Source organism: Callospermophilus lateralis, chromosome 10 (assembly GCF_048772815.1).
Source record: "Callospermophilus lateralis isolate mCalLat2 chromosome 10, mCalLat2.hap1, whole genome shotgun sequence".
Taxonomy (NCBI): Eukaryota; Metazoa; Chordata; class Mammalia; order Rodentia; family Sciuridae; genus Callospermophilus; species Callospermophilus lateralis.
Window position 1 is genome coordinate 129,976,467 of NC_135314.1, and position 1,109,986 is coordinate 131,086,452.

Below are 1,109,986 nucleotides of genomic sequence, written 5' to 3' on the forward strand. Positions count from 1 at the left end.
CCATGCAGGGCAGTACTGGAGCCTCTGCTCAGCAGGAATTCTAGGTCACCACCTCCAGCCTTCCTCCCCAGCCCTCATTTGGGTGGCCTCCACATACCTGGATGGAAACGTCACTGTAGGAGCCGCCAATGACACCAGTGATAGCAGTGGGAGCATCACCGTGGGTGGCATAAGAGCCGTCGGGGCAGATATGGCGAGAGCCATCAGCACCTCTGCTGAGAGAGGCACGTACAAAGTCCAGTGCCTGCTCCAGGGCATATGTGTCCTTGGAACAGCTGTCAAGGATGTGTGCACCCAGGCGCACCCCAGGCAGCAGGTGGGGGTCGTGGTTGATACGGTCCAGTGCGAAAAGCATGGCCTCCAGGCGCTGGATGCCACGATGCTCATTGACAGGACCACACTCCTCAGCTGGACCACCCTTCTGGTGCACTGGGAACAGCCCACCCAGCACCAGGTCCCCCTCCAGGGTCAGCACCTTCTTGGCCGGGCCCTCAGCCACAGCACCCGACAGCAGCAGCAGTGCCAGGAGCCCAAGCAGCGATCCCATGGCTCCAAAGGGGATGGATAGGTCCAGCATATGCTGGTCTCCAGGGGATTAGGATAGAAGCAGCAAAGGCAAAGAGAGGAGGAGAAAGGGACCAGGAAAGGACAAACAGGAAGAGAGATGAGAAGGGACCCAGCTCCTGCAGAGAAATAGAGAGACAAACAGAAAGGGAAAAGTGGAACCTAAAAGTGGCTGCCTCTTTTTTTCCCCAGCTTCCCCTTCTGACTCTGTCCCTCCTCACATCCAATTCCCAGGGACTCAGGGGTCATGGGGAGAGTGGTGTAACTAACTAGGCTGAGAAGCTCCTGGGATACCTCCCTGAGTCTCTCACTCAACCCTGCTCTGATTTGGGCTAGTTATGGGCCCTGTACACCTACCAAGCTCAGCATAAGGGGAAAAGAGACAGGGAGAGGAGACCCAGGAAGAAGACAGAAGAACCCAACCCATGCCAAGCCCTCTATAAATTAAAGGGTGTCTGTCCAAGACTCTACACAAACCTCACAAGATCTCAAGGTTAGTACCTTTTCAGCAGAGACCATGTCAAAGTTACAAACTCAGGGAAGCAGTCCCTGTCCTGAGCCTCAGATTTTCAGAGAGGGGACCCTGCTGTCTGAAGACCTACCAGGGAAGAATCTCCAAGTGATAATCTCCAATCCTAGGGAGACCCCATAACGTGACAGAGTATTCTCTTAGTCTTCTATAAAAAGCTACTTAAAAGAAGCTGCTGGTCCCCTTTTCCATGCAGGGCAGTACTGGAGTCTCTGCTTAGCAGGAATTCTAGGGCACCACCTCCAGCCTCCCTCCCCAGGCCTCATTTGGGTGCCTCCACATACCTGGATAAATACCCAAGGATGCTAGCATCTGGTTCTTAAAAGACCATCTCTACAGTTACCTGACTGAGAAAGAAATGGAGACCATAGGCCCTGAATGAGACTCCCCAGGGAAGGCACCAAAGCGGCCATGGGTCCTGTATGAGCAGGACAAGTACATATGAAAGTACATGTGTTATAGGTTGGGGGACAATTCATCTGGTCAGAATCTCCAGTGCTGAGGATGAGTTCTGAACTCTAGCTCTATGTAAGATACTGTTTGAGACTTTCTGCCTCTGTTTTCTTTTTACTTCAAATACAGCAGAGAAAGTCACCATTTCCAGACCTCCCCATTCTCGGTCTCAGGGGCTTGTCCATCCTGAGGCTAGCCTTTAGACACCCCCTTTCTCTGTCTTCCACTCTACATCCTATCATCTATACCCCAGTAGCCTTCCCAAACACCCACCCCACACAGGCTCCTACAATCATGCTGGCTTAAAAAGGCTGGGGGAGGGATATAAATCTTTCCTCAGAACAGGAAAGGAAACTAAGGCTGAAACAGACAGCAACTAGTTCATGGATCTCATGTCCTGGCTATACAGACTGGAGCTTCACACTTTGTCCCCTCATTCCCCCAGAGCTAAATCTCCCACTGGTACTGGGACAAGGGGATTGGGATCCCATGGGAACCGGAAAGAATCAGTTCAACCAGGCAAACAGGAGAGAAGCAGGGATGAAGACCAACACTAATGGAAAGGAACGCAAATAAGGGTTCAGCACAGGGGAGGCCCAGATGGAAGACCAGAGGCAGGAAGGGGACAGAACCCCGGAATCGGGTAGCCAGGAGGCCAGGGCCACAAATCCGATCAGGGGGCAAGAGAGTCCAGAAAGGCTGAAACAAAAGACGGAGGCACAGACAGAAAGAAGAATCAGAGGACATTGGAACAGGAGGAATGAACCCAGGAGCGGGACGCAGGGCGTGCGTTTTATGGGAAGAAAGGCGGGACGCCCTGGGCTGTCTTCCCGCTTCCCAAAGCTCCCAGAGAGCAGGTCTGTACGCCCCGGCCTGGGTGCCCCAGAACTCGAGGACCCGGGGGCGCCGGGACGTGGAGTCAGGGCTAAAAAGGTCTGCAGCGGCCGCGGTACTACAGGCTCACCCTACCTGGCGCGCCCAGCTCCAGCACGTAGAGAATCCGAGTGGAGCAAGGGGGGCGCAGGGCTCCCGGCTCCAGCTCGCTAGCTCGCTCGCTCGCTCGCTGGTTCTGCGCTCTCCGCCAGCTCACCCTGCCGCTTTCAATCGCGGCCCGCCCCGCCCCCGGCCCCGGCCCGCCCCCAGTCCCTCCTCCGGTCCTCCCAACTCTAGGTATCCCCCTCCTAATCTGGCCTCCACCTCCTTTCGGTGCACTGGGAACAGCCCACCCAGCACCTCCAGCACCTCCGGACACCTCCAGGACTCCTTGCCCAAAGCCTTCCGCGACTCTGGCTCCTCGCGGGACCAGGAGCTGTCCGCCGCGTGGTGCTGAATCCCCTCGTGCTCCCGCAGTGCTGGAGTAGGTGCCTCTCTACCCCCACCACCTCGTAGTCAGAATGCGTCCCAGAGAGCGGTGGGTACAGGGTATGGGGTACTGGGTTGGGAAGGTCACTGAGGTTGGAGAATGCGCACGCTGATACGCTGATACGGTTTCCCATGTGTAAGAGAGGAGGAGTTAGCCCTAGGGTTGTCAGCGGACAGTGGGGGACAGGTAAAAGGGCACGTGTGAGGTAGGTGGAGCGCTTGGCCTGTTGCCGAAAGTCTGTCCCGTCCTCACATCCATTCTTTCCATCCAGCGACTGCAGCTGAGACCACAGACCAGGCTCCATGTCAGAGCAGGCCTGAATAAGAGGAAGACAGTGGGGAGGGGGAGGCCAGTGGATGGGGCCACCTCTTCCTTCCTGCAGATGACCTTTACAGCTGCTACCCCTCCCCTCCACTTCTATGCACAAAGGGCATTTATGGCTAAGAGATACTGTGGGGGGCGGGGCCTTCAGGACCAGGGACTAAGGTCAACCCTGAGGAATCTGCTAGGGCTAGCAGGGGGATCTGCGAGGGGAGGGGGCTGAGGAAAGACTTCTGGAACTGGCTGTGTAGGAGGAAGCCAGAGCTGGAGCCCAAGCAGAGGGAGGACAGCTCTGAGAAGATGCTCTTGACTCTTCCCTCCCCCAGCAGGATGGGGAAGGATGCCCCTGGGTAGGGGTGGCGGATAAGTTGTAGTGCCTGGCAATGCTGAAGGATTTGGGGAAAGGGCTATACCTAGATCTAGGTCCAGAGCCTGTGTTATCCACCCCCAACATGTACATGCATTAACAAGTGCTAAGGAGCACGCAACCCTACACACACCTTTGGCAACTGCCCTTTCTTCCACAGGTGTCAGTGGAAGTAAGGTCAGCTATGTGCTGATGAAAATGTCTAGCCCAGGTCCCTTAAGCACACCCCCACCCCCATAATATGTATGTATGGCATATAGGAGGGGATCATAAGAACAGCTATTTCCCTGTACACCCAAACCTAATGCCGCACTGCTCTGGAAATAACACAGGTTTGAAAGAAAACAGACATCAAACCCAAACCCAAATGCAAATGAGATCACTAATGGGCAGTGGGATAAGGGTTCAGAGCTGTCAGAAGAAGCTGGAGAGACAGACATGCTGTCTTCCAGCTCTGGCTCTGGCTCTGCCACCGGCAGCCTTTACCCTCTAGCTGGCTCCGAGAGACTGCTCCCTGGGGTAAGTAAGCAATGGGCTGGGTTCATGTAGCAGAGAGGCTGACAGCAGGAGGGTACTGAGGTAAAAGAAACCACACAGCAATCCCAGCCACACATCCAGGCAACTCACCAAAAGAGCCCCACAAAAGACAAAGGACTTTATACAGATATGGCTACAAACAGCAGCCCAAGAAGTCCATCACATGGCCTGCAGCAAGTGAGCTGTACTGTCCCACTGCAGCACAGACACATGGTAACACACAGCTGTGTGGCCACCACTTCCAACTGGATACATACACATAGCCTTACACATACAACTGTACAAGTGGACCTGGCCACACACGTAACTATAAAGGTCAGTGCAGCCATAATATAAAGCTGTATATGTAGATAACATCCAGAAGTAAATGCAATGCTCCCACACAGTACTAGTGGACACAGCTACATATATACACAATGACAGAGCCACACACATAGCCTTAGCAGGAGATACATATGGACACATACAAATAGCTATGCACATAGATATGCCCACAAACATAGTTGTAATAAGAGCTTTCAGTTGCACTAATCCACAGCTTTATACAATGATACATACTAAAACATATAGCTTTACACATGAACACATAACCATGCATGCACAGATGAACACACATAGCCACATAGAGAGAACTGTATATAGACAAAGCCCCTCAAAGATGCTTCCAGCCAGCTAGCCTCACACATGTCTATAATGCAACCACATACTGGTAAACACACAAAACAAAGCACCACACACACATAGCTACATAGTCATCCATACATATACAGTCATGCCCAGCCACAATCATATCCTTTCTGATGCTTACTTGGGCACAGCCTCACCCAGGAACACCACCAACAGCCCTATCTGTGGTGTCCATGAACATACCCAGGTTCAAAGGCACTGGCAGTCACAGCAGGGACAGCCTCACCTGCTGGGAAGGTCCCAGCATGAGCACAGGCACACTCAAGACAGACACAAAGGCCTCCTTTGGAAGCAAACAAAGGCAGAATTCAAGCTCTCCATTCTGGAGCCCTGAAGGACACTCTGCTTGGCTCTCACACCCCTTGTTCTGCTCTTCAGCAGCCTGGGAAGCTCCTAGGGCTATTGCAATGCAGGGGTGACTGTCCCCTGGGGCCACAGAGCAAGGAGTGAAAACCTTCAATATCCTCCTCACCCAACTCCAGGGTTCTTTCCTCTTGGGTTTGGGAGGCTCCTGCCTACTCCTAGCCTATCTCCCCAATATAGAACTAACAAACACACAGTCCAAATACAGGTGAAACAAGAAAATCATTTGCTTTATTTTGGGTTCTGGAAGCGCTCTAATATGAATCTGAAAAAAGACAACAGGGGTGGTAGCCCAAGAGTCTGGTGCAGGTAACAGTTCCTATCTCCTCTGGCCCTGGGAACCAAAAGGGCAGTGAGGAGAAGGCATAACTAGAGGCCTGGGGTAGAAGTCAGGTCCCCCCAGGCATCCCCACCCATAGTCTGGGCTGGAGAGGTGAAGAAGGAAGAGGGTTGGACAATCTGCTCAGTTCCTTAGCAACAGTACCCACAGGAGGATGCAGGATGCAAGTTACTCCTCATCCTTCTCAGGGGTAGTAGGCTCCCGGAACAGACCCAGAGGCTTGGCCTCAGGGCCCAATCGTGGTTCCCCCAAGGGCCCCTCGCCCTCCAGATCCAGCTCCTCAAAGGATGAGCCACTGGCACCTGACTCGCTGTAGCTGTGCTCACTCCGGTTATCACCATCATCCCAGCCACGGCTGCTTGCCCCAGGGGACAGCGTGATGGCTGAAGTCTCCCGGCTGCCAGGGCCCACCTCCAGGCTTACAGAACTCATGTCACTCATTGTGTCAGCTCCTAGGGCCAGGACAAGGGAGCATAGATTAGCCAAGACCACCACCATCCCCCCCAATTCCCTTCTCTAGGGACAGGGGCAGGGACTTGCACCAGTTCAGCAACTCAGTGTGCAGAGTCCCCTCGTAAATTATATAGCCATCCTGGCTCAGGAGGCCCATTCTAGCTGCCCTCTGCCCTAACTGGGGCTGTACTGACAAGACTAAGGGAGAGAGCAGGGAGGGAGGGAATGGGAGAGGGGAGCAGCTGGCTATTTACTCCTCTCCTTTCCCTGAATTAGCCTCAGCTCCCTGCACTCCCACAAAGCCTGCTACCCTCCACCCCTTCATCCATTAAGAGCCACTCAGCCCTAGGGTGAGGAACTGAGTATAGAACAAAGAGACCCAAGTATTATCCCCTTCACCTCTCATTTCAGGTCTAGAGAGAAGTTTGTCCAGTCGGCTACAGAACACTGCCAATAAGGCAAGAGGATGGAAGAATGGACCAAGAGGTCTACTCTCCAGCCTCCACCCCCATGCAGGCCTCCCCAAGGAGCAGCTGTAACCAAGAAATCAGCTGGCCCCTACCCCTGGCCTCATTGCATCCCCATTTGAGAAGGCTAAGTGATATGGATAGAAAAATCTTGAGAAACACATTGCAAAGAAGGAGGGTGCAGGGATAAAGCTTATTTAAGGACTTTCTCCCACTGTGCCTGGGTCAACCCAGAAGAACCCTCACCTACCCCACCTTATCCACAAACTTTTAGTACTACTTCTGTTACAAGTTAGCAAAAAGGACTATGAGAGCACTTTTGCTGGTGGCTGGGGAGCCTCAAAACAGTGCTGAGCTGGCTGATGGCCCAAGTCCCCCATAACTGGCTCTTGCACATCCAACACATCCTCCGAGTAAGTGGCTCTTCATCTGCCCTGTCCAGAAGCAACCCCTCAGTTCATCTTCCTAGATCAGAATCACTAAATGCAGTTGGAAGATGGCAAGGAGGAACAAGGAGTTCAGGCACACTGTGCAGGAATCCAGTTTGGGAGAAGACTGATATGACACCCTTCCTATGTGAGGGGAAGGAGAGCAGCTGTCGAACATCATAGAAGGTAAGGGATAGGAAGGCAACCCCAGTTCCTATCTCTCGATAGAGAGGTGAACAGGGCACAACTGGGAACTAATTGGCATTTGGACTGGCCTGGAGCCGTCTCTGAACTTCAGCTGGGATTGGGAGCCTGCTCTCCCAATCTACTTGACCCCCAGAAGACTCCCTTTCAGCCCTACTGGCAGATGTGCAGTAAGCCTTGGAAGTGCCAGACCACCAGCCCATGACCCTTCTCTTGCTGGGATCCCTGGCATGGCTCCAAGCATGGAAGCAATGTGAGCACAGTGGAGTGGGAGCCCAGGCTGAGCCTTGAGTTATGGGTGGTTCCTTCTGATCCTGGGACAGAACTCCAGCTCTTCACTCACTCCTTAAACGATGATCAGTGCCCCAGGGGCTGCAAGCCTGAAAGGCACAAGGGGGATATTTCCTTCCTGGCTCCATTACTGTCAAATTCTGTCAGCCCATCCACCCACTAGTTCTCTTGAGACCCAGAGATACAAGGACCTGCCTGCTTCCCAGTCAGAAGCCTTCTCCCTCCCCACTCCTAGGCTAGGGGTGATCAGAGGAAGGGGCTCAGGGGTACCTCCTTCTGCCCTGGGCTCAGCATGCTGGGATAAAGATAGCCTCTGGGAACATAGGAGACTTCAGGACAAAGAGGTTTAATGCAGGGGAGTGGTATCCTTATAGCCCCACCAAGGCCCACCCACAGTGTGGGTGAAAGACTGCCCTTGGGGAAAGACTGCCAGGCAAGGCAGGACAGCACCTAAATCCCAAGGACTGCTGGTCAGGGCATGGAAGCTAAAACTTTCACCCTAGTCCCTCCTTCCTCTGCCCACAGTCAGTGCAAGTAGATCAAATATTCATTGCCTCTCTGGAGCTAAATAATACATCAATGTAATAACAGGCATAAGGCAGCTAATCACCCCCTTTCACCTCCCAGCCCAAGATGGGGCAGCGGCAGGGAAGCAGCAGGGACAGGCCAAGCCTTGGGTGGTCAGGCACCCACTATGCACCCACTACACACTGCTGTGTTAAGTGGCATGCACCTGGTGGGTGAACGTCTAGAGTCCGCCCTGAGTGTCAGGACAGGCCGTCAGAAGTGGGCAGACCCTCAGCCCCCACACCAGGGAGTGGGCGGGCAGACCAAAGAGCTGGGAAGTGTGATTGCTGCGGCTGCAGCCAGCTGTAGCAGGTGCCAAGCAGTCCTTTAACACCCCCTGGCAGGCAGTGTTTGGGAGGGAAGGAAGCTGGATGGGTGGGCCAAGGAGGGGGAAGGCAGGGAGCAGAGGAAGGTTGCAGGGAAGGTCAAGGTCCTCCTCCTTCCTGCCCTGGGGACTGCCTTGGCCTGATGACTTTGTACCATGTCCTATGCCCACAGTAGGGGCACTGAAGAGTGTCTGCTGGGTATTACTAGGCCAAAGGGAGCAGTACCCCATGGAGGTAATTAAGTGGCAGATGAAGTTAACTGTGTTGGACACAAGCCCCTAGGGAGCAAAGATTGTTTCCCAGTACCCTTCCCTTTTAGCCCCCTCCAACACATGTGTCTCTAGGGTGACCTTGGCTATTTAAGACTGAATAGGCAAACTCTCCTAGAGAGGAAAAAGACAGTCTCTCTTCCCACAGCCCTGCATCACTCCTAGAAATCATGGACTTCCAGAGTCACACAAGGCTCCACCAGGATGGCCAAAGATTGTTGGGAAGTTAACCAACAGGCCCCTTTCCTACTTGTCATGAAAGGTCATGGTGGAGGGGTAGGCTGGGAACAGGCAAGCAGCCTGCTGACCTGGACCTGGGGTATTATTGCTGCCAGCAGGTATGTAGGCAGGCTCTAGCAACACGAGCAGGGAGAAAGCAGTTGGCTCTGGATGGGGCCCCATACTGGGGGACAGGAGAACACTTTGTTCACCTCCTAAACTTCCAGATCCAGTGCCAATCTTACTTCCTGTTGAGCCCCACCCAAGTGACTCTTTTCCTGAATAGCCTCAGTCCCCTCCCATGAACATCCATCTGTCAGTGATCTGTGTTTCCAAAGGTACTCCTGTTGCATCTGAAGGGAATCCAGACAGGGTCTTTGTGTTTTCAGGGGAGTATGTGTGAATCTACATGCACATAGATCCACATGTCTGGAAACAGGCACTCTGAATCTGGGTTCTGGGGGTAGGCATATGTCTTCCTACCTCTGCCAAGCATAGCCTGACACCCACAGTGCCATCCCAGAAGAAATAGCCTTCCCAACCATGCCCCTAGGTATCCAGAACAGTGGCTCCAGGCAGGACCCCACCCTTATTCCCCTACCTTCTATACCTGTGCCATCCACCTGGGCATCGCTGGCTTCTACAAGCCCCCGGCATTTCCGCTCTGTCTCCTTCACTTCTGGCACATAGAAGTCACCTTGCCGTGCCAGTGGGCACATGAAATGGATCTGGTCTTGTTGGTAGATCTCCAGACGAGGGTGGGCACACAGCTTCCGTTCCTAACCAGTTAGAAAAGGTAGAATAAGCACTACAGGGTCCCTGACTCACTTTGTCCCACGGTGGCCCTAGGAACTGTTTATTGCTGGCTGTATCTTCCCCCAATCTCTTCTAAGTTTCATGAGGGAGACACATGCAGACCTCCCTAAGAGCAAGGCCCCATTCTCTAGCATGCAGCAGTCTAAGGAAAAAAACCTAAGAGTCTGACACTACTAGTTCTATGTATATCTGGGACCAAAAGGATGGACTCATACAGCCATGAAACTTAGCACACCTAGACTACCCAGCACTAAGATGCCATGAACTAGAACCCCAGGTACCCAAGTCAAAGTGTAACCCATCACACTTTCCATCCTAGAACCCTCTGCCCCTGACATCCTCTCTATCCTAAGCAATGCTAACAGATCCAGATATATCAGACGACACTAGGGCCTTGGACCCCTGACTGCAGACATATTCCCATGGACCCTGCTTTCCACTCCTTTTCCCCTCCTAGATTTAAATAAACCTCTGAGACTTTCAAATATGGTTTCCAAACATCCTCACCCGTGGGCCCAGGGTTTCGGACAAGGTAGAGGAGGCAGACAGGCGGGCAGGACACGTGAGTCTAGCAATGAACATTAACCAATGAGGTGAAGTATCAGCTTCCAGGGCCTGAAGTTCTAACAGGCATCCTGCTGCCCTATGCCTGGACACAGACCCCAATGTTCCCCATCCCCCAGTGTGAGGAAGCCAGCAGACAAAATGCCAGAGCTGCTCTGAGACAGGCAGGAACAATCAGAACAGGGGTCAAGTGTCTATCGCTCTTGAGCCCGCCCCCCTTTCCTGTGCTGGAGTGCAATTACCCACCAAGATAACTGTGAGGCCCTTGCCCTGTCACTGCTCACCCGCCAACCTTCACAACACGGCTATTTATAGCACCCGCCAGCTCTCACCACGAGCTCTGAAATGAGCCTTCCACTTAATGGTAATGAGAGACTTATCGCCTGGCAGGGAAAAGCCACTCCAGGATTCCACTTGTCCGCCTTCCTGGCCAACCTGAGGGTTGAGGAATCTCTTCCAATTAAAGCCAGTAAAGAGGGGTAAAGAGAGCCCATGGAAAGAAAAGGGGAGAAGGAATAAGCCTGAAAAGGTGTATCTAGCGAGGACCCTCAGCACATGCTAGAAGAATGGTGCACCTAGGACGTCACATGGGAGAAAGACGGCCCACCCAGGTCAGGTGCAGCTCATCTTCAAACTCCATAGGTGACCCAGCAAAGCCTTTCATCCTGTTTCCATGTGTCCAACTTCAGAGGGAAACACCCTGGCCCTGATGCTTCCAAGGTCAGTAAAAGAAAGTCATTAGTTTTCATGTTTGAATCCAATCTTTTTGTCAACCTGGTGACTCTCCAGGCCTCTTCCACTGCATGAGTCCACGAGCTGACCCCTGTCTTTGCCTTTTTTGATGGCTGCCCTTGTTTCTCCACCCTCCCACAAGCCCACTTGCAGCCTAGTCCTCAAGAAGAAGCTTCCAAGAACACAACATCAGGAAATGGAGCTACCAGGCTCTAGGCTCTCTCCAATGCCTGCACATCAGGAGGGCTCACTGCCAAACCTGAGTCCAACTCAACAAACTGGGCCAAGTTGCGGAGGTCAGGGCCAAGGAGGCTTCCTGAAGGAGTTCTGGGTCCTTCCTTAGTTGTCAGAGGCGGGGAAAAAAGGGGTCTCCAAATCTAGTCAAGGCATGACCTTCACCTCCATCCTCATGCTTTGGGCATTCAGAGGGTCCAAAGAGCAGTAGCAGAGTGGCTACTGGCCACCTCAAGAGCTACTGAGAGTTGGCTTTGGGGGATGTTCCCAGAGATTAAAGCTTGTGTCTATTCAGAGATTAGGGACAATGGAGATGCAACCCCTACCCCCAAACCCTGCTGGTACTCAGGCTACCTCCCTAGCTTCCTTTCTGGAGGAGCTTAGAAGTAACAGAAAAAAGGGAGTAGTGATCTTTCCACTCTCTCTTCTAGACTGGGCATCAGGATAGGCAGGACCAGGCAGCCACCCTATGCCACCTGCTCTGCCAGCCCCCTCGCTGGCAGGCAGGAGGCAGCTCTGCGGCTGCTCTGCACATCTGCCTCCTCCAGAGAGCCCTGCTCTGAAGTTGCCTGGCTATGGACAGCCCTGTTGCCATGGAAACCGCATCCTCCATCCTTTCCGTCGCCTTCATCTCAAAGCCATAGGGGAGAACAGAGGAACGGGGGAGACAGAGGATGAAGAAAAAGCTGTAGCCCAGCTACTCTGCCCATCCCTACCCCCTTGCAGCCTCCTACACAGGGAGCACCAGCTGCCCAGCCCTGCCTGAAACTCAAATCCAGCCTGATCCTAACTGCTGCTGCCTAGGGGTCCGTGGCCCTCCTTAATAGAGGGAAGCGCAGAGATAATTAAAATCCCATTGGGGTTGTGGCTCAGCAGTGGAGCACTCGCCTCGCATGTGCGAAGTCTTGGGTTTGATCCTCAGCACCACATAAAAATAAATAAATAAAAAATAAGGGTATTGTAACCAAATACCACTAAAAAATAAATATTAAAAAAAATCCCATTGACTGCTCAACCCCAGGACATACCAGGTCCTGTCAAAATTCAGACTCAGGGGCAGAGGAGAAGGGGCAGGAAGAAGGCAGAGTCAAATTTCCAACCTCAGCCCACAAGCAGGGAAGGGACTTATGGGACTTATCATTGCCCTTGAAGTCCTCTTCCTTGGAGAACCTCCTCCCCTCTGTGCTTTGCCCTCTAAGCAGGAATAAGTCTAGTGAAGACTGGGGATAAAGAGCAAGAGGGCAGGACTTGCCATATGCCCTGTCCCTGAGTAATCAGTAAGAGGGGACAAGCCTTTTTCCTCCCAGCCAGGTGTAACCTCAGGGGGAGGAGAGGGTGGCCATGGGCTGGTTCTCAGGTTCTTGCTACACAGCAGGACTTGGGTCCAGGCAGCATGTCTACAAGCAGGTAAATATTGGAAAACCATCAGAGGAAGGCAAGGCCAGCTGCCTCTTCCTCAGCTAGCCCCAGGGAGCCCTTGGAGAGCAGACTGCCAATGGCCAAGGACATCAGCTCAATGCCACACTGGGCTAGTAATACTGGGTAAAGGAGCCTGGATGGGCCTGAAGACTTCCCTGTCCTAGCATACCCCTTCTACAGCCCAGATAGCCAGAGCCACATGGAAGCATTGCCAGAACAGGGGAACCTGCTTCTGGCCACTTAGACCCCATGGCCATCTAACAAACCCACAACCCAAAAGAACTCACTCACGCACATAGATTCATGGGACTCTCAGGTCCTCTTCCAAGATAGGGAGAGATGCAACATTCACAGCCCTTTCCACCTAACAGAAAGAAGTTGGTGAATCATGCCAAAATCTCACCAGGAATGGCTAGAAACTGGATTCAGGAATCCCAGTCCCTTAGACATACCTCCAAGTCTTTCCTCCCACCTGGGTCTTCCACAAACACAAACAAAAGAAGTATCTGGAATATCACCCACAATGCAGGGAGTTCTACATGACAGCCATCAGCACATCCCTTGTCACCAACCCACCTTGTACCAACATTGACTATCCACCCAGGAATACAGGCAGACAAGGGAAAAAGCAACTCACCATCTCACACAAGGCTGCCATGGTACCACTGCCTCAGTCACTTTAGGAACACATCACACACTCCTCACAGCAGCCTGACCTCATCTCCAGGACACAGGGGGCAAGTACTCAGGTCAGGGTTCCCAAAAAAGACTAGGCTAGTATGATAAGCTGAGGTTCCCCTCCCCATCCCCCACCAGGAACCACAGTACCTCCCCTGGCAGGTCTTTCTGTGAATTCAGAGAGAGGAAGGAAGGAGGTAAGACTGAGGAGCTGAACTATCCTCATTTTGTGTTCTGCTCTCAGAACATCACCCTGTGCCCAGGCTTCAGCTATGGGTATGAAGGGGATAGGGGATATAAAATAGAAGAGGTCAGGGCCAGGTTAGAGGCTGAAGATGGATGCTACTCCCAGGCTGCACAGGAGCTGGTTTTGCTCATAGCTGGGTAGAAAAAATGCCCGAAAGGAGGTGTCACTTTGTTCAGGCCAAGGACTAGATCACACATCTAGGTCTAGAAAAGGATGAGGTCCACAGGATGTATCCCTATTCCATCATGGCCCCTTACCTCCTGCCTCACTGGAGCGAGAGGACCTGGGCTTTCTCTTTGCCCTTTGCTGCCCAGTCCTACCAACCCCTCCCTACCAGGCTGGACAGCCAAGCGGCCACATATCAGCAAGCAGCTGTTGCATCCCACCCAAGGTGGTGGCATCTCCTCACTGGGTGAAGTGATGCATACACATTTTTAATTACACAGACACAGACATGAACCCGCCTGCACACAGCGGTCCCTGCAAGTGGGGGCTCAGACCCTGGAGGCCCCTCAGGCAGCCGGTCTGCACGGCATGTGAAGAGTGCTTGGGGGAGGTACAACAGGGAGTTTTGGCTAGAAAGCAGCACGTTGTTATTATTCTACCCAGGAACTTCTGTCAACTTCCCTCTCCCTGTCTCCCTCTCATCCCCACCAGGCCTCCTAAGTCTCTGGCCCAGAACCTAGACTTGTCTGTGGGGTGTTGTTGGGGCACTTCATATCAGCAGGGAGAGCCTGCAGAAGGGCTAGTGAGCACCCTCTCCCTCCCCTTTCCCCTCATAGCTGGAAGGCCTAAATCTCTGAAAACACAAGCAAAGGAGAGAGGAAGCCAGAGAGACTGCCAGGAAAGGAAAACAGAGGGCAGGAAATAGCATACAGAGCCCCAGGCAGAAGCCCAGAACCTTGGCCTAGCTATTGTCAAATGGGTGGCTTCCCTCTGGGCCTCAATCTTCCCAACTATGAAATAAAAGGATTAGAATAAATAATCTCAAAAGTAAAGAACTGGAAAAGCTTACTAAAAACACCATTATTTAAACACAAGAAAATTGTATACTTAGAAAACTCAAAAGAAACAACAGTGGAACTACCATAAACATTAAGTCAAAAGGCAACTAAAGCATGGCTCATTTTCCTGTGCACTAGTCAGTTAACTGCAAAACATAATGGGAGCAAGAAGAGATGAAGAAGGGCTAGGCTTGTGGCTCAGCGGTAGAGTGCTTGCCTAGTCCATGTGAGGAGCTGGGTTTGATCCTCAGCACCACACAAAAATAAATAAATAAAATAAAGGTATTGTGTCCAACTACAACTAAAAAAATATTAAAAAAAAAAAAGAAGAAGAAGAGATGAAGAGATCGATTCCCTCTTGAGGTCAGGTCTAACCCAGGGGTTGGTGGAGGGAGTCTGGGAGCCCCTTGAGTGGCACAGGATGGCAAAGGAGCCAGGCAGTTAGGGGCAGGCCTAGGCTGAAGTCTGGTGAAGGATGCAGAGGGGGAGGTGTGACACAGCCAGTGGGAGGCAAGCGCAGTGCCTGGCACCCCAGCCTGCTGTGCCTGCTGCTGCTGCTGTCTGAAGACTTTTCATTTTCACCTCAGAGCCGGCAGCTCGCCACACAATTTACACTTCTGTTCATCTCCCTGGTGCTGCTCAGGTCCTGGCTTCCCAGGAGGCTCTCGGAGGGGGGCTCTGGCAGCAGTCAAGGATGGGGTGGCCTGGGGCACCGAGGAGCAGTAAAAGGATGATTCCCTCTAAATAGGCACATGTAACATAAGTCCTTATGTATCCTAATGCCCAAATGGACTGTGAAGCCCCAGATCTTCAGCCATGCCTAGTGTTTCTTTTCCCCAGGGCCCAGATGGCCATATACAACCCCAGCTCAGCCCTGCTCTGGCCTTCTTGGGCCCTTATGGAATAGGACCAGAGGGCTTAGAACCATGGGAGTAAGACTTCTAGGTCGATCAGCCCCAGGATTCCAATGCTCTCCATTTCAAATTGGGGTGGGGGTCCCTCCTAGATGATGTCCTCCCACTTTAGGCTTCATCCAGTGGCCCTTTATGTGTTTGTGCAGTCAAGGACTTTGAGCTCTGTCCAGCTCACAAGCTGATGGAAAATGTCGCTGACTGATTATCCAGCAGCAGGAAGGCTGCTCAGGGCAGATGGAGCCATGAAGTCAAGCACCTGGGAGGCAGAAGAGTCAGGAAATGCCAGAGGGAAAGGACAAGTAGACAAGTGAGATGGAGAGGAGACAGGGCAAAAGGGAGGGAAGGAAGGAGAAGGACTTGAATTTTCCAGTTTTTAACTGGCACTTTGAACTCTTCTGTTTCCCTCAGGGAAGTTCTTCCAGTCTTAAAGCCTTAGGATTCCTATGTATGTAAGGGAACAGTTCACCTCTCCATATCTGAAGGCTCTGCTAAAGGGCAGAGTAGCTCTCTGCAGGCCAAGTTCCTTCTTCAGAATCCCTTCCTCCTCTCCCAGGAATGAATCCCAAACTCTCTGGAGAAGAACAACAGAATTCTTCCTTTATGAGTCCCATCTGCCTAGGAAAGGTAGTTCCTTCTGGATTGGTGACGGCCCAACCCCACAGCACCATCTAGATAAGCCTCAGCCTCCAGGGTCCTGCAGGGCTACCAAGCTACAATATCCAAGCTGATATTTTGAGAATGGTGGCTCCCACGCCACCCCAGCAAAGGCTGGCTTTGTGCTTTCAATCCTGGAAGAGGGGAAGCAGGAGGCATGAAGCCAGAGGCCGTGGAGTAGGTTCCAGTACCTAGACCAGCAGAGGGGAGAGGCCTGGCCTCTTGTAGGTGCTTCCATTCCCCAACCTTCAGGAGGAGTTCCCTAAGGTGTACAGGGGAGCCAAGCCCTGGTATGATGGGAGAGTCTCCTCTTGGTTTGGGTATATCTGGGAGTGAAGGGTCACAACTATTCTCCGCTAAGAATATTTCCCTAATTCAAAGTTTGGCTATGGCCTCAAGCTCTTTCTTCTCATTTCCAGTCTCAAGAGTTCTGCGCAGAAGCCCAGACTACACACTGTCACTTATCTGTTCAGATACCATCAGTGGCTCCCTAGTACCTGGAGAACCCAGCCTAATATCTTGGGCCCAGATTCTTGCTCCTCCTTGCCATTCCAGTCTCACTAAATGCCAGTACCTCTGCCTGATCTGCCACCACACCTAGAGAATGCTGCCCATCCCTCTAGATTCAGCCCAAATGCCACCCCCCCTACAATAGTTGTTCTGCCTTTCCCAGTGACTCCATCCCTCCCCTTACCCATCCCTCCTCAGGCATGGCTAAGCTCTGGCTAGGAAAGACGGGAAGGAGTTCTGAGGCTTGACACTCTAAGCTCCAGGTCCTGGGGCAGCTGACAGTGTCCTGACAGTGCTAGAGCAGGCCAATTAGCAAGTGGTGGCTGTGGCTACAGACCCAGTGAGGGAACCCTGGGAATAGAGCAGTCTCTACCTTACTGAGGATGAGGACATGAGGTCCAACAAGGTGGCTGTAGCAGCTGCTTCCTGTGCCTGAAGCAGCTGCAAAGTCACCCTTAATGAGTGCCTGCTGGGCAAATAGGCAGAGAGACCGGCAGCCTCAGCCTCCAACTCTGACTACAAGGGCTGGAGACAGAGGGTCAAGAAGTTGCTGGGCCATGTTACTGTCAATCCCAGGTCCATCCTGACATGCCTCAAGTATATCCCAAATTCTTGATAAGTCCTCTGCCTCTTGGTTGAGTCATATTCACACACAGGGCAGAGGAGCAAAAGGCAAGTAGCCAATAAGAAAAACCCCCAGCCACCCAGTCTGGTTTCAGCCATTGCTTCATCCTTGACCTTAGGAAACCTCCCCACTCTAGTCCTTTGCCTTTCCATCTGCAAAACAATGCTGATGCTGGTTTTGATTTGGAGCTTTTTACTGGATCCTATGCCCAGAACAATGCCAGACAAAGGAAGACTCAAGAGCCTGAGCTAAGGTGCCAAGAGCACATTCCCCAACTTTTTTTGGTGGGGAGGGGGTGCTGAGAAATGACTGGTCCTGTGTGTGCTAAGCACACACTATCACTGAGCTATATTCTCAACCCATCCTCCCTTATTAAAATAAAGCTTGGTACTCTTCCATGTTGGCTGGGCAAAAGTTTTTCTCTTTTGAGAGAGAAATGACCACAGATTTCAAATTTCCCATGGGGCTCCTTTACCTACGTTCCCACTGCAAGCACCCTGCTGTCCTCCACTGGTGATCTGGTTCTGGCATGTCCCTAGCAGGACAACCCAAGTCAAACCAGCTGTCCCAGAACTCAGCCACCAAGGTTCCCCTCCCCACTGACTCGCTCAGAGTCACCAAGATAAGCTAAGAGGAAACAAGCACAGGATTCTGAGCCCAGTGAGAACTCAGGTTCTGACCAGTATGCTGCGAGATTCCTCCTAGTCCATTGCCCATCTAGCTTACTCTCTTCTGCAAGCACCCTGCTAAGGCCTCTGCTTCTGGTTTCCATTTTGTTGTCCCAAGACACTACCATACTATCACCCACCACTGGGAGTTCAGTCACCTTCACCCCAGAGAACCCCAGCTTGTAGCTACCCTGAGCTTCCCTTCAGATCCAGCCTTTACCCAGAGTGAGGCTCTCCCAGAAAGAATTGTTTCTTCTGGGAGTCCCAATCTGTGCAAGGATGGGCCTAATGCCTCCCAGCTCCATTTGCACTATAGCTGCTGCAGCATCCTTCATATCCCAAAGAAGCATGCAGCTAACAGGGTGGAGAGCATCTTCCTGGTGGTACAACTCTCTTAGGACAAAGGTCTTTAAGCCCACTGAGACTTACAAGCCCTTTTCCAAACAAAATCCCAAAGCATTATCTGGATTGTAGGACCTAAGGCAGAGTTACTCCAGTTGAAGCAGGGAAGGGTCCTAGTGCAGGCCACACCTCAGCATGCCAGCCACAGAGCATCTCAGCACAATCTCTAGACTCCCACCTCAAAATATTCTGGGTGGGAGTCTGGGCCCCCCTCCTCTTTTAAATCCCTAGCAGGACAACCCAAGTCAAACCAGCTGTCCCAGAACTCAGCCACCAGGTTCCCCTCATGAGCAAACCACACCCCTTTGGCAATTCCTCCAGCTACCCTTCTCTACAATTCTATGGAGAAAGCCAAGTCTGAATTCAGGCCTGCCTGCCCCAATTAATCAACCACCAAATTAATGCCCTGTCTCCCTAAACTTCAAAGTTTCTCAAGCTATTTTACAAGGACTCTTCCCTGAGAACTCTCAGAAATCAGAGACCTTGGAGAAGGGGATTTATAGAAAAGATTGTGGACCTTGCCAGGAGGGGAGTCAGGCATTAGGGACTTAGCTGGACCAGTTTAACATTCTCAGTGTCCCCCTACCAACTGCTACAGCCAGCCATGAGCCAAGTACCACACTAGGGGCCTTTTACACACAATCCCACTTGTGGGACCCCTAGTTAATCATTCAATTTTGGTCTGCTCCATGTGTCTAAACTCTTCCCTGGACAACTGTTAACACTAGTTCTATAATAAAACAAAATGCTATAGAAATATGTTTAAAAATAAAAAAGGTGAATTTGGGGGCATTTACCGACTCTGGGATAATATGTAGGTCCCAGCAATTCAGCAGGTTTGCACTTTCAATGAAGCCCAGTTCCCTCCTATAGCTGCTAGAAGATGCCACCTTCCTCGGTGAGTGGTTTCCTGCCCTAAAATCCACCTCCTTGGACTCCAGTGGAGCAGTCTAACCAAGCTGGGGCATCTTCCACATACAATAATGGTCACACAGTATCTAGGACCCCTCACACACACTATTCTAGAGTGCTCAGCTTGGGAGCGTCTGGTAGCTTATGTGAAGAAAGGCAAGGTTCCAGCTTCTATAGCTCAGTCTGCCAAGCTACAGAACTGAGCAAGGCTGGCCAGAGAGCCAAAAGTTGTCTCTCAGATTACAAAGCTGGGATCTAGATATCCCTTCCAGAATTTCCAGAAGGGCCTGACAAATGCTGTTCTTTTGGCTCTTCACAGTGACCCCCATGTCCCTTGCTACCCCATGAGACCAATCTTGTCCCAAGGCTCAAGCACATCTGCAATTTCCAGGATTGCAACTGCTCTTCACCTCCTGGACCCAAAGGTGAGCTTGCCAAGACCTCCCTCCTCTTCTAGTAGCAGGGTTCCTGGCCTCCTTCTCCATCCTCAATCAGAATGCTGATGGCTGCTGTCATTCCATCTGAAGAACTTTCAAAGCAATCCCAGAGCCAGAGAGAAAGGGGTGTGTGTATGCACCCACAGTTAAAGGCAGTCAGCTGTCAGCACTGGGAGAGTCAGAAGCATCCAGAGTATCATTGGTAGCCTCCTTTCTCTGACCACAGGGCAATGGAGAAGGCAGAGATGGGAGGCAGCCTTATACTTTATTATTGCTGTCTCCTGGGCTAAAAGAGATAAAAGGCCAGTCTCCACTGACTATAGGCTATAACCAGCAAAGAGAGGCAACTCCTTCCTCATCTCTCCCCCAGCTTAGTTCCCCAGGCCACAAGGTCAGACTAAACACAGGAGCACCAATACAAAAAGAGGACCTTCGGCTATGCCTCCTCAGTGGGCAGCCTGGCCTCTCTCTCACTGTCCCACTGGCAATGCCCACATAAATAAGCCTTCCAGACATCTCTAGAAGCCCTCTGCTCTCCCTAATACCCCTGCTTCCTTGTCCCAGCCCCCACCACAGGAGAATGGATCCTGGAGCACAGCTGACAGGCTCCCACAGGAGGGGGAGGAAGGAGGAAGGGCTTTCATCAAAGAGGTGACGTCAAAACCAGGCAATGTGTGAAGCTGTCAGAGGCCAGGAAATTTGGACAAAGGTGTCTAAAAATAAATCCCTAAAGCTGGGAAAAGGCTTTGGTGGCTGAGTTGCTCGCCACACACCACATGCCACACGCCCTGTTCTGAGGTCTGGAACCCAGGGAGTCTCTTCCTAGGGCTGCTCCTCAAGATTAGCCCCTGAAGTTGAGGATGGCACAGACAGGACCAGAGACACCACACACCAGCTCTCCCTGAATGAAAAAAGAAAGACATGACATCCTCAGGTGGCATGTGAACAGGCCTAAAGCACTGATTGATGTCTTCCTTCCCACACTCACTGTCACCCTATTTCTGCACTTCTAGTCCAACTTCAGCCCCAGAAACCATATCCTTCCCAGTACTCTCTGGGCATCACTCTCAAGCTCATAAAGAAATTTGCCTTGATCCTCTCCAGGCCTCCATCCTACCACCACAACACTACAATACCACGGACAACCCAGACAGTCTGCCTGTTTACAAGTCTGCCTACCACTGTTTCTTCTTCAGTCTGTCCTTGACCATCAAGACCACAGCCAGTGACCTGGGGCCTTATTTATTCGTTCCCCAGCCCTGACATCAGACTTTTGCACCTCTTTACCTAGGATCTGTCTAAGCTCCCATTTCCATCACTAATGCCCTATTCCTGTTCCAAGCTATTTTGGAGAACAAAGTCACAAGGTTCCCCCAAATCTACCAAGCTCTCACTCCTGCTGACTCTCTTATCCTGTTCCCTGACCCTAGCCACAGTGGCCATGCCCTTTATATAGCCCTTGTTACCACAGGCCCTACAGAAACAAAGAGGCACACAGCAGCCTACCAAATCAAATACCATTAATATGCTTATGTCCCTATATTCTCCAGCCCAGGCCTCTCTCAACTCCAAACTCTACACACATCACCATCACTCAGCCTTCTCCACATCCCCAACAATATGTCTCCTAGGCAGCTCCACTGACACACCCACAGAGCCAGTTTTCCCCAAGGCCAGGTCGCCACATCTCAATGGAAAGCATCACTATACACTTACCCACCTGACCATGCCAAAGGGAAGCAATGCCCTCTGTGACACTGCCACTTCTCCGAACAGCTAGCCCATCCCAAGTCCACCAGTTCTACCACAAAAGACATGAGCAAACACAATGTTGGTCCTCATCTCTATAGTCACTGACCCAGTCCAAGTAGCTATCATTCACTCTGGGATTTATGATAGCCCTCTGAGCATGTCCAACCAACCCTGATCCATGATCCAGTCCCATCCTGCCCACCTTGTACAGACATGGCTCCCCAATGCATTAGATCCTGCTCCTTACCCTGCTCTGCCCAGAATGTTCTTAATTCCTCTCCAAAGGCTCTTGCAGGACTCTGACCTTCACAGAGAAGCTGTACCTGACCTTGTGGATTCCCTGACCTTTCCAACCTGTTATTTCCTAGTGTGTATCCCATTTTTGTCTGACATTAATTACCTAACTTAATCACCTCACCATAAGTGCCCATTCCATACGCCAATTTTTCATATGGTGACCTACACAGTATTAAGCATATAGACACTCAATAAACAAGTCAAATGAATGATTAAACAATCTTTTCCAAGCCCAAACTGAGATCATATTGCCAGCACCTAAACTTATAAAAAAGTTATAGGATCAAGAATGGACAAAGAGCAAGTTTTTAAGAACTCTGTTGACTTAGAGAGCCTGTCAGGTTTCCTTGTGGTTGGCTTTCCTCCTTTCTCCACATAGGCTAGGCTGCTGACATTGCTTCCTTTCCAAATCAGGAAATGAAGGAGAGAGATTTGCTATTGCTGCCCCAGTCCTGAGCTTAGGGAGCAGGTGCATAAGGTCATAAAGAGTCAAGGTCAGGGCTTGGGTTGTAGCTCAGTGCAGAGTGCTCACCTAGCATGTATGAGACCCTGGGTTCTATCCTCATAAAAATAAATACATAAAATGAAAGATATTGTGTCCATTTACAACTAAAAAAGAGAGAGAGAGAGAGAGAGAGAGAGAGAGGCAGGGCCAGAGCAAAAAATGAGAACCTGGGTCTGCCCAGCCACTGGAGATCTCAGGGCCTTGCTCAGTAGGCCTCCAGTAGAATCAGGACAGAGTGGACCTGTCCATCCATCTGAGCCCAGAGTACAGGATGAACACTAGAGACATGTTGTCAAACCAGAGCCAAACTGACTATCTCCTGGGAGATGTTCAGGTCCCTATAAGTTCTTAGGCATCTGAACAAGATGACAGTAGCCTCTGCCCATCTTCCTAGTCTCACAGGCACCTGCTCTCATGGAACCCTAGGGTGTTGTTCTTCCCAAACCACCTCTTCCTCCCATCCTGGGCAGTCCTTCCCATGCCCACCCAAGGGATCTGGCTGATGCCCGCCTCGCAAACACATACCAGTGTGTCTCACCTTGATGTAGGTGTCCAAGGCAGGATGGACACGGCGGGTAGCCAGCCAGATGGACAGGGAGGTTGTGTAAGGAAAAGTGGCTGTCACCACATGGCTAGGTGCTGGAAAGGAGAATATCTTGAAGCCAAATTTCTGGTAAAGCTGGATGAGCTCAGGGGAGGGAGACACTTCGCCCTCACTCAGGATGCTGCCTACCGCACAGCGACACTTCTCAGGGGGCACCTGTGGAGGCAGACCAGGGGGTCAGAGTTGGGCAAAGAAAGGAGACCCTCAGACTCCTGTCTCCCGGGTCTGTGCCAGCTTAGGCCTGGGAGAACCAACTGCTTCCAAAGGCCACAAAGCCCCTGGTACCAGAATAAAGCTGGCCATTTTCCTGCCAAAACCCAACCAAGGTCCACCTATGCATCCTGCTGCAAGACTCTCTTCCACCCTTCATTTACTCCTTCAACAAATATGCTATGCCCCATATTGGAGACCTAAGGGTCATAGTGAGGAATCAGACTTGGTTTTTGTACCCCAAGAGAACGAAGGACAGAGAGCCATCCTTAAAATGGCCTATCAACAGCATGATTCAGAGGGCACTCCCATCTTTTTGATGTGACCTTCTATCAGCCCCCAATTGTAGGGTTCTAGCAGGACTATAGTCCATTGATCCTGAAGTTTGGATCCAGCACAGCCCAATTAGCATGTTTCTCTCCCATTACCTATAGAAGCAAGCTTCAATGGCAGAGAAATTATGGCAGGCAAGGGAGCAGAACTGAAGAGCCCACAGCTTGCTTTCCTGGCCATGTCCCAGGAAAGCAAGTATGTGTGTGTACACAGGTACTCATGCAGGTTACAGGCCAGACTGGGGACCTGGCATCTAGTTGAGGAGGGACTGTGAAAAGTACTCTGCAGGAAGTAGGATCACACTGAACTCTGAGTAGCAGATAAAAAATCTGTAAGGGAATCTTCTTCCAGGTGCACAGGTAGAACCAGCCACTAACACTAGGGCCTCCAGACCTCCTCTCCAATCTATGCCCCATCCTGGGACCTATTCCACTTTCCAAGTCCCTCCCTGATTAAGCCCCAGAATTCCGGTTCCTTCTAAGTCTCTTGGCCTCTAGTGTCTACCCTTCCTACCCTTCTCTCTCTCTGTCCCTCCTATACTCCTTCCCTGGCACTCAAAAGCCCTAGCCAGATGGACAGAGAGGCTCACATAGTTCTTATGTGAGCCTCCAACACTTTCTAGGACTTACCCAAAGCTTTCAAGGCTAGTATTCACTTCTTCTAGCACCAGGAAGCCTCAGTCTGCCTCACCTCCTGCTATTTGTTTCCCATGTCCACTTTCCTGTCATTTAAGTCAGTACCAGCTTTCAGGCTGGGCCCCCATGGGTTCATGTTCCTGAATCCAGGACACTCATCACAGTTCTTGAACTTTCAATTCTAGGTTTTGATAAATCTAAAGGCTCCTTTCTCCCCATATCCAGAGCTTACTGACCCCTAAATTCAAGCAAGTCATTTCCTCTATCTCTACTTACCCTCCTCCTCAACCCACATTCCCACAACTGTGAGGTCATTACCTGACTGCCTCTACCCTCCCATTACAGCCCTTTATAAGCCCTGTCAGCAATCCTCTAGGGCTTTCTCAGCCCTGATCTACCTCCTCTACTCTGGTCAACCCAGCCCTGTCTTAGAATCATGCTCTGCCTGGAACTCGGGCGCCTATTCCAGGATATCATCTCTAGAATATCACACAGTTTTGTGGCTCTAGTTCCCTTACTGTCCCCTTGAATCCTATGGTATCAAGCCTGGCTCACAGCATCGGTGACAGGCAATATGGTGCAGTGGTCAGAACCACAGCTGGAGGGAAGATGGCCAAGGTGTGAATCCTGAGTCATGTAATCTTGGCCACATCTCTTAGAACCTCAGTTCCTTGATATCTACATATAGACCTATCATATTAAAGGAAATACTTCATAAGGCCTTAGCCTGGCCCCAGTATTCACCAAGTACTCCATAACTTTGATTGTTTATTCATAGTTATAAGACCATCCCAACAACTGTCCCTTGGCCTAAAATGCTTATCCACTCTAATTTCTGGAATATACAATCCCTACAGAACCCACTGGTTCAAAGGCTCACCCTCTTAGGGATCCTTTTAGGGTAGCTTGTTAGCACTGTCTCCTCTTCCAAACACCATCCCTCAATATTTTATTGTAAACTCTCTTGCCCATTATCAAATCTACTCACAGCAAGTCGCTTCTCTTGGTCTGGAGCCCCTTCCACTCTACCCAGGCAAGAGGCACAGGAGATTGCTGCAGTACCACCTCTTGTCTCTAGATGGTGCACTTGTCCCACTCACACCCTAAGACTTGCAAATGGCCAGATGGGCAGGAGGTTCCCACAGGCATTCTCTACAGGCCTCTTCTGACAGGCCTCCACTAACAAACTAAAGGGGTGTACCTGCCACAAAGCCTACTTGCATATCCTAATGTCATGCAAAAGAAACATCCAATATAGGTTAGAGGGAGAAATGAATGAGTGGAAGGTTACTTGCTCTCTACTCTTTAACCGGGTCCTAGGTCTTTCCTGGAATCAGGAAATCATGGAACGCCCAGCTCAACACCTTCTTCAGTATCCCAAAGGCACAAGAACACACATACAAGATAACCCTGACTGGAATCTCTCAATGGCTCCCAGTTTACCTCTAAAATGAAACCAAACCCCCAAGTCCAGCATGTTCTTTTAGAGTGGCCCATACAATACTGCCTGGACTTGTCTACACATTCAACTCACATTCCTTCCGCTGCACCAGACCCAAGAAAGGGACAGAACCTAGATGGGCAAGCACCCACTAATATCTAGGTGGTAGAGGGAGGAACAGATCCAGGCTCTGGCCTAGCCTGCCTTGCCATCCTCTTCTCCTGCCACACCCCTACACACAGCCACAAGGAACTATTTGCAGTCAAACATTCCACATCCTCCCATGCTTCCTGCCTTCTTATATGCTATTTCCTCTGCCCAAAACATCCCTCCTCACCCTATTCCAGAGTCCCTTCTGCCTGGAAAACTCCCATCCATTTTATAAGACTCAACCCTCCCCCTGAAGCCTTCTGTTGCTCTCCACCAAGCTACGCCTCCTCTGATCCCAAATACCTACCAAGGAAGCAGGTCTTGAGCTACATTATAATGAGGCCTCCCCATCTTTCCCCACAACACTCCAGATCTCAAAGCAGAAAGCTCCAGTATCCCTGAATACATAGAAAGTCCCTTGGGTATGCTCAGTGATGGTACATACATGCACATTGCTGCACATATAAGCTGTGCACAATAATCAAGCCTCCTTTCCTTCTACCTGAAGAAAATGAAGAGCTTCTGCCACTATGAAGAGAGGTAAACAATGGAGACAGAGCTCCCAGGATCCTGGAGGTGTCTAGGGCACAGGGCCTCCTTTCCTGCTTGAGCAATCTCTTAATTCCATAAGTTAGGACATTTCTTATGCTCTCCCAGGCCCCAATCAGTGGCTGGTTGCAGTACAGGCAATCCCTCAGCAAGCCCACCATCTGCTAAGCAGCCCTATGCCAAGCTGGAGTTGGGAAAGAGCAAGGAAGAGAGGACAGGCCCTAAAATAATCCAGGGAGTGGCAAGGATAGTCCAGTAACAGAGAAAAGCTTCCCAGACTCCCAGGAAAGCCCAGGTACACCTCCAAGAAAATTGTTTACTAAGGTCGCCAAGGGCCTATTTCCTGATGACAAGAGATCTCATCCACCTTGGTTCAATGAAACACCCTTATTTGCAACTAACCCTAGGATAAAGGTCTGGGCCTCCCATCTGTATGCTCCCTTTCTTCCCCATATAAGCCATTTACTTGGGCACCTGTGCACAGAAGAACAGCTTGACCAGAAATGTACCAGTCAGGAACCACACCAGGGAAAGAGGGCAATGGTCAAATCCATCACCACTTTGAGAAAAGGAAAGCCAACCCAGGATCCGCCCTCAAAGTAAGAAAACCAGGAAAGAGACAAGGGCATGTTAGGCCCCAATGCATCTCCTTTGGGCTGTGCAGTCTCCTGAACCCCAGGAATGTGAGAATAGGGCAGTCTGTCTGAAACCTCAAGCTTCCAGGTCTGAGTTGGTTCTAAGGCTGGCACTACAACCCATTCTAGTGGTCTCACAGGTCCCTATGACCCCATGTTGTAAGGCCAATGAAGAAAGTCACCTCAGAAAGTCACTGAGTATAAGAACCAGATAAGATAAACTTCTTCCAGGATCCAGAAAAGAGAAATGGTGTTAGCTAGCCTCAGTAGAAATGGACAGATCTAGGTCCACAATCTGTACAATCAATCAGGTCAGCTGCCACATCTGCCAGGCCCAGGCCCAGAGGGCTTCCTTAATCCCTCCTATGCCAGCCCACCTAATTCAGAGTATTCCACCCAAGGTAAAGGAAAAAGTAGAGGCAGTGCCCTTCATTTGCACTGGTACTCCCAGGGTAACACAACAGCAACACCTGCCCATTACACAAGTTAGACAGTAGGCCTCTTTCATTGTCATGGATGCTGCAAGTCAACACACTAAGCCTTGTGTGTTCAACTTCCCTGAGCAGCTAGTGCCCAGGCACACTAAGGCAAGCATCATTCAGCACATGGGCTAATGAAGTCAGCCAGGCCAGAAGTCAGGACCCACATACTTTAGGCTTGGACAGAAGGGAGGATTCAGCAAGATGTCAACTCTCAAAGAGGGGGTTCTGGGGCTTCTTGAGTTCCCACATAGAATTCTTTCAGAAACAGCCCCTCTAAGAAGCATACTTCTAACAACAGCTGATACCTAACAATGCTTCACCATTTTGTCCCAGCTGCTGCCTTCCACATATAAAATTATCAAATCCAAACAGCCATGTGTGGTACATGCTATTATCAACCCTGCCCCTGAGACCCAACCCTGTCCCAAGCCACTCAATAAAGGTCATACAGCAAAACAGTGTTAGTGTTAAAATTCAAATCTAAGCAGACCATCTCCAGAGTTGCACTACACAACCCACTCCCATTTGGAAGTCTGAGAATTAGGCTCTGGCTAGGAACAGGCTGCACAATGACCTTTCCCTGCACTGTTTCCTCACACAGCTCAGGCAACCTGCAGGAGGTAGGCAGGATTCCTAAAGGTACAAAGGCTCTGCCTACAAAGCTCTGAGAGGCAGGGATAGATGTCAAGGGTGCTATGTACCTATTTGGGGCCAGGTATTGGGACTTATCCTCATCATTTAGTCCCCACAAAAACAAAAACTCTGGGCTAGGGGTATAGCTCAATAGTAGAGCATGTGCTTAATGTGCAAGAGGCCCTGTGTTCAGTTCCCAACACCAAAACATACAAATGAACAACAACAAAAAAGGAAACCCTAAGATAGAGATTCTTTCATCTCCATCTGATAGCTAAGGAGACAGACTCAGAGAAGCCAAGTAACACATCTAGTGTCATACACAGGTATGCACAGAAGGGTGAATTCAAAACCCTCTCCTCTCATACCTCACCTCAACATCTTCCATGGGCAGATTGAGTAGGCAGAGAGGGGTTTGCCTTTTCAGAATAGTCCCACAGTAAACCTGCTGCAGAGCAAAGATTTGGGCTCTACCTGGCAGAAAGTAACTATAGGGTACATTGGGATAGGGCACAGCCTGAACCTTCAGAAAGCATCAGCCCAGCCCATATTCTCTTGCCCCTGTTGAGGAGGTCAATCCTAGGAAATCCTACTCCCTCACCCCTTCTCAGACTTCATCTGACCTAAGTGCCTCCCATACACAGAATTCAGAATTCTCATCAGTCTTAGGCCTTGCAGACTTGGTGGCCCCAGATCTTGACTGCCAGTGAACTAAAGGAAAAGGGAGCTTCAATGACACAGTCTAGCTTCCTAAAGACAGAACTCAAAGCATCACCAGTACCCCATCTACTCTAAGCCTGGGGAAAATATCACCTGGAGTGGTGGATATGACCAGCAGATGCAGCCTGCCTGGGCCAGGTAAATGCAACTGGCTGTTCCACCCTCTTGCCTCATCCAGGCAGGTTGCTTAAGCCCCAAACACAGCAGCAGAGATGGGTAGTGGAGGGTGAGAAAGAAGGTAGAGACACAGGCTAGAGACAGGAGAGACTACAGGCATGGTGAGAGTATATCAGACACTAGGGCCTGTCCAAGGCCAGAGCTGGACAGGATCAAGGGAAGTATACAAGGTCCACCCAGCAATTTCCTTCCCCTCCAACACTGAAGGCTTCCAGAGGACTAGGCCCAGAAGTCAATTTCCAAAACCCCAGTACCTACCTTGAAAGCAGAGCTGGGGGCAGAGCAATTTTTCTAGCCAGGACCTAACTATGTGGACTAGTGTGTATGAATGGTGTGGCAGGTCCACATACACCTGACTACAGGTCTCTGGAACCAGCCCCAACCCTTCTGGTACCTTGAAAAGAAAATGGCCATAAATGCTGGACCCTGGGCCCTGGATGGGAGAGCAACACTTTTAGCCACTTCTGGGGCCTGTCCACTTCCCAACACATACTCCCTCCTTCCTCCCTTCCCCACCCTCAGCCATGCCACGGCCTTCAGAGATAAGAAAGGGGATAACTTCCTTCTGCCTCACAGAAACCATTTTCAAAGACCTCACAACTTCCTTTCATACAGGACTCTGGGACACAGGGCTGAGAATTCAAGCAGAATCTGATATAAAAGAGTACACAGAAACTGCCACTGTCCTTTCTTGTGCCATTTCCAGAATTGGCCTAAGCGGGGTTTTGCCAGACCTTTCTCAGGGACCAATCTCCTGGCTGACCAACTTAGGCCAGGAAAGGGTGTGGCTAGGGAGCAGAGCAGTCCATATCTTAAAGGGGGGCAGCCAAAGCCAGGTGGTATGTCTACCTGGTTACTACTCCACCCTCAGAGTGTGAAACAGCCTTCCTTCCTCCGCACTCAGAAACCACATTCTGATTCCTGTTGTGCTGGGCTGGGGAGGGAGGAGCTGAGGTGAGACATTCAACAGGTCAACCTTTATCTTGTCTTTCTCAGAGAATCAGAATACACAGGGCCCCCTGCTGGACCAAATTAGCAGAGGCAGCCTAGGATGGGAATGGGATCTCCCTCCAGGTTTCCCTGACACCTCCACATTGAGAGGTCCTAAAGGCTGGGCTCCTTGGTCCCAATGGCACATCACTGCCCAGCACAAAGCGTGGCACACATCTAGTACTCAAATGTTTGTTGAATGAAAACAAGAAAATGCTCTCTGCACCTCAGTCTCTCCTTCTATGTATCAAAGTGTGACCAGGAGGCCTCAGAGCCCTCTAGACCAGAAAGCTCTGAGAACCTAAAGCCTGGGAGTTCATGGGTCCCTAGACCTTTTATAATCTCCATCAGGCAGAGAAGGCACTGCCCAGCTCCCAGAGTAGGTAGAAACCCAAGGGTCCCTGAGCCATTCCAAGTGCCAGGGTGTAAGTAAGCTCTGAATATGGACACAGGTATCTTCTTGAGAGACCGTACTAGAAGGAGCAGGATCAGAGAGGCCACCTTCACCTGCTCATTCATCATCTGTGATGAGTCCACAGCCAGCCAGATGTCTATAGCCAGACAAAGGGTTAGATCCTTCAGCACATGCTAATTTTTTTCCACCTTTTTCTCTGTCATTGTTAAACATCCACTGATCACCAGGCACTGAAGTGAAGACCTCACCTGTATCACTTAACTAAGCCCTTGTCAGCCTACCTATGAAACAGGTATTTTACCACTCCCCTGCAGATGAGGAAACAGATGCTCAGAAAGATTATGTGATATACCCAAGACTGCACAGCAGGATAGCAATGGGATAGAATCAGAACCTAGGACTGCCAGTTTCAAGGCTAGCTCTCAGGCCAGGGCCCCCTAGACAAGCACCTAAGTCAGACTATTTCCAGCCAACCCTGGACAACCAGGGCCCACTCTATGGAGTCCGCCACATTTCAGGGAGAGATGAGCTATCTAGAAGCAGTGGCCAGGCCAGAGGGTCATGGGGAGAGTCTCTCTTCTCAGGGTTCTTCTATCTCATTCTTCCCTGGCCCAGCCTCCAGCACTGGCCCCAGAATATCTGATGCCTTGGCCCTTCCCAACTTGGAATTAGGATCTCCTACCAAAGAGGCAATGTGCTACTTCAAGAACATGAAGATATACTGAGAAGAAAAGAGGCAGCTACAGGAATTTTCCTCCCTCCTCCCTCCTCTGGCCTTGCAGAGGGGTTCTATCTAGGCCAGTTGTGGCAGGAAAGGCAGGGACTTACACAATAGACCCTAAGCAGGGTTGAAGGTGAGGCCCACAGCCCAGCACCTGTGCCATCCCACTTGGGCCCCCATGCTCCCATCTTCATATAATGCTATCTCCCAGCCATGTGACTATGAAACCTTAGTGTCTACTCATCTCTCAAACTACCTATATCATCTCTCACCTGGGCCCAGTTCAATCTCTTTAATGGCCTCCCTGCCTCATCTCTTTCCATCCTCCACCTGTCTTCCAATTAGCTTCCCAAGATGAAAGTGGCAAACAGTGCCATTCCCTTTCTCTCAACCAGCTGCACCTCCCCACCACATGGATCAGGGAATTTTTCCACTACTTTCTCTATCCACCACATGCTCACTGGCCTCACTTCCCCTCTAATTCCATGTCTCCAAGTTTTTGTTCCTACAGTTTTCTTAGTCACGTGGCCCTTTGTAGCAGAGCCAAATTCTACTCATGTGGGAAAGCCCAACTGAAATCCACCTCTTCTCTAAATCTTCCCCACAAAGTCGAAGCCTTTATAGCTCAAACTTCTATGGACACCGAACCCAAGCCTTATTGAAGAATCATTTGTAAAAGGCTGACTTGCCAACTACACAATCTCCTGAGGTCAGGACCAGATCTGATTCATCTATTGAGTATAGGTATAGAGTAGAACCTGGCAGAGAGAGGGAGTCAGCACACCCTGTTTCATTCGTTTACTCCAGTGATGCCCGGTCAGCCAATAGTGGGTAGGCCATAATGTTTGTTCACTTGTGCTCTCCAGACAAGGAAATCAGAGCTAGGGATTCATAAATACTTGGTTTGACATGGTTCAGAAATGAAGGCTGAACAACCCTTACCAGAGCTGCCAGCTCACCCACCTGTGGGCAGTACCACCCCATAGCATGGCAAGAGGCTACATTGGCAAGCCCTGACTCACTGTAGGCTATAGTACAGCCAGACACCCACAGAGTGCCAGTGATGCTGGGTTCATTTCTGACCCCAGCATCCTGGACATTCTGAGTAGTTCATCTGGCTCCACTTATCTTACTCTCAACTAGGAGCTTGATGTCTAAGGAAATACATCATCAGGAGAACAGGAAAACACTATCATGGCTGGAGAGGTAGGATTCCAAGCCCCATGTCTGGGGGCTGCCCTCTCACTATAGCAGAACTGAAGGAGTGAAAGCACAGAAATAAGATGTAACCCCCAAGAGTGGACAGAATCTGAATTGCCTGGCCTTAACGCACTGGCCCCAAATGGACACAGAAAAGGCACAGCAAGAGGAGGCAGCAGAAGGTCCAAGTGGAAACTAGGGACTTACAGTAATACATTCCACTAATTCCAAAATCTACAAGTAGGGCTGGGGTTGTGGCTCAGTGGTAGAGTGCTTGCCTAGCATGTGCAAGGCCCTGGGTTCAATACTCAGCACTACATAAAAATAAATAAAATAAAAATATTATGTCCAACTACAACTAATAAATAAATAAATAACTTAAAAGTAGCCATGAGCAAGGGGAACCAGACCTGGGCAAATAAAAAGTCAGCTAATGGATACCTAAAGCAATAGTCCAAGCTAAATAAGGAAGAGGCTTCAAGCTCAGAGAGGAGATGATCTACAAGGCCAACTCAAAGACTTCCCCACCCTTCCCCCAGAAACCCAAATTCCTCTGCCCCACTAAGCCCAGACCCAGGTCTACCTGTGAAGTAGAATCCCATGGAGACTCCTTACCATATGGGGGTGGTCATAGTAGACAGCGATGGAACGGAGCTCAGGGGATATACTGCAGCTCTCCGTGAAAAGCTGCCCAGTGTTGCCATAGGGCCCCACGTGGAACTTGTAGGCCACAGTTATGTTGCGGATGAGGGGTGAGCCAGCACTCACTGCCACCCCAGTCAGCAACCCTGAATACCCGGCAAAGGCCAGCAATGTCAGCAGCAGCAGTAGAGTCAGGCCCCCAATCAGGCCCAGTAGTAGCAGGTCCGACATGGTTCTGGGCCTCCCACACAGCACCCCAAGGCAGCTGCAAAGGAGACAGAAGAGAGAGGAGGCTGGTAGCCTGCTTTGACTGTGCCCATCTACCCACCAGCTAGTTCTGGCCCAACCTTAGCCTTGTCTTGGATGCTCTGACCCATAAGAGGGAGGGGCCAGAGGTGTTTACACATAGGGTGACCTAGAAGGGAGCTACAAAGGATGACTGAAGCTACAAGCTTCTTTATTTCTTAATCACAGTCATTGACGCTCTCAGAGAAGTTCTGTCTGGCAGCTAACTGCCCTGGTCACACCTGGGCAAACTGTGTCATAGAGGGACAGAAGAATGAATCAGCAAAGGATATACTCCTGGCCCTGATCAGCCTCCCCTAAGACAGGCCAGACACCACAATTCAGCCTTTCCCCACAGTGCCTCTTCCTTCCCACAGCTGAGCCCAATTGCCGGCCCAGACTCCCCAAGCCTCAGGCACTACTTTCAGAGGACAGAGGATAGACATGCATCAGGAACCAAACACTTATTAATAGGAAAATCATAAGGAACAAAACCCCAGGGGGGAAATGTGTCATAAGAGACTTTTCATAGGAAACTCTCCTTTGATAAGTATATCTGTCCTGCAGGGACCCTGCTCTCCAGCAAGCTCACCCATCCAGAACCAGAGGAGAAGTCAAAGCAAAACAGCCTGAGCACCCAGAACGAAGTTCAGCCCTAAACTTTCCATACTCGAACCACCAATGCTAACAGCTTCACTCTTCTTTCCCAGCCCACAGAATATAAACAGTAAGTAAGAGGAAAAGGCTTGTACAAGTAGAAACACAAAAAGACAGGGAAGTAACAGTTACTCAAAAGAGGCAAAAAAGCTATACAGGAATAGGCTCAAGATCCACAGAGGTCAGACAGATTGTCTAGGCCTCCCAGCAACTTAGAGACTGAGGCCGAATGCTCTTTTTAAAGCAGGCTACGCACAGTAACATAAAGGGAGGGATCACAGCATCCAGAAAACTACTTAAAGGGAGCATGGGACCTACTGGGGGAACACTCCCACTCCAATTATTTAAAATTAATATTATAAAATTAATATTTAAAATTTTAAAGGTTTTGGAGCTGAAAAGGCAATGCTTCTGCCCTATGGAAAAGTTATCCCTAAGGTTGGTCCCTGTAGGTTGTGAATGTGAAGAGAGTATGCTAAAACATTATTTTTCAAGTCAAAGAGCATGCAGTATTTGCATCTCAAAGGAGTCTCATACACTTATAATCCTACTGTATCATAATGAAGTGCCTCCCACAGGTCTTCTCACTTACAGGTGCTCTTGACCATCAGATTCATTATCTTTTTTATATACATTCCCTGTCCTATTCATTCTATCTCCAGTTGATTTGGGTACTTAACACACACACACACACACACACACACACCCCACTGTCTAAATGCTGAAACACGGCTACTTCATTAATCCCCAGAACAATTCAACAAAGTAAGTATAGATCAGGGAACAAGTGGTTGGAAATATCAGAATGAGGACCCAGTTACTAACCTAAACAACTAAATCCATTTTGTCCCTCTCTGACTCCATTTTCCTCTTTTAACTACTTTTTCCCCACTCTGAGCTACTTCCTCCTTCAGCTACCTTGGATTCCAGGAACAGGCTCAATTGATAAGTTTCTTTATGAAAAAGGACTGATACTACCTCAAGCAAAGTCAAGGCATCATCTCAAAATGAAATTGCTCCCCTTAGTGGGAACAATTATTCCATGAGGAAACCAAGGCTGCCCCCAAAGCAGGAGTAATCATCTCACAATGGGAACCAAACTGCCCATTCAAGTGATGATGACTTTCCAATTTTGACCTTCCAGGAAGTTCACAGAACCAGTCCTCAGATAATCATCAACCATGGCCTGACTAGGATGACTTACTCCACTAACTATGCAAATTCCCCAACCATGCAAGACCCTTAAAATTTAAAACCCTAAAATTTTCCCTTGAAAACAAACCTTTGGTCACAGTACCCTCATATCTGTCCTTCCCTAAGTGGCCATGCTGATTAAAGTTTCTTTCCTGCCCTTCACCTCTACTCTAGTCTTTGTCATCTTGGGACGGGTGGCCTAGCTAGCCTCTTCTACTGAATCATGGGGGCCATCATCTTCACCCAAAGACTCAAGTAACATTAAGCTACTTGACCAAGATCACACAGGTATTAACAGTCACCTGAACCAAAATGTAAGCAATGGGAACCCAAGCAGTATGACCCAGCCCCCATTTCCAATTTCTCTCTCTTCCCTGATGACTGGCTTCCAGAAAATCCCAAGCATTTAATCCAGGTTGGACATCTCTGAACTCAAGACCTGAAGCTCTCAGCATCAAGGACACCGATTGCTCTGGGAGTGACAAGCCCTTACTCTGTGCTACTCTCTGCTGCACACCTCTATTTCAAAGGAATTTAACTCCCACCTTTCTTTTGCCTCTCCCAAACCGCTCAGAAAGGCGGTAAATGTTCCTGCAGGGTGTGGGAGCAGAGCTTTAAAGCACGTAGAAAGGAAGAAGGGAAATGTTAATTTCCCCCTTACACAACAGATAAAGGGAAGAAGGGCTGGGGAGGCTCACCTGAAAAGCCAGGTTCACTTTTAGCAACTCATGGCATCCAGCGCAGCAGGGGCCAAGTGCTCCAGTGCTGGGGGCAGAAAGGAAGAGTCACTCCAGCCCAGGAAATAACCACTGGGCAGGGCTCCACTCCCTGACTAACCCCTTCCCAAGGAAAGCCCACCAGGACCTCTGCAAGCACCCACCACCCCATACTCAAATCCTCGGGGAAATCAGAAGCCAAACCCACCCTCACAACGTCTGGATCTTCTCTAGAGCCTTCCTCACACCCCTCTTCCTGGTGGGTTCCAGCCACCACACTTGGTGCCCAAACAGCCCTGCCACTAACCTTTTGAAGGATGTGCCCTTTCTCTGGCCTCAGTTTACCCTCGGATCTGCGGCCCCAGATTCAGACGCCTAACCACTCAAGCGGGTGTGCATGGGGGCTGGGTGAGTATGGGGGCTGGCGGCCTGCGCGAGCTTCCTGAGGCCGCTCACATGCGCCTTGGAGGAGGGCCGGTCCTTGGACGACCGGCCTTAAAGGGCCCCGCGCTAGCAAAACTTTGGCTCTAGAACTATGAGGCAAGACAGCGGCTCTGAGGGGCCCGCGCGCTCTAGAGGGCGCCGCCTCTCGCTCTCGGCTTCCAGCCCTTGCTGGCCCGAAGCCTTGACTACATGTCTAGCCTCTTTCTCTCCGCTCACGGCTCTTGTAGCTCCACGCACCTCTGCAACTTAAGGGACGCCAAAGTTTGCAGCGGGGCGGCGAGGCGCGGCCTCGTGAATTAGATGGACTTAAAAGGTGACTCATGCCTCCGTTTCCTCCCCAGCTCCACTGCCCCTAGACAATCCCTGTACCCGCGACTGAGGTAGTGGGTGACCTAAGGTGGGAAGGGCTGGCCCAAAGTCGCATTCAGGGCCTCGGACCTGGCCCGGGCCAGCTGTGGGCAAGACGATATGCAAAGGGTGGCCTAGGTCGCAGGGGGCCACGAAAGGGTCGCTGGGAGCCCTGATGTCACGCCTGGGAGGACCGTGGCCCCAGGCCCACGCCCCGGCGGGGACGCCTCTCTGGCCCGGCCCTCACCTCAGCAGCCATCCCACGGACGCCGCCCTACACAGGCAGCTCGGGGATCGGTCGCGGAGCCTGCGCGCGCCCGCCGCTCACGCTCGCTCCGCCCCCTCTCGCGGCGGGACGTGGCCGTGGCCGTGGGCGCGTGCGCTCGGGACCCAGGGGGCGGCCCCGCCTCGTCTCCGTAGCAACGCGAGCGCGCTAATCCCAGGGACTTGGCTGGTGTGGAGCCCACAGTGTACCTTCCAGCCTCCAGCAAGCAAACGGGCTGCAGAGGGTTGACTGAACAACACCCTAGGGTATCTGGGTTGGCGGATGCTCTACAGCGACAGCCCAGCTCCAGACGCGGGGGAAGTCAGCCTGGTGGCCCGCAATAAAGGGTCAGGCGGGGGTCCGGGAAACCGGACTGTAGAGAACTGTTTGTACAGGTTAGGAAGGTGCGACACAGCAATGTCAACTTCTAGCATTGGTACAACCCTTAACTCTGGACAGTTTATCTAATTGAGGTTTCATAACATGCTTGGGAACCAAGCAACACAAGGCCACTTGCTTCCGTTTTAAAGCTATGGAAGCTCAATCCCATTCTGGGCTCAGGGGAGAAACTAGTGGATCCAACCTCTCAACAACATAAATATCTGCTTCTGGCTTCCACTCACCCCCCACTAACTTTCCTTCAGTGGGCACAGGAACAATCATTCTCCCATCCAACATTTATCAAGTACCACTTCCTGCCAGACAGTTCTAGGGGCTGGGGATACTGAGTGAACAAAACCAAATCCCCATCTTCTTGGAGCTAGTTCCAGGGGAATTCCTCCTTTAGTCTCCTCCAGTACCCTGGATGTGGCTGGGGAAGGCTACTCTGACCTGGTTTAGCCTAACCAACTGCGAATTCCTTGAGGACAGGTTCAATCTTCAGCTTCTATCTCAGAACCACAAAGCACTATGCTAGGTGCCCAAGATAAAGCCCTGGTAGCCTGAGAAGCCTAGGTTTATAGTGAAGGAGGTGGGGAAGGAGACAACTACCCTCCTAAGCCTGCTTATAAACAAGACAGGCTGAGCCAAGGACAGTCTTGGTCCTTCTGATGAGGACTGCAGTTTGGGAGGGGGATCACTCTAAAGGGAACACAATGAAGGTGGCTATAGAAAAACTCAAACGCCATGTGTGCAGTGTATCTTGTGAACCCCACTACAACACCAGCAAAGGGCAGGCTGGTCCCACAGAGGCAGTCATAATCCTGTCTTTTCCCCGCTCTGTCTGCTTCACATTTCTTCTTTCTACAGGCAGAGGGGACTAAATCTTATCCACAGGGCTAAGTCTGTCCCCATACCCTGGGGAGACTGCCAGAATGGGCAGCTGATCCCCTAAATCAGGGCCAGGCCAGCAGGTTCTAATGATGAAAATCAAGCACATGACTATTAGGTATACATTTGGAAGCATTTTCTGTGACACAAGGAGGAGTATGACACTGGCTCAGAGACAGTCTCTGCCTACAGGGTTTGCCCATCAATTCTACTTCTCAGAAGTTGATGAGCTTCTTCCAGGAAAAGTCTAAAGTTGTCTTTTCTCACCTTGTCCTCTCTGCCCAGTTCCTTTAGCTGGGGTGGGAAATCAAGTTCAGGGTGTGCCTTAGGAGCTTCAGCACTCTGTTGTGGAAGGGGAGCTAGCTTTCCACTAGGGCTGTCTGCCAGGCTTCATCTCCCCACTGCTTCCAACAGTGTAAACGCCACCTTGGTAAGATCTCTGAAAGGCCTTGGCTGGCCACTAGGAGTCAGCAGCTTGCTTTGCAAGGCACTTTCTTCACCCCTTGCAGTACGCCTGAAACCTGCTCATCCAGTCTTTATCCTACACACTTTCCACTCTGAGTCCCAGCTCCAATAATACATATCACCCTGTCATGAGCCCAGACTTGGCCTTCCTTTTGCCTTTCATCTAAGGAATTCCCACATAGGCTCTTTTATTCTCCCTAATTTCCATATAATATTTCCCCAGGATTTCTTCCATTAATGAAACTAGGGGAGCTAGAGTGGACTGTCCCCTCCCTCCCCACCTCCTCCCACTGAAAGCCCTGGTTAGCTTTCTGTGGGCAGTGGCTAGAGTCCTAACTAAGATGACAGAGAACACACATGCAGTGTAAGATTGCTTTCTGACAATGCCACTAGCCACTCATAGACACACCATCTTCCACCTCCCACTGATGCTTGCCCAATCCCCAGCCACTCAGCCTAGACAGGGCTGCCCTATAGGACTTGCCATGGCTGAGGACCAACTAGCCTTAATGACTATTTTGCTGTTTCCCTGAGAGCCTGGAAATGGAGGGTAACAGAGGGTACCCAAACCTCTTCAGGTGAACAAAGGCTGAAAAAAGCAGTGAACCTCACTGCCAACAAAGAGCCTGCTACCAGTTTTCCCTCTGTTCCCATCTATCTCACCCCCCAAGTGCTGTCCCAGTGCCACTATGGTGAGGTATATTTTCACCAACACTCAGCTAATCAGCTGTCCAGACAATTCCTTAATCAGACAACACTGCCTTCTTGAGTTTAAATTTTATTTTACAAAAAGAGAAATAAAGAAAACTGATAGGCAGTTATACTGACTTACAATTGTTCTTTTTTTTTTTTTTTCTTAAAAAAGTGACATGAAACACAAGTAAAAATAAATACGTCATAGAAACAGCCAGTTGCCCAGTCTCTGGGGCAGAAGCGCCTGTCCTGCTGAGAGAGGAGGGAAGCCCATGATCACACCAGCAGCTGGATCACCCAGCCACAGATGCTTCTCTAAGCCAGGCGCAGGTCCCAGGCCTCAGGGGCGTCCTGAGGAAAGAAGACGGAAAACCAAAGCCAGGTGCCAGGGCCCTGGGGCCACCTCATCTCCCCCATCCCACTCTACCCCTTACCCCTGGCAGCAGTGTGGCCTTAGTGGTTATCCATTGTGACCCCCTCAACCCACCTGGACCCTCTTCCCCTGATCCCTCTGAAGAGGGTACAAGGAAAAAAAACCTGTCTTGGGCAGGCCTGGGGGATTCTTCTGGTTAGTCCCCAGCCCACCCTGAGTAACACAACCAGATAACAGTCATTTTACACCCAGGTGCACATGAGCACACATGTGCACACACATTATCACACTCACTCACTCAAACACAGCTGGGCTAAGCTCTCTTCTAGGGAGGGTCCTGGGTCAGGTCACAGTATGAGGTCCCCTCTCATCTGAATATCATCCCAGTAGTAGCAGAGAACCCAAACCTCCCCTAGCCCTCTGCATTGCAGAGTTCTGCAGCCTGCCTGGCTACCTCTCCTCACTGCACTAGATGACTCCAACAGACCTGTGAGAGGGGAAAGGAACAGACTCAGGTCCCTGAAGAGTAAAGAAGGTGGACACTACCTGCTCAGGAAGTTCATCATTGTAAAGACTCAGGTATTCATAAAAGGCCTAGGGCCAAACTAGTGGCAGAGAACAGACATTGAGGGACCACAGCGGCAGAAGAGAAAAGGCAGAAAGAAGAACTGAGTCTAAATGGGAGCAACAGAGAGCACAGCATTCTCAGGCCTTGAGGTGCCAATTTCCTGGAACCAGTCAGCAAAGGGCCAGAAAGTCTTCTGGGGGTCCTTTGGAGAAAGGATAACTTCTCAAAGGAGTTTTGGTGAAGAGCCACTTGGCTGAGTACACAGAAAGCCATGGCTCAAAGGGAGAGACTGGTCATCTGAAAAGTGGGAAGTAGGCAGTCATATCCAGGAACACTAGGAACAAGGAATGTGAAGTCCATAGAAGACCTTCCCCAAGGGATGAGGACGCAGTCCCAGAGCAAGGAATGCCAGGTTTAAACAAATTGATGTAGAAGGCCTTGCTCTGCTGACAGCTTGCTTGTGAAACTTGGTTGTGTTTCAACCAATCAGCAAAACTTACCCCAGCTCTTTACTTTATGCTCCCAGAGTGGGGCATTTCATATGTAGTTATACTGAGAATTCCTGGGGAAGAGAGTTCCAAGGACCAGAATTATCCTTAAATCAGGAGAAAATATAGAGGCCTAAGCAGCACAACTCAAAAGGGAAGGACTTCACAGATTAGATATCCAGTCTAAAGAAAAACATCTGACCCAACATGGTTCGCTTTCTTTCTTAAATAGCTACTCTATCTCTGCTAGCAGTCTTTATCCACAAAGATACTAAGAAAGGATATCAAGCATCAGTACAAATGGCAATCTTGAATCATTTAGTACTATGTTCCCCAGGAAAAGTAGTTAGGCTACACAGGATGAATGAGACTTGAGAGACCCTTGAAAACATTTCATGAAAGACAATGGTGAGGGAAAATGCCTAAGCCTGATCTTCTACCTTCCCTCTGGACCACCAGCCTTCCCTGACTTGGGCCTAGATGGTAGGTAGAAGCCATCACTAAAGGTTTCAGATCAAAGAAACTGTAAAACATGGTACTTAGCTCTAAGACATTTCCTGCTTCCCTTACACACATGCTCATGTTTGGTGTGCATGCATATTTGCCCACCAGCACATATAAAGAGAAGAAAAATCAGAGATGTTTTTTTTCAGGTTCATTAAAAACAACAAGAAGCAACAAAACCCATGAAACTAGTTGCAATTCAGTTTCTCATGATCTCACCATCACCCCCTACATAATAGAAGCATATATTATCAGATTAAAAGTCTTCTCTAGCCAGGACAGCTTCCCAGAATTATGGCCTTTGCAGGGCTGAAGCAAGACCTAGACCCTGGAACGACTGGGTAGGGAACAGACTGGTGTGTGCTGCCTCTCAGACACCCATCTGCATCCTGGCAACTTCAAATGCTTATTCCTCTAGTGAATCGATCAAGTTTCCTGCTGAAATGGTTTCTAGATTTTCAAGAGACTGCTGCAGTGACTTCCTGTAAGTGAACACAGAATTATTCCTCTATCCCTTTACACACACACACACACACTCACACTCACACACACTCACACGTCTCTAGGATCCCAATGCTCCAGGGCTGACAGACATTAGTGTAACCCAAGTTCTGAGTGTGTTCTGACTAGCTTACTCTTACTGCACCAGCCTCAACCTGAGAGCCCACTCCAAGTGAATCCCTTCACCATCCATTCTTGGGACGCATCTGAGAGAGAAAGCACTGGTTGGAACTGCTGTTTTAAAATTATTAAAATAATTTGCATAGCTAAATTGTAGATCTAAGGCCATGAATAGAGGAGTTAAGTGTCTGACAGGGTGTTATGAAACAGAAAGCGCCTTAAGTTCCACTTTTGGTGTTATTGTATAGTGCACAAACATACATACACACACACACACACACACACACACACACACCATCAGTCATCTCCCCATCTCTCCCCTGGAAACAAATCCCAAAGTTTGCTAGGCCCTCCAACAATGGAATGGGCTTGTCAGTAGGTTAAGCAACCTCCTGGGCTGGAAGAGGCAAGTGCAGCAGCTACCCAGCCAAATGGGGAGCAACAGACAGGTGGTAAAGTTCTAAAGCCAGACAAGTTTATTTATCATAAAGACTGCCTGGCAAAGTCTTGATGGGAGGAAGGAGATGGAGACAACAGGACACAGGATATAACAATAGAAGACAGCCAGTGTTTAAGGACTAGAAGCTCCTTCCCTGCACTGGCAACAAGGAAGGAGAGGCCAGAATGACTAATGTATTCAGGTTCTCTAAAGCAAAAGCCAGACTTAAGGCTCCTACAGAAGAAGGATTCCTCCATGCTCCTTCAAAGAAGATGGAGGCAGCAGACGCCAAGCCTGCAATGATCACCTGATAAGCTGGGGAAGCTGAAACACTTCCTAACAGGAAATCAATGGTCCATTCCCTCAACCCAGCAGCTGCCTATCCACAGTTTCACTATCCAGCATAGAGCTGACCTCTATCATTCCAGCAGGACACAGCTCCAAATTGGGGGGTCACTTAATTTCTCAATAGCAAACTCCATGATACCAAGTTTCAATCTCTATAGAATGAGTCTCACCACCACTAACTATCAGAATTCCCTGATCTTCCTGAGAGGTCACATCTCTCCAAAACATAGTTGTTTAATCTAACCCTGGGTCAAACCTAACTCTCTTTCCCTGTTAAATTCACCACCCACTCAGGATTTTTTTTCACCAGCAGCTATGGGGTCTAGTACATCTCAAAATGTCCCTATCTCCTACCTTCCTTAACCTTAACTTCCCTGCCACCAAAAAAAAAAAAAAAAGACACATGAAAAGTCTAAATAATAAATAATTGCCCATAACCTTAAGAAATAAATTAACATGGAACTTTCTAACAGGGAGGGAAAGGCCCCCAGGATAGGCAGCTGAGGCATAGTTCCACCCTGGTAAAGAATGTCTTTTCCAGCCATACTCTATGACCTTTCACGCACACTGCAGTGCTTTTCCCTCTCACCCTGGAAAGGGAGATCTGCTTAAAGACAACCACTGAGGACAGAGACAGAGGTCGGTAATGCCCATTTTCTCTCATGATTCCCCCGCCCCCAATTTCTAAAATAGATGTGGCTCTGAAAACCAGGGACTTGAGTTACCTGGGCCTTCTTTTCACCCAACTAGAAGGAAACTTGTGATTTCCATGGCTCTTCTCCTGGGCTCACCCTGATGTTCAACTAATAGTGCCATGAACCACCACTCTCTGATTTCCATTTAAAAAAAGATAAATTCATTTTTTAGTTTCCCCCTTAGTTCCTCCCTCCCTCCCACCCCTCCCATCTTCACCCCTGCTCTGTTACATACATGTACATACATACCCAAACATATACACATGTGGGAGCGCATGTGTATGTGCAACACACACGCACACACACGTGTGCGGGCGCACACACGCATGTGTACACACACACACACACACACACACACCTGGTCTGCTTACTTCCCACCCCTTAAAGAGACCCCATTCCACATGGGATCTCAGTCTGCTCCCCCTGCCCACCCTTCTTCTCTCACTCACCATCCCCTCCCTCCCCTCCCCTCCCCAGGCCAAGCTAAGTCACCCAGTAAGGCAGCTCTCTTGGGAGAGACTGTTCCCAAAGACAGAAATGGGATGTGAGCATCTACACTCAGATGGGCAAGCAAGCAAGCAGACAGCATAAGCAAGGCAGGAAGGAAGAGAGACAGGCTGCCCTGCCCTACCGTCCCTGTTTTGGGTCCCTGATTTCCCACTATTGCTGCTCCATTGGGGTTTTTGTTTTTTGTATTTGTTTTTCCTCTTTTTAAAAATAGCAACAGAGCCCTGCCCCTATGGCTAACCACTCTTCTTTGTCTTCTTCCTTTACCCTCCTGCCAAGAACCCTATTCTCAAAAAGCCCAGATCACTGCCTTTCAGCTTTGTGAGCAACCTGCTGGGGACCCCAAGTGAGGTGGGGAAAGCCTCCCCAGCTATTTCCCAGTGACCTCTATTACATCATCGTCCTTATCCTCATCATCATTGGAACTGAACCCCACCTCAGCAATCTCATGTGAGTCAAATGGAGGCACCTGGGACCGGAGGAGGCCACCAGCTGGGTAGCCTGCATGTGGGGACATGTAGCCAGGGTAGACAGACATGCCCCGTGAAAGGTTACTGGGTAAGACAGGGGAGGGAAAAGGCGCAAACATCCTTGGCTCGGACAGGAGTGGCTGTGAAAATGGGAGTGAATAGCTGGGTAGTATCCCTGGCACAGAAGGGTTGAGCATGAAGGAGGGGTTGCTGGCAGTGACTGAGGTAGCCGTGGAAGAGGAACTGACGGGGCCTGCTGGCACCAGAGGGTCAGTAGTCACTGGAAATACCAGGCGGGCATCTGCCAGCAAATTGGACAGCTGGTAGTAGGAGGGGGTACTGCCCATAAACAGGGAGTTGTCCCCAGCCTGGGAGGTGAAGGGGGCGGTGAGGTTATGATTTAAGGAGACGGGTGGCATGGCAAACCCGCCAGAGACTGGATACCCGTGTTCATACGGCTGCACGGGGGCTGGCAGATGGCCCTTCCTGGACCGCCGGCGGGCTGACTCCTGGGCGGCAGGTGGAGTGGCCAACTTTCGCTTGTGACCCCTTAAGTCTAGCACTGGGTGCCTGCCACCACAAGGCTGGCCAGTCACCAAAAGGGAACTATTGAGGCAATGACTCCCAAGCCGTGACTCAGTTCCAAGAGCTGTCCCAGGAACAGCACTGCTGTCCACGAGTTGGGCCGGGGGGCCAGGCAGGGAGGCATTGGTGCTTGGGGAGCTCTGACGGGATTCTCGAGCAGCAGCCACATCTGCATACTGCTGGAGCTCACTGATGATCTCCGGACTGTCAGGAGAGACGGGCCTGGCCAGCCCCTCAGGGTCAGGGGCTTTGGGTGATGAGGCACTGTGTCTGCCATTGCTTGTGGACTCACAAGAAGGTCCCTGGGAACCTGGGAACAAAATACAGATAACTTAGCACCAGAATAGCAATAAAGAGAAGAAAAAACAAAGGGGGAAAGCTATTTTTAAAACACCCTATCTTGTGGCCCCCCAAATTCTAATTATTTGATGTCTAAATAACATCACTCAGTTAACCCTTCCCAGATTTGATCCCAGATATAAGTCTAGCCATGAAAAGGCATGTTACTTTTCTGCACCCAGATTTCCCAATCTGTAAAACTCTACCAATATGAATCCTATGAGATAATGGCTATGAAACATCAGATCATTCTTAAAACTAATCAGACCTTTTTCTAGGGGAGAAAAGAGGTAAATGAAGTTAAAAAGCAGTCCATCCTAGTATAAGAAACAAAACAAAATCCATAGCTATGGAAGAATTGGCACAACTAGGAAATCTGAATATGACCTGGATATATTATGACCTGGTAACATTATACAATTATTGTTAGCTGTTCTTTTAGTGTGATAATAGTGTTGTGGCTAGGAAAATGTCTTAAATCTTAAAATATATGTTGAAGTATATCTTATAAAATTATATGAAGTCTTAAACTTACAAATGATTCAAATAACAGAAAGGAAGAGAGAGAGGTTTACAAAAACTAACAATTATTGGATCTAGGTGTAGGGTGTATGGGCACTCACATTGCTGTTCTCTCAACCTTTCTGTCTGTATGAAAATTTTCATAACACAAGTTAAGAAGAACAAAAGCAATGTAGCTCTTGTATCTCGGTGGTGGGGAGGATAAATAAAAATCACTCCCATTGAGGAAAACCTGGCAAGAGTTCCTAACACTGTTAATGTGCCACACATATACCCTCTGGCCTGACAACCCCACTTCTAAGAATATGTCCTATGGATACATCCACATGTCACAGTGGTGCAGCAGAATAATCTGAATGTACATCAATACGGAGCTAGTTAGTGCACTGTGTTGTATCCCATCCTGTGTAAACCTTCAATGAGGGATATCGAGAAGAAATGATAAGGAATGAGTTATTACTGGTGAGTGAAAACAGGAATAAATAGTGTATTATAGTATATTAGCATTGTTTGTTTTAAAAATTTACAAAGAAAAGCCAGGCATGACAGCACATGACTATAATCCCAGAAACTTGGGGGCTGAGGCAGAAGGATCACAAGTTCAAAACTAGTCTCAGCAATTTAGCAAGGCCCTCAGCAATTGAAGTGAGGCCCTGAGCAACTCAGCAAGACCCTGTCTCTAAAAGGGCTGGGTATGTAGATCAGTGGTTAAGTGTCCCTGGGTTCAATCCCCAGTACCAAAGAGAGAGAGAGAGAGAGAGAGAGAGAGAGAGAGAAAATGAATTTATTTATATGTTATTTACATATTTTATACACACAATTATATGTCCACACTCACACAACCCTGTATCATAGATAGAATATCTCTGAAAAACAAACACGTGCTTCTAAGCTTCAGGCTAGCTGGAGAAATAGAAAAACTTATTTTTCACTTAACTCCTTTTTGTACATTTTGAATTAGGAACTATGCATACATTATCTATTAAAAAAAATAAGCTAATTACAAACCAAGTCAAACCAATGTGCAGGTTGATGGGAAGTAAAAGTTACCATACCTGAGGCAGCCATCCGACCATCTTCAGGGGCCTTTGGTTTGCCAGTTGCCCGGACAGCAAAGATCCGTCCATCACTGGTGCGGATGTACGTCCCTAAGAAGAAGCAGGAAGATGACTTTTAGAAACAGATATGTACTGTTTCCAACCTAGGCACCATGGGCTGGGAAACAGCTATAAAATTAAGTTTCATTCCCTCTCTCAAGATCCATGAAATGACGAGTGGGATAATAGTTATGGACTCATAATTACTTATCTATTCCAGAAGCATTGATAGTTAGACTACCAAGTATTAGGCACATAGTAATATACTATGACTAAACAAGATAGAAAAGGCCCTGTCTCAAGGAGTTTAATCTCTAGAAGAGAAGACAGATAATTATACCAGAAAGTACAAGAAGAAGTCAATGCAATGGAGGAAATAAAGTGCTATGAAAGAGAACGATTTGTCACCTTATACTCTTCCCAATACTCTGGCTCAGGTCCTCCTCTTAATCTGACAGGAAGGACCCTTATTACCTCATTATCCCCTCTCCCTTGTTAAAAGAATTCAAGACCCACACCTTCTATTCCCTCAAGGCACTAATCTACCTTCTCTTCATTCTTGAGTATGTCATTAGATCAATATTCTGGAGTGTCAGGCCCACCTGTAGGTTTCTAGAATATCAGAACTACCTGTAGGCCAGGAGTTGGCAAACATTTTCTTAAAGATCCAGAGAGTAAATATTTATTGTATTATAAGCTATAAGATCTCTGTTGGCAGCTTCTTAATTCTTCTGTAACATGAAAATGGCTAGGCATGGTTGCATTTCAATCAATATTCACGGACACTAAAATGTGAATTTGGGGGGAGGGGGTATTGGGGATTGAACCCAGGGACATTTAACCACTGAGCCACATCCCTAGCCTGTTTATAGTTTATTTTGAGACAGGGTCTTGCTAAGTTGCTTAAGGCCTCAGTAAGTTGCTGAGGCTGGCAGTGAATTCACAATCCTCCTGTCTCAGCCTCCCAAGTTGCTGGGATTACAAGCATGCACTTCCATGCACAGCTTAAAAGTGAATTTCTTATAATTTTCACATCACAAAATGTTACCCCCCCCCCTTTTTTTTAACCCAAATGAAAATGCAAAACCCATTCTTAGCATCCAGGTACAGTAACAGGGAGCACACTGGACTTGCCCATGGGTTGTAGTTTGCTGACCTCTGCTCTAAGTTAGAAAGAGCCCCGTTATGCGGTGAGAAGAACCCAGTAAGAGAGCTTGAGTTGTCTTTGTGCATCTGGGTACTTCAGGGTAACCTTTTCCTAAGCCTAAAGGTACTCTTAACTCTAGGGTAAAATCTCTTTACCGCACACAAAAAAACAAACCCCAAAACAGCCTCATATATTGATGGGTTTAGTTAAAGGCTAATATGAAAAACAGGCTTTGATTGTTTCTTGACACTGTTTAGGCCAGCTTTTTCATTCTAGCAATCTCTTGTCACTCTGTAAGGAACCCAGAAACATGTATGGACTTTTTATATTACCACACTCAAAAAATTTTATCACATGCCAGGTATAGTCGCACACATGTGTGTTCCCAGCAACTCAGGAAGCTGAGAGAGGAGAATCTTAAGTTTAAAGCCAGGCTTAAGCAACTTAAAAAGAATTGAGAATACACAGAGATGTAGCTCAGTGGTAAAGCACCTCTGGGTTCAAAAAAATTAAAAAAAATCATGCAACCCATGAGTACTAATTCATTCACACAATCAATACATTTCCCAGCCTGAGAGTCTCACTCTGTTCTCCAAGGAAAAAGGTACAAATGACACATTAACACATATGTTGGCTTATAATCCATTTCATAGTGCTTTCCTGTCAGTTTTGGTCTCTCAGTATCTACCCATCCCCCTCCTAAGATTCTCCATAAAAACAGTGGCAAAATACAGAAACACAGGGATGGACCTTGATTTCCTTTTTTAAAGTCACTTACCAATATTCATTGAGCTCAACCCAACTCTGCCAAGCTCCTAGAAATGCCATTTTCTTATATCCCCCAATTGTGACAATTTTGTGAGATGATTCCTATGCTCCATTAGCTCAAGTCATTTGTATTTATTCTGTTTCCCAGCCTAGTACTCTCAAACAAAGGCAAGGGATAGGTTCTTTGGTCAGGCTCTCACCTTTTGTCCCACGGATGATGTGGATGCTCTCACCAGCATTAATTCTAGCCTGAACATCTGTAGAGCTGTTGAGTCCAGGAATAACAATATCTAGTGAAAAATAGACCTCAAATTTAGATTGCATAGGGCCTGACTGAAGAAGGGAAAGAAAATGCAAAGACCCATATCTGTCCCAGTTCCTCAATGGTTTCCTACAAGCTTCTCTGTGGAGCAGAAGTTTAGAATCAAGAAAGGTGAAATAGGCAGAATCTTTCACAATTGTCTCGACAAAGAATACTAAGAAACCAAGAAATCTGCTGATCTTTTCAATTTTTCTTGCTTTAATTAAAAATTATAGTTTTAGTTTAGAAAAAAATTTTTAATTCAACTGGCATTTTATCAGTTCCACATCACTTCAGGCTCCAAAAGTGGCCTCATCCTCTTCCATGTTGGCATTACTCCACACACAGTAAAGAGTATTTTCAAGAATCAGCAGAGAAATGGGATTGCGAAGAGCTCTTTTTTTTTTTTTAATTGTTATTTACTAATTTCACTTTTTTTTTTTTTTACAATGGACATGTATTCTTTTTATTCTCATATAAATCAGTTAAGATGTTTTCATTAAAATTTATATGTCATGAATATTCTAAATAGCAAGATGGAAAATAGGATCATGAAATGCTTTCCTTCCCAATCACTTTGAATCACAGAATTAACTAAAGGGTAACTAGGCTGCCCACCATGCACTATTGATCACTGACCCAAAATGCTCCAGCTACATCAAACTCACAATGAAAGAAGCAAGTGACAATTCAGGTTTCTAATTACATAGGGAAGTTGATAGCTGTCTTTTATACCTAGCTGATCTTTTGTCACCTAGCAGGACTCAGCACATTCACATCTCTGTGACAGCTTATGAGACCTACCCTGTGATCTAATGACACTTCCATAATCGATGTGTGCTCAAAGGATTCCAGCCACCATACTCAAGAAAACCCAGTTCTGTGTTTGTCTTAAGATATTTCACCAGATTGCAAATTCTTCTCTGCTATCTTCTCTATTCTTACCTACAGTGCCAAATGTAGTAAGGTCTAGAATACAAAAGGTATTCAACAAATATTTCCTAGTGAACAAAGTCATTTTAAAAGGAATGATACCCCTGAATAGAATGGAAGAGTTCTCTGACCTGTTGTGGTGACCACCTTCTGCACGAGGACTCCCGCCCTCTGCAAGTAGTTAATCGGGAAGTTCATGGATGGATTTGTGCTGGAAGCAGAGCTTACAGTGCCTCCCAGTGGGACATGCCGTGGCATCATAGGGATGGGGGTGGACTGTACAGGACGAACACTGGCCACAGGCTTTTCATCACCCTTCAGTGTTGGCTGCCTATAAGAGAAAGACAAACAGAGAGTTGAGAAGAACAGCTCTTGCCTCTCTCCAAAGGCTGTGGGGCCTCTCCAGACTGCCCTATTCTACATTCTTAGTGGTGCTAAGAGAAGAATCAGAAGAACCTTCAGGGTCTGGTAAATTTAAAAGGAGACCAAAGTCAGACATGGGGGCACATGCCTGTAATTCTAGCTACCTGGGAGGCTCAGGCAGGAGGCCCACAAGTTCAAAGCCAGCCTGGGCAGCTTAGTGAGATTTTGACTCTAAATAAATAAATAAATAGGGCTGGGGGTATAGCTCAGTGGTAGAGGGCCCCCAAGTTCAATTTCCAGTATTGCAAGAAAAGGGGAAAAAAAGATAAGAGGCAGATCTTAGAAAGAGTGGCAGAGAAAGATGCAGAGGGATAACACCTCTCCAAGAGAAGCAGAGTTAGATGTCAATGAAATACCTTTCTGGAGATAAGAGGAGCCATGTGCTTCTCTAGAATTTGGATTATCTAGATCAAGAGTTAGTCCCTTGAAAGGAAGTTAGAATGATACCAATATGCACAGAGGGAGGAAGAGTTCTTCAAACCACAGGGTATATTACATTAAAGACAAAGGGGGTAAAGTTTTCCTCATTTACCCTTGTGGTAGAATATGTTTAGGTGATCTTAAGAGACTGTCCCAACCTTAAGCCATTTTTACTCTCTGAAACCTCAAGTCTTGATAAGCAACACAAATACCCTTCTCTATACTACTTGTCACCAAGCTCCTATTGATTCCTGAGCCAGTCTTTAAATTGCCCCTGTAGTCAGGATCACCATACAAAAGCAGCAACAGCAGCATTACTGTGCACAAAAGCCAAACTTCTAAATGACCCAGTGCCACAGCCAATATGAGAACTGGCTTAACAGAAAATGTTAATCCGTAGTCAATAGCTCATTCTTCACTATCAGTTTCCTTTCAAATGGATGCTGGTACTCTGAGAAAGTTATTCCTGATTCAAGATTTTTTTAAAAAGTTCCTATCTCTAAGGTCTTCAGTCTTTGGGCCTGGGGTAGAAATTCCCTTGGACAGGTATGTTCTTCCTCAACTGACTGAAGACTGGCTCATGAGAACACTTTTACACCACTCTGCTTTTAGAATTGATCTGCATGATTCCTCAATCACACCACTCTCAGATTGCTACAGGCCCACTGGGGAAGCTCCTTGGTCAGTGTGGACACCAAAGTTCCCAGATAGGCTTAGCAGGAGTTAGAGACCCTGGTTAGATGTCAACAGGATTCCTCCTAGGATCAAAAGTCAGATGGATGATAGGATGCCAACCTAAATTTCATATTCTTGCTAAGGCTAGGAATTTGGGCAGGAAGGCCTCTTCAGGTATCCAGATGGGATAAGGAATCAGCAGAATCATCAAATGCAATGAGAAGCTAGAATCTCCACAGGGCCGAGGTAGGCTGGAAACAGCTATCTCCTCACAGCCCAGCCTGGACCATTTGTCACATTTTCTCCCCAAAATGCTTTTCTCCCTTTGGGCTCAGACTTAATCTACTCCTTATGTTACAAAGAAGAGTCCAGAAAAAAACAGAGGTGAAGGACAAAAGAAGAAAACCTTCCCAGACAATAGTATCTTTGAAAATGACACAAAAATAAGAAGCCTGAGGTTTTAAGAGTGACTTTCTACTTAAAAGTACATTCAATGAGTAGCAGCCAGCTTATCATGCAAAAGGATATACTTTCTATTTCCAGTACCACCAAAAAAAAAAAAAAGCAAATTTATTCACACAAAGAAAAAAATCAGTGTCTTGTACATAAAATCTTAGAAATTTAATATTTTCAAGTCCTAATTGGCAAGATTATTTTTTACATGTGACTCTTATAAATTGATTCCCCTCAAATAAAATAATTTGCTTTCATTCAAGAAAATTAGGCAATTAAAAAATGCAAGCCACTCAATCAATGACTAGACAGTTGATCTAGTTATTACAAAGGAAGGTGAGGACTAAAAAGCACTTTGTCTTTAAATACAGAAAAAACTGACACATAGATACTTGTTCTGTAATATCTAACAAAAAGTCTCCCTCCCTCCTTAGCAGTTGGCCTCCACACAATTCACATTCTCAACTATTCAATAAATTTTCTTGCTCAAGATCATCGCACACTTATAGAATTAAATCCAGGAACAAAAGTATTCCCAGACTATAATCTGAGACCAGAAAGAACATGGCCATCAGCTTGAACTTCACTGCTATGTGAATTCTAGAGTCAAGGTGCTGGGATAGGATGAAACTGTGGAAGGGCTGAACTTTTGTGTTTTGGGAAGCTGTATTCCCTTCTGCCCCACTCAGTTCCCCCAGGAGTCCTTAAAAGCTCTTCTGAGTGAGAAAACCAGCAGCTCACTTTTCCAGCCAGGGCAGTGAAAACCAGAGTCACTTAAAACACCATGGTTGCTAAACTACTTTGACACCTGACCCTAGAACAAAACCTACCAGAGTTCATGACAGCCAAAGCAGCAGATTGTAGGCTCTCCCTTTGGTTAAAAAAAGAAATTGAAAAAATTGGGGCCTGGTCTAGCAGCAGACCCTCCCTCCCCTTTCAATAACTCACCAGTTCCTCTGACTGAAGGCAGGGATGCTGGTCAGGCTCTGGTCACTGGCAGGGTAATATTGTGCATATGATGGGCGGGTGTAGGGAACTGACGTGCGTTTGTCTTCCTCATAACTTTTCTTTGCTGCTTTTTTCTCAGCCTTGGTCAGCTTGTGATCCTTTCGGTTGAGGAGCAATGACTCATGCTCGAAAGGCTCCTAGGGACACAGGGGGATGTTGATTTAATTACCAGTCTTTGTGCCAGCATGACTGACTGCCCTGCCAACATACTGATGGACAATGAACCTTACTTTGAAACCAAGAAGGGGCTGGCTCTCTCCAGCACTCGTAAAGAGCTCATAGGTACACACAAGCAGGTTTACTGTCTTTCTGTCATAATTCTAACCTAGTACCCACTTCAGACACCTAAGCCTGTCTTCTCTATTAGAAAATCAAGAAACTACATTTTCAGAACTTCCCCCCTTCTCTTTCTGCTATATAAACTCACAATGGCCAAATTATTCCACATTTCTGAGCTCAGTACTCCTAGAATCTGACAAAGGGTAGAAGGAGGTGGTTGGAGTAGAAAAGGGACTATCTGGGTCAAGGAAAAGAATCAATTGCATCCCAGATGTCTGAATGAAATAAAACTTCAAATGAAGAAAGCCAGCTTGTCAGACAAGCCTCCTCTGACAGAGTCTGCCATGCTTGGGGACTTCATACCTACTGGATTCTTACCTTGGTGATGAGGTGAGGGTACTTCAAACAAGCAAGCTGTAGAACTGACTCCTTGATACCTTTTACATTCAAGGATGCTTGGGGAGCTGGCTCCTTCTCAACAAAGTGCAGTAGGTTTTCCACCTCTTTCCGGGTAAAGTTCAGCATTGGATTTAGATCATCTACCACCCGATCTAGAAGAGAGAAGAAATAAAGTCAGCACATGGCAAAGAAGATTAAAAACACAATTACAAAGGTTAGCAGGGAGAAAGGAGGTTTTATGTGGCAGAACTGTCACTACTGATGAAACCATACCTGAAAGTCAAAGGTTAAGACCAGGAATGATAGTGAATGCCTATAATCCTCATCATTTAGGAGGCTGAGGCAAGAGAAGGCTGGGCAACTTAGAGAGACCCTAAGAGAGACCCTACAAAGGGCTGGAGGTATAGTTCAGTATTGGTTAAATTTCTGACACTGAAAAAAAAAAAAAAAAAAAGTCTAAAACCAGGTCTAAGGCCCTGGTGAAATGAAAACATCAGAAGAAAAAATTGCATAATTAGCTTGGCTCTTGTCATTACATCCATCTTCAACAATGTGAGGTCCATCCCTTTTAATGATTGGAATGAGAATAAGAAGGGAGGGACTGCTGGTTTTCTAAGATTCCTCACCTGCCTATGATCCCATACCCTGCTCTTCCCCTCCCACCTTTGATACTATAAGGAAGGCAGCTTGTATAGATGTACCTCTGGAATGCCTCCAAGATAGCCCACCTGACATGCCCTGCTTGGAAATCTGACGATCATAGATCTTCTTTTCAAGCGTATAATCAGCCACCAAACGATAGATGTGACAGGGCTTTTTCTGGCCATAACGGTATACCCGACATACTGCTTGGGCATCATGGCAAGGGTTCCAGGAAGCATCAAACACCACCACTCGATTGGCGCCAATTAGATTCACACCCAAGCATCCGGCCCTTTAAAACATAAGGTAATAGTCATTGAGTCTTTAGTCTTAAAGAAGGTTTTTTATCAGCTTTACCCTCCCCCAACATCACTCTTCATTTTAAGCATAATATACTCAAGAATTTTGCTGTCCTGATGAAAAATAGTTATGTTCCTCAAGCACTGAAAAGCATACTCTTAAATCCAACATGGCAGTGCCTACAACTCTCTATTCCTCTGTAACAAGTAAAGCCCCACATCCTGGTTCCAGAATGATATCCTTGGTCGGGGGATATTTCTACACACAGATGTTTCCAGTGTTTTTACTCTAATCACTGAGGGGAGTGACAGGCTCATACCCTGCTATGGAACATTCTGGTGGCAGAAGACAGCACAGCTTTTGAGGTACTTGGCATGAGACAAATGATGCATCAGCCTTTTATGATTACTTTGTTCACTTTTTCAGGCACTTTCAATTTATCACATTGTCTATGCCTCAGAACAATCCTCAGAGAAAAGCTAGTTATAAATATTAATAAAAGCCTCAAAGAACTTTATGTCACTACCACAACTGCTCTTCTACCACAACTTCTTTTTGGGATCCCCTCTCTGATCTCAAAAACAAGTTACAAGGCCAGGTGCGGTGGCATACACTTGTAATCCCAGTGGCTCAGGAGGCTGAGACAGGAGGATTACTAGTCAAAGCCAGCCTCAGCAACAGGAGGCACTAAGCAACTCAGTGAGACCCTGTCTCTAAATAAAACACAAAATAGGGCTGGGAATGTGGCTCAGTAGTCGAGTGCCCCTGAGTTTAATTCCTGGTACTAAATAACAACAACAAAAAGAACAAGTTACAAACCTGAGTAGACTTCAAACCTGAGAGCCTTTGGGTATATGCCTATGTGGCCAATTGTTTGAACACACGCCTTTGACCTCCCCTCACAGGTTTCACTCACCTTGTGGAAAGAAGGAACAGCCAGGTGGTGAGGTTGCTGGGATCGTTGAACTGATTAATGAGTCGCTCCCTCTCAAAGGCAGGGGTGCTACCATCTAGCCCTAGGAAGGAAGGAAAAACCACAAGAAGTATACAGATGAGAGCAGGGATATTCCGCAAAAATCACTAGTAAATGTGTTTTATGAACAGAAACACTACAGTGCTCAGATCCCACCCCTAGACATATCATGGGGCTATAGTGAGTCCAGGCTTCCACAATGTGAAAGTACCCTCAGGTGATTCTCACATACGACAAGGATCATAAACTACTTTTCTGCCCTTTTGTATCTTAGGTGAATTCTAAGACCAAGGCTCTTAGATTTAAGAGTGCATATACTCACCTAAGGAGCTTAAAAAACAAAGGTTCAAGGTGATCTCTCTACCTCAGCCCAGGGAGTCCTGGGGTGAGTTCAGGGAGACTAAGGATTCTGTGTTTTGGTATGGGTAACATTCCTCCACCAGATATTTGCATTTTTTAACAAGCTTCTTAGGCTAAGAACTTGCTTTAAAAAGACATAAGAACAATAAAGTTGGAGCAGTTGAATGCAACACATGAATGAAAAGAGGAGCTCAAAAGGGAGAGGAAAAAATATATCATACTATTATGGAAGCAATAGTATAACTGCTCAGTATTGTGGTTCTCAGTGAGGACCCCAGCCTATCTCTCCAACCTGCATTCTCACAATTTCAAAGCACAGATCACCACTGACTCATTGGGCAAGTCTATAGTCAACACAAGTTCTGTGCCACACCCTGTACTTCAGTCTCCTTGCCACCCTCTAAACCTCCATTCCTCTGAATCTTTCCCTTAGGCCAGTGGTTCTTACAGAGCATGGTTTCTCTACTCCTGCACTTCCCAGGGGATATTTGGCAATATGTGAAGACATTTTTGATTGTCAAAATTGTCTCTAGCGAATAGAGACCAGAGATGCTGCTAAATATCCAACAATACACAGGACAGCTCCCTATAACCACAGTCTGGCCCAAATGTCAACAGAGCTGAGGTCAACTATTTCTAAACTTTTTTTCCATTACCATTCCCCTAAGGACCGTTTTTAGACATTTTCCCCCATCACATCATGTCTGCCATGAAATTTTAATACACAGATATACTATACATCTGTTTATGCATTATATATAGAGAGATATAGATATATATGTGACTTATACATTGAAAAAAGTTAAGAATTTTCACACACACACACACGCACACACACACAAATTTTCACCCTTTTAGAGGTATTATTTTCCCCACAGAGAAAGCAGAACTGACTTATGCTCACTCTGCTCTTCTGCCTTGGAATAATTTTCAGGCCACTCTCACTCTATATATTCGAATTCTCCCCATCTTTTCTAAAACACTTCTCCAGCCAGTCTCATTACACTTATCTATCCTTCTTAGAATCCCAGAATGGGCAATCAGTGCTACATTTGCACTGGAGCTATTACATCTCAAATGAAGACAAGGGCAATGCCTTCTACTTCTCTACATGCCTCCTATCTTTCCCAAGTCCCCCCAGTTCCTAATATATTTATTCATTCATAAAAGTTGGCTCTTAGGGTCTCCCTGCTCCTAGGCTAATCACAGATCATTTTTATGCACTGATGGCGAGCAAAGCATGAGAAGAGGAAAGGAGAGAGAAGGAAAGCAGATCTTTCCAAGGCTCTAGGAACAAAGCAGCAATAAACTCACGGAAGTAGCTGACATTTCGAACCCATTTCTGTGCTCCCTGCCCTTCAGCACCAGGCAGACAGGGCACTTCTCGTTTTCCCAGGAACTCTTCAATGAGAGCCAAGGTGGAAAGGCTCTGGCTGAAAGGGAAAATATGGTTCAGATGGCTCCCAGATCCCAGGAATCTTGTTCCTAATAAGCCTATATTCATGTGCATCCTTCTGACAATGGAAGTTCCCACAACCTATTACCCATAAGCAGCAACCCCACCAAGAACAAGCAAAGATATTCTGCCTAGCTCATAATGGGAGCAGAGTCATCTACACTCTTATTACCATCACTTCACTAAAAAAATAAGTCTCTCCATCCTTATTTCCTCCACTAAGAAATTTGGGGATTTAGCTCAACACTCAAATAGCATTAGTACTACAAACCAATACCAAGTGAATATACATTAAATCTGATCATGAGCCACAGGCAATCTTAGGGATCTTGCTAGGGAAAGAAAATGACTTGGCTTCTTCTAAAACAATGCAGATGGCCAATCTTCCCTAAAGTAATCCTTAAAATCAGGGGTCACTAGGTTCTCCCAAGTTAGAATCATTGCTGCTCTCTCAAAGAATGTCATATGTATGCATGTATGAATATATCACAATGAATCCTACTTTTATTCATAAGTACAATGTATCAATTTTTAATATAAATAAATAAAAGGGAGATCAGTATAGCAAGGAAGGGGACTAGGAGAAAGGAGGAGGCAAGAGAAAGGGGAATTACCATAGAATTAAATGGAGCAAATTATGTTTTGTACACATATGATTATATCAAAATGAAAAAATAAAAACAGGGGCTAGGGCTGTAGTTCAGTGGCAGAGCGCTTGCCTAGCACATGTGAGACTGGGTTCAATACTTAGTACTGCATAAAAATTAACAAATAAAGCCATTCTGTCCACCTACAACTACAAAAAAAATTTTTTTAAATAATAACAATAAAAACATAATTTAAGAAAATTCAAAATGTGTCCCATGTAGAGGCTCCCAAGGCAGGCTCCTGCCACTTGGCTTTTCTCAGGGCATAATCTGGTCAGAAGAAAAAAGGAAAAACAATTTACTATATGTCTGTTTTCCTGGGAAGTCCATTCTTAATGAGACTCAAAGACTGACAATGTGACTATGAAACAAATCATCACTTACTTGGCCTTATATACAAAACTTTTATAGGGGAGGGATTAAAGCAGATTAGAACAGGGATCAACAAAGGTTTTCTGTAAAGGGTCAAAGAGCAAACAAACATTTTAAGCTTTGTAAATCACATATACTCTGCTGAATATTTTGTTGTTGTTCTTGTTTTACAACCCTTTAAAATTTCCAAAAACTACTTTTAGCTCTCAAGTGGAAGAAAACAGTTGTGGTGCACACGCCTGTAATCTCAGCAACTCAGAAGGCTAAGGCAGGAGGATTGCAAGTTCAAGGCCAGCCTGGGCAATTTAAGTAAGACCCTGTCTCAAAATCAATAATAAACCAGGCACAGTAGTGCATGCTTATAATCCTAGTAGCTCGTGAGGCTGAGACAGGAAGATCGCGAGTTCAAAGCCAGCCTCAGCAAAAGTGAGGCGCTAAGCTACTCAGTGAGACCCTGTCTCTAAATAAAATACAAAATAGGGCTGGGGATGTGGCTCAGTGGTTGAGTGACCCTGAGTTTAATCCCTGGTACCTAAACAATAAATAAATAAATAGGTTGAAACTGTGATTCAGTGGGAACAAAAACCAGCCACAGGGGCTAGGGTTGTGGCTCAGTGGTAGAGCGCTTGCCTAGCATGTTTGAGGCACTGGATTAGATTCTCAGCACTACATATAAATAAATGAATAAAATAAAGATTCATTAACATATATATAAACCAGTCATGGGCTGTATCTGGTCAAGGTCATAGTTTGAAGGATTAGACAATGATCTTAGCTTAGGGTTTTAAATTGTTCTCTGTGGAGAAAATGCATTGGACAAAGAAAGATACTCCAAAAGAGAAAGACAAAATGCAAGAAAGGTCCTCACAGTAAGTGTTTGGTTGAAAAGGCACTGCAAGAGAAAAAGGAGCTAATGTGAGCCTACTTGATCTCACTCGCCAAAAGCTGTGTTAATCCTTACCAGAGAAAGACAGTCTCAACTTTCTCTTCCTACCTGAACACAAGGATCTTGTCCCCTAGCTTAACACTTTCCTCAATCAGGTGGAATAGTAGTACCATCTTGGGAGAGTTTTCCAAGACTCCAGTCTGGTAATTAGTCAGAAGGTCCTTGGCCTGCAAGAAAAAAATGAGGCAGCTGGGAGCAGGTCCAAAGCCAGATGATCAGGAATAAAATTCTCTCCAAGACCATGGCCCACTGGCCACCTTTAGAGTTCCCTGCACAGACCTTGGCAGTATACTACATTGTGCACCTGACTCTCTCACGAAGGGGGCCATGCGCCATCTATTTTCAGCATTACTTTATGGTTATTATAGGATCTAATTGACTCACCCATTCATATGTGACAATGTTGTTGCCTCGCTCCTGGAATGGGTTGAAGCCAACCCCCTGTAGGAACTTGCTATTGGTTGCCTCTCCCATTGAGGAAGCCAAGGTTGTATCCTCTCCCTTGCCTTTTGTTCCCTGTGGTGGGCAGCGGGCACTGGTCCCTGCTGAGCCAAGTTCTTCTACGTCTAGGTCCTGCTCATTGGCCAGGTTCTCCTTCTGAAGAGCTTCATACAGTACATCAGGGTGATTCCAGATCTGAGGTAAAAGGAAAGAAAGGGGCATAAGACAGAAAACATTCCAAGGGTGTCCCAGAGAGTGTGGAAATTTACACCTCACACAGTACACACTGTCACACCAAAAACTAATGTACCTCTAACACCTTCAAAAAGCCTGCACATTTGCTTTTACTATCAGCTCTGATGACCACAACACATGACTGGGAGAGTTCATACCAGAGAAATTCCAGTATGTCTGGTATCTAATCCAAAAGGCTGCGTCACAAAACTTACTTTCTTATTCAAATAAGAATAAGGATGTTTTTGTTTCACTATGTGGCTACAGTCAGCTACCATATGAAACAAGTCTAATTTCTTCCTATGAACAAGATGTATCTGACTTATATATGACCAATCATATGTCATTTCAGTGATCATTCCTAGCAATAGTTGAGAATTTCTGGAAGAAGAGCAGGAAGGAGGAAGGAAGAAAAACACTGGTCCTGAAGCACTATCATAGACCACTTTTGTTTTTGTTTCCTGGCTCTAGTCTAGAACTGTGGCTACAACAGAAATACTTTAAAGAAGTATTTCTGAAGTAACTCACTGAGGTCTGTGTGCCTCATCTGTCCACATACATACATCTCTAGATGACTTATTGAAGTAGTGAATAATCAAGAATAATACATAACAGGTCTGCTGAGAGTACAGCCAGGGTACAGAATAAAAGAAATAGTTCCCTCACTAACAGTATGAAAGAGATTAAAATCTGATAAAAAATAGATCAGACATAAAGTTGTTCACATAACTTGTCTAAGCTGTACATTTCTTAAGAACTGATAGTATTAACAGTCCAAAACTCCACCCCACAATATTCCTCCATCACCACCACCCCTTTTCCAAGTGAAAAGGACAGTGAGAAAAAAAGCAATTTCTCAAGTTTAATATAACAAGTTGTGCACCTGAGCTGCAAGAGGTACCAGTTACACTATAGCTGTGGTGCACACGCCTAAGAACTGTGTGGTGCACAATCAGCATGTTTTCTTTGAGCCCTTACAGAGCACTCCAGTGCAGGGAACTGAGATGGCCTCTCCAGCTTTATTCTTCCTTTATCAAGGACTCCCAGCAGAAGTAACTCACTGAGGACTGTGTGCATGCTTAGTCCCCAACACAATCTTCCATGAGGCCCCAACGCACCTTGCAGCACACGCAGAAAGCCTTGAGAGGGTTCAGCCCCAGCCAGCCACTGCTACCACAATCTCGGAAGCGGTCCATGAACTGTGTATACAAATCTCGCTGGATCTTAGATAGCCGCACCAGGATCACATTCTCTTCCTTGGCAGGGAGATGAATCTTCAGCACAGTGTGGCCTCTCCTAGAGCGGCAGAGATTAGAAGTGGCCAGGAAGTGTGGCCAGATGGGAACAATGCAGGAAGAAAACATGGCCTTACACTCCTGGCACACCTTCCTTTCAAGGATCTCAATATACAACCTTTCAATAATGCAGAGTGGTTTGGCACCATGAAGTAAAAACTTGTCTTAAGAATAACAACCAAACCAGGAGGCAGAGTGGCCTGTCTTAGGCTATTACTGATTGAGTGGCCAAGCCCAATTCCCCGGCTGCCTCCTTTCTCTATACATGCCATCTTAACAAGGTTTTAAAGGAACTGCTTTAAACTAATCTGAGCTAGCTACATCAAATAAGATGCTGAGACTGGTAAGGCCATGGCCCTAGAACCACCACTTCTATTCTTTCACCCAACTCTGCAGAATGCTAGCTCTCTTGCTTTTCTCAGCAAGTAAAGCAGTATCTCTAGAAATTTCTTTTTAAATCTTTTTTTTAGGTATAAATTTTATTCATTTATTTATTTATATGCAGTGTTGAGAATCAAACCCAGTGCCTCACACATCTAGGCAAATGCTCCACCACTAACCCCAACCCCAGCCACATCTCTAGTAATTTTAAAGGTAACTTCTGAGTGAAGCACTTCTAGGTCAAATTTTCATAAGACCGAAATGGTCTACTAGCTATTTACACATATCTAGCTATTATCTACTAGGTATTTACATACAGGAAAGTTTATTGCTACAAAGAGCCCTCACTCATAATAGCCTTGGAAAGCTCACTGCCCCTCTGAAGATGCAGAAAACAGGGCCCTGAGCCTGGCTTACCTCTGCACAAAGCCCTCCAGGAGGCTGTGCAGGACATGGCTCCGATACCGCATGAGGCGGACATCCTGAGGCGTGCTATCGATACACTGCCCATTCAGAATAGGGCGTTCAAACATGTTGCTGAACTCCTGTCGAGTGCCAAGGAAATCAGGGCGTACAAAGTCCACCATGCACCAGTACTCGATGAGGTTGTTCTGCAGGGGGTACCCAGTCAGCACCACCCTGCGGCGAGAGCGTATGTTCTTCAGAGCCTGTGAGGTGCTGGCCTGGCAGTTTTTGATGCGGTGTCCCTCATCACAGATCACCACATCAGGACCAGGGCGGCATAAAGCCTTCTCAAACTCTAGGGAGGGAAGAGGATCCGGAGTCAGAGGGTGAGAGGGCCTGCTCTTAGTCAGTAATATGAGAAGTAGGGGAGCACCCTGGAGGAGACAGAAGAAATGAAGGAAGCAGGAAAGCAAGAGTCAGCTCCCGTTGGTGAAAGGGAGCCAGCCATCCAAGCTCCTGCATATTTGGTGTGATACTAACCTGGCCATTGACTCTTGCAACAGGTATCCCCTCTCCCCTATCCCTTTCCTTATTTCTTTATTCATTTTTAGGCTAACAGTAAAACTGACTTGCAACCCTAGGACTTATACTAACCAACTGGACAGTAGAGAGCAGTAACCACAGAGTGCCAGCTCAGGATTAAAAATACAGCTGGTAGGAATAATCCAAATCCTTCACTAGGCTTTCACCATTATCAGCATCTTGGCTTCTTCTGAGGACTGGCTGCTAGGAGCTAACTAAAAGACAAGGACTTCCCATAATTATTCACCAATCATTGCTAAATGGCAAATTCATTCCAACTCTGCCACCGAAGAAAATCTAGACCAAACATAATCTCATAGATGAAGAGAACTATAAAATGATAGCCTCTGAATGTTTCAAAAACTTTCTTCCCACTGGGTACAGTGGCATACACCTGTAATCTCAGCAACCCAGGAGGCTGAGGCAGGAAAATCACAAGTTCAAAACCCCATCTCAAAATAAAAAATAAAAAGGGCTGGGGATGTAATTCAGTGATAAAGCACCCTTGTGTTCAATTCCCAACACAAAAAGAAAACAACTTTCTTCCCCAGATGGGCAAAAGCTCCTTAGAGGAAGAAATAGAACTATGAGTGGAATGGTTTTCCCTAAAAGCAACTAGGCTAAATTCTTTTTCATAAATTTGCACATAACAGTACTACTCTTATATCTTTCTATGAGTGATTCAAATGCTTTATAAACTGGATGCAGTGGTACACACCTGAAATCCTAGTTACTTGGAAGGCTGAGGCCACCCTCAGCAATGTAACAAGACCCTTTCTCAAAATAAAATAGAAAAGGGTGGGGAGGTAGAACATTAATGCATAAGGCCCTGGTTTCAAAACCCAGTATGAAAATTTTTTAAAAAAATTAAAAATTTTCTTAATGTTCTCTCAGAACATCTCTAGGAAGTGGTAAAGGGAGTAAGTACTCTTCCAACTATTCTGTGAGAGAAACAGGGACAGATGGACAAATGAGTTTCTCTAAGAAGGGTGTGGCCTGCATGAAAAGCAGCACATTCTGAGAACCACTGGAGATTATCTAACCCATCTTGGAGACTAGGATTTCTGGTTCATGATAATTCACATTAATAATGAACTTCATACCTGTCTAGCAGACATTATTTCTTTTTTCCTGAAATACCCCCAAAAGTATTTCTGGGACAGGTTGCCCACCTCTCCGAAACTCCTGCTGTCGATCTTCCTCATCCAGATCAATGATGACCGGGTGAGAACGTTTCTTGGTTTTCTTCGGTCTACCTGTGGCAAAGGATTTCTTCAGAGTGAGGAGTCTGTACATTTCGTACCCCATCAGCAGCACCCCACCCTCTGACACCCAATCAGCCATCACTTTAGCACGAGATGCCATCGTCCTGCAAGAGTAAACAGAGAAAATTGTGTGAGGTATGAATTATATCTCAATAAAGTTGAGGGTGTGTTTGTGTTTGTTTTTAAAAAGGTAAACAGAGATAAAGTATTATTGCTTTTGGGAATAAGCAGGAAAAGTATTATTCCTCAGGAAGAATCTCTCATACTCAAAGCTTTGTTGTATATTTAGAACTCCTTACTGACAAAGATTTCATGTAGTATCAAGTATAGGACTGGTCAGTTGCCTGAGACTTTCCTTTCTCATTCCAGAGACCCTACTTGTATTGAGGATGAACTGGGTCATTGATGATGGTTAAACAGAAGAAACACAGTAATTCAATGACAAAAGGCATGAGAAAAATTTCATGTAGTATCAAGTATAGGACTGGTCAGTTGCCTGAGACTTTCCTTTCTCATTCCAGAGATCCTACTCGAATTGAGGATGAACTGGGTCATTGATGATGGTTAAACAGAAGAAACACAGTAATTCAATGACAAAAGGAATGAGAAAATACCCCCCTTCAATACACATTCATGACTAAAATCCAACATTTAAGGGAGCATTTCAAGTTATTCCCATAATAAACACAAGGTCAGAGAAAGAAGGGCAACACTCTGCATTCCACCTGCCCAGGTTCCAGTGAATAAAGAGCCAAGAAAAACAGTAAAGGAGCATGGATAGTAGAGACCAGATGACCTTCATCATAGCCACTCCACTCCTAAACACCTGAGCCCTCACTGTGTTTCACATGTTGACTACCAGTCCTAAAATCCAAAAACAGAGAGCAGAGGATTAACCACTTGTTGAGTCACTCAGAGTCTCCTCATTTTAATGTGTGTGACCAAAAATGACAAAAAGTAGTCTCTGCAGAAAATAAAGTCTACCTTCTCAATTAGCCATGTCAATGAGAGAAAAGGGCAACATGGACAGTTGGCTTGAAGCAAGAAGTTCTTCAGAGTTTTGGAAACTGAGTTTACTTTACAGAATAGAAATATAATTTTATTTAAATCTAAAGCAAAACAAGATTTACACCTTTCAAAGTTGTGGAAATTGAACCATTAAAGGTTAATAACTATTGATCCATGGCTTAAGAGAATGATGATCAGGTATCTACAAAAAAGAGAAATATAAAAAGTAAGAAGTTAAAAGATGAAAAATTCCGTTCTATCATGCTGAATTTCTTTTTCCATATACATTGGAAAATGTGACCATGCCCACAGGTTTTTCATGACATAAAAGCATCCTAAAGTAGAACACAAGAAATTTCTCAGGCAACATAACTCTGCTTTTACTAAAAACCTGCGTAGAGGGTAAAAAAAGTAAGTAGTAAGAACAGAGAAGGACACATCAAGAAAACAAAAGCAATCTGGGAAGACAGAGTATGTAGTCAAATAGACTGCCCTAACATCTAGATCCAAGAAAGAAGTCAAAATGAAGGGGCAGAGAAGAGAAGGCAGGTCACCTACTTGTGCTCATCATTCAAGATGTGAACTTTAAAGAACCGAGGCTGGACTTCTTCAGGCTTGTTGTCAGCTGGAAGGGATTCAGGAGCAGGAAGCCACATGTTGAACTCTGCCAACCAGTTCTGAAGAGTATTAACCTATCAGAAAGTCAAGTCAAAAAAGAGTCCTAAGAAACAAGTTCAGCCAGGCACAGTGGTGCATGCCTATAATCCCAGTGGCTTGGGAGGCTGAGGCAGGAGGATTGTGAGCACTTTAGCAAGGCCTGAAGCAACTCAGCGATTCCCTGTCTCTAAATAAAATATAAAAAGGGCTGGGAAGTGGCTCAGTGGTTAAGTGCCCCCTGGTACAAAAGAAAAAAGAAAAAAAATTTAAAAAAAAGAAAAAAGAAAAGAAGAAAATGTGGTTAAGCACCCCTGGGTTTAATCCCCAGTGCCAAAAAAAAAAAAAAAAGAAGAAGAAGAAGAAGAAGAGAAGGGGGTGGGGGTGGGAAGGCAAGCTCAGAGCTGATTTCATCAAGCTTTTCAGTGTCAGGTGAAGTCTTTAACTAGAGCTCTTCAGAGCTATGACTATTCGGTGTCTTTCCCCAAACACTTACCGGAACAATGGCAAGGACTGTTTTGGCTGGCGTATGGCGGAAGAGGACATCAATGAAGGAGATCACTTGCAGAGTTTTCCCTAGACCCATGCTGTGGGCTAGGATACAGCCAAAGCCACTACTGGTCTTAAACCTCTCCAGTGACTCCACAAGGTTATCATACAGGAACCGGATCCCGCCAATCTGGCCAGAAACAGAAATAAATGTCAGAGGGACTAGAAAAGACCAGGGCTCTATTTGTACTCACTTTGGAATTAGTCAGAATTAAGTAAATGAGTAGATATTACAACACACAGCTGGTATGGACTCCACAGAAGTTTCCCTATAACCTGGAGAAAACAGAAAATCATTCATCCGGTACAACGTCCCACCTGATATAAAGGATCTGCTGTACCAAATTCCTGATGGGAGCTTTCATTCAGCCTGGCTGTCCTCAGCCTTGAGGAGGGCACCTCTTCCAGACAGTTCAATCTTTAAGGGGCAATTCTTGCTGCTGCAGTTCTTAAGCTGAGTGTTGTTCTACCTTCATGGAACTTTCACCCACTGGTCCTAGATCCAGGCTTTGGATCAATACAAACTATTCTTTTCCCAACTATTAGAAAGTCCCTCTGACATCTGACAGTCATATCTGTTGTGAATTCATGCCTTCCTAATCAAAGCTCCACTCTTTTAGAGAGCCTCTCGAGCTCTTCATTTTTGATCCCACAGAGGAGTACAAGAGCTGTTAGGCAAGAGCTCCAGCAATTTCTATGTGTCAAGGAAAATCTTGTCTCTTCTCTTTCCCCTACCCTTCATATTCACAGGAATCTTGAAGTGCCAACTGCTAGGAGGAAGGATCAGGCTATTCCAACAGCTATTCTACAGGATCAAACTTGTACTTTACAGAATGTGCTACTAGTAACCACAAATAGGCAATGAAGTTCCCAGTAAGGAAACAGAAAGGAAAAGAAAAGGAGGGTAAGATTTGTTGTACCTGATGAGGTTTCACAGCCCGTGCCAACTGTGGGGCGAGGAAGACATTTTCCTCCTCTGGAGGGTGGTTCAGGTTGACAAGAACCCGCCCAATAGCATCATGCTGGTTTAAGGCATCATTCACATGGGTGCCACCCTTCTCCTCTTCCTCGTCTTCCTCGCTGACAGACTCACTGCTGTCCACAATGTGAAGAGTATCCTCCTCTCCAGAGCTCAGTTCAATCACCTCTGAGACACCAGTAAAACAAAACAAAAACCCAGAGAACAGAGATAATTTACTGGTGGTAATCAGAAGTGTGTGTATCCTTGGTTAGAATTTATCATTAGTTATAAAAATTTTGATTTCCCCCCCCTTCCATCTTCAAGCTAAGGAGAAAATTTACATTTACTAAAGTAAGTCAGGGAAATCTGTCAAAGCTATGCTCCAAACCAAAAGAATAAGAAGTGAACTCTTTTTTCCAAAAGTACAGTCAATCTCAGGTGAACACCTGGTCAGGAGGAAGGAAAGGCACCTCTGGCTGGATCTTACCATCTCGACTGCTTTTTTCATCCTCACTGCCACTGCTACTGTCCAAACAAATGACTTCCTGGGCCAAGACCCGAGGAGGCAGTTGAGGACCATCACTTGCTCTTAAGACAATTTCCTCTAGAAAAAGAAAGAAGGGAATGTCAAAACCATACTGCTATCATCAACCTGATCTCTAGAAAAATCCCTTTGGCATGTTAAGATACAAAGTTACAGGAAAAAAAATCACAATAAAATCAATTTGAGTACTTCATTTTTATCTATTTCTACTTTCAAAATCAGATTCTTCTGATGTGTACTCAAAAGAAGCTGAATGACTTTAAAGGATTACAGGAGGCCACAATCTTACTACATGTCTTTCTTTTACCACTGTGCAAGCCCAGGGCCTCTTTTCTCTGTCATCTCCATTGCTTACCAGGGAGGAACTCTAGAGGAACAGTAGGAATGGGGGCTGCATAATCTTTCCTCTGCTGCTCCAGGCGCTTCCTTCTTTCCAACTCTTCCTGCTGTGCTGCTTTGGTAACAGGCTCCAACTGATCCTCCCGCAGTAGCTTTCTAAACATTAAAAACAGCAATTGGGTTCACTCAATATTTGGGCAAAGTAATGTCAAGATAAAAAGGAAATTACCACTGCTAAGCTCAGAGAATTGATAGAGGAAGAGAAGAAATCATTTCAGCCCCATCAAACCTATGCAATGGGCAGGGTTGGGGGGCGGGGTGCTTCAAGCTCAGATAGTACTAGGCTTACATACTTTTCATGTTATTTAACTTCCTGACAGATGCCCCTGTGGACTTTTCTTTGTACATACAAAAGATCGAGAGTAAAATAGGGTAATATTGTTTACAAAACTGAAAACTGGCATTAAAAATAAAGTTTTTATGTGGAAAAGAATTAGGGGGATTCTTTTTTTTTTCTTTTTTTTTTTTTAATTTATTGGTTGTTCAAAACCTTACAAATCTCTTGACATATCATATTCATACATTAGCATACATTAGCTTCAAGTGATTTATGAACTCCCATTTTTACCCCAGATACAGATTGCAGAATCACATCGGTTACACATCCACATTTTTACTTAATGCCATACTAGTAACTGTTGTATTCTGCTACCTTTCCTATCCTCTACTATCCCGTCTCCCATCTTCTCTCTCTACCCCATGTACTGTAATTCATTTCTCACCTTGTTTATTTTCCCATTCCATTCACAACCTCTTATATGTAATTTAGTATAACAATGAGGGTCTCCCTCCGTTTCCATGCAATTCCCCTTTTCTCTCCCTTTCCCTCCCACCTCATGTCTCTGTTTAATGTTAATCTTTTCTTCCTGCTCTTCCTCCCTGCTCTATTCTTAGTTGCTCTCATTATATCAAAGAAGACATTTGGTATTTGTTTTTTAGGGATTGGCTAGCTTCACTAAGCATAATCTGCTCTAGTGCCATCCATTTCCCTGCAAATTCCATGATTTTGTCATTTTTTAGTGCTGGGTAATACTCCATGGTGTATAGATGCCACATTTTTTTAATCCATTCATCCATTGAAGGGCATCTGGGTTGGTTCCACAGTCTAGCTATTGTGAATTGTGCTGCTATGAACATCGATGTGGCAGTATCCCTGTAGTACGCTCTTTTAAGGTCTTCAGGGAAGAATTAGGGGGATTCTACATCCTTAAGTTTAGAGTAAATATCTTTAAATTGTCATTACATTTTAAAAAGAAAAAGTGGGGCAGGAGGTAAAAATGATATTTATCTCCTTTCAATGGCACAAGGTGTTATTTGGCAAAAGGAAGAATTGTTGGGGATTTGGAAAGTGAAGGAAGCTCACATTTATTCATCTTTAAACTCAAGGAAGAAGTCTTGTCTGGGGCCAGAAAGACCTGCACCATCTGAAGTTGAGTTCTAAGAAGATGAGAACTCAATTTTCTCTTTTAAAAATCTCTTCTAGTTTTGAGAAAAAAGATAGATAGACAGACAGACAAATGAAAAAACAGAAAGTCCAACTCAGAGCACCCTTTCATCCTCAATTGCTACCCAAGACCTCCTCAGCAGCAGTCAAGGCCCTTCCACATCCTCTCTGCATCCTCCTTGGACAGCTTAAGCCAATGGTCCTCAGCTGCACCTTCACTATTAAAGAGGGCACACAGTTGAGCACTTTCTCCTTCAGAGAGAGGTCACTCCTGTCCAAACCAGTCCTTCTGCTACTGATAACCTTATGATGAAGGAAAATATTTCTACTCCTTACTCTCTCCTCTTACCCAAAGCACAACTCACCGTATGTTTCTTCTCATGTGAGAGGGTTTCTGAGCTCTCTTCTTTTTGGGGTCCTCAGAGGCTAGGATCTTGCCTTGGGGGCGCTTAAGCTGCTCTGAAGGCTCAGACTGAGATGAGGTAGTTGAAGTGCATCGTGGCGGCCGCTGTCCATCTTCCCCCAGGTGGTCATGTTCAGTGCCACACATGCCTTCCAGGGATTGGTCTGAAAAAACAAGGGGGAAAGGTGGTTGTACTGGGAGTGGGATTTGATTACAGACACTCCTGGGTTCAAATCTCAACTCAGCAACTTAATAGTTGGTAAAAAAAGTTAAGATCTCCCTGAATGTTAACGGATTTATCTATTAAATGAAGATAATAATGCCTACCTTACAAGGCTGTTGTGAGTACTAAATAGTGTGTATGCCTAAACCAAGCCTGGCTCAGAGTAGGACTTCAAAAAATGAAAGCTATCAAATTGATACTATTTATCAGGATTAGGAAGCTTCAAGGCCTCAGAATACTCAGAATGGCACAAAACTGAGCAGCTGAGTTCCAAACACAGCTCACAATCACTTGCGTGACTCAAAGCAATTCCCTTCGTCTCTTGCCTTCTTCCATGTCTTAAAGTGTTCACCCTTTCAATTTGTTGACCATTTAATGAGGGATTACAATATGGCAAGAACTATCCTACATGCTTCAAGGAATATTTTCAAGACTTCTTCCTTCCAAAGATGTTTGTTTTCTATTGATGAAGATAAGTCATATATAGACAGATAAAACATGGCAAGGTGTACTTAATATTACAGAAGGAGCAGATCAATAGACCTAAAGAACTTAAAGGTTTAAGGCATCATTTTTTAGCCAAAGGTAATTAAATAAACCAAGAATAATTATGTTACAGTTACAGGAAATACAAGGCTATTTTATGTAATAAGCACACAGGAATTATATCATATTGAAGATAAAATGTGACTGAGGCCTTGAAAGATTAGAATGTCTAAAGTATACTTTGTTGCATCAAATACCAGCAAGGACAGGGGTCAAGGCAGGAGGGTCCATGTGCACAATCCCACTCCTCAGCCTGCTAAAGCAGCATTCTGCTAAATGGGCAGGCCTTGAGAATCACTTAAGCCATAAAGCCTGTTCTTAAATCTGCCAGAACCCCTAACTACACAACCAAAAGATCTTTCCCAAATGTAAGAGCAATTTGAAACTAGAACACAAATGCCAAAACCAAGCAATGGCACTTGACCCTTATGTAGGAAGGACCCAAATATATTGTGTTGATGACTGTGTTTAACCAAACTACAGACCTTATTTGGATTTCACCAGTTTTCCACTAATGTCTTTATTTCTGTCATAGGATCCCATCCAGTAAACTATGTTCCCTGTAGCTGTTACGTCTCCTTAAACTGAGGCAGTTACTTAGCCTATTCTCATGACTTTGAAACTTTAGAGTGAAAAAACACCAGATGCTGGTCACATGTTTTTTTAGACTGTCCCTCTAACTTGGGTTTGACTGATGTTTTCTCATGATTAGTTTGGGGTTATAACTTCTAGGGGAAGAATATCACAGAGGTGAAGTGCCCTTCTCATCACATCTTATCAGACATCAACATAACTTACATTTTGATCACTTGATAAATGTGGTATTTGCTAAGTTTCTCCACTATAAAATAACAATCTTTCCTTTTCTATATTTTACTCATCAGAAGTCAATCATTATGCTCAGTCTACATTCAGGAGAAGAGAATTAATAAGCTCCATTTCCTGGAAGGAAAAATGTTAAGAAGAATTTCAGAATATATGCTAAAACCAAAAAAAAAAAAAAAAAAAAAAAAAAACTTGGGGAAAGAAACTTTGAGGCTATACAACTAACCTTTCTTAAGTTTTGCTTGTAATACGAATTTCGTATTTAATACTGAATTTAATATTGAACCCAGGGTGCTCTTCCACTGAGCCACATCCCCAGTCCCTTCTATTTTTTATTTGAAAGCAGGTGGCGGGGGTGTACTGGGGACTGAATCCAGGTATAGTGGGGTACTGTCCTGGTTTGGGGGTATAGAGAGGAGGTTAATGTGGTCACTGTGAAAGTGAGCAGATGGGTGTGTGTGCATGCCCATTCATTCACATGTAGATGCTTGAGGTGATTCACTCCCCTACAGCAACACTGGCAACATCTTCATTTGCCCTCATTCTGAGGGACCATCAAAGGTTTCAAGCAGGCTGCCTTTGCTTTTTGAAGACCAAACGGGAAATGCCAAGGAAGGAAGCAGTTGAGGAATGCTCAGAATGGGACCTAAGCAATAGAACACAAGCAAGAGGTTAAAATGCCATACTCCCTTCACCATTACCAATGGATCTACAATAAGCCTTTTACAAAAGGCCTTATAGAGAAAGCTGAGCACAGGGTGGCAAGAAGCATTAAGAATGTTGTGTAGGGCTGGTGCTGTAACTCAGTGGTAAGAGTGCTTGCCTAGCACGTATGAGGCACTGGGTTCAATTTTCAGCACTCAATAAGGAAGCCTGGTTCCATAGCTTCTATATCCAGCCAGATGTAAGAGCTGTAGCTACAGCTCTGGAATAGAACACATGACATAGAGACATGAGTTCAATCCTCAGCCCCTCAAAAAATAAAGAAAGAAAAAGGATGCTTCAAGGTAGAGCTCCAAGTCAGACTAGCTGCCCTCCAAATTCATGATCCTCTTCCATCAGTCCTTTCTGACTTCTGCCTGAAACACTATAGGAGGAAAGCTCAGCATTCTGTTTTCCTTTAAAAGAACTCAATCTTTTAGGCACCCCAACCCTCCAAACATTTTCATATTCCTCCTAACTCACAGTTAAAAATGCTTCCCTTCTAAAAAGGGAAGCCAACAAATGAGTAGCTGGGTGGACAGCAGACTCCTAAGGAGGGAACAGCCATCGCTAAATGGCCACTTTAACCAACACTGCAGCTTGGGCCACACACCAACCACACTTGCGGCTGGGTTGGCACACTTCAACTTAGTGTTTTGCTGGTTCCTCTGAAATGGGTCTGATAATGACCTTTGATACTCTCCTGATCTTGATTGTTTCTATTTCATAAGTAAATCAGTTGAGCAATCATTTGGAGGTACAGTTGGAGGTAAGGTTATATAGTAGGCAAATAGTACAGAAATCAGAATATAGAGAGCAGGTCTTAAAGGTCAGGCCAAGGGATCTGAAAATGATCAATAAAAACTTGTTGCCAACTATTGTATTCCTTGTTCTGGCTTCTGCATGGCAGAGTGGGCTGCTCCTGGGAAGAGAAAGAACAGAACCTGCTGGACTTTCAACATTACAGATTCACTATCAAACATTCATTCCAAGTTATGAGGCCTGGCTTTGTGAACTCCCATCTGACATGGGGTTGAATGTAACCAAGTATAACAAGAATATTAAAATGATCAAAGTATATAATTCTTAAGCACACTTACTTCAGATATCAATTCCCCCCTTTCCTCTATACAAGAGATATAGGTCAAAACCAACTCCACGCCTTACTGCCTAGCATTCTTTGAACAAATCCTCACCCTCTAGGTTCAACAACTACTCTTGTTAAAGAATTTTAGTTTAAACATGTACTAATACTTAAAGTTTATTGTCAGTGTTTTACAAGCACTTCATTGCTGCTTCATGATGCTTATTATGAAGTTTCTGAATTTTAGATAATATCATAAGCTGCATGTTTAATAAACTATTCTTATTTTTTTAATTCTTTTTTTTTTTTTTTTTTTTAGTTTTTGGCGGACACAACATCTTTGTTTGTATGTGGTGCTGAGGATCGAACCTGGGCCGCACGCATGCCAGGTGAGCGCGCCACCGCTTGAGCCACATCCCCAGCCCCTTTTTAATTCTATAATTAAATTTTCCCTAAGCCAAAATGTTATGTCGCTATATGCTCTTTTGTACCTTCTAAATATTGAATCATTTAAATTCACAACTTAAGCAAAAGAACTTTCAAAAACTAACCCTCCACAATTTTAGAATATAACCCATCCACTGAGAAAAAAAAAAAGAGACAAAGTCCAGCAACTAAGTAACAAGAAGCTGGGCATGGTGGTGCATGCCTGTAATCCCAGTGAGTTGGGAGGCTAAGGCAGGAGGATAGTAAATTCAGGCCAGCCTCAGCAAATTAGTGAGGCCCAAAGCAACTTAGTGAGACCCTATCTCAAAAAAAATAAAATAAAAATGGTTAGGGATGTGGCCCTTGATTTAATCCCTAGTACCAAAAAATAAATAAGTAAGTTAACAAGACATGTTTTGACAGATAATAAATGTAAATTAGTATCTACTTGGCTTAAAAGTCAATGACTGGGGCTGGGATTGTGGCTCGGTGGTAGAATGCTACCACCTAGCATGTGTGAGGCACCAGGTTCAATTCTCAGCACCATATATAAATAAACAAATAAAATAAAGATCTATCAATATCTAAAAAGAAAAAAAAAAAAGTCAATAATGACTACTACCACCCTAACTCGGGATCACAGAGTCAGACCCGGGTGCAAATACTTCTGAACTTTCTCCTTCACGAGAGCCAGCCATGAACAGCAATCACCAGAATTATATAAACACCAAAGAACACTTACATAAGCTTCTTGGGAATGAGTTATAAGCCACACCACAAATTTTACTAGTCAAACCAATGGGGGAGAAACTTCGACATTTCACTCAATGAGGGCATAAGGTACAAACACTTTCAGGGCCCTTCCTCTTCTTCCTCTTCTCTATAAAAAAAGATTAGTGGATTCCAAGTTTCATCACATTTCCTGATGTCATGTGATAAAATACATACATCACTACCTTTGATGTATGTGTGCTAAAAACTGCAACTATTTTTGTTTTGGCAATACTTGGAATTGAATCCAGTGGTACTTTACCACTGAGCTACAACCCCAGCCCAAAACACCTAAATTTGAACACAGCTTAATATTTCAATCCTGGTTTACAAAAATACAGGAGACAATGAACTATAAACAAAACCACAGGAATACAATCAACAAAATTAGACTGTAAATCCTTTCCTTCTAGAAATAAATTGCAAGGAAAAAACAAGGGAAAGTTTACAGATTAAAGAGATATAAAAGACATATTCAACTAAATGTGGACCTTGTGAGGATTTGAATAAATTAACAATGAAAATAATTTTTAAAGATAATTAAGGATTATCTAAATGTTTCATGATATAGGAACTACAGTTTTTAAAATTTTAGGTGTTGTAATGATATTGTGTAGATTTTGTTTTGTTAGGACTTGAGATATATAGATATAAATATATATGTACGTATGTATTAGGGAATATTATAAATACACTCTGAAGTATTAACAGGAAAAAATTTTATAATGTTAAGAATAGGCTTCCAAATAATTCAAGGTTGGTGGGGGGAATAGATGAAATAAGACTGGTCCTGTATTCACAACAATTGAAGAGAGTAATGGGAAAAGATTTTATTCTCATCTCTACTATTTTATGATTGAGATTTTCACTATTATTTTTTAATTTAAAGTATTGCTTTTATTTTGTTTTGTTTTGTATGTGGTGCTGGGGAGTGAGTCCAGTGTCTTGGATGTGCTAGGCAAGGACTTCACAACACTGAGCTACACTCCCAACCCTAATTTTAAAAGTTTTAAGAGAAAATAAAATGAAACAAGTATTAACCTCTTAACTATTTAGTTCTCAACTTTTCCTGTGTGCAGCCATATCAACTTGAAAACAACTAATCTCTTCAGATTTCAACTTTTCCACATTTGTTAATACAAATTACATATTTACATATTTACATATTTACATATTTCATACCGGCAAATCAATTTATATATATCCTTGAGTGCTCTTCTGTTGGCTACTTGATACATGTATTTCTTTAACATAACCCACATACTTGCTATTTCTTATCTTTCATTTGTATCTATAGTGTCATAAAACATCTTGGTAGAAATTAGTTTTTCCTTTTATTTATTTTGGTACAATCCAATACAGCTGGAATAATTAGAAAACAGTATTGCAAGCAGGGGTTTCTATCTTCATATCAAATAAAGTAGACTTTAGCCAAAGTTAATCAGAAGGGACAAGGAAGGACATTTCATACTACTAAGGGAATTATACATCAAGACATAACAATTGTGAATATTTATGCCCCAAACAATGGAGCATCTACGTGTATCAAATTCTTCTCAGTTTCAAGAATCAGACCACAACACAATAATACTGGGTAACTTGAACATGCCTCTATTATCACTGTATAGATCCTCCAAACATAAACTAAATAAAAAATATATAGAAGTAAAATATACAATTGATAATTTAGACTTAAGAGACATATATAGAATATTCATTCATCAATGACTGAATACACTTTCTTCTCAGCAGCACACAGATTCTTCTCTAATATAAACCATGCTACGTAAGCTATCACATAAGTTGGCACACAACTGTAATATTACCTTAATATATTTTTAGCATCTGTAGGGTTATTTTGATAGCTCCCTTTCCACTGATATTAATTTTTGTGTTCTTGCTTTTTTCCTGATTAGAACTGTCTGATTTTTATCAAATTCTTCTCTATTTCATATATTTTTGCTCCAACTCTTGCTTTTTCCTTCCGACTACATAATTTGAAAATCGTGGTGTTTTTTTTTTTTTTAGCTTCTTTTTGATACAAGTAGTTTGTTCATCTGAGTACTGTTGCATCCCAGAAATCCTGGTATTTTAAGCTTTTATTATCATTTAGTTCTAAGTACTTTTTATTTATTTTTCTTGTACTTTCTTCCTTGATCTCTATAAGTATGCCATTTAATTTTGAAATAGTTGACATGTGGAGGTGGGGTTCTGTTATGGTTTGGAAATGAGGTGTCCCCCAAAAGCTCATGTGTGAGACAATGCAAGAAGGTTCAGAGGAGAAATGGTTGGGTTGTAAGAGAAAATTAATCTCTGAAAGGGATTAACTGAGTGGTAACTGAAGGGGGAAGGTATAACTGGAGGAAGTAGGGAATAAGGGTGTGGCTTTGGGATAATATATTTGTATCTGGCATATGGAGACCTCTCTCTCTGCTTCTTGATCACCATGATGTGAGCTGTTTCCCTCTGCCACACATTCCATGTTCAGCCTCATCTTGAGCCCTGAGAAATGGAGCCAGCCTTCTATGGACTAAGACCTCTAAAACTATGAGCCCTCAAATAAACTTTTCCTCCTCTATTGTTGTTCTAGTCAGATCCTTTAGTCAAAGCAGTGTAAAAGCTGACTAAAACAGGTTCTACATATCTTAAGGTGATTGAATTCTAATTAATAAATCATGCAGGAAACATAGTCTGCATGGTTTCAAATTTTTTAAAAAAGTAATGGAAATTTTTATATTGATTGTATTGGTTACATACATCTCAAAACTGATCAAATTGCATACTTCAAATATGTACTTTTATTGTACTTCAATTTTACCTCAATAAAGTTATGAAAAAAAATTAGGTTTTGTAGGTCTAAGATCTCGGTCACAGCTAGTTCATGTTGCCACTGTAGCCTTAAAGCAGCTATACATAAACAAATGAGTAAATGAGTAAGGAAGAACAATTTTGAAAAAGAACAAAGTTGAATGGCTCACATTTCTTGACTTCAAAACTTATTACTAACCCATAGTAACCAAACAATATGGCACTGGCATAAGGACAGGCATAATAGTGCATTAAAAAGACCAGAAATAGACCCTTGTGTGTATGGTCAAATAATTTTTGTCAAAGGTGACAAGACTATTCAATGAAGAAAGAACAGTTTTTCAACCAAGGGTGCTGGGAACGGTAGGTATCCACATCAGAATAATGAACCTAATACCATATATAAAAATTAATTCAAATTATATCCATGATCTTAACGTATGTATATACACACATGTATTTAATAGGTCAGGCTTATGAGATAGGCTTCAAAATTAAATCTAGGCTTTACACAGTGGTACAGGCCTGTAATTCCAGCAACCAGAAGGCTGAGGTAAAAGGATCCAAGTTCAAAGCCAGCATCAATCAGCAACTTAGTGAGACACTGTTTCAAAACAAAAAGTTGAAAGGCTGGGAATGTAGCTGTGGTTAAGTGCCTCTGGGTTCAATTCCTGGTACCAAGAAAAGAAAAGAAAATTGTATACATTTCCCTAATGTCACCATATGTTTTACACTTTTCTCTTTTAAAGTATTTATAAAAATATAAATTATAGATTTTGTACGGTGTTCTTTTTAATTTCTGTACTTTTTAGACATGACTGAAAAACATGTGCTTATGTTTTAAATTGTTGTTCACTGAAAATAAATATATATCTCCATGACCCAAATATAAAACCTAAAACCCTAAAGCTCTTAGAAGAAAAAACAGGGCAAAAACTTCTTAACACTGGATTTGGCAATAATTTCCATGATATAAAAGACACAGATAGGAAAGAAAAATAGACAAATCAGACTTTATGAAAATTTATAACTTTTATGCACCAAAAGGTACTATCTTGCCAAGCATAGTGGCACATGCATATAATTCCTGTTCCTCAGGAGGCTGAGACAAGAGGATCACAAGTTGGAGAACAGCCTGGGAAATTTAGTGAGACACTGTCTCAAAAAATAAAAGGGGATGGGGATGTAGCTAAGTGCCCCTAGGTTCAATCCCCTATGTGGGGGACTGGGGGAGGGGAGCAGTCAACAAAGTAAAAAGGCAAACAACATATGAACTAGGATAAAATATTTATAAGCCATATATCAAATAAGGGGCTAATATTAGAATATATAAAGAACATCACAATTAGACAAGAAAACAAACACCCTGATTTTTTTTTTTTTAATGGGAAAGGGACTTGAATAGATACTCCTTGAAAAAAGAAAGAAAGAAAGAAAGAAAGAGGCCAATAAATACATGAAAAGATGCTCAGAAACTCTAATCATTAGAAAAATGCAAATCAAAACTATGAGGCAACCATTAGAAGGATACTCTAAAAAAAATAGAAAACCATAAGTATTGGCAGAAATATAAAATAGCATAGCTGCTATACAGTAAAGAGGTTCCCGAAAAAAAATTACAAGTATAACTATAATATGATCCACCAACTCCACTTTGGATATGTGTCTTTTTTAAAAAAAAATACCTTTATTTTATTTATTTACTTATTTTTATGTGGTACTGAGGATCAAACCCAGGCCTCACACTTGCTAGGTGAGTGTTCTACCACTAAGCCACAACCCCAGCCCTGGGTATATGTCTTTTTGTGTTGTTCTAACGGAACACTACAGATAGTTGTAGATGGACACAATATCTTTATTTTATTTTATTTATTTATTTTTATGTGGTGCTGGGGATTAAACTCAGTGTTTCATGCGTGCGAAGCAAAGTGCTCTTCCACTGAGCCACAACCCCAGACCCCACAGACTATAGAATAATTTATAAAAAGAAAAAAATTAACTTCTCACAGTTTTGGAAGTGAGAAGTTCAAAATCAAGTTTCCAGCATCTGGCAAAAGCCTCTGGCAGTATCATCTCATGCAAGAAGGGTGAAAAAGCAAGAGGAAAGGGAATTGAACTCATCCTTTCATCAGGAACTAACTTCAGAGATAACTGTCTCACTCTCTGCCATAATTACATTAACCCACTCCTTAAGTCAGAGTAAGACCTAATTACTTCTTAAAGGTTCCATCTCTCAACACTGTTGCATTAGAGATTAAGGTCCTAACATATCAGCTTCGGGAATACATTAAAACCATAGGACCATATACCTAAAAGAATTGAAAGCAAGGTCTTGAAGAAGTATTTCTATACTTATGTTCATAGCAACATTATTCACAAGAACTAAAATGTAGAAACAACCTAAGTGTCCATCAACAGATGAATGGATACGCAAAATGTGATATATATATATGCAATGGATCTTACGCAGCCTAAACAAGGAAGGCAATTCTGACATTTGCTATAGCATGGACGAACCCAGCATAAAGCATACTGTAAAATAAGCCAATCACAAAAAGACAAATATAGCATGATTACATTTATATGAGGTACTTAGAATAGCCAAAATCATAAACACAGAAAAAAGTATGGGTTACAAGGGACTGGGGGGAAGAGAAAATGAGGTGTTATTGTTCAACGGGTACACAGTTTTAGTTTTCCAAGATTGAAAGAGTTTGGAGATGGACAGTTGTGATGGTTTCACAAAAAAAAAATGATTGTACTTAATACCAAAGAACTGTACTCTTAAAATGATTAAGTAAGCTAGGTATAATACACACCTGTAATCCCCGCAACTCAGGATGATGAGGCAGGAGGATTGCAAATTTGAGGACAGTCTCAGCAACTTAGCGAGACCCTGTCTCAAAATAAAATATAAAAGAGCCTGGGAATGTGGCTCAGTGAGTGGTTAAATGCCACTGGGTTCAATCCCCAATACCAAAATACATATGTATGTATGTATGTATGTATCAAGTATATTTATACAAAAAAATGGGGAAAAAATAGGCTGCTGATTGCATTTGGTCTGTTGCCTTTTATTTTGCTGACCACCACAGCATGTCATCCAGAGAGGCTAAAATGCCTCAGCACTGCTATCAGCAAGATATATAGATAGATATAAATATAGATATAGATATAGATATAGATAATTTCCCCCAAAGTCTTATCCCTTGAGAAGTTTTTAAAACTTTCACTTCTTCCATTTTCTTGCTTTTGAGATTTTAAAGTCATGTCAAGGTTTGATAATCTCAATCTCAAGCTCAACAAAAGCCCTGTCTTCTGGTCACTACATTTTGGGGAGGCAGGGGCAGGGTCAGTTACAAGGGATTGAACCCAGGGGTGCTCCCAACTGAGCTACATCCCCAGTTCTTTTTCATTTTTTGAGAAGAGGGTCTTGCTAAGTTGTGGAGGCTGTATGTATGTATGTATGTTTGTATGTATGTTTGTTTGTTTGTTTGTTTATTTGCAGGGTGGGGTGGGGGTGCTGGGGATTTAACTCAGTGGCAACTTACCACTGAGCCACATCCAAGCCCTTTTGATTTTTAAAATTTTATTATTTTTTTTGGGGGGGGAGACTGAATCCAGAGGCATTTTTCCACTGAGTCACATTCACAGCCCTATTTATTCATTTATTTATTTAGAGACAGGGTCTAACTAAATTGCTTAGGGTCTGTCAAATTGTTGAGATTGTCCTTGAACTTGAGATCCTTCACCCTCAGGAGCTGCTGGGACTACAGATGTGTGGATGTGTGTCACCACGCCTGACAGGTGCCCTATTTTTTAGGAGATGGTGGGCAACCACATATTGGCACATACCTGTAATCCTAGCAACTAGGGAAGAAGCTGGGAAAACTATGCAAGTCAAAGCTAGCCTCAGCAACTTGTAAGACTCTAAATGCTTTGTAGCAGAAGTGGCAAATGGAGTTCAAGAAACTGAAAAAAGCTACTATATCCCCATTCTGTATGCCATTAATTCTCTAGATATCCTCGGATAGTTTTTTGTTTTTTTTTTTAAGATGAAATAAAAAGGATAAAAGGTAGACTGGGTACCAGAAGTCTATGGTTAATTCAAAATTAGGAATTTAGGTTCAACGTTGGTAATGTTGAGTTAGGATGGTAGTAAATTATTAATTTCCGGGTCCTGCTTGAATTTAAAAAAAAATATATCAATTTTAGCCCAGAGAGAAAATGGCAGATTAGGGGAAGGACACGTTTCCCAGCAGTTCCTTACCGTCAGATTTACAAAGTTGGAAAACTGCTCCTCAGTGAAGTAACTAAGGGAACTCACTGAAACATAATACTGGCCTGTAAAAGAAACCATAGGCACACAGAAAGTCCTAAATTTCAAATATAATATAAGAAATAATACATTAGAGATGCGGCAACTTGGCTGGTGGCAGCCACAACCAGAGTTGCTGAGAGAAGGAGGGAAGAAGGCTAACAGAGAGAGAAAAACATGGTAAATTTTTTAAACAAATTTTTTTCAAATTGGCATGGGGGAATCTATATAATAGAGGGAGGCTGAACTTAATGTACCAAGAGTCAGTGGGAGAAGTGCCTCAATAAACACCAACCAAAAATTGCTCAGTCCACAGGTAGATAGTTCAGCAGGAACTGGGATCATCAGCATGAAAACCAGGTGCCAGCACAATAACCACCTATAAGCACTGCAGGGCAGAGAACAGAGATAGGAGATTGGGAATTCATAAAGTAAGTTATCAGCAGTTGCCTAACAACATTTCCAAGTGTACTTGGACCAATGTTACTGAAACAGGAGCAAAGAAAAATGTGCTTGGAATAGGAAGACTCTGGATATCAAGGAGAGAAAACTCCCTCTATTGCTAGTACCCCATAAGAGCTATTGAGAAGATGTATATAACGGCCAAACAAGAGTATCTGCTGTACCTGATAATTCATATTCATAGCAGTGAATATGAAATCTATGGAGGTTTAGTCCTAAGCTCTTAAGTGTATTTTGCCAGAGGCCCCCAAAATTCAAACATCCAGCAGAGACTGCCATCAGGCCAGCAATGGGGGTATAGATCAAATCTCAAATACCCACTGACAGAATTCCAAAGATCAGCCAAGACTAAACCCCAACTACTAGAACTTCCAATTTACAACTCTGCACCACCCCCACTACAGGAATACATAATTGTTAGCACTCCCCAATCTATCTAGTTACTACACCCAGCTTTGCTTCCTAGCTACAAGAACTGGCAGTTAGGTGAGGAACACAAAGACATAACTTAACAACCCCCAGCCCTTGATCCAAGAGTTACAGAGCCAAAAATAAATATAAATATAAATATAGGAAATTATCCCTACCAACAATTAGGCCCTAATTTCTTTCTTTCTTTTTAATTTACATATATTTTCAGTTGTTGATGGACCTTTATTTTATTCTTATTTATATGTGGTGCTGAGAATCAAACCCAGTGACTCACACATGCTAGGCAAGCGCTCTACCACTGAGCCACAACCCCAGCCCAACAAGCCCCTTATTTCTAAGAATTTTCCTCTTTTTTCTTAACTTTTTTTCTACATATTTGCACTTTTTACTATTCCTTTGAAAATCCTTTCAAATATCATTTCAATGTATTTATTTTTTATGGTTTTCCATTCTCCAAGATTTTGTGAGTATATATGTGGGAGTATGTGTACTCACCATGAGGATAAGTTTGAAATAAACATATATGTTCATATAATTTTATTTTCACTTCCATTGCTTTCTTCTGTATCTGTTAATTATATAACTTTGGTTTGACTTAGGTGGAGTATAAATATAGGTGGGTTTGAGTTGTTTAGATCTTATATTTACTTGTTTGTATCTTTGTTTTTGTCCCTCTTATTGTCCCATTTCACTCTTTCCTGACCAATAGCTAAATTTTCCTGTTCTCTCTTCCTCTTTTATTTATTTTTTTGAGAGACAGAGAGAGAGAGAGAGACACACACACACACACACACACACACACAGAGAGAGAGAGAGAGAGAGAGAGAGAGAAAGAGAGAGAAAGAGAGGAAATTTTAATATTTATTTATTTTTCTTTTAGTTTTTGGCAGACACAACATCTTTGTATGTGGTGCTAAGGATCGAACCCAGCGCCTCACACATGCCAGGCAAGCACGCTACCCTTGAGCCACATCCCCAGCCCCTCTTTTATTTTTTTAATGACTTTTAGTTGATTTTTAATTCCTCCTTCTTTACAGCCAACATCCACTACCTATCTCCAATCTGTCCTCTTTTCACTTTTTAAAAAAATATTTCAAACTTTTTCTTGACTTTCTACCCTATTTTTGCTTCACTTCCCCCTTCCTCTAAGAAGAGCAGAAAAGTGATTTAAACATTTCAATTCATAAAGTAGAGATACTGCTGCCAAGAATACTCACAATTCAGGCTAGCAACAGTAAATCTCACCCCACACATAATCTAGTCCTACCCCAAGTCTCAACATTACTTCAACATATTGAACTGGGGAGATAAAACCCCCAAACCAATAACCAGGCCCCAAGAGGAACAATCAGAGCAGGACCTCAGGTCAGACCCATGGACATCTACTCAAACATCAAAAACAGAGAGAAGTCCCAGAACAAAAAAGGTAACTACACTCAAAAGGATATGTGTTTAAAAGAGGAAAAGGAATCCATCTCAATTGATAAATAACTACAAGACCTCTGAAAACATGTGGAAACAGGCAAACAAATCTTTACCCCCAAATCCAAAATCCGCCAACAGAGGATCCCACAGATATGAAAGTGGTTGAGTTTCCAGAGAAAGATTAAAAAAAAAACTGATTATTAAAATGTTCGATGATGTATGTATAATACATCAAAATAGAATATATTCTACATCATGTATAAGTAAAAAGAAAAAAGATTTAAAAGTTCAATGATAAAAAAAGATCTAAGGAAAGAAATAGAAGATGAAAGATCATTTCAAGGGCTGGGGATGTGGCTCAAGCAGTAGCGCCCTCACCTGGCATGAGTGCGGCCCAGGGTTCGATCCTCAGCACCACATACAAACAAAGATGTTGTGTCCCCGAAAACTAAAACATAAATATTAAAATTCTCTCTCTCTCTCTCTCTCTCTCTCTCTCTCTCTCTCTCTCTCTTTAAAAAAAAAAAAAAAGATCATTTCAATAAAGAAATAGAGATAATAAAAAGTTTCCAATCAGAATTCCCGAAAATGGAAAACAATGAATCAAATTAAGAATCCTCTAGAAAGATTAGATTGCATAGAAAATAAAACTTTAAGCCTTGAAGACAGGATACATAACCTTGAATACTCAGTAGGCAATAAAGTGAAAAAACTAAAAAGGACATGATCAGACTATCTAAGAATTCTAGCAAAGCTTCAAGAGAACAAACCTAAAAGTCACTGGGATAGAAGAGAATGTGGAGTTACAGGCTAATGCCACTAGGAACATTTTCAATGAAATTCTAACAAAAAATTTTCCCATTATCAGAAATGAGATAGACATCCACACACAAGAGGTATAAAGGACTACATACAGACAAGATCAGAAGAGAATTCCCCAAGACACACCCCAATAAAAATATTTAACATAGAAAATTTAAAAAAAGAAATAAGCTGCAAGAGAAAAATGTCAGGTCACATTTTGAGGCCCACCAATAAGGCTCACCTGTGTCTTCTCAACTTAGAATCTAAAATCAAGGAGGTCCTGGAATGAGATATTCCAAGCTCTAAAAGAAAATAATTGCCAGCCAAATTGTTATATCCACCAAAGCTTCTTTTCAAATCAATGAAAAAATAAAAACTCTCCATGACAAGAATAAACTGAAAGAATTCATGACCACCAAGCCAGCTCTACAAAAAATACTCAGTGATAAACTGAATAGAGAGGAAACCCCAAAACAACCTCAAAACTCCCAAGTAGATGAGAATCACTAGAAGAACTATATAAATAAAAATCAAGACAGAATTAAATATAGCAAACAAACCCAAATGGCAGAAAACTAGAAACACATATTCCTAGTAACACTGAATGTAAATGGTCTCAATTTCTCAATTAAAACACACAGATTACCAGAACGGATCAAAAACAAGGTCTAAGGCGGGGGTTGTGGCTCAGTGGTAGAGTGCTTGCATAGCATATGTCATGTACTACATTCGGTTCTGACAGTAGGTAGGTAGGTAGGTAGGTAGGTAGATAGATAGATAGAGAGAGAGATAGATGGATGGATAGATAGGATAGATACTGTATTCATCTACAACTAAAAGTATTTTTTTTAAAAAAAGGTCCAACTATATGTTGTTTGCAAGAAACTCATAGGCAAAGATTCCTACAAGCAGATTATAGATTAAAAGGTGGAAAAAATATTCTGTACAAATAGTCTGAAAATAAGCAAGACTAGCTGTTCTCATATATGACAAAGCAGATTTCAAGTAAAAATTAATCAGAAGAGACAAAGAATGCCACTACATCCGGGTAAAGGGAACAATCAAACAAGAAGATATAATGATAACAAATATATTTTCCCCAAATGTCAGTATACCTAAATACATTAAAAATGCTTCTTGATTTTAAATCTCAGATAGACACAAATACAATAATATTGTATGGTTTCAATACATCCTTGTCACCAATTGAAAGGTCACCCAAAAATACAGTCAATAAAGTAATCTGTGACCTAAATAATACTATAAATCAAATAGACCTAATAGAGACCTACAGAATACATCATGCCCCAAAAAGCAGAATTTACCTTTTTAGCAGCTCATGGAACCTTTTCCAAAACAGAGAATATTCTAGACTATAAGATAAGTCTTAATAACTACAAAGAAATTGGATATAGGGCTGGGCTTGTGGCTGAGTGGTAAAGCACTTGCCTAGCACATATAAGGCCCAAGTTCAATCCTTAGCACTACATACATACATGCATAAATAAATAAATATGTTGTGCCCATCTACAATTAAATATATGTATGTATTTTTTAATAATTTTTTAAGAGGGAAGGAGAGAGAGGGAGGGAGGGAGAGAGGGAGGGGGGAGAGAGAGAGAATTATTTTAGTATTTATTTTTCAGTTTTTGGTGGACACAACATCCTCATTTTATTTTTATGTGGTGCTGAGGATCGAACCCAGCGCCGTGCGCATGCCAGGCTAGCACATTACTGCTTGAGCCACATCTCCAGCCCTGTATTTTTAATTAGATATAATCCCATGCATCCTATCAGATCATAATGGAATAAAATTAAAAATCAACAGCAAGAAAAATAATAGAAACCACATAATGACATGGAGATTGAACAATAGTCTTTTTTTTTTTGAGAGAGAGATTTTATATATATATATATATATATATATATATATATTTTTTTTTTTTTTTTTTTTTTTTTTTTAAGTTTTCGGCGGACACAACATCTTTGTTTGTATGTGGTGCTGAGGATGGAACCCCGGCAAGCGCGCTACCGCTTGAGCCACATCCCCAGCCCAAGTACCTACATTTGAAAAATAGAAAGATCCCAAATAAATAAGCTTATGCTCCACCTCAGGGCCTTAGAAAAGGAAAAACAAACTAATTCCTAAACCAGCACTAGACAAGAAGTAATTAAGATCAGAGCTGAAATTAATGAAATTGAGAAAAGAAAAAAAAAACACAAAAATCAATGCAATTAAGAATTGATTCTTTAAAAAGATAAACAAGATCAATAAACCCTTAGCCAAACTAACCAAAGACAGAAGACCCAAATAAACAAAATTAGAGACCAAAAAAAAGGAGATATAAGCACAGACATTTCTGAAATACAGAGAATTATTAGAAACTATTTTGAAAATTTGTATTAAATTGGAAAATCTAAAGATACTGACAAATTTCTAGACATATACGACCAGCCCAGATTCAATCAGGAAGACACCAAAAACCCAAACAGACCAATATTAAGTAATAAAATTGAAGGCTTTCCAACAAAGAAAAGCCCAGGACCATACGGATTTTCAGCTGACCTCTACCAGACTTTTAAAAATGAATTAACACCAGTCTTTAACAAATTAGTCCCTGAAATTGAAAGGGAAGGATCACTCCTAAATACATTCTTTGAAGCCAATATAACCCTAATACCAAAACCAGACAAAGATACATTAAGGAAAGAAAACTATAGACCAATACCCCTGATGAACATAAATGCAAAAATCTTTAATAAAATAATAGTAAACCCCATTCAAAAACACATCAAGGGCTGAGGTTGTAGCTCAGTGGTACAGCGCTTGCCTAGCATGTATGAGGTACTGGGTTTGATTCTCAGCATCACATATAAACAAACAAAATAAAGATCCATTGACAACTTAAAAAAAAAAAATCCACATCAAGATAGACCACCATGGGGCTGGAGATATGGCTCAAGCGGTAGCACACTTGCCTGGCATGCGTGCGGCCTGGGTTCGATCCTCAGCACCACATACAAAGATGTTGTGTCCGCCGAATACTTAAATAAAATAAAATAAAATAAAAAAATTCTCTCTCTCTCTCTCTCTCTCTCAAAAAAAAAAAAAAAAATAGACCACCATGATCAAGTAGGTTTCATCCCAGGGAATGCAAGGTTGGTTCAACACATGCAAATTAATATATGATTCACCATTTAAATAGAATTAAGGGCAAGAATATTCATCATCATCAATAGATGTAGAAAAGTCCAGTGATAAAATCTAGCACCCATTCATGTTGAAAACATTGGATAAGCCAGTTTATTTTATTACTCCAAAGAAATATAGCCAGGGCTGGAATTGTAGCTCAGTGGAAGAGCACCTGCCTAGCATATATGTGTGAAGTACTAGGTTCGATTCTCAGCACTACATATAGATAAATAAGTAAAATAAAGGTCCATGCCAGGCGCGATGGCACTCGCCTGTAATACCAGTGGCTCAGGAGACTGAGACAGGAGGATTATGAGTTCAAATCCAGCCTCATGAACAGGGAGGTGCTAAGCAACTCAGTGAGACCCTGTCTCTAAATAAAACACAAAACAGAGTTAGGGATGTGGCTCAGTGGTTGAGTATATCTGAGTTCAGTCCCTGATACCAAAAAATAAAAATAAAGGTCCATCAACAACTAAAAAACATATTTTTTAATAAATAAATAAATAGTCTTAGAAAGGCTACATACAACAAACCCAAAGCCAGCATCATACCGAATGGAGAAAAACTGAAAAGTATTTCCTCTAAAATTAGGAATAAGACAAGGATGTCCACTCTAACCACTTCTATTCAATATAGTTCTCAAAACTGTAGTCAGGGCAATCAGGCAAAAGAAGGATATTAAAGGGACACAAAAGAAAAGGAAGTCAAATTATCTCTTTTTGTGCTGATGATATGATCCTGTATTCTAGATTCTTCTAGAATCAACAGAAGACTTCTAGACTTGATAAATAAATTCAGCATAGTAGCAGGTATACTACAGTAGTGATTTTCCTAAGAAAAAAAACAGGAAACTACCTCATTCATAACAGCCTCAAAAAAAAAAATATTTAGGAACTAATCTAACCAGGAGGTGAAAGAACTCTACAGTGACAATTATAGAATACTGAAGAAAGAAACTGAAGAAGACAAAAGAAGATGGAAAGACCTTACATGTTCTTGAATAGGCAGAATTTATATAGTCAAAATGGCCATACTACCAAAAGCAATATACATATTCAATGCAGTCTCCATCAAAAGAACAGTGACATTCTTCACAGAACTAGAAAAACAGTCCTAAAACTTATTTGGATGAATAAGAGACTAAGAATAGCCAAAGCAATCCTGAGCAACAAGAGCAATGCAGGATGCATCCCAATACCTAAAGTCAAATTATACTACATAGCTACAGTAACAAAAAACAGCATGGTATTTACATCAAAGTATACCTGAAGATCAATGAAATAGAAGATACAGAAAAAATCTATCTACTTACAGTTAACTAATACTCGACAAGGTGCTCAAAAATATATATTGTATGAAAGATAGCCTTTTTAACAAATGGTACTGGGAAAGCTGGTTATTCATATGTAGAAGAATGAAACTATATCCTATCTATCACCCTGTACAAAAGTCAAATCGAAATGGAACTTTGCAAGTGCTAGGAAAAAAGCATAGGATCAATATTCCATCATATTGGTATACACACTGACTTCCTTAACAAGACCCTTAAAGTACATAAAATAAAAACAAAAATGAGTAAGTGGGATGCCATCAAATTAAAAAGCTTCTGCACAGCAAAGAAAATAATTAAGGGCATATTTATCCAAAAAAGATCTAAAATGAGCATACTATGTGCTGATATAGTTTATATCAGCACAATTTACAATAGCCTAATCATGCAATCAGCCCAGATACCCATCAACTGATGAAATGGATTAAGAAAATGTGGTATATATACTCAATGGAGTTTTACTCAGTCATAAAGAAGAATGAAATTATGGCATTTGCCATTAAATGGATGGAAATAAAGAACAACATCATGCTAAGTAAATAGCTAACTTCAGAAAATCAAGGGTCAAATGTCTTCTATGTGAAAGCTACAGCAAAATAAGGAAAAGAAGGCAAGAAGGAAAATCAGTGGAATAGAAAGAGGAGATAGGGAGGGAGGAGGAACAGGAAATGGGGGGGAATGTGAAATGAATTAAACAAAATCACATTATGTACACATATAAATATGCCACAGAGAATTTCACCTTTATGTATATATAGAAAACATTAATCAAAAATAAATTAGTGGGCTGGGGATGTGGCTCAAGCAGTAGCGTGCTCACCTGGCATGCACAGGGCGCTGGGTTCGATCCTCAGCACCACATAAAAATAAAATAAAGATGTTGTGTTCACCGAAAACTAAAGAATAAATATTAAAAAATTCTCTCTCTCTCCTCTCCTCTTCTCTTCCTCTCTCTCTCTCTAAAAAATAAATTAGTGAAAGAAAGCTCCCTATGAAGGAGAATAAGGGAAAATAGAAGAAAAAAAAGGAAAGAAGGGGAAAGGGGAGACTAAATGAAGTAAATCAAATTCTGTGCACATATGACTTTGTCAAAATGAATCCAACTACCATGTATAACTATAATGATCTAATAAAAATCAATTTTAAAGGTGGTTTGCAAAAAACTAGCGTTATCATGGATGTGTAACAAATTAGATCTCTTATGTATGGCTGGTAAGAATGTGAAGTGATACGACTGCTGTGAAAAACAAAACAAGGGTTCCTCAAAAACTTAAACTAACTTTTAGATCTAGTAATTCTACTTCTAGGTATGTTCTTAAAATAATAGAAAGCAGGAACTCTAACTTATTTTGTACATCAATGTTCCCAGCAGTATTACAAATAACCTAAATGCCCATTAATAGATGAATAGATAAACAAAATGTGGTACATATATAACACAGAATATTATATATCCTTAAAAAGACTGGAACTCTTGATACACTCCTGGTACAAGATGGATCAATCTTAAAGATATTATGCTAAATGAAAGAAGTCACAAAAAGACAAATATTGTATGACTCCATTTAAATTAGGTACATATAAGAGTCAAATAGAGAGGGAGAGAGCAGAATAATAATTCTGGGTAAAGGGGAAATATAGCATTACTGTTTACCGGATACAGGATGATTTTCAGTACAGGATGACCAAAAAAAAAAAAAAAAAGTTCTAATGAGGGATAGTGGTGATGGCTACATAAAAATGTGAAAATACTTTACTGCCACCAAAGTCAACACTTAAGTAATTAAAAAGGCAATTTAATATTATGGAAATTTTAGTCCCTCCACCACACATATACACAAAGTTTGCTTAATCATTATGCCAAGAGAAAAAAAAAGCAAAACACAGAATACATATTGTGATTCCATGTATACAAAATGACCAGAACAAATATTTTTTATTTGTTCTTTTTAATTATACATGCAGAATGCATTTTGACATATCATATATACATGGAGTATAATTCCAATTTTTATGGTTGAACATGATGTGGAGTTAAGCTGGTCATTTAATCATATATGAACAAAGAAAAGTTATATCCAGTTCATTCTACTGTTTTTTCCCACTCTCATCCCTCCCACCCCACCCCCATCCAATCGGTTGAACTCACACCCCCACCCCTGCTGCCATCCATTGTTGAGTCCATTTACCAGCAAATGCCATAATTTCATTCTTCTTTATAGCTGAGTTAATATTCCATTGTGTATATGTACCACATTTCCTTTATCCATTCATCTGTTAAAGGGCACCTAGGTTGGTTCCATAGCTTAGCTATTGTGAATGGAGCTGCTATGAACATTGACATGGCTGCATCACTGTAGTATGCTGATTTTTAAGTCCTTTGGATATATGCCGAAGAATGGGAAAACTGGATCAAATGATGGTTCCATTTGAAGTTTTCTGAGGAATTTTCATACTGCTCTCCAGAGTGGTTGCAGCAATTTGCAGTCCCAACAGCAATGTATGAGTGTGCCTTTTTCCCACATCCTCGCCAACATTTATTATTACTTGTATTCTTGATAATTCCCATTTGACTGTAATGAGATGAAATCTCATTGTAGTTTCAATTTGCATTTCTCTAACTGCTAAAATGTTGAATATTTTTTCATTATGTTTGTTGACTGATCATATATCTCTGTAAAGTGTCTAGAACCGACAAACTTATAGAGACAAAAAGTACTTTAAGGCTATAGAGAAGAAGGAACAGGAGTGATTTCTTATAAATAATAAGCACAGCAGCTATTTCTGGCATCTCATGGTGCAGGGGAAGATACAACATTACTATGTGAGATCCACTAGAGCAGATAGACCCAATGAATACCTACATTCTCAGTTGCACCCTGTCTCCAATCAAGAGAGCACCAAAAGTAGAAAAAAATCTTATAAACTACAATCCAACCTCTATTCAGCTTTGTCCAACTGGAGTTTGGTGATCTAGTCTATCTGCTTCAAAGATGAAAAAGAAACCCTTCCCAAAGACATCTTCCACCTGCAAAGAATGACGTGACTCAAGCCATCTTGAGCTGTAACAACCATGATTGCCCCAGAATAACCCTAATCAGTTTGTACTTTAGTTCCAAACAAACTATAATAAACAGAGCTGGGGTTGCAGCTCAGTGGTAAAATGCTTGCCTAGCATGTATGAGGCACTGGGTTCAAATCTCAGTGCCATAAAAATAAATAAAATAAAGGTATTGAAGCCATCTACAACTAAAAAATAAAAACAAATAAAAGACTATAATAGACAAAACTATTACAGTGGTATACAAATCTTTACAACCAGAACCTGGCTCCAGGAATGTGTCTGATTCTTCAATATCATCATAAGAAAAGCCAGGTACATCCCATTCAGGGAAAAAAAAAAAAAATCACTTTTGTCCTAACCCATTAATATGTCCCTTTCAGACCCAAATTGCAGTGATCTGACCAGGACCATGCTTTAATCAGTAAGTGTCCCAATAAATTGCACAGAATGCTGTGCAATCTTAGCTCTGTCTTCCTCTCTTTCTTCAGTCTAGCAGTATCTTGGGGCCTCATGAAGCAGGACTAGGTTGTTCCAGAAAAATTTCTGTAATTTTTTATATGCAAATCCCTCCATTTAATAAAAAAAAAAAAATCAGTCATGTCAAGAGACAATACTAAATCATCAAAAATTAAGAGGGGGAAAAACAGACAACAGAACCAGACCCACTTGTTATCCAGATACGTATATTTAAAATAAATTTTAAAAAAGGAAAGAAAAACTGCTCTGATAAAATATGCAGGGAAACAAAAAAATGGAGGAAATAAAATAGAGACTCTCACTAATTACAATACATAAAAATAGAATGGGAAGGAAATTCTAGAAACAAAATATAAATAACTGAAATCAAAATATTCTATGAATACCAGTTAGGATTAAAGAATAAAACATGAGGGAGATTATAGCAAAATTGTTGGAAACCAAAAATAGAGAAAATCTTAAAAACGATCATAGGTGGGGTAAAGTACATTACCTTCAGGAGGGACAATAAGAATAACTTTTGGGGAAATGAAAGACAGTAAAGATTATGGAAATTTACTATTGTTTAGAGAAAATGCCTGGCAATCTAGAGTTCTGTACCACTGATATGACTTTAAAAAAAAAAATCAAGGTAAGATAAAGACATTTTCAGATAAACAAAAACTGAGAATTGAATTTGCTGCCAGGAAACTTATACAAAATAAATACTAAAAGGTAGTCCTTTAGACCAAAAACAAAAATGAAGGAATGAAGAACACCAAAAAAAAAAATTATATATGTGAAAAAACAAATGAATATTGACTGTATAAAAACAATAATGTGCCAGGCATGGTGTCACATGCCTGTAATCCAGCAATTTGGGACACTGAGGCAGGAAGGTTACAATTCAAAGCCAACCTCAGCAATGTAGCAAGGCTCTAAGCAACTTAGCAAAACCCTGTCTCAAAATTTAAAAAAAAAAAAATTTAATAAATTTTTTTAAAGGGGGATTAGGGATGTGGCTCAGTGGTTAAGTACCCTTGGGTTCAATGGGGGGGGGGGAGGAATGTGTTATAAGATTTAAAACATATACAGATAAAAAAATTAAATAAAACATATGTAGAATTAAAGTGCATGAGAACAAAAACATAAAAGGCAGGAAAGATGTGAATGGTATATAAGTGTTTTAAGGTCATAATACAGTTGGGAAATTAAAGCACTAATTTTATATTAGATAAGAATGCATACTATAATCTAGCATAACCACTAAAACTACAGTAAAAAATTATATAGCAAACAGGCTGAGAGAAAATAGAATCATAAAAAAAAAAAAAAGGTCAATAGTCAATGTAGGCCTAGTAGTGCACACCTGTAATCCCAGATACTGAGGAGGCTGAGGCAGGAGGATCATGAATTAGAGGTCAGTTTGGGAAATTTAGGGAGACTCTGTTTCAAAATTTTCAGAGGGCTGGGAATGAAACACAGTAGTTAAGTGCTCACCTAGCATGCCTGAGGGACTGAGTTCAATCCCTAGGATGGGGGCAGGGGGGAAATTCAACTTGATTAATCCTAAAGTAAGCAAGGGGGGAAAAAAAGTGCCAGGCACAGTGGCACACACCTGTAATCCCAGCAGCTCTGGAGGCTGAGACAGGAGGATCACGAGTTCAAAGCCAGCCTCAGCAACAGTGAGGCCCTCAGCAACTCAGTGAGACCCTGTTTCTAAATAAAACACAAAAGAGAGCTGGGGATGTGGCTCAGTGGTTGAGTGGCCCTAAATTCAATCCCCAGTACTGCCCTCCCCCACCAAAAAAAAAGTGAGAGAGGACTGGGGATATAGCTCAGCCGGCATGTGTGAGGCCCTAGGTTCAATCCCTAGCACCATTGAAAAAAAAAAAAAGGAGGGGCTGGGATGTGGCTCAAGCGGTAGCGCGTTCGCCTGGTGTGCGTGCGGCCCTGGTTCGATCCTCAGCACCACATACAAACAAAGATGTTGTGTCCGCCGAAAACTAAAAAATAAACATTAAAAAATTCTCTCTCTTTCTCTCTCTAAAAAAAAAAAAAGGAAAAAATAATAAGGGCTGGGGATGTGGCTCAAGTGGTAGCGCGCTCGCCTGGCATGCATGCGGCCCGGGTTCAATCCTTAGCACCACATACAAACAAAGATGTTGTGTCCACCAAGAACTAAAAAATAAATATTAAAAAATATATATAAAAATAATAAGATGGTAAATTTCAACATTAGATCAGTAATTACATTATATTAATGAAGGAAATGTTTCACATAAAAGACTAAAATGGCTAGACTAAATTAAAAATCTAAAACCCAACTATCTGTTCTTGGCAAGGAACACAAATTAAGAACACAAAAAGCTAAAAGCAAAGTATAAACACTTAATAAATACCAACTGATGGGCTAGTGCACTTGCCTAGTTTGTGGGAGGCACGGGTTCAATTCACAGCACCACAGAAAAATAAATTTAAAAATAAAGGTATGTGTCCATCTACAGCTTTAAAAAAAGGAGGGGGATGGTTCATAGTGACAAAGGGGTCACTATAAAAGGAAGAAACAGCAATACCAAAACTGTATGCCCACAATAACTTGTCTTCAAAATACATCAAAACTGACAAAACTAAATAGAGAAATAGTCAAATCTATAAGTATAGTGAGAGACTAGCATACCTACTTCAATAACTAAGAGCCAAGAGTTAAAAAAAAAAATTGGTAAAGATATAGAAAAGCTGAACAGAAACAATTAAAATTACAAGTTACTTGACATATTTAAATGTTTCACCCAACAATGACAGAAAACACATTCTTTTCAACAGTTCATGTATCAGTTAACCAAAACCGCCCACATAATGGAGCATAAAGCAAACCTCAACAAATTTCAAACTGAACTCATTCAGAGCATGTCTGATACAAAAGTCAAATTACCCATAAGTCAATAAAAGAAATATCAGGAGGCTGTGTATAAAATTCAGTGGCAGAATGCTTGCCTAGAATGCATGAGGCCAAGGGGTTTGATCCCCAGCACCACCCAAAACAAAAAATTATTGAAACTATAAGTAATCATATAACACTATAGAAAACTGAGGCTTAAACTTCCACTTTCAGCCAGAAGAAGTAAATCATCCTGAACTAGTCCTCTGAGGTGATTTCTTTAATAGCCTGCAAATCATTTGACTCTTCTCTTTATAACCAAATGACTGAGACAGAAAGTGACAATGGGTAGCTTACTAAATCATAAGGCAATGCAGACTCCACTTTGTTGCTATTTCAGCTGGAATCACCATATGACTACAATGTCATGAGAAACCAACAAGCCTGAATGACCCAAAACATTACTAAAACTAAATTTAAAAGGCCTAAATAAACGCAGATATGCCATGTTCATGGCATAGAAGACTCAATATTGCTAAGCCTATTCTTCCTAAATTAATCTAAAGACTGCCTCCATACAACCCAAATCAAAATCTCAAGGTTTTTTTCACTGAATTTGACAAGTGGAGCCTAAAATTTTAATGAAAATGCTGAGAATCCAGGCAATTCAGATAATTTTGGAAAAGAAAAACAAATTTGAGGGGTTGGGTATAAGTTCAGTGATAAAATGCATGTTTAGCACACATGAGGACCTGAGTTCAATCCCTAGCAAAAGGGGGATAGGAGGCACCTATAATCCCTGCTGAAGCAGGAGGATTCCAAGTTTAAAATCAGTCTGGGCAAACTTTGCAAGACCTGGTATCAGAATAAAAAATTTTTAAAAGGGGCTAAAGATGTAGTTCGGTGGTAGAGTGCACCTGAGTTCACTCCTCTGTATCAAAACTAGGATCCTTAAACTACTTAGATTCAAACTATCAAAATTATGGTTTTGCATAAGGATAGACAAAAACCAGTGGAATACAAAATCAGATCACATACTTATGGTCAATTGATTCTTTACAGAGGCACCAAAGTATATTCATGTGTTGCCCAACAACAGGAATACAATTCAGAGAAATCATGCATTACTTGATTTCTTTTTCATGGGATCATCATAGAGTACTCTTACACAAACTAAAAATTGCAACAATGTCACTAGGCGATATAATCAATCCCTCTCTCTCTAAATCTGACAAGGGGTCTTGCTAAATTGCCAAGGTTGATCTTAAATTTACGATCCTCCTGCCTCAGCCTAACAAGTTAGATTACAGGTTATCAAGCACTGGGATTACAGGTGTTTGCCACTATCCACTGGACCCAGCTTCAGATCCTTAAAAAAAAAAAGATACCAGGGCTGCACAGGGTTTCTCAACCTCAGCACCTGACATAGTAGGTTAAATAATGCTTTGATATAGGACTATCCTGTGCACTGTAAGATATATGAAAACATTCCTGGCCCCTATCCACTAGATTTTAGAAGCACCTTCCCAAATGTGATAACCAAAAATGTCTCCAGACTTTGCCAATATCCCTCAGGGGCAAAATCATTCCCAATTAAGAGTTACTTCTTTAACAGAAGCTGTAACAGTTTTTCCAAAAATCATTTCTAAACATAACTACACATCTTTCAGCCTATCTAAAATTCTAACCCTGTATGGCAGAGATTTTAATTTTGACTATGCTCAGTAATCATGAAGATTTTTTCAGTTACCTTTGTAACCACAAGCACTAGGTACTAAAGACAAAAAGGAACTTTTGAGCCAAATGTAGAAAAAAGATTAAGTCTGATACCTTGAAGGATTCTAGTTTAATTTCTGAGTAACCTAATGACTTATGAAAATACATAAAACATATCCCTAATTCAACTAAAGTCTTATACAGGCTTTGTAATATTTAGAAAAAAAAATCACTAAGTCAAAATTTTTATATCCAAATTGAAGCCAAAGACACCAATGAAAACTAAATTCCAATCTCTTCTAAACCAGACATTGTTGGTGCACACCTGTAATTTCAGCTACTCAGGAGGCTGAGGCAGAGGATCACAAGTTTGAGGCCAGCCTGGGCAAATTACCAAGAACATGTATCAAAATAAAAAAAAAAATTAAAAATTAAAAAAAAAAGAGCTGGGGGTATAGCTTAGAGGTAGATTAAAACTTGGGTTTTATAAAACTGGGTTTTGATTAAAACCCAGTTTTAATCTCTAGTACCTCAAAAAATGTTAAATTTAATTTAAAAAATAATGTCCTATGTCCTTTTACTTTATCACTCATGAAAAAAAATGACTATCAATTGGAAAGATTGCTTTAATTAACTCCAAAATTATAGATTTTTTACAACAAAGAACATCGTGAACAAAGTTAAAATATAATCTATTGGGGCTGAGGATGTGGCTCAAGCAGTAGCGCGCTCGCCTGGCATGTGTGCGGTCCGGGTTCGATCCTCACCACCACATACAAAAAAAGATGCTGTGTCCACCGAAAATTAGAAAATAAATATTTAAAAAATTATCTCTCTCTCTCTCTCAAATAAATAAATAAGATAATCTATTGACTAGATGTTACTTGTGTGTGTGTGTGTGTGTGTGTGTAGCTGGGGATTGAACCCAGGGTCTTCTGCATGCAAGGCAAGCACTCTACCAACTGAGCTGCATCCCCAGCCACTATGTTATTTACTGAACAGCTAGTATATCCAGAATATAATAAAAAACACTTAAAAATATGAAAACATACCACTTTCTCATATAACCAAAATTGATGTCAAAATTTATGTGTATTGATTTTATATCCCTACTTCACGAACTTTAAATGACTCTTGAAGTACTCCCCCACTTTCTTCAATCACCCAACTTCATTATTCCACCAGATATGAGGAAAAAAATCCACTGATTTTGTCTCTCTCTACCCCAAATCCTTAATGCCAAAACAAGAATGCTAAAGCATATATTCATCTTAATATTCCCCATTCCTTCCATTCCCTGGAATTCCAGAAACAACCCCATAACTAGCCATCATCACACATTATGAAAGGTAAACTCCACATCCCAGGGAACAATGTGGAAAACCAAGTTCGTCTTGGAATAGCTACAGTTCATTCAAGAATAAGAAGGTGCAAAAAAGCATTTGACAAAATACAGCACCCTTTCATATATATTCAAGACACTAGAGAAACTAGGGATATAGGAACATACCTCCACAATGTAAAAGCTATCTATGCTAAGCCCAAGGCCAGCATAATTCTCAGCAGAGAAAAATTGGAAGCATTCCCTCTAAAAACTGGAACAAGACAAGGTTGACATCTTTCACCACTTTTGTTCAATACAGTCCTTGAAACTCCAGCCAGAGCAATTAGACAAAAGAAATTAAAGGAATGCAAATAGGAAAAGAAGAACTCAAACTATCATTATTCTATACTTAGAGGATCCAAAAAACTCCACCAGAAAACTTCTAGATTTAATAAATGAATTCTGCAAAGTAGCAGGATATAAAAATCAATACCCGTAAATCAAACGCAATTCTATACATCAGTGATTAGCCCTCTGAAAGAGAAATTAGGAAAACTACCCCATTCACAAAAGACTCAAAAAAATATAATACTTGGCAACAACTTAACAAAAGAGGTAAAAGACCCCTACAATGAAAACTACAGAACGCTAAAGAAAAAAACTGAAGACCTCAGAAGATGGAAAGACTGCTCATGTTCTTGGATAGGAAGAATTAATATGGTCAAAATGCCATACGTCCCAAAGTGCTATACTGATTCAATGCAATTCCAATGAAAATCCCAAAAACATTCCTTACAGAAATAGAAAAAGCAATCATGAAATTAATTTGGAAAAATAAGAGACCCAGAATAGCCAAAGCAATCCTTAGCAAGAAGAGTAAAGCAAGAGGCCTCTCAATACCAGATCTTAAACTGTACTACAGAACTATAGTAATAAAAACGGCATGGTATTGGCACCAAAATAGAGATGTAGACCAGTGGCACAGAATAGAAGATATAGAGACAAACCTCCATAAACACAGTCATCTCATACTAGACAAAGGTATACCAAAAACATATACTGGAGAAAAGATAAGACTCTTCAACAAATGGTACCAAGCTGATGCAGGCTTACCTTGAATTTATATGCCTGGTGGTCAGTATCTTCAAGGACATTTTATATGTTACATTCTGATGTGTTTTGTCAAACACATCATGCTTGTGAGTATTTGTCCCTCATTTTTATGCAATTAATCAAATCAACCCCCCCCCCAAAAAAGTAACCATGAAATCCCGTGTCTTTTTACTATAGGTATGAACTCTCTCCTGGGAATGAGTACTGTAGTAATCCATCTCAAGGGAGCCTTATTTCAGAAATATTTCAAACTGGTACAATCAGAGAAGACTTTCTCTTTTCCTCTAAGGCTAAAGACAAGAATGTCATGTTCTACAGATGCAATTTAATCCTGTTAATAAAAACCAGTATAGATATAGACATTTTACCCTTTGAAGTAGCTGTGTCCCAACCCGTTGCCATTGATTTTTTTGGAAATGGCTTTAGAAAGTTCCCAGTCCATGAACTGTCTAACCAAGGACATCAGGAGTAGTTTCTCTTCTACTGTGTAGAATACTTTGACTTAATTTTCTTCCAAATATAGGGGGATACCTGCCTGTTTTTCAAAGTGTTTATTTACTACTGTTATTAGATACACTAGAATGTATTAAATAAAGAAAAAACTGACTTTTTAAAATATATAATAAATTAGAAGAGCTTTCAATGGGCTGAGGTGGGAGGATCGCAAGTTCAAGGGCAACTTATGGAAATCCTATCTCAAAATTAAAAAATAAAAAGGACTAGGGGTGTAATTCAGTGGTAGTACCCTTGGGTTCAATCCCTAGTATAATCATTCAATCCCACACACTTTAAAACTATGCCTCCCACTGGTAGGGTGGCAAACACATAGTCCTAGTTACACAGGAGATTGAAAGAGGAGGATAGCAAGTTTAAGGCTAGCCTAAGCAACTAGATGAGAAACTGTTTCAAAATTTAAAAAATAAATTTAAAGGGCTAGGGATCTAACTCAGTGGTAGAGCACATGCCTAGCAAGTACCAGGCACCAGGTTTAATCCAAAATACCACACATACAAAAAAATACTCATTACAAACACACACCCCAAAAATTCAACCACATAAACACACATCCCCAAAAAAAGAAAAGAAAGAAAAGGATAAAATCTTAAAATGTTTAAGGCCATTTCACATTGTTCACATCCTGTCTGTTTCTGACCACCAAGACTTCTCTCCAACTACCTCCCAACATCTCCAGCCTCCTTAGTGTTCTCCAGCATCAAGAGCACAAAGGTCTCTAGAATCTCTGGGCCTTTGTTGATATTTATGTTCATCTTTCCCCACCTCTTTATCTAAGTCAGATGTGAGCTGCTTATTTGTTTGTTTGCTTGTTTGTGGCACTGGGGACTGAACCCAGGGATGTTCTACTACTGGGCTATATCCCCAGCCCTTTATATTATTTTGTTTTATTTTGAGACAGGTTCTCACTAAATTGCCAAGGCTATTGTCAAACTTGCAAATCTCCTGTTTTTAGTCTCCCTGGTACCTGAGATTACAGGTATGGGCATAAGGCCTAGCTAAATGTTAGATTTTAATGACTATAATTCATGCTCTTTCAGGTTTCAGCTTAACGTTTAGTCCTTTAGAAACCCTTATCTAGGCTTCTTTCCTTTTAATTCCAGAATGTGCCCAATGTTGGCACAGTGCCTAAGCTAAAATGTCTACTAGCTGCTGCAGTCTCTCATTATACTGTATAAGAAACTACATTTAGGGGCTGGGGTTGTGACTCACCACCTAAAAATAAATAAATAAAATAAAGGTATTGTGTTCAACTACAACTAAAAAATAAACACTAAAAAATTTTTCAAAAAGAATTACATTCAAAACTAGATGTATTCGTGTTGGACACAGTGGCACATTCCTGTAACCCCAGGATTCAAAATGCTAAGTCAGGAGGATCATACGTTCAAAGCTAGCCTTCAGCAACTTAGCGAGGCCCTGAGCAACTTAGCAAGATCCTGTCTCAAAACAAAAAACTAAAAATGAGCTAGGGGTGTGTGGTTCAGTGGTTAAGCACCCTGGGTTTAATATCCAGAACAAGGGGGGAAAAAACAGATACATCAAATTTAATAAAGCAAATACAAATTCCAAACAAACATATCCTGCTTCTGCATTCTGAATTGGATCAAAGACAACTTGAAAAATTTGGAAGACACTTCAGAAACACTTAAAGATCTTCCATTAAGTAAGATTTGGTGGATAATTATAAAGTCAAGGCAGGCCTGAAAACTGTGAATAGCTGCAATCCCAGACCTAGAGACAGACCCATTTCATCCCCAGTCGGGTCCAAGGTTATCCAACCACTGCTATAGTCACTAGCTCTGTTCCAGCCTACCAGCAATGCTTGTTACCCCTCTTTTATTTAGATTCATACACATTACAATACCAAATCATTCAGTCATCAAAAAAGCCTTAATAAGGAATCATGCTCTAATTATTCCCATGTTACACATCAGAAAACCTGCCTCGCAAAGCTGTAAATAGGCAGGGTGTTGTGGTTCATGACTGTAATCCCAATGGTTCAGGAGGCTGAAGCAGAAGGATGACAAATTCAAAGCCAGCTTTAGCAACTTAGTGATGACAAAAGCAACCTAGTGAAGCCCTGTCTCAAAATAAAAACATAAAAAGATCTGGGAATATGGCTAGATTGTTAAAACACCCCTGGGTTCAATTCCTGGTACCACACACACAAAAAAAAAGGTGTAAATAATAAAGATAGAATCTAAACCCCTGTAGCTGATATGGCTCCCAATCCATGCTCTAAATCATCATATTCCTCTACTCCCATTTCCTTGAAATCTATGTGGGAACAAAATAGATCAGAGATAGATTAACTTACACAGTGCCTTGGTTTACAATATAGGGCACAACAAAATGCAATGCAGGGTTGTAGATCAATGAGATAAACATAATGGAGGCAGAAGGATAAAACTTGATGTCTCACATCATACAAAATAAACTCCAGATGGATCACAGACCTAATTATGAAAGTGGCTTCCCTGTTCTTTAAAAAAAAAAAAAAAGATAGCTTCTAGAAAATAACATCAGAATATCTTCATGACAAAGATTTTTTAATCAAGGCACACACACACAGACACAAAACATATATAAGGGAAAGAAAATATAAATTTATTTCATCGAGTTAAATAGATCAGAAAATACATCAAGAGCATAAGAACACATCAGTAATACCAGCAACTTGGGAGGAGGAGGCAGATGGATCCCAAGTCTGAAGCCAGCCTCAACAACTTAAGAGAGAACCTCAGCAATTTAACTAGACTGTGCCTCAAAATAAAAATTAATAAAAGAGCTAGAGTGATAAAGAAACCCTGGGTTCAATCCCCAGTATCAATAAATCAATCAATCAATCAATCAATAAGAGAGAAAGGATGAAAAATAAATGATATAAAAAGGAGTGGGTATTTACAACATGTATGTGACTAACATCTACATATAAGGAATTCCTACAAACCAAGAAATGAAAAGAAGAAAAAGAGCTCAACATCTTAAATAATCAGAGAAATACAAATGAAACTCACAATCAGAAGTTCCTCCCTCCCTACCTCTAACTGTTAGAAAAGAGTGTCAGCTGGGTGTGGTGGCACACGCCTGTAATTCCAGCAGCTGCAGACTAAGACAGGAGGAGGATGGCAAGTTCAAAGTCAGGCTCAGCAAAATAAAGGCACTAAGCAACTCAATGAGACCCTGTCTCTAAATGAAATACAAAACAGGGCTGGGGCTATGGCTCAGTGGTCAAGTACCCCTGAGTTCAATCTCCAGTATGTATGTATGTATATATGTATGTATGTATATATGTATGTATAAATAAATAAATAAATAAATAAGTGTTAAAAGTCCTACAAAGTTACTGTGAACAAATGGGTCAATGCCTGGCCTGCTTTTCTGACACAGGTTTGCAAAACAATCTTATTGCTTTAGAAGACTGGGCATCTAAACACTCTGCCCCTTTGTGTCTGGAACACAGAAAAGGAAAACAGGAACTGGTATCAAAATTGGCACTGCTTCATTTCAAACAGGGAGGTTACCATAAACTCCGACTTCCCCGTTCTTAAAAAAAATCAACAATAGATAGTCAGGTTGTCTCAGAAAAAGATTATTCAACTTTCTAGTGAATGGGAGAAGAAACAACAAATGCAGAATGAAAAGATCTGACTTGAATCTGTAATTTAAAGAATGCTACTGACTAAAGACCTCACAATGTTCTTGAATAGGCAGAATTAATATTGTTAAAATGGCCATATTACCAAAAGCAATATACAGGTTTAATGCAATCCCCACTAAAATACAAATAACATTATTCACTGAACTAGAAAAACCAGTCCTAGAATTCATTTGGAAGAATAAAAAACACAAAACAGTCAAAGCAATTATTTTTTATTGTTGTTCTATTTTTCTTTTTAGTTATATATGACAGTAGAATCCATTTTAATAAAATTATACAAGCATATATTTATTCTAATTTGGACCCCATTCTTGCAGACATACATGATGGTGAGATTCACTATGGTGTATTCATATATGTACATAGGAAAATTAGCCAAAAAATTCTAAGCCAAAAAAGGAACACTGGAAGCATCCCAATATCTTGATAAACCCAATCTGACTTTAAATTACAATACAAAGCTCTAGTAACAAAATCTGCATAATACTGGCATAAAAACACACAAACAATGGTACAAAATAAAATACAAAAAGACAAAATTACCCAGATATATAATCATCTAATCCTTGACAAAGATGCCAAAAAATGGGGGGGGGGCGCTTTTTATGGTGTTGGGAAAACTGGTTATTCATATGTAGAAAAATAAAACTAGATCCTTATATCCAACCCTGCAAAAAGTCAACTCAAAATGGATCAAAAACCTAGGAATCAGATCAGAAATTATGCAACTCCTAAAAGAAAATATAGGGTCAATACTCCAGCATATAGGCACAAACAACAACTTTTTCAATAGGACTGCTAAAGCTCAGGAAATAATGCCAAGAGTTAATAAATGGGATAGCATCAACTTAAAAAGCTTCTGCACAGCAAAGGAAACAATTAAGAACATGAAGAGAGAACCTACAGGTCGGGTGCAGTGGTGCCTGCCTATAATCCCAGTGACTCAGGAGGCTAAGGCAGAAGGATAGCAAGTTCAAAGCCAGCTTCAGCAACTTAGAAATCCCTAAGCAACTTAGCTAGACCCAATATCAAAATAAAAAGGATTGGGGATGTGGTTCAGTGGTTAAGTACCTCTGGTTCAATCCCTGGTACTCTCCCCACTCCCCCAATCCCCCAAAAAGGAACCTGCAGAACAGAAGGAAATTTTTTTGCCAGCTACTCTTCTGACAGGATTAATAGCCACAATATATAAAGAACTCAAAAAAATTAACACCAAAAAAACAAAGAATGCAATCAATTGGCAAATGAACTAAACAGACATTTCTTCAAAGAAGAAATAAAATTGGCCAAAAAAAAAAAAATGTACAACACTGTTAGTAATTAGGGTAAGTAAATCAAAACTACACTGAGATTTCATCTCACTCCAGCTAGAATGGCAGTCATCAAGAATATGAACAATAATAAATGCTAGAGAGGATGTAGAGAAAAAGTAAAGCTTTTGCACTGCTGGTGGGATTATAAATCAGTAAAACTGCTATGGAAAAATCAGTATGAAGGTTCCTCAAAAGACTAGGAATGAAAACACAATATGACCTAACTATACCATTTCTTGGTATTTACCTGAAAGAATTAAAGTCAGGCTGGGATTGTGTCTCAGTGGTAGAGTGCTCGCCTAGCATGCATGAGGCCCTGGGTTCGAACCTCAGCACCACATAAATGTAAAATAAAGATATTGTGTCTCCTAAAACTAAAAAATAAATATTAAAAAAAGAATTAAGGTCAGTATCATTAGCAATATAAGCATACTTATGTTTATAGCAGCACAATTCACAAACTATGAAACCAGACTAAGTGTCAGTCAATGGATGAACGGAGAAAGAAAATGTGATATATATGCACAATGAAGTTTTATTCAGCCAGACAGAAGAACGAAATTCTTTCTTTACATCATTTGTAGACTGACATAAGGGAATGACAGAGGGAATTTGAGTCATTACGCTAAGTAAAATAAGCCAAACTCAGAAAGTCAAGGGTCGTATATTTTCTCTTATATGTGGAAACTAGAAAGGAAAAAGGCAAAGAAATGCAGGGGGAGATCTCATGAAAACTGAAAGAAGATCAGGAGAGTAGAAGAAAGGGAGCAGGGGGAGAGAGGGAGGGAAAGGAAAAACATTAGGGAATGTGAGTGGCCAAATTTTATTGTTATATTGTGTATATGTACAAATATATAACAAAGAATCCCAAAACTACAAATCACAGATTAAAAAATGGGAAAAAAATAAATTGAGAATAAAATGCTGGAACCAGACTAGCTGAAATGCATGAAATGCAAAAGGGGGGGTAGGTTTTTTTTTTTTTTTGTCTTATTCTGTTTTGCTGTACTAACAATTGAACCCAGTAGTTCTTGACCACTGACCTACCTCTCGCTCTAGCTCTTCCTCTCACTTTTTTTTTTTTAAGACAGAGTCTCACTACCTGAAGCTGAGGCTGACCTTGAAATTGATATCCTCCTGCCTCAGCCTCTGAAATCACCCTTAGCTCTTTTTACTTTTTTTTTTTTTTAAGAGAGAGTGAGAGAGTGAGAGAGAGAGAGAGAGAGAAAATTTTTTTTAATATTTATTCTTTAGTTATCGGCGGACACAACATCTTTGTTTTGTATGTGGTGCTGAGGATCGAACCCGGGCCGCACGCATGCCAGGCGAGCACGCTACCACTTGAGCCACATCCTCAGCCCCTCTTTTTACTTTTTGAGACAGGATCTCACTAGGTGGCCCAGGTGGCCCAGGTTTCAATCTTCCTGCCTCCGCCTCCTCTGTAGCTGATATTACAAGCATCTACCACCTTGCTAATGAGCAGCTATTAATGCCTTCCATTTGTCTGTCTTAGGGCATTCAGTCAGGCCTGGCTGCTCTTCTAAGCTTATAGTCACAGCCCTTGTCTCTGGTAGTTCCTTTTATTCCTAAAAACATGCTCATCCTTCCCTATATTTATCCCCAAGAAAAGAACAACAGATCTATGGTTCAGGCTCCAAAGTTTTCATCTTATGTAAGGGAATCTAAAGACTCATCAAGGTCATGCCCAAGATCATCAAAGTTTAGATAGGGCAGCTGCCTTGCCCTTCCCCTCTCCTACTAGTCAAAGGCTTTCCAAGGCCACAGTCACAGCTTGGCTTAAGCAGTACAAATGACCCTCAATCTCTCCTACATTATCAGTTCTTCCTCCCTTCTCCCCTGCTGATAATTCTCATTGTCGTTAGGTTAAAAGGATAAAAACACTAAAAGTTTAAAATAAACCTTTCATTGATTGCAAATCTCCTCTCACTACTACCTGTTTTCTGTCTACCTGTATAACAAAATTTTTCAAGAGCTGACTATTCTGGAGGGTATTCAATTCCTATCCACCTGTTCTTGTTTGAGCCCTGATCACTACCCTGAAACTGCTCATCAAGGGCACTAAGGACCTTCACAATGACAACTCCAACAATCAATTCTAAGTATTCATACCACTGGGCCCATTGGCAGACAGCCTTTAACACAATTGATTACTTCTTCCTCTGTTGTTGACAATCCTGGGGACTGAACCGGGGGCGCTTTACCACTGAGCAGATTACAGACACTAACCATGGCATCTGGTCACTTCCCTCCTTCTTGAAATAGATTTCCACAGTACTTTTCTCTTTATTCTCTCTCTACCTCAGCGGCCATTTCTTCTCAGTCTTCATTCCTAGAACATCTTCAATCCTCTCCACCTCTAAATATTGTTGTACCCAGTGCTTACTCTCCCAAGCATTCTCTTTAACTTTTCTTACTCCTCAGATCATCTCATCCTGTCCTATGATTTAAATACATGTACATCCCATGATTTTCTCTTCAACCAAGAGGTCTCATCTCAACTTCAACTCCACAGACTAACTGCTTTCTGGTCATCTAACATCACAGATGCACAGACACATTAAACTTAACATGCATCCAATATCAAACTCCAGGTCTATCCTCCATCTGTGACCCTTCCCCAATCTTCCCAAGCTCAGAAAATGGCATTTTCTAGTTTTTCAGTCCAAAACCGTTGGAATTCATCTTAATTACTTTCACATGGTCCACATTTATTAGATCATCAAATCCTATTAGGTCTATCTTCAAAATATATCCAGAATTCAACTGCTTTTACCTCCACAAAGCCACCAATGCCTTCGCAAGAATTGTTGCAGTATCTTCCTAACTGGTCTACTGCTTTTGCCCTAATCTCCCTTGGAGCCTGTTTTCTACCTATCAACCAGAGGGATCTTCTTAATCTGAAGTCAGAATAAACAAATAAACAAACAAACAAATTCAGGGTCAGACCATGTCACTCTTCTGCTCAAACCCTTCAATGGTTCTTTTTATTCCACCTACCTAGAATGCTCTTTCTCCAGTCTCCTGATTAGTCCCCTTACTTTCTTTAGATCTCAACACAAAAATTACCTAATCAAGTGAGATTTTTCTTGAACCGCTACATAAAATGGTGCCACCTACACCCATATTTTACATAGATTTATTTAGTCCCCCTTTCTTCATAGTACTTAACACTTTTTTTTTTTTAGCACTGAGATTGAACCCAAGATGCACTTAAGTTGGCTTAAAGCAGTATGAATGAGCCACATCCCCAGCCTTTATTTACTTTTTATTTTGGAAGAAGTTCTCATTAAGTTGCTTAGGGCCTCAATAAATTGCTGAGGCTGGCTTTGAATGTGCAATCCTCCTGCCTCAGGCTCCCGAGTTGCTGGGATTACAGGCATGAACCACTATGCCCAGCCACTTAACACTTTTTGACATATTGCTTATATATGTACTTATCATCTATCTTTAGCTGCTAAAATCAGAATCTCATGATGAGAGGCATTGTTGGTCACCTCTATATTCCCAATGCCCATGATATGCCTAACAAGGACAATGCCTAACAATAAGCACTACTGAATGACTAAATGAATACATTCCTTTTCCCTGTTATTCTTACACACTGTGTGTGTGTATATATATATATATATATATATATATATATATATATATATGGCTCTCCTGATCTGTTCAGCTTGTTTTGAAAACTGGCAATATTTTAAAGACCGATACTTCCTGGGCTCTTTTTTTTTTTTTTTTTTTTTTTTTTGTACTTGAGGTTGAACCCAGAGGCACTAAACCACTGAGCCACATACCTAGTCCTTCATAATTTATATTTTATTTATAGACAGGATCTCAATGAGTTGCTTAGGGCCTTACAGCTGAGGCTGGCTTTGAACTTATGATCTTCCTGCCTCAGCCTCCCCAACCACTGGGATTACAGACGTGCGCCATCACGCCTGGTCTTCATAGGCTTTTTAAGCAACTGAAGCCTAACAGAATATTAGGTACCTTTCTAAAAGGAAGTTTATTTCAACTAATACATTTGACAAAATCTACTCTGACAGTGTTAGAGTGGTTTGTGGGCTAGACAGTAATTACTTAGATTCACAGAGAGATAAAATTCACTGAATGGTAATGGTTCATTTAAAGTGAACTCTCCAGTATTCCATTTTTCCCTATGACTTACATAGCTAATAGAGATGACAGATCTATTATCTAAGCCAAACGAAAGCACAAGGGCCTGTACATGAATGTTTCTGGTGGCTTTATTTGTAATAGAAAAATAGAGAAATTGATGTCCACCTCAGAAAACAACAACAACAAAACAGAATGGATAGACAAATTAGGGATATCCATACAGAAGAATACTACTCAGCAATGAAAAGATCTGACTGCAATCTATAATTTGAGGAATGCTAGTAGTCAGCAAAATTGAGAATAAAGCCAGGCAGGGTAAAACATGCCTATAATCCCAGTGGCTTAGGAGGCTGAGGCAGGAGAATTATGAGTTTGAGGCCAGCCTCAGAAACTTAGCAAAAACCTATCTCAAAAAATAAAAATAAAAAGGACTGGGGATGTAGCTCAGTGATAGAGTGTACTTGGGTTCAATCCCCAGTATTATAAAAGATAAATAAGTTCAGAACAAAATGCAAACTTTCTCCAGCTAAAATATAATGGAGAAAAATAGTGCACCATGATCAAGCAGGTTCATTCCAGGGATGCAAGGATGGTTCAACATACAGAAATCAAATATAATTCATCACATCAATAGACTTAAAGATAAGAATCATATAATTATATCAACTGATGCAGAAAAAGCATTTCACAAAATACAGCACCCTTTCATATATATTCAAGACACTAGAGAAACTAGGGATATAGGAACATACCTCAACAATGTAAAAGCTATCTATGCTAAGCCCAAGGCCAGCATTATTCTCAGCAGAGAAAAATTGGAAGCATTCCCTCTAAAAACTGGAACAAGACAAGGTTGATATCTTTCACCACTTTTGTTCAATACAGTCCTTGAAACTCTAGCCAGAGCAATTAGACAAAAGAAATTAAAGGAATGCAAATAGGAAAAGAAGAACTCAAACTATCATTATTCACTGATGACATTATTCTATACTTAGAAAAACTCCACCAGAAAATTTCTAGATTTAATAAATGAATTCAGCAAAGTAGCAGGATATAAATTCAGTACACATAAATCAAATGCAATTCTATATATCAGTGATTAACCCTCTGAAAGAGAAATTAGGAAAACTACCCCATTCACAATAGCCTCAAAAAAATATAATACTTGGCAACAACTTAACAAAAGAGGTGAAAGACCTCTACAATGAAAACTACAGAACACTAAAGAAAGAAATTAAAGAAGACCTTGAAAGATGGAAAGATCTTCTAGAGGTAGAGCGCTTGCCTAGCATATGTTAGATAGGCAAAATTAATATAGTTAAAATTAATATAGTCAAAATGGCCATACTGGGGCTGGGGTTCTGTCTCAGTGGTAGAGCACTTGCCTAGCATATGTGAGGCCCTGGGTTCAATCCTCAGCACCACATATGAATAAATAAAGTTAAAAATCCATTGGCAACTAAATATATATATATATATTTTTTTTAATCGCCATGCTACCCAAAGTGCTATACAGACTCAGTGCAATTCCAATAAAAATCCCAACAACATTCCTTATAGAAACAGAAAAGGCAATCATGAAATTAATTTGGAAAAATAAGAAACCCAGAATAGCCAAAGCAATCCTTAGTAAGAGTAAAGAAGTAGGCATCACAATACCAGGTCTTAAACTATACTACAAAGCTATAGTAACAAAAAGGGCATGGTATTGGCACCAAAATAGACATATAGACCAATGGTACAGAAAAGAAGACACAAAAGGGCTGGGGTTGTGGCTCAGAGGTAGAGCACTCACCTAGCATATGTGAGGCACTGGGTTCGATCTTCAGCACCCCATAAAAATAAAATAAAGGTATTATGTCCATCTACAACTAAAAAATAAATATATAAAAAAGAAGATCATAGACAAACCCCAATAAATACAGTTATCTCATTCTAGACAAAGGAGCCAAAAACATACATTGGAAAAAAATAGCCTCTTCAACAAATGGTGCTGGAAAAACTGGAAATCCATATGCAGCAAAATGAAATTAAACCCCTATCTCTCACCATGCACAAAACTCAACTCAAAGTTGGAATTAGACCAGAGACCCCAAGCCTAACAGAGGGAAAAAAAGTAGGCCCAAATTTTCATCAAGTCAGATTAGGCCCGACTTCCTTAACAAGACTCCTAAAGCGCAAGAAATAAAATCAACAATTAATAAATGGATGGATTCAAACTGGAAAGCTTCTCAGCAAAAGAAACGATCAAAGAGGTAATGAGAGAGCCTACATTTTGGGAGCAAATTTTTGCCACACTCACGTCAGAACACTATCTCCAAGATATATAAAGAACTTAAAAAACTTAACACACACACACAAAAAATAACCCAATCAGTAAATGGGCTAAGGAACTGAACAGAGACTTCTCAGAAGAATCGATACGGTTGATCAACAAATATATAAAAAATGTTCAACAACTGTAGCAATTAATAAATGCAAATCAAAACTAAGATTTCATCTCACACCAGTCAGAATGGCGGTTATCAAGAATACAAACAACAATAAGAGTTGGTGAGGATGTGGAGGAAAAGATACACTCATACATTGCTGGTGGGAGTGCAAATTACTGCAACCACCTGGAAAGCAGTATGGGGATTCCTTAGAAAACTTGGAATGGAACCACCATTTGACCCAGTTATCCCACTCCTTGGTCTACACCCCAAAGGACTTAAAATCAGCATACTATAGTAATGCAGCCACATCAATGATTATACCAGCTCAATTCACAATAGCTAAACTGCAGAAGCAGGCTACATGCCCTTCAATAGATAAATCGATAAATAAACAGTGGTATATATACACAATGGAATATTACTCAGCATTAAAAGAGAATAAAATATTGCAGCTGCAGGTATATGGATGGGGTTGGAGAATATCATGTTAAGCAAAGCAAGGCAATCCCCAAAAACCAAAGGCCTAATGTTCTCTCTGATAAGTAAATGCTGATCCATAATGGGGAGGTGGGGGGATGGGAAAAACAGAGGAACTTTGGGCAAAGAGGAGGGGGTAGGAAAGATGGTGGAATGAGATGGACATTGTTACGCTAGATACATGTGTGACTTCACAAATGGTACGACATTACATTGGGTACAATCAGAGAATGGAAAAGTTGTGCTGTAATTGTGAACAATGAGTCAAAATGCATTCTGTTACCATATATACCTAATTAAAATAAATAAATTTTAAAAATAAATAAATAAAAGTAGAGGAGAACCAGATAAATATATATATGTAATGGAGAGATATTAATGCCTGCCATTTGCCAGTCTGAATGCGTTCACTCACAGAGCCTGAGTGCTCTCCTATTCACAGCCATTTTCTCTGCTAATCCACTTTTGTTCCTAAAATCATGTCCATCTTTCCCTGTCTCTATCCAGAACAAAAGAACACATAAATCAATCTCAAAATAATTACCCTGAGTAAAAGAAGCCAGACTGCCAGCAAGAGAAAGAAAGGAAAAACACACTATGTGATTCCATTTATATAAAAATTCTAGAAAATACAAACTAAACACTAATGACAGAAAGCAGATCCATTAGATCGCTGAAACTATTCTTCCTGTGTGCAATTTTTTATAAAAAAAAAATTTATAAAACTCTGATCTTTTAACTAAGATCAGATCTTAGCTAAAACTTGGCTGAACTTGGGATTCCTTATACTTTTTCTGCTTCTAACTACTCAGACAGCATGACTTTTCCTGCAGACAGTTGCTATTTACTGATATGCCCCAAACTCAAATGAGAGTCTGAAATAGCATTTGTTAGGAAAGAAGCAAATAAGTTTGGCACGGTGGCATATGCCTGTAATCCCAGCAACTTGGGAGGCTGAGGCAGGAGGATCACTAATTTGAGATCAAACTCAGCAACTTAGCAAGGCCCTAAGCATCTTAGTGAGAGTCTGACTCAAGATAAAAAATAAAAAGGTCTAGAGATGTAACTCAGTGGCTAAAGCACCCCTAAATTCAATCCCCAGTAACAAAAAAAGAAAGAAAAGAAAACCATGGATTCAGGCATATCTCTAACCCCACCACTGGCCTTACATCCTCAGGCCCCTTTATTATTTCATCCTAGGGTACTCTGCCCTTAGCTTTTCAACTAACTCTACATTCCAGCCACAATGGCCTTTCTAACTTCCTGATTCTTAAACAACCAAATTTATCCCCACTCCAGGGCAGTTACCTTGATTTTTCAAATTGCAAGCAAAGAGAACAAATAGAAAGGGGCCACAGAAAAAGCAAGTTTCCTGCAGGAGAATCAGAAACCCAGGAGTTGAAAAGGAGACTACTTTTCCTAACTCAGTAGTCCAAGATGTAAGGGTTTGGCCTCAGGCCAAAATTTACTGGGCTATGAAGCAGGTTCTACACAGGAGACTAAACATACCATATATTTAACTACAATTCCAGAATCCTAGGACCCTGATATGTAAAACAGACAAGAATAAAATTAAAAAGAACCTCATACTCTTAAAAAAAAAAAAAAAGTGCCCATCAAGTTAGTCTGTGTCCAGATGTTGGGGTTAATTTAAACCAGGGTCCCTCAAACTTTTCCATGGAGTGTGGGTATGGATCCTAAAAAAAAAAAAAAAAAAAAGTGCAAACAGAAAAATGTTCTCTTCCCTTTGGAAATGTCCAAGTACCATCCAAAGCAATCAAACCTTACTCTAAAATGTATTTTAAAAGATCTTATTTTATCTTAACAATGTATGTGAATTCTGATTTCTATGTCATATTTTTTATTATGAAAAAGTTTTAAGTCTCTTATGTTAAAGAACTGAACCCCCCAATCTGACACTTCATCAATCTTCTGGTAAAAAACTGAGGAACTAAGTTTGCAAATAAAACCCTTTAGCAATAATTCTTAGAATAAACAATATGAATTTTTGTTTGTTTGCTTTAGGTTTTTTTTAGGCGGGGTGGGTAGGGTAAATACTAGGGATTAAACCTAGGGGCACTTTATCACTGAGACACATTCCTTACCACTTTCATTTGTTTTGAGACAGGGTCTCACTAAGCTCCTTAGGGCCTCACTAAGTTGCTGAGACTGACTTGGAGCCTTTGATCCTCCTCTGCCTCAGCCTCCCAAGTCACTGGGATTACAGGTGTGTGCCACCACATCAGGCAACAATAATTTCTTTAAGTCTGTAGTTTCTAGTTTGTGCTTTGGTCTGTTGTCCAGTAATTTTTTGTTTTTAAGAGAGAAAGAGAGAATTTTTTTAATATTTATTTTTTAGTTTTCAACGGACACAACATCTTTCTTTGTATGTAGTGCTGAGGATCGAACCCAGGGCCACACGCATGCCAGGCAAGTGTGCTACCACTTGCGCCACATCCCCAGCCCCAGTAAAATTTCTTTAGAAAAAGCCTACTCTTGTCTTATCTGAAGCAGTATTTCCACAACATGGACCAAAGAGCTTTGATGAGCAGAGTATTCTCAGAAGAAAATTGTGGTAGCGGCTTTAGATCCTGTCAGAGAATAGAGAAAGACCAGAGTACAGGCATAGGTAACCAAGTAAAAGCACTGGAGGAAAAGAATAGAAGCATCTGTTTTTTCTTGCAAGAATAAGGATACCCTAAATATAATGACAGAGGTAGAAAGAAAAGGAGTCTCATTATTCAGTATGATTTATCATATATACCTGGAAAACAAATGAAATTTTGGAGTGAAAGAAGAAACTGGATCCATAAATACAGATGAACGTTAATAAGAAATATTATGAAGGCCATATTATGCACATATTAGGGCTGGTGATATAGCTCAGTGATAGAGGACTTGTCTAGTATGCATGAGGCCCTGGGTTCAATCTCCAGCACCACAAAAAGAAGTGAACATATTAAAAATTCTAAGAGTTTCCCCTGCCCCTCAACTTTTAGTGCATATTAAACCTGGGTTTCCTCTTGCCATTATTCTCCCATGTCTCTGTATTGCAGGGAGATAAGATACTACTTTGGAGAAATGATGTTAGGATTTTTATACAGACTGACAGAACCTTAGAAATATACCTCCTCATCTAAAAACTCTATCACCTAAAATTACCAGAGCCATCAAGGAAGAGTCTATTGCAGACTTAAGAGTATAGTAACATCAAGGAACCAGCAAAACACACCAAAAAAAAAAAAAAAAAAAAAAAAGCCAGGTGCAGTGGCACATACCCATAATCCCAGCAACGCAGGAGTCTGAGGCAAGAGGATTGAAAATTTGAGGCCAGTCTCAGCAATTTAGCAAGGCCTTAAGCAATTTAGCAAGACCATATCTCAAAGTAAAAACTAAAAAGGGCTGGATATGCAGCACAATGGTTAGCGACCCTGGGTTCAATCCCCAGTTAAAAAAAAAAAAATTAAGAATAATAAGACAAAACATAAAAATCCCTAGCAAAGTCCTGAAAACATACAACACTACCTGTGCATACATAAGCCATACCATACTTTCACTGGATCGTACACTAAACAGCATCCAGAAACAAACTTTTCTTTCTTTTTTTGGGGGGGGCGGGGCGGCAAAAATTGAATTATCCCAGGAGTTTCCTTCATCTAAATAGTTCATGGTACTTTATCTGGGGGAAGAGATTGGCCCTGAAATGAGCTAGAAGAAAATACTGAAGAAAAGCCATTGCATAAGGAAAGCTAGTACCTAGAGGCAAAAATAGAAGTTCAAAACCTGATGCTAATCAGACATAACTTTCCTATTTTCACATATGAATACACGACCAGTGAAACTCCATATCATGTACCACCACAAAAATGGGATCCTAATTTAGAGTAAGTTATACTCCATGTACGTGTAATATGTCAAAATACACTCTACTATCATGTACATCTAAAAAGAACAAATTTTTTAAAAGTGAGGGGGGACCTGATGCTGACACCCACCTCTCCCCACCATTTCAAAAGAGGAAACCCCACAGCACAGACATCAGGAGGAATGAAAAAGAAGGGAATAAATTCTGGGGTACCCTACCATTGAACAATATTCCCCCAAACCTTGATATTTTTTGAGACAAGGGCTTTTTAAGTTTTGCCAGGCTAGCCTCAAATTTGCAATCCTCCCTCCTCAGTCTCCTGTGTAGCTGGGATTACAAATTGGTACTACCATAAGTACGACAGATGCTAGAGAATGATGAACTGTCATTTCTCTAAATGACAAGCTATATCCAAAATGCCTCACAATGTGCCATAAGTTCCATGACATGCTATAACCAAAAAGCACTCTCATTTCCTCACTTTTGAGTTGCTCTGAAGGTAAAGTCATGGTGCTATTCTCCAATAGCCAAAACCTCCATGTACTATTATTGTAGGCAGTTAGACAAATATTCCACAAGTCAGTGTCAAAGTTCAATATCAAGGGACAGACAACATCCTCATTTACTGCAAGCAAAGCCAAAAGTATTTAGAACCCACCATACACACTTCCTATACTGGTATTCCCACATTTATAGAGGTCTCATCATCCTCCCAGGCTTTACCTATTCCCACTTCAACCTGCCCTACACATCCAGTAAGTGACCAGGTCCTATGTATTCCAGTGCAACAGGTATAACCATTTACTCCTCTTGTCCATATCAACTGACCCAAAAGGATTAAATCTTCATTCCCTTTCCCACAGATTTCTACCACAGACCTATTGGTCTTCCCTGTTTACAGGTCATCTCTTTGGAAACTACTAGAGTAACATTTCTAAAATCAAAGGTCAGATGAAAATCAAAGGTCAAATGAATGCTCCTCAGTAAAAAATTTCCATTAATTCTGTGCTGCCTATAAAACAAATTCTTAACTTCATAGTATAACCACAAGCCATCTCTCCAGTCTCACTCTGGTCATGCCCCTAATATATCCAGTACTATATTAAATAAAGACAGTTCATCATTCTCTAGCATCTATCATACTTATGGTAGTACTGATTTGTAATCCCAGCTACACAGGAGACTGAGGAAGGAGGATCCCAAATTTGAGGCTAGCCTGGCAAAACTTAAAAAGCCCCCATCTCAAAATAAAAAATATCAATGTTTGGGGGGAATGTTGTTAAATGGTAGATTACTCCTGAATTCAATCCCTAGTACTGCACAAAAATTTAAAAACACCGCTTTGAGGACCAAAAGCTCAGCTTTGCTACTTTCTTGCTAACTTATATTGAGTAAGACAATCTCCTTTCTGAGACTCAGTTTTCTCATCTGTAAAATGTATATTCTTCACCTTTCAGACAAAACTGTCAGAACTATTTAGTAAAATAAGGAATGTCTAAATGCAGTAAAGGGAAATTAATTGTTTTAAGTACTCATATTAGAAAAAGAAATTTGAAAATTAACAATCTATATATATGCTTAAGAGTTTGAAAGTCAAAATAAGCCCAAAAATGTAGACCAGAAAATTAAAAAGTAGAAATTACAAAGAAAATAAACACAACAGTGGATATTACAAAAGCCAAAAGACAGTTCTTTGAAAGGAATAATATTGTTTAGATGTTTATGTAAACTATGACAAAAATATATATACAAGAAAGCTACTGTTATCCAACAGAGATGAAACTTCAAATAAAATGGGTTGAAGTAACAGTTTTCATTTTGAAAGGGTTTCTCACATCTTAGTACCCATCGACATTTGAGCCAGATAATTGTTGGAGTGGGTATTGAGGCTTTCTTATGCATTGCAGGATGTTTAGCAGTGTCCCTGGTCTCTACCCATAAGACACCAGTAGCATCCTCCTCACCCCTCAGGAATCATGACAAGCAAAACATCTTTACCAAATATTGTAAACCATCTTCTGAAGGCAAAAATCATCCCAAGTGGAAAACAAAAAGGCCACATTATACTCTATCAGCTAAGACCAGATTTTCAAAGCCATTCATAAATTTTTCTTTTCTTCTTCTTTTTTTTTTTTTTTTTTTTTTTTTGGTGTGTGGTACCAGGAATTGAATTCAGGGTCACTGTCCCACTGAACTACATTCCCAGCCCTTTTTATTTTTTATTTAGAGATAGTATCTCACTAAACTGCCCAGCCTGTCCTAGAACTTAAAATCCTCCTGCCTCAACTTCCTAAATCACAGGGATTACAAGTATGTTTAACCATACCCAGCCCTATTTTTAGAACAGTTGGCTGCTTTGTCCATTAGGACTGGGGGATGATAACAAGCCAAGGAAGGAAGGACTAGACAGGTGTTTAAGCAAAATTGCACAGACAGTATCTAATGAAATTTTTTTTTTATCACTCTGGACTTCATAAGTGATAGAAATAAATCATATCAATGTTTTAAGATTATTTAATCCAAGAATAGAATAAATATTCTTTTCTTTAAAAACCCTAATTGCAGGGTAGGGGTGTAACTCAATGGTAGGTTCAGCACCTATCTATCATGTGCCAAGGACTTGTGTTTGATTCCCAGCAATGCAAACAACTAAACCCCAGTTTCATAGCTCTACTATTCTGAGACAAATCACTATTAAATTCTTGCTAAACTTCTAAATAAATAATAGTAAAGTCTTCAGAGAGAGAGAGAGAGAGAGGATTTTAATCTTTTATTTTTCAGTGGGCACAACATCTTTGCATATGGTGCTGAGGATCGAACCCTGGCCGCACGCATGCTAGGTGAGTGTACTACCGCTTGAGCCACATCTCCAGCCCCTAACTTCCCATTCTTGAGGTTGTACATGATACAGAGTTACATTGTATATTCACATATGAACATAAGAAAGTTATGTCCGATTCATTATACCATGTTTCCTATTCCCATCCCCCAACCTTTCCTTTCATTCCCATTTGTCTAATCCAATGAACTTCTATTCTTCCCTCTCTTTTTGTGTGTTAGCACCAACATATCAGAGAGAACATTCAGCATTTGGTTGTTTGGGATTGGCTTATTTCACTAAGCATGATATTCCCCAGTTCCACCCTCTTATTGGCAAATGTCATAATTTCATACTTCTTTATGTCTAAATAATATTCTATTATTCTAATGTGGTGTGTGTATATATATATATATATACACCACATTTTAAAAGCATATAATTTTTTAACAGAATCATCTCTTGGTATCTTCAGGGGATTGGTTCTAGGACCCTCTACAAATACGAAAATCCACAGATGCTAAAGCTCTTATATAGAATGTCAGAGTATTTGCATATAACCTATGCACATCCTCCAATATACTTTAAATCATCTCTGGCAAGGAATGGTGGCAGCACACCTATAATCCCAGTGAGTCAGGAGGCTGAGGTAGTAGGATTGCAAATTTAAGGCCAGCTTTAGCAATTTAACAAGACCTAGTCTCAAAAATAAAATTTAAAAAGGCTGGGGGACTGGGGATATAGCTCAGTTGGTAGAGCGCTTGCCTCACATGCACAACGTTCAATCCCCAGCACCACAAAAAAATTTTAAAATTTTAAAAAGGCTGGGGATATAGCTTAGTGATAGAACACCCCTGAGCTCAATTCCCAGTACTATAAATTATAAAATAAGGATTATTTATAATTTCTAATACAATGTAAATGCTGCACAAGTAGTTGTTATATTGTATTAAAGAATAATGACAAGAAAAAGTTTCTGTATATCCAGCAGAGACATTTTTTCCCAAAAAATATTCCTAATCCACAGCTGACTGAATCCTCAGATACAGAACCCATGGATACCCACTGTCATTAAGCTTTTGGCAAGAAGATTCCAAGAAGCCAAGAGGGAGGAAACTCTATTTATATCCATCATACTCACTAGCAGCACCAAAAATCTGATCTGAACCTTACAGGAGTCCTAGGACTATCTAAAATATAATTCTCAGAAGCTAGATGATAAAAAGCAAAAAACTGATTCAGACACCTGGGGACTCTTAACACCAGAAAAATGAAAGCCAAAGAAGATGGTGCACTATCACATCATCACTGTCTTCCACTATTTCTACTCCTGCCTTATAGAAACAAAAAACAGAATCACTTCAGGGGAGACTCCAACTGAATAAGCTAGTAATAGAGAAACTGCTGCCATCAAGGCCAAATAAAACTGAAATGGCCATTTCCCTATTAGAAGTAAGATGGAAACAGAGCAGATATTTGGGCAGTATAACATACAAGGACAGTATAAAGAAATTTAATTTGAGCCATATAGCAGCTGTAGAATGGCTGAATAAAAAATGATGATAGTAACATCAGCAAAGAGAATGAATTGCTGCTCATCTTCCTGGAATCTGAAGAATGGAGCACATTTTCCTATGTTCCTTCAGATTCAAGTGATGATGATCTAATGCAATGTTTAGTTCCACAGCGGGTGGGTCTATTATGAACAGACAAAATCTCTATTCCTCAGTTAGTATTATGAATAACTAAATCCTATATCGTGAAAGGCCAGAATTCATTGAAAAGCCATGTAACTGCCCAAATAAGCTAATATTAGATGAAAAGAAAAGGTTCAGCTGGACACAGTAGTGCCCACCTGTAATCTCAGGGGCTTGGGAGGCTAAGACAGGAAGATCAAGAGTTCAAAGCTAGCCTTAGCAACTTAGCGAGGCCCTAAGCAACTCAGTGAGGCCCTGTCTCTAAATAAAATACCAAAAAGAACTGGGTATATGACTCAGTGGTTAAGGACCCCTGGGTTCAATCCATGGTACAAACAAAAAGGAAAAAAAAAAAGCTCCATGACACTTTAAGAAATAGGGGGAAAGTGGGAAGGGCTAAGCAAACCAAATAAGAGGAACTTAAAGGAAGCCTACCAGCTATAATGATGCAGTCCCCTCCCAAGCAAGAGCAGTTGACAGTCACTAGAAGTGGCCAGGAGGCAGAGCTGTACTATAGAAAATGAAGTCAGCTTCCAGGGGTATGAGCCTAAGAATCTCTCTCCAGACAATACAATCAGATACACATAAGCAGAACTGTGAGTGTTATTTCAGAAAACCCATAAGACTACTCACAGTCAACCCTTCACCTACTTGAAGGGTCCTTACCCCCAGTCTGCAAAGCATCACCACAGAAACTCTGCCATTGCTCCACCATGACTTGGGCAAATGCATCTTACCTTTCAATCTCTGGACCTGAGCTCTACAGTTGTGAAAGATGAGTTAAACACTGAAAGTTTTTCCAGTACTAAAACAAGGCTTATGTGGAAGACAAGAATCCAGTTTCTGAGAATCAGCATTAAGAGTTCACATTTACCAAGTTCTCAGTCTATGTCTTCTCAAATGGATGACCTAACACTAAGCTCCCACAAGCAAAAATTTCCTTTACTACTCACCATCCAGCAGGTCTTCCTCATCATCCCTGTCATGCTCCTCCACTGCCACCTCCTCCTCCTCCTCCTCCTCTTCCTCATCCTCCAGCTCCACGTCCGGGTCCAGGTCTGGATCGCTCCCTGAGGTGGATTCGTCTGACATGGCTCCCAGTGGTACTCAGTGTGCATTACCAACTCATGGTCCACTGCAGGGGTCCTTGGAGATAACAAGAAGAATCAGAATCACCAAGGTTTCACTTAGCAGCACAAATCTTTCAAAGAAAAATATACTTAAGATGAATTCCCTAGGGTTTTTCTAAGCAGTAAAGCAAGCTAACCATATCCAAATTTCAACCTTCTCTATGATTGTACTACCCAAGACATGTTTTGGCAGCTCTGCCAGCTTAAACTTCTCATGGCTACTTTGACAAGAAAATATCTTAAAGTAATAACAACAAAAACAAAAGCATATACCTCAGAATTCTCATTTATGCTAGGTGCCTATAATTCCAACAACTCAGGAAGCTGAAGCAGGAGGATCACAAGTTTAAGGCCAGCCTCGGCAACTTAGACCCTACCTGTTATGGTTCAGGAATAAGCCCCCTCTCCCTGAAAAAACTCAGGTGTGAGACAATGCAAGAATGCTTAGACCTGAAATGATTTCAATTATTTAAAACTATAACCTAATCAGTAAATTGATCCAGTAATGCGGATTAACTAGGAAGTAATTATAGGTAGATAGGGTGTAGCTACAGGAAGTAGGTCGCTAGAGGCTTGCCTTAGGGTTTATTTTGTTCTTGGTGGAAGAACTCTCTCTCTCTCTCTCTGCTTCCTGTTTGCCATGTCCTGAGCTGCTTCCCTCTACCACATCCTTCTGCCATGATGTCAAGCCTCACTTTGGACTCAGAGCTATGGTATGGAGTCAGCTGACTGTAGACTGAACTTCTGAAATCATGAGCCAAAATAAACTTTTCCTCCTCTAAGTTGTTCTCTTCAGGTCTTTGGTCACAGCAACAGAAAGTTGACTAGAACACTCTCAAAATAAAAAGGGCTGCAGATATATAGCTCCGTGTTAGAGTATCTCTGGATTCAATCCCCAGTATCAAAAAAAAAAAAAAAAAAAAAAAAAAAAGCTGAGGGATCCCATTTGTTCACTTCTTACTGCATCACCCATTTCCTGTGCACCGACTCCCTGAACCCATATTATCTACACATATACATATATGTATTTATAATCACAAGCACTATTCTAGTCACAAAAGGAAGAACAAAGCATGTAAAGAAATTGAAGGACTGGTGTATACCAGGAGGAGCTGCTTTTTTTATACAGGGTTAGCTGAGAAGTTCTCACTAGGCAGAGGCCAGAAGAAAGCAAGGGAGCCATAGAGACATATGGAAGTATATGATCCATACACCATGAGCAACAAGGGCTGAACCCTGGAGGGAGGCTGACTTGGAACACTCAGGAAAGAAGGAATAGGTCAGGTCTGGATAAGGGCAAGGTCTGGCATTAAGCACTACAAAGAGGGCAGCTCGTTGTCCAATTACCCAAAAGAAAGGCTTCCAGTGAGCAGCTAGCACTTCACCACATTGTCACTTTTCCCAGACATGTAGAGAACCTCAGGTGTGGACCCCTATACATTTGTTGTTCTCTGGTTCTTCCCTACTTCTTGGCCCAGTTCCAGTTCCATTTCTTCCAAGAAGCCTTTGTAAAGTGCCCTAGATTTCTGGTATTATATGCCCTCTTCTGAACTCCATTAGCCAGGCCATCCCACATTATTAATCTTCAATGAAGGATTCATGTGGGCTACTTGGAAAAATGGTGTACTTTCTTTGTTCTTACCTCCTGACCCAACAGTAAACTTCTAAGGGGAGTGATTTAAATGGGAATTGTGTGTTTGCATCCTACAGCTAGAAATTTGTAGTATATCTAGGTTATTCTCCCTCATTTACCAACCTGCTATACTCTGTCTACAACATATCAAAAATTGTGTATGTGTATCTACTTCCCTCCTTCCCTATCCCCTTTCTCATCACTTTACTGTTAGCTGGTGTTGCTGGGTTTTTTTTTTTTTTTTTTTTTTTTTTTTTTTTGGTATTGGGGATCGAATACCAGGGACACTTTACCTTTAAGCTATACCCCTAGCGATTTTTATTTTTTATTTTGATACAGGGTCTAGCTAAGTTGCTGAGGCTGAGAACTTGCAATCCTCCTGCCTCAGACTCCCAAAGTCCCTAAGATGACAAGTGTGCAGCCACTACAATTAGCTTAAGGTCATGTTTTTTCTGGGGTAGGAAGGGGACAAGGTAAAGAGATGTCTAGGTGGACAGTTCTATGTAAATATAAATAAAAATGTTAACTTATGGAGTCACACTGATTCTCTCAATTTTTCTGTATATTTCCAAGTTTTCATAATAAAAGATAGGGAGAGGACAAGGTAAATAATCTTTTACAAGACAAACTGCTGCAGACAACCACATAAAAAAATCAGGTCACCCTCAAATGACTCCCATCTCCCAAACTAAAAACTTAAGCACAAGTCTCTAATTATTAAACACAAAATTTGTTCCAGACTGAAATTTCTTATTAAGGTTCAGAGTAATTTGCAATTTGAAACAGAACTTCTATCTTCTGAACAGAGAGAGAGAGAGAGAGAGGAAAAGAAGGAGGAGGAGGAAGAGAAGGGAGGGGGAGGGGAAACAACAGAAGTTTCTGGGGTTATGAACCTAGCTGAGATCTCTCCAAGACAATACTGTCTTCCTTTAGGATTTTGGAAAAACAGAACTTAAGTTTAGGACTGCTCAGAGTTAAAAATAATAGAAATTAAAATTGTGTGCATTTCTAGATGGGTCATGTACTTTGCCTCTTAAAACAACTAAAGCAAAGAACAGTTGAGCAGTGAGTTGGTAATAAATTTAAATTTTTTCCATTAATAACTCACATCTAAAAACATCTGCAAAGAGTATTAAGGGGCAGGGAAGAAAAGTGATCCACAAATACAAAATAGTGTAACATACTGAGCTGTCCTCCACTTAATGACCAGGCAAATACCTGTAGGAATGACTATACTGTGCCTTTTCTTTTATTTAGTAAGTTTCAAAAGGAAATAATAGACAGCCCAGCAATGTAGCACAGGCCAGCAATCCCAGAGTCTCCAGGGGGCTGATTCCAAATTCAAGGCCAGCCTTGGCTACTTAGCGAGGCCCTAAGCAACTTAGAAAGACCATGTCCCAAAATTGAAGATAAAAAGGGCTACAGATGTAGCTCAGTGGTAGAGCACCCAGGGTTCAATCCCCAAGACAAAGGAAAAAGGGGTAGGGAGCAATCAAAAAAAAAAAAAAAATCAGCAACTTTGGGATTGCTGGTGTGTGCTACCTTGCTGGGCTCTTTATTATTTCCTTCTGAAACTTACTAAATAAAAGAAAAGGCACAGTATATTTGGAAGTGAAAATGACTTCTCCACAGCCACAGAAAAATATCTGAATATTCATATATCCTCTGGATATAAATGTTCATAATCTGCATTACCCCTATTTCATTCCATACTGCTTGAAAAACGCAGTAGGTGTTTTCCTTACAGTATGCTTGGCTGATTATGAAGTGGCTTTTAAAGAATAATTAATTATCAGGTACCTTTAAGTAATCTGAAGGCCTGTCCTTCTAGAAAAGAAATTGTGTGGTGGTAGAATGACAATCATTTTGAGGTAAACACTAACAAGGACCAGCCTTCCATATAACCCCAGTTAACTAACGGCTTTAAAGCTCCTGATAGAAGCAAACATCAATTAAACATCCAATAACCACACATACTATTACAATGTAAGAGATATGGGTCCAGTCTCCTACTCAAAACATTTCAAAGCAGTAGACACTTTAAAATAGTACCCAATGGGAATGAGGTTTCATAACAGGTACCAGAATACAGTTACATAGGAGGAATAAGTTCTAATATTCTACCAGTACAGAAGAGTGACCATAGTTAACAACAATTTATTAAAGAATTGGAAGAAAAGATTTCAAAGGCTCCAAATGCAAAGAAATTATAATTGTTTAAGGATAGGAAAATACTAACTATCCTAATATAATCACTATACCTTGTACACATGTACCAAATTATCATAAATATGTACAATTATTATGTCAAATTAAAAAATAAAAAACACAAAAATAGTACCCAGACCATTATCATATGCTCATAACAGAGAAGAGATTAAAAAGTAAAGAATTTCTTCAATCCTATTAAATTTGGTTTTTCTCTTTCCCTTCCTTCCACAAGCCATTAAATTTCTTTACAGAGAAAACAAAGTGAACTCTCTTCTCAGCTCTTCAGAACCATACCAACTCTCTAAAGGATAGGTTTTGCTATTACTGATCTTCAAAAAGAAAACAAAGAGAACATGACAAAGGAAAATCTGGTCTTAGTGGGTAGCAGAGTTGATTACATTCTGTCTCTAAGGGACTTAACCTGCACACAGACATCTGGATGTGGAACCCAGGCTTTCAGAACACAGGGAAGGCAGCCCTGATTCAATAATTAACTCTTTGTTATGTTAAGTGAAATAAGCCAAACTCAGAAAGTCAAGGGTCATACGTTATCTCTCACATGTGGAAATAGAAAGAATAAAGGAAAAGGAGGCAGGTGTGGTTTACCATGAAAAACTAAGATCAGTGGAGTAGAGGAAAGGGGAGCAGGGGTACGGAGGAGGATAAGAAAAGGGAAAATACTGGAGAATAATACTGATCAAATTATATTGTTACATCATGTGCATGTATGAATATGAACAATGGATCCCATAATATAATTGTATTATATATAATTATAGTACAGCAATAAAAATATTAATAAACAAGAACACAGTTCTTAGTATATATGAAGGGGAAGTTGATAAGGAAGAAAAACACATCACCCATTTGTTCCTCATTCCACATGAAATACAGCCTGAATCTGCAGTGCAGAGGGTCTCTGCCTCTAGAATACAGAGAAACTAAGAGAGTGATTATGTGTATGTGTACCTTAATGAAGACCTGTGTTCTCATAAAGCAAATTCTGGGAATCAAATTCTATTTTAATGAAACTGGAGAACTAGCTATTTAAAGGAACTCTAAAAGACAACCACTATGAAAAGCAAACATTCAACCCCTAAGCAGTTAATAAGCCTATAGTTTAATATATTGGATTTGCTAACAAGAGGCTATAATTAACAAGAAACCCACAGCTAAATCCCAGCTCATTCCCTCACAGCAATCTAGAGAGTAAAAGAAAAGGTTGTTGTACCCTGCTAAATTCAAAGACAAGGACACCTGACTATAAAGTGGTGCCTGGCCAAGAATCAGAAGAATTATTCATGCCTGCACAGTCCTTAGAGACACTGGGATGGGGGTTGGGGAGGACACAGGAAGAACCCACCCTCACACACATACACACACCTTCTTTATTCTCAAATAGATCATGTTTGAAGAGTCCACCTTGAAATCAGAGGGCTACAGGTGCACACACATTGCCTCATTACTATGGGGCAGCCCATGAAATTTCAAAGATACCCTCATGGTCTCCTGTAGCATCATGATCCAATCTTTCAACTCCACGTCCTCATTAATTCTGGTGACCTTGAATCATATTAAATTTCCTCAAATGATCTCCAACAATTCCACAGTGCGTGCAACTGACTTTTTTTTTTTTGGTATTAAAGATATAAATATAAAAACCTGGGACTAGGGTTGTAGCCCAGTAGCAGAGAATTTGTCCAGCACATGTGAAGTACTGGATTCAATCCTTAGCACCACATAAAAATAAAATAAGGCATTCAGTCCATATACAACTACAAAAAAAAAAAATTAAGAATAAAAATAAATACAAAAACCTGGCTAATTAACAAGAGGGGCTTTTTTTTTTTTTTTTTTTTTTTTTTTTTTGCCACAGGGAACCCAAGGGTGCTTAACCACTTAGCCACATCCCCAGCCCTTTTTGTTTTTTATTTTGAGACAGGGTCTCACTAGGTTGCTTTACATTCTAACTAAACTGCTGAGGCTGGCTTTGAACCTGGGATCCTCCTGCCTCAGCCTCTGGGTTTACAGGCCTGCACCACCACACTCAACGGAATAAAATCTTTTAAGACACTTTCATTCCAAAGCTTTGGGCAATTGGGCTGAGAATGTAACCTAAAGTTAGAGCATTTGCCTCATTCACATAAGGCCCTGGATTCAATCCCCAGCACTCGAAAAAAAAAAAAAAAATACTAATAATAATAACCAAAGCTTTGGGCAATACCCTTTCAAATAAACCCAGTCGAATAATATGTATAATTTCAAGACATGTCAGTCCACATTGTAGTACTAAGGTCCCATAGAATTCTTCCGGTCTGCTGAGAAATTCACTGTGGGTCAATAAAGTTATTTCAAAACCCCTTTTCCTATGCAAGACAAAGACCAGTCCTAATCACAACAATGTGTACTTCAAATCTCCATGGCTGGCAAGGTGATGCATGCCTGTAATTACAGCAGCTCAAGATGGGGAGGCAGAAGGATCACAAGTTTAAAGCCAGCCTAAGCAACTTGGCAAGGCCCTAAGCAACAGAGCAAGACCTTGTCTCAAACTAAGAAAGGGGCAGCCATAAAGTCAAAATCATCCCCAGCCCTTTTTAATTTTTATTTTGAGATGGTTCTAAATTGTCTAGGCTGAATTCAAACTTGCAAACCTCCCATCTTAATCTCCTAAGTAACTGGGATTATAGGCATGAGCCACTACACCTGACCTCTCATCGATGTTTTTTTTTTTTTTGGTACCAGGGATTCTGAGGGGCACTCAACCACTGAGCCACATCTCCAGCCCTATTTTGTATTTTATTTAGAGACAAAGTCTCACGAGTTGCTTAGCACCTTGCTTTTGCTGAGGATGGCTTTGAACTCGAGATCCTCCTGCCTCAGCCTCCCAAGCCACAGGGATAAGCATGGGCCACCATACCCGGCTCATTAATGGATTTCTATGTAACCAAACACAAAAAGTTCCTTTATTTAATTTTTAATATTTATTTTTCAGTTTTCGGCGGACACAACATCTTTGTTTGTATGTGGTGCTGAGGATCAAACCCGGGCCGCACACATGCCAGGCGAGCACGCTACCACTTGAGCCACATCCCCAGCCCACAAAAAGTTCCTTGATAGGCCTTTAAATCCACATTGTAATTAACTTTTAAGAAACTCTTCTCAAGGGCTGGGGATGTGGCTCAGTGGTAGAGCGCGCCTGGCATGCGTGCGGCCCGAGTTCGATCCTCAGCACCACATACAAACAAAGACATTGTATCAGCCGAGAACTAAAAAAAATAAATAAATATTAAAATTCTCTCTCTCTCTCTCTCTCTCTCTCTCTCTCTTAAAAAAAAAGAAAAGAAACTCTTCTCAAGAGTTTTGATATAGTGGGGCTGGGGTTGTAGCTCAATGATACAGCTACTTGCCTGGCATGTGCAAGGCACTGGGTTCCATCCTCAGCACCACAAAAAATAAATAAATAAAATAAAGGCATTGTGGGCTGGGGATGTGGCTCAGTGGTAGAGCACTCACCTCACATGTGTGAAGCACTGGGTTTGATTCTCAGCACCACATGAAAATAAATAAATTAAATAAAGGTATCATGTCCATCTACAACTAAAAAAAACATTAAAATAAATAAATGCATTGTCTCCATCTACAACTAAGAAAAAAAAATTTTAAAAAGAGTTTTGGAAAAGTTTCAAAGAATATACACAATTTGGGGCTGGGGTTGTGACTCAGGGGTAAAGCACTCGCCTAGCACGCGTGAGGCACTGGGTTCGATCCTCAGAACAACATAAAAATAAAATAAAGGTTATTGTGTCCACCTACAACTATAACAAATATTTTTTTAAGATTTTTTTAAAAAGAATATACACAATTATGTGAAAGGTAATTAAAACACATCTCCTTTCAAATATATCCCTATAGCAGCTGGGTTTTCTTCATGAACTTCAAAAATGCAATAAGTCAACAACAAAACAATAAAGTCAAAATAGACCAGACACAGAAACAACAGAGAATACACTGTCTATTCAGCCAGAAAATTTCAAATGCTTAAAAACAATCTGCTCTTTTAATATTTTTATTTTGGAAAAATAGTTATTTTTCATTAAAAATATTATTTATGGGGGCTGAGGATACACTCTGGTAGAGCACCTGAAGGATGCACAAGGCTTTGAGTTTAATTCCAAGGACAGAAAAAAGAAGTTATGATCTGCAGATATAGCTCAGTGGTACAGCCCATGCTTAACTGCATAGGACCTAGATTCAAGCCCCAGTACCAAATAATAATAATTTATTTATGTTAAACAGAATGAGTTTATTTTTTAATGAATTAATATTATTTCTCAGTTTTAATTTCTAGTACAGCAAATATTGATAGATATAACATGATGATACTCTTAAAAATTGAAGACCCCAAGAACCAAAACCAAAAATCTTTTTGGGGAAATTTTTTATTTTTTTATTAGAACATAATAATTATACATAGTAGTTAGGTTCATTTTGACAAAATCATATATGCAAGGAATTTGATTTCAATCCCCATTTCCCTTTTCCTCACTTCCCTCCCCCATTCTCATTCCTCTGTTCTGATGAAAATCAAAAATCTTGAGAACTATTGTTTTACAACTACAAGATTCTAAGATCTGTAGTCTATTACCTCAAATTTTCCTGTATTACAAAGAGAAAAACTAGCAATTTTTAAATTTAATAAGGAAAACGCCAGATTGGTAGAATATCACGAAATATTTTAACTATTCCATAACGTAAACAAAATGTTAAAACTATAATTAACCTGATCTGTAAATCACAGACACTGGTTATTTTATAAATGTAATTAGCCATGAAAGGCAAATTTTCTCAATGACTAAAGTCATTTGCAAAGTCAGATTTTTACTTTTACAGTAAATCTCTGCTATCTGCACCCCATTTAAAATGGCCAAGGGCAAGGGTTCCCTATGTTCCCTGCAAAGCTCCCCTGCTTAGACCCTTCAATGGAAAGGGCACTGAGCAACAGCCCTGCAGCAGTCCCAGGCATTTTGAATGAGTAGGAGTAAATGTCTGGAAGGCCACTATGAAGGAAGCAAGTGCAACATTCATTTCATTCTCCATAGAATCGTGGCCACTGGGGAAAAAAGGTTGTGGCATGGGGAAAAATTATTAGACTGAGAAGATATGAGCTAAAGCAGGGATGACAGTTTGGGCCATGAGAAGGCTGGGTGACACAGACTCTACTCCATCATCTACAAAGCTGGGTTCTGCAAAACTTGCACACACACACACACACACACACACACACACAATCAATGTAATATTAGGGAATGAGGCAAGAATGAAAGCAATTCTAGCTAAATCTCTTACCATTCAACTTGTGAGTCCTGTATCTCTTTCCACGTGTGTGTGTGTGTGTGTGTGTGTGTGTATACACACATGCTAGAAATGGAACCCAGGACCTTGCACATGCTAAACACATACTCTACCACTGAGTATGTTTTCCCTTAGCCCAACTAAAATGTCTTAAGATGAAGATTATAGTAAGAACCCATAAGGCAATGGCATGAAGCCCACTTTTCCCAGGCTTCCTTGAGTCTAAACCAGCCCTTAATCTAAATCAGCCTAAAAGCAAATCAGTTTTATCTGCTAGATCCTGAAATGAAGAGAAAGCCAAACCATTCTCAATTTTTCATCCCTCCAACTCCCCCATTAGTCTTTTCCCAAAAGAGAAGACTTGTCCTCTGAGGCTCCTCCCTCTCCTGAGCTCTACCACAGAGCCAAGAAGCGTAGTCTGGGTTGTGCTTTCAAAACTCAGACAAATACAAGCTGAGCATAAAGGAGGTGGTCTGCCCTTAATAATCCTGTAAACATTCAGAATGAATTATGGCAAAGACTTCTGGATCTAGCTACCCATCAGACAAAAAATCCTGAAAAGCTCTATGCACATGGCATTCAACAAATAAAAGCTCTTTTAATTAAGACTACACAAGGACCCTACCCAAATCCCTCAGTAATATAACAATAAGTGCCAATTTTCTAAACTAATGTGGATCACTTTAGATTTCCTATTATCAACTCTCTTTTTTTTTTAATATTGTTTAGTTGTTAGGCTGAGGCTGTAGCTCAGTGGTAGAACACTTGCCTAGTACGTGTGAGGCCCTGGGTTCAATCCTCCGCACGCATTAAAATAAATAAATAGAATAAAGGTATTGTGAAAAAATTCAAAAAATATATTGTGTAGTTGTCAGTGGATCTTCATTTTTATTTATTTATGCATTGTGTTGAGAGTTGAACCCAGTGCCTCGCACATGTCAGGCAATACTCCCCAATGAGCCAGAACCCCGGCCCCTATTACCAACTCTTTTATAATAGCAACAGGTACACACATAGTACACAGGTGTTCTCTCTCTCTCTCTCTCTCTCTCTCTCTCTCTCTCTCTCTCTCTCTCTCTGTCTCTCTGTCTCTCTCTTTTCTTTTGTATCAAGGACTGAACCTAGGGGCGTTTCACCACGGAGCCACATCCCCAGCCTTTTTTTTTTTTTTTTTTTTTTTGTAGTTTTAAATGGACAGAATGCTTTTATTTATTTTTTTATGTGGTGCTGCAGATTGAACCCAGTGCTTCACACATGCTAGGCAAGCACTGTACCACTGAGCTACAGCCCCTCCAAGCCCTTTTTTATATTTTACTTAGAGACAGGGTCTCGCTGAGTTGCTGAGGTGACTTTGAATTCAGGATCCTCCTTCCTCAGACTCCCAAGCCACAGGGATTACAGTCATGAGCCACCATGCCCGGCAGGTTGTCTCTTTACTACAGTTTTTCCTTAGGTAGTAACTATCCCAAATATAAGTATATGCTTATATTTTCAAAATATTCTAGAGGGAAAAATATAATAATGTTATTGTATTTATACAGCTATTCAATTTTTCACTTGTCTTTGCCATGGCTTGGGCACTCTGTGCACTTAGCTTCTCTGGCTCTCCTTACTTTGTGATATATAAAATATACTTAATCTTTGTTCCTGGTTCCTGGGTAGTAGTTCCTAAAACTCTTGGAACTTCATAATGCTAATAAAGTGACTTAGGCTGGGGCTCCTTGACAGCCTCACAATTAGACTAGGTACCAGAAAGACCAACAGTAAACTAGAGGAACTCTAAGGAGTATCAGAACTGAACTGAACATCCAGTTCAGTTTTTGATGCAGAAAGAATCGGCTATTAGTGTTCTAAATCCATATCTGCAAGAGCACCAAAAAATTTCAAAGATTCTCCCCCACCCACTTTCTTTTTTGGTCCTGGGGATTGAATCCTGGGGGGCTTTACCACTGAGCTACATCACCACACCTTTTTATTTTGAAATAGGATCTCACTAAATTGCCGAGGTTGGCCTCAAACTTGCGATCCTCCTGCCTCAGCCTTCTGAGTCACTGGGATTTTAGGTGTGTACCACTCACTGTGCTTGGGTAAAGATCTATTTCTTGACTTCCCATATGTAAAATAAATTATGAAATTTATATCAATGCAAAAGGTAACCTATATCTTTAAACTACTAAATGTTACCTTTCCACTTTATGTGAATTAGTAATTAAATGGTACAAGAGTTTGTAAATAGAAATACAAAGTAGGTTCTACCTCCTCGATTCACAAAGGAAGAAAAGAACCCCTGATGAAAAAGCTATTGCAAATGTAATGTTTTCCATATTTCTAATGAATAACAAAAACTGATTATGAAAATTAGGAGAAAAGTAGCACAAACAATGAAGATCTTTAATGATCTAAGCAGTTCAAAATATGCATAAAGATGGGGTTATGTCCTGATAAACCCATCATCAGATAAAAATATATTAAGATGAAAATGCATTTACTACACCTATCCTACCAAATATCATAGCTTAGCAACACAGTATGCAGAAGATTCGGGCTGTGTACTCTCATGATGTACAGCTGACTAGGAGCTGGAGCTCACTATAGCTGCCCAGCATTTTAATAGCATCATATAGCACATGCTAGCCTGGAAAAAGATGAAAATTCAAAGCTGGAAATATGGTTTGGTTTCTACTGAAAATGTACAACAGAGGCTGGGGTTGTGGCTCAGAGGTAGAGCGCTCCCCTAGCATGCGTGAGGCATTGGGTTCGATCCTTAGCATCACATAAAAATATTGTATCCACCTTTAACTAAAAAATAAATATTTTTTAAAAAAGAGAGAAAGTGTACAGCATTTTCATCATTGCAAGGTCAAAAATCCTAAGTAGAACCATCATCGGTCAAGCACCATCTGTAAAGCCTAACCATTTCCAGTCTATTAGATACCTCCCCCTCCCTTAGCCAAAGCAACCCTTTCAGATACCAAGTCTGCTAGTAGCTACTAAAATGTGGAAGGACTATATTACACAAGTGAATTCTATTCAAACACTACCCTTTCCTCTCTAAGTAGCAGCATTTTCCGAAGAATGCCATAAGGAAGTCAGGATCTGAATATCAGAAGACAAGGTTCTGGGAATGAGTATTAAACCTCACCATATATGAAAAATAATCCTCAAAAAATTGTTTCAGATTAGAGGACAGTAAATGCAATGTGGAATCTTGGGTTAGATACCAGGCCTGGAAGTAAAAATAACTACAAAGTCCAGTACTATAGACAACTAATAGACTGAGTATAGACTGTGGGCAAGATATCAATATCAAATTTCTTGATTTTGAGAATTGATCTGTGATTATGTAAGAGCATGTTCTTAGGAAATACATGATGAAGTATTTTGTGGTAAAAATAACTTCCTAAGAGACAGCAAGAAAGAGAATACATTTTTCTGTTTCTACTTCTCCAAAGATTTAAACACTTAAGTACAAAAATGTAGTGTTTCAAAAATACAGAACTAAAATATTACCTGACCATTCTCTATTGTTAATTAGTAACAAATTAGGAACAAACTTCTTTTCCTTTTAGACTCAATGACTTAGGGTTAAAAAGACTAATTAAACCTCCCAGCAATCCCTTGCATATAGACAGAATGTCCACTTCCCTGAGCCCAGCAAAAATTAAGTCAAAGTCTCATTTGTACTCTAGGCATGATTAATGTCATAAACAAATGGCATCCCACAAGCAGGCAGAAATTGGACTCAGCAGCTTGCCCTCACTCTATGTGTGGTATGTGACCCAGTTCTGAACAGTCTTCTAAGGACACTTATGTAATCTATCTATAGTATAAATGTTACTATGGCTTTGTGGCCAAAATTAATCTAACCTGTACTTAGAGCATGTGCATGCTTTCGTTTTCACTCTAGCACTATAAAAATACCTTAAACCAGGCATGGTCATGGTGGTGCACGGCTATAATCCCAGTGACTCGGAAGGCTAAGAAAGGAGGATGGCAAATTTGTGAACAGCCTCAGCAACTTAGCAAACCCCTAAACAATTTAGCAAGACCCTGTCTCAAAATAAGAAATAAAAAGGTTTGGAAGGCCTGGTACAGTGGTGTATAAGTAATCCCACCAGCTCGGGAGGCTGAGATTGGAGGATCCCGAGTTCAAAGCCAGCCTAAGCAATTTTTCGAGGCCCTCAGCAAATCAGCAAGACCCTATCGCAAATTTAAAAAGGGCTGGAGATGTGGTTCAGTGGTTAAGCACCCCTGGGTTCAATCTCCAGTACCAAAAAGAAATAAAATATGGCTAAAAGACATACCACTTTGAACCAGACTCACTTGCGTGAACTTGCCCTAGAAGTCTCTATCTGGTTAAACAATGAACATAAATACTCAAGAAAACTGTGACATCTGAATTTCAGCAAAGAGAAGTGGTGAAGTAAGTTACACTTGACCTAAAGCCAAAATACTAACAGAAAAAAAAAAAGATTCTTCTTTCAAATTATTACTTCTATAACTTCTCTAAGGAAAAGCATATGGAGTTGAAAAAAAACTAGGGCTATAGATTTTGCAAGTAAGAGGATCTGCAGTAGTCTGCAGTAAAACCCTATTTCTGTTAAAAAAAAAAAAAAAAAAAAAAAAGAAAGAAAATAATGGATATTACCTTGGAAGAAGAACCATCTGTCAAAGACCAGAACATAGACTATATGTGTGTGTGCCATGCACATTCCATACTCTTCAGATAGAGGCTATTCTATGGAGACATAACCAAACTTCATCATATCAAATGGGAAGTATAAAGACCAAAATAGTTCACACAAGATCATAGAGTCAAGAAATATTGTCATAGTCAAGGGAACAAGGTCACAGGCTGGAATGAACTAAGAGCTTGAAAAAATAATTTAAAGAAAAAGTAGCTGAGTGTGGTGACACATACTTGTAATTCCAACTTGTTGGGAGGCTGAGGCAGTAGGATCATAAGTTTGAGGCCAGCCTAGACAATGTAGGGAGACCTGTCTCAAAATAATTTTTTTTGGAACTGAAGAAGGCTCTAAGCAATTTAGCAAGACCGTGTCACAAAATTTAAAAATGATTAAAAAGGGGAGGGTGGCTGGGCATGGTGTTACACTTTATCACTAGGCTATGACACCTCCCCATTTTTTTTTTGGTAGTGGGGATTGAACTCGGGGGCGCTCAACCTCTGAACCACCTCCCCAGACATATTTTATATTTTATTTAGAAACCGGGTCTCAATGAGTTGCTAAGTACCTCACCATTGTTGAGGCTGGCTTTGAACTCACGATCCTCCTGCCTCAGCCTCCGGAGGTGCTGGGATTACAGGGGTGTACCACCATGCCCAGCGCCCCCCCCCCTTTTTTTTTAAATCATTTTTAAATTTTGTGACACATTCTTGCTGAATTGCTTAGAGCCTTCTTCAGTTCTAAGGCTGGACTTGAAACTTGTGATCCTCCTGCCTCACCCTTCATGCACCATCAGTTTGTGTTAATTCTGAAATTTGAAATGGGGTGTACTTCATAATTATTGATTAAGACAACAGCAGTGCTAAAGGCATATGTAAAACTGCATGGCTCCTTTTTATATGATATTTTTAGAAGTCTATATAACAAAATATGGAACTATATAATTTTTATGTTTTTCTTAGTAAGATCTAGTTTGCATAATACTAACATTAAGTAAAAATCTCATTAGAGATCTTTCTACTGTGTCACATTTCCAAGCTAATGAAATAAAAACTTAATGATACGAACTTCATTAAGAGCAGGAATGTCTTGCTGGGTGTGGTGGCCCAGGCCTGTAATCCCAGCCACTATGGAGGCTGAGGCAGGAGGGTTCTCTTTTTCTGGCCAACCTCAGCCATTTAATCAAGACCCTCAAGCAACTTAGTGAGAACCTGTCTTAAAATAAAAAGAACCAAGGATATTGTTCAATAGTTGAGAATCTCTGGGTTCAATCCCCAGTACTGCAAAAACAGAAGAAAAAGGAGAAAAAAAAGTGGCTGACAATTATTTTGGAGAAAGAATGATTAAGGGGAAAAACAGAAAGGCTAGTGATTTATTCAGACCAAAGTCTAAGCACTTTTCATATAAAGACACTCTGAGAGGCACTGTGGGGATAGTAGAATAACATGATTCAAAGGGGAAAAAAAAAAAAAAAAACAGAAGTAGAGCAAGAAGCAATGAGACTATCTGACTCCAAAACAGAAAGAATCAACAAAAATGTCATTTGGGGCCACAAAGAAACCTGTATCACTTGAATAAACACTAAATCAAATCTGATCATAATACAAAAATTTTATTTGTAATAGAAAAATGAGTACTAAAAGGTAGAGCTATTGCCTCACCAAGTAAGTTAACAAGGCACATTCTTCCCTATTATACTAAACACCCACCCTGAATATACACACTCTCTCACATTTGGTCCCATGGCACCCAGGGATATACATTCATCCTGATGCAGTTAAGGGACTCTCTAGGTTTGCAGGGCAAAGCCTATACCTTGAAATTAAACCCCAAATCTTTGCCTAATCATTGCTCACTTGGCAACCATTAAGACAACTTATTTGAGTGAAAGTGAAGAATAGAAGTGGAACAGTGAGAGACAACTGCCAAACCTCAAGGGCAGAGACTCAGAATCTATAGTGTAGCAGGTTCCAATCTTCTGGTCACTCATCCAATGAGTAGTTATTAAACATTATTGAGACCTATTCTCAAGTGGACATTTCTCTAGTGCTACAGCCAAAATTAAAATGTCTGGCCAAAAAAGGGGAGTGAGTGAATAACGATGAGATTAATCCTCCCTCCTGCTCACCACAGCAAACAAGAATGAGGAGTGCAACTCATTGTTACATAATAGTGAGGCTGAACAAAAGGCCCAGCTAGGTCAATGTTGACAGCTACAGAGCATCATATACCAAAGGTTAGAAGCTACTACTTGGCCACACTAAGTGATAGGCTACTGACCACCCCTTACCACAGCCATTTCTAGAATCTCATTGCCTCTCTCATTAGTTGAAATTAAAAAATCATGGGCTTTCATAACAATTCTGACAGGAAGCCATCTTCACATTCACATGTATGCATGTTAAGATATTCCTGATTTTGTTTTTTGTTTTTGAAGCCAGGGATGGTTTACCACTAAGCAACATCCTTGGTTCTTTTTATTTTGAGACAGATTCTCATTAAGAAGGTCTTGATTAAATGGCTGAGGTTGGCCAGAAAAATGGAATGCTCCTGCCTCAGCCTCCATAGTTGCTGGGATTACAGGCCCAGGCCACCACACCCAGTAAGACATTCCTGCTCTTAATGAAGTTCATATCATTAAGTTTTTATTTCATTAGCTTGGAAATGTGACACAATAGAAAGATCTCTAATGAGATTTTTGCTTAATATTAATATTATACAAACTAGATCTTACTAAGAAAAACATAAAAATTATATAGTTCCATATTTTGTTATATAAACTTCTAAAAATATTATATAAAAAGGAACCATGCAGTTTTACATATGCCTTTAGCACTGCTGTTGTCTTAATCAATAATTATGAAGTATACCCCATTTCAAATTTCAGAATTAACACAAACTGATGGTGCATGCTTGTAATCTTAGTGACATGAAGGCTGAGGCAGGAGGATCACAAGTTCAAGGCCAGCCTTAGCAACTGAAGAAGGCTCTAAGCAATTCAGCAAGAATGTGTCACAAAATTTAAAAATTTAAAAACAAAGGTAGGGGGGCATAACCTAGTGGTAAAGCACCCCAGGGTTCAGTCCCCAGTACCAAAAGAAAAGAAAAACAGAGAGAGAGAGAGAGAGAGAGAGAGAGAGAGAGAAAGAAAATATGAATGAATTAACATAAACCAAGATTATGTATGTCATTTTCCCCCCAGTACTGGGTATTGAACCCAAGGGCACTCTATCAGTGAACTATATCATCAGCCCTTTTTTATTCTATTCTGAGATGGGGTCTCAGGTTAAGTTGTCCAGGTTAGCCTGGAACTTGCAATCATCCTGCCTCAGCCTTCTGACCTACTGGGATTATAAATGTGGGGCTACGGATCCAAGCCAAGTATGTCATTTTTTAGCTTCCCTACTGATCAAACTTTTGCAACAAAAACCTATAAAATTATCATCATGCACAAAGAAATTTTTCTTTAAAAGTGAGAGAGAGAGAGAGAGAGAGAGAGAGAAAAGGAACTGAAAGGAATACTTCACTGAATACTGGGTATACCAAAATTGAAGTCAAGAAGCACCAAAAATTCTAATCACAGGTCTAGAAACTAACCAGTGGAAACCAACAAGATAACAACATAATGAAAAATGCACATTTAACACATTGGACAAGGACTTCCTGCTTGACCCACTGGCAGACAAGAGATGCTGCAAAATTTCTCCAATAGCAAAACCAAGAAATGTGGATAAAATTATAATGACAACTCAGGAGGCTGAAGCAGGAGGATCAAAAGTTCAAGGCCAGCCTCAGCAACACAGTGAGGGCTCTAAGTAACTTAGTGAGACCCTGTCTCAAAATTTAAAAAATTAAAAAGCTGGGGATGTAGTTCAGTGGTAAAGCATCCTGGGTTTAATCTCCAGTACCCTCAAAAAAATTATAATAAGCATTCTTTTTAATGCACAGCTGTGCTCACAAGACGGTAATAGAAATTCCCAAGGACCAAAATGAAAAGCAAACTAAAAATCACAGACTAAGTCTCTTGAGTTTTAAAAGCTGACACTGTAGTGGTTCTGGGGAAAGGAGGAGGATAATCATGAGGGGGTGGAAGGAGATAAGAGACAATGTGTTGGGCTCAAAGAAGCTTTAAAGGAGGAGCTGACTTGGTGTGATGGGAAAATGAGACATGCCAGTAAAGAAGGCTGAGGGAGGAGGACCTCAAATTCAAGGCCAGCCTCAGCAAAGGAAGACCCTGTCTCAAAAATAAAAAGGGCTGGGGATATAGTTCAGTGGAGAGCATGTCTGAGTTCAATCCCCAGTACTGCAAAAAAAATAAAAAGGAGGGACTGAAACAAAGCCAGGACCTTGAATGTATGCTCTCATGAAAAGCAAACTAGGAAAAACCAGTCCACCAAACACAGAGACAACATAGAAACTTGTGTCAACCTAAGCTAGAGAAGGAAAAAAAAAGTATCCAGTGGAAACCTGTAACCATCTGCCCTCCAAACAATTTGAGATCTAAATATATATACTTTGCTGTATGGTCCAAGAAATTAACCAAAATTAAAGTGATCCCAAGCAACTGATACACCTTGGTTGCTTAGCAGCAAGCACAAAGCATGTCTGATATATTCCTCATCCCAAACCACAAAAAGATTTCCTTGCTGAAGGGCTGGGGTTGTAGCTCAGTGGTAGAGTGCTGGCCTAGCATGTGTGAGGCACTGGGTTGGATTCTCAGCATCATGGATAAATAAATAAAGTAAAGGTCCATCAACAACTAAACAACATTAAAATTAAAAAGAAAGAAAGCCTTGCTCACAATCCAAAAGTGCCAATATATGAGGGAGTAATCCAAGCAATAAAGATCAGACTCCTAAAAATCTTCTCATAACAGAACTATCAGATTAAATTAGATATATTACATGACTATCTCTAAAGATGCATAAAAGTCTTAGATAAAATTCAAAATCTATTAATGATTCCAAAAGAAGATAGAATCTTAGCAAAATAGATGAAAGCTTCTTACAAAGGATAAAGAAAATTGACCAGAAACATTTACCACACTTAGTACGAAACACTGGGAGTATGTCCTTTAAATTCAGGAAGACAAGGTTGTATGCTATCAGTGATTCTATCAACATCAAATTAAGGATTCATGGGATTGTGGATCAGTGGTAGAGTGCTCACCTAGCACAGGCAGGACCGGGGTTCGATCCTCAGCACCACATAAAAATAAAGGCATTGCGTTGTGTCCATCTACCCCTAAAAAATAAATTAAAAAAAAAAATAATAAGGATTCTAAATAAGGAAGATCAAAAAATTGGCATAAAGATTGGATTTAAAAAAGAAAATTATCAGTCAGGCATGGTGCAAGCCAGTAACCCCAGCAACTAGGGAGGCTGAGACAGGAGGATCACAAGTTCAAAGCCAGCCTCAGCAACTTAGCAAGGCCCTTAGTAACTTAGCAAGAACCTGTCTCAAAATAAAAAAATAAAAGAAAGGGCTGGGGATGTGACTCAGTGATTAAGTCCCCCTGGGTTCAATCCCTAGTACCAAAAAAATAAAATATAATAAAATAAAAAGGGCTGGGGATGTAGCTCAGTGGCAAAAAACACCTGGGTTCAATCCTGAAAGACAAAAAAGAAAGGAAAACTCTGAACAGTTAAGGAGTATATTATTTCAACATGAAAATATATGGGCAAGCTATTAGAAATACAAATGAACTCACTGAGGTGATTGAATGAAAAAGCAATATAGAAAAAAATTGATTTTATCTCTAGATGCTCTTAATACCCACTTTTTAAATATTTTTAGTTGTAAATGGACACAATCCCTTTATTTATTTTTATGTGGTGCTGAGGATTCAACCCAGCGCCTCACATGTGCTAGGCAAGTGCTCTACCACTGAGCTACAGCCCCAGCCCCTGTTAATACCCATTTGGAAGTCACAATTTTTAAAAATGTTATTTAAAAGAGCAATAATGGCCAGGCACAGTGGCTCACACCTGTAATCCCAACAACTAGAGCGGTTAAGACAGGAGGATTCCAAGTTAGAGGCCAGCCTGAGCAACCTAGTGAGACTCTCAGCAATTTAGTGAGACCCTGCATCAAAATAAAAAATAAAAAGAGTTGGGAGGTAGCTCTGTAGTAAAGCTCCCTGAGATCTAAACATATACTTTGCTGTATGGTCCAATCCCCAGTAAAAAAAAAAAAAATTTAAACGATTTTTAAAATAAGAGCAAAAATCACCAAACAAGTAGCACATGCCATAATCTCAGCAATTTGGAAGGTCACATCAAGAGAATCGCAAGTTTGAGGCTAACCTAAGCAACTTAGGGAGACCTATCTCAAAATTAAAAATAAAAAGGGCTGGATGTGGCTCAGTGGCAAAATGCCCCTGGGTTCAATCCCCAGTAAAGGAAAAAAAAAAATAAAAAAACAATAACTATATGGTAAATTCCTGATACTTACATACATCTGGCAATTCATGCAGGCTTCCCAAAACATGGACTAGCCATTAGACTGAGTAGTATACAGGAGTGAAGAAAGAGGCTTATTTGTCTAATCTCAGTTATATAAACACTGACTTCAGGACTCACATATTTTCCAATGTCATCAACAAAATGAAAAGAAATAAGTTTTTTTCATTTAGACTTAAACAAAGGAATCAGACACATGGTCCTCAAAATGCAAAACTGTTTCTTAACAGCATCCTACAATAAACATATAAATAACAAGTAGTATGGGTCCTGCAAAGCTATGTGACAGTTCTTTGTGAACTCTTTTTTCCCCTATTATATCACATTTGAGCAAATTTCTTCAATAGACTGCATCTGCCAATGTCTATCCTTTGATACATCCTGACAAAACCAGTTGGCCTTCTTTAAAAAAACTAAAGGAGAAATCACACTTCAAAAGTCCCTTTTTCTACTTCTGATTCAGTCTCTCTATCCCTAACTCCTCACTCTATGTTTACATGTGGTCAGGCATCCAAATCATTAAATCTTCAGGTGTATCTAATATAGGGACTCCAAAACTAATGGATTCTGCTAACTATGGCCCACAGTGAAGTATTCTTGTTCTCCTGTGTAAGGCAGAGATCAACCATTTCCTTGCTTTGGGGGAGATACTCTGGCCTATGAATTTCCCCTCCTAGGCTTTAGCAGGCCCTTGCAGCAAGCTCAAACACTTCAGAAGCCATTAATACCAGGATAAAAACGGTATAGCTGCTGGGAATGGACTCAGTGGTAAAGCACTTGCCTAGCATGCAAGAATGCTCTGGGTTCAATCCCTACCCCATCCCCCAAAAAAAAGCTATTGCCAACAGATTCAAAACCCTACATTGCTTCTATCAGTAACTGAAAAAACTATTTAATTTTGCTTTCCAAAAGTTGTTCCCTCTAGGCTGTTTCTAAACTTGACAGTAAGAAAAAAGGTTTTGTTTTTATTTGTTTTACAGTACTAGGGACTGAACCCAGGGGCACTCTACCACCAAACTGTATCTTTTTAATCACTTAGATACACAAGCTGGCTTCGAACTTGATCCTCCTGCCTAAATCTCTTGAATTACTGGGATTACAGGTGTGTGCCACCCAACCTGGAGAAGTAAAAGATTTTAAGGGAGATTTAAAAATAACTACAAGGTTGCAAGGCTGGTTCAATATACGGAAATCAATAAATGTAATTCACAACATCAATAGACTTAAAGATAAGAACCGTATGATCATCTCGATAGATGCTGAAAAAGCATTCGACAAAACACAGCATCCCTTTATGTTCAAAACACTAGAAAAATTAGGGATAACAGGAAATTACCTCAAAATGGTAAAAGCTATATACGCTAAGCCTCAGGCCAGCATCATTCTAAATGGAGAAAAATTGAAGGCATTCCCTTTAAATCTGGAACAAGACAGGGATGCCCTCTCTCACCACTTCTATTCCACATAGTTCTTGAAACACTAGCCAGAGCAATTAGACAGATGAAAGAAATTAAAGGCATAAATATAGGAAAAGAAGAACTTAAATTAGCACTATTTGCCGATGACATGATCCTATACCTAGGAGACCCAAAAAGTTCAACCAAGAAACTTCTAGAACTAGTAAATGAATTCAGCAAAATGGCAGGATATAAAATCAATACCAATAAATCAAAGGCATTCCTGTATATCAGTGACAAATTCTCTGAAATGGAAATGAGGACAACTACTCCATTCACAATATCCTCAAAAAAAAAAAAAAAAACCCGGGAATCAACCTAACAAAAGAGGTGAAAGATCTATACAATGAAAACTACAGAACCCTGAAGAAAGAAATAGAAGAAGACTTAGAAGATGGGAGGATTTACCTTGCTCATGGATTGGTAAAATTAATATTATTAAGATGGCCATATGACCAAAAGCACTTTACAGATTCAATGCAATTCCCATCAAAATCCCAATGACATTCCTTGCAGAAATAGAAAAAGCAATCATGAAATTCATCTGGAAAAATAAGAGACCCAGAATAGCTAAAGTAATTCTAAGCAGGAAGAATGAAATTGGTGGTATCACGATTCCAGATTTTAAACTATACTATAGAGCAATAGTAACAAAAACAGCATGGTACTGGCATCAAAACAGGCTGGTAGACCAATGGTACAGAATAGAGGACACAGAGACAAATCCAAAAATTACAACTACCTTATAATAGACAAAGGTGCTAAAAACATGCAATGGAGAAAGGATAGCAACTTCAACAAATGGTGCTGGGAAAACTGGAAATCCATATGCTACAAAATGAAATTGAATCCCTTTCTCTCACCATGCACAAAAGTCAACTCAAAATGGATCAAGGAGCTAGGAATCAGACCAGAGACTCTGCGTCTAATAGAAGATAAAGTTGGCCCTAATCTTCATCACGTAGGAGCAGGCCCCAAATTCCTTAATAAGACACCTATAGCATAAGAGTTAAAACCAAGAATCAATAAATGGGACGAATTCAAACTAAGAAGTTTTTTCTCAGCAAGAGAAATAATATGTGAGGTGAACAGGGAGCCTACATCCTGGGAACAAATTTTTACCCCTCAAACATCGGATAGAGCTCTAATCTCTAGAGTATACAAAGAACTCAAAAAGTTAAACAACAAAAAAACAAATAACCCAATCAACAAATGGGCCAAGGACTTGAACAGAAACTTCTCAGAAGAGGATATACAATCAATCAACAAATACATGAAAAAATGCTCACCATCTCTAGCAATCAGAGAAATGCAAATTAAAACAACTCTAAGATACCATCTCACTCCAATAAGAATGGCAGCCATTATGAAGTCAAACAACAATAAGTGCTGGCGAGGATGGGGGGTGGGGGAGGTACACTCATACATTGCTGGTGGGACTGCAAATTGGTGAGGTCAATTTGAAAAGCAGTATGGAGATTCCTTGGAAAGCTGGGAATGGAACCACCATTTGACCCAGCTATTCTCCGTCTCGAACTATACCCAAAAGACCTAAAAAGAGCATACTACAGGGACACAGCCACATCAATGTTTATAGCACCACAATTCACAATAGCTAGATTGTGAAACCAACCTAGATGCCCTTCAATAGAAGAATGAATTAAAAAAATGTGGCATTTATACACAGTGGAATATTACTCAGCACTAAAAAATAACAAGATCATGGCATTTGCAGGCAAATGGATGGCATTAGAGCAGATTATGCTAAGTGAAATTAGCCAATCCCTAAAAAACAAATGCCGAATGTCTTCTCTGATATAAGGGGGGGTGACTCAAAATGGGATAGGGAGGAAGAGCATGAGAAGAAGATTACCACTAAATAGGGAAGAGAGGTGGGAGGGAAAAAGAGGGAGAAGGGGAGTTGCACGGAAGATGGAAGGAGAACATCATCATTATAAAGAATACATATATGATGTTGTGATGAGAAAAAGAAAAAAAATGTGTCACATTAGATTGGATAGAGAGAAATGATGGGAGAGGAGGGGAGGAGTACGGCGATAGGAAGGGCAGCAGAATAGAAGGAGGATCACAAGTTCAAGGCCAGCTTCAACAGTGAGGCTCTAAGCAATTCAGTGAGACCCTGTCTCTAAATAAAATACAAAACAGGGCTGGGGATGTGGCTCAGCGTTTGAGTGTCCCTGAGTTCAACCCCAGTACCAAAAAGAAAAAGAAAAGCACTCTGAGGTCTTAGGTTATTCTGTGACATTTCAGAGGAAAAAAATCAGAACAAATACTTGGAAAGCCCTTACATCTTATGAAACAAAAGCCATTCCTTGGGGATACAGTCTGCTAGGGTACCAGTCAAAAAAAAAAAAAAAAATGCTATTCAACAAACTAGTCCATTAAAAAAAAAAAAAAAAAAAAAAGCAATAGCTGGGCTCTGTGGCACACTTTTATAACCCCACCAACTTGGGAGGCTGAAAATAGAAGGATCTCAAGTTTGAGGCCAGCCTGGGCAACTTAGCAAGGCCCTGTCTCAAAAAATAAAAGGGTGTGGGATGTATCTCAGTGACAAGAGTGCCACTGGGCTTAATCTCCAATGCCAAAAAGGAAAGAAGAGAAAAGAAGAAGAAGATGATCTATAAAGATAGTCTGAACACATCCAGTTGTCAAAATATGAAAAACATTAGGTCCTTCTTTAACAGGTTTATAACCTTCAGGCCAAAAATTGACCCTTACCGACTCCAAGTTGTTTAAATTAAAAGAGCTCATTTTTGCAGAAGTTTTGGTAGTTTCTGAAATATCCGCTTCTAGAGTCAAATCTCCAAAACACTATCTATCTACTGGGGGACACAAAAATACATAGATTAGATCAAGTCAGGAAAGAAGAAAAGTGTTAAAAGTGAGGCCCGGCCAGCCATGGTTGTGCACACCTATAATCCCAGCAGCATGCAGATGTGCATGCAGTTTTAAGCTAAAAACAAATCTTAGCTTATTTTGCTATGTGACCTCAGACAAGTTATTTAATCTCTCTGAACCACAGTTTCCTCAGTTGTACAATGGAGTTATCCCCTATCTTCAAAGTTTCTTAAGAAGATTAAGTGTTGAACAAAGATAAATTATACTACACAAATACACAGCTCAATATTTATCACACTGCAAGTACTCAAAACATAGAAGAAGGGTTCCAGACATAGCTCAATGACAGAGCACTTGCCTAGTGCACCTGAGGCCCTGGGCTCAATACCTAGTATCACAAAAAAAAGCGGGGGCAGGGAAGGAGGAGGAGGAAAGGAAGAAAGGAGGAGGAAGTGGCAGAGGAAGCAGAAGCAGCAGCAGCTGAGGATTCCGCTCAGTAATATTGTAATTGCCCAGTAGGCATGAAGCCCTGGATTCAATTCCTAGCACAAGAAGGAAAACCAGCATGGTGGCACATACCTTTAATCCCAGGGATTCAGGAGGCTGAGGCAGGAGGATCACAAATTCAAGGCCAGCCTGAGCAATTTTAGGTAGACCCTGTCTCAACATAAAAAACAGAAAGGATTGGGGATATAACTCTGTGGGAGAGCACTCCTAGGTTCAATTATAAATACTGCAAAAAGGAAGAAAGGAAGCGAATTTTGCTGGAAGAAATGTAGAAAATGAAATAAAAAATAAAAGACCAGTTAAAAAGCCAAAGGAAAGGCCAGATTTGAGAACTATTTGGGAAGTAAAACAAATTGGGCTAGTAGAACATTGTTTTTCAAGCCTCAATTAAAAGTAAAAGAAGAGGCTGGGTTTGTGGCTCAGTAGTAGAGTGCTTGCCTAGCATGTATGAGCCACTGGGTTGATCCTCAGCACCCCATTAAATTAATTAATTAATTAGGTAATGTGTTTCACAAGTAAAAATTTAAAAAATAAAAGTAAAAGACACACAGGACTTCTTTTTCAGGTTTCCCTAACAGGGTCTAAGACTACTGTCACCTCCTCTTCAGACACCAGCCCAGGCTAGATACCACATGCCACACATGTCAGCTTTTACCATCAGCACCACAATAGAGGCGGTAGGTATATCACAAGGTGGGAGCTCTTTAGTGTCAGAGGACTGGCTTAATGGCATCACTTAGTTAGCTTCTCCTCATCTGTACAACTAAGATAATGACACCTACACTCAGGCTATGAGAGTTCACATAGCATATGACCCAGGAACATAATAAGGACTCAGTCAGTTAGAACATCACAAATCCTACACAGATGTAAAACACATTTTACCCTGTCTCTTATAAAAACACTGTATAACCTTATCATGGCTCAAGTCCATTTGGAAGCTTCTGAGTTGAGACAGCCCTGTACACATCAGTAAGTTGGCTCTCTTATGGGCAACCAATGTTCCATTTACAGAAAGCCTGTTTGTATTTCCAATATGTGTATAATATCTTCTGCCATAATGAGTATTATATGGTTCCTAAATAAATAAAACTGGTTTCATAGAGCTCACCTCTGGAGCAGCAGCTGGGATAGTTTTACCCCAAAATTAAGCAAAAAAATATTGGCCTTAATCACGGAAAACAAGCATTCCTTTCAGACAAAACTGGATAAACCAATTCCTCTAATAATAAGTAGATAAACACTCAGGGAAATGGAAGAACTAGAGATAACCAGAGTAATTCACATGGTGAAGTTCATCCAAAGTCAAGAAAGTAACCAGGTAAGGTCCTGGAATGTACCACTTCGGATCTGAATTGGCCAGGGGAGGCAAAGAATTACCAAGTATAAAACATCAAAGTTACTACATTTAAGCACTTAAGAATAAAACAATTTGCTCTCATTAAAAACCAAGATTTCTGCTGGAGGCCAGTGGCTCATGCCTATAATCCCAGTAACTCTGGAGGCCCTGGCAGAAAGTTTGCAAGTTCGAGGCCAGTCTCAGTAATTTAATGAGACCTTGTCTCAAAACAAAAATAAAAAGGGCTAGGAATATAGCTCAGTGGTAAAGTGCCCCACAGTTCAATTCCTACTATGAAAAGAAAAGAAAAGAAATTAAGAAGCTGGAGAGAGAAAATGCAGAGAAAAATAACAGTGGAGACAAAATTTAGAAATAATGCATGTGAAAGAGTAAGCTTCCAATTGAGTAGATTATTTTGTTGATGCTTCTATTGGTAGCCTATTTCTCTTAAGAAATGTCTTGACTGTATTCTTTACAAGTCATTCTTTGCTATTTCACTTAACAAATAGTTAAAGAAGTGATTCGTCAAGGGAGAAAAACTCTTTAAGATCTACAATATTTTTTATTTTCATGTATTTGTTGCTTAAACTAGTACACAATTTTATACAGATTTCAGCTTGCAGCCTCTCCCAATTCATCCTTCTCCTTATCATTTCCAGTAAGTCTCTGTGAGTCAATAATTCTCTATAGTATAAACCTCATTTGTTTTTTAATACAATAGTCCATCACCACTCGTGCCCCTAGTCACCTAAACAATTTCTCTTCTGTCAATGATCAGGAATTTTCTACACTTATAGGTTTTGTCAGTTATACTAACTGTAATGGGATGAACTGCATCCATTGCCAGTGAGCAAACACTTGCTGAGTGAAATAGTGAATAAAAATCACACTATCAACAAGGCACAGTGGCACACACATGTAGTCTCAAATACTTGGGAAGTGGAGATAAGACTGCTTGAGCTCACAAGTTCAAGAACAGCTTGGGCAACATAGCAAGACACCATATCAATAAAAAAAAAAAAAAAATTGGGGCTGGGATTGTGGCTCAGCGGTAGAGCACTTGCCTAGCACAGGCAGGACCCAGGTTCGATCCTCAGCACCACATAAAAATAAAGGCATTGTGTTGTGTCCATCTACACCTAGAATATAAATTTAAATTTTCTTTAAGTTAGCTATTCAAATTATTTCTTTCTTCTGTCACTCAGTCTCCCTCTTCCTCATCCTCATCCTCTCCCTCTCTCCTTTTGCAAAGTATACAGGTGAATTTAAGTAAGGCAAAATATTAGATGCAATTCTACTACATATAGCACCTTTGTTCTGGAGGTAAAAAAAGGGAATCCTGGTATTAGTGAGTTTAATGTCCCAGTACAAAACTATATTTATTAAGTGCCTAGTGAATGATAAACATTTCAAGTACACCAGCGTGAAGAAAATGTAGCAAGAGATTAAAGTTTGGATGCTGTTGGAAGCCTTCCAGGAGGAGAGAGATTTTGAAACAACCTCTAAAGCAAGCTGAATTAGATGAGTGAGGAGGGAGGAGAGGACATTCTACCCAGGAACCATGACTTAGATGAGAGGTATTGAAAAGGCAGTTGCGTTTCCTTGAAAGGGAGATAAAATGATGCAACAATCCCCCCCACCCCTCCTCTCTGGTTCTAGGCATTGAATCCAGGCGCACTCCACCACTTTAAACAGTCTATCTAAAGTTGCCCTGGATGGCCACGAACTTATGATCCTCCTGCTTCAGTATCCCAAGTCACAGGCATTACCCAGCATGTGCCACCACGCCTCATTTCATCAATCAATGGCACCTGCCATTTCACTGGCACTGAAATATACAGATGAGAGGATCCTGGCCACAGAGTAACAAATATATAAACAAATACCATGAGAAAACTGACAAGTATAATGATAATACAAATTACTAAGGTTCTTCTGTCAACTAATGAATAAACAAAATGTAGCTGGGTGCAGCAGTGCACACTTGTAATCCCAGCCACTGGGGAGCTAAGGCAGGAGGATCACAAGATTGAGACCAGGCTTGGCAAACTTAGCTAGGGTCTAAGCAACTTAGCAAGATCCTGTCTCAAAATTTAAAAACTTTTAACTCACCCAAAAAAATAAAATAAAATAAAATAAACCAATCAATAAACGGGCCAAGGAACTGAACAGATACTTCAAAGAAACACAATCGATCAACAAACATATGAAAAAATATTCATCATCTCTAGCTATACAAATCAAATGTTGGTGAGGATGTGGGGGAAAAGGCACACTCATACATTGCTGGTGAAATGAACACTCTAAAATGGTAAAATTTGTGGTATGTGAATTTTTTGTCAGAAAGAAAGGAAGGGAGAGAGGAAATGGAAAAGGGAGGGAAGGGAAAGAAGGGAATTCGAAGAAAAGGAAAACAGAAAGATAAAATGATTGAAGTTAATACCTTTGCCTGGAAAGGCAGATAAAAAGCATCCCAAAAGAGGTAACCAACCTGAATATTATAGGACAAATAAAGCTTTCCATAAACAGAGAAAGATAAAGTCATTCAGGGAGAGAGAATGATATATATACAGAAGCACAGTTCCATGAGGCTGGAGGTTGGGGCAAATGAGGGGACTAGAAGAGATCAGAAGTAAACAGGCCAGATTATCTACCTACTTATCTATCTATCTATCTTTATTCATTCATTCATTCATTCATTCATTCATTCAATGCAGGGGACCAAATCCAGGGTTTCATGTATGCTAGGCAAGCATTCTACTTTGCCTAGAGTATACCTGTGCTACATCCCCAGGTCTCAGGTCAGATCTTAATTTTGCACTGTCCTAGGGCCCTTGCTAAGGAATCTGAACTTTCTGCTAAACAAGGATTGACAAATATGTGACAGTACCACTTTCTTGTCTATGCCACTGAGTCCTATTGAGCTCTTAAGTGGTCTTCACATCTGTCTCCATGAAATCCTCCCCACAACTCATTTCCTCCCACTGGGAAAACTAAAAGATCTCAAACAGGGAAATGGCATCATCCCAATTCTCAAATTTGTGGCAGGGGGTGGGGTGTGCTAGGAATTGAGCCCAGGGGTGCTCTACCATTGAGCTATATTCCCAGCCCTTTTTTAGTTTTTGAGACAGGATCTTGCTGAGTTTCCCAGGCTTGTCTCTAATTTGTTGTATTCCTGCCTCAGCCTAAAAAGCAGCTAGAATTACAGGTATGCATCACTGCACCCATCCAAATTCTTCACTTTGAGAAGACTCTGGTGGCTATCTGAAAGTACAGAGATTAGGTAGAAAGTTCTTATAATAGTCTAGACAAGAGATAATAAGAGATTGAACTACAGTAGTGACAATTAGAAGGGAGAAAAGAAGAAACAGAGAGACTAAGGAGGTAAAGCCAGTAAGACTTCAGTAGCCAGCTAAAAACTGCCTTCATGGAGAGGACACCTTGGTTATCACTGTCTCCCAACATCCATTCACCTGGCACAAAGCAAAGTGTTCAATAAATATTTACCAAATTGCTGAGTTTCCAATCAACATTCTTCACTGAATCTTCACAATACCATAAGGAAGATTACTATTATCCTCACTTCATAGATAAGGAATCTAAATTTAAACAGATTAAGTGATCTTCCCCAGTACACCTAGCCGAGTGTAGGAGAATCTGATTCTGACCTAGACTTTCAACTCCAGAGTCCAATGTCATAAACAACAAGATGAGTAACAGCATTGTTAACTGTGAAATGACAGTAGCAGATAGAAAATGGAATGAAGTCAGAGATACAGATTTAGGTATTTTCATCACATTCAAGTAGCTGAAGTGTCAAATATGGAAGATAAGAGAACATACAGTGGGGAGCTGGGGATAGGTCAATCCATAATGGAGTCAAAAAAAAAAAAGGAATCTGCACAGAAAAAAGTCAGACAGGAAAAGAAGAATCAGAGAAGTATACTATCAGGAAAGGCACCAGCAAGGTGGCCATGACCAAGTAGCATTTAGGGCAGGAATTCTAAAAGGGGTTGAAAGTTGCTGGTATTTTCTAAATCTGTCAGAGCATCAGAATCTAGGAAGCTTGTTAAAAAATACAACCCTAGCTGGGCTTAGTGAAGCACACCTGTAATCCCAGTGGCTCAGGAGACCCAGGCAAGAGAATCAAGAGTTCAAAGTCAGCCTCAGCAAAAGCAAGGAACTAAGCAACTCAGTGAGACCCTTTCTCTAAAAAAAAAAAAAAAAAAAAAAAAAAGAATAGGGCTGGGGATGTGGCTTAGTGGTTGAGTGCTCCTGAATTCAATCCCTGGTACACTCCTCCAAAAAAAACCATACAGTTCCCCAACATAACTGCTAAGGACTGAAGATCTTTGTGCCCCCCACCTAATTCTTGTGTTTAACTTTAATTCCAATGTGATAATATTTAAAGGTAGGTTCTTTGAGAGGTAATAAGGTCATGAGGGCAGAGCCTTCAAGGGATGGGACATGTGGTAGAAGATCTATCTGCCATGTGAGGACAAAGCAAAAAACCATCATCTGCAAACCAGGAAGAAGGCTCATACCAGGAACTGAATCACCCAGCAACTTGATCTTTTTTTGTTTTGTTTTGTTTTGTTTATTTTTTCAGGGTGGGGGAGGTGTTTGGTTTTGTTTTGGGGTTTGGTTGGTGGGTTGGTTGGTTTTTTTGGTATCAGGGATGCAACCCAGGGGTGCTTAACCACTGAGTCATATCCAAAGCCCCACCCCCCTTTTTTTTTGAGAGAGGATCTCACTAAGTTGCTATGGCTGACTTTGAACTTTCGATCCTCCTGCCTCAGCCTCTCAAGATGCTGGGAGTACAAGCTTGCACCGTGTGCACCACACAGCCAGCATCTTAATCTTGATCATGATCTTAAACTTCTCATCCCCCAGAACTTGAAAAATAAATCTATTTAAGCCTAGTTTGTGGTATCTTGTTTTAATAGCCAGAACTGCCTAAAGGACTTGTATAAGTGACTTAGTCTCTTTCCTTCTTTCCTTTTTCTCATCTCTAAGGTGGAAACAGTAACATGGCCCTCATATATCATTGTGAGGACTTCAGTAGTTTTAAAGACAATTCCCAAGCAATTTTAACACACTTAAAAACTATCTTTGTGCAACCTCAGTTATAGGAACCATGGAAGGATTTTTATTTAAAGAATTTTTTAATATTTATTTTTCAGTTTTCGGTGGACACCTTTATTTTATTTTATGTGGTGCTGAGGATCGAACCCAACACCCTGCGCATGCCAGGTTTGAGTCACATCCCCAGCCCCTGGGAAGGATTTTTAATTGGAGAGGGATGAGTAAAAGACAAACCTTTCAGAAGGAATGTAGAGATAAAATCAATTATGTAACTGCTAGACCTGGAGGGTATGGGTTAAGAGTAAGGCAAGGAAAACAGAAAGAATAGAGTAAGTACAATGTATTACCCAGGAAAAGTCAACAGTGGTAGGAAAAAGAGGAATTAAATATGACTCCATGGCTTAAAATCTCAGTGACTAAAAAAATGGTGGCTTACCCTCCACCAAAATTAGAAAGAATAGAGGAACAGCTAGTTTTTTTTTGGAAAAAAGAATGCCATACAAGCTATTTAAAGAGGGATAAGTGCTATACAAATAGGCTAATTAAAAGTAGATGTATTTTGGACAGGAAGATAGTACACTGAGGTAAGAGTAGCTCTGAGGGCTGGGGATGTGGCTCTAGCAGTGGCGCGCTCGCCTGGCATGCGAGGGGTGCTGGGTTCGATCCTCAACACCACATAAAAATAAAATAAAGATATTGTTTCCACCTAAATCTAAAAAATAAATATTGAAAAAAAAGAGTAGCTCTAAGATGAGATGACCTGGATCAAAAATACCAGCATTGCCATTTTCTATGTATAGGACACTAAAAAAGTTATTAATTTCTCTAAACTTTGGTTCTTTTATTTATAAAACGAAAATGAAAATAATCTCATCTGATTATTTTTAATATAAAGTAAAAGAAAGCACTTAGCACAGTGTCTAGTACATAATAAATTAGCTTGCAATAAATGTTGAAAATTACCTTTCACTGTCCCATGACAACAAACCAGCTACGCTTTAAAGAGGCTAAATCATATTTTCAAAAGAGTCAGAAAATGTCCCAATTCCAAGACAAGCCAGGAAAAAAGGTATTCTTGAATTATGAGATCAAGGAATGAACACCCAAGTTAGTACCATGGTACCATTTCATAAAGTAGGCCTTCATTCCTCACTACAAAAGTATCATATGCTTAGGACATTGTGTTTCTAAACATTTGCATAAATGTTCTTTACTTAAAGTCTGCTTTAGTTCACACATTAAGTCAGTATTTACTGCAAATCTACTGCAATAATTATATACAATGTAAGAAAATGTGGTGCCTGTATGAGGAGTTACAATCTTGAAGATGAAAAAAATTCAAGCACACAAGCCCAGCATGGTGTACAAATGTATTCCCAGTGACGGAGAAGGCTAAGCAAGGAGAACTGCATATTCAAGCCCAGCCTGGGCACCATAGTGAGACCTTGTCTCACTTGTCTCAAAATAAAAAGGGCTGGGGATGTAGCTCAGTAATAGAATATCTGCTGGCATGTGCAAGGTCCTGGGTTCAATCCCCAGTACTAAAAAAAAAAAAAAAAAAAAATTGTTTTAATTTAAAAATTAAAATTTAGGCACACAAATATCTGACGTTCCAAGCACATTGTGGAATGCCACTGATGCACTGTTTCTTTGCCAGTCATGACTGTCAGAAGGGAGAAGGCATATGTGAGCTAGAACACAGAGTCAGGAAAAACAAAGTGAATACAGGCAAGGAAACCACATGAAGGCAGATGCACAGCTGAAAAAAGGCAAAAGTATTCTGGGAAGAGCTAGGAATTAGGATTAACTTAAGAACTATAAAGTAACTAACCCTAAGGTTGAGGACAAAAAAGAGGGAAGGGCCACAAGGTTTTGAAGCCTGTATTTTCCAGGAGAGAACAGGTTAGAGAAGTTAGCAACTGTATTTGCAGGCAGGATGATGGATGTGACCCCTGATATGATAAGTAGAGAACATTTCTGAAACCACCTTCTCATAGCTGACAAGTTTTTAAAGGTGGATAGGGCTTCTGTCTCTAGTCCAGTCCTTCCATCTTTCTGACTGAGAACACCAAGATCAAGAAAGGTGATTGATTTGCACAAGTCATAAATTTATTATCTGAGGTTAAGTTGCATCTCTGGTCTATAGACTCAATTCATAGTACTTAACATTTGCCCAAAAATCAGGATGAGAATGGGTTTGTAGCATGGTGAAGAAACCAGACTTAGAGTTACAGAACTGAGTCATTGGGATAAGATGAGGGGGTGGAAGAGCTAAATCTCCAAGGGCCAGACTTAAAGAGGGTATATAAGAGGAAAACACAAACCTGGGTTATGTCCACACCTATGGCAGATGTATTCTTTAAAAGTATATCTAGACTGGCATAATAGCACATACCTGTAACATCAGCAACTTGGGAGGCTGAGGCAGAAGGATTGGAAGTTCAAAGCCAGACTCAACAACTTAGCAAGACCCTGTCTCAAAATAAAGAAAAGCAGGTGCCTAGGGATGTGGCTCAATAGTTAAGGATCCCTGAATTCAATCCCTGGTACCAAAAACATTAAAGGCATATCTGAGAGGCTGGGGAGGTAGCCCAATGGTAGAGTGTTCGCCTAGTATGCAAAAGCCCTTGGTTCAATCCCAAGCACAGGGGTTTAGAGGAGGGAACACATCTGAGAGGTAAGCAAAGAATCAAAAAAAGAGTATAGGATTCTAGAAGCCAAAGTTAGCATATCCTTTTCAGCTAACACATAGGTACTCAATAAATATTTGCTAAATAAATATATAATTGAAGAACAAGTAAAGACAAAGTTGGGCGTGATGGTGCATGCCTGTCCGTAATCCCAGATCAAGAGGCTGAGGCAGGAGGATGGTGAGTTCAAAACCAGCCTCAAAATTTAGCAAGGCCCTAAGCAATTCAATAAGATTCTGTCTCTAAATAGAAACTACAAAATAGGACACTAGTGGAATGGCCCTGAAAATGTACAACCAGAGGAAGGAGAAGTTATGCTTCATTTGTGTACTACATGTCAAAATGCATTGTACTGTAAAAATTAATTAATTAATTAATTAATTTTAAAAAACTAAGGTTGGGAATGTGACTCAGTGGTTAAATGCCCCTGAGTTCAACCCTAGTACCAAAAAAATAAAAAAATAAAATAAAATAAAATAAAATAAAATAAATAAATATATATATATATATATATATATATTTGAGCTCTGTGCTAGCTGGATATGTAATGTGGGAATAAATATAATAACTTCACAACAACCCTCTGAGGTAGAATTTTAACTATTATCCTCACCACATTTCATGATAAGAAAAAAGGTCATAAATTGCACAATTTGAACAGGAGGGAGCCCAACCAGGCTTAAAATCAAGTCTTCTCTATTAAGAGAATACCATTAATTTACAGATAAAATGACATGATAATGATGTTTAAAATGTTATTATATTATTTAGAAACAAACAGTGGCAATATCTGGGATTTTAGCTTTAAAATATGACAACAAAAGAGTGGGGAATACATTGTAAGAAAATTAAGGAAGTGATGACAATTGTTGAAATTATGTTGATAATTAGATGATGGGTGCAAGAGGGTATGGGGAGCCACATTGAGTTACCTCGACTTCCAGTCCTAAAGCACCACAGGGATCTGAAAGATCACTGTAGTCTGGCATGGTTTTGACTCCCCGCCCCCCCCTCCCCCGCCCCCTCTGGGATAGCAAGGTCAGTCTTCTGAGTAGACATACCCCTAGAGTTGAGCTACACTCAACTATTCTTTTATAATCCTACCCCTTTGCCCTGTTTGGGCTAGAATGTTCCATGGAAACTCCCTTTGTGTGTCCCCTTCTCTTGCTCTACCTTTGGGTGTGGCCTTCCTAGATGTCAGTCAATCTGATGACAGCCGATATCACAAAGCTAGATTCAACCCCCTGAAATGAGACAAGGGCCTCATCTGAATGGCTTCTCTTCAATAAAAGGGTTTAGCACATGCACAGGCTCTTTCTCTCTCTCTAGTCAGAGGAGCCGTCACAGGACTCATCACAGGATCCAAAGAAAAAGGTATCTCTGTCCCTTGTGTGATTATTTTGTGCAGCCCAGTTCACCTGGAGTGACCCTGAGTGTTTTACTCATGAGAAACGTGACAGGAGGGTTCAATATATTATTTATACTCTTGGTGCTGGGGGATGTAGCTCAGTGGTAGAGAGCTTGCCTAGCATGCATCTGGCCCTAAGTTCAATCCCCAGTTCTGCAAAAAGAAACAAACATGGGCTAAGGTTGTGGCTCAGTGGTAGAGCTCTTGTCTAGCACATTCAAGGACCTGGGTTGTATCCTCAACACCACATAAAAATAAATAAAATATTGGACTGGGGATGTGACTTAAGTAGTAGGGTGCTTGCCTGGCATGCGCGGGGCACTGGGTTCAATCCTCAGCACCACATAAAAATAAAATAAAGATGTTGTGTCCACCGAAAACTAAAAAATAAATATTAAAAAATAAAAAAAGGTATGTCCAACTGCCACTAAAAAATAAATATATTTTAATAAAAAAGAAACAAACATTATACTATACTCTCTGTGGTTGTATGTTTGAAATTTCCCATAATAAAAGGTCCACTGACGGGGGCCAGGGTTGTGGCTCAGTGGTAGAGACCTTCCCTAGCATGCATAAGGCAATGGGTTTGATCCCTGGCACTACATTAAAAAATAAACAAATAAAATAAAGGTATTGGGTCCATCTACAATTAAAAAAAAAAAAAAGTTCACTCATGTGGAGTTTCTCTTCTAGCATGTATGGTGAGGAGGAGGGAATTAGTCAGAACGAGGTAGAACAAATACAAGAAAAGAATCGTTCAGGTTAAGCTAGCGATATAGCTTTAGGAGAGCATGTACTTACCATGTGTGAGTCCCTGGCTTCAATCCCCAGCACTGAAAATAAAGAAAAATATATATATTTGGTCCAGACAACCAGGAACTCACCTCAAAGATATTGTTCAGGAGAAGTGAAGGGACCAAGAGCCAGACAACAAAGAACTAAGAGGCACAGATTGAGCAGGTGGTGAGGAAATGGCACTAAAACTTATATTTGAGAAAAAAAGAGGTGAGGATAAGAAACAGCAAGCAAAGGGAGTATGAGAGGCACAGGGCCAACCAAAGTTACTGTGTTCTTCCTTTTACATAGGTAAAACAAAATAGAAGTCAGGCATGGTGACGGGCATGTCTGTAATCCCAGCAACTTGGGGGCTGAGGCAGAAGGATTGCAAGTTCCAGGCTAACATTAGCAATTTTTTGAGATCTTATCTCAAAATCAAAAGGAATTGGCTCAGGATCAGTGGTAGAGGCCTCTGGGTTCAATCCCCGGTATTAAAAAAAGAAAGAAAGAAAGAAAGTAGAAAGGGAGAGAGAGTAGGAGGGAACATAGAAAGATACTGGAAAAAAACAGCAGTAGGTAGAAGCCAGTTAGGTGTTTGCTTGAAGAACAAAAAATAAAGAAAGAAAAGAAGTTCACCTCTTCTGGGAGGATGAAAAAAAAGAGTAAAATTCTGAAACTGAACTGTATGAGGGATTGTGTAATATAACAATGAAAGGGGCGGAATCTGACATTCAATGATAGGACTTTAATCCCAGCTTGTCACTGGTCAACTGTGTGGTCTGGGGCAAGGCTTTTATTCTTCAGGTTCTAGTTTCCTCACTGGCAAATAGGCTGACAATAAAAGTACCCTTCAAATAACCTGGGTGATGGAAATGCCAGTCCTCCTGATCTGATTATTATACACTCTATACATGTATTGAAATATCACACTGTACCCCATAAATGATTATGATGTGTCAGTTAAAATAAAAAATATTAAAATTTTAAAAACATGTTTGCAACACATAGGTGTCCACATCTGAATATATTTGTTAGCTCAATAGTGTATTGCTTTAATGCCCTTTCTCAAAGGATTACAAGATGGAGATGTCGGGGCAGGGGCTGTAGTTCAGTGGCAGAGCGCTTGCCTAACATGTGTGAGGCATTGGGTTCAATCCTCAGCACCACATAAAAATAAAAAACAAATAAAGGCATTCTGTTCATCTACAACTATTAAAAAAAAAAAAAAAAGATGGAGATGTCTATAAACATTACAAAAGCCAAGGCAAGAAGCCCCCCCATTGGCGTTCAGCTGAAGTGAGCTGGATTTAGCATTAGCAGTATGTTCTTTCTATATCTGGGACTCCAGTTTTAAAGTATGTTAATACAGTGTGGAGGAAAGTAAACAGTATACTTCTTAGAGTTGTTGAACAAGCTGTTAAGAGTTGACACAAGGGGCTGGGGATGTGGCTCAAGCAGTAGCGCCCTCGCCTGGCATATGTGTGGCCCAGGTTCGATCCTCAGCACCACATACAAACAAAGATGTTGTGTCCTCCGAAAACTAAAAAACAAATATTAAAAATTCTCTCTCTCTCTCTCTCTCTCTCTCTCTCTCTCTCTCTTTCAAAAAAAAAAAAAAGAGTTGACACAAGAAAAGACTTGTGCCTGGGAATAATTATACAATATGATAGCTGCTATAATAATAATAATAATAATAATAATAATAATAATAATAATATTGGAAGAGTTAAACTCTCCCCTAATAGGCAAGAACTCTCATGAATCAACACAAATATGTTAGTCCAGCAAAACTTAGCAAAGGACATGAAGAGGGTATACATATGAAACAAACACATGAAAAGATGTCCATTTTCCTCTATAAGGAAATGTAAAAACTAGCTCTCTAGGCTTCAAACTTGCAAAGACTTTTAAAAATATTGATGCTGTTCAGTGGTAGAAGAAACTTTTTTTTTCCTTTATTTCTTCCCCCTCACCCTCTCCATCCCCACCCCCACCCCCAGCTTTGGTATTGGGAATTGAATCCAAGGGCACTTTTCTATTGCACTACATCCCTAGTCCTTTTCATGTTTTATTTTGAGACAGGGTCTTGCTAAAGTGCTGAGGGTCTCACTAATTTGCTAAATTGCTGGAATTACAAGCATGTACCATCACACCCTCGAAGCATGCAAGAAATATAAATTGATGTAACCTTTGAAACATGTATAACCTTTAACACAAAAATCCCACTTTTAGGGGAATCTATCCCACAAGTATACAAAGTATATAAATATTTATACAAAGACAATTGTACAAAGATGCTTGTAACTGCAAAGAAATAGAAACAAATGTCTGCACTAGTGGACTAGAAAAGTTGATTCCAATATACAATGTAATATTATATAACTATTAAAAGATAGCATAGATATGTACATTCTAAACATGAAAAAAAAGCCCAAGATAAAAGCATTAAGTGAATAAGAGCAAGTTACAGAAAGTAGATATATTATGATCCCATTTCCACAAAAAGGAATTACTTTTCTTTTTACACACACATCTGTTAGCATGCACAGTGGAAAAACAATCTGGATAAATATAGATCAAATTCTTAACGGTGGTTAACACTAAGATGAAGGGTTTCGTGTTTATTTACATATTTATTTATTTATTTTAGTTTGTTGTGGTATTAGGGAATGAACCCAGGGCACTTTAGCACTTTATGACTGAGATACATCTCCTGCCCTTTTTAAATTTTTTTTTTTTTTTTTATTGTGAGACATGGTCTCATTAAATTGCAGAGGCTGGCTCAAACTTGGGATCTTGCCCCAGCCTCCTGAGTCACTGGAATTATAGGCCTGAACTGCTACCTCATTTTAGGTAATTCTGAACTAGAGATGTAGCTCAGGGATAATGCACTTGCCTGGCAAACACAAGGCCTTGGTTTCATCCTTAGTACTGCAGAAAAAAAGGGGCAGGGGAGGGACTGGAATTCTACCATGCTCGTATATTACTTGTGAAGCAAGGGAAAAAAAGTCAAGTACTTCCAAAGTATAAGACTGAATGATGGAAGTCTGGTAATAGAAAGGAAGGGGAAAATATTAGAGAGCACAAGTCCTAGTGTGAAGTCATTGGTCTTGAGCCTAAGAAAAAGACAAGCTTTAGGAAATGTGAAAGCAGTTACACTATGAAATAGAATGCTTAGGAGGCAGCACAAGAGAACACTAAGAGGCAAAGAGAGCTCAACTCAAGTGAGGTTGCGAGAAATGCCTGCAAATGGTACAGCACATTTTCCTGAGACAATGAAAGCCACCAGTAAAGAGAATTTAGGAATGGCAACTGGCATAGCAGAGACAGCACAGTGTCAGGGAAGCAAGGACTTCTAAGACCTGGGAAAGGCATTACTGAAGCTGTGGACCATGGACAACTAACATCAAGATTAGGGTGGGAGGTAGATGAAAACATGGGGAAAAAGATGGAGTATGTAAGACAGTGGGACTAGAAGATATAGTTGAAAGCAGAGTATAATTTCCAGCAAGAATTACATCCAAAAGATTCTTTCCCACATTTCCATTTTTCTTCCAATTTCTGTACAACATCACATCAGAAGACTTTTACTTGTGTCATGGGCTTAATTGTAAATCCATCTCCATTTGGTTCTAGGATATTCTCTTGACCCCTAAATATGAGAAGCACGGGGCTCCAGTTCTTCTAAAGTTGCTGGGACACTCTTAACAGAGCAGACTTCCCTGTCTGGCACCTCCTTTCTGTGTATCTTCTGTTTGCAAAGACTGGAATAAGGAGCCCTGCCAATATCATTTGAGGACATAAAAAGGACCTTGAACTTAGAATCAGAAAACTAGCATTAAGCTGGGTACATGCTGTAATCCCAGAAACACAAGTGGCTAAGGCAGGAGATCACAAGTTCAAGACCAACCTGAGAAACTCAGTGAGACCCTATCTCAAAATAAAAAAAATTTAAAAAGTTGAAGATATAGCTCAGTGGTAGATCACTTCTGGTTCAATCCCTATTACAAGAAAAAAAAAAAAAAAAGAAAAGAAAGAGAAAATTAGCATCAAGACCCAGCATAACCTATGTGATTCTACAGCATGTACAATCAGAAAAATGAGAAATTATACCCCATTTATGTATCAAAGGGCATAAATGCATTCTACTGTCATGTATAACTAATCAAAACAAATTAAAAATTTTTTAAAATATATTTTTAAAAGACCCAGCTTTTCTCTCTGCTTCCAGATCATCATGTGAGTCCCTTCCCTCCACCATATTTTCTACCTTATCTCAAGCCCCAAGGAATGGAGCCAGGTGTCTGTGGACTGAGACCTCTGAAACCATGAGCCCCAAAATAAAATTCCCCCCCCTCTAAAATTGTTCTTGTCAGGTATTTTAGTCACAGCAACAAAAAAAAAAAGCTGACTAAAACAGAAATTGGTGCCGAGAAGTGGGGTCTTTACTGTGACTAACCTTACCATGTGGTTCAGAAGCTTTTGGAGTTATTTGGAATTTGTAGGAGGAATTTTGATATGTTCCAGCAGTGAAAGCTGGAAATGCTTTAGGTTGTTATAAATGAAGCTTAATGGGCCATTCTGGTGGGAGTTCAGAAGACCAGAATACTGATAGGTCTGTGCACAGTAAAGACAGGGCTCATGAAGTTTCAGGGGAGGAGGACTCTACTAGAACTTGGACTAGAGGCCATTCATGTTCCGTTCTGGCTAAGAAGTTGTCCTGAGACTTTCTGTGAGGCTGAATTGAAAGGTGATCCGGGGGGCTGGGATTGTGGCTCAGCGGCAGAGCACTCGCCTAGCACGCGCAGGACCCGGGTTCGATCCTCAGCACCACATAAAAATAAAGTATTGTGTTGTGTCCATCTACACCTAAAAAAATAAATATTTAAAAAAAAAAAAGAAAGAAAGAAAGGTGATCCGGCAGAAGAAATTTCTAGACAGCATAGCATTCAGAAGGTGGTATGGATACTGCTGGTGGCTTTTACCCAAGTTTATTTGATATGAACTTGAAAGGTGGGAGTAAGACAGGGGTGAAGGAAGTTGCACTTCATAAAGACATTAAAACCACTAAAAAGAATGCTAAAGACTTTGCCCAGAGACATAAGGAAAATGGCTTGAAGACATCTCAGGAATTGGCAAGACCACACTCAGACTCAAGGGGCCCCCTTCTTGCACAAAGAGGCCTAGGAAGTTTTTTCAATGTGCTCAGCCACCCAGGCACTCAGAAGCTGCTACAGCCAGGGTCCCTGGAAGCTTGTCTGCTGCCTGAGATGGCAGCAGACCTTGGCATCAATAGTGGTGCTGATTCTGCAGCACTGTAGAATGCTGGAGTTAGGGAGTCATGGAGGCTGCCACCAAGATTTCAAAGGAATGCCTAGGAGGCCAAGCAAAGTGCCTCAGGGTTGGAGACCCTGTGGGCAGCCCCTTAGAGGGCCATGGATGGGGATGTGAGGAGGAAACCAAAGCTGCAGTGAAGACCCTCCAAGATTAAGAAATTCCAGTAATATGGGACAACAGCTGAGGAAAGCTGCAGAAATTGAGCAGAGGCAAGCCAACAGAGAGGCTGTGTGGACTATAACCAGTAAGGATACAGAGGCAAAGCTATACAAGTCCTTTGGAGAGAACATCACAATGCGATATGTTCCAGATGCCAGACACAGAACTACAAAACTTGTTTGCCCAGCTGGATTTCAGTCTTGCTTTGGTCCCATCCCTTCTTTATATGCCACCATTTTTCTGAATGGAAATGTTTATTCTGGATCTTTTTATGTTAGATACTTGTAAACTGCTTTTGGTTTTTATAGGAGCTCACAATTTGAGTTTGCCTTGAGTCTCAAAGGAAACTTTATTTTTATTTTTTTTAAAATATTTGTTTTTTAGTTTTTCATCAGACACAACATCTTTGTTTGTATGTGGTGCTGAGGATCAAACCCAGGCTGCACGCATGCCAGGCGAGCACGCTATCACTTGAGCCACATCCCCAGCCCTCAAAGGAAACTTTAGACTTGAACTTTTGGGCAATGCTTGAACTGTTGAGACTATACGGGGACTCTTAGAAATGAACTAAATGTATTTTGCATTGTGAGATAAGCATGAGCTTTTGGGGGTTGGGGCATAATGTTATGGTTTAGACATGAGATGTCCCCCAAAAGCTTATGGTGAGACAATGCAAGAAAATTTAGAGGTGAAATGATTGGGATATGACACCCTTAACCCAATTAGTCCCCTGATAGGGATTAACTGAGTGGTAACTGAAAGCACGCAGAGTGTAGCTGGAGGAGGTGGGTACTAGGGATTTGCCTTTGGGATATATATTTTGCATCTGGCAAGTGGCATCTCTCTGTGCTTCCTGATCATCATGAGTCACCTCCCTCCGCCACACTCTTCCGCCCTGATACCTCAAGGTACCTCAAGGTACCCTGAAACCTCAAGCAACCGAGCCAGCTGTCTATAGACTGAGACCTCTGAAAACATGAGACCCCAAATAAACTTTTCGTCCTAAAAAAAAAAAAAAAAAAAAACTGGCTTTTTTTTCTTGTTGGCTTTGTGTATTTTAAAGCAAGCCACTATACACCACTTCAGGTTTGCTTGTTCAGTGGGGTCATCCAACAGGGATGTTGGAAGGATGAAGTAAAGTATGCATACATAGAAGTATTTTATGAAGTATAACAAACATATGCAAAGTTAACGTTCCATGGTAAGACAAACACTTTTCATTTCTCTTTAATGTAACTAATGTTAACTCGTCAATGCTGCTGTAAAACCATAAGCCACTGCTAGTACCTACAATGTGCCTGTGCTGGCTGAAATTTTCCATATTCTTATTGCCTCCAGACTATATAACTACTTTTTTTAATTGTTTGTAGATGTTGATAAACCTTTATTTTATTCATTTATTTTTATGCGCTGCTGAAAATCGAACCCAGTGCCTCACACATGCTAGGCAAGTGCGGTACCACTGAGCCACAGTCCAGCCCCCTATAACTACTTCTTGATATCTCAACACTGCTCTCAAAATATCTTCAATTTTTAACAGCTATTGCCAAATTAAAGTGCCTACGCTTTCCTCAGTTTTCCCTTTTATCTCATATCAATTTTTACCTTAACCTAACTACAGTTATTCTTAATGTTTTCCTTTTCTATAATTTGTTATGTTTCTCACTTACACAAAAGAATAACTGCATTATGTAGACTTCAGTGAACTACCTAACACCCAGCTTCAGGAGGATTTCTATATGGTCTGATAAACTATGAAAATTAAATGAGAGAATTTAGATGATATCCTCTTATTTTCCCACTAAGAACCTGGTGGGTAAACCAGATGCAGTGGCACATGCCCATAATCCAACTACTCAGGAGGTTGAGGCAGGAAGATCATGAGTTGGAGGACAAACTAAACCAACTGAGTGAGAACCTGTCTCAAAAAAAAAAAAAAAAAAACACACCATAATCAGCATAATGCTGTGCCTTCTTGATAAATAACTTAAAACACAGTCTCCTGACAAAGAATTAATACATCAGTTTCAGGATTAGTATAGCATTAGACTAAGTAGAAAACTGGTGAATATTTTCATAGTTATTGAATTCAAATTCACGAATAGTTCAGTCAAATAAACATATTTCCTGCATACGTTGACACAACGAGTCGGCTGTATTCAAAACCCAGTCAGCAAAAGTCACAGTACCTTCATGCTAAATTAATTTTTCATTCCCAGGCAGGTAGTATGCTGGCAGTAGTTATGGGGAGACCTGGTGGCCAAAACTGACTCATTACTTCTTGATACATGAGGACAAAGTACTTAGAACAGTAAATGAGCAATGAAAAATCTAGATAATATCAATAAAAAATTTACCACATTCTCTCCCAAATAAAACTTTTGCAAGACCCAAAGAGAACAAGTAATAGCCCCCAGCCTGAAAACCATGACCATATGAAATAAGCAACACATTTTCACAGCCAAGTGTTGCCTTTAGCAACCTGGAAATACAAAGCTGGAGGTACTGCTTCAGCATGGATAAGATCCAGCCAAAAAGTCAGAACACTCATTGTAACACCAGCTCCACATGGAATGATTTCATGTCATTTTATAAGCAGAGGTCATTCGTTTTTTGACTCAACATTTGCCAAGTAGCAACAGTATGCCAGAAATGGTTAGGTGCTAGGATATCAAGATAAACAAGGGCTGGTGATATGGTTCAGTGGTAGAGCATTTTCCTAGTACATATGAGGATCAGGGTTAGATCCCCAGTAACACACACACACACACACACACACACACTCACTCACTCACTCACATATACACACAAACAAGATCCTGCCCTCAAGTAGATTACAATCTAGGCACGCACAGCACACAAAAATACCAAAACTTAACAGTATAGTATAATTATAAAAGAAGCTAACACAAACTGCAATGTCATGAGAGAGATTCTGCTGGACCCAGGAGGAATCAAAGGTTTTCATTAGGAGAAGCTGTGATCTTGGGGATGAAGCATAGTAGTAGAGTACTTGCCTAGCATGCCTGAAGCACTTGGTACAGTCCCAGCACCACAATAAAAAAATTTTTTTAAGAGAGAGGGAGAGAGAGAGCAAGAACAAGGAAGGAAGAGAGAAGGTAATGTCTGAACTCTTTTTTTTTTTTTTTTTAAGAGAGAGGGAGAGAGAGAGAGAGAAGTTTAATATTTATTTTTTAGTTATCGGTGGACACAACATCTTTGTATGTGGTGCTGAGGATCGAACCTGGGCCGCACGCATGCCAGGCGAGCGCGCTACCGCTTGAACCACATTCCCAGCCCTGAACTCTTGATTTGAGCCATAATGTCTTGAATGAGAAGAAAAATTATTAGAAGGAATATCCTGAGCATGCTGAGACTTTCAGGGAGTTATAAAATTGTTATTAGAACTGAGCCTCATATGCCAGAAAAACTGTGGCAGAGAAGAAACTAAAAGATACAGGAGGGACCAGACCATCAAGGGTCTTGTAAGATGTTCAAGCAGAGCCATACCAGAGTGTAGATACAATTTCAAGGTCAAAGGAATATTATTTACTTTTTGGGGGGTGGGGTGGGGGTGGGCATGTGCTGGGATTAAACCCAGGACTTTACATATGCTAGGCAAGCACTCTACCACTGAGCTACATCCCTAGCTCCTTGTTTACTCTTATTTGAAATTAAAGGCCACCCTGAATAAAGGGGGAACTTAACTAGGACAAGACCATAAGGGATTTAGAGGCCAGTGGGTTTGGTTTGGTTTGGTTTGGTTTGGTGCGGTACAGAAGATTGCTCTACCACTGGGTTACACCCCCATCCCTTATTATTTTTTATTTTGAAGAGTATCACTAAGGGCTGGGGATGTGGCTCAAGCGGTAGCGCGCTCTCCTGGCATGCATGCGGCCCAGGTTCGATCCTCAGCACCACATACAAACAAAGATGTTGTATCTGCCGATAACTAAAAAATAAATATTAAAAATTCTCTCTCTCGGGGCTGGGGATGTGGCTCAAGCGGTAGCTCACTCGCCTGGCATGCGTGCGGCCCGGGTTCGATCCTCAGCACCACATACAAACAAAGATGTTGTGTCTGCCGGTAACTAAAAAATAAAATATGAAAATTCTCTCTCTCTCTCTCTCTCCCTCTCTCTCTCTTTAAAAAAAAAAAAAATTCTCTCTCTCTCTCTCTCTCTCTCCTCTCTCACTCTCTCTTTAAAAAAAAAAAAAAAAAAAAAAAGAGTACCACTAAGTTGCAGAGGCTGACCTTGAACTTGCAATCTTCCTGCCTCAGCCACCCAAGTAGCTGGGATTACAGGTGTGAGCAAATGTACCCAACAGGCCCAATTAATTCAAATCACTTCTGGGTTCTATTTAATTTTCCTCTTCAATATTAGTAGACTCCCCTCCCCCCCAACACACACACACACACACACACACTCACAGAAAGAAAAAATAAAACAGAACAATTCTATAACCAAGCCTGTGAACCTTCTGTTCATCAAAAACATGTCTGAACAGAATCCTAGGTTCTAGCAAAGTAGCCCCAATTAGAAAAAGATGACAAATCTCTCCTGCTTCTGGAGCCTTCTAGACAAAAAGACCAAAGTCAGGTCCCTGATGCCAGCAGGAAAAAAAGCTAGAGAAACATCCTGATCAGGGACCACAGAGAACACAATGCTGCCTGCCACACTCCAGTGCTCTGTCAATGGGAATGCCCACTGTTCTCAATCAAGGACATGTCAAATAGTACCTCCTGGCTTACCACAGAAACTGCCAGGAAAAAAAAAGTACCAGTGCCAAGAATGACCTTGGACTTTATAGTGTGGACTCCTGCTTACCAGTACTAGATAAAGACTACCTAAATAATTTCCCTCCCTTAGTGCCAGCAGATGCACACTGCACAGCTACCTTCCTCATCAAACAAGAAAATTGGGCTCCTCACCCCTACAGAGCACCTAGTCACATTCCTACCACTAATACTACATAATAATACATACTAACTTCCACTAACAGCCAGCACTGACCACCCAGGAAGCAAAAGGCCCTCATCTCCAGTCCTCACTACAACTTGCAATTCTATAGCCTCATTTTTACAGATGAAGAAAAATATAAAAACAAAGTTCCGAGAGGTTTAGAGTTTACTCAGGGTCAAAAAGTCAGCAAGAAACAAAGGTGGGAAGTCTCCAAAGACTACTACACTGGGCAACTTTCAGAATTTTTCTAAAGAAAGCAAAATCTCTATCTTCTTTCCAAGATTTTCTGAAGTTGATCCATTTAACTAAGTAGCCAAAACCATTTAAGTAATCATCTTGCCTTCAAAGCAACATATGATCCAGGTTTTTTTTAAATATTTAATTTTTAGCTGTAGTTGGACACAATACCTTTATTTTATTTATTTATTTTTATATGATGCTGAGGATCAAACCCAGAGCCTCACATGTGCTAGACGAGCTCTCTACCCAGCTAAGACACAACCCCAGCCCCCAGGTTTTTTTAAACAAGTGAATATTCCAGATGAAAAATGAGGGCTAGCTCAAATAATTTACTATGATTTAAGTGTCTTGATTTTAAATTTCTTCATTTATTTTTGGTCAAGATATATATGCAGAGCTGGGCGCTGTGACACACACCTATAATCAATCACAGCAGCTGGGGGAGACGGCCCTGAAGCAAGAGGACTGGGAGTTCAAAGCCAGCCTCAGCAAAAGTGAGGCACTGAGCAATTTAGTGAGACCCTGTCTCTAAATAAAACACAAAATAGGGCTGGGGATGGATGTGGTTCAGTGGTCCAGAACCCAAGTTCAGTCCCCAGTACCAAAAACAAAAAGATATATATGTAAAAAGAGAAGAAGAGAGTAAAGGGCAGAACTGTCATTTTACTAGATTAGAATGAAGGTTAACAACTAAAGGAGTCAGGCATGGTGGCACATGCCTATAATCCCAGAGACTCAGGAAGCTGAGGCAGGAAGACTACAAGTTCAAAGCCAGCCTTCAGCAATTTAGCATGGCCCTAAGCCACTTAATGAGACACTGTCACAAAATAAAAAATGAAAAGGGCTCAGCATTTGGCTCAATGGCAAAGTGACACCTGGCTCAATCCCCAGTACTAAAAAAAAAATCAACTAAAGAAAAAAATCATTCAAGTTTATGCAGTAAAAATTAAGAGGCAAGCAACTTCAAAGAGTCTTATCTCAGTCTTATTCCTGCTATTACAGGGGACAGTATTCCAAGCATCAGAAACACTCCTAGTCTACATACATTGAAGCAGACATAGGAAGTGAGCTTTCATGCTCCAAGACTACAGTGGAAAGGAAAGTATGATGACTTCTTAAGCAACCTGAACATATACACCGTATCTGTAAATCACTGCTCATTTAGCAACATACCAAAACAAAATAATTTTCCTATGGTTTTTCTACAAGAACTTAAATTTAACAGGTATATTAAATAAAATGATACGAAATAATCCCATACCAAAGCTGCGGTTGTGGTAGAGTGCTTGCCTAGTATGTGTGAGGCCCTGGGTTCGATCCTCAGCACCACAGAAAAATAAATAAAATAAAGGTATTGTGTCCAACAACAACTAAAAAATAATTAAAAAAATAATAATCCCATACCAATGTTAACACACAGTTATAACTATGTTTTCTGCCTGCAAACATGAACGATTGTCACTACTGAAAATTAATACACTATAAAAACTTTTAAGAGGAAATGAAAAGGTACTCCTTTTCATCAAAGGAGATTAAGTAAATTATGCCATGTACATATATGAATATGGCATAATAAATTCCACTATTAGGTATAATTATAAGTACACTAATAAAAAAATTTAAAAAGAAAAAAAAAGCTTCATGGCCTAGGGATGTAGCACAGTGGCAGAGCACTTGACTTAACATGAACAAGGCTCTGGGTTCAATCCCCACCACCATAAAACAAACAAACAACCGTTCAACAGCTTTACTGATTAAAATTTGATATACCTGAATCACTTCTTTCTTCAAAGATGTACGACCACCTCTGACACTATCAAAAGGTCAAAAATATCATCACTAAGCCAGGCATAGTGGCATATGTCTGTAGTTTCTGCTACTTGGGAGGTTCAGATGGGAGGATCACTTGGGCCACAAGTTGGAGATAGCCTAGGCAACACAGCAAGACTCTGTCTCCACATGCACAACACAAAAAAAAATCACCACCGCTGTGAAGATGTCTAACACAGCTCCTAACATAATGCATGAGACATAGGTTTATAAAAGAATAAAAAAACTTAAAAATAGAAATTTTTCAAAAGAGAAAAAAAAAACTTTTGGAGGGAAATAATTTTTTAAAGCTTAAGGAAAAATCAATCCCTAGAATAGAACTGTCAGTACAAGTACAAATAGAATTACCTCACATCTCAACTTAAAATTTATATTAGCCTCCCAATTAGGCAGTACATCCCAAACTCTAAATTCAGAAAGCACAATGAGTCTGATACTGTTTTTCCTCATGAAAGGTTCTCTTTAATATCTTATCTACAGACAACACACCAACTTTTGCTTGAATAATACATACAGAGCTCTGGTGCACAATTGCAGGCCTCAGAGTCGGAGTTTGCAACCTGTCTTTCAATGTCACAGGCAACCAGTATACAGATCAAAGTCACTGAAGACAGATAACACTTCTAGTGAAGATAATGTCCTGTGAGAGTCAGCAGGGGTACTGAAATGACAGTCACTAAGATTTTTTTTTAATATTTATATTTTAGCTTTAGGTGGACACAATATCTTCATTTTACTTTTATGTGGTGCTGAGAATCGAACCCAGTGCCTCACGCATGTCAGGTGAGTACGCTACTACTTGAGCCACATCCCCAGCCCCAAGTCACTAAGATTTAATAGAGCCAATGTAATCACTTCACAGAAATAAGAGAAAATGAAATTTCATGGATTTAGAGATGGAAAGAGCTTTTAATAACATAAACATTTGGGATTTTCACATTCCTCTCTAGGTATTAAACAATGGCACATAAAATCAGTGAAATTAATTTAAATTTTAAATTAATTTAAAAAATTAATTTAGATTTATAAGAATTGGACTAACAACCCCTAGAATTTACATATATATTATAATGTCTAAGTTTCTCCAGAGTTAAAAACAATACCCACAGTGCTAAAAGGAAAGTATAGGCCAGCATGGTGGCTCATGCTTATAATCCTTGTACCCAGGAAACTGAGGCAGGAGGATTGCAAGTCAGCCTAGACAATTTAGCAAGACCCTGTCTCAAAATAAAAAAATAAAGAGGACTGGAAATGTAGTTTGGTGGTAAAGCACCCCGGGTTCAATCCCCAGTACAAAGAAAAAGAAAAAGAAAAAGAAAGTATGAATCACAATTCAAAACAAAGAAAAAAAAAAAAAACAGAGGACAGCATTCTATCAAATACCATAAAGAAGGGCCAGGGACATAATACAGTGGTAGAGCAGTTGCCTAGCATGTAGAGGGCACTGGATTTGATTCTCAGCACTGCATATAAATAAATAAAATAAAGATTCATTGACAATAAAATTTTTTTTAAAAAAATACCACAAAGAAATTCCTTAAAATATTGTTAATGATAGCCAGCTTTCTGATGCAGTAAGGGAAAAAAAAAGTCCACACGGTCTTCTACTCAAGAACAAACTCATCAAGCCTCCAAATACCCTTTTGGTTTCATCCACCTCAAAGTCCAGAAACCAATGTAGTCAGTCACATTGGCTGGCAAGCGACGGGAGTTCTTACAGATCTGAGTCACCCACTCCCCCGCAGGAAGAGGTCATCCTCTATCAGGAAGCCCACTCTGCAAATTCCCTTGTTCATCTCCCAGACTGCCACGACCATGACCCACCATGAAGCTTATTTTTCCAACCTCAGCAGCCTACCAACCCTCCTCGGCACTGTCCAAATCACAACTCCCACCGGCTTCACCTTAATCCCAAGCAGCCAACAGTACTCACATGGGTGTTACTACTCCTGTGTCGAGTTCTCTGCTTGAGAAACCACTCTTTATCCCGGTGCATTTGGGTCATGGAGGACCAGCTCTTTGCTCAACTCTCCTTTCTGTGCCCAGCTGAGCTCGTGCCTTTCCAAGAACTAGTCATCAGTAAACCCCGAGGAGCTAAACTCCCCATGCCTCTTCTACCCCACTCCGACCCCAGTCTGCCAAATTTCCAGACTTCGGGAGGAGAGGCATTCCTATTAGCTTCAGGGACCATGCACACTGATGCCCCTCAAATTCCAAACACAACCCACCCCCTATCCACCTCGCAATGGTCAGCCTCCGAGGCGCCAGTATCGAGCGCCAAGAGCACACAACCCGTACAGTTGAGTCTCGGTAGCTCTATCATCCCATTGCCAGACTACAAAATCCCCAAACATCAACTCAACAAGGCCCCAAGCCGAGACCAAGACCCCCATCGAGCCTCCAGCCATTGGAAGTTTCCCAGGTCAAACCCAATGCCCTAAAGGCCAAGGCCACTAGGACCGTTTCGGTGCCCCAGGCCTCTGCACGCCAGGGGCCCGGGCCGCGTCTCCACTCCGTCCCCATTGTTGCGGGTTCCAGCGGCCCGGCGGGGAGCCGGGGGCCAGCACCGGCTCTCACCTTCCGTGCCACGGATCCGGGCCGCGCCGGACCGGGCAAGGCCTAAGGACCTCACGTTCCGCCGCACCCGCCTGGACGGTGTTTACAGCAGCCGGGACGGGGGCAGTAGCAGAGGCGGGAAGCAGCCGGCCAGGCCCGGGCGCCGCGGGCTGGCTCTGGCCGAGCGTCGGTCTTCTCCGGCGGCGGCGCTCGCAGCCTCCGCTCGCGGTCCGCGCCACAAAGCGTCCCCCTCCCGGCCCGCGCGCCCGCCCACCCGGACGGGAACATGAGCCACCGACAGAAAAGTTCCGCTGTGAGCAGACCAGAGACCGTTCTTCCTCTGAGAAGGGTATATAGAGATTCTTTCCTGAATAAAGCCGTTTATCTACTGCTAAGGACCGTTTCAGGAGTGTATGTGGTACAGAAATCCCAGGCAGATTCCGGCCTGGTTGCATGAGTGGGTGCTACGGAATAGGTTTGCACCCGCCAGCCACCAACAAAGTGCACTGATCGCTTGCTTAATGCCTCAATTGAGCCTCGGTTCCTCCTCATTCCTCAGTTGGGGATAGACTCAGAGGTTTATGAAGAATAATGGGATGATGCAAGTGCCAGGAGCAGAGATATGGGGCTCCACACTGGGATATAGTCAGTGCTAATGCTGCCAACGATGATTGCTTCTCAACAACTCTCCCCTCCAACAGAGGTTGCTATCAACCTCCAAAGTTGATGAGCACCACGCAACTGTCACTTTTTTCCCCTTTACCCGAACCTGCCGTTCCGTTTCCTGTTGGCTGAAGCTGCCTTCAGAATTACCTGGAAGAGAAGGAGAGGCAAGAAGGGTCTTTCTTAATCATGGACACACAAATGGAGATTAAAGATGATGCAAGATTTCCTCCCTAAAATTAGAAATTTCAGCGCCCTTGGGCTTGAGTTACCGATAAAAGTATATTGTTATCATACCTCTCCACTCTAGCCCCAGATTCTCTTTCTCCTCTCCCAAGAAGTGAATACTGGTGAAATGACGAAAAAGGAAAAAAAATGCTTAAGTGGATTTTTTCTTTGAGGTTTTTATCCCTCGCGAAATTAAGAATATAAAAATGTCCTTCTCATCCCCCCCCTCTCTTCTCTTCTGGGCCTTCATACCTTTGGATACCAGACATGGTTAATTTCCGAGAAAAATTAGGTTATAAAAAATACAAGTGTTTTCCCAAAATATGGGAATTTAAATCTACAGAAAGTGCTCCTAAAGCATCACAGCTTTCACATGTTCTCCAATTTTCCGTTCTCAGTTAAGTGAGATTAACTTAATTAAATTCTGAGATTGGGAAATTTTACCTTGATACCCTTCTCCCTTGTCTCAAACGACTTTCCAGAAAGGCTCTGATATCAGTTACTTGCACCTGAATGAAATTTTATCACTACCACACACGTACACACCTGGATTTATTAAAATTTCAAATTTTAATAAATGCTGAAAAGAAACTGAAACAGAATGGTATAACACAGACACCATAGGGAGAAGGAATGCATTGGATAAGAATATCCCAAGGAGGTGAACTTGAGCCAAGAATGTTAGCACTGTGAAGGATCTGGGAAGAATCCAAGGCAGAGACACCAGAGGTCAGGGGTAGTAAAAGATGCAGTAAGCCCACTTAGATGCCTATCCTTATAGGGTAGGAAAGCAGTCTCTTGCTCTGCAACTAGATTGTGTGGTTTTGGGGGGAATCACTGTCAGGGCTGGACCTGGGGAGGGTGTGAAGAAGCTATGGATCAATTGTCCTAAGGAATCAGCACAGGATATTGTAACTGATAATAAATTATCATGTACATTTGACAAGTCATGCAGCATAGAAACAATTGAAAAAAATCCTACAGAAAATAATTCCATTCTGTTTCCTCTGAGAAGTCCCCTATGATCTTTATCCAATTTAAAGTAGTTGCTCAATGCTGGATACAGTGGTGTGTACCTATAGTCAAGGCTGTAGAAGGAGAATCCTGAGTTCCAACCTAGAAAACATAGTAGACACTGTGACAGAAAGAAGTAAAGAATGAAAGAGAAACTACCTATCACATCACCCTATTTTATCTGCAGAGCACTTGATGCTATCTGATATTTTCTTTATCTGTTTATTATCTCTCTCTCCCCTAATGAGATTGTGAAGTTCAGGAAAAGAGGAAGTTATCCATCTTTCAGGTTCCTCAACACCTAGAACAGTTACAGAAGAGCTCGATAAGTATCCTTTTTTAATTATTTTTTAAATACATGACAATAGTGGAATGTATTACACTCATTATTACCCATATACAGCACAGTTTTTCATAACTCTGTATATAAAGTATGTTCATGCCAAATTATGCCATTATACATGTACTCTTTTTTTGCATTACAATTCTTAATACACATATATACCACAATTTTTCATATCTCTGTTTGTATTCAATAAGTATCCTTAATAAATATAAATTTATCTTGGCCCAATCATTGAGAGGTCTGTGAAATGTTATAAATGAAAGGGAAGGGTAGGGGATCCCTTGGAACTTTCAGCATGACTGACAGACCCTACTTGGATTGTAATACCCTGAGTGAGGTCATTTCTCCAAGGTTAGTACAAATCATGTACCATGGGAAAATGGGGGGCCTCCTTGGCACAAGTTTGGGGTACACAGTACAATGGAAGAAGACTTGCTGAAGAAGGTCCTTTAAGTATGAAGAGGACTTGAACAGAGGACAACATGAGAAAAGGTATGGCTATAGGAAAAATAATAAGTAGTTTGTGCTGGATTTCCAGGTTTGGCTGAGAAAACTGGGATGTGCCAAGTGGCTCCCACCAGCTCTCAGTAGCCACTCCAAGGTCACTTTAGCAGAAAAGTGTTGGTTTTCATAATAAGATATTCAACAAACTAGGAAATAAGGGAATTCTTTAATATACAAAAGATGTTCATATAAAATCAACATCATACTCAATGGCAAAATACTAAAACCTTTTTCTCCTTAAGACCAGAAATAAGACAAGGAGGCCTTTTCACCACTGCTTTTGAACATGGTAGTGCAAGGCCTAATCAGAGCAATTAGGCAATAAGAAATCCAAATTAAAAAGGCAGTTAGATTATCTGTTTTCAGATGACATGATCTTTTATGTATAAAGCTCTAAAGATGTTTCAAAAGCTCTTAGAACTAATAAATTCAGCACTTGCAGGATTCAAAATCACACACAAAAATCAGTAGGGTTTCTTTACATTAAAAATGAGGGCTGGGATTCAATTGTAGAATTCACCGGATACAATTCCCAGTAAGGTTGATCTGAGAATTCGTTTTGGATCATGGTGCATGTCATCCAGATATGAAGAAGCAAGTAAAAGATACATTTATTCTTGCATGCAATGTGTCATTAGAATATGAAAAAAACAGATGGGCTAGGGATGTGGCTCAAGTGGTAGCGCACTTGCCTGGCATGCGCACGGCCCAGGTTCGATCCTCAGCACCACATACAAACAAAGATGTTGTGTCCACTGAAAACTAAAAAATTCTCTTTTTTTAAAAAAAAAAAAAAAGAAAGTCCTTCAGTAAGTTCCTGTTGCCATTCTTTCCTTTTATAAATATAGCATCACTTTATGAGCTTTGGGTTGCATTGATTTACAATACCTGACACTTATTTAATAGATAGCTTATTATATTTTACCTGGCTCTTTTGTATATTTGATTTTATGTGTGATAAACAACTTAGATTACTGTGCTAGCTCAGATCTGAATATATAATGAAGTACTCTTGTCTGAAAAGGTGGAGATTGTTAGCATCAATTCTTTAAAATACTTGTTTGGGGCTTTGAATGTCACTGTTTTATATAGATTTTTTTGTTCTTTTTAGTTGTACATGACAGTAGAATGTATTTTGACATATTATACATACATGGAGTATAACTTCCCATTCTTGTAAGTTGTACATGACATGGAGTTACACTGGTTATATTCATCTATGAACATAGGAAAGTTATGTCCTATTCATTCTACTGTCTTTCCTATTCCCTTCCCTCTCCCTTCCCTTCATTCCCCTTACATAGGTATTAAAGTAATATCTTTCTTGTTCCAAATTCTAGAATTAAATCTATTATTCTTTTCAATTGTTATTAGGTTCCTTTTGGTTAACTTCTTTTCATGGGTCCAAGAGATGAAAATATGGCAGGTATATTAATCTATCTTTGATTTATTTGTACATTTAGGTTTCCCTTAGTTGAAAACCTATAATTTTATACTCATTTTTTTCCACTTGAAATGTTGTCAATCTTTCCAAGTCAATAATTACACTTTCAACTGTCTTAAATGGCATTTCATTATACAGTTATACTTCAATTTATTTTGAAAATGAATATAAATCAACTAAATAATATAATCCTATTTCTAATATAAATATTATGTTTATAAATAATATAATTGTATTTTTAACTTTTTTTGCTTATAAACAGAGATCTCCTTTTTTAACCTTATGCCTTATTCTATAGTATAGGACTTTTAAAATGGGCATACCATACATATTGATGGACCTTTTCCATGTAAAATGTTTAAATTATTCAATATTTTAAATGTAGAAAAAGGAGAGGAAATAATATAATAAACACCTTTGTACCCTTTACCTACCTTTAATAAATAGCAACATTTTGCCAAAAAAAGAAAAAAATTAGGGCGGTGTTATGGCTCAATGGTAGAGCGTTCACCTGGAATGAGTGAGGCACTGGATTTGATCCTCAACACGACATAAAATAAAAGTATTGTGTCCATCCACAACTAAAAAAATACTTTTTAATAAATGAACAGTTCAGGGCTGGGATTGTAGCTCAGTGGCAGAGCGCTTGCCTTGCGAGTATGAGGCACTGGGTTTGATCCTCAGCACCACGTGAAAATAAATAATAAAATAAAAGTATTGTGTCCATCTACAACTAAAAAAATTTTTTTTAAAAAATGAACAGTTCAGCTGGGCATGGTAGCTCATGCCTGTAATCCCAACAGCTTGGGAAGCTGAGATAGGAGGATCATGAGTTCAGAGTCAACCTCAGCAATGGTGAGGCTCTAAATAACTAACTCAGTGAGATCCTGTCTCTAAATAAAATACAAAATAGGGCTGGGGATGTGGCTCAGGTTGAGTACCCACCCCTGAGTTCAATCCCCAGTTCCAAAAAAAAAAAGAAAGAACTTCAATGCTGGATGCAGTGGCACATGCCTGTAATTCCAACTGAGGCAGGAGGATCACAAATTCAAAGCCAGCCTTAGCAATTTACCAAGACCCTAATCAACTCAGAGACCCTGTCTCTAAAGAAAACATATACATTTTTTTTAAAAAAGGAAATAATTTTTTAAAAAGGGTTGGGATGTGGCTCAGTGCTTAAGCACCCTGTGTTCAATCCCCAGTACCTCTCCGAAAAAAAGTTCAAAAAAGAAATTAAACTGAGTGCAATGGAAAATGCCTGGAATCCCAGAAACTTGGGAGGCTGAGGCAGGAATTCAAGGACAACCTCAGTAATTTAGGCTCTAAGAAATTTAGTGAGACTTTGTCTCAAAATAAAAAATAAAAAGGGCTTAGGGTCTGGGGTTGTGGCTCAGTGGTAGAGAGCTTGTCTTGCATGTGTGAGGCACTGGGTTCATTTCTCAGCACCATACATTAATAAATAAATTGAATTAAAGTCCATTGACAACTAAATAAAATAAAAATAAATAAAAAGGGCTTGGAATATAGCTCAATGTTAAAGCACCTCTGAGTATAATCCTCAGTACTGAAAGAAAGAAATTAAGGAAACAATTCTGCTGGGCATGGTGGTGCATGCCTGTAATCCCAGTGGCTCAGGAAGCTGAGGCAGGAGGATCACAAGTTCAAAGCTAGCCTCAGCAACCGAGGCACTAAGCAACTCAGTGAGACTCTGTCTCTAAATAAAATGCAATATAGGGCTAGAGATGTGACTCAGAGGTTGAGTGCCCCTGAGTTCAGTCCCTAATACATCCCCCAAACAAAATTCCATTTGTACCTGCATCAAAAAGAACAAAAGTTTAAAATAAACTTTATTAAGGAGACAACAGACTTGTATATTGACAACTATAAAATATTGCTGAAATAAGACATGAATAAATACAAAGATGTCTTGTGCTCATAGACTGGAAGACTTAATACTGTTAAGGTGGTCAATACTGCTGGGTGTGGTGGTACAGACCTATAATCCCAGCTACTCAGGAGGCTGAGACAGGAGGATCACCAGCCTCAGCAATTTAGGCATGCTGGCCAAGTGATTTTTGAGTGCTAAAATTACTCAATGGGGAAAGGACAATCTTTTCAACCAGTGGTACAGGAAAAACAGGATATTGAAAGTAAAAGAATGCATTTGGTTTGAATGGTGATACACACCTGTAATTCCAGCTACCAGGGAGGCTGAGGAAAAAGGACCAGCCTCAGCAACTTAGCAAGACCCTGTCTGAAAAAATAAAAATGGCTTGGGATGTAGCTCAGTGGTAGAACACTTGCCATATGGAAGAAGTGGGTTACAGACCCAGTGCTGTTTAAAAAAAAAGAATGCAAATCATATATCATTGGGATTGATATTTAGAATATGTACAACTATAGCAATAAAAATAAACACAATTCAGGCTGGGGTTGTGGCTCAGCAATAGAGTGCTCGTCTAGCAAGGGCGGGACCCAGGTTCGATCCTCAGCATCACATAAAAAAAAAATAAAAATGTGGAGGTGTAACCGATAAAATGTGGAGGTGTAACCAATGTGATTCTGCAATCTGTATTTGGGGTAAAAATGGGAGTTCAAAATCCACTTGAATCTAATATATGTAATACGAGATGTCAAGAGCTTTGTAATATTTTGAACAACCAATAAAAAAATAAAATAAACTGAACTTGAATAGAAAAAAAAAATAAAGGCATTGTGTTAAAAAAAAAGAAAGAAACACAATTCAAATTACTTTACACCATATAAAAGATCACTTTTTTAAAATTTTAGTACCAGGGATTGAATCCAGAGGCAAAACCACTGAACTACATCCCTAGCCCTTTTCATTTTGAAACAGAGTCTTGTTAAGTTGCTTAAGGCCTCCCTAAGTTGCAGAGGCTGGCTTTGAACTTGTGAAATTAACTTAAAGAACTAAATGTTAGATTTAAAACTATAAAACTCTTAGGGGAAAAAAAAGCAAAAAGCTTCATTGCATTGGATTTAGCAATGATTTCTTAGCTGTCACTACAAAAGCACAAGCAACAAAGAAAAAAATATAAACCAACTTCAGAAACACAAGTATCATGTTTTCTCTCACATATGGAATCTAGAAACAAACAAACATGAAAGACTACATGAAACTAGAAGGGGAAGGGAACTAGGAAGATGAGGGAAGGGATGGCAAGAGAAGGTAGTAGGGAGGGTGGATAAAATCAAAGTACATTATATGCTTGTAAGGAAATGTCATAAATAAATAAAAGAGATTGATTTGGCTGGGCATGGTGGTTACCAGGTACACATTACTGCTTTTTTTTTTTTTTGATAAGGGAAACAGGAATGGTCCCCACTTATGGGGCTCTAAGGTCTGGAGAGAACCTGGGGTTTTTGTTTTTGTTTTAAGAGTTCAAAGTATTTTTTTTTTAATTTTTAAAATCTGTTCTAATTAGTTACACATGAAGTAGAATAACTTCTCATTCTTCTGATTGTACAAGATGTAGAGTTACACAGGTCATATAGAGAACCTAGGGTTTTTAGGAGTTTCCTTAATTTCTTTCAATCAATGCAATTTTTCCTCAAGGAGCAAGGAAGTCAGAAATTCTCATATTCTGTGTGATCTTTTTTTTAATTCTTTTTTCTAGTTATAGATGGACATACTATATTTATCTTTATGTGGTGCTGAGGATCAAACCCAGGGCCTCACGCATGAGAGGCAAGCATTCTACTACTGAGCTACAACCCCAGCCCTGCTGTGTAATCTTATACAAAATTCTCTTAATCTTTCTGAGCTAATTCTTCATCTATAATATGGGAATAACAAGCTCTTGATTATGAGAAACAAATGGAAAGATGGTGTTGGGGATGTGGCTCAATGATAAGTCATTTGACTGGCAGTCCTGGGTTCAATCCCAGCCTTACAGAAAAAAAGGCAAAGGGAAATGGGAATAATGGCTCAAATGCTCTTTAAAACCATGAAATGTATGTACAGGATTATTTAGAGAAAAAAATAGTGTCTATATTTTTTTTTAGAGAGAGAGAGAGACAGAGAGAATTTTTAATATTTATTTTTTAGTTTTTGGCGGACACAACATCTTTGTTTTTGTATGTGGTGCTGAGGATCGAACCCAGGCCGCACGCATGCCAGGCGAGCGCGCTACAGCTTGAGCCACATCCCCAGCCCCTGTCTATATTTTTTAGTTGTAGATGGACACAATACCTTTATTTATTTTTCTTCATGTGGGGCTGAGAATCAAAACCAGTGGTTCACACATGCCAGGCAAACGCTCTATCACTGAGTCACAACCCCAGCCCCAGTCCAGTCTCTACACTTTCAAGTTAATTCCTCCACCTTTTTTTGAGGGGGGGGGAGGGACTGGGGACTGAACTCAGGGGCATTTGACCACTGAGCCACCTCCCCAGCCCTATTTTGTATTTTATTTGATACAGGGTCTCACTGAGTTGCTAAACTTGCTGCGCTAAGGCTGGTTTTGAACTCACCATCCTCCTATCTCAGCCTCCCAAGCCACTAGGATTATAGGTGTACAACACTGCAACGGGCCTATCATCTTTTTCTAGGGAGAATAGGGTCTTTTCTCTGCATAGGTTGTCTGGTATTCCTGAGACTCAGCTGCACTTGTGTAATTGTCTTGGTTACAGCAGTTGTTCTTAGTGGAATTATATCTGATTGCTCCAGATGGGAGCATGTCAGCCAATCTCAGTAGCCCCAAAGTCTGGTACAGAATTGGATTCAATGAGCATGTATTTTGCCACTGCCCACCCCTGTGCCATAAGGGGATTCCGTTTCATCCAACAGAACCTGGGGATTTATTAAACAAAGACAAAAACCACATAGTCCCTGAGGCTCCTGGGTGAGGCAGGCACATAAACATAATTAAAATACAGCCTTAATCCTGTGAGGACAGAACTATTGGCAGGGTCCTATGAAAAAACATTTTGGCTCAGATACTCGAAGGAGTCTAATCCCCTGATTGGCCACTCCTTGACCATTTCCAGGTCACCCACAGTCATCATCCAAAGTGTTGTTAATTATTGGATGCTCAGAAATGTGTGATTGTCCAATGTGAGATTGGGCCACTTTTCCTGTTGGCTGGTAAACCTATGCCCCTGTAGTGCCCAATTGTCATATTTTCTATTATGCTTCCATAAACCCAAAGGCCAGTTCTTTTTCTGAAATTTTTTTTTTTTAGTTGTAGTTGGAAACAATACCTTTATTTATTTATTTATTTTTATGTGTGTACCAAGGATTGAACCCAGGGCCTCGAATGTGCTAGGCAAGCGCTCTACCAATGAGCCACAATCCCAGCCCCTTTGTTTTCTGAAATTTCTTGACACTTCATTTCATAAATATTGGGCAGATAGTTTTGTCCCTGGAAACAGAATTATACAATTTGGTCCTAAGAACTTACATCCACATCCACTGAGGAAGCAGACCTACAGCAGGCATTAGACCAGTAGTAGTTATACCATTGTAAGAGGTAAGAGCACAGTAGATATTCACTGAAGGAGCTGCAGGAGACACCTTTGCGACTTTTTAGCCCATTCACCCCTTTATAAAACTACCTACCCCCAGGGGTGAGTAGTTTGTGTTATGTGTCTTAACTACTAATAGCTGATTGGCCCAGAGAGAATACCTGATTAAAAGTGGGCCAAATCAATTGCATATCCAAGGAATTTGGAATCAAATTTCAAAGACACAGAAATCTCTGAAGCATCCAAGCAGAGGAAAATTGGGCTGAGAACTCCAGAGGGAGGGAGGAAGGGAAGGACTATGGTTCCTGCCTGTGGGATCTAAAATATACCCCCATCTCTCCTTATTATCAGAGTTCCTAGTTGTACTTAAAAGAGCTTTTGGACTGGTGTGATGGCACATGGATTACATGCCTGTAATCCAAGCACCTTGGGAGTTTAAGGCAGGAGGAATGCAAGTTCGAGACCAGCCTCAGCAATTTAGTGAGGCCCGAAGCAACTTGGGAAGACCTGTCTAAAAATTAACATTTTTATTTTATTTTTCATATGGGGATAGAACCCAGGGGTGCTTAACCACTGAGTCACATCCCCAGCCCTTTATTTTTTTTGTTTTGAGACAGGGTCTCACTAAGTTGCTCAGGGGATTGATAAGTGCTGAGGCTAGCCTCAGACTAGATAGAGATCCTCCTGCCTCAGATTCCCGAGTTCCTGGGATTACAGGTGTGTGCCACCTTGCCCAGATTGAAAATTTTAAAACTTTTAAAAGAGGGCTGGGGATGTAGCTCAATAGTAGAGCACCCTTGGGTTCAAATCCCAGCATCAAAAAAGAAAAAAAATTTTCTTATAAAAACTATTGTCTCATATGTAAGCATATCTATAGTTTTAAACCCACAGATTTTCTAGGTGTGGTGGTACAACCTAAATTTCATTCTTTTCATTTGCCATGCTTCTGAACATATCATTTAGAATATGTCTTAAAATGCTACACAGAGGGGCTGGGGTTGTGGCTCAGCGGTATAGGACTCGTCTCTCACATGTGAGACCCTGGTTTCTATCCTCAGCACCACATAAAAATAAATAAATAAAATAAAGATATTGTGCCCATGTTTAACTAAAAAATATTTTTAAAAAATGCTACACAGAAAACAACTTACCTTAATGTTTGTAAAGTGTATTCTAACACTATGTAATAAACTACATCTGAAGTCTACTGACTATTGTTGCATATTAACTGGGCCTGGTGGCACATGCCTGTAATCCCAGGGGCTCAGGAGGCTGAGGCAGGAGGATCACAAGTTCAAAGCCAGCCTCAGCAAAAGTGAAGCACTAAACAACTCAGTGAGATCCTGTCTCTAAATAAAATACAATATAGGGCTAGGGATGTGGCTCAGAGGTTGAGTTCTCATAAATTCAATCCTTGGTACCAAAAACAAAACAAAACCCTGAACATGGATAATTATAGCAGCTTTATTTATAATTGCCAAAAACTGGAAGCAACCAAGATATCCTTCAGTATATGAGTGGTTAATAAACCAAAATACATCCAAACTACCCATTCCCCCAAAGAAAGAAAGACCTATACAAAAAAACTATAGAACATTTAAGAAATAAATTGAGGGGCTGGGGATGTAGCTCAGGCGCATGCACAAGGTCCTGGGTTCAATTCTCGGCACCACAAAAAAAAAAAAAAAAAAGAGAGAGAGAGAGAAGAGAGAAAGAAAGAAATTGAAAACGACCTCAGAGATAGAAAGACTTCCCATTTTCATAGACAGGCAGAATTAACATTGTTAAAATGACCATACTATCAAAAACAATATACATATTCAGTGAAATCCCCAACAAAATACTGATGACATTCTTCACAGAACTAGAAAAAAACAGTCCTAAAATTCATTTGGATAAACAAAAGACTAAGAAGAACCAAAGCAATTTTAAGCCAAAAAATAATGCTGGAGGCATCACAATACCTGACTTCAAATTATACTATAGAGCTATAGTAACGAAACTGCCTAATGCTGGCATAAAAACACACACATAGACCAATGGTACAGAGTAGAAGACACAGACAAACCTACACATCTGTAGTCAATTGATCCTTGACAAAGGTACCAAAAAACATACATTGGAGAAAAGACAGCCTCTTTATCAAATGGTGCTGGGACAACTGGTTTCCATATGTAGAAGAATAAACCTAGACCCTTATCGCTCACCCTGCACAAAAATCAACTCAAAATGGATCAAAGACTTAGGAATTAGATCAGAAAACATGCAACTCTTAGAAGAAAATGTAGGGTCAACACTTCAGCATATAGGCACAGGCAAGACTTTCTCATTAGGACCTCTAAAGCTCAGGAAATAATGCCAAGAGTTAATAAATGGAATGGCATCAACTTAAAAAGCTTCTGCACAACGAAGGAAACAATTAAGAATGTGAACAGAGAACCTACAGAATGGGAAAAAAACCTTTGCTAGCTACTCTTCTGACAGAAAGTTAATAAATAAAATACATAAAGAACTCAAAAACTTAACACCAAAAAAATTAAATAACCCAAATAATAAATGGTTAAATGAATTAAACAGACAATTCTCATAAGAAGAAATACAAATGGCCAACAAATATATGAAAAAAATGTTCAAAATCATTAGCAATTAAATCAAAATTATACTGAGATTTCATTTCACACCACTCAGAATGACAGTCATTGAGAATACAAATAATAATGTTGGAGAGGATGTTGAGAAAAAGGAATATTTTTACACTGTTAGTGGGATTGCAAATCAGTACAACCACTGTGGAAATTAACATGGAGGTTTCTCAAATGACTAGGCATGGAACCACCATATGACCTAGCTATACCACTTCTTGGTATTTATCCTGAAGAGCTGAAGTCATCTACTACAGTACTACATGCATACCCATGTTTATAGTAGCACAATTCACAATAGCCAAACTACAGAACCAGTTTAGGTGTCCATCAACTGATAAATGAATAAAGAAAATGTAAAAAATATATATATATATATATATATATATATATATATATATATATATATATATATATATACCATGCAGGCACAATGGAGTTTTATTTAGCCATAAAGAAAAATGAAATTAAGTCATTTGCAGGAAAATGGATGTTACATAAAATATGTTCTGTTAAGTGAAATAAGTCAAACTTAGAAGGTTAAGAATTGTATGTTTTCTCTCATATACAGAAGCTAGAGAGGAAAAATGAAAAAAAAATTATGGGGGTGGATCTCATGAAATCAAAGAAAATCAAAGGGAGGAGATCAGTAGAGGAAAGAGACAAAGGGGTTGGAGATAGTGAGGGAGAGGGAAAGTGCTGGGGTGTGATATTGGTCAATTTATATTGTTATATTGTATATTGTGTGCATGTACAAATATGTAACAACAAATCCCAACAGTATATCCAAATATAATGCACCAATAATAATTAAAAGAACTTGTAAAAATGAGATAGGACCCTGTTCCTTGCCCAGCACATGAAACTCAATGAATAAAGGAAAGAATGAACAAATGAGTGGCCTGCAGAAGATGCACCCATAATTTTTAAGGAGGTGAGAAAAATTACATTTTGAAAAATTACGTCTTCCCATTGTTCCCTCTATCCATTTCTCTTTCCTATTTGTAGCCTGTCTTTCACCTCACCATCTACAGGATGTCTTCCCAGATTGTACCCCGCCACCAAACCGAAGGTCTGGATCTCCAGACTAGTTCCTCTTTCTCCTCATCTCCTTCTCACCTGCGGAGAAGGAGGCAGACAAGAGGTTCACAAGGAGAGGCATGAGGCTGAGGAGGGAAGATGGGAAAAGGCCTTAGCTTGACTAACTCAAAACTTATACAACATGGAAAGAAAACTAAGAAAGCTGAAAAAAATTAAAAAATGGGATGGGGCTGTGACTCAGTGGTAGAGCACGTGTGAGGCACTGGGTTTGATTCTCAGCACCACATAAAAAATAAATAAAGGCAGGCACGGTCGTGTAAGCCCATAATCACAGCAGCTCTGGAGGCTGAGTCAGGAGGATCTCGAGTTCAAAGCCAGCCTTAGCAAAGGTGAGGTGCTTAGCAACTCAGTGAGACCCTGTCTCTAAATAAAATACAAAATATAGCTGGGGATATGGCTCCGTGTTTGAGTGCCCCTGAGTTCAATCCCCAGTACCAATAAATAAATAAATAATAAACAAATAAAATAAAGCCATTGTTTCCATCTACAACTAAAAAAATGAAAAATGAATATGACTGGTTGGAGGAGCAGGGGGCAGATCACAGGAATGGAAGAAAAACCTGTTGAAATTTGTGGTGAATCAGGCCCCCTGCTCCAGCATTCCTAATCCCAGCCCCTAAGAAAGAGGCTAGGATGCTTCCTCTTCCCTGCCCAGGGCCAGTGTCCCAACAACCCAGTGGAAGCATCAGGCTGTTTTAACCCCTCTGGGAATCAGATGCTGTCCTTTGAGGTAGCATCTTTCTCAGGTCACTGAGAGGGTAGGTAGGGGAGTGTATTAGGCCAAGCATTTCCCAGTGCTGGCTGAATTCTCACTCCATATGCCCCTTTTATTGGGAAAGAGGAGGCGCTCTATCAGGACTGTCCTTGTAGCTGAGTTAGCCTTGGATGTGTTATTGAACTTTTTGGAGCCTTAGCTTACACATCTGTTGATTAGATCATGATGCCTACCTTATAGGATTATTGAGACAATACTTTCTTTTTATGATACTGGAGATCAAACCCTGGGCCTCACACATGCTAGGTAAGTGCTCTACCACTGAGTTACATCCCTAACCAAAGAGAACACTTTGAAGGGTGAAGTTAGGGCCTGGCACAAAGTAAGTGTTGTGTTCAGTGACTGTCAGGTGTTTGAACTGAGTGCAGAATTCTGACCCCATCAGGAACTGGTAATTGTAAATTACTGATAAAGCCCCTGATGCTTCAGCATACCCAGATAAAGAGCAGCAGGGGCCTGTTCCTGCCATTTCCTTCTCATGAGTGCTGGTTAAGAGGGAACCATGGCACAGATATAGCAATTAAAAAAAAATAAAAAGCCTACTTGGGAAGTTAAGGCAGGAGTAACACTTGAGCTCTGGAATTCAAGGCCGGCTTGGGCAACATGGAAAAATCTTTTTCTTCAAATAAATAAATAAATAAAAAGTCAACTCACCTGGGTCAGGCTAAGTATTTCTCCTTAGCTCATGTGATCCTAGAAAACCCTTGAGGCAAGTACTAACTTCTCCAGATTTGTTCCTCATTCCCTCCCTCCTTCCTTGTTTTTTTCTCTAAATAGACTAATTTTCATAATAGTTTTAAGTACACAGCAAAATTAGCCAGGTGACACACACCTGTAATCCTAGTGACTTGGTAGGCTGAGGCTGACAAGTTTGAAGCCAGCCTCAACAATTTAGCAAAGCCCTAAGCAACTTAAACCCTATCTCAAAACAAAACATAAAAAAAAAAGGCCAGGAATGTGTCACAATTGTAAAATGCCCCTGAGTTCAATCCCCAGTATCCCCCGCAAAAGAGTTAAGTACACAACAAAATTGATCAGAAAATGCAGAGTTCCCATATACCCCCTGCCCCCACACAAATAAGTTCTCCTCATTATTAACATTCCATACCAAAGTGGTACATTTGTACCATCTTTAAAAAATTGTCTTTTCTTTATGGTATTGGGGATCAAACCCAGGCCTTGGGGATACTAGGCAAGTGCTCTAGCTACATCCCTAGCTCTGACATTTGTTATAATTGATGAACCTCCATTGACAAAACTCTATCACCCAAAGTCCATAGTCTTTATTGGAGTTCACTATGAATTTTGACAAATATATTATGATGACGTGTAGTTTTATTTTACAATACAATTTTACTTTTTATCAAAATATTATGTGCCCAGTAACTTGAAAGAGTAGGAAAAAAAGCTTACAGGAAAAAATGAGCATCTTTCTTTCCTGTCCTCCTACTTTCTAGCCTCAGGTCCTGGTCCCAGGGGCAGAGTGGCATTTTCTTATGTAATCCTCAGCTGTAGGATGGCCACACTTTTGGCACTAGGGTAATGAACCTGTATCTGTAACATCAAAGGGAACTTGGGACAAACAGCCTATCAGAGCCAAGTGACCAGATTAGCTGAACACACCTTCTGCCTCAAGGTTCAGTCAGGCACCAATAAGATCTTTGAAAGATATTTTTAAGCTAGGTATGGTGGCACACACCCGTGATCCCAGCAGCTCAGAAGGCTGAGCCAAAAGGATCAGAAGTTCAAGGACAACCTGAGCAATTTCGTGAGACTTTGTCTCAAAATAAAAAGGCTGAGAATTTAGCTCAGTAGTAAAGCATCCTTGGGTTCCAACCCCAGTACCAAAAATAAAACAATCAAAAATAACAAAAAAAAGGAAAAATCAATATTTTTTAAATACTCACTGCCTTCTTTTATTTCAATTAATTAATTGTGGTACTGGGGATGGAACCCAGGGGCACTCTCTGAGACCCAGCCTTTTATATAAATTAATTTTGGGGTACCAGGGATTGAACCCAGGGCTTTCAACCATCCCTAGCCCTTTTTAATTTTTTATTTTGAGTCAGGGTCTCATTGCTTAGGGCCTTGCCAAGCCCCAAACAAGGCTGAGGCTGGCTTCGAAATTGTGGTTCTCCTGCGTCAGCCTCCCAAACTGTTGGGATTACAGGAGTGTGCCACCACACCTGGCAGCCTTTTCTTTTTTCTTAATATTTTTTTACTTGTTTTATTTATAATAAAGGTCTATTGACAACCTGGCGCCTCACACATACTCAGCTTTGCCACTGAGCCACAACCCCAGCCCCACCTGGCAGCTTTTTTATTTTTTATTTTTTCATCTTGAGACAGGGTCTCACCAAGTTTGGGACACTTATCTTGAACTTGTGATCTGGAATTCCTGCTTTAGCCTCCCAAGTTGCTATTTTCAGCAGTTTTTTTTGGATGAGGCAAAGTAAAGCTCAACACAGAAAGGCTGCTGGGAGCCATGCATAGATGTGATCCTAGCTTCTAAGGAGGCTGAGAAAGAAAGGTTGCAAGTTCAAGGCCAACCTGGGCAATATAGCAAGACCCTGTCTCAAAACAAAATAAAAAGGGCCAGGGCTGGGGTTGTAGCTTAGAGGTAGAAAGCTTACCTAGCATGACATAGACTTGGGGTTCAATCTCCAAAATTTTGGGGATGGGGAAGTTTCAGAAAGGCTGTGGAATGTGAGGCTGCCTAAGTGGGCTACAATTATAGCTGTATGGCCCTGAAAAATCATTCTATTTTAGACTTTGAGATCTTCATGTAAAAACCAAGGGGGTTGGATAGGAGTCCAGGCTAATGCTGCTGTGGCTAGCAGCTTAGTCTCTGGAGCCCTTCCTGTAAGATGATGTTTCCTGCTGCAAAGACACCTTGCAACCACCCTCAATGCAGACATTGTAACCCCAAAATTAAAAATGAAGAATTAAGCTGGGTGCGGTGGTGCCTGCCTGTATTCCCAGGGACTTGGAAAGCTGAGGCAGAAGGATCACAAGTTTGGGGCCAGCCTGGGTAACTGAGACTCTGTCTCAAAACAAAAAAAAGGAAGTAGTTCAGTGGTAGAACACTGGCCTAACATGCATGAGGTCCTGGGTTGAATCCTCAGTGCTGAAAAAAAAAAAAATCAATCAATCAATCAATCAAATCAAATAAAACCCCCGTTCCTTTTTGGGGCAACAGGAGGAAGGGGCTTATATCCAGGGCCCCATGCATGCTACACTGAGTTACAGCCCTAGCCCCCTACTTTTTGAGACAGGGTCACCCTAAACTGCTCAGTCTAGCCTCATTTAAACTTGTGATCCTCCTGCCTCAAGCTCCTGAGTAGCTGAGATTATATAAATGTTCCACTGCTCCCAGCTAGTTTTTTTTTTTTTTAATGTTGTAGATGGACACAATACCTTTGTTTGTTTTTTAATGTGGTGCTGGGGATCAAACCCAGTGCCTCACGTGTGCTAGTTAAGTGGTGTACCATCGAGCCACAACCCCAGCCCATCCCAGCTCTGTTTTTAACTTCAAAAAATGTAGGGCCCTGGACTGGGATACAGGACTCCTGGGTTCCAGGCTACCCTACCACCACTTCCTGGAATAGCAAACTTCTTTTTAAGGGACGCAACTGAGCATGTCCACTTAGTCCATAGATTGAGGATTCTTTAGAGCAGGGCCAGTGATATATGCCATGTGCTGCACTCTTGTCAGCACAAGATACACAGGGTGCAGGACCAGGCACAGAACAGGAGCTGGAGCTGGAAACCTAACTTGAAACTTTTATTTGGTTTTTCGTTTTTGCTGTGTGTGTGTGTGTCGGGGGGGGGGGGGATTTGGGATTAAACTCATGTGCACTTTACCACTGATTGCATCTCTAGTCCTTTTTCTTTTTTTCATTTTTTAACAAGACTGCTGATTCTCGTTAGGTTGCTGAAGCTGGCCTCAAACTTGCAATCCTCCTGCCTCAGTTTCCTGAGTCACTGGGACTGTAGGTATGTACTACTGTGCCCAGCAGTTCTTTCTTTTCATTCTTTTTTTTTTTTTTTGTGTGTGTGTGTGTGTGTGTGCGCGCGCGCAAAGAATTGAACCTAGGGTTTTACCACTGAACTACATCCACGGACCTTTTTATTTTTATTTCAAGATGGGATCTTGCAAAGTATCTTAGGGCCTTGCTAAATTGCTGGGGTTGGCCCCAAATTTCTGATCCAGTTGCTGTGCATATAGGCATGTGCTACCACACCCAGCTGTTTGTTTTAAAATCAGATTTCCATTTAAGTGGCTCTCCCCACCTACCACATACAAACCATGATCTTCCAAAGCAGTGTTTGCCTTTCCATATTTTATGGAATGGAGATTTTCCCTTCTTCCTGTTTTCTCCTCTGGGTTGGTTCCTGGGGAGGTGGGGGTCTTGTACTCTGGAGAGATCTGACATTGGACATTCCTGTTTCTTCTAATATTCTTCCTCTCTTCCTCTGAGCAGTTCAACAGCTGCTTTTCTTTCTTTCTTTTTTTTGGTACTAGGGATTGAACCCAGTGCTGCTTAACTATTGAGCCATATTCCCAGTCTGTTTTATTTTTAATTTGAGACAGGGCCTTGCTAAGTTTCTGAGGCTAGTCTTGAACTTGCAATCTTCCTACCTCAGTTCTCCTGAGTCAGTCTTTGGGATTACAGGAGTGTTCCAATGCACCAGGCCAGGGCTGCTTTTCAGTGTAGCAGGATCTGGTAGCATGAATTTTCCCAGGAAATGAAATATTCAAATGGATGATGGATGGCACTGAGAGGAAGATTTGGTCCTAGATCAGGGGTCTTAATCCCCTTTCCGTGGCAATTCCATATGGACTCAGTTGGATCAAAGGTCCTCCCCTCTCAATGGAGATCTCAACCAAGGACCACAACTACATTGCCCCAGCACATCTAACCTTTTGGCAATGACTGATACCTGAGAAACTGTGCTCATCTCCAGTTCTGTGATAGATCCCCTCATCTACCTCAATCTAAGGCTGGTCTAGTGATTCCTTTCAGGCCCCACACTCAAGCATCCAAAGGCTGCTTTTGAAGTCCTTCCTCCCAACGAGTCATGCCCACTTGTCCCTGGTTGTCCTCTGGTCCAGTGGGAAGGCAGACAGCTTTGTGACTTCACAAAAATCTATCTTGTGACAAGACTGATCCTGGTGAAACAGGAGGTGGGCAGAGGGAGCTCTCCCCAGGAACATCATGTAACTTTCCATAGAGACACCCCCACCTCTAAGGGAATGAAGAAGAGCTGCCCTGCGGTAAGTGCCCAGGTTACCCTCTATGACTAGAAATGCCTTTCCTTGATGACTTTGGCTTCCAGGCCTAGCTGAAAGTTCCAGGCTATGTTGCCAGATATATCTCAGAGGTCCAGGCCTCTGGCAGCCAGGTTTCTGGAGGGGCAGAAATTATTCCAGGTGTTGGTGGTGGTGTATTCCTGTCCTTCAAACTGAAGTTCAGACCAACTTCCTACCATTAGACAAAGTCATTCTTCTCTAGGTTCATTTGAATGAAGAGAACTGATAGAGTGGGGATTGATCTTCATTAGGGTCAGCCCAGCAGTTATTTCCCAAAGTACATTCAACTAGAGATCCCTGAATCCCATAGAAAGGTCTTGTAGCTATATATAAATATTGCCAAAAATCCAGGGGCTTGTGGGAACTTGATGGCCAGTATGGACTGCTCTAGACTGTTGTTTCCTCATGAATCTGAGGCAAAAAAGCTGGGGATGCTTTCTTCTAAACTTCCCTGCACCTAGTCCCCAAACTTCCAACTGTACCTGCAGTATGGTCTCTGGGAAGAGCAGGTCCCCAGGAGTTAGGATGATAATTGCCTGCCTTATTAGGGGATTAGACAGGCCCAGGGAAAATCTGGAAGGCAGAATTTAACTCTCTTCAAGCCCGCTTTGTGCTGGGCTTGTGAGGGTGGTCCAGGGCACACCATCTCTGAAAATCCCCTTTGGCCTCTACTTTGATTATGACATCACTATTCTGCCAGAGAACCAAGAAAGTTAAGAGTTCTGTGCAAGGATTCCAAATGTGGGCTTCCTCCCTGCAGGACGGCAGGGTGGATAGGCTGGTTTGGGAGGAGTGCCATGTTTTATTTCAAATTCAGAGGGGTCCTTGACCTTAACTACCTTTCGCCCTTAATTAGCTGTAGCCCTTTCAAGAGTAAGGAGGCCTAGAGAAGATTCTCCTGCCTCCACTCTCTGGCCTTTTCAGTTTTAGGTTCTCTAATGGAACAGGAAGTTGGACAGGTGATCAAAAGTGGCTGTTCCATTACTTTTCAGTCTTTCTGAAAATGTGCCCCGGGATTTTTCTGGTATGGAGCTTTTTTTCTTACTTAAATGAAGAGAGCTATGCTGGACTTGGTGACACATGCTTTTGCTTTTACTCACAGCAATTCAGAGGCTGAGGCAGGAGGATCACAAGTCCAGATCAGCATTGGCAACTTAGCAAAACCCTATTTCAAAAAAAAAAAAAAAAAAAAAAAGGCAGAGGGCAGTGGTATAGTTCAGTGGTAGAGTGCTCCTGGGTTCAATCCTTAGTACTCCCCCACCACATATTAATTTACTTAAATTTAAAAATGCAGAGAACTTGAGCTTCTCCAGACAGCAGTAATGGGAACAAAGAGAATCCATCCAGGGATGAGGGAGTCCTAAAGAACTCCAATAGGTACAGTGAGAGACAAAGAACAATCAAAGGTAAGAATAGCTATCACTTACCTAGCACTTACTATGTGTAAGGGACACATTAAACACTTTACATTTAATTCTCATAACAGTGCTGGAAAAAAGATGCTATCCCCATTTTCCAGGTAGGGAAATTGAAGTTCAAGAGAACTGAAGTAACAACCAAGGTTCCCAGCTGGTAAATGGGAACACCAGTAATGGAACCCAGGCCTGTCTGTCTCCAGAGCTGGACTCAACCACAGTGCTATCCATTCCCCCATACTCCAAAAGAGTAAATTATACTAGTTTTGCATCCCTATCCATCAGCAAGGGATTTAGAGAAGGCCAGATGCTGGAAATTTGAGCCTTATATCATTCAGATCATGTTTTTGGATAAGGAGTTGGTTAGATCTTTGCTTAAACCTAGCTAATCTTTAACGGGACTCATTGGGGAGCAGCTGTTCTGATTTGCTTCTTACCATTTTGCAGATGATTAAAGTGAGGCCCTGGGGGCCACAGGAGGGGAGTCCTTGGGGTCTATGGCTGAGCAATGGCTCTGAGGTAGGGTTGACAGATAAAATATAGATTCAGATAAAATTTAATTTCAGATAAACAATAATTTAAGTGTACTAAATATTACATGGCTTCTCTCTCTGGCTGGGAACCTGGTACATGGAAACTGGGTAGAGATGAGAAATTGAGGCCACTGCCTCATTTCTCACTTGAATCTCTGGCCCCTTTATGAGAGCAGGAGGTGGAGGCTGACTTCTGGAGACTATAGCTGCTGCATCAACTGGATGAGGTGGGGGCTTAAACTGTTGTCTTTTATTTTTCCTTTTTTTCTTTGTTGGTATATGAGATTGAACCCAGGGGTGTTTTACCACGACCAACATCCTCAGGCCTTTTGATTTTTATTTTGAGACAGGGTCTCACTGAGTTGCTTAGGGCCTCGATAAGTTGCTAAGGCTAGCCTTGAACTTGCGATCCTCCTGAGCCTTTGGGATTACAGGGGAGCACTACTGTGCCCTGCTTACACTGTTGTCTTTTTGGAGCTTTATCTGCTTTCTCTGTAATCTGAGTGTGGTAAACACGGATGTAATTGATAGGAGTTGTCACTTTCCATATCTCTTGGAGAAGGGGATAGTGTTACCTCTACTAATTTTTCTGGAGAACTAATGAGGCCCCCCAGGCAGGGGAGGGTACCTGGTGAATGGTTCAGACTTTCTGTCTAGGCTGAAGACTCTGAACCTGGTAGCCCTGATTCTATTCTTGATGGTTCCAATGACACATCTGGACACTTGCAGTATCTTGTCCAGTTAACAGAAGAGCACAAGTGATTGTGGGACAATGGCCTCATCTCCAAGTTCTTGTGAAATGTAGGAGAAAGCATGGAGTTGTTGAGGTGGCATTAGGGTCAGGTGAGCCTAGAAAGAGGCACCAGGAAAGAATCGGTCATAGAAAGGTGGGGAGGGGAAGAGAGTGAGAAGGGAGGTGCAGCTTGAAGTCCAGAGGACCTGGTACTATGGATTTTCCAACCCAGAGAATGGACAGCTTGGGATAGGGACAAGTAGAGCATATCTAAGATTGTAGCCCTGGTCCTGGGGCTAGGTCTGGGCCCTGATTACTCTTTTTCTGCTGCTAGGGAGCCCTGTGAGCATGACCCCTCCCCTTTTCAGACGGGAGTTTCTTTATCAGGCATATACCATAAGGAGGGAGGGACAGAAGGGAGCAAGGCAGGAGAGAGTCCAGAGATATTATGTCAAAGAGGCCAAGAAATCTCATTCTGATGATTTAGAACTGAATGTGCCAGAACCAAGCTTGGTGTGGACCTGGATTATCTGTAGCTTTGTGTTTATATATGCATAGGTTTGAAAATGTTTGCTGTAAGGACTGGTACCTAACACACAAGTGTACGTGTCTGTTAATCTGGCATGTGTGAATAATACCTATCCTTTGAAATGTGCCATTGAGCACTCTTGGAATGTGTGTGCACCTAGGAAAGCCTGGGTGCTGCTCCTTCCCCTTCTCAGGATACGGTTCTGGGGATGCCTGCAAGTGTGCAGCTGTGTGTTTGGGTGGGGGCTGACAGGGATAGAGGGCTGCAATAGTTACAGTGTGAGATTCTTGAGGGAGCTGCTGCTGGACAGGCCCTGTATGTCTCCTACTTTTACTACTTTCCCAGTCTCCTAGGTCCTGGCTTCTTCAAATTCCCTCCTTGATGCCCCTGGCTCTCTTCACCAACCCAGGACCCCAGGCTGGGTTTCTATAGGAGAGCAGTGCCATCTGGTGACAAGCTGAAGCAGTGCCAGGAGCTCTGGTGAGTTGCACTTTGGGATCCTACAAAGGCTCTTTGAGAACTTCAGGCAGTCACCATGGGATGGCTAGACCACAGACAGAGGGAGGACATCTAAGTTTGAGAACTGCATTTCTATGCATCATTGGGTTTATGGCCCAAGGAGGCATGGTAGGAAATTTGTCTGGAGTATTGGAGAAAAGGCATAAGCAGGTTGAGCCCAGCCTCTGGACACTGATTCAACTGTCTGGATTCAGATTTTTCATCTGTAAAAACCGGTTAACCATACCTATGGGGTGGTAGTGAAAGAGTGTGGCTAAAATACTTGGCTTAGAGGCAAGCTTGCTGTAAAGTCAAAGTAAATGGTAGTGGCCATTACTGTTATAGGCAAAGTTCAAGAAGCACAGAAGGAGAGCTGTGTGTTGGGGCAGAAGGGGTTGCAGAAAGGTGACATGTCTAGCACACATTCTAGAATCTGGGCCTTGAGCAGGAAGGAAGATCTCTCTGGAAAGAGGAAAATGAGATCTGATGGGAATGGAATCAAGAGACCCAATATCCAGGTTTATTACTAACTATGGAATCTGAGTATGGCAGCAGACCATGGGAATGCACAGAAACTTGCTCAGACTCTAAGATGAACTGTGGGATCTTACTGAGATTCTGGACAATTGTGGACTTAATGTTTACCTCTCATGCTCCTACAAAGGATCTCTGAATCAAAGTCAAGACACAGTTCTGACTCTGCTGCTCATTGGCTGCATTAGTTAAGACATTTACTCTCTGAGCCTTACTTTTCCCAACTGTTAAATGAAGAAATCGAATTAGATGACCTTTGAGGTCAGTCCTGCCTGCCTTCATCTATTTTTCTTTTTTGGTACTGAGAATTGAACCCTAGGGGTGCTTTAACCCTGAGCTACAAGCTCTTTTCTTTCTCCCTGCCTCGCCATACTGGGGATTGAGCCCGGGGGCTCTACCACTGAGCTACATCCCCAGCCCCCCACCCTCCTTTTTTTCTTATTTTGAGACGGGGTCTGAGGCTGGACAGGAACTTGGGATTCTCCTGCTTCAGCCTCTAGAGCGACTGTTAGGTGCATACCAGCACTCAGCCATATATGGGCTTTTGATTTTTCATTTCTCTTCTTCACATATAGTAACTGGCAATAAATATTAATTGATTCCTACAGGATATGTCGAACAGAAAGACAAAAAACCAGAGACTTCTGTATGAGTGCTGTACTTTCTGATATGCTCATGGGAAATATTTTCTTTGTTCCTGGTATATTCGAGGGATGATATGGAAAATAGGAGAATAACACAGAACCTTTCCGATGACACATAGCGCAGAATAAAACACTGAAAAAGCATCAAGCAGTACAGTCCGGTTGTAGAAGAATCGAGTCCCTTTTCGCTTCCGTCTTCCCAAGCAGCCAATGAGTACAGGGCAGTTTGGCTTCTTTGTAGAAAACTACATGTCCCGGCAGCCAATGCGCGGGACGAAGAGCTTATGCGCCAATTGGCACTGGCGACCCTAGACGCGAAACTTCATTTCCCAGGCGTCCTCGGGGCGCTTCGATTTTCTTTTTTTTCCACCCCCCTCCGCTCTTTCAGGCGTTCTACTCCCGCCCTCTGCTCGCTATCCTCGCGCCAACTCGGCGCGCGCGCACTCGCGCGCGGGGCACGTAGCACGCGAGTGACGCATAATATGTGGGCCGCTCTGGAGCCGTGGTCGCGCTGTGTGTGTGAGTGAGGGTGAGTGAGTGCGGGACCTGAGGCAGTGTGTGTGAACTGTGTCCGCTGGCGGGGTCAGGGGGAAAGCGGCGGAGCCGCCTAGGAAGGTGAGTGGGGAAAGGAGGGAGATGGCTCTTTGGGAGGGGCACAAGGAAACGGCACGCAGCCGGTGGAGCCGGAGAGTGGGCGCCGGACTGGGGGAGGGGCGGCACCTGCTTGGGCCGCCGGCGGGGAGGGGGCGGGCCGCGCCGTCGGAGTGGCTGGGCCCGGGGCCTGACAGGACTTTTTCTCCGGATTCCTGGCCTGGGGGCGGGGCCTCCAGTTCTTTCTCTAGTCCCTTAAGAAGCTTCCCGAGAGTAACTCTTTCGCCCGGAATGGGGGGCAGGGGTGTGCCCGCCCCTACCTGGAGGCGGGGGGCGCCTTTCATTTCCCTTGTCTCCTCTTTTCTGCCAATTCTTGCGTCTCCGTTCCGTACGGTCTGGGGGGTTCCATCTTCTTTGCCGTACGGCGGCCCCCTTCCCGGACTGTGTCTCCGCCTCCAGCTCCAGTCACCTGGGCGGGCTCTCCCCTCCCTCGGCCTCGTGCCACCTCCCCCTGCACCCGCCCAACTCTTGGACCCGGCGCGGGGGTGGAGCTCTTCAGTAACTCCTCCCACCAGTGACGGAGGCGGGAGTGTAGAGATAGGTTTGCGGGTCCGGCGCCTAGGAGGCAAACCTCGGATTGCCCGCCAAGCTTCCTTGGGATTCTGTTTCCAGGGGTTGTAGTTGTTTTCAGTTGTGATGTCCGAGAACTTCTCTTCCGAAACGGTTTCTGTCTCGCTTCCTCTTACTGCAGTGGTATAGTTGAAGAAGTAGTTTTTGTAATGTTTGTTGTACTTTTTGAGTTACAAAAAGTAACAATCACGTCCTGTTGCTCTTGTTTTTTCCCTACTACCTGTGACTTTTCAGTGAAGCCTTTTAATTTGTCTACATGTTTTAATTATTAGTTTACACTAGCATCTTCTTGTTGGGAACGCTTTGTAATATTTAGAGTGTGAGGTTCATTGGTTAGCGTCATCCTGAATTTTTTTTTTCCAGTTTATTGGAGTTTACCTGTAAGGTTTATGTAAGCTTGTTTATTTAGACTTTAGGAATTGATTGTTTTTCTGAAGGATTTGGGTTTTAAATCATGGGCGGGTATTCCTTACCCGCTTTCGAGTGGTGGTGTATTTTTGGATATTAAGAAGGTAACAGAATTTGGAAAACGTAGGGAAATCTTCGTATTCAGCATCTTTTGCTTAGTTTGCTGAGCACAGTGTTTTACTGTTCTACTGGCGTGCAGTTATTAAGTTTAATAGAGGAGAATGAACCATGTATTAAATTGAAGTGACTTGAATTGGTTTACTACCAGTTGTATTGTTTTTGTAAAGGAGATGGTCATGTACAATAAGATGAAGCTGCACATGATCTCTTATGTCACAGGGATTATTAACTTTTTATGTGAAACTCTACAATTATACGCCCCCCCCCCCCCTTGTAGCCCTGGAAACTGAACCGGGGTGCTCTAACATTGAGTTACATTCCTAGCCCTTTTTAATTTTTATTTTGAGACAGGGTTCCCTTAAGTTGCTGAGGCTGGCCTCCAAATTATGATCCCCCTGCCTCAGCTTTTGGAGTGGCTTGTATCACAGACATGCACATCCAGCTTTTTCTCTTTCAAGGTACTGGAACCATGCCCAGTGGTGCACACCTGTAATTCCATTGGTTTGGGAGGCTGAAGTAGGAGGATTGCAGGTTCAAAGCCAGCCTCAGCAATGTCTCTGAGCAACTTATGGAGATCCTGTCTCAAAATAAAATATGAGAGGGCTGGGGATGTGGCTCAGTGGTTAAGTGCCCCTGGATTAAACCCCTGGTCCACCCCCCACTCCCCCCCCCAAAAAAAAAACCTGGATTTTTAACTCATGACTTCTGTCATGCTATGCACATGCTCTACCACTGGGTTACAGCAGTTTTAACAAGGAAGGGTGCTTATAGATATTTGTTTTAGGATTGTAATCTTCCTAAAGGTTTTTTTTTTTTGGATTCAGGATCAGACCTCCCCACCTTGCAGCCCTGGGGATCAAACCCAGGGTCTCATGCATGTTGGGCCTGCACTCTTATCACTGAACTATATCCCTAGCCTCAGAATCATTTTTTAAAAAAAATTTTTTGTATTTATTGATGGACAGAGTGCCTTAATTTCGTTTATTTTTTATGTGATACTTAGAATTGAACCCAGTGCCTCACATGTGCTAGGCAAGCATTCTGCCAATTGAGTTAAAGCCCTAGCCCCACAATCAGTTTTTTTTAAATACATTTTTAATTGTAGATGAACTCAATACCTTTATTTATTTCTATGTGATGCTGAGGATTGAACCCAGTGCCTCACACATGCTGGGCAAGTGCTCTACCACTGAGCCACAACCCCAGTCCCAGAATAAGTTTTTAAAATGGACTTTATTTTAGACTTTGGGATAGTTTATGCTGAATAGTGTATTAGAAAAGAAGACATTCTATAGTTTAATTAGAAAGTTAGGAAAGTTTTAAAATATAAAGGTGAGAGTCAGGTTTGGTGGCATATGCCTGTAATCCCAACCACTTGGGAGACAGAGACAGGAGGATCTCAAATTCATGGCCAGCCTTTACAGTTTAGTGAGGCTCTCAGCAACTCAGTGAGACCCTTTTTTATTTAAAAAATAAAAAGGGCTGGGGATGGAGCTCAGTGGTAAAGTGCCTCTGGGTTTAATCCCCAGTACACACACACACACACACACACACACACACACACACAAAAGATATGAGGTTAAAAAAAAGTATAATGAAAAGTCTGTCCTCTATCTTTATCTTAGTCAGTTACCTGCCATAATATAATATTATTCATTTCCTGTGTGTTCTTCCAGGGGTGTTTTGTTCTAGGGGAATACACTTTTTTTTTTTTTTTGTCTTCATACATGTACTTAGGGTTAAGATGTTCATCTCATTCCACCAACTTTCCTACTCCCAACCCCCTGTCTCCTACTCCTAACCCCCTCTCTTCCCCTCCCTCCCAGGGGGATACACTTTTTAATTCACAGTAGGTAGTATGTTATACACAAAACAAAAACACTTTGCTTTTTTACTTGGCAATGTATTTTGATAGTTGCTCTAAATTAGGAAAATAAATGGTTCTCAATTTTTTATAATTCCCCTTTTGTGTTGGAACCCAGGGTTTTGTGTTCATGTGTACTTTCACTGGGATATACCTCTAGCCTCCTCCAACTTTTATCTTTAATTTGTTTTTATTACTTTTGTGACAGGATAATCCCTATATAGACTAGACTGGCCTCAAACTTGCTATCCTCCTGCCTCCACTTACCTAGGAGCTAGGATTACAGGCCTGCCACATTACCTGCCTCCACCTTTGTATTAGGAAGATTTTCAAGCTTTTTAGAATAGAAAATTTGAAAGAATAATAAAATAAACTGGTTATCTGTTATATTTTGTATATGTGTGGAGTTAATGTATTTTTTGTAAACATTTGAAAATAAATTGGAAGCCAGATGGTGCATGCCTGTAATCCCAGTGATTTGTGAGGTTGAGGCAGGAGGATTGCAAGTTTGAGACCAGCCTGGATGTCTTCGTAAAAAGGGTTGAGGATGTAATGTGGCAGTAAACCATCCTTGAGTTCAATCCCCCAGTATGGAAAAATGAATAAATAAACATATACATGTATGGAAATTTGCATGATGAAATTAACCACTAACCATTTTATTTTAATTTTATATGTTATTTGGTACTTGGAATTGAACCTCAGGGTACTTTATCCATGAGCCACATCCCCAGCCCTTTTTATTTCTTATTTTGAGACAGGGTCTCACTAAGTTGCTTAAGGCCTTGCTACATTATCGAGGGTGGCCTTGAATTTGGGACCCTTCTGCCTCAGCCTCCCAGTTGCTGGGATTATAGGTATGCACCACCACATGTGGTTTACCAGTAATCATTTTAAAGTGTACAATTAGGTGGCATTTTGTATGTTGACGGTGTAGTGCAGTCTTTACCTCTTTCTAGTTTCAAGCCAGTTTTTATCACCTGGAAAGGAAAATTCTTACCCATTTAGCTATTATTCCCCTTTTCCTTTTCCTCTTATCTCTGACAGTCACTAGTTAGCTTTCTGTAGTATGTTGATTTACCTATTCTTTTTTTTTTTTTTGGTACCGGGGATCGAACTGAGGGGCACTCGAGCACTGAGCCACATCCCCAGCCGTATTTTGTATTCTATTTAGAGACAGGTTTTTACTTTTGCTGAGGCTGGCTTTGAACTCACAATCCTCCTGCCTCAGTCTCCTGGTGGAATTACAGAGGTGTGCCTCTGCAACCAGCTGATTTATACCCATTCTTGATGTTTCATATAAATACAATCATAATGATAAATGTGACCGTTAGTATGCTTTTTTCACTTAACATGTTATTTTCAATGTTCATCCACATCTATAACATGTATCAGTATTTCATTTCTGTGACTGAAGAAATATCCATTGTATGGATATGCCACGGTTTGTTTATTCATTTATCTGATGATGGACATTTGGGTTGTTTCCATTCTTTAGTTATTTTGAATAAAGCTGCAGTGAACATTTGCATACAACAATTTGTTTTGAATTCTTTTGGGTATATAGTAGTGAAATTGTGGGTTATAAGGTAATTCCATGTTTGTTTAAAAAAAAAAAAAACTCTTAGGGACTATCAAACTTCCATAGTTGAGGTACCATTTTGTATTGCTGTCAGAAATGTGTCTTCTCCTTTCTTCAGTTTTTTGCTGGTGTTTATATTTTCTGATGTTGTGATTATAGCCATTCTAGAAGATGTCAAGTGGTATTTTCATTGTGTGTGTGTTTTTTTTTTTTTTTTTTTTTTTTTTTTTTAATGGTGCTGGGGTTTGAATTGAGGGCCTTTTGCATGGTAAGCACATACCACTGAACTGCATCCCCAGCTTCATTTGCCCATGCTTATTTATTTATTTAATTTTTGATACCAGGGATTGAACCCAGAGGCACTTAACCACTGAGCCACCTCCCCAGCCCTTTTTATTTTTTATTTTGAAACAGGTTCTTGCCAAGTAGCCTTGAACTTGCAGTACTTCTGCCTTAGCCTTCTAAGTTTCTGGGATTTACAGGCCTGTGCCACTGCACCTGGCTAATGCAATTTATTTTGTGGTGTTCTTTTTTCTTTTTGGGTACTGGGAATTGAACTCAGGGGTATTTGACCACTGAACCACATCCCTAGCTGTATTTTGTATTTTATTTAGAGACAGGGTCTCACTGAGTTCTTTAGTGCCTTGCTTTTGCTGAGGCTGATTTTGAACCTCGGGATCCTCCTGAGCCACTGGGATTACAGGTGTGTTCCACTATGCCCAGCTTTCTGTGGTGTTCTTATATCCTCAGCTTTGCTGAATTTGCTTATTAGTTCTAACAGTTTTTATGTGGATACTTTAGGATTTTTTGTATATAGGATTATGTTATCTACAAATAAAGATCATTTTATTTTTTCGTTTCCAACTTGGATGGCTTTATTTTTCCTTCATGGTTTTTACGAGAATTCTACTACAGTGTTCAATAAAAGGGACAAAAGTGAGCTTACTTGTCTTGCTTCTGATTTTATTTACTTATTTTGGTACTGGGATTGAACACACAGGGGTGCTTTATCACTGAACAAGTCCCCAGCCCTTTTTATTTTTTGTTTTGAGACAGGGTCTGCTAAAGTGCTTGGGACCTCACTAAGAGGCTGGCTTTGAATTTATGACCCTCTTGTTTTTAGCCTCCTGAGTTACTGGTATTACAGGTTTGTGCCACCATACCTAGCCTTTTTTTTTTTTTTTTTTTTTGGTGGTATTGGAAATTAAACCCAGAGGCCTTCTACCACTGAGCTGTATCTCTAGCCCCCGCCCCCCTTTTTTAAAAAATTTTATTTTGAGAATAGTCTCTCATTAAGTTGCCAGGCTGGATTATTATTATTATCACAAAAGGGTCAGATTTTTTTTTTGTGCATTAGTGAGATGATCATTTTTTTTCCACCTTCATTCTGTTATTGTGGTGGTGATATTGATCAGTTTTCATATGTTGAACCACTCTTGTAATCTGGGAGTAATCCTGGTTGGTCATTGTGTGTAATCTTTTTTTTGGTGGTGCTCAGAATTGAATCCAGGGTCTTGTGCCCGCTAGGCAAGTACTCTACCAGCAGAACTATATCCCCAGCCCTCATTGTGTGTAATCTTAATATTTTATAATGTTTCCCTACTATATGGTTGAAGTTCTTTTTTGTTCTTAGTTTGTTCTGTATTTAGTCTGCAAGTATGTTTTTCTTTGGAGTTAATGGGTAGCTCAGGTGACACGAATCACTATTGGCTATTGGAATTGCCTCTAAAATAAATATTTGTACTTTAGAGAATTGGTGGTATTTTCTTTTATATGTTTCTTTTGGTCTTATGGTAGATATCTTTAGAAGAGTTAACAACCTTGGATCAGTAAGTAATCCTATTCTGGTGTGAAACTTCTTTTATAGAATGATTGGTAAAAATATATACTCTCCATGGCAGGATCTGATGTTTTGATCCTAAAGGCTGCTTTGGCAAAGAAATTGATTCCATGAACCATCTAAACATTTTGGGTCTCATTTATCCCCTTTGGAACTCCTTTTATTTATTTTATTTATTTATTTATTTATTTATTTATTAAGAGAGAGTGAGGGGGGGGAGAGAATTTTTTTTTTTTTTTAATATTTATTTTTTAGCTTTCGGCAGACACAACATCTTTGTTTGTACGTGGTGCTGAGGATCGAACCTGGGCTGCACGCATGCCAGGCGAGCGCGCCACCGCTTGAGCCACATCCCCAGCCCTGGAACTCCTTTTAAACCTTTGCCATTTGGTGTCTTATTTGACTCCTCCTAAACCCATTCAGGTCCCTGTCCTTCATCATTCTTTGGCTTATCACTCAGTCCAGTAACTTCTACCTATCTTCCAGTCTCTTTTTCTCCTTCCAGGAAATCAGATGTAAAGGAGGTTAGGAGACGGAAGGACAAATAGCTCATTTATTTTATTTTTAGTTGTGGTACTGGTGATTGAACCCAGGGACATTTTACCATTGAGCTATATCCCCTGCCCTCTAGCTAAGTTGCCCAGGCTGGCCTAGAATTTGTGATCTTCCTACATCAGCCTCCGAGTCACTGGGATTACAGATGTGTACCACTGTACCCATCTTATTTAGTTTTTAATATGGGGTCTTATTAATGATGCTCAGACAGCCTTAGTCTTCTGTATAACTGGGGCTACAGATCTGAGCAACCCTATTCAGTTTTAGACAAATGGATTTACAGCATTCTTTTTTTTTTTTTTTTTTTTTTTTATTCAAAATACAGCATTCTTTTCCAACTTTTGTGTTGGTGATAAAGTAGATCAGTGGATCATTGCCGCTTCTTGGCCTTTTTAGAATTAACAGGGACTGTTTGTTTTATAGAGCTTCCCCCCGGAAGACTAACAAGAGCAAAAGATTTGGACCTCAGTGATCTAGACCTGGGATTACTGCATGACTGTATATATTTTATATATGTGTGTGTGTGTGTGTATTTATAAATATAATTCTTTATTTTTTTGGTGCTGGGGTTTGAACCCAGGGCCTGGTGCATAGTAGGCAAACACTCTACCACTGAGCTACATTCATAGTCTCTATACATGTACTTTTCAAGAGAGGAAGAGACCGTAGCTTTTGATTGATTCTCAAACAGGTTTTTAGAAAGATTAAGAATCACCATTTTGATCAAGCTTCTTGCTTGATTTGACAGGCGAGGAAACTGAGGTTGAAGGAGGTGATGTGGATTCAGGGTATCCCACTGTACCACATATAATTATCTGAAAGGGTCCATGTGTTAAATTTCCTTTGCTTTTTAATTATTTCCCTTGCTTGCCTCATCCATTTTCTACCCTTTCCCTTCACTTTTCCTTTTGTGGGAAGTATGTGTGGTTTATTTGCCTGTGCTCATTTATTGTTGTTGTTGCTGTTGTTGTTTTGGCTTCCTTAGGCCAAGTCATGACTACAGTAGCGGTACATGTGGACTCAAAAGCCGAGCTCACTACCCTGCTGGAGCAGTGGGAAAAGGAACATGGCAGTGGGCAGGACATGGTACCTATCCTTACCAGGTATGAATAATTAAGGTGGTTTTTCATACATGACTCTTATGCTAGTTTTTTTCTTACACACAAGAAACCTACACTATAAGAAAAAGGAAAAATTAATATAGAGAAAAGTATAGGAATATTTTTACCTTGACTGAGTTTTAACTCCATTTTTTTTCTTTTTATTATTTATTTTGGTACTGGAGATTGAATTTAGGGGGGGCTTTACCTCTGAGCTACATATTCAGACTTTTTTTAAAATTTTTTTTAGACATTGGTGGTGGTTCTGCCCCTCAGAGTCTTAAGTTGCTGAGGGTCTTGCTAACTGCCTAGGTTGGCCTCAAACTTGTGACACTCCTGCCTCAGCTTCTCAAGTTGCTGGTATTATAGGCATGTGTCACCATGCCTGGCTTCTCTTTGCTTCTGAATTTCTTATCTTTCATTTCAGGGCCCTGTCCGCATTCTTCTTTGCAGTTTTGTTTGTGGCTCTCTTCTCCCTTTTTAACCATTCTTACCTACTTTGATCCCTGTCCATTATTTCAGCCGTTATTCTGTGTTGACTTTTAGGTTTCTATTTCTACTTCTTTATTTTCTTTTTAGTTTTAGGTAATTTTTAAAGTTTGTTGGTGTATATATCTTGAGAGCTTTTGGGGAGGTTTTAGCAGGGGAGTACAGCTACTTTTGTATATCCTTGACTAAAGAATGATTTTCCTCTATTGGGAAATGTTATCCTCTTTGACCAAATGTGCAGTTTATGGAATGATGCACACAGAGTAGCGAGTGCATCTAGGCACACCTATCTTGCTAGCCAGATAAGCCAAGTCAGCCCTTGTGGTCATTGGGGTGACATGTCACAGTTAGATTGCACTCATATCCTTGGTTAGAAATATTAACCTTGGGCTGAGGTTGTGGCTTAGTGGTAGAGCACTAGCCTAGCATGTGCAGCGACCAGGGTTCGATCCTCAGCACCACATAAAAATAAATAAATAAAATAAAGATATTGTGTTCAACTACAACCAAAATATAAATATTAAAAAAAAGAAATATTAACCTGGCTGTTCCACAGACATCTGGAACATACCATGTCCAAAACAGCTTATCACCTTCATCTGTAATTCCTTTATCCACAACTTAGTCTTTTTGTTCTGCCCATCTTGGTTTTAAACTAAATGGTTATAAACTAAAATCCCAAGAGCCATCATCTCTAATGTATTCCTTTACCAACACAGTCTCAGTCACAAAACCCTGGGAATTTCTGCTTCTTCCTTTTCATTCGTTTTCCACAGCCACTACTACTTTATTAGGAATTGACCATGTCTTGATTGACTCATTAGATAGTATGTCTTTTTAGTTTATCCTTTTCTTTTTTTTTTTTTAAAGAGAGAGAGGGAGAGAGAATTTTAATATTTATTTTTTAGTTATCGGCGGACACAACATCTTTGTTGTGTATGTGGTGCTGAGGATCTAATCCAGGCCGCACGCATGCCAGGCGAGCGCGCTATCGCTTGAGCCACATCCCCAGCCCCTAATTTATCCTTTTCTAATAGATCCCTCCCTCTTGCTGGAAAACTCATGTTTTTTATATAGAAATCTGATTGTAATGTCTCTTCTCTTAATTCTTCCATGGCTGCTTTGTTCCTGCAGAATAAGAGGTGAATTCTTTAGACCTCCTTTTTCTGCCTCATAGCATTGGTCTTCCGTTAAGGAGTAGTGCTATGTTTTCTAATCTCTGTATGCCTTCACACTTGCTGTTTCTTTGGCCTGAAATACCTTTCCTTGTCATGTCTGTTTCACAAGCTCCAGTCCTTTGAATGAATGGTTAACAAATCATATCTGTAAAAGCTTCCCTAGCTTTGACTTCATTGGTGGGTTTGGTCACCCCCTTTATTTATTATTTTTTTAAAAAATAATATTATTTTTTAAAAATTACTATCATTTATATACATCACAGTTTTCCCCCATTATAACACTTACCACACTATACTTTCTATCTATCTACTATCTATTTGTCTATCTATGTTTTTTTACTTTATTTTTATGTGGTGCTGAGGATCGAACCCAGTGCCTCCCACATGCTAGGCAAGTGCTGTACCATTGAGCCCCAGCCCTAGCTCTACACTATATATATATATTTTGTTTCTTACATATATGACAATAGTGGAATGCATTACAATCATAATTATCCATTCACAATACCCTTTTTCGTAACTCTGTATATAGTATGTTCACGGCAAATTATGCCATTATACATGAGCTTTATTATTATTATTATTATTGTTATTTGCATTACAATTCTTAATATACCTTTATACCGCAATTTATCATATCTCTGGTTGTATATAAGGTATATTGACACCAAATTCACATCTTCATACATGTATTTTGTATAATGATGAGGGTCTCCTTCCATCATCCATGCTATTCCTCTTCTCCCCTTGCATTATATTTTTTTAAACACGTCTTTTTACTAAATTTCAAGCTTCTTAAAAGTAGGAATTATGTCTTTTTTTTTTTTTTTTTTTGGTGGTTCTGGATGTTGAATCCAGGGCCTTGTGCATACTAGGCAGTTGTTCATTCATTCTACCATTGAGCTATAACCCCAGAAATCCCTGAAAAAAATTTTTTTTTTTTTTTTTTTTTTTTTTGGTGGTACTGTGGATTGAAGCCAGGGGTGCTCTGCCACTGAACTACATCCCCAGACCTTTTTATTTTTTATTTTGAGATAGGGTCTTGCTAAATTGCCCTGGCTGGCCTTGAACTTGGTGATCCTCCTGTCTGAACCTCCTGAGTCGCTGGGATTATTAGTGCACCACTAAGCCCCAGCTGAACTGTCTTTTTTATTGGTGTTTTTTCAGTGATTTGCCTACAACCTGGTACATAATAACTACGTGGTACATAATGTTATTCCATTATTTATTTATTTATTTTTTCTGGTTCTAGGGATTGAACCCCTGGGTGCTTATTTTGAGACCACAGTCTTCCTAAATTGCTGAGGCTGGCCTTGAATTTACCATCTTCCTACCTTAGCCTCCTGACTAGCTGGGATTATAGGCATACAGGACTGCATTATCTTAAGGAGGGAAAAAAGTGAAAAATATTGGGAGGAATGTTCATACGTTTTCTAAGGAGAATATCACGGGAATATAGGTATCTTTAACATTTAATCCTTGATGCCATGCTGTGAAAAAATTACTTTCTGTGGTGATATTTATGAAGAGAAGAACTATAATCTTATGCAAGTTTGAAAACGGGTAAATGCTTTGTTTCCAACTGCTCCGAATACATGGGGAATATGTGAAAGTACAGTTTTTTTTTAAGAGATTAAGATTATTGTTGATGGGAAACTAGATTTTAATTTATAGAAGCATTGAAGTCTAAGAACTGCTAAGAACAAACACTAAGACTTAAATAAAATATTTGTTTGTTTTTGGTACTGGGGATTTAACCCAGAGTTACATCCCTGGACCTTTTTATTTTGAGATAGAGCCTTGCTAAGTTGCTGAGGCTGGCCTTGAACTTGTGATCCTCCTGCCTCAGCCTCCCAAGTTGCTGGAGAAGATATTTGAAATGCAGCTACAGCAAATTAGAGAATCTAAATATTGTACAGTTAACATGTATTAAATTATTAATATTTTTGGTATTGGAGGTTGAACCCAGAAGTGCTTAACTACTGAGCCAATCCCAGCCCCCTTTTTTATATTTTTTATTTAGAGAAGAGGGTCTTGCTGAGTTGTTTAGAACCTTGCTAAATTGCTGAAGCTGACTTTGAACTTGTGATCCTCTGGCCTCAGCCTCTTGAGCGCTGACTGGGATTACAGGTGTGCACCACCACACCTGGCTTAATGTGTATTATTGATGTTACTGTGAAATGGGAGTGAGTTATTAGTGGATATGATAAGGTTAGCTTTGGGTTCAAGAAATATTTATTGAATACTATATTAAAAATACTTAATGTTGCTGGTTGTAGTGGTGCATACCTGTAACCCCGAAATTTGGCAGACTAAGGCAGGTGGATTTTGAGTTAGAGGCCAGTCTGGGCAGTTTAGTGAGACCCTGTATCAAAATAAATAGATAGTAGTATTGCTGTATGTATATATGTGGCCGTATAACCAATGTGATCCTGCATCCTGTACACATGGAAAAATGAGAATTCATACCCCATTTGAATCAAATGTATGATATGTCAAGATCATTGTATTGTCATGAGCAACTAATAAAAAAAAAAAGTTCATGTGTTGGGGAAAAAAAAAAAAAAGGATTAGGGATGGGTTTGGTGGTAGAGAGCCCCTTGATTCATTTCCAGTACTGTCAAAAAACAAAAACAAAAAAACACCCCATCAATGTAATCTTTCATTTTCAAGGTTATTTCACATTCATTAACATATTTGATCATTTTTACTGTGCTCTTCAGCAATGCAAATCTTAAAGTAGAGGGCCACTGCTCTCAAGGAAATAACCATCTGGAAAGCATCTTAAGCCTAACAGATAAGAAATAATGCAGAGTAGTAAAAAAATAGCATATAATGAAGTATTAAAAAAGGCAGTATGTTTTATAAACATTGTGGTGATTATAATAATCGAAAAAAGTTAAATCAGACAGGTCATTTATTCAAATATTTGAGGATCTTTTGTGTGTCAGCTGTTAGAGACACTGAACCTCATCTTATTTGTCACTAAAAATATCATTGATAAATAAATTTTTCTTTCTTTTAATGTTGTGCTAGGGATGAACTCAGGACCTTGTGCAAACTGGGTAACTAGTATTCTACCATTAAGTTACATCTGTAGTCTAGTTTATAACTTTAATTGATCTTTTATTAGCCCTTTTTCTTGATTATATTTAAAGGGACTGGCTTTGAGCTTTCAATTAAGCTGTATAAACTTAATCTAAATTAAAAAAATTTTTTGAGGTGTCATTTGTATACTATACTTTGCTCAAGCATCCAAAATGGGTTCTTTTGCCTCAAAATCATCACCCTTATCAAGTTATAAAACCTTGAGTACCACTATGGAGCACTTCCTCTTGCTCTATTCCAATTATCTATTCCATCCTAAACTAATTGTCTTATTTGTTTTGAATTTCCAGTTTTCATAATTTACAAAAAAAAAATAGTTCTCATGTGTCAGGCTTCATTCTAATTAACTTAAACCTTACGGAAATGCTATAAAATAATAATTCTTTTTTTTTTTTTTTTTAAGAGATGAGAGATGAGAGAGAGAGAGAGAGAGAGAGAGAGAGAATTTTTTTTTTTTTTTTAAGATTTATTTATTTTAGATGCCGGCGGACACATCTTCGTTTGTATGTGGTGCTGAGGATTGAACCTGGGCTGCACGCATGCCAGGCGAGCGCGCTACCACTTGAGCCACATCCCCAGCCCCAATAATTCTTTTTTTAAAAATATTTTTTAGTTGTAGATGGACATGATACCTTTGTTTTATCTATTTTTATTTGGTGCTGAAGATTGAACCCAGAGCCTCATGCGTCTTGGACAAGCTCTCTGCCACTGAGCCACACCCCCAGCCCTAAAATAGTAATTCTTATTTTTATTTTACACATGAGGCACAGAGAGGTTAAGTAAGTTGTAGAGTTATACACAGCTAATGCAAGAGCTCCGATTTGAACCCTGACAATCTGGCTGCAGAAGTCTTGCTACCCCTGATTCTATACTGAAGATTGAACGTAATGGGCTTTACCACTGAATTGTATTCCTGGTGCCTTTTTATATTTTATTTTTTTTGGTACTGGGGATTGAACCCAGGGCTGCTTTACCACTGGCTACATCCCCAGGCCTCTTTTTCAATTTTTAATTTTGAGACAGGGTCTCGATAAATTGGCGAGACCGGCCTTGAACTAGCAATCCTCTTGCCTCAGCCTCCTGAATCTCTGGGATTATAGGTGTACACCACTACAGCTGGCTTAGCTCTATTTATTTATTTTTGGTGCAGGGAATCGAACTCAGGGGTGCTTAACCACTGAGCCATATGCCCAGCCCTGTTTGTTTATTTATTTATTTAGTACTGGGGATTGAATTCAGGGGCAGTTGACCACTGAGCCACATCCCCAGCCCTATTTTGTATTTTATTTATGAGAATAGGGTCTCACTAAGTTGCTTAGTGCCTTGCTGTTGCTGAGGCTGGCTTTGAACTCGTGATCCTCCTGCCTCAGCTTCCCAAGCTGCTAGGATTACAGGCGTGTGCCACATGCCAGGCTCCTTTTATTTATTTATTATAAATTTTGAGATAGAATCTTGCTAAGTTACTTAGGGTCTTGCTGTGTTGCTGAGGCTGGCCTCAAACTTTGATCATTCTGCCTCAGCCTCCTGAGACACTAGAATTACAGGTGTATGCCACCTTTTTATTTTTTTGAGATAGAATCTGAGTAAATGGCTGTTGGTAGCCTCAAACTTGAAATCCTCCTGCTCTAGCATCCTGAATGTCTGGTATTAGAGTTGCAGGCCACCATTACTGGCTAGAATCCCCATTTTTAAATTTTGTGCTAATTTGCTTGGTTTCAGTTGAGAATACTGGTAGATCTTTTTTTTGGGGGAGGGATACTGGGAATTGAACTCAGGGGCACTCAACTACTGAATCACATCCCAACCCTATTTTGTATTTTATTTAGAGACAGGGTCTCACTGAGTTTCTTAGCACCTCAATGTTGCTGAGGCTGGCTTTGAACTTGTGATTCCCCTGCCTCAGCCTCCTGAGCCCCTTCGATTATAGGCATACGCTATCATGCCTGGTGAGAATACTGGTAGATCTTATAACACGTAATTCTAATTCTAATTTGTGTTACGATCCTTTGTAGTAAAGAGAATATGCAGAGTTAAGCGGAAAAGGGGAAAAAAGCAGAAATACTTTTGAGGCTTGATTAGAGTGGGCCAAAAAATTTTTACAGAGAACTTAATCTTGAAGATTAAGAAATTGGATTTTGTGGAAATAAAGCATGTAGGAAAGTATGACTTAGGGCAGAACATGTTAGATGTTGAGGGTGGATAACATTGTATTTGATTGTCATTGTAAAAGGTTAAAAAGTCTTGCTTAGGAGCTGGGTGTGGTGGCACATGCCCGTCATCCCAGTAGCTTGGGAGGCTGAGGCAGGAGGATCTCGAGTTCAAAGCTAGCTTCAGCCAAAAAGTGAGGTGGTAAGTAACTCAATGAGACCCTCTCTCTAAATAAATACAAAAATAGGGCTGGGGATGTGGCTCAGTGATCGAGTGCCCTTGAGTTGCATTCAATCTCTGGTGCCCACCCCCTATCCCCCAAACAAAGTCTTGCTTAGGGATACTAAAATAATTTTCTTGTTTTAACAGTGCATGAATGAAAAGGAATTTGAGCCAAGTGCGGGGGTGGGGGCCGAGGGGGTGGGGTGGGGGCTGTAATCCCAGTGACTCAGGACGCTAAGGCAGGAAGATTATAAGTTAGAGGCCAGCCTCAGCAACTTAGTGAGACCCTGTCTCAAAGTAAAAAGGGCTAGTAGGGATGCAGCTCAGTGGTAAAGCACAAAGTGCCCCTGGATTCAATCTCCAGTACCAAAATAAAAAGGAATTTGATATGTCTAACAATATGGATGACTCTTAAAACATGCTAGTGAAAGAAGTCACATATAATAAGAGGATATGTGATTCCATTTATGAGAATTCTAGAACTGGCAAAATTAATCTGTCCAGCATGGATACTTAAGAGGGTGAGTCTCCCTGGGCTCTGTCCAGGTGGTATAGGGGAGCATAACACTCTGCCCCATGATGTACAGTTCCTTTCCATAACGTTGGAGATGTAGCTGGCCTTTGTGTCTGTGCCTGCATATTTCTACAACTTCTCAAGAGTCTTGTGGACTATGACTGAAGAGACAAACTATGCAGGAAACAATATTTTAAAAAACAACAAAAAAACCAACTAATCTGGAGTGAATGAAATCATGAATAGTTACTTGGCAGAGTGGAGGCTTTGGTGGGAGGAAGCACTTTATAGGTGAAGGGTAGCAGTATGCAGAATGGTTCTGAAGTAGGAATGAATTTAGACTTTTTGAAGAGCACAGAAAGTCATGTGACTGAAACAGTGAAAGAGATGTAGAGAACTGGAGGAGTAATCAGGAAGCAGCAGAAGCCAGGTAAAAATTGTAGGCCAAGGTAGGACTTGAGGCTTAATTCAAGGTATTGTGTAAGTCATTGTAAGTTAAAGAATGAATTGTGTCAGGTCAAGCATGAAATTAGGAAGCAAGATCAGTAAAAAGGATTGTTGGAAGCACAGTTAGTTAGTGATGGTGGGTCTGGATAAGGATAGGAGGGTCAAAATTTAGAGAACTGATTGGAGTAGGAGGTATCTTGTAGGTAGAGCTAATGGGAATTATTGTGGAGGTGAGGAGAACAGGAAGATTTTAATGATGGCGCATAGGTTTTTGGATTCCAAGGTGATGATAGTGGTTTTCTCTTTCCTTTTTTTTTTTTTTTTTCTTTTTGTTGAGGGTAGGGAGTGTTTAGGGAAGAATTAATATGGGAGTGGGAGATGTTTTATGAGATGATTGTTTAGATTTATGTGCTCATCAGAAAAATACTGTTTTTCTAACTTTTTTGCTTTTATACCTCAATTATTGAATTGTAAGTGGTGGTACATTTTATTGTGTGTTTAGAGTTGATCCTTTCTTCCCTTTGTGCTAGGATGTCTGAATTGATTGAAAAAGAAACTGAAGAATATCGTAAGGGAGATCCAGACCCATTTGATGATCGACATCCTGGTAAGATGTTTTCTTAAGCTTGGGTCTTTTTTCCTTACAAAAGAAAATTATTAATATTTTTCAATTGAAATAGCATTTTCTTGGGGCTGGGGTTGTGGCTTAGCGGTAGAGTGCTCGCCTAGCACACATGAGGCCCTGGGTTTGATCCTCAACACCACATAAAAATAAACAAACAAAATAAAGGTATTGTGTCTAACCATAACTAAAAAAATAAAATATTAAAAAAAAAGAAATAGCATTTTCTGTGGTAAGTTTTAAGACCTTTTATTTATTACAATATTTCTCAAGGTGAGGGCAATGAGGAAAAGTAAATACCTGGAAAATGGAAATATTCGTGATATTTATAGGTCAAATAGAACATAATTAACTTAAGGGAGCTAAATTAGGTATAACTTAACTCAGTTGGTGTACTTACAAAGACTTGAGAAAAAGATTTCCCCTTCTGATTTACTTATTATTTATTTATTTATTTTTTCAATTGAACACTTTATTAATTATCACTCTGGATATGATTTTGTGTCATGTCAATATTAAAAGTAATATTAATGTCAATATTACAAGTAACTTCCTTTCCTGAAGTGAATTTTTGTCTAGTTTGAAGTCAAAGTTTCAAAATCTAGTAAATATGGAGATACCTGCTAAAACTATAATTCTTAGTCTCACAAACATTTTTAAAATGTATTTTAATTATGTACTATAAAGCTCTATGCCATTTTTAAAAAATTTTTATTGTTGTTTGTTCAAAACATTACATAGTTCTTGATATATCATATTTCACACTTTGATTCAAGTGGGTTATGAACTCCCATTTTTACCCCTTATACAGATTGCAGAATCACATCGGTTACACATCCACTGATTTACATATTGCCATACTAGTGTCTATTGTATTCTGCTGCCTTTTCTATCCTCTGCTATCCCCCCTCCCCTCCCCTCCCCTCCCCTCTTCTCTCTCTACCCCCTCTACTGTAATTCATTTCTCCCCCTTGTTATTTATTTACTTATTAATTTTCCTTACCCCTCACTTCCTCTTCTATGTAATTACATTTGTATAACCCTGAGGGTCTCCTTCCATTTCCATGCAATTTCCCATCTCTCTCCCTTTTCCTCCCACCTCTCCTCTCTGTTTAATGTTAATCTTCTTCTCATGCTCTTCCTCCCTACTCTGTTTTTAGTTACTCTGCTTATATCAAAGAAGACATTTGGCATTTGTTTTTTAGGGATTGGCTAGCTTCACTTAGCATAATCTGCTCTAATGCCATCCATTTCCCTGCAAATTCTATGATTTTGTCATTTTTTAATGCAGCTGATTTACTTATTTAAAGTTTTTTTTTTTTAGTTGTGGATGGACACAATTTTTTTTAAAATTTATTTTTATGTTGCTGAGGATCGAACTAGTGCTTCACACACGCTAGGCAAGCACTCTACTACTGAGCCATAACCCCCCAGCTCCCGATTTATTTATTTATTTATTTATTAAACCAGAAAGGGGTTTTACTCTATGCCTTCATCTTCCTAATGATAATTATCATACTTGTAGGGAAATAACAGTTGAAAATGTATTCATGCTTTGCTTTTAGTTAGAATGTTAGTATTTGGAACCGAATAAACAGCAGTCTATTATGTCTGTGTCTCTCTTGCTCTTTTTTTTTTTCCCGGTGGTGTTGGAGATTGAATCTAGGGCAGTAGATATGCTAGGCAAGTGCTCTGTTACTGAGCTAAATGCCCCAGCACTATAAGTAAACATCTCAATGTCTGCTTTAGTAAGTCTTGAAAGCTAAAGTATGCCTCTTGTATCAAACCATTTATTTATTTATTTTTGGTGGAGGCTAATTTAGAATCATGCTGAAACAAGCCTGCTTTGGCATGGAGCTTGCTAAAATACAGGATTATATAGGACTTGAGATTTTTGCCATTTTACTTTTTTTCAAAGGTAGATTACGAGTGGGCAAAGCTTAAGTCATGAATGGTCTCAAAGTGCATATATACTCTAGTTAGAAGTAGTCCTTTGTGGAGAGGGTCTGAAATTTTGTGTATAGAGAGAGAGCATGAATAAATAGGAGCCATAAAAATAAGAATATTGTGTTTCCATCTGAATGTTTCAGGATTTATTTCTGTTTCTAATGCTTTTGTTCTCAAACGTTAGTAATCTAGGCATTTCAAATTGAGTATTTAATTGTTTATGTGATGTTATATGCTACTTTTGTCCTAGACTTTCCTGCACAGTTCTGGAATATTCAGTTAACCCACATCTTCAGTAAGGCAATAGAGCATGAAGGAAATACCAATGTGAATGTGAAATCAGAAATTAAGTTAATACATGGGATTATCAAAAGAAAGAGATGATCATGCCTAATGTCATTACTTTGGGAAGGAAGAAGTAGTAATGAGGAAGAAAGGAGAGAAAACTAAAAGATTTAATTTTTTCTCTCTACCTCTTAATGTTAAACAATATTTGACATTGGCATAATTTTAAAAAAATAAAAATAAGGATTTTGGTTTTACAACTTTATAAACAGTGGAAATTAGGTAAAGTCCTCATTTGTTTTTATGATTCCATTATTTAAAAAATTTTTTTTTTTTTAGTTGAAGATGTGTGTACTTTTATTTTATTTATTTGTGTGGTGCTGAGGATCGAACAGTGCCTCATACGTCTCTGACGTGCTAAGCAAGCGCTCTACCACTGAGCCACAACCCCAGCCCTATGATTCCATTCTTGTAACTGTGAATTACTTTGAGATAGTGATTATACCTTAGTCAAAACTTCATACCAGGCTGCAGCACACCATAATTCCAGCAACTCTGGAGGCTGAGGCAGGAGGATTGTAAGTTCCTGGCTAGCTTAGCAATTCAGCAATGTCCTGTCTCAAAAAATCAAAAGGACTGGGGATGTAGCTCAACAGTAGAACATCTCTGGGTTCATTCCCCAGTACCAAACCAAACTGAATCAAATTAAACAAAACACAATATCAGCAGCTCACATTTTTCTTCATTTTATATGTATCCTTTTGTAAATTTGTGTGCTCCAAAAGGAAATGAAATAGAAGGTATCTGTTTTCAAAATTAACCAGTAATTCTTTCAGTCATTCGCTTATTCATTTACTTTTAGCCTGTGCATTGAGTAGCAACACCTGGTCCCTTTGCCACCTTTCTTTCCCTACAGGTAGGGAGTTAAGATGGTCAAGGTTACTTTCTCTTTAGGGTTGATGATTACTTAGTAGGATTCACTTCCTTTACTCCTACCTTGGGTGTTCTTACAGGTTTGAGGATGTATTGCTACTGCTGTTATTATAATAATTGAAGGAGAGATTAATTTGGAGCCTGTCTTCCCTCAAAAGAAATATGCTTCCTACCTTTCTGTGGCTGTGGAGTCATGTTTTTTTTTTTTTTTTTCTCTCTTAGTGGCCTTTAAGATTTTTTTGTAAATCTTAAATACCCTTGGTGATACTGGTATGGATCCATTATTCAATTTTTATTTCAGTGTTGTCATGTAGGCAGTATACTGGGAAATGGGAAGGTTAGAGCAGTGTCTCAAGTTTTTGTATATTGTCACTTTTAAATTTATAGAATATTTCTTATGAAATCTAATTCAGAATAGGAATCTTGTGTTTCTTCACTTTTTCAGCATTTTATTAGTACTTATAACAACACAGGTGCCATTCCAGAGATCTAAGTTACTTGACTGGGATGACTTAACTCATTCCTTTGTCCCTCCCCTCTTCTTTTGGTAGGTCGAGCTGATCCAGAATGTATGCTGGGCCACTTGCTGAGAATACTCTTCAAGAATGATGATTTCATGAATGCAGTAGGTTTGCTTCTTACTTTTCTCCAGAGATTATCATCAGCAGATGCTGTATCTTTATAAATTTATTTTTGTAAATAATTTGCTTTCACTGAAGGCCTTGGCAAAGTCGGGAGAAGAGTGGGTAGATTTTTGTTTGGTGTTCACTCAGTTGAAAAAGAGTAATCAGGGGCTTCTTTCTCTTCTCATTCTTGGGTAAGATGATTTTCTAGTTGTGACCATAGGAGTTCTTTTGGGCTTTTACATGGAAAAATAAGGATGATGTATGTGGTATGATTCTGCATTAAAACAATATTGTGTGTGTTGGATGTGTGTGGAAGGTGCATCCTCTAATTCAGGGCTGTTGTGAAGAGTAACAAAAAAACTATATTTCACAACTTCTGAATTTAGTAATAGCTCAATAAATTGTGGCTGTTAGGTTTGTTTGGAGGTGGAATGGCATGGTGCTTGAGAGCATTAATTAAGTATGAAAGGTGCTTGATACAGAGCCTGCCTGGCACATAATGAGAACTTGATGAAACTTAGGTGTTATTGTTATCATCTGTATTAGTATTGATTCCTAAATTTATTTCTCTATCACCAGTGTCTCTTTTCAGCTTCAGGTTACTTTCAACTGCCTTCCAAACATTCCCAACCTGGATATGTCCCACAGACACTGAATCTGCATCCCTTTTTGCTTCATAGTCTGTTTCTCATGTTCTGTAACTCCGTAATGACGTCCTTGTCTAGTCAGGTATCCTTTACTCCTTCAAGTTCCTTTGTTCAGTGAATTTATTAGGTTGTATTGTCCCTTCCTCCTCAAAAGTGAGAGGTTCTTTTATTTCCTTCTCCCTTTGTTGCCAGACCTTGGTTTAGCCACTACCACCTCTCACTGGGTTACTACAATAGCTTCTTAATTGATTTCTTGTTTTGTCCTCCTCTAATCCATTCTTCATTTTATAACCTGGAAATCTTTCTAAAATATACAAACTCATCATGGAATGCTGAATATCCTTTAATTGTGTCTCATTGCCCTCAGGATAAAAATTTAAATTTCTCAGTTTGGTGTTAAAATCCAAACTTGTCTTTGGCCTTTCTACTCTTCAGCTTCATTTCTTGACCTTTGGCCCTCCTCTCCTTAATTACTCTCTACTTGTCTTATTTTGTTCTGATTTTTAACTTTGAATCCTTTTCTTTCTAAACCTTCCTTGAGTCTTTTGCATGGGTTTTATGGCTTCCTAACAGCCTTTTGTAGCATCTTCAAGCTTTTTTTTTTTTTTTTAGTGCTATGGATTGAACCCAGGGCCCCATGAATACTAGGTAAACTCTAGCTCTTTTTATTTTTTTCCCCCTAGCTTTTTTTTTTAGTATTTATTTACTTGTAGATGAACACACAGTATCTTTAATTATTTTTATGTGGTGCTGAGGATTGAACCCAATGCCTCACACATGCGAGGCAAGCACTTTACCACTGAGCTACAGCCTCAGCCCCTCCCCCAGCTTTTAAAATGAAAAAAAAATTTTAAGTATTTATATTTTAGGTGTAGTTGGATACAATGCCTTTATTTTATTTACTTATTTTTATGTGGTGCTGGACGTGCTAGACAAGTGCTTTACCACTGAACCGCAGCCCCAGCCCCTAAAATGAATTGTAAAAAAAAGTTTATTTAGTTGTAGATGGACAATAATACCTTTATTTTATTTATTTATTTTTATGGGGTGCTAAGGATTGAACCCACACATGCTAGGCAAGCATTCTACCATTGAGTTATGTATGCCCCAAGCCCATTTCTCAGCATTTTAAATTTTTTTATTTTGAGACTGGGTCTTGCTGAGTTGTCCTAGCTGGCCTTCAACTTTTGATCCTTCTGCCTCAGCCACTTAAAAGCTGGGCTTGGAGGCATGTAGCATCCTGTACTCAGATACTATGTTTTTGTGTCACCTCTGTCGGATTGTAAGCCTTTGTTGATGAGACTGTGTCAATAATTATTTACTATTGTGTACTCAGCACAGAAAATAGTAATGGTAACTATTACTACTTAATAGTAGATATTCAATAAAAACTAGTTGTGTCAAAAGTTTTATTGATGTATATGTACACATAATTTATTATAAAATTCAAGTTTTTCATTAACTATTTTCAAGAATCTGGGGCTTATCTTGACTTATTTTATACTTCTGGAGAAGTATATATTTATGCTTTTTTTTTTTTTTTGGCACTAGTTGTTGTGGCACATGCCTATAATCTCAGTGACTCATGAGGCTGAAGCAGGAGGCTAACAAGTTCAAGGCCAGCCTGAGCAACTTAGACCCTGTCTCAGAAATAAAATGGGCCATGGATTTGTAGCTTATTGGTAGTGCCCCTGGGTCCAGTCCCTAATACAGGGGTGGGAGAAGTATATATAAGTGTGAGGAGGTGTTTTTTTTCCAAAATCCTTTGAGCCTTAATTTCTGTGGATGCTGAGTTGTTTTTGTGTGTGTGTGTGGGGGGTATAATTTGACTTTTTCAGCTGTAGAAGAAACAATACAATCTTGGCTAAAAAGAAAATCATAACTTCAATATTTTTTTGTTTGGTATTAGGGATTGAACCCCAAGGAGTGTGTTACCACTGAGCTATATACCCAGCCTTTTACATTTTTTATTTAATTTTTATTTTTTGGTATTAATGATTGAACCCAGGGGCGCTTGACCACCGAGTTACATTCCTGGCCCTTTTTATGTTTTATTTTGTCACAGGGTCTTGCTAAGTTGCTTAAGGACTGGCTAAGTTGCTTAGGGCCTGGTTAAGTTGAACTTGTGATCATTCTGCCCTAGCCTCCCAAGCTGCTGGGATTATAGGCATGTGCCACCAAGCCTGACTATTCTTTATTTTTAAAAAATTTTTTATTTATTCTTTTTAGTTATACATGGCAGTAGAATGTATTTTGACATATCATACAAACATGGAGTATTCTTTATTTTTGAGACATGATCTCCCTAAGTAGCTGAAATAGGCCTCAAACTTGTTATCCTTTTGCCTCAACTTCCTAAGTCATTGCTGAGATTACAGGCATGCACCACCCTGCCTGGTCATAACTAATTTATAATAATTAAAAATTTAATTGTTGGTATGGTATTCTTTCATGTCTTTTAAGAAAAGTGATAGGAATATATTTAGAATTTTCAATAATTTTCCATAATTTGGGTTGAAATATTTGGGTTGAAATATTCTTTTTTTTTTCTTTACAGCTGGTGAATGCATATGTGATGACAAGCCGAGAGCCCCCATTAAACACGGCAGCTTGCAGACTGCTACTGGACATCATGCCAGGGCTGGAAACTGCTGTTGTTTTTCAAGAAAAGGTACTCGCTAAAAAGAAAAGTCATTGTTTCATTTTTAACTGAATGATGATCTGTTGGACTTGTCTTTCTTGTTATGGCTTTTTCTTATCCAAATAGCAGTGTATGTTATAGAAATTTAAGAAATCCAGATACACAAAAGAAAAATTTAGATAGCTGTTCACAGTACTTGCTGCATGTGTGCTATGGTATTTTTTTTTTTTTTAATCTTAAGATCTTGTTTTTAAAATAGAGTTATGATTTTATCTAAATTCTTACTCTTTGATGAGTGGGTCTTCCCCAGTGGTAACTCTTATTTTTCAAGGAAGTCCATCCTATTCTTGGTAGTATTTAATATTCATTCAGCTAATACCTGAAGACAGGTTTTGTGCAAGGTTCTGGAATGTTTTATCAGCAAGTTAGGAGCTTATCACATTTGTCATGTATGTATTTGGGGACAGGCAGACATGCTCAACTGGTAATTTAGGCTGAAATAAGTGATACATAAACAAGAAAATGTGAATTTGAGTTCAGTCCCCAGCAGCACATAAAACAAAGTAAAGGTATTGTGTTCACCTACAACTAAAAAATTTTTGTTTTAAAAATAAGTATTTCTGTTTCTATTTTTTAAAAAATTTCTTAGATGATTATGGGCCTTTATTTTATTCATTTATTTATATGTGGTGCTGAGAATCAAACCCAGTGCTTATACATGCTAGGCAAGTGCTCTGCCACTGAACCACAGCCCCAGCCCCTCTATTGTTTTATTTACTTATTTTTTTGCACTACTGGGGTTTGAACCTTGGGCATTCCACCATTGAGCCATATCCCCAGCCTGTTTTATGCTTGTTTAGAGACAGGTTTACAATAAATTGCTTGAACTTAATCCTCCTGCCTCAGTCTTTTGAGTTGCTGGTATTACAGGCGTGTGCCATTGTGCATGGGTACTTTTTTGTGTGTGTCTGTAGTACTGGGGATTTAACCCAGGGATGCTCCATGACTGATGTACATCCCTATCCCTTTTTATTTTTTATTCTGAGAGAGGGTCTTGCTAAGTTGCCCAGGCTGATCTTGAACTTGTGACTCAGTCTCCTGAGTTGCTAGGTGTGCACCACCATGCCCAGCTTGGTTGCTATATTTAAAAAAATAATATAAATGTCTTGTCTTCTAGCTTTAAAATTTTGCTGTGGAATTTGGTATGCCTCATAGTCTTCTTTATTTTACATTTTTATTTTGTTTTGGTGTTGGGGATGGAGCCTGATCTAACCTCCCAGTGCTTGCTTACTTTATTTATTTTTAGTACTGGGGAGTAAACCCAGGGACACTCTAGCATTGAGCTACAGCCCCAGCTCTTTTTATTTTTATTTTGAGGTAGAGGCTTGCCAGGTGGCTTAGGCGTAGTTGAGGGCCTCATAAGTTGCCTAGGCTGCTCTTGAACTTGTGATCTATCTGCTTTAGCATCTCAAGTAACTGGGATTACAGATGTGTACCTCTGTGCTTGGCTGCTTGCTTCATTTTTTTTTTATTAAAAAATTTTTTTTTGCAGTTGTAGATGAACCTTTATTTTATTTTTTTATATGTGGTGCTGAGAATGGAACACAGTGCCTCACATATGTTAAGTGAGCACTATATCATTGAGCTACAACCCCAGCCCTAATTTGTTTATGTGATGCTAAGGATCAAACCCAGTGCCGCATCCATGCTAGGCAAGTGCTCTGCCACTGAGCTGCAGCCCCATCCTTGCTTGCTTTTTTTTTTTTTTTTTTTTTTTAAATATATGACAGCGTAACATATCACAATTCTTATTACACATATAGAACACAATTTTTCATGTCTCTATTTGTATATAAAGTATGTTCACGCCAATTCATGTCTTTATACATGTACTTTGGATAATGATGTCTATCATATTCCACTATCATTGCTAATCCCCTGCCCCCTTCTTTCCCCTCCCACCCTCTGCCCTATCTAAAGTTCATCTATTCCTCCCATGCTCCCTCTCTCTACCCCTCTATGAGTCAGTCACCTTATATCAGAAAACATTTGCCATTTTGTTTTTTTTGGGATTGGCTAACTTCACTTAGCATTATCTTCTCCCAATGTCATCTGTTTACCTGCAAATGCCATGATTTTATTTTCTTTTATTGCTGAGTAATATTTCATTATGTATATATTTGCTTTATTTTTAAACTATTAGAAATTTAATCTTCTGGGTCTGGCATGATGGGGCATACCTGTAATCCCAGCAACTTGGGAGGCTGGGTATCAAGTGGCAATAGTTCTTCGAAGACTACAGCCACAGCATCAGGAAGTGGCTTTGTGGCAAGAAAATAAGCATCCTAGCCCACAGAAGTTGTCTTCGAGCCCCTTTTGCCTCTGGTTGAGGAAGCTGTGGACATAGACTATGGTGACATGGGAGTAGATGTAGTGGATGGAGAACAAGAAGCTTCTGGATACGTGGAGATCTCTTTTCATCGTGATTCAGGCCATAAGACCAGTAGTAGAGTAAATTCAGCAACCAAACCTGAGGAAGGAGGATTGAAAGAAAACAAGAGCATTAGGAAGGGAGGTTGGAGGATGGTAAATTCAAGGCCAACTTCAGCAATTTAGTGAGTCCCTATCACAGAATTTTAAAGGATTGGGGAATGTAACTCAGTGGTAAGGTTTTCTGGGTTCAGTTCCCAGTACCACCACTAAAAAGAAAAAGTATTTACGTGTGTCTGTCTGTGTGTGTGTGTGTGTGTGTGTGTGTGAGTGATCTTTCTCTTTCTTGATCTTTTTTTCTTTTTTGGTACTAGGGATTGAACCTAGGGCCTACCACATGTTAAGCAAGCACTGAATTGTATCCTCAGCCCTGTTTTTTTTTTTTTGGGGGGGGTTACTGGGGATTGAGCCACATCTCCAGCCCTATTTTGTATTTTATTTAGAGATAGGGTCTCACTGAGTTGCTTAGTGCATTGCTATTCCTGAGACTGGCTTTGAAGTCTTGTGAGAGACTTGCGCCATTGTTGGCCTTGTTTTTTTTTTTAAGATAGGTTCACTAAGTTGCTCAGGTTGACTTTGAATAATGCGCTTCCTGCCTCAACCTCCTGAGTAGTTGGGATTACAGGCATGTTCCATAATGCCTGGCTTACTTTGACTTTTTACTTTTTTTTTTAAGAGAGAGGAGAGAGAGAAAGAGAGAATTTTTTAGTATTTATTTTTCAGTTTTCGGTGGACACAACATCTTTATTTTTTTTATGTGGTGCTGAGGATCGAGCCCAGCGCCCCGACATGCCAGGTGAGCATGTTACAGCTTGAGCCACATCCCCAACCCGACTTTTTGCTTTTTGTTTTATTTGTTTGGTATTTTGGTGAACAGGGTCTTATGATATTGTCCACACTGATCTTGAACTCCTGCTTTAGCCTCTCAAGTAGCTGGAACTACGTGTGTACAACTTTGCCTGGTTTCATTTTTTGTTCTTGTTAACAACAGTGAAATATTTTAACTTTTTTTGTTTTGTCATAAGACTGAAATTTTTGCTTATATTTTTATCTGTGAAAGTGGTCCTTTTCTGAATTGTTTTGGTTTTTTCTTTACTATAGGAAGGAATCGTTGAGAATCTTTTCAAATGGGCCCGAGAGGCTGATCAGCCTTTGAGGACATATTCTACTGGACTATTAGGAGGTGCTATGGAAAATCAAGATATTGCTGCCAACTATAGGGATGAAAATTCACAGCTGGTAAGGATCATCCTAGAATGAATTGTAGCATGCTATGGGAGAGTATTTCTAAATTTATTCTTGCTATCTGAATCTGAATAGGTGATTATTTATACCTTGTACTGCAGCATAGTTATATCAATATTTCTTTCTCTTTTTAAAAAACAAAAATTTTGGATCCTGAAGGTTCTTTGCCACCCAGCCTCCTCTATTTTGTTTTTGTTTTTTCCCTTTAATGTTTTATTTTGAGACGGTCTTTTTGTTATTATTGTTTTGGTATTGGATATTGAACCCAGGGTGCTTTACCTGAGCCAGATACTCGGCCCTTTTATTTTGAGACAGGGTCTCTCTAAGTTGGTGAGGCTGGCCTGAAGCTTGCACTCTTCATGCCTCAGCCTTCTGAGTCATTGGGATTATAGATGTATGCAACCATGTCTGACTCTTCCCCATCTCTATTTAAGATTAAGCATAAGGGCTGAGATTGTGGCTCAATGATAGAGTACTTGCCTGGCATGTGTGAGGCACTAAGTTCTATTCTTAGCATCAATATACCATTAAATAAATAAAATTAAAAAATTGATCAACAATGAATAAAAATGTTAAAAAAAAAAAAAAGACTAAGCATAATACTGCTTCTTATGGTTGGCCCCCAAAGTAAGTAATTAAAAGAAAAAGTAAAAAAAAAAAAAAAAGGTTTATTTGAAAAATCAATCATGTCAAGGTTGGTGGCACACACTTGGTAGCCAGGTGATATAGGAGGCTGAGGTAAGAGGATCACAAGTTCAAAGCCAAAGCCAGTCTCAGCAACTTAGTGAAGCCCTAAGCAACTTAGCAAGAACCTGTCCTAAAATTTAAAAAACTGGGTGGTGATGTGGCTCAGTGGTAAAGTGCACCTGGGTTCAATTCCTGGCACACCCCCCCAAAAAAAAATTAATCATGTCATTATATACAGTGTAGATAATATCTACAGTGTAATAATTATCTACAATGTAGATGACAATATCTAACAGAATACAACTTATAATAGCTTAAAGTTTGAGAAACCTTTATGTTTGCCTTTCAAAGGCTTGTTAAAAAAATCATGATTAAGCCAGATGTGATAGTGTAAGCATATAATCTCAGTTTCTTGGGAGGTGAGGCAGGAGGATTGCAAGTTCTAGATTAGCCTTGGCAATTTATTGAGACCTGGTCTCAAAATAAAAAAAAATAAAAGGGAGTTGAGAGTGTAGTTCATTGGTGGAGTGTTCACCTTTCATTTATGAGTCCTTGGGATAAATTCCCAGTGTAGAAAAAAATGTATCTACCTCTTCTGGTTGGATGGTTCAGCCTACCTTGAATCATACTAGATGAATTTTAAATGCCTTTTTGGTGCAAATCTTCTGATTTGAGTTCTTTGGGAAATTATATGGGAATGAAGCTTTTAGCCATAGTGTAATTTTATCATCTTATAGAAATCAAATCAACATATTTATCAAATTGTTTGCTTTTACTAGGCATTGTACTGACGGCATTAGTATCCAGTTCTTTTTAAGTGGAAATAAGAATTATTTTTTAAGAATCATTTTAAGAAGTAGAAAAGACAACCCCTTTTACACTGATGTTTGTTGATAGGTGGCAATAGTTCTTCGAAGACTGAGGGAGCTACAGCTTCAGGAAGTGGCTTTGCGACAAGAAAATAAGCGTCCTAGCCCACGGAAACTGTCTTCTGAGCCCCTTTTGCCTCTGGATGAGGAAGCTGTGGACATGGACTATGGTGACATGGCAGTAGATGTAGTGGATGGAGAACAAGAAGAAGCTTCTGGAGACATGGAGATCTCCTTTCATCTTGATTCAGGCCATAAGACCAGTAGTAGAGTAAATTCAGCAACCAAACCTGAGGAAGGAGGATTGAAGAAAAACAAGACAGCAAAACAGGGTGACAGAGAGAGCTTTAGGAAAGCCAAACAAAAGTTGGGTTTCTCATCTTCTGATCCAGATCGCATGTTTGTTGAGCTATCTAACAGCAGCTGGTCAGAAATGTCCCCCTGGGTGATTGGCACCAATTATACCCTATATCCTATGACTCCCGCTATTGAGCAGCGACTCATTCTCCAATATTTGACCCCTCTAGGAGAATACCAGGAGGTAAGCTTATTGGGAAGTGTATTGTTCACACTTTGGGACTATATATTTCTGGGTTATTTACTAGCACTTTATACATTTTTATGTTTCTTAACTCTACTACAGAAGAAAGAGGCTTTGTCCCAAACTGGTAAGGTCTTGTGTAGGTCACTTCTGGTAAAATTTTTTCTTTCAAATTGTGGTCCTATGTTTATTCCTGATGAGGAAGTAGAAGAAGAGGTGCTTCATTTCTTCTTTATTCAATGTGTGAAAAATAAAGCCAGAATTTTAAGATTTATTTTTGGTCTTCCATTTCAGTTACTTCCCATATTCATGCAGCTTGGATCACGGGAGTTGATGATGTTCTATATTGACTTGAAACAGACTAATGATGTCTTGCTTACATTTGAGGCCCTCAAGGTAAAGTTGTTACAAATACTAGGTCACTGAGCATTTTATTGGTAGAAACTTTTTATATTTATTCTGCTTTATAGAATGGGTACAGTGGGTACTGGCCACACTTTTGAGATATTGAAATGTAGCTAGTGGCTTTTAGACATTGAATTTTAAATTTTATTTATTTTTAAATTAACTTATGTTTAATTAACCACATGTGATCAGTAACTACTGCAGTCCAGATCCAGAATATATTAAAATGGAATTGAAATGAGGGAATTTGCCTTTCAGTCCCCAGAAATTTTGAGTTTGCAGGAGGACTGATATAATTGGACTGACATGTGGGATGCACTGTGTGTGTGTAAGTTGTGTTAAATTCATGATTATTCTTTGAGCTGTGGGTTAAAATTGGAGGTCAGGTTGTCTCTAGTGGCCCAGAGGTATTGTTTTCAGATGTAACATCGTTCCTGAACAGGATGCAATGGAAGATGCGATTGGGGTAGTTGCTATTTCTGTTTTTTTTTTTTGTGTGGGGAATTATAATGGGTGTCATGATTGAACTGTTTCTGTGCAAAGTCACATAAGGGATAAATGAAATATGGACGAACACGGAAAAAATCTCAGAAGAGATCCTTCTTATTGGAAAATTATACTATAGAAATATGGGTGTACTATTTTGTTCAAAAGGAAGACTTCATGATACAAGAGTTAGATGTCTAAGCGAGTAAAAACAAAATGGTTTAAAATAATAATTGATGGGTAATTTGACTTTGTACAGACATTCGGTATAAGGAAAGGAAACCACCAGAGTCTTTGTCGATGGGAGTGAAATGAGCTGGGTTATAGGTTGTCATGAGCCAGATATATTTAAGGTTTTCGTTAATCATTGAGCCTGCTTATTCTGTTTCCTCAATGTACCTATTATGGCAGTGGAATTGCTACTATATTGGAGTAACATTATGAAAAAAACACTCTCATGGCCTAAATGGTAGAGGGTCCTACACATGGTTTAACTGCTTCTTGAAGGAAGAATTGGGTAGAAGCATGGTAGAGACTTGTGTGAGAGATATTAAACAACAACAACAACAAAAAACAAAGAGAGGGATTGATTCAAATTATATATAAGGATTAGTTTGAGTCTAGGTGTTGCAAGAACTTCTAAAAAGAGGGCATACCTGTAGTTTTTTGCCACTGATCCTGACAAAATCTGTAAAATATTAAATCATGTAGTTTCTGATTTGTGTTGTGTTGTCTGTTCCTGGAAGATAACCCGGCATGGGAAATAGGAGGGGGAGCTCTGGCTCTCCTCAGCACTTTTCACTTTGCTATGGGTTCAGAGTTGTCAAGCCCCCTACTATTTACATTGTATTCCCATCCCTTAAACTGGTCTGCCCAGAGAGCCTATGGGGTTTGAACAGTAAATGAAGAAAAGTTAAAATATAAAAAGCTTTTCAGTTCAGTTTTAAAATCTATTCTTATTAATTGTAAAAATTTCCAGTTTTGATACTTAGGATCGTTCTTTGGGAATATATGGGAGGGTCAATTTAAAGAAGCTAAGTTCAGGACTTTATTAATTGAGTCAATACTGAATCAAAGCTAGAACACAGAACCAATTATATTAAAATAACTTAAGGGGAAGGTTAGCAAAAGTCCTTTAGAGAGGTATGCACAAATAAAATGACTTTATAAGATTATATTGTTATTTAGCAATATTTTTATTTTTTTTGTTTTTTGGTACTAGGGATTGAATATAGGAATATTTTACCACTAAACTATATCTTCAGCCCTTCTTATTTTTTATTTTGAGACAGGTTCTTGATAAGTTGGTGTGGGTCTTGATAGGATGCTGAGCCTGGCTTCAGCCTCCTGAGTTGCTGGGATAACTGGAGTGTACCACCACACCTGGCTTATTGTTTTTAATTTCATGAAAACATTTTAGTGGACTGGGGTTGTTGCTCAGTGGTTTTGGAAGGATTTGGGTTCAATCTCCAGCACAAAATAAACAGACAAACCATTTAAAAGAAACTTTGGTATTAGGAGGGCAGAGAGTAATGTCTTGAAATCATAAGGGTTTTTTTTTTGTTGTTTGTTTTTTTCATTTCTGTTAATATTGGCTTTTCTTTTTTTTTTGTGAGAAAGTGGTTGTCTACTTAGAGAAGTTTTGTATTTAGCACTTTATCTTACTTTGATGTTCATAGATTTTTGTGATTCTTTAGATTGTTCCATGATAACATGTGTCTTTGTTGTTCAGCATCTGGCATCTCTCCTGCTCCATAACAAATTTGCCACAGAATTTGTTGCCCATGGTGGAGTACAGAAATTACTGGAAATTCCTCGTCCTTCTATGGCAGCAACTGGTGTATCCATGTGCTTGTATTACCTGTCCTATAACCAGGATGCTATGGAAAGAGTAAGTCCATTCAGGTTTTATGAGAAAGGGATTGGGTTGGGGCAGACTGTTTAAAAAAGCACATTGAGCCAGGCATGGTAGCACCCTACTATAATAGAAGTCAACTGGGAGACTGAGACAGAAGGATAGAAAGTTTGAGGCCAGGCTCAGCAGCTGAGAGAGGCCCTATCTAAAAATACAAAATAAAAAGGACTAAGGATGTGATTCAGTAGTGCAGCACTCCTGGGTTCAATCTCTAGTACTAAATAAATAAGATAATCATAGAATAACTTTTGGATGAGGAAAAAATGAATAGTTGAAGAACTAAATTCTAACGAAAAATGGCAAGGAATATGAACAGCCACAAAGCATTTTATAAAAGTAAAATTGTTTAGGAAAGGTTCTAAAAAATTTCTGACTCTACTTGGAAAATGCAGGATGGGTTGCAGTTCTAGAAACTTTATTTATTTTTTGCCATTTTTGTGGCATTAAAATTAGGCACTATTCAGATGTTCCTCAGTGGAGTTACATTTAACTTTTTGAATCCGTTTATTGCAAAAATGATAGATGATATTTTGTGTTTATTATGAGATAATTTATGGTGGAGATAGTGAATCATCCCAGCTCTTCTCAGGGCTATAGTTGTTTTGTGTTTGGTTCTGCTGCTTTTCAGGTTAATCCTCTTTTATGCTTAGTGATTTTTTTTAAAAAAATAAAAAGTATGAGTGGTGTTGAACATTTGAAAAGTGAATCCCCCCCAACCCCGAACCCTTAGGGAAGGTCTTGTCATTTCTGAAATGTTTTTCTAATACTCAGTGTGGCATATCTTTTCTGGTAAAGCAAAACTGGCAATTTTTTTTTTTTTTAAATTGAGCTCTATCTTTGCTTATTCAGATAATCAGCTGGGCTTGGTGTCAAACAAGTCTATAATCCTAGCTACATGGGAGGCCGAGGCAGGAGGATTTCGAGTTTGAGGCTAGCCTGGGCAATTTAGCAAGACTTTGTCTTGAAATAAATGTAAAAAAAAAGGGTTGGGGATGTAGCTCAGTGTTAGAGTCCTTGCCTAGTAAGTGTGAAGCCCTGGGTTTGATCTCTAGTACAGCCAAAAAAAAAAAAAATTTCCCCTCTTCAGTTGAACATTATGCAAGGAGATTGAGAATAGTAAACTAAGCTGTGTATAACAAAATTAATTATAGTTAAGATATAGAAAAGGTTAACAGACCTGGGGAATGCTTTGTCTAACTCATAGCATACATCAAAATACATATAAATAAATTAATGAGTCAATGGAAACTAAACTTGTAGACTTCGTAGGCTCATCTACTTTTATCACCTCAGGAAGGGTGATAATTTCTCTGAGCCTCTTCCTCATCTGTTAAGTGGAGATTAAGTATCTATGTAACAGAGCCATGTGAGCATTAAATGATAACATTTGTTGGTACTCAGTATAGGATAAATTAGAATAACTAAATTTAGTTTTCAAAGGATGTGTTCTAAAATTGCATTGTAACTTAAACTAAGAATGATGACTGGGAAAGATCATTATTTTCTGCCAAGATATTTATACTGATGAATTTTTCATCTCTTTCAAAGAGTCCTTTGCCCACAATTAAAAAAAAAAAAAAAACTATTATTATTTTATTTTTTGCAGGTTTGCATGCATCCCCACAATGTTTTGTCTGATGTGGTGAACTATACCCTGTGGTTAATGGAGTGTTCTCATGCCTCAGGATGCTGCCATGCTACCATGTTTTTCTCAATTTGCTTCTCATTCCGGGCTGTGTTGGAACTCTTTGACCGCTATGATGGTCTTCGTCGTCTGGTGAACTTGGTAAGCATTTTTTACCTTCTCTTGGCAGGAGTGCAGAGATCCTGCTTGTTTTGGCTGCTTTTAATAGCATCCTAATGAGGAGAGGAAGCTTCTGATTGGAGGAGTTTTGTTATCATTCTTTGTGTAAATTTTTTTCTCCTTCTTTTGTGGTATTAAGGATTGAAGCCAGAGCCTCAAAGCATGCTAGAAGGTGGGTGCTAAGATTGAACCCAGGGCGTCACACAGGCTCTGCCTCTGAACAACATCCCCAGCCCCATTCCCTTTCTCTTTAATAGTTGGAGGACTCTTTGTGCCATTATAGACTGGCTTTGGATGCAGTAATCCTATGTCAATCTTGACCTTTCTAAGAGCAAAAGCTTTATGCCTATATATCTTTTAACATAATTAAAAGCTGCATAATTTTTTTTATGTGAGTTTAATGTTTTGTTTTCATATGGCTATAGCCTGTTATATATAGATATACTTTGATATTTGTTCATCTTTTAGGCATAAAAGTCTACCTTGTTTTTGGGGCTGGTGTTGTGGCTCAGTGGTAGAGTGCTTGGCTCACATGTGTGAAGCACTGGGTTCAATTCTCCGCACCTCATATAAATAAATGAATAAAATAAAGGTCTGCCAACACTAAAAAATATTTTTAAAAAAGTCTACCTTGTTTTCCTTTTACATTTCTTGTCCTTTCTCCTTCTTCTGCTTCAATTTTTAATGTTTATTAATAGATCAGTACTTTGGAGATTCTAAATTTGGAAGATCAGGGTGCACTTCTGAGTGATGATGAAATATTTGCTAGCCGTCAAACTGGGAAACATACCTGCATGGCCTTGCGCAAGTATTTTGAGGCTCACCTGGCCATTAAATTGGAACAAGTGAAACAGTCACTTCAGAGAACTGAGGGTGGCATTCTTGTTCACCCTCAACCCCCATACAAGGTAAGAGGACGTATTCTGTTTTTGTGATATTGGGGATTGAATCCAGGACCTTGTGCATACTAGGAAAACTGAGTTACACCCAGTCCAAGGATATAGTTTTTAAAGATTAGTCTTGTTCCCACACACAGTCGCATCACCAGATCAGTGGAATTTCTGCAAGATAATGCATTGTTGAATTTTACTTTCCCTGTATGAAGCAAAACAATTGAAAATGTATATAATAGGTGAATTTCAGGGGCATATTTTGTTGTCAGTTACTAAGTCATTATTTTTCTGGAACACTAAAACTAAAGGGTGAACTTAAATGTGTGTTAAGGAACTCGTAATTTTTGTTTACTGCTTTTTTTTTTTTTTTTTTGTACTGGGGATTGAATCCAGGGTCTTGAGCAAGTGCTGTCCTAGTGAGTTGTATCCCCAGCCCTTTAAAGAGTTTTCTTCTCTGAAAAGTACTAGACATTCTGCCTCTTGTGCAGAATTATTTTTGGAAAGAGTATGTCTGTATCTCTACTTTTCTATCATTTTGGAATTTATTTGTTATATTTTGAGACCAAGGTCAGTATTTGCATTACTGAAAATCAGCAGATTGAAAATATATCAATTCCCTGTTGCTTCTTTCTCTCTTTTTTTTGAGGGGGGTGGGGTACTAGGGATTGAACCCAGGGGCCTTTTGCTGCTCAGCTACTTACTGTGAGTCTCTTTTATTTTGAGACAACAGGGTCTTGATAAGATGCTGAGGATTTTGCTAAGTTGCTGAGACTGGCTTTGATCTTGTGATCTTTCTGCCTCAGTCTCTTGAGTCACTGGGATTACAGGCATGTACCACCATGCCCATCTTATTTTTTAAGCTATGAAACATATGTACAAAATAACATTGTTATTTTATTGGGAAAAATGTGAGTCTGTAGTTAAAAATAAACAAATGTGGTCTGGGGTTGTGGCTCAGTGGTAAAGCACTTGCCTTGAATTTTGAGGCACTGGGTTCGATTCTCAACACCACTTGTAAATAAAAAATAAAGGTCCATCAACAACTAAAATAAATAAAATAAAAAAAATAAATGTTATGTAATCATTGTTTCACATATTGGCTATTGACTCAAGAATTATGGTATTGGAAAGCTATTATCAAAATCTGTTGGTCACTGAGCTGTGCTTCAGAAGATAACAGGCAGATAATAGAGTATATATAAAAATAACATGTATGTCTCCTTATAGGCATGTTCATATACTCATGAACAGATTGTGGAAATGATGGAGTTTTTGATAGAATATGGCCCAGCTCAGCTATACTGGGAACCAGCTGAAGTCTTCCTCAAACTTTCTTGTGTGCAACTCTTGTTACAGCTTATTTCTATTGCCTGCAATTGGAAGACCTATTATGCAAGGTGGGACCAGAGAAAGGTTTCAAATGAAGTTCCATCCTGCTTTTTGCTTTTATTAAAATTGATGTTGGTTTGGTTTGCACATGGTGTACACTTAACAAACATTTATTGAATTTAGACTTGAATTTGAGAAATGAAATTAAGCACAAAAGTTTGATTTTAATTTACAGAGTGCTTGTTCCTATATATGGTCTTGGCGATTGTAAACATTACATGGTAGACAAGGATCAACAATTTATACTCTCAGAGAAGTTATGTAATTTACATATCTTAACCATAGAGCTGGGTTTGAAGTCCTCTCTTGAAGCTGGAGTCCTTGGTTTTTGGTACTTAAACTTTTTGAATATCTTTAGCTTGACAGTCATGTATTGTTTATCTTACTTTCTCATAGAACTGTCTTTTTGCTCTTTGGATCAACACACTGTAATGATTTTCACAATTCTGTGAAATTAAAGGCGGTCAGCAGAGTAGGGTGAATCTCAGAAGAGGGCAGCTGATATAGTAAGGAGGTTGGGTGGTTTTGAGAATGATGTAAAAATAATTAAAACTATAATTTGAAAAAGATGGGGGTTTGAAGAGAATAGTAAAGAAGTTTATAAATAGCATTTCTTGACCTCCTTTTCCATGTCTACCCATTGCTATAAAGACAGTTGGGGCTTATTAGAGGAAGTATATAGCTTGTTTGCTAAATTCCAATATACTAAATCTAGTAGGGTACTTTTGGAGCAACCGTTCTCTAACTTCCTGGCCTAAGGACCCTTTTACCATATTAAAAATAAGAAGGAACTCTGAAGAGCTTTTTTTTTTTTTTTTGTTATGTTTATCAGTGTCTACTGTCTTAGATATTAAAATGTAAAACTATAAATTTACTTTAATGTGATCCCATTGAATTTTAGCATTTTTTATGAAAAATTTCTAAAATAAAACCAGATGATTTAGTAAAGCTTTAAAAAAAAGGGTTGGCTTAATATTTCACATCTTCTTTATTCAGTCTTGTAACATTACATATCACATAGTTTTTGGAAGACTCATATTTGGGGCTGGGGTTGTGGCTCAGTGGTAGAGTGCTTGCCTTGCACATGGGAGGCATTGGGTTCTATCCTCGGCACCACATAAAAAATAAATAAACAAAATAAAGTTCTTGTGTTCATCTACAACTAAAAATATTCTTTAAAAAAAGACTTATTTGTGAGAGAATGAGAGTGAGAAAGGAAAATAACATCTTAACATTTTTATGAACATAGCTTAACTTAATGGAACCTTCTAAAAGGGTCTTGAAGACTTCTGGGATTCACTTGTTTGCAGCTTGGGAACCTGTGTGTGTGTGTGTGTGTGTGTGTGTGTGTGTGTGTATGTATTTATTTATTTATTTAAAAGCAGTGTGGGTGATCAAACTCCAAGACCTTGAGCATGTTAGGCAAATGCTCTATCACAGAGCTGTAGTGTCATTTAGTAAATAGATGGTACCTGAGCCCTGAGAACTGCTTTTTTATAGTATTGGAAATATGTAGGTTAATATATTTACTTGGAGAATTACTTAAAAGATAATGAAAGCGTGTTGAGCATGGTGGTGCACATGTGTAATTCCAGTGACTTGGGCGTCTGAGGCAGTACAAATTTGAGACAAAGTGAGGCCTCAAGCAACTTAGAAAGATCCTGTCTCAAAAAATAAAAAGGGCTGGGGATATGGCTCATGCTGAAGTACTCCTGGGTTTAGTCCCCAGTACCAAATAAAAGATAGTCAGGAAGAGTATTAATATACATTGTTTTGACTGATATATGTGTGTGTGTGTGTGTGTGTGTGTGTATTTATTTAACTCATTATAATTCTTCATGTAAAAATATGTCATTGATTTAAAAAGCTTATGCAGGGGCTGGAGGTATAGTTGAGTCGCAGAGCATTTGCCTAACCCATATCCTGGTTTTGATCCTTACTACTGCAGAAAGAAAGGCTTATTTATTTTTTTATGTGTGGTGCTAGAGATTGGACTCAAGGCCTTGTGCTTGCTAGGTAAGTGCTCTATCCTGAGCTACAACTCCAGCTGAAAAGTATATTTTTTAAAAATAAAATTAATAGGCCAGGCGTGGTGGCACACACCTGTAATCCCAATGGTTTAGGAGGCCGAGGCAGGAGGATTATGAGTTGAGAGCCAGCCTCAGCAACTTAGTGAGGCCCTGAGCAACTCAGTGAGACCCTTTCTCTAAAATAAAATATAAAAAGGTCTGGGGATATAGCTCAGTGGTTAAGTGCCCCAGGTTCAATCCCTGGTACTAAAAAATAAATAAAAAAAAAAGAAAAATAAAGTTAATAAATGCTTGCTTTGACCTTACAATATACAGAACCTTACGAAAAGAAAATTACTTCTAATCACCATTAATTTTCTCTTTTTTCATAATATATACATAGTTAAGGTTATTATATTTGGTCACATTCATCTTTTTCTGTGAAGTATTTCAAACACAAAAAGGAAAGGCATGTAACAACTGTTGTGTATTCATCTTCAACCAAAATTGGCATGTTGCATTTGCTTTATCCTCAGTTTCATTCTTTTTTCCTACCTCCCCAGGGTGACCAATTTTCTGAATTCTGTCCACTAATGTTCTTTATACTATACATATCTGCATGTCCATAAACAATTATATAGTACTGCTTTGTGTGTTTTTAAATTATATGAATGTTTTCCTACATCTACCTTTTGCAATCGCACATTCTTATTTTTGTGAAATTCATACATGTTAATATTTGTTTAAACTGTTATATTCCTAAATAACGGTTTGTTTCCATTTGCATTTAGTGTCATTTAGTAAATAGATGGTACCATGAACTTCCTTTTGGAGTGTTGAAGATATGTATAGAACCTGGGTTGTGGGGTGTCTTCATTTTCACCAGAGTTGGGTATTGCCAAACATTGTAAAATGACCTTAACCTTTTCTTCTGTCATTAGCATAGGGGAGCTTGGTGGTGTTAGAGTTTCAATTTTGTATCTTACATTATTTTCTGTTTCCTTGATGTGTATTTTGAGCCCTGTTCCTTGTCCTTTAGAGTGGTTTGAAAATGATTGTCATTAACTGCAGGGTAGTTTATCATGTTTTTGAATTTTGTAGCATTTCAGATTTGGATTTTTGGATTAGGGATGCTCTTTTGGACTGGTAATGTCTGTGCTAATATTCCAAAATTCAGAAAACACTGAAATCTGAAGCACTTCTGTCCAAAGTATTTTGGATAAGGAATCCTTAGTCTGTACATAAATACTTCTTTGTACTTAAGTTTGATTTCTTAAGACAGATTGCTAAAGGGGCAATTCCTGGGCTAAAGGTTATGAATATTTTAAGAATCATGTTTCATATCTCCAGATTGCTTCTAGAGTGTCCTGTTTATCTTCTTCAGCATCAAGGAGGAGGAGGAGGAGCATGATGATTTTTGGTTCTAGGGATTGAACCCAAGGCCTCAAGTGTTCTATTTGATATCTGAACCATATCCCCAGCCCTTTTTAATTTTTATTTTGAGACAGGGTCTTCCTAAGTTGCTTTGGCTGCCCTCAAACTTAGAATTGTTCTGCTTCCTGATGAGTACCTGGAATTATAGTCATGGACCACCATGGCTGGCTAATTTTTTGTCTTTAATTTTAGGACTTTGATAGGTAAAAATTCATCCCTGTGTTTTTTGGAAGTAATGTCATTGTGACATATTCATTTGATGCTACTAGTGATAGAGTCCACCAGTGGTAATCATGATCTGTTGTTTTCCTTTCTCTTTTAAAAAACTGTTATAGTTTCTTGTGACTATATCAGTTTGCCTTTGACTAATTGTTCTTTCTGTCTAGGAATGACACTGTGCGCTTTGCTTTGGATGTCCTGGCTATTCTCACTGTGGTGCCAAAAATCCAGCTCCAGTTAGCAGAATCAGTGGATGTATTGGATGAAGCTGGCTCTACCATCTCCACTGTAGGTAGGTTGCCATTTTTGTTGTTGCTTTGTGTGAATTTGTTATCCTTTGCTGGTTGTGGTTACTTACCTAATTTTGGGATATTAGAACAGAAAATAGTAGAGGAAGGTTCCTTGTTTTTCCTCTTATAAATAGCATCATATAGTTTCACATAAGGGAGTCATGCTAGTAAATTCAGGGTCTGTGAGTGGTGCAGGCATTTCTGCTACAATGGTAGGTGTGCATTTCTGAACACATTACAGTGCAGAGTGTTGCACTAAAAATAAAGTTTATGGTGTAATGGATTGTGGCCAGTAGTAAAAGACTGTTTTCTAACTGTTTTGTGAAAGCAGCTTTGTAATCTAAACACTAAAAATAATCAGTAATAGATGGGCAACTCAAAATGTTTGGCAACCATACACAAGGAAAATAGCTTTTATTTGAAGATATTCCTTTATTAAGAACAGGTTTCTGAGGGTACTGTATTGAGGTTAGCAAGAGAGATAATGTTACTGACTCTGGTTCCTGGAGTATACCACTCTGGTGGGGGCACTTGGTTTTATTTATTTATTTATTTGCTTTAATGATGTGTCCCTGGCAAGACTGCTAAAACTAGATGTTGTATCACCACCGCTGTGAGGAGAAAGCCAAAGGTTCAGGCACTTGTACTTATTCATTCATTCATTCATTTATTTATTTTTGTGGTACTGGGGATTAAACTCAATGTTGCTCTACTGCTGAGATACATTCCCAGCCTTTCTTTTTTTTGTGGGGGGTACCGGGGATTGAACTCAGGGGCACTTGACCACTGAGCCACAATCCCCAGGCTTATTTTGTATTTTTTAGAGTTGGAGTCTTACTAAGTTGCTTTTGCACTTTGCCATTGCTGAGGCTGGCTTTGAATTTTGCGATCCTCCTGTGTTAGCCTTCTGAGCTGCTGGGATTACAGGTGTAAGCCACTGTGGCCAATCTCAGACCTTTTTAAATTTTTTATTTTGAAACTGAGTCTCACTAAGTTTCTGATGCTGGCCTCGAATTTGTGGTTCCCTTGCTTCAGCTCCCGAGTTGCTGGGATTACAGGCATAATGCACTGTGCCTTGTTCTGGCTAATTTTCTTAATATATAGTGGAAAAGGTTCCCACTGCCATGGTAGCAGCTGAACTCTGAGGGCTCTTTCTTTTCCTGTAGAAATTTTTAATTTATTCCCACTCTTTTGTTCCCCTTAGGAAAATTTGTGCGTGAACCTTGGTGACTTACATATAATACTAATATTATTTGCTTATTTAATAACTACATGTGAGGTATTATATTATAAAGTTACATTGTAACTAATTGAGCATGGTGGCATACCTGTAATCCCAGTAATTTAGAAGACTGAGGCAGGAGGATTGCAATTTTGACTAGCCCTGTCTCAAAAACTTTAAAGGGATGGGGAAATTTAAAAAAAGGGAAAAAAAAATTAGTGGGAACGTAGTTCAGTGGTAGAGTGCCCCTGGGTTCAATCCCCAGTATCACAGAAACAAAACCAAAAAACATTATATTAGAACTGATTGTATTTTATGCAAAAAATTTCTTGTACTTTTAAAAAAAATATAGTTTTTTTTCCCCCCAATTCAACCAATAATTAGAAATCCAAATTTTGGTTCTGGGACAACCAGTAAAGTGTTAACCATGGGCTGGGGATGTGGCTCAAGCGGTAGCACGCTCGCCTGGCATGCGTGCGGCCCAGGTTCGATCCTCAGCACCACATACAAACAAAGATGTTGTGTCCGCCGAGAACTAAAAAAAAAAAAAAGTGTTAACCATTTGTTCTGTGAGAAATAATATATATTTTTTCCCTCTCATAGGTATCAGCATTATTTTGGGAGTGGCTGAGGGTGAGTTCTTTATCCATGATGCTGAGATTCAGAAGTCTGCACTTCAGATTATCATCAATTGTGTGTGTGGCCCGGATAACCGAATATCTAGTATTGGCAAATTTATTTCTGGAACTCCTCGCAGAAAGTTGCCTCAGACCCCCAAGAGCAGTGAGCACACCCTGGCCAAGATGTGGAATGTGGTTCAGTCTAACAATGGCATCAAGGTGCTTCTGTCTTTGCTGTCCATCAAGATGCCCATCACAGATGCAGACCAGATTCGGGCCCTGGCTTGCAAGGCTCTGGTGGGCCTGTCTCGCAGTAGCACTGTCCGGCAGATCATCAGCAAACTGCCCCTTTTCAGCAGCTGCCAGATCCAGCAGCTGATGAAGGAGCCTGTGCTGCAGGACAAGCGTAGTGACCATGTCAAATTCTGCAAGTATGCCGCTGAACTCATTGAACGGGTGTCAGGAAAGCCACTTCTCATTGGCACTGATGTCTCCCTGGCACGGCTGCAAAAAGCAGATGTTGTTGCCCAGTCAAGGATCTCCTTCCCTGAGAAAGAGCTGCTTCTGTTGATACGAAACCATCTCATTTCTAAAGGGCTTGGAGAGACGGCAACTGTGCTGACAAAAGAGGCTGACCTGCCCATGACTGCTGCCTCCCATTCTTCTGCCTTCACCCCAGTAACTGCTGCTGCTTCTCCTGTCTCTCTTCCTCGAACGCCTCGTATTGCCAATGGCATTGCAACTCGATTGGGTAGCCATGCTGCTGTGGGTGCTTCTGCTCCTTCTGCCCCTACTGCCCATCCTCAGCCACGGCCCCCACAGGGTTCCTTAGCTCTGCCTGGTCCATCTTATGCAGGCAACTCCCCTTTGATTGGTAGGATCAGTTTTATTAGAGAGAGGCCGTCACCCTGTAATGGCAGAAAAATCAGAGTGTTGCGGCAGAAGTCGGACCATGGTGCCTACAGCCAGAGCCCAGCCATAAAAAAGCAGTTGGACAGACATCTTCCTTCCCCACCTACGCTGGACAGTATCATCACAGAATATCTTAGAGAGCAACATGCTCGCTGCAAGAATCCAGTTGCCACCTGTCCACCTTTCTCTCTCTTTACTCCTCACCAATGTCCTGAGCCAAAACAGAGGCGGCAAGCGCCAATAAACTTTACCTCAAGGCTAAACCGCAGGGCATCATTTCCAAAATATGGAGGGGTAGATGGCGGATGCTTTGATAGGCACCTTATCTTTAGCAGGTAAGGAGAGCCTCCTTTGTGGAAATTGGAATGGTTCTTCTATTTAGATCAAAGTGTTTGGGCAGTATCGGCATAGTGATTAGTTAAGAAAGCCATTGTTGGCCTGAAATACAAGTTTGTCATTTTGAGTCTACACAAGTGATATAAGTGTACCACCTTTTGTCAACCATGGATTCCTTGTGTTATTGTTGACAATATATTGATATGATAGTCAAAAGCAGTTTATTTTCTAGAACCCATACAACACACCACCCCTAATCAAGCTTTCAAACTTGTCTTTGTCCAAGTTGCCTTCCATTCTGATCCTTTGCAAACCTAACATGAAGGTGGTGTGATCACAGCTTTAAACATGGGAATCTTTGTTTAATTTGTAAGTGCATTTGTGCATTTCTGAACCCCTTACACTGCAGAGTCTTGCACTAAAAATAAAGTTTATGGTGTAACAGGTTGTGGCCAGTAGTAAAGACTGTTTTCTAACAGTTTTGTAAGAGCGGCTTTGTAACCTGAACACTAAAAATCATCAGTAATAGATGGGCAACTCCAAATATTTGGCAACCATTTTGAAGCAGGTTGGCAACCTGCTTCACTTTTCTTGCTAAGGATTGTTAATTTCTCTCATTTAAAATGAAAATGAACCATGAAGGTCATGGATATTTCAGAAAAGCTTACTTTTTGAAATGTAATTCTGTTTTTTCTTTATTCTTTCTAGCAGATTTTTTTTTTCAGAGTTCTTGTATATATCTTTTGCCTCTGATTCTCAGTTTTTGATTTTTTGCTTAGATTTCGCCCTATTTCAGTGTTTCGGGAAGCCAATGAAGACGAGAGTGGCTTTACCTGCTGTGCATTCTCAGCACGAGAGCGGTTCTTGATGCTTGGTACCTGCACAGGGCAGCTAAAGCTGTACAATGTATTTAGTGGACAGGAGGAGGCCAGCTATAACTGTCACAACTCAGCCATCACACACCTTGAACCCTCCAGGGTAAGTGCTTCTTCCCTGGATCCTCTCAATCATTCTGAGACAGGTTGGTGAAGTGGAGAAAAGGAGACTCACCTTTGTTGGGTCTGATTCTTTTTGAATCAGGTGGAAATTCTAGTTGAGGATGACTTGTATTTCAGAGGAATATGGTCAGGTATTAAGAAGAGAGGAATCATTGACATCTTTACAACATATATACCCCTCCCTTGGAGCTATTTAAAACAATTTTTTAAAAACTAGTTTAGGAGGATTTACCGTTCTTATAATTATTTTCTAGGGCACTACAGGTTCTTATGTTTAAATCCTACTGGTTTCTGAGTATTTCTTGATTCTGGAGAGTTTTTTATTTTTTCTTGAATCAGATGTTTTTTATCTTTGTATGTTAAAATGCTAATGTCAGAGACATCTGCATATGTGTTTACCCACCTTGGGTCTCCTCCTCCTTTTAGGATGGGTCCTTGCTGCTGACATCTGCTACCTGGAGCCAGCCTTTGTCTGCACTTTGGGGAATGAAATCAGTATTTGATATGAAGTATGTATTATTTACTTTTGTAGTCTCATGTCTCTGTGTTTTCATTACTTAATTTGTATCCCCCTTCATCTGGTTTTAGACAAGGAGCCTTTTGGGAAAAAATGAGGCTCCTGTTTAATAAGATTTTATCTTTCTCATTTTCTAGATATTCTTTTTTTAAAAAAAAATATATTTTTTTGTAGTTGGACACAATAATTTTATTTATTTATTTATTTATTTTTTATGTGGTGCTGAGGATCAAACCCAGGGCCTTGCACATGTGAGGCGAGCGCTCTATTGCTGAGCCATAACCCCAGCCCCATCATTATCTAGATATTCCTTTTTTAAAAAAATAATATTTATTTTTTAGTTTCATGTGGACACAATATCTTTATTTTTATGTGGTGTTGAGGATTGAACCTAGAGCCCCACGCATGCCAGGCGAGCATGCTACCGCTTGAGCCACATTCCCAGCCCTAGATATTCTTTTTTTAAATATTCTTTTAGTTGTAGATGAACCCACAGTATCTTTATTTATTTTTTATGTGGTGCTGAGGATTGAACCCAGTGCCTCACACATTCGAGGCAAGCGCTTTACCACTGAGCTATATAGCCCCAGCCCTCTAGATATTCTTATGAAGTGTTTACATTCCAATTGTGCAGCAGACCCTTGACTAACCCATAATGACACAATTATGTTTTTTTTTTCCCCTAAGTATTTACATAGGGTATAATTACACTGTTTGCTGGGGTGTTTCTTTTTCTTTTTTTAAATGTTTACTTTTTAGTTGTTGGACACAATACTTTTATTTTATTTATTTTTATATAGTGCTGAGGATTGAACCCAGGGCCTCGCACGTGCTGGGTGAATGCTCTGCCGCTGAGCCACAACTCCAGCTCCTGGGGTATTTCTTTTAGAGAACTAGGCTGGCATTCTACTGCTGAGCTATGCTCGCATGTACCCTATTAGCCATTTCTGTAATCAAGGAATTCCTGTTAATTATTTGGGGTCCTCACGGGTGTTCTAGTGGAGGGAATTTTCTTTTTAATTCACGTGTGTACCGTTGTTTTCTCTTTGGGAGCCAACCTCACAGATGTTCTAGTGGAGGGAATTTTCTTTTTAATTCAAGAGTATACAGTTGTTTTCTCTTTGGGAGCTAAGGATTTTGGGTGAGTACGGTTGTGCAAGGGGCTAATTTTTAGTTTGTTAAAAGCATAAATCTTGAAGGTGTGTCACTTTGGTATGTTTATTGTTTGTAGGCATTCCTTTGCAGAAGATCACTATGTTGAGTTCAGTAAGCACTCTCAGGATCGGGTCATAGGCACAAAAGGAGACATTGCCCATGTGAGTACTTAAGCATTTATTGCTTTAAGCTGATTTTACTCATTTGTTCCTACTGAAATCTTCTGGATTAGATGTGAGGACTTAAGTCTTACGGGGGTGGGTCACTAGAAATACTCAAAATTTTCCTACCAGTTAAAATCTAAAAGTGTAATAAAGTAGTTTTAAGTTATATGGGAAGAATATGAAAGGGCTGAATATGGAATTTGAGAAAGATATTATAGGCCAGCAGATTCATTGTTGAGTTACTTACTAAGTTTTAGTTAAAATAAGGTCTGTGCCTTTTATGGAGCCTGAAGCAGTAAATAAAGAAACAAATATATGCTGTAATTAGGTGGTGTTACAGGAAAAAAGAAAGTAAGAGGAAATGCTTATTGGAGGTGTGGGGGATTTCTGTTTTATCTGGGATAGCCAACATTACAGATTGGTTATTGTTTGAGCAGAGCCATGAAGGAAGCATGATTGAAGCAGAGAGGCAAAAAAGGTTGTAAGGCAGAGGAAATGGAAGGGAAAAGCCCTTGCTTTCTGGGAGGGAGGAGAGGAGAGGGTAAGTGCTGTGGTCAGTGATGACCCCATATTTTATAGTTAGGACCAACCTTTGGCTTTTCCTCTGAGTAAGATGAAGACACTGGATGGTGATCAGAGGATATATGATTGAATGTAAAATTTCTATAGTGGCTCTGGTTTCTTTGAGAGAGGCAATAGCAGACCTTCCAGTTAGGTCAGAAGATGTTGTACCAGCCTATATGTGAGAAGAGCAATACAGCTGGGTGCATGTGGGCATGGGGAGACCATGAGAAATGATAGGCCATGACCCTGGGGTTTTGGTCACATGAAGTTTGAAATTCATTAGACATTCAGTAGGGAATGGGGAGTGGAATATATATATATATATATATATATATATATACACACACACACACACACACATACATACATACATACATATATATATACACACACACACGTTTGAGAGTTCAGGAGAAAGGTGTCTGGGATGGGAGATATAAATATGAGTTATATATACATGGTGATAGTATCTAGAGCCATGAACCTGGATGAGATCAAAGGGCTAGAGATGAGAAAGATTGTGAGGACAGAGCCCTGGTTGTTCCACTATATAAAAATTGGCAAATGGGGGGGAAAATGTTGGCAAATGAAGATGAACTTGAGAAGGAGCTCTAGAGAGAGTGGCCAGTGATGCAGAAGGAAGTCCAGAAGACAGGTACCCTAGAAACCAATGAAAATAAATTTGAGAAAGGATTGATCAGTGAGTCAGAAACAGTTAATGAATTGTAGAAGATGAGTACTGAAAGAAGACTGACAATAGAGGTTGTTAACCTTGTCAAGAAATAATTCTGTATTCTGTGGAGCAAGACCTGATTAGAGTGGTTCATGAAAGAGCAGGAGAGAAATGGACACACTTGTACATGTAATTTTTTTTTGAAATATTTTTGCTGAAAACCAAAGCAGAGAAAGAAGGGTCACACCTTGAGGAGTCTGTAGGATGGTAAATTTAGGGATAATTTTCTCCTAAATTCTCATTTGAAAATATTGAAACATAGAAAAATGAAAGAATAGTATATATATCCACTTCCTAGATTCATCAGTTTAATATTTTGCCATATTTTGTATGTAAATGTGTATGTGTTGTTTTAAATTATTTTGAAGATGAAAATTATAAGCATCATCATGGCATTTTTATCCTTCAGTATTATGGTGTGTATCTCCTAACAATAGATATTTTGTTATAAAATCATTTAGCAAATTTAAGAAAATTGTAGTAATTCCCAAATATTATTTGATATTTAGTCCATACTCAATTTTCCCATTTGTTCCTGATGTATTTGGTTTCAAATGTTTGTTTGTTTTTTTTGAACCAGGATCCAGCCAAGATTCACACATTGCATTTGATTGTTATGTCTTACTAATGTTTTAAAGCCAAGAACCATTTCTCCAGTTTTCATGACATTGACTTTTGAAGAGACCAGGCTAGTTGTCTTATCCCATGATATGAATTTGTTTGTTTCCTTGTGGTGTTTCCTTATTTGTTTCAAAGAAAAGATTTGAAGTAATATAGTGTGTCTGTAAGCTGATGGGAAAGATCTGGTCTCTGCATGTGTTGCATATTGTAGACTTTGAAAACTTTTAATATGGTGGGGCTAAAATGTTTACATTGGGAGATTTTATGGAGAAAAGATTATTTCATTGATGTCTTTCTCCAGAAAATAACACTCTAAAGAGTATTCTGTGAGTAATCAATGATTGATACAGACAATTTTTTTAAGTTGTTATGGACCTTTATTTTATTTATTTGTATATGGTGATGAGAATTGAACCCAGTGCTTCACACATGCTAGGCAAGTGCTCTACCACTGAGCTACAACCCAGTCTGAGAATTTGTTTTAATGTAAATGTTTTCTGTTTCTTGAAAAGGGGAAGGGAAGGAAAATTTGTTTTTCTTAAGTCCCTACATAGTTTCACTTCTCTTTTTCTTACTAGTGGGAAAGGGCTTTTTTAAGACTTGACTATGAAACAAAGCACTTAAACTTTGCTTGAATGGGTATGATCTTCTTACTTACCAGTCATTTTACAATATTAGGGCTTTTGTAATTTGTCAGGGTAAGGGTAGGGGAAGCTTAGAAAGCATGGGAGAAGCATTTTATACAGTTTCTCTTTAAATTTGTCTATGGATGGATTGGTCTGATTTTTCTCTTCCCACCCCTTCTTCTCTAAAGATTTATGATATTCAGACTGGCAACAAGCTGTTGACTCTGTTTAACCCAGATCTTGCCAACAACTACAAGAGGAATTGTGCCACCTTTAATCCTACAGATGATCTTGTCTTAAATGATGGCGTCCTCTGGGATGTCCGCTCTGCACAGGCCATTCACAAGTTTGACAAGTTCAACATGAACATCAGTGGCGTTTTCCATCCGAATGGGCTAGAGGTCATCATTAATACTGAAATTGTATCCTTTGCACTCCATTTGTTATTCAGTTTGTTAAGCAGAAGTTCTTTTTTTTTTTTTCTTTGTTTTTTCCACATCCAGAGATTTATTCTTATAACTATAGTACTGATTTATTAACCCTGGGGTGTGGATTTTTTTTTTAAATTTTTATTTATTTATTTTTTAGTCATACATGATAGTAGAATGCATTTTGATATATAATACATACATGGAATGTACATACATCAATCATATTGTCTATTCTATTCTGCTGCCCTTCCTATCCTCCCTACTCCTCCTCTCCTCTCCCATCCTTTCTCTCTATCCAGATAATCTAATGTGACACACTTTTTTTTTTCTTTTTCTCATCACAACATCATATATGTATTCTGTATAACAATGAGGTTCTCCTCCCATCTTCTGGGCAACTCCCCTTCTCCCTCTTTTTCCTTCCCACCTCTCTTCCCTATTTAGTGGTAGTCTTCTTCTCATGCTCTTCCTCCCTATCCCATTTTGAGTCACCCCCCCTTATATCAGAGAAGACATTCGGCATTTATTTTTTAGGGATCAGCTAACTTCACTTAGCATAATCTGCTCTAATGCCATCCATTTGCCTGCAAATGCCATGATTTTATTATTTTTTAGAAGCAGAAGTTCTTTCTAGCAGTACCAGGTTAAAGTATCCACACTGATAATAATGTGGTACCTCTCCTTTGGTTTGAAGTGTTAGTGAGTTTCCAGTGGACTATATTGTTGATATTGGGAATTAATGATGACTTTAACTAGCATGTTTTCTATGTTTTAGGAAGAGTGACTAGATTCCTGGCTATCATTATCAAATTGATTTTTATTTATCTTTGGAAGGATTTTACTTTGGCTCTATAGAAATCAGTTGCTAGACATAAGAAAATGAAGTGCTACTATGGGGAAGAGGGAATTCACGTAGCATTTATTTACATAAAGAGTATACTGGGGACATCATTCAATAATATCTATGACTTTTAAAGTATTAATACCTAGCAAGAGGGGAACAAAAGTGATGTTTCAGAATTTCCATGAGGTTAGATAAGAACTTTTGTGTGAAATAGTTTTCCTTGACTACTCCTTTTCCAAGTGGGACCTTCGAACTTTCCATCTTTTACATACTGTTCCTGCTCTGGATCAGTGTCGTGTGGTGTTCAACCACACGGGAACAGTGATGTATGGAGGTAATAAACTTTTCATTTCATTCTCTTTTCTTCTACTCACTTAAATGGATACTTCCTTTTTTGGAAATTCTGCTTTTGTGAGAAGCACTTTAAAGTTCTGACGTAGATGAAAAGGTTAGTGTAGTGATAACAAAAAAGAAGGTTAAAAATAACATTGATTTAGAATGAAAGGCAACTAACTTTGAAGTCAACAAATCTTGTATAGAAAGAAATTTTATGCTGTGATTTCCACACATGTCTTAAAAACCTTTTTATTTATTGTTTTAGGATGTTGTAAGCCTTCAGCTGTTACATTTATTAGGAGCTAGATGAGAAGTTGAGGACATTGTTTGCCACAATAGATTGGATATGCAAGGAAGACAGTTTGAGAAGAACTAACTAAATACAGGGAAACTGACTGAAATCTTGATTGGCCATTAAAATTTTCTGCACTTGTGAATAGGGAATGTTTCTGATTCTTAACAGTATTTTATTATTCCCCTGTCCCCAACTAGCTATGTTGCAGGCAGATGATGAAGATGACTTAATAGAAGAGAGGATGAAAAGTCCTTTTGGGTCATCCTTTCGCACATTTAACGCAACTGATTACAAACCTATAGGTAAGCATGTAGGGGCAGGTATTGATCATTTTTTCCCCTCTTTTTTGAGGTACTGGCAGTTGTATCCCCCATGTTTTTTTATTTTTGAGACAGGGTCTCTCTAAGTTATACAGGTTAGCCTTGAACTCGTGATCTTCCTGTCTCAGTCCTCCAAGTCACTGGGATTACAGGCATGCATCACTAACACATGTTCATGTATTAGTTGAATCGTTTGTTCTTTTTCTTTGTTTTTAGTACCAGGGATTAAACCCACTGAGCCACATCTTCAGCTCTTTTTAAAAGAATTTTAAATTTTGAAACAGGGTCTCACTGAGTTGCTGAGGCTGGCTTTAAACTTGCAATCCTCCTGCCTTCCTCCCAAATTGCTGGGATTGCAGTCATGTACCACTGCACCCAGCTCCAGGGAGCTTTCTTTATGTCTTAATGTTACTTTTTAAAGATCCTCCACTTTCCAGGAGGACTGTAACTTTTCACTGAAAATCAGAGGAGTTTTGGAAATATTTATGAATAATCACTTTAATTTCCTATAGAGGAAAAGCAGGTTTTAAGGTCACAGCTATGGGTCCAGTCCTGAGTCTTGTCACATTCTGTTTTTCAGCAACCATTGATGTGAAGCGGAATATCTTTGACCTGTGTACAGACACCAAAGACTGCTATCTTGCTGTCATTGAGGTAAAGGGAGCTTGCAGAGATCCTGCTGTTTTTCTTATGTGTATGATCATTTTCAAGTTATATTACAGGGGTTTTGTCTGATATCAAATGGGTTCTAAAGTTGATAACGTTTCTGATAGATTATTGATAGCCTACTGAATTAGTAGTGTTTGGGAGACATATAGTATAAGAGAAATAATAAGAAGATCTCAGTATAAGACAATGTAGAGAGTCCTACCCCTTGGATTTACATTGTCATCCCTTTCTCAGAGGAATCTTGCCAGAGCAAGACAGGTTTGTTCCAAGGATGGTGGTCTCTTCTATACTTAGGTCCTCATTGTTCAAAACCTTCGTATGCTGTGTTTCTTTCCCTCTGTGTGTCCCAGGTATAATATTTTGAGAGCCAACTCAAGGATTTTTAGGTATTGGAAACATTGATAGTTACAGGGTCAAGGTCATGGACACCAGAGCTGAGAGGTGGATATGAACCTTCTGAAAACTCACTATTCCTTCTGGACTGGGTGTTTTATTCCAGAATCAAGGCAGCATGGATTCTCTGAACATGGACACAGTATGCAGACTGTATGAAGTCGGCAGACAGCGTCTGGCAGAGGATGAGGATGAAGAGGAGGACCAGGTCAGTGCTCTTTGAGATGTCTTTCTGCTAAGTAGTGCTTCATAGAGATTGTGCTCTTCTGCTTTTTGCTAGAGGTTTTTTTTTCCCAAGATCAGCTTTTGCTACCTGTTTGCCACATTTGGAAGACCTGTCATATATCTGAAACTTAGAAGAAAGTAAAATTATAAGACTCTAGCCCAGTACCTGATGATCTTGATTTCCACTGGTAGGTTAATTTGCAGCTTAGCAATCACTGAGTGTTGTTTCAATCTCTAAATCAGGCCATTTTCTGGCTTCAGTATAAGTAACCCCCGTCATTACTGAAGTCAGTACAAAACAGAAGAGCCACTGCTAGAGATGGATTATAGAAATTGGTTAACCTTTATAAAGTTTTGTGTTTTCTCAGTTTTATGGTATAGTGATCAGACTAATAAGAAGAGATTAATGCTTTTGAAAAATAAAACATATAAAATATGAGTGAATAGTATGATGTCTTACAGTTTTGGCTTTTTCATTTTCACATGGAGTTTTAATTTGTGTTCACTTAATGGTAGGTAACTTACCTGTGTGGTGTCACACTCTTCAGATTTGAAGAGTTTCTCGGTTATCTGAGTTTTCAGCAGTTTGTTTTCTGTCTGCTGGGTTTACACCATGTTCTCTTTTCAAGTACATTTTCCAGGCCTAATTCTTTTATCTAATCTTCTAGAATAATTTATTGCAGAGTATTATATAGTTGAAATTGAATGACTAACATTTGACATTCTCTTGTTGCAAATATTAAAGCCAGTAAAATGTCTCTTTTTCTAGATCTTGAGTTCATTTTTTCCCCCTCCCACTCTGGTATTACTTAGTCGTTGCTTTGTGTCCTCTTTAAGGACACATAGGTGGCCTAGGTGAGGAGGGGAGCGCCATAGAATATGAGGAAGTGTACTTCCCTGTATTTGTATTGACATAGCTTTTGCTCTCATCCCTCTCTTCCATTTTGGTAAGTCATGCTCAGAGGTTAGGATCCTTTGTTGTTAGGATCCTTTCAAAATAGCGTGTACTTCAAATTTTAAAGGAAAATTTTAAAAGCAAAAAAAAAAATTTTTTTTTTAATATTTATTTTTTTTAGTTTTCAGTGGACACAACATCTTTGTTTGTATGTGGTGTTGAGGATCGAACCCGGGCCGCACGCATGCCAGGCCAGCGTGCTACCGCTTGAGCCACATCCCCAGCCCGCAAAAAGTTTTTGAAAATAATAATTTTGTGACTATTTTTTGGGTGAAAGCCTAAGACTATGGACTAAGGACCCGTGTTTTTTTGTAATAGAACTTAGTTGTGACTAATAAGCAAGGCCATTTTGTTTTGCTAATTTGAGACTTAGGTGTGATTTTCACTGTTGGGCTTCATAGGTTGTAAGCATTCACTTGCTCTTTAAATCAAATTTTTCTTTTGAATGCATTATCACTTATGCATCAAAGGTGATGCAGTATACCTGGATCAAATATACCTAGACAAAAGAAGCTGTAACAGATACTCTTACCTAAAGTTCCCTGTGTGTGCTCTTTCTACTGTTCTGGTGGTATGTTCCAATTGGCTAAGCATGCTCAAAATTGATTCATAATCCCCAGATATAGATTTCTCAGCAGAGTAAGGAAAATAGTCTCGTGCCCCTGTCCCCTCTCCCCTCTGAGTGTGGATGTTGGTTAAGGTGGGCTGGTAATCACCATGGGATCAGAGCAGAACTTTCTTCAGGGCCTGGCTGCTTCCTGACTCAAAGATTGTTTCTTTGTTCTCTAGGGTTGGGCAGTTTCCCATTCTGGTTTCCCTCTGTCCCCCCACATAGTGAGGATTGTCATGATTATTGTTGGAAATATTATTTTGGAAAGTCCTATACTTAAAATGACAGCATTAGTATCATAGTTTTTTTTTTAATATTTATTTTTTAGGTGTAGATGGACACAACACACTACCTTTATTTTTATGTGGTGCTGAGGATCAAACCCGGGTCCTGCCTGTGCTAGGCAAGTGCTCTACCGCTGAGCCACAATCCCAGCCCAGTATCATAGTTTTTTAAACACCACAAAAGACAAATAGGCTCCAGAGTTTAAAACTACTTCACCAAATGCTGCTAGGGATTTCCTAAAGTGGAAGGGTTTTTCTTTAATGCTTTCCAGCTGCATGGCCTGCAGGGGGATAAGTTTCATAGCTCACATGAAGTATGAGATAACGGGTATAAGGTCTTCAGATGGATATAGGTGGTTTATGATTTATTTATGGCATTTGGGTGTTTTTCCCCCCCCTTTGCAATGCTGGGCATCAAACCCAAGGCCTTGAACATGCAAGGCAAATGCTCTACCATGGAGCAACATTTTCAGCCCTGTGACATGAATGTTGGACTTTTAATCTGTACATGGTATAGTCATTCTTGGTAACGGAGCTTGCAAGTAGATTTTGATCCTTGACATTTTGTGTGATTGCCTGTGGTTTCTTATCAGTGTTTGTTCCTTTATTCTTGCTTTGGTTTGATACTTTAGACACCCTACTCCACACATGACATTTTACACTTTAGCTGTCACAAAATAAGGTATATTATCATTGAGTATAGAAGGTGCAGTTTTACAGTGGTACAAGGTGGCTTGTTCCCTCAGGTTCATTCATCATTACTAGGTATCAGTTCTGTTTCAGGCTTCCTGGATGTTACAAGGTGACCTGTAAATCTGAAGCAGCAGGTTTACTTTGTTAAGTTAAATAGGTCTATGTGAGGCCTAGTGTCTATCTTCTTGGTTCTCCTTCTGTGGTTCTGCTTAACATTCCTTTTGAGTGGTGAAGGGAGAAAGATGCTAGAAAGAAGATAGGTTGTTGATGGTAAGGACGTCTGAGTCTTTGTCTCTTATGGAAAAGTAGAAGCTGCCTTGGCTTGGGCAACTAGGATCAAGAGGTGCAGATGCAAGAGGTCCTGGCAAGTGGCTCTGGGGTCCAGTCTGTATAAGAGCCTGAAAGCTTTCTAGCTTTGGAGGGACCTAGGTATCAGTGTATCTGTATGATGTGGGTAAGTTAGCATTGCTTCCAGATTTTGCTGGCTGTAGGTATGTTTCACTGCATACTAACTACATAGTCCTTGTAAGTCACCTAGTACATTTAATGTTTGAATGTTGTCTATTAGAATACTGTTTTTCCTCTTTGATTTTTGATTTTTGATTTAGAGATGTTTTGAGTGGAATAAAATATTATTACTTTTTTAAAAAAATATTTCTTTTTTAGTTGTAGATGGACACAATATCTGTAGTTTGTTTGTTTTTTATGTGGTGCTGAGGATTGAACCCAGTGTCTCACACATTCTAGATGAGTGCTCTACCATTGAGCCACAACCCCAGCCTTATAATTAAATATTATTTGTAACCTCGTGTTGATATGAATTCCTTCTAGAATCTTGGAGTGATGTTTTGCTGTATTTACTATCTCCTTCAGATTTCACCCTATTACCTATGTAGGTGCAACTTGAATTATTGTTATTGTTTTTTTACTCACTTTCCTTTATAGGTTTCACCTGATTTTAAAACTAGAGACTTCATTTTCATGATTAATTTGCTATTCAAAGTTTTGTCCTAGTCTAGATACTTGCTCTATGGTCTTCTCAGCTGTTTCAGGTTTGACATATATTGCTTAGGGATTCAGGCACCTGTGACCAACACCTTTGAATTTGCCTTTTGATCTTAGCAAAATAAAGTCAAAAGCATGAGTGATCAGGTGCAATCTGTTGAAATGGTCCAACATCAAGTACCAGTATAAAATGGCTTTTACTTAAAGGATTTTATTCAGATATAATTTACATACCATACACTTTTGTTTAAATGTTGGGAAGTTATGGGAAGGGATGAACTGTACTACTATATTGATACATAAAAATGTACAGAATGTATTTGTCTGTGCATGCCTGATTTCTGAGGTTGCTACCTACCTTCTTTCAGGCATTTGATGAAAACACAGATAAGCCAGTCACCTTTCAGAGCTTACGTTATTCATTGGAAGTTTTGAAGATCAGTTCAGTCAACTTTGATGTTGGCTTTTGGCGAAATTATAAAATCAAAGAGTAGTAATTGATCATTATTCTTAGACTTTGGAAAGTCAGTGAATTTCAGCTAATTATAGTTAACCTTACATTTATAAAGAAATTCAACAGGGGAATAATGCTCTCTTTTTTCCACTCCATTTGGAATCTGGGACACACTGTGTGCTGTGCTTCCTGTGTATTTTCCACTGCTTAGAAGCGGATGGTAAGAGTCTACCTATTCTACACTTACTGCACCGTGGCTGGAGCCAGATGTGATGACTTCTGAAGGGTTTTTTTGGGGGGGGAGAGGCAGGGGATTCTACCAGTGAGGAGAGAAAAAAACAAGTGATATGTTCTGAAATGAACCTGTAGCTTTTTAAGGTGGTTTATACCAGTAGCACATGTTAAATAGGAGTTTAAAGACAACAAAATGTGACTTGATATAAAAATGTCAAGACAGTAGGATTAGGTTTGATTACATTTTAAAAAGCTACCTTAGTTTTTAGATTAACTGTTCTTTAAAGTATTACTAGAAGTTTGTTTTTTTCTAAGGGATTGGATATATTTTGGAAGGAAATATACACTAAAAGCTATTTCTCTTGAAAAAATAAATATTTGAGAAGAGTTTGAATGGTCTAGAAACAAATGCTGTACTAAATCTGCGAAAATTAATTCTGCTAAGTTCTTAAGAAAAAGAGTAATTTAGCAGAGAAGGCTGTTGGGAATGCCTGGATTCACCTTTGGGTTCTGTTCTGGGGATTCTGTGGACAAGGTGCATTATTACAGAGAAGTAGAACTTTAGAACTTCAAGGTACTTCTCTGTCATCTTGGCAGCAGTTCTTTTCTTTTTTTTTGGATTGTTTTGGTAATACTGGGGTTTGAACCCAGGGCCTTGGATGTGCTAGACAAGTGCTCTATCACTGAGTTATATCCCTAGCTATTTTTATTTTGAGACAGGGTCTTAATAAATTTTCCAGGCTGACTGCAAACTTGTGATCCTCCTGCCTCAGCCTCCCAAGTAGTTGGGATTATAGGCATGTGCCGCTGTACTTGGCCAGCAGTGGGTTTTAATTAGGAGTACACTTGACAATCCACAGGGAGGCCTTCCAAAATCCATTTGCATGAGCTTCATTTGGAAAATAAAGAGGGTTAGGCATGTGTGTTTTAGAAAAAAGTTTTCTCAGGTGATTCTCATGTTCACCTGATTTAATCAAACAATCTCATTTAATAAAAGATTGAGATTCAGAGAAGTTGGCATTTGATGGACATTCAGTATGGCCATTGCTTCTCTTGCAGTTTTGTAATGGGATGTCATACAGAACCCTTGGGAGGTTTTAATCAGGGAAGATTAAACCACAGAGAATTGAGAGACTGGAGGTTGGTAGGCAGAGGTATACAAGCAATTGAATACAGTTGGGAGTGACTTGGAGTGAGTGCTGGGGACCTTGGATTTGTGAGAAACAAAAGTTCACTGGAAGTGAAGCCAGAGAAGTGGGAGAAGGGGAAGATGTGCTTGAGTTTTTGACCTGGTAACAGAAAATAGAAAAGGTGCTGGGTTAGGAGTGGTTTGAGTTCAGTTGTAGAATTGTGGGATTTTAAGTTTTGGTGGTTCAGAAGGATAGAGCTGTTCTGCACAGTTTGTAAATAAAAAGATATATGAAGGCAGGAATAAAGTTGGAAGAACTGTGTGTAGAGGAAGCGATCTGGAAAAGACCAAGTAAGGATCAGGCCAGCCTTCCAATTTGTAGACCAAGATAGATTATTCACTGTAGGGCCTACTCATGGTTGGCTGTTCAGGCTGGTTTCTGTGTCTAATCAGAACAGCGAACACTTGTTGAAAACTTTGTATGTGCCAGACGGTTTCCAAAGAACTTATATACATGTATGTGTAAAAAGGCCAGTTGAAATCCGAACAGTAACCTTGTAAAGGTCAGTAAATTGCCCTGAATTTTTTTATCATCATGCTAATTGAATTTATGTTCAGCAGAGGCCTCCTGGCTCCAGAGCATACACAGAGCTGCTGCACTGTGAAGGGGTGTGGGCAGAAGCCGGACTGTCACATGTAAGAGAGAGAGAGAGAGCAATTAAGTGAGCCAGTTATAGCTAAGTACATGGAGCCCAGGAATAAAGTTCCTCACTCATCCTTTTCAAAAGTCAACATGTGGAAGGAATTTGAAGTTTGTGTAGATGGAGAAGTTGTTAGGTTTGGGAGAGCTGAACTTGTCATAGAAAATAAGATGGCAGTGGAGAGAAGTGTGAAGATGGATAGAGGGAGGTGGGGATACCAAAGTGCATCTGGAGCAACAGAGTCCCACCGTGATTGAGGCCCAGAGTGCAGGGGTGGGAGCTTTGCTTTCTCTCAGATCAGGGCTGAAGTTAGGTTTAGGACCAGCAACCAGATGAGGGAACTTCTGCTTGTCAACCTATTTTTTATATAGAAAGTGAGTGGGTGGGTTGGTTGTCTGCATGCCTAGTTTAGGGCCCTCTGGGTAACCATGAAATTGACTTAAAATGGAATCGAGAGAGAAGATTTTTTTTTTTTTTTTTTGGATTCTTTCTGTTGGGAAATTTGTTAGTACAGTATGATTTAAAATGGTTTGGCTGTCAGATCCTCTAATTCTGTTTCTAAACCCTAGTGAATTAGGTTAAGGAAAAACAAAACAAAACTAGTATTTCTAGATTTAAGCTACTGTCTAGCTGGATGTGGTGTGGTGAATGACTATAATCCCAGCGACTTGGAAAGCAGAGGCAGGAGGATTGCAATTTGCAAAGCCAGCCTCAGCAATTTAGGCCCTAAGCAACTTGGCAAGACCCTGTCTCAAAATAAAAAAAATTAAAAGAATTGGGGATGTGGCTCAGTAGTTAAGCACCTCTGGGTTCAGTCCCTGGTATCAAAAACAACAACAAAAAAGTAGACAAAATGAAGTGATGTGTGCTATATTTCAGGTTCAGGTAGCTCTCTCTTTCCTACTCATTTCACCTCTCCTGCCATGTTACATATAATGTCTTAATTTGTAAGGATGATGATGTCATCTTTCCAGGATGGTTATGTGTACATTTATAAGATAAACAGTTTTGTTTATGGGATGCTGGTAGAATTTGGACTGGCATCTAGTTCAAAGCTTAGACCTTGCGTGACCTATTTTTCCAGCATTGCTTTTAATATGGATTTTTGCAATGCAGGAGGAGACAGAAGAAAATGCACTAAGACCAAATACAAAACTTACATTTTCTTACGTACATTCTTTTCTTGTCTATGAATCATTGTTCATGAAATTCCCTATCTTTGATATGGAAACTTGTTTTCACCCCAGTACTTCTGGGTCAGATAAGCTTGATGTTTTAGAAATCGAAACAGCTGATATCTATTTGAAGCTTAATATACCCACTCAACTGTGGATGTTTAAAAGTTGTTCTATCTTGACAGGTTGGAGGTGTAGCTTAGCGGTAGAGTGTATGCTTAGCATTTGTGATGCTCTGGATTCAAATCCTAGTGCACAGAAAAACTGTGCTCTCTTGGGCTGGGGATGTAGCTCATTGGTAGAGCACGTGCCTAGCATGTGAGGCTCTGGGCTCCATCCCCAGAAAAGAAAGTGCAGCATTTTAAATCTTTTTTCTCTATCATAAAATGTAAATTATTCCATTCCACAAAGGGGTAAGAGACATAGGGTTCTAGTTACTCTCTTCTTATTTTTAACTGAGGTTCTTTGTGAATGGATTAGAACTAATTTTGGTCATGAAAATGTTCTGAAGTGGGAAAAAAAAAAGTCAAAATTGTAATCTGGTTAGGGCTTTGGGTTATTTGGGTTATTTTGAGGTACTGTGTGGCCAAAGCTGTGGAGTAGTGGTCTCAGGCCATTACTTGTATATATTTACTTCTCCTTTCTCCCCTTTCTCTATCATGCACACACAAAAATCTGTATACAGACTTTTAGTATTAGGATTATTGAGAAAGGTGTCAGTTTTTCCCATGTACTGTCAGAAATTGTTAAAGTTTTAATCACTGCATCAAACAACATATCAAAAAGTGTCTAATGGTGACTCCAAATGTATCAGGGGTCTGGGATCAGAGTTACCATGTTCCCTGTGCCTAGTTTATATTATAGCTGGTAGATACTAGTAGCTAGGTGGGCCTCCTTTATTTTTTTCTTGGGATACTTGGGTATTGAACCCAAGGCCTTGTGCATGCTAGGCTACAAAAAGTTTTTTAAGTTATCAGTGTTACATTTTTTTAAGTGATTAGGTTGTTACACAATTAAAATAAAAAGATTTTGTTTTCATTAGGTGTATTTATTAAAAATGAATTTTATATTTTATTACTGTAGGAATTAGAATCCTTTTGTTATTGGTAAGGCTTAGCATTGATGGTAACCTTGCTTGGGAATGTGTGTCATCCTTATCAAAGTAGTGGTGTTTTTGAAGGGAAAACAGTTTGGGTTCTAATGCAAAGCTGAAATCTGTAGAAGACTTTCAAAGTTTAGAGAACCTAGAAAAAAGTATTTCATTGGTTTTCTGGTAGTTTTCTTGCCTTTGGGAAGTTGTTATAAGAATGGAAGGATGTTGATATTGGCCAAATTATGTTGTTATATTGTGTGCATGGACAAATGTGTAACAACAAATCCTGTCATTATGTACAACTGTAATGTATCAATAAAAAAATGTGTGTGTGTTGGGGGTTAATGGAAGGATGGATGGTTTATGTAGCATTCCCTCCACTGCTCGTAACAGGAAATGTGAATATCTGTGTGTGCTCTGTCTTGTAAACCTGTTTTTTTTTTAGAACATTTAGATCAAAGGTATGCAGTTGCATTTTTAGGGGCTCATTTACATTGTTAGAAGAACAAGGGTACTTACTTGAAGGGCTTAGGAACTGGTGACTGAAGAGATGTCTTCTTCCTCCATTTGTTAAAACATTGCTTTTTAGATTCCAGGTACAAACTTTTTCCCTAGTGTTTCAACTCAGTTCATTTGCTTTGGTTGAGAAAGAAGAGTCCCTTTGGGTTCTTAGAATATTGATGGTAGAGATGTCTGTGAAGCAAGTTGTCTCTTTCCTTGAAAAAGGGCTGTATGGCCAGAATGCCTTTTTGGAGTGCCCAATAATCCTTGTTTGAGGGGTGCTTTGAGTTTCTTGGGGGACATGTGTGTGCTTGTCTCAGCCAGCACTGATGAGTCTGACTGGCCCACAAAGTCTGTGCTAACCTAGTTTATAACCTGCTTTGCTGATAGTTTTCTTCTGTGTCCCTTTGGGCAAGAATTACCATGTGGCCCACATGGGTCAAGCCTCTGTGTTTGTCCTAATGACCTCATGCCTTTTTTTTTTTTTTTTTCAAACCAGGAAGAGGAAGAACAGGAGGAAGAGGATGATGATGAAGATGATGATGACACTGATGATTTAGATGAACTTGACACTGACCAGTTGCTGGAGGCAGAACTGGAGGAGGATGACAACAATGAGAATGCAGGAGAGGATGGGGACAATGACTTCTCTCCCTCTGATGAGGAGCTAGCAAATCTTTTAGAGGAAGGAGAAGACGGGGAGGATGAAGACTCTGATGCAGATGAGGAAGTGGAACTGATCCTGGGTGATAGTAAGTATAGGGCAGAGTTTGGGCTGAGCCTTGGCACCCGAGGCAAGGTCCCTTCTCTTGAGCCATCCCAACCCAGAGGGTAGCTGTACCCAAGTTCTTTGCCCCATAACTGCTGATTCACTACTGTGATCTCTTAAAGAAAAGCACTCTGACATCACTCATTCTCTGTTCTCCAGTCAGACTGTACTCACATCAAATGTCTGTGAACTCTCACCTTTTAAGCAGAGGTCAGCAAACTTTTTTTGTAAAGATGCAGTAAATATTTTCTGCTCTGTGGGCCATATGGTTTCTGCTGTAGTTACTTAGCTGTGCTGTTGTAGTGAGAATGCTGTCACAGATAAAAGTAAATAGATGATTGTAGCTGTGATCTAACCATTTTTTTTTTCTTTCTTTCTTTTTTTTTTTTTTAAACAAAAATAGGTGGTGGACTTACAGTTGTTAGCTCCTGGTTTAGAGGGTTAACTTGAGAATGAAAGGTCAAAGTGTAGCTGTCTTAAGAGGACCAGAGCTGGAGTTAGCTGCAGCTCTTCATGACTGTTGTTCCTTTCTGAAGTTATAAAGAAATTAAGGCTTCTTGTGGAGGACCCCTTTCCTGTCTCCTTTGGTTAATACCTCCTGAAGGCCAGTGGACAATGTTTCTCTTTGGCATCTGTTTTTTTCATTTCCTTTCCGCACTCTTATTCTAAATATTGAAGAATAAGCTCCAGTTTTTCTAGTAACTTTCCATTAGGACAGGTGTCTGAAGTCAAATTTCCTGCCTTTGCTAATGAATTTTGAATAAGCCAACTAATAGTTTTAAGGTTCATATGCTTTGCTGTGTTCTTGCATGTCTCAGGGTAATATTTTCCTCATTGCAAGAATGTGTCACTGTTGAAGACCTGTGCTAGCTATGGTCCTGGTTATTTGTAGTGCTGCCACACCTGACTGGGGAGTAATCCCTGGAGATCCAGCTATTTTTCATGTAACAGACCTAATCAGCATTCTAGCAGTCATAGTAGATACTTATCTTCTAATGATAGCCACTAATCACATGTGGCTATAAAATTTCTCAAGTTAAAAATACAGTTATATTTAAATCTGCATTTCAAATGCTTAGTAGCCACATGTAGCTACTATGTTGAACAGCCCATATGTGGAACATTTACACTGTTACAGAAATTAACAAATGCCAACCTTCTGTGTTAAAGATGACTAGTATTTATTAGCTTCCATTTTTGATTCTTAAAGGGACACAGGGCAGGGTTTTTTTTTTTTTTTTTTGGTACCTGGGATTGAACTCAGGGGCACTTGACCACTGAGCAACATCCCCAGCCCTATTTTGTATTTTATTTAGAGATGGGGTCTCACTGAGTTGCTTAGTACCTTGCTTTTGCTGAGACTGACTTTGAACTTGTGATCCTCCTGCCTCAGCCTCCGGAGATGCTGGGATTACAGCGTAGGGCAGTTTTTACCAAACTTTTTTTGTCATATGTGAGTAGTGAGTTATGGAGGATAAGTTACAACTTCCTTCAATTATAAGGTAGGTTGGGGGGACTAGCCAACAGTATTGCTAATGGTGGTGCCCCCAACATAAGTTTGTTTTCTGTACTTTTTTGAAAAAGAATAACAAAAATACCCAAACTTAAGGTTTATACAAGTTTCCACATAAGCCATACAAAAGGGTCAGAAGCTAATTTTGAAGGAGGGAATCTGTACTTGACAGTGAAGTCACAATGTTGTTAGGACTGTGATGGTTCTCCCCAGTGGTGGGGGTTGAACCCAGGGCCTTGAGAATGCAGGCAAGTGCTTTACCACTGAGCTAAACCTTTAGCCTTGTGATGTTTGTTTAATGTTTCCATTTGGTTCAGTCAAGTTTGTTCATCCATAGTGTCCAAATAAAGTTAGACTTTAGCTGGGTGTCATGGCACTCAGTGGTAGAATGCCCCTGGATTCAACCCCCAATATTGGAAACAGCAACAACAACAACAACAACAACAAAAACAAAAACAAAAGACTTGGCTAGAGTGTATAATCTGAAGAACTGGTTATCTGCATTTAACTAATACGTTTAGATCACCAGAAAAAACAGGGGAAGAGCTCATAAAATTAGAACTACCCAGCAAAAATAAAAAGCCAGACACAGTGGTGAACACCTGTAGTTCCAATTACTTGGGAGGCTAAGGCAGGAGGATTGCAAGTTTGAGGCCAGTTTGGGCAACTTAGTGTCACAATATAAAAAATAAAGGGATGGGAATATAGCTCAGTGTTAGAGTGGTTGCCTAGTATGCATGAGACCCCAGTTTCAATCTCTAGTACTGCAAATAAATAAATAAAATAAAGAAAAACACCCACACTTCCACCCTAACCTGGACAACTGCCTTCATTCACAGTGCTGTATCCTTATACCATGATGGGGAAAATGAATAAAAGCAGAGAGCCTCTGCTGTTAAATGTTTTCAACAATCCAGATGATACTTCAGTTTCTGCTCATGCTTTAGGACAGTGAATCAGGACAAGTCAGATTTACTTCATTTAAGGACTGAAGATGTCTGGGGTATTTTTCTGTAAGTTTCTAAGACTGTTCATTAAGTGCAAAGAAAAAAAAAAGGAAGTCTTGGCAGAACAGAAGTGATGTGCACTTCATGATGAGATTGATTTAAATACTACTCATGGCATGTAGCCTAGTGCATGCTTTAGCTATTTCTAGAGGTTGGTCTTTGTTGCTCTTCTGCTGCTCCACTACATCTTTTACTAATGGATCATCTGGTTAGGGGCACTTAAGAAAGCCTGGAACAGTAGTAGAACGGGGCAGGTCCTCAGACTGGAAACAGCTTTTGCTTTTAAAAACATATTCTTCCTCACTTGACTGCATTAGGGTGATAAATTTTGGGCATGATATAATTTTGTTAACCATCTGTTATGGAAGGAATAGTTCAGTTTAAAAGCCCCTCCCTGAAAGGGGGAATTCTGTGGGCCAGCAGTGACCACATGAAGTTAATACATGTTGCTTTTTTCCTGGTTTTGCTGATCCTTGAGCAAGCCCAGTCATCAGATTCTGAGTTTGCCTGGTCTTATCTCCCTTATCATTCTTCATTTGAATATAAAGCCTCTCAATTTGCATTTGGTAAAATTACTTTCTCCTTTAGACAGTTCCTCCTCTCCAGTCAAAGTTAATCTGGGAAACTCTTAATTCTAATTAGTTATGAGAATATTGTTAATTTAACTCAGGTATGAATGTTTTTGATAAAATAGATGACATCTTGATATTTTAGTTCAACCTCTAGACTTGAGATGGAGATACAGATGGTATCTGTAGGCTGTACTCCATTGCTCTTTCTCTGTTATGTAGCAAATCCACAATAGCTGTAAATAGCAGAGCACGTCGATGCCCTTGGTTTTATTAGTATTTTACTTCATACTAATTTTCTAGAGCAGGGTAGCTGTTGACCTTTTGGAGTTTTTGGAACCCTTTTAGGATATGATGAAAGCCATAGAAATAGAAAACACATAATGGATCCCCTGGTAACCTTGCCTAGGTCCTGGATTCTGCAGGAATCCAATAATTCCAGATACAAAACCATAGCCTAGGAACAGAAGCATCTTGACTTAAAGAGTCTTTGTGTCTTGACTTGTTAGCACCTGCTACTCCCATTCCCCCAGGTGCCTGTATCAGTGGCTTAAACACTGCAGGAATTGATAATAATTAGATGGCCTTTGCCTTCAAGGCCTTTCAGAATGGCAGGTTCCATCCAGGGTCTGGGATTGGGTCACTTCAACACTTGGAGGATGAGGAAAGATTGGAAGGAGGATGAGGAAAGATTGGAAGGTAGAGAAAGGAGTCCAACCACCTGGCCACCAGGTGGGGAGTCCATTTTCAAGCACAAAAGGCTCTCAGATACTGAGCCATTTCCTTAAAGAGGCTTGTGTTGTGATCTTCATGAAGCTGCATATAGCATTTCTTATCTGTGATAGGGAATAGTGAAGGGTCTTATCTGTTCTTCGCTGTGCTGGGAATGAGGCCCTTGGCCTCCTGTGTTGTAGGCAAGTGCACTACCATTGAGCCACATTTATGGCCTCTGAGACCTTTTATTTATTTATTTATTTATTTATTTATTTTTAGTTTTAGATGGACACAGTGTCTTTATTGTATTTATTTATTTTTATGTGGTGCTGAGGATCAAACCCAGTGCCTCACATGTGCTAGGCTAGCACTCTACCACTGAGCCACCACCTCAGCCTACCCCCACTTTTTGAGTGGAGTAGGATTTATTCACATAAGAAGAAAGAAAACATCCACAGGGTGACAGGGGACCCAATAGCAGGTTGTCACTTAAATGTATTAGTCTAGGGGCTTATGCAGCTACTGGGTGGGCGCTTGATCAATATCTGTGCTAATCAGAGATCCTTATTAACTCTATTTCTTTGTAAAAAAAAATTTTTTTTTTTAGGTGTTAATGGCCCTTTAGTTTATTCATTTATTTATATGTGGTGCTTAGAATTAAACCCAGTGCCTCACACATGTTAGGCAAGCCTTCTACCACTAAGTAACAACCCCAGCCCCTTAACTCTTAAATAGTAATAGCAACACAGCTGATGGTCAGGAGGTCTCAGGCAGGTGAGTCTGGCATAGTTGGCTCATGGAGTGAACCAACATGAGAATTCTTCAGAGATCTTCCATAGGCACCTGGCAAGTCTGAGGGGGGCGCCAGGACACAGTGTGTGCTTGGCTTTGTGCGGGGAACCCCCCGCTGCCCTTCCTCATGGAGCTTCTGCAACCAAGAAGCTGCTCAGGTGTGGTTTGTTCAGGTGTGTCTGGTATCCTTTAACTTCATTGTGTTTTCCTACTCCTCACCAGTCAGGCCACATTTGTGTCCAGTTGGATCACAAACACTGCTTTTTCTAGCCATCCTTATTTTCAGGACTTTGCCCACTTCGGCGCCCCCCCCCCCCCCACACACACACAAAGGAGCTTGTAGAGGGTGGGGTTGTGGCTCACAGGTAGAGCACTTGCCTATCACATGCGAGGCTCTGGATTCAATCCTCAGCAACACATTAAAATAAATAAATAAAATAAAAGTATTGTGCTCAACTACATTAAAAAAAAATATATATATATTTTTAAAGACGCTTGTAGAGAATGAAGGAAGATTTGAGAACATGCAATCCCCCCCCTCCCCCCCCCCCCCCCCCCCCCCGCTTGCCCAAGAGTTGATTCAGGCACTTGGGAAAAGTTGATAAGAAATTCTTTGCAACTTGCCCCAAAGTCCTTCTCCACATGCAACATCCAGCATAGGTGGATGGGACATGTGGAGCCCTCAGGCTCAGAGTTGGTCTGTCCACTTTCCTGGGAATGTTGTTAAAATTGTTTTATAGCCTCTTGTATTGAATAATCAAAGTGGGCATTGAAGCCTTTACTTTTCCTTCACTTAGCCACATTGGAATCCTTATCCACATTTCTCTAATTTTATCTGACAGACATGGTGTAACTAATGATCTTGCTTTGTGGGTCCTTTTTGAGACCACCTAGTTTCATTTCTGGAAGTGTTAATGTGTTGTTTCCTGCCTGAGAAGGCAGAAGGTCGAGCAGGGGCTTCTTATCAGAGATAGTACCAACTTTCAGGGTTTAAGAGCTGCTCCCTGTTTGCCTCCTGCCTCATTTCTGGGTAGTTTGTTCCTTCTCTGGTATGACTGATCTGTACCTTTCTGGAATTTGTTCCCTTTAGATTATATTCAGAAATGGCAGAGGACTGAATCCTAGGACCATTCCCTCTGCCTTTGTGTGGCCTTCTGAGGACTAGAGAAGGGAGTGACTAAGAAGGTTAAGAAAAATCTCTTGCTTGGACTCAGCTTGCCTTTTTAGTAGTCTCAGGGTCAGGAAGGCCAGTGCCCATCCCTTTTAGGATACCAGAGGGCCTTCAGCTCTCTTCATCCTTGCCCTTTGTAGTCCAAGTTCTATGGAGGAGGCTTCATGGGGCACTTGTCCTGTCCCTCTGGGGCTTCACAGGCAGAAAGCAGAGCCTTCAAGAAGTTCAGGCCCTTTGAAAGCTAAGAGAGCAAAAAGGTCCCAGAGCTGATCATTGTTGCCAGCAACAGGTGTGTTCTCCAGAGCCAGCTCCAAGGAGTTAATTGATGTGTTTTCTTCTTTCTGGAAACTGGTAATTAACACTGCTCAGGCATAAATGTATGTGGCTGCAGGTTCTTCCTATAATCCTAATGCATAATCTAGTCTCCCTTTTCTTACTTTTTAGCTGACAGCTCTGACAACTCTGATTTAGAAGATGACATCATCTTATCTTTGAATGAATGAGGAGCCATCACCACTTGGAAGGAAGAGATGATTGGCAGGCGAGAAACTGAGTCAGATGAATTCAGAATACCTTCCCTTCCCTTTCTCACCAGGGCTGTCTGTCAAGGACCTGCGTGCCCTGCATTCAGAAGATTATGGTTTAGAGTCTCACTGGAATCTGAAGGTCATTCTAAAATAACAACAACAAAAAAGGCAACAGGGATTAGGCCCTATTCTGCTTCCCCCACTTCTCCTAAGATGGACATATCTTTCCTCAAGGGAAAAAAAACAAAAACAAAAACATGTCTCTGGGGTTATTTCACAATATATTTTCTTTGTATAATGTTCTTTAAAGAACAAGAAATAGTTTTTTATAAAACTTAAAAAACAAACAAAAAAAAAAACAAAAAAAAAAAACCAGGCATTTATAACTGAGGGTATGAACTTATATCCACCAGGTCTCTTGTCCCTGCACTTCATTTTCTTTGGAAGAAAATGATGTTTAAAGAACAATACAGAGGCATTTTTACATACGTATTTAAATGAAAAGGAAAATCGTGGTTTCTTAAATTGATAAGGATTAAGAATATTTTATTATAAATATAATATATGATTTTTTAACCTGTTTTGTTGCCTCATATTGCTGTCAGGTTAATTTGTTTTTTCCTTCATGCCAGAGGTGGGAAGGAAGGCGCTGCTTATTTGCTGAGTAAATGCCTAAATTTACCCACCTTCATGGTTTGGGGGCAGCATGGTCATTGTGGATATTGGTTTTGTGGAGTCGAGGGAACTTAGGATGTAAGTTCACTCCCTCTATTTTTCTTTGTGATTCAGTTTTTCAAAAAATTTTTTTCTTCCCTTTCTCCCCAATGTGGAAATTACAAATCAAAGGCCTTTTTCTTTAATGTAAAGTGTATTTATTTAAAAAAATACAAAATAAACTACAAGTCTGTCTTTGTTTATGGCCTTTCCCTGTTCTCTTTTACCTAAGTGAGGTGTTCCTTTACTTGCAACTCTTGCCAGGTCATATGGAAGATGCCTTCTAAGTCAGAACAGGGTGCTGGGAACATGTTCTCCCCTGGAGAACAGTAGCTCGGGCAGTGTCTGGCCCTGGCCTGCAGCTCTTGGGAGGATCTTTTTCTGCAGAGTGATATACAGGGGCAGAGGGAGGAGCTCAGCATCGTCCACTCTGGACACATCTGTTTATCCCCATGTTCTAGATCAAGAAGGCAGCTCCTGAGAAGGGATTTAGTGGGATTGGAAAGGCAAGGGTTCCTGGCAAGCTTTGGAGGAGTTAGCAGACAAAGCTAAGGAGAGCATTTTGACCATCATCATTGTTATTTCGTGACTGTCATCACTTTCCTGAAAGGGACTGTCACAGGGGGCTTGAGCAGTTAGCTGTGCAGTCCTGGTGGTTGAGGAGCAGTTAGGCTGTTTGGCCTATGTATAAACAGTAATCACTGAAGAAAGCACCAGTGGTTCCTCCTACCTTTTTGCTCACCCCTCTCTGCTTTCCTTCCCACAATAAATAGAAGACTAGTCTCTCTCTTTAATTTTGCCCAAATAACAGCTTCTTAGGTTTTTTTTTTTTTTTTAATTTAGATATCATATAGCTAAAAAGAGGAGAGAGACATTTGGTTGTGAAGAATTAAACAAGCAACACAAGAAGGCTAAAACTCTCTAGGGACAGGTGCAACAGCCGGGCTCAGAAGCAATGTACAATTTGTCATACATTCTGAGGTGGGCCTGCACTGTTGCGGGTACCTTTTGGTCCTCCTGAGAGCAGAGCTTTCACCTCTTTATTTGCTTCCTACCTCAGCTTTAAATGGACAGTTAACACTAACCAATAGGGTAGTTTTACTGCCGGTACTGAACATACCAGAAGAGAGAACAAGTTACCAGTCAAGATCCAGTAAAAGCACGTCATTCTATTCACTAATGCAGCTAAGCAGTCTCTCTGAACCCTGCCAGGGACTCATGGGAGCACTCACAGGTCTCAGAGGTGGAGACGGGCAGTCTACTAGGAAGCACAGTTCTGGTTGACTTGACAACACACCCTTAGGAAAGTGCCCTAAGAGGCTAAGAAAATGATATGATTTGCCAGGAAAAAACATGTAGAAGAGTTGCACACCACCAGTGATGTCAGTTTGCCTTCAAGCAGTATCTCAGAACTTGACCCCAGTTAGAGGCACTGGACACCTGCAGTTGGTTTTCTTACTGGGGCAGTGTCACGAAACAGCCATGGTAAAGAGGTCACAGAACTTGCTATGTCTTTTAAAAATATTTTTTAGATGTATAAACCCTTATTTTATTCATTTAATTATATGTGGTGCTGAGAATCAAACCCAGTTCCTCACACATGCTAGGCAAGCGCTCTACCACTGAGTCACACAGCCTCAGCCCAGAACCTGCTGTGTCTTAAGAGCTAAAAGAAGGAAGTGGTTGAGGTCCAGGGAAGAGGAGGTCTGTCGCAGTGGGGTGTGGCCCTTCACCAAAACTCAGTGGTTGTTTTTGGGTAGAGGGAACTCCCACCCCTGGGGGGGGTAGATAAAAGGGGTAAAGGCTGAGGTGTCTTCATTCAGGTTTCCTAACATGTCTCTTTGCTGCCTGGGAAAGCTGGTGGTGTATTTTAGGTCCTCAGCACTTACTCTGAAGGAAGATGGGTAGCCTAGATGTACCAGGGCAGCTGAGTCATGTTACATAGGCATGTCAAAAGATATGCAGGAAAAACTCTACAAAGTACCTTTAACAAGACAAGGCCTACTCCTATTTCTAGGGATTCCAACTACTCTGGAATGTTACAGGTGTGTCCTGCTGTGCCTGACCAACTTGCTTAAATACCCACAGCTCAAGTAGAAACAGGCAAATAAAAACAGATCTAACACTTTCTGGTATTGATGTTTTTGTTGTGAACATGCTTATTCTCTTGTACTAGTAAAGCCCAGCAAGTGAGTATTTCCTTAAGCACTTCCCTTAAGGAAATTTCCAAATTTCCAGTGTCTCTGAAATAGCTCTGTCCTTGTGGACAGGCAATCCATGTAGCCTGCAGAGCACCTCTCAGATCCCATCACTTGCTGGCTGGGGTAGTGGGCTGCACCTGGAGGGTTGGCATGGCTAGGAGAAAGAACCACTTTGAGGGTCATCTTTCACCAGAGTGCCCACCTCTCATCCATGATCATGATCCTTTGGAATATACAGGTTCCCATACATTCTGGAGAGTGGCATTTGGGCTGTGTTCTATGGTGACAACTGCTGTGGGTTCTAAGTTTTCCTCTCTGGTTCTGACACTGCTGAACTCAAGTTTGCCAGCCCTGGTCTTACTACCTAATAAGACAAGCAAAGGCAGAATTCTAAAACTCCTTCAGGCTGCCTTTCCCTCCAAGGTAGAGAGTGCCTCCCCATCCTTTTCCTCTCCAGCTGGGCTTGTGTGGCTTTGACACTGCCCAGCACCTCAGCCACTGTGGCCTCATTTTCTCCAAGGAGAAATACCCATTTCTGTGTTCTCCAATTGTATAAGAGCAAGAAACCATTATGTCACTTATAACAGGTATCTTTCTAACCTACTTCACTCAGCTGTAGAACTGAAAAGTACTCCCGACCGGGGATTAGTTGTACTACACTAAAGCTCTAGGCATGACTGGGCGTAGTCCCATTCTATGGACACCAGCCCTGAAGGACCAAACACCCCCAAATCATAAATACCTGGGTAGAGTTAACCATGGGAGGGCTGGGGAAATAGTTGGTAGAGTGCTTGCTTTGCATGCACAAGGCCCTAGGTTTAATCCCCAGCACCACATACCCCCCCCCCCCCCAAAAAAAAAAACCCCAAAAACAAGGCAGCTTGCTTCCAATTCCCTATTCCAGCATAAGGCCTCCAGGGGCCCTGGGAGTTGGAGGCAGCTGATTCCCACACTGGAGACCCCTGGGCTAAATCAGAAGGGAGGCTGCAAGCACTGAGACTCCCTGGCGTCAATATTGCACTGTTCTTCCCTCACGTACAAGATCATGCAACTGCTGAAAACTACCCACTGTTGAATAGGCTTATGGTTGGGGGCTTTGTCTGATAGCCACAGCTCAAAACTGATGGACACACACTTGTGCAGGGAAAATGAAATCCAACAACCAATAGCTATTGGCCCAGACCCCTCAGGCTCACCCCCTCTGCACTGGCTTTTACTCAGGCTGGTGCAATATGGGGCTCAGGACCCACACTGAAGCCTGTCAGCCCTCAGTTAAGATTAAAACTGAGTGTGAGAACAGTTAACTCAGCATGAAGAGATGGGAGTCACTGATGCAGCAGGACTTTTGGATCAGTGCTGTTGCAAACATGACATAGGGCATACACTGGGTAAATTGTCCATTCTTTTAAGAAAAAAAACTTGATTAAACAGGACTCTGAACGGATTAGAAATCCATCCTCTGACAAAGGCTTTACTGACAACTTTCCATACAGTTAGTCAAAAAATAAAAAAATACAGAATACAGCAGACAGTATCTTGTACACTAGAAGTCAATGTAACAGAGTCCCTTCTCATAGTTGTTTAAAAAAAAAAAAATCCCCCCCCCCCAAATCTAAGAACTTAGTTTTAGTGGTGGACAGAACTTTGTTCCCCTTCAAATAAACCAAAATAACCCAGCAGAGAATTCAAACCAAGGGAGTAGGGTTGAGAAGGGATCAGATTTTAAAATAACTGCTTTTGTGACACAAACATGGAGCTGGAAAAGACAGGTTTTGGGCTAGGCAGAGTCTCTCACTATAACTATCACCATGTGCTCTTCTTCTAGCTTGCCCAATGTCCTCAGTGCTGACTGGAGGTACTGCTGTGAAAAGTCGCAGGGAGGGAAGGCATAGAGCATGCCTGTGCTGTCTCTGCCCTTGGATCCACCCACTGGCAGGCTGATCACCCCTGCAGCCTGCTTCTGTTTCAAGTAGGAGACCAGGTTCCTGAGAAGCCGCCTCTGTAGGCCTGGCTCCACCGTGGGCATCCCCTCAGTGCCAGGCCCACTAAGGGTTGCCTGGGTGGCTAGGAGCACTGCATAGCCATTGGGGCTCCCCTGTTTGATGCGACGCGTGACCTCGTCCAACTTAGGCTGGTCTAGTCGAAGGCGCTGGGCAATCTTCAGTTGAGTCAGCTTGCTCCCGGAAGAGTGGTCTTTGAGGAGACCACTGATAACTCCCTGGTCCCCCTCTAGGATGTGCATAGATGTTGGAAAGCAGCTGTTTTTCAACACTAGAAGCCCATTCCAACCTAGCTGCAGTGTCTGAGCATACTCTGAAAGAGTCTTTAGTTTTTTGGTCTCATGTTTTGGCTCTTCAAGAGGCTTGGTCTCGGCCTCAGTGGTCCGATGATTGCGGTCGCTCTCTCTTTTCTTCCCGTGAGAAGAGTCTGGGGCTTCATGGTGGTGGTGGTGATGGCCCCGCTCTTCAGCTCCGTGTCTGCTGTTGCTAAGGGAGTTGCTGCCGGATTCCTTGGTCCCTTCACTGGAGTGGTTCTCCTTGCGGCTGCGCTCAGGGGTGCGGTCTGAGCCACGTTCAGACTGCTGCCCACCACCCTTGGTCCTGCTCCGTTCCTCATAAGGAGAGTGGGTTGTCCTTCCACGGTCACTGGAAAGGCTCCTCCGCTTGCGCCTCTCTTCCCAGGGCTTGGGCATGCCCCGGTCACCATCTCCCCCCCAGCGTTCACCACTACGGCTGCGCACAGTGCGGCTATAACCTTCCAGGCTGTTTCTGCGATCAGAACTTTTACTGGGACTGGTCCAGTCCCCTTCCAAAAAGGTCCGGTCTCGGTCTGAGTATAGAAGGTGTGGGGGGGTCCTGTCCCGCACCCTCAGGTCCGCATCCAGGTTGCGGTGCCTGGTATATCCATCAGTGAGAAGCTCATAATGCACAGGGAGGGGTGAGGGCTGGTACTGCTGGGGATAACGAGTTTCCTCTGCTTTGGCAAAATCCACCCGCAGCCTACGGTCTGGACCACCCAATGGAAAGCCCCTCATTTTAGCACAGGCGGCCTGGGCTGCGTCCAGGCTCTCATACTGGATGTAGGCAAAGCTGTCTCCTTTGACATGATCAATGGTCCGAATGCTTCCAAAGCGATCAAACTCCCGGGCCAAAGCTGCCAGCGAGGTGTTAGGTCCCAGGCCACCCACCCATAGGCGAGTAGTGGGGTTGGCCTTGCCATAGCCTATCTTTATGGGGTTTCTGCCAATCACCCGGCCCGACATGGCCACCTTAGCCCTGTGGGCCATGTCCAGGTTCTGGAACTTAAGAAAGGCGTAAGCACCACCCTGACCACGGGCAGGCCTTTTGATGACCACCTCCTCAATAATGCCATACTTCTCAAAGGCGCGTCGCAGCTCCACCTCAGACACGCTGTGGTCCAGGTTCCCGATAAAGAGATTTCTAGTGGCCCGCTGGTCGTCCTCGGGCATCAGGTCCTCCTCACACACTGCCGGGTAGCCGTAGGGGCGCCCGCGGTCATCATACAGTCCGTAGTAGTCCAGGGCCCGCTCCCGGGATAGACCCACAGCAGCGGCGGCGGCAGCATCCAGGGCGAAGGCTGCAGCAGCGTGGCGGGCACGGGGTTCCCGCAGGGGAGGGGCGGCTACCGGGGACAGTGAGCGCTGTTTGTATTGATAGCCTCCATGGAGCGGCAAGTAGCCGAGCGGGTCGGCGGGCGCTGGCGGCCCAGGGGGTGGCGTGGAGGCAGCGGCGCTGCTGCTGCTGCTTCGCCGGCTGCTCCCGCCACCGCCGCCGCCCCCACCCCCGCGCAGGTACACCGGCTCTACCTTGAGCGGGCGGTCGTACAGCAGCAGCTGGCGGGCCAGGGCGTGCTGGCGGGCCTCGCGCGCGTCCTGCGGGTGCCGGAAGTTCACATAGGCCACGCGGCCCAGCTCTGGAGTGTGCGACAGGCGTAGGCTGATCTCGCCAAAGCGCTTGAACTGGTGGAAGAGCCGGTCCTCCAGGTGCTCGGCAGGCAGCGCGGGACTCAGGCTGCTGATGAGCAGCGTCTTGTATTCCGGTGCGGCCGTAGAGCCGGGACCCGCAGGTTCAGCCCCGGGAGGCGGTGGGGGCGGCGGCAGTGGAGAGGCGCGGGGCGACGCGCCCGAGGCGCCCGGGTCCCCCGAGGCCTTGCCGCCGCGTCCCCCACCGCCGGCGCCAGAGCTTGAGGAGCGCCCGCTGCTCGCACGGTGATTAGCGTCGCCGGCGCCCCGGCCGTCGCGATGCCCTCCTCCTCCTCCGCCGCCGCCGCCGCCGCTACCGCGGGGTTTGTCACGGGCTCGCACTGGAACAGGGTGCTTGGTGCCGCCGCCGGAGGCCTTGTGCGCCGCTCGCCGCCCGCCCGCCTCCGCCTCCCGTTCGCGCTCCCGCGGCCGCTTTGCCGACGATGACGAGCCACGCCCGCTCGGGCTCGAGTCTCGCTCGCTCTGCCGCTTCATGGCGCCGGCGCGGCGGGCGGGCGGCCCGTAGGCCTTTCACAGTGGCGGCGGCAGCCGCGGCCCAGGAGGCAGCGCCCCCGGCGCCGCCATCTTGGACAAAAGGACTCGGCGCGGCTGTGGCGGCGGGGCGGGGCGGGAGCGGCGCCGAGGGGCTGGGCGTTGCGTTGTCAGGCTGCGCCGGACTTACCACGTGACTTCTGTGGGCGGAGAGGGGGCTACTCTGGGCGTACGTCATCGGGTTGCGCCGCCTTGTGCCACGTGATCTCGTTGGGAGCAAAGGAGTGGGTCGGACAGCGCGCCTTGGCGCCACCGCGCGGCCCCAGTGGACTGGGCCTCGTGCTTTCAGTCTAGTTTAGGTGCTCCGGGTCTGGCTAACTTCTTCTATGGGTGCTGGAACCAGTGCTGATTGTCCATGGGTGTCAAAATCCGGGATCTTGACCCAGCGGGTTTTTTATGTATATTTTTCCTATCCCCTGCCATGTTGTCTTCTGACTTGGGCCCAGAGTTGACATCCCTGATCCCTGTCCAAAACCCACATCTCCAGCATTCTCTGCATTCAGTTAGTAGTCCTGGAAAGGCCTTGAGAATCGTGGCTATGAACGCAGTGAGACCTGGCTGGGTCTGGTTCAAGCACAGAGATAACGCACCTGCAGAATAGGCTCCTTTGTGCCACTAGGTCCAACCTTCTGCTGTGGGCATCTGGGCAGCCAAGTTGGAAAGGCAGGGCTGTGGCGCCAGGGGCAAAGGAAGCCAGAAGTTGATGATGCCAGTAGTTAACCATTGCTTGCCATGCTGATCTCAGTGGCCAGAACTTTGTTCACCCCCCGGGAGGGGTGGGGTGGGGTGGGCCAGGGTGCTCCAAGGATAGTTGGTGGAACCATTGCAGACCTGTAGGATGAGGAAGAGCACACCCAGCTCTTTCCTCCTATAAAACATTTCAGCAGATATAATAGGAAAGGTCTTGGAAGAGACAGCAGTGAGCTCCATGGACAAGCTGTTAAGAAGGCCCTTTAGCAACAGAAAACTTAGCAAACAAACAGATGAAGTGATCTGAGGGTAAAGACCAGCTGAGGAAAGTTCTTTTCAGGTGGTTTCTGTGGGTGGGAAGAGCAAGTGTCTCAACTGAGCCACAATTCTTGTTGATAACCAGAGAGCAGCTAGACACCAGATTCCCCATAAGCCCTAAGGACCTCCACTGTTATCTAGGGTACACAAAGGCAAAATGCAGCTCTTTCATGGCTTATTTGTATAAACCAGTGCAGCAAAACTCCAAGTAGGTGTTAGAGGGTAGTACTAACATTAGACCTAGACCACAAGAGGTCAAAGAGCTGAAGTTTTAGAAATGCCAATACTGAATACATGGGTATCACTGTGGAAAACCACATTCCATGCACTCTATTCTGCTTGTACGGAGTCCTCCCAAGTACTTTAGACTCAACTTCTGTACTTAGGAACTGTGCAGCTTCTAGCCTCTCCTACCGACAGGAGTTGGGGGTGTCAAATCTGCCAACATCAGGCTGAGGTGCCTGATAACCCTCTAGTCCTTCAAAACCCAGTCACATCAGCTGGTTTCAGCCCGTGTGACCTGCCCTGGTATTTTCAGCACTGGTGGGCTGAGGGACAGAATGGGATATACCCCCAAACTCTTTGCAAACTGGAAAGCATCATCTGGTAGGATCCTCATTTTGGGGTGAAATCTTATTTCAGCAGTCACTTTATCGCTCCAAAGACAGCTAAAAAACTTTTTTTTTCCTTTAATAAAAAAATCCCAGACACACTTTGAAGTCCTAGAGTAAACCATCAATAGAAGGAAGTGAATCCCCCCACGGGGGCACTGTAGAGCCAGCATCATCAGGAAAGCTCCAAGCTTCAATCTGATATTGTCAGGAGCCCACTTAAAAAATAAATTACAAAAAAGGCCGTTTGGGACGCTACAGCTGAACTGTTTTTTTCCCCTCAGGTGCAGCAGGGATGGGGCAGACTACAAATCAGTCCGAGCACTGGCTGCCTTGGGGGCATATTTAGGCATCAGTTCATTTATCTTCCGGATGTAGTCAGACTTTTCTGCACACCCTTTGCAAGTCTCCCCCCAGTCATCCAGGATCTTTTTCAGCTCTTTCACTCGGAGCTTCTTCAGGTCCACTGTGCTCAAGTCGATTTGCTTGTCTGCAATGGAGAGTAGGGAGAGTTAATGGCTGAGTGGGAGCACCCAAACTCCTCAAATGTCCCATGACTGGTCACCCCCTGCATGTCAAACCATCCCTTAAAACAACCAGCCCTGGGCGGCAGAGGAAAGACATCTATAGATATATGCAGAAGTGTCAGTACCTACTGCCCCAAGAGGGAACTGACCCCTTCATTAGGAGAGCTGCCTCAGACTATGAGTGTCATATACTATCAGCCATACAGTATGAAGAGGCCCTACTCCCATCCTCTATGTGCCTCTTGCACAGTCATTAGTGAATGATACCTCTAGGTTGGTGACTCAGCAGATAGATCCCCTAGTCTCCATTCATAAACACAGACCTGGAGTCAGGTGTTTACTCTATGACTAGAGTGACATGGAACCAGCCAGATGGCCCCATTATCAGGATCACTGAAAAAACAAAGCACCCTTGACAAGTGAGTAAACTTAGTCACTTGGACATTTGAGGCATAATAAAAACACTTGGGTTTAAATTTTGCCGAAGAGGTCCTGATTCTTTCTAAAGATTGGGATTGTGTTTTGGCCACCACAAGTGGTCTCAGCCAGAGATGCTATGGCTCCTGACACTCTTGGGCTAAAGATTACAAGGTCTTTAGAAGCTGCAGTATAACCAAATTGTTAAACACAAGTAAGATCACATTCCTTCTCTGCTCAAAACTTCTAATGCACCTAACTTCACTCAGGCTAAAACCAAAGTCTTCATCAATATGCAAGGCCCCTGTGATCTACCTTTCTATCTGTCATGCCATTGTCTGCCTTTAAACGTCCTACTTTGTTTGCATGGAATGTTTTTCTAGTAGCTAGCCTTTTCGCTAATGCCTGCCTCCTCCAAAGTTTGCTGACATGACACCTCCTCAATGGGACCTACTCTGACCTTCACCCACTTTGATACTAGGTTCTTCCCCATCCCGTCATTGAGTGCCATCTATGCTATATACCTGACTCACTATGGCTCTAGATCACTACCTTCCATTCCAAGGCAGAAATTAAGCTCAGAGGTGCATAGCATTGTTGAAAAAGGTCTGGCCATACTCACCATACTTTAGCTCACAGATCTGGCTATCCTTCTTCTTTAGCTTCTCACATATCTTCTCCACAGGGATGTGGTGGGCCAGGGGCTTGGATACCTCATTGATGATCTTGGTGGCTGCATCATCTGTGGCCCCTATGTAGTAACACTACAGCAAGAAAGGACAACAGTCTTCAGGGGTGGCACTTAACATTTCTCTCTGTCAGAGCCTCATTTTGGGTCTTAACATATGCTCGGTCTCAACTAAAAGCCACCAGATGAATTCAGAAGTCACCAGGGTTCAAAACTTTAGTAGAGAAAACCAAACCAGAGACTGCCACAGAGATTAAAGATAAAAAAGCCACTGCTCCATGGGGCTCTTGTCCTTGAAGCAGTCCTGGCCCACTCTGCAGGTATCCTGTTAACTTCTGTCCTCACACATACCATGCTCTTTCAAGCTTCAACACTCACACTGGCTGTCTCCTCTGCCTGGGATGATTCTACTCCACTTTGACGATGACCCTTCCCTCACTGATTGTTCTATCTAATCAGCATCCTCCCATCACTGAATGATCCTGGTCTCTCTTCTACATGATACCCATTTGCTGCACTGTTTGTCTATTAGTCATTTTTCTACCTTGATGTGCTTACCTCACAGTAAGTGCTTAATAAATACTAATAAGATAAAAATATTACACCTGAAAAATACATGCCACTTGGGTGAGGTCAAAGGCACTTCACTCCCACATTAGTTTTCAGACAGAATAGCTGGCCCACAGAGAAGTGGAAGATAAACACGAGCCAGGGCCAACAGAGAAGGGTCACCAGCTACTCACCAACCGATTCTCTTTGCCTCTTGCTTCACGGCAGAACTTTATAAGTTCTTTTTCAATAGTGGCTGGTGAGAATGTGACATCTCTATCTTTGAGGTCCTGGTAAAATCTTCCCAGAAAAGAAATACAAACTGGAAAAGAGAGGGAAGGGAGATGCTCAGCAATAACCAAATCGTCTCCCCATTCCAACAGGAAGAAACTCTTATAGGACACAAGACACACATCATTAGAGGTCTTTCCATCACTGTTTTTCTCTCAGGTACCCACAGGTGGACAGAACCCTGCTTCATGTTGCTGGGGTTTCTTTGTACACTCAGAGCATGCGAGAAACAAGAATCACACCCAGTGACCCACAAATGATTCTTCCCTGCTCCTTTCATCAAGTTAAGCCGAAAGTGAACACGTGTCCTTGAGACGGGGCTCACTATGACCTCATAAATGGATAGACAGGAGGCTGAAGAGAAACAAAATGCTGCTCTTTTCCACGTACACCACCAAAACCCAAGGAGCAGTTTCGCAAGGCCAACAGATTGGCGCGGTACAGAGGACCGGCCTTTGGGGTCTTAGACCCGGGACGCTCCTGGGAATCTCTGAACAATAATGGGAAGGGACAAAAACTCCGATGTGATGTGGACTTCAGGCCAATTTCTTTGTACGAACTAGTCTCCACTTGTTTTCATCCGACCAGTGTTTTCTAGGCCTGGGAAATATTTTCTAGGCCTTTCCTCTGGTGGACCCCGCTGGGACCAGTCGCCGTCGCCCCCGCCCGTTCGATAATTTTTGGGTTCAACGCCGTCGCGAAGCCGATCATTGTGTGCAGACCCCGGCCCCCCGCACCTTCGCAGTCGCCTGGCCGCAGCGCCCCGCTGCCTGGCAGTACGCTCAGGGCCAGCGCCACCGCCAGCCCGTGCATAGCCCACATCCTCCTCCGCCGCTGCCGCCCGGACTGAACCGCACCCGCCGCGCTGCGCAGCCTTGGGGTACTTGCCGCACGCCGGAGCTTTCCATTGGCGGGCAGCTCCCGCACGCCCTCCCACATGCCGCGTTCTCATTGGTACACACGCCATAGAGCCCAGACGGGCGGCTCCACGCTGCCCTTCCCCATTGGCTGGTGGTGTCTTGGCCCTAGACAGTTGTCGGCTTCCGATTGAACCTCAGCGGTCCACAGGAAGTAGCTGCGGCCGCCTCGGAAGCTGCGTGGGCAGCCATATTGGATAGGGGCAGCTGCCTTAGCTGTTGCTGGAGCTGTGGGCGGAAGTAGGATCTGGCTGCCTCCCAGCGTCATGCTAAATTGTCCTGCATTTCACTTGTACTTGTCCCCACGCCCGCCCGAGAAACCCTGCGGATCTCCCTAACAGGAGCCCGGACTCGTGGTGCAGGGTCAGGAGTTCTAGGGTCAGCCGAGACTCAATAGATCAAGTAGGGTTGAACAGCCGCAGACAAGACAGATTATTTTCCCCTTCTTGTTTTGAACAGTCACGTGGGTGAGGGAGCCAACCTCTGGGAGTCCGCTGAGGCTCAGGCACCCGCCTGCCCGCCCCAGCTGGCTGAAACCTGCCTTGTCCAGGGTGGGACGGACTGTAGATTCCCCCCGGAGGAAGGGCTCCGAGCCGATCAACCCCGGCTCATCCCGAGGCTTTGGTGTCGCCTCAGTGTGGTGGCTACGGGGCTTAGGAGGTTTGTCCTCCACTTTTGGAAGCGATATGCATTTCCTCACAAGCTCCCGACGCATGCTTGAGCACGCTGGCCCGCCTGCTTTCCAGCAGAGCCATCAAGGCCCTTGGCTATCGAGCTACTTCCCGAGTGGGGTCCCGTGGGTCGACTGACAAGCACCAGAGGATGTGTCCTCCTGGGCTGCCCTGCTTCCAAGGCTTGGCTACCTGTCCTTGAAGGTAGGACGCGGTAAGGGCTGGCTCAGTGCTGAAAGGAGACATCTTGGGGCTAAAAGGGCTTGGAGCCCAGCGTCAAGGGTTGGAGAGGGGCACTTGTGCTGCTCCCATTCAGTGAATTCAGTGGATCAGTATCAGGTATTCATCTTTAATTAACATCACAGCAGTCAAGGGGGTGGGAAAAGGGGGAAAAGTCAAAGTGGCAGATATTTACATCTAAAATTCACATTACTTCTTGGATTTAGAACATGCTACCACAATATATACAGTAAAATACCTCTTGGGATACTGGTACAAATTTTTTTTTTTCTTTTAACTTTGCTTTTCTGGTACAGGTAAGATCATTTTTAAATCATTTTTTTCTTTAGACATAAATACACAAAAGAAATGGTTAGTAGTGTTCTTGTTTTAAATAAGCACAGAATGCCAGAGGTTAAAAACACATTTATAGGACTGATAACCAATCGGACATCACACTCTATACATTTTTTGCTCAAATTCCTGTACAAATACACAGCATTCAAATAAGTATTTACAAATAAGCTTGAAAGAATGAAAATCACTATTTCACAATCTTTTCAAAGAATTTTCATCTCTTATCTCCCATTTCCCCTCAGACTGGCTGACTCTCCAACAAAAAGGTTTCAGAATGTGTCCATTTCATCCAGTTAGGGAAAATGGAGAGGGAAAACACTAGTTTGTTTCACCTTCCATAAAGCAAGGCCAACAAACTTACACTTCTCTCCCAACATTCTGTGCCATCAAGTAGAGAAGGTAGATGTTCTTATGTGATGACTGCTTTATCCAGGAACTGAGGTTCTGAAGTGCCTGAAAATCTGATGTCCTCTTACCTTAGAATCAAATTCAAACCAAGTCCCTGACCATTTAACATTAATGATCCCCAGATGTCCCAGAGATTGAAGGCTGCAAGTGAATCTAGGTTCAGGCCTCCCCTTTGAACTGTGAACTACCTTGACTGACCCCCAACCTGGGCCAGCCTTCTGTCCCACTTGGCCTGGAGTAATCCTGATGGTATCAGAAAAGCCCCACACTGGTGTTAATGCCCAGATGCTATGAAGGTAACTGGATCTTCTATCTTTCCCTATAGGTTACTTGCTGGCATTTCTGTTAAACAAGTTGGCACTTGTTTCCAAGAGAAAAACACCCTGACCATGGCATTTTCTGTTTGAAAAGGGGCTGAGGAGAATGAACGAGGACCTAGAACCCAGGACCTGGTCATGAAGGCCAGATAGGCCAGTAAAAGAGGAACTGGGGGTAACATGCCTTAACAAGGAGAAGGCAGTCTTGTGACCATCATAATGTGACCCAAGCAAATGAAAGAAAAAATTTTGTCTCAAGACAGTTTTTTTTTTTTTTTTTTTTTAAAGTAACTGAGAAGCACCCTGGTAAAATACTACTATACCCACCCCACCCTATCCACCCCCAAATAACACACTGAGAGGAAAATCAGTGCCCTGATAAGAGTTTACTATAAAGACAGCACTGTGGCCTGCCAAACAGACTGGGGAGGCTGGAGAAACTGTCTTCCTGCTTGCCCTGAACCCTGAGTGGTGGTCCCCATGGGCCTGGAGCAGGGGCGCTATACTTGGCCACTTAGGAGATGATGATTTCTACCTGTATGGTTCTCTGCTTCCACAAGGAGAAGTTCCTTTCCACATTTTTTACACAGAAGCTTGCTGAACCTGACCATATGTCCTCAGGGCCTGGAAGCCTGGCTGGGCAGCCAACCCCATGGCTCAGAGGTAGTGCTGAAAATCCCTGATTCAGGAGCTGGTGGCAGGCATTCTAGCCACTCTGAAAGCTCAGAGAATTTCTGGCCCCTGCCACACCCCAGCCTCACTCTTATTCCAGCTCTAACACATGGGAAAGGGCCTACCTCTAGAGAAAGGTGGTTAGGGTAGCCCCTCTGGCTCTGTTCCTTCACTCAGACCCCAGAGGGTGGGAGAAACCCCTTGCAGATCCATTCACCATGGAGCATTCTGTAGGTCATGAGGGGTATCAAATGGAAGGGAGCAAATGATCAGAAATAAAATGATGGAGAGAAAAGTCCAAGGTGGTGTAGGAGACAAGGCTGGCCCATGAAAACTGGCAGTGTGCCTTGGGCATGCAGGTAGGCCAGTCACATGCCTGAGCTGGCAAGTCGGCCTACCCATACCCTCAGTTTGCACACTCCTGGATGGAAGAGTGGGCAGGTGGGCAAGCATTTGTGCAAAATGGCTTGTGGCCCATTTGTCCACCTGTGACATGTAGTCCATGTGGTCCTTGCAATCCCTGAATGCAACCATTAACTTTTCTGTCCATACAGCAAAAGAAGAGGTCCCTAGTGCAATTTCCATTCTGTGCGTCTCTGCCCTGAAGGGAGGGCTGGGGCTTCTGTTCTTGGGCCCTGTGGTGCTGCAAAGCAATTCTGTGCAATATCTCCATATAGCTCCACACAGTCTGGAACTATAGGAGGAAGAAAGCATCTACTGCATAAAGGAAAAAAAAAAAAAAAAAAGGAAAACCCATAGAAAATGGAAACAAAAAAAAAAATGAAATAAAAAGAGAAGCCACAACTCTTCATGCTGCTGCGGCCTTTGAACATGGCAACACATGAGTTCACGGCAGTAGAACGGAGACTTGGGGTGGTGCTCTCTGGAGTGCCAAGCCCCTCTAACTCTCTGGGGGTGGGGGGAACTTGCTTTTCAGACCTGGAGTGGTTGGACAAGCTGTTCACTGAAGGTAGTATCATAGCTGCCTTCCTGCTCCTCACTGTTCCCCTCGGCCGTGCTCCCAGGCCATGCGGGCCTGTTCCTCCTTGGTGCTCCCAGGAGGCAATGAGGCCTTGCGGTGTAGGCCTCTTGGCCTCTCTGCCTCTTCACGCAGCAGCACACCCTCATCGTGCTCCAGGGCTGGTAGCCTGGGATGGTAGGGCTTGGGTGGCAGTGCGGGTGGGTCCATGGGGTCCTGAGGGATGACACACCCAGGGGCTGAGTGACTCCGGCATGGCTGGGCCTTGAGGGAGTCCAGGACAGCGGACTCAGAGAGGCTGTAGTGGACAGGGAGGTAGGGCGGCTCAAGGTCTTCGTCGCCATTCCAGGCCTGGCTTGGCATGGAGTCCATAGTGTCGGTTCGAGGTGGGGCCTCTGAGGAGTGCCCAAAGTTACTTTCACTCAAGGAGGACACACCACTGCTGGCACTGCCAGACAGTGTAGAGTTGCTGCCATCCAGACCTGATTGAGGGCTGGTAGGGGAGGCTGGGATGGGATGGAGAGGAGACTGTGCGAAGGAAAGGGTGGGCATGTTAGAATCCCTTACTCTAGATGGCTAACTGGCCTACCATGTGGAGACCAAAGAGTCTGCTTATTAATGAACTTTGACTCTCCTCAACTAGGAGTTTCTTGTTCAGCAGCAACTCTCTCCCAACCCTTCCAGTGGTACCCCAGAATCACTATATTTCTGAAATGGCCCTACTCTGGCTGCTGGGCATTGGTGTCCCCCTTCCCTGGGTTCCAGACTGCTGTCTGTGGTCTGGGTTACTAACAAAAGGCTTGGTTATCAGACTACTTGAGGGAGGACAGAAAGAACCTTGGTGGGCCATGGACCAGATTAATTTATTCTGCTAAAATCTGTGATAACAGATTTAACTAACAGCAGGATTTAAGTTTTACTTTTTGGGAGTTTTTAATAAAGCTTTGGTGCCTGATGCTTCTTACTTTCACAGGTCACTAATTTAAGAAGCTCTATGCCCTACCAGAGGGACATTTATTTAGCTATTGTTCTACTGATATTGGCAGAGAGCACTTGTCTTTTAGTGCTCATTGCCCATACATTCTTGGTATCATGTTGTCTCCAAAGCCCTCTGATCTCCCTTTTCTCATTCCATTGGTTGCAGGATGCACTGGTTACCTGCAGCTCAAGTATGGCTCTGGCTACCCCCAGCTTCTGCCAGTCTGAACTCTCAGGGACAGTGAAGCAGAGGAGATCTCAGGTTCTTCTCATAAACCCAAAGATGATTCTACAGCAGATGAAATGGTGGGACTGTTGCTTCAATACATTACCTTGCGCAGGGTCCGGGCAGGGAGGGCCGGGGGAGTATCACCCAAAGGGTGATGGAAGGCATCAAAATGTAAGGAGTAATGACCTGCGAAGGGAACAGAACCAGAACCTCATCAGGGGCCTTGCTCAGGTTGCACACCAGCACCATCTTGCTGGGCCAACTGGACAGGTGTGGAAAGAGTTCCCTGGGGACCCCTCAGTATTGAGGGTGATGGGAAAACTTCTTTACATTGACGTTCTCCAAAACAGGCTGCTGGGATAAAAGAAACCTATTCACACAGGAGGCCAGGAAAGTCAAGTGCTTCAGAGCTCATAGAACAATAGGCTGCAGGCTGTAAGAGCTCTAGCCCACTGCTAGGTGATGACAGGCTGGTGAGTGGAGTACCTGGCAGAGTTGATTCCGTTGTCTTCAGCTTCCCTCATTGGCCTTACTGAGCTAACCTGCTGGACTCCAAAACCTCACTGACCCCAGTGCCCAGCAGAATTCTTCCTGTGGAATGCATGTTTTTTTCTTTGGTTGTGTTGACCCAGAGGATGGCCTATCTTCTCAGCCTGGACAGGTGTTGATCTGGTCTTGGAGCAGAGTCTGAGACCAGGATTACTTGGGGGACCCGCTGGAGGTCTTCTTACCATGCAGCAGGCTTCGGGGAGGCACTGGGGGGGCCAGGCTGTGCCCCATGTGGGCAGACAGGAAGGGCTGGGCCTCCCGGACTCCACTATCCAGGCTCCAGCTGCTGGGGGCTGCTGGCACCGCTGAAGGGTGGAAAGAGATGGTGTGAATGGAAGTTACTCCTTCAGCTACCCTCTGGGAGAAGCCCATCCTATAAAGCCTGTGGATTATCTGGGTGTGCACTGTGTATCCAAAACACATGGGAGTGGCATGCCAGCCCCTGGAACTAAAAACACTGGCCAAGCAAGGCACAGTGGTTCACAGAAGTGGACTAAAGTTGCCTAAGAGGATGAAAACAGCTGATATCTGAAGAGTATTCAAGATGAGAAAAGCTGAGAGAAAGTGCAGTAAGGAGTGAACATCTGCCGTCTCTGGGATTTGCCAGAAGGGAAAGCGGAAGAGGACAGAAGAGCAGAACAGACTAGGCTGAAGAGACCAAGAAAATATGGAGAGTGCAGGCCTTAGAGCTCCATGCCAAAGTCAAGCTAGGGCATGTCTACTGTCCAGGCCCTGTGTGAAAAGTAGGGAGCAGGATGGGAGCCAGAGACTGCCTCCTTCCAGAGCTCCCAGAACATTCCCAAGGAGCACATAGGAGCTGCCTCCCAAACTAGCCCTACAAGGGCATGTAGTGACATTCAAACTTTGACCTATCCCTGTTGCTCCTATTCCCACTGGTGGATTTGAGATGCACAAGAAGTTTTTCTAGGCAAGGAGAAGTGTTCAATGTACCTGTTGGAAGAAAGTATAAAGCTCAGGAACTACAGCCCATGCCCAACGGGACCTACTGCTTCCTGAGAGGATGGAAGGCTATGGAGCCCACAGAAGCTTTGGGGTGTATCTAGAGGCCCCTACATGCCATGGATGCAGAGTAGAGTGGGCCCCAGGCTAAGGAGAAATCCAGTGACATAATACTGGTTTGCCTCTCAGCCACAGTTGGGGTAAAAGACTTTGTAGGAGGGGAGAGGAGAGAAGCAATGGCTGAACCTTGAAGTCTAAGAGTGCCACTCTGCAGGTATGGGAGAGGACATATGAAACCAGGAAGCTGATTCAGCCTAAAGAACAAATACCAGTAAGAAGAAATATGCCCTTTATCTGGATACTTTTGGACTATTAGTAGCAGGGAAGAGTAGCTCACAGTCTAGGTGCCTGGTCACTGGCTCTTTTCTGAGGCTGGAATAGCTAAAGGGAGCCTGAGGCACCTGGACTTGGGTTCTTCCAGTTCAGATACTGGGAAGTTCCAAAGCCTGGAAGGGAAGGAACTGGCTTTTGAGGAAAGTGGCCAAGAGGGGCGGGACCCATGGTAATGAGGGATAAGGGGATGAAATCCATCTTCTTTTTTTAGGGACCGACAGAGGCTTTCAGAAGAACACAGGGTAAAATTCCATTATCTAAACAGTTTCAGTTCTAAGGAGGACTGTTCAGTTGTTGCCTGGTGGCAGGAAGGAGGGGTATGGCAACCATAGGGCAGATGCTCAGCTGTTGCCATCAAGGAGGAAAGAATTCTAAATCTGATGAGCATCAAGTGGATTCCATCAGCAGTCTCCTCAGAAAGCCTAAGCTACCCAAAGAAGAGGTCCATCTTTGCCCAGGCTCTTGCCAAGATGCAGCAGGAGCTTCTTGGTCTTCAGTACTAAGCACCATCCACCCCCCCTCCCCATCCCACCCCCCGCAAAAAAGAAAAGCACCATCTACATAAAAAGCCATAGATCTTGGGGGAAAAGCTTGGAGGTGGGTCTGAGGAGCTTCCCTAAAGGGATTCCAACAGCCCATGATCTAAGATGCACTCCTAGTTCCTGGAAGAATTGTTGGGACTGCAAAAGTTCACTTACAAGGACCTGAGGAAACTCAAGGGTAGGAAGGATATGGGGGGAGGAAAGCTGGCAAGGATATAATGGTTTACAAAAGAGTGCCTTCCTGAGCTACTCCATGTGAATCAGAAGTCACCAAGCTGGGCTCTTAGCTTGAAGTTTGTGAACAGTGGGGATAAGGGACCTTTTTCATGCAGCAAAAGGCTAGTCATGCACTGGGGCTAAGATTGAATGACCTATCTTAGAAGAAAGAGAAATTCCCAGTATCTTGTCCTCTTTTTCAGCATTAACAACTGTCTAGCACTGGACTGAGGTCCCCACAGCACAGCCCCTATCCCCAAAGTAGGCTTGCCTAGTATGGTATTTAATTGCTGGTGAAGAAAGATATCTGTAAGAGAAAGATGGAGTCCTAAGGAGACTCAAGACCCTAACTGACAAGAGAATGGTGACACGTATGTACAGTTCCTGCCCTGGAGGATTCAGATGGAGACTTGCTAATGTGTTGCCACTGGGCAAATGTCTAATTTTCTGCCCACTAAGTGCTGACCTTGTAGTGTGAACATGCTTGTTTGGGGCTCAGCCTTTGTTCTGAGGCAACTCTTTCCCTCCCATACCTAGAATGGGCATGTGTAGCTTCTTGATGTAGTCTAGCCTGAGGTCTGAGTTGCTTCTGGGTCCAGCTGGTATAGTATCTTGGTCTGGCTATCAATACTCATGAGAGCCCTGAAGACCTGTTGGGGCTCTTGGCTAGTTCTGAGATTGCTCTGCATTTTAGGTGATGGTTTGTGGTTTCTTGCCTCAAGGCCAGAAGGGGCACTTTGGTTTGGGTCATAGGTTCAGGAATCCAAGAACTGCATGTTTTCAGGATGTGCAGCCTTGAGGTAGGAAGGCATCTTCAGTAGGCACTTTGTGGCTGACCATCTGGCACCAATGCCCACCAGGTACTCAGGTTGTGGACCCAGTTAAAGAGAACACAGAGGTCTTTGTCCTCCTGTCCTGATGTGCAGGGGAGGAACAATGACAGTGGGGATAGTAGACAGCAGTTGGTGAACAGGTGCAATGACAACATGAATACAGCTTTGGAGGGCCAGGTGGCAGGCCAATATAGGTGGGAAGTAAGTATGCCCTGAACTTCAACAGATGGATGAAGGAGGAGAACCTATGTGAACAGGGCTGATATGGAGCCAGGATATGGGTGGCATTGTCCCCACTTAGTTTATTGCTCTGCGTTGAAATTAACTCAGTTATCTGGGGCTTCAGGCCAATGTAGTAGGGGTCAGAGGCTGTTGCCATTAGTTTGTAGAAATAGAATGTAGGGTAAAATGCCCACCATCTAAATGGCTCAGTTTTAAGGAGGATTGCTCAGTCTTATCGTATGGTTGATGGTCTTGAAATGTAGATGGATTCACAGTAGCTGCTGACAGGGCTTTCCCTGGAGAAGTTTGTGTTTGGGAATTTCACTTTGCCATGGTTTATCCTTTCCACCTTTCCATTCCTCTTGGGAGTTTTTTTCCCCCCCACAAGCCTGTTTTGAGCTTCAAGGAGAGAGGTTCCTGAAGGCCCAAGTTGAGAGGGACCAAAGGGCCTGCTAAATTTTGGGGCTGGCTAGGAAGTGCCTAGGGAGGTCCCACTCACAATACCCAAATTTCCATAAAGCTAGACTTAGGACAGGTGGCAGCTGGAGCCTCTCTGAGGATGGGCCTTGGAAAGAAGCAGAGATACAAAGTGACATGATCTAAACCAGCTGTGGATTAAATAGTGAGCATAGTAATTGGTTAGCTTTCTGGACAGATAGACACACTTGGGTGTTGGGGTGTGGTTCAGACCTGGCCCGTTGGTACTCAGGGACCAGAATCAAACACTCAAGATTGGGACAGATGTCGGGGAGCCCATGGAGGAAGAACAATACCTTTTTCAGCTACAGATAAATTGGGATCACTGCAGGGTTTGCAGGCTCCAACTACTTGCTGGAACAGGGCCCGTTGGAAGTTTGGTGGCTGAGGGAAAGAAGAAAAGAAAAAAGAAAAGTGGAAAACAGCCAGTTACATCTTGGGAGGCATGGACTACAGGAGCCAGGAGGTTCCAAGATCAGATGGGGAAATCAAAGCAATGGGATGGTTTCTGTTTGAGATGCTCTGAGAACTCCATGCCAGCCCTGGGGAATACTGTCCAGGGGTATCTGGTTCTGAGCACTCCCATGGACATTTGAATCACTACCCAGGTTGTCTTGTACAGGCTCTGTGAAATAGGAGATAGGTATTTAACTATCTGCGTCCTTTTGTCTGGCCAGGGAGGCCCACTGGTAGGATTTAAGGATCCTGCTTCCCTCAGGAGACTGACAGGTTTTGCCTTCTGAAGAGGCCCCACAGAGCTCCATGTTAGCATTGAGGTTAGAGAAAAGGTACCACCCAAGCCTGGAGTTAGATAGCACAGGGAAAGTAATGTTGAGAAACTCTTGGCATTCTGGGGACAGGTGATAATCACTTGGAGGTGACTTATGAACTTGGATAGAAGGGTAGGGGCAGACTGCACAGGTGAGTGAGTTAATTGCTGCAGCTTCTTGGTCCACGCCCCCAGGCAGGATATTTGGAGAGCTGATGAATGGTGTGCACAGGCACCCTAGCAGGTAGTGAGAGTGGATAGATAAGAGGCCCTTGCCCCTGTGAGGATTCCCCTGCATACCCACAGGGAAGAAGGACATCCTAGCAAGCTGGCTAGAAATATGGATAACCTCACAAGCAATACTGGTTCCAACCCTGATGCCATTCTACCCATACCTGCATTCTGGATTGCTGGTACTAGAATTTATTCATACTACATTCTTCATCCAGGAGTAAAGCAGCCTTCTTATAGCAGGATGAGGGAGGCATGCAGGACAATGTGGAAAGCCCAGCAAATGCAATGAGGGGAGTCCAAGCCAACACATTTATGGTTTCAGAAGACAGTTAGTAGGTTGGGTCTGCTACCTGTCCATTCTCCAGGATGGCTGCTGGATACATGGCACTGCTTGGGCGGTCCCGGTGCATGGGCAACAGCAACATCATTTCCCGGGCGTGGCGGTACTTATCTGGCAGAGAGGGAGAGCCTGTAACCAAGTGAGAACAATCACGCACAGATGACAAACCACAGATGAAGGGCCCTGCAGTCAAACATCCTCAGGACTGGGGGATCAGGGTAGGTGTTACTTGCAGTTGGGGTGAGCTAAGCAAATACAAGAGGAATGAAGTGGAATCTGGTGGTTAGATGGTGGGGGCTGCACCTGGTATTCCAGCCAAGGCAGACCCACTGACAGAGCCCCTTGGAACACTCAAAGGCAAAGGGTGAGGAGAGTTGAGGACTAGAGCAGATGGGTAGGGGCCCCTTGTATCCACTGCTCTCAAGGCATGGTTGTGGCCTGTATGCTGGGCTCTTTCAGGGGGCCCAGGCATGGGTTCAGGTCAGCTTGAAATGGAGTCATCACACAGAGACAGAGACACTTAGATAATAGCCACATAGTTCTGATTTGACATAGTGGATCTCCCCATGCACTTACCTTCTCCTGATAGTAGCAGCCCTATTCTTAGCTGGCCACTGGCCACTTTTTCTCAGGGGCTTGTCCCTCCCAGATTCCAGGTCCCCAAAACCTGGCTTTTGCCTTCTGTTAGTTCTATTGAAACCTAGAGCCAGGATGGCTGGGGGAACAAAATTGGAAGTTATGGGGCTTTACCCCAGGTTCCCAAGTACATGTTCTATGAAGGTTCTGCAGTGACCTCCCCTGGCCCCAGGGGATATTGTGGCCAGACAACACCATGTAAGGTGTGAACCAGTCCCCATGAATTCAGGCCATAGGTATAGGTTGAGGAATTTGCCAACCTGTGGTCCTCAGGAAGACCTTCCACAGAAGCAGAAAGAATAACTTGCTGGCTTTCCTGGGATATGGGTAATTTGGATAGCACTCCAAATGTGCACTGTTCATTGTGCCACATACCAGCATATCTATTGAGAACCTAAGGGGCACTGATTCCATCATGGGAAGGTCACCTGGACCCCAATGCCTCTGACTGGCTCAAGTGAAACCCTTCTTTGTGTTGTGCCCTGAGAAGCTGGACAGTTGATAGCCCACAGGCTCTAGGTGAATTTTCAGCTTCTAGATGCTCTGTCCCTCAAACATAGGGTCTCTTGGATTTTCCTTTGAGTGTGCAATGTTAGCACTGTCAGGACAAAGCTAAAACAAAGTTGTATTCAGCCAATTTGCCCCAGAGTTGTTGAATTCATTTTAGTCCATGTTGAAGTTTAGTACTTTCAAGAAATCATCATAGTCAATACCAATAAGGTACTTTTTGCCATAGTTTTTATGTAACTTCTTCCACAGTTGGTCTGAGTGATCTTGTTTGTAGAACCTCAGGGACAGCTTTGAGACCTACTCTTTAAAGTGTCCTTCACTGGTAGGGGACTGAATATAGTAGAATTCTTTGAAAAATCGGGCCTGAATTTGCTACCATTTTGTGATTTTATTTATTTCTATGTTCTCTTTTAGAATTTGTATTCACAGACTACCTCAAGAAGATGGCTATGTAAAGAAAAAAGAAAAAAAACCCCTTCAAATCCTACTAATTTTTAAAAGTACCTTTCCAGAAAGAAATCCAGAATGCTTCCTGACCCTGTGGGCTCACGGGATAGGACTGCCTTACATGTAGCAGGTACAAATTAAACAAAACCAAAAAACCCCAGAATCTTTACATCAATTCATTGCATCAAACTCCTATCTAGTGCTCATTCCACAGCAGGAATGTATTGGAACTGCCTTCCAAAGGCTGTCCATAATTTTTCATTTGCATACTTAATATCCTGATCCATACTGTGGGGACTAGGATGGAGGGACATAAGTATGCAGACCCAGGAAAGTCCAGGCTCTGGTGAGGATTTGATTCATGTTATGATTTTATTCATGTAATTGGCTAATATTTGACTTGAGGATTTGGATTTGAATTCATGTTATGGTGGCTCCCTCTAACAAGGGAGTGCTGTGTTAGCACTAACTTTTCCATCTCTACTAACTTGCTTCTTTCCCACTGCCCTGGGCAGCCAATTCCATGGTAGGAGAGGGTGATGGTTATTTTAATGATGGAATTTAAATATAAGTGCTTATATGTTTATGGAACTTCTGAACTACTTCAGTTGTATTCTAAGAATCTGCAGCGAGTCTAGGATCCAGTGACTGAGTGAGTGAGTTCTTCAAAGAAGGATCGATTACTCATAATCCTACTTTCTGGTCCCACTCAGTCTTTTGACCACCAGGGGGAGCTGCTGACTTACAAGAGTTTAGAGGATTCTTTGCAGGTCATTCATCTCAGGTTTCTAAAGCAACAGGGAGAACAGCAGGGTCAATGGGTATGGTCTCATGACTACTGGGAGTGGGGAAGTAACTCCAATGTAAAGGACTCTGCTCCAGACCACCTTCTCCATGAAAACTTTCTCATTTACCCAAATGGAGTACATCACTCCCTTTGTCTAGGAATATCTATTACTGCATCTACCACATCTATCTTCCTCTTTGATGTCATACACAGTCTTCTGTCTTTTACAGAGTCTAACACTGTGCCTGATGAGATATTGGGTCAACACATGGGTTGCATGAGTGTTGTGGTCCAGAAGTAACTTCTCTTTCTTGTTGCCTCTGCCCTTGCCATCTTTCCTTACTTTGGGCCCTAAATTGTCACCAAAACTGGTGACCATCTCTCTTAAAATACTCTAAAATATGATATGGAATTTGACCCCCCTCCTTGGCATCTGATTTGGCTTTAGTGACTTGCTAGCTAACAGAAATGAGGCAAAGAGAGTTTCTAGGATTTCCAAGGATAGGTAATAAAAATCCTTGCAGGTTCTACCTGGGTCTCTTGGAGTGCTGATTCTGGGGAAAATCAGCAGTCATGCTAAGAGAAGCCTAAGCCATTTGGAAAGGTCATATGTAGGAGCTCAAGTTGACAGCCCTAGTTAAGCTCCTCCCGACAGCTATCTGATCAACTGGTAGCCATTTAAGCGAACCATCTTGGACATCCAAGCCCAATTGAGCCTTTAAATGATTCCAGTCCGAAGTAACATCTAATTCAGTGAGCTGTTAACTCAGACTTAGACATAGTAATAAATTGTTTTAAGACACTATGTTTTTTGTGTGGTTTATTATGCAGTGACAGATAAATAGGCAATTTGAAATAGTGAAGAGTTATTTCCAAATAAGGAGAAAATAATTTCTATTCCACTCTTACGTAGTACTCTCTGAGGCAAGAGTCACATAGCCTCCTGACTGCACACTCAGTAAAAGCTTTGAGTGAATAAATCAGTAACTAGTTAGCTAAGGACACAAGTGATGACAGTCTATTAAGTCCCTGATAGCAACCATAGCATAGAGGAGAGTCTGAGCAGTGTCAGAATGGAACTGAGCTAAAATGTCCATCCTTTACTGTCTTCTATCAATAATCAGGACTCAGAAATCTGTTTTCAGTGAGAATAGCTAGATATGATGTACACTACAGTGTTCATGGCTACTTCTTAGGGGTTCCTTTTTTTTATTCCCAAAGTCATCTTTCAGTGTGTCCTTCTCCCACCCCCGGAGAGTTACATCTCCAGTCCTTTTTATTTTTTTGTTTATCTTTATTTTGTTTATTTATTCTTATGTGGTACTGAGGATCAAACTCAGTGCATCCATGTGCAAGGCAAGTGCTGTCACTAAGCCACAACTTCAGCCCTCCTTTTTAGTTTTTATTTTGAGGCAGGGTCTCACTAAGTTGGGCCTTGAACTTGGGACATTCTGCCTCAACTTATTGAGCTGCTGGTATTATTGGTATATACCATTGTACCTGCTTGTGTCTTCTTCTTTTTAAAATATGTGTGTGTGTGTGTGTGTGTGTGTGTGTGTATAAATATATATTTTAGTTGTCAATGAACCTTTACTTTATTTATATGTGGTGTTGAGAAATTGAACCCAGTGTCTCACACATGCTAGGAAAGTACTCTTCCACTGATATAACCCCAGCCATTGTGTCTTTTTAACACAAATCACTGTTCCTTCTCTATGTCTATAGCCTTCACAATCTGACAAATCATCAATATGTACCAATTTGTTGGTTTATTTGTCTTGCTTAACACTAGAGAGGTATGCTTCCAAATGCTAGCTCCCCTTGTTTGGATCACATAGTCCATGTTAGGAAGGCAACAGGCATGAGACTAAAGGCTGGTAAGTGTAAAGACCTGTACTCCAAATTCAGCTTTTCTCTCTCACTGGACCTGTTTCCCCACAGGGATGAGGGGTTGGACTGGATGCTTCAGAAGGAAGTCTGCAAGTGCCCTATTATAACTTTATTTCCCTTCTCTCCACTTTGATAAGGCTTTTCCCAATTCCACTACATCTTTTTACTATGCCACACATGTTAAATTCCCTCTATCTTTCCTATTGTGTGCCTCATAGGTTTGTGTGCTTTGGAGAGATTCTTTCCTTAATGACCTTCCATGTCTTAAGTTCATGCTATTTTTATTTGTATTCATAATAATGAGAAAAACAAAAAGACCCCCCTCCCTGAAGCCTGGAAGCTATAGCCATTCACTTGCTTGTAATCTTAGACGATTGTTACTATCTTGTATAGTCACCCCTGAGAATCACTAGACCATTATATACTATAGTTGATGGCCATACCATTGCAAATGTTTCTTTCTAAAAGGACAGAATCAACTTTCACTGCAGAAACTAGGATCAAACTGTGAAAAACAATATTTATTCAACTGAATAAGAAATCAAGCAATAATTGGCAAAGATACTAGGTTTTTACAAAGCCATCTCTCCTGATTAAGCCCTTCCCAAGTGGAGAAAGTTCTTTTGGTGGTTATTACTGTTTTAGAATAACATTTTCCACTGTCAATTTTAGCCTTCAATTTGATTCTTCATATTTTTTCATCTTGCTTGATTCCTCAAGACAAAATACCCATTTTTTGCCTTGACTTTGATCTTTATTCTTGCAAACATTTCAGTGAGAAAGAACTGAGCTTTCTCCTAGGCTGGGTCCTTTTACTGAGAGGGTTTCAATTCTGGCTATCCAGTGGCATGGTCTAAAGCGAGATGGAGAAAGAGATTTGGAGGCAGAAGCCCTTTACTCCTTGGTGCTGTAAGCACACATGAGCATTCTCTAAGTCACAGGTACAATTTCAGACAGTCACTGGCAAAAGAAGGATGAGTGGGGTCCATGAAACCCTCTCCTCTTCCTTCTGTAAGCAGCACCTTGCCATCCTTACCTCGGGTGCTGGAAGGGGCAGAGGTAATCATCTGGGAGGGTGCTGAGTGAGTAGAACTCAGGCTGGAGGATGAAGGGCTTGCCTGGGACGAGGACAGAACAGAGACGTTGGTGACTGAGCCCTGGTACCTGGGGTTGGGATATGTGAGCTGCAAAGGGAGAAAAATCAGCATGATAGAGTTCTGAATAACCAGGACTGTAGGGCTGACAGAGAGTTGGTTCTTTTACACCCTGAACCCTGAATAACCAGGCCCAGTGCTGCCTGCTGTACCCTTGGCCCTGATGGAGGTCAGTCTGATGGCTGACACTAGGGATTGCCATACCACCTATGTGTAGCAGGGCTGCTGAGTTACTACTATTGTGCTCATCTGGTGTGCAGGACTTGGCTTTTCAGTAAGAAGCAGGAGAACAATCTGGCAGAGGATCTTTCCCCATGGGATTTGTGAAAGCATCCAATATTGAAGCTGGTTTTCTTGGGAAATAAGGCCTAGAAACTGAGACTTGGAATGGTACGTAGAAAGAAGGCAATTTGCTAGCTCTGAAGATAGGTGTACTGAATTGAGTTAGAGAATTAAGCAGGGTTGCCAGCCCTCAGATCAGACCCCCAAATAGAAAGATGAGTCCTATAGGCATATCCTGCCCATTCTCCTTGGATAGCTCTAGTACCTGCATGTGGTGGTACAGATCTTCAGGAGCGTCGCCCATGGAGCTGTCACCCATCATCACCATGTTTCCTGCTTCGCTAGACGCATGTGAGGAGAGAGAGGATGATGAATGGCGGCCTGTGCCCATCAAGTTCATGGGGCTGTGAGCAAGAGTGGGAAATAGGGAGGAATCAGGCCATGGCTGAGAAAATATGCTGGGTGGTAGGGGCAGTGGAGGAATGTGTGAAATGGGCATTGTCAGCCTTGGCCACCACTGGTTTGGGGCAGTTCCAGAGCCAATGTTCACACCCATCTGAGGCCTAGAATAATCCTAAGCCCCACTCTGCTGCTCGGGAGCCCCTGGTCCGGGAAGGCCTATGGGGCTGGCATAACCTCTATTTAGAGTTAAATGGTTTACAACTACTGGGTCTGATGACATTAGTGGTTTTTAAGGAAGATTAAAGAGAGAGAAATGGAATCAAGTCAAAAATCCTATCTCTCCCTTGCTGTGGGATGTTAGTCTAAGTCAGTGACTATCCCTGCTTCTAGGTTAGAGTTGTCTTCTTTGAATTGGGAAGCTATCAAAATAGATGGCTGTGAACTATCTGTGGGCTTCTTTCCATACCTGTGGCCATAGGCTTGTCAATAAATTTCCTCTATCAATACCAGGAAGCCCTTCATTCATTTGTTCCTTCTCATTTACATAATGCTCAGTCTGCCATGTTGCTGTTCACCATGGAAAACAAATCTAAGTGAGAGACTCCTTTCTCTGACCTCTTCTCCCAAACCTGGCTTTCCTTCCTCAGTTGAGCAGAGTCAGGCCTGAACTTCTGACTTCTGGGCAGCCACACCTTCAATGTAAAATAACCTATGATTCTTATTCCCCTTGGGATCAAGCCAAAAGCCTGCATGAACACATCCCATTCAGAGTTGGGAGTTAGCCCCCTTCCACACTCTTGAATACTGCACTTGAGCCACCCCATTTTTTTTTCTGCCTAATGAGCTTCTAATCATCCTTTAAGACTTTCCCTGATGCCTCCTCCTCTGGGTTTCTACAATAACAGTTATATGTTTCTATCACCCAGGGAAGTAACTGATTGGGTACAGAATGCAGATCCTGTGGCAGGAGCCGTGTCAGGGCTGTGTGTGTGTGTGTATGTGTGTGTGTAAGAAGGAATGAAAGCTCTCTCTGGAACTCCTTTCCTCTGATGCTCATCTTCCAGACTTACCTCTCTGGAGGGAACCCACCCCAGTCCTAAGGCCGTACCTGTGACGATGGGTCATCTTCATGTTCTCAGGACTCATGGGGCTATGGGATGCCAGAACATTTCCCCGTGGGGTGCTAGTGCCTGAACATGCAGGACTTAGCTTATCCAAACCTGGAAACTCCTGTTGAGAAATGAATGATGTTTCAGAGAATAAAGAATAAATAACTAAATATGGGGTAGTGGGGAAGAGCTGGCTGGTAGTCAAAAATGTAAAAGAAACAAAAATAATCTTATAGTGTACTGCTGTCTTCTTTTGGGCAGTGATTCCTTTATGACTAAACTTTATGTCCCCAACTGCACTGAGACTCAACCAGAGGTCGTGAAACCCTAGGTTGACCCCACTCAGAGAAGCTCATCTGGAATAGGCTGAAGTTAGTTTGCTCATAGGATTGTGTTAATGGCCTTTTAAAAATATTTTTTAAAGTACAGCATAAGTAGAAAAAAGGCTGGGAAGGAGAAGAAGAATTTATTATCAGTTATCCTATAAGGATTAGGGCTGGGTTTTATTAGATTGCTAAATGACCAGCTCTTAGTGACATGAGTTAAGCTGACTATGACACAGTCTATTGGGAAACAGAAAACAAAGTCCTGATGTAAGTAATTGAAAAGCAAAAATAATTCTATTTTAGCATAATTAAATTCTTACTAATTGTGTAGATTTCTTGTAGAAACCTCTAATCTCAAACCCTCTTGGGTGATAGCATATTGGTCTGTGTCTCTATTTGCTACTTTATGAAACAAAGCACAACTTTTTAGATTTTCTTAAGTCCTTCTAAATTTATGGTGGACAAGGGCTCTAAGTCCACTGAGGATGTTTCTGAGCTCAGTCTGAAGAAGTATCAGGTTTCCCACATTCTTCTTTCAAAGTATACATAGGGCTGGAATGTGCTTCTGCAGCCCAAGAGTACACCTTCACATTTGCACATTTTAAACCTTGATGAGTGTGTGCAAACATTTTGTACTCTTTACTGTGGTGACCTACCTGCCCATGTGGCAGAGAACCTCACCCTACCATGGCCAGGCTCTCATATAGATGGGGAAATCTGCAAACAGCAGAGACCAGCTAAGCTGGCAGGAGACAGTGTAATGAGAGGTGATGGAATACCCATCAGATACAGTGACTCTACTAAAGTTCTTTAAATGAATACCCCAATTTTAGGGGAAACATTAATTCTCTTAGTGTTTCACATTGTAACACATTGAGAGAATCCTAACAGGAAGGAGAAATTATAGGCACTCTAGGTTTTCCTTTGGAAAGTGTGCTTACCTTCTAAACTATGACAAGCTTATTTTTACCTTTCATGCTGCCCATATTTACACAGAAATAGACTGAGGCCTGTACTAGTACACTGGAGATACTAAAGTGACAAATTGCAGCAGCTAAGAACAAAGCAAGATAATTCCAAGCTGGTCAAGCCCATTGAGTCTGAGTGGTCCAACTTTCCCCAGAGACTCCTGTAGCCAGGAATCACCCTTAAAGTGGAATTTCTTATCCATGACAGCCCGGCCCAGCATCTAATATCTCTACCTAGTTGCCTCCATCATACTTCTACTTGGTGGTCTTAGATATTAAGAGAGCTCTTCTTGGGAGGCAGATAGCAGGTAATTGGGATTATATCCCTTGAGATATGGGAACCAGGCAGGAGGCCTCTCTAGAGTCAGATCCATGACTGAGAATGGGGTGAGGGTATGATGTGAACAGGGAATTCAGGGACACCTGAACCCTATTTATAGCAGCAAGGATTCTCTAAAAGATCAGCCAAGGAAAACTAGTCCTGGAATACATGTCCTCCCTCTGTATGTCAGTCCATGGGCCAAACCTTGCTACGGAGGCTGAGGAGCCAAGACAGAATTAGGGAGAACTTCTGGGTCCTGGTCTAGCCCTAGAACCTGTCTGGCTTTTCTAAAAGCAGCCAGCATGAAAGCGCTGGGTGCCAAAGCCTTTCTCTGATGTGAGTTTGGGTCACTCGACATCATAGAGGAAGCTGGGATTGGAAGTTGGAAGGTCTAGATAGAGTAAGGAGGGAAGAAAAGAAAGGGAAAGGGAGATGGAGAAAGAAGATGAAGATAGGGAGGGAGAGAGGAGAAGAAAGTTTTGGAGAGAGGGCTGATTCAGGCCATGCCTTAACTCTTCAGGTTCTTGGAAGGAAAACATTTCTAAAGAGATCAGTACATGTGGGCCATATATGTTAGCTCTTTTCCTCTGCATAAGGAAACTTCTATCCACTAGCACAGTGCAATGAAAAAGATTATTTGCCTTTGAAACTGACTCTTTTGGGACTGAGTGAGTGAGAGGATTCTGAGCATCCTTGCCCTGGATATAGCACTCATCCCTGCCCCCTCCATATTTCTTTGGTTGTGGCACAGGTCTAGAGGATATGGCACCTGATTCTACTGAAGAAGGGGCAGGCCAGGGATCAGCTTACATGGTAGAGACTGGCCCGCATCATCTGGAACTGATCAATCAGCTTCTTGTGTAAAGGCCGCATTTCTGGGTGCACAAACTTCTCATGAACAGCTAGACCAACTCCAAGGATATGAACCTATGAGGGTGTCAAAAAAGGTCTTTCTGTTAAGCAGGGAGAACATCAGTCATCTTACAGTGCCTGGCCCTTCCCACCAGCTGTAGGCCTCTAAGTTCTATAAGCCATACCTGCTCCTGCATGAGCTCCTTGAGTTGGGTGATCTTCTCAGCGTCTCCTGGGTGCTTGGTAATATAATCTTTATCAAAAAAGGCCTGTGAAGTCAAAGGCCAGGTCAGAAAGACTTCCCAAGACTACTACCTAGATGGGGCCCCAGAGGCCTGACTCCAAAGGTGTCCTAAAAGGTAGCCAGGCTGCCACCTCACAGGTAGATATATCAGAACCTCCAACCTAGCCTGTTGAAAACTCTGGCAATCAGAGATGTGTTTTTCTGCCTCAGAAGGACTGGAGATGGCTAAGTTATCTGAGCCTGAATGCTGGCCCTAGATCCTCATGGAACCTGGATGGCTTGGTTAGGACAGGTAGGACTGGTGGGTCCAGAAGTGAGGGCTAGCCTCTTAGCCATCTTACATTTCACTTTTCATGAAGGGTTGGCTTCTGGTATTCCCTTGGGAGGCCACTTAACATTCTTCCAAATCAGACAGTTTATCCATCTGTCAGAGCTCAGGAAATAAAAATGGTAAAAAGGCTCTATCAGAGAGCTTTGCCATGGAAACAGAGTTTCCAGGAGGTTATAGCCTTGTTCTAAACCATCCCAAGTTTGTTGAGCCAGGAGAGGGCTAGCTGGGAAGGCTTCCTAAGGACTCTGCAATCTTGAGAAGAGAAGCCTGAAAACTGCCTTCTCAGTCAGGCTGCCTGTGTGGGTTTGGTGTAGGGCCCCAGCTTACCTCCTGGTAGCGTGCAATGCCTCCATTGACAGCTGCATCGATAACACCATTCAGGCACATGCTGAGCAGGTTGATGTTGCCGTGTACCTGTTTGTGCTGATACTGGCTGATCAAGGCCCGCAGCTCTTGGTTCTTATTCTCAACCACCTGGATGGCATTTTCCAAAGGGCTTACTTCCACCTGGGGGCACACAGCACAATGTCCTTCCAAGAATTACAATGATCCCTCATCATGTACCCGAGAGTAGGGATCCATGACCTGTGATGCTGATTCCCCTTCCTTGATCCTGTGAACTTGGGACTCCCTGGGCCCTTTCCATGGTTATCTTTTGATTTATAGATACTTGGAAGTATAGCAAGTAGTGAAGAATAGCAAGTGGTGACTTGAACCATGGTTTCTGATCACCTCATGGCTGCATTTGCGCTAGAACTTCCTGTGCAAAGGTACAGGTCAAGATGGCTCAGTTGCTCTGGTGACACTGAAGAGGCTCTGTGCAAAAGTGCAGAGCTATATCAGTCAGGACCTTGAGCTCAGGTACCAACTCCCAGGGATAGAGAATTCTGAGCATAACAAGATAACCCTAATGTCTTGCCAGTACTGCATCCTTCAGATTGCTTGCTTTGCTGAAACTTTCCCACAAATAACCTTTTGATGAAACCAATATAATAAATGTGCTGTACTAGCTCTGGGTCATCATCCTCCATCGAGGGTGATGTCCCACCTGGCTTCAGCTTTTTCTATGTGTGCCTGTCTTTTCTCAATCCTCCATTGCTCCTCACTGGTTTCCTGAATTAACAGCCTCAGTTAAGAGATGGGCTGTGGCAGTAAAGAGCACTAATTCTGAAATCAGAGAGCCTCCTGAACCTCAGAGAATGGTTTTCTCATTGGTAAACTGGGAAGTTAAAAATACTTGCTGCTGAGGGATAATGTGTGGTTTAGATGAGAGGAGGTACACAAAGCTCCCAGCACAGGATTGACCTGGGGGAGCAAAGACCAGATAGGTGGACAAAGTTCTTTCTTTCTTCAATCCTTAGAGGAAGCTCCACAGAGCCAGGGCTGAAGAAGTAACTGTGAAGCTCAGGCCCATCAGAGGCAAATCTCACCAGTTCCCTCCTCTCTACTTCAAACCACCGAGAGATGCCAGGCAAGCTGTGGGTCAGGGTCAGCGTGGTGCGCTCAATCCACAGGCTCTGTAGGAAGGGTACAGACAGGTTTAGGCAGTTGGGCAAGGCTTGCCATTCCCTACCTACATGAGGATGCAACAGTGGTGAGTTGCCAAGAAAATGGGGCTTTCCCCTGGATCTGCTATAAATACTGCCACTGCTTTCCTAGTTTGTTCACCTTGAATTCATTCTCCTTGTCCTTTGGGCCTTTGTGGAAAGGCCTGTCGTACCGGAACTTCCTCACATTGTTGACACGATAGAAGCTCTTGACACGATCTGGGACCCTATCCATCTGCAGAACATCCACATATTCTGGAATGGGTGTCACTGCATAGATCTGCAAGTCTGGGCATGAAGTTAAGGGAAAATCCAGACTTGTCAAAGAGACAGACTTGAGTGGTTCACCTCTATCATATCGTCAAAGGACAGAAGGCCTAGGCAGCATCATCTCCTGGCAGCAGTGGTGGAGGCAGTATCATTTCAAGGGGCAGATTAAACCCATATACAGTTAGATAAATCTATCTTTCTGCCTTCTTTCCATCCCTGCTCTTTCATTGAACCTCATGAGCACTTGGCGAATTGCCCAGGTCAATCCTGTGGCAAATGTGAGATAGCAAGAGTTAAGTATTCTCTGCTGCCCCTTTAAGAAAAAAGGGAGCCCATGTGATGGGCATACCTATAATCCCAGCTACTTGGGAGTTCGAGGCTAACCTCAACAACTTTGCAAGACCCTATTTCAAAATAAAAAGGACTGGGGGTGTGGCTTAGTAGTAAGTGCCCTGGGTTCAATCCCTAGCATCACACACACACACACACACAAAAAAAAAAAAAAGATGGGAAAGAGTTAGGAGAACACATACCCACCTCATGGGAGTAAGAGAAGGTTGTAAGGACCCAAGAAAACTATTTATTACAGAACAGTTTTTCAATAAAATACTGTCTGTAGTCTTTATGGAGAGAAAAATGGGATTCTGCTTGCCCTCCCCATTCTGGAACAAGTTTTCCACAGTCATGGTGACTGTCATGTAAGGAAGCTGTTCAGCTCAGTGGGTGGTGAAAGGCCAGCCAATGTTTGGAATGAGACTTCTAAGGGCTACCAAAACACAGGAACTCCCTATATTTTCCCCTTCTCTACATCTCTTTGTTCCACTCAAACTGACAAAGACCTGGGGCAATAATATTACCCAGGTAAGTGGAATGGGAGTAGGACATATAACAGATATGGTATCCCTGTGATAAAAGCCCTGGTGGGACCCCAATCACTCTGCATAGTAACTTGCTACCTGGGCAGGCCCCTCAGAACGTAGAATGGGGACTAAGGTACTGGTAGTCACAAGACTGAGAAGCATCCCCTTAACGCCCTGCTGATTACCATATATAATTAAGGGTATACTACTCTTCTGTGAAGCAAGAGTGTCATATTAAGTAAGGGTTCAGTGATGAGGACACACATAGATTTAGGACTGGATGATCTAAATAAGATTGGAAGGCCATTCACATGGTAGAGGGGCAGGCTGACTGGATGGGTCTCACCTCCCAGGACCCTAGCCCTCCTCCCCCTACCAAGTGTCGAAAGATACACTGGGCATCACATTGTAGGATGGCATCATCTGGATGGTTGGGGTGCTGCATGGCAACGGCTTGCGGGAACTCACTGAGCATCCTTTGCTGGAAGGCCTCCAGCCTCTCGTAGTCGTGGCCACGGCATACATATTCTTTGTTCTGTCAAACACATGAGAGCACATTCTGTGTCTTGCCTGGAGCCCCCAAACTCCAAACAGGAGTCAGTAGTTACTCATCTTACAAATGCATCCTAGGAACCTCCTCTGTACTAGGTTCTGTGGGGACAACACTCAGTTCATATCCTAAGGGAAATAATGGTCGAGGAGGTAGAGGGACAGATGAAGGGAGAATTGTGTTGTGGTGTGGCAGCCCTGGGGGTGGGTATAGGCAGCAGTGAGTTCTTTTCCTATGTGGAATTTCATATCTTACAGTGTCCTATAAATAAAGATTAAATTCTACTTAAAAAAAAAATTTCACTGGGCTAGGATTGTGGCTCAGTGGTAGAGTGCATGCCTAGCACACGTGAGGCCCTGGGTTCGATCCTCAGCACCACTTAAAAATGAAGCAAAGATATTGTATTTACCTACAACTAAAAAAAATAAAATAAATATTAAAAAATTCACTAAAATAAGACTATCATAACTGTTCAACTGCTGTTATTAGGTCTATGCTCAGTCATTTCTTCAACTCTGTTTAAATTCCAGCTCAGCCTTCTAGGAAGTAGTGGAGAGAAAGGGTTACTATGATTGGGTCAGAGAATTGGTTGCCTAGAACAGGCTTCCATATCTAAACTTAGTGCTTAGCAGTTCCCACAGGCCAGGAACGAAGTGGACCATCCTCTGTGTTCTTTCAAACCAACTGTTCTCTATCCTAGCTGTATGGAGGTACTGTGTAGCCAAGAGGAAAAACCACTATCTTTGATGACAAACTCCAAGAGGCAGGCCTTTTTGGTAGCTACAGAATAATACAGCATATGAAAACAGAGTTGACGGTGGCAGCCAGTCCAGTCAGATAAAGCCAAATGCCTTCTGTTAACCAGTCAGTTCTTTAGAAAGAAATATCCAATAGAATAGGCAAAAAGGAAAAGAAAGAATACAAGTTTTAATTGAACTATGTATATAACATATAAGTTCTTATCACTATCTGAATGGACTTACCCGAAGAAAAAAAGGAAACTTCCGGCCATAGAAGCCGACCCGAAAGAATTCAGGCTCCAGGCGTTGCTGCTCCATAATGTTGTCATAGTAGCTAGCCTCCATTTTCTGTAAAAAAGAAGGGTGATTGCTCTCAGGTTGGCTTGACTGCTTTTGGTGTCCAAAGTAAGGTCTCCTAGGCCCAACTGGACACTGTCTTCTGGAAAGGAATTATGGTAGCCCAATCTAGGTGAGAAGGAACTGAGCCCTAGCCAACCTGTCTCCAGGGGGTTGCTTCATGGAAGAGGAAGTCCTCCTTCTTCATTGCCATCTGATGGTGGGATGGAGACAGGTCGGTCTACTGCAGCCCTATGAAGCTGCTCTGAATGTCCTCCCAGGGTGTGGGCTCAGCCCCATGGTCCCATGAAGACTTGAGTGGCACACTTTTTTTTTTCTTTAGTACTGAGGATTAAACCTGGGCCCTGTGCATGCTAGGCAAGTGCTATACCACTGACCTACATCGCCAATCCTTTAATTTTTTTTTTTAAATTTTGAACTGGATGCAGTGGCACACACTTGTAATATCAGCAACTCAGGAGGCAGAGGCAGGAAAATAATAAAGTAACCCCCCACTGGGTATTTAACTCAGTGGTAGAATGCCTCTGGGTTTAATCCCAAGTATCTCAAAAAGAGTAGGCTGGCCTTGAATTTTTGATCCTCCTGACTCATCCTCTTGAGTAGCTGGGATTATAAGATGTACCATTACACCCAGTTGAGGGGCACATATTTAATATGGACTTTTTCTGCCTAAGAATTTCTGGTTTTGACTGATACTATACCAGCTGACACCTGATGGGGGTTGCTTATAGCTGCCTACCAACAATTCTCAGTATCATTTGTTCCCATTAGTCAAATTCCATCCATTCTTGTTCATCTATCATCTAACTAAAGATGCTAACAATAGTGAGGAAGGCTCAGTTGCCAGAATCCCTGGTACTGCTTCCAGTTTAGGAAATTTAAACTTGAAAAGTTTGTGATAGCATTATCAAGTTGGTAAGTTTTTTTTTTTTTTTTGTCTTGGCTGACTTGATTTTACATTAGAAGCCAACTTTGATTGGGAAGACAATTCTCCTAAATTCAATCAAGCCAGCCTGCCATGGAGCAGTGACCTTCAAAAATCAGTCAAGAAGTTACTTCTGGGGAACCATGCCCAAACTCCATCTGGACCAGGGAATAGAGGAGAGTTAGCCACAAGGGTGAGGGTGCAGGGAAGAGTAAGCTGAAGACTGTTGACCTCTTTTTGCTGGTGAAATCAGTGGCTGTTAGGATTCAGAACCCAGCACCTGCAATCAGGGAAAAACTTCATGCAGACCTTCAAAGTCCATAGGACATCTGAGTTTCTTTTTGAATACTTTGCTTCAAAGAAGGGAGCAAGGACAACGTACAAAACTGATAAGTTAAAGTGGGGAAGCTCTTATAATAAAGTTTTTAGATGAAGCATCCTCCAACAAAAACATTTCAGGAAAAGCTTCTTCATATAGTTGAGCTGACACCCCCTCCTTAAAACTCCCATCCTATTGAGCCTATACTGGCCTCTCCCTTTCCTGAGCACCATTGACCCTTAAGGGGGCCAGATCACAACATCATTTGTCTGGTGTGTGTTCTGGTTTTCCAGTCAGACTGCAAGTATTTTGAGGGTATCATCATAGCCTCTACTTCTCCTGTACTGCCCAGAGCACTAAATCAAGGTCCTTATGCCTCACTCAGAAACTTATGTCAGGAAAGTCTAGGCATCTTCTTTTGGGCTGGGGTAGGGGAAAGGGCCAAAGCTCACCCGAATCCAGCTGAGGCTCTGATAATCATAGAGGCTTTCATACTGACATGCCAGTTCTCTGCACAGTGGAATCCCAAACTCCCAGCTCTGCATCAGAAATGGAAACAGGGCTTTAGTATTTCAGACATTAAACACATCAGACAATACAACAAAAGGCCTCCTGCTAGCTCCAATTCATACGTTACAAGGAGTATACACTTTAAAATCAAGGTGCAGAGCATGACAAATATGGCTTTCTAGCTCAAGCACAGCTTTCTGGTCTCTGCTAAATGTTTCTGCTTCCAGACCTTTTTCTGACTGCCTCATCAATATACATTTTTCTGTACATTTCCATTTGATTGCTTTGAAGTTATCTTAATTTTTCATTGTATTAGTCTTGATTAGATTATAAACTAGGGCAGAAACCCTACTTAATTTATCCTTAGAGCCTAGAACAATGCCAGGCATATATCAGGGTTTACTAAAGGTTTAATAATTTAATAAAGGGAACACAGAATTATAAAAAATAAGGTTACTTAAGCTCAGAAACAAGTAGGGAAACCAAGAAGAATGTAGCTACCCAAGGACTTGGTAGTAGGCCTGGGACTTCCTTTTTTAAATTAGGCTTCAGATGATCCTTGCCTAGTCAGATCCCAGGCTGTTTTGTAATGTGGCTCCTGCTGTGATTACAGGATCACGCAACAGATGCTTGAGGAAGTCTATAGCGGAATTCATTAAAAGGCAATATTGTTGATTTCTCTCACTTTTTTTTAAAATTTAGTATTTTCTCTTTCTTGGTTAGACTGTGAATCATCAACTTACTTGATATTTTACCCAGGCTTTTCTCTCTAACTTCTAAATACTAATTAAAATTTATTATAGGAAGTTTCATGTATACAGAAGAGTAAAGAGCACAGAATAATGATCCATCCTCAATATTGATCAACTCAAGGTTGATCACAGTCCATCTATTTACTCCCTTCCCATAGTTTCTGAAGCCAGTCTCAGATATCATGTAACTCTACCAATAAAAGTATAATTTGAATCTTTAAATAATGACTGTATAAAAATACTCTTGGAATAGCATCAGGAAGAAGGAAAAATTTCATTTGAGGTTGTAGTTTTCTAAAAGAGCTGATTATTTCTATCCTTTGAAGCCATTAATTCCATATGGATTGAAACTGAAGGACCAAATAAAAATCCTGAAACAAACCCAAGAGAATTTTAAATAGACCCTGGCTTTCTGCCCTGATACAATGCCTCTGCCTCAGTGAGCCAGAAAACCTCTTGTACCACCATATCACAGCTTTCAAGGGGACACATGTCAGTCCTCCCTCAGCTCCAAGTGCTGCTTGGGCAGGTTGCAGCCAACGATTCATAATAGGGTCTTCCTGGCAGGCAGCTCCATAGGGGCTGACTAAGAAACTGAGCTGTATATAGACTTCTGGCCAGCCCATCAAGAGCCACTCTATGGGGGACTGGTCATTTAGGTGATGAGAGCCCCAAATGGGACTAAAGGCACTTTTCCTGCTGATGGTAGGTCCCTATAAAACAGATATTTTCCATTTAATCAGTGCACATCTGTCTTGTTGGTATCTCTGCCCTAAATTTTAAATTTATTCTTTTTAGCTCTAAACAACACCACGATACACCCTGATATAATCACAAAAGCAGGGAACACAACCTGCTCCAACTCAGTCCCTAGCACTTCCCTGCCCCACTTCCTCCCTCCACTCCACCCATCCCTCTTCAATCTATTTACAGTTTACTTTTTTTTTTTTTTTAATTAGAGTCTTGTGGATTCACTCAATGCTGGGACCCACCGTGCCATGTTCATGCATACAAAACGCTACAAAATTCAGTCAGATTCATTCTACTGTTCTTCCTTTTTCCTGTCCCTTCTTGGTCTTCCTCAATCCCTTTCATCTGCTCTACTGATCTTTCCTCTATTTTGATGAAATTCCCTCCCCCCCCTTTTTTATCTCTCTTTTTAATCCCTGCCCCCTTGTTTTGGGTTAGCTTTTGCATATCAGAGAAAACATTTGACCTTTGACTTTTGGGGACTGTCTGCCCTATTTTGTAACCTGCTATTCTAAGGTGCCTCCCTCCTGCAATTGGCTTCAGAGTGAGGCAGGACCAACCCACCACTCTGCCAGTCTTGAGGGGTGTGCTGAATCACTGATAGGTCTGGGAGCTTTTAGAGTTGCCTCTGTTTGCAGGTAGGGAATGTTTGGCAGGTACAATGCATGCTTATCTACATCTTTCCCTTGCTTTCTCTCCTTTAGGCAAGAGGCAAAGCTAACTCTAAAACCCCTTACTAATGCCTGAGACCCAGTTGCATTTACCAGCTCTTTACACATCCTTGTTAGCCCCTCAAAGAAATAGCATAAAAGTTGCTCTAACCCAGGACATCCTCAAAAGTCAAATAGTACAGGAAGGGAAAGGCCTGGGTCTCAGTCTGGCATTCTTCAAAACTCAATACACATGGTATTAATCTTTTCTAATGATAGAAATAATATACTCTTTTAGAAAAATAGAATCTCAAATGAAACTTTTCCTTCTCCCGGATGATATTCAAATAGTATTTTATAAAGCAGTCCTGGGGCTGGGGTTGTGGCTCAGAGGTAGAGTGCTTGCCTAGCATACACGAGGCACTGGGTTCGATCCTCAGCACCATGTAAATGTAAAATAAAGATATTGTGTCCACCTAAAACTTAAAAATAAATTAAAAAAGCAATCCTTATTTGAAGATTCATATTGTTACTTTTATTAGTGGAATTATATACACATAATATCTTTTTTAAAAAAATATTTATTTAGTTGTAGATGAACACTTTTATGTGGTGCTGAGGATTGAACCCAGTGCCTCACATATGTGAGGTGAGCACTTTACCACACATAATATTTTAGCAGTAAGTCATTCCTTCAGAGGATTGCAGGCCATAAGTGAATCCTCAAGCAGGAGAACTCAAGCTTCTCCTGCCCAAGATGATTGGCTTAATTCTGATGGTCTTTGTGCCTGACAAATAGGGGTGAGAGACCTCTGTCTGGCTTCTTCTGTCTGTTGCCTCTACCTGAAGATGAAGAACCAACTCCCATTTTCACATCTGATCCTCCTTCTTGAAACTTCACTCTGCTTGTACCCTGTCTCTTTGAAGTTTTCCCTGTCTCCTTGTTTGACTGGGACAGTTTGCTCTCCTGCCTTGGAGCAAGTTCCTAGGTTAACCTCAATCTAGGAGAGAATGGTCAGACTAGGCTATGGTCATGAGTCTCTTGGGTACCTAGAAAATGAACATGGAACCAAATGAGATCGGTTTATCTATTTAAAGCAGACAGCAGAGATGCTGGAAATATGTTCAAGAAAAGTCAGTGCAGGGTTGGGGTTGTTGCTCAGTGGTAGAGTGCTCGCCTCACATATATGAAGCCCTGGGTTCAGTCCTCAGTACCACATAAAAATAAATAAATTAAATTACGGCATTATGTCCACTTATAACTAAAAATATTTTAAAAATTCAGTGCAGGCCTGACTTATGAGGTAGGGTGTGTTAGCAATGCTGAGGGCTAGACCTTCTACACCAGTAGCTTTCCCTTACACTTTCTTTTTCTGTTCTCCTGTTGTCCAAGACGGCTTTTCTCTTGGTGCCAACATCCTTGCCCCACAGGAACATTTTTCCTATAATGGCAGGTTTTGCTTTTCTGGAGCCATTAAAAACCAAATGCTTTTAAGAACTGGTTAACCTCAGGGCCTGATTCCACTGGAAGCTGAGGTACAAGAAGAGAGAGGGTGGACTTTGTGTACAAGACTAAGAGAATAGACCTGGTAAATGCCTCTTGGAGGATGAGCTCACAAAAAGGTTCACTGAGTGATTTATACCAAAGGTAGAATTGCTGGATGGAGTAGGGAAATGCCCAAGAAGGTGGCTTATAGAACTTGCTAGTCCTTTTCTTCTTCCTGTCCATTTATTGTACTTAGTCAGGTTTTGTGCTTTACTCCTTACTGCATATTAATACTGCTTTCCTATGTGCTACTATAGTGTGGAATGAAGAAGGGGGCGATTAATGCTCAAAGGTCCCATCAGCAAGCTCAATAAAATCAGGATAATTCTCCACTCTGCATTCTGTGCCCATGGAAAGAAAAGAGGGGAATTAATAATATACTAAAGCACATACATACACTGATACCATGCTTATTCCCTTCCTTCTGGGCCAGGAGGGCTTGTGCTGGTCATGTGGGTATTAGTAGCTCCAGTTGGCTGGTGCCAGGAAGACATGCCCACAAGTGTGCTACTGAGGGACCCTAAGTCAGGTCCTGGACCCCAGAAGGGGAAGAGGCTTTGAGTTAGCATGGTAAACCAGGTATGTAGGTTGACTGAGAGCAGAGCAACAGCCTCTCTTATGGGCACAAAATCTTCTGCAATTTTGGAAAGGTTCTTCCTTCAGTAGTGTACTCTGTATGGGTGAATATTTTCTTAGTGAACATTTTTGATATAGAAGCATTCAGTGTTATATAAATGAAAAATGTTTTCTGATTTATGGGTAAAAGTCATTAATATTTAAATCTTTCTTTCTGGTGGTGAAAAACATTCATTTTAAAACACTAGTTTCTATTTGTTTGAGGCAGGAGCTTAGCCACTATAGTTCCTTTGATGGATCCTATTTCAAATTTTAAAATGTGCTCAAAGCTGAGTAATGAGAGAACAGTTTCAACAAAGTTATATACACCCATCTATCCAGGGCACCCAACAGTAGGTATTCAGAGGGCCTCATGAGAAGCTCTACCAGAGATGGGATCAGGATGGCCAGGATGCCCCAAAGAAGCCTGAATCAGCACTGACAGTTCAACCAGAAGCAAGTTTAATTTAGAATAACCCCAATATGAGAGAAGACCAGACTGTAGGTAAAGGAAATTAAAGACAAGAACTTATACCAACAACAGACAGTGCAGGACTCCTTTGGCTATGGTTACCATCCATTCATTTTTACTGCTTACATTTTCTTAAGCAGCAAATTAAAAAGCCACATTAATTCTTCAAGTATATATAACACAGTCTTCAAGTATATATAACAGGTTCCAAAAACTTCTGATGTAGGAGCATTAGTATTTATAGATGTGCAAAAGCTGATATGTGGGGTTGTCTCTTACTCCTACAATTTGGAATTGGCTTCCAAGACATAGAATTAAGCTGTTGCTTTTTTCCCTCTGGAGAAAAATAATGCTTCTTTCAAATCTGATGAACATACATGGGTACCTAGCCACTCATCCCTCCTCTGCAGCTGCTGCCTACCCTATAGTGTCAAGATGTCATGTGTCACAAAGGCAGATGAGGGGATAAAATGCCTGCCTAAGGATACCTACCTTGCCTTTGTTGAAATAGTGGATGATCTTCCGGCACAGTCCCTCTTTTCGTTGCCATTCTGTTTGAGATGGGTAGTGCAGGAACTCCCGTAGTGGCCGGTCCTCCCATTGCAGCAACTCACAGTAAAGGAGTAGGGTGAATGCAGCCTCTGTGGAAACAGGCAGCATGGAGGCTCAGGGTTTCCTTTCGGGGTCTAGGAGAAGCCTGGTGCCAGAGGTCCATGCTGAGCAGAATACCAGGGCAAGGCACATGCAGCCCAGGTGAGGGACACTGGATACCAATGTGAGACAGTAGGGCTGCCCAGCATGAAGGAGCCAGAGATCCTGGTAGATAACTTCCTCCCAAGGCCTGGTCACCTGTTCTGGGCTCCAGATAAAAAAATAAAGAATGGTTCAGCTACCTGAGAGTCTATGCACAAGTTATCCTGCTTCAGGTGACCCTGATATATCAAAGAGCTCTTGAGTTCCTGTTTGGTCAACTCAATACAGCTTTCTTTCCAATCCTCTCAGAACTATTGGATAAACACCAACTAAGGCTTCCTTAACTTTTCCTTAAGCCACCCTCAATGTCTCTAGCTCCATTTTCTACTCTCAGCATAGTCTTGTGACTGACTCCTTTTCTCTCATAATTAACATTTCCAAAAGGGCCAAAGAGTAGGAGTGCGAATGATATTAATTGAGAGATGGTCCTGGAGCCAGAGGTTCCATTCCTGGAGGAACCTAAGTTAACAATGAACCCAGAGTGGAGATCTGGCAACAACTGATTCTGTATGTGAAATAATTAGGGAGAGTTACATTTTTAAAAAGGAACAGCAGCTAAGTAGTATGGTTGCCTAAGTTTCGAGAGATGAATAACACTGAATTATAGCCACTGTTCAGGGTCCTCATTATATCATCTTTCTTTCCTATTCTATTTTCTCACTTTTAGTGGGTAATTCTAAGCTGGTAAATTAATTAGTTCTAGCTTCTGCCTAGCTTAAAGGCCCTACTTGATCCTGCTTCCCACAATTATGAAGAATCTTAAATAATAAACTTGTACCCACTTCCAGTTGTAGTGAAGCCCACTTGCCTGTGGCCACTTTCTAGGTTCCTCCTTATCCTTGCCTATTTGCCAGTGCCTGCTACCATTGAAACCTCTTGTGAGGAATGCACATAGCTCCTCACAGGGCGGGGAAGCCTCTTCTCTGTGGGGACCAAGGAGCCTTTTATCTCTGTGGTCTCAGGGCCTCCCTTTGTAGCTCAGGGAACTCTGTGAAATTGTTTTCCCCTTCTATATTTTTTCTGATGTCATTCCAGGAGCCACCAAAGAAAAGTTTTGTACCTTTTTATCCAGATCGCTGAGCCAGCCTCCCAGTCATGGTCTAGTCCCTGAGGAGTTTAGCAAATGCCTCATGGAAATTATAAAAATATTTCTTTTCACTGCCCTTTTAGAAGGTTGCTGGGATCATGGATGGAAGAGGATGCAGAGTTTAGAAAACTTGGCTCATAATAGTAACAAAACCAGCTTGGTATTGGCACCAAAACAGGCCGGTAGACCAATGGTACAGAATAGAGGATACAGAGACTAACCCTCAAAATACAATTATCTTATATTAGACAAAGGTGCCAAAAACATGCATTGGAGAAAAGATAGCCTCTTCAAAAAAAAATGGTGCTGGAAAAACTGGAAATCCATATGCAACAAAATGAAATTAAACCCTCTCTCACCATGCTCAAAACTCAACTCAAAGTGGATCAAGGACTTAGGAATTAAACCAGAGACTCTGCGTCTAATAGAAGAAAAAGTAGGCCCTAATCTTCATTATGTGGGATTAGGCCCCAACTTTCTTAATAAGACTCCTATAGCACAAGAATTAAAACTAAGAATCAATAAATGGGATGGAATCAAACTAAAAAGTTTCTTCCCAGCAAAAGAAATAATCTGTGAGGTGAACAGAGAGCCTACATCCTAGGAGCAAATTTTTACCCCTCACACATCAGATAGAGCACTAATCTCTAGAGTATATAAAGAACTTGTCATGAGCAACTAAAAAAAAAATTAGTGTCAGTATCTACAGTTTCAATTCTTGTAAATGTTTTCTAAATATTCTACATATAGGAGTATCATGCCATGGTTTTAGATAAAAATAGATACATTTGAGTGCTTCTTAAATTACTTTTTAATGATTATTTCTTCTGAAAGTGGAAAGGCTATTGCTTATTATTTCTTTCTTTCTTAAAAAAACAGAGAATAAATGATATTTTTCTTTAAAAAAAGAAAGCTAAGCACTGAAAAAACAACACAATCAACAAATGGGCCAAGGACCTGAACAGGCACTTTTCAGAAGAGGATATACAATCAATCAACAAATATATGAAAACATGCTCATCATCTCTAGCAATCAGAGAAATGCAAATCAAAACTACTCTAAGATATCATCTCACTCCAGTCAGAATGGCAGCTATTATGAAGACAAACAACAATAAGTGTTGGTGAGGATGTGGTGAAAAAGGTACACTCATACATTGCTGGTGGGACTGCAAATTCGTGCAGCCAATGTGGAAAGCAGTATGGAGATTCCTTGGAAAGCTGGAATGAAATCACCATTTGACCCAGCTATCCCTCTCCTCGGATTATACCCAAAGGACTTAAAAACAGAATACTACAGGAACACAGCCACATCAATGTTTATAGCATCACAATTCACAATAGCTAAACTGTGGAGTCAATCTAGATGCCCTTCAGTGGATGAATGGATAAAAAAAATGTGGCATATATACAAAATGGAATTTTACTCAGCAATAAAAAATAATAAAATCTTGGCATTTGCAGGTAAATGGATGGCGTTGGAGAAGATAATGCTAAGTGAAGTTAGCCAATCCCAAAAGAACAAATGCTGAATGTTTTCTCTGATATAAGGAGGCTGACTTATAGTGGGGTAGGGAGGGAGAGCATGGGAGGAATAGATGAATTCTAGATAGGGCAGAGGGGTGGGAGGGAAAGGGAGGGGGCGGGGTATTAGCAAGGATGGTGGAATGTGATAGACATCATTATCCAAAATACATGTATGAAGACATGAATTGGTGTCAACATACTTTATATACAGATATAAAATATTATGCTGTATATGTGTAATAAGAATTGTAATGCATTCTGCTGTCATTTATTTTTTTTAAAAATCAATAAAAAATACTTGGCTAATTTTTATTTTGTTATTTTGCCCAGAATGGCCTTGAACTCACAATCTTCCTCACACAGCCTCCCAAGCAGACCCCAGTCATTTTAGATGTATTTTTTGTTAAGTTGTGCTACCAGAAAATGTGGTATCTATGCCAAACATCTAACATCTAGAGGAAGAAAGGAAAGTTCTCTGTTTTTACCAATTTATCAAATTTTAGCATTGTTTGCAGATAAGAAGAATTCATATTTCCTTGACTATCATATAAATTCAGGTTCTACAGTCTAAGGGCTAAGATATAGTGGTTGGTCACCATAGTGGAAAAGATGGCTATTCAGTGGGGATACTATAGTACAAGGTGATTAGATAGTACACAAGTGCATACACACACATTCCTTACTCAGAGTGGTTCTTAGTCAACAGTGTGACAGACATTTTGGATTAAATTGTAGACGTAATGAAAGGGTCCTTGTTTGGCCTATTAAGAAGTCATATCAACACTCTCCATACCTTCCACTGGGAGCTCAATGTAGGACTGCTGTGCAGTTGCAAGGAAGCACCTAGACTGCAAGGCAGATCTGCCAATGTGTTCTGGAAGTCCCAGAGTTAGTGGCTATGACTTTGTTACAATCTTAGCTTCAACTTTGAAGGGCTTAAGAAAGATTCTGTTCATGAAGAGTGACAGTTAGCTCAGGATGCTCTGAACCTGGTACATTGGAATCTGGAAGTCACCCTTGAGGTCTCAGAGGGATGGGTAGAAAAGAAAGAGAATAGAACAACCTTAGGTAGAGGAGGCCATGGCAAGGAGGCACAGGTGGAAGTTTTGCTTTCTTTGTCGCCATCACTTGCCACAAAGGAGCCGAGGGGAAGGAGTGAGGTGAAGGAACAACACAATCCCTCTCATTTCTTCTGAGATCAACCTGAAGACTTTATCTGCTAGCTGTGCATATCTTGCCAGTATGTTCTCATAGGAAGGCATGGCTCTTCCCTCTCCCTACTCACCTGTGTAGTTTTCAGCCTGTAAGTGCATGTCACAAAGCTTATGGATATAGCGGATATACATTTCTTCTTTGTTAATCTCAGACTTGTAAAAGTTCTGTGAGAAGGAAATACACATAAAATGAGAAAGTCTGCTATCTATGGAGGCCACACCTGAGTTCCAGAGCCCAGAGTATACCGGGAGAAAAGGTCCTCGAGTTAGATAGCACTAGGAAAGGAAAAGACCAGGCAGAAGGAACACTTTCTGGGGATGGAATTGGTGGATTGTGGGAGTCCTGAGTGTTGTGAAAGAGGAAGAGCCCCACAGCAGATTAGGGATTAGGGCAGACTGGGAAACAGGGTATGTCATGGTTGGTGGGACCTTGCAAAGAGGCCAGGTTAGAGCTCTGTCCAAAGCAAAGCTAATTTCATTCCTTCCCCAAGTGGGAAAGTGTCTGGTTCAGGCCTCCAAGTAACAGAGTTGATACCCTGACTTAAATCTTCAGCCATTGTATTTTAGAAGCCAAAATAATCAGTGTAGGATAGAAAGTCCCACTAGACAGGAGGAAGAGCTAGTGTCCTCTCACCATCAGGTTAACAGTGCAGCCGATCTTTTTATTCTCTGTCTCCTCTCCTTTCATGCAGTCCCTGGAAGGGAGAACAAAGATAAATACCTATGAAATGAAGTAGAACTACTGAAACAATACATAAAAAAATTACAGTAACACTGACTGTGTCATCATCATAACCAAATCTCAGATTAGGATGCCTTCCAACAGAAATCACGAACAAGTACTGTTCTGTGAGCTCCCTCTAAGCTTTGCATCCACTTCTTTGGGCTCAAATATCTCTGTTCTACTGAGATTCTTGTTCTGGTGGCAGAGTGCAGAGCCCAGATTCTATATCAAAGGCATTAAGTAGCACCTTCCAACATTCTTGGCACAGAATGACATGTCAGTCCCCCCAAAAGGAGGCACAGAACTCTCCGTAAAAGGAAAGTTTTATTTTTTGGATAGTGAATAGAAAGAAGCTAAGCCCTCTACTCAAGGGTCTAGCTTTACAACCCTGTGGCCATAGCAATCATGGCATGGCTAATGGGCTCACCACATAATTGGCATTTCTACCTATGGTCTCTGCTCAATGCAATAGTCTTTGGAACCATATCTCACTAGAAGCAACAGGCCTGCTGCTTCTTTCTGATTCAGAGACAGCATTAGCTGGGGTTGGGCTACATTCACACCTAGCAAGGGTCAGTGTTGGCCTGTGAGAGATAGAACAGTGGGAACGCTGAGAAGGATTCTTCCCAAAGGAGATAGGGGACTAGTCACAGCCAGGCTTGTCTGGGAAGGAGCAGAACCCTAGAAGGGTTTTCTTAGAAAGAAAACCATCTGGCATAAGGAGATGAAGGGCAGTGAGCACCAGACTGGTGAATCCAGAAAGAAGCCTCCTGTACACACAGCCAGAGTCACTGAATCTCTGTATGGTTATTTGGAAAACCCAGTTCTCCTTACCTTCCCAGAACACAGAGGGAAGACTCTGACATGGCTACTTTGAAAGGAAGAGATATTGAAAATTCATGCCACTGTGATATCAGGGCCTTCCTATATATCTTTGTGCTCCACAACCACCTGCATTTCAATATCAAGCATCTCTTTCTCTTTCTTATTTTTGTGGTGCTGGGCACTGAACCTAGGGCCTTGAACATGCCTGGTAAGTACTCTACCACTGAACTACATCCCCAGCCTTTCTTGCACTGTTGACAGCAACGTCTTTTTTGAGTGACTTTATATCACTTCTGTATGACTCATCAGTAAAGAAGATAACTTTTAATGTATTTGACTTGGGTGCAGCTAATGTTTTCCCTTTAGCTCTTTTTATGGAGGGTGAGTAAGGAAGAACCTCTTGAAGGAGGCTTCTGAGGCAACAGGTGCATGGGTGCACCTGTTTGCTGAGGTCTAGATCAGTGGCCAGGGTGTCCCTACTGCAACTGGAGGGGCCTAGGAAAGGAAGGTTCCATAAACTCCAGTTACCCATTACAGGTAGGTGTTCTACTTAGAGACTCAAGGGCTTGGAAAACCTGTATGTCTATTTCTAAGAAAACCCTTCTAGGGTTCTTCTTCCCAACCTAGGAAACATGGGTGCAACCAATAAGTATCTTTATATCTCACTGATAGTGTCTTGGATTCACATAAAAGTTAAAGACTTAATATAAAAGCTGAAGAGTCACTCTTCTGAATATACGAGGATATTTGCCAGTCTAAAATTAAGCCTCACACTGAAGTTCAGGAATATAACCTATTTATAATATTTGTAATCAATATATGTAAATTTTAAACTTTCAATATTCATTTTCTTAACAAATTTTTATTGAGCTAAACTGCACTGGAGCAGAAGGAAAGATTTTCTTGGTTTCTGCCTGGTCTTCCTAGTGAATTCATCTTATCAATCATTATTTACTATGTACCTGCCAGAGGCAACCTCCATGTATTGAACAGGGGAAAATGGACAAGGCTCTTGTCTTTAAGGAGTTGGCTCTTTCTGTGATAACTGATAATCAACAAGATATGCACTGAATGCCAGGTGAGCTTTTAGCTTGGAAAAACCCTTTTTATGGGGATGGGTTGGGTTGGAACACTCTCTTAGGAAAGGATATAGCATGTAGAGAATTCTGATGGAAAAAATATGAGTGGTGACAACATGGATGAGGAGAATCAATCTCATTTTTTTTTTGGACTGGGGATTGAACCCAGGGGCACTTTACCACCAAGCTACATCACCATTCCTTTTTATTTTTATTTTGAGACACAGTCTCAGTAAGTTGCTGAGGCTGTTTTTGAATTTGTGATCTTCCTGCTTCAGTCTCCTGAGCAGGAGGATCAGATCCATATGTCACTTGGTACTAATACATGACCCAAGAGAACTTTGAGTTGCTTTTCCAGGGACTCGGGACCTTCCTTTTTCATGCCTACATTCTCTGCTTAAAGTAAGTCTATTTATACACATGGCATCACTGAAGCTTTTTTTTTTAACCAATTTTTTTTTTAAAAAATGACAGCAGAATGTATTACAATTCTTATTACACATATATAGGATAATTTTTCATATCTCTGCTCTATCTAGAGTTCATCTTTTCCTCCCATGCACCCCGTCTCTACCCCACTATGAGTCAGCCTTATTATATCAGAGAAAACATTCAGCATTTGTTTTTTTGGGGATTGGCTAACTTCACTTAGCATTATCTTCTCCAACGCCATCCATTTACCTGCAAATGCCATGATTTAATTCTCTTTTACTGCTGAATAATATTCCATTGTGTATATATGTCACATTTAAAAAATCCATTCATCTACTGAAGGACATCTAGGTTGGTTCCACAGTTCAGCTATTGTGAATTGTGCTGCTATAAACATTGATGTGGCTGTGTCCCTGTAGTATGCTGTTTTTATGTCCTTGGGTATAGGCCAAGGAGAGGGATAGCTGGGTCAAATAGTGGTTCCATTTCTTTTCTTTTTTTTAGCATAGTTCTTGAGTCAGCTAGATCTGTGTTCAACTTCTGAAAATATCCCTTCCCATTGTTGTGTCCTCATTAGTAAGAAGAAGGACAACCCTTTAGAGATGTTAATGGGATTAGAGACAATGCATATAAAGCACTAACATGGTAGATTTTCCGTAGATGGGAGCCAACATCAATAGATTTTCAGTAGATGGGAGCCAACATAAACATCATGGTGTTTCCTTCTATGTTGACAAGGAACAATGAAGAGAGGATGGGATTTGGAGTATGAATACTGGGGACTGGAAGGAGTTGGGCTTGTGAGTTGGGCAAAGGCCAGTTCAAGAAGGGCATCTGATGTCATGTGAAAGACTGAGGACTTGTTTTGTAGGTACAACCATTGAGATAAAAAATAATGAAGAATAAAATTGGTTTTGGCCAGAATTTGAGTTCCTTGTAGAGGGTAATTAAGAAAATCAAACAGCCAGATAGAAGTAGGCTGGGAAACTGAAGAAATTAATTTCTTTTCCTTATGGTAAAACCACAGTGAATAAGGCCAACGTAAGTGCTGCAATAAGGGGGAGATGATGAAATTTGCCCATCTCTCTTCCCTGTCTAATGGCAGGTAGAGAAAAGGCTGAGGACCTGTCATGAGAAAGGAATTCCTTATTCTAAAAGGGGTCCCAAAAAGGTTACCTTTGACTTTGTCAGTACCAGGAAAAATAGGCCAAATCTTAGCTGTGCTACAGAAAGAGGGGATACTCAGGATGTGAACACATTTTTTCAGGAATTTCATTTCTATAGACAGACCAGTATACTGGACCTGAGTCTTCTTCACCAGCACCCTCTACTTCAGCAGCAACTGGAGATGGCCCAAACTCTCTCATTTCTTGATCAATAGGTTAAAATGCTACCCTTTGGTATCTCATAGCACTTTTCCTTGGAACCAGCTTTTGTTTATTTATCATTCCTATCCATTCCTCATCATCTTCTTGGCTCTCAAAAGGTACCCGTACCACCACTTGAACACTACTGAAAGAATAATTAAGGCTGTGATAGTCATTTCATTTTACTTTGGACTAATTCAAAAGCTATAAGGTGACTGGGAAGATAGGCTTTTATGGAGTAACTAATTTCACACAAACTCTCGGCCTGAACATAGTATAAAGATCAGAGCTCACAGGTTGTTTCCTCTCATGTCTAGGATCAGGGGATATAAATAGACTTACTTTAAGCAGAAAATGTAGGCATATAAAAGGGAGGTCCCCAGTCCCTGGAAAAGCAACTCAAAGTCCTCCTGGGTCATATATTGATACCATGTGACATATGAATCTGAGGAGGGTCTGCACTAAGGAATTATAGCAGTTCTCTGCCTTGCTCTGGAGATAGCTTTTCTCTTCCTTCTTGCTGTGCCTATTCATCTGAGCCTTGACATTTCTGGATGAAAGGTGAGATGATTGCAGATCCCTGGGATAACTCCTGGATATATGTACCCACATTTTAGAGGGGGACTTCAGGAAGTCTTGCCTACCCCTTAGAGAAGTCTCTGTTCCTCGTCATCAGACCTAATGGCGATGCTACCCGATACCAGAATAGTCTTCTCCATGAAGGGCACACAGTTTCAGTTTTAAGGTCAAGGGAATGCCCTTGAAGAAGAGAGTATCCTGAAAGAGATCAGGCAGATGCCTGAGAAAATACCTGTAGTCAAGAAGGCGTTCCATGAGGCGGGTTACTGAGGTCACAAAGGAAATGCCTGTCTCTCGCCATGTTTCCTGTTCAACCTTCTCCAGCAGGCTATTGGTGGAGAGGAATGAAACACAATTCATGAGCTTTTTCTGAGAAAAAGAATGAGATTCAAGAGTCTGTGAGGGCTGTGATGGATCTGGAGGCAGTAGACTTACCACACCATAGTCTTACCTGGGGTAGGGCCCAAATAGCTGGGTTCTACTCCATGCAGCAGAAAGCAAAGACAAGGAAGTTATTGGATTGGCAGCAACAAATGAACACATCTCTCATTTCCATGTATGTGTTCCTAAGGATGCCACTGAGTTATAAGTGAGAAAAGGGTTCAAAGCCCCAGTCCCCTTAAGCTATGCTATGAGGTTTCTTCTCAAGGAGAAGCTGAGTAAGAGCCCATAGAGGGATAATCTTTGCTCTACCAATTGGCTCACTGTCTCTATTGCTGCCCAGAGCTATCTTCAGCAAACATAGAAATCAACTTCTTTATGTAAATCAAGGGAAAGATTCCCCACTAGCATTGTGTGTCTCAGTATAAGGGAACAAGTCCAGGAGCTATCCCCATAATCAGGAGTACTCCTAAGCAAAATGTGCCAGATTAATACCCAAGTCTTAATACTCAGGTCTTTTTGTGTTTTGATAGCTCCCTCTTTTACCATCTCAGGAAGCCTCTGGATTCTCCAAAACACCTGGCTTTCAGCTCTTCTGGAGTTCCAAGTCTCTTCTAGAGGATGATAACCTAAACTTTTTGCTTGCTCCAGTAACAAGTCCAGCTCCAGGTTTTTACAGCATATAACTCTATTTCTGATTCCTTTATTGCTCTCTAAGCTTATGAAAGTCGCCTGGAATGGCTGGCCCAATTAGGGATAATCACTGGGGACTAAAATCCACACCGTGGCTCTGCTACAGTGATGACACTCTCTGCACAGAGTATTAGCTTGGGCCAGGGCATTAGGGAAAGTGAGGGTTTCCCACATGATCCTTGTTGTTAGAGAGAGAAGGCAAAACCACTGACTGGGGGCCTATGAATTGTATGAACAAGACCAGTATACTAGCATTTTCAAACAATTATACAGAGCTCTGCTGTCTTGGACAGGAAGAGGGGTCCTGTGAATGCACAAGCATGGGAAATGCTGGTCACTACACTCTCCTTTTGTAGATTTTTCACACCTTTCTGCACATTAAGAGTTTGAGAGGACCTTTAATAAAGAGGCTTATTCATTTTGTTTAATTGAATATTTTCTAAACTAGTTAGACCATGATTCACTTTTTTCCCCCCAGTATATCTATAAACATCTTTCCCAAACACAAACTAGAAATGCTGCTCTATTTTATCCGTGGCCATTAATTCTCAGACTGATTTTAAAATGCTTTGCAAACACTATTTGGTCAGGTAATTAATAATAGTGGGTTTTCTTTGTGTGTGTGTGTGATATTCTTTTTTTGTGGTTATTACTTTTTCCTTTGTTGTAAAGTCATTTTCTAGTGACCCAGGAAGAGATTTCTTCCACAATTAAAAAATGTACCTTCAGTTAAAAGAGAAATACTAGAGGATTGATTCATTTTCATAGATTATTATTATTTAAATGTCAAATAAATTCACACTTTATCTTATGGTAAATGAACAATATGGGCAGGATACAGCAGAGAGATTTCCCCTTCCTGAAACTGGAAAATCTGGGTCTTCTTTCTAGAGGTGCCTTTTACTGGTCAGGTAACTGAGGACAAGCTGGCACTTCCCTGAATCCAGTTCATCACTTCTAAAGTGGCAAGGAGGATAATCTCTGCCCTGCCCACATATCAGGTATGTTGTGAGGATCTAGTAAAATGAGAAATAACCATACATTTTTAAACTGTAAAGTTCTAAGTAAACATTCAATATTATCACTGGAAAATACTTTAGAGGTTAGTCTTAAAAATGGTACTAAGATAAAGTTTCAAAGCTGGAAATGATGAATAAAATGGGAGAATATTCTAGAGCTTAGATTTCATTTTTTAAAGGAAATACAATATCACTATTACATGGGAGGGCAGTTTCTGAGTTCCTTCTTTGATCTTAGCCCTTGGCAAGTCCTTTAAGGCCTGTTGGCCTCCATTCAATTCAAGACAGAAGCCATGAAACAATGGACCTGGGAGAGCACTGGCATTATTTAATATAACCACCTAATTTCACAAACAGGGAAATTAGCCTGGAGATGGCGGTGGGTGACATGTTTAAGAGCCCATTGAAGTGTTTTTCAAACTGACTGTAATATCTTACGAAGGAGGGAAAATAGAATCCTTTTTTTTGTGTGTGTGGTACTAAAAATTGAACCCAGGGCCTCCTATACATTAGGCAAGTTACTCTACCACTGAGCTACAGTTCTAGCCCTTTTTAAAATTTTTTATTTTGAGACAAGGTCTAAGTTGTCCAGAATGGCCTCAAACTTGTGATTCTCCTGTTTCAGTTTTCCAAGTAGCTGGAATTATAGGTGTGTACCACTGTACCCTGCCTGGAGTGCCTTTTTAAGAAGAGAACCCCTACCTCCTACAATGCCAGTGTCAAGACCTAAACTATGATTGACTTCTCATGATCTGTTTACTCAAATGGATGCAGGGCATATTGTGAGATATACAATGATCCTTTTACTGAGCAAATCCAGATGCTCAGTTACTGTGTTTTCATAGCTCTTCAGTAACATGGCAATCCCCGAGAAAGCTTGCTTTCTTGTTGAAAGAGGTAAGCACTGCTACCACCAGGAACAATAGGGTCTTTCCTGATACCCAACTTTGGCAGCCTGCCCAGTGCAGGTCTAATCTCCTCCCTTCATTAGCCTGCTTTATTCCCTCCCCCAACATGGAACACCTGGGGCTGGAGCTGCTTACAGAAGGCTGAAGAGCTCCCTGTAGCTTTCATCACCTTTCCCCTCTGATACCATGCTGTCCAGCTTGTCAATCAGCTCGGCTTCCACCTAAAAGGAAGCAGAGATTTCATAAACTCAAACAGAATTGAGAGGAAGAATGGGAAATCTGTCCCCATTGCTGGGCAAGGTGGTGGAAAACTGCTTCCTGATTTTATCCATGCTCCCAATAAATTCCAGGTAAAACAAGATTTCATCTACAGTGCCAAAAAAACCATGATGACTTCCCCAATCAGAAAGTCCTCTTACCCTAGTGGTTTAAATTAGACATAGAACTTAAGGTTTCATGTACCCCTTTCCCAATCTAGGGGCAAAGAAAAGTATTTTGGATCCAAAAAAGGCCTTTGTCAAATGTTTATTTTATTTTAAAAATATTCATTTAAAAGAATCTATAAATAAACTATGTTTATTCAGCCAATCAAAAAGGAAGCTTGTTGGGTAGTTGGTCTTCAGTGTAATGAGGCTGACATTAGTTGGGATAGAATGAGATGAATTATTTCCTTCAGAGCTTTTCCTCCAGGACAACAGGGTCCAGTGTTTGTACTCATAGGACCTAAAGCCCTTGGGGCCACTCTCCCTGTCACTGCACTATCACTGGGCCCCTAAACTATGAGGAGGAATACTACATTTGTTCCTACTCCATGGGTCTGCAGGGGCATTTGGCAGTGCTCAGCCACTTTTCTAACAGGCCTCACTGGATTTACTCTGAGGTGAAAAATTAGTTACAACTGACAGAGATAAAAAAATCTTTTTACCCTTCATTAGCCTTTAATCTGTGTTACTGCTTATTGATATAGATATTTCATATAAACAATAAAAAATCTCAGCATGACTACATTAAATAATGTTCCCCTAAAAGCATTTTCTTATTCCACACAGGGTAAAAGAATCTTAAGGAAAAGTAATGAAAAGAACAACTGATTCAGTAATATAATTGAAGGCAGGTAGGGTTTGTTAATCCCACCAGCAGAAAATGAGAATGAATGAATATGGCTTTTTAAAATAGTGGCCCGCCACATGGTCAGGAAGGAACTTATAATGCTAGGGCCATATACTTATTATTTGGCCTAATGAGTTAGCTGCTTGAATACACATTAAAGAGGAAACAAATTCTGAGAGCAGGGGTCCTCAGATATCGATGCTATCCTGCTCTCTCAGGGCAGAGAAAATACAGCCAGGTGGGTCTGGATATAGAAGCCAAATATTTTACTCCCAGTTCAAAGCATGTCTTGCCTCACTAGGTCAACCATTGGCTAAAACGAAGAGTCTGATTATAGCAAGGGATCTCTTTTCACACATGAAGGTACAGGTAGACTGTGCTTTCCAGAAAAATGCAAAGATGGTAGAGGTAACCTCAAGTAGTAGAATACAAACACTGCCAATGAAATAGAGCAGTCAGTCCACTAGACTCTAAAGGTTTTCAAAACTGATCCCTGGGCCAGCAGCCTTAGTCTTAAGATCTGTGGTAAAGATCTTAAGACTTTAATAATCTTAAGACTTTTTAATCCAAATTCTCTGGCCTCCTCAGGACTTCTGTATTAGAAACTCAGAATGGAGGTGGAAGTTAGCAATATGTTTTAACAAAACATCCAGGTTGCTCTGATGCTTATTCATGTTATAACTCGAATAAGGGAAAGGAACTGGTGATGGAAGGATATGGAGGCAGAGCTGATGAAGGAAGAAGTTGTTAAGAGAAATCTAAAGATCAATGCAGGCTAATTTGATGACTTCAAGTCAAGCAAAGGAAGTTCTTCAAATATATCATGTCATAATTATTAATATTGACCATCAGGTTTGCAATGTTGCTTTTATTGTTATTCATTCAACATTTGTTTGCAGTATAACCAGCTGCGTAGTTCTGCACAAGTATTTACCTCTCTTAAGTCTAGGTTTCCTCATTTGTGATTGGGAATGGTGGTAACATTCTTCTTTGGTGTCACTGTGCCCTGAATCTTGGGAACTGCTTAATGAATGTTAGTTTTGATTTTCATCTCCATGAGCCCACCATGCCCTAGACCCTACAATGAGTCTAAGAGAGAAAACACACCATAAATAGTACTGGTATCGGACAGCTCCTCATCTGTTAGGGGAGCAGTCACAGTTTAGCATGGTCAATATTTAGATGGGGCACACATAGCAAAGGAGTCTGGGATCTGAGAAACCATTAACAAAGCTTCTTCTTATAGTGCTACAACAGCACAGGAAACAATCAAGAATGTGAAGAGAGAGCCTACAGAATGGGAAAAAATATTTTCTCACTACTCTTCTGACAGAAAATTAATAACCAGAATATATAGAGAACTCAAAAAACTTTGCCCCAACCCCTCTCCCATGATAACCCAATTAAAAAATGGACAAAGAACCGAACTGATGCTTCTCAAAAGAAGAAACACAAATGGCTAAAAAAATATATGAAAAAGTCTTCAATATCATTAGCAATTTGAGAAATGAAAATAAAAATTACACATATTTCATTTCACTTCAGTTAGAATGCCAGTCATCAAGAATACAAACAATAACAAATGTTGGAGAGGATGTGGAGAAAAAGAAACACTTTTACACTGTTGGTGGGATTGTAAATTATTACAACCACCATGATAATCAGTATGGAGGTTCCTCAAAAAACTAGGAATGGAACTACCATTTGACCCAATATACAACTCCATGGTAATTATCCTAAAGAATTAAAGTAAGAACACTATAGTGATACATGCATACCCATGTTTATAGTGGCACAATTCACAATAGCCAAGTTATGGAACCAGCCTGGGCATCTGTCAATGGATGAATGAATAAAGAAAATGGACACACACACACACACACACACACACGTGTGTGTGTGTGTGTGTGTGTGTGTGTGTGTGTGTTTCATCCAGGAAGAATAGATTATGTCAATTGTAGGGAAATGGATAGAATTTGAGAACATTATGTTAAGTGAAATAAACCAAACTCAGAAAGTCAGAGTCATATGCTTTCTCTCATATGTGGAAGACAGGGAGGAAAAAGACAAAGAAAGGTGGCAGGGGAGGGGGATCTCATGAAAATCAAGAGGAGACAGTAAAGTAGAAGAAAGGGACCAGGGGCCTTGGGGCTGGGGGAGGGGAAGTAAAGGAGAAATACTGGGGAACAATATTGGTCAAATTATAGTTATACTAGGATTATAATGCATCGATAAAATGACATAAAAATAGTACTATAAAAACTTAAGAATTGTTTTTGCTCTTTGGATCCAATGATTATAGGTTGAGAAGTTTACCTAAGAAAATAGGAATGGGTGGTTTTGCAATATTAATAGTAAGTTTTTAAAACTAGGAGCTTGACTATTATATATATTGCAACATAGTTATACAATGGAATAACATGTAGCCTCTAAACTGAGAGTGCAGTATAGAGGAGCATTAAGAGACATGAAGAGGTAGGTGTGACAAACTGCTACCAAAATGAGGGATTACAAACCAACATATCCAACAATTCGTTTTTTAAAATAAAAAAATTCTATGTATTGGAAAAAAGGACTAAAAAAAAAAACCACCATAAACTGCTCCCCCTAAGTTGTTAATAATGCTAGGAATTTGAGTTAAAATTTTTCATTACAGTTTATTTGCATTTAAAAAATTATTTTTTAGTTGTAGGTGGACACAATACCTTTATTTTTATGTGGTGCTAAAAACTGAACCCAGTGCCTCACTTATACTAGACAAGCTATTTACCACTGAGTCACAACTCCAGCCCCTTATTTGCATTTTTAATTCTTCTATATTATTATTTTGCAATTAGAAAAATTATTTTTAGTAAGTTGTAAAAAGTATGGAAATGGATAACAGAACCAAAACTGTAAAAAATACAATCAGAACGAAGACCAAAAGTCATTGAATTTTAGTGATTTGAAAGTTATAGATTACTTTCAAGAGAGCACTTTTAACAAAGGTGGGTGTGTAATATACAGGAGACTAAACCAATGGGAAGATGGAAAGTGGAAAATAGGGATTAAGAGCAGACTATGCTTTAAAAAGAGTTGATGGTAAAGGGAAGCACAGCAATATTTTTCTAACTAGGAACAAAAGTGTTTACTTGGCTTGCTGGATATTAATTATTCAGGACAGTCTTACTGGGAAAAAGAACATAGCTCTTGCCCTAAGTCTTGAGACATGACTTCCAACTTAAGTGTTTTACAAAGTAACCTTTTAATTCAGTGTTAGGCATGGTGGAATACTGCACAGCTCCTTCTTAGTAGACTTGGATAACCTATATGGTAGTTCTGCAAAGTTATACACTTCTTGGTTACTGGGTTTTTGCCCAGTAGTTGTGTGCTTTGCATAATTAGAAGGCACAGGCTGTGAAAGTACAGAAAAGCCAGTTCGTTTTTGTTGTTTCCTGAAGTCATGAGGCATAAAGTGGATTTATTTTAAATACTCTACCCATGATAAGACTATCTTTAAAACAACTAGCATTAGCATTGTATTTAATGGTGAAACACTGAATACTTTCCCCTAAGAACTAGGCAAGTATGTTCATTCACATCACTCTTTTTTTTTTTTTTTTGGTACTGGGGATTGAACTCAGAGGCACTTGACCCCTGAGCCATATTCCCAGCCCTATTTTGTATTTTATTTAGAGACAGGGTCTCACTGAGTTTCTTAGTGCCTCACTTTTGCTGAGGCTGGCTTTGAACTTGCAATCCTCCTGCCTCAGCCTCCCAAGCTGCTGGAATTATAGGCGTATGCCATGGCATCTGGCAACTCATATCACTCTTGTTTAACAGCATGCCAGATATCTGATCTGTTGCAATAAAACAAGAAAAATAAATAAGAGATGTACAGATAAGAAAGAAAGAAATCAAACTATACTTATAGACAACATGATTGTTTAACAGAAAACCCTAAGGAATTTACAAAAATGTTTCTAGAACTAATAAATGAATTTAGAGAGGGTGCAGGATTTAAGGTTAACATATAAAACTTAACTGCATTTCCATATGCTAACAACAAACAACTAGAAAACAAAATTTAAAAATTAGAATAATTTATTACTGTGAAAAAACAAATACATGTAAATTTAACAACATATGGTATGATCCGTATGATAAAACTGATAAAGTAAATCAAAGAGCACTTAAATAAATGAAAAGTTTTCTTCATGGATTAAAAAACTCAGTATTAAGATATCAGTTCTTGGGGCTGGGGATGTGGCTCAAGTGGTAGCACACTCGCCTGGCATGTGTGCGGCCCGGGTTCGATTCTCAGCACCACGTACAAACAAAGATGTTGTGTCCGCCGATAACTAAAAAATAAATATTAAAAAATTTTCTCTCTCTCTCTCTCTCTCTCTCCTCTCTCACTCTCTCTCTCTTTTTTTTTTTTTAAAAAGATATCAGTTCTTCCCAGTTTGATTTATGGTCAATAAAATACAATTAAAATCCCAGCAGGGGAGTTGAGAAGATGGTGGGCTAGAGGCAGGCAGCATTCTATGTTGCTTCAAGACCCAGGATTCTAGTAGTGGCAATACTGCTTCTCTGGGAGTGACAGATGACTTCCCAGAGGAATCATGGCTGCAGGAATCATGGCTGCCAGGCTGCACATGACTCCAGACCTCAGCGTTACAGTAGGACTCCCGACTGCCCCTGCACAGGGACTCCAGCCACCACTCCCATGGTGGATCCCATTTACCAACGTGTGGCTCCTGCAGTTGCCTCTGTCTTGGGTCTCTGTAGCCACTGCCATAGTCCTCTACACACAGTAGCCTGCCTAAAACTGGAGACATTGCACAGGTTCTGAAGATACCCGACAGCTACAACACTGCATGCCATAGAGTTGCATCTCTTAACACATTACCCAACATCATCACCCAGACCTCCCCACCCAAGCTGGCTCTCCATTGCCGAAAGCCGCCACCTCCATTTTTGGGTCACCTTCATTGCCATCTTTAGTTGGGGCAATTCCCAGTTTGAAACACTGGGTGGGTAGGTACTATAATCCCCAACTGCCCCTGGGGGCAGCCACTAATCCAGCACAGTGACTGCACAATATAAAACAGCTCTTCAAGACAGGTGCGCAGCCCCCAGAGCACAATCTACAAGACCTCCAGAGAGAAAGGTCCCTGATTAGAAAGTAGAAAGGGAGAGGGTGAGTGAGATACAGTTTAGAGACTAATTTAGAGACCAGAAACTGAGGCCAACAGGCAATATAAGGAGATGAGATCAGGTGCCCATGTCACACAAATGGACCCCAAAGGAGATCCTTGGGATGCAGTCTACCATTTGGGAACTGCCAGGTGCCATGCCCCACTTTCAGGTACTCTGCACCCACGACCAACCCTCCCACCTAGGTAATCTTCACCATCCTGAGGATAGAGATACCAGCAAAAAACAGACAACCCCACCTACTAGATGAGAAGAGAAGCAGGAAAGATAGAGAAGCAGGAAAGATATTAATCTCCAACCAAAACATCCTTGTTTCTTCATTTGAGTTTTTTTTCCTCCCTCTCTATTCTCCTGCCCTCACTTCCCCAACATATGTGAAACCAAGTACTGTGCATGAATTAGGATATTGAGGACTAAGATGTCTGAATCGTATATTACCGTTATGTTTTATAGTATTTTTTCTCCTATTTTTACATTTTTAACTTTTTTTCAAACTTACGTTTGTTTGTTTTATGTACTCTACTGTCTTTCCACTTACTTGTCTACTCAAAATCACTTCCTCTCTCTTCTGCTACTAACCACCTTCTTGAGATTCTTCTTCTTGAGATTCTTCTTTCACACTTCCTAAGATCTAATAACACTATATCTTCACCTCCTTCCCCCTCAACATCTCATCCTACACCTCACCTCTGGTTCTTTGTCCACCATCAGAAACGGTAAACCCTTTTGCAAACTTACTGTTTATATAGATAATAATTGAACTCACCACTTCTGTATATTGTGACCAAACTGTAAACATCTTAGTAGCAACTATTTAGTTTAAGACTGTATGTTGTTTACATTGGGATCTGTTAATATTGTCCTTTTCCTCAAAGGAGAGGTATTGGAACCCTGCAGGGGCACTGTAAGCATATAGGGTAAAAAATGGTAATGCCTCAGATTCCCAGTGCTACAAGGGAAGATACACGAACAACAGGAAAAAACAAGGGAAGAAAGTGCCCTAAACAAATCAAGATACTACATTATTAGAATCCATGGCCAGCACAAACGAAGAAATTACAGAGAAGGAGTTCAGGATGTACATAATTACAATGTTCTGTGAAGTAAGGATGATATAGGAGAGCAAATACAGGCAGCAAAAGATCGTTTTGACAAAGAGCTACGTAGGCAAATATAGGAAGCAAAAGATTACTTCAATAAGGAGATAGAGGTTCTGAAAAAACAAACAGAAATCCTTGAAATGAAAGAAAAAATAAACCAAATTAAAAGCTCAATTGAAAGCATCACCATAGCTTAGACCACTTGGAAGACAGGACCTCAGACAATAAAGACAAAATATATAATCTTGAAAAGAATGTAGACCACACAGTGAAGATGGTAAGAAACCATGAACAGAACATTGAAGAAATATGGGACAGCATAAAAAGACCAAATTTAAGAGTTATTGGGATAGAGGAAGGCTTAGAGTTCCAAACCAAAGGAATGAACAATCTATTCAATGAAATAATATTAGAAAATTTTCCAAACATGAAGAATGAATTGGAAAACCAAATACAAGAGGCTTACAGTATGCCAAATGTACAAAATCACAACAGATCCACACCAAGGTACATTATAATGATAATATCTAGCATACAGAATAAGGAGAGAATTTTAAAAGCCACAAGAGAAAGGAATCTGATTACATACAGGGGAAACTAGTTAGGATATCTGCAGAAAGCTAGAAGATCCTAGAACAACTTATACCAAGCTCTTAAAGAAAATGGATGCCAACCAAGAATCTTATATCCAGCAAAATTAAGCTTTAGATATAATGATGAAATAATAACCTTCCACGATAAACAAAAGTTAAAAAAATTCACAACTAGAAAGCGTGCACTACAGAACATCCTTGGCAAAATATTACATGAGGAGGAAATGAAAAAACCACAATGAAAATCAGGTATTATATTAATTAATGAAAATCAGTTATTATATAAAAGGAAAAACTAATAAAAGGAGAAACCAAGTCAAGTTAAATACCAAAAATAAACAAAAATGGCTAGGAATACAAATCATGTCTCAATAATAAACCTGAATGTTAATGCATAAACTCACCAATAAAAATACATAGACTAGCTGACTGGATTGAAAAAAAAGACCCAACAATATACTGCCTCCAAGAGATTCATCTCATATGAAAAGTCATCCACAGACTGTGAAAGGTTGGGAAAAATCATACCACTCACATGGACTGTGCAAACAAGCAGGGGTTTCCATCCTCCTATCAAATAAAGTAGACTTCAAGCTAAAGTTAATCAAAAGAAATAAAGAAGGACACTACATACTGCTCAAGGGAACCATATACCTCAACACATAAAAATTATAAATATATATGCCCCAAACAATGGAGCATCTACATTCATCAAACAAACTCTTCTCAAGCTCACGAGTCAAATAGACCACAACACAATAATTCTGGGTGACTTTAACACACCTCTCTTCCAAACAAAAGCTGAACAAAGAAACTACAGAATTCAATAATACATAAAAGGACTTAACTGACATATATATATATATATATATATATATATATATATATATATATATATAAAACATTTTATCCATCAATGAGCGAATACCCTCAGCAGCACATGGATCCTTCTCTAAAATAGACCATATATTTATTATGCCACAAAGAAACTCTTGGCAAATACAAAAAAATAGAGATATTACTCTGCATTTTATCAGATCATAATGGAATAAAATTAGAAATCAATGATAAAATAAAAATAAAGCTACTGCAACACCTGGCAACTAAAAAATACGCTATTGAATGAACAATGGGTTTCAAAAGACATCAAAGAGGAGGTTAAAAAATTCTTAGAGGTAAGTGAGAACACTGATACAATATATCAAAATCTCTGGGACACTATGAAGGCAATACTAACAGGCAAGTTCACTGCATGGATTTCATTTCTTAAAAGAAGAAAAAATCAACAAATAAATGACCTAACATTACATCTCAAAGCCCTAGGAAAAGAAGAACCAATCTATACCAAAAGCAGTAGAAGACAGGAAATAATCAAAATCAGAGCTGAAATCAATGAAATTGAAACAAAAGAAACAACTGAAAAAAATTGACAAAACAAAAAGTTGGTTCTTTGAAAAAAATAAATCAAACTGATAAACACTTAGCCATACTAATAAAGAGGAGGAGAGAGAAAATTCAAATTACTAACGTGATGAAAGAAAAAGAAAATATCACAACAGACACTACAGAAATACAGAAGATACTTAGAAATTATTTTGAGAATTTATACTCCAATAAAATAGAAAATATTGAAGGAATCCACAAATTTTTAGAGTCTTTATGATGTGCCCAAACTGAATCAGGATGACATACACAATTTAAACAGATCAATTTCAAGCAATGAAACAGAAGATGCCATCAGAATCCTGCTAACCAAGAAAAGCTCAGGACTAGATGAATACACAACTGAATTTTACAAGACCTTTAAAGAAAAACTAATACCAATACTCTGCAAATTATTCCGTGAAATAGAAAAAGAGGGTACACTTCCAAAATCATTCTATGAGGCCAATATCACCCTGATTCCCAAACCAGGCAAAGACACATCAAAGAAAGAAAACTTCATACCAATATTTCTAATGAACATACATGCAAAAAATTCTGGCAAATAGAATATAAAAACATATCAAAAAGACAGTGCACCATGATCAAATGGAATTCATCCCAGGGATGCAAGGGTGGTTCGACATATGGAAATCAATAAATGTAATTCATCACATCAATAGACTAAAAGATAAGAATCATATGATCATCTCCATAGATGCAGAAAAAGAATTTCACAAAATACAGCACCCATTCATCTTCAAAACACTATAATAACTAGCAATAACAGGAACATATCTCAATATTGTAAACACTATCTATGCTAAGCCCAAGGCCAACATCATTCTAAATGGAGAAAAATTGAAAGCATTCCCTCTAAAAATGGGAACAAGACAGGGATTCCCTCTTTCACCACATCTATTTAACATAGTTCTTGAAACACTAGCCAGAGCAATTAGACAGACTAAAGAAATTAAGGGGATACAGATAAGAAAAGAAGAATTCAAATTAGCACTATTTGCTGATGATATGATTCTATGCCTAGAGGATCCAAAAAATATCACCAAAAAATTTCTAGAACTAATAAATGAATTCAGCAAAGTTGCAGGATATAAAATCAACATCCATAAATCAAAGGCATTTCCGTATATCTGTGACAAATTCTCTGAAATGGAAACAAATAAAACTTCCCCATTTACAATAGCCTCAAAAAATTCCACTTGGAATCAACAAAAGAGGTGAAAGACCTCTACAATGAAAACTACAGAATGCTAAAGACAGAAATAAAAAAAAAGACCTTAGAAGATGGAAAGCTCTCCCTTGTTCTTGGATAGGCAGAATTAATATGTCAAAATGCCTAGAGGATCCAAAAGCACTATACATATTTAATGCAATTCCAATCAAAATCCCAATTACATTCTTCATAGAAATAGAAAAAGCAGTCATGAAATTCATCTGGGAAAATAAGAGACCCAGAATAGGTAAAGCAATCCTTAGCAAGAAGAGTGAAGCAGGTGACATCACTATACCAGACCTTAAACTATACTGAAGAATAATAGTAACAAAAACAGCATGGTATTGGCACCAAAATAGACTGTAGACCAATGGTACAGAATAGAGGACACAGAGACAAACCCACATAATTACAGTTATCTTAGGTTAGACAAAGACACCAAAAACATACATTGGAGAAAAGACAGCTTCTCAACAAATGGTTTTGGGAAAACTGAAAATCCATATGCAACAAAATGAAATTAAACCCCTATCTCTCACCATGCACAAAACTTAAAATAGATCAAGGACCTAGGAATTAAACCAGAAACCACATGCCTAATAGAAGAAAAAGTAGGCCCAAATTTCATCATGTCAGATTAGGCCCTGACTTCCTTAATGAGACTCCTACAGTACAAGAATTAAAATCAATAGTCAATAAATGGGATGGATTCAAACTAAAAAGCTTCTTCTCAGCAAAAGAAACAATCAGTGAATAGAGAGACTATAAAATGTGAGCAAATTTTTACCACACACACATCAAATAGAGAACTAATTTCTAGAATATATAAAGAACTCAAAACTCTTAACCCTCCAAAAACAAAAACAAATAACCCAATCAATAAGTAGGCCAAGGAACTAAACAGACACTTTTCAGAAGATGATATACAATCAATCAGCAAATATATGAAAAAATGTTCAACATCTCTAGCAATTATAGCAATACAAATCAAAACTATTCTAAGATTTCATCCCACTCCAGTCAGAATGGCAGCTATTGAGAACACAAACAACAATAAGTGTTGGCGAGGATGTAGTGAAAAAAGGCACACTCATATTTTACTGGTGGAACTGCAAATTCGTGCAGCCAATATGGAAAGCAGAATGAAGATTCCTTGAAAAACTGGGAATGGAACCACCTTTTGACCCAGCTATCCTACTCCTTGGTCTATACCCAAAGGACTTAAAAACAGCATACTATAGGGATGCAGCTACATTTATAGCAGCACAATTCACAATAGCTAAACTGTGGAATCAATCTAGATGCCCTTACATAGATGAATGGATAAAGAAAATGTGGTATATCTACACAATGGACTATTACTAAGCATTATAAGAGAATAAAATCATGGCAATTGCAGGTAAATGGGTGGAGTTGGAGAAAATAATGCTAAGTGAAGTAAGCCAATCCCAAAAAACCAAATGCTGAATATTTTCTATGATATGTGGATGCTGATTCATAATGGGGACGGGGAGGAACATGGGAGGAATAGACAAACTATAGATAGGGCAAAGGGGAGGGACAGGAAAGGAGAGAGTATGGGGGTTGGAAAGGCAGTGAAATGAGTTGGAAATCATTACTCTAAGTACATGTATGAAGACATGAATGGTGTGACTCTATATTGTGTACAACCAGAGACATGAAAAATTGTGCTCTATATGTGTAATATGAATTGAAATGCATTCTGCTGTCATATATAACAAATTAGAATAAATTTTAAAAAAAGAAAAAAAATCCCAGCAGGAATGTCTGTGCAAACTAACATATGATTCTAAAATTTATAGAAAGGCTGGGCACCATGGCACATCCTTATAATCCCAGCAACTTGGGAGGCTGATGAAAGGAGGATCACAAGTTTGAGGCTAGTCTCAGCAATTCAGGGAAACTCTGTCTCAAAATAAAATATAAAAAAGGACTGGGGATATAGCTCGATGGTAGAGTGCTCTTAGATTCAATTTCTAATACTGCAAATAAGTAAGTAAGTAAAAAATATAGGAAAAAGAATAGGAACTGCAATAGCTAACAGAATATTTTAAAAAGTACAAATTTGGAGAATTTATACCATCTCATTTTTAAGACTAATTATAAAGCTACCAAAATTAAGGTAGTGTGGTATTGATGAAAAAATAGACAGTGGAGAGACTAAGATATTTGAAGGTCATGTGAAAGAAATTCACGCAAATATGATCAACTGATTAAATCAAACTAAATAACATATCACCTTACCTACTTATTTTTTTTGTAAGGACATTTAAAGTCTATTCTTTCAGCAATTTTAAAATATACATCACATTATTATTAAGTATTGTCACCATGCTGTACACTAGATCAGTAAAACTTATTCCTCTGAATTAAAACTTTGTACACTTTGATAGTCAATTGATTTGAGAAAGGTACAAAAGTAATTCAAGGAGAAAGGATAGTCTTTTCAACAAGGTGCTGGAATAATTAATTGGACATCTATATGCTGCCTCCAAAAGACCTTTTACCCATATTTCACACCTTATACAAAAACTGATTCAAAATAGATCTGATTTTAAAATGTAACATTATGTAATGTCTAGGGCTGGAGGTGTAGCTCAGTAGAAGAGCACTTGCTTATTAGTACGTGTGAGGTCTTGGATTCAATCCCCAGCACTATAATAAAAGTATAAACCTTCCAGAAGAAGACACTGAAAAAAATTTGTGGCCCTGGGATAGGAAAATAGTTCTTAGTTATCATTCCAAAAGCATTCATAAAAGAAAAACATTGAGGGCTGGAGTTGTGGCTCAGTGGTAGAGTGCTTGCCTAGCATGTGCGAGGCCCTGGGTTCGATCCTCAGTACCATATAAAAAAAAAATAAATAAAACAAAGGTATTGTGTCCAAGTACAACTAATATCTATATATCTATCTATATATATATATACATACACACATATATATGTATTTATATATATATAAAAACATTGATATTGAACTGCATAAAAATAATTTTATAAAACTTTAGTTCTCTGAAAGATAATGGTAAATAAATGATCAGCTAAAGACTTGGAGAAAATATTGTAAGTAACACACTAAACAAAAAACTTAAATCCAGAATACATGAAGAAACATTAAAACTCAACGATATTTGGAAACAAACAACCCAACTGAAAATGAACAAGTTTTGAATAATAATTTCATCAAAGAAATATAAGACTATTAAGTAAACAAATGAAAGGATGCTCATCATTAGTAATTAGGGGAATGTAAATTAAAGCCACAATGATATACAACTACACATCTATTAGAATGGCACAAATAATACTAAATATTGGTTATTATATGGAGCAACTGGAATTCTCATACACAGTTGCTGGGACTTCAAAATGGTTCAGCCATTTTTGAAAATAGTTTGACATCTTCTTATATAAAGCTAAACCTACACTTATCACAAGATACTACAATTATATTTTTATGTATTCATCCAAGAAAAAAGTAGTTTATATTCATATAAAATGTTTTATTAGCTTCATTTTAGTATTCACCAAAATGTAAAGAATCTAAATGTATTTCAAATGATGAATAAGTTAAATAGTATTCATCAGTAGAAAAACTACTTGTTACTGTGTCCTACACAAGGGATCAGATAACTGCACAGAGGTGTTACCTGGATGAGAAATTAAAACTCTGAAATAATTAGTAAGAAATAAATGACAAACAGACAAATATCAATGGAGTAAACAGAAGAAGCCATCAAAAGACTACCAACCAAGAAAAGCCCAGGACCAGATGGGTATACAGAGGAGTTTTACAAAACATTTAAAGAAGAATTAATACCAATACTTTTCAAGTTATTTCAGGAAATAAAAAAAGAAGGAGCTCTTCCAAATTCATTCTATGAGGCCAACATCACCCTGATTACAAACCAGACAAAGACACTTCAAAGAAAGAAAACTACAAACCAATATCTCTAATGAACCTAGATGCAAAAATCCGAATAAAATTCTGGCAAATCGGATACAAAAACATATCAAAAAAATTGTGCACCATGATCAAGTAGGATTCATCCCTGGGATGCAAGGCTGGTTCAATATACAGAAATCAATAAATGTTATTCACCACATCAATAGACTTAAAGATAAGAACCATATGATCATCTTGATAGACGCAGAAAAAGCATTCGACAAAGTACAGCATCCCTTTATGTTCAAAACACTAGAAAAACTAGGGATAACAGGAACTTACCTCAACATTGTAAAAGCTATCTATGCTAAGCCTCAGGCTAGCATCATTCTAAATGGAGAAAAACTGAAGGCATTCCCTCTAAAATCTGGAACAAGACAGGGATGCCCTCTCTCACCACTTCTATTCAATATAGTTCTCGAAACACTGGCCAGAGCAATTAGACAGACGAAAGAAATTAAAGGCATAAAGATAGGAAAAGAAGAACTTAAATTATTATTATTTGCGGATGACATGCTCCTATACCTAGCAGACCCAAAAGGTTCTACAAAGAAACTACTAGAGCTAATAAATGAATTCAGAAAAGTGGCAGGATATAAAATCAACATGCATAAATCAAAAGCATTCCTGTATATTAGCGACAAATCTTCTGAAATGGAAATGAGGACAACCACCCCATTCACAATATCCTCAAAAAAAAATAAAATAAAATACTTGGGAATCAACCTAACAAAAGAGGTGAAAGATTTACACAATGAAAACTACAGAACCCTAAAGAGAGAAATAGAAGAAGATCTTAAAAGATGGAAAAAATATACCCTGTTCATGGATAGGCAGAACTAACATCATCAAAATGGCGATATTACCAAAAATTCTCTATAGATTTAATGCAATGCCAATCAAAATCCCAACGGCATTTCTTGTAGAAATAGATAAAGCAATCATGAAATTCATCTGGAAAAATAAAAGACCCAGAATAGCAAAAGCAATTCTAAGCAGAAAGAGTGAAACAGGCGGTATAGCGATACCAGACTTCAAACTATACTACAGAGCAATAGTAACAAAAACAGCATGGTACTGGTACCAAAACAATGGTACAGAATAGAGGACACAGAGACCAATCCACAATATTACAACTATCTTATATTAGACAAAGGTGCTAAAAGCATGCAATGGAGAAAGGATAGCATCTTCAACAAATGGTGCTGGGAAAACTGGAAATACATATGCAACAAAATGAGTCTGAATCCCTTTCTCTCGCCATGCACAAAAGTTAACTCAAAATGGATCAAGGAGCTTGATATCAAAACAGAGACTCTGCGTCTGATAGAAGAAAAAGTTGGCTCTAATCTACATATTGTGGGGTCGGGCTCCAAATTCCTTAATAGGACACCTATAGCACAAGAGTTAAAAACAAGAATCAACAAATGGGACTGACTCAAACTAAAAAGTTTTTTCTCAGCAAGAAAAACAATAAGAGAGGTAAATAGGGAGTCTACATCCTGGGAACAAATTTTTATTCCTCACATTTCAGATAGAGCCCTAATATCCAGAGTATACAAAGAACTCAAAAAATTAAACAATAAGGAAACAAATAACCCAATCAACAAATGGGCTAAGGACCTGAACAGATACTTCTCAGAGGATGACATACAATCAATCAACAAGTACACAAAAAAATGCTCACCATCTCTAGCAGTCAGAGAAATGCAAATCAAAACCACCCTAAGATACCATCTCACTCCAGTAAGAATGGCAGCCATTACGAAGTCAAACAACAAGTGCTGGCGAGGATGTGGGGAAAAGGGTACACTTGTACATTGCTGGTGGGACTGCAAATTGGTTTGGGCCAATTTGGAAAGCAGCACGGAGATTCCTTGGAAAGCTGGGAATGGAACCACCATTTGACCCAGCTATTCCCCTTCTCGAACTATTCCCCAAAGACCTTAAAAGAGTGTACTATAGGGATACTGGTACATCGATGTTCATAGCAGCACAATTCACAATAGCTAGACTGTGGAACCAGCCTAGATGCCCTTCAATAGATGAATGGATAAAAAAAATGTGGCATTTATACACAATGGAGTGTTACTCAGCACTAAAAAATGATAAAATCATGGCATTTGCAGGGAAATGGATGGCATTAGAGCAGATTATGCTAAGTGAAGCTAGCCAATCCCTAAAAAATGCCAAATGTCTTCTTTGATATAATGAGGGCAACTCAGAACAGAGCAGGGAGGAAGAGCATGAGAAGATTACCATTAAACAGGGACGAGAGGTGGGAGGGAAAGGGAGAGAGAAGGAAAATTGCATGGAAATAGAAGGAGACCCTCATCGATATACAAAATTACCTATAAGAGGAAGTGAGGGGAAAGGGAAAAAAAACAAGAGAGAGAAATGAATTATAGTAGGTGGGGTAGAGAGAGAAGATGGGAGGGGAGGGGAGGGGAGGGGGGATAGTAGAGGATAGGAAAGACAGCAGAATACAACAGATACTAGTATGGCAGTATGTAAAAACGTGGATGTGTAACCAATGTGATTCTGCAATCTGTATTTGGGGTAAAAATGGGAGTTCATAACCCACTTGAATCAAATGTATGAAATATGATATGTCAAGAGCTTTGTAATATTTTGAACAACTAATAAAAAAAGCTTTAAAAAAAGAAATAAAAGACAAAGACAAAGGAAAATAGTTTCAACAGTGAGGGCCTGGTGGGATGATTGGACCTGATAGGTTGGATCTCTGACAAAGATATGTCGGATCTCTGCTCTGTGTGCTTTAAAATTTATAGGGGAGCACATCAAATGGATTTATTGTGAGAAAAAGTTTTTAAAGATAAACAAGAAGCTAGAGGTTGTCAGGAAATTGGCCTGATTGGAGACTTATCACTGGCACAGTAATTCTTCCTCTTCCAGGCAACTGGTACCTCAAGGCTATTTGGGTGCTTTCGTATCTTTGACCCTGGGACTGTCTGAACCAATAAATTCCAGGGTATCACAGAATTCTCTTTGAGCAGGATGTTGCTAAGGCAATGGAGCGGTCTCAGATGATACACACAGTGAAATAGATGAACCTCTCATAGTATCATGCTCAGTGAAAGAAGCCAGTCTCAAAAGGGTTATTTTCTGTTTGATTCCATCTATATGACATTTATGGTAAAGGCACTACCAAATTGATGGAGAACAGATCAGGCTATACTGATTAAAGACAGAGGAAGTGTTTCATTATAAAGGAACTAAAAAATAGAATTTTGAGGCATTTGAAAAATATTGATTGTCATGTTGGTCACACAACTCTGTGCATCTGCAAAAACTTATAGAACCATAAATAAAAAAGAGTGAGTTTTACTCTATGTAAATTTAAAAATAAATACTTTATTTATTTATGTAAGATTTTTATTTATTAATGTAAATTTAAAAATAAATAAAAATTACTGTTTGGTGTGATCTTCAGTTTCACCCACTGAAATTGGTTCACTGCAAAATCATAGGTTGTGAAGGAGTTCAGTGGGAAACTGGGACAATTTCCAAGCCAATACAGAAATTTCTCCTAGTAGCCTCCTGGGGGCTTCTGCTTGAAGATCACTAGCAAAGTGGAACTCCTATATTCCCAACTACTACAGATCACAGTAGATACTTTATGCTGCTAGCAATTTATTTCTTTAATTAGCTAAAATTGGCTTCCCTATCATTGGCCCTTATTGGTCCTAGAATTATTCTTTGTAGCTATAGATGAAAAGGAAGAGGCCATCTCCTTCACCTTAGTGGTGGCAAAAGAATTACATGGAAGGAGAGACTGAAGTGACTCAGTCAGAAGCATCTCTTGGACCTGTAGTCTATGAAATTCTAGGCTATCCTGAGCCATGAGAAGCCAACTGGTCTGGGCTCTAATCTTAGAAATGCTTTTGTACAGTGGGGATCTGCCAAAGAGGAAGAACAACATACTCCCAGGCCTTCATCTGAGTGAAATTGGGAGGTCATAGTCTCAAGTTCCTTTTACATGATATTCACCTATTTCCTCTGATTCTTTTTTTGGCCTCTAATTTGATGAAACGAGTCTACAAACCAATTTTGGCAAATAATTAAAAATCCTTGAAGAGGAAGAATTCAAGATGGCTGTTTTAACATTCCCATTGGAGCCATGTTGTAGCCATCTGGGCCACCTGCCTGAGAAGAAGGGGTCCAATTCAAAAAGTACCTTGAACACTTCCAGGTGTCACCTTACCTGTTTGAAGTTGCCATTTTTCCTCTGCTCCCAATCCATCATATCATGAAAGATGGGAATCATGATATTCCGTACTTCTGGCTGTGGAACTAGTGTCACACCCAGAAAAGGACCAATCATTCCCGGAATAAAGTGGATCTTATGTTCACCTGAACAACAAAACCCAACAGATATTAGTTTATGAATGCATTGTTACTTCCTTGGAAGATTCCCAAGTGAGCCACAGCACATGCTATGATTTTTTACTTAATGCTTCTGAGAGTAAAGTAAGCTCATTCCTATGGTTTTCTGTGAAACTCCCTCTCAGCTTTTTAGAGTTCATAGATAAAGCTGGCACAGCCTATTTAAATCAAATGTTCAACAGGCTCAAACTGCTTTTCCAATTTCCTGGGAAGTTTCAAAAACTACCTGAAAATCTTTGAGGTCAAGAAACAGTTTGCTATGGGATTTTTGAGTAACCTAAGATAGTTTCAGATGGTCTTTTCACAGCATTTTTTTAAAGCAAGGAAAAGTCATATATTTTTGCTTAAATAAAATTTACTTTTCCTGGGGTTTCTATCTCTAGCCTAGAGGCATTTAAATAGAAGAGGATATCTGGGCCTTGGTCCAGTTACCAGGGGCCAGAAATCCATGGATCTTTTTAATGCTTGTGCTCCTGTATGCCAAAGAAGCCTCTTTTCTGAGCTGGAAGGAGCCTCTTGCACATCCCTACCCTGAAAGGATGGCCTGGAGAGTCTTTGCCCATCCTCAAATCCCTTGTATTAAGATTATTTTTCTTTTCTTTCCTTCCTTTTCCTTTGTTCTTTACTTCTTTCTCTTTGTATTTTTTATTAATGCATTATAATTGTAATAATGATGGGATTTGTTGTTACGTATTCATACATGCACACAATATAACAATATAATTTGGCCAATATCACTCCCCAATCACACTGCACTTCTGATGGTAGTGCCATACCTACTTGGATCAGCTCATCCCTCAGCTTCCTGTAGGAGGCCTTCCCGTGGGAAGTGAGGGATGAACTTCCCTCTCACTGGCCTGTCATCTGAGTAGTGTTTCCAGAAGTCAGGGCTAGCCCTGAGGACCATGGAATTGGACTCTTTTGTTCCTTGCAGTGGTGAAACAGAGAACCATCTTCAGAGCTCTTCTTTCAGTCTTTCAGAGACTAAGGAAGAGACAAACTGTGGACTTGTATAATAACTACTATATCAAGTAAAACCAGTTCTCAGGGACCACAGAATGTCATTTTCACCAAAAGCAATGAAGTAAGAATGGCTTAATCAAGCGAATCTAGAATCTTTTAAAATTTCTTCTATTTTGAAAGTCTATCTAAGAAGAAAATATTAGCTCTAAGGCCAATTCTGCATGTTCTAATCTTGGTACTTGATATAGTTGCCAGTCTCTTGTATTCCTGGAAATTTCACAGTCAACTTCAGGGTTCAAATCTATTACTGTTGGATGCAGAGTAACAGTGCTAAAGCTGGAAAAAGTCTGCTTTGGGAAATGCATTCCCACTCAGGGATGGAAAACCCTCTTACTGGAAGAAATGCCTTAGACCTTGTTTCTGCCTCTAGATTAGGAATGGAAATGGTTAACAGATGACTGTAAGATTTTATGACCATCATTCCTAAGGCTTCAGAGCCATGAACTTAGTTAAAAGCAGACCTCACTTGAAGTAGTAACAGTAGCTTCTCTAGCATCCTGACAGGTCACTCAGATCCCTATAATATAGGCTGGCCCAGTTAGTCATCAGGGCAACTGAAAGATTGTCATGTATACCTAAAAAGAACAAATAAAAATTATGTATATAAAAAAAATATTGTACCAGAAATACTGATCTGACAAGTTTATATTAAAAAAAGTGGCTATTAGAGATGCTGTGGCTAGATGGGTAAACAAAATCAATCGCATCCAGTGGCTGTAACTCCCTCCTCACATGTTATTTTATGCAACTGATGTCAGGTATGTAATCTGGATGCATGAATACTATTAAAATTAATGTCCTTGCTAATGTGCTAGGTATTCTCAAGATCTATCTATGCTTTTGAGCCTACAACATCCAGACTTTGGACATGAAAAGCACAGATCATCTTACAAGGATGGATTCTCAAACTGGAAAAATTACTGGAGCACTCATCTTATTCTTTTGACTTTAGTTCTCTAAAAAGGGACTGTGCATATGTAGTACTGGAGTCTTATTTTTCAGCCAAACTCTCTCTGCCAAGAGCTTCATGCTTCATCCATCTGAAGTGTTACTTTCAAGTTATATAAGAATCTCTTGGGCCTGAACTAACACTCAGAAAGTCTGGGGGATGCTATTAGTCCTGGTAGTTTTTATTTGGCTTTGCAATATATGGAAGGGAATAACAGGGAAAAAAGACCTACCCAAATTCTGCCACATGCTGAATAGTTCATAAGCCATCATCACACGCATGTCCCCATACCTGGGAATAGTAACACAGGAGCCAATTGTTAGTGGAAAAAGGTTCACACCTCAAAACAGGGTTGCAAACCTTATGAGGCCAGTACTTGTGTACTGTCATTCCAAAAGTTTCTTAAAATGCTAAGCCATTTGGTTCTTAACTGAACCCTCACACTTGGTCTATTGGGAAACTACCCATGTGAGAACCCAATGGTCTTCCAAAGGAGCCTGTCACAATAACACAGTCCCATCTGGGAAAGGGGTAGGGAGATGAACAGGAGACATCTGTCTTACTTATCTAGAATCTTCTTCCTCTTGGCTGAAGTAATGATTTCTAGCTGAAGGCTTGGCTGATTTATGAATAGAACTGCCAGACTAAAATAAGAATTCCACACCTAGAAACACAGAAAAAGAAGAATCATGTGACAATATGAATATTTAACTTGAAGAGAGTTATTAAACACAAGAATATAGTACAGAATCCATTTTATAATCTTAAGATCCTGACTTGTTTTCCTTTTAAAATATCTTTTCAAATAGCACCCTCACCTATTTTAGTTAGTGACTCCTTTTTAAAAAAAATACCTTTATTTATTTATTTTTATGCGGTGCTGAGGATTAAACCCAGTGCCTCATACATGCGAGGCAAGCGTTCTGCCACTGAGCCATAATCCCAGCCCTTTAGTGACTCTTTTTGATGCCAATAGTGTTGACTCTGGATAGAAAACATAATCATAGATGCCTGGCTCCCAACACCTCCAAGAGGGGAGCATCCAGAACATATTCTAATCAGGCTTGGAAGCTGTTTGATTCTCTGAATATGTTAATAAATAAAAAATATTATTAAATAAAAATAATATATTAATAAATAAAAATCTGTAATCATGTTTTTTGGCTTTCTAGGGTTATTGCAAAAGTAGTGATGGGTTTCAGGAGTTCCTACCTTGAAGTCAAAGTCTGTCTCTATGAAATTCTTGTGCAGTGCAGAGGATAGGTACTGGACAGTAGTGACTATAATACTGCATCAAGGAAACAAGATATTGATAGAATTAAAAGACTAACAGTAGCATCTGACAACTTAGCACCAGTTGTCTATAGCCCATGGGAAAACTTAGTACAAATTTCTCCCATGGAGACTTAGAAGATAGTACAAAAGAGAAGATGGTACAAATCCCACTGAAAACTAGTTGGTGAAATACCCCACAGTAGGTAAGATAAAATAGGGCACCAGTGGGCTCTTGATACTTCTTCCCTCTGGGCCTTATGGTTCTGAAAGATTTCTCAAAGAGTAACTTATTATATTTTTGGGGAACTTTGGATATGCAATATATATTATGATCACTATATAGAATTTAGGACATAATTTTGTTATTTTACTTGATAATAGAGGTTTATTATTATTAAATCCTTGATTTTGTCATATACTAGTATTTCCTCTATGGGTAATTTTATTTTAGTTCTTGCTTTAGAATATTATTCTTATTCCTAGAATGGGCACTTATAAGAAGCAATGGGAGGCTACCCTACTGGAATTGAGAGCATGGGTTGAAGTAGAAAAGGAGTTAAGTAGGACAGGTTTAATATAGAGGACCTATGCTACTTGCAAAGGGACTTATAGGACTTATATCTAATAGTGGCCTTCTGGGTTTTGGTGTAGAAAAGGGACAAAGCAAAAACAGTGTATTAGACTAGTCTACCATCAGAGGGGGTGATAAATTTTAAGGGTAAAAGTCTTGGAAGAAGAGGCTGCTCCTGTAAGAAAGACTGGAAAGTCTGAAGTGCCCTGAGCAGAGCTAAGAGAGAGAAACATGAAGAATTCCAATGGAAAATCCATTATTTGAGGAATTATCTGTTCAACTTTATAATCATCCATCTTTCTGTTTGAGACCAAACATTTGCAGTTCTTAGGGGAAAAAAGAGATTCTATAAAAGGCACAAAGTGGAAATATCATACTGGTACCTTGCTAATATAACTAACAAATAATTTTACTATATTCAGTAGAATGCCAACATAAAAGATAGATCAGTGGGAAGAGGCAGTGGGCTAGAGAGTGGAGGCCAATTAGTCTGCTTCTGAGTAAATACAGATTCAAAGGAGCCAGCACCCTACCACATGAATCACTCACCTGGCTTGCTAAAAGGAAGCATGGGCTAGAATATGAAAGGGGCAGATAAGTTAGGGTCAGCCTTAGAATGAATTCAATGTCGGTAGTCAGAGCTTTGCAGCCAGGTTTCAGGTGAGTAATTAGCACTGTCTATGGAAGGCAAGTACTATCTGGCAGACAACACGACTTAAATCAAGAGGAGGTCTTGGGACACTGCCTAAACCTACAGAGAGCAGAGGCCACTGGCCTTTGGGCAGGTCTTTCTCAAGGCAGAATCCTTCAGTGAATATTATATATTTCACATCCTTAACACATCATTTTCTATGCTCACTATACCAACATCTACCAGGCTATTAGGCTATAGTTTTTTAATTATCTTTGATTCTTTCCTCTCTGTGTTGTTAAGGTCAATGGCCAAGTCCTGCTTATTATGCCTCCAAACATTTTTTTCCAATTGCCAATTCTTTTATCTTTCCATAATCTTGGCCCATCTCTCTCTCTCTCTCTCTCTCTCTCTCTCTCTTTCTCTCTCTCTCTCTCTCTCTCTCTCTCTCTCTCTCTCTCTCTCTCACACACACACACACACACACACACACACAGTCTACTTAGTCTAAGAAACACTCTGTGAATGTTAGTGCAGGGCCCTTTCTTACTTGCTTGTTAGCAGTCTCATCACCATCCAGTCCCGAGGAAAGACACTCATCTTCATCAGGTTTCGGAACACACAGAAAATCTTCAGTAGGAATTCCTGACCACAGAGGAAAAGCTGATGTGAGATACCACCACCACCACTATAGCACAGATTTCCTTATTAGGCCCTTCTTGACTTCTAGACCATGAGAGTGTATAGAGCTGGTGGGTTAGATTCTGGTTCCCTCTGTGAGTTGTCTCTCAGAGGGAGGCAACTAAGAGACAGTGAATTCTGAGTACTCTCACAGGCCAGATGGGAGCAGACCCAAGCTGGACAGAACTGAGGAAGTTCTATACCTACCCTGTCCCCAAAGGTGAATACCAAAAGCACAGGAAAGACTAAGGCCTAGCAGAATTGGTATCAGACTGAGTCCATGGACCTCCTTCTTTGAACCATAGCCCATGAGCACTTGATTGTACAAACATCCTTTTTTGGATATTAAGAACACATTGATGGAAGAAGCACTTTAGGAATGATAGAGTAAAAAACTCTGAAAATTGCTATGGTGTATATCTTAGTGGTAGAACATGTGCTTAACAAGCCAAGGACTGGGTTCAATTCCCAATACCAAAACAAACAAACAAACAAACAAACAACAACAACAACAACAACAACAAAACCCCCAAACTTTCTGAAAATCTATTCTCCTATGAAAGAAACAAAGTGGTTTAAACCAAAGACTTACAATAATTCAGGAGTACTTATTCAGGAAAAATGTATAAATTTCAGAATAGTAGCCTTGAAAACAAGCATCTATAGAAGTACAGCAGTCATGAAAATAGTAGCCACTGGACAGGACAAAATGGTTTTAGAACTTCAAAAAAGTCTCATTCCCCAGAGAATTGTATTATTTGATCTGACTGACACCTTCCCATAATAAACCTGTTCATAAGGCTTATCTTTATTTAACTGACTCAGCTTACTCTCTGAGAAAACTTCATTCCCATGGGCACTTATTGGAGGAAAAAATCAGCCATATAATTTAATATCCCAGGTGCATGAAGCAGCCATATCAGGGTAAACAAGAGAATAGCCAAAAAAAAAAAAGTAAAAGAATGAGACATCCATAAGGGGATTTGAAAAGCTCTAACATATTCTAGACAGCCTAGAAGGAAATGCAGCATTCCTAGGAAACATTCAAGAAGCCCAATTTCTCCCTTCTGGTTGACTATAAGGATATGCACAAGCAAGAATTGAAGGCTAAGGCAGAGCTATAAGAATGTTAAAGGTGAATATACAATATTCACAGAACTCCTTAGCAAAATGCAAAATGTGAAGATTTAATGATTTAAAGCAATTAAGAACATCTCTATCGAGTCATTAGCTAATCACTAAAGAAACAAACATCATTTCCAACAAAAAAACAATAAAAAGCAAGAACAAACCTTAGAGATGTGATATTTTCAGATAGTAGGTTTAGGATCTGGAATGCTCCCCAAAGGTTCAAGTGTTGAAGATTTGGTCTCCAATGCAGCAGTGTTCTGATATGGTGCTCTTGGGAAGTGACTGGATATTAAGGGCTCTGACCTCATCAGTAGATTAACCCACTAATAGATTAATAATTTTATGTCAATATTGGGAGGTGGTAGAAACTGTAGGAGAAGGGGCCTGGTTGGAGGGAGTAGGTCATTGGGAGTGTGCTCTGGAAAGATATATATGTTCCTCAGCCTGTTCCTTCCTTCCACTCTCTGTCTCACTTGCTCTGCTTTGTGGCTGCCATGATGTGAGCAGCTTTTCTCCATCACATTCTTCTGCCATGATGTTTCTGCCTTTGGAGCCAGTTGATCATGGACTAAACATTCTGAAACTGTGAGCCAAACTAAATCTTTCCTCCAAAGTTGTTTTTCTCAGGTATTTTGTCCTAGTCACAAAAGCTAACTAATACTTTGTAGTTGTCACATTACATAAAATGTCCAGTTTTCAACCAAAAAATTATAAGGCATAAGACGAAATAGGAAAGTATGGTTCATATATAGGAAAAAGAACTCAAAAGAAAAAAGTATAAATGCAATGTTGTACCAAATAAACAATATCAATAAAATGGATAGAAATTATTTTTAAAGTATCAAACAGAAATTATGGAATTGAAAAGTATAATAACTGAAGTGAAATTTCACTGGAAGGGCTCAGCAGCAGATTTCAGCTATCAGAAGACTCAGCAAACTTGAAGACGGTAAAAAAAAATAGAATAGAGCCTCAGAGATCTTAACATTAAGGGTATAAATATATACTTAATTAGTGTATCAGGAAGCAAGGAGAGAGAAAGAAAGAGGAAAATATTATTTGAATAAATAATGGTCCTGAGCTTCTCAAATCTGATGAAAATCTTTAATGTACACATTCAGGAAGTTCAATGAACTCCAAATGGAAAGAACTGAGATCTACCTATAGACATATGTCAAAACTGTCAAAAGTAAAAAACAAAGAGAATCTTGAAAGCAAAAAGAGAGACCAAGAGTTGGTTCTTTGAAAAGAACAGAATTGACAAAACTTTATTTAGATCAATCAAGGAGTGAATGGTAAAGATGGGGGTCTGGGGGGAGAGGGCTGGAAAGAGTGGGCTAAAGAGAAATATGAGCTAATTTCTAAAATTAGGGACAAAAGAAGGGAAATGTGAAATCTTTCTAGTTAGAGAACTAGAAAGAATTATGGTTCTGCTATGAACAAATGCATACCAACAAATTATATACCCTAGATGAAATGGACAAATTCTTAAAATGATACAAACTGCCAAAATTCATTCAAGAAGAAATAGAAATAGATCTATCACAAGTGAAGAGATAAAATTAAAAAGATTTCACAAAAGATATCTATTTTTCTATTATTTTAAAAATATTTATTTTTTATCTTTATTTTATTTTATTTTTATGTGGTACTGAGGATCAAACCTGGTGCCTCACATCTGGTAGGTGAGCACTCTACCTCTGAGCCACAACCCCAGCTTCTATTTTTCTATTCTTTATTTCATTTATTTTTACTCTAATCTTAACCACTTTTTTCCTTCTGTTTGCTTTATTTTTCTTTTATTTATCTAGTTTCTTCTTTTTTTAAGATGTTGATAGACAACTTTATTTTTTTCATTTATTTATATGTGTCCTGAAAATTGAACCCAGTGCCTCACACATGCTAGACAAGTGCTCTACCACTGAGCCACAACCTCAGCCCTGTCTCTAGTTTCTTAAAATAGAAGATAGGTTATTAATTTGAGAGCTTCTTTTTTACTAGATGACTTCACTGGTGAAATCTATCTTATACTTAAAATAATTAATACCAATATTTGTATTTATTATGTGCCACTTTCAGTGTGAAGTGGCATTGTTCTATTCTGGTTTTGATTCCCTAATAACTAATGATATTGAGTATATTTTTCTTGTGCTTAATTAGCTATGGGTACATCTTGTTTGGGGAATATAAATTCAAATTTTTTGCCAGTTTTTAAAAAACTTTTATTTGTTTTAAATAGTTATACATGACAGTAGAATTCATGTTGACACATCATACAAAAATGGAGTATGACTTCTCATTCTTCTGGTTGTACATGATGTAAAGTTATACAGGTTGTGTAATCATATATGCACATAGGGCAATAATGTCTGATTCATTCTACTCTCATTCCTACCTCCAAGACCCCTCCACTTCCTTCACTTCCCTCTGTCTAATCCAAAGTACCTCTATTCTTCCCTAGTCAACCACCTTATTGTGAATTAGCATCCACATATCAGAGAAAACATTTGGCTTTTAGTTCTTTGGGATTGGCTTATTCCACTTAGCTTGATATTCTTTAGTTCCATCCATTTATTCACAAATGCTATACTTTCATTCTTCTTTAAGGCTGAGTAGTATTCCATTGTGTGTATGTACCACATTTTCTTTATCCATTCATCTGTTGAAGGGCACCTAGGTTGGTTCCTTAGTTTAGCTATTGTAAATTGTGCTGCAATAAACATTGATGTGGCTGAATCACTGTAGCATGCTGATTTGAAGTCCTTTAGGTATAACCTAAGGTGTGGGATAACTGGGTCAAATGGTGGTTTCATTACAAGTTTTCTGAAGAATATCATACTACTTTCCAGAGTGGTTGCACCAATTTGCAGTCCTACCAGCAATGTATGAGTGCACTTTTTGCCCTGAATCCTCGCCAACATTTATTATTACTTGCATTCTTGAAAATTGCCATTATGACTGGAGTGACATGAAATCTTAGTGTAATTTTACTTTACATTTCTCTCTAATTGCTAGAGATATTGAACATTTTTCCATATATTTATAGACCACTCATATTTCTTCTTCTGTGAAGTATCTGTTCAGTTCCTTTGTCCATTTACTGATTGTGTTATTTGGTTTTTTGTTGTTAACTTTTTTGATTTCTTTATATATCCTGGAGATTAATGCTCCCTCTGAGGGAGCTTGTAAAGTACATATCATACATTCTGGCACATAATAGAAGATTAATAAATGACAGTTATAAAATAAAAAAATTTGGTGTCACATATAAGAAACTACTGCCTTAACTAGGGATATAAAGTAATACTTGTGTTTTTGTCAAAGAATTTTATAGTTTTAGCTCTTTTATTTAGGTTCTATAATACATTTTGAGTTTTGTATAAGAAAATTAGGAAAGAGGCAATTAATTTCTGGAAAAACAAAAAGTTCTACAAGAAAAGAAATATAATCAGAGTATAGCTTGCCACAGTATTTACCTAGCTGTTAATAAGAAAGTCTATCTAGCAAGAATGAGGAAACACATATATGTGAGAGAGGAATGGTTCAGGAGAATCATTCCCTTTTTCCATGGAGGAAGAAAATAAATAATAACTGATGATATCTAAAAATTATCAGTAGAAGCTTCCTGAAAAACAGCAAGAGTTGAAAGTGGCTGCCTTTGGGAAATAGGGACTAACAATTTGTCATGCTAAGGCAGGGAACTACTGTTTTATATAATAAACTTTGTAGTATTGTATTGTCTGTTATTATTTTAATTTTTGTAGCACTGGGGATTGAACTCAAGGATACTTTACCACTGAGCCACACCCCCAGCTCTTTTTATATTTTTGAGACAGAGTATTGCTAAGTTGCTTAGGGTCTCACTAAATTGCTCAGGGCCTTGCTAAGTTGCTAAGGCTGGCTTTGAACTTGTGATCCTCCTGACCCAGCTTCTAGAATTGCTGGGATTACAGATGTGTACCACCATGCCTGGCTCTGTTTGACCTTAAAGTCACATACACATATTGCTATAATAAAAATAACCATGTAAGCCAAAAACATAAGTGTGTATGTATACAGATGTATATGTGTATATACACATTATTAAAAAGTAAGAGAAGAATGCCAGCCTGACTGATATTTGGTTAATATAACACACAAAAGATGAAAATGATCTAGAACAGTCAAGTCTATACTTTCTTGGTCCACACCCAGCTTAGGTGCTGCTTGACCTAGATGTGGGTTTTTGTTTCACTTCAAGGGCTGTGAATGCTACCAATCTGCAGAGACCCAAGTCTGTGGAAAGGGAGGCTTCATTAGATACCAGAAATTTATAACTGATATTTTTTTAACTGACACAATATGGTTAATAAAGTTTACACAAGTTAAAAACAGGGTAAAAACACAAGTTAAAAACCATGAAGTATAAGAGACTTGGTTCTGTATAAAGTCAGAGCACAGTCCTAAAGTCTGCAATGATCCTTTACCCAGGGAAGAAGTGAATAACATGCTCTAATGCAAAGGCACAAACCCCAGAAGTCTGTTACAGTTGATGCCTTGCTCAATTTGGTCAGTGCTCTCCTACTGACTGGACCCCAGGCCCATTTCTCTGCACCATTTGCCCCTCAGTATCCAGCAGCCCAAGGTAAGCAATGTACATCTTGGCTTTCAAAATTATCTTACAGAAATACATTTAAATGAAGAAAAGTTGTCACCATTATTATAGTTATTAAATATGTACCTGGTTTGCAGGGGAAAAATATAAAGGGGACTACTAAGTTCTTAAGAAAGGGAGAAGACTTGAGTTGCTGACCCAGTGTTGCCCAAAGTAGTCTCTAATGGTACATGGTCACAGAGCTGCTATCAGTCAGAGAAAACTTATCAATGTGGGGACACTGCCAGCTTTCTAGAGGCCATATACTTAGCTATAAATTTGGGCTGGTGAATCCTACACACTTGGTAGTGATAGTCTCTTGAACTCATGCCCCTGACAGGGAAAAGTCCCTGGGAAGTTCTGACTACACTCTGCCTTTCTGGGGTAAAAGGCTAGTCAAGTGCTCTACTTCTTACCTTAAGTTCATCCTTGCTCTGGAAGTTGTCCAGTAGGTGCTGGTAATGAGTGTCACACATTTGTCGCAGCAGTGACAGAAGGCAGGAGACATACTCTCCCTGGAAACCAATGCAAAAAAGTCACTTAGCACAATCACCAAGGCTGTGTTCCCCCCATCCACAGAGGGCAAGGAGAGAAGGGAGGGTCTGAGATGGCCCCAATGATAATGGAAGGAAGGTGACAATTCTGATCCTGAAAATGAGCTTTCTTTTCTGGAAGGTTTGAGAGTCTTAATAAGGCATTTACAGCATGAGGCTAGTAAAAAACCTTAACTTATAGTAAAGTAGTACTGCAAAATAAGGAAAATATTCTCATCCCTTACCCCCCAGGAAAGTTTTGGTTAAATAGTCTTTTGTTGTCAGAGCACTATGCTTAAGTCTGTAGGAGCTACTTGGAAGAGCAAGCATGTCCTTTTCTGAACAGAATTTGGACCTGTCCATCATGCTAGGATAGAGGAACTCTTCTTCAGGGACTTCCTGGGGACTTCCCAAAACTTGCATAGGGCAACTGGACTGTGCAAACAGAACATGGCATATCAACATGACTGAGGGAACAAACTATGGCTTTAAATTGAAACTTAAGGATAATTATAAGTTTTTAAAATTTCTTCAAGTTCCAACTGGGGTTCACAGAAGAAAATATACTCAAAGGACTCCAAAGATCATCTTGTAGCATTTTTAACATGGGGCAGTCAAGTATGGCCTCCTTCTAGAAGGCTGCCTCCTCAGAATGGAAGGAGAAAAGGACTTCAAATATTTCCAAACTAATGGGAATTTAACAAATTTTTTAGTGTCTCAAATCCCTCCTAGATTCCTGAGATTATCACACATATATGTGTGTAAAATATATACATGTGTATGAACTGAAAAAATATATATGTGTGTGTACTGAGTTTTATCTGAAAAAAATGAGCATTATAAGTCATAATTCTTTTGTTGTGAGGATCAGATGAATTAATATATACGAAACAATGAAGCACAAAGTCCTGTATACAAAAAAGTACCCAATAAATTAGTTATTATCATCCTTATTATAATTTATATAAAATAGATCACTTCATTTGTAATATTGGCTAAGTGCTTAAAGCAGGGTCTATCCCACAGCAAATACTATGTAAGGGTTGGTAAGAAGGATGGTTTACCAGGACACACCAGAACACATTGAGAGTATTCTCATCAGGGGATAAAGGAGCAGACACTCTTTCCAAGCCCAGTGTTCCAGATTACATGCCTACTCCAGGCACACTCCCTGCTCTCCCTAGTATACTAGAGCTTGGCATGCTCCCATAGAGGGTTTTTATCAAAGAGAGCTCTGTAACCTCCCATCTGCCAAGTGGAAGATTCTGCACAAACTATTTATCTTGTTAGGGTTGAGAAGTTCACTCTAGGTATGGGAATGGGGACTGAAGGCTCAAGGCACAACTCCCTGTCCCTACAGAGAGGCTTTCCCAGATTGTTTCTCTCCTAACTGGATCATTCAAAATCATTACTGAACAATGCCTAAGCAATTCTAGCTCAACAGTTTTCCTTCCACTAGAAACTTACATACAAAGAATATGGACAAAAATAACCAATTTGTAGATACATGCAAATTCTGAGAAAATTATTCTGCCTGCACATGATTTAGGAGAGCATGTAGTAGAGTCTTCCTAGAAGAAATAGTCTATTTTTCACCTTCAATCTCTTAATACATTAATACATCCCTGCTTCATTCCACATTATAGAAAATAATTTTGCTTAAAGGCAAAGATCAACTGAAATGGTGTGCATTAAAACAGGACAAGAAGCATTTCCTGAATCTGCCCTAAAGTAGACTCCTGGGAATATGAATTGAGAGCTTTTAGAGTGGAGAGAGGAGTTAGATTCAAGAAGGGGAAGAAGGAAGCATGCTGACCATCATGCAGGAAGGGAGGCTAAGATGAAGATGGTGGGATAGTGAGATGGAAGATGATGTGGAGGAGCCCCAGGTTAGAAAAGAAGGAAAGAAAACCTGAATGTTAGTTACTAACAGTGATCTCGGCTGTGCACTGCGGGCACCGCTGCCCTCTTACCGCCTCCTGAGCGTGCGATTTGCTCATGATGGTGAGCAGAGTCTGCAAGAGCACGTCCAGGAGGCTCTCCACCATCATCTCTACCTCCTCCATGACATCTGCCTCCTGGGGTGAGCAGTGAGAAAGCATACCATTAGCACCAGGCCAAGCTGATGTTTAGCTGGCAGTGCTTACTAATTGAGCCATATCAGGAGTGGTCTTCTGACTGGATTCTTAAAATTGAGCTCTTAGCCTCATCAATGTATAGTACCTGCCTTCCTTCCTTCCCTCCTTTCTTCCTCCCACCTTTTTTGCTTTCTTTTTTTTGGCATCAATTTCTTCCCTTTCTTTAGCAGTGAGCTGCCTATTCCCTCAGATATGACCTTGAGCCATTAGTAGATCTTATTCACTGCTGTGGCTTGTTCTGAGGCCTGTTGGGAAGGAAAGCTGCCAAGTCTTATCTGGAGCCAAGAACAAACAATAGGATTACTATCACCATCAAAGTTACTCTTGAGAAGCTAGGCCTCTGTCATCAGATTTATTTTAAGTCTAGACATCAAAGCTCCTCTTTGGGTCCTGTCTCCTGATCAAACCAAACATAACTCTTTCTTTTAGTTGTCTCTTCTGCTCTACCTGGATCACCTAGCTTCATATGTTCTTATTACCTGGCCCTTGGCCTTCATTTTAAATGCACTTGAAATTCTATTCTCTAGGAGAATTAATTTAATAAAACGGTATATAAGAAGCCCATTCTTGTTCTTAATCTTTCTTTATACTTTCCAAATTTTCTGTAAGAAATATGCATTTCTTCTATTATCCTAAGTATACAAAATAAGTATTATAAAAAATTATTACCCTCATCCATATCTTTCTTTCATTTCTTCTCTACCTCAATTCCTCCCCTCCCACCAAATATCTCTTTTTAATAGAAGGAAAAGAAAGGAAATAAAATAGATAAAAGCATTATTGGTTGAAATCTGACCTCTGAAATACAATTCTATCATCTAATGGGGCTTAGAACTCTTGTGGCTAACATTTTCCTCTTGAATATCCTGACCTTGTCTGGCATGAAGCAGGAATGCCATATGGGTGGAATCAAGCTGACAGGAAGCTGACAGAAAAGTCTGAATGAGCAAGCTGCCCCTTAGTCTGGGTCTGCTTCTTGTGTTCATGTCTAATATTCTAAGAAACTCTAGAATTAACATGTTTTGATAGAATCTGAGAATGGCAAAGGATTGGACTTTCTGGTAGTAGAGGTTATTATATTTCTGGGTAGGTTTATGGTAGTGCAACTTTTTAAAATAGCAAGAGCATGTTGAATGGAGAAGCCTGCTGGGCACACATAGCACTTGTTCACTTGGATACCTTCCTGTCACTGATGAAAGCATCTGACTGAGAGGCACACAAAGTGATCTTTGTTGGTCAGCATCTGGCTACAGAAACATAAGAGTAGGGCAGAACTGAGTAGGGTGGAGTGGGTGTGGGGCCACTACCAGAGAGCTGGTCTTGACAATGGAAAAGATGCTGCCGAGAATTCCTGAGCAGATTAGTAGTTCTTTCTGCTGTCTCAGGTGAAGGTGAATGTGATGGAGAACCACAGGAAGCAGGATGCGACGGGATTCTGGGAGAGAAAACACACAGATGAAGAAGCCCTTCAGAGGAGAACTATCTACTGCTGGAAGTTGGTGACACTGTGAGATTTAACTTGTTTCAAAGCACGTGAGGTTGAAACTGGATCAAGAGTAAAGGTCACTCCCTACCCTTACAAGGGCCTAAAAGCTTTGTTTTGGAAATTATAAGTCATCCTACAACACTATTCTTCGTTCTCATTTCAAGCTCCAGCATCCACAAAATTTTATCCAGGATGAATGGTAGGAGTCTGAGTGCAAATGAAATCTCTTTAATGATTAGACTCCAAACTAAAAGCAAAGTTTTTTTTACAGTGGAAACTCCATGTAGATGTTATACTTACCATGAACAATAATGACTAGATTAAGAGGCTTGATACAGATTTCTGACTGACCCTCTTCATGCCCCTCCCATTCTGGTGCACATTCACTTCAAGGCATCAGGCTTCTCGCCCCCCCCCCCCCCGCCCCCGTACAACAGGCTTGTTAGACTGCTGCTTGCTGTGGCTGCAAAAATAAATGGAACAGGAGCACAACTTTTATCTTGTCATAGACTTTGATAATTGGCCAATATTTATTGTCAATCCTACTCTATACATTCAAGTACTTCTCTTTTCTCTCCCAATGCTACCCGAATAGCATTTTCATCAGAAGTTGTCTATATTTAGAACTCTTGACTTATTCTGAGACCTTAGGCAATTTGTTTCTTCCTCCATGGGTTTGATTATTGTCATCTGTTCATGTTCTCCTCTAAACTTACTTTACAGAGTTGATTAGAAGACAAACTGAAATGCAAGTGTGAACATGTTTCTGGTACCTTGTACTCCTATGTAGACCATGATTGTGTGACCCTGCAGGTTTGATAATACCTGGCCAGCATGATTTAGTAAGATTATCAGTAACACAAACAAGCCATGGTATTTGGATTTATTACTCATATTTGACAATATTAAAGTACTTCATATGAAATTCATAAAGTTTTTTTCAGTCAAAGACAAATTGCTTGATATATAGATTTGGCACTGCCTTGCCAAATACTTATAATATTTATAATATGTTCAAAGAGAATAAAATAACAACTATTCTGTATTTAAAAGTCTGCCTAGATAAAGGAAAAGTTAATACTATATTTAATAGACCAGGATACCAACATACTAGGATTTATAACAATAAGTAGCTACTTTCAGACAAAATAGCCATTTGTTATTAGAACCTGCTGAAGAAGACACCAAACTGGTGTATACTGAGAATATGCGTTGGTTAAATGACATCACTGGTAAAGAATTTCTTTGCTTCAGGGAAGATAAATACAAGTGAAATGCAAATGAAAATTTGGTGATGGCTAATCATCTCAAAATTCAATTGGTCTAGTGCCACATACATTTTCAGAAAAAAATTTCTGAAATGATTATGTAAAGCAGTTGAGCACATGCAAAAATACTAGAAATAAAGAGTATAAGTGTGAGTAGTCTGTGGTTTTCCTTCCCACATATTTCAAAAGCATCTTCTTTCAAGCAGTGCACAAAGCTTGGGTGTGCACTGGCCTTGGCAACACTGTGTCTAAACCATTGATGACATTATCAATCAAGGAGCTAGAGAAGAAAACAGTGTTTACCATAAACAGTTACTAGTGGAAAAAGACTGAATTTCTTGGTGGCAGCTTTATTATCAGCAATACTGTACAATGTCAGAGATAAGTCAAAGGGCATACCTATTTAGTAGTTGAAGTGTACATAGTCACTGAGCTGAGGAATATTGTTCTTATGTTTTAAAATCAAACTTAAAAAATTAACCAACCCAAATTCTAAATTATAAAAATTCTTCTGGGTGCAGGGGCAGATGCCTGTAATCTCAGCTACCTGAGAGGCAGAGGCAGGAGGATCACAAGTTTAGGCCAGCCTGAGACACAGATGTGCCCCAGGATGTGAGTACTAGGAATAAACTATAAGACATAAGGCCTAGATCTTGGCTGCATTTCTAAACATAATTCACCAAAAATTCTATACTTTAAGGGTCATTTTTTTTCTTTGTATCTATTTATTTTTTAAATTTTGAGAAAGGGTCTCCCTAAGCTGCCTAGGCTGGCCTTGAATTTGCCATCCTCCTACCTTAGCTTCTTGAGATGCTGAAAGGGGTTGCTGGTTTCTTATACAATGATTGATAAAACTGACCCTTTGATTAGCCCCGAAGGGGAGCAATGTGAGTCTGACTGACTCATCCTAAACTGATCTACCTGAAAAAGAAAACAGGCGGCTGTCCACTGTTCTGGCGATGGATTGAAGCTTCACCACATCCATGGACTGTCCGATGTGCACAGTGCTTGGCATGCTCCCTAGAGTTCCTCTCACAAACTCTGCCACCTCTTGCACAGTGAACATTTGCAGCAGTTCATCAAAGATAGTTGGAAAAGAATTGAGGAGTGCAGCCTACAGAAGCAAGTAAATCTCTGATTAGCTCAGGTCTGCATCCATCTTACATGCTCAATCATATGAGGTTGAAAAAAGCTGAGAAGTTATTGCAGCACCCCTGCCTTGGGAGGTTCCTTCCTGACCCTTGATTCTATCCTGGTCGATAGCACTTCTGAGAGATGGAGTAACCAAAAAGAGACTTTAGTGGGGCTAAGGCCACTTGAAGCTTTCATAATTTACCAAGGTATTTGCAGGCAAGAGAAGGAAGTATAAAGAGAAATTTTCTCAATGTGGCTTATAAATCATAGTTATTTTTGCTCAAATGGATTTTAATGGATTTAAATTTTTTGTTTGTTTTTATGATCAAGCTTGTGACTTTCTTATTTTAGTTCCAAACTCAAATCAGGAACCTCTTAAAGAAAATATGACAGAGAAAGCTGAGGGTCTTCAAGTAGCATCAGCTGTTCTCCACTCACAGCCCTGTGGTCAGCATTCTAGCTCTGAGACTATTTCCCCAGGATAGAGATGTTTGTATAAAACCAAAAAATCTGAAGACTCTTCAAATTATTTTCTTCATATGTGATGTGTAGCAGTCTCAAGTATAAATTTAAAAGGATGGGAAATGTATGGATTTAATCACTCATGTACTCTAAAGAACTGATTATATTATCTTAAGAGATGACTCTGATGACCTAGGTAAGGAGATCAGGAGGGTGTGCGTGCATGTGTGCATACAGGCTTCTAGGGTCAGAGTTCTGGCAGACACATACAGTGGCCTCTTGAGGATTATCTGGTAATAAAGATAGTTCCAAGCCCTTAAGGCAGTAGAACACTTTAGAAGAAAGATAATGAGGTTTTGCACTAGACAGACATGAGGTCCTTTAAGCTGGGTATGATGGTGCACACCTGTAATTCCAGCTGAAGAAGAAGTAGGACTGAAGAGGCTGAAATAGGACTATCATAAGTTTGAAGGCTGCCTGGGTAACCCATAGTAAGACCCTGTCTCAAAAAATAAGTCTAATCAGTTGGGGTTGTAGCTCAGTGGTGGAGCACTTGCCTCACATGTATGAAGCAAGGGTTGGATCCTCAGAACAATATAAAAATGAATAAATAAAATAAAAGTATTATGTTCACTTACAACTAAAAATATTTTTTATAAAAGTATACCAAAAATACTCTCCCAAAACACAACTAAAAAACAATACAAAATATCACTGTGACATAATCTCTGTTGAATTACTGTCTCAGTTCTCTCATATATAAAATGGGATGATACTATTATTTATCTCCTAGTATTGGTATAAAGAAAAAATAATGTGCATAAAATTCCAGTAGAGTGTTGAAACAAAACAGGCCTTCAATAAATGATCTTATTCCCTTCTCTTGTCTAATGGAAGCAGCATGACAGAAGCTTTCTGCACTTCCCAGTAGTCTTATACCTTTAACCTAAGATTCAAAAAGGGAAATGGAAGAGAGCTCATTCTTCCCAAGTGGCAGGAGGCGGGAACAGGACATTTTCATTGATTGCTTCATCAGGCAGTATACACTGGCTTAGAATGAGTGAAAATTTATGCCACGGGGAAAAGCCCAACACACTGTTGTCTATATTCAGGCCAGGTTCAATTGAAGAACTTATACAAATTCTATCTGCAGATTCATAACTCTGTGAAAATATCAAGGAGATTGTTTTTCAGTAATTAAAACCAGCTCAAAAACATATAAGCAGTTAGTAGATAAAAAAAGAAAAAGGGACAGGGGGAGGAAGTAGGCACTTCATAGTCAATAACATATAGTAGCTGATTTGCTCTTTTAAAAGGTGACATCTTCCATAATTATGTACTAGGACAGAAGGACACCCATACCCTGACATCTTCTAGTGGCCATAATCAAAGGTATAAAGTCTAATTAAATAAAACACTTGCTGATAGTTCTGAAATTCATGAAACACGATCCTGGCACCAAACAGGTTTGATTCTGACACAGGTCTAAGCTGAGACAAGGCTTAAGCTATTTATCCAGATGAGTACAGGGCATTGTATGCCATTGATACAGGCCATTGCCAAGTTTCTCAAAAGCATATCAATCTTGTTTTGTTAGCTATCAGCAATCTCCCTGTAACCCTTTTGGGTGGAGCAGATACCCTAGGTGCCTGTTGGAAGGAATTGATGGGCTACAGGAGGGGCAGGGAGAGGAAGATGAGTTGCTTCAGGCATTTAGGATGAAAGACTACGGAAGAAATTTGCCTTACAGAGGCACCTGAAAACCTTAAGGTATTTACTTATAGAGACTAGCTCACAGGTGATCACTTGCCTCTGGGCCAAGGGGCATAAAGGCAATTGGAATTAAGGGTAATACATAGTCAAGAGGAAAACAAAAATAGTAGACTATTCTAAACTTAAATGAGATGGTGTTTAAACATACACTTGCACAAACAACATAGATGGCAGTGACAGAATGAATGAATGTGAGAGAGGCTACCTGATCTTTGCTGATAGGTTTTGGTGTAATATTGGCTTCAAAAAACTATAATTCATTAGAAAAATTCCAACATTAATTTTTTAAGAGAAAATAAAATAACCCTCTGTGACTGAAGAAATACATCTTTGATTCATTCTATTGCAAAGTTACATGGAAAAGATAATAGATTAGCTCGATAGGCAGTAAATATGAGGAAGTAAATTTTCTTCCAACACTGATATTTCTAATAAAAGCTAATCCTAATTTTTAGCTATTGCTTTCAAGTTATTCCTCCTGTTTTTTGTATTCCACTCTAAATATCTGGAATAGACACTTTATAGTAAAAAATTTAAAAAATAATAGTGACAAGTTAGAAAATAAAATTCCCCATACATTCTAAATATACTTGATGAATAAGATGATAAAAAAAAACAATACTATGGTGGTTAACTAGATTTGGTAAAGGGTTCATGAGAATAATTTTGTATTGCTTTTCAAACAGAAAGTCACAAAGCTGTTTTATACTTGGCATGAGGCATAACTGTTTTCCAAGTAAAAACAGGTGTTTCCTTGTAAATTGTAACTTACCCAATACACAAGGTCCTGGCAGGGCTTTTTCAACTCTGGAAGCCAGAGGACAAAGAAACCACTTGCTAAGACAGACTAGGAATTTAGCAGCAAAACTTCTCTACAGCTCACAGACCTGAGTGAAAAGGAGTGTTTCTGAGTTTCTGCTGTCCAGACTGAGCACAAACCGAATGGACTGGAAAAGCTCTTGGATGCTTGACCGGAATTGCTCCTCTTCCATCCCACACGTGGCTCTTGAGTACAGGATCCGTGACTGAACAATGAATTTGAAAAGGTACTCCAAGGCCTGAAAATGTGGGAGGAAAAGTGATGGAGGGGTGTTGAAGTTGTTCCGGAACTCACATAGCAGAAAACTAAGGGCAAACTAATGACAAGTTCTACCCTAAAGTCAGACGATGGGCAATTCCAACTATGGAGACAGGCACTATTTTGTCTGTTTTAAAGATTTTTTTTTAAAGTTTCAGTTTCATAGCAGATTGATAAGGAGGTACAGAGATTTCCCTAATCCCCCCACTCCCATACATACATAACCTCTCCCATTACCAATATGTCCCACCAGTGTGGCATATCTGTTATAATTGATAAACCTACACACCATGACACATCACTACCACCCAAAGACCACTGCTTACATTAGGGTTCACTCTCAATGTTGTGTGTTCTGTGGGTTTGGACAAATTATAACAATATTCATCCACCATTATAGTGTCACAGAAGTATTAAACAGTTCCCCCAAATACTCTAAATTCTGCCTATTTAGTCCTCTCTCCCCCTTAGCCCCTGGCAAATATTGATTATTTTACTATTTCTGAAGTTTTGCCTTTTAAAAAATATCATATAGTTGAAATCATTATAATCATCCAGTATTGCAATATAGACTTATCAGATTGATTTCTTTCAATTTATAGTATGAATTAACTTTGTACATGTCTTTATGGCTTGATTGCTCATTCTTTTTAAAGCACTAAACAATGTACTATTGCCTTTGTACCATTGTAATTTTTCTTCTTTTTATTTTTGCTTATTAAAAATTAGAGCATTACATTCATTCAAAGAATAGAAAGTCAACAAATAAATAACCTAACATTACATCTCAAAGACCTATAAAAAGAACAAATCAACAGTAAAAGTAGAAGACAGAAAATAATTAAAATCAGAGCTGAAATAAATGAAATTAAAATAAAAGAAACAATCCAAAAATCGATGAAACAAAAAGTAGGTTCTTTGAAAAAAATAAATAAAACTGATAAATGCTTAGCTAAGCTAATAAAGAGAAAGAGAGAAAACTCAAATTACTAAAATTTGTGGTGAGAAAGGAAACATCATAATGGACAATATGAAATACAGATGATAATCAGAAACTATTTTGAAAATTCATACACTAATAAAACAGAAAACCTTGAAGGCATCAACAAACTTCTAGAGATATATGACCTACTCAAATTGAATCAGGAGGACATTGAAAATTCAAACAGATAAATTTCAAGCAATGAAATAGAAGATACCATCAAAAGTCTACCAAGAAAGAAAAGCCCAGGAGCAAACAGATTCTCAGCTGAGTTCTACCAGACATTCAAAGGATAACTAACAACAATCCTCCTCAAATTATTACATGCATTAGAAAAGGAGGGAACTCTTCCAAATTCATTCTATGAAACTAGTATCACCCTGATACCAAAATCAGACAAAGACATATCAAGGAAAGAAAACTTCAGACCAATATCCTTCATGGACATACATGCAAAAATTTTTATAAAAAACTGAGAAATCAAATACAAAAACATATTTAAAATGTATTGCACCACGATCAAGTGGGGTTCATCCTAGGTATGCAAGGTTAGTTCAACATATGGAAATCAATAAATGTAATTCATCACATCAATAAACTTAAAGACAACAATAACATGATTAACTCAACAGATGAAAAAGAAAAAGAGAATAGAAAAAGTATTTGACAAAATATAGCATTCATTCATGCACAAAACACTAGAAAAACTAAGGATAGTAGGACATACCTCAATATTGTAAAAACTATATATGCTAAACCCAAAGCTAACATCATCCTAAAAGGAGAAAAACTGAAACCTCTAAAAACTGGAACAAGACAGGGATGCCCTCTTTTACCACCTACACTCTAATTACTCCAGCTAGATCCTGAAAACTCTAGCCAGAGTAATTAGAAGATTAAATTATTATAATTAAAAAGGATACAAATAGGAAAAGAAGAACTCAAACTATCCCTATTTGCTGATGACATGATTCTATATTTAGAAGACCCAAAAAACTCTACTAGAAAACTTCTAGAACTCATAAATGAATTCAGTAAAATAGCAGAATATAAAATTAATACCCATAAACCAAATGCATTTCTATATATCAGTGATGAATCAATTGAAAGAGAAATTAGGAAAACTACCCCATTAACAATATCCTCAAAAACAATAAAATGTTTGGGAATCAATCTAACAAAAGAGGTGAAAAACCTCTACAATGAAAATTACAGAACTCTAAAGAAAACAAATTAAAAAGACCTTAGAAGATGGAAAGATCTCTCATGTTCTTGAGTATGCAGAATTAATATTGTCAAATGGCCATACTACCAAAAGCACTATACATGTTTAATGAAATTCCTGTTAGGTTTCCAATGACATTCTTCATGGAAACAGAAAAATCTGTCATGAAATTCATTTGGAAAAACAAGAGACCCAGAATAGCCAAAGCAATCCTCAGTGAGAAAAGTGAAGTAGGAGGCATAATAATATCAGAAATTAAAGTATACTATAGAGCTATAGTAACAAAAATAGCATGGTACTGACACCAAAACAGACATGAATACCAATGGTACAGAACCAAATACACAGAGACAAACCCACATAAATATCTGTTATTGCATACTAGACAAAGCTGCCATAAATATACATTGGAGAAAAGATAGCCTCTTCAACAAATGGTGCTGGGAAAAGTGGAAATCCTATCTCTCACCTTGTACAAACTCAACTCAAAGTGGATCAAGGACCAACCTAGGCATTAGATCAGAGACCCTGTACCTACTATAAGAAAAAGTAGGCCTAATTCTCCATCATGTCAGTTTAGGAACCAAATTCCTCAACAAGACTCCTCAAGCACAAGAAGTAAAATCAAGAATCAATAATTGGGATGGATTCAAACTGAAAAGCTTGTTCACAGAAAAGGAAACAATTGAGAATATAAACAGAGAGCTTCCTAAATGGGAGAATAACTTTGCCATCTTCACCTCAAATAGAACATTAATTTCCAGGACATATAAAGAACTCAAGGGTTCTGTAGTTTTCATTGTATAGATCTTTCACTTCTTTTGTTAAGTTGATTCCCAAGTATCTTATTTTTTTGAGTTTATTGTGAATGAGGTAGTTTTCCTCATTTCCTTCTCAGAGGCTTTGTCACTGATATACAGAAATGCCTTTGATTTATGGGTGTTGATTTTATATCCTGCTACTTTGCTGAATTCATTTACTAGTTCTAGAAGTTTTCTGGTGGAGTTTTTTGGGTTTTTTAGGTATAGAATCATATGGTCAGCAAATAGTGTTAATTTAAGTTCTTCTTTTCCTATACATATACCTTTGATTTCTTTTGTCTGTCTAATTGCTCTGGGCAGTGTTTCAAGAACAGTGTTGAATAGAAGTGGTGAAAGAGGGCATCCCTGTCTTGTTCCTGTTTTTAGAAGGAATGCCTTCAGTTTTTCTCCGTTTAAAATAATGTTGACCTGAGGCTTAGTGTACATAGCCTTTATGATGTTGAGCTGATCATGTGATTCTTATCTTTAAGTCTATTGATGGAATGAATTACATTTATTGATTTCTGTAGAAGATTGAAAGATCTACCTTGCTCTTGGATAGGCCGAATTAATATTATCAAAATGACCATACTACCAAAAGCACTATACAGATTTAATAAAATTCCGATCAAAATCCCAATGACATTCCTCATAGAAATAGAAAAAGCAATCATGAAATTCATTTGGAAAAATAAGAGACCCAGAATAGCTAAATCAATCCTTACCAGGAAGAGCAAAGCAGGTGGCATCGCTATACCAGAGCTTAAACTACACTACAGAGCAATAGTAACAAAAACAGCATGGTACTGGCACCAAAATAGGCTGGTAGACCAATGGTACAGAATAGAGGACACAGAGACTAATCCACAAAATTACAATTATCTTATATTAGACAAAGATGCCAAAAACATGCATTGGAGAAAAGATAGCCTCTTCAAAAAATGTTGCTAGGAAAACTAAAAATCCATATGCAACAAAATGAAATTAAACCCCTATCTCTCACCATGCACAAAACTTAACTCAAAGTGGATCAAGGACCTAGGAATTAAACCAGAGACTCTGAGTCTACAAAAAAAAGGAAGTCCTAATCTTCATCATGTGGGATTAGGCCCCAACTTCCTTAATAAGACTCCTGTGGTGCAAGAATTAAAGCCAAGAATCAACAAATGACATGAAATCAAATTAAAGTTTTTTTCTCAGCAAAACAAACAATCTGTGAGGTGAACAGAGAGCCTACATCCTGGGAGCAAATCTTTACCCCTCACACATCAGATACAGCACTAATCTCTAGGGTATATAAAGAACTCAGAAAGCTAAGCAACAACAACAACAAAAAAAAAACAAACAAATAACCCAATCAACAAATGGGCCAAGGACCTGAACAGACACTTCTCAGAAGAGGATATACAATCAATCAACAAATATATCAAAAAATGCTCAACATCTCTAGCAATCACAGAAATGCAAATCAAAACTACTCTAAGATATCATCTCACTCCAGTCAGAGTGGCAGCAATTATGAAGACAAACAACAATAAATGTTGGCGAGGATGTGGGGAAAAAGGTACACTCATACATTGCTGGTGGGACTGCAAATTCGTGCAGCCAATTTGGAAAGCAGTATGGAGATTCCTTGGAAAGCTGGGAACAGAACCACCATTTGACCCAGCTATCCCTCTCCTTGGATTATAACCAAAGGACTTAAAAACAGCATACTACAGGGACACAGCCACATCAATGTTTATAGCAGCACAATTCACAATAGCTAAACTGTGAAGCCAACCTTCAGTGGATGAATAGATTTAAAAAGTGGCATATATACAGAATGGAATTTTACTCAGCAATAAAAGAGATTAAAATCATGGCATCTGCAGGTAAATGGATGGCGTTGGAGAAGATAATGCTAAGTGAAGTTGGCCAATCCCAAAAAACCAAATGCTGAATGTTTTCTCTGATATAAGGAGGCTGACTCACAGTGGAGTAGGGAGGGGAACATGGGAGAAATAGATGAATTCTAGATAGGGAAGAGGGGAGGGAGGGAAAGGGAGGGGGCAGGGGATTAGCAAGGATGGTGGAATTTGATGGACATCATTATCCAAAGTACATGTATGAAGACACAAATTGGGTGTCAACCTACTTTATATACAAACAGAGATATGAAAATTGTGATATATATGTGTAATAAGAATTGTAATGCAAAATAAATATAGTACGTGTATAAAGACATGAATTGGCGTGAACATACTTAATAAACAAAGATATGAAAAATTGTGTTCTATATGTGTAATAAGAATTGTAATGCATTTGCTGTTGTGTATTTAAAAAAATAAAATCAATTAAAATATAAAGAACTCAAAAAAGTAACATCAAAGAAACAAATAACACAATCAATAAATGGGCTAAAGAACTGAACAGACACTTCACAGAAGAAGAAATACAATCAACCAATATATGAATAAATGTTCAATATCTCTAGCAATTAGAGAAATGCAAATCAAAACTACTATAAGATTTCATCTCACTCCAGTCAGAATGGCAATTATTGAGAATACAAGTAATATAAATGTTGGTGAAGATGTGGGAGAAAGGTACACTTATAGATTGCTGATGGGACTGTAAATTGGTGAAACCACTCTAGAAAGCAGTATAGAGATTCCTCAGAAAACTTGGAATGGAAGCAAATTATCTCACTCCTTGGCATATACCCAGAGGATTCAAATCAGCATATTACATTGATGTGGCCACATCAATATAGCAGCTCAATTCATAATAGCTAAGCTATGGAATCAACTCAGGTGCCCTTCAACAGATGAACAGATAAAGAAAATGTGGCATATACACAATGGAGTATTGCTTAGTCATAAAGAAGAATGAAATTATGGCATTTTCCAGTAAATAAATGGAACTTGAGACTATCATGCTAAGTGAAATAAGCCAATCCCAGGAGAGCCGCCGGGAGCCTGCAAGGTAGGCAGACCTGCGACTCACCAGCAGATCCGACCCAGAAACCTGCGGAGTGGCAGAGCCACCCCCGCACCTGCAAGGTAGGCTCACTTGCCACCCACCGGCAGCAGGTCAGGCCCAGCAACTCTCGGAGGGACACAGCTGCTCCATGCGCATGCAAGGTAGGCGGAACCGTGACCACCGACAAAACAGGCCCAGTGGCCCGACAGACACATCACCCCGGTTGGGGGAGGGGCAGAGCCGCCGGGCGCCTGCAAGGTAGGCAGACCTGCGACCCACCAGCAGAACAGGCACAGCAATCCGCAGAGCGGCAGAGCCACCCCCCGAGCCTGCAAGGTAGGCAGACCTGCAACCCACCGGCAGGTCAGGCCCAACAACCTGCGGAGGGGCACAGCTGCCCCACGCGCCTGCTAGGTAGGCAGAACCGTGACCACCAACAGAACAGGCCCAGCGGCCGGACAGACACATCGCCCCGCCCCGGTTGGGGGAGGGGCAGAGCCGCCGGGCGCCTGCAAGTTAGGCAGACCTGCGACTCACCAGCAGATCAGGCCCAGCAACCCGTGGAGCGGCAGAGCCACCCCCGCGCCTGCAAGGTAGGTGCATCTGCCACCTACCGGCAGGTCAGGCCCAGCAACTCTCGGAGGGACACAGCTGCTCCACGCACGTGCAAGGTAGGCGGAACCGTGACCACTGACAAAACAGGCCCAGTGGCCCGCCAGACACATCGCCCCGGTTGGGGGAGGGGCAGTCACCGGGCGCCTGCAAGGTAGGTGGACCCGCGACCCACCAGCAGAACAGGCACAGCAATCCACAGAGCGGCAGAGCCACCCCCCGAGCCTGCAAGGTAGGCAGACTTGCGACCCACCAGCAGGTCAGGCCCAACAACCTGCGGAGGGGCACAGCTGCCCCACGTGCCTGCTAGGTAGGCAGAACCGTGACCACCAACAGAACAGGCCCAGCGGCCGGCCAGACACATCGCCCCGCCCCGGTTGGGGGAGGGGCAGAGCCGCCGGGCGCCTGCAAGGTAGGCGGACACGCAACCCACCAGTAGAACAGGTACAGCAATCCGCAGAGCGGCAGAGCCACCCCCTGAGCCTGCAAGGTAGGCAGACTTGCGACCCACCAGCAGGTCAGGCCCAACAACCTGCGGAGGGGCACAGCTGCCCCACGCGCCTGCTAGGTAGGCAGAACCGTGACCACCGACAGAACAGGCCCAGCGGCCGGACAGACACATCGCCCCGCCCCGGTTGGGGGAGGGGCAGAGCCGCCGGGCGCCTGCATGGTAGGCAGACCTGCGACTCACCAGCAGATCAGGCCCAGCAACCCGCGGAGCGGCAGAGCCACCCCCGCCCCTGCAAGGTAGGTGCATGTGCCACCCACCGGCAGGTCAGGCCCAGAAACTCTCGGAGGGGCACAGCTGCTCCACACGCGTGCAAGGTAGGCGGAACCGTGACCACCGACAAAACAGGCCCAGTGGCCCGACAGACACATCGCCCCAGTTGGGGGAGGGGCAGAGCCGCCGGGCGCCTGCAAGGTAGGCGGACCCGCGACCCACCAGCAGAACAGGCACAGCAATCCGCAGAGCAGCAGAGCCACCCCCCGAGCCTGCAAGGTAGGCAGACCTGTGACCCACCGGCAGGTCAGGCCCAGCAACCTGCGGAGGGGCACAGCTGCCCCACGCGCCTGCAAGGTAGGCGGAACCGTGACCACTGACAAAACAGGCCCAGTGGCCCGCCAGACACATCGCCCCAGTTGGGGGAGGGGCAGAGCCGCCACCAGCGCCTGTTAGGTAGACAGACCTGCAACCGACAGACAGAACAGGCCTAGCGGCCAGCGGAGGGACAGAGCCGCTGCTCACGTCTGCAAGGTAGGCGGACCTGTGACCACCGAAAGAACAGGCCCACCAAAAGTACAGGCCCAGCGGCCTGCCGGCGTGGTACGCACATTGCCCCAATTGGAGGAGGGGCAGAACCACCGCCAATGCCTGCGAGGGAGACTTTGCAACTATACAAGAGCAATATAAATATATAGGGGGAAAAATCAATAACACAACAGTTTCACCAAACAGAAAGAAACGCGATCAGTATGAAAAGACAAGGAAAGAAAGGAACACAAGCAATGCAGGTCAACTCAACTTTAGAAGAGGTAATATCTGCAGCAGATGGAATGTCAGATAAAGAATTCAGGATATACATGCTTCAGATGATCTGGAGTCTCAAGGAAGACATTAGACAGCAAAATTAGACAATGAAAGACCACTTCGACCACTTCGACAATGAATTACATAAACAAATCCAAGAAGCAAAAGATCAATTATACAGGGAGATAGAGGTTATAAAAAACAAACAAACAGAAATCCTGGAAATGCAGGAAACAATAAACCAACTTAAAAACTCAATTGAGAATACTACCAGCAGAGTAGAACACTTAGAAGATAGAACATCAGACAATGAAGACAAAGTATTTCAACTGGAGAAGAACATAGAGAGCTCAGCAAAGCTGTTAAGAAACCATGAGCAGAACATTCAAGAAATATGGGATAACATAAAGAGACCAAACTTAAGAGTCATTGGGATACATGAAGGTATAGAGGTCCAAACCAAAGGAATGAGCAATCTATTCATCGAAATAATACGAGAAAACTTCCCAGACTTGAAGAATGAGACAGAATCCCAAATCCTAGAAGCCTACAGGACGCCGAATGTGCAAAATCATAAGAGATCCACACCTAGACACATTATAATGAAGATGCCCAACATACAGAATAAGGAGAGAATTTTAAAAGCTACAAGAGAAAGGAAGCAGATTACATTTAGGGGTAAACCAATCAGGATAACAGCTGATCTTTCAACACAGACTCTGAAAGCTAGAAGATCCTGGAATAACATATTTCAAACACTGAAAGAAAATGGGTTCCAACCAAGAATTGTGTATCCCGCGAAATTAAGCTTCAGGATGGAAGATGAAATTAAAACCTTCCATGATAAACAAAAGTTAAAAGAATTTGCAGCTAGAAAACCATCTCTTCAAAACATCCTAGGCAAAATATTACAGGAAGAGGAAATGGAAAATATCAATGAAAACCAACAGCGGGAGGTAGTACAGTAAAGGTGGGGGGGAATAATCAAAGAGGAAAACAAACCATGTTTAGTAACATAAATAAACAAATATGGCTGGAAGAACAACCCATATCTCAATAATAACTCTGAATGTTAATGGCTTAAACTCACCAATTAAGAGACACAGGCTAGCAGAATGGATCACTAAACAAGACCCAACAATATGCTGCCTTCAGGAGACGCATTTGATAGGAAAAGACATACATAGACTGAAGGTGAAAGGTTGGGAAAAATCATATCACTCATATGGACTTCGGAAACAAGCAGGAGTGTCCATACTCATATCAAATAAAATAGATTTCAAGCCAAAGTTAATCAAAAGGGATGAAGAGGGACACTACATACTTCTCAAGGGAACCATACACCAACAAGACATAACAATCATAAATATATATGCCCCAAACAATGGTGCAGCTATGTTCATCAAACAAAATCTTCTCAAGTTCAAGAGTCTAATAGACCACCATACAATAATCATGGGAGACTTCAACACACCTCTCTCACCACTGGACAGATCTTCCAAACAAAAGTTGAATAAGGAAACTATAGAGCTCAATAACACAATTAATAACCTAGACTTAATTGACATATATAGAATATACCACCCAACATCAAGCAGTTACACTTTTTTCTCAGCAGCACATGGATCCTTCTCAAAAATAGATCATATATTATGTCACAGGGCAACTCTTAGACAATATAAAGGAGTAGAGATAATACCATGCATCTTATCTGATCATAATGGAATGAAATTGAAAATTAACGATAAAAGAAGTAAGGAAAAATCATGTATCACTTGGAGAATGAACAATAGGTTACTGAATGATCAATGGGTTATAGAAGACATCAAGGAGGAAATTAAAAAATTCTTAGAGATAAATGAAAACACAGACACAACATATCGGAATCTATGGGACACATTGAAAGCAGTTCTAAGAGGAAAATTTATTGCTTGGAGTTCATTCCTTAAAAAAAGAAAAAACCAACAAATAAATGATCTAATACTTCAACTCAAAATCCTAGAAAAAGAAGAGCAAAACAACAGCAAAAGAAGTAGAAGACAAGAAATAATTAAAATCAGAGCTGAAATTAATGAAATCGAAACGAAAGAAACAATTGAAAAAATTGACAAAACTAAAAGTTGGTTCTTTGAAAAAATAAATAAAATCGACAGACCCTTAGCCACGCTAACAAAGAGAAGAAGAGAGAGAACTCAAATTACCAGCATACGGGATGAAAAAGGCAATATCACAACAGACACTTCAGAAATACAGAAGATAATCAGAAATTATTTTGAATCCTTATACTCCAATAAAATAGAAGATAGTGAAGGCATCGATAAATTTCTTAAGTCATATGATTGGCCCAGATTGAGGCAGGAAGATATTGACAACCTAAACAGACCAATATCAATTGAGGAAATAGAAGATACCATCAAAAGACTACCAACTAAGAAAAGCCCAGGACCGGATGGGTATACAGCAGAGTTTTTCAAAACCTTTAAAGAGGAACTAATACCAATACTTTTCAAGCTATTTCAGGAAATAGAAAAAGAGGGAGAACTTCCAAATTCATTCTATGAGGCCAACATCACCCTGATTCCTAAACCAGACAAAGACACTTCAAAGAAAGAAAACTACAGACCAATATCTCTAATGAACCTAGATGCAAAAATCCTCAATAAACTTCTGGCGAACCGGATACAAAAACATATCAAAAAAATTGTGCACCATGATCAGGTAGGATTTATCCCTGGGATGCAAGGTTGGTTCAATATACGGAAATCAATAAATGTTATTCACCACATCAACAGGCTTAAAAATAAGAACCATATGGTCATCTCGATAGATGCGGAAAAAGCATTCGACAAAGTACAGCATCCCTTTATGTTCAAAACTCTAGAAAAACTAGGGATAACAGGAACATACCTCAACATTGTAAAAGCAATCTATGCTAAGCCTCAGGCTAGCATCATTCTGAATGGAGAAAAACTGAAGGCATTCCCTCTAAAATCTGGAACAAGACAGGGATGCCCTCTCTCACCACTTCTGTTCAACATAGTTCTCGAATCACTGGCCAGAGCAATTAGACAGACGAAAGAAATTAAAGGCATAAAAATAGGAAAAGAAGAACTCAAATTATCACTATTTGCAGATGACATGATTCTATACCTAGCAGACCCAAAAGAATCTACAAAGAAACTATTAGAGCTAATAAATGAATTCAGCAAAGTGGCAGGATATAAAATCAACACGCATAAATCAAAGGCATTCCTGTATATCAGCGACAAATCCTCTGAAATGGAAATGAGGACAACCACCCCATTCACAATATCCTCAAAAAAAAATAAAATACTTGGGAATCAACCTAACAAAAGAGGTGAAAGACTTATACAATGAAACTACAGAACCCTAAAGAGAGAAATAGAAGAAGATCTTAGAAGATGGAAAAATATACCCTGTTCATGGATAGGTAGAACTAACATCATCAAAATGGCGATATTACCAAAAGTTCTCTATAGGTTTAAAGCAATGCCAATCAAAATCCCAACGGCATTTCTTGTAGAAATAGAGAAAGCAATCATGAAATTCATATGGAAAAATAAAAGACCCAGAATAGCAAAAACAATGCTAAGCAGGAAGTGTGAATCAGGCGGTATAGCTATACCAGACTTCAAACTATACTACAGAGCAATAGCAACAAAAACAGCATGGTACTGGTACCAAAACAGGCGGGTGGACCAATGGTACAGAATAGAGGACACAGAAACCAATCCACAAAACTACAACTATCTTATATTCGATAAAGGGGCTAAAAGCATGCAATGGAAGAAGGATAGCATCTTCAACAAATGGTGTTGGGAAAACTGGAAATCCATATGCAACAAAATGAAACTGAATCCCTTTCTCTCGCCATGCACAAAAGTTAACTCAAAGTGGATCAAGGAACTTGATATCAAATCAGAGACATGGCGTCTGATAGAAGAAAAAGTTGGCTATGATCTACATACTGTGGGGTCGGGCTCCAAATTCCTCAACAGAACACCCATAGCACAAGTGTTAATAACTAGAATCAACAAATGGGACTTACTCAAACTAAAAAGTTTTTTCTCAGCAAAAGAAACAATAAGAGAGGTAAATAGGGAGCCTACGTCCTGGGAACAAATCTTTACTCCTCAAACTTCAGACAGAGCCCTAATATCCAGAATATACAAAGAACTAAAAAAATTAGACAATAAGATAACAAATAACCCAATCAACAAATGGGCCAAGGACCTGAACAGAAATTTCTCAGAGGAGGACATACAATCAATCAACAAGTATATGAAAAAATGCTCACCATCTCTAGCAGTCAGAGAAATGCAAATCAAAACTACCTTAAGATACCATCTCACTCCAGTAAGATTGGCAGCCATTAGGAAGTCAAACAACAACAAGTGCTGGCGAGGATGTGGGGAAAAGGGTACTCTTGTACATTGCTGGTGGGACTGCAAATTGGTGCGGCCAATTTGGAAAGCAGTATGGAGATTTCTTGGAAAGCTCGGAATGGAACCACCATTTGATCCAGCTATTCCCCTACTTGGTCTATTCCCTAAAGACCTAAAAAGAGCACACTATAGGGACACTGCTACATCCATGTTCATAGCAGCACAATTCACAATAGCAAGATTGTGGAACCATAGCAGCACAATTCACAATAGCAAGACTGTGGAACCAACCTAGATGCCCTTCAATAGACGAATGGATAAAAAAATGTGGCATTTATACACAATGGAGTATTACTCTGCATTAAGAAATGACAAAATCATAGAATTTGGAGGGAAATGGATGACATTAGAGCAGATTATGCTAAGTGAAGCTAGCCAATCCCTTAAAAACAAATGCCAAATGTCTTCTTTGATATAAGGAGAGTAACTAAGAACAGAGTAGGGACGAAGAGCATGAGAAGAAGATTAACATTAAACAGGGATGAGAGGTGGGAGGGAAAGGGAGAGAGAAGGGAAATTGCATGTAAATGGAAGGAGACCCTCAGGGGTATACAAAATTACATACAAGAGGAAGTGAGGGGAAAGGAGGAAAAATATAAGGGGGAGAAATGAATTACAGTAGAGGGGGTTTAGAGAGAAGAGGGGAGGGGAGGGGGGAGGGGGGATAGTAGAGGATAGGAAAGGCAGCAGAATACAACAGACACCAGAATGGCAATATGTAAATCAATGGTTGTGCAACTGATGTGATTCTGCAATCTATATATGGGGTAAAAATGGGAGTTCATATCCCACTTGAATCAAAGTGTGAAATATGATATATCAAGAACTATGTAATGTTTTGAACAACCTACAGTAAAAATTGATTTAAAAAAATAAAAAATAAATAAAAAAAAGAAATAAGCCAATCCCCAAAACCAAAGGCCAAAAATGTTCTCTCTGATATTCAGATGCTGACTCACATTAGTGCAGGGAATGGAGGAGGGGAGGTTCACTGATTGGACAGGGTGGAGTTGGGGGAAGGGAGAAGGGTTGTGATTGGTAAAGACAGTAGAATGAATCAGACATAACTTTCCTATGTTCATATATGAATTCATGTGGCCTGTGTAACTACATATCATGTACAAACACAAAAATGGGAAGTTATACTCCATATATAACTCCATGTATGATATGTCAAAACACATTCTATTGTCATGTATAATTAAAAAGAACAAATTAAAAAAGACAAAGAAAATTAGAGCTTTATAGTTATACACAGTAGTTGGGTTCATCCTGACAAACTCATACATGCAAGGAAATTGATTTCAGTTCATGATGCCCCCTTCCCCTATCCCTTTCCCCTCCCCCTTTCTCCTCCACTCTCCCATTCTCCTTCCTCTACTCTACTATAGTTCCTTTTTCTTATCTGTTAATTTATATTTGAGTGGTTATTTATGTTATCTTATTCTTCCCTCCCCCTTTCTTTTATTTTATTCTAGCTTTTACACGAAAGAAAACATTTAAGCTTTGAGTTTCTGAGTTTGACTTATTTCATTTAGCATGATATTCTTCATTTCTATCCATTTACAGGCAAATACTATAGTTTCTTTTCCTTTTTTTTTGTTATGAGGATTGAACTTAGTGGATGCTTAACCAATGAGTCACATCCCCAACCTTTTTTTTTAAAAAATTATTTTTATTAGAGACAAGGTCTTGCTGATTTTGCTTAGGTCCTCACTAATTTGCTGAGGCTGGCTTTGAACTTACAATCTTCCTGCTTTAGTCTCCTGATCTGCTGGGATTACAGGTGTACGCCACTGCACCCAGCATCAACTATAATTTCACTCTTCTTTATGGCTGAGTAGAACTCCATTGTGTGTGTGTATATCTATATCTATATCTATCTATCTATACATATACACAGATATAGATACATACATACACACACACACACACACACACACACACACACATATATATATATATATATATATATATATATATATATATATATATATATATATAATAATATATATTTTTGGGGAAAATACCAAGGAGTGGGGGTCATATGGTGGTTCATCCCTATTTTTTTTTGAATTTCCATATTGCTTTTCATAGTGATTGTACTAGTTTGCAAAAGAAAAAGCACCCAAGTGTACTTTTCTCCCCACAACCTTGCCAGCATTTATTATTGTTTGTATTCTTCATTATTAGATACTTTATTTTTAAAAAATTTCCCCCGAAATCCAAATTGTCACTAAGCAGCAACTCTATTCTTACTGGGAGAAAAATCAAATATTTTACAACTATTTTCTGAAATTCTGGAATTAAGGAGACACAGGCTATTATGGAAAGAGCTGAATTCAGGATGAAAAGAAAATTAAGTTTCTCAAAATACAAGGCTTCAAGGCAAAGATACAACTACTTTTGAGTTTATTGCAAGAATATCCTTTAAGGAGTCTTCTGTATCTTTTGAGAAAAAGCCAGGATCTAGTACAACGCCTACCTTCTCATCAGAGGTCACAGAAGTCTGGAGAAAACTTGTCACAGATTGCATAGAAGCTGATGGGTCTGACATATTCATTATCCACCATTCCCCATCAGAACACCTTCCATAAGTACTTCATGAACAATATAGAAGACAAAGTTCCCACAAAATGGCTTGGGAGCAGAATTTGATTCTAAGGAGTCCCTGCAGCTTGGCCCATGCTTATGATCTAGCTCCAGTAGCTTTTTATTTATGTATTTATTTAAAATATCTATTTATCACAGGAATTGACAAAACTCAGCAGCAAAAAATGTGCTATCTTTGTGGAACACCTCCTCAAAAGCCATTCTCAAGTCTATAATGATACTCCTCTAAGTCACTCATATGTGAACAAACAATATAACAAGAAAATAATCCTATTTTCATCAGAACCTGTATTTAAAGGTCATGATTCTGAAAGTGAAAGGAAAAATGAGATTGTGAGTAGCAAATATATTGAATAAATAGTAATAAAAAATATTTTTCCACAGTTTAAGATGCTAGAATGAGAGGTATTGGGTCGGAGCATGCTTCCTGGGAAGAAGGATGAAAACAGGATTAGACAGACTTACTAATTTGGACAAGGAAACTTGCAGAGTGAAATATGCAAGTGAAAAAGGAGAAATGGAATGATAAAATCTTAATGTAAGATGCATGAGAGCAACGGTGAAATGTCAAGAGCAAGTATGAAAGTATCTCAAAAAAGTGTTCCCTGAAATGGCACTCTTATTCCTAATGAAAACCGATCTTCTCCAGAATCCTCCACTTCCATAAATGGCCTTGTCATCAATGCAACTAAATCCAGACCCCTTAGAATCAGACTCAATTTTCCCTGTCACTTCACATATCCAATATAGCACTAGAAAGTCCCTGCTTTGTCATATTGGCTGCCTTGGAAACCTAAGCTTTTCTTGAAAACCTTTCCTTGAAAACCTAAGCTTTTTAAACATGCTGCTTTCTCATCCTGGAATGCTTGTCTCCCAGCTCTTAATACTCATTTTAGCTCAGAGGTTGCTTTCTCAGAAGCCTTCCCTCAGCCCTTGATCTGAAGTATACCTTCCTCTCCAGACAGGCTATCCCAAAGTCTGGTTTATTTCCTTCAGAGTAGTTTTTTAAACTAACCCTGTGTATTTATCTGTTTTACATGCTTATTGTTTGTCTTTACCCACTTGAATGAAGGCTTAGCCTTTTCTGAATGGGTACATGTTGAATTCCAAAGGGGCCAATACAATTTGTCAGATGTATGGCAGTCTCAAGCAATACTGACTGCACAATTATCAGGAGAAAACTTCTATGATGCTTTCTACAGTATCTCTAAGCAATTAATTCAGGGGCTCATATAGAATCTTGTGCATTTAACTCAACTTTTGTGCTTTCAATTATGATAGGGGAACAAGTGCTGGGGTTCTGAGAACAGAATCTAGGTCCCAGCTCTCACATTACACTCAGCACCCTGTTCTACATCTGTGTTTTTGCCTATTTCCCCTTAGGATACTGCTAATGTGTTCTTCAAGGGCTTGGATGGTCTTACTCTTTTTTGCATCTTAGTACCAGAACTAATGGTGACTCCTCAGTTGACATTTGTATAAAGGATGGTAGAAATAAGACTTATGGCTTCAGATTTTTACAAAACATGCAGAGAACAGGCAGGGTAAACACATAATCTATGACTTAATTTTGACCTTTTAATTTGTTCTTCTGAAGAACAAAAACACAGGCCCTATACTTGGTATAGATGATGTAAAATTAAAAGAAGAAGAGAAATAGCATAACTACTTTGCTGCCATTTTTATTTTATTGGTATGTGGAAAGGATGGGAAAATATTGTGGAAAAACAACACAAAAAAGTACAAGAAAAGACAGGGACAGAATGAAAAAGCATGGTTTTGCTTTAAGTTCCCAGAGGACACAACAGCTTTCTGGGAAACTTCTGAGCAAAAAAGAGACCAACAGTGTTATATGTGGTTCTCTGTAACAGAAGCAGTAGCCATGAAAAGAAGCTACCAGATAGTGAAGTTAACTGACAGTGAAGACAGTTCCATGTGTTATGGTTTGGATATGAGGTGTCTCCTAAAAGCTCATGTGTGAGACAATGCAAGAAGGTTTACAAAATAAATGATTGGGTTATGATAATCTTAACCCAGTCAGTGAATTAATCCCTCTGATGGGATCAATTACTCAATCTCAGTTGATGGGATTAACTGAGTGGTAACTGGAGGCAAGTTGGGTGTGGCTGGAGAAGGTGGGGCATTGGGGGCATTCCTTTGGGGTATATATTTTGTATATGATGAGTGGAGTCTCTCTGCTTTCTGATCATCTTGTGAACGGCTTCCCTCCACCATACTCTTCTGCCATGATATTCATCCTCACCTTGAGCCCTGAGGAAGGGAGCCAGTTATCAATGGACTGAGACCTTTGAAACTATGAGCCCTCAAAAAACCTTTTTTCCTCTACAGTTGTTCTGGTCGGATTTTTTAGTCATAGCAGCAAAAAAGCTGACTAAAAGGCTATGTCAACTAGAATCACCCAGCAATGCAAAAACAGGGTACATTGTCAGGGAACTTGTTTGAGTAGGGGTTCTGACAGGTGGCCTAGACCATGGAAAAATCAAGTTACTTCCCAAGGCTAAGGTTTTTAAATGATCTTCTTTTCAATATACCCACATACTTTTAGTTCTTTTTAATAAAATATTTCCAAAAAATACTGTTTAGTAACCACCAAAGAAGGAAACAGTGTTAGAAAATCTTAATTCTAATCAATATTATTATCAACATTGGCTTAGAAGGCGTTAACAATATTTTAGCCAGTGGACTGGACTGATACTGATCTGGCAAGAGAAAATGACCAGCAGCCATGTATACATTATCTTTCCTTCCCACTTCAGTATTATCAGGAATAAAGATCTTCTGGGCACAATTGAGGTAAAGAAACAGAAATTATGTGGATCAAGCAGTCATTCCTGAAAGCAGGATATCTACACCTGTTTTGCACACTATACCACTGAAATTACTCACATTAACTTCAGGTTTGGTCTCCTTATGTATGGTAAGCTCAATACATTACCCGCATGGCTTCCTGAATATGGTCCTGCCGAATCAATTCTGCTGAACAGTCCATATACCACTTCAAACAGCGAATGAGCTCCCTAGAAAAGAGAAAAGTTACAGAGATCCCACTTCAGTCTAAAGGCAATGCAGACTAAAATGTTTAATTAGTCAAACAGGAAATTCAGCACTGAATTAGTCAAATAGGAAATAATATTCTGTTGATGAGCTAGAAGGAGGTAATGAATCCATTTCAGCTGTGAAATTTTGAGATTATCTGAGACAAATATTCCTTACCCATCTGAGACAAATATTCCTTACCCATAAGGCATTGCTACATTTTAATCAGCAATTACCATCACTCTTTCCCATTCTCCTCTTCTCAAAGACTTGGACTGAATGTATACTTTGCTTCTCTTTAAAGCCTGTCAGAACATACAGCACTGACTGGTAAACAATGGACTCTGAATTAAAGCAAACAGTTCCATATGTCATCCCATCCCATCTACTTCATTTCCTGAGGACTGAGTCACCTGAGAGGAATGGAATTTCTGGGTCAGTAGGTCTACATATTTATATGGCAAGAGACCACAGAAGAAAGAAAGAGTGCAGATTGTGGTCACATCTGAGACCAATCAGTATCTAGTCCTGCATCCTTAGGCAAGTTATGTCCTTCACTGTGGTCTGAGACCAATCAGTATCTAGTCCTGCATCCTTAGGCAAGTTATGTCCTTCACTGTGCCTCACTCATTCTTTTAATTTAAAATATGGAGAAAATAACAGTACATCTCAAACACAAAGTACTTAGTGCAGTATCTGCTCTCCAAAATTATATCAAAGTATCAGAATTCCAATGACTCCACAGCATTGCCACTGTTGGGTTTTATTTATGTTTCAACAACTGTGCTATTAATTTCACTTAGGAATAAATATAACTAAGGAGGTAAAAGATCTCTACATTGAAAATTATAAAACACTGAAGAAATAAATTGAAGAACTTACAAAATGAAAAGACCTAACATGTTCATGAATAGTCAGAATTAATATCTTCAAATGATCATATTACCAAAAGCAATCTACAGATTCAATGAAATCCCCATCAAAATACCAATGACAATCTTCACAGCACTAAAATTTACATGGAAGAATAAAAGAGTCAGGATGGCCTAAGCAATCCTGTGCAACAAGAGTGAGACTGGAGGCATCACAATACCTGATATCAATTTATACTACAGAGCTATAGAAACAAAAAGAGCATGATGTTGGCATAAAATCAGGTATGAAGGCCAATGAAATATACTAGAAAACACATAAACAAACCTACATAAATTCAGTCATTTGATCCTTGACAAACTTGACAAAAGCATACTTTAGAGAAAAGACAACGTTTTAAACAAATTGGTGCTGAGAAAACTGGATAGCTATATGTAGAAGAATAAAACTAGATTTCCTACCTCTCACCCTGCACAAAAATCAACTCAAAGTGGGCCAAAGACCTAGGAATTATGTCAGAAACAGTGAAACAGCTAGAATAAAACATAAGAACAATACTCCAACACATAGGCATGTGTTGCCTGTGTGTTGGTCATGGGCACCAACTACCTTAATAAGACTCCTGAAGCTCGAGAAATAAAACCAAGAATCAATAAGTGGGATAGCCTTAAATAGCTTCTGGGTTGGGGATATAGATTGGTGGTCAAGTACTTTCCTAGCATGCAAGAAGCCCAGCAACACAGGGGGGAATATCTGGACAAATGAAAAAGCTTCTACACAGCAAAGGGAAAAATCAAGAACATGAAGAGAGAGCTACAGAATGGGAGAAAAATCTTTGCTTGTTATGTGGTATATACAATGAAGTTCTACTCAGCCATAAAGAATAAATAAATTATGTCATTACTGGCAATGCATAAAACTGGAAAGCATCATGTTAAGTTAAATAAACCAGACTCAGAGAATCAAAGGTTGAATATTTTCTCTCATATGTGGAAGCTAAAGAGAAAAAAGAAATTAAAAAAAGAGGATCTCAATAATAGAAGGGAGATCAGTACAATAGAAGCAGGGGACCAAGGAGGAGGGAGGAGAGGAAGAACAGGGGAGTAAAGTTGACTGAATCATGCTATGTGCATGTAATGAATATATCACAATGCATTCCAATTTTCTATATAACTAAAATGCACCAATTAAAAAACAATTAAGTAAATAGAAAGAAGATTAATAAAGAAAGAAGAACAGGGGTGGATAAGGAGAGGGAAAGGGTTAGCACTGGGGATTGAAGTGGAGAAAATTATGTTATATGCATTTATGGATGTGTCAAAATGAATCCCATTGTTATTTATAATTGTAATGAACTAAAAAATAAAAAATTTAATTTGTGCTAATTTCATAATGGTTATTTCTTATTGTTTCAATTGTCTTAGATAATATGTTTCCCATATTTGTTTACCAATTACATTATTTTTTTTTAGTGACTGTCTATTTTTTTGGCATTTACTTGGCATTTACTTGAGAGTGCTGTATTTAACTACTCAGATGTTTCTCATAGGAAAAGTAAGACTTATTATTAGCAACTTCACCATCATTTCGTAGAAGGAAAAGTACACCAACTATGTAATAAACTATGGTTTAAAATGTCAGCCGAAAGCCCGAAGTTAACATCATACCCAAAAGTGAAAGACTGAAAGCTTTTCCTCTAAGATCAAGAATAAGACAAGGGGACTGGGGATGTGGCTCAAGCGGTAGCGCGCTCGCCTGGCATGCGTGCCGGGTTCGATCCTCAGCACCACATACAAACAAAGATGTTGTGTCCACCGAGAACTAAAATAAATAAATATTAAAAAAAAAAGAATAAGACAAGGATGCTTGCTTTTGCCACTTTTTTTTCCCCAACATGTGCTGGGAGTTCAACCCAGAGCAATAATTAAGAAAAAATAAATAAAAGGTACCCAAATTAGAAAGCAGAATGAAAAATTATCTCTGTTTTCAGGTGACATGATCTCAAATGTACAAACACTAAAGACTCCACAAGAGGCTGGTTGCAGTGGTGCATGCCTGTAATTTCAGCAATTTGGGAGGCAAAGGCAGGAGAATTGCAAATTTGCAGCCAACCTTGACAACATAGCAAGACCCCGACTCAAAAAAAAAAAAAAAGTGCTGGGGATGTAGCTTGGTAGTAGACTACCCATGGATTCAATCCCCAGTGCTGGGGGAAAAAAGTTAGACTAATAAATGAATTCAGCAATGTTTCAGGACACAAAACAACACAGAAAAATGAGTTGTGTTTCTGTATACTAACAATGAACAATCTGAAAAAAATTCCATTTATAATAGCATCAAAAGGAATAAAATATTAGGAATAAAGGTAAGGAGGTGAAAGACTTGTACACAAATAGCTACCCAATGTTGCTGAAAGAAATTAAAGAAAAGACCTATACATGGAAAGACATCCCATGTTCATATAATGAAATACTTAATGTTGCTAAGATGTCAATACTTTTTTCTTTCAGAAATAGAAAATGCCATGCTAAGATTCATATGGAATCTCAAGGACCCAGAATAGCCAAAACAATCTTGAAGAAAAAGAACAAAACTCTCATACTTCTTGATTTCAAAACTTAGTACAAAGCTATTGAAATTAAAACAATGTTGTACTGACATAAAGACAGATATCTACAATAGTGGGATAAAACATCCCAGAAATAAACCTTCCCATGGATGGCCAAATAATTTTCAACAAGAATGTCTAGTCCATTCAATGAGAAAAAGACCAACAAATGATACCGGGAAAATTGTATATCCATGTGCAAAATGAATAAAGTTTGAAACTTTTCTTATACAATATACAAAATCAACTCAAAATGGAGCTAAAACTAGACAGACAAAAAAAAAACAAAACAAAAAAAAAAAACAACAAAAGAAAACAAAACAAAACAAAACAAACCTCCTGAAAGAAAACAGGGGGAAAGCTTATACTGGATTTAGCAATAATTATTTATATATCATACAACTTACAAGATGCCAATATCCGGAGAATATAAAGAACTCCTACATCTCTATGACAACAACAACAACAAAAATCTGATTAAAAAATAACAAAAGATAAATAGATATTTCTCCAAAGAAGACATATAAATGGCCAATAAGCAAACAAAAAGATATTCAACACCACTAAGTATTAGGGAAATGCAAATGCAAATGACAAAAAGATACCACTTCCCACTAATTAGGATGGCTACTATCAAAAAACCAGGTAATGGGGCTGGTGATAGAGCTCAGTTGATAGAGTGCTTGCCTCCCATGCACAAGGCCCTGAGTTCAATCCCCAGCACCACACACACATACACACAAAAACAAACAAACAAACAAACAAACAAAAAAGCCCCAGACAAACAAAAAACAAACAGGTAATAGCAAGTATCAGTGAGATATGGAGAAGTTATAACCTATATGTTCTGTTGGGAATATAAAATGGTGCAGCTACTATTGAAAACAGTATGATCATTTCTCAAAAAATTAAACAGACAGAATTTCCATATGATCCAGACATTCATTCCACTTTTGAGTGAATACCTAAAGAAGTAAAATCAGGGTCTTGAAAATATATTTGTAGAGATCTGACCTACACTGCGTGGCCTGCCAACCCAGAGAGGAACACAACACTGTGGTTTCCTATTCACCAACATGTGGCTCCACCCAAACTGCCTCCATTTTGGGACATTACAGTCACTGTCATAGCCCTCACCATGTAGTAATCTCCACCACAGGACATCAAACAGGGTCAAGAGGCAGCTGCCCATTGCAGTACTGCATGCCACACTGCAGCATCACTAAATAGGTCACCCAATGCCACGGTACAGCTCATCCTTCCAGCCCCATCTCTGAAAGTGGTTGCCTCCATCTTGGGACACCTCCACTGCCATTTTGGGTTACTTATGCTGCCTCCTCCACCATCTTTAGTTGGGGCAGCTTCCACCTTGGGACACTGACTAGGATCTGGAAGCCCAACATCAAGGTATCTACAGGCTTGATGCTACTGCTACCACTAACTAGGGACATGGCCGCTTCTATCTAGGGACAACAACCAGGACTTGGAAAACCATCACCAAGGCCCACTGCACCAGAGGTATCTCTACTAGGTGCGTTAACAGACGCTATCCTGTTGCAGAGGTACTGGGGAGCCTTGGATGGGGTTGCCTCTCTTGTTTTTCCTCCTGCTAACCACCAACTTCTTTTGACTACCTTTAATTAGTCCTATAATCTAATACCTCTATATTCTCATGTTCTACCTCATAAACATCACAAGCTACCCCTCTCTCTGTCTACCATTAAAAACTGTAAACCATTATGCAAACTTACTGGTTATATGGTAGAAGATAACTGAACTCATCATTTCTGTTTATAGCTTCCAAATAGAAGCTAATTGATTTATGGCTGCATATTGGTTGTATTGGGTGTCATAAACATTGATATACCCTCCCCTCACTTAAAGGTGAGATATTGGCAAACTGCAGGGATACTATAAGACTATAAGGTAGAAGCTGCAATACCTTAAATCTGCACTGCAAGAGAGGAAGACACATAGACAACATGAAAAAACAAGAGAGAAAGTACCCCAAACCAAGATACTACAACAATAGAATCCATCAACAGTGCAGTAGATGAAATGTCAGAGAGGAGTTCAGAATGTACATAATTAAAATGATCTGCGAATTAAAGAATGATCTAAGTGAGCAAATACAGGCAAAAATTGATCACTCTCAACAAAGAGATAAGAGAGCAAATACAGGTAGCAGATGATTATTTCAAGAAAGAGATGGAGATTCTGAAAAACAAACAAACAAACAAACACAAATCCTATAAATAAAAGGAAACAATAAACCAAATAAAAAACTCAAGCATCACCAACAGACTATATCACCTGGAAAACAGAACCTCAGACAATGAATACAAAATATACAATCTTGAAAATAAAGTTGACCACACAGTGAAGATGGTAAGAAACCATGAACAGAACATCCAAGAATTATGGGATAACATCAAAAGACCAAATCTAAGATTTATCGGGATAGAGGAAGGCACAGAGATTCAAACCAAAAGAATGTACAATCTCTTCAATGAAATTGAATGAACGAACAAGGCTCATCCTCGGAGCAAATGCCCATTTATTGAGGAACAGATCTGCATATTTATAGAGCCAGGGGTTGTTTGACAGTTGGCATGGGGTGCTTTCTGATTGGTGGGTAAGGATCATGTGAGCCAGCAGGGCTCACCATTGGACAGCTCTTCTTGGGGGATGGGGAAGTTAGTCTTTGGAGCCGTGGCGACTCCCAACAGAAATAATATCAGAAAATTTCCCAAACATGAAGAATGAATTGGAAAATCAAATATAAGAGGCTTAGAGGATATCAGATGTATAAAATCACAACAGATCTATACCAAGGCACATTATAATGAAAATGCCTAGAATACAGAATAAGGATAGAATTTTAGAGGCTGCAAGAGAGGAATCAGATTACATATAGGGGAAGACCAATTTGGATCTCAGCAGATTTTTCAACACAGACCCTCAAAGCAAAAGATCTGGAACAATATATATCAAGCTCTGAAAGAAAATGGATGCCAAGCAAGAATTTTATATCCAGCAAAATTAAGCTTTAGATTTGATGATGAAATAAACAAGAGTTAAAAGAATTTACAGCAAGAAGGCCAGCACTACAGAATATTCTTTGTAAAATATTCCATGAAGAGGAAATGAAAAACAACAATGAAAAATCTGCAAAGGGAAGAACTACACTAAAGGAAAGTCCAATCAAAGAAGAAACCATGTGATGTTAAAAACCAAAAATAAACTAAAATGACTGGGAATACAAACCATGTTTCAATAATAACCCTGAATGTCAATGGCCTAAATTCATAAATTAAAAGACATAGACTGTGGCGAGGATGTGGGGAAAAAGGTACACTCATACATTGCTGGTAGGACTGCATATTGGTGCAGCCAATTTGGAAAGCAGTATGGAGATTCCTTGGAAAGCTGGGAATGGAACCACCATTTGACCCAGCTATTCCCCTTCTTGGACTATACCCAAAAGACCTAAAAAGAGCATACTACAGGGACACAGCCACATAAATGTTTATAGCAGCACAATTCACAACAGCTAGACTGTGGAACCAACCTATATGCCCTTCAATAGATGAATGGATAAAAAAGTGGCATTTATATAGAATGGAATATTACTCAACACTAAAAAATAACAAGATCATGGCATTTGCAGGGAAATGGATGGCTTTAGAGCAGATTATGCTAAGTGAAGTTAGCCATTCCCTAATAAAAATGCTGAATGTCTTCTCTGATATAATGTCTTCTCTGACTCAAAATGGGATAGGGAGGAAGAGCATGAGAAGATTACCACTAAATAGGGAAGAGAGGTGGGAGGGAAAAGGAGGGAGAAGGGGATTTGCACAGAAGATGGAAGGAGACCCTCATCATCATACAGAATACATGTATGATGTTGTGAGGAGAAAACAAAAAAGAGAAGTGTGTCTCATTAGATTGGGAGGGGAGGGGAAGGGGGGATAGGAAGGGCAGCAGAATAAAATAGAAATTACTGACTGTATGACCAATGTGATTCTGCAACCTATACAATCAGAAAAATGAGAAATTATACCCCATTTGATTCAAATGTATGAATTGTCAAGATCATTGTACTGTCATGTGTAACCAATAAAAAAAAAGACATAGACTGGCAGATTGGATTTTTTAAAAAGACACAAAAATATGCTTCCTTCAAGAGACTCATCTCATAGGAAAAGACATCCACAGACTGAAGGTGAAAGAATGGGAAAAAACATCATTCACATGGACCACATAAAAAAGTAGGGGATTCCATCCTCATGTTAGATAAAGTGGACTTCAAACCAAAGTTAGTAAAAAGGGATAAAGAAGCTCATTTCATACTACTTAAGGGAATCAAACATCAATAAGACATAACAATCATAAATAAAAAAACAGAGACATATCAAAGAAAGAAAATTTCAGATCAACATCCCTGATGAACACAGATACAAAAATTCTCAATAAAATTTTGGCAAATTATGTACAAAACATATTTTAAAAATGGTGCATCATGATCAAGTGAGGCTCATTCCAGAGATGCAAGGCTGGTTGAACATATAGAAATCAATAAATGTAATCCATCATATCAATAGACTTAAAGATAAGAATCATATGATTATATCAATTGATGCAGAGAAAGCATTTGACAAAATACAGCATCCTTTCATGTTCAAAACAGTAGAAAAACTAGGGATAGTAGTAATATATCTCAAAATTGTAAAAGCAATCTATGCTATAACCAAGGCCGACATCATCCTAAATGGAGAAAAATTGATACCATTCCCTCTAAAAATGCCCTATTTTACCACTTCTATTCAACATGGTCCTTGAAACTTTAGCCAGAGCAATTATATAGACAAAAGAAATTAAAGGGATATGAGTAGAAAAAGAACTCAAACTATCATTATTTGTTGATAACATGTATAATGTTGTGAGGAGAAAACAAAAAAGAGAAGTGTGTCTCATTAGATTGGAAGGAAGGGGAAGGGGGGATAGGAAGGGCAGCAGAATAAAACAGAAATTACTGAATGTATGACCAATGTGATTCTGCAACCTGTACAATCAGAAAAATGAGAAATTATACTTAGAGGATCAAAAAATTCCAACCAGAAAACTTCTAGAATTAATAAATGAATTCAGCAAAGTAGCAGGATATAAAATCAATACTCTTAAATCAAATGCAATTCTATATATCAGTGATGAATCCTCTGAAAGACAAATTAGTAAAACTACCCCATTCATAATAACCTAAAAAAACTTGGATATCAATCTAACAAGTGAAGTGAAAGACCTCAACAGTGAAAACTACAGAACACTAAAGAAAGAAATTGAAGAAGACCTCAGAAGATGGAAAGATCTCCCATGCTCTTGGATAGGCAGAATCAATATTGTCAAAATGGCCATACTACCCAAAGTGCTACACAGATTCAATGTGATTCCAATTAAAATCCCAATGTCATTCCTTATAGAAATAGAAAAAGCAATCATGAAAATCACTTAGAAAAATAAGAGACCCAGAATAGCCAAAGCAATCCTTAGCAAGAAGAGTGAAGCAGGAGACATCACAATCTTGAAGACACTGATAAATTTCTAGAGACATATGACCGACCCAACTTGAATCAAGAGGACAAAGAATATTTAAATAGATCATTTCAAATAAAAAATTTAAGAAAGAAAATTTAAACAGATCAATTTCAAGCAATGAAACTGAAGATGCTATCAAATGTCTACCCACATAAATACCTCATAGTTGACAAAGATGCCAAAAACATGTATTGGAGAAAAGATAGCCTCTTCAACAAATGCTGCTGGGAAAACTGGAAATCCATATGCAGCAAAATGAAACTAAACTAAACCCCTATCACTCATCATGCACAAATCTCAAAGTGGATTAAGGACCTAGGAATTATACCAGAGATCCTATCCCTAATAAAAGAAAAAGTAGGCCTGAATCTTCATCATGTCAGATTAGGCCCTGACTTCCTTAACAAGACTCCTAAAGCGTAAGAAATAAAATAAAGAATTGATAAATGGGATGGATTCAAACTGAAAAAACTACTTTTCAGCAAAAGAAATAGTAAGGTGAAAAGAGAAAGCCTACAGAATGGGAGCAAATTTTTACCACATGCACATCAGATAGAGCACTAATCGCTAGGATATATAAAGATCCCCCAAAAAACTTAACACCATAAAAACAAACAACCCAATCAACAAATGGGCTAAGGAACTGAAGAGACACTTCTCAGAAGAAGAAATACAATCAATCAACAAATATATGAAAAAAATGTTCAACATTTACAGAAATGCAAATTAAAACTACTCAAGATTCATTTCACTCCAGTCTGAATGGCAGTTATCAAGAATACAAGCAACAGTAACTTGTTGGTGAGGATGTGGGGGAAAGGCACACTCACACATTTCTTGTGGGACTGAAAATTAGTGCAATCAATCTGGAAAGCAGTATGGAGATTCCTTAGAAAACTTGGAATGGAACAACCATTTGACCCAGCTATCCCACTCCTTGGTCTATACCCTAAAGACTTAAAAACATCATATTAGTACCACAGACACTTCAATGTTTTAGCAGCATAATTCATGATTTTTAAACTATGGAAGCAACTTAGATGCCCTTCAATAGATGAATGGATAAAGAAATTGTGGTACATATACACAATGGAATATTTCTCAGAATTAAAAGAGAATAAAATTATGGCATTTGCAGGTAAATGGATGGAGTTAGAGAATATCATGCTATATGAAATAAGTCAATTTCAAAATACCAGGGGCCAAATGTTTTCTCTTATAAGTGAATGCTAATCCATACGGAGGGGGGTGCACAGGGATAAATGGAGGAACTTTGGATGGGGCAAAGGGGAGAGGGTAGGGGGCAAAGAGGTAGGAAAAATGGTTGAATGAGATGGACATCATTGGTACATGTATGATTGTACAAATGGTGTGGCTCTGCTTCATGTACAACTAGAGAATTGAAAAATTCTGCTCCATTTGTGTACAATGAATCACAGAGCTTCTTACTGTCATGTATAACTGATTAGAATAAATAAATAAATAAATACATAAACAACAACAAAAAAGATATATTTGTACATTCATATTCATTGGAGCACTTTTAAAAAATGCTAAAAGGAGAAGTAATCCACTTGTCCATCAATGGATAGACAGATGAATAGATAAAATGTGATTGATTTTATATAAAAATATATAAATAAATATATATACATATATAATCTGACAAATGCTACAACATGGATGAAATCTGAAGAAATATCTACTCACAAAAGGACAAATACACTATGATTCCTCCTACATGAGGAACTTAGAGTATCAAAATTCATAGAGATAGAAAGTAGAATGGTGGTTTCTAGGGGCTGAGAGAAATGGGGAATGGAGTTATTGCTAACTGTTACATAGTTTCAGCTTTATATAATGAAGAGTTCTGGAGATGGATAGAATTCTGGTGATGGTTGTACAACAATGCGAACGGCACTGAATTATAAACTTAGAAAATGGTTAAAATGGTAAATTTTATGTTACATATATTTTACCACAATTAAAAACATTAAATTAAAAAAGTCAACTGAATGTGGTTGCAGGCTGAACTTTTAAAAAAAGTCTTTCTTGGTACTCAAACACAAGTCCTAATAATAACATTAAATGCAACTTACTTATATGCCAGGGCTCCAGCAAAGTGCTTCTGGATATATGTATCCATTACAGGTCGGAAGTGGAAATACTTGATGTCTCGGAGTAGGTTGATGATGAAAACCTGCGAGAGAGAGTGCTTAGGTTACCAGGGTTCACTGGAAGCTTCAGACCTATCTCTAGTCAGAAACAGATTATCTTTTTCAAGGAATGCAAACTGTCAGTGTTTTGTCTATTGTTCCCCATGGGAAATAACTATAAGATTTCCATTCTGTGTTTTTCTCTTCTCTCACTCCCAGTATCCCAATCAGATCCAGAGTTCATTAGTTTGTGCCTGTGTTATTCTGAGCCTTTCCCTTTACAATAATTTTGAGTAGTACAATATGGATCAAAATCAGGGACAGGCAAAACACTATCTGTGTTGGTGGCATAAACACTAAAACTTGGAAAACCTGATGGAAAAAAGATTGTCTTGTGAGCCACATCAAGCTATGGAAGGCTGTGCCCTTCAGAAATGGGGCTGGTGGCAAGTGGCAATTCCAACTCTCAGCTTGGTTCCTAATCATGTAGATTGCAGTATCTGGTTTTTCTTGAATGAATATACAGCCATCTGGTGGGACAAGATATATTAAGAAAAATGCACTAAACATTAGAAATCCCTGTCAGTTTTTACTAAAACAACCTTCTGATACTCTGAGTCTGAAACAACTGCATAGAATGAAAGAAGGAGAGAACCTCCAGAGACCTCTGGAACTGCACAGGGTTTTGGAGACTATCATGAGTGAGTCTCTGCTTTTCCCAGTGGTTTTATTCTACTTTGTTGGTGAAAAATTGACCATCTTTTTTCCTATACTAGTTCCTGGTCCTCTTGCTGGTATAGGTCACTACTGCTGGAGCTACGCAACTCTGCAATAGTGATAAGATGGGGATTCAGAACTATAAAGCCTAGATTTGAACCTGACCAAGCTGAATTCTTCAAACCTGATCTTGGAGAGATTTGCCTGGTAGGTTGATTGGTTGGTCTTCCTTGGGTGACACTTCTCAGTCCCTTTTCTATTGGAAATATCTGCAGCTTTTTCTGCCTCATTCTAATAAGTTAGGGTGTTTATTTAAAAAGTTTTGAAGCATGTCATAGGAATAATTAATAAAAATGAAAAATCAAGAAGTGACTTACCAGAGACTGAAAAACCAGCAGGCCATATTTCTCTGTATTATCATCCAAAATCACGAAGAGTGTATCTAAGATGTCCTGAAGAAACTGAAACAACATCAAAAGCAGAAGACTCAGGTCTCAGGAACTTGCATGCATGGTCAAATTCCCATATACCAGTGAATTTCACTCTCAATAAAATGAAATATCTAGAATCTTAAAACAGGACTTAAAAACTGTCTTGTATCCTGTCTTCACCTAGCTAAGGGATAAGTAGGTGGACAAGGGGGTGTTTATAGCCCAAAGACTCTGAAAAAGACCTAGGAAGCTCTTCCTGTTGAATAGGTTCTAAATCTATAAGGAAAGAGCTATTATCTTAGACAAACAAACAAAGAAATAAATAAATTGGACACCCAGGCAGAATAGCAGATTCTGATGCAAAATTTGAGAAAAAGAGCTCAATTTCTTGGGTCTTCACAGAGCTTACCAGTCCCTTACTCTCTACTGTGACCTAAATATATAGGGTACATTTGGATGAGGTGTGGCAAGTTAGACTTTACCTACAGTAACTATTTTTTAGTTGAGGAATTAGTATTCTAGGAGAAGGGAGAAGGCAGCCAATGAGGACTCTAAGTGGAAGTAAAAGAAATCTGATAGTGTTCTTTATTGCTGTTGCTTTTTGAACATATGGCTTTTTTCTTCTTTTTTAAGTTAAAAAAGAGAGAAACTAATAAATACTGATAGATGCTTAGAGTCTAAAAAGCAAATATAATACTTTGCCAGTCAAATCCCAAGTTAAATGATATAATATTTATAATTTATTTCAAACAATATGAAGTAGAAGTGTAGATTAGAGTGTTGATGGGTCAGGTAATGAGTTAGTGGTTCTTGGAATTAGATGAGGGATACCCATAGGACTCTTTTTTATACTATTTTCAACTATTGGGTAAGCTTGAAATTTTTCTAGTAAAAAAGTTTAAAAATTAAAAATATCAGCATATGCTCTTTATATTCTCTTCTGGTGAATCAAGACAAATTACTGATACTAAAACCTGATATGCAGGGGCCGGAGTTGTCGCTCAGTGGTAGAGCACTCGCTTAGCACGTGCGCGCCCTGGGTTCAATCCTCAGCACCGCATAAAAATAAATAAAGGTATTGTGTCCAACTACAACTAAAAAATAAATACTTAAAAAAATTCTTAAAAAAAATAAAATAAAACATGATATGCTGGTAGGATGTTTTCTTGTCAGGAATATGACAATTCCTTCTCTTTTTTTTTGTATTAGGGATTGAACCTAGGGGCGGTTAACCACCAAGCCACATCCCCAGCCCTTTTTTTATATTTTATTAGAGATAGGGTCTCGCTGAGTTGCTGAGGCTGGGTTTGAACTTGCAATCCTTCTGCCTCAGCCTCCCAAATTGCTGGGATTACAGGTGTGTGCCATCGTGCCTGGCTATGACAACTCTTTCTTAAGAAGACTACAGATTTCTTAATACCTTATCTGTAAACATAATATTTTTTACGTTTAAAAGGAAAATATGAGTATCAATTTATCTCAGATTTCAAAACTACTATTAGTCTATGAAGAATTTTTAAAAAATTCTATGATAATTAGATCAATTCATTAAAAACCAAATTCATACATTAACTTTATAAAAGTACAGACTTTAAAAACTAGAGTTCTGAAATGAAAGTACAGACGTGCATCTATGCTAACTGATTTGTGATGGCAGAGCTAAGGAAGCTCATTATGAACAAAACGTCTTTTCAAGATTTAATCTGTAGCCTATATTCTGTTGCTCTTGCTGATGATTGAAAGCATCTCCACCTTCCTCAGTAGAGTTCAGTTTGTTGTGTGTAATTCACCTACTGGGTTTTCACCACCAGCAAGTGTCTGGGTGGGCTTAAGTTACAAATGGTTGGCTTAGAGAGGTCATATAAAAACAAATGGGAACTGGTGGTATTGCTGTCAGCCTGCTTAAGGTCATTAGATGAGAAATGTCATAAAGGTATCTGGAGGAAGCAGTTGAGGTAGGTGGGTAAAGGTTTCACTAGCATGGACTTGAAGTGAGAGATGGGACAAAATCATCAGCTACAGATGAATGAATATTATTCAGAGTTTGAATAATTAGGAAAGTAGACCCAGAAAGACATTAGGTTGGGTTGAGGTAAAAGGGTTACAAAGTAAGGAAAATGAGAAAGAGGCCTAAAAGAAGGCAGAAGAGACCTGAAGGAATATAGGCAGCAAAAAAAAAAAAAAAAAAAACAGGGATTGGTTCTGGGAGGATGCTTTTACCACTGCCCTTTACTAATAATTTTTCTCTCAGTGAAGAAAATGGGTTTATAATTATAATTAAAATGTAGTCTTTAAAAGATTATAAACTTGGTATGATAAATACTTTTTTTCTTTTTGTGGTACTAGAGATGGAAGCTAGGGCCTGTGCATGCTGGGCAAGTACTCAACCCCAGCCATTTTAAATTTTATTGTGAAAAAGGGTCTTGCTAAGTTGCCCAGGCTCGCTTCAAACTTGTGAACCTCTTACCTCCCAGTCCAAGTAGCTTGGATTACACCTGGCTATACACTTTTATTAAAAACTAGCTAACAAAAAACTGAAACAAATGAAACAGAACAAGAAAAACCTCCAAGATATTCCTATTCATCTATTATGTATCTGGAGAAATAGCCTTAGAGGCTTACTAGCAGAAATCACGGGGAGTTAACGTCTTTTACCCAGATTCTTTCCCAGCAGTATGTTTGCACAAAGTAAAAGACATACCTTAACAATTTCCTCCCCACTGACATGCCGCAGCCTCCCTAGGATGTCCATGATCCGGTCTGGAAAGGCCTTCCATTTCAGTAGAGCAAGGAGGTCCACTAGAAAGCAAGCCCAAAAGTTGGTGAATCCTGGCTCTTTCAAGGTTGAGCAAAGCCAAGACTCCCCAAGACAAGAACAGGTGAAATCTAGAGGAAGAGAACTAGCCATGAGCATCATAATGGACTCTTTAATGCTAAGGTCAAGGCCAAGATCTATCTGTGCACCCTGTATGTGCACTCTGGTGCTACTAACACCATGGAAACCTCATAGGCTGCTCTTGCTGAGGGACTCCATCAACTTCAAAACAAAAGAAGTCTCTTACTCTGGTATGAAGAAGTAATACTCTCTTGTCTCCCTTAACATGCACTAGCAATGTGGAACCAACAACTGAGGTCAGTGGAGGGTACCTTACAGGCAACATTACCTACCATTTTGGGTGAGTTTGGTAGAAGAGAGCTGTGTGGAAATGAAGAAAGACTCTTTGGTGCTGCGCTGGAAGATGAGGCTTGAGGGGATATTAGGGCAGCCATTGTAGTCTTCCTTGCAGCAGGGCAGGCCCAAGTACAAAGCATGGTTGTTAAATGTGCTATTCTCATCACACTGTAGATGAAAAGTAGAGAACTGAAAATGTTTCTGGAGCCATGCCATGTGGAAAAATCAGGTCCCAGGGAATTTCTGAGCTGATATTTGCTCTTATCTTCCTAAGGCTATACCTTGAGTCTCAGGTTGCTTTGGAAGAGGGCTTTCTGTTTGGAAACTTTCCAAAACATTTTACGTGCTTTTTAAACAAAACATGGAAAGGAATGTGGCCTCCACCTGTTGTGCAAACAAACTTGGGTGGCAGCTAAGCCGTGACAGCAGAACCATGATCTCAAATAGCAGGACTTAGAACTTAACTAGCCTGGACAACAATGGCATAGAGGAGTCAGTAATAAATTTTCATCCAATGAAGTGGGAGGTTGGAAACAAAAGGCCTGCTGGCGTTAAAAACAAAAGCCTGCCCACAGCTGTTCTGTTTTCACCCATCATGGCACTACTCTGACTCCTCTGACCTGCCCAATAAAACCCACCTGAGAACCATGTGTGAGAGTTGCCACAGGAGGTGAAGGGTGGGGATGAAAGACAGCCAGGCCCCATACCTTGTACACATAAAGCTCATGAATATCATCTGAGAGGGTGGTGCCATCATCACGCATCAGGGGTGAGAATGCAAAGCCAAAGAGTTTCTTTTCCCCTTTGTCTTTTGCTGCAACCAGAGGTAAGTGTTAGCTATTTTTGCCTTTCATTTTGCTTTTTAATAGAACTTCTTTTTATGTTTGTCACCCCCACTCTTTTTTTTAATTAATTTTTATTGTAGGTTGTTCAAAACATTACATAGTTCTTGATATATCATATTTCACACTTTGATTCAAGTGGGATATGAGCTCCCATTTTTACCCCATATACAGATTGCAGAATCACATCAGTTGCACAACCATTGATTTACATATTGCCATTCTGGTGTCTGTTGTATTCTGCTGCCTTTCCTATCCTCTACTATCCCCCCTCCCCTCCCCTCTTCTCTCTCTACCCCCTCTACTGTAATTCATTTCTCCCCCTTATATTTTTCCTCCTTTCCCCTCACTTCCTCTTGTATGTAATTTTGTATACCCCTGAGGGTCTCCTTCCATTTACATGCAATTTCCCTTCTCTCTCCCTTTCCCTCCCACCTCTCATCCCTGTTTAATGTTAATCTTCTTCTCATGCTCTTCGTCCCTACTCTGTTCTTAGTTACTCTCCTTATATCAAAGAAGACATTTGGCATTTGTTTTTAAGGGATTGGCTAGCTTCACTTAGCATAATCTGCTCTAATGCCATCCATTTCCCTCCAAATTCTATGATTTTGTCATTTTTTAATGCAGAGTAATACTCCATTGTGTATAAATGCCACATTTTTTTATCCATTCGTCTATTGAAGGGCATCTAGGTTGGTTCCACAGTCTTGCTATTGTGAATTGTGCTGCTATGAACATGGATGTAGCAGTGTCCCTATAGTGTGCTCTTTTTAGGTCTTTAGGGAATAGACCGAGTAGGGGAATAGCTGGATCAAATGGTGGTTCCATTCCGAGCTTTCCAAGAAATCTCCATACTGCTTTCCAAATTGGCCGCACCAATTTGCAGTCCCACCAGCAATGTACAAGAGTACCCTTTTCCCCACATCCTCGCCAGCACTTGTTGTTGTTTGACTTCCTAATGGCTGCCAATCTTACTGGAGTGAGATGGTATCTTAGGGTGGTTTTGATTTGCATTTCTCTGACTGCTAGAGATGGTGAGCATTTTTTCATATACTTGTTGATTGATTGTATGTCCTCCTCTGAGAAATGTCTGTTCAGGTCCTTGGCCCATTTGTTGATTGGGTTATTTGTTATCTCATTGTCTAATTTTTTTAGTTCTTTGTATATTCTGGATATTAGGGCTCTGTCTGAAGTGTGAGGAGTAAAGATTTGTTCCCAGGACGTAGGCTCCCTATTTACCTCTCTTATTGTTTCTTTTGTTGAGGAAAAACTTTTTAGTTTGAGTAAGTCCCATTTGTTGATTCTAGTTATTAACTGTTGTGCTATGGGTGTCCTATTGAGGAATTTGGAGCCCGACCCCACAGTATGTAGATCATAGCCAACTTTTTCTTCTATCAGACGCCATGTCTCTGATTTGATATCAAGTTCCTTGATCCACTTTGAGTTAACTTTTGTGTCACCCCCACTCTTTTGACCCTTCTTTCATTAACTAGGTAGCAAGCTGACTACAGAAACGATGAGAAACATACTAGAACAAGCTTCCATTTATGCCCCAAGATATACAGGCTACCTAAATACAAAGAGAAACTAAACTGCTGGTCTTGATGACCTAGGAGTTCTTTGAGAAGCGGTTTAATAGTGCAAAGGAAAAATCCAAAGGAGAATGATGCTATATATTTCAGACACTAGGAAGGCCCATGGTTCTTTTACACTCCAAAGAACACCCTCTAATAACATCTGATCTCTGAGTATCCATTTATTCCTAAGTCCTCTTTTTCCTGCCCCAATAAGAATTCTCTTAATTCTATTCTACAAAAGAGAGTTATATTCATATCTTCAAGGGAATGTGGAGGGGAGTCTCACTCACTGGAACAATGTCTGAATTCGAAGCGCAGGTGGGAGCCCCGAAATCTGTCAATGGGGATAGGCAATTTAATAATTTCTCCCCAGCGAGGACTATTACTGTGATAGAGGACAAAGGAGTGATAGGAACTTCTATTTGGCTCTCCTGAACCCAAGCTGATGCAATCCTGTAAGAGAGAAGCAAAATAAGGTGTTATTTTCTTGAAGGGAGCACCTGGATTCTGTGTATCACTAGGACATTTTCTCCTGTGTGAAAGTTTTATTTTCACATCAGGCTAAATCTATGAAATGAGAGTGTACTTGACTTAAATTTAATACTTTTAGAAACAACTGTGTGGATGGTATAAGCAATTAGCAGTCACAATTGGTCCTTGTTTTCCTTGGGGCAGAAGTTACCACACACATTGCTTGGTAAATTGGAGGGAAGCTAGGTAGTGCATCTGAATCACTAAAATAGACTCTTAATCTTCAATGAGAAAGGAGAGTAAGTTCCATGAGAGAAGTTGACTACACAGCATTGTACCATATCATAAAGAAATACTAAATTATAAATCAAAAGAGCTTGCTTTCTTAATTTTCTTTAGTCCAGTGTTGGACTTGCATTTTAGATCATCATTTGCTGACTTTCCTTGGATACAAACAAGGAGGGCCAGATTTAACTTGACCTGTTCCCAAAGTTGCCATGAAGATATAGTCCCAAGAGTACCTGGGTCTCTGTCCTGGAGGACAGGAAGCTTTGGGCAACATGATCAGGAGCATCTCCCTGACACACAGAAGCAGCATGACTGACTAATGGCTTTGCTACTTTTGACACTTTCCATGCAAACCATGGACACGTCAAGGTCCTTCTGTTTTGTTTTTAAAATGATACATAAATTACTGTTTCCATCACTGTTTCAACATTCTCCTTTATTTCTGGCTTACTTCGGAAGATGATATCAACTAGTTTTACCTTTTTCCTCTTTCAAATGGGAATGATCCCTTCTGCTCTGCATGTCTCATTGGGACTGTTGCCAATACTCAGAAGTGAGAATTACGAAAGACTGATTTGCCTTCTATCAAATGCACTGCAAATGGTGCCTTGTTACTAACCAGGAACTTAGCTGTGATATGTCTAAGGGAAAAACTGACAATATAAATATTGCATACCAGGTCTCTGTTTTCAATGAAGAGTGCCAGAGGATCCTTGTACTACATGAGCTGGAAATAATGTTCCAGGACTGAGTTTGTTGTTCTTTATTTCATAACTTGGTACCAGCCAGTGAGTGTCTAAGTTTTACTTATGACCAAAATGCAAATATAATTTTCTAGGTTAGCTTAAGAAACAAAAAGGCAAAATAGAACCTAATTACTATTACCAAAGTAGGCAAGTTCATGTGAGGCAGAATGGCAGAAGAGGTAAACATGTAGGACAGAACTAGAGGGAATAGGTATAAATTGAAACAGGAGGGATTCAGGTCAGACACTAGGAAGAATGTCTGCAAAGGCAGATGACATTGGAAATCACTATCAAAGCATACTATAGGGTTTTCTTGAAGAAAGGGAAAGGGAGAGAAGAATGTATATGGGATGATTTGAGTTCAATCCTGCCTGAAGGAAATGGGCTTCTAGAAAGACCATAAGAACACACCAGAATTATTACATTGGCCTCCATTCTACATGACCGACTGGCAAGCCTTACCTTCAGTATTTCTCCATCTGCATAAAGCACATACATGGTCACTTCAATGTTCTTTTGTACACTCTTTCCCCCTCTTTCAAAATCCCCCTTCTCCAGGGTTAGATACAGGTCATTTCGGATATCACCTGCAGGGAAAGAAATGCCACGTCCTCATGACCATAGAAGTTACACTGCCCCATTTACATGGAGAAACAGGCTAGCATTTGGAACCTCTGGGGCTTGAGTGGGTGCTCAGGGCATTCCAAGCTTGGTTAATAACAATGAACATTCTACCAACATCAGTGCAGCACTCACGATGGTTAGTCATATGTTCTCTAAGTCTGAATCATAAAGATAACCCCTGGTTTATCCAGTGTAGAGAAACTTCTCTTATGCAATCTAAAATACCCCAAAAGGGAATATTTTAAACTCAGAAGGAATAACACTTATTTTAATTATGTCTGTTTTATTTACTAAAATTTATTTATTTATTTACAATTCCAAAACTTTTTGAGTCCAAATAGAGTATATACCCACCATTCCTTCTGGAGACTTTGCTCCAATTACCTTCCCTGCTGGAGTGCCCAGCTAAAGTCCCTGGATGACCTGTCAGTTTTTCTTTGTTTTGTTTGCAAATGCTCTGGAAGTAGATCACTCTCCAGGAACACAGAGTGAAGGCAATGGGGCAGCAATCTGTTATGCTCTTGTTGCTTTCCTGTGCTCGGACTCCATTCTATTCGTTCATCTCTGTTACTCAAGATCCGGCAGGAGAAACTCAAACTATTAGGTCCAAAATGAACCAAGTTGCACCTGCCTTTTTAGGAAGGTGAATTGAAAGGAAACTGGGTTCCTTGTTCAAGTATAAGAAGAGCTTATTAGGCTGCTCTATGTTTATAAATCTGTAACATGGCCAGTTTTATTCACATAATTTTATAAAGAAAGGCTTTTAACTTTCTAAAAAATATAGTAACACCATGGGAAAAAAACTTCAAAGGAAGAAAATAGCAGAGGAAAACAGGTAAGAACAAAATGAAGATGTGTTAGCTGCTTACAGAAACCATCTAGGAGGTCACAGGAAGTTAATTTTCAAAGCAAGCCAATTCAGAAGGCACACATTCTTTCTACTTTCAATTTCTTAGAAAAATTGGCACAGTGAAATATATTTACTATTTAGAATTGCAATGACAGAAACAGGGCTTGGTTTTGGTTAGCAAGTGAGCTTTCTGGTTTAGTCAGAGATAGATGACAATGTCTTTTCTGACCAACTCTCAAATTGTGGAAGCATCTGAATATCCCTCATTATTGAAATTGGGATAGAACAAGACTGGCACATGTGCAAGACTTTCTTTTTGGGTCTTCATGACACCTTCCAGTCTTCATGTCACCTTCCTATTCTAGGAGTGCAATCTTGTAATCACAGTTATTTGGATGCACAAGTTTTAAAAGTATTTTGGCTCAAATAGAGAAGAGCAGCCCAAGATAAGTACTTAATTATTCTCTGGGAGTCCTGATAACTTTCTCTAATGTGTGAGAGCCATTCTGTTTTCCAAACAAGCAACTCTGAGGCTACCATGAAGGGAAGAGGAAAATCTGTTCTAAAAATCATATATAAGGGCTGGGGTTATGGCTCATTGGTAGAGCACTTGTCTAGCATGTGTGAGGTACCACATATAATTAAATAAATGAAATAAACATCAACAACTAAAAAAAATTAAAAATCATACCCAAATGCAACTGTTGCATATGTGGGACCTAAGAGGGTATCCACCCTTGAAGTCTGTTCAGACTTTCCTCCTGGGATGGATAGAGCCTCTGTTTTGAATGTGGATGAATTTGGAATCTTAATCTGCTTCCTCTGGGCATTCCTGCTTGTGATCTCCTAGCATACCATTAATAGAACTCAGGTGTGCAGGCGGAATGGTGAAGGCAGGTAGAAAGAGAAGGGAAACTCAAATTCATCCGTTTGATATTTTTAGGACACAGAATAAATAAAACCAGTTCTGAAAAGTACTGAAACTCCTGAAAGTCCAAAATTCAAACTTAATTGGGAACTTTACTATGGTCTATTGTTATTATAATAGGATAAATCAGATTTAGTTACACCTGTAATTTTTAGCAATTAAAACAGAGCCATCTTCTGATAAAGGCTTTTGGTTTCACATTAGCTTTCTTACAAAACTTAAGTAATTATTCAATTTCTAGAATGATTTAGCATTAAGTGAATAGTCTAGAGAATTTTAATGTCTAATTTGAAGAATAAGTGCTGGTTTAAAATATTAGCCTTGCTTGCATTCTCTGGAAGTTTTTCTGAAGATAATCTATGTGGCTTTAAGAAGCATATTTCTAAAGATCATTGGAAATATTTTTTTAGGTTGTACAATGGCTTTTGATTTTCATGGCTCTATACAAGGTTAACCATGCTACAGTGAACATGTACTTGAAATGAAATGTTTTCAAAATTTTCTTAGCAACATATTACACAGAATACTAATATAAAACTGGGCATTGTCTTGGAGATTATAATCATAGAATTTGATCTGCGTTGACTGTGTGGAATGAGTTCATAGTTTCTGAGGAGGACATTTTAAGCCAAAATGCCAGTTTCAAAATGGAAGGACTGAGTGAGATAGTCCTTCATTTTTCGTTCTTTTCTAAAAATAGAATTCCTTTGGTGATTGTATACCTGAGGGGAAAAAATTTAATACTTACAAGTAACTCTCAGAGTTACAGACTAAAGAAGCTTGATTTCATCAGGTCTTTGCCTGTTCTTTATTTGTGGAATAGACCTACCTAGATCAGCACTGTTCTTAGATATTAGGCTCCCTTATGGGTTGCCATTTTGCAAATTATGGTTTCAATGAAAAATGGCATTTTTGTGAGAGTTAATATTGCTGCAGGTGGGGGAAGCTTCTTGTCAAAAGCTTTCTGGGATCTTTTAAATTGAATTGAACCAAAACACCTAGAAAGCACGTGAAAAGCCGCAGGTCTGTCTTACAGAGCCTTCCAGGACTCCCCTGCTCTTCAATGGTCCTTACTGTGTGTTACATGTTTACAAAATCTACCAGGACCATCATGCCTTTGGGTTAAGGCATTGTTGTCAGGAGGTTTCTATAAACTTTAGCACCAATTTCCAGGAAATATTAACAGGAGAGGGATGAGGACAGGCACATTACGATGAGGATGGGAAAGAGAAGGCATGAGCAGTGGTTTTGGAGATTAGTTTGCAGACCGCTGCCTGGCTCTCTGTATCTGAATCACCTGGGGAGCTTATTAAAATTGGATTTCTAGTATCTAGCCCTTCAAATTATATTGTGTGTGTATGTATGTGTGTGTTGTGGTGTGTTTAAAAGCACTAGGTAATTCTGATGCTCTCCATCGTTTACATAAGACGACCAAAATATGAGGTCGGCTGGGAGGACACTGATAAAGTTTGGTTAAAGTGAAGGGCTGGACAGCTCTTAGGCTGTATGGAAATATGCTGGGAAGGGTTTGAGGTTTTTCTGCAGGATGTGAAAATAGGTATTACTGAGGGTGGTCCTGCTGATGAGTCTTCCTTTTAGGAAGGGCCTTGGGCAGCTCTGCCTTCCTTTGTTAGGTGTTACCTGTTTTCTAGGGATGGTAGAGGATATTATATCTCAAAGTATTTAGTTCTTAGGTACCATGCAATAGAATTTTTGAATGAGATGAGTGAATTGAGTTTATTCTTGTAAGGGGGTCTCAGAGTAAACTGTCTCTACTGTATTCACAGCTCCCATAATAGCCCATGTCAGCTGTTGGTACAGTTGTGGTCAGGGAACTAGGTACTTAACAGAGGGCAGGGGTTGGAAAACTTTTCCTGTATAGACAGTATAGGCAGTAAATATTTTAGGTCTTGTGGGTTGCATATGTCTCTATTACAGTATTCTTTGTTTTCACAACTCTTTAAAAAATTCTTAGCTGGTAAACAGTACAAAAATAGATTCCTGGCTAGATTTGGCCCAGGTTATAGTGTGTTGATACCTGGCTTGGAATGTTTATATAAGAATAGCTATGCTACACTGTCACTATGCATCAAAAATTTCAACTCTTGAGAGCCTACACAAATAGCTCCTGGGAAGGAGAAATGTAATGACTCTGATGCTACCTTATTTTTTTCATCTCTAATGATATATTTTACAGAGATGCAAAAAGACTAGAACAAATTTAATAAATTCTTTTTATAGCTGTTAATTCAGACAAGAGAATAATAATTTCTTTTTTGCACTGAACTTTGTTTTAATTTCTCAAAACAAGTTTTTAAAGGTGTTAAAAATTTAAAAGAAAGCTAGGCATAGGGCTATTTCCAGGTCCAAGAAATCACCATGGTGTTGCAAGAATGTTCTTGAGATAGGTAAAGATCAGAGTGTTGGGAAGAGTGGCAGGTTGGCTCCATTTTGAAAACAGGTTGTGTGTCCTCAAAACTTGCCTGCTCTAGCAGCTGGCTCAGTCTGCTCAGAGGCCATGCCTTGGGTATCATTGACAGCCTGATGCTACCTTATTATAATGGGAAATATTCTAGGGTCCTTATGGAGTGAGAGGTCTGAGAAGTAAACAGCTCTATTAAGTCAGCAGAAATCTTGGAGGTCTGGGGAGCACTGCTGATGAGTTGCCATGTGCCATGGCATTCAGCAGTAATAGATCTGACCTTCCGAAGACATGCATTCTAGCATGACTCTGGAGAAAAAGAGCTCAGGATATGTTTGCAGGTTTCTTCTAAGAGCAATTTTCTTAGAGGCCTCAGAACTTCTCTGAGGTTTAGCTCAAGCACTATAGCATTCTGCCAGCAAGAGAATCTCTTGCCAGAAACTCCAGCATTATTTGAAGTTTGGGGCCCTGTCTCAAATGATTCTGGCCTACGTAGAAATGGTTCATAAAGACCACATAAGTTTGGGCATTCAGTCTGGTTTGGATTATTTATTATATTTATGTCCCTTCTATATAAATTATTCATACCACATATTAGAAGGCATTGAGTTCAAATAAAATAGCACTTAATAGTATATTATTTATATTTTGTATGCATCTAAATAGGATTAGGAGGAGCTTCTATGAATGTGATTTCTTTCCCTTCAGACCATAGACAATAAGATATATCTTATCTTAGAAGATACAGCAGCTTACATGGAATGGTGCCAATTCTATCTTTTTGTAGAATAGGAAGAAGTCTCCTGACAAAAATCATTGAGATGTGAAGATACTAACACGTTACATGGAGTCTTGAACATATGAAATCAATGTTTTATTTTGTAGAAGTTTTTTATTTTCTTGAGGGAGAGAAAGAAAAAATAACAATCTTGGGAGAGATTCTTTAGGTATCCAAAAAAGACGGGCTCTTTATTTTTCTCACCATGTCTTTGCAGTCACACTTCTGGTATCTATTACTATGAAGTCAGTGATGCCCTCTGCTCTAACAGGATGACAGATATGGGAATAGCATGACATCATTATATATAGTTATTCCTTTCTTGGGTCAGGAATATGATGATCTTTTAACCTCTTACCAGACCAGAAATGATCATTCTTAAACCATCCCTTAGCAATAATACCAAAGTATCATTTGACACAGATTAACATGAATCCATTTGTGACAAATCAGTTCATCACTTCCCTTGAGAAGACCATTCTTTCGAAAGTGATATCTCTGTACATCTGCTCTCTTTATGAAGTATCTCCTAGCAGGGCTGGAAAAGATAAACTTTCTGATTCTGTGTGGCTTGGGGTAAGTACTACTCATTTTCTTTTCAGTTGCAGTAACTCTTCTGTCTCATAAAACAATCCTTTCCCATCTCTATATACCTCAGACTTGTTAAGATTTTCTAAACATTCCAATATGTTCTCAGATATTAATGAATACCCTAAGTAATATATGATGTCATAGGGTGGGCGAGTAGCTTCTCTTTTTGTCTTTTCAGTTACTGGGAAGGTGAGGCTGATGAAGGATTAATAATGTACATGACACCCCACCTCAGTATTGCAACATTCCATGAAACAAAGGAAGATGGTAACAAAGCAGGCAGTAGGCAGACAGGACACAAAAAAGCAGGAACTTACACCCAACTATCTTCATCTCTGCATCAGAGAAAAAGGGGCGAGAATGAGGGGACAGCACAGAGAAAAACAAAAACAATTAAGACAAACAGGAAAAGAGACAGAAACATCACTGCAGGTCTGTGATGAAATATGCATTTTATAAATCAGAGATCAAAGAAAATTATAGTGTATTTCTGAGTACAAGGGCAAGAGTCAGGGAATCCTCTAGAGGGATGCCATGTCTGCATAGCTGTCTTCTAATGGGCAAGTTCAGGACAACCCAAAGAGGAGGGGTATTTGCCTCAGATCTGACTCAGGGAAGAACAAAACATCTCTAAAGCAAAATATTTTCTAGGGCATCGTTCTCTGAGAGGTTTCCAGACTAGCAGCATCACCATCACTTGAGAGTTTGTGAGAAATATGAATTGTTGAACCCTGGCCCAATTCTACTGAATTAGAAACTCTTGGTAGTGGGCCCAGTAATCTGTGTTTTTCCAAGCTTTGCAGGTGATTCCAACACATATTAAAATTTGAAGATTACTACTTTAGAGAAAAACTTATTCTTTGTTTTAAAACAACATATTAAATCAAAGGTGGACTTCTTATGGCAAGACAGAGATCATTTAATAGAAAACTTGGCCTATACCACAGTCTATTAAAATTCAAGTCTTATGAAACAGGTTAAAATGTTGTACTTCCCAAAGAGCATAACAGAGCTCTGTCTTTCCATTGACCCCAGGGCATGAAGTTTCCAGGAAAGATATGAAATAGTGATATAGAAGATGTTACATCTCTGTTGGCTTAGACATGATCTGGATAATGGTACAGCCCCTTCTTGAACACGAGGTTTTAAATTATTCCTTTCAAGTTATGGACTTTTGGCTGACAAGAGTTCTTCAAAGTTTGATTATGGCTAATTCTGACACATGAGTCACAGGGAACTATATTACTATCTACCCGTTACTATGGAATATCTTTCTTTCCTGCTTATCTTCTTTAAAATAAAATCTAGGAAAGAAGTAAAAAGGTGTTATAGTTATTAGTTTCTGTACTGAACTAAAAATGGTCTAGAGAGAAGGAGAAGTACCACGGAAATATCATGATCAACAAAAAGTTATATGTGTGCAGTTTCAAAAAATGGCTTAAATTCCCACATCTATTTGTTCTTTTATAATCTAAGATGGCATTTTTTCTGGATCAGCATGCCTTTCTCTGGAGCCCCAGGCTCCCAGAACACCTATAGTATCACTGTTTTCTCTGCTCATTATTATGAGCCATGAGCAGAGCTCGATAACTGTGTAGTCAGGGTCTTAGCTGAGGCTCAGAGGAGGATATCTTCTGCTCACATCAACACAGTGTATATTTACACTCCAGTAAAAAGCAATAATAGGATGTCAGAAAGACCTTTTCAGAAAATGGCATCTTAGGTATTAGTGTGGCAATAGCCTATCTGAACTCTTTCTTATAGTTCTGCCAATTCAGTTTGACAGAGACCTATCTAGGCAGTTTGACAAAACAACAAGAACAACAACTTCTCCAAATGAGTTTCTGCCAAATACTAGGGAGTTATTTTTTTTAAAATTGGTGCATTGTAATTATGCATAGTAGTAGAATTCATTATATTATATTCACACAAACACATAACACAATCCTATCAATCTCATTCCCAAAATACTGGGTACTTTTAAAATAAGGACCACAGCTTACGAGTAATTCTAATTTTTCATCTACTGTAATTTCTCAGACTTAAGTGTCAAAATGCTCCTAGTCACTGACAATTGATTTTCTTGTTCTTTCTCCATTTGCCCATGTGTCAAGAAGATGAAGCTTCTTGTAACATGGCCACACAAGTATTATGAGGCTGAGGGACTGCTGCAGCCCAGGTATAATGTTCTCACAGTTGAAGAGTGACTCAGAGGCAAGAGGAGGGGTGGCCAGAACTTGGAACAGACTCACCAAAGCACTTTTTCTGGAAAACTGTGTAGTCAGGGTCTTAGCTGTGGCTCAGAGGAGGATATCTTCTGCTCACATCAACACAGTGTGTATTTACACTCCAGTAAAGAGCAATAATAGGATGTCAGAAAGACATCCTATTATTGTTTCCCAAGACAGACTGACCACATTTTAAACACACATTATTGTTGCCCTATCAGGACCTGCAGGTGCAACTCTATTATATTGCCCACAGGTGGCATACCCACTCTGACAGTATATTGTGGTACATTAAGGAGGTTGACAATTGTTAACAGCCCACAAAACTGAGCGGCCATCTGTGCAAAAAGCTCTTTCCTCAAGAGTAAAAGAGTGGAAAAGGAGACAAAGTATGCACAAAACCCCCGCTGCTTACTTTCAGTTTTAGCACTCAGTACTTCAAAGGCAGACAACCCAGGAAGAAGCACGCTCATATTCTACCCTACCCCAGACCTCCCAGGACTTCTTAATGTTTCTGCCCAGGGGAGGACAAACTACTTTTGCTTCACCAATGCCTGAGATTGCAGATTTCCACAGTCATGTTGAGCATAAACAGAAGTTCTTTGTAAAGCTGTAGACCAATGATACAAAGAAATACAGACTACTTCAGAAGAGATGTCTTTCTATGGATGAGGTTTTATCAGTGTAAGTTGAATTTTGCTTAAGATTTTGCTTAAATACATTGATTGAAACTTGCCCCTTTCTGGTCTTTGTTTACTTGTTTTTAAACCTATGAATATGTGAAGGTTATTAGAAGAGTAATATCAAAATATTAAATAACTTCTTAAAAGAAAGGAGAGGCTGGGGGTGTAGTTGAGTGATACAGTGCTTTCCTGGCATGGGTTCAATCCCCAGCACTGAAAAAAAAAATGAAAGGAACTTGGAGTATATTTCTACACTGTGTAAATCTAGATAGTTAATTTTGAAAAGATCATCAGATCAATTTTGGTAACCATCTATTCTTTTTTTTGAAGCCAGGCTGCCAAGAAGCCAAGGACTATGTTGGACTCTTCTTTTTCTGATTACTAGGTCCAGAGAGAGCTGAGGAATTGTGTAAAGACAGCATGGGAGAAATGTTCTATGGAATATTCACCTCTATAATAGCCAGGTGGAGGCCTTTCATAAGCATGAACTCTACTTAGCATTTAGGGATAAACATAATTGATCTAGTAGCCTAAGTTTCCCATCCCTTCCCGTATTCATGAGTAGAAAATGAAGGTTGTGCACAGCAGTTTGCTCTCATTCATAGTGTCCATGGAAAGAGGATAAAGGTAAAAGAAAATAAACCTATGCATAGTCAGTGTAACTGGAAAGCTGCCAGAATTTATTGCATGTACCTTCCCCTATGCTCAGGTCATGCTGCCCTTGGGTATGTGTTGGCAAATGTTCTCAACATGAGAACTGACCATAAAGAACTCTAAACAGATGATGTTAAAGTGGTCACAATCAGTTCATTCTAGCCTGCCATGGCCATTTTAAACAAAAGGAAATAAGCTTTTAGCAGAATATTAAAACTCAATTGAGAGGGTAGGTCCACTCTTCCTGGAAATCTATTCAGATAACCAGATACTTGCCTGTTCACTCAAAGTATGTAGTTCATATTATTTGCTTGATATAGTTTTTTGATACAGTAAAATGTATCTGTGATTTCTATACAAATCAGATTCACTGATACTGAAAGCACATGTTTTAGTATATTCTTCCCCTTGAGCAGGAAATTTTTGTGAGACAATTTTCTAGTGAATATGATAGAAAAGTAGGGTAACAAAAAGGCATCTCTCTGAAGAAATTCATGTTGGTTCCTATCATTCAGCCTCTATAAAGCCCATGTGCTGAACTGTCACATTACATGGGTGAACATGATGTGGGGACTTCTGGAAAAGAACAGATACTTACAAAAGCCAAAGAGTCACTGGTTGCAGATTACAGTCAGCAAACTGATTTGGTATGTGGAGGCATTTAATGGCTTCAGGGCTTTTCCTGAGCATAGCTCATGACCTGCCTCAAGAGAGGAGCAATGGATTCCATCTTCCTAACTCATCTATCTCCCTACCCAGCCCCAAGCAGTTCTGCCTACCTGGCATGATGACATCAGGAAATCCCAATTTTCTTGTAATTGCCAATCCCCTATTAAATACCATGGGATTTTCTCTTCGAATCTGTTCCATGTCTCCACGAAGAAGCTGCAGGGAAATAATAAGACCTGCAAAACAAAAATATTTTCTTACTCAAAACCACACTTTCACCCTGTTATATAGTACTAGAAAAGACACAAAATTCATTTTTATTTTTTATTTTTGGAGTGCTGGGGATTTAACCCAGGACGTTACACATACTAATTACCACTCCACTAATGAGATACATCCCTAGCTCTGGTATTTTTCTTGAGAGGAAACAAATAATACAGAAAACATAAATGCATAAATTATAATGAAGAAACCTTTTATAAAGCTAAAGGAATTTAGGTCAAGGTGACCTCAATATCCTATAGAATCACAGACTAAGATCTAGGAAACTGAATTGCCTTCCTCTCTGTTCTCCAGTACCCAGCCATGGTCTGCCTGGACCCCAGTTAATACAGAGTGAGAGGATGGAACTACCTAAGTTTTACATTCAGGAACTCAGAGAAAGCTACAGACTAGAAACAAGTGTGACCAATGAAGAATTTGGGTCAGGGTATCTCATATTCTGGAAATGAGTGAACTAAAATGTGCTGGGTTTTATGCTAGGAGTATGTCAACGTGTGGGAAGTAACTTGCTGGTGCAACTTTTCACTGGCTTACAAAGAAAGCAAAAAGCAGACGTCATATTCTCTCTTCAGGAACCACAGCACCACAAAGAAAAGATGGGGTGCTTTTATGGGCTAAACCTCACATCAGACCTTGTGAGAATTTCAGACCCTCCAGATGATCTTTGTTCAGAATTTAAGAATATGTAATGTTCCCTAAGGATGAACTGACTTCTGGCTCATTACATGCATCTTTGGATTTTCCACAAAGTTAGAATTTCCTGAGGTACACCTTTGTATTCCACACTCCTAAGGGTCTTTGCTAGCTAGAAGGCTGTTAGAGTCCAGCTTCCATGGAATTAGAAATCATCACCTCTGAGACAGTGAATTGACCAGCTGTTTACAGGACGATGAATTTAGATGCTAATCTATGGGTCAGCAGGAAGCATCCTCAATGATTTGTAAACTTGGGAGTGGAGCAGAAAATAAACTTCTATAGAAGCGAGGAAAGAAAGTGTTATTAAAATGAAGGCAGTAATAAGCATAACTGTAGAATAATGACCTGGAAATGCTGAAAGGGGAAGGTATAGAAAAGTAGAAAAAGAGAGTCAGAAGAGTCACTCCAGACATCATCTAAAACAGATAAAAGTATTCCAGAAACTGGGAATATGTACTCTTGTTATTGGCACTATTTGGTCACCTTCCAGAATCAGAAATGAGAGAAGGTGAGGTATAAAGGAAAAAGTACTATGATCAGTTTGGTCCAAACTGGGAAGGCAGCTAATCTGCTTCTGCCTGTCCTATAGGATCAAAAGTCCAGAGATGTAGCCAGGCTGTGCTAGCCAGTGATATGTTATAATTCCAGTTTTTCAACCCTTGCACATGTTTGCCCAAACTATAAGGCCAGTTCTTTAGTTTCCATTTTCAGCAGGATAAAACTCAGTTCCAGAAAAACAATTTATCAGGAAATTGGAAGGATTGGGGCTTTTTATTTTAAAGGAGCTCACACAGAGACAAAGAGAGGAAATATGGTTCTGTTCTAGTTCAGACAGAACCTTAATATTATTTCGTTGATTCTGCTAAACTCATATTTCTAAGAAACCCTGGGATTATATACATGGTTTCCCAGGCATGATTAGTACTAGGATTACAGTGTCCTGAAATGCAAACAATATTCCAGGGGTACTATGGTTTAAAAATCAGGTTTGGGAATTTTGACCATTCAAGTACTTTTTTTTTTTTTATAGATTAATCACTTGGTGAACTAAACTACAATTAGTTTATGAACTTGAAAGGTTGTGGGTCAGAATCAAGCCCACACTGATCTCTGTAGAGGAGTTTAGCTTGGGTGAACCTGCCCTTTCCTCACAACCCCAACTCATTTATCTTCATTGTCTTCACATGGCTATCAAATCTTATCAACAGGGTACACAGAAATCTACTGACCTAGGAGCTAGCCCAGTATGAGCAAATAGCTAAGGATAAGAGAGTCTCTAAAATTTGAGGGGGTGACAGTTGGAGGGCAAAGGAAAAAAAAGTAACTATCATTCTGTATTGACAAGAATTCAGTTAAGCACCTAGTGTTTGCCTTAAGCCTCTGCATTTTTTGAGTACCCAAAATGACCTTTGAAACAGACTGAATTTTCCCCTCTCTTCTGAAATTGAGAACAACTTCTTTATGCTGAGAATGGAAGCTGAGGGGCTGCCCTCACATGGTCTGACAGACTCCAAGGAAGCCAAGAATAGAGATTGCTCCTTCCCCAGGCATGTCTAACACAAGGTAATTACATCTACATATATATTCCCTTCCTTTTGTCTCTTCACCACTTCCTCTCTTTAAAAGTGAGTTAGCTCACTCTTAAGATATTTCCAAGATGGAATTTTGGAACAATGAGAATCTTTCTATCTTCCTTCAAAGCTGGCTTTGAATAAAATCCATTTTCCTACATTTTGACTCCAAATATTTCTGGAGCAGTGAACATGGTAGCCCAGCTTCTTCCATGGTTGTCACTGCTGCTGCCCAGGAACCCCTTGAGGAAAGCGAAACTTGTGAGGATGCAGATTGAAGGTTCTATGAGAGTTACTTCTAGCTTTGGAGCTACCCAAAAGGATTCTGAAAACAGCTATTTCTACATTTAAATAAGAGAAAGTCAGGCTGGGGTTGTGGCTCAGAGGTAGAGCGCTTGCCTCGCATGCATGAGGCGCTGGGTTCTATACTCAGCACAACGTAAAAATAAAATAAAGGTATTCACCTACAACTAAAAAATAAATGTCTAAAAAATAAGAGAAAGTCTCCGTTTGTGCAAGAGTTCAGATGCAGAGGCATTGAAAGAATGAAAGAAACCAAAAATGGAGGCTATAAAAACTGTATCCCCTTTCATAAGGACTTTTATCCTGAAACTTTTGGATTTTCTTCCTGGTTCTGAACCCCTGGTTGATTGAGGTACATGCCAAATAATGCTAGGGCATGGTCCTCAATGCAAGAGAGTGTCCATGAAGAGCTCAGAAAAGTGATCCACTCACCTACCCAGTATGTAACCAGTCCCTTGGTAACACTTGATATTCTACCTATCCATCATCTCAGTTGGGACCTAAAATATAAGAACTTGAAATTAAGTTAAGGTTATCCAATTTCTCTCTCAATGGATCCCTCTAATTACCTGACATAAGAAAGCCATTTACTGAATTTTATCTGTTGTTAAATTGGCCAATAAAAAAGTAACTGGACAAACTTATTTTTGTGTGGAAGCAACTTTGCTTTGTCCCTGCACCCCACCTTCCTGGTGCCTCTTGTTGAATGAGAATTACATAAATTAATCTCAGTCCAAGACATATAAATGAAGCTAGTTAGTAGTAATTTAAAAATAAATAGTAGTAATTTAAGAATAAATAGAAAGCAGTGTGCCAACTGCTTTATTTATTTTCACTTTTCCTTAATGACTTTCATGCTACTGGATTGTGAAAAGTTCAGTCTGTGGATACACATCAAATAGGCAAACAATGGAAATGAAAAGCCACATATCAGAGCTGCACTTATGTAAATTATTGCTTAACAATACATTTACTCTAAGCACTCAAAACCAATGTAGCAATTCTTTCTGCATTTTTAGGTGATTTGGCTTGAAGGGAAAGCAATATGACTTCTGAAACAGACATACCAAGAGAGTAAACTGCCTATGTTTAACAAACAGTTATGTATGCCCACAGTCCTAGCTACTCAGGAAATTGAGGAAGGAAATCATTTCAGCCCATAAGTTTGAGACCAGCCTGAGCAACATAGTGAGGTCCGGTCTCAAAAACCAAAACTAAAAACAACAAAATGGATGACAGTATATAACAAAGTAAATTAATTTTTTTATAAAGATGCATGTTTAATTAAGGACACTAATAAGAGACCTGAATTATTTTTTGAGCAATCTATGAAAACTCTCTGGCATGAAAATCCCAGAGTCCAACAGTGGAAAACCCACATTGAGAAGCTTGGCAATACAGTAGAAAGGCCAGTGGCCTGTTGTCTAGACACCTGGGCTCTGCCCTGGTTCAGCCACCAAGTTATTTCACTGAACTTCAAATTTCTTATTAACAAGGGGGTTAAACACCTAATTCCAAGTTCTTAAATAGCTTCCAACACATACAAAAAGATGTAGTCTATTTCTCCTCCTCACTTCCATAATATCACAGGGACTTCATCATAGTAGGGTTATCCTAACTAAGGCTCTCCCGTAATCTCTCTGTAGACTGTGGAAACAACTTCCCAGCATTGAGAAATGAGTGTTTTTCTCACACTATTTAAATGGCCAATACCTTGAATTCTGGACAAAAATCTGAACTACATGCCCAGGACTTTCCTTTATTTTAAAATAATATTTTAAATATTTAATATTACTTGTTTCTTGCTTTAACCTCATAGACTGAAGACTGCCTAGTCCCGGCTCACTTTGGGGAACGTGACACAACTCATTATCCTAACCTGGTGTTGTAACAGTGGAAACTGCTCTTTCAGTATTTTTTTTAAAGTGTCTTACTACCACTGTGTCTCTTTTATATTCTCCATGTTTTTAACCACATCGAGCCCTAAGAACTTACAGAGGTACCTCTTTATCAATCAAATGAAACAAAGAATATAACGAATATTGCTGTGAAATACTGCTGTGAAATATTGCTGTGATATTTTTCTAAACTGCTGGTAGCTTTCTTTGTTTCCCCTATTTATTAATATTTTATTTATTTTTGTGGTGCTAGGAATTAAACTTAGGGCCATACTAAGTGTTGAGAGGCACAGCCGAAGGGCCCAGACTGCCAGCTAGCTGAAGGGGCCCCAGCAAACTTTCAGACTGCCAGCTGATGATTGGCTCACAGCGGCCCCAGCAACATCTAGCTGATTGGCTCCTCTGCGGTGATGCTCATTGGGCTGTTTCCCTGCCCTTTCAGACCACGGAGATGCTCATTGGGGGACTTTTTTGGCTCCGCCCATGCGACCCAGCCAATCGGCCTCAAGAGCAGGAGTATTGTGGGAGGAAGTTGTTGTTGGGGTGTGTGGCTTGTGGAAGCCGGTGGTGGCAGTTGGGCTCTGAGGGTTTTTCCTGAGGAGCGGTTTTGTTTGGCGTGTGTGGTTCTAAAAATAAAGTTAGTTTCTTTTGACAAGTGGCTCCTGAATTGTGCCCAGCCAGACTGCGGCATTTGGTGGCTCGCACGGGGAGCGACTGAGGGTAAGTAAACCGCTCACCCCTGAGGGCAGGGTGAGAGGATGGGGAGCCATTTTAAGATTCCTCTTTTGTTTTGCTTCATTTTTGTTTTAAGTTGCCTGTCCCTGGAGATGAGTGAGACGGAAGAAAAACCGCTCACTTCTGAGGAAAAACTATTTACGTCTGAGGAACAGATAGGGAGAAAGGACGGATGCACATGTAAGAAGGATAGAAAGGCTATAATGAATTTTTGTTGTTCCATTTTAATTTCATTCTGTCTCGGTTTTGTTTGGCGTCATCTTGTTGGGTTGTATTATAGTAGAAATACGGGATCAGAAACTAGTAAAAAACAAACTGAAAGAGTGTTAAGTAAATTGTTAGAGGAAGAAGGCATCTCAGTAAAATCAAGAACAGTCAGGGCATACGTTGATACAATGCAAAAATGTAGCCCATGACTTTTTAAGGAGGAGTTGTTAAATATATCACAATGGAACCATCATGGTGAAGATTTAAAAAGAATAGAAAAGAACAGCCCAGGAACTCTGCCAGCTGGCACATTGGCATTGTGGGCATTGGTATCTGGTTTTCTTAGTCCAAAACCTTCAATTCAGACAAAGGTAGAGGAAGGAGAAGACATATTGATTCAAGTAAATGAGGAGGTCTCTCAAGTTAGTCAGAAAGAGGAAAAGATTCAAGTAAAAGAGAAGGTCTTTCGAGCTAATCAGACAGAGAAAGAAAGTTTAGAGCAGAAAAAGCCATCAGGGGGAAAGTTACAAAAGGAGACTGCTACTAAAACCTTTCTATCACCAGAGGGCTTACGTGTCCAACCAACAGCACCACCTCTATAGAAGACTGCTACTAACACCTTTCTATCACCAGAGGACGTAAGTGTCCAACTGACAAGGCCACCTTCATATGCTGAGAGGCCCCCAACCCCCGCAGTGGATAGTTCAGATCCTGAGACAGGATCTCAAGTATTAACATGCCCTGTATTTGAGGTAGGAGGGCAGCGAATTTACCATACTTTAAATTTCAAAACAGTGAAGCAGCTAAAAGAGGCTGTAACAACCTATGGTCCTCAAGCACCCTTCACTGTAAGCTTGGTCGAATCCATTACCAACTTGAACATGACGCCAGCAGATTGGGCTAATATGTGTAAAGCTGTGCTAAATGGAGGACAATACCTGTTATGGAAGGTTGCCAATGAGGAATTTTGCAAGGAGACGGCTAGGCGAAATGCAGCAGCTGGTTATCCTCAGAGAAATCTAGATATGTTGTTAGGAAAGGGACCTTATGAGGATCAGCAGCAACAAATTGCATATGATCCTGGTGTATATTTACAAATTGCTGTAGATGCAGTTAAGGCATGGAAGACTTTACAAGGACATGGAGGTTTACAAGGTCAATTATCTAAGATAATACAAGGAACTAATGAATCTTATGCTGAATTTGTAGATAGGCTTATTCAAATAGCTACCAGAGTTTTTGGGAATACAGAACAAGCAATGCCATTAATAAAACAACTGGCTTATGACCAAGCGAATCGTTGGTGCAGAGATATCATTAGACCATGGAAACATGAAGATTTAAACACATATATTAAATTATGTAGAGACATTAATGAACAAGAGCAAGTCATGGCAGCTGCAGTAAAACAGGCTTTAGATGCCAGAGACATTAATGAACAAGGGAAAATTGTGGCAGCTGCAGTAAAACAGGCTTTAGATGCCAGAGACATTAATGAACAAGGGCAAATTGTGGCAGCTGCAGTAAAACAGGCTTTAGATTCCAGGCCAAGAACATGCTACAATTGTGAACAAACAGGACATTTTAAAAGGAATTGCCCCATAGGAGGAGGGTTTAACAAAACTAGGTATCAAAGGAGTAGAATACCGGGTATTTGCCCACGATGCCGTAGAGGGAGACATTGGGCTAATGAATGCCGTTCTCAAACCACCATAGAGGGTACTCCATTATCAAAAAACGAACAAGGACCAAGTGTTTATCCACGATATCGTGGAGAAAGGCATTGGGCTCCATTGCCAAAAAATGGACAGGGGGGCCCAATGCTCCGGGGCCCAAAACCACAAATATACGGAGCACTGGAGGAACCCAGCAACCCCATCAGGGTAGTGCCAAGGACACATTGTCCATCAGATCCCTCATCAGACAAACCAGAGGGAGCGCAGGGTTGGACATCTGCGCCTCCACCAGATCAGTACTAACTCCAGAGATGGGAGTTCAAATCATTCCCACAGGGGTGAAAGGACCTCTTCCCAAAGGAACAGTAGGCTTATTATTGGGACGCAGCTCCTCTACTCTAAAAGGACTTATGATAAGTCCTGGGGTAATTGATCCCGATTATGAAGGTGAAATAAAAATTATAGCCAGTTCTCCAAATGGTATATCAGTAATTTCACCAGGAGATAGAATAGCACAGTTACTAATAATACCAAGCCTACATGATAAATTTTCCAGTCGTGCTATAGAAAGAGGTTCCAAGGGATTAGGCTCCACAGGTGTAGATTGGGCTATGCTGTCTTTAAATTTAGATTCTCGCCCCATGCTAAAACTAAATATTCAAGGACATGAATTTAATGGGCTACTGGATACAGGTGCAGACCTTAGCATCATCTCTCGTCAAGAATGGCCAAAACATTGGCCATTACAACAAGCCACTCAAACGCTTCGAGGCCTAGGAGTGGCGACTAATCCCCATAGAAGTGCAATGGTATTAGATTGGAAGGATCCTGAAGGATGTGAAGGAACTATACAGCCATATGTATTGGATCATCTTCCTATAAATTTATGGGGACGAGATGTCCTAGATCAATTAGGTTTGACATTAACAAATAACATCAACCAAAATGCACCCACTATTATGACTAGACAAGGTTTTAGGAAAGGAAAAAGATTAGGAAAACAAGAACAAGGTATAGCAGCACCAATACAAATAGATCAAAGAACAGACAGACATGGGTTGGATTTTCAGAAAGGGCCACTGAGACAATAAAAATTACTTGGAAATCAGAAAGACCATTATGGGTTCCTCAGTGGCCCCTGACTAAAGAAAAGATACTAGCAGCCCATGATCTGGTCAAACAACAATTAGCAGAAGGACATATACAACCTTCTGTATCTCCCCATAATACTCCCATTTTTGTCATCAAAAAGAAATCTGGTAAATGGAGATTATTGCAAGATTTAAGAGCCATTAATAATGAAATGGTTATTATGGAACCTGCTCAATCGGGGATTCCTCAATTGTCTGCTTTGCCAAAAACTTGGTATGTTTTAGTTATAGATATTAAAGATTGTTTTTTTTCAATTCCAATTCATCCTGAGGATAGTCCACGTTTTGCATTTACTATCCCTGCACTGAATCATGAAGGTCCTGATCAGAGATATGAATGGAAAGTACTCCCTCAAGGGATGGCTAACAGCCCAACTATGTGTCAAATTTATGTTAACAAAGCAATCCAGCCACTTAGAAATCAAAATCCTGAATTACAAATATTTCACTATATGGATGATGTATTATTAGCACACAAAGCTAAAAACACATTGCTAGACTGTTATGCCACACTTACAAACTTATTAAAAAATTATAATCTAGAGATAGCAATAGATAAAGTACAATTAAATTTTCCAATTAATTATTTAGGAGTTCTATTATCCTCAACCATGGTCCGTCCACCAAAAATTCAAATACGAGTAGATCAACTCAAGTCACTTAATGACTTTCAAAAGTTATTAGGAGACATAAATTGGATAAGGCCTTATCTAGGTATACCAACAGGAGAGTTGGGACCTTTATTTGATATCCTAAAAGGTCCATCAGATCCAAATTCACCCCGAATGTTAATGCCTGAAGCAAGAAAGGCATTAAAAATCATTGAAACATATATGGAAAATATGCATTTGGATAGAATTGATATAAGTTTGCCTTTATTATTTATTGTACTACCAACAAAAAATATTCCTACAGGAGTATTTTGGCAAGAAGGCCCATTATTATGGATGCATTTATCTTATTCTCCTAACACTATTCTTACTAGGTATCCTGAGGCTGTAGGACAATTAATACTCAAAGGAATAAAAGCAGCAAAGGAAGTGTTTGGAATTTCTCCCAATAAAATTATTACTCCATATACTATGAATCAAATTGATGAGTTGGCTAATGAGTTAAATACTTGGGCAATAATCATGTGCAAATCTAATGTTTCATTTGATAACCACTTACCATCTAATCCTTTATTGTCTTTTTGGTCATCGCATCCTATAATTTTTCCAAAAATGACAAGAAAAACACCTATCGGGAATGCTCCAAATATATTCACTGATGGATCAAATAATGGTACAGCAGCAATAGTTACACCTGATCAAACTTTTATATTTTTAGTACCCAAACAATCATCTCAAAAGGTAGAGCTTAAGGCAGTATTACAGGCTTTTGTGATGTTTAAAAATTCTGTATTTAATTTATTTTCCGATAGTCAGTATATAGTTAATGCTATAGTATCCCTTGAAGATGCTGGTAGGATTTCCCCTTCCTCTACTATTTTCTTTTTGCTTTCCACTATACAAAGTCTAATCTGGGACAGAAAAGATCCATTCTTTATAGGACATATCAGGGCACATACAGGATTGCCTGACGCCCTTAGTTTGGGCAATGATTTAGCAGATAAAACTACACATGACATACATATTTTCTCTACACTAGAAGAAGCTATAAATTTTCATAAAAAGTTCCATGTCAATTCTAATACTTTACAAAAGCGTTTTAAAATAACTAAGGAACAAGCTAGACAAATAATAAAAAAATGTCAAAATTGTGTGACCTTTTTACCACAAGTTAATCTTGGAGTCAATCCTAAAGGATTGATACCTAACCATATTTGGCAGATGGACGTCACACACTTGCCAGAATTTGGAAAATTAAAATATTTGCATGTTACAGTTGATACTTCTTCTGGATTTTTGATGGGCTCCCTTCATGCCGGAGAAAAAACTAAAGATGTTATAGCTCATTGCTTACAAAATTTTGCCACTGTGGGCGTTCCAAAACAGTTAAAAACAGATAATGCCCCTGGTTATACTTCTACCTCTTTTAAACAATTTTGCTCATCATTTGGCATTACTCATATAACAGGAATCCCATACAATCCACAGGGACAAGGCATAGTTGAAAGAGCTCATCAAACTATTAAAATGTACTTATTAAAGCAAAAAGAAGGAATTGGGAAGGGGTATATATTCCCCAAAGATAAACTTAAAATAACCCTTTTTACTCTAAACTTTTTAAATTTGGATTCATCAGGGCTTAGTGCTTCGGAAAGGCATATGTGTCCAAAAAATGTATATAAGCCCAAGGTACTTTGGAAGGATATTCTAACAGGACAATGGAAAGGTCCTGACCCAGTAATTGTCTAGAGTCGGGGGTCTGTTTGTGTGTTTCCACAGGGAGAACAGCAGCCTATTTGGATTCCAGAGAGATTAACTAAGGTCCTGACCCAGTGATTGCCTGGAATCGGGGGTCTGTTTATGTGTTTCCACAGGGAGAACAGCAGCTGATTTGGATTCCAGACAGATTAACTAAAGCGATTTCTACAGACCAAAAAGAAGATGTGATATCCAGAACTCCAGTTTGGTTATTCTTACATCTACGACAGAACCAGAATGCTTTTTTCAATATCTATTTTATTATTGCCCTTTCCCATATTTTTTTTTTGAGCTCATACAGACCTAGGTTAATGTTTTGCTGATCAGTTCTACTTTTTGACTATAGAGTTTTTAAACATTGCAATGGAGATTTCACCTGCAAAAAGTTATAAGGCCTTTACTATTATGTTATGTGTCGTATGTATTATGTGTGCACACTTGTGTTTTGTGTTTGAATGTACGTATGTCCATATGTCATATATGATGAGCGCTCATGAAAAAATGGATCCAAATAATTTTTTTTTATTCACGTGATTTAAATGGTTTAATTTAAATTGGGTAAACAGCTGTTGAAGATTGTTTTAAAATGTGAACAAATAAGGAGGTTAACAGATCTGTTTGTTTACTTTCACCTTTCCTTTTCATTATATTTAATAATTCTCTTAAAGATAATGTAAATTGTTAAGAAAATTGTTTTCTTTTTAATGCCTTCTGGAACGTTACATAATTTTTTCTTTAGCCATTATTGCCAAAATTCCTATCTTCATCCCAGTGCCGGTGAAGACAATGTAAATTGTTAAGAAAATTGTTTTCTTTTAGTGCCTTCTGGAATGTTACATAATTTTTTCTTTAGCCATTATTGCCAAAATTCCTATTCATCCCAGTGCCGGTGAAGACAATGTAAATTGTTAAGAAAATTGTTTTCTTTTAGTGCCTTCTGGAATGTTATATAATGTTATATAATTTTTCTTTAGCCATTATTGCCAGAATTCCTATCTTCATCCCAGTGCATGAAGACAAAGATAAAACCAATCTACAGCTTCTGCAATAGCCATCACTGAACTGCTTGCAGAACTTGCCTGGACTATGTATCACTTATATGCATTGTGAACTATCTGTTGGTGCAGCAACTTCTGGTACTGTTGGGGTATTTATGCTGATGGTGTCATCGGTGGTACAATTGTTCCAAAAGGAGCCATCAGCTGGCTTGGTGTATCTTCCTCCCTTCTGTTTGTCATGATCGTTCAGCTAAAATTTGGGGGCCAACAGAGGTGAGGCAAAGAACCTCACCCCCCCGCTGGTACGAAGACCTCTACACAGGTGTGGCTGTATACTGGACTGGTAGTCAATGACGGGTAAGATCCAATTACTATGGTACCAACCTAAGACAGGAGGCTGACGCCTTGAGGTCAGCTCATTCAATAACGGGTAAGGACCATATGTACTATTGGACAACCTAAGGCAGGCACGGTCCCTAAGCCACATGCTTGTTGTTTAAACAGAGAGGGGGAGATGTTGAGAGCCACAGCCGAAGGGCCCAGACTGCCAGCTGATGAGCTGAAGGGGCCCCAGCAAACTTTCAGACTGCCAGCTGATGATTGGCTCACAGCGGCCCCAGCAACATCTAGCTGATTGGCTCCTCTGCGGTGATGCTCATTGGGCTGTTTCCCTGCCCTTTCAGACCACGGAGATGCTCATTGGGGGACTTTTTTGGCTCCGCCCATGCGACCCAGCCAATCAGCCTCAAGAGCAGGAGTATTGTGGGAGGAAGTTGTTGTTGGGGTGTGTGGCTTGTGGGAAGCCGGTGGTGGCAGTTGGGCTCTGAGGGTTTTTTCCTGAGGAGCTGTTTTGTTTATCGTGTGTGGTTCTAAAAATAAAGTTAGTTTCTTTTGACAAGTGGCTCCTGAATTGTGCCCAGCCAGACTGCGGCAACTAAGCAAGCATTCTACCACTGAACTACATGACCAGGACTTTCCTTTATTTTAAAATGATATTTTTAATATTTAATATTACTTGTTTCTTGCTTTAACCTCATTTCATATTTAGGCACACACATATGGGGAAACTGTCATTTAAAACAGGGAGGCTCTATTAGAGAGAATCTCTGGGCCCTCACTCTACAGTTTTAGAGAAATCAAGTGGTCCTAGCTGAAAGTTTTCAATCTTTGCAGTCTCTGGTGTGGATCTTCTCAATGAACCCTCCTATTTGGGTATCTGTTGAGCCTGATAGAAAAACTAAAGTTCTTGTCAATAAATACTCTCCTTCTACTGTCATTTAAGGCCAATTTTTAATTTCCAGCAAGGTCTATGGAAGTTTAAAGAAAGGAAGTTATGTGAAAACTTATGAAAGGTTATGAAAATTATTTGGAGATAAAAATTATAAGGAGAAACATGGTTCTATTTAAATTTGATAACTAACTGCAAGGGTATATAAAAACTCAGATTTTAGTTAGTGCTTCTAATTTAATCAAGCAATTAATGCTCAATTTATAAAACGTAATCTAATGTACAGAATTTCACCAAGCTTTAGATAGAAATTATTTAAATAGAGCTCTAAAATAAAAGGAGGAAAAATGAAAAGAAGAGGTTAAGCTAAGATAAAAACTGCTTTGAAATAAAGATTTTTCTATTCTAGTTCCAGAATGACTGATTGTTTCTCATTAGTGTAAAACATTTTTGGTGATGTTAACACTGAACAGTAATAGAGGATTGATATTAATATTTGTCCTACTCTCCTTTTTTTATGGCTGGGGTAAGTTTTGTTCAGAAAAACAAAGAATTTGCTCTGTGACAACCCTGAAACGCATTTTCCACTCTAGATTTAAACTGGAACTTTAGTTACCTATCAAAGCACACAAAATCCATCATAGAAAGAACAGAAAATGTAGTTTGGGCAGCAGATTTTAGGGAAGGCCTAAAGTTATTACAAAAGAATTAAAGAAAGTACCTACAAAAGGAAAAAAATAATCTTTAGGGAATTAAATACATAGCAACCAATCAACACCAACTGAAGTGCTGTATGATTAGCAAATACAACATAACACATATTCTAGCCAGAGTAATACATCACCATGGCTGGCGCTGGGGGCAGAGTACTTGGCGCTGGACTTTCGGATGATGTTCTCATGGATCTGGGCCCATTCACTCTCATTGTTGCACCTGCAACAGAAGGACAGGATTTATGTCTTCCCAGTATTTTAGTATTTGGTCTGATGTCTCAATGTATAACAATAAGTGAAGGGAAAAGAATTTCTCATGTTCTTAAAGAAATAAATATATGTATTATTAAATTTGACAAGGCTCTTTATATAGGTGTAGAAGATTCACACTTGGGGAAAGGGAAGAAACTCTAAAACTGAATCTTTACAAATACATATATGTGTATGTGCTTGTGTGTGTGTGTCTTTGCATGTGTGCGCGTATGTAGGTATATCTCTCTATTTTTTTTGTGTGTGTGGTGCTGGGGTGGAATCCAGGGCATTATACATGCCAAACATACATTTTACCACTGAGATACCTTCCCACATTACAGATATTTTTTATTTTTATTTTTTAGTACTGGGGATTGAACCCAGGGGTGCTTTACCACTAAACTACATCCCTGGTCTTTATTTTTATTTTTAATTTTGAGACAGGATCTTTTTAAATTGCTTAGGGCCTCACTAAGTTCCTGAGGCTGGCCTTGAACTTGCAATCCTCCTGCCTCAGCCTCAGAGATAGCTGGGATTACAGATGTGTGCCACCATGCCCTGCAAAAATATTTTTTAAATGACAAATCATCCTCTTTTTAAGTGACAAGTTCTTTCTTTTCTAGCTCCCCTCACACACAACACAACACACATGCACACATATGGACCCCAGAGAAAAGTTCTTGATGAAAAAAACAGTTCTTCTCAAGAAGAACTACTGTTAGAAACTTTGACTTTATTTACCATCCAACTGTCATTAAACTGGCACTATAGGAATGTCCTATTAAATTCAGGCAATGTGGATATAATGTACTTGTAGCTGTTCACAACCAGACTAGAACATAAAAAGCTTGGAAGAGTGGTGGGTTTGGTTCACTGTTAAGTCCCTGTGGTCAAGGAGAAGGAAAGATTAGCAGATATGGTTGGATGCCTAAATATGTAAGAATAAAAAATTCCTTCCAAGAGACTTTAGGAGTAAGACAAAAGAGAGACCAGAGAAATAACTCTATTAAGTTCTGTTATTTTAGTGTCTTAACTCTCTAATGGATAACTCAAAAAGAGTTGTTATTACACAGCAACTTGTAACAGAGCTTAGAACAGAAACTATGAATTCATCCCAATGCAGATACTTGGATGAAATACTTGGAATGACATTAAAATAATCATTGGGGACTGGGGTTGTAGCTTAGTGGTTGAGCACTTGCCTCGCATGCATGAGGCACTGGGTTTGATCATCAGTACCATGTAAAATAAATAACTAAAACAAAGATAAAAAAAATAATCATTGGGCTGGGGATGTGGCTCAAGCTGTAGTGCGCTCGCCCGGCATGCGTGCGGCCCGGGTTCGATCCTCAACACCACATACAAACAAAGATGTTGTGTCCACCGAAAACTAAAAAATATATATTAAAAATTCTCTCTCTCTCACTCACTCTCACTCTCTTAAAAAAATAGTCATTGAAAATTGCATTTGACACTCAGAGGGTATTCTCTTGTTCTACCTTTCCCTCTGCTAATTAGAGGTATGGGTCTACAAATTGCAGAAATTTTCCAATCATCAAGAAAAATTAACAGGATCTTTCATTAGTTCCTCAGAAGTGTCCAGTCCAGCATGGCCATTTCCAGAAGAAAACACCAATAAGATTAATAGAATGTGTCATCTAGCAGTATAAAGCACTGTAGGTTTCCAAACAGTGGTATGGTATCCTCTTAGAGATAAAGGAGCTCAGTCACTAGATTAATTCTGATACTCAATCAGTAGTTGTTTTGGGCTTTTTAGCCATATAAATAAGCTTCATGTACTCAGAGCTCTGAGAGGAATGTTTAAATGTAAGGTTTTCACAACCCAGGATTCTAAGGATACTTTCTGTTTACATAATTCCTTCTGAACAAAGGAAGAGCATCTATCTTTTAATTTTTATTTAATTAATTAATTTTTGTTCCAGGGATTGAACCCAGGGGCATTATACCACTGAGACATTCCCCCGCCCTTTTTATTTTTTATTTTGAGACAGGGTCTTGCTAAGTTTTTTAGGGACTTGCTAAGTTGCTGAGGGTGGCTTTGTACTTGCAATCCTCCTGCCTCAGCCTCCTGAGCTGCTGGGAGTACAGATTTGTGTCACAAAGCTTGAGAGTATTTTTTAAAATGATCACTTGTGACTTAGCAACATGGCATGAAATAAAAAAATGAGAGGTGCTGGCAGCAGCATACCCAAATCTTTTTGTCTGACATGCACATAGTCTCTCATCTTGTTCAACTAGTCTATATATCAGAGAAGTGCCCAGCCCAGCTGGTGAGGATTCAAAAGACTTATCCTATGGAATTTCCTCTTACACTCCAGCAACTCTACCCTGAGGGTAGAATAGGCATCACACTCCAGGCCACACCACCTAATACTGCTGAGAAGGGAAGCTGACAAATCATTTGAACTCCAAAGGAACTCTTTTTCATTGAGATTTTCTTTAAATTTTATTTTTTTTCTTTTCTTTATTTAACTGTGACCTGAATGATTCATGGGCACTTATATATATTCATGATTCATGGATATATATATATATATATATATATATATATATATATATATATATATATCCCTTCTCAGTTTATAAGATCACCATTTACTTTAATCAAAATCTGCTACAGTTTTTCATAAATAAAATACTTCCTCTCTCACACCCCCACCTATCTTGAAAATTTACTCCCTCTCCAACAAGTGGGGTAATTTTAGTATATCTTCAATAAAGTACACACTGGGGATAGCAGAATAGAGAAGATCACTTTCCTGGCTGCTCCATGGTGGGAAACTAAGAAGGCAGATAGGCAGCTTCTCAGCAAGGTGGGTGAAAAAAAAAAAGGTGTGTATGGGGACTTTACTGATATTTAATACTAGACATTCAAAGCATACTGAGGACTCAGGACATTGGATATAATAAAATAAAATTAAAAAATCTTCAGAGCCACCACTTCTGCGACTGGAGGCACCAGCTAGAGTGGTCCCTCTGTGAGCAAAGTGGAAGGATAAGGGAATTAAAGGAACCCAACATTTTTAGGAGGCCTGAGGCATGTCTGGGTATGGAGAGATCAGAACTAAAAGGAGTGTCTCACAATATCCTTGGGAGGGAAAGAAGCCAAATATCTCTCAAGCTACCTGTGGAGGACAGAGGAAGAAACCATTTTGCAGCCACGGGATGAGGACTAGCAGCTTGGGGAGCTTATTTCTGGCAAACCTGATTTTGGCCCACAATATAGGCCTGTCAAACTCAAATGGCACAACATGGAGTATACCTAAATGACAAGGAGAAAATCAAACGTGGAGAAGGATTTACCCAGAGAAATGAATACTTGTCATGGAAACCTTACCCATCTTCTTCCCTCTCCCAATCCAGCTACTTGCAAGTCCCATTGGGAGAGATGTGCTTGGCTGGGAATTAAAATGGGTGGGGGTGGGAAAGATTGAGTTTGGAGACTGAACTGAACCTAAGAGACAAGAGAATGTAGGGTCCACAGGTGTCAGAAGGGACTAAGAATTGACTCCTTTACCACACGAATGGAACCCATGGGTGATTCTTGGGGTCCAGTTTTCCAGTATGGTCTGGCAATTGCTGGGCCCTGGAGGTGTGCTGATTTAAAATATTTAGATCAATTGCAATTCAATGAAGAACCTAGAGTATGCCTAAACCTAAACCCCACCTCCAGAAGTTCTACCTATGGGATTTCCTCTTACACTCCAGTAACTCTACCCTGAGGTTGGAATAGGCATCACACTCCAGGCCACACCACCTAATACTGCTGAGAAGGGAAGCTGACAATCATTTGAACTCCAAAGGCAACAATTCTTTTTCATTGAGATTTTCTTTAAATTTTATTTCATTTTTTCTTTTCTCTATTTAACTGTGACCTGAATGATTCATGGGCACTTATATATATATATATATTCATATTTGTTTTTGCTTATTTCTAGCATTTAAAAATTTTTCAAAAATTTATATTTATAGCATTTTTGAAGCTAGTTGTTTGTTATGGATCAGTATTTTGAGGACTAGGATGTTTGATTAGAATATTACATTTTTGTTTTTAATTATTTTGCTTTTGTTTTTAATTAAACATTTTTTGACTTTATAAATTTTCTCACTTATCGATTTCGCATGATTCTTTTTCTCTCTCTTTTTCTACTAACAGCCACATTTCTATTGTTCTCTCTTTCACTCTTCCTTTAATATTTTACTTCTATTTTCTTACTCCTCCCTCATAATCATCACATTCTAAATTGCTTTTGTTCTCTCCCTGTCTACCATTTGAAATTCTAAACCCTTTTGCAAATTTACTGATATTACTGTGGGTGATAACCAATCACATTCTTTCTGCTCATTGTGACAATTAACATTGTAGATGTCATAGCAGGAACTATTTGAGTTAATACTGTATATTGTTTGCACTGGTTATTGTTATTATTTGTCTTCCCTAAACAGTGAGGCACTAAAGACTTTCAGAGACACTGTAAGTTCACATGGTAGAAACTCTACTGCCTCAGATCCATACTGTTAAATGGGTAGACACATAAAAAACATGAAAAAGCAAGGAAACAAATGACCCCAAACAAACCAAGATACTTCAGTAACAAAAATTGTTCACGCCACAGTGGAAGAAGAGATGTCAGAGAAAGAGTTTAGAATGTACATAGTTAAACTGATCTGTGAGATAAAGGATGATATAAGGAGTGAAATCAGAGAGAAAATACAGAAAGTGAAATATCACTTCAATAAAGAGATACAGGTTCCAAAAAAATTCAAGAAGAAATCCTCAAAATGAGGGAATAAATAAACCAAATTAAAAATTCACTGGAAAGCATCACCAACAGACTAGATCACTTGGAAGATGTAACATCAGGCAATGAAGACAAAATATATAATTTGAAAATAAAGTTGACCACAGAGAAAAGACCATCAACAGAACTTCCAAGAAATATGGGATAACATGGAAAGACCAAACTTAAAATTTATCAGGATAAATGAAGGCTCAGAGATACAAACCAAAGGAATGTATAATCTTTTCAATGAGATAATATCAGAAAATTTCCCAAACCTTAAGAATGAAATGGAAAATTGAATACAGGAAACTTGCAGGACCCCAAATATACAAAATTACAACAGACCCATACCAAGTTACACCATTATGAAATGTCTACCATACAGAATAAGGGTAGGCATTTAAAGGTTGCCATAGAAAAATGACTGCTCACATTTAGAAAGAAATAATTTGAGTCTCATCTGATTTCTCAACCCAGACCCTCAAAGCTAGGAGGTCTTGGAATAATATATACCAAGCCCTGAAAGAAAATGGATGTCAGCCAAGAATATGATACCCAGAAAAATTAAGCCTCAGAATTGATGATAAAATAGAAACCTTATATGAAAAACAAAAGTTAAAAGAATTCACAATCAGAAAGCCTATATTACCAAAACATACTCAACAAAATATTTAATGAAGAAGAAATGAAAAATAAAAGTGAAAACCAGCACAGGGAGAAACTACAGGGAGAAGAAGAGTCAAACATAGGAGAAACTAATTTAAATTAAAAACCAAAAATAAAATGACAGGAATCATTACTTAATAATAAAATTGAATGTAATCATTACTTAATAATAATATTGAATGTAAATTGCCTAAACTCACCAATCAAAAGATACAGATTGGCAGATTGGATTAAAACTAAGACCCAACAATATTCTGTCTCCAAGAGACTCACCTCATAAGCATATACATCAACAGATGGAAGGTAAAATGATGACAAAAGATATATCACTCACATGGATTGCATAAACAAGTAGGGGTTTCTATCCTCATATCAGATAAAGTGGACTTCAAGCCAAATCAGAAGAGACAAAGATGTCCATTTCATACCTCTTAAGGAAATTATACATCAACATCAGCAAGATATTACAATCATAAATATTTATGCCCCAAACAGTGGAGCATCTATATACATCAAACAAACCCTTCTCAATCTTTAGAATCAAATAGACCACAACACAATAAAAATGAATAAATTTAACATGCCTCTGTCATCACTGGACAGATACTCCAAACAAAAACTAAATAGATACAGAATTTAAAAATACAATTAATAATTTAGACTTAACAGACATATATAGAATAGTACACCCATCAATGAATGAATACACTTTCTGTTTAACAGCACATAGCTCCTTCTCAAAAATAGACCATATCTTAGGCCACAAAGCAGTTCTTAGCAAATAAAAAAATAGAGGTAATACCTTGCATTCTATCAGGTCATAATAGAATGAAATTAGAAATCAATATAAACTAAAAAAAGTAGAAGCTACTCTAATACCTGGAGAGTAAATAATATGCTACTGAATGACCAATGGATAGTAGAGGAAATCAGGGATGAAATAAAAAAATACTTAAAGGTAAATGAAAATAGTGACACAACTTGTCAAAATCTCTGGGACACTATGAAGGTGGTTCTAAGAGGAAAGTTCATTACATTAGCTCATTCATTAAAAGAATAGAAAGTAACTAAATAAATAATCTAATAAAAAAGAGGAAAAAAAACACCGAAAGTAATAGAAGGCAGAAAGTAATTAAAATCAGAGCTGTAATTAATGAAATTGAAACAAAAAAATTTCAAAAAAATCAATGAAAAAGTTAGTTCTTTGAAAAAAAATAAAATTGATAAATGCTTAGCCAAGCTAATGAAGAGATAAAGAGAAAACTTAAATTACTAAAACTCATGATAAAAAGGAAATATCATGATAAACACTGCTGAAATACAGATGATAATCAAAAACTATTTGAAATTTATACTTCAATAAAGCAGAAAATCTTGAAGATATTGATAAATTTCTAGAGACATATGACCAACCCAACTTGAATCAAGAGGACATAGAATATTTAAACAGATCATTTACAAATAAAAAAATTTAAGAGAGAAAGAAAATTTAAACAGTTCAATTTCAAGCAATTAAACTGAAGATGCTATCAAAAGCCTACCAAGAAAGAAAAGCCCAGGGCCAGACAGATTTTCAGCCGAGTTCTATCAGGCCTTCAAAAAACTAACAACAAACCTCCTCAAATTATTCCATGAAATAGAAAAGGAGGGAATATCTTCCAAACCCATTCTATGAAGCTAGTATCGCCCTGATTCCAAAACCAGATAAAGACAGATCAAGGAAAAAAAAACCTTCAGACCAATAACCCTGATGAAGATACATGCAAAAATTCTTAGTAAAATACTGGGAAATCACATACAAAAACATATTAGAAAGACAGTGCACCTTGATCAAGTGGGGTTCATCCCAGAGATGCAAGGTTGGTTCAACATATGGAAATCAATACATATAATTTATCACATCAATATTCTTAAAGTCAAAAATCACATGATTATTTCAATAGATGCAGAAAAAAACATTTGACAAAATACAGTATCAATTCATGTTCAAAACACTAGAAAACTAGGGATAGTAAGAACATATCTAAACATTGTAAAAATTATATATGACAAACTCAAGGCAAACATCATTCTAAATGGAGAAAAACTGAAAGCACTTTCTCTAAAAACTGGAACAAGACAAGGATGCTCTGTTTCACCACTTCTATTCAACTTAGTCCTTGAAACTCTAGCAAGACAATGAGAGAGAGAGAGAGAGAGAGAGATAGATAGATAGAGATAGATAGATATGGGGGAAAAGAAAAAAATTAAGGGGATACAAATAGGAAAAGAAGAGCTCAAACTATCTCTATTTGCTGACAACATGATACTATATTTAGAAGATCCAAGAAATTCCACCAGAAAACTTCTAGAACTCATAAAAAAAATTCAGAAAAGTAGCAACATATAAAATTAACTCCCATAAATCAATTGTGTTCCTATTCACCAATGATGAAGCAACTGAAAGAGAAATTAGGAAAACTATCCTATTCACAATAGCTTCCAAAAACACTTGGTAATCAATATAAGAAAAGATGTGGAAGACCTCTACAAAGAACACTACAGAATGCTAAAGAAAGAAATGGAAGAAGACCTTAGAAGATGGAAAGATTGCCCATGTTCTTGGATAGGCAGAATTAATATTGTCAACACAGCCATACAACCAAAAGCACTATACAGATTTAATGCAATTCCTATTAAAATTCTGATGTTCTCCATAGAAATATAAAAAGCTGTCATGAAATTCATTTGGAAAAATAAGAGGCCTAGAATAGCCAAAACAATCCTTAGCAAAAAAAAAAAAAAGTGAAGAAGGAGGCATTCACAATACCAGACTCTAAATTATACCACAGATCTATAGTAACAAAAACTGCATGGTTTTGGTACCAAAACAGACATAAAGACCACTAGAACAGAATAGAAGAGATAGAGAAAAACCAACATAAATACAGAAAAAGCTGCCATAAACAAAGATAGTCTCTTCAACAAATGGTGCTGGGAAAACTGGAAATCCATATATAGCAGAATGAAATTTAACCCCTTTCTCTCACCCGGCACAAAACTCAACTCAAAGTGGATCAAGGACCTAGGCACTAGAACAGAGACCCTGTACGTTGCAACTAGAAGAAAAAGCAGTCCTAACTATCCTTCATGTTGGTGTAGGAACTGAAGTCCTCAACAAGACTCCTAAAGTGCAAGAAGTAAAGTAAAAAAATCAATAAATGGGATGGTATCAAACTAAAAAACTTCTTCATAGTAAAGGAAACAATCAAGAACGTGAACAGAGAGCATATAGAATGGAAGAAAATCTTTGCCACCTGCACTTCAGTTGGAACACTAATCTTCAGGATATAAAAATAACTGAAAAAACTTAACACCAAAAAAGCAAATAAAAAAGCAAATAACTGTCACAGTTGGTGTGGCTGACAAAGCACACCAATCAACAAATGGGCAAAGCAACAGAACAGGCACTTCACAGAAGAAGAAATACGAATGGTCAAAAAATACATGAAAAAATTTTCAAAATCACCAGCAATTAGAGAAATGCAAATGAAAACTAAACAGGTTTCATCTCTCTCCAGTCAGAATAGCAACTAGTAAGAATGCAAGTAAAAATAACTGTTTTTGACAATGTGGGGGAAAAAGGTATACTCATACATTGCTGGTGGGACTGCATATTGGTGCAACACTCTGGAAAGAATATGGAGACTCCTCAGAAAAACTTTTGACCCAGTTTCCCTACTTCTCTTCAGTATGTATTCAAAGGATTTAAAATAAACATATTACAATGATGCAATCACATCAATGTGTATCATAGCTCAATTCACAATAGTTAAGCTGTGGAGGCAACCTAGGTGCTCTTCAACAAATGAATGAATAAAGAAAATGTGGTATATATGCACAATGGAATATTACTCAGCCTTAAAGAAGAATAAAATTATGGCAGTTGCTGGTAAATGGATGGAACTAGGGACTATCATGCTAAGGGAAATAAGCCAATCACTCAAAATCAAAGGCTGAATGTTCTCTCTGATATGCAGATGCTAACACACCATAAGGTGGGTGGGGGGAGAATAGAAGTTTATTGGATTAGACAAAAGGGAAATATAGGGAAATGATGAGTTATGTGAATAGGAAAGATAGTAGAAACTTTCCTATGTTCATATATGAATACACGATAAGTGTAACTTCACACCATGTTCAACCACAATAATGATCCTAATTAGAATACGTTTTACTCTATGTATGTATATTATATCAAAATACATCTAGTGTCAGGTATATGTGAAAATAACAATAAAAATAAAGTACTCAATGTTCCCTTGATAATATTAAGAAGCTGGTGCTTGTCAGCTATACCAACTGTGACAGTGTGTATTATTTCATTTGTATGTATCCCTCCACTCAAATACATACAGTGAAGATGCCAAATTGATGGCTTATCTGTCATTCCTCTCCCATTGTACACACTTTAACTCTTGGTGGCCTTTATAGCTCTGTCTTCAGTCTGCTTTCTTCTCTATAAATATTCCTGGGCAATCTCACCCACTCCCATAGCTTCAATAACAGCAGAGTTGTCAAGTCACAAAGTGATATCTATAGCCCAGAATTATTCCTAATTTCGATCCTGAATGTCCGTAGAATCTCATAATTTCTCTCCAACTTTTATGTCCAAAAATGACATTTTACTGAGCGGAATCCCCTAGTTCACTAAGCCAGAACCCTTCCTGCAGTCATGTTATGGTATGGATGTGAGGTGTCCCCTAAAAGTTCATGTGTGAGACAATGAAAGAAGATTTACGGGATAAATGATAGGGTTATGAGAGCCTTATCCCAATCAGTAAATTAATTCCCTTGATAGGGTTAACTGAATGGTAATTAAAGGTGGGTAGGGTGTGGCTGGAGGAGGTGGGGCATTGGGGGCATTCCTTTGGGGTACACATATTTTGTATCTGGCTAATGAATTCTCTCTCTGCTCCCTGATTATCATGTGAACCAGTTCCCTCTTCACTTTGAGCCCCAAGGAATAGAGTTAGCCCCTTTTCCATGGACTCAGACCTCTGAAACCATGAGTTCCCCAAATAAACTCTTCCTTCTCCACAATTGTTCTGGTTAGATCTTTTAGTCACAGCAGTGAAAAAGCTGACTAAAACAAGTCACTATGTCTATATCTTACAGAATTTTCTACATGAAAATCTATCACATATGACTTCTGTTTACAGCCTTGGCTTGACCATTATTATCTCTCTTCTGGATCAATATAATCACCTTCTAAGTGATTGTTCAAACATATTCCTATCAGAATGCCAGTCTGGTTATACGGCCCCCATTCTTGAAGCCCTTCATAGGTTTCACCTGTACATAGGTTAAAAATCAGGTTTTCTTAGTAGGCCATTTAAAGCACATTCCTATTTATTTATATTCACTCTTTATTTTATAAGAGTTTTCGATTAATAAAGAAATTGTAATAATATTAGAGGGTTCTCATATATCCCACACTCAGTTTTCCCAATTATTAACATTATATGTTATTATGGTATATTTGTCAAAATTAATAAATCAACACACTTTATTGTTAGATTTTGTTATTATCCAAGTCTATACTTTATTAACATTTTCCCAGTTTTAAGACAATTTTTTTTCTATTCCAGGATCTCATCCATGATACAATACTATATTATATCATCATGTCTCCTCTTGACTGATAGTCTTCAAACTTTCCTTTAGATGACCTTGATGTTTTTGAGGAGTTATGGTCAGATAATTTTTGGAGCTCTAAATTGGGATTTGTCCCATGTTTGTTTTAATGATTAGACTGAAGTAGTTTGTTTGGGAGTGTAAGACCACAGGTAAAATGTCATCTCATCATATAATATCAAGGTATATACTATTAACTCAATTATCACTCTTGATATTAACCCTGCTCACCTGGATAAAAAGTGTTGACATGTTTTTTACAGTATTCCTCTACTTCCTCACTCCCATTTTTTCTACTTTGTACTCTTTGGAAAAAAATTTCTATGAATAAACCACATTTAAGAAATAGGAAATTAGGCTTCATCTCCTTGGGGGTTAAGTGTCTACATATATAGTTTGGAGTACTTCCAAACAGGAGATTGATCTTTTCTCCCCCAGTTATTTATTTATTCAATCATACTTACTTGAGTACTGACTCACAGATATTTGTTTTAGACTTTAAGTTAAAATGCAATACTTCATTTTTCTGTTCAAATTCTTCCAAATTTGGCCACTAGGAACTCATTCATTTGGCTCCCCCTATATTCTCTGGACATACTTCCATCATTGTGGGTTGTTATGGTTTAGATATGAGGTATCCTCATGTGTGACTGCAACCTTATATAAAAAGTACTTCTGTAAGCACATCTGCCCAGCAACTGTCTGTTCAACCTTAGGCTGACATTGCTGTTGTTATTAATCATTGTGGCAAAAGATTATTGTTTTAAAATAGCCAATATAGTCCTCCTTGTTTTTGTCTTTAAAACTTTTCCCTTTCCTTAACCTCCTTGAATACATCTAGAGTTTACTGTAGCATGTGTATCACCTTTCAGTGCTCTGCTCTTCCCATTGCAATACTTTTCCCAAATAAATGTTATGCTTTGGAGCAAAACAAAACAAAACAAAACAAACAAAATAAAAAACAAGCAAACAAAAAAACCAAAGAAACTAATGTGTGAGACAATGCAAGGAGGTTCAGGATTAGAGCCTCCTTGCATTAACCTAATCTATGGATTAATATACTGAGATACACTAACTGAATGGTAATTATAGGCAGGTAGGGAGTGCGGCTGGAAGAAGTAGGTCACTACAGGTGTACCTTTGAGATTCATATTTTGCCCCATGAGCAGATCTCTCTCTGCTTCTTGGTTTGTTGGAAGCTATATACAAATTGTGGGTTTGGGCCATCATAAGGCAGGGAGGTTACTTTTCTGGCAACTCCTGGATGAAATTCCTTAGTTCCAGGTCATGCTGGTACCCTGCCTTAGCTCACAGGCCTAGCTTCAAATGCAGCTGCCTGGAGAGGGGCATAACATGTCAAGTCCCAAGCAACTTGTTTTCCCCATTCTTATCCTGCTTTCCTAAACAAGCTCCCTACTGAAGCCCTTTGATGTGTCTCACTATTAACAAAATATTCATGGGCATTTCCATATTTTAGGATCAGACCCATCAGGTCTCTTCCACCCATCAAGCCCCTGCTTCAAATATTTTCCTGCATCTTTTACTTTATTTCTTGATATTACTTTTTCAGACGTTTTATTCCTAGTTGGCCTACACCTCCGAGGGTTACTTATTCCATCCCCATGTAGGTTGTGGGTGACAGTTGGCACCTGGGACAGGGACCCTTGAGAGGAATTCAGAAGGAAAAATGTCAGGTGTCAGGCGGTTCCCTCATAGAAAAATGCACATTAGTTAATTTAAAGAGAGTGGAGGGAGGAAAGTTTAAGATAACTTGATATTAAGAATGGGGAATTTGGGGCTGGGGCTGGGGCCTAGTGGCGGAGCACTTGCCTGGCAGGCAAAAAGCACTGAGTTCCATCCTCAGCACAACATAAAAATAAACAAATAAAATAAAGACATACTGCCTATCTACAACTACAAAAACAACTGGGGAAATTAAACTCTGAAGAGAGTTATGTTATGCTTAGGCTTTGCTTCTTTAAGAAGGGATCCTTTGATTTGCATTTGACTTTACATTCTTTGGATGATTCCAAATTAATATATTTTTTAAATAAGTTTTTCCACTCTTTGTTCAAAGGCCAATTTCAGGAGAGGTTGATGCTGGGGGTAAATCTAGCAATCATCAGAATAATAAGCTGCAATCTAAAATTTTATTTCAGTGTTCTCAGGATTGTCAGATTTCAGACCTGGCATTTCTATCTACACAGGCCCACCTTATAATTAAACCATATAAAAATTGGATTGGCTATATCTTAATTTCTAATGGGTTAAATCAAATAAAAACTTTGATAAATATTTGTACAATTATTTCCAATCTGTGATGCTCTACTTACAAAAAGTTATAAAATTTTTTTGTTTATTTGTCTGATTTGTGAATATGTCTTGTATTTGTGTGCCTGCATTACATGAATCAAAACTGACATAAACAAGTGTGCTCATAATTTATAATCAAAATAAAAATGGATCCAAATGTATTTTATTAATACAAGTAACTTATGAAAAAGTTCAGTTTCTTTTTAAAAAATATTTATTTTTAGCTTTAGGTGGATGCAATATCTTTATTTTATTTTTATGTGGTGCTGAGGATCGAACCCAGTGCCTCACGTTTACCAGGCAAGCATGCTACTACTTGAGCCATGTCCCCAGCCCCTGAAAAAGTTCAGTTTCAATTGAGTAAAAGATAAAAGTAAAAGATGTCTTTAATATTATTGACTCACAAGTTTTTTCCATGTGGTCAAATAATTAATAAAGGATGATTTATGTAAAATATCTAATTGTCCCTTGCTTCTAACAATTTTCTTCAACAGGAAAGAGATGATTAGTACTGCTATCTACATTTGTTTAATGTCTTGGCTTTTACAGTTAAGTATAAGTAAGTTAAATTTAAGATAAATGGAATTAAGTATATACGTCTTTATTAAAGGAGACATTAATCTACAAAGTTAATGTGCTAAAATATCATCTACTAAATACAGAAACATCAAGCAATTTTAACTAAGATATATTTAAACATTAGATGTGTTTGTAATTTGGTTAATATAAAAAGGCCTATTTATAACTATTGTCTGTTAATATCTTATACAAGTACAAATTCTAATATAACAAGTTAATTTAAGATAATAAGGCCATTACCTATAATACAAACGAGTTGTAAAACTGGCTTTTGTTGTTCAGTCCATTACTAGAGACAAAGTTAAGCCATATAGTTGGTAAAAACAAGACCTTCTTTTACTATGGTATCCTCTTCAGCTAAACAATGTTGACTTTAACAATCCTCACATACCTAACAGGTAACTTGCTAATTTTCTTGGTCAAATAAAAATATTTATTAAGTCACTTCTTACTGTTTAAATACTTGTACAGTTCTGGGCCATTCTCTACAATTTAAGGCTAATTTAAGGTGTAGGCCAGCTAGGAATAAAAAGTCTGAAAAAGTAATATGAACTTTTGTCTACATCTTATATGAACTTTTTTTTAAAAAAAGGATAGAGTTGCCCTTGTATTTTTTTTTTGAGAGAGAGAGAGAGAGAGAGAGAGAGAGAGAGAGAGAGAGAATTTTTAATATTTATTTTCTAGTTATTGGTGGACACAACATCTTTGTCTGTATGTGGTGCTGAGGATCGAACCCGGGCTGCACACATGCCAGGTGAGCGTGCTACGGCTTGAGCCACATCCCCAACCCCCTTATATGAACTTTTGTCTACAATTAAAAAAAAAATAAAAAGGTGGAACATAACCCCATATAACCCCACTAAATCTCACAAAATTATTTAAATTTTTTAAAAATTGTGGTATTAAGAGTCTCACTGCTGCTGAGAGATACATGGAGCAATAGAATAAACCAGCTATGCTTGTATATTTCCAGGAGACCCAGCCTGTCATCATGGAGAAAACTAAAGGACCTGACACTTCAGGATGAGCAGAAAGTTCAACAACAGGGAGGAAATAAAACTCCAAACACAATGTTTGCGGCTATGCTGGCAGTATTGTGTTGTCAGGTAAGTGGAGCCTATGGAGAGATCCATTGGACCTATTATCCAGATCCACCTTTAGTATCCAGCTATTTGGACTGAAGAAACTATCTCAGTATTTACTAATGATATCATATAATGGGAGATTTCACAGACAAATATATTATACCTATATATGTCACAGAATTTAATTATACTGGCTATAGTAGAAATACACCTATATGTTGATCCCATGATATTTATGCTGGCTGTTCAGAAGTAACTTTGAGGAAAAGACAGCATATGGGGGACTTAGGTCAGCCAATCATACTGGCCTTTGGGACTTAAGATTATATGTTCAAATAGTTATTAAAATGGGACTTTCCCATAACAAGCCAGTTAATCCCACACCACCAATAACTTACTGCTCTAATTTTTCTGCAATATAATTTGGCACATTCCCTAAATGGTTGGAATGTGCAAATGCCTTGCCAGTGCAACATAAAGTGCCTAGAAATGGTGGATATATTTTGATTGGTATCCAAGAATTGATAAAAGACAGTTACAGCAGGATCCTATGACTCCTGGAGGATTTGTCGGTAATATCCTAACTTTCAGTGAAGGTGGCACAGAAAAGCATCTGAAGCATTTAATTGCTGCCTCAGATTTTCTTAATTATACAGTTGGTGCTTTGCCTGACTTTATAGACAAACATTGCAAATAGGACTCCTATTATGGCCTGCCAGTCTGTGTTCAATCTCCTTATGCTTTAATTACTGGAAATGTAAGAGTAAGGAGAAAAGGTGATAAATATCATGTTAACTTGTAAAAGATATAATCTGACCAACTTCATCACTAGATTTAATAAAGGGAAAGAAACATTAGTTCTTCATCAACCCTCTTTTGCCTTACTCCCAACTAACATTTCAGAGCCATGATATGGTGATGCTTGTGTTCACGTTTTACAATAAATGCATACCCAGTTAACCAGACCCAGGCAAGCTTTCAGCCTCACAGTTCTTGGAACTGAGTGAATACTGATGAAAAGATTAAAACTGAACTAAATACTTTGGAAGCTACTGTTATTAAGATTGGAAATGAACTTGCCACTCTTACATTTAAGCAAAGGCTTAAATGCCATGGCAGCTATGTCTGTCATTACTACAACCAAATATAATGCTTCACAGTGGGACTGGAAAAAGGTAAAAAATAATCTAATTGGTGTTTGGCATAGCAATAAGCCTTGGACCTTAGGGAGTTATATCATCACATCCACGATATCCCAAAGAGCAGTATTGACCTCATAGATCCTGTATCTCTGGCTGAACAAATACTTCATGATATAAAAGGCTTTAATCCTGGAAATATGTTGAAATATTCTGCATGGTATATTATTGGAATGATGTGCTCGCTACTAATTCTTTTTTGTTTGTGATAATAGGTTGTCATACCCTCAGAACAAGGATCAGGGAACTCTGAGTAACTGCACATGGCTTGCATTTTAAAAGTAAAGAAGGGAGTATGTTGGAAGCCATGTATAAATTGTGGATTTGTTTGGGCCATCATAAGGCAGGGAACTCCTGGGTGAAATTCCTCAGTTCCAGATCATGCAGGTGCCCTGCCTTAGCTCACAGCCCTAGCTTCAAATGCAGCTGCCTGGAGAGGGGCATAATATGTCAAGCCCCAAGCAACTTGTTTTCCCCATTCTTATCCTATTTTCCTGAAGAAGCTCCTCACTGAAACCCTTTGATGTGTTTCACTATAAATAAAGCCTTAATGGGCTTTTTCCTTTTTTAGGATCAGATCCATCAGGTCTCTTCCACCCATAAATGCCCCTGTTTTGAGTATATATTATTTTCATCTTTTGTGTTTATTTCTTAATACTACTCTCCTAGGCTTTATTTCCAGCCAGCTCATGCCTCCAATGGTTAACTACTCCCTCCTCATGCAGGTTGTGAGCAAGACTGGTTATCATGTTCTGAGCTGCTTTCCTTTGCTACACCCTTCTTTTCTGATGTTCTGCCTTACTTTGGGCCCAGAGCTATGGAGTTGGCTGACTGTAGACTGAACCTCTGAAACCATGAGCCCAAATAAACTTTTCCTTTATATGTTGCTCTTTTCAGGTTTTCTGGTTACAACCACAAAAGACACGATTTAATTTTTTTTAATTCCTAAGGACTTTTTTTTACTTCTGGCACTTTCTGCTGCAGAGTCATTTTGTATATTTCCTGGTCTAGTCCTAGACTCACCCACTTCTCTAGAGAGCTCTAGTTCCTTTTATATTGTGGAATGGTATTAGAAATCAAGATCTGTGTTCCAGATGTAGTGATTGCTGCTGGGGTGTTGTTTCTTTTGGGTCCTCTTAGCTAACAGAACAAGCAAATATATGTGTATATACTAACCCCCTTATAAATATTTCTATATGCAACCATTTGCCAAACAAGTTTACTTGCCTCCAACTCTTCTTCATGACAAGGACCTTTCTGACCAATACCCCTCCTTGCTTATCTATAACCTCTTATCCCAAGAATTAGTGAGAGTATGGAATGAACTACTTCTTCCTACTTGTTCCCATGGAACATTATTTTTACTTCTATTTTATCATTTATTTATCCTGAACCATAAGTGATTTATTTTTGGTTTTCCCAGCAGAACTGTTCATTCTTTGAAGACAAGGATGATGCCTTTAAATTATAGAAAATTAGAGATAAAAGTAACTTCAGAAATCTAGAGGACTAGAGGGAAATGGCTAGATCCTTTAGAGTTCTGAGCCTAAATATCCTAATGTATAGCCCAGAGACTGTCCTACTGTTTCTCTTCCTCTCATACTTGATAAGAGTGAGCAAAAATGCCACTGGTGACTTACTGTTCCTTCATGCTTCAATATACACAGAAATAAAGAATGTTTCAGTATACAGTATTAATTTCTACTATGCTGGAAAGATTAAAATCAATTATATGTTCAACAAAATCTAGTGAGGATAACAGGTAAAAATCATAACACTGCAAAAATCACAACCACTTCAATCTCAAAACTCTCTTACAGGGTTCTGAAAAAAATTATTTAAAAATGTAAGTGAGGAAAAAAGAGCACAGAGAATACACTGGAAATGGAAGACCTGTAGAATAGAGGAGGGGGAGCAGTGGGAGGGAAGAGCAGAGGGAACGAGGCATGTCAGGGGTAGAGTGTCCCTGGGTTCAATCTCTACTAACACACAATACATTAATTCTCATAATTATATAAGGCAGGCATTATCATGTTTATTTTTCAGATGAAAAGAGTGAAGTTGAGTGGGAGTTTGGTTGGTTCCAAAGGCAAGGTGGGGAAGGGAAGAGGCTGCAGAGCACTATGATCCTGAAAACTCTACTCCTTAGTAGGATCCTGGGTCTTGCCTCCCTGATGTCAGTTGGCATTCCCATTTTGTATGCCCTCATATAACTGCAAGCAACTATTCCAGTTTTACCATGGGTTAACTTAGTTTGCTCCACAAGAACTCTTAGTTTGCTCCACAATAGGCCTTTATTTGGTTGAAGGTCCTGTGCTAGAAAATGGCCAACAACTTAAGAGATTTAGGAGCACCACTGACAATAACCACTGGCTCATGTCCTTATCTTTAGTGTAATGAATGAATAAATAAGAATTTAGAAGGATGAATTAAAAAGATAATGCATTTCTATAAAAACAGCCTGACTAATGAAATGAAGTCTCTAAGACCAAGATGACACAAATAGACCAATGTGATTCATTTTAGATGGGCTCTCATGAGACGCATATGTCCACTATTGCCTACATGGGAGCTGTTTATAAAACATAAACAGTTTTATTTTTATGTATGTACTGAAAATATATATTTGAAAATCAAGGAAGAAACAATGTTACTTTTCCTGTTGGTTATGTCAGAAGCTCCCTCTTCTGACAGGTCTAAGCAAAATTCCAAGCTTTATGAGAAATGTAAGTGGTTGTAGCTGGAGCGGCTACTGAAAGGAACATGATCAACCAAATACATTTTGTTAAGCAAAGACAGAAGACAAATGAATATTAGCTGAGTGTTTTCTCTGTGCCAGGCACTGAACTAGGAACTTTGGAAAGCTCATCAAGTGTTTGTGAAGATTAAATGGGTTAATACATGTTAAATTTTTACAGCTGTACCTGGCACATAGAAATTGCTCAAATATTAACTGTAGTTGTTGTTTTACACACATCTTCTCAGGAGATCTTTTTAACAATCCATGAAGAAAGTACCATCATCTCCATCTTACACAGAGGAAACTGAGACTTAGAGAGACTGTGGCACACCCAAAGTCTCAGAGTTATTTTGTAAATTTGGATTTCAGATCTAGATCTACCCAACTTCAAAAACAGGCTCTTTCCAATATACCATACTTTTTTTTTTTTTAAAGTGCATCAGCAGAGTGGAATCAGAGGATATGCACTCAAATCCCAGTTCTGTGAATTTCTACTGTGACTTGGGAAACTAAGTTAACTTCAATTTACTCATCTATTTCCTCCCCATATAAACACATTCATCCTTAGGCAAGCATTATTTCAGGTCTGAAATAATAAAGGAGGCTCAGAGAATTTAAGTAACTGATTCCAAGATCGTTAAAGATAAAGCAGAATCCATCATCTGCTTTCTGAAATAATTAATAATAGTGTCTTTTACATGAATAGGTACCTTCAGTATTAAAAACATAGAATAGTTTGTAGAATATTAATTCATATCCCCCTTTCAGGAGCTTATCTATCACATAAGGAAAATTTCATAAGGACATTATTTCCTGCAATTAACATCCTAAGTGACATCTTATTACAGAGAGAGAAGCAGGAACATAAATAAGAGGAAAAGCATAAAAACACAGGGAAATTCAACAGATGAATGGTTAAAGAAAATGTATATATAACATACATACAATGGAATATTATTCAGCCTTAAAGAAGAATGAGAGCTGGGATTGTGGCTCAGCGGTAGAGTGCTTACCTAGCATGTGTGAGGCCCTGAGTTCAATCCTCGGCACCACATAAAAATAAATACATAAAATAAAGATATTGTGTCCAAGTACAACTAAAAAATAAATATTAAAAAAGAATGAAATTATGGTATTTTCAGGTAAATGGATGGAGTTGGAGAATATCATGCTAAGTGAAATAAGCCAATCTCAAAAAACCAAAGGCCAAATGTTTTCTCTAATAAGCGAGTGCTGATCAATAATGGAGGGGTATGGTAGGGATGAATGGAGGAACTTTGGATTGTGCAGAGGGGAGTGAGGGGAAGGAAGAGGGTATGAGGGTAGGAAGGAGGGTGGAATGAGATGGACATTATTACCCTGTATATATGTATGATTACATGACTGGTGTGACTCTGTACCATGTACAGCCAGAGGAAGGAGGCACTGGGTTTAATCCTCAGCACCACATAAAAATAAACAAATAAAGTCATTCTGTCCATTTACAACTACAAAAAAATTTAAAAAATAACAGGGGAAAAGATGATATATGAGGGTCAAACAGATGAAATGACAGAATCTAATTGGCTAGTCCATCTATTTTCAATGCCAAAACACCACCTAACTTAGGGTTTGTTTTTCTTCAAACAGCCCCAGCAAAATGGTCAGACATCATTTAAACAGACTTTTGAATCCACGTTGGATATATTAAAGTATGCAAACAAGTTAATGAGGAACTAGTATGCTGTCAATATCATCATATTGTTTATAAGATTTACAGTGTTCTCAGAAGAAGTTTTGTACTTCTTTCTTTAAAATTATTTTTTAATTTTTTGGAAAACACTTTTCCCTCAAGCATTTAATTTCATATTAGAGGATAATGCTTAATCAATGCTAAAGGGAAAAATGAACTAACTTAAATCCACTTCTAGAATGCAAAGGGCTATGCAGGAAGCTCTGGTGATTGACTGTCCCTAAAGGTACCAGCCTAGCAACTAACAAGTCTAAGAAAACCACTGATAGTTAACCAGATATTCAAAACACTTATGAAAAAAACTTACTTCTGGGCTGGGGTTGTGGTTCAGTGGTAGGTGCTTGCCTAGCACTTGAGGAACTGGGTTCAATCCTCAGCAACACATAAAATAAATAAATAAATAAATAAATAAATAAATAAAGTTGTTTAAAAAAAAAGAAAATGTTAAAAGAAAAAAAGAAAATACTTCTATTAAGTGTTAATGCTGATACTGTAACTCAACCAAGTTCATGTACTCACCACTCCAAGAGGCAAACTACTGGAGGGCAAGTGTTTGGGTGAAGGTAAAAGATTTATGGAGCCAATAACATTCTGTTTTTGTTATATTGCTCTGTAGTATAGTTTAAGGTCTGGTATAGTGATGCACCTGCTTCACTCTTACTGCTAAGGATTGCTTTAGCTATTCTGAGCCTCTTATTTTTCCAGATGAATTTCATGATTGCTTTTTCTATTTCTATGAGGAATGCCATTGGGATTTTGATCAGAATTGCATTAAATCTGTATAGTGCTTTTGGTAGTATGGTCATTTTAATAATATTAATTCTGCCTAACCAAGAGCAAAGGAGATCTTTCCATCTTCTTAGATCTTCTTTAATTTCTTTCTTTAGGATTCAATAGTTTTCATTGTATAGATCTTTCACCTCTTTAGTTAAGTTGACCCAAGTATCTTATTTTTTTTTTGAGGTTATTGTAAATGGGGTAGTTTTCCTCATTTTCCTTTCTGAGGATTTGTCACTGATATACAGAAATGCCTTTGATTTATGGGTGTTGATTTTATATCCTGCTACTTTGTTGAATTCATTTACTAGTTCTAGAAGTTTTCTGGTGGAGCTTTTTGGATCTTCTAGATATAGAATCATATTATCAGCAAATAGTGCTAATTTAAGTTCTACTTTTCCTATATGTATCCCTTTAATTTCTTTCATCTAATTGCTCTGGCCAGTGTTTCAAGAACTATGCTAAATAGAAGATGTGAAAGAGGGCATCCTTGTTTTTAGAGGGAATGCTTTAATTTTTCTCCATTTAGAATCATGTTGGCCAGAGGCTTAGTATAGATAGCCTTTGCAATATTGAGATATGTTCCTATTATCCCTAGTTTTTCTAAACAGCATGGTATTAGCACCAATGGTAAAGAATACAGGACATAGACTAACCCATAACATTATGATTATCTTATATTAGACAAAGGTGCCAAAAACATGCATTGGAGAAAAGATAGCCTCTTCAAAAAATGGTGCTGGGGAAACTGGAAATCCATATGCAACAAAATGAAATTAAACCCATATCTCTCACATGCATAAAACTCAACTCAAGGACTAGGAATTAAACCAGAGACTCTGTGTCTAATAGAAGAAAAAGTAGGCCCTAATCTTCATCATGAGGGATTAGGTCCCAACTTCCTTAATAAGACTCCTATAGCACAAGAATTAAAACCAAGAATCAATAAATGGGATGGACTCAAACTAAAAAGTTTCTTCTCAGCAAAAGAAATAGTCTGTGAGGTGAACAGAAAGCCTATATCTTGGGAGCAAATTCTTACCCCTCACACATCAGATAGAGCTCTAATCTCTAGAGTATATAAAGAACTCAAAAAGCTAAACACCAAAAAAACAAATAACCCAATCAATAAATGGGCCAAGGACCTGAACAGACACTTCTCAGTAGAGGATATATACTCAATCAACAAATATATCAAAAAATGGTCATCATCTCTAGCAATCAGAGAAATGCAAGTCAAAACTACTCTAACATATCATCTCACTCCAGTCAGAATGGCAGCTATTATGAAGATAAACAACAAGTGTTGTCAAGGACATAGGGGAAAAGGCACACTGCAAATTGGTGCAGCCAATATGGAAACAGTATGAAGATTCCTTTGAAAACTGGGAATAAAACCACCATTTGACCCAGCTATCTCTCTCCTCAGTCTATACCCAAAGGAGTTAAAACCAGCATACTACAGGGACACAGCCATATCAATGTTTATTAGCAGCATAATTCACAATATCTAAACTGTGGAACCAACCTAAATGCCCTTCAGTAGATGAATGGGTTAAAAAATGTGGCATATATACACAATGGAATATTACTCAGCAATAAAAGAGAATAAAATAATGGCATTTTCAGGTAAATGGATAGTGTTGGAGAAGATAATGCTAAGTGAAGTTAGCCAATCCCAAAAACCCAAATGCCAAATGTTTTCTCTGATATAAGGTGACTAACTCATAGTGGGGTAGGGAGAGTGAGCATGGGAGGAATAGAGGAACTCTAGATAGGGGAGAGGGGTGGGTGGGAAAGGGAGGGGGCAGAGGTTAGCAATGATGGTGGAATGTGATGGACATCATTATCCGAAGTACATGTATGAAGACATGAATTGGTGTGAACATACATTATATACAAAACAGAGTTATGAAAAATTGTGTTCTATATGTGTATTAGAAATTGTGATGCATTCTGCTGTCATGTATTTACAAAATAAAAGCAATTAAAATAAATTCCAATGGCATTTTTCACAGAAATAGAAAAAACAATTGTAAAATTCATATGGAAACACAAAAGACTCTGAATAATCAAGTCAATCTTAAAAAGGAACAATAAATCTGGAAACGTCGAAGTTCTTGATTTCATTAAACTGTAAAATTAAATAATAATCCCAGCTGTATGGTACTAGCATAAAAATAGAAACATAGACCAATGTGACAGAAAGATAAGCCCATACATTTTCAGTCAGCTAATATTTGACTGGGAACATACAATAGGAAAAGGATAATCTTTTTAATAACTGACTATGGGAAAACAAGATATTCACATGTGAATTCTTATCTGATACCATACACAAAAACTAACTTAAAATGAATTAAAGAATTAAATGTGGGCTGGGGTTTTGGATCAGTGGTACAGTGCTCACCTAGCATGTGTGAGGCCCTCGGTTCAATCTTCAGTACCACATGTAAATAAACAAAATAAAGGTATTGTGTCCACCTACAACTAAAAAAATATTTTTTTAAAAAGAATTAAATGTATGACTTGAAACCTAGGTGAAAACAGGGATAAAGCTTTTTGACATTAGTCTTGGCAATTAGTTTTTGGAAACAAACTCAAATGCACAGACAATAAAAGCAAAAATAAATATTATCAAACTGAAAATCTTCTACACCACAAAAGAAATAATCAAATAATAAAAAGTCAACCTATGGAATGTGAGAAAATATCTGCAAACCATATATTTAATAAGCAGTTAATATCCAAATATATAGGAACTCATACAACTCAACAGCAAAATTATCATCATTATTAAAATTAGGGAGTAAAGAATCCTAATGGATATATTTCCAAAGAAAATATACAAATGTATATACATACACCAACAGGTGTATGAAAAGGTGTTCACATCACTAATCATTATGGAAATGCAAATCAAAACCACAATGAAGAATCACTTCACACCTGTTAAGAGGTCTATAATCAAAAGACAAGAAATAACAAGTGTTGGTAAGAATGTGGAGAAAAGGGAACCTTTGAACTGTTGGGAATATTAATTGGTATGGCTATTATGGAAAACATTTCAGAGGTTCCTCAAACATTAAAAAATAGAGTTACTGTATGATCCAGCAAACGTACTTTGGAATTTATATCCAAATAAACTGATATTAATATCTTGAAGAGATATCTGTATTCTTATGTTCACTGCAACATTATTCATACTAACCAAGATATAGAAACATCCTAACTGTCCATTGATAGATGAATGGACAAACAAAATTTTACCTACACAAACACACAAATACACACACACAAAATATTATATTATCCAGTCATAATAAACTAGAAAATTCTGCCATTTGTGACAACATGGATGAACCTGGGGGACATTAATAAAATAAGCCAGATTTAAAAGACAAATGTTGCATGATGTCACTTCTTTGTGGAGTCAAAAAAAATGTCAAATTCATAGAAGCAAGTAGAATGGTTGTTGCCAGGACAGGGAGTGGAAAAAAGGAGCAAATGGGAACATGTTGATTAACAGATACAAACTTTCAGTTAAAAGATAAATAACTTGGGGCTGGGGTTGTGACTCAGTGGTGAGTGCTTGCCTAGTATGGGCACTAGGTTCAATCCTCAACACCACATATAATATAAAATAAAGATATTGTGTCCACCTAAAACTAAAAAATAAATATATATTTTTTAAAAGATAAATAATTTCTGGGGATATAACATATAACATGATGGCTATGTTTAACAATACTGAATTGCATCTTGAAATCTGAGATAGTAGATCTTAAGCATTCTCTCCACACACAAAAAAAGGGTAATTATGTGAGGTGATGAATATGTTAATTAGCTTGTTTGTGGTAATAGTTTGGTAATGCATATGTACATCAAATTATCACATTTGTCAATTACTCTTTAATAAGGCTTGGGGGAAAAAGAGAGTGGCCCAATGGATCTTTACACATTTAAGAAGAAGCTTCCATCTAAAAATGGTTTCTAAATAAGGACCTTCAATTTAAAGTAGTTTCATGGATATGGTAATTATGAATCACAGAACTCAAAGACAGTGTTCTGAGAAAATCTTGTAGGCCTAGTGTCTACACTACATATTAGGAGAGTTTCTGCTCAGTCATCACTCAGAGAAGAGGCTGCCACCGGATATTTCTGTTACTAAATTCTTTCATGTTATGGGACACATCTTAGCTGTGTATTACTATAAAAAAATCTCATAAAAAGAAAAAGGATTATTTTGGCTCACAGTTTTAGAGGTTTCAGCCAATTACAGCCTTGTTGCTTTGAGTGAGGCAGTACACTATAGAGCTCAGTCCACAATGGAGCAGAATCACTTGTTTCATGTCCAGGAAGTGAAAAAAAAAAGAAAGAAGAGAAGTCAGGGTCCCAGCTTTAAGAAGTGGGGCCTATTGGTCATTGGGGCATGACCAACAGGCCCCACCTCTACTAAAGTTGGCTCAACAGAATCAATCTGAGGATAAAGTCTTTAATATGTGAGCCTTTGGGGGACATTCCAGATTCAAACTATAGCAGGCATTCACTGAGTCCTTTCATTGTAAACATTACGATACTGTTTGGGTAAGTTACATTAGTCTGAAATGACCTCAATTAATGCTTATAATGTTACCCAACAGAACTGGCTTAAAATTTTTTAAAAAGAGCAAAGTTATGCGCAGAATTAGTAATCATGCCTGGGATATGAATACCAAATCGAAGTATTGAAGGTTATTTTAAGAATCACCATAAAAGCAGAAAAGTGAATTATTGCATAATGAGTTCACATACATGGATTTATTATAACAAATGAAAATAACAACTATTAAGCAACTAAATAGTTGTACCTCAAAATGAATTTCTGATGGGAAAGCATCATCAAGAATTCAAAAAGTAATGCATCAAAACTGGCCTTATGAAATTGAAAATAATGTGCCTTGGAAAACAATGCCAGTTGTCTCAGAAAGTGGCTTTAGTAATAACAAGGCAGACATAATGGAATGACTGCATGTGATGAATTCGAATATTATTTTCATAAAATTCGAGTGTGGGGAATAAATAATTCTCAATTTTACATAGTATGTGATTGTCTACATAATCTATAATGACAAACCCAGTTGTCAAAAGTTATAAAAGATTTATTTCTATTTTCTGTAAAATATTAGGATTTCTAATTGGCCTGGCCATATTTTGATGCTTTAAACTTACTTGGAATGCCTCTCCATGCCTTGAACTCACCCATGCCTGGCTTTCCCTAACCAGATAACAATCCTCTCTAAAACCTTAGGGGCGTCTCATAAATTCTGGCTTTCCCTTACCAGATAACAACCCTCTCTGAAACCCTAATGGCACCTCATCAATTCTAATGTTGGGATCTAAATTTACTCCCTAAGTGCTGAACCATTTAGACCATTAATCTATTATCTGCCTTTGAATTAAGCTTGTCAAAATTCTGTTATCTGTAAGTCCTCAAGACACCCCCTTTTGCAGTTTTCTGTGCTATAAAGCTTTGCTCCTATAAGCTGGAGTACTGTCTTCTATCCCACAGATTTTGGGAAAGGGACAGTCCTGGATAGTCGGAATTACAAGCTTGCTTTAATTTGATTTAAAATCGGAGTCAGTGGTCTTTTCTTTGCATCGTGGTTTAACAATAATACATATTTTATATAACATAAAATATATCATAACCAAAATTATAAATTTAATATTTTAAGCATTTGTTTATTTATTATTTCATTAAAATTGGTCTAAAATGTTTACTTGGACTTTTTTCATTGTGAAATTGAACAATGGTTATCACATATTCAGAACCATTCTGTATGTTGTCACATGCATTTATAGATATCTATTCCCTCCAATGTTCACTTTAGCTCCTGGCACTCTTCTCTTCTGTCCAAAGCTCCACGGACAATATACCCCGCTCCTGCTCATGACCCTTTGTCCTCTAGCCAACAAGAATTGTATGAGGAGTTCCAAGATGGCGGGCTAGAGGGAGGCTGCATTCTGTATCACTCTGTGACCTCAGATTCAAGTAGTGGGAATACTGTTTCTCTGTGAGTTATTAGAGGACTCCAGACTGCTGATCCTGTGTAGGAATCCTGGCCACTATGCTTGTGCAGGTCCCCAGACCTCAGCATCAGCACAGGACTCCAAGCCGCTTGCCCATGCAGGAACTCTGGTTGGCATGCCTGCACAGGACCCCTGGCATCAGTGCCCAAGCAGGACCCCTGGCCACCCACCCATGCAGGAATCCTGGCCACTGCTCCCACACAGGATCCCTGGCTGCTGCCCACATGCAGGACCTCTGGCTGCCACTCCCCCGTGAACCCCCATCTATCAACTTGGGGCTTCCCTGGTTGCCTCCATCTTGGAACACTGCAACCACTGTCACAGTCCCATACACACAGTAGCCTGCACTTAGAAACACAGGAGAGGGTCTGGAGACAGCTGATAGTCATAACACTGTACGCCACAAAGCTGCATCACTGAATACACCACCCAATGCCACCACCCAGCCCAAACCAACCTGATGCTCTATCTCTGAAAGCAGCCGCTTCCATCTGTGTCACTTAGGTGGGGCAACTCCTAGCTTGAGACACCAGCTGGGGCCTAGAAGCAATATCAAGGTACCTACAGTCCCCAACTCCCCCAGTAAGTGGTATACCCTACCTCCAGGAGCTCCACCCCCCAAGATTAACCCTTCTACCCTAATAACCTTTACCATCCTGAGGGCAGAGATACCAACTAACAACAGAGAGAAGGAAAGGAGGAAAGATACTGAACTCCAACAAAAATAATCCTTGCATTTTCCTTCAAGATTTTTTTCTTAATTTAAGGCTGTATATTGTTTGTTTTGGGATCTGTTAATTTTGTTCTCCCCATTAAAGGAGAATTGTTGGAACCCTACAGGGCCACTATAAGCCTATAGGGTAAAAACTGTGACACTTTGGATCCACATTGGTAGAAGGGAAGACACATGCACAACATGAAAAGGGATGGAAGTGCCCCAAACAAACTAAGATACCACAATATTAAATCCATGGCCAGCACAAATGAAGAAATGACAGAGAAGGAGTTTAGAATGTACATAATTAAAATATTCTGTGAATTAAAGGATGATATAAGAGAGCAAATACAGGTAGCAAAAGATCATTTTGATAAAGAGCTACATAGGCAAATACAGGAAGCAAAAGATTACTTTAATGAGACAGAGATTCTGAAAAAACAAACAAACAGAAATCTTGAAATGAAACAACCAAATTAAAAGCTCAACTGAAAGCATCATCAACAGACTAGAACACTTGGAAGACGGGACCTCAGACAATGAAGACAAAATATATAATCTTAAAAATAAAGTTGACTACACAGTGAAAATGGTAAGAAACCATGAGAAGAACATTCAAGAATTATGGGATAGAATAAAAAGACCAAATTTAGTAAATATTGGGATAGAAGAAGGCATAAAGTTACAAACCAAAGGAATGAACAATATAATTAATAAAATAATATCGGAAAATTTTCCAAACATGAAGAATGAATTGGAAAATAAAATACAAGAGGCTTACAGGACATCAAATATACAAACCCACAATAGAACCACACCAAGGCACATTATAATAAAAATGCCCAACATACAGACTAAGGAGATAATTTAAAAGCCACAATAGAAAAGAATCAGATTACATACAGGGGGAAACCAATTAGGATAACAAAAAATCTTATATACAGCAAAATTAAGCTTTAGATTTGATTATGAAATAATAAACTTCCATGATAAATAAAAGAATTTACTACTAGAAAGCCTACACTACAGAACATTCTTGGCAAAATATTCCATGAGGAGGAAATGAAAATTAACACTAAAAACCAGCAAAGGGAGGCATTACACTAAAGGAAAAACCAGTCAAAGGAGAAATACCAAAAATAAACAAAAATGACTGTAATACAAATCATGCCTCAATAATAACGCTGATTATTAATGGCCTAAACTCACCAATCAAAAGACACAGACTGGCAGATTTGATAAACACACACATGCGTGCGTGTGCCCGCACACACACACAACAATATGCTTCCTTCAAGAGACTCATCTCATAGGAAAATATATCCACAGACTGAAGATGAAAGGTTTGGAAAAAACATACCACTCACATGGACTGCGGAAATAAGCAGGGGTTTCCACTTCAAGGAAAGTTAATCAAAAGGGATAAAGAAGGATATTACATACCACTTAAGGGAACTACATCAAAAAGACATAACAATTATAAATATATATGCCCCAAACATATATGGAGCATCTACATTCATCAAACAAGCTCTTCTCAATTTCAAGAGTTAAACAGACCACAACACAATAATACTGGGTGACTTTAACCACCACTTCACCACTGGATAGATCTTCCAAACAAAAGCTAAATAAAGAAATTATAGAACTCAATAATACAATAAATAACTTATATTTAATAGACATACATAGAATATTTGATCCATCAATGAGCAAATACACTTTCATCTCAGCAGCACATGGATCCTTCTCTAAAATAGACCATATATTATGCTACAAAGCAACTCTTAGAAAATACAAAAAGGTAGAGATACCACTACCCTGCATTCTATCAGATAATAATGGAATAAAATTAGAAATCAATGATAAAATAAAAAATAAAAGCTACTCCAACACATGAAGACTAAATAATATGCTATTGAATGAACAATGTATTATAGAGGCATCAAAGAGGGGATTAAAAAAATTCTTACAGGTAAATGAGAACATTGATACAACATATCAAAATCTCTGGGACACTATGAAGGTAGTACTGAGAGGAAAGTTCATTGCATGGAGTTCATTCCTTAGAAGAAGAAAAAAATCAAAAATAAATGACCTAACATTACATCTCAAACTCTAGAAAAAATAACAAATCAACACCAAAGCAGTAGAAGACAGGAAATAATTAAAATCAGGGCTGGAATCAATGAAATTGAAACAAAAGAAACAATTTACAAAATTGACAAAACAAAAAGTTGGGTCTTTGAAAACATAAATAAAATTGAAAAATCTTCAGCCATGCTAATGAAGAGAAGGAGAGAGGAAACTCATTACTAACATACATGATGAAAAAGCTAATATCACAACAGACACTACAGAAATATGAAGATAATTAGAAATTATTTTGAAAACTTGTACTCCAATAAAATAGAAAATATCAAAGGCATTTACAAATTCCTAGAGTCATTTTATTTGCCCAAATTGAATCAGGATGATATACACAATTTAAACAGATCAATTTCAAGTGACGAAATAGAAGAAGCCATCAGAAGCCTACCAACCAAAAAAAGCCCAGGACTGGATGGATATACAACCAAGTTCCACAAGACCTTTAAACTAATATCAATACTCTTCAATTTATTTCAGGAAATAGAAAAAGAGGCAGTACTTCTAAACTTATTCTATGAGGCCACTATCACCCTGATTCCAAAACCAGGCAAGGACACATCAAAGAAAGAAAACTTCAGACCAAAATTTCTACTGAACATACATGTAAAAATTCTAAATAAAATTCTGGCAAATCAAGCACAAAAACATATTAAAAAGATAGAGCACCAGAATAAAGTAGGGTTCATCCCAGGAATGCAAGGTTGGTTCAACATACAGAAATCAATAAATGTAATTCATCACATCAACAGACTTAAAAGATAAGAAAAAGCATTTGACAAAATACAGTACCCCTTCATGTTAAAAACCCTAGAAAAACTAGGGATAGTAGGAACATATTTCGACATTGTAAGTGCTATCTATGCTAAGCCCAAGGCCAACCTCATTCTAAATGGAAAAAAAACCCGAAAGCATTCCCTCTGAAAAGTGGAACAAGACAGGGATGTCCCCTTTCTTCACTTCTATTTAACATAATTCTTAAAACTATAGCCAGAGCAATTAAACAGATGAAAGAAATTAAAGGGATATGGATAGGAAAAGAAGAACTCATACTATCACTATTTGCCAATGACAGGATTCTATATTTAGAAAATCCAAAAAACTCCACCAGAAAACTTCTCGAACTAGTAAATGAATTCAGCAATGTAGCAGGATATAAAGTCAACACCAATAAATAAAAGGCATTTCAGTGACAAATTCTCTGAAAGAGAAACTAGGGAAACTACCCCATTCACAAGAGCCTCAAAAAAAAAAAAAAACTTGAGAATCAACTTAACAAAAGAGGTGAAAGACCTCTACAATGAAAACTAAAGAATGCTAAAGAAGAAATTAAAGAAGACCTTGGAAGATGTCTTGTTCTTGGATAGGCAGAACTAATATTGTCAAAATGACCATACTACCAAAAGCTCTGTACAGATTTAATGCAATTCCAATCACAATCCCAATGACCTTCCTCATAGAAAGAGAAAAGTAATCATGAAATTCATCTGTAAAAATAAGAGACCCAGAATAGCTAAAGCAATCCTTAGCAGGAAGAGTGAATCAGGTGGCATCACTATACCAGACCTTAAACTATACTACATAGCAATAGTAACAAAAACAGCATGGTATTGGCACCACAATAGACTGGTAGACCAATGGTACAGAATAGAAGACACAGAGACTAACCCACATAAGTATAGTTATCTCATATTAGACAAAGGCGCCAAAAACATGCATTGGAGAAAGATAGCCTCTTCAACAAATGGTGCTGGGAAAACTGGAAATCCATATGCGACAAAATGAAATTAAGCACAAATCTCAAATCAAAGTGGATCAAGGACCCAAATTAGACCAGAAACCCTGCATCTAATAGAAGAAAAAGTAGGCCAAAATCTTCATCATGTTGGATTAGGCCCTGACTTCCTTAATAAGACTCCTATAGTGCAAGAAATTAAATCAAGAATTGATAAATGGATGGATTCAAACTGGAAAGCTTCTTCTCAGTGAAAGAAACAGTGAGGTGAAGAGAGAGCCTACAGAATGGGAGCAAATTTTTACCACTCACACATCAGATAAAGAACTAATCTCAGAATATATGAAGAACTCAAAAAACAAAACACACACACACACACACACACACACACACACAAAACCCCAAAACCCCCAAATAACCCAATCAATAAATGGGCTAAGAAACTGAACAGATACTTCTCAGAAGATGATACACAATCAATTAACAAATATATGAAAAAGTGTTCAACATCTCTAGCAATTACAGAAATGCAAATCAAAACTATTCTAAGATTTAATCTCACTCCAGTCAGAATGGCAGCTATTAAAAACCCAAACAACAGTTAAGTGTTGGTGAGGATGTGGGGAGAAAGGCACATTCATACATTGCTGGTGGGACTACAAATTGGTGCAGCCAAAATGGAAAACAGTATGGAGATTCCTTGGAAATCCTGGGATGGAACCACCATTTGACCCAGCTATCCCCTCTACGAATTATACCCAAAGAACATATACTTAAGAACAGCACACTACAGTGACATAGTCATATCAATGTTTATAACTGCACAACTCATGATAGCTAAATTGTGGAACCAACCTAGATGTCCTTCAACAGATGAATGGATAAAGAAACTGTGATATATATACACAATGGAATATTACTTGCATTAAAAGAGAATAAAATCATGACATGTGCAGGTAAATGGATGGAGTTGGAGAATATCATGCTAAGTAAGCCAATTCTAAAATACCAAATTTTGAATGTTTTCTCTGATAAATGGATGCTGATCCATAATGGGGGTGATGGGGGAGCATGGAAGTAATAGAGGAACTTTGTAGAGGGAAAAGGGGAGGGAGGGGAAGGCAGGGGGCATGAAGTGTTAGAATCTTCTCTAGGAAAGGTGGTGGAATGAGATGGACATCATTACCCTAAGTACATGTGACTCTACTTTGTGACTCTACTTTGTGTACAACCAGAGAAATGAAAAATTGTGCTCTATATGTGTACTATTAATTGAAATGCATTCTGCTGTCATGTACAACAAATTAGAATAAATAAATAAATTTTAAAAAATAAAATAAAGAAGAAAAAAATCATGATATCTATATCAGACTGAAATGCACATAGTGGTTATTATAAATTTGAAGTTTATTAACTTATTTGGATGCAACCTCATTTTCATGCCTCGGTTTCTTAATTTTCTTAGAAGGATATTTTCACCTACACATATGATATTTAACAACACTACAAAGCAGAGTAGTAGCTTTGGTAGTGATAGAATCTTCTCTTGTTGAGGTTGACTCTGATCAAGGAAAAAAAATTAGAACATGACAACTGAGATATTGTACAAGAGCTTTTTGCAAAATCCTGTCAAAGAAAGGCTAAAGCATTATCAATAGCAATTAGTAAACCCTTTAAGCTTCAAATTCAATGTAGTCAACAAACGTATCTCCTGGAATTTAATGGAAAGTACTACTCCTGAGGGCTGGATTCAACTGTGCTGATATGGATTTAAATTACTAATCCAAAAAGAATTCCACACTGTAAACAAAGTCAATTTCACAAACATATATTTGGGAGTATGTCTGAAAATCTGTTAACATTTTCAAGTGGAAAAATTATCCTATATTTCAATTCTATAGTTCTTCAAAAGAAAAAAAATTAAAGGCTATTATTTCTACAAACATATCTTTCTTTGGCTTTTAGAATAAGGGACTAAGAAAATGCTATCCATGAATCCCACTTCTTAAAAAGTGAGACACTGGTACTGAAACCTGTTTAGAAGCAATTAGGCAAATTAAGCCTGACAGCATGACTTCAGAAGGGTTGCTGTGTAAGCCCCCATCTGCAATGAGAATTTGCATTGAAGCAAGGAACAGCTGATACATTTCAAAAAGATACAATTCTTAGCCCAGCTACTGGAGAAGCCAAGGCAGGGGGAATTGTAGTTTAATTTAGCAAGACTGTCTCAAAATTAAAAATTAGGGCTGGGAATGGAGGTCAGTGGTAGAACGCTTTGCCTAGTATATATAGGCAAGTGCTTGATGTTTTGATCTTCTGTGTTTGATCTTCAGAACTAAAAAAAATAAAAATAAAAAAATAAAACAAGTCTGGGGTGCTTTCCATAAATCTCCTTTTCCTTAGATAGAATACAGTGGAGTGAGATGATAATAATGATTTCAGATTTCTGTTTAGTCTTTTCAAAGGGAGGAAGGCATATGATGAAGCAGGTCTGCCTCCCGCCAATAAAGAACCTCAGGATATGGAGAAGGTCTGTGACTGACGAATGGAAGCAGGACAAAAATGGCTAAATTTTTCTTTGTATGTTGCTATTTCAAAATAAGATCCTCACCCCACAAAGTATACAGGTTTGAACAGAACTTAGCTGAAGGAAAAATAGGTAATGAGGATATTTTTGGCTTTTATTTTGAAATTAATCAAATGTGATTGATTATACAAAGTTCCAGTTTAAGTGTAATTATCATTTTAGGTTGGAGTTGGGCAGAACAACAGACAATGAAGAAAAATCTACAATATTATGGTAAAGATATATTTACATGGTGATTGGCAATATTTGTCTTAATATGGAAAAGTGATATTAGGTTAAAACTAAAAAAGAAGACAAACTTTTAAAAAATTCTCAGAAACATATTTGTTTAAAAAACTCATTAAACTCACCACTGATCTTTTTTTTTTATTACTCTTATTTGTATTCTAAATCTCTATTTTTTAAAAAAGGCAGACTGGGCTGGGGATGTGGCTCAAGTGGTAGCACGCTCACCTGGCATGCGTGCGGCCCAGGTTCGATCCTCAGCACCACATACAAAGATGTTGTGTGCGCCGAAAACTAAAAAATAAATATTAAAAAATTCTCTCTCTAAAAAAAAAAAAATAAAATAAAAAATAAAAAAGGCAGACTACATGCCTGGAATCTGTTTCTCCTCTTCACTTTCCTTTTTCTATTGCTAACCAAGAATGATCAGGAAGGGGCTGGAGACATAGCTCAGTGGTAGAATGTCTAACATGTGAGAGTTCCTGGGGAAGTAGGAGGCGGGTGAGGTGGTGGAAAACTCATGAGGAGACAGACTGCTTCTATAAAGCAGAACTAATTCTATGCCTGGTTGGATCTGACTTAGATATGTGTGGTGGCAGAAATAATGAGCAAGATCTCTACTCCTCAGAAAAACTGACTCTTTTTCAAAGACAGGGCAAACTGGCCCATGATCATTCTTTAAAGTCATCTGAATTACTGACCAGATCAGTTACAAACTGAAGGGCAGAAGACTCTTTTATATCCAAGACATTTGAAAAGTTATATTTTTAGTTCTTCTGCAAATATATATATAATAAGGTTCATTCATTCTGGAGAGGAAGTGAATATGTAGACAGAACAGGAAACGTGTACAATCAGAATTCCACTCTAGGTAGAAGTTTCCAAATTCAGCTGTTTCAGAATCACCTGGGATGCTTATTTAAAAAGATGGCTGGGCCCCACCCCAAACTGTAGATTAAAATCTTTGCATTTAAAAAACCTCCCTACCCTAAATCCTGGTGATTCTGTATTTACAAGGCTTGAAAACAGCTGCTCTTAGGGCAGTGTTGAGAAGTCCTTTGCTGCAAATCATTAACATTCCTGGTATTGATTACTTACGTGTAAACTTTAAGAACAAAATCCTTTTCTTCCTTTAATTCTGTGAGTGACTGGAGGACATCCAAGATGCTTAGGACTGCACAGCCATATGGTCGCCTGTAGTGCAGATGAGCAGGGCCCTTCTTGGAGTCATTCAGGAGCATCCGGCCTTGGGCAGAGCAGAAAGCACTAGTCACGCTGAGAACTCCATGCCCCTCTCCATCATCTCCTGATTGTCACTCAAGGATGCCAGAGCTACAGGGACCTAAGAGATCCTTCAAGTTGAAATACTAAAGGGTTGCAGGGAATCATCCAAGGATATTTATGTCGAAAAAACCCAAATAGGCCAAGGCTCCTTTCCTGCCCCACACTCTGTCAATCATCCTTATCACCTATCTTGAAATCAACACAACAGTCCATTTATTAATCACATGAGAATAAATGAGTGACCTTAGGAATTTCTTAGAAAAATAAATGAGCTAATACATTTAAACTTGACAGGCAAATTAAGGATAGAAAGTTCAACATTTTTTGCTGCTGATTAAAAACTATGTGAGCACAGATAAGGAGGAGACCGTGTTCCTCTCCACCCCCCCCGCCCCGCCCCAATTTTGTTGCCAAAGGTGCTCCAGAACCACTGTGGAAATAGAAACATTCTTATGAAGTGGATGGATGCTTACTTTTCCTATATATCAACACTGTGCCAACAGTGGCAAGAGGACTTATAAATTCTAGTACCTCAACAAATGCTTTAGTAATTACACAAAAATAGTGTTTTTTTTTTTTTTTTTGTGGGGGCAAGGGACTAAAAACATCCTTTGACAAAATGTACAAAATGATATGCTATAACCCAAACTACAAAGGAAACTTTGTTAGTTAGAGCTGCAAAAGTTATGCCATAAACTTGAAATAAGTTTAGACAAACCCACAATAAAACAGCAAGGAAAATCAGTTTTTTTCATTTCAGTTGGAGTGGAAATGAAATTCTATCCTTCTTTTGGAGTGATGACAATAACTCTAATTTTGTGGAATATGGTATAGATAGATAATTTTGGATACAAACCACAGCAAAGGGAATGTGCCATCTGTTAAGTTGGCACTCCTGGCAACTTCTGTAAGATTTTTGAGGGGGAAGGTAGGTATACGGAGAGGATATTGTGATTGAGAGACTGTCTCAAACCAGACTACTTAAAATAAAAAGTTTGTGAAGAATCCCACCATTATATGTAATTATAATGCACCAGTAAAAAATAAAATTAAAAAATTTGGATCTAAAAGCAAATATGGAGAAGGTTTCAAGTGGGAAAAAATGCATTCATTTATATCAAACCTAGCTACTGCAGCAGCTGACCTCTTACAACTCAAACAATAACAACAGTAACAAAAAGCAAATTCTAATCCTGAGACCTGAAATAAAAGGAAAGAGCTGGGAAGAAGACAAAACTTAGGCTTAGTGAATATATACATATTCCAAGTAGGGCCAGTCTTACTCATGTGAATGGGTAAAGTGGACCGTACCTATTCGGATCACATGGGCAACAATATGTAAGTCTCTCTTCATGTCTTTGCTGCTCAGATCCTAAGAAAAGGAAAGAAAAAAGAAATAAATTCAGGCAAGTAATATTCAGAAAATAATAAAGTTTCATTTTAAACCTCATAGTGCTTTGTTTTTTGTATATGTTATAGGTAGGGGGAGGGAGATTACAATATACAACACTTTAGTGTTTATAAGAGTGCTATGAAAGTTTGGATATTCTATATGCTTTGGTTGTTTATTTTATTTATAATATTTTCCAGCTTTCATTTTGACTGTCCCCCCCCAGAAAAACCCCAAATATTTACAAAAGTTGTACTTTGGAAATCTTCATGATTTCACCTCATTTCCTCCACTTTTAAATTTGTTTTTATTTTTAAATTTGTTCTAATTAGTTATATATGAAACTAGAATGAAGTAGGATACATCATACATAAATGGAGTATAATTTCTCATTCTTCTGGTTGTACATGATGTAGAATCCCACCAGTCATGAGGTCATATATGTACATAGGGTAATAATGTATGTACATAGGGTAATAATATCTGATTAATTCTACCTTTCTACCTGGATACTTGCTCCCTCCCTACACTCCCCTCTCCCTAAAGTACCTCTATTATCCATTAGCATGCCCCCTTCTTATTGTGAGTTAGCATCTGCATATCAGAGAAAATATTTGGCCTTTGGCTTTTTGGGATTGGCTTATTTTGCTTAGCAAGATATTCTCCAGCTTTATTCATTTACCAGAAAATGAATAAATTTTTATTTATTAATTTCATTCTTCTTTAAGGCTGAGTAATATTCCATTTGGTATATATGTCACATTTTCTTTATTCATTCATCTGTTGAAGGGCCTCTAGGTTGGTTAAAATAGTTTATCTATTGTGAATTGAGTTGCTATAAACATGGATGTTTGCCTCATGTTTCTTCTATCATCCCCTAAATACATTTTGTCACAAAAGGAATAAATGTTCAGAGCAGAAAAGAATAGGAAAACCTCAAAAGCTTATCAGTGACAAAAAGCTTTTTCTCTACTCATTTTATATATATTCCATTGTCCACAAATGATTATTACACTTTGGCTATGGTACCTTTGAAAGAGATTAATTTGAGTTGCCTGACTTGCTTGGTATCAGAGCATAGGACTATTAATAGTGATTCACTTGGGGCTGGGGATGTGGCTCAGTGGTAGAGTACTTGCCTAGAATGCATAAGGCCTTCAGTTCAATCCCTAGCACTGAAAAGAATGATTAATTTGGTTTTAATTAAACCTTGATAATTTGATGTACATTTCAAAGTTTAGACATTTATAATTTATAAAGTTAAAAATGTTTTTATTGGAAAAATTTAAGGGCTTCCATTATTATTATTTCCAGTTCGATCGAACCTAGGACAGCTTTGACACTGAAGTATAACTCTAGTCTTTACTTTGAGATAAGGTCTCTCTAAGTTGCCCAGGCTGGTTTGGAACTTGATCCTCCTTCCTCAACCTCCAGAGTTGCTGGGGTTACAGGTGTGCACCACTATGCCTAGCCTAAGGGTTTCCTTTAAATAAACAAATAGTGTTTTCTGAGAATCAGAAAATTTTTAAATCACAGTTACAAAACTCATTCTTACACATTAAGGATTCATAATCAGAACACATTCTAAAATAAAATGTTTGTTTACTTATATTTTAGTACATTATACTTGAAATAATAAAATTTCCTTTAATATATATTCCATTTCAGATTTTTCATCAGGTTATCAACTCACTGCTCACTTCTGGCTATTACTGTGATTCAGTGATAATGAATGAGGGAAGAGTCCCTTAGTTCCCTTTCCTTTTCATACTTCATCTTTTGATTGGTTCCAGATCCCAATTAAAAAAAAGACAATGGAGGGGGTCAGTCATGATTTGGAGTGACTTTAGTTTTAAATAATTTTTATACTCTGTTAGAGGATTAGCACTAAGGTGAAGCAAGCAAGGCTCCTAAGGGGAGAAATTTAAGGAGATGTTCACTCTCAGGATACTGTACTTTGCTTGCCTTACCCCTGTTCCAGCCCTGCCATGGTGAATGACCTTGAACACATGAAAGAAAAGGAGATATTAAAAACTAATGTAAAATGGTGAAAGTGAAACTTTTTTTCATGTTTAGTGTTTTATTTTTGTATATTTATTTTTTTTTAGTATTTGGCGGACACAACATCTTTGTTTGTATGTGGTGCTGAGGATTGAACCCGGGCCGCACGCATGCCAGGCGAGCGCGCTACCTCTTGAGCCACATCCCCAGCCCGATGTTTAGTGTTTTAAATTTGACTAATTTTGACATAAATGTGATGCCTTTAAAATCTAGACGGTTACAGCACTCTTACAATAGTTAACACATAATGAAATAGGCTATAAAATAATTTAACATAATTGATATTTCTGGATCATAAAGATATATTTTTACATGAAAGTTGTCTTTTAATATTGAAAAGATGTTTCAGGCTCCATTCCAGCAATTCCTCTAATTTATAATGGAATTTAAAATAATACTATCCAAATAGTGCTATATTTAGATACTTACTAAGATGGTTACTAATTAATAAATACAAATTGAAAAACAGGTTACCTTTTTTACACTTTTGGAGATTAAAATATGTCTATAACTGAAAGGTCTAGAATAAATTTCAAAATGAAATGATTTCTTCTATTATAGTCTAGGTTGTGTTAACTCAAACTATCAAATGGCAAAGAAACAACAATTAATGTTGGTGAGGATGTGGAGGAAACACATACACTAGTACACTGCTGGTGGAAATGCAAATTGATGCTATCATTTTGGAAAGCAGTATGGAGGTTCCTCAGAAAACTTGGAATAGAATCACTATTTGACCCAGCTATTCCTCTTCTTGGTTTATACCCAAAGGACTTAAAATCAGCATATTGCAGTAATGCAGTGACATCAATGTTTAGAGCAGCTCAATTCACAAAAGCTAATCTATGGAACTAACTTAGGTTCCTTCAACAGGTGAATGAATTAAAAAATGTGATTGATATATATATGATGGAATATTATTCAGCCTTAAAGAAAAGTATGTTTTTAATAACCCTGTGATAACTGTCTTCAACCATGCACTTACATTTAATAAAATGAGGCTGGAGAACATCATGCTAAGTAAAATATTCCAATCCCAAAAAAACCAAAAGCTGAATGTTTTCTCTGATTTGTGGATGCCAATTCACAATGGCAGGGTTGGCTAGGGAAGAATAGAGTTACTTTAGATTAGGTAGAGGGGAGTGAAGGGGAGGGGAGGGGGTATGGGGGTAGGAAGATTAGTAGAATGAATCAGACATTAATCTATGTACGTATATAACTATATTACCGGTGGGATTCTACATCATGTATAACCAGAAGAATGAGAAATTATACTCCATTATATATGATGTTTAAAAGTGTATTCTATTGTCAGGTGTAACAAATTAAAACAAATAAAAAATTTTAAAAACCATACTCTTGAAGACTAAGTACCAAGTGTGGCTACTCATGTTAAAATACAAAGACCTGTTAAATCAAGATGGAAAGAGAGATGATGCACTCATCATCTAATGAGTAGGATTTGAATCCTAACTGCATGGCAGGAATTAGATATGCTCACTGGACTATACTCTCCGAACCTATGTAACTAGGAAGCTGGTGACCCACTACACAGTGGGTAGAGATGAGTGAGGACAGTGATTCAAGGCCCAACATCTTAGTTATTTATGTTCAATTTGAAAGTTGGAAAAGTTAGTTAATTTATTTCCCTATACCTGAGCTATTCTTTTTCTGTAGAGATAATGGGACTTACAAATATAAATTATAGCCATTTTTTTCACATTTAAGCTGCAGAAAATAAGAAATAGGTTATTAGAGTAATAATTTCAGAACTCCAAGAAATCAGCACCTAAAATCCCATTTTGAAGTGTGGAAAAATATAAATAAATGTACAAAATATGATTACAGCTAATGCAGGGAAAATAGTACAAGTTCATTCTCCAGTGGGTCACTCAAACATAACAGTAAGTAGCATACATTTACTTATTTATTTATGTAAAAAATAATTTTTGAGACCTCAGTATTTGTCACACACTGTGTGTGAGGTATTGGATATCTAGTAATGAGTAAATACACATAGATATACTTTCACTCACTCATACATACAGCCATTGTTTATTATGAAAGTCAACAAATTCCTCATTGTATTGGAAATTCATGTAAATATGAAACACTCTTGAATAAATTCTTTCTTCATAGGAAACCCTAAAATCTAACACAGAGATAATAAGGTTTCAAAGAGAAAGGATTGTATCACTGATAATGTGAATGTAATGTGGCTCTGAAATCTGCTAAATCTGGCACCCTTTTCCTGATGTTAAGTTAGGTAAACAGATCAGCATCAACTATTTTTGTGGCTGCATTTACTTTCATTTTTATTTTTCATGTGTTCATTTCAGTTATACATGTCAGTAGAATGTATTTTGACATATATACATGACTCCACTTGTGGCTGCATTTTTTTTTGCATTTATTGAGACTTTGTAGCACATATAGCAATCTGGAAGTCTCCTTTAGTTTATAGGATTAACTCAAGTCTTGGATAATAAAGTAAAATATGAAAGTCTTGACTAAGCTAATCTTGTTCAGAAATCTCATGTGCTTTGTAAAAATGCCTCAAATCTTGTTTGGAAACTTTTTTAAAAATCCAGGGCTGTACTACAAAGTGAACTATGGAAGCAATATATTTAGTAGGTTTGTTCTTTCTCAGTGTGGCAGAACAGGAGCATATCATGAGTGTTGAATGCATCTTTGATTTATAAAATTGGAACTACAGCTTTGGCCTCTGGGCCCATACAGATAATTAAAATGCTAAATGAAAATTTTGTTTTACTGCAATTACATCCAAATATCATCATAATCAAGTTCATTTTTCAAGTGACAAGGACTACTTATCATATTTGAGGATGGCACATACACATAGGTCTGTTCCCACAAATCCAAGGAACAAGGCATCAACATTTTCTCCTGTTATTTTACTAGATACTAGAGGACCAGGACCTGAAAACACCTTCCAAAATTACTGAAATATTGTAGAGAGATGTGTCTCATCTCCTTCTGTTTCAGAAGAAGGGTCTCAGAGAACCACGTTAGTGGTTAGGTACTCTCTTTTCCTTCTTGCATTACCTTCTAAGCCTTGAATACTGAGTTCAAAGATGGACAAAACATTATTTTAGCTTGGCTAGATTAATAAATATTTTTGTGTATCTGGAACATTTAAAGTTAAAGCTGTTCCTGTGAAAGTAGTTTCTAATTCTGTAATAACATCATTTGACATTTTGAAAGATTAAGGTATAGTAAATGAACTGAAGTCAGATGAACAAATACAGTTTTAGCTTTCAAAGAAAATCACACATTATATCCCAGATAAATACTGTTTGCATTCATGAGGCATAATGTAAACTTTTAGATATCACTTATCAATCACATACCACATGCAAGGTCATTGACAATTTGAGACTATCACATTTCCTAAGCTCAGTGAATTTTGATGTATCTTTTGATGTATCACTGAAATAGATCAAAGAACCCATAATAGTCAAAACATATTTAAAATTGTGACAGTCTTATTTTCTTTTTCAGCAAATAAGTGAACTCAAAGTTGGATAGTTTTTTAATGGGACAAAAATAAATCAGAATCAATTTGAAGAATATACAAGGCAATGTGGTATTGTGAGGTTTAACACTTTTCATTAAGCAAATTACACAACCTTCTCTGAGTTGATGGCTCCATGATTGCAGAGACCATGAACAACAGCATGGTTATTCAGAAAAAATCCTAATGTTCAGATCACAGCAGAAAAAGACTTCCCATGTGGTATTTGAAAGAGGACTATTGAGTTTTTCTATCTTTATTTGAACTTACTTATAGACTGCTAAAGTGTAGATTTAGTGGACACATTTTAGAGAAAACTATGCTTACATATCAGAGAAATTCCCAGTGCCTTGGATAACAATAGTAAAACAGAGTTAAGCCAGATTTTGTGGGAAGTAGTTTATAAAATCTGCACCAGTGAAAGGTCCTTGATTATATTTCTTTAATAAAAATTCAGTTAAAAACCACACATAATTTTGGTTCTCTATAAATATTTCATTAAATTGGATAGAAACACAAATCAAATCCTATTGTCCCCAATGTGAAGCAAATAATAAATGCTCTTTTCTAAGGTGACAATAGCTATACAGCAGTTAGAGTCAATATCAAAAAAAAGGGGGGGGTTTAGAAAATTTGCACATACTGTAAAAAGGGCACACATTCGGTCTATCTTCTCTGGGTTTCTTGGCCCACCATTCTTGTTCAGTCTCACCAGAAACCGCTCACTGAAAAGTAGGAAGCAGAAAGAAAACTGTAAAGAACTATACACTTTAGAACAAATAAAAAAAGGTATATACACAGAATCCTCAAATACTTACAGGTCAGTTTGTAAGAGATAGGTGAGGCCTAAAACACATATCTAGTAGCAAGACACCCTATTTTTTTTGTGCCAAATAACATGCTGCAGACACTCCAAACTGCCAGGTAGATGTTGCTGTTTACATGTTTGTTGTGGCTGAGTGTTTTATATCTCAGAAGGGCAGTAATAAGGACTGTGTCATATTTTCCCCCAATTCCCCCAAAGCACCTGGCATGATGCTAAGCCCATTAACAAGTATCTTTGATGTGAGAACTCTGATCATAATAAAAATATTAATTATATTACAGCTAAAAGAATCTACATTATCCAATTTACATCTTCCTATATGTAAATCTGGAGAATCTAATTTAGGACTTAGGGGAAAAAAACACCACAAGGACTTACAAGGATTTGAGTGAAAAGTAAAAAACAAATGATGTGTTATAACTAAAGCAGAATTTTGTTGAGGGCTGCGATCAAGTCAAGATGGCACCTGGCAGTTTGCCAGGAGGAGTGGTTTGTGAGGCAACGCCACCGAGCCATTAAGATGATGAGGATTCCTTATTGGCTGACTACTATATCTAGATGATGCTAATTGAGACAAGCTGTGTGTAATCAGTAAGGTATATATATCTCTGCTGTACCGCAATAAAGCGACACCTGCTACCTTGGGTGTCCACTACCTTGAGTTCCCGCTTCAACCTTCAAGTTGCTTGTCACCTCCGGGTTATTGTGCCCAGTCGGACTGCGGCAGAATTTAAGTCAGTAAATATTTTATTTCTCAAATAATATAGGTAATTCCATACAGAAATTATTGAACTAAAAAAATAACAGCCCATAGATGTAGTTTTTGTAACATTTGGAGAAATATCTCCTTTCTCCCTTATCTCCTTCCAGTTCCTACACAGAATCTCATTTCATCTCTTCATGCTAAGGTTCCCTACCAACTTAACAAGAAAACTGAGGCAAAGTATGTGGCTATAAAAGTAGTTTGCTTCCCTTGTGTACCCAGTCACACTAACTGAATACATGTGATATCAGTAAAAGGACAGGTATTAAAATATTCTACAAGAATTATAAGATGGAATATCAACTGCATGGTTTGATCAGTTCATGTATTCATTTGTTCATTTAGTTGACACAGTTATTTATGATTATTAGTTTTTCCATGTTTTTGTTGGTATACTATAATTTTACATAATGGCAGGATTTGTTGTTACATATTTGTACATGCACACAATATAAAAATATAATTTGGCCAATATAATTCCCCAGTATTTTCACTTTTCTTTTCTTCCTCCCTTCCTCTGGTTCCTTTCCTCTACTCTACTGGTCTTCCTTCTATTTTCATGAGACCCCATGCCACCAATATTTTCCTTTTTCTTCTCTAGCTTCTAAATATGAGAGAAAACACGAGACCCTTGATTTTATGAGTTTGGCTTATTTCACTTAATATTCTCAAATTACATCCATTTTCCTATAAATGACATAATTTTATTCTTCTTTATAGATGAATAAAACCATAGATTATACCACATTTTCCTTATCCATTCATCCACTGACAGAAACTCAGGTTGGTTCCATCAATTGGCTATTATGAATGTAATGTTATAAATGTGGGTATGTATGTATTGCTATAGTATGCTGACTTTAATTCTTTAGGGTAGACACCTAGGGATGGTATAGTTGGGTCATATGGTAGTACCATTTCTTTTTTTTTTTTTTTGAATGTGAAAGAAAAATTTATTTGCTCATTTCTTGCATTTGAAGTACTCTTCGATGACATCCTTGGCCTGAGATTCTTTGCCATAATCCTTAACAACTACACAACTGCAACCAACCACTTTACGGGGCTTGCCCTCTCGGTCAATTTTACAGAGTCCTACCCATTCTCCTAGTTTCTTGTTGTCATCGACCTTAATTAGATTGATTTGGTGTTCAGCACAAAGGGCCTCCACCAATTTGACATACATAGGCTCATTACAGTTGGATGCAAGTACACAGAGATGGGCCTGGCGCTTGTCTAAGGCTTTGGCAGCTTTTCGAATTCCACGTGCAAGGCCATCGTGGATGAGGGAGGTCTTCAGCACCTCTTGTAAAGCAGTATTGACGTCCATTACACCTCCAGCAGCAATGCCTTCCTCGGCCATGGCGGTGGATTACGGATGAAGCTGAATCTTGAACAAACCCGAGACACCGCCTCTGCGCTACTCCTCGGCGGCAGAGAAAGAGCTGGTAGTACCATTTCTAACCCTAGTCTTTTTTTTTTTTTTAGTTGTAGTTGGACACAAAATATTTATTTTATTTATTCATTCTTATGTGGTACTGAGGACTGAAATGAGAACCTCACACATGCTAGGTGAGCATTCTACTGCTGAGCCACAACCCCAGCCCCTAACCCTAGCCTTATGAGGAACCTCCATATTGACTTTTATACTGGTTGTACTAATGTACAATTCCACCAATAGTGTAAAAGTGTTCCTTTTTTTCCCCACATCCTCCCTAGGATTTATCATTGTTTACATCTCTTTTAAGCTTATGGTTCTTTTATTAACAAGGGCTTTGGTTACCTGAACAAAAATGTATTTGAAAGTGGAGTGGTGGTAGTAATGGTGATTCAGGTCTTTGTTTTGTAAGGCAAATGGACACTTAGTACATGTTTGATTTCTGACCTCAAATGCCTGTTAGGTTTAGCAGTCTAATGACAGGGATGAAAAACAAGAACAAGGAAACATGATTAAATCATTAGGAAAACACAAATTTAAAACAGTGAGAAACTACTACATAATCTATTAAAAGGGCTAAAATTAAAGAATGAATATCAAGGCTTGGCAAGAATATAAAGCAGATAAAATGCTCATAAACTGTTGGTGGGAATGCAAAATAGTATAATTACTTTGAAAAACAGTTTGACAGCTTCTTACTAAACATAAACTAGTAATTCTACTACTGGGAATTTACTCAGGAGAAATGAAAACATGTCCACACAAAAGCCTGAATTTGAATGTTTATAGCAGCTTATTTATAATAGCAAAAACTATAAATTGCTTTCAAAGGATAAATAGTTCATATAACCAAATACAATTGCACAATTAAAAAACTCAAGAAACTACTGAGACATATAATAATATAGATCAATCTCAAAAGCACTATGTTAAGTAAAAAGTTAATCACAAAGACCATCTGCTGTATATCACTATTTTTTATTTTGGGGAGTATCAGGGATTGAACCCACAGGCACGTAACCACTGAGCCACGTCCCCAGCCCATTTATGAATTCTTTATTAGTACAGAATCATTACATATCAGTGGAATTTGTTGTTATATATTCATACATGCACACAACATAATTTGGTCAATTCCAATTCCTAGTTCCTCTCCTTTCTTTTCCCTCCTCCTGTTTTCTTGTCTCCTTCCTCTACTCTACTGGTCTCCCTTTTTTTTTTAATATTTATTTTTTAGTTTTCGGCGGACACAACATCTTTGTTTGTATGTGGTGCTGAGGATCCAACCCGGGCCGCACGCATGCCAGGCAAGCGCGCTACCGCTTGAGCCACATCCCCAGCCCCTGGTCTCCCTTTTATTTTCTTGGGATTCCACTTCCCACTCTTTCCCCCTTTTCTCTGTAGCTTCCACATATGAGAGAAAATATACATATATGTTACTATCTATATTACATTCTGGAAAAGGCAAAACTATAGGGTCAGAGATCAGGGGTTGCCAAGGCTGAGAAAGGAGGGTACACTGTCTATAAAGGTGCAGGGGGAACATTGGGGTGATAAAATGTTCTATTTCTTTGTTACAGTGAGATTGCAATAAATGACTGAGACAGTCTCAATGTAAAGGATGGAGCCATCTTTATTCACCAGCTGGGGAGGCACCAGCGGGCAGGATGAGGAGGCAGGCTGCATGTCTATATGCCTTGACCCCCTCCAGGGGTTAGAGCACACATTTTATAGTTTAAAACCACAAGTAAAACATGTCAGTATATTAATTTTAAGTGGCTTTTGCTATGATTCAAAATTACAAACATCATAAGATCTAAAATAATAAGCAGAAGGGGAAGTGGGTCAAAATGACCCTAGTTGAGTATGATTTAAAGAATGTTTACTAACATCTAGACAAACATTCTCTGACAGGATACATTGCCCAGAAAAAAATGGAACCAAAAAGAGAAAAATTTTACATCATATAAGAAGAAGAGAAATATCTGTGTTTCTATGCAGGGTGTGCCAAGCAGGATCAGGATGGAAGAGGCAGAATTCTCTCAAGGGAGAAGCATTTCTTACATAACATGGAGATTTAGGGTAAAATGGAGTCTGTTTAGTCATTGACCATATAGCCTGGCCCATATTATCTTAACTGTAATGGTGGTTTCACAATGACATACAATCATCAAAACTCACTGAATGATGCAATAAAAAGGGCAATTATATCCAACAAATTATATCCAACAAATCTGACTTCAAAAAAGATGGGATACACATTAGCACATTAACATCTCATGGAATAGTGTTAGTACAAGGAAAAATATTAAAGATAAAGGAGACAGAAATTAATAAAGGAAAACCCTCGATGAGGTGAGAACTAATAGAATGTAGGTGATAGTCAAGAAGGAAAAAGATAGGTTTAGATACACATAAATTTGTAGTTTTAGTAACAAAACGTTGAGGCTTATTAGAGAAACAGGAAATAAGAAAAGTACATTTTTTAAAAAGACATACAAAAACATTAGTAAAAATTCTCAGATCATTTGAAAGAAAAAAGGAGAAAAGATAATTGTGACACAGACAAGTGGAAAAAAGGGACAATTAGGCAAATCAATTCTGTCTCTAAAATATATTTTTAACATTTATATCTCTTTCCATCTTCTTTGCTTCCATTAGTCTAAGCCACCACTAGATTCTAGCTTAGATTTATATAACAGTATCCCAGGTGGTGTCTTACTTGTACTTTTGCCTATCTAAAATGTGTTCTTTGGAAAGATTGATCCTTTTCAAATGTCAACCAGATTACATAATTTCCCATTTCAGAATCTTTTCATATAATAAACTAATGTTTTACAAGGTTGTCAAGGCAATTCAAATTCAAGATGGAAAAAAATAGAATTTAAAAAAAATGGTGCTGAAAATATTGGATGCAAAAATACAAAATAATGAAGCTGGACTTAAATTTATTTCATATCATATATAAAAATTAACTAAAAATGGATCATAGATCTAAATGTAAGAGCTAAACTACAAAAACTCTTAGAAGAAAATTTATCTCCATCACCTATGGATAATGTTTTTAGGTGGAACACTAGAAGCACAGCAACAAAAGAAAAAATAGGTAAGTTGGACTTAAAAAAAACTTTTGTGCTTTGAAAGATACCATCAAGAAAGTAGAAGAAAAGCTAGAGAATGAGTGAAAATATTGGCAAATCATATATCTGATAAGGGATGTATGCCTATACTATGGATCAAAGATTTAGGAATTAGACCAGGAGTTTTACAACTGCTAGAGAAAAACAGAGGATCAACAACCCAATATATGCATACAGGCATAAACTTCCTCAATAAGACTCCCAAAGCTCAAGAAATAAAACTGAAAATTTAAACGGGATGGTAAAATATTAATCTGCACAGCAAAGGTGAGTATGAAGAGAAAAGCTACAGAATGGAAGAAAATCTTTGCCAGCTACTCTTTTGACAGAGGATTATATCCAAAATATAGAAAAACTAAAAAAAAAATGTAACCACAAAAGACAACCCATTTAATAAATAGGAAAATTAACTAAACAGATATTTCTCAAGAGAAGAAATATAAATGACCAACAAATACATGAAAAAATGTTCAACATCTATAGCAGTTAGAGAAATGCAAATCAAAACTACACTGAGATTTCATCTCCCTCTAGTTAAGAATTGCAATCATCAAGAACACACATAATAATAAATGCTAGTGAGTTTGTGGAGAAAAGGAAAAAACCTATACTGTTGCTGGGATTATAAATTAGTACAACCACTAAGAAATCAGTATGGCAGTTCCTCAAATGACTATGATATGATCCAGCTATACCACTCAATCTTCAATATTCATCAAAAATAACTAAGTCAGCTTACTATAGCAATACATTGTGTACCAATGCTTATGGTAGAGCAATTCATAATTGCCAAATTGTGGAACTGCCTAGGTTCTGTCAGTGGATGAATGGATAAAGAAAATGTGGCATATATACACAACAGAGTCATAAAGAATGAACTTACTCGGCTGGGATTGTGGCTCAGTTGTAGAGCGCTTGTCTAGCACATGTGAGACCCTGGCCTCGATCCTCAGCACCACTTAAATATAAATAAATAAAATAAAAGTATTGTTTCCAATTACTTCCAAAAAATAAAAAAAATGTTAAAAAAAGAATGAACTTAGGTCATTTGCAGAAAAATGGATGGAACTGGAGGACATCATGTTAAATGAAGATAGTCAGATTCAGAAAGTCAAGGTTTAGATCTTTTCTCTTGTATATGGAAGACAGAAAGAAAACAGGAGAGAAGAGGGATTTTGAATAAAAAGAAGGGAGACAAGTTGAGTAGAGGATGAGGATGTGGGGTAGGAGAAATGGGAAAGTGAGGGTAATGGCAATGAAATTGACCAAATAAGAATAATCAGGTCTTCCGACCACCAGACAACCACGGGAGGTCAAGCCCAGCCACTCAGATCCACCCACACTTGCCTGCGTGGGACCCAGGTTCACAATAGGCAGAGGTCCACCCCTCCGTTGGCAGACACCCACCCGAGCCCAGCCTCTGGCATAGGACCACCCATTCCAACCAGCAGACTACTGTGGGAGGTCAAGCCCAGCAGCCCAGATCTGCCCAAACCAGCCTGCATGTGACTCAGGCTTACAACTACCACAGGAGCCCAGGCCTGGCCCAGATCCACCCATACCAACTTGCGCAGGATCCAGGTCCAGAGTAGGTCCAAGTTTGTCCCCCCTGCCCCCATCTGGGAGCCTAAGCCTAAACAACTTCCATCTTGGGACACTGTAGTCACCGCCATAGCCTTTCCCACATAGTAGCCCCTAACTTTTTAACAACAGGGCCTAAAAGCAGCTACATCTCAGAGCAGGCATTCCAAAGAGAGTGTGAGGCCCACCCTTTCAGCCCCATATCTATAAGACATTGTTTCCATCTTGGGGCATCTCAACTATTATCTCAAGTTACCTCGGCTATTGCCACCACCATCTTTAGATGCAGTAGCATACATAGAGGGACACCACCAGGGTCTTAAAGCCCAACATCAAGGTGAGGCACAGATAATCTTCATGGGTACTACAAGAATACAGGGTAGAAACTGTAATATCTCAGATCCATGCTGCAAGAAAGAAAACTACATAGACAACATGAAAAAAACAAGGGAGGAAAGTACACCAAACAAACCAGGATACTATAATAACAGAATGCATAAACAGTGAAGTTGATGAAATATCAGAGAAGGAGTTCAGAATTAAAATGATCTGTTAATTAAAGAATGACCTAAAAGAGCAAAAACAGGCAAAATTTGATCACTCCAACAAAGAAATAAGTGAGCAAATACAGGCAGCAAAAGATTACTTCAAGAAAGAAACAGAGACTCTGAAAAAAAAAACACCACAGTCAGAAATCCTTGAAATGAAGGTTACAATAAACCAAATAAAAATCTCAAGAGAAAAAATTACCAACAGACTAGATCACTTGGAAGAAAAAAGTTTAGATAATGAAAACAAAGTATACAATCTGAAAAATAAAGTTGATCACACAGTGAAGATAGTAAGAAACTATGAATAGAACATCCAAGAATTATGGGACAGCATCAAAGGACCAAATCTAAGAGTTATTGGGATAGAGAAAGGCACAGAATTTCAAACCAAAGAAAAGCACAATCTCTTGAATGAAATAATATCAGAAAATTTCCCAAGCTTGAAGAGTGAATTAGAAAACCAAATAAAAGAGGCTTACAGGATGCCAAGTGTATAAAATTATAATAGATCTACACCAAGGCACATTATAATGAAAATGCCTAGCATACAGAATAAGGATAAAATCTTAAAAGCCAAAGAGAGAGGAATCAGATCACACATAGGGGGAGACCAATTCATATCTCAGCAGATTTTTCAACCCAGACCCTCAAAGCCAGATCATGGAACAACATATACCAAGCTCTGAGAGAAAATGAATGCCAACCAAGAATTTTATATCCAGCAAAATTCAGCTTCAGATTTTATGATGAAATAAAAACCTTCCATGACAAACAAAAGTTAAAAGAATTTACAGCAAGAAGGCCAGCACTACAGAACATTCTTGGCAAAATATTCCAAGAAGAGGGAATAAAAAATAAGGATGAAAAATCACCAGAGGGAGGTGTTACACTATGGAAAATCTAATAGAGGAGAAACCAAGTCACATTAAATACCAAAAATAAACAAAAATGGCTAAAAATACAAATCATGTCTCAATAATAACCCTGAATGTTAATGGCCTAAACTCACCAATCAAAAGACATAGGCTAGCTGACTAGATTAAAAAAGGACCCAACAATATGCTATTTCCAAGAGACTCATCTCACAGGAAAAGACATCCACAGACTGAAGGTGAAGGGTTGGAAAATAATCATACCACTCACATGGACTACAGAAGCAAGCAGGGGTTTCCACCTCATATCAAATAAAGTAGACTTCAAGGAAAGTTAACCAAAAGGGATAAAGGAAATTTCATACTGCTCAAGGGAACCATACACCAACAAGACTTGACAATTATAAATATATATGCCCCAAACAATGGAGGGACCACGTTTATCAAACTCTTTTCAAATTCAAGAGTCAAATAGACCACAACACAATAATTTTGGGTGACTTTAACACACCTTATTTACCACTGGATAGATCTTCCAAACAAAAGATGAATAAAGAGACTAAAGAACTTAATAACAAAATCAATAATAAGTGACATATATAGAATATTCATCCTTCAACAAGTGAATACACTTTCTTCTCAGCAGAACATGAATCCTTCTATAAAACAGACCATATATTATGTCACAAAGCAAATCTTAGCAAATATAAAAAAGTAGAGATACTACCCTGCATTCTGACATATCATAATGGAATGAGGCAGTGCGGCTGGCGCAGACGGAAGATGGCGCAGAACGCAGAGGCTTTGCTTGTGGGTCACCAGACCAAGCTCTGAACACAGCACAAGGTCACCCCAGCAACCCCCACCACACCAAACACCCTACACCGGAAACAGATGGAATCCATCTTGGAAAACCTTATTCGCCATCTATCGGTGGGCATAGCTACCAGCATGGTTCTGCAGCTGATCAGAGAGATTTTGGTACTATACAAGAGCAATATAAATATATAGGGAAAAATATTAAAAACAACAGTCACACAGAGCTAAAAAGAAATGTGAGCAACATTAAAAAAACAAGGAAAGAAAGGACCACAAATGTTGCAGGACAATTCAACATTATAAGAGATAACATTTGCAGCAGAAGGAATGATTTCAGGATATACATGGTTCAGATGAACCGGGAGTCTCAAGGAAGACTTTAGACAGCAAATTCAGACAATGAAAGATCACTCTGACAACGAATTACATAAACAAATCCAAGAAGCAAAAGATCAACTCTACAGGGAGATTGAGGTTATACAACAAAACAAAACAAACAACAACAAAACCAAACAGAAATCCTAGAAATGAAGGAAATAATAAACCAAATTAAAAACTCAAATGAGAGTATCACCAGTAGAGTAGAACACTTAGAAGATAGAACATCAGACAATGAAGACAAAGTATATCATCTCGAAAAGAGTGTAGACAGCACAGCGAGACTGATAAGAAACCACGAGCAGAACATCCAAGATATATGGGATAGCATAAAGAGACCAAATTTAAGAGTTATTGGGACACAGGAAGGTATAGAGGTTCAAACCTAAGGAATGAGCAATCTGTTAAAAGAAATAATATTAGAAAACTTCCCAGACATGAAGAATGGAACAGAAATCCAAATCCTAGAAGCCTACAGGATACCAAATATGCAAAATCACAAGAGATCCACACCAAGACACATTATAATGAAGATAGATGCCCAACATACAGAACAAGGAGAGAATTTTAAAAGTCACAAGAGAAAGGAAGCAGATTATATTTAGGGGTAAACCAATTAGTCTGATCTTTTAACACAGACTCTGAAAGCTAGAAGATCCTGGAACAACATACTTAAAATGCTGAAAGATATGAATTAGAACCAAGAATCTTGTATCCAGCAAAATTAAGCTTCAGGTTTGAAGATGGAAAAAAAAAAAACCTTCCATGACAAACAAAAGTTAAAAGAATTTGCAGCCAGAAAACCGGCACTTCAAAACATCCTTGGTAAAACATTACATGAAGAGGAAATGAAAAATAACAATGAAAACCAACAGTGGGTTGTAGTACAGTAAAGGAAAAACTAACCAAAGAGGAAAAGCAAATCAAGTTAAAGAACAAAAATAAATGAATATGGCTGGAAAATACAAACCATATCTCAACAGTAACCCTAAATGTTAATGGCTTAAACTCACCAATCAAGAGACATAGGCTAGTAGACTTGATTTAAAAAAAGATCCAACAATATACTACCTACAGGAGACTCATCTGATAGGAAAAGACATACATAGACTGAAGGTGAAAGGTTGGGAAAAATCATACCACTCACATGGACCTCGGAAGCAAGCAGGGGTGTTCATACTCATATCAAATAAAATATACTTCAAGCCAAAGTTAATCAAAAGGGATAAAAAAGGACACTACATACTGCTCAAGGGAACCATACACCAAAAAGACATAACAATCATTAATATATATGCCCCAAACAATGGTGTAGCTATGTTCATCAAACAAACCCTTCTCAAATTCAAGAGACAAACAGACCACAACACAATAATCATGGGTGATTTTAACACACATCTCTCACCACTGGACAGATTTTCCAAACAAAAGTTGAAAATTAAAAAAATAAAAAATAATAAAATTAAATTAAAAATCAATGGTAAAACAAGAAACAAAAGCTACTCCAACAAATGGAGACTAAATAATATGCTACTGAATGAACAATGGGTTGCAGAAGACATCAGGGAGGAGATTAAAAAATTCTTAAAGGTGAATGATAATAAATATACCATATATCAAAATCTCTGGGACACTATGAATGCAATTTTGAGAAGAAAGTTCATTGCATGGTGTTCATTCCTTAAAAGAAGAAAAAGTCAACACATAAATGACCGGATGTTATACCTCAAAGTCCTAGAAAAAGAACAAATCAAAACCAAACACAGTATAAGACAGGAAATAATTAAAATCAGGGATGAAATCAATAAAACTGAAACAAAAGAAACAATTGACAAAATTGACAAAACAAAAAGTTGGGTCACTGAACAAATAAACAAAATTGACAGACCCTTCGCCATGCTAACGAAGAGAAGAAGACAGAAAACTCAAATTACTAACATATATGATGAAAAAGGAAATATCACAACAGACACTACAGAAATACAGACAATAATTAGAAATTATTTTGAAAACTTGTACTCCAATAAAGTAGAAAATATGAAGGCACTGATAAATTTAAGAAAATTGAACCAGGATGATATACACAATTTAAACAGATCAATTTCAAGCGTCAAAATAGAAGATGCCATCAGAAGCCTACCAACTAAGAAAAGCCCAGGACACAAAGCCCAGGATACAAAGCCAAGTTCTACAAGACCTTTAAAGAAGAACATTTTTTTTGCCTGAAATTAAATCTTATATAATTTTTTAAAATTTATTTTATTTTATTTTTTTCATCTTTCATACATTTGATTCAAGTGAGTTATGAACTTCCATTTTTACCCCAAATACAAATTGCAGAATCACATCAGTTACACATTCACAATGTTTACATAATGCCATATTAGTGACTGTTGTTTTCTGCTGCCTTTCCTATCCCCTACTATCCCCCCTCCCCTCCCCTCCCCTCCCATCTTCCCTCTCTACCTCATCTGTTGTTGTTCAGTTCTCTCCCTTCCCCCCTTTCCCCTCACAACCTCTTATATGTGATTTCGTATAATGATGAGGGTTTCCTTCCGTTTCCATGCAATTTCCCTTCTCTCTCCCTTTCCCTCCCACCACTCATCTCAGTTTAATGTTAATCTTTTCCTCATGCTCTTCCCCCCTGCTCTGTTCTTAGTTGCTCTCCTTAAATCAAAGAAGACATTTGGCATTTGACTAATACCAATAGTCTACAATTCATGTCACAAAATAGAAAAAGAGGCAGCATTTCCAAACTCATTCTACGAGGCCACTATCACCCTGATTCCAAAACCAAGCAAAGACACATCAAAAAGAAAGAAAAAAAGAAAACTTCAGACCAATATCTCTAATGAACATAGATGCAAAAACTCTTATTAAAATTCTGGCAAATTGAATACAAAAATATATCAAAAAGATCATGCACCACAATCAAGAGGGGTTTATCACAGGAATGCAAGAGTGGTTCAACATACAGAAATCAATAAATGTAATTCATCACATCAATAGACTTAAAGATAAGAATCATATGATCATCTCAATAGATGTAGAAAAACCATTTGACAAAATACAGCACCCCTTCATGTTCAAAACACTAGAAAAACTAGGGATAACAGAAACGTACCTCAACATCATAAAGGCTATCTATGCTAAGCCCCAGTCCAACACCATTCTAAATGAATAAAAATTGAAGGCATTCCCTCTAAAAACGGGAACAAGACAGGGATGCCTATTTCACCACTTCTATATAACATAGTTCTTGAAACACTGGCCAGAGCAACTAGACAGATGAGAGAAATTAAAGGGATACACATAAGAAAAGAAGAACTCAAATTGGCACTATTTGCTGATGATGTGATTCTATAGTACACATAATGTTACCTAGAAGACCCAAAAAATTCCACCAGCAAACTTCTAGAACTAGTAAATGAATTTATCCATGTAGCAGGATATAAAATCAACACCCATAAATCAAAGTCCAGGAAAACTACTCAATTAATAATAGCCTCAAAAAAAAAATACTTGGGAATCAACTTAATGAAAGAGGTGAAAGGTCTATATAATAAAAATTACAGAACCCTAAAAAAGAAGTCAAAGAAGACCTTAGAAGATGGAAAGATGTACCTTGCTCTTGGATAGGCAGAATTAATATTAGCAAATTGACCATACTTCCAAAAGCACTATACAGATTTAATGCAATGGTGATTAAAATTCCAATGACATTCCTCATAGAAATAGAAAAAGCAATCATGAAATTCATCTGGAAACATAAGAGACCCAGAATAGCTAAAGCAATTCTTGGCAAGAATAGTGAAGCAGGTGGCATCACTACACCGGACCTTAAACTAAACTACAGAGCAATAGTAACAAAAATGGCATGGAATTGGCACCAAAACAGACTGGTAGACCAATGGTACAGCATAGAGGACACAAAGACTAACCCACAAAATTATAATTATCTTATATTAGACAAAGGTGCCAAAAACATGCATTGGAGAAAAGATAGCCTCTTCAACACATGGTGCTCGGAAAACTGGAAATCCATATGCAACAAAATGAAAATAAACCCCTGCCTCTCACCATGCACAAAACTCAACTCAAAATGGACCAAGGACTTAGGAATAAAACCAGAGACCATGCATCTAATAGAAGAAAAAGTAAGCCCTAATCTCCATCATGTGGGACTAGGCCCCAGCTTCCTTCAAAAGACTCCTTTGGTATAAGAATTAAATCAAGAATCAATAAATGGAATGGAATCAAACTAAAAAGTTTCTTAGCAAAAGAAACAATCTGCGGTGAATAGAGAGACTACATCTTGGGGGCAAATCTTTATCCCACACATCAGACAGCACTAATCTCTAGGGTATATAAAGAACTCAAAAAGCTAAACACCAAAATAACAAATAACCCAATCAATAAATGGGCTAAGGACCTGAACAGAAACTTCTCAGGATATACAATCAATCAACAAATACATGAAAAAAATGTTCATCATCTCTAGCAATTAGAGAAATGCAAATCAAAACTACTCTAACATATCTTCTCACTCCAATCAGAATGACAGCTATTATGAAGACAAACAACAAGCGTTGTCGAGGATATGGGGAAAAAGTTACACTCATACACTGCTGGTGGGACTGCAAATTGGTGCAGCCAATATGGAAAGCAGTATGGATATTTCTTGGAAAACTGGGAATAGAACCACCATTTGACCCAGCTATCCTTCTCCTTGGTCTATACCCAAAGGACTTACAAATAGCATACTACATGAATACAGCCACATCAATGTTTATAGCAGCACAATTCATGATAGCTAAACTGTGGAAACAATCTAGATGCCTGTCAATAGATGAATGGTTAAAAAATGTGGCATATATACACAATGGAATATTACTCAGCAATAAAAGAGAATAAAATCATAGCACTTGCAGGAAAATGGATGGAGTTAGAGAAGATAATACTAAGTGAAGTTAGCCAATCCCCAAAACCCAAATGCTAAATGTTTTCTTTTAGATAAGGAGGCTGATTTATAGTGGGATAGGGAGAGGGAACATGGGAGGAATAGATGAACTCTAGATAGGTTGGGACGGGAAGGAAAGGGCATGGGGTTAGAAATGATGGTGTAATGTGATGGTCATCATTATCCAAAGTACATGTATGAAGACACAAGTTGGTTTGAATATACTTTGTATACAACCAAAGATATGAAAAATTGTGTTCTATATGTGTAATATGAATTGTAATGCATTCCACTGCCATATATAAATTTAAAAAAAAATAAAAAAGAATAAAGAATACAGCTTTTTGTATAATTATAACAATAGAAATTAAAAATAAAAAACTAAAATATGACCAACAACAAAAAATTCAACAATAAAAAGACAAACCAATAAAAAACAGGCCAAGACTTAAATAGATGTTTCTCCAAAGAATATACAAATGGCCAATAAATGCACATGAAAAAATGTTCAACATTATTAGCCATCGGGGAATTACAAATAAAAATAAGAATGAGTGTACTGCTTCACCACCACTATGATAGATTTAATCAAAATGACAGATAATGAAAAATATTGAGAAGAAGGTAGTAAAATTGGAACTATCATATCCTGTTGGAATATAGTCATTTTGGAAAAGTCTGGAAGTTTTTAACATATTTAAAAATAGGTAACATGCGACCCATCAATTATACTTCCAGTTATATACCCCAGAGAAATGAAAACATCGTCACAAAAAGAACTTGTGAATAAATGTTCACAGTAGCATTATTAATAATATCCAGAAGGCAATAACAACAAAAATATCCATCAGTGAATGGATAAGTAAATAAAATGTGGTAGGTATAGTCATATAACAAAATATTATCCAGTCATGAAAGGAATGAAATACTGATACATGCTACAATGTGGATGAACCTTAAAAACATTATGCTAAGTGACAGAAGCCAATTACAAAAGACTACATGTTGTATGATTCCATTCTTATGAATTGTCTGAATCTATGGAGACAGTATATTAGTGGTTGTTTAGAAATAGGGTTCTGGAGGAAATGGGATAACTGTTGAAGGATATAGAATTCCTTTGGGGGTTGATTAAAATGTTCTAAGATGGATTACAATCCAATAATGAATTTAAAATTCTAACATACTAAAAGTCACTGAACTGTACCCTTTGAATGGGTGATTTATATGACATTATATCTCATAAGGCTGTGATAATAAACAACAACAAATCTTTTCATGGCTTATTCTCACTCTCAGACAACATGTAAATTCCTTTCCAAGTTTTGCAATGCCTTGTGTGGAACATCTGACCTCCTTTTACAGCCCCATCTCATTTCACACGAGCCTTTCTTGCTTACCACTCTCCACATGCATCAGTCTCCTACTTACAAGTTTATAATGTCTTAAACATGCCAAGCTCATTCTTGTTACAGGACCTTTCCATATTCTGTTATCTTTGCCTGGAATGCTGTTCTTTCAGTCCAAGTATTTGGGTCATTGCCATCCCTCAGGTCCTAACTCAAATGGCAGTTTCCCAGAGAAACCAACTCTGATGACTTTAGCAAGAGCTACACTCCTCCCCTATTACTTATTCTTTTGGCATGAACTAATTATTTTCTTTCTTTATTATATTTCTCTTACATAAAGAGTAAATTTGTTTTTTAATTGATTTTTTTTAAATGACAGAAGAATGCATTACAATTCTTATTACACACATATGCCACAATTTTTCATATCTCTGTTTATAAAATATGTTGACACCCAATTCATGTCTTCATACATGTACTTTGGATAATGATGTCTACCACATTCAACTATCCTTGCTAATCCCCTTCCCCCAGTAAATTTTTAAGGGCAAGGAAATTTGTTCTCAGTTGTGTTTCTAGTACTTCCAAGATCTATAGGTGCTCAATAAATGCTGAATGAACAAGGTGGAAACTTTCTGAAGATCACCATAAACTGAATGCAAGTCATTCTATGAAGAAAAATCCATGATCCAGGTGGGAGAAAACAAGACAGTAAGCACAAATCAACCTTCTAACGTGGTGGCCATGGATTCAGAAACATTAAGTATATTGTGTCAGACATAATATCCTTGCTTTCACACTAAAAATATATTTTCTATTTCTTCCTGGGTACTTTGCTAGATATAAAACTTAATCCTCTTTAAGTTGAGTGCAGCCATGTGATTGAGTTTCAGATGCTAAAATATGACTGGAAATGATGTGAACAACTTGTAGGCCTAACCCTAAAAAACCTGATATATATGTGCCTTCATATGTTCCCTCTTCCAGCTATATGGAGTAGACATGATCTCCCAGGGTAACCCTGGGACCATGCATTGATTATGGAAGATTATCTATTTGTCTAGATTCCTGAAAGATTATACAAATGAGGGATACCTTACTAAATGCAGATTCACTCACACAGTACTGTTATACAAGAATAAGACACACTTTGAATTTTAGCCATCATACATTTTCTTCCTTTAAGATTTATATAGTAGTAGAGATCCAACATGGCGGCGGGCACGGAGAGATCAAGTCTCTGACCTCTTCAGCTACATGGGCATAGGGAGTCATAAACCATCTAAATGCTGTTTGCTCAGGATCACGAGACAATGCTGAGCTGACGTGGATCTGGGGCGAACAGTCTGGGCCTCTCAGAACACACACCGAGCCCGGATCGGCTGAATTCAAGCTCCTGTTCGCCTGCGTCTAGCAGACAAACTGCTGTGACTCAGCACTAAACCATCCCGCTGAAACAACTGGTCGGTCCTTCTGATCCTACGGAGGTAAATGCCAACCGAGCCTTCATAGGCAGTGGCCACAGGATTGAAACGGGGCTTGGGAGAGCCAGTCAGGACTCACCCGTTGCATCGGTCACCTGGCAAAGGGAACGAACTGTCACCATTTGCATGGAATAACACCATGGCAGAGAACTGACGTCACCAGAATGCGGTGGAGGGGATAACTTCATTGAAACCAGAGGCGACAGGTGTATAATCCCCTAGCCTTCCCTCTCCGCACAGCAGGGAAACCTTAAGGGCCCCTCCTAGCTCTCCCATGAGCTCGACAGCCAGACAAGGGAATCAGGAGTGGCGCGGGACCCGCGGCGCCGAACTCCTGGCTACTGCTCCCATCAGTGCTGACAACTGAGGTCTCTTGCACCAGCTACTGGGGGCGTGGTTACCGGAGGGCAAGCAAAATTTGCTGAGGGTTCTCAGCCCCAAGCTCTACGAACTTAGGGTCTGAGGTAATGGCAAACAGGGAGAGTGTGCCCAGTAGTTCATGAAAACAGGGCTCCTGGGAGCAGCAGACCTGGCGTGTAGCCAGTATTGTGGTGAGCGTCACTGGTTAGTGGGGCCTGGCTTGAGGAAAAGTGGGGAAGTGACTAGACACAAAAGAAGGCCCTAGGCACTCAGGATTAAAGACCCGCCCAGTCTGGGAGGAGGAGCTGGGCACAGTGATTGGTTCACACGTACTGAGAGGAGAAGCTTGGCCTGGTGGACACAGCTCCACCTACTGGAAGAGAAGTTAATCAAACTCTAAGACTGCATTTTTCAATTTTTTTTTAAAATTTGGGGTTTTTTTTATTTTCATTTTTTTTGTTGTTTTTAAAATTTTTTTAAATTTAATTTTTTTTAAAATTTTTTCTTTTCTATTTTTTCTTTTGTCTTTTCATTTCTTTTCAATTTTCTTATTCCCCCTTCCTTGAATTCTACCTGCTTACTCTCATTCTCTTTAGTGACTTCTTCCCTTCCCTTCTTTTTTTTTTTAAAGAGAGAGTGGGAGAGGGGAGAGGGGAGAGGGGAGAGGGGAGAGGGGAGAGGGGAGAGGGGAGAGGGGAGAGAGAGAGAGAGAGAGAGAGAGAGAGAGAGAGAGAGAATTTTTTTAATATTTATTTTTTAGTTCTCGGCAGACACAACATCTTTGTTTGTATATGGTGCTGAAGATCGAACCTGGCCCGCACGCATGCCAGGCGAGTGCGCTACCGCTTGAGCCACATCCCCAGCCCCTTCCCTTCCCTTCTAATACATTTCCTCCCAAGCATCAAATAAATTTATATGAGTAAACAGTAACTCAGCAGTCAAACAGAACAAGAAGTAACATGAGCAGCATGAAAAAGCAAGGAAGAATAGAAGTACAAACAATGCAGGACAGCCTAAATATTCAGGAGGCCCTAGAGTCATCAGAAAAATGGTCAAATAAAAAACTCAAGGAATACATTAGACAGATGAAATGGAACCTTAAAGAGGATATGAGACAGCAAATTCAAACAGTGAAAGAACTCATTGAAAATGAATTACATAAACAGATAAAAGAAGAAGTTAAGCATCTTTATCAGGAGATAGAGATTATAAGAAAATGAAACAATAATTCTAGAAATGAAGGAAACTATAAACCAATGAGAGTATCACTATCAGAGTGGAGCAAGTAGAAGCCAGAACGTCAGATAATGAAGACAAAATATATCATCTTGAAAAGAGTCTAACCAACTCAGAAAGGCTGGTAAAAAATCATGAGAAAAACATCCAAGAGATATGCGATAACATAAAAAACCAAACTTAACAGTCATCGGGATAGAGGAAGGTATAGAGATTCAAACTAAGGGAATGAGTAACCTGCTGAATGAAATAATTACAGAAAACTTTCCAGAAATAAAAGAGGAAACTGATATACAAATTGTAGATGCATACAGGACACCGAGCATACAAAATCACAGTAGACCAACACCAAGACACATTGTTATGAAGATATCCAATATACAGAACAAAGAGAAAATATTAAAAGCTACAAGAGAAAGGAGGCAGACTACATTCAGGGGTAAACCAATAAGATTAACAATGGATTTTTCATCACAGACACTGAAAGAGAGAAGATCCTGGAACAACGTATTTCAAACACTGAAAGACAATGGATGCCAACCAAGAATTCTGTATCCAGCAAAATTAAGCTTCAGGTATGACAATGAAATAAAAATCTTTCATGATAAACAAAAGTTAAAAGAATTTGCAGCTAGAAAACCAGCATTGCAAAGCATCTTGAGCAAAACACTACACGAGGAATAAATGAAAAACAATAACCAAAACCATCAGTGGGAAGTGCCTCAGTAAAGACAGGGCCGGGGGAAAGCTAATCATGGAGAAACAGACTAAATTAAAAAAAAAGATAAATAATCAAACATGGCTGGAAGTACAAACCTTATATCAATAGTAACTCTAAACATTAATGGCTTAAACTCTCCAATAAAGCGACATAGGCTGGTAACATGGATTAAAAAAATAAATCCAACAATATGCTGCCTCCAGGAGACACATCTGATTGGAAAAGACATACACAGGCTGAAGGCGAAAGGTTGGGAAAAAATATACCATGCACACAGTCCTCGTAAGCAAGCAGGGGTGGCCATCCTCATATCGAATAAAATTGACTTCAAGACTAAGTTAATGAAAAGGGATAAGGAAGGACATTATATACTGTTAAAAGAAACCATTCACCATCAAGACGTAACAATTATCAATATTTATGCACCAAATAATGGCGCTGCGACGTTCATAAAACAAATTCTCCTCAAGTTCAAAAATCAAATAGACTACAACACAATAATTATGGGTGACTTCAACACACCGCTCTCACCATTAGACATGATCCTGCAAACAAAAGTTGAATAAAGAAACTATAGAACTCAATATCACAATCAATAACCTAGACTTAACTGACATATATAGAATATATCAACCATCATCAAGTGGATATACTTTTTTCTCAGCAGCACATGGATCCTTCTCAAAAATAGACTATATATTATGCCATAGGGCAACCCTCAGTAAATATAAAGGAGTGGAGATAATATCATGCATTTTATCTGATCATAATGGAATGAAACTGGAAATCAATGATAAAAGAAGGAAGGAAAAATCCTACAACACATGGAAAATGAACAATATGTTACTGAATGATCAATGGGTTACAGAAGACATAAAGGAGGAAATCAAAAAATTCTTAGAGATAAATGAAAATACAAACACAACATATCGGAATCTATGGGACACAATGAAAGCAGTTTTAAGAGGGAAATTCATCGCCTGGAGGTCATTTCTCAAAAAAAGAAAAAACCAACAAATAAATGAGTTCACACTTCATCTCAAAACCCTAGAAAAGGAAGAGCAAAACAACAGCAAATGTAGCAGAAGGCAAGAAATAATTAAAATCAGAGCAGAAATCAACGAAATTGAAACAAAAGAAACTATTGAAAAAATTGACAAAACTAAAAGTTGGTTCTTTGAAAAAATAAATAAGATCAACAGACCCTTAGCCATGCTAACGAAGAGAAGAAGAGAGAGAACTCAAATTACTAACATACGGGATGAAAAAGGCAATATCACAACAGATGCTACAGAAATACAGAAGACAATTAGAAATTATTTTGAAAACCTATATTCTAATAAAATAGAAGATAGTGAAGATATCGATAAATTTCTTAAGTCATATGATTTGCCCAGACTGAGTCAGGAGGATACACACAATTTGAACAGACCAATATCAATGCATGAAATAGAAGAAGCAATCAAAAGACTACCAACCAAGAAAAGCCCAGGACCGGATGGGTATACAGCAGAGTTTTACAAAACCTTTAAAGAAGAATTAATACCAATACTTTTCAAGTTATTTCAGGAAATAGAAAAAGAGGGAGCTCTTCCAAATTCATTCTATGAGGCCAACATCACCCTGATTCTGAAACCAGAGACACCTCAAAGAAAGAAAACTACAGACCAATATCTCTAATGAACCTAGATGCAAAAATCCTCATTAAAATTCTGGCGAATCAGATACAAAAACACATCAAAAAAATTGTGCACCATGATCAAGTAGGATTCATCCCTGGGATGCAAGGCTGGTTCAATATACGGAAATCATTAAATGTTATTCACCACATCAATAGACTTAAAGATAAGAACCATATGATCATCTCGATAGATGCAGAAAAAGCATTCGACAAAGTACAGCATCCCTTTATGTTCAAAACACTAGAAAAACTAGGGATAACAGGAACTTACCTCAACATTGTAAAAGCTATCTATGCTAAGCCTCAGGCTAGCATCATTCTGAATGGAGAAAAATTGAAGGCATTCCCTCTAAAAGCTGGAACAAGACAGGGATGCCCTCTATCACCACTTCTATTCAATATAGTTCTCGAAACACTGGCCAGAGCAATTAGACAGATGAAAAAAATTAAAGGCATAAAAATAGGAAAAGAAGAACTTAAATTATCACTATTTGCAGATGACATGATTCTATACCTAGAAGCCTCAAAAGGGTCTACAAAAAAACTACTAGAACTAATTAATGAATTCAGCAAAGTGGCAGGATATAAAATCAATACGCATAAATCAAACGCATTTCTGTATATCAGCGACAAAACTTCTGAAATGGAAATGAGGAAAAACACTCCATTCACAATATCCTCAAAAAAAAAATAAAATACTTGGGAATCAACCTAACAAAAGATGTGAAAGATTTATACAATGAAAACTACAGAATCCTAAAGAGAGAAGTAGATGAAGATCTTAGAAGATGGAAAAATATACCCTGTTCATGGATAGGCAGAACTAACAACATCAAAATGGCGATATTACCAAAAGTTCTCTATAGGTTTAATGCAATGCCAATCAAAATCCCAACGGCATTGCTTGTAGAAATAGATAAAGCAATCATGAAATTCATATGGAAAAATAAAAGACCCAGAATAGCAAAAACAATTCTAAGCAGGAAGTGTGAATCAGGCGGTATAACGATACCAGATTTCAAACTATATTACAGAGCAATAGTAACAAAAACAGCATGGTACTGGTACCAAAACAGGCGGGTGGACCAATGGTACAGAATAGAGGACATAGAGACTAATTTACAAAGTTACAGCTATCTTATATTTGATAAAGGGGCTAAAAGCATGCAATGGAGGAAGGATAGCACCTTCAACAAATGGTGTTGGGAAAACTGGAAATCTATATGCAACAAAATGAAACTGAATCCCCTCCTCTCACCATGCACAAAAGTTAACTCAAAATGGATCAAGGAGCTTGATATCAAATCAGAGACTCTGTGTCTGATAGAAGAAAAAGTTGGCTCCAATCTACATATTGTGGGGTCGGGCTCCAAATTCCTTAATAGGACACCCATAGCACAAGAGTTAATAACAAGAACCAACAAATGGAACTTACTTAAACTAAAAAGTTTTTTCTCAGCAAGAGAAACAATAAGAGAGGTAAATAAGGAGCCTACATCATGGGAACAAATTTTTACTCCTCAAACTTCAGATAGAGCCCTAATATCCAGAGTATACAAAGAACTCAAAAAATTAAACAATAAGATAACAAATAACCCAATCAACAAATGGGCCAAGGACCTGAACAGACACCTCTTAGAGGAGGACATACAATCAATCAACAAATACATGAAAAAATGCTCACCATCTCTAGCAGTCAGAGAAATGCAAATCAAAACCACCCTAAGATACCATCTCACTCCAGTAAGATTGGCAGCCATTCTGAAGTCAAACAACCACAAGTGCTGGCGAGGATGTGGGGAAAAGGGTACTCTTGTACATTGCTGGTGGGACTGCAAATTGGTGCGGCCAATTTGGAAAGCAGTATGGAGATTCCAGGGAAAGCTGGGAATGGAACCACCATTTGACCCAGCTATTGCCCTTCTCGGACTATTCTCTGAAGACCTTAAAAGAGAATACTACAGGGATACTGCCACATCCATGTTCATAGCAGCACAATTCACAATAGCTAGACTGTGGAACTAACCCAGATGCCCTTCAATAGACGAATGGATTAAAAAAATGTGGCATTTATACACCATGGAGTATTACGCAGCACTAAAAATGACAAAATCATGGAATTTGCAGGGAAATGGATGGCACTAGAGCAGATTATGCTAAGTGAAGCTAGCCAATCCCTAAAAAACAAATACCAAATGTCTTTTTTGATATAATGAGAGCAACTAAGAACAGAGCAGGGAGGAAGAGCAGGAGGAAAAGATTAACACTAAACAGAGACATGAGGTGGGAGAGAAAGGGAGAGAAAAGGGGAATTGCATGGAAATGGAAGGAGACCCTCATTGTTATACAAAATTACATATAAGAGGTTGTGAGGGGAATGGGAAAATAAACAAGGAGAGAAATGAATTACAGTAGATGGGGTAGAGAGAGAAGATGGGAGGGGAGGGGAGTGGGGATAGTAGAGGATAGGAAAGGTAGCAGAATACAACAGTTACTAATATGGCATTATGTAAAAATGTGGATGTGTAACCGATGTGATTCTGCAATCTGTATTTGGGGTAAAAATGGGAGTTCATAACCCACTTGAATCTAATGTATGAAATATGATATGTCAAGAGCTTTGTAATGTTTTGAACAACCAATAAAAAAAGATTAGGGCAACTTTGCTTGCTTTATTTAATTTTTTTAAAGAATTGTACATATTGGGGGTACAGTTTGATCATTGAATATATGTATACAATATGTAATGATCAAATTGGGATAATCAGAATTTCCATCTCCTTAAACATTCATCATTTCTTGTGTTTTATATATTTATCTATTTATTATAGTAGTTAATCTATCCTAACTAGTATGTATACCTTGCATATGATGACAACTCAATTTTAACTATTAATTTGGTAATAATCTTCATGGACAGCTCACGGATATGAGAATAAAAGTAATTTTAGGAAACTTATGTTTTTTCAAGAGAATTACTTTTGCATTCTTCTTTGAAGGGGAGACATACCGCTATTCTCACCATCACAGTACCACTCTATGAATCACTTTCATTTTAAAAATGTCTTCATTAGTAAATTATAATTATACATAATACTGGGAGTTTATTGTGACATTACCATACTTGTATGAAATAAAATTTTCTCCACTTCAGTCCCCAGTTTTTTCTATGTTTTCTCTCCTCCCTCTTCCTGTTTCCCTTCCTCATTCTACTGCTCTTCCTTCTATTTATTTACAGTTTTTTTAAAAAATTAATAATTTTATAGATAAATATGTAAGCAAAGCTCACTGTTGTATAGCATAATTTGGTCAATTTCATTCCATCATTCCTTCCCTTTCCCATCGTTCCTCCCTCCTGCTCCATCCCCTTTCTTTGCTCCACTGATCTAACTTCTATTTTCATGGGATTCTCCCTTACTTTTCTATCATAAGCCATCCATGTGTTGCCTGTGGGTAACTATACATCAAAAACCTAGTGGATAGAAACATGTGGTATCTGGGAATGACCAGTGGACATTTTCTCTGGTCAATTGTCCAGGGACATTGTGAATTTCTATCCCACTCTGCCATGTCTCACACACCACCTGGAATGGGTGTGAGCTGCCAAGATGCCAACCAACATGCTGACTACAAGACATCATGAAGCAAGACTCCACCCTTGAAATTTTATCCCTGCCTTAAATAATCCACCAAAGCCTTTTTTCCTTTACCTATTTCCACCCCTTTTGTGGATTGGATGTATCAGGGGCTTTGCTTTTCTAAATATATTTCTGGCTCTAGTCTTTTATTCTTCATTAATTATAAGTTTTCAGATGGTTTACACCTCCTCAGCAGGAAAAAGAACCTCCCAATGAGATGCTGGTTGTCACCCCTTTATTTTGGTCTAGTTTCCACATATGGAAGAAAACACTGGACCCTTAACTTTCTGAGTCTGGCTTATTTAACTTAGGATGATATTGTACATTTTCATCCACTTATTGGCACATGCCATAATTTCACTCTTATTTAGGCTACAACTTCATTGTGTATATATGCCACATTATCTTTATTCATTCATCTGTTTACAGAAACCTTGGCTGGTTCCATAATTTGGCAATTGTGAATTGTGGTGCTGTAAACGCTAATATGCCTGTATCATTACAGTATGTTGATTTTAGTTCTTTTTTTAATTGATATTTTAAAAAAATAAATGACAGAGGAATGAATTACAATTCTTATTACATGTATACAGCACAATTTTTCATATCTCTTGTTGTATATAAAGTATATTGATAGCAATTCATGTCTTCATACATGTACTTTGGATGAAGATGTCTATCACATTCTACCATCCTTGCTAATCCCCTGCCCCCTTCCTTTCCCTCCCTCCCCTCTGCACTATCTAGATTTCATCAATTCCTCCCATTGATGCATCCCCTTAAATAATCCACCGAACCTACCCACTATGAGTTAGCCTCCTTATAGCAGAGAAAACATTTGGCATTTGTTTTTTGGGATTGGTTAACTTCACTTAGCATTATCTTCTCCAACACCATCCATTTACCCTCAAATGCCATGATTTTATTCTCTTTTATTGCTGAGTAATAGTCCATTGTGTATATATGCCACATTTTTTAATCCATTTATCAACTGAAGGGCATCTGGGTTGGCTCCACAGTTAAGCTATTGTGAATTGTGCTGCTATAAACATTGATGTAGCTGTGTCCCTATAGTATGCTGTTTTTAAGTCCTTTGGGTATAGTTCGAGAAGAGGGATAACTGAGTCAAATGGTGGTTCCATTCCCAGCTTCCTAAGGAATCTCCATACTGCTTTCCATATTGGCCGCACCAATTTGCAGTCCTCCCAGCAGTATATAAGTGTACCTTTCCCCGCACATCCTCGCCAACATTTATTGCTGTTTGTCTTCATAATAGCTTCCATTCTGACTGGAGTGAGATGATATCTTAGAATAGTTTTGATTTGCATTCTCTAATTGCTAGAGATGATGAACATTTTTTCATATATTTGTTGATTGATTGAAATCCTCTTCTGATAAGTGTCTGTTCAGGTCCTTGGCCCATTTATTGATTGGGTTATTTGTTATTTTGGTGTTTAGCTTTTTGAGTTCTTTATATACCCTAGAGATTAGTGCTGTATCTGATATTTGAGGGGTAAAAATTTTCTCCTAGAATGTAGGCTCTCTATTCAGCTCACAGATTGTTTCTTTTGCTGAGAATAAACTTTTTAGTTTGAGTTCATCTCATTTATTGATTCTTAGTTTTAATTCTTGTGCTCTAAGAGTCTTATTAAGAAAGTTGGGGCAAATTATATGGTCTATTTTAGAGAAGGATCCAAGTGCTGCTGAGAAGAAAGTGTATCCGCTTGATGCAGGTTGAAATATTCTATATATGTCACTTAAATCTAAGTTATTGATTATACTATTTAGTTCTATAGTTTCTTTGTTCAATTTTTGTTTGGAAGATCTTCCCAGTGGTGAGAGAGGTGTGTTAAATTAACCCAAGATTATTTTTTTTGTGTGGTCAATTTGACTCTTGAACTTGAGAAGAATTTGTTTGATAAACATAGATGCAACATTTTGGGGGGCATATATATTTATGATTGTTATGTCTTTTTGGTGAAATGTTCCCTTGAGCAGTATGTAATGTCACCTTTATTCCTTTTGATTAACTTTGGCTTGAAGTCTACTTTATTTGATAGGAGGATGCTAGCTTCCGCAGTCCATGTGAGTGTTGTTATGATTTTTCCCAACCTTTCACCTTCAGTCTGTGAATGTCTTTTCCTATCAGATGAGTTTCCTGGAGGCAGCATATTGTTGGTTCTTTTTTTTCAACCCAGTCTGCTAGCCTATATCTTTTGATTTGTGAGTTTAAGTCATTAACATTCAGGGTTATTATTGAGATATGTTTTGTATTTCCAGCCATATTTGTTGATTTTTGTTATTTAATTTGACTTGATTTTCTTCTTTGATTAGTTTTTCCTTTAGGGTGTTACCTCCCTCTGCTGATTTTCATTGTTGTTTTTCGTTTCCTCTTCATGGAAAATTCCTAGGTAAAAAGGGTTGCTGACCCTATCACAACTCAGGAAGTTCTTTCCTTCTCCTCAACAGTGTAAAGAGGTCTTGAGGTTAGTTCTCTTAAATGCTCATCTAAGCCTCCATTTCTTAGAGACTTTCTTGCTTCAGGTTTTACCTGGCCTGCTTGATAATTTATGAAACTCAAAATAAACTTTTCATTTAAGAGAGATATAGGTTTACATCTAATTATTTCCTGTTTTGTTAGATTCTCTGGTGGGTACAAAAAATGCCATTTTTGTTAATATTCAAACTATTTGTGAAGAAAATATTTGTCCAATGGTTCCATGATTTGGTAACAGCTTTTCTGCCAAAGAAGTGGTCAAATATTGTTGGGAAATACTGCAATAAACAGAGTTGGACCAGTTTCTATCCTATAGGACATCACAGAGGCTTAAAATATTGCTGTTTTATGTACCAAAGGGACAAGTGACATTTGATCTCACAACTCACTTATGTGTAAGGCAATAATAAGAATATGATTTGATAAATGCTGAATATATTTGCCAACTAGAGCTACAGCAACTTCTCATATTCTCTGAAGTACTTATAGCAAAGATCTTTTACTAATACCCATACTTCTACTTGAAAGCAACAGGTCATTGTTTCTCTTAAACAATTCAGGAAAGAATTCTCCTTTATAATTTACTATCTAATCTCTTTTGAGAGAAAATAAAGAGACTAACACTCTTCTTCTTCAGTAAGCTGTGTTTGGAAAACTCCATTTTGGCCCTTACAAAATATTTAGGTGTATTTATAATGATTAACTATGGACATATAATGTATGAAATTACATTAATTCATATTATTGAGAAAGGTCTTACAAATGAATTCCATAATTGAAATCTGTGAACAGTCTAATGGTGTCTTAATTTAAAGATCAATTGCTTTTATGAATGTATAATTCCTGGGTGGCAATGTATTTCCTATAGTTCTCTATTGAGGGCAATTCCTTCATCCCTTCAGCAAATGTTTGATTACTAGATGCCAGCCTATGTCAAGTACTGAAGCAGAGTCTCTTATCCTCAAGGAGAATCTTTCCTCAGACTCTACTTTGGAAATAAAGGCACTTTCCTCAAAATCAAAGGAATTTCCCAAACTCTTTCAACTTAATCTTTATTCTTCTCACTGGTGCTCCCTGTAGATGTATTCCAAACACTTAGACTCTCTTTCATGATAACAGGCAAGTAGTCCCAAGGGTATACTAAATTATCCAATTTAAAAGATTAGGAAATCTCTAACATTCTCTCATAGATTCATTTTCTAACCTGCACTTGGCTTTATTTCCCCAAGTTCTTTAGGTATTTCTTCTTCATATTAAAACATGGAGAATAAAAATATACAAGGGTTTAAAAAAAGGCAAACCAGGATCCAAAGCTATGGTTTCCAAATTTATTTTTAGTATCAGCTTCCACACTTCAACAAAACCTTACTTGGTTCACCAAGATATGAAAATTAAAAGGCAGTTATCTTGATTGAATCAGAGGTGAAGCAGGAATCCTCTGTACTTAGTCCTCTACCCTACCTACAACCTCCTATCCCACAGGCTCTCAGGGCTCCAAGGAACATTTCTGTAACTACTGATACAATTCAAGCATTCTTTCTATCATTCCAGCCTTACTTTTACTCTTTCTACATTCATTTACTCCTATCATTTTTGGGAATTTGAGCTAATGCTGAGGATACAGAAATGAAACAATTTCTATCCTCAAGATTTTGAGTCTCACGGAACATAAAGAGAAACTGAACACTGCCACATAATGTAATAATGTTCTAATTGCATAGAATGGGGCTGACAAACTATCAATAGAGGAGGCTGCCCAAAAGAGGTAATAGAATGGGTTCTTGAAAGATTACTGGGTGTTTATCATTTGATAAGGGGTAGAAATACCAGAAAGGGATTCTGGAAAGAGAGAGTGTCAATTGCAGACTGCTGAAGTATGCTGTAGCTTGTTGCATGGGGAAAAGCTCAGAGCAGGAGTTAAGAAGTTACTGCAGGGCTGGATAGTGGTCAGGAGTGTCATGTAATAATGTGGAATTACATGAGAAGGTTCTGAAAACTTAGCTATATCATGGACAACTTACTTAAAATGCAGATTTCTGGGTACCTTCTCAGGCACTCTAGAGAAGAGGATTCCCAGAGGGGGTACAAGAATATGTATTATTAAAAAACATCTCAGTTGGTATTAGGTCAACAATTTTGGAGAACCCCATTTTGGTCCTTTGGCTCAAATTCAAATGAGAATTCAACTCTGAGAAGCAGCATGGGATGTGCTGAATTAGCATGATCACTTATGTGACAGTGTAGATGTCAGGCTGGTAAAAGAAAATATACCAGGGGAAACTGAAGTAGCCCAAGCAAGCTACAATGCAGTTTAGGGTCTAGAGAGGGTAATGGATGTGAGATATATTTAGGAGACAGAGCTGAGCAGATTAAGCATTTACCACTGAATGTGGTAATATCAACCAGAGAAGACAGAGAATGAGGAAGACAGAAAGTTCAACTGTGTATACTGAATAAGGTTTCTGTGGGACATGTAGGCAAACAGAAAACTCAAGTCTGAAGCTTGAATAAAAGATGTAGGTGAGACAATTATTATTGGCTTGCTGTAGCAGCAACAACAGTAGCTATTTATTGAGTGCCTTTTGTGCACCAGGCACTAAGTATTTCCTTTCCCGCCTAATTACATATACTTTTTATCCTTTTTAAAAATTATTTTTACTTTTTGTTAGTTCTTTTTAGTTATACATGCAGTAGAATCTATTTTGATATAATTATACAAACATGGAATATATCATTCTAATTAGGAACCTGTTCTTGGGCTAACTGGCTAATTGCATTTAATCTTAACAACATGTGTTTAACCTCTGAAGAAACTGAGAGTCAGAGAGGCAAAGTTCCTGGCTCAAGATGAGTGGTAAAGTTGGAATTCAAATTTAGATGTGTTTGATTTTGAAGTCCATGTTTTATCTGTTATTTTACTTTATCAAATGAGCACTGAAAACAAAAAGTGGGAGGATTCCATGGGTAACTATACCTCGGAAATGCTGCAAACCTTGCCGTGGAGATATAAGAAAAAAATCTACATATGGCACGGGCTCCAAGGGTACTGAATGAAGGCCAGGTAGCTAGCCCAAGGACCCCAGTCACCTACATGGGGCAAAACTAGGATGTCTATGCCAAGGTTCCACTCCAGCTTCTTTGGCAGGAATGAATCTATTGGAAGTACACTGCAGTTCCACTAAGAAGATTGAGAGATGATGGCAGCAATGATTTGCCTGTCTTGGAACAGAGACGGTGGAATGACACCCAGAAAAGATTCTATTCATTTTCTCTAAAGCAAAAGAGACACACAGGTAAACCTCTCATATCGTACTCTCAAATAGTTATAACAGCATCTTTATAACTATACAGCTCCATTTAGGGTCTTTATAAATCATGAAAATTAACTAAATGACTATTTAACAATCAGTTAGATGGGGAGCTAAAAATTGTTGTTTTTATTCTAATGATTTCTGCTCTCACCTCAAGATCAAGCTTCCAGTTCTAATAATAAAAATATATAGATGAACAAATAGGGGTGAAATAAGACTCTGCTGACAGAACAGGACAATACTAAGTTTATTTTTGTCAGTGAACAATATTTGGGTCATTATCTTCTGAGGAAAGAGTGCATCTGTGTGAGAAATTTGGGTGATGGGAGGATTAGCACTGCCTTCTATGTGTTTTGGTAATGGTGACTAAAAGATGTATACTTCTTCCAGGTGTGGTGGTGCACACCTGTAATCACAGTAACTTGGGAGGCTGATGCAGGAGAATTCCAGGTTTGAGGTTAACTTAGCATGACCCTATCTCAATGTGAAAATTAAAAATGGCTTAGTTTGTGGAGTGCCCCTGGGTTTAGTCTTCAGTACCATACATACAAAAAAGTATGCTTTTATAATTTTCAACCAAAAGCTAAGCAGTCTGAAATGACCATAGAAAAGAAGTCATGCGAGCCCTTGATGCCAAAAATGCAGTGTTAGAACAGTAACTGTTTCTCTTTATTCAGGAATAGTTTTTTTTTTCCCCTCAGAGACAAACACAGCCTCCCTAGATGGCCCTTTGCAACTTCTCAAGAGTAACCTGGACCTACTAATTTTGAGTGGAATGCTAACTAAAAGAATGAAGGTTGAAAAAAACTCAAAAATAATTTAGCTAAGAACTTTCATCAAACATACAGAATGCTACCCTCTCAACTTAGTTTGACTACATTTAGGGAAATATATAATCAAGCATTATTACAGGAAAATAAAGCACTTAAGAGAAAATCACTGATAACATGATCTAATGTTTTCCTATTTATTGAGTATGTGTACTTACTTTCTAAAGCCTTATATAAAAACACTTTCATGGCAATGCTAATACTCAGAAAATATTATGTTTATGAAAGGTTATGCCCAAAATAATATAATCAGTAGTATAATCATAGCATTTCCTAATGAATATTCTAGTAACTTGAAGAAGGTAATCTCAAAAATTCACCATTTCTTCAGGATGATCTGATTGGATATAAAACAGATTTTTTTTAGCAAAATTTCTCCCTCCAGAAATTCAATGCACAGGATTCTCACATAATTTTTACTGTTTCTACAGAAAAATTTCTGACTGGCATTACACAGGGTAAGAGTAATAGTCTTAGATGGAAGAAAAAAATCACCATATTTATCTCTTTCATTCATTCATTCATATTCATATTCTCTCTCTCTCTCTCCTGCCTCCTCTACAGATTTGTCTTACTTAAAAAAAATTAGTGCATTATAATCATACATAATATTTGGGTAAATTTTACCAAATCATACATTGAAGAAATTTATTTCAATCCTCATCACCACCCATTTTTCTCCTCTTCTCCCTCCCACTATTCTCCTTCCTCAACTCTACAAAACTTCTTTTTGCTCCTTTATTTATTTTGATTGGTCACTTCTATATATACATAAAGGTGAAATTCCCTTTGGTACCTTTACATAGTAATATAACATGATTTTGTTAAATTCATTCCATATTTATCCCCTTTTTCCTTCCTTCTTCCTTTCCTCTCATTATCCACTTCTAGTCCACTGATCTTCCCTTATCTTCAGATATCTTTATGATATCTGATCCCCTTCCCAACAGCCTTTTCCCCCTTATTTTGCTCTAACTTCCACATATGAGAGAAAACATTCCTTGACTTTCTGAGTCTGGTTATTTCAATTCCCACAATTTTCTCCACTTCTATCCGTTTACCAGAAAATGCCATTATTTCATTCTTTTTTATGGCTGAGTAAAAATCCATTGTGTGTATATATACCACATTTTCTTGAACCAGTCTCTATTGATGGGCTTCTGGATTGATTCCATGTTTTGACTACTGTGAACTGTGCTGCAATAAACATTGAAATGGCTATATCACTATGGTTTGCTGATTTTAGATCTTTTGGATAAATACCAAGGAGTGAGATAGCTAGATCATTAGTGGTTCCATTGAGAAATTTCCATACTACTTTCCAGAGTGGTTGTACTAATTTGCAGTTCCACCAACAGTGTATAAGTGTACCTTTTCCCCCACATCCTTGCTAGAACTTAATATTATTCTTATTCTTAATGATTGCCATTCTTAAATTTGTCTTATTTTAACCACAGAATTCCTCCAAAAATATCAGAATATATGATATTTATATTTATTAATTTATTCTTGTCATATTTCTGCTCTATTTCTTAATGAGAAAGAATCTTGTTGTTTAATATGGTATTATATGACACAGCACAAGACAGAGTTATGAATAAATTAATCCTCTTAGTAAGGGAGTCCTGTTGTGAATAGTAGAATTTGTAGGAAACAAAATAAACCCATGCAATAAAATTGAAAAATCTAGATTGTTTCCAAATGGAAAGTGGAAAATTCAGCTAATCTAAAAGTCACATTAATATTTAAATATGTCAGACATTTTACTAGGTATTTTCTAGGCTTTTAAAATCACAGTTGAGAATATCAGGAATAATCTTGGGAACAACAGCAAAGAAAGAATACCTAGTAACTTTCAAACTTTTAGTATCTAAAAATTCTAGGGTTATTTTTTTAAAGTTTAAAACAGGAAAATGAATAGTGCATTATGTTAAATTCTTTTTTAACCTTTGCTATAGTTTGGATCTTAAGTGTCCCCCTCAAAATCCCATGTGCTAAAGGTTTTCTCCCCCAGCTTGGCACTACTGGGAAGCATGCTCTATCACTGGCGTCTGCCTTGACAGTGGGCCCTTGCAGGGGACCAATAAATCATGAACTAGAAACTCTGAAACTGTGAGGCAAAATAAAACTTTTCTCTTTGTAAGTTGATTATCCAGTAAAGTGACAGAAAGCTGACCAACATATTCTTCATATTAGAAAAAATTGGTGATACTATTTTAAAAATTACTATTATAGTAACATAGATAATAAGATATAGAAATAATATTTCAACACATAGACTTCTCCAGAAACTATATTCATTATATCCTTTGTGATACAGTATTTAAATGATTAAAATAAGATAATACTGATCAAAAAAGAAAATAATTTGATGAAGTCACCATAAAAATAGATACCTGCATACCTATCTTTATTGTAGCACTATTCTCAGTAGCCAGGTTATGGAATCAGCTTAGGTGCCCATCAAGAGATGAATGGATGAAGAAAATAGGGCATAAAACACAATTAAATATCCACATAGAAGAATGAAATCATGTCATGTACATGAATGTGGATGGAACTGGAGATTATCATGTTAAGTCAGACACAGAAAGACAAGCATGGCATGTTTTCCTTCATATGTGGAAACTTAAAAAAAAGGTAACCTAAAAGTGGAGGAGGACTGGGAGGAGAAGAAGAGAGAGAGTAATAGAGGGTAAAAGGAAGGGTGAATACGATTGTAATATGATATGCATGTATGGAAAGTCACAGTAAAACCTATTAATTTGTACAATTAATATGAGTTAACATTTATAATAATAATAATAACAATAAAAAATTGAGCCTGAAAAAAAAGAGAAAGTGAGGTGAGATTTTAAAAGTGATACTAAACAACTGGATCCAAGATGGAGGACTAGAAGGGGCTGCATTCCTTGTTGCTCCATGATCTAGGACTCAAGCAGAGGAAATACTGTTCCTTTGCAAGACAGCCCTAGCTGCCCACTGACTCCCCATTCTCTGACCCCTGTTTGTCTGCCACAATTACCAGCCCTTTGCCAGTATATCACCAGCCTTTTGTGTACAGATCGCTCACTGACTGCCTCTGCTGATCACATTTCAGGTAACCATTTGCCTGCCTTTTGCCTACCAATCACCCGCCTTTAGCTTGCACATTCCCCTCCATCTGATGTCCACCCACTGAGCACCCACTGTTTGCCTGCAGACCACCCCAGACTGCCTGTGGAGTGTCTACTGCCTGCTGCTACTTGGAAGTCCTGTGTCAAAGTACCTACAAGTTTCATTGCATGCAGCCGCCACCATCTTGGGACACCGGCCAAGGACTGGGAGTCCAGGGCCAAGGAGCCTGCAGGTTTGCTGCAGCCACCCCAGCCATCTAGGGCTGGGGTTAGCTCAGTTGGTAGAGTACTTGCCTAGCATGTGTGAGGCACTGCACTCAATCCTCAGCAACACAAACAATAAAATAAAGATAAAGGTATTGTGTTCATCTACTATAAAAATAAAATAAATACCAAAAATAAACCAAAATGGCAGGGAATACAAATCATATCTCAATAATAACCCTGAATGTTGATGGTCTAAACTCACCAATAAAAAGACATAGGTTGGAAATTAGATTTTAAAAAAAAGACCCAACAATATTCTGTCTTTAGGAGACTCGCCTCCTAGGAAAAGACATTCACAGACTGAAGGTGAAAGGTTGGGAAAAAAACATACCACTGACATGGATTTGGTAAATAAGGGAGGGTTTCTATCCTCTTATTAGATAAAGCAGACTTCAAGCAAAAGTTAGTGAGAAGGAACAAAGAAGGACATTCCATACTGCTTAAGGGAAACATACATCATAAGACATAACATCGTAAATAAATATGGCCCAAACAATGGAGAATCTACGTACATCAAACAAAAACTTCTCAACTTCAAGAATTAAATAGTCCAAAACAAAATAATACTGGTTACTTTAACACAGCTCTCTCACCATTAGATAGATCTTCCAAACAAAATCTAAAAAAAAGAAACTATAGAACTTAATAATACAATCAATAATATGGATTTAATGGACACATATAGAGTATTTCATCCATCATAGAACAAATGCACTTTCTTCTCAGCAACACATGGATCCTTCTTTAAAATAGATCATATGTTATTCCATAAAGCAATTTTTAGTAAATACAAAAAAATAGAAATACTACCCTGAATTCTATCAGATCATAACAGAATGAAACTAGAAAACAATGACAAAATAAAAAATAGAAGCTACTACAACATGTGGAGGCTAAATAATATGCTAATGAATGACAAATGTTAGTGAGTAGAAATCAGGGAGGAAATAAAAAAATACTTAGAGGCAATGAGAACACTAATCAAAATTTCTGGGACACTATGAAGGTAGTGCTAAGAGGAAAGTTTAAAAAAGTCAATAAACAAATGACCCAAAATTACATCTCAAAGCCCTAGAAAAAGAACAAATAAACACGAAAAGCAGAAGGTAGGAAATAATTAAAATCCAAGCTGAAATCAATAAAATAGATACAAAAGAAACAGTGGAAAAACACGAAAAGCTGGTTCTTTGAAAAAAATAAATAAAGTTGATAACACCTTAGCTACACTAAAGAAGAGAAAGAGAGAAAACCCAAATTCCTAAAACTTGTGATGAAAAAAGAAATATCATAACAGACACTATGGAAATAATGAAGATAATTAGAAACTGTTTTGAAAATTTACACTCCAAAATTAGAAAATCTCAAAGACATTGACAAATTTCTAGACACATATGAACTACTCAAACAATTTAATCAAATCAATTTCAAGTAAGGAAATTGAAGACACTATCAAAAGCCTATCAACCAAGAAAAGCCCAGGACCAGACAGATTCCCAGCCAAGTTCTACAAGACCTTCAAAGAAGAAATAATACCAGTACTCCTCAAATTATTCCATGAAATAGAAAAGGAGGGAATCCTTCCAAACTTATCTATGAGGCTAGTATACCAAAACAAAAGACACATCAAGGAAAGAAAACTTTGGACCAATATCCCTGATGAACACAGATGCAAAAATACTCAATAAAATTCTGGCAAACTGCATACAAAAACATATTTAAAAGATAATGCATCACAATCAAGTGGGATTCATCTCAGGGATGCAGGGGTTGGTTCAACATACAGAAATCTATAAATGTAATTCACCACATCAATAGACTTAAAGACAAGAATTGTATGATCATCTCTATACATACAGAAAAAGCATTTGACAAAATATAACACCTTTTCATGTTCAAAACACTAGAAAATCTAGGAATAGTAAGAAGATATCTCAACATTATAAGAGCTATCTATGCTAAGCCCAAGGCCAACATCATTCTAAATGGAAAAAAATTGAAAGCATTCCCTTTAAAGACTGGAACAAGACAGGGATACCCTCTTTCACCACTTCTATTCAACATTGTCCTTGAAATTCTAGCCAGAGTAATTAAACAGATGAAAGAAATTAAAGGGATATCAATAGAAAAATAATAGAATTCAAACTATCACTATTTTCCAATGACATGATTCTATATTTAGAAGATCCAAAAATACTCCACCAGAAAACTTCTAGAACTAATAAATGAATTCAGCAAAGTAGCAGGATATAAAACAATACCCATAAATCAAATGCATTTCTGTGCATCAGTGATGAATCAACTGAAAGAGTTATTAGGAAAACTATCCCATTCACAATAGCCTTTAAAAAAGTTGGGAATCAATCTAACAAAAGAGGTGAAAGACCTCTACAATCAAAACTACAAGTAAATTGAGGAGGACCTTAGAAGATGAAAAGATCAAACATATTCTTGGATAGGCAGAATTAATACTGTCAAAATGGCCATACCAAAATTTTTATACAGATTTAATTCAATTTCTATTCAAATTCCAATGACATTCTTCATAGAACTAGAAAAAGAAATCAGAAAATTCATTTGGAAAAAACAAGAGACCCAGAATAGCCAAAGCAATTCTTAGCAAGAAGAGTGAAGAAGGAGGCATCAAAATACCAGACCTTAAACTATACTACAGAGCAATAGTACCAAAACCAGCATGGTATTGGCACCAAAATAGACATGTATAACAATGGTACAGAATAGAAGACACAGAGACAAAGCCACATAAATATGATTATCTCATACTAGACAAAGGCACCAAAAATGTACATTGGTGAAAAGCTAGCCTATTGAACAGATGATGCTGGGAAAACTGGAAATCCATATGTAACAAAATGAAATTAAACCTCTTTCTTTCACCCTACACAAAAATCAACTCAAAGTGGATTGAAGATTTAGAGGCTACAACAAAGACCTTGTGTCTAATAGAAGAAAAAGTAGAAAAAAATGTCAGTTTAGGAACTGACTTCCTTAACCAGACTCGTAAACTGCAAGAAGTAAAATTAAGAATTGATAAGTGGGATGGACTCTAAAGCTTCTTCAAAGGAAACAATCAATAATGTGAAACAGAATGGGAGAAAATCTTAACCACACATACCTCTGATACAGCACTAATTTCTTAAAAAAGTTAACACCCCCCCAAAAAAAAACCCCCAAATAACTCAATCAATAAAGGGGCTAAGGAGCTGAACAGACACTTCAGAGAAGAAGAAACACAATGGATCAACAAACATATGAAAAAAATGTTCATAATCTCTAGCAATTAGAGAAATGCAAATCAAAACTACTCTAAGATTTCATCTCACTCCATTCAGAATGGCAATTATCAAGAATACAAGCAACAATAAATGTTGGCGAGGATATGGGGAAAAAAGTACACTCATACATTTTTGGTGGAACTGCAAATTGGTGCAACCACTCTGGAGAGCAGTATGGAGATTATTCAGAAAACTTCAAATAGAACCACCATTTGACCCATCTATCCCACTCCTCAGTTTATCCCCATAGGACTTAAAATCAGCATGCTACAGTGATGTAGCCACATCAATGTTTATAGCAGCTTAATTCACAATAGTTAAACTATGAAACCAACCTAGATGCCTTTCAACATATGAATGCATAAAGAAAATGTGGTATATATACACAATGGAATATTACTTAGCCCTAAAGAAGAATGGAATTATGGCATTTGCAGGTAAATGATGGAACTAGAGACTATCATGCTAAGTGAAATAAGCCAGTCCCCAAAACTAAAGCCAAATGTTTTCTCGGATAAGTTGATGCTGATCTATAATGGAGGGGGATGAAGGGACTTTGGATTGGGCAGAGGGAAGTGAGGTGAGGGGAGAGTGTGGGAATGGGAAGGATGGTGAAATAACACAGTCATCATTACCCTATAAACATGTATGATTACACTACTGGTGTGACTCTGCACCATGTACAGCCAGAGGAAGGAGAAGGTGTGCCTCATTTGTGTACAATGTGTCAAAATGCATCCTACTATCATATGTAACTAATTAGATCAAATTTAAAAAAATTAAAAAGTGATACTAAACATAACTTAATCTAAAATTTGATTATATTTTTAATCTTTGGAAGCCAAAGGCAATTTATTTTAAAATTTAGAATACGTAGGGATAATGATGCCACTTGTAGTAATTTGATCTTTAGGATTAAGAAGTAAGAGAACACAGGAAGGTGGTGGAGAAGGGGAGGTTGATTGCCAAGCTGCTCTGTGCTGAAAGACCAAGAAAGCAGATAAACAATTTCCCAGTGAGGTGTTACCATAGTGTGTTTTGGTAAAGAAAAATCAGAGATCAAGGACACTGCTAGACTGATCCAGATGGTGAACTACAGTATATCCTCATGTGGGAATATTGCCAGTGCATCTCTTGGTAGTCCAATGAGATGAGGCAGGAGCCATATTCCCACCATGCTACAGTGACTGGCAGCTAGGTGGACAAGATCAGGAGCCCAGACCTGTGTAATATGTGCTGGGTCTGCAAACCAGATCTGGCAGGTCTCAGCTTGTAACTAGGAGAACAGAAGATATTCATGTGCTGTTTCATCCAGAGGGATACAGGTCACTGGGACCCAAAAGATCCCGGGTCCTTCTCTTTCTCTTTGAATCTGGCAGCTTGCAGGACCAGCTGGGGGGCCAGGAATTTGATCAGACCAGTGGGAGTGACTGTAAGCTTGGGGATTGAGCCTGAGAAGTCAGGAAGGATGGGATCTGCAAGCAGTGCAGCAGATAAAAAATGGGCTCCTCTGCAGCCAAGTGGAACCCAGGGGAGACCTCTGGGGTAAAGTCTTCCATGGTAGATTGGCAGCTGCTGGCCCTAGAGGTGCACTAATTTAAAATCTTTGACTGATCACCATTCAACAAAACAACTTGGGCCTAAACTGACTTAAACTCCACCTCTGGAGCTTTGCCTAGGTAACTCCTCTCATGAAAATCTATAGCGACCCCACACTGAGAACTGAATGTGAGAAAACATTCTCCAGCCCATTCCACCTCATATTGCTGGGAAGGGAAGCTAAGAATTTTTCAACTCCAACTGGCAACATGACAAGCAACACAAAAAGAGGAAGGACTTGGGGGATTCAAGATGATGGGCCACAAGGAGGCAGCATTCTGTGTCGCTCCATGACCTGAGACTCATGTAGTGAGAATATTGTTTCTCTGTGAGCCATATTCCTGCTCCTGAGCAGGAATCATGGTCATTGTGCTCATGCAGGGCTCCAGGCCTCAGCATCAGAGTAGGTCTCCCAACTACTCACCCATGCAGGACTACCAGGTGCCTGAGTGGGACCATCGGCTTTAGCACCCACGCAGAACTTCCAGCCACCCATCTGAGCAGAAATCCCAGACACCGCTCCCACACAGGACACCCAGCAGCCAGGAACTCTGGCCACTACTCCCATATGGACCCCCATCTACTAATGTGGGTCGACTCTGCAGCAACTGAGATAGTCCCCTATACACCATAGCCTACTTATACCTGGGAACTCCACACAGCTGGAACCACACACTGCATGCCACATAGCTCTCTCTGAACATTTTCCATGTCCTATGCCATCACCAGGCTCCCCCCACCCAACTGGACATCCCATCACTAAAAGCAGCTGCTTCCATCCTGGGTTACCTTCATCACCATCTTCAGTGGGGGAATCTCCCAGTTTGAAATTCCAGTGGGCCAGGTACCCAGTTTCTAACTTCCCCTTTTCCCCAGCAGCTGCTAACCCTGTACAGTGACACCCTGGTTACCTTCATCATACTGACAGCAGAGATACCAGCTAATAATAGATGACCCCACCTATAGAATGAGAAGAGAAGCAGGAAAGATACTGATTACCAACCAAAACAATCCTTGTTTCTTCCTTTAAGTTTTTTCTTCCTCCACATTCTCCTGCCTTCACATTCCCAACATATGTGAAACCATGTACTTTGTGTGAATGTCCCAGTTGAGGACTGGGACATCTGAATAGTATATTACAGTTGTGTTGTAAATTTCCTTCAATTTTTACCATTTTAACATTTTTAATTTTTCTTAATATATATGTTTTTGATTTGTGTACTCTACTCTCTTCCCACTTATTTGTCTACCCATAATTACTTCTTCTCTAATTCTCCTGCTACTAACCTTCTTCTTTAGATTTCTCTTCCATACTTCCTAAGATATAATAACTCTATATCCTCACCTCCTACCTACTCAGCATATCATCCTACACCTCACCGCTGGTTCTTTGTACTGTCAGAAACTGTAAATCCTTTTTACAAACCTATGATTATATTGTAGATAATTAATGAATTCACCATTTTTGTACATTGTGACCAAAATGAAAATGTCTTATTAGCAACTAATTGTCTTTAAGGTTGTATATTGTTTATATTGGGATCTGTTAACATTGTCCTTCACATCACAAGAGAAGTATTGAAACACTGCAGGGACACTATAAGCCTATAGGGTAAAAGTGATAATGCCTTGGATCCACAGTGTCTGAAGGGAAAAAACACAAGCAACATGAAAAGACTTGGGAGAAAAGTGCCCCAAACAAATCAAGATACCATATTATTACAATCCATGGCCAGCACAGCAGAAGAACTTACAGAGAAGGAGTTTAGGATGTACATAATTAAAATGTTCTGTGAATTAAAGGATGATAAAATAGAGCAAATACAGGCAGCAAAAGACCATTTCGACCATGTGCTACATAAACAAATACAGAAAACAAAAGATTACTTCAATAGGTAGATAGAGGTTCTAAAAAAAACCAAACAGAAATTCTTGAAATGAAAGAAAAAATAAACCAAATTAAAAGATCAATTGAAAGCATCACCAATAGATTAGACCATTTGGAAGACAGAACATCAGAAAATGAAATCAAATATATAATCTTGAGAAAAATGTAGACCACACAGTGAAAATGGCAAGAAACCATGAGCAGAATATTCAAGAAATATGGGATAGCATAAAAATACCAAATTTAAGAGTTACTGGCATAGAGAAAGGCATAGAGTTCCAATCAAAAGGAATGAATGATCTATTCAATGAAGTAATATCCAAAATTTTTCCAAACATAAAGAATGATTTGGAAAATCATATTCAATTCATCCTGTAGGATGCCAAATGTACAAAATCAAAATAGATCCACAGCAAGGCACATTTTAATGAAAATGCCTAACATTTAGATTAAGGAGAGAATATTAAAAGCCAAGAAAGAAATCAGATTACATATAGGGGAAACCAATTAAGTTATGTCCTGATTTTTCAAAGCATACCCTGAAAGCTAGAAGATTCTAGAACGACACATATCAAGCTCTAAAAGAAAATGGATGCCAACCAAGAATCTTGTATCCAGAAAAAAAAGCTTTAGATTTGAAGATGAAATAAAAACCTTCCATGATAAACAAAACTTAAAAGAATTTGTAGCTAGAAAGCCTACACTACAGAACATCCTCAGCAAAATATTCCATGAGGAAGAAATGAAAATCAACAATGAAAATCAGCAGAGTTAGGTATAATACTAAAGGAAAAACTAATCAAAGGAGGAAATCAAATCAAGTTAAATACCAAAAATAAACAAAAATGGCTGGAAATACAAATCATGTCTCAGTAATAACCCTGAATGTTAATGGCCTAACACACCAATCAAAAGATTAAGCTAGCAGACTGGATCAAAAACAAACAAACAAATAAAAAACAAATCAACACCAAAAGCAGTAGAAGACAGGAAATAATCAAAATCAGAGTTGAAATCAATGAAATTGAAACAAAAGAAACAACTGAAAAAAAATTGACAAAACAAAAAGTTGGTTCTTTGAAAAAAATAAATCAAACTGACAAAACTTCAGCCATGGTAATGAAGAGAAGGAAAGAGAAAACTCAATTACTAACATACACGATGAAAAAGATAATATCACAATAGACATTAAAGAAATACAGAAGATAATTAGAAATTATTTTGAAAACTTATACTCCAATAAAATAGAAAATGTTGAAGGCATGAACAAATACTTAGAGTCATATGATTTGCCCAAATTGAATCAGGATGACAAAGAGAATTTAAAAATATCAATTTCAAGCAATTAATTAGAACATGTCACCAGAATCCTACAACCAAGAAAAGCCCAGGACCAAATGGGTACACAGTGAGTTCTACAAGACCTTTAAAGAAGAACTAATACCAATACTCTTCAATTTATTTCAGGAAATAGAAAAAAGGCAGCACTTCCAAACTCATTCTATGAAGCCAATATCACTCTAATTCCAAAACCAGGCAAAGACACATCAAAGAAAGAAAACTTCAGACCTATATCTCTAATAACCATAGAAGCAAAAACTCTTATTAAAATTCTGGCAAATTGAATACAAAAACATATCAAAAAGATCATGCACCAAAATCAAGAGGGGTTCATCCCAGGGATATAAAGTTGGTTCAACATATGGAAATCAACAAATGTAATTCATCACATCAATAGATTTAAAGATAAGAATCATATGATAATCTTAATAAATGCAGAAAAAGCATGTGAAAAAATACAGCACCCCTTCATGTTCAAAACACTAGAAAAAGTAGGGATAACAGGAACATACCTCAACATCATGAAGGCTATCTGTGCTAAGCCCCAGCCCAACATCATTTTAAATGGATAAAAGTTGAAAGCATTCCCTCTAAAATCGGGAACAAGACAGGGATGCTCACTTTCCCCACTTCTATTTAACATAGTTCTTGAAACACTAGCCAGAGCAATTAGACAGATGAAAGAAATTAAAAGGGTACAGATAGGAAAAGAAGAACTCAAATTAGCACTGTTTGCTGATGATATGATTCTATACTCAGAAGACCCAAAAAATTCCACCAGAAAACTTTTAGAACTAGTAAGTTAAATCAGCAAAGTTGAAGGATATAAAATCAACACCATAAATCAAAGGCATTTATGTATATCAGTGACAAATCCTCAGAAAGGGAAATGAATAAAACTACCCCATTTACAATAGCCTCAAAAAATAAAATACTTGGAAATCAACCTAACAAAAGAGGTGAAATACCTATACAATGAAAACTACATAACACTAAAGGAAGAAATCAAAGAAGACCTTAGAAGATAGAAAGATCTCCCTTGTTCTTAAATAGGCAGAATTAATATTATCAAAATGACCATACTACCAAAAGCACTATATAGATTTAATGCAATTCCAATAAAAATCCCAATGACATTCCTCATAAAAATAGAAAATGCAGTCATGAAATTCATCCGGAAAAATAAGAGACCCAGAATATCTAAAGCAATCCTTAGCAAGAAGAGTAAAGCAGGTGACATCACTATAGAATGCCACCTTAAATTATATTACAGAGCAATAGTAACAAAAACAGCATGGTATTGGCACCAAAATAGACTTGTAGACCAGTGGTACACAATGGAGGACACAGAGACTAACTCACATAATCACAGTTATGTTATATAGTCAAAGGCACCAAAAACATATATTGGAGAAAAGATAGCCTCCTTCAACCAATGAATGGTTTTGGGAAAACTGAAAATCCATAAGCAACAAAATGAGATTAAACCCCTATCTCTCACCATGCACAAAACTCAGCTCAAAGTGGATCAAGGACCTAGGAATTAAACCAGAGACCCTGTGTCTAATAGAAGAAAATGTAGGCCCAAATCTTCATCATGTAGGATTAGGCCCTGACTTTGTTAATAAGACTCCTATAGCACAAGAAATAAATTCAAGAATCAATAAATAAAAGCTTTTTTTCTAAAAAGATTTTTCTCTCAGCAAAGGAAACAATAAATGAGGTAAATAGAGAGCCTACATCTTGGGAGCAAATTTTTACCACTTACACATCAGATAGAGCACAAATCTCTAGGGTATTTAAAGAACTCAAAAAGCTAAACACCACAAAACCCCAAATAACCCAGTCAACAAACGGGCCAAGAATCTGAACAGACACTTCTCAGAAGATTAAATAAAATCAAAAAACAAATATATAAAAAATGTTCAACATCTCTAGCAATTATAGAAATGGAAATCAAAACTACTCTAAGATTTCATCTTACTCCAGTAAGAATGGCAGCTATTATGAAGACAAACAACATTAAGTGTCGGCGAGGATGTGGGGAAGAAGGTACATTCATACACTGCTGGTGGGACTGCAAATTGGGCCAATGTGAAAAGCAGTATGGAGATTCCTTGGAAAGCTGGGAATGAAACCACACCATTTGACCCAGCTATCCCACTCTTCAGTCTATACCCAAAGGACTTAAAAACTGTATATTACAGGGACACAGCTACATCAATATTTACAGCAGCACAATTCACAGTAGCTAAACTGTAGAACCAACCTTGATACCCTTCAGTAGATGAATGGTTAAAGAAAATGTGGCATTCATACACAATGGAATATTACTCAGCAATAAAAGTGAATAAATCATGGCATTTGCAGGTAAATGGATGGAGCTGGAGAATATCATGCTAAGTGAAGTAAGCCAATCCCAAACAAACAAATGCCCAATGTTTTCTCTGATATAAGGAGGCTGATTCATAGTGGGGTAGCTAGGGGAAGCATGGGTGGATTAGATGAACTCTAGGTAGGACAAAGGGGTGGGAGGGAAAGGGAGGGGGCATGGGGTAGAAAAGATGGTGGAATGAGATGAACATCATTACTCTAAGTACGTGTATAAAGACACGAGTGGTGTGAATATACTGTGTATACAACCAGAGATATGAAAAGTTGTGCTCTACATGTGTAATATAAATTGTAATGCATTCTGCTGTCATATGTAACATATTAGAATAAAAAAAATAAAATGATAGGTACCAAAAATTTTTTTCAAAAAAAATTTTTTGACAGATGGCAGAGTAGAAGAGAACTTGTACTGGCATGACTCCGTGTGAGTGATCCGTCGCTTTTCAGCATAGGAGCCCCCATTCATGAATTTAAGCTTCATGGAGCTTGTGACAGGATTTTAAACAGCGGTTTGCCACAGGGGCAGGTCAAAATGTGAGAAAACCCAAGTTGCTCTGTGTGCAGAGAACGGCCAATGGCAGGGCAGCCCGGGAACTGGCCGCTGATAAGTGGAGGTGAGCGCTGCAGAGTTCTGGCAACATAGAGATGCAGGCTCACAGAGCCTTTAAGATCAAAGCGCGCCAGACTGCGACTCTGTTACCGCAGGGCACTGGACAGAGGACCGAACTCGGGGCATAGTGGATGAACAGTCTAGCCCCCCCACCTCACCAGACACCTTGGTGCAGAAACGGGTAGTTGCCATCTTGGAAAATCTACCGCATCAGCTTTTGGCAGGCATAGCAGACAGCAAGATTGGTGACTGAACAAGCCTCCCCTCTACCCAGCTGTGATAACTCAAAATGTTTCTCGCCAGCTTTGGTGGGTGTGAATTTCAGAGCCGAGTGAAACTGAAAAGGTGCCAGATCTCCAACTCCCTCTCCCCCAGCTGTGATAACCCCAAACTTCTCTTGCCAGCTCTTGGTAGGCATGGCTATCAGAGGGAATAAGACAGAACAAGTTGCTGGTTTCCAACTCCCCACAGCTGTGAAGACCTGGTGACTTCCCAAGACAGAGATAGCCCCCAGTTTTTCAGGAGCGTGGGGGTGGCCAGGGCACCACAAGCCTAAAATGAACCCAGGGCTGTGGAATAGAGTCCCAGTATTTGAGACCTGGTGGGCAGGAGAGGTGAGGGAGATAGAGACTGGGAACAACCCAAAGAGACCAGGATTGGAGAGGCACCCAGTGGGAGAGCCACCTCAAAGGGACTGCTTCTATCACCCTGAAGGCAGTGACTCAACCTGGAATACACAATGCCACCTACTGGAAGAGAAGAAACTAGAATTCTAAGAGTGCATTATTTTTTTCTCTTTTCTTTTTCCTTTTTTCCTTTTTATCTTTCTTTTCTCTATTTTCCTCTCTCTTTTTTTCATTTCTTTTTCTCTATTTCTTTTTTCTTCTTCTTTTCTTTTTACTTTTCTTTCTCCTCTTTCTCTCCCAACTTCTTAAGTATTACTACTTCTACTATGTGTAAATTACTAAATGCAAATAGGGGATTGTTTCTATGCTTCTTATTGTCCTCCCACATACTTAGCCACCCTAAAGTACCTCCTGTCTATTCTCCTGTTAATAACCCCCATCATTAGATTTCTCCTCCAAAGTAGCTAAGATATATTAACCCCCATACTCTCACAGCGTTCCCCCTAAACATAAAGTCCTACGATTGACCCTCAGTTCTCTATATGCCACCAGAATCTGTATGCCTTTGATGAAGCTAATGAATATATAGTAAACTATAATTGAATCCAACATCTCTAGACATTGTCTCCCATCACAAAGGAGAGATCTCGGAACTATTCGAGAGCAATACAAATTTATAGGAGAAAAATAATAACACAACAGTCACACAGAGCTGGAGAGAAATGTGAGCAACATGAAAAAACAAGGAAAGAAAGGGCCAAAACCAATGTAGGACAACTCAAAAATAGAGGAGATAATAGCTATAGCAGAAAAAATGTCAGATAAAGATTTCAAGATATACATGGTTCAGATGATCTGGAGTCTTAAGGAGGACCTTAGACAGCAAATGCAGACAATGAAAGATCACTTTGACAATAAGTTACATTAACAAATCCAAAAAGCAAAAGATCAACTCTACAGGGAGATAGAGGTTATTCAAAAAACCAAACAGAAATCCTGGAAATGAAGGAAATAATAAACCAAATTAAAAACTCAAATTGGAGTATCACCAGCAGAGTAGAACACTTAGAAGTCAGAACATCAGACAACAAAGACAAAGTATATCATCTCGAAAAGACTGTAGACAGCTCAGAAAAGCTGATAAGAAACCATGAGCAGAACATCCAAGAAATATGGGATAACACAAAGAAACCAAATTTAAGAGTTATTGGGATAGAGGAAGGTATAGAGGCCCAAACCAAGGGAATAAGCAACTTCTTCAATGAAATACTTTTAAAAAACTTCATGAAGAGTGAAACGTAAATCCAAATCCTAGAAGCCTACAGGATGCCAAATGTACAAAACCACAAGAGACCCTCAACAAGACACATTATAATGAAAATGCCCAGCATACAGAACAAGGAGAGAATTTTAAAAGCCACAAGAGAAAGAAAGCAGTTTACATTTAGGAGTAAACCAATTAGGTTAATGGCAGATATTTCAACACAGACTCTGAAAGCTAGAAGATCCTGGAACAACATATTTCAAACACTGAAAGACAATGGGTTCCAACCAAGAATCTTGTATCCAGCAAAATTAAGCTTCAGGTTTGAAGATGAAATAGAAACCTTCCACGAAGATTTAAAGAAAAAGTTTAAAGAATTTGCAGCTAGAAAACCGGTGCTTCAAAGCATCATTGGCAAAACATTACATAAAGAGAAAATGAAAACTAACAATGAAAATCAAAAGTGGGAGGTAATACAGTAAAGGAAAAACTAATCAAAGAGGAAAAACAAATCAAGTTAAATAACAAAAATAAACAAACATGGCTGGAAGTACAAACCATATCTCAATAGTAACTCTAAATGTTAATGACTTAAACTCACCAATCAGAAGACATAGACTAGCAAACTGGATTAAAAAAAAGATCCAACAATATACTACCTACAGGAGACTCAACTGATAAGAAAAGACATACATAGATTGAAGGTAAAAGGTTGGGAAAATCATATTACTCACATGGACCTCGGAAACAAGCAAGGGTGTCCATACTCATATCAAATAAAATAAACTTCAAGCCAAGTTAATCAAAAGGGATAAAAAAGGAGACTACATACTGCTCAAGAGAACCATACACCAAAAAGACATAACAATCATTAATATATATGCCCCAAACAATGGAGCAGCTATGTTCATCAAACAAACTCTTCTCAAATTCAAGAGACAAATAGACCACAACACAATAATCATGGGTGATTTTAACACACTTCTCTCACCACTGGACAGATCTTCCAGTGGTGAAGTTGAAGTTGAATAAAGTTGAATAAAGAAACTATAGAATTCAATAACACAATTAATAACTTAGACTTAATTGACATATATAGAATATATCAACAAACAACAAGCAGATATACTTTTTTCTCAGCAGCACATGGATCCTTCTTAAAAATAGATCATATATTATGCCATAGGGCAACTCTTAGCAGATACAAAGGAGTAGAGATATTACCATGCATTTTATCCGATCATAATGGAATGAAATTGGAAATCAATAATAAAATAAGGAAGAAAAATTCCTACATCATAAGGAAAATGAACAATATGCTACTGAATGAATAATAGGTTACAGAATAATAGGTTACAGAAATTAAAAAATTCTTAGAGGTAAATGAAAACTCAGACACAACATATCGAAATCTCTGGGACACTATGAAAGCAGTACTAAGAGGAAAATTCATTGCATGGAGTTCATTCCTTAAAAGAAGGAAAAGCCAACAAATAAATGACCTCATACTACATCTCAAAGCCCTAGAAAAGGAAGAACAAATCAACAGCAAACACAGTAGAAGGCAAGAAATAATTTAAATCAGAGCTGGAATCAATGAAATTGAAACAAAAGAAACAATTGAAAAAATTGACAAAACTAAAAGTTGGTTCTTTGAAAAAATAAATAAGATTGATAGACCATTAGACATGCTAACGAAGAGGAGAGAGAAACAAAATTACTAGCATAAGGGATGAAAAAGGCAATATCACAACAGACTCTTCAGAATTACAGAAGATAATTAGAAATTATTTTGAAACCTTATACTCCAATAAAATAGAAGATAGTGAAGGCATCGATAAATTCCTTAATTCATATGACCTACCAAGATTGATTCAGGAAGATACACACAACTTAAACAGACCAATATCCAATGAGGAAATAGAAGAAGCCATCAAAAGATTACCAACCAAGAAAAAATACGGATATATAGCCGAAGTTTATAAGACCTTTAAAGAAGAACTAATACCAACACTCTCCAATCCATTTCAAGAAATAGAAAAAGTGGGAGTACTTCCAAATTCACTCTATGAGGCCAATATCACCCTGATTCCAAAACCAGACAAAGAGACCTCAAAAAAAGAAAACTTCAGACCAATATCTCTAATGAATATGGATGCAAAAATCCTCAATAAAATTCTGGCAAATCAGATACAAAAACATATCAAAAAGATCATGCACCATGATCAAGTGGGATTCATCCCCGGGATGCAAGGTTGGTTCAACATACGGAAATCAATAAATATAATTCATCACATCAATAGACTTAAAGATAAGAACCACATGATTATCTTGATAGACACAGAAAAAGCATTTGACAAAATACAGCACCCCTTTATGTTCAAAACACTAGAAAAACTAGGGATACAACAGGAACTTACCTCAACATTGTAAAAGCTATCTATGCTAAGCCTCAGGCCAGTATCATTCTAAATGGAGAAAAACTGAAGGCATTTCCTTTAAAATCTGGAACAAGACAGGGATGTCCTGTTTCACCACTTCTATTCAACACAGTTCTGAAACACCAGCCAGAGCAATTAGACAGATGGAAGAAATTAAAGGGATAACTATAAGAAAAGAAGAACTCAAACTAGCACCATTTGCTGACAATATGATTCTATACCTTGAAGACCCAAAAAAAACTCTACCAAGCAACTTCTAGAACTAGTAAATGAATTCAGTAAAGTGGTAGGATATAAAATCAACACCCATAAATCAAAGGCATTCCTGTACATCAGTGACAAATCCTCTGAAAAGGAAATGAGGAAAACTACCCCATTCACAATATCCTAAAAACAAAAAACAAACAAACAAAAAACTTGGGAATCAACTTAACAAAAGAGGTGAAAGATCTATACAATAAAAACTATAGAACCATAAAGAGAGAAATAGAAGAAGACCTTAGAAGATGGAAAGATATACCCTGCTCTTAGATAGGCAGATAGCCTACATCCTGGGAACAAATTTTTACCCGTCACATCAGATAGATCTCTAATCTCTAGGGTACACAAAGAACTCAAAAAGCTATACACCAAAAAAAAAAAAATACCCAATCAACAAATGGGCCAAGGACCTGAACAGACACTTCTCAGAAGGGGATATACAATCAATTAACAAATATACAAAAAAATGCTCATCATCTCTAGCAATCAGAGAATTGGAAATAAAAACTACTTTAAGATACCATCTCACTCCAGTAAGAATGGCAGCCATGATGAAGACAAACAACAAGTGCTGGTGAGGATGTGGGGAAAAAGGTACACTCATACACTGCTGATGGGACTGCAAATTGGTGCAGCCAATTTGGAAAGCAGTATGGAGATTCCTTGGAAAGCTGGGAATGGAACCACCATTTGACCCAGCTATTCCTCTTCTCGAACTATACCCAAAGAACCTAAAAACAGCATACTACAGAGACACAGCCACATCAATGTTTGTAGCAGCACAATTCACAATAGCTAAACTGTGGAGCCAACCTAGATGCGCTTCAATAGATGAATGGATAAAAAATGTGGCATTTATATACAATGGAATATTAGCACTAAAAAAATAACAAGATCATGGCATTTGCAGGGAAATGGATGGCATTTGAACAGATTATGCTAAATTAAGTTAGCCAATTCCAAAAGAACAAAGCCCAAATGTCTCCTCTGATATAAGAGAGGTGACTCAAAATGAGGAAGAGAGGAAGAGCATGGGAAGAAGATTACTTCTACATAGGGAAGAGGGGTGGGAGGGAAAGGGAGGGAGAAAGGGAATTGCATGGATGGTGGAAGGAGACCCTCATTGTTATACAAAATACACGTATGAAGATGTGAGAAAAAAATAGCGTTACCCTAGATTAAGTAGAGAGAAGTGGATGGAGGGGAGGAGAGGGGTTGGGGAGATAAGAAGGATAGTAGAATGAAACAGACATTATTATTACTGTGTATATATGTGACTGCATGACCAGTGTGATTCTGCAACCTGTATACTCAGATAAATGAGAAATTATATCCCAGATGATTCAAATGAATGATATGTTAAGATCACTGTACTGTCATGTGTAACTAAAGCAAATAAAAAAATAGATTTTTTTTTTAATGAGGAAGGACTTGACACCCTGTGGCTATTACACTTGTGTGCAGTATATACCTCAAGTAAAAAATGGAAAGAAAGATACTTGGGAACAGACAATGAACATACATTATCACTGGCAATTTTTGACCTCTATAATAGAAGCAATTTCTTAATTTTTCACCAAGAAAATTTATTTTTTATATTTACATATTCTTATTTTTAATTTTTTCTTCCTTCATTCTTTTTTTTATACTTTTTTAAAATTTTTGGTTGTTCAAAACATTACATAGTTCTTGATATATCATATTTCACACTTTGATTCAAGTGGGTTATGAACTCCCATTTTTACCCCATATACAGATTGCAGAATCACATCAGTTACACATCCATTGATTTATATATTGTCATATTAGTGTCTGTTGTATTCTGCTGCCTTTCCTATCCTTTACTATCCCCCCCTCCCCTCCCCTCCCCTCCCCTCCCCTCCCCTCTTCTCTCTCTACCCCCTCTACTGTAGTTCATATCTCCCCCTTGTATTATTTTTCCCTTTCCCCTAGCTTCCTCTTGTCTTCCTTCATTCTTTCCTTTCTCTTTTTTGATTGTGTGCTAAATAGTTCATGGACATTTATACACACACATATTTTCTCATTTTTCCCATTTCTAGCACTTTTTGAACATAGTTATTTTACTTGACTCTATCATTTGAGGAATATGGATGTTGATTAAAATAGTTTGGTTTTGAATTATATTGTTTTTCACTTATCTGTTTATCTTCATTCTCTATTCTTTTTATTTATCTCTTTTCTTTAGCTAACAGCCAAATTCTATTGTTCTTTTACTTACCTTTTAATTTTTTTTACTTCTACTTTCCTCTTCCTTCACACTCATCACATCCTACATCTCTTCTTCATTCTCCCCATTCAACTTTAGAAATAGCAAACTCTTTTGTAAACTTACTGTTTTTACTGTTGACAATTGCTTATGATATGATTTCTGTTTATTGTGCTTTACAATGTAGAAATCACAATAGGTACTAAATATTTAGTTTAATGCTATAAGTTCACAGGGTGGAAGCTCTCCCCTTTGACACTCATACAAATAAATGGGTAGACACACAAATAATATGAAAAAGCAAGGGAACAAACCATCATAAAGAAAACAAAGTACCTCAATAACATAATCTGTTGATAACATAGTGGAGGAAATGTCAGAGAAGAATTTGGAAAGTTCATAGTTAAACTAATCTATGAGGTAAAATACAATGTAAGGAGTGTAAACAGAGAAAATACAGGAAGTGAAAGATCACTTCAATAAAAACACCGTGGTTCTGAAAAAGAATCAAACAGAAATCCTCAAAATGAAAGAATCAATAAACCAAATTAAAAACTGAAAACACCAACAGACTATACCACTTGGAAGAGAGTTTCAGGTAATGAAAACAAAATATATAAGCTTGAAAATAATGTTGACCATAGAAAAAAGATATTAAGAGACCGTGAATATAATGTTCAAGAAATATGGGAAAACATAAAAATGCCAAATTTAAGATTCATCAGGAGATATGAAGGCTACAAAATCAAATTAAAGGAATAATAATCTTGTCAATGAAATACATCTGAAAATCCACTCCAGGAGACACACAGGATTCCAAACATATAAAATTACAACGGATCTCAACAAGCCACATTATTATGAAATTGCCTAACATTCAGAATAAGGATAGAATTTTAAAGGCTGCCAGGGGGGAATGACAGGCCCCAATAAGAACTAAATCAGTTGGGACTTCAGCAGATTTCTCAACCCAGACCCTAAAAGCTAGGAGGTCTTTGAATAATATATACCAAATCTGAAAGAAAATGGATGCCAAACAAGAATACAATACCCAGAAAAAATAAGCTTCAGATTTGGAGATAAAATAAAATCCTCCTACAATAAACAAAAGTTAAAAGAATTCACAAGTAGAAAATCTGCACAACAATAAAATGTTTCGTGGAGAAGAAATAAAAAATAAAATTGAAAACCAGCAGAGGGAGTAATTCCACTATAAGTATAGTAAATCAAAGGAGAAACTAATACAAATTTAAAACCAGAAATAGTGGGATGCAGTAGCGCATGCCTGTAATCCCAGTGGCTTGGGAGGCTGAGGCACAAGGATAGTGAGTTCAAATCCGGCCTCAGCAAAAGTGAAGCACTAAGCAATGCAGCAAGACCTTGTCCCTAAATAAAAAAATACAAAAAAAGAAAAACATAGGGCTGGGTATGTGGTCCAGTGGTTGAGTGCCCATGAATTCAATCCCTGGTACCAAACAAACTAAATAAAAATAAATCAAAATGAGAGCGAAGAAAAAATCATTTTTCAGGCTGGGATTGTGGCTCAGTGGTAGAGCTCCTGCCTAGCATGTGTGAGGCAATGGGCTTGATACTCAGCACCACATTAAAAAATAAAAAAATAAATAAAGTTATAAAAAATAATTTATAAATAACTGAATGAAATGTATATGACTAAAACTCATCAATCAAAAGACAAAGGCTAAAAAAAAGACACAGAGCTGGCAGATTGGATTAAAAATAAGATCCAACAATATGCACTCTCCAAGAGATTATAGGCAAAGACATCCACAGAATGAAGATGAAAAGATGGGAAAAAGGCATATCAGTGGCTGGGATTATAGCTCAGTGGTAGAGTGCTCACCTAGCACATGTGGGGCACTAGATTTGATCTGCAGCACAACATAAAAATAAATAAGTAAAATAAAGATATTGTGTCCATCTACAACAAAATTTAAAAAAATATATTTCTTATGGATCACATAACCAAGCAGGAGTTTCTATCTTTACATCAGATAAAATGACTTAAAGCCAAAATTAATCAGAAAAGTCAAAGAAGGTCATTTCATAGTGCTTATGGAAATTACACAACAACAAGAAATAACAATTGTAAATATTTATGACCACAAAATGGTGCATTTACTTAATCAAACAAACCTATCTCAACATAAAGAATCAAATAGACCAAAACACAATAATATTTGGTGACTTTAATATGCCTCTCTAAATACTGGACATCCAAACAAAAATTAAATAAAGAAGCTATAGAAGTAAAAACACAATTAAATATTGACATTTAACAGATATACATAGAGTGTGTCATCCATCAATGAATAAATACAATTTCTTCTAAGCAGCATATGGATCATTTTCTAAAATAGACCATATCTTAAGGCCACAAAACAATGCTTAGCAAATACAAAAAATAGAGGTAATCCCTTGCATTCTATCAACTGTAATAAAATGAAATTAGAAATCAGTCATAAGATAAAAAATAGAAATAGAAACTACTCTTAACTCATGAGACTAAATAGTATGCTATTGAAGGATGAAAGAATAGTAAAAGAAATCATGGATGACATAAAAAAATACTTGGAGGTAAATGAGAATAGTGATACAACATATAAAAATCTCAGGGACACTATGAAGGCAGTTCTAAGAGGAAAGTTCATAGCATTGAGCCAATTGATTAAAACACTAGAAAGATGCCAAATAAATAATCTAACATTTGAACTCGAGGCCCTAAAAAAGGAGAACTAACATACACCACAATCAGTAGAAGACCGGCAATAATTAAAATGGGAGCTAAAAACAATAAAACATTAAGTTAGTTCTTTGAAAGAATAAACAAAATGATAAACTTTTAGCCACACTAACCAAAAGAAAGAGGGAAAACTCAAAATTTTTAAATCCATGATGAAAAGGAAATATCACCACAAATTCTCCTGAAACACAGAGGATAATAAAAATTATTTTAAAAATTTATACTCCAATAAAACAGAAAATCTTGAAGATATCAACAAATTTCTAGAGACATATGACCTACACAAATTGAACTAGGAGGACATAGAAAATTTAAACAGATCTCAAGTAATGAAATTTAAGATCCCATCAAAACCCTACAAATAAAGAAAAGCCCAGGACCAGATGGATTCTAAGTTCTACCAGATCTTTAAAGAAGAACTAACACTACTATTTTTAAAATTATTTCATGAAATAGAAAAGGAGGGAATCCTTTGAGTTCATTCTATGAAGCCAGTATCATCCTGATTCCAAAACAAGACAAAGACACACAAAGGAAAGAAAACTTCAGACCAAATCCCTGATGAACATTTCTGCAAAAATTCTTAATAAAATCCTGGAAAACTGCATACAAAAACACATTAAAATAATAGAGTACTGTGCATGATCAAAGTGGGTTTCATTCTAGAATGCAAGGTTGGTTCAATGTAGGGAAATAAATAAATGTAACTCACCACCTCCATAGACAAGAAGTGCATAATTATATCAATAGATGGAGAAAAAGCATTTGACAAAATATAGCATCCATTCATGTTCAAAAATCTAGAAAAACCGGAGATAGTAGGAAGATACCACAATACTGTAAAGGCTATATTTGATAAACTAAGGCCAACATTATTCTAAATGAAGAAAAACTGAAAACATTCCCTCCAAAAACTGGAACAAGACAGGGATGCCCTCTTTCATACTTCTATTCAAAATAGTCCTTGAAAATCTAATCAGAGCAATTAAACAAAAGAAAGAAATTAAAGGATACAAGAACAACTCAAACTATCACTATTTGCTGACAACATAATCCTATATTTAGGAGACCCATAAAGCTCCACCAGAAAATTTCTGGAACTCATAAATGAATTCAGCTAAATAGCATGATATACAATGAACACCCATAACTCAATTGTATTCCTATCACCAATGATGAATCAGCTGAAATAGTAATTAAGAAAACTATCCCATTCACTATAGCCTCAAAAAACCAAAACAAAACCAAAAGAATATGGGAGTCAATCTAGCAAATGAATCAAAAGATCTCTACAATGAAAACTACAGAACTCTAAATAAATTAATCACTCTTTCACTGAGCCACAACCCCAGCACAACCCCTGTCTCTTACTCTGCACAAAACTCAACTCAAAGTGGATCAAGGACCTAGGCATTAGATCAGATACCCTGCACTTACTAGAAGAAATTGAAGAAGAGACCTCAGAAGATGGAAAGATCTCCCATGTTCTTGCATAGGCAGAATTAATATAAAAATGGCCATACTTCCAAAAGCACTATCCAGATTTAAAGCAAATCCTATTAAAATTCCAATGTGAAAAACAGTAAAAGCTTTCTTGAAATTCATTCACAGAAAAAAATAAGAGGCCCAGAATATTCAGAGCAAACCTTAGAAAGAAATGTGAAGCAGGAGGCATCACAATACCAGACCCTACATTATACTATGGAGCTATAGTAACAAAAAGAGCATGTTATTGGTACCAAAACAGACATGAAGACCAATGGAACAAAATAGAAGATACAGAGGCAAACCCACAATAAATACAGTTATCTGATACTGGACAAAGGCATCATAAACATGCATTGGAGAAAAGATAGCCTCTTCAACAAAATGGTGCTGGAAAAACTAGAAATCTACACATATAAAAATAAAAATTAACCTGTATACCTTTTTTAAAAAAAATATTTTTTAGTTGTCAATGGACCTTTATATTATGTTTGTTTATATGCAGTGCTAAGAATCAAACCTAGTGCCACACATACACTTGCCTAGCACTCTGCCACTGAGCCACAACCCCAGCCCAACCCCTGTCTCTTACTCTGCATAAAACTCAGCTCAAAGTGGATCAAGGACCTAGGCATTAAACCAGATACCCTGCACTTACTAGAAGAAAATGTAAGGCCAACTCTCCATCACGTTGGCTCAGGGACCAACTGTCTCAATAAGACTCCTAAAGTGTAAGAAGTAAAATCAGGAATTAATAAATGGGATGGTATCAAACTAAAAAGCTTCTTCATAGCAAAGGAAACAATAGAGAATGTGAAGAGACAGGCTGCAGAATGGAAGAAAATCTTTACCACCTTACTTCATCTTCACTTCAGAGCATTAATCTCAGGATACATAAAGAACTCAAAAAATTTAATACCAAAAAAAAAACCTTAATACCAAAAAAAAAAAAAAACCCAATCAATAAATCGGCAAAGTAACTGAACAGACACCTCACAGAAGAAGAAATATGAGTGGTCAAAAATACAAAAAAAAATGTTCAACATTTCTAGCAATTAGAGAAATGCAAATTAAAACTACACTGAGATTTCATCTCACTCCAGTCAGAATGGCAATTATCAAGAATACAAGTAAAAAGGGGCTGGGGCTGTAGCTCAATGGCAGAGCACTTTCCTGATATGTGTGAGGCACTGAGTTTGATCCTCAGCACCACATAAAAATAAACAAATAAAATAAAGGTATACTGTCTATCTACAACTACAAAAATAAAAAAAAATTAAAAAGAATACAAGTAACAATAAATGTTCGTGAGAATACAAAGAAAAGGGTATGCTCATACACGTTGCTAGAACTGTAAATTAGGGCAACCACTCCGGAAAGCAGTATGGAGATTCTTCAAAAAAACTAAGAATGGAATCACCATTTGATCCAGTTATACCAGTGTTTGGTATATATATATCTCCAAAGAAGTTAAAATCACCATACTACAGTGACACAGACACATCAGTATTTACAGCAGCATAATTCACAATAGCTAAGATAACATAGCTATTGCAGCCAACCCAGGTGCCCTTCTACAGATGAATGGACAACAAAAATATGATATATATATATATATGTATGTATATATATATATATATATATCTCCATTGGAATATTACTCAGCCATAAAACATAATGACTTTATGAAATTCAACTATAAATGAATGAATCTGGAGACTATCATGCTAAGTGAAATAATCCAATCCCAAAAAACCAAAGGTTGAATGTTCTATGTTGGATATTAACCTACATGGTGCAGAAGTGGTATAGAAGTTCAGTGTATTAGACAAAGTGGAATTAAAAAAAGGGAGGGGGATTAGGAATAGGAAAGACAGAGGAATGAATCTGACATAATTTTCTACGTACTCATATGAATACACAACAGTGATTTTCAATATCATGTATATCTGCAAGACTGGGATCCTAATTAGAATAAGATATATGCCATGTTTGTATAATATATCAAATAGATTCTACTGTTATGTATAACTAAAAAATAGAAATAAAAATTTATAATGTTAAAATATAAGAAAATTCTGAAAAAAATTAATTTGAAAATAGCTACATCTCTCTAATCATTTTAGATATTATATGTGTATAAATGTGCACAGATATTTGATACATCAAAGCTTTATCTTATTCTGTTCCCTCTTTTGATTTATGTCTCTCTCCTCTTTTTTTAAAAGTATGCTTGACTTTATTCTTTTTAAAAAAATTTTTTAGTTGCAGATGGACACAATACCTTTATTTTAAATTTGTTCTAATTAGTTATACATGACAATAGAATGCATTTTGACACATTGTGCACAAATGGAGCATAACTTCTCATTCCTCTGGCTGTACATGGTGCTGAGTCACACCAGTAGTATAATCATACATGTATACAGCATAATGATGTCTATCTTATTCTACCTTCCTTCCCATCCCCACACGTCTACCCTGTCTCTCACTCCGCTCTGCACAATCCAAAGTTCCTTCATTCTTCCCTGGCAATCTCCCACTATGGACCAGCATCCACTTATTAAAGAAAACATTTGACCTTTGGGTTTTTGGGATTGACTTATTTCACTAATCATGATATTCTTTAGTTCCATCCATTTACATGCAAATGCCATAATTTCATTCTTTAAGACTGGGTATATGTACCACATTTTCTTTATCCACTCATCTGTTTAAGGGCATCTAGGTTGGTTCCATAGTTTATCTATTGTGAATTGAGCTGCTATAAACATTGATGTGGCTGTGTCACTGTAGCATGTTGATTTTAAGTCCTTTGGGTATAAACTTAGGAGTGGGATAGCTGGGTGAAATGGTGGTTCCATTCCAAGTTTTCTGAGGAATCTCCATATTGCTTTCCAGAGTTGTTGCACCAATTTGCAGTCCCACCAGCAATGTATAGAGTGTACCTTTTCTCCTACATCCTTGCCAACATTTATTATTGCTTATATTCTTGATGATTGCCATTCTGATTGGCATAAGATGAAATCTTAACAGTAGTTTTGATTTGCTTTTCTCTAATTGCTAGAGATGATGAACATTTTTTCATGTTGGTTGATTGGTATACCTTTATTTTATTTGTTTATTTTGTTTTGGTGCTAAGGATCGAACCCAGTGCCTCACATGTGCTAGGCAATGCTCTACCACTGAGCTACCACCCAGCCCCTCTTTCTCTCCTCTTGATACCCTGGGGACATGGACTCATTCTACCCTTTTTACTATGGCTCTGAACAAGCAAATCATCAGATCACTAAATCTTACCAGGTTTCCATGCTATACTATCTAATACAGACCTTACTAGATAGATGGATTATTTATATTAAAATTATATGAGGGGCTGGGGATGTGGCTCAAGCGGTAGCGCGCTCGCCTGGCATGCGTGCGGCCCGGGTTCGATCCTCAGCGCCACATATAAACAAGGATGTTGTGCCTGCCGAAAAACTAAAAAAATGAATATTAAAAAAAAATTCTCACTCTCTCTCTCTCTCTCTCCACTCTTTCTTTAAAAAAAATTACATGAAATTAGAAATTCAGTTCTTGTCATGCTAGCCATATTTCAAGTGGTCAATTGTTACATACTACTAATTGTTACGACAAGTACCATAATGTTCTACCATATAGAGGACATTTCCATCATCACAGAAAGTTCTATTGAACACTATATCACCTTAAGGTCTGTGAATGTTATGAAAAAAATGGGCTCTGTACTACTGCATAGCAGCATTGTTATATTATAGAAAACTATCTCCATTCTCAAAGTACATGCTTATAATGTTGGTAGCACTAGGGTCAGGTTATTCAGATAGGGTTCTGGGTTTGAGAAAAGATGTTCAAAGGATCGGATGTAGGAATGACACATCCTGGACATGCATTCCCGGTCTCCAAGACTTACAAATGGGCATCTGAGACGTGCCATGATAAGGCAAATAGGGCTTGGAAGGACTGTGAATTCAGGGGGTTCAGGATAAGGGCAAGGAATACTCAGAGGTCAAGTCTAGGAATCCTGGCAAGTCCTGACTGATGAGACTGAGGTTGGATAACCTCAGGAAGGGATAAGGTTGGGCAGTGACATGTTGGAATAACTTTCGGTCCACAGCTAGTAGCTACAAGCAGCTCAGAGTGCTAGGAAAACCTATGCTTGTACAGGCCTGACAGGAGTACCTGCAGGACGGGGTGCTCTGCTCTAGCGAGTCATCTGTGAAACCACATCCTCAGCACTTGTGGTCAGCATTGCCAAGTTACCAGACTATCAGGTCAGGAAACTGAGAGTCAAGTGCTTCAGGGCATGTAACCCCCCAACTCATAAAGCCCCCCTCCCTTAGGGACAAAGACCCTTCCAGACTGCTTTCCATCATGACAGCAATATTTAGTGCTTCCTAATAGTATGGTTACATTAGGCATAAGATGACTGGCTTATAGATGTTAAGGTGCTTATGTGTGATTGGCGGGCACGCCCTACCTGAACCCTATAACAGCTGTATGCATTCTAAAAATAAATGAGCTTGGCTTGCTGAATGTCGACTGAGCTTGTTGAACGTCGACTTCAGTTTCTCATCAGCCAGCTTTCTCACCAGCTTCTGGTGTCCATATGTTGATTAGATACCGGGTCTCTACCCACAGCGACTGAGGTGGCTGAGTGACCATCGACCATATCAGTGACTAGGAACACATACAAAGATAGACAAATGGGATACTGAATTATCCTGAATAGAATAAAGTCCTAGAATAGTCATGGCTGACTACAGCCTGTATAGAAGCAAACTGTGGATCCAGAGTAGGTGGATACAACAAGGTGAATGGTGAGGCGTGTGTCATATGTCAGAAGGACTAGTCTCAGATACGGTCTTTTATGTTTTAAAGGGTATCCTCAATCTGTGGTTCAGACAGGTTTAAAAGCTCTGTGTACCCTCTGAAGCAAGATTTAAAGGGTTATATGTGTTTGTATGCATTTGTAATCTTCCAAGGAGAGAATATCAAAGGGTCTCAGCCTTCTTCTTCATGATCTATTTCTATATCTTCATACACACAAGAATCCAGCAGGCCCATGTCAGATGTCAGCATTATCTAGACAGTGGGAAGCTGGCCACCAACTGATTACTTTATTTCTTCTATAGCCAGACTTTCTGACTTTTGACCTTACACAAATGCCACAGACTAAGACAAATTAGGTTAAAGTGTTCCTCTGAAGCCATCCAAAGAATGCTCAGTATTCTCAGTGTAAGCCTTAAAATAGCTAACACATTTATTAATAGAAGTAAAAGGACATTTTGGTGCAAAAATAGCAAGATAAGCTTTTTAAAAGTAAGAGAATTTTGTATTTCAGAGTTTATGAAGCAAATATATTTAATTTGAATCCAAGAAAGTTTTTCTGTTTCCTTTTGTTTGTTTTGGTTAGGGTTTCCCCTTAAATCTGGACTCATGACATGCATCAAGGGATATGACATTCTGGGTTATCAAGCAATGTATCCTGGAGGGATACTAATAGGAAAAATTGTGCTCTAGCTTTTAAAAGGGATAGTAATCAGTAACCAAGTACAGATCCCTGACCATTAGATCCTCTTAAATAAAGTTTCTGATTTCTAACTCTTGCTGATTTTGTGATAAGCTTGAATATTCTCTTATGAGTTCCTATGGCAATACAATATCATGGAAAGAATATAGAGGATAGATAAATATTTGAATCCTGAACTGGATAACATACTAGCAAACTATTGGATGCACTCAATTGTTGTAGGAACTAACTTAAATAATAGATTTATAAAGCTCCTGGCACAGGTCTTGGTATATATCATGTGTTCCCAGGCAAAGAGTGTTCATTCCTGTCCCCTTCTCTCCCTAATTCCAGACAGACAGTGACCTAAAACTTTACATTTATTCCTAAGCCTCACAAGAAAATATAAGTCATGGGGTACAAATATCTTCTAATTATCTTTAAAATTTATAGCCTAACAATTTATTTCTGATTATAGGCATTTCCATCCTCCTTCCAAGTCCTTATGGGACTACACTCCACTGAGCAATCTCTTCTCACTGAAATCTGTACATTCCTTCTTTTCTAGTTTTCTTTCAGCTCTTAACGCCTTCCCCCAGCCCTGCCAATCTCCTTTACCATCATACTTCACCAGAGTAAAGTCATGTCTGCCTCCATTTGTGTATCGCCCATTTATTCCTCAACCAATTGTGGTTTGGTTTCACCTTACCCATTGAAATAAAACACTTTGTTCAAACTAAAATCTCCACGAATGGCCTCCAAATCCAATGTCCATCATTACTGTTCTGCTGCCTCTGACACTGATGCTGGCATAAGATAAAGCTGCTGGCTATAGTACAAATCTCACCCTACCCAAGCCCCACCAGTCCCTACTGCATCTCTGCTCTTGAACTATTTCCTTCTTTGGCTTCTGTTGATTTTCCTTATCTGACTACTCTTGCAGTAGACTTACCTGATCTTCTCCCCCACCCAGTTCTTTTCTCAATGCAATTCTTTTTCTAAAGTATTCCCCCTTGATGATCTGATTCTCTTCCTGACTTCAACACTGAATGCTAAGTCTCTGGTCTGGCCCTCTTTCTCCGGATTTATCATTCTAATCATTCAAGAAATTTTAAACAACTTAAAAAAAACACTCTCTCAGTTTATATCATTGACTCCCCAGGTCAAGCAGTACTTTCAGCATGCTTGTAGTAGTGCCACTCCTTTATTAAAATACAACTGAGTGAGGCTTAGGCCTCTCCAAATTAACTGACAGGAGGATCTGTTGAAAATTAGTAATCCATGGTCAGCTGGTTGATGTACAGTTGGGATTCTGCAGTTAGAGGCCCAGCAATTTTTAGTTATTGAGAATTTATTAGTGGAGAAGTGCTTTGTGCTTCTCAAAACTTGACCACGCAGACAGACCACCTGGGAATCTTATTAGACATGCAGATTCTGGTTCAGTGGCTAAAGGCGAGAATAGGGCTGTGACTATCAAATTTTGACAAACTCCCAAGCTTTGCTAACACTATTTGTTTTTGGATCAACCTTTGAATAGCAAGGGTTGAAAGTATTGTAATAGATCTTTTGTTGGGTCACTGTGTCTTGCAGACAAGGGAGGAAATCTGAGTAATAGTAGTAGCACATAAGAGATTAACAGGTGTATTAGATAAGTGATGGAAGCATCTGTGTGGGTCCAGTGACTTATGTGATGTCCTATGGTGTCTGAGCACCCTGTGACTGAGTGTCTATGTGATTTATAATCAAAGGGCAGTTATGAGCAGCTCTGAAGTCTGGTGTGGGGGGGGATTAATGTTTCAGGTATGTGGATTGTTTGAGGAATTTAATACTTTTTAGTGATTGTACAGCTTCTGGTGATAGTATTTAGGGGCCAATATCAGTATTATAGGAGTATTTTAGAAGTCAAGTTTAGCAACTGAAAGAGTTTGTTGGGGAGTTGATGTCAGTCACTGGAGTGTTTTAGTAATTCAAGGAGTCAGTCTGTCATCTCTATGGAAGTGTCTCTTAAATGTGTACTATCTTTATTGTCACCTCCACTGCCCAGTTTGCAAGCTGTGCCTTATCCCCCTTTCTCTCTAAACATACTGAGGTATAATTTACACACAGGAATATGCACAAATCTGTGAATATAACTTGATGAATTTTTGCTTGTGGAACCATCATGTAGATCATTGTATAAAATGATAAAAATCTCCCTTTCAATATTAGTAAATACCCTAAGTATTTAGAACTAGTATTCCAACCATTATCATAGTTTAGGCTTGCTTGTTCTTAAACTTTATCTAAATGGAATCATTTAGTATACATTCTTTTGTGCCTGGCTTCTTTCACACAATATAACTTTCGGGATTCATCCTTGTTACTCCATTCTTCTTAACTGTTGAATATTATTCCATTATGCAAATATATTATAAACTATTTACCCATTCTCCCATGATGAATAGTTGAGTTGTTTCAAGTTTTGGGCTATTATGAATAAAGTTTCAATGGACACTCTTGGTCAAGTCTTTTTATGGACATATGCCTTGCTTCTTTGGGGTATAAATCTAAGGGTAGAACAGGTGGTACACAGAGTAGATATATGTTTAATCTTATTAGAAACTGCCTCAATCTCTTGTTTGTGTACTAGTAGATTCCTGCTTAAAGACAGATCCATGTGATACATAAGGATAACTATGCCAGGTCCTTTCTTAAAATTCAGTCAAGTTCTTCATCATCTTCTTTAGATGGCATAGAAAACCTTTTCTTTCATGTATAGTTTTCTCCTTCCTACTATATTAATACCAAATGTTTGTGATGTTTCCTGCCACTGATCATTTCCCAAGTTTTTACTCATGTGCTTTCCTTTGCTTGGAATACATAATGTTCCTCGATGCCAGGAAACTCCTACTCAACCTTTTGCATGATCTCTTCCAAAAAATTTCTAACCCTCAGGAAGAAATGGGCAATACTCTTTTGTGCTCCCAATATACCCTGAACAATTCTTCATTGTTGTTTATACGTTATTCTTAGATTAAAAAAAGTTTTAGTAAAGAAATTTGGGAAATATTGAAAAGCAAAAACAGATAACTAAAATTATCCATAATCCCACTAAAAGTATCCATAATGCTATTACCCAGAGATAATCACAATAACTATTAATGTTTTATAAAAGCATTTCATTTCTACTACTGATCTAAATCTAATCTCTCCAGTTAGAATTTAATTAATCTCTCAGCGTTTTTTTGCCTGCCTTTCTCAGTCTATCATCAATACAGTCACCAGAGTGACCAGGTTAAAACCCAAATAAGATTGGTTTGCTTCTCCACCTAGAAACCTCCAATGGCTCCCATTTCATTCAAAGTTAAGTCTAAAATTATTTATTTTGTAATGACCTACCAAAACAAGAAGTTCCTTATCACTCCCTTGCCAAAGCCAGCCAATATTTCTCTGGTCTCCCCTTCTTCTTTGCCCTGTGACTTTCTTTGTTCCTTGCTCACTTTTTCTAACTACAATGGAGTCTTTGCTATCCTCAACTCAGTAGGCATGCTTCTGCCTGAAAGCCTTTGCATGTACATTGTTCCCTGTGCTTGGAAACTCATTTTCTGAACAATTTACCTGCTTACCTAACCCCCTCTTTTAGGTCTTCACTGAATTACCCTTTTTCTGAGTAAAACCTTTCTAATTTATTTTAACCCCAAATCCCATCTAGGCCCCATCCTGCTTTATTTTTCTCCTGATAGATACACTATCTGAATACATAAAGACACCTGTTATATTTCACTTACACATCATGTTTTTAGTCTGCCTTTCCTCACCCCCTGATGGGTGAGAATACTGCTGTTTAGATCCATGGCATATCCTTAGGTCCTAAAACAGCCTGTTCCATAGTAGTTGGATAATGTATATAAAGCACATTTGTAACATGAGGTCCTTGAAGACAGAGTATTTTACTGTGCACTAATATGTGGGACTTAGAATAGGAACTGGCACACTGTAGGCACTAAATGAGTCAACTGCCTTAAGCATTTGAAGAATTTCTGTTTTGGACCTTCTATGAAACTGTTTAAGTATTTTGGTAGACTCTCACCAATTTTTTTGAGGGTAAATTTATTTATTAGAAATGGCAAAAGAAGTGATTCTGGTAATAGTGGATAATCAACAGAAGTAATGTGATTTTTGTTTAATAAACACAGGATGACTACTTGACTCATTTTCCTGTGCAATTTATAAAGTAGCTTTGCTTTTACATTTCCAGATGCTGGAATTTATCTTCTCTGTCTCATTATCTTCTGCCTGTGTATCTAACTCATTTTATTCCTATAGTTTCCTTTAGTCCAGGCTCCAGTTCTTGGGCTTGTACTATCATTGGTTTAGCATATCTGCTATGTGACTCTCCATTCTATGTCTTGAGGCAATGAAATATTTCAAGTTTTCACCAAAATCTCTTGAAATATTGATTTTATACTAAATACTATCTCTTATACTAAAGGGTTTATCCCTTTTAGGTATTTTGGTAGAAAACTCACAGGCAACAATTGCGTAGATACTTAATAAAGAGTTTTACAACTTTAATTTGAAGTGTCCACATAAAATACATTATGACTCTCTTACGGGGGTGGGATAGTTTTAATAATAATTAAGTAGTTGAATGTCAACTGGTGGAGTCTTTTTTCCTTTTTCTTTCTTGTTTTTTTGGTACCAGGGATTGAACCCAGGGACACTTTGCCACTGAGCCACATCTGCAGCCCTTTTCAATATTTTGTTATATTCTATTTAGAGGCAGGGTTTCGCTGAGTTGCTTAGAGCCTGGCTAAATTGCTGAGGCTGGCTTTGAACCTGTGATCCTCCTGCCTCAGCCTTCCGAGCTGCTGGGATTACAGGCATGCACCACTGTGCTGGGCTGGAAACCATTTTCAAACAAGTCTCTGTTCCCTGTACATAGGGAAAGCTATGCTGCTTCCTGAGAGGGAAAGCTTCCCTCTCAGGAAGCAGCAGTCACATCTCTAGATGCCATTAAAATATAAGTTTACACAGGAATGTTTAGACAAATTATTCTCTTCTTTTCTAAGAAATAATTTTTTAAAAAGTTATAGTTGTACATATATTTGTATTTGAAGTTATAAATTTCTATTATTCTCTCATACCATTTAATTTTATGTAATAAATCATAATTGTGGTCTCTTGGTTCCCATGCATCACAAAAGGTCAAAAGATCTACCTAGTGTCAGAGCTTCTTCTAATTTGTGTTATTTCTCTATTATTTCTCCGGTTTTATTGTTACCATAACAGAGCCACACAGTTTGCTCCATGGACAATATACATATAGGATGCTCAGTTATCTATTCTTTTAAGTCTCATATTTTTGGGTGTTTGTGGTGCTGGGAATTCAAGGCCTCACAGATGATAGGTATGTGTGCTACCAATAAGCTAGCTAAACCCCCAGCTCCCAACCTTTGCTTTTAAATGCCATTTAGTGCATCCTTCACAAAACAAACCCTAGTTTGAGTCAATCCCATTTTTTAATTCTTGATTTTATTTCTTGTGCTGTAGGAGTCTGTTAAGGAAGTTGGGGCCTAATCCTACATAATGAACATTTGGGCCTACTTTTTCCTCTATTGGGAACAGGATCTCTGGTCTAATTCCTAGGTCCTTGATCCTCTTTGAGTTTAGTGCATGGTGAGAGATAGGGGTTTAGCTTCATTTTGCTGCATATGGATTTCCAATTCTCCCAGCAGCATTTGTTGAAGAGGCTAGTTTTTCTCAAATGTATGTTTTTGGCGCCTTTGTCTAGTATAAAATAACTATATTTATGTGTGTTTGCTTATGTGTATTCTATTTTGTACCATTGGTCTACATGTCTATTTTGGTGCCAATATCATGCCCTTTTTGTTGCTATAGCTTTGTAGTATAATTTAAGGTCTGGTATTGTGATATCTCCTTCTTCATTCTTCTTGCTAAGGATCACTTTGGCTATTCTGGGTCTCTTGTTTTTTTCCAAATGAATCTCATGATAGCCTTTTCTATTTCTATAAGAAATGATGATGGGATTTTAATTGGAAACACATTGAATCTGTATAGTGATTTGGGTATTATGGCTGTTTTTACAATATTAATTTCTCATCAAAAGAAACAATCAAGGAGGTGAATAAAGAGCCTAAATTTTGGGAGCAAATTTTTGCCACATGCATGTCAGACAGTGCACTAACCTCCAGGATATATGAAGAACTCAAAAAACTCAGCACCAAAAGCAAACAAACAACCCAATCAATAAATGGGCTAAGGACCTGAACAGATACTTCTCAGAAGAAGATATAAATTCAATCAACAAATATATGAAAAAGTGTTCAACATCTCTAGTAATTAGAGAAATGCAAATCAAAACTACTCTAAAATTTTTATCTCATGCCAGTCAGAGGGGCAGTTATCAAGAATACAGACAACAATAAACGTTGGCAAGGATGTGGGAGTAAAGGTACACTCATTCATTGCTGGTGGGACTGCAAACTGATGCAACAATCTGGAAATCAGTATCAAGATTCCTTGAAAAACTGGGAATGGAACCACCATTTGACCCAGCTATCCCACTCCTCGGTCTATAACCAAATGACTTAAAATCAGCATACAGTATCACAGCTATATCAATGTTTATAGCAGCTCAATTAACAATAGCTAAACTGTGAAAGCAACCTAGATGCCCTTCAATAGATAAATAACCTGGTATATACACAAAATAGAATAAACAGCATTAAAAGAGAATAAAATTATGGAATTTGCAGGTAAATTGATAGAGGTGAAGAATATCATGCTAAGTAAAGTAAGCCAATTCCAAAAACCTAAGGCTGAATGTTCTCTCTGATAAATGTATACTGACCCATAATGGGGGGGGGCAACATGGGAAAATGGAGGAACTTTAATGGGGCAAAGGGGAGGAAGAGGTGGGAAGGGAGAATGAGGGTAGGAAAGATGGTGGAATGAGATGGACATTATTACCCTAGGTACATGTATGTATGACTGCACATATTCTGCAATGCTACAACATGTACAACCATAGAAATGTAAAGTTTTGCAGCAATTGTGAATAATGAATCAAAATGCATTCTGCTGTAATATATACCTAATTAAAATAAATAAATAGATGATTAAAAGAAACTCTAATGCACTGATTACTCTGACAGGATCTAGTACCTTGTGATCTACTTCCATGTGAAAATGCAAACATTCTGTTTTTAAAAATACTCTAAGATGATCCTTTAGTGGTTGTGGGAAAGAAAAGGCAGGACACCAAGGAAGTAGCAGGAAGCAAGTTTATTGGCTGTAGCCAAGTTCAGAGGGAAAAAGTTTTCACTAAAATTAGTAAATCCCCCTGAACCCCGAGTTCAAGAAGTTTTGGAACCCAGTATATAGGGAGAGAGGCTCAGAGGTTCACAATCTGCAGAAGTCCACTTAGCAGTAGTTTTTTCCCTACTGTTCTGAGCGACCAATTCAGGCCAAGGACACTCTTTATGAAAATCAGTGCCTCAGAAAGGGAGAGTTCTCTTCCCTCTTTCTTGCCAGCTGGCTTCCCAGCCAATGCAAATGCCTCTGTTATAAAGAGGCATTTCTGTTAGAAAGCCTTAGGTTAGACTTTATTACCAACTCTGCTTCTGCAGGCATATTCCCCACCTGGAAATTCTTTTGCTGAGAGTCTAAGAACAATAATGATGAGGGTCTCTGGAGAAGCTTAAGATTTTCTGTGGAAGAGGGGATGCCACTACAGAGTAACTCCAGATCTAAAACCTGGCAGATATTTTACATTGCTGTGTGTAGGAAGATAAAATTATCTTTAGTTTGTGAAAAAAAATGCCTCTGATTCTGACAGAACCATCTCCCATCACCATAAGTTGTGTTTCATGGAACTTAGCCTCACAGACCCTTGAGTATTGTGACTCCAAAGGCACCAACCAAGGGCTCACAGTTAAGCTGTTTCTCCAAACATCAGGTCTCTAGAGAAACACAAGATAGTTTAACAACAAAACTTTTTGAAAAACACATTAAAAAACCAGCAAATTTTGATTCAATATTTTTTTTGATCTCTTCATATTTTCCTCAATCCACTACTCTAGAACAGCTTCGGTTATAGGGAAGAAAGTGACTACCCACTAGAATAATTCTGCCTATATGACTCTGGTCTTGAGGCAAGAGTAAAAATGGAGGAAAGGATAGAATGTCTTAATATGGACTCATCCAGACTCTACACATAGCCGTTTTTTTTGAAACTACAGACTTCATTCTGTAGGTTTAAAACAAGTTGTTTGTTCATTTGATAAATGTTACCAACTCACTGCAGACTCAGCAATATTTTTGGCTGCATAAACAATATTCTAAGAAAAAAGAACTGAGGGGCTAATTAGGGTATGCTATGGATTAGATGTTGAATGTTATCCAAAAGCTGATGTGTTAAAGCCTTGGTCCCTGGGATGGTGGCAGATCTTTAAGAGAAGGGGCCTTATAGGAGGAGGACCTTAGGTCATTGGCCAGGTTGTGCCTTATAAAGGGATGGTTGGGACTCCACTCTATTTCGGTGCTTCGTGGCTTGAGATATGAACTCTCACTCTGATATAAGTAAGCTCTTGTTGGAATGTGTCCTTATCATCAGAGGCTAAAACTAGTGGGGCCACCTGATCTTAGACTTGAACCTCCAGAATCATGAGCCAAATAAACTCTATTTCATGAGTAGCTTGTGTCACGTATTTTGTTTTAGTGAAGCAAAACTGACTACTACAGTTTGTGCATATTATGGAAATTTTATAGTTTTCATTTTTAAAAAATATTTATTTTTTTTAGGTATAGATAAACACAACACAATGCCTTTATTTTTTTATGTGGTGCTGAGGATTGAAGCCAGGTCCCGCCTGTGCTAGGCGAGCGCTCTTCTGCTGATCCACAATCCCAGCCCCTATAGTTTTCAATTTAAACAGAAAATTGAAATTCTGAATCCTGTTATGTTCTGAAGAGGGTTGGTATTTTTGTTTTAACAAGGAATTAACTTGGTCAGACTTAACTTATAATCTCTGAGCTATAGTACGTGGCAGGTCAAATCACAATTTTATTTTGGCCTTGGTTGTTAGCTGCTTTGAGATTGCTTTGGATATGTAAGAGCGAGGAACAGAAGCAGAGTTCATACATGGAATTTTGGATTCTCATATTCTATTTTATTCCACATCTGACCTCCCTCTAGTGGCCATGCTTTTGCCAGGCTCCATTGCTTGGTTCTTGAGGCTAAAAATGGCTGGCTTCTTACTGGAGTATTAGCTACTCCATGTTATGCTGTGACGATGGTCCATTTTAAGATGCAAATTACAAAAACCGGAAATTCACTTCATGTTAATCCCCTTCTCCAAGTTTTCACACCCCTTTAAAACCTTCCTGTATTTTTCATTCTGCAAAAACTTCAAGTAGTTTTTTTGGTGGGATTTTGTCCAATTAACAGTTAAATATGGGAGAGCCAGCCTGGCAGAAGCATATTCCACCATACCAGAAATGAAACCAGTACAGTGAAAACTTAAAAGGATAGTCAGAATCCAAGTGACCATCCTCTCTCACTTGGAAGACTGCCAAGGACTCTTATCTAGTTTCTTTATTTATTCTTACATGACCAAGGATGATGAGGTTGCCTGTATTTCATTCCTTAGCCCCATCTCATTAATTCGGAAGTCATCATAAGATTAAAGGATGAGAAAATTGGAGAAAAGTGTTCTCTTCCTTGAAAGATAGCCCTGGGTTATGTTCATTTTCTACCCAAATACATTGTTTAACATGACAAATATTCCTTATGGTTTATATTTACTATTCAATAACACTTATCCTTTCAAATATACTAAATAATTTGTTTATTTACTATATTTGTTGGCTGTTTTCCCCTACCAGAATGTAGGCTTCATGAGGCAGTAATTTCTTAATGTATTTTATTCACTGAAATATCACTAGAGCTTTTGACAGTGTAAGCATGTAGTAGATACAAACAAACATATGATTAGAAAATAAACGACTTTACCAATTATAACATCTACCTCTGATTACCACTCCTCTCCTGTAAGATAATTTTTTTTAAACTCATGCCAGGAGCATCAGTCATTCTGTTCTACTTTACATTGTATTTTATGTTCAGGGCAAAGAAGTCAAATTTCAAATAAACAAAGAATGTAAAACTTCTTAAAGAACCTGATTATTTTTAAATTACTTTTATGCAGACTCTGGAGGATGACACATTAAAAATTTCCTCCAACCTGACAGCTAGACTTATAATGAGAGATGGCTCACACAGAGGAGTAATTTCTGACCTTATTCTCAGATTAAAATAAGATATAGCAATTAAAGAAATGCAACTCAAAACTATCCTAAGATTTCATCTCATTCTATTCAGAATGGCAAATATCAAGAATACAAGCAACAATAAATACTGGCGAGGATGTGGGGGAAAAAGCACACTCATACATTGCTGGTGGGACTGCAAATGGGTGCAACCACTCTGGAAATCAGTATAGAGATTCCTCAGAAAACTTGGAATGGAACCACCATTTCACCCAGTTATCCCACTCCTTGGTTTATACCCAAAGGACTAAAAATCAGCATATTACAGTGCCACAGCCACATCAATATTTACAGTAGCTCGACTCACAATAGCTAAGCTGTGGAATCAACCTAGATATCCTTCAACAGATGAATGGATAAAGAAAATGTGGCATATATACACAATGGAATATTACTCACTATTAAAGAAGAATGAAATTATGACATTTGCTGGTAAATGAGTAGAGCTGAAGAATATCATGCTAATGAAATAAGCGAATCCCAAAAAATGAAAGGCTGAATGTTTTCTCTAATATGTGCATGCTAATTCACAATAAGGTGTGGGTAGGGAAGAATAGAGTTACTTTGGATTAGGTAGAGGGGAATGAAGACGGGTATAGAAGTAGGAAGAATAGTAGAATGAATCTGACATTATTACCCTATATACATATAGGACTACACAACTGGTATGATTCTATGATTGTGTACAATCAGAAGAATAAAAATTATGTCCCATTTATGCATAATATGTCAAAATGCATTCTATTGTCATGTATAACTAATTAGAGCAACAGAAAGAGAAGATACGGATTTAACCATAGGCAAAGATTCACTTGTAAATTAAAATTTCACTTTGTATAATTCTCACTTTCACTTTAATCCTCTGAATAAGATTTGATACATCAGATATTTATACAGAAGAATGTCAAGATAGCGTGGACACTGTATGAAATATATTCAGCTTTAAACTCTATTTGCATTCACTTTCTCTAAATTTTTCTGTTTTCAGTTATATAAGAAATACATTGATGAATAAACATCAAGGCAATAGGATTATAGAAAATTTCATATGAATATTCATTTGTTGGCCTCCTTGCCACAAGGCCCTAGCTTGCTGCATGTGTATATGTGTCTATGTGTGAGGAAAGGAGGGTAGGGGAGAGAAGTAAAGGGAGAGAGGAAAGGAGTAAGGAGAGAGAGAATGCTAATTAAAAAATTTTTTAGTTGTTGATAGACCTTTATTTATTTATACGTGGTGCTGAGAATCAAACACAGTGTCTCACACATGCGAGGTAAGTGTGCTACCACTGAGCCACAGCCACAGCCCCAAGAGAATGCTAATTTTTAATTTCTTTAGACCTTCATAATTTTCAGGGAAGATATGCATACTGACAATGAAAGATCAGAGAGCAGGGTAGATAAAGTGATATTGATAGCCATCAGAAGCAGAGTACTAATTCCTCTCTTATTCCTGCTGGTACTCACTGAAAATTTGTGTGGGGATCTTGGGTAGTGAGCTATTCTATATCCCAGGTCAAGTTAAGACAGACTAGACAATAACAAGGCTATTACTGACTGCCATACTCCAGTAGATAAGCTCCAATTGCTTTTAAGACATGACCTGTTTTGCAGAGGGAAACAAAACTATTAACTTTAATAAACGAAGTGCTCATCCATCATTTTAAATGAAAATTTCTCTTCAGGGTTCCTGAGATTTTCACATAGTTAGATTATTTCATTTGGGTAGAATGTTTAACTGTCAGTCAGAGCCCTCTACTTCAATTACAAAAGTAGCTGATTTTCAGAAAAGGTTTGTTCTATGCAAGGGTTTTGTGAATGCTGAGTAAAACTCCAGGAGAATAAGAAGGGGCTGTAGCTTGCTTTGTAGAGCATTCACACAAAGGTGCCTCATAGTATTTTTCTGTGATAATCACAATGGGTTAAGTTCTTGATGGCAATTTTGTACTATCAAGCAGAAAAGCTTAACAGAGAGGAATCTCTTTAGGGAAAGACAGGTAAGTGATGAAATGAAACAATGGTACACTGAGGCTTTAGAAGGCTCTGCTAAATTTGCAGAGGTCCAGTGAGAGACCCAGGAATATTAATATACACATACCCACACCCACACACATGCATGCCCCAGTAGTGTAGAGAAAATTAGTTAAACAATGACACTCTTCTTGTGAATAAGAAAATTCACATAATAGAAAAGATAAGTACCAGACTGACAAGCACTGAGAAGTGACAGGACCACCCCTGTAGGCCTGAAGATACAGCATGGGTCTAAAGTGAATTATTCTCAACTTTTACAATCTCATGGTTTGTCTTGTTTGAACTTGTCACCTCTTCCTTCTAAAGAAGTAAAATAGTAAACTATTTTTCCCTTTTGGAAGGGAAATGTCTGCCCTAGCCTGTCCTGTCATTGTTATTTGAAAGCATATAACTTAACTTCATAGGTTCATAGATGTAGAAGAATTTTGGCTCGGGATAAACTTTATCAAAAGTCTCACCACATCTGGTTTAAATAATATTTAGATAAGACTTTGGACTTTAGGATTGATGCTAGAAAAAGTTGAAATTTGGTTGGGATACAATGAATATGTTCTGCATGTGGGAAAGACACGCAGAAGGCCAGGAGTGGAATGTTGTGAACTAAAAATATTTGTATTCCTCCCAAGTATATGTAAGTCCTAAATCCCAATGTATCAGGAGATGGGGTCTGTGGGAGATAATTATGTAGATAATTATCTACACGAACAGGGTTAGTGCCCTTATTAAGAAACATGGGAGGGACTGGAGTTGTGGCTCAGTGGTAGAGCACTTGGCTAGCAAGTGTGAAGCCCTGGGTTCGATTCTCAGCACCACATATAAATAAATGAATAAAATAAAGTTCCATCAACATCTAAAAAAATATTAAAAAAAAGAAACATGGGAGAATGGTTGCACCCACATCCTTGCCCGCCAACATTTATTGTTGCTTTCTTCTTCTTCTTCTCCCTTCTTCTTCTTCTTCTCCTTTTTTTTTTTTTTTTTTTTTTTTTGTTGCAGGGGTTTGAACCCAGGGCCTTGTGCTTGCAAGGAAAGCACTCTACCAACTGAGCTATATCTCCCACCAATGGGCCAAGGACATAAACAGACACTTCTCAGAAGAGGATATACAATCAATTAACAAATATATGAAAAAATGTTCATCATCTCTCGCAACTAGAGAAACGCAAATCAAAACTACTCTAAGATAACACCTCACTCCAGTCAGAATAGAAGCTATTATGAAGACAAACAACAATAAGTGTTGGCAAGGATGTGGGGAAAAAGGCACACTCATACATTGCTGGTGGGACTGCAAATTGGTGCAGCCAATATGGAAAGCAGTATGGAGATTTCTTGGAAAACTGGGAATGGAACAATCATTTGACCCAGGTATTACTCTCCTCGGTCTATACCCAGAGGACTTAAAAACAGCATACTACAAGGACACAGCCACAACAATGTTTATAGCAGCACAATTCACAATAGCTAAACTGTGGAGCCAACCTAGATTCCCTTCAATAGATGAATGGATTACAAAAATGTGGCATATATACACAATGGAATATTACTCAGCAATAAAAGAGAATAAAATCATGGAATTTGCAGGTAAATGGATGGTATTGGAGAAGTTAATGCTAAGTGAAATTAGCCAATCCCCCAAAAGCAAATGTTTTCTCTGATATAAGGAGTGTGACTCATAGTGGGTAAGGAGCGGGGAGCATGAGAGGAATAGAGAACTCTAGATAGAGCACAGGGGTGGGAAGGGAAGGGAGGGGGAAGGCGCTTAGCAATGATGGTGGAATGTGATGGACATCATTATCCAAAGTACATTTATAAGTGTAAAAACAAATGTAATGCATTCTGTTGTCATGTATTTAAAAAATAAAATCAATTAAAGAAGAAAATCAAACAATAAACAGCATTAAAATTTTTTAAAAAAGAAGATGGCAACCTACAAACCTGAGACAATATCCTCACCAGATGCTGCATCTGTTGGCACCTTGATCGTGAACATTTAAGCCTTTAGGACTGGGAAATAAATATTTGTTGCTTAAGCCATCCAGTCAGTAGTATTCTGTTATGAAGCCTGAATGAAGACACTAAAAATTCCATTTAAAAAGTATTTGCCTAGGGCTTGTGTACATTTCTGTGGTAGAGTATTTGCCTAGATGCAAGAGGCCTTGGATTTAATCTCTGGTACTGCTTTAAAAAATTGTCTACAAAGGTACTCTTCACTATTTTAACTCTGCATATTCCTTTAGTCATGTAAAGTCCTTCTCTTTTCAATATATCTGAATGAACCAGGTATTTCTAATAGTGTCATCTTCTTAAAGAAATCTCTACCGGAGTCTTTTTGACCTATTCAAATATGAACCAATTAATCCCAAGTTTTACGACTTATCAGAAATCTTGAGATTTCTCTTTAGCATCACCCTAGTATACCTTATGCCTTGATTTTGTGTTGGATACCCTTTCTCCTGGATCCTAAGTCTTTTTATTTCTTGATTCACTCTTCTACTTTGGTAGATCACATTTTCTCTTCCACAGTTCCCTGAGGAAGAATATTTGAGAAATAAACTTTTTTTTTTTTTTTTAAATAAGGCATTCAAGACTGCAGAGAATGCCATCACTGGGGAAACATTAGAAGAGAATGAAGCTGGAGACTGAGGTGGGACAGATATCCCCAGCTTACCACTCCTGCCTCATCCCTTCCCACCACATATCAAGCTCTGTTAAAGTGCAATTCATCTTCTCCACCCAGGGCTGCCAGCAAAGTTGGTGTCTCCTTGTCCACATCCCAATAACCCAACCTATTCTCTTCAAATAACAACCAACTCCAATTGACTCTGACCTTGGGAGGCAAGGTTTCCCATCTTCCAAGATTCACTTTAAATAGGAAAAAAATGAATAATAAAACCAAGAATTAGAAACAATCTTTGCACGTCTGAAAAAAAAAACAACTTTTTGACCTTCATACTTATATGAGGGGTAGTAAAGAAGTCTAAGCTGGAAAAAAAATTCTCTCAGGATTTAAAGGCCTTGATTGATTCACTGTCTTTTATCATCTACTATTGCTGTAAAGAAGTTTAAAAATAAGTCTTTTGATTCTTGATCCTTTGTATGCATCTGTTTTTTTTTCTTTCAGCTTTGAAGCTGTAAGAGTATTTTTCACTAGTAATTTAAAATTTTATGCTATATGTTTTGATGTGGATGCATTTTTATTCACTACCTGCATATTTGATAGACCTTCTGAGTTGTAAGTTTGTATTTTGCAGGTCTAAGAACCATTTCCATAATTACTTCATTGATGGTTTCCTTATTTGCTTCGTTTTCTGCCTCTGAACTTGTGTTAAACAAGGTTGGATTTTCTGGACCGTTTCTCTAATTACTTATTTTTTTTTTCTTTATTGTTTTTCTCTACTCTCAGCTGTATTTTTTCAACTTTGTCTATTAATCTTTTAATTGAGATTTTCATTTCAATCATCATGTTTTCAATTCTAAGAGCTCCTTTTTGTTGTTGTTCTCTAAATGGTCCCCTGCATAATACCCTACTCTTTTTTTTTTCAAGGATGTGGGTTTGAGTTAGTATGTGATGTTATTTATTTTCATCCTGAAGGACTTCCTTTAGTATTTCTTGTAAGTGAATTCTGCCAACATGGGTTCTTTCAGTCTTCATTTAATAAGGAAAATATTTATTTTCCCTTTGAATTATAAAAGATTTTGATTTTGACAAAGTCCAGCTTTCTTTTTTGTTGTTGTTGCTGGTGTTTTGTGTATCATATCTAAGAATCCATCACCTAATTCAAGGATGTAAAGATTTACTCTGGGGTTTTTTGCAAGAGTTTTATAGTTCTTACCTTTAGGTCTTTGATCCATTTTGAGATAATTTTTATTTATTTATTTATTTATTTATTTTTAGTTAAAATTTTATTTTTTTATTTTATAATTGGTGTGAGGAAAAGCTTACCTTGATTTATGAAGGTAGTTTTAATTTACAAAGAGATACTACCTCATGTTCATTAAAAAGGCTACTGTTAAAAAGCCAGAAAATGCAGAGTGATACTGGCCAAATCATATTGTTATATTGTGTACTTTGTGCATGTATGAAAATGTAACAAATCTCATCATTATGTACAACTATAATGCACTAATAAAAATGTGGAGGAAAAAAAAGCCAGAAAATAACAAGAGTTGGTAAGAATGTGGAGAAATTGAAATACTTGTCCATTGTGGTAGGAATGTGAAATGGTATAGTAATTCACTATGGTGTATTCATATATGTACCCAGGAAAGTTATGTCACTTCCCTCTACCTAAAGGCAGAATCATTTCACTGCCTTTCTTATTCCTTTCCTCTCCCCTTATCTTCATTACCCTTTGTTTAACTATTGATCTTCCACATATCAGAGAGAACATTTGACATTTGTTTTTATAGGATTAATTGTCATAAAGTCATTATATTTTATGGCTGAGTAATATTCCATTGTGTATATATACCACATTTTCTTTATCCATTCATCTATTGAAGGGCACCTCAGTTAATTCCATAGCTTAGCTATAGTGAAATTAGTTGCTTTAAACATTGGTGTGGCTGTGCCACTATAGTATACTGATTTAAACTCTAAGATACATACCAAGGAGTGGAATAACTGGGTCAAATGGTGATTCCATTCCAATTTTTCTGAGGAATCTCCATACTGCTTTCCAGAGTGGTTGCACCAATTTGCAGTCCCACCAGCAGAAGGACTGAGTGTTCCTTTCCCCACACTCTTTCCAAATTTATTGTTACTTGTATTCTTGAAAATTGCCATTCTGATTGGAGTGAGATGAAATCTCAGTATAGTTTTACTTTGCATTTTTCTAATTGATAGAGATAATGAACATTTTTTCATATATTTGTAGGCCATTCATATTTCTTCTTCTGTGACGTGTCTGTTCAGTTCCTTTGCCCATTTATTGATTGGATAATGTTTTTGGCATTTAGTTTTTTAAAATTCTTAAATTTATTTTGATTACTTATACACGACAGTAGAATGCATTTATACACTTTGACATATCATACATAGAGGGGATATAATTTCTCATTTTTTCTGAGTGTATACACTGCAGAATCATATTGGTCAGGCAGTCACATATATACATACATTAATAATGTCTGTTTCATTCTACTCTCTTTCCTATCACTACATCCCCTCCTCTTCCCTCCCATCACTTCCCTCTACCTAATTTAACGTGACACTATTCTTCCCTAGTGCCTTACACCTTATTGTGAATTAGCATCCGCATATTAGAGAAAACATTCAGCCTTTGGTTTTGTGAAATTGGCTTATTTTGCTTAGCATGTTATTCTCCAACTCCAACCATTTACTGGCAAATGTCATAATTTCACTCTTCTTTAAAGCTGAGTAATATTCCATTGAGTATATATACCACATTTCTTTATATATCCATCTATTTAGGGATACCTAGGTAGTTCCATAGTTTATCTATTATGAATTGAGCTGCTATAAACATTGATGTGGCTGTGTCACTATAATATGCTGATTTTAAGTCCTTTGGGTATAAACCAAGGAGTGGGATAGCTGGCTGAAATAATGGTTCCATTCCCGGTTTTCTGAGGAATCTCCATACTGCTTTCCATAGTGGTTGCACCAATTTGGAGTCCCACCAGCAATGTACAAGTGAACATTTATCCCCAAACCTTCACCAACACTTATTGTTGCTTGCATTCTTGATAATTGCCATTCTTATTGGAATGAAATAAAATCTTATGAGTAGTTTTGATTTGTACTTCTCTAATTGCTAGAAATGTTGAACATTTTATATCTTCTTCTGTAAAGGGCCTGCTCAGTTCCTTAGATCATCCATTAATTAGATTATTTGTGGGTTTTTTTCTTTTTTGGTGTCAATTTCTTTTAAAAAAACTGGACTATATATGCAGGAAAATGAAACTAAAATATTCTGGAGATTAGTACTGTATATGATGTGCATGTGGTAAAGATTTTTTCCCATTCTATAGACTCTATCTTCACATTATTGAGGATTGTTTCCTTTGCTAAGAAGAAGCTTTTAAATTTGAATTCATCCTATTTATTGATTCTTGATTTTATTTCTTGCACTTTAAGTCTGGTTAAGGAAGGGTGGTCCTAAGCTGGCATGATGAAGATTTGGGCCTGCTTTCTCTTCTATTAGGCACAGGGTCTCTGGTCTAATTCCTAGGTTCCAGATCCACTTTGAGTTGAGTTTTTTTCAGGGTGAGAGACAAGGTTTTAGTTTCATTTTGCTGCATATACATTCCACTTTTCTCAGCACCATTTGTAGAATAGGCTATCTTTTCTCCAATGTATGTTTTTGGTGCCTTTGTCTAGTATGAGATAACTGGATGTATGTAGATTGTCTCTGTGACTTCCATTCTGTACTGTTGGTCTACATGTCTATTTTGGTGCCCATACCCGGCCATTATTGTTATTATAGCTCTTTGTATAGTTTAAGTTCTGGTATTGTGATGTCCCCTGCTTCACTGTTCTTGCTAAGAATTGCTTTGACTATTCTGGGTCTCTTATTTTCCCAAATGAGTTTCATGGTTGATTTTTCTATGAGGAATGTTGTTAGGATTTTAATTAGAATTGTATTAAATCTATATAACACTTTTGGAAGTATATCCATCTCCTTGGTCTATACCCAAAGGACTTAAAATCAGCATACTACACAGCCACATCAATGTTTATAGCAGCACAATTCACAATAGCTAAACTGTGGAGCCAACCTAGATGCCCTTCAGTAGATGAATGGGTAAAAATAAATGTGGTATATATACACAATGGAATATTACTCAGCAATAAAGGAGAATAAAATCATCGCATTTGCAGGTAAACGGATGGTATTTTATTGGCATGTAAATTTTCAAAATAGTTTCTGAGTGAAGTTAGCCAATCCCCAAAAAACAAATGCTGAATATTTTCTCTGATATAAGGAGTGTGACTCATAGTGGGTAGGGAGGGGGAGCATGGGAGGAATACAGGAACTCGAGATAGGGCAGAGGAATGGGAGGTAAAGAGAGAGGACAAGGATGGTGGAATATGATAGACATCATTATCCAAAGTACATGTATGAAGACAAAAATTTGTGTCAACATACTTTATATACAAACAGAGATTTAAAAAAATGTGCTGTGTATGTGTAGTAAGAATTGTAATGCATTCTGTTGTCATTTTTTTTTTAAAATCAATTAAAAAACACTTTTGGAAGTATGACCATTTTGACAATATTAACTCTGCCTATCCAAGAACACGGGAGATTTTACCATCTTCTCTGTTTTAAAAAATATTTTTAGTTGTAGATGTACATGATATCTTTATTTTTTTTTAATGTGGTGCTAATGAACCCAGTACCTCACATGTGCTAGGCAAACACTCTACCACTGAGCCATAACCCCAGCCTGAGATCTTTCCACCTTCTAAGATCTTCTTTAGCATTATGTAGCTTTCATTGTAGAGGTCTTTTACTTCTTTTGTTATATTGATTCCCAAGTATTTTTTTTAGGCTATTGTGAATAGGGTAAGTTTTCCTAATTACTCTTTCAGTGATTTCATCACTGATCATAGAAATGCATTTGATTTATGGGTATTGATTTTTATATCCTTCTACTTTGCTGAATTCATTTATTAGTTCTAGAAGTTTTCTGGTGGAATTTTTTGGATCCTGTAAATATAGAATCATGTTGTTGGCACATAGTGATAGCTTGAGCTACTCTTTTCCTATTTGTATCCCTTTAATTTCTTTTGTCTCTTTAACTGCTCTGGCTAGAATTTCAAGGACTATGTTGAATAGAAGTGATGAATGAGGGCATCCCTGTCTTGTTCAAGTTTTTAGAGGGAATGCCTTCAGTTTTTTCCATTTAGAATGATGTTGGCCTTGGGCTTAGCATAGATAGCTTTTATAATGTTGAGGTATATTCCTACTACCACTAGTTTTCTAGTGTTTTGAACATGAAGGGGTGCTGCTGTATTTTGTCAAATGCTTTTTCTGCATGTAAAGAGATGATCATACATTTCTTATCTTTAATTCTACTGATGTGATGAATTACATTTATAGATTTCTGTATGTTGAACCAACCTTGCATCCCTGAGAGGAACTCCACTTGATCGTGGGGCACCATCTTTTTAATGTGTTTTTTTTTTTGTATGCAATTTGCCAGGATTTTCTTAAAAATTTTTGCATGAATGTTCATCAGAGATATTGGTCTGAAGTTTTCTTTCCTTGATATATCTCTGTCTGGTTTTGGTATCAGGGTGATACCAGCCACATAGAATAAGTTTGGAAAAGTTCCCTCCTTTTATATTTCATGAAATAATTTGAGAAGTATTAGTATTAGTTCTTCTTTGTAGGTCTTGTAGGACTCAGCTGAGAATCCATTGGTCCTGTGCTTTCCTTTGTTGATAAGCTTTTGATGGGCACTTCAATTTCATTACTTGAAATTGTTTTGTTTAAATTTTCTATGTACACTTGGTTCAATCTGGGTAGATCATATGTCTAGAAATTTGTCAATGTCTTCAAGATTTTCTATTTTATTGGCATGTAAATTTTCAAAATAGTTTCTGATTATCCTATGTTTTTCAATGGTATCTGTGGTAATATTTCTTTTTTACCTCATGAATTTTAAAAAATTGAGTTTTTTCCCCTTTTCTCTTGGTTAGTGTAGGTAAGATTTATCAATTTTATTGATTTTTTTCTAGGAATCAACTTTTTGTTTCACTGATTTTTTTTAATCATTTTTTGTTTCAATTTCATTGATTTCAGTTATGATTTTAATTATTTCCTGTTTCCTACTGCTTTTAGTGTTGATTTCATCTTCTTTTTCCAGGGTCTTGAGATATAATGTTAGGTTATATGGTATCTTTGTAGGTTTTTAATGAATGAGCTCAGTGCCATGAACTTTCCTCTTAGAACTGCCTTCATAATGTTCCACAAATTTTGGTATGTTGTGTAGCTATTCTCAGTTATTTTTAAGTATTTTTTATTTCATCCCTGATTTCTTCTGTTATCCATTCATCATTCAATAGCATATTATTTAGTCTCCACATATTAACTTTTTAATTTTATGTTGATATCTAATTTCATTTCATTATTATATGATAGAATCTAAGATATCCTCTCTGTTTTTTGAATTGCTACGTATTACTTTGTGACCTAAGATGTGATCTATTTTAGAAAATGATCTCTGTGCTTCTGAGAAGAAAGTGTATTCAGCCATTGATTGATGAATATTCTATATATGTCTTAAGTCTAAATTATTACTTATATTTCTTAGTTCTATAGCTTCTTTATTTAGTTTTTGTTTGGATGATCTATCCAGTGATGAAAGAGGTATGTTAAAATCCCCCAGTATTATTTTGTTGTGGCCTAATTAATTCTTGAAACTACAAAAGCGTTTGTTTGATATACATAGATGCTCCATTGTTTGGGGGCACAAATATTTATGATTGTTATAAGTGATTGATATATGATTCCCTCAAGCCATATGAAATGACCTTCTCCGTCCCTTCTCATTAACTTTGGCTTAAAGTCCACTTTATCTGAGGATAGAAACCTCTGCTTGTTTATGAGATCCAAATGAATGATATAATTTTCCCCATTCTTTTTACCTTCAGTCTGTGGGTGTCTGCCTATGAGGTGAGTCTCTTGGAGACAGAATATTGGGTCATGTTTTTTAATCCAATTTGCCAATTTATGTTTTTATGTATTTATTTTTTTAGTTTCAGGTGAACACAATATCTTTTTATTTTTACGTGGTGCTGAGGATCGAACCCAGTGCCCCATGCATGCCAGGCAAGCACGCTACCAATTGAGCTACATTCCTAGCCCCCATTCTATGTTTTTGATTGATGTGTTTAGGCCATTTACATTTAATGTTATTATTGAGAGATGTTTTTTATTGAGAGATGTTTTTTATTCATTCTCACTTTGATTTATTTCTGATTTTAAATTTGTATTAGTTTCTCCTCTGATTGACTATTCTTCTAGTGTAGTTACTCCATTTGCTGGTGTTTAATTTTTCCTTTCTTCTTCATGAAATATTTTATTGAGTATGTTTTGTATTGCAGGCCTTGTAGTTGAATTCTTTTTTAAAAATTTAATTGATTTTATTTCCTAAATACACAACAGCAGAATGCATTGCAATTCATGTCTTTATACATGTACTTTGGGGTTTTTTTTTGCACTACAATTATTATTACATGTATATACCATAATTTTTCATATCTCTGTGTATAAAGTATGTTGACACCAATTAGTGTCTTTGGATAATGATGTCCATCACATTCCACCATCCTTGCTAATCCTCTGCCCCCTCCTTTTCCCTCCCTTTCCTCTATTCCTTCCATGCTCCCCCTCCCTATCCCACTATGAGTCAGCCTCCTTATATCAGAGAAAACATTCAGCATTTGTTTTTTTGGGGACTGGCTAACTTCACTTAGCATTATCTTCTCCAGTGCCATCAGTTTACCTGCAAATGCCATGATGTTATTCTCTTTTATTGCTGAGTAAAATTCCATTGTGTATATATGCCACATTTATTTTTATTCATTCATCTACTGAAGGGCATCAAGGTTGGCTCCACAGTTTAGCTATTGTTAATTGTGCTGCTATAAACATTGATGTGGCTGGGTCCCTACAGTATGCTGTTTTTAAGTCCTCTGGGTATAGTTTGAGGAGAGGGATAGCTGGGTCAAATGGTGGCTTCATTCCCATATTTCCAAGGAATCTCAATACTGCTTTCCATATTGGCCGCACCAATTTGCAGTCCCACCAGTAATGTATGAGTGTACCTTTCCCTCCACATCCTTGACAACACTTATTATTGTTTGTCTTCATAATAGCTTCCATTGCCAACACTTATTATTGTTTGTCTTCATAATAGCTTCCATTCTGACTGGAGTGAGATGACATCTTAAAGTAGTTTTGATTTGCTTTTCTCTGATTGCTAGAGATGATGAGCATGTTTTCATATATTTGTTGATTGATTGTATATCCTCTTCTCAGAAGTATCTGTTCAGGTCCTTGGCCCATCTGTTGATTGGGTTATTTGTTTTTTCAGTGCTTGTAGTTGTATTCTTTTAACTTTTGTTTATTGTGGAAGGTTTTATTTAATCATCAGATCTGAAGCTTAATTTTGCCAGATATTCTTGGTTGGCATCCAATTACTTTCAGAGTTTGGCAAATATTATTCCAAGACTTCCTGGTTTTGAGGGTTTAGGTTGAGAAGTCTGTTGAGATCTGGATGTAAATCTCTTTTTTTATTATTGGTTGTTCAAAACATTACGAAGCTCTTGACATATCATATTTCATACATTTGATTCAAGTGGGTTATGAACTCCCATTTTTACCCTGTATACAGATTGCAGTATCACATCGGTTACACATCCATGTTTTTACATATTGCCATATTAGTGACTGTTGTATTCTTCTACCTTTCCTATCCTCTACTATCCCCCCTCCCCTCCCCATCCCTCCCCTCCCATCTTCTCTCTCTACCCCATCTACTGTAATTCATTTCTCTCCCTTGTTTTGTTTTTTTTTCCTTTCCCCTCACATCATCTTATATGTAATTTTGAATAACAATGAGGGTCTCCTTCCATTTATATGCAATTTTCCTTCTCTCTCCCTTTCCCTCCCACCTCTCGTCTCTGTTTAACAATGTTAATCTTTTTCTCATGCTCTTGCTCTCTGCTCTGTTCTTAGTTCCTCTCCTTATATCAAAGAAGACATTTGGCATTTGTTTTTTAGGGATTGGCTAGCTTCACTTAGCATAATCTGCTCTAATGTCATTCATTTCCCTGCAAATGCCATGATTTTGTCATTTTTTAGTGCTGAGTAATACACCATTGTGTATAAATGCCACATTTTAAAAAAATCCATTCATCTATTGAAGGGCATCTAGGTTGGTTCCACAGTCTAGCTTTTGTGAATTGTGCTGCCATGAACATCGATGTAGCAGTATCCCTATAGTACGCTCTTTTAAGGTCTTCAGGGAATAGTCCGAGAAGGGCAATAGCTAAGTCAAATGGTGGTTCCATTCCCAGCTTTCCCAGGAATCTCCATTACTGCTTTCCAAATTGGCTACATCAATTTGCAGTCCCACCAGCAATGTACAAGTGTACCCTTTTCCCCACATCCTTGCCAGCACTTGTTGTTTGACTTCATAATGGCTGCCAATCTTACTGGAGTGAGATGGTATCTTAGGGTAGTTTTGATTTGCATTTCTCTGACTGCTAGAGATGATGAGAACTTTTTCATGTACTTGTTGATTGAATGTATGTCCTCCTGTGAGAAGTGTCTGTTCAGGTCCTTGGCCCATTTGTTGATTGGGTTATTTGTTTTCTTATTGTTTAATTTTTTGAGTTCTTTGTATACTCTGGATATTAGGGCTCTATCTGAAGTGTGAGGAGTAAAAATTTGTTCCCAGGATGTAGGCTCCCTATTTACCTCTCTTATTTTTTCTCTTGCTGAGAAAAAACTTTTTAGTTTAAGTAAGTCCCATTTGTTGATTCTTGTTTTTAACTCTTGTGCTATGGGTGTCCTATTAAGGAATTTGGAGCCCGACCCCACAATATGTAGATCGGAGCCAACTTTTTCTTCTATCAGATGTAGCGTCTCTGATTTGATATCAAGCTCCTTGATCCATTTTGAGTTAACTTTTGGGCATGGAGAGAGAAAGGGATTCAGTTTCGTTTTGTTGCATATGAATTTCCAGTTTTCCCAGCACCATTTATTGAAGATGCTATCCTTCCTCCATTGCATGCTTTTAGACTGTTTATCAAATATAAGATAGTTGTAATTTTGTGGATTAGTCTCTGTGTCCTCTATTCTGTACCATTGGTCCACCCGCCTGTTTTGGTACCAGTACCATGCTGTTTTTGTTACTGTTGCTCTGTAGTACACTTTGAAATCTGGTATCACTATACCTCCTGATTCACACTTCCTGCTTAGACTTGCTTTTGCTATTCTGGGTCTTTTATTTTTCCATAAGAATTTCATGATTGCGTTATCTATTTCTATAAGAAATGCCATTGGGATTTTGATTGGCATTTCATTGAACCTATAGAGAACTTTTGGTAATACCACAATTTTCATGATGTTAGTTCTGCCTATCCATGAACAGGGTATATTTTTCCATCTTCTAAGGTCTTCTTCTATTTCTCTCTTTAGGGTTCTTTAATTTTCATTGTATAAATCTTTCACCTCTTTTGTTAGATTGATTCCCAAGTATTTTATTTTGAGGATATTGTGAATGAGATGGTTTTCCTCATTTCCATTTCAGAAGATTTGTCGCTGATACACAGGAATGTCTTTGATTTATGCATGTTAATTTTATATCCTGCCAGTTTGCTGAATTCACTTATTAACTCTAGTAGTTTCTTTGGAGACCCTTTTGGGTCTTCTAGGTATAAGATCATATCATCCGCAAATAGTGATAATTTAAGTTCTTCTTTTCCTATCTTAATGCCTTTAATTTCTTTTGTCTGTCTAATTGCTCTGGCTAGTATTTCGAGAACTATATTGAATAGAAGTGGTGAGGGAGGGCATCCCTGTCTTGTTCCAGATTTTAGAGGGAATGCCTTCAGTTTTTCTCCATTTAGAATGATGCTAGCCTGAGGCTTAGCATAGATAGCTTTTACAATGTTGAGGTAAGTTCCTGTTATCCCTAGTTTTTCTAGTGTTTTGAACATAAAGGGATGCTGTACTTTGTTGAATGCTTTTTCTGCGTCTATCGAGATGATCATATGGTTCTTATCTTTAAGTCTATTGATGTGATAAATAACGTTTATTGATTTCCATATATTGAACCAGCCTTGCATCCCAGGGATGAATCCTACTTGATCATGGTGTACAATTTTTTTTGATATGCTTTTGTATCTGATTCGCCAGAATTTTACTGAGGATTTTTGCATCTAGGTTCATTAGAGATATTGGTTTGTAGTTTTCTTTCTTTGAAGTGTCTTTGTCTGGTTTCAGATCAGATTGATGTTGGCCTCACAGAAAGAATTTGGAAGAGCTCCTTCTTTTTCTATTTCCTGAAATAATTTGAAAAGTAGTGGTATTAACTCTTCTTTAAAGGTTTTGTAAAACTCCGCTGTATACCCATCTGGTCCTGGGCTTTTCTTGGTTGGAAGTCTTTTGATGGCTTCTTCTATTTCCTCCTTTCCTCCTTTATTGGTCTGTTTAAATTGTGTGTAACTTCCTGACTCAATCTGGGAAAATCATATGACTTAAGAAATTTATCGATATCTTCACTATCTTCTATTTTATTGGAATATAGGGTTTCAAAATAATTTCTGATTATCTTCTGTATTTCTGTAGTGATATTGCCTTTTTCATCCCATATGTTAGTAATTTGAGTTCTCTCTCTTCTTCTCTTAGTTAGCATGGCTAAGGGTCTGTCGATCTTATTTATTTTTTCGAAGAACCAACTTTTAGTTTTGTCAATTTTTTCCATGGTTTCTTTTGTTTCAATTTCGTTGATTTCCACTCTAATTTTAATTATTTCTTGCCTTCTGCTACATTTGCTGTTGTTTTGCTCTTCCTTTTCTAGGGTTTTGAGATGAAGTGTGAGCTCATTTATTTGTTGTTTTTTTTTCTTTTTTTGAGGAATGAACTCCAGGTAATGAATTTCCTTCTTAAAACTGCTTTCATTGTGTCCCATAGATTCCGATATCTTGTGTCTGTATTTTCATTTATCTCTAAGAATTTTTTGATTTCCTCCTTTATGTCTTCTGTAACCCACTGATCATTCAGTAACATATTGTTCATTTTCCAGGTGATGTAGGATTTTTCCTTCCTTCTTTTATCATTGATTTCCAGTTTCATTCCATTATGATCAGATAAGATGCATGGTATTATCTCCGCACCTTTATATTTACTTAGGGTTGTCCTATGGCATAATACATGGTCTATCTTTGAGAAGGATCCATGTGCTGCTGAGAAGAAAGTATACCCTCTTGATGATGGTTGATATATTCTATATATGTCAGTTAAGTCTAGGTTATTGATTGTGTTATTGAGTTCTATAGTTTCTTTATTCAGCTTTTGTTTGGAGGATCTGTCCAATGGTGAGAGCGGTGTGTTGAAGTCAGCCATAATTATTGTGTTGTGGTCTATTTGGTTCTTGAACTTGAGGAGAGTTTGTTTTATGAACGTTGCAGCACCATTATTTGGTGCATACATATTGATAATTGTTATGTCTTGTTGGTGAATGGTTCCTTTTAACAGTATATAGTGCCCTTCTTTATCCCTTTTGATTAACTTAGGTTTGAAGTTGATTTTATTCGATATGAGTATGGCCACTCCTGCTTGCTTCCGAGGACCATATGAATGGTATGAGTTTTCCCAACCTTTCACCTTCAGCCTCTGTAAGTCTTTTCCTGTCAGATGAGTCTCCTGAAGGCAGCATATTGTTGGGTCTGTTTTTTTAAATCCAAGTTACTAGTCTATGTCGCTTGATTGGTGAGTTTAAGCCATTAACGTTTAGGGTTACTATTGATATATGGTGTGTCCTTCCAGTCATATTCATTTATTTATTTATTTATTTTAATTTGGCTTGTTTTTCCTCTTTGGTTATTTCCCGCCCTTTACTGGGTTATCTCCCACTGTTTTGGGTGCTGTTTTTCGTTTCCTCTTCTTGTAGTGTTTTGCTCAAAATGCTTTGCAGTGCTGGTTTTCTGGCTGCAAATTCTTTTAACTTTTGTTTATCGTGAAATATTTTAATTTCATTGTCAAACCTGAAGCTTAATTTTGCTGGATACAATATTCTAGGTTGGAATCCATTATTTTTCAGTATTTGAAATATGTTGTTCCAGGATCGTCTCGCTTTCAACGTCTGTGATGAAATATCAGCTGTCAACCTAATTGGTTTACACCTGAACGTAATCTTCCTCCTTTCTCGTAGCTTTTAATATTCTCTCCTTGTTATGTATGTTGGATATCTTCATAATAATGTGTCTTGGAGTTGGTCTATTATGGTTTTGTATGTTTGGGGTCCTGTAGGCTTCCAGAATTTGGCAGTCCATTCCATCTTTCATTTCTGGAAAGTTTTCTAAGATTATTTCATTCAATGAGTTGCTCATTCCTTTGGTTTGGACCTCTATACCTTCTATCCCAGTGACTCTTAAGTTTGATTTTTTTATGACGTCCCATATCTCTTGGATGTTTTTCTCGTGGTTTCTTACCAGCCTTTCTGCATTGGCTATAGTCTTTTCGAGTTGATAAACTTTGTCTTCATTATCTGATGTTCTGACTTCTATTTGATCTAGTCTATTTGTAATATTCTCATTTGAGTTTTTGATTTGGTTTATGGTTTCCTGCATTTCTAGGATTACTGTTTGATTCTTTTTAAATCTCTATCTCCTGGTAGAGTTCATTTTTTGCTATTTGAATCTGCTTATGAAATTCATTTTCAAAGTATTCTTTCATTGTTTGGATTTGCTGTCTAATGACTTCCATCTGAGTCAGGTATGCCTTGAGTTCTTTCTCTGTCCATTTTTCCAATGCCTCTAGGTTCTCCTGTAAATTTAAGTTATCCTGCATTGTTTATAATCCTTTTTTCCCTTGTATTTTCATGGTGCTCACATTACTTTCCAACTCTGTTTGACTGCTGTGTTTCTGTTTTCACCTATAAATTTGTTTTGGTTTTTATAGCTCCAAGATCTCTCCTGTTCTATCGCTGAACTTGCTGCAATTTGTCGGAAACTGGCAATGGTGACGTCAGCTCTCCAAAATGGTGGCCGCTGACTTCCTCGGTGACTTGTCCGGTGTGGAGGGCAGATCTGGACTGTTTCTCTCCCCCGTCTCAAACCCAGAACTCAGCCTGGATCACAGTGAGGGCACAGTTGACAGGATCCCACAGAATCCACAGCACTGTTTCTCTGCGTTGCTGGCACGCCGTTTCTCGGCGTGTAGTCTCTGGCTGCAGGGTGGGTCCCCAATCAATCAGCCTGAATCTCCAGGCCCACGTTTCACTTGCGATTGAGCCACAGTAATTGATCCTCGGGTGTTGAAAATCCTTCCTCTAGGTTTTGGTGCACCCCAATTTTGCTGCAAATTCCTAACAAGATAGCTTCTGGCCGTTCTAACTCGCTATTCACCTGTGCAGTGACGCGGTACACAGGGGTAATGCACTCTATTCGCCACCATCTTTCCCCTCCTGGATGTAAATCTTAACTGTCATTTTTCTCTGTCAGCCTTTAAAAGTCTATCCTTATTCTGTATGGTAGGCATTTTCATAATAACATGCCTGGGCTTGATTCTATGTAATTCTGTATACTTGGGGTCCTGTAAGCCTCCTGTGTTTGATTTTCCATTTCCTTCTTAAGGTTTAGGAAATTTACTGATATTATTTCATTGAAAAGCTTGTGCATTCCATTGGTTTGTATATACGAGCCTTCATCTATCTCAATAAATCTTAAATTGGGTCTTTCCATGTTATTCCATATTTCTTGAACATTCTGTTTGTGTTCTCTTAACATCTTTTCTCCATGGTCAACTTTATTTTCAAGATCATATATTTTGTCTTCATTTTCTAAAATGCTATCTCTCAGGTCTAGTCTGCTGGTGATTCTTTACATTGAGTTTTTAATTTGGTTTATTGATTCATTAATTTTGATAATTTCTGACTGATTCTTTAAAATTCCTATTTCCTATTGAAGTAGTCTTTTCCTTCTTTGATTTTTCTGTCTGATTTTACTCCTGACATAATATTTGATCTCACAGGTCAACTTAACTCTAGACTTTCTAAATTCCTTCTTGCTTGGACATTTCCATCACTGTGATATCATGAGATTCTCTTAATGTGGTATTTTGATTTGTTTGTGATGATTTATTCCTTGATTTTTCATGTTGTTTTTGTGTCTACCAAAATTTTCACTAAGAATCTGTGGTAGTAGTGCTTCTACCCTATGAATTTATAGTGTTCCTGAAGATTTCTAGTATCTCAGATTTTAGAGGCAGACATATAATAACATCAAATGCAATCAATATTCAGCATTAAACTACTTAGTTATTGTTTTGGAATCTACAATGTTAATTGGTACTCTAAAAAGAAATTGTATACTATGAAATTATCAATAGTAGAGATATTATGTTTACAAAAGGGTTTGCTATTTCAAAAAGGGTGAAGAGGGATAATGCAGAGGATGTAATAATTGAGACAGAGGATGAAAGAGAGAAAGTGGTAGTAAAGAATTAAAGGAAGAGTGAGAGAACAATATAATTTTGCACAAAAGAGAGAAAGATAATTGAGAGAAACAGGAGGAAAACAATATAAAAAAAATAACAAAAGTTTAAAAAAATACATAAAACAATACCAAGGCAAAACCCTAGTCCTCAAAAGAATTATGAAAATCATTACCTTCAAGAAATGCTAGAGGGCTGGGGCTGTAGCTCAGTGGTAGAGTGACTGCCAAGGAAATAAACAAATAATATAAAGACATTTTGTCCATCTATAACTATAAAAAATAAAACAATAAAAAATAAATAAAGAAATGCCAGAAAAATAAGTGTGAGACAAATATGCCTATGTATAATTGTCCATGGACTATTAGCACACAAGTTTGGTTTTTTTTTTTTTTTTTTTTAAGTTTCCTGATGCAAGATGAAGGAATTGTTTCTATTGTGATGGTCAAAAAATTGACTATAATATTATGTGTTGGTTGTCGGTTCTCAATTGTCTGTTTTTTCCCCTTGAGGTATGTATTGTGCATATGCAAGACTAGTAGTTGAGGGCTATTAATTCCTTCTTTTTGTGGAGCTAGTTAGGTTGCCTGCTTTCAGCTTCCTTTTTCAGCAATATGAGGTGCAGTGGATTGGAAGGTATTGTCTCCTTCACTCAAAGTGAGGGGTCACTGTAGAGTTCTGTGAAAGGGATTCTCAGAGGTGCTGCTCCTAGAGATGGGGTTTGGGTCTAGCTAGACCCCTGGTGTTTTGTGGAATGGTATTTGGTGCAGCTTTTAAATCAGCACACCACTGGAGCCAGGCTGCTTCTGGTCTGCACTGGGCATTTGTATCACTTGAATCTCCTCTGGGTTCCACTTGAGCAGTCCTTTGCCCCCCTTTACCTCCCACAAGTCCCATATCTTTGCTACCTGGGCTCAGTCCCAAAGTGCACATTCATTCCCTCCCCCCTCCCCCCAGTCAAGTCCCTGGTTGTCCCCAGCTGGTTCTGCCAACCATGAGACTCAAAGTGTGAGAGACACCCAGGACCTCTCAGGTCTGAGTGTCTCAAAATCCCCTGGGTATAACACTTTCCATTCCTGAATTTCACCTGGTTTTCTAGTCATACTCTGGGTCATGGGTTGGGCCTCTGCCAGTCAAGTTTTGGGCCCAACTGGAATTACACAGGTCTGGATGCCTGGGTTTGGACCCATACCTGGGAGAGCTATGGCACAGCAGGAAAATATGGCTGCTGACCCTTCTCTCTGCTGGTCACTGGGAGACAGGCAGTGTCCCTCTCACATGAAAACAAAGTGCAGCTCATCCACTGGATCAGCTTGACAATGTCCCTGATTACTGTCCTCTCTGTTTCAAGGCACACCTAGATGCTATCTGAAATTTGGACTCTCTAAGTCTCTTTCTCTGACCTGCCCATGGTGGATCTATATCAGCAGCTGCTGATGCCAGTGCTGGATTTTTCTTTCTTTTATTCATGTTTTTAATTTGATTCTATCCAAAGTTCTAGGCCATTCTGAAAGTCCAGTATTAAGTCCCAGTAGGATTTCTTTTCTTTTCTTTTTTTTTTTACTGACCTCAAAGAAAAGCTGTTTGTCCTCTTTTCTGGTCCTATGCCATGGAGTATTTTGAAAAGTAACCTTCTCTACTTTACCATCTTGTCCCATTAGTTTTTTTTAAATAGTTAGTGTCTTGGGGTATACATGATAGTGAGATTCATAATGGTATATTCATATATGTACATAGGAAAGTTAGGTTAGATTCATTCTGTTGTCTTCTTCTATCCTGTCCCTTCTCCCTCCACCTCAGTACCTTTCATCTAGTCTACAAATCTTTCTTCTATTTTGATGGAATCCCTGACCCCCTTTTTCCTTCCTTTTCCCCTTATTTTGGACTAGGCAAATAAGAGAAAACATTTAAACTTTATCCAAAGGAATTCTAACCAAGATCTTAAAGAGAGAATTCTACACCCATGTTCATAGCATTATTCACAATAGCCAACAGGTAGAAGCAACATAAGCACCCATTCTTGACTGACAGTTTTATTGTTTCCTTTCAGCCAACTGAATGGGTACACTATTACACGTTTTTTTGTAACTTCTATTACTTCTGATAATGAAAGTAATTTCTGATAATGGAAGTCATTAATTATATTGTTGTTTTCTTGCTTATGACAAGGAATTTTTCTCTTGCTGTTCTCAAAAACTTCTCTTTTGTGGCTTTTAATAGTTTGAGTATATTGTGTCTAGGTATTGCTATCTTTACATTTATCCTACTTTAGTCTTCCTGAAATTCTTGTATTTACAGTTTTTCAACAAATTTTGGAAGTTTACAGTGATTATTTCTTATTTTTTCCCATATTCTCTTCTCTCTTTTTTCTTTCTCTTGCCCAGAATTCCTACATTTGTAGTCCTGGATGTATCAGACTGCTGTAGCTTTTATTTTACGACCAAACACTGAGCTCTTTCTACATTCAAGGAGGAGAGCAGTCAAAAATGGGTAAGAAATAAGTTCAGAGTCCTAGATTTTATTGTCAACATGGTTTTTCTAGCTCTAATAGTCTCCCTTATTTTTCTGCATACATACATTTATGTCCTTACTGTTTGACTCGTGACTTTGTTTTTGTTAACTTTTCATGCTTGAATATCTTCTCTTCTTAAATTTATAATAAAATCCAAAATTGCTGAATGTCTATGAGGCCTTGCATAAGCTGGCCTCTGCTTATCTCTTGGATCACTTTATGACATCCCCACTCATCTCATTCACTACATTCTAGATATACTGACCTCCTCTCAATTCTCTGAGATTAACAAGTTTTCTCTTACCTCTAGACCTTTAGCTTAGAACCCATTATTCCCTCTTTGCTTCCTCACACTTTAGGGCTTAGCTTGAATGCCAAAAGAGCTTTCCTTTAATCTATATAAGGTCTTCATGACATAATGCAAGATTTATCTTTATGGCAATTATCATAATTTTCATATTATATACTTATTTATGTGATCATGTGTTTAACTATGAGCTCCAGGCAGATAAACATAGATATCTGTCTTGTTCTCCTTAGTATACCTAGCACTTATCATAATAGGTGGGAGAAAATATTAACAAATATTTTTTAATAAATAAATTAAATTAACATCCTATATCCTGGCCATTCTTTAGTTTAGCTACTTCCATCTTCTCTAAACCCCTTTTTAGATTCTCTGTCCTCAATAATTCTCTTCTTCCCTGATTTCTTATTGCACTTAAAATCTTGCCACATGTCAAGAAGATATTTTACTATCTGACTTTTCCACTTGGCTGGTTTGTTATTTAAAGTCAGGAACATGTATCACATCTTTTGGGAACACTGTAATGTCCTATTAGATCTCTTTAGAAACAGAGGAACTTCTTTTTAATCTCTAGACCTAGAAGATATTGAATGGTCCCTCAATGAGAGACCGTCAGTAAAGGCTTATCTAAATTTAATTGCTCAACAATTTTTTTTCAGGTCTTATGCTTATCACTGGGGGGAAAATAGCACAAGAAATATACAAGGAAGTCCTATTCTAAGTGGGGGGGAATCTATAGGCACGTGCACAATTACAATGTAATATCTACTAATGAAATAAAGCTAGGTACAGAGTAAACATGGGCAAAGTCAATTCCTAGGGCTTGATTCTACTCACAAACTTTGAGGAAATTTTCAAAAAGTTAAGTTTTAAAGAACAGACAGAAGTTCATCAAAACAGACAGAAGTTCATCAAATCAAGAAGGGTAGGGAAACAAGTTTAGAGAAAGCCAAATAAGTCACCAAAGTTAAATTGAATTTATTTTAAAGTTGGAGAATTAGATAGAGTCATAAGCCAGGCCTTCTACACAATGTTAAACAGCAAGTTCTGTAGCATAAATGGGAACTAACACCAACAGTTTACATTTTTAAAAGAGAAGTATGGTGTGAAGAATAACTCAGGATGTGAAGAAAGTAGATTCAGGGAGTCTATATTTGGGTAGAAATATGAAGGATCTTGGATAACAATGAGGATGGAATAGGAGAAGTGATTTGGTTGATGTTTAGGAAGCAGAAGTCGAAAGGACACTGATTAACAGAGAGGGGAAAGAGATAAAGAAGGAGCTTACAAGAATTCCAAGGTTTCAGATGCTCTCTAAGCAAATGATAATGCCTTTTACTTGATTTAAGGAGCATGGGCAAAAGTTTATGTGTGAAGCAAAGAAAATGAATTCAGTTTTTATATACTGAGATAAGTATGTCTGAGGAACTGTGGGGGCAAGCCCAAGATGGCTATATTTAAGTTCCCTTGCTGAGACTTCTGGCCTGCTATGTTTTAGTATATATACAGTCAAGGTCATAAATACCCCAATTCAGCATATGTACTCAAGGTTATAAATATTTGCTTGTGCATGTGCACTCACATAATCCAATGGCATCAGGACTTCTTTGGCTCACACATGATAAAGTCCTATTGCAAAGATAGGCAGCTATTGCCACCTTCAAATAAAGCATGTCTTCAATTCCAACTGCACCTTGTGTCTTCTTTCAACTGCCAGAGTCCTGAACCTTTTCCCCAGGATCTAAGCACCCTGCAGGACAGGGACATCCAAGGGCACATGTCTGGTAGAGAAAAGGAAATGAGGGCTTGAAACTAAGGGGAGAGGTCTCTGAGATTTAGATTTTATGACTAAATATTTGATTCTATTCTAAATGATGAAATGTCAAAAATGCTAGTTAAGCAACCAAGGTCCTGCTAGCTGCTGCATATTCCCTTCTGCAGATTGTCTAATACTTACCAGTTAACCCATACTAGGATATACTGTACGATTTTGCAGTGTCTTTCATTTTAGCCCTTCCAGGTTTGCATATGAAATCAGCAATGAGACAAAATGGAAGAATATCTGCTCTTCTCTTTAATTAGCTCTTTCTGCCCACATGTATGTGCTCTTTGGCACAGAGGTAAGTATAGTAGAAATGCTGAAAACTAGATTAGCACCATTTAATTAGAGGTTAGACAAGCACTAACTGGTTAAAAAGACAGATGCTCAAGAGAACCTCTTTTTAAAAAAATTTTTTGGTTTAGATGGACACAATATCTTTATTTTATTTATTCATTTTTATGTGGTGCTGATAATTGAACCCAGTGCCTCATGCATAGTAGACAAGCACTCTACCACCAAGCTACATCCCCAGTTCCTCAAGAGAACATCTTGATGAGAAGATATAATTACACATTCTGTGTCAATACCCTGAACACCTGATATATCACTAACCTTTAAAGATTTCTCATAAACTGCTTCAAGAAAGTAATACATGACTGATTTAATAACCTAACCATAAGAAAACCCTAACTCTTTGTTAATAGTAGTTCAATGATCTAGAATTTTGGGGGGTTTATACAGCTATCCAAATGCTAATAGAAGAAAGAAAGACAATTGGTTGATTTTAGATCTAGATCTAAAAATTTCTTATTAGTTTACTGTTAAAATTAAGTTTAAGAAAACTAAAAAAAAATAAAGAACATTCAATTAAGGACTTTATAATTTCTTTTACAGTGAGAAAGTTGTATACTTCTCTTCAATATCTAGAAATTTTTATTTTCTTTTAATTTTTAAAAATCAATTAATTTTTCACAGTATTGGCAAGCAAATCTAGGTTCTCACACATGCTAGGCAAGTACTCTGCCACTGAGCTGCATCCCTAGTCTGACTATCAAGAACTTTTTAAATGATCTAAACATTTCTAGTAGCTCTACAAAATTTGTTATATTTCTTTAAAATACTTTATAGTTTTTAAGGCTAAATTATAAATAATAAATTCAAAGATAAAATAGTTGGTCCACTGATGACTTCCCTGACAAATTACAAATCAGAATACTGGGGTGGCTGTGCTCGATTTGTATTTTCTCTAGTAAGTACATCTGGTAAAACATGTACTGAGCACAAGGCACTGCGCAAGATGCTGGGATTATGGAAAGAGAAGCCAGAGTCTCTGTGCTCAAATATGACAAAGAAATATATTCCAGTTTTCAAACTGCAATCCATGGATTTCCAGTGGTTCCACAGGGTACTAGATGAGATGGGGCTTAGTGAAATTTCTGTTATTTACCCCTTCCCTTAACACTAAAATAGTTCTATTTCCTCTGTCTCATATATTAGACTTTCTTGTAAAATTTACAAGAGCAGGAAAGGATTCTTACACTTTTATAAATAATAAATAAATTATAAATAAATAAGTTTATTATTAGTCAAATAAATAATAAACCTCTGGTCTAGTAGAAAAATAAGAGTAGCCAGAATCTACATCTCTCGTATGTAGTCTTGCCTGTATGCACCCCACTATCTTCTCTATAACATCTTTCCCAGGGGCACATACTATTAGCCATTGATGACAAGGAAAATTAATGCCCTGATCAATAGTGTATAATTTTATTCCAAATGCCAAAATTAAACACAGTGCTTTAGGTTTTTTTTTCATTAAGATTAGCAGTGTCCTGGAGCACACAAATTGTTTTTCTTTTGTACTATTACAACTTCCATTTAAAATTTTCCCATGTGTAACATACAATTGGAAAAGTGAATTTTAGTAAGAAAAATAAAAACAAAGAAAAACACATAAGGCACTCTTATCACAAGTTCTCAAACAATATAAATAATCTGAGATTTTTCTGTCTGCCCTAGTTAGAAGCTAACCATAGAGAAATGTTTGAACTCTAAAAATTTCATGTTAGCTACAGAACTCACAGCACACCCTGTGGCCTCTAGAAGGGAAGCCTAAAGAGTCTCCTTGATTCTCCCCACCCTTCAAGGAAGAAAGCACTGCTGAAGTTTCCCTGTTTAATAGCTCCAGGGCTCTGCCATGATATATACTCCATTGCATGTCAGCCCTTTGGTACCTCTTCTTCAATCTAAGGCATAAAGAACAAAAGCAGCCCAGCTTTCCCTTCTTCCCAGAAGGCACTCTTCCTTCACAGTGTTGGAATGGCATCAAAGGCTGGAACTGCTTTCTGACAGAACACTATCAGCCTCTTTCCCAGTGAACTCTCTCACTCACACGCATCAAGCCAGGGCTCAGGACTTCCTGAATTCTAGGGTTGGGCATCTTTGTTACAGTTGCCTTGCTTTGTTTATCCTCTGCTCTTTCTCTTGAATTGAACACTTGTATATATTTCCTTCCCTGAGGTGGTAAAAGTCAAGATTCAATTTTGAGCGTCTATATGGAAATAAGCAGAGGGGAAAAAAAGAAGCCACATAGGATATAGTTTAGATGACTTCAAGGGACATTGAGGATTGAAGTAAAATTTCCAGACAAGAAGACAAAGCTAGTTCATCTTGCTTTGCCCCCTCTGTGCATCTATCTTCTCTGAATGTCAGAGATGCCTAAGACCCAGCCATCCTAATACAGAGCCTCAGCCCCACCAAAACTTCCAGTAACTCTTACCTGATCTGCTTGCCTTCTCTCATGTCATATAAGGAAAAGAAGACATCAGTATCTTCCCCAATGGTATTATAGGTGAAACTCTTTAGACTGAAGAAGAAGTGATGTGGTACTGGCATCCGACAGGTTTCCCCATGACGAGGGCGCATTGTATCTACCTAATGACGACAGTAAAAGAGCAATGATTTCTATTTTATTCACTATATTGATTATTAAAAATTAAAAATTAAATTATAAGTCTTATTACACTACTGAAGGGAAGTATTTAAGAGAGACTAAAGATGTTTTCTCTGCCAGTAAGGGATGCTATGTCAATAGACTTGGATTGAGATGGGCAAGCAAGCAGCTGGGAGAGAGTGAAGGAGATAAGAGAACAGAATTCCAACTTACAAGTGAACTCAAATCTCCACTAGGTCACAAATCTAAATTCTCCTTGGAACAATTTTTAACATCATTTTTTAGAGATGCTGTCCTAATGTACTTGATTTACACTGTTAGGTATAAATATTTGGTTTTTGAATAGTTAAGTGCAATTCATTTCACATTTTATTTTTCACGATATTTACATGACAATGGCAAAGTAAGACACAACCAGAATAACACAGCCCTGACCCAAATATCAGTTCATTTTAAAAGTACAAGACACCTCATAATTAAAATAGGCAAAAGCATTGGGGATTAATTTTTCCCCTCAACACTTGCTCTTTGGATTTGGCCAGAAGAATGCAAGGTGTAAATATTTACCTTTCTTCATAACATTTTTATTTTCTCCTAAATGAATTCATTTTAGTCTGAGTCTACTTTCTTTTAATTGTGCTTATATAAATTTGCACAGAGGAATGGAGACTAGTAAAATCTGCTAGGAGGTAAAGGCTGCTTAGAATAAAGTTACCACACATTCAAGAAGTCAGTGGTATCTATCATATCTTGGTGCTTTCATATGCTATGATCTCTTAAAAGAAAGTTGAGGGAAAAGACTGGGAGGTCTGGGTAAGCTGCTTACCTGGGATGTGCTCTGCTGTACACTCTGCCTACTAGATAAATGCTATGGAAAGAAAGAAAAAAGAAAGATTTACTCTGTTAGGAAAGAAACTAACTTTTATTAAGTACCTTCTATATGCTAGGCAGTCTACTATGCATTTTATCTTCATGATATCATTTAATTCTGATAACTTTGTTAGATAATCATTATTCATATTCAATGGAGACAATGAAAGTTTAAGAGCAGGGAAGTTATTTGCTGAATGTCACACAACAAGAAGCTGGAACAATCTGCATTCAAACCCTAGGTTCTCTATCACTGAATACCAACCAAATCACAGATGGGTGCTTGCTACTAAATTTTTTCTTTGGCAATGTCTTCCTACACTTTACCATTTTCTGAACTGCCTGATTAGGCTTCTTCAAACTTTCCACACTGAAGCCCTTTAAAAAAAAGGGATCCTCCCTAAAGATTTCTTCATGCTGTTCCACTGCTATTGGCTGAAGTTAAAAGAAGCAGATTCCAATGCGAGCTATGCCATTCATAGGCTGTGAAACTTTAAACAAATCATTAACTCTATCCTAGAGGTATTTTTTTCTACTGTAAAACAGATAAGAACTGGTCTTTTCTTCCTCAAAATATTGTTGTGAGGTTCAAATTACATAATGGAAATCAGTATAATATAGCAGTTAGGGACCTAAGTACAGAAGTCAAGAAACCAGTTTTGAATCATGAGTCACATTTAATGGCTGTATATTTTCTCATGTGTAAACTGAGGATAAAATTTTGTGCCTAACTCAGTCTCATAGGGTTTTGTGAAGATTAACCCAGAATGTAAGTGAATGATAATTATTAAAAACTAGTTATTATACAAAAGCCATTCATATTTGGAAGTAAAACCTGGCCAAGAAGAATGGTGAGTTCACAAATATTTATTGCCCTGTATTGGAAAACTCAACAATGAGAGTTTCTATTTGGCTGCCATTTGGACCCTATAGATGTGGGGCAGCATACAGTTTCACATCATATGGGTAAGAAGAGTGGTTGTAAGAATGCCTTCATTTAATTTCCCAATACATACCTTTAACACTGAATAAAACCAAAGTAAAATTAAATACTAATTTAAGTGTGACCCACTAGCTATATTTACTAATTATTAAATATCTATGTGCATTATGAGCTAGTTATTAAGGAGTACTGATGTTCATTCATAGGACTATATTTTCCCATGATACATATTTAATATAATAAAGTCAAATGTATAACATCTGGGTAAACTATTACATAGAATATATATACACAAAAGAAAACATACATGAAATTGACAAAAAAAATAGGGCTGGGTGTTCGGCTCAGTGGTAGACTTGTTTAGCAATTATGAGGCCTTAGGCTTTATCACAAGCATCGGGAAAGACAAACTTAAAACAACAAAACAAAATCAGGCTTTCAAAATACAAATTGGGTTTTCTATGATTTACTGACTAGATCCTACTGGAATGTTATCAGACTAAAATAAATTTTGTTTTATTTTAAATTAAGGGATTGCATTAAGTCATTCTTCTTTTTTTTTTTTTTAGAGAGAGAGAGAGAGAGAGAGAGAGAGAGAGAGAGAGAGAGAGAGAGAGAATTTTTCTTAATATTTATTTTTTAGTTCTTGGCGGACACAACATCTTTGTTTGTATGTGGTGCTGAGGATCGAACCTGGGCCGCACGCATGCCAGGCGAGCGCGCTACCGCTTGAGCCACATCCCCAGCCCAAGTCATTCTTATTAAGTATATTTATTGACCAACTCTTAAAATGACTACAGAACTTACTAGTTGTAAGTTTTCAGTTAATACTATCTACAGAAATTTACAAAACAGCTAACTTTAGTATAAAACATTCCATTGACAATAACAAATATCATCGCAGACTGAAGAGGTGTCACATTTTGGAAGAACTTCCAAACTAGTTTAGATTTTAGGCTTTTTAGATAAATGAACATATTTTATTAAAATGTCAATTTAATAAAGTAAAGCACATATTTTAAAAAGTTAAATACCCTAAAGGTTTGCAATAAAAATTATCAGTTCTCTGCTTACCCTGTCTTGTTCCCTTGAGATAAGTATTTTCAACTCTTTACTGTTTTTTCCTAGAATTTATCAAATTTTTCTAAATGTTATATTTATATCAATCTCTCTTTATACAGTTTTAGAATTACACATTGGTTTTTATAATGGAAGTCGAGGATTTTAACTCTTGTGCATATCCCCTTCCCTTCACCTATGTTCTTAATATCTCAAAACTCTTAAACTATTACTTATATTATAACTTAAATATTTTTCTCTGCTGAGAAAAGTCATGTAGTACAATTACATTTCTTTTCTTCTGCCATTTTCATCTTGGATATACTTATTTGTTTTAAATTATAGTCATCTCTTATTATCCACACAGAATTGGCTCCAGGATCCCCCCCAGGTATCAAAATCCATGGATACTCAAGTCCCTTTTATAAACTTTTATTTGCATATAACCTACAAATATCCTTCTGTATATTTTGTCATCTCTTATTACTCAAAACAGTTCATACAATTTAAAAGTTATATAAACAGTGATTATACTATTATTTAGAAATTATTAATGATGATAAGAAAAAATAGTCTGTACATGGTTAGTATAGACATAATTTTTCTCCAAAGTATTTTTGAGTCAAGGTTGAATGAATCTGCAAACATGGAACCTGCAGATAAGAAGGCCCTTTTTCTATGTCCCCCATTATTCTAAAAGTCTAGGGACAGCATCTTACACATGGCGAAAATTGTCAGATAATCTGTGAAGCCAAGTTGTTCTCCTGGAGATACCCTTCCTAGCTGTCTTCTGCCTTTCTGCTTTAATCTGGACCAATTCTCAGTAGTTATTCTCTATTACACAACTGTCATCCTAGGACTTCCCTCTGCTGCTTACCTCAGAATTCTTTGTACCCATCATCTGGATCAGATTCCCTAACATTGAGGGTACACATATAGTAGTTTTTTGATTTATTCCTTCATTCTAAAAGAATAATTTATTCTTTAGTATTTTCCTCCTTCATTCTAAAGGAATAATTTATTCTTTAATACTTTCCTGAAAAGGGGTTAAAAGTAGTTGGTGTTTTGAAACTCTGAATGACGAAAATTCTCTTTAGGCTACTCTCCTACTTGATTAATAATGTAATTAAGTAAATATAGAATACTAGGTTAAATTTTTCCCCCTCAGAATTTTGCATACAATGCTTTAATATATTCCAGTTTTTAATGTTGCTATTAGGAAGCCCCAAGTGTTATCCTTTCAACAAGTCATTTGTATATGACTCTAGAAACTTTTAACTCCTCTCTCCATTTCTAGTGAGCTGAAAATTTAGAATCAAATGCCCAATACTATTGGTCCTTTGAATCTGGAGACTCAAATATATGTTCTGGAAATATTTTTAATATGATTTCTTCCATAATTTTCTCTTTCTTTGTATCTTTGTTATTTTTTCTGAAACTCTGTTATTTATGTACTGGATGTCCTAGATAGTATCTCTAGTTTTTAAAACTTTTCTCTCCTATTGTTAATTTTGTTGTGGTTCTGTTTTCAGGAAGATTTTCTTTATCTTCTAACCTTAATACCATATTACTCCAGTTATCTAATTTTTAAATTTCTGGAGCTGCTTCATTATTGCATTGTTTCTTCCTTTTTCTCTAGAGACAGCAATCACTGATTTCTTCTGCCTGCTTCTTCCAAGATGTTTTCAGATGTTTGTTGGGGTCGCTAACTTTCACTTAGGTTTTTGTTTGCTGATGCTTAGCTATCTAGAAGTGCTGTGTGGGGGTCTTTTGATCAATGGGTTTCAGTATAAAGAACTTTAAGGACATGAGTGATCATTTTATCCAGTCCTATCACTTCAAATATATATAATCTGATGACTCTAAAACTGTCAAAGTTATCTCAGGAACTACAGACTTTCATTCATGCTTTTGAATGTCTAAAAGGCATCTTGAACTTGAAAAAAGATATATCTAGAACAATTGTTCCCACTGCTCAACTCCCAAACCTGCTTCTTCTACATTGTTTCAAATAATTCACTATTATCTAGTTGGGCAGACCAAAAACTCAGCAATCACTCTTCTATGACCTTTCTCTTAATTCTATACATGTATATCAATACAATCTATCAACAATTCTGATTAGTTCTAACTTCAAAATATATTAAGAGTCCAATAACTTCTTACTACTTTGACTAGGCCAGCTTTAGCCCAAAGTACTGAAATTAAGATTTTGTGCTTTAATGACTGCTCCTTGCTTCCATTTTATGATCAGGAATGCATATCTGATCATGCTACTTTCACGGTTCTGCCAGTCTAATGGAATAAGTGTAATTTGGGACATGCAAAGCTTTTGCTTCCGTGCTGGAATATATTTCACTATATATAATATTCACTATAATATCTAATGCCAAAATTATAAAAATCATTATATTTCCTGGAACTGCCACTTCCCTATGCTTTGCGGCATTTTGAAGTGTTTTTCCTGCTTTTTTCATACTCTTAGAAAATCAGTCACTATCTCTAATAGCATTAGTGTATATCTTAATTACGCTATGCAGCAAATGCATGTTTGTGGTCTACTGATTCTACTAGAGTACAGTTTCTCAATGGGAGAAATCCATGAACAGGTTTCAGCAACAAGCATTGGGAAATCTATCCATCAATTCCTCTAAAACTGATTGTAAAACACTGTATGTAATTCATATTTGCATAGACATGGAAGAAAATATCATCTGATCCTTCCTGATAGAGAAAAGGTTAGAAACCAACACTAGATGATGAGATTCTTGAGGAAAGGGATAAATCTTGTTCATCATTAATCTCTATATTGCACTCCTATTATGTTGCAGAGAGCAGTTAAAGCAAATGCTTGTACATGTTAATAAATATACAGAAGTAAATATATAGAAGCAATAAATATGTTACTTGTATATTATTTAGGCAAATTTCCTTTTGTCCTTGACCAGGCATAATACTTGGTATCATCTATGTTCAATAAAACATTATATTTCTTAAAGAGATCCTAAAACTTCTAATTGTCATCAATATATACTCACTGAATATACTACTCAAAATGTGAGGTTATACCCAGGCCCTTAATCTAAGCTTAACTATCACTTTACATTTCTACTATTTGTTTCACTTTTAAATGTTCTCTCTCTCTTTTAGTTACTTCTTATCCAGCCTACCAAATTGAATCATGATCATCATTCAACCCAACAGATCTGTATTGGACATCTAAGCATCTATCAGTCTCTGCCTATGGAAAGATTGGTACATTATTTCCAGGTTCAAAAATCACCACATTAACTAATAACTGGCTCTTTCCAGTTTCAACCACCTTTATTCCTAAGAAGGGAATAGGAAGCATAATGTTAGTAACTAGTGCAGGCTGAAATAAAACAAAGAGCAAAATCAACGAAGAAGTGACCCCTAGATAGTAAAGTAAGCCCAGCATCTCTACATAGTATTCCCATTTGTAAACCAAGCATGATATGTACAGTCAGAATAAGGAAAGTGTTTAGAAATATTGTTTTACAGAATAAACAGGGAAAATAAAGGAGAAAAAAAAGAAGTATACAGGAACAAGCCACCCCATTTTAGATTTCTTACCATCTTGTAAAGATCGGAGACACTAATCTGGTCTGAATCCACAACTTCAAAGTCCTTCCGAGGTACCAGGTCCAGGCCCAAATGCCTAGTAAAGAGAAAGACCACACTTATCATTCTATGTCTATAGTACTCATCTTTCTTTATATGCCTGGGAACCTATATCTGTCATGATGTTGTAGACAGAAGTTCAGACTGCCCCAGCAGGGACATGCCTTCATCCAGCATCATCTAACTGTGTTCACCTTTGAATAAATAAATGAGGCTAGGGACTTTAAGGCTGACAAATTCCAGTCATCAAGTAGTTCCACTTGTGATGATAAAAAGGTTCTAATTAGTATCACATTTATAATAAAAAGTGCCTGAATTCATTAAGGATGGCTTCTTTATATGTTTAATTTGTCATGTTTAATTTTTTCTTTCTCCCCCATCCTACTAGTATGCTTAAGCATCACTCATGTATTACTTTCATTAGGATGAAAAAATTATTCAGGGCTCAAGTAGATTAGGAATTCAAAATCAACACATAAAAATCATCTCTTGAAGATATGTATATTTTGGTTGAGTTTATCTTATTTTCAATTTAATTAATACTGACATTGGTAAAGGCCTGACCATGCATTAGCACTAATATCATATTAATGTGAAGTTTAACCAAGGAGCATTACTACTCAAGACAACAATATTTAGAAGATAAAATATAATTTAGGACTGGAAGAAGTAATGGTAATTATTGGTTGGTTGTGTGGTAGAGGACATAACTCTGGACACAGTCAGAACTTGATTTCAAATGGTACATAATTTATGTTCAACTGATGTTAGCTTCTTTCTCACAATTCTAGGATAATAGTTCTAAACCTGAAGTTCAGTGGAGTTAGAGGTTTGAGGATCTCTTAAATTTCTTAAGACACTAGAGGAGAGAGAGAGAGAGAGAGAGAGAGAGAGAGAGAGAGAGAGAGAGAGAGAGAGAGAGAGAGATTGAGATTTTTTATGAGGTGAAGATTTATTCCTCTGATCAGGGTTTCAGAGATGCTCTGTGACCACCTGACTCCAAAACAAGGGTTATAAGTTATTGACTCTGGAAAAAGTATTCCATGGGACTTTGAAAAGAGAAACCAATTAGATTATGAACTATTTTTAGAATATGCTAACAAAATTAATTTGTAGGCAGTTTCTGTACATACAGCTACCACCATTTAAAATAAAGGCAGTCTGGGAAGTCAGTGGTAGAGCACTTACCTACCAAGTGAAAGTCCCTGGGTTCAATGCCCAGCATTATAACTAACTAAGTAAGTAAGTAAGTAAGTAAATATAATAAAGTCAGTCCAAAATGAGATTTAATGTATTTATAATCTGAACCCTGCTTATAGGGAAAATACCTGAAAAGATTAAACAAATTGCAGTAAGACAGTAAAATAAAAATGGAAAATCAAACCTACATGAGGAAGGTAGAAGCAAACATACTAATAGCCTAGGTTAAAATGACTACTATGATTTTTTTTAAGAGAGAGAGAGAGAGAGAGAGAGAGAGAGAGAGAGAGAGAGAGAGAGAGAATGAATGAGAATATGTTTTAATATTTATTTTTCAGTTTTCGGTGGACACAATATCTTTATTTTACTTGTATGTGGTGCTGAGGATCAAACCCAGCACCCCGTGCATGCCAGGTGAGTGCGTTACTGCGTGAGCCACATCCCCAGCCTGACAATCATGATTAAGAATTAAGTTCAGGGCTGGGCATGGTGGCACACACCTATAATCCCAGGAGCTCAAGAGGCTGAGGAAGGAGGATTGTGAGTTCAAAGCCAGCCTCAGCAACAGTGAGGTGCTAAGAAACTCAGTTTGATCCTATCTCTAAATAAATAAAAATGGCTGGAAATGTGGTTCAGTGGTCAAGTGCCCCTGAATTCAATCTCTGGTACCAAAAAAAAAAAAAAAAAAGAAAGAAAAGAAAAAGAAACTCAGGATAACTTCAATTATCTTTATGCAAGGGTTGTGTAATACATATAATATATAACATGTATCATTAAAGAGTGATTTGCATTATCTTTTAAAAGAAAACCTGGAGTTTTTAAGAAGGAAGTGGGGTGTACTAAATGACACCCCTCCTCATACATAAACCCTCACAGTTTGATGAGATTGGTAGACTATTATTGACTCTTACCCCAGTAGTTTACAGCTTAATGGTATGCTGTTGAATCTGATTATTGAAGTCAATGCACTTAAATATGTAAGAGTTTTATTTTTCTACCACTAAGATCCTGCCTTCTTAGAACAAAGAAAGACTTCATTCTATTACCTTTTAATAGTTAATTTAATATCTCTGAAAAAATTTCAAGCTTTTGAGTTCTAACACAAGTAAAGGCAATAGTGTCCATGGAGAGCAAAAAAGAGCTACAGCACATCCTTTCTACCCTGCTTCTCATAGAAAGCAATTTATATTATAAAGACAATTTTGCAGGTATGATCTTATATATTTAAAATACTTTTATATGATTGTGAACACAAGTGTAAAGATCATTAAATTGAAACTAATATTTGTATTAGGAAACAAATTATAAAATTGATCTTTTAAAACATTTTCCAAATCTGTATTGCATGCCATTTAAATTTTTCTAAACAAAAGGACAACTTTTCACACATATTTGTTAACCACTGGTGGTCCCCAAATTTATAGTTTTCCCTTGTTATTCATGAGAGATTGGTTCCAGGATCTTCGCATGAATACCAAAATCTGAGGATACTCAGGTGCTTTGTGTAAAATGGCATGACGACAGTATTTGCATATAACCTAACATGATAAACCTGTATACATAAAACGTTACTATATTACATATACTAGCTAATATAGTGTAAAAGCTAGCTAAACAGACATTATATCGTACTGTTTATGGAATAATGTCAAGAAAAAAGTCAATTTGTGATTTAAAAAAAGGTTTTCCAACCATAGATGGCTGAATCCACAAATAAGGAATCCACAGCCATGAAACCTGCAAATATGGAGGGCCAACTGCATATGGAGTAGTCTAAGTAATATAATTCAGAAACAAAGAAGTGAACAAATGATTCAATCAAAATCAAAATAGATGTTTTAGACATAACAACTTATAAAAACTCTAGATGGCATTCAAGTCAGTAGGGTTGGAATTGACTGTATGTGCTCTGTCATAGTGTACCACATACAATTATGGCCCTAACATCTACACAAAATCTGTCTTAGCATTATGATCCTCTTAGATTGCTTTTCCAGTCAATTTCCTACACATATGCACATCTACCCATATCACAGATAGTTTCTAAGGTCTTATAACATACCAGACCAACAGTTCTGGATGCAGAGAGTACAGTAGTTTTGAATCAAAACAAATATTCTTATTCATCATGGTTTCTCCCCTGAGAGCAGAGTGCTTTCCCTCTCTTAAAAGTAGTGGGCACGGTACCTTTCAATTTCTTGATCTTACAATCTTTATAAATAAGAGAATGATTAATGGGTAATCTGGTAAAAACTGAAAACTGAATTCCTTCTACTAATACCATCTGCAATGAAGGAAGAGTAGCTTGCAAAAATCAAGATGGTGACTATCCTACTTGGAAGAAGGCATAGATGTTGCATACTGAGAAGCAATCCATGTTCATTACCCTGAAAAAGAGGTTCCTGGCTCTTAATTCCTATAAGATCGTGTCCAGAATATTCTTTATTCCAAGAATAGTGAACAATAAATGCAGGGAATGATCAATTGCCTTCTATAGCAAAAGGAGGCAGAGAAACAAAGTAATCATGGGCATGGGGTCTTCCACCAAGCCACACTGTCTAATCAATTACCAAGGCTGGTGCAAGGACTAATTTGGGTAAAACGCAGTGCCTGGTGTTGGGAAACACAATTTGCTGTTATAATTATTACCACTGTGTTTTATAACATGAACCAAAATATGGCTTAAAGTAAAGAGATTATTTTTAAAAATTTATTTATTTTTCATTTTTTAATTTATATATAATAGCAGAATGTATTACAATTCTTTTTATACACATACAGCACAATTTTTCATATTTCTGGTTGTATACATAGTATATTCACACCAATTCGTTTCCTCATACATGTACTTTGGATAATAATGAACATCACACTCAACCATCATTAATTACCCCATGCCCCATCCCTTCCCCTCCCACTCTTCTGCCCTATCTAGAGTTCATCTATTCCTCCCATGCTCCCGCTCCCTATCCTACTATGAATCAGGCTCCTTATATCAAAGAAAACATTCAGCATTTGGGTTTTTGGGATTGGATAACCACTTAGCATTATCTTCTCCAACACCATCCATTTACCTGCAAATGCCATGATTTTTTTCTTATTGCTGAGTAAAATTCCATTGTGTATATATGCCACATTTTTTTTATCCATCCATCTACTGAAGGACATTTAGGTTGGCTCCACAGTTTAGCTATTGTGAATTGTGCTGCTATAAACATTGATGGGGATGTGTCCATGTAGTATGCTGTTTTTAAGTCCTTTGGGTACAGACTGAGGAGATGGATAGCTGGGTCAAATAGTGGTTCCATTCCCAATTTTCTAAGAAATCTCCATACTGCTTTCCATATTGGCTGCACCAATTTGCAGTCCCACCAGCAGTGTATGAGTGTACCTTGTTGTCCACATCCTTGCCAACACTTTTTGTTGATTGTCTTCATAATGGATTCCATTCTGACTGGAGTGAGAGGAAATCTTAGAGTGGTTTTAATTTGCATTTCTATAATTGCTAGTGGTGATAAACATTTTTTCATGTGTTTGTTGAATAATTGTACATCATTTTCTGAGAAGTGTCTCTTCAGGTCCTTGGCCCATTTATTGATTGGATTTTTTGGGGTTTTTTTTTTTTTTTTTGGTGTCTAGCTTTTTGAGTTCTTTATATACCCTAGTGATTAGTGCTCTATCTGATGTGTGAGGGGTAAAAATTTGCTCCCAAGATGTAGGCTCTCTATTCACCTCACTATTTTTTTTTTTTTTTGCTAAGAAGAAACTTTTTTTTTTTTTTGCTAAGAAGAAACTTTTTAGCTTGAGTCCATCCCATTTATTGATTCTTGATTTTAATTCCTGTGCCCCAGGACTCTTAGGAAGCTGGGGCCTAATCCCACATGATGGAGATTAGGGCCTACGTTTTCTTCTATTAAATGTAGGGTCTCTGGTTGTATTCCTAAGTTCTTAATCCATTTTGAGTTGAGTTTTGTGCATGGTGAGAGATAGGGGTTTAATCTCATTTTGTTGCATATGGATTTCCAGTTTTTCCAGCAACATTTGTTGAAGAGGATATCTTTTCTCCAATGCATGTTTTTGGCGCCTTTGTCTAATATAATATAATTGAATTTTGTGGGTTAGTCTCTGTGTCCTCTATCATGTACCATTGGTCTACCAGTCTGTTTTGGTGCCAATACCATGCTGTTTTTGTTACTGTTGCTCTATAGTATAGGTTTAAGGTTTGGTATAATGATGCCACCTGCTTCACTCTTCCTGCTGCGGATTGCTTTATTCTGGGTCTTTTATTTTTCCAGATGAATTTCAGGATTGCTTTTTCTATTTCTATGAGAAATGTCACTGGAATTTTGACTGGAATTTCATTAAGTCTGTATAGTGATTTTGGAAGTATGGTCATTTTGAAAATATTAATTCTGCCTATCCAAGAGCAAGGGAGATCTACCATCTTCTAAGGTCTTCTTTGATTTCTTTCTTTAGGGTTCTGTAATATTTCATTATATAGATCTTTCTTCTCTTTCTGAGTTGATTCCCAAGGTTTTTTGTTTGTTTGTTTGTTTGTTTGTTTTTTGAGGCTATTGAGAATGGGATAGTTTCCCTCATTTCCCTTTCGGAGGATTTGTCACTGATATACAGAAATGCCTTTGATTTGTGGGTGTTGATTTTATATCCTGCTACTTTGATGAATTAATTTACTAGTTCTAGAAGTTTTCTGGTGGAACTTTTAGGGTCTTCCAGGTATAGAATCATATCATCTGCAAAAAGTGCCAATTTGAGTTCTTTTCCTATATGTATCCCTTTAATTTCTTTCATGTGTCTAATTGCTCTGGCCAGTATTTCAAGAACTATGTTAAATAAAAGTGGTGAAAGAGGGCATCCCTGTCTTTTTCCAGTTTTTAGAGGGAATGCCTTCAGTTTTTCTCCATTTAGAAGGATGTTGGCCTGAGGCTTAGTGTAGATAGACTTTATGACATTAAGCTATGTTCCTGTTATCCTTAGTTTTTCTAGTGTTTTGAACATGAAAGTGTGCTGTATTTTGTCAAATGCTTTTTCTGCGTCTATTGAGATGATCATGATTCTTATTTTTCAGCCTATTGATGTGATGAATTACATTTATTGATTTCCATATGTTGAATCAACCTTGCATCCCTGGGATGAAATCTACTTGATCATGGTGCATGATCTTTTTGATATGTTTTTGTATTCAATTTGCCAGAATTTTATTGAGAATTTTTGCATCTATGTTCATTAACGATATTGGTCTGAAGTTTTCTTTTTTTGATGTATCTTTGCCTGGTTTTGGAATCAGATGTTGATGTTGGCCTCATAGAATGAGTTTGGAAGTGCTGCATCTTTTTCTATTTCCTGAAATAAATTGGAGAGTATTGGTATTAGTTTTTCTTTAAAGGTCTTGTAGAACTTGCTGTGTATCCATTAGGTCCTGGGCTTTTCTTAGTTGGTAGGCTTCTGATGGCATATTCTAATTAATTGCTTGAAATTGATGTTTTTAAATTCTGTATGTCATCCTGATTCAGTTTGGGCAAATTATATGACTCTAAAAATTGGTCAATGCCTTCAATATTTTCTATTTTATTGGAGTACAGGTTTTCAAAAATAATTTCTAATTATCTTCTGTATTTCTGTAGGGTCTGTTGTGATATTTCCTTTTTCATCATGTATGTTAGTGATTTTTCTCTCTCCTTCTCTTTGTTAGCATGGCTAAGGTCTGTATATTTTGTTTATTTTTTTTCAAAGAACCAACGCTTTGTTCTGTCAATTTTTTCAATTGTTTCTTTTGTTTCAATTTCATTGATTTCAGCTCTGATTTTAATTATTTCCTGTCTTCTTCTGCTTTTGATGTTGATTTGTTCTCCTTTTTCTAGGACTTTGAGATGTAGTGTTAAGTCATTTATTTGTTGACTTTTTCTTCTTTTAAGGAATGAACTCCATGCAATGAACTTCCTCTTAGAACTGCTTTAATAGTGTCCCAGAGATTTAAGTATGTTGATTCTGTGTTCTCATTCACCTCTAAAAACTTTTTAATCTCCACATTGATGTCTTCTGAAACCCATTATTCATTCAGTAGCATATTATTTAGTCTCCAGGTATTGGAGTGTATTTTATTTTTTCTTTTATCATTGATTTATAATTTAATTCCATTATGGTCTCATACACCAGGGTAGAATCTCTACTTTTTTATATTTGCTAGGATTTGCTCTGTGGCATAGTATATGGTCTATTTTAGAGAAGGACCCATGTGCTGCTAAGAAGAAAGTATACTCTCATTGAACGTTGGTATATTCTATATATGTCACTTAAGTCTAAGTTATTGATTTTATTATTGAGTTCTATAGTTTCTTTGTTCAGCTTTTGTTTGTAAGATCTATCTAGTGATAAAGGAGGTGTGTTAAAGTCTCCCAAAATTATGGTGTTGTGGTCTATTTGACTCTTGAACTTGAGAAGGGTTTGTTTGATGAACGTAAGTGCTCCGTTGTTTGGGGCATACATATTTATAATTGTTAAGTCCTGTTGGTGTGTGGTTCCCTTGAGCAGTATGTAGAGTCCTTCTTTATCCTTTTTGATTGACTTTAGTTTGAAGTTTACTTTATTTGATAGAAAGATGGAAACCCCTGCTTGCTTCCGCAAGTCACGTGAGTGGTATGATTTTTCCCATCCCTTCACCTTCAGTCTGTGGATGTCGTTTCCTATGAGATGAGTCTATTGAAAACAGCATATTATTGGGTCTTTTTTTATACAGTCAGCTAGCCTATGTCTTTTGATTGGTGAGTTTAGGCCATTAACATTCAGGGTTATTTCCTCTTCTTGGAATACTTTGCTGAGGATGTTCTGTAGAGCAGGCTTTCTAGTTATAAATTCTTTTAACTTTTGTTTATAATGGAAGGTTTTTATTTTATCATCAATCTAAAACTTAGTTTTTCTGGATATAAGATTCTTGGTTGGCATCCATTTTCTTTCAGAGTGTGGTATATGTTGTTCCATGATCTCCTGGCTTTGAGGGTCTGGGTTGAAAAATCTGCTGATTTCAAACTGCAAGATACAAATAGGTCTCCCCCTATATGTGATCTGATTCCTCTCTCTTGCGGCTTTTAAGATTCTATCCTTATTCTGTATGCTAGGTATTTTCATTATAATGTGCCTTGGTGTAGATCTGTTGTAATTTTGTACATTTGGTATCCTGTAAGCCTCTTGTATTTGGTTTTCCAATTCATTCTTCATGCTTGGGAAATTTTCTGATATTATCTCATTGAAGAGATTGTACATTCCTTTGGTTTGAAACTCTGTGCCTTCCTGTATCCCAATAACTCTTAGATTTTGGTCTTTTGATGCTGTTCCATAATTCTTGGATGTTCTGTTCATGGTTTCTAACCTTCTTCTCTGTGTGATCAACTTTATTTTCCAGATTTTAAACTTTGTCTTAATTATCTGACGTTCTTTCTTCCAAGTGATCTAGTCTGTTAGTTATGCTTTCTATTGAGTTTTTTTATTTGATTTATTGTATCCTTCATTTCAAGGAGTTCTGACCTTTTTTTTTTTCAGGGTCTCTCTCTCTCTCTTGAAGTAATCTTTTGCTACCTGTATTTGCTCTCTTATATCATTGTTGGAGTGATCAATTTTTGCTTGTATTTGCTCATGTAGGTCTTTAATTCACAGATCATTTTAATCATGAACTTTCTGAACTCCTTCTGACATTTCATCAACTTCGCTGTGCATAGGTTCTGTTATTATAGTGTTCTGGTTTGTTTGGAGCATTTTCCTCCATTGTTTTTTCATGTTGTCTATGTGTCTTCCTTTCCTGCATGTGGATCTGAGATATTACAGTTTCTTCCCTATATTTTTGTAGTACTTGTACAGATTGTCAGTACCTCACCTTGATTTTGGGCTTCCAGACCCTGCTGGTGTACCTCAATGGATGCTGCTGCATCCTGGATCTGGGACCTGCAAAAGTTGGAGTGGGTAGATCTGGGCCACTGGGTTTGACATCCTGTGGTAGTCTGCTGGTTGGAAGGGGCAGTTTTTCACCAAAGGCTAAACTCTAGTGGTCTCTGCCCTGCTGGGGGAGGGGTGAACCGTGCCTACTGAGATCCTAGATCCCACATGGGCTGATGTGGGTGGTCTGGGTTGGATTTTGGCTCCCATGGCAGTCTGCAGGTCACAGGGGACAGCCCTGCACAAGAGGCTAGGCTCTGGTGAGTGTCTGCTCTGCCGGGAAAGGAGTAAACCTAATCTTCTGTGCTCCTGGGCCCCACAGAGGCTGGTGTGAGTGTATCTGGACCGATGGGCTTGACCTCCCACAGTAGACTGCTGGTCAGAAGGGGGAGGTCTTGTGCCAAAGGCTAGGCTATGGTGGTCTCTGCCCCACTGGGGGAGGGGTGGACCAGGTGTGTTGTGTGCCTGGTCCCTGCAGAGGCTGGTGTGAATAGGTCTGGGCCACTGGGCTTGACCTCCCAAGGTCAAGGAAAGGGATTATGATAAAAGAGGTACAGAGTCTGAATTTAAAACTCAGATAAAACAGATGGCAAGCATCTATGTACAGCCACATATTCAAAAGTTATCTAATTTTTGAATTTTGAATTTTCAAAAATAGCCTAATTGCTTAGTGAACAGTCTTCACAAGATTACTGTATTTTCATTTAACCTACTCCATGCTAGGCTTATGCTGAACACAGCAGTGCATAAGAGACATACCCCTGACATTACATTCTTATAGGTACAGCTCTCTGATGCTCTGAATCTCAAAACAAAATTCTTTAAATTTTACATTTCTTTTTAATGTTCTATATTCTATTTTCTCTCTTCTCCTAAGGTTCCTCATACGATTCACATAAGTCATAACATAATGTGAAGTTAATTAATTATACTCAAAGGATGCTGTAGGGCATTAGGCCTTAATTCTCTCCAGAATTGATTGAGAAAGAATGGAAATATTAAGATTCCTTGTGGGCAGTGGCCTTTTCTAATGCTTATATAAAGAGAGCATAGATATAATAACTATACTAATGAAAATACAGAATATTTATTTAATAACATATAAAAAGCTATAATTAAAATAGCTTCTTTGTACCAAACATTTACTTGGGCTAGATGCTATATGTATGTTGTATTTAAGTACTATGAGGAATAGGTAGTATTAGATCCATTTTCTGAGGAAAGGAAATTTTCTGAGCTCAAAGAAGTTAGATAAGTAGTTTTTTTTGTTCTTTTGCTGTACCAGGGAATGAACTCAGGGATACTCCACATCTGAGCTATATTCCCAACACTCATGGGCTCGCTCTCTCTCTCTCTCTCTCTCTCTCTCTCTCTCTCTCTTTCTCCCTCTCTTGCTCGCTCGCTTTTAAAAATTTTTAGACAGGGTCTTTCTAAGTTACCCAGGTTGACCTCAAACTTGTGACCCTCCTCCTTTAGGCTTCCAAGTAGCAGCACTGGGCTTTTTTAAAGCTAGGACTATCTCCCTCTGAAGCATTATACCTACTACCCTTCTACGAATAACTAGGAAAGCTAAGTACCAAGGGCTACAAGTGGATTGTAATAATTTCAAGTCAAAATAGTTTGAGAGACGAAATTACATCAATTCAGAAGGAAATAAATACAAATTGGTTAAAAGTGTCCACCAGATATGAAAACATACCAATTTTATTATCAAATACATTCACATAGTGCCTTCCAAGTATATCTACCAAAGCACCGTGCTAATCACAAGGTATAATGATGAGCTAATCTAGAGATAGAATGGGAGGGAGAGATAGAGGGGGAGATGATGTAGAAAGAGAAATTGAGAGATCTGAACATAAAATTTGATATACACACTTTAAACACATCCAGCCATCCCAGACTGCTGGAACAGAGCAAGATATTAACTGATGAGTATACCACTAGGTATCAGAAGAACCTTAACTGAGGAGTCACTGAAAATTTCTGCTTATTTCACATGTCCTGAAGCTACAAAATATCAACATGACCTTAAAAGAAAGTACTGAGGCATAAACCTTTCCAGGTCCTAGCCAAAAAAAAAAAAAAAAAAAAAAAAACTCAGGGGAAACTCATTGGGAGATATTTTCTACACATTACAAATCAAACCACTGCTTGTGTTGCTTTGTCCAAGAGCAATTACCTTGATGAGGGACATAAAAGCTTAATGGGAAGAAAAGAACATGAATGACAGATGAATATCTGAAAGACAAAGTAGAAAAGAGGGGGAGAGAGAAAAGTAATAGCGGGAAAGTGAAGGAAAGAAATAATAAAAGAACTAGAATTATAAATTTATTAGTGATTTGTCTTAAATTTTGTGAGTTCACAAATACAGATAAAAATTATTTCATTTGAGACATAATGTATAGAAACATTTTAATTCAATAAAACCTTAAGTTTCATATTGTTCAAATAAGCACTTTTTACCTAAAGAAGAGATATAAATTCTATAAATTATATAATTACTTCTTATTTATGTATTTTTCTAAGTCAGAGATCAATTTTCTAAATGGAGCTCTTATCTAACAAAGGTATAGTAGCATTTCATTATAACAAAGAATTTAATTGAGTTCATGAAAAGTGATGTAGTATATGTGTTCAATAAACCATTAATACTTACTGTTAATATTTCTGAAGTAGAGTCTGTGTCAGTCCTGGATTATTGCAATATTAAATTAACTATGCTGTATTTATTGTAGTGATACAATGAGGAAATTTAAAAGTTTTATGAAAGGTATTGAAAGTATTAAATTAATAAAATTAAAATTACGGTACTAATCAAATTACTTCAAATTTTCTTTGGAGTGAGTAAAATTAACTGATTTATTCTCTATATAGGATCTTGTAGGTAGAGATAATGACTCATTTATATACAGTTTTGTATTGTGCCCAACCTGTATTGAAATTCTTAAAAATATAAGAACACACTCTTTTAAGTGCTCATTTCTACCCCACATAATTTTAATAATTTTTACTTACAGAGTGAATCTACACATGCACAATGGGTCAAAATATGTAAGTTACATAAATTTAAGGCCAAATATTCAAATATTCATTTTTTTCAAATAATTAATTGTTAATCTCAAGAAACAAAATAAAAATGGTTATTATGCAGATGTGGAAAATTCTGTATTTAATTTAAAACCTAAATGAAGAGTAAAACCCATTCAATTTCTATCTTTTGAGGTTCTAACTGAATGTTAAATCAGATACACAATATGGGACAGGCAGTCTTCATACTTGGAGAAGAAAAGAAAGATAAAATAATACATGGAATAGAAATACTGGCCACAAGTTGCCTGATTTTAAAACTCACACAAATAATTAGAAGATGGAGAGGTTCTACAAAAGTGTACAACTTTGGGGATCAGTTCTGGATACAAACAATCTAATACAGTGTACCTCTACTACTGTTGTTGGGAAAAGTGCTTCTCAGTATTAGTTTCCTCACAAAGCAAAATGGAACACTTGTCTTAGGCGGGCATAATAGCATTTCATTATAATAATGAAAATAAGTCAGAACAGTGATGTAGTATATGTATTCAATAAAAAATTAACAGCTACTATTAAGAAATTCTGAAATAATTTCTGAAAATGCAGAGGCATAATATATATATATGAGAGTTTATAAAGAATGCATAATAATTTAAAATTACATAATTAATATTTACTTACATCAATTGAAACACAAATATGCTCAGCAAACACTGATTATGGATCTGCCACATCTCAATATGTGTTAAGCTTCAATGTTTTATTAAAATTTATAAGTGTGGTAGAACAAGATGTATGAAACTATTAGGGCATAAAATGGGAACAATGTATGTGGTTATTCTTAGTTTTTGTGTGGAATGATTTCTTTTACTTAATTCAATGTTATGAAATGACTTTGGACTTTATTATTAGTTTTTTTTTTTGAAAAAAAATCTCTTCTTTCAAAATAGGAAGGACTTATTAAAAAGAGTAAGCCCAAACAAGAACCTGAAAGAATATTCCTACTAGTTTAAAAGCAATATATCTTTTTCTTTTAATAGTGATAGATATACAGAGTTCTTACTTAGGTTTTTAAGTAACTATATTTTCCACTGGGGGATAAGATAAAGTGGGGGAGGGGATAAAGGAAGAGGGGTGTGAAGGTAAAGAAGTACATGAAGAAAAAGAAGGGTGGTAAAAAAAAGGAAGAAGATGCAGAGTAAAGAAGGGGAAAAGAAGGAACAGGGGAGACAGAGAGAAGGGAAAGTGGGGAGGGAAATGGAACTGTGTTTCTGATTACTGTTTGTTGAAATAGATAAATAACTGCCCCTCCAATACACAGTTACTTCACTGAGAAAAAGTTACTAATAAAGGTGCAGTAGTTCTATAATTTACTGACAGGCATTATAATGTTCTTAGCTTTCTTCAAGGATGTTTTGAACTTGTTTCTATTCTATCATATTTAACTTTGAAGTTATCATCATTAAGATTGCAAAATTTGGTTTGTTTTCAATCTTTATAAGATATACCTAAACTCATCACCTATATTTACTGGCATTTATAGTTGCAGTTAAATTGTGACATAATAAATTACATAACTATTATCACCATATCATCAGTTCAAGTGTAACAATTTAAGACAGAGTAATATTGTTTATAATTATTATATTTTAATTGATTTTTAAAATAAAAGCAATGATATCAAACAGTAGTGTTTGGGGTTGAGGAAACAGCATAAGTGGTTATATTATAAGTTAACATTTCTAAATTTTATTTAGTTTTTTATTGTTCACAGTCAAATTTAGAGCACACTGTCTGACCTATCTATACCTGAATTCACATTATATTAAACAAGTAGTATATGAAGCAGTCTTGTTAACAGTCAAGGTAGGATGTAAGTAAACAAAAGCAGACAAGGATAGTAGAATGTTGTTCACTTTAAAAAAAAGGTTTTAAATAATTAATTTGTTTTTTTTTTCCTTTTCTACTGACAAGTATTACTCTAGGTTTGGATGTGCTCAGATATTAGATTTCATGTTTCCTCTTTCCTGACTTTTCATTTGGCAGGGGCATATCCTCAAGTCCCTTCTACAGAAAGGGTTCCTAAGTAGTAGCTATTATGTGTCCCTAAAAATGGCTTTATTTGATCCTCACACTTAGATAGCTGGATTATTTACAAAACTCTGGCAAATTGTTTCCCCAAAGAATTTTGATGATTCTACTTTATTATCTTCTAGCATCCAGTGTTAATGATTAACACTTTGATTAACACTTGTGACACAAGTGTGATTCTTTTTTGTTTGTTTGTTTGTAAAAAGGACATGTTTTTCTGTCTCAAATCTTTAAGGATCTTATCTTCATCCCTGGAATATTAAAATATCTGAATGTGCCTCACTGTAGAGTTTTTGTTTGTTTTGTCTTTTCCCCAATTCATGATAATAAGTATATGATAGGCCCTTTTAATTCTAAGACTGACCTTCTGTAGCTCTAGGAAATTCTCTTTCTTTCTTCAGAATTTCTTTTTTATTGCCTTTATTCTTTTTCTGAAAGTTGTATGATAATGTACCCTCCTGGATTAAATCCCCCCCCTCAATTATTTACCATCCTTTTGTTTTATGTTCAAGCAACTTACATAAAATTTATGCTTTCATTCTGAAAGTTTTAATTTGGAAGTCAAATTTTCCATTGCTTTTTCATAGAATCTTATTCTACATAGTGGGATTTCTTGGATTTTCTACAAGAAGGTTATGTTTTTCAAGTTCTTTACGAATCTCTACTTCTTCCTTGGGGCATGTTATTTCTTCTGGGTCTGGGTATTTTATCCTGGTTTTTATTATTCCTGATTGTTCATGAGACCTAAAATGCACTGGAAGAAAGCTAGGGAATTCTTATATATGGGTAGATTATTGGCAAGCTTTATTTTCAGGTAAGTGGGAGGGATGTGTTTTTTTTTTACTTTGAAAATTTTAAATGCCAGAATGTAGAGGGCTTTGCAACAAGGTTTCAATTCATCCTTTTTCCTTTTTGCCCAGTTTTCTTCCACACTGTTGGTTTTCATATTGTTTATCTGAAAGGGAAATGCCTGTTCATGCATTCTGCTCATTGGGGTAGATTATTCGTATACAAACTTTTAAAACAACTAATTTTTTAAGACCCCAGGCTTACTATCCACCTCCTTTTGGGAGCTGCAGGGCAGACTGGTTCCCTCAGTTAAATTTCCCTTCACATATACTGAGGTGCTTCTGTCAGTAAACTTCTATCTACTTTCCAGGTTCTATAAATGCGTTTATATATCTCATTTATTGGTGGCCTCCCCTCCAATTTCTTTTATTTTCTGTCATTTCAATGATGTCTTAAAGGAGAAGAATTGAAGACATACACTTAAGTAGGACACAAACTGGTTACTTCAAAATTGAAGGAACCCAATTTTAAGAGAATGAAAAAAGTAAACTGAAAGTCACACTGATTATTAAATCTAGGGAGAAATAACATCTGAATACTATCTATCCTAACTTCACATGCCAAATTCTTAGAAGTTTACTTCCAGGGCAATAACAAATAATCATACCCACTGTATAAATGCAGGATTCTTTGAATGAAAAGAAAAAAAATAATATTTTAAGAATATTGTGAAATAGAAATATAGAGAATTCTCATTTGTAGTTTTTTCCTATTCAGATTCACTGTATGGCTATAAAATGTAAGGACACTGAGTCAACATTTTCAAAAAAGCACCATATGATAAAAAAAGATTGTATTCTGATTAATGAGGTCTAGAATCAAGAAATTTGAGCTGGAAGAAACTTTGGAGGAGAGGCTAGCTCTTATTCATTTTTCTAGTTGTGAGACTGAATATGAATTTCAGACTAGAACCAATGAGTGTCCTTTGCACCTAGCAATAATAATGAGACCATAGTGGAACATATAACATTGTCTTAATTATTAAGGAGAAGCTTCAATTAGGTTTAACTTCCATAAGGACTGAGTTATTATAATGGAAACTGAGAGATGCTCAGGTAATAGTCATACTTACTCATTACCCCAGTCCAGGCGCACGGTGATGTGCCGCTTAACCTCCCGTACCTGATCCTGAGTCAGGTGACCAGACAGTAGCTGTCTTCGCAGGTCAATAAGTTCATTCATCACATGGCGAAGTTTGTAGAAAAGATCTACTTTGTGTTTCTGAAAGGGCATTTTTGGTGTTGGGTGAAATATAAAAGGGATATGGAAAGGGAATGAAAAGAGAAAGACAAATAGTTAAACTATGAAAAGTGTTAATTTCTTTGAACCAAAAAGGCAATGTAAAGAGGAGCTATTATCTAAACATCTGCATATAGTAAGTGATAACCTAACAAAGTAATATAAGTGATCATTGATCCAATATAATTGGATCATGCATAAGTGCCATCTCTACACCCATTCTGGAGCATTCATTTTCCAGTAAATCAAAGTTGTAAAACTTAATCAAAACAGCAATTTACACAGAAGCCCAAACCTGTTTTCTGACATGTGATAATGTACTTAACAGCAAAAAATTCAACCATCCAGCAACATATCTGAATTCTCTGGGAGGTACAATCAGCTGAAAGAGGAAAAGGGAGAAGCACTTGCCCTATTTTAAAGGCAGTTTTTATATAAAGTTTTAAAGTCAGGTTTTAATATAAAGATAGTCTCTGAAGTGAGATTCATTTCTTGGTTTCTAGGTCCCATCTAGCTTTCTCCTTAGCTTTTCCAAACACTGTGCATCCTTAGTCATAGATTTCTAGTCTTTTCAGTTTAATAAAAAGTGTCACCTTTATAGAAGTTAATAGAAACAGTGTAATGAACTTAATTATGGACCTCATAGTAGTTTTTACCTTACAAGTAAAAATGTAAGTACACTGAGAGTTAGATGTTTCAGAAAAAAAAGATGTACTTCAGAATATAGAAGTCCTATTTCTTCACAAGTAAAATCTTGACCTTAAAATCTTTAGGGTTCTATTTCTGTTAGAAGTATAACTTTGTAGGATAACTGAAATTCTTAGAATGCAACCAAAATATGAAAAATGCTTTAAAGACAGATCAATATGCACCATAGTGTTAGTAAAATATTTATGTAGGATTTACCCTAAAAAAGACAGTTTTCAAAATAAGCTTGATTTAGGTAGCTATAAATATAATTAAGTATAAAGAAAGTTCAAACAACTAGTGTTTTTTAGGTGGTAGTCATCTTATAATTAAAATGTTTGAAATATCATAATAAATTAGAAAATATCTAATGGAGCAGTAGACTTCTAAAGGTCCATTTTTACTTGATCTTAGCTAAAAGTCCAAGCAGTACATCTCAAAGAGAAATTATTATTTTTTAAAATGCAGGGTTAGGGATTGAACCCAGGGCTTAGCACATACTACACAAGTGCTGTACACTGAACTGCACTACAGCCCTTTCAAAGGAATTATTTTTAATTAGAAGATTTTAGAAAACATGTAGTATAATTGTATCAACTTGTCCTCTATTTAGATGATGCATAAAGAAAAGTTAAGAACTTTGATAACAGACAATACTGACAAAATGGTAGAGTCACAAATTCCTGCCAGCTCAAAAAGCAGGAAAGTCTAAGCAACTATACTACTTGGAAAATTGAAATCTTGAAGATTAATAATAAAGACAATGTGGTATGTGTTTCCTGTGCATGCCATTCATATTGAGAAAAGAGAGCCACCTATATTTAAAATAGAAAGTTAGAATTAACATCTTCTTATCAAATCATACACAAGAATCCACTACATGCAAAATAGGATACATACATAAACATTCATCTCATCAATTAACAAATGCTTTTGTGGCATATGCTAAATGCTCTCACTTTGTCATGACCAAAAGTCCCTGTTCTCATGGCACTTTTTTTTTTCCTAGAGAGCAGAAACAGATAATAGACAAATAATTAAAAGCGGTGTTAAGTTCTAAGAAGAAAAATTAAAGCAGAGTAGGGATAGTAGGTGGCCAAGGGTCTGACTGGGGTCAGGAGAAAGTACTGCTTCAAATGTGCCATCAAATGCAGGTTAAATAAATGTGAAATAAGAATTGGCCAGAAGATTTACAATAGTGGTGGCTGTCACTGACTTCCATAAGAGTAGTTCTGATAAAATGGCTGGACTTCAGGAGGTACTATGAGAGAAGGAAGTGAGAAAAGAGCACAGACAACTCTTTCAAAGAATTTGCAATGACTGGAAGTAGAGAAATGGGGTGGAAGGATGATGTGTGATCAAGGAGAGTTTTTTAAAATTGGAAAAACACAAGAAGAAAGGGCTTCAGGACAAAGGGGGAAGATTTAGCTTAGATACACAGATGTTCTTCAGTATCTGCAGGATCCCCCACCCAGTAGATACCAAAATCAAAGGATGCTCAAGTACTTTATGTAAAATGATGCAGTATTTGCATATAACCCACACATATTCTCCTGTATACTTTAATTTTGTGTGTGTTAGTACTACAAATACTTAAAGACAGATTAATATAAGCTAATATAGGGTTATAAATCTAATTAAAAGAAAATTACTTCAAAAGTACTATGATTCTCAAAAAGAATAAATATCCTGTCATGACGACTTAAAACTTTTATATGAAAATCATTTTAATGGAAACTCAAGTGCATTTAAATTTCAAGCTGTTAAGGTAAGAGTCTCAATATTTTCCCTTTTACCTTCTTTTTTGAACATTCCTTTATTTACACTTAAATGGATGATTTATTTCTCATTTTCATTTTAGCAAGTTAACCATAAAAACTTGAGTTTATTGAAAGTCTCTAGTATTCTTTTATTCATTACAATACTACTTAAAAGTCTCTTACCATTAAGTAACCTCTAACTCTATTCTAAGTGTTTTGTCACATACTCCACCTCATCCCAGTATAATATAAACATTTCTAAATTTCAATACTTCTTACCCAATTGAACTTTATGCCAAAACTACATTTAAGTCCAGCAATGCAAGCTTTCATTTTAGGTTACTGCATACCACCGTTAGCAAAGGCTTGCAATTGAATATGAAAGACAGAAAAAAAGGCCCAAAATTTCACCCTGATTTTAAGCAAAAATAAAAATGTCAAGAGGTAATGTGGAAATTCTTTTTGTTCACTAATATATGGATGTGCATACACAATCTACTTCCTTTTTCTCTCAAGGGCCAGGATATCATCTTTACCCCACCCTCCCTTAGAATTTTGATAGCCCAATTAGCACACTAGAACTTCAATCCTTTCTGACAACCCAAATATTTGCAGGAGAGCTAAGATTTTCAACACTCTATCTTAGTTTATATAATATTCTATCACCTGAAACATATCTTAATAAGAAGTAAACAAATCCAATCAAAAGGTAAGAAATGTATCAGTGACATGAAAAACAGGCTGCAGTTTTTCATGTCATTGATACATTCAAGGGCACCCATTCACAGTTTCGGACAGGGCAAGCTTACCTACCAGTAGGCAGTGGGGCAGAGTCATACTCAGGCTCACAGTCAGCCCTTCTACATAAGACAGAACAAACGCCTACTTAAAGACAGTCCCTAATCTGTCTTCCCCAGGCACCTTTTCTTTTTCTTTTGTTTGTTTTTTTAGATACATATACATGATAGTAAAATTCATATGACATATTATGCAATATATGGAGCATAATTTCCCATTCTTGTGGTTGGACATGATGTGGAGTTACACTGGTCATGTATTCATATATAAACATAGGAAAGTAATATCCAATTCATTCTACTATCTTTCGTATTTCCATACCCCCCTACCTACACTTCATTCCCCTTTGTCTAATCCAACGAAGTTCTATTCTTCCCTCCCCATTCCTTATTGTGTGTTAGCTTCTGAATATCAGAGAGAACATTTGGCCTTTGTTTTTTTGGGATTGGCTTATTTCACTTAGTATGATAGTCTCCAGATCCATCCACTTACTGGAAAATGCCATAGTTTTATTTTTCTTTAAGTCTAAGTAATATCCTATCATGTATATATGTCACATTTTAGTTATCCATTCATCTGCTGAAGGGCATCTTTAAGTTGATTCTATAGCTTAGCTATTGTGAATTGAGATGCTATAAACATTGATGTGGGTGAGTGACTGTGGTATGCAGATTTTAAGTCCTTTGGGTATATGCCAAGGAGTGGAATAACTGGATCAAATGGTGGTTCCATTCCAGTTTTCTAAGGAATCTGCATATTGTTTTCCAGAGTGGTTGCACCAATTTTCAGTCCTACCAGCAATGCATGGGTGTACATTTGCTTCCACATTCTCACAAATATTTATTGTTACTTGTATTCTTGATAATTGCCATTTTCACTGGATTGAGATGGAATCTCAGTGTGGTTTTGACTTTCATTTCTCTAATTAGTAGACATGTTGAACTTTTTTACATATAGTTTTGACTGATCATTTTTGTTCTGTGAAGTTCCTAGGCACCTTAGAGGGAAACAACAGGAAACCAGCCCAAATCCTTTCCCCTCCCCAAATATTAAAGATTAAAAATGGAAAGTAAATGATTTTAAGAAAAGAATAGACAACTGAAAACTAAGCCCTGAGATGGTTAGGGGAAGACAAGTAGGGAGGGTGGAAGGTGGGGAGGAATCATTAATAACCAAGCTTGTTACACCTCTGTATAAAGGCTCTTGGATTAGAGTATCAAGAACTTTTGAAGATGTGTATGTGTCTTCATGTATGGATATGGAAAGAATAGAATTGATTAAAAGTCTTTAAAAAGGACAAACATATTGGTGCATGTAGATATTTCCAGCTCCTTTGGAGGGTGGGGCAAGAGGACTACTTGAGACCAAAAACTGGAAGCCAATCTGAAAAAATAGGGAGACTATCTCAAACACAAAAAGTATTTTAAAAGACCTTAATATCACTATCCACTCCTTAATCTAATGATTAGATTTCTCTACTTGACAGTTCTTTCAGCAGAAGTTAAAACAGAGGCTATACATGTTTGGGGGGGACACCAAACAGAGCTAAGGGTGGGGTTACCACATTAAAGATGGGGAGGAGGAGTAAGAAATTGTATAGTAAATAGTAGAATCTCCAAAGTGCTAATAGTCTTGTATCTTCCTAGGAAGGAAAATGAAGGATTCTTCATTGGAAAACTTATCCCAGGGGTAAAAGATCCAGACATATCGATATTGCCTTGCTTCTCCCTTAATTTTGATCACTCTGAAGTAATGTCCACGAATTAATAAACTCTAGCATTATTCCCAGAGCTTTCCTCTACAACGTAATGTCTTAATCTTAAATATGAATGAACAAAGAACACCATATAATAGGGAAAGCTTCCAATATGAAGAAAAAAGATAAAAAATAATCAGAAAATGGAAACTTGAAGTAATAGAGACAAATTCAGAAGTAAAGGAAAATTTCAATTATATTTCAAATAATTTATATTTTTAGATAGCATAGAGAATATAGTACATCCATTAAAGAATAATACTATAATAAGCTAGAGGGGAGTGCCCAGAGAATTCAAAAAGGATTCTGGAAATTAAAACAGGACAGCCTTAATTTAAAATAAAATTTAGTAAAAATGAGGAATTATGCCAGAAAGTAGAATAAAAAGGCAATACAATACAATGGATATAATAAAGTTAGTGAATCATTCCAGGATGTCCAATTCTAATACAAGAGATCTAAGAAGCAGAAATAGGAAAACAGAGAAGGAAAATGTCAAAGAAGTACAACTGCATATACCAGAAAATGAGTTTCCAGGTTTAAAGAAGTGGCTGTGTAGACAGCATAAAAAATACACAAAGAAGATCTTTCTAAAATTTCAGAACAATAAGGATGAAAATATTCAGGAATTTTTTATGGAGAACGATTTGTAAAGGAGAAATTCAGGTACCAGAATGAAATTTGAATGGTATAACATAAATATATCTCAACACTAGAAGCTAGAAAATCATGAATCAATGCTTTCAAAATTCTGTGTTTCATTTGTAATAAAAATGTTTATATCCAGTCAAACTGTCATTCAAAGAAAAGTACATTTTAAACATGCAAAACCTTTAATAAAGTTTTTCTCTCATACATTTTTTTCATGAAGTTATAGAAAAAGTGTTTCACCAAATAGAAAAGTAAACAAAAAATTAAATTGAGACTGATTTAACCTATGAGACAAAGTAACCCAGGAGAGAAGCACAGAAAATTCTCAAGCCAAATTAACAAAGAGGTAATAGGGCTCCATATACGATATAACTGAGAAAAATTAACTGATAAAATACCTAAGGTGTTCAAACATACTCAAAAGAGATTTTCATCTCTGCTACAAGTTTGGGACATAGAAAACAGAGGGAACAAAGCACATTAAAAATAAGAATGATTAAATGTAAGAAAAACTTATAAAAAAGAGTTGTACAAGACAGAAATGCAATCTTAGCTTACTATATGTGGAAACAGTTATATAAGCATAGTAGCAACTGATATTGACTAAAAATGGTGATGCAGGCACTTTGGCAGTATGGAAGATTAAGAGTATATGTATAGGGAAATGAGCACTCAGTTTAATTGTTCTCTTCTAAAACAGGGATATCATTAAGTGATATCTAAAATATAAAAAATAAGATGTTCATTAAGAGAATATTATTTAGAAATATAAAATATCAGAAGAAATAGCGAAAAGAGCTAAAAATTAGTGTGGAGTAGGAACCAAGAATGGGGAGAGATGGAATCAAGAATTGATATTTTTATTAAATACTTAAGAATTTTTAATATGTAATTTTAAAACACACATTTGCCTGTATCTTTGACTTTTTTAAAATATGAAGTTGAATAACTCCTATTATAAAAGACCCTGCTCCATCCCCTACCTCAAGTAGGTTGCTATGGGCCACAAAGTTTAGCAGATTCTGGATCTAGATTTCACTACTGTTTACAAATTTATATTAATAAATGGAACTAGTAAAACCTACTGTAATGTATTGATTCCTTGTTAGAATCAGCACAAAAGCTAGGCCAGTTATACATCTTATTCCCGGGACAGAAGAGAAATGAAACACATTCCACAGCAGAAAAGGCATGGGAGATATTTGGTCTCTTGACTACAGCATGGCATCTACTATTTGATACCATTATACTCTGGTGACAGTATATACTTGGCAAAAATGATAGTAGCTACACTGCCTTCCAAGCTCCCTTAGGATCTGAGTCATCCTGCTGTGACAAAGAAAAAGAAGGTACACTTGACATGATACTTTATCTAAAGATGCAGCAGTTGTTTTATACAGTGCAGTGATTGCAAGTAGTTCAAGGAGTTCTTATTAAAGGCATTGTGTTGTGCTCAATTCTACCTTTGGTTACATCCAATTCTCTCTCTTTTAAATTTATTCTTTTTAGTTATATATAACACCAGTATATACCCTGATATTATCACAAAAGCAGGAAAAACAATCTGTTGCCATTCAATCCCAGCACTCACTCCATCCTCAATCCCCACCAGTTCCCATACCACCTCTCTACTGATCCGTCTTCAATCCATTTACAGTTTACTTTCTGTTTTCTAATCAGTGTCCTAGGGATACACCCCGTGCTGGGCCCCATCATGCCACATCCATGGCTGCACATAGGAAAGTTTGGTTAGGTTTATTCTACTGTCCTTCCCTTTTCCAGTCCTTACTTCTTCCTACTCCCTGATCCCTTTCATCTACTCTACTGATTTTTCCTCTATTTTGATGAAATTATCTCTCCCTATTTTCCCTTTCTTTCTCTCTTTTAGTCTGTCTTACTGTGGGCAGAGGATGACTAGGAACCTTAAATAAAAGTACAAATGACTTACCCCTGCTTTTTCCAAGTGTACTTCTCAAGTTTACCACTATAAAAAACAATATCAGAACATTTTCTACCTTCCAACTACTGATATTTGTTCTGGAGTTTCATAATTCTTTAATGTAGAGATAACATATCACAGTGAGTGAGGATACTAGCTTCAGTTAGAACACTTGATATTTTGTCTTTTTGGCAACTGTAGTTCTCTGGGCAAATTTACTAACCTCTTTCTGTGCCTTGTTTTCCTCTTATTTGAGAGTGTGTGTGTGTTTGTGTGTGTGTGTGTGTGTGTGTGTGTGTGTGTGAGAGAGAGAGAGAGAGAGAGAGAGAGAGAGAGAGAGAGAGAGAGAGAGACATCTATATAGGGCTATTATAGAGATTAACTGTGCCTGGCACCTAGTAAGGGCTTTGTAACTATGGCTATTAGCATATCACTTTCCTTGTTTTCCCTGTAGCAGACATTCTCTTCTGGTCCTGACTCCCAAACATCACCTAGTCTTCTAGATGTACTTCCAAACAATGACCACAGTAACCTCACAAGCGTTCCATATTTGTCCGTTGTTTTTCAGTCTTGCCATGAGCACAACTCTCTAATAATCCTTTTCAACCTCGTATGGGTAACTATAATCTTGATTTGTATGCTATTTTTCCTTTTATGTTTTAATTACTTATAAAAAGTACAGCTTTGGTTTTGTGGGTTTTAAAAACTTTTTTGTTTTTATTAGTGCATTATAACTATACATAACATTGGGGTTCATTTTGACATAAACATTCATGCATGAAATATAAATTTGTTCCACTTCAGTCCCCGGTACTTCCTCTTTTCCCCCATTCCTCTTTCCCCCTTCCTTTACTCCATGGATCTTCCTTGTATTTATTTATGTTTTTTTAATTAGTGCTTTACAGATATACATAAAGGTAAAATTTATTGTGATATATTCATTTATGTACATATTATAAACTGTTTGATTTCACTCCATATTTCCTCTCTTTTCCTGTCCCTCCTCACTTTTCAATCCCCTTCCTATACTTGAATAATTTCCCTTCTATGTTCATGGGATCCTCTTCCTTTGTACTTATTTTGGTCTAGCTTTCTCATATGAGAGAAATCTTTCTGGTGAAATAAATCTTTACTTTTGAAGACTATGCTACTCTGAATAAGGTAAACAAAAACTATTTATAATTTTGTTCTTTAGAAAGAAAAATAAATTTTGACACTGGTCCTAGAGCACAACAGGCTGACATCAGATGGTTGCACCACAATGTATAAAACTACTCTGTAAACTACAAGAAATGAGGTTCATGATGTTTATTTTGAACAATATATAGGGATGCATAAACTTGCTTATGTTAGAGGTAGTTTAGAGCAGTGGTTTCCAAATCGCTTTTGAATTGTACATCAAAAAGTTTCTTTTGCTACACACACACACACACATAATTATAAATTAGGCATATGCATATATATTAGTATTATTTACTTTAAAACATACATTTTTGTGTGTGCACGTATAAACATGTAACAACAAATCCCATAAGTACGTAAAATGCTAATTCACCAATAAAGTGGGAAAGAATAAAAAACAAAACATACAAAAATTTTACATATAAAAAAGATTAAATAGAATTATTTTATGTGATTTAAAATTAATATTTTCAGTAAATTTCAACAGTGTCATCAGGTTATAGAGGTACAGAATTATAGTGAGTTTGGGCTTTCCAAGGAAATAGAACCTATAGGATACATGTGTGTATATGAGGGGACTTACTAATTGGCTCAGATAGTTATAGTTGCCCACAGTCTCACCATCTGCAAATTGGAGAACCAGGGAGGTCAATTTTGGTATTCAGAGTCTAAAGGGCTCAGAATAGAGAAGCAAAAGAGGTTATGTCCTGGTCTGGGTCTCTCTCTCTCTATTTTTTTCTATGTGGAGCTAGGTATTGAACCCAGGGCCTTGCACATGCTAGACAAGAGCTCTATTGCTAAGTCGCAGACTTCTCCACCCCAAGTTTGATTCTAAAAGCCCAAGAACTAGGAATGCTGATGTTCCAGGATAGGACAAGATGTGTCTTAGCTGAGAGGGTGGTCATCCTTTTCATTGTATCTAGGATCTAAACAGATTGAATGATACCCACTCATATTAGTGAAGGTGATTTTTTTAAATTCAGTCTATTGGTTCAAATTATCATCTTTCAGAGGCACCCAGAAATAATAATATTTCATTGGTTATCTGGGAATTCCTTAGACCAGTCAGATTAACAATAATTTTATCAGGTATAACATTATATGGTTATATACAACCATATTTTTTTTGTGTGTATGGTGCTGGAGATTAGAACCCAGGACCTTGTGCATGCAAGGCAAGCACTCTACCAACTGAGCTATATTCCCAGCACCATATGTATTTTTAATGAGAATAACTGGATTGAAATTTATTAAATTACAATTACAAATTTTGTAATTTCCAGGCTGGTAGAGAGGGTAGAACAACTGGGTCAATTTCTTTTCATCAGCACGGTTTCACCTAGGTTTTAAGTCTTTAATCTACTTTGAGTTGATTTTTGCTTAATAGTGTAAGATAAGGTCAATTTTCAATCTTTTGCATGTAGATATTCAGTTTTCCCAACACCATTTACTGAGTAGATTATCCTTTCTTCATTTTATACTCCTGGCACTCTTGCCAAAGATCACTTGGTCATATGAATGGGGTTATTTCTGGGGTCTTTATTCTATTCTACTGGTCTTTATGACTGTTTTTATGCCAGTGTAATACTGATTTGATTACAATAGCTTTACAATATACTTTGAATTCTGGATGTAATACTTTTGATATTAGACCTCCTTGAAGTTTTCATATAATTTTTAGGTTTGTATTATGGAAAATTCCATTGTGTACATATATCATATTTTTATTTATCCATTCATGTGCTGAAAGACACATAGCTGGTTCCATAACTTGGCTATTTTGAATTATGATTCTACAAACACTAATGTGCCTCTATCACTACCATATGCTGATTTTAGTTCTTCTGGATAAATTCTGAGGAGTGTAATAGCTGTGTCATATGGTGGCTCCATTCCCAGTCTTGTGAGAAACCTCTATCCTAATTTCCATAGTGGTTGTACTAATTTACAATTCCACCAATAATGCATAAATGTTCCCTTTACTTACATCCTGGCCAGCATTTATTATTATTAGTGTTCTAACTAAAGATGAAATCTCAGTGTAGTTTTGCTTTGCATTTCCTAGATGAAAATGTGTATGTATTTGTTAACTATTTTTATTTCTTCTTTTGGGAAATGTCTGCTTAGCTCCTTTGCCCCCTTACAAAATGGGTTATTTAGGTTTTTTTGGTGATAAGTTTTTTGAGTTGTTTGTATATTCTGGACACTAATCCTCTACCAGACAAGGAATTGGCAAAAATTTCCTCCTATTCCATAGGGTCTCTCTTTGTGATCTTAATTGTTACCATCGCTGTGTGAAAGCTTTTTAATTTGATGCCATCCCATTTATTAATTCTTGGTAAAACCTCTGAAATTCAGAAGTCTTACTGAGAAAATAGTTTGCTTCTGCCTATATGTTGCAGTGTTCCCTTATGTTTTCTTCTAGCAGTTACAAACTTTCTGGACTGATTCATAGGTCATTGATATACTTTGAGTTGATATTTCCGCAAAGTGAGAGACAGTGATCAAATTTCTTTTGTTTTTTTTTTTTAAAAGAGAGAGTGAGAGAGGGAGAGAGAGAGAATTTTTTTAATATTTATTTTTTAGTTCTCGGCGGACACAACATCTTTGTATGTGGTGCTGAGGATCGAACCCGGGCCGCACGCATGCCAGGCAAGCGCGCTACCACTTGAGCCACATCCCCAGCCCCGATCAAATTTCTTTAATCTGCAAAAAGATATCCAGTTTTCCTAGCACCATTTGTTAAAAAGACTGTCCTTTCTCCAATGTATGTTTTTGGCACCACTGTCAAGGATCATAATACCATATGTGTGTGGGTTTGTCTTTGGGTCTTCTATTCTATTACACTGGTGTCTGTTTTATGGCAGTACCCTGCATTTTCTTTTACTATAACTCTCTAGAATAATTTGAAAGAAGGTATTACTCTTTTTTCTCAGAATTGCTTTGATGGTTCTGGGTCTTTATTTTTTCCATATGAATACCACTATCCACATATTCCATATGTCCCCCTAGTTCATTGACACTCTGATAGGAAATGCATTAAATATGTAGACGTGAGAAGTTGTTCTATCTTATTCATCAGGATTCTACAATTTTCATTTTAGTTTTAAAATTTTTTTCGTTTCATTTATTCCTAGGTATTTTATTTATTGATGGGCTACTGTGAATGGAATTGTTTTTATGATTTCTTTTTCAGTGGGTTAAATTTTGATATACAGAAAAGCTATTGAGTTTTTCGTATGTTGATCTTGTATCCTGTTACTACATTGCTGAATTTATTTATCTGCTGTACAATTCTTCTAGAAAGATTTTTTGAGTTTCTAACTATAGGGTCATAGCATCTGCAAACAGGGATAATTTCATTTCTTTTTATGTCTTTGTTTTATTCCTTCTCTTGCCTAATTTCTCTAGCTAGAATTACAAGTAAATTGAATAGGAATGGTGAGAGTGAACATCCTTGTTTTGTTCCTGATTTTAGAGGAAATGCTTTTAGTTTCCCCCTATTTAGTAAAATTGTTTTTTTGTTTGTTTGTTTGTCATATAAGACTTTTATCATGTTCAGGTTAAATTCCTTTTTGCCTCAGTTTCTCCAGAGTTTTAATATGAAGGAGTGCTGAATTTTATTGAAGGTTTGTGGCCATTCAAATGATTGTAAGATTTTTGTCCTTAATTCTATTTATGTGATGGATTATATTTGATTTGTATATATCGAACCAATCTTGCATTCCTGGGATGAAACTAACTTGATTGTAGTGTACAAGCTTCTTAATATGTTTTTGAATGCATGTTGCTAATATTTCATTGAAGATTTTTATATCTATTTTTATTAGGGATATTAGTCTATAGTTTTCTTTCCTCGATGTATCTTTTTTATTGGTCTAAATAGTTATACATGACAGTAGACTGAATTTTGACACATCATACACATAAGTGAAGAATAACTTTTCATTCTTCTGGTTGGACATAATGTAGAATTACACTGGTCATGTAATCATATATACACATAGGGTCATAATGTCCAATTCATTCTAATATCCTTCCTATCCCCATATCCCTTCACCTCCCTTCACTCCTCTATCTAATCCAAAGTACCTCTATTCTTCCCTATCCCCTCTTATTGTGAATTAGTATCTGCATATCAGAGAAATCATTTGTTCTTTGGTTCTTTGGGATTGGCTTATTTCACTTAGCATGATATCTCTAAGTCCATCCATTTGTCAGCAAATCCCATAATTTCATTCTTCTTTAAGGCTGAGTAATATGCCATTGTGTACATGTATCACATTTTCTTTTTTTGTGTGCTTTATTTTTATTTATTTATTATTTTTTTAATTGTTGGTTGTTCAAAACATTACATAGTTCTTGATATATCATATTTCACACTTTGATTCAAGTGGGTTATGAACTCCCATTTTTACCCCGTATACAAATTGCAGAATCACATCAGTTACACTTCCATTGATTTATATATTGCCATACTAGTGTCTGTTGTATTCTGCTGCCTTTCCTATCCTTTACTATACCCCTCCCCTCCCCTCCCCTCCCCTCTTCTCTCTCTACCCCCTCTACTGCAGTTCATATCTCCCCCTTGTATTATTTTTCCCTTTCCCCTCGCTACCTCTTGTATGTAATTTTGTATAACCCTGAGGGTCTCCTTCCATTTCCATGCAATTTCCCTTCTCCCTCCCTTTCCCTCCCACCTCTCATCCCTGTTTAATGTTAATCTTCTTCTCATGCTCTTCGTCTCTACTCTGTTCTTAGTTACTCTCCTTATATCAAAGAAGACATTTGGCATTTGTTTTTTAGGGATTGGCTGGCTTCACTTAGCATAATCTGCTCTAATGCCATCCATTTCCCTCCAAATTCTATGATTTTGTCATTTTTTAATGCAGAGTAATACTCCATTGTGTATAAATGCCACATTTTTTTTATCCATTCGTCTATTGAAGGGCATCTAGGTTGGTTCCACAGTCTTGTTATTGTGAATTGTGCTGCTATGAACATCGATGTAGCCGTGTCCCTGTAGCATGCTCTATTTAGGTCTTTAGGGAATAGACCGAGAAGGGGAATAGCTGGGTCAAATGGTGGTTCCATTCCGAGCTTTCCAAGAAATCTCCATACTGCTTTCCAGATTGGCTGCACCAATTTGCAGTCCCACCAACAATGAACAAGTGTACCCTTTTCCCCACATCCTCGCCAGCACTTGTTGTTGTCTGACTTTATAATAGCTACCAATCTTACTGGAGTGAGATGGTATCTTAGGGTGGTTTTGATTTGCATTTCTCTGACTGCTAGGGATGGTGAGCATTTTTTCATGTACTTGTTGATTGATTGTATGTCCTCCTCTGAGAAGTGTCTGTTCAGGTCTTTGGCCCACTTGTTGATTGGGTTATTTGTTATCTTGTTGTCTAATTTTTTGAGTTCTTCGTATACTCTGGATATTAGGGTTCTATCTGAAGTGTGAGGAGTAAAGATTTGTTCCCAGGATGTAGGCTCCCTATTTACCTCTCTTATTGTTTCTTTTGCTGAGAAAAAACTTTTTAGTTTGAGTAAGTCCCATTTGTTGATTCTAGTTATTAACTCTTGTGCTATGGGTGTCCTATTGAGGAATTTGGAGCCCAACCCCACAGTATGTAGATCGTAGCCAACTTTTTCTTCTATCAGACGCCGTGTCTCTGATTTGATATCAAGCTCCTTGATCCATTTTGAGTTAACTTTTGTGCATGGCGACAGAAAGGGATTCAGTTTCATTTTGCTGTGTTATTCACCACATCAATAGACTTAAAAATAAGAACCATATGATCATCTCGATAGATGCAGAAAAAGCATTCGACAAAGTACAGCATCCCTTTATGTTCAAAACGCTAGAAAAACTAGGGATAACAGGAACTTACCTCAACATTGTAAAAGCTATCTATGCTAAGCCTCAGGCTAGCATCATTCTGAATGAGAAAAATTGAAGGCATTCCCTCTAAAATCTGGAACAAGACAGGGATGCCCTCTCTCACCACTTCTGTTCAACATAGTTCTCGAAACACTGGCCAGAGCAATTAGACAGACGAAAGAAATTAAAGGCATAAAAATAGGAAAAGAAGAACTCAAATTATCACTATTTGCAGATGACATGATTCTATACCTAGCAGACCCAAAAGGGTCTACAAAGAAACTATTAGAGCTAATAAATGAGTTCAGCAAAGTGGCAGGATATAAAATCAACACGTATAAATCAAAGGCATTCCTGTATATCAGCGACAAATCCTCTGAAATGGAAATGAGGACAACCACTCCATTCACAATATCCCCCCAAAAAATAAAATACTTAGGAATCAACCTAACAAAAGAGGTGAAAGACTTATACAATGAAAACTACAGAACCCTAAAGAGAGAAATAGAAGAAGATCTTAGAAGATGGAAAAATATACCCTGTTCATGGATAGGCAGAACTAACATCATCAAAATGGCGATATTACCAAAAGTTCTCTATAGGTTTAATGCAATGCCAATCAAAATCCCAATGGCATTTCTTATAGAAATAGAGAAAGCAATTATGAAATTCATATGGAAAAATAAAAGACCCAGAATAGCAAAAACAATGCTAAGCAGGAAGGGTGAATCAGGCGGTATAGCGATACCAGACTTCAAACTATACTACAGAGCAATAGTAACAAAAACAGCATGGTACTGGTACCAAAACAGGCGGGTGGACCAATGGTACAGAATAGAGGACACAGAAACCAATCCACAAAACTACAACTATCTTATATTTGATAAAGGGGCTAAAAGCATGCAATGGAGGAAGGATAGCATCTTCAACAAATGGTGCTGGGAAAACTGGAAATCCATATGCAACAAAATGAAACTGAATCCCTTTCTCTCGCCATGCACAAAAGTTAACTCACATTTTCTTTGTCCACTCATCTGTTGAAGGGTACCTAGGTTGGTTGAGGCTACAGAATGGAAAAAAAAAAACTTTACCACAAGAGGGAGGCAGCATCCTGTGTCGCACCATGATCCAGATCTCACCTGGTTTGAATAGTGCATCTCTGAGAGTGTTAGAAGACCCCTATACAGCTGCTCTCGGCAGAAATCTCCAGCTCTGTGATCCTACGCATGGCTCTGGGCCTCAGCGTTCTAGCAGGATGCCCACCATTTGAGCAGGACCCAAAGCCCAAAGTTTTAGCCAATGTAGGGCTTGCAAGCACCTTAGTAGAATCATCTATCAACACATCAGCACATCTCCAAGATTTTACTCTGCTCCCAGGCGGGTCACTCAGCTGCTACCTACCCACAGCACAATGCCATCGCCCAGTTCCCCCCACCTCACCAGACACCTCCACACTGCAGGCAGACTGTCTCCATCTTGGCTCAACATTCTCGCCATATTAGGTGGGGGCAGTTCCCAGATTGGATCTCCAGCAGCCAGATATCAGGTTCCCAACCTTCCCCCTTCCCCAGTGGTGGTAACCCAACAAAGTAGCTGCCCAATACAGGTGTGCAGTGCAACCAGGGCACCGCCAATGGGAGCCTCAGTGTGAGAAGTTCCTCAGTTGAAAACTACTAAGGGAGAGGAGATGGAACTGAAGTTTGGAGCCTAACAGAGAGACCAGAAACTGGAAAATCTCCAGGCAAAATAAGGAGATAGTACTGAGCACTCAAGTCATATGAGCGGTCCCAAAAACAGACTCATGAGGTGCAGTTTCCCTGCAGGGACTGGCAGGTGGCACTCCCTGATTCCAGATGCCCTGTGCCAGGACCAGTCTTCCCACCCTGGTTACCTCCACCATCCTGAGGTCAGAGACACTAGCTTACAACAGATGAGCCCACCTACTGGATGAGAAGAAAAGCAGGAAAGATATGGATCTCTAAAACTAGCAACAACCCTGGTCTCTTCCTTAGAGATTTTTTTTTCCTCTTCTACCCCTCTATCCTCCAGCCCTCACAACCCCAAACATATGTGAAACCAAGAACTTTGCATGACATAGAATTTTGAGGACTGAGTCACCTGAATAATATAATATAGAGGTGTTGTATATGCCCTTTTTTCCTTTTCTTTTTTCTTCTTTCATTTTTCTTTTCCCCTCCAAATTTTACTATATTACCATCTGTATTTTTCTAAATACACGTGTTTGTTTTATATACTCTACTGACTTCCAAACTATTTGCCTCCCCTAAATTACTTCCTCTCTATCCTCTTGCTATTAACCCTCTTCATTAGATTTCTTTTTCACACTTCCTAAGATATATTAATTCTATATCCTCACATCCTACCTCCTTAGTATAATGTCTAACACCCCACCCTAGTTCATTGTCCACCTTCAGTAACTGTAAACATTTTTATAAAACTACTGATCATATTTTAGATAATAATTGAATCCCACATTTCTGTAAATTGAGACTAAACTGTAAACGACTTGATAACAATAAATTGTTCATAGGTGGAATATTGTTAATATTGGGATCTGTTCAGATTGTCCTTTCCCATAAATGAGAGGTCTGGAACCCTACAAGAGCACTACAAACCTATGGGGTAAAAACAATAACACTCCAGACCCACAGAGCTAAAAAGGAAGAAACATAAGCAACATGAAAAGACAAGGGAAGAAAGTGCCCCAAACAAATCAAGACACGGCATCATTAGAATCATTGGCAGCCACAGCAGAAGAAATTACAGAGAAGAAGTTTAGGATGTACATGGTTAAAATGATCTGTGAACTCAAGAAAGACATGAGAGAGCAAATACAGTCAGTGAAAGATCACATTGACAAGGAGCTACATAAACAAATCCAGGAAGCAAAAGATCACCTCAACAGGGAGATATATGTTCTAAAATGAAAACAAACAGAAATCCTTGAAATGACATAAACAATAAATCAAATTAAAAGCTCAAATGAAAGCATCACCAACAGAGTAGACCACTTGGAAGATAGGACATCGGATAATGAAGACATAATATATAACCTTGAAAAGAACATAGACCACACAGTTATAATGGTAAGAAACCACAAGCAGAACATTCAAGAATAAGGGATAGCATAAAAAGACCAAATTTAAAAGTAATTGGGATAGAGGAAGGCATAGAGGGCCAATCTAAAGGAATGAACAATCTATTCAATGAAATGATATCAGAAAACTTTCTCAACATGAAGAATAAATTGGAAATCCAAATTCAAGAAAGCCTACAGGATGCTGAATGTACAAAATCAAAAAGATCCACACAGAATAAGGAGAGAATTTTAAGGCCATAAGAGAAAGGAATCAGATTACATATAGGGGAAAATCAATTAGGATAACAGCAGATTTTCCATCACAGATCCTGAAAGCTAGAAGATCCTGAAAAAACATACATCAAACTCTGAAAGAAAATGGGTGCCAACCAAGAATCTTATATCCAGCAAAATTAAGCTTCAGATTTGAAGATGAAATAAAAATCTTCCATGATTAAAAACTTAAGAAATTCATAGCTAGAAAACCGGCACTACAAAACATCCTTGGCAAAATATTCCATGAAGAGGAAATGAAAAGCAACAATGAAAATCAGCAGAGGGAGGTAGTACCCTAAAGGAAAAACTAATCAAAAAAGAAATTCAAGTCAAGTTAAATAACAAAAAATAAACAAATATGGCTGAGAATACAAACCATGTCTCAATAATAACCCTGAATGTTAATGGCTTAAACTCACCAATCAAAAGATATAGGCTAGCAGACTGGATTAAAAAAAAGACCCAACAATATGCTGCCTCAAGGAGATTCATCTGATAGGAAAAGACATACACAGACTGAAGGTGAAAGGTTGGGAAAAATCATATTCACTCACATGGACTACAGAAGCAAGCAGGGATTTCCATCCTCATATCAAATAAAGTAGATTTCAAGCCAAAATTAATCAAAAGGGATAAAGATGGACATTACATATGGCTCAAGGGAACCATTCACCAAAAGACATAACAATCATAAATATATATGCCCCCCAAAATGGTGCAGTTATGTTCATCAAACAAATTCTTCTCAAGTTCAAGAGTCAAATTGACCACAAAACAATAATCTTGGGTTATTTTAACACACCTCTCTCACAACTGGGTAGATCTTCCAAACAAAAGTTGAATAAATAAACTATAAAAATAAATAATACAATCAATAACTTAGACTTAAGTGACATATATAGAATATTTCAACCTGCATTAAGTGGATACACTTTCTTCTCAGTAGCACATGAATCCTTCTCTAAAATAGACCATATAATTTTCCACAAAGTAAATCTTAGAAAATACAAGAAAAATAGAGATACTATCATGTATTTTATCAGATCATAATGAAATGAAATTGGAAATCAATGAAAAAATAAAAATTACTCCAACACCTGGAGACTAAATAATATGCTACTGAATGAACAATGGGTTGCAGAAGACATCAAAGAGGAGATTAAAAATTCTTAAAGGTAAATGAGAACATAGACACAACATATCAAAATCTCTGGGACACTATGAAAGCAGTTCTAAGAGGAAAGTTCATTGCATAGAGTTCACTTCTTAAAAGAAGAAAATAAGAAACAAATAAATAAATTAACATTACATCTCAAAGCCCAAGGGGGAAAAAAACAAATCAACAGCAAAAGCAGTAGAAAGCAAGAAATAATTAAAATTAGAGCTGAAATCAATGAAATTGAAACAAAAGAAACAATTGAAAAAATTGACCAAAAAGTTGATTCTTTGAAAAAATAAATAAAATTGACAGACCTTAGCTATGCTAATGAACAGTAGGAGAGAGAAAAATCAAATTACCAGCATACATGATGAAAAAGGCATATATACACAATGGAATATTACTCAGCTATAAAGGAGAATAAAATCATGGCATTTGCAGGTAAACGGATGGCGTTGGAGAAGATAATCCAAAGTAAAGTTAGCCCATCCCAAAATAACAAATTCTGAATGTTTTCTCTGATATAAGGAGTGTGACTTATAGTGGGGTAGGAAGGGGGAGCATGGGAGGAATAGAGGAACTCTAAATAGGGCAGAAGGGTGGGAGGGAAAGGGAAGGGGCAGGAGGTTAGCAATGATGGTGGAATGTGATGGACATCATTATCTAAAGTACATGTATAAAGACATGAATTGGTGTAAATATACTTTATATACAAAAAGAGATATGAAAATTGTGGTCTATATGTGTAATAAGAATTTTAATTCATTCCGCTATCATGTATTTGAAAAATAAAATCAATTAAAAAATAAAATAAAATCCCCAATATGAAAAAAAGAAAGAAAATCTTTAACACATGCAGTTCAGATAGAACATTAATCTCCAGGAACATAAAAAACTCAAAAATCTTAACCCCCCCTAAAAAAATCCCAATCAATAAAGGAACTAAACAGATACTTCACAGAAGAAGAAATACAATCGATCAACAAACATAAAAATGTTCATCATCTCTAGAAATTAGAGAAATGCAAATCAAAACTACTCTAAGATTTCATCTCACTCCATTCAGAATGGCAATTATCAGGAATTCAAGAAACAATAAATGTTGGTGAGGATGTGGGAGTAAAGGTACACTCATACATTTCTTGTGAACTCCAAATTGTTACAACCACTATGGAAAGCAGTATGAAGATCTTCATAAGACTTGGAATGGAACCACTGTTTGATCCACTTATCCCACTCCTTGGTTTATACCCAAACTACTTGAAATCAGCATACTAGAGTCAGTCATGCAGCCACATAAATGTTTCTAGCAGGTCAATTCACAATAGCTAAACTATGAAACCAACCTTGATGTGTCTTTAACTGCTTGTGTTAGTATGGTGATAATGGCTTCATAGAATAAATTTGGCACTGTTCCCTCCTTTTTTATTTCATGGAATACTTTAAGGTTTGGCATTATTTATTGTTTAAAGGTCTAGTATAATTCCTGAGCTTTTGTTTCTTGGCGAGCTTTTTATTACTGCTTCAGTTTCTTTGGTTTATACTTTAAGTTTTCTATATCTTCATGGTTCAATTTGGACAATGTATGTACTCCAAAAATTTGTAAATATATTCTCAATTTTCTAACTTTGTTAACATCAGTTTTCAAAATAGTCCCTAATGATCCTGTGAATTTCAGAAATGTCTATAGTAATACTGCCTTTTTCATCTCTAATTTTGTTGAGTTGTGTCTTCTCTTTTTGTTAGTTTACTAATGTTGTTTATGTTTTCAAAGAGCAAACTCTGTTACCTTGATCCCTTGTACTGCTTCATTATTCTATATTTTATTAATTTGGTTCTGATCTAGGTATTTCCTGTCTTCTCCTGTTTCTGGAATTCATTTGGTCCTACTGTTCTAGGGGCTTGTGACACACCATTAAATTGTTTATCTGTGATTTTAAAAGATGAAAACACTCAATGCTATAAAATTTGCTAAAACTTGCTTTATAGCCTAAAATTGGGTCTTAAAACCACCTTAACTTAAATGTGTCCCAGAGATTTGGGTATGTCTTATCACTATTTTCATTTGATTCTAGAATTTTAAAAATTTCTCCTCTTATTTTTTCTATGGTCCATTCATTATTCAAAATTGTAGTGTTCCAAATCAATGTGCTTTTCTGGTTTCTATAATTTTCCTATTAATTTCTAATTCCATCAATTATGATCAGATAAGATCCAAGAGATTAAAAACGATGGCGGGATATCTTTGCTAAGACTTGCTTAGCAAATATGATCTATTTTGGAGAAGATTCCATGAGCAGGTGAGAATAAAGTGAATTTAGCTATTTTTGGATGGAATATTACATAGATGTCTATTAGGTCCATTGATTTATTTCTTTTTAGGACTTTTTAAATTTTAGGGATGACCTATCTGTAGGTGAAAGGGATATGTTGAAAGCACCCAGTGTTATTGTATTAGGATCTGTTTGTTTTATTTAATTAGGTCCAACAATGTTTCTGGCATAAGTATTTGTTATAGTTACATTTTCTTGAATTTTCCCCTTCAGCAGTATGAAGTAACCTTTGTCTCTTCTAATTAATTTTTGCTTAAAATATCTTTGTCATATATGAAACTAGCTACTTCTGGTTTGGGAATTCCATTTGTATGGAAGGTCCTTTTCTATCCTTTCACTTTCAGCCTGTGGATGTCTTTGCCTATAAGATGAATCTATTGCAGATAATATATACTTGGGTCATCTTTTTATTCATTCTGCCACTCTGTGTCTTTTAACTGAAGAGTTGAGACAATTTATATTCATAGCTATTATAAAGAGATGTACATTTACTGACATTTCAATTTGTTTCATATATTTAATTTGGTCTTAACTTTAATTTGCTTAACTTCTTATTTAGTGAATTTCATCCTTTTGGGGGCTCTGTGATTTGCTTTTGAGTTATGTGTGTGATATTCCTTTTTATCCCTGTCTGTTTAATTATTGTTTTTTAACAATAATTTTATATATATAAAGATGGAATTCACTGTAGTATTTTTATATATGTACATAGAAAAACTTGTTGTTTCTGTAGGCCTGGCTTAGTAGAAATAAATATTTAATTTATTCCTATCTTTGAAAGTTTTTATTTCTTCTTCAATTCTGAAGAATTCTTTTGGTAGAGGTAACAATCTTGGTTGGTAGTTATTTTCTTTCAGAGTTTGAAATACCTCATTATAGCCCTCCTGAATTTTAGAGTCTGCTGACAAATCAGTACTTAGTCTTATTGGTTTACCTCTAAATGTGACATGAGGTTTTTCTATTGAGGTTTTAAGATTCTATCCCTCTTCTGCATGTTAGGTATTTTTAATTATAATGTGTCCTAAAGAATTTCTTCTTTGATTTTGTCTATTAGGGGTCCTGTATACATTGTATATCTTGACGTTCATCTTATTCCTATGGTTTGGAAATTTTTCTGCTACTAGAAAAATTTCAGACTATTTCAGACTATATTTCAGACTATTCTACATTCTGCTAATGTAGAATAGTCTGAAAAGATTTCAATGAAAAGGTTGTTAATGCTATTTGCCTATATCTTAATGCACTCTTCAATTCTAATGTTTGGTCTCGTAATTTTCCAGAGTTCTAATATATTTTGATCATGGTTTTAAATTTTTTTCTTTATTGCTAATGAGTGTTTAAGTTCATATGCCCTGTCCTCAAGACCTGAAGTTTTTTCTACATAGTTTGATCTATCAGAGGGATTTTCAACTGAATTTTATTTGATTTATTGTCTTTAATTTCCAGAAGTTCTGTTGGGTTTCTTTTCAGAATCTTATCTCCTTCTTGACATGGTCTTTCACATCCTGTATAGTCTCTTTCAGTTCATTCCTTAAATCTTTAGCTCCTTAATCATTTTCATAACCAGTCATTTGTAGTATTTTTCTGGAATTTCATCTCCTTCAATATTTGTAGGTTATGTTTTCATGGGTTTGAATATATTTGGAAATGTTTAATTGGTTTGCTTCTGTATGTTTTAGAAATGGATTCCTCTTTCTCTTTTATGTTGAAGTCCTTTGGTGAGTAGTTAACTCTTTATAAAATCTTGTGTTGGAGTTATTTCTTAGCTTCAGTAATCCAGTGTACTCCAAGTGTTAACTAACATCCTAATGCCTTTTTGAAGAGTGTTGCAAGTACCAGTGGTAGTTTAAAAGTAAACTACAAATTAACATATACTATAAATGTAATTGCTGATATTTTCTACAATTCTAGTAATATGAGCAAGGAGTAATGTAGAATAGTCTGAAAAGATGACACATGAATAACTGTATATTAAACTGATTTTGAAGATGTGATAAAATTAAGAAAAAGGAAGAAAGAAGGAAAAAAGAAAAAGGATTGGAGAGAGAGAGAATATGTGAGTTAAAATGGGAAGAGTAAAAAAGGTATAGGAGAAGGAGCTGAAATGGAGATGGGACAGAAGAAAGTTGTATGTAGGATACTAGATGTATATTGATTAGTATCAATCAACTAATGTAATAACCATCACATCGAGACTTAGATTACCTCTTGCTTAAATTGCTGAAATACAGTTCTTTTGTATCTGGTATTTAAATTTTAGAAACTTCCAACTGTGAGGAACTCTATTATTCAAATTTCATATCCTTTGTAGTTTCCATCTCTGAACAAAGTGGCCAAACCTGTTAGGTGAATCTACATGGTGAATTAAGCTGCCTCTTCCTTGGTTACCTCTGGTGAAAGGGAGATGGTGGGAATGAATGGTTTTCACTTTCAAAATGGTTTTGTTGTTATGTCCAGGAATGACAGAATATGCCTGGCAGGTCATCTAGCCAGCTCCTTCATCTATTATATCTATAGTATGATCAGGGTTGAATTCTACCCTTCATTCAGAAAATCCATGTTTGTGTGCTGGGAGAGGTGTAGAAGTTTTAGAGGTCCTAGATGTTTTAGAGTTCCTAGTTATAGAGGTCCTTATGTTTTAGAGGTCCTAGAATTGTGCATCTGTTGAAATGGATAGAGCATCACTCTATCTTCCAGCCGTTTGGGTTTGGAGGAGGTGGGACTTTTTGATCCTGATCTGCCCCAGTACCTCTGCTACCCACGTCAGCCACACTACTTATGAAAAAGATCAGATTTCAATTTCAAATAAAGTGTCTCATGTTCTTCTGCCCTCTGCAGATTGATATATTGGTTACTCTGGGTTTCTCCCAAGACTGAATCCCAGTCTCTGTTCTGAGCTCAGATTGGCTTTCTCTATGGGCACCCACTGATCCAGTGAAAAGATGAGTTTATGAGGCTGTTGTTTGGTCTTAGACATTCAAAAAATAAGTGTACTAAATACAGGACAAAATGGGGGAAGAAAAAAGAGTAAGAAATAATTTTTTAAAAGTTGATTTCTAAAGAACATTGGTAAACTGCAGGTATCCCCAGTTGGCTGGCTCAGGAAGTACAATCAATGAGTTCCTTCAAATTGCCAATGCTCCCCTGCTCCAACCACCTCTGATGAGCAGTGCCATGTCACTCTAGACTGAGAGATCCAGAATATTTGCCTGGGTAGATGATGCAACTAGTTTTTCTAAGTTTATTGTCAGGTTTGTTTATGAATATGTTGGTGGTCAACATTTGTTTTTTTAAGCTGAATTGGAGACTGTCTTTTAGCTTGTTGGAAGAGTGCTTCCCCTCTACCATTGAGCCATAGCACACCTGAAATTGCCACTATCTGTTGCCTTTATTAATTGGCTTTTTAGTCTAGAAACCAACATTTTAAATTCTTTTCTGGTTTCTAGCTCATTGAATTGCCCCCCTGCTTATTCTCACCATTTCCCTACCTCAGTTTGTTACTGAAGGATTGTTGGCTTAATTCACTCTTTGGGAGCTGTTACAAACGTTGTGGATTCCTCTGAGCCACCAATTTTCAGTTGCTACATTTTAGTATATGATAAGGTAAATCTTGCTATTTAATAGGGTAGGTATTATGTCTCCTTTTTCCAAAAAAGATGAACTTTTCATGGGTCTTAATGCATCTATCTAACATTATACTTTGAGGAATTTCTTCATAAAAATAGATTTTTTTATTTATATAGGAATGGCATTGAAGTAGTATATAAATTTAGATCTATTTATTTACATCACCAAATCACAAGAATCATAAACATTTTGTCTTACAGAGTCCCATTTTTAAAGTTAAACCTTTTAGTTTGAGATATGCATAAATAATAGGTTTTAAAAATATTAGAGAAGGGGATTGGGAAGATGATGGAGTAGAGGTATGTGGAAAACCTAAACTCTCAGTTTGTAATCCAAGCAATGAGAGAAGAGCTGATCAGAAAGGTGGATGACAGGGAATCCACTGACACACAATACTGGATAGTCAGAGACTTAGAGGTACTCATACATTCTATTTACTGGAACAGAAAACAAAAACATTATCCCCAACCTGCACCTGTACCACAAGACACATGTTGGGGTAGGGGTAACAAAGAGAGAGAGGCAAAGCTAACAAGCTTACTTTGGAAACAGTGGTAGAAAAGAAACGCAGACCAAGTCAAGAGATTCAAAGCCACTTCATAAGACAGAAGTCCTCAGGTTTTCCCAATTCATGGGGTGGACAATTGCAGCAGGCAGCCATTTCATAGAAACTATGCATAAGCCTGAAGTTCTGGGACATGTTAAATCCTACAGCTTCATCCCACTCAGAGATACCAGCAAACAGTATAATATGGAATGCCTTTTAAATGGGCTATCTGAGTAACCTGCATAGTGGGAATGCTGCAAACTGAAGGCTACCAAGATGAACCCTGTGCCTGCTAATAACAAGAGTGGGATGGAGTGAAACAGAAAGCATGACACTGCCATGGAGTGTGGCATCTAAGGAGTGGTGCACACCTCAGCTGCCAATTACCATTGCATGCACCTGGCCGTCATATGCTCCCCACCTGCTGTTTAACCCCAGCGTATTCACAGCCAGTGTCCACTACCCCACACTTCTTAGCCACTGGCTGCTATCCAGTGCTATCCACTGCTATTCAGCAGTGGATAGCTCTACACCTCTTCCACTGGTGTTGCATCCCTTCCATGGGCCACCTCATATCTTCTCCATCAGGCCAATGCACCACTGCCAAAATACACTCATGCTCTGCACATTCTGAAATCCACATGGGCAAGCTTACACCTGTTTTGATTGCTCTGAGCCTATGAGGAACCGAGGAATAGTGGGAGCCATATGGGTTTATGCCAGAAGTGGGCAGAACAATGTCTCTATGGGTAGATGCCTAGACTTAAGTTGTGGCAGTTTTTGAAGCAGTAAGCTGAATTAGACTGGGGGCAAAACTAAATATATAGCACCCCAACTTAGAAGGGATATGGCTGGTGTGGTTGTTACTTCCACACCTGGAGAAACTTAGAGGACAAGTTGTTACTACCACACCTCCGAAAACCTGATGGAATACAAATTTAGAAGGCTCAATAAGAAATCTTGCCATCTCAAATAGCTCAGCAAGAAGTAATTTAAGACTCTTAAATATTAGCTTCTTATTTCACTGGCACTGTCTTCTGTGGTTTTTTGTTTCGTTTTGTTTTTTGATAGGTTTCCCCTTAATCACATTTTATGCTTTAATCCAATTTTATGCATTTTAAGGATTTAATGCATTAATCTGATTTATTTTTTGCTTTCTTCTCATTTTTACACTTTCCCCTTTTTGCCTCTCTTTCATTATCAACATCTGTCTCCCTGTGTTTCTTCTTTTTTTCCTTTCTTCCTTCTTTCCTTCTTAAGTCCTACATAGTTTAATAGTATCATACCTTCTTTAGTGCTTAATCATTCACCCTATTATACAGTATTCTTCCCCTTTTCTACTCTTTGACCAGTATAGTCATAGAGAACATTTTCAATTGTGTTTTATGACTTTTTAATAAATTATATATTCCAAAGTAGTCCCAGTTACTGGTGATTATTATCGCCTCTTAAAATGATGCTAAGTATTGATCATAGCACTGTGATCACATGGAGTGAGCATTTCAACATGGAGATATCCTACCATCCTGGACACAAAGTAAGGAGAAAAGCAAATCACAAAAACATCCTTCATATAAAAAGACAGTAGCAAATTTCAACATAGAAACAGATAACATGAGAAAAAAAAGGCAGTAAGTTACCTCCAAAAATTTAAAAATATCCAATGACTAAATCCAGACATATTGAAGTGAAATTCCAGAAAAATATTTTAAAAAGTTGACTTTTAAAGTGTCAATGAACTATTATTTTACTTTCTTTAGTAAAGATTTACAAGTTTTTTGGTCTGTTTGTTTTGATGTAGACTCACATCTTTCTTCTTAAGTTGATTGTTAGTTTTGCTATTATATATGATACAAACACATTTATGTAAGATTAGAAACATGATTTTTTTTATGTTAAAAAGTCTTTGTATCCATATTTTTTTAATTAATTTTTATTGTAGGTTGTTCAAAACATTACATAGTTCTTGATATATCATATTTCACACTTTGATTCAAGTGGGATATGAACTCCCATTTTTAACCCATATACAGATTGCAGAATCACTTCAGTTGCACAACCATTGATTTACATATTGCCATTCTGGAGTCTGTTGTATTCTGCTGCCTTTCCTATCCTCTACTATCCCCCCTCCCCCCTCCCCTCCCCTCTTCTCTCTCTACCCCCTCTACTGTAATTCATTTCTCCCCCTTATATTTTCCCTCCTTTCCCCTCACTTCCTCTTGTATGTAATTTTGTATACCCCTGAGGGTCTCCTTCCATTTCCATGCAATTTCCCTTCTCTCTCCCTTTCCCTCCCACCTCTCATCCCTGTTTAATGTTAATCTTCTTCTCATGCTCTTCTTCCCTACTCTGTTCTTAGTTACTCTCCTTATATCAAAGAAAACATTTGGCATTTGTTTTTAAGGGATTGGCTAGCTTCACTTAGCATAATCTGCTCTAATGCCATCCATTTCCCTCCAAATTCTATGATTTTGTCATTTCTTAATGCAGAGTAATACTCCATTGTGTATAAATGCCACATTTTTTTTATCCATTCGTCTATTGAAGGGCATCTAGGTTGGTTCCACAGTCTTGCTATTGTGAATTGTGCTGCTATGAACATGGATGTAGCAGTGTCCCTATAGTGTGCTCTTTTTAGGTCTTTAGGGAATAGACCGAGTAGTGGAATAGCTGGATCAAATGGTGGTTCCATTCCGAGCTTTCCAAGAAATCTCCATACTGCTTTCCAAATTGGCCGCACCAATTTGCAGTCCCACCAGCAATGTACAAGAGTACCCTTTTCCCCACATCCTCGCCAGCACTTGTTGCTGTTTGACTTCCTAATGGCTGCCAATCTTACTGGAGTGAGATGGTATCTTAGGGTGGTTTTGATTTGCATTTCTCTGACTGCTAGAGATGGTGAGCATTTTTTCATATACTTGTTGATTGATTGTATGTCCTCCTCTGAGAAATTTCTGTTCAGGTCCTTGGCCCATTTGTTGATTGGGTTATTCGTTATCTCATTGTCTAATTTTTTTAGTTCTTTGTATATTCTGGATATTAGGGCTCTGTCTGAAGTGTGAGGAGTAAAGATTTGTTCCCAGGACGTAGGTTCCCTATTTACCTCTCTTATTGTTTCTTTTGCTGAGAAAAAACTTTTTAGTTTGAGTAAGTCCCATTTATTGATTCTAGTTATTAACTGTTGTGCTATGGGTGTCCTATTGAGGAATTTGGAGCCCGACCCCACAGTATGTAGATCATAGCCAACTTTTTCTTCTATCAGACGCCATGTCTCTGATTTGATATCAAGTTCCTTGATCCACTTTGAGTTAACTTTTGTGCATGGCGAGAGAAAGGGATTCAGTTTCATTTTGTTGCATATGGATTTCCAGTTTTCCCAGCACCATTTGTTGAAGATGCTATCCTTCCTCCATTGCATGTTTTTAGCCCCTTTATCAAATATGAGATAGTTATAATTTTGTGGATTGGTCTCTGTGTCCTCTATTCTGTACCATTGGTCCACCTGCCTGTTTTGGTACCAGTACCATGCTGTTTTGGTTACTATTGCTCTGTAGTACAGTTTGAAATCTGGTATCGCTATACCTCCAGATTCACACTTCCTGCTTAGAATTGCTTTTGCTATTCTGGGTCTTTTGTTTTTCCATATGAATTTCATGATAGCTTTATCTATTTCTACAAGAAATGCCGTTGGGATTTTGATTGGCATTGCATTAAACCTATAGAGAACTTTTGGTAATATCGCCATTTTGATGATGTTACTTCTACCTATCCATGAACAGGGTATATTTTTCCATCTTCTAAGATCTTCTTCTATTTCTCTCTTTAGGGTTCTGTAGTTTTCATTGTATAAGTCTTTCACCTCTTTTGTTAGGTTGATTCCCAAGTATTTTATTTTCTTTGAGGATATTGTGAATGGGGTGGTTGTCCTCATTTCCATTTCAGAGGATTTGTCACTGATATACAGGAATGCCTTTGATTTATGCGTGTTGATTTTATAGCCTGCCACTTTGCTGAATTCATTTATTAGCTCTAATAGTTTCTTTGTAGACCCTTTTGGGTCTGCTAGGTATAGAATCATGTCATCTGCAAATAGTGATAATTTGAGTTCTTCTTTTCCTATTTTTATGCCTTTAATTTCTTTCGTCTGTCTAATTGCTCTGGCCAGTGATTCGAGAACTATGTTGAACAGAAGTGGTGAGAGAGGGCATCCCTGTCTTGTTCCAGATTTTAGAGGGAATGCCTTCAGTTTTTCTCCATTCAGAATGATGCTAGCCTGAGGCTTAGCATAGATTGCTTTTACAATGTTGAGGTATGTTCCTGTTATTCCTAGTTTTTCTAGAGTTTTGAACATAAAGGGATGCTGTACTTTGTCAAATGCTTTTTCCGCATCTATCGAGATGACCATATGGTTCTTATTTTTAAGCCTGTTGATGTGGTGAATAACATTTATTGATTTCCGTATATTGAACCAACCTTGCATCCCAAGGATAAATCCTACCTGATCATGGTGCACAATTTTTTTGATATGTTTTTGTATCCGGTTCGCCAGAAGTTTATTGAGGATTTTTGCATCTAGGTTCATTAGAGATATTGGTCTGTAGTTTTCTTTCTTTGAAGTGTCTTTGTCTGGTTTAGGAATCAGGGTGATGTTGGCCTCATAGAATGAATTTGGAAGTTCTCCCTCTTTTTCTATTTCCTGAAATAGCTTGAAAAGTATTGGTGTTAATTCCTCTTTAAAGGTTTTGAAAAACTCTGCTGTATACCCATCCGGTCCTGGGCTTTTCTTAGTTGGTAGTCTTTTGATGGTATCTTCTATTTCCTCAATTGATATTGGTCTGTTTAGGTTGTCAATATCCTCCTGACTCAATCTGGGCAAATCATATGACTTAAGAAATTTATCGATGCCTTCACTATCTTCTATTTTATTGGCGTATAAGGATTCAAAATAATTTCTGATAATCTTCTGTATTTCTGAAGTGTCTGTTGTGATATTGCCTTTTTCATCCCGTATGCTGGTAATTTGAGTTCTCTCTCTTCTTCTCTTTGTTAGCGTGGCTAAGGGTCTGTCGATTTTATTTATTTTTTCAAAGAACCAACTTTTAGTTTTGTCAATTTTTTCAATTGTTTCTTTCATTTCGATTTCATTAATTTCAGCTCTGATTTTAATTATTTCTTGTCTTCTACTTCTTTTGCTGTTGTTTTGCTCTTCTTTTTCTAGGATTTTGAGTTGAAGTATTAGATCATTTATTTGTTGGTTTTTTCTTTTTTTAAGGAATGAACTCCAAGCAATAAATTTTCCTCTTAGAACTGCTTTCAATGTGTCCCATAGATTCCGATATGTTGTGTCTGTGTTTTCATTTATCTCTAAGAATTTTTTAATTTCCTCCTTGATGTCTTCTATAACCCATTGATCATTCAGTAACCTATTGTTCATTCTCCAAGTGATGCATGATTTTTCCTTACTTCTTTTATCGTTGATTTTCAATTTCATTCCATTATGATCAGATAATATGCATGGTATTATCTCTACTCCTTTATATTGTCTAATAGTTGCCCTGTGACATAATATATGATCTATTTTTGAGAAGGATCCATGTGCTGCTGAGAAAAAAGTGTAACTGCTTGATGTTGGGTGGTATATTCTATATATGTCAATTAAGTCTAGGTTATTAATTGTGTTATTGAGCTCTATAGTTTCCTTATTCAACTTTTGTTTGGAAGATCTGTCCAGTGGTGAGAGAGGTGTGTTGAAGTCTCCCATGATTATTGTATGGTGGTCTATTAGACTCTTGAACTTGAGAAGAGTTTGTTTGATGAACATAGCTGCACCATTGTTTGGGGCATATATATTTATGATTGTTATGTCTTGTTGGTGTATGGTTCCCTTGAGAAGTATGTAGTGTCCCTCTTCATCCCTTTTGATTAACTTTGGCTTGAAATCTATTTTATTTGATATGAGTATGGACACTCCTGCTTGTTTCCGAAGTCCATATGAGTGATATGATTTTTCCCAACCTTTCACCTTCAGTCTATGTATGTCTTTTCCTATCAAATGCGTCTCCTGAAGGCAGCATATTGTTGGGTCTTGTTTAGTGATCCATTCTGCTAGCCTGTGTCTCTTAATTGGTGAGTTTAAGCCATTAACATTTAGAGTTATTATTGAGATATGGGTTGTTCTTCCAGCCATATTTGTTTATTTATGTTACTAAACATGGTTTGTTTTCCTCTTTGATTATTCCCCCCCACCTTTACTGTACTACCTCCCGCTGTTGGTTTTCATTGATATTTTCCATTTCCTCTTCCTGTAATATTTTGCCGAGGATGTTTTGAAGAGATGGTTTTCTAGCTGCAAATTCTTTTAACTTTTGTTTATCATGGAAGGTTTTAATTTCATCTTCCATCCTGAAGCTTAATTTCGCGGGATACACAACTCTTGGTTGGAACCCCTTTTCTTTCAGTGTTTGAAATATGTTATTCCAGGATCTTCTAGCTTTCAGAGTCTGTGTTGAAAGATCAGCTGTTATCCTGATTGGTTTACCCCTAAATGTAATCTGCTTCCTTTCTCTTGTAGCTTTTAAAATTCTCTCCTTATTCTGTATGTTGGGCATCTTCATTATAATGTGTCTAGGTGTGGATCTCTTATGATTTTGCACATTCGGCGTCCTGTAGGCTTCTAGGATTTGGGATTCTGTCTCATTCTTCAAGTCTGGGAAGTTTTCTCGTATTATTTCGTTGAATAGATTGCTCATTCCTTTGGTTTGGACCTCAATACCTTCCTGTATCCCCATGACCCTTAAGTTGGGTGTCTTTATGTTATCCCATATTTCTTGAATGTTCTGCTCATGGTTTCTTAACAGCTTTGCTGAGCTGTCTATGTTCTTCTCCAGTTGAAATACTTTGTCTTCATTGTCTGATGTTCTATCTTCTAAGTGTTCTACTCTGCTGGTAGTATTCTCAATTGAGTTTTTAAGTTGGTTTATTGTTTCCTGCATTTCCAGGATTTCTGTTTGTTTGTTTTTTATAACCTCTATCTCCCTGTATAATTGATCTTTTGCTTCTTGGATTTGTTTATGTAATTTATTGTCGAAGTGGTCGAAGTGGTCTTTCATTGTCTGATTTTGCTGTCTAATGTCTTCCTTGAGACTCTAGATCATCTGAAGCATGTATATCCTGAATTCTTTATCTGACATTCCATCTGCTGCAGATATTACCTCTTCTAAAGTTGAGTTGACCTGCATTGCTTGTGGTCCTTTCTTTCCTTGTCTTTTCATACTGATCGCGTTTCTTTCTGCTTGGTGAAACTGTTGTGTTATTGATTTTCCCCCCTATATATTTATATTGCTTTTGTATAGCTGCAAAGTCTCCCTCGCAGGCTTTGGCGGTGGCTCTGCCCCTCCTCCAATTGAGGCAATGTGCCTTCCATGCCAGGAGGCCGCTGTACCTGTACTTTCGATGGGCCTGTTCTTTCGGTGGTCACAGGTCCGCCTACCTTGCAGGCGTGAGCAGCGGCTTTGCCCCTCCGCTGGCCACTAGGCCTGTTCTGTCTGTCGGTTGCAGATCTGTCTACCTAAAAGGTGCTGGTGGCGGCTCTGCCCCTCCCCCGACCGGGGCAATGTATCTGGCGGGCCACTGGGCCTGTTTTGTCGGTGGTCACGGTTCCGCCTACCTTGCACACGCGTGGAGCAGCTGTTTCATTAGTGCCTGGGCACACTCTCCTTGTTTGCCTCCCTCAGGCCCTAAGTTTGTAGAGCTTGGGGCTGAGAACCCCCAGCAAATTTGCTTACCATCTGGTAGCCACGCCCCCGTATCTGGTGCAAGAGACCTCAGTTGTCAGCACTGGTGGGAGCTGTAGCTGGGAGACCCGCGCCGCGTGGCTCCCGCCGGCTCCTGCGTCAGCGCCGCCTCAGCTCCCGCCGGTTCCCGTGCCGCTGCCGCGGTTCCCGCCAGCTCCGGCCGGCTCCCTCGCCGCTCCTGCTAATTTAGAATCCGCTGGGAAGGAATCTCTTTGGCCGATCTTTGGTGACTTCCCCTCTCTGCTATGGCGGGCCCCTGGCTCCTTGCAGGAGTGACCGAAGGGAGAGGTGGAACTGGCTTGTCTCTGGTCTGACACAATCTCTGGTTTTAGATCCCAGTTCGCTAATTCATAGAGGCTTGGTTAGATTTCCTTCCCATCCTCTCAAGGGGGGGAGCCCTTTCCCGGGTGGGCAGGGCCGTTAGCAGAGCCGGAAGGGCACGTGCCTTCTGTCGGGCCAGGCGGGGACCCTTCTGGCTGCGCTGGGCCGCCGGGGGCGCCCACAGAGCCAGGCAGATGGCGCCCGCGTGGCTAAGAGCCGGGCGGGGTGACCCTTCGCAGAGCGGGCGGGCCGCCAGGAGTGCCGGGATGGTGGGAGCTGTCTGCCGGCTGGGCAGGGACCCTTCTCGACGAGCAGGGCCCCTGGGGGCGCTTGTAAAGCCGGGCGGCTGCAGCCTCGTGGCTAAGAACCAGGCGGGCGGGGTGGCTGTTTGCAGAGCAAGAGCGGAATGGCGGGAGCTGTCTGCCGGCAGGGCAGGGACCCTTCTCGCAGAGCAGGGCCGCCGGGGGCGCTTGTAAAGCCGGGTGGCTGCAGCCGCGTGGCTAAGACCCAGGCGGGCGGGGTGGCTGTTTGCAGGGCGAGAGCGGGGCCGCCAAGGTAGCCGGGATGGTGGAAACTGTCTGTCGGCCAGGCAGGGACCCTTCTCGACGAGCAGGGCCGCCGGGGGCGCTTGTAAAGCCGGGCGGCTGCAGCCTCGTGGCTAAGAACCAGGCGGGCGGGGTGGCTGTTTGCAGAGCAAGAGCGGGATGGCTGGAGCTGTCTGCCGGCCTGGCGGGGACCCTTCTCGCCGAGCAGGGCCGCCGGAGGCGCTTGTAAAGCCGGGTGGCTGCAGCCGCGTGGCTAAGACCCAGGCGGGCGGGGTGGCTGTTTGCAGGGCAAGAGCGGGACCGCCAGGGTAGCCGGGATGGCGGAAGCTGTCTGTCGGCCGGGCAGGGACCCTTCTCGCCGAGCAGGGTCGCCGGGGGCGCTTGTAAAGCCGGGCGGCTGCAGCCTCGTGGCTAAGAACCAGGCGGGCGGGGTGGCTGTTTGCAGAGCAAGAGCGGAATGGCGGGAGCTGTCTGCCGGCAGGGCGGGGACCCTTCTCGCCGAGCAGGGCCGCCGGGGGCCGCTTGTAAAGCCGGGTGACTGCAGCCGCGTGGCTAAGAACCAGCCGGGTGGGGTGGCTGTTCGCCGAGCGAAAGCAGGGCCGCCAGGGTAGCCGGGATGGCGGGAGCTGTCTGCTGGCTGGGCGGGGACCATTCTGCCGCGCTGCTCTGGGCCGCCTGCCGCTTGCAGAAGCGGCGGGTGGCCGCGGGATTGGACTCTGAGCCCGAGCTGCCGGTCAAGTTTCACTTGTCTGGGGCAAACTGTCACGTCTAATAAACTTACTAATTCTCGGCAGGTCTCCTTTCAACGGAATTTTGCTAGAAGATCCTCAGTAGGTAGAATGTAGCTGTTTTAATTGGTGTTTCTGATCCCGTTAATGTGGAGATATTGAAAGTGCAGCTTCCTCGCCGGCCGCCATGTTGGATCCCCCAATGATTTTTGATTTATATGAAATTACTATCACTTTTTAAGACTCTGTATTTGTTTATCTAAAATTCATGTCTTGTATTTTATCTGGCAATTTTATCCAGGAGGGATGTCTTCAAAGAAAACTATAAAATTGATTTTAAAAAGTGAGAATGAACTAAAAGAAGGTCTAAGAAATAAACTAAAGGAGAAAATTCAGGACATAAAAGAACATTTCAATAGGAGAGAGTCTGAGAAAGAGCAAGCAAACCTTGGAAATAAAAAAAAAAATCAACTAAAAAACTCAGTAGGAGCTTACTAATAAAGGCAAACCATTTCGAATAACATCAGATTTCTTAGTAGAAACTCCAAAAGCTGTAAGGGCATGGAATGATGTATTTAAAACACCAAAAGAAAAAAATTGCCATACGGATTGCTATATTCAGGAAAGTTCTTCTGGAAAAATCATAGGAGAAATAAAGACCTTACAAGATAAACACAAGTCAAAGAAATTCAAGAACCCTAGGCTTGCCTTGTCAAGGATACTTAAATAAACCTCTACACAGAAAGTGAAGATAAAAATAATCAAGAGAGCATGGAAAAATTAAAACACATTAGAAAAATAAATAATAAAATGGGAATTAGCAATGTTTCCAACACTGTAAATAAAATTACAGCAAGTAACTCATACCTCTCTATGATATCATTGAATGTAATTTATCTTAATTCTGCAATTGAAAGACAGACAAGCAGATTGGATTAAAAACAAGACCAAATTGTATCTTGTCTCAAAGAAAGACACCTATAGGTAAAGGCATTCCCAGATAGAAAGTGAAACAATGAAAAATGATATTCCACTCTCAATAAGGACAAAACTTGGTAAGGGTATAATAATATAATAAAATAATATTATGATTGCAAATATTTAACTCTGAATGTTAGTATAGCCAATAACATAAACATTTCTTAATATAAAGGGACCCTAATACAATGAAATAACCAATTATCACTAACAGAGCAACCAGATAAAAAATTATCAAAGACACATCAGATTTAAACTTTACTGTATATCAATTGGACTTGACAGACATCTACAAAATATTTTATCCAAGAACAAGAGAATACACTTTCCTTTCACTTGCTCATGGAAGTTTCTCTAGAACTGATCATCTCTTAGGCCATAAAGTAAGTCTTAGCAAATATTGAAAAAATTGAAATAATTTCTTACATATTTTTTGGCCACAACAAGATAAATTTAGAAGTCAAGGAAAAAAACCAAAAAAAAAAAAAAAAAAACATGGAGACTGAAAATATTCATTTCAATGATGAGTAGGTTATGGAAGACTAAGGGTGAAATTGAAAAAAAATTTTAGAATCAAATAAAGATAAAAATACAACATACCAGAATTTGTGGGACAAATTGAAGGCAGTCATAAGAGGAAAGTTTATAGATATTAGTACCTACCTTTTAAAAACTTTAAAAGCTAATGATATTATGGTCTCAGAAGAAAAAGAAAAAATTCTAAAACTAATAAAGGGAAAAATTATAAACATTATAGCTGCAATTAACAAGACAGAAACTAAAAGAACAATACAAAAAAAATCAATGAAACAAAGAATTGGTTCTTTGAAAAAAAAATTTTTAAATGCTGCTAATCACCTAGACAAACTAAACAAAAGAGAGAGGACCCAAATTAATAAAATTAGAGGCAAAATGAAGATATTGCAATAGATACACCTGAAATCCATAAAATTATTAGGGAATACTTTAAAATTTATATTCCAAAAAATTGAAAAATTCAGAAAAAATAACTAGATTTCTAGATATGTCTAACCTTCCAAGTTTGAACCAAAAAGATATAGAAAATGTAAACAGACCATTAACAATCAATAAAATTGAAGCAGTAATTAAAAGCCTTTCTAACAAGAAAAGGAAAGAATAAGAAATATTCATATTACCTAATTTTTATGGAAGGACTAATATAAGTACTCCTCCAATTACCATTTGAATTAAAAGAGTGGAAAACATTCCAAATTCATTCTATGAAGCCTGCATCACACTGACACAAAATCTGGACAAGGATACTTCAAGAAAACAATAGATGAATATCCTTGATGAACATACATGCAAAAATACTTAATAAAATATTAGTATCTCAAATTAACAGATTAAAAATAACTTACACCATGTTGAAGTTGTATTCATCCAAGGAATAAAAAGCTGGTTCAACATTCACAAATAAATATAATGCATCACAAAAAATAGAATCTAAGACCAAAAATCATGATGATTTCAACAGATGTAGAAAAAGCCCTCAACAAAATTCAAAACACTTTAGCTTTAAGAAAGAAGAACTCAAGTTACAAGGTTTCTTGGCATAGACGTGGGGTGGACAATTTGTGTTTTAGGGGGTGGGATAAGAGTTTAAAAAAAACAGGATGGAAAGTAGGTGTTATTTAAACAACACAAAGAAATACAGATATGTGTACGTAGTTACGTAGGTAAATACATGTGTGTGCATTTACATGCATATAAATATCGTTTATGTATAACATGTATATTCATACACAGAGCATGTATTTATATTCGAATAAATATATCTAGTATACAAAAAAAATTCAAAACACTTTAATGATAAAAATCTTGAAAAAACTACAGATAGAAAGAACTTATTTCTATAGTAAAGGCTCTATATGAAAAACCAAAAGCTGACATTATACCAAATGGAAAAAATGGAAAGCATTTCATGTATTATCAGGAACAGGATAAAGATTTCCACTCTTTTTTTGTTGTTGTTGTTTTAGGATTTCCACCCTTATAATCTCTATTTAATACAGTACTATAAATCTTAGAGCAACTTGATACAAATGGGACAGAAAGAAGTAAAATTATACATATTAGCAGATGATATTATCATATATTATAAGACATGAGAAGACTTTTAGAGCTAATAAATTTATTCAAGTAGCACAATACAAAATAAACACACAAAAAGCAGCAACCAATAATAAAGCTGCTCAAAAAGAAGTCAGGAAAGCTATTACATTCTCAATAACTTCAAAAATAAAATTCCCATGAATAAACTTTAGCAAGGAGGTGAAAGGCCTGTACAATGAAAATTGCAGAACACTGAAGAAAGAAACTGAAGAAGACACTAGAGGACAGAAACACCTCCTATGTACATGGATAAACAGAATTAATATAGTTAAAATGGCCATTATACCAAAAGCAATGTAAAGAATTAATGCAATTCCCATAAAAATACCAATGATAGCCATCAAAGAATTAGAAAAAAAATTTTTTTAAATCAACAGGGAAACCAAAAAAGGGCAAATTTGGCAAGTCTGAGCAAAAAAGCAAAGTTGGAAGCATCATAATAGCCTATTTCAAATTATATTAGTATTACAGTCATAGTCACAAAAATAACATGGCATGAAAATATAAAAGAGATAAGTGGAATAGAGGAAGGGGACTGAGGAGGAGGGAGGAAAAAAGGTAGAAATGGAGGAATGAATCTGACCAAACTTTCCCATGTTCATGTATGAATATACCACTGTGAATCATCTTATGCATATCCACAAAAACTAATTAAAAAAAAAACTATAAATAGGGGAATTCAAGATGGCAGGCTAGTGGAAGGCTGAATTCCTAGTTGCACCATGGCTTGGGATTCAAGCAGCAGGAATACTGTTTCTCTGCAAGGTGGGTGAAAGAGGGATTTCACTAAAACTCAATACTGGACAGTTAAAATGTCTTAAGAAATTCAGAAATTTGGGTATTTAAAAAAATAAAAATGACTACCTTGTAGTCAAGTTAGCGTGGCAGCAACAATAGTAGTGCTAATACAGCACAAAGAGAAGGGAAACAGAATCAGTCAAGCATACCTTAGAAATACATTCATACCTGTTTTGTTTTTGAATTGAGTTATTTCTAGGATAAGGCCCAGTATCTGCATTTTTATGTTTTTATTAGTTCATTATAGCTGTACATAATATTGGGGTTTACCTTGGCATAATCACACAAATATGGAATAAAATTTGCTACTTCAATTCCGAATATCATCCCTTTCCCTCCTGTTCTTCCTCCTTCTGTTCCCATTCCTCTACTCTACTGATTTACCTTTTATTTATTTACGTATTTTTTAAATTAGTGTTTTATACATAAACATGAAATTCACTGTGGCATATTTGCATATATACATAGTATAAATTGGTAAATTTCATTTCACTGTTCTGCTCTTTTCCCATCCCTCCTCCCTTCCCTTAAATCCCCTTCCTCTGCTCCACAGATCTCCCTTCTATGTCCATCAAATTCCCCGCCCCAATACTTTCCACCATATTTTGTTTCTTCTTCTGCATATCGAAGAAATATTCAAGGCTTGGCTAAGTCTGGCTTATTTCACTTATCATGACATTCTTCAATTCCATCCATCTACCTGCAAAAACCACAATTTCATTCCTCTTTATGGCTACATGAAAACTTCATATGTGTGTGTGTGTGTGTGTGTGTGTGTGTGTGTGTGTGTGTAGAGAGAGAGAAACTCCATGGTTTGTGTGTGTATGTGTGTGTATAGATATGTGTGTACACACACACACATAGTTTTATTTTGAGTTTTATGCAGCCATAAAGAGGATGAAAAATGGAATCTTTTTCTTCTGAGTATTTTTGCATATATGTTCATACATAAATACACACACACACACACACCACATTTTCTTTATCTATTCATCTGTTAATGGGAACCTGGGTTGATTTCCTAACTTGACTATCATGAAATTGTGCTGCCATAAACTTCCTGTATAGCTATAGTATGCTGATTTTTGTTCTTTTGGACAAATACCAATCAATGGGATAGCTAGGTCATATTGTGGTTCTATTCCTAGTTTTTTTTGTTTGTTTGTTTGTTTTTAGAAAACTCCATATTGTTTACCAAAATGATTATACTAATTTGCAGTCCCACCAATAATGTATGAGTTTACCTTCCCCCTGCCACACACAACTTCCCCAGCATTTATTATTTGTATTCTTGATGATTGCAATTCTACTGGAGTGAGATGAAACCTCAGTGGAATTTTGATTTGCATTTCCCTGATGCTAGGGATGTTGAATATTTTTTCATACATTATTGGCCATTTGTATTTCTTCATTTGAGAAGTGACTCATTTATTGATTGGGTTATTTGGTTTTCTAGTATTAAGTTTTTTGAACTCTTTAAATATTCTGGATATTAATTCCCTGTCAGAGAAGCACTTGGGTCAAGATCTTTTCCCGTTCCATAGACCCTCTTTATTCTTTGTTTCCTTTGCTGGCAGAAGATTTTAAATGCTATGTATGCTATCCCTCTCACTGATTTTTTGGTTTTATTTCTTGGGCTTTAGGAGTATTGTTAAAGAAGTGAGGGCCTGCACCAATATGTTAAGATATTACTCTCTATTTTCTTCCAACAGTTACAAAGTTTCTGATCTAATTCATAGGTCTTTGATCCACTTTGAGTTGACATTGGTGCAGGGTGAAAGATAGGCATCTAGTTTCATTCTCCTAATTATGGATATCCATTTTCCCAACATCTTTGTTAAAAAAGACTATCTTTTCTCTAACATGTGCTTTTGGCACCTTTTTTCTAGTAATATATGACTGTATTTGTGGATCTGGACAATGGAACTCTAGTTACCTCATGTCCCCACAGAACACACTCTGACCTCTGAGGACTAATCTAGACAAAAACTCCAATATTTCTTCAGTACTTTCAGTACTGTGACACCTTTGGTTTGGAATCTGTGGAATTGGGGTGGCATAGAAATTTTGCTCTGACCACGTCTATGTGAAAGTGTGTGAAAAAGACAGACAGCAGAAGTGTTCCGACCCAACCCAAGGACCTAAGCGAGTATGGAGTCCTGATCCACAGTTCCATGGTACCTCATATAGTCTGAGGTGCAATTCCACCAACCAACATCTAGTGGAAGCTCCAGGTCAGGGGTTGATACAGACCTGCAAGGCTAAGAGGACCCTAAGTCCCCAAGAGGGAAATGGTTGGAGACAAAATGAGTCTTGTACTAAGTGTAAAACATTGATGCAGGGTGGAATATGGGAGGCACACAAAGTAAACTGAGTCTTTTGAAATTTATGTTAGAAAACTTGAAGAAAGGTTTCAATTGTAACTGTGGAGTGAAACTCCACAAAGGTTATAGACTCTCCATGAATTACAATGGCCATCCTTTGAGGTGGGAAAGCCACCAGGAGGACCTTTAGACAAAAGTGACAATGGTGAGGATCTTCTGGATGGGAGTCTTTGGCCTGCTTCACTTGGTCTGGACCCTGGGCATCAATATTTTAAAAGATTTGTAATGATTTTAATAGCTGGAATTGGGAGTCATAGGTCTAGAATAAATCCAGATACATAGCCGAGGGACATTCAATCCATTGCCTCCATTAACTAGCTTTGTGACAAGGAGCATATTTGTTAGATCTCTCAATCTCTACTTCTTTGATTGTAAAATGAAAATAATATCTTCAATGCTGTTTTGATGATTTTATAAAATGATGTATTTTATAGAGCAAACATTCTAAAAATGTGTTAATATTTTTTAAAAAAACTTTGAAACTCAGAGCCCTAACATTATATTCTTTAAAGTTACATCAGAGTGTAATTGAGATAAGTAGCAAAATCTTTAGTAGAAAATTAAAAAACTCTATCCAGTTTTATTTTGAAAATGAATTTTATCATACAATTTTCTCTTCTCATTGACCACAGTAATGATTTTGAATTTTACTTATGGATAAAGCTACCAAAACCCCCTCTGACTGGGCCTTATACCCAGCTGGTTAATCAAAGAGATGAACTGCAGTACATTTGATGCAACTAGAACAGATGCAAGGCTTCCACCAGCCCAATGCCTAGAAAAGAATCAGGTCCTTTCGGGATCCCACTTCTAAGATGACATAGTTCACTCTTACTGTTTTACTATATTTCTTACCACTGTTTCATTTATGACTTTTTATTATAAAAATATAGTCTTATTTAAAAACACAGGTAATATAGAATTAAAGTTAAAATCAAAGTTCTCTATTTGTGGGGTATGCCTTTTCTACTCCTATTCCTATACCCAATTCCACTTCTATAGAAACAAATATTAATTATTTTATGTGTATGTATGCTTCTAGGCTTTTTTTCTATAGATGTGTAACATATATTTTTCTAACAGTTGCTAATATTTTCCCTTACACATATTGCTCTGTTAAATTATGGCTAATTTTCTTTAATATATACTAGAGATAAACTTTTAAGTTCAAAACTAATGTACTCATTCATTTATTCAATAGATATTATATATTTTAATTTAGGCATAATACATAGTAGGTGAATGAAAGAATGTATTTGTGCATTGTCAGGCACTGGGTACACAAAATTAAAAAAAAAGAACAGTACTTGTCTTCATGGAATTTATAGATTAGCAGGAAACAATGATAGTTAAAATTATAACACAAAAGATCACTGACAGTAGTCAATTTAGTAGTGTAATATATAATCAGGGACCTACCTCTACTGGACTGCTAGGGAAGGTCTCTCAGGTCAAACAATATTTAAGGAGCCAGAACATTCCAGGTCTCACAATCAGCATGTGCAAAGAATCCAGGTGGGAAAACAGTTTGGTGCTTTCACAATCAATCAAGTGTAACAGAGATGCAAGTAGGGATCATGGCATGGGTTTAGATCTTATTGTAAATGTAATCAGAATCACTGAAAGGACACAATGATCCCACATGCATTTTTAAAGAGATCAGGGTTTATATGTACAGAGAGAACAACAAATAGGGAAAAATAAAATGCCACAATACATCCCATTTCCTTCCCTCTTCTTTTTCATTTAGGTTAGTGTTACACAGTCATCACCCTCCTCACTCCTGCTAAGAATCAGATTAATAAGTAGTAAAGATGGAGAAAAATTGGGAGACTCATAATATATTATGGAAAAATAAATAATCAGGTTTATTTATTTTACCGTGTGTGTGTTTTTCTTTTTCTTTTTTTAACTGGATTGAATCCCAGAGTCTTGGTCATACCAGGCATATCAGACAAATATTCTATCACTGAGCTACATTCCCAGCCCAATAATGGAGCTTATAGAAAATTATATATGCAGTAAATGAGGAAGGAAAAAATCATAAATATTTAAGAAAAAAAACATCTTGTATGTGGTCTTGCAAACAGGAGTTCAACAATGTTTGGTGAGAGAATAAGTAGTTAAATAAACTGAAATAGCATGTTATACTATTTCTATGGGAACACTGCCTGATATTCTGAGACTTTGTTCAATCCTTCTAGGCTGAAGTAACCTCCTTCCCTATATGTTCCTAACTCCTTACAACAAATATTTCAACCTTTCTGATTATTTTCTTTTCCTGACCACCCTTCCTGAACTGTCCTTATCAATCTCCCAGAAGACCACTAGAAACATTCACTATGTTTACTACTTATTAAGGAGTAGATACAGTCTTTCAACTGTCTATTACCACTTCTGTGTGAAATTTTCTTCTTGGAGGGGAAAAAAGAAACTATACAATCAAAACCTGATATCATCATGAAGAACACTAGTCCTACTAAACTATCAAATAATTGTCAATGTCCACATTTCTTTTGTCAAGTATTCTCAAGACTCACCAGAAGATGAAATTTATGACCTTGTAGCATCTTCATGATACAGCAATAAATTTTAGTGCAATGTTTCAAACATTTTTCAGGCTCAGTATACGTTCAGCTGAATATGTTAATGGTAAGCACTCATATAACAACTCTATTTTTTCCTTTAGTACAATATTCCATAAACTACACAAGATATTTAATATTTTATTATAAAATAGATATTTGGAAATAGTTTGATCCTTTGGGGACTTACTTTTATGATTCTTTTATGATTTATGATCTATAGGTATTCACAGAGTTAGTAATTTCCCACTATTAAAGCAAGACCATCCTGAGTATTCTTATTTAATGCTTTAAGCTTTGATTTATTTTCTTTAATTTCCTGTTTCATTGACTTTTGCTCAGATTTTATCACGTCCCTACTTCTATATATTTTGGAATTCATTTGTTTTTCTTTTTCCATTTTCTTAAGGTAGATGCTGAGATCACTGGGATCATTCTATTTTGAAAATTGTGATTTAGTGAACCCAGACAAGAAGTTCAATGAACTCTAAACAATAGAAACATTAAAAATACACAAAATTGAAAGTGGTATGTCATAAAGAACTTACTCAAAAGCAGCGATAAAGAGTAAAAAATAAGAATAAGAATTGATTTCTCATTGGAAACAAGAGAAATGAGAAGATGGTGGATCAAAACCTTGAAAGCACTGAAAGCAAAACAGCCAACTTCAGATTATATATTAATTTAGTTATCATTCAAAAATGGGAATAAGAAAGAGAGTATACTGAATCAGACATTACTATCCTATGTGCTTATATGAATACATGACCAATGTAATTCTACATCCTGTACAACCAGAAGAATGAGAAGTTATATTTGATATATGTATGTCAAAATACATTCTATTATCATGCATAACTAAAAAGAACAAATAAAAAAGAAGACAAACAACCTAATAGATTTGAATAGACATTGCATCAAGAGAGATATGGAATGGCCAATAAGCAACTGAAGAGATAGTGAACATCATTACCCCTCAGGGAAAATGCAAACCAAAACAAACACTCATCATACATAGAATAACTGGCAAAAAAGGGTAGACAAATATGTTGAGAAAAAGGAACACTTACACATTATTGGTTGAAATATAAAATGGTACAACCACTTTATAAATAAGCTTGGCAGTTTCTTAAAAAAGTTAAACATAAATTTCCACATGACTCATAAACTATTCTCTTTTCTATCCCCCTGAAATAAAAATGTTCACACAGATGCACACAAATATTCATGGCAGCATTATTGATAAAAACTAACATGTGAAAATAATCTAAATATTCTTCAATTGCCAAATGGATAAGTAAAACATATATTTACAGGATGAAATATAATTCAGAAATGAATAGGAAAGAGCTATTGATTCATGCTGTAACCCGGATAAGCCTCAAAAATATTATGTTTAATGGAAGAAGCCAACATGAGTGAAACTAGAGGACATATTAATGCTATGTGAAATAAGCCAGATATAGAGCTTGTCTCTACAGGTGGGTGACAGTCCCTGGCTAGGAAAATAAAGCTCTCTTTGATTTGAATTTGGACTTAAGAGTATTTTCTGAAGTAGATCCTCATAACAATATTAGCACTCTCTGTAAATTTACCAATGATCATTTAACTGCATACTTAAAATGGATAAATATGGTATGTTAATTACAAACCTGCTTTTAAAAATAAGCTCCTCAATATCTGATATAAATATAAAACATTGCTTATCTTATAATATATTTTTAAATATGTTTCTTCTTTATTACAAGTTTTCCAACAATAGAAAGTAAGCTCCAAGAGCACAGGGATCCTGTCTATCATTTATTGCTATATCTCCATTAGCAATATGGGGTACCTTATAATATACTCAACATAGAAAACATTCAATATTTGTTGAACTACTGAGTGAATGATCACTTTCCTTTAATAAGAATATAAATTTCACATTTGTTTTATGCTCAAGACCACCCACCACTAATCCCATACCCTTTCATGAGCAGAGTAATGATTATCCAGGTGTTACATACATATTACTGTAGTTGATCCTTATAAGAGCCTGGTGACACAAAAAAAGATGAGACACAGAGGCTGGAACATATATGTTGACCTTAAGTCATCTGGTATTTTGGGGTGGATATGACTAATAATCTAGTAAGTAGTTGGAAATATGGGAATGTTACTTAGTAACATGGTTCATCATACTTTGGGAATCATTTTTGTGAAATCACAAAACTGAGTGAACACAGGCAATGTACACAGAATGAGAACTGATGGTGCAAGTATTCTTACTGCAGTAGTCAACCAAATCAAAGATAGCTTATGAGCAAGAAGTACAAAATTAAAGAAAAGTAAAATTAATGATGTAGAGAAGGAAAGAAACTGAATTTTATCAGAAGAGATGAATTTCCAGGTGACAATAGTGGGACTGGATAGAGAGTAGAACAGTTAGAAAACATCAAAGGAGGAATATTTGTGGCTGAGAAAACATATGTTGCCAAAAATGTAGGAGAAACAGAGAAGACAAATCTACAGGAAAAAAAAGTCAAAAAGGAGGTCAATAAAAACAAAAACCACTAAATTACAAATAGACTTTCAAATAGGCAAAAAGCAAATAAAATAAGGGAAATTATGGAGTGGAAACTTGGCCTTATGTAATTTAATTAATTTAACAATCCTTCCTTATAAATTAACAGAGTGAAGCCAATGAAAAAAATAGAGAAAATCAGAACTATTTTAAAACTTGCTAGAAAATTATACAAACAATCTGTTATGTATAGAAGGTTTCTGAATGAAAAACTGAAAAAAATCTGGTGTGTTCTGGCTGGTATTCAACAGTACAAGCATTCCTTAAAATATTTACCTGAGTGCCATAGATTTAGTAAATAATACTATTTGTATAAAATAGCAATCCCTCACTGAAATGCTGGCTTCTACTTTAACAAAGTATTGCTATATAAGCATATAGAATGGGGAGAAAAAAAAAGCTGTATTTTGGTGTTTAATGGTAGTAATGCCCAAGGATATCTTCTTCTGTTTGATTCTGAATAATTTTCAGAGTAAGGCAGTCCCATGAACATTTAAGATTTAGTTAACCAGCTATAGTAATTCTAGACTATGGAAGCTATTCTAATTACTCGGGCGTAATTAGAAATAAAAGCTAATGCTCCCAAAATGTCATTTTTAAAAGAAAGTTATTTCATCTTAAATATCAATTTGAAACCAAATTAAAACTAATATCAACAGTTGACTACAAATGTTTTCCTCTGCTGGTTGAAAGGTTTTGTTTCTGTATTTAAACAGTAACTGTTTGTAATTATACAAATTAAAATTTTAAATATTTGAAATAAATATTTCAGAAAAAGGATCAGTACAGTATTATAATTTGTCCATATATCAGGATATGTCCAGTTTCAATTTTAAAAGATTAATATAAAATACACATCAACTTTTCACTTTAAAAGCTTTAAAAGTAATGATGAACAAATACTGTAAATTTGCTCATTTTAATTGGTTCTACATTTCTTAAAATAAAAATCTTGAAACAAGACATTTAGATTTTAGCACCTTTTTGCCTAGTTAGCTAGCCAAAATCTCTTCTAGCTTGTTGGTGACATTCTACTTCTCTCATCTTCTGTTTCTTTATCTATAAAATAACGGGAGAAGGGAAAGCAATCATTCCTGCCTACCTGCTGGGATGTAAGAATAAAGTGAAAAACAGATGCAGTCAGGTGCGGTGGGGCACACCAGTAATCCCAATGGCTTTGGAGGCTGAGACATGAGGATCAAAAATTAAAAGCCAGCCTCAGCAACTTAGCAAGGCCCTCCTAATCAACTCAGCAATACCCTGTCTCTAAATAAAGTACAAAAAAGAAGCTGGAGATGTGGCTAAGTGCCAATCCCTTGTACCCCCACCCCACCCCACCCCCAAAAAAACAAGATAGCTCTCAGGCTGCCAAATATGTGGCGCTATTATCATTACCAAAATGCAACCTATATTTCACAAAATACTATGTTGTTTATTTTATTCAATCTCACAAACAGCAAAAATTACTTAAAACCAAGCATGACTCACAAGGTAAAGCTAAAGGATCTAATTATGCTAGAAGTTTCAGTTAAGACATGGGGAATCTTGATTTGACAATCTGTGACTCTTAAAATATCCATGCTTCTAACACCCAGCGCATGAATACTAAAGCTTCTTATTTCCCATTGGAGTTGTTCTCCAGTCATGGCCTTTTTCCTAGTCTCAACGTCTTTCCCTAAAACATCTTCTATGAAAGGCAACTTGAAGTTCATATTGATTTAGTAAATCAACAGAATGCTAAGATGTAGTTGATTTCTCAAATTCTGAAGTAAATGAAAATGGAACGGTGATGGATGACTGACCACCCTTTAAAAAGCAGCACAAAGGACATAAGCAGCAGCTGACCTCAGTGAAAAGTTAAAACATATTCAATTGGGCTCAGCTCATGGGTGAAGGAAAAGTCACAAGAATACCTAAATACTGATGTGAAATGGTAAGTTAAAGTAAAAGTGTCATCATCCCCAGTGGACACGGAAATGCCTACTTAGCAGGCATATGTCAGAGTCAACATGGATTTGGTGGTAAGCTTAACTCTTACTCTTAAATAGCTTTCCTTGGACCAGTCACAAAATTAGGCATTTTACATAAACAATGTGATTTATGTAATAACTCCATCTGGAAGGTTTCATTTTCATTGTTTTTTTGGATTGGTTGTTTTTAAAATTGATTTTTAAAAAAATAAATGACAGCGGAATGCATTACAATTCTTATTACACGTATATACCACAATTTTTCATATCTCTGGTTGTATATAAAGTATGTTAACACCAATTTGTGTCTTCATACATGTACTTTGGATAATGATGTCTATCACATTCCACCATCCTTGCTAATCCCCTGCCCCCTCCCTTTCCTTTCTACCCCTCTGTCCTATCTAGAGTTCATCTATTCCTCCCATAAGACTAAAATTATAGCTCTCTATCAAGGTCACAGAGCATGTGAGTGATCTAGATAGGTTTAAATCTAGGCATATTTAACTCTCAAATCCTTCTTATTTACATATTGTTAAATATTTGTAGCTCAGATAGTCTCATATCTGAGATCCTGAATATCCAAGATAAAATGAAGAAAGGAAAAAATATTCAAGTAAAAATAGCAAATCATACAAGAAAAGAATTATACTTATCTGGTTATAAAGACAAACCTGTTGTCATGTTAGAACCCTGGCGAGTACAGAGAATCTGAATTCAAGGAGACTCTGGTACAAGAGAGGGGAGTAGCTCTCCTGCAGATCCTGCCACACTTGATCAGCAGGACATATGATAAGAGTATTATAGAGGCAAGATAACTGGTCACATACGAGGTTCTAGCATAGCTACTCCAGCATACTTTCAATTTTTCCTTTGTTTTGAGGATTCAAGTGACCAATTTCAAACAATATAGTATATACAAAGACTCATGAAATGCCATTTTTGAACAGTGATGACTAACTATTTGGGGCATAACAATTTTACTTAAAAAGTGGGGGAACATCATCTAACTTGCACTTGGAAATCCTTCAGGTGAAGCAGCTTATTTCTGGGTGATAAAATTTTATATATATATTTGATTTTTTAAAAATAAATGATATTTTAAATTGTTACCAGATTGGAAAACTACCAGTGGCCCAAATGGTATTTCTTTCACCATTAGTAATTAAAACCCTAAAATCAGAGTGCACAATGATGAAGTTTTAGACTTTCTCATTCTCAAATTGGAGAAATTGAAATGATGGAAACATAATGAAGAAACATTAGGAAAGTGTTACACTTTATAATGCCTTTCAAGCCTGTCTAATTTTCCACATAAAATACATTTGTTTATATCAAAAGAATCACTTCTCTTGATACCAACAACTGAAATTTAGATTAGAAGCCTCAAATAATGTCATGCCAAACATTTTATCAGTGTAGATTAAAACAGCAACAATAAAACCCCCCAAAATGCCATAACTTGTTAGTAAACAAGTCTCCAGGGTTTAAAAGTCTACACAAAGACAAAATCTCTTTTTGTTTTAATAAAACAAGTCAGCAATATTTCTCAATTTAGAACTACTTTGTTTCATGTAGCAGCCTCTTACTTCATTTGTTCCAAACCCCTACATTTTATAAGCCTCAAGCTCACACAGAATAACTATAAGATCCTTTGCTCTATACCATGTACATGATTTCATGCAATCAGCCAATTCTGATCATAAGTATTCATGGAAAATCGCCCAGAAACCAACAACATTTAGTGTCTACTGCCTCACAGCTCTCCTTCCAGTATTTTACCTCTTTTTTCCATTAATTCTGAGTTTAAGACTGAAAAACATTAATTTTTATTATCTTTTGGATTTTTCTGTTTAACTGTAAATTTTAACATTGCCATCATCTGCTCAAAAACTGTTTAATTTTGGTTCTCCTGGCTTCCTTATTTTTTTTGTTTGTTTTTCATTCTTTTCTTTTTCTGAGCAATTGGCAGTGGGTATCCTCTGGGTTAATACGAAACAAATGACAACTGCTTTTCAAACCACAATATTCTAGGTAAGGGTGAGTGATTCCTGAATTTAAACAGAAACAACAACTGGCAGCCATAATGTTTTACAGCATCATTTATTCAAGTAGATCCATTCACTTGACATACTGTAGTTTGTGATGTAATTATCCACAGGTAAATCAGCAAGAATAAGTTACACTTCTGAAACTCTTTACAAATTTCCTAAATACTCATCAAATGGAAACATCTTTAAATATTAAATGCTTTTTAAAAGGATTCCATAATAAAGTGATTGGAAAAATGAGCACAATATTTAAAAATTCAAAAACTCAGTTTCATGTATTCAAAGGCAAGAGTACATACTTCTAAACTCAACCTGATAATTTAAAATTTTAAAATGTTTACATAGTAACATTTACTTTCAAGAAGTTGTGTAAAAGAATGGCTTGTGTCACTCCCCTTATATCAGAGAAAACATTCGGCATTTGTTTTTGGGGGATTGGCTAACTTCACTTAGCATAATCTTCTCTAATGCCATCCATTTCCCTGCAAATGCCATGATCTTATTCTTTTTTAGTGCTGAGTAATATTCCATTGTGTATATATTCCACATTTTTTTTTCTTATCCATTCATACACTGAAGGGCATCTAGGTTGGCTCCACAGTTTAGCTGTTGTGAATTGTGCTGCTATAAACATTAATGTGACTGTGTCCCTGTAGTATGCTGTTTTTAGGTCCTTTGGGTATAGTCCAAGAAGAGGAATAGCTGGGTCAAAGGTGGTTCCATTCCCAGCTTTCCAAGGAATCTGCATACTGCTTTCCAAATTGGCTGCACTAGTTTGCAATCCCACTAGCAGTGTATGAGTGTACCTTCCCCCACCCCTTCCTCGCCAACACTTGTTGTTGATTGTCTTCATAATGGCTGCCATTCTTACTGGGGTGAGATGGTATCTTAGAGTACTTTTGATTTGCATTTCTCTGATTGCTAGATTGATAGTGGGGTAGGGAGGGAGAGCATGGGAGGAAAATTACCTCTGGGAGGAAAAGGGGTGGGAGGGAAAGGGAGGGAGAAGGGGAATAGCTAGAAGAGGGTCATCATTATACAAAATACATGTGTGAAGATGTGAATTTGGTGTCAATGTACGTTATATACAAACAGAGATATGATAAATGGTGGTATAAAGCTGTATTAAGAATTGTTGGGCTGGGGATGTGGCTCAAGCGGTAGCGCGCTTGCCTGGCATGCGTGCAGCCCGGGTTCGATCCTCAGCACCACATACAAACAAGGATGTTGTGTCCGCCCAAAACTGAAAAAAAAAATATTAAAAAATTCTCTCTCTCTCTCTCTCTCTCTTTAAAAAAAAAAAGAATTGTATGCAAAAAAAAATAGGAGCGCTCATGTATAATGGCATAATTTGGTGTGAACATACTCTATATACCGAGTTACAAAAAATTGTGCTGTGAATGGATAATTATGAATATAATACACTCCACTATTGTCATGTAGGTAAGAAATAAATAAAAGAAAGAAACAAAGAAAAAAGAATGGGTTGTGCTTGTTCATTATAGGAGAGGATATCTTTTAAAATCTAGGTCCTAGGGAATAATTGGTCTCCAGGGCTAGAATCAAGGTATCTTATTAGAATGTAAAAAAAGCATTTTGTAAAAGCATACAGGCTGCTCTTTATGTTACGAGTCATAAATTCAAAATTCTATTTCCACCTCTGCAAATTACCATGGGCAAGTAATTAAACGTCTTTGCATGTCAGCTCCATTGCTGCTAAAATAGAAACTGGTCACCTATATTAGGGATAATACAGGAATGATGAATTCATTTCTAGAAAACTCAGCTTTTTTAAGGAATATACAAGAAAAATATATGAAAATAAAGAGCATCTATATGCAGCCACATTTAATGTTACATGGCCTTTCACATATGCTAACGGCATGATTTCTGAAGCAATTTGAACTAGTAATTGAGGACATGTTTTCTTTCAAATCAATAGACAGCCAAAACATATGTGGGAAATCTGCAAGAAAAGAAAAGATATAAAACCAAAAAACAAATAGAAACCCATGACAAATAATCTTCATTCCAAACATATATTTTGTTAAAATATCTGAGTTTTACACAATCTATTTTTTCACTTAAAATAAATCCACTTGAATCAAATGTATGAAATATGATATGTAAAGAGCTATGTAATGTTTTGAACAACTAATAAAAAATACAACTTAAAAAAATTTAAAAAAAAAATATAAATACCTTTAGAATAGGAGCTGATCATAAACTTAGGTATGTTTACTGAGGATCAAAAGTGTATGGCTACTTAATATGGAGAATTTAATCTCAGTGATAAATATTCTGACAAGTTTTACAAGTTACAAAGCATGAATACACAAGGCTAAATGATTCAAATTTAACAACTATAACTTATAAATCTGTTTTGAAACATGTAGTGATAACATGAAATAAATTTTTAAAAATTTATGAGTCATCAGTTCTGATAAGAACATCACACCAACTGGTGAAATTCTATATGCCAAAGAGTAATTATATTAGCTTCTGCTGCACAGTGACCCAATTCTTCCTGTTTGTGAAAAAAAAAAGGAGGTAACAATTTATATAGTAGCACCCCATCCTCCACACAAAATCTTAACTGGGCTTCTCCAGAAATCTTCACCATGGCTGATTTTAGGACTGTCAGCAAAAGAATCTCTACAAGAGTTCAATGTAGATTTCCTATTTTCATGTTGCCCTATTCTACTTGTCTGCTAGCCTGGAAGAAATTGGCACTCCATGTACTGGACACTCTCTACTGTTTTTAATATATTTATTTATTTACTTATTTTTATCTTTATGTGGTGTTGAGGATCAAACCCAGTGCCTCGCGCATGTCAGGCGGGCGCGCTACCACTTGGGCCACATCCCCACCCTCTTAATATTTTTTCACAAATATCTACCCAGTATAGTAGTTTGTAGAAATATGTAAACAAGGCCTCTGGCCTTGAGCTGGAGCTTCACAGAGATATCTACATTTCTTTTTTTTATTTTAAAATTGATTTTTTAATAATAAATGGCAGTGGAATGCATTACAATCCTTATTACACATATACCGCACAATTTTTCATATCTCTGGTTGTATATAAAGTATGTTGACACCAATTCGTGTCTTCATACATGACTTTGAATAATGATGTCCATCACATTCCACCATCCTTGCTAACCCCCTGCACCCTCCCTTCCCCTCCCACCCAGGATGAGGAAAAAGGTACACTCATACATTGCTGGTAGGACTGCAAATTGGTGCAGCCAATATGGAAAGCAGTATGGAGATTCCTTGGAAAACTGGGAATGGAACCACCATTTGACCCAATTATCCCTGTCTTCGGTCTATACTCACAGGACTTAAAAAGAGCATACTACAGGGGACATAGCCACATCAATGTTTATAGCAGCACAATTCACAATAGCTAAACTGTGGAACCAACCTAGATGCCCTTCTATAGATGAATGAATTACAAAAAGTGGCATATATACACAATGGAATATTACTCACAATAAAAGAGAATAAAATCATGGTATTTGCTAGTAAATGAATGACACTGGAGAAGATAATGCTAAATAAAGTTAGCCAATCCCCCCCCCAAAAAAAACAAACACTGAATATTTTCTCTGATATAAGGAGACTGATTCATAGTGGGGTAGGGAGGGGAAGCATGGGAGGAATAGAGGAACTCGAGATGTCTACATTTCTAAGATAAGTTACCAATTGGGCTCCAGGGTAATAGCTGGCAGGGGCAAGGAAAAAAAGGGGAGAAAAGCTCTCCCCCACTTTCAAGTGTTGTCTTTTAAGGGTTAACTTGCCCAGAACAGTGAAAGAAAAAGCTGCTTTTATGTGAACTTCTACAGACTATGAACTTCTGAGCCCCTCCCCTTATATGCTGAGTACAAAATTCTGAAACTACCTAAACTCTAAACTCGGGGTTCAGGGGATTGATTGATTACATCAAAAGTTGTACCATATGAACCTGGCTGCAGCCAAATAAACCTTTTCCTGCTATCTTTGGTGCCTTGCCTCATCTGTTCCTACAACAGTTATACTAAAGCAGATGATTCCTCTGACCAAGTCTTCAAAATTCCATTGTAACTAAAGGAAGATGTACTTGAGAAAATGTGGATGCAAATGTGGATGTGGAGAGAGAAGGGAGTTCTGGTAAGCAGAAGATTCCAGTACTTTATTCAATCAAACACTCTTCTAGGTACTGCTGTGAAGGAATGCTGCAGATATCATTAAGGTTATTATTCAGCTAATTTTAATTTGGGAAATTATCTTGGATTACCATAGGGAACCCTTAAAAGCAGAAAAGTAAGGCAGAAAAGTTGGGAAGGTATGATAGAAAAAAATAAGAGGAGAGATGAGACAGAATGAGGGTCAGAGAGATTGGAAGCATGAGAAGAATTTGTCTCACCATTGCTAATTTTGGAGGAATTCACAAGCCAGCAGTGTATGTCTTCTCTAGAAGTTGAGAATATCCTCTGGGGGACAGTCAACTAATGAATAGCAAAGTCAGAACTACAACTGCATAAAAGTAGTTTCTTCCTGTAAGCTGAATGAGCCTTAAAAATGGATTCTCCTGCAGAACCTCCAGAAGAGAAGTCAGAACTGCCAAGATATTAATTTCAGCCCTTTTGAATCTACACAGAGAATCAATGAGCCATATTATACCCAGACTTCTAGTCCACAGAAACTGTGAAATAATGGGTATTCTCTTACACCAGTAAATTTGTTGTAATATGTTAGGGCTGCAAGAGAAAACTAACATGGGTACTTATATACCTCCCAGATTTACCTAAGCAGTATGAACATGACATGACTGACTTAACTGACCTCACCTCACATTTTAATAGGTTACAGCTTAAACAGTAGAGTACAAATGCCATAAAATATACTGTAGGAACATTCAACAAGTAGTTGTTATTTACAATTTGTTTGGCTTTATTTTTAATTTTAATTTTAATTTTCTATTTTTATATAAAAGTATCAACTGATTTAAAAAATCTGAGTTTAACTATTAATGCACCAATCTCCCACATTTAGGTATTTATACAAGGACAAACCAACAAGAATAGACTTTTTAAAAAAACAACTAAACAAGAAACAGTATTTTCCTGAAAACAAGTCATCAATAGTTTTCTCAAGTAGTAAGAGCAGGGGTCTGGTTTCAATGACCTGACATTGAAATTCTGACATTCAATAACACATTTACTGAATAGCTATTTCATGTCAGGCACTGTGATACACATCTTTAATATATCAAAATGGTTATGACAAATTGACATTATAGGAGAAACATAAAATTTAAACCTGATAGAGACCTAATAAACAATGAAGACCACTTCCCAGTATCACAAATGAAGACACAGCATTACAGAGTTTCTCACAAGAAAACACTTCTCAGTGACAAGAAAATCAAGAACCAGGGCTTTTCAAATTGCAGCATAAAACTTCTTGACACTCTGTCACTGTTTTATTTAAAAGTGGATTTCAAAAAGTTTTTTGATAAAAAAAAGTTATGAGTTCTCGGACACTATTTAACAACTTGGGGAGACTGGAAATCCACATGTAGTAGAATGAAATTTAACCCTATCTCTCACCCTACATAATACTCAACTCAAAATGGATCACGGACATAGGTATTAGACCAGAAACCTGCACCTATTAGAAAAAAAGGTAGGCCCAACAATCCAATGTATCAGCACAGGAGCTTCTTTAAGAAGACCCCTAAAGCACAAGAAGTAAAATCATAATCAACAAATGGGATGGTGTCAAATGAAAAAGCTTCTTCACAGCAAAGGAAACAATCAAGAACATGAACAAAAAGCTTACAGAAGGAGAGAAAAATCTTTACCACCTGTACCTCAGATACAGCATTTATTTCCAGGATATATAAAGAACTCAAAAAACTTTTTTTTCATTAAAAAAATGGACTTTATTAAGGTAGATTTTTTTCTCTTGAAAGTCAGTGATAAGAAAATGAAAAAAAGGCATGAATTGGATAAAAATATTCCAAAATTGTATATTTGATAAAGGAATTCTGTATAAAATACAAAATATACAGGGAATTCTAGAAACTCAAATTTGAGAATATAACACAAGTAAAAATTGGTTAAATATTTCAAAAGACTTTTTTTTATTAGTTGTTCAAAACAACATATGCTCTTGACATATCATATTTCATACATTTGATTCAAGTGGGTTATGAACTCCCATTTTCCCCTGTATACAAATTGCAGAAATCACATCGGTTACACATCCACGTTTTTACATACTGCCATACTAGTGTCTGTTACAACACAATATTTATGGGTGACTTCAACACACCGCTCTCACCATTGGACAGATCCTCCAAACAAAAGTTGAATAAAGAAACTATAGAACTCAATAACACAATCAATAACCTAGACTTAACCGACATATATAGAATATATCAACCATCATCAAGTGGATATACGTTTTTCTCAGCAGCACATGGATCCTTCTTAAAGATAGACCATCTATTATGCCATAGGGCAACCCTAAGTAAATATAAAGGTGTGGAGATAATACCATACATCTTATCTGATCATAATGGAATGAAACTTAAAATCAATGATAAAAGAAGGAGGGAAAAATCCTGCATCACCAGGAAAATGAACAATATGTTACTGAATGATCAATGGGTTACAGAAGACATAAAGGAGGAAATAAAAATATTCTTAAAGATAAATGAAAATACAGACACAACATATCAGAATTTATGGGACACAATGAAAGCAATTTTAAGAGGGAAATTCATTGCCTGAAGTTCATTCCTCAAAAAAAGAAAAAAACCAACAAATAAATGAGATCACACTTCATCTCAAAACCCTAGAAAAGGAAGAGCAAAACAACAGCAAATGTAGCAGAAGGCAAGAAATAATTAAAATCAGAGCGGAAATCAATGAAACTGAAACAAAAGAAACCACTGAAAAAATTGACAGAACTCAAAAAACTTAACACACACAAACAACAACAACAAAAAACCAAATAATCCAATCAAAAAATGAGCAAAGAAACTTCATAGAAGAATTAAGAATGGTAAAAATATATATGAAAAAAATGTTCAACATCTCTAGCAATTATAGAAATACACATTAAAACTACATGGAGATTCCATCTCACTGCAGTCAGAATGGCAATTATTTAGAATATAAGTAATAATAAATGTTGGTAAGGATGCAAGGGAAAAGGTACACTCATATATTGCTAGTAGAAGTGCATATTGATGCAACCACCCTGGAAAGCAGCATGGCAATTCCTCAGAAAATGTGGAATGGAACCACCATTTGACCCACTTATCCCACTCCTTGGTTTATACTCAAAGGACTTAAAATCAGCATACTACAGTGACACAGCTACCTCAATGTTTATAGCAGCTCAATTCACCTAAGCTATGGAACCAACTTAGGTGCCCTACAACAGATGAATGGATAAAGAAAATGTCACACACACACACACACACACACACACACACACACACACAATGGAGTATTACTCAGCCACAAATAAAAATGAATTTATGACATTTGCCAGAAAATGGATGAATGTGGAGACTACCATGGTAGGTGAAATAAGCCAGTCTCAAAAAACCAAAGGTTGAATATTTTCTCTGATAGGTGGAAGCTAACCCACAATAAGGAGGTATGAGGGGAAGAATAAAAGTGCGTAGGTTGGACAATGGGGAATGGAGGGAAGGGAGGGAAGATAAGCAAAGGAAAGACAGTGAAATAAACCTGACATAGTTTTCCCATGCATGTACATGAAAACAACATAATGAATCCCACCATCATATACATCCATAGAATAGGACTCTAACTAAAATGACATATTCTATGCTTGTAATAATTATATCAAAATGGATTCTGCTGTCATATACAACTAAAAAGAAGCAATAAAGAGGAAATATAAGAATGTAAATATCACAAATAATCCTTCTATCTAGAGGGAAGAAACCGGTATTTGATAATAGGAGAAAACCCCTTAAAATTCAGAGCCCTGTCCCTTAGTGAAGTGTCTGGGTTATGAATGGTCTAGTCATGTTGCAGTATTCTCTCCCAAGTAAAAACAAACTGTTGTACATTGAACCACCTGCCATAAAAAAGAAGTCACAATTTTTGGTAGGACTTTTGAGATTTTGGAGGCAATATATATCACATTTGAATATCCATCTATAAAGTCACCCATAAGTCAACCATTTTTGAAGAGGGACCAGAAATAGAAGGCTCTATAGCAAGTGCAAGCTGCCGCATTAAGCTGCTTTACTAGCAGATCCAGTGATACTCACAGTGTCCATGGCAAATCAAGATGCTATATGGAGCTTCAGACAAGCATGTTACCAAAATTGTAATGCAAATAATTAGGATTTTTGAACAAATCTACATTTCTTCCTTGGGCAACTATTCCTTTGTTTAGAATTGCTACTGGTTCGAAACTATGGGACATCAGGTGAACATGTAAACTAAACTCCCATCATAAATTTGGGTATTGTAGTATGACATATTTAGCTATAGGTTGGGAATGCATACCAGCAATCTATCATCAAATGCTATCTGAAGCTGAGCTTGGAAATGTCTTGAAAATACAAGTAAATTGCATGACCAAGTGATTCAGACTCCTTGAAACCAAATCCTGTTTCACCACTGGCCCAATCTCCTAATTCATGCTTATGTTCTCCTGGAATTTTTCTTATGGCCAATTAACTGAGGAAGAAAAAAAACTGAAGACTGGTTTGCAGATGGGGGTCTGTACAATATACTAGAATCACCCCGAAAGGAATGGTTACAACATGATATCCCCATGAAGGGATGAGCCCCAAGGAGAATGAAGAAGAAAAATCCTCTCAGTGACCATAAGTATGAGAAAAGTGTGAACAATATATTTGATCCATTATATTTGATGTGGAGGATAACCAGGAATACAGATAGGCACTCATTTATGAACAGTTTGTAATGGTTTGGCAGAATGCTAAGAAACTTGGAAGGAATAAAAATGGAAAACTGGTGACAATGAAGTCTGAGGAAAGGTATGTGGATGGACCTCTTTATATAGTAACAAAATAACCTAAAGATACTTGAGTTCCATGTGAATATTTTCCAAAGGATTAGTGGATAAAATGACATACTCTATGAACTTCAAGCTCCTTTTTTTCCCTCAGTCATCCAGGGTTTGCTTAATAGGCCCATGAATAAAGTGGCTGGTAGCAGGGACAGAAGCTATGCATAATCTCAGCAACAGGAATTTCCCCTTATCAAGGCTGATGTTTTCCAAACGTAAAGATAAAAAATGAATCTTCATTGGCATCATTCCTCATGAGAACCTAGTGGGAAGCTGATTACATTGGACCTTTCCCATGATGGAAGGGCACAGACCCATCCTTACTGGAATAGGCAGATATTTTGAATATGGATTTGTCTTCCTTGTCTGTTTCTGGCAGTAACACTACCTCTGGAATCACATAATGCCTTATCCACCATCACAGAATTTCATGAAGGATTGTATCTGATCAATAAAGTGCATCACTGGTTATGTCCATGGAATTACTGGTCTTATTGCATACCACACCTTCCAGAGTAATTGCTTAACTGAAAGATGGAATGACTTACTGAAGACTCAGGAGTTGGCTGGGAAACAACATCTGGAAAGAACTATATTATAGTTATATATATTATATATAATATATATATATAATATATTATAGGATGGAGCATAAACATTAAATAACAGAACATGATGTGGTGTGGTCTCCCCCACAGTCAGAATTCATAGGTCTAAAATCAAGAAGTGGAAGTGGGAATGGGTTCTTTGATATTATACCTAATGACTTATTCACAGAATTTTAAGTTCTTATCACAGCACCTTTGAACTCTATTGGTTTGAAGATTTTAGCCCCTGTGGGGAAACTATTTTCAACAGGGGACACAGCAATGGTTTCATTAAACTAGATGATGCTAATATTCCCACGAGGCCATTGGGGATTCATTATGCTACTAAACCACTACTGTAGAATTTTAGTGGCTGATTCTTATTACCAAGGTCTTGAAAAAATATTCAATTGCTTCTTAACAATGAGGCAATAAGAAGTATATCTAGAATCTAGGATACCTCTTATTTCTTCCATGCCCTACAGTAAATGATAATAGAATATTCAGAAACCTAAAGAAGCAGGATGACTAAGGACACAGGAATGAAGAGTTAAATAATTCCACCACAAAAAGAACTTTAACCAATGGATACAGAACACATGCCTGTGATCCTACCAGCTTGGGAGGCTGAGGCAGGAGGAACACAAGTTCAAAGTCAGCCTCAGAAACTCAGCCAGACCCTAAACAACTTAGTGACACCCTATCTTAAAAAAGAAAAAAGGCTGGAGACATGCTAAATGGTTGAGCACCCTTGGGACCAAAAAGAAAAAAGAACCATAATCAACTGAGGTACTTACTAAGGGCAGGAGAAACATAGGAAGTAGTAAAAAGAAGTAATAGATATCAATGATGGCCTAATAACTAATTACAGAAATAAAGACTATCCAGTATCTTTGCATATTTTCTATTTGTTTGTCATGTATACATATTTGTATATTTCAATCATTTCATCTTCTCTCCTTCCCATTTTCATTTTATATATAAGTTAACTTTGAAATCTAACTGTACTATCTAGTCTTTAGGTAAAACAATGCTCAGTAGGACTTAAAATTTGAGGTATAATTAATATAGCCAATAATGAATAAAATGATTTTTGGGATTTGTATCATTTTAAGTTTTTATTTTTGAGAAAGACTAAAAACTTACTTTTTTTTAAAGAAAGAGTGAGAAAGAGAGGGAGAGAGAGAGAAAATTTTTTAACATTTTATTTTTTTTAGTACTTGGCGGACACAATATCTTTGTTTGTACGTGGTGCTGAGGATCGAACCCGGGCCACACGCATGCCAGGCGAGCGCGCTACCACTTGAGCCACATCCCCAGCCCTAAAAACTTCCTTAATGGTGTGTGTGTGTGTGTGTGTGTGTGTGTATGTGTGTGTGTGTGTGTGTGTGTGTGTGAGAGAGAGAGAGAGAGAAGAAAACCAATAAGGTGGTTCCTTAAAAACACTTAAAACCAGTATTACTATATAATCTATCAATTATATTTATTGGTATAAACTCAAAAGAAGTGAAATCAGGGACACAAATACCCACATTTGTAGGAGCATTATTCACAACAGCCAAAATATGAAAGAAAACCAAGCATCTATGGAGGGATGAATAGATTCTTAAAGTGTGATATGTACATGCTATAGAATATTAGCTTTAAAAAGGAGGAGAAGTCTCACACATGCTATACAAGCTACAATATGAAGGAATCCTAAAGATATTTGTAAGTGAAATAAGGTTGTAAAAAAAAAGACTAAATTATTCCATTCATATAAAATACTCAGACAAATTCAGAGACAAAAAGTAAAATGGTGGTTTCCAGGGTCTCTAGCGAAAGACAAAACAGGAATTTGGAATTTCAGTTTAGCAAGATGGAGAAAATATCTGTGGATGGATGATGAAAAAGGTTGCATAATACTGTAAATATTCTTATGCCACTGAACTACACACTTAAAAATGGTTAAAATGATAAATTTTATTTTTTTCATAATTTGCCATAAATTTTTAAGTGAATAAAAGATAGGTAGATATATACTTTTGCTTTTGTATCAGAATTCAAATGTGTGTAGAAAGTACATGTGGAAGATAAGTAGTCAAAGAAATAGACTGTGCAAATTAATAATTTGTTGCCACTGAGATCCAGATTCTTTGCTTACTCTGCAAAAATCAATATAGGAAAGGTGAAATTAAATAGTGAGATAATAGCCAAATTAACTTTAACATAAAATTTCTTTCATTCTTCCCAAATATTCCAGGAAGAATCTAAATATGAATTAATGTAGTTAGATTTTTGTAGGAAATAAATACCTCAGTTGGGAGTTATACACATGCATTTTACATTCAATGTACTGGATTTTCAAGTCATTAAAAAATAGAAGTTTCTAATAATTCAGGAAATAACCATTTCCTATGTCTATGAAAAGAGCTCTCAATTGGCAGGCCAAGGTCCTAATGAGGATGGCTACATGACTAGACATGAACAGGGTAAAGGGACTATTTATTTATAATAGTCTTCTAAGGTTCTCTTAAAAGTCAGGAAGGACAAATTCTGTGTCCAATATAAGAATATTATTTTAATGTAGAGACATTTTCTTCTCCATTTATTTGGTTGTTAAAGATTTAGTAGATCAACCAGGTACTCATTTATAGACTATTATGGAAGTCAAATGCCAAAAGTAGAACTTTTCAAATTGGATTTTATAATCAGCATACAATAGGAATGCAGCCACATCAATGATTGTATAGCAGCACAATTCACAACAGCCATGCTATGGAACCAATGTAGGTATTCTTTTAAAAGATGAGTGGATAAGTAAAATGTGTTTTAGTCAGATTTTTCACTGTCTGTCAAGTACAAAAAGACCAACAAGAACAATTTTGGTGAAGAGAAATTTTATTTGGTTTAGAGTTTTAGAGGTCCCAGTTCACAGAGAACCAACTCCATTGCTTTGAGCCTAAGGTAAGGTAGAACATCATAGTGGAAGCATGTAGCATATAAAAGCAGCCCAGGACATAGCAAACAGGACATAGAGAGAGTGTTCCACTCACAAGGGACAAAATATATACCCAAAGGCATGCCCCCAATGACCCACTTCTTCCATTCACACCCTATATTAAGACTCTTATAACCCAATCATTTTATCTCTAAACTATCTTGCATTGTCTCCCATATGAGCTTCTAGAGGACACCACATGTCTAAAACATAATATTCCTCTCCTGACTCCCAAAAGCTCATGCTTATCTCACAATGCAAAAATACATATAATTTATTTCCAAGAGTCCCCAGAGTAACAACATTGATCAAATGTCCATGTCCAGAGTTTCCTCTATGACTCAAGGCAAACTCTTAGCATAAGCCCCAGTAAAAATTGAAATAAAGTTGTATAAATCCAATATATAAAAGCACAGAGTAAATATTTCCATGTGAAGAAATAAGGGCATAGAAAAAAAAGAAGGAACCAAAGAAAGACCAAAATCCACCTAGGCAAATGAGTCCTGTAGTTCCATATCCAGCATCTGAAGTGCTTGTGTTACTCTGCCCTGCTCTTGTGGGTTGCAGCCCACATGGCCTCTCTTGGCTTGTTTTTGCCCAATTCCTGCAGATTTCCTCAGCAGATGTTCCATGGTAGTGGCATTTCTTAATCTTGAGGTCTCCACTACATCTTTGCCTTCTTATTTCTCCACACATCATGGCCCTCTCAAAGGTTGCCTGCAGGGACTCAACCCTACTGCATTTTGCTTGGCCTCCCAGACCTTCCTTTGAAATATAGTGGAAGCCTCCATGATCCCCTAACTATAGCATCCTTCTTTCCTCCAGAACCAGCACCACATGACTGAAACCAAGGCCAGCTGTCATTTCGAATACTAGCCAAGGGATCATGACTACAGCAGCCTCTAAGAGCACAGGTGGCTGAATGATGAAACAACTTCACAGGACCCACTGTTCAAGAAGGGTGCCGCCATGGTCTCTTCTCAAGGGAATTTTTACTTTTACATTCCTGAGAAACGTGTGGTCTTGCCAACTCTTGAGATGCCCTTAAGCCATCTTTCCTAACATCTCTAGGTAAAGTATTTAATATCTCTTTAGTGATTGTAAAGTTTGTTTTTTTTTATTTATTTTTTATTTTTGGTACTCAGGAGCACTCAACCACTGAGCCACATCCCCAGCCCTATTTTGTATTTTTATTTAGAGACAGGTTCTGAGTTGCTTAGTATCTTACTAGGCTGGCTTTGATCCTCCTGTATCAGCCTCCCAATATGCTAAAGTCTTTAATAACTAAAATTTCTTTTGTCCCAGTTTTACTCCCATTTTTCTGGCCCAACTCCAAGTTTTTCAAATCTTTCCACTTTGATTTTTTCTCCTGATGATCACAGTAAAAGCTGCCAGTAATTTGGCTAAAAGCTACCAGTAATATCCATGCCATCTCCTGAATGCTAAGCTGCCTAGAAATTTCTTGTACCAGATTAAGATGCCCCGTAACCTTTAAAATCAGCAAAGTCTGAGGACATGGGCAAAATAAGACAACTTTTTAGCCAGAAAATAATATGAATGGTCTCTAGACCCATTTCCAGTAGAGTCTTCTTCCTCCTCTGAAACCTGAAATCCCAGTCTTAACTGTCCACAATACTACAAGCATTCTGTTCTTCTGAACTCCCACTCATTAAGTTTCAGTTACAATAATCTTACACTTTTCCAGCTTGAATCTCTAAACTTTAAAGGATTTCTCTCACTAACGCCAAAAAGCTCCAAAAGCTTCTGAACCACATGGTTCAGAAGAATCCCACTTCTTAATATCAATTTCTATATTAATCATAGTTTGCACTGCTATGATCCAAAGTACTAACACGAACCATTTTAGAGAAGGAAAAGTTTGGCTCACAGTTTCATAGGTCTCAGTCTATAGAGAGCTAACTCCATTGTCTTGGGCCTGAGGTGAGGCAGAATACCACTGCAGAAAGCATGAGGAAAAGGAAAGTATCTCAGGACATGGTGAACAGGAAAGAGAGAGAGAGAGAGAGAGAGAGAGAGAGAGAGAGAGAGAGAGAGAGAAAGAGAGAGAGATTCCCCTTACCAAGGACAAAGGCAATCAGACAAAACACTTGACATTCAACTTTCCAGGTCAGGCTTATTTTACTTAGACTGCTAGTTAAGTTTGGTAAGTCCCAAACCTGTTTCACCAACACCCTACTTGTCTATAGTTACCATCCAGGTAACTATAGACAACTACCAGCAGATTAATGCACTGATTAGGTTAGGACTCTTATAACCAAGTCATTATACCTCTACACTTTCTTGCAATGTCTCTCACATGAACTTTTGGAGGATATCTTATATCTAAATCATAACAGCCACTGGGAACCTGTGCTTCTTGGTGAGGAATGAAATTCACTTGCCTTCACTTCCTGAGTTTAAGGGGACCCAACATGGCGGCCGGCGAGGAGGCAGCACTTTCAGTACCTCCACATTAACGGGATCAGAGAGACCCATTAATATGCCTAGATTCTACATGCTGAGAAACTTCCAGCAAAATTCCGCTGAAAGGAGACCTGCCGGGAACTAGTAAGTTTATTGGAGGTGACAGTTTGTCCCAGACGAGTGAATCTCGGACACGCGGCGCAGAGGTACAGTCCCGCCGGCCGCCAAGAAATAGCCGCCTGCCTGTTGCGGTGAACGTTCGAACGGCCGCTGCCTGCCCGGCTCTGCAGGCGGCCCCCACCGGCCCAGCTCTGTGAATGCCCCCCCAGGAGCCGCCTTACAGGGATTGCTGTCGACACACAGAGGGCAAATCTCAGCTCGCAGGGCACAGCTCTGCCTACGGGAAGAGAAGAAAATGGATCTCTAAGACCTAAGTTTATTTCTTATTTTATTTTTTCTCTCCCCTTTTCCTTCTTTCTTTCCCCTTTCAAGTTTTATTGTTCTTTCCATTCTTCTCTATTCTATCTATCTCCCTCTCCTTCTTTCTTTTTAAGAGCACCTTCGTTCCCCTTCCCCCCAACTTTCATCCCAAGCATTAAGTCCTCCATTATGTGTAATTGTCTGAATACAAATAGGTGAATGTTTTGACGCTGTCTATAGGGCTCCTAAATACCTAGCTACTACCAAAACCCTGATCCAAATGACAGTTAGTATCCCCTGTCAGTAGAGCAACCTTCTAAAGTAGCCAAGACATACTAACCCTTATACCTTCATAGCACCTAACATAAACATAAAGTCCTAGGAACAAACAACAAGCATACAGAATCCGGAAGCCCTTTATAAATTGAATGAATCAGCTTTAAAGTACAATAAACCCCAACATCTCTAGGCATAATCTCCCACTACAAAGGAGAGACAACAGAGATATACAAAGCCAAAACAAATTTATAGGAGAAAGCAAAAACACAGCAGTAAACAGAGCTGGAAAATAACGTGAACATCATGAAAAAACAAGGGAAAAAAGGAGTACAAACAATGCAGGACAACTTAAATCTACAGGAGGACCTAGAAGCATCTGAAACATGGGTAGGGAAAGAACTCAAGGCAAACCTAACTCAGATGGAAAGGAATATTAGAGAAGACATGAGACAGCAAGTCCAAGCAATAAAAATATATTTTGAAAATGAATTAAACAAACAATACAAATGGCAAAGAACAAGCTTTACCAAGAGATAGAGATCTTAAAAAAAATCAAACAGTAATCCTAGAAATGCAGGAAACTATAAACCAAATTAAAAACTCAAACGAGAATATTACAAATAGACTAGATCAAGTAGAAGTCAGAACATCAGATAATGAAGACAAAGTTTATCAACTTGAAAAGAATATAGTCAACACAGAAAAGATGCTTAAATCCCACGAGCAATCTATTCAAGAGATATGGGATGTCATAAAAAAAACAAATTTGAGAGTCATCGGGATAGAAGAAGGCATAGAGATTCAAACCAAAGGAATGGACAACCTATTAAATGAAATAATTCTAGAAAACTTCCCAGAGATAAAAGATGGAATGGATTGCCAAATCCTGGAAGCCTACAGGACCCCAAACATTCAAAACCGTAATAGACCAACTCCAAGACATATAATTATGAAGATAGCCAACATACAAAACAAGGAGAGAATATTAAAAGGTACATGAGAAAGGAGGCAGGTTATATTCAGGGGTAAACCAATTAGGTTAACGACTGATTTTTCATCACAGACTTTGAAAGCGAGAAGATCCTGGAACAATGTATTTCAAATGCTGAAAAATAATGGTTCCAACCAAGAATACTGTATCCAGCAAAATTAAGCTTCAGATTTGACAATGAAATTAAAATCTTTCACGATCAACAAAAGCTAAAAGAATTCACAGCCAGAAAACCAGCACTGCAAAGCATTTTGAGCAAAATACTACAAGAAGAGGAATTGAAAAATAGTGCCCAAAACGAACAGCGAGAGGTATCTCAGTAAAGGGGGAGAAAAATAACCAAAAAGTAAAAACTAGCCAAACTAAAATCAATAAATAAATAAACATGACTCGAAGTACAAATCATATTTCAATTGTAACCTTAAATGTTAATGGCCTAAACTCATCAATCAAGAGACATAAGCTAGTAACCTGGATCAAAAAAACAAATCCAACAATATGCTGCCTTCAGGAGACTCATATGATAGGAAAAGGCATACACAGGCTGAAGGTGAAAGGTTGGGAAAAATCATACCACTCACATGGCCCTCAGAAGCAAGCAGGAGTGGCCATTCTCATATTGAATAAAATCAACTTCAAACCTAAGTTAATCAAGAGGGATAAAGAAGGACACTATATATGTTAAAAGGAACCATCCACCAACAAGACATAACAATTATCAATTTGTATGCACCAAACAATGGTGCGGCAACATTCATAAAACAAACTCTGCTCAAGTTCAAGAGTCAAAGAGATCACAACACAATAATTATGGGTGACTTCAACACACCACTCTCGTCATTAGACAGATCCTCCAGACAAAAGCTGAATAAAGAAACTATAGAACTCAATAACACTATCGATAACCTAGACTTAACTGACATATATAGAATATATCAATCATCATCAAGTGGATACACGTTCTTCTCAGCAGCACATGAATCTTACTCAAAGACAGATCATATATTATGCCATAGGGCAACTCTTAGTAAATATAAAGGTGTGGAGACAATACCATGCACCATATCTGATCATAATGAAATAAAACTGGAAATCAATGATAAAAGAAGGAAGGAAAAATCCTGCATCACATGGAAAATAAACAATATGTTACTGAATGATGAATGGGTTATAGAAGACATAAAGAAGGAAATCAAAAAATTCTTAGAGATAAACAACAATACAGACACAACATACCGGAATCTATGGGACACAATGAAAACAGTTTTAAGAGGGAAATTCATTTCCTGGAGTTCATTCCTCAAAAAAAGAAAAAACCAACAAATAAATGAACTCACACTACATCTCAAAACCCTAGAAGAGGAAGAGCAAAACAACAGCAAATATAGCAGAAGACAAGAAATAACTAAAATCAGAGCTGAAATCAACGAAATGGAAACAACAACAAAAAAAAAACATTGAAAAAAATCGATAAAACTAAAAGTTGGTTCTTTGAAAAAATAAAAAGATTGACAGACCATTAGCCATGCTAACGAAGAGAAGAAGAGAGAGAACTCAAATTACTAACATACGGGATGAAAAAGGTAATATCACAACAGACACTACAGAAATACAGAAGATAATTAGAAAGTATTTTGAAACCCTATATTCTAATAAAATAGAAGATAGTGAAGATATCAATAAATTTCTTAAGTCATATGATCTGCCCAGACTGAGTCAGGAAGACACATACAATTTAAACAGACCAATAACAAAGGAAGAAATAGAAGAAGCCATCAAAAGACTACCAACCAAGGAAAGCCCTGGACCAGATGGGTATACAGCGGAGTTTTACAAAACCTTCAAAGAAGAATTAACACCAATACTTTTCAAATTATTTAAAGAAATAGAAAAAGTAGGAGCTCTTCCAAATTCATTCCATGAGGCCAACATCACCCTGATCCCGAAACCAGACAGACACTTCAAAGAAAGAAAACTACAGACCAATATAATAAACATAGATGCAAAAATTCTCAATAAAATACTGGTGATTCGAATACAAAAGCATATCAAAAAAATTGTGCAGGGACAGACCTGCAACTGACAGACAGAACAGGCCCAGCGCCCGCAAAGGGGTTGAGCCACGCCCCCCCGCCACTCCCCAGTGCTGCAAGGTAGGTGGACCTGCGACCCACCGGCAGGTCAGGCCCAGAAACCTGCGGAGAAGCACAGCTGCCCCACACGCCTGCAAGGTAGGCGGGACCGTGACCACCGACAGAACAGGCCCAGCGGCCCGCCAGACACATCGCCCTGGTTGGGGGAGGGGCAGAGCCGCCGTGTCCCTGCAAGGTAGGCGGACCTTTGACCCACCAGCAGAACAGGCCAAGCAACCCGCGGAAAGGCAGAGCCACCCCCGCACCTGCAAGGTAGGCAAACCGGCGACCCACCGGCAGAACAGGGCCAGAAACCCGCGGAGGGGCAGACCCGCTCCACGCACCTGCAAGGTAGGCTGACCTGTGACCCACCGGCAGAACAGGCCCAGTGGCCCGCCATCGCCCCGGCTGCGGGAGGGGCAGAGCCGCCACCAGCGACTACAAGGTAGACAGACCTGCAACTGACAGACAGAATAGGCCCAGCGGCACGCAGAGGAGTTGAGCCGCCCCCCCGCGACTGCAAAGTAGGCCGATCTGCGACCCACTGGCAGAACAGGCCCAGAAACCCACGGAGGGGAAGAGCTGCCCCACGCGCCTGCAAGGTAGGCTGACCTGCGACTCACCAGCAGGTCAGGCACAGCAGCCGGCTGAGGGGCACAGCTGCCCTTCGCGCCTGCAAGTTAGGTGGAACTGCAACCCACCGAAAAAACTGGCCCAACGGCCCGCGGAGGGGTAGAGCCGCCCCCTGCCCCTGCAAGTTAGGTGGACCTGCGACCCACCAGCAGAACTGGCCCAGGAACCCGCGGAGGGGCAGAGCCGCCCCCACGCCTACAAGGTAGGCGGACCTGCGACCCACCGGCAGAACAGGCCCAACGGCCTGCAGAGGGTCAGAGCCGCCGCCCGCGCCTGCAAGGTAGGCGGACCTGCGACCACCGAAAGAACAGGCCCAGCGGCCCGCCTGCGTGGTAGGCACATGGCCCCAATTGGAGGAGGCGCAGAGCTACCACCAGCGCCTATGAGGGACACTTTGCAACTATACAAGAGCAATATAAATATATAGGGAGAAAATCAATAACACAACAGTTTCACCAAGCAGAAAGAAACACGAACAGTATGAAAAGACAAGGAAAGAAAGGACCACAAGCAATGCAGGTCAACTCAACTTTAGAAGAGGTAATAGCTGCAGCAGATGGAATGTCAGATAAAAAATTCAGGATTTACATGTTTCAGATGATCTGGAGTCTCAAGGAAGACATTGGACAGCAAAATCAGACAATGAAAGACCACTTCGACCACTTCGACAATGAATTACATAAACAAATCCAAGAAGCAAAAGATCAACTATACAGGGAGATAGAGGTTATAAAAAACAAACAAACAGAAATCCTAGAAATGCAGGAAGCAATAAACCAACTTAAAAACTCAATTGAGAATACTACCAGCAGAGTAGAACACTTAAAAGATAGAACATCAGACAATGAAGACAAAGTATTTCAACTTGAAGCCAACAATAAAAATTAATTAAAAAAAATTTCATGAATATTTTGGTAGCAATAATGGTATATACTATAAGCATTGACAAAGCTGAAAATTTCTTTCTATGAAATATAAAATGCTCAGTATCTAAATCCAAGTTGAGTGTGGTATATCAGTTTTAACAAACTTTTTATTTTTATATTTATGTTGCAGTGTTCAAGATGCAAATATAAAATTTAATATTTGTCATGCTTTTACAAAAGTAAACCCTAAATTATTAAAAAAAAAAAGAAACCAAAAAAAAAAAATTGTGCACCATGATCAAGTAGGATTCATCCCTGGGATGCAAGGCTGGTCCAATATACGGAAATCAATAAATGTTATTTACCACATCAATAGACTTAAAGATAAAAACCATATGATCGTCTCGATAGATGCAGAAAAAGCACTCTACAAAGTAAAGCATCCCTTTATGTTCAAAACAGGAACTTACCTCAACATTGTAAAAGCTATCTATGTTAAGCCTCGGGCTAGCATCATCAAATGGAGAAAAACTGAAGGCATTCCCTCTAAAATCTGGAACAAGACAGGGATGCCCTCTCTCACCACTTCTATTCAATTTAGTCCTTGAAATACTAGCCAGAGCAATTAGACAGAGAAAAGAAATTAAAGGCATAAAAATAGGAAAGTAGAACTTAAAATATCACTATTTGCAGACGACATGATCCTATACCTACAAGACCCAAAAGGGTCTACCAAGAAACTGCTAGAACTAATAAATGAATTCAGCAAAGTGGCAGGATATAAAATCAACACGCATAAATCAAAGGCATTCCTGTATATCAGCGACAAATCCTCTGAAATGGAAATGAGGAAAACCACCCCATTCACAATATCCTCAAAAAAAATAAAATACTTGGGAATCAACCTAACAAAAGAGGTGAAAGATTTATACAACGAAAACTACAGAACCCTAAAGAGAGAGATAGAAGAAGATCTTAGAAGATGGAAAACTGTACCCTGTTCATGAATAGGCAGAACCAACATCATCAAAATGGCGATATTACCCAAAGTTCTCTACAGGTTCAACGCAATGCCAATCAAAATCCCAACGGCATTTCTTGTAGAAATAGATAAAGCTATCATGAAATTCATATGGAAAAACAAAAGACCCAGAATAGCAAAAGCAATTCTAAGCAGGAAGTGTGAATCTGGAGGTATAGCGATACCAGATTTCAAACTGTACTACAGAGCAATAGTAACCAAAACAGCATGGTACTGGTACCAAAACAGGCAGGTGGACCAATGGTACAGAATAGAGGACACAGAGACCAATCCACAAAATTATAACTATCTCATATTTGATAAAGGGGCTAAAAACATGCAATGGAGGAAGGATAGCATCTTCAACAAATGGTGCTGGGAAAACTGGAAATCCATATGCAACAAAATGAAGCTGAACCCCTTTCTCTCGCCATGCACAAAAGTTAACTCAAAATGGATCAAAGAGCTTCGTATCAAATCAGAGACTCTGCACCTGATAGAAGAAAAAGTTGGCTCCGATCTATATATTGTGGGGTCGGGCTCCAAGAGTTAAATACAAGAATAAACAAATGGTACTTACTTAAACTAAATATTTTTTCTCAGCAAGAGAAACAATAAGAGAGGTAAATAGGGAACCTACATCCTGGGAACAAATCTTTACTCCTCACACTTCAGATAGAGCCCTAATATCCAAAGTATACAAAGAACTCAAAAAATTAAATGATAAGAAAACAAATAACCCAATCAACAAATGGGTCAAGGACCTGAACAGACACTTCTCAGAGGAGGATATACAATCAATCAACAAGTACATGAAAAAATGCTCACCATCTCTAGCAGTCAGAGAAATGCAAATCAAAACCACCCTAAGATACCATCTCACTCCAGTAAGATTGGCAGCCATTATGAAGTCAAACAACAATAAGTGCTGGTGAGGATGTGGGGAAAAGGGTACACTTTTACATTGCTGGTGGGACTGCAAATTGGTGCGGCCAATTTGGAAAGCAGTATGGCGATTCCTGGGAAAGCTGGGAATGGAACCATTTGACCCAGCTATCGCCCTTCTTGGACTATTCCCTGAGGACCTTAAAAGAGCATACTATAGGGATACTGCCACATCAATAATCATAGCAGCACAATTCACAATAGCTAGACTGTGGAATCAACCTTGATGCCCTTCAATAGATGAATGGATAAAAAAAATGTGGCATTTATACACAATGGAGTATTACGCAGCACTAAAAAACGACAAAATCATGGAATTTGCAGGGAAATGGATGACATTAGAGCAGATTATGCTAAGTGAAGCTAGCCAATTCTTAAAAAACAAATGCCAAATGTCTTCTTTGATATAAGGAGAGCAACTAAGAACAGAGCAGGGAGGAAGAGCATGAGGAAAAGACTAATATTAAACAGAGACAAGTGGTGGGAGGAAAGGGAGAGAGAAGGGCAACTGTATGGAAATGGAAGGAGACCCTCATTGTTACACAAAATTACATATAAGAGTTTGTGAGGGGAAAAAGAAAAAAAAACAAGGGAGAGAACTGAATAAGAGCGGATGGGATAGAGAGGGAAGATGGGCGGAAAGGGGAGGGGGGATAGTAGGGGATAGAAAAGGTAGCAGAATACAACAGTCACTAATATGGCATTATGTATAAATGTGAATGTGTAACCGATGTGATTCTGCAACTTGTATTTGGGGTAAAAATGGGAGTTCATAACCCACTTAAATCAAATGTATGAAAGGTAATATGTCATGAGCTTTGTAATGTTTTGAACAACCAATAAAAAAATAAAAGTAAATAAAAATTTAAAAAAAATTCTTATCACACACACACACACAAATCATAACAGCCATAAAGAATGAAAATATGACATTTTTCCAGTAAATGGATAGAACTGCAGACTAGCAGTCTAAGTGAAATAAGCCAGACCCAGAAAGTTAAAGGTCAAATGTTTTCTCTGATATGCAGAAGCTAGTCCAACATGAGGAGGAGGAAGAAGTGGAAGAGGAGGAGAAGGATGGATGGATATGTACACTTTCCTGTGTACATATATGAATATATCACAGCGAATCTCACCATTATGTATATCCATAAGACATTAATTTTTTTAAAAGAAGACTATAAGTAAATAGCAGTAAGATCACACTAGAAGGAACAAAACAGAAGAGGAGGGGAGAGAAAGGGGAAGTTCTTGAGACTAAATTAGAGCAAATTATATTCCATGCTTTTATGTTACAATGAATCCTAAAGTTAAAAGAACCAATAAAAATTCTATTTTTTTTCCAAAACAAACTCCCCCCAAATGAAATATCTTGCTTAATTCCAAATGAGGAAACAACAAATATGTATTAACTCTAAAAAGACTTTCTGAAATTTTTAGTTAGGCATCAGGAAGTCAGAGAAACATTTTAGGAACAGTAGCATCTACTGAGGAAAATAATTCCCATAAAAGCAATTAACACAAATCTTAAAATCACCTATGTTTTAATCAACTACTAGCATTTCCTGTGTGCCAATTACTCTGCTAAAAGTTTTTTTTATATGTTGCTATTTATTGCCATTTACCTTCAAAACAACCAAAGATTCTGCTTCTTATCTCAAAAGTTTATATATGAGGAAGCTAAGACTCACAAAGTGTTTATATGTGTTGCACTAAGCCACAAAACTAGAAATTCAGGAATTTGAAATTAAAGGCCAATTGTCTAATGTTAAAGCCATGTATTTTTCATTTTCTATAAATTATTATATCCATATAAATGGTATTATGCCTTATAATTATGGCTTCACATAAGGCTGAATGGCTGAATCTTCTACGTGGAAATTGGGACTGGAAAGAATGAAGAAGCTGGGCATTTGGGGAAACATTATCCAACTCACTATGTAAGAATAAATTGGTAAGAAGAGACATTAAACAAGAAAATAAATGTGATTTTCAGAAGCAAATCTGTAAAAACCAGGACCTTCATTAGGAGATATTTTAAGAAAAGCAGACATCTACCTTGTTGGAAATTCTCTTTTCTGTGAATAAAAATAATAGAGTTTAACTTTCGGTATAGTCATTTGGTCAAGAATTAATAAGGCCAATTTTCTTGTGTGAAAATTGGAAATGAAAGGAATGAAAATTCTGGCCATTTCAGGGAAGCAGCATCAAATTCATTATGTAGGAATTTTAGTAAGTAGAGACACCCTTTTAACCATCTCTAAGCATTGCTGAATTCCAGTGCATTTTAAATCCATACCTTTGGAACATTTCATACCTGAAAAAAATCACTTTCAGCTTCTATTATGTAAAAACATTTCCCAGGAAATTGGAAAGTATTATATCAACCCTTTTTAATATGCTGCTATCATACTTCAGAGTAAGAGAGTGAGCTTCAGAGCTGGTTGCATCTCATTGAAAGAATGTCCTTTGTGTATAATTTTTTCTTCCAACTCTCTGCACACAAATATAGAATGATATGCAACTCTACTGGGGATGCCTCTGAGAGAACTCAAATTCCTCCATCAATCCATCCCTCATGACTAAAATATTAAATGCGCTGTTTAAAGTGTGCTTAAAGGAAGTCTAATAACTCAGACAAAACTATATTGACTCAAAAGGATGCCATTATGATACTTCATTCCTTCAGAATGTTGGAAATGAAAATTGTCATATAATAACCTCGGGTCATAATGGAATCCAGTGGTAAGAAAACTGAAATTGTTTATGTTATGGCATCATGGGGCTAGTGAGATCCTAGATACCAATTTGTTTGTCTTATTTTGGCATTGTATAATCTCCTATAGTATTCATGAACTGTGTTCTCTTTTAAAAATGTTTCAAATTGGTGCTAAAATTCTGAATAACTATTAAAGAACTGACAATTCAAATAAAGGAAAATCTCTAACAGCAAATTGGGCAAAAGCATAAATTTTTAAGTAAATCTTTTAAGTTCACTGTTATATTGATGTAGATTATCAGGACCAAATATTTGCCTGTGGATCAAGATTTCAAAACAGATGGTTCTCCTAACTGGGTTTAAAGAAAAGCCATAATATAATCATAAAGAATTCAGATGGGAGTGCAATGAAGAGGAGTCATCTTAAAACTGGTTTCATTATCCATATTTTCAGCATGGGAGATGAGAAACACCTGTATTTTTATATCTCTAAGACCCTACAGTCACTTTTTCCCCCCTCGCATTGGGCTATGGGACTAAAACAGTGTTTGTGACACAGACCCACAAAAGGAGGTGAGGTCTGCCAATCTATTTAGCAGAGAGAAGCAGAGGAAGCGCACATATAAAACAGGCAGTTTGGGCTTTGTGAAAGTCAGCAAGTCCAGCTTTATGTGGATTCACAAAGGGGCTGAGGCTGGGAATTCCAGGGCTAGATGATGTAGAAAGCTTGGTGTCTACGGCTTTCTACTCCATGCAGACTCAGGGGAAGGGGGAATTCCTTCCTCTCACACCCAGGGGCATTCAGTGAGGATTCACCACCACTGTGGCAAAAGAGATTACTGCACTTTCCAGCAGACTCAGATGCTGCCCCTTAGGGAGTCAGTTTAAGAAAAAAAAGATCCATTCTCTAGGCTTTCTCTGTAGATCAAAACACTTGCCTTTTTGTCTCCAAGACGTAAGTGACACCTTCCCATCCTGCCACCAGGTCAGTTGATACCTGAACCCAGAGTCATGGAGAAAGACTGTGGCATGAATTGCTAGGATGTGGATGACAGGAGGCACAGTTTTCTGGTATACAGAGCAAAGGAATGCAAAGCATGCTTCCCTTTGAGACTGAAATTAGCAGGGCTGGGGCTGTAGCTCAGTGGCAGAGCACTTGCCTTGCATATGTGAGGCACTGGATTCGATCCTTAGTACCACAAAAATAAATAAATAAAATAAAAATAAATTGAAATTAGCAGTTTGAGCTTTGTGAGGACATAGACCCCCTGAGTGTGATTTCCAGCTGGGGCTAGGTACTGGGTATCAAGGTTGGACCTAGTGAAAAGTTTCAAGTTGCAATTCCCCAACCCATCACAGATTCTGCCTGTCAGCCACTCCTCCCACACTCAGAAGTATTTGGAGAATTCACTATCACAGCAAGCAACACTTGATATGCCCCTGAGAAAACAGATTAAAGTTCTCAGGAACTGGGATGTGGTGCAATACAGGGTCCTCCATGGGGAGGTTTGGTGGGTGTCTCCTTCTATAGCTATACACCCCATCTCAGGAATAAAATAACAGCTTTCGAAGGTAAATTTATCCCTGCAGTAGACAACTTTCCCTCATAAACTTGCTGGTTTATGAAGAGGAGAGTGGACCTAAGCATACAGACTTCTGTAACAAGTATGCTCTGTTGCTGAGAAGAAACAAAGGCAATTGTATTTGCAGCTCACAGCCTTCTAATAGCTGGTCAACTCTAAAATTAGAAACCTGGGAAAGTGTCTCCATTTAAATTATGTTAGCTGGTAGGTGATCCGCTGCTCCAAGATGAAGCTGAATATCTCCTTCCAAGCCACTGGCCGTCAGAAACTCATTGAAATGGACAATGAAGGCAAACTTCGTACTTTTTGAGAAGCATATGGCCAAAGAAGTTGCTGCGGATGCTCTGGGTGAAGAATGGAAGGGTTATGTGGCCTGAAACAGTGGCAGGAACGACAAACAAGGTTTCCCCATGAAGCAGGGTGTCTTGACACATGGCTATGTTCACCTACTACTGAGTAAGGGGCACACCTGTTATAGACCCAGGCAAACTGGAGAGAGAAAGTGCAAATCTGTTTGAGGTTGCATTGTGGATGCCAATCTGAGCGTTTTCAACTTGGTTATTGTAAAAAAAAAAAAAAAAAAAAAAAAAAAGGAGAGAAGGATATTCCTGGACTTACTGATACTACTGTACCTCGTAGACTGGGACCTAAAGAGCTAGTAGAATCTGCAAACTTTTCAATCTAAGGAAGATGATGTCCACCGATATATTGTCAGAAAACCCTTAAACAAGGAAGTTTTGTAAAAACCCAGGACCAAAGCACCAAAGGTTCAGCCATCTTTTTACTCCACATGTTCTGCAACACAAGCGCCGGTGTATTACTCTGAAGAAACAGCGTACTAAGAAGAATAAGGAAGAGGCTGCAGAATATGCCAAACTTTTGGTCAAGAGAATGAAAAAAGCCAAAGAAAAATGCCAGGAACAGATTGCCAAGAGATGCAGGTTGTCTTCTCTGAGAGCTTCTACTTCAGAGTCTGGTCAAAAATAAGAATTTTTATCAGTAACAAATAAATAAAATCAGACCTTCTAAATAAGTAAATAAATAAATAAAGTTAGCAAGGAAAAACCTTATGTCTTTCTTTAGTTTGTTCTTGCTTTTGCTTTTTTTGTAATTTGTTTTGTTTTCCCTTATGATTTTTTTGTATTTTTATTTAATTTTATATATTTTATTGAATTTTTTCTTGGTATCTCCTTTCTTTCTTTTCATTGTATTTCCTTCCCCTCTCTTTTGTCATTCTTTCTCTCTACATTTTCTCTTTTTATTGTGGTGTGAACTGATAAATGTAATCAATAAGAGTGTAAATTATAGGTTTTAGATTAATAAAAATATAGATTATAGGTAAAAACCAAGGAAGATCATATAAAATGTTTTTATTAATGTTGATAAATGGTTTGCTCTTAAGTTACCACTGTATAAGATTTTGATAAGTGAGATAAGATAACTATAAAACAAGAACTCATAGGTAGGCCTAAGACTTCATTTTGCTGTCTTCTATTAAAAAAAAAAAAGTTACAAGAGCTGTTTCTGAGAAACTGAAATGAAAGCTATTTTCTTATAATATATTGTTTTCTGTACTTTGTACTCTACACAATGTACTCAACCCAGGATATGGTGGTCTTGGTGACCCAAGACTTTGAAGTAGATTCTCACCTCCACTAACTATCTGCTCAAACTCAGGATACAGTTGTCTAACACCCGCTCAAACCCAAGATGTGATTGTCTGAGTTGCTGTGCTAATTGCTCTCTTAGCTTCTATGATTGGCTTGCTTACATGGCACTAAGGAAAGTCCCTGAGCTGTGGTTTTCATCCTTAAATTCCCAAGACACAGGCCAGGAAGTTGCTATTCTCCCATAGAGCTTCAGGCTCTACAGGTGGGTGACAGTCCCTGGCCAGGAAAATAAAGCTCTCTTTGATTTGAATTCGGACTTAAGAATATTTTCTGAAGTGGCTCCTCATGACATTTTATTTCTTTCTCCATATATTATGTACATACACACACACATACTTACCATTAATTATTCTATCCTTAATGCCTAATTTTTCAGGTTATTTCTATATTGTTATACTCCCATATCTTTGTTTAGTGGGGTTGTAGAGATCATATAAAATGTTTTTATTAATGTTGATATATGGTTTGCTCTTAAGTTACCACTGTTAATGGTGGTTATTCTCTACTCTCAAAGAGGTGCTGGTGATAGAACATGCACTTTGGCCAGTTGAGTGGAACAGATATAGCCGAAGCTCAGAACACATTGGAAAGAGAAATCTGCTCACTAAAAAGATCCTCACAAAATAGAAGAGAAATAAATCCTAAAGAGATACATGAATCTCAACATACAAACAGGAAACATGAGAAAACAAATCAACAAGATACTTCTAAAATTTCATAACTCGGAAAAACTGAATCCATAGATAATAAAGTGCATAAAATGCTGGACAAAGAATTCTAATGACTGTTATGTGAACTCAGAACACATAAAAAAGTGAATGAAATAAGGAAGGCAATACAGGATATAACTAAAATTTTTCAATAAAGACAGATTCTGAAAAAAAGCACCAAAAAGAAACTTTGGAAATGAAACTGAAATAAGTTAAATAAAAAAACTCAGTTGAAAGTCTCACCAATAGACTACATAAAGCAGAAGGCAGAATTTCAGGCTTTGATGACAAGGTGAAAGAATCAGAATATAAGATCTAAGAAAGGAAAAATGAATAAACAAGAATTCTGGGACAACATTAAACAACCTATCTTAAGACTCATAGGTATTGAAAAAGGAGTAGCAATATGGACCAATGATACAGAATACTACTCAATACAATAACAGCAGAAAAATTCCCAAATTTTGGGAATTATAGACATTAGACATAGGTTGTATTTAAATCCCAAACAGACATGACGAGGAAAAAAAAATATCTCTACAACATATAAAATGTCAAAACACAGAGCAAGGAAACATTTTAAAAGATACAAGACAAAAATAACAAATCACTTAGTAAAGGCAGTACCATCAGAATAACAGCAGATTTCTCAGAAAACTGATAAAGGTCAGGGAGAGCATGGAATGATGTATTTCAAGCACAGGAAAAAAAAAACTGTCATTAGTGTATCCAGTAAATTTAACCTTTAAAATACAAAGAAATAAAAACCTTGTAAGATAAGCACAAATTAAACTAATTCATGACCATTAAGAAAGCATAGAAGATACTTAAAGGAATCAAATAAGCATAGGAAGGAAAATAAATTCTCAATAGAAGAACAAATAAACAAATGAGAATTAGAAATAAACCATTTGAAAATGACAGAAATTAGTACTTACCTTTCAATAATATTCTTGAATTTAAATGACATTAATTTGTCAAAGATAAACTGGCAGATAACATGAAAAAACAAGACCCAACTGTTTGCTGTCTGCAAGAAATACACCTCACTGACCAAAAAAAAAAAAAAAAAAAAAAAGAACATGCACAGGATGAAAATGGAAAATGCTATTCTATGTAAATGCAATCTGAATGCAAGCAAAAATGGCTATTCTCATACCTGAAAAAGAAGACTTAAATCCAAAATTAGAAGAGACAAAGAAGGTCACCACATATTAGTAAACAATCCACCAAGAAGATGTAACATTTGTAAATACTTATGTCTCATATGTCAATACACAATTTCATAAAACAAATACCACCTGGCATAAAGGGTCAGATAGGTTCCAATTAAATAATAGAAGGTGATTTCAATACACACTCTAATAGAAATTTTGGGGTTTTTTAAATATATGGAAATTTATTGCTGAAAACTTCCAACTACTGCTTTTGTAGCATACTGTAAGTTTTGGTAGGTTGTATTTCCGATTTCATTTGTTTCTCAAGAAATGTTTTTATTTCCCTTTTGATTTCATCTATAACCCACTGTTCATTCAAAAGTGTGCTATTCATTCTCCATGTATTTATATAATTTCTGTTGTTGTTGACTTCTAGCTTTATTCCATTGTGATCATAAAAGATACAGATTATGATTTTGGTTTTCTGAATTTGTTAAAATTTGTTTTGTGGCCTAATATTTGGTTCTTTCTAGAGAAAGTTTCATGTGCTAATTCTTTTAAAAAATGAAAAAAAAAAAACCCTGTCTTTTGCAGCTATTTAATAGAATGCTGTGTAAATGTTGAATTTCATTTGATCTACACCATAGTTTGATGTTTCTTTGTTGAATATTTTGCTGGATCATCTATCCACTAATGAAAGTGGAATACTGAAGTCATCCAGTATTATGACATTGCAGTCTGTCTATCCCTTTAATTATAATAGGGTTTGTGTTTATTAAACAGGGTGCTCAACAGTAGGTGCATATAGATTTACTATATAATATTTTTGTTGAATTGATCCCCTGATCATTATAATGTGAACATCTTTGTTTCTTCTTACAGTTTTTGTCTTAAAATATATTTTGTCAGAATATAGCTATTAATACTCACTTTAGGTTTCGATTTGCTTGGAATACCATTTTCCATTCTTTGATTTTCAGTTTCTCTACATGTTTTCTAATAATGTGAGTTTCTTCTAGGCAGCATATTGTGGGGTTTTGTTTTTTAATCCATTCAGTTAGTCTGTATGTTTTAACTGGATAATTTAGTCCATTTACATTTGTGCTTATTATTTATAGGGAAATGGTTCCGGTTGTTTAAAATTTTTTCTTCTAATTGTTTTTAATATTTTTTATTCTTTTTTCTCTTTTGTTCTTCTTTGTGGTTTAATGTTGCACTGTACTGATGTTTAATTATTTTTTATTTCCATTTTTTCTCTTCAAAAAGGGATTTGACCTTTCACATGCTTTTAGGATAATAGTTTTCCTTTTCTTTTTTTTCTTTTGGATGTAGAACTCCCTTAAGTATCTTCTGTAAGGCCAGTATTGCTGTCATGAATTCCCTCAGTTTCTGCTAATCTTGGAAGGTCTTTGTTTCTTCTTTTCTGAAGGACATTGTTACAGGATATAGTATTCTTGGTTTCCCTGAGTTATTCAATGATGTCAGTGTAACCTTGATAACCAAATTTGACAAAGGCCATTGGATAAATTGGAGTTATAAATCAATCTTACTCTGGGATATGGGCAAAAACTGGAATTAATATTAACCAACAGTGAAATGGATAAATTAGAATTAACAGCACAGCAATAACAGAATGGACAAATATAATCATTACAATGAAATACTACATGATCATAAAAGTGAGCAAACACTCAATCTGGCAACATGAGTAAATTTGTAAAAATTATTGAGGGGAAAAATAAAAGTTAAAAAGCTATAGACAGACTAATATAAATATATCTAGATGATAATTTTATCTCTAAAACATACAAATGTATAGAATTTAGGATTACATATAGTTTAAGACACAGAGGAAGTAAATTAACACAAAATTCATAACAGTCATTAAGTCTGTGTGTGGCAAGAAGGGATTTTGGAACCATCTTTAAGATGAAAAGAAGGATGTTTTGTTATCATTATTATTTAACTGTACATATGAAATATATATTAACTTGTTTATGTGTAATAAAATAATAAATGTAAATAATGTAAAACAATAAATGTAATAAATGTAAAACAAGGAAAATGAGTGCTCATTCAGAAGGAAATACATCAAATTGGTTTTCAACCAGATAAAGGTACACAAACGAGCAACGGGACAATTCATGATCCCTCAAAGGTAGAATAAAAACAATTAAACTCAAAATTTGTACCAATAATATGAATATTTAATATTTTAAATGTGATATACAAATATTCTAAGGAAAAGAGTCCCCTCACCCAAACTGTATCCAGTTGTGTCCTAATTGATGGCATTAACTGAATGAATTGAAATGTTAATTAATGGAGCTGATCAATTTATACATCCATCCTGTTTGCTTGAAAGCTATATTTCTCAAAATAGAGTATTTTGATGGGGTCTTAAAGAGTAATAACCTTTTTTGAGGTTTGATCTACACACCAATCTATCACATTCTGAGTACAATTCAGAGTTTTGCAAAATGTATATGCTGTATAACTGTCATCAAAAAGACATACAGCATTTTCCTTACTCTTCAAAACTTTTTGCCTATTTATAGTCAGTTCCCAGATCTACTTCTGGTCCCAGAAAACCATTGATTTTTTTCATAAATATACTTTTTCTTGTTCAAGAATGTATTAATTTTGAGTCATAAAATATGTACTCTTTGTGTCTGATTTCTTTTATTTAGAACATTTTTAAGATCCATCAATCTTGTTGCATCTATCAGTGGTTAATTTCATTACTGTTTATTAGTTTCTTATACAGATATAGCAAAATTTGATTATTCTTCTATTCATGGATATCTGAGCTATTTCCAGATTGGGCTTTTATGCAGAAAGCCACAAACAGTTGTATAAGTTTCTATATCAATAAATGTTTTCATATTCCTGAGGTAAATACCTTGGGTAATTGCATATTTAATTGTGAAAGAATGCCTGTGTTTAAAATGGTTGCACTATTTTACTTTCTCATTAGTAACAGGAAAGTTCCATCTGCTGTACAACATTATCTAGATACTGTCTTTAATTCGCATTTCCCTGATAATTATTAATGCTGATTATATTTTCAATAGCTATTCATTTCTTTGTCTGTGATTGTCTATTCAAGTCCTTTGCCATTCTTTGTTGGGTTATCTTATTACTGAGTTTTAAAAGTTCTTTTTCTTGATGTGACTCCTTTGTCAAGATATAAGTAAATTAAGTATTGTCTCCTACTCTGGGCTTATTTTTCTTTTCATACTATGTTCCAAAGAAACAAAGTTTTTCATTTTGATGGAGTTCCAACTTTTATTTTTATGTTACTTTTATTTTTATGGTTTCTAATGACCTTAAAAATCTAGTCTGTCCCTAGGATGCTTAGATTTTTCTGTCAGATTTTTATCATTAAATTTTATGTTTGTTTCATTTTTTCATTCATATATAATATCCACTATTCTCATTTATTAAAAAGGCTTCCCTTTTCCCCAAAAATGCCTTGTCACCTTGTGAAAAATTAATTAACTTTATCTGAATTGTTTCTATTCTGTTCTACTGATTTATATCCCTAACCTTTTATCAATACTACACTGTCTTGATTAGTACATATATACATTATAGTAAATCTTGATATCATATCCAAAGATATCCAACTTTGTCTTTCGGAAAGTATGCACTGAATATTCTAGTCATTTAAATGTATTTTAGGGGCTGAGGTTGTGGCTAAGTGGTAGAGTGCTTGCCTAGCACTTGTGAAGGAGGCACTGGGTTCAATCCTTAGCACCACATAAAAATGAAATAAAGGTTATTGTGTCCACCAACGACTAAAACAAATATTAAAAAAGATTTTAAAATATATTTTAGAATACATTTAATAATTTCTTCTCAAAAAATGTCTGTTAAAGTTCTGATTGGTATTAAGTTGACACTGTATATCATGTTTGGAGAGAAGTGACATCTTAACAATATTTGAGTTTTCCATTCTGTTAACATGTTATCTCTCCCCATTTATTTGGATGTTCTTTAATTTCTTTTTTTATAGCTTTTAATGAACAGATATTTGCATTTTTCAATAAATTGACCTAATGTTAGTCACAAATGCTATACTAAGATAATGTATCTTGCATGAAGGTGGTAAGTGGAAGTAGTTTATAAACTCAGAATAGGTTGTGATCATGCTTAAAATGAATAATAATATTAATTCTGGAAAACAAATTCCTTTCCTAGCTACGTTAATGACTGGCCTCAATTTTAATTTGGCAAAAGGAAAAAGATAACATATTTGTGATTTCTAATGAGCTTTCAGCTTCAAAAAGTATTTGGAGCATAAATTATACAATCTAGTTTTTAAATTGTTTTTTTTTTTTAGTTGTAGATGGACATATACCTTTATTTTATTTGTTTAGTCACATGTGGTGCTGAGGATCAAACCCAGGGCCTCACAGGTGTAAGGCAAGCACTCTACCACTGAACCACAACCCCAGTCCCACAATCTAGTTTAGACAGGAATACATAATAATGTCATCACTTTCCACAACTGATAGTTCTCAGGTAATTTTTTTCCTGTCAAAATAAAATTACTGATTAGGGAGGTTATTTTTTTCTATTTGTTCAACTTAGTTGTACATGACAGCAGAATGCATTTCAAAGCATCATACACAAATGGAGCGCAACATTTCAACTCTCTGGTTGTACACAATGTAGAGTTGCGCCATTCATGCAATCATACATGTACCTAAGAGTAATGATCTCTATCTCATTCCACCATCTATTGGGAGATTATTGTATTAACCACTTTAGAAGGATGGTTTTTTTTCTATCCTGGTTCAAATGTGCATGTATGCATTTTACATGTATCAGTGTGTGTTTATTGTGTGTACACACACATGCATATTTTCTTATCCAAACACCTCATTACACAAATGAAATTCACTTCATTATGTCTACTTGTTTCTATATACAGAGAAGCTTAAGTGATGAAACTACTATCACTCTATTATTAGGAAATAGATGCCAAACATGTATACACACAGAAATATAATGTATATCAAAAACAGGATGGTGCAATTAATATCTATAGACTACTTGAATTATATATTATTTCATTTTAAGACCTCTTTGAAGTGGGCTTATAATACCTAGTCACAGCACAAAAAAAAAAAAAAACTAAGATCTAATACCAGGCCTAACGCTGAAGATGGCAGACTTGGATTCAAGTTCAAGTCCAAAGCTCTTTTCTATTCCACAAAAACTACATTAGAATTTAATCAACATGGCCAGGTGCAATAGTGTATGCCTGTAATCCCAGTAGCTTGGGAGGTTAAGGCAGAAGGATCACAAGCTCAAAGCCAGCCTCAGCAATTTAGCAAGTCCCTGAGCAACTTAGCAAGACCCTGTCTCAAAAAATAAAAAGATTTGAGAGTATACCCCACAAAAGAATCTAATAAATGCCTGCTAACAATGTGATAAGCATGAAACATAGCAAATTAAGTAGCATAATCCTTTTTAAGCTCTTGTAGACACTACTTAATGACAATATTGGTAGTATTATTTCACATTATCATTTGTTGTGCTTATTTTATAAGTGAAAGTACCATTTTATTTTTCCTAACCATTAAAACAATAAATATTTACAACTGAAAAATTTGAAAATAGAAGAAATTAATGCTAAGGTAATTGCCACTAATATTTTGGTACATATTCTTCATCTATTTCCAAACATGTTTCCAGAATACAGATAAGATCATACTTTACCTATTATTTGTACATACACCTTCACTTTATTGCATAACATTTAAATTTTTAATGGCTTTTTACATGAAAACAATAAGTCATCAGTCTTAAATGGACCATAATTGGAACAATTAGTAAACTTATTTTTGCTACTGAAATTATGCTGCAATGGACATACTTATGGAATAGACTCACCCCATCCTATATTTACATCCTCTTAAAATTCTCAGGATTAGAATTACTAGAATCTGAAAATTTTTAAGGTTTTTTTTCCAATTGTGCTAACAAAACTTGATATCCAGCAGCAAAGAATGAAGGTATCCATCAATAGATTTTAATAGCAGAAGATAGTTTCCATTTTATCTGTTAATTAAAAGGAAAATTATTATCTCATTGAATTCATTTACATCTCTTTTGTTCATTAGTTAAGAGTGGTCATTTCCCTAGTCTAGTGTTTGAAAATGGCTTATTTTTTTGTTTTTACTGATTATGTATTGGGGTCTTCACTGGTTTTCTTACTAATTTTTATACATTCTTTCTATAGAAAGAAATCCATCTTTATAGTCATAAACTTAAGACTTATTACTCATACTTTACCATTTATCATTTATTTATATTTTCCTTTTGTTTTCAAAGTCAGGCAAATTAGTATTGAGAGGCTATTGGCTAGATTCATTCTGGTTAAACATTAGTACTTCTTCTTGTTGATAGCCAGGTAATTAACTGCCTCTTAGTAAACTTAGATTAAGAAACAACTATGAGGTTTGGAATTAAGTAGGGAAAACAAAGGGAGAACTGTTGAGTTTCCTCCTAATTTTAGTAATATAACAGATTCTTCTATTCCAGTAGAAAGTCAAATTTGAATATGACTTTCGTTTATTTGGATTAAGTCTCACAGTAACGCATTTAAACTGTGCCTGCTTGGTAGTTTTTTGTATTCTATCCCATGAAGTTTGAAAACCTGCTTAAGAGTTATAACTTTTTACTAGAATTAAACACTAGAATGAATTCACTTTTTAAAAATCTAGTTGGCTATGCATAACAGAATGAAAACAATCATTTGACATTTGTCATGTAAACAGTAGGCTAAAACTAACAAGCAACACTGCTGTTGAAATGAAAAAAAAAGCAACAAGATCTTATTCATAAAACTGAAAAATATCTAGACATATTAGCAATTTCAAACTTCTTTTAGCTGGCTTGATGGCACTTGCCTATAATCCCAGTGAATCAGGAGGCTGAGGCAACAGGATCACAAGTTTGAAGTCAAACTTGGCTAACCATATATCAAAATTTATAAAAGGTCTGGGGATAGAGCTCAGTGGTAGTATGTCCCTGGGCTTAATCCCCAAGACCACATACATACAAAAAAAAATTCTGAGGAAAAAGTATAAAAATTATTGTTTGAAACCATCTTCTTTTCAATTATCTCCCCTTTCATGTCCACCCCAACCCCCACCATGTCTGAAAAAACAAGGGTATCAGCCTTTTCCATGTCTGGAAAAACAAGTGTATCAGGTGTAAATGCACACCTAGAAGATTTTTCAAAGGTTAAATTTTCAAAACTATTACATCAAATAGCGGCTCTGATTTATCCAAAACATTTTTTATTGTTATCTACTATAACAGAAGATATCATGTTGGTACCATTTTAACTTTTATGCACATATATTTATCCTCACAAATGCATATCAAATTGTGAAAAAAAAATGTAAAGGAAAGCTTAGGTGAATCTAATGATTATTAACAATACAATACCTTTATCACTTTTCTATGTTTTACCTAAAATTCATTGTTCCATATAAGTAAAATATTCAATGGGCTGGTGAATTCCACTATTTCTTAAATAGATTTAGCAAAGGAAGTTCATTAGAGCTTTATATGGAAACAAGAGTCATCATCACTATGGTGTTCTTGTAGGTGATTCCTCATTATTAATTTTCCTCTTTTTCCATAGTAATAGAAACCATGATATTTGGCTAATATATGGTCATTTGGAATAAAGAGCAGTTCTCAGCCTGTTTAATCTAGAGATTACTTTGTGATTTCAATTTTAACCAATATGCAGTAAGCAGGGAATGTTTTCCACAACTTTTAAGAAGTATTCTTTTTTTTTTTTAAAGGCAGATTCCTTTTTTTTTCTTTTTTTCATTCTACAAGCCAGACTATAGATATGCTGTATAGTATTAGCCATCTGGGACCACCAGGCTGAAGTACAATAAAGAGGACAATAAAGCAGGAGGACAAAATAAGCCCAAGTGCTTGTTTTTTTTAAATGTATTTAACTACTAATATATATTAAATGCATAGTAAATGGGTTTCATTGTGACAATTTCCATACATGCATATGATGAATTTTGACCATATTCATCCTCCCCTATTCTCCCTTTCCTAAAAGTTTCTCTTCTACTTTCATGTCATGTGTTTTGTTATTATTGTTAAAGATTCTACATATGAAAGAAATATGATATTTGTTTTTCTGAGCTGGCTTATTTTATTTAACATGATGATCTTCAGTTACAAACATTCTCCTACAAATAACATAATTTCATTTTTGTTTATTGCTAAATAATGATTGTGCATATATTCTACATTTTCTTTATCCCTTTATACACTGATGAGTATCTAGGCTGATTTTATAGGCTATAATGAATAGTAGCATGATAAACATGTGTATGCAGGTATCTCTACTGTATGCTGGCTTTGCTGTCTTCAGATATATACCTATTAGTGGCATAGCATGATCATATGGCAATTCTGGTTTAGTTTTTTTAAAAACCTCAATACTGTTTTCTATTGTGGCTATATTAGTTTACATTCCTACCAAGAGTGTATGAGGGTTCCTATTCCCCTGAATCTTTGCCAATATTTGCTAATTTTTGTTTTCTTGGTAATGGCCATTCTAATTGCGGCCATTGTAGTTTCGATTTGCATTTCCCTAATGACTAATGGTAAGAAACATTTTTTTCATATGTTTGTTGAATATCTGTTACTTCTTTTGAGAAATGTCTCTTCAGCTCATTTGCCATTTACTGACTGGATCACTTATTCTTTTGGTGTTATGTTTCAAGTTCTTTATATATTCTGGATATTAATCCTTGGTCAGATGAATAACTGGAATAGATTTTCTCCCATTTCTAGGCTATCTCTACACTCTTCTTCCTTTGCTGTAAAGAAGTGTTTTAATTTGATATAATCTCATTAGGCAATTCTTTTTATTAATTACTAAGCGACTAGAATCCCATTCAGGAAATCATTGCCTATATCAGTATCTGAAGTGTTTCTCTTACATTTTCCTCTAGTAATTTCAGGTCTTACACTGAGGTCTTCAATCTATTTTCAGTTGAACTTTGTATAGGGTAAGAGGTGGGAATCTTGTTTCAATCTTTCACAGGGTGATGTTCAATTTTCCAGCTCCATTTGTTGAAAAAGCTCTTTTCTCTGGTGTGTGTGTGTATGTGTGTGTGTGTGTGTGTGTGTGTGTGTGTGTGTGTGTGTTTGTGTGTGTATTTTTAGCTCCTGTATTGAGAATCAATAAGCCTGAGTCATTGATAACTGTAGACCTGCCATACTAAACTCAGGCTGTGTATTCTTACTTGAAAAAGAAAAAAATATCTGTTTAAAGAGGCATTATTTCTATCTAGGGTAAAGAATGCCACTTACAGATAATCAATTTCCTATCATAAGACAGTAATAGGCAGCTACTAAAACTAAATGTGAGATATCAAAAGAATAATCCAAAAGATAAAATAATGCCTTTATTAAAGCCCTGGAGTTTAATGAACCCAGGTTTGGATTCCTGATGTACACTCACTGCTTATATGACTTTGGATATATTCCTTATCCTTTTTAAGTTTCAGTTTCCAATCTGTAATCTGAAAAGGATAATAATTGTAATGAAAATTAAAACAAAATAATGAATGTAAAATATGACAAATGGGCACAAAGTAAGCATATGTTAATTACATTCATGTGTTTCAGTTAACAACAGACTACATATATAATGGTGGCCCACGTCAGCCATCTTAGTTTGCATAAGCACTTTGTGATGTCTGCACAACAGTAAAATCACCTAATGAAGCATTTCTCAGAATTTTTTCCCCATCATTAAACACCACATGACGGTAATAGTAATACTATTATCATCAATATGAAATTAATATCTTATCAATCTTATTGTTTTTAATGAGTTAATGTAAGAATTATATGAATTATATTACTCTCCATCAAAGATCTATCCCCTATTAATCATATCTGTTTGATTTTTTTTGAATAGTAAAGAAAAATTAAAGAGTATATTAGTGAAATGAGTATAGTTCCTATTTATATAATTATTATGATTTAAGAATTATACGAACTCAAGAAGTTGTTAATTACCGATTAGACTTGAATTTACATAGAAAAGTGCTAACATTTATATTTTAAATAGAACATTAGCATTGTAGTATTCATTTGTATTACTATAATGATTACATTTAATGAATGACTGAGTAACCACATGGAAATCTTTTTCACATGCTTACTGGCTAGCCTGTATCCTCTTTAATGAAATATCTATTCAAATCATTTGCTCATTTTCTAACCAAATTACTTTATTATAATTCAGTTTAGGGACTTCTTTCTATGTTCTAAATATAAGCCTTTTGAGGAATATGTGACTTATAGATATTTTCTTCCAGTCTATAGTCTTATCTTTTCATCCTCTTAACAGGGTCATTCAGAGAGCAAAAGATGGTAGTCTTTATAAGTCCATTTTATAAAGTTGTTCTTTTGTGAATTATGCTTTCAGTGTGCCTAGCCTGTCTACCTTCTTTTCCCTAATTTTTGAAGTTTTCTGGTAGGTAGTTTGCCTAGATGCTATAATTAGTGAAAGGACTAAATTGGAATATGTGTACTGCATCATATATAGAACCCAGCCAGACCTTAAGCCGAATGTAAATGGCTATCTCATCCAGAACTCAAATACTGTTATTTATTTTTAGTGCAGATATTATAATTATTTGATATTTTATCAACTTCAACTCTCTTAAGTTCATAGAGGATTTTTATAATACTTGGTCTTTATTTCATTTCTTTTATATTTTCAAATAATTGTCAGCCTACCAAAATGTTATATATGGTATATCCTCTAGGCTTAGTAGTTGTAAGAAATTACTACATACAATTCCCTGGTCATTAGTCACTATTAGGATCACAAACAATAAAAGTTAAACTCTTCTCATGCATTGTTTATTCATTTTTATAAAAGCATGTAGCACACAGAAATCCATAAGATAGCTAAGATGCTTAATGCTATGAAAATTACATTCTAGTGACTAAAGTAGGGTAGAGAGACTACAGACATATGAATATGTTCTCTTCAGGTTGGAAAAACCTAGTCTACTATGTTTTGGTTAATATTAGGAATATACATTTGAAAATCTGAAAATATTAAAAAATTTCAAACAGTAGATTGGGTTAGGTTAGAATATATCTTTACTTGGTACAAAAGAATTTTAATGCTACAGTAAACTATAAACAAATACTTACAACATATAGTTGTTTCCACAGACTGGCCCATTCTTGAAGAGTTGCTGTAACCTCAGTCACAATGGAATCTTCGAGTGGAACCACAGTTTCATACTGCCTAGAATCATAGCCACAATATACAGAGACATTATTTTTTATAAAATCTTAGAATATGTCTGCTGCATTTTTCAATATGCTTAATTCAAATTTTAAATTATAGAAATTGGAAAATAAGTACATCTAATTGATTAAAGACCTTTTGCAGTGATACTCTGCAATGGTATAACTGAGCTGAATTAACATAAAACCATTTGGATTTTTACTACATAATTTGTAGTTATTTTCCATTTTCCTTTTTTTAATTTGTTCTTTTTAAATATAAATGACAATAGATTATACTTGACATACATACATGGAGTATAACTTATTATACCTATGATCCCATACTTATGGTTTGTACATGATGGGAAATATAAGACATGGTTTTTGGCATGAACTTTAAGCATTAAACTATTTTTAGACAATGAAAACCATAACATTGCCAAAGCCTTGCTTAAATTTTTTACTTTAAAAAATTGTGCCCTTTAAAATTTTTCTTTCATGCAAATTGGGGGGCTTTTAAAAGATCTGAAAGGCACGGAAGGCAATGGATTCTTTCAAAAAAATTATAAGCATTTCATTATGTTGGTGTTGTGTTTTCTTAGAAATAAGTATCAAGAAACAATGCTACATCTGATAGAGGAATTGTGACCAAGGAATAGAAAGGTGCTTGGGTTCTCTCAAACCACCTCATAAGCAATATCCTCTATGATGCCAATCCCTGTGCAAATGATCGAGGATTTATTGTTGAACAAAAAGAAAAGAGTTCCTTTCTTCATAGACCGGTTGGTCTGGATAAAGAATCAGAGTGATAAATAATAAGAAAATAGATAGGGACAATGATAAATCTAAGAAGGAACTGAAAAGATTACAATGAGAGATTTCATCTTGGGAACACAATTTAAGATGAGAAAATCCATGAACTCCTTCCTCTCTGAAAAAGTGTTAAGGACCAAAACACTGGAAGAAAAAAAAAAACTTGACAAGAAAAAGTGTGTGGGCAGAAGAAAATCAGGTATGGTATCATAAGAAAAAGGGAAATCTATACCAAAAATGCTGAGTTGGAAAACAGTATCATATATTCAAGATGAGGAAAAGGATGATATAGTTGGGGTCTACTCTCATAGGGACTTTTTGAAAGAGAATAAAGATTTCAGATTTAAACACAAGTAATATATATGAAAAGTTATTGAAAGAAGGAGTAGAGCTTGATAATATTTTATAACAACTACACCAATTTTGAGGGGCATTAAAATATTTTCTGGGACTATAGAGTTCATGTATGATGTCATGAGGTTACTGGAATTCACATTCTGATTTGTTAGCCAGAAAGAGCACAGGAAAATGCATTTCACAAAATTAGCATTAAGTATCATTTCTTCCTAAAGGAAGACAGCTGACAAAGCACTGAAATGTTCAAAAATGACTCAGTGCATTATACTGAGTGCAAATGAATATATGTTTTATTATGTTTTAAGTTTTATTCTGTTTTGTATAATTTATTTCAGATGATAAAAATTATCTTGGATTAATACTGCAGCTCTATTAGTATCCATCAAATTTACAAGCTATCTAAAGTAAAAACTTTTATCAAGGGTTTGTTGAGAGCAAAAATGTTACAAAGGTGACATTAGCAAGATGGCAAAATAGGTGTTTTCTATTGTCCTCCACCTGAAAAAACATTGATTTGACAGCTACCTATGGATAAAATTCCAATGGAGAAGTTGCAACCTGCTGGAGCAAGAAAAAAAATCCAAGAGTAAATACACTAAAAGGGGTGGAAATAAAGTTTTACTTTATCTGAATCACCCCTCCCTTAAGGTGCCTTAAGCTCAGTGCCAAGAGAAACTCTCAGCCCACAATTTCTCCCACAGTTAAAAATGAAACACAGTGGGGCTGGGGTTGTGCCTTGCACACGTGAGGCAATGGGTTTGATCCTCAGCCCCACATTAAAAAAATAAACAATAAAGGTATTGCATCCAACTATAAATAAAAAAAGTCCTCTAAAAAAAGTGAAACACAGTTAAGTGAGTACCCATTTCCACTACCCATGTGAGATACTAGCCAAGAGGCCCACTTCTTTCTCACCACACTCAGAATACTGAAGTGATTAATTTATCTTAGTATTTGAGGAAGGCTGTGAACAGAGAAGAAAGACTATCAAAAAGCCCACTAACAAGTTGCTTTTGATGCACCACTCATGAATCCCTTCCTCAACTGGCTCAGTGGTACACAAGCCTTATGTACACAAATGTGACACAAATGTTACAAGAGCCTTACCCACCTCTTTCAAGTTAGCTCCACAAGTACTGCTGTACAGATTGGGAGTGTAAGTGCATTTTTTTTATCTTTTGTGGTCCAGGGGTTGAACCCAGGGGTGCTCTTCCACTGAGCTACATACCTATCCCTTTAAAGCCTAGCCTCAAACTTCTGAGTAAAAATCTGGTTGGTCGAAATTGGGTTGATAAAGTCAAGGAACTAAAAGAAAAGCACATATCAATCAATAATACTTTGCCCAGAAAAGCTGAACAAAAGCTAAGGAAGTTCATTAATAAACTGCTTTGTAAGAAATGCCAAAGGGAGTACTTAAAGATAAAATAAAAGAATGCTAATCAGCGACATGGAAACATATGAAAGTATAAAATATGTTAATTAGAATACTCTAAAAGTCTAGTCAAACCCAGAAAACTCTATAATGGTGATGTGTACATCACTTACAGGAATTAAAATAGAAAAGACTTGAAAATAATTATAACTACAATAATTATACAACAAAAAGATAAATTTTGACATCAAAAATAAACTGTGGATGGGCAGAGTATTATTTTTCATCAAAATTTTTATCAGTTTAGTTTTATACAAACCTGATAACAACAAAGAAAAATTTCTACAAGATACACAGATGAACAGAAAGAAATCAAAGCATACAACTACAAAAAATAATCAATAAGGAGACCAATAACAAGAAAAGAGATTGAAGCAATCATGGAAATGAAAATCAAAACTATAGTGAGATTTCATCTCACTCCAATCAGAATGGCAGTCACCAAGAATACAAGTAATAATAAGTGTTGGCATTGCTGGTGGGAGTACAAATTAATGCAACCACTCAGGAAAGCAATACAAAGATTCCTCAAAAAACTAGGAATGGGGGTAGAGAGAGAAGATGGTGGAATACAGAACAGCTGCATTCCAAGTGGGGTGAGACAATGAGTGTTCAGCTTCTGAGCAAGTTGGATAAAAGAAGAATTTCACTAAAATGTAGTATCATATACTAAAAGTGGCTCAAAAAATTGGATATGATTTAAATAAAGAATAAAGCCCACTGCCAGTGGACACTGAAGTGGATTCACCAAGATAAAGCGAGGGAGAATAAAGGAAGTCACATTCCAAGCTGTGTCTTGGCAATGTCTTGGTGCAGAGAAACCTCAGATCAAACACACTGACTAAACTTATCTGACCCAAGAGGTTGCACTGCAAGTGGGTCCTTAAAAACCATACCCAGATACTTAAATAACCATGCTCTGTATCAACTGGCCTACAAAAGCTGAGAGGGGGAGCCATCTTGGGGCATGCCCCCAATGGCATCTGTGGGATTTGGGAGATCAGAAACACACTGCCACAATATCTCAGCAGGTGTCTGTGGAGGGTCCCAGGTAGTGGCTCACTGAACATGAGAGAAACAGTCACAGAGTAGCCTACACACCCAGAGGGATTTGAGTCAAAAGAGAAAAGAGAAGCTTTTGTGTCTGGAGGCTCATCTGACAAGCTGAAGCTGGTCAGGGGTCTGAGTGGGCAGTGGATAGGTACATTGAGAAACTAACAGTGGGAAGGCTGTACTCCTGGGCAGTAGTGAGTGGAGAATCAGCCCTCCTGCCCCATGACTGGATTTCTTGGGAGGCACCTGAGAACCAGACCCACGAAGTGATCAGCTAATGTCTGATCACTAGTCCTAGGGGTGGGTCAACCTAGTATACCCAAAGAACACTCCACTCAACAAAGCCAAATCAGACCTGAGGCTGAACTACACCTCAGTGCTACCTACTCAAAACTCCCTTCACACAATACTGCAGAAATGGTACCCTGGGAAGTACACTAAACTGGTCTGGGGGGTCAAAATGCAAACTGACTATATGTCTTAAACCTATCCCACCTCATATTGCTGAGAAGGATAACAGGATTCTATAAAACAGCTTTAATCTAAGGCAATTCCAACAGGTATCTCAAAGAGAAACATAAAACCAGAAAAGGATTAACATTCTCCAACTATATTCTAGTAGTATATAACTCATAAAAAAAGAGAAGGACTATTAGACATAAAAAAGATTACTCATTTCAGTTAAATATTTTGACTACCTCAGTGAAGAAAGTACCTTCAGTCTTCACCAAAACTTTGGATGTGTGTGTGTGTGTGTGTGTGTGTGTGTGTGTATTTTTCCTTTTAAAAATTTGTTCTAATTTGGGCTGGAGTTATGACTCAGTGGTAGAGTGCTTGGCTGGTATGTGTGAGGCTCTGGGTTCAAACCTCAGCACTGCAGATAGATAGATAGATAGATAGATAGATAGATAGATAGATAGATAGATAGATAATTCATTCACACCTAAAAAAGATTTTTAAAATTTGTTCTAATTACTTATGCATGACAGCAGAATGCATTTTGACATAACACACATAAATAAATTATAAATTCTTTATTCTTCTGGTTGTACATGATGTGGAATCACACCAGTTATGTAGTTATGTGTGCATATTGGGTAATAATGCCTGATTCACATACATCTTTTTAATTTAAATATACATTGATTTTTTATTTATTTCATCCATGTTTATGTGTACACATATGCAAGCTTATGCTTTACTTGATTTTGAATTATTTTCTTGTGTTTATATCTCATTTCTCTATCTTATCTTCTTTTGGGACTTTCCCAATATTATTTTCCCTTCTATCTCCCAATACTGTGCTTCTTCTGTTTTTTCCCTCATTCTGCGCTTCTGTTTTTTCCCTCATCTGCTACATATCTTCTGCATTCTCTCCAATATAGTCTCTTCTAATTTACTAACACATTTGCTTTTTCCCTGATTACCTGAATTTTTACCATTATTCACTATATAACTGGTTTATGTAACACCCGCCCTCACCATTAGTGCTAGTATAGTCATTACTGCTGTGCATGATACAGCCCACACCTCCTATTTGCTTTAAAGCCAGAGCTGGTTCATGGTTATTGTTTTCACTGTTTGACAACTGCTGAAATCACCATTCCTATTTATTGGTAGCAATTAATGTTGATGATATTAATCCTATTTATTGCTTGTTGTTTGCAGCAACTGTTAACTGTTGTTTATTTTGCCCCCATTCTGTGAGACACTGGGAATGTACGGGGAAACAACTTTATAAAGATTCTGCTGCAGAACTAAAGATCCCTTCATATTGCTCCAAGTCAAAAAAGAGACGAGACAAAAAGTTCCAACCATCAACAAGGACTCAACAAAGAATAAACAGAAAACTCAGGTTCTACCAGTGGGCATCTACACATACCTCGGACACAGAAAGAAGTCCCAAAATAAGATAACTGCACACAAAAGGACATGCACAAAAAAAGGGAGGTAGCAGAATCCATTTCAATTGATGAGCAAGAACAAGAGCTATGAAAACATGGGAAAACAGGCAAAAAATATCCCCCTGAAGCCACAATCCCCCAACAAAGGAGTCCTCTGATAGTGAGGTGAAAAAAAAAACTAGAGAAAGATGATTAAAGAACTGATTATCAAAATGCTCAATGAACTAAAAGCAGATCTAAGGAAGAAATTAAGAGAACAATTACAGGAGATGAAAGACCATTTTGAAAGAGGTAGAAACATCGAAAAGGCACCAAACAGAGCACTCCTAGAGATGGAATGAAAAACAATCAACTTAAAAACTCACATGAACCCCTCACTAACAGATTAGTTAGTGCATAGAAAATAGAATCTCAGCTCTTGAAGACAGTGTTCCTGCTGGCACCTAGTCTAGGTGAGGACTAGGCGATGTCTGGTGTAATGTGAGAGAAGTAAGCATGGAGTGAACTGTATCTATGGGGACTTTAGTTGGGCAAGATAGGCTGTATGATCTTGAGTTCACAGAAGGCAGTAAAGGGGAAATAATTATAGAACATGACCAGAATATGCAAGAACTCTGGGACAACTTTAAAGGACCAAACCTGAGAATTATTGGGATAGAAGAGAACATGGCATAAAGAACATTTTCAATGAAATAATTACAACAAAATTCTCCCACATCAGCAACGGGATAGACATCTGCACACAGGATGCTTACAGGACCCCCAGATAGACCCAGCCAAATGAGAAGCTCACCAAAACATAATCAAAATGCTTAACATAGAAACCAAGGAAAGAATATTAAAAGCTTCAAGAAAGAAACATCAGGTCACATTTAGAGGCAAACCAATATGGTGTGTCACTTCTGATTTCTTAGCTCAGACCCCACACGCCCCCCCAAAAAGGAAGGAGGACCTGAAATGAGATACTCCAACCCTAAGAGAAAACAACTGTCAGGCAAGGTTTCTATACCCAGCAAAACTCAGTTTCAAATTTGACGGGGAAATAAAAACATTATACAGTAAGAATTTAGGAACACCAAGTCAGCAACTGCAAAGAATACTCAAAGATAGTCTTTACACAGGGGAACAAAAAACATTGCTCAAAGTCCCCCAAAGAGGAAATTCAACAGAAGAATAATTCACTAGTTGAGAATCAAGGCAGGATAAAATATAGCCCCCACCCCCCCGCAAAAAAAGGCAGGAAACCACAAACACAAACCCATATCAATGCTGAATATTAATGGTCTCAACTCCACAATTAAAAGACAGATTAGTGGAATCGATCAAAAACACAAGATCCAAGTATATGCTGTTTACCAAAGACTCATCTTATGGACAGAGATATCCACAGGGTAAAAAGTAAAAGGATGGCAAAGAATATCCCAGGCATATGGTCAAACAAAAAAAGCAGGAGTAGCTATTCTCATATCTGACAAAGCAGATTTCAAGCAAAAACTAATCAGAAGAGACAAAGAAGGCCATTACATCCTAGTAGAAGGAACAATCCAACAAGAAGATACAGTTATATGAACGAACACATGCTCAAATGTCAGTGTACCCAATTACATGGAAAAAAGTACTCCATGACCTTGAATTCCGGAAGATCCTCAAAACGATAATTATTGGGCACTTCATATACCCTCATCAGCAATAGACAAGTCATCAAAACAAAAAGTCAACAAAGATATCTCCAACACCATAAATCAAATGGACCTAATGGACATTTATAGAATATTGCAACCTAAACCAATTGAATTTACCTTCTTCCAGCTGCACATGGAAGTTTTTGCACAATAGACCACATTTTAGGCCACAAAGCAAACCTTAGCAAATATAAGAAACTGACATAATTCCATGTATCCTATCACAATAAAATAAGAAATCAACAGCAACAAAAATAATAGTATCAATATTAGTATCAATATCAATAAAATTGAAACAGCAATAAAAAGCTTTCAAAAATGAAAAGCCCAGCCCCCCCCTCACAAAAAAAATGAAAAGCCCAGGAACTGATTGATTCTCACTGAGTTCTAGCAGACCTTTACAGAACAAACAATGTCAGTCTTTCTCAATTTATTCCAAAAAATTAAAAGGAAAAAAACACACTCAAATACTTTTTATGAAACTAGTATAACCCTGATACCAAAATGAGACAAAGACCCCTCAAGAAAATTATAGAGCAATATTCCTGATGAACACAGATGCAAAAGTCTTTAATAAAATATCAGCAAAACTCAATCAAAAACACACCAAAGAGATATTACATGATGATCAAGTGGGTTTCTTTCCAGGGATATGAGGATGATTCAACATATGCAAATCAGTAACTGTAATTCATCACTTTAAAAGAATTAAGGACAAAAATCACACCATCATCTAAATAGATACCAGAAAAGCCTTTGATAAAATTCAGTACCCATTCATATTAAAAATGCTGGAGAAGCAAGGGATTGAAGGAACTTATCTCAACATCATAAAGGTGATTTATGACAAATCCAAAGCCAACAATAGAGAAAAACTAAAAGCATTTTCACTAAATTCAGGAACAAGACAGGGCTGTCCACTCTCACCATTCCCATTCAATATAGTCCTCAAAATATTAGCCAGTCCAATCAGGCAAGAAAGGATATCAAAGGGATACAAATAGGAAAAGGAGAAATGAAACTGCCAATAATATGATCCTATAGCTAGAAGCTTTTTAAAACTCTACCGGGAGACTTCCAGAACTTATAAATGAATTTAATGAAGTAACAGGATCCAAGCTCAACACCCATAAATCAATAGCTTTCCTATACTCCAACAATAATTCAGTCAAGGAAGAAATCAGGAAAACCATCCCATTTACCATAACTTCAAAAAGATTAAATACTTGGGAATCTAACCAAGGAGGTAAAAGAACTCTACAATGAAAATTACAGAACACTTAATATGAGAAATTGAAAGAGACCTTAGAAGATGGAAAGGCTCCCCATGTTCTTGGATAGGCAGAATTAATATTGTCAAAATGGCCATACTATCAAAAGCAATATACAGATTTAATGCAATCTCCATCAAAATACCAATGAAATTCTTTACAGGATTAGAAAAAAAAAACAATTCTTAAATTCATTTCTAAGAGTAAGAGACTAGACAAAGCAATACTGAGCAAGTCAAGCAGGAGGCATCACAGTACACGATCTGAAATTATTCTACCGAGCTGTAGTAACAAAAACAGAATGATATTGGCACTGGAATAGATTTGAAGACTGATGATCCACAAGCCTATAGCCATTTGATATTTGACAAATGCACCAAACGTATCTTGGAAAAGATAGCTTTTTTAACAAATGGTGTTGGGGAAACTGGATAGTTGTATATAGAAAAATGAATTAGATCCTATCTCTCACCCTGCACAAAACTCAAACTGAAATGGATCAAAAGCTAAATTTTGGATTCAACCCAGATGCCCATCAATTGATGAGTGGATTAAGAAATATGTATATCACAATTACACACACACACAAACACACACACACACAAACACACACAATGGAGTTCTACTCTGTCATTAAAAAGAATGAAATTATGGCATTTATCAGTAAATGGATGGAACTCCAGTTCTATCATGCTAAGTGAAATAAGTCAGACTCAGGAAAGTCCAAAGTCAAATATTTTCTCTGATATGTGGAAGCTAGTCCAAAATAAGGAGGTGGAGGAGGAGCGGAAGAGACAAAAGGAGAAGGGGGGATTCCACTGATCATTTGAAAAACACAATGATCAATGAACTAGATAAAGGGAACTGAGGGGGGGGGACAGGGACAGGAGAAGGGTATCTCAATCATGTATATATAGCAGACACTAACTATAAAAATAAAAACATAAGTGTAACTAGCAGAAAGATTAGTAGAGTATAGGGAAGGAAATAAGGGGAGGAAGAAGGCTAGGGAAAGGGGAAATACTGGGGACTGAATTAGAGCAAATTATATTCTATGTTTTTAAAACTATGTCAAAATGAATCCTATTGTCATGTATAACTAAAGAGAACGAATTAAAAAAGAAAGGAGTTTGAATTGGCAATAAAAAAATCCCCCACCAAGAAAAGCCTAAGACTGATGACTTCACTGATGAATTATATTAGTCATTTAGAGAGAAATTAATGCCAATTCTTCTCAAATTCTTCTAAACATTGAAGAGGCAAGAAAAGTTTCCAAATTAATTTTACAAGGTCAGCATTACCCTGATACAAAAACCAGGCAAGAAGAAAACTGCAGGCCCATTTTCCTGATGAATATAGATGCAAAAATTCTCAACAAAATACTAGCAAATTTAAATTCAATAGCACATTAAGAAGATCATACCAATAATCACATGGGATTTAACCATGAATATAAGGATGGTTCAACATAGGCAAAGCAATAAATGTAATATATCAATATACTAAAAAAACAAAAATCACATGATCATTCTCAAAATGCTAAAAAAAGAGACAAAATTCAATATCCTTTTATGATTATAACAAAAACTCAACAGAACAGGTACAGAAGGAATTTGTTCCCCTAGATAATATGCTGCCCATACAACAAGCTCATAGCTAACATTTTGCTCAATGGTGAAAAGCTGCAAGCTTTTCCTCTAAGATTAAGAACAAGACAAAACTGCTCCACTAATTCTAGCCAATATATTACTGGAGGTCCTAGCCAGAGTAGGCAACAGAAAAAAATAAAATGTTTCCAAATCTGAAAGGAAGTAAGATAGCAGATAACATCGCCTTAAATGTATAAAACCCTGAAGATTTAGTAGAGCTGCAGGAGACAAAAATCCAACATACAAAAAAAGTAGCACTTCTATACATTAACATTTAACTACACTGAAAGGAAAAATTTTAAATCCCATTTATAATAACATCAAAATGAATAAAATACTTAGGCATAAATTTAGCCAAGAAGGTAAAAGATCAATACACTTAAAAGTATAAAACTGTGTTGAATGAAATGAAAACAGAAGCAGAAAGATAGTCCTAGCTCAAAGATCTGAACAAGTAATATTCTTAAAATTCCACACTATTCAAAGCAGTCTACAGATTTAGTAAAATCATTTTTAAAATTCCAATGGCATTTTTGAAAGAAATAGGAAAAAAACCAAAATTCAACTGGAGCCAAAAATATCCTAAGTAGCCAAAGCAATCTTGAGAAATAAAAAATCTGGAGGCATCACACTTCCTGACTTCAAAAAATATTACGAAGCTATAGTAATCAAACCAGCATAACATTGTCATAAAAGTAGACAAATGCACCACTAGAATAGAATAGAAAACCCAGAACAGAGATGCCAAGAATGTGCTATGAAGAAAGGATAGTCTCTTCGATAAATAATGCTGTGGAAAAGTGCATGTTCAATAAAAGGGATGTTTTCTTACACCATAGTCAAAATTCAACTAAAAATGTTGATTAAGGACTCAACAAAAGACCTGAAACTCTAAAACTCCTGTAAGAACACATAAGGGGAAAGCTCTCTAATACTGGTCTTGGAGTGGTTTTCTGCATTTGCTACCATAGAACAGGTAACAAAGAAAAGACAAATAAGCAGGCCATATAAAGCTAACAAGCTTTTGCACAACAAAAAATGGAAAATGAAAAGGCATATCAGGATGGGAGAAAATATTTGCAAATCATATATCCAATAAAAGGTTAATCAAAATACATAAGAAATTCCTACAATTTAATAGCAAAAAATAAACTTAGTAAATAAATAACTCATTTAAAAGGTACGAAGATTTTTCTCAGAAAAGAGACTGCATGGCAAACAGGTGTATGTAAAGGTGTTGAAAATCAGTAAGCAGAAAGGAAACACAATAAAAACTAATTTTAAAAAAGAGTAAAAAGTGACACATTTATCCTATCATCACCACCATCCAAGGATTTTGAAATAAATATGGTTTAATTTACTGTAGTTTCCTTAAATAAATCATACTCATCTCTTCAGATGAAAAATAAGCCAATGATAAAATCCTAAGAAAAATTCAGAATGACTTACTATACTTATTATCACCTCACACCTGTTAATAGGCTATTATCAAAAAGTGAAAAATTAAGAAATAATGGTATGACGTTCAAGATTGCAAAATAGAGGAGGCAGCTTTCCAAATCAAAAAAATTGGTTAGGCAGCTTCTCTATATTGTGAGTGGAAAAAGTGGGGGGAGCTTTATTGGAAATTAATACTAGGCATTCAAAGCAGATCAGGGACTCAGGAGGTTGGATATGATAGAATAAGGAGGAAATTCCATGCTTATTTAATCTCCAGGATAAACAAAGAACTCAAAAAACTTAACACACAAAAAAAAAAAATCAATAAATGGGCAAAGGAACTGAACAGACATTTAATAGAAGAAGAAATACAAATGGTCAACAAATACATAAAAAAAAATATTCATCATCTCTAGCAATTAGATGTAGAGAGCCACTACATAGGAGCTGAGTGTCCCCTAGCTTTGAGTGATGGAAATGTGGGAAATGGCTTCCCTGACCAGGAAGCAGGTGGGTTGCCCATCTCTGCTCATCAGAGGAGCACAGCTTTGGGAGTGGGAGTTACCCAGTGGGAGTGGGCTGTCCCTTGTAACATTACCCCTCTGCCTTATATGGATGGAAAGCTCTTTCAAAAAGCCTCCCCAAATAAAACCAGGGTTCCAGGCTTGCTTCCTTGTCTTTCTTGCATGCCTTGCCCCTTTGTGGGAGTTGGGTCAGAGGAGCCATCACAGGACCTAAAGAAAAATTTTCTCTTTGTGTGATTATTTCGTGCCAGCCCAGTTAACCTGGAGTGACAGTGACTGATTTAGTCATGTGTTGCAACAATTAGAGAAATGCAAATTAAAACTAAACTGATATTATATCTCATTCTAGTCAGAATGGCAATTATCAAGAACACAGCAATAATAAGTGTTGGCGAGAATGTGGGGGGAAAGGTACACTCATACACTGCTGGTGGGACTGCATATTGGTGCAACCAGTCTAGAAAGCTTTATGGAGATGCCTCAGAAAACTTGAAATGGAAACCACCATTTGACTCAAGTTATCCCACTCCTCAGTATATACCCAAAGAATTGAAAATCAGTATACTCCAGTGACATAGCCACATCAATGTTTATAGAAGCTCAATTCACAATACCTAAGCTATGGAACCAATGTAGGTACCCTTCAACAGAATAATAGATAAAGAAAATGTGGTATATATTGGAACATTACTCAGCCATAAACAAGAATAAAATTATGGCATTTGGTAGTAATGGATGGAATTGGAGACTATCATGCTAAGTTTCATGCTAAGCCAGACCCCACCAAAAAAACAAAGGCCAAATGTTCTCTTCAATATGTGGACACAATAAGAAGGGGGAGGAAAGAATAGAAGCTCATTGGATTAGACAAAGAGAAAGAAGAGAAGAGAGGGGATGGGAATAGGAAAGAGAATAGAATGAATCCAATGTAATTCCTGTGTTCATTTACACAAACAGTGTAAATCTTCATCATGTATATCCACAAGAATGGGATCCTAATTAGAATAAGTTATATTCCATGTATGTATGTCAAAATATACTCTATTGTCATGTATATCTAAAAAGAACAAATAATAAATAAACAAAATAAAAAATGTTTTAAAAGCTGGCAAGGATGTATTTTAATTCTTTGAATTTATTTTTAGGCTCTGTAATCCTAAGTCAATAGCTTGGGGTTGTTAAGTGCAATGTTTCTGTGTTCCTCACCAAGTTGCCAGTCATTGCCAAAGCTCATGACATAGCTCTCAGTATAGGGTGGGATAGACTGGTAATGTACAAATTGTGTATTTTGTAGTAGGTGTATTCAGAGTTCTAAACTGGAAGACCCAATAGTTGGGATTTAGTCTTGGCTGACCTTTGGAATTCTGCCAGTGGATATCTGGGATTTCATCCATATGTCCTGTTGCTGGGGACATGCTCATCTCTGCTGAAAGCCTAGATCTCAGAGGCCTCCCATAAATTTAACTTTTAGTTTGTAGGGTCCAACACTCCACGGGTTTCACATTCATTTATAATTAAGATTAATATGTAAATAAAATGTAAATTATCCAGTATAGACACTCTCTATGTGGCTATTATTAACAGTTTTCTAATAGCTCTTGTGGGGCATCAGAAACAAAGGGAGGTCTCTCTCCTTAATATCTGGGGCCTATTGCCCTAGTCAAATTTTCTTTGCACCTGCTTCAGTCACCCATTATGTCCAGGCACATAATAGGTAACTGTTAGGTCACCTGGCAACTTCTTTTATGGGTTCTCAATCTCTTGCCTCTGCTCATGGCCACAGAATGCTTATAAATAGTTCCCACACCGACCACCTCAGTTCCCACTGAACTATCTGCCCTGCCCGCAGGCTGAAACAATTTTGCTTCCTTTTCACTCAACAACTTCCTCCCACTGATTCTGGGTCCATTAACATCAGCCTTGCTCTCTATTCCACAAGTTCCCCCAAGCCAATATTATACCTGAGATGTTCTTTCCTCTTTGTGTCTATACTCCCCTTCTCCCCTCAGAACCTGTGGCTGCCACCATCACCAGTCAAGATGTCACAAGATGAACATATTTCTTATATTCAAATTTTCCAACTTTCTATACTTCTACTATTTTTTTACTGTCCAGTATTGAATTTCAGTGAGTTCTCTTAGTTACCCATCACACTGAGAAACAGTCTTCCCTCTATTTAGTCTGATAAGGAAATGCTTATTCCTTCCTCTAATCTGCCATCTTCTCCCCTTTCTCCAAATTCTTTTCTTGATCTCCCCTTTCTCTAATTTCTTTTCTTTTTTTTTTTAAATATTTATTTTTTAGTTTTCGGTGGACACAACATCTTTGTTTGTATGTGGTGCTGAGGATCGAACCTGGGCCGCACGCATGCCAGGCGAGCGCACTACCACTTAAGCCACATCCCCAGCCCTCTAATTTCTTTTCTTGATCTCTAAGATACTGTTTCCTGTCTCCATCTACAGAACTGGCTACAACTTTTCAGCCTCTTCTAGTTAGGTTCTCCTGTTCCTCCCAGTTCTACACACTAGTTCCCAAGAATTCTGTCTTTACTGCAGTTCCTCTCCATCTACACTAACTCCTTTAGTGTTTTCACCCAGCCTCCTGGCTTTAGATTCTTTACATTCAGCCAACTGCCTATTTCATATCTCTGAAACTCAATTCAAATTTAACATATGCAAAATGTAATTCTTTGATTTTTTCTGCAAAATATATCCCTTCCAAAACTTCTTTATCTATATAGGTAGCAACTACATCCATACTCAGGTCAAAAATCCTGGAGTCATCCTTGATTTCTCTTTTGTCTATATGCTACTAGAAATTCTTTGTGAACTCTCACTCCAAAATTTATACATTATTTTACCTTGTTATCTTATTCCAGTGAACATTATGTTCAAACAATTATAATATCTTCTACAAATAATTATAATCTTCCATTCTCTTGTTCTCCTCTCTATCTTCTACAAATATTTGCTTCGTGGTTATTAAGAGACTTATGTAAAATATCTTATAACACCTTTTTTGAGCTAATATATTAAATCACATAAAAACTCTACAGTTTTAATTCCTACCACAAACCTTATTATTGATGTCCCAATTAACATCTATTATGTTTGGGATGAAAAACTGTTAGAGTTATTCTTAATACTTCTGTGTTTTAACTTAATATTAGAATTATAAGTGATTTTATGCCACCTGTATAACATGACAGTACTCTGCCTATTTCAATACATTTGCCTTTACACAAGAATTCTGTATTTTCATAGACTTTCGTGTTCCTTAAAGTTGTTCCAACTTCAAGAAATCCTTTCAGGACTTTTTTTTTTAATGTAGATCAACTCCCTTACCTATTACTGCCTGGGAAATCTTTTCTCTCACCTTCATTTTTGAAGTAGAGTTTTGCTAGGTTTTTTTAAATTTTATATTTATTGTTTTTAGATATACATGACAGTAGAATGTACTTTGATATATTATGCACATATGGAGTAAACCCATTACAGTTCTGATCCAGAAATGGGGTTTTTGTTTGTTTGCTTATTTTTTGGTAACAAGGATTGAATTCAGGGGTGCTTAACCACTGAGCACATCCCCAGCCCTTTTTACTTTTTTTTTTAATTTTTATTGTTGGTTGTTCAAAACATTACATAGTTCTTGATATATCATATTTCACACTTGATTCAAGTGGGATATGAACTCCCATTTATACCCCGTTACAGATTGCAGAATCACATCAGTTACACATCCATTGATTTACATATTGCCATACTAGTGTCTGTTGTATTCTGCTGCCTTTCCTATCCTCTACTATCCCCCCTCCCCCCCTCCCGTCCCCTCTTCTCTCTCTACCCCTGCTACTGTAATTCATTTCTCCCCCTTATATTTTTTTCCATTTCCCCTCACTTCCTCTTGCATGTAGTTTTGTATACCCCTGAGGCTCTCCTTCCATTTTCATGCAATTTCCCTTCTCTCTCCCTTTCCCTCCCACCTCTCATCCCTGTTTAATGTTAATCTTCTTCTCATGCTCTTTGTCCCTACTCTGTTCTTAGTTACTCTCCTTATATCAAAGAAGACATTTGGCATTTGTTTTTCAGGGATTGGCTACCTTCACTTAGCATAATCTGCTCTAATGCCATCCATTTCCCTCCAAATTCTATGATTTTATCATTTTTTAATGCAGAGTAATACTCCATTGTGTATAAATGCCACATTTTTTTTTATCCATTTGTCTACTGAAGGGCACCTAGGTTGGTTCCACAGTCTTGCTATTGTGAATTGTGCTGCTATGAACATGGATGTAGCAGTCTCCCTGTAGTATGCTCTTTTAGGGTCTTTAGGGAATAGACCGAGAAGGGGAATAGCTGGGTCAATTGATGGTTCCATTCCCAGCGTTCCAAGAAATATCCATACTGCTTTCCAAATTGGCTGCACCAATTTGCAGTCCCACCAGCAATGTACAAGTGAACCCTTTTCCCAACATCCTCGCCAGCACTTGTTGTTGTTTGACTTCCTAATGGCTGCCAATCTTACTGGAGTGAGATGGTATCTTAGGGTGGTTTTGATTTGCATTTCTCTGACTGCTAGAGATGGTGAGCATTTTTTCATGTACTTGTTGATTGATTGTATGTCCTCCTCTGAGAAATGTCTGTTCAGGTCCTTGGCCCATTTGTTGATTGGGTTATTTGTTATCTTATTGTCTAATTTTTTGAGTTCTTTGTATATTCTGGATATTAGGGCTCTGTCTGAAGTGGGAGGAGTAAAGATTTGTTCCCAAGATGTAGGCTCCCTATTTACCTCTCTTATTGTTTCTTTGGCTGAGAAAAAAACTTTTTAGTTTGAGTAAGTCCCATTTGTTGATTCTAGTTATTAACTCTTGTGCTATGGGTGTCCTCTTGAGGAATTTGGAGCCCGACCCCACAGTATGTGGATCGTACCCAACTTTTTCTTCTATCAGACGCCGTGTCTCTGATTTGATATCAACTTCCTTGATCCACTTTGAGTTAACTTTTGTGCATGGTGAGAGAAAGGGATTCAGTTTCATTTTGTTGCATATGGATTACCAGTTTTCCCAGCACCATTTGTTGAAGATGCTATCCTTCCTCCATTGCACGCTTTTAGCCCCTTTATCAAATATAAAATAGTTGTAGTTTTGTGGATTGGTTTCTGTGTCCTCTACTCTGTACCATTGGTTCACCCGCCTGTTTTGGTTCCAGTACCATACTGTTTTTGTTGCTATTGCTCTGTAGTATAGTTTGAAGTCTGGTATCACTATACCGCCTGATTCACACTTCCTGCTTAGCATTGTTTTTGCTATTCTGGGTCTTTTATTTTTCCATATGAATTTCATGATTGCTTTCTCTATTTCTACAAGAAATGCCGTTGAGATTTTGATTGGCATTGCATTAAACCTATAGAGAACTTTTGGTAATATCGCCATTTTGATGATGTTAGTTCTACTTATGAATGAACAGGGTATATTTTTCCATCTTCTAAGATCTTCTTCTATTTCTCTCTTTAGGTTCTGTAGTTTTCATTGTATAAGTCTTTCACCTCTTTTGTTAGGTTGATTCCCAAGTATTTTTTTTTTTTTGAGGATATTGTGAATGGAGTGGTTGTCCTCATTTCCATTTCAGAGGATTTGTCGCTGATATACAGGAATGCCTTTGATTTATGCGTGTTGATTCTATATCCTGCCACATTGCTGAATTCATTTATTAGCTCTAATAGTTTCTTTGTAGACCCTTTTGGGTCTGCTAGGTATAGAATCATGTCATCTGCAAATAATGATAATTTGAGTTCTTCTTTTCCTATTTTTATGCCTTTAATTTCTTTCGTCTGTCTAATTGCTCTGGCCAGTGATTCAAGAACTATGTTGAACAGAAGTGGTGAGAGAGGGCATCCCTGTCTTGTTCCAGATTTTAGAGGGAATGCCTTCAGCTTCTCTCCATTCAAAATGATGCTAGCCTGAGGCTTAGCATAGATTGCTTTTACAATATTGAGGTACGTTCCTGTTATCCCTAGTTTTTCTAGAGTTTTGAACATACAGGGATGCTGTACTTTGTCAAATGCTTTTTCTGCATCTATCGAGATGATCATATGGTTCTTATTTTTAAGCCTATTGATGTGGTGAATAACATTCATTGATTTCCATATATTGAACCAGCATTGCATCCCAGGGATAAATCCTACCTGATCATGGTGCACAATTTTTTTGATATGTTTTTGTATCCGATTCGCCAAAATTTCATTGAGGATTTTTGCATCTAGGTTCATTAGAGATATTGGTCTGTAGTTTTCTTTCTTTGAAGTGTCTTTGTCTGGTTTAGGAATTAGGGTGATGTTGGCCTCGTAGAATGGATTTGGAAGTTCTCCCTCTTTTTCTATTTCATGAAATAGCTTGAAAAGTATTGGTATTAGTTCCTCTTTAAAGGTTTTGTAAAACTCTGCTGTATACCCATCCGGTCCTGGGCTTTTCTTAGTTGGTAGTCTTTTGATGGTTTCTTCTATTTCCTCAGTTGATATTGGTCTGTTTAGGTTGTCAATATCCTCCTGACTCAATCTGGGCAGATCATATGACTTAAGAAATTTATCGATGCCTTCACTATCTTCTATTTTATTGGAGTATAAGGATTCAAAATAATTTCTGATAATCTTCTGTATTTCTGAAGTGTCTGTTGTGATATTGCCTTTTTCATCCCGTATGCTAGTAATTTGAGTTCTCTCTCTTCTTCTCTTCGTTAGCGTGGCTAAAGGTCTGTCGATTTTATTTATTTTTTTCTAAAAACCAACTTTTAGTTTTGTCAATTTTTTCAATTGTTTCTTTTGTTTAGATTTCAGTAATTTCAGCTCTGATTTTAATTATTTCTTGCCTTCTACTTCTTTTGCTGTTGTTTTGCTCTTCTTTTTCTAAAATTTTGAGATGAAGTAGTAGATCATTTATTTGTTGGTTTTTTCTTTTTTTTAAGGAATGAACTCCAAGTAATGAATTTTCCTCTTAGAACTGCTTTCAATGTGTCCCATAGATTCTGATATGTTGTGTCTGTGTTTTCATTTATCTCTAAGAATTTTTTAATTTCCTCCTTGATGTCTTCTATAACCCATTGATCATTCAATAACCTATTGTTCATTCTCCAAGTGATGCATGACTTTTCCTTACTTCTTTTATCGTTGATTTTCAGTTTCATTCCATTATGATCAGATAAGATGCATGGTATTATCTCTACTCCTTTATATTGTCTAAGAGTTGCCCTGTGACATAATATATGATCTATTTTTGAGAAGGATCCATGTGCTGCTGAGAAAAAAGTGTAACTGCTTGATGTTGGGTGGTATAGTCTATATATGTCAATTAAGTCTAGGTTATTAATTATGTTATTGAGTTCTATAGTTTCCTTATTCAACTTTTGTTTGGAAGATCTGTCCAGTGGTGAGAGAGGTGTGTTAAAGTCTCCCATGATTATTGTATGGTGGTCTATTAGACTCTTGAACTTGAGAAGAGTTTGTTTGATGAACAAAGCTGCACCATTGTTTTGGGCATATATATTTATGATTGTTAGTCTTCTTGGTGTATGGTTCCCTTGAGCAGTATGTAGTGTCCCTCTTTATCCCTTTTGATTAACTTTGGCTTAAAATCTATTTTATTTGATATGAGTATGGACACTCCTGCTTGTTTCCGAAGTCCATATGAGTGATACGATTTTTCCCAACCTTTCACCTTCAGTCTATGTATGTCTTTTCATATCAAATGCGTCTCCTGAAGGCAGCATATTGTTGGGTCTTGTTTTGTGATCCATTCTACTAGCCTGTGTCTCTTAATTGGTGAGTTTAAGCCATTAACATTTAGGGTTATTATTGAGATATGGGTTGTTCTTCCAGCCATATTTGTTTATTTATGGTACTAAACATGGTTTGTTTTCCTCTTTGAATATTCCCCCACCCTTTACTGTATTACCTCCCGCTGTTGGTTTTCATTGATGTTTTCCATTTCCTCTTCCTGTAATAATTTGCCGAGGATGTTTTGAAGAGATGGTTTTCTAGCTGCAAATTCTTTTAACTTTTGTTTATCATGGAAGGTTTTAATTTCATCTTCCATCCTGAAGCTTAATTTCGCTGGATACACAATTCTTGGTTGGAACTCATTTTCTTTCAGCGTGTGAAATATGTTATTCCAGGATCTTCTAGCTTTCAGAGTCTGTGTTGAAAGATCAGCTGTTATCCTGATTGGTTTACCCCTAAATGTAATCTGCTTCCTTTCTCTTGTAGCTTTTAAAATTCTCTCCTTATTCTGTATGTTGGGCATCTTCATTATAATGTGTCTAGGTGTGGATCTCTTATGATTTTGCACATTCGGCGTCCTGTAGGCTTCTAGGATTTGGGATTCTGTCTCATTCTTCAAGTCTGGGAAGTTTTCTCGTATTATTTCATTGAATAGATTGCTCATTCCTTTGGTTGGGACCTCTATACCTTCCTGGAACCCAATCACTCTTAAGTTTGGTCTCTTTATGTTATCCCATATTTCTTGGATGTTCTGCTCATGGTTTCTTAACAGTCTTGGTGACCTGTCTATGTTCTTTTCAAGTTGAAATACTTTGTCTTCATTGTCTGATGTTCTATCTTCTAACTGTTCTACTCTGCTGGTAGTATTCTCAATTGAGTTTTTAAGTTGGTTTATTGCTTCCTGCATTTCTAGGATTTCTGTTTGTTTGTTTTTTATAACCTCTATCTCCCTGTATAGTTGATCTTTTGCTTCTTGGATTTGTTTATGTAATTCATTGTCGAAGTGGTCGAAGTGGTCTTTCATTGTCTGATTTTGCTGTCCAATGTCTTCCATGAGACTCCAGATCATCTGAAGCATGTAAATCCTGAATTCTTTATCTGACATTCCATCTGCTGCAGCTATTACCTCTTCTAAAGTTGAGTTGACCTGCATTGCTTGTGGTCCTTTCTTTCCTTGTCTTTTCATACTGTTCGTGTTTCTTTCTGCTTGGTGAAACTGTTGTGTTATTGATTTTTCCCCCTATATATTTATATTGCTCTTGTATAGTTGCAAAGTGTCCCTCATAGGCGCTGGCGGTGGCTCTGCGCCTCCTCCAATTGGGGCCATGTGCCTACCACGCAGGCGGGCCGCTGGGCCTGTTCTTTCGGTGGTCGCAGGTCCGCCTACCTTGCAGGCGCGGGCGGCGGCTCTGACCCTCTGCAGGCCGTTGGGCCTGTTCTGCCGGTGGGTCGCAGGTCCGCCTACCTTGCAGGCGCGGGGGCGGCTCTGCCCCTCCGCGGGTTCCTGGGCCAGTTCTGCTGGTGGCTCACAGGTCCGCCTAACTTGCAGGGACAGGGGCGGCTCTACCCCTCCGCGGGCCGTTGGGCCAGTTTTTTCGGTGGGTTGCAGTTCCACCTAACTTGCAGGCGCGAAGGGCAGCTGTGCCCCTCAGCCGGCTGCTGTGCCTGACCTGCTGGTGAGTCACAGGTCAGACTACCTTGCAGGCGCGTGGGGCAGCTCTGCCCCTCCGCGGGTTTCTGGGCCTGTTCTGCCGGTGGGTCGCAGATCGGCCGACCTTGCAGGCGCGGGAAGGGGGGGCGGCTCAACTCCTCCGCGGGCCGCTGGGCCTGTTCTGTCTGTCAGTTGCAGGTCTGTCTACCTTGTAGGCGCTGGTGACAGCTCTGCCCCTCCCGCAGCTGGGGCGATGGCGGGTCACTGGGCCTGTTCTGCCAGTGGGTTGCAGGTCAGCCTACCTTGCAGGCGCGTGGGGCGGCTCTGCCCCTCCGCGGTTTGCTGGGCCTGCTCTGCCGGTGGGTCGCAGGTTCAACTACTTTGCAGGCGAGGAAGTGGCTCTGCCGCTCCGCGAGTTTCTGGGCCTGCTCTGCCGGTGGGTCGAAGGTCCGCCTACCTTGCAGGCGCGGGGGTGGCTCTGCCGCTCTGCGAGTTTCTGGGTCTGTTCTGCTGGTGGGTCGCAGATCCGCCTACCTTCCAGGCGCGCGGCGGCTCTCCCCTCCCCCAAACGGGGCGATGTGTCTGGCGGGCCACTGGGCCTGTTCTGTGGTGGTCACGGTTCCGCCAGCTTGCAGGTGCCTGGGGCAGCTGTGCCCCTCCGCGGGTTGCTGCGTTTGACCTGCCGGTGGGTCGCAGGTCCACTTACCTTGCAGACGCGGGGGGAGGGGGGGCGGCTCAACCCCTCCCCGGGCCGCTGGGCCTGTTCTGTCTGTCGGTTGCAGGTCTGTCTACCTTGTAGGCGCTGGTGGGCTTCTGGGCCTGTTCTGCGGGTAGGTCGCAGGTCAGCCTACCTTGCAGGCGCGTGGGGCAGCTCTGCCCCTCCGCGGGTTTCTGGGCCTGTTCTGCCGGTGGGTCGCAGTTCCGCCTAACTTGCAGGCGCAGGGAGCGGCTCTACCCCTCCGTGGTTCGCTGGGCCTGTTCCGTTGGTGGGTCGCAGTTCCTTTTAAATTGCAGGCACGTGGGGCAGCTGTGCCCCTCCGCCGGCTGCTGTCCCCAGCCCTTTTTTAAATATATATTTTATTTAGAGACAGGGTCTTCCTGAGTTACATAGGGCCTCCCTAAGTTGCTCAGGCTGGCTTTGAACTTGCAATCCTCCTGCCTAAGCCTCATGAGATGCTGGAAATACAGGAATGTGCCACCACACAAGCCTGGGTACAGAAATCTTGGTAGGTTGGGGCAGGGGGGCTTTCTTTTATTACTTTGAATACATTATCCCACTCCCTTTGTCCTGAAACGTTTCTGCTGAGAACTGTGCTAATAGTCTTATGGAAGGCTTCCTTATATATTATAGGTTCTTTTTCTCTTGCACTTTTAAAATTTTTTGACTTTTGAACGTTTGATTATAACATGTATTGATAGATATAAATTTATTTCAGTAAGGTTCTTTGGGCTTCAAGAATTGATCTCCATTTTCCTCCCGAGATTTGGGGAGTTTTCAGCCATTTTTTCCTTTTTTAAAAAAATAAATGACAGTAGAATGTATTACAATTCTTATTACACATATACAGCACAATTTTTCATATCTCTGGTTGTATATAAAGTATGTTGACACTAATTCATGTCTTTATACAGGTACTTTGGATAATGATGTCTATCACATTCCACCTTCCTTGCTAATCCCCTGCCCCTCCCTTTCCCATTATTTCTTTAAATAGTTTTTGCCACTTTCTCTCTCAATTGTCATTCTTGTAATTCCACAATATACATCCTATTTTGTTTGCTACTGCCCTATTCATTCCTTAGGCTTCCTTTACTCTCTTATTCTTTCTTCTTTTCATTCCTCTGAACAGACGGTAATTTGTCTGAGTTCACTGATTCTTTCTTCTATTTGATCAACAACACTGTCCTATTGAACTTTTCCGGAGAGGTATTGTATTCTTCAGCTCCAGAATTTATGTTTGGTACTTTTTTCTCCCTTATTGTTTCTATCTATTTGTCACTTGTATTGTCTGCACATCATTTCCCTGATTTACTTTAGTTATCTATCTCTATTTTCTTGTAATTCAGTAAGCTTCTTTAAGATGATTATTCTGAATTGTTAGGTAATTGCCTAGAACTCCATTTATTAAGGGTAAGTTATAGATATTTATTTTGTTCCTTTTGTTGTGTCATATTTCCCAGAACCTTCATATTCCCTGCAGTTTTGCTTTTGTTTGTGAACATCTGAAAAAATGTTTTAAAGTCTCGCTTCAGCAGGAAATTATCCTCACCAATCAGCCATGCAGGTAATCTGGGAGTGTTCTGAACCTTATCTATGGTTGTGCAAGTACCATTCCTCACTTTTTCCTCGGAATTTCAGGTTGTGTACCTTCTCCCAATCTCCCAAAGCCCTGCTGGCCACAGTAAGTCATCTATCTCTTTATCTTAGGGATATAAGGTCAGGACAATGGATGCATGCTCTGCTCATACCTCTTTCTCCTAGGGTCAAAGTCTCAAGAGTTTTGCACAACTAATCTCACAGAGCTGTGTTAGCTACAGTGAGCTACCCACTCCTCGTCTTTGTTCTTACCTGCTTCTACACATTTAACTACATAGGTTACTTTAGCAACTAGAATGAAACAGGAGTAAAAAAAAAAAAAAAGCCAATCTGGAATGTCCAGAAATGCCAGGGATGTTGAATGGACACTCAACTCACTCTTTCTTTTGACCAAATAGAGGAAACTCAGGCTGAGGCAAATATTGTCTTGGCAGCATGTGGAAGGAGCTGACATGGAAAAAGTTAAATTGCTCTGATTCAAATTGACTATTCTCTGTTTTGTGTTCCACTGGGATCCTGCGAATTCTTCACTATATTTTGGACTTGTCCTAAAAGTATACTGCCCCACACAACATTGTTAAATCCATACGGGGAGAGCAAAGGCTTTCATATTCTGCCATGTTGCTGATGCAATAAAAGACTACCACTTTGTAATTGGACTCTACTGCACCACACAACAAATTGAAAAATTCTCTGCAGAAGAAAGCCAAAACAAGCATGAAGCTTTCCTTTTGTGCATACCTTACTTCAGAATCACAAACTGTCAAGATCCTGCCTATATTAATTATTCTCCACTGCCTAAAGACAGCTGTTTTTAAATAATTTCCACGGATTTTACAACTATTATTCTGTACCATTAAATACTGAATATTTGGATACAAACTTGATTCTAGGTAGGTTTCTAAGATTTACATTCAAAACCAGGTTAAGACTGCATTCAACAAATATAATTCTTTATAATACTTTGTATAGCCATAATGAAAACTGATTCTTACATGGCCAAAATAAGTTCTACACTTTCCTTACTAAAACTGATTCTTACGTGATCAAAATGTTCCCTAATCTTTTACTGATATGATAAATAAGACTCATGACTCTTGAACTTAAGATGAGTTCTTTAAAATCAGAAACCATTTTTTGAGGCACTCTACTTCTGTGTCTGTATATATTTTTTATAATTCCCTCTCTCACCTCGCTCTATATGGTTTCTGCTCAATTTCAGCTCTGATTATTTGTATTATTTACCCTGCTATTATAAATCAAGGATATCATTTTGCATTTTGGAATAAGCGACTCACATTCAAAAGAAAATTTTATCATCTTATAAAATACAAGCTTCATTGAACATAAGTATCTAAAACTTTCTTTTTTCACACAATTTCTATCGAATATTTATGAATTTGACAATCCTTGTAAATAAACATGAAGGAGCAGAGTGTTCCTTGCAAAGATACACTAATGTGGGAATTGCATGCTTTCTACACATCCTTATGGCTTTATGAGTTTTGTTAAAAGAAGAACAAGAAGTATGCTAGGGGCTGGGAGTAAAGTTCAGTGGTACAGTGCTTCCCTAGCATGGATAAGGCTCTGGAAACAAACCCCAACACAACAAATTTAAAAAGAATTATGATAGTTGCATTTTCATATCAGAATCAGATATTTTCAAGTGTGTGATCAAACTATGCATGAATTTTCAATAATGTCTTCTTGTCCTTAAGGCATATCTCTGGTTTTTTTTTCAATTTCTACTTGCAAATAAAATACTTTTTAAAAAGTCTCTTTCATTTAGACTACAGAAGAAAAATAACAGATTTATATCTAATTCCTTTTTTTGTTTTTTGGGGTTTTTTTTGTTTTTTGTTTTTTTATGGGTTGTTCAAAACATTACATAGCTCTTGACATATCATATTTCATACATTAGATTCAAGTGGGTTATGAACTCCCATTTTTACCCCAAATACAGATTGCAGAATCACATCGGTTACACATCCACATTTTACATAATGCCATATTAGTAACTGTTGTATTCTGCTACCTTTCCTATCCTCTACTATCCCCACTCCCCTCCCCTCCCATCTTCTCTCTCTACCCCATCTACTGTAATTCATTTCTCTCCTTGTTTTTTTTTCCCATTCCCCTCACCACCTCTTATATGTAATTTTGTATAACAATGAGGGTCTCCTTCCATTTCCATGCAATTTCCCTTTTCTCTCCCTTTCCCTCCCACCTCATGTCTCTGTTTAAAGTTAATCTTTTCCTCCTGCTGTTCCTCCCTGCTCTGTTCTTAGTTGCTCTCATTATATCAAAGAAGACATTTGGCATTTGTTCTTTAGGGATTGGCTAGCTTCACTTAGCATAATCTGCTCTAAGGCCATCCATTTCCCTGCAAATGCCATGATTTTGTCATTTTTCAGTGCAGAGTAATACTCCATTGTGTACAAATGCCACATTTTTTTTATCCATTCATCTATTGAAGGGCATCTGGGTTGGTTCCACAGTCTAGCTATTGTGAATTGTGCTGCTATGAACATCGATGTGCCAGTATCCTTGTAGTATGCTCTTTTAAGGTCTTCAGGGAATAATCTGAGAAGGGCAATAGCGGGGTCAAATGGTGGTTCCATTCCCAGCTTTCCCAGGAATCTCCATAGTGCTTTCCAAATTGGCCGCACCAATTTGCAGTCCCACCAGCAATGTACAAGAGTACCCTTTTCCCCACATCCTCGCCAGCACTTCTTGTTGTTTGACTTCAGAATGGCTGCCAATCTTACTGGAGTGAGATGGTATCTTAGGGTGGTTTTGATTTGCATTTCTCTGACTGCTAGAGATGGTGAGCATTTTTTCATGTACTTGTTGATTGATTGTATGTCCTCCTCTGAGAAGTGTATGTTCAGGTCCTTGGCCCATTTGTTGATTGGGTTATTTGTTATCTTATTGTTTAATTTTTTGAGTTCTTTGTATACTCTGGATATTAGGGCTCTATCTGAAGTGTGAGGACTAAAAATTTGTTCCCATGATGTAAGCTCCCTATTTACCTCTCTTATTGTTTCTCTTGCTGAGAAAACTTTTTAGTTTAAGCAAGTTCCATTTGTTGATTCTTGTTATTAACTCTTGTGCTATGGGTGTCCTATTAAGAAATTTGAAGCCCGACCCCACAATATGTAGATCGGAGCCAACTTTTTCTTCTTTCAGACGCAGAGTCTCTGATTTGATATCAAGCTCCTTGATCCATTTTGAGTTAACTTTTGGGCATGGCGAGAGAAGGGGATTCAGTTTCATTTTGTTGCATGTGGATTTCCAGTTTTCCCAGCACCATTTGTTGAAGATGCTATCCTTCCTCCATTGCATGCTTTTAGCCCCTTTATCAAATATAAGATAGTTGTAACTTTGTGGATTAGTCTCTGTGTCCTCTATTCTGTACCATTGGTCCACCCGCCTGTTTTGGTACCAGTACTACGCTGTTTTTGTTACTACTGCTCTGTAGTATAGTTTGAAATCTGGTATCGCTATGCTGCCTGATTCACACTTCCTGCTTAGAGTTGCTTTTGCTATTCTGGGTCTTTTATTTTTCCATATGAATTTCATGATTGCTTTCTCTATTTCCACAAGTAATGCTGTTGGGATTTTGATTGGCATTGCATTAAACCTATAGAGAACTTTGGGTAGTATTGCCATTTTGATGATGTTAGTTTTGCCTATCCATGAACAGGGTATATTTTTCCATCTTCTAAGATCTTCTTCTATTTCTCTCTTTACGGTTCTGTAGTTTTCATTGTATAAATCTTTCACCTCTTTTGTTAGGTTGATTCCCAAGTATTTTATTTTTTTTGAGGATATTGTGAATGGGGTGTTTTTCCTCATTTCCGTTTTAGAAGTTTTGTCGCTGATATACAGAAACGCCTTTGTTTTATGCGTGCTGATTTTATATCCTGCCACTTTGCTGAATTCATTTATTAGTTCTAGTAGTTTCTTTGTAGACCCTTTTGGGCCTTCTAGGTATAGGATCATATCATCCGCAAATAGTGTTTAAGTTCTTCTTTTCCTATTTTTATGCCTTTAATTTCTTTCGTCTGTCTAATTGCTCTGGCCAGTGTTTCGAGAACTATATTGAATAGAAGCGGTGATAGAGGGCATCCCTGTCTTATTCCAGATTTTAGAGGGAATGCCTTCAATTTTTCTCCATTCAGAATGATGTTAGCCTGAGGCTTAGCATAGATAGCTTTTACAATGTTGAGGTAAGTTCCTGTTATCCCTAGTTTTTCTAATGTTTTGAACATAAAGGGATGCTGTACTTTGTCCAATGCTTTTTCTGTGTCTATCGAGATGATCATATGGTTCTGATCTTTGAATCTATTGATGTGGTGAATAACATTTATTGATTTCCATATATTGAACCATCCTTGCATCCCAGGGATGAATCCTACTTGATCATGGTGCACAATTTTTTTTGATGTGTTTTTGTATCTGATTCGCCAGAATTTTATTGAGGATTTTTGCATCTAGGTTCATTAGAGATATTGGTCTGTAGTTTTCTTTCTTTCAGGTGTCTTTGTCTGGTTTCGGAATCAGGGAGATGTTGGCCTCATAGAATGAATTTGGAAGAGCTCCCTCTTCTTCTATTTCCTGAAATAATTTGAAAAGTATTGGTATTAACTCTTCTTTAAAGATTTTGTAAAACTCTGCTGTATACCCATCTGTTCTTGGGCTTTTCTTGGTTTGTAGTCTTTTGATTGCATCTTCTACTTCATCCACTGATATTGGTCTGTTCAAATTGTGTGTATCCTCCTGACTCAGTCTGGGCAAATCATATGACTTAAGAAATTTATCGATGCGTTCACTATCTTCTATTTTATTGGAATATAGGTTTTCAAAATAATTTCTAAATGTCTCCTGTATTTCTGTAGCATCTGTTGTGATATTGCCTTTTTCATCCCGTACGTTAGTAATTTGAGTTCTCTCTCTTCTTCTCTTAGTTAGCATGTTTAAGGGTCTGTCGATCTATTTATTTTTTCAAAGAACCAACTTTTAATTTTGTCAATTTTTTCAATAGTTTCTTTTGTTTCAATTTCATTGATTTCTGCTCTGGTTTTAATTATTTCTTGCCTTCTGCTACATTTGCTGTTGTTTTGCTCTTCCTTTTCTAGGGCTTTGAGATGAAGTGTGAGGTCATTTATTTGCTGGTTTTTTCTTTTTTTGAGGAATGACCTGCAGGCGATGAATTTCCCTCTGAAAACTGCTTTCATTGTGTCCCACAGATTCCAATATGTTGTGTCTGTATTTTCATTTATCTCTAAGAATTTTTTGATTTCCTCCTTTATGTCTTCTGTAACCCATTGGTCATTCAGTAACATATTGTTCATTTTCCATGTGATGTAGGATTTTTCCTTCCTTCTTTTATCATTGATTTCCAGTTCATTCCATTATGATCAGATAAAATGCATGGTATTATCTCCACCCCTTTATATTTACTGAGGGTTGCCCTATGGCATAACATATGATCTATTTTTGAGAAGAATCCACGTGCTGCTGAGAAAAAAATATATCCACTTGATGATGGTTGATATATTCTATATGTCAGTTAAGTCTAGGTTATTTATTGTGATATTGAGTTCTATAGTTTCTTTATTCAACTTTTGTTTCCAAGATCTGTCCAATGATGAGAGAGGTGTGTTGAAGTCACCCATAATTATTGTATTGTGGTCTATTTGATTCTTGAACTTGAGGAGAGTTTATTTTATGAACGTCACAGCGCCATTTTATTTTATGAACATCACAGCGCCATTATTTGGTGCATAAATATTGATAATTGTTATGTCTTGTTGGTGAATGGTTCCTTTTAACAGTATATAATGTCCTTTCTTATCCCTTTTCATTAACTTAGTCTTGAAGTGGATTTTATTCGATATGAGGATGGCCACCCCTGCTTGCTTACGAGGACCGTGTGCGTGGTATATTTTTTCCCAACCTTTCACCTTCAGCCTGTGTATGTCTTTTCCAATCAGATGTGTCTCCTGGAGGCAGCATATTGTTGGATTTATTTTTTTAATCCATGTTATCAGCCTATGTTGCTTTATTGGAGAGTTTAAGCCATTAACGTTTAGAGTTACTATTGATATATGGTTTGTACTTCCAGCCATGTTTGATTATTTATTTATTTATTTATTTTTTAATTTAGTTTGTTTCTCCATGATTAGCTTTCCCCCCGCCCTCTGTCTTTATCCTTAAGGCATATCTCTGTTTTGTTTTTTTTTTTCAATTTCTAATTGCAAATAAAATACTTTTTAAAAAGTCTCTTTCATTTTGCCTACAGAAGAAAAATAACAGATTTATATCTAATTCCTATCCTATCAATGACTAGTCTCAAAATGGCACAATTTTTTTAATATACTACATATATAACAATTTCTATAAAAATAAAAATTAAGGTTACTTCTCCAGGATACAAAAAAAAAGATAAAAGTTGTCAGAATTTTAAGAAAAAAATTGTGCTCAGAATCATATATAATAATAAACATACATTTTTGCCAGACTATCAATAATATATTTTATAGTATGAACAAAAGAAAGAAAGTCTTCCTTTTCAACCTATAATAATTATAAGTAAATTTATTAAAGCAAATTACTTACCCCCTATTACTGACAATTGCTTTTTTCAAGTGAATGTAGTTTGCAGGAAAGATACCCTGTACGGGAAAAAAAGATTTCCAGTTAGAAAAGTAAATTGGGATTAACATCTCATACATAATGAAATAGCAATGGAAACATAGTGAATCTCCTACTGTAGCAACTACTTTGCATATTTAGAATGCAAAAATTGCACAAACTATATTAGGTAGGGATTTCATGAATAGGTGCAAAGAGGGTCTATCCCCATGGGAAAAAAAAACTTAAGCATGATAAAATGAATTTTTTTAAGTTTTGTACAAAGAGTACAGATTGGAGATGGTACATCAAATCACTCTCAGGTATTATGTACAGAGCTCACTATGTATCTCCAAAGCAACATTATTACTTAACCAATAATTTTATAGATTATCCAAATCTAAGTTGGAGAAATAATTCCCAGACTCAGGATTATATTCAGATGCACAAGAATACATCAATTTTGGAGTTTTTATACACATTTTTCCTTTATTTCTTCCAATCTATTCCCATTTTTATATTTACTACAATTTGACTACTTTGCCTAAGTGACAAGGAATGTATTGCTTTTAAAACCATTTCAGTTTTTCAACCATTGTTCATTCCTTCTGATGTATTATTTCAAATAAAACATGGTAAGTTTAAAAGTCTTTATTCTCTGGCCCACACTACCACCAATTACAAAGTGAATCTGTACCACACAAGACTATGAGCAACTGACTACTTTACAATAATAAATTTTATATATTGGCTCATGACAAAGTCACTCTACACCAACAAGGAATATGGGAGAATACACAAAACCTAAGATAAAAAACATAACTGCATCAACCATAGCTAAATGATGGCTATGGATTATCTGAAAAGGAAGAATTGAAAATAAAAATTAGAAAAACACACAGGATTAGCACTAGGCATTGCAAATTCCTCCTAGCCAAGAAAGAGTCAGACATCTGGAAGAGAACTGGAACACCCACTGCTGTTAAGCAGAAATGAGATCCCTTCCTCTTGAAAGTTCACAGAGGATGAGTGAAAACATGGACTTCTACTCTCTCTTGGTAATAACATGGCAGAAGCTTTTTCCTTCCCCTATAGGCGCACAGGTACTAAAACCAGCTCAAACAGAAGGTTAGAATAAGATGCAATATCTCAGCATAATAATCAAAATGTCCAGATATCAATAGAAAATCACCTTGTTATACCAAGAAACATAGAAATACCAAACTGAATGAAACAAAAACAATACATGTTAGCCAAAAAAGGAAAAAGACGCTTAAATTATCTGACAAAGACCTTAAAGCAGATATTATAAAAATGTTTCAACAATCACTTGAAACCAATGAAAAAACAGAAAATCATGGAAAATAAACCAGAAAGTTTCATCAAAGAAACAAAACATGCTGCATGGATTCAACAGCATAATAAGAGGAGAGACAGGAAAGAATCAGTAAACCACAATGTAGGACAATAAAATGACATAATATTAACTATAAAGAGAAAAGAGAACTATAAAAAGTGACCAATTTCATTCTGCAATTACTTCCCTTTCTCATCCCTCTTCCTTCCCCCTCAATTCTGATCCTCTGCTCCATTGAGCTTCTGTTTACATGGGGTCCTTCTTTAAAAACAAAATCCTATCTCTCTCTAGCTTCCACATATGAGAAAAAACATTCAACTCTTGACTTTGAGTCTGGCTTATTTCATATAGCATGATGTTTTCTACTTCCATCCATTTGTCAACAAATCCCATAATTTCACTCTTCTTTATGGCTGAGTAAAACCCCATCAAAAATACATATCACAATTTCTTTATTTATTCATCTATTGAGTGACATCTAAGCTGTTTCTATAACTTAGTTATTGTGAATTGTGCTGACATAACATTGGTATGGATGTATCTCTTTAGTATGCTGATTTTAGCTCTTTTTGATAAATACCAGAGTCAGGTAGCTGGGTCATTTTTTCATAAATCTCTATACTGGTTTCCAAGAGGTTAACCTAGTGTGAAGTCCCACCAACAATGTATGAATCTACCTATTCCCCCACACCCTCACCAATATTTATTATTATTATTTTTCTTTATGATTGTCATTCTTACTATAGAAAGATGAAATTGCACTGAGTTTTGATTTGCATTCCCCTGGCTGCTAAGGATGTTGAACATTTTAATTCTTTATAGTTGTAGATGGACAGAATGCCTTTGTTTATTTTTATATAGTACTAAGGATCAAACCTAGTGCCTCACACATCCTAGGCAAGTGCTCTGCCACTGAGCTACAGCCCCAGCCCTGAACTTTTTTTTCATATATTTGTTGGTTTCTATTTCTTCCTTTTAGAAATGTCTATTTAGATCATTTATCCATTGATTTTTCAGGGGTTTTTGGCATTGACTTTTTTGAATTCTTTATATATTCTAGTTATTAATATCCTGTCAATAGAGTAATGGGGCAAAGATTTTTCTCTCATTCTGTAGGCTCTCTCTTCACATTCTTGTTTTATTTGCTTAAGGAAGACGGTACCTGTGCCAATGTGCATGCATGAACATATCACAATAAATTCCACTTATATGTATGTATGACTGTAATGCACAAGTTAAACAAATTAATATAAGGAATACCAATAGAGTACAGGAAAGTAATTGGGGGAGGGAGGGGGATGATGGGGACAGTACTAGGAATTGAACGGTAGCAAATTATGTGCATTGATGAATATGTCAAAATGAACCCCATAATTATTTATAATTGTAATGCACTAATAAAAAAGAAATAATCACAACTGCAGAAACCTTATAACTATATCAAAAACAAGAAAATACTTAATGTTCATGTCACTGAGTCCTGGAAGAAGAGAAGATAGAGAGCTAAGAAAAGACTAAAAAAAGTACATTAAGAAATAATGTCATGCTGGTGAGGACACATCAATAAGAAATCTGTTCACTGACGTGGGAATACAAAATGGCACAGGCACATTGGAAGACAAAGAACGAGTATAAAATTAAGCTCAGGAAGAAAAAAAACTAAACACAGTTTTATTATACAATTCACCAACTGCACTCCTAGGAATTTACCCAAATGAGTAGAAAAGTTATGCATGCATGTATATGTGCACATACACATATACACACACACACAAAACAAAAAACCATGCATACACAAAATTGTAGTCTTACTTATAAATGACAAAATTTAGAAGCAACAAAGATGCCCTTCAATACATGAATTAATAAATAAACGGTAGCCCATTCATACAATGGAATATTATTTAGCAATAAAAAGCAAAAACATGTAGGAAATTTAACTGAATATTGCTAAGGGAAAGTAGTCACTCTAAAAAGTCTGTATACTGAATGATTCCAATTATATGAGGTTCTAGAAAAGGCAAAATTACAGAAGACAATAAAAAGACTACAATGGGAGATAAAAACGATGACAATGTAGAGCATAGGACACTGTTAAAGCACTGAAACTATTCTGCCTGATAGTATAAGGATGAGTATATGCTATTATGTGTTTGTTAATCAAATCCGCAGAATTATACAACACAAAGAATAAATCCTAATGAAAGTGTGTAATGTTAATAGTGTATCAATATTGCTTTATCAATGGTAATAAATGTACCACATTAATAATAGTAGAAACCGTAGGGAGAATAGGGAAACTATACTCTCTAAATATTTTTCTGTATGTCTGTTTAAAAATACACTCTAATAAAAATATAGTATGTAGTAACAGATATAAACCTGCAGATTCAAGAAATGAATAAATCCCCAAAATGAATAAACTCAAAGAAATGCACACCAAGGCACAAAACAGTCATACTTCTGAATACAAGCAAAGTAAAAATCTTGAAAGTAACAAGAGAAAACACACCTCTCAACTATTAAGGGAAAACAAATGACAGCAAACTGTTCATCAAAACTATAAAGGACAGTGACACTAGTCACAATAGTCAAAAAACAGAAATGTCCATCAACTAAGGAATGGATAAATGAACGAGGTATCTCCACACAATGTGTTTCAGTCAAAAAAGATATGAAGTATTGACACATGCTATACAATGAATGACCCTTGAAAAAATTATGCTGACTGAAAGAAACCAGACACAAAGACATGTATTATATGATTCCAATTATGTGAATTATTCAGGATAGTTAAATTCAGAGAGATAGAAGACAAGTGGGTGTCAAGGACTAGAAGGTGAAAGAACATGACTGCTTAATAGATGCAGAGCTTTCTTTTTGAAGTATTTGGAACCAGATACAGTGGTGTTTATAATACACTGTGACTGTACTAAATTTCATTCATGGTAAACATTTTAGGTATTTTAACCACATAAGTTTAACATTTTAGAAAAAACATACAAAAGATCAATGTAACACAGAGTTGATTCTTTGAAAAATAAACAAGACTGATAAAGCCATGGCCAAACTAACCAAAAGGAAGAGAAGATCCAAATCAACAAAATTAGAAATGAAAAAGAAGACATCACAAGAGACACTTTTGAAATCCAGAGGCTTTTTGAAAATTTATGCTTCAATAAACTAGAAAATAAGACATTAACAAATTTCTAGATACATATGATCTATGCAAAATGAACCACAAGGATACATAAATATAAACAAACCAATATGAAGGAATAAGATAGAAGCAGCAATTAAAATCCTTCCAACAAAGAAAAGCCCAGGACCAGATAGATACTAAGCCAAGTTCTAACGAACTTTTAGAAAAGAATTAATGCCAGTCTTCCTGAAATTATTACATGAAATAGAAAGGATGCTAATAAATTCATTCTATGAAGCCAGTATCACTCTGATAACAAAACCAGACATAAGCATATCAAAGAAAAGAAGACTACAGACCAACATCCCCAATGAACAAAGATGGAAAAATTCTTAATAAAATATTGGCAAATCACATTCAAAAACCACATCAAGAAGATAGAACATGAAGATCAAGTAGATTTCATTCCAGAGATGCAAGATCGGTTCAACATGCACAAATCAACAAATGAAATTCACCACATAAATAGAAGTAAGAACAAGAATCATATGACCATTTCAAGAGATGCATTAAAAGCCTTTGATAAAATCCAGAACCCATTCATGTTAATACTAAAGAATCTAGGGCTAGAAGAAACTCATCTCATTTAATAAGGATTATATAGAACAAACCCAGGGCCAACATCATGTAGAATGGAAAAAACTGAAAGCATTTCCTCTAAAATAAGGAATGAGACAAAGGATATCGACTCACCCTCCTATTCAATACAGTCATTGAAACTGTCACTAGAATAATCAGGCAAGAAAGGGAAATTAAAGGGATACAAATAGGAAAAGAAGAACTCAAATTATCTTTTGCTGATTATATGGTCATATATCCAGAAGACCCAAAAACATCACTGGAAGAATTAATAAGCAAATTCAGTAAAGAGCAGGATACAAGATCAACATAAATAAATCAATCACTTTCTTATACTCCAATAATACATTAATCTGCTGAGAAAGAAATGAGGAAAAATATCTCTTTCATAATACTTCAAAAAATAAAATAAAAAACATGGTAATAAATCTAACCATGGTAATAAATTATTGTAGTGAAAGACCACTACAATAAAAACTACAGAACACTGAAGAAAGGAACACAAGAGTGCCTTATAAGATAGAAAGATTCCCCCCATGTTCTTGGATAGGCAGAATGAATATTATCAAAATGGCCAAACTACCAAAAGCAATATACAGATTCAAAGCAATCTCTATCAAAATACCAATGGCATTCTTCACAGAACTAGTTTTTTTAAAAAAGTCTTTAAATTCATAGGGAATAATAAAAGACCTAGAATAGCTGAAGGAATCCTGAACAAGTAGAGCAATGCGTCACATCATCTGATCTCAATTATACTTCAAAAACAGCATAGCACTGGCATCAATGCAGACATGAAGACAAATAGAAGACACAGAGACCCACATAGGTGCAGACATTTGCAACTTGACAAAGATGTCAAAAATATATGTTGGAGAAAAGATAGCCTTTTAAGCAAATGGTGCTAAGAAAACCAGATATGTAGAAGAATAAAACTATATCCTTATCTTGTACCCTACAAAAGAGTCAACTAAAAGTGGATCAAAGACCTAAGATTTATATCAAAAACTTTGCAACTGCTGGAAGAAAATATAGGTTCAATATTCTAACATATTAGCAAAAACACTACTTACCTTAAAAAGACCCCTAAAACTCAAGAAATAAAACCAAGAATCAATAACTGTGATGCCATTAAATTTAAAAGCTTCTGCACCATAAAAGACACAAAAGCATGAAGAGACAGCCTACAGAATGTGATAAAATCTTTGCCAACTACTCCTCTGATGAGCAGGCTAGGATCTAGAATATATGCATAACTCAAAAAACTCAACAACAATAAACTAATTAATTAATTGGCAAAAGAATTAGACATTTCTCAAAAGAAGACATACAAGTGGTCAACAAATGTATGAAAAAATGTTTAACATCATTAGCAATCAAGGAAATGCAAATCAAAACTACATTGAAATGTCATCTTACTATACTTAGAATGTCAATCATAAGGAACAAAACAATAATCTCTCTTCTACTTTTATGAGATCTACACACTTTTTTCCTTATTTTGATTTAGGAAAAAACATTCAACCCTTGACTTGACAATCTGGATTTGGTTTACTTTACTTAGCATGATGTTATCCAGTTCTAAACATTTGCCAGCAAATGCCATAATTTCATTCTTCTTTATGACTGAATAAAATTCCAACGTATATATATACACGTATACATACACACCATATTTCCCCAATCCATCCAATCCATTTGTCTGTTGACAGGCAACTAGGCTGGATCCTGGGATCGATAAAGTGGGAGAAAGGAGAGGAAAATGAAGAAATGTTGGAAGGTGGAATGAAACTAACCAAACTATCTTATACACATACATGAATTCACCACAGTGAATTTCACCTTATGTGTATCTGAATGCACTAATTTTAAAAAATATATTTTAAAAAACAGTAGACAGATGTGTAGAATAGAGAAAAGAGACAGGAGGAGGGAGGAGGATAAGAAAAGGAGAAATAGTATGTACTGAATTGGAGTAAATTGTATTTTATGCTTGAATAATTATGTAAAAATGAACCTCAATAAAATGTACAACTATAATGCACTAATAAACACTTTTAAAATAAAAACATCAAATCCTTTAAAAAAGAATACAAATAATATATGCTAGTAAGGATATGATGAAAAATGTACACTTTTATATTGTTGGTGGAACTGCAAATTAGTACAACCATTTTGAAAACTAGTATGGAGATTTATCAAAAAAACTAGGAATGGAACCACCATATGAACAAGCTATTCCACATCTTGGTATTCATCCTAAAAACCTAAAATTAGCATATTATAATTATACAGGCACATCAATGGTTACAGCAGTGCAATTCAGAATAGCCAAGCTATGAAACCAGCCCAGATGCCCATCAACAGATGAATGGAAAGGAAAATGTAATATATATACACAATGGAGTTTTACTCATCCATAAAGAAGAATGGAATTGTGTCATTTGCTGGCAAATGGATGGAAGCAGATAACATTATGCTAAGTAAAATAAGCCTGGCTCAACACATCAAGGATTGAATATTTTTGGCATATGCAGAAGGTAAAGAAAAATAAGAAAAGGTGGGGGTTCCAATGGAAATAGAAGGAAAATGAGTAGAGCAGAGGAAGGTGACTAAGGAGCTGTGGGAAAAGGGAGGGACTGCAGAAGGAAATCGACCCAATTTTGCTATGTTCATATAAGAATATACATATCACTGTGAATTTCACCTTTGTGTAATTCTATAAAGCATCAATTTAAAAAACAATAAATAAACAAAAGAAAATCCAGCAGAATAAAGAAAAGGGAACAGGGGAAAGGAGGAGGAGAAGCAAAGAGAAAGTACTGGGGGCTGAAATGGAACAAATTATATTCCAGATATATGCAATAATGTCAACATGAACCCAAATATTTTCTATAACTATAATGCAGTACTAAAAACATTTTTTAAAATATGAAATAAATATATTTAAAGTCCATATTTCTTAAAATTTTTAGTTTAGAATATATAAGGAATAGAAGAAAGAGGCTTAATATTTTTTAAAATACTGATAGAACAGACACCTTAGAATTCAGTACCTACCAAAAAAATCATTCAGGAATAAAATAGAAATCAAAATACTAGGACAAGAAAAACTAAGAGATTGTGTAGCTTTAAGGCCTGTCCAAAAAAATGCAAAAGAAAATTCTATAAACAGAAAAGAAACAAACAGTAACCTGGAGCATTTAAGATGAAAACAAATGAAGCAAAACCATGGGCAGTGACAACAGACGAAATTTCCTTTTAATCTTAGATTTGCTTAATTATTTTTGAGGGTTGAAGTAAAAATTATAACATTATGTGATATGGTTCTAAATGCATGTAGAGACAATATTTAACACAATTATAAAGGGGGAAGGAAAAGGGATACAGAAAAGGAAGATAAGGTTTCTAAAATTCACTCCATTAAAAATGACAATACTAGCAGACTTATAAATTCTAGATGCACAATATACACTTAGGAATAACTACTAAAACAACTCTTCAAAAAGATACACAACACATATTATACATGTGTGAATATATGTGTTGGTGTGTTTGAGTGTGTAATTGCATGCATGTGTGTATGGAATTTTTAAAAAAATAAATTCAAATAAACCATGATAAAGAATGGGGGAATGGAGGGGGAAAAAGCAGAACAAAAAGAAAAAAAAATAAAATGACAAACTGAAGCCCTAACACATTAAAAACTACATTAAAGGTAAATGGTCTGAATGTACTACCTTAAAAACAGAGGTAACGCAGAGTCTCTACATGGACATGACCTACCTATATGTTATCTACAAAATAAAAAACACTTTAGAATCTAAATATAACAATGTAGACAAGTTTAAAGTAAGAATGAACAAAAACAATATGAATATTAATCAAAAAAAGCAAGACATTACATAATAACAGAGGGCCAACTATAAATTTATATCCACCAAATTACAACTACAAAATGTGTGAAGAAAAACAGAGTGACAGAAAATACCAAAATCAAAAATTATGATTTACAAAATATTAAAAATCAGCAACCATGAAGAACCTGACCACACCATCAATCACAGGTTCTAATGACATTCATAGAAAATCCTCCTAATTGAAGAGTACGTATTCTTTACAAGTGTCAACATATACCAAGATGGATCATATCCTTGGGTGGATGAGCCTCAGAAGGTTTAAAAGAAATAAAATCACATACAGAGAATATTATTCAACTACAACAGAATCAAACTAGTAATCAACAGCTGAGAGAAAATTCTTCAAACAAATAGGAATAAAAATACTACTATATAATCCATGTATTAAAGGGGAATTCTCAGGGACATCAAAAATTAAATTAGACTGAAGGAAAATGATAATAAAGAGGAAAAAGGCAAAAAAAAGGTGGAATAGAAATTCATTTTACATGACTTTGCAAGTGAGAAGAATCAAGGCAACACAAGAGAGACTATAGACTCCAAGGAGAAAAGTAAGGGAAAATGATAAGAGTTAATAAGAAGTGATGGGACTCTAAACAGCATGGGCATTCATTAAAAAAAATGTAAAGTAAGGCATGAAACAGGTTTCAACAGTTAGGACCCATATCAAGGGAGGGGAACATATACCACAAGGACAAGCTAAGCTAGAAAATGCACACAACCAGATGACTGAAGACTGGCAGTCTTAACTGCAGGAGAAATTCACATTTAATACAAACTTTAAATCCAGTTTGGGAATTTGGTCTGACTCCTCCCAAACACCAAAGTAGCTTTAAGAGAAAAAAATCAATACACTGCTCAGAAAACTACCAGAATGCTACAACCAGGAACCAACCATCTTGAAAGGTGTTCTACAGTGAGGAATTCACTGCTCTTGAGAGCAGAAAACTTAGTAACAACCACAATTCAGGGTTCCTATGGGCACCCTGACAAATTTTACTGGGAATACCGATGAACCCAAGCCCACTGAAAGGCTTTAGCAGCAGAAAGCATAAATTGAAAAGTGACAGTGAAGGAAAGAGTAGGTGGTGGTCCTTCCCTCTGGGATGAGGGCTGAGACCAGTCCTATGTAGCCCAGATCAGAGAGCACTGAAACTGGGATGACAAATCACTCAATTCCTGCAGTCCTGGCTTCAGGATAGAATTTGATTTGACTGCTCCTACCACACAGCCTGGGACATCCTGGATGTACATAATAGCTTGGGTATTTGCCATGGTGCATGGCTCATTGACAATAGTTCATAGGGCTCAATATATATGCACCATATAACATCAAAACTCAGCTGGTAAGAGTGGTTAGCTGTGGCCCAGACATTGACCATAATGCTGGACAGAAGACTGAAGGACTCTCAAGCAAATGTGTATATTCCAAGAAACATAATTCCAATCCAAACACCATGGTTGTGATTATAAATAGTAAGTAGATTCATCACTACAAACTCATAGATGCATGGAAATCAATTTCAGTTCACGATCTCCCTTTTCCCTCACCACTTTCCTCCAGAACTTCCCCCACCAGCCTCCCCTTCTCCTTCTTTTAATCTACCAGACTTCCTTTTGCTCTTCTATTAATTTGTATTTGATTGGTTCTTTCTGTAATCATATCCTTCCCTCTCCTTTTCCTTTATTTTACTAGCTTCATCATATGAAAGAAGAAATTTGACCTTTTGAGTTTCTCAGTTTGGCTTATTTCACATAGCATGACGTTCTGCATTTATATCCATTTAACAGCATGTGTGTGTGTTTGTGTGTGTACAGCACAATTTTTTAATCCATTCATCTATTGACAGGCATTCTGGGTCAATTCCCTAATTTAGCTATTGTGAATTGTGCTGCTATAAAGGTTGATGTGGCAGTGTCACTCTAGTATGCCAATGTCAGATCTTTGGTAAAAATACCTAGGAATGGAATAGCTAGGTCATATGGTGATTCAATCCCTACTATTGTTGAAGAATCTCTACACTGCCTTCCAGAGTGATAATACTAGTCTACAGTTCTATAAACAATGTATGAGTGTGCCCTTCTCCCCACTTCATCAGCATTTATAGTTTGTATTCTTTTTTTATTTGCTATATATGACAGCAGAATTCATTAAAATTCATATAACACATATAGAGCACAATTTTTTATATTTCTGGTTATACACAAAGTTGAGTATAACCATTCGCGTCTTCATACATGTACTTCATACATGTCCATCTTATTCCACCTTCTCTCCTACCTGCATGCCCTCTCCCTTCTCTCCCTCTCCTTTGCCCTATCTAGAGTTCATCTAATCTTCCCATGTCCCGCCAACCCCATTATGAATCAGCATCCTTAAATCAGAGAAAACATTCAGGATTTGGTTTTGAGTACTGGCTTATTTCACTTAGCATTATATTCTCAAAGTCCATCCATTTACCTGCAAATTCCATGATTTTATTCTCTTTTATTGCTGGGTAATATTCCATTGTATATACATACCACATTTTCCTTATCCATTCATCTATTGAAGAGCATTTAGGTTTGTTTCACAGTTTAGCTGTTGTTAATTGTGCTGCTATAAATATTGATGTGGCTGTGCCCCTGTAGTATGTTGTTTTTAAGTCTTTTGGATATAGATCAAGGAGTGGAATAGCCGGATCAAATGGTGATTCCATTCCCAGTTTTCCAAGGAATCTCCAAACTGCTTTCCATATTGGCTGCACCAATTTGCAGTTCCACAAGCAATGTATGAGTGTCAGGAACTGCCTTGGATGCAAACACCTTTAAGTTCTGAATAATTATTGCACAGTAACTTGGGCATTAACTCAGTTCAGATAATAAGGCATGGCTCCAGAAGTAGGCGTCACCTGCTAGAGTTGAGTTACACTCACCTGTTCCTTTGTAATCCTACCCCTTTGCTCTTTTGGGGATAGAATATTCCATGGAACAGCCTACCCAATAAAACCTAGGTTTGAGGCATGCTCTCTTTCTTGCCTGCCTTTGTGAGGGCTGGGTCAGAGGAGCTGTCACAAAACCCAAAGGAAAATGTATTTCTCTGTCTCTGTGTGATCATTTTGTACCAGCCCAGTTCACCTGGAGTGACTGACTGGTTTAGTTGTGTGTCGCAACAATGGTGACCCATGTGGAGACTCCAGGGTGAACCTTAGAAATTTAGTAGGTTTGGAATTTCTCTCCAGAAGTTAAGCATGCTTAGGATTTCAAGAGTACTGTGGGCTGCACTGAAGAAAATAAGTGAAATAGACAGAAGAAAAATTTGTGACATTAAACTAATAATATCTGGGCTTTTTTCATCTTTAGAAAGATAAAAAATTATTTTTACAATTCTATATACCATAAATAAATGTAAAGAATTATAAAGGTGATTAATGGGATATGTTGCTAAGCTTGGTCCTCTCCAATGGGAAAAGTGCATTTGTACATTTTTTGTGATTGTTTTTATAAATTTTTATATTTTGAAATATTAGAAAAAGAATTTTTGGGATTTATATGCTAGAAATCAATGTTTGGAGAGTGAGAAGAAAAAAAAAATTTCATGATGAGACTTGATGCTGGGGATTTTCTACTTCTAGAGAGGCAAATTTCGTTTTTTGTTGCTGTTTTTTAGAGGTGCTCAAACAATTTACATTGAGTCTCTTCACTGTATTCTTGTCCTACCAAGGTCAAAATAGCTGTAAATCATCCACTGAGGATACAAGACTCTAGCCTTGGTTCCAAAAGGGGTCTGTAACTAGATCCACTGCCAAACAATGCTTTTGGCCCTTAAAACAACCTGGCCTGGGTGCCAAACGCAGACTGCCTTAAGATCTGATAATAACGCTGGTATCTGCCATTAAAACTCACTTTTAAAGAGCCCATAAGCTGCGAAGGGAAAATACAAAAGACAGAACACACACTTTGAGGGGAAGATATAGGGAAATGGTCCATTAATTGCGAGACTGCTAACACGGAAGCAGGTTGCAGAGACAATGCGAGCCACTGTCCATTCCTTGGTTCCTGCCTGGGGTGGAGAATGTGGACAAATTCGATGGAGTGCAACTGAACCTCAGGGACCCTTAGCCCAGGACAATGGGAACCAGGCAGCTTGTGGCACTGACCACAACCAACAGCTCCAAGCTGTTCCATCACCATGGTAACCGCAGAGCCTGGCAAGGCCTAGCCCTTCCTGATCCTTTGCATTTTCATGGGCTTCCCATTGGTCCTTCCACTGTCACTCAGAAAGGGCTTCTAGTTCCACCTTCCAGCCACTAACCTGTACTTCCTGCTTCACACAGGTGTACTACCAAAGCTACATAGAGCCTGCATTTTTAAGAATGCCCACCTGTAGGTACTAAAAAAAAGCTATCTGTTTTAGGCAAAATCTAATTTCACAGGCTTCTACTTTGCTGCCCTAATTCTAACCATGTTCTCAAAGCTAAATAATCTGATTTTTATCCATCAACAATTTCCCTTAGAAATTCTTTAAAGCTATATTATTAAGAAAAATTACAGACATAATATACAAATTATTAGCGTTACAAATGCTTGCTTATGTTTTATTTTTGGAGATTATGAGGATGCATTTTGCTCATCACAGGAACAAAAGCTAGCAACCTGAGAAAATTTTCTCATGATGTTCCCATGATGATCAAAAAATCCTTATTTTCATTTCTACCTATATAAATACAAAATATAAATAAATGTATTCACTGGGATCTTATTTGAACTACATTAAGGGTCCATATAATTAAAAGTAAGTTGAAATGGATCCAAATATTTTAAGAACTACATGGTTTCATTAGGTTGACATAATTATAAACTATTCTTTTATTCTTGATGCATATTTTTCCAGGTATTTAATCCGTACTCTTTTCATGAGATAATTGAAATATGTCTATTCATTTAGTTAATATGTATCTATCTGTTATTAATCATTTTCCTTAAACAGAAAACATATACATAATCTACATATACATTTACCTGATGGTCTGCTTTTATAATTAGAAAAATCTAAAAGAAATATATTTTACTATAAAAAATTTTCCTTCAAGAGAAACCATCAAGTAATCTCCAATTCTCAAATTATTGTACAAACTTTTGTAACATGATAAACAAATATTCTGTCAGCAAAGATGTCTAAGGGCTTTAACTATATTTTCATTGAGATATTTCTTCTTATAAAGGTACAATAATTTGTTTAGATTCTAAGGTTTACAGAAATTGTTCCAAAGTATAACAAAAAAAATTATAAAAGGAGAAGAAGATACTTCCAGAGAGAGGAAGAACACATTTGAGGTCCTAAGAAAAAGAAAGTAATCATTTTTGGGTAAAACAAGGTCTTTATATTCTAGATTATAATGACTAAGGAATTTTGCTAAATAAGGAAATCCTTAACTCATTATCTAGACAGATGATATACAAAGTCAAAACAATTTAAAAAACAGATTTATGTAAACTAGACTGAGTATAGTAATTTGAACTGATTAATTCTAGGATATTTCAGATTTTCCCCCCTTATTTTATTATACTAATATGAACCAAGATTTTGACCATATTTTTATATTATAAAGAACTGTTATAAAGTTAAGTTTATTTCCATTAAGTAAAGTCATTATTTGCCTAGTGAATCTTGATGTTTAAGACAAAGATTGATTTTAGTAAATAAATCCACATCCTTCATTAAACAATAAATATTTTAAAATGCTGACTTAAATTCCAATTTTGACAATTCTCCTTAGAGGCTAAAATTGATTAATTCAAAGACATCATTAGATGTTTATGGGCTTTGGGAGAACATTTCATTAGGATTGGTGCTCTCCAAATTAAAGTTGTACATTAGTTTTGAACAATAAAAGTTGCAAACTTTGTTGAAAATTCATTTGTATTATGTAAGTTCTCTGACTGGACCTATTATCCATAAAAAATATGGTAAGATTTATATACTACTCTCTACACTGGGAAGTAACCTTAATCATATTTTCTAAAAGACAATTAAGAGACACTGATTTAAAGGATAATATTCTGAGATATAGAGATATTTTGAGACCTTCTCTCAGAGATTGAGGGTTCTTTTTAAATTAATAGGACGCTTTGATATAATGAGAGCAAGGGAGGAGGGATAGTAGAGGATAGGAAAGGTAGCAGAATACAACAGTTACTAGTATGGCATTATGTAAAAATGTGGATGTGTAACCCATGTGATTCTGCAATCTGTACTTGGGGTAAAAAAGGGAGTTCATAACTCACTTGAAGCTAATGTATGCTAATGTATGAAATATGATATGTCAAGAGCTTTGTAGGGTTTTGAACAACCAATAAAAAAATAAAAATTTAAAAATTTAAAAAAAGGAAAAAATATATACAAAAAAAATAAATTAATTAATTAATAGGATAGATCAACTAGTCTATATAATGGGAAATAACAATAATCTATAAAAAGTATCTCATTTTCATATCTAGCCTCAACTACTATCATCAAAGAAGGCCTTAAAAAATTACCTACTACAAAGAAAGATCAAAGGGAACCTCTCAAACTTAATATAGACCAAAACAGATTCAGGGAGATTTTTCAAAAAATCCAAATTCATGTATTATTTCAAAATTTATGCCAGATGTCTCATCTTATTTAGAGAAATATTATGCTATTGCTTAACTAACCTTTAAAATAGATGGCTGTTTAAAAACAGTTTTAAAGGAAATTTATCTTAACCATGTCCCAGTAACACAAAATAGGAACAAGCCCGACAGTTTGTCTGGAACACAGACAAGCCCCCAAAACAGATATCCATCAGGTAAACAAAATGCCTAAAAAATAATTTTAGTAAGACTTTTTTTAAAATCCTACCATTTTCACAGAAAGCCCCAAAGGACTTTATAGAATTTATAAATTTGAATTTATAGAGGGCCACCCAATTTCAAAGGATTACAAAAATTGGCATGATCCTAATCAAATTTAGCTGTTACCCCACATTTATACAGAGATCAAATAAAAGAAATAAAAAACATACAGACAGAAATCTGAGATTAAAATGCAAACCCTAGGCCCAAGAAAAATAAGCTACCTGGGTAAAAATTTTACTCCTCTTCTAAGCTATAAAAAAGCTTTGAAAGCCTGTAAACATTAAAACAGGGTTTTACATCGAGCTCCTGTCAATATTTTATCACTGAGACAAATGACTCTAGAAATAGTTATCCCTAAAATATTAGACAGCCATAAATAAGTCAGCTCAACAGCCATTGGCTTATTTCAATAAGAAATTTAACAAGATAGACATTTTCTCAACTTTAATAATATGAGGTAATGCCCTACATACATTGATGTTTTTGAAATTAGTAAAGTCATAAATTATACATAATTATTAGAGCTAATTTTGCTACATTAAGTAATTAAGGATGTTCATGCAACTGTTTCTTTATATGAGAGGATTATTTTGACATGGATCCCTCAAAATGCCATCTTTTTTTAAAAAACATTTATTCTTTAGTTGTACATGGACACAATACCTTTACTTAGTTTTTAAGTGGTGCTGAGGATTGAACCCAGTGCCTCACACATGCTAGGCGAGCGATTTTCCTCTGAGCCACAACTCCAGCCCTCAAAATGCCATCTTAAACAATACTGTTGACTCGTTCTTACCCACTGATGTTTGAGATACTAATTCTCCACACTTGGGTCAACAATGAGCATTATAGCAATGATGACCATTTTTCATAGATTGCTAGATGAAAAATTATTCATTTTTCTATTTCATTATTCTTACCAGTAAAAAAAAATATCTTCTCTAGGTTTATTTAACATGTGTACTTCCTATTTTGAATAGATGTCTATGTTTTTCTCATGCCCCTAGTAAAGACCACCATTCCTAATTTAAAAGCTCTGTCTCTAGCCTCATCACAAATTGAGTTAATTATTTAAGTTAATATAAAACTAATTTCAAAATATAAATTTATGTTTAATTATTGGATTATTCTGTTAAAGTCAAAATCAAGTAATACAATTAATAACTTGTATTTAACATGGTTTCTATTTAACATGGTCCCTTTCAATTCATTAATATTAAACTTGACATAACTAGTAGATGGCCTTTGTCAAGTTTTATAATAAATCTTTTTTATTATTTAAATACTTGTACTATTGTCTATAACTTAAAACTAATGATACCATGGCTTATGCCAAGCCTGTACTCAATTTTATTAAATAAAAAGGGGGGAACAGGACCCTATAGGCACATAATAGCTCTTATAAAGTATTTTTAAAATTTTTCTTAATTGTGATACTTAGAGTCTTACTGCTGCTGAACATGATTTAGTAAGCTAAATCAAATTTCAAAGATAAGAGTTTAAACCGGTCATCATGGAAAGGTTGAAAACCCTGACAAAGGAAGGTAAATCTCCCAACTGCAGAGTTTATAGCCATGCAGTTTCATGAGCTTGTCAGGTAAGTAAAAGTTATGAACAAACTTCTATTAACCCATTTCTCAGGTCTACCTTTAATGTCTCTTGCAGTGTGGACTGGAAAGTCCACCCATGAAACTACATTAATTGTAATGACTGTAATGGTCATTTGTATCTATATGTTCATGCTATGGTAAACAGGCTGGCAGTGTCTTTTTGAGAAAAATATAGCATATGAGAAACCTTAACCAGCCAATTCTGCTGATCCTTAGAAATTAAGACTATATATCTGGACAATTGTCAAAAGAGAAAGACTGTTGAAATATAACTTTCCTATACAGACCAGTTATTAACATAAAATATCCACCAATGTATTATTGCCCTAATCATACTACAATAGAAATTGACAACTTTTCTAAGCAAATGGAATGTTCATGTGTCTTGCCAGTACAACATAAGGTGTCCAGAAATAGTGGATATATTTTAGGTTGGTCTACAATTACATGAGGATGCTGTAACTCCTAGAAACTTAATCCTCAGTGAGATGACACCCAAAAGGATGTTTTCATGTTTGACTTCTGCCTTCAGAATATTTACATTATTGACAGACAAAGACTTCTTAAATGTGAGACTTGAGAGAAAGCATGGTTAAATATCCTGTAACCTATAAAAGGTACACTAACCTATAAATTGTATCACTAGTTATAGTAGAGAAAAAGGACATTGATCTTTCATCAATGTTCCTTTGTCCTACTGCCAGCTAGCATACTGAAGTTAATAATCAGGCCTTGAAACAGGTGCATGCCAATTAACCAAACCTAGGCAAGTTCTTGATCTCATGATCCAAGAAGTAATACTTAAAATATTATTCACTGTTCCTACAATACAGCCATTGTGGCTATAATTTAAAACTTAGAACATATGGGTTTTCTTAATAATTTGACGTAAATTACTCCCAAGACCCTTCATAGTGAGATCAGTGCTGATAGAAGGATTCAAACTAAATTAAAATGCTCTAGAAGCCACTATAATAAATAATGCGAATCAGCCCTCTGCTCTCTGGTTTGTGGAAAGGCTTAAATGCCATGCCAAATAAAAATGTCTCTATTACTATGACCAAACAGAATGCTTTCCAATACAATTGGGGAAAGATTAAGAATCTTCTGGTGAGTGTTTAGCAGAGTAATTATAATAATCTGGATCATTCAAAGTTAATTGAATGACTTTGATGCTAAGAATGTTAAAACATTCTCTATAGTATGTTATTGAAATGATATGTTTCCTACTAATTCCTTTTGTATTTCAATAGTAAATCATGAAAAACTTGGATAAAGAATCCAGTGACTGAAAGATATAATTCACCAGTTGCCTTTATTTATATTAAGAAAGGGGGAATATGTCAGAAGCTGCCCTGGATGCAGATGCCTTTAAGTAGTGATGCACTAGGGTTCTGAACAATTATTGTATCCCAGCTTGGGTGCTACCCCAGCTCCGATACCAAGGCATGGCTCCACGAGTAGGTGTCACACCCACTGGGGTTGAGTTTACACTCAACCTTTGCCCTTTTTTGGATAGAATATTCCACTAAACAGTCTCCCCTAGTAAAACCCAGGTTCAAGGCATGCTCTCTTTCTTGCCTGCCTTGCCTCCTTTGTGGGATGTGGGTCAGAGGAGCCATCACAGAACTCAAAAAAAAAAAGGTATTTCTTTCTGTGTGATTATTTCATGCCAGCCAAGTTCACCTGGAGTGACTCTGAATGGTTTAGTAGTCTGTCATGACATGAGTGTGCCTTTTTCTCCACATCCTTGCCAACACTTATTGTTGTTCATATTCTTAATAGCTCCATTCTAACTGGGAGAGGACTCAACAACATATTCCATTAACCATCTTAAAAACTCTTTACATTTATTTAGAGACTCTAGAATTATAAAAACAGGTTTTTTCTTTCTAAAGACAAAATATTTCCAAATATTAGAAAAATTCATGTCACAGATTTTTCTTCTAATTCACTTACTTTCTACAATTCAGCCCACAATACTCTGCAATTCTAAGGATGCTTAACTTCTGAAGAGAAATTCCAAATATACTAAATATAGAATCATATCGTTGGCACATAGTGCTAACTTATTCTTTTCCTATCCATATCCCTTTAATTTCTTTTATCTGTCTAATTCTTCTGGCTAGTGTTTCAAGAACTATGTTAAATACAGTGGTGAAAGAGGTCATCCCCGTCCTGCTCCTGTTTTTGGAGGGCATGCTTTCAATTTTTCTCCATTTAGAATGATGTTGACTTCAGGCTTAGCATAGATAGCTTTTACAATATTGAGGTATGTTCCTGTTATCCCTAGTTTTTCTAGTATTTTGAACATGAATGGGTGATGTATTTTCTCAAATGCTTTTTCTAAATCTATTGATGTGATAAATTACATTTTTTCACTTACATATGTTGAGCCAACCTTGCATCCCTAGGATGAACCCCACTTGATTGTAGTGCACTCTTTTTGATATGTTTTTTATTCAATTTCTCAGAATTTCATTTAGAATTTTTGTACCTATGCTCATTAGAGATATTGAACTGAAGTTTTCTTTCTTTGATGTGTCTTTGCCTGGTTTTTGGTTTCAGGGTGATATTGGCCTCCCAGAATGAGTTTGGAAGTGCTCTCTCTTTTTCTATTTCCTGACAAGTTGAAGAGTATTGGTATTAGTTCTTCTATAAAAGTCTTGTAGCTGTGTGTACATAAATTCCTAATCTTTTCTTGATTTGTAGGCTTTTGTTGGTGTCTTCTATTTCATCACTTGAAATTGATGTTTAAACTGTGTATATAATCCGGATGCAATCTGGGAAAATCATATTACTCTAGAAATTTGTCGGTACCTTCAATATTTTCTTTTTTATTGGAGTACAAGTTTTTTTTCAAAATACTTTCTAATTATCTTCTGTATTCTGTAGGGTCTGTTGTGATATTTCTTTTCTCATCATGTATGTTAGTAATTTGAGTTTTCTCTCTCCTTCTCTTCATTAGCATGGCTAAGGGTCTGTCAATTTTATTTATTTTTTCAAAGAACCACTTTTTGTTCTGTCAATTTTGTCAATTGTTTCTTTTGTTTCAATTTCATTGATTTCAGCTCTGATTTTAATTATTTCCTGTCTTCTACTGCTTTTGGTGTTGATGTGCTGAGATGTAATGTTAGGTCATTTATGCATTGACTTTTTCTTCTTTTAAGGAATGAACCTCATGCAATGAACTTTCCTCTTAGTACATCCTTCATAGTGTCCCAGAGATTTTGATGTGTTGTGTCAGGGTTCCCATTTACCTCTAAGAATTTTTTAATCTCCTCTTTGATGTCTTTTGCAACCCACTGTTCACTCAGTAGCATATTATTTAGTCTCCAGGTGTTGAAGTAGCTTTTATTTTCTATTTTATCATTGATTTCTAATTTCATTCCATTATGAAATTATGAGTAGTATCTTTACTATTTTGTATTTGCTTACAGTTGCTTTGTGGCATAATATACTCTTGTTTTAGAGAAGGATCATGTGCAGCTGAGAAGAAAGTGTATTCATTCATTGAAGGATGAAGTATTCTATCTATGTCAGTTAAGTCTAAGTTATTGATTATATTATTGAGTTCTATAATTTCTTTGTTCAGCTTTTGTTTGGATAATCTATCCAGTGGTGAAAGAGGTGATAAAATCACCCAGAATTATCATGTTGTGGTATATTTGATTCTTGAACTTGAGAAGAGTTTGTTTGATGAATGTAGATGCTCCATAGTTTGGGGCATATAAATTTATTATGGTTATGTCTTTGTTGAAGAATGGTTCCCTTAAGCAGTATGAAATATCCTTCTTTATCCCTCTTGATTAACCTTGACTTGAAATCTACTTTATTTGATATGAGGATGGAAATCCCTGCTTGCTTACACATTCCATGTGAGTGGTGTGATTTTTCACAACCTTTCACTTTCAGACTGTAGTTGTCTTTCCCTATGAGATGAGTCTCTTGGTGGCAGCTTATTGTTGGGTCTTTTTAAATCCAATCTGTCAGCCTATGTCTTTTGCTTGGTCAGTTTAGACCATTAACATTCAGGGTTATTATTGAGACATGATTTGTTTTCCCAGCCATTTTTGTTTATTTTTGGTATTTAACTTGACTTGGTTTCTCCTTTGATTAGTTTTTCCTTTAGTATAATACCTTCCTTTCCTTATTTTCATTGTTGCTTTTCATTTCCTCTTCATGGAATATTTTGCCAAGGATATTCTGTAGTGCAGGTTTTCAACTTGTAAATTTTTTTGTTTTGTTTATCATGGAAGGTTTTATTTCATCATCAAACCTAAAGCTTAATTTTGCAGGATATAAGATTCTTGGTTGGCATCAATTTTCTTTCAGAGCTTGGTATATGCTGCTCCACCATCTCCTGGCTTTGAGGGTCTGGATTGAAATATCTGCTGAGATCTAAACTGGTCTCCCCCTATATATGATATGATTCCTTTCTCTTGTAGTCTTTATGATTCTATCCTTATTCTGTAAGCTACACATTTTCATTATAATGTGATTGGTGTAGAACTGTTGTAATTTTGTACATTTGGTAAGCCTCTTGTATTTGATTTTCCAACTCATTATTCATGTTTGGGAAATATTCTGATATTATCTCATTGAAGGAATTGTGCATTCCTTTGGTTTGAAACTCTGCCTTTCTCTAACCCAATAACTCTTAGATTTGGTCTTTTGATGCTATCTGATAATTCTTGGATGTCCTCTTCATGGTTTCTACAATCTTCACTGTGTGGTCAACTATATTTTTCCAGATGGTATACTTTGTCTTCATTTTCTGGCGTTCTTTCTTTCAAGTGATCTAGCCTGTTAGTGATGCTTTCTATTGAGCTTTTTATTTGGTTTATTATCTCCTTCATCAAGGATTTCTGATTGGTTTATTTTCCAGAAACCAATCTCTTTCTTTAAGTAATCTTTTGCTGCCAGTATTCATTCCCTTATTTCTTTATTGGTGTAATCAATGGACATCTGTATTTTCTGTCTTATCTCTCTGTTGGAGTTGTCGATTTTTTACTGTATTTGCTCATTTAGGTCATGCTTTAATTCATAGAACATTTTAATTATCAACATTCTGAACTCCTTCTCTAACATTTCATAAACTGTGCTGTCCATGGGTTCTATTATTATAATATCCTGGTTTTGGGGAGCCCTTTCCTCCCTTGTTTTTTCATGTTGTCAATGTGTCTTCCTTCCTTGCATTGTGGATCTGAGATATTATAGTTTCTACCCTATAATATTGTAGTATCTATGCAAATTATCTGTATTTTGCCTTGGTGTTGGGCTTCCAACACCTGTCGGTGTCCCACGATGAATACTAATGCAACTAAAGATGGTGGTGGCAATACTAAAGGTAACTTGAGATAGCAGGGGAAGTTCCCCAAGATGGATGCAAAATCTTTCAGAGAAGGGTCAGGAAAGATGGGCCTTACACTGGCTTTGGGATGCCAGTTCCTAGTGCAGCTACTTCTAGGCCCTGTCTGTTGTTGCAAGGTAGAGGCTACTGCATGGGGAAGGCTACAATAATGGTTTCAGTGATGGAAGATGGAAGTGGGTTAGGCCTAGACTCCCAAGTATGTGGGAGTAGGGAGCAGACCTGAGCCTACCCTGGGCCTGGGTTCCTGTAGGCTCTTATTTGTATTCTTGATCATTGTGATTCTGACTCAAGTAAGATGAAATTTTAGTGTAGTTTTGATTTGCATTTCCCTAATTGCAAGAAATGTTGAATATTTTTCCATCTATTTCTTGGCCTTTTGTGTTTCTTACATTAAGAAGTTTCTGTTGAGGAAGAACACGGCGGCGGGTGGGGAGGGAGCACTCCCGTGACCTCCTCAGCTATGCTGGCAGAGAGAGACTTCAGAACCACTAGATGCTGTCTGCTCAGGAACGTCCAGCAAAGTTGAGCTGAGATGAAACCTAAGAGAGGAGTTTGAGCTTTTCAGAGGCCACAGCACACTCGGGCATGGGTGAATCCAAGCCAACCCGCGTGCAGAGGTACTGGTTGGTTGATTGGCAACCTGCCACCAACCCGCCGCAACTCAGTGCTATGGAGACCCTCAAGCGGTGTAGAGAAACAAAACTTCAGACCCTTTGAGGAGGTGCCAACCAAGCCTCCATGAGCCAGCAGACTGAGATCTGAGGTAGGGACTTAGGAGAGACAGACCAGACCCACCCTTCGCATCGGATACCCCGGCATGGAGACCAGCGTCCACCATGGCAGAGAACTGACGTTATCAGAGTTCAGCGGATGGGATCCCTCCGCTGCGAAATCAAAATTGGCAACAGCAGGTGTGTGACTCTCAGCCCTCCCTCTCCATACAGCTGGGAAATCTCAAGTCTCTCCCAAGCTCTCAGTGGGCGTGATTATCGGAGCCGAGGGAAACAGGAGGGGCACCAAACCTCCAACTCCCCCTCCCACCAGCGGAAACAGAGGCCTTTTTCCACCAGCTCCCAGGGGCGTGGCAACCGGAGGAAATCAGACAAAATAAGCTGACGGCCCCCAGCACCCGCGCTCCACAACCTTGGGGTCTGGGTGAATGCCAAACAGAGAGAGTGCCCAGTCGTTCAGGAGAACAGGGCACCCAGGGGGCTGCAGGCCCGGAGTGTAGCTAGATCTGTAAAGAACGGCATTGGTGAGTAGGACCTGGCTGGCAGGAGAAGCGGGGGTGCTGGGCGACCAGGATTGGAGAGCCACCCAGTTGGGGAAGAGGAGCCGCCTCACAGGGATTGTTTCCTGCATATTGAGAGCAGAAGCTTGGCCCGGAGGGCATAGCTCCACCTACTGGAAGAGAAGATAACAGAACTCTAAGACTGCATTTATCTTTTTTTTTTATCAATTTTTATTTTTCCCTTTTCTTTTATTCTACCTATTTTTCTCTCTCTTTCTCTTTAATGACTTCTTCCTTTCCCTTCCCCTACCTTTCCTCCCAAGCATTACAATTTCTATTACATGTAATTTACTAAATGCATATAGGTGAATGTTCCGTGGCTGTCTATAGTGCTCCCAAGTCCCTAGATCCCCCAAAATACTCCGGTCCATTCTCCTGTTAATATCCTCCTCTTAATATCTTCCAAGATACCTAAGATATACTAACCCCCATACCATCAGATCACCGGACCTAAACATAAAGTCCTAAGACCAAATCGCAGATTGCTATATGCCATCAGAATCCATATGCCTTTTATGAAACAAATGAATTTGCTTTAAAGTACAATAAAACCCGACATCTCTAGACATAGTCTCCCATTGCAAAGGAGAGATCCAGGAAATATACAAAACCAAAACAAATTTATAGGAGTAAATAGTAACACAGCAGTCAAACAGAGCTGGAAAGTAATGTGAGCATCATGAAAAAACAAGGAAAAAACGGATTACAAACAATGCAGGACAGCTTAAATTTATAGGAGAACCTAGAGGCATCAGAAAAAGGGTCAGATAAAGAACTCAAGGCATACCTGACTCGGATGGAATGGAATCTTAAAGAGGTCATTAGACAGCAAATGCAAACAATGAAAGAACACTTCGACAACAAATTACATAAACAAATTCAAGAAGCAAAAGAACAACTCTACTGGGAGATAGAGGTTATAAAAAAATCAAACAATAATCCTAGAAATGAAGGAAACTATAATCCAAATTAAAAACTCAAATGAGAGTATTACCAGTAGAGTAGATCAAGTAGAAGTCAGAACATCAGACAATGAAGACAAAATATATCATCAAGAAAAGAGTCTAGTCAACTCAGAAAGGCTGGTAAGAAACCACAAGCAAAACATCCAAAAGATATGGGATATCATAAAATATCCAAACTTAAGAGTCAATGGGATAGAGGAAGGTATAGAGGTCCAAACCAAAGGAATGAGCACTCTGTTCAATGAAATAATTTAGGAAAACTTTCCAGACATGAGAAATTTCTGTTTCATTCTTTTGCCCACTTATTGAGTGGGTGGTTGTTGTATATTATTATTGGTGTAAATGTATTTTTATTGGTTCTTTTTAGTTATACATGACAGTAGAGTCCATTTTGATATAATTATGTCACCATAGAATATATCTTATTCAAATTAGGACTCCCTACTCTTATGAATGTACACAATGGTGAAATTCACTGTGGTGTATTCATACATGCTCATAGGAAAGTTATGTCAGATACATTTCAGTTTTTCTTTTGTCATCCACCCTGCCTATACTTCGTTCCCCTTTGTTCTAATCCACTGACCTCCTAATCTTCCCCTCCACCCTTATTGTGGGTTAGCTTCCACATATCACAAAAAAACACCTGACCTTTAGTTTTCTGGGATTGGCTTATTTCACTTAGCATAATACTCTCCAGCTCCATCCATTTACCAGCAAATGTCACAAAGTCATTCTTCTTTAAGGCTGAGTAATGTCCCATTGTGTATACATATCACAATTTGTTTACCCATTCATCTTCAAAGGGCACCTAAGCTTGCTCCATAACTGAGCTATTGTGAATTGTGCTGCTATAAATATTAATGTGACTATGTCACAGTACTATGCTGATGAAATCCTTTGCATATACAGCAAATATTGGAATAACTGGGTTAAATGGTGGTTCCATTTCTAGTTTTTTACAAAATCCCCTACTGATTTCCAGAGTGATTACACCAATCTGCTAGTCACACCAGCACTGTATGAGAGTGCCCTTTTCTCAAAAACATTTATTTCATTCTTCATAATTGCCACTAAGACTTTAGTGAGATGAAAATCTCAGTGTAGTTTACATTTACATTTCTCTAATAGTGAGAGATGTTGAACATTTTTTCATATATATGTTTTTATTCTTTTGAGAAGTGTCCGTTGTTCTTTTGAGACATTCCTTTGCCCATTCATTGGTTAGGTTGTTTTTCCCCCCCTGTGGTGTTAAGGTTTTTTAGTTCTTCATATATTCTAGATATTAAAGACATTTCAAGAAGTGCAGGTGGCAAAGATTTTCTCCCATTCTGTAGGTTCACTTTGTGTTCTTGATTGTTTCCTTTGTGGTAAAGAATGCCATCCCATTTATTGATTATTTTTACTTTATTTCTTGCACTTTAGGAGTCTTTTGGAGGAACTCAGTTCCTGAGCTGACATATTGAAGTGTTGGGCCTACATTTTCTTATATTACGTACAGGGTTACTGGTCTGAAGCCTGGGTCTTTCATCCACATTCAGTTTTGTGCAAGCTGAGAGATGGGTTGAATTTCATTCTACTATCTATGGATTTCCAATTTTCCCAGCACCATTTATTGAACAGGCTATCTCTTATCTAATGTATGTTTTGATGACTTTGTAAGTATGAGATGACTGTATTTATGTCTGTTTGTCTCTATGACTTCTGTTCTGTTCCACCGTGTTCATGCCTGTTTTCTTGCCAACACCACACTATTTTGTTTCTATGGCTCTGTAGTATAATAATTGCTTTGGCTATTTTGGGCCTCTTATTTGTGCAAGAATTTCATGACTGTTTCTTCTATTTCTATGAAGAACATCATGGAAATTTTAATAGAAATTGCATTAGAGCTGTATAGCACTTTTGATAGGATAGCCATTTTAACAATATTAATTCTGCCTATCCAAGAACATGGGAGATCTTTTCATCTTGTAAGGTCTTTTTCAATTTGTTTATTTAGTGTTTTGTAGAATTCATTGTAACAGTCTATCACTTCTTTTGTGAAATTAATTCTCAGATCTTTTTGAGGCTATTGTGAATAGGATAGTTAATTTCTCTTTCAGAAGTTCATCATTGGTGCATAGGAACATGATGTATGGGCGTTAATTTTGTATCCTACTGCTTTGCTAAATTTGTTTATGAGTTCAAGAAGTTTTCTGATGAAGGTTTGTGGGTCTTCTAAATACATTGGTTAAAAAAAGAGAGAGTTTGAGCTTTTCTTTTCCTATTTATATTCCTTTAATTCCTTTCTTTAGGTGAACTGCCCTGGCTAGAGTTTCAAGAACTATGCTGAATAGAAATGATGAAAGTGGGAATCCCTGTCTTGTTCCAATTTTTGGAGGGAATGCTTTCTGTTTTTCTAGTATTTTGAGCTTGAATGGGTACTGTATTTTATCACATGTGTTTTCTGCATCTATTGAAATAACCACATTATTCTTATGTATAAGTTTATAGATGTTATAAATTACAGTTGATGTCTACATGTTGAACCAACCTTAAATCCTTGGAATGAAACATATTTGATTGTGGTGCACAATATTTTTAATGTCTTTTTGTATGGTATTTGCTAGTTATTTCACTAAGAATTTTTGTATCTATGTTCATAAAAGATATTGGTATGAAGTTTGCTTTCCTTGGTTTTGATATGAGGGTGATACTAGCATCATAGAATGACTTGGAAGGGTTCCCTCCTTTACTAGTTTATGGAATAATTTGAAGAAAATTGGTGTTAGTGCTTCTTTGAAAGTCTAGTAAAATTCAGCTGAGAATCCATCCAGTCCTGGAGTTTTATTTGTTGGTAGCTTTTATTATTGTTGTTATTGATATTTTTTTACTTGTAGATAGACACAATGTCTTTATTTATTTTTATGTGGTGCTGAGGATCAAACCCAGTGCCTCATGCATGCTAGGCAAATACTCTATCACTGAGCCACAACCCCAGACCTGTTGGTAGCCTTTTTATGACTGCTTCAAATTCCTTGCTTGAAATTGATGTTTAAATTTTCTATATTCTCCTGGTTCAATCTGGGTACATGCTTTGTCTCTAGGAATTTGTCAATGTCTTTAAGATTTTTTATTTAATTGAAATATAAATTTTCAAAATAGTTTCTGATAATCCTCTGGATTTTAATAGTGTCTGTGGTGATATTTTTTCATTAAATTTTTCATTAATGATTTTAATAGCTTGAATTTATCTCTCCTTTTGTTACCTTGGCTAAGGGTTTAACAATTTTGTTTATTCTTTCAAGGAAGAACTTGTTGAATCACTGATTTGCATATCTCTGACTGCTAGAGATGGTGAGCATTTTTTCATGTACTTGTTGATTGATTGTATGTCCTCCTCTGAGAAGTGTCTGTTCAGGTCCTTGGCCCATTTGTTGATTGGGTTATTTGTTTTCTTATTGTTTAATTTTTTGAGTTCTTTGTATACTTTGGATATTACGGCTCTATCTGAAGTGTGAGGAGTAAATATTTCTTCCCAGGATGTAGGCTCCCTATTTACCTCCCTTTTCTTTTGCTGAGAAAAAACTTTTTAGTTTGAGTAAGTCCCATTTGTTGATTCTTGTTATTAACCCTTGTGCTATGGGTGTCCTATTGAGGAATTTGGAGCCCGAACCCACAGTATGTAGGTCGAAGCAAACTTTTTCTTCTATCAGATGCCGTGTCTCTGATTTGATATTAAGCTCCTTGATCCATTTTGAGTTAACTTTTGTGCATGGCAAGAGAAAGGAATTCAGTTTCATTTTGTTGCATATGGATTTCCAGTTTTCCCAGCACCATTTGTTGAAGATGCTATCCTTCCTCCATTGCATGCTTTTAGCCCCTTTATCAAATATAAGATAGTTGTAATACTGTGGATTGGTTTCTGTGTCCTCTATTCTGTACCATTGGTCCATCCCCGCCTGTTTTCGTACCAGTACCATGCTGTTTTTGTTACTATTGCTCTGTAGTACAGTTTGAAATCTGGTATCACTATACCACCTGATTCACACTTCCTGCTTAGCATTATTTTTGCTATTCTGGGTCTTTTATTTTTCCATATGAATTTCACGATTGCTTTCTCTATTTCTACAAGAAATGCCATTGGGATTTTGATTGGCATTGCATTAAACCTATAGAGAACTTTTGGTAATATCGCCATTTTGATGTTAGTTCTACCTATCCATGAACAGGGTATATTTTTCTATCTTCTAAGATCTTCTTCTATCTCTCTCTTTAGGGTTCTGTAGTTTTCATTGTATAAGTCTTTCACCTCTTTTGTTAGGTTGATTCCCAAGTATTTTATTTTGGGGGGGAATATTGTGAATGGAGTGATTGTCCTCATTTCCATTTCAGAGGATTTGTCGCTGATATACAGGAATGCCTTTGATTTATGCGTGTTGATTCTATATCCTGCCACATTGCTGAATTCATTTATTAGCTCTAATAGTTTCTTTTTAGACCCTTTTGGGTCTGCTAGGTATAGAATCTTGTCATCTGCAAATACTGATAATTTGAGTTCTTCTTTTCCTATTTTTATGCCTTTAATTTCTTTCATCTGTCTAATTGCTCTGGCCAGTGTTTCGAGAACTATATTGAAAAGAAGTGGTGAGAGAGGGCATCCCTGTCTTGCTCCAGATTTTAGAGGGAATGCCTTCAATTTTTCTCCGTTCAGAATGATGCTAGCCTGAGGCTTAGCAAAATAGCTTTTACAATATTGAGGTATGTTCCTGTTATCCCTAGTTTTTCTAGAGTTTTGAACATAAAGGGATGCTGTAATTTGTCAAATGCTTTTTCTGCATCTATCGAGATGATCATATGGTTCTTATCTTTGAGTCTATTGATGTGGTGAATAACATTTATTGATTTCCGTATATTGAACCAGCCTTGCATCCCAGGGATGAAACCTACTTGATCGTGGTGCACAATTTTTTTGATATGTTTTTGTATCCGATTCGCCAGAAGTTTATTGAGGATTTTTGCATCTAGGTTCATTAGAGATATTGGTCTGTAGTTTTCTTTCTTTGAATTGTCTTTGTCTGGTTTAGGAATCAGGGTGATGTTGGCCTCATAGAATGAATTTGGAAATTCTCCCTCTTTTTCTATTTCCTGGAATATCTTGAAAAGTATTGGTATTAGTTCTTCTTTAAAGGTTTTGTAAAACTCTGCTGTATACCCATCCGGTCCTGGGCTTTTCTTAGTTGATAGTCTTTTGATGGTTTCTTCTATTTCCTCAATTGACATTGTTCTGTTTAGGTTGTCTATATCCTTTTGACTCAATCTGTGTAGATCATATGACTTAAGAAATTTATCGATGCCTTCACTATCTTCTATTTTATTGGAGTATAAGGATTCAAAATAATTTCTAATTATCTTCTGTATTTCTGAAGTGTCTGTTGTGATGTTGCATTTTTCATCCCGTATGCTAGTAATTTGAGTTCTCTCTCTTCTTCTCTTCGTTAGCATGGCTAAGGGTCTGTCAATCTTATTTATTTTTTAAAAGAACCAACTTTTAGTTTTGTCAATTTTTTCAATTGTTTCTTTTCTTTCGATTTCATTCATTTCAGCTCTGATTTTAATTATTTCTTGCCTTCTACTTCTTTTGCTGTTGTTTTGCTCTTCTTTTTCTAGGTTTTTGAGAAGAAGTGTGAGTTCACTTATTTGTTGTTTTTTCCTTTTTTTAAGAAATGAACTCCAGGCAATGAATTTTCCTGTTAGCACTGCTTTCATTGTGTCCCATAGATTCTGATATGTTGTGTCTGTGTTTTCATTTATCTCTAAGAATTTTTTAATTTCCTCCTTGATGTCTTCTATAACCCATTGATCATTCAGTAACCTATTGTTCATTCTCCAAGTGATGCATGATTTTTTCTTCCTTCTTTTATTGTTGATTTCCAGTTTCATTCCATTATGATCAGATAAGATGCATGGTATTATCTCTACTCCTTTATAATGTCTAAGAGTTGCCCTGTGACATAATATATGACCTATTTTTGAGACGGATCCATGTGCTGCTGAGAAAAAAGTGTAACTGCTTGATGTTGGGTGGTATATTCTATATATGTCAATTAAGTCTAGGTTGTTAATTGTATTATTGAGTTCAATAATTTCTTTATTCAACTTTTGTTTGGAAGATCTGTCCAGTGGTGAGAGAGGTGTGTTGAAGTATCCCATAATTATTGTATGGTGGTCTATTAGACTCTTGAACTTGAGAAGAGTTTGTTTGATGAACATAGGTGCACCATTGTTTTGGGCATATATATTTATGATTGTTATGCCTTGTTGGTGTATAGTTCCCTTGAGCAGTATGTAGTGTCCCTCTTTATCCCTTTTGATTAACTTTGGCTTAAAATCTATTTTATTTGATATGAGTATGGACACTCCTACTTGTTTCCGAAGTCCATATGAGTGAGATGATTTTTCCCAACCTTTCACCTTCAGTCTATGTATGTCTTTTCCTATCAAATGCGTCTCCTGTATGTAGCATATTGTTGGATCATTTTTGTTTTGATCCATTCTACTAGCCTGTGTCTCTTAATTGGTGAGTTTAAGCCAATAACATTTAGGGTTATTATTGAGATATGAGTTGTTCTTCCAACCATATTTGTTTATTTATGTTACTTAACATGGTTTGTTTTTCCTCTTTGATTATTTTTTCCCTTTACTGTACTACCTCTCACTGTTGGTTTTCATTGTTATTTTCCATTTCTCTTCCTGTAATGTTTTCCCGAGGATGTTTTGAAGAGACGGTTTTCTAGCTGCAAATTCTTTTAGCTTTTGTTTATCGTGGAAGGTTTTAATTTCATCTTTCATACTGAAGCTTAATTTCGCTGGATACATAATTCTTGGTTGGAACGCATTTTCTTTCAGCGTTTGAAATATGTTGTTGCAGGATCTTCTAGCTTTCAGAGTCTATGTTGAAAGATCAGCTGTTATCCTGATTGGTTTACCCCTAAATGTAATGTGCTTCCTTTCTCTTGAAGTTTTTAAAATTCTCTCCTTATTCTGTATGTTGAGCATCTTCATTATAATGTGTCTAGGTGTGGGTCTCTTTTGATTTTGCACATTCGGCATCCTGTATGCTTCTAGGATTTGGGATTCTGTATCATTCTTCAAGTCTGGGAAGTTTTCTCGTATTATTTCATTGAATAGATTGCTCATTCCTTTGGTTTGGACCTCTATACCTTTCTGTATCCCAGTGACTCTTAAGTTTGGTCTCTTTATGTTATCCCATATTTCTTGGATGTTCTGCTCATGGTTTCTTAAGAGTCTCGCTGAACTGTCTATGTTCTTTTCAAGTTGAAATACTTTGTCTTCATTGTCTGATGTTCTATCTTCTAACTGTTCTACTCTGCTGGTAGTATTCTCATTTGAGTTTTTAAGTTGGTTTATTGCTTCCTGCATTTCTCGGATTTCTATTTGTTTGTTTTTTATAACCTCTATCTCCCTGTTTAGTTGATCTTTTGCTTCTTGGATTTGTTTATGCAATTCATTGTCGAAGTGGTTGAAGTGGTCTTTCATTGTCTGATTTTGCTGTCCAATGTCTTCCTTGAGACTCTAGATCATCTGAAGCATGTAAATCCTGAATTCTTTATCTGACATTCCATCTGCTGCAGCTATTACCTCTTCTAAAGTTGAGTTGACCTGCATTGCTTGTGGTCCTTTCTTTCTTTGTCTTTTCATACTGCTGGCGTTTCTTTCTGCTTGGTGAAACTGTTCTGTTATTGAATTTTCCCCCTATATATTTATATTGCTCTTGTATAGTTGCAAAGTCTCCCTTGCAGGGGCAGGCGGCGGCTGTGCTCTTCCTCTAATTGGGGTGATCTTTCTATCATGCTGACGGGCCACTGGGCCCCTTCTCCAGGTCACGTGGTCTGCCTACCTTGCAGGCAATGAACGGCTGGGCCCCTCCTCCAATAGGGGTGAACTGTCTACCACGCTGGCGGGCCGCTGGGCCTGTTCTCCAGGTTGCACGTTTGCCTACCTTGCAGGCGCGGGCAGCAGCTGTGCCCCTCTTCCAATTGGGGTGATCTTTCAACTAGGCTGGCGGGCCGCTGGGCTCCTTCTCTGGGACTCGCGGTCTACCTACCTTGCGGGCGGCAGCTGGGCCCTTCCTCCAATTGGGGTAATGTGACTACCACGCTGGCGGGCCGCTGGGTCTGTTCTCCCTGTCGGTTGCAAGTCTGCCAACCTTGCAGGCGCAGGCAGCGGCTCTTCCCCTCCTCCAATTGGGGTGGTGTGTCTACCACGCCAGTGGGCCGCTAGGCCTTTTCTGACGGTCAGTCGCAGGTCTGCCTACCTTCCAGGCACGGGCAGCGGCTCTACTCTGCCCCTCCTCCAATTGGGGTGACGTGTCTACCCTGATACTTTTTGCCATTAATATTTTTTACTATTATTTTTGTTGCTGTTGATTTCTTATTTTATTGTGATAGGATACATGGAATTATGTCAGTTTCTTATATTTGCTAAGGTTTGCTTTGTGGCCTAAAATGTGGTCTATTGTGCAAAAACTTCCATGTGCAGCTGGAAGAAGGTAAATTCAATTGGTTTAGGTTGCAATATTCTATAAATGTCCATTAGGTCCATTTGATTTATGGTGTTGGAGATATCTTTGTTGACTTTTTGTTTTGATGACTTGTCTATTGCTGATGAGGGTATATGAAGTGCCCAATAATTATCGTTTTGAGGATCTTCCGGAATTCAAGGTCATGGAGTACTTTTTTCCATGTAATTGGGTACACTGACATTTGAGCATGTGTTCGTTCATATAACTGTATCTTCTTGTTGGATTGTTCCTTCTACTAGGATGTAATGGCCTTCTTTGTCTCTTCTGATTAGTTTTTGCTTGAAATCTGCTTTGTCAGATATGAGAATAGCTACTCCTGCTTTTTTTGTTTGACCATATGCCTGGGATATTCTTTGCCATCCTTTTACTTTTTACCCTGTGGATATCTCTGTCCGTAAGATGAGTCTTTGGTAAACAGCATATACTTGGATCTTGTGTTTTTGATCGATTCCACTAATCTGTCTTTTAATTGTGGAGTTGAGACCATTAATATTCAGCATTGATATGGGTTTGTGTTTGTGGTTTCCTGCCTTTTTTTGTGGGGGGGTGGGGGCTATATTTTATCCTGCCTTGATTCTCAACTAGTGAATTATTCTTCTGTTGAATTTCCTCTTTGGGGGACTTTGAGCAATGTTTTTTGTTCCCCTGTGTAAAGACTATCTTTGAGTATTCTTTGCAGTTGCTGACTTGGTGTTCATAAATTCTTACTGTATAATGTTTTTATTTCCCCGTCAAATTTGAAACTGAGTTTTGCTGGGTATAGAAACCTTGCCTGACAGTTGTTTTCTCTTAGGGTTGGAGTATCTCATTTCAGGTCCTCCTTCCTTTTTGGGGGGGCGTGTGGGGTCTGAGCTAAGAAATCAGAAGTGACACACCATATTGGTTTGCCTCTAAATGTGACCTGATGTTTCTTTCTTGAAGCTTTTAATATTCTTTCCTTGGTTTCTATGTTAAGCATTTTGATTATGTTTTGGTGAGCTTCTCATTTGGCTGGGTCTATCTGGGGGTCCTGTAAGCATCCTGTGTGCAGATGTCTATCCCGTTGCTGATGTGGGAGAATTTTGTTGTAATTATTTCATTGAAAATGTTCTTTATGCCATGTTCTCTTCTATCCCAATAATTCTCAGGTTTGGTCCTTTAAAGTTGTCCCAGAGTTCTTGCATATTCTGGTCATGTTCTATAATTATTTCCCCTTTACTGCCTTCTGTGAACTCAAGATCATACAGCCTATCTTGCCCAACTAAAGTCCCCATAGATACAGTTCACTCCATGCTTACTTCTCTCACATTACACCAGACATCGCCTAGTCCTCACCTAGACTAGGTGCCAGCAGGAACACTGTCTTCAAGAGCTGAGGTTCTATTTTCTATGCACTAACTAATCTGTTAGTGAGGGGTTCATGTGAGTTTTTAAGTTGATTGTTTTTCATTCCATTTCCAGAAGTGCTCTGTTTGGTGCCTTTTTGATGTTTCTACCTCTTTCAAAATGGTCTTTCATCTCCTGTAATTGTTCTCTTAATTTCTTCCTTAGATCTGCTTTTAGTTCATTGAGCATTTTGATAATCAGTTCTTTAATCATCTTTCTCTAGTTTTTTTTTCACCTCACTATCAGTGGGCTCCTTTGTTGGGGGATTGTGGCTTCAGGGGGATATTTTTTGCCTGTTTTCCCATGTTTTCATAGCTCTTGTTCTTGTTCATCAATTGAAATGGATTCTGCTACCTCCCTTTTTTGTGCATGTCCTTTTGTGTGCAGTTATCTTATTTTGGGACTTCTTTCTGTGTCTGATGTATGCATAGATGCCCACTGGTGGAACCTGAGTTCTCTCTCTGTTTATTCTTTCTTGAGTCCTTGTTGATAGTTGGAACTTTTTGTCTCGTCTCTTCTTTGACTTGGAGCAATATGAAGGGATCTTTAGTTCTGCAGCAGAATCTTTAAAGTTGTTTCCCTGTACATTCCCAGTGTCTCACAGAATGGGGGCAAAATAAACAACAGTTAACAGTTGCTGAAAACAACAAGCAATAACAGGATTAATGTCATCAATATTAATTGCGACCAATAAATAGGAATGGTGAGTTCAGCGGTTGTCAAACAGTGAAAACAATAACCATGAACCAGCTCTGGCTTTAAAGCAAATAGGAGGTATGGGCTGTATCATGCACAGCAGTAATGACTGTATTAGCACTAATTGTGCCGGCAGGTGTTATATAAACCAATTGGTCTTGAAAACTGGTAAAAATACAATTAATTGGATGAAAGAAAAAGTGTTAAGATGTTAGAAAGGACTGGGCACGTTGGTGCACACCTTTAATCCCTGTGGCCCAGGAGGTGGAGATAGGAGGATTATAAGTTCCAAGTCAGCCTCAGCAAAAGTCACGTGCTAATAAATTTAGTGAGATCCTGTCTCTAATTAAATTACAAAATAGGTCTAGGGGTGTTGCTCAGTGTTTGAGTGCCAATTAGTTCATTCCCTGATAAACCCCCCCCCAAAAAAAAAACTTAGAAAAGACTTTATAATTTCAGAAAGTGAGCAAAAATGCAGAAGAATCATAGCAGGAGAATTTATACAGAGCGATGGAAGAAATAGAAGTTAGAAAGGGAAAAAGAACAATAAATTTAGGCCAACAACATAAGAAGATTGGAAGAGAAATAAACACATGAAAATAATACAAAATCAAACTGAGAAATACAGTCCAGTGAACTTGAATCCTCACAGGAGAATGCTAGAAAAAGTTAATTTTTAAAATGCCTAATATGCAAGAAACCAAGATAAATAAGTGTATATACATATGTCCCTGGAAGAATCCAGCCAGAATTCATTCATATTCATATTCTCTCTCTCTCTCTCTCTCTCTCTCTCTCTCTCTCTCTCTCTCTCTCTCTCTCTCACACACACACACACATACACACAAGGAATAAGGTGATATATATATGTTCCAATATCTTGATATAGACTGAAAGGACCTTTTCCACTTAGGTCGTCAAAATATTTGTCTAGAATGGGTGGTCAGTGTCTATGTCCAACAGTCTTTCTTAGCAATTATTATTGAGTAAAGTACTGACACAAGAAGGGTTGCAGGATGTTATTCCCTTCCTGTTATGTTTTTGCTCTCTTGAATTACCAGTTGGAGTGGCATAAGATTGAAACTGTTTGATGTAAGTCTCAGTTTTCCTTCTTGCCAGTACAAGGTGCGATGGGTTAGGATGTACAGTTGGTTTGTGTTTTATCCATTCATACCTGAACCATGTACTCCCAGGATATCACTTCTGCAGTACTGTCTGTGAGGGGAGAACATCTGGCAGATGATGCTGAGATCTATTTTGACCTCTGGTCTAGTTGGGCTAGGCTGAAAGATGCTTTCTTTGGAAAGTCTAGGTTTGATATGTCCCTACAGCTAGACTTTGGTTGATTCCTTCTATGGGTGTTTTTTCAGATGCCTCTGAAGAAATCCAATCATGAAGCAGTGGGGCTGATCCTGCACTCTTTTGCCCAGGACTTCAGCTTTTCCAGGTATAGTTCCTGAGTGTATTCATCCCTGCCCACCCCAACTCCCAGACTGCTTCAGCTAGTCACATGAGTGACCAGACACAAAGGTTCCTCTTTGCCCAACTAAAGTCCCCATAAAGTTCACTTCATGCTTACTTCTCTCACATTATACCCATCATCACCTAGGTCCCTCACTATGTGCCAGCAGGAATACTGTGGGTTTGAGTTGGGTTTTCTTTTTTCTGATTTCTTAAGTCCCACTGATGTCATGAAGGATACTTTCACCCCAAGATGTCTCCTGCCTCAGCTCTCTGCATGTTTATTAAACCTTAATGCTTATTAACGTCCCAGTATGCTTGTCACAGAACCACGTTTTGCCACCTCTTGGTTCAGATAAATTCAGGCAGTGTTTTTTAATCTCAGATTTCTCTGTACCAAGACACCCACAGCATCATGGGAAACATGGCTTCCTCTAGTTCCCCTCCCTGTGTCCATGGTGGGTCAGCTCCAGCAGCTGCCACCTGTGGTAGGCTTTCTTTTTTATTGTATCCAACCTCCTGAGCCCCTAAGTTGCACTGAAAGTCCTGTGTTAATTCCCAGTTTAATCCCTCTTCCACCCACCTCATCGAGAAGCTATATATCCTCTACCATGGTCTCATGCCTCAGAACAACTTGGAAATCTGCCTCCTCTGCTCCTCCTTCCCAAAATCATCCACAGAGAAGTTTTTTTCTCTTTCCTTTCATCTACTCTAAATTTTATCATTTTTCACTCATCTCTTTTTTTATATTTTAATGTCATTTTTCTCTCTTCTATTTTTTTCATTTTTGTTAATTTTTAACCTTTTAGTTTATTCTATAACATTTATTACCTTTCTCTTCTATTGTTGTTGACATTGGTTGGTTGTTATTTTTAACTGATTGTTACTATATTTCTTCATCTGGCTTATTTTTATGTTGTGGTGTTATTATAACATTTTATTTCTCTGTGTGGAGCTGGGGATCAAACCTGACACCTTGAACATGATAAGTGAGTGCTTTCCCACTTCAGCCACACATCCCAGTTGAGAGAAAACGCACCTTATTCCAGTCCCAACCTATTCCAGCTCAAACTTTAGCAGCTATTTTGACTTAAGAGAACAGGAAGGTAAAAGACCCCCAACTGACCTCACAGACCTACCTGGCACAGGCACACCTGACAGGCATAGGGCTGGAGTCCTATTCCTAGATATCAACAGAAGACAAAAATAACACACTGTTTTGGATACCACACCTCTGAAAGTCCTCAGCATATGTAACTCCCATACAGACAGAGTATTGTTAATAAGGCTAGAGGAATAACAACAGAGCATGCACCCTATATAATCTGCTATATATAACACACCACTTGAACTACAAGATGGTCCCCATTCCTGAAACACCCCAGAGGAAATAGGTTCTTCAGGCTCCAACATAGTAGGCACTCTATCTAAATCCATCAATTGCAGTCAGAGAAACCACAATGAAACTACACTACTAACTTCATTTGGAATTAATTAACAATTCACAACACACTGATAACCCAGGGCACATCATTAAGACAATACTATTCCCTAAGAAGTACCTCACATATAAGTGAAAGATACATGGCATAAAAGATGTGAAAATATTAATAAATACAAGAAACATGAAAAAAAATATGAGTCCTCCAAAAGTTCACAAATCTTCGGTAATTGATTCGCAAGATATTGCAAAGTGGATGAAATGCTGGAAAAAAATAAAAACAATGATGATTTTAAATTACCAATGAATTCAAAGAGGATACAAGTAAATGGCTGAATTAATTAAGGAACAAAATGTAAAATGCGAATGAGCAATTAAACAAGCAGAGATTCTGGAAAAAAGAACCAAAGAGAAGTCTTAGAAATGAAAAGCTCAATAAGTCAAATTTGAAAACAAAACAAAAAAAAAAATTAGTTCAAAGCCTCACCAACAGATTAGCTCAAGCAAAAGAAAGAAGATCAGGGCTTTCAGACCAGGTTGATGAATTATCACATTCAGGAAGTAATTTTAAAAACTAACCTTATGAATCACAGATGCAGACAAAAAAAGCAAAGGAACAGACTAACAGCATTTGGTGAAATAATTCAGAGAACTTACAAATGTTGGAAAATATATGGACAACCGGGTAACAGAAAGCATTTATAACCCCAAAGGGACATGACCAGAAAAGATCCTCTATACAACATATTATAGTTAAAGTGCCAAACGTACAGAATTTTAAAAAGTATATTCAAAGTGCAAGAGAGAAGTACCAAGTCACTTAAAATGACAAACCTATCAGAATAAAAGCAGATTTCTCAGCAAAAACTCTAAAAGCCAGGGAGACATGAAACATATTTAAGCCCTGAAAGAAAATAATTGCAACCTAGATTATTATATCCAGAAAATTATCCTTCATAATCAAATGAGAAAATAAGGGTACTTCAAAATAATATAAGAATAAATAATTCATGAAACCATCATCAAAAAAGATAGTTAAAGGAATTTTACACACTGAAGCAGAAGCAACATAAACACAATCACACAAGCAAAGTAAACAATAGCTCTCACCAGAGAAGTAAATATACAAATGATAGTAAGTAGGGAAGAATCAATCATTAACGTAGTAAACCATCAAACCTCTAAAATAAATAAGTAAGAAATGAACATAGATTATTAAACTGTCCAAAAAAACAAAAACAAATCAATGACAGGAATTAGTACATACCTTTCAATAACTACGAAAATAAATTGTCTCAATTATCCAATTAAAAGATGCAGACTAGCTGAATGAATTTAAAAACAATACCCAATATTCTACTCCCTATGAGAAACTCACCTCACTGACAAAAACATATACAGAATGAAAGTAGGATTAAAAATAATATTTCAAACAAGTGGACTCTGAAAGCAAGGAGGAATATATTATTCATATTGAACAAAATAGACTTGAAACCAAAAATCAGCCTAAAGAGCAAAGAAGGTCACCACATATTGTTAAAAGGAATGCTCCATCAAGGTGATATAAAAATTGTAAACACATCGGCACCAAATATCGGAGAACCCAGTTTTATAAAATAAAGATATAAAGAGAGAAGCAGACTCCAATACAACAAATGGGTGAGTTCAATACCTCATTCTCACCAATAGATAGTCCAGGATAATAAAAATTTTAAAAATTAACAAAAAAAGATGTGAGACAAATTACACTAGAGATCAAATGGACTTAACAGATACCAACAGAATCTTCCATCCAATGATGGTAGAGTGCATATTCTTTTATCAGTTATTTTCCAAAATAAGATCATATTTTAGGCCACAAAGCAAGCCTTAAGATATCAAAAACCTTAAAATAACTTCTTACATCATATCAGACCATAACAAAATGAAATTAGAAATCAATAACAAGAAAAACTGCAGAAACTATACAAATGCATGGAGATTTAAACAATACACTTGAACAGAGAGTTCGTCTTTAAAGAAACCAGGGGAGAAATTTTAAAATTCCTAAAATCAAATGAAAATGGAAACACAACATACCAGAAGCTGTAGGATGCACCACAATTACTCCTAAGATAGAAGTGTATAGCAATGGCTACCTATATATTAAAAAAAAATTGAGATCTCAAATAAATAACCTAATGATATGTGTGTGTGTATGTATCAAGGTATGGGGGAGGTGGGAAACAAGAATAAAGCAAACCTAAAATTAGTTGAGAGCTAGGGTTATAGTTCAGTTGGTAGAACACTTGCCTAACACGTGAGGCACTGGGTTCAATCCTCATAAAAATCAAATGGTGGCGAGTGTCCATGAGTTCAGTCCTTGGTACCAAAAAAAAAAAAAAAAAAAAAAGGTAGTGTCTTCATCTACTACAAAAATAAAATTAGTTGAAAGAATAAACATCAGAGTAGAAACAATAGAAAACTAAATACAAAGGATCAATGAAAAAGAGAGTTGTTTCTTTGAAAAGATAAACAAGATCCTTAACTAAATTGACCAAAAAGATAAAGAGAGGAAAGAACTGAATTACTATAAATAAGAGGGGGGAAAGGAAATATTACAACAGATACCACTGGAATTCAGAGGACCATTATGGACTAACTCGAAAAATTATATTCCAACAAATAAAAAAAATCTAGGAAAAAATGGACAATTTTCCAGATACATATGACCTACTCAACTGGACCATGGTGACCAAAAAAAAAAAACCAAAAAAAAAAAAACCCTGGTTAAATCAATAGTAAGCAATGAGACTGAAGCAGTAAAGTATTCAAACAAAAAGTTCTGGGCCAGACAGACTCTCTGATTAATTTTACTAAACTTTGAAAAAATAATAGCTATGCTGGGCATGGTGGCACACACCTGTAATCCCAGCTCAGGAGGATCACGAGTTCAAAGCCACCCTTAGCAATGGTGACTCAGTGAGACCCTGACACTAAATAAAATACAAAATAGGGTTTTGGATGTGTTTCATTGGTTGAGTGCCCCCGAGTTCAATCCCCAGTACCAAATAATAATAATAACAGCAGCTGTATTCCTCAAATTACTCCATGAAACAGGAAAGGAAGAAAGCCTTCCACATTCTACAATGCCAATATTACACTGCTACCAAAACCTGACAAAAACAAAGAAATGAAACTATAAATTTATATCATTAATGAACAAAGCTGCAAATATACTCAAAATAATTTTAAACTGAACTCAACAACCCATTAAAATAGACCATACACAGGCTGAGGCTGTAACTTAGCACGTGATGCACTGTGTTCAATTGTCAGCACCACATAAAAATAAAGTAAGTTATTTCCATCTACAATTTAAAAAATATTTTTAAAAATATCATACACCAGTCTGTGTGGTGGGCAAGTCCTGCGAGAGGGGCAAGGTCCAGTGCCAGGTGAAGGTGTCAGCAGCAGGTGAAGCTGTCTGCATCAGGTAGAGCGGGTCAACTGGAGGCAATCCCATTACCCGCCAGCTATGAGGAGAGAGCTGAACAGCAAGAAAGGAAGAACATCAGGATCCCTCTAGAGAAGCCTGGCAGCGGTAGCTCCTGCTTGGCTGACACCTCAGGCTCCAGCCTGCAAGTCGGAGTCAGAATGGAGTCAGAGATCCACGCTGCTGTGCGCACAGCTCTGGCCAGAAGCTGGGCAGGAGTAAGTTCAGCCCTGGCCAGGAACTGGGCAGAAGTAAGTCTGCCTTGGTGAGGAAATGTATAAAGAAAGATTCTAGAAAAGAACTTGCAGCAAAGTTCATGAGAAAAAGAAGAAAAGGCCAAGACTGTGGGATGGAAATAATTCATGAGACTATTGTACCTGAACTAGCACAGGACAATCCTTGGGTCATTAATTTACATGAAGTTTATGGAACTCCATCAGAAATTATCTTGGTTTTGGAATATATTATTGGAGGTAAAATTTTTAACCAATGTGATACAGACAGAGAAGAGCTTTTAAAGAAAAAGATGTTCAAAGACTCATGAGACAGATTTTAGAAGGTGTCCACTTTTTACATACTCATGATGTAGTTCATCTAGATTTGAAGGATCATGGCCAGTTTGACTTGGAACACAGAGTGCTTTTGACAAATGACAAGAGATTGATCCTGGAAAAGTCGCAGGAGCCAAATCATAAACACTAATTGCTGAGCAAGGTTTATAGAATTTGTCAGTATCCATGCTTCTCAGTTCATCTATGGAAATGTCCTTAATGTCAGAAGACAGGAAGTACAGACTTTCTGAAATGAAAACAAAATTTTTTTAAACTTTTTAAATGATTTTTATATTCTAGTTCACAATTGCTTATCTTTTGTGTGAAATTAATTATCTTAGTCAATTTTACCTTGGGTAAAAATTAGTCCAAGGATATGAACCACCTTGACCACCATATACTTCCTAATCCCCACCCTGTTTGAGACTGTGAAATCTGTTGGTGATAGCAATGACCTACAGCATCATAACCAGACTTGCATTATAGGAAGAGTACAGTCTATTCTCTGTATCTATGGGTTTTTTATTCATGGATTTAGCCAACCATAGATTGAAAGTATTTGGGGAAAAAATTGCACCTGCACTGAACATTTTGTGTTAGCTGGCTTTTTATCTCCATGACTATAAGACTTGACAAGAACAACTTGGAGGAGGAAAAGTTTATTTGAGGTACACAGTTTCTAAGGTCTCAGTCCATGTGACCTTACTCCACTGCTCTGTTCCTGAGTCTCAGAATATTCTGCTGACAAGTAAATCTCCATTGGGTGACATTAAGATAGTTGATTTTAGCCTTTCAGGAATAATGAAGAACAGTGAAGAGTTCCAAGAAATTATGGGTGCTCCTGAATATGTGGCTCCTTGAAATCCTTAGTTATGATCCTATCAGCATGACAACAGATATTTGTAGCATTGGAGTGTTGACCTATGTCATGCTTACAGGAATATCACCTTCCTTAAATGATAATAAACAGGAAACAATCTTGAATATCTCACAGATGAATTTTAAGTTATTCTGAGGAAGAATTTGATGATGTGTCTGAATCCACTATTGACTTCATCAAAAGACTTTAAGTTAATAAACTAGAAGATGGAGCCACTGCTGAAGAATGTCTAAAACACCCATGGTTGTCAATAGAGCAGTATTCAAGATCCTTTTTTTAGGATGAAAGAGTCATTAGGAGAAGCAAATGCCCTCCAAGACGGTAATTCTGTGCCTGAAATTAAATCAGATACTGAGAAACCAGAAACCGAGGAATTGCTTGTGACAGAGGAGTTAATTGTAGTTGCTTTGTATACTTTAGGGCAATGCAAACAGTCTGAAAAAGAGAAAATGGAGCAAAAGGTCATCTCCAAATGATTTAAATTTGAGAAACTTTTGCTACAAGAAATTCCAGGAGAATTTATTTACTGAGCAGTATTTCCCTTTAAAACTTTTAAGATTTCTACATTGAAAACATTATTATTATTTATGGACCTCTGGCCAAATGCTACATGTACAAGAAGTGGATATCAAAGTATCACTGATATGAGCAAAAATAATTTTGTTAAACTTGTGGAGTTAGATCAATCAAGCCAGAGATGCAGATGTTGCCAACCTGGACTTAGAGATTATTTTTAAGAAGGGAGATGTTTGCACTGTTTAATTATACATCCTGTTGCTCTACAATGAGAATTTGTGAACAACGATGTTAGTATTCACTTTTCTTTAAAAGTCCAAGTAAAAGTGCCAAAATTAAAAGATATCATATACTACAATCAAGTTGGTTTCATCTCAATGCTTCAAAGCTGATTCAACATACACAAATCTATAATAAACACCACACAAATAAAATCAAAGATAAAAATAATATGATCATCTTTAAAAAGTCAGAAAAAATAATGCAAAAAATTCAACATCCCTTTTATGATAAAAGTCCTGAAGAAACTAGGTATAGAGGTATAATACCTTAATATATTAAAAGTTATCTATGACAAACCCAGTGCCAATAGCACAGTGAATGGGAAAAAACTGAAAATATTACCTCTAAAATTAAGAAAGAGACCCAGGCACTCTTAACACTCTTAACAGAATACTTAAAATTTTATCTGGAGCGGTCATGCAAGAAGAAGAAGAGTGCCACAAACAGGAAATTAATAATTCCATTTATCCCTATTTGCAGATATGATTCCATTAAAGACCCTAAAGACTTAGAAGACCATAAAGACTCCACCAAAAGAGGAAATCAAAGATGGAAGATTAAAGGAAAGCTGCATTTCCAAATGCTTTGTGATTCAGAATTGAAGCAACATAAGAAGTACTGCTCCTCAGTGAGGTGGGGTGAGTGAAAGGGGGGAAATTCACTGAAATTAAATATCTGACAGTCAAAAGACTCTTACAAATTCCCAGAAATTCAGGTGCATTATTCAAAGGACAAGAAAGGGTATTTTAGAGCCAAGCTGGTGGCAGCAGCACTGGTTCACTACAGAAAGGAGAGAGAACACAAGTGGAAAGAGAAACAATGGACAAATTTGGCATGAAAAAAACAAAGAACAGAAAAACAGTCGAGACAGAGCTGAACCTGAGGATGCACAGCAAGCCAGTGTTTGAAAAGCGCTCTGTTGATTCCTGGGAAATCTGGGAATGGAACCACCATTTGACCCAGCTATTGCCATTCTTGGACTATTCCCTGAAGACCTTAAAAGAGCATACTACAGGGATACTGCCACATCCATGTTCATAGCAGCACAATTCACAATAGCTAGACTGTGGAACCAACCCAGATGCCCTTCAATAGATGAATGGATAAAAAAAATGTGGCATTTATACACAATGGAGTATTACGTAGCACTAAAAAATGACAAAATCATGGCATTTGCAGGGAAATGGATGGCATTAGAGCAGATTATGCTAAGTGAAGCTAGCCAATCCCTAAAGAACAAATGCCAAATGTCTTCTTTAATATAATGAGAGCAACTAAGAACAGAGCAGGGAGGAAGAGCAGGAGGAAAAGATTAACATTAAACAGAGACATGAGGTGGGAGGGAAAGGGAGAGAAAAGGGAAATTGCATGGAAATGGAAGGAGACCCTCATTGTTATACAAAATTACATATAAGAGGTGGTGAGGAGAATGGGAAAAAAACAAGGGAGAGAATTAAATTAGAGCAGATGAGATAGAGAGAGAAGATGGAAGGGGAGGGGAGGGGGGATAGTAGAGGATAGGAAAGGTAGCAGAATACAACAGTTACTAATATGGCATTATGTAAAATGTGGATGTGTAACCGATGTGATTCTGCAATCTGTATACGGGGTAAAAATGGGAGTTCATAACCCACTTGAATCTAAAGTATAAAATATGATATGTCAAGAGCTATGTGATGTTTTGAACAACCAATAAAAAATAAATAAAAATTTTTAAAAAACGGGGCTGGGGATGTGGCTCGGGTGATGGCGCGCTCGCCTGGCATGCGTGCGGCCCGGGTTCGATCCTCAGCACCACATACAGGGATGTTGTGTCTGCCAAAAACTAGAAAAATAAATACTGAATGGAATCTTCTCTCTTCTCTATCTAGAAAGAAAGAAAGAAAGAAAGAAAGAAAGAAAGAAAGAAAGAAAGAAAGAAAGAAAAGTGCTCTGTTTCTCTATTGGCAAGCGGTGAGCTAAAGAGGGGAGCCATCTGGAGGAGACCACACTAGACCTTGTAGCTGTAGGATCAAGCAGATTATAGCAAATATGGTCATACTAACCCAACAAGTACCTACTAAGTGACTTTTGGTATACACAGCAGAACATGATTGAAAGAGGCACAGAGGATTGTAACCAGGGGAATTTCAGTCAGAGTTATGGAAGGGATGTATCTCACTTTCGATTTAAGGCTAGCAGCTCACATGACTATCTAAAAGGGCCAGGAAACTGAGCAGGTGGGCATGATTACACATAGGGATTTCACTCAGGGATTGAGTTTGAGACTGTCACGTTCGTGGGCAGCATAATGTGCAAGTTCTATGGGGGGTTGGCTCCTCAACACTACTAGTAGACTTTTGGGGCTGTCCCTAAATTCGGCATCTGCCCACCCTTAGTGGTGTGTTGATCTAATCTCTCCAGAGCAGACATCACCCAACAAAGTCCCAAAGGCCTGATTGAAGCTAAAGCACAGACACCAAAACTTCCCATTTGAACTTGCAGCAGTCCCAGGAACACACTAATCTGATCTGTCCGGTGAAAAAAAACTATGAGTGACAGAACTTTCCATTCTATCTTGCCTGAGGTTCCAGATAACTCCAACTAACATCTCAGTGAGCAACACCAAACGAGGAAGAGTTTAACAACGTCTTTCCCTTTCTTTAAAGGGTAAAAATATCAAGAAGAAACTGAAAAAAGGGAAGTCTAGCACAGGCAAACATATATTTGTCAACAGTTTTGAGCAACTCAGCAGAGATAATTCTTTCATTTTTCATTAAAAACTTTTTCCTTTTTTTTTTTTTTGGTTTGTTTTATTTTTGGTGTTCTTTCTGTACTGATTGCTTTGTGCATCTACATACATATACATACCTGCTCCTATTTATTATGTTTATTATTTTTCTTTATCTTTTAAGGATTAGAATTTTTCAATTCATTTGGGTTTTTGTTTCTATTGTTGCACTCTCTACTACCTTTTCCCTCTAACAGCCAGTTTCTCTTGTTCTCTCATTCCCTTTATTTTGTTGCTTTCATTTTCTCTCTTTCTTTATAATCATCACTTGTTATATATATATTCCTTCTGTCTTCTGTTCACATTTTGAATATGTTAAACTTTCTTTTACCTACCTATTACATTTTTTCTTTATTAAGTTATTTTTACCATCTTTTAGAACTACTTGTTTTATATAATTCCTGACCCCACCATTTATATTGTTGTGGTTATGAGTATTGCCAATGTATAGTTGACACTTGATGTTTAATGCCAGACCTAGTTCACAGCAATTTATGTTTGTTGCTATTGCAACTGCTGATCCCACCACTGCTGATTTTGTGGTAGTGTTGTAAAAATATCATAATATAAACTGGGTATTTATTTTAATGTTTCATATTGTTCACTGATGATTTAGTTATAGTTTGTTTCCCCTGTTTCTGTGAGATGCTGGGAATCTACTGAGACTAGAAGTTCAAAGGGTAGAAACTCTACTTCTGAGCTAAATCCAAACCACAATCAAGAGACACTGCACCTTGCTCCACACACAAACCATGCACAAATTTCAGTGAAATTTTACTACCAAGAGGCAAAAAACAGACCCCCAAGTAAGAACAGATAAGGGCAAGAGGGATCTTAGGTCCTACTCATGGACATCCACTCCTATAGTAAAATCAGAATTAACACAAAGACTAGACAACACACCTATGAGGGGTCTCTATGGAGATTACCCCCATACTGCTTTAGAATACACAGAGATGTTGAATGAAGAAGATCAATCACAGATGGTATAACACATATACCCTGCAGAACAGAACTGCCAAATCAATCAGAAGGACCACACTCTTGTGAGAGGGAAAGTGGAATTCTTGTGAGAGGGAAAGTGACACAAAATACACACTCTACAAAATACACTAATCATCACCAAAGAACTAGCAGGAAAATTATACTACAAAACTTGCTTGGAAATATATTTAAAAATTCCCACCAACCTGATATCCTACAACAGTTTGCCAAGAAAAGCCTGTGCCCTAAAAAAAACCCATACATGAAAGTGGAAGGGAGATCCACCCTAATAAATGCACAAAATCCAACACTGCAATTAAAAAATATGAAAAAACAAGGTAATATGAGATCTCCTAAAGTTCATAATTCACCAGTAACTAACTCTAAAGATACTGAAGTAAATAAAATACCAGTTAAAAATTCAAAATAATTATAAAATTGACCAATAAATTCTAAGGGAACATAGAAAAATAAACAAATTAAGAAAGCATAGAATATGAATGGGAAATTCAATAATGAAAAAGAGATATTGAATAAGAACCAAAAGGAATTCTAGAAATGAAAGGCACAATAAATCAAAAGGTTTAGCTGAAAGTCTCTCTAATAAAACAGAACAGGCAGAAGACAGAATTTGAGATATAGAAGAAAAAGTCGCCAGCTTTGAGCATTCAAAGCATATCGAAGAAAAGAACAAAAAAGGGAAAGATGAGAGAGTAGAGACAGCAAACATTACCTGGCAGCTCCTATAAGGGAGGTACATAAGCAAATACACTGAAACTTAATAATAAACTGTAAAACAAAAATATTTAGATGCAAAAACTCAGTTACTTGAACATAAGAAATAAAAGTGTGCCATGGCCGCCAGTGGTGGTCACCAGCAAAAGGGGTAGTGCAGACAAATGAGAAGGTACAATAGGTAGATAAAGTATTTTAGAAAAAGGCGGGGATGGGGGTTGACTTGGAGAAACCTGTGGATTATAGAAGCTGAGGGACTTCAATGGACTTATAGTCAGTGGGAGAGGGGGTTTGGTGAAAACAAATTTATGACTGGCTCCCCTCCCTAAAACCATGCACAAAATTCTGGACAGTGAAACTGGCTGCTGGACTCTCAGGGAAAAGGGCACCACAGTTGTGCTCTACTTTCCAGGTAGAGTAAGCCACCTGTAGGTGACAGGACTACAGATATCAAAGGATACACCAAACAATTATCTTAAAATTTATTCTTCTGTCATTGTCATTAGTGTTATTTCTGGCTCCCACTCCAAATAAAAGTGTCAGGAAAATCATTGGGACAATTCAATTTTCCAGAGTAGAAACCCTGCTGCCAAGAAAGACTCACAACTCAGCCAAGCAACAAGAATCCTCACCTCATAATTGATCCAACCCTGCTGGAGCCTAAACATGACTCCAACTCATAGAACTGGAGATACAAAACCTCCAAACCAAAAACAAGGCCCCAAGGAAAGATAATCAGAGGGGATTCAAAACAGATATTCTATAATAAAAAAGAAATATACACATAAAGACATGCACATAAAAGAGGAAGAGGAAGGGGAACCCATTTCAACTGATAAACAACAGCAGGACCTTGGAAAGCATGAGGAAAAAGGCAAAGAAATATTCCCCCCAAATTAAAAATCTCCCAACATAAAGACTCACTAAAATGAAAGTAGAAGAATTTCCAGAGAAAGATTATTTAAAAACTGATCATCAAATTGTTCAATGAACTAAAAGAAGAACTATAGAACGAAATAAGAGAGCATGTACAGGAGAAAAAAAAAAGACCATTTCACTAATACAAAAAGAAACCAATCAGAACTCCTGTAAATAAAAGACATGATGAATCAAATTAAAAACTCACTTGAAAGCATCACCAACATATTAGAGTGTATATAAAACAGAACTTGAGCACTTGTAAATAGAACCTGAGGCCTTGAAAAAACAGGATAAATTTGAGTACACCGAACACAAGAAAAAAATAAAACATGATCACAATATATAAGAATGCTGGAACAACATCAAGAGAACAAACTGAGAATCACTGGGATAAAAGAGAACATGGAGATATAAGCTAAAAGGCATTCAGAACATTTTTAAATGAGATTGTCACAGAAAACATTCACCATATAAGAAAAGACACAGACACCCATATATAGGAGATGTACCAGACCCAGATAGACCTAACAAGAAGGGAAGATCTCCAGGACACATCATAATAAAAATGCTCACCACAGAAAATAAGGAAAAAATAGTAAAAAGCTGAAATAAAGAACAACATGCACATTTAGAGACAAACCAATTAGACTCACTTTAGAATTCTCTACTCAGACCTTAAAAACAATAAGTGCATGGAACAAAACTTTTCAAGCTCTGAAAGAAAATAACTGCCAACCAAGATTGCTGCACCCACCAAACTTCTTTCATATTTGATGGGGAATGAAAAACCTTCTATGACAAAGAAAAATGAAAAAATACATGACAACTAAGCATTACAAGACAATGTGAAAATAAATGGCACACAGAAACTCCCAAAAACAAAATCCAAAATTCCCAAATAAATGAAGATCAATAGAAGACAAATCATCTAAATAAAAAACAAAGCAGAATTAAATATAGGAACAACAAAAATGGCAGCAAACCATAAGCACAACAACACTGAATATAAAGTCTCAACTTCCCAATTCAAAGACACAGATTTGCAGAATTGGTCAAAAGACCAAGAGCCAATCATTTTTTTTTTTTTTTGCAAGAAACTCATAGGTAGGGACACTCACAGGCCAAATGTAAAAAGATGGGGAAAAATATTCCTTGCAAACAGACTCTGAAAACAGGCCAGAGTAGCCATATTCATATCTGATACAGCTGAATTCAAGCAAAAATTAGTTAAAGGAGGCAATGAGGGGCATTTCATCATAATAAAGGGAACAAAACAACAAGAAGAAATAAGGCTAGTTAATATATATGCCCCAAATTTAATGTACCCAAAAACACTTAAAAAATACTCCCAAACATTAAATACTAGAAAGACCTCCATACAATAATACTGGAAAATTTCAACACACCTTTAGCATCAATAGACAGGTTATCAAAGTATAAAATCAATAAAGATATATAGCCAACCCAAATAATACTATAAATCAAACTGACCTAACAGAATACTTCACCCCAAAACAACTGAATTTATCTTCTTCTCAGAAACTCATGGACTCTCCTCCAAAATATTATTCTAGATCAAAATGTAAATCTAAGCAAATACCAAAAAAGTGATAATACCATGCATCATATCAGACCACAATGGAAATAAAATTAGAATGACAGCAAGAAAAAAATAGACCCACACAAACACATGGGTATTAAACAACCGTCTTTTGGGGGAACGGTACTGTAGATTGAAATCAGAGGCACTCAACCATTGAACCACATCCCCAACCCTATTTTGTATTTTAGAGACAGGGTCTCACAGAGTTGTTTAGCATCTCGCTTTTGCTGAGGCTGGTTTTGAACTTGTGACCCTCCTTTCTGAACCTTCCAAGTTGCTGGGATTATAGGCATGTGCCACCTTGCCCAGCAATAAAAAACCATCTTTTAAATGAAGAACAGATGAAAGTAGAAATGAGAGAAGAAATCAAAAAATTCTTAGAAACAAATGAAAATAAAGATACAACATATAGACTATATGACAATTTTTGAAAATATTCCTCAATTGACAGATACTAGAAAATTTCAGTACGTAACTGACAAAGGGCTTATACGTAAAACACAAAGGTATTTGCTACAAAATAACTGGCAATCTAATAGAAAAAATACAATATTCAAAAAAAACCAAGATGTTCAAGTTTATTAATCATCCTGGAAATATAAATTAAAGCCATGAGAGACATCATAGGCCCACCAGAAAGAAAGGCTAGAATGAAAGATCTGACTTCCTTCAAGGTGGATGAAGAAGCAACACAAGTTACTGTATAACCATGGAGTACAATTCATACAATGACTTAGAAAAACAATTTAACATTATCGACTAAAATAAACATTTAATTTCTAACTATAAAAAAAAGATACAACATATAAAAATCTCTGGGACAGTATGAAACAGTACTAAGAGGAAAATTTATTATACTGAGTGCATACATTAAAACTATAGAGGTCCCAAAGAAACTTCTGCTCAGCCCCAAAGCCTTAGAAAACAAAAAAAGGAATTCTAAAATAAGAAGAATACAGGAAATCATAAATATCAGAGCCAAAATTAATGAAATTGAGAATAAAAAACAATAAAGGATCAACGCAACAAAGAGTTGGTTCTTTGAAAAGATAAATAAGATTCACAAACCCTTAGTGAAACTACCAAAAGAAAGAGATAGAAGACCCCAAAAATTAGCGATGTCATTAGAAACTATTCAAAAATTATACTACAATAAACAGAAAATCTACAAGACACTGACTAATTCCTAGACACATGACCTACCAAATAGAATTAGGAAGATATAGAACACTTTAACAGAACAGTATCAAGTAATTAAATTGGAAAAGCAATCAAAAGGCTAAAACAAACAAAGCACAAGACCAGATGGACTCTCAGCAGAGTTCTACCAGACCATTAAAAAAACTAACAGTAGTCTTCCTCAAATTACTACATGAAATTGAAAGGAAAACTCCAAGATACATTCTATGAAGCCAGTATAACCTGAAACCAAAATGACACAAAGAAACATCAAGGAAAGAAAACTAAATACCAATATTGCTGATGAACGCAAATGCAAAAATCTTTAGTAAAATATTAGCAAAATGCATTCAAAAACATATTAGGAAGGATAATACACTATGACCGAGTTGACTTTACTCCAGGAATGTAGGGCTGGTTCAATATACACAAATCAATAAATGTGATTTACCACCTAAAGATCAAGAATCATATAATCACTCAATAGATGCAGAAGAGGAATTTGATAAAATACAGCAATGATTCATGTTAAAAACACTGGAGAAACTAGGAATAAAAGGAACTTGCCTCAAAATTAATAAGGCAGTGTATAACAAACCCATATGCAACATCATACTAAATGGTGGGAAAAAAAGAAAGCTTTTCCTCTAAAGCGATGAACAAGACAAGGATTTCCACTCTCACTACTTCTATTCAATATAGTCCTCAAAACTCTAGCAAGACCAATCAGGAAAGAGAAAATTACAAGAATACAATTCTTGTAATACAATCAAACTTTCACTTTTTGCCAATGACATGTTACTTTATCTAGAAGACACAAAAAATTCCACCAGAAGACTTCTGGATAAATTAATTTAGCAAAGTGGCAGAATACAAGATTAATACTCATAAATCAATAACTTTTCTATATTCCAACAGCATGTCAGCTGAGAAAGAAATCAGAAAAACTATCCCCTTTACAATAATCTTTTTAAAAAGCCTGGGAATTAATATAATCAAGGAAGTAAAAGAACTCCATAATGAACACTATAAAACATTCGAGATAGAAATTGAAGAAGACCTCAGAAGATGGAAAGACCTACCATTTTCTTGGACATGCAAAATTGATAATTTTGAAATGTCCATACTACCAAAGTAATATACATATTTAATGAAATTCCCATCAAAATCCAAATAAAATTATTTACAGAATTAGAAAAATTACTTCTTAAATTCATTTGCAAGAATAAGAGACCTCTAATAGCCAAAGCAATTCTGACAAGAAAAGCAATGAAGGAGGCATCATAATACCCAATCTCAAAATTATACTACAGAGCCACAGTAACAAAGCCAGTATGGTACTATGATCAAAAGAGACATTAAGATCAATGAAACAGAATACAAGACATCAAGATAAACCCAAACACGTATAGTCTGATTTTTGATAAAGATGCCAAAAATATTATGTTGGAGAAAAGACAATCTGTTTACCAAATGGTACTTGGAGAACTGGATGTCTACATGTAGAAGAATAAAATTATATCCTTATCTCTCACCCTGAAAAACACTCAAATCAAAATGGATAAAAGACTTGGTAATTAGACCAGAAACTATGCAATTGTTAGAAGAAAATTAGAGTTAACATGCCATCATATAGGGGCAGGTATTGACTTACTCATTAAGACTCCTAAAGCTTAAGAAATAAAAACAAAACTCAATAATTGGGATGCCATCAAACTAAAAAGCTACCCACCACAAAAAAAAAAAAAAAAACCAAGTGAATGAAAAGAGAACATACAGAATGGGGAAAAAAATTTTACCACCTACTCTTCTGACAGGGGATTAATATCCAGAATATATATAAAAAATACTTAATGCCAAAAAGCAACCCAATTAATAAATGGGTCAAAGAACTAAACATAAACTTTTCAAAAGAAGAAATACAAATGGCCAACAAATATATAAAATATGTTCAACATCTCTAGCAATCATGGAAATGAAGATCAAAACTACACTAAGAATTCATCTCACCCCAATCAGAATGGCAATTATCTAGAACACAAACAACAATAAAGAAATGCTGGAGAGGATATGGGGTAAAAGGTAATATCATGCATTGTTGGTAGAAGCATAAATTTGAATAAGGCAGTGTGGATATTCCTCAAAAACTAAGAATGAAGCCACTATATGAACCAGCTATCCCACTCCTCTATATTTATCTAAAAGAACTAAAGTCATCATACTATAGTGATAAGGCCACTTCAGTGTTTACAGCTGCACAAATCCCAATGGCCAAATTACAAAATCAACTCAGATGCTCACCAACAGATGAATGGATCAGAAAATGTGGCATATATACACAATGGAGTTTTAGGCAGCCATAAGGAAGAATGAAATAATGGCATTTGCTGGTCAATGGATGAAAATGGAGATTATACTAAGTAAAATAAACCATATTCAAAAAATCAAGATGCAAATGTTTTCTCTCATATGTGGAAGCTAGAGCAAAATAAAGAAAAGAAGGTAGCAGGAGAGGAGCCTGGCTATCATAAATAGATCAGTGGAATCAAGAAGGAGAACTAGAAAGGACAGGAAAGGGGTAGAAATATGGAAGGAAATAAATAATAGCCTGTTACATATGTGAATGTACCAAAATTAAAACTATATAAAAATAGACATATATAAAATATATATGCAGGTATATGTATATATGAGTGTATATATAATATAATATAATCAAACATAAATAGACCAATGAGTGAAAGGAAGATCACAGAAGTATGGAAAAAGAAGGAGGGAAGGAAAGAGGGAAGGGACACAGGAAGGGGGAAATGGGGAATGATATCAAATTCCTTGTGTGTACTGTTTTGTTAAAATTAACCCAAATACTATGTATAATTATAATGCTCTAAAAAAGCAGTATGAAAAGAAAAGAATACATGAACTATGACCAAAATATATAAGAACTCTGGGGTAATATTAAGAGACCAAATTTTAAAATAATTGGAATCAAATAGGGTAGTGAGAAGCAGCCTAATGGAATAGATGCCCTTTTCAGGGAAATAAAAACAGAAAGTTTCCCAAACCTTGAGAAGGAGATGGAAATATTCAGAACCCTAAATAGACAAGATCAAAAAAAAACCCTCCCATGACACATTATAATTAAAATACCTAATATAAAAAGCAAATATAAAATTTTTAAAGCCTCCAGAGAAAACAACAGGCTACATTTGGGGAGGCAAGCCAAACATATTTGCTTCCGATTTCTTAGCACAAACCCTAACTTCCAGGAGGTCATGTAATAATGTGCTCCAAACCCTGAAGGAAAATAACTGTCAACCAAGACTGCTAGATCCAGCAAAATTATCCTTCAGAATCAAAGATGGAATAAAAATCTTCAAAGATAAGCAAAATCTAAAAGAATTCATGAATATTAAACCAGCACTATGGGAAATATTAAGAAATACTAAATAAAGAAGAAATCAAAATCAAACTCCTGATTACACAAATGGACAAAAACTATTTGAAGGATAGATAAGCAAATAAGAAACAGGATCAAACTAAACATCAGAAATAAGATTAAATAGCAGGAATTGATAAACATCTCTCTATAATAGCACTGAGTGTAAATAGTACCAATTAGCCAATTAAAAGATAGGCTGGCATAGTGATTTAAAAAACAAAACCCAACCATCTGTTATTTGAAAGAGATTCCACTAGCAAAGATAGCCAGAGACTGAAAGTAAAATAATGTGAATTCACACACTATGCATATAGAGCCTGAAAACAAGCAGTAGTAGCTACTTTCCCATCCAACAAAGCAAAACTCAAATCAAAGTAAATCAGAAGAGACAAAGAAGGTCACTTCATACTGGCAAACTGAAGACTCCAACAATAAGACATTTATACCCCAAACATCAGTCTATCTACTACATAAAACAGACACTAATCAACAAAGACTCAGACTCTAGTACAATAATATTGAGGAGTTTCAACATACCTCTGTCACCAATAAATATGTCATCCATACAAAAACTCATTGAAGACCCCTCAGACCTAAAAAAATATTATAAATCAAATGTCTTAACAGAAGTCTATAGAATATTTCATCCAACCATAGCTGAATTCATTTTCTTCTCAGGGGTTCCTGGAAACTTCCCCAAAATAGACCACAGTTTATCCTACAAAGAAACACTTAGCAAATACTAATAGTTAGAAATCACTTCTAACATCTTATGTGATGATCCTGGAGTAAAATTATAAATCAACATCCAAAAAACTCCATGAGTATTATATAAACAAATGGAGATTGAACAGCAATATACTTTTGAATGATGGATTGGTGATAGAAGATAATCAGGGGAGAAATTTAAAAATTCTTAGAATCGAATGAGAATAAGTGATACAACCTACCATAATATCTGGGACACTATGGAGTTGGTTCTAAGAGGAAAAGTTATAGTTATGACTGCTTACATGAGAAAATCAGAAAGATCCCAAATAAATAACCTAGTGATTCATCTCAAGGTCCTAGAAAAAAACAGAAACCAATTCCAAAATCAGTAAAAGGAAAGAAATAATTAAAATCAAAACAAAAATCAATGAAATAGAAACTAAAAAAATGCAAAGGATCAATGAAATAGAGAATAAGATAATAAAACAACAATCAATGAAATTAAGAGTTTGTTGTTTGAAAAAATAAGCTAGATAAACCCATAGCCAACTACCCACATTTATAAAATTAGAGATGAAAAAGAAGAAATCATTACAGACATCACAGAAATATAGGACTATATTGAAAGGACTATTCTGAAACTTATACTTTAATAAATTGAAAAACATAGATTAAATTGCTACATTTCTAGACATAAAATTCAATCAAGAAGATGTAGAGGGCTGGGGCTCAGTGGTAGAGAGCTTGCCTTGCATGTGTGAAGCACTGGGTTCAATCCTCAGCACCACATAAAAATAAATAAATAAAGATATTTTAAAATGTATATTAAAAAAATAAGATATAGAAAATCTAAACAGATCAATAACAAGGAATGAGATACAAGCAGTAATGAGAAGGCTTCCAACAAAGAAAAGTCCAGGACCAGACAAGATTCTCAACTGAATTCCACTAGACCTTTAAACAAGAACTAATAATGTCAATGCTTCTCAAATTATTTTGTGAGCCTGAAAGGGTGTATTTTAGTAAGCTTTTCATCACTGTTACCAAAATACTTGACATGAAAAAATTAGAAGAGGACAAATTTATTTGGGTCACATGGCTTCAAAGGGTCTCAAGTCTACAGACAGCCAATTCCATTGCTCTCGTCCCAAGGTAAGACAGCACAAGCAGAGGAAAGCTGCTCAGCTCATTGCTGAGTCAGAGAAAGAGAAAGAAAATGGAGCCATAGCGAACATGGATCTTTGCAGATTATAACCCCCTTGACCTATTCCTCCAGTAAGGACCCACCTGTCAACAGTTACAACCTACTTCATTCAAACTAAGATGAACTAATTAGGTTAGAGTTCTCACAATCCAATCATTTTCCTGCTGAACATTCCTGAGTTACTTTAAGCCATAAAAGTGAAACACTTCCAAATTCATTCTATGAAACCAGTATCACCCTGATAATCAAATAAGATAAGGACACATCAAGAAAAAAACAATATTCCTAATAAACTTAGATGCAGAAAATTAGCAAATCATATTCAACAACATATTAAGAAGACTGTACGTCATGATCAATTTGGTTTCATTCCAGGGAAGCAAGGATAATTTAACATACTTAAATCAATAAATGTCATTCACCACATAAATAGAATTAAGGACAAAAAAATCAGTTATCTTGATAAAGAGAAAGCCTTTGACAAAATTCAGCACCCACTTGTGTTAAAAATGCTGAAGAAACTAGCAACAGAAGAAACTTATCCCAACATCATTAAGGCTATAAAGACAAACCCAAAACCAACATCACAGTGATTAGGAAAAAACAGAAAGCATTTCCTTTAAAATCCAGAACAAAAAAACAACACAACAACAACCAAAAAAAAAAAAAAAAAAAACAATGTTGTCACCACTCCTCGTCAATATAATACTAGAAATTCTAGCCAGAACAATCAAGCAAGGGAAGAAAATAAACTGGAGAAAAATGGAAAAGTAAGAAGACAAATTATCACTGATTATAAATGATAGGACTCTATACTTAGAAGATTCAAACAGCTCCAACAGAAGACTTCTAGAACTAATAAATTTAGCAAAGTAGTAGGTAACAATCCTGCTCATAATAGCCTCAAAAAAATATATCTAGTAATAAATCTAACCACCAAGATGAAAGACTTCTACAATGAAAACTGTAGAACACTGAATAAAGATATTGAAGAAAACACAAGATGAAGAAAAGATTTTCCATTTTAGATAGGCAGAATTAATATTGTTAAAATGGCCATATTAGCAAAATTAATAGACAACTTCAATGCAATCCCCATCAAAATGCCAATGATATCCTCACAGAACTAGGGGGAAAAAAGTTCTAAAATTACTTTGAAATTGCCAAAGCAATTCTAAACTCCCCCAAAAAGCAATGCTGGAGACATCACAATACACATGCTAAGTTAAATAAGCCAGAATCAGAAAGTCAAGGTTCCAATGTTTTCTCTCATATGCAGAAGCTAGAATAAAATAAGGGGAAAAACAGGATTGGGAAATTCCATAAAAATTTTAGAAATATCAATGGAGTAGAGAAAGGTAATGGGAGAAGGGAAAAGGGATAAGAAAAAATTGGGGATGGAGGTAAAATTAACCCAATTATGCCATGTACATATATGAATATACCACAGTAAACTCTACCTTTACATATACCTATAAAGCACTAATCACAAAAACAATAAATAGAAGGAAGACCAGTAGAATAGAGGGAGGGGAAAAGGAGGAGAGGATGGAAAGAGGAAGAACTGGGGACTGAAATGGAATAAATTACACCCTATGCTTATATGTATGATTATGTAAAAATGGACCCCTATTATGTGTGACTCTACTGTAGTCATTAAAACATTAAAAAATAAATTGGGGTCTGGGGCTGTAGCTCAGTAGCAAAGCACTTGCCTAGCATATGTGAGGCACTGGGTTTGATTCTCAGAACCACATAAAAATAAAGGCATGCTGTCCATCTACAACTATAAAAGATTTTTTTAAATATTTAAATAAATAAATTTTAAATTAAATTTATTTAAAATTTATAAGGGAAAATAAACTTTAATTTTTTAAATTAATATTAATTAGACTTTCTATATACAAAAATAAACTTGCTGATAAAAAAATCAGAAAAACAATCTCACTCACAATTTTAGCAGAGAGTTAATTAAACCACACAATTTCAGAGGGTTAATTAAACCACACAATTTCAGAAGTACATTAGACTAAAGTGAAGAAATTAATGGAATCTAATCTGACAAAAAGAGATCTGACACTGTTTACGTAATGAGATTTAGCTTCCTCATTTTCATCAGTTTATCAAACAACTACAAAGACAAATCACAAAATAATTACTCTGACAGACCCTAAACAACTGATTTACATGGAAAAGAACTGAAAATAGGTATGAGGTTCTGAGTACTTCCTCTTAACTATAAAATGAAATTTTGGTTACCCTGCTGGAGAAGCCACATGAACAGAGACCCTGAGAGTACATGGAGAAACCCAATTAACATATATTGGTGGTACACCTGAGAAGAGATCTCCAACCATCCATGCCAAGATGCCAAAAAAATACTCTCAGACATTCTGGCCAGTTGAGATCCCAGATGACTATAGCTACAAAATGACCTCAAAGGTATCCAAACAGCCACCCAGCTGACTCCTCAAACCACAAAATCATGAAGAGATAAAATGTTAGTTTAATCCATTACATTATATTGTACTTGCTATTTAACAATAGATAAAACAATTATGTTTAATATTTTAAAGGTATTATCACTCATGTTTCCCTTGATATCATTTTTAAACAAAACACTGTGAATCAATTTGATACATCAATCACAAATATACAATAACTTCAATGATACAGTGATTCCCCAAATACTAGTATTGGAAGCAAAGTAGAGGAGTGGCCAAGATCAAATATTACTGAGAATAAATTTATAATATGTAATAGCACAAATTAAAGCTTTCTACTCATTTATAAGAGTTCTTATTTATTCAAGTGCTAACCTTTTTGGCAATTCAAGCAAGATTTTAAAAATAAAACACAAATAGAAACTATTCCCATGTAAGCATTCTTAAGACAAAATTAACACCTAAAGTGTAGCTCAAAATCAGAAATAGAAGGGGGAAAATTACCTATTGAGCTGTGGTTCTCAATCAGGAGCAATTTTGCCCCCATAATATATTTAGCAATGCTTGGATTGCTTCTTCACTGTCACAACATAGGGGGAGATAGTTACTGGCATCCAGTAGATAGAAACCGTATATGCTGATAAATATCTTAACTACACAAGATAGCCTCCTACAGCAAAGAGTTGCCTAGCCCAACATATGTCGTGCAAAGAATGAAAAAACTGATTATAAGCAATTAAAACATGAAGATATTGTTTCACTATAATCATTACCTCAGAAACCAACAACGCAGTGTTCAAAGAGAATAGAATTATGCATTTCCAGGTAAATGGATGGAGTTAAAGAATATCATGCTAAACGAAGCAAGCCAATCCCAAAAAACCAAAAGACCAAATGTTCTCTCTGATAAATGGATGCTGATCCATATGGGGGGGAAGGGGCATAAGAAAAATGAAGGAACTTTGGATGGGCAAAATGGATGGTGGGAGTAGTAAAGATGCTGGAATGAGACGGACATCATATTCATAAGTACATGTATGACTGCATGAATAGTGCAACTCTACATCATGTACAACCAGACAAATGAAAAGCTGTGTACCACTGGTGTACAATGAATTGAAATGCATTCTGCTGTCATGTATAACTGCTTAGAACAAATTTTTAAAAAAAGAAAGAAACTAATAAAACAATTTCACTGGCAAAACTGATGGGTAAAACTTGGGACAATTTTTTAATGAAAATAATGTGATAATTTTGTTATTTATTTTGTTATTTATCTACATAAGAAAAAGCATAATACAATGAGTATTAAAATATAGAAACAAGAAAATGAATAATATTAATTATATGAAAGAATTAAGCAGAAAGAATGTTTTACAAATGCATTATACTGAAGAAGAATGTTCCTAATGGTATTAAAACTGCTAATTAAAATATATTTTATTTGATCAAATTACCAATTATATAAACACATAAAACATAGAATACAAAATTAGTATTATACACCAATATCTCACTTAGATTCAAATTTTAACAAGAATATCAGGATCAACCAATGTCTAATTAGACATTATTTGACTTTTTTTCCATTTGGTATTAGTAGAAATAAATTCATCTAACTAGTCACATTATTATTTTGGCATTGCCTGGATTGCTTCAAATTCCAACGAACTAGTTCTATAAATAATTCAATTTACTTTTTGTCAAATATTTGAAGGAAAAACAATTTAAAACTTAAATAGGCCTGCCTCTTCAAGATAAGTTTTATAACTATAATCACATTTGCATTTTCTGTCCTTTCAGAAAAATTATTTTAATATTCCTGAATCAGAGAAAAGTCTGATACAGTTCTGTAGAGGAAAAATATGTTTGTGGCCACTATAAAAGACTTAAGAGATAGATCAGAGCTGTTATTTTACCAAACATACTTAGACATCTTCCTCTGGAATTAAAAAAGCTAACAAACATTTCATTACCTTTACATTTGGCTTCTTTGTTGACACTCCTCTGTACCAACCTAAAAGAAAGCATACAAAGTATATTAAAATCATATTGTTTTCTTTTTGTAAGAGACTGAATATAATATTTTTAGAAAAAAAATAAATTAATACAAGCTTTCCTTTACATACCAGCATAAATTCATTAGGATCTAGAGTTATCCTAGTAACTTACTTCAAAAGGAATAATTTTATTGTTACTACAGTCCAATTTTCATCACAAGGTGCACACCCCTTTTAATGAATAAGAAACAGGAATTATACGTAACTCCACTGCACCAAAAAATCCCAGATAGATATATTAGAGGCAAAGAAATTCCAAAAACATTGAGTGGTTTTGTTGCAAACAGGAGTATAACACAGACTTTCATTTCCTGAACTCATTCAATCTTAAATGCAGTATACTACACTACTCTAATTTCTTTGCCTTCTAGTTATTAAAGGTGACATCCCTGCCAGTCCAGGTACTTACTTATTACTTTTCCTCTCCCCCACCCTCACTTAACTCCTTTAAGCATTCATACATAGCAATGCTAACAAGATTTCCAATTACATGATACAAACAATTTTCAGGGAAAAGAAAATTGTATTACCACTTTTTCTCAATGCCAAGCTATCATCTTTTTTGTTTGGCTTTTGTTTTGGGGGATACTGGGGACTGAACTCAGGGGCAACCACTGAGCCACATCCCAGCCCTAGTTTATATTTTATTTAGAGACAGGGTCTCACAGAGTTGCTTAGCACCTCGCCATTGCTGAGGCTGGCTTTGAACTTGCAATCTTCCCCTCTCTGCTTACAAGCCCCTAGGATTACAGGTATACGCCACCATGCCCAGCAATTCCAATCAGTTCTTTTCAGAGCTCTGCTATGGTTTCATTACTAGGGTTTAATAAAGAAGTTCCTGCATTTAGGAGGGCAAGCTAAGAGCTGTATGTTTAAAGGAGGAAGATGGAGAAAAAGGAGTAAAGATTATTAATAATAGCTAATACTACATAAAACTTATTGATCCTTTTTTTTTCTTTTATTGGTACCAGGAATTGAACTCAGAGGCACTTAACCACTCAGCCATTTTTTTTTTTTGAGAGAGAGAATGAGAATTTTTTAATATTTATTTTTTTTAGTTTTTCAGTGGACACAACATCTTTTTGTTTGTATGTGGTGCTGAGGATCGAACCTGGGCCACACGCATGCCAGGCGAGTGCGCTACCGCTTGAGCCACATCCCCAGCCCCTCATTTTTTATTTTAAGACAGGTTCTCCCTAACGCTTAGGACCTCATTAAGTTACTGAGGCTGGCCTTGAACTTGTAATCCTCATGTCTCAGCCTCCCAAGCCTTTTATACTAAAATTGAAAGTTTATTCTCTATATTCGGTTTAAGTCTTGTAACAAAACTATGAGGAAAAGAATCAATTACTTCTCCCCTGAAACAATGAAAGAAAAGAAATCTTCCTTTCTGTATAGGGCAACTGCTGAGATAATAAGTTTCATTAACTCACTTTACACATTAAATTTCAATTTATTTTCTTAAAAAGTGACAAATTTTTTTCAACATGATACTTTACAGATAATTAAGAAACATAATGACATCAGAATGATTTGCAGAGTAAGGCTCTCCAAAAAGCCTCTTTTCAATAAAGTCACAAGAATACCACAAAGCTACAGTAGTTAATGCAGTGGGGTACTAATGAAAGAATGGGCAAAATGATCTATAGGATTAAACAGAGCATCCAGAAATAGCCCAACATAAACTGATCTTTAACAAAGGGGCAAAAGAAATACAATGAGGGGGGAAAAAAAGCAATGTTTTCTTTTCTTTTTTTAAAGAGAGAGAGAGAGAGGGAGGGAGGGAGGGAGGGAGGGAGGGAGGGAGGGAGAGAGAGAGAGAGAGAGAGAGAGAGAGAGAGAGAGAGAATATTTATTTTTTAGTTATCAGCAAACCCAACATCTTTGTATGTGGTGCTGAGGATCGAATCCAGGCCCCACGCATGCCAGGCGAGCGCACTACCGCTTGAGCCACATCCCCAGCCCAAAAGCAATGTTTTCAACAAATGGTGCTAGAACAACTAAACATACTCACACAAAAAATAAATGTGGATACATACCATATACCAGTCACAAAAACTAACTCAAAATGTATCATAGATATCAATGTAAAATGTAAAGCCACAAAACTCCCAGATAATAACAGGAGAAAATCTAGGTGACAACTGGGTATGGTGATGACTTTTTAGATATAAAAATCAAAGACATGATTCACAAATTCTTTAGTAAGTTGGACTATATGTTAACTAAAAAGTGTGCTCTGTGAAAGAAACTATCAAAAGAATGAGAAGACAAACCACTAATTAGGAGAAAATGTATATAAAACACACATCTGATAAAGGACTGTTAGCCAAAATACACAAAGAACCCTTAAAATTCAACATTTAAGAAAATACACAATTCAATTTAAAAACAGGTAAAATACCTGAACAGACACCTCACCAAAGACACCACACAACTATGGCAATAAGAATATGGGGGTGGGGGTAGCTCATCATATCCTACTAGGGGATTTTTCCCTTAAACATTGAGATACCACTACTCACCTATAAGAATGGCCCAAATCAGGAAATACTGACACTACCCAATACTGTTGAGGATGTAGAACGACAGGAACTTTCATTCATTTTTCAGAATGCAAAATGGTAAAAGCACTTTAAAGGACAACTTGAAGGTTTCTTAAACAACTAAACATAATCTTACAATAGGATCAGCAATTCACTCTTGATATTTACCCAAATGAACTGAAAACATATGTGCACATACACACACAGAAAAAAAAAAACTACAAATGGGTATTTACAGGATCATAATTGCCAAAACCTGAAAGTAACCAATATGTACTATTTAGTAGGTGAATTTACATAAACTATGGTACATCAACATCAATATAAAGGAAAGTTATAAGGTGATATAAAATGCTATTTATCAAGCAATAAAAAGATATATAGGAACCTTAAATGTGTATTATTCATGCACTTAATACTATATACTGGGGAAGAAAACGTGACAATTCTCCCTGAGCCACTTCTGCTCTGTGGAAAGCTCTAATCTAAGATTTAAAAAACTTTTTTTCATCTTCATGAGATGCTACCATAATGAATGAGGGTCATGAGAATTGTACACAGTGAACATCAGTCATCCATTTTCCTTTTATTGTTAACATTTATTACTGTACATGTTAATGAGGTTCAGTATGATAATTTTATACATGAACATAGCATGCACTGACCAAAATCAACCTCCCTTTTTTAACCTTCCCACAACAGAGATTCCCAATCGCTAGTTGAGCCTATTCTACTTTCAGGTTGATGTTTTTTAGCTTCCATATTTGAGAGAGAACATGCAGAATTTGTCTTTCTGTGGCTTGTTTCATTTAACATTATATTTCCCAGTTCCACACATTTTACTGCAAATGACAGGATTTCATTCTTCTTTATGGCTGAATAACATTCCACTGTATATAGGTGCCATATTTTCTTTATCCATCCATCTGTTGATGGGTACCCAGGCAGATTACATATCTTAATTATTGTGAATATCACATCAATAAACATTGGCATACAGGTATTTTCTTGGTATGCTGGTTTCATCCCTTTTGGACATATAGCTAGCAGTAAGACACCTGGATTGTATTATATTATAGTTCTATTTTTAGTATTTTGAGGAACTGCCATAATGATTAATTTACATTTCTACCAACCATTTTCTGTTTTTAGTAACAAAAAATATTGTTATGTAATTATGTTCTGTCTCCATGATTGTTAATGATATATGGGCATTTTTCATATATTTATTGACCATTTGTATTTCCTCCTTTTATAAAGGCATATTCAGCTCACTTGTCATCTTCCCTATTTGGTTTATTTGGGTTTTTGTTGTTACTTTCTTTGAGTTCCTTATATATTCTAGATATTAGCCATTTGTCAGATGAAGAGTTGTCAAATATTTTCTCACATTCACTGTTAATTGTTTAGTGTACATAAGCCTTTTAGCTTGATGTCATCCCACATGCCAATTTTCCTCTTGTTTCTGCACTTTGGGGGTTCTATCAAGGAAATCATTGCCTGTTCCAATGAGGTAAGTATATCACTTGTGTCTTCTTCCAGTAGTTTCAGACTTTCTTATCTTGATAGATTTTGAGTACATTTTTATACACATGTAAAAGACAAAGGTAAAGTTTCAATCGTCTGTATATGCATATCCCATTTTTATAACATCATTTATTAAGAGGATGTAATTTTTCTAAAGTACTTTTGGCCTCTGTGGGGGAATCATTTGTCCATAAATGAATGAGTTTACTTCTGGGCTTTCTATTCTGTTCTAATGGTGTACATGTATGTTTTTGTACTATATCTGGCTGTTTTTCTAACTGTGGCTCTGTATGTCTTGAAATAAGGTATTGTGATGCCTCTAGCTTTATTAATTTGTTCAAGATAACCTTGGCAATCCACAGTCTTTTATGCTCTCATGTAAATCTTAGTCATTGTTTTCTAGTTCTATTAAGAATATTACCGGTATTTTGATAAGGAAGACACTGCATACGTAGATTGACTTTGAGAAGTACAGACATTTTAACACTATTAATTATTCTAATAAATTATCAAGGAAGGTCTTCCATTTTTAAATATCTTCTTCAACTTTTTTCTTTGTTTTTTTAATTCATTTAAATTTTTTTCTAATTAGTTTTACATGACAGTAGAATGCACTTGGACAACTGTACATAAATAGAGCACAACTTCTCATTCCTCTGGCTATACAAGGATGCAAAGTCATACCAATAGTATAATCATACACGTATCCAAGGTAAAAATGTCTGTCTCATCCTACCAACCTTCCCATCCCCATGGTCCCTTCTCTGCCCTCAGTCTTCTCTGTGCAATCCAAAGTTCATCCATTCTTTCCTACCTGCCCCCCACCAGCAACAATGGATCAACATCCACTTATCAGACAAAACATTTGGCCTTTGTTTTTGTTTTTGTTTTTGAATGGTTTATTTCACTTATGATATTTTCTAGTTTCATCCATTTACCTGCAAATGCCATAATTTCATTCTTCTTCAAGGCTGACTAATATTCCATTGTGGATATGAACCACATTTTCTTTATCCATTCATCTGTTGAAGGGAACCTAGGTTGATTCCATAGTTTAGCTACTGTGAATTGAGCTGCTATAAACAAACATTGATGTGACTGTGTCACTGTAGTATGCTGTTTTTAAGTCCTTTGGGTAGGAACCAAGGAGTGCGATAGCTGGGTCAAATGGTGGATCCATTCCAAGTTTTCTGGGGAATCACCATACACCTTTCCATAGTGGTTGTACCAATTTGCAGAGCCACCAGAAATGTGTGAGCATAACTGTACCTTTTTTCCCACATCCTTGCCAACACATATTGTTGCTTATATTCTTGATAATTGCCATTCTAACCGGAGTAAGATGAAATTTTAGAGTAGTTCTGATTTGCATTTCTCTAATTACTAGAAATGATGAACATTTTTTCCATATGTTTGTAATCGGTTGTATTCTTCTTCTGTGAAGGGTCTGTTCAGTTCTTTAGACCATTTATTGACTGCGTTATTTATTTTTTTGTTGTTAAGTGTTTTGAGTTCTTCATATATCCTGGAGATTAGTGCTCTATCTGAAGTGCATGTGATACAGATTTTCTCCCATTCTGTGGGCTCTCTCTTCACGTCCTTGTTTCCTTTGCTGAGAAGCAGCTTTTTAGTTTGATACCATCCCATTTATTGATTCTTAATTTTATTCTTGAACTTGAGGAGCCTCATTAAAGAAGTCAGGTCTTAAGTTGACCTGATGAAGATTTGGGCCTACTTTTTCTTCTACTATGCACAGAGTCTCTGGTCTAGTGCCTAAGACTTTGATCCATTTTGAGTTGATTTTTGTGCAGGGTGAGAGATAGAGGTTTAATTTCATTTTGCTACATATAGATTTCCAGTTTTTCCAGCACCATTTGTTGAAGAGGCTATCTTTTCTCCAATGTATGTTTTTGGCACATTTGCCTAGTATGAGATAGCTGTATTTATCTGAGATTTTCTCCAAGTCTTCTATTTTGTACCATTGATATACATGTCTATTTGGTACCAATACCATGCTACTTTTGTTACTATTGCTCTATATTCTAGTTTAAGGTTTGGTATTGTGATGCCTCTTGCTTCACTTTTCTTGCTAGGGATTGCTTTGGCTATTCTGGGTCACTTATTTTTACAAATAAATTTCATTATTGCCTTTTTTAGTTCTATAAAAAATGTCATTGGTATTTGAATATGAACTGCATTAAATCTGTATAACACTTTTAGTAGTATGGCTATTTTAACACTATTAAACACTATTAACAGTATCTGCCTATCCAAGAGCATGGGGGATCTTTCTATCTCCTAAGGTCTTCTTAAATTTCTTTCTTTGGTGTTCAGTTGTAGATGCCTTCCACATCTCTTGTTAAGATTAATTCCAAGTATTTTATTTTTAGGCTATTTTGAATGGGATAGTTTTCCTAATTTCTCTTTCAGAGGGTTCATCACTGATGTATACAAATGCATTTGATTTATGTGTATTAATTCTATATTTGCTACTTTGTTGGATTCATTTATTAGTTCTAGAAGTTTTCTGATGGAATTTTTTTGGATCCATTAAATATAGAATTGTGTCATCAGCAAACAATGATAATCTGAGTTCTTCTTTTCCTCTTTGTATCCTTTTAATTTCTTTCATCTGTCTGATTGCTCTGGCTAGAGTTTCAAGAACCATGTTGAGAGTTCCCAGATCGAATCTCCGGGGGCCAGTTGATTTTCGGAGAAATCACCATCGCTGCAATCACCCGCATGGAAATCAGAGCCTCTGGGCCCAAGTAAATCTCTGGGCTCTGGACCCAAAGCCCACAGGTCTAGCTCATGCACTGCTCATAAGCAGCTTAGCAGAAATACCTATCAGCATATCTGCAGAACTCCAGATTGTGCACCGCTCCCACGCAGATCACTTGGAAACTACCTACCCACAGCACAAGGCCATCGCCCAGCTCCCCCCACATCACCAGACACCCGGGCACTGGAAACAGACTAACTCCATCTTGAAAAACCTTCCCCGTCATTTTGTGGTGGCCGTGGCTATCACGTCTGATTGCCATTTGAGCTGGAGAGACTGTGGAACTCTACAAGAGCACTACAAATTTATAGAGTAAAAACAATAACACACCAGATCCACAGAGCTGGAAAGGAAGACACATGAGCAACATGAAAAGACAAAAAAAGAAAGTACCACAAACAAATCAAGACGACAACACATCATGAGAAGAAATGGAAGCTACAGCACAAAAAAAATGACAGAGAAAGATTTCAGGGTATACATGGTTAAAATGTTTGGGGATCTCAAAGAAGACATAAGACAACAAATACAGGCAGTGAAAGATCACTTCCAAAATAAGCTACAGAAACAAATCCAAGAGCAAAAGATCACATCAAAAGGGAGATAAAGGTTACATAGAAAAAACAAACTGAAATCCTTGCAATGAAAAAAATAGTAAGCCAAATTAAAAACTCAAATGAAAGTATCACAAACAGAGTAGACCACTTAGAAGATAGGATATCAGACAATGAAAATCAAATAAATCATCTTGAAAAGAACATAGACCACACAGTGAAATGATAATAAATCACAAGGAGAAAATTCAAAAAATATGAGATAGCATAAGAAGACCAAATTTAAGAGCTACTGGGATAATGAAAGCATAGAGGTCCAAACCACAGGAATAAACAATCTATTCAATGAAATAATATCAGAAAACTTTCCAAACATGAAGAATAAATTGGGAATCCAAATATAAGAAGCCAACAGTATGCCAAATGTACAAAAGCACAACAGACCCACATCAAGGCACATTATAATGAAAATGCCCAATATACAGAATAAAGAGAGAGTAGTAAAAGCCACAAGAGAAAGAAATCTAATTACACATAAGGAAAAACCAATTAGGATAATGGCAGACTTTTCAACACAGACCCTAAAAGCTACAAGATCCTGGAACAAAATATATCAAGCTCTGAAAGATAATGGGTACCAACCAAGAATCTTGTATTCAGCAAAAATAAGCTTTAGATGTGAAGATGAAATAAAAAGCTTCAACAATAAACAAAAGTTCAAAGAATTTATAGCTAGAAAACCGGCACTACAAAACATCCTTGGCAAAATATTGTCTGAAGAGGAAATGAAAAACAGCAATGAAAATCAGCAGAGGGAGGTAGTACACTAAAGGAAAAACTATCAAAGAGGAAACTAATTCAAGTAAAATAACAAAAATAAACAAATATGGCTGGAGATACAAACCATGTCTCAGGAAGCAAGCAGGAGTTTCCATATTCATATCAAATAAAATAGACTTCAAGCCAAAGTTAATCAAAAGGGATAAAGATGGACATTACATACTGCTCAAGGAAAACATACACCAACAAAACATAACAATCATAAATATATATGCCCCAAACAATGGTGAAGCTATGTTCATCAAACAAACTCTTCTCAAGTTCAAGAGTCAAATTGACCACAACACAATAATCTTGGGTGATTTTAACACACCTCTCTCACCACTGGGTAGCTCTTCCAAACAAAAGTTGAACAAAGAAACTACAGAACTAAATAATACAATCAATAATTTAACTGACATAGAAAGAATACTTCAACCTGCATCAAATGAATACACTTTCTTCTCAGCAGCACATGGAACCTTCTCTTAATAGACCATATACTGTGCCACAAAGCAACTCTTAACAAACACAAAAAAGTAGACAAACTACATCAAATTATAATGGAATGAAATTGGAATTCAACGACAAAATAAAAAGTAAAATTTCTCCACTACAGGGAGACTAAACAATATGCTACTGAATAAACAATGGGTCAAAAACAACAAGGAGGAGATTAAAAAATTCCTAGAGGTAAATGAGAACATAGACACAACATATCGAAATCTCTGGGACACTATGAAAGCAGTACTAAGAGGAAAATTCATTGCATGGAGTTCATTCCTTACAAGAAGAAGAAGTCAACAAATAAATGACCTCAAACTACATCTCAAAGCCCTAGAAAAAGAAGAACAAACCAATAGCAAAAGCAGTAGAAGGCAAGAAATAATTAAAATTGGAGCTGAAATCAATGAAATCAAAACAAAACAAACAATTGAAAAAATTGACAAAACAAAAAGTTGGTTCTTTGAAAAAGTAAATAAAATTGACAGAACCTTAGCCACGCTAAAGAAAAGGAGGACAGAAGGAACTCAAATGACCAGCATATGTGATAAAAAAAAAGGTAATATCACAACAGACACTACAGAAATACAGAGGATAATTAGAAATTATTTTGAAATCTTATACTCCAATAAAATGGAAGACACTGAAGGCATCAACAAATTTCTTAAGTCATGTGATTTGCCCAGATTGAGTCAGGAAGATCATACACAATTTAAACAGACCAATATCAACTGAGGAAATAGAAGAAGCCATCAAAAGCTTACCAACCAAAAAAAGCCCAGGACTGGATGGATACACAGCTGAGTTCTACAAGACCTTTAAAGAAGAACTAACACCAATACTCTTTAATTTATTTCAGGAAATAGAAAAAGAGGCAGCACTTCCAAACTCATTCTATGAGGCCAATATCACCCTGATCCCCAAAATTGACAACGACACATCAAAGAAAGAAAAACCATATCCCTAATGAATACAGATGCAAAAATTCTCAATAAAATTCTGAAAAATTGAATACAAAGACATATCAAAAAGACTGTGCACCATGATCAACTGGGATTCGTCCCAAGGATGCAAGGTTGGTTCAACATAACGGAAATCAATAAATGTAATTCATCGCATCCACAGACTTAAAGAAAAGAATCATATGATCATCTCAACAGACACAGAAAAAGCATTTGACAAAATACAGCACCTCATTTTGTTCAAAACACTAGAAAAACTAGAGATAACAGGAACATATCTCAACATCGTAAAAGCTATCTATGCTAAGCCCCAGGCCAACATCATTTTAAATGAAGAAAAATTGAAGGCATTCCCTCTAAAAACTGGAACAAGACAGGGATACCCTCTTTCACCACCTCTATTTAACATAGTTCTTGAAACACTGGCCAGAGCGATTAGACCAAAAAAAAATGAAAGGGATACACATAGAAAAAGAAGAACTCAAACTGGCACTATTTGCTGATGATATGAGTCTATACCTAGAAGACCCTAAAAACTCCACCAGAAAACTTCTAGAACTAGTAAGTAAATTCAGCAAAGTAGCAGCATATGAAATCAACACCCATAAATCAAAGGCATTTCTGTATATCAGGGACAAAGCCTATGAGAAGGAAATCAGGAAAACTACGCCATTCACAATAACCTCCAAAAAAAAATCAGATACTTAGGAATCAACTTAATGAAAGAAGTGAAAGATCTATACGATGAAAACTACAGAAACCTAAAGAGAGAAATCAAAGAAGACCTTAGAAGACAGAAAGATCTACCTTGCTCTTGGATAGGCAGAATTAATATTAGCAAATTGACCATACTTCCAAAAGCACTATGCAGATTTAATGCAATTCCAATCAAAATTCCAATGGCATTCCTTATAGAAATAGAAAAAGCAATCATAAAATTCATCTGGAAATATAAGAGACCCAGAATAGCTAAAGCAATCCTTAGCAGGAAGAGTGAACCAGATAGCATCGCTATACCAGACCTTAAACTAAACTACAGAACAATAGTGACAAAAACAGCATGGTACTGGCACCAAAACAGGCTGGTAGACCAATGGTACAGAATAGAGGACACAGAAACTAACCCACAAAATTACAAATTATATTATATTAGACAAAGGTGCCAAAAACATGCACTGAAGAAAAGTTAACATCTTCAACAAATGGTGCTGGGCAAACTGGAAATCCATATACAACAAAATGAAATTAAACCCATCTGTCTCAACATGCATAAAACTTAACTCAAAATAAATCAAAGATCTAGCAATTAAACCAGAGACTCTGCATCTAATAGAAAAAAAAAAGTACGCCCTAAATTTCATTATGTGGGATTAGGCCCCAACTTCCTTAATAAGACTCCTATAGTACAAGAATTAAAACCAAGAATCAATAAATGGGATGGAATCAAACTAAAAAATTTCTTCTCAGCAAAAGAAACAATCTGTGAGGTGAACAGAGAGCCTACATCCTGAGAGTAAATCTTAACCTGTCACACATCAGAGCACTAATCTCTGGAGTATATAAAAAACTCAGAAAGCTAAACACCCAAAAAAAAAAAAAAAAAAAAACAAATAACCCAATCAACAAATGGGCCAAGGACCTGAACAGACACTTCTCAGAAGAGGATATACAACCAATCAATAAATATATGAAAAAATGCTCATCATCTCTAGCAATCAGAGAAATGCAAATCAAAACTACTCTAAAGATGTTATCTCACTCCAGTCAGAATGGCAGCCATTATGAAGACAATCAACAATAAATGTTGGAAAGGATGTGGAGAAAAAGGTATACTCATACAATGCTGGTGGGATCGCAAATTGGTGCAATCAGTATGGAAAGCAGTATGGAAATTCCTTAGAAATCTGGGAATGAAAACACCATTTGACCCAGCTATCCCTCTCCTCAGTCTATAACCAAAGGACTTAAAAACAGTATACTACAGAGACACAGCCACATCAATGTTTATAGCAACACAATTCACAATAGCTAAACTGTGATGCCAACCTATATGCCCTTCAGTGGATGAATGGATAAAAAAATGTGGCATATATACACAATAGAATTTTACTCAGCATTAAAAGAGAATGAAATCATAGCATTTACAGGCAAATGGATGGCATTAGAGAAGATAATGCTAAATGAAGTTAGTAAATCCCAAATAAACAAATGCCAAATGTTTTCTCTGATATAAGGAGGCTGACTCATAGTGGGGTAGGGAGGGGGAACATAGGATGAATAGATGAATTCTAGATAGGAAAGGGGAGGGAGGGAAAGGGAGGAGGCATGGAATTAGCAAGGATGGTGGAATGTGATGGACATCATTATCCAAAGTAGATGTATGAAGACTCGAATTGGGTGTGAAGCAGGTGGCATCGCTATACCAGACCTTAAACTAAATTACAGAGCAATAGTAACAAAAACAGCATGGTACTCGCACAAAAACAGGCTGGTTTACATACAAACAGAGATAAGAAAAATTGTGGTAAATATGTTTAATAAGAATTGTAATGCAAAAAAACAAGTACATGTATAAAGACATAAATTGGCATGAACATACTTTATACAAAGATATGAAAAATTGTGCTCTATATGTGTAATAAGAATTGTAATACATTTCACTGTTGTGTATTTAAAAAATTAAATCAATTAAAAAATAAGTTTAAAAAAACAGCCATGTTGAATAGAAGTGGTGAAAGAGGGCAGTCCTGTCTTGTTCCCATCTTTAGAGAAAATGCTTTCAATTTTTCTCCATTCACAATAATGTTGGCCTTGGGCTTAGCATAGATAGCTTTTACAATGTTGAGGTATGTTCCTACAATCCCTAGTCTTTCTAGTGTTTTGAACATGAAGGAGTGCTGTATTTTGTCAAATGCTCTTTCTACATCTATTGATAGAATCATATTTATTGTCTTTAAGTGTATTGATATATTACATTTATTCATTTTCATATGTTGAACCAACCTTGCATCTCTTGGATGAACCCCATTTGATCATGGTCACTATCTTTTTATGTGTATTTGTATGCAATCGGCCAGAATCTATTGAGAATGTTTTCATCTATGTTCATCAGGAATATGGGTCTAAAGTTTTCTCTCCTTGATGTGTCTTTGTCTGGTTTTGGTATCAGGGTGATACTACTTCAAATAATGAGTTTGGAAGGGTACCCTCCTTTTCTATTTCATCAAATAATTTGAGGATTACTAGTGTTAATTCTTCTTTGAAGGTTTTGAAGAGCTCACTGGGAATCTGTCTGTTCTATCTAGGCTTTTCTTGGTTGGTAGGCTTTTGATGGCATCTTCAATTTCATTCCTCGAAATTGATGTGTTTAAATTGTGTATATCCTCTTGATTCAGGTTGGGTAGATCATGTGTCTTTAGAAATTTATTGATAGACCAGAGGAGGAAGCCGCCTGGCGCCAGCCAAGCCAGACCGGAGGAGGAAGCTGCCCAGCGCCAAGCCAGACCAGAGGAGGAAGCCGCCCAGCGCCAAGCCAGACCAGAAGAAGAAGCTGCCCAGCACCAAGCCAGACCGGAGGAGGAAGCCGCCCGGCGCCAAACCAGACCAGAGGAGGAAGCCCAGCCCCGCCCCGTGTGCTAGTCTGGAGGAAGCCCATCAACCCTTAAAACCCATCAAAGGGGGTGTGGCTACCAGCACAGTTCTGTGGCTGATCCAGGTACCCGGTTTCCAACTCCCCCACCCTTAGCTGCAATAATTCAAAATATTTCCCACGAGCTTTTGGGGGTTGTAGCTATCAACGCAAAACAACAACTGTACAGGCACCTGGTTTCTACCTTAGAGACTAGAGTAGGGAAGATACAGGTGGAAGCTCATTTCCTTTCACACTGGCTATACCCACCACCCTGAATACAGAGGCACAAGCTAGGAATAGACAACACCACCTACTGGAAGCAAGGAAAACAGTGTTCTGAGAAACTTTTTTTTCCTCTTTCTTTCTCTCTTTTCTTCTCTCTCTCCCACAACTTCAACATATGTGAAACCAAGAACTGTGCATGAAAAACCGAATTACCAAAGTAATATAATATAGAAAAATTGCATATACCCCACCTTCCCCCCATTTTTTTTCTTTATTTCTATCTTACTTTCCTTTTCCTTCTCTCTTATTTCTCTTGTTTTCCATGTTATTTATTTTCTTTTTTTTCATTCGTAATCTATCCCACTTTCTTTTTTTTTGAGAGAGTGAGAGAGGAGAGAGAGAGAGAGAGAGAGAGAGAGAGAGAGAGAATTTTTAATATTTATTATTTTAGTTATTGGCGGATACAACATCTTTGTTTGTATGTGGTGCTGAGGATCGAACCCGGGCCGCACGCATGCCAGACGAGCACGCTACCGCTTGAGCCACATCCCCAGCCCCTCTATCCCACTTTCAATCTCCTAACTTTTGCTATCTGTACATAGGGTAACTATCTAAATACAGATAGGAGGTTGAGTCTATACATTCTTCCATAAATTACCAGTCTATTGGTTAGAGTTCTCCAATGGTGCTAACTTAGTTTAACCTCATACCCTGACTCCTTTCCCTCTAAGTATAACATCCTTCATCTGAAATTAAGTTTTCTATATGCCACCAGATATGGTATGCCTTTTATGAAACTAATGAATATATTCTTAAGTAATAATTAAAACCAATATCTATAGACTTAGAATCTAACTATAAATGTATTAATAATGAAAGCTTGTGCTTAGATGATGTACTGTTGATATTGGGAACTGATAACATTGTCTTTCTCTGCAAAAGAGGGATTTTGGAGCTATACAAGAACAATCAAATATATAAGGGGAAAAACATTAACACAACAGTTTCACAAAGCTAGAAAATATCATGAGCAGTATGAAAAGACAAGGAAAGAAAGGACCACAAACTATACAGGTCAATTCAACATTAGATGAGGTAATATCTGCAGCTGATGGAATGTCAGACAAAGAGTTCAGGATATACATGCTTCAGATGATCTGGAGTCTCAAGGAAGACATTATACAGCAAATTCAGACAATAAAAGATCACTTTGACAATGAATTACATAAACAAATCCAAGAAGCAAAAGATCAATTCTATAGGGAGATAGAGGATATAAAAAACAAACAGAAATCCTGGAAATGCAGGAAACAATAAACCAAATTAAAAACTCAAATGAGAGTATTACCAGCAGAGTAGAACACTTAGAAGACAGAACTTCAGAAAATGAAGACAAAGTTTTTCAACTTGAAAAGAACATAGACAGCTCAGCAAGAATGTTAAGAAATCATGAGCAGAACATCAAAGAATTATGGGATAACATAAAGAAACCAAACCTAAGAGTTATTGGGATACAAGAGGACATAAAGGTCCAAACCAAGGGAATGAGCAATCTATTAAATGAAATAATACTAAAAAACTTCCCAGAATTAAAGAATGAAAAAGAAATCCAAATACTAGGAGCCTACAGGACACCGAATGTACAAAATCATAAGAGATCCACACCAAGACACATAATATGAAGATCCCCAACATACAGAATAAGGAGAGAATATTAAAAGCCACAAGAGAGAGGAAGCAGATTACATTTAGGGGTAAACCAATCAGGATAACTGCTGATCTTTAAACACAGACCCTGAAAGATAGAAGATCCTGGAACGACATATTTCAAACGCTGAAAGAAAAAGGGTTCCAACCAAGAATCATGTATCCAGCGAAATTAAGCTTCAGGATTGAAGATGAAATAAAAATCTTCCATGATAAACAAAAGTTAAAAGAATTTGCAGCTAGAAAACCAGCTCTTCAAAACATCCTTGGCAAAACATTACAGGAAGAGGAAATGAAAAATAACAATGAAAACCAACAGCGGGAGGTAGTATAGTAAAAAAAAAACTAATCATAGAGGAAAAACAATTCATGTTAAGTAACATACATAATCAAAGATGGCTGGAAATACAAACCATATCTCAATAGTAACCCTAAATGTTAATGGCTTAAATGCACCAATCAAAATACATAGGCTAGTAGAATGCATTATAAAAAAGATCCAACAATATGCTGCCTACAGGAGACTCATCTGATAGGAAAAGACATACACAGACTGAAGGTGAAAGGTTGGGAAAAATCATATCACTCATACGGACCCCAGAAGCAAGCAGCGGTGTCCAAACTTGTATCAAATAAAATAGACTTCAATCCAAAGTTAATCAAAAGGGATAAACAAGGACACCACATACTGCTCAAGGGAATCATACACCAACAAGACTTGATGATCATTAATATATATGCCCCAAACAATTGTTCAGCTACATTCATCAAACAAACTCTTCTCAAGTTCAAGAGTCAAATAGACCACAACACAATAATCATGGGAGATTTTAACACACCTCTCTCACCACTGGACAGATCTTCCAAATAAAAGTTGAATAAAGAAACCATAGAGCTCAATAATACAATTAATAATTTAGACTTAATTGATATATACAGAATATACCACCCAACAATAAGCAGATACACTTTCTTCTCAGCAGCACATGGATCCTTCTCAAAAATAGACCATATATTGTGTCACAGGGCAAATTTTAGCAATTACAAAGGAATAGAGATACTACCATGCATTCTATCTGATCATAATGGAATGAAATTGGAAATCAATAATAAAATGAGAAAGGAAAAATCCTACATCACATGGAGATTAAACAATATGCTACTGAATGAACAAAGGGTTACAGAAGACATCAAAGAGGAAATTAAAAAATTCTTAGAGGTAAATGAAAACTCAGACACAACATATCGAAATCTCTGGGACACTAGGAAAGCAGTACTAAGAGGAAAATTCATTTCATGGAGTTCATTCCTTAAAAGAAGGAAAAGCCAACAAATAAATGACCTCACACTACACCTCAAAGCCTTAGAAAAAGCAGAAAAAATCAGCACCAAATACAGTAGAAGTCAATAAATAATTAAAATTAGAGCTGAAATCAATGAAATCGAAACAAAAGAAACAATCCAAAAAATTGACAAAACTAAAAGTTGGTTCTTTGAAAAAATAAATAAGATTGATAGACCTCTAGCCACGATAACAAAGAGAAAAAGAGAGTGAACCCAAATTACTAGCTTATGGGATGAAAAAGGCAACATCACAAAAGACAATTCAGAAATACAGAAGATAATTAGAAATTATTTTGAAACCCTATACTCTAAGAAAATAGAAGATAGTGAAGGCATCTATAAATTCCTTAAGACATATGAACTACCCAGATTCAGTCAGTATGATATAAACAACCTAAACAGACCAATATCAAGTGAGGAAATAGAAGAAGCCATCAAAAGACTACCAACCAAGAAAAGCCCAGGACCAGATGGTTATACAGCAGAGTTTTACAAGAACTTTAAAGAAGAACTAATACCAATACTCTACAATCTATTTCAGGAGATAGAAAAAGAGGGAGAACTTCCAAATTCATTCTATAAGACCAATATCACCCTGATTCCCAAACCAGATAAAGACACCTCAAAGAAAGAAAACTACAGATCAATATCCCTAATGAATTTAGATGCAAAAATCCTCAATAAAATTCTGGCAAATCAGATACAAAAACATATCAAAAAGATCGTGCACCATGATCAAGTAGGATTCATCCCTGGGATGCAAGGATGGTTCAATATATGGAAATCAATGAACGTTATTCACCACATCAATAGACTTAAAGATAACAACCACATGATCATCTCGATAGATGCAGAAAATGCATTCGACAAAGTACAGCATCCCTTTATGTTCAAAACACTAGAAAACTAACAATAACAGGAACTTACCTCAACATTGTAAAAGCTGTATATGCTAAGCCTCAGGCTAGCATCATTCTAAATGGAGAAAAACTGAAGGTATTCCCTCTAAAATCTGGAACAAGACAGGGATGCCCTCTATCACCACTTCTATTCAATATAGTTCTTGAAATACTGGCCAGAGCAATTAGACAAACAAAAGAAATTAAAGGCATTAAGATAGGAAAAGAAGAACTTAAATTATCACTATTTGCGGATGATATGATCCTATACCTAGAAGACCCAAAAGGGTCTACAAAGAAACTACTAGAGCTAATAAATGAATTCAGAAAACTGGCAGGATATAAAATCAACACGCATAAATCAAAGGCATTCCTTATATCAGCAACAAATCTAAACTGGAAATGAGGAAAACCACCCCATTCACAATATCCTCAAAAAAAATAAAATACTTGGGAATCAACCTAACAAAAGAGGTGAAAGATTTATACAAGGAAAACTACAGAACCCTGAAGAGAGAAATAGAAGAAGATCTTAGAAGATGGAAAAATATAACCTGTTCATGGATAGGCAGAACTAACATCATCAAAATGGCGATATTACCAAAAGTTCTCTATAGGTTCAATGCAATGCCAATCAAAATCCCAACGGCATTTCTTGTAGAAATAGAGAGAGCAATCATGAAATTCATATGGAAAAATAAAAGACCTAGAATAGTAAAAGCAATTCTAAGCAGGAAGTGTGAATCAGGAGGTACCAGATTTAGATGCAAAAATCCTCAATAAAATTCTGGCAAATCAGATACCAGATTTCAAACTGTACTACAGAGCAGTAGTAACAAAAATAGCATGGTACTGGTACCAAAACAGGCAGGTGGATCAATGGTACAGAATAGAGGACACAGAGACTAATCCACAAAGTTACAACTATCTTATATTTGATAAAGGGGCTAAAAGCATGCAATGGAGGAAGGATAGCATCTTCAACAAATGGTGCTGGGAAAACTGGAAATCCATATGCAACGAAATGAAACTGAATCCCTTTCTCTCGCCATGCCCAAAAGTTAACTCAAAATGGATCAAGGAGCTTGATATCAAATTAGAGACTCTGCGTCTGATAGAAGAAAAAATTGGCTCCAATCTACATATTGTGGGCTCAGGCTTCAAATTCCTTAATAAGACACCCATAGAACAAGAGTTAAAAACAAAAACAAATGGGACTTACTTAAACTAAAAAGTTTTTTCTCAGCAAGAGAAACAATAGGAGAGGTAAATAGGGAGCCTACATCCTGGGAACAAATCTTTACTCCTTACACTTCAGATAGAGCCCTAATATCCAAAGTATACAAAGAACTCAAAAAATTAAACGATAAGAAAACAAATAACCCAATCAACAAATGGGTCAAGGACCTGAACAGACACTTCTCAGAGGAGGATATACAATCAATCAACAAGTACATGAAAAAATGCTCATCATCTCTAGCAGTCAGAGAAATGCAAATCAAAACCACCCTAAGATACCATCTCACTCCAATAACATTGGCAGCCATTCTGAAGTCAAACAACAACAAGCGCTGGCGAGGTTGTGGGGAAAAGGGTACACTTGTACATTGCTGGTGGGACTGCAAATTGGTGCAGCCAATTTGGAAAGCAGTATGGAGATTCCTGGGAAAGGTGGGAATGGAACCACCATTTGACCCAGCTATTGCCCTTCTCAGACTATTCGCTGAAGACCTTAAAAGAGCATACTATAGGGATACTGCTACATCGATGTTCATAGCAGCACAATTCACAACAGCTAGCCTGTGGAACCAACCCAGATGCCCTTCAATAGATGAATGGATAAAAAAAAAAAATGTGGCATTTATACACAATGGAGTATTTCTCTGCACTAAAAAATGACAAAATCATGGCATTTGCAGGGAAATGGATGGCATTAGAGCAGATTATGCTAAGTGAAGCTAGCCAATCCCTAAAAAACAAATGCCAAATGTCTTCTTTGATATAAGGAGAGCAACTAAAAACAGAGCAGGGAGGAAGAGCATGAGAAAAAGATTAACATTAAACAGGGACGAGAGGTGGGAGGGAAAGGGAGAGAGAAGGGAAATTGCATGGAAATGGAAGGAGACCCTCATTGTTATACAAAATTACATATAAGAGGATGTGAGGGGAAAGGGAAAAAAATCAAGGGAGAGAAATGAATTACAGTAGATGGTGTAGAGAGATAAGATGGGAGGGGAGGGGAGGGGGGATTTTAGAGGATAGGAAAGATAGCAGAATACAACAGTCACTAGTATGGCAATATGTATAAACGTGGATGTGTAACCGATATGATTCTGCAATCTGTATACAGGGTAAAAATGGGAGTTCATAACCCACTTGAATCAAATGTATGAAATATGTCAAGAGCTTTGTAATGTTTTGAACAACCAATAAAAAAAATAAAAACAAAAAAATTTTAAAAAATGAAATTTATTGATGACTTCGAGATTTTCTATTTTATTTGAGTATAAATTTTCAAAATAGTTTATAATTATCTTCTGTACTTCAGTACTGTCCAACATGATACTTCCTTTTTCATCACAAATTTTAGTAATTTTTCTTTTTCTCTTCATTAGGGCTCATCAACTTTATTTATCTTTTCAGAGAGTCAACTTTTCATTTTGTCAATTTTTGTATTGTTTCTTTTATTTCAATTTCATTGATTTCAGCTCTGGTTTTAATTATTTCCTGTCTTCTACTGCTTTTGATGTTGATTTTTTTCCCTAAGGCTTTGAGATGTAATGTAAGGTCATTTATTTGTTGACTTTTTATTGTATTAAGTATGAGCTCAATGCAATGAGCTTTCCCCTTAGCACTGCCTTCATTGTGTCCCAGAGATTTTAATATGTTGTACTGGTGTTCTCATTAATCTCTACGTATTTCTTTTTAATTTTCTCCCTGATTTCTTCTGCTATCCATTAATCATTCAATAGCATGCTATTTGGTCTCCAGGTGTTGGAGTGGCTTCTACTTTTTATTTTATCATTGACTTCTAGTTTCATTCCATTATAATCTAATAGAATATAGGGTAATATTTCTATTTTTTGTATTTGCAGAGAGTTGCTTTGTGGCATAAACATTGTCTATTTTAGAGAAGAATCCATGTGCTGCTGAGATGAACGTATATTTGCTCCATGATGGATGAAATATTCTATATGTGTTGGTTCAAGTCTAAATCATTGTATTATTTAATGCTATAGTTTCTTTGTTTAGTTTTTGTTTGGATGGTCTTTCCAGTGGTAAAAGTCACATAGTATTATTGTATTGTGGTCTATTTGATTCTTGAAATTGAGAAGGGTTTATTTGGTACATGTAGATGCTCCATTGTTTGGGGCACATATATTTACGATGTTACAACTTTTTGATGTATGATTCCCTTAAGCAGTATGAAATGTCCTTCTCTGTTCCTTCCTAACTTTGATTTGAAGTCCACTTTTTCTGATATGGGGATGGAAACCTCTGCTTGTGTACATAATCCATGTGAGTGATATGTTTGTTCCCAACGTTTCACCTTCAGTCTGTGGATGTCTTTTTCTATGAATGAGTCTTTTGAAGACAGAATACTGTTGGTCTTTTTTTAATCCAATCTGCCACTCTATGTCTTTTGATTGATGAGTTCAAGCCATTAACATTCAGGGTTATTATTGAGACATGACTTGTATTCCTGGTCATTTGGTTTTTAATTTCTCCTTTGATTGACATTTGTTTTAGTGTAGTTCCTCCCTTTGATGATTTTCATTTTTTTCCCCTCTTCATGGAATATTTTGCTGAGAACGTTCTGTAGTGCAGACTTTCTAGTTGTAAATTCTTTTAACTTTTGTTTATCATGAAAGGTTTTTATTGCATCAAGAAATTTGAAGCTTAATTTTGCTGGATATAATATTATCCATTGGCATCCATTTTCTTTCAGAGACTGATATATGTTATTCCATATCCTGGCATTGAGGGTCTGGGTTGAGAAATCAGTCAAAATTCAAATCAGTTTCCTCTTGTATGTAATTTGCTTTGTTTCTCTTGCAGCTTTTAAAATTCTATCCTTATTCTACATGATAATCATTCTCATTATAATGTGCCTTGATGTGGGTCTGTTGTAATTTTATACATTTGGGGTCCTATTAGCCTCTTGTAGATGATTTTCCATTTCATTCTTTAGATTTGGGAAATTTATGGCATTATGTCATTGAAAAGACTGTGCATTCCTTTGGTTTGGATCTTTATACTTTCACCTATTCTGATAAATCTTAAATTTGTTCTTTTCATGTTACCCCATATTTTTTGGAAGTTCTATTCATAGTTTCTTACCATGTTCTCTCTGTGGTTGACTTTATTTTCAAGAATATGTATATTTTTGTCTTTATTGCCTGAGGTTCTGTCTTCTAAGTAGTGTGTTAGTGATACTTTCCATTGAATTTTTAATTTGGTTTATTATTTCCTTCATTTAGAGGATTTCTGCTTGATTCCTTTTTATAATTTCTGCTTCTTTGATGAAATGATCTTTCATTTTCTGTATTTTCTCTCTGATACCTTCTTTTATTTCAAAGATCACTCTAAATATGTACCTTCTAAATGTCCTCTCTGACATTTCTTGTACTGTGTTGTCTATGGATTCTATTGATGGAAATTCTTGGTTTGTCTGAGGCATTTTGTTCCCTTGTTTTTTCATGTTGTATGTGTATCTTCACATGCAGCAGTATGGATCTGAGGCAGTACAGATTCTATTCTATAGTCTTTCAGTTTCCCTGAAGCCTTCCTCACCTTTAAGGAGGAGACCAATATTTACAGCACCCAACACAAACAATATACAACCTTATACCAAATAGCTCCTATTAAGGTGTCTACAGTTTTGTCACGATAAACAGAAATTATGTGTTCAATTATTGCCTACAATATAATCAGTAAGTTTGCTAAAAGGGTTTGCCATTTCAAATGATGTGATGTTAATGAAGGAGAAGGAGAGAAGATAGAGGCAAAAATTTATAGTAAGAGTGAAGGAGGAATTAATAGAGGTTTTCTGTTAGTATGAGAGAAGTGAGAAAGAGAATCCAGGAACACAGGCAGGTGAGAGAAAAAAACATATAGATTATTTTTAAAGTAAAAATATTAGGATATACAACAAATCTGTAATATACTACTCAGGCATCCCATTCCTCAATAAATTGATGCATGAAACATATCTGGATTCAAAGATAGTAAATATATGAGAGATACAGGGAGGGAGGGAGGGAGGGAGGGAAGGAAGGAAGGAAGGAAGGAAGGATCATTCCAATGGAATGGAAAAATTGAACGACTGCTTCTGTTGGCTTTTAAAATTTTTCACAGCTTCTCTTCTCTGATGATAGGTGGGGTTCTCTGAAGTTTGATGGTAGCTCCAGTCTGGTGGGTGCTGGACTAGTTGGCTGGGTGAGCCAAGAGCAAGACACTCTCACATTCTCTTCTAGCCTTCTGACCCACTATAGCCAGGCCCTTCCGTCCCACACATTTCAGAACTCTGAGCTTTTCTTCAACCTGTGTTTTTGACAGGCTTTCCAGACCCATATTGGCCTATGCAAACCAGCTTCAATCTGAAAGACCTGGGCTTCAGCTTCCTCAGGCTGTCTTGCTGCAGACCCAAAATCGCAATGTCATTTCAACTTGCAGAAAGAACACCAGAGAAGCACACACACAAAGGAGCAACACTACAAAGAGGCAGCCAGATGGTGACCACTAGCACTGAGACCTGCAGCTATCCAGACAATATATCACCAGGCCCTGGCACTGTCTGGAGACTGAGGTGGCCACCAAGATGGTGGCAGTAACAGTGGCAAACATGCAGGCTCTGGCTGGTATCCCAAGATATAGGCAGCTGCATGTAACCAAATCTTTGGGTACTCTGCAATGGACTTCTAGTTATCAGTGGGCAGAAGGAGATCCACTGTCAGACTGTGGGTGTTGTGCAGTCAGCAAGTGGACCTCAGGCGGCTTTTGATGGGCAGGCAAGAGTCAGGCAAACGGCCAAATGGGGGACCACGGGCCACAAGCAAGTGGTCTGCTCTAAAAAGGCAGGTGATAAACTGGCAGATGGTGGGCAATCATGATAAACAAATGGGGGGTAAACAGCAGGATATCAGTGGGCAGTAACAGCTGCCTCACAGAGAAATAGTATTTCCTCTTCTTGAATCCTTAGTCATGGAGCAACAAGAAACATAACCTCCCTCTAGTTCACCATACTGGATCTCTTCAATATCTTCTTCAACATCTTTCAAAAGTGTTGTGCAATTTTCTTTATAGAGGTTTTTCATTTCCTTCATTAAGTTTACTTCTAAGTCGGTCAGTCTGTCATGTGTGTGTGTGTGTGTGTGTCTATCTGTCTGTCTCTCTCTCTGCAGGTATGGTGATTGAAACTACTTTCATGATTTCTTTCCCAGCAAATACATTACCAATGAATAGAAAAGCTACTGTTTTATGTTGATTTTGTATCTTGCTTTTTTACCAAATTTGTCAGTTCTAATAGTTTTTTTGGTAGGTTTTTCTATATGTATATCTCATCTGCAAACAGAAATATGTCTTCCCCATTCTAATTATGTCTGGTCTTTCTTTATCTTGACCAACTCCTATTCTAGTACTGCACTGAATAAGAGCAATGATTGGACACCACTGACATGTTCCTGATCTTAGAGGAAATGCTTTCAGCTTTTCCTCATTCACTATGATGCTGACTATAGATTTGTCATACACAGCTTTAATTATGTTGAGGTATGATTCTTCTATATCTAATTTGTTATAATCTTTTGTCATGAAGGGATATTAAATGTTACAAATGTTTTTCCTGCAACTACTTAGATAGTGATAATGATAACATGATTTTTATCCTCTGTTCTGTTGATATTATGTATTGAATTTATTGATTTGTATATGTTGAACTATCCTTGTATCCCTGGAATGAAACCAACTGATCATTGTAAATGAATTTTATTGATGGGCTGTTAGCTTCAATTTGCTAATATCCTGTTGAGAATTTTTGCACCTATGTTCACCAGGGATATTGGTTTACAGTTTCCATTAATTTTGTGTTCTTCTCTTATTTGCGTATCAGTGTAATGCTGAACTTACATATTAAGTTTAGAAAGATTTCCTCACTTTCAATTCTTTGCAACAGACTGAGTAAACTGCAGTGAAGCCATTAGGTCCTGGGCTTTCCCTTTAGAGGGAGACTTTATTACTAATTTGATTTCCTTTTCTTAAAACCTTAACGCTCCTACAATCTAAATTGATGTGCCCATTCTATGACTCAGAAGATAGAAAGAACACAATTTTTTTAAGGTCTCTTCCATAAGGACCAAAAAAGTTCACAAACTCTCATAGAAATAACTGAAGTCCTCAGAATATAGATGCTTTTAATGAACTGGTACAAAGAAAAATATAAGTTGATTTGGGATGATATACAATTCAGTGGTAGACTGCCATCATGGGCAAGACACTAGGTTTCATTCTAGCTTTAAAAAAATACCTACACACACACACACACACTTTGTATGTTGAAAATTAAGCACAGAGGAAAGTGGTTTTCAATGTATAATTTAAAGATTGTTTCCTTCAGGAAATCTTAATGTATTCATTTGACTTAAATTATAATATGATTGAATTCTAAGAAACGCTAAATAGGTATTTGCCTCCAAAAATATTCGCTATTATTCTTCTCTTTCTCTCCTGTAAATACCACAGGACTATTAGGGGAAATCATAGACCTTGTCTGCTTTACCCAAATCCAAATGTCTGGTGATGAAACTTCATGATGCAAGAATTACTAGAAAATATTTAGGTATTTTTCTTAAATTCCAAAAGTAATATATCACTCTCTAAACCTCAATTATGACTCTGCTCAAAATTCTCAAATGGTACCCCATCTCTAAGTAAAATCTGATGTCACTATTAAAGCCTTTGTTGATCTCATCCCTTATCATTCTCTCTGCTCCTCCCCAAACTTCCCCTCTTCTTTGGTCATACTAGTCTCCCTGGAATTCCTTCGCCTAAATAAGCAGGTCCCCATATCAAATCCTTTATACATTTTGTACTATAAGAACAGCACTTACGGGGGTTGGGGTTGTGGCTCAGTGGTAGAGTGCTTGCCTAGCATGCTTACCTAGGTGCTGGGTTCGATCCTCAGTACCACATAAATGTAAAATAAAGATATTGTGCCAACCTTAAAAAAAAACTTAAGAATAAATATTTTTTAAAAAGAAGAGCACTTACTTTCCTCACTTCAATCTGTGTCCTCTGCCCAGATGTTATCATCTCACAAAAGCCATACCTAATCATTCTGTAAAAACATACAGAAGACAGAAATTCCCTCCTTCCTTCCACATGTTCACTGTCTCCCTTTACCTGTTTTTTTTTTTATTCTTCTTGATGAGAATACAGAATTTATTATTTTATAGCTGAGGCCCAATAGCTAAAACAGTAATTCACCCTCATTCAGCATTCAATATTTAGGTTGCTGGAATGAATCTGAATATATGGGGTGATACTATCTGACAAGTCTGTTAATAAAATTAGAGTTAATGTATTAAAAGTGCTTCTGTATAATGTCTGACACATAGTAATAACTCAATTATTGGGGAAGCAGGGGCAACAGAGTAACAACACACACTCAAGCTCTATGTTTGACAAATAATGCTACAGTGTTATGTCTAGCCCCAGAGGACTTATGAAATAAAATAACTGAAGTCTGAAGTTTCTTAATGTAGCACTGATTCTAAGAAACACTTGGAGAACAAAAGTACTTTCTTTTCAATTTCCATCTCAAGACATTTTTTTAAAATTGGGATATAAATGAAAAGAAAAACTTACCCATCTAACATAGATTCGAATCATTACATGAATCAGCATCCATGATTTCTATTCTCATCTACAAGATGTTGATATACTATGCTATTACAGAGAGAATTTACTATTGCAACAAAAGCACAATCCCTGAACCTGAAATAAGAGTGAATACAAAGAGCCTCCTCACTTATGGGAGGAGAGTAACTCTTCCTACATTAAACAGGAATGATTTCTTCACCATAAAACCTATCCATAATTAGTAATCACTGATAAAGTCAATACTATTGCGTAATGAATATGATTTTATCTAAAATCCCTTTATTTTCATACCACCAATCTCTCATGCTTCTAACCATAAATCTTTTTCAACTGATTTCTACTAATAATCCACTCTCATAAGCCTATCCATCCACCACTTATCTTTCTGCTCATGATTTAAAGTAAGACTTTCACCCAAGTCAACTAGATATAGAAAGTAGAGATATGAGAGACAAAATAAACCAAAATGTCTCTTTTGAACTAATATCCCAAAACACAGACTGGCCTAAGAGAACAAGCTATTTTCTTAGTCTATATAGATTGGGGTTTTTTTGTTTTGTTTTTGTTTTTTGTTTTTTGGGTTTGGGGGGGGGGTTGTTTGGTTGGTTGGTTGGTTGGTTGGTTTTTGATACCATGCATTGATCATGGAGCCATATCCCCAGCTCTATTCTGTATTTTATTTAGAAACAGGGTCTCACACTGAGTTACTTAGCACCTCACTTTGGCTGAGGCTGGCTTTGAACTCACAATCCTCCTATCTCAGCCTCCCAAGCCGCTGGGATTACAGGCATGAGCCACTATGCCCAGCTATATAGTTAATTAATTTAGAGTATACAGTTTTTCATGAAAGCCAAACTGGGTAATCTCCAAACCACATTTACAAAAATTCTTTATATCACCTAATTCATTGACACAAGAAATACATTTTTTTAAAAAAATTCTGGGCTGAAAAGAGCCAGAAAAACAACTATTATCAAGTAAGCAAAATAAAACACAGGTAGTAATCCCATTTAGAGGGCATAATATCAATGTAAATAATAATCTCACTTTTAAAAAGTAATTGATTTTCCAGGTGCAATATAATCCCAATGGCTAGTGAGGCTGAAGCAGGAGGATCCCAAGTTCAAAGCCAGCCTCAGCAACTTGGCAAGATGCTAATAAGCATCTCAGTGAGAACCTGTCTCTAAATACAATGCAAAAAAAGAGCTGGGGATGTGGCTCAGTGGTTAAGTGCCCCTGAGTTCAATCCCTTACACACAAAAAAATTTTTTTGATTCTACAGGGACCCAAGATAAGACAGAAAATGGTAAAATAGTGGAAAAAGCTGAAAAAGCAACAGTGAAACAAAAGGCTCTAAAGTATTAACTAAAATTATTTTTATTCCTCTACCTTATAATTTGTATATGTGAAATTAATTCATTAATCTTGGGGATGACCAAAAGAGTGAAACATCTATATTTCAATTTGTACATTTATGATTATGCTTTACTAAAAATGATATACTCACCTAAAATACCTTTCATAATTACACAGTAAATAAAGAAAATTCAATGACATATAGCTGAAAAGTCTACATTAAAAAATATTAAAAATCTGAAATTTAAAAAGTGTCCAGTTGTAACTAAAAGTAATTACTAATTATGGTAACAAATGGACTTAAATTTCTAACTAGTAAGTATTTAAGAATTTAAGTGCTATTAAAGGAGGGGTGGGAAGAGTGCATGGGGGCAGGAAAGATGGTAGAATGAGATGGTCATCATTACACTAGGTACATGTATGACTGCACATACGGTGTGACACTACATCATGTATAACCAGAGAAATGAAAAGTTGTGCTGCAATTGTGTACAATGAATCAAAATGCATTCTGCTGTCATATATACCTAGTTAAAATAAATAAATTTTAAAAGAGTTATTAAAAATATATTCTTCTTAAAATAATTAGTCCACAAAGGAAATAAAAGTAACATGGGAAAAGTTTTAATTTTTTTTAAGAAATCATACTCCTGGGAGTTGAAATGGATCAAATTATAGTCCATGCATGAATTAATATGTCAAAATGAACCCCACTATTATGAATACCTATAATGCATTAATGAAAACATTTTTTAAATCATAATATACGGAAAAGCAAGAAGCAAACTGTGGATTTTAGAAACACAGAAATTAGAAGGAAAAGATGAAGGAGGAGAACTAGGCAGCAAATCTCAACTCCTCCACAGTCTGTAATCTAAGCAGTGAGAGAGTAGTTGATTTGAAAAGTGAATGACAGAGGTAATGCATTAAGGCATTAATATTAATCAGAAGTTAAAGGGACTCAGAAATTCTGGTTACTAGAAAAAGATTTCAGGAAAGAATTTATTTATCTGAACCCTAACCAAGACAGGTTAGGGGGGAGATATAACAAAGGGATAAAGAGTAGAAAGAAAATCTAAAACGTTTATTTCACAAACAAGGATAGAAAAGAAAGTCAGACTAAGTTAGTCCAGGGCAGGAGCTACAACGCCACTAGTGAGTGAAAAGTGCAGTTTATCAGAAATTGCTGATGGAAAACTGTGCCAGGTAGCCATTTTGTAGAGACCATACCCAAGCCAGCCTTAGAAGGAATTAAATCTATAGAGCTTTGGCCCATCTGCAGATAGCAGCAAATAATAACATGAGGAGTGCATTTGAAACTGGCTGAGTAATCATTACAAAGGAATCACTGCTAGCTGAAGGTTGCTGAAACACTACTAACCACTGGCAAGTAAAATGGGGTAAAGGATAACAGAGATAAATTCACTCTTAGGGAGTACAATATCTGGGGAGAAGTATTCCAACTGCTGGCCACAGCACAAGAGCCACAGAAAATGGCAGATGTATGGGTCCCCACAGTGCTGAATATGCCACAGAGAGGTCCTACTGACATACACACACCGAAGACAATGGCTTCTGCCAATAAGCCTAGACACAAACCAACTAATGCCTTACTTGGGGGAAGTCAACTCATAATCTCACAGGCCACCCAGCACCACAAGTACTCTCTGCCATGGGCCATCATTCCCCATGCACTCCAAAATTTATAAGGGCAAATTCACAACCATTTTGGTAGCTCTAGGTGCATAAAGCATTTCTATAGGTGAATATGCATTCCAAACCATGGACAGACAGGTCATTAGGATACAGACAATTCAGGGTTGTTTCTTTTTTTTTTTCATTACATTATTGTTTTATTTTTTAATTATTATTAGTTGCCCAGGACAATACAATGATCTTGACATATCATACATTTGATTCAAATAAGGGTATGAATTCTCACTTTTCCACGTGTACAGATTGCAGGATCACATTGGTTATACAAGCATGTGTATACATACAACAATCCTAGTGTCAGTTGTATTCTGCTGCCCTCCCTATCCCTCTCCCCTCCCCTCCCCTCCCATCACTATTCTCTACCTATTCTACTGTAACACTTCTCTCTCTCTTTTTTTCTTCCCTTCTCCCTCCCACCATCATATATGTATTTTGTGAACCCATGAGGATCTTCTTCCATCTTTCGTGCAATTCCCCTTCTCCCTCCTTTTCCCTCCCTCCTCTTTCCCTGGTTTCGTGGTAATCTTCTTCTCATGCTCTTCCTTCCTACGCTGTTTTGAGTCACCTCCCTTATATCAGAGAAGACATTCGGCATTTGTTTTTTAGGGATTGACTAACTATCAGAGAAATGCAAATTAAAACCACTCTAAGATACCATCTGACTCCAGTAAGAATGGCAGCCTTTAGGAAGTCAAACAATAACAAATGCTGGCGAGGATGTAGGTAAAAAGGTACACTTGTACATTGCTGGTGGGACTGCAAACTGGTGCAGCCAATTTGGAGGGCAGTATGGAGATTCCTTGGAAAGCTGGGAATGGAACCACCATTTGACCCAGCTATTCCCCTTCTCAGACTATACCCAAAAGACCTAAAAAGAGCATACTACAGGGACACAGCTACATCAATGTTCATAGCAGCACAATTCACAATAGTTAGACTGTGGAACCAACCCAGATGCCCTTCAACAGAAGAATGGATTAAAAATATGTGGCATTTATACACAATGGAATATTACTCAGCATTAAAAAATAACAAAATCATGGCATTTGCAGGGAAATGGATGGCACTAGAGCAGATTATGCTAAGCAGGGTTGTTTCTTCTGATCCTCTAGAAAGCTATTAGGTACCCAGCACACTAAAAACCAGAGAGAGGTATTCTTTGCTTTGCTCCAAAAGCTTCTTACTCTCAAGAGAGCCCAAATTCATTCTTGAATGTGTATCTACTTTTATAAATAAACCTTTGTTCCTGTCTCTGACTGTTGCATGCTCAAATTCTTTTCCAACTTATATGCAAAGGACCCCACTTGTCCAGGGTTGAGGTCCCTTATCTGGGAACTCCTAGGACCTCTGGTGACCATAGCAAACACAGAGCCTGGTCCATAAAACAACACATCATTTGGATATGTGAAAATGTTTGAAGCAGGTGGCCAACACTGATTCACCCAATACCAACTTGGGAGACATAATAACTCGATTGGAGAGTTGACAGGATACCCAAAGAGATGAAGTTTGGTGTTCTTGTTAAAGGACCAAAGATCAGTTTGTGACTGAATTTTTATTCTACTTCTATTGCCAATTTCATCTGTTCATTTCTATCAAATGCTCCGGGGGAGACAAAGATGACAGAGTAGAGCAGGTTGCTTTCCAAGCAGCTCCGTGGTGGGAGACCAGGAAAGTGGGTAAACAGCTTCTTAGTAAGATGGGTGGAAAAGAAGGACTTTTCTGGAATTTAATATTAAATTCTCAGAAAATCTCAGGGCCTCAGAAGCTTGGATATAATTTTTTAAAAAGGAAAAGAAAAAAAAAAACACCCATTGGAGGTACTGAAAGCTACTGGAGCAAATCCACCATGGGCAAACTGAAGAGAGAAACTAAGAAAATTCACATTTCACATGGCAATATGGAATGATATGAAGAAATCAGAAATCAAAGACATTGTTGGACTGACCCAGTGGGCAAACAACATTGTATTCTTGAGCGGGAAAGATACTGCATACAGACAAGACAGATGCTGTCCTCCCCACCACACCCCTCGACACCTCTGCACCCCCACCCACCCAATGAGCCAGTAGCTATGGGACCAAATTCTGGCACCCAGACCTTTGTAATATAAGCTGGGCCCAAAAACCATACCAGAAAGAGATCCACCATGCAACTCAGAAGGTGCCTAGGAAACCAAGAAAATTCAGACATGGACAGCATTTCTCCTAGGGAAATACATGACACTCAGACGCTAGATATCCCCATGTCTCACTCACCCTTCAAGTCTGGTGGTTCACAGGACCAGGTGGGGTGGGTCGGGAATTCAACCGGGTGGATGGGAGTGTGTGTGTGTGTGTGTGTGTGTGTATACACACATACACACACACACACACACACACACACATATACACATATACACTTTGGGATGGAGCCCAAAAGCCCATAAAAGACAAGTTATGTGGGTGGTGGAGAGGGTGAAGAATTGGCTCTTCCCACAGCACAACCAAAACCCAGGGGAGATTTCAAAGATACAGACTCCCAGAGTAGATCAACAGCTACCTGGGTCTGGAGGTATGCTGATTAACACTCTTCACACCAATCCCAATTCAAAGAAGCACTGGGGATTAACTTGACCAAAACCCTGCCTCCAGGAGCTCTTCCAAGGGAACTCCTCTCACGGAACTCTATAGAACCCCACCTTGAAAGTGGAGCAGACATCAATCTCCTATCTGACTCACCTCATAATGCTGAGAATGGAAACTAATAATTTTTTTAACTCAAACCAGCAACTAAACAAGCAACACAAAAAGAAAAAGGACTTGACAGCCTGCAGCTACTAACTACTCTTGTACTCAATACATAGCTCAAGAAAAAGAAAGGAAAAAAGACACTTGGGAACGGAAAAACAACAAATATATTATCACTGAGAATTTTTGACCACCACAGCAGAAACAATTCCTTAATTTTTCATTAAGAACCTTATTTTTTTTCCTTTTTTATGATTGTTTCTGTGAATGGCTTTTGGACATTTATACATATACGTATTTCTCTAGCTTATCTCATTTCTAGCATTTCTATAAGGAAATCATTTTTCATGACTTTTAGGGGTAAGGGCTTTTGATTACTGTAATTTTGATTTTATTTTATATTCTTTTTCACTTGTCTATTTCTCTTGATTCTCTTTCAATCTTTTCTTTTGCTAACAACCAAATCCTATTGTTCTTTCACTTATCTTTTAATTTTTTGTTTATACTTTCTCTCCTCCTTCCTCATATTCATTATATCCTACATCTCTTCTGTATTCTCCATGCTCAACTATAGAAAAAGTAATAAACCTTTTGCAAACTTACTGGTTTTACTATAGGCAATTAATTACCATACCATTTATATTTATTGTGCCAATTAGCAGTGTAGATGTCATAATAGGAACTAAGTACTTAGTTTATTGCTGTATATTGTTTGCAATGGTGTTGTTATTCTTTGTCCCTCACTCCCTGCAAAACTGTGAGGTACTGGAAACATTCAGGGACATTATAATTTGACAGGGTAGAAACTCTGCCCCTCAGACTCAAACAGATAAATGAGTAGACACACAATATGAAAAAGCAGAGGAACAAACCATCCAAAACAAACCAAAATACCTCAGAAACAGAATCTGTTAATACTACAATGGAGGAAATGTCAGAGAAAAAAAATGTTGGAAGTTCATAGTTAAAAATTTATCTGCAAGGTAAAGGAGGATGTAAGGAGAAAAATTAGAAAATACAGGAGTGAAAGATCACTTTCATAGAGTATCAGGCAGTAAAGGCAAATAAATAACCTTGAAAATAAACTTAACCATTGAAAAAAGATGTTAAGGGACCATGAATAGAATATTAAAGAAATATAATATGAAATAACATGAAAAGACAAATTTGACAATTATCAGGATAGACTAGGCTATGAAATACAAGCTAAAGGAATACACAATCATGAAATAATATCTGAAATAATATCTGAAAATTTCCCAAAACTTAAACATGTAATGGAAAATCAAATACTGGAGGCATACAGAACTCCAAATATACAAAATTAAGACAGACTCATAGCAAGGGACATTATTATAAAAATGCCTAACATCCAGAATAAGGATAGAATATTAAAAGTTGCCAGAGAAAAACTACAGGTTATAATTAGAAGTAAAACAATTTGAATTTCAACTGATTTCTCAACCCAGGCTCTCAAAGCTATCAGGTCTTGAAATAATATATAGCAACTCTGAATGAAAATGGATGCCAACCAAGAATACAATAACCAACACAATTAAACTTCATATTTAAAGATAAAATAAAAACCTTCCAAAATAAACAAAAGTTAAGATAATTCATCACTAGAAAGCCTGCACAACAAAACATACACAAAAAACTATTTCATGAGGAAGAAATGAAAAATGAAATTGAAAACCAGCACAGTAAGAAACTACATAGAAGAACAGTCAAACAAGAAACTAATACAAATTTAAAATCAGAAATAAATCAAAATGACAGGGAATACAAATAATTTCTCAATGTTAACATTGAACGTAAATGGCCTTAACTCATTAAACAAAAGACACAGACTGGCAAATTAGATTAAAAAACAATACCCTACAAATGCTACCTCCAGGAGACTAGCTTCACAGACCAAGACATCCACAGATTGCAGGTAAAAGGATGAGAAAAAAACACAGCATTCACCTGAATTTGGTAAACAAACAGGGGTTTCTATCCTATACCAGATAAAGTGGACTTCAAACTAAAGTTAATCAGAAGGGACAAAGAAGGACATTTAATAATGCTTAAGGGAATTATGTATCACAACATCTAACAATATTAAATATTTATGTCTCCAAAAATAAAGTATCTGCATACATAAAACAAAAAAAAAACCCTTCTCAATTTCAAGAATCTAATAGACCACAACACAATTTACTGCATGACTTTAACAATCCTCTCTCACTAGATAGATCCTCCAAACAAAAACTAAATAAATAAAGTATAAATGTAAAAAATGCAATTAATAATTTAGACTTAGAAACAGACATAGAATATTTCATCCATTAACAACTGAATATACTTTCCTCTTAGCAGCACATGGATTTGTCTCTAAAACAGACCATATCTGAGATCACAAAGAAACTGTTCACAAATAAAAAAAAAAACAGAAAATATACTTTGCATTCTATCACATAATAATGAAATGAAGTTAGAAGTCAATGATACAATAAAAATCAGGAGCTATTCTAACACCCAATGACTAAATCATACACAACTGACTGATCAATGGATGGCTGAAGAAAATGGGGATGAAATAAAAAATACTTAGAGGTAAATGACAATAGTGACACAACATATCAAAATTTCTGAGACATTGAAAAGGAAGTTCTAAGAGGAAAGTTTATTGCATTCAGCTCAGTCATTAAAAATAAAACAAAGTTACCAAATAATAACCTAACATTGCATGTCAAAGCCCTAGGAAAAAAGGAATAAATCAACACCAAAAGTAGAACATAGGAAATAATTAAAATCAAAGCCAAAATCAAAGAAATTGAAACTAAAAAAGAATTTTTAAATAAACAAAAAAAATTTGACTCTTTGAAAAAAAATAAAATTGACAAACATTTAGACAGAATAATGAATAAAAAAGATAAAAAGCTCAAATTACTAATTTGTGATAAAAAAGGAAATATCACCACAGACACTGCTGAAATACAGATGATCATTAGAAACTATTTGAAAAATTATTTTCTGGGGCTGGGGTCATGGCTCAATAATAGAGCATTCGCCTCTCATGTATGAGGCTCCAGGTTCAATTCTCAGCACCATGTAAAAGTAAATATAATAAAGATATTGTGTCCATCTACAACTAAAAAAATTAAAACACAAGAAAAGCAAATTTATTTTCTAACAAAATAGAAAAACTAGAAGACATTGACAACTTTCTAAAGACATATGATCTATAGAAATTGAATCAGGAGGACATAGAAAATTTAAATAGATCAATTTCAAATAAAAAAAAATTGAAGATACCATCAAAAGTCTACCAACAAAAAAGAGCCTAAGGGCACACGGATTCTTAGCCAAATTCTACAAGACCTTCAAAGATTTTACACCAATCCTCCTCAAATTATTTCATGAAATAGAAAGAGAGAATCCTTCCAAACTCATTCTATGAAGCTATTATCACCCTGATACCAAAACCAGACAAAAGCACATAAAGGAAAGAAAACTTCAGACCAATGGCCCTGATAAACATAGATACAAAAAATGCTTAATTAATTAATTAATTAATTACTGGTAAATCACATTCAAAAACATATTTAAAAGATATGCACAATGATCATCAAGTGAGGTTCATCCCAGGGATGCAAGATTGTTCAACATACAAAACTCAATAAACATAATTCATCATATCAATAGACTGAAAGTCAAGAATCACATGATTATCTCAACTGATGTAGAAAATATATTTGACAAAACACAGCATCCATTAACATTCAGAAAACTAGAAAAACTAGGGATAGTAAAACATAACAACACTGTAAAAGCAATATATGTTAAACCCAAGGCCCATCATTCTGAATGGAGAAACTTGAAAGCATTCCCTATAAAAACTTGAGCAAGACAAGGATACCCTCTTTCACCACAGCTATTCAAAATAGTCTTTGAAACTCTAGCCAGAGCAGTTTGGCAAAAGGAAGAAATTAAAGGGAATACAAATAAGAAAATAAGAGTTCAAATAACCCATATTTGCAAAAGACAAGATTCTTTACTTAGAAGATCCAAAAAACTAGCACACATAAATCAATTTCATTCCTATACATCAGTGATGCATTGACAAAAAGAAATCAGGAAAATTATCCCATTCACAATTGCCTTGAAAAGATATATATTTAGGAATCAACCCAACAAAATATGTGAAAGACCTCTACAATGAAAACTACAGAAAACTCTAAAAAAAGAAATTGATGAAGACTTTAGAAGAAAATCTCCCATGTTCTTATATAGATAAAATTAATATTGTCAAAATGACCATATTACCAAAAGCACTATATATATTTAGTGAAATTCCTATTAAAATTCCACTGACATTCTTCATAGAAACAGTAAAAGCAGCCATGGAATTCATTTGGAAAAATAAGAGCCCCTGAATAGCTAAAGTAATTGTAAGGGAGAAAAGTGAAGCAGGACACATCATAATACCAGAATTTAAATTATACTACACAGCTAGAGTAACAAAAACACCATGGTATTGGTACCAAAACAGACATAAAAAACAAAAGTACAGAAGAGAAGACACAGAGATAAACCCACATAAATATAGTGATCTCATGCTAGACAAAGGTGCCATAAACATGCATTGGAGAAAAGGTAGCCTTTTCTACCAATGGTGCCAGGAAAACTGGTAACCCCTGTGTAGCAAAATGAGGTCAAACTCCTATCTCTCACCCTACACAAAACTCAATTCAAAGTGGATCAAGAGCCTAGAATGACTAGATACCCCACACCTACTGGAAGAAAAGGTAGTCCAACTCCCTATCATGTTGGGTTAGGAACTGAATTCCTCAACAAGACTCCTAAGGCACAAGAAGTAAAATCGAGAATCAATAAATGGGATGGAATCAACCTAAAAAGCTTCTTCACAGCAAAGGAAACAATCAAGAACATGAACAGAGAGCCTACAGAATGGGAGAAAATCTTTGCTACCTGCAGCTCAGAGCATTAAGCTCCAGGATATACAAAGAACTCAAAAAACTTAACACACACACACACACAAAAAAAAAATAGCTCAATCAATAAATGGGAAAGGAACTGAACAGATACTTCACAGAAGAAGAAAGAAATATGGTTGGTTTAAAAAATATGAAAAAATCTTCAACATCAATAGTCAATTTGAGAAATGCAAATTAAAACCACACTGAGATTTTATATCATTCCAGTCAGTATGGTAATTATCAAGAATACAAGGAAAAATAACTGTTGGTGAGGATGTGGGGGGAAGGGTACATTCATACATTGCTAGTAGGACTGTAAATTGGTGCAACCACTATGGAAAGCAGTATAGATTCCTTAGAAAACTTGGAATAGAATCACTATTTAACCCACTTATTCCTCTCCTTGGTTTATATCCAAAGTACTCAAAATCAGCATGCTACAATGATGCAGCCACATCAACATTTATAGCAGTTAACGCACAATACCTAAGCTACCTAAGAACTGCTCTGGCTAGAGTTTCAAAGACTATTTTGAATAGCTGTGGTGAAGAGGGTATCCTTGTCTTCCTCAAGTTTTCTCCAATCAGAATGATGTTGGCCATGAGTTTAACATACTTGTTTTTACAATGTTGTTATGCTTTGCTATCCCTAGTTTTTCTAGTTTTTTGAACGTTAATGGATGCTATATTTTATCAAATGCATTTTGTGCATTTGACTAAGAACCAACCTAGGTACCCTTAAACAGATAGATAAAGAAAATGTAGTGTATATACACAGTGGAATATTACTCAGCCATAAACAAGAATAAAATTATGGCATTTGCTGGTAAACGGATGGAACTGAAGACAATCAAGCTATATGAAATAAGCCAATACCAAAAACCAAAAGCCAAATATTCTCTCTGATATGCAAATGCTAACACATAATAAGAGGTAAGGGAGAACAGAAGTTAATTGGATTAGACAAAGGGGAATGAAGGAAAGGAAGGGGCATGGGAATAGGCAAGACAATATAATGAGTCAACATAACTTTCCTATGTTCATATTTGAATACACATGATGTACGACCACAAGAACAGGAAATTATACTCCACGAATATATAATACATCACTATACATTCTACTGTCATATACAACTAAAAAGAACAAATAAAAATCTTATATGTCGGGCTGGGGATGTGGCTCAAGCGGTAGCGAGCTCACCTGGCATGCGTGCGGCCCGGGTTCGATCCTCAGCACCACATACAAACAAAGATGTTGTGTCCGCCGAAAACTAATAAATAAATATTTTTTAAAAATTCTCTCTCAAATTCTCTCTCTCTCTTAAAAAAAATCTTATATGTCAATAAATTGGAAAATATAAAAGAAACATAAATTTTTGTACATAACAACCTACCAACATTGAATCAAAAGGATATAGAAAACTTAAACAGAACAAAAACAAGCAATGAGATACACATGGTATTTTAAAAATTTACAACAAAGAAAAGCCAAAGACTACATGAATTCTCAGCTGAATTCTCCTCAAATTATTCCATGAAAAAGAACACAGATGATACTTCCAAATTCATTTTATAAAATAAGTGTCACCTGATACCAATATGAGATAAAGACACTCCATGGAAAGAAAACTACAGGCCAAAAACCTTGATGAACATTGATGCAAAAACACTTAATAAAATATTAACAAACTATAGGATTCAGTGGTACACAATTATAATTCCAGAGATCAAGGCAGGAGGATTGTGAGTTCAAAGCCTGCATCAGCAACTTAGTGAGGCACTAAACAACTCAGTGAGACCCTGTCTGTAAATAAAATACAACAAAGGCTCAGTGGTTAAATGCCCCTGACTTCAATCTCGTGTGTGTGTGTGTCTGTGTGTGTGTGTGTGTGTGTGTGTGAGAGAGAGAGAGAGAGAGAGAGAATTTGTGTATGCAATCTCTATTCAACACTAAGAAGACAGTACATCATGATTAAGTTGGTTCAAAATATACAAATCAATAAATGTAATGCACCACCAAAAGCAAAATACAGAACAAAAATTACATAATTATCTCAATATATGCAGAAAATCCTTTGACAAAATTCAATATCCATTCATGATTTTTAAAAAAAAAAACTGAAGAAATTTAAATAGAAGGAAGTTGCCTCAACCTCATAAAAGCCACATGTGACAAACCCAAAGTCAACATTATACTGAGTGGGATCACTGAAACTGTTTCCTCTATCATCAGGAACAAGAAAAGGATATCCACTCTCACCACTTCTGTTCAACGTAGTATTCAAAATTTCAGCCAAAGAAAATTACAAAATATAATAAAATAAAAGGTACAAATATTGTGAAAAATCCAAATTATTATTGCTTGAAGATAATATGATCCTATTCTTAGAAGACCCAAAAGCTCCACTATAAGATTTCTAAAGCTAATAAACAAATTCATCAAAACAGCTATATACAAAGTTCACACAACAATCACTAGTTTTTCTGTACATGCATAAAAATGCACTGAGAAAGAAATAAGAAAAAACAATTCCATTCACAATATTATCAAAAAAACTAAAATACCTTGAAAAAAATTCAGCCAAAGTGGTTAAAGACTTCTATAATGAAAAGAGGTAAACGATTACAGAATAGAAAATTATGGGCTGGGGATATGGCTCAAGTGGTAATGCACTTGCCTGGCATGTGCAGGGCACTGGGTTCAGTCCTCAGCACCACATAGAGATAAAGAGAGAGAGAGAGAGAGAGAGAGAGAGAGAGAGAGAGAGAGAGAGAGGGGTTGTGTGCACCAAAAACTGAAAATAAATATTTATTCTCCCTCTCCCCCCTCTCCCTCTCCCTCTCCAAAAAAAAAAACTACACAAGATAGAAAGACCTCCCATGTTCATGGATAGGCAGGGCAAAATTAATATTGTTATAATGGCAATATTACTGAAAGCAATCTCAGTTTCAACATTATCCCCATGGAAATACCACTGAAATTCTATACAGAACTAGAAACAACAGCCCTAAAATTCATATGGAAAAATAAAACCAGAATGCCCAAAGCCACCCTGAGCAAGAAAATCAATGTTGGATGCTTCATAATACCTGATTTCAAATTATATTATAGAGCTATAGTAGAATCAGAATGGTTCTTCAATAAGAACAGACACAATACCAAGGGAATTAGAAAGCTCAGACAAACTCACATCCGATCCTTAACAAAGATGCCAAATACATATGCTGAAAAAAAGACAGCATTTTAAACAAATAGTGCTGCAATAACTGGATTTCCATATGTAGAAAAATGAGAGAATCCTATCTCTTACCCTGCACAAAACTCAACTCAAAATGGATCAAAGACAGAAATTGGACCAGAAACTTTGCAGGTGCTAGATTTTTCCTTTGTAGATACTAGAAGGAAACATAGGGGCAACAGTTCAAACATACAGATACAGGCAATCACTTCCTCAGTAGAACTCCTAAAGCTCAAGAAATAATGCTACATATCAAAAAATGAAATGGTTCCAAATTTAAAAGCTTCTAGCTCAACAAAGCAAACAAATCCATGAAGACTACACTTACAGGATAGGAGAAAATCTTTACCAGCTACTCTTCTAAAAGAGGATTAACATCCTGGATATATAAATAACTCAAAAATATTCACACCAAAAACAAATAATTTAATCAATAAATGAGCAAATAAACCAAACAGATATTTCTCAATAGATTTTAATACAGTACAGGAAGTATATCAAGAGTGAGTGAGTAAGGTAAATGAGAAGAGCAACACAACATATCAAAATCTCTGGAACACTATGAAGGCAGTTCTAAGAGGATATTTTATTGCATTTAGCTCGTTCGTTAAGAAAATAGGAAGTCACCAAATAAATAACCTACATGAAACAAACCCTTCTCAATTTCAAGAATTAAATAGACCACAGCACAACACAGTGCATGACTTGAACATGCCTCCCTCATCACTGGATAGCTCCCGTAAACAAAAACTAAAGAAGCTATAGAACTAAAAATATTAATAATTAAGACTTAACAGACATTTATAGAATATTTCATCCATCAGTGACTGAATAGATTTTCTTTTCAGCAGTACATGGATCCTTCTCTAAAACAGACTATATTATAGGTCACAAAGCAACTCTTAGCAAATCAAAGCCCTAGAAAAAGAAGAACAAAATAACATCTCAAAGCCTAGAAAAAGAACAAAGCAACACCAAAAGCAGAAAACAGGAAATAATTAAAATTAGAGCTGAAATCGATGAAATTAAAACCAAAAAAAATACAAAATAAAAAATTGGTTCTTTGAAAAAAATAAATAAAATTAACAAACCCTTAGCCAAACTAACAAAGGTATGTGGATACTGCCCCACAGCAACAGACAGTGGGGAGGAGAAGAACAGAAATTCACTAGATTAGACAAAAGGAATAAAGGGAAGAGAGAGAAATGGGAACAGAAGAGTAGAATGAATGAATTGGACATAACTTTCCTATCCTTATTTACGAATACACAATCAGTGTAATTCCACATCATGTACAACCACAAGACTAAGATCCTAATTAGCATAAATTATACTCCATGTATGTAAAATATGTCAAAATACACTCTACCATCATGCATAAAGAATAAATAAAAAGCAAGTGGAGAGTAGTAGTGGACTTAGGGAAGTAGAAAGAAATAAAGTCAACCAAATTATGCTATGTCCATGTACAAATATATTACCATGAATCCCATTTTCACAAATAATTATAATATACTAATTTTACCTTTAAGTATTTTTTATTTTATCCCTGATTTCATCTACTATCCATTGGTCATTCAATAGCATATTATTTATTCTCCAGGTGTTACACTAGATTTGAATTTTTTTTTTAGTTGTTGATAGACCTTTATTTATTTAAATGCAGTGCTGAGAATTGAACCCAGTGCCTCACACATGCCAGGCAAGTGTGCTATCACTGAGCACAGACAAAGCCCTAGCTTCAATTTTTTTTTTTTGTCACTGATTTCTAATTTCAGTACATTATGATCTGATACAATGCAAGGTATTTTCTCTATTTTTTGTATTTGGTAAGAGTTGTTTTGTGACCTATAATATGTTCTATTTTAGAGAAGGATCCATTTTCTGCTGAAAAGAAAATCTATTCAGTCACTGATGGATGAAATACTCTATTAAGTATTAAGTCTGTTAAGTCTAAATTATTAATTATATTTTTAGTTCTATAGCTTCTTTAGTTTTTGTTTACAGGGGCTATCCAGTGATGAGAGAGGCATATTTATTCAAGTCATGGACTATATTGTACTGTGGTCTATTTGATTCTTGAAATTGAGAAAAGTTTGTTTTATGCATGTAGATGTTCCATTGTTTGGGGCATAAACATTTATGATTGTTATGATAAGGGATGAAATTTCATCCCTTAAGCAGCATGAAGTGACCTATTTGTCCCTTCTGAATAACTGCAGCTTAAAATCCACTTTATCTGATGAGAAGACAGAAACCCCTTCTTGTTTACAAGATCTATGTGAATGACATGTTTTTTTTCCCATCCCTTTACCTTCAGAATGTGGATGTCTTTGCCTATGAGGTGAGTCTCTTGGAGACAGTATATTGTTGGGTCTTGTTTTTTATTCCAATCTGCCAGTCTATGTCTTTTGATTGATGAGTTTAGTCCACTTACATTATTCAATGTTATTCTTAAGAGATTTTTTAATCATCTTGATTTATTTCTGACTTTTAATTTGTATTAGTTGCTCCTTTGATTAATTATTCTTCTAGTGCAGTTCCTCTGCTGGCTTTCAATTCTATTTTTCATTTCATTTCTTCTTATGAAGTTTTGTAGTATAGGTTTTCTACTTGTGAATTCTTCTTTTAACTTTTGTTTATCAGAGAAGGCTTTCATTTCGTCTTTAATTCTGAAGCTTAATTTTGCCAGGTATTCTTGCTTGGCATCCATTTTCTTTCAGAGCTTGGTATACATTATTCCAAAACCACCTAGCTTTGAGGGTCTGGGTTGAGATATCAATTGAGATATGAATTGATTGCTATCTAAATGTGTCCTGTCATTGTCATCTGACAGTCTTTAAAATTATATCCTTATTCTGGATGTTGGGTATTTTCATAATAATAGGCTTTGCTGTGGGTCTATTGTAATTTTATATGTTTGGGGTCCATTTCATTCTTAAGGTTTGGGAAATTTTCTGATATTACATCATTGAAAAGATGGTGCATTCCTTTGGTTTATATCTTTAAGCTTTCCCATATTTCCTGGAAGTTCTGTTCATGGTCTCTTTAAATCTTTTCTCCATGGTCAATTTTACTTTCAAGATTATATATTTTGTCTTCACTGCCTGAAATTCTGTATTCCAAGTAGTCGGTGATGCTTTCCAATATCTTTTGATTTTGGTTTATTACTTCCTTCATTTCAAAGATTTTAGCTTGATTTTTTATATTTTCACTGAAGTGATCTTTCATTTATCTGTGATTTCACTCCTTACTCCTTAAATCCTTTACCTCACAGATCATTTTAACTCTGAATATTCTAACTTCCTTCTCTGACATGGCTTCCAATGTGATGTGAATGGATTCTATTACTGAAGTATTCTGATTTGTTGGGGGTGATTTGTTCCCTTACTTTTTCATTTTATTTGTCTACCCATCTAACAGTCAGTATGAATCTGATGCAGTAGAGTTTCTACCCCTATGGACTTATAGTGCCCCAAAAGGTTTCCAGTACGTCACCATTTCGGGGGGGAAAATTAATAACAACCAACAGAAACAATATACAGAATTAAACTAAATAGTTCCTGCTATTCAATGTACAATGTTAATTGTCACAATAAACAGGAATGAAATGATCAGTTATTGCATACAGTAAAAACCGTAAATTTTCAAAAGGATTTTCAATTTCAAATGGTAAACAGGAAGAGAACAGAAGAGATATAGGATGTGATGATCATGAGAGAGGAGGAGAAAATATGAAGTATAATATACTAATTTTAAAAGTAATAATACAAGGGAGACCAGTAAAGGTAGGGGGTCAGGTGAGGGAGGAGTCATCAAATTATATTACATGCATGTACAAATATGGCATATTGAATCCCACTACTATGTATAATTATAATGCACCAATAAAATGAATAAATAAATAATTAAATAATTTTTAAAAGAAGAAATTCAAAAGACCAATAAATATGTGAAAAACTGTTCAACATCAACAACATCAGGGAAATGGAAATCAAAACTACAATGAGATTTCATCTCAGTCCAGCTAGAATGGCAATCATCAGGAACAAATAATAATAAATGCTAGTGAGGATGAAGGGGAAAGGAACACTTATGCATTGCTTGTAGAACTGTAAATTAGTGTGGCTATTAGTATGGAGGTTCCTCAAAAAACTATGAATAAAACTACCATATGACCCAGCAATACCTCTCTCATGTACTTATGCAAAAACAAATTAAGGTCAGCATACTATAAAGAGACATGCATATACCCATATTTATAAGTATAAATCAGTGAAAGTCATGGAACCAGTCTAATGCCCAGTAACAGTGAAATAGATGAAAATGTGCTATGTATACATGATAGTCTTTATACAGCCATAAAGAAGAATAAAATTCTACCACTTGCAAGAAAATGGAGTGTACAGAATGATGCTGAGTGAAATAAGCCAGATTCAGAAAGACAAATGCCATTATGTTTTCTCTCATATGTGAAAGAGATAAAAAAGTAAAAAAAATAAAATAAAAGAAGGACTTCATGAAACTAGAAGAGAGATCATTAGTGTATCATGGGAATACTGCAGGTGAAGGTAAGAGGAGGCAATGGGGGATGAAACCCATCAAATTATGTATATGTACAAATGTCATAATCCCTTCAAATCTAATCTGAAAAAAATAGGAAATAAATTTATATTTGAATATATTACATTTAACAAATTTATTCAATCCTATTAGGTTAAATAAGCAAGTAAATAAGAAACGAAATACAAATTCAGAAGAAAATCTGTTTGGAAAATATTCTGGGTCTTGATTGTAAATATGTTACAAATTCATTAATGTGAATGCTACAATTACTTAAACATATAGACAAAAAAAATTGTAATGTTCTACTCTTGTGCCAATTCCATACTAGATATTTATAATTTTTAACACTGCATACCACTTTTGTTACATATGCATTATTATTTAGATTATCAAATGTCTTGACCAATCACCCAATACAAGTTAAGCCATACTAACCCAGAGCCAACAGTACCACTACAATTCCTACTGACAGAAATGCTACAGAACAATGTCAGCAGTGTTAACCCAAAGAATGAATCCTCTATATAGTCCAGGCCATGTGACCATCAATAATCAGCAGTCCTTTATGAAGATTCCAGGTGCAAACCAGTCAAGTCAGATCAAAAATATCAAACACTGCCCAATAAAAAGTACTGTTTGACAACAAGTTACAAGATGTATATAACAAAGGTGATATACATATATGGTGTGTGGGTGTGTGTATGTATGTGTGTGTGTGTGTGTGTATCTCAAAGGTTTTATATATATGTATATAACCTTTGATATATATATAACCACATATGTAAGACAGATATAGATATATATATATGCATATATATATATATATGTATATATAAAACCATACACACAAAAGGAAAATGTACATATTTATAAATCCTCAACTCCCAGCTAACAGATGCACAGGAGGTAGAGACAGAGAGCAGCTGAGTTCAATGAAATAAAATAAGTAGCAGACAAGCACAACTTCTCTTCCATCCCATATCATAATTTTAAAAGTTTAATTAAGAATCATAGTTTAGGGCTGGAGTGGTGGCTCAGTGGTAGAGTGCACGCCTGGCATGCATGAGGCACTGGGTTCGATCCTCGGCACCATATAAAAACAAGCTAATGTATCCACCTAAAACTAAAGATACATAAATAAATAAATATTTTTTTAAAAAAAAGAATCATAGTTCTCTGTGAAGAACAGACTTACATAAGAATCACTCTAGAGATTATTTACATAATGAATTGTGAATTTAAGAGCCAAAAATGAAATCTACAACCTTTCGAAAATATAATTTTTTCCTCTGGTGCAGGAAAATAAAATATACAATAAAAATATACACAGCCCTCCAATTCTGGATCCCTTCTCCAATTAAGGAAATAGAGTGAATGACTTATAAAACTAAGAAACTTATAAAACTAAGAACTTATAAAACTAAGAAACTTTTCATAAATTTCCCAAAAATGGGAAAACATAATTATTCTAAAGGCCTACATTCAAAATTCTCTTTTCATTATTTTCACTGAAAAGCTTAAAGGATAATCTGTGTCTTTATTTGCATAATTTAATGCTATTTTAAATCTTTATAAGCTATAAGTATAAAAGTAAATAAATGTGCATTAAAGCATACTATAGAATTTCAGCCACATCAATGTTTACAGCAGCTCAACTCACAATAAATAGCTAAATGATAAAACTAACCTAGATGCCCTTTAACAGATGAATGGATAAAGAAAATGTGGTATATATACACAATGGAATTGATTCATCCTTAAAGAGAATGAAAGTATGGTATTCTCCAGTAAATGAGTGAATCACAAGAATGTTATGCTAAGCAAAATAAGCCAATCCCAAAAAATCAAAGTCCAAATGTTTTCTCTGATATGCAAATGCTGATTCACAATGTTGGAGCAGGGCTTAGGAAATACTAGAGGTACTCTGAATTAGACAAAGAAGAGTGAAGGAAAGGGAAGGAGATATGGGGATAGAAAGGATAGTAGAATGAACATTAAGAGACATTAATACCCTATGTGCATATATGACTAACATGACTGATGTGATCCTACATCACGTACAACCAGAAGAAAGAGAATTATACTCCATTTATATATGATTTGTCAAAATGCATTCTACTGTCTGTGTAACTAATTAGAACAAATTAAATAAATACACATTTTAAAACTGAGAATTTTTACCTCCAAATGAGTTACTGTTTTCTTGAAATCATTCACTCTAGAGAGCCATAAACAAATTTCATTAAAACAGCCACTAATTAAGGTATTTTAAAACTCTTTAAAAATTAAAATATATATAATATTTATGAATATTTTGTTCTAACACTACAAAACATTTTGCATGAATAAATATAAAAGCTTATCAAAATAACACGAAACAATTATGAAAGCACTAAAGTGCAACTATCACAAACAGAACTTGAGGCACTATAACCCTTAAGAAAATGGAATCACAACAAGATGAGCTCCTCATTCACCTGAGGTTTTTCCCTGAGGGCATCCCATTAGAAAATGACAAGTTTTTTTTTTTTAACCAAATTAAATTTTTTTTTCATCTTTCATACATTTTATTCAAGTGAGTTATGCACTTCCATTTTTACCACAAATACAAATTGCAGAATCACATCAGTTACACATTCACAATGTTTACATAATGCCATATTAGTGACTGTTGTATTCTGCTGCCTTTCCTATCCCCTACTATCCCCCCTCCTCTCCCCTCCCATCTTCCCTCTCTACCTCCTCTGTTGTTGTGCAGTTCTCTCCCTTCCCCCCCCCTTCCCCTCACAACCTCATATATGTGATTTCGTATAACGATGAGGGTTTCCTTCCGTTTCCATGCAATTTCCCTTCTCTCTCCCTTTCCCTCCCATCACTCATCTCAGTTTAATGTTGATCTTTTCCTCATGCTCTTTCCCCATGTTCAGTTCTTAGTTGCTCTCCTTAAATCAAAGAAAACATTTGGCATTTGTTTTTTAAGGATTGGCTAGCTTCACTTAGCATAATCTGCTCTAATGTCATCCATTTCCCTGCAAATTCCATGATTTTGTCATTTTTAGTGCTGCATAATACTCCATTGTGTATAGATGCCACATTTTTTTTATCCATTCATCTATTGAAGGGCATCTAGGTTGGTTCCACAGTCTATCTATTGTGAATTGTGCTGCTATGATCATTGATGTGGCAATATCCCTATAGTATGCTCTTTTAAGGTCCTCAGGGAATAGTCCGAGGAGGGCGATAGCTGGGTCAAATGGTGGTTCCATTCCCACCTTTCCCAGGAATCTCCATACTGCTTTCCATATTGGCTGCACCAATTTGCAGTCCCACCAGCAATGTACAAGTGTACCCTTTTCCCCACATCCTCGCCAGAACTTATTGTTGTTTGACTTCCTAATGGCTGCCAATCTTACTGGAGTGAGATGGTATCTTAGGGTGGTTTTGATTTGCATTTCTCTGACTGCTAGAGATGGTGAGCATTTTTTCATGTACTTATTGATTGATTGTATGTCCTCTTCTAACAAGTGTCTGTTCAGGTCCTTGGCCCATTTGTTGATTGGGTTATTTGTTATCTTATTGTTTAATTTTTTGAGTTCTTTGTATATTCTGGAAATTAGGGCTCTATCTGAAGTGTGAGGAGTAAAGATTTGTTCCCAGGATGTAGGCTCCCTATTTACTTCTCTTATTGTTTCTCTTGATGAGAAAAAACTTTTTAGTTTAAGTAAGTCCCATTTTTATTCTTGTTATTAACTCTTCGGCTATGGGCGTCCTATTAAGGAATTTGGAGCCTGATCCCACAATATGTAGATCGGAGCCAACTTTTTCTTCTATCAGGTGTAGGGTCTCTGATTTGATATCAAGCTCCTTGATCCATTTTGAGTTAACTTTTGTGCATGGCGAGAGAAAGGGGTTCAGTTTCATTTTGTTGCATATGGATTTCCAATTTTCCCAGCACCATTTGTTGAAGATGCTATCCTTCCTCCATTGCATGTTTTTAGCCCCTTTATCAAATATAAAAAAGTTGTAATTTTGTGGATTGGTTTCTGTGTCCTCTATTCTGTACCATTGATCCACCTGCCTGTTTTGGTACCAGTACCACGCTGTTTTTGTTACTATTGCTTTGTAGTACAGTTTGAACTCTGGTATCGCTATACCTCCAGATTCACACTTCCTGCTTAGAATTGCTTTTGCTATTCTGGGTCTTTTGTTATTCCATATGAATTTCATGATTGCTTTATCTATTTCTACAAGAAATGCCGTTGGGATTTTGATTGGCATCGCATTAAACCTGTAGAGAACTTTGGGTAATATCGCCATTTTGATGATGTTAGTTCTGCCTATCCATGAACAGGGTACATTTTTCCATCATCTAAGATCTTCTTCTATCTCTCTCTTTAGGGTTCTGTAGTTTTCATTGTATAAATCTTTCACCTCTTTTGTTAGGTTGATTCCCAAGTATTTTATTTTTTTTGAGGATATTGTGAATGGAGTGGTTTTTCTCATTTCCATTTCAGAAGTTTTGTTGCTGATATACAGGAATGCCTTTGATTTATGCGTGTTGATTTTATATCCTGCCACTTTGCTGAATTCATTTATTAACTCTAGCAGTTTCTTTGTAGACCCTTCTGGGTCTGTTAAGTATATTATCATGTCATCCGCAAATAGCGATAATTTAAGTTCTTCTTTTCCTATTTTTATGCCTTTAATTTCTTTTGTCTGTCTAATTGCTCTGGCTAGTATTTCAAAAACTAAATTGATAGAAGTGGTGAGAGAGGGCATCCCTGTCTTGTTCCAGATTTTAGAGGGAATGACTTCAGTTTTTCTCCATTTAGAATGATGCTAGCCTGAGGCTTAGCATAGATAGCTTTTACAATGTTGAAGTAAGTTCCTGTTATCCCTAGTTTTTCTAGTGTTTTGAACATAAAGGGATGCTGTACTTTGTCAAATGCTTTTTCTGCATCTATCGAGATTATCATGTGGTTCTTATCTTTAAGTCTATTGATGTGGTGAATAACATTTATTGATTTCCGTATGTTGAACCAGCCTTGCATCCCAGGGATGAATCCTACTTGATCATGGTGCACAATTTTTTTGATAAGCTTTTGCATTCGATTCGCCAGGATTTTATTAAGAATTTTTGCATCTAAGTTCATTAGAGATATTGGTCTATAGTTTTCTTTCTTTGAAGTGTCTTTGTCTGGTTTTGGGATCAGGGTTATGTTGGCCTCATAGAATGAATTTGGAAGAGCTCCTTCTTTTTCTATTTCTTGAAATAGCTTGAAAAGTATTGGTATTAATTCTTCTTTGAAGGTTTTGTAAAACTCTGCTGTATACCCATCCGGTCCAGGGCTTTTCTTAGTTGGTAGTCTTTTGATGGCCTCTTCAATTTCTTATTTTGTTATTGGTCTGTTTAAATTGTGTGTGTCTTCCTGACTCAATCTGGGCAGATCATATGACTTGAGAAATTTATCAATATCTTCACTATCTTCTATTTTATTGGAATATAGGGTTTCAAAATACTTTTTAATTATCTTCTGTATTTCTGTAGTGTCTGTTGTGATATTGCCTTTTTCATCCCGTATGTTAGTAATTTGAGTTCTCTCTCTTCTTCTCTTCGTTAGCATGGCTAACAGTCTGTCGATCTTATTTATTTTTTCAAAGAACCAACTTTTAGTTTTATCAATTTTTTCAATGGTGTTTTTTGTTTCAATTTTGTTGATTTCCGCTCTGATTTTAATTATTTCTTGTCTTCTGTTACATTTGCTGTTGTTTTGCTCTTCCTTTTCTAAGGTTTTAAGATGTAGTGTGAGTTCACTTATTTGTTGGTTTTTTCTTTTTTTGAGGAATGAACTCCAGGAAATGAATTTCTCTCTTAAAACTGCTTTCATTGTGTCCCATAGATTCCGGTATGTTGTGTCTGTATTGTCGTTTATCTCCGGAATTTTTTGATTTCCTCCTTTATATCTTCTGTAACCCATTGATCATTCAGTAACATATTGTTCATTTTCCAGGTGATGCAGGATTTTTCCTTCCTTCTTTTATCATTGATTTCCAGTTTCATTCCATTATGGTCAGATATGGTGCATGGTATTATCTCCACACCTTTACATTTACTGAGAGTTGCCCTATGGCATAATATATGGTCTATCTTTGAGTAGGATCCATGTGCTGCTGAGAAGAATGTGTATCCATCCACTTGATGATGGTTGATATATTCTATATATGTCGGTTAAGTCTAGGTTATTGATTGCGTTATTGAGTTTTATAGTTTCTTTGTTCAGCTTTTGTCTAGAGGATCTGTCCAATGGCGAGAGCGGTGTGTTGAAGTCCCCCATAATTATTGTGTTGTGGTCTATTTGACTCTTGAACTTGAGGAGAGTTTGTTTTATGAACGTTGCAGCACCATTGTTTGGCGCATACAAATTGATAATTGTTATGTCTTGATGGTGGATGGTTCCTTTTAACAGTATATAGTGTCCTTCTTTATCCCTTTTGATTACCTTAGGTTTGAAGTTGACTTTATTCGATATGAGTATGGCCACTCCTGCTTGCTTCCGAGGGCCATGTGAGTGGTATGATTTTCCCAACCTTTCACCTTCAGTCTGTGTATGTCTTTTCCTATCATATGAGTCTCCTGAAGGCAGCATATTGTTGGATTTGTTTTTTTAATCCATGTTACTAGCCTATGTCTCTTGATTGGTGAATTTAAGCCATTAACATTTAAGGTTACAATTGAAATATGGTTTGTACTTCCAGTCATGTTTATTTATTTATTTATTTTAGATTGGCTAGTTTTCCCTCTTTGGTTATTTTTCTCCCCCTTTACTGAGATACCTCCCACTGTTAGTTTTGGGCGCTATTTTTCAATTCCTCTTCTTGTAATATTTTGCTCAAAATGCTTTGCAGTGCTGGTTTTCTGACTGCGAATTCTTTTAGCTTTTGTTTATCGTGAAATATTTTAATTTCATTGTCAAATCTGAAGCTTAGTTTTGCTGGATACAGTAATCTTGGTTGGAATCCATTATTTTTCAGTGTTTGAAATACGTTGTTCCAGGATCTTCTCGCTTTCAAAGTCTGTGATGAAAAATCAGTCGTTAACCTAATTGGTTTACCCCTAAATGTAATCTGCCTCCTTTCTCTCGTAGCTTTTAGTATTCTCTCCTTGTCCTGTATGTTAGCTATCTTCATAATTAAGTGTCTTGGAGTTGGTCTATTATGGTTTTGGATGTTTGGGGTCCTGTAAGCTTCCAGGATTTGGCAATCCATTCCATCTTTCATCTCTGGGAAGTTTTCCAGTATTATCTCATTTAATAAGCTATCCATTCCTTTGGACTGAACCTCTGTGCCTTCTTCTATCCCAATGACTCTCAAATTTGGTCTTTTGATGAGATCCCATATCTCTTGGATAGATTGCTTGTGAGATTTAAGCATCTTTTCTGTGTTGACTATATTCTTTTCAAGTTGATAAACTTTGTCTTCATTATCTGATGTTCTGACTTCTACTTGATCTAGTCTGTTTGTAATATTCTCATTAGCGCTTTTAATCTGATTTATGGTTTCTTGCATTTCTATGATTACAGCTTGATTTTTTTTTAACACCTCTATCTCCTGGTAAAGCTCATTCTTTGCGGATTGAATTTGTGTGGTTAGTTCCTTTTCAAAATATACTTTCAATGCTTGGATTTGCTGTCTCATGTCTTCTCTAATATTCCGTTCCATCTGAGTTAGGTATGCCTTGATTTCTTTCCCTGTCCATGTTTCTGATTCTTCTAGGTCCTCCTGTATATTTAGGTTGTCCTGCATTGTTTGTAACCCTTTTTTCCCTTGTTTTTTCATATTGTTCACGTTGCTTTCCAGCTCTGTTTGACTGCTTTGTAACTGCTTTCTCCTATACATTTATTTTGGCTTTGTATATCTCTGTTGTCTCTCTTTTGTGGTGGGAGATTATGCCTAGAAATGTTGGGCTTTGTTGTACTTTAAAGCTGATTCATTCAATTCATATAAGGCTTCTAGGTTCTGTATGTATATAACGATTTGCTGTTTGTTCTTAGGACTATATGTTTAGGTTAGCTGCTCTGGTGGTACGATGGTTAGTATGTCTTGGCTACTTTAGAAGATTGCTCCACTGAAGGTGGATACTACCAGGCAATTGGATCAGGGTGTTGGTAGTAGCTAGGTATTTAGGAGTCTTATAGACAGTCTCGAGACATTCACCTATTTGCATTTAGACAATTACACTAAATGGAAGATGTAATGCTTGGGATGAAAGTTGGGGGTAGGGGAACAAAGGTGCTGTTAAAAAGAAAAAAGGATAGAGAGAGAGATAGATTAGAGGGGAATGAAAAGAACAATAAAACTTGAAATGGGATAGACAGAGAGAAGGAAAAGGGGGGAAAGGAACAGAGAGAGAAGAAGGAGAGAAAAAAAATATCGACAACAGCAACAACAACAACAAAAAAAAATTAAAGTCTTAGAGATCCACCTTCTTCTCTTCCAGTAGGCAGAGCTGTGCCCTCCAAGCGGAGCTTCTGCTCTCTACCTGCCGAGAGCTATTTCTGTAAGGCGTCTCCTGGGAGTCCCTCAGACTTGTCAGTCCAGAGCCATTTCACTTCTCCAGCCCTTAACCCCCTTCCTCCTATCAGCCTGCCAGCCAGGTCCTGTTCTCCAGAAGTGATTCCCCAGAGATCTAGTTACACTTGCAGCCCCACCGCGTGTCCCTTTTAAGCCCCAGTGCTGTGGTAAACTGGCGGTTAAGACCTTGGGAGTCACCGCTGGTGATATGGGGGGCTTTGGGTCGGGGATCCCCTCTGCTTCCCTACGGACATGACCCCTGAGAAGTCAATGAAGTTTCCTGGCTGCTTGTATCAGAATGGGGAGTCACGCACCTGCTAAAGTGGATTCTGTTGGGAAGGAATTCCGCCGGCCGAACTCCGATGACATCACCTCTCTGCTATGGCGGGCCCCAGGCTCCTTGCCGGAGTGTCCTAAGGGAGGGGTGGGACTGGTCTGGCCCGGTTTGCCTCCGCTCCTGGCTCGTGGAGGCTTGGCTAAAGACTTCTTCCTGCCAAGCTGCATCTCGGAGTCTAGCAGGACCCAGTCACTTTGGCTGCAGGCGGGTGGACGGATCTGCAGCTGCGCCTGCGGTGCGCGGATTGTGGCTGGTGGATCCGCGTCTCCTGGCAGGGTTTGCTCGTCCAGGTCACACAGATGCTTCAAAAAAATCCTAGTAGCTCCTGGCCGGTCTCTCTTCAGTGGAATTTTGCTAGGAGATTCTCCGTTGGTAGAATCCAAGAGTTATCCTTGCGACTTTATGACCCCATCACTGGGGGTGTATTGAAAGTGCAGCCTCTCTGCCCGCCGCCATGTTGGATATCCAAATTCGAAAATGATAAGTTCTACTGATGAAGAATACAGGTTGACAATGGTGGCCACCAAAGTCAATGAATGATCCTTCAGGACAAAATCTCAGAAAGAAGTAAATTACAATAGATCCAAAATTTTGTATACAATCTCTACTCTTGAGGTTGTCCCTGCATGCAAGACATGGCTTCAAGAAATCCAGAAAGGGGGCTGGGGATGTGGCTGAAGTGGTAGCACACTTGCCTGGTATGCGCAGGGCACTGGGTTCAATCCTCAACACCACATAAAACAATAAAATAAAGATATTGTGTCCACTGAAAACTAAAAAATAAATATACAAAAAAAAAAAGAAATCCAGAAAGAACAACACCTGAGAGGCTAAAATGCTGAACCACATTACCTTTAGGAGAAAACAGTAACCCTCACGGTTACATAACAGAAATTATGGGAGTCAAATATTGATTGAAATCATTAAATGTTAAAATATCCATCAATCTAGAATTCTCTTTCAAGAAGAATATCTTTCAAAATTAATGACAAATTTTAAAAAGATTCATAAAAATGAAAGCTGAAAGAATATGCATCAAACCTGCACTAATACCCACACACACATTTTTCAAAGTATCTGAGATGGGAAAAACATGATCCCAGATGGAGCCATGTAAAAGCGGAACTAAAGGAAGAGCACTGGAAAGTATTGAAAACATGGGAAAAATGAATATAGACATAAGTAAAAAATGTATGACAAAAATAGCACAAAAGGCAAGAGGGATAAATTCCATTAAATCATTATAAAGTTCATGCTCTGCAGGGAGTAATAAAAGAATAATTTAAAGTAGTTCTAATATTAAAGTCCAGGAAGCTTATTTTAACCTCTAAAGGAAAAAAGTAAAACACTGTAAAAACCAAGAAACTAATAGAGGAGAATAAATAGAAAAATAAAAATGGTGGGGTAATTCAAAGAAGGCAGAAATTGATAAATCTAGAAACAAATAAGGCATGAAGAGACAATAATGACCAAGAGGGCAAACTTAAACATAATTACAGCAACTATTAACTAGATTGTTTAAATAACTCAGATTGTCAGACTAAATAAAAATAAATTCCTCATTATAAGCTATTGACTACAGATTAAATATTTTTGACCCCTCCCCAAACACACACACACACACACACACACACACACACACACACTTACATGTTGAAACTTAATCCTCAACAAAAGAGTAGCTGAAGAAGGTAGAACCTTTGAGAAGGGATCAGGACATGAAAGTAGAGGGTAGAGCCTGATCCCATGAGGGATCCCTTGCCAGACAACTTGATCTTGAGACTTCTCAGCCCTTAGACCTCTAAGAAATAAATTTCTATTATTTGTAAACCATATATTCTATAATATTCTGTTATGACAACCATAACAGAAAAGGATAACATACAACACACATACTCTAAAAATAAGAATACATAAGTTAATAGTAAAAGAATCAGTAATGTCGGGCTAGGGATGTGGCTCAAGTGGTAGCGCACTTGCCTAGGATGTGTGAAGTACTGGGTTCGAGTCTCAGTACCACATAAAAATAAAATAATGATATTTTGACCACCTAAAACTAAAAAATAAATATTAAAAAAAAAGAATCAGTAATTTCAATATGGCCCCAGAATAATGACAGGTATTGAAATCTCTCCACAAATTGATTTAAATCAAAAATGGACAAACACAACCTTATATGAATAAGATGATCTTAAAAAAATACATTTTTACAAAAATTCAAATTACAACAGCTAATTCTAGAGATCCTAGTACTGCTGTATTCTTCCCTACTACATCTCCAAGGGGTGCCTCATGCTACTACTTACCTATTTCCTCTCCTGATACAGTGTTTTCCTAAGACTGCCACTTCTTCTTCATAAAGACTCTTCATACTACTACTTGCACTCTACACAAAGGCTTACAGTGTTAAACATGAGTCATGTCAGCTGATACAGGCAGCAGAACAAGAAAAATGCAGGAACCTTGACAAAACAAGTCAAATATAGGTAAAAATCTGAGTTAAACTCATTTGGACAATTCTTTCCTCAGATTTAAAAAGTGACACAATAAAATCAAGAAACATGGTGGTGGTGACAGCCTTCATGGTGTCTTTCTGTCTCAAGTCACAGCTCTGATTTGTTCTGAATACATTCAACTTTTGGTACTCACTTGTTATCGTGATCATTGGCCTTAAAATTCATCCTGGGGATTATGGATTACCTTCAGGAGTATCTTCAATGCTCTATTTTCCTAATTCCTGTATCCCAACTCTTCCTCTTCCTTAATTTATTACTTTGTTTTAGAGGAACATTTCCCCCTAGTAGCTTCTTGAAAAAACTTATTAGGTGGGAAACTGAGATCATGTCAGGAAGTATCTTTGGTACACTCTCATTCAGTTCATAGTTTAGCTGGTTTTTTTAACCCATGTTTAAAAAAAAATCTCCCTTAATCATTTAAAACCCACAGCTCCACTGTTTCTTAGTTTCCATCGTTAAAAGTGAAGGAAAAAAGGACTGCATCATGGTAGAGACAATGGAAACTAAAGATTTGGATCTACTAGTTTGCAGCTAGGTCTACATTTTCCTGTCTGAGCCTAGCAAGAACTTGGCTGGGCCTAGCAAACACATGGAAAGTCAGAAACTGGGAGCATTTTGCCTGGAAAAACACAGATTAGAGAGGCTGAAGAGAGCCTGGCTCTCCCCTGCCTGTGAGTCCTATGACTTGCAGGGGCAGACAGGTCCAGCTCAGGAGGTTGGAAGGATGGGTGTGAGGGCATTTGGCTCTTGGCTTGCCCAGCAAGCCAGTCCAGCACCCACCAGGCTCCCAGGGTGGGTCCCAGCACCAGTCTGGTCCCAGACTTCACCCCAGTCTGGCATCCACCAGTCCCAGTTCCTGGAACCACTAGGTTTGGCAAAAGTCCAGCATCCACCAGGCCCTTCTAGGCCCCCACAATAAAAACAACTAAAAAACGCACTACTCCTATGCTTAGTACATAGCTGAAGAATAAACAAAAGGAAAATTAGGCGGGCACAGAGAACATATAAGCTAACTGAGTATTTCGTCTACCATAATGGAAATGACACCTTAATTTATTAACATTTCATCAACATTTCTTGGTGTTGTTGTTATTGTTCTGTTTTGCTTCTTGTTTATGGTTTTCTGTATTGGGTTTTTGTTTTGTTTGAATTTGTTCTGATTGAATCAAGAACTCCTACACATATACATATAGGTTTCTCTCTCCTCATCTTTGCCAATACTCCATCTCTCTTGTCTCTCTCTCCTTTTTACATTGCACCCAAATTTCTTTCTCTCTCTTCTCTTTTACATTTTTCTATTTTTCTTCCCCCTTTCACATTAACAACATATCCTAAGTTACCATGCATCTGCCCTATTTTCCCTTTGAAATTGAAAACACATATCTACCCTTCAATTTCTTCTTTCCTCATACTCAACTGTATCCTTAATACCTCTTAATACTAACTGAGGTATATAACATCTACCCCCCCCCACTGCCAACATCACAGCAACAATACAGCGGGAATCATAGACATCACCCACTGTTTTATTTTAAGCCAGATATAATGCATGATTATATACTGTTTTTATTGATAGAAATTGATGATCTTACTATTTCTATGTATTCTGCCAATTAACACTAGATATAAAAATAGAAACTAAGGACCTAGTTTAATACTATATACTGTTTGCATAGATTATTGCTATAATTGGCCCCCACCCACAATCTGTGAGGTCCTAGTAACAGAGGGACACTATAAACTCATAAGATAGAAACTCTACAGCATTAGATCCTTCCAATAAGACATGCTGACACAAACAATATGAAAAAGCCAGAGAACAAACCATCTCAAACAACACAGAATACCTCAACAATAAAATACATTGATACTACAGTGGAGGAACTTCAGAGATGGAAATCAGAAAGTTTATAAAGTTAAACTGATTCATGAGGTAAAAGATAATGTAAGAAGTGAAATCAGAGAGAAAATATAAGAAGTGAAAGATCATTTCAAAAAGGAGATAGAGATCCTGACAAAGAATCAGTAAGAAATCCTTGAAATGAAGGAATCAATAAATCAAATTCAAAATTCATTGCATCACCAACAGACTAGACCATTTCAAAGACAGAACTTCAGGCAATGAAGACAAAATACATAATTTGAAAATAAAGTTGACCATGTAGAAAAGATGTTAAGCAACCGTGAACAGAACTTCAAAGAAATATGGGGTAACATGGGGGAAAAAATTTAAGATTATTTAGGATAAATGAAGGCTCAGAGATACAAACCCATTTCTTTCCAAACAAATAATATCAGAAAACTTAAGAATGAAATAAAAAGCCAAACATATGAGGTTTACAGGACCCCCAAATATACATAATTACACACACCAAGGCACATTATTCTGAAAATGCCTATCATCCATAATAAGAATAGAATTTTAAAGGCTGCCAGATAAAAGCAATACGTAACATTTAGAGGGAAATCAATCTAGATCTCAGCTGATTTCTCAACCCAGATTCTCAAAGCTAGGTGGTCTTAGAACAATATATACAACACTCTGAAAGAAAATGGATGCCAGCCAACAATACCCTATCCTGCAAAATTAAGCTTCAGATTCGATGATGAAAAAAATTCACAAACAGAAAGCTTGCACTACAAAACATACTGGATAAAATACTTAAAGAATAAGTGAAAAATAAAAATGAAAATCAGAGAGGGGAAGAACTACACTAGAAAAACAGTCAATCAAAGGAGAAACTAATGCAATTAAAAACCAGAAATAAAATGACAAGGAACAGAAATCATATATAAATAACAACATGGAATGTAAATGGCCTAAACATATCAATTAAAAGTTACAGAATGGCAGCTTGGATTAAACAACAAGGACCCACAATATGCTGTCTCAAAAAGACTTACCTCATAGGCAAAGGTACCCACAGAATAAAGTTGAAAGAATGAGTAAAAACATATCATTCACATGGATCATGTATACAAGCAGGAGTTTCTATTCTTATACTATATAAAGTGGACTGAAAGCCACAGTTAAATCAGAAGAGAAAAAGAAATCATTTCATACTACTTAAAGGCATTATACTTCACAAAATATAACAATCGCAAATATTTATGACCAAACAATATTAGCACCTATGTATAATAAACAAACCCTTCTCAATTTTAAGAATCAAATAGACCAGTATGAATGACTTTAAATGCCTCTCTAATCACTAGATAAATCCTCCAAAAAAAAAAATGAAAGAAAAAAAAGAGCTACAGAACTGAAAAATGCAATGAATAATTTAGACTTAACAGACACATATGGAAAATATTTTATCTGAATATACTTTCAGCTACTGAGTATACTTTCTTTTTTTAATATTTATGTTTTAGGTGTAGATGGATACAACACAATGCCTTTTTTTTATGTCGTGCTGAGGATCATACCCAGGTCCCACTCGTGCTAGGCGAGCGCTCTACTGCTGAGCCACAATCCCAGCCCCGTGAATTTACTTTCTTCTCAGTAGCCACACAGATCCTTCTCTAAAATATACACTATCTTAGGCCACAAATCAACTCTGAGTGAACACAAAAAATAGAGAAAATACCTTGCAGATCATAAAGGAATGAAATTAGAAATCAATGATAAAATAAAAAATAGAAGCAACTTTAACACTAGCAGACCAAACAACATGCTACTGAATGACCAATGGGTAGCAGAAGAACTCAGGGATGAAATAAAAAAAATACTTAGAGGTAAATGGGAATAGCGACACAACTCATCAATATCTCTGAGACAATATGAAGGCATTTCTAAGAGGAAAGTTCATTGCATTGAGTGCATTAATTTAAAAGAATAGGAAGTTACCAAATAAATAAACTAAAATTATGTATCAAAGCCCTGGAAAAAGAAGAACAAATCAATACAAAAAGCAGTACAAAACAGGAAATAACAAAAATCAGAGCCAAAATCAAAGAAATTGAAAAATAATTTTAAAAATCAAGGAATCAAAAAGTTGAGGAATAAAATTGATAAAACCTTAGCCAAGCTAATGAAGATAGAGAGAAAAATCACTAAAATTTGTGATGAAAAAGCAATTATCACTAACGGACACTATATAAATACAGATGATAATCAGAAACTATGAAAATCTTTACCCCAATAAAATAGAAAGTCATAAAGACATCGACAAATTTCTAGAGACATATGACCTAACAAAATTGATTCAGAAGAACACAATTTTAAAGAGATTAATTTCAATCAATGAAATTGAAGACTCCATTAAAAGCCTACCAACAAAGAAAAGCCCAGGAGTGGACAGATTCCCTGCTGATTTCTCCTGGAACTTCAAGAAGAACACCAATGCTACCCAAATTATTCCATGAAATAGAAAAGGAGAGAATCCTTCCAAACTCGTTCCATAGAGCCAATATCATCTGATACCAAAACCAGACAAAAACATAACAAGGAAAGAAAACTTCAGACCAATATCTCTGATGAATATAGATGCAAACATTCTTAATAACAGCAAATATCATACAAAAACATATTAAAAATATAGTGAACCATGATCAAGTGGGGTTCATTCCAGGGATGCAAGGAATGAACATGGAAATCAATAAACATAATTCATCACATTAACAGAAGACAAAAGCCATATGATTATTTTTATAGATGCAGAAAAAGCATTTGATAAAATATAGCACCCATTTGTTTCCCAAATATTAGAAAAACTAGACATAGTAGGAACACACCTCAACATTGTAAAAGCTATAGAATTTAAACCCAAGGCCAACATCATTCTGAGTGGATACAAATTGAAAGCATTCCCTCTAAAACCTTGTATAAGACAGGAATGTCCTCTTTCACCAGAGTCCTTGAAACCCTAGCCAGAGCACGTAGACAAAATAAAAAAAAAAAGGATACAAATAGGAAAACAAGAGCTCAAAACAATCCATATTTGCCAACAACATGATTCTGAATTTAGAAAACTTCTAGAACTCATCAAAGTAGAAGGATATAAAATTAACACCCATAAATCAATTGCATTCCTATACACTAATGATGAATTAGCTGAAAGAGAAATCATGAAAACTATCACATTCACAATATCATCAAAGAAAATTAAAATACTTAGAAATCAATCTAATAAAATATAGGTAAGACCTCTGCAATGACAACAAAAGAACACTAAAAAGAAATTGAAGAAGACCTTAGAAAATGGAAAGATCTTCCATGTTCTTATGTAGGCAGAATTAACTATCAAAATGGCCATATTACCAGGGCAGGGGTTGTGGCTCAGTGGTAGAGTGCTTGCCTAGTATGTACAAGGCATTGGGTTCGACCCTCAGCACCACATATAAATAAATAAATAAATAAAAATAAAATGTGTCTAACTACAACTCAAAAAAATTTGTAAAAAAGTGACCATATTACCAAAAGTAATATTGATATTCCTATTAAAATTCCAATGACATTCTTCATAGAAAAGAAAAGACAGTCATGAAACTTATTTGAAAAAATGAGAAGGCCAAATAGCAAAGCAATCCTTAGTGAGAAAAGTGATTCACAATACCAGACCTCAAATTATATTACAGAGTTAGAGTAACAAAAACACCATGATATTGGTACCAAAACAGACATGAATACCAAAAGTACAGAAGAAAAGACACAGAGACAAACCTACATAAATACAGTTATCTCATACTAAACAAAGGCACCAAAAACATACATTGGAGAAAAGATAGCCTCCTAAACAAATGGTCCTGGGAAAACCAGAAGTCCATATGCAGGAAAACGAGATTAAATCCCTCTCTCTCACCATGCACAAAACTCAACTAGAAGTAGATCGAGAACCTAGGAATTAGACCAGAGACCCTGTGTCTAATAGAAAAATAAGTAGGCCCAAATCTTCATCATGTCATATTAGGTCCTGATTCCCTTAACCAGACTTCTAAAGTACAAAAAATAAAACAAGAATCAATAAATGGGATGGATTTAAATAAAAAGCTTCTTCTCAGAAAAGAAAATAATCAATAACATGAAGAGAGAGACCCCACATAGTGGAAGAACAGCTTTACTACACACATCAGAAAGAGCATTAATTTCTAGGATATATAAAGAACACAAAAAAAAAAACACCAAAAAAAACAAATAGCCCAATCAATAAATGGAGTAAGGAACCAATCAGACATTATCAGAAGAAGATATGCAACTGATCAACAAATATATGAAAAACATCTCTAGCAATTAGAGAAATGCAAATTAAAATTACTCTAAGATTTCATCTCACTCCAATCAGAATGGCAATTATCAAGACTACAAGCAACAATTGTTGGCAAGGATGCAGGGGAAAAGGAACACTCATACATTGCTGGTGGCACGCAAACTGGTGCAACCACTCTGGAAAGCACTATGGAGATTTCTTAGAAAATGTGGAATGGAACGACCATTCGATCCAGCTATCCTACTCCCCAAAGGACTTAAAATCAGCAAACTTTAGTGATATGGCAACATTAATATTTATAGCAGCTCAACTGCAGAACAAATCTAAATGCCCTTCAATAAATTAATGGATAAAGAAACTGTGGTATATATACTCACTGGAATATTACTCAGCATTAAAGAGAATAAAACTATGGCATTTGCAGGTAAATGGATAGTTTTGGAGAATATCATGCTAAGCAAAGTAAGCCAATTCCAAAAAACAAAAGGCCAAATGTTCTCTCTGATAAGTGGATGTTGATCCATAATGGGGGCAGGGGGGCAAGAAGAAAGGAGAAACTTTGGATTGGGCAAAGTCAGGGAGGGGGCATGAGGGTACATAAGATGGCAGAATGTGACAGACATCATTACCCTAGGTAGATATATGATTTGCACCAATGGTGCAACTCTACATCGTGTACAACCAGAGAAATTAAAAGTTGTGTTCCATTTGTGTACAGTGAAATGAAATGCATTCTGCTGTCATGTATAATTAGAAAAAAATCGAAATATTAAAAAAAAAGAAAAAAAGAAATAGAAATTAAAAAGGCAGTCATGAAATTTATTTGGAAAAATAAGAAGACCAAAATAGCCAAAGAAATCCTTAGCAAGAAAAGTAAAGTAGGAGGCATCACAATACCAGACCTCAAATTATACTACAGAGCGAGAGTAACAAAAACACCATTGTATTGGTACCAAAACAGACATGAATACCAAAAGTACAGAAGAAAAGACACAGAGACAAACCCACATAAATACAGTCATCTCATACTAGACAAAGGCACCATAAACAGACATTGGAGAAAAGATAGCCTCCTCAACAAATTATGCTGGGAAAACTGGTAATCCAAATGCAACATAATTGAAATCAAACCCCCATCTCTCACCCTGCACAAAACTCAACTCAGAGTGGATCAAGGACTTAGGCACTAGAAGAGAGACCCTGTGCCTTCCAGAAGAAAAAGTAGGTCAAAATCTCCACCATACTGGCTTAGGAACTGACTTCCTTCTCCTAAAGCTCAAGAAGTAAAATCAAGAATCAATAAATGAGATGGTATCAAACTAAAAAGCTTCTTCACTGCAAAGAAAACAATCAAGAATATAAACAGAGAGCCTACAGAATAGGAGAAAATCTGTGCCAACGGCATCTCAGAGGATTAATCTCCAGGATACACAAAGAACTCAAAAAACTTAACACCAGAAAAACAAATAACTCAGTCAATAAATGGGAAAGGAACTGAACAGCCACTTCAAAGAAGAAGAGATACAAATGGTCAAAAAATATATGAAAAAATGTTCACCATATCTAGCAATTAGAGAAATGCAAATTAAAACGACACTGAGATTCCATCTCACTCCAGTCAAAATGGTAATTATCAAGAATACAAGTCTCAATAAGTGTTAACAAGGATGTGAGGGAAAAGATTCACTCATACATTGCTTTTGGGACTGCAAATTGGTGCAACCACTCTAGAAAACATTGTTTCCTTAGAAAATTTGGAATGGAACCATCATTTGATCCAGTTATCTCACTCCTTGGTTAATACCCAAAGGACTTAAGAAGCCACATCAATGTTTATAGTAGTTGAATTCACAATAGCCAAAGAAAATCTGGTGTATATATACACAATGGACTATTACTCAGTCATAAAAAAGAATCAAATTATGGCATTTGCTGCCAAATGACAGAAACTGAAAGCTATCATGCCAAATAAAATAAGCCAGTACCACAAAACCAAAGGCCAAATATTCTCTCTAATATGTGGATGCTAACCCACAACAAGGTAGGGTAGAAAGAGGAAGAACAGACGTTCTTTGGATTAGACAAAGGGGAATGAAGGGAAAGGGGTGATGAGAGTAGGAAAGACAATAGAATGAATGAGACTTAACTTTCCTTTGCTCATAAATGAATACATGACCAGTATAACTCCACATTGTGTATAACACAAGAATGGAATCCTAATTGAAGAGAATTGTGCTGTATGTATGTATAATATTTCAATACATACTCTATTATGTATAACTAAAAACAACAATTATTAAATAAATTGATACATACATACCTACATACTATGCTACATAAAACACTAAGGCTTCTGGCAGGGAAGTGAAAAGTTTCTCATTTTCTACAACTTTGTCTTTCATTCTATTTTCTAGGAAATTCCTTCAACTTTATACTAAGATTCTCCATTCCTAATACCAGTTTTTAATTTCTAAGAGCTCTTTTCTATCGTGTGAATATTCCTTTCTTACACTAAAATCAATATAAAATGTTCATTAAACTTTCCTATAAAAGGTTCAAGGCATTGTAACATTGTTTGTTCTTTAGAGATCAATGTTCAATTAATTAGGACTTATTAGTATGACTCTATGAGATCTAATAGCAGCATGAATACTTATTCACCTCCCCAGCATGCAGGCTTTCCTTTCTACCATAAGAATCTTCTCTTTCAAAATAGTTTACACATTTATATGATTTAAGTGATTCTCTTATCGATGGTACAGTGATTTCTCTTATTCATGGTATGGTGAGACAAAAATCTGCTTTGAAATTCTTTCAGAGATAAGGAAAAAAGACATAGTCATCTTTCTGCATGTGAAGAAATTAATAGTTAAATAGCTATGTCTTATGCTATGCTTTGTTTAAAGACATACAGATCCATTAATAAAATTAAAATGAAATAGTTATTTGAATAAAATACAAAAATCATTTAAAGTTTTAAAAACAATATAAAATAATCAAGGAAAAAAACATTTTGTTGCCTGATTCTTTGTATATAAAATGCTATTTCTTGCCTTTTTAAATTTTTTTTAGTTGTAGATGGATATAATACTTTTGTTTTTTCTGTCTTTTAATGCTTGAAAATAATCTTCTTCATAATATTCTGAAATTTCACAATGATATGCATCTATTATCATTTATTTGTGCTAGGTTCTTCCTGGACCTTTTCAATCAGGAAACCTATGTTCTTCTACTTTGGTAAATTATCCTTAATCCCCTATCCACCATTTTTATAGTGAATTTCTATACTTCAGTTTCTCTCTTCTATGATTCTCAAATGGCATACCTCTTTAAGCAGGCCTCCAATTTTCATCTTTTCCCATCTTCTACAACTTTTGTCTTTCATTCTGTTTTCTAGGAAATTCCTTCAATTTTATCTTCTAACCATTATACTGAGATTCACCATTCCTATAACCAGTTTTTAATTTCTTTTTTTATTACTAAAAAACATTATTTATTTCTTTATATCTTACCCACTTTAACTTATATTTTTTGTATATTTTCATGCATATAAAAAATCAGGACAGTAGGACATTTGAATAACATATAAATAAATACACAAATACTTTAGGGAATGGCTTACTGTTTTAAACTAATATATTGTGCAATCCATAAACACCAGAAGGCTGACATAAATTAGCACATTTATAGACTATAAACTTAAATGGTCATTTTCTTTCTTTTATTCAATATTCACTACACACACATAAGGTCTCAATGACTATTGATTGAATATATGTCCTAAAAGACATTTAACTGAAGGATGGTTGGCTTTTGTAAACAATATACAAAAAAATATGAATGTTCCACACACCTAAGAATAAGAAAACAGTTATCCTTTAGATAGGATTAAGCATCTGTGTTGTGGCATGCCCTGGGTCTGGACCATTTATCACATCCCTACATACCTGGTAAAGGAGAATAAGCCAAAGGGAGGATGTGGTCCATGGGATCCTGAGATTTTTTGGATTTTTAAATATTTTTTTAAATTTATTCTAATAATAATATTCTGAAATTTATCTAGTTATACAAGACAGTAGAATGCATTTTGGCACATCATACATAAATATGAGTATGACTTCTCGTTCATGTGGTTATACATGATGTAGAGTTACACAAGTCACATAATTATGTATGCACATAAGATCATAATCTCATATTCATTCTACTATCATTCCTAACTCATGCCCCCTCCCCTCCCTTCACTCTCCTGTATCTAGTGCAAAATGCCTCTATTCCTCCTCCACCACGACCACCACCTTCAATTCCACCGGCTTATTGTGAATTAGCATCAGTATGTAAGAGAAAACATTCATCCTTTGGTTCTTTGGCATGGGATTATTTCGCTTACCATAATATCTCCAGGGCATCCTTATATTAGAGAAAACATTCAGCATTTGTTTTTTGGGGACTGGCTAACTTCACTTAGCATTATCTTCTCCAACGCCATCCATTTGCCTACAAATGCCATGATTTTATTCTCTTTTAAAGCTGAGTAAAATTCCATTGTGTATACATGCCACTTTTTTTAATCCATTCATCCACTGAAGGGCATCTAGGTTGGTTCAACAGTTTAGCTACTGTGAACTGTGCTGCTATAAATATTAATGTGGTTGTGTCCCTGTAGTATGCTGTTTTTAAGTCCCTTGGGTATAGGCCTAGGAGAGGGATATCTGGGTCAAATGGTGGTTCCATATCAGTGACAAATCCTGTGAGAGGGAAATGAGGAAAAACTACCCCATTTATAATAACACCAAAAAATTAAAAATTCTTGGGAATCAACTTAACGCAAGAGGTGAAAGATTTATACAATGAAAACTACAGAACCATGAAGAGAGAAATCAAAGAAGACCTTAGAAGATGGAAAGATCTACCTTGCTCTTGAATAGGCCTTGCTCTTGGATAGGCAGAATTAATATTATCAAAATGACCATACTTCCAAAACCACTATACAGATTTAACGCAATTCCGATCAAAATCCCAATGGCATTCCTCATAGAAATAGAAAAGGCAATCATGAAATTCATTTGGAAAAATAAGAGACCCAGAATAGCTAAAGCAATCCTTAGCAAGAAGAGTGAAGCAGGTGGCATCACTATACCAGACCTTAAACTAAACTACAGAGCAATAGTAACAAAAACGGCATGGAATTGGCACCAAAACAGACTGGTAGACCAATGGTACAGCATAGAGGACACAAAGACTAACCCATAAAATTACAATTATCTTATATTAGACAAAGGTGCCAAGAACATGCATTGGAGAAAAGATAGCCTCTTCAACAAATGGTGTTGGGGAAACTGGAACTCCATATGCAACAAAATGAGATTAAACCCCTATCTCTCACCATACACAAAACTCAACTCAAAATAAATCAAGGATTTAGCAATTAAACCAGAGACCCTGCATCTAATAGAAGAAAAAGCAGGCCCTAAACTCCATCATGTGGGATTAGGCCCCAGCTTCCTTAATAAGACTCCTGTGGCACAAGAATTAAAACCAAAATCAACAAATAGGATAGACTCAAACTAAAAAGTTTCTTCTCAACAAAAAAAACAATCTGTGAGGTGAACAGAGAGCCTACATCTTGGGGGCAAATCTTTACCCCTCACACATCAGATAGAGCACTAAACTCTAGGGTATATAAAGAACTCAAAAAGCTAAACATCAAAAAAACAAATAACCCAATCAATAAATGGACCAAGGACATGAACAGACACTTTTCAGAAGAGGATATTCAATCAACCAACAAATATATAAAAAAATGTTCATCATTACTAGCAATTAGAGAAATGCAAATCAAAACTAGTCTAAGATACCATCTCACTCCAGTGAGATGGTATTATGCATACAAACAACAATAAGTTTTGGTGAGGATGTGGGGGAAAAGACACACTCATACACTGCTGGTGGAACTGCAAAATGATGCAGCCAATAATGGAAACCAGTTTTTAATTTCTAAGAGCTCTTTTCTATCGTCTGAATATTCCTTTCTTAAAATATCTAGTTCCTATTTCATAAATATCTTCCTTTCTTTCTCAGAAGATTTCAGTGACCATTTTTCTTCATCCTAATGCAGTCTGTTTCCCACAAGATAATTTTATTATTATTTTAATTGTACAAATTTCTCAGATATTGTCAGATAATTTGATTAACACATATTCAGTATGTAATGATCAAATCCAGGTAGTTAACATTTCCTTCTCCTTAAACTTTTTAAATTTTTTGATTAACACATAAAAGCTGCAGATATTCATGGAATACAGTGTGATATTTCAATATATGCACACAATATGTGTTGATCAAATCAGGGTAATTAACATTTCCATCTCTTTATCATTACTTTGAGTTGGAAAGCATAAAGTTTCTTCTAGTTATTCATAAAATATAATTTTTCTTTTTTTAATAGTAGGGAAAGACAATACTTATCTTTCAAGTTAGAGGAATCCACAAATGTCTTGTATCTTTGGTTGTCAGCTAATATTTAATGGAAAGGAAATAAAAAGTTATATGAAAGTTCTGAATGCATGGATAAACTTTGCTGATCTTAAAACTCAAGGTACAGAGATCTGGCTCTATCATTTGCTGGGTAAACCCTGACGTTGGAATATTAAGTGAGATATTGTCGGCAGACAGAAACTACAACAACCATTCAAACAGAAAAAAAAATAATATAAAGAATCATTAAATAGGTAAAAGAGGGTAAACAAATAAAAATGTAAAAGAGAACTCAGCATTATAAATGAGGCACAATTGCAGAAAGCAGCTATCACAATTAAGGCCAAGGAAAAAGTAAACCAAAAAAAAAAAAATGCTAAGGCACAGATCTGTGAGGAAATGGTGTATTACTACGGATACATGCTCTCCAGAGACTGTTCAATGAAGAAGAAAGTTGCTAGGAGCTATACAACAGAACGAAGACTACTACTGCCATGCAAAATACTGAAAGCACAAACCACTTGCAGAGTAGTGTGCCCCTAGGGACAAAATAGGGAGAGCCATGTCCTTTCATGTTCCTCCAGCCTAGTCATCTCTCTACAGTACTCCTGTATTAACAGAATCTAACACAGATTCAGCTCACAAATAAGAAATGTGCTTTGTCCATCAAAGGATGGACAAATTAGGAATGTGAAGAAAAAACCCATAGAATGAGAGAAAATCTTTGCTAGCTACTCTTCTGACAAAGGATTAATATCTAGAATATACAAACAGCTCAAAAAACTGTACAATAACAAATCAAATAATCAAATTAATAAATGGAAAAGTGAATTAAACAGACACTTCGAAAAAGAAGAAATAGAGATGGCCAACAAATATATGAAAAAATGTTCAACATCATTAGCAATTAAGGAAATGCAAATCAGAACCACACTGAGTTTTCATCTTATACCAGTCAGAACAGCAGTCATCAGAATGCAAATGATACTAACTGCTGGAGAGGATGTGGAGAAAAAAGAATAATTTTACACTGTTAGTGGGATTGTTAATTAGTACAATCACTATGAAAATCAGGATGAAGGTTCCTCAAAAAACTAGGTGGGAACAACCATATAACTCAGCTATACAACTTCAGAGTATTTATCCTGAAGAATTAAGTCATCTTACTACAGTGATGGATACCCACGTTTATAGCAGCACAACTCACAATAGCCAAACTATGGAACCAGCATAGGTGTTCATCAATGGATGAATGGATAAAGAAAACGTGGGCCCTTCCAACCAGCAGACTACTGTGAGTGGTCAAGCCCAGTCGGCAGATCCACCCACACAGACTCTGTGGGGCCCAGAGATACTACAGGCCTGGCCCACCCTTTTCCAGGCAGGGCAGATACTCGCCAGAGTCCAGCCTCTGGTGCAGGAGCGCCCCCTTCCAACCAGCAGATTACCACTGGGGGTCAAGCCCAGCGGCCCAGATCCACCCACTCCAACTACACAGGACCCAGATCCAGGACTCAGTAGCATCCATTGAGGTACACCAGCAGAGTCTGGAAGCCCAACATCAAGGTGAGTACAGACAATCAGCACAGGTACTACAGAATTTAGGAAAGACACTATAGTATCTCAGACACGATAGTATCTATAGTATAGACACTATAGTATCTATTCATCAACAGCAAAGTTGATGAAATGTCAGAGAAGGAGCTCAGAAGGTTCATAATTAAAATGATCTGTGAATTAGAAAATTACCTAAATGAGCAAATATAAGCAAAAATTGATCACTCCAACAATGAGATAAGAGAGCAAATACAGGTAGCTAAAGATTACTTCAAGAAAGAGATAGAGACCCTGAAAAAAAAAAACAGTCAGAACTCCTTGAAATGAAGGATACAATAAATCAAATAGAAAAAACTCAATAGAAAGCATAACCAACAGACTAGATCACTTGGAAGAAAGAACTTCAGATAATGAAGACAAAGTATACAATCTGGAAAATAAAGTTGATCACACAGTGAAGAAAGTTAGAAGCCATGAACAGAACATCCAAGAATTATGGGACAGCATCAAAAGACCAAAATCTAAGAGTCACTGGGATAGAGGAAGGCAGAGAGTTTCAAACAAAAGGAATACACAATCTCTTCAATGAGATAATATCAGAAAATTTCCCAAGCATGAAGAACAAATTGGAAAACCAAATACAAGAGGCATACAGGACACCAAATGTACAAAATTACAAAAGATCTACACCAAGGCACATTATAATGAAAATGCCTAGCATAGAGAATAAGGATAGAATCTTAAAAGCCGCAAGAGAGAGAAATCAGATCACATTTAGATGGAGATCAATTCTTATCTCAGCAGATTTTTCAACTCAAAGCCAGGAGATCGTGGAACAACATATACCAAGTTCTGAAAGAAAATGGATGCCAACCAAGAATCTTATATCCAGCAAAACTAAGATTTAGATTTGATGATGAAATAAAAACCTTCCATGATGAACAAAAGTTAAAAGAATTTACAAGTAGAAAGCCTGCACTACAGAACATCCTCAACAAATTATTCCAAGAGGAGGAAATGAAAAACAATGATGAAAACCAGCAGAGGGAGGGATTGCACTAAAGGAATATCTAATAAGAGGAGAAACCAAGTCACATTAAATACCAAAAATGAACAAAAATGGCTGGAAATACAAGTGATGTCTCAATAATAACCCTGAATGTTAATGGTATAAACTCACTAGTCAAAAGACACAGACTAGCATATTGGATCCAAAAAGAAGACCCAACAATATGCTGCCTCTAAAAGACTCATCTCACAGAAAAAGACATTCACAGACTGAAGGTGATGGGTTGGGAAGAATCATACCACTCACATGCACTGTGAAAGCAAACAGGGGTTTCCATCCTCATATCAAATAATGTAGACTACAAACTAAAGTCAATCAAATAAGATAAAGAAGGACACTACATACTGCTCAAGAGAACCACACACCAACAAGACTTAACAATTATAAATATATATGCCACATACAACAGAGCAGCTATGTTCGTCAAACAAACTCTTCTCAAGTTCTAGAATCAAACAGACCACCACACAATAATTTTGGGTGACTTTAACACATCTCTTTCATCATTAGATAGATCTTCCAAACAAAAGTTGAGCAAAGAAACTATAGAACTCAATAATACAATCAATAACTTGGACTTAACTGACATATATAGAATATTCCAACCTTCAATGAGAGAATATACTTTTTTATCAGCAGCATATAGATCCATCTCTAAAATAGACCATACTATACCACAAAGCAACTCTTACCAAATATAAAAAGTAGAGATACTACACTGCATTCTACCAGATCATAATGGAATGAAATTAGAAATCAATGATAAAAAAAGAAATAAAATCCAATCCAACACCTGGAGACTAAAATATGCTACTGAATGAACAATGGGTTACAGAAGACATCAAGGAAGAGATTAAAAAGTTTTTACAGGTGAATGAGAACACAGATACAACATATCAAAATCTCTGGGACACTATGAAAGCAGTTCTAAAAGGAAAGTTCAATGCTTGTAGTTCATTCCTTAAAAGAAGAAGTCAACAAATAAATGACTTAACACTACATCTCAAAGCCCTATAAAAAGAAGAACAAATCAACACCAAAAGCAGCAGAAGACAGAAAATAATTACAATCAGAGCTGAAATCAATGAAATTGAAACAAAAGAAACAAGTGAAAACATTGACAAAACAAAAAGTTGGTTCTTTGAAAAAATAAACAATTGACAGACCCTTAGCCATGCTAACAAAGAGAAGAAGGAAAAAAAAACTCAAATCACTAACATACATGATGAAAAAAGAAATATCACAATAGACCCTACAGAAATACAGAAAATAATTAGAAATTATTTTGAAAAACTTTACTTCAATAAAATAGAAAATATCGAAGTCATTGACAAATTTCTAGAGTCATGTAATTTGCCCAAATTGCATCAGGATGATATACATAATTTAAACAGATCAATTTCAAGTGACGAGACAGCAAAAGTCTACCAACCAAAAAAAGCCCAGGACCGGACGGATACACAGCCAAGTTCTACAAGACCTTTATAGAAGAATACTCTTCAATTTATCAGGAAATAGAAAAACAGGAAGCACTTCCAAACTCATTCTAGAAGGACAATATCACTCTGATTCCAAAACCAGGCAAAGATACATCAAAGAAAGAAAACTTCAGACTAATATCCCTAAAGAACATAGGTGCAAAAATTCTCAATAAAATTCTGGTGAATCAAATACAAAAACATATCAAAATGATAGTGGACCATTATCAACTGGGATTCATTGCAAGGATGCAAGGTTGGTTCAACATATGGAAATCAATAAATGAAATTCATCGCATCAATAAACTTAAAGAAAAGAATCATATGATCATCTCAACAGACACAGAAAAAGCATTTGACAAAATACAGCACCCCATTATGTTCAAAACACTAGAAAAACTAGGGATAAAAGGAACATATCTCAACATTGTGAAAGCTATCTATGCTAAGCCCCAGGCCAACATCATTCTAAATGAAGAAAAATTGAAGGCATTCCCCCTAACTGGAACAAGACAGGGATGCCCTCTTTCACCACCTCTATTTAACATAGTTCTTAAAACACTGGCCAGAGCAATTAGACAGACAAAAAAAATTAAAGGGATACACATAGAAAAAGAAGGACTCAAATCGGCACTATTTGCTGATGATATGATTATATACCTGGAAGACCTGAAAAGTTCAATCAGAAAACTTCTAGAACTAGTAAATGAATTCAGCAAAGTAGCAGGTTATAAAATCAACCCCAAAAATCAAAGGCATTTCTGTATATTAGTGACAAATCCTCAGAATGGGAAACAAGAAAAACTACCCCATTCTTAATAGCCTCAAAAAAAATAAAATAAAATACTTGGGAATCAGCTTAATGAAAGAGGTGAAAGATCTATACAATGAAAATTACAGAACCATAAAGAGAGAAAAATCAAAGAAGACCTTAGAAGATGGAAAGATCACCTTGTTCTTGGATAGGCAGAATTAATAATATTAAAATGACCATACTTCCAAAAGCACTACACAGGTTTAATGCAATTCCAATCAAAATTCCACTGACATTCCTCATAGAAATAGAAAAAGCAATCATGAAATTCATCTGGAAAAATAAGAGACCCAGAATAGCTAATCCTTAGCAGGAAGAGTGAGGCAGGTGGCATCACTGTACCAGACCTTAAACTAAACTACAGAGCAATAGTAACAAAATCAGCATGGTATTGGCACCAGAATAGAGGACACAGAGATTAACCCATAAAATTACAATTATCTTATATTAGACAACCACTTGACCCAGCTATCCTTCTCCTCAGTCTATACCCAAAGGACTTAAAAACAGCATACTACAGGGACACAGCCATATCAATGTTTATAGCAGCACAATTCACAATAGCTAAACAGTGGAACCAATCTAGATGTCCGTCAATAGATAAATGGAAAAAAAAATGTGGCATATATACAAAATGGAATATTACTCAGTAATAAAAGACAATAAAGTCACAGCATTTGAAGGTAAATGAATGCAGTTAGAAAAGATAATGCTAAGGGCTGGGGATGTGGCTCAAGCGGTAGCCCGCTCGCCTGGCATGCGTGTGGCCCGGGTTCGATCCTCAGCACCACATACAAACAAAGATGCTGTGTCTGCCGAAAACTAAAAAATAAATATTAAAAATTCTCTCTCTCTCTCTCTCTCTCTCTCTCTCTCTCTCTCTCTCTCTCTTAAAAAAAAAAAAGATAGTGCTAAGTGAAGTTAGCCAACCCAAAAAAAAAAAAAAATGCTGAATGTTTTCTCTGATATAAGGAGGCTGATTCATAGTGGGATAGGGCACGGGAGCATGGGAGGAATAGACGAATTCTAAATAGGGCAGAGGGGTTGGAGGGTAAAGGAGGGGGCATAGGGTTATTAATGATGGTGGAATGTGATGATTATTATTATCCAAAGTACAGGTATGAAGACATCAATTGGTGTGAATATATTATATATACACAACCAGAGATATGAAAAATTGTGTTCCATATGTGTAATAAGAATTGTAATGCATTCCAATGTCATATAATAAATTTAAAAAAATATAATTGACTGATACATAAAACTGAAAGTAAATCTTGATGGCTATTTGTATTAACCTAGTAATCATGGGCCAAAAAAAAATCATAATTTTCTTTTACCATTAGTAATGACACATATCAGTATGAAATTGTGAAAAAAAACAGTGACATTATTACATACTATTTATTTATGAAATACTGTGATTTTAAAAAATATTTTTAGTTGTAGATGGACACAATATCTTTATTTTATTTTTATATTTGTATGGGGTGCTGAGGATGGAACCAGTGCCTCACATGAGTTAGGCAAGTGCTCTACCACTGACCTACAACTCCAGCCCAATAATGTGTATATAAAGAACTCAAAAAGCTAAACAACAAAACAAAAACGTTGTTCCAATTTGCAGGTATATATTTTGGGCTAGTTTGTGCATCCCAGTTTTTTAAATGCCACATATGAATAGTACCTGAGAGAAGATAAGTATTTTAAAAAGAACAAATTTGTTTAAATCCAAAAAAGAAAATGTGGTCTATATACACAATGGAGTTTTATTCAGCCAAACAGAAAAGTGAAATTGCAGCATTTGCAGGAAAATGGATGGAACTAAAGACCATGATGTTAAGGGAAATAAGTCAAACTTATAAGTAAGTTTGTAAGGTTTGTATGTTTCCTCTCATATGCAGAAGCTAGACAGAAAAAAAAAGATGAAGGTGGATCTCCTTAAAATCAAAGGGAGGGCTGGGAAATAGCTCAGTGGCAAAATATCTGCCTTGCATTTGCAAAGCCCTGGTTCGACCGCTAGTTCCAAAAAAAAAAAAATTCAAAGGAAGATCAGCAGAGGAAAGAACACAAGGGGTGGGAGGGAGGAATGAAATGCTGGAGAGTGATACTGGTCAAATTATATTGTGTTGAGTCACATGAGTGAACATGTAACAACAAATCTCATAAACAGGTACAACTCGAATATGTCAGTTAAAAACTGGGGGGGGGAGGGGGGGAGACAAGAAATGTACCTTGTCACATACTGACTCCAGCTCTAGTATTATACAGAAAAGCCAAAAGGAGTGTGTTAAAACTCAGAGGCAATAAATCAAAAAGCTGGCACAGTTAGCATGTGCAGGCCCTTCCTGCCCTGGACAGACTGCCTCTGCTTAAAAGATTATGGTCTGGCTGCCAGAATTTCAAGAGCCACATGTAGAATGAAGACTAGAAGTTTCAGTACTTAACATTCAGTAAGTCTACTGTTATGAAATCCAGTTTGCGGTATGGAATCCATTTCCTCAACTCCACATTAAATCTCCTAATCATGAGATACTCTATTTAAACTTAATGAAAAAATAGACCTCAAAACTGCTAACAGAATCAGAGAAAGACAACTACTAAATTATATGAAGTGAAGAAGACCTACACATATTCATTCTCAGTTCGAAATATCTTGGGCTATAATATCCTATGACTTCTGAAGATATAGTGTGTAAATGAGGTTAGTTTTAAGTTTTTCCCTCTAGCAGCTTGGGATTCAGCTGTCTCAAATTTGCTAAATCAAGGTTTCCACTCTTTCAGTTCCTTTCCAATTTTTCTTTCCCTTGTGTATTTTTGTTTTCATGATACTTTAGCAAGAAGTAAAATTAAATGCAAATACTCAATAGTCCATTGTAACCCAAAAGCTTCCAAACAATCTTTTCAACATGGCAGCCAATTTTTACATTTGACAGTTTGTAAGCTTATTCTGAGAGGAATTCCAAATACTTTTTTTAAAATAGACACAATACCTTTATTTATTTATTTTGATTGGTGCTGAGGATCAAACTCAGTACCTCACATGTGCTAGGCAAGTACTCTAGCACAGAGCCACAACCCCAGTTCAGAATTCCAAATACTTTTTGATAAAACCTCAATATTTTAAAAATAATTATATAATCTGCTAAAGTGCCTATTATAATTTATGACAACATTTATGTAGATGTAAATGGTATAACATTTGTTTTTACACAGTTCGCTATTTTATGGACATTTCAAATTTAAAAAGGAATTAAATATATAATAATACAAAGATATGCCTTCTTTAATGAGTCCCAACAGGAACATGCAAGTAAACTATAATGGAAAAATTGGGAGAAACATCATCAATGGCATACCTGAAAATAAACTGTGATTTTCCTGGTAATAGCTCAAAGAATATTAGTTAATTTATCCACCTAAAATTTCCATTAACTATAGCTATCTGGCCAGGCACAATGGTACACACCTGTAATCCCAGTGTTGGGAGGCTGATGCAGGAGGACTGCAAATTCAAAGCCAGCCTCAGCAAAAGTGAGGTGCTAAACAACTCCATGAGACCATGTGTCTAATAAAATACAAAATAGGGCTGGAGATGTGGCTCAGTGGTCGACTGCCTCTGAGTTCAATCCCTAGTACCAAAAAAAAAAAAAAATGCTATCTGGCTTATTTTACAGAAGAAGAAACTGAAGTATGCTTATCATCAATAAATAATCCACAACACAACTAGAAATAGAATCACAGTTCTATTTCTAGTCCCAACATCCATCCCATTATTCTCTTCACAAAGCCAAAGGTATATCCATATACACTCAGAAATGGCAATGAATAGGGAAGACTTGAGAACACAAAAAGAAAAGATCTATCAGTTTGATTTCCTGGAACCACTCATCAAAACCCATCAGAGATTTAAATTATCAACACCATTTTGAAATCCTGATAAATCTGATTTCTGAAATTACCATATACAGAACTATGAAACAAATTACAATCCTTCCCTGCCTGCTACAAGCTATCTTCAAGACCCAGGAGGAAGCAAACACTTATATATATAAAACTTCAAACCCTAAGGTTTTTTTTTCAGATAGCCTACATTCTGTTACTAAGTTTAAGAACTCATTTACCCCATCAATATGTACAACTACAATGCACCAATAAAAAATGTAGAAAAAAATAAACTGGAACTTAACAATTATAAAAACTTCTCAAAATCAAAAGTCAACATTATTGAAAATCAAAAACAAAAAATTCCCATTTTATGCTCCATGAATGAAAACTTTCCTGATGACCAGAAAACCATAATTTAACAGCCACAATTGGTTGTATCCAAAAATAGTAAAAATCATAAATACATTAAATGTTCATTCATCCACTTAGTAAACTACTATGAGAAAGAACAAGTCCACATAACCCAACAGACTTTAAAAATGGATCTCAAGATTAATATCATGTTGGCCCCTTTGCCCAACTCTACTGACTTACACACTGAGGAAAGTATCAATAACGGTGGCAATAAGTGTCTATGCTTCCTCAATGAGATCATCTCAGATTATGATTCCATGAATGCCCATCCTGCCCTTCTCCTCAAAGGTAGCCTATTCTAATTACATCCCAGGATAGGTTGCATAAATCAAAGAGAAGATAAAGAATTACTCTAGACTAGCTACACTTTTCTAGATAAGTCTCTGCCACAACCATCTGGAACTAATACGTCTGAGTGGGTAAGGTGGGTCCTGGGAAATCAACTATAAGTTTATAGAATAAGGACTGGTCAAACAAGATCCTATAATGCCTCTGGTTCCTTCTATCCTCAAAATCAGACTCAGTAAACATTTGTTGGGTAGCATGTATACCAGGGAAAATGTTTTTTACAAACATGCTCAACCACCCTAGGAGACTGGCAATTTTATTTCAATATTAAATTGTACAAATTGGTACTTTTGCTAGAGAATTTACCCAGGATCATGTGGCATATAAATGGTAAAAATAAATAAAGCTTTTATAAGAAAGTTGTGTGTTATTATTTCACTCTATCTCCAGGTCTTCATCTGCAAAAGGGAGGCTTATGAGAAATTCTGAATGCAAAGTGTGTGGAAGGTCACTAGTGAGGGCTCAACGAGGGATAGCTAGAGTATAATAGCACTGATGAAATTCTACCTAAAAATAGTACTAACAATGGTAATAAAAATTTATCACAATAAAATTTTTGCAAAAAGAAAGAAAGAAATCTCAAGATAATAAATGAACTCTTATATAATTAGTCTTTCCAAAACTAGTCACTCAGTGAATTTCAAATAGCTTAATACTCAGGGCAGACAAGGAGAATCCTAACCCTTGTTCTGCCACATCCCACCTATGTTCCCTTCAGCATCTTTAAGCTTTAGTTTTCTCAACTAGTTTTCTCAACTATTAAAGGTGGTAATGTTTCACAAGGCTATTGTGAGAACTAGTTAAAATAATGAATGTGTATTATCTATTGTTCCTCAGAACATGGTGGGTACTGAGCATAAATAAAATTCTTATTTATTTTTAAACATTAACTTAATTTACAAGCATATGTAAAATTGTTCAAAGGCATATAAAAATAATAATGTTAAATAATTAGGCCTATATTTTACAAATGCACACTAAATACTTTAATTTCAAATTCCATGATGATTTTTGTATATAAACCATTTCTTAAAATTAATAGATATTTTTATAGCTATAAGTCTTTCTTTTCATGAGAAAGATGTAAACTTTATCCATATAAGCTCTTTAAAACTGAATATTTTAGATGTCATTAGTAAATGGCAGGGAATATTAACCCACCAAAGTACAGTAGAGAGTAATACAAATAGTTTCCAACCTAGTAGTATCCTTAATTCTTTGCTACATAATTTTCAATAACATGATAACAATGGAATAGCTAACTTTTGATGCTATTGATTCTTAGTCTTAATATTATAAGACAAAGATGAGAAAAAGGAAATATTTAAACATAAAAATTTAGCACAAAATAGTCTTACTAGTTAGAAATATGAACAAATCAAAAATTTAAAAAGAAAATCAGAGGATTTCTAGATGACTAAACCCTGGCTGATCCTGTCTACTTACTGACTCACCTTGAGAAACGTAAATACTGAATGCATCACTTCTCCCTCTGCAAACAAAATAACTATGAACATTTGGATTCGCACTGCTCACCAAAAAAAGCATTAAAAATTAATCAACATTTATAATGCTTAGAACCCTTTGGATAAAAGATCATTTTTTAATCTTTGACTAATTTAAGGAATAGTTTATTCAATTTCACTTTGAGAGAGAAATCCACTATTTAAAACATGTGAAACTATACTATAATAAAACTCAGGGAGAAAATGAGCTTCATCATAGCAATGCTCTTATAGAAAAGCCAACATCGAACTTAGGGCTACAGGCAACACAAGAACAGAGAGATAAGTCAAATCAGACTAAGAATGAAATGCTCAAAGTAAAGTAGAAGCTGGAATCAAGTGAGACATCTACAGGAGGAATATGAAAGACCCAAGATCAAAGCAGACTATGGACCACAAATCAAGACAATGAAGCAAAACTTGAAAAGATCAGAGTAAGTGTTGGTGAGGATGTTGGGGGAAAGGCACACTCATACATTGCTGGTAGGACTGCAAATTGGTGCAGCCAATCTGGAAAGCAGTAATGGAGATTCCTTAGAAAACTTGGGATGGAACCACCATTTGACCCAGCTATCCCACTCCTTGGTCTATACCCAAAGGACTTAAAAATAACATACTACATCAATGTTCATTGCAGCACAATTCATAAGAACCAAATTGTGGAACCAACCTAGATACCCTTCAACAGATGAATGGATAAAGAAACTGTGGTATATTTGTACCCACAGTACAGGAGCTACTCCACTGACATAAAGGGGCCCTTTACTCACTGCCAACTTAGTACTTATATTCACAATGATATTCTTCTGAACCCAGAATAATGAGGAAATATTTCCTGAACTGTTTTTGTTGTTTAATACTAGGTATTCACGATGTTAGGTTATTCCTCGTTTTGTCTTTAAAAAGGAACTACTAAGTAAAATAACTAGAAGAGCAGGCACTACAGTTTGAGTGTAATGTGACTGTTCCCCAATGGTTCATTATATTAAGGGCTTGGTACTGGAAGGTATGATAGAATGTTAACAGGTAGAGCACAGTGGTAGGCCCTCTGGTCTTTCAAAGTCTGTCTTCAAAGGAGATTATGGGATCCCAGTCACTCTTGTGCACGCACGCATGCACATATGCATGTATTTTGTGTGTGTGTGTGTCTCTCTCTCTCCCTCTCTCTCTCTCTCTCTCCCTCCCTCCCTCCCTCCTTCTCCTCCTCCTCCTCCTCCACCTCCTTCTCCACCCTCCTCTCTCTGAACTTCAGTTTGAAATGTGACCACTTGCTCATATATACACTCCCACCATGATTCAACCCCAAGGGAGACACTCATAAGAGCCTATACCATATTGCTTAGATATTCAGCTTCCAAAACTATACAACAAAATAAACTTCTTTTCTTTATGAAACGTCCTGTCTTAGATATTTCATTATAATAACAAAAAGCTAACTTCCACCATGCGGCCAGCGCAATGGTTTCATTAATGAGGTTCTTGGCATAAAAGTTAGCTAGTGAGATCGAAATAAACACACAGACTCAGTTACCTTTTTCTATGACCAGGTCCGAGACGGCTCCCCTCTCTGGTTCCCACCTCTAACCGCCTGGCAGGGCAGCAAGGATTACTCAGGGCTAGCAGGAGAGAGAGAGAGCGAGCACGCGAGGGAGTAGCCTTTTATTGGGGAACAAAAATTCAGGGGATAATTCCATCCAATGAAGGTTGAAGGGGGGCCGCACTCCAGGGTCAGGGTCAGTGATTGGGCCTCCGGGGTCAGTGGTCAGTCGCACCCCTACACGGACAGGTTCTCTCAACAGGAGAGGGCCAGGAAAGCTCCGACATAGCCAGAGCACCTCAGACCCTAACCGGGAGTCGCTCAGTCACGTGTGAGAATGGCTCCCGACACTAACTTACACAGTAAAACTGTCAAAGAGGGTAGGATCATTACTATTAATACCTAAAATTACTATTATGCCTAAAAATGTGAAGGCAGCTTTGGAATTTTAAACAGAGAATTACAAGTGATTCTATTAAGGTCTCAGATAACAAGGAAACTAGTAAAGAGCTAGAAATATCTTAAAGACCAACTTAGTAGTCATAATCAGAATGCTGAAAGAAATGTAGATAGTAAAGCCATGATGACAAGGTCTCAAAGATAAATGAATAATATTATATTGGATATTAGAGTGAAGGACACCCTTGTCACATTATTGCAAAGAATTTGGCTGAACAGGGTCCATGCCCTAGAGCTTTATGGAAGGCCTAATTTAAAAGTATTAAACTGGAGCTGGGTGTGGTGGGAGATGCCTATAGACCCAGCTAATGAGGAAACTGAGGCAGGATGATCACTTGAGCCCAGGAGTTCCAAGCCAGTCTGGGCAACATAGAATGATCCTGTTTCAATCAATCTATCTATCAATCAATCAATAATGATGATGATGATGATAATGATGATGAAGAACTAGGATATGTGGCAGAGGAAATATCTCAACAACAAAGCATCAAATTGGAAATAGTAAAACCAGCCAGCAGCTAGCCGGCGAGGCGCTGTGGGCTGGCGGGCTAGTGGGATGGCAGATGAGGAAGACCACCCAAACTTTGAGGAAGAAAATGAAGAAATTGGAGGAGGTGCAGAAGGTGGACAGGGTAAAAGAAAAAGACTTTTTTCTAAAGAATTATGACGTATGATATATGGGTTTGGAGATGACCAGAATCCTTACACTGAGTCAGTGAATATTCTTGAAGATCTTGTCATAGAGTTCATCACTGAAATGACTTACAAGGCAATGTCAATTGGAAGACAAGGTGGAGTACAAGTTGAAGAAAGGACCCAAGGAAGTTTGCTAGGGTTAAAGACTTGCTTACCATGAATGAAAAATTGAAATGAGCTAGAAAAGCATTTGATGAAGCAAACTATGGATCTTGATAATTTTTGTACTTCATGAAATTTCATTATATTCTGTGGAAATCATATATAATAATTGTGTATTTTATTCAGTAATGTCCTAATATCTAGGCATGTAAATAAAAGATGGAGAAACAAAGTTTTCAGCCTTTGTTTTCATGTCTTTGATTTTAGATTGATCCTTGAGCCTTTAATTGCCTGCCTTTACATGACTATACTTGAATTACTGAGTTTAATGACTACACGTTAAGTTAAAGTACCTTACATATTATGCAGTTCCTTCTGACTTTTGACTATCTAAAGGATGAAGTAGTATTCATGTGTTAGGTATATTTGTGCCATTATAAGCTATACTATAGCTGTTTAATATGTGAAATCTGTCATTTTGACTATGACAGCTGAGACATATGCCGTACATATTCTGAAGTTTTTAGACAACAGTGGTCTGAGATGTTATTAAAGATAGTGAACTGGTTTTCTTTTAAGGAGATGATATTTGAAACTATAAGGAGATGATATTTGAAACTACAAGTTTTTGTAAGAATGTTTATGTGTCTTAAATGATAATTTGTTTTAATATTTTCTAAAGAGTGATTTTTTTATTTTTATTTTTTTAGAAACTTAAAAGTTTCATGTTGATGCTTCCATGTTGAAAGACTTTTTTGATTTAAAACCTTTTGGACTTAGGTTATTTTTTAAGTTTTAGAACTCATTTTCCCAATCATCTACTTTCAGGAGCAGGAATGGCAATGTTTAATGAGCTAATGGTAGGATAAAGCATTTGGGATAGTGTTTTGTTAACATATTTGTAAGTACTTGTGGAAATGTGTAGTTGACTAAAACTGTAGCTACAAAAAAACACTTTTGAGTTCACAGTATACAGGTTTTGTGTGAATTTAGCTTACTACATTAAACTATTGCCCTTAGCTTAAAATAAGGATTAAAATTGCATTTAAAGAGGAAAAAAAAAACAAAGCATCAAATTGCTTCTTGGTTACTTTAACTGCACACACTGGCATTCAAAACAATGGCATCACCAATAGGCATAATGTAAAACTCAGAATGAATGAATTTTTTTTTAAATCTGTTATCTGGCCAGGAAAGAAGCAAAAAAGCATATAAGGGTACAGTCAAGAAGGTGCAGTTGCTAAAGACATTATAGTAAATAAAAAGCTAAATGCTTTGCATTGGAACAGAAGGAAAGCTGCTTCCAGAGTATCTCATAAATCTGCAAGGTCACTGCTCCCATCACAAAGTACAGAAGTGCAAATTTTTTTCAAATTCTTTACACAACAAAAATCATCTCAGAAAAGAGCCCTCGAGTACCCAGGGCTCCCCCACCCACCTATCCAGTTTACCTGGAAAAAGACTCCACAACAAAAGCAGTGGTTCACAAGGGCCAAGGTGCAACTCATGCTAGTGGAAGTGTGTGGCATGGTCCACATGATGCTGCTTTTGCAGGTTTGCAGAATCCAAGAGTTAAGTGGTCCTAGCTACTTCCACAGACATTTCAGAGGAAATCTTCGGAAGCTAAGCAATGGGCTGCTGGAATCCAAGTCTTTGCTAGGAGTCCTGGATGGGGCAATATTTATTTAATGGAGCTGTTGGAGTGAACCTGCAACTCATAGCCAGAAGGTATAGGTGCCAGTGTGCAGCACCCATCAGGGAAAACTGAAAGCAGAGAGTAAAATAAGCCTCTGCGAGTAACCATGTGGGCTGCTACCAGCAAAGCTGAAAGGGCAGGGTTGTCCAAGTCCTTTGGGACCACATCCTACTGCAGTTTGCCCCAGATACTAGACATGAAGCTATAGGATTTAATGTTTGTCTTGCTAGGTTTCAGTCTTGCTTTGAGCCAAATCCTCCTTTCTATTTCCCTATTCACCTCTTTTGGAATAGGTGTACTCACCTAGTACCTGTCCCACCATTGTATCTTGGAAATATATCACTTGTTTTGTTTATTTTTTTTTCCCTACCAGGGCTAACAGATTAGACTGTGAACTTGGACTTCAGAGCAATACCAAAACAAACTAGGACTCTGGGATTCTTGGAAATGGAATTAACACATTTTGCATTGTAGGATGGACACAAACCCTGAAGGACCTGGGCAGAATGCTACGGTTTGAGTGTAGACTGAGTGTCCCCCAAGCTTGGTCCCTAGGGTGGTAGTGTTAGAAGGTAACACTACCTTTAAAAGGTAAGACCTAGTAGGAGGTCTCAGATCACCGGGAGCATGCCCTCAAAGGGAATTATAAAACACCCCTCTCTCTCTCTCCCTCTCCCCAACTCTACCCTAGTTTTAGATATAACTGCTTGCTCCTGCCTGCATTCAAGACACCAAATCCACAGGGCCTTCTGATCTTGGACTTGAATCTCCAAAATTATGAGCTAAATAAACCTTTCTCATCATATAGTTGCTTCAGGTACTTCATTGTAGTAGTGTAAAGCTATGCTTAAATATTTAAGGAAAAAAATACAGCCTAAAAGTAACCCTCAGTATTAAAGAGTAGCTAATCAGCAATTAAATAACTGAAAAAACAGATTCATCTTTAAAATTAAATTTTAGATTTCGGCTTAAAAAATAGATGAAACACAACTGATAATTTCTGCCCCCTTCCAAAAATCTCTAGAAAACTGCAATAACTAAAAATAAATTAATAAATGCACATAGCCTAAGAAAAAATTGTTTACATGAAAGCAGACACAAAGCACTTAAAACTCTTAGAATTTTAAAAGCAGACAGACAAATACTTAGATCTAAGTGTACAAACAAGAGAAGCAAACAGGAGTCAATTCCCACCAAAAATAAAAATAAAAGCCCCTAGAAAATCTTGGGAATTAAGGACATCAGATAGTTCAGAAGGCCTGGGAAGCCATGGACCTGAAAAGAAAAACAAAGGAGAGAAAAAAAAATAGTTAAAACTTTTCAAGAAAAGCAGAATGCTACACTTCTTCCTCTGTCCTGCCCAACAAGTAAACTAGATATTCCTCCATTCTCACACAGTCTGAAAACTGCAGAGTCACCCCTTGAAAACTTGGCCCAGGCATAGAGACAGACAGCACCAAACAGAAAACAGATTCTAACCCCTACAGCTAGGACAATGAGATGAGATAAAGCATCTAAACTCCCATGTAAAGTACTTAAGAATTAGTTCTCAAAGTAGTTGTACTTAATTGAGAAGAAAAATGGCTTAAGTACAGCAGTATTTGGCTGGGGCAGAGTAGGAAAATCTAATGAAATGCAGATATCAAGGTAGTTACCTGATAAGGTATCAGGGTGAAACGTTTCCCTCCTCAGCCTCATAACCTGCATAACCAAGGTTCATCAGTCACTTAAGCAAAGCCTCAACACAAAACACAGAGACAAAAACACAGAAAGATGAAGAAGAGAGAGGTAGGAGACTCAGAGAAGAAATAGCCTCAAAAAAGAAAAACAGATTTATATCCACCAAGTCAGAATAACGCAGAAAGAAAATACTCTTGGGGATGGAAGAGCAGGAACAAAAATCTAAGGTTTTGAGAGATAATATCACCTATATATTCTAGGACAAAGAGATAAAAGATAGAACATATAAAAGGTAGAAAGAAAAGGATAAATTTACAGAATCAGCCTACATTGGAGGATCACCTTGAAAGTTACAGGATGTCTAAGAACAGAAAAAAAATACTAAAATTAAAGAGAAAAATTCTGAAAGTGTAAAGACATTATTTTCCAGATTGAAAAGGTCCAGTGAATATTCAGCATAAGTAATAAATGAAGGAAAAACTACATACCCAAAGGTATAACACTATAAAATGTCAGAATCCTAGAAATAAAAACAGCCCAAAAGCTTTCAGAAAATGAAGGATCAAAATCCAGAATGTCATATTTTTATGCAACAACAAATGAAACAATGCCTTGAAATGTATGAAAATAAATAATTTTCAATCTAGGATTCTATACCCAATCAAATTATCAATCAAGTATGAGAGCAAAATAAAGACATTTTCAGGCATCTAAGCTCTCAAAAAAAATCCCTGATTTTGCTCAACAAACTCCTAGATGATTTTCTTCACAAAATTTAGGAAGCTGATGAAGAAAATGGATGGAATGGGATCTAGAAAACAATTTCCAACACAAAAATAGACAAAAGTCAATTCCATTCAAATGTTTCAGATCTTGGTATTGGTATTTCCCTTCCTAAATTATCAGAGAAATCACAGTTATATGACCACTATTCAAATAAATAAAACTTTAAAAGCATCCCAAAACCCACCTGTATCTTCTCTCACTCACCAACATATATACACCTTTAAAAATATAACCACTACAAATTAGTGTAGCCAATTTAGAAATTAGTATGGAGATTCCTTGGAAAGCTGGGAATGAAACCACCATTTGACCCAGTTATTCCTCTTCTCAGACAATACCCAAAGGACCTAAAAACAGCATACTACAGGGTCACAGCCACATCAATTTTTATAGCAGCACAATTCACAATAGCTAAACTGTAGAGCCAACCTGGATATCTTTCAGTGGATGAATGGATTAAAAAAATGTGGCATTTATACACAGTGGAATATTACTCGGCACTAAAAAAGAATAAGATCATGGCATTTGCAAGAAAATGGATGGCATTAGAGAAGATTATGCTAAGTCAAGTTAGCCAATCCCCCCAAAAAATGCCAAATGTTTTCTCTGATGTAAGGGGAGGGTAAGTAAGTCAAAGTGGGGTAGGGAGGGAGAGCATGGGAGGAAAATTACCTCTAGATAGGGAATAGGGGGGAGGGAAAGGGAGGGAGAAGGGAAATAGCTAGGATGGTGGAAGAAGATGGTCATCAGTATACAAAATACTTGTATGAAGATGTGAATTTGTTGTTAACATACCTTATATACAGAGATATGATAAATTGTGGTATAAAGGTGTATTAAGAATTGTATGCAAAAAAAATAAGAGTGCTCATGTATAATGTCATAATTTGGTGTGAACAAAGTTACAAAAAATTGTGCTGTGAATGGATAATTATGAATGTAATGCACTCCACTATTGTCATGTATGAAAGAAAGAGAAAGAGAGAGAGAGAGAGAGAGAGAGGGGGGGGGGGAGGGAGGGAGGGAGGAAGGGAGGGAGGGGGAGGAAAAGAAAAGAAAGAAAAATATAACCACTGTCAGGCATGGTGACACACACCTGTATCCAGAGGCTGAGGCAGGAGGATTTTAAGCTGGAGACAGCTTAAAATTAGTTACATGACACATTAATGTTGATAGCAGACCTTAAAAAAGGTCAACTGAGCATAACTCTATCTCAAAATAACTTTTTAAAAAATAGCAGTTCTGAAAACTGCTGATTTTTAAAAATATACCAGTCAACCAAAGTAGAAAGATGACAAGGATAACTTTATTAGGGAATGAACAGCTATAAAGTCTCAATAAATCTTTTTAATCATCTGAAAGAATGAAAAGCTAGGAGGGTTGGGGGGATGAAGTGTGATTAGTTCAGACTTACTCTGACAACAAAGAAAAGCAAATTTTGTATAACTCCTTTTGAATTTTCACTTCCACAGACTAAACTTTTATCTACCTGAGAACCACAATCATTGTCTGTGATAACATGGATTCAGGAAGAAGTCCCAGCTATTTAGGAGATATTTATTTTAAAACATTTATCAGGCCTTCCCCAATCTTTTCCTCGCCAACAAGCTTTCTAAATACCTACATCATATATAATTCATTTTATTACAGTTATTTTTAATGTAACTGTTTTTCCCTGCAATTCTATAAGTCCCTTCAGGGAAAGGTTTATGTTCTTTCTTTTCTGCCCTGTATAAACATTTACTCAATTGAACTAAGGGGTATATTTTCTTTGAAAGTACAATTGTGCTGAATTTTTTAAATGTGCATTACTTTTCTGATAGATTATGAGTGCAATAAGCTGGATCTGGCAATCAATAAATCAATTTTAAAACATAAATTTTTTACTTTTTTGTTCTTATATTTTTAGTAGTGAATTATAGTTATACATAATAGTGGGGTGGAGTTAGTTTTGACATAATCATACATGCATGGAATATGATTTGCTCCAATTCAGACCCCAGTACTACTTCTTCCCTCCCTTCTCCCTCCCTCTGTTCCTTTTTCTCTTCTGCTGGCCTTCCTTCTATTTATTTAGATTTCTTTTAATTGATGTTTTATAGATATGCAAAAAGGTGGGATTCACTGTGGTATATTCATATATGTATGTAGCATAATTGGATTAATTTCAATCCACAGTTCCTTTTCCCATCTTTCCTCCTTCTCCCTCAATCGTCTTCCTCTATTCGACCTTTCCTCCTTCTCCCTCAATCGTCTTCCTCTATTCGACTGATCTCCCTTCTATTTTTATGGGGTTCCCTGAGTTTTTTTCCCCTTATATTGGTCTAATTTCCCACATATGAGAGAAAACACTCAATCCTTGACTTTCTGAGTCTGGCTTATTTCATGTAGGATGATGTTCTCCAGTTCTACCCACTTACCAGAAAATGACATAAGTCCATTCTTATTAGGGTTCAGTGAAACTCCAGAGTGTGTGTGTGTGTGTGTGTGTGTGTGTGTGTGTGTGTGTGTGTCTCACATTATCTTTATACATTCATCTGTTGAGAAACACCTGGGCTGGTTTCATAACTTGGCTATTGTGAATTGTGCTGCTATCAACATTAATGTGTCATGTAACTATAGTATGCTGATTAGTTATTTTGGATAAATATCAATAAGTGGAATAGCTGGGTCATATGGTACCTAGTCTTTTCAGGAGTCTCCCTGCTGCTTTCCAAAGAGATTGTACAAATTTGTAGTCTCTCCATCAATATATGAGTGTACCATTTCCCCCCCCCAACATTTATTATTATTTGTATTTTTGAAGAGTGCTATTCCTACTGGAGTGAAATAAAACCTCAATGTACATAGAAAAGGCAGTGAAATGAATTGGACATAACTTACCCATGTTCATATATGAATATACTACCAGTGAAACACCACATCATGTACAACCACAAGAATGGGATCCTAATTAGAAAAAGGAATACTCCATGTATGTATAATAAATCAAAACACACTCTAGTGTCAGGTATATCTAAAAAAGAACAAATAAAAAAATTAAAAAGAAATCGTCCTTGCATATCCCTGATTGCTAGAGATGAACTTTTTTCATATATTTGTTGGCCATTTTTATTTCTTCTTTTGAGAAACGTCTGTTTAATTCTTTTGCCCATTTATTCAATGACTCTTTGGGAGTGATTGGTGTTTTTTGAATTTTTTATATATTTTGAATATTAATCCTTTGTCAGAGGAGTCACTGGCAAAGATTTTCTCCCAATCTTCAGCTTTCTTTACTGTGCATGCAGAAGCTTTTTAATATGATGTTGCTCCCAACACCACCACCAGAAAAAAAAATAGACTGAAACTGTAGATTAATGATAGAGTACTTGCCTAACATGAATAAGGCTATGGTTTCAACACCCAGTACTGAGAAGAAAAATGAAAAAGTTAACTACTATTCTGACAAATATGACCTGTTATGTATTTGCTGTTGTGTAAAATAGTATCAACTCTATGTCTGGCTTTTTTTTTTCCAAGAGTATGTCTGTGGTTTTCATCTGTATTCTCAGTAGCAATAATTCATTTTCCTTTCCATGTTCATATTTGATTCATGAACACAGCACAATTTACTGACCTATTCTATTGGTGATGAACATTTGGTGTTTTTTTCCCAGTTTAGGGCTATTCTGAATAAAGTTACTACTGACATTCTATGCAGAGTATTCTTCTGTTGGGTTTATACCTACGAGTATAACTACTGAATTATATAAGGTATATGTGCATTCAGCTTTAGTACATAGTGCCAAAGAGCTTCCATAATGGTAATCCTATTTTCTCTCCTACAAGCATGTATGAAAATATCTGTTGTTTCACATACTTACTAGCACTTTGGACTGCCAGAATTTTAGTCATTATAGTGGTTATTTGGTGGTCTCTCATTATGGTTTCAATATGCATTGCCCTAATGACTAACAAGCACATTTCTGTATGTATAGGCCACTATGGTATCTGTTTTGTGCAGTACCTATTAGACCTGCTTATTCTTCTACTGGATTATTTTTTAATTTTTTATTTGTAGTAGTTCCTCGTATACTCTAAATACCCATATGTTATCAAATAGCTCACACACTGTGAGACTTGCCTTTTCCTTATCTTTCATATCTTTTGAACCGCAGAAGATATTCATTTTAAGAACACACAACATCAAATTTTTTCTTCATGGTTAGTCCTTTTTGTAGTCTTACAAAAGTCTCTTTCAATCCATAAACATGATAAATCCCTTCATTTATTTAGATTTTCTTTCATTTCTATCAATGTTTGTATTTTTTAATGTAGACTTTTTTTTTCCATTGGATTTACTCTTTGGCATTTGGTGTTTTTTAGTACTAAACAGCATTGTTTCTTTTCTGATTCTTTTTGTAAGCATATAAAAATGTATTTTTAAAATACTGACATTTTAGTCATCACACCTACTAAATTCCCTTATTGTAGTCTTTTAAAATGGGTCTTATTGGGATATTTTATACACAATAATATCTGCAAATGAATGTTGCAATATTTCCTTTCCATTCTTTATTATTATTATCTTAATCAATAGGAATAGTGATGGCAAGTATCCTTGTCTCATTTTAAGAATAGTGTGAAATTTATTTTTCACAACTGAATATTCACAATTGGATGTTTCACAACTGATGGTTGCTACAATTCTTCATCAGGCTAAGAAAATTACCTTCTATTCTTATTTTGCTAAGTTTTTGTCATGAAGGAATGCTGATTTATGCTTCTGTTTTAAGAAAATTTTAAGTAAGTGCAACACTAAAACTCACTTTCCGAAAAGTGCACTTCTAAATTTATTTGGCCCCTGAGTCATGGCAGATTGCACTTCCTCTTACATCATCTTAACAGTACCCCAACATTAGAGCTCCACTTTCATATGCATTATCTCCATGCCCTCTCCATTATATAATATGAGATGGCTTCTACTCAGGTTGAACAGCCATACTAGACTAAGCAAGTTATTTCCCATGGTATTAATTTTGTTTTCATTAATACTCTAATTTTGCATGATTTCTCCATTCCTTTATTTTTCCCATAAGTCTTGTTGAATTTTGTGCACAATTTTGAAGAACATGATAAATTTCAAGAGCGCGTAAATTTTATACTGTAAGTACCTATATATGCCACAGAAGAGGATAATAGTCAAGCCAAACTTCACCGGGGTATACTTTTTGCCCAATTATAGCTAAAGACACCTAGTCAATATGACAGAAACACAAAAATAAACTTTTTACAATTTATTCAAATGTAGATAAGATAGGTGGAAGATTTGTAGGAAATCAGATATAATCCTTTGACACAGTATGTAAAAATCATGTTCTGACAGCCAGGCACAATGGCACATGCCTGTAATCCCAGTATCTCAAGAAACTGAAGCAGGAAAAATCATGAGTTCAAAGCCAGCCTCAGCAATTTAGCTAAGCTCTAAGCAACATAGTGAGACTCTGTCTCTAAATAAAATATTAAAAATGGCTGGGATGTGGCTCAGTGGTAAAGCACCACTGGGTTCAACCCCTGGTACCAAATATATATATATATATATATATTTTTATATATATATTTATATATATATATATATATACATACACACACACACACACACACACACATACACACACCATGTTCTGGCAACCAACAATTAATTATATAATTGGCACTACTAGATTTTAAAAAGAAAAAAAAACTCTCAAATCATTGTGCTGAACACAGATCAGGAAGCTTTTTATAACAGTATTTATTAATGTGATCAATTATGGCTTCAAAGTGATTGCTTATCCGAGGTAAGAGGATTGCAAGTTCAAAGCCAGCCTCAGAAAAAACAAGGCGCTAAGCAACTCAATGAGACCCTGCATCTAAACAATATGCAAAAAACAGGGCTGAAAATGTGGCTCAGTGCTTATGTGCCACTGAGTTCAATCCCCAGAATCCCTTCCCCAGCTACCCACCCCCCAAAAAAACGACTTTATAATATAACACAAAATAAACACACATAATATTATCAGAATTATTTATGAGCTTTATAGCTACAAACTTACCTTCACATTTTTCAAGAATCTGGACTGTTTCTCCTATTTCTAAGATTAATCCTTGAGGAACAGATCCCCGAAAGCTGCATATCACTGCAAAAGCAAGAATACACACATCAGTTAGCATGTCTAAATACTTAGGGTCTCTGAATTAAACACTAAGGTCTCTTCAATCTACACTCTCCCTTCCTTACTAATTCCTCTTTCTAATATATGAGACTCTTCCAACTTAGTTACTACGTTTTGAAAGGTAATATTAAATAGTTCAGGACAATGACACTTCATTATACATTATAGCAAAATTATTCCTGAATGGTATGAGCATATGCACATGTATGAAAATATTTCTGTAAATAGATTCTCCCTTAACACAATCTACTTCATTTATACTTTTGGGCAAGTATATGCCCATTATTTTTGTAAAAATTAACATTGGGAACATCATATCTACTATAAATAGACATTTTAAAGCATTTTTTAAAGAATCACAAAATAAACTTAAATATATAGAGAGAAATAAAATTCTCATAAGAAAAATGAAAACAAAAATTAATGAAATAGAAAGCAAATGTACAACAGAGAACAGCAATAGATAGTAATAAAAATCTTATGTCTTTAATTTTGGGAAACTGACAAACTGATTCCAAAATCTGTTTAAGAATATAAATAACAAAGAATAGCCATGTCACAGTCTTTAAAAAAAAAGAAAAAACTTTCACTACCATCTATCAAGCATTATAATCTAAACTTTAGTTCTCTGAAAACATTGACATTGAAAACACCTAGCTCAGCTGATTTGGGAGGTGGGGGTAAAAAAAAGAGAAAAAGTATGACATTAGCAAAACATTGAAAACTTTATAAAATCGTACTATAAAAAATAATTATCAACTGGGAGATCCAAGATGGCAGGACAGAGGGAGGCAGCATTTTGTGTTACTCCATGACCTGGGACTCAAGTAGTGAGAATACTGCATCTCTGAGAGCGATACTCCTGCTCCTGCATAGGAATCACAGTCACCATGCCTGTCCAGGGCTCCATGCCTCAGCTTCAGAGGAAGTCTCCCAACTACTAGCCCAAAGAGGACTACAGGGTACAGCACTGATGCAGAGCTTTCAGCCACCCACCCGAGCACAAATCACAGTGTTATGCTCAAATTCGGGACCCCCAAAAGACCACCAGAGACCAAGATAGATGTAAGCAGCAAAGAAGTGTTTATTGCAAGCTAGCTCAGTCCTCCGTGTGCACACAGCAACTGGTGACGCTGAGAGGCCCGGAGCCCAGGGTTTGCAGCAGTTTTATACATTCTTTGGAGAAGGCAGGGACCCCCACATACATCATAGCATCTCTTAGCAAATCATCACACACCGTGGGAAAATCAAATAACAACTCTAAAACATGATTAGCACATTCACTGGCGTGAAAAAGTTGGGTAGGGGTAATTGGTTACTACAAGAGGGGGATTCATTTGAACTGATTGGTTTAAGCCAAGAGGGGTGTTCGTGCTGAACTACATGGTTTCCCAACACCATAAACTACTGGGAGGGTCATCTGGCATCCCAGGTATTTCCCTGTCTCATGCTGATTGGTGGCTGCTAGGGGATTGGTATGGGTCCCCACCTAGCCTGACTGAGTCAGGGACACCTGGCACAGCAGATCTCTCCTGTTATTTGTAGATAAACCACTTAGCAGGGTGGGAATGTGCCTAGGAGTGCTCTGTGGGTCTTTTCAAGGACAAAGGTCATGTCCCTTCCTTGGACAGGCTTTGCTCTGAGGTAGAGGCTGGTTTTTCAACAGGCGCTCCCACGCAAGACACCCAGCAAATTCCTACGTGCAGGAACTCCAGCCACCAATACCATGTGGACTCCCATCTACCAACGTGTGGCTCCTCCATTGCTGCCATCTTGGATCGCTACAGCAGTGGAGATAATCCCCTAAGCACAGTAGTCTGCCTGCACCGAGAATTTCACATAAGCTCTGAAGTCAGTGAACAGCCATACATTGCACACCACAGAGCTAGTCTCTGAACTCATTGTTCGATGTCATCACCCAGCTCTCCTCACCCAACCTGACACGCCATCACTGAAAGCAGGCGCCTCCATCTTAGGTTACCTTCATCACCATCTTCAGCGGGGGCAACTCCCAGTTTGGAACTCCATCTGGCTAGGCAGTCAATTTCTAACTACCCCCTCTCCCACGCAGCCACTACCCTGGCACATGGCACCCTGGTTACCTTCACCATTCTGAGGGCAGAGACGCCATCTAACAACAGATGACTCCACCTATTGAATGAGAAGGGAAATGGGAAAGATACTGATCTCCAACCAAAACAATCCCTGTTTCTTCCTTCAAGATTTTTTTTTCCTCTCCCTCTCTATTCTCCTGCCTTCACATCCCCAACATATGTAAAACCAAGTACTTTGCATGAAGGATTTTGAGGACTGGGAACATCTGAATAGTATATTACAGTTGTGTTGTATATTCTTTTTTTTCTTTTTGCCCACCAATTTCTGCTATTTTAATAAATTTTATTTTCCTTAATATGTTTGTTTTATGTACACTACTGTCTTCACACTTACTTTTCTACACAAAATTCCTCTCCCTTCTCCTGCTACTAATCTTCTTTAGATTTGTTTCACACTTCCTAAGATATAATAACTCTATATCCTCACCTCCAAACTCCTGAGCATATCATCCTACTCATTATCCCCAATTCTTTGTTCACCATCAGAAACTGTAAACCCTTTTACAAACTGTTGGGAAAACATAACGGCAGCAGCACCCCAGAGAAAAGCCCCAGCATGGCGTCTAAAGACCCTCTTTCTCCTCTTTGTTTCTTTCACTGGCATGAAACATTCCCGCAGGCGCCAAAGTTCAAACCCTGCTGGTGGGAAGCCTTAGCCCCAATTAGAATTAACTTCTTGGGCTCCGGAACTGACATATGGAAGAGCTTGCCAATAAACAGGCGACCTGTTATCTACCTCAGCCCTGCAACCTCTCCTTAGACCTATATAAACACACAGCCTTTGGTAATAAAGCGGAAACCTCTTTGGTAATCTGTGTGGTGTGGTGCAGCGTCTTCCAGTCTTACAGTGGTGCCGGAAACCCAGGAGTCAGTGTGCTTGACAAACCGAGCCCTGTCTCTGCCACTGCTGTCACCAACGACACATTTCACCCTTGTCTGTCTTTTTGGGCACGGGCTCCCTGCACTCACCACTGATCAGGTCTAGGTAAGGTTTCCCCCTCCCTGGCTCGCCAACTCCCTCCAAGTTAGCAGCTGGAGATGGACCGTGATCGTCCAGCACTCTCCTGACGCCCAGTAGGGAAGAGGGAACGCACTCCACTAAGACCTTCACTGGTCACAGTGGACCCTCTGGTGACCTGCTTCCCTTTGGGGCGTGAGGCTTCTAGGTTTACACGAGAGAGGCTCCCTGGTCTCTTCCTCCCCCAGCCAGAGCTGTGTTCAGCCCGGAGCTGAACTTCTGCTGGGGCTCTGTCTTTCCTTCCTTGACTTTCTCTTGTTCCGGTGGAAAAATTTTCCTGACGTCAGGTGGCTCGCGGCCTGGACCTTACAGGGTCACACAGACTGCACTTCGTCAGTGACGACCGAGCTGTGCCCTCTGTGCCTACTCACAGTGGACTGGTCACTTCGGGGACGCCCACGTGATCCTGCATCTGCTCTTCGCTTCCAGGAAGCTCCTACAGCCCGGATTAATTCTTTTTCTCCCTCTGCTGTCCCTTCCTCCACTCTCTAACTATGGGTGCCTCCCCGTCTATACCAGAAACCTCACCACTCAAGTGTCTCCTTAAGAATTTGGCTACTCTCTCTCTCCCGGACCTCAAGCCCAAAATTCTTATCAGATACTGTACCAAAGATTGGCCCACATATCCGCTAGATAATGACAATCATTGGCCTCCAGAAGGCTCATTAGATCCAAATTTCCTCCGGAACCTTTTAACTATTGCCGGTGCCTGAAAGGGTAGAAAGTATTCGCAGGCCTCCCCGTCCTGCCTTCTGCTCTCTGTTCCCACCCAACCTTCCCCTCTGCGCCCTGCCTGCGCACTTCCCCCTCCTTTTCCTCCGCGTCTGCCTACCCTCCCTGCCGCTGCCCCGCAGCTACCCGTGGCCTTGTCTGCGCACTTCTAGTCTGCCTGGCCACCAGACACGTGCGCTGTGGGCGAAACGGGCTGGCAGTGCGCCCTCAGCAGCTTGGAGAGGCCTCAGGATCCCACCTCAGCTGGCAGGCGAGCCGCTGTCCTTCACCTTCATTGCGCCACAGCAGCTTTCGCGCAAGCCCCTGACTCACGGCTCCCTTTGCCGCCCGGTTCCAACAGGCAGGCAGGATGGGTCCCACCTGGCTGCAATGGGTGGGATCTCCGGATCCCTCCAAGCCTCTCCCCCTACCCCAACTCTGCTCACCTCTTCTACTGATAAGCCCTTCCCCTCCCCCTACTCACGCCTCTCTTCTCCTGTCAGTACCTCTTATCAGATAACTCACAGTTCCTTTGTTCTGTCAGGAAAGTAGCTGGTGCTGAAGGGATAGACGGAGTGCACGTCCCATAACTGAACCTAACTGGGACTGCATGCAAGCAGTTTCTAATAAGGTAGTTAACTTTGATAAACTAAAGGACATTACCCAGAACCCTGATGAAAATCCATCCTTATTTCTCAACCACCTTACAGAGGCCCTAACCAAATACATTAAGCTAGATCTGGAGTCTCCCATCAGGGCTACAGTGTTAGCAACCCATTTCATTACTCAATCAGCTCATGATATTAGAAAAAGCTCAAATGAGCTAAGGAGGACTATCAGACCCCTATCTGAGATCTGGTGAAAATGGCTTTTAAAGCAGGCTCCATTGCAGAAAAGAAGGTAACACCCCCAAACTCAGGCCTTGACAGCAGCCCTGAAGCCTACATCTATAGCAAAAGTTTCAGAGGGGAACCAGCATTCCTCTCCACCAGAGGCTTGCCTCAAATATGGATGCGAAGGTCACTGGGCTCGCCAATACCCATACCCACGGCCTCCTTCCAGGCCATGCCCCACCTGTAAGCAGACAGGACATTGGAAGATTGACTGCACCTGGCTGGCCCTTCCTCGGCACCTCTACGCAGGGGGTATGACCAGTCAGGCAGTCCCCTCTCCTGAACTTTTGGGGTTTGCAGAAGACTGAAGAAGCCCAGATTCAAAGACCCCCTCAGCCCTCTCCAAGCCCAGGGTAATTCTCCAGGCAGTGGGTAAGTCCATAACCTTCCTTGTGGACACAGGGGCTACCTATTCTGTCTTGCCTGCCCATTCTAGGCCTCTGTTTCCTTCCCAGGTCTCAGTTATGGGGATTAATGACAAACCCTTCCCCCACAAACAGAACTGTAAAGCTGGACTGTGCCCTGGAGGGACTCCCATTCACTCACTATTCTGGTCATTCCATCCTGTCAGTTCCTCTCCTAGGCAGAGATGTTCTCCAATTATTAGGAGCCACCCTCCAATTACACCCCAAGAATACTACCACCCATCTCCTTTGGCCTTTAACTCTTAGCCTCTCTAATGACCTGACAGTACCTACTGTGCTATTGCCCCCTGATACCTAGGTCTGAGATGTCTCCATGCTGGTTATTGCCTCCCACCACAAGCCAGTTCATACCCAGCTGAAACACCAAACTAAATTTCCTTGTGTTCCCAATTTCCTATCTCCAAAACCCATAGGGAGGGACTTAAACCCATTATAGACCGGTTGCTGGCCCAGGGACTCCTTATTCCTACTGACTCCCCCTGCAACACCCCCATACTGCCGGTGCGCAAACCCTCCGGAGCCTATCACTTAGTCCAGGAACTCTGCCTAATTAATGAGGCAGTTATTCCCATCCACTCGGTTTCCAACCCTCATGCTTTTCTTTCTCATATCCTCCTTTGACCACTCACTTTACTGTCCTGGATCTTAAAGCTGGCTTCTTTACAGTGCCTCTGCATCCTGACTCTTATTATCTCTTTGCCTTCACATGGGAAGACCTTACATTCTTTAGGTTTCAACAGCTGACATGGACAGGCCTAGCCTTGGGACAGTCCCTACCACTTTGGTCAGGCCTTGACACAGGATTTAACTGTTTGTAATTTGGGGATAGCACTCTCTTACAGTTGGATAGAAGCCTTCCCTGCCTCCAGGAAAACTGCTGACACCATCGGAAACTGCTGACACTGTCGCTTCCATCCTCATTGAGCAGATCATTCCTAGGTTCGAACTTCCTGCCTCCATCCAGTCAGACAACAGTCCAGCCTTCACTTCTCAGATTGTTTTAACTAGTTTCCAAAGGCCTTAACAGCACTTGGAGGCCCCACATCCCCCACTGACCCCAATCCTCGGGTAAGGTTGAGAGGCCTAATGGCATTCTCAAGGATCATCTCACTAAACTTGCTTGAACTCAGACTGTCCTGCCCCAATCTTTTGCCATTGGCCCTCACCCAAATTCGGGCAACCCCCAGAGCCCCCTCAGGCCTTAACCCCTTTGAGCTGTTCTATGGATTGCCTTTCTTAATCAACTAAAACTTTCCTGTCACTCCTCCCCCCTTGTGTCCCACCTGCCCTATCTCATGCTTCTATACAAACTCCTAAGAGAACATGCACACTGGTGTCTTCCTGCACCATTTGTTACTTCTGTTAGAGCACAATCAGGAATTAAATCGGACCCTCTTCAACCAGGTGATGCAGTCTTACTTCGAGAGCTACATTCTCAGTCGTTGAAACCTCACCGGACAGGACCCCATACAGTCATATTTCCACCATGCTGGGGCCCACCAAACCCAAAGTTTCTCGCCAACCCTCTCCTATTACTAATCATTAATCTCTCTCAAGCTTCTATCCCAACCCACAGATGGCGCTTCTACATCCAAGCGACATGGCAACAGGAGGCACCATCCGCTCTCAGTCTATGGGCCAAGGCAATTGGCCTTTCACTGACTGTAATCGGGCCCTTAATGTTACTGGATTCAACTGGGACACCTCATCCCACTTATGTTCAGCAATGCTATGCTTCATAGCAGATCAAACTGAGGAATCCTGTGAAGCCATATCACCAGGAGGCCGCCCCACCTGCTGATGACAAGACTACCCCAGAGGAGCCTTAAGAATCACCTCCTAGACCTCCCCTTTACTCCTGCTCTCCACATCCTAACTATCCTCTAAAGCTTCGCCTGTCTCATGTAACCACCCATACTCCACCATGATACTTGGAGATTCAAAGTCAGAGAGACATATGTCCAAGGCATATGTAACGAGACATATGTCCTCGTTACACTCGCCTAGTTTCTTCAGTCGATTGCGCCCCTACGGGATGTAATGCATCTATCTCCCTTCCCCTCTCCTCCCAGAATTCTGAACTCTTAAAAATAGCCACTGGGCCTTACCTTTGCTTCTTATATGATCAGACAGAGGATTACTGCAAATGGTGGCCCAAAACCTATGGGGGATGCCCCTACTGGTCATGTACTGTTCATAACCCACATGCATGCATCGGGGATTCCTGCATTGGAAATTTCAGATTGATCTCGGGGCGGGGGGGGGGGGGGGCTATCAATTGGCTATCACTGACCCTAACCATCCACGCTGGACTTCTAGGGTAAATGCTTCTTTCTACTGTGACATATCCTCTCCCACCCACTGTGGTTCCATCTCCATCTCCCGAGAGCTTCAACCCTCCCAGCCCTCAGTAGCTATAATCTCTACTGACATAAAGCATTCCAAACAGCAGTTGTTAGATTCCATACAGGATCCATGTGAGCCTAATGTCGGGAGTCCACCATAGTATTCATGGCTACAACTACTTACTGAAACTGTAAACTTCTTAAATCTAACCCTCCCCGCCATCACACCAACTGATTGCTACTTATGCGCCTCTCTGACTCGACCTTTGCTTGCAGCGGTTCCTTTTAACTTCTCAGCTTCTGACCTCTCAAATTTCTCCACTCCATCTGCCCGCCATTCTCTCCAAACCCTTTCACCTGACACTCCATTATGGGAGCCCGAGGAGTCTAACCATACTGTGATTCCCTGGCGCTGCCTCCTGGGCTTGAGTGTCTCCCAGTCAAAGTTTTGCCACTCTAACATCACCTTTAACTTCACCCTCTATGTACCACCTGGCTCATTCTTCTGGTGTAATAGTTCTCTCATCACTTATTCACCAACACCTCTACCCCATGTATACTGGTGACGCTTGTCCCACAATTGACTCTCTATACCCCATCTGAAGTGCAGGCCCTCGTCTCCCCCAGCGAGGAATAAGCGGGCTGCTTTCCTTCCAATACTGGTGGGTCTCTCACCGGCTGTATCTGCAGCAGGAGCCGGAATTTCTGGTGGAGCTCTAGGACACTCCTTATGGGCTGTACAGGACTTAAGTTCTAAACTTGAACAAGAGCTCACTTCTACGGCAGAATCTCTAGCATCTTTACAAAGGCAGGTCACATCCTTGGCTCAAATTACTCTTCAAAATCAACAAGCTATAGACTTACTCACAGCCGAAAAAGGTGGAACCTGTCTTTTCTTGAGGGAAGAATGCTGTTACTACATCAACGAATCAGGCCTTGTGGAAACTAATGTAGTCAAGCTCACCGACTTGGCTACCTCTTTGAAAAATCCACCAAACCAAAACCCATTTGCCACTTTATTTTTAGCCCACTTCCAATCATGACTGTTGCCTCTTTTAGGGCCCATATGTCTTCTTTTCCTGATGTGTCTGTTCCTTTCCTGTCTGTTTCACTTCCTACAGGGCCAATTATGGAAGATCTCTAACCAAACTTTCAACCAGCTTCTGCTTAGGTACTACCAGCCTCTGACCAATTAACCCCCAACATCTTCAAGAGAACAGCTCACTCATTGCTGAAGCTCACTACCAGGTGCCATGGAATGCAACGGACATCGGACAGTGGGAGACAACGAGCCCGGAGAACCTCTTAATCTGCCATCCTGGATTCTTGAGCCTTTATGTCCTTTTAAGCCTCCTCATGGCCCTTGGCCTCTTCTCTGTCAGTCCCCCGACATGCAACTTCTGCCAAAAACTGACATTTGCTTTAATTTTTATCTTCATCCTGCTTTTGTTTGCTCTGATTTTCTTCAGGTGCTGGTGACGCCATGTCAAGGCAACGCTTCCAGTATTTCCTAGAGTCTCTGTAACAGGACCAGTGGCTGATACCAACAATATCCTCCATCCAGGACTGGTTTGATGCCATCGATGACTTGTGGTTTCAGGGAACTTTCATAGACTTCACCCCTATGGAAGTAGCTGTCTATAGCCACTGGGTTTTATTTCTGGTTGCCATGATATCCCCAGACCTGCCCCCCCACCGAACATTCCTCCACTTCCCCTTCTAGGCCCTACGCCGCCCCTGCACAGCCAGAAGCAGCCAGATCTGACCAACGACACCCCAATTCCTAAGAAAACAAAAAGGAAGGAATGTTGGGAAAACATATAACGGCAGCAGCACCCCAGAGAAAAACCCCAGCATGGCGTCTAACGACCCTCTTTCTCCTCTTTGTTTCTTTCACTGGCGCGAAACGTTCCCACCAGCGCCAATGTTCAAACCCTGCTGGTGGGAAGCCTTAGCCCCAATTAGAATTAACTTCTTGGGCTCCGGAACTGACATATGGAAGAGCTTGCCAATAAATGGGCGACCTGTTATCTACCTCAGCCCTGCGACCTCTCCTTAGACCTATATAAACACACAGCCTTTGGTAAAAAAGTGGAAACCTCTTTGGTGATCTGTGTCGTGTGGTGCGGCGTCTTCCAGTCTTACACAAACTACTGAGTATATTGTAGATAATAAATGGATTCACCACTTCTGTGCATTATAACCAAAGTGTAAACATCTTAATAGCAAACATTTCTTTTAAGGGTGCATATTGTAAGGGTGTAACAGATAACAATATTCACTTGTAAGGGTGAATATTGTTATCTGTTAACACTGTCCTTCACCTCAAAGGAGAGGTATTGGATCCCTACAGGGGCACTACAAGCCTATAGGATAAAAACGGTACCACCTCAGATCCACAGTACTAGAAGGGAAGACACGCAAGCAATATGAAAAGACAAGGGAAGAAACTGCCCCAAACAAATCAAGATGCCACATTATTACAATCCATGGCCAGCACAGCAGAAGAAATGACAGAGAAGGACTTCAGGATGTACATAATTAAAATGTTCTGTGAATTAATGGATGATATAAAAGAGCAAATACAGTCAGCAAAAGATTAATTTCGACAATAAGCTAAATAAACAAATACAGAAAGCAAAAGATTACTTCAATAGGGAGATAGAGGTTCTAAAAAAAAACAGAAATCCTTTAATTGAAAGAAACAATAAGCCAAATTAAAAGCTCAATTGAAAGCATCACCAACAGATTAAACCACTGGGAAGACAGGATCTCAGACAATAAAGGTAAAATATAAAATCTTGAAAAAAATGTAGACCACACAGTAAAAATGGTAAGAAACCATGAGCAGAACATTCAAGAAATATGGAATACATAAAAAGACCAAATTTGGGGCTAGGGCTGTGGCTCAGTGGTAGTGCACATGCCTGGTATGTGTGATGCACTGGGTTCGATTCTCAGCACCATGTATTTAAAAAAAAAAAAGATCTATAAGCAACTAAAAAATATTTTTTTTAAAAAAAAAGACCAAATTTAAGAGTTATTGGGATAGAGGAAGACACAGAGTTCCAAACCAAAGGAATGAGCAATTTATTCAATTAAATAATATCAGAAAATTTTCCAAACATGAAGAACGAATTGAAATACCAAATTCAAGAGACTTACGGGATGGCAAATGTACAAAAATCAAAACAGATCCATACCAAAGAATATTATAATGAAAATGCATAACATACAGAATAAAGAGAAAATATTATTTTTCAACCCAGACCCTGAAATCTAGAAGACACTGAAAGAACATGTATCAAGCTCTGAAAGAAAATGGATGCCAACCAAGAATCTTATATTCCACAAAATTAATCTTTAGATTTGATGATGAAATAAAAACCTTCTGTGATGAAGAAAAGTTTAAAAAATTTTACAAGTCGAAAGCCTGCACTACAGAACATCCTAGGCAAGAATGTGTTCTCTGATATAAGGGGGGTGACTAAAAATGGGGTTGGGAGGGAGAGCAAGGGAGGAAGATAACCTCTAAATAGGAAATTGGGGTGGGAGGAAAAAAAGGGAAGAAGGGGAATAGCATGGATGGTGAAAGAAGACCCTCATCATTATACAAAATATATGTATGAAGATGTGAATTTGGTGTCAACATACCTTATATATAATCAGAGATATGATAAATTATTATATAATGGTGTATTAAGAATTGTAATGCAAAATAAATAATTTTTTATAAAAATACAAACAATAAAAAAAGGACATCCTAGGCAAAATATTCCATGAAGAGGAAATACAACAATGAAAATCAGCAAAGAGAGGTATTAAACTAAAAGAAAAATTAATCAAAGGAGAAACCAAGTCAAGTTAAATACCAAAAATAAATTTAAAAGGCTGAGAATAAAAATCATATCTCAATAGTAAACCTGAATGTTAATGGCCTAAACTCACCAATCAAAACACATAGACTGGCAGATTGGATTTTTAAAAAAGACCCAACAATATGCTGCCTTCAAGAGACTCATGTCATAGGAAAAGTCATCCACAGACTAAAGATGAAAGGTTGGGAAAAATCATATCACTCACATGGACTACAGAAGCAAGCTGGGCTTTTCATCCTCATATCAAATAAAGTAGATTTCAAGCCAAAGTTAATCAAGAGGGATAAAGAAGGATATTTCATACTGCTTAAGGGAACCATACAATACAAGACATAACAATAATAAATGTATATGCCCCAAACAATGGAGAATCTACATTCATCAAACAAACTCTTCTCAAGTTTAAGAGTCAAAAGGACCACAACGTGATAATTCTTGGCGAATTTAACATGCTTTCATCACTGAATAGATCATCCAAACAAAAGCTGAACAAAGAAACCACAGAACTCAATAATACAATCAATAACTTAGACTTAACTGACATATATAGAATATTTCATTCTTCAATGAACAAATACACTTTCTTCTCAGCAGCACGTGGATCCTTCTCTAAAACAGACCATATACTATGTCACAAAGCAACTCTTAGCAAATATAAAAAAGTAGAAATACTACCCTGCATTCTGTCATATTATAATGGAATGATATTAGAAATCAATGATAAAATAAAAAATAAAAGCTACTCCAACATCTGGAGACTAAATAATATGCTACTGAATGAACAATGGGTTGCGAAACAAATCAAGGAGGAGATGAACAATTCTTAGAGGTGAATGACAACACAGATACAACATATCAAAATCTCTGGGACACAAGGAAGACAGTACTAACAGAAAAGTTTATAGCATGGAGTTAATTCCTTGGGAAAAAAAGTCAACAAATAAATGACATAACATTACATCTCAAAGCCCTAGAAAAAGAAAAACAAATCAACACCAAAAGCAGTAGAAGACAGGAAATAATTAAAATCAGAGCTGAAATCAATGAAATTGAGAGAATTGAAAAAAATTGACAGAACAAAAAGTTGGTTCTTTGAAAAAATAAATAAAATTGACAGACCCTTAGACATGGTAATGAAGAGATGAAAAAGAAAATATCACAACAGATACTACAGAAATACAGAAGATAATTAGAAATTATTTTGAAAAATTGTACTCCAATAAAATAGAAAATATCAAAAGCATTGACAAATTTCTAGAGTCATACGATTTGCCCAAATTGAATCAGGATGATATACACAATTTAAACAGATCAATTTCAAGTGTTGAAATAGAAGACGCCATCAGAAGCCTTCTAACCAAGAAAAGCCCACAACAGGATGAATACACAGTTGAGTTCTACAAGACCTTTAAAGAGGAACTAATACCAATACTATTCAATTTATCAGGAAACAGAAAGCACTTCCAAACTCATTCTATGAGGCCAGTATCACCCTGATTCCAAAACCAGGCAAAGACACATCAAAGAAAGAAAATTTCAGATCAATATCTCTAATGAACATACATGCAAAAATTCTCAATAAAATTCTGGCAAAATGAATACAAAAACATATCAAAAAGAATGCACCAAAATCAAATGGGGTTCATCCCAAGGATGCAAGGTTGGTTCAACATATGGAAACCAATAAATGTAATTCATCACATCAATAGACTTAAAGATAAGAATCATATGACCATCTCAATAGATGTACAAAAAACATTTGACAAAACACAACACCCCGTTATGTCAAAACACTAGAAAAACTAGGGATAACAGGAACATATCTCAACATCATAAAAGCTATCTATTCTAAGCCCCAGGCCAACATCATTCTAAATGGAGAAAAACTGAAGGCATTCCCTCTAAAAACTGCAACAAGACAGGGATGTCCCCTTTCACCACCTCTATTTAACATAGTTCTTGAAACACTGGTCAGAGCATTTAGATGAAAGAAATTAAAGGGATATGGGTACGAAAAGAATAAGTTAGCACTATGTGCCTACAATATGATTCTATATTTAGAAGACCCAAAATATTCCACTAGAAACTTCTAGAACTAGTAAATCAATTCAGCAAAGTAGCAGGATACAAAATCAACCCCCATAAATCAAAGACATTTCTGTATATCAGTGACATATCCTCTGAAAGGGAAACAAGGAAAACTACCCCATTTATAATAGCTTCAAAAATAAAATAAAATACTTGAGAATCAACCTAATAAAAGAGGGGAAAGATCTCTATAATGAAAACTACAGAATGCTAAAGAAAGAAATTAAAGAAGACCTTAGAAGATGGAAGATCACCTTGCTCTTGGATAGGCAGAATTAATATTGTCAAAATGACCATACTTCTAAAAGCATTATACAGATTTAATACAATTCCAATCAAAATTCCACTGACATTCCTCATAAAAATAGAAAAAGCAATCATGAAATTCATCTGGAAAAATAAGAGACCCAGAATAGCTAAAGCAATCCTTAACAGAAAGAGTGAAGTAGGTGGCATCACTATACCAGACCTTAAACTATACTACAGAACAACAGTAACAAAAACAGCATAGTATTGACACCAAAATAGACTGGTAGACCAATAGTACAGAATAGAGGACACAGAGAATAACCCACATAATTATAGTTATCCTATATTAGACAAAGGCACCAAAAACATACATTGGAGAAAAGATAGACTCTTCAACAAATGGTGCTGGAAAAACTGGAAATCCATACGCAAAAAAAAAATGAAATTAAACCCCTATCTCTCACCGTACACAAAACTCAACTCAAAGTGGATCAAGGACCTAGAAATTAAACCCGAGATGTTATGCCTATTAGAAAAAGTAGGCCCAAATCTCCATCATATCAGATTAGGCTGATTTCTTTAATGAGACTCCTATAGCGTAAGAATTAAAATCAAGAATTAGGACTGGAGTTGTGGCTCAGCCACAGAGTGCTCACCTAGCACGTGTGAGGCCCTGGGTTCATTCCTCAGCACTTTTAATTCCACAATAAAGATTAAAAGACAAAGAATTTAAAATAACTTTTACTATAAAGATTTTTAATGGATATACAATATAAAACAAAATAACCTGTAATATAAAATGTGAGGGTAGGATAAGATATATCATGTGGGGATTTTATTTTTAATTGACAAAAAAAAACTATATATGTTTATTGTCTATAGTATGTCATTCTTAAATATGTATATATTGTGGCATGGCTAAACCAAGGTAATTAACATATATTACCTCATATACTTATCTTTGTGTGTGTTATAAGAACAACATAAAGAATTCTCCTAGCAATTTTTAAGAGTACCATAATACATTGTTACTAACTATAGTCACCATATTATAAGTGTAGAATTTTATAGGCTGTCCCAATTATGACCTATAAATAGACTTTTATATTTTAAGTAAGCCTCCAACATCATCAAGAAAATTATCCATAGTGATACACACAAAAAAAATAATTAAGTCAAAGAATACCAGTACAAACAATTCTAAAGTCACAAAGACTGAAAGATCAAAAGGAACAACAAACAAAAGACAACAAGCAAAATATCAATAGTATTTTGCTATCAATAATTAATTTAAATGTGAATGGACTAAGCTCACCAACCAAAAGACACAACATAGATGGGTGGATTAAAGAAATAAAATCAAACCTTATGCCTCCTTTAAGAGACTCAGCTTAGATTCAGGGTCATAAATAGTGTGGCACTGAAGATATGGAAAAGGATAATCCACCCAAATGGAAACTAAACTTACGTCCAACCAAAAAGACTTTATCAAAAACTGTTACAAGACAAAATTATGGAATGATAAAGGAATCCATCAAGAGGTTGGAACAATAGCAAATATGTATGCATCGAACATTAAAGCACCTTTATACATAAAGCAAATATTAACAGATCTAAAGGGAAAAATAGATGCCATTACAATAATAGTAGGAGACCTCAATACACCACTTTCAACAATGGATTTACCATCCAGAGAGAAAAATCAATAAAGAAACAGTGGACTTGAACAAAATTACTGGACAAATTGACATAAAATACTTACACAGAAAATTCCACTCAAAAATAGTAAAATAAACATACTTCTCAAACGCTCAAGACATTTCCCAGGATACATTATGTTAGGACATAAAACAAGTCTTAATAAACTTAGGAATGAAATCATTTTTTCTCATTTTTATTATAATTAGCACATATTAATTATACAAACTAATTGGATTCACTTTGCTATTTCAATATATGCATACTAGGGAATGACTGTGTCCTTCCACACTCCTTCTGATCTTACATTCCTTCCTTCCCCTTCCCCATTCCTAGTAATTCCTCTTCTACTTTCATATCAGTTTTTTTATAAAATTTCCACGTGAGAGAAAACGTGTTAACTGTCTATGTCTGGCTTATTTCACTTAACACAATGTCCACCAGTTCCATCCATTTTCCTGCAAATGACAGGATTTCAATTTTTCTTTAAGGCTGAATAATTCTCCATTGTGTATATGTAGTATATTTTCTCTATCCCTTAATCTGTTGACAGGCACATAGGCTAATTATGTATCCTGGTTGCTGTGAATAGTGCCACAATAAACATGGGTATGCAGTCATCTCTCTTGCATGCCAACTTCATTTTCTTTGAGTATACATACAGAAATGGGACAGCTGAATCACATGGAAGTTTTATTTTTACTTTTTTTAAGAACTGTTTTCCTTAATTGTTATACTATTTTACATTTCCATCAACACTGTAAAAGGATTCCTTTTTCTCCAAATCCTTCCCAGCATTTTCGTTTTAGTGTTTTGTTTTGTTTTGTTTTTTAACAGCCATTCTAACAAGGGTGAGACAGGATCTCACTGTAGTTTTGATTTGATTTGCATTTCTCTGATGGCTAATAATATTGAGCATTTTTTTCACATAGCTATTTCTTTTGATATGTGTTTAATAAGATCATTTGCCCATTTTTAATTGGATTACTTACTTTTGTTTACATTTTAGGGCTCCTTTTATATTCTGAACATTAATCCTTCCACAGATGAATAGCTGGCAAAGATTTTTCTCCCATTCTGTAGATCATCTCTTCACTCTGTTGTTTCCTTTGCTGTGCAGAGCCTTTTTAATTTGATGTAATCTTGTCCATCAATTCTTTTGTTTCCGTGCTTTTGGAGTCCTATCCAGGAAATTTGATTGTGCCAGTATCCTGAAGTGTTTCCCCTATTTCTTCCCCCAGTACTTTCAGAGTTTCAAGTCTTACATTTAGGTCTTTGAAACATTTTGAGTTGATTTTTGTACAGGATGAGAGGTAGGGGTCAAGGTTCAATCTTCTGCATATGGATATCCACTGTACCCAGCATCATTTGTTGAAAATTATTTGTTGTCCTTTCTCTCGTGTACATTTTTGGCACTCTGTCAAGAATCAACTGGTTGTATGTATGTGGATTTACTTCTGGGTTCCTTATTCTGTTCCATTGGTCTATGTGTCTGTTTTGTTTTTGTTTTTAACATTTTATTTTTAGTTGTAGTTGGACACAAAACATTTATTTTATTTTTATGTATGCTGACAATAAAACCCAGGGCCTCGTAGGTGCTAGATGAGCACTCTACCACTGAGCCACAACTCGAGCCACTATGTGTCTGTTTTTATGCTAATACCATTCAGATTTTGTTATAACTCTATAATATGTCTTGAAATCAGGTATTGTGGTGCCTTTATCTTTGTCTTTTGGCTCCAAATTGCTTTGGCTGAATATTCAGGGCCTTAAGTCCTTCCATATGAATTTTAGAACTGTTTTTTCTAATTGTGTGAAAAGTGTCACTGGTATTTTGATAGGAAATACATTGAATCTGTACATTACTTTAAGCGCTATGGATATTTTTAACAATATTAATACTTCTAATCCATGAACATGAAAGGTCTTAATACCTTTTAACATCTCCTTTCAAGTATACATTTTGATAACAATGATATGAAATTAGAAATCTATAATGGGAGGAAAACTGGAAAATTAAAATATGTGGAAACTGAAAAACATACTTTTTGAACAACCAATGATTCCAAAAAGAAATTTTTTAAAACTTACACAAAAATAGGACTAGAGTATACCCAAACATATGCAATGCAGCAAAAGCAATTTTTAAAAGGCAATTATAGTAACAAATGCCCACATAAAGATAAGACAGGGCTGGGGTTGTGACTCAGTAGCAGAGCACTTGCCTAGCACATGTGAGGCAGTGGGTTTGATCCTCAGCACCTCATAAAAATAAATAAATAAAATGAAGATTTTTAAAAAAAGAACAAGACAAAGAAAAACAAGACCAAAAAAGATAAGACAAAGATCTCAAGCAACCTAGTTTTATAGTTTAAAAAAAGAAAAGAAAGAACAAACTAAGACCTCAGTTAGCAGAAGGGAATATATAATAACGATCAAAAAATAAATAAATGAAATGCACTAGAGAAAACAAAAACAATTAATGAAAGAATTTTTAAAATAATAATTATAAACAACGAAGCAAATCTTAAGCTAGACTATGCAAAAAAAAAAAAGAAGTATCAAAAATATGTATATATTGAGGTTGGGGATGTGGCTCAAGTAGTAGCACGCTCACCTGGCATGCGTGCAGCGCTGGGTTCAATCCTCAGCACCACATACAAATAAAGATGTTGTGTCCGCAGAAAACTAAAAAATAAATATTAAAAAATTCTCTCTCTCTTAAAAAAATGTATATATTAAAGAGGAGACATTATAACTGATATGACAGCAATGTAATGACCCATAAGAGACAAGAATACACAAATTTTATAACCAAGAAGAAATGAAAAAAAATCCTAGGAACACAACTTGCCAAGGCTGAATCATAAAGAAATTCAAAATCTAAACAAACATTACAAGAGACTGAGTCAGTAATCAAAAACTTCGCAAAAAAGGAAAGCTGAAAACCTCATAACCTTGTTATAGTGTTGTGTTGAATTCTCACAAACATGGAAAGAATTAATGTAAATCCTTCTCCAACTCTTTCAAAATACTGATGAATTGGAAACACTTCCACATTTATTTTACAAGACTAGCATTACCCTGATAACAAAGCCAGACAAGTTAACTAGGAAGAAGAAAAATTGTACATCAGTTTCCCTATTGAAGACATATGCAAAAATCCTCAACAAAATAATAGTACACTAATTCTAGTAAACCAATCCAATAGTACAATAAAAGGCTCATACACCATCACATGGGATTTATCCATGAAATGCAAGAATGGTTCAAAATAGTCAAATCAGTAAACATGATACACCACAGAAACAGAATGAAGGATAAAAATCACATGGTCATCTCAACAGATGTAGAGAAAAATTTTAACAAATTACAACATCCTTTCAAGATAAAAAAATTTCCAACAATTAGGTTAAAAAAAAGAAATATACCTCAATACAATAAAATACATGTAGCAAGTTCACAGATAATGTCCGCCCACAGATAATGTCCTGCTCAAAAGTTGAGTTTTTTCTCTAAGATAAAAAACAAGACAAGGATGCTTATTCTCATTACTTTTATTCAATAGAATATTGAAAATTCTGGCCAGAGCTATTAGACAAGAGAAAAAAATGGAGAGGAAGAAATAAAATTATTTGTTCACATATAATATGGTATTATATGTAGAAAACCCTAAAGACACAGTTGAAGTGAATATATTCAGTAAAGTTATTGGATACAAAATCAATGTATAAAACTCAGCAGCATTATTCTACACTAACAAATGAACTGTACTAAATCAAAATCAAGAAAACAATCCCATTTACATGAACTAAAAAAAAGTACACTGAAAAGATTTAACCAAGGAAGTGAGAGATTTATATGCTGAAAACTATAAAACACTGATGAAAGAAATTAAGATGACACAAATAAATGTTAATGGACTAGAAGAATACTGTTAAAATGTCCTAATTACCCAAAGCAACATGTAGATTCAATTCCTTTCCTGTCACAATTCTAACAACATTTTCTCTCAAAAATAGAAAACCAATCCTAAAATGTGTATGGAATCACCAAAGATCACAAGTAACACTCTTCAGCCAGAACAACAAAGCTAGGGGCATCATACTATATTTAAAAATGGTATGCTTATAGTATATTTCTAAATGTATTACATAATTATAACAATCAAACCAGTGTGCTACTGGCCTAAAAAAAAAGAGAGACATATAGGCTAATGGAAAAAAAATAGTATGTTTATAAAGTATACTGATTTTAGATCTCTTGAAATTATACCTTGTAGTGGGATAAGCTGGGTTCTATTCCTAGTTTTCTGAGAAATCTCCATAGAGCTTTTCAGAGTGGTTGCACTCATTTATAGTCTCACCAACAATGTATGAGTGTACCTTTTCCCCACACCCTCCCCAAGACTTATTATTTTTATTCTTAATAATTTCCATTCTGATTAAAGTGAGTTGAAATTTCAATGTGGTTTTGGTTTGCATTTCCCTAATGGCAAGAGTTGTTGAACATTTTTTCATGTATTTGTTGGTCATTTGTATTTCTTCTTTTGAGAAGTGTCTGTTCAGTACTTTTGCCCATAGCAGCACAATTCATAACAGCCAGACTATGGAACTAACCTAGATACCCTTCAACAGATAAATGGATAAAGAAAATGTGGTATATATACACAATGGAGTATCACTTATCCATGAAAAAAAATGGTATTGTCATTTGCTGGTAAATGGATGACAATGGAGACTATAATGCTAAGTAAAATGAGTCATACTCAAAGTCAAGGGTCAAATAGAAACTAGGGGAGAGAAGACAGAGAGAAGAAATGAGGGGGGATTCCATCAAAATTAAAGAAAGATCAGGAAAATATAAGAAGAGGACTGAAGAGGAGGGAGGATAAATGGGATAAGGGAAAAAAATGGAATGAATCTGACCTAACTTTCCAATGTAGATATATGTATATATAACAATGAATTTCATACTTATATATATCTACAAGACACTATTTTTTTAAAAATGTAAAATAAATATAAAAACCAGTAGTATGGAAAAAAAAGGAATGGGGAAGGGTAAATGGGAAAGGCAAAGATAAGTACTAGGGACTAAGTGAGAGCAAACTCCATGCATTTATAATTAGGTCAAAATAAATCCTATATTATGTATGACCTTTATGGACCAATAAAAAATGAAGAGTGAGTTCAGAAGTGAATTCACATAATTAGGATCACTTGATATTTTTATTTGTTATTCTTAGATATACATGACAATATAGTATTTTTTGACATATTAAACCTACCTGGAGTGCATTCCAGTTAGAATCCCATTCTTGTGGTTGTACATAATGTGGAGATAAACTAGTCCTATGTTCATATATAAGCAAAGGAAAGTTATGCGTGATTCATTCTATTGTCTTTCCGATTCCTACCCCCCTCCCTTCCCTTTATTCAACTTTGTCGAATCCAACAAATTTCTATAACTCCCCTCCCAACCCTCTCTTGTTGTGGGTTAGCATCCACATATTAGAGAGAAAATTTAGCCTTTGGTTTTGTGGGATTGGCTTATTTCACTTAGCATGATAGCTTTCAGTTCTATCCACTTGCCAGCAAATGCCATAATTTCATTCTTCTTTATGGCTGAGAAATATTCCATTGTGTATTGCCGCAGTCTGGCTGGGCACAAATCACGAGCCACTGAAGCAGGAACAAACTTTATTTTTGAACTGCAAGAAAAAACCTCACACACACTCCTGGAGAATTCTCCCGAATGCCACCAGGCTGGTCCAGGAACCCCCAGCCAGAAATATCTCTCCCGGAAATCCCTCCTCCTGCACTTCCCCAACCAATGGGAACTCTCGGGGAATCCCCGGAAATCCCCATGAGAACTCCAAAATAGTGCGAGAACTCAAAAGTAGCGGCAGAGGCAGATAGTAATGCCTCGCCTGTCAATCAATACTGTTGGCAAAATGCCAGGGGCTATACAGACTCGGCTGTGGCTCTCAGCAGTGTATATATACCACATCCTTTATCCATTCATCTGCTTAATTGCACCTAGATTGTTTCTATAACTTGACTATTGTGAACTGAACTGCTATAAACATTACAGTGGCTGCATCACTGCTATATGCTGATTTCAAGTCCTTTGGGAATAAACCCAGGAATAGGATAAGTGGTTCAAGTAGGGGTTGCATTCCAAGTTTTCTAAGGAATCTCCATACTGCTTTCCAGAGTGGCTGCACCAACGTACTAGCAACGTATGAGTCAATCTTTTTCCCCATATAATCACCAACAGTTGAAGGCCACAGCCGATTCGGGATGATACATGGCATTTTTGCCAGAAGTAGTGGTTGAGAGGTGATGCCAGCGAGCCATTAAGATGATGACTTTTGAGTTCTTGTGGAGTTCCCGTTGAGTTCCAGTTGAGCTCTCGCAGGGATTCCTGAAGAGTTCGAGTTGGTTGGTGAAGTTCCAGTGGTGGGAGTTCCGGTTGGCGTGGGTGTGTTCCTGGAGGAGCCATGTGGGTGGCGTTCAGGACAGTTCCCGGGGAGTGTGCTGGTGGAGTTCAGAAATAAAGTTTGTTCCTGTTTCAGTGGCTCGTGATATATGCCCTGCCAGACTGCGGCATTTGGTGGCCTGTATGAGGACGCCTGAAGCTTGGAGGTAAGTGAAATTGCTTGCCCCTGAGGGAAGGCGAGAAAATGGGTGACCATTTCAAAAAACAATGTGTTCTTGTTTTGATTTGTTTTGTTTTTGTTTCAAGCTGCCTATCCCTAGAACTTTCTCAGGTAAACTGGGAAAAATGGTTGGCTCAAGGTTTGAAGTTGTTTGGCCCTGAGGAAGAGACAGAGGTAGACCACGAAAATACATTTTAAGAAAACAGGAAAATTGATACAATGACTTTTTGTTCCGTTTTTGTTTCATTCTGTTTCGGTTTTGTTTTGTGCTATCTTGTTGGGTTGCATTATCTTTACAGTAGATTAGAAATTAGTAAAAAACAAACCGAAAGAGTGTTAAGTAAATTGTTAGAGGTCCAGACCATGGAGAAAGACATTTTAGATCAAGTAAAAGAGAAGGTCTCTCGAGCTAGTCAGACAGAGGAAGAAAATTTAAAGGAAAAGGGGCTATGAGGGAAAAAGCTACGACAGGAGGCTGCTAATAACACCCGTTCTATCACCAGAGGGCGTAATTCAACCAACAGCTCCACCTATGGAGACAGTTGAGTGGCCCTCAACCCCTGTAGTTGATAGATGGGATCCTGAGACAGGACCTTAAAATTAGCATGCCCTGTATTTGAGCAGGCAGGAGGGCAGCGAATTCACCATACTTTAGATTTCAGAACAGTGAAGCAGTTAAAGGAGGCTGTAACAACCTATGGTCCCCAAGCACCCTTCACTATAAGCATGGTCGAATCCATTACCAACTTGGACATGATGCCAGCAGACTGGGCTAGCATGTGTAAATCTGTGCTAAATGGAGGACAATATTTGTTATGGAAGGTTGCCAATGAGGAATTTTGCACGGAGACGGCTAGGCGAAATGCAGCAGCCAGTTACCCTCAAAGAAATCTAGATATGTTGTTAGGAAAAGGACCTTATGAGGGTCAACAGCAACAAATTGAATATTATCCTGCTATATATTCACAAATTGCTGCAGATGCAATTAGGGCATGGAAGACTTTACAAAGACATGGAGATTTACAAGGTCAATTATCTAAGATAATACAAGGAGCTAATGAACCTTACGTTGAATTTGTAGATAGGCTTATTCAAACAGCTACCAGAGTTTTTGGGGACACAGAACAAGCAATGCCATTAATTAAACAGCTAGCCTTTGAGCAAGCAAATAGATGGTGCAAGGAGGCCATTAGACCATAGAAACATGGAGATTTAAACACATATATTAAATTATGTAGAGAAATTAATGAACAAGGGCAAGTCTTGGCAACTGCAGTACAACAGGCTTTAGATGCCAGGCCGAAAACATGCTACAATTGTGAACAAACAGGACATTTTAAAAGGAGTTTCCCCATAGGAGGATGGTTTAACAAAGCTAGGTATCAAAGGAGTAGAATACCGGGTATTTGCCCACGATGCTGTAGAGGGAGAAATTGGGCTATGAATGACGTTCTCAAACCACCATAGAGGATACTCCATTATCAAAAAACAGACAAGGACCGGGTGTTTACCCACGATATCGTGGAGAAAGGCATCGGGCTCCATTGCCAAAAAAGGGACAGGGGGGGCCCAATGCTCCGGGGCCCACGACCACAAATTTACGGGGCACTGGAGGAACCCAGCAACACCATGAAGGAACCCAGCAACACCATTAGGGTAGTGCCCAGGACACATTATCCATCAGATCTCTCATCAGACGAACCAGAGGGAGCGCAGGGTTGAACATCTGCGCCTCCGCCAGAGCAGTACTAACTCCAGAGATGGGAGTTTAAATCATTCCCACAGGGGTAAAACAGCCTCTTCCCCAAGGAACAGTAGGCTTATTATTGGGACGTAGTTTACTCTAAAAGGACTTATCATGATAAGTCCTGGGGTAATTGATCCTGATTATGAAGGTGAAATAAAAATTATAGCTAGTTCTCCAAGAGGTGTATCAGTAATTTCACCAGGAGATAGAATAGCACAGTTATTAATAATACCCAGCCTGCATGATAAATTTTCCAACCATACTATAGAAAGAAGTTCCAGGGAATCAGGCTCTACAGGTGTAGATTGGGCTATGCTGTCTTTAAATTTAGATTCTCGCCCAATGCTAAAACTAAATATTTAAGGATATGAATTTAATGGGCTACTGGACACAGGTGCAGACCTTAGCATCATCTCTCATCAAGAATGGCCAAAACATTGGCCATTACAACAAGCCACTCAAACTCTTCGAGGCCTAGGAGTGGCGACTGATCCCCATAGAAGTGCAATTGTATTAGATTGGAAGGATCCTAAAGGATGTGAAGGAACTATACAGCCATATGTATTGGATCAACTTCCTATAAATTTATGGGGACGAGATGTCCTAGATCAATTAGGTTTGACATTAACAAATAACATCAATCCAAATGCGCCCACTATTAGGGCTAGACAAGGTTTTAAGAAAAAAAAGATTAGGAGAACAAGAACCAGGTATAGCAGCACCAATACAAATAGATCAAGAAATAAATAGATATGGATTGGGTTTGCAGAAGGGGTCACTGAGACAATAAAAATTACTTGGAAATCAGAAAGACCAGTATGGGTTCCTCAGTGGCCCCTGACTAAAGAAAAGATACAAGCAGCCCATGACCTGGTCAAACAACAATTAGCGGTGGGACATATACAACCTTCCGTATCTCCCCATAATACTCCCATTTTTGTCTTTAAAAAGAAATCTGATAAATGGAGATTACTGCAAAATTTAAGAGCCATTAATAATGAGATGGTTATTATGGGACCTGCTCAATCAGGGATTCCTCGATTGTCTGCTCTGCCAAAAACCTGGTATGTTTTAGCTATAGATATTAAAGATTGGGTTTTTTCAATTCCAATTCATCCTGAGGATAGTCCACGTTTAGCATTTACTATCCCTGCACTGAATCATGAAGGTCCTGATCAGAGATATGAATGGAAAGTACTTGCAATCCAGCCACTTAAAAATCAAAATCCTGAACTACAAATATTTCACAATATGGATGATGTATTGTTAGCACACAAAGATAAAAACACATTGCTAGAATGCAATGCCATACTTACAAACTTATTAAAAAATTATAATCTAGAGATAGCAATAGATAAAGTACAATTAAATATTCCAATTAATTTTTAGGAGTTCTATTATCCTCAACCATGGTCCGTCCACCAAAAATTCAAATACGAAGAGATCAATTCAAATCACTTAACGACTTTCAAAAGTTATGAGGAGACATAAATTGGATAAGGCCTTATCTAGGTATACCAACAGGAGAGTTGGGACCTTTATTTGATATCCTAAAAGATCCATCAGATCTAAATTCACCCCAAATGTTAACACCTGAAGCAAGAAAGGCATTAAAAACTATTAAAACATATATGGAAAATATGCATTTGGATAGAATTGATATAGTTTGCCTTTATTATTTATTGTAATACCAACAAAAAATATTCCTACAGGAGTATTTTGGCAAGAAGGTCCATTATTGTGGATACATTTATCTTATTCTCGTAACACTATTCTTACTAGGTGGTATCCTGAGGCTGTAGGACAATTAATACTCAAAGGAATAAAAGCAGCAAAGGGAGTGTTTGGAATTTCTCCCAATAAAATTAGTACTCCATATACAATGGATCAAATTGATGAGTTAGCTAATGAGTTAAATACTTGGGCAATAATCATGTGGAAAGCTAATGTTTCATTTGATAACCACTTACCATCTAATCCTTTATTGTCTTTCTGGTCTTCGCATCCTGTAGTTTTTCAAAATGATAAGAAAAACACCTATCATGACTGCTCCAAATATATTCAATGATGGGTCAAATAATGGTACAGCAGCAGTAGTTACTCCTGATCAAACTTTTACATTTTTAGTACCCAAACAATCAGCTCAAAAGGTAGAGCTTAATGCACTATTACAAGCTTTTGTGATGTTTAAAGATTCTGTATTTAATATATTTTCTGATAGTCAGTATATAGTTAATGCTACAGTATCCCTTGAAGATGCTGGTAGGATTTCTCCTTCCTCTACTGTTTTCTCTTTGTTTTCCACTATACAAAGTCTAATCTGGTACAGAAAAGATCCGTTCTTTATAGGACATATCAGAGCACATACAGGATTGCCTGGAGCCCTTAGTTTGGGCAATGATTTAGCAGATAAAACTACACATGACATACATATTTTTTTTACGCTAGAAGAAGCTACAAATTTTCATAAAAATTGTGTGACCTTTTTACCACAAGTTAATTTTGGAGTCAATCCCAGAGGACTGATACCTAACCATATTTGGCAGATGGATGTCACACACTTGCCAGAATTTGGAAAATTAAAATATTTGCATGTTACAGTTGATACTTCTTCCGGATTTTTGATGGGCTCCCTTCATGCCGGAGAAAAAACTAAAGATATTATAGCTCATTGCTTACAAAATTTTGCCACTGTGGGCGTTCCAAAACAAGTTAAAAACAGATAATGCCCCTGGCTATACCTCTACCTCTTTTAAACAATTTTGCTCATCATTTGGCATTACTCACATAACAGGAATTCCATACAATCCACAGGGACAAGGCATAGTTGAAAGAGCTCATCAAACTATTAAAATGTACTTATTAAAGCAAAAAGAGAGAATTGGAAAGGGGTATATATCCCCCAAAGGTAAACTTAAAATAACCCTTTTTACTCTAAACTTTTTAAATTTGGATTCATCAGGCATTAGTGCTTCGGAAAGGCATACGTATCCAAAAAATGTACATAAGCCCAAGGTACTTTGGAAGGATATTCTAACAGGACAATGGAAAGGTCCTGACCCAATGATTGTCTGGAGTCAAGGTTCTGTTTGTGTGTTTCCACAGGGAGAACAGCAGCCGATTTGGATTCCAGAGAGACTAACCAAAGCGATTTCTATAGACCAAAAAGAAGATGATTTGACTCAAATCCATAACAGCTGATATCCTTACATCTGTGACAGTGATTCTTCCACACCTGGAGGCTATGAATAATGAACACCATTAAGGCCTATTTGAAATGCAATAAAAACCTTGGGGCTTGCTTGTGGGAATACCTTCAGACCCATATGCAAGTTACAGGAAAAAGGATGGGATATCTAAAGAAGAGTCAAACCCAGGTGGTAACCAGGATGCTTTTTTTCAATATCTATTTTATTATTGCCTTTTCTCACATCATAAAGTTTTATTTTATTTTTTGAGCTCATACAGACCTAGGTTAATGTTTTTCTGATCAGTTCTATTTTTTGACTGTGGAGTTTTAAACACTGCAATGGAGATTTCACCTGTAAAAAGCTATAAGGCTTTTACTATTGTCTTATGTGTTGTATGTTATGTGTGCACACTTCTGTTTTGTGTTGTATGTCTGTATGTGCGCATGTCATATATCATATATGAGGAGCGCTCATGAAAAAATGGATCCAAATATTTTTTTTATTCACGTGATTTAAATGGTTTAATTTAAATTGGGTAAACAGCTGTTGAGGATTGTTTTAATATGTGAACAAAAAAGGAGGTTAACAGATCTGTTTGTATACTTTCACCTTTCCTTTTCATTATACTTAATAATTCTGTTCAGGATAATGCAAATTGTTCAGAAAATTGTTTTCTTAGTACCTGTCGGAATGTTACATAATTTTTTTTTTTTTTTTTGCCATCATTGCCAGAATTCCTATCTTCATCCCAGTGCCGGTGAAGACAAAGATAAAACCAAACTACAGCTTCTTCGATAGCTATCACAGTAAACTCTATAAATTGATGCATCAATGAATAATAACTCAACAAGTGATGCTCAATCAAGTAGTCGATTTACTTTGGGAGGAAATGGACATATTGATGGATTCCTCTTCTTTGAACTGCTTGCAGAACTTGCCTGGACTATGTATCACTTGTATGCATTGTGAACTATCTGTTGGTGCAGCAAATTCTGGTAGTGCTGGCGTATTTTTGCAGATGGTGTCATCGGTGGTACAATTTTTCCAAAAAGAGCCGTCATTTGGCTTGGTGTCGTGGCATTTTGCATCCTCCTCCCTTCTGCTAGTGATGCTCTAAAATTTTGGGGCCAACAGAGGTGAGGCAAAGAACCTCACCCCGCCACTGCCACCAAGGCCAAATTTGGGAGCCAACAGAGGTGAGGCAAAGAACCTCACCCCCACACTGGTGCAAGGCCTATCCACAAGTATGGCTGTATGCTGGACCAGTAGTCAGTGACGGGTAAGATCCAACTGCAGTGGTACCAACCTAAGACAGGAGGCTGACGCCTTGAGGTCACCTCATCCGATGACAGGTAAGGACCATATGTAGTATTGGACAACCTAAGAGGCATGGTCCCTAAGCCACATGCTGTTGTTTAATTAAACAGAAGGGGGGAGATGTTGAGGGCCACAGCTGACTCGGGATGACACATGGCATTTTTGCCAGAAGTAGTGGTTGAGAGGTGACGCCAGCGAGCCATTAAGATGATGACTTTTGAGTTCTCTCGGAGTTCCCGTTGAGTTCCGGTTGAGCTCTCGCGGGGATTCCTGAAGAGTTCACGTTGGTTGGTGAAGTTCCGGTGGTGGGAGTTCCGGTTGGTGTGGGTGTGTTCCTGGAGGAGCCGTTAGGGAGAGTTCCGGGGAGTGTGCTGGTGGAGTTCAGAAATAAAGTTTGTTCTTGCTTGAGTGGCTCGTGATTTGTGCCCAGCCAGACTGCGGTAACCAACATTTATTGTTCCTTGTATTCTTTTATTAAAAAATATTTATTTTTTAGTTGTAATTGAACACAATATCTTTATTTATTTTTATGTAGTGCTGTGGATCAAACCCAGGGCCTCACAGGTGCTAGGCAAGAGCTCTACCACTGAGCCACAACCTCAGCCCTGTTCCTTGTATTCTTGATAATTGCCATTCTGACTGGAGTGAGATGGAATCTCAGTGTAGTTTTTAATTTGCATTTCTCTAATTTCTAGAGATGGTGAACATTTTTTCATATATTTCTTAGCCATTCATATTTCTTCTTCTGTGAAGTGGCTGTTCTATTCTTTTGTCCATTTATTAACTGGGTTATGGGAGGGGGATTGATGTTTTTTGAGTTCTTGATATATTCTAGAGACTAAGGCTCTGAGATGCAAAGATTTTCCTCTGTAGATTCTCTGTTCATTATTTTTATTGTTTTCTTCGCTGTGCAGAAGCTTTGATGCCATCCCATTTATTGATTCTTGGTTTTATTGCACTTTACAAGTCTTTTGGGGAAGTCTGTTTCTGAGCCAACATGATGCAGAGTTGGGCCTACTTTTTCTTCTAGTAGGTGCAGGGTCTCTGATCTAATGCCTAAGTCACTTCTCTTGCTAAAGATTGTTTTGGATATTCTGGCCTCTTATTTTTCCAAATAAATTTCATAACTTTTTTATCTATTAAGAATGTTGCTTAGGGCCTGAGGTTGCCAGCAGTAGAGCACTCACCTAGCACCCTGCAAGGTGCTGGGTTCGATCCTCAGAACCACATAAAAATAAATAAATAAAATAAAGATATTGTGCCCAACTACAACTAAAAAAAAATATTTTTAAAAAGAGTGTCACTGAGGGGCTCAGGTTGTGGCTCAGTGGTAGAGCGCTTACCTCACACCAGTGAGGCACTGGGTTCAATCCTCAGCACCACATAAAATGAATAATAAGTAAACAAAATAAAGGTATTGTGTCGATTTACAACTAAAAAACATTTTTAAAAAAAAGAATGTCGATGGGGAAAGGGAAGATGGCCGCGAAGGGAGTGCAGTAACTCCGAGTACTGCGTCACTGTGAGGGAAAATGATGAGTTAGAACGGCTAAAAGCTATCTGGTTAGGAATTTCCAGCAAAATTGGGGTGCTCCAAAACCTAGTGGAAGGATTTTCATCGCACGAGGATCAGCTTCAGGGGCTCAAAAGCGAGCGATTTGTCCGTACGGAGCGCTTATTGTTCGGCAGATCGCCCTGCGGCTGGAGTCTGCGGAGCGCACTGGGAAACGACGGGCTGGTGGCGCAGAGATACAGCGATGCTGATTCTGCGGGCTCCTGCCAGCTAGGCATTTGCTGAGCTCGGAGCTGAATTCTGGGTTGGAGACGGGGAAGGAAACGGTCCAGTTCGGTTCTCCACACCGGTCAGACCACGGAGGAAGCCAGCGGCCACCATCTTGGAGAGCTGACGTCACCATCCTTGTTTTTGACTGATTGCAGCTCTTTCAGCTATAGAACAGGTAATTTCAGGCTGACAATTGTCTGCGTCTCGCAGACAAATTGCTCAGACTTAGTGCTAAATAACACGCGGAAACTGCTTCTTGGAGCCTGCTCCTATCAGAACACGCACCGAGCCCGGAGCGGCGGAGCTCCGGCTACCGGAGCTGCTCTGGCCCAGGGCTATAGAACCCGCGGAAACTGCTTCTTGGAGCCCGCTCCTGTCGGAGCATGCACCAAGTCCGGAGAGGCCGAATTCTGGCTCCCGGAACTGCTCTGGCCCAGGGATAAAGAACCCGCGGAAACTGTCTCTCGGTCCGGGTCCTGCTGAATACTGTGAAGGCCAGAGGGGCGGAGCAGAGCCGCCGCCAGAGCCCGGAACAGGCCTAGCGACCTGCCGGCGTGGTGTCGCGTCGCCCCGGCTAGAGCAGGGGCCGAACAGAGCCGCCGCCAGAGCCCGGAACAGGCACAGCGACCCGCCGGCGTGGTGTCGCGTCGCTCCGGCTAGAGCAGGGGCCGAACAGAGCCGCCGCCAGAGCCCGGAACAGACACAGTGACCCGCCGGCGTGGTGTCGCGTCGCCCCGGCTAGAGCAGGGGCCGAACAGAGCCGCCGCCAGAGCCCGGAACAGGCACAGCGACCCGCCGGCGTGGTGTCGCGTCCCTCTGGCTAGAGCAGGGGCCGAACAGAGCCGCCGCCAGAGCCCGGAACAGGCACAGCGGCCCGCCGGCGTGGTGTCGCGTGGCTCCGGCTAGAGCAGGGGCCGAACAGAGCCGCCGCCAGAGCCCGGAACAGGCACAGCGACCCGCCGGCGTGGTGTCTCGTCGCTCCGGCTAGAGCAGGGGCCGAACAGAGCCGCCGCCAGAGCCCGGAACAGGCACAGCGACCCGCCGGCGTGGTGTCGCGTCACTCTGGCTAGAGCAGGGGCCAAACAGAGCCGCCGCCGGGGCCCGGAGCAGACCCAGCGACCCGCCGGCGTGGTGTCACGTCGCTCCGGCTGGAGTGGGGGCCGATCAGAGCCGCCGCCTGTGCCCGGAACAGGTCCAGCGACCCGCCGGCGTGGTGTCTCGTCGCTCCGGCTAGAGCGGGGGCCGAACAGAGCCGCCGCCTGCGCCCGGAGCAGGTCCAGAGACCTGCCGGCGTGGTGTCGCATCGCTCCGGCTCGAGCAGGGGCCGAACAGAGCCGCTGCCAGAGCCCGGAATAGGCCCAGCGACCCGCCGGCGTGGTTGTCAAGAATCCCCAATTGGAGTAGGGGGAAAGCAGATCCTCCACCCGCGTCCGCAAGGTAGGCAGGCCTGTGACAGTCTGGCAGAACAGCCCCAGCGGCCTGCCGGCGTGGTAGACACGTCACACCACTTGGGGGAGGGGCAGAGCAGAGCCGCTCCCCGAGCCTGGATCAGGCCCAGCGGCCCGCCAGCGTGGCAGTCACATCACTCCATTTGGAGTAGGGGCAGAGCAGAGCCGCAGCCCGCGCCCAGAACAGGCACAGCGACCTGCCGGGGTGGTAGTCACGACAACCCAATTGGAGAAGGGGCAGAGCAGAGCCGCCGCCCACGCCTGTAAGGTAGTCAGATCCGCGACTAACTGGTGGAACAGGCCCAGGGGTTCACGGACGTGGTGACGTGGTAGACACGTCACACCAATAGGAGGAAGGGCAGAGCAGAGCCGCTGCCCGCGCCTCCAAGGTAGGCAGACCTGCGACCGACCGGCAGAACAGTCCCAGCGGCCCACCAGCGTGGTAGACAAATCACCCCAATTGGAGGAGGAGCAGAGCTGCCGCCCGCCCCTGCAAGGGAGACTTTTCAACTATACAAGAGCAATATAAATATATAGGGGGAAAAATTTCAAAAACACAATAGTTTCACTAAGCAGAAAGAAACACGAGCAATATGAAAAGACAAGGAAAGAAAGGACCACAAGCAATGCAGGTCAACTCAACTTTAGAAGAGGTTATAGCTGCAGCAGATGGAATGTCAGATAAAGAATTCAGGATATACATGCTGCAAATGATCTGGAGTCTCAAGGAAGACATTAGACAGCAAAATCAGACAATGAAAGATCATTTTGACCACTTCGACAATGTATTACATAAACAAATCCAAGAAGCAAAAGATCAACTATACAGGGAGATAGAGGTAATAAAAAACAAACAAACAGAAATCCTAGAAATGCAGGAAGCAATAAACCAACTTAAAAACTCAATTGAGAATACTACCAGCAGAGTAGAACACTTAGAAGATAGAACATCAGACAATGAAGACAAAGTATTTCAACTTGAAAAGAACATAGATAGCTCAGCAAAACTGTTAAGAAACCATGAGCAGAACATCCAAGAAATATGGGATAATATAAAGAGACCAAACATAAGAGTCATTGGGATACAGGAAGGTATAGAGGTCCAAACCAAAGGAATGAACCACCTATTCAATGAAATAATACGAGAAAACTTCCCAGACTTGAAGAATGAGACAGAATCCCAAATCCTAGAAGCATACAGGACGCCGAATGTGCAAAATCATAAGAGATCCACACCTAGACACATTATAATGAAGATGCCCAACATACAGAATAAGGAGAGAATTTTAAAAGCTACAAGAGAAAGGAAGCAGATTACATTTAGGGGTAAACCAATCAGGATAACAGCTGATCTTTCAACACAGACTCTGAAAGCTAGAAGATCCTGGAATCACATATTTCAAAAACTGAAAGAAAATGGGTTCCAACCAAGAATCATGTATCCAGCGAAATTAAGCTTCAGGATGGAAGATGAAATTAAAACCTTCCACGATAAACAAAAGTTAAAAGAATTTGCAGCTAGAAAACCATGTCTTCAAAACATCCTCGGCAAAACATTACAGGAAGAGGAAATGGAAAATAACAATGAATACCAACAGTGGGAGGTAGGACAGTAAAGGGGGGGAAAATAATCAAAAAAGGAAAACAAACCATGTTTAGTAACATAAATAAACAATTATGGCTGGAAGAACAACACATATCTCAATAATAACCCTAAATGTTAATGGCTTAAACTCACCAATCAAGAGACACAGACTAGTAGAATGGATCACAAAACAAGACCCAACAATATGCTGCCTACAGGAGACGCATTTGATAGGAAAAGACATACATAGACTGAAGGTGAAAGGTTGGGAAAAATCATATCACTCATATGGACTTAGGAAACAAGCAGGAGTGTCCATACTCATATCAAATAAAATAGATTTCAAGCCAAAGTTAATCAAAAGGGATAAAGAGGGACACTACATACTGCTCAAGGGAACCATACACCAACAAGACATAACTATCATAAATATATATGCCCCAAACAATGGTGCAGCTATGTTCATCAAACAAACTCTTCTTAAGTTTAAGAGTCTAATAGACCAACATACAATAATCATGGGAGACTTCAACACACCTCTCTCACCACTAGACAGATCTTCCAAACAAAAGTTGAATAAGGAAACTATAGAACTCAATAACACAATTAATAACCTAGACTTAATTGATATATATAGAATATACCACCCAACATCAAGCAGTTACACTTTTTTCTCAGCAGCACATGGATCCTTCTCAAAAATAGATCATATATTATGTCACAGGGCAACTCTTAGACAATATAAAGGAGTGGAGATAATACCATGCATCTTATCTGATCATAATGGAATGAAACTGAAAATCAACGATAAAAGAAGGAAGGAAAAAACATGCATCACTTGGAGAATGAACAATTGGTTACTAAATGATCAATGGGTTATAGAAGACATCAAGGAGGAAATTAAAAAATTCTTAGAGATAAATGAAAGCACAGACACAACATATCGGAATCTATGGGACACATTAAAAGCAGTTCTAAGAGGAAAATTCATTGCTTGGAGTTCATTCCTTAAAAAAAGAAAAAACCAACAAATAAATGATCTCATACTCCATCTCAAAATCCTAGAAAAAGAAGAGCAAAACAACAGCAAAAGAAGTAGAAGGCAAGAAATTATTAAAATCAGAGCTGAAATTAATGAAATCGAAACAAAAGAAACAATTCAAAAGATTGACAAAACTAAAAGTTGGTTCTTTGAAAAAATAAATAAAATCGACAGACCCTTAGCCATGCTAACGAAGAGAAGAAGAGAGAGAAATCAAATTACTAGCATACGGGATGAAAAAGGCAATATCACAACAGACACTTCAGAAATACAGAAGATAATCAGAAACTATTTTGAATCCTTATACTCCAATAAAATAGAAGATAGTGAAGGCATCGATAAATTTCTTAAGTCATATGATCTGCCCAGATTAAGGCAGGAGGATATAGACAACCTAAACAGACCAATATCAATTGAGGAAATAGAAGAAACCATCAAAAGACTACCAACTAAGAAAAGCCCAGGACCGGATGGGTATACAGCAGAGTTTTACAAAACCTTTAAAGAGGAACTAACACCAATACTTTTCAAGCTATTTCAGGAAATAGAAAAAGAGGGAGAACTTCCAAATTCTTTCTACGAGGCCAACATCACCCTGATTCCTAAACCAGACAAAGACACTTCAAAGAAAGAAAACTACAGACCAATATCTCTAATGAACCTAGATGCAAAAATCCTCAATAAAATTTTGGCAAATCGGATTCAAAAACATATCAAAAAAATTGTGCACCATGATCAAGTAGGATTCATCCCTGGGATGCAAGGCTGGTTCAATATACGGAAATCAATTAATGTTATTCACCACATCAATAGACTTAAAAATAAGAACCATATGATCATCTCGATAGATGCAGAAAAAGCATTTGACAAAGTACAGCATCCCTTTATGTTCAAAACGCTAGAAAAACTAGGGATAACAGGAACTTACCTCAACATTGTAAAAGCAATCTATGCTAAACCTCAGGCTAGCATCATTCTGAATGGAGAAAAATTGAAGGCATTCCCTCTAAAATCTGGAACAAGACAGGGATGCCCTCTCTCACCACTTCTGTTCAACATAGTTATCGAATCACTGGCCAGAGCAATTAGACAGACGAAAGAAATTAAAGGCATAAAAATAGGAAAAGAAGAACTTAAATTATCACTATTTGCAGATGACATGATTCTATACCTAGCAGACCCAAAAGGGTCTACAAAGAAACTATTAGAGCTAATAAATGAATTCAGTAAAGTGGCAGGATATAAAATCAACACACATAAATCAAAGGCATTCCTGTATATCAGCGACAAATCCTCTGAAATGGAAATGAGGACAACCACTCCATTCACAATATCCCCCCAAAAAATAAAATACTTAGGAATCAACCTAACAAAAGAGGTGAAAGACTTATACAATGAAAACTACAGAACCCTAAAGAGAGAAATAGAAGAGGATCTTAGAAGATGGAAAAATATACCCTGTTCATGGATAGGCAGAACTAACATCATCAAAATGACAATATTACCAAAAGTTCTCTATAGGTTTAATGCAATACCAATCAAAATCCCAATGGCATTTCTTATAGAAATAGAGAAAGTAATCATGAAATTCATATGGAAAAATAAAAGACCCAGAATAGCAAAAACAATGCTAAGCAGGAAGGGTGAATCAGGCGGTATAGCGATACCAGACTTCAAACTATACTACAGAGCAATAGTAACAAAAACAGCATGGTACTGGTACCAAAACAGGCGGGTGGACCAATGGTACAGAATAGAGGACACAGAAACCAACCCACAAAACTACAACTATCTTATATTTGATAAAGGGGCTAAAAGCATGCAATGGAGGAAGGATAGCATCTTCAACAAATGGTGCTGGGAAAACTGGAAATCCATATGCAACAAAATGAAACTGAATCCCTTTCTCTCGCCATGCACTAAAGTTAACTCAAAATGGATCAAGGAGCTTGATATCAAATCAGAGACACGGCGTCTGATAGAAGAAAAAGTCGGCTATGATCTACATACTGTGGGGTCGGGCTCCAAATTCCTCAATAGGACACCCATAGCACAACAGTTAATAACTAGAATCAACAAATGGGACTTACTCAAACTAAAAAGTTTTTTCTCAGCAAAAGAAACAACAAGAGAGGTAAATAGGGAGCCTACATCCTGGGAACAAATCTTTACTCCTCACACTTCAGATAGAGCCCTAATATCCAGAGTATACAAAGAACTCAAAAAATTAGACAACAAGATAACAAATAACCCAATCAACAAATGGGCCAAAGACATGAACAGACACTTCTCAGAGGAGGACATACAATCAATCAACAAGTACATGAAAAAATGCTCACCATCCCTAGCAGTCAGAGAAATGCAAATCAAAACCACCCTAAGATACCATCTCACTCCAGTAAGATTGGCAGCCATTAGGAAGTCAAACAACAACAAGTGCTGGCGAGGATGTGGGGAAAAGGGTACACTTGTTCATTGTTGGTGGGACTGCAAATTGGTGCAGCCAATCTGGAAAGCAGTATGGAGATTTCTTGGAAAGTTGGGAATGGAACCACCATTTGACCCAACTATTCCCCTTCTCGGTCTATTCCCTAAAGACCTAAATAGAGCATGCTACAGGGACACTGCTACATCGATGTTCATAGCAGCACAGTTCACAATAGCAAGACTGTGGAACCAACCTAGATGCCCTTCAATAGACGAATGGATAAAAAAAATGTGGCATTTATACACAATGGAATATTACTCTGCATTAAGAAATGACAAAATCATAGAATTTGGAGGGAAATGGATGGCATTAGAGCAGATTATGCTGAGTGAAGCCAGCCAATCCCTAAAAAACAAATGCCAAATGTCTTCTTTGATATAAGGAGAGTAACTAAGAACAGAGTAGGGACGAAGAGCATGAGAAGAAGATTAACATTAAACAGGGACGAGAGGTGGGAGGGAAAGGGAGGGAGAAGGGAAATTGCATGGAAATGGAAGGAGACCCTCAGGGTTATACAAAATTACATACAAGAGGTAACGAGGGGAAAGGGAAAAATAATACAAGGGGGAGATATGAACTGCAGTAGAGTGGGTAGAGAGAGAAGAGGGGAGGGGAGGGGAGGGGAGGGGGGTAGTAACGGATAGGAAAGGCAGCAGAATACAACAGACCCTAGTATGGCAATATATAAATCAATGGAAGTGTAACTGATGTGATTCTGCAATTTGTAAACGGAGTAAAAATGGGAGTTCATAACCCACTTGAATCAAAGTGTGAAATATGATATATCAAGAACTATGTAATGTTTTGAACAACCAACAATAAAAAAAAATATTAAAAAAAATAAAAATAAAAATAAAAAAAAAAATAAATAAAAAAAAAAGAATGTCACTGGGATTTTAATAGGAATTGCATTAACTTGATATAGCGCTTCTAGTGATAGGACCATTTTGACAATATTAATTCTGTCTCTCCAAGAACATGGAAGATCTTTCCATTTTATAAATCTTCTTCAATTTCATTCTTTAGTGTTCTATAGTTTTCATTGTAGAGGTCTTTCACCTCTTTTGTTATATTGATTCCCAAGTATTTTATTTTATTTTATTGAGGCTATTGTGAATGTAATAGTTTTCCTGATTTCTCTTTCAGCTGATTCATCATTGGTGTATAGAAACACAATTGATTTATTTTTTTAACTGTTATACCTTTATTTTGTTTTTTTTAATGTGGTGCTGAGAATCGAACCCAGTGCCTCATGCATGCTAGGCAAATGCGCTATCACTTGAGCCACATCCCCAGCCCCAACACAATGATTTATGGTTGTTAATTTTATGTACTGCTACTTTGCTAACTTCATTTATGAGTTCAAGAAGCTTTATAATGGTGGTTTTCAGGTCTTCTGAATATACAATCATGTCATCTGTAAATAGGGATAGCCTGAGCTCTTCTTATTTGTACCCTTTCTTTCTTTTATGTAATTGTTCCGGCTAGGGTTTCAAGGACTGTATTGAATAGGAGTGGTGAAAGAAGGCATCCCTATCTTGTTCCAGTTTTTAGAGGGAATGCTTTCAAATTTTCCCCCCTTGGAATGATGCTGACCTTAGGTTTAAATTACATAGCTTTTACAATGCTGAGGTGTGCTCCTACTATCTCTAGTTTTTCTAATGTTTTGAGCATGAATGGATGTTGAATTTTGTCAAATACTTTTTTTGCCTCTATTAAGGTGATCATGTGATTCTGTCTTTAAGTCTAATGGTGAATTATGTTCATTGATTTCCATATGTTGAACGAACCTTGCATTCCTGGAATGAACCCTAGTTGGTCATGGTGCACTATCATTTTCATGTGTTTTTGTATGCATTTTGCCAGTTTTTATTGAGAATTTTTGCATCAGTGTTCACCAGTGATACTGGTCTAAAATTTTCTTTCCTTGAGGTGTCTTTATCTAGTTTGGGTATCAGGGTGATACTAGCTTCATAGAATGAGTTTGGAAGAGTTCCCACCTTTTCTATTTTAGGAATAATTTGAGGAGGATTAGTATAAATTCTTTTTGAAGTTTTGGAAGAAGTCAGATGAGAATTCATCTGGCCCTAGGCTTTTCTTTGTTGGTAAGCTTCTAATGGAGTCTTCAATTTCATTGTTTGAAATTGATCTTTTTAAATTTTCTAGGTCCTCCTGATTCTGTTTGGGTAGGTCATATGTCTCTAGAAATCTGTCAATGTCTTCAAGATTTTCTCTTTTACTGCAGTATTAATTTTTAATTATCATCTGAATTTCAGTAGTGTCTGTGATGACATTCCCTTTCACCACAAATTTTAGTGATTTGAGTTTTGTCTTTTTTCTTCGTTAGCTTGATTAAGTGTTTATGAATTTTATTTATTTTTTCAGAGAACAAGTTTTTTGTTTCATCAAGTTTTTTAATATTTTTGTTTCAATTTCATTGATTTCAGCTCTTTTTTTTTTTTTTTTTTGGTCATTGTGTATAGACAGCATACCTCTATTTTATTTGTTTATTTTTATGTAGTGCTAAGGATCAAACCCAGTGCCTCACACATGTTAGACAAGTACCCTGCCACTGAGCTACAACCCAGCCCCTCAGCTCTGGTTTTTATTACTTCCTGTCCTCTACTGCTTTTGGTGTTGATCTGTTCTTTTTCTAGGACTTTGATATGTAATATTAGGTTATTTATTTAATAACTGCCTATTCCTTTAAAGAATGCATTCAGTACAATAAACTTTCCTCTCAGAACTGCCTTCATATTGTCCCAGAAATTTTGATAAGTTGGGTCACTATTCTCATTTACCTCTAAGTATTCTTTTTATTTTATCCCTGATTTCTTCTACTATCAATTGGTCATTCAATAGCATGTTGTTTATAGTCTGCCAGTGTTAGAGTAGTTTCTATTTTTTATTTTATTGTTGATTCCTAATTTCATTCCTTTATGATCTGATAAAATGCAAGGTATTTTCTTTATTTTTTATTTTTCCTAAGAGTCACTTTGTGCCCAAAGATATGGTCTATTTTAGAGAAGGATCCATGTGCTGCTGAGGAGAAAGTATATTCCGTCTTTGATGAGATATTCTATATATGTCTGTTAAGTCTAAATTATTACTTGCATTTTTTAGTTCTATAGCTTCTTTATTTAGCTTTTGTTTGGAGGGTCTATCCAGTTTAGTGATAGAGGTGTGTTAAAGTCACACCATATTATTGTGTTGTGGTCTATTTGATTCTTGAAATTGAGAAGGGTTTTTTTTTTTATGTACATAGATGTTCCCTTGTGTGGGGCATAAACATTTACAATTGTTGTGTCTTGTTGATGTATAATTCCTTTAAGCAATATGAAATGTCCTTCATTATCCCTTCTGATTAACTTTGGCTTAAAGTCTACTTTATCTGATATGAGGATAAAATCTCTACTTTATCTGATATGAGGATAAAATCTCTACATGTTTACAAGACCCAGGTGAGTGATATATTTTTCCCATCCTTTCACCTTCAGTCAGTGGATGTCTTTGCCTATGAGGTGAGCTTCTTGGAAACCACATATTTTGGAGTCTTGTTTTTTAAACCAACCTGCCAATCTATGTCTTTTGGTGGCCAGTTACATTCAATGTTAATATTGAGATATGATTTCTATTCCCTGTCATTTTGATTTATTTGTGGGTTTTAATTTAATTTCTCCTTTGACTGACTGTTCTTTTAGTGTAGTTTCTCCCTTTGCTGGTTTTCATTTTTCATTTCTTCTTCATGAAATATTTTATTGATTATGTTCTGTAGAGCAACAAGCCTTCTACTTGTAAATTCTTTTCACTTTTGTTTATCATGAAAGATTTTCATTTTGTCTTTAATTTTGAAGCTTAATTTTGCTGGCTATTCTTGCTTGGCATGCATTTTCTTTCAGAGCTTGGTATATATTCCAAGACCTCCTAGCTTTAAGGGTCTGGGTTGAGAAATCAGCTGAGATCTGGATTGGTTTCCCTTTAAATCTTCCCTGTCACTTTTATCAGGCAGCCTTTAATATTTTATCCTTATTATGGATGTTAGGCATTTTCAAAATAATGTGCCTTGGTGTGGGTCTGTTATAATTTTGTATATTTGGGTTTCTGTAAGCATTCTGTATTTGATTTTTCCATTCATTATTTAGGTTTGGGAAAATTTCTGATATTATTTCACTGAAAATTTGGCACATTTCTTTGATTTGTATCTCTGAGCCTTCATTCATCCTGAAAAAAACTTAAGTTTGGTTTTTTCATGTTATCCCATATTTCTTGGAAGTTCTGTTCATGTCCTTCTAACATCTTTTCTCCATTGTCAACTTTATTTTCAAATTATATATTTTGTCTTCATTGCCTGAAGTTCTATCTTCCAAGTGGTCTAGTCTGTTGTTGATGCTAATAAAATTTCTAATTTGGTTTACTGATTCCTTCATTTCAAGGATTTCTGATCGATTTTTCATCAGCATCTCTATCTCCTTAATGAAATAATCTTTCACTTCTTGTATTTTCTCTGACTTCATTTTTTAATGATTTTACTTAATTATTAATTTTGCATTATAATTCTTAATACACTATTATACAATAATTTATCATATCTCTGATTATATATAAGGTATGTTGACACCAAATTCACATCCTCATAACATGTATTTTGTATAATGATGAGAGTCTCCTTTCACCATCCATGCTATTCCCCTTCTCCCTTCTTCTCCCTCCCACCCCTATTCCCTATCTAGAGGTAATCTTCCTGACTTCATTTCTTACATCCTCTTTTATCTTGTAGATCAGTTTAACCATGAATGTGAATTCCATCTCAGACATTCCTCCACTGTGGTGTCAGTGAACTCTACTGTTGAGGTATTCTGTGTTATTTGAGATAGCTTGTTCTCTGGTATTTTCATATTGTTGTGTGTCTACCCATCTTTCTGGATGGATCTGATGCTGTAGAGTTTCTATCTTATGACCATAAAGTGTCCTTATGTTACTTGTACCTCACATATGTGGGGAGCCAATGATAGCAACAATCTATGCAAATCGTATATAGTAGTAGACTAGGTCCTTAGTTCCTATTTTTTATATCTAGTATTAACTGGTACAATATGTAGAAATAGTAAGATCATCAATTTCCATCAGTAAAAATAGTATATAATCATGCATTATATCTGTCTTAAAATCAAACAATAAGTGTTATCTATGACTTCTACCATATTATTTCTATGACACTGGTGTTAGGTGTAGTGCACACCTATAATCCCAACAGCTAGGGAGGCTGAGGCAGGAGAATCTTGAGTTCAAAGGCAGCCTCAGAAAAAGTGAGGCACTAACAACTCAGTAAGACCCTCTCTCTAAATAAAATATAAAATAGGGCTGCAGATGTGGCTCAGTGGGTGCACACCCCTAAGTTCAATCCCCTGGTACCCCCCACACACACTGAAAAAAAGGAGTAGTAGTAGTAGTAAGGATAGAGTTGAGTATGAGGAAAGAAGAAATTGGAGATTAGAAAAGTGTTTGTAATTTCAAGGATTGAATATGGCAGATGTAGTGATAACTTAGGATATGTTGTTAATGTGAAAGGGGAAGAAACACAGAAGAATATAAAGATGGAGAGAGAGAATGAAATTGGTGTCAACAATGTAAAAAGGAGAGAGGAAGATAAGAGAGAGTGAGTAGTGGCAAAGATGATACAAAACAAAATATGCTAATCAAGACCCTAACCCTCAAAATACAGAGCATGGTAAAATAACACCATCCCCCCCAAAAAAAGAAAAATTGAAGAAAGATTAAAAAAAAAAAAGAAAGAAAGCCTAGAAATGAGGAGAGAAAAACAAATAAGTGTCCTTGAATCAATCAATACACATTCAAATAAAACAAAAACCCAACATAGAAAACCAAAAACAAAAAACAAAACAGAACTACAACAAACAACAACAAAAATCTTAGTGAAATGTTAAGAAATTAAGGCGTCATTTCCACTATAGTGGACAAATAGTGTACGTATTCACACTCTGTGCCCACCTGATTTTCTTTTCCTTTCTTCTTGAGGTTTGAATTAAGTATGGGAATAAGGGCCGTGGGTTGTCATGTCCTTCCTTTTTATTGTGTTGCTCTCCAATTGAAGGTTAAGGTTTAAGACTTCCCAATCTTCCTTCTTGAGAGATTGGTTAGGGCAGGCTGGGCTGTAGGCATGCTGAGCAAGCTGAGATGTGGGTGGACAGTGAAGCAGCTGGTCTCATCCAGGGCCCAGCTGGCCTGGGCCTGGTGGATCAGTGTTAGGCATTGGGTCCTGCTGGCCACTGGTCAAGCTGTGTGCTAGCCTGGCAGGTCTAGCAGTGAAGTGGTCTGTGAATTGGGTCCCATCCACATTCAGGGTCCCAGGTGGCCTAAGCCTGGTATTCAGGACCAGGAGCTGGGTGCAGCAAGCCAGCAGTGAAGCTGTGTGCTGGGTCAGACAGATCTGGCAGAGAACTGGTGTAGGGGGCAAGCTGTTTGGGGGGCTGGTAGCAAAGCAGCTGGCAATGTCCAGGGGGGCCCAGCTGACTAGGCCAGTTGAATTGGGGCCTAGCTCTAGATCCTGTGGGCTCACGGCAAAGCTGTGTGCTGGCCTGGGCAGGTCTGGTTGAAGCAGCAGTCTTGACATCAGAATCAACTGATTTTTGAAAAAGATGCCAATAGCACACCCAAGAAAAATAAGTCTCTTAAACAAATAGTATTGGAGAAACTGGGTAGTCATGAAAAAGAATGAAATTACAACATTATCTCAAACCATATACAAAAATCAACTCAAAATAGATTAAATATTTGAATGTAATTTCTGAAACTATAAAATTTACCCCAATAAAAGATGTGGGAAAAAAAATTCCATAGCATTGGTCTGTGCAATGATTTTTTAATATGACCTCTAAAACACAGACAATGAAATACAAAACAGACAAATAGGATTATATCAAAATAAAAAGATTCTGCACCACAAAGGAAACGAAGTGTGTGAAGAGCCAGGTGCAGTGGTGCACATCTCTACTCCCAGCAATTCAAGAGTCTGAGGCAGCAGGATAACAAGCTCAAGGTCACCCTCAGAGACTTAGAGAGGCACTAAGTAAGTTAGGGAGACCCTATCTCAAAATAAAAGGGTTGGGGATATTGTTCAGTGGTAAAGCACTCCTGGGTTCAATCCCCAATACCAAAAAAAAAAGTGTAAAGAGATAACCTTGAAAATAGGAGAAAATATTTGTAAACTAATAAACGTTTGATTTGATAAGGAGTTAATAGTCAACTACAAGAAACTAACCTAATTTTAAAATTGGCAAAGAGCTAGGCATGGTGGTACAGGCCTGAAATCCTAACTACTTGGAAGACTGAGGTGGCAGAACCCAAGAGTTTGAGACCAGTCTGGGCAACATAGGGAGATTCTATCTCAAAAGGAAATTAACAAATAAAAACAAAAATGGACAAAGGAACTGAATATATATTTCTCAAAAGAAGATAGAAAAATGGCAAATATATATGTGAAAAATGCTCTCTGTCACTAATTGCCACAGAAATGCAAACTGAAATCATAATGAGCTATCATAGAAACCTGTCTAAATGGTTCTTACCAAAAACACAAAAAATAAGGAGTGTTGGCAAGGATGTAAAATTGTTACACACTGGTAAGAATGTAAATCAGCACACCCATTGTGGCTATACAGTACAGAGATTCCTCAGAAAAAAACTAAAATTAGAACATAATATGATTCAGCCATCTCACTGCTGGGTATATATTCAAAGGAAATGAAATCAGCATGTTCAAGAAATATCTGCATTCACAAGTTCACTACAACATTACTCACGGAAGCCAAGATGTGGAATTAACCTACCTGTATCAACAGATGAATGGATAGATAAAATCTGGTATACATACATAATGGAAGAAGAAAGTCCTGACATTGACAATACACAGTTGAACCCAGAACACATTATGTTAAGTAAACTAAGCTAGGCACAGAAAACCAAATACCATATGATCTCATTTATATGAAATCTAAAAAAGGAAAACTCATAGAAGTAGAAATAGAATACTGGTTACCAGCAGTAAGGAGCAGGCAATAACAGGGGGAGGGGGACATAAGAGGAATAAATTCAAGAGATCAACTGTACAACATGATAATATTTAATAACAATGTACTGTATACTTAAAAATCTGAGAATAACTTTTGAGTGCTCTCACAAAAAGAGAAGAATATGTGGTAATACATACGATAATTACATTGATTCAGCCCTTCTACAGTATGTGTGTATATTTTAGGCTTCTCTGTATATTTTTAATATATTTTAATTTGCACATATATAATTATACATAATATTAAGATTTGTTGTTACATATTTATACAGGCACATAATAGAACAATGTAATTTGGTCAATATTTCAAAATATGTTGTACACAAATATATATATAACTTTTGTCAATTAAATTTAAAACAATGGTAATTTAAAACCCACTATAATTTAAGAATGATTTCTTAAAAAGAATACCTGAATCTATATATTGTAATGGTCCAACATACATCTGGAAAAACTGGTCCACTATGAAAACTCTGAGACATAACTAGGCAAACCAAATGAACTAGTGAAGATAAAGAAAAAAATCTCTAACTGGTGAAGATTAAGAAAAAATCCTCAAAGCATCCAGGAAAGAAAATCAAATAAGGCAGCAAGAAAATTAAACCAACATCATAATTTTTAAAAATAAGGTAACAATAAAGCAGTTTTCATAATTTCATAGCAAAGTATGCCTCAAAGATTCTATGTTCAGCCAACTAAGCTGTCTTTTAAGTATAGGACTTGTTTTTAAATTTTAAACATAAAAGAAACCAGGGATTTCTTTATCCATGTCTCCTCTTCTTGAGCAACATATTGAAGGATGAGCCTCATCCAAACAATAGATAACTGGAGAAAGTTTGCCAAAACAAAAATCAGTGAAATTAACACATTTAATTGTATATCAAATAAAACACAGGTAAATATAAGGATTAACATGATACATAAATATTACCCATTCTAACAAAATACAAATAATACATTTAAACATGAGAGGAAAAAAGAGAAAGGAAGAAAATTAAATTAGCTTATAATCCCTGAGTAACATGTAGAAGTCAAAGGATAACACTGAAAAGTAATAAAGCACATAGTAAAAAGTTAAATAAAAAACAGGATATTATAGGCATTTGAAAAAAGTTAATATATAAATTTCTCTTTTTTTAATTTGGAAAAGATTAACACAAACAGTTTGACAAAAATATAAGCCTTCCTAAATACCTAAAAATTTGGAAAATAAAAGCACAAAAAAGATGTGGTCAAATAAATATAATTCGCATAGTAATTTTATAAAATGACAGGGTTAAGACCAAACTTATCTACACATGTGAATGAATTTTACTTCTCCATTAAAAAACAAAAATGGTCACTCTAGATCATAGGACAAGACCCATCTACATTTGTATACAGGAGACACATCTAAAGCATAAGTGATTTCAAAAATGCAGAAACGAGATTTTTCAGTCTATGAAATAATTCACATTAGTTTATGTGTATGGCATGGAGTAGAAGTCAATATTCATTTTTCCATATGAATATGAAGTTCTTCTGCCACTATTTAAATAAAAAGTTTACCTATTTCCCATTTAATTACACTGGCACCTTTGTCAAAATAAGTTATATATGTATGCTCTTTTTTTTGTTTAATTAATCAATATGTCTATCAGTATGTCACCAATACCATATTACCTTGATACAGAAAGTTTCAAAATCAGAGCATAAGCTCTCTGACACTATTCTTTTTAAACCCTATTCTGACTATTCTAAATCCATATAAATCTTAGAATCATCTTACCAAATTCCACAACAATAAAATAAAGGCCTGCTAGAATGCTGACTGGAATTACAGTATTCAATCTTCCAACCTATAAACTTGTTATCTTACAACTTATTTAGATCTCTAATTCCTCAGCAATGTATTACTATGTTCACCTCCTACACATCCCACACATTTCATTATATTTATCTCCAGGTATTCAATATTGCTATTGTGAAACATGTTATGTAATTTTACCAACTGTTCATTAGAAGAACATAAAAATACAAAATTGATTTTATATATACTGGCATTGTTCTTAGACCCTGACAAACTCCATAATAGAATTCTAGGCATCTTTTTGTAGATTGTTCACAGTATTCTATGCACATAATCATGATCATTTATCTGGAGCAAAACAGGAGGGGGAACCTCTTCCAGTTTGCAGATTGGCCTAAGTTAGGGCACTTCTTCAATACTTTAACAAAATCACTTAGAATTCTGGCTCTGCCTTCACTTCCTGCTTACACATAGACTACAGATAAGCTGCTAGACTTTTCAAGGTCCCTGGCTTTCTGTACCTCAAGAAATCAGTCTAATCCAGTTTCCAGTTTTCAGTAGGCTGCTACTATGCATAAACATAGTAATTAAAATATATTCCAGGATGATCTTTAGTGCCCTATCCTCAGCCTCTGGCACACCATAGCCAGGAACTCAGTGAAGACCCCATCATCAATCTCAAGGGGTTCCTCCTCACAATCCTCCTGTTCCGCCTCATTCTTGGGCACATTTCCATACCATATTCAGTGAAGGCCCAATGTAAAATAATTGGCAGGTGGGTGTAAACTCATCTTGATACTGGGGGCCCTGGAGATTCTGATCAATTAAAGGTTCATAAAAAGTTCAGCTGGTTTCTCTACCCTATCTATCGCAGGTTCTTACCTTCTCCCACCATTCACACTGGGATCAAAGAAGCTGGCCATGGTATCTCTTGTTCTAGGAAATATCTGTGCCTTTCTATAATTTAATACATTCTGCAGTACAACTCAGTAATAAAATAAAAACTATTGATATACATGACGTGAATGAATTTCAAAATAATTATGTTGAATAAAAGAAGCCAGATCAAAAATTAAATACATACTGTATGATTCCACTTGTATAGAATACTAGAAAATGCAAACTAACTTGTAGTTTGTAGTATAGTAGGGTTTGCCAAAGAATGGTCTGGAGAAAAGCAGAAGAGAAATATTCAAACAGAACTAGGAAACTTAAGAGTAAGTAATATATTTGTTATCTTGATTGTGGTGATGGTATCATGGGTATATACATATTACAAAATATATTAAATGGTATACTCCAAGTATGTGCAAATTTATTGCATGTCAATTACACTTCAATAAAGATTTTTTAGAAGTGGAACAGCATTGATAAAAAGATACTAAGTGAAAGATGGTTGAAAAAGCAGCAATACTTATTATCAACAGACAAGAACTATATAAATAAAATTATGAGTATTTCATCTTTAATTTTTAAAAAAATATAATGAACCCTCTTTTAAAAAGAACCACAAAGCAGAAGCATCCTGTAATCTTCCAACAGAGAGTGTTCTCTTTCCCTATATTTAAAGAAGGGACTAATCATCTTAACCCCATCAGGGATTGAGATGGTCATATCTGTGTTGCACATATTTAGTGATATATACCATCACAGGAGAAAGAAGGTAAAACAACAAGAGATTATATAAAAATTGATGCACATTAAGAAAAAAGATGACAGAGTAAAGATAAACTGCACTTTCCAGCTGTTCCACAGTGCAGAATCAAAGCAGCTGGAGAAAAGTTACTCAGTGGGGTAGGTGACTGACAGAATTCAATATGGATAGTCAAGAGACTCCGAGAGACCCAAAAATTCTGATCTTTGAAAAAAGAGGGCAACGAAGAGTACATCAGCACCAACCTGCAGCAGTGGTAACACCAGAAAGGGTAACACAAAGAGAAAATAAAATAGACAAATGTGGCACAGAAACACATGTAGAACAGAAAAGCAGTCTGAACTTAGCTTATCCAGGAGCTTTACACAGTGGGCCAGCGTTTGAGAAATGCTAGGAGTTTTGTGAGCAGACAGATGTTGCAGGGAACCATCTTGTGGAGGTTGTAACTAAGCTTACTGCTGTAGGAACCTGCAGAAAACATGGAGACTGCAGGAAAAAACATAGAGACTGCAGAAAACATGGCCACACTGTTCAGCTGGCACCTACCACATGGTATAGCATGGCCCTTGAGGAACATCACTGAATCAAGAACAGAAATTTTATGCAGTGAGATCCATGTTAGAGATACAAAAAGGGTGCAACCCACTTCCCTTTTTAATCTGGCTGCTCAGGTCAGGAAATGACATAGGTATGCATGATTGAATGTGGGGACAAGGCCTCAGAAGGCCAATCATCAGTGGTGAAGTATGTGGGACCTGCCATTTGCCCTCTACCCAGGATGTTTCATTGATCTACCTCAGTAGTAGAACTCTTGGGAAGTAACCATGATTCAGATACATTGTAGAGATAGGCACTGGTCCAGCTCTAAAAGTGTGTCAATATAATCTGTCTGGAAAGCAGTCCATTGGATAGAATGTCCTGTTCAGAGTGGGGTATCAGCTAATCCATCCACAACAAACTTCAGAAGATGCTACTTCCTATTCCATGCTACCTGTACTAAAGGTAAGAAAGTTGAGAGAGTCATTTCAACCAGTTTCAGTCTCAGACCACCATCAGGCAGCCTGTTGAGCAACACAAAAGGAGTAAGAGATTAATAACCCCCAGGTCTTGCTCCTTCTAAGGGATACACAGCCCAAGAAGATATAGAAAGAAGTGCATATCGGCATAGGTTGTGAAAATCCATTCTTCCCACAGCTTCCAAAACCTCACAGCAGACAATTTTTATTAGGATTTGTTGTTGTTATTGTTGAATGGGGTATGGGGGGGTGACTTTTTCCCTTTTTTCTCTTTTTTTAATCATTCTTTTGCTTATTATTTTTGCTTTGTTTGATTTTTAGGGATTTTGGAGGGAAAGTTGTCTTGAGTTTTGTTATTACTCTTCCTCTCTTTTCTTCTCTTAATATATACTCTTAATCTCTCTTTTTATTTTGTTTCCTTTTTATATTTTTCCCCTTCTTTATGGTATTTGTATGGTCTATGGTAGATGTACCTGGTTCATTGTTCTTCATTGTTGCTGTTGCTCATTTCCACCTTTATACTAGATGTTGGAGAACCAGAGAAACACCTCAACTTCATGGGGTAGACATGCCGCTGAGAAACTATACTCCTAGCCCAGCTAAGAGACAGTGCACACTGAGACACACACAACCCAACCCTGCTAAAATTTCAGCAAATACTTTAACACAAAGAATAGGAAAGATAAAACTCCCAGACAATGACCAGGCCCCAAGCAGACACAAGCAGGCATGGGTGGCTAACAACCTACACCTGGTCATCAGCTCCCACAGCAATAGCAGAGATAATAACATAAACATAGTACATATCATACCTATAAGGGGATTCAACACAGATTGCTCTAATATGCATTTAGGAGGTACAGTGTGAACAAGACTAAAGGGGTAATCATAGAGGGTATATCCCATATACTATACTTTCCTCAAGACAATTGCCTGATTCACTAGAAGGACCCCACTCTTCTGACACCCACAAAGAAAGTGGGATCATCAGACTCACACACAGTACAAACTGTCAAAGTACACTAGTCATCACCTATTATGGTTTAGATATGAGGTATCCCCCAAAAACTCTTGTATAAGACAATGCAAGAATGTTCAGAGGTAAAATTATTAGATTTTGAGAGCTTTAGTGGATTAATCCATTGATATGGATTAACTGGATGATAACTACAGGTAGGTAGGGTGTGACTGGAAGAAATAGGTCATTAGGGGTATACTTATGGAGCTTATATCTTGTCTCTGTTTCCCAGTCACCATGGCTTGAGCTGCTTTCCCCTGCCATGCCCTTTTGCCATGATGTTCTGCCTCTTGTGGGCATAGAGCTACGGAGTCAGCCAACAATAGACAGAAACTCTGAATCTGTAAGCCAAAGTAAATTTTTCCTATTTTACCACTGCTGATATCTATGTCATCATATTTTTCTCAAAATTATATAATGAGGGCTGGGGCTACTGCTCAGTGGCAGAGCACTTGCCTAGCATGTGTGAGGCACTGGGTTGGAACCTTAGCACCACATACAAATAAACAAATAAAATAAAGGCATGCTGTGCATCTACATCAAAAAAAAATATTAAAAAATTATATACTGGGGCTGGAGTTATGGCTCATTGGTAGAGTTCTCGCCTAGCAAGAGTGGGGCCCTGGGTTCAATCCTCAGCACCACATAAAAATAAAATAAAGGTATTGTGTCCAACTATAACTAAAAATATATTTTTTAAAATTATATAATGATTCAGATTTGAACAACAGTTAAACCTTTTCTCATTTGTTAGCTGAATGTATAATTGCATTCCTTGGAAGAAGAATGTATAATAATATTTTTTCATTGTTTAAGTAGATTTTTAATATTTGAAGCATAATTAAAATTAGAAATATATCAAAAATAAATAAACTATTCCTCCTCTACATTGTTCTTGTCAGGTCTTTTGGTCACAATGACACAAAGCTGACTAAAGGACCACCAAAGTATTAGCAGGGAAACTACTATAAAACCCATTTGGAGGTATATTCAACAATCCAATATCCAAGGAAACATCCTTAAGAGAAGGCTATGACCTAAAAAGGCTCTCACACAAAAGTGGAAGAGAAATCTAACCAAAATAATAAGCAAATCTAAACAGAGAAATACAAGAAATATAAGAAAAGTGTCATGTTGCCACATGACACTTCCTAAGGTTCATAATTTGCCAGCAACTGACTTCAAAGATATCGATGTGGAGACCCATGCAGGAGCCTAGGCCAAAGTTAGACACAGGACTGCCCCCAACTACCAGCAGATCCATGCCAAAGCCCAGGCTCAGGCCTCAGACCGCCCCTGCCAACCCACTGGGGAGCCCAGGCCTAGCCCACCTCCATCTTGGGACACTGCAGCTACTGCCATAGCCCTCCCCATGCAGTAACCTCCACCTTGGGACAACAGATAGGGCCTGGAGGCAGCTGCATCTCCAAACAGGCAGAATACAAAAGATTAAAAAGGCATTTTACATAACAGCACTATGAAAATACAACTCTGTACAAACAATTGGGTATAACATAGATGAAACAAAGTTCTGCAAACACAAAATCTACCAACACAGAATCATAAAGAAATTTTTAAAAATCTAAACATTATCCATTTAAAAAAAAAAAAAGATTGATGGGGCTGGGGATGTGGCTCAAGTTGCAGTGCGCTCACCTATCATATGTGAGGCACTGGGTTCGATTCTCAGCACCACATAAATTTAAAATAAAGATATTGTGTCCAACTAAAAAATTTAAAAAATAAATATTTTTAAAAAGACCAAAAAAACCATCAAAATCCTCTATATGGGGGAATAGCTCTGGATCTGATGCCTTCAGTGGTGAATCCTACCACACATTTCAAAAACATCAGATCTTCACAACAGCGGGTTTCCTAACTCCTACATCAACACTTCCCTAGCACCAAAGCCAAAGACTTAACAAGAAAATTATAGACCAATATCTATCATGAATATTACTAGCATTTTGTCGAGGATTTCTGCATCAAACATAATTCAGCAACATATAAAATAGATTACACAACATCACCCAGTTGTTCTAGTCAGCTTTTTCACACATGTGAAGAAAGGACCCAACCAGAACAACTATAGAGGAGGAAAAGTTTATTTGGGGGCTCACAATCTCAGAGGTCTCAATCCATAGACAGCTGGCTCTATTCCTTCCGGTTCAAGGTAGAGGAGTGTGGTGGAAGGAAGCGGCTCACATGGCCATGAGGAAGCAGAGAGAAAGAATAGGCTCAGATCACCAAATATATTCCTCAAAGGCATGCCCCCAATGACCCACCTCTTCTAGTCACACTCTACCCATCTTCAGTTACCACTCAATTAATACCGTAAGGGGATTAATGCACTGATTAGGTAAGGATCTCAAAACCCAATGATTTCACCTCTGAATGTTCTTGCATTATCTCACACATGAGCTTTAGGAGGACACCTCACATCCAAACCATAACACAGCAGAATTTATTCCTGGAATATTCAAGATAAGGTTCAACATATGAAAAATAATCAAAGTTGGGGCTGGAGTTGTGGCTCAGCAGTAGAGCACTTGCTTAGCATGCACAAGGCCCTGGGTTCGATCCTCAGCACCACATAAAAATAAATAAATAAAGTTATTGTGTCCATCTACAACTAAAAAAAATAAAAATTTTTTAAAAATTTTTAAAAATTAATCAAAGTGATACACCACATTAATAAAAGGAAGAAATAGAGCTAGATCATCTCAATGGATAAAAAGTATTTAACAAAATTCAACACCCTTTAATGATAAAAAAAATGCAACAAATCAGGAATAAAAAGAAACTACCTCAATGTAACAAAAATGATATATGAAAACTACAACTAAGCTGAGCATGGTGGCTCACACCTGTGACCCCAATGGTTCTGGAGGCTGAAGCAGAGAATCCCAAGTTCAAAGCCAACTTCAGCAATTTAGCAGGCCCTAAGCAACTCAGATAAACTCTGTCTCTAAATAAAATATAAAAGAGGGATTGAGGATATGGCTCAGTGGTTAAATTACACTTTAATTTTGAAACTAAAACTATGAAAGTTAGAAAAGAAGGATGCACATTTTTGTCATTTCTATTCAACATAATACTAAAAATTCTGGTCAGAATAACTAGGCAAGGAAAAAAAGGTATCAAATTGGTAAGGAAAAGTAAAATTAGAAGCTTCCAGGTAGCTGAACTTATGGAGTTCCCTGTAGGGTAATGCACCAAAGAGAACTTGGAGGCTACACACCCCTTCCCCCATATTTTGCTCTATGTGTATCTGCCATTTGGCTGCTCATATGTAACCTCTAATGTCTTTATTGGATGATTTTTCCTCTTCCTAAAAAACAAACTTCAGAATATTAATGGGAGTTTGTGGTAGCAGGTACCTCTGGCTAACACCAATCAGTATCTTTATATATTTTCATTTTATTTATAAATATTTGATACATTTTTAGAGTGGTAAAAAATGTTTGTGTACTAATCATATGGTTTTATATAGAGAAAACTAAATTTTAAATTTTAACAAAAAAGCTAAAATAAAAGAATCAAAATAGCAGAACAGAAAAACAAAAATCAGTTGCATATTTATACAAGAATGAGGAAAAAAATCTTAAAAAAATAAAGAAAACACTTCCATTTACAATAATATCAAAATGTATTATATGAATTTGATATGGAATGAATTTAACAAAAAAGCAAAAAACATGTACACTAAAACTTATAAAACACTGCTGAAAGAAATTACAGAATACCTAAATAAATATAAGGATATACTGTGTTCATTGACAAGAGGACTTACCATCATTAATATTACAATACTGCACAAAGCAACCTACAGATTCAAGCAATCCCTATCAAATCCCAACAATGTTCTTTGAAGAAACAGAAAAATTCATCCTAAAAGAAAGATAAAGTCTCAAGGTACTAAAAACAAAAACAACCTTGAAAAATAAGAACAAAGTTAGAGGACTCAATTTTCCTGCTTTTAATTTATCATTTTATGCCTATTTCTTTTTTATTATTTGTTCTTTTTAGATATACATGACAGTAGAGTGTACTTTGACATACATACGTACATAGAATACAACATTCTAATTAAGATCCCATTCTCGTGGAGTTTTACTGGTCATGTATTCATATATGAACATAGGAAAGTTATATCTGATTCATTCTACTGTCTTTCCTATTCCCATATCCCCTCCCTTCCCTTCATTTCCCTTTGTGTAATCCAATAAACATCTGTTCTTCCCTCCAACTCCCTTATTGTATGTTAGCATCTACATATCAGAAAGAAGATTCACCCTTTAATTTTGGGGGGACTTATTTCACTTAGCATGATAGTATCCAGTGCCATCCATTTACTGGGAAAATGCCATAAGTTCATTCTTCTTTATGGCTAATAGTCCATTTTATTTATTTATTTATTTATTTATTTATTTATTTATTTATTTATTTATATATAAAATCCAGTCTTTATCCATTCATCTGTGGTAGGGCACCTAGGCTAGTAGGCTAGTTCCATAGCTTTGCTATTCTGAACTGAGCCACTATAAACACTAATGTGACTATGTAACTGTAGTAGTCCTTTGGGTATATACTGAGAAGTGGGATAAGTGGGTCAAACAGTGGTTCCATTCCAAGTTTTCTGAGGAATCTCCATACTGCTTACAGAGTGGTTGCACCAATTTGTAGTCCCACCTATTTTTCCCACTTCCTTCCCAACATTTATTGTTACTTGTATTCTTGATAATTGCCATTCTGACTGGAATGAAGTGAAATCTCAGTGTAGTTTTTTTTAAGAGAAGAGAGAGAGAGAAAGAGAGACAGAGAGGGAGAGAGAGAGAGAGAATTTTAATATTTATTTTTTTTTTCTAGTTCTTGGCGGACACAACATCTCTGTTTGTATGTGGTGCTGAGGATCGAACCCGGGCCGCACGCATGCCAGGCGAGCGTGCTACCACTTGAGCCACATCCCCAGCCCTGTTTTAATATTTATTTTTTCAGTTTTCGGTGGACACAGCTTTATTTTTATTTTATGTGGTGCTGAGGATCGAACTCAGTGTCCCGCGCATGCCAGGTGAGCGCGTGTATACCGCTTGAGCCACATCTCCAGCCCCTCAGTGTAGTTTTAATTTGCATTTCTGTAATTTCTAGAGATGTTGTTCCATATGTAGTAGAATAAAGTAAACCCCCATCACTCACCCTGCACAAAATTCAAAGTGGATCAAGGACCTAAGCATTAGACCTGTGCCTACTTAAAGAAAATGAAGGCCCAACTTTCCATCGCATTGGCTTAGGAGCCAACTTCTTAAAGCATAAGACGTAAAAGCAAGAATTAATAAATGGGATGGCATCAAACTAAAAAGCTTCTTCACAGCAAAGGAAACAATCAAGAATGTGATCAGAGAGCCTACAGAACATTAATCTCCAGGATATATGAAGAGCTCAAAAAACATCAAAAAAACAAATAACCAAATCAATAAATGGGCAAAGGAACTGAACTGGCACTTCACAAAAGAAGAAATACAATGTTCAGTTTCCTGATTTTAAAACTTACTAAAAGTTACAGTAAACAAGACAGTAGGAAATTGACATAAAGACAGACATACAAACTAAAGAAACAGAATAGCAAGTCCATAAATAAACCCCTGCATATATAATCAAATGATTTTCAATAAGGATGCCAAGAAGACTCAATGGGGAAAGGAAAACAAATTCCATCTTTTAACACATACCCAAAATAATTGAAAACATACATCTACACAAAAATTTGCACATAAATGTTCATAGAAAAATATTCATAATAATAAAAAACAGAAACAGTCTTGAACATCCACACCAATGAAAGGATAAACAAAATATGGTAAGTTCATATAATAGAATTTATCATCCATAAAAAGAAATGAAGTACTGACACACGCTAAAACAGATGAACCTTGAAAGCATTATGCTCAGTGAAAGATGCCAAACACAAAAGGCCACATACTTTTTTTCATTCATATGAAACCTAAGAATAGGCAAATCATTAGAGACAAAAGGTCAATTAGTGGATGCCAGACATGAGGGAGAAGGAAGTGAACAGTGACTACTAATGATCATAATATTTCTTTTAATTGGTTCTTCATGAAATTATTTTTTCCATATTTTATTGGTATATTATAGTTATACATAATGGTGACATTTAGTGTTATGTATTTGTAAATATAACAACATATACACAATGCAACAATATGATTTGCCCAATTTCATTCCCCAATTAAGGTTTCTTAGTGAAAATGTTCTATAATTAGTGGTGATATACACACAACTCTATAGATATATTTAAGATATATTTAAAACAAATGAATTATACACTTGAAAGAATAAAATATTCAATATGTGAATCTCAAAAAAGGCTGTTATTTTTATAACATAAAAAAATATCATTCAAAATATTAAAAAATTATGGGAAAACACCTACTGCAGGAACAAAATAAAATTTTTTAAAACTGACTTTTACTTCAAAAAAAAAAAAAATATCACAAACTTCAGCACATAAGACCAAATACAATCAATTATCAAAACAAAGCAGACAAAAACAGGTATCTCCACAGTCACAAAGAATCCACACAGAAGATGTTTAAAAGCATTAGGACAATTTGAAAATTATGATCATAATGACTGGCTATGTAATATGGAATAAATTTTAAAACCCATTAATACAGCCACACATGGTAACACACACCTATAATCCCAGCAGCTAAGAAGGCTGAGGCAGGAGAACTGCAGGTTTGAAGTCACCCTCAGCAATTGAGGGAGGCCCTAAGCAACTTGGTGAGACCCTGTCTCAAAATAAAAATAAAAAGGAGTGGCAATGTGTCTCAGCAGTTAAGTGTCCCTGGGTTCAATCCCCAGTGCATGCATGCATGCATGCATGCATGCATGTGTGTGTGTGTGTATATATATATATATATATATATATGTCAAAACAAACAGAAATAACCTATAAAAGAGCAAATCAGGACCATAAATGACAGGCTAAAAAAATATGTATATGTAACAGAGCAATAAAGACAAATGGAAATATTTAGAAGTTCTTAAACTGAGTCTAAAAATAAAGTTCATAACAATCCATCTTGTCTAATAAAATTTCTGTTCTGCATGTGAATTTTCCATAACTTATCAGATTCTCAAGATGCAAACGATACCCAACCATTGCCCTTTAAAAAGCACTACTAGATTAAATATAATCGCTACAAATAGCATACCATAATATTTTTACTTAAAAGGTTAAAAAATAAAATCTAAGATTTGGTTTCTCAAATCCATGCTCCAATTTGGTGGAGAAGTAGACATATTCCCAGTAGAGCTAACAGTTGAAGACACAGTCTCTGAAGCCAGAATGCATCACTTCATCACTTACTGGCAGTGTAAATTTGAAAAAGATGTTTAATTTTCCTGTGATTCCTCATCCTTAAAGTGAGAATAATAATAATATATACCTCATAGGATTGTAGTGAGCACTAAAGAACTTATTTATATGAAGAGTTTGCAAATAGTGCAAAAGTATTTGACTCACATAAATACTATCTTTACAAGTATTGTTCTACCTTTTACTTTTATAAAACCACATAGAGACACACATTTATAGATAAAGGTAGGAAGAGTCTGAAATAATATATATCAAACCACTAACAGCAATTGCCTTAGCTTGGAGAAGGGAGAAAAAGAGATACACTTAAAGTAATGAATGAGAAGAAACTTTCACAAATATTCCTTTCCTAATTTTGGAAGTCATCAGATTTTTTTTAATTAAGTACAGTATACTTGTTTATACCCTATGCAAGCACACTCTATCTACATAAACATTCCATAACATCTCTAAAAATTTACTTATTTCACCATAATCCTAATTATATAAAAATATAGAATTCAATACTAACATTTACTTTCCTCTGTGTGAAAAAAAAAAGAAACCACATTTCTAAATCTTATAATGCAAACACTAGCCCTCAGAACAGAATTCTGAGTCTCCACTTTAAAACAAAACTGGCTGCTTGTAAATTAGAGTTCTTGGGTTCTCTTTTGGCATGTCTACATAATACTAATTAAAAACAGAACTAGTATATGACCTAGTTATCCCACTATTGGGTATCCATTCAAAGGAAATGAAATCAGCATACCAAAAAGATGCCTGCACACCTATGTTTACTGTAGCTATTCATAATAAAGATATGGGAATAAGCCTTGGTGCCCAACATTAGGTGAATGGATAAAAAAAATGTGGTATATATACACAGTGGAATATTCTTCAGCCATAAAGAAGAATGAAATCCTGTCATTTGCAGAAAATGAATGGACTTGGAGGACATCATGTTAAGTAAAATACACCAGACACAGAAAACAAATACTGCAGTTGTCTCATATTTGGGAGTTTTTTTAAAAAGTGGACCTGAACCAACAGTGATTATTAGAGATTGGAACGGGAGAGTGGGAAAAGGTGGTTGGATTTGATCAGTGCATACCATATGCATATAAGGAATTATCACATTGAATCCCATTAATATGTAAATTTATGTGTTAATTTTTAAAATACAATATTAAAATTTTTAAGAAGAAATAATGTGAGAAACAGAAACACAAGTCGTATACACTAGCAGTTCTGGTACTGTTTTCTGTTTGTTTCGTTTTTAAATATTTATTTTTTAGTTGTAATTGGACACAATACCTTTATTTTTTTATTTTTATGTGGTGCTGAGGACTGAACCCAGGGCCTCGCACATGCTAGGCAAGCATTCTACTGCTGAGCCACAACTCCAGCCCTCTGGCACTGTTTTAAAGTGTTAAAAATCATAGTTACAAAGATAATCTGGGGAATTCTTAACAATAAAAAAATAATAAGGCTAGAAGGAAAAAGAATATTAACACTTTCCACTAAATCCTAGTTTCAGAATGTATTTCTATCATTTCCCTAGTTGAAATAAAGAGTTTAAAGGAACTAATAAAATGTAATCATCACATCCTCAACTGATAATCTATTTCCAACTTCCAATGTCCAAATATCATGTAGAAAAATATTCTTTTGTGTATTAAAAGTTAATAAGGCACTATTTATTTTCTTTTTAAGTTGTTGATAGATATTTATTTTGTTTTTATGTGGTACTGAGGATTGAACCCAGTGCCTCACATATGCTAGGCAAGCACTCTACCACTAAGCCACAACCCCAGTCCCAATAAGGCACTATTTATAAACAATAGAGCCAACTACAACATAACACTTTCTTACTGAAATTATATATAATTCAGGTTTCAAGTGAGAAAAGATAGATACATCTATTTTACTGAAGAGGTAAATAAATGGCTGAGTGATTAGTTCACAATCATAGGTTTTCCATGCTAGGAACTATATTATTCAGTTCTTCTGGTAAATAAATTCTATTATTTAATATTTTTTCTAGTTGTTGATGGACCTTTATTTTATTTATTTATATGAGGTGCTGAGGATCGAACCCAGTGCCTTGCAAGCACTAGGTGAACACTCTACCACTGGGTCACAACCCCAGCCCCTCCATTATTCTTTTATCATCTATCATCTATCATCAGTTTTCTGAATCTAAAACCACTTTCATGGTCCTCTATTTGCTTTCCTAAAATATCTTTTTCCTTTGACCATAGTATATATCAATGGCTTCTTACTGTCCACAGAATACAGGTCAAATTCCTTACTTTAACATTCAAAACTCTTTATATTCTCAGCCAAATCTGTCTCCCCAATCTTCTCACAGTACCGGAGAACTTGGTCTATTCATGGTCCTACAAATATCTCGTATCTCACTGTTTCCTGCTCCCTGGAATTCCTCTAATGCTTCCTCTTCATTCACAAAATCCTATTTACTCATTGAGACTCAGTTCCACTTCACTCTGAGGAATATGTTCTGGCTTGTGCCCCCCAGGCTCTGAACTCTCCTATGGCCTACTCCTACTTGTTCTATGTGGTTGACTTTTACAAAAGTTTTGTGTGTATAGTGTGTATGTATGTCATATATACATTTCCCCTCTGCTCTGCATATCTAGAATCCCTAGCCCCAAACTTTTACAAAAATTTTCCCACTCACCGTGGGGCACTCAGTTGTACCCCTTCAATCACAAGTGGACATGTAAAGTAGATTGGGTCACAGGACTCATTCCCTGAAATTTTCCTAACTGGAAATAGTTCTTTCCTGTTCCATCATATACTGTAAGGATGTAATCTCAGTGGCAAGGTGTTAGAGTTCTCCATAAATCAAAGGAGTAAATTTAAATAAGTTAGTGAGTGCACGAAAAAGTCCAAACAGATGCCAAAATGAAGACAGAGGTCCTAATGCTTTAAGGCCCTGATTCCAGTCTATCCTCAATCTATTTTTGGTTACATGAACCACTATAAACCAAGAAATTCTTCCTTTCTGCTTAGCTTGAAATGGATTTCTATAAATTATAATGGAAAGAACTCTTATCAATCTCACCAACTTCATTATAAACACCTCAAGAACAAGAATATACTTGGTCTCTCAATTAATAGTACATACACATAATAGTCATCCAGTAATGTCCTCTAGTAGTTTTGTCACAGATTTAATGACATGGAAGAAAAAGCCCTGAACAGAGAATCAGACCTGGATTCAAAACCCAAACAGCCACATTGTGACTCTGAGTAAATCAGTATACTTCACTAACTTTGGTGCTATCATTTGAAGAAAAAAGGTTAAGTTACATCACCATGTTCCCTTATAAATCTAAAATTCCATGAATATTATTGTTAGCTAAAACTTTTTATCTACTGGCATTGTTTCAATTACCATCTTCACAAAGTACAGTTTCCTGAATATAACTTTTACAATCTTTCACGTTAAGGTCTTGAAAGTAGATGAACTTTTATATTATTGCTTGTTTACCAGTGACAAGCACATAGCAGCTCTTCCATAAATGTTTTCTGAATCAATAAAAAGTCAATAGCAATTTTAACTCTCCAGTTAGATGTACATGTTTATCTACAGTTAGATTTATATGTTAAACATGTTGTATGTTTAAGGTTGTGTTTCATCATAAAATTATTTCTCTTCTTTCAACAAAGTGGGTAAATTAACAAGAATTGGAGGGACTTTACTGGAATTTAATATTGTACACTCAAAACAGATCAAGGACTCCGAAGATTGAATATAATAAAACAAGGAACCCTAAATCCCTAGCCCTACAGCCACAGCAGCAGCTGGAGGCACAGGCTAGAACAGTCCCTCCACGAATGCAGTAAATCAATAAGAGAATAAAAGGAACCCTGTTCTCAGGAGCACTGAGGCATGTTAGGGTAAGGAGTTTAGAGATCAGAGTCACTGTCTGATAAACAGTAAGCTGCACTGCACAGTATCCTTGTACGGGAAAGAAGTCACCATATCTCCCTGGCTGCATGCAGAGGATAGCAGAAGGAACCATTTTGTAGCTGTAACACAGGGGTCAGCAGCTGGGGGAGCAGATTTCTGGCAGACCCAAGTCTGGCTCAAAAAACAAGCCAGGCAAACCCACGATGCAGGACACAGAGTATACCTAAGTGACCAGGAAAAAAATCAAGCATGAAGAAAAGTTTACACAGGGAATACTGGTCAGAACCTACCTGGCTTCCTCTTCCCCTTCCAATCTGGCTGCTTGCAGGACCCACTGGGAAAGAAGCACCTGACCAAGAATTTGAAAGGACAGATGCAGGAGAGATTGAGGATGGAGATTAAATCAGAGACCAGGAATTATGGAACCCACAGACAATATAGTAGGCTAAGAACAAGCTCCTGTACCACACAAGTGGAACCCAAAGGAGATTCCTAGGGTGAAGTCTTCCAGTGTGGACCAGCAATTGCTGGGCCCTAGAGCCTGACTTAAAATCTCCAAAGGAACTGGCATTCAGCGGAAGAGACAAGAGCATATCTAAGCATATGACCTGCCTCCAGGAGTTCCACCTCCAGGATTAACCCTCTCACCCTAGCAACCCCACCTACCCTGAGGGTGGAACAAGCATCAAATTTCAGACAATCCCACCTAACTGCTGAAGGGAAACTGAGAAACTTCTGAACTCCAATGGAAACAATTGTTCAATTTTTCATTGAGATCATTTTTTTCTTTTTTCTCTCACATTTCTACCAATTTTGAAACCAATTATTATTTTTTTATCCATCAGTTCACTGAGGACTAAAATGTCTGAACAGTATATTTCAGGGGTTTTTTGAGAATTTTAATTTTTTTTTTTTTAGTTTTTGGCAGACACAACATCTTTGTTTGTATGTGGTGCTGAGGATCAAACACCGGACCGCACACATGCCAGGCGAGCACACTACCGCTTGAGCCACATCCCCAGCCCCGGTATATTTCAGTTTTATTTTGTATTTTTATTTTTACTTTTTTCTATTTTTACTTTTTCAATTTTTATATATATTTTTTCTCTCACTTATCTATTGCCTTTCTTTTTTTCTCTTTTTCTGCTAATAGCCAACCTCTATTATTCCCTCTTTTACTCATCTCATAATTTTTTACTTCTGTCTTCTCTCCTCCTTCCTCATAAACATCACACCCCACACCACTTCTGTTCTCTACTTGTCCACCATTTAAAATTTTAAACTCTTTTTGCAAATTTACTGTTTTTATTGTAGGCAGTAACTGAACAAATCATTTCTGGGTTTTGTGGGGAAAAAAACTGTAAACATCAAAATTGGAGATACTTGGTTTAAAGCTACATAGTGTTCATATTGGCTGCTGTTAATATTTGTCTCCCCATTAAAGGCAAGGTACTGGAAATCATCAGGAACAGTATAAGTCCACAGGGTAGAAACTACACTGCCTCAGATACACACTGCTAGATGGGTAGACAAACACCATGAAAAAATAAGGGAACAAAGCACCCCAAACAAACCAAGATGCCCCAATAATAGAATCCATTGACACCACAGTGGAAGAAATGTTAGAGAGGAGTTTAGAATGTACACAGGTAAACTGATCCTCAAGGTAAAGGAGAATTAAGGAATTAAATCAGAGATAAAATTCAGGAGTGAAAGATCACTTCAATAAAGAGAGAGAGATTCTGAAAAGAAATCAAGCAGAAATATTTTAAATGAAGAAATCAATAAACCAAATTAAAAATACAATGCATCACCAACAGACTAGACCACATGGAAGACAGAACTTTAGGCAATGAAGACAAAATGTATAATATTGATAATAAAGTTGACTATGGAAAGAAGATGTTAAGAGAATATGAACAGAAGTTTTAAAAAATATGGGATAACAAGAAAAGACCAAATTTAAGATTTATCAGGATAGATAAATGTACAAAGTTACCAAAAACAAAAAGAATGTACCATCTTTTCAATGAGATAATATGAGAAAAATTCCCAAAACTTAGGAATGAAATAGAAAATCAAATACAGGAGTCTTATAAGACTCTAAACATACAAAATTACAGCAGACCCACACCAACATACATTATTCTGAAAACGTCTAACATCCAGAATAAGGATATAATTTTAAAGACTGCCAGAGAAAAATGTCAGATTACATTTAGGGGGAAAACAATTTGGATCTCAGTTGATTTCTCAACCCAGACACTCAGAGTTAAGAGGTCATGGAATAATATATACCAAGCTCTGAAAAAAAATGGATGCTATCCAAGAATTCTATATCCAGTGGGGTGTGGCGGCACACACCTGTAATCCCAGTGGCTCTGGAGGCTGAGGCAGGAGAATCATAAGTTTCAAAGCCAGCCTCAGCAAAAGCAAAACACTAAACAACTCAGTGAGACCCCGTCTCTAAACAACACAACACAGGGCTGGGGATGTGATTCAGTGATCAAGTGCCCCCAAGTTCAATCCCCAATACAAAAAAAAAAAAATTCTATACCCAGCAAAATTAAGCTTCAGGTTTAAAGAAATAAAAACCTTCCATGATAAACAAAAATTAAAAGAATTCACAACAAGAAAGCCTGCACTATAGAACATTCTCAGCAAAGTACGCCATGAAGATAAAAATGAGAAAAAAAAGTGAAAACCAGCAAAGGGAGAAACTACATTAAAGAAATAGTCAATCAAAGGAGAAACTTATATAAATTAAAAACAAGAAATAAATCAAAATGATTGGGAATACAAATCATATCTCAATAATAACCTTGAACGTAAATGGCCTAAACTTATCAATCAGAATACATATACTGGCCAGCAGCTCGGGAGGCTAAAATAGGAGGATCGTGAGTTCAAAGCCAGCCTCAGGAATGGTGAGGCATTAAGCAACTCAGTGAGACCATGTCTCTAAATAAAATACAAAATAGGGCTGGAGATGTGGCTCAGTGGTTAAGTGCCCCTGAGTTCAATCCCTAGTACCCCCAAAAAAAATAAAAGACATAGACTGGATGATTGGATTAAAAAAAAAAAACAAGACCCAACAATATGCTGTCTCTAAGAGACTCACTTCATAGGCAAAGACATCCACAGTCTGAAGGTGAAAGGATGGGGATAAACATAGCACTCACATGGGTCATGTAAACAAGTGGGGGTTTCTATCCTCCTATCAGATAGTTTCAGGCCAAAGTTAATCAGAAGAGACAAAGAAGGACATTTCATACTACTTAAAGGAGGGATTATAGGCTAAGATTACAGGCATGTACCACAACACACAGCTAGGTACAGAATTCTTTGTTGGAATCCATTTTTTTTCAAAGCTTGATATATATTATTTCACAACCTCCATACATCATCAAGACATAACAATCATAAACATGTATGCTCCAAACAATGGAGCATCTATGTACATCACACAAACCCTTCTCGATTTCAAGAATCAAATAGACTACAACACAATAATACTGGGTGACTTTAACACACCTGTCTCATCACCAAATAGATCCTCCAAACAAAAACTAAACAAAGAATCTATGGAACTAAATAACAAAATCAAAAGTTTAGACTCAATAGACATATTTCAATCAAAATAAGCAAATACACTTTCTTCTCAGCAGCACAAACACCCTTTCTTCTCTAAAGCAGACCATATGTTATGCCACAAAGAAACTATTAGCAAACACACAAAAAAATAGATTATTAATACCTTGCATTTTCTCTTCTCCTAATGGAATGAAATTAATTAGAAATAAACAATAAAATAGAAGCTATTCTAACATCTGGAGACTAAATAATATGCTATTGAATGACCAATATGTTCTAGAAATCAGGATGAAATTAAAAAATTCTTAGAAGTAATTGACAACAGTGACACAACATATCAAAATCTCTGGGACACTATGAAGGCAGTTCTAACATAAAAGTTCAGTGCATTGAGCACTCTCATTAAAAGAACATAAAACAGCCAAATAAATAACCTAATATTACATCTCAAAGCCCTAGAAAAAGAACAACAAATCACACCAAAAACAGTAGAAGACAGGAAATAATTAAAATCAGAGCTGAAACCAATGAAATTGAAACAAAAGAAATTATTCAAAAAATTGACAAACAAAAAGTAGGTTCTTTGAAAAAATAAATAAAAATGATAAAACATTAGCCATGCTAATAAAGAGAGAAAAACAAAAAGTTGGTTCTTTGAAAAAATTAATAAAAAGGATAAACCATTAGCCATTCTAACAAAGATAAAGAAAACTCAAATTACTAAAATTCATCATGAAAAAGGAAATATCACAACAGACACTACTGAAATGAAGACAACAGCCTCAAAGAAAATAAAATATTTTAGCAATCAATCTAACAAAAGAGGTGAACAGTCTCCACAATGAACAGAACATTAGAGAAAAAAACTGAAAAAGACCTTAGAAGGTGGAAAGATCTCCCATGCTCTTGGATACAAAGAATTAACATTGTCAAAATGCTATATTACCAAAAGCATATACAGATTTAATGCAATTCTATTAAAATCCCAATGACATTCTTCACAGAAGTAGAAAAAGCAGTCAGGAAATTCATTTGGAAAAAATATGAGACCCTGAATAGCCAAAGCAATCCTTAGCAACACAAGTGAAGCAGGAGTCAACACAATACCAGAACTTAAAGTATACTACAGAGCAAGAGTAACAAAAATGTCATGCAATTGGCACCAAAACAGGCATGTTAGCCCAATGGTACAGAAATAAAAGACAGAGACAAACCCACATAAATACAATTATATCATACTAGACAAAGGCACCATAAACATACAATGGAGAAAAGATAGCCTCTTCAACAAATGGTGCTGGGAAAATGGTAATTCATATGTAGCAAAATGAAATCAAAGCCCTCTCACCCTGCACAAAACTCAAAGTGGATCAAGAACATAGACATTAGAACAGAGACCCTGCACCTATCTGAAAAAAAAGTAGACCCAAATCTACATGATGTCTTCCTTAATAAGACTCCTAAAGTGCAAGAAGTAAAATCAAGAATCAATAAAAGGGATGTCTTCACAGCAAAGGAAACAATCAAGTACGTGAAGAGTGAGCTTACAGAATTGGAAAAAAATCTTTGCCACCTGCACCTGAGATAGAGTATTAATCTCCAGGATATATAAAGAACTCAAAAAACTTAATACTCGGGGCTGGGGACGTGGCTCAAGCGGTAGCGCGCTCGCCTGGCATGCGTGCGGCCCGGGTTCGATCCTCAGCACCACATACAGACAAAGATGTTGTGTCTGCCAAATACTAAAAAATAAATATTAAAATTCTCTCTCCTCTCTCTCACTCTTTAAAAAAAAAACTTAATACTCACCAAAAAAAAACAAACAAATAACCCAGTCAATAAATTGGCTAAGGAATTGAACAGGCACTTCACAGAAGAAATACAAATGGTCAACAAATGTAGAAAAAATGTTCAACATCTCTAGCAATTAGAGAAATGCAAGTTAAAACTATTCTGAGATTTCATCTCATTGCAGTCAGAATGGCAATTATCAAGAATATAAGCAACAATAAGTGTTGGTGAAGATGTGGGGGGGAAGGTACACTCATACACTGCTGGTGGAACTGCAAATTGGTGCAACCACTCTGTAAGCAGTATGGAGATTCCTCAGAAAACTTTGAATGGAACCACCACCATGTGACCCACATCCCACTCCTAAGTTTATACCCAAGGAACTTAAAATCTGTCCTCTGTCTAATCCAAAGTACCTCTAAAAAATATTTGGCCTTTGGTTCTTTGGGATTGGCTTATATACTGGCAATTATCAAGAATACAAGCAACAATAAATGTTGGTGAGGATGTGGGGAAAAAGGTATACTAGCATACTACAGTGATATATCCACAGCAATGTAGCAGCTCAATTCACAATAGCTAAACTATGGAACCAACCTAGGTACCCTTCAACAGATGAATGAATAAAGAAAATGTGGTATATACACACGATGGAATATTACTAGCCATAAAGAATGAAATTATAGCATCTGCCAGTAAATAAGCCAATCCCAAAGAACCAAAGGCCAAATATTTTTCTGATATGTAGACACTAATTCACAATGGGGGGAGAGGGGAGGGAAGAACAGAGGTACTTTGGATTATACAGAGGACAGTGAAGGGAGGGGAGGGGTATGGGGTGGAAAGGGTAGTAAAATGAATTGAACATTATGACCCTATGTGTATGATTACATAACTGGTAATGACTATGCATGACTACATCATGTACAATTAGAAGAAAGAGAAGTTATACTCCATTTATGTATGATACATCAAAATGCATTCTTCTGTCATGTATAACTATTTAGAACAAATTTAAAAAAAAGAAAATGCAGTGTACATATACAACAGAATATTAGCCATAAAGAACAAAATTATGGTATTTGCCGGTAAATGGACAGAACTAGAGACTATCAAGCTAACTGAAATAAGCCAATGTCAAAAATCTAAAGGTTGAGTGTTTTCTCTGATATGCAGATGCTAATTCAATACAGGATGGGGATTTAGGGAAGAACAGAAGCACCTATTGTGGGAAACAGTGACAAAGAATGAGAGAACAGTGACTGAGATCGGGAAACTCTAATGACCTCATGGCTGTGGCAAGCGTGGCGCCTAGGAATATTTCTCTGCAGGGGCATAGGATGCCTAGCTGCTATGGTAATGCCCTACATGAGGAGGCTTTGCAAAAGAGTCTTCTCAGCTTCGATCCTGATCTCAGGCACATGGCTCCCGGGGATAGAGGAATTCTCATGCTAGACAACCACAATGTTTCATCAGCTCTACTACTCCTGAGCCTTCCTGCTTAACAGTAACTTTAAACAATGGACTTCCTTGAGAGCTACACAAAGCTCCTAATATTGCACTTTACAACTGTGGATTGCAACTGCCAAAAAGCTGCATAGATGTTTCTAGTTTCTGTAACTTTCTGAATACAAAGAATAATACTTACATATTATTATATATATGTAAGTATATATAATAATATATATAAATGTATAAATAGGTACATATATAAATAGGTACCCTTCAACAGATGAATGAATAAGGAAAATGTGGCATAACTCTTTAGCTCTACTTCTCCATCAGAGAACAGCACTCCACCTGACCCCAGCTATTATCTTCACAATCTGAATGTGTGAATCTTTATTTTCTAATCCCTCACTGCCCTCATTGGAACCACAAGTTTGGCCACACTGGTCACAGCAACTTTGGATTAAACAAAGGGAATGAAGGGAAGGGAAGGGGAATGGGAATAGGAAAGACAGTAGAATGAATCAAACATTACTATCCTATGTGCATATATGACTACACAACAATGTAATTCTATACCATGTACAACCAGAAGAATGAGAAGTTACACTCTCTATATGTATATTATGTCAAAATACATTCTACTATTATGTATAATTAGAGAAAATTTTTAAAAAGAAATAAAAGAAAAATGGGTAAGAAGTTAAGCATAGAATTACTATATGATTCATCAATTCTAATCCTAAATACATATACCCAAGAGAAATGAAAATTGGGACTCATACCTGCATGCCAATATTCATAGCAGTTTTACTCACAATAGATAGAAGATGGAAACAACCCAAGTATAAACAGATAAACAGAAAAACAAATGTTATATATACACACATACCAGAATATTAGTAAACTATAAAAAAGTTCCTCACTACAATGTAGATGAACCTTAAAAAACTTAGGCTAATTAAAATAACCAGTGACAGACAAATATCATGATTCTACTTATACAAGGTACCCAGAATAGTCAAACTTAAAGAGATAGAAAGTAGCCAAGTGTGATGGTGCACACCTGTAATCTCAGCAGCTTGGGAGGCTGAGGCAGGAGGATCACAGGTTCAAAACCAGCTTAGCAATTTAGTGCAACTCTAAGCAACTTAGCTAGATCCTGCTCAAAAGGAAAAAGAAAAAAAAAGGGCTGGGGATGTGGTTCAGTAGTTAAGCACCCCTGAGTTCAAAATCCCTGGTACCAGAAAAACAAAAACAAAGTGGGGGAGTAGAGTATAGGTACCTATAGGCTAGGGAGGGAGAAAGAGATGAATAAGGAGTTACTACTTTACTACTTACTGGGTATAGAGTAATGCTCTCCATTCCCCCACTAGGATGATAAGTTCTAGAAATAGTGGTGAGAGTATAAACTTTATGAGAAAAGTTAATGTCACTGAACTACATACTTAAAATGGGTGAAGGTGAAGCCCTTATCTCAAAATAAAAAACAAAAAAGGCTGGGAGTACAGTTTAATGGTACAGTCCCCCTAAGTTCGAGTCCCAGTAATAGGAGGGGAAAAAATGGGTGAAATGTAAATATTGTATATATTTTCCCACAATAAAAATAAAAATAGAAAACAAATTTTTAAATTAAAAAAATGAAGATGAAGAAGAGTTAACCAGCCAGGGGCTAGGGTTGTGGCTCAGCGGTAGAGCGCTGGCCTAGCACGAGCGAGACCCTGGGTTTGATCCTCAGCACCACATAAAAATAAACAAGTGAAATAAAGGTGTAGTGTCCAACTACAACTAAAATATATATATATATATATATATATATATATATATATATACACACACACACACACACACACACACACACACACACACACATATATATATTTTTTTAAAGAGTTAACCAGCTGGGCACAGTGGTGCACACTTGTAATCCCAGCAGCTGGGAGGCTGAGAAAGGAGAATCATGAGTTCAAAAGCTAGCCTTCAGCAACAGCAAGGCAGGCGCTTAACAACTCAGTGAGACCCTATCTCTAAATAAAATATAAAACAGGGCTGGGGATGTGGCTCAGTGGTTGAGTGCCCCTAAATTCAGTCCCCACACCCCCTAAAAAAAAGAGTTAACCAATAAATCACTACTCTATATAAACATAAATCTGCTATAGTTTCTGAGAAACCAAATCAACAAAAACAATGAGTATTTTATGGGATAACTACATTATCACTACTGTGTATCATATACAACTGGCTCCATAGGATTTAAATATTTCATTATGTATAAATGTATTATTTTTTTTATTTTCCTTCCTTCCATCCATAGTGCTTCAAGCAACCTGAAGTTCTTCTTCCTGTCCCTATACCAAAAAAGCAAAATAAAACCCCCTACTGTACTTGGCTTTCCTCATTACAAGATGGTTGCAGCAGTATCTGATGTCACATATGTATGTACTCACCTAAGAAAGGAAACTATGCTCTGCACAGACCAAATTTACATCTCTCCCAAACACGAATTCCTATAGGGTCCAGCCTTGACCATGAGTGAAAAAGTTACTTAACAGGATTGAGTCTATCACAAAGGCACTGAAACACACTCCAAAGGAAAGAAAAACAATTTTAGTTTTTCACCACACCTAATTACTCAGTTTACCGTGACAAGTTTGATTTCAGTCTAGTTTCCAAGTGTATGGCTGGGAAAAGAAGCAAACATCAATGAGTAGCTGACAAACAGGAAATAGAAGATATTCCAAGTAGTTACAGAAAAAATAAATATGCAAAGAAAAAAAAGAACAAAGAAAAACAAAAATACCATTTCAAGGCACTGATACTGAGTCAAAGAGTTCCATTTATCTTTCCTACAAATTCCCTAGGAGCTTCACAACCAGGTGAGAAAAGGAACAAATGAACAAGAGAACCCTCAATGAAATTAATGATTTTCCTACGGATTTCAGGGGGGAAAAAAGAGAGAGAAAGACAAGAATTACTGTATTAATGTCATAATCAATTGTTTATATTAATAATGCCAAATAATCAGAAAGTTCAGTTAAACAATTGATGCCCAAGAAGTGGAACTAGAAGGAGGGGACCATTTACTTTTGTACTATAATGTTTGAGATTTTATTGTTCTCAGGTATATAACCATTTTTAAATTTTTGAAAATACAAAGTCTATGGAGAAAATATGTAATTCCCCTATGCTAACAAAGGTAAAAAAAAAAAAAAAAGTACCTCTGTCCTTGAGGATAACTTGGCAATAGTTCAAACTTCAAAGAACCAGCTGCTCAAAAGTAGGAAACTGGGTAAATTATAGTATATATTCATAATATGGAACAGCAGTCATTAAAACAATAAGCATTCTAGATTTAAGAAAATGTTCACAGTATGATGTAGTTAAAATTTAAGTAGATCATAAAATATAACAGTACAGTACTAAATTTATTTTTAAATGCCTACTTACACATATATACAGGGAAAAATTAGAAAGATGCCAATATGTGAAGAAGAATTATGTCTGGGTAACAAAAATAAGACATTGCTTTTATTTTCTGTGTGTGTATGTGTGTGTGTGTGTGTGTGTGTGTGTGTGTGTCTGCTTAATAATATTTTTTTGTATCTTATGTAATCAGGGAAAATCTAACATAATAAAATAAACACAAATATATTCAACATATTAAATTCATATTATAAGGAAGACTAGAATATGTTCTGTTTTAGAAATTTTTTAACCAAAATATACAAAAATCTCTTCTGGGTGCTTTTAAGGGATTAATCTTGAGTTTTCTGGGGGAAAAAAATCACTCATCCAAAACACAGCATTCCCCAAAGATGTCAAATGAAAGAGATAATGGGGTAAGTTCAAACTGCATTCCAATTACCTAATGCAAGACTTCTGAATCACTGTTGTCAAAACTGTGAAACTCTAAGGCTCCCACCCAAAATCAGTCATTCAAACATAGCTATAGGCAGCAAACCTCTCTAAAAGGCTCAAGAAAGAGAAAGGATGAGAAAAAAATTATATTCATGATGTCACAAATGTCTAAAAACAAGATATTACTAGATTTACAGACTTCCTTTTAAAATGCTTTCAGAATTAACAAAAAAAAAAAAACCCTCTTCACTAGGTCAGACTCCTAATTATGCATTTATTGATTACTCACTATGTTCTAGTTCCTAGTGATATAAACATGAAGACAAAGTTCCTTGTCTTCAAGAAGCCCAGCCCTCTTGAGGCAAAGAGATGCAATCAAGCATGATATAAAGAAATAAGTGACATACTAAAGACTGATACCAACTACAGAAGGAACAAGCATCAGCATTTATTTTTATCAGGCCAGGCAGAGCTGTGGAAGGCACCAAAGAAGAGATGACATTTGAGCTTCTTCAGCTGGCATTCGTCTAAGAAATAGCAATTCAATCATATTATAACAACCTGGAAAAAGAGTGAACTGTCCAGCATAATTAGAGTATAGGTATGTTTGTTAGCTTTGCATTACTGTAACAAATATCTGAGATACATAAACTTATAAAGAGAAAAGGTTTGGGGCTGGAGATGTGGCTCAAGCGGAAGCGCGCTCACCTGGCATGCGCAGGGCGCTGGGTTGGATCCTCTGCACCACATACAAATAAAATAAAGATGTTGTGTCCACTGAAAACTAAAAACTAAATATTAAAAAAATTCTCTCTCTCTCTCTCTCTCTCTCTCTCTCTCTCTCTCTCTTTAAAAAAAAAGAAAAGGTTTGGTTTTGGGCTCATGGTTTCGAAGGTTACAGTTCATAATTGGGCTGAACAACCTATTGCTTTCGGGTCTTCAGATGAGGGGATGGGGAGGATTACCACATTATAGTAGAAGCACATGGCACATCAAATCTTTCACATCATGGCCAGGAAGTAAGAAAAGAGAGGAAGAAAGGGTTAGGGTCCCACCATCCACTTCAAAGGCATTCTGCCCTGTGACCAGAAGACTTCTAATAAGGTCCCCCATCTTAAATGTTCCACTGCCTGCCAACAGCCAAGCTATATATCAAGCTTGAACACGGGCCTTTGGGGAACATTTCAGATCCTAACTACAGCGACAGAGAATGTGGCAATGATGTCAGAAACAAAACTAAAAGGAAAATTTTAGCATTAGCCTTCCTCCTATATGTAAAGATAAAAATGGAATTAACATCTTTTTAACACATTACTTTGTCCCCAAGCTTTAAAGTAGGTCCACACAGTCCTCTCAGCCACATCTTTCTTCCTTGGCCCTAAACCACAGTCTCCCCAGGAGCCCACCCTAATCACAAACAGTAATAGGTTCACAAAAGGTGGCATGGCTGGCACTGTCATTAATGTTCATTCAAATAATTTACATCCAAATACAACATAGCAAAGATCTAGGTTTTATACATTAGACACTTCCCTCTAGGGCAATAAATATTCTCCTATCCTATTCAACACTTATATTAGCTACTTGGAAAAAAGACAAGACACTTGGATAAGGCATCCTTATCAATTGTATAGATAAAGTACCAAGGAAAAGATAATAATATGTGAGATTACAAACTTAAGCATCAAAAAGATTTGACAAGTTGTACTGATGAGCCAAAATACAGTGCCTGAAATGTAACTGAAATAAATATAAAAATCTTAAAAAATAAAACCAAAATTTAGTCTCTGTTGAATATCAATCACATAGGCTCAAGATGGAAGAGTTACAGCTTGACTTTAATTCATATGAAATAAAACCTAGAGTTTAATTGGTATAAATTCAATATGAGCAATCTGTGTGAAATGGCAGCTAATAAGTCTACAAAAGTCTTATTAACAAAAATGTCCAATTCAATGCTACAAATACATGTATATAGCCTACATGACTGGTACTGAGTTACATCTGCCAAGAATACAAAGATAAATTTGGCTCAATCCCTATTTTTAAGAGTTTCCAAGCCTCAGGAAAACCAATTATTTAACCATACTTTACACAAATCAAATCAACTGAATGAGTTCCCCAATTTTTTTTTTTTTTCACAGTACGGAGTATTATACCCAGGGGTGTTCTTCTGCCGAGCTACATCCCCAGCCCCAGCCCTTTTTATTTTTTGAGACAATGTCTTGCAAAATTGTCCAAGATGGCCTGAAACTTGTAATCCTTCTGCCTCAGCCTCTGGAGTCACTGGGATTACAGGCATGTGCCACAACACCTGACCACCAGTATTTTTAATGAAACAGAAATAAATAGAAAATATCAGAATATACTCCACAAAGTACACGGTACAAGTAAACACACCATGAAACTTTTAATCTTTTTTCAAATATATGTGTATGTATACATATATATATATATATATATATATATATACCACACACACATATAAGAATAATTTTAAAAGTTTCCAATTGTAAATCATAGTCAAAAGTCAGAAGAACATTAGTCTAATGGAAGAGGAAAAAGTAAATATAACATTATAAGGTACAAAGTACTATAGGATTTAATAGAATAAAATATATCTGATTAGAAGAAGGATATAGTAAGGATCTCGAAAAGGATTTACAAAGAGCAATATATTAAGAGGAACCTTGACTGACAGAATAGATGAAGATGTGGGGAAAGGCACTCTGTGTAGAAGGAATAATATGAACAAAGACACAATGCAGCAAGTAAGTGTTTCATAGGGAGTACATGGAAGAACTGGTATAAATAAGTTCAGACAGAGGAAGCCAGGGAAAGCTGAGTTTGGCTAAAATGTAAAATACAAGTCAGCCAGCAGATGAAGCTGAAAATGCAAATATGAGCCACAACATATAAAGTACCAGACACAGAATAAACACTTAATGAGTGTTCACTGTTCCAATTAGTCTTAGCTCTGAAGCTTTAAACCATATTATCTCTAAGTTCCCTTTAGAGTTCTAAAATGTCATGAATTATTAAGGTCTATGAGCCAAGTTATTTATTTTTTTTAATATTTTTTAGTTTTAGGTGGACACAATATCTTTATTTTATATCTTTATGTGGTGCTGAGAATCAAAACCAGTGCCACAAGCATGCTAGGGGAACACTCTACCACTGAGCCACAATCCCAGCCTGAGCCAAGTTATTTATATACAGGCACTGTGGGGGGCCATCGAGCTGAGTGACCAGCATTTTCCTTCCTGTGATTAGTAGAGGCTCATCAGTCACTTTCGTAGTGATCTGGCCACATTCATACTGCCCCTATCTTCAAAGTTGCAGAATGTGTCCTCATGCGTAGGCGTGCCTTCCTACAGCCCCACAGATGAAGCTATGCTCACCTGTCCCTTTGTGATATTACCACTTTGCCCTGTTTGGGATAGAATGTTCCATGGAAACACCCTTTGTGTGTCCCCTTCTCTTGTTCTGCCTTTGGGTGTGGCCTTCCTAGATGTCGGTCAACCTGCTGACAGCAGACATCATGAAGCTAGACTCAGCCCCTTGAAACCTGACCCCTTGCCTCATTTGAATGGCTTCTCCACAATAAAAAGGGTCAGCACATGTGCCTGTGTGCGCGCCTTCTCTCTCCTCTCTTCCCTTCCCTCCCCTCCCCTCCCCTCCCCTCCCCTCCCCTCCCCTCCCCTCCCCTCCTCTTCTCTCTCTCTCTCTCTCTCTCTCTCTCTCTCTCTCTCTCTCTGCGGACCCTTGAGGTCAGAGGAGCCAGCCATCACAGGAATCCCCCCAAAAAAAGGTATCTCTATCTCTCGTGTGGTTATTTCGTGCAGCCCAGTTCCCCTGGAGTGACCCTGACTGTTTTAGTCACGAGGAATGCGACAAGGCACAGAACAATACAGGGAGTCATTAATTCTACTCAATAACAAAGAATTTCTAGACATAACTGTCTAACAATAAAACACACTAGCCCAAAAAGTGGTGAAGGCACCATTACTAGATGTGCTTGAATAAAAGCCAAATGTTCATTTAGTGGTGGTATGGTACTAAATCTACACTAAAAAGTTCTGTGTTTATCACACTTTAATTCTCCCATCAATGTTAGTTCTCACTCATCGGCAAGAGCTCATGAATGAATTTTGAAGAGTAAGGGAGAAACAGATGGAAGCAGGAGGTTGGGATTTTATCCCATTGTAGGAAAACAGGAAGCCTCTGAATGACATTTCCCAACATGGTCATTAACTTTACTAAAGTATCCTAATGTGTGATATAGCAAATCAACTGCAAATACTTCAGTGGAAGCTAAAATAATTTGGGGATGAATTATAAACTTAACAATAAAAAAAGGTTTCCAGAGCCTGTACATGCAAAAAATACAACATACAAAATCTGTCAAGAAAAGGGTATGCAAGAGACTTGAGAGCATAATCATAAACAGGTTTGTGAATATAACATTGAAATTAAAACTCTAATATGACATACTCAGTGATGCTCGCATACTGGGAATAGTTTCAGATCATTTTACAATCAAGAATAAAGACACAAACATTAAAAAAAAAAGACTCAAAATACAAACTACTAAAAACTAAACTGGGAACAATGGCACAAGCTTACAATCCCATCTACATAGGAGGCTGAGACAGGAGGAGCACAAATTCAAGGCCAATATGGGCAACTTAGTAAGTCCATCTCAAAATAAAAAATAAAAAGTGCTAGAAACATAACTCCAGTGGTAAAGAGGTTGCCTGGCACATACAAAAAAAATTAAATCTAGCATGAATGTAAATTATGGTATGAATATAAAGTACTTTCAATCTTAGTGACCATTCTTTTCAATTTGCTATGCTTCAGAATGTATTATTTAGAATGTGTCTTAAAATGCTACACAGAAAATGTTGCTACCTTTGCAATTTACCTTAATGTTTGTAAAGTATATTCTAACACTATGTGATAAACTGTGCATCTGAAATCTACTGACTATTGTTGCATATTAACTGAGCAGGTTACATGCACCTATAATCCCAGCAGCTTGGAAGGCTGAGGCAGAATGATTATGAGTTCAGAGCCAGCCTCAGCAACAGCGAGGCAATAAGCAACTCAGTGAAAACCTGTCTCTAAATAAAATACAAAATAGGGCTGAGGATGTGATTCAATGGTCAAGTGCCCCTGAATTCGATCCCCAGTACATACATACATACACACACACACACACACATACACACACACACACACACACCAGCAATGATCATTCAGACTTGTAGCCCCAGCTACTTGGGAGGCCAAATTATGAACTTCTTGAGCCCCAGAGTTGGAGACCAGCCTCAGCATCATAGCAAGATTCTATCTCAAAAGAAAAACTCACTGATAATTTCCTATTGATTACTCCCTATTGGCTTTACAGAATATGAGATCAAAACAAACCCTCTTTGGTTTGAAAAGCCAGGCTAAAAATGTTTGCTAAATTCAATTTCTTTCCTCCCTATTAACAATAGTACCCAACATACTCCTCAGGCCATTAAGAAAACCTGCCTTTTGAACTTTCATGCCCTGCATCTGTACTCATTATCAATGTAATGTTACATTCAGAAATAGAGCAATAAATACCATGTATTCTTATAAAATGTCCAATATATCTACCTAGTTTAAACTGCAAAGTCTGTAGAGTGTGTTTCAACTTCCAATCCAAAGACACACTAATGACAAATTCCATTCAGAGGCAACATGGTATAATAAAAGAATCTGAGGCTTAGAATCCTAAAGTCCTGGATTCAAATCTCAACTCAGCACTTAGTATCTTAGAACCTTAAATCAATCACTTAACTTTTGGTTTAAGGGTCACATAAAATCATGAATGGGGATGCTCCTTGTAAAATATAAACACCTGATCATAAAAACATGAAGCACACCTTCACTTTTCAGAACAATACAAAACTGTCCACAGAAAATACCGCCCACTACAAAGAAAAGAAAAATAAATACTGAAATATTCAATTGTTGAAGGACCAAACAACCTCTGAGATTCAGTTTCTTAATCTGTATAACAGAGACAATATTAGGACTACTCTGGAAATCTACAAAATGTAACGTAAGAGGAATTCCCCAGTGCAAGGACTGGCCCATCACTGACAGATCCTCAGAAAAGGTCAATGTTCTCCCCGTTCCCAAAGTCAATCATAGAATATTACAACAGAAAGGCAAGCTCAGGTGTCATGTCGTCCTAAGTGAATAAACCAAATAACTCATAAATGTCATCTGTACAGAATTCCTACGTTATAAAAAAATTAAAATATAGTAGATATTACTACAGGATCTCAAAAGTCTTACCAATGTCAAATACAGTTGAAGAGCTACAGTGGGGAAAAAAAATCTGTACTGCTGCAAGAGGGGACTCCTTTTTCCTTCCCTCACCACTATCAGGACAAAAGGAAATTCTCATTTTTCTCCAAATTGGTAGAAAGTAAGAAAAAGTTTTCTCTCCTTGCTCTTATATATTTAGAGGCAGAAACAGAAATTTGTGCTCCATGTTAGTCATAAAAAATCAAAGCTGAACTCAAAACATTTCTCACAGGAACAATGATTATGGTTAAATTGTCAAGTAAGCCCTCAAAGCAATTAAACGATGCAACTAAAATGCCATTTTAATTGGTGATATTTCTCATTATAAATACAATATTGAAGATGCTTTATAGATTGAATTGGATTTTATGAAAAGGCCTAGGAGTATAGCTCTAAGTTTTCCATATAGCCCAAGATTATGGAAAAAAAAAATGTACCCTGAGTTTTAAACAATTTACACAAAAACTTTTAGACCATAATGAGGAAGGGACAGAAGAAAGCTGTAAGAAAAATAAGGAGTTGCCTTGCTTAGCAGAAAAAGGCATCTAAATTACCAAACCACAGCTGCTAAGAAAATGTCTTCAGGATAATTTTCTCTCATTTTATAAGCACTTAAGTCCTGCCCTGTGCCCAATGCTGTACCCATCCACAAGGAATAACAATTTTTTCTAAAGCTAAGCACACAGTCCTAGGAATGCAAGAATTTCATTCCATCATCCTGATTAAATCACACACCAAATGCTAGATCCTCATATACCTACCTTGATGGCCTTGCATGATCTGTTTCAGAACTAGCATTATTATTCTAAGTACTAAGAGGGAAAGAAAAAATTAGCATTTATTGAGTACTCAGTATGGTCTCATGTGATGCATACAACCCTGTAAGATAAATAAGCATTATCCCCAATTTATGCATTAAGAAAATATCAGTTAAGCAACTTGCCCACAGCACCAACAAAGAAAAGCCAAGACTCTCAAGGCCACTATCTCCACTAATTCAGAGCTCCTACCCAGAAGCAAAGAAATTAATCAGGTACTACTGAACAGCTGACTATTTCATTTCAATTACTTGTTATTCTACTAAACAGTTCTGGGAACAAGTTATGGTGAAGAAAAACCATCAACTCACAGCATCAACTTGGTATTCACGGAATGCTGTAAGAAAAAGGGTGCAACCCTAAAGGCAATTCCCAGTTCTTGGCATCATTTCCGGATTCCTTTTCAACAGGGACTCTAGGACTAGGGCTCTTTTTATCACTTCCCTCCTAGCATACCTAATTTAAACTTTGGAAAGTTACCTTTAAAAACAAGATTTTCTACCACCTAGAAGACCTCTCTGTGGGTCCTTAAATTTAAGTAAATTCAATCTTTATATGATAACTTGCCTGACAATATCCCAATACAACCCTTACCACTGCAGTTTAATGTCACTTTATAATGAATTATGAACTAAATTTTTATTAAACTGTAAGAAAACATGGAAGCAAAAACCTCTGTTCGGAGAGATTTCCTATTTAGAATGTTCTATTACAAGCTTAGAAAAAATAAAAACCTGTACACTCAACATTTTAAATGTTTCTAACTGAACACGATGATAGGTGATTCATAACAATGCAATGTGGCTGAACTCTTTTGTCGTGTAATTGTCATGGAATACTAACACTGTAAAACTACAACAGTGATTCCTTTAAATTACTGAATATTCTTTTCAAAGAAACTGGATGTTAAAAAGAATTATTTCGCTTCTGGAATTTCACAAAACAAATAAAAAGAGGAATAATATTTTCCTGTGAACACATTTTTTAAACAAAACTGTGTCTATAAGATACACTAAACTTAGCATGGATACCTGTCTAAAACACTTCCCGTTGCAAGGTAATTATTTCTGATACGACAAAACAAATTAAAAGAGATCAAATACCTGCACTCAAATATCTGCAAATTTTTGAATTGGGAAAAAATGATGTCAACGATCTCATTCTTTATTTGTAAGATTTCAGTCAGAAAATAAACAGCTCTCCGACTCATCAATTCAGGTGCGGAAATTCATTAAAATCGAGGTTGGAGAAAGAGAAAAGCAGATTCTCAGAATCCAGCATTTTGGGTAAACTGCCATGAGCCGCACAGCAGAAACCTCAGGCAACTGCCCTGGCCTTGCCCGCCCCTCCAGCGGGCCGCACCTGCCGAGGCCGCGCCGCCAGCGCCCCCTGCCGCCCTCCAGGCTCCCAGAGACCCGCGCCCACCTCTGCACCCGCACCCACCCAGCGCTCGCACAGAGCGGAGGCCGTACAGCCTGTGCTCGGGAGCGGCAGAGCACGGATTGAGCGTTCCCCAGATCCCCGGCCGCGGCCAGGCCCAAGCCTTACCTACCTACGCCGTATTTCTCTTCCTCCGTGGGGGTCCACATGGCCGGGCCGGGCGCGGCCCCGCGGGCGCGGCGGCCCGGCGACAGCGCGGCGGGAACGGCCGCGGGCCCGGCTGTGGCGCACCGCGAGACGAGGCGGGGGCGGTCAGCCGGCGCTGGGCAGTGGGCGCTGCATCCCTCACAGGCCGTCCGGGATGCCACCGTCGCCACGTCCAGACGGCGAAGCTCTGCGGACGCCCCAGTAGCCCCTTGTGGCACGGGCGAAAGCTAGCCACCTGTCCGTCGCCACCACTCCCGCCGCGCCGCTAGTCCCTTCTCAGCTCCGCCGCTGGGCTCCGGGTGCTGCCGCGGCTCGGCTCGCCTCAGCGGGCTCGAAGGACGCCCGCGCATGCGCCGCTCCCCGGCGCGCGGGGGCTCGCGCCGCCCGGGCTCGCGCTGCCCGGGCTCGTGCCACCAGCCTGCGCGCGAATCCACGCGCTGTTGCCGCGCGCCAGCGGAGGGAACTCCCTGAGAGGTGATTGGACTGCCCAGCCTGAACCTACTAGTCCTCGGCCCACCTAGGGTCTTTGGCTGCCCCTAGCGCAGTAGGAAAGCGAGAGTGGGTCGGTGGAAGCTCCCCTGGAACCTCTACGGCTTCCGTTTCTAATGCCTCCTGCCAGGCACACAGAGACGGCCACGGGCTTCTGGTTGCAGAGGGGAGATCCAGAAAAGGAGGGGACAACACCGTTGTCACCCATCTCAGGTCACTCACTGTGCTTACACAGCCACATTTTCTGGAAGGTACCCCACCCACGCACCCCACCGAAAGGTGGACTTGCCACTAGGGGTGCACTCGCTCTTGGGTCCCCAGAATGTCATTTAGATAAAGGCCGCTGACACCTCCTGAATCCTTGTCTTGTTGAATATATGGGACCTGAACAATCTCAGCAGCCTTCCTACTGAGAAAATACCTCCTCAGTGGCTCTGGGTGCTCATATACGAACCACCTCTCTGTGCCTGAATCTCTGCCTCCCATGCCATCCTGAGTTCTGGCTCACTCCTTGTACTCCCTAAGGTTGTATTCACTCTATAAATAAAGTACAAGTCATCTTGTGACATGCACCATCCCAACTCACCCCACACCTCACACCAGTACTCCTATTAAATACTCCTCAAAGACCAGGACTTCTTTCCATCTACTTCTGGACCACATAGTGTTCCCGGTCCAGCAGAACTTGCCATCTCTGTCAGCAACACTTCAGAGTTAAAACCTTGGTGTCGTTTCTCATTATCACTCTTGGACACCCCCCACTCTTCAAAGCCTTGCTCAGCACCTCAGTGAGAGGAAGCCTGCCCTAATCCTACAGCTAGCACACCGAATACTTTCTTCCTTTGTTTGGGACTCCAGCTGTGTTCGTTTGTGTCTTATTTTCCCCATAGGACTGCAGCTTATTTGCTTATAGGCAAGCTCCAAGCTAAAGATATTTTTCTAGCCCCTCAGCACTCAGCACCTGTGCATAACTGTTAAGTGGAAAGTAAGACTAGTATGAGAGTGTCTTAGTAATCACTAGATCTTATTGATTCCTCCTTCAAAGTATCCTCTGTGATTGATAACTCCTCCCAGACCTGTGTTAACCAATATTATTGCCACCACCTCCTAATCTATTGGACTCCTGCCCCACCAATGAAAGCTGCCCATTCCTGTCCAGAAAATGTCATTTCAGTGAATGACTGCATTGCCCAATAGCCAGATACACTTTTAGGGTGAGGAGGGCTTCAGATACAAGAATATAACAAAAGGGATGTCCTTACTTATGTTTCTAACTGTTCCAGGAAGATAAATCCCTGTCCGTTGGCAACTGTGGATAACATGCCATGGAATAAAGTCACACTCTGACAAAGCTCTCTCCAGGGGGATCTGTCCAGCAAGCAGGGACAAGCTACACAGGCCTTCAGAACAACCATGAAGTTCTTATTTCATCCTTTAGTTCTACCCTCTTGTCTAATGTACATGACGGCAGTCACAGAGCCTAAGGACCAATTTTCCCAAAGTTTACTATCTTGTTTCCAGTCTGAATCCATCATAGTTATCATAGATGACACTTTCTTACACAAAGTTCACTCCACAACTGCACACCTCAGCTCTGGAGTGGGAGTGCCTTAATCCCACTCCAGTAAAATGAAAAGGAAGGGGATCAAGGTGAGAAGGAAGGTAGTTGATAAATCCTAGACTCCTACATTCTTACTGTTGGTACCAAATTTAGGTTATTTTCTTGAAATGAAGCAAAAAGATATAACACACATCATGGAATAGGTCTTTAGCAGGACTGTGCACCTGCTCTTCTTTCCCATAGCATCTGGTCTGAGTCTTCCCTTCCTCCAGCTGCCTTCCAACTTGCCGCTGCCTGCTTCTTCTCAGGATCCCCAGGAACCACCACACTATTGTTGCCCCTTGTCTCCCATTTTCACACTGCCCTGCTCCAGCTGCCCCAGAAACACCTACTTTGTCAGTAGCTTCATCTTCCCCACTCCTTCTCTCTTCCTCCTCTCTCCATCTGACTTCGAAGGAGAATCATCCACCCCAGATCCTTGTATTTCAACAAAATTATTTAAATCTCAGTCCCTAAAAGCCTGGTTTCTGAGCTTGTCACCTCCTGGTAACTGATCTAACAGGATTCTCCAGAGTTATCTGAACTCCAAACACAAGCAACTACCATTCCCTGGCTCTCATTGGACCTTTGCAAGATGTGTTTTTCAGTCCTCATCCTCTCCTCCCTTGAAACTTACAGACCATCCTTATCCTACAAGGACTGTCTCAGGGCTACCTTCCCCAGAAAGGCTTCCCCAACTGCCCTCAGTTGAAGTGGATTCCTTCCCAACAAGGTCTTTCCTGTAGCACTTGCTCTTCCTACCATCCTCCAAGAGATCCAATATGTCTGCCTTGCACATTGACAAACATCTTCAGTGACAAGTATTGCTCTTCATTTATCTTTACCTCCCACACAGACTAACATAGTGCCTGCTACCTAACAGGAATTTAACACATACTCTTGAGTGAATGATCTGTTTACTGAGACCATAATGAAATGGGTTAGAAGAGAGAATTGGTATGCTTACCTCAGCAAGTCACAAATCTCCAAATGCATAAAACTTGAGTTAATTAAAGTAAATTTCCTTGATATAAGTTACATTGGTTTTAATTTAAAATTCATTTAAAATGTCTTATTGAGTAGCTATATAAAAGATAAACATGGTAGAACAATTTATCTGCAAAACAAAGAAGTCTGCAATTTGACTTATCATATCACTGTTACTTTAGGGTTTACCTCATTATCTTAGATGATAAATTACAAGTTGATGAATGAGGAAGGATTCAAGTTTCGAGCAGGAAATTCTTTAAGATGGGTGGCTATTTAAATGTCTATAACCAATAGATTTTTAAATACAAAAAATGCAGAAAGCATCATCTTTTCCTCTTAAATGAGATTTAAATTGATTAATAATTATTTTGTCATAAGCAAATTCCATAATAGCAAATTCCCCATCACCTTGCTGAGTGAGACTGGCGCTCTACAAAGCTTGATGAGCTACACTTCATATCTTCTCTCCTTGTTTTCTGCTGCCTGGATAATCAGACAGCATTTAAGGATCCAGCCAGGCTGATGACTCAGCTCATGAAACAATGTGTGGCCACAAAGATGATGTTTATCCAGGAGCATTCTGGAGTCTTTTGCTACTGAAGTCGGCAAGCAGTGGGTAAGTGGCTCACGATGCTCATTCTCCCAAGAGTTTCTGGCAGCATTGCCAGAGCAGAACTCGCTTCCCTCTCCCAAGGGTTGATCTCATTTGATGCTTCATCCAAGCAGAATGGTAGGAAGACTTCAGAGAAATACAGTTGGAACATAGGCAAATCCAAGCAAGTGCAGTGATAACATTGACATTCTGCCTTTTCTTGGCCAGGAGATGCCAGCAGTCAGAGCTTCTCCTCATACAAAGCCCAGGGGCAAGTGGATGAGACATGTTACCCAACTCATTTCTACCCTGCTGAGTCCCTCAAGGAGTGGGTCTTCTCTGGTTAGTAAAGCACTTGGAGAGCTAATGTTCTTCATGGCAGAGAGACATCCAAGTTAGTCTTACTTCATTACCACTTCTTATCTCCCCACAAAACAACACTTTATAGGAAGCATTGGAATAAAGCATTTAAGGAGCCAGCCAGGCTAATAAAATTAGGGTCCCTTCAGAGAAGGACAACTAGATTAGTATTTTGCTTTAAATTGTATTGCATCTGACTGTCTATGAAGTGGAGAGAGGACGGGGAAGAGTGTGAAAAAGAGACAGATTAAGCAGCGTAATATTTTAATATTTTTCCTGAAATGACAAACTTCAACCATCTGTTCCTATTTTATCAACCCATTCAAAACATTACTAAAATGCAGATTCCTTACAGTTAGCCAGAGTCTTCAAATGAGAAATGACCAAATTTCCCATGACTTCAACCCCTGAAGACTAATGTAGTACTTTGGGATGGATTATAACTATCAAGCCCCTTTATAAGCAGCTCCCTCAAATGTATCCAGATGTGTCTGAGAATCCTCGGCACTTTTAGACCCCCCAAGACTGTGAGGGGCTTATTTCTTTTTTTTTTATCTTCAGTGCCTAGCACACAGGAGCTGACAAACAATAGGTGTTCAGTAAATATTATTTGAATGAATATATTAGTGAAGGTGTGCTTCCATTTTTTTCCAGAAATGTGTATCTTTGTTTCAGTTTTTGTTTATTGTTTTGTGGGCAAGAAAAAAAGGAGGAAAGGCAATCAAATATTAGATAACTTCAGAAGGCAGGGAAAATAGAAAGTTTGCATTTCTTAGTTCTCCTTTCCCTTTGGGGGTAATAACTGTGACCTTGAATTTCTGAACTAAGTCACCAGGAGGAATTGAAATTAAAAACCTTGGAGAGTAATTAGCAACAAAATGTCCTAATGTCAAGCACCGAATTTTATGGGACCGTATTTGTAATATTAATTGAGCCTCTGTGTAGCTAAATGGTGGAATTATTGCTCCAATATAAATAGGCCCAAAAGAGAAAAACAGCCCAAAATAGCACAGATATTGCAAATCAGGACAGAGGTAATTTCTCTATACATAAAACGCAGGCAATTGCAATGCTTTCACCAAGTTCACTTAAGTGTAAAACAAAGCCCGTTTGGTATAGCACAAAATTTTAGACCTACCCAGGTCTAAAATGCTATGGGACTGGGGCAAGAAAGGGAACTGAGACTTTGATATCATTGACTCTTTATACTTTTTTTCTTAAAGTGTGAGAAATTTGACTCATTCATTCACCCAAAACTTATTGAGCACCTATTATCAGCAAAGTCCAGGACAGAAAATGTTCACAGTCTTTCCCAACCATGAGTTTAACCATCCAGTTATATGGAAGAGTCACTGAACCAATTATCACAAAAGTGAATCTCTAAAGACCCAGTGAACAAAAGGAGCATCAGCCGGGGAAGGGGAGAGGACTGACTGACCTAGTTTGCAAATCAGAGAAGGCTTCCTGGAGGAAATGATATTTAAAGTCTGACAATGCAGATGAATCAGCCAAGTTAAAAAGAAAAGAAAGTGGGGCTGGGGTTGTGGCTCAGCGGAAGAGTGCTTGCCTTGCACCTGTGAGGCACTGGGTTCCATCCTCAGCACCACATAAAAATAAATAAACAAAACAAAGATTAAAAAAATAGAAAGTATTCTAGACAAAAGGAGCAGCATTTGGGAGGTGGGGAATGAACTTGATGCATCCAAGGAATAGAGAAGCCAGAGTGACCAGTATATGATTTTGAGTGAGCAAATAAATGGAGAGTAGAGAGAGGTATGGCTGGAGTAGGAGGTGGGGCCAGATCTTAGGCCTTTACTGGGTCCCATAATGATAGGGCACCAACCATTGTCAAGCCTTAAGTCAGGATCAGAGATAAGAGACATGGATAAGTCCAGGCCCCTCAAGTAGATCCTTGGTTCATTAAGGGACAGCAGAGGAAAAAGGCTCATCCCCTTGAAAACTGGGCTTAGAGGTACCCACTACATATTCCCCAATTCTCTGAGCACCCAACAAAGGTTTTGCAGAAGCATCTAGGACCACACCCTCACAGGACCATTTCAGGCTTGTCTCCTCCTTGAGCCCTTCCCTCCTTTATGCTCAAGATGGCATACTGTTCCCAGGCTCCAGGCTGAGAGAAGATCAGCTTACCTCCCTGCACAGCCCACTCTAAGGAGTCTGAGAAGGTTTCTGAGATCCCCTTCCTCAGCTGCATCTCAACACTGTTTGTCACCTATAACTCTCACGTGCTGAGTCCCAGGAGAGAAAAATGACAAGCATTCCAGGAAGCACTTGGCCTTGAATCTGATCAAGGACCACTGCTAATATCTTCTTTGAGAGAAATTTATTAGAATATGCAGATAAAGTCTTTAAGGACCGCTCTTAAAAGAGCATGGACATGGAACACCTGGGGAATAGCAGAACAGTACTCACTCTGTCACCACTGAGGAAGAGATACTTTAAGAAATGGAGACTATTCAATTAGCACCAAGTATGATGGATCAGAATTGATAATATGCAGTCATAAATTATGGAATAATCAGAGAAGTGATCCTAATCCAGAAACCTGCCATGTCTGAAGCCTTAGCAATTTTTTATAACTCATCTCTGGATGGCCCCTGCTCAAACCACACCTGTACTTAGCCACTCATCCATGACCCTAGTCTATCACTCAAGCCCACTGCCAGCCATGGGTTTTTCTCAATTTCAGATGACCTAGATATAGGAAATAGAGCCTGAAGGCTTTGGAGTCAGAACTGAACTCATATATAGCCCTAAACACTTCAAAGCTGGGTGACCCCAGGCAAGTCGTTCAACCTCTCTGAATTCATTTTCTTCTTCAGTCAAGTAAAAATCTCAACAGTCCCTGTATCAAGAATGATTGTGAGGATAATACCTGCAAAACTCTCAATCCAGATCCTAGCAAAGGGTAAATATTCATTAAATATTGAAATCTCACTCCCCTCCCCACCCACTCAGATTGGTTCCTAGAAATTCTGGCTCTCCTTGCATTTGTGGGATCTGCTTCTTCTCTAAGCCAGCCTTTGAAAGCTGGTTTGGTCATCCTTGCACAGATGAACTGGCTGTGTGTATGTGCCTCTTACCAGCCAGCACTTAGCACCAGTTTCTTCTATTTGACACCAAAAGGTATTGATTTTCCTTGAGCTACTTCCATGTACAACACCCTCAAGAACTATATATTCTATAAGTTCTCCTCCATGACCATCAAATCTCCTGCTCATAACCACAATCCCTAGAGCCACAAGGTCCTCAGCCGCTGAAGCATAGATCTGTTTCATTTTGCACTTGCTTAAAGGTCAAACATGAATTTCTCCCCATTATTGTACTGTGTCTTGTCACACAGACTCTCTGTTTCATGGATTAGTCACAGTCTTGCTATCAAATTAAATATTCCTCGGTGGTTATTTTTAGAGAGATCTTTTTCTAACTCTACATGGTGCAATGATGTGTGTGCACCCACAGCTCTGGAATCCAGGCATTACCAGGTGGGCTCCAAAATGTGTGAGGGCTCAAATTCCTCTAGAAAGCAGCAGCCAGAGGAGCAGAGGGATTTGTAACCTGACTTTGTCCATAGACTCCTCCATCCAGCTCAATATATTTCATCCTCTATGCCTTGGATGCTTGCTCATTCATCAATCAGTTCAGAAGGCTCTTAGCACAATTGTGAGTTAAGCAAAGCATATCTGTGCCATTCCAACCTCTTGTTTGGCTGTGTCCTCTATCCCCATGCAAGGATAATGGTGTCCACATGCCCCTGTACCCTGATAGAAATCTGCTCTCAGGAAAGAGCCCATTGTCCTTCTGACTGAGACCTGAGCCAATTCATTTATGATTACATCTATCTCTGCCTGTTTCAATAGGTTCTGCCTACACACTTAGGCCAACATCAATAGAGAAATGAGGTCCTCAGAACAGAGCAGTATTTCAGACTTAGCTGGGGTAGAAAGGTCTTTCTAAGTGAGTCTTCTTCACCTACTTGAAAGCACTGTGAAAATAAGAAGCTATATGTACGTTGGGCCTTAAGGATCTGAAAGTATAACTGAAGCAGCAAAACCCACAGAGTTACTAACTTATAATTCAAGACAAGATTTAGCATTTTCCCCCCGGGGTATGGTCTGTAAGAGGGCAGCAGATTTCTCATTCCCAATGTTCCTCCACTGACAGTGACACATGGGGCCTCACTCATTTAGAGCATGTGAGACTGGCAGAAAGTCAGGAAGGGATAATTCTGAGATCTATTTAACCTCACTCTAAGCTATTCCTCCACCAAGTCTCCACTTACCGAAGTGAGGCATTGGCCTTCATTTAGGTTTTTCTTTTTTTTTTTAGAGAGAGAGAGAGAGAGAGAGAATTTTTTAATATTTATTTTTTAGTTTTCGGCAGACATAACATCTTTATTTGTATGTGGGGCTGAGGATCGAACCCAGCGCCGTGAGCATACCAGGCAAGCACGCTACCGCTTGAGCCACATCCCCAGCCCTCATTTAGGTTTTTCTGTCTTATTTTGTTCAGAAGTTGGATGGAGAGAAAGGAACTATTTATTTCAGAAAGCCCTTAGAGACTGCAAATGCTTCAGAAATTTAGAGGCAGGGGAGGATGAGTGGACTAGAAAAATCCAGGAAGACTTGACAAAGGAGGCAAGGTCCCAGAGGATGAGAATAATTGGACATGGCCCAGAAGTTAAGGGGGGCACTCTTGAAAAAGTTTTCATGAACCAAGACACAGAAGAAGGAAGAAACAGAACTATGCAGGAAGTAATGGCAAGACCAGTGTAACCAGAGCCCAAGATTTCCTTGGGAATATGGCAAGTGGGTAGAGTCAAGATATGGAGAATTATGAGCAATAAAGACAAGACTAATCAGTAGATCAAGTTCTATTTCCCAAAGACTCTTCTAGGTTCCAGGTGAAGTAGCCTCAGAGGCCTCAGAGGAAGAATACAACTGTGAAGACCAGATGGAAGTTATGAGGATATGAGAGGACACAAAGATTTAAACTTGGATCCCTCCAAACATGAAAACAGCCCTGGCAGGGCCTGGTAAGCTATTCATGAAGTTCACTGGGAAAGATACAAATGTGCATCACTCAATGGGAGCTGCTTCCTCCCATGAGGGGAAATAGAATCAGTACATGAACAGATGGGAAAATGAGCATCTTATTTAACCACCAAAGAAATACAAATTGAAGCTATAATGAGACTCCTCTAGTCCATCATATTTTTTTAAAAAAATCTAATGAAGGGTGCAGGCAATTAGGAATGTAAGAGAAGGGGTCTACTCTAAGTGGGGTGGGTCCCATGGGTCCCTCCCACTAGAAATATAACAAGTGGATATCAAGAAACCTAAAAACTGTGTGCCAAGTGTGGTGGCACACACCTGTAATTCCAGCTATTCGGAAGGCTGAGCCAGGAGGATCTCAAGTTCAAGGCCAACCCAGGCACCTTAGAAAGACCTTGTCTCAAAATAAAAAGAAAAGCAGCTGGGTATGTAGCCCAGTGGTAGAGTACCCCTGGACTCAAGCCCCAGTGCCAAAAGGAGAAAGAGGTGGAAGAGGAAAAGGAGGAGGAGAAGGAGGGGGGAAGAGAAAAATAAAAGAAACTTAAAACTCTTAGTTCTGTGAGAATGGATCAGAGATAAATTCCATTTACATAAGTATTCAATGTGCTTCTGGATATAAATATTGTAAATTACCCAAATGACCACCAGTAGGGGATGATTTGTTTGAACATGGACATTGCCCCCATGCAATTTTATGCAATCAAGAACAGGCTTGAGGGCTGAGATGGTGGATCAGCAGTAAAATGCTTGCCTAGCACATGCGAGGCCCTGGGTTTGATCCTCAGCACCACGTAAAAATAAATAAATAAAATAAAAAATTTTAAAAAGAATAGGCTTGAAAACAATATATCAACATGGAAAATATCTATTATATAACTTTCAGTGACAAATAATTGGTCCTAAAACTGTTCACAGTGTGGCTGTGATTATGCAAGAACAAACACATGTAGATACAAACCAAAGTAAAGCACTCCAAGAAGTTGCCCTTTTTTTCCCTAAATTTCCCAATGGGTATATGTTGCTTCTATTTCAAACTTAACTTTATAAAACAGTACAGCTTCATCAGGAGAATAACACACACAGGTAGGACATGGAGCTGGACAGCACTGAAGTTCACCCTCCCATCCTCTTTAGAGCTTATCCTCCTGGAGATGAATAGGGAGGATTTCTCAAAATGAGGCCCTCATGATAGAGCCAGGACAGCACTGAAACAAAATCATATGTCCACTTGGAGATTTGAGCACAAACGTTTGTAACAGCTTTTTTTATAATAGCCAAAAATTAGAATACCTAATAACCACCAAATTGTAGTATATTCATAAAATGGAATACTAGTCAGCATTTGAAAGAAACAATAAGGTAGGCACGGTTTCTCATACCTGTGAGCACAGCTACTAAGGAGGCTGAGGCAGGAGGATCACAAGTTTGAGATCAGCCTGGGAAATTTATCAAGACCCTATCTCAAAATAGATTATTTTTAAAGGGTTGGAGATATAACTCAGTGGTAGAGTGCTTGCTCTAGCATGTGACAGGCCCTGGGTTAAATCCAAGTCTCTCTCTCTCTCTCTCTCTGTCTCTCTCTGTCTCTCTCTCTCTCTCTCTCTCTCTCTCTCTCTCACACACACACACACACACACACACACACACACACACACACAGAGAGAGAACTACTAATACAACATGGATAAGTCTCCAAAAGAAGTCAGACACAAAAAGCTATATACTTACATACTATATACTTACAAATTCCACATATATGAACTTCTAGAATAGCTAAAATTTGTCTATGATGATAGAAATCAGATCTGTATTTATTGGGGTCTAAGAGGAGTGATGGGGATAGAAATGTTCTCTGTCCTGGGGCTGGGGTTGTGGCTCAGTGGTAGTGTGCTCGCCTAGCATGCATGAGGCACTGGGTTCAATCCTCAGCACCATGTAAAAATAAACAAAAACTAAACAAAAACTAAAAAAAAATTTAACAACAACAACAAAAAGAAATGTTCTCTGTCCTGATTAGTATACTGGTTTACAAGAATATACATAGTAGGTAAAAATTTTTCAAGCTTACACTTAAGATTTCATTTTATGTAAATTATACTTCAAGTACAAACTTCAGAAACGGCTTTGAATATACCAGTGACCAATGTATGAACTCATGGAGTGTCCTTAGAGCCCATCACCAACCTGAAGAGCAGGATTCTCTTCCTCATAGGAATGAAGACATGGATGCTTTTATAGCCCCCTCTTAGAGAGGTTGAAGAAATCAGACTTGAGAATGTACAATATGTATTTGATCTGATTCGTTCATTAGATTCAATCCAGGCCTTGACTTCCACGTCAGAAATCTGGTCCTTGGGGGCAGGAAAGAGTAGATCTATGCTGGGTGATATAAGCCAGGATTGTCAGGGGCTAGAGCTGGAACGAGACTGAAGACTTTGAGTCTGGAACCATAGAGTGCCCTCAAGATTTATCTTTTGCTTGTTAAGTTTTCTTATTCTGTCAATCAGAGAGCAGGGGGTGTGGGATTTACTCCCTGCCAACACCCAAGGGCTTCGTGGTGACTCAAGTTCATGAGCACAGTTGTAGCCTTGGAGAAGAGGACTTCATATACTCTCTCCTTCCTTCAGGATGGTTACTGGCCTCCTAAAATGCATGACCCTGGATCCCTGAACCTCAAAACTTTTGACTGTTGTAAAATTTTCCAGGTAAACAGCAGACTATCCTCAGTGTTTGCCCAACAGGGAACTTGGCAGGGGACAGAAGCCTTGGACTCCTAAATGTCCTAGCCCTCCTATCATATCAGATGCTAACTACCCTGCAGCTCATTTTCCTCTCCCTAACCTGTAGAGCAGGTCTGGGTACCCCATTTCCTCCATCCTAGAGTAATTTACCTCTGGACTTCACACTCACCTCAGACTCTGTTTTTTTTTTTTTTTTTTTTTTTAATGTTCTTATATTGAATCTTCCAAAAAACCCTGTGAGTACATTGTGATCATTTTAAAAAATAAGGAAATTGAGATTCCAAAGAATGGAAGAAGCTTGACAAAATCACATACAGCAGCCAGCCCCAGAGCTCCAGACCTTCCCAACACCAAAATATCCCTTCTTGACACCAGTGGAGAACAGCGGCCACAGTCTTGGGAGGGCTGAACATGGAGTGGGCAGTGGCAGACCTAGGACAGTGGCACTCTACAGAGACAAGTCTGGAGGCTGTGAAAGATACTTTAGGGGAGAAGAAAGTGGAGAAAGTTTTCTCTTCTCTCCATGCACTTTCAGGTTATAACCTATGTTTTTGTGCTTTTGTTTAGATGCAAAGGGAATCCCAGGGGCTTCTGGAATGGCAGCTCTTCAAGGTAGCTCGTGACACTGACAAAATTGGCTAGAGAGAGACCACTATAGGTAGCACCTGGGCCCAAGGTCCCCAGTCCCAGTTGTGGAGCAACATCACCCAGAGTTTGTATTAAATGCAAGCACCCTCCAAGCTGAGGCAGATTTCCCAGGTGGAGACTTCAGGGAGGTTCTAATGAGGTCCAGGGCCAAGGAAACCTTGGAATCAAGGAACCAAGAGGGACTATGGAGGCTGCCTGAACAGATTTGGTTTACCAGGGTTTGTTAGATATGAAAAGGCTGAGAAGGGTAGCATCTGCCTCTTAGAACTGCTGCCTGGGCTATATGAATGAATAATTTCTGTATCCAACTGTCAATAATATGAGATTTCTTCCCTCTTTACATTGGACAAGAAGTTCTAGCTCAGGAGCATCCAGAAGGCTGGCAGCATGAGAATGTCTAGGCTTGCCTGAAAAACACACCTAGAGCTAGTTTTGAAATATCCCAGGAAGGCTTACCAAGGGAGACTCTAATCAAGGGTGAACATGAGCCAAGGGACATTGATGGCTTACATGGGAATTGTCCTAGGTTGTCCTTCAGAATCCATCTACAATCTTCAGTCACCTTTGGAGAGAGATGCCTGCCCTGAGGCCAGAAGAGATGGCAGGTAAGTTCCTACACTCCTGCTCCAACATTGCCAACCCCAGGTAAAGCTGTCCCAAACTACACTCTTAACTTATCACCTCAGTTCTAGTGCAAGGGTCTCTAATGGCTCTCTGTTGTCTCAGAGCAGTTTACATACTCAGCCTAGCATTTATTTCTTCACCCAAATCTAGATCCACCCCAAGAGGCAAGACCCTTGTCGGAGCTGTCTTATCCTCTCTTCTCAGACCTTTCTAAAGTTCTATCTTCCTTCCAAACCCACTTGAAGTCCTAAGGCCAAGCAAAGCTGCCACTCTCCTTTAAGGATGTCTAATAGCCCTGATTTTGTGACGGTATCTTGGTGCAGAAAACCAGGAGTGTCCACATCTCTAGCCAGGGAGTAAGAACCCCAATTCAGGTCATGGCTTCCAATGTTTCCACAGCTATAGGGTGCAGTCAGAAAGTCCCTCATGTATGTCCAGCCTTTGGGCAGTACCAGTCCTGAGAGTGGCAGGGAGAAAAGCAGCAACTGGCCCAGAGCCAGATTCAATCAATCCCTGGGACCAGATCAGGGATGGGGTCTGAAAGACCCCCTCTCAGGCCTCCAAGCTCTCTGTGTTCCAGTAACCCAGCACCCCCAGTCTCCCCACATATCTGCCCTTCCCTCTGGCCACAGGCAGAACCCCTAAACCCCAATGCCAAACAATCATGCTCTCCTCACTCAAAGCTATCTGGAAAGGAAGACCCAAGGAAGCCTAATTAAGAGCTGTCGGGGCTCCAGGCACAGTCACTAATAAAGTCCTAGCCAGAAATCAGCAAAAATGGAAAACACCTCTACAGAAGAAAGTGAAAGCCAGAAGGACCTGAGAGGGAACTCTGAGGCCAGGGAAGGCAGGGTAGCTAAACCAATGACCAAGGAGGCTGCATGTGGAGGAAGGAGTAGTCAAGGCTGAGAGGCTGACTTGTGAGCTTCAGTTTTCTTATTTATAAAGCCAGAATTAAATGTAACAAGGCACTTCTCAGCTCTGACCTTCTCAGATTCTGTCTAGAACTTCCTCCCCTTTACAGCTCCAAAGTCATTTTTTTGTAATTTTTTATTTGTTTTAATTAGTTAGACCTGACAGTAGAATGAATTTATGCACTTTGATGTATCATACATAGATGGGATATAATTTCCAATTTTTTTGAGTGTACATGTTGCAGGAATCATATTGGTCATGTAGTCACATATATAAATACAGTAATAATGTCTGTTTCATTCTACTATCTTTCCTATTCCCACATTCCCTCCTCTTCCCTCCCATCACTTCCCTCTTCCTAATCTAAGGTAACGCTATTCTTCCTGAGGGCCCCCCACCTTATTGTGAATTAGTATCCGCATATTGGAGAAAATATTCAGCCTTTGGTTTGTGGAATTGGCTTATTTCGCTTAGCATTATATTTTCCATCTCCAACTATTTACTGACAAATGCCATGATTTCACTCTTCTTTAAAAACTTTAAAGTAATATCCCACTGAGTAATATTCCATTGAATAATATCCACATTCTTTATCCACTCATTTATTGAGGGACACTTAAGTTGGTTCCATAGTCTAGCTATTGTGAATTGAACTGCTATAAACATTGATGTGGCTGCATCACTATATTAAATTGATTTTAAGTCCTTTGGGGATAAACCAAAGAGTAGAATAGCTAGGTCAAATGGTGGTTCCATTTCCAATTTTCTGAGGAATCTCCATACTATTTTCCATAGTGGTTGCACCACCAACAATGTATGAGTGTACCTTTTCCACCACATCCTAGCCAACATTTATTGTTGCCTGTATTCTTGATGATTGCCATTCTGACAGGAGATAAAATCTTAGAGTAGGTTTGATTTGCATTTCTGTAATTGCTAGAGATGTTGAGCACTTTCTCATATATTTGCTGATCAATTGTATGTCTTCTTCTGTGAAGTGTCTGTTCAGTTCCTTAACCCATTGATTGATTGGGTTATTTGTTTTTCTCAAAGCCATTTCTGATCCACACTTGGGTTGATTTGCTAGTCCAAGATTTATTCCCATCCTTGGAAGGCTGGGTTTGGCCAGTCCAGGAGGGAAACCATGGAAGCCAGAAAGTGTACCAACACAAAAGCCACAATTTTTTCTTCCAGGTAATTGGACTCTGGAGTGGAAAAATCAGAAACCCCAAGTGGAAACCTATAAGCTCTTTTAGGTCCCTGCAGTCCTAATGTCAATCTCTCCTGTCACCAAAATTTGGACTATCTTCAAGAGGTTTTTTTTTTTTTCCTCACAGCTTTAGCTACTAACCTGTGTGACATTGGATAAGTCAATGACCTCTGACTACCTTCCTTTCCTCCCCTAGGCCCTTCCCACTCACTGCATCTTTACTTCTTCCAGGCAGCTTTAGAAAGGACTTACTCCATAGAACTAGCTCCCATGTGTGAGGAAACCCACACGACCTCCAGAATAACAAAAGGAAGAAAACACTCCAGAGTCAGTCCCTGAAGGATGGACATGGGAGGAGAGGTGGCTGTCCCAGAAGGAACACCCTGAGGTCCCCTATCAGTACTCTTAGCTCAGACCCCAGTCCTGCATTGACTCATGTGTTGGAGGGAGAAGGGGCTTGCTAACTGAGGTTATGGTCAGTAACGATTGCTGAGAATTTCTGCTCAACCCCAACCCCATGGAGCATTCACAGAACTTCAGTGAGATTGAACCCTAGTTGTTGGAGCTTACTAAAAGGAATCAACCCCCAGAGGGCAGGCCCTATCTCTATAGAACCTATCTTCAGAGGTTGAGTTAGATCTTATTGTGTCTTGATGTGGAAACAGACAACGGCTGTTGGCTTTGCTGATATTAACAGCCCCAGCGAGCTTTTGTATCCATGATTTAGTGGGTTTAATTTATTGCTAAAGATAAGATGTTAAAGCCATTTCAGAAATTTATATTCCCTCTGTAGAATCAAGGGCCAGGTGAGGACTGATTCACATCTGATCAAGCTATTATGAACCCTGGACCAGACCCTGTTCTGGTCAGTGGCAGAGCCTAGAAAAAGGCACCTACAAAAGCCTTGATTTCCTGGAGTCCCAGAAGGCTGCCCACACACTCACTTTTCTCCAGAGGAGGTTGGTATAGCCCAGCTCTCTCCAAGTACAATGTGCTCATATCTGAATATTTGCTTCTCAAAAAAACTTTTGACCTGTGAAGCCCCTGCACTTGCTTTTCTCTGCCTGGAATGCCCTTCCTCTTCTTCTTCTTGTCATTTGTTCTCAATTGAGTGTCCTCTACTTAGAGACTTTCCTGATCCTTCTGTTCCCATCTGTCACCCCATTCCTTAGTTGCGGGTTCCATCATTAGAGAAGGAGTCCCATCTGCTTAGCTTTGCCTCAGCCAACAGCACAAGGAAGCCTACCCACAGTAGGCACTCTGGGCCGATCTATCTCCTCTCCAGCTGATGCAGTGCCCAGCCTTGTACCCCAAAGTCTCAGGTTCCCTTCATGACTCTGTGAGGAGGGGTTTTCTGGACCTGCCTTGCTGCCACTGGGTGGGGCATGTGCTCTGTCTCATGTGCCCAGCAGCCTCACCATACAGCCTACTAGGCCCTGGCCTGGCAGGGACCGTCACAGAGAGACAGGACTAAAGGCAGGTGGGTGGCTCTGTTAGAAAGGAGCTCTGACTCCAACTTCTGTCAGGGAATCAACCTCCTTTTAAGAGGCTTTAACCTGTGACTCGACACTTCCCTGAATACCGTCATATCCCACACAACCTCTTTGTGAGGTGAATTCTGGGAGACCTGTGACATAATGGGAGCTGGGCAGAATGTCATGCCTTATCTTTCACAGTCTCATAGTTCAGGAGATAGGCATTGCTGCTTACTTGTTCTAATGAGGAAATGAACTCAGAGTGATTAAGGGGATTATCCAAAGTCACAAAGCAGAGTAAAGAGGGGACTTCAGGTTGTGTGACTAAGGCCTAACTTCTGTCTCATTTGCAGGGATTACCCTCACTTTAAACCTTCTTGAGAGGTGCTGGGTACTCCCTGCGTGGGCTCAGGGACCAGAAGCTATGGAAGTTCACTCCAAGTATTTTTTTTTAAGTACCAGGGATTGAAACCAGGGGCACTTTATCACTTAGTCACATCCCCAGACCTTTTATTTTATTTTGAGACAGAGTCTGACTAAGTTGCTGAGGCTGTCCTCGAACTTGCAATCCTTCCATCTCAGCCTCCTGAGTTGATGGGATTATAGATAAGCAGCACTGCCCAGCCCCAAGTGTCATTTTTTAGCAGCCACAGACACAGAAGATCAGGAAAGGGAAAGGGCAGGTTTGTGACACCTCCAACTAGACTAGGTCAGGGGAGAGATCAAATGACAGTAGAACTCTGGGCAGGGTCAGCTTTCTTAGAAAAGGGACTGTGGAGCCCCATGGTCCTGGGTTTAGACCCTGAACCTGTTGAATATCACTCATAGAAACATATGTACTTTATCCTGGTGCCATTCAAGCTCCAATGACTTCATTTGTAAGATGGGCATAAATTTCTCCTTGGAGGGCAACTGGATAAACATAAATGTAAAGGAATATAAGTGTGAGATATGCCTGGCACACAAGAAATGTTCAAACCTGAGTTGTGAGGTATGACAGCAGCAGGCCAGGCCCATAACAGAATAGTTCAGGCTCTCACCTGACCTTTCTCAGTGGGTTCTAAGAACTTCCCATCCAGTTCCATTAGCCAAGTCGAGGAGATATGACCCAGGAGTCAAGGTCCCATCATCTGAAAGGAAGGCTGAGTTGAGGTAGATCCCCACACTAGGAGTCTGCTTCAGGAGGTGGCTGAGAGGCCTGCTTCATTCCTACACTGAAAATCTCTGTACCAGGTTTGAGAATTGATGGCTTCCTGATTTGCTGTGGACATAGAGCAAGGCCATAAGGAGTGGAAATGGGGGCATAATCTGCTTTGTCCACACCCAAAGCCCCTGCATCAAAGGCCAGTTTTGCAGGATAAGGCCAGGCTCCGCAATACCTCCCCTGCTATCTCCTCATCTCCATTGTCTTTCCTTTATCCTAATATTCTCTGACCAAAATGAATTCCCCACCAGAAAGTAGAATGCAAGTCATGCCCCCCCATTTCATCTCTGTTCCCCTTGCCAGTCTCTGTTTGTAGTCCACCAGACAGTGCAGGCAATTGTTCTCTGCCTATCCCCCACAGAATCTGGACTCTCTGAGGGTAGGGGGAATGGGAAAAAGGACAACCTGGAAGCCATTTTGCCATGTCAGAGCCCTGCCTCCTATCCTCCCCAGCAAAGGACCTTAGCCAGTCTCAGCCTTGGTTTCTCATATGTTACCTGAGGGTCATAATGCCTGCCCTGCTGGATTGGAGATATATTTTGCTAATGTCTATAGTTCAGTGATCCATAAGCATTTTTAAAAAATATTTACTTTTTAGTTTTAGGTGGACACAATATCTTTATTTTATTTTTATGTGGTGCTGAGAAGTGAACCCAGTGCTTCACGCATGCTAGGCGAGTGCTCTACCACTTGAGCCACATCCCCAGCCCAACCATAAACATTTTTAATCACAAAAACTCTTGTTTAATTTCAATCTCAAGAGAAATTCCAGTACATAAAATAGCTCTGTTGGTGGGTATATCTTCATATCCTGGGGGTTCAGACAGTCCAACATGAAAAGACCTGGCCCCAAATCTGACAACCAACTCCAAAACTAACTGGAAATGGCACAGCAGCAAGAGGAGGTGGATGGATTGTTTGACAAACTGGCATCAAATCTGGGTGTATCTCTGTGGAGGCAGAAGTAGATATGGGGAGTGGAGAATGTGCCACACATGACAGTGGCCTGGGGGCTCTAAGAGCAAGAAGATGCCACCAGGTGCCCACATCTCACTCTGAGTGCCCCCCTCTGGTTCCTCACAGGAGGGGAATGAGGAAATAAGAGAGCCCCTTGCCATGGCTGCCTCTCACCTGTTGGACTTATTCTCTGTTCTTCACACAAACACTTTGCCTCACCCTGCACCTGTCAGCTCTAATGTTCTTTCCTTAAATCTTACCTATTAAAATCTGCCTTGCTTTTTGAGTTCACATTGTCACCACATCTGGGAAGTCTTCTGTGATTGTCCCTAGCCAAGAGTAGCATTTCCTTCCTCCAGCCTCCTTTGGGGCAGAGGGCTATGGCTAAGAGCTTGGGGCTCAGTTTCTCTGTCTGTAAGATGGGGCTTAAGTGAGAAGATCCATATAAACCCCAGCACAGTAGGCAGATGGAAGTCACTTGGTAAATAGCAGCTCTTCATTATGTTATTGTAGTCTGTTCCATAGGTGCTCTTTCAGGCTCTGGCACATAGTAGGTGTCCACTGAATGCTTATCCCAGTGACCAGCAGGTGGCCCCACACCCCAATTAACCTGTCTTGCTTGCCACCAGATCCTCTGAGCCCCAAGAAGCTAGTCTCTTGGTCAGGAGAAACAGAGAGGGTAGAACTGGTAGAGTGCTAGTCAGCTGGACACATCACCTAGCAGATTCTGGTGATCAAAGCCTTTGGGTTTGGCCGCCACATCCCCTTCTCCATCACACCCTTGCCCCACCCTTGTGAGGAGTACTCCCATTTAACAGGTAAAACAAACAAACAAACAAAAAAAAAAAAAAAAAAACTGGGGCCTAATAAAGTACATGGACTGTCTGAGACCTCAGAATATTCTTCACAATTCTTCAGCTAGTGGTAACATGTCTGCCAAGAATGCTGGGAAAATCTGATACTCTTTAATCATTACCTTATCTTATTGATGGGAAATTTCAAAGATGAAAACAGACTTGACCAAGGTCTCAGGTAAACCAAAGCTCAGGTCTCCTGGCTCTTATTGACCCTACTCTATAGGATAGGAGATAGGCTTCCTGCATGCTAATCTTGATACCAAGTGGTGGCTGCCCAATGGGACAAAAGGAAGATTTTTGCCCCACCAGACTTGAGAGCTGCTGTGAGGAACCCATAGGAATGAGGAGGCTCAGCCTAAGGCAACCAGGTCTGGAGACAGGCACACAGGATCTGATGTACCACTCCCTCCCCATTCCTGCAGGAGAGACAGTTTTAAGCAGGCCTGAAAACAGAGACCCCTATAGAGACTGCAGCAGGCTGCATTTTGAGTCTCAATTCTGATGCTGCAGTGGAGGGGCTGAAATGAGGGCGAGGATGGAGAGGGGATGGTATAGAATAGCAATGAGCCAGGCTGCTGGAGGCCAGCCAGGACCAGGTTCCCAGGACAGAATCAGGGGTGATATCTCTCTCTCTCTCTCTCTCTCTCTCTCTCTCTCTCTCTCTCTCTCTCTTCTCTACCTATATCTCTCTACCCCACCCCTCTTTCTCACTCTCGCTCTCTTCTTCCCTCTTTCTCGTGTGTGTGTGTGTGTGTGTGTGTGTGTGTGTGTGTATGTGTGTGTTTGTGTGTAATCCTTAAGTGAAACCTCCCTGCAAAGCCACTATGGAGCGTGTGCAAATGCCTGTATGTCTGGATTAGCTGATGTGAATGTGTGGCTATCTGGGTTTAGCTCACCTGATACTGGCTGATTATCAGAAGATTTGTTCCCATTTCAGAGATGTTATACTGAGTGTGACTTGGCAGGGCATCCAACCTCCCAGTCTAGGCTTGTGAGAACTGCATCTAATGACAGAGATCAGGGGGGTAGACTTTGGGCTGGGTTTGTCCCTGGGTCACAATCCTCATGGGATTTTGGAAGTGATCCAGAAGACATGGAATATAAGGGGGCAATCCTTCTATCTTCTCCCCTGCTAACTACCTCTACAACATAGGAAGGGACATGGACCCTTCCCCGCAATAGCAACAAGCTAAGTCTAATCAATAAGAATCCTTCCCCAGGACTGGCATGTGGACACCTGAGCAGATGAGAGACCCTATGAGACTTCTACAGATGTGTTCTTGCCTGTGGAGAAGATTAGTGCATTGGAGGCTCAAGGCCAGCCCCTGGAAGAAGCACAGACTGGCAGAGTTGAGGGGCCAACAGAACCCTAGAGCATAGTCTCTCTGTCCCTGAGACCCTGGTCTCAGATGTTCTACATCCAATTCTGTAGCCTATCAGCACATGCCCTGGTCTCTGAGGTGCTTCAATTCTCTTTTGGCTTAGATTGCCCCATGACACCCTTTCTCTGTGAGCCATGTCCTTCCTTCATAGACTATATCACGGCCATAATTTGATACATATTTGTATGTTTTATCTGTCTCCATCATGAATATAAACTCCTTGAGGTAAGAACCTTGTCTGCAGGTTCCATAGCTGCTTTCTTTGTACCCAGCACCAAGTCCCAGGCACAGTGGGTGCTCAGGAGCCAGATGAGAGAGTCCATCTGCACCTCTGTAGCTTTGTCACTAGGTGGACTATATATATAACTTTGCATCTGGCCAGCATTTTGCCAGACTTAAAGGGTATGCTAGGAAGGTTGGCCTGAACCACGTTCCAAAGGGACCCTCAAATAATTTATCTGGCCACCCTCCTTTGAAACTCAGAGATAAAGGTCCATGAGTAGAGGCCTAATTTTCTGGATGGAAAGTCCTAGGGGTAGATTTGAGGCAGGACTGCCTTTTCTCTCAGATACTAGGTACTTCTCTCCTTCCTGATGGTAAGGTTACTGGGGTAGCTAATGGGGTTTGAGCATAAGCCACTTATCAGGTACCCACTAAGTACTTCACACATATCATCTGCCCAAATCCCCCAGATGACATCCCGAGGTGGGCAATCTCCTTTCCAGTACATAGTTGAGGAAATGGAGGCCAGAAAAGCTGAGGGACTTGTCCAAGGTCACCAGGCTGGTAAATAGCAGAACATCTCTGGAGCGCTTGCCTATGCCCTGCCTTCTAACATCTCTGTGCCCTCCTCCATGCCCTGAGGGAAGTGGGGGCGGAGGAGGGAGTGCTGCCTGAGCCAGATGAGCTCTTGGAAAACTGGGAGGTTTCAAGATTGAAGCTGGGGGAGAAATGCCACAGTAAGGGCCCCCTTGAGGCTGCCCGCAAGGGCTCCTGAGGGGTGAGGGTTCTCTCTTACTGCAGTAGTGAAAAGACAGTCTTCCAGCATCCTGTCCCCTCCCCTCTCTGATATTCTTGCTGCCAAATGAAATCTGGCAGCTTCTGAAAATAGCTCAGCGCTACAGCAGGCACTCTGCCCGCCCTTCAGCAGACTGGCACACAGCTGGGGGTGGCCACTGTGGGCAGACGCTGGCACATGCAGGGACGGGGGTGGGTGTCACACACACAGTGCACAGGGGCGGCACAGAGCTGGGGGCATGTGTCAGCTGCCATCCCTCAGCCCCTCTGACCTTCCCACGCCTAGTGAAGCTGCAGTGTCTCTAAGAGTCAGCCTGGCATGTTTACCAGGCCAGAGGCACCCTCTCCAGCTGAAGTGAAATCACTAGTAGGGCTAAGCAACAGACCTTTGGTCACTTCTTTCCACCCATGTAGACAAAGAAAAACCTAGGAACCGGGAGAAAATGTCAAAACAGTGTTTATTAATATGTGGATGTAAAACCCAGCAGCATTGTTCTATGTGACATAGTCTAGAGATTCCCAGCCAGTGAGAGAGGGGCCAGGAATCCTGAACTAGGCTGGGTGTCAGGCACTTGTCAGTCCCCATATCAAACACTCAGCACCTTGAGGCTATACTTGGCAGGGTGGGACAGGGTAAGCCTGGATCAGCCAGGAGGGCTCTCTGCTCCAATTCAGGCTGAAGCCAGGACCACACCTTCTGAGCTTGGCTCAGCAGCCTTCTACCACCTCGGGTCTGATCTAGAGTCAGAAAGAGACCCTGGTCTCTTTCTGGGAGCCAACTATCCTGTCTCATAAGAGTACAACAAAAGGTAACCCCTGGCATCAACAGAGAGGGGCTGTCCTACCTGGGATCTGGTAAGCAGGTGAGGGTAGGCGGCTTTTGTCACCGTGACATTTTCCAAAATTGAAAAGGATTAAAGATACCCCCTACCTTCAGTTGAGATGAGAAATCAACCTTTGTGTAGTGGGTAGTGACAGGATGGCTAGACCCAAGAACTCCTTGTGGAGAGAGCTCTGAGTGCCATCCAGTATTGAACTGCAGCAAGGCAGGGCTGCACCATTCAGGGAGGCAGCAGCCTGGGCCCAGCAGCTTCAGGGAGATCAAAGAAGGGGCAGCCTGAGAGGGTCAGCCAGAGAGCAAGAGACCAGTCTCCCCAAGAAGGCAAAAGTAGGCCCTCAATTGTTTCTTCTTCCTCCCTTGCTCATTTACTCAGCAATTACAGACAGTAACACTGTCCCTGGTCACCATGACAACCAATGGCCAGATGCCTTTCTCAAGGCCAAGCCCATCTGTCTATCCTACATGGGTATCTCCAAGGAAGAAAGGAAGTCCAGCCACAACTCCCAGTGACCTAGAAGGCTAAAGCCATGCCTCGGGTGGGACAGAGATACAGCCTCACTCAGGCAACGCTGGCCAAAGGTGCAGCAAGTGATTCCCTATCCCTTAGGCCCTGGCCTTTTCTAGGGCCTGAGCCTGATCTGGGGCTGCTCTAAAGGAGGTTTTGGGTCAGGGTCCTCCATCCTGAAGTTCTAAGTAACAAATTAAAATGACAAAATAATCCTTTTGTTAAAAGATTGACCCTGGGCCCTCCTGGCCAGAGCCTCAGATGTAGTCTGACACCCGGGCTGAGAAGCCTAACTCCTCCAAAGACCATGAGCTACTGGTTGTTGCAGCCCTGTGACGTCGAGGTGCTGCCTGCCTGCTTTTTTCTCCGCTTGTTGAGGAGCCGGTTGTTAGAAGTCTTCAGGTCCTTGATCTTCACCTGATCATAGTCCACCCGCATGGTGGCCAGGGCACTGGTCATCTCCTCCTGAGAACAGACAGCATGAAGGATGAAAAGTACAGGATATACTGACTTTAAGAGCCATCACCCTCCTATCTGGGCAGCTCCTTAACAACTTCAATGACAGACTATGCTGCCCCAGCACCCACATAATCCTACTTATAGTCCTTTGTCATGGACACTGAGCTTTTCTACTAGGGCACAGGAAAGTAGTGACATCCTTGGACCACATCAAGAGTAAGTAGGACAGAGAAGTGAGCCATTGCCACTTGTTCAGAACCACAAGGCCTGTAGAGAATACCATCTCACTTGGTACCCAGAACACTGGGGCCTGGAGATTGTGCCATGGTGTCCCAGGGCTCTGACTACTATCCCATATGATCAAACCTGGCCTCTGCTAAGTCTAAAACAAGGGTGGCCACCCTCCCAAATGTCAGAGGTCATAATAGAGGTTATAACCAAGACTTGAATTCAAAATCCTTTCACTGAGCCATTTGTTCAAAGTTCCCCTTCATAAAGGGAGTAAGCCAGGAGCACTACCCTGAATGGAATAATGCAGTCCAAAATGTGGAGTGCCAAGGGTTCTCCTGTGCTCTAGGCATGGGGAAAGAGCCAAGCACTGACTCTAGGGAGCTATCACCATAGAAACTTCAGGAAGACCGAGACAGAATCTACCCACCTTGACTTCATCCCAGTGGTCTTTGTCCTCCTGCAGCACTCGGGCTGTGTGGAGTGGGGTCTGTGGCACCACCATTGATTGCTAGAAGTCCCAAGTCCATGGATTAGAGCCTAAGGGCATGTGGAACAGTACTGGCTGCCCCCTTTCATCCCCCTCCCAATCTCAGATGGGGAAACCAAGGCTCAGAGAGATAAAGGATCCTGACTGGGGCAATGTCTAAGCCAGGTTGCAGATGTGATAGTGGCAAACATCTGTGTATAAGGGCCCATTCTAGTCCTGCACCAAGGCCTCCCGAACTACCATCCTCCTGCCAGGCTGCCAAATTCCAGCTTGACACCCTGCCCTCTATAGGAGAGGGAGTGCTCACATTGATCCAAGGATGGTTCATGAACTGTGTGATGGTCAGTCTCTCAGTGGGGTCTGTCTTCAGCAGCAGGCGGATCAGCTGCTTGGCTAGGGGGCCCAGGGAAGAGAGGGGAGTGATAAGATTATAGTTCCCCACCCCTCCCCACAGACCCTCCCACATGTTGGGCCCCCATGTCAGTTGCATGTGCTCCTTCTTTCCTAACCCATAAAACAATGAACTAACAACTATTTCTTATTTTAAGGCACTAAATATTCAGGATAATTTGTTAAGCAGCAATAGATAACTAATACAACACAGATATGTTTGTGGTATATAGATAGACTTGAAGTTAGAAGGGGTTTTGAGTAAGTAGGTTATCAGTCCATTTGGCAGATGTAGAAACTAAGGCTCCAAAAGTTGAGGTGATTTTCCTAGGGTCACACAGCTAGGAAGTGGAGAAGTCAGGATTTAAACACAGGTCAGTTTGACACCACAAACACAGGTCACTTGTCCAGAATGAAGGCCACAGGGACCATGGTGGGACAGAGGGGCTCACTCACCATCCTCAGAGACCTCTGACCACTCAGGATTGGGGAAGCCATACTGGCCCAGGCGAATCCTCCTCTTCATCCCTGGGGAGATGGCCTGGCCCGTATTGGAGTAGAAGGGTGGGAAGCCACACAAGCTAGGAGAGGAAGGAAGTCATTTTGCATAAGAGTCACGGACAGTGCTAGGACAGATCCATTCTCTACCCCAAGCCCCTCACTGGTGAGACAGGCAGCTAGACACCATGGTAATAATACTGGCTCTCTGGACTCCCAGGAACATCACTGGCCCTTGGCATGGGGACATCCTCAGTCAACCTGAAGGAGCTGTATCCCATGGCCAGAAGGGAAGCACAGCCTGCCCAAGGGGTGGTGACATACATGAGCCCTACACTATGGACATGGAGGGCAGGGAGCAAAAAAGCAGTATTGAAGGAACATGGTGGGGGTGGGAACAAGAGGTTGACACAAGGGTAGGGATGGTACTCACAGGATATACATGATGACACCCAGGGACCACATGTCACACGACTTGTCATACTTCTCTGGGCCCAGGACCTCAGGGGCTGCCAGGGCAGAGGACATAAGAGGGTTCTCAGGCCCAAGAATCTTGGGGCCTAGGTAGGAGCCTGAAACCTGGGCAAGGTAAGAAGTAGGTACCCAGAATGGGAGGTGGGGAGAGCAGACTGGCGTCTGACACCTTCTGGGAAGGCAGCACATACATGAAGTTGGGAGAGGAGAAATAGCTTCCAGAAAAAAATAGCTGCTTTCAGACAGCCCCAGATCCTTTGGGCTCTTCTGCTAGTCTCAACCTTGGTGAGAGAAGGCAAGAGGAAAAGCCAGTCCAGAGCTTGGTGAAGTCCTGCCATAGGCAAGAGAGCCTCAGCCCTCCAGCTGCCCTGTGTCCCTTGTCTCCCTGAATATACAGCCTAGGTCACAGGCAAGGAGGACCCACAGATAGGGCTATGTATCACACTATCAGCATGGCTACCAACCCAAGGGACCTCAGTCTTCATATTTGTGTGATGAGGTCAGCAAGCCAGAAGATTTCTAAGTTAAAATAATGCAAAAATGTCAAGCATGGTGGTACACACCCGTAATCCCAGCTACTCCGGAAGCTGAAGCAGGAGGATCACAAGTTGGAGGCCAACCTCAGCAACTTGGAGGGACAATGTCCCAAAATTAAAAATAAAATGGGCTGGGGATTAGCTCAGTGGTAAAGTACTCCTGGGTTTGCCATTTTGGTTATCTCAGGGGGCTTCCTGCGCCTTTAGCTGCCCTCCCAGAAGACATCCCCTGAGGGAAAAGAGCCCTTGTTAGCATCCTACTTTCAGGTAAAGGGCACTTACAGAATTCTGGGTTCTTTCCAGATCTGGGAGCCACTCAGAGCTTTACCAGGAAGCATGAGTATGTGCATACCCTTAGGACCCACCCAGGTCCTGATTCAAGGGACCCTTTCCTACAAAGCAGGTGACTGGTACCCTGTATCCCTCTAATGGTGGAGAAAAGGCCTACCCATTTTCTGAATATGAATCCCAGGAAGACAGAAACCAGAGAAAAACAACCATGGTTGGGCTCTGTCCCGAGCTGATGGCAGCCTTTTATCACATATATATTTAGAGCTGCTGTGATGTCATTCAGCTCACAGTCCACAGCCAGAATTTTCCTGGATCTATTTTCAAAAGCAGAAGCTGAAGTTTGGGAGAATATTTTTGCAGCCTCCGGCCCCCCACGTCACCCGCCTCCATGCAGACAGTTCTTCCCCTCCCTCCTCGCTAGGCTTTAACTCTTTTGTTTCCATATCCCACTGGATGCCACGTATCACAGCGGTGTATGGTAGGGGTAGGGAAGTACTGAACGTGTCCCAAGGACTCACCCACATAATACGGAGTGTAACAGGGTGTCTGAAGGGCATTTTGGGTGGTTTCCTTGGCAAAGCCGAAGTCAGTGAGCTTAAGCACAGCATCTTTCTCCTTGGACGTATAGAGCAAGTTTTCAGGCTACGCCAGGAAGAGAAAATGTGTGTGGGGTTAGGTACCAGGCAGAGACAGAGCCCCAAGGTGATCTTTAGCTATACTCCCTCCCTCTATTTCAATACAGGGGGAATCAGGTTCATCTCATGAATAGACATGGCCATTGGCCATCAACAACATGGACCGCATATAGAGAAGTCAAGGTGACTGAGAGGTGCACTTTTGTTTATGGAGGGGAGAGTGAGGCAGGTGTTTAGTCAAGACTGAATGACCAAGTGCCATAGCCTAGGGGCAGGAACTTCGGACCCTGAATTGTTGAGGCTACCATGAATTGCCATAATCGGGGTGTAAGAAAAGGTAGACTGCTGGTAAGCCAGTGTTGCCAAGCACATGTCCCACACCCAGCCTGGAAGGAAACCTGCAAGGACAGCAGGGCAAAATCCACCTGAGGCTATTCAGAGAAGGCCCCCACTAATTAGACCCCAGGAGCTGTACCAAGGCAATTCTTCCCAGTTGTGAAGCACAGACGGGCCTGGCAGATGGGGGAAGTGGGGAGGGCTACAAGGAAAAGGCAGCCTTGAAGCTGGCTTTTAATGAATGGGCAGGATGTAGGTTCATGCCAAGGAGCAGGAGGGATTCCCAAGCAAGCTTGGGTAGGACAGGGAACTGGACAAAGCTCTGGTATGGAGCCAGTGGGAGCTATTTCTCAAGTTCCTTTTGAGATAATTTGACCTTGGATTGGGATAAAAACGGAGAAGCAAATTTAGCATATAGAAAGGCATCTGCTCTGCAGAAGGCTTTTCTCCCCTTAAGCAAAAAGAAAAAAAAAAGAAAGAAAGAAAGAAAAAGAAAAGAAAGAAATCAGGAAGCAGCTAGGGGTCAAAGTCAGGCAAGGATTCACAAGGTGATCTGTTGTGGCTCTACATGTATCCTGAATCACAGGATAACTATGGACTGGCAGCATTCAGCCAGAGGAAAGCTTAATGCAGAGTTGGCCCCTCCACTCACCTCTGCTTAGTCTTAGGAAGAAATAAGCCAAGTGGGGTAATGCTCCAGATTTGGGGCAGAGGGCCTATGAGGAACAAACTCTGCTCTGATGGTGGCTTGCATATGCATGTTTATGTGTGCACGTGTATGTGTGTGTGTGCATGTAGGGCTGCCTGGAAGACACAGTCCTCCCAGGAGAGGAAATTTAGATCACTGAGCTTCCAGAACATCTTTCAAGTCCACCACTGGAAGGCAAGCAAGCCCAGGAAGTGGAACTCCCTGTGTTCCTTCCCCGCAGAGGCCAACATCTTTCTGTTAAAATGCTAGTGTTTGAGGTCCTAATATATTGAAACTATGGCTGTAATTTTATAGAAAACCCAGTAGCATCAGGCAGACCCTACCTGAGGCCTGGCACATTGTGTGGTCACAAAATTTCTTGCTGATTTAGTGGACGAATAAATGAATGAATCCTAGTGCAGCAACTACAGTCTTAGGCTAGCCACTCCCCCGCTCTTCTCTATCTGAATCTTGATTTGTTAATCTATAAAATGGGTAATGGTCCCTATCTCATAGGGCTGGGTGAGGAGTGAGATGCTTGTCAAGGCCTACTGGCTGGAGGCAGGAAGTCAGTTATTCTTTTTACTTTTGGGATTATGCAGTATTTGAAGGAAACAAAGAGATCCTTCTGGCAAGAGCATAATGAGTTTGCAGGAACCATCAGAGGAGAGGCAGAGAAAAGCAGTCTGGGCCAAGGAGCTGAATCGTGGAATGTTGACCAAGGAAATTGGCCACCATCCAGCGGGTGCTGGGAGCCATCAGGGGTTGTGGAATGGGAAAGTTGCTCCTTCCCTGGGGACAGCCTGGGTCCTAGAGCCTCACCTTGACATCTCTGTGGGCAATGTTCTGGCTGTGCAGGAACTGGATAGCAGTGCCAATATCCCGCATTATCTCTGCAGCCTCTGCAGATACAGGGAGTTGGGGGGTCAGCGATGCCAATCAAAGGTCAGGTCACCTTGGGGCCCCCACCCTATCATCTATCCTGGACATGGTATAGTAGGCCAGCACAGAATGGTGACCTTTATCCTGAACCCCAACCCCAGACACCCCAGTTTTCTTCAAGAATGCTCCCAGTCCACCTGGGCCTCTCTCCTCAGGCCTTGGCTACCCCTTCCCAGCTCATTGCAAGTCAGCACCAAGAGGCTCTGAGGCCTCCATCTGAAGTCCATCTCCAAAAGTGTCACAGACTCATAGAACCCCTTGGGGGTAAAGGACATTCCTTCCCACCCTCCCTTATTCTCCTGGGAAGATGTGATCACACGCAACTCCTATGCAGCCCTCTCACCTGACTCCCCAACACTGGTCCAACTGCCTGCACATACCTCTCTCAGTAAAAGCCTGGTCACCACGCTCCTGAATCCTGCTGAATAACTCACCACCTTCCATGCTACAAGAGAAGGTGACTGTGAGTAGGGAAGGGGACACTGGGCGTCACTCTGCCCCTGCCCTGCATCAGAAATCTAGGCCACAAGCCCTAATGCTACTTCCCTGGTAAACAGACACTGTTAGCCTCCTGTGCCTTGGGGTACCTGGCGCATAGTGGGCTATCAGCTTGAGGGAGTTGATCTGAACTCACTGAACTAGGGAAGATGGTGGACTCATATCCCTGCCCTGAAGCCCCTGAGTTCCCAGTGGTGCTACATGGCTATGAGATCTCAACAGCTCTAATCCCACCCAAGTCTGTTTCCCAAAATGCAGAACAGGATGTCAATCATAATCATCATGACCTAATGTTCTCTAAGTGCTTACTGTATATTATACCCTGTGTTCCTTCATGTGTACTTCTGTGTGATCCTGGACTGGTTCCTTCACCTCAAATTGAATATGCAATATACATGGGGCACTCTGATCAGAGTCAAGGTTAAGATAAATACTACATTAAGATCTTCCTCCATTTCACATTGTGAGTTACAGAAATTCAGAAAGATTAGCAGCTACCCACAGTCCCATGGCTAGTGGATGGAAGAGCCAGGATCTAAACCCCTAATCTGAAGAGCTGGCTAATCTATTCAGGGAAGAGTTCTTGAAAGGTAGACACAGAGGAATTGAGGCCCAGACATGGAACTCAGGGTCTATGGAAGGCTGGGGTTGAACCACAATGCTAATGGGAGAAACCCAAGGTGAAGGTGGCCCTGGCTTCCGGTCCTGAACTTCAACAATCAACATCTAGTGGGACTATGGCAGCACAGATCCAGGAAGGAGAAAAGGTTAAGGGACTAAGTATATCCCTTTCCCTCTTCCCCACTTGTCCCTACCTGTACATGTTCAGGGTGTGTCAGTCCTCTCTGATGGCTCTTTCAGCCCTCTTCACAGAGTGCAAACCACACCCAGAAAGGCCATATGACAGCTATAATCTCTTTCCCACCCTTCAGGACATGCCAGGGTGACCAGTTACACAGCTCCATGACAGGCCCTGCAGCTACCCACTTTACTATCCCTCGGGTGCTTGGGTGTCACCCAGAGCCGCTTTCTGAAGAACAGAGAAAGTCCTAGAAGAATGGCATGGAGCCTGGGAACAAAAGGATACCAAAGGGACTTTCAGGAGGATGCCAGCATACCATTCCATGACAATGAGGAGACAGCGTTTGCCGTGATGCATGTTCTCATACACGTCCAGGATGCACACGATGTGGGGGCCACCTGAGGCCTGCCAGTGGTGGTCCACTTCCTGCCGGGCCTTGGGGCTGTCATACAGGAGCTGTGGGTGGGTGGGCACAGAGAGCATCAGGCTCACAGCCCACAGCCTTCCCCTTGTAGATGAGGACATGCAAGCTCAGTGAGACCTATAACCTCCCAGGTCCCATTCTGCCCTCTGAGGGGCAGAATGTAGATTCAAACCAGGTTTCCCTGCCTTGTGGTCCAATGAGCCTCTGGACTTATGGTACAAGCAGGTTAGTTAATTAATAACTCTAGGAAGTCCTGGGAAGTGGCTGGCAGGCTGGAGGGTCTCAAAGGCCAGAGAAGCCCCTGCTTCCCTTTTTGAGAGAAACAGATGCAGTGAAAATTGAGTGGGTTTGTAGTTAAGTCATATCTGCCATGGGATCCCAAACCAGTGACTACACATCCCTTCAGCCTCGTTTTTACAATGAGGATGACACAGTTGCCACATTTCCCAGGCCAGGATTGGAAACTATGCATGTAAAGTGTGCAGGATGACATGTGGCAATGTTAGGCCCTCGACAACACCCCCGTGCTCCCTCATCTAGCACCTCTGTATGACAGTGGAGGGTGCTGGAGAAAAGCTGCTGAAGAGTGAGGGGTAGGCCACTCTGACAAGCAAATCTTCCCAAAGGACCCAGCAAGAGCAGGAGGTCGCTGGAGCCAGAGGAAGGCTTCCTGTGGGAGAAGTTGAGGCCTGTGTCAGTCAGTCTACCCCTGGGACCTAGCACCAGGTGGAGGGAGACAAGACCACACAAACTCCTGCAGAAGAGAAGGTAATTAAGACTTCAAATTCTCCAGGAGTGGGTGCAGGAATAACACTGTCACTATCAAGAAAAGTGCTTCTAAAATGAGTTGCTTGATCATGACCTTCCAGTCAGTCTCTGGCTTCCAAGGTAACTTTGTAGTCTCCCCGGGAGCTGCTTCATGGGCTTTGGGGGAGCAGGGGACAATGCCATCCTCATTGCTAGAGAGGTGGGATCACTTCGAGGTCACCTAGTTGCCTAGGCTCCACCCTCATTATATGCCTACAGAACCCAGGGGAGGACCCAGAGGCAGAGACTGAGGATAAGGAGAACCCTAGTTGAGGGAGATGACAGCTGGGTGGAGTGGGATGTGGGTTTGGGATTGAATTCCTCTAATGACTTGGTATGACCTTAGGCAAGCATGCAGTTAAAAGCCAAAGCCCACAACTCTGTAAAATGCAGTAATAACAGAGTCTTTCCTATAAGATGCACCTACAGTAAGGTAGGCATTAGGTGGGTGGCTGTCAGGATCCTTGTTCAGGTTAACTCAGCATAGGCTGTGACTGCCTAAGACTAATCACCTGGAAATGAGCAAAGGCCCTGAGTGGCCATGCTTGGGGGAGCTGTAAGGAAAGAAGTCAGCATCAAAGAGAGAGGGTCCAGGATGTGGAGAGCAAGAATAAGCCATTCTTCAGCAGTCTTGCTCACACGAGGTGCAGCCACATTTTATTTCCTAACTGGGGAAGGCTGAGGACTAGGGCTGACACCCAAGACCAGAGCTCAGATCAGTCCTGCTCAGCATCCTGCTCCATTACTCAGACCAGGGTGGGAGAGAATATTGGGGTTGCTATGGGACAAAGCTTCTGGCCTGACACTATGGCCTGTGCCTTCCAGAGTATCCCTGAGGTCCACACTGCACAGTGCCTGAGCACCAGCTTCTTGCTCTCTGTGTTGGGTCCCGAAGACTCACTCACCCGTATCACCACACCAGCCCACCTCCACTGTGTCCTGAACAGCTTTAGTCAGGTCTATTCTAGTTCTTTGTCACAGGACACAAAATGTGCCATCCTCCCTCCCTGAACCGCATTTCTCCTATTCCTCCTGTTATCCTCTCCTATGTCCACTACCCTCTGTCCCTGCTCTCCAGCCTAACCTGACATCTCTTATCAGGACTTTCAGCCTGGCTCCTGGACCCCTCCTCACTGTTTCCCTTCTGGTATATCATCCCCACACCAAAATCCTCTCTCTCTTCTTTCAGAGAATCCGAATCCCACAACTAGAATGTTTTTTGGTGGGGTCCTCTGTCTTCTCCCCCACCCCATCCCACCCATGTACTAACCTTGCCTGACCTTACTTAGCTTCTAAGATGAGACAAAATTGGGCACATTCAGGGTGGTATGTCTAGACAGTGTCTCTCCCCCTCTAGCCCCTCTTCTCCTCTGAAGCTACTACACTTGACCCCTTTCCTGTGGATAGACCCCTTTCCCATGTCCTCCAGATAAACACCATCTTTTCTCCTGGCATCCAGACTTGCTTTTTTTTCCTTTTCCCACCTAATTTCCTGCTATCCCTGGGCAGAATGATGTACAGGGTATTCCCAAAAAGGCCCAAACCCTCTCTCAAGCCTCTACATCTATGCCCATGTAGGTCTCTGCCTCAAGAATTCTTATCCCATCTCATTCTCCAAGGGGTCAACTCCCTCTTTTTGAGAAACCTCTGGAGTCAGTTCAGATATTTCTGCCTCTGGAAAGTTCTCCCAGTTCCTCTCCTAATGTTTTGCCTCAGTTCCTCTGGCCAGGCTGGGAGCAGCTTGAGGGTAGAAGTAGGCAGCTGGTCCTGGGGATCCCTGACTGGAGCATAGCAGGAAGCCCTGGGTTCCTAGGCAAACAAAGGATGGAAGGATAGACAGGTAACAGGTAGAAAACAGGAGGTGTGGGAGGGAGGGAGGGAGGGAGGAGAAAGTGGTGGAGGGTGGAGCATTGCCACAGACAGGACAGAGTCAAAACTGGGCCTGCACCTGTGTATGCTGAAGTGGAGGAGCAGGTGGCATGTCCCTGCATTAGAGCTTCTCAAAACCCCCTCCTTTGCTCAGTCCATATTTAGGAGCCTATTTCCCCCATGAATTAAATGGTCCTTCTCAAGTGCTAAGACCATGAGAACAGGCATCAGGATAGGGAAAGGGAAGCCCCTAGAAAATACAATGCTTCCTCTGGTCTCTGCAGGGGAACCCACAGGGGCAGAGTCTTGAACCTGGGCCCACTGAGGCCTAGCTGCTAAGAAATTTCCTGGGCTGACAATCCTAACCCCTCAGGTTGACCCTTAATATAGCTTCAGATCTCTCAGAGCCTCAGTTTCCTCATCTTTCTTCACCATAGCCAGAGTTGCCGCTGCCTCCTCCTCCTCTGCTTCCTCCTCTTCTTCCTCTTCCTCCTCCTTCTCCAGGACTCTTTCATGTCCAGATGTTCTAACTGCCTTGTCTAAAAATGACCTCAAGGATCCCTCACACTCCTTTCACCCTATACTTTTCTTTCTCTATAGTTTCTGTGTGTTTGTTTATTGAGGTATAATTTACATATAGTAAAAGGCACAAGTCTCACAGGTGCAGCTCAATGAACTTTGAAAATTACACACACCCAGGACCCACACCCCCATCAAGACAGAAAACGTTTCCAACTCCCAGGTCACCACCCTTTTTACCTCCAGTGTAGAACTTACTGACAACCTACAATTAATATGTTCCTTTGATAACTCTTTAAACAAACACGTCATACAGATATTGTACTTTCAATGCACCTGGCTCTACTCAGAGTACTTTATAAATATTAGAAGGAAAGGACTTTATTATAACTATTTTTTAGATGGAAAATTGAGGCACAAAGAGGAGAAGTAACTGATCCCTGGTCACATGGTTGTTTTCCCAGCCAGGCTGGCACCCAGTTGTCTTTTGCATCAGACTGTGGGCCCAGAGGGTTGGGTCAGTCTGCCTGACCACCTATAGGTCCCAGGTCTCAGATTCAGAGCCTGGTACAGAGCACTGGCTTAGATAATGTTTGTAGATTTAATGAACAAATCCATAAAATAGGGATGAGGGGAAGACACTCTCACAATGCATCATGAGGACAGGGTAAGACTAAACCGAGGAGGAGCCAGGCAGGCTCAACAAATTGGCTACATGACATCCTCGCCAAACTTGTTCCCCACTGCCCAAGGCAGGCTGTACCTCATCTACTCTCCGCTGAACCAGACTTTACCTCTTTTTCCCAAGGACCCATGAGGGCTGCTCCAATCCATGAGGCACTTATTGCAAGTTGACCTCATTCGTGCAGGTACATGACTCCACACCAGCCTTCCTAAAAAGCATCCCCCAGCAAAAGTTCCACCTTTCCAGACATGGGAACCAGCACAAGGTCAAAGCCCAGAAGGCCCAGGTTCTTCCCTATTCTCAGTGTGACCTTGGGCCAAGTCCCTTTCCTCTCTGGGTCTCTGTTTCCACAGTGTGAAACTGCAGGGTTTGGATAGAGGAAGGTGAGAGAAGAAGAGTAACAAAAGGACAGTAATGTCTTGGCCGCCAGTTGTGGGAGTACAAGATGAGAGGACGGGCTTGTGACAAACTAATAGACCCCTGCCCTTGCCTCATTGTTGTCCTATGTTCCTTGAGCTTCCCAAAGGCCCACCAAAGATGGAAGATCTGTGATGGCACCTGGATCCAGCTTGTGCCAAATAGGTGCATACACACACACACACACACACACACACACACATACATACACTCACACACTTGCCTAGGAGGCAGAACCCCTGACTTTCTCCTAAACAATGGGGCTCCTGGCTGTACTGAAGGAGTAGGACCCCACTGAAGCTCAATGAGTATGGACAGCTTTTGATGTAGCAGTTTCTACCTTCCCTTCATTCCTCACTCTCCTTTGCCAAATCCTCTCTTCTGTCCCTGGAGCCAGCAGCCCAGTGGCAAGACTCCTATTGACCTCACCAGCCAGCAAGCCCCCACAAAAAAATTGGGAGTAGACTGGGCTGGGCCCCACAGACACATGCTCATGCCCCTTTAGCACCATCAGTTGGAATGGGGGCTTCAGAACATCCAGGCCCCCTTACCACCTTCAGACTATGTCCCTTCCCACTCAAGGACAGGGCTTACTTGAGGGTGGAGGAATTCTTGAGTTCCAGAGCTTGGAAAACAACAGCAGCATTTGCCTGTTTGGAAAACAATTTTCAGTTTACAAAACACTCTGCTCCTTTATCTCATGGGAATGCTTGGTGCCACCCTGTGAGGCAAGCAGGGTGGGGACTATTAGCCCCAATTTGCAGATTGAGGAAACAGAGGTTCAGAAAAATGAAGTCATTGCCCTGGGGCCCCCTGCTGCAATATAGCAAGGCTGAAGAGGGAGGAGAACAGAACTTTTGAGAGAGCATCCAGACAACCCCTCCCCAAGGGCAGATGAGAGGAGGGGGTGGCCCCAATTTGGAAAGGCAATGGCCAAAGCCACAGCTTGCACAAGACTTGAGAAACTTGTTCTAAAATAAATGTGTGAATAGGTATGTAAATACATAGAGGTATGAGGAGCATGCGGGTACATGAGAACATGGGTGTGTGCATGCATAACTATATGCATGTGTAGGGCTGAGTGCATAGTATATGAAAAATATGGGGTTGGGATGGGAATGGGAGAATGGGCCATTGAATGTGCATGTGTCTCTAGCCTCTGCAATATTGACCTTAAACTTTCAGAGGGCAGGACTCATCCATCTGTCCACTTATTCTTCCAGTGTTTTCTATTTCTCTGAAGTACCTAGCAGAGAACTGGCCACCAGGAAGTACCTAAGAAAGTCTAGGTGTCTTGATGCCACAACTCAACCTATGACAGTCTTGCCTAGGATAGTGACCAAGTCTGGACATCTTCATTCAGAAATTGTCTCCCCATCTAAGTCCCCGTCTCCACTGCAGGACCCAACACCTGTCATTGCCTAGAGCTGGGAAAGCACTCAATCTGTCTTCCTAGAGCATCAAGAGGAGCAAGGACATCTCTAAAGACACAGCCTTGGAAACCAGCCTCCACAGCTCTTCTCCAGCCTTCTCCCATCCCAGGAAGGGCCACCTACCCAGATCCACCCACACATCCAGAATCTCCCTCCAGCTTACCATAGGGTTGGGCTCTCCTCAAGTAAAACTGTTCATAGTATCTCCATTTGTCTCACACACAGGAGGCATCGAGACGACCAAACTGGACAAGCAGCTACCCCCAACACCTCTGCAACCCAAATCCCAACCTCCATACCCTCAGTCAATTACCCTGCAACCCTGGCCTGGCTACTCTATGGCTCTAGCCAGGACACCCACTCTTTCCAGAGGAAGAGAGCTGACTTGTAATCTCTCCCATCAATGAGGCAGTAACAAATTAAGAAGGTGAAACTCTGGATTTCATACCAACCCAGAACCTTAGAGACATCAGCCCCATAGCAAAGGGAACCTCCTGGAAGCCAGGGATCTAACTCCTCTCACTGCCCCATGAGACACTCCAGTCTTATTATTTCCATATGCCTTGTGTATTTTATTTATTATTTTTTAAGTACTAACCCAGGGCCTTGTGCATGCTAGGCAAGTGCTCTAGCACTGAGCTACATCTCCAGCTTCTGCCTTGCTTATTGACAACATGATTTCATGCATTCTATAATTCCAAAGCATAATAGAGGGCAAATTTTTAAAAATGCCATCAGATTCTCTTTAGAATGAAGAAAAAGATAAAATGTACTGGAAACCCACTTAAGTTCATAAGTATAAACAAAGACAAATTTTAATTCTGAGCTTCCTAGAAGTCTTGGCAAAGAAGAAAACAGGTAGACTCTATTGCTTTTATCAGAGATACACAGCCATTCACTGAATTTTTTCTAGAAGCAAATTCTAAAATGGATTTAGCATCAAACCTTATATGAAAAGGAAAAGTCTAACATTTTACATGACCTTCAACAAAATTTTGCAAAAGGCATGGGAAGATTCAAATGAACATATCTAATATGGATTCCCACATAAAGACTGAGGCCAGCACATGGTACTAGCCTGACAGATCTGCCAGAATACTTAATAACCACCAGATCCTTTACTTTCTTGGGATGTCTGTGCCAGTAAGTTTAAGTAGAATTTCTGCCTTGGGAGCTGATGGCAAGGATTGGTGTATACCTCCAAAACTTTCTCTCCAACCTCAGGGGTCTTGTTCCAGACTTGGGCCAGTGTAGGCAGGAAAGCAGAATAGCTGCATTCCCAGTTGTTTATTAAACCACAATGCACATGCTCAACACCAAACACTCAGGCAGCAGAACCAAACAGAGTATTATAGGAAAATGCAGGTTTTTGACTCATACTATTTTCATTGTATGAAGGCCCTATTCTCTACAGGTGGAAGGTATGGATAAAACAAACAAACAAACAAATAACCTACTGTCATACTCCCCCCTTGACAAGAGTTTTCAATTCAGCCATCTCTGAGATCCATTCTGGCTCCTAATTCTGTGATTATTTGGGATTGTTCTCCCACAGAAAGACATCTCCATTTGTATAACACACCACTGGAATAATGGAATTCATTTCTCATCCAGCTGTTAAGACCACCCCTGCCTTGTGCTGCCAGCATCTGTGAGTGTTATTAACATATTTGGCCTTGGCCTCTAGCCAACCAGTGTGACCCTTTGTGGGTTGCTTCGCCCACTGAGAGCATGGACCTCAGCCTCTGCTCTAGGGGCAGCTGTCAGGGATGGGGTTAGCCCCAATTTTGGGGTTCAGAAGCAGGTGTTGCCCTCCAAAGGCCTGACCTGATAAAGCCAGAGCCGAACCCAGCCCTATGTTCCCCCAAGAGGGCCAGTGCTATTTGGAGAGCTGATAGTAGTGTCGAATCTAACTTCTTAGCCACAGTTTCAAATTAGAACCTCAGACACATGCCATTATTCTCTCACACACTCATTTTCCCAGCTTTTGTAGCTCATTAAAAGAGCTAATGGAACCAATTTTGCAGCTATGGATTAGTTGGCCTCACGCCAGATCAGACTGTGCTTCATTAAGTTCTGACCACGGCCTGTCCTCCATCTCATTCTGTCCATTTACCCTTCCCCCTCAGACACAAAATTCCAGGGAGGTCAACTCACATGATACCAATGACCCCAAATGTCCAGCTCCTAGTTGAATGCACAGGGAATGATGGAGTCAAGTCAGTGTTAATGTCCCCTTCACAGCAACTGTTCCTCCCTTGTGCTGATGCCACAATGCTCACCATATCCCAAGAAGAACCAGCAGCACCCTTTTATCTGTGGAGAAATTGACTCTCTCAGAGGTTATTTACTTGCCCAAAGTCATGCAGCTGCTCAGCAAGCCAAGACCTGAATCCCACCTGTCAACTTCTAGGCAATGGGGGCCATGTGCACAGCTGCTTTATCCCCTTTCCACACAACTGCAAGATTTGGAGTAAGGACTGGTCCCCACAACACCAGCCTGGGGAAAACAAAAAGTATCCTTCCCAGAGGTTGGCCTCACACCCCTGGGTCTAGACCAGGCTCTGCTACTTGGTAGCTATGAGAAGAGTAGAGGATGTTCACACATTCCCTGCCCTGTACTGAGCATATTATACCCATCAGCTCTTGTCATTCAACAGGTACATCATTAACCACCATTTTCAGATGAGGGGACTGTGGCTCAGGGAGGTATTGTGGCATCTCCAGGTCACACAGCTCACTCTTGGCCACCTTCAAGTCTGGGAGCTCTTTAAGAACTAGGATTCAATTCAAGCCTGGGAGGATTTTTTATTTACAGATCCTGGTTCCCAGGCTCTGGGCCTGGCCCTGCCTGGGGTTAGGCATAGAACAGGGGCCAAGAATGCTACTACAGTCAGTGTCTTCAAAGATTTGGGGGTATATAGATGAGTTACTGCCAACTGGGGAGCTAGATGAGGATGTTGGCTCAGGGAAACTACCTTGCAGAGCAGGCAACATGGGACCACCTTCTTCAGAGGAAACTTAGGAGCACTGAGAGCCCCCAATCACTCCCCTTCTAGGCCAACACCAGGATACCAGATGGGGGATAGCTGACAGACTGGAAAGCAGTTGAGATTCCAAGTCCAGTGCCTTCCCAGGAAGCCCTGCTGACAGGGAAGCCAACACACTTGATGATTTTAAAACTGTCAAGTCTCAGAACACAAGACTACTTCAGTTTCCTAAATTTTTTGATGGCTTTGGTTTGCCTGCTTCCTGCCAGGCCCAGACAACCTGGAAACAAAAGCAGAAGTGCCATGTCTGGCAGGGGAGGGGGTAGCGGAGAAATGCCTCCAGAAAGAAGGAACTGAGCTGAGCTCCCAGTCAGGGAGGAGGAAGGACAGTAGGAACACAAGTGCTGGTTGGGGCAGGCCAGGGAGTCCCAGTTCCTTAGGTCAGGGACCATGTACTACGGGATCAGCTATGACCCCAGAGTTCCAAGTCAGACAGACCTGAATGCAGAGAACCAGTTCATCCTCCTACTTCACTTCTAAGCTTGAGTAGGTCATTCTATCTCTATACGTCTCTCTGGCCCAGTCTGGAAAGTGGGGACAGTGACAGTATTCATGTTCCCAGGTGGCCACAAGAATAGAAGAACACACACACAGAGCTCAGAATGTCACAGTGATAAGCGCATATTGTCAAGGGGCTACTGCGTCATGGGTAGAAATTGGTTTCAAGGTTTGCTTGAGGACTCCTGACTTCAGAATTCCCCTAGGCCTTGCTCTGAGATGGCCTCACATTCTTCTTCCCTTTTTTTCCACAACTCAGAAATCTAGGTGCAGTTTCTGGGACCTGGAGAAGGCAGACTTCCTCCAATCCAGCAGGTGACAGGAAATGGTCTCAGATTCCCTCAGAGGGCAAAGTCAGACTGGGTTCTTCAAAGGTGAACCAAGAATCGTGAGTTTATGGCTCCTGTTTTGCTGTGAAAGTCTCAGTAAAGAGGGGGCAGACCTTCCAGGATGGGGAAAGGTGGCTGATCTCCAGAGACGAATCCCGAGGAGTGAGAGGCAAGGACTCAAGCCAAGGAACTAACTAGTTCTCATCTTTGATTGACTGGAGAATGGGCACATTTCCACTTTTCTGTGGCAGCCCCCACTTTCTGAGATGGCAGATGCCTTATATCTCTCACCTCCTCTGTATATCCTTCTATGCAAGGTTCTCTACTGCAAAGTGTGTAATTCCAGGTCAGTCTCTCAACCTCCCTGAGCCCCAACTTACCATCTATGAAATGGGTTTACACTATTCTCATAACTGTTTTTCATCTGGGAGAAGAGGTCCAGAGAGAGCTATGACCTCCTCCCTATCCCAGAGGTTACACAGTAGGTAAGTGCAGAATCATATAGATGCCAAATATCAGGATTGTCCCACAACCTTCCAGCAGGACTAGAGAAAGGTCACACAGGGCCTCTGCAAGCTTCCTGCTGCATACTCCAGAGGATCCGGCCTCTGCTAGTCTCCTTTAACTTCTCAGAGGAAAAAAAAAAAAGATTTTTCTGTCAAAATCAGCTACATAATTTGCGAAACATTACCCTGGTACTATTTCTTCTATGACAGTGTAAAAATAGAACGTTTTTATCATAAGACTGGAAAATTTTAGCAAACACGAGTGTTTTGTTCTAATCTCAGAAATAATGTCCCTTCAGCGGTTTCTCTTCATGAAGAGACCCCCTCAGTCATGAATATATGGCCCTAACTGGCCAGCCATGCTTCAGTGATGCCCGTGTAACTGGCACAGGATTACAGAAGGCAATCAGTGGCCATCCTCCCTAAGCAAGGGTTGCCAAGGACAAGTGACACCATGCCCAGGTGACCCCTACTGAGGTACCCAGTCCAGTCACCTCTGAGAGAGGGGACCCAACACCCTCTAACTCTAAGAAGAATGACAGCTGGTGTCATTCCTCCTGAAGGAGATGTCACAGAGATGACATGGGAATAAGAAATGGGGGGTGGGGCAGGGGTTGTGGCTCAGCGGTAGAGCACTCACTTAGCACATGTAAGACCCTGGGTTCGATCCTCAGCACCACATATAAATAAATAAAATAAAGGTATTGCGTCCAACTACAGCTAAGAAATTTTAAAAAATAAAAAGTGGGGGGTGGGGAGGAGGAGCTGGATCCCACCAGAGACATGGCATGGAGACCCTAGGAAACATTTCAACAGCTACCCCTACTCCTGCCCTTCCTGAAATCTACATCATCTCTGCTCAGCATCTCTTCCTCCTTCCTTAGCTTTATCCATGTCCCTGCAGCTCCCCACACAGGCCTGGGTAAGCACAGGCAGCCATTGCTCTACTCAGGCTCCTCTAGAGGCACTAGCTGTCCAGATTCCAGCTTCCCTCGGACCCTGGCCCCCCTCTCCCTCTGTTCCTATTCATCCAGAGTGCTCCCAAGTCCCCAACACCCAGATGGCTCCTGGAAGAAATTTCTTGTCTCTAAGAATCATTCCATGGAGCCCCAGTCATGAGAAAAAGAGGGTGATAGGCCTTGCCCTCTGGGGGACCAGGGTGGTGACCTGGCAGAATTGAGGGATATTCCTGCCAAGGGAATAGGCTACAGTGACTCACTCCCACTCTCAGCCCTGCCTAAGGTGACGATATTCCCTGGTACTATCTCTGCCTGACTCAAGTATTTAACTGGGCCATGAATACAGCAGAGAGGGATTCTCAAACTGAGTCATAACCCCAGAGATCCTATCCCTAGCATACTACAGACCCTGCTGGTAGCATTGCCACAACTGACTGTTTTTCCCTGGCAACACCATTTGCTGGGTGACTTGGGAAAGGCATCCTGGGGCATCTTCTGGTCAGTCTCCATACTGCTAGTCTGTGTGCAAGAGCAGCTCCAGCAGGGGGCAAGGGATCCCCTCAACTTTCCTAAAACTGCTTCTTGTCACTGCCCACCAAAAGTGTCTTCACAGCCAGAAGGGAAGCCCTTGTCAAGCAGAGCACCCAGCCCCTCATTTTACAGATGGACAGACTGTGACTCCTGGTCCCAGTTGAATGAGTACATAGGGAATGACGGCAGAGAGCCAGGACTTGGCTGCCAGCCAGGCCTGGGTTCCAGCCCGGTCTCAACATGTTCCAGCTATGTAACCCTGGGTGAGTTACTCTGCCTTTTGAATCAGTTTCTGCATCCATGACAGCAAAATGGTACAGAGTCTGCTGTTTGTACTTAGTATGTAGGGAATACTCACTCAGCAAGTGGGGCTCTGCTCTCCATCACCTCATGCCCCAAGGCCCCTGTGCTGCTGCCTGCCAGAGGACCTGACAGTCCCTCTGCCACATTCTAAGAAGGGGGTTGTTTATGTTGAGGAGAACATCTATGGAGCAAGCTCTGGGTCTCCTGTGGAAAGTGAACCCTTAGGAATGGGGCAATAGGTGTGGCAGGTCAAAGCCTTGGTCATTCATCCCCTGGAAATAGCCTCTAATCTCTAGTGGGATAAGGGGGTCAGGTACAAGCCAGAGTGTTTGGTGCCCACCCCAGCTGTGCAGGGGCATCTCACATTCTGGTCCACCCTCTAGAAAATGGAGGCAGATTGGACCTTATATCTTGAGTCCTCCCTGACACCCTCCTTCCCTGGGCTCCTCTACTGACTCTGGGGCTTCAGCCCAAGTCAGACCCCAGTCCCTTTCTATCCCAACTGTGGCCAGGGAACCTTAGGGGTCATAATGTGCCCAATCTCTTACTGTTATCCTAAGCAACAACCTCAGACCATTGGGCCATAAAAGGAGACCAACAGTAAAGAACGCAGCTCAGATTGACTTCCCAAACTCCAAACAGGGGACGCCTCAGGTTACAACTCGGCCCAAGTGTGCCTGACTCCACCGTTTTGACTGCCAAGGCTGCCAGCACCTGGTCAAGGCTAACAGTAGGAGAGGACACTGGGAGTGGCGGGGGCATTGCCGGGCACTCCTTGTTCCTGACTACCCCCACCTCCCCTGGGGGTTGGGGGGAGTTCAGGCTGTCTAGAATGAATCCCCAGCACCTGACCTGCCCCTAGCCTGTCCTCTGCCTGCTCTCAGCCTGCAGGCTGCAGGGAAGAGGCCAAGCCCAGTCTGAAACACTTGAGACAGGAAGAGTAGCAAGGCCTGAGAGGAAGGACTGTGCAGCTGCAGGAGAAAGAGGCAGAGAAAAAGAAATGAAAGACAAAGAAAGGCATAGTGCCATGAAAGACATGTAGTGCCATACAGAGAAAGCAGCAAGGACAAATCCCTGATCTAAAGAAAAAGCTATCCCAATTCCAAACCTGCATTTAAAAAACAGAATAAATATTCTCAGCCTCTCTGGCCTGGCCTGTGCTGAAAGACCTCCTGGGGCTCCCTGTTCCCCCAAACAAGCCTTTGTATTCCCACACAAGGCCCAATCTCTGGGTTCCCACACAGCAGGATTTTAATCACAATTGCACACAACCTAATCCACTTAGTTCCAAAAGGGCAAGAAGGTGGGGAGGAGCCCAGGAACTACAGCTCCCTCCATGCCATTCTTTCTGCCACACAAAGAGCAGGTTTCCTTAGGTGCAGAGGGAACCAAGTCAGTGCTTATAAAGAGCAATAATGTGCCACCAAAAAATGCATGCTGGCACCCAAAGGAGAGCCCCATTCTCAGAGAACATGTGCTGGCCTGTGCTTCCTCACAGCACGAAGGCAGGGAAAGTCACAGTCACTAAGATTGAATCCTGCTTCCTGCCAACAGAGTGAAACCCAGGCTCAACAGCTCCACAGAGACCTTTACAAAAGATTCCCAAACTGCCTTCTGCTCAAGATCACTTGAAGAGAAGATAGCAGGAAGCATTTTAAGCCTGGGACCCTTTTCCTTTTCCCACTTCAGACCTCATTTGGTGCCACACAAGATCTCAAATAGATGAAGCAACGGCCATAGAACCAATGTTCTAGGAAGACCCTGGAACTTAGGGGAGGTGTGGTCTCCCTGTGCTGGAGAAGCAGAGCCAGCCTTCCAAAAAGTGTTTTACACACTGTTATAGCACAGGAATGCCCCCCTCACCTAGGGATGACTACTGTCCTCTGCTCCCAATTGGTGGCCATCACACTCAGATGTGCAGTCAGTCACAAGACTAAAACCAGGAGAGGCTAGGGGACCACAGAACCAGATGTTCCAATTGCTGTCTCCTCCCAGAGGTCTCCCATTATGAGTGTCCCAAGGAAAGGAAGATGAGGGATGCAAGGAGGAAAACCACTTCCTCAAACATGAAGCTCAGAAGAGAGATGAAGCCTTTGTTGTCATGGAGACTAGGCCCTGAACAAAGAAGCCAGGCACCCCTGGAAATGGTGCTCTATCCTTCAAGTTCTCATGAAATGCCTCCTCCTCCCCGGAACCCTTCAATCCCTCTACAGCTTGACAACAGCCCCACTGAGATCAGCCGGGTTCTGCCAGAACACAGGTGTGCGGGTGTGGTACTTCACAGCAGGTGCTGAGTATCTAACCCAGTCATGTTGTCATACACAGTGGGCCCTCCTCTGTCATCCACATCCTTGTCAAATCAGAGGTCTGGATTAAAGTGGGCAATCCCTTCCAGGAAGCCCCCACTTCCTCTTACTCACTCACCAGATAGATTTCATGTCTGTGGCACTCTGGGCTATGCTGTTCCAAGCTTATCTAAGACTCACAAGGCCCAGCATAGCCACACAATCTTTCAGAGATGGCCCTTGTATGCTGACCCTGTGAAACTACCACCTGCCCACTCATAGACATAAAGTTAAACACAGTGAGGAGAACTGGGCAGATATAGGTAAGCACTAGCAGATACAGGGGCCCAGCTGGAGCTACCAGGGTTCCCAGTGGAGCCATGGAGAACAATACCAACATCCTTCCAGGGGTCAGGTCTCAGAGTCCCTCATGACTCCACAGACTTGTATGAGGTGGGGGGTGACTTACATGCTAAAACTCTGGTATCAAACTGCCTAGGCTCTTATCCCAGCCCTATCACCCACCAAGCTATGCAACTTGGGCAAGGCAACTTGGGAAAGCTGTTGACCTCTGAATTGCAGTGTTCTCATCCATAAAATGGGAAGATAGGAATTAGATAAAATAATACATATTGCACATTGGGGTCAGGATCTGCCAGATAGAATGCTCTGGAAAATTGATAGCTATAGCCAGGTATAGTGGCACATGCTTGTAATCCCAGTGGCTCAGGAGGCTGAGGCAAGAGATCACAAGTTCAAATCCAGCCTCGGCAAAAGCAAGGCACAAAGCAACTCAGTGAGACCCTGTCTCTAAATAAAATACAAAATAGAAATGGGGATGTGGCTCAATAGTCGAGTGCCCCTGAGTTCAATCCCTGGTATCCTCACCCCCGCCAAAAAATTGCTAGTTGTTATGGGGAGGGTATTAGAATCCACAACACCAAGGCCTGAAACCTGGAGGGCTGGCATCAGCTTCTGCATGAGATGGGGAAGAAAAAATCCTAGAAGCCCCAGCAGAGGTGATCTTGAAGACAGGCTGAGAAAATAGCCTTTCCACCCAGGTATGGTATAAAGTATTGTATAAATCATCCCCGCCTAAATTCTACTTCTGCATTCTGCGGGTTTTGATGCCCTCCCCAGTTTAAAAAGCAAATTGCCCACCCCTGGAAGTTCAGAAGGTCTCACCTGTGGTAGCTCTGAGTGCCTCAGATTCTTTCCTACCAGGTAAGGGGCAGCCTGGAGAGAACCTTGGGTGCAGTGAAACTATTTAATTTCCAGGCACACTCTTACACAGGGTCACCAGCCCCTCCACATGCTCCTGATTTGTTGACTCAGTAACAAGTAGCTCTATGGAGACTGATCTGACCAGTCTGGAGATAGTAGGTGAGGGGGTGGTGGCTCCCAGATGAGAAAGGGCTGGCCTACCTGGCAGCCCCACCCAGTTTCAAATCCAGCTCTGCAGCACCAGCCCTGACAGGTTCTAGTGCAATGGACTCCATCTCCCTGCTGAGGGTGGAGCATTCAGGGTCCTGGGATAAGGGTCCACTGCCTCTCAGTATCTGTGTCTGACTTCCTCCCATTCTACCTTCCTTCTGGCATTCTGGTTAGAGAGAGCCCCTCTGCTTGAAAATGTGGCCTAGATGGTAGGCAGGAGACAGGAACAGCCTCATGGAAAGGCACTTCCCTTCTCCCAGGCCTTCTGCATGGGCTTTGTCTGGGGGCAGTAGAGTTGTTGAGTTCCTTTGCAAAGTTTCAATTGAGTTCCTTTGACAAATCTCAGGGAAAAGAGCATGTCCCTGTAGCTTTTCTTTGAAATGCAGTTAGAGAACCCCTCTCTTTTAGAGAAAAAACTGGAAAAAGTCTAGATCCTAGTGCTCTTTCAAAAGCTCAGAGGTACAACACATGGTCATTTCAATAGGCATTTAGGAGTCCCTATTGTATGTCAGGCCCCAGACCAAGATGCAACAAGGGATCTTTGTTTCAAAAGTGACTACTACAGCTTTAGGGGTCAAAGTTTCCATAGCCAGGTGTGGTGGCACATGCCTGTAATCCAAGTAGCTCAGGAGGCTGAGGCAGGAGGATTGCGAGTTCAAAGCCAGCCTCAGCAAAAGCGAGGTGCTAAGCAACTCAGTGAGACCCTGACTCTAAATAAAATACAAAATAGGGTTGGGGATGTGGCTCAGTGCCCCTGAGTTCAATCTCCAGTACCAAAAAAAAAAAGAAGGTTCCATAGCCCCAAAGTCTTCCAGGAATCTGGACAGATTCCTGGAAGAGGAACAGTGAAGCTGAATCTTAACAGATGAGAAGAGATTCTCCAGTGTGTAAAAGCAAAGATATCACCTAGGGAGGAAAAGCAAGATGGCTGGCCTGTCATACCACATTTAGAGTCTCAGAGTATGTATAGCCAAGTCCTTAAATTCATATGTGAACCCAGGCAAGGCCTCCTGGTCACCAGGGCTTTCTTTCCCACCTGTCAGGGAAAATGTGTCCTCCTCAGCACTGTGCTTTGGGACACCACATACAGCATGCAGAACAGCCTGCTAGCTACAGCCACCTAACACCAAGGGTAAGAGAACTGTCCTGTGTGAGGTAGCCTCAGGAACCTCCCTAATTCTGGAACCAAAAGGAGAAGGATACTAAAGAGATTCCACCCAGAGGACTCTACAGAAATCACCCCACCCCTCCCACTCCACTCTCCTTAACAAGGAAGGGAAGAGGAATTGGGAGCCCACTAGGGTCCAGTGATGAAGGTGAAAGGCCCCAATCCCTCAGTCTGGAAGCAGAGCCAGGAAAGAGGACCTTCACCTTTACTCCCATTTGCAGATCCCCTACATTGTTTTCTATTGCTTATATTTAGAGGCATTAAGTGCCACAGTCATTTTTGCCTGCCAGAAGGCAGACAACCATAAGCAGTTGTGACAGGAAGTCAAGAGGGGAGGAAATTCTGGCCCTTGCTGCAATCCCTTCCCCCAAGTCAAGTCATGTGACTTCCGACCACTAACTCAAGGTCCCAATTTTTACATACATGATAAGGGTCTTGGGTACACTGGCATAAATGATGGGTGACAAATTTGCAGGCCTTGCCCAGTTTGAGGTAAAGCTGAAGACTGCCAATTAACCACTTAGTCTTGGGAGGGGACACAAGCAAGAGGTTGCAGGAGAAGTAGGAGCAGGAGGACTGCCTATCCCTATGCCCTCTCCTAAGGCAACCAGTCCCTCCAGTTCCTGCCAACAGGACAGCAACGACTACTTGGTGTGGCACGGAGAGCAGAATGGCTGCACTGGTGATGGCTTGGACTGGTGAGGGAGGCTTTGCTGTGAGTGACGTCAAGTTGAAGCAAGTGGGTGGTTAGGCTCTAATGGAAAGGGGAAGAGGCCCAGCTCCCAGGGAGGGAAGGGCCTACTCCTCTAGGGACCCCACCAAACAGCAGTAGCTACAGGGACAGTGACCATAGTCTTCCTATTTTATGAGGGCCTGCTGTATTCCAGGCTTTCTGCTGAGATAAGTGGTACATAGGTACCATTTCTAGCAACAGGGCCAGAGGATGAGAGAGGAGCAGAAATGGCCTAAACAAAATAAGGACAGATGAGGTATAGCCCTGGGGAGACAGAAAGGCCCAGAGTCATGACCTTCACCTAGGCTGAGCTAGGGCAGATAGCGAGACAGCTAAGCAGAGACCACGAGAGGGCTGGGACCCATTCATGAGTGTTGGCTGAACTCCCTGGGCCCAAGCCTACACATGTAGTGAGGTCCCCAGGTCCTGGCCCTCCTGGGCAGAGAGCAGAAGCTAATGGTAGGGAGATGCCACCTCCCTCTGAATGGCCACAGCTATCACTAAAGTACCTGTATAATTACTGGGGAGGATCACCTCTATCTGCTCCAGTGCCCCTGGAAAAGATATAAAAAACTGAGCCCAGGTTCCTGCTCCAGATACTTGCAGATTTTGTGCCCTAAAAATGTCTCATAGCTTCTCCAAACTTCCCCATAGCTGACCCCAATCTTCGGGGATGGTGAGTATGCCAAGCTGAGTAGGGAATTTGAGACTCTGTAACTTTTTGCGGGGGAAGGAGGCAAGAACAGGAAGGAGCTGGGGAGAGGGCCACATCTAATGCCTCTCCCCTTTGAGGATCAATGTAGGGCCAGGTCCCGAAAGTCCTAAGCCAGTAACCCCAGCCATGCTCACCTATAATCTAAAGAGCTAGAAGGAAACTCATTCCAGGCCTGCCCCAGTTCCCAGCCCAGGATAGGGAGATCACTGAGGCCCTAGTTCCAAGAGGAGATACTATGGAAGTTGATGCAATCAGAAGTTCCCCCAAGTCACCTGTCAGATTCATCATCTACACAGAAAGGGCCAAGCTTAGTCCTACTTAAAGCTGATACTACTGTGGCCTACCACCCCACCCCTGCCTTTTTTACAGCATGTGGACCATACAGGGACAGCTCAGAGTTCAGTCCTGACTCCCAGGACCAAAGTCTTGGTATGGAGAATAAGTTCTCTGGCCTCAGTCAGTTCCACACCCACTCAGACTACCTCCTACCCTAGCACAGGTGGAAGGGCTAAATGGGTGCCAAGGAGAAGATGAAGGCTCATTTCTCATTCTCTTGCACCCACTGGCCCTCAGAAGAGCCACTTTTTTCCTGAGGTATTAAGAGAATCCCCTCCTTGGTCCTCCAAAAGTCCCTCTCTCCATTCCACTGCTGAGTTAGTAGGCAAAGAATGCCTGCGGCCTAGCCCTACCAGCCCAGCCCTTATTGCCCCCAGACTCATGCTCATGATTCCCTACAGGGCCACTATCTGCCCCAATGCCCCTGGGAAAAATACAAAGAGCTGAGCCCAGGTTCCTGCTCAGATACTTGCAGATATTGTGCCCTAAAAATGTCCCATACCTCTCCAAACCTATACTAGGCCCTTTACCAAGTACTTTAGATGCATCTTCTCAGTTTGAGCTTAAAACTCCTGTTCTTTCCCCCCGAACAAAGGCATAAAACTGGCTTCAAAAGTCTAGGATATTGTCCAAGGTCACAAAGCTGGCAAACACAGAGCAGAGATTAGAGCCACATTTCTAGTACTCTGTACTCAGGCTCGTAATCACATCTTGTAAAATGGGAAAACTTTTTTGCTGTGCATCTAACTTGCAGAAGCCACTCTCCCACCCAGATGCCACGGGCAAGAACCGCAGATAATTCAAATTCCCAATGATACCAGATTCAAGTGATTCTGGGTGTGGGCAGGGTCCTGGGCCAGAACTGTGTGTCTTAAGCCAGAATCAGGTAACTAGATCAGTCACTCCAAGACATCCACCTCCATTTCACTTAGATCAGTGTGCCAGGCCTCCAGGGAGCCTATAGTACCACAAAGTGGCTAAAAGAATAGGCCACTCTCTACACAGGAAGCAGGATAGGTTGAGTTTGGGGTAGAGCCTGGCTAGGACTAGTGACTCATCAGGAGCCCAGCAGAAGCCCCCTGCCCTAAAGAGTGATGGGCCTTGCCCACTAACCAGCCCTGAGAGGCTCCTACCACTCCTACCCAGGGCAACAAGGAGGAAGCAGCCCCATCCCAAGCAAGGTGGGTGCTCAGTGTCAGAGGGAAACTCAGACCCATCCCAGACACAGAAGCTTCTCTTTGGGGGTATTCAAGCTGAGTGGGTCTCCTTTGGGCCTGAACACATAGGCCCAGCCAGAACTAGAGTCCCAGGCCACTCCTTCCCTCCTTCCGGGTACAACAGCTCTACCCATACTGACTCCACCCCTTGCTGACTGGGACACCGTGAGCTTAGCTAGGATAAGCCTCTGTTTCCCCATTTGTGAAGCAGGGAGAACTGACCTTAACCTTACAGAAGAGTACAAGGGTGAAACATAACGCTGAGCATAGGAAGCCTAACAGGAACCTGGACATAAATGAAACAGGTCTCTATTACTGAGCCCTCCAGGTCACCCCAGGCCTCAGTGAGGGGTCACTAACCTTCAGGGCACACTTCTGCCCAGTGCGCCGGTGGAAGCACTCCAGCACCTTGCCGTTCACACCCAGGCCCAGCACCTGCTTGGATAACTGGTAGTCATCTGTCACCGCGTATTTCTTGGGCTCCCGCCGCCCCCCGAGGGCGGGAGCAACCCCCAAGCCTGGTCCCCCGAGTGCACCTGGAGGGGGCACAGGAGCCCCCTGCTCCTCTGCTGTCTCGACATCCATGGCCCCCGCGGGGCTCTCAGGGGCGGCCCCAGCCTGGCGCGTCCAGGGGCACCTGGGAGAAAGGGAAAGAGTAACTCCCCACCCAGACTTTTCCAACACACCCCAGCCTAGGAGTGCCTGAGCTGTTCTGGGGACAAGCTGGGAATGTGAGGCGAAGCTCCTGAGAGAACTGGCGTGCAGGAGGAGGCGGTGGTCCCTCAGCCAGACTTAAGCTAATCTCTCCCAAGCACGTGTCAAGAGAAGAAGTTGGGTGCCCAGTGGCTGCAAAGTCCTGAGAGTGGGTCGCACTGGAGGCAAGGGAGGCATACCTGAAGACGGCGTACCTGGCAGCAAGGCACTTGACGGCGGCGCTGGTAAGAGGGACAGGGGCAGCAATCGCGGGAGCCGGCGGCGGAGGGGCGCCCTGGGCCGAGAGTCGAGCCGCCCGCGGCCCACGTGACGTCCTGCGCGTCACACGGACTTGGGGCCCCGCTAGGTCAGCCTTAAAGGGCCAGGCGGGCCCGGGCCAGACTAGACACAGCAAGAGCCCCTGTCAGGCCCCGCCCCAGGGCCGGGAGAAAATAGGGGGCGTGATTTCCTGAAGGGGCCGTAACCCGTCCTGGAGCAGGGGACCCCTGCACGCAAGAGCTCTCCAGCCCCAGATTTTAAACCGCGACCTAGAAAGTGACAGCACAAGACATCTTGTTTCTCTTGAAGCTTCTACTTGAGTCGAGTGTTCTCTCTGCACGCTTCCAGGCGGCCCTGCAGTATGGCTTGCTAGGCTTCCAGCTTCCCTTGGTTCTGGCTAACCGCCCTCCACTCCAGTAACCAACTTCTTAATTTTTGCCAGCTCGCAGAGGAAAGGGGCATCTCTAGTCCCTGCAGCTCTTGACCTTTTTCCTGCACTGGCTACTGCCCCCTTCTGTGCACTTCCTACTTATATCCTTGGCTCATTTTCTCCTTTGCTATATAGCGTTGTTGAACCAGAAATTTTTATTTTCCACTTGGTCACACATCAACTTTTTACTTTATGATTCAGGCTTTTGATGTGGTTTAAAAACGCTCCTCCCATCCCAGCGACTCCAGAGGCTGAAGCAGGAAGATCCCAAGCTCGTGGCCAACCCCAGCAACTTAGCAAGAACTTCAACTTAGCGAGACCCTGTCTCAAAATAAAAAATAAAAAAGGCTGGGGATGTAGCTTAATGGTACAGCGCCCCTAAGTTCAATCCCCAGTACCAAAAATAAAAATAAAATCTTCCCCCACCCCAGTGACATATGCTCTATTTGCCTCTTAGTTTTCCTTTCCACGTTTAGCCCTCTACTTTATTCTGAGTTCATCTTAACCTACCTTAGGTATTTTGAGCCAGTTTTTCCAATCAGTCTCTCATATTACAGAGAAAACTGAGACTGCCAGAGAGGAAACGACTTGTCTAGAGTCACAGAAAATATGGCTGTGGATGTCTCCTGGGTGAATCCGCATTACCCCACTCCATTATCCCCGAATCCCAGCCCAAACCTGAAAGCTGAGGGACCCTAAAGAAAGCTACTTCTCTGTGAAGTCTGAAAAGGTGAGGATCCAGGCAGGGTCTCTGTACGGGGCACTTCTGCCATCTACAGGCCATCCTTAGGACTGCAAGCTCTGCGAGCCCAGTCCCACCCAAGCCATTCTTCTCCGGGCTTCAGAATTGAGGCCTAACTCCACAGCTTCCCACAACACACGCGCGCACACACACACACATACACATACACGCGCGGGCGAACACACACGAACCTGCAGCGCTGGCTCTTCAGAGCAGTAGCTCCCACAGAGCAGAAACTTGGTATCCTCCTGTTTGTGCAACAACATCCTCCATCTCTGACAACCGTTCTGTGAGGAACAAAGTGAGTGAGCCAAGGGTGCTATTGATAGGCACGCTCTATGTGCATGTTTTGAGTAGGGATAGGAGCTTGGGGGCTCTGCCCCTGTCTCCTCCAGGTGACCTTCAATTCAGAGAAACAGGGGTCCCCAGGAAAGGGCTTCAGCCGACCATGACTGAACACTCCTTGACACCCTGAACACTTCTCAGATGCTGGAAAGACGCTCTATCTGGACACACCTAACCTCACTAAATCTGGAGAAGGGAGAGCATACCCATCCCTTTGGGCCCATACTATAAACACAGAGTAAACACAAGCTCAGAGAGGTCAAAGTGACTTGCTCAAAGTCAGCAGATATCCCAACAGAGCCCCCATTCCAAACCCAGAGCACAACCTTAGGGATAAACTCCTACCCTCAAACTGTGTCCTCCTTTCATGGATCTCTGCCTCCCCACACACTTCCACCTATGCAAGCATACTTTTATATATTCATATTACACATGCACTTGCACATGCACACACATTTGCATTCATATGCATAAACAAATGCAAACATGGAAATGTGCATATGCATAAACAAATACGCCCACAAATATACATGTGCATGCACACACCTATGCCCAGATGGGTCCAGGATAAATGTCCTTAATACATCTGAGAATCAGATCCAAGATCTCAGAGCTTTGAAGGAAACCCTGCAATCTGGAAGCTTCTACTACTAACAGGCTAGGGAAGGCACTGCCCTTTGGAGGCAGCTTGTTTGAGCCTGGTGAACCTAAGGCCAAGCAAGTTCTCATTCTGGATGAGCAGGGTCCTGCAAGTGAGCAGAGGGCTAAACAACTGAGGGTAGAGGTTGGTTCCCTATCCTAGCCAAAGGCATCTTAGAGGATTTTTTTTTTCTTAAAAATGGTATTAGATTACAGTTGCACTAAAATTTTTTATACTTGAGATTTTTTTAAGTTTGTATGGTTTTTACTTTTTTTTTTGGGGGGGGGGGTACCAGGGATTGAACTCAGAGGCACTCCACCACTGAGCCACATCCTCAGCCCTACTTGTAGTTTATTTAGAGATGCAACTCACTGAGTTGCTTAGTGCCTCACTTTACCGAGACTGGCTTTGAACTTGTGATCCTCCTGCCTCAGCCTCCTGAACCACTGGGATTACAGGTATGTGCCCCCTTACCAGGCTTTGTTTTCACTTAAAAAAAATAAGCTGGGGAGATAGCTCAGTTGGTAGAGTGCTTGCCTCACGTGTATAAAGCCCTGGGTTCAATCCTCAGCACCACATACACACACACACAAAAAAAAAAATTGAGATAGGATCTCACTAAGTTGCTGAAACTGGCCTCAAACTTGAGATTCTCCTGCCTCAGCCTCCCAAGTAACTGGGATTACTGGCATGTGGTGTTCCCTTGTATCTAGCTCTTTATTAAGATTTTTACTTGCATAAGTAAAACTTGTTTGTTGTAGTTAATTCAAGTCATACAGAAATGTAAAATGAAACCAATTGGTGATATTCTCCTCTCCAAGTTCCACTCCAATGCCCCTATTTACACAGACATACACATATTGTTCACATGCATCCATCATATGCAGAGGTTTTACAATTGCTCACTTAACCAAGGACAGTCTGAATATGTGCTTTCCTCTCAGGGCTCATATTTCAGCAATCACCTGCCTCATCCTCCTTCACACTGATGGGACGATTCAGTATGTAGGGTGACTGGGCCTGGGTAGGGTGGGTTTATGTTGGCAGACTTGCTACACAGCCCTCCATAATAGCAGTGCAGCAGGGGACAGAGATTGAGGCCTTTGAAGTAGAGTAAAGTGACCAAGAGATCCAATGAGTAAGGGGAGCAGATGTACACACACACACATGGACTGTCCAGGGAGAGGGGAGGCTGATCATGATAAGGACAGAGGCCACATCAGCCAGATGTTGAGGAAAGCACTGCTGTGTATTTGTGATTGTTCTAGGAGGGGAGGGCCAGGGAAGCCTACAACATGACGATGTTGAGATTTGGCTAGTGAGGTCATAAGAAGGAGTGCCACTGGGTGGCAGTGTGGGCACAAGAGTTAGGTGGGGGTAGGGCTCATGGTGAGCAAACAGGACAGGAGATTGTCGGAGGGACCCACAAAGCCTGAAGCAGGCAGGCACCTAGGTCAGAACAGACAGGAGCACCCAACTATTCCTAGCATGAAAGTTCAGGTGCATAGCGCTATCATTCACAAAAAGATGGCTAAAGGGCCCAAATTCTTGGGACCCTTTGGTTTAACACAGAACTGCCTAATCACTGATCTCTGTAGGGTCGCCTCCAAGGGGACACCCAATGTGCTCTGACATTGACTGGCCCAGGGACAGGGAAGCTTGACTGTAGAGCTAAAGGCTGAATCCTGAAGAATGCCTAGGAGTTAGCAGGTCACCCATAATTAGAGAAGAAGTAGGATGAAGTGGGTAAGGCCTTTGCTCCAATGCACTATTCGCTTACTGTAAGATCTAGGATAAACAGCAATCTCTCTATGCCTCAGTTTCCTCACTTGTCAAACAGGATGGTATGTGGTAATTTTGATTATGAAATGAGGTTAGTAATTGCTGAGAGTGTCTGAAGTGTTCATCAGAGTAGTCACAGTGAGTAAGAAGTGCAATAGTCTTGAGGAAAGGATATTAGAATTTAGTCCCATAAAGACACAGTTTCAAAATTGTAGCTGTAGAGGCTGGGTCCGTAGCTCAGTGGTAAGGCACTTGCCAGCATGTGCAAGACCCTGAGTTTATTTTTTTTAAAAGTATCTTTGTTTCATGGTAGCTGTGAAACCTCTGTCTTCATAGTAATGTAGCAGTAAATAGTTCCTATTGAAGAGACAGCACCCTATCCAGGGGCCTCATACTAGGCTTTTCAGGTAACTCAACTTTCAATGTGGGTAATGAAGTATCCATGGCACCCCACTTCTGTTCCAAGAAACTGACTTCTGGCCTATTCAGGAAAGGTCGGCAGGGCTACAGGAAAGCCTGGCTTCTCTTCAGGAAAGTTACAGAGAAGCGGGTACCCTGAGGTCATATCTCTTTTCAACCAATTATTTTTTTCTGTTTCACAGGGGTTTGTCCTCTGCTCCTCCATGGGTACCAGGCACTGAGCCTTGTCTGCCCTGGGGAAAAATCAGACACTGTCATTCAGACCTCTAAACACTGCCAGGGGTCTGCCTTCTTTGCCCTGGGTCTTGCAGCTCATCTCTTTTCTGAGGGACCTGGAGACACACAGTGGACAGTGTGTGTCTGGGGTGTGAGGAGGAAAGGCCCCTATTGACTCTCCGAAGCTCATCTCCCTCAGTCCTTCTGGCCAGGGGTTTAAAGGAGGTTTTCACAGTCCTTCAAGATACTCCCTGGTAAGTCTAAGGAACAGAAAAATGTAAGGGTTGGAGGAGTCAGGCAGGAGCATGGGCTTCTGATTCAGATTTGGGATCAAACTGTGGCCCTGCTATTTCCTAGGAAGGCATTTCATTCTCTGGGAGCTCTATCTTCTCATCTGCAGAATGGAGACAATCCCAAATGTTGAGAATCAAACATTAGAAAGTACTTCATGTAGATGGGGCTATTGTTACTGCTCTGCCCCTCACCTCAATCACCCCACTCGGAATCCTCTCCCAGTGTTTGGAATTCCAGGTCTCTCTCCCAGCATTCACCGAACCAGTCTGGGGGCTGACTGTCCCTAAATACCTCAAGTTGATAGTCACTTTCCCGATTGATGGGACCGACCAGAGGCCGAGACTGAATGGTCCGGCCAAATGCCTTCTCTCCCACTCTTTCAAAGAAAACGTTCTTGCTTTTGGTTGTGGGGGACGCGGGTTCCACCTCAGCGGACCTACTCATTTCTGGGACCGCTCTCTGCACCCCGTTCCTCTCCTTTAAGTCTCTTTCCAGACCCCGCCCCCATGCCATCTACTTCCCCTTAACCCACACAGAATCCCCGAATCCAGGAGCGACCCAATTTGGGAGCCTTTGCACTTCTCGACAGACCACCTTGGAGGGCCGGCTAGCAAGGAGGACAGATCCAGGAACTCGCCCCCGACGCTGGCACTGTTTTGATAATGAGATAAGCGCGCCCAACCCCAAAGAAGTGGAATGCCGGAAGGCAATCTAGGATCGGGTTGCAGTAGCCGCTGCCCCTCCCTTAACCTCCGCTAACCCGGTCTTCCCCTACTGGTCTCTTGGTCCCGCCCTGCCTGATCACGTCAGTCCTGGGTCCACGCATGCAATTGGCACTCCCAGCCGTTCGGCTCTACCTCCGACGTTTCGATTGGTCGGCTCGCGGAGCCCCGCCCCATTTTCCTGGAAAGTTCTTGGAAATCTATCAAAGGTGTTTCCTTTTAGGGCCCAAGGCCCCACAGGCCGGTGCTCGCACCCCCGCGCCAGCCCCCGCGCCCTTCCCCCAGCCTCACGGCCCAGCCTGCGGTTCTAGGAAGACGCGGCTTCCCGGAAGGGCTGGGACGTGCGGGACAAAAGATTAGGAGGCGGCTTGCCCCGCCCCACCCGCCCGGCCCGCCCCTCTCGCCCTTTCTGGCGGTCCGCTCCGCCACCTCTCAGTCTGTGTCCGCCGCCCGTAAGCCTCGGGACCCTGATCTGCTCGCGCTCCCGATCCACTGGCTCCCATCTGCCGAATTCCTATCTGGTCCACACTCCGAAGCTGCTGCCTCCGGGACATGGTTCTTTGCGTTCAGGGGTAAGCGCGGCTCTCTGTCCCCGCCCAGCCTCCGTGAGGGGCGCATCGGAGAGGGCAGGCCTAGTGCTACCGGCCGGGCTTTGGGAGGGTTTGACGGGCTAAAGGGGACCGAGTGCGGAAGGACCTTCAGGGACTGCTTAGGACTGTGAACCACTCCCCACTCCACGCACAGGCTCACTGTGAATAGGGAAACTGAGGACTGAACGGCGACGGGAGGAAACAAGGGCGGGCTCCTTCTAGGTTCTCACTGGAGCATATGGACACCGACGTAAAGTCGTCTCCCAAGATGTGCCTCACTGGCCCAGACCTCTTACTGGGGGATCAGCACTCTCTCCTAGCCTGCCGGCTGCCCTACCTACTGGTGACCTTGGGCCAGCCCCTTGACCCTCTTTGTCCAAGTGTCCATTCCCCTGTCCCAGGCTAACAATTAGGCTCCACTTGGGAAGCCAGCCTGAAATCCTTACCTCTCCCCATACTGGCACCTAATAACCAGGAGCTCATCAAGCATCCTCCACATTGCTTTACCCTTCCTCTAGGTCCAAACTTGATTCCAGTGTGATAAGAACCTTGACTTCTGCCTGCCTTCTCCAAGTTTCCCTGAGATATGGAGTGGGGAACAGTGGTGTGGGTGGGATACTGATAAGACAGTCTTGACCTCAGCTGAGCATTCTGGGCGCACCTGGGCACCCTCACCCTGGGCCTCAGCATCCTCTTCAGCTAAAGGTCTGGTGCTTTCTAACAGGAGCTTAGGAATCTCCAAGGAGAAGGGAGGAGGTATAAGTGGGTATTCTATACCCAGGGAAAGTGGTGTGGCCCAATGCCAGGTGTTATCAGAACTGACATGGTGCCAAGTGAGGAAAAGTAGAAGGTGAGGCCAGGCCCAAGTACCTCTTGATCTGAGCAGTCTTTGGTCCAGTGGAGAGGATGTGGAGGTGCTGAGAAGACTACTGCTCCTTGTTTGTCTCCAGCATGTTCCTTGGATTTTGGGACTCCTGTACCTACCTCCCCCTACCACACACACACACACACACACACACACACACATTCACGCACTCACACACTCACACACACTGCCTTCCTCCTCAGGAGTCCTCCCCCTATTCTGGGAACCACAGCCTCTTTCAAATTGCTCTACCTGAGTGCCCCTTGCAGCCTCAGGGCCAGTGTTGGGGAGCAAGGTCTTTATCAGACACACACAGTACACACACAGGTGCATGGCCGCAAGGCTACAAAAAACTCTGTTGCCCCTCTAGGGTAGAGGACAGGGATTCCAAACTGCTGCAGCTTTCGTGAGGGCCCCCTGCCAGGCTGAGTTCACCCCACTGGCATGTGTCCCCAGGCAGGATTTACTGGCTGGGCTCCAAGGCAGACACACACGTACCTGGCACACACCAGTCCCGCCCCCGCCGTGATGGTGACACAGCCATGGACACACCCCTGCACAGATATGTAGTCACTCACCAGAAGCCTGTAGGGATCAATACAGCTATTCTATACTCCAACACCACACCAGCTTCAGAGATACCCACACTCACACATGGGACCTGTGCTGAGACCCTGCTAAGCCTTCTGGTCATAGCCACCCCCAGAGATTCTGGACTGACCAGCTAACTGCCTATCATACTTTGAGAAGGTTCCTAAGCTAAACGCTTAGCCCCAGCAGGCAGGTCACCTCAAAATTCTGCCTTCAGCTCCCCTAGCAGGATTCCAGAGCTCCTACAATGCAACCAGGGAAGGTGTGGAAAAATACTTGGCAGGTATGAAAGAGTTGTGTGGGTCCTTTTCCTCATAAGTGGCCATAGGGCTGTGTCCTTCTAAGGGCCACCTACATTTCTCTGCCTGTCTCCTGCCATCAACTCCTGTTTACCTCTTCCCACCTCATAAGTACCTAGCACTGTATGCCCAGGCTGCTGTCTCTGCCTTTAGTGCCTTCCTCTAACTCCTGCCTTTGACCTGGCATACTAAGTTCAGGAACAAGCAAACCTTGACTACCCCATGACATCTTGCACTTTTTTTTTTTTTGTAAGTTAAAAAAAAAAATTGTTGTTGTTGGAACTTTATTTTATTTATTTATGTATATGTGGTTTTGAGAATCAAATCCAGTGCCTCACACATGCTAGGCAAGTGCTGTACCACTGAGCCACAACCCAACCCAACACCCTGTATTTTATGGCTTCCCAGGACAGGTGGGCAGTGACTGTTTTTTTATTTTTTTTATTGTTGTTGTTTGGTTTGGTTTTGGTTTTGGTACCAGGGATTGACAGGGGTACTTAACCATTGAGCCATATCCCCAGACGCTTTTTAAAATATTTTATTTAGAGACACAATCTCGCTGAGTTACTTAATGTCTTGCTAAGTTGCTGAGGCTGGCCTTACACCTTAGCATGTGTAAGGTCCGAGGTTTGATCCCCAGCCAGTACTAAAAGAAAATTAAAAAAATGAAAAAAAAGAAGGTCTGTATTTGAGGGAAGAAATCAAGGGGATTTCTCTAGAAAGGGGGAAAGCATGGGCATGGGGCTTCCCCTCACTCTCCATCCATCCCCTTCTAGATCTTGTCCTTTGCTGGCTGTGGAGCAGATTGGGCAGCGGCCCCTGTGGGCCCAGTCCCTAGAGCTTCCTGAGCCAGCCATGCAGCCCTTACCTGCTGGGGCCTTCCTGGAGGAGGTGGCAGAAGAGACCCCAGTCCAGCCAGAGAGTGAGCCAAAGGTGCTGGATCCTGAGGAGGATTTGCTGTGCATAGCCAAGACTTTTTCCTACCTTCGAGAATCTGGTGAGTCTGAGCGGAGAAAGCAAGCCTTGTCCTGGGAAGTTTGGTATGGGAAGCTTAGCTCTCTGCCTGTTGAGTCTGATTTGGGGGGAATGGCCCAGCCCCAGAGAGTCTGATGGGAGAAGTGTAGCCTTCCTCCTCCTGGAAGTATAAAGAAAGAGGCATGGTCCTAATCTGTCCTGGGTTAAGTACTCTCAGCTGATTTCCATTGTGACCAGTCCCTTGCCCCCTCTTTCCATTTTCCTAGGCTGGTATTGGGGTTCTATTACGGCCAGTGAGGCCCGGCAACACCTGCAGAAGATGCCAGAAGGCACATTCCTAGTACGAGACAGTACCCATCCCAGCTACCTGTTCACACTGTCAGTGAAAACCACTCGTGGTCCCACCAATGTGCGCATTGAGTATGCTGACTCCAGTTTCCGTCTGGACTCCAACTGCTTGTCCAGGCCTCGTATCCTGGCCTTCCCAGATGTGGTCAGCCTTGTGCAGCACTATGTGGCCTCCTGTTCTGCTGACAACCGAAGTGACAGCCCTGATCCTGTTCCCACGCCAGCCCTTCCTATGCCTAAGGAAGATGCACCTAGTGACCCAGCACTCCCTGTCCCTGTGGCCACTGCTGTGCACCTAAAACTGGTGCAGCCTTTTGTGCGCAGGAGCAGTGCCCGAAGCCTTCAGCACCTGTGTCGCCTTGTCATCAACCGTCTGGTGGCTGATGTGGACTGCCTACCACTGCCCCGACGCATGGCTGACTACCTCCGACAGTACCCCTTCCAACTATGACTAGTCTGGGTATCCTGCCCAGCCTCACGCAGCCATATCCTGGAGGGGACACAGGCCCCAGCTGGACTTGGGCTCCTGCTATCCCTCCAGCCATCCTGGTGCCTGCGTGCATCTGGCAGCTGGACCAGAAAGAGCCAGCAAGAGCAAGGAAGGGGGAGGGGAGAGTTGTCATACAACTCAGAGCTCAGCACCCCCAGGTCCCATGTGGTTCCACTGTGGTGAGCCATGTATCAGAGAAGAGGGAGACAGGCGGGACCTTGTCTCACCCTGCTGGCTGGGCCCAGGTCTTCACTCACTTACTGACCCCAGCCACCTGAATTGTGTAGACTTTCCCAGCTCTGGTTTCTCAATATGCAGGGTGGGGCAGGCCCCCTACCTCCAGCCAATCTGTTTCTGGGAGGATGGTGGCCAGAGGAACTAGGGTTGATAGTGACAGCCCCCTTTTGGGGAAGCAGGCTAGGCTGGGGAACTGCACAGTTATATGCTATTTATTTATTTATATCCCTTGGGGTTGGTCTCCGGTGAGCCACCCTACCTCTCTGCCCTGAGTCCTGGGAGTCCAGAGACCCCAGCTCTGTTCTAGCTTCTCTGATTCTTCTTTGTGGAGAGCCCCATCCTAAGAAGTGTTGCTGGACCCAAGGCATTCCTGGATGTCTGGCACTGACCCACCTGCCTGTGAATGTGGCCACTCTTTTCTGTCCCAGCCCTGTTTGGGGAGGATGAGTGAACAGACAAGAAAATGGAACAAGAGCCTCAGTCCCCAACAAAGCCTGTAGCCTACCTTCTTGCAGGACAGAATTGTGGCCACACATAGCTGCCTTCACCGTGGCACAAGCCCTCAGAGTATACATGCTGTGTCAGGAAGGGGATGCTGGTTCAAGGGCTGCTGCAGCAGCTCTGCTGCATTGGTTTCCTGCCCAGGAAGGTGCCTGCACAGTAGAGAGGGGAAGAAATACATATCTGATAAGACTTTATAAAATAATTATTATAACACAAAACCCAGTGTGGTAGTCTTTTTTCTTCCACTGATTTTTCTATAATAATAATAAAATTATACCTTTCATTTATGGAACCCTCAGTGGGGCCTCTTGAGTTCTGCTCAGAGTTTTTCCTCTTTGGTCCTGTTATCATGATCTCCCATAGCAGAAGTCAGAGATCTTTCGTGGCTGAACAGTCTCTCCTGGGACACTCACTAACGGGGTGGAAGAGATGAAGAACGGTCTTTCTCATCTCATTCCTCCTTGTTTCTCTTGGAAAATGGGAAACAGGATGTGAAGACCCATTGGGCTGCCTATAGGGTCACTAAACAGAGCACTGCTGGGTTGTAGGGATGGAGGCTGGGGGTGTCAGGAGCAGAGGCCTGAGAGGTATGTAAACAGGAAGTGCTCATTCAAAATGTAGATGGAGAATACCAATGGGGAGGGTTCTATGGCCTGTTCCTGAGGGCAGTGACTTGAGAAGGATTCAATAGTCAGCATTCAGGACCAGTCCTTGCAGGGAGAAGGTACAGTGACTACAAGGACACTGAGCCATGATTCATCACAACCCTGGGAATGGCAGTCCAAATGAGTAAACTCAGATTCCTAGTTGGAAGGGGGCTTGCTGAGGCAAGTGGGTCACAGAGCAGAGCTTATGCTAACTGTCCATCTGCCTGTGGACTGCTACATGAAATGGGGAGGACAGGCAGCTGGGATGGACACTGGTTTTGATCCCTATCTCCTTGTCTGCTGAGAGGTCTATAATTGTTGACCTGGCCAATGGGATACTGTCTGCCTTACCCTTCACCTCAGCTCAAGCTAGGGTCCAGCCGTCTCCTGGGAAGGTGCTGTTAGCTACTTCAAATCCCAACATTTTCTGGTTTGATGTTTTTGTTTCCCTACCAGGGGAGTGCACCATGCCTGCCTGGAACAGGGACAGTAGATGGCATTTCATTTGACCCCAGACCCAGCCTAACAGATGCAGGAAATGTTCTGGTCACCTTGGGTGACCCAAGCTAGTAAAATGACACTAGCTGGGGAGAAAGGGATTAGCCATCTGGTGGGTGTACAGGACCCTGCACAATATGCAAACAATAACTGATATAACCCTTTACCTATTAATTCCTTCACCAGCACATGCACTCCTTGGCACCAACTAGGCCAGCCTCCATCTAGGCCCTGGGGACACAGCAAGATCATGTCTACATGGTCCCCATCCTCATGGGGCTCATGGCTAGTGCAAGAGAGGTAGTAAACAAATGAACAAATGGGCACACAGGACAAGTTTTTGAGAGTATAAAGAAAGTAAAGCAGGGGACAGGGCAGAAGTGACATCGAGTATGGGAACACCCCTACTAAGAGGGTCAGGGAAAGCATTGAACAGGGTGGAAGCAAACCTGGATGCCTGAGCAAAGAGCAGGCATCATCCAGACAGCTTGGGGAAGAAATGTCACAAGAAGGCAACATCAGTGCGATGGCTCTGAGGCAGAAACAAACCTGAAGCTCAGAATGGGGTGGGAAGGGCAGAGGAGGCATGTGATTTTATTATAGTGTGGTGGAGCATCTCTTCAGAATCTAGCAGGGAGCAGTCCCCTGCAGTGCTCATTTCTAAGAGATGCATCTGTCAGTTAGGTGGGGATGGACCCATAAGGGCCTAGAAGCAAGAGGCCAGAAAGAAGGTTAAGAAGTATGAGACTTGGAGAGGTAAGGTATAATGGGAAGGAGGAGTAGGTGAGGGTGGCAATTTTTGTGACCCTGGGCAGTGTTCATATCCCATTAAATTCTCACTACAACTCTGCACACCAGCAGAGATTACTCCCATTTATAGTTGAAGAGGTAAAGTTCAGAGAGGAGTGTTATCTTGCCCAGGGTTACACTGCTAATGAGAGGCAGACCCAGGCTTCAGATCCTAACTCCAGACCTTTTTTTGTATAACTGTTCTGTTCTGCCTAAGGGCTGGTTAGCTAAATCTTCAAGACTCCCGAGATTTGGAAAGTGTATAGAGGGGTGGTGATGCTCAGGAGGGCTTTCTGGAAGTGGGGAATCTTGGGGATGGATTCTGGAGAAGTTGAGTTTAGAGATTGATCCTGTGTAGCGTCTCTCCCTGGATTCACAAGTCTCCCTCTGAAATGACTTTGACACAGAAATGCTGGTAAAACATTCCAGGTATTTCTTGTCAGCGTATATTAGTGATATTCTGGCCAGCTAAACAGGATCTCTGAGTGACCCAGCATTCCTGGAATGACTGGGACCCTGCACCTAGGCCAGGCTTTTAATCTGCTGACTGAAGCTGGGCCCAGTAGCCCATGCCTATAGTCTCAACTACTTGGAAAGGTGGAAAGATCACTTGATCCCAGGAGTTCAAGATCAACCTGGGCAACATAGCGAGACCTGTCACAAAAAGAAAAAATATATAAACACAGATAATCTGTTGATAAGCAGATCTTGAAAAGCCAACGATGGACCCATGTCTAAATGGGGCTGGGGCTGGGGCTTGTTCTGCTCTCAGATGGGAACCCTCCCACCTTATATGGCTGTCCATACTGAAGTGAAGGAAGCAGAGGGCCAGGACCTAAAATAAGGCTTGACCAAGAAGGCAGGAAGAGTTGGGGTCTGTGCATAGGGCATCCAACCCTGAGGACCTCATAAATATCTTCTTCCTCTAGGAGAAGTTGAGCCTGTGCAGGCCTCAACAGCATTTTCACATCAACCTGTTAGACCAGTTTTAATCTAAAGCAGGCTTGAGCTTCACCAGAAATTCAACAGTCTCCCCACCTCTTCCTGACCCAGTGGAGCTGCACAACCATTTCCCTGGTGCTGCAATGATCTCAGGGCAATAGGCTAGGATTCCCATGTCTGAGACTCAAAATGAGACAGTCCCTGGAGGTTTAAATCTGGCCAGACTGTAGATCAGAGGGTAATTAGAAGAGCTGCTGGGCCTAGCTTTACTGTTATGTAGAATAAATGGAAGCTGATACTCATCCATAAGCTCAAGGAGACTCAGCAAGCACAGCACAGTAGGAGGCCAAAGCTGTCTACTCAGTGGAAACAGTTGTTTCCATGACCCAGGCCTGATTGAAGCAGCTGAGGATCAAAGCACAGGAGGGAGCCTCTGAAAGTTGTGGAAAGTTGGGGTTACCATGACTCCTCCAAGGAGTCCTCCAAGACTACACTACCTACAGTCCCAGTACCAGTGAATGTGCAGGCACCAAATATGCCCTGATATTGTGACTGAAGGGGATATAGTATCCAGAAAATGTTCTTTAGGGGCCAAAACCTACTCCAGGGACTCTCCCCACTCCCAGCACCTATGAGCCAGACCCAACTCTTCCTGTCACCAGAACTGGGCGCTTCTCCACCAGAAGTATGGATTTCACTCATAGTCTAGGTTAGGCAAAAGTTGTGTTCATAAAAGTGCCTCTCAGTCTGCTCCAGGGAAGCACTTTACTGCTCCCCACCTCCATCAGCCTCTGAACACATCGTGTGTGTGTGTGTGTGTGTGTGTGTGTGTGTGTGTGTGTATGTGTTGACCTTTCCACTTGGCCAACATTCCTTTATTTTCCTCAGCTCTTTCCGGTGGACAAACAGCTGTGGTAGGAGGAGCTGCCAGGAGAGTAAGTCCTCAGGAGACTTTCTCCTCAAAGCTCAGACATGGAACTCAAAGAGACACAGGAAAATGAAGGTTTATCCAGAAGGACATGACAGTCTGAGAAGAGTGGGTGAGCTACAATAAGGGACCTCTTCGGCAGAGCTCACTAGCCCTGGTGCTCGGGTGCCTGTAGGGTGTGTTCCTGGGCATCTCTGCCAGATCAGTGTCGTCAGCCAGACGTCTAGAGGGCAGGCTAAGCTCAGGCAGACAAAGCTAGGTGATCCTGGGCAGATTGCTTTATCTCTCTGAGCCATATATAGCCCAGGCCGTGGGTTTGCTGTCTGTGAGATCAGTTTGCTCTCTCTCCTGCTGCAGAGGTGCCTAGGCTGGGTCTCCATAGCCCCTGTATCTCTTCACTAGGATATAGCCAGTGTCTGGTTGGGAGCTGTGGGCTTTAAAGACAATAGCACCCACTCCCAGCACCTTGACAATCACCCCTTTTCTCTTCTGGATCTCAGCAGGTAACCTGGGGGTGCCTTGTGCAAGGCAGAGAAGTCCTGGTGTGGGCACCCCTGCCCCCACCCCGGGTGAGGTGTTTTCGCCAGAATTGCAGCAGCTGTGGCTGGAGGCCTCTTCCCAGGAAGAGCGGAGCGCCTCTTCCAAGAACTCAGAGGAGGGCGGGAGGGGGTGGAGGGGGAGTTAATTTTAAACCAAACAGCCTTCAACGCTTCTCAGGAACTGGTTGCTCAACGTGATCTGGCAGGTCCCAGGCGGGTAGGCGGGCCTGGTGCCAGCTCAGAGGTGGTGGGGGTGGAGACACACCCCAGAGGGGAGGCCCAGTGACCTTGAGGAAATTTGGGCCCTGTCCTTCCCCACTCATCAAGGCCTGTCAATCCCTGACCCCACTCACCCAGCCCACCTTGCTAAGGGGTATGGGGTCTGATGATTTGTTCAGCTTTAAGCTGGCAAGGTGAAACTATAATAGGATTAATAATACAGGTGTCATGTCCTTCCAAGGGCCCTAAGACTGAATGTCCCATCTTTTTTCCTTGTTCAAAACCTACCACGACTGTCCCCTATCCTGTCTCTCTGAAGGTTATCTGATGAAGGTTTACTCTGAGACCAGGATAAGCCCTGGACCAATTCTCTAGGGGATAGGAAGCTGGGTATCAGACTAGTGGGGTGGGGAAGTGGAGGGTGAAGGGTGGAGTATAGCAAGCTGGCAGAAGTTCTGAGCCTAGAGAGCAAGCTTCCTTTATGTAGAGAGAGAACTCATGGGCCTGCCCTCCATGACTGACTGAGAGTCAAGGCAGCTTCACTCATTAACCTCTTGTCCCCACCTCAGTGTAGCTACCCCCTCCTGGCTGACAGCCTGGACCCACCTCCCAGTGTCTAGCCCATGGAATGTTTTCCCGACAGAGCCCTCCCTTATGCCCCTCTGTCTGCCCTATGAGACCCCCCACAGCTTGGGAGGGCTAAAGCATGGGTTCTAGGAAAGAATCCCAAGCAAATGCTGCCAGGAGCTGCAGTTCTTGGAACCACTACTGCAGGGTGAGGGGTCGTTTCCTGGAACCTGCTGACTATTCCAGGGAGAAAGCTCAAAAGACAAGCAGTGATCTGGGGTGGGGTGAGGGAAGGATAGGGTGCTGAGACTTCCGCTTGGGACCTCACCTCCAGGAAGCCCTTCATGATTGCAAGTACCTCCTTAGCTTCCCCTTTCCCAGTGCTGGGGCTGCTGGACCACTCTAAGGCCCTTCCAGGAAGATTCAGTTCTTTTGGGCCTCTGTGGTACTCAGTGTTCAGCCTGGAACAGAGTGGAAAACCTAGAAATGGAAATGGGTAGGGGAAAAAGAAGGCATATGTGCCTGTAAAGGTCAGTGTGTGGGTGTGGGGACACAGGAAAGGGGGATGTCAAGCACAAGTGTACTGCCCAGGTTGCTGAGCAGGTGGAGGTGAGAGGAGCCAGAGGAGAGTAGGCAGGAAAGCAAGGCAGACAGCAGTGCCAGGGCCTAATCCCCTTGGGCTAGGGGGCAGATAGCCTCATGTTCCAGTCCCTCCTTCAGGCCATTCTTATTCCTTCTCTTAGATCCCTGTCCCACCGCAGGGGGTATAAGCTCCAGCTCTATCACCAAGCTACCCAGAGTTCTCCTGGTACTAGTATCCAACTGTGCATCCCTGGGAATGTGCCCATGCTATTGGAGTCTTGGTTTCCCCACTTGGAGGGTAGAGAGAAGAGGCTGCAAGTAGGTGGGCACTGATGCCAGGCCTGGCTCTGGGGAAGGTCGTGGCATATGTGCCCCAGGATGGGTTGGGGTCCAGAAAAAATCTCAGGGTCAGCACTGTCAGAGCAAGGGCCTTAAAGCCTAGTTCCAGGGGATGGAATTGCAGGTCATGGTCAGCAAAAAGGGGAAGTAAAGGCCCTCTCTCTGAATGGGATGCTATGGGGCAGACTTTTCACTACTTGGGACCTGTTTGCCTTCAGAATGGAGAACATCACATGACCAGGGCTAGATGGAGGTGTGAGCAGGGACTTGCCTCTCCATTCACATCCTCGGGTTACTCTTTGGTTTTCCCTGAGCACAGCTCCAAGCCTGGTGCCCACTCACCTCCATGTCACAAAGAAGGTGGCAGATCATCCTCCAGAAGTCAGTCTTAGGGCTGAAGGCTGGGTAAATGTCTGGGGAGCAGCTGTGAGGTAGTGCTGTGACAGAGTTTCTCTGATCCACGTAGGAAGGCAGTAGAGACAACAAAGGGACACAATTCATCACAGTGCTCAAACTTTGAAGCAGCTGATTTTCTGAGGCTACCTGGGGCAGCTGGCAGAAGATTAGAATGCTTCATTCTCTGCCACTTGGAGTCTCAGTTGTCTGATCCCAGTAAAAATGGCCTTGGCCATAAAGAGCCTGATGGAAGAACTTAACCTAGGACTCACCCAACCTGAATGGAAGAGCTGCTGGGTGGCATCTTCTAGGTTTGCAAGGAATACCTGTGTCAAGCTTCAGGTGGTTCCAAAGCCAGATAAGCTTTGAAAATTCAGTTTTACCTCCTATAAAGTAGGGGCAATGTTATAACTTACCTTACAGGATCATCATAAGGAGTAGATTATAGACTTGATTTTACTTCTCCTTGGGGTATTCTGAGTCATCCCTCCCCTCCAGCTCTCCCTTCACCATGAGCCCATGTAGACACAAGTCCCAAGAGTACTTTCTGTGTTTTCCATTGTAGCAAGAAGTATCTGTGGACACATCAACTGGAGCACAGGCTCTGAGGTTTGTGGTACTCTGAACAAAAGGAGCAATGAAGGTCCTCATATCAGAATATAAATATTTAAAAATCATAAATCAAATACAAACTGCTAATAAGTAATACTCAACAAGTAAACTTTCATAGGAATAAAAACCTGTAAATTTATGGTTTTTATATGTCTGAAAGTCAGCAGATATGAAAGATGATTGAACTTAATGATTATTGCTCATGTCTAGGTGTTCAGTGATGGGCTTAAGATATAAGAGAATAGCAATATGCCTTGTTTATAAAGTATTTCATATTTTTTTAAAAAATATTTTTTACTTGTAGTCGACACAATACTTTTATTATTTATTTATTTATTTTTATGTGGTGCTGAGGATCGAACCCAGGGCCTCACATGTGCTAGGTGAGCATTCTACCACTGAGCCACAACCCCAGCCCAGCATTTTATATTTATTCTGTCCAACTAATTGTTCTTACCTTTATTCCAGTAAAATGACTGATTATGTTTTATAATCAAGAGTTGCATGTAATTATTGTTCTTTTGGCAGTGATGATTTACAAGATTAATATAACATATCATTGTTAAAGAGCTTAAAATATAAATTAAATAAAAAACATCAAAAATTAAAAGTATTTCCAATAGGTTCCCAAAAGTTATTTTTAAATAATCAAAATAATTTAGTAAAAGTGAGATAAAATAAACTATACATTATAAGAAACTGACATCAAATTTTAAATTAAAATGACTTAGGGCTAGGGATACAGCTCAATGGCAGAGCACTTGTCAGGAATGTGCTGAGCCCTGCATTCAATCCCCAGTACTGGAAAAATAAAATAAAATAATAAAAAAATACATCAAAATGATTTAAAGGGGCTGGGGTTGTGGCTCAGTGGTACAGCACTTGCCTAGGGCATGTGAGGCACTGGATTCAATCCTCAGCACCACATAAAAAATAAATAAGATAGGGTATTGTGTCTATCTTCAACTAAAATTTTTTAAAAAGATGATTTAAAAATTTTTTTACTCTGTTTTTTCCTTTTATTTTTTGACAGTACTGGGGATTTAACACAGGACCTCATGTATGCTAGACAAGAGCACTGTGCAGAGCTACATCTCCATCCCTGAAATTTTTATTAAGTAATATTAAATGTTCTCATAGAAAGAAATCATCTCAGGGCTGGGATTGTGGCTCAGCAGTAGAGCGCTCGCCTAGCACAGGCGGGCCCCGATTCTCAGCACCACATAAAATAAAGGCATTGTGTTGTGTCCATCTACACCTAAAAAATAAATATTAAAAAAAAAAGAAAGAAAGAAATCATCTCAGTCCACAACTAAATTCCCCATGAAGGATAAAGTTGTGTCTGCTCTTCATTCAGAAGCAACACGATCTGCATGAGTTTCCCTGGGGCCTAAACAGTGTTATCATGAGGGTGGATGTTTGGATTTATCTCATACTGTGCCAGCATAGAATGTCAAATTCCTGGTGATGGAGATGCCCATGTGTTATTTAGTAAATTTATTGAAAACTGATCCTTTGTATGTTTATGGTACACTCTAAATAAGAGAACCCAGGAAGATTAGGAGAGAGTGGTAACAGACCAGGTACAATTCCCAACAACCTTTTGGGAAAAGATCTGCCTCACATGCCACCACCATAAGTTCTTAGATGGGTCAAATATTTAAGTGTTAAAAGTGACCCAAGCATCCTTTAGAGTTCCTTTTAGAGACATAGCAGTATGGGTTCTAGGTGAGAAATCCTTTTACATGACTACCCTGAATTATTTTCAGGTCAAGAGGAAGTAGAGAAGTCCCAGAAATCTATTAATGCCCATTTAATGTTGGAAGACTATTCCCTAAGGTTCTTTCCAATTTCTGCACACTTTACAGTAGAGACACCAACTGCCCCTATTCCAAACAAACTTTAGAAGATGATTATTATAAGAAAAGCCTTAGAAGATAGAGGTAATCTGTTGTATATTTCTGAACCAGGAGTCTTGTATATTCTGCCAGCATCCTTGAGAATATGATAGGCTAATTTTTTAGTACTTACAAGGCAGATAAAATCTCAAGTCTTCAGAGTTCTCAACATAAAGGACAGGGGAAGTGAGATGGGGAAGGAAAGGAAGCCAAAGCAGGTGTGTTAATAACTAGGTTCCCTATTTTGGCAACCGAGGCTCAATCCTAAATTGAAATATGGTAGAGAACACACCTCAGGGTTATCTCACCCAAGAGGTAAGGAAGCTGGAGCATGTATTCACCAACTTTCCCCCTTCATTGGCTTAGAGATGCTCCAGGGAATTAGTTCCTTGGCATTTTTGGTTACTTACCAGCCTGGCCTCTACTGCAGGCAAAACCTTAGATGATGGTTTTCAACTGCTGTGTGGGAACTTGAGTGTGAGGGGACTGACCTGCTTAGTCCCCACCAGACTGGAGCGCGATGTGAACAGGCCCTTGCCCAAATACTGTTCATTTCCAGTGCTGACACAGTGCCCAGCAGAAGGTGACTAAATGCACATCCCATGGACAAGCTAAGAGCCTGTTTACTTGTCTCTCTTCTCCACTAGGCCATAAGTTCTTTATGAATAGGGACTGTCAGTTTTTCATACCCCAGTGTCAAGTGTAGGCCTGGAAATCAGCAAATGTTTATTAAAGTTTTGTTGAATGAATGAAAGATGCAAATAAATACGCTTCTAAAATAAACAAAATTCCAAGTATTCAGAACTAGATTACAACATCTTTAAATAGAGAAAGGCTACACAAACAAAATCCACTTGGTAGGGAGGGGCCAGAGGCATCCCCATGGAAGTGAGAAGCAAGGTACAAATGCTCTACAAGGCAGATAAAATCTCAGTCATCAGAGTTCTTAACATAAAGGACAGGGGAAGTGAGATGGGGACGGAAAGGAAGCCAAAGCAGGTGTGGTTTTCAATGTTACATTGACAGTCTTAGCCAAGCTATAAATGAGGAAATAAATAAAAGGTATAAGTACTAGAAAGGAAAAGATAAAGTTATTAAGTATCATATAGGAAATCCAGGAGAAGTGATGAATAATAAACCTTAAAATGGAAACCAAGAAGGTGAGTTGTTATAAGATAAACCCACACAAATCAATGCACCAGCAAGAACCAATTAGGCCATCTTTCTGGATAACAAATAACAGATTTATTTAGTAATAAATCTCTGTGCTGCTGACTGGTGTGTGCTGAAATTCTCTTCTGTCGCATAAGTCAAGATCCTAGCTGGTCCTGAGTCAAGGTCCCCTTCTGTCTAGAAACTTCTTTGACCTTTATTCAGATAAAGGTCTGTGATACTGTGATACTGGCTGTGAATTTTGTCATGCTACATGCCTTGAACCCAAATCTTTTCCAGGGCCTTAGGCCGGGTACACAGGGGTATCCTGATGTCCTTCCTGAATGAGTCCCTCAGTTGGACACAAGTTGACTGTCCCGGTGTACAGAGTGACTGTGTCCATTCCCTGAGATAGCAAAAAGCCAGGGCATCAGAAAAGCTATAGCTCTGATCAGAGTTCTCAGGCTCAGCCTGAAGCTCCCAGTCAGGGGTAGAGGTGGTGTGGAAGAATGAGGGGGCAGCCAGATCGCCATTGGGCCCAGGGCCTCATGGAGTAAAAGAAGTTTCTCTGCCTGCTCCCAAAATCTAAGTAGAAGGGAAGAGCTCTGCGAGTGAGTGAGTAGAGAACTGTCTGGAGTCTTTTAGTGAAAGGGTAACATTCACCAAATCTGAGGCCCCACTCTCATCCCACCAAAAATATGCTCTGAGTGCTGAGGAATGAGACCTCCACAGGATCAACCTTGCTTTAAGCACAGTGCTCGGGGCCTTCTCTAACAGCCAGCAGCCTCCTCTGCCTGAGAGAGAGGGTACACAGGACCTTGTGGGGAATGGGGTTGGGGGCAGGTAGTAATTATGGTGGAGGCACTATCCTCTTCTAGCTCCAAGACCCACCTCAGTGTGAATGGCAAAATCTGAAGCTGGGCTGGCCTGGTGTGGCTCTAGTGGCTACTGCCACAGTCTCAAAGATGCTCCACCCCAAGCCTAGAGCTATATAGGGGTAAACTGTAGTCTTACTGGGTGGGAGTGAAGGGGACAGAGGTTGGAGGGAGGTTAGAAGCAGGGGAAAGTTCTAGGTGGTCAGAGAGGATAGAAGCATTTGAGCAGAATTGGGAAGGCTGATTGTTTTCAAGGGAAGGAAAGGGGGAAATTTCAGTCTGCTAGACCAGTCCAAGCAAAGGTAAGAAATTCTGGGGAATGGTCACTAAATATTAAGAAGACCTAGGTTTGCCAACAGGTGGATTTTCTAAGATTTTCACCAGCCTCATCTCCCAGTATTAGATGGAATGTGGTCCTCAGCAGGTGTCAAGTTCCCAGTACCAGCCCAAAAGTTCAGGGATCTGGATAAGGTGCTCAGGTCTGGCTCATTCCCCTCCCAGACCTACCCCAAGTTGCCATGTAACCCTGGGAATGTCATGGGTCCCTTCTGGGTTTCATCCTTTTTTTTTTTTCCCATGAAATAGGGATACAATGCTTGAGTTTTGAGTTTCCATGGGCTCCCAAGACTCAAAAACATTGATTGGGCCCCTGAGGCAGGGTGATCTCTCTTTCTGTCTGTCTCTCTGTCTCTGTCTCTGACTCTTTCTCTCTCTCTCTCACACACACACACACACACTTGGCCCTGCCTAGTTTCCAGAGCTTGGGGCTATCCCATCCTAGCCGGGAGGTCCTGCATGGATACCTGTGATCATAAATATGGACCCCATGTTAGCCATGCTCATGTGCATGAACCTGTGAGTGGCCTGTGAATGGTGTGTGGGTCTCTGTGATGTGCGTGTGTGATATGGACTGGCCTCCCCAGAGCCTAATATCTCTTATGGCTCCTCGTCCTGAACAAAACAATCATAAGGACCCAGTCACGCATTAGGGGCCTGTCAGAAGGAATCTATGTCCATCCCACCTCCCTGGGGCTGACTTACAATTTGTGTTTAATAAATGACTATGGATCCATGATGGGGATGGAAGGGGAGACAGGACAAATGAGGGACTCAGTCACCCCTTCCCTAAGCTTGGGGAGGTGTTCTGAGCCCTTAACAACCCAAGACTCCTCACAAAGGATGTTGGCCAGGAAGGACAGCTTGTCCCAGATGCTGTTGTCCTCACCTGACCCTGAATTCTGCCCCACCCCGGCAGCCCAAGGGAGGCTGAGGTGCAGGGATCTTAGCTATGACTCAGCGGAAGGAAGACAGAAATGGAGGGTGGCAGGGTGATGCTGGGGCCCTAAAGGGTTTTACTTCTCATTTTTCTTTCCAAAGCACAGCCGGTTCTCAGAAATGAAGGTACCCAGAACCAGAGAAACTCCAGGCTTTCAGGGGCATCGGGTTCCCTAATCTTTTTACTTCAAAGGCATAATCAAGTGCGTGTGGAAGCCCCAAGCCCACGTCTCTTGCTGGGGGCTCTATTCCCTGCCCTAGAACAGGGATCAAGTGCAGGGCCAGATGGAAACTGTGACCCAGATTCACTTGCTATGACAGATGCTGGGTGGGAGGAGGTGCTGGGAGCTTATAGGTCTGTGGGTGGCTGGAGCAGTCAGGGCAGGCTTCAAGGGAGGGAGAAGTCACGTGGATGCATTAGAGAGGCCTAGATGCCCCGCCTCATGAGTTCCTGCTTTCACTTTTCCTTTTTCTATTTTCTTCTCCCTTTTTCTTTCTCTTTCTTTCCCTCTCTCTTTTACATTTGTAACTATTTAAAAACCCCAATTTTATTTTGCTTTTATATTTTTGGTACTAGGGATTGAACTTAGGGGTACTTTATTACTGAGCAATATCCCTGGCCCTTTTTATTTTGAGACAGGGTCTGAGAGTCTCATGAAGTTGCTGAGGCTGGCTTGAATTTGTGAAACTCTTGCCTCCTGAGTAGCTGGGATTAACAGTGTGTGCTACCATGCCCAGCTTTAAAAAAAAAAAAAAAATTTTTTTTTAAACTACACACTGAACTCTGATGGGCACAGCACCACATTATGAGACATTAGAAACTTCCCCATGTGCTCAGAGAATAGAATTTGTGCTGAGTTTGGGCTGGGGCTGGGGCTGAGCGGTAACGTATTTGCCTGGCATGTACGAGGTACTGGGTTCGATTCTCAGCACCACATATAAATAAATAAATAAAGGTCTATAACCAAGTTTAAAAAACATTTTAAAAAATTAAGGAAAAAAAAAAGAATTTGTGCTGAGTTTGAAATAAGACTCCTTCTACTGTTCATGTCAAAGAGACTGCCTGGTGGGTTGTAGGAGCACTGCTACTGTTTGTAACCATTTATCTGTGAGTTGGGTCCCTTGGTCCTTCAAACATTGAAAGAAGCTGGATGCTTAGGCTAATATAAGATTGTAACTCCCGTCCCAACCCCCAGTTCAAACATTTGTGTTCATTGTTATTTGCCTTGATGGGCTTTATGCGAATAAAAAATTTCAACTTGTAAAATATATTTATGCTATTAAGATGCTGCTTTTATTTTTTTTAAAACACCTATTTGAGTTCTCCATGAAACTTAGTTTGAAAGAACAATCTCCACAGCTCTAGGGGGCTGAGGCAGGAGGGCTGGGCAGAATGAGGAAGAGACTGTGGATTTCAGTGCACACAGAGAAAGCAGGAAGCTAGAATCAGTTCTTGAACTATGAGTACTTGCAAGAAGGAGTTTTAGACACATCCAACCAGTGCCTCCTCTCTGAATCTCCCAGGCCTAGGGACCTGAAATGTTCCCCCAAGATGGCAGATTTAATACCCACAAAACTGAGATGGGGATTTGCCTCCTTTACTCATCTGCTAGTTGAGAATCTGTGTGTGTGTGCGTGCACGTGCGTGTGTGTGTGTGTATCCTATCCCACATCCAATGTACACAGAGTCTCATTTCAAAGTCACAGCCACCTTTGCTGTCCTCTCCTCCCCACACCCAGGGCTTGTTGTCTGGCCCCTCTGTTGTGGGATATGAAAGCTAGGCACCCAGGGATGGCTGGGAGGAAGCTTCTCTCATGTCTGATGCCTACTTTTTGGTTTGCCATTTTTCTCTTTGTCCTGGAAGCCCTAGTCATCCCTGGGGCACCCTAAACAGTTGACAGGCCCTCTGAGAGTTAAGGTCCAAGGCTGTAGGTGACCTCTGTGACCTGCTCACTCCCCTTCTGTTCGGATGTTAGAAGATTAGGTTTAAATCCCAGCATGGCCACTTGTTGGCTGTGTGATCTTGGACAAGTTAAACCTCACTCTGTGTCTCTATAGTGAGTCAAAGAAGGCATCTCTAATGGGAGGATTTGTGTCAACAGGTTTGTGGAATCTGGCATTGCTTATACATGGCAGATGCAACATTACTGTTGTTGCCAGCACTTAGGTGTGGGAGGATGGTCTTCCCAAATCTACTTAAAGGGCTGCCTTTGGGCTATGATCCCACACGGTCACATCTAGATCTACAAATGCCCAATACTGTCTCTGGGATGTTCTGAGGGCATACTATACTCTCATGTTCACTGTCCCCAACACCCCAGTCTCCAGCTCAGAGTACTCCCAGGTCCCAATAAGAGCCCTAGGCCCTACTGTGGTCCTGGCCACCCCTTACCCCACATCCAACCCCCAACGGTTTTCCAGAATTCCTGATGTCACCACTATCACCCCTAGCCACCTCCAGAACCTAGACAGTTGTAGTCTCCTGCCCCAGATTCCTCTTCATGGCTGAGGGAGAGAGCATGCCTAACTGATCCTGTAACTCCACTCAAAAGCCTTGTTTTTAAGGTTGAGGCTTTGGCTCAGTGGTAGAGCACTTGCCTAGCATGTGTGAAGCACTGGGTTCAATCCTCAGCACCACATTAAAATTAAGCAAATAAAATTAAGGCTTTGTGTTCATCTACCACTACAAAAATATTAAAAAAGAAAGAAAAGAAAACCTTGCTTTTAGGCTGTGATCCTCAGAAATGCATTCAGGGCTCAACCAAGAGATCCAACCCCACCACCTTGCCCCATACAATCCTGATGTGCCTTCAATCTTCCAGGCTTTTGCTCAGACTGTCTCTTCTGCCTGGTAGATCCTTGTCCTCTGTCCTCCCTACCTCAAGCCTGGTGTGACCAAAGTCTCAGACCTAGGATCGCAGCATGCGTCACAATTCCAGCTCAGCCAGCATGTAAGTAATTCTTTAACATTCTCATCTTCAATTTCTTTGTCTGTCAAATGAGAGGGTTCACAGCCTCCATCTTATGGGATTTCATGAGGGTTAAGATAATCCCGAACAATCATGGCTCAGGACATACCAGTGGAATTCCATATTTTACAGTATTATCTCCCTGGAGTCTAGCACATAGTAGGGCTTAGGAGACAAAAGTCCTGGCCCCGTGCTGCATGTATCTCAGGAGAGGAATCTATTAGGCTTCTGCTGGGTTTTAACCCTAATTCTAACCCTAACCCACCCTAACCCTAACCCTATTTCTGCTGGCATTCCCTATTCCTGCTCCAGGGGGCCACAGGCCCCTGGACCCCAGTACTAAACCCTGCAGGACCTACCAGTGCCAGTCTTCTTGTCTCTGATAGTCATATTAGCACCAATGAAAGCATCATCCTCCCTTCTATTCTGGCTATGCAACCTAACGCCATGATCATACACTGAGCCTTAATAGTGTCCTCAACTGCAACACAGGGATGATTAAAAACCCATGTCTACAGGATTCGTGAGACTTAAAGCTAATGAATTCAAAGCAGCTACTTGGGGCCCAGTGCCTAGAAGGAATTCAGAGGCAAGGAGGTGGAGGCAGCTAGGGGGGCTGCCTGGGTCCTTCCTCCAACTGCAGGGTCTGAGGCCAAGCAATGCTCAGGCAGTGCTAGTTCAGGGTTTGTTCTGCACTTCATGGAGCTCAGCCTCATACTGACTTCCAGGAAGGGCAGAGGGACTCTTCTGGCTTTTGGCAGGTAAGACTGTTCCTAGAAAGCAAGGCGGGAAAGGGATCTTCAGATGATGGAGGGACAGCTGTTGACTGGAAGCCCCAAAAGAAACCTGGGCTTGAGCCCCAGAACTGTCCCTGCCTTGCTGAGCCTTAATTTCCTCATCTGTAGTATCAGGATCTCTGTAGGTACTTCAAGCCCCAACAATCTATGTGCTCCCTAGGTTCAGAGGATAGGACATCTGACCTCTGCATTACCCAGACACATGTCCCAGAAGAAGGATGCAGAACTGGTAGAGTGGTGGGCAATAAGATAGAATCCTCTGCTCTCAAAGGTAGAATCCCTGGGGGAGACCCCAGCCCCTAGGAAAGGGGCCATCTGATCAGGCCTTCTTCCCATGGGGCAGGGCTAGCCTAACTGTCTCAGCTGAGCCCAAGGCTCCCTGCTACCTTGCCCACTTTGTGAATTGTAAAATTCACCTTTTCTAACCACTTCCCTTTAGGACTGTTGGGGAGATATCTGGAAGAGAAGGGATACCTAGAATTTGAAGCTCTTACATATCTGATTCCTGGTTATGAGGCCAAAAGTCCTTCTAAAAACCTCAGGAGGGCCCCAGGACTGAGGAGTGTAAGCTAGTGCCCTCAGAGGAGAGTTGCCCACTCATTATGTGTGGGGGAATCCTCCTCTTTTCACAGCTGCCAGGGTTTCAGATGTGACCTAGGGGCTACAATTGAGCTAATATAGCTGACATCAGCCCATAACATGGCCAAGAGGATTATATGGGCCAGAATCTGTAGGTTTAGGAGCTATATGAAAAGACATAGGAACACTATTTAATTCATTGGCCACAGGATCTTGGAAACAATGGGGGCTGAGAACACTGTACCAGGAGTCAGGAGGCAAGTACACTAGTGAAACCATTCCCTCTCTGTTTGGGAAGAAGGATAAACAGAGATTAGAGATGTGTCCTATTATAATCTACCCCTTCCAATACAAACTGGTCCTCTTGGATTCATCCAAAGCACATTCAGGAGACTTTGAGCCATGGTGGCTCTTAATTCCAGGTGTCTAGACTGTCTTTTAAAAAAAATTTTTAAATAATTGTATATGGACAGCATGCCTTTATTTATTTTTAATATGGTGCTGAGGATCAAACCCAGTGCCTCACACATGCTAGGCAAGTGCTTTACCACTAAGCTACAACCCCAGCCCTAGACTGTCTTTGAGTTTCTCTTAAAGAAGCATATCAGTCCATGTTTACCATCCCAGTAGTTCTCCCTACTGTGGGGCTTCAGGAGCCCCAGGCCTTGGCCAGATAGGATGATGTATCCAAAGCCCTTTAGTATCCTTCATCCAAAGTGGGGACTCAGCCTCAGCCTGGAAAGAGGCAGGCTCAAAGGCAAAGTAGACCCACCTCAGCTGAGAACCCCAGGGATGATCTGAATAGTGACACAGTCCCGCCCAAGCCTTTGGTTGGAGCTAAGTACTACCTGGTAGCTGTGAGGGGTTTAGCCTTCCACCACTGACATGGAGGGCTCACTCGGGTCATTTGCTTGGTCAGGAAGGAGACAGGGTCAAAGGCACAGTAGACCACCTCAGCTTTGGGGATCAGGAAGCTGAGAACTCCAGGGATGATCTGATTCCATTTCACAGACAGAATAGTGACACAGTCCTGCCCAAGCCTTTGCTATGCTCACTTCCCAAGTATGGCACCTGCAATACAAGGTGTAAACCCTACTCATACTCAAAGGGTGCTGGCTAGACACACAACTCCATTAAGTACCAGGACCAGGCTTGGATCCAATCTCCAAAGTCCTCTCTGAAGGGCTGAGTGACACCTGTGCTACTGGAGATGGGCCAAGGAGGCCAGCCTTACACCCTCTCACTGGTCCCAACCCCATTCCTCACCGCTCCCAATGACAGGCCAGCCCCTCTGGGGTCCACCCTGGTCAATCTTCTAGTCCTTTCACTCTGAGAAAGGGCCAATTCTCTCCAAACATGCTAAGACATGGGGGTAGGGCCTTGAGAAGTTCAGGATGGCAGGTTGAGAAGGGTTCCTCCACCCTGGCCAGACTGCCTTTCAAAGGAAGGTGTTCAAGGCAATGCTTCATGCTTCCCCAAATCTTCCAGCCTCTGCCCCTTTCCAAATTCCAACTCCAAAACCACTTACATTTTGAAGTGTTTATTACAGCAGTACTCTACTTTAGACACCAAAATCTGTATGTTTCTTATGGATGCTGCAACAAATTCCCACAAACTTAGTGACTTAAAACAACACAAATTCAGCCAAGTACAGTGGCACACATTTGTAAACCCAACTACTTGGGAAGCTGAGGTAGGAGGATCACAAGTTTAAGGCCAGCCTGGGCAACCAAGTGAGACCCTGTTTCAAAATTTAAAATAATTTTTTAAAAATATTTATTTTTTAGCTGGACACAATATCTTCATTTTATTTTTTTATTTTTTAAAGAGAGAGAGAGAGAGAGAATTTTTTTTAATATTTATTTTTTAGTTTCCGGCGGACACAACATCTTTGTTTGCATGTGGTGCTGAGGATCGAACTCGGGCTGCACGCATGCCAGGCGAGCGCACTACCGCTTGAGCCACATCCCCAGCCCCCATCTTCATTTTATTTTTATGTGGTGCTGAGGGTCGAACCCAGGGCCTCATACATGCTAGGCAAGCGCTCTACCACCGAACCACAAACCCAGCCCTAAAATAATTTTTGAAAAGGGTTGAGGATGTAGTTCAGTGGTAGAATAACTCTGAATTCAGTCTCCAATACTACAAAAACAAACAAAAGAAAACAACAGCAACAACAACAACAAAAGAAAAAAACCCTCCATAATTATCGCCTTACATTTCTAGAGGTTAAAAGTCCAAATTCAGTTTCACTGGGCTTAAAATCAAGGTATCACAGGACTGCATTTTTTCCTGGGGCTCTAGGGGAGGTCAGGCTGTCTGCATTCCTTGGCTCATGGCCCCTTCCTCTAGCAATTGCATCACTTTGACCTCTACTTTCATTGTCACAACTTCTCCAGTAGATATTCCTGCCTCCTTCATAAAAAGAAAATCCTTATGATTAAACTGAGTTTAATTACAATCCAGGACAATATTTCCATCCTTAATTATACCTACAAAGTTCCTTTTGCCACATAAGGTAACAGTTCCAGCTTTGGAAGATTAGGACATGGGCATCTTTGGAGGCTATTATTCTGAGAGGAGGACAGGGTTGCTTTGCCAGTCTCAGTACAGTATAGGACTCTTATCCTTGGCAGAAGAGTCTTAAAGGAGGATCAGGCCACTGTCCTAGTCACCACCCTCCAGGAAACTTGGTGCCTGACCCTGCTGCCGCCAAGGACAGCCTGTTCTCCTGGCGTGACTGTCATGCAGGGATCAGGTGCACTTGAGCCCTCAGAGCAGCCATGGCTCAACCTGAACAGCTGCCTGACTCAGGCAGGAAGCCAGGCCCTCACGTCTTCCTCTCTGCTGACTGAAACACATGAGAGTTTCCATCAGGTCAGATGTGGGCCAAATGAGAAGTTCCAGCCCTATCCTAGAAAATGTAGGCACTGTGGACATGTAATGAACTTGAGTATGCCAGACTCACAGGGGACCCCAGGGAGATAAGCAAGACAGACAGGTTTCCAAATGTATGGGACAGAATGTCATTGGCACCAACAAAGATATAGGTTAGGGGCAGGTGGGGAGAACACAGAGGTCAGGGCAGGTGTCCCAAAGGAGGCAGCATTTGTGTTGGAGCTTGGAGGGTGAGACTTAAACTGGCAGTGGTGAGCAACAGCATTCTGATGGAAGCACTGACAGGACAAAGGGAAGGTGTGTTTAGAGGGTGGAGGGTAATACAAGAAGGCCGAAGTCCAGGGCAGCAGAAGAAAGAATCTAAAGGCAGATGGGAAAAGAAAAGGCATGCAGGTCTGTAGAAGTTAAATGGGTTCCCACCTTAAGCCAGCAGTTCTCAAACCTGTCAAGAGTCAAACCCTTTGTTCACTTGCTCATCACTGATGGGGCCAGGAAGGGATTCCCAGGGCCTTTCCCACAGCCATCCTCCCTGACCTCTTCAGACCCGGATTCTGCAAGACACAGACACCATCCCTACCCAGGTCATAGGGAGTCAGCCAAGGGTTTAGGACAGAGATTGGGAGCAAGTGATGGACCAGGGTTCAAATGGGAGTCAGGGAGTAGGAAAGGGTATATTTCTTGCAGTTAGGGGTTTGGTGGCACATTTCAATAAAGCAGCACATTTCAATAAGCTCCATGAAGAAAACCAAGGATAGCTTAGGAAAGCACCAAACTGTGAGACAAGACCGCAGTTGTCAGAGGAACAAGTGGAATTCTTTCTCAGAGTACCTTGAAGAAGGACTCCTATACCTGCTACCCAGGTTCTGGGCTCATGTTTAAGGAGGCTGGGTGAGCAATAGGGACATCCCTCAAGACCTCAGGAGTTTGTAGAGCCTGGACTGTACCATCCGCTCCATATGTTCTGGCCTCAAGGTCTTCTTTGACATGTACCAGAAAACATGGCTCAAGTCTCTGGCTCTAGCCTCAGCACTAAGGGTGGGGTGGATGGGGGTGGGGGACAGGGCTGGTGAGCCTGGTTTGCCCTAAGTGAAGCCACTAGCTGCCCTGGCCTAGGCCTTAGGACACTCTGGCCCTGGTGAGGAGGGGCTAAAGGGAGATGTAGGCTGCCAGCCTCTCAGTGGCTCCATCTCCAGAGGGCAGAGAGAAGTTATGAGTATAGGACTGAAATCCCTGATGTCCTTCCTTCCAGACTGTCTTGGTAACCACTCTGATACAGTTTCAAATCAACATTTGCCAACCAGAAGTTTCCTATTACTGTCTATGCCTGCCTTACATCAGTGCTAAGCATGTGATGCAGGAGGGCATTCCCGTCTGATTTCTTGTTTGCAGATGATCAAAACACCTGCAAGAAAAATGCAGTTCATGGGCCCCCTCACAAACAACCTATAAAATAAAGCACTCTGGTCCCATATTGCTGGGCCTGGAAGCCAAGGCTGAAAAGGTGAAGTCATCTGCCCAAGGTCTCATCCTGGTGAGGGGCAGACTACAGAATGTGAATCCAGGCTGATAGATCTTCCACATCACAGCTCCACGTCCAGGACCCAATCAAGTCCATGGATACAGGCTGAAGGCACTACTTTGCCAATTCACTTGGCTTAGACCTTTTTCCCAGTGGAGTCAAGCCCCATATTTTTCTAGGAAGGAAGTTGTCCCCAGGGTGGTTCCTGCTCCAATGACCCCAGCTGCCCCTTCACTGTCATTCTCCATCATTACACTCTCTTGGGTGCCATACCTACATGTTTGCCAAGGTCCTTCCTTAGTCATGGGCCTGAGGACAGCAGGGTGAGACTGTCAAGGAGGCCAGCACTAGTAGAGGTGTATCCCAAGCTGGAGGAACAAGGGTGTACCAGACAGCTAGGAGGTGATGGCGGCTGCCCTGAAATGCTCCTGAACAGCCAAACAGCATAGACAGTGGAAAGAAAGGGAAAGAGAAAAAAAAAGGGGGGGGGTACTTTGGAAGGCATGGGGGCTCGCTCAGGAAATAAGGAGCTTTGCTCGGTGAGTCCTACCCTGCCCTCCCAGGTTCCTTATATAGCAGCTATGTGGAAAAGTTCAAGGTTGGGACAGAACACCAGGGCTCTGGAACCTGCAGCATGGCCTCTACAAGGTGAACTCCCCTCCCCTCACCTCACCATAGTACTGGGTATCATCCAGGCCTGGTATGACTCCAGGAATATAGACTACCTTAAGGCTGGGACCTAAGTTCTTGTTTCCACTTGGCTACCTCCTATGATACCATCTGGATAGTGGGCATGAAAGCTCTACTTGGCTGACCAAGAGTAAAGTGAGGCTGCTGCTTTGCATTGCCCTTGGGCTTAGAAGAGCCAGATTCACAGAGGAAAGAAGCTTGCATTGGTAAATGCAAGACCCAGTCCTAGAATTCAGCACTACTGACTCCAACAGAAGATACTGCCAACCAGACCACCTGCCTCTGGCTAAAGCACTTCAGGTCAGGCTCATGAAAGTACCAGGGCATGGGGGAGAGGTCTGGCAGAATGAGCCTGCTTGGTCTCCTTGGTACTCACTCTGATACAGTTTCAAATCGACATTTGCCAACCAGAAGTTTCCTATTACTGTTGACAGAAGTGCTGGTCTTTGGTCCTCCTGGTTGCCATGAATCTACCAGACTAGCTTAAGGAAGGAGCTGGGTGGAGGCCATAACTTGGTACGTACTGTCTTAGCTTCTCATTCTTCCAGCCCCATCTAGAGAAACTTGGAAAGGATATTCAGCTAAAAGCTATGGAAATAAAAATAAACAAAAACCCTGATCACCTTCACTGGCTCAAACCTTCAGTTAAATGAATGTTGGTGTGTGACCCAGAATTGAGTGTCAAAGACCCCTAGCCCCATCCCTTCCAGGGAGTAAGCAGGCAACCCTTAGTTGAAGTTCTGATGAGGTTCCTATGCTCAGAGGCTAGGCCCAGTTAGAAAAGTATGTGTGCATGCACTCAGGGCAGTGGAGGACTAAGTCCATCTGAGGAGTGCAGGGCCCTATGGTATCCAAGGTTAAGAGCGTGTGCCTCTATGCTTCCTCATACTATGTCCCACCCATCCACCAGGCAAGGGACTGATAGCCAGCCTTATTGGGACAGGAGGAAGCTCTCACCCCTATCACTACCTAGGGTTAAGAGGACAGGGCCCCGGGGCTGGGGATGTGGCTTAAGTGGTAGCGTGATCGCCTGGCATGCATGCGGCCTGGGTTCAATCCTCAGCACCACATACAAACAAAGATGTTGTGTCTGCCAAAAAAAAATTAAAAAAAAAAAAAAAGAGGACAGGGCCCCATAAATCACAACAAAACACTGGGTCACCATTTGTCAGTCTCAATACTTTACTTCCCAATATCTCTACAGCAATTCCACTAACAGGAACACAGAGCAACCTGCCCTTGACCACTCTGATTTGATGGAGCTAATTCAGAACTAGGGTCTGCCCAGCTTCTGAGCCAAATTAGATGTCCCTGCCCTTAGCTGTTCAGGAAGCACATCCTCATCCTTGTTTCCAAGTTTTCTAGAAACGTAGAACATGGGGAATAACAGAACAATGGGAAATGCTACAAGCACCTGGGTTTCTGGAAAGCACCATTCATCTCCCTCTTAGCAGCATTCCAAGAAGAAATGGTCAGCCAGGCATTCAGTCAGGCTGGGGCCCTAGCCAAGCATCCACATGATGGACACACTATGGCCCAGACCTCTGGACATGCAGGAACCGGGGCCTGAGGAGACAGTGGCAAGAGACTGGTTACTGCCTGCGCTCTAGGGGACAAAAGCACAGAGGGTGGAAATAGTGCACTTGGGGAAATGAGGGGTAGAGCTTACCTCCCACAGAAGTCCCTGCGTATAGCCACAAGATTGAGGCACAGGTCAGGATGACTCTGAAGCCAGTTGCTGACAAGCTCTGGGTGCCTCGGTTCTACTTCCAAAAAGATGCTTCTACATGGAAGGGAAATACATTGGTTCAACTGGGATTTTCAGTTTGGGGTTGTCTGGGCTGAGAGAGGTGGGGGAAGAATGACTTCCAGGGCATGCCCAGCACACATTGGGAATGGAAGAGGCTACTAGGGATAGACCTAGAACACCTGTCCCATCCGTACCCAGAGTCCTTCAGGAATTGGGGTGCCAGGGTCAGGATACGGGTAATGATGTCCATGCCTTCTTCCCCACCATCCAGGGCCACTGGGTCTTCATAACTAGATGGGAAAACAGTGGCAAGTGAAACCCTGGTGGGAGAGTGTGTCTGAAAAATGATAAGGAGATAGGAAGGGCCTCCACAAAAAGGCCCAGTGGCACTTACATTCTGGGCTGAGAGGCAAGTGTGAAGACCCAGAGAAAGTGGAACTCAAAGGGATGGCAGCTTTTACTTCCCTACTCCTGTGGGCAGCAGTCCCAACAAGCAATGCCAGCCATCCTTGCTGAATTCCACTGATAGACAGTCCCCAAGGTGTGTGGGTCTCCCCACCACAGGGCTATTCCTGCTCCTGGTGGGAAGGTCTAGAGCTGTCCTTAACTACCCTTGAGAGCCTAGAAAGGAGGAGTGAGCAACTCAACCCCTATTGTCATTGACCCACCTAGGAGGTCCTTGGCTACCCCTGGTTCTCAGCTCATGCAAAAATAGGATGGCTTGGTACAAAGCCTGAAGGAGGGTTTTAGACCCAGCCTTCCCACTAAGCCCACAGAGGCCCTTAGACAAGGCATCTTCCCTCTCTGGGCCTCTTTCTTCTGTAAAATGACACAGACATCTACTGAGAACCTTCTATGAGCCCTCACTGTGTCCAGTGCTTTAGAATTGTTACTGAGTCCTCCCCATGGCCCTGTAAACCATAGTCACTACCCCTGCATAAGTAGGAAACTGAGGCTAAGGAAAGTTAAAGGGCACCCAGGAGTCAAGTGGGAAGGTGGAAGTTGAAGCAAGGTGAGCCTGTGGGCTGTAAACGTACCTCTCAAAACCACTGCTCCTTTCAGCTCTCACCTTACCCCTATGGATGGTGTGGTCATCCGGGGAGGACCAATTCTACTAGGCTTTCTCAGCGCTTGCCTGAGAAAGTGGTAGCGTGATCGCCTGGCATGCATGTGGCCAGGGTTCGATCCTCAGCACCACATACAAACATTCCACCCACTCCCCAGCACCTTCGGATCTCTGGGGCCAGCTGCTCCATGTCGTGGTGGAAGACATAGGGAGGGTTGCTGACGATCAGGTCCATGGGGCCCCAGGGCAAAAGGTGTGTCCAGCTCCCCACTATGGTCAAAGAAGGAAACATACAACATGAACTTTCCACTGACAGATAAAGATATTAACTCTACCTGCCACCATGTGCCTCTTTCCAAGCCATATTTTCCTCTAGACCTGATAAGCTAGATTTGCTGATTTGGGTCCAGAGTCCTTAAAGAGCAGCCCAGTCAGGAATGGACATGCTGACATAAAGCTTTTCACTCAAGATGTCCTACCTCTTTTTCCTTCCTGCCAAAACCTTATTAAACAAGATTCAAGTGCCACCTCTCTGACTGCCTAGACAGAGCAAAAGCCTCTGTCTTCTGCAGCCCTACTGGTCTTGCCACACTGCCTTACAGCCAATATGGTCTGAAAGTACCTAGAGAGTCAGCAACTTCTCATGGCTCTGTTTCTTTGACCCAACCTTTTTTTTTTTTTTTTTTTTTTTTTAAAGAGAGAGTGGGAGAGAGAGAGAGTGGGGGAGGGAGAAAGAGAGAGAGAGAGAATTTTTTAATATTTATTTTTTAGTTCTCGGCGGACACAACATCTTTGTTTGTATGTGGTGCTGAGGATTGAACCCGGGCCGCGCGCATGCTAGTCGAGCGCGCTACTGCTTGAGCCACATCCCCAGCCCCTTGACCCAACCTTTGACAGTTACTATACCAAGTGTATGACGCTCCACATGAGGCTCAGAGACTCCATGGTAATGCAATGGAGCCAGAATTGGAATTGGAAACCCGAGGACACTATGTAAAAGCTGAGGCTGTGCTATACAGTGCTGGGCCACTTCTTCCCAGGCCAGAGGTGGGGAGGGCATTTACATATTTTGGCCCTAAAGTCTTTTGTTTGATCTTACTTATTGCTTGTCAACAAGTAAGCCCTAGTTCAAATCATTAGTTATGGGGGAGGAAGAAGGTCCTCTCATGGGTCAGGTCAGTTACTGAGAAAACAGCAACTTGGATATCCTCACCAAGGACTGGTCTGTAATGGCCAGGGTATATGTGACTGTTGGGTAACCCTCCCCCAACAGAGTGCCTCATCCACCCAGAATCCCCTGTATTCAGGATCCCTACTCCAAGGAAGATGGGTGGGAGAGAGTACCTGAGGTCACATCAAAGGGGATGATCTGAATCCTGTCCTGCAACCGAAGCCTGAAGAGATGGGAAGGTGGGGTGAGTACAGGTGGCAGATCCCAACCCTTGGCTACAAGGATCAGAAGGGATAGTGAACCTTTCATGAACCAGCAAATATTCAGTGTTCAGCATCCATTCACACCCTGTGGGACCCATGCCAGGCCACCCGTATTGCATCTCCTTCCTTGGGAGCAGACATCAGACTTCAGTGGGTTTGATATTTGAATAAGAGTCAAGTTCATGCCCCAAAATCCAACTCCCCTATGCTGACCCTCTGGCTGTCCCAGCCTATTTACCTCTGAGCATTCTCATAGGTCAGATCGATGGCAGCTTCCTCTTTATCCACAGCAATGACTTGGCTCTGCCCCAAGAACAAATGATGGGAGACAGAGTGTTAGGAGATGCCAGGTCCAATCACCAGCATCCCTCACCAGAAGAGAAGGGAAATACTTAACAGCTTTTTCCTCTCTGGCCAGGATCTACCCAAACAGATGGGGATGAGAGTTAGAGGCTGTGACCATGCTGGGCTGGAAACAATCCTATCCTTTCCCTCTCGTGCTTCTAGCAAAGAGATGTGCGAAGGACCAAAGGGAGGGACAGTGTATATCACTCCCAGTCTGACCAGAGTAAGGCAAGGGATGTAGAGAGGGCTTACCTGAGGGAGTTGGCTCAGTAGGCTGAGGGAGATGGCTCCTGATCCACAGCCAACCTCCAGAATGAGGGGACCACCTTGGGCTTCTACCACATTGGGCCTCTGAGCCACCTCCTCCAGTACCCATTCAACAAGTTCCTGTGAGGCAGAGGGGCCTGGATCAGCGTTGGTGCCAACCTGCCAACTTGGCAAAGACACCCAAGCAGTTAGTGCCCGTGTGAATATAGAAAAAGGACTGAGCAAAGTCAGATTGAACTTTATGTCAGCTGGGGGCATGGGTAGGTCACCCGGCATCTTCATGTCTCAGGTCAGTTACTGAGACAATAGCAACTTGGCTATCCTCAGCAAGGACTGGTCTGTAATGGCCAGGGTGTATGTGACTGTTGGGTAACCCTCCTCCATCTATAAAATTCAGCACAGTAGAGGATAACCCTCTTCATGGGACTGTGGTAAGGATTAAACCAAGTCATGTTCATGAAACATTGATCCTGCACACACAGGAAGTGCACAATAAACCTCAGCGAAGCACTCTCCAGACATCCTCCCATTTTGTGATCACAGAAATGCAAAGATCCATGCCTGATGCCTCCTGGCCACTCCCTCTGTGCCTGGCCCTGCTCCCAAAGCTTTCCCTGTATTAATCTGTTAGATCCTCACAACTGGCCCACAAGGAAACTGAAGCCCAAGGATCAAGGCTTCTCCTGGAGCATGGCCTGTGGCTCATAGCAATCAAGATCAAGAGGCAGGGGATGCATCTCGGTGGTAGAGCATTTGCCTAACATGCAAAATGCTCTGGGTTCAAGTACAAGCAAGCAAGTAAAAAAGAAAGGGAAAGAAAGAGAATCAGGGGCTGGGGTGTCCCCAGCTTCTGGGAGGCCCCTAGGGAGGCTCTACACCAAAGATCAAAAGGAAATTCCCTCTGTAGAGTAAGGACATATCTGAAGGGAGTTGTGGTATACAAAGAGCGTGGGATAAAGGGTATGTGTGTGGGAGGAGGTGACTGACTTTACTGTACCTACCTTAGCAGTAGGAGGACACTTTAAGATATATTCACTTAGGAAAAAAGAAGGTTTCAAGTCTCAACTCACCATCTGCTGCCTGAAGAGACAGTGTATGCAAGCTGACATAGGATGGGGCAAGGTGTAGACAGCTGTTGCTATCCTATGGCTGAAACATTTCCAATCAACAGTAGGGGTCCTGCATAGCCAGGCATAGAGCAAAGAAAGGACAGTGTAGCTCCTACTCAAAGGTACCCCTTTAAATGTGGGCAGAAGAGCCCCACAAGAGACTTAAGATTCCTGGGATTTCAGCTCCTGGGCAAGACTGGCTCAGGAAACTGGAGGAAAGAGAGAAGGGACAAGCATGTAGGTCCTTCTCTTATCAGAAGAGAAGCCCAACTTCTCCAGAAAGCTTTCTCAGCTCCTAGCCAGGTTCTTTCCACCCTAACTTTCCCCATCCTCGTCTAGGATCAAGGATGGGGTTTGTCTTCCACCAGACTCCATGATGGGAAGACCTGGAGTCTGATCCATACTGGCAGGGCTTGGCCTGCAGTGGTGTCCCCTGGCTGCTTTCCAAGTGCTAGACAAGCTTTCCTTGGCCTGGGGAAGCCACCCTCCAAGTCTTTTACCCCCAGGTCCTCCTAAACCCCCAATGTGATCATTTAGGTCCAAAGGAACAAAAAGCTCCAGATCACTCATTAGCCTTATAAGTTGGTCATGCTGAGTCCCAAAAAGTATCTCATCCTTCCTGAATGAGATACTTTTTTTTTTTTTGCTACTGAGTTACCTCAGTAGCAAAACTTATCCATTCCAAAAATAACAAGTTTAAAGCAGGCAGAAGTTGGCAGTGGGTCCAGCCATCCCTGTTCTGAGTTCCTTCTGTAATTAAAAAAAAAAAAAAGAAAAAAAAAAAAAAAAGCCATTGCCTACAGCTTAGAGAGCCCAGCTCCAACAGGAAAAGTTTTCCATTCACTGGTCCTATGCTAGGCATGGCTGGGGACCACTGCAGTGCTCTTAGCAAGCTGAGTGCATAGGCTTCAACTGGTACAGAGTGTGCAGTCCAGGGCTGTGGTTGAGAGACTGTGGTGAGGCCACATGCTGAAAGGCTGGCAGGGTGATGGAGATTTGTGAAGGGCCTGAGCCTCTTTTGGTTTGTTGACCACAGACAGCCCACTGTGGCTGATGGATGACCCCTCATCCAGCCACACTGACAGCTATCTTACAAAGACCCACAACCTCAGACACCTATGTGAACGGGGTAGGGTACAAGGCTGACAGACTAGCCACTAGTGGTCTGTTGCTCTCCTTTCCACTCTAGACCATAGGAACCTCATTTTGGTTATAGGGCCATCTGGAGGGGCACAGAGAGAAGCCAAGTGTCCAAGGAACCAGCAGGAAATCTAAAAACTTCTTCTTCCCCAAAGTGTAGACCTTCTTTAGGGGAGACTGAAAGATGAGCTGGTCACAGACCTAGGATATCTCCTCCAGGTGAACGTGGGAAGAATTCAAGAACATGGTGAGATAGAAGGATAGACATACGGAAGGAGGCAAGAAGCAGACTCTTGTTGGCTCTGCCTGGGACCACTGCATTCACATGCGTAGGTTGGCCTAAGAATTTGACAGGACCTGAGGACCCTCCTTTAGGATCATATCTCTAGTGGGAGAGCCCCAGGAAGGAGGCATTGCCCCCCAAAACCAATCATAGAAAAAGCACTGAGCCTCCCACACCCCATACTGCCTCACCACATCAGACAAGGCCAGATGGCTTACACCCCAGCCTTGGGTTTCCTACTGTACATACTGCCACATGGGAAACTCAGCTACCTTATCGCCCCCAGGGAAAATCCAACTCATTAGGCCACAAGGCACTTGCAATCTTGCTTTTCAGACTTCATCACCCATCATCAGAAACCACCCTTCAATGGATGGAAAGAATACAGACACCATGATCCCTCCCTTGCACCCATTTTCCCCATGCCCTGCCACAGGCCACGTCCTCTTGAGTTCTTGGTAAGGCACCCCGCCCCAGTGTGGCTTCACATAGGGCAAACCTGGTGAATTCTCAGAAATGTCTTCAACAAGACGAGGACCTGGCCTTCCAACCACAGCATCTCCCTTCTTCCTCACCTCTTGTAGTAAAGCTGTGCTCCCGGTCTACACTCAACCAAGAAAGGGGGACCAAATGGAAGCTAAAAGTTCATACTCCCTCTTGCTACTTCATCATCCCAATACCTGCCTAGTTCTTTGATGCTTTCTTCTTCCCTAACCATGAACTTGGTGGGGCTAGGGGGAGGCTGGACCCCTGCTACCCATATAGAGTCCTCAGGTCTCACCCTTGGGCACCCACCTCTGCAAATCCCAGAACACATAGCTGGTGTCAGGTCAATTCTGAGGGGACTCAAAGGTTACCATGATAGATACACTCCCATTCTCTGACCCTTGGCAGCTTCAGGGGATGGCAAGTAACCTCCTAGCCAGAAGCTAAATGTTTGGGGAAGCCAAAACCTGCAGGTGATAGGCTACATCCTGCTCCAGGTCTCTGCAACCCACCTTGGGTCATGCCAATCCTAGATGGAATACACCTATGTAAAGGGTCAAGAAGTCTTAGAACTATGCCCATACCCCTCTCCTTTAAAAGCCATGTGACTCCATCAAGGCCTCAGATTTCCTACTGCCTCTGCCCTGACACTGGGAAGTAAGGCAAGGATCCTATCTCCAAACCATATGATGTGGAGGTGAGGGATAAAGCTTTCTTTGACTGAGAGACAGAGGCTTCGGGAGTGGGGAGGCGGGAGGGTTTCCTCTGGGACTCTATCTAGGGCAAGTGAAAGGATCCTGACCTTTCCCAGGAATGTTTATGCCTAGATACTTTTATAGAAACAACCCTTATAAGAATTTGGTATCCTCTGGCTTGCCCACCAGGCCCCACCCAGGCCTGCTCCACCCTATGTCTACTCTCTCAGACTACCTGCTCTGCCATCCACAAAGTAACAGAGATGTCCACGAAGGATCACAGAAACCATCTCTCCCAGGATCAGAGTACCTTACCAAGGGACAGCTTGTCTGTAGCACATATTCCCAGTTTGAGTAATTTGAAGAATGGATATAGGTGATTACCTGTCAAGACAGTGGACCCAAGAGGTCCTCCAAGCCACAGATCCACTGGTCAGAAGGCCCAATCTTCTCATTATCTGGGCCCAGAGGGGGCAGAGACCTTCCTATGAGCATCCAGCTAGAACCCTCTCTACCTCCCCCATGCCACCTAGGAAACTGCTAGAGGGCATTTGATTCCCATGGGTTAGGTGGTCCATGGGCCCATAGGATAGCTCCTACAGAAACAGGCAAGCACTTGAACAGCACTACTTGGAGCACTCTGGGATGCAGCCAGCTCTGGGACCTGGGGTGATGGCTTGGAATGTGAAGAGTCAAGGGGATCAACAAGGAGTCCTCTATCTTCTTGGTTTGGCCAACACAGCCAGCAAGGAGACCCATGTCTAGAAGAGCACTGCCCCTGAGAATGGCTGTCATGGGACACCAGCACCCCCTGGAGGACATCTTGGGCAAGACAAATACTATGAATCCTAGTCATCCCTATTCTATCCTGTCCTGGAAGGACACTCACTCACCTCTGTTTCTGGCCGAGGAATGAACACTGGGGGCACCATCTTCAGACTAAGCCCCCGAAAGTCCCACTCCCCAAGGATGTACTGCACAGGTACCCTACAGAGGGGGAAATTAGGTGGTCAGCACCAGAGCCAAGACAAATAGGACCATGCTTGTGTTGAAGAATAAATATCACTTATAGTCAAAGCTGTCAGGCAGAGCCATAACCCAGTACCCTGGGATACCTAGCCTAGACCTGTCCTCTCTTCCTTCTTCCTATTTACTACATGGCTCCCTCTTGCTACTTCATCATCCCAATACCTGCCTAGTTCTTTGATGCTTTCTTCTTCCCTAACCATGAACTTGGTGGGGCTAGGGGGAGGCTGGACCCCTGCTACCCATATAGAGTCCTCAGGTCTCACCCTTGGGCACCCACCTCTGCAATCGGCGGCTACACAGAACCTGGATACACTGCAGTTGCTGAGGAGTCAGGGGCTGTGTCCGAAGTACTGGCTTCAGGCTCTGAAACTGTACTAACAGAGAGTGTGAGTAACTGGCTTTCCTGATCTAGGGGCCCAAATCCAGGTTATGTGGACAATGCCTGTGTATCCAGTGCTGGTCACCTTAGTCACCCCCAAATTACTAGTGCCAAGTGCATGTTTTAACAGTTTGTTGGATAAATGAATAAGTATCTGCCTAAGAAATTTATTCAGAAAAATCCCATCAGGAACTTGGGTTGTAGCTCAGTGGTAGAGAGCTTGCCCAGTACATGTGAGGCACTGGGTTTGATCCTCAGCACCATATAAACATAAATGAATGAATGAATAAATAAAATATAGGTACTGTATTCATCTACAATGAAAGAAAATTGAAAAGAAAAATCCCATCAGCTTTAGCTAAATGTTCATGGTAAAGAAAAAAGCCCAATGTCTTTTCCATAGAGCCCTCCTTCATCCCTCTTCCTGCCCTCCTGACAATACTGTACTTAACTGTTTTGGCTCCAAGGACATGGGCCACGATGTACTCACTGGATTCTCTGGCTTCTGGAATGCCTCTCTTCTCAAAGACCCTTGTCCAGTGGCTGACCAACCCTGTGGGACTCAACAGCCCAGCCAGAGGTGGGTGGGACTTCCAGGAGCTGAAGGCCAAGCCCCGGATGCCTCCACTCCTTCCCCCAGGGCCAGAAAGGAGGGCCCATAGCATTCGGGCCCAAAGCTTCATGGCTTGGGGAAAAGCTGCCTGGAGTGCTCCCAGTTTCCAAGTCTTCTTTGAAATGTCAGGTGAGGTAGGTGCTAGGAGAGGGAAGTAGAGAAGTCATTGGCTTTGGCTCCCCAAAATGGTTCTGGTCCTCAGATGTGGGTATCATCTTAGGGGGAAAAGACAGGAGAATCAAAAGTTGCCTGAAAAAGGGCATGCTCTTACTCTGCCTTAACTCCATTTTGACTCTTACCTACCTATTAGACTCTTCTTGTCTTAGACAGTTGTTCTCTTCACATTTTCAGGTGAAGTGGGCTGACCCAGTAGCTGTCCCTGCTAATAAATAGGCTAGTGGTGGGTCACAACATGGGTTTGGAGGTAGGACAGATCTGTGTCTTCTCCTAGCATGTGTGACCTTGAGCAAGTTATTATTTCTGATTTTCAGTTTCCTCATCCATAAAGTGGGAGAAATAACCCCACAGTGAGAAGTGCACTCGTCCATGAATGTCAAGAACCTGCACCAGCTTATCACACAGCAAGGGTTCCATGTTACAAACTTTAACTAATGTTATAAGTGGGAGACTGTCTGGTTTAGGAGATTTGCTTGTGACATTTGGCACTTCCGGTCATTGAGCCGAAAGTTTCCCTCTCATTTAACCCATAATCCCAGATGTTAGCATAAATGGCCAGCTAAAAAAATTGAAAATTTTATATTTAAATGTTCACAAACAAGTTTAACTGAGGGCTTAAATCAGCGGTCCCTTTACTTTCAGACAGAATAAGGTCCAAACTTGCTTTTACCGAGCACCTTCTAATTGCTACATCTTCAAAGCAGGCTCCAGGAAGGGAAGCAACCTTCCCAACGTCACCCAGCTAGGAACTGTCCCGAGCAGGACATGAATCCGGGTCTGCCGCACTAGAGGCAACTCTCCACCTATGCGCTGCCCCTGGAGTAACCAAAGATTTAAGTATGGGGCATAGCCTGCTTCCCAGCTCCGCATGGGCATTATCCATGACCCCGAAAAGGCCGCCTCTCTACAAGTCTGCTTCTCCATCTGCACTAAGTCGGGTGGAGCTGGTCAGGTCTCAAGGGTGTTGCAATCCAGGCGCACACACCATGGTCCCCACCTATAGTGCACACCTGCCAGAGGGGCTGTTCCACCCACCGGCCTGGGAAAAACCACTCGGTATCGGTTTCCGGACGTGCGTAGCCTTCAGTGTGTTCCTTCGGATGCCCAGTTTCCGGGTCGGCGCAGGCAAAAAAAGGCTCGGGCAGACTTTGTCACTCAGCTCCAGCGTTCCTAACGTCTCTGAGTTCCTCCGGATACTGTGAACTCCACGCCCAAGGCTCCATGGGCGGGAAAGTCCGGGGACGTGTGTGGGGTGCACCCTAGCGGCCCAGACTGGCAGGGGTTCCTTAAGGTCACGGCAAGGATGTGGATCCAGCCTACCGTGAAAGACTGGAGCAGGCGTTTACGGACCTGGCTGGCGAGGAGCAAGCCGGGAGCGGGTCGTGTCACCAACTAACTTAGGTTCCAGCGCAGACCCGAAGTCAAGGGGCGTGGTCTCACATACTCTGTGGGCGGAGACAATGTGTGGTTCACTGTGTATTCAGTGTGGAATAGTGGGTTCCAGTATTCCCAACGGATCCCAGTTTTGGGGAGCGGAACCCAGTATTCCGGACCTGGCTGAGGGTGATGACCCAGGGCGAGATTCAGTAGTGACCGGACCCCAGGGCCACTCCTGATCTTCTCTCTCGCTAGTAGGATTTGGAGCAGGGAGCTGAAAAAGCAAAACTCCAGAGAACTGGGTTCGAATTCTAATTAGCAACTCGTCACGAAGCTTGGTGCAGACGCCTAGACCTCTCTGGATCTCAGTTGCTCTTTCTATAAAATTCATGGCAGTGTCTCACCTCCTACCAGAATATACTAATTAGGTCACTATTAACACTCTACTATTAAACACGTGGCTCCCCGAGGAGCCACAGGCACCTGCATTTGTACCTAGCTACCCCGTGATCCCCATAAACTCCTTTAAATATATATATATATATATATATATATATATATATATATATATGTGTGTGTGTGTGTGTGTGTGTGTGTGTTATTGATATAGACCTTTTTTATTATTTATTTATTTATATGTGGTGCTGAGGATCGAACTCAGTGCCTCACACATGCTGGCAAGCGCTCTGCCACTGAGCCACAGCCCCAGCCCCTCCATAAACTTCTTTGAAAGCCATTGCACTAGAGGATATTTAAGGGCTTCTTGCAGTGATCATGCTGTGGATTTCAGGTATTGTGAGATATAGGTAGACTTGCCTGCGTTGGGGTACCCAATAAATACCACCCAGATAAAAATTCCACCCGCCGGTGGTTGGAGTCATTTAACCAGAGTCCTCACTCTAGAGCCCCGGTCTGAGTAGGAAGCCGAGACACAGGAAGGGAAGCAGCTTGCTCAAGATCACCCGGCAAAGGGTCCTGTTAGAGTTAACTCAAGCCCAAAGAACTCCAACTCCAGTGCTCTCTCTAAGCCTCCTCCGCATGACTGCGTTTTGGGGCCCGAGTGTGTCCCGGTGAAGTTGGAGCTGCCCAGGAGCCCGAGTTGTGGCCCAGGAAAGGCCTGGTCACCCTTGGTCCCCTGCCGGATGTCGGTGTAGGCCACCAGAGTGAGGGGTGGTCTCAGAGAATTGCTACCTGGCTCCGGGCTCCCGGCTCCCGCTTTAGGGAGGAGTCATATCTGAGAGACAGGCGAGCAGGCCAATGCTGGGCGGGCTCTAGGCCTGGCAGCCAATCAGAGTCCGGGGGCGCGGAGAGGGCCGGAAGGCTAGGCACAGAAGCTTCGCTGATCCCCTGAGGCTGCTTGGCCTGGCCCCACCCCCGCCCTGGGTCCCGGCCCTGCCCACCCCAGCCTAGACTGACAGAGCTGGTGCTTGCCGCTGCCCACCGTGCAAGGTAGCCGGCCTGGTCCGCAGCTCTGAGCGTGCAGGGAGCGCCGACCTCGGGTCGAACTGTCGCCCCCACGCAGGGCCTAGATGTTCCCCTCGCCCGGTCTCCCGCCCGCCGCCGCCACCCCTATCCTCTCTGACTGAGCTCGGCGCCCTGGAGAGGATTAAGTAAGTGCTGAGGTCTCTCATTCTGTGCAAGAATGGAAAAATCACTGGGTTGCGGAGGCGGGCATGGGAATTGAGGCAAGGAGAACTGAGGGACCTAGTGGAGAATGGCATGAGGGTTCTCAGAGGTCAGGCGCAGACCCCTTTCACTCCGTTTCTTCTCCTTCCCCTTTGGACCCCAAGGCAGGCCCAGAAAGTGGTCAGCAGGGCATCTTCTCTCCTCTGGATGGGAGGAGAGCCCCAGAGCAAGTTAAGGGTCTAGCCCAAGGTCATGCCTAGGGTCAGTGGCAGAGCTAAGAATAGATTTCTTACCTAGCATAACTGGAGAGAGAGGGCAGAGAGAGATGAATCTACCCCACTCATGTCCCTCTGCCAGCCTTGTCCTTTCCTAAGGGTCCAGCACGGATGTGGGTACACACACTCTCACACATGCACGCACACACACAAATGTACCCATAAGCACAACAGGAATGCAGTCATGAGCTAGGAATCCCTCCTCTAGGTCTGCAGAGTGGCTGGGACCCCTTCCCACACTGTCTTTCTGGGCTGGGAAAATCTCTGCTCCCAGAGGAGGAGGGAGGGCACAAGGGAGATGCTTCAAAGTGGGAGCTCCATCCCTACTTCTGAAGATAATCTCCCCTTGCCTTCCTCCTTTGTTCCCACCAGCACCCAGTTCTCCTATGAGGGATGGGTGGGCATCCAAGGACCCTAAAGCCTGCAGAAAAGTCATGCCTCTATTTCCCATCTCCTGGTCTCCCCACATTTGCCCCCACCCCCACTTCAGGCACACAGCCTGGACCACACGGCTCACTGAATCCAGTAGCTTCTGTGCCTCCCTGCCTCCTGACTGGGTTAGAACAAAAGAAAAGGTGGAATCTCTACTGGGTGCTCACTGTAAACATGGCTTGTGCTGAACTAAGTCTTTTCCAGGGACTTGTTCATTCTGGCATTTCAGTAACCCTGCAATACTGTAGGGATATTAGGCTTAGGAAAACTGAGGCACAGAGGTAGAGTGACTTGTTTGGGGTTATCCAATAAATGGCTGAGCCTAGACAGGATTCAAGGACAGGCCTATATGACTCCTAGGTAAGTTTTTTCCTCCAGGGAAGAAAAAAGCTACAGAGAGATATGAGGGGCAGGGAGTGAAGAGGTGGAGGTGGGAGGAATGAGGGGCTATGGATGTTATTGCATAGGGGAGGGACCTTTTCTTTCAAATGTCCCTGATATCTTTCCTATCTCCCAGGCATGATTGCTATGATCATTGTACCCACAGACTTCATTTTCATGTTTCTAAATCTACATGGGAACCATAGGTATATAAAGCATGTGTCTTTATGTCCCTGAACTGCCCTCAAATCTTTATTTTCCCAGTGTCTTCAGAACCTAGAGGCACTTCATCTCACTGCCACACCCCTGTCCTTAGCCTCATGTGTTTATTCTTCCTTTCCAGCACCCACGGAAGAAGGGGGCTTCCTTTATCAAGGAGGTGGCTATTCAGGTGGCCACCACGGGTGTTGGGAGCCATAGGCTGGGGTACTACTGATGTCAGAAGTGAATGGGCAGGTTGACTGACCACAGGCAGTCTCTCAACATCAGCATGAACTCCAGGATCCTGTCTGCTCGGGGCTGGCTCAATAGCCACCCACCTACCACTGAACCTGACCTAGAGCCTGCCACAGATGGGCCCACTTCTGAGACCACCACCCTCAGCCCAGAAGCCACAAGCTTCAATGACACCAGAATCCCTGATGTGGCTGATGGCACGGCTGGCGTGGGTACCATGCTTCTGTCCTTTGGGATCATCACGGTGATTGGCTTGACTGTGGCCATGGTGAGAGCTGGGGCAGGCTGGGGCTGGCCCAGAAGGCCCTCCATTGGGGGAAGGCAGTCAGTATTTAGAATAGAAAATCTAATCAGAAGTCAATTTTCCATTAATGTGGGGCTGGGGTTGTGGCTCAGTGGTAGAGCACTTTGTGTGAGGCACTGGGTTCAATTCTCAGTACCACATATAAATAAATAAAATAATGGTCCATTGACTAAAGTTAAAAAAAATTTTTTTAAATTCCATTAATGATAATGCAATCCTTATTTCCCCCTCCCCATAAGATTTGTCCACTGGGGCTAGAGACCAAGAGATAATTTTTCTGATTGGAAGACCCAGAAAACATGAGATACTCCATGAAGGTCACACAGGATTTGGGGAGGGAGAGGTTCCATATGGAGGGCCCTAAAAGTCAGAATTTGGAGGCAAGGAGGTTCTGTGAGCAGGAAGCTGGGCAATGGGGCAAATTGTTATATGGGTTTCAGCGGGGTAGAGACCAGAAGGTGGCTGGGATTGTGAGCTGTAAAGTTGGGGGGAATGCTCTGGGCTTGTCACATTATTGGTAGTATGTTTATTCATTCATTCACTTGGCAATTATTTACTGGATAATTGCCCTGGACCAGACCTTTGGGACCTAATAGAGTCTGGGGAGACAAGGTTCTGCCCTGTGGTTCTTATGAGAAATTAATTTAAAACCAAGAGTTTTAGCTTGGCATGGTAGTGCATGTCGGTAATTCCAGCAACTTTGAAAGCTGAGTCTGGAAGAATATAAGTTCAAGACCAATCCCAGCAACTTAACAAGATCCTCAGCAATTTAGTAAGACTCTGTCTCAAAATAAAAATAAAAACGGCTGGGAGTATTTAGTGGTAAAATACCCTTGGGTTCAATCCCCAGTCAAAAACCAAACAAGCAAACCCAAGGGTTTTCACCTAAGCTGGGTGGTCAGGGACATCTGTGGAAGCAACATTAGTGCTGAGACTCAAGGTAGGAACCTGGCTTATGTCATGAGAAGGGGCAGAGTTGAGTAGCTATCAGAATGGGGGTAATCTGCAAGAGGGCTATAAATGACCCCCAAAAGTGATACACAGACCCTCAGAATGTCACTAAGGTAACACTGGCAATTATTCAAGGCAAGACCATGGAAGTAGAGATCACCAGAGATCCCCCAAAGGGCCTGGCAATGGTGGTACTCTGCCCATTGCTCCTTCCAGGCTCTGATGGCTGGCCTTAGGTTCAGGAGCTTGTTGCTCTAACAAACAAGGGTAGGATGGTCTGTCCATGGCCTGGCAGGAGCTGCTGTTAAACCAGGGTCACCATATGGGCCCTGCAGGCTCCGGACTGCTGCCAGGGAACAATGATGGCCAGTAAGCATGGCCAGGATGCAGCTCATAAACAGCAAGGCCAGGGCTGAGAGGTCTCCTGGGGTGAGAGTGAGGCAGAATGCCAGTGTTTCCCCTTGGCACCCACATGATGGTTTTGCAGACCTAAGCACCCTAACCTCAGGGGCAAAATGGCCTAGAATCTGCTCTTATTACTCTTGGCAAATATTTTGTTCTAGGAACTTGCTGGTCTGAGGCCTAGGGTGAATGGTCTTCCTGCAAAGGTGGGGAGGAAGGAAGCTTGCTGGTCTGAGGCCTAGGGTGGATGGTCTTCCTGCCAAAGGTGGGGAGGTAGGAAGCTTGTGGGACAAAAGCTGTGGAAGGCAGAAAACAGTTCCTGGACACAGGGCACAAGAGGGCTAGAGGTTTCCCTGAGTGCTGCTTGCTTTCCCCTCATGCCAGCACTGAACTGGGCCATGGGTACAACAAGGAGCAAGTCAGTGTCAGGCTTGTGCTTCACACAGAAATGTGAAAAAGTGCCTGGTGTGGGCAACACTTCGGAAATGCTTCCCAAAGGAAGCAGCTGGCCAGTGAGAGGTGGGAACATTTGGAAGTGGAGGTGGGAAGGCAGTGGATGTCACAAGTTGTGGGCAAAGAGACCAACAGGGTAAAGATGTGGAGATTGAATGGAAGCTGGCCAATCCTGTGGATCCTTCTAAATCAAAGGTCACAGGTGAGGGAGAAGTATTGGAGTAAGGACCTTGAGGCAAGGGGGCATTGAGTTCTGCAGCTGGAGCCACTTCCTCAGGGTGGGCCTCAGAGATCCTATTGCATCTTCCCACAGGAGATCAAGGGGCACCCAACCCGGTATGAACCTATGGAAGAGATTGGGGATTAAGGAACACTCTAGTTTCTTTCTACGCCTTTGGAGTCCTATAGGAGGAGCTTTGGGTCAGTCTGGGAAACAAATCAGATTCAATTTGTGAATGGGCTACAAAGAATATGGGAGCCACAGAGGATTTGGGACAGACTCTAGGGATGTGGCTCTCCTAAAGATAGAAGCAGTCGTGAAACTGCCAGTTTGGGGAAGAGCAGGTGGCAGGGGTCCCCAGAATCCCTGCCCAGGGTGGTTTCCCAAGTCTCACCCCTTTGTCTCTCTCTTCAGTGCTTGGTACAGGGTTTCCTGCTCCAGCATGGAATGTTCTAAGTGTTTTCTGACTACCTAACACTTCACCTTCATGTCTGCACATAGGGGACAGAACCTGGAACTTTCTTATGTTCCTTCAGTGACAGAGTTCTGAAGGGTTAGCCTGGGCTGACATCCAGAGCTCAGCCCTCTTCTCTGACCCCTGTCCACTGAGAGACGTGAGTCTCCCATGGAACCCAGTCCAGAACCTTACCTAGGACCACACTTTTCTACACTCTGGCCATTGCCTATCCCCTGTTCTTTTTGCCTATATGTGGTTCTGGATCCAGTATGGGGAATGTGTTGGAGTCTTCCCCTCCCTCCTTGTCCCTGAGGTGTCATAAGCAGACACTGAATGGCTGGGGCTGCAGTCAATATTGATAGACCTGGACCCTATCACCAGTGTGACTGTAGTTTTCCCAGGCTGGGTTTCAAAGGGCAGGCCTAGTCTCCACCTGTCAGCATCAAAAAAACATTAAAGGGAGGCATGATCCAGACACCATGGCACACTCCTGTAATCCCAGCATCTCAGGAGGCTGAGGCAAGAGGATTGCAAGTTCAAAGCCAGCCTCAGCAATGGAGAGGTGCTAAGCAACTCAATGAGACCCTGTCTCTAAATAAAATACCCTGTCTCTAAAAAAAAAAAAAAAAATAGGGCTTGGGATGTGGCTCAGTGGTTGAGTGTCCCTGAGTTCAATCCCTGGTACCAAAAAAAAAAAAAAAAAAAAATTAAAAAAAAAAAGAGGCATGAATGTAGGGTGTCCATGTCACAGGGATGGGGACATTGAGGACATGGGGATCCACACCACCCTTTAGCTTCCACATGTCCTCCATCCTGAGGGCCTTCTGGGTCAGTCAGGGCTTACTTTCCTCACTATCTGACACTGCCCCTTCCCTTACAGGTTTTGTACATCAGGAAGAAGAAGAGGTAATTCCCCAACTGCCACCTAAAGTTCCAGCCTATGGGCAATGCTGGGCTGAGCTCCAGGGGGCATGGGTGGGAAAGGAGAAAGAATACCCCACCACGAGGGCCCCTCTCCATGATCAGAGAGTCAGGGCCTCTTCTCAGAGGGGTTGAGGGCCTCCATCAAGATCTCACATACAGGGCAGGAAAATAAAAATTCTATAGTCATATATAACCCTGGAATAGAGGGTGGGAGACAAGAGAGAGAAAGAGGGGATTATCTCTATCCAACTGCCTGGCTACTCTTGCCCTGCTTCCCTGGCCTACAAGGGAAATCTTTGGCCCCTAAACATGGTTGTGTGCTGTGGCTCAGCTGGCCAAGAGGCAGAGCCTAAAGGGCTGGCAGGAGGGGAAGGGCCTGCCCAGCCTCCAGCACCCCTGCCCCAACCCCCAGGCTGGAGAAGCTGCGCCACCAACTCATGCCCATGTACAACTTCGATCCCACGGAGGAGCAAGATGAACTGGAGCAGGAGCTGTTGGAACATGGACGGGATGCGGCCTCCGTGCAGGCCGCCGCCTCCCTGCAGGCCATGCAGGGCAAGGTGGGCACTGACACCCAGCCTGCAGCTTCCATGCCTTCTCTACCCCACCCTCCATCCTTTACATGCTGCTTGCCAGCACCTGCCAGGTATCAGGCAGCAGCTATTTGATATATGGGTCTAGCCAGGTTTATTCAGAAACTGGTAGAATTTTTCCATGCCATTCACAAACTTACCGCACAAGGCCAAGACAGGGACAGCCCTGGGATCCAGCCTGGCTCTCCCCTAATAGCCTGTTGATCTTGGAAACCCCAGTGGCATCTCTGAGCCTACTTTCCTCATCTGCAAATGAAAAATTCTAATTCTTGTCCTATGCATCTCCACATACTAGCTGGAAAAGTGGGAAAGGACTAATGGCAGGGATTATTGAGGACTGGGAACTTTACTTCCTCTGCTTCCTGAGGATTCATGGTCCTGAGCAGATTATAGATGGAGTCAGACTCTTAGGCTACGCCAGTTTCAAACAGGCTCTTGGATTTTTAGTCACTGACAGACCACAGGTCAATAGAGATTCCAGCCAAACTCATCTTCAATATCCAAAGGGATGGATAACTGTGGTCATCCTATTAGAGCCACTGGGCTGCCTTACCACTTGCTACCATTCCCCAAAATCTCCAAGGGCCAGAGCACCATAAAGGGGCTGGGCCCATCTCTAATCCATCTGTCCTCTTTGCATTTTCCTGGATTTAAGGAAGAGTCCAGGCTGAGTCTGGAGACCACTTGGTTTTACTTCCAGTTCTGTCACCTGAGTCAGGTGAGAAACCCTGGCTCAAAATTTTAAAAAAGGTTAGGGATGTAGCTCAGTGATAGAGCATTCCTGGGTTCAATCACTGGTACTGCAAAAAATATATATATATATCACATAGAATCGTGGTCTACCCAGCCCTGGAGACCACTGACCATTTGATAGTTGTTTCTTGTGCACCTTCCTTGTACCTGACCCTGTTCTGGGAGTGAGAAGGAGTGGGGCAGAGGTGAGATCTCCTCTGCTGGGAGAAGGTGATGCATGCATAATTCATCCTGCACAGGAGTCCACTGTAAGTGCTGCCAAGCTGAAAGGAAAGCTGGGATGGCTATCGGGGGTGGGGAGGAGGCAGTCATCTGAGCCAGGTCGGATTTCTAGGCTGAATTTGCAGGGGAGGACATTCCAGGCAGGAGGCAGAGCACTAGGAAGTGAGGGTGGCAGTGACTGGGCCAGATAGTACATGGCCTTGGTCAAGGTCTCTGATACCCCTGCCTCTCTTTCTGCAGAGTGCCCTCCCCTCCCAGGGCCCACTGCAGAGGCCTAGTCGACTGGTGTTTACCGACGTAGCCAATGCCATCCATGCGTGAGTGGCCCACGACAGGTCTGGACCTCTGAAAGAGACACCTGCCACAGTGCCCACAGAGCTGCCCACTCCCTGATTGTCAAGACCTATTCTCAGGACCTGCCCTGACAAGACAGGAAGGGGCTGGGCCATGCTCCAGCTATTCTGTATACCCACCTGCTGACTCTCCAGCCTTGAAGAGAGGCCCTGGCCAGCCTAGCCATCTGGCCACTGATCTCTCCTGACTTGATGGACCTGGCTCAGAGGGTATCCTTTATGCCAGGAAGGTCAAGAGCCATTGCTGGCTTAATTGTCTGCTGGTCACACCCCTCTCATCAAGGTCTGCTTCTCTAATATGGAAGAAATTGGGGGAGATACTCTGGGAGAGGAAGAGGGAAAGGAGAGGCGGTTCCTCTCTATTGGGGAGAAATCTGTATTTTAAAATTTGGAGCCTCCTCTGGAGTGAAAAGAAGCAACCACCAACTTCACTGGGACAAGGTGGGGCAGTACCTGTTTTAGTCCCTGAAAGGCCCACAGATGAAGTTGAATCTGCCCAGTGGACAAGATGCCAGGAGAAGGGCTGTTCATACCCAGGCTCCATCCATATTACAGAGGGTCTGTGAGGTCTATCCCTGGTAGCCACCTGCTTTTGGGCCCAAGTAATGGTGGAGGCTAAGAGAGAAGTAACTGGGGGTATGGATGTGGAGGGATGCTGACCCCAGATCTGCTGAAAGTCTCCATGCATGTGCATAAGTGGACCTACATGCAGATGTGTGTGGGGCACAATAGAGACCCTCTTTGATGGTTCTACCCTGTAAGTCAACCTCCCCCTATGGTACGTAGTGGAGCACTGGGGTAGGCCACCTACTCTGGCCTTCAGTAATCGGGGACTCAGGGGAAGATGGAAGCAAAGCTGATTTCCACTCTCCACTGCACTTCTTCAATGGGCTCTAAAAGCCATGCTTACCTTCTTCTGGAAATGGCCCCCTGTCTTTATCAGGGATGGTATTCAGGGAGAGGCTCTTGGTCTGAGGTCAGTGGGGATAGGCTATAGGCTAATGGAAGCAGTTCTAACTGCCTGAAAAGGAATGCCCTGTGGGAAACTGGAGCTTCCTCTAGGGTGGAGGAAGGCAACTACTCACACGGGACAGGATAGAGCAGCACCTGTTATAGGCCCTGAGAGACCCAGATATAGAGCTAAAACTGCCTAGTAAGCAAGATGCCAGGAGAAGGGCTGCTCATACCCAGGGTTCATGCACATTACAGAGGGCCCATGGGATCTCTCAGACTCCTCCTAAGAAACCTAGTCCATCCTTTAATTTTCTCTCCTACTCCCATCCATGGGAGGGCCCCTTGGTGTTCATGGAGTAGAAAAGAGGGTCTTTGCGCTTGTCCTCCCCCTTAACTTTGAAAGTCCAGGATGATGCCAGAGACATCTGGGCAAGAGAAAAACCCCAGGGGCTGGGCAGTTTTTCTACACTGGGCACTCATACACACATGAGCATGCACAGAGGCACGTCCCTATGTCCAGCCTTACCATCATCACTGTCCTCTGCTGGTTGGAGGAGACACAGGGGTGGCACATATGGATCTTCCATTGGACAAATGCCACATGTCAGGAAGTGAGGGCCTAGGAGGCCCCGTGGGGAAGGTTCTGGATTTATTCCCTCTTTTAGATTCTATAAATACATTAGCACTTGAACGACTGGAAGGCTGCGGGTAATTTAGGATGCACAAAGCTGTAATTTAACTCACAGCATCTCTATGTGTGAGAGCATTAAAGATGTAATTAAGATGTTTACATGAAGAGCGTGAAGCCTGTGATATTTGGGGTGTGAAACCCCAGGAGAGGACAGGATGGGTGAGGGGCTATGGGCGGCCTGGGGATAGTCACTTGGATCCCAGCTATGAGGTGGCAGTCCAGGTGGTTTCACCTGATTTATCCAAGAAAATGCTCTGGCCCTAAGTCAAGGCTGTTCTGGGGCCTTGTGTCTCAACTATGGGATGGGTTCACAATGCCACTCCCTGGGGTGGAGAGGCTACATGGACAGGAACTTATGGGACCAGGAGAGGAAGGGGACCTGAGGGTGGAGGGGGATGGCACCTTAGAACCTACAGGAATCCTGGCTTAGTGATGGACACAGGACCTCTATCTCTGTAGTGACAAAGGGCACTTCCTTATCTCTTGTGCCCTCCCAGTCATCTTTTCCCTTCCATCCCACCATTTTTCCCTAGCTCTTTCTCCCAGTCCTGAAGAAAAACCAAATTCCCAGATCTTCCAAAGAATGTGGGACTGACAGTATTGGGGTGAAAAGTTTGGATGGGTGTGTTCCCCTTGTGGCCACAAGCCTAGTGAGGTGACCAGGATTCTCCTCACTTCCCTCAGCTGGTCAGACAGGTGAGATGGAGTTGCCTGCCATCATTGCTCCCAAAATTGACTATTTATTAGGTTCCACAGAGAAATTTTCCCCCACCCAACATAAACACTTCCCTGAGTCAAACCTCTTCTTATGAAGTGCAGGGTTTTGCAGCGGGTGGTAGAAGGGTGGATTTGGGAGGCCCTCTCCTTGTTTAATATAGTAAAGTGCCACCTTTCAGTCAAACTCAATAAAGTAATCCCATTGCCTGGTACCAACAGACAGAGGACGTCTTCAGAATGTGAAGGAAAGTTCACGTGGGGGAGAGCCTAGAAATTCCAATAGCGCTCTGACCTTGCTATGTATGGATTTCTTCCAGAGGCGTGACTGAGCCCCTGTTGTGAGCCTGGCACCATGGCCCATCAGAGAGCCAAGCCGCACCGAGTTTCATTCTAGATGGAGGATAAAGGGGGTGTGTGTGGGTGATGTGCGTATGCTACCATATGTCTATATCTTTATATTTATAGATATAATAAAAAGGAAGGGTCAGGGTGTACTTGGGGGTGTTCAGAGACTGGGGAGAGATACTCTGCCCTATCCTGTGCAGACAGCATGTCTCAGTGTTTCAGGGAACTTGGTTAAGGATATCTGGTAAAGCCCCAGGAGTTGCTGGTCTAGTATGCTCATCCACTCTGGCCTCCGAGGGTTCAGGACAGGGGGACAACTACAGATAGGGGCATCTTTGGCCACCGAGAGCATATTCTTTTTTTTTTTTTTTTAAGAGAGAGAGAGAAGAGAGAGAAAGATAATTTTTAAAAATATTTATTTTTCAGTTTTCGGTGGACTCAACATCTTTTATTTTTATGTGGTGCTGAGGATCGAACCCAGTGCCTTGTGCATGCCAGGCAAGCGCATTACCGCTTGAGCCCCATCCCCAGCACTGAGAGCATATTCTTGAAAGGCCAGAAATGACAAGATATGAACAAGAAGTGTGTGAGCATCAGGTGCAGGGAGGGAGAAAGGTAGGGAAGAGCATGGAGACTCTTAGGTAAGACTGAGAAGACTAAAACCAGGATGCCATTCCCACTGGGGCCTGATCTGCTCTTGTCACACATACCCTAGAGATTCTTGGGAGCCCCCCTATCCCCTTTGGGTGCTCTGACCCTACAAGAGCAGATCAGGTTGGGTATCAAGTTTCCCCAGAGATACTGGACCCTACACACGCGCGCGCACACACACACACACACACACACACACACACACACTACTGAGGGAGCTAGAGGAAGTGCAGCAAGCATGCAGGGAAGGGACAAGAATTGGAGATGGTCTCTGCAATCGCTGAGAAAAGCCCATGACTTGCTCTAGCTTCATAGAGGAGAGTGTCTGAGGGAGAAACAGAGGAGTAGGTGGTGCCTAGAGCTGTCTGAGAAGTGTCATTTTCCCAGCCCGTGGCCTGGGCAGGGCAGAAAGTCTGGCTTCTCAAATCCCACTCCCAGATTTGCAGGGCCCCCTTCTCCCTCAGATTCAGCTGGAAAGGTGACCTCTGGGAGCCTGATCAGATCCATGCATGTGGTAGTACTGGGACATCAGTGGAAGAAAGGAGGCCTGGAGTGTTCTGAGGCTCCTGGTGAACCTGAATCTATAAGCAGGGGATGGGGGAGAGGCAGTATTTTATCTAAGGCTGGTGGGCCCATCCTTGGTCTTACCCACAGTCTTCCTTGACAAGCTGAGTGAGCTCCAATCAGTGGACCACAGACTCAGCCATATTCTCATATTTAAGATAAATTCCCAGGTGGCCCAACACTTCATTTAACTTGAAAGCACAATGAGAATCACACAGGGGACTCTCTGGTGTCCCCCACAGTGTGAGGTTTCTGGGCGTGCAGAAGCATCGAGGGGCAGGAGAGGGGCTGGCATGTGATTGCTGAAGTCACTACTGATTCTGAGCATTCATTAGGTTTCTCAGAGCACTCTGCATTCTGAATTTCACCCTGAATTCAATTCTGATATTCACAGTGATTTGAAAGGTGACAGCATCTAACATTCTCCAAGAGGTGGTAAGTGACAAACAGGCCAGTTCCATACTTAGAGAACAGAGACTGAGAATCAGCCTGTGGTTGGCAGAGAGCTTAGACCCTCTCTTGCCTTTTGGAGAGCCCAACCAAGGGGAGAGGGAACCCAGGCTTTGTGACTCTGGGCAATAGTTTGCTGAGACCCCTGTATACCTCACTGCTTGGTCTCCACCCCAGACTTCCCAACCAGAGGTTTGGCCAGGCACAGAGCAGGAATGGACAGTCTGCAGGTCACACCAGCTGCCTCCACCAGCCCTGCTCCTCCCCAGGGCACTAGACCCTTCTGAACCTTGTTCCCCAATACTGAACTGTTCTGATGAAGCTGAAGATGCTGTCAAGATTCAAGTCCAACCTTGCCTTATCCCCAGCAAGCCCTCTCATACCCTTGCCCACCCTAGATGGAATCCTGGCTAGTCCCCAGGATTTGAGGTCCTGGCAGAAAGCACATCTACAGCTGTGCACTCCCCTCTCCTGTCCCCATCAGGCCAACTGAATGTTTCCTGCAGTTACTTCTGCAGCCTGGATAAACATAACAAGGTAAGGTAGAGTGGTGGCTGTCAGCTATTAAGACAGCCATCTCTGGCATCTGACATCCTTTCTTCCCTGGGTTTTTCAGAACTGCTTCGGAGTCCACAGGAGTAATTCAGCACTTTCCCTGTGCCAACCAGTGTGCTTGGAGGGGAGTGAGCTTTCTACCCTCCAGGGTCACGTCTGTTGGGTCAGAGAAATTCTGCAGACCAGAGTTGCTCTGAGAGTTCCAGTCAGGGAGGGCTGCCTGGAGGAGGCAAAGGGAGTAGAGACTGAGAATCAGCCTGTGTGAGCTACCAGCTACCTTCACATTCCACCTTTTACCAAGGCATGGGTTGTGGCAAGGATGTGGCAGCCCCCAAATGTGGCTCTTTCTGTGGGTGTGACAGATATAGAACAGGTGATCTGGCAGTGAAACTAACAGAATACAGTTAAGAAACACTCTACCCATGGCTTTCTCCATAAAAATTTGCTCTCTTTTCTGGTGGCATCTATAATATGTTACACTCTTGGTCACTCCCATTGACACCACACTGACTTTTCGTCTCTGGGTTCAGCTAGTAGTCCAACTGAACAGGCTCCTCACCCTCAGCCAGGGGACCAGCTACTCTAGTCACATCAAATATAACTGTTGCCCAGACTCTGTAGCCCTCCATGTCCAAAGCTAAGGGTAAGAGTTGTCTCTTTAAAGGTATCCTGGGAGGGGGACTTGGATGAAGTCTTCTTAGGGCCCTTGCACCTTTGAGCCTGGAGTGGGCAAGGTGGTGGGTGTAGGCCTGCCTGATGGGCACCCAGGCACCACCTCTGCCCATCTGGCTGGTCACAGAAGAAGATGCAGCTCAGCCAGCCACAAGAGCTTGGATGAAGGCCTGGAGAAGCTGGAGGGACTAGCACAGCTGAGGCCTGACACTCCTTCCTGCTGGGGACATGCTCTGCCGGAGGCCAGGGCCAATGAAGTGCTGCCTCATGAGCCAAAGCCACTAGCAGGGAAGGCATGGAGAATACACAGTGGCCCTGGCCTCTGGCTACTTTCATGGGGACCTTCCCCTGGATGTCTCTCAAATTGGCTACTCTTCTTGACCCCTTAGGGCCTCTCAGCCCTGACTCCTCCATGCTCACCTTCTCTTTAGGTTTTGTCCTAGACAAGGTTCTATCTTTAGTCTAAAAGAGACCAAAGTGCCCTCATGTAAGTGGGTCCTTAGCCCCTGCTCTGGACTTGGCACCCTAAGGGCCACTGCCCCATGGTGGTCTCTAGGCCTCTGATGGCCAGCTCCATTGCACAGTGCCTGTAGTACTCCTTCCTATTTCCTCATTTCCTTCCAGAGATAACCATTAGCCCCCTCATACAGACAAAGCTCAGAGAGGCAGTGGTTCTGGCCCAGTATCACACAGTTGGGAGGCAGGATGACAAAGACCTGAGAACAGAGCTGGGGGGAAGACCTGGGTGAAGGGCTGGCTTCCAGCACACAGCTGGAACCCAGGATTTGTACCTATTTCCCAGCCCAGGTCATTGTCCCACCTGATAGTCTTATAGAGATCTCTGTCAAAGACAGGACCCCCACCCTTGGTTGAGGTAAGGATAGAGAGGCACTTAGCAAATAGGACTCCCTAAACCCTGGCCTTCTCAAAGTGCAGCAGAACCCCTCACCTGGGTAGGGAGGGACCTGCCAGGCCTCACCCTGTTTGCTGCTCACACGATCACTGGGACCTTCGGGTCCCCCATGGGTTTTGAAAATCTCAAGGTTTTTCTCCCTATGGTTTCCCTGGCTACTTGGGGGCAGTAGGGTGGGACTTGCTTGAGCTTCAGACTAATTCTGTATACCTCCTCCAGGTACCTCTCAGACCACTCCCTTTCTTGGACTGAGAGCTCTGTGAGGTGACCTTGCATGCCGCTGTGTCCCCAGCCAGGAGCACTACCAGGCATGTGGAAGGCATTGACAGTGTCTCTAGTCAGTAACTCTGGCCCCAAATCTTGAGTTGGGGGATAATAGCAAAGGTTTGTGGGTTTTCCCACTTCAGAAACGTGGGTGAGTATCTGCCCTGGGGGCCAAAAGACCAGACACCTCCAAAGGGTAAGCTAGCTCCGTGGGGAAGGTCTTGTCCAGACACCACCCTGCTCCCTGTGGTGCCCTCCCACACTGCTTGAGCCAATCTGAGAATTACATGGACCTCGTTCTGCAGCACCCCATTGAGCCTTTCCTGCCTTGCTGAGGGAAGATAAGCCCTGGAGTCCCTATAGCTCCTGCTGCTGTCCCATGGCCTGATTGGAGGTCTGAGACATGGTTAGCCCCTATCCTACTGCTCTGGGCAGATAAGGCCTATAAGCAGGAGGCCAACTGCCTTACTCCATACCAATGTGTCACTGTCACCCACTGGCCCAGTCTGGCAGGGACACCTGGTCAGCAGGCGGGACCTCAGAATGGGTCCAGTGGTGCAGAGCTGGCTGTTCAGCTCTGTCTCATTCCTTGGGGTCTCCAGCCCTTCCTGATCCCCTGGAGCAAGAGTCCCATACTATGGGTCTCTGTGTGTTGTGAGCCCCAGAATCAGGCTCCATGACAGGTACCAACACATATCTTTGATGGCCACAGTGGCTAGGGATAGTTAGTTGTCTCCCATTTCATAATAAAGGACAACAGATATCCCAGCCTACTGTCTTCCAGCCACTGGTCAAAGGAGAGAAGAGAGATGTGTCCAACCTGGCCATTTCCAACCACCTAGTCCTATTGCCCTTAAGGATGGGTGGGGTCAGCTCCTCCTCCTGGGAGATATAGAATCTTGGAGTAACAACAATGACACAATAATAGTAGAAATAATGATAAGTTGTGATTTATTGAGCTGTGCCAGACAACAGGGACCAGCTTGTGAAAGGAAAGCCAGGCCACAGTCTTACCCATTGCCAGTAGGAGCACCATTCATCTCACGGGCAACCACAGCTGGAAAATTACAAGAGGGGCCTTGGAAATGAGCTTTGGGCTACCTCAAGGCTACATCTGGTCCTGGAGACAGTCACCCTTGATTGATACAATCCTGCACAATCTTACTTCACTCTCTAAAGCCCCTCTGGAGGGTATACTGTCACCCATGCTGCAGAGGAGATCCAATACCCAGAGACTGGGTTTTCAGGCTCAGAGATGGGATAGGGCCTTATTATGCACCATTCCTAAAGGATTCTCAGTCAAGCTCCAGAGACAGGGGGTGCTGGGGTCTGACCTGGTACTCAGCAACTTGCACTGCCTATTTAGCTCACCAATCAGTCTGTCTTCCAGTCCCTGATGCCACCCTATGCTGCCACCTGCTGGCAGCTGTAGGCACTGTTACTCTCAGCCAGGACACCTGTTGGGTATCCCAGGAGTCCTTTGGCATCCTTAGAGATACCTTTAGCATCTCCACTATGTGGCATGAAATGAAGCCCCCAGACTCAGGCTCTGACACAAGGAATGACATGGCAGGACCAAGATAATGAGGTGAGTGAGGAGTCTCGGGCTTAAAAGTTAAGGAGCCACTCACTCCCAGAGACTGACACTGCACTTGCACCAACCCAAGAACAAGCGCCTCCTTACATTTTGAGCCCTGGGTGCTTCATTCACCTCACTCTAGTACAACCCCGATACCCAGGGTCCTCTTGATTAGGACCCAACAGACCCACTTCAACCTCCTTCCAGACTCCATTGCCCTGCCAGAGGGCTGGAGGCCCCAGAGGGTCAAACACTGCCCTAGCTGGAGCTCACCTAAAGGGTGTTTACCCAAAGGAGGCTGAGAACACCAGATTATGAAAGATTTAAGGGATTTATCAGCGGCTCAATAATAGGTAAATAAAATTATGCTCTGAAGCCTGGGCAAAAGAGGAGGGCAGAGAATGGGTCATGCCCAGAGTCAAAGTGTATGAACCTCCTGGAGAACTCATGGACAGAATCAGAGCCTGATTAATTCCCTAGCAACACAAAGAATGGGCACCCCTTTTGCCTCCATATTACAGATCATGAAACTGAAGCACAGTAGGGCAGGATTGCTTAGCACACATCTGGACCTGAACTTGACCTCAGGTAGCTAACCCCAGAGCTCACTGCTAAGATTGCCAAAGAAGGAATGAAAGTTCTCTGAAGACAAAGCTTCCTGCTCCTCTCACTAGACATTAGTTCTCTTCTGTTACTCCCAAGTGGTTCATTCCAGATCCTCTCTGGGCTATGACCATGGTGGTGGTAGGGGACACAGATGGGGTTGGCCTTAGAAGAATTCTGTCCAGTGAAAGAGTCAGGACAGGGGGTTGGGATGTGGCTCAAGCGGTAGCGCACTCGCCTGGCATGCGTGCGGCCCGGGTTCGATCCTCAGCACCACATACAAAGATGTTGTGTCTGCCGAAAACTGAAAAATAAATATTGGAATTCTAAAAAAAAAAAAAAAAAAGAAGGAAAGAAAGAGTCAGGACAATGACACTGACAGCAAACCATAACATCCTTCACCAGGAAATGATGAGAGACACAGGTAAGTTGACAGGAGAATTCAGAGGAGGACCCATCACCTGACTAGGGACAGGTCAAGGCTTTCATTGCACTGGGCCTTGTGCTAGATTTGATATAAGGTGATGGGGGACATTGCCAAGTGGGCAGAGGGTGAGGTATAAGGGATGATATATCTCCCCACAGCAAAGTCACTAATGATGGGCATCCCTCCAGGTGATCCCTGCAAACAAGGAGTGCCTGACTACATCATTCTTAGGCTGAAAATAATGTGTCATACTCATTTGATTTTCTTGCCAAGTCCCTTTGCCTTAGATGCTGGCACTGTTGGAGGAGGGAATCTGTTGGACAACCAGAGAAAATCACCGAGAGAACAGTTGCTATTAAATGACTAAGGACACACCTATGTCCACTCCTTCCAAAGGCACCCAGGAGGTATGTTCCCACCTCCTAAGTGGTGACTTCCCCAAACTTGAGAAAGTGGAGTAGACTCAAACTGCCTTGGTGGCACTGTTTGGAGCCATTCCAACTATGACCACCAGGTGGCACCGCAGGCCCAGGTTTTTTGGGTGGGGGGGCGGGGAGGGGGTTGCTGTCACTGAAATTTGGCCTTGAGGCTTTTCTCAGGATTCCAGAGGTCTGGGTAGCTAGTACACTGAAACTTTTTGCATTCTTTTTTTTTTTTTTTTTTCTAAGATGTCTTATTTTCAATATAAGTCATTTTTTTTTTTTTTAAAGAGAGAGTGAGACACAGAGAGAGAGAGAGAGAGAATTTTTAATATTTATTTTATGGTTTTCAGCGGACACAACATCTTTGTTTGTATGTGGTGCTGAGGATCGAACCCGGGCCGCACGCATGCCAGGCAAGCGCCCTACCGCTTGAGCCACATCCCCAGCCCCTTTTTGCATTCTTTCTGCCAGAAGCAGATCTGGACTGGGGCTGGGTCAGGGAGACTGTTTACTGCTATGGCCTGAGCACCTAGATTGGAGCCTGGCACATAGTAGGTTCTCAAGGGTATTAATTATATATGGAATTGGGTATGTGGTTTAATTCCTCATGGAAATTAAGTGAGTTACTACATTAAAAGCATGATTAAAGCCTTCAGTAAATGTATGCACTTACTTGTACTTTTATTATGAGGGAAGTTCTTTACCAATGCATAGACCCAGGGGGTCCTGAACTCAAGCAGTCTAGTATCTTTTAGTGTCCCACCAAGAGCATTTCCCAGCAAGCTGATAAACATCTCTGTGTCATCTCTATCTTTCCCCACCCAACTGTAGAGGCCGCCTTTTTCCCCAATGAGTTCTCACGAAGTCATTTAGCTATCTTTCCTGAGACCAACTTTCAGTAAAGTTGAGTGACTTGGGCTAGGTTGTTCAGGATCTGAACTCGGCTCTATTGGACTCCTGGACCAGGCTCTGAATAGGTTTGGTATATCCCTGCATACCTCAAGGTAGGACCTGCTAGGGCCTGGGCTCCAGTGGGTTCCTCTCTGTCACCCAGGACCTCCCTTCGATTTGGCTTCTGTATCCCCATACATGAACCAGTAAGATTGGGGTACTTACTACCTCTGGTGGCCAAACTGTACCACCTCGTCCCCAAACATCATCTCCAACCAGGCATATAGCAGCAAACAAGCAACTCTGCAAAGCAACTGCAGTGACTGGTGCAGAAGGCAACCTGTCCCCAAGGATGAGCTATGACAGACACTTCTTTAAGCCTCAAGAGGAGACATGGTTAATGGCAAATCAGCTGTGTCTTCTACTATGGGTCCATTGGCAAGCATCCCAGAGATCCCTTCCCAAGGACCCTGAGGCAACTGAACTCTCCTGAGTATTCTTGCTGCATAAGTGAGTTGGTTGGAATCCCAGCTCAGCACAAGTGCACCCCAGGCAAGTCTCCAAACCTCTCCTCAGTCTCTTCATCTGTAAAGTGGGGGAAAGTCCTCCCTACTTGACAGATTAAAAGAGTTTATATTCAAGGTGAGTGCAGTGGTGCATACCTACAATCCCAGCTAATTGGTAGGCTGAGGCAGAAGCACTAGGAGTTTGAGACCAGCAGGGGCAACTCAGTGAGACTCTGTCTCCAAAATAAAGGTCATATTTGGGGCTGGGGTTGTAGCTCAGTGGTAGAGCACTTGCCTGGCATGTATTTGGCACTGGATTCAATTCTCAGCACTGCTTATAAATAAATAAAATAAAGGCCTATCAAAAAACTAAAAATAAAAAACTTTAAAAGGTCATATTTGTAGAGGACGTAGACAATGCCTGATGTGTAGAAATACTAGGTAAATGTGTACTAAATAAACAACACACTAATATGCAGATACTGACTCCCAGTAGGCAGGAGGGAGGGAGGAGTGGAGGTTCACCAGGTTGGATAGGGGAGTCGGGGGAAGGGAGAGGGGATAGGAATGGGAAAGATGGTAGAATGAATCAGAATTAACTTTCCTGTGTTCATATATACATACATAACCAGTGTAATTCTACATTATGTACAATCACAAAAATGGAAAGTTATAGTCCATGTATGTATGATATGCCAAAATACATTCTACTATCATGTATAAATAAAAATAAGAAATAAAAATTAAAAAATAAAAAAAAACACTAAATGCCCAATGGGTAACCAAGGGGTTGCTGGGCCTTGGAAGGGATGGATCCTCTGAGCCACATTCAAGCTCAGCTTTCCAGTAGCCCCAGGGTTCATGGGGTTGCAGATGTAGTTCCAGATCACATCTCCTAGTTCAGCCTCTAGGCTAACTCCTCAAGGGTTCTAAATTGTCCTCTGCCCAGCAGAGCAAATTTCCCACTGTCAGGTGGGGGCAGGGCCGAGCCGAAGTCCTCTGCTCCAAACCTGATCTGATATACTAACTCCTGGAGACGTATTCCAGGTACCAGATCCAGCCTGGGAAAGGATTCGGGCTGGGGCAGGTGAGAAGGAGGGGGACCTGGCCCCGAGCAGCAGTCTTGGGTCACAGGACATGGAGTAGTTTTTCACTTGGAAGGATGGGATCCCTTAGGTTCTAGATAGTTTCCAAAATCTGCTGGATGGCAGAGGCTACTCAGCTCCTTCCCCCATCATTCCTAATCCAAGAGTCACAGAAGAGCTCAGGGATGAGGAGGTCTGGGGGTCCCCATGATGCAGGGGTGAGGCTGACCCCTTGTCCCAACTTACTCTGTCTAGTTCAGGGACACTCACTACCTTTTCCAGTTTCCAGGCCAGTTACTCTTCTCCCCTCAAGTCTAACAAGCACATCCATAGCACAACCTGGCCATTGTTTCCTGCCCCCTGGCCACCCCTCTTATGCTTCCACAATGACCCACTCACTGCTGCCATTCTGTCTTCTGCTCCTAGACCTTCAAGGCTTCCACTGAACTCAGGAACACCCCAGTTTGGACTCCCATGGTGCCCAAGCCATCTGCTCAGACAGCAGCCCATCTCCTGCCTCTGCCCCCTCACCCCCTACCTGTGCCGCAGTGACTTCCCACCCTGACACTGTCTGGGCTTTGCCCCTGGTGGGCAGCAACCTCCCTCACTGCCCTCCGCCCAGCTCTCTGGCAATTACCCGGATGATTAATTTGGCAATTAATTTGGTAATTAATCATGCTCTGGCTGCTCAAGCCCTCCTCTTTTGATAGCCTGGCCTGGAATATAGATCTGCTTGGCTCTACTTACCCTGGGAAGGGGGCTGAACTCTGGAGGCAGGAAACACTAAATCCCTTTGCCTGGCCCTGCCCCAACCAGTGCCAGGCACACAGCACTCCTTGTAAAGGGGCCAAGATAGGATTTAGCCAAGAGACACCCACTGTGGGAGGCCTTGAGGGTGCCCCAAGATGAATGTCAGCCCTGCTTCTCGGCCTGTCTCCAGCCGAGGGAAAGAACTTGTTCCCCTCAACAGCTTCCTCCCTTCCCCATCCTTCATAAACCCTCTAAAAACTCTTCCTCCAAGCTTCTGGGGGAGTTGGGCACTGATAAGATCCTAAATCCTGGTCTCCTGGTCCTCAGTGAGCTTCCAGTTCCCCTGGCCTCCCACCTGCCTAGAAAAATGGACAGCCTTCCTACAAGGGCTCCATTTGGTGGTAGTGGGGCTTTGATCAATAGCAAGATTTAGTGGCAAAGAAGAAACTGAGTCCTAGTTCTAGGGGTTTGGGTTTGGGGCCAAGTCCAGCTCAGGTGGTCCTAATCTTGCTGTGGGCTCCAATGGGGCTAACCACCAGATGTGTAGCCTGCCATTGCAGCCACCAGATGCACTGCCAGGATGGGGTCCCTGTGGAGCCAGCCCTGTGGCATTGATTGAAATGCCCCCCTGCCAATTAGGATTTTTAAAGAAATGTATAATGATCCCTAATTGGCACCCTCATTAGGTGCCAATTAAACACTTAAGTATTTCTTACAAGTTTAACACATTAATAAGGCAGCTCATTACATAGTAACGAGATTTATTTCTCATATTTATTATATTGTTTCACCACTTCTGACAGTGGAATCATGTTGAAGAACATAGTGTCTAACTGCACACAGATGCCTTCCTCCCCAGCCTCCTCCAAAGGCTGTTGCATCCAGCTGCCTGAGTCTTGGTCTCTGGTGGACCAAGTGCCTGTTCCCAGGGGTCCTCGCTGATTTCTTTTGGTTCAGTCTCCCAGAGGTGAGTCAAGCAATCCTCTTTTCACCCAAAGTCCAAAGGGCCAAGAGCTGGGCTCTGTCTGAAACAGAGGACAATCCTGGAGGATGTCAGAAGTTAAAGAGCCTTCAGAAACTTCTGTCCATTAGCCATACTTTGTATTACAGGGGCACTGAGGTGGGGGATGGAACGCACTTCCTGCTTTTAGCCCCCTTGGCAACGCCCAGCCTGGAAACATGCACTACACTGGGGACTGACACTATGAGAGTGGGAGTACAGAAGCCAGGAAAGGACAAGGAGGTCTTTTGAGACTCTACCTTGGGGGCAGGAACAGAGTTGCAGGCCATGGGTCCTGTGCTGAGGCCAGAGGTTAGGGAGTCTAGAAGATGGGCTGATGGCAGGGACAGACCCTCAATGCCATAGAAAAATCTCAACTTTGTCAGGAGAACAATAGGAAGCCACCTAGTGTTTTGAAAAGGGAGAGATATGACCAGGTCTCTAACTTAGAAAAGAGAGAGTATGGTGATTCATGCCTGTAACCCCAGTGGCTTGGGAGGCTGAGGCAGGAGGATCGAAAGTTCGAGGTCAGCCTCAGCAACTTAATGAGGACCTGTCTCAATATAAAAAAATAAAAAGGACTGGGGATGTGAATCAGTGGTTAAGTGCCTCTGGGTTCAAACCCTAGTACCAAAAAAAAAAAAAAAAATCAAGTGGAGGGTGCATTGGGAGGGACCAAGAAAATAAACATGACCTCCCCCTCCTGATTGTTCAACTCCTCGGTACTGAATACTAGACTGAAGAGCATTTGTACCCTCAACTTCCTGGAACAGTGCAGCAGAGATGGGGACTGAGGGGTCTGGAGGGTACTGGCAATGTTTGTGCCACCTTATTTTTTTAGAAACATACAAGATGTACCTGCACTACACCTTGCTCTTCTTTCGCTGCATGTGGCACTGTCTCTCCCTGGTTCGTGCTAATAGCTGCAGAGTATAGATGATGAGAGTGCTCCCTGTTTACCCAGCCAGTCTACCCTGAGGAGACTGTTTCCAATCAATTACTCCTAGAAACATCACGCAGTGAACACCCCTGGGCATAATTTCACACGTGTATGAGTTTGTCTCTGGGATAAATTCTTAGAAGTGGGCAGTGGCAGGTCAAAAGGTTTGTGCATTTTAAATTTTGATAGATAATGCCAAATTGCTTTCATGGAAATTGCACAATTTACTTTCCAACAAGCAATATAAGTTTTTGCTTTTCCCCAACGGTCACTGACAAGTGCATTAACCTTTCCTGGCTTTGACTATTGAACTGGAGTTTCTTTTAGAGGAATGTGGTTGGATAGAGCTTCAGTGGGCGAATCTTTTGGATTTCCTTTTGTATGAACCATTTATTCATCTCCTTTGCCCATTTTCATTCATGCTGTTAGTCTTTTCCTTATCTTATAGGAATCCTTTATGAATTATGAAATTTGCAATTTCTCCTCAGCTTGTTATTGATATTTTTCCATATAGAAATATTTGATTTTTATGTAGTCAGGCCTGCCTATTTTTTCTCTGTGACTTTTGTGGCCTTTGTTATATTTAGAAAAGACTATACCAAATCAGATCTTTGCAAACATCACCTTGTTTTCTTTTAGGAATTTCTTCTTCATTCTTTAGCCCCTCTAGCTTTAGTCCAGCTGGGTGCTGGTTGTTTTATGGTGTGAGGTAAAGACTCAACTTAACACCTTCCTCCAGCACCAGATTATCATCTAGTGATTTTGACACTGTTTTTTTCTGGAGGCTATCCTTGACTGAATTGTTGAGACTTTGGGTAGTGTATGACTAGGAAAATAGCATTTCCTGTCACCTGGTAGATGGAGGAAAGCAAGCCATGTCATGAGACCAGCTCCAGGAGGAAAGGGTGGGCAGAGTGGAATATACCTCTTGGAGGTGAAGAAAAAGGAGAGAAAGCCCAGGTGTGGATCTGCATTTGGTTTCTCCCTTGGACTCTAGGAACAGTCATTCTTGGTGCACCATTTTGACTTTGCCTACCACACAATAATTCCTTCAGCAGATTATGTGTCCTTGACATAACCTTGATGTTGGCACTGTGCTGGGGAATTGGAGGGGGTTAGGTAGGAGGGGAAAATATGTTTCTTCCTGAGAACCTTCTTCTGTGGCCAGTTGGCCAAGGTCTGAGAATTCTGAGCAAGCTTTTCCTCTTCCCCGTCCCGACCTCACTCTGGAGCTGGGGAGACAGTGTATTATAACACAGGTATGTGAAATTGGGCTTCAATGGGTTTCCCTCCAGGTCCTGAAAAAAAAAAGAGGAGTGCCTGCATTTGTGAATAAGGTGAGACAGGACAGGCAGCTCAGGGCCCCTCTTTGACTGCACTATGTCCCAGTGTCACCTTCTGTTTCCTTCTCTGCTTCCATTCCTCCTTCTCTTCCCTACCACCAGGGCCTACTGGGTGTGGCCCTTATTGTAATTGGGGCCTATGGGTCCCCCTCAATAAAGTGGAGGCTGGACAGGCCATCCTTGACACCAGACCTGCTTAGATAGCTTTTTTGAAAGGTTCTGGTGGGCACGTGTCTGATGGCACCTGGGGCATTTCTAAGCCAAGAAAAGTTAAGTCCCAGGCTCCAGGCTAGCATCCTGGGAATGCGTATGTCCTGCCCCACTGTGCCTCTACCCTGCCTGCGCCCTAAACTAAGGAGTGCTCTTAGCCCCACCGGAACTGGAACAGCAGATGCTTCAGGCGCATTGCCTCTTTAAACCACCAGGTGGCAGCAGTGGAAGTTATATGTTGTCATATTTTATCCCTTCTCTTGGGCACTGTGGATTTGACCTCCAAAGAGACCCTGAGTTTCTCTGGTGGCTCTGGAGCAGCAAGAGTTGAGGAAAGATGAATCTACACACTCTAAGGTACAGGTACACCTTGGGAGTGAGGGTCCTGTGTCCCTGGCTCCTTTCTGTAGACAACCCTGGGACTATTGCCAGAGGAACTAGATGAGAAGTATTAGAGTGGGTCTTAGGTGCCTGGCTGCCCCAAACACCACACTGACCAAGTCCATGATGAACAAGAGAGGATCCTTCCTGGAGCCCAAGGAGTCTGGGAGAGTAGAAGGAGAAAGAAGGGGGTGGTAGGTAGGGAGGAGAGTAGAGGTGGATGAGGCTTTTCTACAAGCTCCTATTGATCCCCACCCAGGGCTCAGCATGAGAATGGTATTAAAGACTCTGGCACTTCTCCCCCATGAGCTGCAGCTGAACTGGGTCCTGAAGCCACACTCCACACATAAACTCACCACCTCTCATCCCTAGGGACACCAGTGTCCTGAGGGTATTTAAGGATTCTCCCAGCATCTAGTCACCACCTCTTTACTTCATCCCTCTCCCCAAGCCCTGCATCAATCAGACTGCTCCAGCCTCCTTGTCATCCATAACAGCTCCAGACACCTCTCGTTTGTCTCCATCATGTTGGAGGCGGAGGTGCCCTGACTTGATGCCAACATCCATGTGCATCCTCTTTGGGCTCCAACCATGGGCCTAGCCCAAGCAGAGTTTAGAGAACCCGCTTTCTGAGTGTACTGGGCCATTAGGGTCCTGACCATCTAGATCCCCTTTGACAGCTTGGATCCAAAGCCATGAGCCATTGTAGAGTCCCTCCGAGATGGGTAGTCCATTGCCCTTTCAACAGTCATCCAGTTACAGTTCCATGAGCAGGGTCTGCTTGTGCTGACCTGAATGGCTCTATAGACCTAGGGACTCATGGACAGGTAAGTAAAGTAGCTGGGGCCAAACCTCCCAGGGAAGGGCTTGATGAGGTGCCTTCTCCTTTGGGCTCCCCAATATCTGGGGGAGACAGATGATAAACAGATGAACCAATAAACAAGGTGTCTTCAGGCTCTGATGGAAACAAATCAGGCTGTATGCATATAAAAATAAAGGAGGACCGTCTCCAAGATGGGAGACCAAGGAGGGGAGGGCACTTTCAGAACCAGGCAGAGACCTGAGTGTCAAGTGTTGCTGGCTATGCAAGGACCTTGCACAGGAGGGTTCCAGATTGGAGGTGGGGGATCAGCAAAGGTGAAGTCTAAGTGCTTCTAGGAGAAACAGCCAAGAGGTGATGTGGCAGGAGGAGGTATGGGTGAGGAAGGACCAGGGCAAGAGGAAGGGCCTGGCCTCACCAGTGGAGAAGAGTTTATGAGGATGGTATTAAAAACTCTGGCACTCCTCCCCCATGAGCTGCTGAGCTGGGTCCTGAAGCCACACCCCACACATAAACCTACCACCTCTCATCCCCAGGAACACCAATGTCCTGAGGTTGTTTATGGATTCTCCCAGCAGGGTCCAAGAAGGACAGTAGGGGCAGGCCAGGGAATGGATGAGTGAGTGAATGAACAAACAGGGCTTGGGACCAGGCCCTTCTGACTGCCTTGCTGTTGCCCTGAGGTCTTCAAGAGGAGGATCTTGGCCCACTTGATGAATACACCTGGAGAAACCCACGGCTTCCTGCTCCAGCAGGAATTTAGCCCGCTGGACAGTTGAGGGCCATCAGGGACTCAGCTTCCACATCTGCAATGGGTGGCAGGGCCAGCCTGTCCCCTCCCCATGCCGTCGGCCCCTGAGGAGAATGGGAGAATGGTCTGGGCATGCTGTGGACAGTAGGTCCCTGTGCCCAGACAGATCTCCTGCAGGAGGCCTCCTTGGCTTCCTGGGCCATCCCTGAGTCATCCATCAGGCTTAAGGCTGTCTTACCCAGCCCTGACCCCCACCTGGGACAGGGACCATTTATCTCCATCAGCTGCTCCCAGCAGCCAGGCTCTCAGCCAACAGGTCCTATCTCCATCCCACGGAGCTTATGCTAGGCAGCCCTTCCCTCACTCTGTCTTGTCAGCTGGACTCCTCTTAGAGAGGAGGCCACATCAGGTAGGTCCCTGCAGAAATCTGAAGGTGGCTAGAGGAAGGGTTTCTTATCACCAAGCCCCCAGGAGCCCCAGCTTTTAACACCTCTAGCATTCATTCACCTAGACACCTGGGAGTGCCCACCATTTACCCACCATATGTATTGGTATTGGGCAGAGCATGGTGCACAAGCCAGGATCCCACCCCCAATCCCACAGAATTGTGTTCCCCTGGACAAGAGAAGCGTGGTTCTCCAGGCTCAGCCCTCCTCAGGGAGTCTCAGGTTTGAACTTCTCAAGTCCAAGGCCCAGGGTCCATGAGCCTCCAAGAGGAGCCACTATCCTACCTTGGAAGGTAAGAATGGGGGTGTCCTCAAAATCTGGCTCTGAGAATGACTGCATGCCTCATAGGACTCTCCCCTCATCTGTCCACCCCAGTTGGTATGGACCTGTCTTTACCTGTCCCAGGTGTGAGTCACAAGTATCAAGCAAAGTGGGGGAATCTGAGCAACTGTGTGGCCATGAGCAATGTGAGGACACAGCTGCATAGGACATATATGTGCAAGGGTAGCCAAGGTCCACCAGGGTGGGACAGAAATGTTGCCCCAATTGGCTGACAGCCCTGGCCATTCCTTACAGGATGTGAGCTTGAAGGCTCATGGGAGTATGACTTGTCCTCTTTGATTGGAGGACAACCCTGCGCTTGGGATCTTCCAGGCAGCTTACACAGTCTCTCAGGAGGCAGAGATAAGGTGGGGGCTAGAAGGCCTTTTTTTATTACTCCCCAAGGACAGAGGGGTCCCCTGAAGTAGGAGCTTTCTCTTTTTTCCTTCTTCCTGGGTTTTCACTCACAGGACCAGGACAGGCCCTGGGAGCCCTCGGAGCCCCTAATCCCTGCGCTCCCATCAGCCATAGCGTCTTTCTCCCCAACCTTATCAGCCTCCTGCAGCCATTGTTGACTCCCTTGAGGCCCAGGCTCCCCCTCCCTCCAGCCTCCCTGTGGGTCGGGTTGGTGTGTCTTCCCCCTCCTCCCTCTCCCCCTCCTCTTTTCACCTTCCTCCTCCTCCCCTCCCTTCTCCCTCCTTTCTTCCTCCCCCTCCCTCCCCTTTCCCGTTTCTTCCCTCCTCCCTTTCCTCCTTTTTACTTCTTTCCTCCTCCCTACCCCAACCTCTCCTCTAGGGAGAAAGCAGTTGGGAAGCTATGAACAGCAGCCACTTCTCTCACTAGTCCAAGGTCAGCCTTAGAGCTTGCTGGACAAAGACCCCTAGGCCACTTCCTTACAAACCCCAATTTAATCATAGTCAAGCCAGGGAGGAACAGCTAATGACACTGGACAAAGAGAGGACCCTGGGGCTGTTTTATTGTGGAGATAAGAGGCTGAGAGAGGGGCACATTTACAGATACCAATGTGAGCTGGCCTGGAAGGGCCTGCAACCCACCCCAGCAACTTGGTTGTGCCCCAACAATCTGGAGTGTAATCTTCAAGAAATCTCCCACAGGAAGCTTTGTCCTGCAGTTCCAGAAAGAACACTGAGGGGAGAAAAAGCACCATCTTTTCCTCACCAATTGCAAGGGTCATGGCTGGCAACCCTATAACAAAAGGCGGATTAGAAAGTGGAAAGCACACTCAATTTATTTAGCCAAACTTTTTACATTTTGGAGCTTTTTGGAAATGAAGACCCAAATACAACAGAGACTTAGCAGAGGCTTTTACTAAAAGCACTGACTTCACATGGGCTGCAAATGCCTGATGTACAGATACCTAAAAACAGAATAAAAGCTTGGTATCTTTTGTCTTATTTTGTGTCTGTCTCCATTATTCCCTTAAACTTTAGGTCAGATTTCTGCTTGAGTCTGCACACAGTTGTGTTAATTGCTGGGTCTGTCTAAAAACTGGCAATGGAGGATTGATTAGCCCTAAATTTGCCTAACCTCCCTTGTCCCCCATCAAGACTTAAGGCACCAAAATAAGAGTAGTTAAGGTATTTTCAAGATTTGCAGAAACACCATAATCAACAGATTGTCAATTGCCATCTTTTACAACATCCTATTCCAGACCCTAGAGCCATACCTAGAGGTCTCCGGACATTGACCTCTCTGTTCCAGGAACAGAAAGCTTCACAGGCAAATCACTCCATAATGAGACTGACCCTCTAAGTGGGAACAATTACCCCATCATAGAAACGGAGGCTGCCCCCAAGAAAGCGCAATCATCTCCTGATGGAAACTGGATTGCCCCTTCAAGAGACAGCCACTTCCCAGCACCTCCAGAACCAGATCTGTGATAATGATCAACCTGAGCACAGTTAGACCAAGACTGTTTAATTATGCATACATCTTGACCCCTGCCCCAATTCTTCCCCTATTTAAACCCAAAACTCATGTCAGTACCTGTGAGACAGGGATGAGGACACTAATTCCCTTGACTTACCATTTGGCTATATTGAATATTAAATTCCTTTCCTACTTTGTCATTACTTGTTGTTTGGGACCAGTGGCCAGACCTGGTTTGTTGGGACTCCCTAAAGTCAGGCCCTGTTGGGGGCCTGAGGATTTTCATGCCAAATCTGATGAAAGAAGCCCACAGTTGTGGAGAAGTATGATCAGAGCAGGAATTTTTACAGGAGAAGGGAAGAAGTTGGAGAGTGACCTCTCTAGGTCTTCTGGCTTGCTTTGGGGGAGTGGAATTCTAGTTTATATGACCCACTTAGAGAAAGGGTACCATAAGAAAGGAGGGCCCAGAAGGTCAGAAAGTAACTTCCCAGTTACTCCATTCTGAGGTAGCTTTCTCTGAGCCCCCTAAACAGCATGTATTGAATACCACACATCACATACCACGTAGCATACCATGCATGCAGTGTTTGAGGCACCATTCGTTTTTCTTCCTTGGATTCAGGTTTCAATCTCCCCATCTATATGGAGGTGAGGGCTATCAGTCCTGCCCAGTTGGTGACCTGACTCAGGGTCAATTCCTGCCTCTGCTATTTCTTACCTGTGAGCTCCCCACCCTCAGCAAGTCATTTAAACTTCCAAAGTCTTCCTTACTTTTCTCATTCATTAAATAGAATCATGGGGCATGTCTCCACCACAGGGCATGTGATGGCCTCAGCACAAGGACATTGCCCATAGGAAGCAGGACCAGAGAATAGCACAGCCGAATGCAGCAAGATGAACTTAGGTTAGTAATAAGCAGGACAATGATCCCTAACTACCCCCAAAGAGATGAATTCAGATTCTCCCTTGACCTTCTAAACACAACCAAGTAACAATGGAGAGGGCCCATGTGATGTTCAGGCCTTTCCTGAAAGCTCATCTCTCATGTTCCAGGGGAGGGGAAATGCAGGAACGGGGGAAGGACAGGATAATTGAATGGACTGTGATGTGGGCCAAGTGTAAGAATGGTGCTCCAGTACAGTTGGTGCTTGGGGTGGGCTCATCTTCCTCTGGGATGTGTCCTCCTTTGCCCCTCCTCCCCTAGTGCCTGCCGTTGGCTCAGGGTGGGTCAGAGTCCAAGTGCCACCAGCATAGGAGTGACCAAGAAGAGGAGATGGTGTTTGCAAGGTAGGCCTGGACTGTCCAGCACAACCCTGTCAGGCTACAGAGGGGAGCTCAGAGTGTCTTCCCCAGGGGCTCCCCCAGAGCAGCCATAGACACACAGGCAGAAAAACAGACAGAGAAGGAGAGCCTCTGCTCCTATGGCCAGGCCTGCAGCTGCACAGATCCTGCCCCTCCAGCCCCTGAAGCTGCCTCAGTCACTGTGTGTTGAGGGACACTTCAAGGAGTGAGGCTGGGGTGCTCTGGTGAGACTTGACCATGGAGGCCTTGAATGCCAAGCTCAGGACCGAGATGGTAATAACAACTGTGACTGCAGCTGGAAGGACATCCACCAGTGTGGGAAGTATGTGTGGGAGATAGGCTATGTGTGGGCATGTGTGCATGCATGCATGCATGTGAATGCATAGCTGGCTATGTGGGATGTAGGGTGTGATTATGCAAGTATATTATACATGTGGAAGCACAAGGTGTGTGTGTGTGTGTGTGTGTGTGTGTGTGTGTGTGTGTGTGTTACGGAATGCATGTGTGGGTGCGTGCATACTCCTCACCTGTCTCCCTGGCCTCTAAGAAGCCCTGTTGCACATGGAGGTGAGCAGGCAGGGACCCATCTAACCATGGAGACACCCTAGCTATCCTCCTGTCTACCACCTCACCCACCTCAGTCAACAGGCCGTGTAACTAATGCACACATCGTGTAATTAACTTCTTGGAGGAAAGGACCATATTGTGGGGCCAGGGCTGCAGGAAGCTGAGGTCAAGCAGGGCATAGGGAGCTGGCAGGGAAGGAGGGAGAGACTGGCTGCTAGAGAGTGCTATAGAATATGCTCAGGGAAGAGAAGAAAGGGCCTACGATCAAGGCCACTGATGATGACCAGGATGGTCTGTTCGAGAGCAGAGAGAATGGGGAGGATATAGCTAAAAGGAAGATGAGCTTGTGTGCTCTCTGCTTGCTGGGGCTTCTCCTGGTGGGGCAGGATGCCAACATTACCCAGCTTTCAGAACATCTCACAAACCACTCCATTGCCTCTGTTAGCCATGAGCACATGCTGCTCTGATCCTGTTCTGCAAGAGGTGCCTTGGCTGAACCCCGTCAGGCACAGGAGGACTGGCCCCATGTGTGAAGGTCCCCATCACCAAAAAGTCATCTGCTCATTCAACCATCATGCACTGAACACCCTCTAAGCACCATGCTCAGATTCAGCCCTGGCAGACACACTGTGCCAAAGAATCCACACACTGCAACCTTTGAGAGACCCAGTCTTCTACAGCAGAGGGAGACTGAACAGGGGGAGGGGACCACAGAATGCTTCCTACAGTTGGTGACTCCTGAGCTAAAGCTTATAGAATAAAAGCAATTGACTAGAATTCATAGCAGGAGGGAACACTGTCAGGCCATGAGATTGGCAGGGTCATGGGCAGGGGACTAATGAGAATACCCTGTGGAGACGGCACCTTACCTGTTGGGATAAGAAAGGCCAAGGTTAAGGCATGTGGTTGGGTTTGGAGTGGTCAGCATGGTAGGGGTAGCCTTTGACACTGTAGAGCTTGGACTGGTCCTGAGGGCAAAAGGGAGCCATGGATGGTTTTGTTCAGGAGAGAGCTGGGGAGAGTGCTGGAAAGGATGGACTATTTTGTCCACAGCATTGGATTCTGCTCTCTGTAGGAGTTACAGGGCCTTTAAGGGGAAAGATTGGGTGGGGGAGGATAGCATGTCTGGAAACAAACTCTGGGTTGCTGGGACCTAGGCCTGCTAGGTTCCAAGCATTCAGGGACATATAAGCATGACTGAAAGCAAAGGTCAGGAGTCCAGGAGAAAAATATGCACACCAGGGCCCAGAGATGGGAGTGAAGCCACAAGCAAAGTTGGCCTGGGAAAGAAGGTATGAAACCAGCAATAAGGGAGGCTGGGGTTGTGGCTCAGTGGTAGAGCGCTTGCCTAGCATGCATGAGGCACTGGGTTTGATCCTCCGCACCACATATATGTAAAATAAAGGGCTGAGGATGTGGCTCAAGTGGTAGCGCGCTCGCCTGGCATGCGTGTGGCCCGGGTTCGATCCTCAGCACCACATACAAACGAAGATGTTGTGTCCGCCGAAAACTAGAAAATAAATATTGAAAAATTCTCTCTCTCTCTCTCTCTCTCTCTCTCTCTCTCTCTCTCTCTCTCTCTCTCCTCTCTCTCTCTTTTAAAAAAAATACTGTGTTCACTTAAAACTTAAGAATAAACATTAAGGGCTGGGGATGTGGCTCAAGCGGTAGTGCGCTCACCTAGCATGCGTGCGGCCCGGGTTCGATCCTCAGCACCATATACAAAGATGTTGTGTCCGCCAAAAACTAAAAAATAAATATTAAAATTCTTTCTCCCTCTCTCTCCTCTCTCTCACTCTAAAAAAAAAAAAAAAAGAATAAACAATATAAAAAAAAAGAAACCAGTAATAAGGGACAAAGCCCCAGGAACAGTTATGATCCAGGGTGATTGAAGAAATGCCTCAGGGACTGAAACAGTGTGGCCCAGGGGCTGGAAGGAAGTCAGGCAGACAATGTGAAGAATGGTCACCAACTAGTCACATACTGATGAAGAGCATCAGCATCAGCAGGGGCTACCAGGACCTCGGGGAAGGTGGGGCTGGATGGCATACAAAAGCATCAGGACTGAGATATCTAGTGTGGGCAGCACGGGAGAAGTTTGGGCAAGTTGAATAGACAAAGAGGTGGAAATGACACCAGGAAGGCCAGGAGAGGAAGTGGGGAGGGGAAGGTGACTTGTGGGCAGTGGGAGATGGGTGGGAAGCAGAATCAGGAGCAATGGAGCTGACATGGGAGCACAGCATAGGCACCTAGGCTTAAACAAAGAACATGTGATCTTGGCCAAGCCCCTGCCTCAGCTTCCCTATCTATAACAAGAGAGGCTCCTCCTCACTCATGGACATTGGGGATCTCATGGTAAACAAGACACCTCAATTTTTGTCTCTGGCTCACAGTCTAGAGGGAAACCAGATAAGAAGACAATTAACCCCTTCAAGGAGAAACTCAAGGAAGGTGGAGTTAGAGCAGTGCACTCACTCCCATTTGTCCTGGGAGAATCCTTGACCCCCCATCATTCTGTATCACTGGTTGAGGATGAGCATATGGCCCTCCCCATGTTGTAGGTTGTCCAATTAGCTTCCTTCATCTCCAAGACCATAGTGATTTTTCTGGGACAAGCATGTGACTAACTCGATGCTGGGGCTTCTGCTGGGAGGACAGGAATAAAGTACACTGACAAGGCAAGATGTGGAAGGGCCTGAATGGGCATGGTTCACACTCAGGCAGCTAAAACCATAGAGAGATTAAGTTCTGGTAATAATGTTTGAGAACCTGTATCCAGTCATCCCTGAAGTTCATGTTAATTCTGCCAATAAATTCTACTTTGTGACTCAGGTAACATGAGTCATGGTTTCTGTCTTGTGACTCATGACAAGAGCACCACCTGGGTTTGGTCAGGTCAAGTAGAGAGGAGAACATGGGGCCAAGGCCTCTAGGCTGAGAGAAGCCCTGGGCTGCTGAGGAACTAAAAGAAGCTGAGGATCAGGGAGCAGCAGTGGAAGTTGGAGACCAGGGTGCTTCTGGGAGCTGTGCAGGAGAACATGGGTCTGTGGACTGAATGGGCTGGGGCTTAACAGAGTAAGGGGGTTGGGTGGGAAGGAGAGTGCCTGGGTCGCTGAAGAGTGCAAAGGACCAGCTAGCAGAGGTCCCAAAGGCAGGGAAGAGGAGAGTAGGTCCAGGAAGGAGCCGAGCACTAGCCCGAAATGAAGCAAGGGAGGGCCTGGGGGTCTGGAGAGGCAGTCCTCCTCATTTACTGTGGGATCTATGCAATGAGGTCTTCGTTGGCCTTACATGAGCCATTTCTGAGGTGTGAAGAGGGCATAACCAGGACCAGGCGGAAGAATGGGGATGGAAGTGTGGATCAGGCTGTAAAGAGCCCAGCTCCACAAAGAGTATTGGGGGGCTTATCCAGTACCTCCTGGACATCCAGTCCAGGGACCACAGACTGTCTGAGGAGCCCTCCTCCCCAAGCCTCCAATGGAAGAAGAGCATCAGTCAACAGGGGCTTACTGAGCTCCTCCCCCACTTCTATGCATGGCTGGGGACCAAGACACAGGACCGGTGAGGAGGGACAGGAAATTATAAGCAGATGCTCAGGGGAGCAGAGGCAGCTAAGGAAGGAACAGTCTCACTCCAAACAGGCAGGAAGGCACCTCTGCAATGTGGCAAGGGCTGGTGAGGTGGGGGACAAAGGTGCAGAGGTGAGTCAAGAGTAGGGGACCACTGAGAGAGGAACAAAGTGCTTAGCCTGACTCAGGACCCAAGAGGTTCCAGGAGGCAGGGTAGTATCTACTGTGACTCTGACGCCTGTTTCAGACTATCCACTGAGACTTTAGTCTCCTTCTCCCTTCTGTGAAATGGGGGTGCCCTGTGGCCCTGGGAGAGGGCTGGGGGACTTGAGCCATGCCCCAAATCAACACTCTCCCAGCCCCTCCCCACCCCACCGGGTGGCTAAAAATAAAAGCAACGATAATTTCCCTAAATGAAACCTCCACTTAAACACTTAAAAAGCAATAAAAACTCAATTTTCTTTCTCTCAATTATTTTACTTATTCCATTTTCCAAAAGGTTCACCCTGTTATGAAGATGTATTTTTCCCCATCAGCGGCAGCGTTCTCCGCCATTACTCAAACTGACTCAGCCTCCCTCTGCCAGGAGGGTCGCCTGGTCTCCGCGGCAACCGGGTGCCATATGACTGTATGACTGTGACTTCACCACCACTGCTAGTGATGGTGGGGACACTCTGAGTGTGGGCATGTCTTCCCGCTCTGGCCTTTGCCTGGATTGCCCATCTTACCAGCTCTGCTTCCCAGGGCCATCCCTGGGCCTCCCTGCCTCCAAACCTCTCCCAATAGCCTCTGCCCTCAGTCTCTTGGTCCCTCCATTTGGGCCACTCTGAGATGCATGATAAGCATCACTCTCAGATGAGCAGGAGGGCTGGTTCAGGAGAGTAGGCCCAGTGTTTCAATCATGCAGGCCTGACACTGTAAAAATTAGGTTTCCCAATATCATTATTGCTTTGTGATTGGATCCATTTGTATTACGCCAGCCCTGTTGCTTCATCTCTGCTAATTATTTTTATTCACTCCTTCCATTTTTAAACTGCTGTCTTACTGGCTTTTAATTTTTAATTATTGCTACCTCCCCTTGCTTCCTAATTGGTCCAGGCCCCTCCTGAGTGAGGCTCCCTGTGCCTGTGACTGTGACTGTTTCCTCCTGAGTGGCTGAGGCTTGCCCATCACTTGCCTTCAGTCTGTCCTAGTTGGTCACAGCCTTGTTCCAGAGGAAGACCACATGCCTGACCCCCAGAGTAGTGAAAGCAATGCTCCAAACACACACTGAACATCCTAGGCACATGTGGATCACTGGGTACGGGGTGTAGTAGACCTTGGGAAGTATGAATGACCAGATCCACCCAAGAACTGTCTTTGTTCTATTATGAAAGAATTCCTGGGATCCACAGGAGCATGGTGCTGGTGACACAGCTACCTCCCAACCACCTGCCACCCTGGTCCTGCTTTCCTCATGACTATGGGCCTCTGAGATTTACTATAAAAGGACATCACTGTCTTCCCCCATGGCTCCAGAGAAGGAGTCACTTTTGGCCTCACCTCTGAGCCTCTACTCACACTGGTACCTCTGCCTGGTGTACCCTTTTACTTCTTGTCTCTACTGAATCTTGCTCAGTGCTCTCTGTTCAAATTGGTCTGTCCATTTATGTATCCATCTGTTTATCCCTCTATCGGTCCATGTCTGTCTGTTCAACTGCCTATTTATCAGTCTGTGTATCTCCTGTTCTGATTTTTTCCCCTCCCTCTGCCTAAGCCCCTCTGTGTATTTGTCCTAACCTCAGTCTTTCCCCTGGTGTCTGCCTTGGGGGCCTCTTGTTTTCCTTCCTCCATGAGGAACAACTGTGAGGAGGATCCTTCTGTATTTTACTTGACACAAGCAATATGCCAGAACCAAGGTCCCAGGAAGTTTCAAAATTGAACCAGACCCCCATTTCTCCAAGCCCATACCACATGCATTCCTGACTGCAGGCCTTCACACTCAGCAACCATCCCTGTCTATGCATCAGGAGGAGGGGAGAGCAGGGTTAGGATGGACAGGAACTTCTTTTAATGAGCAGCTACCTTGTGCCAGGCACAATGCTGGACAAGGCTACATTTAATCCCTGATGCCACCCTGTTCTGGAGGAGCTGCTATAATTCTGTTTGCAGACAGCAGCCTGAGGCTCAAGATCTCATCCCTGGGAATCCTAGGCTTCTCCCAGAAGCCTACCAGAACTCCTCTTCTGCAAATGAGGATGGGTTGCCTTCGCAGTCTGAGAATTTTCTCCACCTCAACCCCTTCTGAGAAAAAAGCTGTAAGAGGCCTGTGACTAGAGTCTGTGGAGCAGGGACATTATCATTCTTGTTCTCCCTCCTCTTTGCTGGCCCTAGCACGGGACTGCCTGGTTTGGAACAGGTGATCTGACGGGCATGATGACTGAATGAACGAAGGAGAAAAGGAATAGCTGTCCCAACCCCACTTGGCCTCTATTGAATGCAACCCCAGGTGCTAATGGGCTCTTCATCCACAAGCACCTGGACTTCAAAGGCGGACCTGGCGGAGGTGAGCCATCACTAATGGCATCTCAGGCAGAGAAGAGGCGGGAGACCACTCGAATAGTTTGCCTTCTTGGTGGTCCTGCGACTGGCTCTCTCTGTAACCCCCACGCGACTCAGTCCCCTAGTCTCACCACCCTCTCTACCCGAGGACGTGTGCCCCACTCTTCCGGGATCCCAGACATTGGCAGGGTGCTGGGCGGCCGCGCCGGGCCGCGGGAGCTGCAGCGGCAGAGGGCAGGGCCACCTGGACGGCTGCACATGCGCGGAGCAGCCACCCGGCCCTGCCGCGGCAGCCCGCGCGCCCCCCGCCACCGCCCGCGCCCCGAACGCGAGAAAAGCAAACAAAGACGTATTGGTTTCTGCTCTATTAGAGGCGCAGGAGGGGGGAAATCAATGTTTAGTAAATGGGAAAAGAGAAAATCGTTCAGGAAAGACAGTCTATTTCCAAGCCGGAGAGGGGTTCGTAAACAGCACAGGCCATTGCGGAGGAAGCACGGCGGGCTATAAAACTCCCCGAGCGGAGGAATGTTCACTTAGTGAGCCCGCCGGGCCTGGTGACACCGACTTCGGGACTCCTCCCCCAGGCTAGGCTGGGGGGAAGGTCCTGGTGTATCCCTTTATAAAGCCACACCCCGACACCTCGGCACCTCGCATTGACTACACTGCACCCCCTTGATCCCTTCAATGACTCATCATTGCTCTGGGTTGAATCTGAGTCCCCTGCTGAGGAGCCTGCACAGTGGGGCAGGGACAGTTCCTCTGGCTTCCCTCACCAAGTCTCCCACCTCATGGTTCTAGCCACTCTACTTGAATTTGTTCCCAGGAGGGTCAGGACTGGCTTCCTGGAGGAAGCTGTGTTTGAGCTGGGCCTGAATCCTGTGGAGTTCTCCAGGCTAACAAGGGAAGGAATGGTGATCTAGGGTGAGAGCACAGCCTAGGCAAAGGTCCTCAGAGGGACTTGGGAAGTGGACACAGGCTCTAACGAGTGGAAGAAATTTTATCAGAGATGGGTGGCTTAACTGTAGCAGGGAGTGGAAGGTAAAATAGAATTGAAGTTGGGGTTGTCATCCAGATTGTTGGAGGTACCTCAGCCCAACCCCTGGCCAGGCTGCAGTAGCCTCAAAGGGCCTGAAAAAATATGCAACAGCAGATAAGGACTTTATGAACTTTTGGGAGGCTGCAGATTGGAGGCAGAACCCAGAGTGGGTTTTTGTTAGAGCCTCAGGATAGACTGTTGACCTCTTAATGCTAACCTGGAATGCTAACCTCCATTTCTACTGGCCCCTGTGACTGGTAGTTCTTTTGTTCCAGAGAGCAGGACCCTGCAGCAAGCATATGGGACCCACAGAGCCTTAGTCCTCTCCATTCATCAAGACCCAACAGTCTGTGCTGAGAAGTATTGAATTTTAGCTTAAGATGGATCGTCCGACTGGAGTCTCCTTTACAAATGAATTATATTCTGTTTACCATTTGTGTGTGCGTATGTGTGAGCATGTGTGTGTGTGCCAGATGAGTGTTTGGGTTTGTGGCCTGTTCCTGTGAGGGGCATTCTCTCATGGTTAGAAACGCATATATAGGAGTTTGTAATCAGGAAGCAGCAGCTAGGGTGCAGGTAGTTCCTGCAAGAAGTTTGATAGAGAAGAAAAAAGATCCTGTGGGTAGAGAATTGGGGAAAAGCGTGTATAAAAGGGCAGTAGTTTTATTATTGTTGTTGCAGTTATTGTTACTATTATATTGGCACAGGATCTTTCTCCCTGAAATAAATTCCTTCCAGGCAAGTCTTTCAGGTTCATGGTAGAATGTGAGGCCAGCTGTGTTATTATCTCATTTGCTGAGGAAATGGAGACTCAGAGAGGTAAGGTGACCTGTTTGGGATCACACAACAGGAGCTTGGAGCTGGGACTTCAGAGCATGGTTGGGGCCTGAAGTGATTCTCCTTTGGAGAAATGAAAAGACAATTGGGGATAGGGAGGTGCCAGTAGAAGAGAGGGAATTGAAGGACATGGGGTGCTGGGCTTCCCAAGGCAGAATGCTGAGATCTTGGTTGCCCTGGATGAGAAAACAGGCTGGAGAAAGAATGTGCCCAGGTAAATGGTCCAGCTGAGAGGTTTGCCTTCAAAGCAGACTCTCTCTCTAGGACTTTGCAACCCACTTCCCACCTAAGACAGCTGCTTGAATTCTACCCCTTGGGCCTCTGCTTTCCCATTTGTACAAGAGGGCATCTGAACTGGGTTATGGGAGTGGAGAACTTCTGGGTTTCTCTTTGCTTTTAACTTCTGATACTCTGTGCTGAGCATATGTATAGGTTTGTGGGTACATGATGTGTGTGTGTGTGTGTGTGTGTATGTGGTGTATGTGTGTGTGTGTGTGTGTGTGTGTGTGTGTATGACCAGAGGGGAGAAAAATGTAGGGAGCTAAACCCATGAGGTGGGGAGTACATGTTCACACTGGATTGGGGTGGGAGTCCCAAGGACCTGCAAGGTAAGTCAGCTCAGGGTGAGGGATGAGTTTGGGCATGAGCTGCCAATTTGGGTGGCCCAGACCTATGCCTGGAATCCAGGGATGAAAGCGCATAATAGGATGCAAGTGCAAGAAGAATGGGCAGAGGAGGCCCATAGACTCCAAGACTTGAATTTCTATCCTCCATATCCAATTCCTATCCTTGCACCACTCTGGCCCCAGTGCTCAAGGCCAGCACAAAAGAAAACCATTTGCTTCAGCTAAAGCAAACAGCAGATGGAGGTAGTGATAAGGGAGCTTCAAGGTGAAATCTGACAGCGTGGCCCCTGGCCTGGGCAGAGGAGGGATTCAGAGAGGAAATGGTTATAAGAAGGGAGCTTGGGCTGGGGTTATGGCTCAGTAGTAGAGCGCTCGTCTAGCACGGGCAAGGCCCTGGGTTCGATCCTCAGCACCACATTAAAAAAAAAAAAAAAAAAAAAAACACAAAGGTATTGTGTCCAACTACAATTTAAAAAAAAAAGAAAAAGAAAGAATAAGGAAGCTCAACAAGGCTCTGGGAAAAAGGAGCCCGAGGAAAGAGGGTGGGGAGTCACTCGGGGGGGGGGGGGGCAGTCAAGCCTCAAGGAGGTGAGTATAGTTCATGGACAGCAGAGATGTATGGACATGTAGAAAAGTATGGAGGCACTAGGGAGAGTGCTTTCAGGCCTGGTCCCTGTAGAGTTCTTGAGAAATTACCTATCCCAAGCACCTCCTTAGTCCTGGAGCTATCTTCTAGCATGGGCATCCAGGGCAGCTAAGCATGGACTACAAGGTCAGGAAAACCCAGTGTTAAGAGGAGACCAGGGCTAGGCTTTGGCCTAGAATGCCTGTGGAGAATCACACATGGCCAACCACAGGGCTACTGAGCAGGCAGATGGATAGAGGTTTCCTGATACCAGAGGCTGATCTCTTCTCATTCATGGAGACAGACTTTTTTAGCCCAGAAGCCTGGTTCCATGTGGGAAGCTTCACCAGAGGAGGTGTTTCCAGGAGGGGCTCAGGCCACAGCATACCTGGGCTCAGTTTCTGATGGGGAGCAGGTGCAGAGTGAAGGCCATGTCAGGGTCCATTCTTCTCACTGTTCCATCCTTCCATAGTGTGAGATCAAGCAAGACTGGAAACTGAATATGGGAGATGGGTGCAGCTAGATGAGTGGGACCAGGTTGCCTATGGACTAGGGACCAGGTTTCCAGGGTTGAAGGGAGATGTTAAGGCAATTACTCATAGGCCTGGTGATGAGATGTCTTTTATTTCCAAGGACCCTCTCCTCCTCTGGCAGAAATCAGCTTCAGCTCTGTCTGACTTTCCAGCCCTTGCTGTGCCCAGTTCATCTGACCCTCACAGTAAGCACCCTGCAGATTCTCCCGTTGTAACCTTCTTCAAAACAGAAAAGGAGCCTGGCAGGATTGGCCCAGAGCCTCCTTCCTCTCCATGGCTGTGGAGGGTAAATAAATGATTTCCTGGAAGCAAGATGTTCTTTTAGTACATTTTGCTCATTGAAGAAACAAATGAGTTCCCTAACCAGAGGTCCTGTAGCCTCTAGATAAACAGCTGCAGCCTCAGTTGCCCTGGTCCCTCCAAGGGGCCCCCTGGGAGTCCAGGCTGCATGTAGTGGTAAGGGAGTGTTTTCTGCTACTCTGGCCTTTATCAGCCAATTCATCCAGGGATTTTTATCTGTCCCCCTGTATCTGACACCCCCATGCTCCTCCCTGCCCCCGCTCAACCCCACAGGTCCAGGCGCACATGGTTGCTGAGTATCTGGCCTTGACCTCAAGGTGCTGTAGGTCTGGGGTCAATTTCAAATGTTGATGGGAATGCCTTCTAGGAAAATGTCATTACAGATCTGGTCTATCTGCCTAGCAGGAGGACCTTTTTCTATTAGTCCGGTTTTTGTGCCCATCCTTTGTGCCCTGGCTGATATAGCCTGGGAAAATCTCCCCATTTTTTAGTGGGAGAGGAGATGAGGAGGGTGAAGAAAAGCCAGAAAAAGAGCAGTTGTGGAGGGTGGTTAGCAATATGGGCTTTAATGTGGGCCTCACTCTGGGCCCCAGGCCTAGAAAGAGTAGAACAGGTTCCTGACTCTCTCTGGCAATGGGGTTGTGAGTCAGGATGGGCCTCTCACCTGGGAGATGGCTCTCAGCACCCTGGAGAGCTCTCCAACCCTGTCAGGCCCCACCATTCTATCTGTGTCAATACCTGGGTTCTGGTCTCATGTATATGCTGTCCCTCCAATAGGTGGAACCCCATCTAGCTTGTGTTTTCCCACATTGTCGGGGACAGACCAAGATCTCTTGACCAGCATGTTTGTTGACCAACTGAATGATAGTTTCTCCAGGATGCCTCTACCATGCCCCAGGCTGCTCTTGGGTCCTAAGAGACCATCTTCGCATACTCTACTTCCTCTCAAAGTTTTAATTTAACCAAGTCATCCTTTTTTCCTCCCTGAAGAATCAATATTTTCTCTGTCTTTTGACACTTATTTTATTTTATTTTTACATGCGGCCTCCCAAAGGCTGTAATTTACAGCTAATACCATGCAATCAGAGACAATGGCTGGGCGCCTGTGAGCGGGAGCAGGCAGGCTCCCTGCCAGGTGCCCCCACTCCCCCTCTCAGGGGTGCCCATGGCTGTGAGGCCTCTGGGTGCAAGATTCACAGGCAGGCAGGGGGAGACATAAGCCAAGACCTCAGCTCTTATTGAAGACACAAAGCATGGAGCAGCCCAGGGGTGTGGCAGTTTCTTTGGGGGACTAACCTGAGTGGAGGGACAGATGAGGTGCTCATGGGTTTCTGCTGGGCTGGCCTCAGCTGCAAAGAGCTCCCCCCATAGCAAAGTACCAGGGTGATGCCTCTGGCAGGCACCTCCTTACTCTCTCGCTGTGCCTGCGTGGCTCTCGCGCTGTAATCTACAGTGCTGTTACTCTGTGTCAGTGATTTAAATCCTCTGATGGAGCTTGTGACAGCTTAAATGGCTGCCATCCCCTGCCCATATCCACCAGGCCCTGACGAGGCCCCACGGGGGAAGGAGGGTTTGCTGAGGGTGGGGTTCAGACAGTATTTTCCAAGCTTGAGGGTGGCCAGCCTGCTATTCGGTGCCCCTCTGGAGGGGAGGGAGCTGAGCGTGCCCTCTCCTTTCCCTCACCAGTGATCAAGGAGGGAAGATAAAACCCTCCATAAATTCCTGGGAAATAGAGTGTCTGGAACATGCTCAATTCCACCTGCCCGCAGGTGAGAGGCACAGGGAGGGGGCAGGGAGCCAGCGCCCAGTGGTCCATCTCTGCAGCTGTGATCTGTGACAGAGGGCAGCAGGACAGGCTTGGAACTCAGCTGTGCTCAGACCCAGACCCAGCCTCACCAGTCACCCCTAATTATGCTGGTGCTCAGCCATAGCTTTCCCATGTTCGTTTTCTGGAATCTTCCCTTCCATTCAGATATTTGATCCCCAGCTCCGTTCAGCTAATGGAGCAGGGAGACCTTGTACATATGGGGATTCTAAGGTACATAAAGGCAGGGCTGGCTAAGGTCACCGAGGGATGGACATCTTGAGAGGGAGATATCCTTTCCAGGCTCCCTTCCTGGCAACAGTCCAGGGGGCAGTCTTGGGGACAGAATCTCTCAGCACTGGATTAAAAGAGCACAGTATTGTCTCATCTTCTAGATCTGAGGTCCCAGACCTTCTCAATACATCCTCAGAAAGAATGGCCTGCGGAATCCATCAAGGTCCAAGGCTGGGTCAGGGTGGGTCTCACACGGATATCAGATCTCTCAGCTCTGCTGGATGACATCTGGGAAAAGACGTCAGACTTTCTGGGGCCTAGGCCTAACAGGGGCAGATGAGCCCTGGTTCAGGTACCATGTGATGGGAGGAAGCAGTTCAGTGGCTGTGCAGACACCCTGAGGCTCCCCACCCTGGATTCAGGGGACATCATTAAAGCCAAGGCCTAAAGGAAGGGTGAGTGGAATTCTCCAGAATGAAGACCCTTGGGCGGGGGTAGGTATTCTTGTGAGAAGGAACTACACAAGTGAAGCATTCCCTGAGGGAGGAGGCAGACTTTGCCCTTATTGGGGGATGGAGGAACATGGCAGAGTTCCAGTCTAGAAGAACAGACACAGATCTTGTGACCTACCTTGTCCCGAGTGAGGAGACAGGCAGAAGCATCCCCTTCCTCTATAAGTGGAAACTGAGGCTCAGTGAAGTTAACTGACTCACTCAAGGTCAACAGCTTGCAAGAGGCTGAGCTGTGACTTACGCTCAGGTCCCATTGCCACCCCTCAGCTCTGACCTCGGGGTAAGCTGGGCTTGTAGCTTGCCAGCCTCCTAAACCCCTGCAAATCCCTCCTGGGAGTAGGAAGTGTCAGAGGAGTAATTAAATGATTGAGTGAGCATGGCCAGCAACTGGAACGAGGCACCCGGCCACACCAGGTGTCCTTCCAAATAACCACATGTCCCTAGTTGGGGGCTTCAAGGGCCTGGGCTGGTAGGAGGGGCCTGTCTGCCTGCCAGGGTGGGAGTCAGGCCGACTAAGCTCTCTGTGCAGAACTGTGGAACGGTGAGCTCGGGGCTCAATAGGACAAATTGTTTCCTATGAGTGACTCGTTCTACCACCGCGCTGTCCTATGGAGCTCACATCCTAGAGGGCAGACTCAGGACAGATGGATTGGCATAGGTGGGGTAGCTGGGAGGGGGGCATGGGCTGACTTCTCAGGGTCCCATTTCAATTTAAACAGGCCCAATGGATAGAGCCAGGCTTAGGAGCAAGACATACCTGGGGTTTCCTTCTGCTTTTAGAAACCTCCCCCTACGCACAACCCTGACTCAGCTGCTCAGTCCAGCCCCCCACTTCCCACCCCAACCACCTTAATGACTTTTTAATAAATTGAAAAATTGTTTCAATACCAAATGCGATCCTGGGACATTGTTCGTGACTGTATTGAGCTTAAGTCAAATGCTTTGCGTCCCCAAATCCGACTGATTAATAATTACAAGGAGCAAGTCTGTCTTTACTGTAATGTGTTTAGGAAAACTGATGGATTTAATTTTTTTATCGGCCAAAGTAAGAAAATGTAATCTTTCTGAAAGTATCTAATACAACAATGCACCATAATTAGTTTCTCTGGAAACAGGCATAATGGAATAGAATAATAAATCACTTCTCCTTTCGTCCCTTCCCTCTGATGGAGAGAGATTTCCCCTCTGTGGGGCAGGGAATAGGACAGGGAACAGAACTCAGGGGGAACAACGCAGCCATGGCTGTGTAGCTTTGGCTTCTCTTAGCTTAGTCAGTAGGACATGGCCTGCCCTACTCACCAAGGGGCACAGCGCAAATTTCTCCATTCCCAGACCAGATCCCAAACATCCTACAGGACTCAGGTCCCAGGTTGGTGGTCACTCTTTCCCCCTTTTACCAGCCAGACCTATACACATTCCCTTTGATACCTCTCCTGCCTGGGCTAAGTTGGCATACCTGGGTCTTTAAAGGACAGTAGTGACAGATTATTACTTTGGCTGAGTGTGAAGGGATCCTGAGATAAGGGGAGTGCAATAGGTAGGCATGAGAGGGTTATTTTGCTGCTGGGATTGCTCAGTTACTAACTTTCCTCATGTGTCCCCTTCCCCCAGTTTAGGCTGTTGGGTGAGAAGAGAAGGAGACAACAGAAGAAATGAAAGAGGGATGGTCCCAGTCCAGCCCACTATGAGACAACTCTTCTCCCAGCCAGGTGGGAACTGGCCTGCCTCCCACTTTCTTCAGGCACCCCTTAGGGAATGGATTACCATAGAGAACTCAGTCCTCCTGGGCCCTGCCCCAATTCCTGGGACAGCTCTGCCTGGCAGCCTCCTTAGACCTCCTCCCCACACTCTCCCCATTCTGAGCCAACACCTTAGGTGTGGACAGTTTTCATCAGAGATTCCCTTGCATCCTGGGTGCTCCCCCCTCAATTGCTGACCAGCCGCAGGCCCGCAATCAGTAATGACAGGATAATTGTTTGTCTTATTGATCACGCTCAGCCTTCTGTGGCTCAGTGATGGATGATGTGGAAAGAGTCACACCCTCCTTGGCATAAGCACCCCTATACTAAGAGAATTAAAGATGGGCTGGCCTGGCCCTGTCTCCATTCTGCTACCTCACTTCTCCTGTCTTGCCTCTGGCCTATAGCGATGGAACAAAATGAGCACTTAATTAGGGATCTCAGAGCCTGGGGTCACCCCAGAGTCCCCAACCTCCCTCCCTTCCTCTCCTTTGTCTTTAACCTCAGATCTGCCCCCATAGCCCAATCCTAGAAGACCAGGCATCATGGAAATCCCCCACCCCATCCCATTCAGTTTAGATGTTTGAAGAATCAGTGTGTGACTGGGCTACCCCAGAAGACACCTTATAAACACCTGCATAGAACACGAAGCCCACTGTCTAGAACTAACCAGCCAATCGGTCACTCATTGCCACCACAACCCTCCCCTTGAAAGCTCCCTCCCTCACCTAGCCCATCCTCCTCCTTCCTGAATTCCAGAGACACTCTCCTGACTCTCTGCCCCAGCTTCTCCCATTGTAACCCTCATCATACCCATGTCCAGAGCCACTGCCTGAGCCTAGCTCAGACCCTTCCCATAAGGAAGCAGAACTGGCATCCAGGTGCTATTGGCTCACCAGGCTCTTCCTGGAATCCCCTGAGCCTACCTCTCAATCTCCCTGAAGAAATGCCATCTTTTTTGGGAGCCAGGCCTGGAGCAGGAGGCCTGGTTTGTGATCCCAGGAAGACTGAGGAAGACCCATCTCAATCTTACCAGACAAAGGGGCTAGAAATATGGGTGCATGGGGCTAGGAGGTGGAGGTGGTTGAGAAGGAAAGGAATCTGGTGGCCTCTGTCAGCAATTACCAAATTTGCCTTATATCCTTGATTCCAGGCTAAAGGTAGAGTTTCACCTTCCCACCCCCTGATGGTCAGATGGGGCTGCAGTGATTCTGATTCTGGCCAATGAGTGGTGAGGATATTTAACAGCAGGTATGAGACCTTTAGGAGCCCTCTCTTTCTTGTCCATGAAGCCAGCCAATTTTCTAGGTTTTAGCTATTTGGTCTTCCCAGTCTCAGTGTGAGGATGACATGGAGCAGAGCCTCAATTGACCCATGAAGGGCATGTAGCAGGGGAAAAAAATAAACCTTCATTATTTTAAGTCACCAAGATTTAGGTGGTTGTTATTGCAGCCTAACTGAGCCCATCCTGACTGATATTGAGTAGGAAGGGAGGCCCTATGAGTGGGTGGTATTGGGACAAGGGATGAAAGGAATGGCAATGAGAGTAGATTATATGCTGAGAGGCCAGGTACACCCTGGTTTAGCCACCATGACCCTTCCTCTCCCTATACTTCAATCTCCCTATCAGTGTGCTGTGTGTCTTTTGGGACTGTGGGGAGAATCAAATAAGGGGAAAGTATGAAAGTCTTTGAATCAATCAGGCAGAGTGGCACACACACCTGTAATCCTAGCCACTCAGGAGGCTGAAGCAGGAGGATAGCAATTTCAAGGCAACTTAATGAGACCCTATCTCAAAAATAAATTAAAGGGCTTGGGCTGTGGCTCAGAGACAGCACCCCCGGGTTCACTCACCAGTACCAAAAAATAAAATAAAACAAAACCCACGAAAAATTCCTTGAGTTAGGGAGCAGTGAGCACAGGTGAGTGTGGATAGAGATAGTGACAGTGAGTTTGTGAGCCCTGGTGTGGGGACTTTTGGTGCTTCTGTGAGGGTGACAGCAATAGTGGTGATAGTAATGGTCACATTGACCATGATGGTGACTACTACGGTGACAGCAGCACTCAGCTGTTGGCAACCACATTGGTGATGGTGTTTGGGCTGGCAGTGAGGATGCTGACAGCAATTGAGTCCATTCCCATCAGCCTGGCCAAAGCCCCACCAGGGCACAGGCACAGCAGTGATCACAGCAGTCCGGATGGAAGGCCTCGAACATTGATTAATTACCTCCGCTGGGGTTGGCTCATTGTCCGCTGATCTCTGCTTCTCAAATGCTCTGCCTGTCTGACCCTGGCAAGCCTTCTAGAACAGTACTGTGTGGTGTCGGGGCAGAGGTTTCCAGATATGCCAGCCCCAAGGCCTCTTTATTTGCCTTAGATGAGCACCCGCCACTGGGCCCAGTGCAAGCTCCTCTTGGGGAGCTGAGTGCTGGGTGTTGTTCTGAGCAACTGTAAAAGCATCAGATTGTGTTTTCCTGAAACCTGATGGGTACAATATGGAAGTTCCATGTGCCAATGGTGTGTATCGGGTGCAGGCTGGAGTAGGGAGCTGGGGAGAGAAGTGGCTCAGGATCAATAGAGCCTAATGGTGGACACTGCTTCAGAGGTCAGGGTGGTAGCTTTGGCAAACATCTCTGCCCCTTCCATGCACTATCTTCTACTGGCCTCTGGGGGCACCATGGATTCAGTGATGACTCTGCCCCAGTTGCCCTCTGGGAATCCCAGTCTAACAGAAGAGACTGTTATTGAATGAAGACACACCTAATATGTGTGCTTGACATGGATATTTCAGTGACCAGGGCCAAGCAACTCTCTGACTATAAGAACCTCTACCTGCAGCCCGCCTTCTTACTGATGGGCAAACTAAGGTCAGGAATAGGTGAGGCTGGTCCCAAGTCACACAGGGATGATCTGGGTCAGAGTTACATTCTTGCCTCCTGGCCAGGGCTCCCCACACCATACCCCATCTTCTCATTCTCAGCTGTACTTTTGCTGGAAGGCACAGATGAAGATTAAAAAAAAAAAAAAATCTTCTATTTTGTTTTTGCTGAATTGGCACTTCTGTCATCCCAATCTGAGGGGTTTGGCTTGTCTGCTCTGAGGGAGGAAAATGCCTCCATTTAAAAGCAGAACTAAAAGAAAAACATCCACAGGCCCCATTTCACTGCGCCAGACACGATGAGCAAACCATGGTCGTTAACATGATAAAAGTCACTTTGTCTGGGTGTAAAATTCATTTTTCCCCATTTAGCACATGGTGCATTTGCATCATGCTGCAGTTCCTGGGCTGCGGTCTCCTCCCAAGGATGTCCTGAAATTGTTCCCATTCCCCAGGCAAGGCACCTAAGACCTGGACCTCATGAGATGGGGCCACAATGGCAGGAGGGGCTGATCATATGGCTATTCCCATGGTCATGAGGCTATTCCTCCCAACAGACATTAAACCCCACACTCTCTGGCCAGGCCTAAAGGGGACTTGGCAGAGTGGATGAATAGAGTATCTGGGATCTCCCAAAGAGTCCCCATTGACCTGGTCCTTATCCTGACTCTATCACAGAATACCCACAGAAATCTACCCTGCCTACCACTTGTCCCCCATTTCTATCTACTCTCCCCATCAACCCAGAAATCTTGCCCTCAGAAGCAGGGCCTTACCCAGCTCCTGACTCTCAGAGAGGGGAGGGAGTTACCTGTGCTCACCCTGATCAACCGAGGCAAGGCTCATTTAGTCCTATCACATCAGGACTGAGAGTTCAAATTCCATCAACTTGTACTAGAATCCACAGGGTCAAATGCCCAGGTTGAGGCTGACAGCCTGGGTTCTGCCTCCTATTCTGTCTTAGAATATAGCCTCGGAGCTTCCCATACTTGGACTTAGTTTCCCCGATTGTACAAGGAAATAGAGCAGAGTCTGAAGTCCCTTCCAATTCATCTATCCCCAAGTTATTCAAACACTTTCAGCTTTGTAACCTGAGCCTTCAGAGAAACCCAGTACCATGGAGTATCATGGCAGTGGGCCAGGGAACAAGTGGACAGAGCGAGCAGAAAGGAAGAGCCCACTGTCCCTCTGCCTATCAGACCAAAGAGAATCTAGGGCTTCCTTGAAGTCCCTTTCCCTGACTTCTCCCCACAGAGGCTGTGCTGGCTCCAGGGAGGAGGTGGCATTGGGCTTCCAAAATATGATCCAGGTGAGGTGGCAGATGATGATAGATAAAATAGAGCCTCAGAGCTTAGGGAGGTGGGAGTTGAGAACCCTTTTCTATAGATCTCTGCCAACAAGGCAGAAAGCAGGAATGGATAGGACATCTAGTACATTGCCCCTCAGCTGTGGGGACTTGGACACAGTTACTAATACATTGTCCACTGACAGAGACAAGGCTTCAGAGACCTTGCTCCTTCTGGAAAAAAAGAGAGGATGGTAGTGGCCCCAAGAAGGAGAAGAGAGAGAGCTCCTATGCAACATACTCCCCCAGCCTTGGGGCAGGTCTGGTCAAAAGGGACGAAGAACTTGCACAGTACCTGGACCTGGGCTTGCCAGGCTGCCCTGCCCTGCCTCTTTGATTAGAGAGCTGGAGATGCTGGGAAGGCCTGGGCAGCTGATGGACATTCCATCAGCAGTGGGGAATGGAGTGCAGCCTATAGGGGCAACAGAGTAGGCTGGAGCCCCCTTAGAAATAACGTTGGGGTCCTTACAAGGGATTTTCTGGGTAACACGAGACTCTAGCAAGACTTTAGGGCAAGGTATACGCTGTCCTCTCTCCAATCTGAGACAAAGGGGCTCTGTGTTCCACACCCCACAACTTAATATCCTGCTACTTGAAGAAGCATCTCTGACTGCTGGCCAGAGCACAGTTCTCAGGGCTGCTAGAGTGCTGGGGAGGAGTGAGGGGCCTCCATCCTGGTTTAAGGGTGCGGGAGGCGCAGTGCGCATGGCGGGCGGGGGCCCAGCAACAGCTGTTCACTTACTGAAGCTATTTTATAATATTGCCGGAGCTTTTAAAATAATCCCATTTCTGCAGAATATTCCCAGCTAATTGGAGCTGTCTCTTTCTTATTAAACAGAAAGGTTATAAAAATGTGTGTTGAGGGTTTAAGAGCAATACCTCTCGGCTGCTCTGATTGTTATGACAAGGATAACATACGAACCGGAAGCCCTTGCTTGGCGGGCTAGGCGGAGCAAGCTCTGGTGGTTGGGCTGGGGTGGAGCAGGAGCAGGGGCAGGGGCAAGGGCAGGGCCTGGCTATCTTTCCCTGTGGCACCTTGCATAGTACAAGCTTGAGGAATGGCAGCTTTCCCCAGAACAATTGCTCTCTAAACACTTAGGCTGCTGTGACAGGGCTGTCCATCAGCCAGGCCTCTGACTGGGGGAGTTCGCATAATTTACCAAGAGGCAGTGGAAAGGGGGGGAAGTGATTCCAATTAGCTGAGCCAGGAAGCAGATGAGCTCTCTAGGACCTCAGTGCTTTGGGAGGATGAATAAATAGCCCCCTCTCTGTGATGAGGGCAGCCCAGATACAGGGGTCTCTGCTTCTCTCTGGGGCAGGGTGTGTACCCTGACTGTTATGAAAGCCTTGGGATCCCCTCACCACCCTCCATCAGAACAGCTCTACTTTGAACGGTTATATATTGGTAATCTGCATTAATTTAGTTTAAAAAGAATTACCTGTTGCTTAAAAACCAGTATGAAATCCAGGGTCCCGAAAGAGGAAGATCTGCCTTCCTTGGATCTCCTTTCTGCTTGGTAGCTGCCCTACCTAACCAATTGTCCAGGAGTAAGTCATTCAGTACCTGGCACAAGCCCAGGGGACCCAGGGAACCCAGGGGCCTAACAGAAGATAAGACTCCAGATTGATTCAGGCCCCACCTTCTGTCCCTGTCACATTTCTCTCTGTGTCATTTTTTCCCCAAAGGCCACCCCACTTTCCCTGTGCACCTGGGCAACATATAGGGAGGCCTCTACCCATTGACTCACCCAATAGTCACTCTGACATGTGCCTTAGTCCTGGCCTGGTCCTGGCTTGGGGCTTGGTTCTACATTGTCTAGCATGTGTTAAGCCTGGCCCATCACCTCAGGTGGGCAATGTGTGCAGGGGTGAAGGCAATACTCTTGCCCCACCTCCCTCCATAAGCCTGAAGGACACCACAGGTATGACCTTTCCACAAATGCTGTATGATTCAACAATGAATCAAATTCCCAATAGCTTCCCAGAAGCTCTGAGAGGAAGATGAGGGGCTATTAAACCCATTTTAACTCCAAGGAGACTGAGGTGCTGTGACATTAAACAACAAGCTCAAGGTCACCTGGGCCCAGTGGATGTCTGCAGCTCCCCCCCCCAACTCCCCGCTCCCCTGCAGCCATGAATCAAGCTAAGGCACTAGGATGACTGTCCTTTCCACCCTGTGCTCATGGGACATTTCTCCCATGATTTGCAGCTATAGCTTAGATGCAGCCCTGCCACCTGCCTCCCAGCCTCCTGGCCTGCCTGCTCCGGTGCAATGGACTCTTTCATCATGGAGAAGCCTTGTTCCTCCCAACAGAGCAGACCTTAAACGCTTCACTGGCTTTCCCTGAAGCAGATCCTACCTTGACATCTTTTACTAGTTCTCCAAGGTTCCCTTCATCTAAAATATCCTTCTCTCTTCCACCTCCAGAAAGTCTTCCCATATTCCAGCAGCAGAAAGCAATCCTTTTCCTGTGCATCCCAGAATGCAGATGCTCAACTCTGCTCTGCTGGGGTCCAGGGAAGGGCAGGGGAGGAGAGGAGGGGGCCCTTGCCTCATCCATGGGATCCAAGGCCTGCTCATCGACCACATGGGAACAAATCCCCAGCTTTCTCCTGTAAAGCCTGCCTGGAGATACCCTGGTAGGGCAGGCAGAGTGAAGAGAGGCTTAGTAGAAGCAAGAGAGAGGGGGCTGGATCATTGGTAAAATCCAAAGGCTGCACTGCCACCCTGGGAGTGGGCAGGAAGGGCTAATTTGCATGCCATGTGCATAGTTTTGCATATTGAGATAAGATGGGCTTATTGGGGAAAAAAAAAGAAGATTACAATATGCTCTTCTTGCATCAACTCAGGAGGAGCTGGATAGGGAGTTGGAGATTATCTCTGCTACTTCCCAGCCAGCCTTAAATAAGTCACTCAGAACTACTGGAGCCTCAGTTTACTCATCTACCCACTGGGGCTAAATCTATCTACTTGGAAGCTGTTTTTGAGTGTCTAGAAGGTAGTGAGAATGGAAGGATTGGAGGAGAATGGGGAATGGTGATGAGGGTTATTATTCTCATTCGCTTAATACTTCAGGAAGAAATATCAAGAATTCTTGCTTGGAAATCACAAGTCATAGTGGCCCAAGTCAAGATCTTTTCCTTTGTATAGCAAACATCAGTTCCCAGTAGAGGTCAGGAATAGGAACACTCCAGTGTGAGTCTAAACCCTCAATACTGTGCCTGTTTATGGGGAACCTGAGGCAGGATTCAGTAAGGTCAAGGTGTGGTTGTGAGTCTCTACCAAGAGAAGGTCTAGAGGGTTGGGGATCAGCAGAACCTGGGTTGGGAGGATCTCAGACATGTTCAGCTTTTGGTAAGAGCAAAAAGTCAGCCATGGGCTGGGATTTGGCTCAGTGGTAGAGTGCTTGCCTAGTATGTATGAGGCAGTGGGTTTGATTCTCAGCACCATATACAAATAAATGGATAAAATAAAGATCTGCCAACATCTAAAAAAAATTTAAACAAAAGAAGCCAGCCAGAATGGGCAGCAGCTATCCTAGAGTGACTAGAAGAAGAACTGCATGGTGTGTGTGTGTGTGTGTGTGTGTGTGTGTGTGTGTGTGTTGAGGGACATTGCTGAGTGACTGGAGTGTATAAGGAGTCCTGAGTTCAGTCAGAGAGACCCAGTTGTCAGGGAACAGCATAGTAGCTGAGGGCAGAGTCTACCTCACTCCCAGGGGTCTGAACTGCAGGACTGGTCGGTGTCCCATGGCAGGCCTGACCAGGCCCCAGCATGAGGGAAGTGATGTATTATTTCACCTCCACACTTGATCATTCATTTATCCACGCTTGATCATGCCCTATCCTCTGAGGGGCCTGAACATGTCTGGCATACCTACTGTGCCGGGACTTGAGGACCATCCCCCACTTTTGCCCCAAGTCTGTCTCACTGCCAGTCTTTCTGGTCCAGGGCCTGCTCCCAGGACTCCACGGCAGCTGACTTGGATTTTCAGGCAAGAAAATCTCAGTTGCAAATTGCTGAGTCCACACTCTGTTCCTCCCTGAGGTCTCTCTCTGTCTCTCTCAGCGAGTCTCTCCTTCTGCCTCTGCCTCCCCAAAGCTCATCATTTAGAAATTAAGATCTCAGCAAGACAGTGGTTTGGAGCTGCCAGACAGTACCCAGATGGCCATAGCAATGGTGTTGGCGGCGGGTGAGTGTGTGTGTGGGGGTGGACGGACCCTTCCAGCTTGTGGCAACATAAGCAGGTAGGAGCTTCCTCATCCCCTGGACTCTCATCTTCCTACCTGGATACAGCCTTCTAACCACCTGCTTCCACCTGCCTGGAAACCAGCAAAACTCTCAGATGAACCACTCTGCAGGGAACGCATGTGACTGCCCTGGGAGCTCTCAGACTCCAGGGGCTCTCTAGGCCAGCGAGGAGCTCTCTACTCTCTGCATTGTCCTGGCACCTTCCTTGCTCTGCTGACCACAGTACTAGCCCCTTATCCACAAGTGGAAAACTAGATGGGGACATGGGTCATCTCTGACCACTAAAAAAAGGTCATTGGATTGTCCTAAGCAAGGACCGAGGTACCCTGGGTTCTGCCTCAGAGGTGCCTCTATTTATTAGGTGATTTGGAGCCTAGTCCAGAACATTTCTAAGGCCCAGTTTTCCCAACTCTGAGATGAAGTAAGGGGTCCACTGAGATCCTACTGTTCTTTGAAAGAAATTCTGGGGCTCAGTCATCTCCAGAGTGGCTAGGGTGTTTCCTACCTGTCAACAACCTGAGCTGAGATGAGATGAGGCCCAGAGTCCTTGCAAGCCATGCTCATTCCTGAACTTTTATCTCCTTCCAGCCCCAAACCTGGGCAGTGATATTTTTCCCTCAGCTAGCCCACCCAAGGGACAATGTTCCCAAGATAGGATCTGGCCTCTCCTTTCCCTTAATTCCCACTCCTGTCCCTATTTCCTGCCACAATTCACAGGCTGATCTTCCATTCAGACTGGATGGTCTCTCATTCACCTACCTGGGTACTGCTTCTTGCTAGCAAAGGAGAGAGAACAGCGTATTTTCACACAGGTTGGAGAGAGGGACAGCCCCACTGACTTTGCCCCTTGGTGTGGACTGAGGAGCCAGAACTCCTGGCCTAGCTACTTGTATTTCCTGGGCCTGGGGTGAGGTGAAGTAGGGCAGGAAGGAGGGAGGAAAAAGGCATGAGGCTCCTCCCCAGGTGGTTGGGTGTCCTCCAGCTTCTGCTGTACCCAGTAGGCAACAGAGTATCCTCCTATCCAGCATGATTTTCCTCTGCAGTTTCTAATGGCTCAGCCATTTCCCCTTGTGCTTGTACTATGGAAGACTTCATGGTAGATGGGGCTGGAAAATACCCTTCTCTTCAGAAGGCCTAGGAGGAGCTGGATCACAAGTGCATTTGGAGTCTTGAGGCCAATTCCTGCCTTGTAGGAGGATAGATCCAGACTGAGGGGGGCTCCTATGAGATCTACATTCCCAGGCCACTCCAACCACCAGAGAGGAGCCTCATGCTTCCTTTCTTCTTACTCATTACCCTGCCTTACCTCAGCCTGGGCACAGGGTGACCAGTGAGGGCTGTAAATGGGGTCATGATTCCAGGAGTGGAGCACTTCATGCTCTATTCTACTAACAGGAAAGCTAAATTAGTTATTGACTGAGAGTGTCCCTTCTCTTCCCTGCCTAGTATTCAAAGAACTCAGGAGGTGGGTCCTGAGGACCAGCACCTCCCCTGGGAGGCAGGAGCTACACAAAATGGGATAGGGTTGCCTCTTTGGAGTCCTTCAGCCTCTTAAAACATGATGCTCCTACCCACTCTGCTGCCACCTCACACAGCCTCAACCTCCCCTCAGTAATCAAAATCAAACCCCCTGGCCTCATCCATCTCCCAGGTTCAACAAATGGAGTGCAAACTGCCCCTCACAGGAACAGCAGCCATCAGTTAAATTAAGTGATGGTGAAGATGGGTCCTGCCCTCCCCTCAATGGCCTAGAAGAGGCTAATCCACTAAAGGATTGATGAGCAAAAGTGGAAGAATGCTTTTAGCAGAAGAAACAGAGGTTATGAGGACGTTCTCTGATCATTTCCCCTACCTAATGCTGCTTTTTTCATTGCAGGTGCATCAGTCCTTACCACAGTCACTCAAGTGCCTTCTGCTACTGCAGAGGGCAAGGTGGCTGATGAGAGGTACAGTCTTGCCCTCAGAGGGCCCCCACTCTGGAAATGAAGCCCTCATTCCAGACAAGCTGGGCAGAGATGTGTCTTCCTCCCCCAAATGGTTTCTCTCTTTTTTTTAATATTTATTTTTTAGTCGTAGTTGAACACAATAAATTTATTTATTTATTTTATGTGGTGCTGAGGATTGAACCCAGGGCCTCACATGTGCTAGGCAAGTGCACTTCTGCTGAGCCACAATCCCAGCACCCCTCTCCCCAATGGTTTCATTGACCAAGTTGCCAGAGTCCTTTGCCTCAGTTTATTTACTTGCAAAACAAGCAAGTCAGGGACAGGTCATTTCCAGAATTACTGATGACTGGATTCCAGCAGCAGGCAAGGGAGGGAACTGCCCAGGAAGTTCTTTCCTACTCCTGGTGGTAGAGGCCAGCACCTGCCCCTCACCCTCTTCTTACTGGCCTGAAGGGGCTGCTATCAGAGGAGGCAATTTGCCGTGGCCATTCCACAGAGGTGCTAAGGGGATGTTAGGCAGTGATGGAAAGCTGTCTCTGCCGAAGCCTGACTTAGCCCACCGCTGACACCCTTCACTTCCACCTGGAGGCAGAAAAACATGTCTTGTGGAGAGTTAGAGCTGCTGTCAGCGCTGGCCGGGGGCTCTCAGGAGACTTTTATTTATTCGAAAGCTGTTCAGACACCTAATGCTCTTCCAAGGGGAGAATTTCTCTCTTTTATTTGTCCTCATTTTCTCTTGCCAGAGTGCGATGAAGGGCTGAGGCGAGGGAGCAAGGCCAGCATCTGGGCCCTTATGCCACTCACCGTGGCAAGTGAAACACAGGGAAGATACCCAGGAACCTCCCCACCACACACACACACACACACACACACACACACACACACACACACCAGGCAGGTGTTCGGGCAGAGTACTCCCAAAGGGGAGTTGGAGGACTCTGAAAGACCTAGTGGCTGGGAGGTGGCAGAGGGAAAAACCTAGACCTTAGTTTGGGACTTGAATCTCTTTGCTCACTGTAGCCCTGGGACAAGCCCTGCCTTTCCCTAGGCCTCAGTTTCTGCATCTATAAAATGAGGTTAGTTCAGATCTCTCTGGAAAAAACTTGGGACTGTTTAAAATAACTTTTGGTGGGAATGAAGACTGCCGCTAAGACAGGGGCTCCTGGTGGGACAGGACCTCTGAGTGGGCAGCCATGCCCATCTCTACCTGACCTGGTCTGGGAGGGCCCAAATTTCATGAGAGCAGCTAAAGCAGCAAAAGTGACCCTGAGTTTCCCATGCTCACACAACCAATAATCAACTTACTTTGCTCATCTGGGTTCAAGGGAGAGGAGGTTGTCCTCTGTCCATCATGGTTCATCTTCACCTCTGAGCCTATTCTTGCCCCATGCTCCCTGTGAAGCCACACCACCCATCTCCCTGTCTGCCTGGGGCTCATTTTCCTTTTTTTTAATATTTATTTTTTAGTTGTAGTTGGACACAATACCTTTATTTCAATAATTTATTTTTATGTGGTGCTGGGGATCGAACCCAGGGTCTCGCACATGCAAGGTGAGTACTCTACCGCTGAACCACAACCTCAGCCCTCCCTTTTTTTTTTTTTAGTTATAGGTGGACACAATTTATTTTATTTTTATGTGGTGCTGAGGATAGAACCCAGTACCTCACACATACTAGGCAAGCACTCTACCTTTGATCCACAACCCCAGCCCCTGGGGCTCATTTTCTCATACATCCATCATCCTCCAAGGGATGAGGTCCGGCCTACTGGACTTTCTTTGCTCAGATTCTCTGCCAGGGGTGCTTTTTCCCCCTACCTGTAGCCATTCATCCATCCAAATTTTCCTTTAATGTCATTTTCAGGGTTCCCTCCTCCATTAAGCCTTCTCTGACCACTTGGGAGAGACCCAGGAACTGTAATTATGCATGGCTTGAAGTCTTTACTTCAAGTTTTCCTGTATGCCGTATTCCCCCACTAAGTGGTTAGTTCCCAGGGGTCAAGGATCAAGCCCCTGATACCTGCCAGAACCTACCTGATTAACCAGAATCTCTACTGAGCCAAGTAGTCTGGGTTCAGTGATGATGGAGGTCTAACCATGGACCACACTGTAGCACAAGGATACCTGATTCTCCCATGAGCCCCAGACTGGAATTTTGTCTTTTTCTGCTGGTAGAGACCAGGCCTCAAAGCCTGGGGGTTGTGAGTGACCTCACTCTTTTTTTTTTTTTTTTTTTTACAATAATGTCAAGTTTAATCTGCCAAATATACAAGTTGAATTTGTGGAGCATGTTTTGCCTGGGTGCTGCACAGTAAACAGAGGTTTTCTTGAAATGATCAATGGATAGGGTTAAAAATGGGCACTAGCCCTGGCCAGATGGGTGGGAATGAGGCAGGGAAGGGCAGAGAGGAGAGGCTTCAGTCAGAGGGGACTGGCCAGGGACCAGCTATGACCCTCAGGGACCAAGAAGCGCGGGCTCCTGGATAACAGCCTGTCTCTGAGTGAGCACCCCGGCAACACAGACTGGGACTGATTGTCACAAACTTATCAGCAGCTGTCCCTGGCACAACCATCCACTAACGTGCAATCTACTGGACAAAGGGAAGCTCTTCTTACCCCACCTCCCAAGCGCCCCCTGTCCCCCCAACTAAGGTTCTGAATTCTAAAAACCGCAAAAATATTTAAATGGTTACATATGAAATGCTGTCCTGCATCTTTCTGTCTCAAAGATAGCAGCTGCCCCCTCCCCCCAGCCTCCCCCACACCACTGAAACGATTTCTGTGCCAAGATGAAGAGGAGTCCCCAGGCAGTGGGGAGCTCATGGCCGTGAGGGGCTGCTGCAGCGGCATAAGGGTGCAGGGTAGGTGGCACGGCAGGGCTGACCTCACTCTTTATCATAGGAAGACAGATCTGGGATGACAACCTAGTCTCCAGACTCAAATTTTCACATCATGATCTGCACTAACCCCTGGGTGGCTCAGAGCAAGTCTCTTCCCCTCTCTGGGCCTATTTTCCCTTCTGTCCTAGAAGCTCTGACAGTCTGTAGCCTGGAACGTAGCCCTAACTTTGAGGTGCAGAAAGTTTTTACTACCTGAAAGGTTTAAGCTCCAGCCCCCTCCATTTATTACAGTAAAACCAAACTGACTGTGAGTCACATTGCTCCAAGGATCTTTGATGGTTTTTTATTTTTATTTTTTACTACGTTCATATGTTTTCAGTATGGTGTCCAGGCTGGTCTTGAAGTTATGGGCTCAAGTGATCCTCCCAACTCACCTAACTGGGACCATAGATATGTGCCACCATGCCCTGCCTGAAGTATTCTTGGTACATTCAGAGGTGAGATCCTCTTCTGGTTGTTTCTGGAGGTTATAGTGTGTGTGCACCATGCTCAAGCAGGGGCATTTGGGGGAACATATAATTTCTATGTATTTCCAAAGAAGTGGTGGAGAAGCCATAGCAGCTACTGGCATGTGCTAGTGGTATGCCCATATATAATGTGTCCCAGATGAGGGCCCTTGGGGACTACTGAGTCCAGCCCCAAAGGAATAGGTGTGTTGAAATGGGCTGGATGAAGCCAGGCAGGTGGCTCATTCCTAAAATCCCAACTATTTGGGGAGGCTGAGGCTGGAGGATCACAAGTTCAAGGCTAGCCTAGGAAATTTAATGAGACCCTGTCTCAGAATAAATAAAAAAGGGCTGGGGCTATAACTCAGTCATAAAGCATGTTTGAGCTTAATCCCCAGTACTGGGGGGTGGAGAGAAAAAAAAATGAGTTGGTTGAGATAGGGATGCTCTCCTACTTTTTAAGGCTGAAATCTGCTCAAATGACCTGGGTACAGATGGATCAATGAGACTTACAAGGGTAGGGTCATATTTAGCCCCCTGTGTCCCCTTTATCTCCTCCTTAACATGTCCACCCACCTTGCTCATCTTGCAAGATTGAGCTGGAATCCCTCTCTCTCTTCCAGGAAGTCTTTCTGCTTGCTTGCACACAGGGCCTGCCCTTCCTGGGAATGTTTGAATCTCTCCTTCACTAAGCCCTTGCTGAGTGTCAAATCTTACCCTCAGGGCTAAGACCCTCAAGAGTGGATCTTCAGACACCCCCTGCTAAATGGGGACCATGTATGCCACTATATGGTTAAAGACACAGGATCAGAGAGGCAAAGTAACTATATGACATGTGATGTCTGTTGTCAAAGTTATCCTACCTTGGGCCCAAGCCACATCCTTCCTAGGTATACCCCTGTTCTCCTTAACATAACACTCAAATTAGTCCTTCTGTTCATACTTCTTGTTCTCTCTCAATGGCCAAAACCTGTATAGGACCTAGAGGGCATAACACGGACTAGGGAGCCTCTAGTCTTGGTTTGACAAGAGTCCAGAGTAGAGGTATATTTCTGATCCCAAGGCAGAGGCCACTGTATATGTGTGTGGCTGGGGAAGGGGCAGGAGAGAGCGGACTGAGGTGGGGAAGCCTAACCAGCTGAAGAGAGTCTGGTCTGGGAAGGACTTCTGGTATAAGTGGTTTGACGGATTTATGAATAGCCTGGGTCCAAGTGGTAGAGATAGGGAAGGGTGTTCCAGGCAGTAGGAACTGGAGGAATAAAGCTTTGGGCAGGGGCTGGGGTTGTGACTAAGTAATAGTGCATTTGCTATGTGAGGCCCTGGGTTCAATTCTCAGCACCATGTACAAATAAATAAATAAAGGTTCATCAATGACTAATAATAATA

The 1,109,986-nt window shown here is 39.5% G+C and overlaps 11 protein-coding genes, 1 long non-coding RNA gene, 1 other non-coding gene and 4 pseudogenes across 28 annotated transcripts in view; 8 read left to right on the forward strand and 9 right to left on the reverse strand.

The window, feature by feature from the left end:
• The window catches only part of Grm2 (glutamate metabotropic receptor 2), a 9,085-nt gene extending 8,538 nt beyond the window's left edge, over window positions 1-547 (reverse strand). Inside the window, exon 1 of the mRNA XM_076868326.2 lies at window positions 98-547. Coding sequence (XP_076724441.1) covers window positions 98-547 — 450 coding nt within the window. The remainder of the gene's footprint in view (window positions 1-97) is intronic.
• A 4,846-nt stretch (window positions 548-5,393) lies between these two features.
• Window positions 5,394-36,642, reverse strand: Tex264 (testis expressed 264, ER-phagy receptor). Of its 4 annotated transcripts, none has more exons than XM_076867959.2 (6): window positions 36,547-36,642; window positions 35,490-35,556; window positions 32,629-32,920; window positions 22,657-22,878; window positions 9,359-9,527; window positions 5,394-5,976 (listed from the first exon to the last, which is right to left on the reverse strand). In XM_076867959.2, the coding sequence occupies exons 3-6, from the start codon at window positions 32,884-32,886 to the stop codon at window positions 5,693-5,695; spliced, it is 933 nt and encodes a 310-aa protein (XP_076724074.1). In that variant the 5' UTR covers window positions 32,887-32,920; window positions 35,490-35,556; window positions 36,547-36,642; the 3' UTR covers window positions 5,394-5,692. The 4 variants fall into 4 exon arrangements, with proteins under 4 accessions (XP_076724074.1, XP_076724072.1, XP_076724073.1 ...); XM_076867957.2 differs by having other exon boundaries at window positions 9,350-9,527; XM_076867958.2 differs by lacking the exon at window positions 36,547-36,642 and adding an exon at window positions 35,815-35,972 and having other exon boundaries at window positions 9,350-9,527.
• Window positions 36,643-43,510: 6,868 nt separating this feature from the next.
• Rad54l2 (RAD54 like 2) lies at window positions 43,511-173,318 on the reverse strand. Its single transcript, XM_076867374.2, has 22 exons — window positions 173,144-173,318; window positions 121,396-121,588; window positions 69,577-69,778; window positions 67,724-67,863; window positions 67,312-67,428; window positions 66,784-67,010; window positions 65,811-65,993; window positions 65,219-65,352; window positions 63,560-63,756; window positions 61,818-62,160; window positions 60,843-61,020; window positions 59,434-59,685; window positions 59,098-59,216; window positions 56,943-57,061; window positions 55,212-55,311; window positions 54,082-54,287; window positions 53,333-53,505; window positions 52,616-52,812; window positions 49,828-50,027; window positions 48,663-48,752; window positions 46,506-46,598; window positions 43,511-44,899 (listed from the first exon to the last, which is right to left on the reverse strand). Exons 2-22 carry the CDS (start codon window positions 121,532-121,534, stop codon window positions 43,905-43,907), a joined length of 4,404 nt encoding a protein of 1,467 aa, XP_076723489.1. The 5' UTR covers window positions 121,535-121,588; window positions 173,144-173,318; the 3' UTR covers window positions 43,511-43,904.
• Window positions 173,319-197,994: 24,676 nt separating this feature from the next.
• Window positions 197,995-267,493, forward strand: Dcaf1 (DDB1 and CUL4 associated factor 1). The gene is made up of 24 exons (XM_076867362.2): window positions 197,995-198,141; window positions 206,102-206,219; window positions 214,853-214,929; window positions 218,661-218,734; window positions 221,940-222,053; window positions 225,615-225,752; window positions 227,343-227,855; window positions 228,150-228,251; window positions 230,479-230,637; window positions 232,268-232,447; window positions 233,164-233,373; window positions 234,586-234,755; window positions 238,577-238,701; window positions 240,525-241,788; window positions 242,569-242,767; window positions 243,214-243,296; window positions 244,536-244,620; window positions 247,356-247,589; window positions 248,683-248,776; window positions 249,271-249,375; window positions 249,974-250,047; window positions 250,562-250,663; window positions 260,014-260,266; window positions 266,494-267,493. Exons 2-24 carry the CDS (start codon window positions 206,110-206,112, stop codon window positions 266,550-266,552), a joined length of 4,524 nt encoding a protein of 1,507 aa, XP_076723477.1. The 5' UTR covers window positions 197,995-198,141; window positions 206,102-206,109; the 3' UTR covers window positions 266,553-267,493.
• LOC143409029 (small nucleolar RNA SNORA73 family) lies at window positions 213,862-214,066 on the forward strand. Its single transcript, XR_013092546.1, has one exon. It is a non-coding gene; the product is annotated as a small nucleolar RNA SNORA73 family (small nucleolar RNA).
• Window positions 267,494-270,364: 2,871 nt separating the features above from the next.
• Rbm15b (RNA binding motif protein 15B) lies at window positions 270,365-274,603 on the reverse strand. The gene has a single exon (XM_076867595.2). It carries the CDS (start codon window positions 273,966-273,968, stop codon window positions 271,269-271,271), a length of 2,700 nt encoding a protein of 899 aa, XP_076723710.2. The 5' UTR covers window positions 273,969-274,603; the 3' UTR covers window positions 270,365-271,268.
• A 1,104-nt stretch (window positions 274,604-275,707) lies between these two features.
• On the reverse strand, window positions 275,708-278,993 carry Manf (mesencephalic astrocyte derived neurotrophic factor). The gene is made up of 4 exons (XM_076868262.1): window positions 278,854-278,993; window positions 278,020-278,147; window positions 277,211-277,352; window positions 275,708-276,134 (listed from the first exon to the last, which is right to left on the reverse strand). Exons 1-4 carry the CDS (start codon window positions 278,936-278,938, stop codon window positions 275,950-275,952), a joined length of 540 nt encoding a protein of 179 aa, XP_076724377.1. The 5' UTR covers window positions 278,939-278,993; the 3' UTR covers window positions 275,708-275,949.
• Window positions 278,994-279,548: 555 nt separating this feature from the next.
• Window positions 279,549-281,263, forward strand: LOC143408673 (uncharacterized). Its single transcript, XR_013092518.2, has 2 exons — window positions 279,549-279,908; window positions 281,014-281,263. It is a non-coding gene; the product is annotated as an uncharacterized LOC143408673 (long non-coding RNA).
• A 1,278-nt stretch (window positions 281,264-282,541) lies between these two features.
• Window positions 282,542-872,248, reverse strand: Dock3 (dedicator of cytokinesis 3). The gene is made up of 53 exons (XM_076867085.1): window positions 872,197-872,248; window positions 871,237-871,320; window positions 777,968-778,008; window positions 715,574-715,629; window positions 685,006-685,102; window positions 592,857-593,005; window positions 576,620-576,704; window positions 570,980-571,021; window positions 569,980-570,134; window positions 469,102-469,183; window positions 462,784-462,844; window positions 461,287-461,434; window positions 425,014-425,102; window positions 411,166-411,291; window positions 401,091-401,215; window positions 399,414-399,576; window positions 397,412-397,518; window positions 396,701-396,872; window positions 396,234-396,331; window positions 393,479-393,562; window positions 392,328-392,428; window positions 381,052-381,133; window positions 362,715-362,885; window positions 359,380-359,572; window positions 357,012-357,139; window positions 355,498-355,644; window positions 353,450-353,548; window positions 347,139-347,233; window positions 345,324-345,399; window positions 344,675-344,775; window positions 344,344-344,402; window positions 341,958-342,106; window positions 323,245-323,330; window positions 320,560-320,586; window positions 320,341-320,436; window positions 315,737-315,797; window positions 315,174-315,267; window positions 311,014-311,162; window positions 305,679-305,765; window positions 303,869-303,973; window positions 302,729-302,870; window positions 301,327-301,493; window positions 301,089-301,175; window positions 299,986-300,165; window positions 299,269-299,352; window positions 299,042-299,158; window positions 296,615-296,736; window positions 295,370-295,508; window positions 294,705-294,852; window positions 289,409-289,527; window positions 288,352-288,439; window positions 283,967-284,049; window positions 282,542-283,184 (listed from the first exon to the last, which is right to left on the reverse strand). Exons 1-53 carry the CDS (start codon window positions 872,246-872,248, stop codon window positions 282,675-282,677), a joined length of 6,108 nt encoding a protein of 2,035 aa, XP_076723200.1. The 3' UTR covers window positions 282,542-282,674.
• LOC143408430 (small ribosomal subunit protein eS12 pseudogene) lies at window positions 470,989-471,483 on the reverse strand (annotated as a pseudogene).
• Window positions 670,457-671,217, forward strand: LOC143408658 (small ribosomal subunit protein eS6 pseudogene; annotated as a pseudogene).
• Window positions 739,309-759,390, forward strand: LOC143408709 (serine/threonine-protein kinase 17A-like; annotated as a pseudogene).
• LOC143407755 (transcription initiation factor TFIID subunit 13 pseudogene) lies at window positions 860,759-861,114 on the forward strand (annotated as a pseudogene).
• A 102,705-nt stretch (window positions 872,249-974,953) lies between the features above and the next one.
• On the reverse strand, window positions 974,954-1,004,383 carry Mapkapk3 (MAPK activated protein kinase 3). 4 transcript variants are annotated; one of them, XM_076867370.1, is made up of 12 exons: window positions 1,004,254-1,004,383; window positions 1,003,882-1,003,982; window positions 1,003,706-1,003,780; window positions 983,444-983,583; window positions 982,208-982,272; window positions 981,708-981,787; window positions 979,745-979,868; window positions 978,359-978,434; window positions 977,884-978,008; window positions 977,345-977,430; window positions 976,978-977,058; window positions 974,954-976,325 (listed from the first exon to the last, which is right to left on the reverse strand). In XM_076867370.1, the coding sequence occupies exons 2-12, from the start codon at window positions 1,003,924-1,003,926 to the stop codon at window positions 976,173-976,175; spliced, it is 1,050 nt and encodes a 349-aa protein (XP_076723485.1). In that variant the 5' UTR covers window positions 1,003,927-1,003,982; window positions 1,004,254-1,004,383; the 3' UTR covers window positions 974,954-976,172. The 4 variants fall into 4 exon arrangements, with proteins under 4 accessions (XP_076723485.1, XP_076723484.1, XP_076723483.1 ...); XM_076867369.1 differs by having other exon boundaries at window positions 1,004,239-1,004,383; XM_076867368.1 differs by having other exon boundaries at window positions 1,003,706-1,003,982.
• Window positions 1,004,384-1,010,144: 5,761 nt separating this feature from the next.
• Cish (cytokine inducible SH2 containing protein) lies at window positions 1,010,145-1,015,025 on the forward strand. Of its 2 annotated transcripts, XM_076868524.2 has the most exons (3): window positions 1,010,145-1,010,480; window positions 1,013,030-1,013,250; window positions 1,013,495-1,015,025. In XM_076868524.2, the coding sequence occupies exons 1-3, from the start codon at window positions 1,010,461-1,010,463 to the stop codon at window positions 1,014,025-1,014,027; spliced, it is 774 nt and encodes a 257-aa protein (XP_076724639.1). In that variant the 5' UTR covers window positions 1,010,145-1,010,460; the 3' UTR covers window positions 1,014,028-1,015,025. The 2 variants fall into 2 exon arrangements, with proteins under 2 accessions (XP_076724639.1, XP_076724638.1); XM_076868523.2 differs by lacking the exon at window positions 1,010,145-1,010,480 and having other exon boundaries at window positions 1,012,505-1,013,250.
• Window positions 1,015,026-1,037,682: 22,657 nt separating this feature from the next.
• Window positions 1,037,683-1,048,406, reverse strand: Hemk1 (HemK methyltransferase 1, mitochondrial release factors N(5)-glutamine). Of its 6 annotated transcripts, none has more exons than XM_077110397.1 (12): window positions 1,048,323-1,048,406; window positions 1,047,418-1,047,496; window positions 1,046,992-1,047,329; window positions 1,046,400-1,046,496; window positions 1,045,987-1,046,080; window positions 1,041,366-1,041,500; window positions 1,041,007-1,041,071; window positions 1,040,679-1,040,728; window positions 1,039,496-1,039,604; window positions 1,038,463-1,038,558; window positions 1,038,188-1,038,301; window positions 1,037,683-1,038,084 (listed from the first exon to the last, which is right to left on the reverse strand). In XM_077110397.1, the coding sequence occupies exons 3-12, from the start codon at window positions 1,047,182-1,047,184 to the stop codon at window positions 1,038,048-1,038,050; spliced, it is 990 nt and encodes a 329-aa protein (XP_076966512.1). In that variant the 5' UTR covers window positions 1,047,185-1,047,329; window positions 1,047,418-1,047,496; window positions 1,048,323-1,048,406; the 3' UTR covers window positions 1,037,683-1,038,047. The 6 variants fall into 6 exon arrangements, with proteins under 6 accessions (XP_076966512.1, XP_076966510.1, XP_076966511.1 ...); XM_077110395.1 differs by having other exon boundaries at window positions 1,046,400-1,046,491; window positions 1,046,954-1,047,329; XM_077110396.1 differs by having other exon boundaries at window positions 1,046,400-1,046,491; window positions 1,046,954-1,047,329; window positions 1,047,414-1,047,496.
• Window positions 1,048,407-1,050,001: 1,595 nt separating this feature from the next.
• On the forward strand, window positions 1,050,002-1,059,125 carry C10H3orf18 (chromosome 10 C3orf18 homolog). 4 transcript variants are annotated; one of them, XM_076867876.2, is made up of 5 exons: window positions 1,050,002-1,050,278; window positions 1,051,726-1,052,106; window positions 1,055,506-1,055,531; window positions 1,055,962-1,056,109; window positions 1,057,358-1,059,125. In XM_076867876.2, exons 2-5 carry the CDS (start codon window positions 1,051,831-1,051,833, stop codon window positions 1,057,436-1,057,438), a joined length of 531 nt encoding a protein of 176 aa, XP_076723991.1. In that variant the 5' UTR covers window positions 1,050,002-1,050,278; window positions 1,051,726-1,051,830; the 3' UTR covers window positions 1,057,439-1,059,125. The 4 variants fall into 4 exon arrangements, with proteins under 4 accessions (XP_076723991.1, XP_076723993.1, XP_076723994.1 ...); XM_076867878.2 differs by having other exon boundaries at window positions 1,051,726-1,052,082; XM_076867879.2 differs by having other exon boundaries at window positions 1,051,726-1,052,046.
• The last annotated feature ends 50,861 nt before the right edge of the window (window positions 1,059,126-1,109,986 follow it).

Excerpts from the sequence above, each read along its gene's own strand:
- Dock3 (XM_076867085.1), bottom strand. The coding sequence starts at position 872,248 with ATGGTGACTGTGATTCCTATGCAGGAGCAGGAGTATCGCTCTCAGAGA. Across the intron at positions 593,006-685,005 it reads TGTGGAAACAACTATATGTT|AAACACAAAGTAGATCTTTT; the intron begins GTAAGTATTTGT and ends ATGCCCTTTCAG. Across the intron at positions 411,292-425,013 it reads TGCCCCCAGCGCCAGCCATG|GTCTTATTATTTCCCTGCAG; the intron begins GTGATGTATTAC and ends TTTGTTTTGCAG.
- Manf (XM_076868262.1), bottom strand. The coding sequence starts at position 278,938 with ATGTGGGCTATGCACGGGCTGGCGGTGGCGCTGGCCCTGAGCGTACTG. Across the intron at positions 277,353-278,019 it reads GAGGCAAAGAGAATCGGTTG|TGTTACTACATAGGGGCCAC; the intron begins GTGAGTAGCTGG and ends TTCTTGCTGTAG. Across the intron at positions 276,135-277,210 it reads GATCTGTGAGCTAAAGTATG|ACAAGCAAATCGACTTGAGC; the intron begins GTGAGTATGGCC and ends TCTCCATTGCAG.
- Mapkapk3 (XM_076867368.1), bottom strand. The coding sequence starts at position 1,003,930 with ATGGATGTCGAGACAGCAGAGGAGCAGGGGGCTCCTGTGCCCCCTCCA. Across the intron at positions 983,584-1,003,705 it reads GGCAGAAGTGTGCCCTGAAG|CTCCTGTATGACAGCCCCAA; the intron begins GTTAGTGACCCC and ends ACCCACCCACAG. Across the intron at positions 977,431-977,883 it reads GTCAGAGGTCTCTGAGGATG|CCAAGCAGCTGATCCGCCTG; the intron begins GTGAGTGAGCCC and ends TGGGCCCCCTAG.
- C10H3orf18 (XM_076867876.2), top strand. The coding sequence starts at position 1,051,831 with ATGGGCAGGTTGACTGACCACAGGCAGTCTCTCAACATCAGCATGAAC. Across the intron at positions 1,052,107-1,055,505 it reads TTGGCTTGACTGTGGCCATG|GTTTTGTACATCAGGAAGAA; the intron begins GTGAGAGCTGGG and ends CTTCCCTTACAG. Across the intron at positions 1,056,110-1,057,357 it reads TGCAGGCCATGCAGGGCAAG|AGTGCCCTCCCCTCCCAGGG; the intron begins GTGGGCACTGAC and ends CTCTTTCTGCAG.
- Dcaf1 (XM_076867362.2), top strand. The coding sequence starts at position 206,110 with ATGACTACAGTAGCGGTACATGTGGACTCAAAAGCCGAGCTCACTACC. Across the intron at positions 228,252-230,478 it reads TTACATTTGAGGCCCTCAAG|CATCTGGCATCTCTCCTGCT; the intron begins GTAAAGTTGTTA and ends TTTGTTGTTCAG. Across the intron at positions 233,374-234,585 it reads ACCCTCAACCCCCATACAAG|GCATGTTCATATACTCATGA; the intron begins GTAAGAGGACGT and ends GTCTCCTTATAG.
- Rad54l2 (XM_076867374.2), bottom strand. The coding sequence starts at position 121,534 with ATGTCAGACGAATCCACCTCAGGGAGCGATCCAGACCTGGACCCGGAC. Across the intron at positions 50,028-52,615 it reads GCCTTCAGTCAGAGGAACTG|GCAGCCAACACTGAAGGGTG; the intron begins GTGAGTTATTGA and ends TTTCTCTTATAG. Across the intron at positions 48,753-49,827 it reads GAAGGTGGTCACCACAACAG|ATATTGTTATTCCTGGACTC; the intron begins GTCAGAGAACTC and ends ATTTTTCACTAG.
- Cish (XM_076868523.2), top strand. The coding sequence starts at position 1,012,986 with ATGGGCATGGGGCTTCCCCTCACTCTCCATCCATCCCCTTCTAGATCT. Across the intron at positions 1,013,251-1,013,494 it reads TTCCTACCTTCGAGAATCTG|GCTGGTATTGGGGTTCTATT; the intron begins GTGAGTCTGAGC and ends CCATTTTCCTAG.
- Tex264 (XM_076867957.2), bottom strand. The coding sequence starts at position 32,886 with ATGTCGGACCTGCTACTACTGGGCCTGATTGGGGGCCTGACTCTACTG. Across the intron at positions 22,879-32,628 it reads ACTATGACCACCCCCATATG|GTGCCCCCTGAGAAGTGTCG; the intron begins GTAAGGAGTCTC and ends CTGCCTCCACAG. Across the intron at positions 5,977-9,349 it reads GGATGGCACAGGTATAGAAG|GAGCTGACACAATGAGTGAC; the intron begins GTAGGGGAATAA and ends TCCTGGCCCTAG.
- Hemk1 (XM_077110395.1), bottom strand. The coding sequence starts at position 1,047,184 with ATGAAGCTTTGGGCCCGAATGCTATGGGCCCTCCTTTCTGGCCCTGGG. Across the intron at positions 1,040,729-1,041,006 it reads ACCTATGAGAATGCTCAGAG|GCTTCGGTTGCAGGACAGGA; the intron begins GTAAATAGGCTG and ends CCATCTCTTCAG. Across the intron at positions 1,038,559-1,039,495 it reads CTGGCCCCAGAGATCCGAAG|TTATGAAGACCCAGTGGCCC; the intron begins GTGCTGGGGAGT and ends TTTCCCATCTAG.
- Rbm15b (XM_076867595.2), bottom strand. The coding sequence starts at position 273,968 with ATGAAGCGGCAGAGCGAGCGAGACTCGAGCCCGAGCGGGCGTGGCTCG.